Below are 875474 nucleotides of genomic sequence, written 5' to 3'. Positions count from 1 at the left end.
GAACATGGACATACAGCCTTGAAAAACTTACAGCAACCCAGACACTCTTTCCTCCCGTTTAGGTCCGGACGGGAAGGAGAAAGAGAACTGGCTGCCTTTGCTCTTTCCTTCACTCCGCTGGAGGATCCTGTGGGTGCATTTACACTGGAGAATGAGTGCGGTTTGGCACCACTTATTGTCAGGGCTGAGTACTGCGAAGTCATGGGAGTTTTAGTTTGGTGAGGCATCGACACCCTTTGACAGAGAAGGCGAAAGATATTGTCAGACTCTCGGGATTCGATAGCATTGAACCATGGTGGCAGTTCAAAAGTGGTGTCCAATTGCATTCATTTCACAGTGTAAATGCAGCCTGTGAGCGCCTGCGACCCCAGCGTTAGTTCTTTCTTTGGCCCCTTCTACACTACCATATAATCAAGCAGATAATCTGGATTTTATATGGCAGTGTGGAAGGGATGGCATTCTTTCTTATTCTGCGACATCCCAGCTCAAGGGCAAACTCGGGTTTCTCAGCAGCAAACCAGGCTTTCAGATTGCTCCCCTCCCTTGGACTGCTCTTGAGACATAGCTGGGATCCGGAGGGAAAGGGCCTCCTTAGGTTCCAACGAATAGCGCCATGCGCACAAGTCACTAAAGGTTGATCTACACAGGAATGAATGCGGGGTGGCCCCACTTGAACTGCCAGGACATTATTATTTCTTCGTGTCAGGAGTGACTTGAGAAACTGCAAGTCGCTTCTGGTGTGAGAGAATTAGCTGTCTGCAAGAACGTTGCCCAGGGGGTGCTGGGGTGTTTTACCATCCTGTGGGAGGCTTCTCGTATGTCCCCGCATGGGAAGCTAGAGCTGACAGATGGGAGCTCATCCGCACTCTCCCCGAATTCGAACCTCTGACCTGTTGGTTTTCAGTTCTGCTGGCACAAGAGTTTAACCCAGTGGTTCTCAACCCGTGGCTTCCCAAGTGTTTTGGCCTACAACTCCCAGAAATCCCAGCCAGTTTACCAGCTGTTGGGATTTCTGGCCAAAACATCTGGGGACCCACAGGTTGAGAACCACTGGTTTAACCCAGGTATCCTCAAACTGCAGTCTTCCAGCTGTTTGGGCCTTCACCTCCCAGAATTCCTGACAATTGAACAAGCTCATTAGGGCTTCTGGGAATTTGAGGCCAAACAGCTGAAGGCCGCAGTTTGAGGTTGCCTGGTTTAACCAATAGTGCCACTGGAGGACTCAATGCTATATATTTGGAGGGAGTTGTGGTTTATCCATGTCTTTGGTCTTTTTTTTTTTTTTTTGCCAGAGAGTGCTGGTGCCTCACCAAACCAGAACTCCCAGGATTCCCTTGCCTTGAGCAGGGTCCAGGGGGTATTCATTCTGCAGTGGAGCTGCGCCCTTCCTCTTCTTCTCCCCGTCTCCTCCTCCAGCTTCTTCTTAGAATCATAGAGTTGGAAGAGACCTCGTGGGCCATCCAGTCCAACCCCCTGCCAAGAAGCAGGAAAATTGCATTCAAAGCACCCCAACAGATGGCCATCCAGCCTCTGCTTAAAAGCCTCCAAAGAAGGAGCCTCCACCACACTCTGGGGCAGAGAGTTCCACTGCTGAACGTCTCTCACAGTCAGAAATTTCTTCCTCATGTTCAGGTGGAATCTCATTTCCTGTAGTTTGAAGCCATTGCTCTGCGTCCTAGTCTCTAGGGCAGCAGAAAACAAGCTTGCTCCTTCCTCCCTATGACTTCTCCTCACATACTTATACATGGCTATCAAGTCTCCTCTCAGCCCAGGCATGTAGACAGGGGGCGGGAGGGGGGCTTGAGGGGCCTCAGCCCCCCCCCCTCCCGCGAAATTCTCATGGTGGTCCGCCAGAAGGCCTTACTAGTGCATTATTTAAACTGTTATGTTTAATCATATCATGATCTGATCACCATGCTCAATATATCCCATATGCATGGGGGTATTGGGGTAATGATACAAAAGGTTTGCTAGACCCTCTTTCACTCAGACTCAGCCCCCCCCCCCCCCGCCCCCAATCAAAATCCTGGCTACGGGCCTGCATCTCTTCTTCAGGCTAAACATGCTCAGCTCTTTAAGCCACTCCTCGTAGGGCTTGTTCTCCAGACCCTTGATCATTTTAGTCACCCTCCACTGGACAGATTCCAGCTTGTCAACATCTCCCTTCAATGGACACAGTATTCCAGATGTGGTCTAACCAAGGCAGAATAGAGGGGTAGCATGACTTCCCTGGATCTAGACACTACACTGATGCAGGCCAAAATCCCATTTTTTTTTGTTTTTTTCGTTTTGCTGTCGCATCACATTGTTGGCTCATGTTTAACTTGTTGTCCAGGAGGACTCCAAGACCTTTTTCACACGTGGTGGTCTCGAGCCAGGCATTGTCCCCCATTCTGTATCTTTGCCTTTCGTGTTTTCTGTCTAAGTGGAGTATCTTGCACATGTCACTTGGCCGACCCGCTGTTCCAGGCAGTTGCCACAAACCCCAAGCCTTCCCGAGTCCGTCTCCTTGCGAGATCAACCTCATACACACACACACACGCACACACACCCCTCCAGGCAGGGAGCTCCGTTGATCTCCGAAAGCGCGGCTTGGAAATCAAATTGACGCTTCCCGTGCCACCGAGGCGTTTTAAGCAAAGGGTGTAATCCTGTTAAAATCGACCAAGCGGCCGCTGCGTTATGCAACGCCGCGGGGAGGGCTTCGGGAAGAGAAGGGAAGGGAAGGGAAGGGGAGTAGCAGGGGAAGGAGACCCGAGCCAAGGTAACCGGAGGTGAGCGGAGAGAGAGGGGGTCGGGCTCGCCTGCCTGCCTGCCTTTGCCACCTCTTTCCATCCCCGCCCTACTGTAATCACTTCATTGGGATTATCATTGGCACAGGTTTGCTCGGGGGAAAGTTTTGCTCTTGCCGATGACGGGATTCATCAGGACGGAGGGATTACAATCCCGGGGATGGAAGGGACGTTGCCTGGGGAATCGAGCACGCGGCACGCTTTTGCTCCTCGTCAAGAAGGGGGTTACCACCACATTTCTGAACGGCAAGCAGGGTCTTCTCAGCACAGAAAAACGCGGAAAGGAAATCATCCGGGCAACTCCGTGAAGCAGGCGGAATGGACAGCCTTGGGGAAATCTCTCCCATTACCAGTATTGAATCTCTCTGGCCACCAGTATTTTTTTTTTAAAAAAAAAACCTATAAAATCATTAGTAAATAAAGAACAACACTCAAAAACAGGGAAATTCCGGACAAGAAACAATCAGGGCCAGCTAATCACCTCCCGAAAAGGATTCCCCCAGGCAGTAAGAAGCCAGACCTTGAAGCTGCAAGGCCATTCAATGCTAATCATGGTGGTCAATTGAAACATTCACACCTAGACCTCGCATCCTCTGAGCATGCCTGCCATAGATGCAGGTGAAACGTCAGGAGAGAATGCTTCTAAAACATGGCTGAGAAAACTCACCGCAACCCTATTGAGCCAAAGAGGGCTCCTGTCTCATCAAACTGCAACTCTCACAATTCCAGAGCACTGAGCCATGGAAGTGCAAGTGGTGTCAAAACTGCATTCATTGGGCAGTGTAAATACACCTTAAACAAAATGTTGCAGAGTCAGTGAGCCAATAATGGCTTCAATCTTATATGTCTGACCCTTAATTTCTGGGAGTCAGGCCCTTGGATACTGAGTGAAGGCATAGTGACTGCACCTTAATGTTGCAATGCCAGACAGCAAACAATCTTGGAAGTTGCAGCACTCTTGGGCTAAAGGCTACAGACCTTATGACCACAAAGGAGGATTACACTGTACCTTATGATCCCAATAACTAGAGTTCCTTGACTAAGTGTGGATCCACAAAACTGCTGATAATAATGCTCTATTACTGGGTAGTTTTCCAGGCTGTATGGCCAGAAGCATTCCCTCCTGATATTTCACCCACATCTATGGCAGGCATCCTCAGAGGTTGTGAGGTCTATTGGAAACTAGGCAAGTGGGGTTTATATATATTTGGAATGACCAGGATGGGAGAAAGAACTATTGTCTGCCTGAGGCAAGTGTGAATGTTGCAATAGGCCAGCTTGTTTAGTATTGAATATCCTTGCAGTTTCAAAGCCTGGCTGCTTCCTTCCTGGGGGAATCATTTTTTGGGAGGTGTTAACTGGCCCTGATTGTTTCTGACACTTGCCTCAGACAGACAAGAGTTCTTTCTCTCGCCCTGGACATTCCACAGATATATATAAATCCCACTTGCCTAGTTTCCAACAGGCCCCTCAACCTTTGAGGATGCCTGCCATAGATGTGGATGAAATGTCAAGAGAGAATGCTTCTGGAACATGGCCATACAGCCTGGAAAACTCACAGCAACCCAGTGGTTCCAGCCATGAAAGCTTTTGACATCACAATGTTTTATTATTTACAATGGCACAAGAAACAGAAGTACCAAGAAGAGGTTGTCTCATGTACTTACAACCAAACACAGATATTCCAAAATCCTCAGAATCCAAAATACTTCTGGTTCCAAGCATTTCAGATAAGGGATACTCAGGCTCTACACTGAAAGGAGAAACTCTGGTGTCTGATTGATAGATCAATTCAATGTATATTTCCCTTCTCTTTTTAATTACTCTCAACTTGTCTTGCTCTATCCATGTAGATATTTGTTTTTAGAAAAATGCCAAACCCTTGTCTTTTTATGCTGTCTGAACTCCCACTCTTATTCGTGTAAATCATGAGATATTGAGGTGGTGTAAAAATAAAATCAATAATCAGACTCTCTTTCACTGTCCCACAAACGAGGACATAAATCCCATGTAAAGAAGACATTTCTACACAGACGCTTTTCTTATGCAGGCAGAGCAAGCATTGTTTTCAATTCACCCATCCTGCTTTTGGATTTGGTTATTCTTGGCCCAAGGGTTTCCATAATTCAAAGTAACTAAGATATTCTTGTGGATGGGTGTGGGTTGGGATCAGTGACCTTGGGTGTCCCTTCCAATTCAGTGGTTTTGGACTCTACTATCTCCGTGAATGGGTTTTCTGTCTGTGTAGGTCTCCCAGAGGCATACCTGGTCAGAGCTTTTGAATTGTTAATGGCCCTGGCAAAGTGGACAGTTGTTCTCCCTTTGTTAGGGAGATGAATGGATGGCTTTTGGTTGCTGGCAAAGGAAATGGCTAATGTTCTAGATAGAAGGTCTTTCTTACTCTATTCCCTTTGTAGAGGTAAAAGCTCTCCCCAATTGATAGTTCTTGCAACTGGTAGTTCTCAGAAAAAGATAGAAAAAAGAAAATAGAGAACTAAAAACAAACTCTGCAAAAATTAGCTTGTTGTTGCGTACTACATGCCAGTCAGTGCTGACTTATGTAAAACTGCAGCATTTTCCTGCCAAGATTAATTCAGAGGAGATTTGATATTCTCTTCTAGGCCTGTTTGATCAAGAAAAAATTTGTTTCTAAAATCGATTTGTAATTGGGGTGTTTTTTTGTTTCGATATTTAAAATATTTACAAAACTTTCCAAAAAAATGTTTTGTTATTTACGAAAATTCGTAAATATTTACAAAACATTTTAGAAACAAATTTTTTCTTGATCAAACAGGCCTAAGATAAACTGAAACTCCATTTGCCTAGTTTCCAACAGACCTCTGAGGATGCCTGCCATAGATGTGGGCAAAATGTCAGGAGAGAATGCTTCTGGAACATGGTCATACATACAGCCCTGAAAACTCACAGGCAAAAGAGCCTGAAAACTCACAGCAAGAGCGCCATCCGATCAGCTCCGGCTCCTGCTCCCTCCTCCTCCTCCTCCTCCTCCTGGCACTTCCTGCACGAGCGCCATCCGATCAGCTCCGGCTCCTGCTCCCTCCTCCTCCTCCTCCTCCTCCTCCTCCCAGCTGTGTTGCAGGAAGTGCCAGGAGGAGGAGGAGGAGGAGGAGGAGGGAGCAGGAGCCGGAGCTGATTGGATGGCGCGCGCGCGCGCGCGCCATCCAATCGGCTCCGGCGCCCTCCTCCTCCTCCTCCTCCTCCTCCTCCTCCCAGCTGTGTTGCAGGAGGAGGAGGAGGAGGAGGGAGCAGGAGCCGGAGCTGATCGGATGGCGCGCGCGTGCGCGCGCCATCCAATCGGCTCCGGCGCCCTCCTCCTCCTCCTCCCAGCTGTGTTGCAGGAGGAGGAGGAGGAGGAGGGAGCAGGAGCAGGAGCCGGAGCTGATCGGATGGCGCGCGCGCACGCGCGCCATCCAATCGGCTCCGGCTCCTGCGCCCTCCTCCTCCTCCTCCTCCTCCCAGCTGTGTTGCTCGCGCCGCCCCTTCGCCCCGCCCGCCCCATTTACTGCTGGGGTGCTTGGGAGCGCCGGATTGGCTCCCAGGCACCAGCAGCACAGCAGCCTCACCCATTAACGACACGAGCTGAAGCTCGTAAAAAAAATGGGGCTGCTGTTTCGATATTTTCAAACGCGTCGGATATGCTAAAAATAATGAATAAATTACGAAAAAACGAATTAACGAACGAAAACGGACAGGCCTATTTTCTTCCTCTCATTCTGAGTAGCTAATGATTCGCCCAGGGTGACCCAGTGGGTTTCTCTGTCCAAATGGAGATTTGAATCCTGAACTTCCAGCATTCTAATCCAACACGCAAATGACTATGCTAATTGTGTGTATATTACATCAAATTGCCAGTTGACTTAATGGTGACCCCCATCAATTTCACAGAGTCACCTCAGACAAGGAGTACTAGTAACCTATGAATGTGAGAGCTGGACCATAAGGAAGGTTGAGCGAAGGAAGATAGACGCTTTTGAACTTTGGTACTAGAGGAAAATTCTGAGAGTGCCTTGGACCGCAAGAAGATCAAGCCAGTCCATACTCCAGAAAATAATGCCCGACTGCTCACTGGAGGGAAGGATATTAGAAGCTTAAGTCCCTTCCACACAGCCATATAATCCAGAATATCAAGGCAGAGAATCGCATAATATCTACTTTGAACTGGGTTATCTGAGTCCACACTGCCATATATTCCAGTTCAAAGCAGATAATGTGGGATTTTATTCAGCTGTGTGGAAAGGGACCAAGATGAAGTACTTTGGTCACATAATGAGAATATAGAAAAGCTTGGAGAAGATAATGATGGTGGGGAAACTTGAGGGAAAAAGAAAGAGGAGCTGACGGATGGATGTTATCCTTGAAGTGACTGGCTTGAGCTTGAAGGAGCTGGGGGTGGCCACATCTGGCAGAAAGCTCTGGTGTGGGCTGGCCCATGAGGTCACGAAGAGTCGGAAGCAACTGAACGAATTTTTTTTTGGTCGTGTCAGGAGCATCCTGTTGTGAGAGAATTGGCCGTCTGCAAGGACGTTGCCCAGGGGATGCCCGGATGATTTTTGATGTTTTATCATCCTTGTGCGAGGCTTCTCTTATGTCCCCGCATGAGGAGCTGGAGCTGATAGAGGGAGCTCAACCGCCTCTCCCCGGATTTGAACCTGCGACCTTCAGTCCTGCCGGCACAGGGCTTTAACCTATTGCGCCACCGGGGGCTCCTAACTGAATGAATAAACAGCAACAACTCGGGCATGATTTTGCCAGTTCTTTTCTCTGAAATATAGCCTATAGCTTTTGGTATTCATTGATTATCTCCTATCCAAGTAGTAATCAGGCATACAGAGGACTTAATTCCTTGCACATCAAATTACTATTAGTAGTGATTCAGATAATACGGAGGAAGTCTGTAACTACTTTGCATATAGATGGTTCCAAGTCCAATTTTGAGGGGAAACCTTTCTGGCCGAAACTCCCTAATTTCAAGATCAATGTACTTTTCACAGAAGTCCTTGGAAGCCACATTGCAGGTGCATGGAATTAAAGGCTAAAGAAAGGGAGCAAAATTAGCAGTATATTTTCATTTAAAACTCATATGGCCAAAAACTAAACCTTGAGAGAGGCATTTAAACTTTTCATAATGGAGATAAATCTGTGCACAAGGCAGATAATAAATAAGAACCCCACTAAGAGCCACACTGAGTCTAAGGTGCTAGCTGACCTGCGGTTCAGCATAGTGTAACTAGAACAGGTTCCTACTAGAACTTTCAGGAAATCAGGCCCAAATTCATCAAACCACAGCTATTAACCAGTGAATCAACATATACTCAGATTATATGGGGGCTGTTTCTGCACCATGCGTAACATGCAATTTTTTAAAAAGGAAATGTGATAGGTTTCATTGAACAGCACATTAGCTTTAAGTGAAGGCATATACCCCCCCCCCCCAAAAAAAAACACTCTTGAGAATATGAGCCCATATTGCTGAATAAAACCTTTTCTCACCAAGCTGGTGCTTCAGTGTTGCTTTGCTATTGATATGGGAAGAAAAGAGTCCCTGTCATATTGAGGCATTTTTTCTATAAGTGATGGCTTCTTGTCACATTTGATTGATCTCCAAAGCTTCCAGGCATATATATCCTTGCAGCAGTTCGTGCAGTGGTTTGCGGCGAATGAGCAGGCCTAGTTTCTCATGCGACCAGGCTGAAGGGCTTTTCCAGACAAACTTAATTGTGTGCAGGAAATGCCCTGTCATTATCAATTTTGGGGGGAGTGGGGATACAGACAATCTTTTCCCATCTTTTGTGGGAAAACATATCTGTGCTACATACAGACTGTAATGCTGGCTTGCTATATTTCAGAAATACACATTTTTGTGGTAAAACAGAGTTCTGGTTCTTCAACTTGAGTCAAAGTCATGTTCTATGGGGTTAAAAATGAGGAACATTTAAAAGTTACTCCTTTGTGGCTTTTAAGTCACTCAATTGTCGACTGTATTTGCTATATCTCTTAGCTAGATTTGATAGTTTCTCTTTGCTGAACTGAGGCTATTCATGAAATCTGGATAGGATTAAGCATCTCCAGATTCTTTCTACTATTATGAAGCAATAGAGAAATACAGTCACTAATGCTATCCATAAAATCTGTATAGTAAACCATGTTTATGATCCTCCAGAAGGACCCAAAGTAAGGTAAATCCTTTGTTTTTATTAACCTTCTTGTTATATATATCATTATCAAAATTTACTGTTAGGCTGAGAACTCACTTGACTGCAGAGCACACAAGTATTTATAAACTGCAGCAAACTATGCACAAAACACCATTATTTTATCAGCGAGGAACTGCAATATTCCCCTATTCTTTTAGAATATGACAATGAGATTATTCACTAAGTAAGTGACATAACTTGACTTGATTCCTAGTTTATGTCTTCATAGTTTTTGGAAATTTATAACTGCATATCTGGTTGAATGCTAACCAACAGGATTCTGTAGATCTAGGTTTTGCAGCAATTTCCTTTGTAACTTTAACAGTGGTCTGAGAGAAATACATGTCCTCCAACATTTTACAGATAAATGTATAGCAAAGCAAAATGGCAAAAGCTATTAATGTGGACAGATACTCAACCTAGGATATACTACAGCTGTTTGCTTTTGCCTGTATCTACTCGGAGGGGCAGGATCCCAAACATTCACTCCACTCCCTCTGATGATTTTATTGAGAACAAACAACTTTTGCACTTTGAACTCAGGTCCCTTCTACACTGCCATATAATCCAGATTAACAAAGCAGAAAATTCACGTTATCTGCTTTGAAGTGGATTGTATGAGTCTACATTGCCATATAATCTGTTCAAAACAGATAATCTGGGTTTTATATGGTAATGTAGATGGAGCCTTAGGCACACCGCTGTATAAAACCTCACATTATCTGCTTTGAACAGGACTATATGGCAGTGTGGACTCAGATAACCCAGTTCAAAGCAGATATTATGCCTTGATATTCTGGGTTATATGGCTGTGTGGAAGGGCCCTCAATTTGCAGCAACTGAGAACAAAAGAGGGTGGTGGAAAGAAGAAAAAAACCCACCAGGATACTTTAAAATCAGCTTGAAAAGTACACCACAAAAGATTAGTCGTAACTGTCCTTGCCACCCTGAGGTTTACTGGAGGGTACACAAATATAGCTGACAAATTTCCCTCTTCATATGTCAAGTTAAAAATCATTTACTGAATGTCTGTCTGGCAAGTAACTATTGAAGGTACAAAGGTTGAATCATCAAATCTCAAATCCTAAACATGTGGGTAAAACTCATTCGGGGCCCTTCCACACAGACATATAACCCACAATATCAAGGCAGATAATCCACAATATCTGCTTTGAACTGGATTATCTGAGTCCACACCACCATATAATCCAGTTCAATATGGATTTTATATAGATGTGTGGAAGGGGCCTTAGTCTATCAGAACTCATTTATTCAGCTGTCTTTATGCTTCTTTATTGCAAAGTGCTAAAGGCTTACATGGCTCTTCTTTTTATTTTATTATTACTACAGCTCTATGAAATGTGTGACTGGCCCACTATACTATACTCTAGAACTAATGCCATTTGATGCCCTTTTGTCTGTCATGCCTCATTGCTATGGGATCATGGGAGTTTTACAAGCTTTTGGCCTTCTCTTCCAAGAGTGCTGTTGTCTCACCAAACTACAGCTCCCATGATCCCATAGCATGAGCCATAGCAGTTAAAGTGGTATCAAACTCCATTAATTCTACCGTGTAGATGCACCCTAGATGTGCAGTTTTCTCAATTTACATTTTAAAACTTTCAATTTCAGTTAGAATGAAACTGAAATTCCAACTGAAATTCATCTGTCTTGTATGTTTGGTTTTTGGAGCTTGAGGGAACCCTTTTACCCATGTGGCAATGATACCTTAGAGGAGATGGACAGCTGTTCAAACATTAGAAACATTTCTGGTTGCCCATGATTTGCCATGGTTACCATGGCAGTTAAAGTGGTGTCAAACTGCATTGATTCTACAATGTAGATGCAGCCTGAATTGAGTAGTTCAGCACTGACTTAAACCAAAGTGCCATGATATAACTGCAACGTATCTTTTAGTCCTCCATTTCAAAAAAATTCTAGAACTCTATAGAGAGTGGATTTTGGAAGTAGGCTATGGCAATTTAAGAAGTATTTAATTCATAGAATCATAGAGTCATAGAATCCTAGAGTTGGAAGAGACCTTTTGGGCCATCCAGTCCAATCCCATGCCAAGAAGCAGGTAAATCGCATTCAAAGCATCTCCAACAGATGGCCATCCAGCCTCTGTTTGAAAAACTCCAGAGAAGGAACCTCCACCACACTTCAGGGTAGAGAGTTCCCTTGCTGAACAGCTCTCACAGTCAGGAAGTTCTTTCTCATGTTCAGGTGGAATCTCCTTTCCTGCAGTTTGAAGCCATTGCTCTGCGTCCTAGTCTCTAGGGCAGCAGAAAACAAGCTTGCTCCCTCCTCCTCATGACTTCCCCTCACATATTTTTACATGGCTATCATGTCTCCTCTCAGTCTTCTCCTCTGCAGGCTAAACATGCCCAGCTCTTTAAGCCACTCCTCATAGGGCTTGTTCTCCAGGCCCTTGATAATTTTTGTCGTTCTCCTCTGGACACATTCCAGCTTGTAAATATCTCTCTTCAATTGCGGTACCAAGAATTGGACACAATTCAAAGCCAAAGGTATCATTTTTGGTCAGTGGAATATTCCAAACCCATTCTAGGGTAATGCCTTTACAAAAAAACCCCTAATGTTTTAAATTTTTAATTTTCTAATACTTTTCATCAGACAGGAACAAAAACAAATGAAGGGAGTCTGGAAAGAGGAAAAAAGCTGACGTTAAAGCTGCATAAATGCAGTCTGTATGGCTTCCCTTCCTTTCCCTATTGCTGTATGTATTAATGACTTGATGAAGAATTCTGGATAACTCAAAAGCTTGCACTAAATATTGTGATCTTTGAATAGATCTAATAAAGATTTTAAAATATTAGCTATTGTTCTACATGCTGGCAAACCATCGTAAAGCCGCCGCCGCTGCCGCTGCTGCCGTCGCCGTTGCCGTTGCAGCCGCCAGGTCTCCATCGGCTCCCTGTACCTGTTCCATCGGCTCCCTGTTTCATCGGCTCCCTGCCGTTGCCGCTGCAGCCGCCAGGTTTCCATCGGCTCCCTGCTCCCTGCCCCGGCTTGGCCGCCGCCGCCGAGCCTCCTCAGCTTCCACCAAGTCGCCATCCTCCCGGGCGTTGCTGGGCCCCGCTCCGGCTGGGCGACTGGGCGGCCATCCGCGTCACCGGATCGCCGGACCGCCGCGGCCGCGGCCTTCAGATCCATCCTCGGCGCCGGGCCCCGTCATCAGGCCGACGCTGCCGACGCTGCCGCGGCCGCCATTACCGCCGGGCCGCGAATCCGGGCCATCACTGGACCGTTGCTGCCACCGCCAGGAAGAGGTTGGTGCCACCCCACAGGAGCCCTGCGGCGGGGTGGGGGCACCACCAGGTCGCTGCTAGGCCTCGCGGGGCCGCCGTTGGACTGCGACCTCCAAGCGAGGGCCGCCCCCTGCGGGAGTTGAATCACCGCTAGGCCACCGGACCACCAGCATCTCCTTATAGAGCTGCGGCCGCGGCACCCCATCTCCGGCGAGCCGCTATCGGTTGGCTGCTTGTGCCGCTGGGCTGACATTGCTGCCGTCCGGACGGGACCACTCCATCTTGCGGGAGAGGCCGAACAACCGCCAGACCTGTCGCAGCCATCACGACTGGGGGCCGCCACCACCTTCCATCAGGCGACAGTCGCTCCCAGATCATGGCCATCACCAGCTGTCGCTGCCGCGGCAGGCTGTCGTGTCCATCAGGCCTGCCGCTGAGTCACGGCCTCCATCGCTGCCATTTTCCATCAGGGCAAAGCGATAAAGGATTTTGACTGTGTCTGTGCAGGCCCTCTGCGCTGGTTTCTCTGTGTAGACCTCTTTGAGTCATTGTGTGCCGACTTTCTTGTGCAGACCTCTGCGTAGTTTCTTGTGCTGGCCTTATGTAGATTTTTGTGTAGACCTTGTGTAGACCTTGTGTAGAACCACCATTGTGTAGAACCACCTATGTGTAGACCGGCTTTCTCGCTGAGCAAGAGTGTGACTATCTATCTGTGCTGCCCCACCCCCGAGTTACCAACTCCGGAAGCCCATCCGCTGGCTTACAATCCGTCTAGATACTCTGGGGTCATGGCAATATTTAATTAATTACCACCATTATCTCCCATAAAAGGGAGTTGTATAATACCAACCAGTCCATTCCTGGTAGTCATTGTTGTCATCTGCCATCTGTAATAGGATAGAGCACTTAGGCGCCTGCCATCGATTGCCAGATTGCACCAGCACTTACGCCCCTTCCCCGTCCCTCTGTGCCGCACTTTATTATCACTAAATAGAGCACTTTAGACCTAGCACTTTATTGAGATCTGCACTTTATTAATGTGCCTTTAGACCTTGCACTTTGTTAATGTGCCTTATGTATGTGTGCTGCTGCTAACTAATTACGATTATTACGATTACTGACGAATTGCTCCAAATTCTAAGCACTTTATGAACTGTCCCATTGTAGTAGTCGGAACATCAATTGCCATCTGTTTTGCTGCTACACATGTGGTCCCCTGCCCCCATTTGTGTTTTGTTCCTGTTGCTTTTCTGTAGCGGAGGGGGCAGAAGGGGTGGCGTTCTGGAGCCTGTGATTGAAGATGTGGTGGGGAGGGGGGAGGAGGGGGAGGGGGGATGTTGGCAAGAACCTATAAGCCTAACAACAAGTGTAGGAGAAAGGGATCGTATGGCTCGGAACTGCGGCATGGAGGGGGGGAGGTGTTCCACTAGCCGAGGGGCCCCCATAGAGGTCGTGGTGGGAAGGAGGAGATGCGGGAGAAGGAGACCTCGAATTCGGCTTAATTCGGACCGCTTATCTAAATTGACTATTCCCAATCGGTCTCCTAAGGTAAATTGGTGTAACCAGGTGAGCGGGCCCTCTGGCTTGAAGGTGGTGTTGTTGAACGCCAGGTCTGTCAACGGAAAGACATCTTGGATCCAGGATTTGATCCTGGAGGAGCGGGCAGATCTGGCGTGCATCACGGAGACCTGGTTGGATGAAGCGGGGGGCGTAAACCTCTCCCAGCTCTGTCCTCCAGGTTTCTCCGTGCAACACCAACCAAGAGCCGGAGGACGGGGAGGCGGTGTCGCAGTGGTCTATAGAGATTCCATCCATCTAACCAGGAGCCCCATCCCGCAGACCACAAATTTTGAATGCGTCCACCTGAGGGTGGGTGACCGGGACAGAATAGGGATTCTGCTAGTGTACCGTCCACCTCGCTGCACTACAGTCTCCCTACCTGAGCTAGCGGGGGTGGTCTCGAGCCTGGCGGTGGAGTCCCAACGGCTTCTTGTGCTGGGGGACTTCAACATCCACGCCGAGGCAACCCTCACAGGTGCGGCTCAGGACTTCATGTCCGCCATGGCAACCATGGGGCTGTCCCAACGAATAACTGGCCCCACCCACTGTGCTGGACACACATTGGACTTGGTTTTCTGTCAGGGATGGGAGCAGAGTGGCGGTGTGGAGGAGTTGTCTATCTCTCCGTTGCCATGGTCCGACCACTTCCTGATTAGATTTAGGCTCACTGCGCCCCCTAACCTCCGCAAGGGTGGAGGACCCATTAGGATGGTCCGCCCCAGGAGGCTAATGGATCCGAGTGGATTCCTGACGGCTCTTGGGGAGTTTCCCGCCGCCGCGGTAGGTGATCATGTCGAAGCCTTGGTCGCTCTCTGGAATGGGGAGATGACCAGGGCTATTGACAAGATCGCTCCGGAACGTCCCCTCTCGAGTAACCGAGCTAAACCAGCCCCTTGGTTTACTGAGGAGCTGGCAGCGATGAAGCGAAAGAAGAGGGTTCTAGAGAGCGTGTGGCGCTCAGACCCAAGCGAGTCAAACCGAACACGGTTTGTGTCCTTTTTAAGGGCATATGCCGCGGCAATAAAAGCCGCAAAGAAAACTTTCTTTGCGGCCACTATTGCGTCTGCAAAAAACCGTCCGGCGGAGTTGTTTCGGGTTGTCAGAGGTCTTTTAACTCCCCCTACTTCAGGTGGGAGCCCTGACAACTCGGCAGCGCGCTGTGAAGCATTTGCTCGGTTCTTTGCAGACAAAGTCGCTTTGATCCGCTCTGGGCTGGACGCCACATTAGATGCAGTCTCTGTGGATGTGACACAAGCACCTGCTTGTCCGATTTTGTTGGATTCTTTTCAGTTTGTGAAACCCGAGGATGTGGACAAGATACTTGGAGGAATGAGACCCACCACGTCCATCCTAGACCCCTGCCCATCCTGGCTTCTGAAGGAGGCCAGAGGGGGATTGGCCGAGTGGGTAACGGTGGTGGTTAATGCCTCCCTTCGGGAAGGCAAGATTCCAGCGAGCCTAAAACAGGCTGTTGTAAAGCCGCTGTTGAAGAAACCATCACTTGACCCCACTAAATTGGACAACTTTCGGCCTGTTTCCAATCTTCCCTTCTTGGGCAAAGTCATGGAAAGCGTGGTGGCCTCACAACTCCAGGTATTCTTGAGAGACACGGATAATCTGGATCCGGCACAGTCTGGTTTCAGACCGGGACATGGTACCGAGACGGTCTTGGTCGCCTGAGTGGATGATCTGCGCCGGGAGCTAGACAGGGGGAGTGTGTCCCTGTTGGTGCTCCTGGACCTCTCAGCGGCCTTCGATACCGTCGACCACGGTATTCTTCTGGGGCGCCTTGCAGAGATGGGTCTTGGGGGCACTGCTTTGCAGTGGCTCCGGTCATTTCTGGAGGGTCGTACTCAGAAGGTGTTGCTGGGGGACTCCTGTTCAGCGCCACAGCCGTTGATCTGTGGCGTTCCTCAGGGTTCCATCTTGTCCCCCTTGCTGTTTAACATCTACATGAAGCCGCTGGGTGAGATCATCCGGAGTTTCGGGGTGCGGTGTCACCTGTACGCAGATGATGTCCAACTCTGTCACTCCTTCCCACCTGCTACTAAGGAGGCCGTCGAAGTCCTGAACCGGTGCCTGGCCGCTGTAATGGTCTGGATGAGGGCGAACAAACTGAAACTAAATCCAGACAAGACAGAGGTACTCCTGGTCAGTCGCAAGGCCAAACAGGGTATAGGGTTACAGCCTGTGCTGGACGGGGTCGCACTCCCCTTGAAGGCGCAGGTTCGCAGCTTGGGTGTGACCCTGGACTCATCGCTGAGCCTGGAGCCTCAGGTTTCAGCGGTGACCAGGGGAGCATTTGCACAGCTTAGGCTCGTGCGCCAGCTGCGCCCGTATCTTGGGAAGTCTGACTTGGCCACGGTGGTACACGCTTTGGTCACATCCCGCCTCGACTACTGCAACGCTCTCTACGTGGGGCTGCCCTTGAAGACGGCCCGGAAGCTTCAGCTAGTCCAACGCGCGGCAGCCATGTTGTTAACGGGAGCAGGACGCAGAGAGCATACAACGCCCCTGCTGTCCCAGCTCCACTGGCTGCCGATTCGCTACCGGGCCCAATTTAAGGTGCTGGTGTTATCCTACAAAGCCCTGAACGGTTCCGGCCCAAAATACCTTGCAGACCGCATCTCGGCCTATGAGCCCACGAGGGCCTTGAGATCATCCGGGGAGGCCCTTCTCTCGGTCCCGCCTGCCTCACAGGCACGTTTGGCGGGGACGAGAGAGCGAGCCTTCTCGGTGGTGGCCCCCCGGCTGTGGAACACCCTCCCTGTTGAAGTTAGGCAGGCGCCCTCCTTGATGGCCTTTCGTAGGGGCCTGAAAACATGGCTCTTCGAGCAGGCCTTCAACTGAGTGTATCTTGAAATGACATTGGAATGAACTAGGACTATGAATTTTGGCTATGACCCCAGGACTTGACGAAGCGGATTTTTAGTATAAGTATATGTTATGTTTGTATTGTCTGGTTTGTATTGTCATGATTTATTGTACATTGTTCTTTTTGTTGCTGTTCACCGCCCCGAGTCGCCCTCGGGCTGAGAGGGGCGGTCAATAAATGCAAAAAATAAATAAATAAATAAATAAATACATGACTGTGTAAGACTTGAGAGCAGAGGGAGCTGTGGCAGTAATAAATACACAGAAAGAGCTGCAACACAGAATCTTTTCTTTGTGGTTGCAATGGTTAACCGTTTACAAAGATCTTTGCTGTGTAGAGAAACCTGAATGCAGCCGGGAAAGCTTTTGCTTGAATAGAGTGACTGAAAACTAACCCCAATATATCTGGGACATGCAAGCAGCTGTGGGGATGGGAAACACTGATTCTTTATCTGACAGAGCCAAGGAAATGCCAAGTTATATTGGGTAAGCACATGAACTCCTGATCTCACCACATTTCTGGCTCCTCTGTTTCAGAACAATGGAAGATACACCCCTCCACAGTCAAGGTGCCACAGTGTAAGCTTCTACGCAAAAACACCTTTAGAGGTATTTATTTATAGTATCTTTATTTTCCCTTCCCTTTACAGAATATTAGGGTTAATAGTGATAAGGCTAACTATATCCTTTGTATGAGTAGTCGGCCTGTGGAGGGGAGATAATGGAAGAATGGGAGATACACTACTTGAAAGATAGCTGTTCGTTTGTGTATATTGTAATTCATACTGAATGGTTTCGAGCTTGGAAATACAGTACAGCCCCCATATCTGCTAGGGATACATTCCTGAGTTGACCATGGAAATGTGAAACCAGGGACAATAATGAACTCTTTTGAAATGAGCAATTTCCCACAGAAGCATACAATACAACTGCATTGAATTACTTACAGAATGCTTAGAGAGAACATATTTATTGAGACGTGGGTAAGTGAAACTGGGAGATACCGGGAGAGCCTCTTGCCGATTTTCTGAGGAAGGTCTGCACATTTCCCAGAAGTTGTCATAAAGGAAGGGAACCCTTATTATGTTGCTGTTAGTGTGATTGTTGTTGCTGTGTGCCTTCAAGTCATTTCTGCCTTATGGGGACCCTAAGGAAAATCTGTGTGTGTGTGTGTGTGTTCTGGGCTGGCAGTAGGTGATCCATGCAAGATTTGACAGCAGGTTCCATGGCCAAGTGGAGAATTGAACCTTGCGGTCCAGAGTTATAGTCCAATGATCAAACAAGTACACCATGCTAACTCTTGTCTGTCCCTGAGAAAAGGCAGGCTTAAATGTAACTTTGAATAGCTTTAGGTCATCTGTACTGAAAGGTAATTGTTTGGTCACTGTGCAAAAAAGGATGCTGGATTACATAGGTCAACTGTAAGATGAGAATTTTCTTATTTTATAAGGGCGTCATGAGAAATTCTAAGAGCAAGTGGCCCAGTTGGCTTGAGTGTTGGTGATGCTGGACATAATAGTTCAAAACCATAACTTAGCAAAATTCCTTTCTACTTTGCTTGTGACCTGACTCTTCCTCCACTTTAAAAAAAATGGATTTCCAAAGGGATACATCGTATACACTACATAATTTCCATTAATAATTTATTTTGATCAGTGTCTTTTTCCAACCCCTTAGGTTTTTGCTAATAGACATTAATGGAGTAATCAAAAATACATTCCGAATATAACTATCACACATATACATCCCATCACCATTGGCAATCCCTCGTGTATGAGTATGATTGCCTTCCAAGAGTAGAGTCTTGGTGAAGGGTCTGTAGGTGGCTGTAGAGACATATTCTTGATCTACATGTTCTTCCGCAGTGAAGATGTCAGCTTCCAGATGGAAGGGGGTCCCGGTCAGGGTTGGCCTGATGTGTCTTCCCTTTTGCCCTCCATTCATGCCTCTTCAGATTCCACAGCACTGTTCGTAACAGCTGACTTCCAGTTAAAATGCACAAGGGCCAGGGCTTCCCAATTCTTGGTGTCTATGGCACAGTTTTTAAGATTAGCCCTAAGCCATCCTATATACATCCATGTTGAGATTGTATGTGTATATGTGTGTGAATGCTGAGAGTTGGTCTGTTGAGTGGGAGAGAACTAAAACAGCTAATAGAGACACTCTCTTGTGATTTCCCCCCCTTTTACCCTGAAGAAAAATTCTACCATACATACCAAGTCCTCAGGAACACACTATCCTTAATCTCAGCAGATTGTAGGTTCCAAATGAGATGAAAAAAATCTTTCCTAAACTTAAAAGGGAAAAAGCTTAATATGTCTACATCTTTGTAGGGTTTCCCAGATCTGACTATATTCCCATTAGAATCTCTCCAGCGCACTGCCGGATGCTGTCCAATCAATCATAAACCAGGTTGCAATATAACAAAAATGAAGAGTGAACAAAAAAAATCCCCACTTTACTTTCCATTAAAAAGGATTTATTTCTGTTCAGAGACTATTTTTCTATCATACAAGAAGAATTTTTCTTTCCTGACTGCATAAACCTTGGTTTATCATTGGATCACTTGGCTGCAAAGGCACTGTACAGCAGGAGGTTTTTGTTATGTGAAATAGTATGAAGACAAAGATGTTTTAATCAAACTTGGTTGACATTCAGAGTACCTTTGCTTGATATTCAGAGTTCTTAAATTAAAAGCTTGCTGTTGAAAATCCATGTTGTTCTTTTATTTGGTGCAATTGGTATACATATCCTTCCTTTTAAAAGATGCAAGTGAACAAATCTTTGTCCCTGTTAAGCTGAGAAATGTTCAAGGTTTCCAATAAAAACATACATTTGCATGCATGTCTAGTTGAAGGTTTTTGTGTGTTTGGGTGTGTGGGGGGTGGGGTGGGGGATAGGAATCTACAGACACTCTACAGTCTTTCAGAGTAAAAGCAATAATATAGCTTGACAAAAACCACAAATTTATTCAGATAAACAAGTCTTGTTTATCAAGAACTGTAACTTTCACCATCTCATTTTCCCACCTGTAACAAACATCTTAATAATTGAACTTGGACTTAAAGATCCAGCTTCAAGACTCTGCTTAAATATGACATTTACTGGCTGGCTTTGGAACTCTGTCCTCGGTCTGGCCTAACATCTTGCATTTGATTATGGTGCAGATGAAGAGGTGTATAGAAGAGAAATCCATGCTACCCTTTGCTCATTGAAGGGAAGAAAACCAGTGGAACAAGCATATCAAGCCTTTAATTCAAGCAAATAAAGCCATTAATTATATGACCAAATTATATATGGGATTTTATCAATCAGACTTGATGGTTAGGACATGAGTTGTTCAACAAATTATTTCAAGAAAAAATTGGCCCTGAACGTCAGCACTTAGTTATTTGACCCATTTTATCTCATCTATGAACAAATATGAATAGTCTACCACAACACCAAAATGCCTACAGATAGGCCTCTAATTGGGTCAAATTATAGACTGCAGTAAGCACCTGGCATTCAGCCATTTATTATTTTTGTTATTAATCTAGAGCAGGGGTGCAGCCCACAAGTTGACATAGACTTTTGGGACTACTTGTTGGAGTTCAGCTTGTAATTGTGTCTAGTGATCAGGGTACTCTGGAAGATGGGTGTGACAATGAGGTTCCTGTGTTTAATGATCAGATTGCTGTGGATGCAGGGAATGATAGTGTGGTTCATGTTCAAAGTGACTCTTCTAATGGGAATGTTCCTGAAGGGTCTGGGGATTATCGTCTATTCCCTGGGCCTGAATTGCTACAAGAGGATTCCCAAGGCCTTGAGCCTGAGAGAGGCTTGGTGCCTGGTCAGGGTGCAGAAGTTAATGAGCCTCTGTTTTCAGTCAGCAAAGAAAAACAAACCAGGCTCTCGGGTGCTCTGCCAGATTGCAGCAGAGGCTAACAGGGGACCCAAAGCTGAGAAAAAATCCTTTCTTGGCTGCTTGGGAAACCAAGTAGATAGGAGGGATAAAAGTGTCAAGTACAAAATCTGTAGTCAGATAAAGCAATGTTGGATTTAGGTTAAGTTCTCTTCCCTGGACGTTTTGCCTTGAATCGATTCATGTTAAGTGCCTTGTTTGATTCATACTCAAGTATTCTTGTGTTTTTTTGCCTTTGATATTTCTATATCTGTTTTAATTGACTCTTTTGGACCATTTTCCTGGATTATCTGTTCCTATCTACCTTTTCTACATAATTGGATTTATCTTTTACTGCGGATTACTTTTTACTGCTACCGCTTTTAATTTTCTTCAATAAACTGCTTGCTATTTAAGTCAGCTGTGTGGTGCTTGAAGTCAGAGGTAATCTTGGCCTGGAGTGCAGCACTACCTGGGACATTGCAAAGATTCCAGCTTTGGCTTTTCTGTGTGAAAATTCTTCCAACTGCATAAAAGCCAAGCGAACAAGATGGTTTCTTCTTTCCTTCTTTCTTTCTTTCCTTCTTTCTTTCTTTCTTTCTTTCTTTCCTTCCTTCCTTCCTTCCTTCCTTCCTTCCTTCCTTCCTTCCTTCCTTCCTTCCTTCCTTCCTTCTCCACAATGAGCTTTAGGTGCAAAAGAGTAAAAATTGATCCCTGTCTCCCATCTCCCATACATATGTATGTCCTACATCCCTATTAAAAGGAATACAGGAGTTGTCATTCAGCTTTGGAGGGCCACATAAAACGACATGTTGGACAGGATTTGACCTGTGGGCCTTGAGTTTGATATAAGTGAACTAGAGCATCAATCGAAGAAAACTTGGATTGAGTCTGACTAAACACAGGCTAGTGTCCATTGGAAATGCTGACAGTGAAGAAACTCTACTTCTGTTCCATCCTTGCATATGTCCAGTAGAGCTGTTATGAGTGGCCAGGGTTTTTTTACACTCTGGCTCACTTGGATTCTAACTTGGATGTGTTGTTCATACAGATCCAGTTGTTTTAATCTTAGCAACCGCTTGTCGTATGTTATTGAATATATTTCCATTTGTGCAACCAGGGGATGGGGACAAGATCCTTGGAGAGGTGAACCATGAGAAGCATACTGGACCCTTGCTCTTTCTGTCTCTTGAAAGTGGACTGGCCAAGTGGGTAAGAAACATTTCCATATCTGCTGCTATTTCCCTGGGAAAGCTGCTACCTGTTCCTTGCTACCTTACAGAGAGGACAGTGATCTTGCTTCAAGATACTCTCTAAAAATTAGCTCTCTAAGTAAATGGCCTTAATTTACTTGGATGGTTGTAAGGGGGTGAACTATTGCCTTTATAAGCTGAAAATCCATTTCTTTGAGACTGTGTAAGAAGCACAGAATGTTTTCTTATCTACGTTGTGAGAAGTTATGGGAAAACTGTTTGACAATTTTCTGTAGTCTTGAGACTAGAGCAAAGCCTTTGTACAGTACTTTCTTTTATGCTTTCCACCCTTATTATCTGAGGGCCCAGGATACAATGTAATCCTTGGAGAATTGTGTAAGAGTCCCCCTTCCAGGTGCTCTGTGTCAACTTGCTTGCACATTCCCTTCACTATTTACAAGGAAGATGGTAATTTTCCATGCTTGACTTTTTACCCACAGTGTTCTTCTGCCTGCTTTATTATTTGTGATGTTTGAGAAGAAAGGAGTCTTAAAATATTCAAGCAAGGAAATATTATTGGTCAACATTTCCTTCAATAACTCAAAATTCATTATCAAAGTCTTAAAAAGTCTCCACAAAAAACATGTTCAAATACATACATGTGGGAGCTTTTTAATAAAGTAGACTAAATTTTATTTAAGGACTCAGTGTCACACAAAACATTTTTTCAGGTCAAAGCATGGGAACCATTCAATTTCATGTGAGTACCTTCAATAATGACTATATTTGTCCATTGTGTAGGAACCATGTTAGCTCTTTCTTCTGTAAAATATATAGCAGATGGCAGCGGAGAGATTCCAAGAAGAGGGGGGTGCGTGTGTCAAATCGTTTGCACACAGAAACAAAATACCAGAGAGAAAAGAAAAGTGTAGCCTAGAACTTTTATCTCAACACACTAAATTTTATGGAGAATGTTCTGCTTTGGACAAGATTGAACTATTATCAGTCCCCTCCATCCTGTTTTGAAACATAATCTGATAGAAGAGCAGTAACTGTACATTAGAAACAAAAAGCAAACTCATCAAATACTACTTGGTGTAATGAAAAGAGCTTGAAAGACCTATATCAATTTGGTCAGTCCTTTGAAGATTTAGAGCAAGGAACATATTTGCATCTTTATGAATCCCATTACATTCCATTCCACCTTCACAACTGTATAAATATGCTTTATACCTAAGGCCTTAATACCACTCAGTACTGCATCTGAAGAAGTAGGGTTATATCCACAAAACAGCTAGCTAAAATAAAAACCAGTTAGTCTTAAGGATGTCAGATTTCTTCTCCCTCCCTCATCCATTCTACTTTTTATGCTGTAAGAAACTAACACAACTACTTTTTTTAGAAACATAAGTCAATTTTTCCATGAGAGCTACTAGACTTTAGAGCTAAGTAAACTTTCGAGTGCACTCCTCCATTATCTGGCCATTGTAGTGGAATGGTTGTGGGCTGACAAACTATAATGATTGCATGTAGTATTGCCTTTGAAGACAATCTAAAAACAACAGCTGGTGCAAAACACAACATAAAGTTTTAACTATAACTAGGAAATTTGTTAATTTGGTGATGCCCAGCTTAAAGTGGTGCTACCCCACCTACCTGCTTTTTATTTTTTAGTTTTTTGGGATTGCATACACATACCCATACATTTTGTCTGAAAAAAAATGAGAATCATAGGAGAAGCACGTTGCAATGAAAGAATGAAAACAACTTTGGTACCAGATGAATTTACTGCAAAGAGAGTATGCTAGAAACAAGGGTGGTGGATAAACATGGAGCTCTTCTCAGCCAAGTGCCCAGCCTTCTGACTTCAAAATGAGAAGGCACACGGAAAAGGGTCTTCACAAACTACTCTATTATTGTTCAGAACCAGCACTTTGAACTGTTGTGGAAGGAAAATAGTGTAATGGATAGAAAATTTTGCTCAAATAGTTATCTGATAAATATGATACACAGTGTTATGTTTTTCTTCCCATTTGCCTTAATAGGTAGGATTAAGTGTACAATAACAGCCAGAAGGGAGAGCAGCCCAAGAACTATTCCATGTAGAAAGAGGGAAAAATAGGAAGACAACCAACTAGAAAGAGCCTGATTCTCCCTATACCAGTACCATAAATGACTCTCTTGGGAGAATGTTTCACCTTCCATTGCTCAAAAGCAACATCTCAGCACCCGAGAAATTATTGCTGCTGTGATTTCTGTAAGCAAGAAAATCAGCCAGCATTGTAATTTCCAACATCATGGCCAAGCAGGGATTTGAACCCTGGTCTCCAACATTGTAGTCCAGTGGTTCTTGACCTGTGATTCCCCAGGTGTTTTGGCCTACAACTCCCAGAAATCCCAGCCAGTTTCCAGTTGTTAGGATTTCTGGGAGTTGAAGGCCAAAACATCTGGGGACCTACAGATTGAGAACAACTGTTGTAGTCCAACACTCAAATCCATTATGCCACCAGAACCTTCTAGACTTAATCCCCACATTTACTGCTATCTCATTTTCCTTCCTGGATAGTAGCCTCCATTTTTAGGTTGTTCTATCTAAGCAGATATTAATATATGGCCACATTTTTAGTAGAATATATATTTCTGTATATATTTTAGATTTCAATATTAATGTCAAAAATACATAGTATGATTTTACATAGAAAAAATGCTTGCAAGGTTCACTGAAGAAGGATAGGAGGTTGAAAATGGGTACAGCTACAATAAAAAGAAACTGAGTTCATCTGAAAGTCAATTTATTTTGAAAAAATATATATAATAAATTGTTACCTATGCTAAATTGCGATACTCCTGACTAGTGCAGGTACTAGTAGAAAACACAAAGTGTCTTGGGACAGAGAATAATGATATCCAGGTGGGTTAGTTGCCTGAAGGCTTCTCACATTTCTATTACGTCCAGTAGTATTATATGCAGCAAAATGGTTTATTAAGGACCCAAGAGCCACATCAATTATTTAACAGTACAATAAATTGAGCAGTCAGTTTCTTAATGCAGATCAGAGCCTTACTTTGACTGAAACTCTCAGCATCAGATTTTACAGATTGTACAAATCAAACCGACGGGTATTAAATGCTCTTTCTAAAATATGATTAACCTTCAAGAAACACAATGGCCCTTTTTGGCATGTATTCATTGGCATTATGCACATATTCACTCCAATTGGTTCCAGATAGTTTAGACTGAAGGAAAATATGGACTTTAGTATTCCTGCAAAGGATATTATTTTTTCTATTTATTGATAAATATGAGTGTACTCCTTTCCAAAATTGGAGTGTTAAATATATATTTTAATGTAATTGAAAAGCACATAATGAATTTGAAATCAGGTGGATTTGTACAATTATTCTACAAACAAGCCACCATGTTCAAATAGATATTTAAACCAGTGGGTGAAAATGGAGTTCTTCATCATTCATATTGCAGCTTCCTTTTCTCTCAAACTCAAAATAGGGACAATCTGGAAGGATTAAAAATAGCTGAGATTTTCACTTTCATTCCATCCAGGTTTGCAGTACATTGATGTAACAAAACTTTAAATGTCACATTAGAATGAATGCAGTAATAGGCATCCTTTTTCCAGTTTGAATGTAATTAACATATAGTTTTTAGCCTTTTAGTATGAATGCAACACAGAGTGACACTTTTTCATTAACTTTCATATCTCCTCTAGCTAGATGAAGTCAAACCAAACATTTCTAGGTCACAGTGCCTTTCTTTTAAATGGCAATTTGATTTTTTTAAAATAAATACTATTAAAGGCTTGAAATTGCATTTTGTCCCTAAAGCTTCTCTCTTTCATATAGTGTTGCTATAATGGACCTATAATTAATGTTTTTAAGTTTCAATTTTAATATCAGGCTTAAGGACTTGGCTACAAAATGAATTTAAGGTTGAGTTTAAGATGTGTATTTTTTTAAAAAAATAAAATAAAAATGAAATATTTTGAAGACATAGCCATGTGTGTGATGGAGATATCATTCAGGTATACTTATTATCAACACAACTGTCTTATTTTTCATTATGGCAGTGAAGAAATGAAAGAGGAAGAAAATAAAATCATTAGAAATGTGGGGGTTCTAGAAGGGTTTGACAGACATAGTGGGGAGATAAATGGGTCTTAGAGTAAAGCAAACCTGACATGTCCCTAGAAGCCAAGGTGACTAAACCGAGGGCGCTTCTAGACAGCATCAAAATGCGGGTTTTAAAAGTAGGGTAAAAAAATCCCAGAAACTGACAGCATATCTATACACAGACCTGTCAGTCCTGGGAAATGGTCCCTTGCCATCCTCATGCCTTCCTTTGAAGTGGATCAAGATAGAGGATGGACAGGGGAAATATGTTCATTTTTTTTAAAAAAAAATCTCTCTAAGATGTGCTGGACCTCATATGCACTCATCCAGAGATCTTAATGTACACAGAAGTAGATTTCTTATATCTCTCTTTACCCAACTTTTAATTCTGTTTAATATTTATATATTTATTATCTGTTTAATAAGAAGAAAGGAATGGTTGCAGAAAGTTCTAATTGTTTTCCAATTGTACTTCCCTTTAGCCACCTGTGTGTCCATAGCTCAATTTTTTGACAGCTTGATCAGCTGTTTTGAGCTTTTCGAACTCATGTGCTGTAGCAGTCCACAGAGGGGGATGGCAAGGAAGTCACATGTTTTCCATGATTGCAGAGATATACACTCATGTGAAGGTGCACATTTTTTGGATAGAATTAGGTTTTAAGCACACCTTTTAAACACGTGCTTTTCAGCTTTAACCCAATTCTGCCCACACTTTCCCCAAACATTGTTTAGCTGCCACCCTTTTTATCCCAGTTACTTCTGGACCTTACTGCATGTGAAGAGGGGGTCCAAATCAGTTGTACTTCAGACATATGATGAGATGATGTGATTTACTGAAAAAGACAATAGTGTCTGGTAAAGTGGAAAGCAACAGGGAGCCCACACTATAGGATTGAATCATTCAAGGAAACTGCGACCATGGGGCTTGCAAGATCTAAGTAGAATAGCTGACGACTAGGAATGCCTCTACACCAGTGGTTCTCAATCTTTGGTTCTCCAGTTGTTTTGAACTTCAGCTCTCACAATTCCTAACAGCTGCTAAGTTGGCTGGGATTTCTGGGTCTTGAAGTCCTACACAACTGGAGGACCAAAGATTGGGAACCACTGCTCTACACTGTATAATTAATGCAATTTCACACCATGTAAGCTGCCATGACTCAGTGCTATAGAATCAAGGGATATGTAATTTCATTAGACATCAACACTCTTCACCAGAGAAAGCTTTGTAAACCTACAATTCCCATGATACTATAGCATTGAACCATGGCAATTAAAAGTGGGATAAAATTGCACTAATTATACAGTGCTGATGCACCCAAGGAATCTTGATAGTCTCTCATTCATAAGTAGAAGTCAACTTGACAGCAAGTAACATAAACAACAACATACTATTGTCTTCTTCATCTGTTCTAAGCCAGCTGCTTCAAAGATAGTAACAAAATTTCTGCATGCCATTGGAAAACAAATATGCAGGTAGTTTTAAAAACTCTAACTTCCAAATGTGGCTAAATGTTGCATATTACCTGCATCTTTCCTTTTTACATAGTATTAGCTGTTCTGTATCTTAAAGGAGAACGTGACAAATACCTTCAGCAGAATGGATGAAAACAACTGAGTCAAGGTCAATAATATTGGAGACTGAGGAACAAAATAGTCTTTAGAAAATCAAGTATGAAGTGATCATTGCTGAAAAAGTGCAGTCCTGCTGAGCAAGCTCAGTGGGGCTTCTAGGAAACTTCCTTTAATTTTTTTTTAAAAAACACAATTGTTTTGTTTTGCCTGAGAATGAATACTGAGGCATCATAGCAAAGAAGACAAAAATAATTTGTACACTAGTTATTCCTACGCATAGGCTTGTTAGGAGCTCAAAGACACATTGAGCTGAATATGAAAAACATGACAAAACCAATAGTGCAGTACAGGTATTTTCAGCGTAATGAATTACTAGAGAAAAGGAGGAAGTTTAGTGGGAGAGCACATGGGTTGCAGAAGGATCCATATTGAAGTAAATACAGAAACGATCCTTGGAGTGAAAGAGACAATGAATCTATTAAGAGTAGCCTGCACGACTTGCAGCCTATACCCCTTCTATAATCTTGCTCATTCTTATGCCTTGCTTCTCTGGGCCCTTCCACACAGCCATATAACCCAGAATATCAAGGCAGAAATCCCACAATATCTGCTTTGAACTGGGTTATCTGAGTCCACACTGCCATATATTTCAATTCAAAGCAGATAATGTGGGATTTTATTCAGCTGTGTGGAAGAGACCTCCATGATAGACAAAAATGTTCACAAAAGTGAACTACTGCTTCTAGAAATACAGGACCTTGCCATAGTGCCTTTGAAGAGGTGGGTTCAAAACCTGAACTGAATTTCCAATGACTTCTGTTTCTGACAAATGCAGAAATGCCACATTTTGGAAGGAGGTGCACCCCAGTATGAGATGTGAGAATTCCCCTTGAACCCACAAAATTTCCCACCTCTTGTGTAAACAGTATTGCACACATAGAAAGAACAAGTGAACCAATGGCCTAATGGCATAAGACATCGTTTTATCTCTACACTATGACTGTCTTATCAATTGATTCAATATCCAAAGTTTTACTTACCTGCACTCCAAAAATATCTTCCCCCAGGTATTATTCTGGGCCTCTTTAGGTCCTCTAGTGCATTTCTATAGTAACGATTCCAATCCAAGTATAGTCAAAATATAGGGTTCACTATTATCCATGATTTCAGGTATCCATGCAAAATCTTGGAACATGTCCCCTGAGAATGTGGGGGTTATACTGTATGCAAACTCGTTTTATTGGTCTAATCTTTAAACAAAATTCATGCTAAACTGTATGTGTTTCCAAGCACAAGGAAACATGTCATCTCCTTAAATTCCCACACAATGTATATGTCTTGGGGCTACCTCCTTAAAACTCACAAGAGCAGACATCTGCATAAGATAAACCCTCTGTGTGTAAAGTCTTCTGAGAGGTTGAATCTCATATGATAAACAGGGCTTTAGACCCCAATGAGGCCTACTTATATAAACTTCAAATATGACATAATTTTAACAGAAGTAATTTTATTGCATTTAGCTGCAACGATAAAGTGATAAAATACACAAAAGTATAGAAAGATCACAGACAGAAGGCACACACACACACACACACACACAGAGAGAGAGAGAGACCTGCATGTACATAGACATATACATTCTATTAGGACATGATAGGTTTAAAACACGTCAAACCTGACAAACATGAAATATTCTAAAATGTTTCTAAAAATGGTGTAGCTATGAATTTTTCAATTGAAAGCCATAAAACACAGCTAAATGTTTAATAATCCATTTTAAAACATTAGCATTCAAACCATGTTAAAATTATTCATGAAATTAATTCTTTCAATTCTTTGAACTTCCTTTACAATCAATTGACTTCAAATATGTAGATCTGAATATGTACGGTAGATATTGAAGATGAGCTGGCAAAAGTCTGCACACATAGAAAGGACAAGTGAAACTATCTGAAAAAGTCCAGTGGATGGCAATTTTTCTACCCTCCTATCTTCAGATAACCTGATTGTACTTGACTTTCGCTAACATACTGGCTTCAGACGAAACACTGGATGTTAGGCAAACCTGAATGGGTAAATCCACAGTAAATTTTCATATTTTTTTCTCTGTATATGCAGGTGCCTTGAAGTCATAGGATTTACTTAGGCAAGAAATACTCAGAGGTGGTTTTGCCAGTTCTTTGCTTTGAATTTGAGCCTACAGCAACAGCAGCCAGTATTTATTGATGGTTCCCAATCCAAGAACTAAACAAGGGTAGACAATAAGTTAAAGTCAAAGATCAAACAGGATCAACTGTCATTAGGCTGTTTAGGCCTCTTTGTGGTTCTCTTATTTCTCTGAAAATATATTTTTGGGGTGGGGTGTTTTGTTTTTTTCTTGCTTACTGTTTTACTGCAATGTAGGCAGAATGCTTGGCAACGTGATCTTCAGATCCAGCTGTGTTCAAAATCCCTGTGTTTGCCACAATGTGAGCAATTTTTTGGGGATGGCACATAGAGCTGTGGCTATGTTGCTCTACACATTTTATCTCCCTTTATGGCACCTGCAATTGAAATATACACATACCATTACATCTCACATAGAAATCTAAATGTTTCATATTCCTTTCTCCTACAAACAATTTCAAATATTCTCCAAATAAGCTTTTGCATTCTTTATTCATGCCCTCTGCACTGAAACAAAATTATAAACATGTGCTTTAGCATTGATGTTTACTCTTTGATACAGAAAAGTACAAATTTACAGCCATCACAATGGTCTGTTTTGATAAGACAATACCTGTATGGGTCGGTGGAGTTGAGGGAAGGATGAAAGATTGATACTCTGACAAGAGTGATGCTTTCTGTTTATTCACACAACAGATATGGAACAGGTCTGTGTTTGTTTTGGTTTTTTAAAAGCAGTATTTCCCAGACTTCTCTACTGGCATGTCTTATTTTCGTCTTGGACAACTTGAAGGTCAGTTCTGCTGCCTAGAGGGAGTCTGACTGCATGATTGCTATGTTTCCCAAATGTCTGTCAAGAAATATCTTAATTGCTGCACAATCTTTTTGATCCATTTTCTTCAGAACGAAAGTACAAAAGAACCAGACATGAATTTCACATAAAAGGTATTGATATCTACTGATGGTCACAGAGATACAAGAGAAGATTCTTGGGGGATTGAGATGATTACAACTTTCTGCTAGGACAAAAGCCATATCGTGGTGTTCTGTCACACCATGATAGAGCGCTACCTTGAAATATCTAAGCGTTCCATAACTGCATTGCAGAATCATAACCGCCAAAGGATAATTATCTTTATTCATTGTTCAACTCATATCAAACCTATTGAGAAAATGAATGTGTTATTCTGAATTATCTCTGAAGCTTTTCTCTGAACAAAATAGAGCCCAAATGTAAAGACTATGCTTTCCATTTCTTTCAGAGGGGAGGCAGCTAAACTGCATGATATCTCCTGAGATATGTTGAGCAGAGGGTTCTCTCTGATTTTTCTTGATAACACAACAAAACACATATTCAACTTGAAATATCTCCAGTGTTTGCACAGCTGTCTTCCCTTTTCCTTCATTTATTATTGGCACATGGGGACAAGCATTCTTTTCTTTAAAACAGAAATAAACATGATTTCCTGATAGTGGTTGGTGTATCTGAAGCTTCAGTCTAGCTGAGATGGAAAGATTTAAAATATGAATGGAAAATATCACATCTACATACACCTACATAGATACATTTTCCTTTCTGGACCTGTAATGCATCAAAAGATGCTCTAGAAATAACTGTAAATTTCTAGGCCTTGCAGGCCATCTTGTGCAATTGTGTGCTTGATGCATGAAATCCAGAACTAGAGCACTGACAGCAGTCCAGTCTCTGCTGGAAGATTACCAGTAGGGCTGGGCAACCACGGAAAAATTTGTTTCTAAACTCGATTCGTTTTTTTGGGGTTTTTTGCGTTTCGATATTTAAAAGAATTCTGAAATTTTTCTTTAAAAATTTCGTAAATTACAAAACAATTACGAAACGATTTAGAAACGAATACGAATCGATTCGTTAATGGCGGACATGACCGCGCAATACGCTAAAAAACCTCCATATGGGACAGGGGAAATTTTTGAAGCTTCCCTCTCCCTCTGTTGTTGACTGTTGGTGTGATATTTATAAATTTTTTTCACTGATAAAACAAACAACAGCTATAAAACTTGCCCCAGACATGCGGAAATAATAACGAAACGATTTTGAAACGATTTCGAAACGAATATGAAACAAATACGAAGCAATTACGAAAAGAATTGAAAAATTCGTTTCGTTTTTTGGATGCTCCTGAATGGTTCAAAATCGCTTCGTTATAAAAAAAATAACGAATTTTTAACGAATTACGAAACGAAACCGCCCAGCCCTAATTACCAGTACAGGTTAGATCACCAACTTTAGAGACAATTATTCCCTAAATAATTCATTGACAGCACTTCTATCAATGAAGCTCTACATACTCCTGCCATCTAGAGCAGCAGAGTACCCCTCCCCACACACAGAGAGATATCAGGAATACTTTTTCAGATGTGAGAGCACTGCAGTAGTCAGAAGAGCTTGGAAAAATGTTGTTGTAGTTAATCAGTAGATCCTAGAAAGTATATTTATTTTCATCTTCTGTACAGAATATGTACCCTCATCATAATCACATCTATATTGGAATGAATCCTTTATTTATTTAGTTATTTCAAAAATAAATGTATACATGGCTAAGAAAAAAGTTTTTTTTAATGTTAACCCCCCAGAATACCATAGCTAGGATTATGGAAGTTGCAGTTCAAACAAGTGACTTTCCCAAGCTCTGATTCATTTAACTCTCAAGTTAATGTATATCATTTAAAACTATTGGTTTGAACTCTCTGATATTTCCAACCAGAGAAGACACATTGAATCAACACAAACAAATAAATCCCCATGATTTAACACGTCGCCTCTATCTACTGATATACACCTCTATCTACTGATATACAAACATTTTATAAAACATTTAATAAAGAAGGCCAACATTTGGGTCTTTTAAATAAAAAATAAATAAATAATCATTTACTAGCACATGTCTTTGGCACATTTCATTGGTTAATCCCCAGTTTTTGCTTCCTAAATACAATGAGATTGAATGCCTGCAGCCATGTATTATGGAAAATGTATGACTGTTATAACCCAGCTGTTCACTCCAAATCTTCCTTGGTGACTGGTACATTTCCTCCAAAGTGACTCCCATGAAACAGAAGGAAGTAAAGAAACTTTTAGGCCAAAGATATCGCTTGTCACATCTTTAATTAAATATTGCTGTAGAGACATGAGAGCCCCCAGGGGTCACAATGGAGTTCTCACAAAGTATGGGTGTAATGAGTTGTTGAAATATCTACAGATATCTACAGATTGTATTGCTGATAGCAGTGACTGTTGGGTAGCATTTCCTGTTCTATGAGAAACATCTCACCATATCTAAAGAAACAAAGGATGCAAAAACTGGAATTGTTCTATCAACCTGCCAAAATAAGAAAGTTTTATTTATATTTCTATTCTGCTCTATTTATTTATTTATTTATTTATTTTATTTGCTATACTTGTATACCGCCGTTTCTCAGCCTAGCCGGCGACTCAACGCGGTTTACAACAACTTATAACAAACAACAGTATACAGTTTAAAAACATAAAAACACAATCCACAATACATATATCTATATCACAGGATTTTAGGGTGGCGTATAAAGAAAATCAATACCCAGACAATTTAAACAGTGGTCAAAACAGCCTAAATAATTTAATATGTGAAAACAACTAAAACAGTTAAAAACCTTTAGCAGTACAGATAAAAAAAGAGATTCCAAAGTGGCATTAATTGAAAATCCATGTTTTTATCTAGCACCCCAAAGGAAGCTAGAATCAATGCTCATCAGGTCCCCAAAGGGAGGAAGCATTCTACAAATGTGATGTCACAGCATATCCTCTCGCATATCCTTACACATGTATTGCTCCCACTGGTGAAAGACAACGGTTCCCACAGTTCTTGTGCAAGCATATGTGGGAAAGATGCCTCTTCAGGTACTGAGGATTTTATCACATCAGCCTGTTGTTTAGACACAATTGCTTTGTATATGCAAATGGAAAAATACTGCAACAAGGTAAGACATTCTCACATACCTCTGGGTTCTGGTAGACCACTTCAACTGAAGGCACACTTAAGTCTTCTTCAAAATGAAAGGCACCTCCCCCAAACATAGAATGCATCTACATTGTAGAATTAATGCAGTTTGATACAACTTCAACTCCTATAACTGAATGCTATGTAATCATGGGAGTTGTAACTTTGGACCTCATTACATCAGGAAATACTTTGTTTCTGAGACTGTTTGAGAATGATTTCAAATGGTGAAGGATGTTTGCCCCATCCTGTCAGTATTCCTGTCAGTATTCCTCCGGAATCCATTGCAAAAAATATTATTTGCAGACGGAATTCTAATCATGTTTTTTTTTTTAATGCTAGGGATTCTTCTGTTGCTGAAGTGCTGTTTTTGTATATGACAGAAAAATTGGTAGGCATCCCACCAGCAACGATACTTTTTTAAAAAGTTCATAGCGTGATGTAGGGGATGTTTTGAATGGATTGGGAGGAGCCAGACTTATGTGGTGCCATGAGTCAACATGTGGTATTTTCAAATCATAAGAATTGTAATAATCAGGTGTGATGAGGAGTATGCCTCCCATTTCAATACAGTATTCATCTAGTCCTAAAAAATATACGGGATGCATACTGATGTAAATTGATTATATCCCAATGTGATATGGTCCTCTATAACATCTTTAACTTTCTCTGCCAAACAGTTTTGGTGCTTTAATAAACTATAACTTTCAGAATTCCATTGCATTGAGCCATGACAATGAAACTGATGCTACCCATAGTAAGGCCTTTGCCACACAATCAATCTACCTCCACTGGATCTCATCAGTCAAAATGGGTGAGGATCAAGCTTGCAGCATGAGGAAGATAAATTCACCACCATGCCACAGATCATACTGCAGCAACAAAAGCTGTTTTTGCAACATTTGCCCAGATAAAGCTCTGGCCACTTCACCAGACAGTAGGCTTATGCATTTCAGCTGAACCTCGATCTGTTTCTGCTGGCCAGATTCTGGTATACCCCTTTATCTGTTTTTATGTGCCTCCTGAAAATGTGTGGGTAGCTGAATAGCCCTTTTCAGCCCTCACCTGAAAAATACGGCCAGATCTGGCCCATTGGCAGCAATGGGAAACTTACGAGGCTTTTCTTTCCTTCCTGGTACCTCTTCCTTGTTTCCCTTCAAGGGAGCCTGGTTTCAGCAACAAGGTGAAGGAAGCACTCTTCTTGGGACCCTCTCATTTTTCCCTTTGAGAGAGTCTGGGTTTCAGCAATGGGGTTAAGGAAGCACCCTATCTGGCCCATTAGGGGGGTGGGGGGACTTCCCAGGCTCCCCTTCCTATCATTTTAGGCATTGCTTGTCCTTTTATCCTTCATTAACACCTGAATTAAAAGCATCAGAGTTAAGATACCACACTTTCTGCGATCCTTTCCCTTCTGTCTGTAGAGTAGACCGGGTTTAATGCTTCGTTAAAGCTGTTTCTTTCTACTCTAGAGGAGACAGGTGCTACAGGTGCTACAGGCATGCTCGCTCTCTCCCTGCACACAGTTTTCCAAGGCATTTTAAGGAGGCTTCCCATTTCCCAGGGAAGAAAGCGCAACCAACTTGGAGCTATCCTACCCCTGGTCTCCTTTAAAAATCCCTCTCTTTTCTCTTGATATACACTGCAGGCCCTGCCTGGAGTGGTGTCTTCCCCCCATCCCCATGCCTTTCTGCTTCAGGTTTAATGCTTCCTTAAAAATATTTCTACTTTCTACTCTAGAAGAGAGGTAACTAGGTGGTAGTAGTTTTCTGAGAATGAGGCTTTTATTTTTGTTTGCTGGGATTACTGTTATTGTTATTAATAATAATCTTAAGAATATTCTTAATCAATAAAATTATTTAAAAGTATTAATAATTATTATCTTTTAGAAGTATTTTCTAAAGGAGAGGAGGGGTGGGGAAAAAAAAAATCTCCAAACACATGCATGCACCACACCCACCTATCCTACACATTCCCAACTCCCAGTCAGTCCCACTAAATAAAAAGAAAATAAAGGAAAATCAGAAAGATTCAAGAGAGAGGCCAAGCCAGAAGCCAAGCCAAAAAAGACACTGAAGCCAGGACACAACTGTGATGCTAAATAGGAGTGGAGGAGCCATGATCAGCTGCCACGTGGTCCCATTATGGATGGAAAAATGTGATGGCTGGGACCTTGCCTTTATGACCACCTGACCAAGCTGAAGAAGCTGAATTGGCCAAAGAAAAATGGTTAAAACGGATCTGCTCATAAGCCTACCAGACTGTGTGGCATCAGAGTCTAAGAAAAGTTTGTCTTTGAAATTTCTAATGAATTGATCAGAACACAGAAGCAAGTGTTCCATCTTATTCTCTGTGAGTTTCTATAGCTTCAAAAACCAGACCTACATGTTCTTGTGAGTGAGAAGAAATTGAATTCCATTAGCTGGAAAGACCTTAGCTTTAATCTTAACAAAAGCCTTTTACAAAACATTTTTCAAAACTGAAATATTACACTCTGGCTATTTCTAAAGATTACTTTTGCATTGATGAAGATGCTTTAAAATGATCAAAAGTATTTCTTTAATCTCCCTAGTTGAGTTGTGTGGTATTTTTGTTTGTGTGTTTTAAAAAGGAAGAACTACAAAAAGCTCATGAGAAATTGGACTTGGAGTTGTACCAGTGAAAGGACTCCTTTTGCTGGTACAACTCCAGTGAAGATTCAGGGAGATCGAGGGAATTCTTCAATAGGAACATATCATGAGGACATCCTATGAACACATTCCTGAATGGCAGGGAGTTTGTCTGGATGCCCCTTGTGGTCTCTTCCAACTATGTTTCTACCTGCTCACAAAAAAATTGTATCTAAGGCCAAGGAAATCAGGTCTGGAAACTCATTAGTCTCAACTAGAGGACAGTCACTGAACCAAATGTTGAATGGTAAATCAATAGGGAGACAAATCCAATGGATTCAATGGCTCTATTCTAGCCAGGACTAACAATAAGATTTATACTCAGGTCAGTCCCTTCTGGTGGCCACTGACCACTGAGGGGCTCTTCTACACTAAGCTAAAAACCGAGAGGAAGTGGGTTAAAACAATTTGCCTCCTCTCGTGTTCTAGTCCCCATCCCCAACCCAAACCCTAGGCTTTCCTGGGAGGGGTGGCTAGATAGCATCCCAGGATGCCACCCAGCCCTCCATTTTGCCCCCCAAACTTACCATAGGGACCTGCTGGCAACGTGATCCCCTCTCAAGTGGTTTCCTGATGCAAGAAAATGATGTCAGGAGATTGTGGGAGAGGATAAGGGGAATCCTTCATCCCCTCCTCCTGATGCACCATTTTCTTGCATTATGAGTCCTGTAGAGAGGTTCCTGAGCTGCCAGCAGGCCCCTCTGCCAAGTTGGGGGGGGGGAGGCTGGGAGGGGAGGGGGGCACTTTTCTGCTCCTCTGGGGTTTTGGGAGCCCCAAAAAGCAGGATGGTGTGGAGAATGATCCCCTGGACTGGGAGGCAGTCCCCACAGGGCCCTTACCTCTAAAGACCCAGACCTTAGTTTAAGGTCCATATCTTTAGAAGTTTTTAATTAATGTGGAGTACCTGGGAAAACCTAGTTTGCTCTGCATTAATTCACTTTTACCTGCGGCATTGTTTGGACACCTCAGGTAGAAAGCAAAACAGGTCCTGTATTTTGGGCCTGCCTGGAAGGGCTTTGAATCAGTTTAGGCCAGTGTTCTAGTTATAGAATTGAATTAGTCAAACCATTCAATCCTGAAAATATTTCTTTGTTCAATAAAAACTTCTCAGCTTTTCTATTATTCATTATTTGGATTAATAGCACTGAATGTATATCAAAACATAGGGCAAAAAAATGGCTTTTTTCACCATTTGATAAGCTGTAATGTCAAGTCCAGTTTAGCAATAAGAAGGGGAAAAGTCTGCTGAAACCTCCTATCAGCAGCAAGCACTGGGACATTGGACTGAGCAGGCCATGTGATCACAGGTTTCCCCACAGTGAGATGTTATAAATTTCTATTTATCTTATAGTAATTACAACCATTGATCATCTAGAGATTGTTCACCTATAGCAATTGTTCTAGAACTTTGGTTTTCTGGATATTTTGGACTTCTCCTTGAAGAATTCATGATCATTGGTCAAGTTTCTTGGAGTTGAAGTTTGAAACACTTGGAGGACCAAAAGCTGAGAAATACTGATCTGTTCATAAAAGGTAAGGTAGTCCCCTGACATTAAGTCCAGTCGTGTCTGACTCTGGGGTGTGGTGCTCATCTCCATTTCTAAGCCGAAGAGCCAGCGTTGTCCGTAGACACCTCCAAGGTCATGTGGCCGGCATGACTGAATGGAGCGCTGTTACCTTCCCGCCGGAGCGGTACCTATTGATCTACTCACATTTGCATGTTTTCAAACTGCTAGGTTGGCAGAAGCTAGGGCTGACAGCGGAAGCTCACGCCGCTCCCCGGAATTGAACCTGTGACCTTTCGATCAACAAGCTCAGCAGCTCAGTGCTTTAACCCACTGTGCCACCGGGGGCTCCATTCATATAAGTCATCTATTATTTTTATTCTTATGTAACAACGACATTCCTTCATTTTTGATAATGTAATGGTCCCCTTATGCAATGCTCAAGGAAAGATGTTAAAGACAGTGCTGCTTTAAGTTAAGAATACTGGAGCCGAACCTAAAAGGGAAGTCACTTGATAAACCTAAAAGGGAAGTCACTTCTACCATATTTTGCCAGTCTAGAAGAATCGTACAGCCTGCTGATCATCAAATGGGTCAATATTCCATAACTGAATTTCTTAGAATGACTCTGAGCATACATAATTCTGAGTAGCTTATAAACATTCTCCATTCAGGATGACCTTGAATGAAAATGAACGAAGAACACCTTTTGAACTACAACTCCCAAATTTCCAAACTAACTTGGGATTCTGAGAGATGTAGTCCAAAAATAGAACGTTTTAAAGCTCCGTGCTCTCTGAATCTCATTGTCAGCAAACGGTCAGTGCAGGGGTTTTTCTTTTCAGCTGGGTCACTCCTAAGAAAAATCACAAGCTCAATGAATGCTTACAGTCTAGAGTTAAACCTTCAGTTAAGCTCAGGTAAGGCACATTTTGTATTTCAATTGCATGAAGTGGTTTGGTTCACAAGGCCACCCCCTGGGAAAAGTAGCAGGCAGCAATTTTTTATATTTTACAGCTTAATAAAGCTGTCATTAGCATATTGGGCTATTTTGATACCTGAGAACCGTCTCATCAGCTAGCTGAGAGATTTAAAGCCAGATATTTTTTTTGTTTTAACTGGTATTATCTGGCATGCAAATATGTTATTTTTACATTCGTTTTGTCAGTATGCTCACCCAGAGCATATATGGGAATAATACCCCAATGAAAAGTAGAACTTCTGCTCTGTAATTGTTTTCATTCCCATTAAAAGACAGAGGCACAAATAATAGTGATGGTGAAGGCATGAAATCTATAGCATGTCAGTAAATCCTTGCTATCTATTAAACCCCCACCTAAAATTGCAATTCCCTTGATGGAGCACACAGGGAGGCCATTTCCCATCTGCGGTTTTGCAGATGAGATGCCACATGTCTTTTTAGTTGCTTGTAGAAAGAGATAGAAATGCAATTACAAGACTCATGACTTGAAAGCATTACTTAAGAGAAAGGTGAGTAGTTTTATAAGCTTCAGATCACAGCTCACGGATGAAACAAATGATATTCATTAACAGTTAAAGACACCATTATTTAAGTTTTATATATTTTATTTCTAATAGAGGTGGCTGAAAACACCTGTCATTTACCATTTACTAATCATTGAGGCCCTATGTCACATTTATACATCCATATTCAAATTTGAATTATACCTGAATAAAGAAAAAACACAAGATTTTTTTTGGTTTGATCTATATCAGTGTTTCTCAACCTTTCTAATGCCATGATCCCTTTATACAGTTCCTCAGGTTGTGGTGACCTCCAACCATAAAATTATTTTTGTTGCTACTTCACAACTGTAATTTTGCTACTGTTATGAATCATAATGTAAATATCTAATATGCAGGATGTATTTTCATTCACTGGACCAAATTTGGCACAAATACCTCTGATATGCCCAAATTTGAATACTGATGGGGTTGGGGGGATTGATTTTGTCATTTGAGAGTTGTGGTTGCTGGGATTTATAGTTCACCTACAATCTAAGAGTATTCTGAACTCCACCAACAATAGACTTGAACCAAACTTGGCACAAAGAACTCCCATGACCAACAGAAAATACTGGAAGGGTTTGGTGGACATTGACCTTGAGTTTTGGAGTTGTCGTTCATCTACACCCAGAGAGCACTGTGAACTCAAACAATGATGGATCTGGACCAAACTTGGCACAAATAATCAATATGCCCAAACGTGAACACTGGTGGAGTTTGGGGAAAACATACATTGCCATTTGGGAGTTGTAATTGCTGGTATTTATAGTTCACCTAGAATCAAAGACAATTCTGTACTCCACCAACAATAGAATTGGATCAAACTTCCCACATAGAACCCCCATGCCTTGGAGAAACTCACTGACATGGGTCTCTCTTGCGCCTCACACACTCTCCCTCGCCCACACATGCACACAACACTGCCATGTGCCAAGCATGCCTACTCTTCCCTCCCTGTTTGGAGTCTCAGAAACAACACTCCCCTTGTCTGAGAGGCTGGCCAATCACAGCAGAGGAGGACTTCTGGTGGGAGGATTCACTGTCCCAAAAGGAAGAGAAGGACAGGTGGAGAGATCTTCAGCCTTCTCTGCCAACAGGGTCCCTAAGACCATCAGAAATATATGTTTTCAGGTGGCCTTTGGTGACCCCTCTGAAACCCCCTTACAACCCCCCTAGGGGTCCTGACCCCCAAGTTGAGAAACACTGATCTACAGCAAGGTTTTACAACCTGTTGTATCTCTGGCCATTAAAAATAAGGCCTTTCTATGCACTAGCTAAGTGTTAATGTTTGATGTTTTAGTATTTTAAATAATAGTTTCTAGAGTGTCCCCAAATGTTTGTTCATTCTCATTTAGAGCCATTCTATAAAGAAGAATTGCATTATTTATTTGTGCCTGTATTTTTATACTTCTGCATGAAACATCTGTAAAACAATGCAGACAACCATGCTGCCCTTTTATTATGGAGTTAATGTATTCCCTTGGAGACTGCCATAATAATTATATCATGTTTCAGGAAGAAAAAAAACATTACAATGAAATTCAGCAAGGACAACCATAAAGTGTTTCTTTTACAAAAAGAAAAAAACCAACAATGACACAAAAAAGAAAAGAAAAGAAAGTAAAAAGAATAGTCAAATAGTACCTTGAAAGTTGCTTTTGATAATAATTTCATTATGCAGCCCTTTGAAAAATCCAAACACACCCAAAAGTAATCCACTGCCACTTCCATTATAAAAAAGTTAGTACGTAATAACCCATTCTCAACCCACTAGTTTCTGTTTTGTTGTGAGGTGTTTTGTTGTTGCTGTTGTTATTCCACCTGCCATAGGATTAATACTCAACTGTATGGACACATGGACAAAAATATGCTCGGAATGCTTATTTTAAAAGTAATAGGGGGGAAAAAGAGAAATGAACAAGATTACTGTCACAAAAGAACAGTAACTATGGTATTGTTGGAAGTGTAGAAATGTAACTATGCACACTCAGCAAGTGTAGAAATGTAACTATGCACACTCATGCACACTCCAGGGGTTTGCATCCCAAATGAATAAATGGCAGTGATGTACATGCGGATGCTTCTACACTGCTGAGCTTACATCAGTGGAGAATCCACTCTATATGTCTGCAGGGGACAATAATAAGCTAATAAGATCACTTTGTATATTCCCCTTCTGTGGATTAATCTTTTGCTTCCTTGACTGTACACAAATACTACAAGTACTTTGTTATGTAACTGTAACCAACAGATCACATTATCCTTTATCGGTCAGACACAGAGGAGGCCCTAGGTAATTTTCAACGGTAAGCAAACTGTATTTTGGTGCCCCCCCCCCCAACCAATCACTGATATATATTTTCTGTTTGTTGTGGGAGTTCTGTGTGCCATGTTTGGTTCAATTCCATAATTGGTGGAGTTCAGAATGCTCTTTGGTTGTAGGTGAACTATACATCCCAGTAACTACAACTCGCATATGTCAAGGTCTATTTTCCCCCAAGAGCGCCTCAAGAGCATCCCTGGGGAAAATCAACTATACTGAAAATGCTTACTTTGCGTAATGCGTTGAGCTGCCCCTGGTCAGACACATAATTTCCTTAATGATTACTAATATTTCACTGAAGATGATCCATGATATAAATTCCAAGCAGCCAGCCTGTATAGAAAGCCAGCAGTTAACACATTATGCTACTTTAACCAGCTTCGGTGTGGGCTTTAGTCATATCTGGAAGTGCCCTCAGACTGTATTTTAACTGGGGGGGGGGGGGGCTTCCACACAGCCCTAGGTTCCAGAATATCAAGGCAGAAAATCCCACATTATCTGAATGTGGACTCAGATAACCCAGTTCAAAGCAGATATTGTGGGATTTTCTGCCTTGATATTCTGGAATATAGGGCTTTTGGGAGGCAAAAAGGCTATCTCTACATAAATGGACATTTTGGGTAGTTTGTAAAAGAAAACCTTCCTAGATTTTTTTTTCTTTTATGTACAGTAGATTCAGGGAGTGTTGAAAAACTACAAATAACTTTGAGGCCATGGAAAGGGTTAACCTGTCCTAAACCGAAGCTCTATTTTTGAGTTTCAGAGGTAGAAATGTCAACCATAGTTAATTTATTTCAATTGGCTAAAGCTCTGGGCAAACTCTGTGTGTGATTGTGTCCCTGACACATATTTTATTCCAATTACAAATGGCATAGAAATTGCCACTTTAAAAATATAAACGATATCACAGCAGAGGTCCAATCCTTTCTTTTTTACGATGCTCACCACTTCATGAAGACTTTTTAAAGGGAATGTAGTAATTTTTATACCTGTGTGCTATTCATAATGGTGCCTACATGTGTGATTTTACACTCAAGAGGCTAAATACTAAATGTATTGCAAGAAATTGTGGTAGTACTTTAGTCACCATTGTAATGCTGGGTTTGGAGTCCTCTTATACTTAATTCTTGGAAATTTTGACTTTAAGGTTGAGCAGAAATTTTTCTAGCTCAGAAAGTAGAAATATCACAAGGAGAAACAACTATACAGGTTGAATCTCCCTTATCTGAAATGCTTGAGAGTTTGGCTTTTTGGAGATTTTTGAATATCTCTCTTTGCATGTAAGTGCAGAATGAAATATCTTGGAGAAGGGAACTAAGGGCCCTTCCACACAGCCAAAAAACCCAGAATATCAAGGCAGAAAATTCCACAATATATGCTCTGAACTGGGTTATCTGAGTCCACACTGCCATATATCCCATTTCAATGCAAATAATCTGGGGTTTTATTCAGCTGTGTGGAAAGGGCCCCCAGAATATCAAGGCAGAAAATCCCACGATATCTGATTTGAGCTGGGTTATTTGAGTCCACATTGAGATAATGTGCAATTTTCTGCCTTGATATTCTGGGATATAGGCCTGTGTGGAAGGGCCCTAAGTGTACATGCAACTTTCTTTGAAGGCTTTTAAACAGTTGCTGTTTGGCCATCTGTCAGGGGTACTTTGATTGTTCTTTTCCTGGATGGCAGGGAGTTGGACTAGATAACCCATGTGTTCTTTTCTAGCTCTATGATTTGATGTTACATATGTGTCTTATGTTCACAGTCCAAAGGTAGTTTTATACACTATTTTCAATAATGTACTGCATGAAACAAAATGTGTGTACATTGAAACACCAGAAAGCTAAGGTCCTTGGCCACCCATTTGAATGTTGAGCTATTTCAAATTTGGGGATTCTGGATAACAGACACTAATCCTCTATTCACAAATACATGTTGGTATTAGCCAATGCATATGTTTATAGGAACATATCATTTATATCTCATAGATCAAAACCAGTGGTTGAACAACATCAGATTGGGGCCCTAAAAATCTGGCCAGAACAAAAGAAGGCAAAATGTATTAATGGGGAAGAATATAAAAAGCTACTGATTTAAATAAAGCTGGGTTGGACTTTATATAATAAAGATAGCCTTAAAAATGTCAAATTCATTAAAAACAATTTACTGTATGTAAAATCCATTATTGAAGGAACTGGGGTGGCAATGGCCGACAGGGAGCTGTGGTGTGGGCTGGTCCTGAAGAGTCAGAAACTACTGAATGAATAAACAACACCAAAATCAAAATTCTTTTGTCATGCCATGCTAAAAATTTCAGCTCTTTCTTCACTTGATTTCTTCATGATGTCTGTGTTCACACCTATCCTATTTGCCAGGGTGCGGAGAGAAGAAAAACAGTAAAACTAAGCCTTGAAGAAAAGCTTATAGATCTAGGATGTTTTAAAGCCAATATGGTAAATGGAATTGCAAAGGAGTAGTCATTGTCAACATGGGTGATCTGTGATTATTGAGGTGCATGGGAGAATCAATAAAATTCATCAAGTCATGTGATAATAAGCCACCTGTCAGGAAATATTTGTGTCTTTTAAGATATTTGAGGATTAAATTGACAATCCTTTAAAAAGGAACACTTATATTCAAACATTACTGTATTGAAAACCAATTGTAATGGAAGTCTGAAGAATGAATTAAAATCTATATTTCTCAGTCCACATCAATCACAAATGTATCAAAGCATACATTTTAATTTGTATTATGAAGGAAAAATGCATTTAAAGATATATTTAAATATAGAAAATACCTCTTTTATGGATTTGAATTGTATTTAGCTGCATACTTGTAGGAAATATCATTTCCCAACAGTTGTGTTAAAAGGAACTGAAGCAAAACAGATAAAACACAGGAAAGTGACATGGACTAGAATTACGTACATAAACGCTGGGTATACTACTTACAAAAAAAATAATACTGTTTGTATACTGATATTGTTTGACAGCAACAAATGTGTAAAATGTGGGTGGATATATATATGCAACTGATGTGCATGAACCTGGGAATCTGGCTCAATCAGATAGACATATATAATCGATTATAAATGTGCAAATTAGTAAGGTTCACTAACATGGTGTGAGAGCTTGAGTCTACTTTACAGTGTTTCTTTATAGCATTTTAGCCGTGCTTCTAAAACTAAAACAATTGTCAAGTCACCCAATATCATCATTAAAACATGGAACAATGTAGTCATTAACTCATCACAATACCAATAGTTGAAAACAGTGGAATAATAAATAAGATGTTTTAGCTTTTTTTTACTCTTTAAAGACCAAGCTATATATTAATAGGAATACTGTAAAAATGTACAAAAGTAGCCATTATGTCAACCAAAATGTTTATAGTAGCCAAATAAAGATGGGGTTTAGTATATAGAAATAACAAAGGACGTGAATAATAAAGATTAACATAAACTAAAAATGGGAAGCAGGTGCTATTATATCTAAATATCATAACAGGCATCTAAATAAACTGTTATCCAACCCATTAACATTTGGTAGAGCTCTGCTGTAATGTTTTATCATAGTTTGCACATCTATGGCGGGCTGAGAATGAATAACTATGGGAAACTAGAATATTATAGCTAATTTTCAGTGTATGGATACTGGTGCTGTGGCTTGGAAGCTGCCTGACAAATCTACTAGTAAGTGTTCTGCTGAGCATTTTCTAGGTATACTGGAAGAGAATTTGGGGACTTGTAGTTCAAAATAATTTCCTCGGTCTCTAACTGGACAGAAAGAGTGAGACTTTTAACCAAATTTATGTCCATCCAGCCCATTCTTGAATGCCATTGAACAACTGCCAAGACAAATAGAACTTGTTGCTGTGGTCATGGGTGACACATTTTTAATGTTTTCAAATATAAGTTCAAATGAAACACAATAAGCAAACAGGACCAAAAATAGGATACAAATTAAAATGCCATGCCTTTGTTGTTTCGTTTCCTTTACTACAGAGTGTAATCAATAGTTTACAACAGGGTTAATATGCTCTCTTCAAGCATGATATTATTCTTTCAAAAGAGCACAATAACTTTATTAGTTATGCTGTCTGCAAGCCTTCCAATGTGACAAGTCTGCGTGGGTGTTCGGATCGTGAGTAATTCTTGGTGCCCTCTCTTGGAGGATTTCCATGCATGTTAACAATAGCAGCTAACACTACACAGCTGCAAGAAATTTTAATGTTGGAAGTTCTAATTTTAATTAGTATAATTAACACAAACAAAAAAACCCACACAGAGATTTACTCTTTCTACTTAGCAGCAACTTACTATTCAGATATATTCATGTTTGCCAGCTCTTTCCTATGCAAATGAGGTTTATGTAATACTCTTTTTCTCCCTACAAAATGACAACAATAACAGTTTGAATAAAAGCATTTAGCAGCCTTTAGTAAAAAAAACTCTGATAAAGAGCTGCTGTGGGTTGTAATTCTTTCTCAAATAATAAAGTGGGACCTACTTTAAATTGTTATTGAGTCATTTACTTTTTTTGTGATCAAAGAGTGAGAAATTAGATTATGAAAACAATTCATTACGAATTTCATTGAAAAACCCAAACATGTAGCTAAATAATGCTCTGATGGCCCTTCCATATAGGTCAAAATCCCAAGAGGAATTGGGATTTTAAATCCCAGTTCTTCCTGGGATTGAGGCCACACAGAAACCCCAAACCCCTGGATTGTGTGTGTGTGTGTGTGGGGAGGGGGGGGTGGGGTGACCAGAGGAAATCCAAGTTTACTCTGGATTAATCCAAATTAACCTGGGGTATTGTTTGGATGCCTCAGGTTAATCTGAAACCCATCGCAGTTTTTGGCCTGGGTGGAAGGGCCCTGAGTTAGAGGTGGAAAAAGGCAACTATACAATGACTTCCCACTAGACCTCTAAATCTTAGGTTGCAAACATTACTAATTGTTTTTCACTGAATTGGGATGGTTGTGTCCCCTCTTCTACTCAAGAGCAGGTTCTGTTGTCAATGATACTGAATTCATTCTATCCTTTTAAACTGAACATTAAATGGCCTACCCTTTGTGATGGATATGCTTTGGGAAAATGATATCATATTTATATCAATGTTCAAACCTTTTTTGTGTTCACATCTACTAAGGAGTAAACATGGTCTACTTGGGCACTTCCATACGTTCCACCTCCTACATGGCTGGCTTCTCAATAGTCTTGGCTGTGGAACCAAGCATTAGCCTATCATAGAAATATTTAAAGTTAAAGTGAAAGTTGAAAGTGCAATGACCCAGGACTGTTTACGGACAACAGCTATGTCTTTGTGTGATATGTCATGTGTTTAATAATGTTTAATGTTTTACCAGGGGAGGGTCAATTTTGATGTTTTATGCTGTTTTTTATCAATGGTATTGAATTGTTGCTAAAACTGAACCGCCTTGAGTCTCCTTCAGGGTTGAGAAGGGTGGTATACAAATACCGCAAAATAATAATAAATAAATAGAAGGGGCTCTTTTAAAGCCCACTTTAAAAAGCGCCCCGTGGTGGTGCCATTGAGCAGCAGAGATACTTCCTAGCTTTCCAGTCTCTACTCCCACAGTGACCCATGTTGAGCTGTAAGCTCTGACAGCTAATCAACAATGCAGATTATTGACATAAGTCCGGGACATTTAGGTACTGTAGTCTTTTCATTAATGAAACATGATGGAAAATATTTATATGCAATTGGGAAATTATATACACTGAGAGAACCAGCTTCACTATGTCATGAGTTTTTGGTTCCGGTTGTGGCCCAGTTTACCTGTCTGAACGTATCTTCCCCTCTACGAACCATCAAGGACATTAAGATCATCTGCGGAGGTATTGCTCTCAGTCCCACCACCTTCTCAGGTGTGACTGGTGGGGACTACAGACAGGGCATTCTCTGTGGTGGCTCCTTGGCTGTGGAACTCTTTCCCCAATGAAATCCGGTCTGCCCCTCCCTCCTAAAAAACTTTCATAAAAAACTTAAAACCTGGCTGTTGGATCAAGAATTTGAGCAGTAGATGTAGGAACTAGGAAGATAATGTTTTAAGCAACCACAATGGATTGACCTTGACTATGATTTTGAACCAGCGGACTGTTTTAAATTGAATGTTTATAATTGTTTTAATTGTTGTTTCAATTATAACTGTGGATTTTAATGTATTGTTTTGGCACCTAATGGTTGCCTGTTGTAAGCTGCCCTGAGTCCCTCTTTGGAGGTGAGAGGGATGGAATAAAAATGCTCTAAATAAATAAATAAATAAATTCAGTCTGTTAACCTCCCTAGTAAAGAAACTAGCACAAATGATGGCATGTTTTTTTGCATCAGGCCTATGTGTGATGATGCCTCATGGAAACACTTGCTTCAGATAAGGAATATACAAGCATAGATATGCTTTGCATGTTTGTCTTTCATCTTTGCATGTTTGTCTTTCATCCATAATACTGTTGCTATTATTTAACATTGGCACTTAAATATCTGGTTCTCAATTTTTTTCCTTTAGACAAAACTTGGAAGAGTAGGTGGGTTTTTCTTCCTGTGAGGCACACTTGAAATAGGAGGCATTCAGTGCTGGCTTTTGAATCAAATCCTAGTCACAGATCTACTTTTAGAAGGGCAATGAGCTTTTTGCTTCTGTAGATGAGAAGAATGAAAGTATCAGTTCTGTGAAAATTAACTGATAACATCAGAGAACTAACCTTAGGCCTGCATTCCTGCCTGTGAAATAATATGCATAAAGTTCTTGTCTCAGTTTTTACCCAAAATGGAGACCTCTTGCTGAGAATTAACATATCACAAAGAACAGCTTTTTATTATTTTTTAAAAGAATAACTCTCTTCACCAGAAGGATTGGAAAGAACTCACATGAAAAAACAGCTTTTGTGTAGGATGGTTGAAGCAAAAGTTAAGTCTGCCTAGAATGATGAAGACGATTCCATGTCTTGGTTCATCTACCATGAACTCATCTTCAAATCCCAGTGCAATACAATTACCTCTGTCAATTTTATGGAGAGCAGAGTACCTGCATCTATAAAAACTAAGCAAAAACTCTTCTCAACAAACTGTTCAAGAAAAAAAAATCTCCCAATAATTCTTAAGCTTTGTAATACCAGAAATCACAGAAGACCTAAAAAATGCAGTTTTCCTGTGGATTCGTTGCAAACAAGAGCAAGATGAAAGGTTTTGTTGTGGCTACAGCTGATATAGCTATTGTATTCTTGTACACAAATATGTTCAAGAAGATTGGTAATGTTGCTTCAGTATAGTTTTACTCAAATTCCCTAAATGGGTTTCTACAAGCAACTAGTATTGCTACCCTATAAATTGAATCCTGCACTTCAGTGAACCAACACTTTAGGACAGGAAATATGACAGTACACATTCATGCACTAGCCACAGTGCCCTATGATCAGGTCCGAATTTTCAACGTCAGTGGTTCCAAAATGTTTGGCCCTCCAAATGTTTTAGACTTTAACAAGGAGAACTTCTCATTGTTGACAAAGTCAGCTAGGGCCTCTGGAAATTTAAGTCCAAAGAATCACAGTTCTACATCGCTATAGTGCAAGATCTAAAAGTAAAAAACTTGAAGATGTGACCATGTGGAGGATTTCACACACTCTGGGGCACTGGCATGATATGGATAAGTGCTATTCTCTAAAGTCAATAAGTGGCTGGTGTATTTTGATTGAGACATGTGTTATGGAGGTGCTCTGGTGTTTCAATGTTCAGATGCTCTGTTTAAAAGGAATAACAACATTACTATCTGATATCTTGACTATGTACATGAGGACCACTTTCACACTACATCTTTACAGAATTCTGAAAGTACTTCAATTGTCGTGGATCTACTATGTGGGATTTGAGTTTTGTGATGTATATTTAGAGTCTCTGCCAGAGAGGTCTAGTACCTCACTAGATTACAAAACATAGGATTCCTTCGGATGGAGCCAAAGCAGGTAAAGTGAAACCAAATTGCTGTAATTGTATCATGTGAGAAAGACCTAAGCGTTAATTAAAAGCCAGAGAGAAAGGGACAGAGAATAACCATAGCCTTCATCTGGATCACTGCCCTATATCCCAGGATCTGATCCCAGATTATCTAAAGAGAGAGTCAAGTTAATTAGGATTGTTGTTGCTGTGTGCCTTCAAGTCATTTCAGACAGTGGCATATGATGCCTCAGAGTCAGGTGGAGTCTTCTTCTCTGGAGGCTTTTCAGCAATGGTGGCATGGCCATCTGTCGGGAAGGCTTTGATCATGGTGGGGGCTTATAGTTGTTGCCTGGTTCTTCCCAAGTGAGTGTTATTGAAGTATCCCCAGTAAAAAGATCTATAGTTTGGGGATCTATAGTTTGCTAAAGGACATCAGGCTGAAATGGTATAAAAGGAGTTAACTCCCGGCCACCTTGCAACAGAACTAACAGCAACAAGGACCCCTTTCCATGTTAGATCTGTGTACATTTAATCAAGGATCTATCTATCTATCTATCTATCTATCTATCTATCTATCTATCTATACATCCATCTATCATCTATATATCTATCAATCCGAAATAGACAGGTAACAAGCTAACAGCTAAATGACCCTGCTATTGTGAACCAGTCCCAGGCAATGACTCACAAACAAAGGAACTCCGATGCCTTTTTTCTAACAGATGTGAGAGATAGTCCTATACTCCCAAGTCAAGCTTCCTCCTGACCAGACTCTTCATTGCTCTCAGGAATGTGGATCCCATATTCCTATCATCTCCTGCTGGGTACAGGCCAACCTTTGCTCTGTGGACTCCCCCTCCCCCCCCCCCCGCCCGTTCCCAGAGGCTTGTCTCCAGATGTATCAACAAAGGCTCAGCCAATCCCAGGCCAGGGAGGGACGATTCAAATTGTAACAATGAACTGAATCTATTTAGCTCCTTACAGGAGCCCATGTTTCCTCAGACTTGTCCTTTGGGCAAGAGCCACAAGTCTCCATCTCTATAGGATAAACAATGAAATGCCTCTGTCCTTGTCTTTGCCTGCCTTTGGTGAGTTTTAATCTGGAACATCGAGTTTATTTTTAATTGTTAACATTTCTTGCCAGGCCGAATTTCCAAAGATATTGCGGTCTAGATTCTATATCAGGAGGAGCTGCAGCGAAGGGCAGCGATGTGGGATCAAGTTGGGTGGAGAAGGGAGGAAGGGAAGCCAGGCAGGAGCTTGGCCTCCAGGACTTGCCCTTCCTGGCCAAGTAGCAGCAGCAGCAGTGGTGGTGGCAGCTGCTAGCCCCTCAGGCAAGCAGGGCAACTGGGGAGGCTTCATTTGCAAAGAAATAAAGAAAAAGCAGGGAAAGATTGAGAGAGAGAGACTACTGGGACAGGATACGCTAGGCCAGAGTCACCCAAGGAGAAGTCCATGCATAATCAGGGTGAAGAGACGCAAGAGACCACCATCACTCTTTCTCTCCTCCTGAAGAACCTGCCTTTTTTGGACCCTGATCCCCAAGAAGAAAGGGATAGAGGGAGGAAGTCAAGAAAGTGATATATATGAAAATTACTATTTTAAAGGGAATGCAAGAAAACAGCTTTAGCTTGCTTACGAGTGCTAAATTGCCCTATTAAATAAAAAGACAGGAGGAGGAGGAGGGAGAGAACAAAAAAAAAGTAATACATTTTTATTTTTATTACTTTTTTTTGAAAAAAATGAACTGTGTGTCTTGGCTTAAATGGCTTGACTTATTTGCCAGAGTTGTCAAAAAGTTTGAAAGTAGCAATATATATATATTAGGCCTGGGTAACAACGCAAAAATTTGTTTCTAAAATCAATTTGTATTTGGGGGGTTTTTGCGTTTCGATATTTAAAATAATTACAAAACTTTCCTTTAAAGAAGTTCAGTATTTACGAAATTTCGTTAATATTAACGAATCGATTCGTTAAGATGGTGGACTCCCCACGCATGCGCAAATCACCTCCGAAACTTCGTTATGAAAACGGGGGTCGATTCGTTAAGGTGGCAACGAATCGATTCGTTGAAAAAGAAATATTTATCAGAAATATTTAAAAATGGGAAATTAACAATGCTTGCCCTGTTGTGGAGCGAACACAGCCATAGGACAGGGACAAACTCACACACACAGGCACACAAGGGTCTTTTCTTTTTTTAGAATATTTTTTGATTTTTTTTAAGAATAAAAGAAAGATTTTTCAGAAATATTTAAAAATGGAAAATTAACAATGCTTGCCCTGTTGTGGAGCGAACACAGCCACAGGACAGGGACAAACTCACACACACAAGCACACAAGGGTCTTTTCTTTTTTTAGAATATTTTTTTAATTTTTTGAAGAATAAAAGAAAGATATTTTTCAGAAATATTTAAAAATGCTTGCCCTGTTGTGGAGTGAACGGCAAAGCCTCCCCGCTGCTCCCAGCCCAGGGAATGAATGAATGCAAGCAATGAATGAATGCAAGCAATGAATGAATGCAAGCAATGAATGAATGCAAGCCAAGCCTCCCTCCCGAACCTCCCGTCTCCTCGCCTTCCCCAGCAATGAGCAATGCGGCCACGCGGAGCCGCTTTTAAAGGGCAGCCCGCCCAATCACAATCAGCCAAGGTGCTTGGGAGCGCAGGATTGGCTCCCAGCGCACCCAGCATCCTCCATCCCTAAAACATCATTTCCGAAACGGGCGGAAGCCCGTAAAAAAGATGGAGGATGCCGTTTCGATATTTAAAAACACTTCCGGGTTTGAAAATATGTTTTGTAATCGTTTTGTAATTGTTAAAAACAACGAATATTTAACGAATTACAAAATTAACGAACGAAACCGCCCAGGCCTAATATATATATATATATATATATATATATATATATATATATGTAACAGACATACCTATACATGTGTGTGTGTGTGTGTGTGTGTGTAATATAAAGAATTATATATAAAAATTACAAATAGGGCCGGGCTTTAATACAGCTGGTTAGTCACCAGCAGCAATAAATCTGGATCTGGGTGAACACCCAATCTTCAGCCCATTTTACTGTCCACCTAAGCAGTTCAAAAACAGTTGTAGCTGTGAGCAGTGAAATTAGGCACTGCTTAAGCAGGGAGGTATTTTACGGCACCATAAAAAAGCTGGCGATCAAAGAACAGGAGAAAAAGTCTGTGATCAAAAAGGCTTGCTATCATAGAGGATGGAGTGACACCTCCCACTGTGGCCAGAATCAAGCATAACCTCCAGGACACCAAAGTTGGAAAAATGCTGAGACACACACCTCTATCTGTCTGTTTGTCCTGTACATCTAATGACATTGAATATTTGCCATGTATGCTTTTTGTGATCCGTCCTGAGTCACATTCAGGGTGAGATGGGTGGAATATAAATGTTGTAAATGAATGAATAAATAAATAAACAAACAAATAAATATGTAATAACATCAGCATGGAAGGACACCCCTTTGATAGGGGCTTCAGGACTAATCTGATAATTTTACATACTATGTTAATTGCATGAACATCCATTTAAATAACTGAAAACAGAAACAAAAGGGATATGGAGGTTAAATCCCCATAAGATTGACAAGGGAGGGTTGATATGGCATATCAAGCACTCCTGCTCACTGATAAAGAAGAGGAAAGTTTCCACTTCTTTCTAGTGAGCAACTGCTGGAATTACTTGGGAGGAGAAATTTATAATGGAGGAAACAACTATAAGTGCAACCAAGTGTGTGTAGAGAGATATCATGGTGGAGACAGGTTGAGAATCAAGACGCTTAGTTCTAAATTCTGAGCTGGTAGTTCTTTTGCTGCTTATGCATCTTTTTTGTTATAGATGTTTACGTATCTTTTTGATATAGCTAGGGTCTCCTTTGATTTTAATGTTAAATTTTATATTGGACTGCATTGAGTCACCTGCCTCTGAAATCATTCCTAAGATTATGGCACTTGAGCTGTGAGTATTCAGATGGGCACCTTTCCCTCTGTTTTTCCCCCTGGCAAATGATCTGACGCATCTCTATGTCTATGTCTGAACATTTCTCATTCTCAGGAAAACTCAATCATAATCAGCTTCCATTTCTGAGGAAAAATATTCTGTTCTCTCCATTACTTAGTTACTTACTCCGTTACAAAGTCAAACTTATTTATTGAGTTGAAAAGTAGGAATTCCAGAGGTTAACAAGAATCCTCCATCTTTTGAGTAACAAAAGCTGCCTATAATCTGCTACGTAACACCCTTATTAAACTATATGTTTTCATGTTTCTTTGTTTTTGTTGCTTCTATCTTTTCTCCTGTTTTTAAAAAAATGTTTTTTATCTGAAATTTCATCATTGGCAGTTTTTAATTAAAAAAATCAACTTATAAATGTCCTCAGAAAATTCATTACAAGTAGAGATTGAATTTCCTAAGCGATTTGCTTGTGTACTTGCCTCTTTTTTTAGTGTGGGGGAAAGGAAAGAAATGGCAGTGGTTTGATCACACAATATAACTTAGATCAGGATGTAACTTACCTGCCAGTCCAGATCCACCAGTTAGTGGTACAAGAAATACCAAGGACATTCTAATACAGTATGGTCAAACAGTAAAGTGTAAGTGTGTAGGTTTTCATATGTGTATTTGTCTCTTGCATACCTTCAAGACTAAAATGTTCACCTGAAACTTGGTTTGAATACTGAGGGGTGCCCCAAGGATGTGCAGCACAGGGTTATTTTGGATTAAAAAATTGATTAACATTTTAGTTAATTAAAATCTGACTTTTACCTGCAGCATAACCTTTAGACACCAGAGGCAAGGCTGGAACCAGAACAGCATGACTCATTTGTAGGACCTCTGGGCAGTTCCCTTTGTTTCATCCTTCCATAAGATCCAGGACATTTCAAATAGATGAGAGAAAGAAAGAGACAAGGAGAGAAAAGTAGACGTCAAACTCCTCTCATCTACTGTGGACAAAAGGAGAAACTCTGGAGAATTGAAGAGGACTGTGATAGTATTGATGTCTTCCATAATGACATTCTTGTGTGGAAAAGGAACATTATCTGCTCCTGTTTATCTTTTAAGAAGTATAAAAAATAAGTAGAGAAACTCACCGCAACCCAGTATAGAAACCATTTGAAAAATGTAGAGTCAGAACTCAAAATACACGTTTCAGTTATAAAACACAATAAAATAATGTTGGTAAGTGAAATTCAGCAGCAGCCTTCTCATAAGTAAGCACTATGAGACTATAGTTCAACATTCAGTTATGATGATGGAGATAGGAGTATGTACATTTACTTATTCCTACTTTCTTTCCAAATCTAAAGGCCATTGATAAACAAATAACCATTAGATGCATTTTAGGGTTTATTTTGACTAGAGACCACTTTGACCAGGGACCACTTTCCAACATTAGTACCAAAAGGATTACAAATCGGTTTTTGGTCAACTTTAGATTTTTTGGCTATTTGGGGTGCTGGTTCATAAAATTGCATTGGATAGACCACATCAGTTCTAGTTTCTGATACAGAACATATACCGTCCAGTAGTCACCATCTGCTCACCCACAGAAAACCATATTTAACAAGCCTCGGCACTATAAGAGGGTTTCGTGAGATCAGTCACTCTTGGTGTAGTAAAGGTGTGGCCACGGACCATATTTTAGTTCTTGCGGATCACAGGTTGGGAACCACTGATTTAATCCAACTAATTGAATGTATCGCTGCCCCGTAGCCTCTAAATAGCCAGAACTGTGCCCTCTGCATTGAATGTTTCCTGTGTTATAGTGGTGCTTGGATGCTGAAGAAAGAGGTAGTGAATATCTCCTTGTGCAATGTCCAGAAGAAGAAACTAACATTTAGCTCTCAATTACTTGCACATATGTCATAGTATTCTAGCCATGTTTAAAATGGTAAGTCAAATTGGTGAGAGAACGTGAGAAATGGCCTGTTATCATATAGTTCCAGGCTGCATTTCCTATAATTTTATGTTTGGGGGGAGGGAATCATCTCCTGGTATAGGGATATAAAATTAGTCTATTGCTCTGAGTGTTTTCACACATGACAGTCAAAGAAGGCTGATTATTTTAATTTCCAACATCTGTGATGAGAATATAAAGTGTGCCTGGTCTATGATGTGTTTCACACTAGTTTTATCTATTTAAAAAACAGACATTCATGAATGCATTAGGTTAATGTTTCAACAAACACTCTTATTTTCATATAGCCAAAGGCTGTATTAATGACTGTTTATGTCCCACTCACCCTCCTCATCCTTTTGCTGAGCAATAAGGAAGAATGAGAAAAGTCTCCTCCTGCTTTCCCCAATCAGGATAAAATTGGGGTGAAAAGACTTTTTGTTTGCATTTGAAACCTTCATGAACCACGAAGGAATGTGAGAAAGTGAATACATAATGAGCTGTAACTTATTGCTAGAGGAGCTTTGGAAGTTAAACAACTCTCACATTATGTATTCTGCATCTCAAGGAGAATGAGGCAGGCTCATCCCGTAGCAAGGTCAGATTGCATGCAAAGATTGGAAGAGGCACACCGATGACAGGGAAACTGGCTCATGGTTTTCCATTGACATTTATTCTTCATATCATTGTGGGATAGGCATCTTTATTTCCTGCACCCACACTAGATTGATGTAGGCTCTATGTTTGATCTGAGATCTTTTTGGACTCCTGGGACTGTAACTTCCATCTATATGGAAATCTTGTGCTCATGCACGCCTTCCATCACTTTTGCTGTTTTGCTCACTGTCTTGCCCTTTTCTGGCCATGGCTACTTTTTTTTAGTTTTTTCTCTCCTTCTCACTTTCAAAAAGAAATTGAGTGTTGCTTATAGTTTTCTTATTCCACTAATCAGGAACTGCTTAAAAATGAAAAACAAACAAACAAATGTTCAGTTCTTTTGTTTTTCTCTCTCTTCCATATTATAAAACACATCATCACTATGTGGTATTTTATCATAGCTTTGTTTCTGGCTCAAGACCACTTCATCACACTAGAGAAAAAATCCACTTAAAATTCAGTTTCTGCCTCCTGCTGAATTCTGAGATTTGTAGTTTAGTGAGGCTGTTAAAGGCTCCTCCCTGCACTACAATCCCCAGAATTCTGCAGGAGGCAGCAACCGGAAATATTGCCAAATAAGCCTCATGATATGCCTTAGAGTTGCTATAGGTTAGAAATGATTTGAAGGCACACAATAACATCATCATAATCAACAACAACTATAACAACAATGAGAATGTGCATATTCTTACGGGATGGTGTCAAACTGCAATGGTCACTTCAAGACAATAACTCAAGATTGATAAACACTATAATAAGGAAACTCTTCACTGTCCCATTTTTAATTCTGCATTCTTCCCAGATTCCCGAATATCTACTTGTCTTCGAAAACCATCTGCTCCTTCAGCCCACACTGTTTTCTTGTCCCACTCTCATCTCCTGAGAGATTACTTGATGCCAAAAGGTTTTCTTAGGAATGAAAGTTATTTAAGTACTTCTTTAATTGGGATTGTGGTGGAAGGAAAGAGATAAAGGAAGGGATCTTTCCTCAAAGGTATTCTGCCTCAAGCACTTTCTACAGTCAAAGAAGAGGTGACTGAGAATTTGCTTTTAATTAAGCTGAATTAATTAGAGGAAACAAGAAGGTTAGGACTTTCTGTCAAGTAATTTGGTGAAAGGATTTAGTACTAGTCTAAGGTTATAGAGAACAAAAGGTGACATAGTCTTTATTAGCAAAGCATTTCAAGTTAAAATCTGATCAAACTCTTGATTACATCACAAGAAACAGTTTAGGTCTCATGTATGTGATCCCTTGGGGGTAGCTGTGTTTAACACTGATTATGTACTGGTCAGCTGCAATTTTTTGTACTATTCTGAGGAGCTATACTGTATCCATTAAGGCATTTCCAATATCTTTATCAATGTTGCAGTGGGAAGCATTGGGGGTTGGCATTGCAAGAGTTCATGAGATGTATTCAGATTGTTAGGATGTGGATGTGCCTCAGGTGTACAAATGTATGTCAAAATAAAATTGTGTTTCTTATACCTTGTTTAAACTGGGTGGGCAGCACATGGCCTGTTGACTTCATATGACCATCTTGCCCATTTTTGTGGCTGCTAAGTAACATCTGAGTGGTATCAAGATGACAAAAGTCATTAATAAGGAAGGACAGACAGGCTAGGGGTGTCTGCAGCAGTTTTTTTTGCCTGGAGTTACTGGGTAGAGCAAGATTTCACTTAGCCTTTGTCCTCTCTACCCTCTACTTAGTTAAAGAAGTACAAAACTACCTATGTGCTTTGAACTCAGTTTGTCACATTTGAACTGAACTGAGGACAAAGAGGAATGTGAGGGGAGAAAATAAAAACCTGAATGCCTAAAAAAGCATCAGAAGATGTGAGATCACTGAAGAATAAATGGAAGCATCCCTGCCAAATTAGCACCATGTTCACCCATGGTTTAAAACTGCATCCTCACAGCACTTAACCTCTAGCAGAGTTTGCAGTTAAAATTAAAGCAAACACTTTGAACATCTTGGTGAAGGGTTGTCTACAGCACTACTACTTAAACTGTGGAGTCTGATGCCAAATGTGGAAGGGGTCATAAGTGGAAAACATTTAAGAAGCCTTGGTCTAAAGCACTGGTTCTCAACCTTTGGCCCTCCAGGTGTTTTGGACTTCAACTACTGGAAACCCCAGCTAGTTTACCAGCACTTAGGAATTGTGAGAGCTGAAGTTCAAAATACTTGGAGGACCAAAGATTGGGAACCACTGATCCAAAGGAAAGACTCTAGTGCAGACCTGCACAACACACAGTCCTCCAGCTGTTTTGGCCTCCAACTCCCAAATTCCTGGACATTGGACAAGTTGACTAGGGCTTCTGGGAGTTGGAGGCCAAAACATATAAAGGCCCACAGGTTGTACAGGTCTGCTCTAGTGCATCCTTTGCTCCAATTCTTGCCCAATATGTCCTATGGTCAATCTCTACTGTTATTACCTAGTAAGTTTTATATATGTTTGTTAACTGAATCAATTTTGCTTGCCTTGATTCTGATCCATTTGTTAACTGTTAATGTAGTTTTAATGTTAATGTAGTTTTAAAAGAAGTAGTGATGTTCCTTGCAGCACAAAATGAAGGATGGAAGGGTGGGGGGTGGGGGGGATCATGGCAGCATCTTTAAGACTAAGTTGAATATTACTTGATGCTGCATATGTTGTCCAGCCACAACAAGCGCCTCCCCAAATTAATCTCGACCATTCAGAGAGACTGCAAACAACATACGTTATATGATTTTCTTTTTTTGAAAAAACAAACAAACAAACAAACATTTTCTGCTTTTTTGAAGTTTTGCTATTCCAAAGCTGCTGGAGGCTCCAGGAGGATCCAGCAGCACCTCTATTCTGAATTATATCATATCTAAATCAATTAATACATATTTTGAATGATATTTTTTGTAACTTGTATGAATTGTGTACTTTATCAATTCTTAAATGTATAAAACTGTATCAAAAAGCACCTGTCCCCTTAATGCCCTCTATTTACATAAACATCTGGGAACAAAGATTGTTGAACAATTGGAAGCCTCCTCCCCTCCACCCCGGTGATCTCACAAGCTAGATAATATAAGTTCCTTTGTGCATATAAGTGAGACAGATAATTCCTTTATCACCAGGTCTTTGTTCATACTGTTTATCTGTGACTAGAGGCTTATGGTTCTCCCTGAAGAGAAGGCTAAAACAAATATGAATACATTAGTCTTCTGCAAGGGCAGCAAAGCCTCAGATCACCCAGGATTGCCACCCTTTGTTTTCCACATTTTGCCTCTTTGTCTTCAATTGGACACTTAAATCAATCAAGGAATCATCTGCATATCCATGTCATCATCCTCTTCAATTTTGCACCCTCTACAGTGTCCTATGCAATGGCCTGGACCTTTAAACCTACCAATAATCAGCTGTTCTTCTTCCCACCATGGGGATCCCCTTCTCTTGTCTGTGACATCAGGGAACCCCCTGGCCAATATCTGCATGGATCCTAGCTGGGCTGTTTCTTAGCCAAACCGGAGGAGGTGTGGAAAGTCTGAATACTTGTCAAAAGTGTATAAACTGTCTTGTATTTTACTGTAAAGGTATGCTTGTACATTTTGAGTGGTGATTTGATACTTGAATCACTTTTGGATAAACTGTAATAAAACTCTGTAGTTTGCCTTCAACCTGGAGTGCTTTGTTTTCTGCCTTGGCTGTTCTGGCTAGGAAGAAGCCCACCAGGCATGGACCTTCTTTTCTATGGTCCTCGTTGAAATTACTACATATCCAAACAAAGGGGTTTGTACCAAAAAAAAAAAGTTAATGCAAAAATAAAACTCAGTTAGTTTGAAATGTGCAGGCATATTTCTTTTCCTCACTCCCTCATCTATCTATATAAAAATGCTCTGTGCATAATGAGTTCCTTAAAAACAAAAGAACCACTGAACGAAATCACACCAAATTTGGCAACAAAACATCTCACAACACAAGGAGTGACCATCACTCAAAAAATTAGGATTTTGTCATTTGGGAGTTGTAGTTGCTGGAATTTATAGTTCACCTACAGTCAAAGAGCATTCTGAACTCCATCAACGAGGGAATTGAATCAAACTTGGCACCAGAACTCCCATGACCCACAGATAACACTAGAAGGGTTTGGTGGGCATTGACCTTGAGTTTGGGAGTTGTAGTTCACCTACATCCAGAGAGCACTGTGGACTCAAACAATGATGGATCTGGACCAAACTTGGCACAAGCACTCAATACGGCCAAATATGAACACAGATGGAGTTTGGGGGAAATAGAATCTTGACATTTGAGAGTTGTAGTTACTGGGATTTATAGTTCACCTACAATCAAAGAGTATGCTGAACCCCACAAATGACAGAATCGGGGCAAACTTCCCACACAGAACCCATCATAACAACAGAAAATACTTAAGGCCATCCAATCCAACTCCCTTCATCAGGGCAAGAAAACGTAATCAAAGTCCTCCTGACAAAGAGCCATCCAGCCATATATATATATATATATATATATATATATAGAGAGAGAGAGAGAGATATGATTCACGCACATAGAGATATAGTATCACAGATTTGAAAGGGACCTCTAAAGAAGGACAATGATATGTTGCATGTTCCAGAGTAGGCAAACCAAACAATCTCCACATCAACACTGACCCATAAACAACAAGGAATACTGTTTACCCACAAGCATAAAGGAATTACATATATTAGAAACCATTACTTTATTTTCCAGATCACCAAACTGGGCCACAGCAACGTGTGGCAGGGGACAGCTAATCCTTTATATGTTTAGCATTTATACAGTGCCTCATAACAGTCTTCATGTAGTACTTTGGAAATGTGTCAAGTTGCACTTTTAAAATTCTCTGCTACAAAGTATTTGCATAGGTGCATTTTGTAGACTTTCATACAGTTGTCATGGTCATGTTGCTTTCTGGTGTAGTTTCATCTCACAGTGCTATTCCTTCACTACAAAAGCAGATAACTCATTATGTTTGTCCATCTTCTGAGACTTATAGAATTTGGTGGAATCCAAAATGGTCTATAATAATGTGAAATAGAGAATGCCAAGACGGGTGGAATCATGTCTCAGATTTCCAAATATATGTATCATTCTTCTCCATATAATATAAAAGATAAAAACAAATCCCTGCAGGATATGTTATTTCTAATGACACAAAGGGAGGTATTAATTTTTTTTAAGTCAAGTTCTGAAAACCATCCAAAAGAAATGTTTCACATATGTGATATGATATTTTAAGCATCTTTATACAGTATTTCATCCATATACTTGGAATATACTTACAATACTTTACAAATACATGTCATTTTCCTTACAAATGATTATGTAAAGTAAGCTACTTATATTCTTATGTATAAGTCTAAAAATTCTAGTAAAAAATCAATCCAAAAAACCTGGGTCAACTTATTGATGAGTCAATGTAAGCACTGTACTTTAACTCTTATAAAACAAGGAGCTACCCTTTCTCTGAGTAGAGTGAAAGGCAAGACTTTAGTTTATCCCAGGATAATCTTAAGAAGTGGTTCGAACCTTTGGTCCTCCAGGTGTTTTAGTCTTCAACTGCCAGAATTCTTGACCTTTGAACAAGCTGACTAGGACTTTTGGGAGCTGGAGTCCCAAACACCTGGAGGACCAAAGGTTAGACACCATTGATCTAAAGGAAGCACCAAGTCCCCTCTATCCTCTCTGCCACAGCCCCACTTCTGGTCTTTTTAAATGGTAAAGTGGTGGTCGTGTGTTGGCTGGTCCTGAGGTGGTGCTAGTATTTTCCCCTTCTCTGTGAAATAACACTTATCCATTGGTAAAATCCATAATTTTGGCCCTCAAACTTGCCCTCGATTTATACATGAATATATATGGTAGTCTCTGATTGGCCAGGCATGATACTGACCATGTGCTATATAGTATTATCTCTTGAATTCATAACCAAGATAAACTGGATGTTAGTGCCTAATTCCAATTCTTAGTTCCATCTAGTGGAGATTTGTTGAATAAAAGGGAATTTGGATATGTTAATATTTATATAACCCCATTGATTAAAAGGTTTATGCTAGTTGGAATGAATAATTGTATTTGGATCAAGAGCCTCACATCTGTGGCTGCTAACCACTAGACTACATCCCCCCTTAAATGGGCCCTCCAGGCTTTCAGACTGTTTGAAGTGGAAAGTGTGGGACTGTGCCTCCTCTAGCCCTGATATTTAAAGAGTGAAAAATTAGTTTTGGACTATAGTTCCCAGCGTGGTCATTGTCAGGGAAAATTAGGGACTTGTACGCAATGGCGGTAGCAGGGGGAGGGGGGAGGTATTTTTCATACTACCTGTAACATTAAAGCAAGCCAGCTAAGCAAATAGGGAAAATGTTGCTGAAAAGGGGGACCCAATTTTGGTATTTAATGGACAAGAGGATAATTTGAAGAGACTCAAAATTTGATAAGATTTGATAGCCTGCTATATTCACATAATCCAGAAAGAAATATTATGGTAACTGACCACAAATGAGAATGTTGGGTAGTTAGATGGGTTTGATTTATTTTGGGTTTGGTGCACTCTAACAACAATGGTCAACATTATTACTCTGAGCAATTTTGTGTGAAATGGTGCAAGACAACTATTGCTTTTTGCTTTCTGGAAATTAATATGAAGTGTTTTTGTAATATGGAGTCCAGGCAGGAAATTGCTATGTCCTTTTTGTTGAAAATGCATCATGTAGTTCATTACATCCATCTTGTACAATTCTCAATTCTTTGAAAATTTGTTTTCTGTAACTCTGATAAAGGTAAGATGTATAGGCCTTTTGTTGTAACAAGGTGAGTCATTTCAGCTTGGATGTTTCATACACATTTTCACTGGATAGGGACTCTCTTATAACCCTGATAGAGTGGAAACACATTAAATCCATCAGACACCTGTCTGCGGTATGTTCAAGATAAGCATCATATAAAGGACTTTGCCAGGCCCCAATCTGCTTCTTCTGAAAAACAATCCGCTTCTTTTGTCCATTTACTTCAACTATTTGTTTTGCTTCCTTGTACAATTCCTCTGTGTGGTACCTTAAGCTCCCCAAGGAATTTTCTTTCCATTAACTCCTTATTGATTTTCATTTATGTGTGCAGATTACAGCATATACATTAACTGAAAGCGTCAGGTACAGAAAAGTTCAGACTTCATATGAGTTCCATCCTGGTGACAGTGCATTAGCATCTGAATATTAATCTCAGCATGAGACCACTGTATTTATGGAGACATAGTGACATACAGATTTGAGAATTCCCTTGATGTGGCAGTGAAGTGTAGTAACTAGTAGCCACTATAAGGAACAGGTTGCCTATTTGATAAATCCCTGAGGACATTCATTTCCCTATTATTTTTTATTTAAAAAGAACCAGTTTTTAGATCAAGTTTTGCAATTGGGATGTCAGGAGGGAGAGGCTGACTACCCATGAAAGGGGAGCTCTTTTGGCTGAAAGATGTGTACAAACAGTCTAAATAAATAAACAGTATTCCAACTAACCCAACTAGCCCCTAGAATTGCTTTCCAAGTGTTGGAAAGCTGATGTGTTTTCCATTTTATACACTTGAGTAACCTCCGAACAATCTTAAAGAATGCCCTTGCACACATACCTACTAGGTCTGAATCCAATGTTAAAATTAGGTCCAGATGGACATTCTAAATCAAGCTTGTGTAATATAAACCTACACTTGTGGAGTTACAAGGAAGTTGAAATACACAACAATATATGATTCAATCGATTTCTCTCTTGTGCCTTCCCCCCCCCCCCCACCACCAATTTATAGCTTCCTCCATTGGCATTTACACCACATCATGGCTTCCTTTTTTGCTCTTTGGCCTGGGTTTCCATTTTGTTGTTTCTCCCGAGGATTTCCTCTTACTGTTTGATTGGCGTGCGCTTTAATTTATTGCTTGGGGGGGGGGGCTGATTGTTGGGGTCCTTTTTAAAATACCAAAGGTTTTTGGCTTTGTTTTGATTTTTTTTTCAGAATTAATAAATAAATAAATTTCTGTCAAATCGAAAAAAAAAGAAAAAGAAATACACAACACTACAGTAACCCTGCCTATTGTACAATTGAGCAATGAGGTATGCACAAGACTGGTTCTGCAATTCCGTGGGAGAAAGTGGTACATTGAAGGCACTGGAAAAATAAAAGAAACATTTTGAAGTACCCGATAGAGGGCTATTTTAGTTTATATAAAAACTAATATATAGAAAAACTCTCTATATATTTCTATGGCCATCTTTATAGGCTACATAAAATCATAAGTATAAATATGGAGAGCTGTGGGAAGAAGAGCTCATCTGCTTCTCTCTCCCAACAGCCTTTGCTACAGTGGCCATAAGTAGAAAGAAAGCTTCTGAGCCATCAGTGCATACTATATATATTTGAGTATAAGCCTAATTTTTCAGCCCCCTTTTTAGACTGAAACATCTCCCCTCGGCTTATACTCGAGTCAATGTTATTTACTATTTTACTCTGTTATTAGTATTATTTTTTATTGCATTTATTATTTTACTCTTTATTGTTATTATAACATTTAGTATTTTACTCTATTTATTATTGTTATTATTACGTTTATTATTTTACTCTCTTATTAGTGTTATTACATTTCCATTATTTTACTCTACTATTATTTTTATTACATTTATTATTTTACTCCCTTTAGTATTACTGGAAGAATATGTAATCACATTTACATTGAAGAAGGTTAGAATAATGGTTTAATCAGAGTTGGATAGCTTTATCTTAAATTACAATTTTATGTAAATATTTTTGAATATTTACTCTACTGATGCCTCAATTAATGTAATTTTATTGGTATCTATTTCTATTTTGAAACTTACCAGTAGCTGCTGCATTTCTTGCCCTTGGCTTATACTCTCGTCAATACATTTTCCCAGTTTTTTGTGGTAAAATTAGGTGCCTCGGTTTATATTCGGGTCAGCTTATACTCGAGTATATTCAGTAGTTGTATTTCAAAGATGTACTACAGTAGAAAAGTGGAGGAAATTAAAAGCAGGCATAGAGGCAGAAATCTCTGTAATCTGTGATAATGTGCATGCAATGTTTGTTTTCTTGCCAGGGAACTACATTTGCATAAGCACAAACTGGGAACTCTCTTGGAAGAAAGGGTCAGCACACTTCAGCAGCTTATTGACACTCTTCAGTGCATCAGAGAACATGAAGACTTCCTGGATAGAACTGAGAGAATTGATGCTAAACAGGAAGAAACTGTCAAGGAAAATGAAGATGCCTGTATCATTTGAGGAAGCATTCTGGAGTATATCCAGAGTATATCATACACAAGGGATTCAGAACCACACCAGCTAAGCAATCACTTCCTACATGTTCCTGAAGATAATGGTGTTGAACATGCTCAAACAGAAGACTAGTGACAATATACCCTGTAAGTCAAGGAAAGAGTCAACCACTAATTGCAACAAGAAGAAAATAAAAATGCTGGTGGTAGGGGACTTACTCCTTAAGAATTTAGATACACTTGTGTGCCAGCTTGACAGGTTGAAAAGGAAAGTGCACTGTCTTATTTGTGCACACATTTGAGATCTCATTGACAACTTGCTGAAGTTCATCAAGAATACAGATCAGTACCTCTTTGTCTTTATTAATGTGGATGGTATTTGTTGGAGTAAAGTAAGAATTAAAGATTCAGCTGTATGATCACGTGTTTTAATCAGCCTGATAAACTTAATTTTGCCAATAGCTGATGTCTCCCCATGGCCTGCGTTGTTTGCTGAGCTCTGCCATTTGTGCTATGCTAGAAATGCTGCAACTGAAATATTATGAGCCTAGGGCCAACAACCATATGTTATGTGTCAGACTCTGAGAAATCCTCATCAACAGGCAACCTCTGACTGCATTCTGTACTGGTCGCATAGCCCTCAGATAAGTATTACCACATGTACATTGGATATCTCTCATACACACTTTAACTTTGTCTGCATAACGGATGCTCTATAAAGTAGAGATCATTGGAATACATTTTATGTATCTTGACCAGTGCTGCGAGCAGCGCAGGGTCTTAGTAGATCCTTTGGTCAAAGTTATTGTTTGTTGTCTGTTTGCCTTCTTGCTTGGTTTCAAGGCTTATTTACAGCTCCATGTATCACTTGGGAAATACAGCAGAACTGATATTTCAGTCCTACTCAAAAGAACAGCACTGTGAAAAACACCTTTGAGCACAGGGGGTATTTTTTTTACCAGTTCTATCACTGAATTAGAGAATCACATACAGACAAGTGAATGATTGGCTACACAGATAGCATTGATGAGAGAGATTTGACTTCTGGGGCATTGTCTTCACTTTTTAAATGAAGAAGTATTGGCTACAGATGCGCTGCATCTCACAAAGGTTGGGGAGAATATTCTTAGCAAAAATATTGCAGATCTGAACAAAAGGGCTTTGAATTAAACCCTTGGGAGGTTGGATATGATAGCTTAAACATCTGTTTAAAGACAGGCCCTAAACACAAACAAGTGAATTCTACATTAGAAGCCAAGAGAAAGGATGGAAGCCACTGTAAAATTCACAGTAAAATAAATGATTTGAGCAAACAAGAATTTAGATTATTATACCACAATACATAGAGTTTGGGAAACAACCAAGACTAGCTTGAAGTCCTATGCAGAAGGTAAATATGATTTTATAGATATAACAGATATTTAGTGGGATGATTCCTATGATTGGAATATATAATCTGTTCAAAAGGAACAGATGAGGAAGAAAAGGAGGGGGAGTAGGATTATATGTCAAAGACAAATTCATTTGTTCAGAAATCCCCACAAGTGTCAAGCTGGACCAGTTGAGAGTATTTGGGTAAATATGGATGAAAGAGAAATAAAATCACAACATTGTCTTAGGACTTTACTATAGGCCACCAAACCAAGACACAGTGTTAGATTATGCTTTTCAGAAACTAATCTGGTTGTTCTGGGGAATTTCAATTATTTTTAATTCTGAGGGGAAACTAGCTCTGCTTAGCAGAGGCTCTCCAATAAATGCTTGATGTGTTTTGTAGGCAATTTCCTTGTTCAAAAGGTGAAGGAAAGAACAAGGGAATACTGGTCTTGATTGTAATCAATAGCGAGGAGTTAGTCTCTGGAATCAAAGCATTTGGTCCTTTTGGAGGAAGTGGCCATGTAATTTGTAGTTGTGGGACAACACCATGAAGACTTTGGATTTCAAGAAAGCTGATTTTATTAAGTTCAGGGAAATACTGGGTGGAATCCCATGGCTAGACATGCCAAAGAAAAAAGGAAATCCAGCATAGGTGGGATTTCACAAAGTAGGGCTTTTTTCTTTCTTTCTTTCTTTCTTTCTTTCTTTCTTTCTTTTAAAAAAACACAATAGCAAAGAATTCCTTTGAAGAATAAAGATGGGAAACTTCTGAAAAAGTAAATGAATTAATATGAATGAAGTAATAAGAAAAAGTGAAGAAACTAATAAGAAAGAAGTAATAAGGAAAAAGAGCATATATGAAAAATGGAAAGAACAATATATAAACAAAGAAGAATACAGAAGGAAATTGGGAAGTTAGAACATGTCTAGAGAAGGGCAACCAAACTTATCAAAGGTTTGGAAGTCAATCCCTGCGAGGAGCAGCTTAGGGAGCTGGATGTTTTTGGTTTGGGGAAGAGAAGGCTGAGAGGGACATGCTAGCCACAGTTAAATATTTGAAAAGTTGTCACATTGAGGAAGGAAAAAGGTTGTTTTCTGCTGTTCTGAATTTTCTGCTGGACACAGAGCAATTGATTGAAATCGCAGGAAAAAAGATTCCACCTAAACATTAGGAAGAACTTTCTGACAGTAAGAGCTGTTCAGTTATGGAATATGCTGCCTTTGGGTGTGTTATAGTCTCCTTCCCTTGAGGTTTTCAAGCAGTGTCTGAGTGACCATCTGTAGGGGGTGCTTTGATTTGTGTTCTGCATGGCAGGCGGTTGGACTGGATACTGATGTATCTTAATTTAATAGATCTTCTGTAGTTAGGACTAATGATCAGATTCAGCCTTTTTTAAAAGGAACTTGTATGAAGTGTTCTTGCTTTGTGTCATGGCATTAATTTAAATTCAGTTCCTCATTATTTTCATCCAAATCAAATTTCCTATACTGCTGAACTTGGAAATATTAGGTTTATGGTTTTCAACAACATCAGGCATCCAGGAGTTCTGGTAGAAGGTTACAATTTTATCCGTTTGCCATGGCTGAATAATATAGAAGAGTATTCAGAATTCAAAAGGATGTTGCTAAGATAATAATTAAAGCTGTATCAAAATGTTAGAATTGTGTGATGTGAAAGAGATAAGAGTAAATATTAAAATTAAGGCGTAATTTCTCAGACTATTATTACAGAATTTCTGATGATTCTCTTTTTATCATAATCTTAGAAAAGGAAGTCCTATTTGCATACTTTTTCTCCAAACATTACCTCCTTTTTGTATGTGAGTAGGGATAGCTGTCGTTCTTTCTCTCTTTGGCATGTATACACATGCAAATATGTCCCAAATTTGCCAATATTTTGCTTTGCAGAGGTTGTGAAATGCTATTCGGGCTGCCAGCTGCTTACTTACCAGTGGCTGCTTTGCTTACTTATGGTTGCAACACAAACAAAACAAAAAAGCCCCTAAAACTGTGCTACAGTTGTTGTTCAGCCCTTCTGTGAGAAAACTGCTGGATTATTCCTTTTCCCCTTGGAGAAATTGGGTTAAATAGTTTCTCCCACTTTCTCTTTCTGTAAATAGGGTGGAAAATTTCATAAGGCTATTTGCTCACAGCTGTACCAGTTGTTTCTTTTCTGCCCTCTGGGAGCTGTAGAAATAAGACACTTGTCAAGGATATGACAGGCTGTGATACAATACATGATACATCACCCAAACATCTAGAGCTTAGGAGGTTACAGCTAACACTTTGTACCTTGTCCAGAAACTAATTGGCAGCCAGTGGAGTGATTTTAATTTTAATGTAATATGATCAATCCACACGTTTCAGTAATCAAACCGCCAGCTTTGTTTCACACAAACTGGTGTTTCTGACTTTGGTCCATATGTAGCCCAATGTACAGCACATTGCAGAAGTTCAGATTCTTGTATTACCATTTAATAATACAGCTCTAGAAATATCTTCTCCATTTGAAAGACCAGTCCAGGTCCAGTTTAGAGATAAAAGCCAGAATCTAATAATGTAATTCTGCAAGGCCCTTTCACATCACAGAATGATAGTACTATTCCACTTTCACTGCTGTAGCAACATAATATGTAATCCTGGATTTGCAATTTAGGGAGAGATATTTCAAATTCTAAACCAGGGATTTGGTAGTTCCTTACCAAACCACAAGCCCCATGTTTACAGAGGATACAGCCATGACATTTTCAGTGGAATCACAGCACTATAGATGCATAGCATACACCTCCTGGATTTCATAGTTTCACCCAGAATTGGTGACCTCATTCCTTTAGCCCACTGTGTATCCTGAAATTGCTCTGGAGCTTTTAAAAAGTCATATTCTGTTGGATATCTCAATAAACTATTAGATCTTGGGAAATAAACTCTAGAAAATAACAGCAACAGGGGATCTTGAAATTGCCCCATATCAATTAGAAATAGGTACACAGGCTACCGGGGCACAATCTTGCTGTTATATGATAGTTCATCTGTTGTGGCATTGTAATTCTATTTAAATTATACTAATCTCCTCTAACTTTGCATCTATACATATAAATTGGCTCATTTAAATCTTACATAAATCTGTGCTGTTTGTTTTGGGTGCCTGTGATCCGTTTCTTCTTTTTTGGTGATTTGTAGGCAGGCATCTTTGAAAGGCATTGGGCCCAGAGAAAGCAAGATTTCACTTTGTAGTAGTGTCAGCAGGACCTCTTCCCTTTGAGCTGTTTTTAAAAGCTTTCTCCTCACTTAAACATGCATAGTTTCAGCACGAGTCTAATGAGGAATTCTTCCTGCAGCCTAAAGTATGAGTGCCTTGTCATTTTTACACTTGCTTACTCTCGGGGATGACGGGATTATTTAATTGGCTCTACTAATCTAGTGCCCAGATAGGCATTAATGTGTTTGTAGGCCACATTTGCTAAAAAGGATCAATGTTTATGAGAGATATTGCACTTACTTTGAGTATCTAATTAAGCCACAGGAATGCGTTTGAGTTATATCCATTTTTGAGTGCATTGTAAAACATCTTTGGATAATTCTGTCAACTGCTCTTGTAAAGAATTATGGACAGATTCAGAAGGGGAGGCTATTTCTTTAAATTGACATTTTTGTGAGTGTCAGAAGATTGAGATTTGCATGGGATGTGTTGCAGAAAAATACCACATACTTTTGCAGCCTTAACCTGCTTTGTGTTACAGCCTTGTTTTCCATCTCTCCCTGCTCCCCCTGCCTGTAGATGTCATTTCCAGCAAGGATTTTAGTTATGTCAGAATAGTGAGATCTTCAAAGCAAGATGTTTCATATCACAAGCCTTCAGGAGTGTCGCAAATGCCTTTTTTCTTTGATTATTTGCAAATACACATACAACTGTGCATCCAAACAAGGTCCAGGTTGATTATAAGTGATGACATTGAGCTCATCATGTCTGAAAGAATGAGTTTGCTGCATTCTTTGTCTTGCCTTTTTTTGTATGCATCTTTACCACTGTCCTAGATTTTCCCTTGGTTCCTTGCTTATTGGAAATAATGACTAGCAAAATATTCTTATCATTCTATGGATCTTGAAATATTTGGCTTCCTGCAAGGATTCCTTCTTTACACAGCAGATAATCTGACAAATGATATATTATCATCAGCAATCTCATTTACCTTTTGAAATTAGTGCTCAGAGCTAGCTGATCTTATATCCGTTATAAGATATATTTTGAACATTAGTTCAAAAATTAGCCCATTTTCATATTTCGTTTGAATTGCATCATTGCATACTCTTCCTGTTTTAATATCCACACTCTATGTTTATCAGATTTTTCAGATAAAAGTTACTATCAAAGTTTGTGAGTATGTGAGTAGCAACACAATAATAAGGTCAGTGAGATTCATATAGCCCTCTGTATCAGAACACTAGATCTCAAGCCTGTATGGGAATCATGCCATGTCCTGAATCCCATTGATAGACCCAACTACTGAGATCCATTCAATTAGTGGGATTTGGTATTGACTCACCATTCAACTGATTCAATCAGTTTGGATTACAAGGACAGGTCTGTGGTGCAGCTAGTTAGTATCCAGCTGCATTAAATCACTACTGACGGAGAGGCCATGAGTTCAAAGCCAGCGTGGGTCGGAGTAAGCTCCTGACCATTAATAGTCTCACTTGCTGTTGACCTATGCTGTTGACCAAAGACAGTTGCATCTCTCAAGTGGGAAATTTAGGTTCTGGGGAGGCTAACTTAACTAATTTACGACACCATAAAACTTGCCAGTAGAGTGTGTAAGATTGAAGAAGTACTCCATCAAGGACTCAGTGTAACAAGTGGACAGTGAAGCGACAGCTCCCCTGTGGCTGGAATTGAGCATACCCTCATGAAGTTGGAAAGCTGGAATGTTAAATTGACTCTGTGTCTGTCTATATATGTTGTATGTTTATGGATGTTTGCCATGTATGCTGTTGTTGTTGTTCATTCTTTCAGTTGTTTCTGACTCTTCATGATTTCATGGACTAGTCCACGCCACCCCCAGCTCCTTTAAGGTCAATCCACCAGTCACTTCAAGGATACCATCCATCCATCTTGCCCTTGGTCAGCCCCTCTTCCTTTTTCCTTCCATTTTCCCCAGCATCATACTCTTCTCTAAGCTTTCCTTTCTTTCATGATGTGGCCAAAGTGCTTTATCTTGGCCTCTACTATTCTTCCCTCCAATGAGCAGTCAGGCTTTATTTCTTGAAGTATGGACTGGTTGGATCTTCTCGCTGTCCAAGGCACTCTCAGAATTTTTCTCTAGCATTACAGTTCAAAAGCATCTATCTTTCTTCGCTCAGCCTTCCCTATGATCCAGCTCTCACATCCTTAGGTGACTATGGGGAGTACCATTGCTTTAACTATGAGGATCTTTGTTGCCAGGGTGATGTCTCTACTCTTCACTATTTTATCAAGATTGAACATTGCCCTCCTACCAAGAAGTAAGCATCTCCTGATTTCCTGGCTGCAGTCTGTGTCTGCAGTAATCTTTGCACCTAGAAATACAAAGTCTGTCACTGCCTCCACGTTTTCTCCATCTATTTCCCAGTTGTCAATCATTCTTGTTGCCATTATCTTGGTTTTTTTGACATTTAACTGCAACACAGCTTTTGTGCTTTCTTCTTTCACCTTGATTAGAAGGCTCCTCAGCTCCTCCTCACGTTCGGCCATCGGCATTGTAATCCACCCTGAGTCCCCTGCGGGGTGAGAGGGGTGGAATATAAATACTGTAAATAAATAAATAAATAAATAAATAAATAAATAAATATGATTTAGGCCTATGTGTCTTGAGAAGAAGGCCAACATCTTTTTTAACCCAGTCACTCAAAATGATGTTCTATTACACAAGCAGGAGTATCTTTGTTGTTGTTGTTCATTCGTTCAGTCGTCTCCGACTCTTCATGACCTCATGGACCAGCCCACGCCAGAGCTCCCTGTCGGCCGTTACCACCCCCAGCTCCCTCAAGGTCAGTCCAGTCACTTCAAGGATGCCATCCATCCATCTTGCCCTTGGTCGGCCCCTCTTCCTTTTGCCTTCCACTTTCCCCAGCATAATTGTCTTCTCTAGGCTTTCCTGTCTCCTCATGATGTGGCCAAAGTACTTCAACTTTGTCTCTAGTATCTTTCCCTCCAGTGAGCAGTCGGGCTTTATTTCCTGGAGGATGGACTGGTTGGATCTTCTCGCAGTCCAAGGCACTCTCAGCACTTTCCTCCAACACCACAGCTCAAAAGTATCGATCTTCCTTCGCTCAGCCTTCCCTAAGGTCCAGCTCTCACATCCGTAGGTGACTACAGGGAATACCATGGCTTTGACTAGGTGGATCTTGGTTGCCAGTCTGATGTCTCTACTCTTCACTATTTTATCGAGACTGGACATTGCTCTCCTCCCAAGAAGTAAGCGTCTTCTGATTTCCTGGCTACAGTCTGCATCTGCAGTAATCTTTGCACCTAGAAATACAAAGTCTGTCACGGCCTCCACGGTTTCTCCCTCTATTTTCCAGTTGTCAATCATTCTTGTTGCCATAATCTTGGTTTTTTTGACGTTTAGCTGCAACCCAGCTTTTGCGCTTTCTTTAGTCATTATATCTTTAGTCATTATATATTTAAATATATCTATTTGGAATGGAATGGCATCCAATTGGCAGGGGGTAGAGGGAGGCAAGGCTGCACTTTATCACAATATATTATGAACTAGTATACTGCACATATAATCTGTTACAGAGGCTCAAAGGAAGGTAGCATGAAACATGTGAGGAAGGGACATTAACAATTTAATATTACTGGCAGAAAATAGCAATGAGAACAATTACTGGAGAAAGTACAAAATACAGGTGAACATTAGGAAAACAAAAATAATGACCATATATTATTTACATAACTTTAAAGTAGATTATAAATACATTGAAATAGTTCAAAATTTTCTGTATCTTTGTTTAGTCATTAATCAAAATGGAGACTGCAGTCAAGAATCAGATCAAAGCAGTGAGGTCTGCTATGAAGAAACTAAACAGGATTTTGAAGTGTAAAAATGCATACTGGAGTTAGTAGTAAATGTTATTGTACAGTATTTCCATTTTCAATATATGGTTTGAGAGAGATAAGATTATGCCAAATTGAAAGCACTATTATGTTTATAAGACATTTATTTCTACCCCCCCCCCCCCCCCAACTTAAGCACCTACTGGATTTGCAGAAAGTAATTGTCTTCTCTAGGCTTCCCAAACTCCTCATTCCAGTGTGATGTCATACCTATCAGTCCATAAGTGCTCTGGCAGAATGGAAACTTTCAGCACATTTTTCTTCTTCTGTTCAGCAACATGAAGATAGTAATATTTTCCTTGGGTTCATTCTGAGGTAGACAACAAGAGATTTTCCACAATTTCTCCTTGCTGCTTCTATAAATTTTCACTCAAGTGATTTTTTCCCCTCTGTATCCTTTCCACCTGAGCAAGGGAACAAAATTTACTTCTGTATAGAAAACACTAATAAATAAGTTTTTTTATCACAGAATATTAGTAAATAGACAGTGTCAATGATGAACTTCATAATGAGGTGGCAGAAAAGGTAACAAAGGGGCATTGCATCTTCATAAGTAGACTTGCATCCATAGGAATTAGAATTGCTTAGTTGCACAATATATGCATCCCAAACGGTTCTGGCCCAGTTTACCTTCCAAACATATCTCTCCCTATGAATCATCTAGGACTTTAAGATCATCTGGGGAGGCCCTGCTCTCGATCCCGCCTCCCTCGCAGATGCCATTGGTAAGCCGCTCCGAGTCCCCACTGGGGAGATGGTGGCAGGGTATAAATAAAGCGGTGGCCTCTCGACTATGGAACATCCTCTCTAGGGAATTTGATCAGCCCCCCCCCCTCCTAAAATTTTGAAAAAAAGTTAAAACCTGGTTGGGTTGTTGCAGGTTTTTTCGGGCTGTATGGCCATGGTCTAGAGGCATTCTCTCCTGACATTTCGCCTGTATCTATGGCAAGCATCCTCAGAGGTAGTGAGGTCTGTTGGAACTAGGAAAAGGGGGTTTATATATCTGTGGAATGTCCAGGGTGAGACAAAGGACTCTTGTCTGCTGGAGCTAGGTGTGAATGTTGTTTGGTTGTTTGAGCAAGCATTTGCAAATGCATTGTAACAGGCTAATTTAGATCCATGGAATGATTGGACGATGCAACTGGAAAATGATTTTAATAATGAGATGCTGGGTACTGTATTTTTATTGTTTTTATATGGTTTAAATTATATGTTGCTGTTTTAATTGTATTTTATGTTGTTGTGGGCATTGAATTATGCTGACTGTAAACCGCCTTGAGTTGCCTTCGGGCTGAGGAAGGTGGAATACAAATACAGTAAATAAATACATAAATATTAATGGCAAAGTGTCTGATGTGCATTGCTGCCCAACATGCATTGGTCCTGATGAACACCGGACATTCAAGGTAGTTTCCTGATACTCATATTCACAATTCAGTTACCATGTTCCTTAGCACCTCTAGTACTAACAGCCTCATCAGATGGAGGAAGAATCAATGATATGCTCCACTTCACTACTCCTTTAAGCATGGAGCCCACTGCTCCCATTACACAACATACTACTCCTTCTGGCGGGGTTCCATGCTTAAAGGGGTGGTGATGTGGAGCATGCCACCACTGTGGCAACATGGGAGACTTCCCGTGTTCCTTGGAACAAGGGGGGGGGGGAACGGACTGGATAGGATCGCCTTGTGGGTAAGCTGGGCAATGTGGGGCTTTGGGCAATGGGTTCCCCACAGTTCCTGACAGCAGTTGCCGGATTTGCCATGATGTGTATAAAGTATTTTCTTTATAAGAGGGGTGAAACATTGCCAAGGAGTAGAGTCTTTCCTCAGAGACAAAAATTAGATATGATCATTTCATTACATAGAATTCTGGCGGTTGTCTGTATAGTCTCCTGGTGGAGTATATTCCATTCCTACCTTGGGCTGCCTAGCTCTGTTTCAAGCTCTTCTTACTAAGCCTTGTCACTTCTTCCTTGCTATTGCTAGTATCTCTCCTCTTCCCTTTACTTTCATCTCTATCTTTGGGAAATTTAAATGATACTATGTTAGTGCTTGGTCATGCTCTCACTAATCTCACATCGATCCTACACATATTGACAGCAGTGGGTGCCAGCCATCATAGCTGTCCCATCCTGACCCGGAACACAGCTAGAATCTAAAAAGGACTAGTGATTTCTGGCAGCATATTTCAAAACAATAGGAGCACACCAAGAGTCAAATAACACACTAAAGAAAATTCATATGTTCAGCTATTACGTTTCCCCATCAGGCAAATTGTTCCTTCAAACTACTGTGGCTGTTCAATCACATTAAGAAATGAAGGTCCTATTTTACCTCCCAATGTCCAATTACTAAACAAAAGCATGCTAATTTTTACCTTGCAGAATGAGGTACACTCAAGCTAAGATTAACATATGTCTTTCTCCATCTAGAGGGATTTGCTTCTAAGGATATATCATCTGTAGTGTGCAATTTATATCATCAGAGAGGCATTTGCAATATTTTGGACATGTTCACTGACAGCAACTGTATAGGTGACTTCAGTCAGTGTATGTGAGCTGATGTGTAGCTGTGGTTGTCATAATGAATGCATCTTCCATGGAAATCTACCACTATTAGATCCTAGGTTACATATATCCTTTGTCTGTCCCAGCAAGGTCTGGTCCATATTATTCATATGAGTTTTTTGTTTCTTAGTTTTGTTTGGTTTAGTCCTTTCCCCATTAGGCACCAAGACCAACTGCTTCATCCCCTCCCCTCCCCAATATTTGAAATGATTTTAATCTCCCAGTACATTTTTCATTGAAACTCTTTCCCATTTCCAAAAGCAATTGAAACATAAAAGTTCTCACCCCCCAGCATGTTATACTGCTTGGAAGCACACAAGTGTGTCTTTCAGATTTTGTAGGCTCATTTTAGAAAGATCCGGTGAAAGAAGCAGCACCCATCAGAATTTCAAATGAAGTGTGTTTATGTTGATTGGTAAAGGCATCTGTTTTGCTCTCCTATGTGTAACAAGGAAATTCCATGACACTGTAGGAAAACATGATGTTTTTGGATTGACAATTTAGCCTCTAGGGCCTGATTAGCCAATCTACAGGACAGTGAGCAGCAGCAGGGAAGTATGTAAATCTAATACTCTCCAATCAAATAGATGGCAAAGGTTCACACAAAGCAAACTATCCTATGTATGAGCTACAGACTTAAGATTCTCTCATCAGGTTGTCGAAAAAAGTTAGACAAACGCTGATGAAGGCTATAGCTGGAGGAAACTGATGCATATGTAGGTTACTGAACAATGCAACTGCAATGTATTTTTTCTTAAGTGAGCAGAGAATTCATAATTGTAACCTAAGGCTAGGTTTAAAGGAATTGGAAAATGTTATAGTTGCTTCGTAATTTTGGTATGTCTTGGGACTCCTCTTTGGACAATCCATCTGGAAGCTTTCTGCAGAGTTCCTGAGCAAGTCCTGTTCATATCATTAAGATACATGATCTTAAGTTGGTGCTTAAAGTGGATAAAATAGAAGTAACTGAATTGTCAAGGAAACCTTTGTTTCAAAAACAAAAAAGCATGGAAAGCAAAGAAACAAACAAGACTGAGGTGTACACTGGCTGGGGCACCTTCAGTCAGAACAAAACCCAAACTGATTGAATTCCTTTGGCCTCAGGCTTTGTCTAAATATGGCAGAAGGAACCACAGACTGCAAAGATGAGGGTTTTTTTTCAATTATCTTTCTTGCTGACAGTCCTTCCTGATTGCTGCCAAAGTACCTCCCAAGTTAACAAAGAAATGACTGCAGGCAAGGCATTCCCATCTGGCTTCTTAATAGACAACATTTGCCCATTACTAACCATTGGCAGACTCCTGTGGATGGTAACCAGGCAACTGTTCCTTGATGCAATTGCTATCAAATTGCTTCCTTACTCCAAGAAGGCTGTGAAAGTACCCCTTTATATGAGGATCAGGCCAATTTGGGAGGTTTGTTAAAGTGATTTTTGTACTTTATAGATGCTGCCTGTATCCCCAGTCTCACCTACACCAACTATTCTGGGTGCTGGGTAGAATTACCAGCTACAGATGGTGAAGACTGAGCAACACAGCTGTCCAAGAACAGCCCAATATCCCTGAGGCAGCTGTAATGGGAATTTGGTGCATGTAGTGCACTGTGAATGTGTTAAGTGTACAGTTAGAATCCTTCTGTTTCTACATATTTGTTTCTGTTTCTGTTAACAGTTATTCTAAATTATTATTATTATTATTTGCTTAGTACTAACTACTTTGTGTATGCAGTGAAGGTTGTTTTTGGTTTTTTGTCTCAATGAGCTTGTGCTGATACAGTAGACAGTGTTGATTTCCTTCTGCTCCCTTCTTACTTTTCATACTATGCTGAGATATTCTTTATGACAATGCACTCTATGGCTTTGGTGATAAATATGCTCCTAGTTCTGTAGACTCTTTCTTAAGCATTTCAGCAAATTTTTGTTATTCTAATTCAGCCATGAGCGAACCCCATACAATACATTATTATTATGCCCATTTTATTCAAATCTCTCTCTATGAAAGACTGTGATTTTGTCCCAGACAACCCACTTCATATCTGATTAGAGAATTTGAAGACTTGTATATTTGTCTCTCATTGGCTCCAGTTCATACTGCCTCTTTTGTTTTCTAGATCATTATTTAGTGTTAGCTAGGAGTGGGTTAGGGTTCTCAGATCCCAGGGCTTGGCCCCGAGTCTCAGGATTCAGCTACAATATAATGTACAAATGACTGATTTTAAAATGGAATTATTTATTTATTTATTTATTTATTTCTGACATTTCTATCCTATCCTTCTCAACCCTCAAGGGGGGGGGGGGGGGGGACTCAGGGCAGCTTACAATGGCAGCTATTAGATGCTGACAACAACATCAATCACAATACAAACTAATTAACAATTAGGTAACAAGTTATAGTATAGATTAAAATATTAAAAATACAGTATACAAAAATATAGTATACATTAAAATTAAAACAGAATTAAATAAAGGCATATCCAAATCACAAATCCAAGTCCAGTCCAAAGTTCCAGTTCAAGGTCTATTCTTGGCTAGTTCTCATACCTTAATTGCTGTTACTGCTCAGCTAGTTGTCCAAATGCCAACAACATTAAAAACACACACACTGTCAAACATTTATGTCGTATGCTTACATGTCATTTCCAACTTGTGGTAACTGTAAGCTAAGCCTATTACTACATTTTCTTGGCAACATTTGTTCAGAGGGAGGTTGTTTTTGCCAAGGTCATCAACTGATTTTCATAGTTGAGCAGAGATTCAATTCCAGGAATTCAGAGTGCTAGTCCAATGCTCAGACCATCTTATTTCTCCCCGTAATACATACTATTAAGAACAAACAAAGGCCCCTTTAAAAGACATTTCTGTATCTCAGAAGAAAATACATCTGCCTCTTTTCTGTGATTTCTGCTGACAAACCAAATTCTCAACAGAAACTGGAGTGTGTGCAGTGATATGAAACTGGATCTGGTTCATATCAAAGAATCAGTAAGATAGATGCTAGTAATTATTATATTCTTAATGGTGCCAAATCAGTTTTTAAACATTATGTAAGCTAATATCTGATGAAGTCAAATGAACAGTATATGCATATTTGTTTGTACAATTATTTGTAGACATCTTTCATTATGCAGTACAAGGTAGCCATAAAGGGTAACTAAATATAATAAAATATTTTGTTGCATTAAGCACTAAGATGTGCTGTGCTTTTCTTAGATTTCATGGTATGTAGAGAATGTTTCCACCCCTTTCCCCCCTGAAATAGTGAACTCAATACACTTTCTCATGCTGTGAGACGATAGGAGAACAATAGCTGCATCTTCAACTGCAGGATATCTCAACTGTGCTCTTAAAATATAGCTTTGGAACAATGACTAAAAACTTGGTAGCTAGTCAAAGAAGAGGATACACTTGGAGAAACAGGAGACATTGTGACTTACCTCATTTACACTCCCCCAGCTTAATGTGTTCATTAAAATAGATAGATGTCCTTTTTTTACACTTCTCTAAATGCATTCTTGGCTGTAAAATGTATTGAAATCTCTATAAAATATATATTTTAGGATAAAATATATGTGTGTCTTAAAATAAAATGTAGTTAGGAATACACATTTTGTCTGGAAATATGTTCAATGTGTACAATATATAGTTAAATATGGATTCCTATGCATTCTTTAAAAAATTAATGGAGAAGGGTTGGAATGGACTTGTAAATGGTAGATATGATATGAACACAAAGAGGGAAGCGATTGATCCGTTCTCTCCAACATTATGAAATGGATGTAAGCAGTGTTTATGCCAGGACAGAGAGTGTGTTATGATAGTACATTGTAAAGAAATCTTGTAGCACCTTAGAGACTAACTGAGAGAACAAAGTTGTAAGCATAAGCTTTTTAAAATTAAGTGCTCTTGCTCAGATACATGAACTTAGTCTACAAACACTCTGCTACCATTTCCTCAGTAAGTCTACAAGATCCCTCTGTATACTGATACTCCAGACAAACATGACCACATTGTACTAATAGCTGCTGATTCTTTTGCACTAGAAAACCATACAGGAAAACTCAAAATACGTTCATGTATCCAAAACTAATTGTTTTGAATGGAAGAACAGCAGCATAAAAGAGATCTCTTTCTTTAACCCATGACTTTGTTTGCTCAGAATTCTCCCCATGTGATTTGGGATGTTCACTGAGAGGAGTTATTACACAGCTGGAATTGTCTGTGTATATCAAACTACTTGGGAAGGTCTGAGCTGGGGAAAAAACCTGACCAAAAGAAAAATAATTAAACATCCTTGCCTCACAAACAAGTTTTCATTCTAAAAATGGTTGAGGCATCATCCAACACATTCATAGCTGCACTTCTTGGAAGATCGACACTGAAACAATCTTATTCCTGCTAATTCAGGCATACACACCTCATCTATATTTATTATATCTCTGTAAACATTTCTGACCACATCACATAACATGTCAGAGAGTGTAGGAAACATATTAACCCAATATGTGACATCTGTTTAATTTACAGCATGTCTGTTTTTAATTTGTGATATATTCACCTATATAATTTACTTTATTGGATTAGAGTAGAACAAAGGTGGGAAAAGTGCACCCCCAGCACCACAATTTCCTCTCCATTGCCACCAGCTTATCAACTGATTAGAAAAATATTTCAGAAAATATGCCTTTAAATGCCCCACATTCCTTCCTGGAGCAAGAGCCACGATTTTTCATACTAACCTGCCCACCTCATCCCTCAAATTGTGTTATTTTTTAAAATGTCCCAAAGTAGACTGCAATTAAAAACAGGAAGTGATTTTGTACCCTTCTACTCTCAGTTTTTGTAATATGGGGATAATCTTGGCAGTCCTTCAGTGATTTTAATGGAGCAGAAGAGGGTTGTTTTGCAAGTCCTCTAGAGTTCCTCTATGTTTAATGAACATACAGCTTTGGAAGGTTTGGGTGAAACAATGCCAAGGACATTGTTGCCACAGACAAAAATTAACAGGTTTTATTAAAACAAAAGAATGCTTGGGTGCTCGGTAGTGCCTGGGTTATTTGAAAAGGGTATTGTTTGTTTTTGGATGTTAGATCATATCAGTTTGGTAATTTGTAATTTTTTTATTAGAAAAAAGTCTAACTTTGCTTTTGTTTTTTATGAATGCTCCCATTAGAAAATGCATAAGGATGTGGGTGAGCTATAATTCCCAAAATTGTGGGTCAATCCTTCTTAAACCCAGCCTGTGTTCAAAGTTGGCCACGTTGGGTTTGTGTGCCAAGTTTGCTCCAGATCCATCGTCATCTGGGTTGAGTGCTCTTGGGATATGGGTGAACTACAACTCCCAGAATGCAAGGTCAACCCCCCCCCCCCCGAAGAAAAACCATCATTATGTGGAGGTTCTCTGTGCCAAGTTTGGTTGCTGTCCATTGTTGGTGGGGTCACAGTTCTTTTGATGTGGATGAACTACAACTCCCAGAATGCAAGTGGACTCCCCTCCAAACACCTCCAGTATATTTAGTTAGTCACAAGCGATCTGTGCCCCAAGTTTGGTCCATGTTCATCATTGTTGGGGTGGCAGGGGTCTGTGGAAGAGGATAAAGGGACTGAAAATCCCATAATCTGTGGTCCATTCTCCCCCAAACCTCACCAGTATGTAAATTGAGTCATGGGAAGGGGAGGGGGTCTGTGTCCCAAGTTTAATCCAGGTCCATCATTTGTGGGAGTTGCAGTGGTCTGTGGTAGTCGAAGCGGGTGAAGGTACTGCAAATTTGTGGTCTATCCTCTCCCAAACCTCACCAGGACATAAAGTGGGCAATGGGTGGGTCTGTGTGTCAAGTTTGGTCCAGGTCCATCATTGCAGTGGTCTGTGGAAGCCAAAGAGGGTGAAGGTACTGCAAATCCCATCATCCATGGTCCATTCTCCCTGGAAGTTGAAGCCTCGGCTGCAAACATACACCACTGCCCTACATACATACCTTCACTTTTATTATATACATAGATAAAACCTGGAAAATGGCTCCCACCTTCACCTTCCATCCTATAAGCAAAGCATAGAACAATCCTGAACAATTATCTCCATTAAAAGAGCAATGCTAGCTACAGAATGCCATAGAAATATACATTGCATTCTTGTACAAGCTGACTGCAAAATTATATTAATACTCAAGGAATCAGAACATAACAGTTCACACCTGTACCTGGTTACCTGGAATAAGCCTCGCTGTTCAACAAGATTTATTCTCAGAGAAGAGTACATAATGCTTGCAGTCTCAGATTACCATTATTTGCTTTCCCTGCACACTTCTTTGAAAATATGTCTTTGTCAGTGGTGTGTGTAACAGGCTGCACACAATTACATTTCTTTAAATTAAATGGATCTAAGGAAGTTCAGAACTGGAAAAAGAAGGATATTGGACAGTTTCAACTTTTTGGGGGCAGGCTGCAATGACTTTATTCCATCTATGGGGCAAATAACTCAGTTCTGTCCACCATTCTCCCCTTTTCAATTTCAGCACTGTGTCTAAGTTACCAGAAGGCACAACATTCACAAACTATGTGGAAAGTTTACCATATTGCAGAAAGAGCAATGAGCCGGCACATTTTTAGACAGCAACAAAAATACTTTCAAGGTTTTTCCCTCTGCTGTCTCAAACACAATACAAATGACTAAAAAATGCAATAAATTTCCTATCATTTTATTTCCCATATAAGCTTCTCAGACCGTAAATCTTGAAATACTATCAGAATTTTTTAAAAAACTTCATTTCCTTTTCAACTGGAATTTTAGAAGATTAAACTTTTTTGTAACAGAGATAGATTATCCTGGTATTTATAATAGTGCAGAGGAAGAAGGATAAATGATATTCTGCAGTTGGATACAAGTTTTAAAAGTTTTATAGTTAATGAACCGCAATAGTGGAAACTGAAACTTGATTTAGTATTTTCCTCTAGATAGGCATCAGTCTATTATTTGAAGCACAGATAACATGCCTTATATAGCTCCCATTTTCCCACTGCCTTTGCTTCTTTTTTTTCAAAGTAGCTGCTTAGTATAAAATGAGTTTTGGATGTACAATTCAGCATTCAGCTTAGAGAGTGTATTTCATAGTAATCAGGCTGAACATTTAATAAATGTATTTGGGTCTCAAGAAATGCCTTTCAATATCCTTTCCTGATCTATCTCCCAAGTCCTCTTATCAGTAAGCTAGAAAAGAAATACATACATCATTGCAATTGAAGAAGAAAAAATAAAGGCTGAGGTGGAGTCTGGAAAACAGTTCACAGCCCTATACCTTTAATACAGCTGTAAATCTTCTGTTGCAAGCATACTAGGCAATAGAAAGACTACTGAGGGCAATATGTTTGGATTGTGTCATTAAAATATAGCAGGCTACGATGAGGTCTTATTACATTTACAGTATTTTTGGTGTAGCAGCAGAGGATGCAAATAAAGTAAAAAATCCAACGCCATGTTCCCCTGCTCTTTCTGTTAACCCCCTTTTTTAAATGGTGAGAAACAAGTGAACGTGGGAACTGCACAATCCGCCTAGACATACTGTTCCCTAAACACAAATGTGTGTTGATTTGGTGGTGATTTTTAAAAATGTGCTCATTTGGCAGGGAGATTCCTTCCATTTTTCCAACTGCATCTAAAATGTTTTTTTATCTCCTCCCACCTTTGCCTTTTGTCCTCAGCTTACCTCCATTGGTGCAAACTAAGGGCACATCCAGATAGCCCTTTAATCCAAGAATAATTGTGTTTTTAAAATGTGAATGTTCTCGGATCCTACACATGCCCCAGAAATCTCGTGCTTTCTGAGGTGGGTGCCCAGATGTGCTCCCAGAAGCCAGAATACCTGGTCACTCTAACCCACTCCGCAAAAACCCCCAAACCCTGTTTAAAAATAAAATAACTTACCCAGCCTCCAAAGCTCTCCTGGTGCATAAGAATGATGCGCCAGGAGAAAGGAGGGGGCAGGAACAATTTTCCTTCCCCCCCCCCTTTCTCCTGGCGCATCATTCCTACATGCCAGGAGAGCTCTGGCACCACACAAATGGAGACCAGGTAAGTTTTTTTTATTTTAAAATGGTTTTTTTGTGGGGTGGGGTGGGGAGGGGGGTTGTGTCTTCATGGTTTTCTGGGCCAATTTAGCTCTGAAATCCATGGAACTGCTGTCTGGACTGTCCCCTCAAAAGTCCAAAACTTTTGAGGGAGCAGTCTAGACAGAGGAAGTAATGGGATTATCCCATGCCTTCCAAGATGCCTAGGATGCCTTCTGGATGGCCCCCTTTTAATTGCGGGAACTCCCGCATTAAAGGAACTGTGTGGATGTGCCCTAAATTTAAGGTACAAAAGTAGCCAATTCAGCGGGGAGCAGGGAGAAATTTGCCCTTCCCATTTCACTCAGAGAAATACTGTACCTGCTTCTAGCTTGTCTATCCCTCCTTATTATTATCTTTTGACATCTTGATCACACTCCTTGCCACATGTGTTCAAATGTGAAATATAAAAGGATATGAGGTATTCTGTTTATTTTCATATTTATTCCAGAGCTCCCAGTATTGCATGTCTTCTGGTCATGTGATAGTGATGCCTTACTACTCCATGGTCCCATGGCTGGACTTTCTGTTGGGGAGATGACTGTACCCTCCTGAAGTTCTGATCTTTCATAGGGGTTTTAAATGTATTTTAAAAGCAATGTTGCTGTTTCAGCATGTATTAAAAACATTATATTTTTAAATTACTTAGAAGGAGAGGAGGAAGAGGAAGACAACCCATCTGGGGATCAAGTTGCAACTCAGCCGCCTTCTACACTGCCATATAAAATTCAGATTATCTGCTTTGACAATCTGGGTTAAAAGGTAGTATACAAAAGGCATGCCCAGGGATTATTTGTGGCTTCTTCCTGTCAATAGCTTGAGATGGGTTTGTTAGTGGGAAGTTGCATGCTGGCATTGGCTTGCATACAGCATTGCATGATAGAAACCATTGCCATCTACAGTGTAGAATGACTGCAGCTTGACACTACTTGAACTGCCATGGCTCAATGCTATGGAGACCTGAATTTGTGGTTTAGTAACACACCAGCACTCTTTGGCAGAGAAGGTCTTGAAAACTTACTTCTCCCATGATTCTATAGAATTGTGCCATAGTGTCAAACTGCAGATGCACCCATAGGTGACAGTCCTGTTTCTACACCAGCTTTCCATCTTTGTGCAATAAAATCTTTGAGTGTGTTATGAATAATCAGCCAACAGTTATTCTTTTAGTGACAGAAGAGGAAGGGGGATTGTCTGCTTCAGCTGCCAAAATGCCTTCATGGCCTTGAAGAGTGTCTATCATGACACTGGTGTGAGGAAGTTCCATTAGCTCTTTTGTCTCAAGCCGCAAAGTGTCTTGGGCAGGTCCAGTTGATGGAGGTAACTTCTGCTTCTCCTTCCACTGTCATTCAGAGAAGGAAGGTTTGAAAAATGAAAGGGTGGATGTTCCTTCAGTCAAATATTTTTTTAGAAACACAACATTCCATATCATTAATTTATTGTATCAGAAGCAAACCAAGGGTACAGTTGTAATGTATTCAAAAAAACATAAAGTTCAGAAACTTGGCATTATATTAAATGTCCATTGACCAGTAGCTGGCCACTTGGCCACATCCTCAATTGTGCATGTGGCAGGGCTCAGACCATGTCATTGTATGTGTTTTTGGATTCTGGAGGAAATTTCAGAAGAGAGACAAAATTGATTTTCAAATTAAAATCACTAGAGCTTGAATAAAGAATTTTATTTACAATCTTTAATATAAAACTGGCTGTGAAAGATTGTAAAGTAAACTGAGGTAGCATTTGGAATAATTGTATCACATAGTCTCATGTATCAATTCAGAGAAGAGAAATCATTGGCTCTCCTTTTTCTCTCCCAATTATCTGTTGCGTCTATAAATATCAAAAAATGTTAGTCTCTAGTTCTCTTTGCTTAATGGTCCATTTCCTTGGAGAGTGTATTATACAACTCCAGAAATTTCTGTGAAAAGATATGTATGTGCAATGTTATGCAGAATAATGCAAACTATTTGTTTTTAGGGAATGTAATTAATTTTGTCTTGTCCTTGTTAATGCATTAAATTGAATTATATTTGTATTTTTGTGTAGCCTCTGAGGAAGGCCAAATCTGAAAGTGGCCAAAACATGTTGGACTTTTAAAATCATCAGCCATGTTGAACTTTATCTCCTGTTTTACTTTGAACAAGTAGGAGCCACCGCAGGATGAGGAGACTTCTGATACCATCCTTGGTAATAGCTCCTGCCAGAATGAACCTTTGCTCAGCATCTTTGCTGTCCCCACAGTAAAGAAGGCTTATCCTCTTTGCATATGATCCAGAGTTTTTGAAAAGTCACATTTTAAAACTATAGCTCCCAGAATCCTCTTGCCAGCAAAATAACTTTCTTACACTTTGATCTAATCTAGTTTGAAAAGATTATCTGAGGTTGCCTGGAGTACAGCTTTATAGGGAAAGGAATATTGGAAGAACATTTGCCAGAATTAATTATCTTTTACTCATCCACATACCTCAGAGTGACATATAACAGAGTGGTTGTGTTTGATTCTAATTTTGGTTAGAAGACATTTTGACAAGGTACACACAGCTGTGGTGAATCAGGCTCATGATACATCGTGGGATTGGTTGGAAGGCATAAACAATAATCTTAATTTTACAGGCTTGTACATTATTTTTCAAAACCCTGCTTAGCCAACAACACAGAAAGAAATAATTTAAAATAATTTAAATGCTAATATCTTCCAGGTATTTTCATTATTATAATCCCATTGCCTCAACTTTATATTTTGTATCATTAATCCATATTGAGCTATTATTTTTATCCAGCTTCTTACTGTATTCATGTAACCTGCTGGCAACAGAAGAGATAATGCTATTTATTACAGTCCTAAAACTGGGTTGAAGAAATGAAAACTGGGGGTGTTCATGCCTGGGAGGCAGTGAATCCATTCTGGGTTTTAGTCTGAAGTTTAAATGGAATTATCTAAGATACTGAACCCCTTCTGCAGGGCCGTAGCCAGAAAAAAATTTCGGGGAGGGTTGACAATTTGGGGGGGGGTTGAAAATTTGGGGGGGGGGGTTTGAAAATTTCAGGGAGGGTTGAAAATTTTTGGGGTGGGGTGGGGTTGAAACCTGCCTTCTAGCTCACGCTGAAGCAAAGAGCACAGCAGGGGGCAGAGCAACCTTCAATAGCCTGCAGCTCCACCCCTGTCAACCACCTCCACCAAGTCTGGCCTCCTTAATGAGAGCATTCAACACACACACACCCAACTTGGTTGCTTAACTACATCGGCTATTGCTGCAAGTAATGACATTGTGAATAAATTGTCAATATTTGCTTGAGGTAGTGCTTGCAGTTCTAGAGGGACTCTTAATTTTTTGCATCTCATAGACTTAGCATGGGGATTTGGTTAACCAGTTAAAATTCATGAGTAAACCAGGTTTTTTTAAAAAAATCTGAAACATTTCGGGGGGGTTTGAACCCCTAAAATCACTCCCTCGCTACAGGCCTGCTTCTGGGAATTAAGATCAGCACATTCAGTAATTTATTTCAAGCCTGGATTCAAACCATGAATGATATAACTGTCCCACTGTTATGAAAGGTGACAACTATCACTGGTATGAACTAAAAGACATGTTGTTGTGACCTCACATTTTTGTGTAAAGATACTGATGATATTGGCAGCCAATTCTACAAAAATTATCTGGAAAGTAAGGTTACAAGATTTTTTTTAAAAAAAATACAAAGAATACAAATATTTTAATACAACTTACATAGATTGTAGCATAAATATTACATTATTTTTCCATATAATCACCATTCAGTTCAATACATTTTGCCATCCATGGGATGAGTTTTTGATGCCTGTGTCATAGAAGTTTCCCTCTGTCTTTTTCAACCAGTTCGTCACTTCAATTTTCACCTCATCATTGTCAGAAAAGTGTTTTCTACCAAGGTGTTCCTTCAATTTAGTAAACAGGTGATAGTCACTGGGTGTGAGATTAGGACTGTGAGAGGGGTGGCTTAAAACATCCCAACCAAATGGAGTCAACAACTTTTATGTTGCATGAGTGGTGTATGGACATGCATTGTCATGAAGGAGATAGATTCCTGCCGTAAGCATCCCACGACATGTGTCTTGGATGGCTCTGTGAAATTTCTTCATGGTCTCACAATATATTCCATACTCATTTTGTCACATGCTGTCTTGACATTATGCCCTCTCCATAAACTGAAATGATTTTGTGATGAATCCCATTTAGGTTGTGTATTACATCACAAACTTTGCACTTGGACATTCATCTCTAACCTTCATCACAATGCCAGTTGATGAGCTACTGACGACTGGCACTGCTCGTTCTCTTCTGTTGGCTTCCTGTTGCCTGGCAGTGATACCAACTTCTCTCACAAAAATTCCCCATGAGAGCTATGTGCCTTGTAACCTTACTTTCCGGATAACCTTCGTACTTCAATACTGATTAAAATACCTCATTCTCTACCATACCTGCAAATAGGATGCCAATTTAGGAAATGTGAGTAGGTTTGTTCTTAAACTCCAAAATCTATTATGAAGCATACCTACAATTCTGTTACTTTGAGAAATGATAACATCTTATCTCTGGTAGAAAGGTGGGATACAGATCAACTTTATAAACAATTTATAAACAGCTTGTATTTGAATTGTGGGGACCCATGCTGGTCTTGGTGGGAAAACAAAGAAAAAGCATTTGTGGTCACGAATTCAAGCAGGCTGTGTTCTAATGCATAAATGTCAATTTCAGCATTCAGTTTACAGAGTTTTGTCTTCAGGCTTAATCTTTGACATGACCCGAATATCTCTTAGCTATGTCAATCAAACCACAGGCATCAGCCATGGAAATGAGCATCAGGTCTTCAAAGTACATTGAGTTTATCCTCTAAATTAAGCCATGATTAAGAAGAAGGATCAGATTGATTGCTTTAAGGCTAATTTGTAACCACTCAAATCCTTGTGGTTAAAATCCACAATTAGGAAGCAATAATCTTTCCAATGCTTCTTTTAACTCCAGATGTGGACGTAGAAGCTGAAACTGCTTGTTCCAGAAAAGCAAGAGTCTCTCTCATCAGGAAGAACCCCCTCTCCTTCTACAAGAGGAATCTTGTGAATCCGCTTCCTTTTTCTGTCTTCCTTTTTTGTTTCTGATGATGTCCTCCAAAATTGCAGCATGCTGTCTGCTGATTTTACACATATAATGAACCAGTATTTCTACTAACCAACCCTCACATTCTTCTCAGCAAGCTCACTAGCAAGTTGACTGTGCTCCCCCTGCCCCGTTTTTCTCTTTATATGAGAGATTTGGGCTGCATGCATCTAAACTGTAGAATTTATGCAGTTTGATGTCATTTAACTCATATGGCTAAATGTTGTGGAATCATGGGTGTTGTAGTTTGGAAAAGGCACCAGCACTCATTGGCAGAAAAAGCTGAATGACATTGTAAAACTTCAGTTCCAGGATTCCATAGCATTGAGCCTATGCAGTTCAAGTGGTGTCAAACTGTATTAATTCTACAGTGTAGATGCTCCATTGATATAGATTTTCCTTCTGTGTTCTACTACATGTTCAGGGACATAGAATATATTTACACCACTCTATGAGCAGGCACCAACCAATCCCTCTGCAATGTCAGAAATACAGCTTAATAGTGTAACATCATTAAATGTTGACCATTTCCACTACCTTGGTGGCCACTTCTCCATAAAAATCAGCATCGACACTGAAACACAACATTACCTGAGCTCTGAGAGTGTAGCTTTTTGAATGAAGCAGAAAGTGTTTGGGGATCAGGACATTCATAAAGATACAAAGATGCTTGTTTATAAAGTCATTGTCCCTCTAACCCTGTTATATGCCTGTGAAACGAACTGTCTACAAACGTCACTCTCAGATTCTGGAATGATTCCATCAGCGTTGCCTCCAAAAAAGTCCTGCAAATCTCTTGGGAAGACAGATGGACAAATATCAGCATTCCGGAAGAAGTAAAGACTACCATCCAAAGCCTGCCCTCTTATCTGTTGCCTTTTTGCAGTCCCAAATATCAGGCAAGGAAGCAACAAGAAACAAATTTTCCTGTCTGTTCTAGTGTTCTATGACAAGCTAGCCTTGGTGCATTTCAGTCAGCCCCCACTTCCCTTGACTTTCAGAAACAACACTACTAAAGCCTAAGGACAATAAAACCATTCTAAAACCTTGAGAAATTATTCGAGTTCCTGCTGTGAAATCAAGAGCAATCCCTCCCAGTTTGGTCCCTGGGGAATCCCTTCTCCATCTGCTTCCCCATTATATCATTGCTGGTTGTGATTTTTAATTTTTTGCTTGCAAAATATTTCAAACTTGATAGAGATTCCCTTCTTCTTTTCACAATTGCACTTCTTGAGTCTTTCTCTCCCACCACACCAATTCTCTATTTTTAGATAACTTTGATTTTTTCCCCTCCACTGAATATTAGCTTGTGTGACTGGTTTCAACCTGTTACATTTCTAATGTCGGATGCCTATTGTCCCATAACATTGTTGGATAAGCAGTTCATTTAAATAAAATTATGTTCCTAGTGAGTTAGAATGAATAAACCTATTAGCCGTTGGCTTGAACATAGGCTCTCATCCTATAATAGAAAGCATCAATATTTCAGCTAAGAGGACAGTGATAACCACAGTGATAATAGAAGCCAACAACAATTTGCAGAGTTCACTGTACATTTCTGCTTTATAATACCTGCCGCCCCTTCTCATCACTTCTTCTAGACTATCCCTTCTTGTGCAGTTTCAAGCAATCTTAGGACATTATTGCATGAGATGGAAACTGGCATATGATGTCATGTGATACCTGTTGCTGGTCTACCATTTCTCTGTGATAAAGCCAACAGGGGCTATTGGTGGTCCAGAACTTACAGCATGCAAAGGATTGGGATTCATTGAGTGGCATGCTTTGCTCTCCCTTGGCTGTTCTTTAAAAAATAGCTAACATGCTGCAAAAGCCTCTTTAAAATAATTTTTAAAAAGCAAAATGGCACAGTAGGAGGGTCAAGTTATGCCATTCACCCATAGATAGGTTTTGCATTGCTGAAGCATCACAGTTGCACAATCCCAATGATTGTATGATATCTCCCATCGTCATGGCAATAAGAAGCTACTATCTCATGGCATGAGTGTATTTCCCCGAATCCCTTTGGGGAGATGGAGGCGGGGTATAAAAATAGAGTTATTATTAGTAGTAGTATGAAATAGCTGCTCCTGTGTGCAACCTCCTTAGATTCCTTTATAAATCCAGCATAAATATTAACATAGCAATCTAAGGGCGCCACCCTAATTAACCAAGTAAACCAACAGTAGGTCATCTTACATTATGTTAAATCCAAATCTTTCTCAGCTTCTTCAATGCCAGTCGTCTCCTCATGGCACCTTCTTAGCATGCTGGCAGCATTCTGCCATGACAGAGCCCAACAAAACCCCACTAGAAGTAGCTCTGCATCATATGATGTGGCAGAGACACATGGCTGCAGAGAACTCTCCAGAACTCTTGACAGCCATGTGTCCTTTTCTTCTCTCAGCCTGGAGACATAGGGGGCCGCTGCATCCTCAGGCTGAGAAAAGAGTCGGGGCATCCTCATGCAGCTGTGAAACCCTCTCCTCATGCCAGCTGCCTCCCTCTGTGCCAACCATGCTGCCACCACCAAGGCATGCCAACCATATTGCCACCCTGTACCAACTGCCCCCTGTGCCAACTAGTGCCCTGTGGCAACTGCACTACCATCCTCTAAATTGTCCTCAGCCTCCCCCCTGTCCCCTCCCTTTCAGCCCAGCACAAGGCTGGCCTGTATGTCCCGGCCCGGCCCAAAATGTGACTCCCAGCTCACAAAGTTTGCAAATGATATTCCTTTTTGATGCAAGCTAAAACCACATTGGCTTTTTAAGCTGATGCACCACACTGTTAGCTCATGTTCCACTTGGGGATCTCATCACATGGAGGCCCTTGATGCAAGGAATCCATAGGTCAGCAGAGCAAATTGTGGGGCAGTAGGGTGAATCTGTTGCACAGCACTTTCAATCTGAACATGTGTTCAGAGATTTCAGTCATAGAACATTTTGCCTATGCAGGCAGCATGGAGTCTTGCTAGAAGTAGCTGTGCATCATGTGATGAGATCCGGTGGGCTCCATTCTGACTGCATCGGTGAAATGTTCTACAATGGGGAAATTTGGCAATGTGATGTCATAGAACTCCAAGATCTTTTTCAGATGTACTATTGCTGAGCCAGGCATCACCCATCCTGCATCTGTGCATTTCATTTTTTTCTGCCTAAGTGAAGTATTCTACACTTTTCCTTGTTGGAATTCATTTTGTTAGTTTTGGCGAGGGCCTCTAATCTGTTGAGGTCATTTTGAATTCTGATCCCATCTTTTTGAGTATTAGCAATCTCTTCCCAACCTGGTGTCATCTGCAAACTTGATAAGCACACCCTCCAAACCTTGATCTAAGTCAGCATTAATAAAGATGTTCAACAGCTCCACTCAAGCTCTCCAAGAGGCCTCTATCTATTTCCATCTCAATGCATCAAGCACATCTGTGACTCAGAGTGCACTGTATGCCTTTCTCACAGATGATGGCTGGGTAGATGTTATTTATGTTGTGTCTCTGGTATCTCTACATAGTTTCTTCATGCATAGTTGTTAATGCATTAGGAACCAGCTGGTTTTTATAAAGGGATGTAATGTCAGAAACTGGTGGGAACTCCTAGCAGTTTTTCTTTTTGTTACTAGATGTAGACAGACATATCATGGAGGGAGAACATGATGTGTGCTGCTCTGTGTTTTCCAGCATGGCAGGGGGTTGGACTGGATGAGCCTTGTAATGGTAATTTTGTGATTCTATGAATAGCAGGTGCTGACAATTATATTTCAGAGGAAGGCAATGGCATGCCACCTTTGATTATTCCTTCATCACCATAACCTCAGAGGCAACCTAAAAGCACACATTTTCACACACACACACACACACACACAGAGAGAGAGAGAGAGAGAGAGAGAGAGAGAGTTTTTCCTCTGTATTTGCTTTCTGGAATATTTATCTTGGCATCCTCTGATATTTCACTTTTCTGTTGGGCTTGTTTCTATGAAACAATATGGGAAATTTAAAATGGTGGCTCACAGCCACTCACCACTGGCAATGAGAGTCTGAACCCAGGCTGGAGAAACCCATCCAAGAGGCAGCAATGCCTTGGATTTAATGTAGGTGTCATGCCAGTGACTGATACCTGCACCACTTCACTATCTGCTGGGGTCATTTTTTTTTTATCTCTTCCATCACAGAATCAACAGGAGGTGACCAGAAAAGAGCCTCATTGTTAGTGGCACCTCTGTTGTGGAATATTATTCAGGGGAACTTGGCTAGATGTCAGTTTGGAGCCTGCCAAATACCCTTTGATTCTCTTAGGCAATTTAACTGTAAGTCTTTTCTCTAGCAAGTAGTTTTTGTGTTGTTCTGCCATCTGCTGTTTAGATTTTATTGTAGTTTAGATTCCATAAAACAGTGTTCTATTCTATTTGCTTTTTATTTTATCTGAGGAAAGTTAACTTGGGGCTTCCAATCAATAAGGAATGTTTTGAATAAATGACAAATAAAATGAAGGTTAAAATGTTAATTATTATTATTCCAGTCCCCCGTCCCCCTCCCACACACACCTGCAACTTTGACTTTTATGGATTTGATAGTTTTAAAATGTTCTCTCTGGGACACTCTAAGACTTCCAGTGTAACTCTATGGCCATTTTCCTCCAATCACCAGACAGGTTTCCAACTTCCAGCAGAAGTTGATCACAGAGTTGCACTAAGGTTTCCTAGAGATGTGTTTTTTTCATGTTAGAAAAATAGCTTTTTAAAATTGGTGGGGTTATGTGCCTCTAACCCCAGCGAATGTGGAGAAGCTGACTGTACTTCTTTTAAAACTCTTGCTGTCCCACATTACAAGAATAGAAATCATTCTTCACACAAGAGCAGCATACTGTTTAATTTCATTGTGATCGAGTGTAGTGAGGATTGGAATCTCATTCTGACTAAATCTGGAAATTCACAAATGAAAAACGGCAGATCTAGCTGTCATGGGTGGCGTTCTATATAAAAATCTTCAATACACCTATTGCAGTTTGTGTTTTAAAAATAATCTGTTGTTTATATGCAAATATTAATTCTAGTCAAATACATAGATTTACATACACAAAGGAATATGCATTTTGATCTTTCCCCTGGCTTGGAATGAAGGGGGAATCAGTTTGAATGAAAAAGTTCCCTGCATATATTAAAGCTTCCACACCTGAAAGGTGTCAAGTGACTATCTTATAAGAATGTGCATTACAATCTGAATAATTTAGTTTAGGTCATAAGAATGTTAATGCATTGAATCTGTCATCATTCCCACATTATATTTCAATTAGACTAAAATTTCCATTTGGAAGACTCATGTTCCATTCAGTATAACAGACTGCAGTCTTTTTAAAAAGAGCACAGTCATCAAAGCTGTCCATGTCATACTTACAACCTGGGAAATGTGGAGTGTTTGAAATCAATAGTATGTATAGTCTTAGCATTGTTGCTAGATGTAGTCTGATTGATTTTCTCTGTATTTACAATATTGTTCAGTCCCATTGTCTGGTGTGCCACAAGTTGCCACCATTAATGTTTCAAGCATTATAGATAGATAGATAGATAGATAGATAGATAGATAGATAGATAGATAGATAGACAGACAGACAGACAGACAGATAGATGGGTCTAAATACAATTTATCTTCTCTGGATGCTGCAAGTTGCTTCTGGTGTGAGAGAATCAGCTGTCTACAAAGACATTGCCCAGGAGATCATGTCCAACTAATGCCAAGTTTTTAACTTTGTGTTTTTAAACACATTACAACTGTACCCTCAATTTGCTTCTGACATGACAAATAAATACCTTTTCTTGACTGGGCACTATGGCTAATTGCTGAGGATTTCAGATTTAACCTTGTTGCTGGTTGAAGTTTATGGGAATTGCTGTGATACTCCAGGCTTCAGGAGAGCAAATATTAGGTAAGCAGTGGTAGAGAAGGGTAAAAATAGATGTATGCGAGTCTGAACATCAATTTCCATTGATTTTCAGCTGGAAGTATGCCTTTCCAATTCAGCACATTCAATGTCTTTTGCATTTGTCCATCATCATTAGAGACTAGCTGAAAGAATGAAGGTGGTATCATAAACTTTCATGGATTAAGTTGACTTTCTCAGATGTATGGAATAAGTGTCTGGGAACCAGCCTTTACAAGAAGATAGTGTGGGTGAATAACCACAGAAATGCAAAACTGGTGGGTATGGTGATGAGGTGACAAGTTTAGTATTAAAAATGATCACTGGGGATAGTTGTCAGTTACCATCATGTCATCTGAAGCATACCAATCATGCCTTCTGAAGCAAGCCAGGGAGTCTCCAATGGGCAGCACCATTCATGATTTGTCTTTCTGTACAAGGTCTGACAATGCCTGAGAAGAAAAGGATTTCCTGTGGCTGCTAGTGGGCTTAGAAAAGCGTGAATGCCTTATAGAAACTCCTTATCCTCTGTGCATGGCATTGGTAAGTGCATGTAGGATGCATACCCTAGAGCAGTGGCTTCCAACCTTTGGTCCTCCAGGTGTTTTGGACTTCAACTCCCACAATTCCTAATAGCTGATAAGCTGGCTGGGATTTCTGGGAGTTGACGTCCAAAACAATTGGAGGAACAAAAGTTGGAAACCACTGCCCTAGAGGGAATAGTGGCAATGAATGGCATATTTTGCTCCCTGTTCAGCTGCCAAAAGAACATATAAATTAAAATTAAAATGTAAAAATGCATGCCATAATACCATGATTAGCCCATTTACACAGGTAATCCTCATAAATATTTCCACAATAATTTGACTCAAAATCAGTTTGTGTTGGTGCCCAACCTTTACTTTCTTGATGTGTGTGATACCACAGGAGTGTCCACCAATGACATCGCAAGGACTCACCTCATGGTCTCAGTTTTCAACTCTGAAATCTCCAGGACTGGTGACACCATTGACTCGACTTGCCTAACATACACAAGGCCCATAAAATGCAAGCTTTATGTCAAATCAATTAGCTTACCATTCTAAAATGAAGATACAGGGACAAGCAGGCATACTGATTAATATTGACACCTTTATAAAAATGTGCCTTTCAATCATTCCACTGGTTGGTCTTGTGAGGTCATCGCTGCCCAAACCACAAACACCAGTGTTGGGAAAAACATTTGCACATTTTTATTATGACTCAGTGCTAGCTTGAGTGAAAATGTTAGTAATGATAATTTAACTTTTTCTCTTTCAAATAATTATTCCAATTACCTAACCTAAGATAGAATTGGCATAATAAGATGCTAAGTATTCATTAAAGTACTTTATCTTGAATGTTTCCTATAATAACGGATTATCACTAATGTGAAATATATTGTGATGCCTATTCTTTTAATAAGCTAATATCGTCTTAAAAATAAAGTCTATTGTGCAGGATGTTAATTATGTGTCTGCTGATTGAAGATGATTTACTTTATTTCAGCTTCCAATTTGTTCAGATAAAATAAAAAAGAAAGTCAAGAAATGTTGTGCATATACAAAAAAGATGGAAACTGATTAGCATATTAACTACTTCTTGGTGATGTTAGTGAGACATTTTACCAAACCACAAGAGACCTGCATTCCTGAAACAACAGCAAATACAGTATAGGCAGTAAGGGAAATAATTTGTTGTTGCTATGTGTCTTCAAGTTGTTTCCAGCTTACAGTGATCCTCGGGCAAAATTATCAAGGGGCTTTCTTGGTGAGATTACTGTTAACTTGGTCAGAGGCTGAAAGTGAGGATCTGAACCCTGGTCTCCAGAGTTGTGTTCCAGTGCTCAAACCACTGTACCATGTGAGAAACAATATCAAGTAATTATTAGCTAAGATTTTACATTGAGTTTATGCAGTGTGAATCTGTGCTCTCATAGGTAAATTGTGGTTTTACTATACATTTTCTGTTGAATACCAACATTGGACTTTGCAAATATTGGTACTTCTGTAATCCCAGTGACTTGGGTAATACCTGGAGAAGACACTAATGAGTAGTAGTCACACCATCCAAGAATGCACAATTTCATGCAAAAATGTTAATTTATATGGAACTCCGGTTATGAACTGGAGACATACATGGCTGAAAAAGACCTACATATATGAAGAAACTTATATATACCCATGTATAAGTCTACCTTAGACTAGAGGAGGTTTTAAGGTTTTAGCACATTTGGTTAATCACTAGCAGCAATATATCTTACCAATTGAAAGGTTGGCAGTTCAAAGCACAGGTTGAAGTGAGAACCCAAACTTCAGCCCAGTCTACTGTCCACCTAAGCAGTTTGAAAGCAGTGGTGTGTTGTGAGCAGAGAAAGTAGGCACCACTTAAGTGGGGAGGTATTTTATAGCACTATAAAAAGTAATATCAGAAAATGCCGGCAATCAAAGGAAGGAGGAAGTCTGTGATCAAGGCTCTTTGTCATAGAGGATGGAATGACATCACCCTCCTGTGGCCAGAATCAAGTACAACCTCCAGGATTCTGAAGCTGACGTAATACCTCTATCTGCTGTCTGTCCTGCCTGTTTAATGTCACTGAATGTTTGCCGCACATGTGTTCTGTGATCCACCCTGAATTCCCTGCAGTGTGAGAAGGGCAGAATATAAATGCTGCAAATAAATAAAAAATATGGATTTTAATGAATTTTAATATGACTCTTGGATAAGTTAGGGACATGTAACAAAGAATGTAAAGGAAAAGAAAACAGTACCAAAGAACACATAAAATTCTGGAGGTCATAATTGTTTGTGCTCAACTTAAAGGATGGATGAATGAGGAGGGAACCATGGTAAATGATGGGTGGGAAAGGCAAAGAGTTGCAGGCAGGACTAAGAAAATTCAGATCTTTTCCATGGAGAGGAAAGTGCAGCAGCAGCATCTCATATGACTTGGCTTAGTAGCATAAAGCAGCTAGAACCAGCCATTAGTATGATACATTTCTATCATTCACGACATGGAATGAGCAAGAGCAAGAAAAAGTTTTGAAAGGTTTTTTTGTTTTTTGTTTTTTTTTAAAAAAAAAGCAAAACCAAAAAACAAAACTATAGCTGTATGAATCCCCAGGTAGCTTTCGTGCTCTCTGCAGGATTCTGGAAATTACTGTACAAAAATGTAACTTTTTCAAGCAGTGGATCAGAAATAGGAATGTCAACTGCCATTATCCCACATCACATTAGCAGCACTTGGAGCCCATGGGCAAAGAAGGAGAAGGGAGGAGACAGAAGGAGAGGGAAAAGGAGAGAAGAAAGCAAAACAAAATGGAAAGTAATCAGTTTGCCACTTTTGGTTTTAATCTTGTAGTTCTGAGGGGCTTTTTCAGCCTTCAACCTTTGCCACCATAGAGAACTCTAATAATGTTTGAAAAAAATAATATTTTGTGCATTGGTAGGGTTTTGTGTGTGTGTGTGTGGAGGGAAGCTGTAGGCTGCAAAACGTCCTGGCAGGCCACTAGCCACCCACTTCTGTTCTAAAGGGTCGCTCTTTAACCATTCATCAGTCAGATTACATAGTTATGGACTTGCACTCATGTGTTCCATAACATATTTTCAGAACTGTGCTTGAATGAGAAAATGCTCAAGCAACTTTCAGACCTCAAACTATTCAGCTGCTATTTCTAATTCTATGCATGTTTTACCGTTGTAGCTTGTGGGTAACATGTGAAAGTAATGAGCAGAAATAGTTCACTCATGCATTCTTCATTTAATGTCATTAAAAAAAATCATATATTCGGTTTGTTGATGAATTTCAGAGGACATCAATAGTTTCAAAACAATTTGCAGAAGTATCTGTTCATGATGTTTCTGTTGAGGTAAGCAAACCCCATATTTTGGGTCTGGAGGTAAATAATCATATCAAAACAAACAGTAAAGAAGCTACTTTACTAAACAATCAAACATTTAAAACAAACAATAATGAAATTATTTTACTTAACAAATATTTTAAATGAAATATTTTCTCTGAATCATCTGATAATTCCGTATCATCTAATGGGTGCAATAGTAACCTTTCATTTGGTCTGCAGAAATATGGCATAAGACTTACATGTTTTTGCTTTCAGTCTTCCAACTGTTGTGTTGAACAGAATGATTCCACTAAAAAGTGAGATATATTTCAAAGCAAAATGTAAGGGCAGAAAAGGTGGGAAAAGAATGAAACCAAAATATGTGATCTCCACACCATGTTATATGTACAAATGCAAGTATTCACAAGTTTTTTTTCTTTTAAAAAAATCCTTTAAGGGGAAGCAATTAAGAATGGAGATGCAGCATGTTTATTTTTAACTCTTTCTAACTGTCTGCTTTTCTGCCCCAAACCAGCTCCTCCCAGCTATTTTTCCCATATGGGCTTTCAAGTATAAGACTAATACTGATTCAGTCTGGAGTGCTGAACTGGCTGATGAAGTAAGTCTTAATTAACACTCCCCATTTGCTTCTTCAGTCCAGATAATTCAACTCCGGCAACCAAAGGCAGGTTTTCCAGGGAAAAATTGTTTGTGTGATTCAGATATAGACATTTATGTTTTACAAAATAGATATGGTAAATCCATCTCACAGCTGGGGATATTCATACACTTTTATGCTCTCCATTTCACTGTCACAGTAGAAATGACAATTGACATTTTTGGTATTTTAGACACTAGGAACACAGTGACTCCCAAATTACAGTTCTCTGGGTGTTTTTGCATTTCACTTCCCAGAAGCCTCAGCTTCATTGGCCAATGATCAGGGCTTCTGAGAGCTCAAGACCAAAATACCTGGGAGATCAGAGTTTTAGAAACACTGTTGTAACATGACATCCTGCAGACCTGGCTAAGGCACAGAGACAGGTCTTATTTGCTGCTTCCCTACCCTGGGTTACAGTATCTCTATCTCAGTTTCCAACCAGATAGACCAAATGTGTCATTCCAATAATGGGCTGTTGTGCTGTACTTACTGTTGTCCGCCTACCCAGTATCCAAATGACGTTTAAATAACTGTAGGCTATTTCACTTCATTTCAGGATTTTTCTCCTTTTTTATTTTGTGTTCCTATTGAACTCTAGGCTTAAAAATTCTTTGGAGTGCAGTTCAATTAGTATGGTTAATGAAGACCATTCATTTCAATTCATTTGGGGCAACTGATGATATCATGTACTGGGGTATTATCTGTGGTTCCTTCCACCTCCAGTTGTACTTATAGTTTGGAATTGTCACCTTCTCCTCCTTCTCCTAAGGTTCCTGTGCTTATTGTTGTTGCTGTGGTTGTTATTTAAACTCACTGTAGTGTTAGTATAAAGGTGGCAAGGTAAAATTCCCTTCTAGTCAGAGCGATAATTATTTGTCTTGTAATACTATTCCAGTTTTTCCCTACACCACCCCCATTCATACACTTTCTATGGAGTTCCTCCCCCGATGCCTTTTCTTAAAACAAGAAACTCTTTATATATTAATACTAGATAACCAGACAAAAATGTGAAAGGGTGAAACTGGAATGGTTAAATGGTGAAACGGAGATAAGAGGGGTGGTGAGATTATCTATTTTTGTAATCTCACACTAATGTGAGGATTTTTTTAAAAAAGCCATGGTTAAGTCATTCTATGGTAACAGCATAAGTACAAAAGGTGGCAGGCTGGAGCAGTGGTTTCCCACCCCTGATTTTAGCTTGCTGATCTAGCACTAACGTGGGAAGGATTTTTAAAAGGCAGAACAACAGGCATGGGGTGTAACTCCATGACATCTGAAGATTTTTTTTAAAGTCAAGAAATATAGTATTTGGAAGAGGAAATAACAAGAAGCAACATTAAGTAACAGAGAAGGAATAGTACATATTTGAATAGTATGAATTGCTCAAAATAGCCTCATCTGGATGAGTCCACAGTTCAGCAGATGACAGGCATGTCCATGTCAGGACGTGAAAGGGATGATACTGTGCTGTTAGATACCAGTATCATTTTTGGATCTTTTTTTTTTTTTGGTCTATGATTCTGAATTTGTGAAATTGACAATTAAGACATCTTCATGCATATATGGATAACTCGGATTGAATTTAGTGAATGTTAGTCATATTTTAGTCCCACTGAAATTAACCTGATTCATTTGCTATTACAACCTTGCTCTGTTGTTTTCAGTGGGACCAAACCTTGACTGAAATCCTCTGTTCAAGAAGCTGCTGTTTAGTCCCAATTAAAGAGACCCGTTGAATCAGTTGTTGAATCATGCATCGATACACAGGTAAATCCCAGTGATTCAGTGGTTCTGCTTTAGTCAGGAGTAACATTTAATTCTCTAAGTCCAGTTTTCTGTTGTGCTTTTCAGTTTTACTGAGCCAAATGTTGAGGGGCTTCAGTGTAGTCTTGTGACTTTTATTCAAGTGCTTTTAACACACCTTTTACTGAACAAACAAGACCAGCTACACAACAAAGGATGCCCAGGATAAACATAGAAATATCTGCACATTTCTCCAGGAACATTAACTTTTCCCATTTAAGCTTTAAATGGAAAAGAGAAGGAAGGAGGAAGGATACTACAGCACCCGTTATACTGCCAGTTAAACCCATCAGAAGGGCAAAATGTGGCACAAACAAAGCCATCAACAGAGTTAACAGGAGGAGGGAACTTTTTAAAATGACAGCAAGCCAATGAGATTTATGGCTTGGCCATATGTAAGCATGCAAGAGCTCTATGACAGCAAAGAAGGGCAAAGGATAAGACAGGAGGGCCTTGAATAAGAGACACAAATTCACTAGGGTCTGTAGTGATGATGGAAGGTTGTCAGTAATAACTTCCTTTGTATCTTCACCCCATGTCAGAAATGCCGCGAGTGCAAAGGCTGTCTTGAAGACACAAGCTAAGAAGTGAGTCCAGTTCAACATAGATCTGCATTCTCCAGGGTTTTTCATATTCCCTTCAAGGGTGGGAAGAAAAATTTGTGATGTGTAGCTAAAAATGATGACTCCTACTGCAACCAGAAAACTCTCAAATTGCACAGAGAGGCTCAATCTTGACCAGGACCAACGGTGTATTTGGGTCAGACAATAAGTTATTACTACAAAGATAATAACAAAATGGACCAAAGAGCAGAGCAAGCTAAGCTTGGATACAATTTTGAGGGTTTTGATAAATACACAAGGCAGCAGGCCTACGAATGCAATTACCGACCAGGTTTTCTCCGTCAGGGGTAGAGCTGGAAAGCTATGTGACAGCAAGTTCCCACTAACAACCAAATACAAAATGCATGTCATGATCAGTTCCGTCACCTGGGTCACATTGACAACTCTGCCACCAAGTTTCGGAAATAGCTTTCTGCAGCAGGCGTTGGCGATGTCTTCATATGTGCCTCTCACTCTCACAAGCTGCCCGTCTTCATTTTCTTCATACAGGCAAGCGATTAGAATTTTGCCAGTGTAGCAACAGCAAACTGCAGCCAGGATAATAAGAAGCAGCCCACTGTATCCACTGTGGAGTATAGCATATGGCAAACCTAGAACAAAAATCCCCTAGGGACAAAAATAGAGAGGACAAAAACCCCAATGAAAAATGTTTACTAGAAACAAACCCGTTCAAACCTGCAGCTGTCAACGGCTACCTTTTGCTAATTGCACAGAAGGATCTCTGTTACATCAACCTGTCTCAGTAAATAAGAGTTGCCAAAAATGTGTATATTCATGATGAATGAAGTTAGCAGGAAAAATAACTGCTGGCAGGAACACAGACACCCAGACAAGACAGGAAATAGAAGACAAGCAAATGGTAAAGACAAGCGCTTATTAAATACTAAGTGTCGATGTGATTGCAGGCATACTTTTGAAAGGCTCTGGGGCAGTTATTTAATCAATGTGTCTACTAATGTTCAATAGTAGGTCAATAACGATAAAATCAAAGAGCTCGAGCTGCCCCAACACATTTCATGCTAATAGGGAGATGGCATTTTTAGTAGCAATGCTGGTTAAATAAACAAACACGCATGAGTCCTCTCATATGTCTAACCTGGCAATACTTTTGCTTTCTATATTTGCATGGGTAACACTGCCCAACACACAAAGAAATGTGTCTTAGATTTTAGGCCTGTTCATGGGGTTATTTGGGGTGCTGGTTTAGAAAATAGCATTGGTTAGACTGCATCAGCCCTAGCTTCTTAGATATAATTATTAGGCTTGGTTGATCAAGAAAAAAATTGGTTCTAAACTCGCTTCGTTTCTAGGGGGCACCAGCGTTTCGAATTTCAGAGGCCTTCTGAAATTTATGATTTTAAAATTTTGAAATTTCTGAAATTTCGTTAATTACGAATCATTTCATTTGTTTCGTTAATGGAAGGTGCCCTTCCCTCCCTCCAGAACCATTAAAATCTCACAGTTTCCCTTCCATCCCTTGCGGCAGAAGGGAGAGGTGGGCGTGGCCAAGCACAGAGCTTCTCGAAGGCCTCGCCCCCAGCCACCTCCAAGCAAGGAGCCCTGTGCTTGGCCACTCCCAGCTCTCCCTTGGACAGCTGGCCAGGGAGGAGAAGAAAGGCGATGGATTTTAAAAGTGTTGGTTTTTAAATCCGTCATCTTTCTTCTCCTCCCTGGCCAGCTGTCCAAGTGACAGCTGGGCGTGGCCAAGCACAAGGCTCCTCGGAGGCCTTGCCCCCAGCCTCCTCCAAGCAAGGAGCCCTGTGCTTGGCCACGCCCAGCTCTCCCTTGGACAGCTGGCCAGGGAGGAGAAGAAAGGTGATGGATTTTAAAAGTGTTGGTTTTTAAATCCGTCATCTTTCTTCTCCTCCCTGGCCAGCTGTCCAAGGGAGAGCTGGGAGTGGCCAAGCACAGGGCTCCTCAGAGGCCTGTTCCTAAAGGCCACGCCCCCAGCATTTATGATTCACTGGTGGACGTTGTAAGGAAGATGAGGGCATGGCTTTGTTATTGCAAAAACACTTCCGGGTTCCCAGAAAGCCTCAAAATCGCTTCTAATTATAAAAAAATAACGAACAAAAAACGAATAATGAAAATAACAATCTGGATCAACCAAGTCTAATAATTATAATGGTTTTCTATGGGCCTGCAGATGGTGACTGGTAGAAGCCATACTAGAGCTGATAGGGGAAAATTGGTGCCATTTTTGGAATCAGTAGGCCAAATATCCACAGAAACAGAGCTAATATTTGAGGCACCAACATTTGTATTGGCCAGTGATAACTGAAAGGAGAAATTGCTCTTTTGGCATACTCCAGACCACAATAGACATAGCCTATTTTTTTCTCCCTCATTGGGAAAGCAGCCACTCCTTTAAATACAATTGGAGCAACAATATTATTCCACTGCTTTTTGTTAATTCCCATACTCTAACTTTCCAAAGCTTACATAGCCCTGCTCAGCAGAATAAATATAATGGAAAACATAGCCAGCTACACAGGTCTCACTATCTCAGACTGGGGGAGCTTTCTAGGGTTCCTAGGGTCTCAGCTCTTGTAGTCTCATCCAAGACTCAGGCACCATGAGTCTCCACAGGGAGAAAGGTGAGTTATTAATAAAGTTAATAATAATAATAATCCATGGGACCATATGAATGAAAATGAGATACTTACCACTCCATTCTACTTCTGCATGTAATTCAGGGGTGGATAAAAAAAGTCTCTGAGACTGTTTTGTGGCCCTCATTCTTTCTACGTGCTCTGTATTACCCCTTTCTTGGCCAATATGCAGACAGATGAATTCCCTCTCCAGAAAATCTCCAGTAGTGACATTTTTAAAAAAGGTGCAATAAACTTTTTGCAATGTTTAACAATAAAAAAACCCAACAACAATAATACTCTCTAGCTGTCCCCATGTGACTGGAACATTCTCAATAAATCCTTTGCATCTACTTTTTGAGCTGCCTCCAAAATCTCCCAGTTTCTCTTGCCTCCTTTCACTGTCCCCCTTTGACCTCAACTAACTTCAATTCCTGCAAACTGAGTTCAAAATGAAAAAGTGGTTTGAGATGGGAGGAGGTCACAGAATCTTTGCTCTTCCCAATAGGCTCTGTCAAAAGCAAACTGCTATTCTCTCCTATCTTGTGTTTTCTTCCTCATTAAAAATGTTGTCTTCTTGATCATATTGTGATGTCATTTGCATATATGTGTCTTGGTTTTTATTTGTGAAATGTTGGAGGAAATGCTTATTCAAAATTGGATTTTCAGCCACTTCTGTGCTTGTGTATGTGTGTCTCTTATGACATTTTTGGCAGTTGGTACAGCCAAAGCAGAAAATCGGGCACTGCACTTTCTGCAATGTCCTGTACAAAAAAGGAAAACACTATCAGATGTGACAGAGATCATTTGTGCTGGAATGCATTACTAAAAAATATTGATTTTTTAAAGAACAACTTTAAACCATCTCTATCTATCTCTCTGTCTAATCAACAGTGTTACATACCTTTAAGAAGCTGGGTGGAGCAAGCAGTGTCATGCACAATGTCTTATTCCCATTGCCATTGAATTCACAATAATACAAACATTGCAAAACAATAGCCATACAGTTTTTTTAAATTCCATTTTAGATAAACAGTTTTATCAGCATTTCCCATTTGTATATAACCAAGTTTAGAAATAAGTCATTGGAAATAAGGAAATAAGTCACATTCAGACTCTTGCCAGTGTTTCTAATGTCATGAAAGATAACTGAAAGAAAGAAAAAGAGCATGAGATCATTAGGTTAGTATACTTTGCTGTAACAGTAGACTTGCAAAGGAATGAGTTGTGATCCACTAGACCTCAGCCCACACATTTTCCAGATATTTCTGCCTCTGAGTTGAAAGAGGCCCACTGGTCTGAATATGATTACCTGACATGGCTGTTTCTGCCAGTAGGATCCACTCTCCCTTTAATTCCTTTTTCATTATAAGACTGCCACTTTGTCCCCTTTTCACCCCAGTACTGCTGCTGCTCTTCCTTCTCTTTCCTAAACAGCTTGCTAGCTATATCAGATCCTTTTTTCCATGGAGGGGAAGAAACACTTCTATTTCTTTCTGAGCCCCCTTTTTTCATTGCCGGTTGACCACATGCTACTGTCTTGTGCTGAGATGGAGAACAGGTCTCTTGTCTTATCTAAAATCCTTCAAAGTGGGAGTCAAAGAAATTTACAGAAATTTATTAGATACAAGTGAAAAGAGACATCGGTAAACAAATACCAAATATTATTGTCAACAGATAACCTAATTATCTGTATAATGAAAAAAACATTTTAAACAAATCTATGAGAAATGCACATAATTACCAATGACAAACTGAAAACTGGAAAGGGCTCCTTTCATGGATGTATAGAAAAAGAAATTTAAGCAAGTACTGATTGTTAGCTGATTGTATGACAATCAACACCTGCTGAAATTTCTTCTTCTACCTAATTATTAAAGGTAAAGAGATCTTTGCTTGTTTTCAGTCTTCCAACTCTACATCAGAAATACTATAGGGCATTATTATAAAAAGTTCTCTCCTTATAAAGAATTTTCAGCGCCTGAAGCAACCACCTAGAAGGTCCTCTCCTGTGTTTTTAGATGTGCCCATGAAGTTAGTAGCATGGAGCAAAGGGGGGTCTCAAAGGATAGGCAGTCTCAACTGAGATCCCCCTTGATAAATTGTCTCCCTGTCATGGCGAGGGGGTTTGTGTGTTCCAGCAAACACGTGGGTGTAACCACCAGAGTCATGCACTCCCAGGGAGGCTGCAGAAGAGGTTCCAGACTGAGCACAATCCAAAGACCTCAATGGCAGAAGATAACATAGTACATGTTACAATGGTTGTGAAGGCAAAAGAAGGCTGCAAGAGACTGAGAAGCTACAGTCTTTGTGTTAACCACACCACTGGTTGGGACCCTCACTCTGTGAAGACTGTGTGTTGATCGGCTGTGCACTGATCTCCACACATTTTTTAAAAAAACTCATGCACAGGCATCATCCAAGAACTTGGAAGGCCATCATACTTAGACAACAAGAGATCACCTGAGGAAAGAATACAGCCCTTCATATAATGCAGTTACCTGGTCCGTATAGAGTCATAACCAGAACTTTGAACTGTGCCCAACAACAGTAAATGGAATTGAATCCAACCCTGATGGGCTGCAGTTCTTTGGACCAGCAAAATGTCAGAGTGCTTTTTTGATAACAGCCTCACTTAGAGCGCATTACAATAATTCAAACAGGTACATGCTTCATTTTAGTCAGATTAAATATCTCAATGGCAGGCCAGGCATTTGTTTCTGCACCTAGACTAGGAAAATGGTTCCAAATCTGATAGTGTACAGCCTCCGTGAAATAAAAGACTGAACACACAATGAAACTAATGGGAACAAAAATTCAGTGAGTTAAAAACAATGTATTTACCAAACACAATGATGTAAGGTTGACCCCATTAACCTCCCAGTGTTCTTCAGCTGTTACATCAAAACAATGTATTTTGGTAATCCTAAATGTGTCACTGCAGCTACATGTTAGAGCACCTCTGTGGACCAGCATGAGATGAAAAGAAAAAAGAATAAAAACTCCCAGGAGCCACTACAGAAGGTCATTCAATGCGGGAAATATGCTATCACAAAACATAAAATTGATCACATGTGTCCCATCACATACATTAATGTCATGCATTTATAGGAAATGTATTCTCTCAGTGCTTGCAGGAACACATACGCCTGAAATTAATTTTAAATACCTTGGGCATCACATTTTTACTTCCATGTCAAATACAAACAAAAGTTGGTGTTATCTTGGGTACAAATTGAACATGCCAGCCATTACAAAATACTATTAGCTTTTACAAAACATAACACTACTTCACTTTTCTCTTTGTATAGGTTTTCTTTCGATAGCAAGCAAAGTGGTTCTTGAAATCAACAACCCTGTTCCCTTCTTTATTTTAATATAGAGAGAAGCTGTCTGATCATCATGGATCTTGAAATAGAGACTTTGAAGATCAGTTCAGCATTGTGATAATTCTAAAGTTGTTTCCCTTTCTATGCTAATAATTGCACTTAAATTGTGCAATTCTGGGACTTGTTTTGCCAAAACTTGTTTTGGGACTTGTTTATTCAGTGTTCTTTTCTTTGTTTAAGGGGTTGGTTGTGGGGCATGACTGCAAAAATATTTTTTCAAATTCAGGGACCTCTGGCAAGAATCCTATATGAGCTACTTACCAATTAAGGATATTTAATTTAATAATCTGTCACAGCCCACAAAATCTGATGGAAACATTATTCCTTCACACATTGCTGGTAGAAGAGGTCTCATACATCTGATGCCTAATAAGTAGGTTGGAAGTAAAATTATGACTAAATAATGGCCAAGGATACAAAACAGATATCTAGAGTTATTCATCTGTAACTGTTTCATATTTACAATCATTACATAGTCACAATTTTGACACTATTGCCAAAGTCATAACTCCTCTCCCAAACTCTTTTACCAAGCACCAACTGCATGGGGAGAAGGATGTGTCCATTCTGCTAGTGACTGCAGCGTGTGTGAATGTTATTTATATGAGGTTTAGGGGACTCAGGTTAGGCGGGGCTACTAATATGTTTATCATAAAATGTAGATAAATCGCAATTGGAGCTGTGAGGTTTTTTGAAAGCTATTCTTTTTACTAACACAAAAAATCTTTATTGATCTTTCTTGACTTCTGTCATGCTGTGTTTTTCAGTGCAAAAGTTCAATTGCACAGATATGCCAATTTTGGGTAGTCAATGGATGTATACTTTGCATGAAAGATCCAGAACTTTCTGGAGTCTCTGGGCCCTTCCACACACCCCTATATTCCAGAATATCAAGGTAGAAAATCCCACAATATCTGGGTTATCTGAGTCCACACTCAGATAATGTGGGATTTTCTGCCTTGATATTCTGGGATATAGGGCTGTATGGCAGAGTCCTTTGTTGCTACAGCAATATAATGCTAAATCTTAAGGCAAACCTATCACATGGTTTTCTTTGTTCAGAGGTTATTGACATTGCCTTCTTGGAGACTGAGAGGTTGTGATCCAGTGAGTTTCCATAGTTGAACAGGAAGTCAGATTCTAGTTTGGTGAGTCATAGACAAAGACTCAAACCACCACATCTCACTGATTTCAGTGATTTTTTTTTTATCATGTCAGAAGTGACTTGAGAAACTGCAAGTCACTCCTGGTGTGAGAGAATTGGCTGTCTGCAAAGACACTGCCCAGGGGACGCTCAGATGTGTTACCATACTGTGGGAGGCTTCTCTCATGTCCCTGCATGGGAAGCTGGAGCTGACATCTCACCTTGCAGATTCGAACTGCCAACCTTCAGGTCAGCAGTTCAGCCAGCACAAGGGTTTCACCCATTGTGCCACCGTGGAGCCATACTGACACTGAACAATCTTCTTGTAAGTACCATTAGGATGCCAACTCCTCCCCCCCCCCCAGGAAAAAAGGAAGGAAAGTACCATTATATTATATAAATATTGTATAATACCAATATTATGAATGATGTATTAGTACTATGCTAATAATGTAATATGTTGTATGTACATATGACTTGACTTGTAAGCTGCTCTGAGTCCCCTTCAGGGTGAGAAGGGTGGCATATAAATGTCGTAAATAAATAATAAATAAATAAATACCATTCTCCTTTCATATAAAAACATCAGAATTATATAGTGGGCCAATGTGGCACCACAATAGTTAATAGTTATTGAGATTATGAAGTTTCTGTTCCCCTGGTGATATATTATCCCTCTTCCCTGATTTATTTACACATATGTATTTATTACAAGCCACTTCATATGTCTGATAAAGTGGCTTTAATAAACAAAAGCTTGTGCCATAATTCCAAAACTTTGTATTTCCTTGTTTCAATAGTGGCAGCTTATAAAATTACATTTCATCTGCTTCCTGTTTAGGCAGAAAGTTGCCTCTTGAATCACAGGGTCATAAAATCATAGAGTTGGGTCATCAAGTCCAATTCCCTGATCAATGCAGTATCTCCAGGAAGTAGCTGTTCAACTTTTTTGCAAAGATGTGCTCTGAGAGAGACCCCACCACCTTTCTGTGTAATTGGTCCCATTATCTAACATCTCTTACTTCTATGATTTTATGTATTTATATCTTAATTTTAAGCATTATTGGTTTTAATTGCTGTTAACAGCTCTGAGTCATGTGCAAACCTAAGGGATTTGCAAAAACAAATGAAATAGAAAATAGATATCTGTCCTTAAGGTACCACAGATTATGCTTGTATTTATTCATAAAGAAGTTGTGCTAAATGGTCCTCTCGAATTCCTGCCATGATGCTGGATCATTATGCCTTCACATAACTCATACATATGATAATTGTGGCACTGGCATATGACAATTAAGTCCCTAAGAGCTTTCTAAAACAGAGAGCAGAATATGCATTTAGTACTAGTAATCTAGTATTTAGTGCCTGCCATAATTCTCGTGCAAACACGAGAAAATACTACATTGGTGGCAAATTAATATTTCGGTTTGTCACTAATATTTAGAGGAGGGTTTAGGGATTATTTAGACATTTCACTGAGAAAATGTAGAGGAGGGAGTGATATTATGTCTGTTGTTCCATTATAATCCAATTTATGCACATTCCACACAATTTCTGAAAGAGCCTACACACATATGCAACTATGCAACTTTAATATGCATAGGCTCTGCCTACAGGCCTTTTCACAGTATTCATCCATAGTACTAGGATTTCAGTTTGACTGCATTTTTCATATCCAAGACACGTTTCAAATAAGGGATGCTCAACCTGTATTCATTTTTTAAGAAGGAAAGCAACTTTGCCATGCAGCTCTGCTGACCACTATAGTTTAACATTTGGCAGAATTAAAATGGCTCACTGGTCATAAATGTGTGGTGGGCACAGCATATTTTCAGCCTCCAGTGAATTAAACAAGGACAATGCTTGCTTAATTTTCATGTGCTAAAATTAATGAAACCTAAACATTTGTCTCATATGTACCTCTGAATAAAAATGATGTCTTTTAAGACAGTGAGATTATCCTCTCCCTTCTTCATTTGTTCTCATAGTGAGAAAATGTGGTAGAAAAACAAGGTTTATTCTTCATATAGCTCCAGGGGCGAGCATTTTATCCAGCTCACTACCTCTGAGATTTAGGGTGCGATTTGTCATCTTGTGTTATAAGTGTTTAGGGCATTGGAGTTTCTGGAATAGGTCTATTTGCCCATTCAAGCAAAACACTGATTTTTTCCAAGAGAGAATCTTTGGCATTGTTGGATTTATTCACCTAGTGACGCATGATAGATTAGCCATGGATGTATGGCAAGCAAGAGCATAGCCTTTTGAATATCCATGTGCTGTAAAGACCAATCATGTGCAATTGTGTTAACTAAAGTAAGTGGTTTTCTGTTTTGAAAACATTAGATTATTGCGAAAATGTAGGGTTGTGGATTTCCAGATCTATATTTCTAAACACTAGGGGTCACTCTTTGGTTTAATGTTTTGGTCAGTGCCCAGTACCCACTGACATCTTAAGCAAAAAGTTTTCTTCCTAAAGAAAAAAAAGTCTTGGGTATACAAAGTTTTAGCCTTTGGCTAACAAGCATAGTGGACAACAACTACTTTCTTTCTGCACTTTCTCCCCAAAAGATTTCAAAAAGCTAATTGTTAAAAGAAACAATTTGTACAAAAAGAAAAAAAAGGTAAAAGGAACATTTAATTGTTACAATATCAATCTCTGACAATTGGATACAAAGGTCTGAGGTTCGAATCTCGGGAGAGCACGGATGAGCTCCCTCTGTCAGCTCTAGCTCCCCATGCAGGGACATGAGAGAAGCCTCCTACAGGATGGTAAAACATTAAAACATTTGGGCGTCCCCTGGGTGATGTCCTTGCAGATGGCCAATTCTCTCACACCAGACGTGATTTGCAGTTTCTCAAGTCGCTCTTGACACACAAAAAACCTATATACTTATGTATACGTCAACCTCAAGTATAAGTTGAGGGTAGGTTTGGCTACCAAAATTATGGATTTTGATATGACCTGTGCATAAGGCAAAGATTCTTCCACAGACAGGGGAAAGTACCAATGCTGACTGATGGGGCCACTCTACCATCATTTCTTTACCAAGGCATTAAAAAGGAAAAGAAGTGAAACCACAACAGAGAGAGTAGAGGCAGTAGGTGCTTCTTTTATGTTCTCCCAGGATGGACTAAGCTCTTGCCTTTTGCCACTCTACTCAAAGAAGGCAGTGGTTCCTTTTAAAATAAGACTTAAGGTATAGTACACTATGTCCCCTCTTATGGCATGGAGCCAAACCAGCCTCCTGGTTTTCCAAAGTAGTAGGTGGCAATGAAGTGAGAGAGACGGAGACTAGAGTGATGTTGGCAGAAGATTCAAAGTGAACCTGACTGAGCATGGGCTAGAGCAGTGGTTCTCAACCTGGGGTCCCCAGATGTTTTTGGTCTACAACTCCTAGAAATCCCAGTCAGTTTACCAGCTGTTAGGATTTTTGGGAGTCGAAGGCCAAAAACATCTGGGGACCCCAGGTTGAGAACCACTGGACTACAGCATATTTAGAAGCCTACTCCACAGCAATACAGACAGCAAAGAAATAACTTTTGCTGTCAGCATTGTATCTGCAAGGATGGCCCAGCAGAGCTGATTCAAATGGTCAAGGCACTATTGCATACTGGTCCTCAAGGGAAAAATGCTAACCACTCAACAGCCCCCTGTGACAAATTTGCATGGCATTTTGAAAAATTGCTCAGACCTGCTCTGACTTGGATCCGCCTCTTGCTTGTCCATGTTGGTGCTTTTCAATTTGTGCAGGATGTGGACAGAATCCTTGGAGAGGTTAGAGTTACCACATGTGTTCTAAATCCTTGCCCTTCCTGGCTAAGAAAAAAGACCAGAAGGGAACTGGCAGATTGGGTGAAGGTGGTGGTGGTCAATGCCTTCTCAGAAGAAGGCTAAATTCCAGCTTGCCTAATGGATGCAGTTGTGAGGTCCATATTTTGAAAAGCCACCTTGAAACCCTCTATAATGGACAGTTATTAGCCAGTGTCCAACCTTCTGTTTTTGAACAAGGTATTGGAGCATGTGGTAGTCTTCGAACTCCAGGGGTTTCTGGATGAAATGAATCCTCTAAATCTATCACAGTTTGGTTTCAGTCCTAGTTAAGGAACAAAGTCAGCTTTGGATGCCTTTGGGGATGACTTATCTGGATAGCGGGAATGTGTTCTTGTTGGTTCTCCTGTTCTTTTGATAGCACTGACTGTGGCATCCTTCTGGGCTGCCCCACTGATATGATATTTGGAGGTGCTATTTTACAATGGCTCCATTCATTCCTGGAGGGGTGTATCCAGAATATGGTGCTGGGGGACTCTTGTTCAAACTGCTGGTTGTTGACCTATGGGGTTCCTCAGGATTCCATTTTGTTCAGTATGCTGTTTATCATCTACCTGCAACCACTGGTAGAGATCAAATGAAGATTTGGGGTGCAATGCTATCTATATGTAGATGAAACCCAGCTCTATTACTCTTTTCCACCCAAAGCCAAGGAAGCTGTCCTGATCCCAAACCAGTGTCTGTCATCAGTAATTGACTGGATGAGGGCAAACAAATTGAAGACAAATACAGAAGTGCTTCTGGTCTGTCTGAGAGAATATTAGGAAATAGATATCCAGCCAGACCTGAAGAATCAGGTCCACAGTTTGGGGTACTCCTGGACTTGACATTGAACTTTAAGGCCCAGTTTTTGGTGGTGGCTTTTGCAAATTTAAAACTGGTGTGCCAGCTGTGTCCATTCCTTGAGATACCCGATCAGACAATGGTGGTACATGCCTTAGTTAGACACCATACAGTTTACTGTAATGGGCTACTATTCAAGAGTGTTTGGAAATGTCTGCTGGTCCAAAGAGCTACGGCCAGATTGTTAACCAGGGCTGACTAAAGAAAACTCACAACCCCCCTGCTGCAACAGTTCCACTGGTTCCCAGTATATTTCCTGGCATATTTCAAAGTGCTGGCCATGACCTTTAAAGTCTTATATGGCTCAGGTTCAGGCTATTTGGTAGACCACATTTCCCAGTACAAACCTATATGGGCCCTGAGATCCTCGGGAGAGGCCCTTCTCTCAGTCCGCCATTGCAAGCTCAGGCAGACTTTTAAAGAAGAGTACATTTTGAAGACTGAAACACAGGGTGCTGATAGATGTTTATGTATTTGATATATATTCCCCTATCTTTAACAGCCTTTAAATTGGGCTGGGGACTTTACAGAGACTAGAAGACTATTGTTCAGTTTTTGGGGCTTCTTCAAAGCTTAGCAAAACTACAAGAACCCATTGTGACCACCTTCAGGAATCATTAGACATTGTATCACCCTGGTCAGAGTGGGGTGCATTTTGAGTTTTTCCGTTCCATGGTGCAACAGCTGTGGTTCTTGCTGATGAATGTAGGAAGCTATATCTGCAAGCAGTGCAAATTGGTGGCTCTTTTGGAAGTGAAGGTCCCACAACTTAAGGACGCTGTGTCTTCTCTCCAGCCTATTAGGGTTTTCTTGGTCAGAGTCTAACAAACCATCCTGGATGAAGAACACGTAGAAGATGTTTGCGAAGAGGAGGTAACCTCCTAAACACAGAAAGCAGACATTTGGAGGAATGTGGCACAAGGAACCAAGAAATCATTCTGGATATGGAATAGAAGAGATTGTTTTCAAATTTGCAGATGAGGGCAGAAAATGAGCTCAGACTTGCCAGAAAGATTAAAATGAATAAAAAAGGGGTTATTTGGATATGTCAGTAGAAAAAGGAAGTGGGGGCAGGGGAGGATGGCTGGCCTGGTGGAGGAAGGAAGGGGGCCACTGGCTTCATCTCCTGGAGAGAGAAATCTTCACATTTCTTTCCCCTTTCTTTTCTTTCCCCTTTCCTCCCCCTTTCCCCTTTCTTCTCTCCTTTTCCCCTCCACTATTTTCTTTCTCTTTCCCTTCTCTTCTTTTCCCCTGTCATCTCTTCTTTCTAGTTTCCTTTCTTTCTATCTTCTCTCCCCTCATTCTTCTTTCCTTGCCATCTTTCCCCTTTCCTTTCCTTCTTCCCCCTTCCTTTCTCATTACAAACCCTTTCATCCTTTCCCCCTTCCCTCTCTTCTTTCATCTTTCTTTTCTTTTTCCCCTTCCCTTCTTTCTTCCTACTTCTTCCTCCTTTTCTTCCCCTTCTTTTTCATTTTCCTCCTTTCTTTCCACCCTTCTTCCCTTCTTTCTCCTTCCCTTCCCTTCCCTTCTTCTTTTTACATTTCTTGTTTCTCCTTTTCTTCCGTCCATCTCCCCTTTAATCTCATACTTCCTACCTTATTTCCCCTTTCACTCCTTTCTTTTCTCCCTTTCTTTCCCTTTTCACTTCCATTCTTTTACCTTCTTTCTCCCTTCCCTTCTTTTTCTCTTTCCCTCTTCTTTCCACTTTATGTCCCTTATTTCCCCCTTCCATACCATTCTTTTGCCCTTCCATCATTTCTTCCCCTCTCGCTCCCATCTTTCTCATTTTTTTCTTTTCTATTTCTTCTTTCTTTTTTCCAACCCTTCTGTCATCCTTGTCTCTCTTCTTTCATCCCCCCTTCCCTTCCTTCTTTCTTTGATATCTTCCCTTCTTCTACCCCCTTTTCCCTCCTCCATCCCTTCTTTCATCTCTTCTCACATCCTTCTACCTCGCTGGATCTCACAACAGTGCCATTCCAGGCATTCTCTTGTGCTTTCTTTTAAAAATATACACATTGTTTCACTTCCATTGTCCTTGTGCTGCATCTGAGAGCTTTGGTTGCTATATAGAGAAAGAGATGAGGTTTGAAAGGAGGTTCAAGAGCTGAATTCAGAACAGGGTTGGGACCAATGTAGGTCTAAGGAGGGAGGGAGGGGTGGGGTCAAACAGAGGTTTCTCAGGGGTCACAGAGGGATCTCAGCTCACTGAGTCAGGACAGAGTTCCTCAGAACAGCTTCTACTAGACTGATTGGGGGGCAGGTTCCTTTCCTAGACAGACCCCTTTTTCCCAAGAAGGGCACTCTGGGGAGTACACTGAACTTTAATTAACTCTTGAAAATGTTTCAAAGCTTTAGATCCATCTCTTCTATCTTCATATCCACTTTAACTGCCAGGAGGTGCACTGGGTGAAATAGATCTGCTCTGCTGTTGATTCTGATTTTGATTCATATGAGTTCTAGTCTTTTCTTACAAATGACTGTCTGACTAACAAACAGGATCACTAGTACAACCATTTTTTGCTGCTAGGAATAGCTCTTGGCTGTTAATTTAGTTTGAGGAACTAGGACAGGTAAGTATATGAGTGCATCTACACAATCAAATTACAGCAGTTTGACACCACTTCTATTGCCATGGATCAATGCTATGGACTGATGGGTTTAAAATATTTGTAATGGTTTGTAACTTTCCACAATAGCAGCTATCTTTTACTGTCAGTAATTTTCTTCAGCCCCCCCCCCCCACAAAGAAAACAGGGGAGGGACAGTGGGCAGGGGCAAATCTCAACTGTGTGATGGCAAATCAATGGAGGACTCCTGAGTAAAGTGGATAGATTGAAAAGTGTGCGATGAAGGTAGGAAAATCATCCATGTAATTTAAAAATGGAGCAGGCCTAAGCTGGATGGTAAATATACTCTCCCAAACACTTGACCTGTTCAGTGGGATGAAGTCCTTCAAGTACATGTTTGCATTTTTCAGAAGAAAATTAAAAACAAATGATCCTTGCCACCCTATATGAGAGCCATGCGTGACTTAGGGCCTTTTACTCTAGCACTTAAGACCTGTTAATTTTTAATTTCTGTATGTATGTATTTTATCTTTTACAATTTAGCTGTAAATCGCCTAGAGCATTCTCGGATGGAGGGCAATTAATATGATGATGATGATGATTACATTTCAAAATAAATAAATATGGTGTACCTACAACAATTTAAAATCGTTTTTAAAAGGCTGTGTCTTTTCAGTAAGCATAAGGCACCCACCAATATGATAAGGAATATCAAAAGCCAGAAATATTTTGGTGCCATGCCATTATGTACTGCAGTGACTTAGCTACTGTTGCTAAGAATAACTACATAAAAGATAGCTACATGAACCACCAAGTGAGATATTTGAGGTCTGCCTTGAAAGCTTTGTAGTTCCTGTTGAACAGAAGGAGAAAAATCTGGGTGCATAACCTTTAAAAAAAATCTGGAGGGGGTTGTAGAAAGGGATTAAAAATGTACCTCCCTGCTTCCTGAAGCATAGCACTTACAGCATGATAATGCCTTCACAGGATACTGCTTTAGTTTTATTAATGGGATCATAGCTTTTAAACTAGAGAGGAGGGAGGAATCTGAGGCCGGATTCTTACATCCATGTTATGTGCTGAGTGTTGTGCTATCCAGGCTCCCTTGAAAGCGTGCCACCACACAACTTTAAAAAGCCAAACTAGTAAAGCCTGGTTGGTCAAAGTGATGGAAAGGAGGTTTGAGATAGCAGCAAACAAATTTGACTTTGTTTAACATGGCATTCAATGCCCAGTCTTCTTTAAATTCATGGCCACATTAACAATTGTGTGGAAACCAGCTGACTCTTTTTAATCCTGCTCACACAAAGTATATTTCAGCTTGTTCATGGGATTCTGTATCAGTTCCCACAAAGCTTTCCGAATGCTTGCAAGGACAAGAATGGATTTTAAGGCAATTTTCTCTCCCCATTAAATTCCCAGCCTGTATGTCCACTGCCCTGGTCTCAGAGCAAGGGAAGAATGGGCAAGTCTGCTGGACTTAACTCCCTCCTCACTGCCATTCTCTTTCCCCTGTGCATCCTGATTTGTTTAGATTTTAGACTTAAAGGAAGGAAGCTGTCAAATTAAAAATTTGCAAACCATTCTGATAGTCATGTAGCTGAATGGCAAATAAATAGATAAGTGTTGGAAAATGGATAACACTTAGCAATCAAAAGTGAGGGATGCCTCACAGTGCATGGTAGTAATAGGATTAGATCAGTGGTTCCCAACCTTTGGGCCTCCAGGTGTTTTGGACTTCCAACTCCCAGAAATCCCAGCTACCTACCATCTGTCAGCCATTGTGGGAGTTGTAGTCCAAAACACCTGGAGGCCCAAAGGTTGGGAACCACTGGATTCGATAGTTTGAGTGACCTGGTGTCCTCCCTCTATGCCTATGTCTCCTAACACCTCTATGATCTGATACTCTTAGGGACTGATACTCTTCTTCCCATGGGTTCTCTCTTGACCTTTCAAGATGTAGCTATGTTAGATTGGCACCATGAATTACTATCGTATCTTAGAATGGAGTTTCTACAATAAAGCTTAGTTTCTTTCTCCAAGCTATTCGCGTAGTTCCTCCTTAAATCAAGATCTCTAACCATTGCATGTACTCTAATAGATAGATAGAACAATAGAGATTGCAGGTGTCAGAGAATGCGAGGGAAGGAAAGGGGAAGAGGAAGTTCATGATAAAAGAGATAAGTTCATGATAAAAGAGACAACTTTTTAAAGAAAAAAAAACCCTAACGTGTTAGTCTTCCCATCAATGGTGGGCAGATCCCAGAGTCTAGAGAGCCACATCACAGCCTCCCAGTCTGTCCCATCCCATTTTGGGGGAACTGGAAATATTGTTACCTAGTTACTTTGGGTGATATTTCTCCTTCTGAACAGGAAACCTAGTTAAATAAAAGTATTTTGGACATGTCACAATGCATATTTTTGGCCAGAACAGATATGGGGGCGGAGGCAGGATGCAAGTGACCTGCTGACCTTAATGTTGGCAGTTCGAATCCACAGGACGGGGTGAACGCCCACTGTTAGCCCCAGCAGTTCGAAAACATGCAAATGTGAGTAGATTAATAGATACCACCTTGGCGGGAAAAGGCAAAAAGATGCTCCATGCAGTCATGCCAGCCACATGACCAGGAGGTGTGTATGGACAACACAGGCTTCTCAGCTTGGAAATTGAGATGAGCACCTCCCACAGAGCCTGAAATGAGCACTGCCTCCAGAGCCAGAAATGAAAGAAGAAGTCTTTGCCTTTGTTTGTGAATTTGTATCTCATTGTATTTCAGTGTAACAAATCACTGAATATTTGCCTGTGTCTGTTTATATGCTGTACTCTGCTCTGAGTTCCCTCGGGGAGAAGGGCGGAAAATAAATAAAGTGTTGTTGCTGCTGCTGCTGCTGCTGTTATTATTATTATTAGTCCAAAGGGACTGCATAATTTCCCCTACCTTCCATTAAAGAATCTTTTTAAAAACACACACTGATGTTTCTCATTACATGGGGAGCACTTTACTTTGTGGTTACTGTTACATCTTGGTTTATTTTTTGCCAGCATAAATCTTCCCAGCTTTTGGGTTCCATGGGGCTGCCACTATCAGTGCAATTTAGTTTTCTAACATGAGGACACACCTCCTGGCCAATCTGTAGCTGAGGCTTTTGAAGGACAGGGTTCTCAGGTACTCTTTTGCTTCAATTTTATAGCCCAGAGCAGTGGTTACCAATCTTTGGTCCCCCCTAAGATGTTTTGGATTTCAGCTCCCACAATTCTTAACTGCTGTTAAGCTGGCTGGGACTTCTGGGACTTGAAGTCCAAAACACTTCAAAGGCAAAGGTTGGGAACCATTGGCCTAGAGAAAAAAAAGAGCTATCACCCTCTCAGACATTTTGCAAACTCACTGAAGGTCAAAGGTCTTCCAAATGTTGTCCTGAAGCTCTTTATATCAGTAGAAATGCAAAAAGATATTTGAAAATATTTGGAAAAGGGGCACAGTACCTGAGGGTTAGGAAACACCAAGGGGAAGAATATTGAAGAGACAAGAACTTTTGTAACTTGGAATGTAGGACTATTCAGGTAGATAAAGGTTTTCCCCTGACATGAAGACCAATCGTGTCTGACTCTGGGATGTGGTGCTCATCTCAATTTCTAAACCAAAGAGCCAGCATTGTCCATAGACATCTCCAAGGACCTGTGGCTGGCATGACTGCATGGAGCACTGTTACCTTCCCGCCAGAGTGGTACCTATTGATCTACTCACATTTGTTTTCGAACTTCTAGGTTGCCAGAAGCTGGGGCTGACAAAGGAAGCTCACGCCGCTCCCCGGATTTGAACCTGCGACCTTTCGGTCAGCAAGCTCAGCAGCTTAGTGCTTTGACTCACTGTGCCACCAGGAGCTCCTGTAAGGCTACTTAGCACTACAAAATTAAACATCTGTGTGATACACTGCAACCCCACTTTAACTGCCACAAATGCTTCCAATAGGAATCCTCAGATCTGTACTTTAGTGAGATGCTGAAGTTGTCCGGCTGAGAATTCTAATCAATCAATAACTTTCTCTACCTCCAGATTCATAGGATGGACCCATGACAGTTAAAGTGGGATCAAAATGCTCTAAGAGTGTAATGTGAATAAAAGCTCTTTAATAGATATATCCTTTGTCATCCCACTCTCTTCCTATGTCTTACCTTCATTGGTGCAAACAGAGTTGAAAGTGCAAAAGTATTTAAATACTGAATAACTGGATATGTAGAAGGGGAAGATGAGACAAGGGGCAGAATATTCAGTTTCCCAGTAGATGCACACAAAAACAAATTCCTACATTTTTCCCTAACTTGTCTGTTCTTTCTTCATTAATAATATTTGCCATTTTTACTGCACGTTAATTTAGCTTGCCCTAGTTTTTATCTGTGAAATACTGAATTATATAAATTATCTTAATCCACACTCCTTTGTCTACATTCTTACTGGTGGGTGCTATGGAGACGTGACACGTAAGAAACTTAGCTTTTAGCCACATCTATTACCAAGCAATGATTCCTCCATTTGCTTTTAATTCAGTTCTGACACTAGTCTCCATAAGTAATCAAGTAGTGCTTTCCACTGAAATTAGATTTTTTTTGACATCTAGCACTATACAATTACCGTAAACAACAACAAAGTTTACCATATTCATTTGCTGTGATCTCCCATACCAATGGCATACAATTTCACTATTGTAGACCACAGGAGGAGGTGAGTCATAAAAAGGCAGAATTTCCTTTGTAATTCCACCCCACCATTCAACCCCTAAAATGTAAATGATGGAAAAGAAAATGTAATAAACTCTGCTGCTATCAACATTTCATCCAATTCAGTTGAGGAGAGAACGTGTTTACTAGAAATATTTGTTCTCAATTTTGAATATAATTGCAATGCCTTTTTATTCCATATGGACCCCAAAGTAATACACCTTTCTCACTTTTACTTCCCACACAATCCTGAGGATAAAACTTTTCCAATTTAATTTTTATAACAGTTTTTTTTTGGGAGGAGGGTGCAGATTTCAAATGTAACTTGGAACTGCTACCTTTAATTGCTATGCAAAACACTGTTGCCCTTTCCTCCGGGTAGGGCAAAACAACTGTGTCATTCTCATTTGTAACACTCAGTTTCCACCAGTAAAGAGGATTCTGATTGCTTTAATCATTCTTCTGAGGTCTGCAAAGTTCCAATTCATTATTATTTCATACAAGCTTTTCTATCATCATCCCATATTTGTCACTGCTTTAAAAAAAAACCCAAAAACAGAATTCCATAAATGAAGACCTAGGGGAAAATAATTTTCATCCTGTAGAAAAAAAGACTATATAATTTAAAGACAACAAGATTGTAACTAAATGGAATGGAAAATAGCATTCCAATAAGCACGTAGTCGATTGTGTATTTGTGTACACATAGAAATTATAGTGTGCAAAAGTTGTAACATCTTCCTTTTGCCACCAAAAGATTGTGGTGATATTGGTGTGCTTTTGATAGCAGGACTCCATGCTCCTAAACTGAATCGTGTGTACAAACAATGGAAGTGTGATAAACATACTATGCTCAGAAAGAAAGGGAAGATAATATGGAAGCTGCTGCTGGCTAGGATTCTACAGGTATGCATTATCTTCCATGCAGGAATGAAGGACACTCATTCTACAGTTTCATTCTATGACAGTATTGTCATTCTTGTCACAGAATAGACATAAACATTGAAACTGACATGGAGCCAGCCAGGGCAAGAAGAAAAGGCCTCAGCTTTTAATTTACTGCCTGTCATCACTGACCCTAGGGCTATTGTTCAGAGTAGAGAGGAGGACCAGCCTGCTGTGATATGGGCATTCCCCCTCACTTGGTCCTCTTGGTATTCCTCATATAGAGGGAACACAAAACTAGCAAGAAACAATAATAATTTTGTACTGTAAGTATGGCTATCAAGGTTTAATATGACAAAGTCTTCACCAGAATATAACCTTCAAACCTGTACTCCAAGGACCAAGACTCAGTCTAGCATTTGTGATATAACAATGGCATGAAAGCTTTCAAAAATATATCCACTTATTCAATTGCATGTTATTCAAATAGGTTCCACAGATGTAAAAGAAGGGTCAATTTTTTTTTTACATTTAAGGGCACAACTTATAGACAAGCTTATGCCTTTAAGGGCATGGTCTGCTGAGCTGGATTTAGAATGGGCAATCCATTTTCTGAACAACAGCAACACATATGGTTGCCCATCTCAATCCAAAGTTAGAGCTCTTACTGTATTCCCAGGGCACATTCAGACAGCCCTTTAACTTGGGAACATTCACATTTTAAAAACGTGAATGTTCCCGGGTCCTCATCCACCCCCCCCCCCCCAGAAAGCAGGTGCTTTCAGATGTGCTCCCAGGACTTTCCAACTTCTTTCCCCCTCCACCCCCCCCAACCTTTGAGGGAGTGGTTTGCTTCCTCAAAAGTTCTGGGGTTTTGAGGGGCCAGTCCAGACAGTAGTCCCATGGTTTTCTGGGCTAAATTAGCCCGAACAACCACAAAGACACTAACCCCTCCCCAAAATCTCCCAAAGCCCATTTTAAAAATAAAAGAACTTACCCGGCCTCCATTAGCATGATGCTGGGGTTCTCCTGACAAATAGGAATGACATGCCAGAAGATCTCAGGCATCATGCTAATGGAGGCCAGGTAAGTTCTTTTGTTTTTAAAAGAGGTTTGGGAGGATTTTGGTGAGGGAGTTGGTGTCCTTACAGTTTTCTGGCTAATTTAGCCCAGAAAATCATGGGACTACTTTATGGACTGCCCCTCAAAAGCCAGAACTTTTGAGGGAGCAGTCCAGATAGTGAAAGTAGTGGGTTTATTCCACACCTTTCAAGAAGGTGTGGAATAAACCCACTAACAATTAAATTCATGATAAATTTGGGTGAATGAATTTGTGTTTCTCTGGGACATTATCTAGACAGCCCTCTTTTAATTGAGGGAACTCCTGGGTTAAAGGGGTGTCTGAATGCACCTCCAGCGATGGCTCTGAGCAACTTATGAGATCTGAAGATCTCCAGAATTTCTAATAAAAACCTTCCATGGCCCATGAAATCCCCGCACACAAACACTCCTTTACTGTTCTTTCTTTAAAATGCCCTGGGTTGTTGGTCAATGTCACTTGCAGTATGTTTAGAAACCTGCAGTACCTGGACTATTAGCTTCCATGAGAAATGTCACTCACACAATTTCTCCTGTGTCAGAATGTTCTCACGAAGGAACAATTGTGACAGCAGTAGGGAAGCCTCATTGTAGGGTAAACATATAGGAGTACATTTACACTGTAGAACTGATGTAGTTTGGCACCACTTTAACTGCCATGGTTATCAGCATTTTTTTTAGCAGACAGGGAGAAACACCTTGTAAAACTACAACTTCCATGACTGCATACCACTGAGCCATGGCAGTTAAAGTGATGTCAAACTTCATTAATTCTAGAGTGTAGAAGATGCACCCTAAATCTCCACAATCTGCTCCTTGGTCTCAGTGTCTGGATCCTCTTCCAAACCTCATGATGTCAGGAGGGATCTCTGTGTGAGGATGCCATTTTGAAAAGAAGTATAGGTTGCTTACCTGTAACCATATTTCTTCGAGTGTCCATCTGTGAAATCTACACCTATGGGTTTCCCCCCGTGCATGCGCACAAGTCAGAACATTCTGGAGGTTCTGGAGTGGAGAGGTTTAAAGCTCTGGAGAGTCTTATCAGAAGGGCAGATAATTTCTTAAAGTCTTCTAGCTGTTGGGGGGAAGGATCGGGTTCAGGTTGGGGGTCTGGAATCATGGGTGTGTCGTCAGTAGATTCGAGATCAATGGTCTCAGAATCTGGTTGGAGAGGATGAGAGGGGTCCTGGAGGGGAGGTTTGTCTTGAGTTTGTATAGGTTGAAGTGGAGGACGAGGGAGTGTGGCCGTAGGTGGCACGCATGGGGGTTGAGGGTGTTTGGGATCAAAAGAGTGAAGGGGATTATATTCCTTAAAGTGTTCAGCGGGGGGGGGGGGGGTAGTAGAAAGGGTAGATGGGATAAGGAGGTGGAGGATAGAGAGAGTAAGGGTAGTCCTGACAGGGATAACCCTGAAAGTGTTCAGGGGAGAGAGAGTGAGAGCATTTGGAAGGAGGGAGGGAAGGGCTGTGAGAGCATTCCAAAGGAGGAGAGGGAGAGCAATGGCGGTACTGGGGAGATCAGCTCGAGGGGGGAGAATTGGACTGGAGAAGAGTTTCATGTGGTACCGGGGAGGTTAGTTTGTTTGGAAGGGGAGGGAGTGAGGTTTGAGAGAGAGGAAGAGGCGTTGTGAAACCGAAGGGTTGACCATGGGTTGGGCCTCTAAATTGAGGTGTGGAGCTAAGAGTTCCAAAGAGGGAAGTTGGGGCGGGTCCTCCATATGGAGCAAGTCCCTGTTATATTCCCTTTTATCTTTTCCCCTCCCATGTTTCCAGTTTTTGTGACTTTTTTACCTTCACTTCCTCTCCCTGTGCTCCACCATCTAATTTCTTCCTTTCCTCTGTGTTGCCACGAGGCTTTCTCCTCTCACCCGCCACAAAGAAAACCTTGACACATAACTGGGATATGTAATTAAGCTTAAAGGTGCTTATTTCTGAATAGACATCCATATATGGGATTCTCCTGGTAATTTCTATTCAGCTGTTGGTCTATTTTCCTCCTCATTCATCCTCCATATATCTCAGATATTATTATTATTATTATTATTATTATTATTATTATTATTATTAGACTCAGAGAGGCTTGTCAAAAAGCACACACACACACACACATATATGTTGATTTTCAATAGCATTATTATGGTTATGATTATTATTTGGAGGCTGGTGAAGAATTCTACAACCTATTTAAAACAATTGCCAAAATAAAAGATGTCATTTGAAAAGCAGAGTTTGAAAAGCTTCCCTTTTTAATGGAAAAAAAACTTTCAGATGTGCAACAACTTCCCTGTATAAAAATCAGTAGCTACAAAAGAATTAAAAACAGAGCTGGGGAAAGTATGCTTGTTTTTTTCCTGTTCAATGCACAACTTGGGGAACTTTATTTGTTTGGATTATAGCTTTCATATGTTCTTAAAAGCAGTTATTGAAAAGGTGTAACAAACAGAGCTCTGAATTTTTGCTTGTTTTTCTTTCTTTCTTCAATTCAAAGCCTGAAAAACTTTGAATTGATAAGTAGAGAATGGTATAGACCAGGCATGGGCACTTTCTAACTTGGGGGCTGCAAAGTGGGGAGGGTGGGCCAGGAGGGAGGGCGCTCTCCCCAAGTCTTGGATGCAGAAAGTGAAGGAAAGACAGGAAATGTTTGGATCCCAAAAGGGTTGGTCTTGGTCACAATGAGGTGGTGGACAGAAGAGATGGTGGACGGAAGAGAATATATAAACCTATAATCCTAGAGCTGGAAGAAACCCCCAGGGGTCATCCAGTCCAACCCCCTGCCATGCAGGAAGGCACAATCAAAGCACCCCTGATAGACAGTTTCTGCAGAAAAGCCTCCAGAGGAGACTCCACCATACTCCCACGCAGCCTATGCCACTCTCCAATAGCTCTTACTCTCAGGAAGTTCTTCCTAATCCTTTCAGTCGAATCTCTTTCCCTGCCATTGATACCATTGCTCCTTTGTGCCCTGAGCAGCAGAAAGTCAGTTTTACGCCTCCTCCTCAATGGGACACCCTTTTAAATTTTGAAACATAGTTCCATGTACTCTCTCTACCTTCTCTTCTTCAAGCTAAATATTCCCCCAGGAGAAAAGAAGGAAGGAAAAAGAGAAGGAAGGAAGGTAGGTAGGATGAGAAGAATGGAAGGAAGGAAGAGTGGAAGGGAATGGAAGAAAGGGAGGGAGAGGGAAAGAGAGAAGGAAAAAAGACAAAAGGGAAAAAAGGAAGGAAGGAGAAAGGGAGAGAGGGAAGAAGGGAGGAAAGAGGGAATAAAGAAAGGACAAAAGGTGGAAGGGAAGGAAGGAGGGAGGGAAGGAGGAAGGAAAGAGAGAAGGAAGGAAGGAAAGGATGGTGTGTGAGAAGAGGGCCTGAGAAAAGAGCCCAAGGAGCCGGGCCTGGGTTTGCCCATACCTGGTATAGACTATGATTCTATACCAATCTCAACTTTACACATATAGATTGGGTATCCCTTATTTTGAATTTCAAAATCAAAATACTCCAAAAATCCAAAATTGTCTACATGGGTGGCTGAGATAATGACATATTTGATTTCTGATGGTTTGATGTACATGAACTTTGTTTCATGTACATTAAAAATGTATAAAATTACTTTCGGGCTATGTATATAAGGTGTGTAAGAAACACAAATTTTTTATGTGCTTAGAGATGGGTCTCATCTCCAAGCTATCTTATTATGTAGATATATGCAAACACATGTATTTAACCCCCCCCCCCCACACACACACATACACACACATCAAAATACAAAATACAAAACACTTTTGGTCCCAAGCATTTTGGATAAGGGATGCTCAACCTGTATTTAGCTACACAGCAGAAATAGCATAGAACACTCATACAGCCTCATCAGACATGCAAAATTGCATGTTGTTTGATGCTTCTACTTCACTTGTGACATGGAGCCCTCCAGCTCCCATCCCACAATGTCGATCTACTTCTGTTAGGGCTCTTCTGTTAGTCAAATTGGAATGTGGTAAGCTGCCACCAAAGCAATGCAGGAGGTGCTTCGCCTCGTAGGTTGGGGTGAGGGGGAAACCATGTGATGCAGGGTGCAGGGAGACAGATTACCCACATCCCACACCAAGCCCCACCAGATTCACCACAATGTGTGGCAAATCCCACCCTTAATGTGATGAAGTCCCTAAAAAATCGCAAAGGTGTGTATCAGGCACCAACAGGAGTGTCCTGGTGTGCATTGGGCTCTATCAATGCACATTCTTACTCCCTAGCTGGTGTCCCAATGTTCATAGGTCCTGTTGTGCATTGATCACTTTGCTGGCTCCTCTGCGAATATTTCTATGCTGTTGAGTTAATGCAGCTTGATATCACTTCTACTGCCATGGCTCAACACTATGGAATCATGTGAGTTGCAGCTTTAGAAGATATTTAGCCTTCTCTATCAAATAGTGCCAATGCCTCACCAAACTACAAATCCCAGAATTCCATAACATTAAGTCATGGCAATTAAAGTGGTGTCAAGCTGCATTACAATCCACAATGTAGATGCACCCTGCATGGTAACATCCCAGCAGCCCCTTGTTAAATATAGACATTGTAAAAATGCACAATTCTGTTTCAGACGTGTCCAATCGAGAAGCCCCTTACTGAATTGCAACTGTAGTTTCCAACCAGAAAAATACTTTCTCACTTGCCAAATTGTGTATATATCTTTGATTTGAATGACAGATTCTGAGCAACTGTGGTTGATGCCTAAGGTATCTCACTTAATTACATCACTGGAGCCCACCCCCATGACATTGCCGGGAGCCATCCTTACATCTCAAGCTTTGGCCCCAAAATCTCAAGGCCTGGGGTGCTCCTGAATTGGCAGTCCTGTCACTCATTATGAATCAGACTGGGAATGTATGAAAGACTTGGACACATTTCATAATGAATACCATGGTGAGATAAACCCTTGAGCTGGTTGTTCTGAATCATCCTCATTACAACTCTCAGGGCAATCTCTTGAGTTTCAGGCACCCAGGGCTTCTCATTTTAGAAATCATGTATTGGCTAGCTAATACATCTACACATTTATTTATCGAGTTGTCAATTCTAGCTGTCCCCTTACTTACCCTAGAAAGAAGAAGTCTCCTAAGAGATTCTCTTTCTTTCCCAAACACACAAAGTGAGCTTAAAATTACCTGTAGTAGGTAAACTGACACCTGTGACCTTCCAACTACTCTTGTACACCCGAAGGATTATTTCTACCTGACAACAGCATAAATATACTGGTATGGACTCAACTTCTGCCACTGTATTCACTAGCAAATACTAATCAAATTTTGGTTTCAGAAACTCATGGAGAAATCTTACCAATTCTTGAACGTTGCAGGATATTGTAAGAATCTGACATTTATTTCCTTCATAATTCCTGGGCATCTAAATTCTATCTATGATTACCTGCAAGCAAGTTTTTCTTAGTTCTGAGAAACCATTTTCCAAACAAATGTGCATAGTATTGAACTGTATACTGGCATAGACTAATGATATTCTTGCACTATTGGTAAGGTATACTATCTTGTAAAAAAAAGTAATTAATACTTGACATGTTAGCTCCAAAATATTCAGACCATGGAATGAACCTACATTTTCATTTGATGCAATACTAGTAAATGATATTCTCAAAGACATACACACCAAACTAAATTATCCCAATGTTTTCTGAATCTTTTCTTTCTATTTGGTATTGAAGTATGTACACATTATGAATCAAAACTTTACTTGTAAGCAGGTAAAATTCATTGAGAAACTTCCAGATATTGCAGTAAACTGCAGATGAAGCAGTAAACTGAAATTCTTTGATTACAACTCCAGTTTTTACAGCCAGGACATGTTTCATTGAGCAACTTCTTCTTTTTTTTAACTGCATTGGACAGTCTTTAAAATAAATATACTTTTTAAAACTTCAATGAAATATCAAAAGAAATACAACCTGCTATTGCTTTCAAAGACTATGGAAATTAAGAATAAAGAAGCATGTGAATTTTTAAATACCTTTATGTTTTCTTTCCATGTTTAGAAACTTTTAAAAAGCTGCAAATTGTATATTCTCCAAACTGTAAATGATGCCAGACCACTTCTACTTCTCTTTTGTCAGCTGTCTAGCTATGGCAGCACTACAAACATATACAAGTACAGGAATGTTCCTTTCCTGACAAAACTCAAGTATAATGAAAGTTAATTATCATGAATTCATGAAAGTCAATTGTTATATATGCCTTGTGTTTTAAGATCATTCAGGACATTCCACTGCCAAATGGGGATTTGAACACTGGTCTTCAGGGTCATAGTCCAAGGCTCAAACCACTATACCATGTTAGCTCCATTAATAAGCTACCATAAGTCAGCTGTTTCCATAGTACATTAAAGAGTAACACATGCAAATGAGACAGTAACATAGCTCAAGTTTTATGAATGACAAAGGGAAATCACTAGGTAAGTGAAGAAAGAGAAGATTAAGAAGAAATGAATATTAGTAAATACAAAAATGCAACACTTGAGTAGCAGCTTAAGAATTGCCTATTATATCCAGCTCACCATTTTATACTTTGATTACAGACTGGAAAGATTCAGAACGCTGTGAAATGAAGACACTTCAAGAACATGATGAAGAGATTGTAGATGTCATAAATTATGGAGCTCTGGATTACCTGAATGGCATTGGTTACATTCCAACCAGCTTCCCAGGTGGTGATCAATGCGCCCTGGGCATTTAGCAGGTGAACCTGGCTGTGGCATTCTGGGTCCTGGCTATGTGCTGTAAATCCCATGGAAGCTGGTCCAGTTGTTTCCTCTCCTCCTTCATCATGACCCTTGTTGAGTTCATCCTCTCTGGCAAAATGGACATTTTCTTCATCAGTATAGAGGCAGCCTCTCCATTTTGTCATTTTCATAAGCTGGGAGCTGGAACCCCCAGAGTTGTTCAGAAGAGATGAAAACATGTAAGCTATCTTGAGTTGTACTGAGGCTAATTTCCTTACTAAAGTTAATTCTGCTGAATTGTTCAGTAGTATTAGTATTCCCCCACAATTTTCTTAAGTGCGCTGGAAAAAAAAAGCTGTGCTGCATAAGAATTCACACTTTCTAGTCTTTCACTTACAGTCAAAATAGCAATATAAAAGATAGTCTGCTGTGGTCCTCACTCTGCTGCTCTGAATCAACAATGGTGAGTAGCCCACAAACTAACACCTCCACCTCAAAACCTCCCTGTTATGGTCATCATTACGGAGAGCACTCAATCATGAAGCCTCTCTCAATGACAGTGAGAACATACTGCTAGGAATTATGCAAGTATCCCTTTCAACAGAAACAGCCCTGTCTTCCTAAAATAATTGCTGCCTTTAACACTCAGAACCGACTGAAGCTGCCAAAATGAACTCTAAAATGCATTTACTATCAAGTTCATAGCCGAAGTTTTCACAAATCATGGTAAACTTAAAAAAAATCACAGCTCAGGCACAGCGTTGCAAACTGGTAAAAACCATTACTTTAACTGAGAAACAGAAAATAAAAATATACAGTCAACCATCCATATCCATGAATTTATGTATTCATGGATTCCACCATCCATGGTATTTTAAAATATTTTTAAAAATCCAAAAGAGCAAAGCATGATTTCATCATTTGATACAAGGGACTCTGTCAGATCATTTGTTAATTATCTAGAAGAGGAGCAGGAAACCTCATCCCAAAAACTAAGGGTTAAGGCATTCCCATTCTGGGAACACCTAGTGCCAGTACTGTTGACCCTTTGTTTACAAAGGGCAGTTTCCTCTATTGGAATGAAATAGGGCACCTTCATAGAGTTCTGCATAATAACACAAGCATCTGAACATAGGAAAGGGTTTCAAACAACATAGGATGGTAACAATGGCTTTCCCCTGTTTTTGAGACTTTTCTCTCCTACAGTTGTTTTTGGTCATCTCTTACCTGGAGACTTATTTTCTCTATATGTGGTTTCATTTTATGAATGTATCCATTATATTGGCTCTCAGGTTGGTACATATGATGGGGTTCCATGAGAATCATAAAGCTGCATAAAACAGCAGTGCAAAGTTCATAAAATATTAACACTTAAAATGGTCCTAACCAAAACTAGTGATTGGCTGAAAACATTATAAAGTGCTCACACCAACTATAAGGAAATGGCTGTTAAAAATGAATCTCGTGTGCATTAAATTCATTCTGCCTGTATTGTATATATCTTGAATCTTACTTAACGCCATGTGTTAAGTAGCTCAGACTACAGAAATATAAAATTATTTTGTATTTACCCCCCCCCCCCCATTTTTTGATTACTAGAGGCGCAGGGTTATGATAGTTGATGTTGTAAGGAAAAGCAAAGGACAAATGTTTGAGATAACTTTGTGTAAAATGTGTAATCTGATACGGCATCAATTTAGCTTTTTAAAAAATAAAAGTATGATTAGATTGGAATGCAGATAGGAATTATTCAAATATCCTTAACTGGGAAACTAAGGGTGCATCTATACTGTAGAATTAAAGCAGTTTGCCACCATTTTAACTATAATGGCTCAATGCTATGGAATCCTGGGAATGTAGTCCTACATGGTCTTTCTTTCCTTCAGTGTCAAATACAGTCTTCCACATTTATGGTTTTTACTTTTGCAGATTTGATTATTCACAGAGTAGATTTTAAATGTTCCATTTGGGAATCTCTAGGTTCTTTATGGTCAGTTTCCTCCAGTCATGCAGAAGGATTAAGAAATTTCCAGAGAGAACAGCTCAGGCTTGCCAGGGACATTAAAAACCAATAAAAGGGGCTTCTTTGCTTACATCAGTAGAAAAAGGAAGAACAATGAGGCAATAGGGCCTCTGCGAGGAGAAGATGGGGAAATGCTGACAGGGGATAGGGAAAAGGAAGAACTACTTAATGCCTTCTTTGCCTCAGTCTTCTCACAAGAAGAAAGCTGTCCTCAACCTCAGCAAGATAGAGTGGATGAGAGTTTAGGGGAAATCCAAATTGGGAAACAAGTCATCCAGGCTGCTCTAAATGAATTCCCTAGGGCCAGATCAACTACACCCAAGAATATTGAAGGAACTAGCAGAAGTCATTTCGGAACCTCTGGCAATCATCTTTGAGAGTTCTTGGAGAACAGGAGAAGTCCCAGCAGATCGAAGGAGGGCAAATGTGGTCCTTATCTTCAAGAAGGACAAAAAGGATGACCCAAACAATTACTGTCCAGTCAGCTTCACGTTGATACCAGGCACAATTCTGGAAAAGATTGTAAGGAAGTGTTCTGCAAACACTTAGAATCAAATGTGGTCATTGCTAATAGTCAACACAGATTTACCAAAAACTAGACATGCCACAGGGAATGCCATGGATTTAGCATATTTGGATTTCAGAAAGGCCTTCAACAAGATCCCCCATGACCTTCTGGCAAACAATGTAGTCTAATGTGTGCTAGGCAAAACTACGGTTAGGTGGATCTGTAATTGGTTAAGCGAACAAACCCAGAGGGTGCTCACCAATGCTTCCTCTTCATACTGGAAAGAAGTGATGAGCAGAGTGCTGCAGGGTTCTGTACTGGGCCCAGTCCCATTCAACATATTTATTAATGACTTAGATGAAGGGTTAGAAGGCATGTTTATCAAGTTTACAGATGACACCAAATAGGGAGGAATACCCAATATCTCAGAAGACAAGAGCAGAATTCAAAATGATCTGAACAGATTAGGAAGATGGGCCAAAACTAACAAAATGAAGTTCAGTGGGGATAAAGGCAAGATACTCCACTTAGACAGAAAAAAATGAAATGCAAAGATACAAAATGGGGGATGCCTGGCTTGACAGCAGTACATATGAAAAAGATCTTGGAGTCCTTGTGGACAACAAGGTAAATATGAGCCAACAATTGTCAAAAGCACCAATGGGATTTTGGCCTGCATCAATAGGAGTATAGTGTCTAGATCCAGGAAAGTCATGCTATTCCTCTATTCCACCTTGGTCAGACCACATCTGGAATACTGTGTCCATTTCTGGACACCACAATTGAAGGCAGATGTTGACAAGCTGGAATGTGTCCAGAGGAGGGTGACTAAAATGATCAAGGCTTTGGAGAACAAGCTCTATGAAGAGCTGCTTAATGAGTTGGGCATGTTTAGCTTGCAGAAGAGAAGGCTGAGAGAAGACATGATGGCCATGTATAAATATGTGAGGGGAAGTCATAGGGAAGAGAGAGCAACTTTGTCTTCTGCTGCTCTGGGGCAGATCCAGACAGGCCTTTATCCCAGGAGAATCTACGTTTAAAAATGCAGATCTTCCTAGGGCCTGTCCACACCCACCCCAAAAAGCATGCACTTTCTGGAGTGGCTGTGCAGATGCTCTCGTAGGACTGGCCCACAAGAACATCTAGAGGCCCTCCCCTGAAGTGATTCCCCTCCCCCCCCCCGGCACTCTTGGATCATCATTTCTACATGCCGGGTGACCTGCTCCGAGAGTGTACTGGAGGCTAGGTAAGTTTATTTTACTTTTTAAAGGGCTTTGGGGGCTTTGGGGAGGGGGGTGGGTATTCCCATAGTTTTCTGGACTAATTTAATCCAGAAAACTGTGGGGATGGTTTCTGGACCTTCCAAGAAGGTGCGGAATAAATCCACTATCTAATTAATTCACTACAAACCAGAGTTTTCCTGTTTTGTAGCAAATTAATTCAGGACTGTCCAGAACGTTGTCTGTACAGCCCCTTCTTTATTATGGGAGTTACCACAATAAAGGTACTGTCTGGATGAGCCCCTGGAGACTAGGACATGGAACAATGGCTTCAAACTACAGGAAAGGAGATTCCACCTGACCATTAGGAAGAACTTCTTGACTGTGAGAGCTGTTCAGCTGTGGAACTCTTTGCCTTGGGCTGTGGTGGAGGCTCCTTCTTTGGAAGCTTTTAACCAAAGGCTGGATGGCCATCTGTTGGGGTACTTTGAATGTGATTTTCCTGCATCTTGACAGAGGGTTGGACTAGATGGCTCATGAGATCTCTTCCTACTCTATGATTCTATAGGAATGTTTGGTCTTCCAGTGCAAAGTTATGGTCGGTTTCCAGTGGAAGATGACCATAGAGAAACTAACTCAGGTTTAAAAATAGTATTTTATTTAATTGTTGTTTTTCACTTTCACTGGGTTCTATGCCCATTGACCCAGCAAACGTAGAGGATTGAGTGTATTGTTTTTTTTACCTCACTAAACTACAACTCCCGTGATCCCATATCATTGAGTCATGCAGTTAAAGTAATGACAGATTAATTCTACAATATCCATACACCTGTTACTCGAAACAAATTTGTGTGTGTTTCATTTGTAATATAGAAAGAAGTGAAATTGTTTTTGCCTTTCCCTTGCCAATTGATTATAGCATTCCTTTGGGGGAAAAAATTAAATGAAGCAGTAAAGTATTTTTAAAATAACTGCTCCTATGCCCTCTGCCTCACTGCGTTAAATGCTGCTTACTCTCCAGCAGGATTGTGTAAAATTGAAGCCTTTATGTTAGCTAAAGCTGAAATTCTTTTCTCGGTCATCTGAGAGTTTCTTCAAATTCCTGTGTGAAATTTCTGACCACAAGAAAGGCAAATTTGTGCTCATAAACCATTCTGTCTAACTATGTTGTTCACCTTCTAATATGTGACACCAGAGAAGCAAAACATGGATGCTGTCATGTTGAAGTGAGCATGTGGCCTCACTCAGAAATATCCAATGCTATAATCAATAATTATCTAATATGTCAACTCATACCATGAAGAATTCTGACCCTTTATTTGAGAGTGATGCCTGTTCCTCATACACTTAAGTAATGGATCATATTCTGGGTGTAAAAGCTTTCACTTAGCATAACCAATTACACTTTACTTCTAAGTAGCAATTTTGCTCTTCCTCTCTTCATCAGGTTCTGCCTTCCCCTTCTCCATATATATTGGTATATACTGATTATATTGATTATCCACCATGCAGACTGGGAATAATGGGAATTGCATCCCAACAGTACTTGTGGTTTGAGGCTCGGGAGAAATTAAAAGACATTTAAAAACAAGGCATGTATATAATTCAAACCCTATCACCTGATTAAGCAGAATAAACTGTAGCCTTCCAGATGTTTCTGTATCACAAAACTCATTATCTCTAGTCATCATGTCTAATGATGAAGAATCCAGGAGTTGTAGTCCAGGATCTGGAAGATCACATAAAATGACATGGTGAGCTGGATTTGGCCCACAGGCCTTGAGATTAATACATGTGCTCTAAATATACAATAAACTTTGGCTGGTCTTCAACCGATGTAGAAAAGCTGAAAGGTAAATTGCAGCTGTTGTTTGGCATATTTCCCACAGTTTTTGTTTATTTGCATGCCAATTCAAGTATTGGTATTCTACATGAGGTGTGAGAGGTGCTTTTGACACAACCTCTATTAATTCATGTGGTTATTCTGAAGGCAGGGATATATTTGCTTAAATATTTTGAGATCGTTATTGAATTGCTATGTTCCAGTGTGATATACCATATATTTTATTAGTTGGCATTCTAGCTGTACACTTTTAACACCTTTATTTTTTCCACTATGTTTCATCCTTAGCACCATTTTTGTAGTGGCTACTCTTCTGAGAAAACTAATAGAGTAATGCTTGCAGTTCTGGACATGGCATAGAGAGACAAAAGCTTTCTCTCATTCTTGTGTGGTCAAGGAATTTATTGTATGACTTTGGGCTACCGCTGCCTCTTACAGGTTTGTTATGGGGATTAATACCAGGACAGGAACCGTGTAAAGAGGTTATTTACCACAGCAGGGATTTAGCACATTTTTGCTGTGATAATAACAACAATCTTTTTTTGTAATGCACAGGAACATCTAATGCTACCATGGTGTCATCAGACTGCTAGGGGATATTGTTAGCCATCAGATTTCTTACTGATGATAAAAAGTGACAAAATCATGAATATATTCTAGGAAGTGGTTGCCATCTAATTCATAGAGAAAAATCAAGCAGAAAGTAACAACAAATTTCCAGACTGCATCTCATTCCCATGTGCTTTCAGTCTCTACCTACTGCTCATGTTCTTTGCACCTTCTCACTACACCCCTCTTCTCTTTTTTCTTGTCTCACTTCATGCCTTGGAAATGCCTCGTTCCATTGTTCTAGGGCTTTACTTCCTTCTCATTTTGCAACTTCAGCATGTTCATCTCTTCTTGCACCCCACTACTCTCTTCTCTTCTTGTCTAGCCTTGTGCTCTACCCGCTTTTTCACTTTCCATTACTTTATGCCTCTCTAAGGAGAAGGCAAGGTAAGGTGGAAATAATATAGCAATAATGGGGATAGCTCTGAGACACCATTCTCTAGAAAGTTGCCATTTTTGGCCATTTACTAGAATACAGGGTGTTCTGGAATGAGTACAAGAAGACAGATTCTTTGTGATTTTGATGGCTTCTTGCATTTCTTCTACCTAGTGTTGTGGAACTAGGGAAATTGGTGATGTGGCCATCTCAAAAGCTGCAAGAAATATTACAGGCATCTCTCTAAAATGTGTATCTTATTGTGTGTGTGTGTGTGTGTGTGTGTGTGTGTGTGTGTGTGTTTAAAGCCCAATGTGTTTCATCCTGTGCATGCTTTTAAGGCCTTCTTCGTGTGCTTTTAGATCCAAACTTCAAAAATTCTGGGGAACCAGGAACTGTCAAATTGCCACCAGCTTCTCCTTTGGATTATATGGGTGCACCTCAGTATTTGCTTCCATCCTTTATCTGACAATCTTTCTGATCTTTTTCCTGGAATACAGCTGTTTTTAAAAAATGAATATAGGAAAGTGGTTCCAATTGAATTTTTGTGATTTAAGGCATGCTTCCCTCTTATCTTGTGCAATTGGTGAATCTGGTGGGTATGACCTCTTAGAAAGTTGGTATTCTGGTATTTTATTCTGTTCTTAGTAGTTTCTAGGCATTAAGGGGATAATAAAAGCATGAAACACTGTGTTGTGAAATATTGTTCTCAACTGTGCCTAACTCATCCCAATGATTTTGGTCAAACCTTTATGAAAAATGTCAATTTAACCTATTCAGTTCTTGTCTGTTCAGTTCAGGCTTTTATTCAAGCAAATGGAAAACCATAACTGCCCTTCATACAATGGATCTTACATATGTTCTGCACATGCAGTTGCATGCATAATATTGCTATGTGAAACAAGATGTGTAAAAAAACTGACACCACAGAACCTTAAATATTAATAATACTGAACAGTAATAAATATATTCCAGGCTTGCTCTGCTATGTATATCACATCCTACTTCCTTCATTCCAATTAATCCATTGTTTTCTGTACATTCTTGGCAAGAAATTCTGCAAAACAAAAATCAACTGACCTTTCTTTTGGAATGCTAACTGTCCTGCTGATTTGTCACATTGTCCCAGGAAATTGGATCATTGCTGTAGTCATTCTGGGGACCCTTGAAATGTCCTGATACTCCAAAGACTGAAGTAATCTATAGGGCAAATGGGAGAGTATTTTAGTCATGGTATGTTAGTAATAAATGGAAGGTTGCATGTTAAAGGGGGGGGGGGGTGTAATTTTGTGACCAAGAATTCCCAGAATTCACTGACCTCACAAATGGTACATTGTCCATGGTCTGGGATTTTGTCCAAGTTACAAAAAGATATCTACTATTAGTAATTTTCATTTAGTTTGAAATTACCCACTTCACAATTAAACGGAGCCTTAAACTCTGGCCCCTTCCACACAGCTGAAACAAATCCCACATTATCTGCTTTGAACTGGGATATATGGCAGTGTGGACTCAAATAACCAAGTTCAAAGCAAATATTGTGGATTATTCTGCCTTGATATTCTGGAGTATATGGCTGTGTGGAAGGGCCATCTGTTTAATTTGAAAATGGGTCATTTCACTATATCTTGGCTATCAATGTATATACAATATATGTATATATCACACATATTTTACTTTGGTATGATTTCATAAATGGGTTTTAACCACATTAGTTTCAACTGCAATCCAGCAGTAACTTCAAAACTACTGTGTCTTAGCATAGCCAAGTAATTTACCTTCAGACTAGTGTGCTATGGTAACAGTTAAGAGTAAAGCTAAATGAAATATTTGTCACTTTATATTTTCACTTGAAATTTTGCCCTTTCAACTGAATAGAGTTTCTTAATATAAAACTAGACAAACTGTGAAAAGTCAAGGGAAGAGGTTTCTACCCTTTGGGCTATGACGTTCCCAGATAAGCTATCAAGGAACATTCTAGAAGACCCTGGTAAACCTTTGAAGAAGAGCTGTGAAGCCCTTGAGGTACAGCAAACTAGTTCTAATAGATCCAGCTCAGAGGAGCTTCTCTATTAGTCTTCTTTATAGATTGTCTGTCTGTCTTCTCCTTGTAACAGCAGGTAGGCCAGTCAGAAAAAGAACACCAGGGGTTTGCTTACCCTCCAGTTTCAGAGATGAAAACCTGGATATATGTGTCTGAACAACATCGGAGTTTGGACCAAAAATGCAGCCTGGCAATCACAAAGTTATTAACTGAGAACCACATGAAACTTCTGTTTAGCAGGGCAACACTGGAATGTATGGACTGAGTAAGTAAAACCTGAAAAGACAAACAACAAAAAATGTACAGCTACATGAATCATTTAGTACAGTTTAAAACTAGGATTGAAGAAAGTGGTTTTGCTGTTCAGATGATTACATAGGAAATCTTGAAACCAGTTTGAGACCCAGATGGTGATTGCACAAACCACAGAGCACTGATGAGCATTAAGGACTTTAACTTGCATGGGACCCAAATGAACCTACTGGGAAGGGTTTGACTGAGTTAACTGAGGGTGTACCTACATTTTAAAATTAATGCACCTTGACACCACTTTACTGCCATAGCTCAATGCTGTGGAATCCTGAGCATTGTAGTTTGATGAGGCATCAGCACACTTTGGCAGAGAAGGCAAATATTTTTCTAAAAGTACAACTCACATGATTCCATAGTATTGAGCCATGGCAGTTAAAGTGGGATCAAACTACATTATTTCTACAGTGTAGATGGACCCAGAGTAGAAACTACTCTTTCCATTTTGCAGTAATTGAAATATGATGTGGATAAAGGAGAAAAGTGAGAAGAAAGAAAAACTGAAACATTTCAAAAGCAGCTGACAAGATGAGACAGCAGATGATTAATTGGGACTAATAAAGTGGGACAGTTGGAGTATGTGCTTATTGATATTTTTGCACCAATTCCCATCAGCCCTGATCAGCATAATCAATGCTTAGGGATGATGAGAGCAGTAGGTTGGGAAAGCCGCATAGAAAAAGAATATACTGTTAAGGCAAGTAGGATCTTCTTTAGTTATTCAGTGGAACCTTCCTTGTTAGATACTCTGGGACTTGTTTTTAGCATAGGCCAGCAACTATATATAGCTGGTTCAGCTTATGCTGAAGCTTTAATGTGCATGTGCATTAAAGAATGGCTTAAAATATGAAAGTACTGGAAGAATGCTGGAAAATTGATATTATAATTATATATTATATTTGTTCTTTTCTAAATATGAACATTTTGTGATAGGTTTTCTTTGAGTATAATATTAGTATGGCAAACTGGAAAATTGGAAAATATCCCGATTTTTCAAAAGGAATTCACCCCTAACTTACTAATACTATACAATGAAATCATGGAAAATAAATTAATTTCAGAGACATGGAAAAATCCAAAATTATAACAATTTTAAAACCAAAGAGGGGACTGACCCTAACTCCTATAGGCCTATTACTTTATGCAATGTGGACTATAAAATATTCACAAAAATATTAGCAAATAGGTTGAAAGAGTTAATACCCACGCTAATTGAGGAAGATCAGTATGGCTTTATAAAAAAAGAAAGATAGCGGACTCAATTAGAAACATCGTAAATGTAATTGACCATGCAACTAGAGAGAAAACAAAATTACTTTTAATAAAATTAGATGTTTACAAAGCATTTGATATAATAAAACATAATTATTTGGCCAACCTATGCGAGGAGAGTAACTTAGGAAAAAAGATGTGTGGCGTAATTAATGAACTGTATAAAGATAATCAAGCTGTAGCAATAGTAAACATCCAATTCTAGAACTATTGAAATCAAAAGCGGAACCAAACAAGGTTGTCCTCTTTCCCCTCTACTCTTTGCCCTAGTGACAGAACCTTTTGCCAATCTAATCAGATCAAACAAAAACATAAAAGGATATAAGATAGATAGATAGAGAAGAAATAAAAATAAATCTATATGTGGACGACGCAGTAGTCCTTATAGGTTCAATGGAGAATTCGGTAAACAAAGTAACAAAAGAAATTTAAAAATCTGAAAAGATTTCTGGCTTAACAATTAATATTGAAAAATCTGAAATTCTACATAAAAAACATGAACTGGAAGGAGGTAAAAGAAGTCCAATCCATTCTAGGGGTCAAACTGTGGGAAAAGAAGTTAAAATACTTAGGGGTGTATATACCTAAACATTTAAATAATATAATTCAGATAAATTATAGCCAACTATGGAAGAAAATAAGCAAACAAATCAACAATTGGAAAAAATGGAATTGGGATATAACAACAAGGGTGAAGGCATATAAAATGATGATACTGCCAAAAAAAAATTTGTGCTAATGCTTTTATGTGAAGCCGCTTTGAGTCCCCTTTGGGGAAGATAAAACTGGGTATAAACAACAACAACAACAACAACAACAACAACAACAACAACGTGTTACTGATCATGAAAGCTGTCATGGTTTTCTTTGTATTTTATTGATCTCCCAAAATATTTATTCAAACATGAGTTTATGTGTTTTAATAAACTCAGTTGGGAGGTTTAAGTCATTTGCTGTGTTGGTTTCTGTCCTGAGCATAAGTTGACTTGAAATGTTTTCCCTTTGGATCTAACAAAAAATTATACAGGCTCATTACAGGGTGCTTCCAAGAAATATCCACAATAGCTTAAGGGGGGGGGGGGACCTTCTTCTGTTGGATATTAAAAGCTATCTACTCTAGCCCTTATGTATTATTGAGCTGAGATGTGAGGATGAGTCTCAGATGAAGGCATGAATATTTAAAATCAAACTCTTTTTCTATCCTATAATTAAGCTGTTGATTATTTTCTGTGCCAGTTTAGTGATTATCATATTTGACATGCTTTCTCCTCTCTCTTTCCTTCTTCTCTTGTTTTAATGAGATTGCTGGGGTTGTGCTGATTTAATTTTCATACAGTGCTCAATAGGTGCTCTTAAAATAACAAATGATGATGCATGATAGACAGAGTCCTGCTAGCTCAATTTTTCTCATTATTTTGGTTCATCTAGTTCTCAAAATATGTAGATAGCAAGAGAAGGGCCTTCTGCCTTAGGCTGCTGCATAGGAAGGTGAATTTTAGTGGCTTTCCCTTTAACCTGATAAAAAATCCACCTTCTACTACAGAAGTTGAGAAGACATGGCCCCCATCCATACTGTAGAATGACTTTTTGGCAGAACTTAGAAAAGTAGTTGATATTACATTTCTTATAATTTTCTTCATTGGTAAGGGATGACGTGTGTTGTAACTCAACACCATCTTTGATGTAAAAGTTCCTCATTCCTAAGAACTTATGGGACCAAGTTAGTAATGAAAAGGTAAATGCTAATCACACACATCTGTTGTCAACAGAAAATGAACTCCTTGAAGGTTATGGATTTGTGTCTTCATAACTGCTATGGCAGTTTATTTGAAGAGAAAATATTTATTTTATAATTCAGTTAACTCTTGGCCTTTGCTGAATAACTGCACGATGAACTTGGTTTTCCTTCATTACTTCCTTACTGTTTTGTTTTCCCTTCATTGGATGTTCCCTAAATGTCAGTTTCTAACTTTACAGAGCAGGGAGCATGTCCAATTTCCCTGGGAATGACAAGCTTAGCATTATTTGAGGTGTTCCAGAATAACATATCATAATCCTCTTTTCAGGTCAGCCCTTGCAAAGTAAGACATCTGCAAACTAACAAACACTTGAGCGCATCACTTGACATTTTCACACTAAGAGGTTTATGGCAAATGTGCACTCATCCTTGCTATTTGTTGAAAATGACTTTTTATTAGCCTTCTTCTCCAACAACACAAGCTATCATTAAAACATTGAGGCTTATGCAAATAATTTATGATTAGTGATTTATAACAGGTATTTATCTCTATATTTCTGAAGGATAATTGACCCACCTGTAATATTATCCCTTAATAAATTTCTTTTGCTACAATCTTATGCATAGTTATTTAAAAGTAAGCACCACCAAGTTAGGTGAGGATCCCAGATAAATAAATATAGCACTGCAGTTTTAGACAATGTGGTGTCATAAATGGAAGTTATATATGATATACAAGCCTGCTAGGGTGTCACAGATGACATTTGATATAATTTTCAGCTTTGCTTGTCCAGTTACAATCTATATTTTCCCATTTGTCTCCATTGTGTCCAATATACTGTTTCAATCCACTCATAAATCAGAGATTTCCTGAAGAAGAGGAGCAAACACCATCCAAAACATCCATGCTGTAGAAAGTCCCTGAGCAGAAATGATTGCAAATAATGAAATCAAAGGTCACAAATGCATCATGGAGGCTGATTCTGGGGCTGTCACAGATTTTTAAATGTTGTTCCAGAACTTCCAGCACTATCATTCATATAAAGTTCTGGCTCATCGGAGAAGGAGTTGTATCCACTGTTACTGAGTTCTTCAGTGATCCAGCTGAAGAAAAGGAATTAACAAAATCTGACAGTGAATGGAAAAGCTTCTGATACTCACACTGTTATCCCTTGGAGAGCTTTCCAAATTTAAATTTCAGAATTTTCAGGAATTTTCCAATGCTCAATATAAAAGGTAATGCCAACTCCTCTTCTGGTGATATTTCTGCCATGGCTTTGTCTGATAAGTATCAGACAAGTATCAGTCTAGGAAGTCCTGCGGAAATCTGAGCAAGCAGTCAGTAAAGAAAGAGAAAAGAGAAGTAGAAGAATGAATGAAAAGAAAAAAGGAAGATTGAGTGATTGATTGATTAGCTGGAAGTTTCCAATATCACCTTCCAAGATTACAGAAGTAATGCAGCCGGTGAATGATAAAGTATGGGTAATAGATGATGTCTCTAATTTAAATGCAAAGAATGCCTCCAGGCATTTATCAGATAGTTTAATTTCTACATGGTTTGCTCTGTCATTAGCAATGAATTTGCTATTTCCTCCATATTTCTAAAGATGGGATTCTTACTTTTCTGGAAAGTTTCTATTCCTCACACAAAACATGGCTAAGGTCTACCCTTCTTAATGTCCTTGAGAAGACGTGTAGTATGTCTCCCAACATACTACAGTAAAAGGTTGCACCAACACCAGTGGCTTTTTCTCCAGAGAATAAAAATGTACCATGAGCAGTGAGATTTCACAACTATGGGCAATGGCATACTATTGAGCTCTAAATGGGTTGTAAGCCAATTACTGGTATTTTTTTCAAATGTTTATTATTCCCATTTTATCATATGGCATGCAGTATGATGGCATTTTACACAATCCTGGAAAATTAACTCGAAATTACCTACTTAGCATTGCATACAGGTGAATATGCCATTCCTACACACTAGCAGAAATCCTTATTTCAGAATGAATGCCTGAATCCTGTTGGGTTTTTTTTTGGGGGGGGGGGGGGGGTGAACAAAGTACCAGATTGATCAATGAAATATTCTGTCTTTTCATGTATTTTCAACCAGATACCTGATGAAAAGTTATTTTTATGTTTGTTTATACTTCGCTTTTTCTCTCCACCAGGACTGAAAGCAACTTACATTAAAAGCATTTCCATACAATTTAAAATCAACAAATATACAAACATTAAAACAGAATGACTCCAGCAAAGGATCACCGCCTTGTCGGGGTGCTGGAGCTTGAGCACCTCAATGATGTCATGAGCGAAACCGTGAAGGGCCACCCAAGATGGGACGGTTGTGGCAGAGAGGTCAGACCAAGCAAGATCCCTGGGGAAGGCAATGGCAAACCACTCCAGTATCCTTGCCAAGAAAACTAAATGGACCAGTACAACCAGAGATATGTCGGTATGCCATTGGAAGATGGGACTCCCAGGTCGGAAGATGGCCAAAATGCTACTGGGGAGGAGCAGAGGATAAGTTCAACTAGCCCCAGATGTGATGACGCAGCTAGCTCAAAGCCGAAAGGAAGGCTAGCGGCCGACGGTACTGGAGGTGAACGACGAATCCGATGCTCTAAAGATCAACACACCATAGGAACCTGGAATGTAAGATCTATGAGCCAGGGCAAATTGGATGTTGTTATTGGTGAGATGTCAAGACTAAAGATAGACATTCTGGGGGTCAGCGAACTGAAATGGACTGGAATGGGCTACTTCACATCAGATGACCACCAGATCTACTACTGCGGACAAGAGGAACATCGAAGAAATGGAGTAGCCTTCATAATTAATAAGAAATTCGCTAAAGCGGTGCTTGGATACAACCCAAAAAATGACAGAATGATCTCAATTCGAGTGCAAGGAAAGCCTTTCAACATCACAGTGATCCAAATATACGCCCCAACCACAGCTGCTGAAGAAGCAGAAGTAGATCAGTTCTATGAGGATCTGCAGGACCTACTGGATAATACACCAAAAAGAGACATTATTTTCATTACAGGAGACTGGAATGCCAAGGTGGGAAGTCAAATGACAACAGGGATCACAGGCAAGCATGGTCTGGGAGAACAAAATGAAGCGGGATGCAGGCTGATAGAATTTTGCCAGGAAAACTCGCTGTGTATAACGAATACTCTCTTCCAACAACCTAAAAGACGGCTTTATACATGGACCTCACCAGATGGTCAACACCGAAATCAGATTGACTACATCCTTTGCAGCCAAAGGTGGCGGACATCCATCCAGTTGATGAAAACAAGACCTGGGGCTAACTGTAGCTCAGATCACGAACTTCTTATTACCCAATTTAGAATAAAACTAAAGAGATCAGGGAAAATACACAGACCAGTTAGATATGATCTCACTAACATTCCTAACGAATATACAGTGGAAGTGAATAACAGATTTGAAGGACTAGATTTAGTAAACAGAGTCCCAGAAGAACTATGGACAGAAGTCCGCGACATTGTTCAGGAGGCGGCAACAAAGTACGTTCCAAAGAAAAAGAAAACCAAGAAGGCAAAATGGTTGTCTGCTGAGACACTGGAAGTAGCCCAAGAAAGGAGGAAAGCAAAAGGAAACAGTGATAAGGGGAGATATGCCCAGTTAAATGCGCAATTCCAGAGGTTAGCCAGAAGAGATAAGGAACTATTTTTAAATAAGCAATGCATGGAAGTGGAAGAAGACAACAGAATAGGAAGGACAAGAGACCTCTTCCAGAAAATTAGAAACATTGGAGGTAAATTTCAGGCAAAAATTGGCATGATAAGAAACAAAGATGGCAGGGACCTAACAGAAGCTGAAGAGATCAAGAGAAGGTGGCAAGACTATACAGAAGATCTGTATAGGAAGGATAATAATATTGAGGATAGTTTTGACGGTGTGGTGAATGAATTAGAACCACACATCCTGAGGAGTGAGGTTGAATGGGCTTTAAGAAGCATTGCTAACAACAAGGCAGCAGGAGATGACGGGATCCCAGCTGAACTGTTTAAAATCTTAAAAGATGATGCTGTCAAGGTGATGCATGCCATTTGCCAGCAAATATGGAAAACACAAGAATGGCCATCAGACTGGAAAAATCAACTTATATCCCCATACCAAAAAAGGGAAATGCGAAAGACTGCTCCAACTTCCGTACAGTGGCCCTTATTTCTCATGCCAGTAAGGTAATGCTCAAGATCCTGCAAGGAAGACTCCAGCAATACATGGAGCGAGAGTTGCCAGATGTTCAAGCTGGGTTTAGAAAAGGCAGAGGAACGAGAGACCAGATTGCCAATATCCGCTGGATAATGGAGAAAGGCAGGGAGTTTCAGAAAAACATCTACTTCTGCTTCATTGACTATTCTAAAGCCTTTGACTGTGTGGATCATAATAAATTGTGGCAAGTTCTTAGTGGGATGGGCATACCAAGCCACCTTATCTCTCTCCTGAGGAATCTGTACAAGGACCAAGTAGCAACAGTAAGAACTGACCACGGAACAACAGACTGGTTCAAGATTGGGAAAGGCGTGCGGCAAGGCTGCACCTCTCACCCAACCTTTTAAACTTGTATACAGAACACATCATGCGATGTGCGGGGCTGGATGAATGCAAAGCTGGGGTGAAAATTGCTGGAAGAAACATTAACAACCTCAGATATGCAGATGACACCACTCTGATAGCCGAAAGCAAGGAGGAGCTGAGGAGCCTTCTAATCAAGGTGAAAGAAGAAAGCGCAAAAGCCGGGTTGCAGCTAAACGTCAAAAACACCAAGATTATGGCAACAAGAATGATTGACAACTGGAAAATAGAGGGAGAAACCGTGGAGGCCGCAGAAGAGTCTTCTCTTTTTTTAGAATATTTTTAGTTTTTTTTAAGAATAAAAGAAAGGTATTTTTAAAAAATATTCAAAAATGGAAAATGCACAAAATGCTCTCCCTGCCGTGGAGCAAACACAGCCACAAACAGGGACAAACGAGAGCACACAGCCACAGAAGAGTCTTCTCTTTTTTTAGAATATTTTTTGTTTTTTTTAAGAATAAAAGACAGGTATTTTAAAAAAATATTCAAAAATGGAAAATGCACAAAATGCTCTCCCTGCCGTGGAGCAAACACAGCCACAAACAGGGACAAACGAGAGCACACAGCCACAGAAGAGTCTTCTCTTTTTTAAGAATATTTTTAGTTTTTTTTAAAGAATAAAAGACAGGTATTTTTAAAAAAATATTTAAAAATGGAAAATTAACAAATTAACAAAAACCGAAGGAAGGAATGAATCCAAGCAAGGAATTAATAATAAGCAAGGAATGAATCCAAGCAAGGAATGAATAATAAGCAAGGAATGAATCCAATCCAAGCTTAGCCAGCAGCAGCCAAGCCAACACAATGCAAGCCGCCCTCCCGGACCTCTTCTCTTCTCCCTCACGTCCTCAACGCTGAGCTGTGTGGCCACGCGGAGCCGCTTTTAAAGGGCTTGCCAGCCAATCACAATCAGCCACGGTGCACTGCTTGGGTGCTTGGGAGCGCCGGATTGGCTCCCAGGGCACCAGCATCCTCCATTCCATTTCCGAAACGGGCGGAAGCTCGTTAAAAGGTATGGGGGATGCCGTTTCCTTATTTTAAAACCCTTCCGGGTTTGAAAATGTGTTTTGTATTCATTTTGTAATTGTTAAATATAACGAATATTTAACGAATTACAAAATTAACGAACGAAACCGCCCAGGCCTAATAGATATCTGTTGTGAGGACATGCAAATGGCTAGAGATGTAAATTTTCTAGGAATTTTGAAGGTATTTTAAAAGGGCTTTTCTCCATTGTTGTTGCTATGTGCTTTAAAATCATTTATGGCAACCACAAATAATGCCTATCATGGGGTTTTCTTTGCAGAATTTGTTCAGAAGCCTTTGCCTTGCTCTAACACTGAGAATGAGTGACTTGTCCAAGACCACCCAGTGGGTTTCCATGACCGAGATGGAATTCAGACCCTGGTCTCTCAGTGTCTAAGTTCAACAGACGACATGCAAACCATGAGATACATGACATAATGGCTCTCATATTTTTGTTCATTACTTTCTGGGGGAAAAGGACTTTTAAAAAAATTGCAAAAAATGCGATACTGGCACTTGTTAGAGATTTTGTTACTTTAATAACACAAAAATACATCCAGTATAATTTGACTTGATATAAAAATATCATGTTTGGTACATTAAAAGTGTAGTCAGTTAGTATTAAGCTATATTATTGTAGTAAATGAAGCTACAGATTCTGTAACTGTGCAGAACATCTTAAGTATAAGAATCCTCTTTGGTCTTGACAGTTTATGACAGGCATGGGCAAACTTTTTTGCCTTGGGGCCGCATTTTGGGCTTGACCAAGAGGGCCGGGCCAGGAAGGTGAGGGCCTTTGAGAGGGTGGGGCTGGGAGGGGTGGGGTAGGGGGGCAGGTCATCCTCAGGTTGTCCTCCTGGCATAAGGATGGAGCTGTTGGGCCCATCCTCATGCCAGGAGGAAAATGAGACATGCAGTGACTGCCCTGATCCTCCTCCCCGATCCTCCTCCCCTAATACTCAGGTTGTCTTCTCAGCATTATGCCAGGAAGAGGGTAAGACAGGCAACAGGCTGAGAATGCCCTGGAGGGCTCTTGGGTCATCCTCTCGGCATAAGCACAGGGCCGCTCACACCATTCTTATGCTGGGAGGAGGGCAAGATATGTAGTGGCTGAGAATGCTCCAGATGGCTTTTAGCGGCTGCATGCCTTCCTCCCCCATCCTTTCTGCATAAAGATGTGGTGGGTCAGCATGCCCTTATGTTGAGATGACAGGAAAAATGAGGAGGGGCTGAGGTAAGTGCCCAGGGGGCCGCAGGGCCTTAGTTTGCCCGTTTTATGAGGAGCAGGCAAAATGCATATATTAAAAACAAGGAGAAACTATCAACATTAATAAAACAAAGAACATTGCTTTGCCTTCTCTAGTCCTCCATAGTGCGAAGCAAATATAGAGTTCTCATTCGTACAAAAATAACAGAAAGGAAAATGCAAGACAGGGAATTCTATTGATATGAGATATTATATACACTATTACTTAAATATTTGACTGTTACATAGGTTTCTGAAATAATCTGGTGGTGGCAGAGTAAATCTATGAACATCTTGACTTGAATACTTTATCCATTACTCTAAATTAAAATATTTCATAATCCATTTTTTCCAGGAAAAAGGGTTTTTGTGTAAAATAGAAAATAGTACCTTTTTCCCACTGTTTCCCCAGTTTTTCTTTGGGGTATTTACATCTCTAGTAATGAGTACACAGTCATTCATATTAAAGTTTGCTGAAATAAATCACCCTCTTCCCAAAAATGCAAGTTTTTTTCTAAATAGTGACTAGGATGCTGTGTTACTTGAAAGCAGCTTGAGCTCTGTGTGCTGGGACTACTCCTGACTCAAGTCCTATACTAAATACATAGCAAATGTTAAGCCATTCAACCTGGATGAAGGGGTGCTTCAGAAACATGTCCTCATTGAGCTGTATCAGATTTAAGTCATTAGCAAGCATTTCCAGGACAGACGTTTCCAAAAAAAGGGTCTTCCATCTGCAGCCAATTGCGCCTGAAAATGGATTATTATTAACTCACCAAATGTGCTTCAAAATTCTATATTTTTAATGAATTACAGGAGATAGGTTAATATTTTTGCAGATATTTATGCCAAGGACATTGAATGGAAGCAAGGAACAAAAGAAGATCAGGTCTTGTTGAGGTAAATCCGTTTGAAAATCCTGTTTGTCAAAGGCCTTATGAAGCATCTTCATGACAAATTCAGTTTTTACACTTTTCAGAAGAAATGCTACCCACAGTACAATTAGTTTCTTCTGAAGTTATTTTCCCACCAGTACTTACAATAATGCTTCTTTTCTTTTACAGAAAGTCTTTGGAGAACGTTGTAAATGTACATGGCACTTTAGAAGTACATAAGACAAACGTCCCTGCCCTGAGGGGCTTAAAGTCTAATTCTAGCAGACAACAATTAATGGGATGACAATTTAATTCAAGATGGTGTGTGTGTTGCGGGGTAGAGAGATGTCAACAAAGAGATCAGTATTTGAAGGCTTCTGGCAAGAAGTGGATTTTAAGCAGGGATTTGAATGTGGGGGATGGCTTTTGTCAAACAAGGAGGGGGAAGCTGTTAAAAGCCTGAAGGACAGTATAAAAAGGGTTGGAATCAAAGTGACAGAGACAAAAGAGACAGTAAGAAAACCAGACTCTAAGATCTACAGAGGAGGTGAGAAAGCAGACATTATGTAGATTTCTTAACAGAGGGAATCACAGGACGGGGAAGGTGAGAGCCAGACTTTTAGTCAAGAAGTCAATGGCGGCTTTTTTTCCTCTTCAAAAATGGCAATGGAACATTTTGTTTTAAAAACAAAAGAAAGCCCATTCAATAAAAACTATGCAGTTTCCCCTGCATTATGGTCTTCAAAAGGAAACATGCCGATTCATTGACCTGAGCATAGATCATAATTGTTTCTTCTGGAGTAATGTGAAATTTGTTCCTGGCATAATAAAGACAGTATAAAGTTGGTATTTTTTGGAACCATTTGGAAAGGACTGCAGGGCATTCCCATTTATACCATGGGATTGGCATTATTATTGCTCTTCACATTAAGCCCCCGATGGCACAATGGGTTAAACTCTTGTGCCGGCAGGACTGAAGACCGACAGGTCACAGGTTCGAATCTGGGGAGAGTGTGGATGAGCTCCCTCTGTCAGCTCTGACTCCCTATGTGGGGACATGAGAGAAGTTGTGTCTCCCCTGATTATTACTTGAATGGGAGAGACCCACGGAGTACCACATACTGTAAACTGACTTTTAGATGAAGGAAATGGTAAATCACCTTTGATATTCCTTGCCTGGGAAAACCCCATGGAATTGATGGTGTCACCATAAATTGAAAGGCAGCTTGAAGGCATGTATAGACACACACAGAAAGTGGAAAAACTCTGCTGATTGATATTTATTCTATTTTGAAGTAATGGTAATCAATGAGTTGAAAAAGTCCAACCCCCTTCCACATAGGAATACACAGTCAAAGAACTCCCAAAAGATTACGATCTAGGTTTCGCTCCAAAACCTTCAGAGAGAATTAATCAATCACACTCTGAATCACCATATTTCACTCTCAAAGAGCACTGTTAGGAAATTCTCCCCAATGTTTAGGTGGATTATCTTTTCCTCTAGTTTGAATCCATTCTTCCATGTTCTTGTCTCTGGAGCAGCAGAAAACAAGCTTTGATAGTTCTTTGATTCAAGCAAGTCTATTTCCTTCCACTTCACACAAACAAACGGCCCAAGCCCAATGAACACAAGAGCCTTACCTCAACAAACTCTCCCAAAGGACCTTCTGGGGCTGGGGATGTTTAAGCCAATGAACACAGGCTCATTCTATGCTGTCGTGTTCACTTCATTCACAAGAAACACCCCAGTTTTGCTTTCCCATTCACTGAACTCTTATTTGCCCAAATCCAGGGCCAGGAATCCAATGCTATGGACCTCTTCACATGGAGCATTTTTGCCCCGTTTTGCCACTTTTATGCATTGCAAAGATGGGGCCTACTGTGCACCATCGCACAATGCATGGCAGGCTCCACCCACATTCCTCACAAAGTGGAGGCGAAGCACCGAAATGTCCTTTCTCCTCCACTACAGGGAAGAAAGTGTAGGCTGGATTGCTCCAACGTACTTTTCTCCCTGCTTTGCCGTATGATGACAGAAAGAGCAGTGGGGCAATGTGTGTTGCTGCCCTTTCTGCCATCTGATGGAGGTGGGGGAAGGAAAGGATACCAATGCACCCTGTCCCATCCCCACTGTGTGGTGAGTGGAAGAGGGAGGACCCTTGGGGCACCATGAGCCACACCACACACCTTTCCTTTTGCTGGCAATTGCCCAAAAGAGGCCCAAAAGATCACTGCTAAATCCTTTCCCAACTAAGGCATCATCTATGCTGCTGAATAAAAGCAGTCTGATACCATTTTAACTGCCATCGTTCAGTTCTATGGAAGCAGGGGAACTGTAGTTTTACATGGTCTTTAGCCTTCTCTGCCATAGAATGCTGGTGCTTCATCAAACTACAAATTCCAGGATACCATAGCATTGAACTGAATCAGTCAAAGTGCATTAATTCAATGGTATAGATGCAGCCCAAGTCTCTGACTTACTTCCTGTCAGCAGAACACACTCAGTCTTAACAATCAGCCTTATGATAGTGTGTGTATGAGAAATCGTTCTTCTGTGTACAAAATATGTAACAGGATATAGCAAAACCACATGAGGAAATGGGTCCTCATTTCCATGCATTAAAACTTATACAGCTTTTATATCATTAAAGATTGAATCCCATATGGATGAGTATAATAGGGCTGCCAAAGGACTGTATGTGCTGACAGGCATAGCATCACTATGAATGTAACTGTGAAAACTGCACCCACCATCTGACTTTGGCTACCCACATGTCAATGCAAATATAATATATTGGTTTGGCCCCAAAGTAACTCATGTTAAAGTATTTCTTTGACACACTGTTTTATGCATTGATATTTCTTGATTAAACATTTTGGCTAGAAATGGGAGAAGGAAATGGTGTAACTTATTTGTTTTTCATGCATGCAATAGGCTGTTATATGAATACCATCTTTTTCTGCATGATACTAATGAATGGCTCTAGTGCCATCCATTAAAACTTCTGCTGACTTCTATATTCAGAGTGACCTATTCCTGAGAGAAGATGTTGCTGAATGCATTGGCTTATCCTCTGAGTTGAGTAAGACTGGGAGTATCTGAAGATAATCCAGAGAATTTAGTGCAGAATGGTATTGCAAGACTGCTCACTGAGATGGTAGTTTGAAACAAGTCACCTCACTGTGGCATGAATTACTTTGGTCCATTTGTGCTAAATTTTGAAATCCTTAATGAACACCTAGCTGAATGAGAACCAACTCTCATTTATTCCTACCTGATTATTAAGGGCTCCTTTGCAGCTGCCCACAGTAGTGCCATAAGTGGCTACCAGAAGAAGAGTCTTCCTAATAGAGGCTCCTGCATGGATGAGATGTCAACCCTAAGGAGATCTGTCTGGCATCTTTGTGAATGACATTTAACATTCCAAGTCAGTGGTGTCACTAGTGGGGTTCAGGGGCCATGAACTGTTCCATGAAACACCAATTAGAGAGAGTGGCATTGAAATGACTATCAAATTTTTGTGCAATGTATCTTGTAGTTAGATATAACCATAAAAACATATTTGCCAGCCCAGCTTTCATGTATTATGTCAATATACCTACAGGGCCAAAACTCTCTAGTGATTTACTTTTTGAACCTTCTAAGGTACATGCGCTCCAGTCAGATCCTCCATTATTTCCCAATTACAATGATGCATGAAATCACCAGGTTTCATCTGTGAGGACTCACTGTTGTTTTCATTGTTGCTGTGGGTTTTTTTTAGTTGCGTATTTTGTCAATTTTTCTAGTATTTTAGTGACAACATTGCAGTCTGTTATGATATGGGAAGAGGTCTATGGGGTGACACCAATCCAAGTGATGTCATTGTGCCAGGTTATGACTTTCCTCCTCCGATGGACATTTAGCCCTTCATTTTTCATTTGTTTTTGTTATTTAAGCTTTATTATTTATGTTTTCAGGATTGCTCCAACGTACAAGATCTGTGATTTATTGTAAGATCTGTGATTTATTGTCTATGTGTTTAAAACAATTCCAAGAGTTATGTTGGGCACAAGCATTTCAAATAAATAAAAGTGGTATGGCACCCCTGGGCATCTACATCAGAAAATCAGCACAAAACTTATCCCACAGTAAAAATGCCTTGTGGACAACAGTTTGTTGACCATGCATACTTTGTGGGTTCTCATTAGTGATAGATAGAATGATAGAATGTATGTTATTCAGTTTTCCCCCCTCTCTGGACTGATGAAATTTAATGGTTGCTTGACATGGTTAACAATTAGTTGTGCAGATATCTCTGCAATTAAAATTAAGTATGTAGGGGTGGGGTAAAGTAAAGATAGCAAGTCAGGAAAATTGGTCCAGATAATAACCAATTATCTATAAAATGTCCATGTAGAGATTAATGAATGCTTGCTGCCAATATGAAAATACAAATGCTGAAAACAACTACAAAGTTTCAAGCGTTTTCTACTAACTTCCTTCTCTGAGAAATGAAACCACAAAAATAACAAGACCAAGTGTTGCCAATCAGTAGTGGTTGACTTTGCCCAAATAATCTGTCACAAAACACAGGGTAAAATGTATGATTGCCATCATGTGAGGTCAAGCCAGTATGATTCAGATAATGATCCACATGCATTTATTTAGCTAGCTCTTATGTTCATCAAGAGGAAAGTGAACCTGTGGAGTTCCTGAAAGAAATGAGACTAAACATTGGGATTTGTAGTTTGGAGGGGAGTATTTAGTATGCTAAGCCTAAGAATTCTGGTGTCCCATCACCCCAAATTTCAAGGATGCAGGTATAACAATTAAAGTGGGATTATAGTACAATAATTGTGTGGTGTGGAATGTCACTGAAAAGATATGCTCCTATTAGTAGGACAAAGCAGCAATGAGTAGGGAGCAAGTCTTCCATAGATAGTAAAATGTTGTATATGCTTATGAAAACTGAAGACTAAATTAAAAATTATATTTTTAAACACTCAGGCTACTAGTAGGACAAAGCAGCAATGAGTAGGGAGCAAGTCTTCCATAGATAGTAAAATGTTGTATATGCTTATGAAAACTGAAGACTAAATTAAAAATTATATTTTTAAACACTCAGGCTACTAGTAGGACAAAGCAGCAATGAGTAGGGAGCAAGTCTTCCATAGATAGTAAAATGTTGTATATGCTTATGAAAACTGAAGACTAAATTAAAAATTATATTTTTAAACACTCAGGCTACTAGTAGGACAAAGCAGCAATGAGTAGGGAGCAAGTCTTCCATAGATAGTAAAATGTTGTATATGGTTATGAAAACTGAAAACTAAATTAAAATTTATATTTTTAAACACTCAGGCTACTAGTATTATTTATTTATTTATTTACTGTGCTTCTATACCGCTGTTCTCAGCCCGGGGGCGACTCACAGCGGTGTACAACATAGAAAGGACAGGGTGCAAATTACAAGACACAATCTAAAATCAATCTAGCAATAACCAAAAACATCGTCATCAAAACCATCAACAATATCAGTAATACAAAAATACAAAAAGCCATTTGCGTCGTCTCATCGTTAAACCACAATCCAGTATCATTTTCCGTTGTTCCATTCCTGTCGTCATTACCAATTATTGCACTTCTTGTTTGAACGCTTTCTTGAACAGCCAGGTCTTTAATTTCCTGTGGAATATCAACAGGGAAGGGGCCTGTCTGATGTCCACGGGAAGGGTGTTCCACAGCCGAGGAGCCACCACCGAGAAGGCCCTGTCTCTCGTCCCCGCCAGGCGTGCCTGTGAGGCAGGCGGGATCGAGAGCAGGGCCTCCCCGGACGATCTCAAAGTCCTCGTGGGTTCATAAGCCAAGATGCGGTCAGATAGGTATCTTGGGCCAGAACCGTTTAGGGCTTTATAGGCCAACGCCAGCACCTTGAATTGAGCCCGGTAGCAAATCGGCAGCCAATGGAGCTGGTACAACAAGGGCGTTGTATGCTCCCTGCGTCCCGCTCCTGTTAGTAACATGGCTGCCGCACGCTGGACCAATTGAAGCTTCCGGGCCGTCTTCAAGGGTAACCCCACGTAGAGAGCGTTGCAGTAGTCTAAGCGGGATGTAACCAGAGCGTGGACTACCGTAGCCAAATCAGACTTCCCGAGGTACGGGCGCAGCTGGTGCACAAGCCTAAGCTGTGCAAATGCTCCCCTGGTCACCGCCGAGACCTGGGGCTCCAGGCTCAACGATGAATCCAGGATCACACCCAAGCTGTGAACCTGCGCCTTCAAGTTGAGTATCCTTTATCCAAAATGCATGGGACCAGAAGGGTTTTGGATTTTGTTCCCCCCTTCCCCATGCAGTCAAGGAAATTTCTCCTCACTTTAGGAAATATATCAGTCCAAGCAATTCTGATCTTAAGAGTCAAATGTCAGCTGCACTCATGTATGCCCGTTTCTTTTTTTTTTCTTTTTTGTTGTGTCAGGAGCGACTTGAGAAACTGCAAGTCACTTCTGGTGTGAGCACATATGTATGCCCGGTGCTTCCCCAACTATGGAGAATATGGGATGGGCCAAGTTGAGATCTGTAATGTCAGTGGAGATCTTCTTATCTTATCCACTTTTTCATTGGAAAGTTAGTGGCACATAAGTATAGCTGGAGTGATCAATATTTAGCCCTACAAACATAACTTGTATAGCCAATAAGAAAAGGTGTTGGGAGTTGCAGTATAGAAACCTTCTTGTTGTCCATCACTGCTATCTAGGTTACACAGTCTGGATGTACTGCTTCTGCACATCTGAAGCTTAGAAGAATGGGAGGGAGAATTTGAACAAATATCCTGTAAGCAGCAACTGTGTGGTAATCAAGGTATGAGACCATATAAGCTCAACCATCAGCAAAGCATAGATGAAGCAACCAACTTTCCAAAATGAAGAAATCACCATGTTGTTAACTGGCATCAATTCAGTGCTCACTTATTATGACCTTATGAATGAAACGTCCATGAGTTTCAGTCATCAATGTTAGCAGGCCTTCAAAGTCCAGTGTTGTGATCTTCCTCTTTTTTATTGTAATCACTTTACTGAATATTATTTTTTCCAATGAGTCATTATGTACAGTAGCCTCAGTTAAGAAATTTTCACTTCTAGTGAGTGTTCAGACTTATTTCATGTTGGAATGTATCTTAAACCAGCAGAAGTTTTAAAATAATGAGCTGTTATATTATATTTTGACTTTAATGGATTTTTAAATATATATTTTTAAATCACCAATGTTCAACAATGCTCCAATCAGATTAATAGGAAAAGGAGACAAATAAGATGACTAGAAGGGAACAATCTAAAGTTTCTCAGCCATAATATACTGTGAAGTTGGAGGCTCTTCTTTAGATTGATCACACAAAGTGTACTCTGTTTTGTCTGTGATTGCCGAAAGGTCAAATCATAACATAACGGTTCTTTATTTATATATAGCACGGTAAAGAAATTCTGAGAAGGAGACTGGCTTATACTGAAAGGAAAGGGGAAATGAGTACAATGCAAAAAGAATTAGAGATATTTCTTTCAATATCATTCCTTGTGTATCTAGATTTCCTGATTCTTTTTCTTCGAAGTTTGAATCAGGCTTTTGAGTATTATTTCTTCCTTACAAAGGCTTTTATGTGATCATCTTTGTCCTCAGGAGTTCAGTGAGGAAACTGTATAATTTTATTTCCTCTTTCCTCTTTTATCTCCTCTCATCACTTCTTGATATGAACAGTAGTTATTTTGTAACAATTTCTGCAAGCCCTAGATATCTGAGTCTTGGTCTTTAGTGATTGTAGAGTGCATTTAGTTACCTTGTGTACACATTTTCCCATCTGTTTTGTGTTTCTGCACCTTGGCAGTTCATCACACATTTTTCCAGCACCATCAAACAATGCCAAGAATCAGACCAAGAGCAAAGTTAGCAATGCCTGATATGTTTGACTTGTGGTCAAATCCTGTGCTCACATAACCTCAGCATTTGTGCTCATTCTTTTGTTGGGACCCAGCACATATCATCTATAAGTGCTACTGCAAATAGGACAGGGGAATAAGTTCCTTTAACCCAGTGTTTCTCAACCTGGGGGTCAGGATCCCTGGGGGAGTCACGAGGGGGTTGCAGAGGGGTCACCAAAGACCATCAGAAAACACATATTTCTGATGGCTTTAGGAATGCCTTTGGCAGAGAGGGCTGAAGATCTCTCCGCCTGTCCTTCTCTTCCTTTTTTGGAAACCGACAGCGAATCATCCCACTAAAAGCCCTCCTCCTGCTCTCTGGATGTAGATGAACTAACACTCCAAAACTCAAGGTCAATGCTTACCAAGCCCTTCCAGTATTTTCTGTTAGTCATGGAAGGTCTGTGAGCCAGGATAGATTCAATTCCATTATTGGTGGGGTTCAGAAAACTCTTTGATTGTAGGTGAACTATAAATCCCAGCAACTACAACTCCCAAATGTCAAGGTCTATTTTCCCCAAACTACACCAGTGTTCACATTTGGGCATATTGACTATTCGTGCCAAGTTTGGTCCAGATCCATCATTGTTTGATTCCACAGTGCTCTCTGGATGTAGGTGAACTCCTAACTCCAAAACTCAAGGTCAATGCCCACTAAACCTTTTCAGTATTTTCTGTTGGTCATGGGAGTTCTTGAGATGTAATGTAAAGTAAACTACATGTAATTCACATTTGATCAGCCCACACACTGCCTTGCCAGAGAAAGAAGATATGCCATGCAGGTGTACAATAACAAACAAGTAATTTACTCTTTGTAGTTTAAAACAACATATGTACAACGTGATCAGTTGCATCAAACTCGCATAATGTCCTTTTATGAGAGATTTAAAATGGTCTTTCTCTGTCCATGTGGATAAAGTTCTTCAGCAGCTCATAAAATGAGAGTACACTCTAAACTTTCTCTCTCTCTCCTTCTCTCTTCCAAACTGTCTCTCTATAAGCACCTGCATAGCTCAAGCATGAACAAAAATGTAACAGTATCCAAAAGTTCTAGGCTTAGCCATCTCCCCAGACATTGCTTGATCAATCAGCTTCATGCATCTTATTTTACAGTTGACACACACACACACACACACACACTGATTCCTTGCATGCTGCAACAGTTCTGTGTGCCAAATTTGGTTCAATTCCATCATTGGTGGAGTTCAGAATGCTCTATGATTGTAGGTTAAATGTAAATCCCAGCAACTACAAATCCTCCTCCTCCACAACCCCACCAGTATTCAAAATTGGGCATATCGAGTATTTGTGCCGAAGTTGGTCCAGTGATTGAAAATACACCCTGCATATCAGATATTTACATTATTATTCATAACTATAGCAAAATTACAGTTATGAAGTAGCAATGAAAATAATTTTATGTTTGTGGGTCACCACAACATGAGGAACTGTGTTAAGGAGACACAGCATTAGGAAGGTTGAGATTCACATCTCTTCCCTTCTCTTCAGATTTTTTGAAGAAAATCTGTGGTTAGACCCAAATATTTCATAAATCCCATTTTTCCAGATCTCTGCTTTTGGAATAGGTAAGGGGAGAAATCCATTCAATTGAACACTTTTGCTTATCTGCCTTTTCCCAGAACTTTACTATGGGATTGTGGAGTTCATAAAAGGGAAGGCGGACAAAGTTTCTCTTGTATTTAATGCCCAAGTAGTACTTTCTGGTCAAATCTGTGCACCTCTTATTAGTGGCTGAACTATATCAGTAACAGAGGTTCAAATTCTAATTTGATTTTCAGTATGGGATTTCTTTTTAAAAGAATCTTTCTTTGATTGTGTATTCCTTCATGGCAGGAAGTGTGCTCCCATCTCATCCAGTTCTATGATTCTGTTAGCCTTTTTTAAAATTAAGTCACAGCTTAATTCATTGCAGGACAGATTAGATCCTGCAGGATTCCTTTAACCCATATTTGTGCCATAGTAATCACTTGTGATACCGACTCATACAACTCGCAGAGAAATATCTGAAAGAGAAAGAAAGGAGAAAGATAGTGATTGTGTAGTTTTTGGGAATGTTACCTTTTTGTACGTTTGACCATGTTGGCTGAGAATCTAAAAAGCTTTTCCAAGCCTATTTTTTCCAAGCACTGGTTAGGCTTCCTTGCTAAAAGTGGTTGCCATAGTGAGTCAGGAAAATTTTAGCAATAGGAATACCATTTGAGAAAGATTTGAAGGAAGGGAAACCGCAGAAATAAAAAGCTTTTCAATATAGCATCTTACCTACCAGAAATAGCTTCCTGTGCTGGGCTTGAAATTCAAGCTCACCTGAATCTATTTGAGCCTCATTACCTTCTGAGGCTCCAGTTTTTAAGCAGCCCTATAAAAGGAAACAAGAAGAGATTGCTGAGATGGTAGGTGACAGCTAATCTTGTGGTGTGTGTGTGTATGTATGCACATGTGGAAAACACTCAAATGTTCAGTTGTATGAAACAAAAAAGCACCAATTAAATAGGACATGTCTGAGTGAGAACTTCCCTAGATCCCTATTTTATGATATAAGACACTACAATATATATATATATATATATATATATATATATATATATATATATATATATATATAGTGATAAGTACAAAAGTTTGTACAGAAACTTCACAATAATGGTGGTTGGGTAATTCCTTTTCTGTAGGGTGATGAGCCCATGCTTTTAATACAAAGTTTGAAGATCTGTTGCAGACACTAAATTCATTGGATAACTGTTTAAAAATTTGGACTTAAGATCAGAACAGATTTGCTTCCCTGTTGCCATGGCAGTTATTAGCTGCCACCGGGACTGCATAAAATGCGGGAGAAAATAAGTCACGGTTGTTTCACACTTTTGGGGAGATGCACATGTGGAAAACACTCAGATGTTCAGTTGTATGAAACAAAAAAAAAAGCACCAATTAAATAGGACATGTCTGAGTGAGAACTTCCCTAGATCCCTATTTTATGATATAAGACACTACAATATCTCAGTGAAATGTGAGATCAGACAATAATAGATAAATATCACTGTAAATTTTAACAACCCATCTGCATACTTTGTTTGGCCAGTCAGTTTAACAACTTTGATTGGCAATTATGTGTTAACTGGTTTCTTTACTTTTATTTGTGAGTACCGTATTTTTGATATTTGTTTAAATGTACTTTCAGGATATATGGAAAGAAATAATAAGGAACTCAGGTTGGCTTACATAAGGACAAACCCGATCAACATGGTTAAAATATGACACAACAAAATTCATAAAAATAACTTCATAAACAATATAAAACAAACCATATAAAATGTATTTATTTATTTGTTTGTTTGCTTACAGCATTTTTACCCCTCCCTTCTCAACCCCCGAAGAAGGATTCAGAGCGGTTAACATAGGCACAATATAAAACAATCTTCGAACAAACCATCACTGGTCTAAGTGGTAAACAGTTTCTGAGGTCAAGTGGCAGACTGGTGGAAATCATTTGCAAGGATAGGGCTGATGGATAAAGTGCTGCAGCCAGATGCCAAGATTAGGGAATGGAGGACAAAGGAAAATAGCACTATATGTCTGCTGAGGGAACAGTGGTAATGTACAAGGACTAGATTTTAGATAATAGATGGGAGCCAAAATTATCTAGAGAACTGTTTAATCAAAAGCACAGTGGAACATCCACATTTTTAGATCTTTATGGAAGGTGGACAGGGTGGGTGCCAGTCTAATCTTCCTAGGGAGAGAGTTCCAGAGCAAGGGGGGGGGGCACCACCGACAAGGCCTTCTCTCTCATCCCCACCAACCATGCTTGTGACAGGGGTGGTAGAAAGAGAAGAGCCTCCCCAGAAGATAATAGAGATCATGCAGGTTCATAGGGGAAGATCATGAATATGGCAGGTCCTGAAATGGGTCCTTAGGTCACAACTTCTTAAACCTTTCAATTTGGGATCCTTTTTGGACTGAGCAATTTTTATATGACCTCACATATATAGATATATAAAGTACAGTGTTCCCTAGCTACTTCACGGTTCACTTTTCATGGACTTGCTGTTTCGCAGGTTTTTGCCTCCCAGTTTATGAATGGTTGCTGTTGCCCAGAGCGGCATTCTAATCCCCCCTCTGGGCAACAATGGAGTGTGGAAGGGGGTTTCACCCTCCCCCTTGGGAGAGAGGCAGCCATTCAAAAGTGATTGCAAAGCAAAGCAAAGCAGAGATAGCTAGCAAAAAAAAGTGTGTGGCGCCTTTAAATCTCTCCTCGCTTCTGCCTACCCTTGAAACTCAATATACATATATAGTGTCTCTACTTTGCAGATTTTCACTTTTCACGGGTGGTCCTGGAACGTAACACCCGCAATAAGTGAGAGAACACTGTAGGTATAAAAATAAAACATTTACAAATTAGCATTCCCAAGGCTTTCTAAACAGGTTGAGATTTGTTATAAAGTACAGCTAAAGAACCTTTTGAAGAGTCCACTATAAACACTTTTACTGTTGCCAGATTTTTCAGGACCCCAGCATTGAGCTAAGGGGGTCTCATCTGGAGTTGGGACCCACATTTCAAGAAGCAGTGTTTTAGTGAGTGGCCATGGTTCTCTAAGATGTTACTGAGCTACAGCTCCCATCAGCTCTGTCCAGTGTAGGCAGTAAAGAGGACCCCATATAAGATTAGTTTCAAATTTCATATGAGACCAATATACTGTATTTTTAAAAATCAGGTATACTTTAAAATTCCATCTAGAGGACTACTAGTTTCCCATCACTGTTTTAAGCTGATAACAGAATGGCTGCCATGAAGGTTTGCTGTCATGTGCACACTTTTCCGAAGTGCCATTTCCTTCACCATTACAATAGTTTACCACTGCCTTAGCTAACAATCTGCATATTTGTTACGTTGTTATGAATAGTCCTTGTATATAATTAGTATGGTTCTAATTTATAATTTATAATTATTTTTAATGTGATATTCTTTATTTAGAAGTGTTCTTCACTGAAAAAAGACCTTTTGGTGCCAAAGTTAATATCCCTGTGATTTAACAGTTGTGAGTAAAGTGGAAATTTGGCCCTCACAGAAAACAACGGATTATGCCAAAGGGTGGACCTTGTTTCTGGATCTGTCATGAGTGCACATTTGTTAGTTTGATGTATTGTTCTAATTTGTCTTTTCCCGTGTTTTGCAACTAATTCTGTTTTGAAAAAAATATTGAATTTTATAGCCCTGATGAAGACTTTGATTAAATGTGTTTAGTTACGTTTACATCTTTATGTTATTTGCTTCATGAGTTGTGGTGTACAGTATTTATTGTACAGATTTCTTTTTGTTATTGTGAAACTTCAGCATATTTCCATTCTATTTTATCCTGTTTTATCTTCTTGTGGGCCTATCCAGATTATTTTTAAAGTAAATTTTTTAAAGTATAGCCTGATTTTGAAATATGTATTGGTGTCATATTTCAAACTAACCTTATATGTTTAAACTGGTTTATGTATTTTAACTAAGGTAAGGTATCATTTAATCAGTTGTTGTTCCCTTTCCAGATTTGTGGGGAGAGGCAGGAAAGAAATAATAAGGTCAAACTTGGCAACATTTTGTCAAATCCATTTTGCCATTGCCTTTCCCTGAGAATCGGAACGCGCAAGCCCCCTCACCACGACAAGGTGACAGTCCATGGGGGGGGGGGGGGGAGAAGTCAGCAATGCCATCAGTTTGGAAGAAGTCAGCAATGCCATCAGAAAACAGAAGAATAACAAAGCCAGTGGACCAGATGGGATCCCTGCTGAAATCTTTAAAGAGGGAGGACCTGAGCTGACACACCAACTCCACCAGCTCATAGAAAAAGTGTGGGTGACCGAGAAAATCCCAGCAGATTTCAAGGACGCCACCATCATCACCCTCTTCAAAAAAGGGGAAAGAACAGACTGCGGAAACTATCGAGGTATCTCCCTTCTAATCTCTGCTGGGAAAATCCTCGCAAGAATCCTTGCAAACCGCCTTCTGCCCCTCTCAGAAGACACCCTCCCAGAATCCCAGAACGGCTTCCGCCCCTCCAGAGGAACCATGGACATGATCTTCACTGCACGACAGCTCCAAGAAAAATGCAGGGAACAAAACCAACCTCTGTACATGGCATTCATCGACCTTGCAAAGGCATTCGACACAGTGAATCGCAGCGCTCTCTGGACCATCCTCCACAAAATCGGGTGCCCAAGCAAATTTGTGAACATCCTGCGGCTCCTCCATGATGACATGATGGCAACAGTCTTGGACAGCAATGGCTCCCAAAGTGACCCATTTAAAGTGGAATCCGGTGTCAAACAGGGATGTGTTATTGCCCCAACTCTATTCTCCATCTTCATCGCTATGATACTTCACCTTGTTGATGGGAAGCTTCCCACCAGAGTGGAAATCATCTATCGGACAGATGGCAAGCTATTCAACCTCAGCAGACTGAAAGCCAAAACCAAGGTTACAACAACATCTGTTATAGAACTCCAGTATGCTGATGACAATGTCATCTGTGCGCATTCAGAAGAAGATCAACAAGCCACTCTAAACACCTTCGCAGAAGCATACGAGAAGCTCGGCCTGTCACTGAACATTGAGAAAACCAAGGTGCTGTTCCAGCAGTCACCAGCCAATCCCTCTCCAATGCCAGTAATACAGCTTAATGGTGTAGCATTAGAAAATGTGGACCATTTCCGCTATCTTGGCAGCCACCTCTCCACCAAAGTCAATATCGACGCCAAAATACAACACCGCCTGAGCTCTGCAAGTGCAGCATTTTCCAGAATGAAGCAGAGAGTGTTTGAGGACCGGGACAGCCGTAGGGAGACCAAGGTGCTTGTCTATAAAGCTATTGTCCTCCCAACCCTGCTCTATGCCTGTGAGACGTGGACTGTCTACAGACGTCACATGCAACTCCTGGAACGATTCCATCAGCGCTGCCTCCGGAAAATCCTGCAAATCTCCTGGGAAGACAAGCGGACTAACGTCAGTGTGCTGGAAGAAGCAAAGACCACCAGCATTGAAGCAATGGTCCTCCAACATCAACTCCGCTGGGCCGGCCACGTTGTCCGGATGCCTGACCACCGTCTCCCAAAGCAGTTGCTCTACTCCGAACTTAAGAACGGAAAACGGAACGTTGGTGGACAGGAAAAGAGATTTAAAGATGGGCTCAAAGCCAACCTTAAAAACTCTGGCATAGACACTGAGAACTGGGAAGCCCTGGCCCTTGAGCGCTCCAGCTGGAGGACAGCTGTGACCAGCAGTGCTGCAGAATTTGAGGAGGCACGAGTGGAGGGTGAAAGAGAGAAATGTGCCAGGAGGAAGGCGCATCAAGCCAACCCCGACCGGGACCACCTTCCACCTGGAAACCAATGCCCTCACTGCGGAAGAAGATGCAGAGCAAGAATAGGGCTCCACAGCCACATACGGACCCATAAGGAAATCCATAATGGAAGACCATCTTACTCGTCCAACGAGGGATCGCCTAAGTAAGTAAAGTAAGTAAGTCCCTGAGAATGTGAATATTAATTGCCAATGTCACACAGGGATTTCCATGGCTGAGAATGTATTCATACTCTGTTCTCCTGAAGTCACAGTCCATACCTGTCTGAATGTATCTCCCTTTACGAACCATCAAGGACATTAAGATCATTCAGGGAGGACCTGCTCTTGGTCCCACCACCTTCGCAAGTGCAACTAGTGGGGATGACAGACAGGGCCTTCTCCGTGGTGACCCCTCAGCTGTGGAACTCCCTCCCCAATGAAATCAGGTCTGCCCCCTCCCTACTGGCCTTTCATAAAAAAAAACAAACTTGAAACCTGGCTGTGGGATCAAGCATTTGAGCAGTAGATGTAGCAATTGGTGATTTTATGTAACCGGCAATGGACTGACCTTGAACTATGATTCTGAACTGGTGGAACTCTTTTAAATTGAATGTTTATAACTGTTTTTATTTTCTGTTTTAATTGTAATTGCCTATTTTAATATATTTGTTAGGCATCTAATGGTTGTCTGTTGTAAAACCACCCTGAGTCCCCCTCTGGGGGTGAGAAGGATGGGGTACAAATGCGCAAAATACATAAATAAATAAATAAATAAATAAATAAATAAATAAATAAAGTACAACACTCAAACCAACACACACACTGGTTCTGTTAACTTCTAAAAGACTTATTTAGGGGACATTTTAGTATCAGAGAAGAAATGTTCATGGTATCTGAAACTCATTCCTTCATGTGCATTTGTATAGCCTTTGGTTCAGATGCAAATTCTTTAAAGACAGTTGTTCTTACCAATGGCACATGGTAGTGAAATTGCATGATCCTTGAGGCAAGATGCTATGCTGGTGGCAACAGTGCTTCTTGTAGTGTCCCACATCAGACTGGCTTTTCCTGAGAACACAGACAAAATATGCTGAATAGCTACTGGACAGCAATGGCAGTGTATGTGGAAATGACACTGGTGGAGGATCTCTTAGGCTAACATTATTAGTATTACATGGAAGAAAGTATTATAAACCCCTTGTGAATGTTGTTCACCCTGAAAACCCCATAATGAAACAATAGTGCCAGAAGATGATACTTTCTATTTGGAAGACACTCAACAAGCTACTGGAGAAGAGTAGAGGACAAATACATGTAATCTTGTGGCTAATTATGTTATTGGACTCAAGTGAAAATGACATTCATCTTTCAACATGCTCAGTTGTGATAAGGAAGTCTGAACCTGCACAACACATAATATAGGAACATGGAATGTGAAAAGCATGACTGAGGAAGCTAGATACAGTAAAATAAGAAATTGAACCTATAAATATTGCACTACTCCAGGTGAACAAGCTACTTGGGGTGTAGCAAAAACAGTCCAAGGATGTAATGCAAAGTCTGATTGAATAATATCAAATAAACTTAGGAGAAAACCCATCAATGTAACCATAATCCAGGTCAATGCGCCAATGACAGAGGAGGAGGAGGAAGAAGAAATTGAAAAATTCTATACTGGAGTTCAAGAAGAAATCAGTCTTCATGCCCAATCAGGACTTCTTGTTAATCATAAATAATGAAAATGTAGAAGTAAACAAAGCAGAATCAAAGATTGTAAGAAAATCTGGCCTAGGATTTTAAAAAAAATCATTCCAAGTTTGCTAATTTTTGCAAGTAGATGGATGTCATCTGCATATCTTAAATTGCTGATATCCCTTCCTCCAATTTTCATGCCTCCTTCCTCTGATTCTAATCACAGATGATTTACACAATTTTAAAGCAGACAATAAAGACATTGAAATAGTTCAAGATATTCCATACCTTGGCTCAGTCATTAATCAAAATGGAGTCTGCAATCAAGAAATCAGAACTAGGTCTTCAAGCGGTAGTTATGAAGGAACTAGACAAGATTTTGAAGTATCAAGTATATAATTGAATATTAAAGTTATTAAAGTTAGAATTGCTCATGCTATTGTATTTCCAGTTTGTATATATGTTTGTGAAGATAGGTCAGTGATGAAAGCTGATAGGAAGAAATCAACTCATTTGAAGTATGATGCTGGAGAAGAGTATTCTACAGATGACATGGGCTGCTACAGAAAAAGAGAAACTAATTGGTCCTAGAGCAAACCATGTCTGAACTATCCCAAGAGGTCAAGGTGATCAAACTGTTGTACTTTGGTCATAGCATGAGAAGATATAGCTCTTTCGAATAGATAGCAGTGCTTTGTATGGTAGAAGGCAGTAGGATAAGAGGAAAACTGCATTACAGATAGAGAGACTCGTCAAGGAAGCCGTCCATGAGTTTGCAGGACTTGACCAAAGTAGTCAATGATAGGGTGACCTGGAGGTCTCTCATTGTCATAAGCTGAGCTCAACTGGAAGACAGTTAGAAGCAACACAGAGATGGTTTTTGTTCCCTCTGAGCTAATCTACTATGTTGTAGAGATGATGGTGAAGAAAGTCAATATCCCCAGCAAAAATATTGTTTTGAGATATTTCTACTGTAATGCAAAGTGTTTTACAACATCTTAATATTACAGTTAAGTTCCATTAGCAATAGAAAACATCTACAGTAACACTTAATCCAGAAGGAAAGTAATGGAACAAAGTCAAGATATCTGTACTTTTGGACTCCTCCTGGGTGTGTACCTTTGAGGTATTATTATTATTGTGAATGCTTGAACTTCAAAATAAATCATTTTTCCTCATCCAACTGCTGGTGAATATGCCACAGATCACTGCTAGCCTTTCTGATACTTTTTCTCTCTCTGCTCTATCCTAACGCTTTCTGATGTCCATTCTGTTTCTTTGTTCCTTGGTGTCTGCCCTTAGTTTTTATTCTTATCTAGCTATATCACTCATGGCATTACCTTTTAACAATGGCCTTTGAAATTACTCTTGCTTCCTAAACCAAAACAAAATGGTTTTCATTCATTTAAACAGTCAGTTGTGAATTAGGTCAGAAATATTTAAAACTACTTTAGATTTGTGTTAATTGTTTATTGGAGAAATAAATTGGTCTTTACACACAAATTCTAATTATCCACTGAAAAATGTATGTTTGTCAAACCCACGAGGATTAAAAATACATGTCAATATGTTATTACCAAGAATTTTTTTAAAAAAAGATGAGCATGGGCATTCAGTAAATAAAAGCACTGAAAATATCAGTTGGCAATTTCAGAAGTTGGTGGCTTGTTTTAATCATTCAGAAGAGAGTGCAAATATACCCAGTTAATTAAGCAAAAGACATTAATTTTGCATAATAATAAAACACCACCTGTGTAACCTACATATAACTCATTATATTGTTTTCCCCTTGAGACCTATCAATCATCACCCACTTCTATTGAAAGCAAGGTATTTTATGACTGACTTTGACAAACATGTTTCCTGCTTTTTGATCTCTTTCAATAGTTTATCCATCATCACCCAGGTGTGTGCATGTAACTCATAGTAGAGCTTTGAAGATTGTACTAGCTACCAATGCAGAACCAACAATCTGTTGTTGTGGCTGAGTGAGTATTTGAAATCTGGTCTCAGAGTTATCTCTCAACCAGAGGCAGCCCTAGGTAATTTTCAACGGTAGGCAAACAGTATTCCCCCCCCCCCCACCGCCCCAACCAATTACTGATATATATTTTTTGTTCGTCGTGGAAGTTCTGTGTGCCATATTTGGTTCAAATCCATCATTGGTGGAGTTCAGAATGCTCTTTGATTGCAGGTGAACTATACATCCCAGTAACTACAACTCGCATATGTCAATGTCTATTTTCCCCCAATAGCGCCCCTGGGCAAAATCAACTATACTGCAAATGCTTACTTTGCGTAATGGGTTGAGCCACCCCTGCTCTCAACACTAAAACCACCAGACCACAATGACTCTACCAGTTGCATTACAGTGAATTACAACACTACAGAAAAGTTCTAGCTTGGACAGTCTAGAAAGCTAATGTTCAGGTGTGTATACTTGCTAATATATTTCTTCAGCTTTACATTAGTAAGAAGGATGGCCTGAAGATCCTGTTCTGAGCTTGCTTTTTGCAAAAGCTGTGCCGATTTTTCCACTCAGTGGAGAAACAGATTGGTTTTTTGTTTTTATTTGTTTACTTTCTTGTAAACATATCATCCTGGCAAGAACTCTGTATGGAGGAAAGCAGGATAATGTAAGCCTTTATTTACATGTTTTATTTATTTGGAGAACAGGAGATGGTGTGGGGATTAACAGTAAACATTTCCTTAGTTCTTTGTGTATATGAAAGGACCAGATGGACCACTTTTATGAAGGAAATTAGAACAAACTCAAGTAATCACCCCCCCCCCCCCCGGGCAGCACAATAACATTACTTGCCACTACAAAGCACGAGCATGCTGAATGAAGTTGTCTGAGGGGGTCCAACACAAGGAAACTAACAGCTGCCCAGTGAATAGCCTTGTCAACAGCAGGTAACATGATAGAAGTGTATACAATTCATAGATTATTTAGAAGAATGGCTAGAGAGAAAATTTTCACAAGATGCTGTGATGGCCACTGACTTGGATGACTTTCAAAGAGAACTGGACAAATTCAGAGCAGACAAATTGATTCCCCATGATAGCCAAATAGATTTGGAAGCAATATACCTGCGTGTCATATCCTAGATGCAGACGGCCTCCTAGAAGCACTAGTTTGGAAATTTTGCTTAATCTAACAGGATAGTTCTTATGTCAGTACTGCAGAAACCTTGAGCCTGTATCTTGGCATGAGAAATCTCATAAGCTCTGCTCATTGACCATGCTGGTTGGGAATTCTATGAATGGAAGTCCAAGTCATCTAAGGTTTAGACTTAATGTCCATGTAAAAATCTGTATTTTAAATCAAGGAGCATCAGCTTCACAGTATGGGATAGAACAGACTGTATTCCTAGAACAGATTACCAAAGTTTTGCAAAGGATAGCAATATTAGTAATTCAGCTTCTTCAACTGCTCTGATATCTCTTGGGTATAACATTATGTCAATCATGGTTCAACAGATTTCCAACTTGTTTTCTTGACAATTTCATTTTCCAAAATGTGGAAGAAGCAACAAATGAATCAACTATCTTGGATGCGATTTTCATCAGTAGCACAGAACTGGTCAGCGGTATAGAAGGGATGCATGGATGGAAGTGTTGATACTTTCCTTTAATTTATAATACAGAGGACAGAGAAAATTTAATTCAGACAGGAATGCACTGTGGACAAAACCAATTTCAATCAGTCTGTAAACATACGGAGCGAGGCCAGAAATATTTAAAATGAACATTGTTCATGGTAGATGAGAGCCCTACATTTCTGTTACCTGCAAAATTCTGGGAAATTTAGTTTAGGGCAGGACCTTTTGAATTCTCAGCTACAGAGGTCCTCACCTTTCCAAACTTCATTTCCCAGAATTCTGCAGATGGCAGAAATGTGGGACTGCCCGATTTAAAGCTGTGGTCTGATAACGTAGATCCTTCAATAGATAGAATATTGGGACTGGATGGGTTTGTGATGGGTTATTCTTTTGGGTTGTATATTGTGATGTTGATTTGCCTAAGGGCCTCCTCACATTTATCTTTTTTTGACAGCAGCAGCGATTTTTTATGATTCAGCCGTGGACTCTGAGGACACCCATCACACTCTGGATCACACTTCCGGGGCAGTTCTGTGGCTGAAGTGTTACCACCACAAAAAAAAATAGCTATGGCAGACAATGGCAGGCTCCCCATCTTTCCATAAGAAAAGATGGGTTGAGCCACAGAAAAAGGGCTTTCCCTCATGTGATAAGGAAGGAGGGAAGCCATGACAGAACAGGGTGTGGGGTGACCTGTGTGACCACCGGTGGGATGCGGTGATCTGGAACATCTTTCACACCACTTGTGATAAGGTTGTAAGTCACAATTTGTTAATAAAGGCAATGGCTTTGCTTTCATCATAAAGAAAGAACTGAGCACATGGCTCCTACATGTGACATTTCTCCAACAGAACTTTTCTTAAAATAAAGCTGTTACTGTTACAGCAGAGGGAATGGTAACTGGAGAGGTATGTGAGTACAGAATGACCTTGTAACATTTTAGGTGGTTCTGGAGGCTTTCTATTTTCTTTTAATGGTGTCTGCTCCTGAAGTGTATCTTTAAGTGCTCACTAACATGCATTAGATTCACATAGAAGCATCAATACTACTTTTGTGCAATTATTCTTTCCTTGGCTTTTCAAAAACTTGGCTGAGATTTAAACACTTCCAAAAATGTTTTATAAACTAATGTCAGATGTTGGGGAGAAAGGCATTTAAAATTTCACACAGTTGTCACATTGAATAAAGCCGATAAGTGGGCTAGAGAAAAAAATGGAAGCTAATTATTAATATAAATGGATGTGATGAAAAGCAAATCCATTTCTAATGCAAAGCTTACATCATTGTGCAGTTGCTGAAGCCTTTTTTTTTACCTGACCAATGGTTAGAGATTGAGGCCTACATATGATAATTCCACACTCTACACTTATTCAATTTGAATATCTAATAGGGTTTGGTGGCTTATTTTTATTCAACAGTTCTTATAAAGCAGAGTTTACTATAAAAACTTTAGAATTTAGTAAATCCTAGGTAGTTCTTCTCACTGTAGATTATACTTCTTAGTAGTAAACATTTTTATTGTATTTTGCTGATACCATTTGTATTTTTATACTATCCACTGAAGTACTTTAGGTAGGCAGGTTATGTATTTTTAGCACTCCTTCAACAACTCTGGTGTTCTCCAGATATATATGTTGGACTACAGCTACCATTCCCAGTCAACATGACTAAACAATGTCTGTATACATTGGAGATGGTTGAAGTATCACTTTCAACACATCTGGAGAGACCAACCTAGGGATAGTTTGGCTTGCCAGTTTAGAAAATATGGACAGAAGCAGTAGCCCTGTGTCATGCAGCAACTTTGAATGCAATTTTCCTGCTTCTTGGCAGGTGGTTGGACTGGATGGCCCATGAGGTCTCTTCCAACTCTATGATTCTATGATTCTAACTATAGATCTACTGAGTCTGTGGATGAAAGGAAATTCAGCAGAATGTATGAAGAAAACCTACATGATCGTAATGCATTAAATAATTCACAATTATACTACATAACAAAATCTGAAAAAAATCTGTTCCTAGTTTTAAAATGTTATTTCCTGTTTAATTGTGCAGTACTTACTTTGAAAGTAGTTGTTGTACTCCATAAACTTTGTTTTTGTGGCTGCCACAAACTATGTTGAATTGGTTGAGATTCTACGAAATATTCATTGAAAAACTATAGCAAAACATGCTGCAGGATGTCCCATAAAAAGTTTTTGCATTTTAATAAACTTTGCCATGTTTTTATGATAGAACCAATTAGGAAATGACATTTATAACCCAGGAACAAAAATTATGTTACATAGTGGAGTACTCTCCCTCCCATTTGCAGTTACATATATAGATTCTATCCACGCCTTCAAATAAACATGTGAAGCTGGAGAAAAGGACAGTGGAGGCCACTCGCAGTGTCCTCCATGTATTTAGCAAATATCAGTCCTTTTGTAGCAATTACATTCATCTTCTATCACAGACACTGGAATACGTTGCATATGGTTCTCAGGTTGTCTGTTCTGAAGTTTAAGAGGTTGATTCATTTCAGCCAATTGACTGCTTATGTGCCAATAGTTATTTTCTGCTATTATCAGCTGTTCTTTTCTATTGAATATTTTCTTGCTGCACTAACTCACAGCCCATATAAATAATGATTCCTCAAAATAAACTTAACTGCATGAAACAAAAGGATTGTTATAAGCTCTATTAATATCAGAATTGAAGTATAGAGTTTAAAACATATACATACAAATACCAGTGTCATAGCCTTCTAACAACCGAATGTAGAAATGGCAGCAACAGCAAAGAGACATTAAAGAACTATTTAGCTGCCCCCGCCAAGAAAATAAACACTTCTTATAAAGTCCATCTGCTTGCATAAACTGCAAGTGAGCAATAGTCAAGCCCTGAAGGAGGTTAAATTTTATTTTTCCTGGAGCAAAGGGGGTAGGTTATTTTCAGAGCAGAAGACCTTGCATTCCTTATAATCAGTTCCAGGTGTTTGAACTGATAATTGTTGATGACTCTGTGAATCATATCTGTTAAATACAAACATTTAGAAGATGTTTTCTGTAACGTATTCAGGTATCAAAGCAATTAAAGAAGTAAGGTTCTTTCTATAGTTGCAAGAAATGCAGCAGCATAAGGATGGTTTGCTAATTACTAGGCTTGTGCACTTCATCTGAACATCAATCCGTTTCTGCTGGCTAAATTTTTGAAGACCCCTGTATCTGTTTTCATGTGCCTCCTGAAAATGGGCAGGTAGCCATATTGCTGTTTTTGGTCCACAGCCGAAAAATGTGGCTCGATCTGGCCCTTTGGCAGCAATGGGGGGAGGGTTCCCAGGCTCCCCGTCTCATCATTTTAGGGCTATCCGGATGAAAACTTGGAGAACATATCAACCACCATTAGCCCACCAAGTTTCATAACATTTTGGTCATCCCCTGATTTTTAAGGATTGCTTTTCTTTTTAGAAATAAAATTTTCTTTTAAAAAATTCCCAAAAAGGTATTCTCCACTGGCACTGCCATGTGACTTCTCCAGGAGTAGCAGCAGGGCACCATTCCTTCCTGCCAAATGTCAAAGATGCACTTGCACACCACACAGCACACTATTACACTTTCTGTACTAATAAGAAAAACAACAGCAACTTCTTCCAAAACTTTTGCATTTATTGTTCTCACAACATATTGGAAGAGGGCAGCAGCTCACCATCCACAACCAACCAAGCAAGCAGCATGTCCCCTTATTAGAAAAACACTCCTGTATGATCCAGAAATCATTAGGTATTGGCGGTAAGTTGAGGTAGGTAGGTAAGTAGGTAGTTTTCTGAGAATGAGACTTGCTGGGATTTGCTGGGATTTCTTTAATTATTAAAATAATAATAATTTAAAAGTACTTTCTGAAAGAGAGAAGAGAGGAGAAATAAGAGAAGCTAAAGGCTTTAGTAGATGCTAAAGAGTGACTCAAAGCTCAGAGCCACCATAAAAGAAAAGCACACCCACCCACAAGTCCCCAAACACCACGCACCCACCCGCCTACCCACCACACTTTCCAACTCCCAGTCCCACTAAATAAAGAATCAAGAAAATAAAGGAAAATATAGGTAGATCAAAAAGATTCAATGCGAGAGAGAGGCCAAGCCAAGCCAAACGCTAAAGTTGAGAGTGAGTGGCAAGGCAATCAGCCTGAAGACAGGATGCAACTGAGCAATGGAGCACCTGCCCCATTAAATAGTGACAGCTTGTGTAAGACATGTCATGACTTTCTTCTATTCTGATTGGCCCAACAGGCAGGGCTCCCACAGGGAAACCCTGTGCAAGCATTCAGCAACCTCGCTACATGCCGCATGCTCCTGAATAGAGCAGAAGAAGCCTCAACCGTCAGCCACATGGTCTGGCTCCATACAAAAAAACAAAAAACAAAAAAACAAAACAAAAAGCAAACAAGGCAGCTGAGCCCCGTGTTGTTATGGGTGTCCAAATAACCTGAAGAAGTTGAAGGCAAATGAGCAAAACAAATCCGTGCACAAGTCTACTAACTACAATTCTGACTATTTTGCTAGTAAAACATGGAGGCTACAGAGCTTGAACCAAAAACTCTGGAAGTTAGTGGACCAAAGATGTAGGTGAAGTGATGTTATTTTTAAAAACAGATTTCTACATTTTTTACACTACAAGATCATTAACAAATGCATGCTTATACCTTTTTATTTTAGGTTATCATGAAGAAACTGTGCTGGATTGCACCCCACCCCCACCCCCCCCCCCACCCCCACACACCTTTTCAAATCATACATACATAATCATACATACATAAATGTACACACCTTAAAATATATCTTTGGAAAATCTGCACAGGGGAAGGATGCATATAAATTTGTGTACTTTGAAAAAAATGCATGTAATTTTAAGAAAAGTGTTTGCGGGAAGAGTTTAAAGCATCATATGTGAAAGAATTTGGTACAAATGTAGTTCACTCTTAGGACCTCATCACATGGATGTTGAGAAGCTGGGTGGTAGTGGGGGAAATCATGTGACAGTGTAAGGCTTTGTCCCCTTATTGTCGATTTGTCATGGGATCCTGTACCGTGATGTTTGTCCTTGGCTTCCTCCCACTTCGTCCCTGACTTCTTAGTTTTGACAGCATGCTGCTAGTATGGAACCCAACAGGGCACCACCAGGATTCCAAGGTAGCAGTGTGCGGGCAGCACAGAAAAGTGCAAAGAAGACGTTTCTAGATCTCCATGTGATCAGGTCGCTAGTAGTGAAGGCCTGGTGGAACTGTATAAAGTGTTATGCTGTACCTGCCCAAGAGCCAATCTCATCCTAAATGGGTTGGAACAGGTACATATCTTTGTCTTGTTGTGGAAGCAAGGATTGTTGAAAAAGCTTCAGTGGAAATACTCTTATCTCATTAATTTTCCTTCCTGGGGATAGATTTCTCTCACGTCCTATTGTCTCAACCCCATTCTTAACAATTTCCACTACTTTTTCTGATTCTTAATAAGTGAGATGTTTGTAACTTGGGGACTGCCTGTATTCACTTTGTCTCATTAAAAAGCACACAAAATAAAATCTATCTCTTAATTCATCTGAGATTCTGTGTAATATAATAATTTTCTAATAAGGTAGCCTATTTTCTCATTTTTGAGTTTTTGAGATTCACATTAATTTATCTTGTTCCCAGAGACAGCATTATTTAGAGAGTGTGGGGAAAGGAGAAGAAAAAAATCACCAGTAGAATATTTTAACATCCAGGGTGTTTTTTAAAAAGTCTGAAATGTGGGATGTAAAGCAGATGGGCAATATCTGGACATTTTATTTGTTAGATATAGCCCATCTGGTTTTCTCCCTGGCTGCAAGGTTAGTTTGCAGTACAAGCAACATTCCAAAGTGCCAGTCAATAGAATTTGACAGATATTATCTAATTTAATATTTATTATTTTTGGAACCCATCAGCTTTTGGCAAGGTCCCATAAAGCTTTGTTGATGTGTTGATTATACTTCACAATTCCTAGGTCCAATGCATGGAAATGCTAAAATACATCACAGGATAAAATTAGTAGTCACCAACTCCCTACATTAATCAGTTCCAACAATTTTGGCAGCTATCCTCATCCAACAGACGCAGCAGTTAAATGAAGATAGTAAAGTCTATTTTTAAAAGCTTTTTTCCTAATTGAAAGCATCAAATGTCATCCTAAACTGGTTCTAGTTTCTCTTGGCTGAGTCAAACTGAAAAATCAAGAGGGGTTCTTTAACAACCATCAGATCATCAGAGAATATAGCTACTAAAGTTACCCCAAAAAGCCATACTAGAAGCAACTGTGTGAATACAGTTAATGCATGTAAACATTTAAACTGCAGAGACTGACACAGCTAAGCAACAGGGGGACCAGAAAAAATAAGACTGGACATGGAAGTCTAAGTCTTCCCCACCTCCCACCTACCCCGTTTTGTGGTCACAATTGAAGCTGTTTCCTATCTAATACAAATAGCAGCTGGGTTGGGAACAAGAGCAAATAAGGTTAAAGTCTCTCTCTCTCCTATGGGTCTTTATGTTGCTCTGGGTACTTCATCTTCATGTCCTGACATGCATATCCATTCCAGTCACACAGTTAGTTTCACAGCACATCACCTTTGGCTCTTTAAAATGAGCTATGTAAATGAAATGGCATAGCTTGCCAATGAGTTTAAAAAGTACCTTGTCCTCAGTTCTCTGTTTTAAGGAGTCTATTTCAGTGTTTTATAATAATTGTGATATTCTTTTTTTAAAAAGACAGATTCAAAGAATACAAATAAGGGACAAATTAGATATACACTCCTAAAAATCAGAGGAGAACAAAGTCCAGATCCTGGGCCACCAATGGTCCCTGGTCTTTAAGAACCCTTTCCAGCCCCCCATTTTTTTTAAAAAAAATAGCATGATTTTTGGTCCATGTTTGCCAGAAAAGACGCCAAATGTGCACAAATGCAAACAGAAAAAAAAAATTCCGAGATCCCACCATCTTCCTTGAATGCCTCAATTTAACTCTTTATTGCCTCTAAAAAGTTGTTACAAAGTAATACAATGTCACTTGGAAAACCTGGCATCCATGTTGTAGATGGATCAACTTTAGGACCTCACCAATATGTCATATGAACTCTTTGTGCAATTTCCACTACCTTTTCTGATTCTTAATAAAAAGCATCTTTGAATAATATCTATGGTGTAAATTAACTGAAGAGCTTAGTCTCAACTTCAAAGAAGCTATCTAAGGTGATGAATATTATCTTGAGATCACACCAATACCTTTGATTGCTGCTATATATATTTATGATTAAAACTTAGTGTGGATTTCCAAGCCTGATTTGAAAGGTATGAATAATGAACTGATGGATGATTAACAGTGTTCTAAAGACTTTATTTTCTGTCTGTTTTCCTCATGCACAACTGGGCACTTCCAACTGTTTTTCATGGCGGAAGAGGTTACAATAAACTGAAGGTTTAAAAGGACCTAAACCACCATTTCTGTATTTGAGATTATACTCTCATACTTCTGTTTCTCTCTCTCTCTCTCTCTCTCTCTCTCTCTCTCTCTCTCTCACACACACACACTTAAAACTTTTTACATGTCACATAGTTTGACACATGCCATCCTATCAGAGAAAGAGGAAGGGATGAGCTAGCAGAACTTGTCTCTTGTGGAGCCCTTTGACCTAAAAGCTACAGAAGAAGGGACAATTTTGAATTAGTGCTCCTAAAACAAGACTTCATTGTCCCCATCAATAAACCTAGGCTTGGTCACTTCCTCCCTGTGGAAAGAAATGACCGAATCTTAGCCTCTTAAGTGTATTGATGGAATTGTAACAATCAGGTTGAACTAGTAATTTATATCCTTTTTTATTCCTGAAGTAAGTCTACAGGAATCCATGAAACACTGTACTTTAGTAGGAGGACTGAGGTGTTGTATAGCCAGAGTAGTGAGCTTATTATAACCCAAGACTGAAGGGTTATAGATGTGAAGGTTATGTGCAAAGAATATGGAAGGAAAATAGAACTGACGCTGAGAGGAGGCCAGGAAAAGAGATCATTTGCATGCTATTTCTAGTTGGTCAGATGATGGCTTCTGTACCCTCTGCTTCTTTTTTTGCAAATGCTAGCTAGTGCCACCTCACTTTCCCCATAATATTTTTCTCTAATGAATCTGTTCTCCCTCTTGGCTTCTTGCACACTGCTAAACATTTTTGTGTAGACCACATTGTTTCTAGGCAGTGTACCATTCCATTCTGTTTCTTTTCACTAGCCCTGACCTGATAGCCAGGTTCAGCATGTTGGATTCTGTGCCAGGAGCCCTTGAAGCCAGTGACGCTTTCCAGCTTTGGATTCCAAAGGAGGGAGATAACCAATAACAAATCTGATATTTACAGGGGAAAACATGTTTGGTCATGTGTATACTTCCACAAACACATCCATTTCAGATTGATAGAAATTATACCAGTACAAGCCACCCTTAATTGCTACTGATGTTTCACCATCCTTCCATGTATAAGTGCAATTGTGGGTGTGTAGATATCAAAGAAACGAAAAGAGTACGAGAAAGAGACCCTATCTCCAACAGTAAAGTCTCAACACTCTTTAATCAAACTTTGCATATAATCCGTTTTTAATTTTTATACTTGCTTTTTCTCCTTTTTTATTCATTAACTTTTCATTATAAAAATCAATACATTGTACATCTGCTATTGGAGGAATTAATGCCAGGTACAAGCCTATATGCATTTATTTAGGAATGTATGCATCCCTTTTTGGGATCATAGACCCTTGTAACCCAGATGACAATTATTTTGCAATTGCATGAAATTCCAAAACAAGAGCTATCCTTTTGGCTTTTGCAGAATAGCAGATGCATTTTGTGGAAGACCATGTTTTTCAGCATCAAGCAAAATTGCTCATCTCAGGTTGGCTGGTGGCTCAAGGTCAGGTTAGGAGCAGATGAGCCAGCCATTGCACATTATCTTTTTAGGTGGAGTGTTTCTGATCCAGATATGCACCCATCCATACTTGCCAATATAAAAGAATTCTGCAGCTACATATCATTAGTGCTACAGAAGTTTTGGGAGATTCTTTATACTTTTTCTTTCAAATAAAGGTTACTAAAATTTGACATAAATAATTAAGAACACGTTTCTGCTATAATGGAATTAGTATACATTGAAAACACACTAACTCAAAGCTAGAGATGAAAATTGGCTAGTTGGTACAAATAGCTTTATTCAAAACTACATAAAAACAATTTATCAAAGAGGAATCCCCCTTTCTGCACAGGCTACACATAAAAACAAAGTATTGTTTGCAATGAATGTGTTATTAACAGAAGGATATTATGTTTACCCATTGGCCCCTGTAAAATACACATCAGGGTGCAGGACTAGTCCAAGACATTTGTTGCCCAGGAGAAAGGACAAGATAGCATCCCCTCCTGGTTCCATGTACACAATTCAGACTGGACTGGCTATTTAATTTTATTTTAACTCAGTTGATGGGACATCATCCTCAATTAGACCAAAAGGTGGTAACTTTAAAAAATGGAAGGAGTGGTGAGGAGCTGTAACCACTCTGACCATCTTCTGTCTGAGGTAGTTGCCTCATTCTGTCTAACAAAGCAGGACTTTCCCTGCTTATCCACAAATCTAGTATTTGCATTTTGCATGAAATCATTTACATTTCATATGATGAAATGGCCAGAGTGATGAGAAACACTGGGACAGATAAAGAGTTCACTAAGTTACATATTCAAATTAAATATTGTTAAATGATGAATGCCAAGGATGGCTCTCTATGGTTTTGGAATGGAATATGTATGTGAAACAATCATGTGGGTCTATATTAAAATGTATTATCCCATTTTACTAGGTATGCTTTTTTGGAGGTTGTATTGAACAAAAGACAAAAAAAATGGAGAAGCTATTATATAATATTATATATTCTACTACATTTGTAATCCCTCCTTCCCCCTTGTCATGCCACACTTCCCTATTTTTCAGCTCTTCTCATATTTATGCCTCTTGCTTCTTGTGCTTTACCACTATATCTCTTTTATTTGCCTTCCATGTCTCATTCTCCAGTATTTCCAACTCGCTGTTTTATCTCACACCACCACAATGTGCCCATCTCTTGTTGCTTGCACTCCCCACTCACACTGCTCACTCTCTCTATTCACTTTCTCATCTTACCTTGTACTATTGCTAGTAGTTATCCTTGCTTCTTGAACTCTTTTGCTCTCAATTCTCAGTCCTTCTTCCCTTTGTTCCCTTCCTCACCTCAGTGTGTGCCCTCACAATATCAACTTCTGATTTCCCTACACTCTTCTTCTTGAACCATATATTCTTCCTTTGCTCCTGCTCACCCACCTAGCATCCTTGCAATAATCTCTCCCTTGCTTCTTACACTCCACTCATTGCACCATTTATTCTGCATTCCCTCTACCCTTTCCCCCACATCACCCTGTGTCTTCACAATATGACCTTCCATTGCTTCTTGCATTTTGCCATCTGCATACAAGTGGACTTATTTCTTGCCAAAAAATTGATGAAAAGACTAGGAGCTTACTTTTCTCTCCCTTTATTCCTTCTTTCCCTTTTTGGGGAACACTTTCTTCCACCCACGGACTTTTCATAATGTCTATAACACTTTCATAATTGTTAATTTTGCAAACTTAGTAAGTACATCTTGCAACTTGCATAAGGTCTGCTGGCGAGATTTGTGACAGGGAAGGTCATGAATCTCACAAAGGTTGATTTTATTTAAACTGAAGACTCTGCATGAAGTATGAGTGCTGGTTGATATGTGCATTCCATATTGTAAATTTCCAAAGGCAAGATGATGGTGAGGTAACAGGCATAATTGCTGTATTTTCTCTATCTAAACCATGCAGTATCTTTTAAAAAAAATTATTTGAACTCAATTCATCTTCCAAAGGTGTGAGACATCTAGATTATCTCAAGGCTTCTAGTAAGATTTAAAATTGAGTAGAAATTCAAACTAAGTCCTCTCAGCATCTCTCTTGTCACTGTAACACACTGTATAATAAAATGTAAATTACTTCCACATTAAAAATACTTTATCAACATCACTTTATAGATAAACACATGGACCATCTATTTTTAAATATCTAAAACCACCTATAAAGACTGTGGCTGTTCGAGAGCTTGGTGTTGTCATCCCCTTCAGATGATGATTCAGGACCTCAAGGGCTAGATAACAAACCACCTCTGAATATCCATGGAAGAGTGTGGCAGAATCCCCCCACCCCCTAACAAACAGAGTGCCCAGTTCATGTGACACTGCAAATGAAGACTCCCAGCCCAAGAAAACAGCCAAAACTGCAAGCACAGATTATGTTGTAGCATAGTGAAAATGAAGTCCCCACCTATATAGGTTTCTGTTTCAAGGAAAAGAACAAAACCCAGAACCACCCCAAATTGATTTCTGGCGGTCCTGATGATGTTTGATTACTTATGGTGAATAGTATGGGTTGTCAAAACAGCTTTGCCCCACTTTGGGGCAAATTCAGGGGATTCTCTAGAGTTTGCTGAATATACCAGAGTATCCTGCAGCTTCAGACAAATCTGGACAGCTGGATAGGGTCTGAATTGGACTGCTCCATTCTCCAGGTGGAACACTAGTGCCATCATTCTTTCCCTGCTCTCAGCACCCACTTCCTCTTCCCTGTTGCAGGGACACCTTTAATGATGTCAGAATGGTGTGCCCGCAATGGCCAGATGATTGCATGGAGCTCTGTGTTCAGCTGGGAGCAGTGGCAGTAACACAAAATCCCAGCTGGGTCATATGAATGTCTATTTTAACCTTCTTTCTGGAATTTATCTTGCTTAGGCAGTTTGTGGATTCTGTGCACACGACAGGCTTAAACCGGAGTGTTAGAAGTGTTAGAACCTTGTACCTAGGAACCACCTGCTGCACAGCAGGACAAGTTAACCTAATATTTGACAGCTTGTTTAAAGCCTGTTCGGAACTAATTATGGCAATCAAGGTTGCCAGGTCTAGTCGTGAATATGTGGTTTTGGTTAAAAAGTTAGGATTTCTTCTCTGTTTTATCCTTGAGCACACAAAAAAGGTATGCTTTCCAGATGTTGTAAAAGTAATGAATATTTGACTGTAAGTAGCACATTATTGTTCCTGTCATTTTGTCAGGGCCAAATGCATGCCAATTTTGAGAATGCATAAAGAGTAATGAGAATTCTTCGAAAATAAAGTTGAGGTAAATGGAAGCACATAGGAGTTTTTGTCCAGATCTCAATATTGCTTGCTATTACAGGAGAAAAGGGCCCACTCAACATGGATGAGTAGTGAAGGGAATCAATGAATTGTCTATAGATTTACATAGAGGACTGGAATATCTTCTTGTCAGCAAAATGAAATATGCAATTGAACTGAATTTTTGGCGTGGAAAATTGAGAAAGTATGCAAAGAAAAGAATGTTTTTGGGTAAGTGCAGTTTTGACATAGGCCCCTTCCACACAGCTGTATAAAATCCACATTTAATGGATTATATGGCAGTGTGGACTCAGATAATCCAGTTCAAAGCAGACATTGTGGGTTATATGGCTGTGTGGAAGAGCCACCTGTGTGTTGATATCATTTTATGAGCTGCATCTTATCCTTAGTTTGGGTTAGCTTTCCTTCATGTAATACTAGCTCCATGTTGTGGTAAGATTAGTAGAAGGTTGTAATGTTACCCTGAGATATTTATAAATACATCCTATTATAAGAAGTATCAAATAGGTTCTATGTGGAGATTTTGATCTATGGTGATAATATGCACACATATAGCTCAATATTTAAAGATGCATATTCATCTATAGATTAATCCAAAGATGAATATGCACATATGAATTAATCCATACCACAGTCAAAACTCTTATTTAAACATTTCCTGCCCTATCTAAAAATAACTTCAGAGCAATGAAACCAAATCTCACTTCACATATGTGCCCTTAGGCAAAACACCACAGTCTCTCAACTGCAATAAAGAGAAAATAATAATACTGACTTGTCTTGGGGTCACTGTGTGGATCCCTGCAGTGACTCCCTAACTGTGTACCATAAAACATGAAGCTGTCATGTTGATTGTTGGCCAGGTGTGAGAGAAATTAAAAAAAATCAATGTTCCCCAGAAAGAATTGGTTCCATTTCAGACATTTGATAGATGAGGAAAGCATAAAAACTGGGAAACTTGCTGCTAGAATCCAGTTCTGTGTTTCTATGCAGATTCTATGTGGACTGACTTACCATATTTACTCAGTGTGTCCTGCCATCTAACTGTGCTTTGTCATCTTAAGCTGCGTATGTCATATAGGGAACTGGTGACCCCTTCCTCAAATGCACCAAGTATTGGCATCAAATTTGTCCCCATTGACTACAATTGTTTCATTCTTTCCTGAAAACTACCTGCAGAGTGGTGACCAATACAGGTTTTCTCCAATCGACAGATGACTAGTATAGTAACATTGATCTAGGGCATTTTCAAATGGAAGTCATAAAGAAAGCACTCCGCTACTTCTCTTTTAAGACATTTTCTCTCGTAAGGAAAAAAGAAAGAAGCAGCAATGGAAAAAGAAACAAGGGGGATTATGAGTGAAGAATGACCTTGTGTGATGTTCCCATAAAATTCACTGAGTTAGGCAAGATGATGGCATGATAAAAGCCTAGTCTTGGTTTTATTGTACTTCTCTTATACTATAGTGTAGTGTGACATACCGAGTGAATTGCTTTCTCTGAAGTGCATTCCAGATAACACAAACTATAGTAGCTCAGGTTTGGACCTTCTATATCACTGTGATTTCTTGTCCTGTCTATTCTCTTCTATTACATTTCTTTTGTTTTGCAGTCTTGAAATTCAGCATGCTCCTTGACCATCTCAATTCTGTTGTCAAGATCCTTCTCTGGCTGTCCTTCTCATCCAATATTTCAAGCAAAAGAAGAAGAATGGCATGACAATTGAATCATAGGTATTGATTTTAGTTTCTAATGAAATATATTTGGCCTTCCAAATCTTTACTAAATTTTCTGTCCTTGGCAGCATGTAATTCAATCCTATTTATATGATCCTCATAGCCACTTTATGTCACCTTCTCAACTTCAACTTTGTTATTAACTTTCTGAACAATAAATTACTCTAGTAGTTATATTTCTTGATTTCTAAATATTAGAAACACCTTTGAACTCAACATCAAATACAATACATTAATTTTTATTAGGCAAAATGGCAGAAATATTATTTCAGGTAATTAATCTTTTAAATGGCTATGGACATGAAATCATGACTTTATATGAAAACTTTCCAATAAAGTTTGTTACCTACTCCCTTCCTTCTACAATCCACATTACTTATTAGCTGTAGAAGATGATTGATAAAAGGTGGTCAATAAAAATGTGTTTTATGCTATAAACTTCCTTTGGAAGATTCTGGTTTTGAAATGTGCATTTCAGGAAGGTTAAGGAATAGAGAAAATAATTGTAATGGATGTCTTCATGAAGCATAGGACTACACACTGATTCAAGAAATGTTAATTGATCTGTCTAAAGTTATTTATTGTACTGATTTAATTTTCATAAATATGAATATGTCTAAAATAAAGTCTCCAATATTTTAACTGAAAACTACCATAATATTTATTTTTATGTATGTTAATATTTCGTTGACTTTATGTTTGCTAATAAGTATCTTGTCATTATCTCATTTTTCTCTAAATTAATGCATAATTAATTTATTAATTTATTAATTAATACTAATTTATTAATTAATTAATGTTAAAACATTTATCTTCCAAGATGCCACATATATGTAAAACATGTTGTTCTTGTTGTTGCTGTTGCTGTTGTTGTTGTTGTTGTATACCTTCAGTAGTTTCTGAGATATGGTGACTCTAAGGCAAACCTACTGTAGGGTTTCTCAGGAAAATTTGTTCAGAATGCTTTCCTCTGAGGCTGAGAGAGTGTTACTTGTCCAAAGTAACCCAGTGGATTTCTGGGAACAAGTGTGGATTTAATCCCTGGCCTCCCAGAGTTCTATCCCAACACTGAAACCACTACACCACACCAGTTCTTCCATATAAAGCTTAGTGTACATGATATAACTAATGTGTATGAGGCTGGTCATTGTGCTCCAACATGAAGGTATATGTGAGTGAACTTGCACATGTTATTTGTCACTGTGGTGGGCAGGGAGCAGAATGAATGGAGAGGTGTGATTTTTCAGGTTGTGAGAAAGAAAGACACAAGACTGTAATGATATTTTCTATACATTTTCTCCTTAGTCACGAATATCTATATAATGAAGTTTTAAACTTTCATACATGCGCTACCCATGTATACATACAGCTGAGCAATACAGCTGCAGATGAAGGTTTCGAATACTGTGCTGTTTTTCCTTACAATCAATTTAGCAGCATGGAAAAGGTTTGTTTCTTGCACCTACTGGTATGAAGCTTCTCCTGCCGCTTGGGGTGTGTGTGTGTGTGTGTGTGTGTGTGTGATTCTCAATAATTTTCTTTCCTCCATCCTGATCAGTTCAGTGGCAGGCAAGAGCTGAATAGCAAGAAGGCAGGACCAGTGTGGCGTAGTGGTTTGAGTGTTGGATCATGGCTTAGAAGACCAGAGTTCGAATCCCTGCTCAGTCATGAAATCCACTGGGTGACTTTGAGCAAGTCACATTGTCTCAGCCTCAGGAAGGCAATGGCAAATCTCTTCTGAACAAATCTTACCATGAAAACCTTGTGATTGGTTCACCTTAGGTCACCAGAGGTTGGACATGACTTGAAGACATAGCAAAAGGGTGACAGCAATGTTGCTCTTTCTCTGTTGCAAAACTACTTGGCCAGAGGGAATGCCAGGGCTAAATCAGCTTTAGAAAATGTTCCTTGATGTTATACAAATTGACTAATGGTTATACTCTTTATTAAACTTTTGCTTTGAGAATATGGGTTTATGATATCTCTCCAAATGGCTCAGGGTGCCATTCTGTATGCACTTATTTGGAGTAAACCTCACTGAGTAAACCTCACTTAGAAAAATGCATTTGATTTCATCCATTAGTTGGCACCACATGCTACTTTAAACCACAACACAGAGTGTAACAATAGAGAGCTTCTACCAAAGTGTAGCTAGTCATGGTATGCCTGGACAATGATACCATGGGAAAATGGTGATGTGTAGCAGGCTGCCAAGTGGTCACAAGAACTTTGCCATGTATCTGTCTTAGAATCTATAAAAACAATAAAGAGTATAATCTGCCTTCGTTATCTTTGGATTAAACCATCCATAACTTGAAAACTCCCCCCCCCTCAAAAAAAATCCATAAAGAAAACCTTGATTTTGCCACTTTACTACACCACTGTATATAATGTGACCTGCGCATCAAGTGAATTTTGATATCCACAAGGGATTCTGGAACAAAATCCCAGCAGATACTAAGGGCACACTATACAGTATCAATCTCAGCATTCTGTAGATGTTGCTACAATGGTTGAACAAGCAAACTGATATGTTGCTACTTTGTAAATCAGTCTATGACCACAAACAATCTTTGCCTGAATAAAGTGAAGCAATAGTGCTCCCTCCGCTGTAGCTAGATGTAACATTTTCATGCTTGGTCCTAGGAAATCGTTTCAAGCTCCTCTGCTCCTTTGTTGCCAAGTTGGCAGTCTGTTTTGTAGTCTGTAGACTCAATTATAGCCTGTAAATTCCCTTTAATCTCTTCCAGATATTCTGCATCCAGATTCTTGCAGTGGTGTCTCATTCCCTTACCACCCACTCCTTGTATTGACATTTACTTCTCCCTTGTATTTCAAAGTCTAGTCCATATGCATGGGTTGAAAACCGTGGGCTCTTTTGCCTGCAGCCAGGTGTTTCCAACTACAGATTAATGGTCAAACTAATGCCTATAACACAGCCCAACCAAAAAACATTTTTTTTCATGGTGCTTCGGTTTTTAGGCCTGTTCCCGGGGTTATTTGGGACACTCATTCAGAAAAATATCCCTGGATAGATCACATCACTTCTGGTTCACTATGATATTGGATTATGTGATTTTAAATAAGTGGTTTTAAAATTTGATATGTTTTAAATTATTGTTTTAATGTATGTGTTTATTTTATTATGTATGTCCATATGGCATCAAATTACTACCTATATATGTAAACTGCCTTGAGTCCCCTATGGAGTGAGATGGGTAGAGTATGAATGTGGTATATATATATAAATAAATAAATAGTTTCTTAGATATGACTATTGTGGATTTCTATGGGTGAGCAGATGGTGTCTAGTATTTATTTATTTACTATATTTATATACTGCCTTTCTAACACAGGGGGGACTCAATGCAGTTTACAACATACTAATGGCAAAAATTCAATGCCAACATATAGTACACAAAGAAATCAAATACACCCAGAAATAGGGCGAACATTAGAGACACCAAAATGTGTGTGGCGGTGCAACAGGAACACCAAAATGGCCCTTTGGGAGTGCATCTCCACTGTAGAATGAATGCCATTTGACAGCACTTTGCTTTGGAATTCTGGAAGCCTAGGTTGGTGAGGTACCAGCACTCTTTGGCAGAAAAGGCTAAAGGTAAACTCGATTCCATAGCATTGAGACATGGCAATTCAGTTGGTATGAAGGAGCCCTCGGTGGTGCAATGGATTTTGGTCAGCAGTCCTGTAGGCACAAGGGATTAAACCCTTGTGTCTACAGGACTGCTGACTAAAAGGTCAGTGGTTCAAATCTGGGGAGTGGGGTGAGCTCCTGTCTATCAGCTCCAGCTTCCCATGTGGGGACAAGAAAGAAGCCTCCCACAGGATGCTAAAACATCCCGGCATCCCCTGGGCAATGTCCTTGGAGACAGCCAATTTTTCCTATCAGGTTCAACTTGAGGAACCGCAAGTTACTCCTGACACACACAAAAATTGGCATCTAATGCTCCAGTTTAGATGCATGCCACCATGTTACCCCTTGAATGAGACAGGCTTCCAGAGTTCCATGGTCTCCTTCTCCTCCTCCTTCTCCTCCTCAGAGCGGTTGTTGTTTTGAGCTGTTCCCTGACTTTCTGGGCACAACCTTGTTGTTGTTCCTTTATCTCCTTTAGCTCGGCATGCCTTCACCCCCCCTCCCCCCCCCGCCGCCCTCCGCCCCCAAATTCCCTTCTGCCTTCGTGCTCCAGCCTCCCACTTTGGAAGGCTTCCCTGATTGTTCATTGTCTTGTGACCCCCCTCTTCGGGCCAAGAGGGCCAGGCGAGGAAAAGAGAGAGAGAGAGAGAGAGAGCGGGACAGAGGCGGTCCCTTGGTCCCTGGTGGCGGCGTGGGGGGTGCTTTCCCTTCCTCCTCCTCCTCCTCCTCTTCCTCTCTTCAGGAGAAGCGGCTCTGCTCTGCTCCTCACTTGGCCAGCCGCGATGGCGAGGTGGCTTCCCCTCGCCTTGGTCCTGCTTCCCGCCTTGTGGAGCCCGTGCTTCTCCCAAGCGTCGGCGGCTCAGCAGAAGCAGCAGAAGCAGCCCCAGGCAGCGCCTCAGCAACGAGGTACGGCGGGGCTTTCTGGCAAACGACACAGGCGCCCCACACGCCCCCCGCTTGCTTGCTTCCTTGCTTGGCTTCTTCTTCTCCTTCTGATGGAGAACTACTCCGAAGTTCTGGTTTGGCAACGTGGGTTGTTTCCCAGCAGGGCTGGCAGGAGGAAAGAAGCTCCTGCCGGGGGAAAACCCAACTAAACTTTGCCAGCAAAACTTTCCCGGGACCCTTTGGACAGCTCTGTCGAAAGGGAGCCGGAGCCTCCTCCAAGGCGAGACTTTGACGTTGAGCCCGTTCTCTTCTCCGTGGCCTTGGCCCCAGAGAGGAATCTTTCGGCCTCTCTCTCTCGCTCGCTCGGCATCCTTGGCTTTGTCAAAGCGGCTGTCCCTTCCCAAAACGCACCTGTGCGCCTTTGCGCGCCTTCACAGGTCCAGGGCAGGCAGGCGCGCGCAGCCCCTTCCCCCCATTCTGACTCAAGCATGTGGGCCACGTCGAGCGTCACTCAGCATATATACTTCCCCCCTGATTGGGAAGCGGAGGCTGAGGTGAAAGGGGTGTTGTGGCTTCTTTGAGGCACACCTGTTTATTTCAGGACGCAGGCTTGTGGACCACAGCCTACTTCTTCAAATGCTAGAAGGGTCTCCTCCTCCTCCTCCTCCTCCTCTTCTTCTTCCTCCTCGTGCTCCTTCTCCTCCCTCTTCTTCTTGGCCTTCTTCTGGTCCCTTTTCTTCTGCTTCTTCCACTTCTCCCCCCCTCCTCTTCCTTCTGCCCCCCTCTCTGCCTTCCTCTTCCTCCTCTTTTTCTTCCTCTTGTTGTCCATATTCTCCTCCTCTTCCTCCTCGTTCTCCTTCTCCTCCCTCTTCATCTTGGCCTTCTTCAGGTCCCTTTTCTTCTGCTTCTTCCACTTCTCCCCTCCACCACCTCCTCTCCTCTTCCTTCTGCCCCTCTCTCTGCCTTCTTCTTCCTCCTCTTTTTCTTCATCTTCTTGTCCATATTCTCCACCTCTTCCTCTTCATTCTCCTCCTTTTTCTTTATCTTCCCTTGCTCCTATCTTGCCCCATCCTCCTCTCCTTCTCCTGCTTATCTCTCCCTGAGCTTCTCTCCACCTTCTTCTTTTCCATCTCCCACCTTCTCCTTGACCTCCTCCTCCTCCTTTCTTCTTCATATAGGTTCTATGTAAGGGTTCATACATTTAGCTGGCATTCCAAAGTCCTTCAAAATTGTCCCCATGTCCAGCTGAGACAGCGAAACCTATGCTTCTGATCTTTCAGTAGGCACCAGCTTGGTTTCATGCACAAAAGTTTTGAAAAATAATTGCAGATAAAATTACCTTTAGACTATGTGTGTAAGGCACATATGAAACATCAGTTTAGTGTAGTGGTTCTCAACCTGTGGGTCCCCAGGTGCTTTGGTCTACAATTCCCAGAAATCCCAGCCAGTTTACCAGCTGTTAGGATTTCTGGGAGTTGAAGGTCAAAACATCTAGGGACCCACAAGTTGAGAACTACTGGTTTAGTGGGTTGCTGTGAGTTTTCTGGACTGTATGGCCATGTTCCAGAAGCACTCTCTTCTGATGTTTTGCCCACATCTATGGCAAACATCCTCAGATGTTGTGAGGTCTGTTGGAAACTAGGCAAGTGAGGTTTATATATGTGTATAATGTCCAGGGTGGGAGAAAGAATTCTTTGTCTTATTGTGGCAAATGTTAATATTGCAACTGGCCACCTTGATTAGCATTGAATAGCCTGCAGCTTCAAAGCCTGGCTGCTTCCTGCCTGGAGGAATCCTTTGTTGGGAGGTGTTAGTTGGGAGGTGTAATCTGATATGGTGGTTGTTAGAGTGGTGCAGCATTTCTATGTTCTCAGATAATATGTTGTGTCCAGGTTGGTTCATCAAGTGCTCTGCTATGGCTGATTACACAGAAGTTATTGAAATCCAACAAGAATGTGGATGATTTCAACAGAAAAGACAAAACCATGAAAATGAACAAAATCTGATTATTAGTATTTAAAAAACCCTCTAAGATCAGGACAGCAAATAAATAATAATAAAAAAATAAAACTTTATTTGTGCCCACCCCCATCTTCCCAAAGGGTCTCTGGGTGGCTAACAAAGCACTCAAGGTGCCACATATAAAACAGAACTACATATCATCAAAACAATGTACAATTTGACTGAATACAAACAATCGACAACATCAATTGATAAAATTTAAATATTTAAAAATTCTAAAACACAGTCCTACCTGTGGGTCATTGTGTTTCTTTAAACACAAACTAAAGTGCCGAATAAACAGCAACACTCAAAAAATAGTGGAATTCCAGACAAGAATAAATCAGGGCCAGCTAACACCTCCCAACAAAGGATCCCTCAGACAGCAATCAGCCAGGCTTTGAAGCTGCAAGGCCATTCAATACTAATCAAGTTGGCCAATTGCAACATTTACACCTGCGTCAAGCGTACAAGAGTTCTTTCTTCCACCCTGGACATTCTATCGATATATAAACCCCACTTGCCTAGCTTCCAACAGACCCCTTGACCTCTGAGGATGCCTGTTATAGATGTGGGCAAAACATAAGGAGAAAATGCTTCTGGAACATGGCCATACAGCTCAGAAAACTCACAGCAACCCAGTGATTCTATCCATCAGTTTAACATTGAGACTTGAGTCTTCAAGGCATCTCATTATGTATTAGAAGAATTCCAAAAAGTCAAATATGGGGCACTTCTGGCCTCAAGCATTTCAGATAAAGGGTGCTTGATCTGTATACAAAGTAGAGAAATTGGATGGAACAGGGTGTCAGTCTCTTACCTATTTGTAAATCACTTCCAATAAAATGCATCATTTCAGTCAGTTTCAGGCTACAGTGTGTGGTGACCATGCCAAGAGATATTGCATGAACATTTGGAGGGGAGGGGGAGACAAGAGAAAGTGCCAAATAAATGCACACTGCTTTCCCTCCATAATGCCAGGATTGCATTGTCTGTATTCTTTTTCCTAATTCTTTTTAATTTGCAGGAGAAGAAAACAGTTGAGTGGATAATATGGAAACAATGTTAATTAGGGACAAGAATGGTTTTAACTGGATGTAAAACATGTGTGACTTCAACTCCAGTTTAAGTATGACAATTAAAGTGACAGGGACAGGCATATCCCCTTAGCTCTTGAAAGCAAAAGTGTGGTGTTAAGATATTTTAAGAGTGGAATCTAAAAATAGACTGAATAACTCTGCCTGATTATGAATTTCATGTAGTAATTTGAAAGTAATCAAAATCCTCATACTGCTGTCAGTATCTTCATTCATCCCACATTTTAAGCTCGAAGATGAGATACTTTAACTTGTAAAGTGTAATATGTTGTGATTTTTTGAAAGCCTCAAGCAGATTCCTTCTTTATGCTAATATTTGAAGATGGCTAGCATCTTCAAGGCTAAGGCTGAAATCCTTTGCATAAAGTACTTTGCCATATTAAGTGCCACTGAAATCAACTGGATTTATTTGCAAGTAAATGTTCAATGGAGTAGATCGCATATGCCTTTATAGAAAGTTATTGTAAACTGTGTGGCGGGGAACAAGTTCACTCAAACATGTTGACTGCATTTGGAAATTGACTCAGTGGAAAAAGGAGAACAGCCAGTCACATTTTAAAATAGCACATTTAAAATAAATTGGAGTGTATATTCACTGCTGTTGCCATTTACTGCTCAGACAAGGAGGTAATTTCCCACTATAGAAATACCACCTTCTTTTTACTGCTGATGTTTTAGTGATTTATAGAGAGCTGTTACTGTATGTGTAACTTCAGACAACAACATGTCATTGGCCAGATGAACTTAACATTTCTAAACTTCAGTGAACAGGGGCTAAACAGCTGGCAAAAAGAGAAAGAATGGAGACTAAAGGATCAATGCAATCAAATACAATTACATTCACTTTGCCTATATTCTAGTGAGGGCTGTGAACTAGATTAGAAATGTAAACAATGAAAGTAGTCTTGGAGAGACATGAAGGGGGCAGATGAAGGTGTTTTGGAAAGGAACCTTCATTAATATGGGCAGCCACACTCAAAATAGAATCCAGGCAAAGCAGATATATTTCAGAGCTGTGTTCTATGAATATGTATTTGCCTGCACCTATCCATCTTTTATCATCTGCCAAATATGAGCCTGTAATCTTAGCTAGGGATCAAAATTATGGAAATATACACCATATTTACTGCCCTGATGATGATGATGATGATTATTATTATTATTATTATTTTGTCTTCCTCAAAGTTTTCAGTGTTATGTTCTAATACTCCTGCAGACTATACATGGGCTAGGTGCACAGGACCCTTTCCAAAAATGGGGAAAATATGTTTTTTTTAAAACAAAACAAAAACTACCATTCCTGTTACTGGAGGGGACACCTCTCTAGGATCTGTAGGTCCTCCAGGGAAAAGGGAAAGCTAATCCTAGTGGGACACTCTCCGTGTGTTACTGTTTTGAAGTACCTTAATGCTACAGCTACCATGGCTCTAAGACACTAATGTGAAATGAGCACAAGTGTGGCATTAACATATTTTTTAAAAAACTATCAAAGTCTCTAGTTAATGACAAGTACTTTTACATGGTAATACCTTTTGAGACATGGTACATTTTGAGTTACTCTCGAGTGCTGTGATCAAAACTTGTGAGAGGTCCATACAGTGAAAAAACTGCTATCTCAACAGCTGGCAACCAGACAATGTCAAGGAGCCATCCTGTTTCTCTAACCCAAACCAACCACACATTCAAAATCTAGGATATTTTAAAGAAATTGTTACTCTGCCTCTTCTTGGTGGGGAGAAAATTAGTATCCATTTATGTTATTCTACTAGCATAAAGTTTACAGAAACCCCATTTCATCCTAGTGCAAGTATCAAATCCAGTACTTAGACTCCATCTATACTGATACTCCATCTATACTGATACTGATACATCTATACTGATACTGACATCTATACTCCATCTATAATGCAACATGGAAACAATTTTGGAGAAATTGGTTTCGATGTGTATGATTAAATTGCAATGCCCTAAATTGGGTTAAAGCCAGGAAGGTGATTATATTCACCATGGAATCCAGCCTCAAACTACTCCGTGGGTTTCCCCTCACCATTTCCTCAAGTGATATGCAGTGATATATGTAATTCTCTCTTTAATGTATGCTGCAGTGCACATTGGCAGTGGTTTTTTTTTTTGTTTTTTTTTTGTAGCTGCTGTAGTTTTGAGTTGGCTAGGAGTTGCATTAAATTAGCAATGTAGATGGGTCTTTAGTTTCTGGTTTTACAAAGAGCACCGCCTCCACAAGGTGTTCAGCAAGTTACTCCACAAGGCATTGCACTGCTGTTGTATAAGCTGGCATACAAGATGTTGTACAACACATTATGACTTTACTATACTTCCTTTTCATAGCAGTAGTTCTAGTTGTTATGCTGAGAAAAGAGCACCCTCTTTTTTCTTTATTTCTCCACTTGTCCAACATTGGATATACCTCAGTACCATGTAACCTAAAGCAATAGTACTGTAAGTAAATTCTATTCTGGTACTGAACAGCACTTTGACATGTTCTAATAGTTATATGATAATGAAGCATGTCTAAGGCATTTTAGGTCATGACATAGTTAAGATGTCTACAGTTTCCAGATGGTTATTAAAATGTAGAATTCCAGCACATCTTGCATCAGAGACAATCCACCGGTTTGTAATTTGACTTTAAGAGTTTTCTGGAGACTTTTGTGGTCAAAATTTTTGCATTAATTTAATAGTAGTCTCTTTCCTTCATATGTTGCTTTTTTTTTTTACTCTAGTATTCTTTTTCCCTTTCCTTTGACTATAGCAGGCCTGCCTAAGAAAAACAATCTTCTAGAACACTGTATCTTATATGTTTGAATATTCTTAGTTTAGGAAAACATGCCAAAAAGATATATAGCACTCCTTAAAAACCATCCTCTATGATTTCCTGCTTCCTCCAGAGTATTAGAGTGAATTTTCTGTGAGTGGATAAAATACTTCATGCGGTACTTGGAATCAGTTTTTAAAATCTCCAAATATAAAAGAGTTATAAATTTCATACCAAGTTATGTCATGCTTCCTGATCTTAACATCAATTTAATTTTCAGATTCTGTCTGTTGTAGATTAAATTCCATATATTCTGAGTGAGATAATGATTTGGAGACTTGTATTTGGGACATAATCTTGGTAGGAGATATCCAGAACTATATTGGTATTTTACTGCTGAACTCCATGTTAATTGGCAGGTTGTTACTGCTCTGGGTCATCTGTTAAAAAGTAGTGATCAACACAGTTTATGTAAATATAAAACTTCATCAAATGCTAACTCAAGCATTTAAATTATATAATGATTTTTGGGATCTGATTTTAATGCTTACACTTACTAAGTAGTATTTTATTACTTTATCATGATAGAGTTATCCTATGTGTTTGTATGCTTTGAGGACTTTATCTCATGAGCCCGCTATTCCAGTACAGTCATGTTAATAGTGAGTTGACACTGTTGATAATCCTCAGTAATGTACCCTGATTCATTAGCACAATTGTGCCAATTCAAGATCATATTTCTGCTCACCCTTGTATCCCTGCTGTCCCACATTTTAATGTAATTGCAGTATTCCAACATTTATAAACAAAAAAGCAAATATAAATTAAAATAAAAGGAAACAGTTGGTTTGGGAATAGCAAGGGAGAAGAGGAGGAGAATCCTATCTCTGATGTCACTTTACTGCTGTCATCCTGGATCAGAGGAGGAAGGGACAGATTGCACAATGATAAGTGATGGAAATGTTGAGGGGTTGATAGCTTTTACCCATCAATAGCAAGGGTTGGGGTAATCACAGTGGGGAGGCAGACTGGCAATAGGATGTGCACAGTCCAGCTGCAATGCTGATTTGCCTGCCTTGTGTGAAAAGGTCTTAGTCTTGTACTATGCATTTTGTTGTTTTTACTTAGTTCAGTGATCAATTATACTGGCAGCTTATCGAAATGGGAGTGTGTACTACACTGTGTCACTGGTAAGAAGGGCACCCTTTTCCTATGGACCTTCCAAGAAAATAGGCTTCAGGGATTATTTTAGGGATTTAACAGCACTTGGGACTTAACAGCACTTGCAGAACCATAGAATACAAGACTGAATGAAGTCCATATCAGCTGACACGTATCTATATATATGCAGATTAATAAATTATTAATAGGATTATTTACATTTCACAGAAAACAAAGGTAACCAAATAATTTCACATTTGCATCACCTGAAATGAAATTAATTCTTCAATTAATTTGCACTGCACCCTGGATCATCTCAAATCAGCAGTTCCTTTTCAATTATGATTAATTTGCATCAGTACAGAAACATTACAAAAAAGAGAGTGCCTGCAAGTTATTTTTCAAATAAACCCCATGCCTCTCATACATGGTGATATAAAACAATGTTTGCACTAACATGTGAGTGTAAGCTTTTTTTTTTAAATAGCTAATTCAAAAGTAAGACAAATATGAATTCAAGAGATCACCCCCAATTAATTACCCAGCCACTTCTTCAACATTTAATATATTCCCCTTCAATTAATTACCTTCCTATCAATTGCTATTATATACTTAAATGAAGTTCAAATGAAATCAATTTCAAAACAGAGGGTCATTTACCCATGCTTCTCATTGTTGGCCTTCGGACAGAAGTGCAAAGCATACCTATGTCCAAATGGAGTTATTCTTATTCTATTTTTTGTCTCTTACATATGCTTTTCAGTTCAGTCAAGGACTTGCTCAAGTTCTGATTAATTATTTAATCAGTTCTATCCAATTTATATCCTGCTTTTCTCTCAGAATTAAAACCAGGACAGCTAACAATTTAGTTTAAAACAAAGTACAGTAAAGTTTCAGAAAAAAAAAATCATACATCTACTGATTTATGGAAATTTAAAAAATGTTTTGACCAAAATGGGTTTGTTTTTTTTTTTTAAAAATCCACAACAGCTAGCTCATTGAATAGTTTTAACCAACAGAACTTCAATTTAGGGATTTCTTCGCAGTCCAGATTTACTTGTTGTTTATTCGTTCAGTTGCTTCTGACTCTTCATGACCTCATGGACCAGCTCATGCCAGAGCTCCCTGTTGGTCATTGCCACCCCCAGTTCCTTCAAAGTCAAGCCAGTCATTTCAAGGATATCATCCATCCATCTTGCCCTTGGTCTGCCCCTCTTCCTTTTTCCTCCCATTTTCCCCTGCATTATTGTCTTCTCCAAGCTTTCCTGTCTTCTCATTATGTGGCCAAAGTACTTCATCTTTACCTCTAATATCCTTCCCTCCAATGAGCAGTTGGGCTTTATTTTCTTGAGTATGGACTGGTTTGATCTTTTTGTGGTCCAAGGCACTCTCCGATTTACTTACTAGTATTGAAGTATCAGTCAGTCCTCCTCTTTGCAGATTCAACAATGTATTGGAATTTTGGCTGCTGCTAGGAGGAACAAATCTTTCCCCTATCCTAATTGGGGCTTTCTGATGCTGAGCAGAAATGTAGTTTATGGCATGGCCTTTGGAATTCTCTGCCATAGGGCTCCTTGCCTTCCCAAACTATATTTCTCACAATTCGGTGCTCTCTTGGTCTCTTTTCCAGCCCACTCAACTGGTCCGAACCCTTTCCTCATGGAGAGAAGCAGCCTATCTCTTTTTAATTTAAAGAGGAATGGCAGCCTTCTGACTTCTGAGCATTACAGAATTCAAATGAAAAAAGTATTTGGAGAGTTTTGATTCTTAATTTTTTGCATGCCCCCCCCTTCGTCGTTTCTTAATATTTTTTCATATATACAAAACAAAATTACATGTGACTTACGATTTTAAAAAGATTTGCACATCCCTAGTATGCATTGAAACTTAGCTACATCATGACATAATCATGTTACACTGATGTATAAATGTCACATCCCTGTCATTAGTTGCCACTATTAAGGATGGATGAACATTTATTTTTATGATTTCATGTTTTTGGAAGCACTTTCTAACACAAAAGAGCTGTACTAATTGGACTAAAGTTCTTTTAAGTTCATAATTTCTTTCACACAGTGATCATTCAGTAGCCTTGTGGGAAGTGTGCAAGCAGGAAGAGAAGAAAGTTATTCAACTCCAGGAAACAGTTTTCTAATTCTTTGTTCATTTTCCACAAAAGGAAGAGATTCTTTCAAGGAATGCAGGAGCCTGTTCTTTGTGGGAGACCTTTGGCCCTCCAGATGTTTTTGCGCTAGTATGTATTAGTGGTAAAGAGAGAAGGAGTTCTGTAAGAGCAACATCTGGCAAACAACATGTTTCTGGGAAACAACATGTATATACTTGACTATAAGTCAAGAAATTTTAGTCTAAAAATGTATCCCAAAAACTTGGAACTTATCCTTGGGGTCACTGCTGGTTCCATAGAAGTTAAGGCCAACCTACCCAACTCAATGGAGAAGGACGAGGGAGTAGAGACTCAACAAGGGAGGAGTTTGCTCAGTTGCTTTTGCTTAAAGCATGCAGAGATTGGCACTAGAGCTCCCTTTGTGTGCCTCAAACCAAGATGAATTTTCTGGATTTCTGTTTGGTGATCCATTTCCTCAAACACTCCTCCCACATACATACACACACACACACACACACACACACACACACACACACACGAGCAGCATATGCTCTCCGAAGGTCCCTGAAAACCACTCCGAATGATTGCCTCAGATGATGCTCCTGGTGGGGGTGGGGATGTTGAGGTAGCTCAGGTTTCTGCCCACAATCCTGGAAGCATTGACTGACTAACTGAATGAGGGGGGAGAGATACCAAGCCAACTGACACGTTGCAAGTAGCACTTGCATAATCCCAAGTGAACCTCTGTGGTTGACTTTCTCCCTTCTCAGCTCACTTTGCAAACAGTGTATGTGAATGATCCAAAGTGAAACTCTGTAGACAAAAACTGTCAAAACCCTACTATTTCAACATTTTCAAATTACAGACAAGTTACAGACAATACTAAAATTTTCAGTTACATGTGTTTAATATTTCAATAAATCCTACAATAAGCCTATGATCAATCCTATGGTTATTATAGTAATATAAAATACAATTATAACTTCTTACTCTTTGCAAAATTAGTTCTGAAAAGAAAATGAGTGCTTCTTACAAGGTATCGTTCAAACTGAATGTTATTGAATGTGCAAAGCAATCCAATAATTGTGTCTCTGCAAGAGAATTTGACATCAATGAAAAAATTGTTAGAGACTGGAGGAAAAAAGAGGCTGAACTATAAGAAATGCTGAAGTCAAAGAAAGGACTGAGTTGTGAGGCCGTGTCTTTTGAGCCATAGAAAAGGATCTGAATGACTGGGCAACAGAATGCTAAGAAAATGGCTACCCCATGATTCACTTAAATATTCAGATAAGGGTACTTCAGATGTAAAAAAAAGGGAGAAAACAGCAAACAAATATAATGCAGGTTAAATGATGAGCTGGTTATGGATTGTTTCTTTCTCAGTGAATAAAGATCTGGCATAAAGTTCCTAAAGAGTTGGATATGAAGGTCATTTTTTCCATCAATTTATTATAAAACAGAGACAAAAATTGACTTCTATATGGCTAACATTGGTAATATGTACAAAACTCCAATCACTTTTCATGTGCCTGGTAATCAAACTACAAGTGCTGGTGTGAAAATGCTTGTGAAAACATTCAGTTGCAGAAAACCCATTTCACTGCCATACTATCTTGGCGCAGATGGCAGCAAGCTGCACCCAGTGATAATATTCAAAAAGAACCCTACCCCCCCCCCCCAAATAAATAACAATTCCAGAGGTGTGACTATTCATGTTCACCCGAAAGGCTGGATGGATGAGGGGGGAAGTGAATTGTGGCTACATGGGGCCAAGCCCAGGCAACAATTAAAAGCAAAACAGCAAGTTACAAATTAAAAAGACACAAAACAGCATAACAGTAATAAACAAGCATCAAGCAACAGCAACCCAAATTTTGGAGGAGGGGAAAGAGGCCAACATAAAAAATAATTAAAAGGTAAGTAGTTCAATAAGGTGGAAAGGAATATAACTGGCACACGAGATATCATGGAAACAGAACAATTTGACAGAAACAGGATCATCTCAGTTTAACATTCATATATGAATAATGATGTAATATAGGAATTCGGGTTAAATAGTGAAAATAGATCACAGTACAATCGTTTGTCATAGGGGTCATCAGTCGAAGGCACAACGAAACATCCATGTCTTTAGTTCCTTGCGGAATGTGGCTAGGGAGGGTGCCTGCCTTATCTCCCTAGGGAGGGAGTTCCAGAGATGGGGGCCACCACCGAGAATGCCCTCTCCCTTGTCCCCACCAATCGCGCCTGAGACGGGGGCGGGAGCAAGCGAAGAGCATCCCCAGAAGATCTTAAGGATCATGTTGGCTCGTAGGGGAGGAGGCGATCATGCAGATAGGCAGGTCCTGAGCCGTTTAAAGCTTTATAGGTAATGACTTGCACCTTGAATTGGGACAGGAAACTTATTCGCAGCCAGTGGAGCTGTTTAAATGGGGGGGGGGGAGAGGGGGTTGACCGCTCCCTGTAACTTGCTCCAGTTAACAATCTGGCTGACGATCTTTGCACCAGCTGTAGTTTCCGAACCGTCTTCAAGGGCAGCCCTATGTAGGCCACCAGGCATAGGACTAAGAACATATATGTGGGATATGTTCTACACACATGTACTTACTTACTTTTAATTCAAGATGTAAAGGACAAAGCAAAGAAAATTGTGACTATGTTAACAGGGATTGCTGTGAGTTTTCTGGGCTGTATGGCCATGTTCCAGAAACTTTCTCTCCTTTTGTCCACATCTATTCCATCTATGTTAGCATGATTCGAAGCAGCCATCAGATGGTTTCAACAATCATTTAAGGGCAACTACACAATATGTAGCAAGAATAGATGTGTTCTAGTCAAACAAAAGGAGATAATCTGATGAAGCCAGGCACTGATTTGGTATTGAAATTGGTAAAGTGTGCTTGGGATCCAGTTCTACCAAAAATGGTGAAAAAGCTTTTTAAAAATTGAAATGAGAAATTAGGAATGCTATGGAAGGTGCAGAAGAAAACGCCTGTGAAGAGAAAGTCAATTAGATAATGTAACAGATTAAGGTAGCACAGATGACACTAAAGAACAGTTTCACTTTTTATTCAGATATTCTCGCAATGAGGAATTGGGCTTTGAAAATTTGGAATAAGACTGATATGAGTATTTATCGACTTTTCTATGATCTGGGCTAAAATGAGGCAAAATTATTGAATTAAATTTAAATGCTGGAATTAATGTTATGTATTTTCTATTTTCTTTGCTTTCTCCTTTACATCATTTGTAACATGTCCCTAAGTTTTACCCTAAACTTATCCATAGGTCATAGTAAAGTCTATAATGGTAAATCAGTAAGTACACTGGAGCCCCTGGGGGCGCAGTGGGTTAAACCCCTGTGCCGGCAGGACTGAGGACTGTCAGGTCGCAGGTTCGAATCTGGGGAGAGCACAGATGACCTCCCTCTATCTGCTCCAGCTTCCCATGCAGGGACATGAGAGAAGCCTCCCACAAGGATGGTAAAACATCAAAAAACATCCAGGCGTCCCCTGGGCAATGTCCTTGCAGACAACTAATTATCTCACACCAGAAGCGACTTGCAGTTTCTCAAGTTGCTCCTGACACAACAACAACAAAAAAAAAGAAAGAAAGAAAGAAAGAAAGAAAGAGTAAGTATAAGGGCTGGTCGGTTTCATTTCGTAATTTCGTAATTCGTTAAAAATTCGTTATTTTTTTTATAATGAAGCGATTTTGAACCATTCAGGAGCATCTGAAAAACGAAACGAATTTTTCAATTCATTTCGTAATTGCTTCGTATTCATTTCGTATTCATTTCAAAATCGTTTTGAAATCGTTTCGTTATTATTTCCGCATGTCTGGGGCAAGTTTTACAGCTGTTGTTTGTTTAATTAGTGAAAAAAATATATAAATATCACACCAACAGTCAACAACAGAGAGAGAGGGAAGCTTCAAAAGTTCCCCCTGTCCCATATGGAGGTTTTTTAGCGTATTGCACGGTCGCGTCCGCCATTAACGAATCGATTCGTATTCGTTTCGAAATTGTTTCAAAATTGTTTCGTAATTGTTTCGTAATTGTTTCGTAATTTACGAAATTTCGTAAATATCGAACTTTTTTAAAGAAAAATTTCGGAATTCATTTAAATATCGAAACGCAAAAAACCCCAAAAAACGAATCGAGTTTAGAAACAAATTTTTCTGTGGTTGCCCAGCCCTAGTAAGTACTTTAGGGATGTCACAGAAATTACTTGTTGGAGATGCATATTCTGAAGTTGCATGACTACTAATAATATACCTACTACAAAATTAATGCATCTAAATGAATTCAGCTTGCAATACATTTATATTGATTTTGGTCTTAATAGTATGAGCATGCATCATTGCCCTTATAGCAGTGAAACAATATGTTAGCTTCCTTATTATTCTGTTGGTTAAAGAAACACAAACTCTGTGAGAAATCCAATTTTCATTGTTATGCTGCATGGTGTTTAACCTGTTACTTTCATTCTGTTTCATTACCTAGAAACATTGTATATCAAAGTGACAATTTTTGTTTGGGTTGATAAGAAATTTTAATCACAATGACACATTAAAAATGTTCATGCCAGCATATTGAAATTTAAGGTAATAATAATTTCATTTCATAGAATCATAGAATCATAGAGTTGGAAGAGACCTCATGGGCCATCTAGTCCAACCCCCTGCCAAGAAGCAGGAATATTGCATTTAAATCACCCCTGACAGATGGCCATCCAGCCTCTGTTTAAAAACTTCCAAAGAAGGAGCCTCCACCACACTCCAGGGCAGAGAGTTCCACTGCTGAACGGCTCTCACAGTCAGGAAGTTCTTCCTCATGTTCAGATGGAATCTCCTCTCTTGTAGTTTGAAGCCATTGTTCCACGTCCTAGTCTCCAAGGAAGCAGAAAACAAGCTTGCTCCCTCCTCCCTGTGGCTTCCTTTCACATATTTATACATGGCTATCATATCTCCTCTCAGCCTTAGGGTCATTGTAAGTCATAAACAACTTGAAGACATACAATAGCAGCAAACTGCCTTCTCTTCTTCAGGCTAAACATGCCCAGCTCCTTAAGCTGCTCCTCATAGGGCTTGTTCTTCAGACCCTTGATCATTTTAGTCGCCCTCCTCTGGACACATTCCAGCTTGTCAATATTTCTCTTGAATTGTCAGGCCCAGAATTGGACATAATATTCCAGGTGTGGTCTAACCAAAGTGGAATAGAGGAGTAGCATTACTTCCCTAGATCTAGACCTCTCCGAACGTATTCTCCCCTACGAACCATCAAGACCGCTAAGGTCGTCAGGAGGGGCCCTGCTCTCGGTCCCACCACCTGCACAAGCACGGATGGTGGGGACGAGGGACAGGGCCTTCTCGATGGTGGCCCCTCGACTTTGGAACTCCCTGCCATTAGAGATCAGAAGTGCCCCCTCCCTCATGACATTCAGGAAACTAAGAAAGACCTGGTTGTGGAACGCAGCATTTGACAACTGATTTAATTCTTTGCCCACATGAAAGGAGGATTATGAATGGGATTGTGATAGTGTTGGACGATTTGGCTCTTTTAACTGTGATGATAATGTTTTAATGTGTATAGTGCTGATATTTTAATCGTGTTATGAAGTGGCATTGTGTTGTTATTGTATATTCTTTGTATGTTAACACATGTTGTGAACCGGTCCGAATCCCTCTTTGAAGGTGAGAGGGTCAGTATATAAAACCTCGAAAGAAAATAAATAAATAAATAAATAAATATGCTCCTATTCATGCAGGCCAAAATCCCATTGGCTTTTTTTGCCGCCACATCACATTGTTGGTTCATGTTTAACTTGTTGTTCATAAGGACTCCAAGGTTTTTTCTCACGTGCTGCTCTTGAGCCAGGCATTGTTCCCCATTCTGTATCTTTACATTTTGTTTTTCCTACCTAAGTGGAGTATCTTGCATTTGGCCCCGTTGAACTTCATTTTGTTAGTTTTGGCCCATCTCTCTAATCTGTCAAGATCATTTTGAATCCTGCTCCTATCCTCTGGAGTATTGCCTATCACTCCCAATTTGGTGTCATCTGCAAACTTGATGATCATGCCTTCTAGCCCTTCATCCAAGTCACTAATAAAGATGTTGAACATGACCGGGCCCAGGATAGAACCCTGCGACACTGGTCAAAGAAAAATACTTAAATTTATATGGATAAAACAATTCTTCAAGAACTACTGTTTCTACTATGGTATAATACTATTGATGTAAGCACACCATGTTTCAGAATAGTATATCATGAACTGAATGCCCATATTTGAAAACACTCGAATCAGTAACAGTACATATCAGTGATTTGCAAAATGGGAGCATGCTACGTCATGTCCTGCATAGTATATCTTCTGTTATATTTTTTCTTGAATTGGCAAGATACCACCAAGAAAGAATGTAGTGGTTCAAAGCAGGGGTATTATTTAATGATTTCAGATGCTTCATCACCCCTAAAATCATCCTTAAAACCAAGCTAATATTGTAATACAGGAAATTGCATATTAGACATGTATATGCTACCTTAAATTGATAGTTCAAAGTTAAGTAACCCATTTAAAAACTTGGAAAAGTCAGACATAATGCTTTATTATTGGTGTTGCTTGAATGCTGCCATTTTATCAGTTTGTACATTTTCTTGAGGCACTTCATTTAATGTCTCACTGCAATATAGGATATATGTTTACTGACAGCAGTTTTCAGATGCTGTCCAATGACATTTTTCTTGCTCCGGGAAAAGTGGAGATACACATCTGGCTGTTTTGGGTACCTAGATGTGTTTAAAAGTTGAGGAAAAAGTAGTAAACAATTGACAATCGATTTGTAGCAGAACTGGATGTAGCAAAAGTATTTGGGCAGGAATGTGAAGGAATGTTTATTATTCATGGTCAGATTTCACAATAGTTCACTGGCACAGGATTGATGCAGCTGCTGTAGGCCTTGTAATGACATTAGGCTCTGACTCAAAGGGATGTGTTGCAGTAGATTCTGGCAGTGAACACAGCCTTGTGAAATTTGTATATATGATGCTGGTGTTGTACTCACAGAGGAAAATATTGTAATGTAATTAGATAGTAACCTGTCATCAGTAAGTTTTTTTTTCCATGTCAGGAGTGACTTGAGGAACTGCAAATCGCTTCTGGTGTGAAATAATTGACCTTCTGCACAGATGTTGCTCAGGGGATGCCCGGATGTTTGATGTTTTACCATCCTTGTGGAAGGCTTCTCTCATGTCCCTGCATGGGGAGCTGGATCTGACAGAGGGAGCTCAACCTGCTCTCCCCGGATTTGAACCACTGGCCTGTCAATTAGCAGTCCTGCTGGCACAAGGGTTTAACCCTTTGCGCCACCAAGTGCTCCATCAGTAAGATGAACAATACCCCTGAATTAAAAGATTTCATCTTGACCTACACTGTATATATTAATTATAAATGAACACAAAAAGCAATGCTGTGATGTTATCTCATTATATGAAGCTGAGGGATGTGAAATAATTCTTAAGAATATTAGTCTACCACCACAGATGGAGGACAATCTCATCATCCCATCTACCTGGCTCCAACACTACTGCTCCCTGTAGGTAAGTTCCTATACAATACCTTGCACTATTTTGAACTTCCTACATTGTTAGACATGTGTGATAAAGGTTGTAAATAACTCATAGCCAATTTAGACATAAATTCAGCAATGATGTACCAACAAAACATTTATTGACATGATAATGACTTCTGGCACAAGGCCCTATTACAGGAGAGGATAAATGGGCAGGACAGGAGGCAGGAATGGTTGTGTGTGTGTGTGCGTGTGCTTACTAGTTGTTCCTGACACAACACTGTACCATGTGTTAACATTTACCTACATATTTCAATTACATACTGAAAATATCGACTGGGCCCATATTTAGAAATACCGAGTTTGTTTCATAAGACAGGTCCTTTTTGGGTTGATATGGTAGCTCAACGAATGGACATAAAGAAAACTTTAACATCCTGATGTGTTCCAAAAGTGTTTGAATGAAAAGTGGCTTGTTAATATACTCCCAAATCAAGAATGGGAAACATAATGTTGGTAGACAGGAAGAGAGATTTAAAGATGGGCTTAAAACCAACCTTAAAACTGTGGCATAGACACCGAGAACTGGGAAGCCCTGGACCTTGAGTACTAGGCTTGCTTGATCACAGAAAAAAATGGTTCAAAACTTGTTTTGGATGTAGGGGGCACTGGCGATTTGGCTTGGAAATGATTTCTGAAATTTCCCAGAAAAAAGTTGGAATTTTCCAAATTTTCCAAAATTTCTGAATTGCTTCGTTAATGGCGGGTGCAATTGCACAATACGCAAAAAAAAACTGAAAACGGAACAGGGAAAGCTTCTGGAGATTCCCTCTCCCTCATTTTTTGACAGCTACTGACAAAACTTGCCACAGTGAACAGAAATTTTGAACAGATAAAAGCAGTTTTCTACTTCTCACAAGCACAGTGTGTCTCCTCATGGCAAGTAGTGTTGGGTGGTTCACAAAGGTAATTTTGAACAGATAAAAGCAGATTTCTATCTCCCACAAGTAAAAAGTACAAAAAAGTAGTGTGCAACCGCAAGCAGAGATATTATTATTACAAATCATTATTACAAATTATTTGAAATTGTTAGCAGATAAGGGGATTCCGAAAGTCCAAAGGGATCCCAAAATCCAAGGTCTCTAGAAGTTTTATTCAATTGGCAGACAATGGCAGGAAAGAGAAGAACACTTCTCCCAGTTGCCCTTTTATGCTGCCCTTCCCTGCCCTTCTTCCCTCCCCAAACAAGCCTTGCAGGCAACTGGCCTGCTATCAGCCGTTCTCTTCTCCTCCCTTCCTTCCCTATCCATAACCTTGTTGCTTGGTCACATCTTTCCCACCCAAGCTGCCTTCCTGACCCGACCCATTTGCATCCCCTGCTCGCAATGAGCCCATGAGGCATGCATAGCCCTTTTAAAAGGGCAATGGCTGCTGTGCCGTAACCCCGCCGCTCCCCACATGGTTTCCCTTTATTGGCTGGAGGCAAGCATCCCAGCATGAAAACTGCTCCTTGCTGTGTGCTTGCCTCCAAACGCTAAATCATTTCTGATTTACTTCCTGACTCGGAACAAAGATGGCGACAGTGGCTTCGAAAGGACAAGGATACTTCCAGGTTCCCAAATCGCTTTGAAATCTCTTCAAAAAGGAATTTCATCTGAATTTCATCTGAATTTCAAGGATTCCAAACGGACCAAACCATGCCTATTGAGACTCTCACTGGAGATCAGCTGTGACCAGCATTGCTGGGGAATTTGAAGAGGCACGAATGGAGGGCGAAAGGGAGAACTGTGCCAAGAGGAAGATGCATCAAACCAACCTTGACTGGGACCACCTTCCACCTGGAAACCGATGTCCTCACTGCGGGAGAACATGCGGATCAAGAATAGGGCTCCACAGTCACCTACAAACCCACCACCAAGACACCAGAATTGGAGGATCATCTTCCTCAGGCTACGAGGGATCGCCTAAGTAAAAAGTGTATTATTAGGATTTCTGACTGTCTTTAAATTTTATCCTGCATAAAGAGCATGTTTGGTTGTGTGTTTTCTCTTGCTCATGTAACAAATGTGCCAAACTTTCAATAGAGATTGCAGCTAAGTCCCTGGTTTGACTAGTGTTTCAGTTTAAGTTTTAATTGTAGTTTTCATTTTAACCTTCTAGATCAGTGGTTCTCAACCTGGGGTCCCCAGATGTTTTTGGCCTTCAACTCCCAGAAATCCTAACAGCTGGTAAACTGGCTGGGATTTCTGAGAGTTGTAGGCCAAAAATATTTGGGGACCCCAGATTGAGAACCACTGTTCTAGATGATGTTATTTATTCTGAAAGTGCCTTTATGCTATAACTTCAGGAAGACTTAAAATTGCTTTTAAAAGGTAGGATCAAAACACGTAAAAGCCCAACCGATACCAAACACAAAACTTCATCCAAGCAGCCTGTTTTCACCTACCAGCTATGTTTCCATTTTTATCTGAATAATCTTTCATAAAAAGTGTGGTGGCAGAGGCGGCTCAACCTATTACGCAAAGTAAGCATTTGCAGTATAGTTGACTTTGCCCAGGGGTGCTCTTGAGGTGCTCTTGGGGAAAAATAGACCTTGACATATGCGAGTTGTAGTTACTGGGATGTATAGTTCACCTACAATCAAAGAGCATTCTGAACTCCACCACTGATGGAATTGAACCAAATATGGCACACAGAACTCCTACCGACGAACAGAAAATATATATCAGTGATTGGTTGGGGGGGGGGGGGGGATACTGTTTGCTTACAGTTGAAAATCACCTAGGGCCGCCTCTGTGTGGTGGTGAACTCATATGTTAGAATCGTTCTACCAAGTGAGCTTGGCCATGACTGTTGGCTTTGCTGCTTATATGTTAACATCTCTTGATGCAAGAAAATGTGTTACTGAAATAAATAAGTAAACTTACACACTGGAAAAGAATGTGCTTCTTTTAAAGTCTGTCAGGACACAATGTTTCTTTGAAATGGATTGTTGTAGCTTGGAAGCAAAATCTTGTAAAATAGCGTAATTGATTCCAGAATAGGTGTTTTGTTAGTTTAATGTTTTAACAAAAGATGCATTTTGTCACTCCACCATCATACTGGTCATTCGACAGGCATGTAAAATATTTGCTGGAGTAAGAGTGGGTGGGTTGGTGGCTATTATGTGCACAGCCTATACTTATTGATTATTCATACAGCTGCTGTCTTTTTCTCCCCCAGCTATAATACAGACAACAGATTATAGTGTGTTGATTGAGCATGTGAACATTTTCTGGCACCTATGTTTCATGGTAGTTAGAGGAGAGGCGTCAATGTCAGCTTGTCCAACTCAAAGCTAACAAAATAATTGTGTACATGACATTGAGTACAATCTGAATAGTTTACAAAAATGGTTTCACTATAAAGATCATCATATTGCATATTCCATACATTCTGTATATAATGTAGAAAACATTTCGGAAATGAGAGATGTTGTGCCTCCACAGATACCGCCTCTATTTTCTTCCCTAGTTAGGAAGGTTTAGCCTGTATTGTAAATAGGTATTGCAGGAGGGATCCAAAGTTAGCCCCTTCCCTTTAAGACATCCCCTTCCCTCTACCCCTTTAGGAATTCTCCCTAGGGGAGGAACCTCATAACCAGACCAAATCGCTTCCCCTTGAATCATCTATTTTGGAATTGGAAGGTGTAGAGTAGTGGTTCCCAACTTTATTTTGACCAGAGACTACTTGACCAGGGTCCACTTTGACCAGGGACCACTTTGACGTGGGACCACTCTCCAACATTAGTACCCAAGGGGTTACAAATCAGTTTTTAGTCAACTTTAGATTTGGTTTGGTTATTTGGTGTGCTGATTCAGAAAAGTGCATTGGATAGACCACATCAGCTCTAGTTTCTGATACAGAATATATCCCACTCAGTACTCGCCATCTGCTCACCCACAGAAAACCATATTTAATAAGCCTCAGCACTATAAGAGAGTTTCATGTGACCAGTCTCTCTTGTTGCAATGGTGTAGTAATGACGGAGGTGTGGATCATTTTTAGTTCTTGTGGACCACTGGTGGACCATGGACCACAGGTTGGTAACTGGTGTAAAGAAAGCTGGAGAGAAGCACAATTAGCATGTTAACATTGGAGCATTTGTTTTTTTTTACAAGAGACAGATGAACAAAAGGAAAAGAAGAAGAAGCACAAGATAGAACAAAGTAAGCAAAGCTTTGGTTCAGGCAAGGCATCTTCCTACCCTTCAAAGTCTTTTATTAGTCCTGGGAAGAGTGAGGATATGGACTTTTATTGTTTATTAAATTCTTGTTAACCATTCATCTGTGCCATCCCTATCTGTTCTCCATGAGATCAAGACACCTTCCACATAAACAGCTCATGGGGGTAGAACAGTAGATGACAACAGAATATTAAAATGATTGAGCATCTGCATCTGGAGATGTATAGTTGCCCTCCCACATTTATGAATTTGACTTTTGCAGATTTGATTATTCACAGATTTGATTAAAATGTTCTCCTTAGGAATTTGTAGGTCCTCCAGCATGACTCTATGGCCAATATTCACGGGATCATAGAGTTACACTGGAGGACCTAGAGATTCCCAGAGAATACAATTCTCTTAGCATTTGTAGGCCCACCTGTGTGATGGCCAACTTCCAGCAGAGGTTTATCATAGATTCATAGTGGAGGATCTAATGACTAATCTAATGAGTTCTATTTTCTCAGGTTAGAAAGTGTTTTCTTTATCCATAACCCCCCCACCACCACCACCACCACCTCCATTTCATGAGACTCCTGCACCTCTATCCCCAGTAAATGTATGTTTCATACATAACTATGTCTATAGTTATGCCTCCTGGTGCTGACCTCCGAACCCATTTCAAGCAATATACCTCCCTCCCAACTGTTTCATATTATTGGAGAGTACTGGTGGTAGCGGGGAAGGGATTTCTTGGTTCTGGATATGCTTCCAGGGCATTCTATGAAGATCTCTCCAGTCTCCAATGACACACAAATGACTTTATTAGAATAGGGATTATATTATTTAAATGCATTTTTTGTGTGTGTGGTGGTTAATGTCTTTTCCCACCAGCACTATAGAATGAAGACCATTGCCTGCCAATTTTTTCAAGTATCTCCTGCAGAATTCTGGGAAATGAAGTCCAAGGTGGAGCCTTTGGAATTCTTAGCTAGAGGTGTCTTTGGCTTCCCTAAACTACATTTCCCAGAATTTTCCTCCACTCTATAAAGCTGTTGAGAAAACGTCCTTAGTTGTTGTAGTCTTACCTCTACTAATATGCAATAGCTTATGTTCGCATAAATGAAACTGGTGCTATCATAACTAACTAATAAGAAACAAATATAATTTAAAAACAATCTTGAAAAGATAGGACTAATGGGGTAAAAAGATACGGCTGCTTATGAAAGTTTACAGTATCTGAGACAATGATTGTATTCTTAAATGAAGCCAAAACCTATTAGAGTTGGTGACTGTAAGTAAGAAGTCCTAGCCCTGGACAAATGTAAACAATAAATATAGGATATGTAGTTTGCAACAAAATCAACTTTGATGAAAGACTTAACTAGCTGTGCAATGGTGAAGCAAAAGGAGACATTAAACTGAGATATAGTCAATTAAACCCAGCATACTACTATACTAGTAAAAGAAAGAAAACACATCATGGTTGCATCAAAGTGAGATTTGGTGTGTTTGAATTCCCACAATGAAATAAAGAAACCACATACAAGAAAATGGATATAAAGGGTCATTTAGAATAATAGAATCATAGAATCAAAGAGTTGGAAGAGACCTCATGGGCCATCCAGTCCAACCACCTGCCAAGAAGCAGGAATATTGCATTCAAATCACCCCTGACAGATGGCCATCCAGCCTCTGTTTAAAAGCTTCCAAAGAAGGAGCCTCCACCACACTCCGGGGCAGAGAGTTCCACTGCTGAACGGCTCTCACAGTCAGGAAGTTCTTCCTCATGTTCAGATGGAATCTCCTCTCTTAATAGTTTGAAGCCATTGTTACGCGTCCTAGTCTCCAAGGAAGCAGAAAACAAGCTTGCTCCCTCCTCTCTGTGGCTTCCTCTCACATATTTGTACATGGCTATCATATCTCCTCTCAGCCTTCTCTTCTTCAGGCTAAACATGCCCAGCTCCTTAAGCCGCTCCTCATAGGGCTTGCTCTCCAGACCCTTGATCATTTTAGTCGCCCTCCTCTGGACACATTCCAGCTTGTCAATATCCCTCTTGAATTGTGGTGCCCAGAATTGGACACAATATTCCAGGTGTGGTCTAACCAAAGCGGAATAGAGGGGTAGCATGACTTCCCTGGATCTAGACACTATGCTCCTATTGATGCAGGCCAAAATCCCATTGGTTTTTTTTTTTTGCTGCCACATCACATTGTTGGCTCATGCTTAACTTGTTGTCCATGAGGACTCCAAGATCTTTTTCACAAGCCAGGCATTGTCCCCCAATCTGTATCTTTGTATTTCGTTTTTTTCTGCCTAAGTGGAGTATCTTGCATTTGTCCCTGTTGAACTTCATTTTGTTAGTTTTGGCACATCTCTCTAATCTGTCAAGATCGTTTTGAATCCTGCTCTTGTCCTCTGGAGTATTGGCTATCCCTCCCAATTTGGTGTCGTCTGCAAACTTGATGATCCTGCCTTCTAACCCTTCATCTAAGTCATTAACAAAGATGTTGAACAAGACCAGGCCCAGGATGCAACCCTGCGGCACTCCGCTTGCCACTTCTTTCCAAGATGAAGAGGAAGCATTAGTGAGCACCCTCTGGGTTCATCCATTTAACCAATTACAGATCCACCTCACCGTAGTTTTGCCTAGTCCACACTGGACTAGTTTGTTTGCCAGAAGGTCGTGGTGGGCCTTGTCAAAGGCCTTACTGAAATCCAGGTACACTACATCCACGGCATTCCCTGCATCTACCCAGCTTGTAACTCTATCGAAAAAAGACCTATTAATTTATAAGAACTTCTGGAATAATTTGTGAAGGAAAGATCACCATTAAGGGAATTTAATCTGTAAGATTTAACTCATGGTGTATTAGCCACCCAGGGAGAATTGTCCCTGTGCCAGGGATCACTGTCTCTGACCACCTCCAAGGACATGCAGGCACCAAATATCCTGAAGGCCAACCAAAATTATTTGGCTGCACCTCTTGGCAGATCATAACTGGAAGGCCATTGTGAGGGTGCTTTCTCCCAAACCAGGCCCGTAGCCAGGATTTTGATTCGGGGGGGGGGGGAGGGCTAAGTTTGATTCAGGGGTGGCTGAGTCTCAGTGAGAGAGGATCTACCCTAGCAAACCTTTTGTATCATTATTCCAATACCCCCATGCATATGGGATATATTGAGCATGGTTTTCAGATCATGATATGAATAAACGTAACAATTTACATAATGTACCAGTAAGGCCTTCTCGTGGACCACCCTGAGAATTTCAGGGGGGGGGGCTGAAGCCCCTCAAGCCCTCCCCCTCCAGCTACATGCCTGTCCCAAATCTCAGAGTTTTTTTTAAGAGTGAGAACCCTCATCCCCGGAACAATAACTGTAAGATTTCCCTTTTAAATATAACTAGAACATCTGGAGTATTTTCTCCTATGTTCTACTACAAGCTCATAGTGCACTATACTCTGTTTTATATATTTACCGAATACAGGCAGTCCCTGACTTACAAACAAATCCAGGGGCGGCTCGTCCATTACACGAAGTAAGCGGTCGCAGAACACTTTTTTTTGCCAGGGGCGCAGAGGCGCCTCTGTAAATGCTCCTCGACCACCACTTGAGGAGCCCCCCCTCAGCTCACAACAGCCCTAGCAGTCCGGGGGGAGCCTCGGCTTTCTTGCCTTGCTGCCGGGCGAATCTTTTCCCAAAGGGGCCCTTGAGCCTCGCCTAGCCCCTCTCGTTCCTGCTTCACCCGGCCACCGGGTGCGCAAACAGAGCCGGCGCTCAATCATTCTCCGTGTTCGATCCCTTCCTCATGACCAGCTCCCTTTCCTGATCCCCCGGCGCTCCCCCGCCTCCTCTCCTCTTCCCAATCCACGGGTGGGCCAAGGGGTGGAGCCGCCGTGCCTGGCCCGCTTCAGGTCCAGAGGCGTGTCTGAAGACCCCAGTGTGAGCACGAAAAGTCACCTCTTCTCCTGACTTTCTCTTCAGCCATTGGGACCAAGAGAGAGAGAGAGAGAGAGAGCCCCTCCGGCTGGAGGTATCTCCCACCTCCGCTCCCTCCTTTGTTTTTGTGCCTACCTTAAGGAAAGGTGGGCATCTCCACCTCTCTCTCTCTCTCTCTCTTGGTCCCAATGGCTGAGGAGAAAGTCAGGAGAAGAGGTGACTTTTGGTGCACACGCCGGGGTCTTCAGGCACGCCTCCGGATTCAAAGCGGGCCAGGCAAGGGAGCAAGTGCGGCAAGTGTAGTTACTGGGATGTATAGTTCACCTACAATCAAAGAGCATTCTGAACTCCACCAATGATGGAATTGAACCAAATATGGCACATAGAACTCCCACAACAAACAGAAAATATATATCAATGATTGGTTGGGGGGGGGGTGCCAAAATACTGTTTGCTTACCATTGAAAATTACCTAGGGCCGCCTCTGAACAAATCATAGATAACAGGGGTGAGACAACAGGAAGTGAGAGAAATCTACCCCTTGGAAGGGGGAAATTCAGTCCTGAAAAAGTTATCACGGGGAAAAGGTGTCTCCACTGAAGCTCTTTCACCAATTCTTGTTTCCTCAACAAGCCAAATTTTCAAAACCAATGATCACAGGAACAGAAATTGGGGTGAACTCTTCTGAACTGGGACACAGACAGTAAAGCAAACACTACAGGGGTGTTATCCCTTCTCTATGCTGTCCAAAGCATGCATATGCACGCACGCACATGTGCGCACACACACACACACACGTCTGCAGTTACACTTTAAAATATACCTGTTCTGACTTATATAGAAAATTCAACTTAAGAACAAACCTTCAGAAACAATCTTGTTTGCAACTTGGGAACTGTCTGCATCCCTACAGTTTGTAAATGAATGTTGTATGTGTGTGTGCATGTTCCTTCAGGCCACTTTAAAGAATACAACATGCTGAGACCCGATTTTGCTGCAACATGGTTTACCATGGTACTTATCCTATCAGGTACTAAGCTTCAGTCTTTCTGGACAAGGAGATGTTTGCTCAATGGAAAAGAAGCTGAGTTCCATCTAGTAACCTGTGATGGTTTCAGAAATCAGCTCAATTCTCTAGACCTGAAGTCATGTTAGGGGAAGAATATTGTCTGGCCAAGTATGTTGACTACAGTGTCATCACCTTTTCTTAGAAATGGCACCATGGAATGGGGAAAAGCAGGCATCTTTCTATTTTAATACATATATACCTGGCTTTTCTTTGTATAGATAAACTTAAAGCAAATTGCATAATAATATCAATAAAATACTACACAAGATGTGACAAACACATTAGGGTTAATTTATATTTATATATCCCTAAAACAGCATATAAGAGCAAACAACAGAGGTGTTCCTTCTAGTATGACAGAAAGGATTATTTCTATTTCTCTTATGTCATCTGGGAGCAGCTTCTAGGACTTCTTCTAGGGATGTTTCAACATTCAAATATATGATGCAAATACAATCGTGTTGATTTAGTCAAATACATAATATAATGTGTATGAATATTTTGTTTTTGGAATATTATGTTGTGGATAGTTCCATTTTTGGCAAACGTTGAGAGAGACAGAGAGTAAAATAATAATGTGTGCCCCCATAGTGCTTTTGGTATGAAAGATGATGTAATAATTAGATATATTCTGGGGACATAAAGACCTATCAAATTCCATTAGGTATTTTTCATGCCACTTTGTCATGAGTTATAAATCTGGAACTCATCTGGAAATAATTAAAGTGATTAAAACGTTGGATAATACAGGATAGATTTTTAAAACTAAAAACCTCAAAATGCATCACAGTAAAATCTATGGGATTTGCCTCAAAAAGAGATTTTCAAAAAAATATTTGTATCTCCTCTCCATTTTCATCTTATAATAGCAGTGACTGCCTCTAGGCAGGGTAATTTTCATGTATTCATGATGATCTTCCCTAGGAAATAGATGACTATATTGCCAAGAGACACCAGCTCTCCACAGACTGGCTATTAATCTTCTAGAAATGACCAGGGATTTGATAGTGATGGCTTAATTGTATGAAAACAATATTTTTTTCTGCATTTTCTCAGCCATTATCACTCCAATAATAAAAGAGATCACTGCCAATAGTAGCAGTAGAACTAAAAATATGAAGTTCATTTACTCTTATTATTTATTTATTTACTCTATTTATAATCCCGCCTTTCTCTACCCTGAAAGGAACTCAAGGCAGCTTTACAAATGGCAACTACTTGATGCCTTTAGACAACAGACAATTAAATACATTTAGGTAAGTTAAAATTCAAAATTAGAGTTAAAACACACATTGTTGTTATTGTGGCACAATACATTTCACCTATCATTATTCATGGTGTATACAAAGATCTGAATGATACTTTGAAGAGAAAAGATTATTATTATTAGAATAATATAAGAAGAAATATAGTTCCAGCACTATATATTCATTCCATTAATAAAACAAGTGTCAAAATGTAATATGACAATAATATATGGCACAATGAATAAACATAAAATTAAGCATATGAGAACATCAAAATCCCTCGAGTGTAACATCATTTTTACCTGTGTAAAGAATTAGCTGGTTCAGAAATGTTTTTTTCTACCTTGAGCAATTTTGGAAGGATAAGCACTCTGTCTGATACAATTTACAACAAGGTTAAAAACAGGACTGATTTTTCACACTGTGTGAAATTAACTTGCTCCGGGGTGTTACACTGCTAATACTTGAATGAATAAAGTACAGAATAAATTATTGAGGAACAGGTCATTTAAGGACTATCAATTGTGATTTTTAGGGCATGAAAACTTATATAGAGGCTCTTACTGAATCATGGAATTTTGTAAGCTTTTATAACAAAAGAGCACATATACTGATGGTTGAGACTCTGGCACTGTATTGGCTTGGATAACTGGATTGTTATCAATGTGCCTTGTTTTTAAAATAATGTTTCACTATGACAAATAAATACAAAAACAAACTATTTAAAACATGGCATTGAAATGAGGTATTGGAATTCCTTACTGGAGACATGCATTTCTTAATGAATAATCATTTGCTTGGAATCATTCCACATTTTTCTGGCTAGAGTGAAAAGTGTCAGCTGGACCTTGTGCACATCTGCTTTCAAAACTCCAAAGAACAAATTTGTTCAGAATGTTCTCAGGTTGTACTCCATTAAGCTACTGATTTGTGTCAGTGCATGTGTCTGTGCACTCTCTTTTTCAAAGCTATTAGACCTGCCACAGGCCTCTTCTATGCTGCCATATAATCCAGATTATCAAATCAGATAATCCAAATCTGCTTTGAACTGAATTATATGGCAGTGTAGACTCATCTAATCCAGTTCAAAGCAATGTGGATTATCTGCTTTGTTAATCTGGATTACATGGCAGTGTAGAAATGGTCTTATTCATTAGTAACATAAATCAAAGGCCCCTTCTACACTGCCATATAAAATCCAGATTATCTGCTATGAACTGGATTATATGGCAGTGCAGACTCATATAATCCAGTTCAAAGCAGATAATCTGGATTATCTTCTTTGATAATCTGGATTACACGGCAGTTTAGAAGGGGTCAAAGATATCACTTATAGTGAGGGGAGATGCTGCTTGCTAGGCTTTCTGTATATGTACCCATGAGCAGGAGCACTGCAGCTGTCTCAAAGCAGAACTGAGAAGCTGGTGGCAAAAAATGAGATTGAAGCTCTGAGAGTACATCTACCACTGCAGCTTCTAAAATGGAAGTGTGTGGATGGTCACAGTTAGTTTCGGGTTTTTAATGTTTACTGATTTTAGATTTTTGGGTAAGGGGATCTCAACCTGTATTCTAGCTGGGTAAGAAACATAAAATAATCAGTAGAAAGATAGGAAAGAATGAAAAAGAAATAAGCCTTTGGCAACTGTCTGAGTTTTTGATGATAGGAAGATCCATTTTTCCTTACCTTTGTTTTACTTTCCTTCCAGTAGTCATTGCCTGCTACATGGGGTATAAAGATTCCCCCCCCCCCCCATTGTACTTGTGGTTATTTTAATTATCAGTTCATTTTTGTTGGCTTCACGGTCATATTAAGCCTTGAGAAAGGAAATGAATGTAGTAACCTTAAGGTTTTGGGTCCCACGGGGTATGCTCTTTTAAACTTTTAATAAACAAGTAGTAAATTTATTCTCATATAGCATGCTCAGGAAATTATAAATTAAAATCATCCTAGATATGCATCTGGATTTGGTTACTGGTCTCCTATCCCACCAACAGTAAGTACATCATGAGATACTTGAAATCTGATAACATTACAGGCCTTTGAGAGCACAGCATTCTCATCTGGAGCACAGTTTCCTGTAGTATTGCTGATATGCCAGATAAAATAAATGGGTGTCCAAAGTCAACCTCCATTATTGCTACTCTCTTTTAGTTCTTGTCAGTGCTTTGATTTGTTATGAAACTTAACTGTACATAAAACTGCAGAAGTGGTCCAGGATTTCCTGGTTCTCTTAAGCGTTTTGCATTGATATGGAGTTTAGTTTTAAATGAATAGTAAATGCAGCTTACAGAGCTGCTCAGTCAAGATAATGTGGTTATGGTTAATATGGCTTTTCTCCTGTGGATTGGTATTCAAACACTTTGATTCAACAGATGGATTTCCAAGTAGTTGTTCATTTCAAGTTTCTCCCTTGGGGATGACATGGAGATTTTGTTTTCCACCTGCCTGATGTTAATATTCCTATGATTAGGCTGCTATACAATAACAATCACTGCTCCCCTCCCCCAGTTTATCTCTGTCTCTCCCTCTCATACATTTTAAAATGTAGAACAAAAAAAATAGAATATAGGATACATTTAAATTAAATTCTGGAATATCTTACCAATTTGGAATAGCTTCTCAATTTGTTCCGAGAGCCATAACTACAGAGGTCATATACGTAATGTGAACGTGTTCTATAGGTAAAATAAAGTGATCCTGAAACATTTGCAAGACCAATGTTTCTCAACCTTCCTAATGCTGTGACTTCTTAATGCAGTTCCTCACGTCGTGGTGACTCCCAACCATAAAATTATTTTTGTTGCTACTTCATAACTATAATTTTGTTGCTGTCATAAATCATAATGTAAATATCTGATATGCAGGATGTGTTTTCATTCACTGGACCAAATTTGGCACAAATACTCGATATGCCCAAATTTGAATACTGTCGGGGTTTGGGTGGGGGGGATTGATTTTGTCATTTGGGAGTTGCTGGGATTTATAGTTCACCTACACTCAAAGAGCCTTCTGAACTTCACCAACAATGGAATTGAACCAAACTTGGCACACAGAACTCCCATGACTAACAGAAAATACTGGAAGGGTTTGATGGGCATTGACTTTGAGTTTTGGAGTTGTAGTTCACCTATATCCAGAGTGGACTCAAACAATGATGGATCTGGGCCAAACTTGGCACGAATACTCAATATGCCCAAATATGAACACTGGTGGAGTTTGGGAAAAAGAAACGTGACATTTGGGAGTTGTAGCTGCTGGGATTTATAGTTCACTTGCAATCAAAGAGCATTCAGAATCCCACCAATGATAGAATTGGGTCAAACTGTCCACACAGAACCCCCATGACCAACATGGGTCTTTGGTGACCCCTCTGACACCCCCCTTGTGACCCACTCAGGGGTGCCACCCCTCAAGTTAAAAAACACTGTGCTAGACTCTAAGGATCTAGGTAGTACAAGAAAATATCATCATCCTAGTGTCCTTTGATAGGTCTGGCAAAATCAGGAAGATAGTCTCCATTGATTTTCTCCATTGAAAATAATCTATAATAACCAAGAAAGCCTTTTTAGTTTCATAACCGGATTGAAAATAACCAGGAATAGATATGTCATTCATGCAAATCCAGATTTACTCAATTTTACCATCAAGCATACCAAATGTGAAAAATGCTTTTCTGTTATTCATGAAGGTACTTGATTAACTTGATTCAAATTCAAATGGTAGCTAGCTGTTAAAACAGTTGTTTGCCAAACCAGATATAAATCATACTGTAATTGCCTAATCACGGTTTGCTTCTATGATAGATTTTATAGACCATAGAGCAGGGGTACTCCAACTAAGGTTCGGAGGCCGGATATGGCCCTCCAAGGTCATTTACTCTGCCCTCACTCAGGGTCAACCTAAGTCTGAAACAACTTGAAAGCACGCAACAACAGCAACAATCCTATCTCATCAGCCAAAAGCAGGTCCGCACTTCCCATTGAAATACTCATAAGTTTATATTTGTTAAAATTGTTCCTAATTTTATTTATTGTATTGTTTTAAAGTATTTTTTGCACTACAAATAAGATATGTGCTGTGTGCATAGAATTCATTCATATTTAGTTTTCCAAATTATAATCCGGCCCTCCAATATTATTTCAGTTTGAGGGATTGTGACCTGGCCCTCTGTTTAAAAAGTTTGAGGACCCCTGCCATAGAGTAACTTTGAAATATTATTTCAGCTATATTCACTTACACAGTAATACATACATAGACTGAGTGAAAAAGCTACTCATAAACATAAACCATATTATTGATTAAAATAAATTAGAAATGTTTTAGCTCACCCCTACTTGTAAGAGCTACTTACTAAATAATGTATTGCACTGTGTCTTGCTTTATAAAAGGAGCTCATACTATTCCAGCTTTCATCTGATTTTTTTAAAAAATGCATGTAAATTTGTATTATAATAGTTTAAATATTTATTTTGTTGCATTTCTACATGTATTTTAAAAATACATTTGGTACATAAATGAATTTTGATACAATTCCTGTGCCCAAACAACATTTGGACAATGTTCTGTAAGGTAGTCTGAGAAGTATAGACATGTGATTTTGGTTTGAAATATGGACAGAACAAAATCCTCAAGTGGTCTTACTTCAAAAACAAACTAAATGAATGTATTTAAAACTATGTCTCAGTACAATATAGGAACATACTGCTCTTATTGTATCAGCCTTTTAAGACACTGTGTCCAGTATTATTCATGCTGCCTGGCAGCAGCTTTACAGTTTCAAGCAGACTTCTTTCCTAGCTCTGGAAATGATAGACCCCAGATGTAGAAAGCTTGTGCTCTATCCCTGACCTGCGGTCTCAAGAGAAAGGAGAGATCAAACATTAAGAAAAAATAAGCCGGGTAAAATAGGTATGACTGGATCCTCTTCTTTCTTTTGGCAGGAAGAATCATAGTGTCCTTGTATTTGTGACTGTGCGTCAACCTTGTTTTGGAATGAAGTAGGAGCAGCTGTAGCTTTGGGTATCTTTTGAGAGTAGGTGTGGTTCATCATACCCTTTATCCCAGCAGGATGGTTTTTTTAAAATTTGGAATGAACTTGGCTGCCTTAAATGAACTTTTGTGAACACAGAAAAAGTACACAGAAAAAGTACAAAATTTCCTTTGAGATCTTCTTGTTCTGTCTTCTTAGGACAGTAAGCCAAAAAGGAAGATCATTAGCATTAATGGTGTTGGACATGAGAAATAACTCTCATGAGGAGGTTGTACTGTCTTCCTTCACAACAGGCGCTGGAAGGATATATGTTTCTTAATGCCACTGTTCTGAAAAACATAGAGTCAGGCTTATGGTTCAATAAAATATCCTGTAAAAGAACATGATGAAGCAACATTTAAAGAAGTTTCCTTCAACAGCAGTGGAGTGTTTTCTGTGACTGATTGTGTACAATTTAGGGAGTATAACATGTTTACTTGTCAAATGATAATTTAGCATAACGTTATTGGACTTCCAGGACTGATGTACTAGAACATTATATTATATAATGGTTTTTATTCTTGCAGGATATGTTTATAGTTCCAAATGATAGCATTGCTATCATTCTGAGATTCTGTAATGTTTAATTAAATCATACCATCTAAGAAATATGTAAAAGCAAAACCACTCATTTTGTTTCTAAAATCTATTGTAAATAACCAGGAGAGTCATTATCCTCCAGATCTTACATTATCTACCAGTTGGTTATCATATCCCAGATACCCAAGTACCTTTTTTGTTTTTGTACTCTCAAATGTGGTGAAAAGACAGATGTATTGAGCCTTCATGACAATTGCTGCTGGTCTGTTGCAGGCCCAAGATAACACTGGCTGTTGTTGGGGACAAGATAAGCTAAATCATTGATCTTTCTCACTGTATGCTCACATTAAATGTAGCTGTAGTTCTCAGCTTTATTACTTTCCTTCTGCCAATGCCAAACATTGATTGCCAACCAAAGATGGGAAAAAAACAGTCTTCGTTTTAAAATCGGACAAGCTAGACCTTTCCACCACACTAGAGTTAATCAAAATTTAAAACTTATAATAATAGTAATATGAAATTGTTATGCTATGCTTTAAAATAATGAAATGGCCATTTTCCAAACTGTGTTAGACCTGACAAGTTTTTCAGTGTTTAAGCTTGTATATTCTCAGAACCTAAAGCTGAAACTGCAGATTTGTATTTTATTATTGAAACCTATCTGCATAAAAAAACCAGGGTTATGTGTACCTAAGAGATTAAAATCCCACTGTTCAACAGGAAATGGTAGGTAGCTGGCATCTGCAAGACTCACTGGGTTAGCCCTCCATTTACCCCTGCAGTATGGGATCTACTTATGGCAAAAAGACTGCTGAGTCACAAGCCTAATGTGTTACCTGATCCTAATGTTTAAACTGCTCTGTAGCTGATCCATCATATACTACACATATAACTAGGAATTTTTTTTAGCATTTTGGTTTTTTTTCCAGCATTTTTTTTAGTTTTCAAACTTTATTGAATGAAAAAACATGTTTAACAAAAAATATGTTAACATTTGGATCAAGAGACTTTTTTCATATTAATATTGTCATTCCCTTTATCAAGCAAAACAAAACTACAGTAAGTTATAGTTTTTACTTGGACATTTGTTCATTCGTTCAGTCGTCTCCGACTCTTCATGACCTCATGGACCAGCCCACGCCAGAGCTCCCTGTCGGCCGTCACCACCCCCAGCTCCTTCAAGGTCAGTCCAGTCACTTCAAGGATGCCATCCATCCATCTTGCCCTTGGTCGGCCCCTCTTCCTTTTTCCTTCTACTTTCCCCAGCATAATTGTCTTCTCTAGGCTTTGCTGTCTCCTCATGATGTGGCCAAAGTACTTCAACTTTGTCTCTAGTATCCTTCCCTCCAGAGAGCAGTCGGGCTTTATTTCCTGGAGGATGTACTGGTTGGATCTTCTCGCAGTCCAAGGCACTCTCAGAACTTTCCTCCAACACCACAGTTCAAAAGCATCTATCTTCCTTCGCTCAGCCTTCCCTTTTTTTTTAAATCTTTATTAATTTTAGAAAACTGAGTTCACAAAAATATAAATATACCAATACAAATACAAATGTACGAAGATTGCATATGGAGGACTGGGGGAGAAAGGGGAGGGCAAGGGCGGTGGGAGGGGGGGCTGGAGCAAGGGATGGGGGCGGGGAAGAGTAGGTTACGAGGCAAACATAGACAATAAACAAAAGAGAAACACTGCTCGCCATCCACCCCAATGAGAAGGAAGTGGAAGACGGTGACTTCCATTTAGTTTCCATCCAGAGTGTTCTATACTATTCTCCGGAGATTCACTAGGAATCTCCTGACTTGTCCTGCACCACACTGTTTCCTCATGTTAGTTATCCGTGTCTCTTCTTTTTTAACTCCAATCCATTAAGGTTCATATTTCTTTTTTTCGTATTCGTCAAAGCTGGACCAGTCTGTCTGTTTGATTGGTCTTCCAGAACTGGATTTCAGCAGGAAAGTCAGCTTGTCCATATCTCTTAATTCCGTGATTTTGACTAGCCATTCTTCCAGATCGGGTATCCGATCTTCTTTCCAATGCCTTGCGAGAACTGTTCGGGCTGCAGTCGAAAGGTACATCCAAAGGACGTCTTCATTAGGGCTGGGCGCTCAGCCTTCCCTAAGGTCCAGCTCTCACATCCGTAGGTTACTACAGGGAATACCATGGCTTTGACTAGGCGGATCTTTGTTACCAGTCTGATGTCTCTACTCTTTACTATTTTATCGAGATTGGACATTGCTCTCCTCCCAAGAAGTAAGCGTCTTCTGATTTCCTGGCCACAGTCTGCATCTGCCGTAATCTTTGCACCTAGAAATACAAAGTCTGTCACGGCCTCCACATTTTCTCCCTCTATTTTCCAGTTGTCAATAATTCTTGTTGCCATAATCTTGGTTTTTTTTAATGTTTAGCTGCAACCCGGCTTTTGCGCTTTCTTCTTTCACCTTGATTAGAAGGCTCCTCAGATCCTCCTCGCTTTCGGCCATCAGAGTGGTGTCATCTGCATATCTGAGGTTGTTAATGTTTCTTGGACATATCATGACCCATTAGATATAGCTGTGTAAATTCAGAAGAGACTAATACTATGGTGAAAGATGGAAAATGATAAGAAATGTTGTATTAATGTCCAGAGTACTGGACTATGTTTCATTACAATTAGAGCATCTGTTTGGTTACTACATATGACTGGGCCAAGGCATTTTGTCAGTCAACTTATTTTTTCACATGGATCAAAATAACCCAAAAGTATCCCTCACTCTTTCAGCCAGTAAAAATGACATAAAATTAAAGAACTGACAACAAAATAATATAAAACTAACAACAACAAACAATAATCCAACCACTTCTTTCAGCCTCATGGTAGAGCCATACTTGGGTGCTCCCTCATGTGTAGTCACATACTCAGATATGAGGGAAGAAAATTTGCATTTTGTTTTCTGATATTGTTTCAGTAGTGCTTTCCACACATACAGTTTAAGAACTTTGTGTGTATTAAAGCTGGAATTAAGTATCTATGTTACTCCAGTGCTGTGAAGGTTACCTGCAGAGAAATATACTATAACTAGTTTCACAGCAGGTCAGTACTTACAACTATTCAAATAGCAGGGAATAATAATACTTTATAAAAACCCAAACAGTAAGTGACCTTTTGGCATTTATCTTTGATGTTAGTTCACATGTTATGTTCAATACATTATTGGCTATAATTGCTGCTATTCTGTGTTTTTAAAAATAGTTTATGAAATATGGCACCTCCCTCAAAGAAAAGCTTTGGATTTTCTTTATAGAGTATGTATCCTCCTGGAGAAAAAATAATGTTGACATTTTTCACATAGAGGCACTTTGCCCTTTAAATCTTATCCAGGTGGAGATAAGAGGCTTTATCCTCAAAGTGAAAGCCCTGCACATAAGTACAAAAAATGCCTGAAATAGAATAGGAAGCAACTGTGAGAACAGGACACTCTAGCAAACTCTCATTTTCTTCCAATAATAAACAGAAAAATATTTGAAAGGATAAACTGTTCTTTCTTTTCTAAAAAGAACTCATCCTGCCACTTCATATCTGATAGCATCAAAGTTTTTAAAGTATTTTGAAAAGATTTTTGTGCTTTTTCCACAATGACCTTCTTACATATGCAAACACTATGATTGGTTCTCCTTGAATGTAAGTATGGTTTGTAAAAATAGCTTCTAATGTCAAGTTAATAGTCTAACTAAAGGGTGGTAGAGATAATTGGTAACAAATCCACAAAAATCTCTTGAATGGCAGCCAACCATTCAACACAATGTTGTCAATCTAGTCAAGTGTTAGCTACTATACCATAAGCAGCTCTCTGGTGTCTTAGGGAGTGGTATTTTTCTGCTCATTGACCTGAACCTATGTATAGTTTGCTGCTGTTGTATGTCTTCAAGTTGTTTCTGACATACAATGACCCTAAGGTGAACCCATCATAGAGTTTTATCAGTAAGGTTTCTTCTGAAGGGATTGGTCATTGCCTCCACTGGGTGATCTATTTGGGTAAGGTCATCCAGTAGATTTGGTATCCCAAAATCTCCAACACCCAATCCATTTGGTCTTCAATACCCATTTCTTCCACCACACTGTCAACAACAACCTGTTTTGGATGCAAGATGGAAATTAATGGATCTTTTGGGACTCATGATTGCCTCAATAAACTATGTTCCATGGGTTTGATTCTATGTACAAAATCTCCAGTGTTCTCTCGTGCCCTACCAGAAGCAGATTGCCTAGATGAGAGACATGCACCTGCACATTCCAAAGCAAGTTCGAGCATCACTTAAGTTATCGATCTTCTATCAGTGGAGGGATCTAATTTGAGGTCCTCCACATGTACAAGTCACCATGTATACACATGGATATATGGATATAGGAACTCCACTTACACTGAGGGAAAATATGCAACCCCACTTACTCTGAGGGGAAATGTGCCTGGAAGATCTCACATGCAGTATAAATTGTCTGGAGATGGAGGCAACCAGACTGGCCTTCTTATTCATGACTATACAATGTTTTTTTTTTTTTGTCATGTCAAGAGTGACTGCAAGTCGCTCCTGTGTGAGAGAATTCTCTCACACTATACAAAGTTGATGTTTAAGGAAAATGGTTGATTATCAATCTATCTCAATTAACTCCCTGTTGCTTTTCCTTCAGGAAAGACTTGACAAGGGACTTTGTACTTAAGAGATAGGTTTCTGCCATATTTTCTATTCTTCCATCATAAAAAATTGTCTGTTTATCCTCTGGTCAGGAGGTTCTTGAAAGTGGCCTCACTAATAAAGCCACCAACCATGTGTTGGTATCCTACATGGGATTTTCACACAGTACCAATTAACTAAACTTCCCTTTGTGTCACTCTAGTTTCTAACATGGAAGGCTTTTTGTCCTATATCCATTTCCAAGGAGACTTTAGAGATTAAGGCATTGTCATTTTGAAAGGAGCTGTGTATATTCCATCCAGGTTCAGTGGTATTTGAGATTGGATCCTTCATTTATGCCTAAAATTAACACAGTTTTTTTACAGGTCATAGGAAATCTCCAGAAGCACATTGCCTAGATGAGAGACATCCCTTTTCTCATTTCAGCCAGTCAAATCTTTAGTAAAGTTCTGACATAAATAGAGCTCTCAGGATTTACCTCAAATATACTTGTCCTTACAAAGTCTTGTACTATCGCTTGTCTCTTTCAACCTTGCAACAATAGACAAGAAGGTGTTGTTTTCTACCTTGGGTAAGTGGATTATGGCCTGTAATTTCTCCACAGAAGTGAGTTGTCTTCTTGGTACTGGAGTAGGGAAGCATACAGAGATTGGTTGTACATTCAGAATTTTATTTTTCTTTGTGCTGCCACCTTTTCTTTTACATTATGTCTATTTTTATTGTATATAGCTGTTACATCACCTGTGTTGGAGGTGGGTTGCTCACCTTGATGGCTGCTACCAAAAAAACTATCAGATTACATCAGTGGTTCTCCAGGTGTGTTGGCCTACAAGTCCCAGAAATCCCAGCCAGTGTACCAGCTGTTAGGATTTCTCAGAGTTGAAGGCTAAAACATCTGGGGACTCACAGTTTGAGAACCACTGGATTACATGGTAAGAGCAACCTGCTGGAGCTTTCCACGTCCACCGCTGAAAATAAACATTTTAAGAGTAAGGTCAATATTCTTTTTAACTAACCTCATACAGTTTCAAACCTCAGTAAAATAGGGAGGAAGAAATTTGGTCTAAACTTTATGTAGTCATATGTCAGTTGTTTTATGTTTATCTTTGTGTTGATTATAAAATGTGTAGCAGATGTAGAATTAAGAACCACTTTGCATAATACATTTTAAACATGAATGTGCACATCTGTGTTGAACATAATATTGGCAAAGAAACAGGGATGTTGGCTGGAAATTTTTCCAAAACTACAGCTCTGCTGGGCTCGTGCTGGCAGAATGGAAATGAGGAAGGAATAGTCTCTCCATTTCCTTCCCTTGCCATTTTTGTGGAAAACATTCCATTTTTAGAAATGCATTTGTTTCCTGGCTGTCAGAAGAGCTATCATTCACTTGTATATTTTCCCAAGGAAGCCAAAACAATACTGCTGCATTTTTTTTCCTTTCAGAGTCATTGAATGTAGCTACTCAATTGCACAAGTTCCCCAAATAATGTTAAGTAAGCCAGTTAAACCAGTCTTTCCAATCCAGGAGTCACACCAAGAAGTCAGTCCACATCCAAATGCAGGATTACAAGGTAAACAAGCATACAGTCAGGTTCCAAAGTTCCTCAGAATACAATATAGGCCCTCAGGATCAAGGTCTGGGTATCAGAATCTAGCCCAGGGGAAACAGCTAGGATACATATCATGACAACGACTGGGCTTTTCACAAGGTTGCCAGTCTGCTACTGAGCACAATTCAAAGTTTTAAAACCCTAAACAGTTCCAGCCCTGCTTACCTGTCTGAACTTATCTCCCTTTATGATCCATCTGGGAGGTTAAGATCATCAGGGGAGGCCCTGCTCTTGGGATTATATAGCAGTGTAGATCCACCCACAGTTGACTGTCAGGCCCCTTCTGGCAATGCAAGGTAAGGTAAAGGTTTTCCCCTGACATTAAGTCCAGTCGTGTATGACTCTGGGGTTGGTGCTCATCTCCATTTCTAAGCCAAAGAGCTGGTGTTGTCCATAGACACCTCCAAGATCATGTGGCCAGCATGACTGCAAGGAGTGCTGTTGCCTTCCCGTTGGAGCGGTACCTATTGATCTACTCACATTTGCATGTTTTTGAACTGTTAGGTTGGCAGAAGCTGGGGCTAACAGTGGGAGCTCATGCCGCTCCCTGGATTTGAACCTGCAACCTTTCAGTCTGCAAGTTCAGCATCTCAACGCTTTAACCCACTGCACCACCAGGACAATGTAAACACATATAATACAGTTCAAAGCAAATGATGTGGATTATCTGCTTTGATAATCTGGATTATATGGCAGTGTAGAAGGCAGCAAAGGCACCTGTGATAAGAAGACTCTAAACTGGGTTGCTGTAGGTTTTCCGGGCTGTATGGCCATGTTCTAGAAGCATTCTTTCCTGATGTTTTGCCTGCATCTATGGCAGGCATCCTCAGAGGTTGTGAGACTTTAGTTGGCTCCAAGTTTGTTGCCTTGTGTCTTCCCTATAGCACTGCATTCCCTTCTTAACAGCTGCAAACGGGAACTGGACATCTTGCAAGGGAGCTATTACTTTTCTAACCCCTTGGGAACAGAGAGTTGCTGCTCTTTAAGAGTCACTAGAAGTGAAGCAGAGGCTTAGGGAAGACTGCATTTCTACTGTAGAATGAATGCCATTTGATACCACTTTTTACTGCCACGGCTCCATGCTATGGAATCCTGGGATTTGTAGTTTGGTGAGGCACCAACACTCTTGGGTGGGGAAAGCCAAAGCTGCTCACTCATACAAATGAACACACACAGGCAGTGTGCTGCCTAGGATGCCTCTAGTTCCATCCTGCATTACCCTTGTCTTCTCAATACACAAACTTTCCTTGGTTTCAATAGTGGCTGATTGCCTTTACTAGGAAGAATTACACAATGTAACAACATTTGAAAATGTTTGGAAGTTATTTCCTGTTTAATTGTGCGCTCCTTACTTTGAATGTAGTTGTTATACTCCAGAACCTTCGTTTTGGCAGCTGCCACAAACTATGTTGCACTGGTTTAGACTCTGGGCCCTTCCTCACAGCCATAAAACCCTGAATATCAAGGCAGAGAATCTCACAGTATCTTCTTTGAACTGGGTTACCTGAGCCCACACTGCCATATATTCCAGCTCAAAGCAAGTACAGTGTTCCCTCGCTACTTTGCAGATCGCTTTACGCGGACTTGCTGTTTCATGGGTTTTTGAAAATATTAATTAAAAAAATAAAAAAATGAAATATTCATGCCCAGTGGAGGCCAGGGACCCCAGAAATGTGGCAGCCTGAGGCACAGCGGGGAAGGCATGCCTCCCTGGCCTCTACAGACCCCGGAAGTGCAGTGGCCTGAGGCATGGCAGGGAAGGTCTGCCTCCCTGGCCTGATGGCTCTGGAGGCTCTGCTGGGGTCTGCAGAGGCCAGGGAGGCAGGCAAGCGCCATTGGGATGGGCCGGGAGGTGGGTAAGGAAGCACGAGTAAGAAAATTATATATATATATATATATATATATATATATATATATTAGGCCTGTCGGTTTTAGTTCGTTAATTCGTTATTTCGTAATTAAATCGTTATTTTTACCATTTTCGAAGCGATTTCAAAACACATTTTCAAACCCGGAAGGGTTTAAAAATATCGAAACAGCAGCCCCATATATTTTACGAGCTTCAGCTCGTGTCGTTAATGGGATGGAGGCTGCTGTGCTGACTGAGTGCTGCTGCTGGTGCCTGGGAGCCAATCCGGCGCTCCCAAGCACCCCAGCAGTGCACCGTGGCAGAAGCCGGAGCCGATTGGATGGCGCGCGCACCATCCAATCGGCTCCGGCTCCTGCGCCCCCCTCCTCTTCCTCCTCCTCCCAGCTGTGTTGCAGGAAGTGCTAGGAGGAGGAGGAGGAGGAGGAGGGGGGCACAGAAGCCGGAGCCGATTGGATGGCGCGCGCGCGCTCACAAGCGGCCTCCGCGCGCCATCCGGCTCCGGCTTCTGCGCCCTCCTCCTCCTCCTCCTCCTCCTCCTCCTCCTAGCACTTCCTGCAACACAGCTGGGAGGAGGAGGAGGAGGGGGGGCGCAGAAGCCGGAGCCGATTGGATGGCGCGCGCGCGCTCACAAGCGGCCTCCGCGCGCCATCCGGCTCCGGCTCCTGCGCCCCCCTCCTCCTCCTCCTCCTCCCAGCTGTGTTGCAGGAAGTGCTAGGAGGAGGAGGAGGAGGAGGAGGAGGAGGAGGAGGCGGGCGCAGAAGCCGGAGCCGATTGGATGGCGCGCGCGCGCTCACAAGCGGCCTCCGCGCGCCATCCGGCTCCGGCTTCTGCGCCCTCCTCCTCCTCCTCCTAGCACTTCCTGCAACACAGCTGGGAGGAGGAGGAGGAGGAGGGGGGCGCAGAAGCCGGAGCCGATTGGATGGCGCGCGCGCGCTCACAAGCGGCCTCCGCGCGCCATCCGGCTCCGGCTTCTGCGCCCCCCTCCTCCTCCTCCTCCTCCCAGCTGTGTTGCAGGAAGTGCTAGGAGGAGGAGGAGGAGGAGGAGGAGGGGGGCGCAGAAGCCGGAGCCGATTGGATGGCGCGCGCGCGCTCACAAGCGGCCTCCGCGCGCCATCCGGCTCCGGCTTCTGCGCCCTCCTCCTCCTCCTCCTCCTCCTCCTCCTAGCACTTCCTGCAACACAGCTGGGAGGAGGAGGAGGAGGAGGAGGGCGCAGAAGCCGGAGCCGATTGGATGGCGCGCGCGCGCGCTCACCCGAGGAGGAGGAGGGCGCAGGAGCCGGAGCTGGATGGCGCGCGGAGGCCACTTGTGTGAGTTTTCAGGGCTGTATGTATGACCATGTTCCAGAAGCATTCTCTCCTGACATTTTGCCCACATCTATGGCAGGCATCCTCAGAGGTCTGTTGGAAACTAGGCAAATGGAGAGTTATATCATCTAATATTATCTATGGAATGTCCAGGGTGGGAGAAAGCCATTCAATGCTAATCAAGGTGACCATTACTGCAACATTCACACTTACTAGGCCTGTTTGATCAAGAAAAAATTTGTTTCTAAAATGTTTTGTAAATATTTACGAAATTTCGTAAATAACAAAACATTTTTTTGGAAAGTTTTGTAAATATTTTAAATATCGAAACAAAAAAACACCCCAATTACGAATCGAATTTAGAAACAAATTTTTTCTTGATCAAACAGGCCTAATATATATATATATATATATAATATTAACATAGATGATTTTCACTTATTGTGGGTGGTCCAGGAACGAAACCTTCGCAATAAGTGAGGGAACACTGTAGTTCAAAGTAAAGAACTGATTGGTCCCACCTCCTTTGCAGGCACTACTGGTGGGGAGGAGAGACAGGGCATTCTCAGTGGTGGCCCCTTGGCTGTAGAACTCCTTCCCCAGTGATATCAGATCAACCCCCTCCCTCCTGGCCTTCAGAAAGAAAGTGAAACTTGATTCTGGGCCCAAACCTTCAGATAATTGTAGTACAATAACTGGATATGGAATACATGCAATGACTGCTGGAATGGCCCCGGATTACGATTGTGGATGGCATGATTTTAACAAGGATGTAATGGTTAGATGTTTTAATATAAATGTTTATTTTAATTGTATGTTTTTATGTCATTGAATTGTTGCCTCTTTGGGGTGAAAAGAGCAAAGTTCAAAGATGGTAAATAAATAAATAAATAAAACTTGAGACTTTGCTTTTATAATATCAGTTGTGTGCTATCATTATGTTTGTAATCAGACCTCAAAGGGACTACTCCTTTCAGTAAAGCTTGTGCTGGCACAATCTGAGTTTTGTTTCAGTTACATTCTGTCCTCATTACCAAGCAGAGTCCTGGAATATAACATTTTGATGAACAGACAAATGCATTTATTTTTAAAACTGAGAAACATGTATCTCTGTTTTCCAAATTATATGTATATTTGGAACTGAATACAAAGGTTGAATGAGTACCATATATACTAATGTATATGTCAACTTTATGTGTAAGTCAGGGGCAGGTACTTATACAGACCCGTAGATAAGTCAACACAGGTTTGTTTGTATTGATTTTTTTACTATAATTCCTAGACTTTATATAGAGTAGCTTTTCTAAATATAGATGCACATGCTGCCTTTTCCTGTGTCATTTTTCAGTACAAATATGAAAAGGTTTCTTGATTCACAATATCACAAAATATCTTTGGATGGAAGGTATTGAAAGGATAGCAGCTATTACTTTGTTTGAACTTCCAATGACAGATGTCTACATTTGTTTCACTGGACTTAGAATGTTGTATTTGGAAGTGACAGCACATTAATGATTTGTTGTTAGTTGGGGCCCATGTAGAATAAGAAGAGAAAGAAGCTGTGTACAATGTTACTGTTTTGGCTTGTCTGGGAAAATACACAAATCAAAATATGATGGTTTTGTTGGCAGTTAGGATAAATAAACCTTCAGCTGCTGTTGTCACTTATCATAGCAGGAGTTCATAAAAGATGGTGAAATAATAGAAATGTTGTCTCTGGTGCAGATAATCTTCCAAACATTTTCAGCAACAATGTGTGTTCCATAAGTATTGAGAATGATCACACTTCAGTTTCAGGTCATTTTCTAAAGTTAGACAATTATTTCTGAACTGCTTTGACATTGACTTTGCAGCATTTGATGCACAATATCACATTACAGAGTTTATTATCTAATAACATACACTTCACTAAGAATATGTGAAACCTGTCCAGTTATTTTTGTGACATTAGCAGTAGGGTGGAGATCATCACTGACCATTAGTCATGTAGACTGTAGCTGGTGAAAATTGCCAGGTCTTCTGCCTGCCCACAGTTTTCCAGGAAGCCAAATTTATTTTTCCTGAATTGTTGTTTGATACAATGGTTGAGCTTGTAGTTAAAATTCAAACTAATTTGCAATAGCCTGACTAGTATAAACTTGTACACAGTGCTAAGTATTGTCTGCTATTCAAATATTGCCCACAATTCCTGTCCACTATTCGAACAACTGACTAGCTTGTAATTGGCAGTGGTACTGGCTTTTCTTTCACAACTGCAGCTGGTTTTATATTGCACAACAATCCTTTTGGTTTGTGTGTTCATCCTCACCCTACTAACCTGAGACAGTTATTTTAAAAATCCACAGAACATTCATATCAGTCTTAATTTGTGACAAATGGGTTAACTTTGAGAAATCAACGAGCTAGGCACATTTGTTTCTTAAGTTTCTTTTCTGCCACTTTGAATTTTGTGTATGAGTGCATTATTCTGGAGGGGGTTCATAGCTTTCACCCAGTTCTCATAATAAATATAGTGACAACAGTTACATACCTTTGATATTAAAAAAACAAAAGTCAAAGTTTTTATTTACAAGCATCTTTAGTCTACTTTTAAAAGACAGTATTTTAGAAAATACTGCAACTTTCTGTAGCTCTATTTGCATCTTGAATTCTCTGTCTATAAAAGCAGAATATCCAATCTGTCATATTGCTCCCCATGAGAAAATGGAGGATGGGGAGCCCCCAACCTACATAGTTATTTTAAAGCATGCCAACCAGGAAAATGATTAGAATTAGAGTTTGATAATGCAGAAAGATGGGTAAGAATTGAGAAATCAATAAATGGGTGGGACCTCTGTTCATGCCTAAAGGAAAGGATAAATAGTTAAGAAATAAAGAAAATAAAAGGAAGCCCACTATCTTCAACATTAGAATCCTGGAAAAAATGACAAAACAAACTCTCATTGAACAAAATAAATAGATTCCCATTAGGAATATTAGATAAATAAAAAAATCAGATATATGGAAAACTTATAATAAATTTAAATAAACATGTTAACAAAGATAGGGCATCTTTTAAATTTGGATGGAACAACAAAAAACTGGGAGGAGTTAAGAGACAAATGTGGACCAAGAAATTGGTTAAAACACGGAATGTCACAAAAGATCACAGTGTGGAAGAAGGAGGAAGGTTCCAAGCCAGATTTAGATCAAATATTACAATGGAGAACTGAGAAAAGGAAAGGAATCATGGGATTCATATATAACAAACTAGTAGATAACCAATATAATTTGAAACCCACCCTGTTAGAAGTATGGAAAGAAGAAATAAACTGTAATCAGAAGGACTTGGAACTGTAGATAAAATCAATCAAATAAGAGAAACATTTAAAGATCAAAGAAAAACAACAGAAAAGAACTGATGAAATGGTATAGGACACCCCCCCCCCCACCAGCAAATTGCCATTATCATTAAAAAGAACATCTAAAATCTGTTGGCATGAATATGGGGAAACTGGAACATTTATCCATATGTGGTGGGACTGTGCCAAGGTACAGGAATTCTATGGAAAAATAAAGGGGAAATTGAGGAATTATTAGAGCAAAAAATAGGATTGAATAAGAAACAGTTTTTTTACCCTGAAATTAGAAGGGAAAAGCAGCAATAAAGATTGAGGCGAGACAATTAAAAATATTTAATGTTTGATTTCAGTAAGGAGAAGCCAAGGATATATATTTTTACTGTTTTTATTAACTGTATATGAATCTATATTTTATATGCTAATGTTTAAGTGTTTTTATGTTGCTGGGGGGCATCAAATTGTGCTGAATGTAACTGCCCTGAGTCGCCCATGGGCTGAGAAGAGTGGTATATAAATACAGTAAATAAATAAATATGTTAGCTGCAGCCCAAGCAACAGTCATCCTGGTGTGGAAAAAACATAAAAAATGGATTATACAAAAATGGTAGGGAAATTTAGCAGACGATATGCTTCAAGATTACATCATCGATTGGAAAAAAATATACCAATGGATACCCCAGGGGAAAATGAGAAGAGAAATGGAGGAAGCTGAGAGCCAAGGCTAAGAAATTAAACCAGACTATCCTTATGATCCAATAAACAGAATGAATGATAAAGAAAATGTATGACTGTTTCCTGATTTTTTTTGGGGGGGGGGGGTGAATGGGAAAGAGGGGGAGAGGGGAAAATAGTGGAAAAAGGATGGATACAAGTTGAATTTTCTGTCTAATTAAAGATGCAACTTGCATTTTTTTTAAAAAAAAGCACCTTTCTTCCAGCTAGATTTAAAATATATAATTAAAATCATATATAGGGGCACTGATTTGTCAATGCACCAGAACAGAGATGCAGCCAGGACATGACACTTTTTACATAGAACACTTGATATTAGGGTCTTGCAAAATTTTCATTAGTCCTTGTAAGTTGGATCAAATTCATTAAATTCATACTTACAGTGCAATATCCAACATGTGGGCATGACCTGTGCCAAAAACTTAAGAACTGAAACTTACCCAATACTTTTTTGTTTGAATTTTGTAAACCTTGGAAGCCTCTCAAAATCAATTCCATTTTCAGCACAAGCAAGAAACGCAAAGGCAGCAAGGCTGGTTTCCTCTTTAAATTAATGGCCTCTCACCATTAGAAGAAGGAAGCAGCAGGTAGAAAGCAGAATTTGTTGGGAAAGAGATGGATAAAGCACAGAATTCTGGGAAACACAGCTTGGGAAGACGAGGAGCCCTGAGCCAGAGAAGGCAAAAGGCGCTGCCCTTAACTACATTTTCCAGAGTTCTGCTTATCATTAGAAAGCTTGAATCAGGATAGTGAGAGATTGTCTCTTGTAGCAGCAGCCGCCAGCCAGAGTTCCAATAAATTGTTGAATCTTCAGAGAGGTGGAATAACTGATACTTCTAGTAAGTAAATTGCTAGGCTAGGCTGGGAAGAAATCCCTAAATGGACGTTCTATTAGTTAATATGAGAGATATTCAATGAGATAACTGATGAAGCTTTTTAAAAAGTGTTTCTATCAAAACTTTTTAAAAAATCTCTAAAATCAGTAGATGTATAAATATTTATGAAAGTTGGGAGTTATGAACCCCTGTTATTTTCTGTCATTTTGTGGAAAATTCATTGAGATAGTTCTTGTAGATTTTTTTAATGTTGTTTATAAAACTTCCCCAAAAATCCACAGATAAAACCCATCTGAACCTTGATGGGTTAACAGAGCTAAATGTGTTCTACCACTGCAGCAATTTTCATCCCAATAGTTGAAAAATGAGAAAGGAGCCCCTGAATTTTCCCCATTTCCCCAATTATGAAAAAGTTACAAAATTTCATTACTCTCATTATAGTAATAAAATTTTCACTAAAGATACTTTAGAAATACTTTAGAAACAAAATGCCAGTGCCCCCTAAATTTGTAATGATTGTTGAAATATTTTTTCATCAATCGCACAGCTGTTCTTGATGTACTGCACAGCCCCAATTATGAATTTAAAATTACTTCTACAAATCTTGAGAGTCTTGGTATTTTCCTAGGAGGTCTGTTTTCATCATGATTTAGATTACTAATTTACTAAACTGATGTTTCTTTTAAAACTTGTGTAATTATCTTGGCCTGGTAACTTTAATAAAAAATAGGACATACCTATCTCCCTTAGCATAGTAAAATTAATGAAATGTCTCAAATGGCAATTGATATTCCCATGAATGGCACATTTTAAGAAGTGCTGTTGCAAAGACTGATGTCTTTGTTCCATAATATTCTCCATTTCCTTCATTTAAATATGTTATACCTAGTCTTGAATGCTGTAAAAGAGCCATGTCCTCTGCTCACAACAGTAATGGAACTTTCTTGAGATACAGATTGGATATTTAATACTGAAAACCAATATAGAATTTCAGTTCTACAACTTAAAGTAACACATTTTATTATATGAGTGCATTCATATGCAAGCACAGTAAAAAGGAAGCCTTTCTTTCACACTTTCAAAGCATATTTAGTGTATGGATCATATTTTGTATTCAGGAGAAAAGAATACATGGTATTTATTCCATACCACTCAAATCTTGACTAAAATTTGCTTATTTTTTCAAAGTTACTAAATAAGTGTTTAGAAACATTTACATTTAGTTTGCATGTGTCTTCTAATTTTATTTGGTAACTTTGACTCTTGCCTCTGTGTTTTTCTTCACTTGTGGGGAAAAGCGTATAGTTAGTTTGTTAGAATCCTTTCAGAGTCTATATTTCAGGCAGCAACCTTAATATGGTATTATGGGAAGTAGTCCAAATACTACATTTAGCCAGAGGCCTTCATGTTTGAAACTCAGCTGCAAGGAGTTAGACTACTCAAATGACTTGGCTAAAGGAGTTATAGCTTGACTGGCTAATTGGGAATATAAAAAGATCAGCTGCAAAACGAGTTGACTCATAATTGTCCCATCAACTGGAACCAGCAAAGCAGGCAAGTAAGTTGATTATAACAACAAAAGCATAAATAGGTAGATTTTAATAACTGTCAAGGAGACAAATTATAGAGGATATAATGCATACTCAGAGTAAAAGCTTAAAAGAGACATCAGTAATTATCATGTGATAGATATAGTATCTTAGATCTTACACCATGGTTGTCAGTCTATTTACTTACTTAGGCGATCCCTTGTTGTCCAAGTAATATTGTCCTCCAAGTGCAGTGTCCTGGCGGTGGGTATGTAGGTAACTATGGAGTCCTATTCTTTACCTGTATGTTCCCTTTCCCATGTGGGGTGAGCTGAGGGAACCCTCAAAAGGGCTGCTCAGTCATAGATACAGCTGCTGAACTACTCAACTGCCTCAGACTTTGAGGTAAAATGACTGAGTCCATATCCATCGCCCATGTGCCAGTCTGTGACTAGGGGCTTCCAGATTTCACAGTCCTGCCTCCATCACCACTCACTGATCGCCATGGGACTTTTTGTTGGTTTATTTTTATTTTTCTTGGAAGACTCCTGCATGTGAGTTTTTTTAATGTGTGGAGATCGGTGCACAGCCGGTGAGCACACAGTCTTCACAGAGTGAGGTCCCATCCAGTAGCATGGTTAACATGATGACAGTAGCTTCTCAATCTGTTGCAGCCTTTTTCTGCCTTCACAGCCATTGTAACATGTACCATGTTATCCTCTGCCTGCTCTGTCATTGAGGTCTTTGTGTTTTCGGATTGTGCTTGGTCTGGAACCTCCCCTGCAGCCACTCCTGGGAGTGCATGACTCCAGTTGTTGCACCCGTGAGTTCACTGGAACACGCAAGCCCCCTCACCATGACAAGGTGTCAATCTATCAAGGGGATCTATGTCCACTGAATGTCAATGTTGCATGACTGGTCACATTGCACAATACTGGCATCTACAATAGTACATGGCCCTAAATGGGTCTGGCTCAACTTACCTGTCTGAATACTTCTCCCCTTATGAACCATCTGGGACGTTAAGATCATCTGGGGAGGCCCTGCTCTCGACTCCGTCTGCATCACAAATACATTTGGTGGGAGCAAGAGACAGAAGCTTCTCAGTGGTGGCCCCTCAGCTATGGAACGCACTTCCTAAGGACATTAGATCATCCCCCTCCCTTTTGACTTTGACTGGTATATAAATGTAGCAAATAAATGAATAAATAGTACAATAACCACATAACTCAGTGGGCACAGATTGACCATAAAGTGTCTTACATTATAATTGTGTATATATGACACTACAACTACACCGTAGCATCCCTCCTTTGCATATGTGCGGGAGGGGGGGGGGTGCACAGTAGCAGTCAAATGGGAAGTTATGTCAGTCATGCTGCCTGACAGTGAAACTAGTGATAAATTCAAGGGACTGACAAATAGCAGCCAGAATGCACAGCTGCATGCATGACAGTTTGAAATGGGCATCATGCCCTCATTCCTATTTTTCTATAGAATGTGGTTATTGTGAAGCTTAAAAAAAATCAAATTCCTCTTTTGTGGGTGGTTGCGCATTCACTGCAAAAGCACAATTACATTCACATGAACATTTGCTTGTGTGTGTGTGTGATATTACCAGAATTCCATTTCATGTCCTTAACAATGTTAGAGTAACCAGTATTGGTCTGTAAGAGAGAACAATTAAACACATCCAGTTTCTATGTTTTATTTACCAGGGCAGTCATATTTTTCCTTTTAGTAAATACAGGATGTCATCACATTGATGAAATAAGTGCTCTAGGATGCTTACAGCCTTCTTTGAGGTGGATGGCAACCATCAAACGGTGTCATATGACTTCCGGCTGTGGTTCCGTCCCCAACCGGGCTGAAGGCTTCTTGTGTTGTGCTGGCTCCAATTGAGCCAACACACTTCTAGCCTATTTGGACAATGCTTCCCCTGTATGATGGGCAAAGTGCTGTCATGCCAGAGCAGTGCACCTGCCGTTTCACCACACTTGCTGCCCCATGTGATTAAGTCAACTGAGAGCTAGTGTGTGGTATATTGGTTTGAGCTTTCAACTACAAATCTGTGATACCAGGATTCAAATTTCTGTTTGGCCATGGAAGCTCATCAAGTGATCTTAGATTAGTCACACACTCTAACTTCATAGAAAGACAATGGAAAAACACCTTTGAAGAAATTTTGCCAAAACCCCTTGTGATAGATATATATATAAGAACAACATGAAAGTAGTTTGGCTGTGGCAAGTCAGTAAACTACAAGTCAGTAAACTATACCTCAGCTTCTCTGCATAGAGTAATGCTTGTGACAGTAAGACGCCACCTGCAAATTAAAAAAAAACCCCACATATTTCAAAAGCACAATATTAAAAACAACTCTAATATCTGGCCAACAAAATGAAAACAAAAGTTTAAAAAGACATAACATTCACACAATATTTTGAACAAGCTCTGTATCCATATATTCTTCTCAGACAACCCTATACCCAATTGCTAAAATTTTAATGATAATGCCTGTATTTATTCAAGTCTAATGTATCATAGAATCTAATGGATATCTTAATTTTTAAAACCTGAAAACAAAAAAAGTATTTGCTGGAGAATTTAATGTGCAGCAGCCAAAAACATGCTCTGTAATTTGGCCAAAAAGTGCATTAAAGTTGCTACCTGCTTAGAATTCCTTCTTTAAAAACAAAAATGTTAGTATACCAAAGTATTGTTGAAGGCTTTCATGGCTGGAATCACTAGGTTCTTGTGGGTTTTTTCGGGCTATATGGCCATGTTCTAGAGGCATTTCTCCTGAAGTTTTGCCTGCATCTATGGCAATCCCTCTGAGGATGCTTGCCATAGATGCAGGCGAAACGTCAGGAGAAATGCCTCTAGAACATGGCCATATAGCCTGAAAAAACCCACAAGAACCTAGTATACCAAAGCTTTCAGCAATAGAAAAGAAAACCTTGGGGTGCATCTATGCAACAAAAGGAACCCACATTAACTGTCCTGTTTCAATGGTATGGAATAATGCAGTGTTACAAGGCCTTGAGCTTTCTGTGCCAAAGGATGCTGATACTTTACCAAACTAGAAATCCCAGGATCCCATTGCATTGAGCCATGGCACTTAAATTAGAGGGAACTTCCATCAAATAGGAGTTCCAGGTGCCCCTGAAGCAGTTTCCCCTTTTGCTTTCGCTCCGCACTAAGATTATGCACTATGCGAATCTAATGTGCACCCTCATTTTTGGCAAGGTAATATAGCTTAAAAAGATGAGTATTAGATTTGAGTAATTATGGTAACAATGGGGACAGGAAATATATGCACAAAGAAGAAAAAAGGAAAAGAATATGGAAGTTAATGACATGTTTCATTTTATGGGGAAAATATTCTAAACTGAGACAAAATATCTGCTCAGTTTTCCTGTTTCTTTATTCTGAATAATAGTTTATTCTGATTTGGAACAGAAAAGACATCTGCTATTTCATTTTTTCTTGAAAAACCTAGGCCTGGAGAAGAGTTCTGTGCATCCTGAAAATCTGCTGCTAGTATTAGAGAATAACATCCCTAAATAAATTAAAATCAGTTTTCTTTGGTTTTATTGGTCTGAGAAGTTGCTTTGGTTTTATTGGTCTGCTTTGGTTTTATTGGTTTTATTGGTCTGGTGTGGTCTCATCTCTGAAGTTCACTTTCCCATGAATCATAGTAGAATTTTTCTCTCTTAGAAAATTGCTGGGGACGTGGTACTCAGAAATTCAATATCCACATTAAAGCTTGTTAATCCTGAGCATGTTTGACAAATTGACGGAATAAGGAGAGTTACATATTTGTATGCATCCTAAGGACTGCTCAGATGACTCTGAAAGGAGCATCCTTTATCTTCCTCAAAGGTGCAAACATGACATCAAATCAAAATTTCTCTTCCACTTTTGTTTGCATTTCACATAATGTATTATCAATACTTGCAGTCTAGATTTGACTTATGAGTAAATTATTCTGCAAGAACTACAGTGTCATTCTTTATTGGCTTTAAAATAGAAATTCAATGCATTTTTAAATTCAACACTGTATTCCTCTGTGGGAAGAAAGAAGCATTCAAGCAGCTGTCATATATCCAGCAAAGATGTCTTTTTGCTACTTCAATGTGTAGTTTGTACAGATCCCTTTTTACAGTGTTAGATGGAATGCCATTTACTGTTTCTTACTATTAATGTATCAATGACATATTGGAAATGTAGCAACCAGATATTTTACTGAGATTTATCTTGCTTGATGCTATTAAACATTTCCATTATTTACCTGGATAGAAGAGTCTGAAAAAAGATTTCATATATTCTTATGAATGAGTCTAGAGTTGTAGGTGATTACTGATCTGAACAACTATACAAAATTTGGAATAATTTTAACAAAGACAAGTGATTTAAAGATGTGTTACTTCTAAGAGGTAGGAAGTAGTGTATGGATTTCACTTGGTGCTTTATGGATTGTAATTTAACTAGGTCTAAGATGTTTTAAACAAATACACTGACAAACTGGCATGCATCTAGAACAGTCTTTCTCAAACTGTGCTCCTTCAGGTGTTTTGAACTTCAGCTCCCAGAAATTCCAGCCACTTTACCAGCTATTAGGAATTGTGGGATCCAAAACATCTTGAGGTGCATAGTTTGAGAAACTCTGATCTAGAGGAACACTACTAGCTGTGAACACACAGAGATATGGATGTTCCTAGGATCTAGATTTTATTTCCCAGTTAGTTCCACTAGACAGAGCTCTAACTATTGATACCATTATTTTTGAGTGTTTAGAACATTTCACTAATAATTTACTTTATTGCAGTTCTTACAACTGTCCTGCAAAGTGTATCAATAGAGTTAGTGTGATGTAGAAGTTTGAGTGTTGGTCTATGGACTTCATCACATGCAATAAAATCAGTTTCTACACATTTAAGAAATGGCTACCGACAGAGCCCCTCACATGACACAAGCTCATATAGTGGGTTCCAGGTATTTTACCATTTCTAAAGTGTAGGTTGTTCCTACGCTTCATAAGTTGATTGGCAATCAACTTCTTTTTCCATTCCCTGTGTAGAGACATGTGAAAATGCCCAATTTACCATGTCACGGGAATCCCCCCTTGCCTGCTTGTAAATATAATGATGACTTCATCATTGAGGGAGGAGCTGAGATGGGCAGTATCCAGGCCCGTAGCCAGGATTTTGATTTGGGGGGGGGGGGCTGAGTCTGAGTGAAAGAGGGTCTACCCTAGCAAACCTTTTGTATCATTACCCCAATACCCCCATGCATATGAGATATATTGAGTATGGTGATCAGATCATGATATGAATAAACATAACAGTTTAAATAATGCACCAGTAAGGTCTTTTCGTGAACCACCATGATAATTTCGGGGGGGGGGGGGCTGAAGCCCCTCAAGCCCCCCCCCCCCCGGCTACATGCCTGGCAGTATCAAATCTTTTCTTCCACCATTACTGTTTTGGGACTGAGGAGGAAGGTAATTCATATCTCTTTTTAAAAATAAAATAAATAGACTTACCTTTTGATTTGAGAGCTATCTATACTTATAAAGAGAAATTGTAATATCCAAAGAAAATGGGGGAGGAGACAGTGGGAGGAGAAATATGTATCCCGAGTAATGAGAAAACAAATAGATAATTAGAAAAGAAAGCGGAAAGAGGGAAACAATGTGATGGGGGTAGGAAAATAATCCATTTAATTTGCAAAGCTTAAGGAAAAACTATTTATTCCATGGGTTGAAGTCCTTAAGATATCCAGAAACTAGAATTTGACTCATTGCCAGGGCATGGAAATCCACTGGATGGCCTTGGGCAAGTCACACTCTCAACCTCAGAGGAGGGAATGACAAACACTCTCTAAGCAATTATTTCCAGGAAAACAGTGTGATAGATTCATCTTGGAGTGGCTATAAATCAGCAATGACTTGAAAGCAACGGGTTCTGTGTTGTTGATGTGAGCCACAATTAAAGAGAGACACTTGCCTAATCAACCTAGTAATTAATGGTAAATGTCTAATTTACTATGACGAGTTACTGATTTATAGATAATTCCCTTAGCCACTTTCCTATAACAGGGCATTGAACTAAAAGAGGTACAAATGTTACTATATCTTGGCTATAATCCCACTGATGTGACTAACGGGCAGATCAACATATTAAAATAAAAACATGGTATTATGCTTCTAAGCTGTCTGTTTCTGTCATAATCGTAATCCAAGGACCGGGGGGGGGGGGGTTAATTGTGAATGCAAAGGCTTTACCCTTTTCCACTAGCGACTTTTAACTCCTACATTATTTTAATTACTTATGTAGTTAAAATTGGAAGTAATTTTTTAAAGGGGAATCATTGCTGAGAAGAAATGATAAGTGTAGGACAGCAAGTATATTGCTCCATCGCACCTATTGATCCTTCCCTGATGTATTGCCAATTCACATTCTCATTACCTTGGTAAATACAGATACTTACATGAAACTATGGCTAATTAAATACTTTCTATCTTAATGGCAACTCACACTTGCATGCACAGGTCAAAGACTCATTCATACTTTTGCTTATTAAGCTGAATTCCATGATCCAAAGCAGACCAATGTGTAGTTCTGCACCGACATTGCATCAATGTTAGCAATGTAACATTATTGGCAGTCATTTAAAAAATTGCACTAACTTTTACTCTGCAAATCTAATGGGGAGGGAGGCACACAAAATGCCATCTTCTGTTGGCAGTGTGCTTTTGTCAAATGGTTACAACTACAGTAAAACTAATAGTAGTAAGCCAACCTATTCAATGTTTTTTTTTTTAACATCTCGCTTCTCTCTGCAAGGAACCCAATCAACTTTCAGAATGCACCACCTCATCTGTGTTTTATCCTCACATACAAATGTTGGCTCATATTAATTATTCTAAATAAAAGGTAGTGAAAAAGAGAGAATAACCAAGTTTAACCTTTAATGATTCTGTGGAGTCCTTCCAACCTCGATGAAAACATTGGTGTGCTTACACTGCAGAATTATAGCAGTCTGATGCCCCTTTAAGTGCCATGTCTCTATTCTACAAAATCCAAGGATCTGTAGTTCGGTAAGGCACCAGCACTCTCTGACAAAGAAGGCTATATGTATCATGAAACTACAAATACCAGGATTTCATGAATGGATTCATGGTAGTTAAAGTGGCATCAAAGTGCTATAACTGTGTAGTATGGGTAGCCAATAATTTATTTGTAGGCCAAAGCACTCATCAAAATGCTTTTGGGATTCATTTTCATTTACATGTATATTTGTGATTTCTTTTTTACACAATACAGAATCACCACCGTGCACAATTTCTGTCTACTGTGCTATTTATAAGGTCCATGCGGTTTCTGTGATTATCACAGTAGAAATTTTAAGTTTTTCTGTTGTTTATCAGTATGCAGATGTCCTAAGCCTGTAGGCCACTTTCCATGCTATTTTTCCCAATTCTTCAGTGGTCTAAAGTGAAGAAATAAATAAGCACACCTAATATGTATCTTTAACTAATTGTTTCTTTGTTGCAGAAATTAGAATGTATAAACTTAACGTGGTGTAAAACATACATCATTATGCATATGATTGACCACATATGCTGTGTGTCTGTACAGAGAGTTGTGCTGAATTGTGTCCATCCACAAATGGGATAGACACAGGTGTCTGAATAGATTCGTCTCCTCCTGGACAACCCATGATGCATTACCCCAAAGCTTCTCCAGGATATTGTTAAGATACATGAAGCTTCAATAGAAGGTATTTCCTAAGCTTCCATACAATGTTCTTCATTACAATAAAAATTAGACTGAAGACAAAGAGGTTCTTAGAGAATCTAAAACATATTGCTTTTTAAAATAATGCTTCTTAAAAGCCAGTTAAGTATTGATTTTTCAATACCCTTTCAGCCTTTTTATTCTTCTTTTGGCTGTTATCTACCACATGCTGGATTATCCAAGGAAAAATGATTTATATTCCTATTTTATTTCTTTATGATCTTTAAAAAAGGGAATAAAACACTATATCTCTGCTGATTTCTATTTCAATCATTGCCTATAAGGAAAATAATTTTATGGTTAATATGTCCTTGATTAGTGTCAATTTAGCACTCCAATTTGCATTTTTTTCCATTTGAGATATTGTTGTGTACTGAAAAGAGAAAGATTGCTCATTGTACATGGAAATACTTTAAAAAGGTTGTAAAAGGTAGAATAATTATACAATACAATAAAATTAGAGTCAAATAATATGTAAAGGAGACATTCATGAGATAGGAAAAACATTGCCTGCTTTTTATTACTCCCATTGATCCTTTCCTAGAAGTTCACGGGGAGGAAAGGTCTGTGTAATTGAATCTGCAAGTTGAAAGACAACTCTTGGCCAGGGATACCTGAACTCCTGCAAATAAAGGTAATAATGCTCAACTTAGATTAAACTTATTTAAGCCATTATATTTAATATGACAGAAATGCAAAGGAATTTAGAGTATTCTCCACTTTTCAAGAATATTATCCCCCCCTCCAAAAAAAAAAACAAAACACCCAACCATAAGCATGGATTAATACCTCAGAATATATTTTGTCCACACTTCTCTTTAACAAGAGCAGATTCTTTTATCAGCTGATGAGCTGCCAAAACTAGCTTTTATGATACTGGTTGGTTGAGGCAGTGTCTCTTTGCCAACCTTTGATTACTGAACACAACAGTAAAATAAAAAAGCCAAAGAAAAAGAGACCCCAAAGCATATTTTTACAACAATAACACTCCCAAAATCTTCTGCCAAGTCTATACGAAGTTTCAGAAACAAGTAAAATCCAAAGAAATATATTTGTAAAGACTATTACATCCCGAATAATCCTAAAATGTTGGGAAGGACTAGAAACTATGACATAGAGACATCCATATTCTTGAGGAGCTGCTACATATTGGTAAAGACAAGAAAATGGGAATTGCAGCTTTAAAAATATACATACCCATTTTTGTTTTGTATTGTAAAATGTTCCTTTCCACTGCCTCTCATGCACCAGGTTAAGGACACAGCACCACTGCCTTTCCAAGTTATAGTAGGGAAATACAGGGTTTTTTTTTAAAATGAATCCTGGGCTTCTCTCTATCCCTGCCTCTGCCATGTCTCTAGTCCACAGTTGCCAAATAAGAAGAAGCAATGGAGATGGAGGTTTCTGCTGCTGAAACAAGAAGTTCTCTGGTAGAGGACCACCTTTCCTGTGGTTGATATTAGAGATATGCAATATTTAAAGGACTTTAAGACACGATACTTGGAGCCCCCAGTGGTGCAGTGGTTCAAAGCACTGAGTTGCTGAACTTGTTGACCGAAAAGTTGCAGGTTCAAATCAGGGGAGCGGCATGAGCTCTCATTGTCAGCCCCAGCCTCTGCCAATCTAGCAGTTCGAAAACATGCAAATGTGAGTAGATCAATAGATACCACTCTGGGAGGAAGGTAATGGTGCTCCATGCAGTCATGTTGTCCACATGACCTTGGAGGTGTCTACGGGCAATGCTGGCTCTTTGGCTTAGAAATTGAGATGAGCACCAACCCGCAGAGTCAGACATCACTGGACTTACTATCAGAGGAAAATCTTTACTTTTACATACTCTACAAGAGCTCTGGTGGCAACTAGTGGTTTCAATGCTAGTGAAATGGCAAATCCTTTGTAGAACAATTCAGCATCTTTAGATTTGTCTTTAAAACAAGTTGAAAGCTTCAGATAGTTTGTTTAATGTTCAGACTAAGACTGGAGTTAATTTACCACTCTACGGGTCCATGGACATGAGGATTAAGTGAATGTTATTTTAAAAGTCTCAATTTACTCAAAGCTCAATTGAAATGTTTCTTTATATCAAATCTGTCAGTTAAAATGTTTTTTCTACATTAAGAATAGTTGCTAAATTATTTAACATGTTATCTACTTTAAAAAAAAACACTAATTCTAATATACTACTTACATTAGAACATTTAGAGAAAACAAATAATTTCACAAGTCTGACTTCTAAAATCATTACAGCCTAATATTTCCACAGTGCTACTGACCTCTACTAATAAGATGAAATTTTTAAAAATAGTCAGAACCTGGTCTAGAAAAACATCTGGAATAGATAAAGAGTTTAAAGAAAATAATAAAAAGGCAGTCTTGATATAGATTCTCAAATAAACTAAGTACTTTTATCATTGGGGGAAAACATCACTGCAGAAAGCAAAAAAGGGAAAGTATCTTATTTTTCACTTGAATAATTTTCAACTTGAAAGAATTTTCAACTTCTCAAAATTACATAACCCTAATCTGTAGAAGTTCCCAGAAAGTGACAAAAAGTCTCAGCAAGCTCATTACAGCCAACCTATTTTTGTTTCATAACACATAATAAATGTATATTTAATAAATAATTAAGTATTGTGGAATTTTAACTGAATAAGCAAAAGTCAAGAACTATGCTAAGTAGTTTATGATAACAATTTGTAAATGAAGGGATGTCTAATTAAATTAAAATTGGACAAAACAGGAAACAATTGCAACTGACATTTAATAAATAATAACGTGATGTGCTCAGTTAGTTTTCATGCCACTGGATGTTTATTTGTTTATTTAAAGTATTTATATTCCACCCTTCTCACCCCACAAGGGACTCAGGGCGGATTACAGTGCACACATACATGGCAAACATTCAACGCCATAGACACACAACATATACAGACAAACACAGAGGCAATTTAAGCTTCATGAAGGTATATTCGAATTCTGGTCACTGGGTGAGCTGTCGCTTCATGGATCACTTGTGGCACAGAGTCTTTGATGGAGTACTTCCTCATTATTTCGCCCGCTGCTGGAGATTTTTATGGTGTCCTAAATTAATTAAATTAGCCTCCCCACATAAGCGGTACCTACATTTACTACTTGACAGATGCAACTGTCTTTTGGGCAGCAAAGGTTGGCAGCAAGCAAGACAAATGATCGGGCGCTTACTCCAACCTGGGCTGGGTTTGAACTCATGACCCTTCAGTCAGTGGTGATTTAATGCAGCTGACTCCTAGCCAACTGTGCCACAACCTGGTATATTCATATTAGTGAAATTGAGGTTACTTCAGTAAATACCAAAATTACTTTTTTCATATTTACAGACATTAGTAAATTATTGTTATTTGATAAAATTGTGTTGGGATCATTTGGCAGAGGCAACTTAAATCTCTCAGTCTTCTCTCTCATCATTTCCATTATTAGATAGTGTCTTCTCAGGTGCTGGAGGCTTAGGAGAGTCTAGTTGTTTCCAGTTGGCCTTTATTGGTTGGCCTTCTTCACTTCAAGTTTCTCCACCCTGATACTGCTACTTCTCCTTTTGGAAAGATACTTTCACTTCATTAAGAATCTGATCTTTGCCAAATAATTCCATGCTGTAGCTCTCCAATTATTGAGTAGTGGAGGTTCATTACAAAAAATGGGTGGGGGGGATGAAGAGCCATTAAATGGAAGCACCTGTAAGGACATTATCATTAAATGTGGATTCTTTCATTTTAAATGCTCTTAGATTATGTATAGACCAGACTTGGACAATGTGTGTTTGTCTAGCTTCTCCAAGGGTCAGGAATTCTGGTAGCTGATGTCCAAAATACCTGGTGAGCCACAGGTTGTGCAGGCAAGGACTAGACAGTAGCTTTCTTCAAATAACTGACTATTTATTTATTTATTTACTATATTTGTATATCGCCTTTCTCACCCCAGAGGGTGACTCAAGGTGGTTTGCAATATATTAATGGCAAAAATTCAATGCCATATACATATAGAAAGAGAAAAATGGTAATAACTAAGCACTACCACATAACTCTAAATTAAAACCATTAAACATAAGACATAAACAACATTAAAACATTAAAACAAAGCATTAAAACATCCTAGTAAAACATCCTAATATTAAAATCACACGATCCAAAAATCATACATTTTAGCCATTCCAATTGTGATTGCACTATGGGTTAGATACATGGATAAGAATTATTATTGGCCACATCCTAGAATCAAACAATCTTAGATTTGGAAAAGACAACAAAGGCAATCTAGTTCAGTCACCTCCCATTAAGGAATACTCAAACAGTATTCAACATAATTAGCATTAAAAACCATTCAGATTAAATCCATAAAATATATAGAATCATAGCAGCACCTGACATGATCTTACAAAACCTTTTCTTTAAAATTAATTCACATACCACCCCCTCACTAGTGACGTAAGCGAGAAAGTCAGAACATTTATGACCACAGGATGTTACCAATATATAACTTTGGATCATAGTGTTAGCTTGACACATCCTAATACAAAGGCACTTTTAGTCTTATTTATGTGGAACAGGTGTCTTTCACAGAAATTCTGCAGAATGGAAATAGAAAGTGAATTCTTTTCATAATGTTTATTATCTTATTACTGCAATTACTAGAAATGGGTAATTGCCCTATATATTTTGAGGCAGAATTGTACTTGAAGCATGCATTTCTTATGTTATGTTTCTTATGTTGACAAGAAATAGAAAATGAGTGTCATACATGTCAGTGTAAAAGTATTGCTCAGCCACTCTTAAGCAATAACCTAGGTCAGCGCTATTCTTCTTCCTCTTTCTTAGGAAAAATATATGGATTCATAATTTTCATATCTAGGTGTGGCTATGTTCAAAATCCTTGAGTTGATCTGACATCTGAAAATGTAGCTTTCCTTCAGGGTCATATGTTTCTCTATGATGATAGTATTTTTATGTCATGAGAGAAAGAGATAAATAAAGATAAAAACAAAAAATGATTCTAATTGTGTATGGTGACTGCATCTGGTTTCTGATTTCTTCATCTGCAAGGATTGTTTTGCTGGCTTTTCTTCTGAATGTTTGTTCTTACATGAGAATTATAGTGGCTCAGCCAGGACAAGAAATGAGCAAAGCAGACGCACCAAAAGCCTCCTTGAAAGCCAACTTGGATAATTAGATCAAGACTGTTCTTTCATCATTGTAGGCACTTACTAATGCTGGAAGGCAATGTGAGGTTAAATCAACAGTGCTTGAAAAGTTGATAAAACTCGTTTTAACAATGCACAATGTAAAGTGCATCTTACCATGAGAGGGTTTTTTTTTTCAGTGACAGTGTTGATCAAGAATGGACAACTTTACTGTGGATTCAAATCATTCCCCTTTGCTTTGAGGCATGCTAGGCTTGGAAATTAAAAAAAAAAACCAGAAAAAATAACCAGGAAAATTAGAGATGGTAGATCATCTATTTCTGCTTTTTGGTTTCCAGGGGTATGAGGCACATGGCACCATGCCTCATACCCCTGTAAACCATGGACCATTGGGGGGGGGGGGAGGGATTCAGTGAAGAACTTCAAGGTAGGGTTATGTGCCACTGAAAGGCCTTGATCCCTGAGTGCAGGTGATAGGTAACACTTTCCCATCCTAATAGTGTAACTAGTAGAAATCTTTTAGCTGCTTCAAACAGCACTTCATAGAGTTTCATTGCACTCTTTCTTATCCACATTGAAGCAAATCAAGGAAATTTGCAGCCAATGACAATGTAAGATAAGTCCAAAACAGCTGTTAGTCATTGGAATACTAACAGCTGGAGCTCTTCTGAGAAGAAGAGGGAGGAGGGTATCTGCTGAAAATCTAAAAAGGTTCAATACTATTAACAGCTCCTGAACAAGCTGGCATAACAACACCCTGCTGCTCAAACACTTCTATCTGGCATTTGTGATGATGCCAGGTTCTCTCTGTAATTTTTGATTAGTTAGAGCTGGGTTATGGAAGAAAGAGAAATTTCAAAAGTGTATCCCTAAAGAGTCCCATTCAGACTAATGGCCATCCAGTTAGACGACATCCAGTTACTTTATACCAGGGATGAAAAATGCACATCCCAACAACAGTTTGGGACTACTGCATACTAAGGCTAATGGGAGTCCAACCACATCTAGAGGGCTACATGTTCCCCACCCTGCTCTAAAATGTAATAGATCAGGGGAATGAAGAAGTCCCATCTCAGTGATAACTGCCACTTAAAGATGATTGTTAGCATGCTACAGTCATGAGCACTAATTTTATATAGGCTTTATACTAATAGTAAATCACTACTTCCAAGGTGATATCAGGTTCATCCTTAGATTCTGAGAGACTAAACTTTCACCAGTCATAACAGCACTTTCTAAGTGAAAAACAAAAGCATAAGCAAGGAAAAGATTATAATATTTGAGTTATTTTTGTGGTTAAATGAGTAATAATGTTTCCATTTGAACAAAACAGCCCTGGAAAATAGCTTCAATGAGCCAAGTTAGTTGTCTGAACAGATGTTACTCCAATATAACAGACAACTGGAGCTTCATAATTTAATACTATTAAAATGATATGGAACAAATTAGCATAATACATTTAAATTGTGACCATCGTGAGTATAGATTCATATTTATTTGGAGATAAATTAGATTACTGCAATTAGTTATTATATTAATATATTTGGGGAAATAAATGGAAGATTGGAAACCCATACACTTGTTCCTGCTGTGTGCACTGGGACAAAATCTGCCCTGCAAATAATGTGACAGTTACTCTTCAATGCAAGCAATAGAGATGTACCCTAAACAATATCAGGAATAAGGAGAGGACCAATGCCTTTACGCTTATGCCAGTGGTCTAATCTTGGTTGACCTCCCGCACCCAGAGTTTTACCTTTAAAAAAAAACTCTCACCATTTTCATTCTGTATCACATCTAGTTTGGCTGCAGGAGTGCTCCAAAAAGGAAAACACATTTAATATATACTTTGGATTTTAGCAGATGCATTTTAATGGGCATTGCAACTTGATAATATAATGACTAGTAAGAATGAGAATTACTGAGTTCAAAAAGGTCCTCTGGGCCTTCAGGTGTAACCTCTTGCTCAATGCTGGAGATCCTGTTTTACCCCAGAAACAGCCTTACAACAAGGTCTAACCTCTTAGACCATGAGGTTAGGGGGAAGTCCATGTCCAAACTCATGCAAAATCCCCCAGACAAGCCTTCAAAATCATAGTCTAAGAGTCTAAAATAATCCAGCTCACCTTCTGTTCTCTCCTCATTTTTGTATATAAGACTAGAAATTTTATTCAAAAAACCAACCTGAAAAACCTGGCTTGACTTATTCATGGGTCAATGTAAGTACTGTACCTTAATTCTCATTTTTTTTAAAGGAACCATCTTCTCTTGAGCAAAGTGATGAAGGACAAGAGTTTAGTTTGTTTTGGGAAGCTCCACTGGGAAAATTGCAGTGGATCACCAAGACAACATCAAGAGAGTAGAGGATTAAGCTCTTGCATTTCGCCACTCTACTCAGATAAAAGGATGATTCCTTTTTTGTTAGGAATTTATAGTATATAAATAGTACCGTAACTTTAATTTTTTAAAAAAATAAGCCACCTTCTCCGAGCAGAGGTGAAAGGTTTTGTTTTGGTAAGAAATTCGCAGTGGTAATAGCTAGAAGCGGCAGTCTCATTGACATGGCACTGGCACTTTCTCCTCTCCATGAAATTGTGGCCCAAATTGTAATATTTCTTGTAATATTTCTTAATGTGTAAGCTCTCATGAATCCCAGAGTTGTGAAAAAGGTGGGCTATAATTTATCATCATCTTTATCATCAGAACCCTGCCAAACACTTTTGAGATAAGTTTCCTTCTCTTTCATAGGACTCCCAGGTGAACTTACTTATCTTCAATTGCTATAAATCAATGTAGCACACACTCACCTAAAAAACTAATAGGAATAGAAGGTGATCAGTATGAAAAGAGATTTTTCCTACAGTGTTTAATTACTTAATTACTGCATTTATATCTCATCCTTCTCACCCTGAAGGGGACTCAGGATGGCTCACAACAAAGGCACAATTTGATGCCTTGAGTACATATAAAAATAAAACATATACTTTAAAAATCACATAATTAAAACATATCACTCACCATACATCAAGGGAACCACTGACCGCATAGGGAAGCTGATGAGGAAACACAACATACAAACTATCTACAGACCCACCAAGAAAATCCAACAAATGCTACATTCAGCAAAGGACAAGAGGGATCCCCTCACTTCTGCAGGAGTCTACCGTGTACCATGCAGCTGTGGACAAGTCTACATAGGGACCACCAAACACAGCTTTGCCCAAACACGAATCAAGGAACATGAAAGGCACTGCAGACTACTTCAACCAGAGAAGTCAGCCATAGCAGAGCACCTGATGAACCAACCTGGACACAGCATTTTATTTGAGAACACAGAAATGTTGGACCACTCCAACAACCACCATGTTGGACTACACAGAGAAGTCACTGAAATCCACAAGCATGTGGACAATTTCAACAGAAAGGAGGAGACCATGAAAATGAACAAAATCTGACTACCAGTATTAAAAAACTCTAAAATTACAACAGCAAAACAGCAGAGGGGAAACAATCAGGCACATCTAATCACCTCTCAACAAAAGATTCTCCCAGGCACAGCCAGGCCATCAAATGCCAATCAAGGGCATTCACACCTAGCTCCAGCAGACAAGAGTTCTTTGCCCCACCATGGTCATTCCACAGATTTATAAACCCAGTTTCCTAGTTCCAATAGACCTCACTACCTCTGAGGATGCTTGCCATAGATGCAGGCAAAACGTCAGGAGAAAATGCCTCTAGAACATGGCCATATAGCCCGAAAAAACCAACAACAAACCAAATGTATTTCTTATTTTTAATCAGTAAATAGATCCAACTAGATCTTGGAAACTGCATGAAACTATGTACATAAAGAGATTTGGGGAAATGCTGAATGGCTTGATAAAAAGCCATGTTTTAATGATATCTGATTTCCAAGAGAGAGGCATTTTATATCTGAAGTATGACAACAGAAATAGCTCTTATATATAAGGGTAATACAAATGCATTATCCTTCCCAGCTACTTTTTTTTACCTGGTGTCTAGTAAAAGATTTAGGCATTTTGATAACTGTTTCCCCATGGATTTTAGCAGGTACAAATGACTAGAACTTACATGATTCCAAAAGATGGATTATAGGAGGAGTAAGGACAAACCAGGAGGCCAAGTCACCTTCCAATAGCTACCTATATTCTGCTGAGAGTTCTTTCTCTGCAGTGCTCTTTTGTACTGTACAAAACTGGTTTTCAGAAGGAGCTTAGGAGTCAAGTCATAAAAGCAGGAGAAGGAACTCAAACAGAAATACAAACATTAGAAAATAGAGGTTTTGTTGAAAGAGGGATAAAAGATTGCAGAAAACTGGTATGAAGGTAAGAGTGCTGAATGACAGAGGTAGTGTTGCTTGAAAGCAAACCTTGCCTGTGCAGCATCTTTAAAGCCCTTCAATGATTATCCCTTATATCAGACAAACTATTCAGCATCCTCATTGGTTCCCTTATAAATAGACTGCCATTAACAGGAAAAGTGACCTGTGGGTGGAGAGAGAGAGAAAAAGATGTGTTGGTGCTATTTTATGTGCACATACACATTGACAAAATTAGTCACTCATAAGCTTGAATGTGCTTGAAAATGATTTTAAATTTCATAATAAGTATGCAAGATGCATGCATGCTAGAAAACCTCTTTTTCATGCTGTGTTGTGACTGTTATAATCACTCCTTTTAATAAGATGACAGTAGATAAGGCTCAGAAACAGTACCCCAGCGCAGCATTACTTTGTTAGCTTTAAAGTATCCTATCTGTTAGAAAAAGAAAATGTCTCTTCAGGTTGACCAGATTACTCATTATTTATTGGAAAATTAAGAAATAAGCTATTTATGTTCTGTCAGTTATATGTTTAGACAAAGGAAAATATCCATTTAATTTTTTCCAGGTGACTGAAAATATGTCAATGACCTTGTTATAGATATTTCTGAAGATCAGATTTAATAAAAGATAGTGTCTTTCATTAACCCATCTGAGAATTTCCTATCAAAAGGAAAAAAAGAAAGAGAATTTACTTGCGATGGATATCAACTAGATTTGTATGAAAATATTTTACTACAACATTACCAGTTTTCAAACTTTTCAACGTTATGCAATAGTTTGTCTATTATTGTCTGCTATGAACTTCCTAGAGAAATCTGTCCAGTCTTATTATGTCTCACTATTGCTTTTCATCATTTGAGAAAAATCTAAATTGGACTGGTGCATTGTGAAACAATAAAAGGCCAATTATCTTTCAAGAAAGCACCATCATAATTGTATGTTTTCTTATTGCTGAGCACCTGGTATGCTTACAAGAAACTCCATAGACCAGAAGATTGCACTTTGATGAGCTTCACAAAGTTTCCTACTAATAGTTATGGAACCTCTATTAATTTCCCAGCATCAAAAAAATTTTTTTTAAAAAAAACCCCAAGCTTTTAAAAATAATCACACCGTTTTTTGAACATTATACAACTTACCCCAAATTTGCTGAGCTACAGTGAGTGTGTTCTGTGTTCCCATGCTTTGTAATTGGAGATTCTCCAGTCCGGTATTTGTAAGGTAAAGGGAAAATGGTCTCTGTCAGAGAAGATGGTTGATTTTGTTATCAGAATCATCTCTAGGATAATAATCCTATTGACTTAAGATGAAAAAGAGGATGCAGTAAGTAAAATGAGATTTTGCCTTGCTATCTGCAAAAACACTCTTCAATATGTATAATATTTCTTTTATCACCAAGAAGACAATGGACTGGATTATTTTGGAGCATAGAGGTCACAGTTCATAGTGGCCTGTGAAAGTACTGAAGTTTTTTTTAGTAAGGAGTGAGTGAGCAGGGAGAATACCCTGAAATATTAACCTCTTGGATCTTTATTGTAAACTGCCCATTTAGTCCACAGCTTTAGAAAGAAACTGAGTCAAATCTCTAATTCACTGAGAACTTGTTAATCTTTGTTAACTCTTTCTTGTTTTTTTGTATGCATTTTCATTCTCTTCCAGCAGCATTCTACATTTTCTAAATAATATGTACTAATCTTTGAGCTGCAGATACATATGCTTGCTTAGTGCCTTTCTCCTTGTATTTATGTGACAGGCTCACTGTGCTTTGTAATGAATTATTTAGTACCCTGACACCTTCCCAGTTCTCTTTGTCTCAGACAGTCAAATTGCTGGTGAAATGCATGTGTATTTATGCAAAAAAGGAACTCAGGACAGTTTAACTCTGTGAGATAAATACTCTTTGGTGATAGCAGAATCTTTCTTCCCTCCATGGTTTTTTTGAAGATAGTTTAATAAACTACTTTACAAGGCTCTGGATCTGTTCGGCAAACAAGAAAGAGGCAAAAAGAAGAGACAGCCTTTTTTCTCTGATGTGATGTAGCACAGCCATCATGCAGAGATGCTGCAGTAATGCCCCTTGTCTGTTCAAGAATTTATTCTCTCTCTAAAAGGAAGTATAATCTGCTCCAAACAGGCTCATCTGGTTGGCTGTATACATGCCATCCCAGTTCTAACGATTTTCTTTCTTCAAGGGAGGATCATAAAATGCCACAACCCAGTAAACATTAACCTGCTAAAGTAATGTTGTAGTTTAGCTGGAAATACACTAGGAGAACTACCAAGGCCATAGTTGTGACATGCTGCATTGTTATTAGCACTTTAAGCAACAGAGTTTCAGTCCTAATTTTGGGGCAGGATGTCCGTGATCATCCTGGTGTTTTGACCCCCAGAATCCATAGTCAGAACAGCCAATAATAAGAGAAAAGAAAAAAATTGTATTCCAAAACATCTGGATGTTGAGAAGTTCCCCACACTGATTAAAGGTCATATTAGTGCTACAAAACCTGCTCAGGTTATCTGTTGTCTGACCTGGCCCCTGCTGATAGCAATCACAGCAAAACATGGTAGTAAATTTGCCATGCACATTGTATATTTTGATTTTGTGGGGAAGAGATGTGTTCATTTAGAAGGTTATTGGGAGTTCTAAGCTGGTTAGAATCAGCACTGCTTGCCTTTCCCTATTTACACAGGAAAGCTCAAAATGTTGCCCTTTCTTTCAATAAAGCACCTGTGGTGCTGGTAGATTTGATTCTAATCAGGATCATTGTATGGAAGAGAGCTTTAACCTTTTGCCCCCACATTATTCCCAATCAGAATGAAATGATGTCCCCCACCTATTTCCAACCCATCTTTTTATTTTCTGAGCAATAGCACACATTAAGTGCAAGTCTTATGAGGGTAAACCTTAATCTTGTGTCTCCGATGTAGTATGCTAATCAAACAGTACAGAGTTAGAGCTTTCATAAGAATATGTGGCTTCAATTTGGTTATCAGGACTAGTATGTATAACAAACAACCACAAAACTTTATTTATATACCGATCTATCTCCCTGAGGAGACTCAGAGCAGTTTCCAAGTAACATCATAAATACATACAAAGTAAAAAACATTAACATAAAATTAGCAAGACAATATAAGCATAAAAAATCACAATAGCACATATATTTAAAATAATCCTGCCTGTTCAAGTCAATTTAAAAGGCAGAGCTGATGCTAGTGCATTTTGTAGAGGGCCCAAGAAATTAGGTAGAATGTTATAGCAGGCAACAACAATAATAGGTAAAGTCTATGATTGTTCATTTCTGGGGCCTAATAGGAGGAAGTAACCTGGGTAATTGGTAGAAAAAGATATGGCCATATTCAACAGTATCTCGGGCTGAGCTAGAACTAGTCTATCTCAAAGGCTTGTTTAAACCACGATGTCTTCAGGTTCTTATTTCTCTAGGAAGGGCATTCCAGAGGTGGAGGGGCACCACCGAGAAGGCCCCCTCTCTCATCCCCACCAACCGTGCTTGTGACGGTGGTGGAAGCGAAAGGAGGGCCTCCCCGGAAGATCTTAAAGTTCGTGTCAGTTCATAGAGGAAGATGCGATCGCGAAGATAGGTGGGGCTGAACCGTTTAGGGCTTTATAGGATTAGGTTTAAGCCTTCCCTCATGTGGGAGTTTTCTTTTGAAAAATATTAAGGACACAACTAATGTCAATGTTTTCCCCATCTTCTTTAAACCCTGTGCTTTTCCGCCTTTATTCAGATTTTTTATCTGAAGTGTGCTGGTGAGGAGCAGAAGGGAGTCAAATCTCAACTTCCTGCAATAGTTAAGTTTTAGTGAGAGCCATGTATGTTTACTTTAAAGTAAAAATTAACTCTGGCATGTGTTTCATATAGTTTAACCTGTCTATATTGTCTCATTCTGACGCCTCAAAGGCAATGCTAATGGAATGTGAGATCTGACGGTCCTTGCAAAGCTACTATGTGAGTGTCCTAGCAACAGAATACGTGTATGCCATCTGAGGACCACCTTAGTTAAGTAGACAGAGATGTTTAGTAGAAGATGATGTGAGTTTCTTTCTGCTGCTCCAAAATTAAAGCACAGACAAATGAATTCAAGTTACAAGACATTAGGAAGAATGTATTTACTGTGAAGTCTTGGCTCTGACTTTTCCTCTCCTCTGCTTCAGTTCCCCCTGTTTATAGGCTTCCCCAATAGTGTAGATACCTTCCTTTGCATTAGTTTTTGAGTGGAGCATAAAAACCCCTAGAGTCCAGCCTTAGTTGGTCTTTTCCATTTGCTTATATAAAGCTCTTTTGCTGGACTCCTCCCTTTTTCTGCAACAGAGCTACAGTAGATAGAGGCTTGGGCATTGTCTGGTAATCCTAGACCCAGACAACAACAACAATAAAAAAAACAGCATCTGCATTCAGCAGTATTCTTATACCTGCAGTCCCAGAGACAACTGAAGCTTTTGACCACCTTAAGCTTCACAAGAAAGAAGATTGAGATAGCTTATAAGCAACAGCTTGTAAACCATCGCTTTGCATCAATGGCAGAAGACTCCAGAGAGATGACTGCGGCCATCAAAATCTCCTTTTGTAATGCATTGTTTTAAGTTACTTTATAATAGTCGCAGGTGGAGTTAACCCTTTATTCATCCTGTTTTCAGTAAACTCATTTGGTTATCTTTTCACCTTGCCTAAAGTGTCCCTGTGTGCAAAGGGTCTGAATCTGAACAGAAGGTATACAGATAGCCCCCAAGTAAAGCCAGACACTATAGTTTTCCCAAAGTCTCAGACATGCCATCACATTTACTATAAGGACTGTCTGAGAGTGGAATAGATGGTTGGGGATGGGGAGGGTCAACTCTATTTTTGTAGGTCTTTGAACATCATATGTGTTTTTTTAAGGAATGATGTCCCTATATGACAGTAGACTGCATTAGATGACTTTTGTAGCACTCTCCAACTTTAGGTTCTCTGATTCTATGAGATGACCCATCATGAGAAGGTTGGCCACCAGGTGATTTGCCAAAGCAGCTATGAAAATGGCAGTGGTGTGGTACTGTTACAACCTGAATCAGTAGAGGGACATATACTGATGAAATCACAGGGTTTTTTTAAGGTGACCTTGAGATCTTGATACAATACTATGTGTTTGCTTCTACTGCTTTGTAATTTATTGTTTATGCAATCCTTCTCTAGCAGGGATTGCACTTTACAGTACTCCACAAAATGTCTTTCATTATTAGGCAGCCAACATCATAAGTGAACCTAATTAAAGAAATATTTCTTTTTAATAAGTGACATCAAATTGAATGCTAAGAAGTGCCTTCCAAATTTTCCACACCTGCCATCTGTTCTCTCATTTAAAAGACATATCAAACTGGATATCATCACACACTACAGAAACTAAAAGATATAAGAGCCTCTTCAGTATGAGAATAATCTCCTGACATCCTGACTTGTTCAAGTATCATGGTATGTCTTTCCTGACTAAAAGCTTGGTAAATACTTGAGGAATTTCTCTTACGTTGTTCTGTTGGGAAAAGATACTGAGAGTCCCTATATTGATTTCACGGTGAATATGAGCAGACCTGTGGTATAATATGACTAGTATGAATGCTTGGATTTAGAGGAACACATGTTTAGATGGAAATCACAGCTACATTGAAATAGCTGCACCTGTCTGTGGCATTCTGCAATCTCGCCCATATATTTCTGCTTTAGAAAGCAATCATTTATATAAATATTCTTTATAGGAAAGTTTTATCTGATATGTTTCCTAAATTGCCTTGCTTATAATATATTGTTTATATTTTCTTATTTCTTATTGTTTATTATATTATAAGAATAAACAAGATCTTCTACAAAGGTCTATCTAGTTCAGCCTTCTGTCAAACAATTGCATTAATATTAATGCTTTTAGCACAGCAATGTAATGAAACTTTAAGTATAAATTTAGAATCAAATTCAAAGCAAAAATAATTAATATTAAGTATCATAACTTTTTAATATATTGACAGTTTCGTCACCTTTTCTATCTCTATGCTTTCTGTTCACACTGTGGCCAATGGCAAATCCAAGCAGGACATCAGTGCAAAACTACCTTACTGCTCATTATGGTATGAGATGTAAAGAGATGAGATTATAGGAATGAAAAGAATTTCAATTGTTGTTGGGGTGGGTGAGAAATTGATTTTAAGAAATTCTTGCAGTTGATTCCTTGTTCCCCAAATTCAAAACAGGGACAAGGAGTAGGGGAATAAAACAAGAAAGATCTTTTAAAAAAAAACAGGCACAAATAATTGCTGTACTACAAATCCTTAATTGAAATTCAATTGAGAAATCCCATGTTTGACTTCATTCTTTCTTTGGAGCTGGAAGAGAAGGAAACAGTTGCATGATTTCTGGAAAATCCTTTCCTCCTCATTCACATGTAGGAAAGGAATGAGTGAAGATAAGAAATACAAGAGTAAGGATGTAGAAACGAAAAGGTTGTCTTTAAATAAAAGACTTATATATCCCACTTCCCACTGCTACCAAGAGTAATCAGACCCTCCTATCAACAATATTCCAGTAGAACCGTTCTCAGATAGATAGATATTTAAAAAAACAACATTCACCAACACTTAAACTTCTTCAAATTCTCCTCCTCCACCACTGATTCTTCTATTATTTATGTGTCTCATTGTCACTGGCCTTTCTCTAATGTGCTGTGCCCTCCTGCTTTCATCTCTCCACTTCTCTCAGGTCCTTGCTGGGCTACATGTTATTTTCCCCTTCCCTTTCTTTATAGTCTAATGTCATTCCTTCTGCTCTTTCTCTGGCTGCCATTCTTTCTTCACTCCCATTTTATCCCCATCTGTCATATCATCCCCCTTTCCATTTGTTTTTGAAGAGGAAAACCTTTCTTTCCTGGGCATGAACTCACATACCACAAGACAGTGTACCTTGAGCTTCCTCTTCCTGTTTCTTCCCTTCTTCATTGCTGCCCATTGTATTTATTGCTTGCCATAGAGCTACTTTCTTATGTGGGGATGGAAGGGAGAGAGAAATGTAGCAAACACTACCCACTATATATTTCTTTGGAAAATATCTTTATAATCACACTAAGCTTCCTTGGGAGAATACGTACTTTATGTTTTGGTTCCTCCTTCCTCCCTTGAAGACATAATTTAACCAAATTAAGATTAAAACATTGCTTCTAATCTATTTGTATATCTCAACCTAACATTTTCAGACTAACTTGAAAAAGAAATGGAATTTTTTCTGTCTTGTATGTCCCCTTTTAATTGGACTCAAAGAGAGGAAATTAACATCACATAAATCCCTTAGAAAGCTAATTTTAAAAAATTAATAAACCAAGTATGATACTTACAACTACAGCATTTTTAATAATTAGTTATATAAAGAAGAAATGGCTTTCTGAAAGAAAATAGCCATTGATATAGTTTTTCTTGCTGCAGCACTTCAGAGGAGAAAAAAAGTAATTTTGTAGAGTCTCTTGATTTTTCATAGCTACATTAATTGGATATATTCAATTTGCTGGGGGCAGAGTGTCTGAAAAGTGTTGTAGACACACACACACAGGTATATGATGTGTGATGTCAAAGACTTCTGCATTCTCATGGTAACTATTGCTGAATTATAAGAAAACCCACACAATTCAAGCCTTGAGAATCAAAGTAAGAGGATACTGCAAAATGAATGGCTTCACTTTATGTAGAAAGCAGGCCACTTGACTTTGATAGTGCATCTTGACCAAAATATAGCCGTTTTGAGTCTCCTTGTGTGAGAAAAATTGGTGTACAAATACACACAACAGCAACAACAACAACAATATATGTGATGTTTGAGTATCTATGATATATTGGTTACTAATAATGTTCAATGGACTGCTTGACAATGGAACAGAGTTACCATGATAAAGTGTCTGCATAGTAATCAATAGGTTGAAACTTGTATGTACATCTGTGTATGTGCTCTTATGTGCAAGAACTGCCAAGAGGGGGGAGGGGTGTTCAGATCTGCTAACCACACCTATTCTTGGCTGTGGATCCACCCAACATCAGATCTGTCACTATTTCTCAAAGGACTCGACTGGCTTTTCCTGTGGGTTACTGGTCCTTTAGAGGAAAATGGTTCTCTACCCATACATTAAATAAAAAATTGTGTGGTCTCAGAGTACTACAGGTGCCTCTTATTTTCAAATGAACTTGCTTGTCTGCTGAGATCTGTAATTGTGGTCCTCCTCTGTGTTGCACCATTCCACCATATGTGCATTCCAAATACATGAAGTGTGTTTTCTTGGTTACATTACCCAGATTTTGAGCTGCATTACCCTTCCACTAGCACAGTTCACTTATATCTCTATGATTCTAATTCAACTTCTGTGGTTGCATCTCCATAAACAATATTTGTACTATATTTGTGCATTGTGAAAGGGCCCTCAGACATTACTGAGGGCCAACTTGCTTAAGCAACTTATTTAGACAGGCGTTTTGTTTGGATGACTGTTTCCATGAAACAAGTTAATAGTTTTTAACTGGCTCTTTTTGCTATTTTGTTCTTGTTCTTTTTGTCTTGTGTAGTCAACAGGCACAAATATGGTACTGGTCCCAGTCTCCCACATCAAAGAAGCAGTGGTTTAGAATGTAACTCAAACAGTTGAACTGCTTATACCATAAATCTTATGTATTGGATTGGGGGGGGGGGGATACACTGAACTCAGTGGGATTACTTTTAAGTAAACATGCTTAAGATTATCCTCTTTGTTACCCCCCCCCCCCCCCAACAATCCCTCCTTACTACTGACATTTATAAGGTCTCAGACATGTGAACTCCTATAATTCGACTGGGAAATTTTGTGAATGTGGGTTTCTTCTTTCTTCTTTCTATCATCCTGCTCCTTTGATTGCAGATGACAGACAAAATTTATTTATTTATTTATTTATTTACTGTATTTGTATACCGCCTTTCTCAGCTTATTGGCAACTCAAGGCGGTTTCCAACAAAACAGTATACACAGTATCATAGAACATTTTAAAGCATTTCAATTACAAAAACCACAACAATAAAAACAACATCATTAGCATCTCCTTATTGTCAAGCATTGTCCAGTTCCATCATCAGCCGTCCATTCCTATATCATTTATCCATGTCCGTTACTCTGTGTTTGGGAACGCTTGCTCAAACAGCCATGTTTTGACTTGCTTCCGAAACGTGAGGAGGGAGGGAGCAGATCTAATCTCTCTAGGGAGGGCGTTCCATAGCCGGGGGGCCACTGCTGAGAAGGTCCTGTCTCTCATCCCTGCCAAACGTACTTGAGACGGAGGCGGGACTGAGATCAGCACCTCCCCGGATGATCTCAAGGTCCTTGATGGTTCATAAGGGGAGATAGGTTTGGACAGGTAAGTTGGGCCAGAACCGTTTAGGGCTTTATAGGCCAAGACCAGCACTTTGAATTGGGCCCGGTAGCAAACCGGCAACCAATGGAGTTGACTCAACAGAGGAGTAGTATGCTCCCTGAGAGCCGCTCCTGTTAGCAATCTGGCTGCCGTTCGTTGGACTAATTGAAGCTTCCAGACTGTCTTCAAAGGCAACCCCACGTAGAGCGTGTTGCAGTAGTCTATACGAGATGTAACCAGAGCGTGGACTACCGTGGCCAAGTCAGACTTCCCAAGGTACGGGTGCAAAACCCACACACTATTTTTTTTTGGGGGGGGGGGCACGTGTACAATGATTAAACAATGACTCAAATGCTGTTTTTCCTTAGTGTTTCTACTATTTACCGTCAACTAAATGGAAAACAGTTGGTGATATATGGCTTTCAGTTATTGAATGCAGTGAAGTTGGTTTCATTGAATCAGGTTGATGGGTTTAAATATTTCAAATTTTAGCAAAGTTGCACTGGAGAATTTTAACTTAATTCTTTTAATCTCTGAGCAAAATAAGCCTTATATTATAACTGTCAACTCACAAAGATTTAATACGGGTTTAGTTTTCTGAAAAAATGTTTGTTTACTATAGCAAGGTGTTCTGCTCCACAGATGATCTGAAAGTTTTGAAAAGTTGTTTTTGGTCTACAACTCTCAGAGTCTGCTAATCATGCTTTGTCATTGCTAATAGGTGATCCCAGAATTGCATTCCAAAAGGAACTTTATCTCAGGTCCAGGCAATTTGGCAGATCATTGTCTCCCTAAATGAGTTGACCCAGACTCAAAGATCACCAGAAGAGGCCCTTCTTTCAGCCCCATCACCACTTAGTATATGATTGTGTACCATATCATCAGGATTTGGAATATAATTCCTCAGAACTATTCTAGGTGTTATCATTCAAAGGAATAACATCTCTAAGTTTGCAGTGTAACATATCACAAATAAATGCAAATGGGGCTAAAAGTGGTTATTAAGAGTAAACAACTCTGATGACTAATGAAGATGTAGTTGTTCTACAAACCTAAAAAAATCACAAAGATGCTATCTATTAATAAAATGTTAAAGCATATGGATGCCAGGTTATACATTTGTGATGCTTAATCAAGAGTACTTTGCTAGGCATGCTCTGTGATGAAATTGCAGACATAGATATCTCCTAGCAATTATTATTAGCACATTTTTCCGAATGAAGCAGAGAGTGTTTGTGGACCAGGACATCCATAGAGATACCAAGGTGCTTGTTTATAAAGCTATTGTCCTCCCAACCCTGCTATATCCCTGCAAAACATGGACTGTCTACAGACGTCACATGCAACTCCTAGAACGATTTCATCAGTTCGGCCTCTGGAAAATCCTGCAAATCTCTTGGGTAGACAAGTGGACATATGTCAGCATGTTGGAAGAAGCAAAGACCACCAGCATTGAAGTGATGATCCTCCGCCATCAACTTCGCTGGACCGACCACATTATCTGGATGCCTGACCACCATCTCCCAAAGCAGTTGCTCTACTCTGAACTCAAGAACAGGAAATGTAATGTTGGTGGGCAGGAAAAGAGATTTAAAGATGGGCTCAAAGCCAACCTTAAAAACTGTGGCATAGACACTGAGAACTGGGAATCCCTGACCCTTGAGCGCTCCAGCTGGAGGTCAGCTGTAACTAACAGTACTGTAGAATTTGAAGAGGCATGAATGGAGGGCAAAAGAGAGAAATGTGGCAAGAGGAAGGTGCATCAAGCCAACCCCGACCTGGACCGCCTTCCACCTGGAAACCAGTGTCCTCACTGTGGGAGAAGATGCAGATCAAGAATAGGGCTCCACAGTCACCTATGGACCCACCACCACGACACTGACCCTGGAAGACTATCCTACTAGGACAACAAGGGATCACCTAAGTAAGTAAGATCATTAGCACAGCAACAGAGGCTAACCTTTTTGGTCAGTCATGCTTATTTGCTAATTTGCTAGAGGCATGATTACAATTACAAAACACTACATATCTTGCCTGAGTGCAAGATAGCCTTGGAGTGTTGTCATTTCCATGTTCACCTCAGGGTTCGTTTTTCTTTTAATTAATTTTATAGGAAAGCCTTGTTCTTCTGATATTTAGGTGCAGGTGGAACCCTTAAAGTCCGTACTCTGTTCTGCCTTTTTGCATTGAATCACCTACTGTGAGGAACATTTTCATCAGCAAGAACATTCACTTGACAAACATTTCGTTACTGACAATCAATATGTGTAATAAAAAACAAGCTCTTTTCATTATTTGTAAAGCTATGTTATACGAACAAAACTGCAGGCTGCGTGATCCTCCATGAAGACTGGCATTAAAAGGAAAATGAAATTTTACCAATTGCAGATTACTAGAGGGAATGAGAGCTGAGAAAATACTAAATAGAGCTCATAAAAAGCAGAGGATCACATGAGAGATGAACTTATTCAAAGAACACATTAACTCCTCCTTGCAAAAATAAACTATGTTGCCCCACAGGGTTATGTTCAATCCTTTCTGATAGACAGCGGCTAGAGTTACAATAGATTTTGTAAACAGTTTCAAAAATGTTAACCTTGCTTTGTTCTGTTCTGCAGACTGTAATGAATTGTCATGAAAATATTCTCATATGGCCACATAATTGATCTGCAATCCCGTTTTCATCTGTACTCATTCCCTAAATCAGGATGGGAATAATGCAGTCCTACAGATGTTCCTGGACTAACTCCCATTATCAACAGCCAAAATGGTCACTAATTATGAATACTGGGAATTGCAGCCCAAAAACATGGAATGCTATACTTTTCGTATTTTTCCCTAAGTTAGGTTCTTGTAGGTTTTTTCGGGCTATAGGGCCATGTTCTAGAGGCATTTCTCCTGACGTTTCGCCTGCATCTATGGCAAGCATCCTCAGAGGTAGTGAGCATGCTTGCCATAGATGCAGGCGAAACGTCAGGAGAAATGCCTCTAGAACATGGCCCTAAAGCCCGAAAAAACCTACAAGAACCTAGTGATTCCAGCCATGAAAGCCTTCGACAATACATTTCCCTAAGTTGTTTCACATGTACTTTGTACTTATGGAATGTGAAAATGTGCCATTTGATTTTACATGCATGACAGGAAGAGCTTCTTTGTCAAAGCAGATATTAAACTTGATTTCCAAATAAAATAAAATAGCACTACAGAAAAAATGCAGTTGGCTGACAAATTTTAGAACATCCTTAAGCGCAGGCAAAATCAGAATTGCAAACACCCATTTGCATTCTTTAAAGGAGTTAAATAATGTTGCCTTACTGATTACTAGCATGAATATAAGGCAACACATTATACACCAGGCTTATGCACAGATTTGGAGTCATAGGTTCCCTTCAGCCAATCCGGCTTGGTTGAATGGCCAGCTCCATTGGCTGCCAATTAGCTTCCGAGCACAAAAAAAGTGCTGGTGCTAACCTATAAAGCCCTAAACGACTCCGGCCCTGTTTTCCTCTCTGAACGTATTCTCCCCTATGAACCATCAAGATTATTAAGATCGTCTGGAGAGGCCCTGCTCTCGGTCCCACCGGCCTCGCAAGCGCGTCTGGTGGGGACGAGGGACAGGGCCTTCTCGGTGGTGGCTCCTCAACTCTGGATCTCTCTCCCACCGGAGATCAGAACCGCCCCTTCTATCCTGACATTCAGGAAGCAGGTGAAGACGTGGTTATGGAGACAGGCATTCGACGAGTGAGCCAACACCTTGAGATATGGATGGAGGATGATGAACATCGATTTTAGTGGGACGACTGACCATTGTATTTATTGAATGTAATTGCTGTTTTAATGTTTTTAATGTTTTATTGTAATATGAAGTATGATGTTTTATTGACTGTATGTGATATTATGGTTAGAAACCGGTCTGAGTCCCTCAAGAGAGGTGAGAAGGTCGGTATACAAAAATTTTAAATAAATGAATAAATAAATAAATAATAGTAAGGGCTCAGCTGTCACATATTTCTGTCTGTAACGGGACCATGTGGCAGCTGACTATGGCTTCATCTCCCCTATTCGGTATCATGTGGCACGTGAAGAGGCTGCCATGTGAAGAGGCTGCCACGTGATATATATTTATCGTGTCACCCGCAACCAGAATATTGTATTACATTTCTAACAGAACAAAACAAACAAACAGATAAGAAAAAAAAAACACAAATTTTGCAAACTTGGTAGCTGATTAAATGTCCTTTGACCAGAATCTGGCCACTTGGAGTGCCTCTGGTGTTGCCGCAAGAAGGTCCTCCATCGTGCATGTGGCAGGGCTCAGGTTGCATTGCAGCAGGTGGTCAGTGGTTTGCTCTTCTCCACACTTGCATGTCGTGGATTCAACTTTGTAGCCCCATTTCTTAAGATTGGCTCTGCATCTCGTGGTGCCAGAGCACAGTCTGTTCAGCGCCTTCCAAGTCGCCCAGTCTTCTGTGTGCCCAGGGGGGAGTCTCTCATCTGTAGATCTAAGAAAACTATTTCTTGATTTAAGTCGTTGACGTGCTGGCTGATACCCAAACAAGGGTTGAGCTGGAGATGTCTCTGCCTTGGTCCTTTCACTATTGGCTGCAACTTTCTGGCGGATGTCAGGTGGTGCAATACCGGTTAAGCAGTGTAATTTCTCCAGTGGTGTGGGGCGCAGACACCTTGTGATAATGCGGCATGTCTCATTAAGAGCCACATCCACTGTTTTAGTGTGGTGAGATGCGTTCCACATTGGGCATGCGTACTCAGCAGCAGAGTATCATAGCACAAGGGCAGATGTCTTCACTGTGTCTGGTTGTGATCCCCAGGTTGTGCCAGTCAGCTTTTGTATGATATTGTTTCTAGCACCCACTTTTTGTTTGATGTTCAGGCAGTGCTTCTTGTAGGTCAGAGAACGATCCAGAGTGACTCCCAGGTATTTGGGTGCGCTGCAATGATTAGGGATCAGTTGGTTTTCCCTGTAATAGGCAGTTAGAGCACCTAGAGCTTCAGAGAGCTTCTGTTCAACCATCTCAAAGCTCCCTGCTTGAGTGGTAATGGCACGATCATCAGCATAGATGAAACTCTCTGTACCTTCTGGTAGTGGCTGGTCATTTGTGTAGATGTTGAACATGGATGGAGCAAGCACGCTCCCCTGAGGCAGGCCGTTCTTCTGTTTCCGCCATCTGCTTCTCTGGCCCTGGAACTCAACAAAAAAGCTCCTGTTTTGTAGCAGGTTTCCTATGAGACAGGTGAGATGGTAGTCCTTAGTGATATTATACATTTTTCTCAGGAGGAGGCGGTGGTTCACAGTATCATAAACCGCTGACAGGTCTATGAAGACAGGTTCAGCACTTGCGATGTGCAGCTTTTGCCTTTCCTGAAGCCAGCTTGCTGTGGAATCAGACATGGGTCTATTTTTTCCATAATTCTATGCAGAATATTCTGCATAGAATTATGGATGCATGTGATGCTCGCATGGGGTTTCTCTGTGAGCAGGCCCATAGCCAGGATTTCGATTCTGGGGGGGGGGGGGTGAGTCTGAGTGAATGCGGGTCTACCCTAGCAAACCTTTTGTATTGTTACCCCAATACCCCCATGCATGTGGGATATATTGAGTATGGTGATCAGATCATGATATGAATAAACATAACAGTTTAAATAATGCACCAGTAAGGCCTTTTGGTGAACCATCATGACAATTTCGGGGGGGGGGGCTCAAGGCCCCCCCCCCCCCCCCGCTATATGCCTGTCTGTGAGCCTGCCTGTTGGGCCAATGTGAATATAAGAATGTCATGACGTGTCTTACGCAAACTGTGTCTATTTAATGGAGCGACTGCCCCCATTGCTCTCAGTTGCATCCTGGCTCTAGAGTGCGATTGTCTTGCTGCTTGCTGCTTCAGTGCGATTGCCTTGCTGGTTGATCTCAGCTTTATTTTTTGGCTTGGCTTGACATTGGCCTCTCTCTTGAATCTTTTTGATTTTTCTTTATTTTCTTGATTCTTTTTATCTAGTGGGACTGACTGGGAGTTGGGAACTTGTGGGATGGGTGGGTGCCTGCGCGCATTTGGGGACTTGGGAGAGTCACCCTTTTAGCTTCCCCCCCTCTCCTCTTTTTTAAGAAAATACTTCTAAAATGTAATAATAATAATAATAATAATAATAATAATAATAATATAGTAATCCCTAAATAGAGAGAAGCCTCATTCTCAGAAAACTGCTACCTACCTAGTTACCTATCTCCCTATTATTTCATTCCTTTGCAAACAAGTTTTCTCTGTTTATATTTTTCTCTCTGTCTTCTGAATTTCAAGTAAAAATACTAATATTAATATGTATTGACTGTTGCCACAGTAAAAACAACTACAACACCTAGTTTTGGGCTTCAATCTGTGGAGAAACTTGGTCAGAACCCATCACCTTTTCTCCTCTTCTTTTGGCATTTGACAGAAAGGAATGGTGCCCTGCTGGTGCTCCTGGAGAAGTTACAGGGTGGGGCCAGTGGGGGATACCTTTTTGGGAATTTTTAAAGGAGACTTTATTTCTAGAAAGAAAAAAAATCTAAAAATGAGGGTATGATCCAAACATTGTGAAATTTGGTGGATTAACAGTGGTTGATGTGTCCTCCAAGTGTGGTCATTTTCATCCTGATAGCCCTAAAATGATGGAAAGGGAAGCCCAGGAATCCCCCTATTGCCCCCAGTGGGCTGGATCTAGCAGTATTTTTCAGCTATGGTCTGAAAACGGCTATCTGGCTACCTGCCTGTTTTTGGGAGGTGCACAAAAATGTATATGGGGGTCTTCCGGGATCCAGCCAGCAGAAATGGATTAAGTTTCAGACAAAATGCACAAGCCTATTATACACTGCTGGTCTAATCATTGCAAGACTTCAGCTTTCTTCCATTGTAGTCCCTTCTCATGCATTCTTCAAAAGAGTGTGGTGCTTCATTTTTTGGATAATGTTGTTTAGGGATGTTCCATTCATCTTAAGTGATTTCTGTAAAAGCCCCACTAAACAAATTGAAGTTGTTATTACTCACACTGAGGGCAGTTCTACACAGGTGCTACAGTATAGTTCAAAGTCAGCTTGAGGACAGAATGTGCACAAAACTGATATACATCTCTTTGAGAAATGGAGGAGTGGGACACACTACAGGGTGATTTGAGGCCAGGTTCTGTGTTCAATGTAAACACTGTCTTGGCCTCAAACAAGTTCTAGACCTGTACATCTAATCACCCCATAGCAAAACTGGTTTCTTTTAATTCACCTCCAAACTGGATTATGTCTGTGTAGAACTGGTACAAAAGCCAAACACATTGCAGAATTATCTGCTAATGATGTGCTTTCCTTGTTAGTAGACACAAAGGCAGACAAAACAGCAGAATATGTAGGGATGATTTGCTTCCCTCATGCAATAAAGTCCTATGCCTTGTCATGCATGGTTTATTCTGATCATTGTAGTGAATGCGGGAATACAATCATTTATGTTGCATCTTTATTGGGTCTCCATATTAGTGAAACTGTTTATTTTCAAAGCATTTTTCTCATTCCAGGAAGCAGCTCTTTATTTTACTCTGACCTTTTGGGCTGTTTTGAATTGTTTGCATTTTTTTTCTTGACCAGAGATCATTTGTCTTGATTTTCCTGCAGCCAAACAGTCTATTTTCTTAGCAGGGGTAAAGGAAATAAGTAAAAATCATCACATTGGCTATACTGCAAAGAATGAAACAGTACTGCTGTGCTGCCTTCATCTCCCACAAATCAGTCCAAGTAATGCAGACTTTGTGTCTAAAGAAACAAAAGAAGAATTCTGCTCATGTAGCAGGGCTTTTATAGATATTTCTGTGCATTGCAACCAACTCTACTCCCTGAATAAAATAATGTGTGTTAAAGGATGAATGGTATAAGTAAAGTATGCTGGATGAGCTTCCTTGTATGCATCAAAGAGGCTTTCCACTCAGAGCTCCACTAAATGTTACTCAGTGAATTCCAAAAACTGAGAGTAAAGAAATGAAACGTTAAGAAACCTGGCATTATTTGTTTAGCGAAGGCCTCCATCAAGTAAGCCAAGATGCATAAGCGAGGAGGAGCAGGATTAGCTGAGCTGAATTTCTCCCACTTTTCATTCAGTAGTGGCTGCTATTATGTCAGCAAACTCACCTCTTGCATTGTAACTTGTTTAGCTGACAAAGCTTCAGCACATCTGTGTTTTCCTTGCAATATGTCCAAGCTGAGCAAGGAAAAGACATATGCGCTGCATATGGCACAAATGAATGAAGCTGTGTCTTGGATGTTTTCCCTTTATGTAAAGAAGACATTCCTTGTATCATATCTGGGGGATATCTAATGGAACAGTAGGTCAAACTGGGTGACATATAGCAAGCATACATCTTATTAAGCTCCATTTGCTATTTACTAAAGGGATTACAAAAAAACAACAACCCAGGAATAAGTATGCTTGTTTTTATCCAGTGCTAGAATGAGGGGGATAATCAGATTTCGTTCATGTAAATAGCATTAGCGCCAGCTGCATTATCCCTCTGGTTGCTATGATGCTGACTGTGAATTTTCTCATAGATGCTGAATCTATGTCAATATTCTTCAGTACATACACTTTAAAAGTATATCAGCAATCTGGCATAGTGAATGCAACTGAATGCAATTGTATTACTGTCAAAATATTTTAGAATTACTGAGACCATGTACAGGGGAGACAGTGGAGGATCCCGCCCTAGAGTTGGAAAGAAGCTGTTCTTTTAAAACACCTGCAAGATGCAAGGATGCTGAATCAAAGCAAACAAGGAGACACAGGTGGACTAATTGGAAGGAGGGAGGGGGGAATGAAGGAGTGGATATAACAGGGAGAGGGAAAAGGAACAGGAGGCTCCATTGGACTTGAGTTGCTTGAAATAAAGGAGTTGCTGAGAGAACTTCAAATGGCTGCTTGAGACTTGTTTATCATAAGCAAACCAACAGAATGGATGAATGTGCTTATGATGTTCCCCTGCCTATGGGGGATGCTGGACCTTCTCACAGACCAGTTATTGGATTTTTTTTGGGGGGGGGGGCTGAGGATGGCTTAGCTGAATCTGAGAAGTACAACCTCTGATCTACACCACCCACTTTTAAAAGGATGATAGGTGAGGTATTCTTCCAAGGGACACTTGGAAGAGTACCTCACCCCACTGCTGTCACTGAAATTGTCACTTACCTCACAAGGCACTTAGAAAAAATAGGCCTTGTTTTTGCTTTCTGGAATCCTGCTAAAGAGATTCATGTTTCTGGTATCACATATTTCAAAAAACTTCCCCCCTGCTCCCCCATACCTTGTTTATTTTTTAAAAATGGAGTCATTCTGCCATCTTAGCCTCAGAGGAAATTAATGGCAAATCCACTCTATGCAAATCTTGCACAGAAAACCTTGTGATGTGATTACCTTAGGCTCACCATAAGTTAGAAACAACATGAAGCACAAAGTGCCAGCATTTGCTTCAAATTTCTTATTGCTGAAATTCTTTGATTTAATTTTTGTCCCAATTAATTTGATGTGGTATTTGCCTGGAAATACATCACTGCATGAAGAATCAATTTTTCCTAACTCTGTTTCTGGACTTGAGAGACTTCTTCTAGAAACAATAGTAATCTACATTCAGCAGAAATTCATTATCTTTATTAGATAAGTACACAAGATGTAATTTGGATAGAGAGGAATTCTTAATTTTAAGATATGGTAATAACTTCACGCTTTTGCTCTTCATCTATATTATGACAAATTTAATGCATTCTAAAGTTCTTGTTTTAAAAAAGACCAGACAAGTGGAAATGAGTACATTTAGATGTATTATATAAATGCAATGTTATCTGTATTTATTCTAAAGTAGTGTGCCATCATTTGTAATGCACACTACCTATGAATGTAATATGCAGGTGAAGGGGCTTGGCTTTCTCTTGCTTGTTGGCCCTTTCCCTGCCTGCCTAATGGAGGCAAGCAGCTGAAGGGACTGAAGCCAAGCCTCTTCTCCCCTTCCTCATCCTTGCACCAGTATGAGGCAGGCAAACAGGCTTGTCTTTCCTTTGTCTTTCGGTCCTTTCACTGCCTGGTGCAGGCAGGGGAAAGGCCATGAATGAGGGAAAATCAATCCCCTTAACTCGTTTGTCAGTCCAGCTTTCCCCCCTGCTTGCCTTTGTCTGGAAAATAGGGGAAGGCTGAGAAGGGAAAGTCAAGCCCCTTTGCTAGCCTAGCACCCTTCCCAAGTATTGAGAACAGCAGAGGCTGAGAAGGGGTTTCAAGTCACATGTACCACTGTCTGCCTCAGCTGTTCCACTGACTGTTAAGGAGTTGGTTTCACCTTGTCAATCAGTCATTTTGCTCACAAGGCAGGCAGTGGAACAGCTAACTTGAAGCTCCTTCCCAACCTCACCTCCTTCTGAACACTTGAGAATGGCTGAGGAAGAGGCAAAGGGGCTTCTATTATGTGTCAGTCAATTTTTTCTCTGCTTGTCTCAGGCAGACCGTGAAAGGACTGACCATGAGAGTAAGCCAAGTATCTTAACAAGCCTAGCACCATTCCCAACACTTGGGTCAAGTGTAAGGCTAGTGAAGGGGCTTGGCTTTCCATTGCTTGTAGGCTCTTCTTTGCCTGCCAGACTAAGATAAGCTTGGGAAAAGCGAAGAGAAAGGGAGGATCAAGCCACTTCACCCTTCCTCAGCCCAAGGCTAGCCTTGCACCCTTCTGAAGAATTTTGGATGCCTCCTGAATGAAGCCAGTTGGGAACAGAGTGAGGCTGGCAAAGGGGCATAGCTTCCCCTCACTTCTTGGCTCTTTAGCTGCTCGCCTCAGTCATACAGGCAGGTGAAGAGCTGGTGAGTGAGGGGACGCCAAGCCCTTTTTGTCCCTTCCTCAGCCTCAGTGTTGGGAATGTGGCGAGGCTGTCGAAATAGCTTGATTTGTCCTCACTGGTTGCTCCATCCCTGCTTACCTGACTGAGGCAAGTAGCCGAAGGGCCAAGAAGTGAGGGGAAGCCACATTCCTTCTCCAGCCTCACTCTGTTCCCAATTGGCCTCATTTGGGAGGCATCCAAAACCTCACCCTTGATTTTGAAGGCCTCCTGAATGAAGCCATTGACTGTAATGCACTGCTCATTTTTGGCTATGCAGTTTAGCCAAAAAGGATGTGCATTAATTCAAGTAAATACAGTATACCAACATGTTTGTTTTTTAGTTTTTGAGTTTTTATGATGTGCAAGTTTATAAAGCATTATTATTTGAAAATTGCCTGAATTATGTGATCTTTTTTGTATTTTCTTAAACATCCTCTTTCCCCAAAAGAAGAGTTATGTATTTATCATAGCAACTGAATTGCCACCACAGCTTGCAACATCACCTGTTGTGAACTGCAACACCAAGAATCCCCATGGGCTGTGACCATATTGGTTGAAGTTTTCTGAAAGTTGAAATCCAAAAAAGTAATTTTGTTCTCCTCTGAACCTATGGAAATGGAACAGGGTAGGGGACATCTGCCAGGGAATCGGGCTGGTTCTTTATAGGCATAAGATAATCATTCTCCCAATCTGAAGCTTCAGAGGAGAAAGCTTCCCAAACTTACTCGTTTTAATAGTATGATGACAGATGATGTACTAGACATATTGTTTGTTTGGGATACATATTGGTATACTTGAGTCAACGTTCCAGTGCTTATATGGTAGTTCAACAATTCATGTCTATTACAATACAGTGTGAACTGTGTTATCACATTCCCAGACATCAAGTGGATAGCAAAACCACAGATAGTAATGAACCCTATTGAAATGGAGGTCTTCTAGCCGAGAACAACATAGTGCCATGCTGGAGGACCTAGAGAATGTCTAGAGAGGACATATCTTGGTTGACATGGATTAATGAAATTGTGGATACTTGTGCTGAGGATGTGGGAGTCATATTGTTTGCTGAAATATCTGTTGATACTTGAACTGGAACCATCCTGACTTAGCTCTAAATTTCTTTTTTAGTGGGACAAGTTGTTTTCAGTGTCTCTTCAGTGGTGTCTACCCTCCCTTAGTACTTTAGTGTAGAAATTTAACAGCCTATATACACAACCCAGTCATGGTGCCAATGTTAGTATTTTGGAGTAATTGGATCGCACTGTGATTGAAAAGCTCTATGGAGTAGAGGTTTTGGTCTCATCTGCACTTGATGATATTGCTGTCCAAAAAGAAGTATGTATCTCAGAGTGGCATTAGTGTGGCGCCAACATATTAAAGTTGACTAGTATTGGGTGTATTGGCTGAAGGGGCCTAAAAAGTAGCAGCTCTGTCCTGGCAACAGCATCAGAGCACCACACGTTGGGCTTCAAATCATCCATTATCCATAATAAAGTGTCTTTAAAAATCTTGAAAGAAAACAGTAGCAGGCTTTGACACTAAGTATTAAATTCTCCTGGTTTGAATAAAGAGATAACACCACAATCCGTGTGTTACCTTTTTTCTGGTATTTTGAAATGAAGCCATGTCTTTTGGGTATAGGTTTAGAACAAAATTCCTATAGACTTAATTTTGGCATTTTTTTCTCTTTCAGAGATTAAAGTATTAATTTTTTTCATGTCAGGAGCGATTTGAGAAACTGCAAGTTGCTTCTGGTGTGCGGGAATTGCCCATCTTCAAGGACATTGCCCAGGGGACACCCAGATGTTTTGATGTTTTACCATTCTTGTGTGAGGTTTCTCTCATGTCCCCACATGGGGAGCAGGAGCTGACAGAGGGAGCTCATCCGTGCTCTCCCCAGTTTCGAACCTCCAACCTGTTGGTCTTCAGTCCGACTGCCACAGGGGTTTAACCCATTGTGCCACCGGGGTAATGATACAGTGCAGTGCCAAGTATGACCCCTACTCTCGACTCACTATATCCCATGTCATAAAACCATAGGCAAGATGCTAATACCTATCCATATGGATTATTGAAATAATATGTATGAATCATATCCTACTACTTACCTAGTTGCTTTGTTGCAATCTGAGACAGGAGAAATAGAATATATAGGGACCTATCATAGGCTTTCATCAAAGAAGTAAGAAGTAACAGGTTCTGATAAGATACTGAACAATACAAAGTTGTTAGCTTAATTCAGATATGCTTAGTGTGCCTGGGGGGAGGGAAGATCTTTCCTTGGAAGACAGCTTCGAAAACTTCATATAGACATGATGATAAAGCAATAACCTAACAAAAAAGATTAATAATTAATAAAACAAGCTAAAATTAAAATGGACAATTCAATTAAAAAAAACAGAAAGCCACTAAATATTTAAACTACAGTAGGTAAAAGCATCTAAAGTCATTGGCCTGTAAATTTCTAAAACCAAGTATAGCTTAAGAGGTTTTCTAAAGACTTGCAATTTGGGAAACTAATGCACCCCGGCCTGCAATGTATTATCCAATCATGGTGTCAAAGCCAGGAAATCAGCCTGCAGCCCTAATTCTTGTTTTCCTGATTATTCATCTCACCCCTCACAATGGCTACACAGTGTCTCAGGTGGCCTGATAAACATTTTATATGTGAAAATGCACTACTGAGGCTCTGCAGCAGTTTTGCTTTGTGCCCTTTTGCACATGTGTTACTCAATCCTGTAGCAGAAGGTGGAATAAAACAGAAGTCAGCATCAACAAGAAGAATTTCCTTAGGACCTGCAGTACTCATTATAGGAGGTGAGCACCACCCCCAAAGTTCGCTTTAGGAAATACATTCATTATATACCAAAAAGTTCCAGTGCAATTACTGTAATTGGGGACAAATTCTTCATTCCATCTCAGGTATAAACATGGCTAATTTTACTGTACAAATTCTGAGTCCTTCCAAAATAGTGAAAGGTATTTGATTTCATGACTTCCCATGCTGCTGGTCTTCAAACTTGGGAGCAGCTTTTTTGGACCTGGAATGTGTTTGGATTGAGCAGCTGCTGGATCTACTCAAAATAATTCTGTCCCAGTTGAAGCTTAATTGAGACATGGTTTGTCTTTCCTTAGCCCTGAAACCACAGAAACAACACTGGTTTATTATACAAGACTGGTTAGCTATGTAATCCCTTTACATAGCTAACCAGTTTTTTTTATAGGAATGTCATACCTCTGGCTTAGCCAGATTTTCTCCAGAGTCTAGCTTAAAGTGTGGTAAATTGTTACTGGGTTACTATAGAAATAGGTGTTAGCTAAGAACCAGAAAGTGAAGTGGGGGGAGGAGATTGAAGTTAGAGCTCAACTTCAACTACAAGGGAAAAAAGCATGGCAGAGATAGGGCAAAGGGCAGAAAGTGGAGTAAGTGGATTTAAAGTGCAAGAGGAAAGAGATGTGGCTGCAAAAGATGAGGGGCATGAGAGGGGAAGGAAGGGTGAAAGGATGAGACAGAAGTGTAGGAAGCAAGGGAGAAGCATGATAAACATATGAGATGAGGTATGGGTCTGAAAGGAAGGGAAGGAAGCATGCATTGTGCAGTATGTGTGTATATGTGGGGGGGGGGGGTTACAAGGACCAAGAGCATAAGATGATGTAAGGTACATGAGGATCTGCTGTGATCCAATGTGAGAAACAGACTAAAGAGAGGAGGAAGGAGATGCAAGCAGTGAAGTGTAAGGAAGGGAGACATGGTGAAGATATAAGGAAGGGTTCATCTGATATTCTCAGAAAGAAAACTGACAGAAAAGAATGTACATTGTAGATGCCTTGTAAGAGTGAAGTAGCATTAGAAATGTCTGTATGTGACAAAGATTTGTTGTTGTTTTACCATACCAAGAATATACTTGGCCACTTTAATCCCAAAACTTCCCTGTAAAGTGGACTTAGTAAAGAACAGTGATCACCTCTACAAAATTCCACCATCAACAAGGATTTGGAACTTCTCTGTTCCAAATCCCAGCATTATAAGTATTGTATTAACAATAAGTTCTTTAGAGAAATATTGTCAAAGCTTGAAAAAGTGCAATGATTAATGTGTCAAATGTGTTCAGCCAGAATATACATTTTAATAGAAATAATAATAATAATAATAATAATAATAATAATTTGCATAATGTGCACTTTAGTTGCCTAGATTTGAGGGGTTGCAATATGGCAGATCTATTATCAGAGTAAATGTTGAATTCCAGCAAGACCTACTATTGGGTGTCTCCCTGAGCTCTTGCATTTTTAGTCAAAAATGGAAAAACTCTGCTGTGTGGAGTCAGAATATTCCACATAAATTCTAACCCTGAAACACACCTTGTTAACATCTCAACTAGCATGGTTTTCACAAACAAACTATAATCAATTTTTGTTCATGTCTAGTTTTGTAAAAATGAATGATTGTGAGTAGAAAATGAGGTGGGTACAACCCTTGCCCCAGCCTCTCTGTGAACAATAACCCTTGTTTTTGCACAATCCATAACCCTAATCACAATTTCTTTCTAATTTAGGAAAATATATCCAATTTTACATAATGTTGTTTCTTGAGGCAATTTCTGCTTTATACTATTTATCGTTGTCTTTGCACCATGGCATAAACTTTCTTCCCAAAGGGCTGATAATTCAGCTGTGCTGCTAATGTACAGAAAAGAGTCACAAAAAGAGATAAATAGGGATGGTATATGTGTGTGTTTTAATAGATGTATATTAAAATTAAACAAATTATGTGGTTGAAGAGGGAATGTTTGACCTCGGGCTATTGGGTGCAATTTCCAAATTACACTAGAGCTTAATCTGAAAGCATCAATCACTTGTAAAGAACCACATGTTTGATGAACTCTTCCTTGTATTTTATCTATCTGTTGGATTGCTTGAAGATACCTACATTATTGTTTCCTTACAGAACACAGATTGCATTCCTAAACCAGGGAAATTATATTTGCAGCTGTTTGAACCACTGTAGTATGTTAAACATAAAGAAATGAATATTTTACCAATTCCTCACTAGCATTTCTGTCTCGCTTGCTCTACCTCTGCAGAATATTCAACAAATTAATTAGATGCTATGCATGAAATACCTGTTTTTATTACATATTCAGTGACAGAATATCACATTTTTATTCTTTTGATGTAAATCAGAGTGTTGCACCTGTAACTCCTGTTTTACTCAGTCCCCCTGTCCCAAGCCCCCTCCCTTGTTCATAACCTATTTCATCCCTTTCTGATTTATGTCTGTTGCATCTATGCGTGGTCATGAATGTTAAGTGTATTCCTATGAATAAAAATAGGTCAGTTGCGTGTACAGATTTTTTTGGTGGTGGAGGAGCAATGCTGATGCCTTTATAGACTCTTGTATGAAGGGCTCAAGTTTAAAATACAGACAAGCCAAGGTTGACAGCATTACTATCAGACAGAGCTACTGAAATGGCAGTGCAGGATTCCACCTCCTTTTCTTTCAATGCTTGGGGCTAAATCAGTTTCTTTCAGGAGTCTTTGAGATGGTGTGAAGGTTGCTCCCTGAGTAGTTAAATATAGTTATGGCATTACTATAGATGCCCACTGTCATGATCTAGTCTTTGTTACAGTGTAGGTTTTATGTCATTTTAACTGTTTGCCTTTTCTGCTGAAACCCAGTAGCTGCTTGCACACAGACTACCTTTTTACCTGCACAATTCTTAAGCAGGTCTCTGTAAGAGGGGCTCCCTGCTGGTGGAGAGCAATTAATCCTAAGTATATTTGCAAAGCAATTTGGATGGTTTAAATACTGGACAGTGCTGTCACAATTTCTCAATTTGCTTCACATTTATGAGTCTATAAACTGCCTTTTATTGAAACCTGAAATGTTCTTTCCTAGACACTAAAATAGCTTGCTGGTTACATGAGCATGGTTGTATGGAACCTGGACTGCAAGCTTTTGAGCCATACAGTTTTATCTTCTGATCCACAGATGTTACAAACCAAGATGATTTGTCATCTTTTACAAACATGCAGGAGTGGAAAATTTCTTAGAAGGGAAAAAATACATAATTATTGATAGAAACATTAAAAATAAACCCTCAATAGCTTTCTACCCTGATTTTTTTTTAAAAGCCCTTTTCCAATTCTCTGTGTGCCCCAATATAATATATAGTATTGGAATTTTTTATGGCTATCATCACTGATTGTCCATATAATAAGGCATCTGAAAGAAAATATAAACCTTCCAAATATCCCTTATTTGAAAGGTTTTGAGACCAGAAGTGGTTTGGATTTTGGAATACTTGTATTTTCATGTATGTACTTAATCAGATGGAACCCAAGTCTTAGCACAAAATTCATGCTGGTTTCATAAAGATAGGTAATTTTCTACACAATGTTTTAAATAATTTTGTATGTGAAACTACATTTGTGTTAATTGAGAAATCAGAAAGCAAAGCTATCACTATATCAGCCACCTATGTGGACAGTTTTGGTTATGAATTATTTCAGATTAATGGCAACAGAAATAATGTATAAGAGGGATCCATGCTGGAAAGACCAACTTACCATTACGGATTTTGAAGAATACAGAAAAAAGTATGTATAATCTTTCAGAAATATATTGACTATTGGAAGGTTTTTGATGTCTCATTCCTGCCTATTCCATCGTAAGGAATCTAAAAGAATATATTTGAATAGCACACTGAGAGCTGAAATAGAAAAATGGAACACTGGCATTATAAAGAGGAGGTATTTATCAGAAAAACTCAGGACACTGTACAGTTTTGCCTAACTCTTATTCCACTTTAACCAGAATTATTTTTCTATAAAGTTTGTGTATTTATTTGCTACATTTGTATACTGCCCCTCTCAGCCCGTAGGATACTCGAGGCGGCTAGCAAAAATTGTTTACTGGATCTTCAGCTAGACTCACTAACTTTGTAACAACTACAAAATGTTACAATAAAAGTATTTTAAAAGAACCATTACCTTGAAAAATGTGGTGTTCTCCACATGATCAATGTACAATTGAGACTCTACTGCAGAAAGCATTTCCTTTGATTACGAATATGATCTACACTTGATGGTGATCTCATGTATGTTGTAGATTGTGGAAACACCATTTGAAAGTACAGAGGGGTATGTCAGCTAGCCAATAGTTCACTTCTAAATCTTTTGGAAATGGATATAAACAGAATGGGAACTGGTATAAGAAACTGTTGGAAGAGGGGGACCCTGTAAAAATCTCCTCCCTTTTACGAGTATTAATACACATGGAAACTTCCATTACATTATCTATAGTCTTACAACAATAGAAGGAACTCTTCTGTTTTCAGAAGGGTAACTCTAGATCTGTGCTTCTGACTCCTTAAATGTTAAGATTTAAATAATGAAAACTGAGTGCTGAGCTAAGAATAAAATAAATGCTTACTCCATGGGTATAATTAAGTGATCTGATGCTGTCTTGAATTACATTGATAGATTAAGCTTCACAGTGCTAACAAAGTTCAGCATGTGTTATTCAAATACCAGACTGGAAAGGCAATACAAGCCAAGGTCTGAAGGAAGTGGAGGTTTACTAAATGTATCCACATCTAAAAAAGTGAAGTTCTGAAACTAATTAAGGATTGCTGATAATCTGGTTGTTCAAAAAGTGATTGGCACATATCAGTACACCCGCCCTGCCATCTGAGTATTCATACAAGAAATAACTGAAGATTAGGTCTAATTGATTAATTCCAGTTTACAGTAATTTCCTTGAATAATTGTAAACTCTACTGTGTATTTTAGTTTGTAATAGCATTGTATTCAGGACAAGGTAATCCAAAACGTTCATTGAAGATTGGCAACCACTTCATTTAAAATGTCTAAAAGTGAACATGAAGTCCAAATGTAGGGTTCATACAGTTAGTAAACATTTAGTATATCAAGCACAGCCCCCAAACATGTGGAACATGCAAAGATAAACCAGATACTATAGATTTTATTTGACCAGAGATCTGGTTGTTGTCTCCACCATGGTTTATCCTAGACAAAAAATCTTGTCAAAATTTCAGGTTGCAATGTATATTTATATATATTCTGTCAAAAAATGTGCTTTTGGTCTATTCAGAACCACTCTTATTACACATAATGTCCTAACCTTGGTTTTAGAAACTAATGATTCACCTTGTTGTTGTTCATTCGTTCAGTCATCTCCGACTCTTCGTGACCTCATGGACCAGCCCACGCCAGAGCTCCCTGTCGGCCGTTACCACCCCCAGCTCCCTCAAGGTCAGTCCAGTCACTTCAAGGATGCCATCCATCCATCTTGCCCTTGGTCGGCCCCTCTTCCTTTTGCCTTCCACTTTCCCCAGCATAATTGTCTTCTCTAGGCTTTCCTGTCTCCTCATGATGTGGCCAAAGTACTTCAACTTTGTCTCTAGTATCTTTCCCTCCAGTGAGCAGTCGGGCTTTATTTCCTGGAGGATGGACTGGTTGGATCTTCTCGCAGTCCAAGGCACTCTCAGAACTTTCCTCCAACACCACAGCTCAAAAGCATCTATCTTCCTTCGCTCAGCCTTCCCTAAGGTCCAGCTCTCACATCCGTAGGTTACTACAGGGAATACCATGGCTTTGACTAGGCGGATCTTTGTTGCCAGTCTGATGTCTCTACTCTTTACTATTTTATCGAGATTGGACATTGCTCTCCTCCCAAGAAGTAAGCGTCTTCTGATTTCCTGGCTACAGTCTGCATCTGCAGTAATCTTTGCACCTAGAAATACAAAGTCTGTCACGGCCTCCACGGTTTCTCCCTCTATTTTCCAGTTGTCAATCATTCTTGTTGCCATAATCTTGGTTTTTTTGACGTTTAGCTGCAACCCGGCTTTTGCGCTTTCTTCTTTCACCTTGATTAGAAGGCTCCTTATATTTTGATAATATTTTGATATTTTGATTCACCTTATATTTTGATAAAACTGTTTTAATAGGGGTACCTAACTATATATGTATTGAACTAATAGAATAACCAGAACGTACATTCGAAAAACTTAAACATCTACCACAACATATATTATGATAGATGTATATAGAACCATGAAGAGGATTAAGAACAAAAAGTGAAATACTACAAGCTAGTCTTGGAAATAAAGTATAGCTGAAAATGTAAGAAAATGCTTTGTGATTGCTGTTGTGAGCCTTCAGGTTATTTCTGGCTTATTGCAGCTCTAAGGCAAATTTATCACGGGATTTTCTTGGCTAGATTTTTCACTGAGAGAGCTTCTGTGGCTAATTTGAACCTTGGTTTCCAAAATCATTGTCCAGTTCTCAAACTACTACATTGCACTAGCTCCAACTCTTGCAATATCTCATTGAGTCTCAACTTCAGGAGTTGTTCCAAATACACGTAGCATCATTTTACAGAGTTATAGAATACCAGATTCCAGCTTGGTTTAGCACTGGATGCACAAAGGAAAAAAAAAGAACAGAAAGATTATATAAGTTACAAAGTTATTCCCTAATGTATTGTCGAAGGCTTTCATGGCTGGAATCACTCAGTTCTTGTGGGTTATTTCGGGCTATATGGCCATGTTCTAGAGGCATTTCTCCTGACGTTTCGCCTGCATCTATGGCAAGCATCCTCAGAGGTGAGGTCTGTTGGAATTGGGGGAAAAGGGTTTATATATCTGTGGAATGACCAGGGTGAGACAAAGGGCTTTTGTAAGTTGGGCTAGGTGTGAATCTTGCAACTGACCACCTTGATTAGCATACCACCTTGAACCAGCCTGGATACAGCATATTATTTGAGAACACAAAAATTCTGGACCACTCTCACAACCACCATGTCAGACTACACAGAGAAGCCATTGAAATCCACAAACGTGGACAATTTCAACAGAAAGGAAAAAACCATGAAAATGAACAAAATCTGGCTACCATCATTAAAAATTTCTAAAATTGCAACAGCAAAAACAGCAGAGAGAAAAACAGGCAGGGACATCTAATCACCTTTCAAGAAGAGTTTGCTCCAGGCACTGTCAGCCCATTGTATGCTAATCAAGGTGGTCAGTTGCAAGATTCACACCTAGCCCAACTTACAAAAGCCCTTTGTCTCACTCTGGTCATTCCACAGATATATAAACCCCTTTTTCCCAATTCCAGCAGACCTCACCTCTGAGGATGCTTGCCATAGATGCAGGCGAAACGTCAGGAGAAATGCCTCTAGAACATGGCCATATAGCCCGAAATAACCCACAAGAACTGAGTTATTCCCTAATGCTCTAAAAGCAGTTAAGTGCATTAATACAAATATATTTACAACTATGATAGAACATAAGCCCATGTTACTATTAGTGCTATTTTATTTTATTTAAATTAAATGATTATGCTTTAGATGCTTTCAATTTTATGTGCTCTCATTAGATAATTTTGTATTTCTATGTTGTTTTTAATTCCATACTTTATTTTACTGTACTTAAGTATATTTGATGATGATGATGATGATGATGATGATAACAATAATAATAATAATAATAATAATAATAATAATAATCTTTATTTGTACCCCGTCACCATCTCCCCCAATGGCTTACATGAAGCCAAGCCCGAATAACAAATTACAATAAAATAAGATACAAATTACAATAAAATACATAGCATTAAGGTATAAAACATATAAGCATAATAAACAATATACACAAAAAACCCGCAGTAAACCGAACATAATGACAGTGAGCAGGCTGCATGTACATAAAATGATTTAAAAACTCAGGGTGAGATAAAGGAGCAGAATTATTTGTAAGGGAGAACTCATAGAGAGACAGGGAAATATACAGACCTTCACACAAGGGGTGTGTGTGTACTCCTAGGACAAGAACGTTGAGGGGAGCAATAGCATAAGATTATGTGATTACTCTCTGAAACCGCAACGGCAGAGCCAGGTCTTGAGATTCTTTTTAAAGGTTTCTAAGGTAGGGGCTTTCGTAATCTCTCCGGGCAATGAGTTCCAGAGTCAGGGGACTACAGAGAAAAAGGCTCTCTCCCTTGTACCCACAAGGCGAGCCTGAGAAATTGGCAAGGGTGAAAGGAGAGCCTCCCCCGAAGATCAAAGAGTTCAGGCTGGTTCATGGAGAGAGATACGATCACCAAGGTAGGCGGGTCCCAAACCATTTAGGGCTTTATTAGGTAAGAACCTGTACTTTGAATTGGGACCAGAAGATGAATGGCAGCCAATGGAGCTCCTTAAACAGGGAGGCTGAAAAGCATCGCTATAAATATAGTAAAACAAATGATTACAATAGTTGCTCATGCCATGTAGTATGGCTCTCTCAATAATTTAAAGGAAAGACTCTAAAGTCCACCATCTTAACTTTATATTACATCAGGTGATTATAGGAATATTTATTTTCCTCTTCTATGAAAACAGATGCAAATACCACTTCTTGTCTGTATACATAGACACACAATTCAAAGATGTCATCCTAACTTGGAAAAAAATGAAGCTTGACCTGAAGCAGTCTAAGGGCCCTTCCAGTCAGCCTCATAATCTGGGACAAAGAAGTGGGTTTAAAAATCTCTGGACTTTTAGGAGAGTCCAAACATGCAACTGTCAGTCCCATAAATGGTTCTCCAGCATTTTGACAGGTTCAGAAAATTCACAAGATGGACATGGGACATTTGCTGGAAGTTTATTTTTTTTTAATTGACTCAGAGATGCGCTGGACCTAATAATCACCTATGTGGATATGTGAAATTGCACACAAGCAGATTTCTTGTCATTATCTCTCCTCACTTTCCTGCTGCGTTTACTTTCCCCCTCTTTAATCCTATTTTTCTTTGGGGCCACTTGCCTGCCACTCTGGTGCTCACATTGTAAATTCAAGCTCTGTTTAATTTCATAAGCATGATAACAAAGGAATGCTTGCAGAGAGTTCTCATGATAAATTTCCAATTGTGCTTCCATTTAGTCACCTGTGAGTCCATGGCTCCATTAGTTTATAGCCCTCATCAGCTGTTTCAGGATTTTAAAATGCACACATGCACTGGAACAGGCCACACCACACCAGCATATAACAACGAAGTTCCATGTTTTTCTTGAGTGCAGAGATATGCAGTCATGCAAAACTATTCATTTTTTGGTTGAAATCAGATTTTAAACATACCTTCTTAACATGTGTTTTCCAGCCATTAATGTGATCCAGAGTGCATTTTCAGCAAATGTTATGTAGCCACTCTCCCCGCCCTCTTCGTTGAGACCTGGTCTGAAAAGGAGGGGGGATCCTTTGGTGGGGCCTTGTGAATTAGAGCCTGAATTGGACCCCACCACTTATGTAGTTCCTCATGGAGAAAGTAGTTCTTCCTGGATGATAAAAATGGTTTTACAGAGATATCTGCTTTTAGTGAGGATGTTTTACATGAAGCGTTGCCAGAGGCTCTGGTTCCAGAGGCTCTCCATGACCCTGGGAAAGATGTGAGGAAGGTGGAAGATGCTGGATTGTTGCCCATAGCTCATCGTCTTCAGATACAGTGAGATAGTGCCAAGCAGAGGGAATTAGGGTGTTCTCAGCGTTTAAAAGATAAACACAGGGAGTCCAGGTGTTAGTTAGATAATGTCTCCATGGGAACCAATTCAGTTTCTTAAGCTAACCACATGGATTGCTCTGTGTGAAAGCAACAACTTGTATTTTCTGAAGAAAGTCCTATTTTCCTTTCACTCCGTGATTGGAGATTCTAGCCTGGCTTTCATGTCATGTTTTCCTGTTTGGGATTGGGAGATCTCATTTGGATACAGTTCTTGGTCTAAGTTTTGTGGATGTTGGCTTTACTGTCAATGCGGGGCTTTGTTCATTGCTGCCTCAAGAATACTCTGACTGTAACCTAGATTTTAGAATGAGTTTTAAAGCTTATACTTTTGATGTACTTTCATTTTTGTCTTTTACATATACCTTGGAAATACTTTTTTACTCTTTACCTTAGAATGTATCTTTGAACTATTTTTTTTCTATAGAACACACTTTTCTTTAATAAACTTTTATTTTGTTGATTGATTCTACATAGTTGGCTTAGCTATATTTGGGCTAATTAGCTCTTCATCTTGGGTGAATAGATGACTGGGCTGCAACACCTTTATTCTGGTTTCTTCCACATTTTAAGGCCTGTGTTGAAGGGTTCTAAATGAGGTTGCTTTGTGGGCTAACATCTGCCATATGAACATGAACAACCTCAGCAGATGACAATCTAGGAAAAATAGGGTGTAAATCAAGAAAAATTGCATTACATTATTGCAGTGCTACTATAAACAATGGGGTGAAAATTGCTGGAAGAAACATTAACAACCTCAGATATGCAGATGACACCACTCTGATGTCCGAAAGTGAGGAGGAGCTGAGGAGCCTTCTAATCAAGGTGAAAGAAGAAAGCGCAAAAGCCTGGTTGCAGCTAAACATCAAAAAACCAAGATTATGGCAACAAGAATGATTGACAACTGGAAAATAGAGGGAGAAATTGTGGAGGCCGTGACAGACTTTGTATTTCTAGGCGCAAAGATTACTGCAGATGCAGACTGTGGCCAGGAAATCAGAAGACGCTTACTTCTTGGGAGGAGAGCAATGTCCAATCTCGATAAAATAGTAAAGAGTAGAGACATCAGACTGGCAACAAAGATCCGCCTAGTCAAAGCCATGGTATTCCCTGTAGTAACCTACGGATGTGAGAGCTGGACCTTAGGGAAGGCTGAGCGAAGGAAGATAGATGCTTTTGAGCTGTGGTGTTGGAGGAAAGTTCTGAGAGTGCCTTGGACTGCGAGAAGATCCAACCAGTCCATCCTCCAGGAAATAAAGCCCGACTGCTCACTGGAGGGAAAGATACTAGAGACAAAGTTGAAGTACTTTGGCCACATCATGAGGAGACAGGAAAGCCTAGAGAAGACAATTATGCTGGGGAAAGTAGAAGGAAAAAGGAAGAGGGGCCGACCAAGGGCAAGATGGATGGATGGCATCCTTGAAGTGACTGGAATGACCTTGAAGGAGCTGGGAGTGGTGATGGCCGACAGGGAGCTCTGGCGTGGGCTGGTCCATGAGGTCACTAAGAGTCGGAGACGACTGAACGAATGAACAACAACAACTATAAACAATACTAAAATGCAAGTGTTTGGAGAGATAAGAACAAAATGATGTTCCCATATTGTAATGAAATTAAAGAAATACCACATGAATATGGTATGGTTAAGTGTACATGTCACACTTGGATATAGTGGGAGGAAAAGCAGGATTGGATTGACTGAATGATGAGACTGGACAATGTTTTCAACTAGGAGACGTAAGGGATCTATATTTTATTAAGCTTATGATTTTATTTATATGTGAATGTTTTAAAAATGTTTTATGGTATTGTGAGCATTGAATTGCTGCCTCTGTAAACTGTCCTAAGTCGCCTGCGGGCTGAGAAGGACTGTATACAAATACATAAATAAATTAATAAATTTAGTACATTTCTTACAATGCAAGTATCTGCTCCATGCTTGTAAATATGCTGCCATTTTGGGAAGGAACATTCATTCTGTAAAATCAACACAATGCTTATGCCTTGATCTTACCAAGTAGTCTTAATAACACTGATGCTCTCTAGAGCAACAGTGAACCTGCATTTATAAAATTCCAGATTGAACTCACTCCAAACAAGTTTCCTCCCAGTAGACAGCTGGACTATGCATAGTTCATACTTCAGCAGCATGATATTCAATGCTAACTATTTGTCAAAGAGTTGGCAATGGAATCTGACATTTCGAGATAATCCTCAAGATATAGAAGCATACATCATAACAGAACAGATAGCTTAAACTACACTGAACTGGCAAGACTGAGGAACATAGTAGATATTCTGAGTAAATCGAGTGTAATCTCAAAATTATCCCTATGACTGTAGTTTATAACTGAAGGAAGATAAAATTTAAACATCTAATGATTTTCCTCTAAATTATCTTCCTTGAATGGCTTCTGCTATTTGATAGTCTTCTAATTCTTTCATTTCCTGCCTGTTCCCAGCACCTTTTCCAAACACATCTCTGTCTTGGAGCAGCTAGGAGTTTGGATCTATACAGCCTGATAATGCTATGTCCATTAATTTAAAATATTCTTGTATGATATCTGGATCTTCCTCTCACTTAGAAATGCCATATGGAGACCAGGTGCAGCTACCCTTCATGCCATGTGGAATCTTTATTCAAGGTTCCCTTCTATTCCAGGCACTTCACTACTCATATATCACATCCGCAATATTGAGTTTAACTTCACAGATGGAGATGATACTTCACAAACCTTTGCAGAGGGGTGAGGGGTTTTAATATCCATCGTGTGCTGTTTTCCCCTCACACAGGCTTATGAACACATGGTGTGCTGAATTTATTGGCAGATTATCAAGGCAAGCAAATTCTTAATCATACACAGTGCCAGATTTAGGACAAATGTGTCCCTGTGCTAGATATGAAGCCCCTTGCTTACTTGGGTCCTGAAGGTGGTAAGCCTGGTAGGCCTACAGTGGAGCTGGGTAAGATGTGGGAAAGCAGGAGAAATCATTTTCTTTGAATTGGATTTGGAAAATTTACTTACTCTCATTATGCAGGATCACCTCCTCCCATCCATAGAGGAGACACAAGGTGTAATTCTTAAGACAGACATTTCTATGGGCTCCTTTGCCTTCCCTCTTAAACCCTGTACTCTGAAGGAGACACGTGGCATTGTTCTCAAAGATCCTATTCCTTGTGTTAATCACTGCTTTTTCCTGTTCCCATGAACGTCGGGAGCTTAGAAGACAATTTCTCCCCAGATCAACACCCCCCCCCCCCGCTTTTCCCCATGGTTCTGAAACTTCATAGACAAAGTAGCACAGAGGACAGGCGGATGTATCCTTATGATGTATGACTGGATGCCTACTATTTTGTCTATTAACTGTTTTAAAAGTATGTGGAAATGGGAGGGGAGGGGGAGATGTTGCATGTGATGAAGTCCCTAGAATTATATAGAATGGTTTGAAAGGGAAACCCTATGTTGCATGCAATTGTAGATGTTCCTCATGAATACCTACCTCTCTGGCCAATACAGGCCGAATGTCTACAATTATAAACAATTATAGGGTTCTGTGTACTGAGGATACTTGATAATTCAAATCCAATTGTTTCATCATGTATAGTGACTATTTGATATTTGTTCTTACAACACTGTTGTGAGCATTATCACTTAACTGGGAGAAAATATTTTTCATTAGCCCAATTTTTCCCATCTGAATCTTGAATGCAAAATATGTTCAAGAATTGTTGTTGTTTTTAAAACCCTTTTAAATAAAATTGTTTTCTTTGACCCTAAATTATCGTACAAATTTATTCTGAATCCTGGCACAGTTATATGTTATTGTGAAAGCAGCTGGGTTCTTTCCAAATGAGAATGAAAAGCTTAAGTGTTAAAAATATTCCCATATTACATTTAGATTGTTGAGGGCTGTCCTTCTTTTGCCAATGATTAGAGCAGTCTTTCTATCAATAAGCTCTTCCACTGCCAGCTGGCAGCTTTATTTCCTTATAGAAAGTGAATGAAACTGTTTTGCATCCCAAAAAGGAGAGAGAAAGAAATATTGCTTTTTCTGATATGACCTACGCTGTCAAAACTTAATTTCAGTGGATGAAAGCTGAGTGATGCATCACATGCAAGCAATACTCTCTTAATATTTTTCCTTCAAGAAAAATGTTTCAAAGAGTAAAACAGCACATTAAAAAATAAATTTGCCAAGTTCCGCAAACTGAACATATGCTTAATATATAAAATTGCCCAAAATCAATTATACATACATAAAGGTCACTATAGTAATAACTAAAAATACTAATATTCTTTATGCAATTTCATTACTTACATGAATGGTATATGTGGCAGAAGGTCATAGAATTATCCCAGCCATTTTTGAGACCAGCTCAACATAATTGCCATTTTTGCTTTATTTCAAATCATTATAATTGAGGATTAACAGTAGGTTGACCAGATGCTCTAACTATATCTAGTATCCAATTATATAGCAAACCAACTGATTTCCATGTTATGTTTCCTCCTTGCAAAAAAGATCAATACTGTCAGACAATTCTACATGAATTATCTGATTATCCCTGTTTTATTTTGTGATTTGGTGGCTTTTTGGTGAATAAATTGCGTTTCACATATTTATTACCAAAGACTTATGAATAAAATGACCTCATAGGTCATAGAAGCAATTCAATATATATATAGCCTCTTAATATGGAAATGAAAATAATTTTATGTAAATAATTTGGACTGTTGAAAGTGAACAGTCTATATTATGGGAAATATTAAAAATGGAAGGTGATATGTTTAAGTATTAGCTTGACATGAAATCTCTACATGGAATTATTACCTCTCTCTCCCACCAGTTTGATCAACTTGCATTAAAGAGGTACTTTCACAAAATCATTGTGCTTTAAAAGTAAAGAGTTAGTTCAAACCAGAAAATTAGTTTTTAGGCTGCTGTAATTAGAGATGGATAAAACAGGACATAGATAGTGGCAGCTGTGAAATGCTATAGATGACTGATGGAACAAATCAATAAGGACAGGCAAGAAATCTTTCTAGGGCATCTGTATGCTTGGGTTCAGATACAAAAATCACATGGAAAGAGCAGCATGTTGCATAACCTTTTCCAAGAATGGCAGTAAAGAAAGCCGGAGAACAGACTGCAAAGTACTCCTTGGGCACAGCACAGATGGCACAGCTCTTGAAAAAGAAACAGGAATACTTGCATAGATGAAGTGTTGACTGATGGCTATGGTTGATTCCCATCTGCTATATCTAAATCAAGGAACTGCAGATACCACACAAATGGTCTACCTTTTCTTTTTCCTGGAATAAGGTGCGAGTCAAAATAATCATGGAATGCTTCAAGTCTGGTCGTACGGCTATAGAGCTGAGTGAAAAGAACCTAGTGGGACATATAGTTTAACCATCTTCCCTGAAGCTGTTTGCTCCCAGTGTGACACTAGAATGTTAACTTGTATCAACAATCTTTCCTGTAGCGAAAGCCTAAGGTCAATGCTAAGAGAATGACAACCTTACATTTACAGCCAGCTGTTCCACTCCTACCTTAAAGGAAAGACAAATCGATTGCAGTAAGTACTGTTGCTGTAAGAAGGCAAATATAATGGACTTTAGATCACAGGATGTAAGTTTGATTTATCTGACAATAAACATAGGGTTGTCTCCAATGGTAGCTTTGTCTTTGTAAAACGAACTTCTACTCACCTAAGCTAAAGCATTCAATTTTCACTACTCCAATGCTATTCTTCAAACTGCCGAAAGCAGCTTTTCAGAGTATGATGACCTTAGGTGGGTAGGAACTTGTGTGAACAAAAGGACTTTCTGATCAGTTTAAACCATTGCTAGATTCATCTACTGCTAGATTGCTTGAGTTTCACAAGGTAGTGCCATCAGGGACCAGAAAACTCCTAGATATATTCCTTGGTACACACTCTGGTTTAAATTATTTTACCTTAAGAGATACACACACACAATAAATCTGACAGAAGCAGAGTTTAATTGTTCAGTCAGACAACACTTCTATTCTTTTCATTGCCAATAATGTATTTTCTGAGTTTTTGGTGACCCCAGAGCAGTCTTTGGGGAAAGGGGTCAGGGGTTCTGTTGCTAGTTAAAAGCTAGAGTGGTCAGGGAGAAAAAGGCTGCTACTCACAATACTTGGGAGTTGGGGGGGGGGGCTGGGACCTAACGGATAAAGCCAGTAAAAGGAACCTATGGTCACAAATGGGAGGAACCCTAGAATCAAAGGGAGAGCATGGGAATGAGATGTATATGTAATAGATGAATATGGCATATAGCTGTGTATCTCTACAAGTGTGGATTAAAGTTTAGGGGCTCTGCAGCACTCCCAAAAGCAGCCCCTCTTTGTGAGGAATCTCTTCTTTTGGTGTGCAAAATACATGCTGCAGCAGATCCGGCTTGGTAGTGCTGCCTGTCCAAAAGGACTGCTCCTTGTGACCTTCAGATGTTCTTCTTAGAAGTGTGAGCTTGTAAGTATTAATATGCCTTCTAGGTGACTCAGAGCTGACTCTTGACTTTCTTTTTTGTAAAGATAGCAGAGTTCAGCAGCAAAGAACCTTTGAAAATAGTGTGGGAGGCTACAGTTGGAGTTGGCAGAAATTACTTCTCCTTATAGGAACTGTGAGCAACTTGGAATCAAAGTCATTGTGGTGTTGATGTACCATTATCATAGCATTGGTGGTGTGCAATGTTTTTGCACATTAGAAGAAAACACCGCCAAGTGGGCAAAACTAATTCATTTATAGGATAGATTTCATTTAGAAATTCGGGGGTTGGCCCTATCCCCAAGAGTGATGCATCTCATGAAAGAAGTAACAAAATTAGAACTCAAAGGCACATATCCTATTTCAAATTGGATAACATTTTACAGGGCTGCACCCCCCACCCCCAGTATTGCCTTTTATTCTTTTACAGTTTCAATGCATTGTTCCTTCTCTACATGTCTCTATCCTTTTGTTGTAGAAGAGTACTTGTCATGTGGATATTAGTGCAAAGATGCTATGTGAATTAATTGTGCACTTTGGCCATGGAATCGTTAACACTGCAGTAGGAAACCTTCTTCTGGGGTCCTGTTGCCTGTGAGGTATGCTGGCTGGTATCCAAAAGTCTAAACTGTTAATGTGATTGGAATGGCATTTGTGAATGCTGGAGGCTGTGGACTTTTCCGAATTCGAATATGTAAGGAATTGACTTCCTGGACTAAAGTGACAGAACTTGGTTATCCACTTACTTTCACACTTCCCAAATATCTTGACACAGTTGTCAGCTCAGAAACAGCAGAATACACTAAAAACACTTTAAAAGGATCTAAAAAAACACAAACAATAAAAAATATAACCTTTCTAGATTCTGTTTATACTAGGAAACTTTGCAATATTTCAATCATTATTGAGGTCATATCAAATGTTGGGCATTTCTATATACAATATAAACCTTAAGAATCTGACAGCATTTCACCATTAATAAATATCTGAACCTCTGTCTAGCTGTATGTGAATGATAAATTCTGTTTATAATATTTACAGATTATGAGGGTTTCTTTGTGATCAGGTATACTTGGTTAAGTCTTCTAACTCAATGGACCTCCAAGCCTTCTTGGTGGAGGCTCCTTCTTTGGAGGCTTTTAAGCAGAGGCTGGATGGCCATCTGTTGGGGGTGATTTGAATGTGATTTTTCTGCTTCTTGGCAGGGGGGTTGGAATGGGTGGCCCACAAGGTCTCTTCCGATTCTATGATTCTATTTGGTTATGCAACCTTCTTCAATTTCAAATGACTGAACTTAAACAAACTTCTTATAACATGAAAATCCATTACTATTTTCATAGACTCATTGAATGAAACTGAAAGTTAGGTCCTAAAACGTATTTTTTCAGTTGTCAGTTCCACTATATTCAGCTGGTATTCCATGCCCTAAAACTGTCCTGTCTATAATCTAACTTTTTCAGCTGATTTCAAATGAAACGTCCCATTTCTCTCTTCACTTTTAGTTTCCCCCTTTGTCCCCAGTTTATCCTCATTGCTGCAAACTGAATGCAAAATGCAAAAACCGTTTGCTCTCAGTTAATTCAGTGGAAGGGAGAGAAGACAACAGAATTTTGCCCTTTCCAATAGATTTAGGCAAAAACAAACTGCTATAGCCTGTTTTAGCTTATGGTTTTTTTTTTTTTTCATTAATAATATCTGCCATCTTGACCACACTCTGATTTTGCTTGGTCAATTTTCATCTATGAAATGTTGGAGGATATGTATTGCTGTAAGTATTTGTACAAATATGTTTTAATATGTGTATTTTATAATGTTTATGATGATTATGTGTTTTTAGCTATGTTTAACCTGTCTCAAGCCACGAGGGGAAGTAGGGAAGAAATAAAATTATTATTGTCGTTGTTGTTGAATTTTTGCCTTTCTTCTTGGAACACATTTGTATGCTGCTTAGAAGCAGTAATATATATTTATTATTATACATGCTGCTAATTTTGTTCTAGTTGCAATAAAATTAAGAACCAAGCACACACCCTCCCCATTTCTACAAATACATATACATTTGCTTGGGGATTGTGAACAAATTATATGAAAAGGCTTACCTTTTATAACAGAAAGGCCTTATTCTACTTAATCTTGTTCCTTGTTCATATTGCAATGTACTATTTACCAGGCATGTAGCCAGGGGGGGGGCTCGGGGGGCTTCAGCCCCCCCCGAAATTCTCATGGTGGTTCGCGAAAAGGCCTTACTGGTGCATTATTTAAACTGTTATGTTTATTAATATCATGATTTGATCACCATTCTCAATATATCCCATATGTATGGGGGTATTGGGGTAATGATACAAAAGGTTTGCTAGGCTAGACGCTCTTTCACTCAGACTCAGCCCCCCCCGAAACTCAGCCCCCCCCCCCCGAAACCCCCCCTGAAAATTTTTTAGCCCCCCCCCCGAAACGAAATCCTGGCTACGGGCCTGCTATTTACCAATGTGAGGATTGAAGAAGCTTTAGACAGCACACATGAGATTTTGTTCTTACTACTTGCAAACCAGAATACTGACCTTCACTTTAATTTCCATATATAAGCCATAAAATGCATAGCTCTGGAGGGCGATGATAATGATGGCACAATGTGCTTTCTTGATTATACAGCAGGGTCCTATTTCCTCACCTCAGTTTTTGCAGCGCATTAAAAGTATTATATAAAATCGTCATCTTGTTCTGCTTGCCCAATTGTTAACAGCAAAGGAAGCCAAATTGATCAGAGCGTATGGCAGTGCTATTCATCTGCACCTGTTGGTTGACATCTGTTGGAGATTAGTACAATCAGCAAAGGAGACCCTGCTCTAGCTCCCACCCTTGTCTCAAGCATGGCTGGTGGGGATGAGAGAAAGGGCCTTCTCCATGATCACCCTCCATCTCTGGAACTCCCTCCCCAAAGAAATAAAAATGTCCCCCTCTCTCCTCTCCTTTCAAAAACTCCTGAAAGCTCGTCTGTGCACTTTAGCTTATGGAGAGGATGAGGACTAGAACACCTTAAGATGAAACCTCACCTGAATGCTGACAACCCACCCTTGCCCTGCACGCTGCTATAAATTATTTTATATTTTATGCATTTAAGTTTAGATTTTATTATGGTGAATGTGTCTGATTAGATTTATTATGTTTTATTTAATTCCTTTTTTTTTTTTGCTATTATAAATGTTTATTGAAGGTGTTTGAGGGATTGTCTTGATTTGGTTTGTTAGTTTCATTAATATAGTATTGAATGTATGCAACTTTTGTTTGGAAACCACCTTGAGTCCTCTAGGTGAGATAGGGAGAGTTATAAATAAAGTTTTACTATTATCCTTATAAGTTTTCTTAGTCATGAAAATGGTGGCAACAATTATAAATAAGATTTAAGATGGCAACTAAAGAGTTTTGTAAAAGTGTTTTTATAGACAGAGATGTCAACTGTAAAGTGGAAATAGCATATCTATGCCCTGAGCCTAGTCTTTCAACAAAATTGCAAGCAATATTTGCACACTCAGTAAAACCTGTAAAGTTCCTGTTCTTGAGGAATATTATAATGCAACAAGAAGACTTTTTTCCCCTGTATTTTGGCCTAAAATTCTAGTTTATGTTGTTCATTTCAATTTGAATTATTGAGACCCTCTGTCTGTCACACAAAATGCAGAACCACAATGAAAAAATCTTCCATCTTTAAGTTATTGTCTTAAATTGCATACAAAATAAGAAATGCATAGAAAATAAGCTCATTGTCAGTCTCAAGGGTGGAGTGTATGGTTGTAATGTGTCTGGTTCTGAGCATCACAATTCAAGAAGGGTATGGACAAGCTGGAATGTGCCTAGAAGAGAGCAACCAAAATGATCAAAGTTTTGGAAGCCATGCCCTGTGAGGAATGGCTTAGAGAACTGGGTATGATTTGCTTGGAGAAAAGAAAGCTTAGAGAGGATATGATAGCCATCTCTAAATATCTGAAAGGATATCACATTGATGAGGGGGCAAGGTTGTTTTCTGGTGCTCTGGAGAATAAGGACATCATCAGATGGGCAAATTGCCTGTCCTACGATGTTTGGAAATCCAAGGAGGCCTGATTACTGTTGAGAAGATGGTCCATAGGTCGGAACATGACCCTTTCCTTCTGCATCACAGTCACAAATCCTCTCCCAAGAATGCAGCTTTTTGATACATAAAGGAATGGCACACCTAGTGGACTTGCCAAAGAAGAAATAGCAAACCTACCCTTGATTTTACTGCCACTTATATCATCTTTGCTGTATGCTGGATAAGTCAAGCACTGAGAGAACTGATTCAGTACTGTTTTGACTACATGAGTCATAATCTTATATGTGGGAGTTGTCTTATATGTGGGAGTTGTCTTATATGCGGGAGTAGTCTTATATGGCAGGATTCATCTTATAGAGTGGGTGCTGAAACTTCCAATCCCGATTGGAGAATTTGTAGTTGCTGCATATGGTGGGGGGAGCTCAAAAATGGCAATGGCCACATCCCTGCTGTATGCAGCTGTATGAAAGCATTAAGGTCGCCACTGTACAAGTACGGTAGAAGAAAATCCATTCATCAAGATTCATGGACTTAATGCAGTCCTGATAGTGAGGTGAAGGGGTGCCTCACCGGGAAGGTGTGAGGGCCGGAGCAAGCTGCAGGCGTCTGGAGCACCTGGGGTATGGAAAAATAAGATAGAGTGGCTCTGCACCCAGAAAAACACACCTCTTTTACCTGTCTGGCCCACCCTTGTATCCTATTACCATACCTCCTCCTCTGTCTCTCAGATCTCGCTCCTGAAGACTGCAGCTGCGCATGTGCAAGATCTGAGAGGCAGAGAAGGAGGTACAGTAATAGGAAAATTACCATATTGAAATCAAATCTGATGCTTTTAAAAATTTTATTTGGTGTATGTTGGAAGAGGGGTAGTCTTATATGGCGAATATATCCCAAACTCTATATTTTTACTGGAAAAGCTGGGGGTCGTCTTATACGCCCAGTCATCTTATATGCCGGAAAATACAGTACCTTGCCTGGCCTGAAATTGATCATCTATTTTCCTATCTTTTTCAAAATTATTTATAGATTCAACAAGATAACTGCAGTGTGCATCAAACCACGTGTTTAATGTCAGGTGTGTGCTGTATGCTTTGGAAAACTTGCTATAATAATAATAATAATAATAATAATAATAATAATAATAATATGTTCATTTATATCCCGCTTTTTCTCTCCATATGAAGATTCAAAGTGCCTCACAACTAAAAGCATTTTAATAGAACATAAAATATACAAATATACAAATGCTAGCCGTTCCCTGGCACACATTCCTGTGGCCCAGTCTGGTGATCTGGAAAATAAAGTAATGAGAAAGTGTTGGCTTCTAATATATGTAATTTCTTTATGCTTGTGGGTAAACAGTATTTCTTGCTGTTTCTTTGTCAGTGTTGATGTGGAGATTGTCTGCTTTGCCTACTCTGGAACATGCAACACATCATTGTTCTTCTTTAAGGTCCCTTTCAAATCTGTGATACTATATCTCTCTCTCTGTGTGAATCATATCTATCTATCTATATGTATGGCTGGATGGCTCTTTGTCAGGAGGACTTTGGTTATGTTTTCTTGCCCTGGTGAAGGGAGTTGGACTTGATGGCCTTAAGGCACCATTTCTCAACCTTGGGGTCGGGACCCCTGAGGAGTCGCCAAAGACCATCAGAAAACACAGTATTTTTTGTTGGTCATGGGGGTTCTGTGTGGAAAGTTTGGCCCAATTCTATTGTTGGTGGCGTTTAGAATGCTCTTTGATTGTTGGTGAACTATAAATCCCAATAACTACAACTCCCAAATGTCAAGATCAATTTCCCCTAAACTCCATCTGTGTTTGTATTTGGACATATGGAGTATTCGTGCCAAGTTTGGTCCAGATCCATCATTGCTTGAAACTACAATATTCTCTGGGAGTAGGTAAACTATAACTCCAAAACTCAAAGTCAATGCCCACCAAACCCTTCCAGTATTTTATTTTGTTTGCCACATTTGGTTCAATTCCATCATTGGTGGAGTTCGGAATGCTCTTTGTCTTGTCTAGATTAAGGTTCAATTTTTTTGCCCACATCCAGTCCATTACTGATGACAGACACTGGTTTAGGCTCAGAACAGCTTCCTTGGCATTAGGTGGAAAGGAGTAGTAGAGTGGTACGTCATCCGCATATAGGTGGTTCTGTACTCCAAAATTCCAGATGACCTCTCCCAGCAATTTCATGTATATGTTAAACCACAGGTCAATGGCCAGGGCTTCCAAGAGGAGCCCCTCAACACCACCTTCTGGGTACGGCCCTCCAGGAAGAACTGGAACCACTGTAAGACAGTGCCTCCTAGTCCCATCTTAGTGAGATGACCCAGAAGGATATCATGGTCAATGGTATCAAAAGCTGCTGAAAGTTTGGAAGGCAAATTAAGGTCTTATGTAAATACGCATTTCTAGAATGTGTGCTATTCAAAAGCTTCATTTCTAAAGGACACATAAAGAAGGTTTAAAAATTCAGATGAATTCATTTGGAATAATTATTAGTCTTCTCTGCTTCCTTTTGTACAATGAACAAATCTGATTAGGCTCACAACTTCACATATAACATGTATTTATTAAGTTGAAAATACTAGTCTTTGTTCTTATTATCAATATTAAGAAGCTCAAAACTGTGTAAAGCTACTGCTTTACACAGTTTGAGCTTCCTTTCTTGGGAAGAGATTTTGAATCTCAAACTCAAAGACTCAGTCTACTGTTCAGTGATTTGTATAATTTTGAAATCACAGTATTTTATGTGTGGAATGTGAGCATGCATAACTGCAGATAGCAAACAATCTAATGAAAGCCAATATACAATATAGATATATAGCTGATATGCCTCTGAGTACTATGAAATGTGTTTATTCTGTGATGAGAGTTGTTAATTTGAGAAAGACTTTATTAAACCACATCATCTGATATTGCTTCAAAATTATAAGGAACTTTAATTTTTGAAATGCAAGAGCTCTGATGTCCCACAGGATCATTATATTGCGGACACATAAAGACTAATCTTGTTGGGTTGTATCCAGTAGCAGCAGGAGCCAACCAACGGCTGCTAACACAGCTTATTTTTCTGTACTTCTGTTTCCCTTTGCAACTTCTGTAAGGTAACCCTGCCTAAAGATTCAGAGAACTGCATAATTGTTGTATCATATAAAATTACAGTGAAAAGGGATTCACTTAAAATCAAGTGGAAGAGTCTTGCACTTCCATTCAATAAGCTCTTTCTGCTGCATATGAGCCATCGATTCTGCCAGTGTGTTGTTGTTGTCGTTGTTCATTCGTTCAGTCGTCTCCGACTCTTCGTGACCTCATGGACTAGCCCACGCCAGAGCTCCCTGTCGGCCGTTACCACCCCCAGCTCCCTCAAGGTCAGTCCAATCACTTCAAAGATGCCATCCATCCATCTTGCCCTTGGTCGGCCCCTCTTCCTTTTGCCTTCCACTTTCCCCAGCATAATTGTCTTCTCTAGGCTTTCCTGTCTCCTCATGATGTGGCCAAAGTACTTCAACTTTGTCTCTAGTATCTTTCCCTCCAGTGAGCAGTCGGGCTTTATTTCCTGGAGGATGGACTGGTTGGATCTTCTTGCAGTCCAAGGCACTCTCAGAACTTTCCTCCAACACCACAGCTCAAAAGCATTGATCTTCCTTCGCTCAGCCTTCCCTAAGGTCCAGCTCTCACATCCGTAGGTGACTACAGGGAATACCATGGCTTTGACTAGGCGGATCTTTGTTGTCAGTCTGATGTCTCTACTCTTTACTATTTTATCGAGACTGGACATTGCTCTCCTCCCAAGAAGTAAGCATCTTCTGATTTCCTGGCCACAGTCTGCATCTGCAGTAATCTTTGCCCCTAGAAATACAAAGTCTGTCACGGCCTCCACGGTTTCTCCTTCTATTTTCCAGTTGTCAATCATTCTTGTTGCCATAATCTTGGTTTTTTTGACGTTTAGCTGCAACCCGGCTTTTGCGCTTTCTTCTTTCACCTTGATTAGAAGGCTCCTCAGCTCCTCCTCGCTTTCGGCCATCAGGGTGGTGTCATCTGCATATCTGAGGTTGTTAATGTTTCTTCCAGCAATTTTCACCCCAGCCTTGCATTCATCAAGCCCCGCACATCGCATGATGTGTTCTGCATACAAGTTAAAAAGGTTGGGTGAGAGGATGCAGCCTTGCCGTACGCCTTTCCCAATCTTGAACCAGTCTGTTGTTCCGTGGTCAGTTCTGACTGTTGCTACTTGGTCCTTGTACAGATTCCTCAGGAGAGAGACAAGGTGGCTTGGGATGCCCATCCCACTAAGAACTTGCCACAATTTATTATGATCCACACAGTCAAAGGCTTTAGAATAGTCAATGAAGCAGAAGTAGATGTTTTTCTGAAACTCCCTGCCTTTCTCCATTATCCAGCGGATATTGGCAATCTGGTCTCTCGTTCCTCTGCCTTTCCTGAACCCAGCTTGAACATCTGGCAACTCTCGCTCCATGTATTGCTGGATTCTTCCTTGAAGGATCTTGAGCATTACCTTACTGGCATGAGAAATAAAGGCCACTGTACGGAAGTTTGAGCAGTCTTTCGCATTTCCCTTTTTTGGTATGGGGATATAAGTTGATTTTTTCCAGTCTGATGGCCATTCTTGTGTTTTCCATATTTGCTGGCAAATGGCATGCATCACCTTGACAGCATCATCTTTTAAGATTTTATACAGTTCAGCTGGGATCCCGTCGTCTCCTGCTGCCTTGTTGTTAGCAATGCTTCTTAAGGCCCATTCAACCTCACTTCTCAGGATGTCTGGTTCTAATTCATTCACCACACCGTCAAAACTATCCTCAATATTATTATCCTTCCTATACAGATCTTCTGTATAGTCTCGCCACCTTCTCTTGATCTCTTCAGCTTCTGTTAGGTCCCTGCCATCTTTGTTTCTTATCATACCAATTTTTGCCTGAAATTTACCTCCAATGTTTCTAATTTTCTGGAAGAGGTCTCTTGTCCTTCCTATTCTGTTGTCTTCTTCCACTTCCATGCATTGCTTATTTAAAAATAGTTCCTTATCTCTTCTGGCTAACCTCTGGAATTGCGCATTTAACTGGGCATATCTCCCCTTATCCCTGTTTCCTTTTGCTTTCCTCCTTTCTTGGGCTACTTCCAGTGTCTCAGCAGACAACCATTTTGCCTTCTTGGTTTTCTTTTTCTTTGGGACGTACTTTGTTGCCGCCTCCTGAACAATGTCTCGGACTTCTGTCCATAGTTCTTCTGGGACTCTGTTTACTAAATCTAGTCCTTCAAATCTGTTCTTCACTTCCACTGTATATTCGCTAGGAATGTTAGTGAGATCATATCTAACTGGTCTGTGTATTTTCCCTGATCTCTTTAGTTTTATTCTAAATTGAGCAATAAGAAGTTCGTGATCTGAGCTACAGTCAGCCCCAGGTCTTGTTTTCACCGACTGGATGGATGTCCGCCACCTTTGGCTGCAAAGGATGTAGTCAATCTGATTTCGGTGTTGACCATCTGGTGAGGTCCATGTATAAAGCCGTCTTTTAGGTTGTTGGAAGAGAGTATTCGTTATACACAGCGAGTTTTCCTGGCAAAATTCTATCAGCCTGCATCCCGCTTCATTTTGTTCTCCCAAACCATGCTTGCCTGTGATCCCTGTTGTCATTTGACTTCCCACCTTGGCATTCCAGTCTCCTGTAATGAAAATAATGTCTCTTTTTGGTGTATTATCCAGTAGGTTCTGCAGATCCTCATAGAACTGATCTACTTCTGCTTCTTCAGCAGCTGTGGTTGGGGCGTATATTTGGATCACTGTAATGTTGAAAGGCTTTCCTTGCACTCAAATTGAGATCATTCTGTCATTTTTTGGGTTGTATCCAAGCACCGCTTTAGCAAATTTCTTATTAATTATGAAGGCTACTCCATTTCTTCGATGTTCCTCTTGTCCGCAGTAGTAGATCTGGTGGTCATCTGATGTGAAGTGGCCCATTCCAGTCCATTTCAGTTCGCTGACCCCCAGAATGTCTATCTTTAGTCTTGACATCTCACCAATAACAACATCCAATTTGCCCTGGCTCATAGATCTTACATTCCAGGTTCCTATGGTGTGTTGATCTTTAGAGCATCGGATTCGTCGTTCACCTCCAGTACCGTCGGCCGCTAGCCTTCCTTTCGGCTTTGAGCTAGATGCGTCATCACATCTGGAGCTAGTTGAACTTATCCTCTGCTCCTCCCCAGTAGCATTTTGGCCATCTTCCGACCTGGGAGTCCCATCTTCCAATGGCATACCGACATATCTCTGGTTGTACTGGTCCATTTAGTTTTCTTGGCAAGGATACTGGAGTGGTTTGCCATTGCCTTCCCCAGGGATCACGCTTGGTCTGACCTCTCTGCCACAACCATCCCGTCTTGGGTGGCCCTTCACGGTTTCACTCATGACATCATTGAGGTGCTCAAGCTCCAGCGCCCCGACAAGGCGGTGATCCTTTGCTGGAGTCTGCCAGTGTAGTTATGCTAAAACCAGAAATGGAGGCCATAGCAGCAAAGACAAGAAGTCATAATTGGCGGCAATAAAAATAAAATAAAACAAAAAGCAATCTGCAGCAGTGATGACAGAAGAAGAAGGAAATTTGTTCCTTGGAAGCATGGGTTCTGCAAGAAGAAGTTGATAGTACCAAGGCAGTATGGGACAGATAGCCTGGACAATCACATGTGCCATTGGACAGGCAGTTGTCAAAAGGACTCTTATACTGTTTTAGTTCTGGGCATACTCTATCTTCTGGAAGTCAGATTTTCAAGGAGTAGGCAGTTTGGAGACAACCACTTAATTTGTATATGTGGCTACTTCTACAGACACATGGAGAGGGGTGGATCATTTATGTAGTGGCCTGATATGTTGTAGTATTTCCGTATAGATACCATCCTTCCCCCACATTGTACTTCCATATGGCACAGCCTGTATTATTCAGCAGTGCCCCGTAGTATTCAGCAGTGCCCTGGTAATTTTTACAGACAGTCCAGTAGCCAGTAGGGTTGGGGTGGGTTGTGGTGTTGAAACATTTTTTTAAAAAGAGAATCATGAGGAGTAGGTCCATATCACAAAATAATTTCAGTTCTGTTCTAACTGGTTTGACTTTGTTTTTCACTGTTGTTTTCCCTCTTAAATCTTCTCACACAAGCAATGCTTAACAGATCCCAGAACTCAAGGGTTCCTGTTGAGAAGAATAACTGTTGTTAACAGCATATATCATATATATCACTGCACTGACAAGCAGCCCAGCCACCTCTATCATGGATCTTCACCTACTCTTTACACTGGCCATGGACAGTGATTTTTTGGGGGGGAGGGGGAGGACTCGCCTATGGATTTTTTCATGTTTTTGTTGCTGTTCTGGCCATGTGCATGTCCCTGTGAAACAATTTGTGCATTTGTGTCTTTTCATGTGAATTATCTGTACCCTTATGGCTATATAATCTGTACTTAAATAATTGCCTTTCATGTTTTGCATGGCCAGTGGCAGCTTTAAATGTTTTATGCTGAGGAAGAGCAGATGCCTACCCTCTTGATGACCTCTTTCATGACCTCTTGATGGATATGGAAGCCTCACTCTACCATTGATTTTGATATCTCTGGGTTAGTCAGGTGTTTTTATCCTGATTGAGCCATGAGCAATGACCAAGAAATTAATGAAGGGTATTAATGATAGTAAGGAAAAGACATCAACTGCTAAGTAAATTTTGTGGTCAAACTAAACATGCATCCCTGCAAGTTGTTACCAGATCTCAGCATAAGCACAATTAGTACTGATGAATAGAAAGTGTTAGTGTTTTAAACAGATACTGGAGGATGAATCTTGCTTCCTGGGGATCATATTCCATTCCTCCAAGTCTCCTCATTCAGAACATTCCTCTTTGCAGCATCATTTGGTTGTTTTCTAAGCTTTCTATAGGGTTATCCCACACTCTGTAAATATATTAATTGCAGAAAAATACTGGCAAGCAAATAAACCAAGTTCTGACATTTTTGTTCTTTTGGCATCAGTAAGGCTGCCAGGTTAGATATGGGATTGATTTCTTGTATTTGAATTCTGAATAAATCATGGAACAGGATAAGATGCTGGAAATCTCTGTCAATCTGTACAAGCTGTCCTTGCGTACTTACTAGCCCTCACTTCAGCACCTGTTAGCGTGTGGGTGGTAAAAAGAGATATCCTTTTTCAGATTAACAGAGCTTTATGGTACCATGTCATATACTACTGTCTCTTTAGGATGAAACTTACAAGAACCACATCCTATATTCAACCTGACAATTCAGCTTGTCACTGCTGTAGTGTACATGGTCCCTGAGAACTTCATGAAACTGAATTTGGTCCTGTGTTTAAAGGATCAGGTTGATGGTTCATGAGTCTCCCTGTACTGTTTTATAGAGGTGTGTGAATCTGTTATGTTTTTGTTTCAAATTTTAGATGACTTCCATTCTGTTTTTGGGAAGATTCTGGTAGATTAGGAGGTGAGCTGTTTGGATTCGTAATTCAGAACCCTGAATTCCATTTGCATCTTGGGAAGAATCTTCCTGAAAACAGAACAGGGGTGAGGGGGCAACATGAAACCAGGACAAAAACAGAAAGAATTCTATGCTGTTTTGCATACCCCTAATGCTTTATATTGTTTTGTTTAATAAAATAAACCAGTCTCATTATTTTGAGAGATGAAAATAACTGCTGAATCCTTTTTCCTGAAAAAAGAAAGCTTTATAATAATCACATTAAGAAATACTTGTGCTGGGAATAAAGAGTTAATAATAAATGAGGTCATTCTGGTTAGGTTTGCCTTATGTCACAGTTGTATGTAAGTGCCACTGCCTTGGGAGTCTGTAGCAGTTGGATCTGATGACCTGACATCTGTTCTTCAGATCCCTGATGCTAAGGGTTATTATACCAATCCACTAACTAAAAATGGCCACTCCTTTCTCCTGCAACCAGAGGTTGAGCATAGGTCACAAATAACAAATGCTGATAAGTAAAGCTATATTAGTTGCTAACCTTCTTTAAAAAAGAAGGACTATCTGTGACTATTGCTGCTTACTGTGCAAATGGTACTGTATATTGTGTGTCATTTGTTTTTGAAAGGCTGGGGAAAGATTATGGGTAAAATAATACTATTTGACATCTACATTTACCATGCATTTCATTCTAGATTTGCGTTCAGTCTAGAATATGTATGCAGTGGATGAGTTGCTGATATCAAAATTTAATGAAACTATTTTACAAAAGGAAAAGTTTCATCTATTTAAAAAAAGAAAGATGCAGTTCATTATGAAGTAAAACTTCAATGTTTTGGCTATATATATTTTTTGGGGGGGGGGGAGCACCTAGAAAAGGGCACCCAATTAAATTTTTGTAGAACATGTGCAATTTTTAAAATAATGAAATGGCAACATATTTGATAAAATGGTATATTTGTTCTGCCAGTGGTTCAACTAGTGGAATTCATTGATGAAGTATGAAGATGTAGACTTTCAGGAAAACCAAAAGACTGTACTAATAATTATTAATCCCGAGAATGGTAGATACATTGAATTGCTGGAAATTTAGCAATTATGTACATAATATACATTCTAGTGATTCAGTGGGCCCATCCTAGTTAGAGCTTATGATTGGATTTAGCCTCCAAACCATGTTACATTTTCCAGCATACACATATAGATACAGAAGGCCCATGATACCTGTTTGTGTGGGAAGTCAGAGCTGCTACTCAACATTTGTTGTACAACTTAGTGAAAATTGTTGCACTAGAAGGTATTGGAAGCCTCTTTGCACAACACACACAAAAGGTAAAATCCTTTCCCCTCACTTGGCTAAGTTAGTATGTATAACTGAGGGCCTGTCCAGACAGGACCTTTATTGCGGGAACTCCTGCAATAAAGGAGGGGCTGTCTATACAATGTTTTAGACATTCCTGAATTAATTTGCTACAAACCAGGAAAACCCTGGTTTGTAGTGAGTTAATTTGATAGTGGAGTTATTCTGTGCCTTCTTGGACTACAGTCCGGGCCCCATTCCCACAGTTTACATCATTTCTATGCACTGGGAGATCTAGTAGAGACTTCTAATGGAGGGTGGGTAAATTTTTATTACTTTTCTAATGTGTCTGGGGGCTTGGGGGAAGGAGCGTAGGGTCCCCCCAGATGTTCTCTCAGGCTAGTCCCAAGAAAACATTTGGACACCCACCCCAGAAAACACACACTTTCTGGGGTGGGTGTGGACAGATCCTCAGAAACATCCACATTTTTTAAATGCAGATACTTCTAGGTTAAAGGCCTGTCTGGATCTAGTCTGAGAGTATTTTGGATAGATTGAGCTGTGATTGAAGTTATTATTATTTAACATTGCAGTTATCATAACTATTTATAGTAAATTGTGCGTGTGTATATATACCTTGAACTTCATTCTCCTACCTCCTCCATGGTGACTTTGAGAAAAAGTTGATGGTATTCTTAGTTAGGTATGAGACACATATTCTAATAACCTCAAATAAGTCTTTGGAAAATATGTATATTTCTTGCAGAACAAGCAATGAATTTTACCATATTTTTGGCAAGAAATGTAGAATAGTACATAGTTCTGGTCTCTAAACCAAACACTCTGGGATACTATTTAGCATTTCTTTATAATGCATGATTTATTAGGTTGTCTAACAGCTATAATCACCCATTCTTTATTTCCATAAATTGTTCCATATTGCAATAAGACGCTTCCACACTCTTACTTGAAAGAGGAGTTGTTTTACATTACAAATGAATTCATTTATTTTTAGACTGTGCTATTTCTGAGTTGTTTTTATTGTCTGCATGCATTGACAATACCGCATATTCATTTACTCATGTGATTTGTCTATAGCAAGGATAAAAGAAAGGTGAAACATTTTGTATTTAGAAGTTCTTTAGAACACATTAAGAAAAGAGGCAGTCATTTGTGATAAATTGCAGCAATGACGAGTAGATTTTAAAAATTTTAAAGGGGAAACTTTAGATTCTCAAGTTGTTCAGTTGCGCTTAAGAATGCCACGGTTAAGTGCTATGTGTAAATCTGAATATCCTGAAGGTACCAGATCTTGCAATTTTGGGCAATAGCCTGTAACACCAAGCTGAAAATTGTGTCTTCTCTTGTATTGGTTCACTACTACTCACTTCCCAAGTCACTTTTAACCATGGGGTATTCTTGTGCTGCTTTCACCAGGGACACACCTACACTGGTCAATAGGTTTAAACTGACTTTAGAACAGGTTATGAAGTTAAGATTCACAAGTTAAGGTCACCTTAGTGGATAGTCTTCACCTGAGCATTGACAGGGATAATGTGTGCCATACAGGTGCTTTGGGGTCCCTCAATAGCCTTTGTTATCATACTTTTGCATAGTTGAGGGTGAGGGGTCTGGGAATCAGAATCATATCACTTCAGTGGTTCTGTTTCTATCTGTCAGGTAGATTACAGGCTCCACAACGAAGACCCATTTAGTGAGCAGACTCTTCAGGCAGTGCAGAGCATTGTGTCCTCCATCTCTGAAGCCAAGAAAGAACAGTGGATCAAGTTGATCACAGAGGTCGACATGGGCAGGAGCAGCCAGAAGGCGTGGAGGCTGCTGAGACGGCTGAGCAACGATCTCTCACAAACTAATACCCATGCCAACATAAAGGCAGATCAGATAGCACACCAACTCTTGAAGAATGGGAAACCCAACCTTGCCACCAAAATAGGAAAGAAACCAATAGCCAGACAACCAGAGATTGAGAACAACAACATCCATGAACCTTTTACATCTACTGAATTGGACATGGCTCTCAACAAATGTAAGAATGGCAAAGCAGCTGGCTTGGATGATCTACGGATGGAACAAATCAAGAACTTTGGTCCAAAAGCAAGGCACTGGCTGCTGCAGCTGATGAACAACTGCACTGCACCCTGTCAGATCCCCAAAATCTGGAGGAAAGCAAGAGTCATCGCCATCTTGAAGCCAGGCAAAGACCGTAATGACCCAAAAAGCTATAAACCAATCTCCCTGTTGTGCCACCTCTACAAAGTTCTGGAGAGACTTATTTTGCATAGAATTATGGAAAATATAGACCCCTGTCTGATCCCACAGCAAGCTGGCTTCAGAAAAGGCAAAAGCTGCACATCGCAAGTGCTGAACCTGACTCAGCACATAGAAGATGGCTTTGAAAGCAGCAGATCACAGGAGCTGTCTTCATAGACCGGTCAGCAGCCTATGATACTGTCAACCACCGCCTCCTCCTGAGAAAAATGTATAATATCACAAAGGACTACCACCTCACCCGCCTCATAGGAAACCTGCTACAAAACAGGAGCTTTTTTGTTGAGTTCCAGGGCCAGAAAAGCAGATGGCGGAAACAGAAGAACGGCCTGCCTCAGGGGAGCGTGCTTGCTCCATCCATGTTCAACATCTACACAAATGACCAGCCACTGCCAGAAGGGACAGAGAGTTTCATCTGTGCTGATGATCGTGCCATTACTGCTCAAGCAGGGAGCTTTGAGATGGTCGAACAGAAGCTCTCCGAAGCTCTTGGTGCTCTTACTGCCTATTACAGGGAAAACCAACTGATCCCTAATCCATCTAAAACACAGACATGCGCCTTTCACCTTAAGAACAGACAAGCATCCCGAGCTCTGAGGATTACCTGGGAAGGAATCCCACTGGAGCATTGCAGCGCACCCAAATACCTGGGAGTCACTTTGGACCGTGCTCTGACCTACAAGAAGCACTGCCTGAACATCAAACAAAAAGTGGGCGCTAGAAACAACATCATACGAAAGCTGACTGGCACAACCTGGGGATCACAACCAGACACAGTGAAGACATCTGCCCTTGCGCTATGCTACTCTGCTGCTAAGTATGCATGCCCAGTGTGGAACACATCTCACCACACTAAAACAGTAGATGTGGCTCTTAATGAGACATGCTGCATTATCACAGGGTGTCTGCGACCCACACCACTGGAGAAATTACACTGCTTAGCCGGTATTGCACCACCTGACATCCGCCAGGAAGTAGCAGCCAATAGTGAAAGGACCAAGGCAGAGACATCTCCAGCTCATCCCCTGTTTGGGTATCAGCCAGCACGTCAACGACTTAAATCAAGACGTAGTTTTCTTAGATCTACAGAGACACTCGCTGGAACACCCCAGCAAGCGAGAGTCCAAAAGTGGCAGGCCCAAACCCAGCACCTCAATTCATGGGTGATACCAGATGAGAGACTCCCCCCTGGACACTCAGAAGACTGGGCGACTTGGAAGGCGCTGAACAGACTGCGCTCTGGCACCACGAGATGCAGAGCCAATCTTAAGAAATGGGGCTACAGGGTGGAATCCTCGGCATGCGAGTGCGGAGAAGAACAAACCACTGACCACCTGCTGCAATGCACCCTGAGCCCTGCCACATGCACGATGGAGGACCTTCTTGCGGCAACCCCAGAAGCACTCCAAGTGGCCAGATACTGGTCAAAGGACATTTAACCAAATACCAAATTTGCCAAATCTGTGTGGGGTTTCTTTCTTTCTTTCTTTCTTTTCTTCTTTTTTTCTTTTTAATCTCTGTGTTTGTTTTGCTCTGTTAGAATTGTAATACAATGGTTGCTGATGACACGATAAATAAATAGGTAGATTCCAGATGGTGATGCTTAAGTACAGCAGCTCTTTAAAAAGGAGCTGTAATATCACATGCCACAAAGTGCAATTCTGACTCAATACTGTTTAACATCTACATGGATTTGCTGAAGATCATCCAGAGACATGGGGTAGGATGCTATCATTATGCTGATGACATTCAAATATGCTTCTCTATGCCTTCAGTAAAAGGATCAACTAAGGATAAAATGTATCCTCCAAATTCATGCCCTGAGGAAGTAATGAAATGGGTAAAGAAAAACAAACTGATGCTGTATCCAGACCAAACAGAGCTGCATACTGTCAAGGGTCCTAATCTGATTATGGAGGTACATCAGGCAATCTTGAATGAGGTTACACTTCCTTTTAAATCCTCAGCTTGGGGGTACTTCTGGATTATCACTCCAGATGACAGCCAAGATCTGGAGGGCTTACTATTGATTACTATGACAGCCATCCTCCTCCTTAGAACTCAATGATCTAAGATGGTATTTCATACACTTAACCTCAAGACAAAACTTTGCAATATTTTGTACATTGGGCTAACTCTGCACCAAGCTTGGGAAGGCAGTCAGATTAGTTACTGATTATACTATTATTTTAGGAGTGATCTTGCTATGTCAATGTTAAAGTTGCTCCACTGACTGCCAACTGGTTTCCATGCAAGGTGTTGGTTGTTTCCTTTAACTATGGTGCTAGTTGTTAACTTTAAAAACACATATGTTTTGGTCCTGGGTTATCTATGGGATCACCTTCTACTGTATAATATGTCCTGTACACTCACGTGTTCTGGGGGACATTTACTTCAGTCAGACAAATTCAGACTGGCAACTGTTACTTAGAACACATTTTCTTTGGTCACCCCTATATTGTGGAAAGAGCTGCCAGAGAGAGTTTGTCAGCTGGATACACTATTTATTTATTTATTTATTTATTTATTTATTTATTTATTTATTGTGTCAGGAGCAACCAGACATTTGTATTACATTTTTAACAAAACAAACAAACAGACAAAACACAAAGTTTGCAAACTTGGTAGTTGATTAAATGTCCTTTGATCAGTATCTGGCCACTTGGAGTGCCTCTGGTGTTGCCGCAAGGAGGTCCTCCATTGTGCATGTAGCAGGGCTAAGGTTTTTTTTTTTTTTCTCGTGTCAGGAGAGATTTGAGAAACTGCAAGTCGCTTCTGGTGTGAAAGAATTGGCTGTCTGCAAGGACGTTGCCCAGGGGATGCCCGGATGATTTGATGTTTTTATCATCCTTGTGGGAGGCTTCTCTCATGTCCCCACATGAGGAGCTGGAGTTGATAGAGGGAGCTCATCTGGCTCTCCCCGGATTCAAACCTGTGACCTGTCGGTCTTCACTCCTGCCGGCACAGGGGTTTTAACCCACTGCGCCACCGGGGGCTCCTAGGGATCAGGTTGCATTGCAGCAGGTGGTCAGTGGTTTGCTCTTCTCCACACTCGCATGTCATGGATTCCACTTTGTAGCCCCATTTCTTAAGATTGGCTCTGCATCTCATGGTGCCAGAGTGCAGTCTGTTCAGCGCCTTCCAAGTTGCCCAGTTTTCTGTGTGCCCAGTGGGAAGTCTCTCATTTGGTATCAGCCATTGGTTGAGGTTCCGGGTTTGAGCCTGCCACTTTTGGACTCTCACTGGCTGAGGTGTTCCAGTGAGTGTCTCTGTAGATCTTAGAAAACTATTTCTAGATTTAAGTCATTGACGTGCTGGCTGATACCCAAACAAGGGATGAGTTGGAGATGTTTCTGCCTTGGTCCTTTCACGATTGGTTGCTACTTCCCGGTGGATGTCAGGTGGTGCAATACTAGCTAGACAGTGTAGTTTCTCCAGTGGTGTAGGGTGCAGACACCCCGTGATAATGCGGCATGTCTCATTAAGAGCCACATCCACTGTTTTAGCGTGATTAAATGTGTTCCACACTGGGCATGCATACTCAGCAGCAGAGTAGCATAGCACAAGGGAAGATGTCTTCACTGTGTCTGGTTGTGTTCCCCAGGTTGTGCCAGTCAGCTTTTGTATGATATTGTTTCTAGCACCCACCTTTTGCTTGATATTCAGGAAGTGCTTCTTGTAGGTCAGAGCACAGTCCAGAGTGACTCCCAGGTATTTGGGTGCGCTGCAATACTCCAGTGGGATTCCTTCCCAGGTAATCCTCAAAGCTCGGGATGCTTGTCTGTTCTGAAGGTGAAAAGCACCTTAGGGATCACCTGGTTTTCCCTATAATAGGCAGTAAGAGCACCTAGAGCTTCGGAGAGCTTCTGTTCAACCATCTCAAAGCTCCCTGCTTGAGCAGTAATGGCACGATCATCAGCATAGATGAAACTCTCTGTCCCTTCTGTCAGTGGTTGGTCATTTGTGTAGATGTTGAACATGGATGGAGCAAGCACACTCCCTTGAGGCAGGCCGTTCTTTTGTTTCTGCCATCTGCTTCTCTGGCCCTGGAACTCAACAAAGAAGCTCCTGTTTTGTAGCAGGTTTCCTATGAGGAGGGTGAGATGGTAGTCCTTTGTGATAATATACATTTTTCTCAGGAGGAGGCGGTGGTTTACAGTATCATAAGCCGCTGACAGGTCTATGAAGACAGCTCCTGTGATCTGCTGCCTTTCAAAGCCATCTTCTATGTGCTGAGTCAGGTTCAGCACTTGCGATGTGCAGCTTTTGCCTTTCCAGAAGCCAGTTTGCTGTGGAATCAGACATGGGTCTATTTTTTCCATAATTCTATGCAAAATAAGTCTCTCCAGAACTTTGTAGAGGTGGCACAACAGGGAGATTGGTCTATAGCTTTTTGGATCATTAGGGTCTTTGCCTGGTTTGAAGATGGCAATAACTCTTGCTTTCCTCCAGATTTTGGGGATCTGACAGGATGCAGTGCAGTTGTTCATCAACTCCAGCAGCCAGTGCCTTGCTTTTGGACCAAAGTTCTTGATTTGTTCCATCCGTAGATCATCCAGACCAGCTGTTTTGCCATTTTTACATTTATTGAGAGCCATGTCCAATTCAGTAGATGTAAAGGGTTCATGAAGGTTGCTTTTCTCAATCTCTAGTTGTCTGGCTATTGGTTTCTTTCCTACTATGGTGGCAAGGTTGGGTTTCCCATTCTTCAAGAATTGGTGTGCTATCTGATCTGCCTTTATTTTGGCATGGATATTAGTTTGTGAGGGGTCGTTGCTCAACCGTCTTAGCAACCTCCACGCCTTCTGCCTGCTCCTGCCCATGTCGACTTCTGTGATCAGCTTTATCCACTGTTCTTTCTTGGCTTCAGAGATGGAGGACACAATAATCTGCGCTGCCTGAAGGGTTTGCTCACTAAATGGGTATTCATTGTGGAGCCTGTAATAGTTTTCTAACAAGGCAGCTGTTTCAGGAGTAATGCCCTGAAGGTAGTTGGTTCTGCAGCCTCTCGGTATTGAGGCCCGTGAGCAGGTTTTCACTATTTTAATCAAGTGCTCATATTCCTCAGGGATTGGCATGACCGATATAATCATGTCATCTAACATGTCTGAGAATTTAGTCCAATCTGCCTTTCTGAAGTTGAATCTTCGTTTAAATTGAGCTTCCTGAGGGCTTATGGTTGGGAACAGTTGGCATACTATAGGTCGGTGCTGTGTGTTTGGTATTGGTGGTCCCACTGATTTAGTGCATTGCTGTATAATGCTGTCACTCACAAATAAGAGGTCTGGGTTATAACCTTGGTGCCATCTCCCACTGTTGTAGGATGGTGGGAGCTTACTATCATGATACACTATCTAAGCTGGATACACTATCTAAGTTTAAAACAGCAGTACAATTCATGCGCTTCCAGCAAGCCTACCTAGATCATCTTTAAATTATGGATGTTAAAGTATGTATTAATTATTTTAATACAGATTACTTTCATATGCTCTTTTACTTGTCTCTATGTGTTTAATTCAGCACTGTTCTCTCTATCGATCCATAGGGAGAAGTGGGCATCAGAGAATCGTAGCTTATAGAGTTGAAAGAGATGACATGAGCCATCCAGCTCAACTCCCTGCCATGCAGGAAAAGCACAATCAAAGCACCCCCAACAGATGGCCATCCAGCCTCTTTTAAAAGCCTCCAAAGAAGGAGCCTCCTCTACACTCTGAGGCAGAGAGTTCTACTGTTGAACAGCTTTTATGGTTCGGAAGTTCTTCCTAATGTTCTAGTGCAGTAGTTTTCAACCTGTGGATCCCCTGATGTCTTCAACTCCCAGAAATCCTAACAGCTGGTAAACTGGCTGGGATTTCTGGGTGTTGTAGGCCAAAACAGCTGGGGACCCACAGGTTGAGAACCACTACTCTAGTGGAATCCATTTTCCTGCAGTTTGAATCCATTGCTCTATGTCCTAGTCTCAGGACAGCAGAAAGCAAGTCTGCACCCTTCTCCTTCTGACATCCTTTCAGATATTTAAACCTGGTGATCATGTCTCCTCTCATCCTTCTCTTCTGAAGTCTAAACATACCTAGCATTTTAATGTATTTCTCATGGGGCATGGTCTCTAGACCTTTGGTATATTTTTATTATATTTAATAGTAATAGCAGTAGCATATACGGCAGTGAAAAACTGGCACTTGCTTTTCTAATATCTCTCTGAAATATTGACATGGACTCAAATGCAGAGGGCTTGTTCCCCTGCCAGAAAGCTTAAATCAGTTCTTCCTTTGCTCAGCTTTGTAAATACTGAAATAAACCCTGGAATGGCCATAAAACTTCTTCAGATTACAAATGCTTTCCTGCATTTTCCCACCTCTGTATTAGGAGCAATCAGAGGTGAACATAATGCAAGAAATGCTCAAATGGGATCTGAATTCTCATGTGTGAAAACTGTTTTATAATGTAATCCTATATATGTTTACCCAGAAGTAATTACCTCTTTGTAAGCTATCTCTTTTTAATATATTTTCCAGCCAGGATACTGATGAAAACCTGACTGAAAGGCATGGCAACGGAGTTTAAGAGCTGTAATGCTCAAGGAGATCTCTTTCACAGCAGGGGCTCTCTGATGCTTTGTAGGGTGTCAGGAGGAAAGAAACAACAAGAAGAGCTTGCAGTACCCGCATCCTTGCTTTGCCAGTGCCCCGAGAATACGTAAAACAATAACAAACTTGGTTCTCTCTCAGAATGTTGATAAAAGTAGTAAAACACCTTTTATGATTTAAAGACATGGCTTATATAACACTTGTTTAGTTGTTAGGAAACACATTGTTTACCACCATACATGAAGAAAAAGCTTTCTTATTTGTCAGAAATACTGTATGAAACCATCAGGGAAAGCACATAATAGTATGGTGAAATGGGTAAACGAAATTAACCTGGTAACAGACTAATCCACAACAACAGAAGTAATGTAATTTAGACAGATTTAAAGATAGCGTACAATCTCTATGATCACTCCATCACCATTGTATACTCTTTGCTCAAAATATATTCTCATTATGACAGCTATTGACAGGATCAAATGTAGCATACTTCTGTATAATCACTTGCAGTGGGGAATGAATAGGAGGGTTCTTAGGCATTATTGTGCCTCTTACTTTTCCTAGATTTCCTAGATTTCATTGCATATTTGGTCCAATGTATGTATGTACGTATATATTTAGTATATGGTGGAGCAGCGGGATAAACCTCTGAGCTGCTGAACTTGATGGCCAAAGGGTTAGTGGTTCGAATCCAGGGAGTGAAGTGAGCTCCTACTGTTAGCCACAGCTTCTGCCAGCCTAGCAGTTTGAAAACATGCAACAGCACTATATGCAGTCATGCTGACCACAAGACCTGAAGTCCAAAACATTTGGAGGAGCAGAGTTTTGAGAAACACTGGTTGAGTCTACCAAGAAGGTCCTTTCTTGCATTTCCACCAGACATGCACATGAAGGAAGTGAGGCTGAGATAAGGGTTTCTCCCAAAGAAGTCAATTGTATGGATCAATATTGTTCTTTAAAATGGACTGCAAGAAAAGTTGATGTTGACCTATTTTATTTTATCAAAAACAAAGCAGGATAATACTAAACACTCTTTGGAACAAAGAGTGATGGGCACATCTATACTGAAGGGTGGTGGAATCAGCCCCATAGTAGCTTTCCATTGTGTAATACCTGGTTTGTTTCCACCCAGCACATCAGAAGCATCAACAGAGTTGTTCTTTCTCTGGCAAGCCCTACTGACAATATCTGACATTGTGTTCTCCAGTCAAGGTCTAGCTCTTCAGTCTTTTAGTGAATCTTCAAGTTATCACACAGAGATGTTTTTCAATGTGAATTTCATTACTTTAAAAAAACAATCTAACTATTCATAACACTGGATAGTACTATTTACCTCTTACTTCTCAAATTTTCCAAGGTATGTATGTGTATTTTCAGGTACAATAATTTAACACAAACATTTTATTTTAAAAATAGAGTAACAGAAAATACATTATTTTAAACTAGTGTTATACATTCTGAACTCTTTTGAAGCCATGCTGAAATGGATTTTGTGATTTCATAATTCTGACAATTATGTGAGAAAGGGAAGGTACTTGATCAGAGAACTGAGGTGGTCTGTGTTTCTGTATCCTCTATAAAGCATTTTGATGTTCCACTTTATGGTTTAGTGTTTTTTTTTTGTGATAAACTTGAGTTCTTCTGCTCATCAAACCAATCTGAATACAAATTGAATGCATCTATTTCTTTAAGAAGATATTTTACAAAGAAAATAAATAAAATCAAACTGTTTTTATTTGTTTACAATATACACAAAGGACTCTCAAGAGATCCAGTAAAATGTCAGTCTTATCACTTGGGAAATGGTGTCTATGTCACTGACACTAGAACAGATGAACTTTTTAATCACATGTAGTGACAGCAGAACTATAGATGTTGGCGTACAAAAGACTAGCTGACTGGAAAATGCAAGGAAAAGGGGGAAACAAAATCAGATTAATACTGCAACTTGAGCTGTCACTCTGTGTTAATGAATGTGTGGGATGCCTGGAGGAAACGGCTTAGTAGTCTCAGCACTCCCTCCCGCTCCGCCTTTTTCTGGGGAAGTGTAGCATTCTGTGGAACTGAAATGCAGTTGCTATTGATTAGCATGCAGTTTCCTGTTATGGTTATGTGCTGCTGACAACATAAGAAATTTTTCTAATGTTGGAAAACAAGCAATAGACATCAGCAATCCATAGTAAACAGAAAATCCCCAACTTTCCAATATTGTGCACATATCCAAGAACTTCAGTGAAACTGAGAGAATAAGATAATTTTATCCATGAAGAGCGGCCTCCGAAGTGGGTTAAACTCTTGTGCCAGCAGGACTGAAGACCGACAGGTCGCAGGTTTGAATCCAGGGAAAGCATGGATGAGCTCCCTCTGTCAGTTCCAGCTCTCCCTGTGTGGACATGAGAGAAGCTTCCAACAAGGATGGTAAAACATCAAAACATCCAGGCTTCCCCTGGGCAACGTTCTTGTGGATGGCCAATTCTCTCACATCAGAAGCAACTTGCAGTTTCTTGAGTTGCTCCTGACATGAAAAAAATCAATGAAAATAAAGAAAGGGGGAAAGCAGGAAATATAAAGGCAAAAACTAGCTCACTATCAAATGTGTTGAGATTTCAGGTGAATCCTCCAACACAAAGGTGCAAACCCTACAACCATGTACATCCCCTCACTCTTTCTCAGTGGTATTCTGATTGCCTCATCAGTTCTTTTCCTTACTATTCGATATCATACATATTGGTTTTTTCTCTAATATTTGAGAAAGACAAACTGTAATAGGCATTTTGTGAGAACAAAATAAAAATGGCATACTCGCAGCTTGGGAGTTCTCCTGGATTCATCACTGAGCCTGTAATCCCAGGTTGCAGCGGTGGCCAGGGGAGCGTTCGCACAATTAAAACTTGTGCATCAGCTGCGCCCATACCTTGGGAAGTCAGACTTGGCCATGGTGATCCACGCTCTCGTTACATCTAGAATAGACTACTGCAATGCACTCTATGTGGGGTTGCCTCTGAAGACTGCTCGGAAGCTTCATATAGTCCAACAAGAGGCAGCCAGGTTAATAACTGGGGCAGCATAGAGGGAGCATACAATTCCCATGTTATGCCAGCTCCACTGGCTGCCAGTTTGCTACCGGGCATAATTCAAAGTGCTGGCTTTGGCCTATAAAGCCCTAAACGGCCCCGGCACAAATTACCTGTCTGAATGCATCTCCCCCTATGAACCATCACGGAGATTAAGATCCTCCGGGGAGGCCCTGATTTCCATCCCGCCATTGTCACAGGCATGATTGGTGGGGATGAGAGACAGGGCCTTCTCGGTGATTGCTCCCTGGCTGTGGAACTCCCTTCCTGGTGAGATCAGGTTGGCCCCCTTCATCCTGTCCTTTAGAAGGATGGTAAAAACTTGGCCGTGGGACCAAGCTTTCGGGACAGGGCAACAAAGCGGCAGTGGGAAAGATGACAGGGCCAACTTGATGCGGATGGCTAGGATGGTTTTAAATGGTGTATTTTAATATTTTGATAAATGTTTTTTAATGTTTATGTATTGTATGTGAATCTGTGTTTTTGAATGTTTACTGTGTATATGCTGTGCTCTGCCCTGAGTCCCCTTCGGGGTGAGAAGGACGGAATATAAATGTTTTAAATGAAATAAATAATAATAATAAAATATTAACTCTCTGTAAGGGTACATCTGCACTGTAGAATTAATGCAACTTAACACCACTTTAACTGTTGTGGCTCAGTGCTATGGAATCCTGGAAGTTGCAGTTTTACTAAGCTTTTAGACTTTTCTGCCCAAGAGTGCTGAAGCCTTTTCAAATAAACAATAAACCCCAGAATTCCATAACATTGGGCTATGACAGTTAAAGTGATGTAAAACTGCATTGATCCTACCTTGTAGACTCAACCCAAGAGACCCTCATAAAGGATATTATTTCAGTCCTTTAGTGAGATGTGCCCCCTCTAAAAAAAATCTTTCAGCCATTATCACAAACAACTGTTGTGGTTGAGGAACTAATGTAACTAAAAGTAGATTGCAACACCCTATGAAATAAAGAAAATGAAACTATCCTTAAGTGACAGCAGGGTGCTCTCATGTTGTGTTGTTGTTGTTTATTCTTTCAGTCACTTCAGACTCTTCATGACCTCATGGACCAGCCCACACTCTCATGTTATCTCCCTGGTATTGACAAACTGACCGAACAGTCCAAAGTCCCTTCTGATATTATTTTGCTGGAGAGAAAACTAGTGGGGAAAAGTGTCACACTCCCATACAGTATGCGCCTAAAATATCAAGCACATTGCATGCAGAATTCTGTAAGGAACTGTTTTTGGAGTTCTAATTTGGGTTGAATTATAAGATAAGAAAGCCTGCGGGTACTCTTTAAATGTGTAGGATTAATTGAAATGTGTATTTCGCCTATCTTTACAACAAATGGAAAGTTCCTTGTTTGAAAAAGAAAGAGTATTTCTTTTATCATGGGAAATTACAGTAATCTGTGCTGTTTTTTTCCAAAATGTTTCATTTACAGATCTTTTACTTTTATCTCTTTGGGAAAGAATTAGACAAATGTAAAATAGGAGAAACTGGGCTTTAAAAAAACTCAGCACATAGCATCATTAGAACTGGAAAAATAAGGCTGCAATGCGGGATAAAATGTTTAACCTCCTAAGCTTAGAATGGATTACTACAGTGGCTTAGTCTGAAGGATACTAAAGCATGAATATCCATAGCAAAGTCTGTTTTACCAGCTGGTGTACAAGCCTAAGCTTTTTTTTTTTTAAAGTACTTTTAATCGCTGCTGCCATGAGAGTAATCAGAAGCAGCAACTCCAACTTACACTGGATGCAGGGTTGTAAACCAGTCCAAAGCAAGTTGTATGTTATTGATCTCTGGGTTTACTGAACAGCTCACCCATAGCACTTTCATTTTATCAGATTAAAATCTATTTTGTTCCTCTCTAGCTGGCCCTCACTGTTCCCAGACACTAGTTCAAGGTTTCTAATGCCTGCCTAGGATCCAATGAAAACGAGAGTTTGTTATCGTTTGCCTTCAAACTGTAGCGGTAGCATAGCATATTCATTGCACTTTACTACATCCCTCTTGTTATATCTGATATCCAAAAAACTCTTAATAAAAATAATATAAACAGAAGTCCTTCCCAAGGGAAGCTTTTTTGGACTCAGTTCTTCATCTCCATCTGGAGACATGATTAAACCTCCAGACAACTTTTGTAGAGTTTGGAGGATAAACTAGCTCTGCCTTTCTGATGCCTTTTCTTTATGATAACTTTACATTTTACTACTTTAGGGTTAGTTATACAAATTACATGGTTGTTAAGTATGATGGGGTAAAACTTTTAGCATAAAAAGTATAATAAATGATTATTGGATTTAGTAACAGCTGGATGTATTACAAAGACTTCTACACAGGCATAATGCTAATCAAATAGCCTACCCTGACAGACAAGCCACTATATTTTACTGTGAAGACGTTGGCCGTCTTTGCAAACGCCTACAGATTTTTCATTGTCCTTTTGTTGCTTTCATTTGCATAAACAGACTGTTCTTCAAAATATCTATAAAATTTATCTTGCTGTTTTGGTTGTTTTTTATCTCAAAAGTTTTTATTGTTACAATCATATTGCAGAAAGTACATTTTTATTCAAGATAAAATACAATATACTGGTATAATTGCTACCCCTCCGTCCCCCTTTCCCCAAATCTACACATATATGTATACATAAACACATACACTTCTGAACAGTTTCCACAGTAATTGTTCCCCATTATTTATCATTTATGTATTATTTGCTTTATTTCTACCCATCCTTTTTCATCCTTTGTGGAGGGGGGTGTTGGGGACTCAAGGCGAGTTACAGCTTTGGCAAAATTCAATGCAATGTAAAATACAGTCATAAAAACATATTGCATCAACTAAACAATTACAACAATTAAGCAAATAAACACACTAGTTGATAACAGTGTTAAAAACATGTAAAGTGCATAGCACCATTCTTCCCTAATCCTTGTTCATAATCCTTATTTAGACCGTATCAGTATCCATAGTAGCTTATTCTTTTAATGCTTGTGTGCAGAGCCAGATCACTGCTGCTTTAATTCACTTATTTTCTAGAGTGTACTCTAATATGTATCTATATAATCCAGAAATTACTCCCTTATTCCTCCAAAATGTTCTCCAATTACAATTTTCTTTTAGCGAATCCTACCTTATTATCTTTTTAAAATTTATCATATAATTGGTGATAGTGAAACCAATAACTTATCCCTAACTCAGCTCTTCCTTCCAGTGCTTTTTCACTCCCTATAAGTTCTCATTTCCTCGTTAAATATTGGGTTTAGCGGTGCTTCCAAAGGGCACATTCATAGTAGGGTTTTTTGTTCCATCCCCACCTTATATCTTTGCCAAATCGCTAAAAGAACTTCTCTTATATCTATAGAAGTCTTTATTAATCTTACCATTTTCACACCATAAATACGCAAGCCAACCAGATCTTTGTTTATACTCCTCTAAATTGAGTAAGGATCAATTTTCTAATCTTACTCACTCCTTTAACCATCTGAAGCCTATTGCTTTGTAATAATACCTTAAGTCTGTCATCGCTAAGCCCCCTCTCTCTTTAGCATCTATTAGGATTTTATAAACAATTATAGCTTTTTTCAATTCCATATAAATTTGGTCAGATCCTTCCTCCATTGTTTGAAAATCCTCACTCCTTTATCGGTAGATTTGGGGGGGGGGGGAACCCTGCATTTTGAGTAAAACTATCATTTCTATCATAGCTATTCTCCCCATCCAAGATTGTTGAATTCTCTTTATTTACTTCAAATCCTGCCACATTCCCATACATATTGATAGTTTCCACCAAGCATTGAATGCTTTTTAATGGTTTTTCTATAATGCATAGCATACCATATCACCAGCATTTGTTTTCTGGAACTTGATGTTTTCTGTCCAATTTCGTCAGCCAACCCCAAAGTTGTTTTCATCTCAGTACTCATCTGGGTAAATTATTGTCCCACTTCTTTCAGTTTTGTTATCACTTCGTCCTTAATTTCTACTCATATCTGGATGAACTGATATTTCCTTGCTTGGATCTTTGCCAGAATTTTCTGATTTAAATTTCCCATTTTAGCTGACATATCAGCTGATGTTTTTTTTTTCATATTAAAATGTATATTATGTCTATGTCCAGCAATTACTTAGCCTTTCAGAATGGCACAGCTGTTTGGTTGTAATCCTTATTTATTGTAGTTATCTTCACTTTCCTTCCTAACACCTCTGTATTTCAGTTGATTGTATCTTGAGTCTTATGTCTTCTGTGTAATGTTTCCCCCCTAATTTGTATAGATGCAGTATGAATGCAATATAGACACATTCTTGTAGGTATTAAATGGGTTGTTATCAATGTCTTTCCGCTTTTCGCTTTGTAGCCATGTATATCATTTTGTGGATTCAGGTGTGACCTTCACATTGAATGTAGTCAAAACAGTGCAGAACTCTCTCCATTAGCTCTCTGCTTAGTTCTTTTCCAAGAAAATTTGTTCATATAATTATATAGTTACACACTTTGTTTTATGTATTTTATATAATATGGTGATTATCTTAATATATGATGTTAGTCCAAACTAACTAACCGTATAACAGGGATATTCCTTCAATGTTGTTCTCCTCTTTATTATAATAAGAGAGAGAAAAACACACTGAAAGCTAAGTGATCCAATACCTCTTGATAGAGTCATATTTCCAAAACCAACTCAAAATGTGTAAAGTAGAGAAAGAGATATTTTTTTTCTTATCTTCTGGATCAGTTATATATTCCTGTTGTTGTTATATTGCTGCAGGGTTATCACTTGAAAAAAGGTTAAATGCAATTAAATCTCCTACCTCAATGAACTTCCTTGTGTTGTTACTTGTTGTCTGCTTAGTTTCTTTTCTGGAAATTTGGCTTTGATTGAAGTTTTGTTCCCAAGGCAATGGCCTTGTTACAGTTCAAACACAGTGTCGCTTGTTGGCTTGTCAAGATCCCCCTCCAACTGTATGTGTACTACACAAATTAGTCCACTAAAGCTGTTTCTGGGGTCTCAAGCTAGTGCACTATGTCTCTTTATACCAAGGGAAGATTTCCCACTCTTTAGTGGTAGTTGCTTTGCAGCAATCACTGTGCTTTGCTTACTCGCTTTAGAGAGCTGTGAGGACAGGACCTTGCTAGGGAAGTAAAGTGTTGTTGTTGTTGTTGTTGTTGTTGTTGTTGTGTGCCTTTGTTTTTGATTAAGGAAAACCCTATGGCAACACATTTACAGGTCTTCCTGGCCAGATTTGTTCAGAGGAGATTTGCCAGCGTCTTAAAGATAGGAATTGCCCAAGGTCACCCAGATGGTTTCCATGGCTAAGCAGGCATTGAAACTCTACTTGCTGGAGACAAAACCTAGAGATTTATAGAACAGCCTTATCTCTGTTGATGTGGCCCCTTATGTGCAGGCAAGGGAGACAGGACTACATTCCTGCTGTCCCTTTCATGTAATTGTTTCTCGTGTGATTTGTGCCTCAATGGGCAGTTAAAGAAAATGAAGGAAAAGAAATAAAGCTAACCCAGAGACTATATATTGGCTGTTTGGCTTCCTGGTTTATGGTTTGGTGTCTGTGATTTCATATTAAAACTTGAATGCACTGCAGATGTTATCTGGTATAAAATGGGCACTTGGCTTCAAATGCCCTTTCCAATAAGCAGAACTTCAAGTCTCTTTGTTCCTTCCTTTAGTATATATAAGCTTGACTATTCTAATATGATATGGAACAAGTCTTCAGTCTTTGCTGGAGGATATGTAAATGATTCCATTCAGTAATATCATTCAGCATACTTAAATCTGATATAAATGATATCGAGCTAGAATTTGGAAGCTCCCGCCCAGGAGAGAGGAGCCCTCAGACCCACCAAAGAGAATCCGGAACCTTGGCAAGTGAAGAGGAAGGAACCCGGAATTTTCCCTGAATTTTCCCTGAATTTTCCCAAATAAATCTCACCAAGGTTGAAGAAAAGCCACTGAGTTGTTTATTGAGATCCAGCTGGAAAGGATGTCAAACCGCGATAGTTCGTCAGGAGAGACATGAAAGCAGTACATTTTGGTACATTTTTATAGAAAAACAGAGCTGTCAAAGTTGAAATTTCCCACCTCCCACCCCTCAGCCAGCTTCTTTCTGATTGGTTGTTGTCATCAGCTGGGGAGGAGGCGTGACCAGCTGGGCTGCACCTCCACCAATCAGAAAGCCATCACCGTTTCCAGCCTGCAGCCAATGAGAGTGGAGGAGGCGGTCCTTGGGTAGAACAATGAAAAGAATGTCCAGATTATTGAATTAGGCCGATTTAAGCTGTCCAAACGGCCGGACATAAATCTATGAAAAGATTCCTCAAAACCCGGTGTAGTCTCTTGAAAGGATGAAATATGCAGATGTGGCAGGCATGATTGAGAAATGACTGGCCCCCTCCAGCAGTCTTGCTCCGAGACAGGGGTGGACCAGGGTATTATCATGCAATTAGTCCTTTGTTTGGATCCTGAGTTAATAGGGAAATGCCTTGGGAAAAGGGTTACCCAAGGTTGTTGATATGCTGGAGATCTCAAACAGTGGCTTCCTTATATTTTCATATATAGACATACGCACAGGGGTCAGGGAGATACATAAGGAATAATAAGACATAAAGGGAATTTCATATACCCATCCCACCCACCAGAGTCCAAAAGGGAAAAAAGGTCCATAAGCATAAAATCATAACATCCCTTGATCATGAGAAGGGAGTCCATAGGGCTTGGGGGAAAGTTCCATAAAGTTTGCAAAGTTCCTTGAAAGTTTGAGAAAGTTGTCCAAAGTTGTAAAATCCAGAAAAGGCAAGTGGGAAAAGATGTCCCAGTGTCCACGGAGTCCGTATAATCATCCACCAACACTGAAGATCAAAATCTGGGGGAGAACTACAGATCCCTTCACACCAAGGACCAAGGTGGCCCACCAACATCTTAGGGGTTCCATGGGTTGACTGTGAAAGTTCCCAGAGATCAGCAGGCTCCTTGGACATCCACAAAATGGTGGCAGCAAGGCAGCATCTTCAGAAAAACATCTAGATTCCAGGACATGATTTTTGGGGCAAAAAAGGTTATTCCCAGGGCAGAAAGGACAGCGGAACGAAACCGAGATAGCCATTAGCCTTAGAATTCTCCCAGGAGAAGATTGGCACTGTTTTTGAAGCGATCCGTTAACTCACGGATACGGGTCCCCGAGGGGTTTCCACATCCACGATTTAAGGGAACGCAGTTTCAGCCTCCCTGGGATGCGAGAATCACATCCCAGGAGGGCTGGCAGCCATCTGCCACCAGGGAGAGGAAAGATTTATTGAAAGGAAAGTTTGAGGCAGTAAAAGGACACAAAGTAACACCATGGAGAGGGAAAAGTTACAATTAATTGATACATTTTATTGGGGGTATTAGTTACAATATTAGGAAGGGGGGAAAGCAAAGAAATGAGGAGGCTTCTGAGTTGCAGTTGCTGCTGTGGCCACGTTCATGCAGTTGGCCCAAGCGGGGCATTGTGGAACTGTGGAACTCCCTGCTGCAGGTCAGATCAGCTTGAAAGCAGGGAGCTCTGCGTTCGGTCTCATAACTCTTAACACTAATTGACTCCAGTCAATGGGCTCTTTCTTGCATCCCACCAAATGTCTGTCTTTTAATGACTGCAGCTCTACTCATTACTATCATATGACATATATCTATTATTGCTGCAATTACTCACCCTAGTTCACTCTCTAGATCAAGTCAGAATTCTGTTTTTGGTTTTGTTTTTTTCACTTAATATAGCTCAAATGATTTATACTTCCTCACAAGCTCATGAACTGTGAGCGTACTGGAAGTCACATTTACTGTTAACACTACTGCAAGGCAAAACAAGGCTGGTTAACCCATCTTTTTGTGTATGGACAGCTCAAAAGGAGAGGCACACAGAAACATTTGTTTCCTAAGGTAGGAACAAAACAGAATAATCTCATGAAAACATGAAATTAAATTTTCTTTATCTAAGAAATCCCAACCATAAATGTGGATTGTGGATCACTGTCGATTTCTTCATCCTTTTTGGCTGTTTATATATTAATAGGCACAAACCTAGGCTCATCCTAATGTTACCTTTAAACAAGAAAAGAAATAAGTACTTGAAATTTAAGCCCTTGAAAGACAAATAAAATTTCACCCAGAGAGGTGTTAGCGGGCATGGCAATAATCCATGAATATTAAAGTAAGAATTGAAGGATATCAAACTGGCATTACAGTGTTTTCAAGCCAGATGTCTGCTGGCATTTATAGCAGGAACTTTACTGTTCACCAAGATGCATAATTTTGTGTGTGCACTAATTCTCAGCCATGGTATGCAGCCATCACTTTTTTGACAGCCATCTGCTTTGAGCTCTCCATTCATCCTCAACATGAACTAGGATTGAAGAGCAAACAGTTTTGGAAGGGAGAATAGCATTAGCTACAACATGAAATTCTTATATAATGTTATGTCTTCAAAGAAATGATCAAACCATTCTTTAGAGATAAACTAGTTGTGGGTTGCCCTTAGCAATTTGTAATAGCACAGCTTTAGAGCATTGATATGGATAATAGGCAATACCTTTTGTGAACTGCTTTGGTCCCTATTTTGGGAAAAAGGTAACATTTAAACAAAATTAATTAAAATTAATACTATTTACAGAAACTCGGCATAATGAGGTGATTTGAATGTTGTGTTAGGATTCCAGGAGACCAGAGTTTGAATACCACTCAGCAATGGAAAATACGAATGCAATAACCACAGTGAAAACTTTAATATAATATTGGTAGCACCAATAACTCAGGATTGTTGTTGCTGCTGTTTTTGTGTGCCTTCAAGTCATTTCTGACTAATGACAATTCTAAGGCAAACTTATCAGAAATATTTCTTGGCAAGATTTCTTCAGAGGGGGCTTCCCTTTGCTTTCCTCTGAGATTAAGAAATGCTGATTTGCCAAAGGTCACCGAATTGATTATTTATGATATAGTCTCCTTAGGAATTCCATAAGTTGGAAACATAAGCTCAAAACAACAGCAGCAGCAAGAACAAGAACAGATTATACAACATCCAAAGATGTTTGTGAAAATAAAAGCGAAAGAGGGGAAATTGTTTATGCAGTAAAACAAAGGAAGTAACCTATTGTCTTCTAATGTTGATAGAGTGAAAATCCTATCACCCCTGATTACAGTATTAGCCATGATGTTAGGAATCTAGCGGCATCTCTAGAGCAAGCCTACACAACCTATGCCCCTCCAGCTGTTTTGGCTTCCAACTCCCAGAAGTCTTAGCTAGCTTGTATAATGACCAGGAATTCTTGTAGTTGGAGGCCAAAACAGTTAGAGGGCCAGAGGTTGTGCAGACCTGATCTAGAGAGTCAAAGGTTTTCCATCTCTAATTGAAAGGCTACTGTATACCTGTAATGGTAGTCAAAGCTAAAATTTCTCCAAATTCCACCCTTTTTTTGTCATAAAGGACACAATATATTTTTCCCTCTAAAATATACTATGTTATCAATCTCCTTCCTGCCCTCAAAGCATTTAAACATGTACATTGAGTAAGCCTGTTTGTGACACTTGCAGATTTGATAAACATTCCTTCCATGTGTGTTTTCCATCTCCATTGTGTTGCAGAATTTTCAGTATCCCTTGACAACCCCTAGCTCCAGGTTTCAAAGGGACACTTGGGCAAGTCATTCTGAGTGAATCACTTATCTCAGTGTAAGTCCCCATCTCTTTGGATGGCCCCAAATGAGGCTTTTATCATGGCACCTTCACTCACTGATTTTTCCAGGGATTCCAAAGATGGTCTTCTTTTTGTCATAAGCACCCCTTTGCTTCTTCCCTCCACATTTTTTCTTTCTTGTTTCCATTGAAAATCCAATAAGAAACAAAATCTGCATTGCTTTATTTATACATTTATTTATTTGTTTGTTTGTTTATTTATTTATTTTCTCCACTGCTTTATCCATAGAAGTTTATAGGAGATCTAGATGTTGCCATCTTCTTCTTGATAGCCCTCCTATATCTTTTCATGGTTTTTTCCATCTTTTTATATTCTCTTAAAATCTGATGAGGAAAAAGACAACTTAATATCTGCCCAATGTCCTTTGACAGTCACAAATAAGAGTGTCCTACCTTTCCCTTCCTCAGACTGAGAGAGAATGACTTTCCTAGGGCCACTCAGTGGTTTACGTGGCTGAGCAGGAATTCAAATGCTAATTTCCACAGTTGTAGTTGAACCTTCAAACCACTACATCAAGCTGACTCACCAACCTTGTATATAGTTGACTTGGAGTAATACTGGTGGAGACCTAATAAACAGGTATTGTGAAAATGCTAGTCTATGAGGATAATAGTAGGCTCATACTTTTTTGCAATCATAATGTACACATCAAGGAAAAGGTATATATTGAAACAAAGTGGAGAATATAGTTTGAGAGAAGTTCCTAGACAGAAAGACAGAGTAAAAAATGGGTTTAGAGTAGAAAAATAAATAAATAAAAAGATTGGTAAGAGAAAGAAGCTGCAACACAACAAAAATACATTAGCTCTTTCTTAAACAAGAAAAGATAACAGAGCTATTTAATGCTGTAGGAGCAGTTGATCCATGCAGTGAACATGAACTGAAGGTCTGTGGTATTGGATTTTGTTTGCCTCTGGACAAATGGTTGTTAACATCATATTTTCCAGTCTGGAAGTACTGCTGTGTCTGGACAGTGATTTCTCCAAATAGAACTTATTTTCTAGTTGTATAAAGTGTTCTTTTACATTGTGGATTGAGTGCATTAAGCTGTTCCCTGTCGTGCACAGCTGGAAATTATTCTTTGCTGCAACATTGTATTTTGTTTTGCCCCAGCATTTTTGTATGCCTTCTCACTGTGTTCCCACATGCTAGCATAGCTTAGTACTACAACACACAAGTAGCTCTTTTTTAATTCACTTTTTAAAAGTATGTTTCTTAGAACAACTGCAACTGCCAGGTTTTTAGGGCTTTTAGTCTGTTAATACAAATTCAGTGACATTTTAAAGTTCCCCCACAAACCTTGCAGAAGAATTCAGAAATGTTAAGATGAAATTTAAACAGAATATTTTCTTTCTTTGAAGCGGCAAGGGCTGTTTTCAGTGGGGAACCAAGGGAGATAATTGTACCAAATAGCAATGTGTTTGAGGAAATGGGAAATATTACTCAGAAAAAAAATGTTGAAGCTGTTATATTCATTTTGTAATAAACTGTAACATGCATTACAGATAGCCTATTTGAAAACTTCAGTACACCCGCTCATTACATTTTAATTTACCACACATAGAGATTAGCTTTATAGCCTTTAGCTTGAAAGTAGTCAACATGTTACTCACCAAAATCACTGGCTTCAAATTGTGTCTTCCACTAAGTATTTGATACAATCAAAGTATTTGATACAATTTGATACAATACAATGGGCAGATATTAAGTTGTCTTTTGCTGTATAGCTAAAAGGACAGATTTTAAGCATCTGGCAGGTCACAATAGGTAGGCAACATTCATTTTGTTCGGTCACAAATTCTTCTGGCCAGATTTAAACATCTCCAATGTTTCAAATCTTCAGGCCAAAATCTGTTATGTCCTTTGTTTACAACTTCACATATTTTGTGAGCTTTATTTATTTACTTATTTATTGTGTCAGAAGCAAGTTGAGGGTACAGTTAAAATGCATTTGAAAACCCAAACAAAGTTTTAAAAACTTGGCATTATGCTAAATGTCCTTTGACCAGAAGATGGCCACTTGGAGTACCTCTAGTGTTGCTGTGAGAAGGTCCTCCATTGTGTATGTGTCAGGACTCAGGTTGCATTGTAGTAGGTGGTCTATGGTTTGCTCTTCTCTGCACTCGTATGTTGTGTACTCCACTTCGTAGCCCCATTTCTTAAGGTTAGTTCTGCATTTCGTGGTGCCAGAGCACAGCCTATTTAGCCCCTTCCAGGTCAGTTTAATAGCAAAATAATAGAACCAAATAGGACAGAATGAAAAGGAGGGGGAGTTGACAGGTTACAGTAGATAATTTAAAAGATAAATCATTCAGGTGTATTTTGTTTGTTTTATAATGGGTTGAAACATGGTCTCTTCTTCTGTGAAGGGAAAGGCTCCTTTCATTTGCAGAGCAAACTGAAATCTAGCAAATGGTTTTTCTGAGAAGAGGGGCATGAAGAAGGCATTTAAAAAATCAATTTCTTCTTTGCTGTGTGCTATCTCCAACATTGTCCTGAAGAGCTCTCATTTCTAACAATAAGTTATTTAGGGGGCTGCAGATGAAGGAAGGACTTGACAAAAATATTGTCTTCCTTGAGTGGAATTCCATTGGAATTCAAATACAAATCCAACTAAATTATGTATAATCCAACTCTACAATGAACACATACCTATAGAATATTAACAAGAATGTTTAAAATGTCTCAGTAGGGCAAGAATGCTTTATATCATTGTTGTATATACAATATGTATTTGTGTGTCTACGCATGGGAAAGAAGGAGGTATGTAACCAAAGAATAGTCATATCACAAATGTATTAAATGTAATTATCTATGTATATTCTATACTTAAATACAATCTATAATAAGAAACGAACAAAATACATAGTGTGACATGTTCATTATACCACAATAGTTGTTATATACAAAATTAAATGTGACTGCTCAGCTTTAGTTGTGAGAATAATGATCATGCAACTAATATGTAGTTATACAATCCAGTCTAAATATCAAAGTAGATGTCTACATAGCTGAGACAAAGACACAGGGATGTGGAGAGAAGAAAGCAAGGGACATTTGTATCATCCTATGTAGAGCCTTTTTCATTCATATGGTGCCAGCTGCACTTGCCCTCTTTGTGTAGGGCCAGGTGAAGCAGGTGGATAGGAAGTTCCTATGCAGAATGCTGAATTTCTAGTGACCAGAAGCAGACAGGAATTAATGGCTGCCAATTGTTCCTTCATCCCATTGGTAACAAACTAAGATCTAAGCTCATGGTAAGAGAGCTCATCCACCTTCTGCTGCTTTTGTGCTGTGCTTGCCTTCTTGCTCATGTATGCCAGCAGGAGGTTGAATATGACAAGATTCCTTCTCTCCAAAACACTGGGACATTGACAGCTTCTCTTTAATAAAACATCTAACAATAGTTGCTTGTGTTTTTGCTGGTAACGTGTTATATTATGGGGTCAAATTTTGTTCTCAGTTAATGACATCATGTTGGCACAGTTGGGAACACTGTTTTCTTCTCTGTGATTTTTGGAATCTGTTTCATAAACATACAACAGGCTATATGTACATGTGTGTATTTGTAAAATGGTGTCAAATATAACATAGCCTACAAGAGCATGTAATTTACCCAGCAAAATGTTGAAGTACCATACTGTTTTCATTGGAACCTCATTCATTGTGCAAATAATATTAAAAATGCTCTTTCAACCTTTTAAGTTTCATTGCCTCACTGGTTGTGGAGCATCAGTTTAAAAAAGAGATAATACATATTTCCTCCAGAATAGGTATAGGATAGTTGCATTTGCTCATGAGTGGACCTGTGGTGGAGTATAGAGTGTTGCAGAAATGCTGTTTCTGAAGACAAAATTTTGAAAAGAAAAATCTGTGCTGCCTAGATAACAACTAAAGATGAAGAAGATTTTTTTAAAATAAATGATACTCAATTCATACTGCAAATGGACAAAATTAAAATGAAGTAGTTCATATTACAAATCAGGAAATTCTGAAATTTGGCAGCAAGACTAATACTTTACTAAATGAACCAAAGCTATCCAGTAATTACTGAATAGACAGCTGTCTCATCTTACACATTAAAGTAGTAAATCATGTCTCTAGCCAAGAAGTAACCAATTTTATAGGACAAACTAAAAAAAATAATAAATCAAAATTCTGAAGAGAAACTCATACTGCTTTATTCCAAGTGAGCTGAATATGTTTTGTTTTTACCTTGTAGCTGCATCCATCGTTACAAAAATGTATCACCATAAAGATTTATTTTGATGGTATTAATTTTCCTTCTTTTGGCTTGCATATTTGTTTAGTCCATAAAGTTATATATACTTATATAAACATTTAATATCCACAGTTATACATTATATTTGCTTAAGTAGATAGTGAACTGGGTCAGAGCGTGATTTAGATCTGCTGTTTTGGGTTCAGTAAAAGCCATTTGGATAATTTTAATTGTAATTAGAAAGCATAGAAAAATCTACAAATAGCAGGGTGGTGTCTTAGTAGAAGTAATTGTTTTATTTAAGCTAAGGGTGAATGTCTCTTGTGATAGGTGTACGGTTCAGATACATCACCTTAAAAATTGATGTTTTTGTAACCCCATTGGCCTACTTCATGAACATGCTTAGGTACTTAGATTTAAATTATAAACCAAATACTCTTGATGAAATTGATGCAAATTTAGAGGAAAAGGTGACATAACATTTGTTTTGATTTGGATGTTGCACTTCTAATATCTGCAATGGCTGAAAAACATATACTCATACTCATCCCAAATAGACTGCTGGCAGTCTTTACAAGTTCTAGTGAGTATACCAGGTTTTTCAGCTCTACTCCAACTTTTCCCCACATTAGCAAAATTGGGGGATACTCCAAAGTTTTCTGGGACTTAAGAGCAGCCAGATTGTGTCCAATTCAGCCCAATCTGCTGTCCAGATGGACAGCACTGCCATCACCCTTTCTCCATGTTATTCAGCACAAGGCAAAAGGATAAATTGTTGCTATGTTGCTGGTGCAACCACTCCTAGCCATAGATCTTCATCCAACCATCTGGCTGCCATGGGTTACTTCTGATGATGTCAGATCAGGGTTCCCATGTGATCACTAAGGAGGTGGCAAGACCACAAGCACTGCCTTCTTGCTGATCTCATGAGTACCCTGTTCTGACATTAGAAGAGGTGGTGTTCAGGAAGTCAGATGGATATCTGTTGCAAACTAGGAGTGTTGGTGGCAACATGGAGATGGGGTAGATACAGTTCTGGGCCATCTGGACACCAGCCCCAGATTCATCTCATACATGCTGGATCCAGGGCTGTTCTGGGACAGATTTATAGTGGGCTAATACGCTGGATCTAGATGAGCCCTAGGTAACATAGCTTTTCATCCTAAATATAAATAAATTTACCTCACCTTAATGTTTGAGCAAACTCAGAGTTACCATTATGAAGCATGAGTATTTTTAAAATCTTACTATGGTGGAAATATCTGCCAGAGGACAGAATAGTTGGAAAGGAATTGATTTTAAGTGGAAAAACAGCTGGCAGGAAAATCCTTTACTGTTAATGATGGATTCCCAGGGTTTCTTTAAATGAAAAGAAAAGCACTTGGAGAGTGTTATGTGTATCTGCATATAGTATCTAGTTGCTCCCACAAGACTAAAATAAAGTAACCTCCAAGAAAAAATATTTGAGAGGATAGAGTGAAGGGAAAATATATGACGAAATACATATTAGTGTGTGGTATATGTATGCTCCCTGGCTTTTTCCCCTTGTCATTTTATATTTCTCTAATATATTTTCCCCATAGCATTTTATGTTTTAAATTATTTTCTGCCTAATCATATTATGTAGTTATACCTTGATCCCATTAGATAAAACTATATGTTCTATAACTGAAGACAGGAAACTTGTCTTCATATTATGCTTAAATAATTTCTAGCTTTTATGTTATTCATACTCCAGTGCAACAAACATAATAATGAGGTTGGAAGTTAATCTGAAGGTGCCACCAGTGATTCATTTACACTTTCAATGTGTGTGCACATGTATCTTCATGTTGCCTGTTGATTTATGGTGATCCAATGAATCTCATAGGGTTTTTTTAATGCAAGAAATCCTCAAGAGGTGGTTTTGCTAGTGCCTTCCTCTGAAATACAGCATATAGAACCTGGTATTTGTCTCAATACTAATCAGGTCTGACCCTGCTTAGTGTCTAAGATCAGACTGGCATTGTAGCCTTATGTATCCAGAAGATTGCCATAAATATATCTAAATGATTTGTGGTGCAGGATCAGAAACCCAAGTGGCAACAATATAGAATTTGAAATACAATAAAAATTAGGATATAATCTGTAAAGATGTAAGCTGCAATTCAACAGTTCCTGCTATTGACTGACTGGTTGTACAAATTGAACAAGTTAGCAGCTAATTGGACGGCTTGATTAGGTGATATGTTTAACATGGCTTTTAAAGGCAGCACTGGTGTCACTAACTTAAAGTGTCAGAGGATAACTGTACCATGACCAAAAGGGTCAGTAATTAAATGACACACAGGTTAATTGCAGGGACAGGAGGGAGAGAGAGACTGGAGAGATGGCAGATCAGGAGGAAGGAATAATGCTGCATTAATTCTTTAAGGAGAAGAAGAAAGGCCTCCAGAAATCTGTTACTTTCAAACCCATCCTTGACAATTTTATCTGAGGTTATGTATTGTGCCTATTGAAGTCTAGAATTAGGGATAGGCGGTAAGCCAGATGTAACATTGCAGTGCAGCTTTCATGCAAAAACACAAAATCCAGCTGTCTACACACACACAAACACACAGAGATTGAGATTGCAGTGACAACTCCTAATATGTGATTCAGTGTTTTCTTGAGATTTGGAGATCCCCACCCCACTTCCAACAAATATACTTTTAAGTGGAGAATGTGATGAATATTACCAAGACTGTGTCTACATGGGCCAAATAAAACAGACTCATCTTACAACCACTTCAAAGAGTCCACATTATGTATGGCTGGTTCACAGAAGAAGCACTGCTTCAAGCTGTTAATCCAGAATAAGGGGAATTTATTCCAGGGATTCCTTTATTTGATTCTGGTATTTTTGAGGTGTAAGCAGCTGGGTTGAGCTAGTGTAAACAGAACCATTGCTATGTAACTGGCTAGAAGCATCTCCCTCACTGAGCCTTGCTGGCAACAACATTTTTGCTGTTTATATGGCTGGGCACCTTATTGTGACATCAGAAGCAACATCACTAGCAAGGCTCAAGTGGGGTGCTCCCTTTTGGTTGGAAAAATGCTAGCAGTGGTGGTCCCAGCAAGTCATCTTGGCACTAAAAGGGTGCCAGGAATGTTCTTGTGCAGCATCTGGGGCAACTCAGGATCACAGTACTCCTGATTGGATAAGTGCAGATGTTGCCCAAAATATAGTTCTTAAGTTTTGTTTTGTTTTCAACTTAATGATGCCCACAAATGTATTCAAACAAAGTGAATATTTTAAAAATGCAATAGAATATTTAAAATGTTTTAAAACAACAGGCTGCCATCACAAATCCATGAAAAGATGATTTCCGTCAACCACCAATGTGCATTGACAGAGGTGGGAAAGAAAAAAAAAATCATACTCTGAGGGTATTAATCCTAAAGATAAAATTCACCAAGGTTCTGCTGCCATGCTTTTCCCTTTTCCCTGTTAGTTACCCAAATTCCTTGAATTAACTCACATCACAGAATCAAAATTAGTATAATATGAATGTGCACTATTAATTGTAGCAAAGCACTTCTATATGTAATGTATTATGACACATCAGCATCATTTTTTATTTTTATTTGTTTAGGTTTGTTTCCAGCAGTGCTGAACTTGGCTTCTAATGCCCTCATCACCACAAATGCTACATGTGGTACAAAAGGTCCTGAAATGTACTGCAAGTTAGTGGAACATGTACCTGGCCAACCAGTGAGAAATCCTCAATGTCGGATCTGTGACCAGCATAGCAGATTTCCAAACTGTAAGTGTAAAATGTTTGTTACACTTTAACTTCATTTGTGTGTGCTTGTGGCTAATCATTTTTCTCTTGGCTGCAACTGACATAGGAGAAAATATTGATATAGTCTAGCTGCCAGCTTTAAGGTAGGTGTGTGTGTGTTGGGGGGTGGGGGTGGGGATTAGTTGTACTCAGGCATGTGGGGAAAGGGTTAAAGAGCTCTCACATGATCTACTCCTAAGCCTGCCCTGACCGCAGCATAGCTAATATTTAAATAATGAAAATAGGAGTGGCAACATGCTGAAATATATTTTAAATTGTGTAGTTTCACTCTTGTACTGATTGGAATGTTTCATCATCTTTGATGTAAAATAGTTATTGGCTGCCAAGAGCCACATTCCACTGGAACTAATATGTCATACCTTTATTATACGTTGGGTGGAGCTGAAGCCAGGCATGGAGGAAAATAAGCAAGCTTGCCATTTTCACAGCCACCCCTTTCCCTATTTCTCCACTCAGTGGAATCCTGGGAAAGGGACAAACATAATCCTGGAATCTAATTGGTTGCAAACAGCTTTAGAAATGAGTCCAAGAGCCAAATAAGATGAAGCTGAGAGCCATGGTTTAGCCACTCTAAAAGAAGAATAAATAAAGTGTTGCACTCGTTGTATCTTTACATAAGGAGAGCCCGGTGGCGCAATGGGTTAAATCCTTGTGCCGGTAGGACTGTTGACAGATAGGTCAGCTGTTTGAGTTTGGGGAGAATGGTTTGAGCTCTCTCTGTCAGCTCCAGCTGGGGACATGAGATGGTAAAACAAACATCCGCATGTCCTCCGGGCAACATCCTTGCAGACAGCCAATTCTCTTGCACCACAAGCAACTTGCAGTTTCTCAAGTTGCTCCTGACATGAAGAAAAAAAATATTTACATAGTAAAACAGAAGTTAGACATGGTATAAATACTGAACCCATGAGATTTCTGGACTCTGTATGCAGAGAATAGTAAACCATGCTGACATGATGGACTTCTGACCCAAGAATATTATGCAGTCAAGCTGGAGGACCTAGAAAATGCCTAGAAATAATATATTTTGTCAGATGTAGGTAAATTAGACCATGCACACCAGTCCTGTGTATACAGGGATCATATTGTATCATTTATGTCATTTTTTCTTTTATTGAAGTGCACATGATTCTCTGTCTCCCTCTCCATTTTCATTTATCACTGTTTTCTATGGAGAGTAGAGATCTTCTTTAGAACAGATGTCTACCTTTTTGAGTGATGTCCTTGCATTTTCCTTAGAAGTACTCTTCTAGGTTTATCAGGAACTCTCATTTAATTCATATTAATAGTAAAAACAAAGAATACATATGTTTGCATGTTAAAATTACACAGATATCCCAGGACTGTTAATGCTCCTTTCTTGGTCCATATCTAGCAATGGGCTAAGTTGATAAATATGATTATGGGCCTTCCTCCTAATCAGGTAAGGGGAATCTACTCATCAAATAGGTTTTCAGCATATTAATTTTTTCTTCTTGGATATGCTGCAATCATTCTGACCTTTTTCTGAGTAACTTTCAAAGCTTGACATTTTCCCAGCCCTTTTCAAGTTTTCCCAACATGGAGCCAGTAACATTACTTGCCATAACTCAAAAAACAATATATCATATTTTTTTTGCTCTGGAAAACTCAAAGAAGAATAATATGATTGCTTGTGGTTTTATATTCATCAGTACCTCTAACAAGTCTATGTTGTGGAGAAGTTACTTACAATTCCTAGAATCCCAATAGCCAAGCAGGCTGGAGAACTTTGAAAGTTGTAATCTGAAAAAATAATATTTTTCAAGTTCTGCTGAAATCTGAGGGCTTTAAAATCTTTATGGCCCACTCTACAAACTGCACCCGTTAGGTTCTGCAACATCACTGTGCATTGCAATTTGTCTGTCTAATCTGCAATGCAGCTAGACATTGAAATACATTGTCTTTCATTAGAAACCATCTCAATTTAAGGTCTGCAAAATGTTCATTAGGTAACATGAACTGTTTTATTTACCCAAAGATAGTGCTTTAATTAGAGTGCCATGAAATGTAACCAGACTTTAAATGGCCCCCTTGGAATTTGTGGACCTGGTGCGCCTCCCCTTAATTGCTGTGTAGAAGGAAATGAACACACACTCCTTGGTTAATCATATGTGAGCACAAATTAAAGACCACACTTTGATGAGTTGCCTGTATGAGCAAACTCCCTCGTCATTCATTAGGCTGATCTGTGTGTGAAGCCTGCAATACTATCCATTTGAACAGCCTGTGGATAGTATATTTTGTCTCTTTCCTTTTAAAAATAAGAGAATGGATTCCAGCAATTAATCAGTGGTTTCAAATTAATTAAGATTAAACTTCTGTAATGGGATTACAGTTAATTGTACATTCATCTTTCATCCCTCCTTTTCATGTCTAGCCCTCATATCAATTTGACTTGAGAAGGCTGATAGCAAAATTTCCAATTAGGCAACTTCTATCACTATCACCTTGGAAACCTGGGTTTGATTTACCACTGATTTCCACCCCTAAGATACTTTTAAGCTCATTTCTGAAAAAAAGATCAGACACGGTATAAAAAGATCATAGACAACCTAGTGCAAAGGTTCTTCTTTCTCCAGCCTTTAGTATCTTTTTAAAAATACAAAAATGAATCCAATAATAACTCACTTTTCTCCTTGGTTTTATAACATGCCATTGAGAATGCTTCCTAGTGCTGTTGAATCATTTGATGTTTATGTATGGTTTATAAAAAAAATTGCCATTTTAAGCTTTGCACCCTCATACCTTCTCAAAAAAGTGGTTTAATTGCACTTTCAATTTCCTTTTAATTGTGCTTTTAGGCATTCTACTTTTTTTCAGTAATGAGTCAGGATTCCTTTCCTTCTATTAAACATGGATATGATACAAATCTATGAGACTAAAGATTATCAGGTTGGTTAGCAGATTTAAATGAATTGTAGTTTATTCAGCCCAAATGCAGGATAATGCTACAACAAAAATTAATTTTGTGGTGTATCAAATAGTAATAATTTAAATTTCTTACTCACCTCTTCTCAAAGCTCAGGATGGGACACAACACAGTTAAAAACACATAATTATAAAACATTATGTCAAAAACATATATTAAAACATATTTCTATTAATGGGATTTAGAGGATAACCCCCATATCTGCAAATTGGTATATGTGGTTTTATTTATCCATGTCTGACAAAATATGCCATCTCTAAGCATTTTCTAGGTCCTTCAATTCAAAAAGGTTCACTGTTATCTGCAGTTTCACATATACATGTGAAGTCCAGAAACTATTTCCCGTAGGACTCTAAGCACTGATTTTTAGCTAGATGTCTTTACCTAGTAGTGAGGAGCTATGTATTCAGGTATGATCCAGATTGAAGTATTAGTTGGAATAGATGTGAAGAAGCCAGTAACGCCTGGACAGTAAACATAGAACTTTGAAGTCAGTAGTTTAGTATCATATGTTACTCATAGCTAATTCCTGTTATAGTAAAACATTAGGATTGTAATTGTAAAAGGAATATCTTGTTTGTTTTCATGCAAGAGATTGAGTCCACTATTTGTATTATGGCACACAATTTACATTATGAATGATTAAAAACTTCTGTTATCTAAAATATATTTTGGACATTGTCTCCCATCTCTCAGTGGGAGACCATCCACACTGCAGCATTAGACCAGTTTAACTGCCATAGCACCATCTAATGGAGTCTTGGGGGTCATAGTTTGTTGTGACATCAAAACACTCTGACAGATGAGGTTAAATATCTCAAAAATAGTACAAATCCCCGAATTCCATAGCACTGAGCAATAGCAGTCAATGTGGTATCAAACTACTTTAATTCTGCAGTGTGGGTACAGCCTTAAATTCTAGCAGTTATTACTAGCAAAAGAAGACACAACATTCGAAAGGGTTCCAGTATGGCTCATCTCCTCCTGCTGCTGCTCTTTCCCTCTTTCTCTTTCCCTCTCTTTCTCACTCCATGCCATCATATGGTTTGATGGAACAATGCTGCAAATGAATATTTACTATTCATTTTAATGAGATATGCTTGAGAAACGTTTTCACATGAAATTAATGGTGATTTCTGTGCAGCAGCTCCTGATGCCAAAACCTATAGTACACAGGTGTAACCTATAACCCAACCATTGTAATTAAACAACTGTGCTTTGGATACTCTATGTGTAGAAATGCCAAGCAGATGTATTGTGAAGCATTCTTTTTTTGTTTAGTGTTAAACTGCTGTATATTTAACTTCACCTTTCAAATCCAAATATGTCTTTGAAATGTATTTTAAAATAAAGGTTGGGGATGTTTTTTAAAGTCTGCAGTGTGCTGTAATAAGCACTGGGAAACAAATAATTTTGTTACATTATAATTATAATTCTACATGGTAATTTAGTGCTCATGGGCTTCTAAAACAAATAGTATAGTGGGGGAGATGAAAATGGAAAGCCATTCAATCTTAATAAATGTGCACTTTATTGTTGGTCTAACAGTGCGACACCCAATAACAAATGCAATTGATGGCAAGAATACTTGGTGGCAAAGCCCCAGCATTCAGAATGGGATGGAATATCATTATGTGACCATCACGCTAGACCTGCGGCAGGTAACCTTTATTTTATCTCTCCTTTTTCATGGTGAAATTGCTCATATGTTTCTCTAGATTTTATCAGCCTAGCTCTCAAGCATCTATTGTGTTGTAAATATTCATCAGACGTTGATTAATGCGAGTGATTCCAGATTAGATGTATCATGATAGTACAAACCTAACTTTCAACCAATGTTATTTAGTAATTGCTCTACTTTAAACATTTTAAATACCGTTCTTCATTATCGTACTACCTTTTGAGTCAGTACACTGCATAAAATACATTCAAAAAGCAATAATGGCATAGATGTTTTGCCTGCTAAATTTTCTTGATATTTGATATTTCTCATTAAAATTTAAGAAGACTTTTTCCGAAGCCCTGGAGAGCTCCTACATATATGGGGAGAAGTGGAATCAGGATCAATGATAGATCATTGTGCGATTTGCAATGGATTGACAAGGATTTCTGATTCTCAGTCATCTAACAATTGCAGCAATAAAACAAATGCTCCCTTCTTGGATCCTAAATTATATTCACGGAATTTAAAAAATGGGAAAGAAACCAGTTCTTGAGTGTCCTTTGTCTATTTATAGCAGATATAACCTTCCATTTACATCTGTAGCTGCTACCCACATGCTTATAATCTAAATAATTTTGGAGGGTGATTCTTCTAGTGACCACCTGTCACAGAAAGTGTGTGAATGCTGCTAAGGAAATTGCAAAATTGCTAAGGAAAGGCTCATATGCAGAGGTCTCATACCAAAGGTGTTGAAATAGCTCTTTTTAACTTCTGCTCTACAACCTGGTGGGCTTTGTTTGGAAGTGGAATTATAGAGTTGGAAGAGATGACACAAACCATTCAATCCAATCCCTTGCATGCAGGAATACACAATCAGCACACTCTCAGGGGATGGCCATCTAACCTGTTTACAAATCTCCATAGAAGGAGACTCCACCATATTTATTTATTTATTTATTTACTTTGCTTGTATACCGCAATTTCTCAGCCTTGTAGGCGACTCAACGTGGTTTACAACAAGAGCAAAAGTCAATCCAACAGCATAGAAAATTTAAAAACCATTAACAGCATAATATACAAAATGACACATCAATAACAACACATTAACGTCTCGTAACTAGAATCGTGATCCAATTCGTCTTCCATAATTCCGTTTCCTATATTCATCGTGTACATTGCATTGTTTAACCGAACGCCTGTTCAAACAGCCAGGTTTTTAGTTTTCTTCGAAACACCATTAACGAAGGGGCTGATCTAATGTCCATGGGAAGGGTGTTCCACAGCCGAGGGGTCACCACAGAAAAGGCCCTGTCCCTCGTCCCCGCCAGCCGTGCCTGTGATGCAGGCGGGATCGAGAGCAGGGCCTCCCCAGAAGATCTTAGAGTCCTGGTGGGTTCATAAGCAGAGATACGTTCTAATAGGTAGCTTGGGCCAGAACCGTTTAGGGCTTTAAAGGCCAACGCCAACACTTTGAATTGAGCCCGGTAGCAAATCGGCAGCCAGTGGAGCTGGTGCAGCAAAGGAGTTGTATCCTCCCTGCGCTCCGCTCCTGTTAGTATCATGGCTGCCGCACGTTGGACTAGTTGGAGCTTCTGAGCCGTCTTCAAAGGCAACCCCACGTAGTCTAAACGGGATGTAACCAGAGCGTGGACTACCGTGGCCAAGTCAGACTTCCCAAGGTACGGGCGCAGCTGGCGCACGAGCTTTAACTGTGCAAATGCTCCCCTGGTCGCCGACGAAACCTGGGGTTCCAGGCTCAGCGACGAGTCCAGGATCACACCCAAGCTGCGAACCTGCGTCTTCAGGGGGAGTGCGACCCCGTCCAACACAGGCTGTAACCCTATACCCTGTTCGGCCTTGCGACTAACCAGGAGTACCTCTGTCTTGTCTGGATTCAGTTTCAATTTGTTCGCCCTCATCCAGACCGTCACAGCGGCCAAGCACCGGTTCAGGACCTGGACAACCTCCTTAGTAGCAGGTGGAAAGGAATGACAGAGTTGGACATCATCTGCGTACAGATGACATCGCACCCCGAAACTCCGGATGATCTCCCCCAGCGGCTTCATGTAGATGTTAAACAACATGGGAGACAGTATTGAGCCCTGAGGAACCCCACAAGACAAAGGTTGTGGAGTTGAACAGGTGTCCCCCAGTAACACCTTCTGAGACCGGCCCTCTAGGAATGACCGGAGCCACTGTAAAACAGTATCTCCAAGACCCATCCCCGCAAGGCGTCCCAGAAGGATACCGTGGTCGACAGTATCGAAGGCCGCTGAGAGGTCCAGCAGCACCAACAGGGACACACTCCCCCTGTCGAGCTCCCGGCGCAGATCATCCACTAAGGCGACCAAGGCTGTCTCGGTACCATGTCGCAGCCTAAAGCCAGACTGTGCCGGATCCAGATAATCCGTGTCTACCAAGAATACCTGGAGTTGTGAGGCCACCACACGTTCCAGGACTTTGCCCAAAAAGGGGAGATTGGAAACAGGCCGATAGTTGACGAATTGAGTGGGGTCCAGTGATGGTTTTTTCAACAGCGGTTTTATTACAGCTTGTTTTAAGCTGGCTGGAATTTTGCCTTCCTGAAGGGAGGCATTAACCACCACCTTCACCCACTCGGCCAATCCCCCTCTGGCCTCCTTTAGAAGTCAGGATGGGCAGGGGTCTAGGATGCATGTGGTTGCCCTCATTCCTCCAAGTATCTTGTCCACATCCTCGGGTTTCACCAATTGAAATGAACCCATCAAAATTGGACAAGCAGGTGCTCGTGTTACATCCTCAGAGACTGCCATTAATATGGTATCGAGGCCAGAGCGGATCAAAGCGACTTTGTCTGCAAAGAACTGAGCAAAGGTTTCACAGCGAGCTGCCGAGTCACCAGGGCTCCCATCCTGAATGGTGGGTTTTAAAAGGCCTCTGACAACTCGGAACAGTTCAGCCGGACGGTTCTTTGCAGACGCAATAGTGGCCGCAAAGAAAGTCTTCTTTGCGGCTTTTATTGCCGCGGCATATGCCCTTAAAAAGGACACAAACCGTGTTCGATTTGGCTCGCTCAGATCTGAACGCCACACGCTTTCTAGTTCCCTCTTCCTTCGCTTCATCACTGCCAGCTCCTCAGTGAACCAAGGGGCTGGTTTAGCTCGGCTACTTGAGAGGGGACGTTCTGGAGCAATCGTGTCTATTGCCCTAGTCATCTCCCCATTCCAGAGAGCGACCAAGGCATCGACAGGATCACCTACCACGGTGGCGGGAAACTCCCCAAGAGCCATCAGGAATCCATCAGGATCCATAAGCCTCCTGGCAGCATATCCTACAGTTGAATAGATATTGCCATCAAGGAGTTTTTCCTAATGTGAAATTCCTTTTCCTGTCATTTGAATTAGTTGCTTCATATGTTAGGACTTTACATTGATGAAGGGCAGCAGATGGATTTGCCAGCCTCTGTGGCGAATCCGTAAGACAGCGGGCTAATCCCATTGGCCCATGCCCCTCTTTACCTGCAGTGCCACTTCCCCATTACACACAGGGAAGTGCTGCCACACAGCTCACCCCCCCCCCCACCCCCACTGGTGCCGTTGCTCCCTACAGAACATAGGAAGCCTCCTATGATAAAGTGTCATAGGATGCATGCAGCACAGTTAATTACGAAGACCCTATGGAATTAGTGTGCATCATGTGATTGGTGGCATGAGGCTCTATAAATGAAGTGTGTTGCAAGTGTCGTACAATGCTTGTGAAGGGGGAGGCAGCTGCTGTGCTGATCTCCAAAAGACAATGCCTCTCCTATTTGGCTGCTAGGGAAGCTGAATTTCCGACAGGGGAACTCAAGGTAGCTTTTATTTACAGTCTTCTTGAAGGCCCTGCCGCTTTATGGGTCACTACTCTGATTAATGCCAAAGCAGCTGAGGTAAATACAGCACAGGTTTTTCTGGACTATATTCAAACTACCTGGGGGTGTCCAGTGACCCAGAAATTGGCCAATCGTAAATTGCATTGGCTGCTGCAACAGGACAGGCCTTTGGCTCAATACACTGCTGATTTTAAAGTGCTGGCACCAAAAGTGGGCTGGAATGATGTGGCTTTGCGTGGACAGTTTTGGGATGGATTGAATCCAGAGCTACAAGGGGAAGTGCTTCGTGCTGACCTTCCTGCTTCCTTGGATGGATTAATTACCTTATGTTTGTGGCTGGATAGCAATATCCTCACATAGCATCAGTGGGGCCATGGGACTCCAGAGCGTGCAGCCACTAAGACCGTGAATGCCCCAGGCTCGGGGCCCCGCATCCCATGATGGCCTGCCCTACCAGCTGATCACAGGGACAAGGAGGAACCAATGCAGTTGGGTCATGTACACCCCAAAATTGATGCAGCTGAGAAAACCAAGCACCAGCAATTAAACCTCTGCTGGTATTGTGGGGCGGCTGGACATTTCTCTCACGAATGCCCTGTGAAGAAGTGACCGGTGCTGAGGAGACAGTGGAACTTCTCGAGATGGGAGACAGCGGAACTTCTGGAGACGGGAGAAGGCTTCACCCAGCCAGTGGGGGAAGGGTTCGACCGGGCCTAGAGAGGCTCGTTGGCTTGCTCGCTGCTCACCCCTCAGAGCCTCAAACTGGAAAGTTGTTCCTGTTGTTGGTCACTCTGTGGTCTGCCAAGAAAGGCCCAGTGTTGGTCCATGCCATGGTGGACTCAGATGCGACCAATAACTTAATTGACCGGGAGTATGCTGATTCATTGGGGTTGGAATACCAGAACTTAAAAGACCCCAGGGTGGTGCAGAGCATCGATTGCCAGACTTTGAAATCAGGGCCGGTGAGCCAATGGACAGTGCCTACTAAGATGTGGGTTCGATAACATTTTGAGGACATTTTCTTTTTGGTGACCAAGGTTTCCCATTTTCTCATCATGTTGGGGGTGGCATGGCTGACACTTCATTACCCTCATATTTTGTGGGGATGACGGGAACTACAATTCACCTCAGAATATTGTCACCAGAATTGTCTGGTGGCCCAAGTCTGTCAGGCCCAGGAAATGGAGACCCTGTTACTTTGCCAAAAAATTACTCTGATTTTTGGGACTACTTCAGCAAGAGGGAGGCAAAGAAGCTGCAACCTCATTGACCCTATGATTGTGCAATTGATTTGGTGCCGAGTGCCCCAATTCTTCGGGGATGCTTGTACTCCCTCTTGGAATCAGAGTTGGCCACTCTCCGGGGGGTTCTGGATACAAATCTGTGCAAGGGATTTATCCGGCCCTCGCAGTTGCTGGCAGGCACCCAGTCCTGTTTGTCAAGAAGAAGTCAGGGGAGTTGCTGTTGTGTAATGACAATCGGGCGTTGAACAATATCATGATCCGGAACTGCTACTTGCTCATCCCACAGTTGTTGGAAAGATTACGGGGTGCTCAGGTTTATAACAAGCTAGACCTCAAGGAAGCTTAAAACTTGGTCCGCATCTGGGAGGGGGGATGAGTAGAATACTGCCTTCCAGACATGTTTCAGGGTGTAGGAATACCTCGTGATGCCCTTCGGGCTCTGTAATAACCCCACCATGTTTCAGCACTTCGTGAATGCCATGTTCCGTGACTTTTTGGACTGTTTTCTGGTGATTTATTGGACAACTTCCTGATTTTCTCTCCAGACCAGCAAACCCATAACCAACATGTGCAGGCGGTGTTGCAGTTCTTGCGAGATCATGGACTCTATGCTAAGTTGAAAAAAGCGCGCCTTTGACCTGACTGAAGCAGATTTTTTTGGGCTACCACATTTTGTCTTGAGGCATCGCCATGGAACCCGCCAAGGTTGATGCAGTGGTGGAGTAGAAAGCTCCCATCAGTAAGAAGGACATTCAGAGATTCATGGGATTTGCCAATTAGTATCGGAAGTTCATTCCAGACTTTGCCAAGTGGACAGATCCTATCACGCAGTGTTTGAGAGGCAAAATGCCTTTCCAGTGGACAGAGGCTGCGGAGGTTGGTTTCCAAAGACTATGTTCACTTCACAGTTGATCCTTCAGCATCCAGATCCTCAGACTCCTTTCGTGGTGAAGGCAGATTCCTCGGGTGTGGTGGTTGGGGCCGTGTTGCTACAGCCCAACAGGGAGGATCTGTTGCCCTGTGCTGACTGCCCCAGAAAAGAATTACACCATTTGGGAAAAGGAGTTGCTGGCTACCAAGATGGCATTCAAGACCTGGAGACACTGGCTAGAAGGGGCACACCATCCTGCAGAAGTACACACTGACCACCGCAACTTGGAACATTTAAAAATGGCGTGCAAGCTAAACCAGAGACAACAGTGTTGGGCTTTGTTGTTTGAACATTTTGACTTCCGGATCCGTTATGTGACTCCAGCGCAGACCAAGCAAGCGGACGCTTCGTCGAGAAAACTGGAGTACACGAGAGGCCGAGCAGAGACGTCGGAGTTGTACTTGCTGCGTCCTGAAAACTTTGTGGTGTCCTCAGTGCCAGAGGAGAAAATCGAGACACCTCCTGTGAACGTGAGTAAGACAGTGACTTCTTCTGACTACGCTTCCTTGTCGGAGCGCATTTGAGCTCGACAGGAGGAAAACTTGTGGGTCTAAGAGCAACTGGTACGGGAGTGCAGTTCCCTTTTCATGTGAAGAACCCTTTATGCTGCCACTCACAAGTATACATATCTCCAGGACCAGAGAGGGAAGAAATCCTCAAGTTATGTCATGATAGCCGTCCAGCAGGGTATTTCGGACTGTTCAAAACCATGCAGTTGATATTGAGAAACTTCTGGTGGCCGAAGATTTGTAGGGATGTGGAGAAATACATAGCCACTTGTCCAGTGTGTCAGCAGGCAAAGCACCAAGTGGGCAAACCGGCGGGTCTGCTGCAACCAATGCCCACACCGACCAGACCGTGGAAGATTATCTCAGCAGATTTAATTACCGACTTGCCCGAGTCCAATGGATTTACAACTGTGATAGTGGTGGTGGACCTATTCATGAAGATGGCTCACTTCATTCCTTACGCCGGTTTACCTACGGCCAAAGAAATGGTGAACTTCTTCCTGCATCATGTCTTTCGCTTACACGGGCTGCCAAAGAGTATTGTCACAGACCGACGAGCTCAATTCACTTCTCAATTTTGGAAAGCCGTGCAACGGCTGCTGGGCATTGAAGCCCGGATGTCTACAGCTCATCACCCTCAGACAGATGGACAGATGGAGAAGACTAATGCTACCTGGATTTATGGAACTCTGAACACTGAGCATGAGATTAGTTTACTGATTGTGTTATGTACTGATGATTTTAACCTGTTAACTGTTTAATTGCTGTTTTGTATGCATGTATATTTGACATAGGCATCGAATAGTGCCTTCTTTGTAAGCCGCCCTGAGTCCCCCCTCAGGGGTGAGAAGGGCGGGGTAGAAGTAATCGAAATAAATAAATAAATAAATAAATAAATAAAAACTTTGGAACAATACCTACATTGTCATGTAAACTACCAACAGGACAATTGGTCGTCCCTGCTCTCCTTGGCATAATTCTCATTCAACAACTTGACACAAAGTTCCACTAAAGAAGCTCCTTTCTTTGCAAACTATGGGTACCATCCTTGTTTTTACCCAGTGGTGGTGGAATCGGGGGATGTGCACAGGGCAGAGGATTGGTTACAGGAACTGACAGCGGTACAAGTCCTCAAGGCTCAGTTGGAGCAAGCCAAGATGGATTACAAACGTGTTGCTGACCAGTACCAGCAGGAGGGTCCGGAGATACAAGTGAGCAACCAGGTCTGGATGTCCACTAAACACCTGCCCCTACAGGGACCCTGCTGGAAGTTGGATGCCCTGTTTTTGGGTCCTTACCATGTGGTGGCTCAAATTAATCCAGTAACATTCAAGTTACAACTTCCTAGAGGAAAGCAGATTCATCCCAAGTTCTAATGGTCTTTGCTACGGCTGGCAAACAAGGTGCAAGATGCAGGTAGAAGATCACCACCTCCTCCAATACTGCGGGATGGGGAGGAGTTTGCAGTGGAGGACATTTTGGATTCTTGATACAATCATGAAAGACTACAGTATCTGGTGGACTGGACTGGTTTTGGACCAGAGGAGCGTTTGTGGGTGGATGCTCATGATTTGCATGCTCCTGATTTGGTTGCCCAGTTCCATCGGGCTTACCCATCTAAGCCCCGGTCTCGGGGGGGGGGGGCAAGGGGGAGCTTGGGGGGAATAGTGTTGGAAATCAGCTTGTGTTTGTGTTCCAGGATGATCATGATGCTTCTGATGTTGGCAGTGATGTAGACAGTGCTGTGAGAAATGATGAGGAAAATGATGATGCCGAGGCTGAGGTGCAAGATGGAGATGGCTTGGTCAATGATTTTCTTGCAGACAATGACAGAGAGGCCCCAGTGCAAAGGGCAGTTTTTCATGAGAATATTCCCGCTGGGCATAGGGATGATGGTTTACTCCCTCTCTCTGTGAGCTCTCAATATTTGGGTTTGGAAAACAATCTTACACCTGGAAAATTTAATGAGCAGCCAGAAAAGGGAGTTGAAAAACAGGCGGCTGGAGTTCAGCCAGGGCCAACAACAAACTCAAGGTTTACGTCACTCCTAAAAGCCTCATCAAATAAGAGCCAAGGGTGGGGGAAAACAAAACCAGTTTCTGGGTTTTGGGATATAAGGTTTACTTCAAGGGAAAACCTGTTAGATCAGACATTGTTTGGAAATCAAGTTCATGTGCCGTGGAAATCCTGTGCAAGGGGTCTTGTTCTTGTGGATACTTCTAGCCTTTTAGTGTTGATTAGCAGCATTTGGATTGTCTTTGCATCCTGTTGATTCCTATCTGGATAAATACTGCCTTGGATTGCTTTTATATCTTTTGTAGACATTGCTTTGAGTTACTACATTTTACTGACCTTTTACTTTTTTGGAACTTTCCTATTTTCTTACAAGCATTTCTTTCTACTGGCTATTTTACTAAGCTTCAATAAAAGAAGGATTTTTTCTTCACTCAACATGTGGTGTGTTTTAAAATCAGAGGGCTTTTTCCTGTCTTAGAGTGCAACACATGGTTTCTAAACCTTTGACCATTTTGGTTGCTCTTCTCTGCTTGTTCCTGCTTGTCAATGTCCTTCTTAAATTGTGGTGCCCAGAACTGGAGACATTATTTCAGGTGAGGTCTGGCCAATGCAAAATAAATTGGTACTTTTACTTCCCTCAATTTAGGCATGATTCTCCTATTGATGCAGCAAAAAATTACATCACTTTTTATTAATTACTTCTGAGCATTGGTCTTTTGCATCAGCCCAGCTCCTAGTTGGTCAAGCTTGGAGTTATTGTAAAACAACATAAAACCTGGTCACCCATGGGCAGAATTGAAAAAACAATTTAGTTAATAACACAGAGCTAGATAAATAATGACAAAGAGCCCTTCTACACATGCTGTAAAATCTAGAAGTAACCAGGTTAAAAAGGGGGTGGGTGGGTGGTTAAACAATATTTAACCAAAATGCAGGAGGGATCAGGTTAAGTGGCAAAAAGCATATATTGAAAAGGTGTGCTTATAATCCAATTCTGGCTGAAAAATGTGGACCTTTACATGACTGTATATCCCTGCAGTCATGCAAAGCACATGCTTTCCTTCCTTCCCTCCCTCCTGTGTGGACTGCTCCAGCACATGTGCACTTTTAAAAAGCCTGAAACAGTTGATTAGCTGATTGGGCTATCAAATGGAACACAGGTAGTTCAAGGGAAGCACAAATGCAAAGCAGTTAGAATCTTCTGAAATGCTTTATTTTACACATTATAATCTTAAGCAGAGGTTGAATTAACAATTGGGGAAAAAGAGAGATCCCACAGAAGTTTTTTTTAAAAAAATCCTCCATTATGTGCTGGACCTAATATGTGCACATGCAAAACTGCTTATATTTATATTAAGGTATTCGCATGTGTGCATATACAATCCAGCACATAGAAGGAATTATTTTTTTTAAAAAAACTTCTGACGGCTGTCCCCCATCCTCCCTCCATCTTGATCCACTTCAAAAGAAGACTGCCAGTATAGTGAGGACCATATCCCAGGACTGATGGATCTGCGTGTGGACCTGCTGCCAGGTCCTGGGATTTTTAAACCCACTTTTACAACACGGATTTTGAAGCTGTCTGGAAGTGTCCTAAGATGGATATAAAGTCACTTCCTATGTTTCATTATTTTATCTTCTGGCTATAACCACAAATACATGACAATATTAATGGTCAGTTTATCTGAGAAAAATAGCAGCCTACAATAGGATTAATAGAAAAGTGGTCTTCTTTCTCATTATTTGAGTGGATGTGGAATTAATTTTTTTTAGCAGTGAAGAAGAAATATTCCTTAGTAAACATCATGTTTATGAGCAATGATATTTCTCCCTCTCTCTTGTTCTCCAGTGGGGAAGATAGTTTATGACTTCCTAGATTACTCTTATTTCAGTAGTCTTTTCTAGCACTGAATCTCAAACAGTAGTGAGTAATTGTGCAGGAACAGGAAGTCAAGTACTGTGTCATTTGTTTTTGTGTCATTCAAAGGGTTGTGGGTTCTGGGAAAGTGTCTTGTTTGGGACCTAGAGATCATTTTGTGTACTAGAAAGCTGTTCTTAGGGGGAAAATATAGCCTGAAGGTTGACCCTATTGGGAAAAAAACCCAAGTGGGCTGAGGGATTATCCAGGTGGGGCTTTAGGGGCCACAGAAGCAAGTCTCAGGAACTGCATGTAGGCTATGCAAGAAAACTAAAAAAGAAATGCAATTATTTAATAAGGTTACAAGACATTTTTGTTGTTTAAAAAGCACACATTTGTGTGTGTGTTGTATAAAAGGTCATAATGTATTACCATAAAGTAGGGATTGGATTGCAGGTACTAACATATTTTGTGTTGTTGTAACTGGAGTCACATGCTTCCCACTCTTATTCTACAACAAGCCCTGAAAATTGTGTGTTAGTATATCCAGAGGTTAACAAGACCTGATATATACTTAGAGACTCAGTAGGAAGAAACCATGGATGTGTTGATGCATCTCTTTCCAGTCATTTCCTTTTTCCTCCACAGTAAAATGACAGGTGTGTAGTTTTAGAAGACTGTTATCATTTAATGTTCACAGGTATGCTGAATTATGGCAGGTATACAAGTAAAATGATTTTGATTGTCAGAAGAGAAGTGACTTTATTTTCCTTCATCTAATCCAGATACAGAATAACGAGTAGGTGCCAGAAATAACATATCACAATTTTAGACTCTCCACTGCTGCTTCTCAGTACACACACACACACAAAAATAGATAGCTAACTCAAGAGGCTCTTTATTTGGCATTGACTGCTAAGGTTGTATTCTTGGCTGGAGGATTGGTCTAACACCCTGAATGGACGATATGCAGAATATCAGTAACAGTGGTGGAGGTGGAAGGAGAGAGATATTTTTGTTTCACTTGCAGCAAGACATGAACTGATAAATAAAAAGATTGGGATGAAACAGGTTCCAGTGTCACTTAGGGAAGAAGGCATGCAGAACTAACTTTAAAACACGGCCAGCAAAAAGAAGCTTAGTTGAAGTGTCAGGAATAACCAGTTTGAGAGGCGTCATGATTTTGCATAGCATTTAGTTGTTTTGTTGAAATAACATGTGCTTCCCTTCTCCAATGGTCATCAATATCAGTTATAATACTGAATGAAAAAAAGATTTTCTGTAGTTAAAGGAATCTTTTAAATGGGGCCTAAAGGATAAGACAAAGATATAATGTGTTCGTTTTTGGTAGCCACAAGATCCAATAGTTAACTGAAGTTTTACTGACAGACCTCTTAAATGCTACATTCATTTCTGTAAGAGATTGGACATTATTTGTATTCCTACATGTCAGAGGCGGTAAATTGCAGAAATGCATTAGCGCCTATTATTATTATTATTATTGATAATTATGAATGCACACAGAAAGCTTTTAGCAAATTCTAATGTTATGGGGGTGGGGTCAAAGGCAGAAAAAATAATTACAGTTTTCTTCATTAAATGCATCTAGCCTTTCAAGGCAGGGAAGGCTGAAATATATTTCTTTGTTGACTATTCACCACAATGAATTAATGGCATAACATGGTAATAATGTATTTACAAAAAGGAGACTTAGCTACACAAACAGGAAAATATATTTATTATTCAGTTTTTGGGTAATGGTGTGATGGCTATGAAGTAAAAAAAAAATCTTTATCCACTGGTGGATCTGTTCTGTAGATTTTGACCAACCAGACTGAGAATCCTTTGAGATCCTCGTAGTCTTTTCAGTGAATGTTCCTAGCCCAGCAGTTCTTAAAGTGTGCTCTAAGGAGTCCTTAGGGCTCTGAAAAGCATAGTCAGGGGCTCTACTCTTCCCTCTTCCTCCCCTTTCAAGCATACGGTGGTGGGTAAGAAGGCACCAATTGGCTGGATGTTCCCTCACCGCTGAAACACTGGAAGCACAGCTGCTTGAAGCATCTGCTGCCGAAGTGCCGCTACTGAAAGTGGACTCTCCACAAAGAGCAGCTTGGCAGTGCTGGCAGTGGGGGACTCAAAGAGTGTAGGTCAGGGCCCCGGAGGCACAAATGCAATGCCAACGGGGAACTCAGCCTCCAGGTCCTGTGAGGGATAGGCCATAGCCAATGCAGTGCCCTTTCCAAAGGGAGTGGGTCCTTGTCTACCAAGGATCCAGAGAAGCAATGCTTGGATACTGCTACCATCACCACCAATGCCATTGAGAGCTGAAACATACTGAGGCTGCCAATCCCAGCCGCAAAGGGCTTTGTTTTTTCCCTTTCCGTTTCCATCCTTACATTCTTTCCATCCCTCCCTACCTTACCTTTCCTTCCCCTACTTCATGCCTTCTTTGCCTTGGTCTTCTCACAAAAAGAAAGTCATCTTCAACCTCAGCAAGATGGAGTGGATGAGGAATTAGAGGACATCCAACCCCAAATTGGGAAACAAGTGATCCAGGAATACCTGGCTGCTCTAAATGAGTTCAAGTCCCCAGGGCCAGATCAACTATACCTAAGATTACTGAAGGAACTAGCAGAAGTCATTTCTGAACCATTGGCAATCATCTTTGAGAGTTCTTGGAGAACAGGAGAAGGTCCAGCAGACTGGAGGAGAGCCAATGTGGTCCCAATCTTCAAGAAGGGAAAAATGGATGACCCAAACAATTACCGTCCGGTCAGCCTCACGTCAATACCAGGCAAGATTCTGGAAAAGATTGTTAAGGAAGCAGTCTGCAAACACTTAGAAACAAATGCGGTCATCGCTAATAGTCAACATGGATTTATCAAAAACAAGTCATGCCAGACTAATCTGATCTCTTTCTTCGATAGAGCTACAAGCTGGGTAGATGCGGGGAATGCCGTGGATGTAGCGTACCTAGATTTCAGTAAGGCCTTCGACAAGGTCCCCCATGACCTTCTGGCAAACAAACTAGTCCAATGTGGGCTAGGCAAAACTACAGTGAGGTGGATCAGTAATTGGTTAAATGGACGAACACAGAGGGTGCTCACCAATGCTTACTCTTCATCCTGGAAAGAAGTGATGAGTACAGTGCCGCAGGGTTCCGTCCTGGGCCCGGTCCTGTTTAACATCTTTATTAATGACTTAGATGAAGAGCTAGAAGGCATAATCATCAAGTTTGCAGATGACACCAAATTGGGAGGGATAGCCAATACTCCAGAGGACAGGAGCAGAATTCAAAACGATCTTGACAGATTAGAGAGATGGGCCAAAACTAACAAAATGAAGTTCAACAGTGACAGATGAAAGATACTCCCCTTTGGCAGGAAAAACGAAATGCAAAGATACAAAATGGGGGGCGCCTGGCTCGAGAGCAGTACGTGTGAACAACAAGTTAAACTTGAGCCAACAATGTGATGTGGCAGCAAAGAAAGCCAATGGGATTTTGGCCTGCATCAATAGGAGCATAGTGTCTAGATCCAGGGAAGTCATGCTACCCCTCTGTTCTGCTTTAGTTAGACCACACCTGGAATATTGTGTCCAATTCTGGGCACCACAATTCAAGAGAGATATTGACAAGCTGGAATGTGTCCAGAGGAGGGTGACTAAAATAATCAAGGGTCTGGAGAACAAGCCCTATGAGGAGCGGCTTAAGGAGCTGGGCATGTTTAGCCTGAAGAAGAAAAGGTTGAGAGGAGATATGATAGCCATGTATAAATATGTGAAAGGAAGCCACAGGGAGGAGAGAGCAAACTTGTTTTCTGCTTCCCTAGAGACTAGGATGTGAAACAATGGATGGCTTCAAACTACAAGAAAGGAGATTCCATCTGAACATAAGGAAGAACTTCCTGACTGTGAGAGCCGTTCAGCAGTGGAACTCTCTGCTCCGGAGTGTGGTGGAGGCTCCTTCTTTGGAAGCTTTTAAACAGAGGCTGGATGGCCATCCAATGCAATATTCCTGCTTGTTGGCAGGGGGTTGGACTGGATGGCCCATGAGGTCTCTTCCAACTCTTTGATTCTATGATTCTATGATTCCCCATCCTTCCATCCTTTCCTTCCTTTTATTCTCTTTCCTTCCTTCTCTTCTTCACTGTGCAGGCCCTTTTCCCCATGTTTTGCTACCACAATTTGTTAAATATTCTCCATTGATCTGTCACTGGCCCAGTCCATCTGTCAAATTTCAAAACACAATGTAGCTCCTCTCCTCATCCTACTTTTAGAGATGAGGGTAGTAAAATTTTTTACTTCTGCTTTCTCAAAACCTTGAAAAACCGATTGCAACATTGTTCTCTATACATAGTATGGAGTAAGAACTATGCATATATAAAACATGCAGAAAGTTTTAGCAAGAAATTCAGAAGGATAGCTTTTTAAACCAATGCAAGCAAATGCCAAAGTGTATCAAGACAATTTAATGTGAGTGAGAAAGCCAATACATTTTGCCTAATTACTTGTAAATAAAACCGAAAAGTCAGTCTTATTTGGCTAAGTGCATTTTACCTGCCTCAATGAAGTCTTGGGTTTCAGAAAATATATAAGAGTTCCTGGCTGAGCATGTGCACAAAGTAAGATCTTTGATTTTGGGGAGATTTCAGGGAAATAAAGACATTTTCTGCATATCAATGAGAACGTAACACATGGAAAAGCCAATGCTTTAGATTAGCAACAGAAAGAGAAATTACATTTCTAGTGTAAGGAGTCTCGAAAGCCAATCAGAAATTAATTTAGAAGTTAGTTCCATCTGTCCAGTTCAGACATTCATTACAACACAGTTAGTCAGTTTGATCAATTGGCCTCTTGTAAAAAAAGAGATTGAAAGATTAAAGTAGTCCTGTGTATTTTATAGGTGGAGACAAAACCATATTGCTGTTTTAACTGGCACCCTGAATCCTAGATACTCTCTCTAGTACTGCTGGTCCAAGTAACACTATCTTAAGTTGAGAAAATTGCTTGGATGGTGAGTCTGTAGTTATAATATGAGGTTCTGGAGAAGAATTGGTAAGTACGAATTTAATGGCTACTTTGAGGCATCTGTAAAGTGGAAAAAGTATGTGTCAGACCTGTTTTTTAAGACTGGGAATCCTTTTCATACTCTGTGATTATAACACTCTGATTCTCTGTGTTGTTGTAGGTTTTTCGGGCTATATGGCCATATTCTAGAAGCATTCTTTACTGAAATTATGCCTGCATCTATGGCAAGCATCCTCAGAGGTTGTGAAGTGTCTGATCTCCTTTAAATGCCATTGTTTCATCCTATGATATTCTTAGATTGGCAATTGAATAGCATTTAGGTTTTCCTACCAGAAAGCTTTAGTGCTACACAAACTACAAAACCCAGTTTCCATCGGATAGAGTCATGGCAGTTTAAGTGAAGTCACAGTAAAATCATTATGTGGTGTGGAAGACTCCTGAAAGGCTAGAAGGTAATGGGACAGACTCATTCACACTATATAATTATTTGAACTGGCACTACCCTAACTAAATGTGCAGGAGAAGATGAGGATAAAGGTTAGTCATTGAGGGTCATGCACTTTGCCCTAATGCAACTCTGTGGTAGTGGAACTTTCCAGACATTGAAATATTTTGTTGATAATCGGACAATTATGTTAAAGCTTACTTTTATCAGCCATGTATTATTAGTTGTAATTGTCATAGGTATTGGCCAGATTTCCAATATTTCAGAGTAAGCATAGAGACTACTTTTGTTTTAACTTTGCTCACACATGTTTGCCTAACATATCCTAGCATATCTCTAGATTTGACACCTTCTATTGCTTTCAGATCCACACCCTCTACATATGACAAACTGGTTGAATATATGAAAGTATTGCTCTGTAATAAGATAGATCAGGGCTTTGAAGCTAAATAGGATCAGCCTTTGCTAATACTTGAATGGGAGACTCAAAACGCTCAAACCACAGACTACACCATGCTGGCTCTCTCCTTAGGAATAGCTTGCTATTTGAAAGTAGTGACTTCCAAACTCTGAGGCAGACTGTGTTTAAGAAGCAACTGAGTTTTGAATGGGTTTATTTCTGTTTTTGAAATATACTGTAGCTAAACAGTTTATGGGGACTCAGAAGCAAACCTTTAAAACTGGATGTTTGCAGCATGTAAATAACAGTACATGGGAATATCTGTGGTCACAAGATATGATAGAATTATGGTTGCAGAAGCCATATATCTCAGAGCAGACATTAAAATTTAGGATCTTTGTGAAAGATTAAACCTATTCCAAGGGCAGCCACATTTTATTGCTAACATACAGTTTACACGGTTACAGCGACAGCAAGAGATCCTTTTAAACTGGTCCTCCATTATTTTAGCTGTCTTTTTTCTCATTACCATTTTCAAATAGTGTATACAGTTAATTTATCTGATGTTCTCTGATTACAGAGGTAGGGAGCATTGCAGGGAGCATTGTAGGGAGCATTTACAGGGCACTGGAAGAAGGAAAGCTACATTGGCCTAGAACTTGTCTATCTTTGCTTTGTTAGAATTATGAATAATTGACTATTCTCATGAGTGGATTATTGTTGTTCTGTATGAATTTGGACTGGCGCAAGATCTGTGTTAAACAATCTTAATTATAATTCTGAAATACATAGAAGGATTTAAAGCTAGTCCTTTTTTGTCAGTGGTTCTTTATGGTGTGAACTCTTACTGAAGCATTCACAGGAGCTCATTGTGGTAATGTCAACAGCCACCATCTTCAACCAAGAGGACATGGACTTCTGAATTGATCCTTTAGAGAAATCACTATATAGATTAAAAATGACCTTGAAATCCTCATGCAACTCAAGGGTCATGTTTCTCTCTCTGCCGATGTAGAATCAGGCTTGTGAAATTGAATTTAGCCTGCAATAAAATGAGAGGGAACTGCCTGGCAAGTGTGCCTAACCATAATTAATAACCAAAGTTCCAGATTAAAAACTCTCCAGGAAGTGAAGACAAAAGGACAAAGGTGTGTTATGGCATCCTTGGCCAAGAAGCAATGCCTATGGGCTCCTGCCCAAAATTACAAGCATAAGAGATCATGTGCTGCGCAAAACAGTTTTATACAATCAGGTTACCAGTTTGAATTGTCCCTCTCCTGACTCTGGCTGGCCAGAAAAAGGGTATGTCTCGGGATCCACGCTAGGATTGGTCTGGAGTAGCATTTGCATAGGAGGGCATAGCCTGGAAATATGGCTTAATCCAGTTTTATATTAAACAGAGGCAAGTTTTAGAAAACAACAAAAGAAGCATATTCAAGGACCCTTGCTTCTGAAAGCAAACAAGCAGGTTTTTCCAGGCAAACAAAGGGGGGTCTTCAGGGAAGTCTATTGTGTGAGATTAAAAATGCATTCCTGGGCAATGGCCCTTGAGCCAGGCAGTTTAGTCAGTTTGGTACAGTTAAGAGAATAAAAGTAGAGTTTATATATTTCAGACTTGGAAATATATTCATTATATAAAAGGATAAAAGTTATACAGAAAGGAACAGATACAAATGTGGTAGCTGCTTGATCCTAGTTTTGTAGTTTTGTCTTTGGGTTTCTAAGCATGAAGATGATGGAATTATCTACTAGGGCTGGGCGGTTTCGTTTCGTAATTTCGTAATTCGTTAAAAATTCGTTATTTTTTTATAACGAAGCGATAACGAACCATTCAGGAGCAACTAAAAAACAAAATGAATTTTTAAATTTGTTTCGTAATTGTTTCAATTCGTTTTGTATTCGTTTCGTTATCGTTTTGAAATCGTTTCGTTATTATTTCCGCATGTCTGGGGCAAGTTTTATAGTTGTTGTTTGTTTAATCAGTGAAAAAAAATTATAATTATCACACCAACAGTCAACAACAGAGGGAGAGGAAAGCTTCAGAAGTTCCCCCTGTCCCATTTGGAGGTTTTTTAGCGTATTGCGTGGTCGCGTCCACCATTAACGAATCGATTCGTAATTGTTTCGTTATTGTTTCGTATTGTTTTGTAATTTACGAAATTTCGTAAATATCAAACTTTTTAAAAGAAAATTTTCGGAATTCTTTTAAAAATCGAAACGCAAAACCCCCCAAAAAATGAATCGATTTTAGAAACAAATTTTTCCGTGGTTGCCCAGCCCTATTATCTACATTTATTTTGCCAGGCCAGCCAAATAGAGAATGTTGAAATGACCAAAATCCCCTTTGTTTCTAGGCTACACCCGGGGCTGTTTCCCAGTGTGAAACAGTAGCTGGATAATTTGCCTCTTGACCTAGGTCAGGTAGAGGACAATACTTCTTGCCTCAGAAATAAAATAGAACATTTTAATGGATGTATAGGAATAAAGTTTGTGGTTAGGAGAATAGAGGAGAAAGGAAAGGGTCTATAGTGTAGGGGCCTGGGAAGATTAATGCAAAAGAGGATGCTGCTTTATCATTCTGGCTTGTTACCCTTGGAAAACTATAAATTTCTAACTATAAATCACTTTTTATTAGGGATGGGAGTAGCCATGTTCGATAACACTTGCAAACTTTCAGAGTTAGTTTAAATGTGTAATTCTTAACTTTCAAGGAGTAGTCACTGAAGCACTGATGAAAGCTATAAGTGTACAGATTCTAAATGTTGGATATGATTTATTTGATGGTGTTGGAAATTTATTTTCTTCACACAGATTAGCCTAGAATGAGAAAAAAATACAAAAGTGTTTACTTTGTTTATGTCAAAATTCAGTTTGGTCCCTTCCACACAGCTGTATAAAATCCAGATTGAACTGAATTATATGGCAGTGTGGACTCAGACAACGCAGTTCAAAGCAGATTGTCTGAGTCATATGGCTATGTGGAAGGGCCCTGAGACTGTAAAAATTCAAACAGGAATACTTTTAAAAAATCAATCCAGGGATATGTAAACTTTAGATTAAAATTCCTTGATTTAAAAAGAAATCAGATTATTTATTTCATCCTGAGAATTTGTTTAGATGAACACGCCATGAAGGAATGCACTGTCACTTCAACCCCAAGGGCATACATATTTTCCCCCTTTTTCACAAGATCTGCAAAGTCATCACATGTGCACACAGGCCTCACTGTTAATAATACGCTGGACAGACCTGGTCTGAAACCTTGTGTCTTTCCGAAACACTTTCCCAAACCTGTATTACCTGTTTACTAATGTTTTCAGAAAGAGCTAACATGATCTAGTAATTCAAGGGTTGAAATATGACTCTGGAGACCAGGATTTGATTCCCCACTTGGGTGATCTTGGACTAGGGACATACTCCTGGAGCCTTTGGGTCACCATAAATTGGAAATGACTTGCAACCTCATCAGATGGGCTGCTGGAATCACACCATGAATCACCCAAATTACTCATGGTTCTATCTCACAGGGGAAGTGTTGGCTACCCAGCTTCCTCCCATTGATCCAATACAGCACAGGAAGCACGTGGCAGTTTGTCTATACTTGTGTGACAGAGCCCCACTGGAAGTAGTTTTACATAGTGATATGGGAGACGGCACAAAAGTAGAGATGAATTGATGAAGGCTTTGGAGGCACACAATGGCAAGAAATGTTTCCAAGCAGGTTTTCTGAAGTGTTTTTGTAGGATGTTTTTTAAATGCTAAAACATGCAGTCCTTGTATATAATGTTTTTCCCTATTGCTTTACAAAGTCTGGTTATACTATCTTCAGCATTTCCTTTATGGGGAACATATAGATTTTTTGGGAGATGTGCAAATGTTTGAAGTTTTAATTCCCTATCTTGGCTACCCTTCCGTATACAGAAATGTATGAATGTAATAAAATGTAATATCATTTCTCTTATTTAAGATAATTAGATTGCAACTAGGCTCTGAAATCTACCTTATTGAGATGATAAGCTTATGATGCCTCTTACAGCAGTTGTTACAAGATGCCTGTCTTAAGATTTAGAAATGATAACACTAGCTTGGTTTATGTTCTGCCGAAATGCCAAGAGACGTTTTTGCAAGCATAAGGATTAAAAGTTAATTAAAGAAAAAAAACTCCAATCTGTTGTTATCCATACTGCTTTGCATTCAGAAACAACTATTACCCAGTAGATTTCTTTGCTGAAGGTTATAGAGGGCAGAAGTACTGGGACAGTTTCCTTGTGGTTTTGCAACCAGAATGACTCAAGTTGAAATCCTCTGCATTTTACTTATGGACAAAGTTTCCTAAGACTTATTCCTAGATGGACATGCATTGTGTAGCACTGTACCTGCCATGTATAAATATGCAATTACATGACAACTTTTGAGAGTAGATATTGGTTGGATGATGCATCCCAGCAAATCAAGAGGGACCAACATCTGGTGATTGTAACTTTATTTCAACTCCAGAATAGATAGAAATGGAGAAAAGTCTGAAATTACTAAAAGCTATATGCAATTTGTACATACATATTACTCATATTAGAGATACACATATCGCTGTTCAATTGTATTTCTCTGTGTGACGCTGTTCTGCAAGCTAAATTACACAAATGGCTCCTAATGGATTTATTTTGAGCTAGAAGAGCAGGTGGGAGCAATACACGATGAGATTTCCTGCTTCATTGGATAGTGCTATGTAGATTAATGATTCATTTCAGCACAATATGAATAATATTAGTATAGCGAATAACCTTTTGTAGTACTATATTGTTTCTTGTGTCTTACAAGACATTTGTTAGTGGGTATTGCAAGTTATGGAAGTGTGTTTCACAGTGTGTAGTGTACAGATTGAGGCAATTACTAGTGGAAATGGAAGCTTTAGTACCATCATGTGAACCTCACTCCTGCATGTAATGAATTTCTGGGGAGTTTTAAGAGATGTGTTTTATGAACTTAGATTTACAATCCATGCTGTCCCTTAGGCCCTAGGAGATAAAATGGCATTTATAAAATTAAAAAATATATAACAATAAAATGCATACATACAGTATTAAATAATATCCTAAATAATGTCAACTGCTAAATACCTGGCCAAGGTTTTTGAAAAGCTTGAATTGCTTCTTTGATGCATCATTCATACCTTATTTACACCGCTGTGAGTTGCACCCGGGCTGAGAACAGCGGTATATAAGTAAAGTAAATAAAGTAAATAAATAAATATTTAAATAAACTGATATATCCACAAGGTCTGAGATTTTGACTGTTCTCAAGACCTGTGTTGATCACAAAATAACCATGAAGCACAATCTTATCTTCCACTTATATAAATGTTTGGTTTAACATGCTCTTGTGTACAGCATTTGTGTATGTATGTTTCTGTCTTTGTAGTGTTGTTCTCTATTATAGTTATACTCTTTCTATTATTTTAAATATTTCAGATTCATCATTTTCATATTTCCAAAATAGTCAATTAAAACATTATTTAAAACAAAACTAAAATAGTCTGGCTCCATTTTTGAAGTATTTTAGATTATGCTAAGCAGCAGCCTGAATTTGTATCAGGGGAGTCACTGAAATAGTTCAAAACATATCAATACCTGCGACAAAAGGCAACGGAGGCTGATTTTTATATGTAAAATAGGTGAGTGCAAACTGGTCCTACATTTTTGAACTTTTTTGTACAGATTCACACAATATATATGAGCATTGCTTTGAGATTTAATCATCAATCAAATGTATGAGTTACAGAGGAATAAAAAAGTCCCTCCAGATGTTACTAGACTCCAAGCTTCTTCAGTCACAGCTGACCTTATCATTGGTTAAGAATAATGCAACTTATGAAGGGCACAGGCTTCCAATTCTATTATTCTTTTGGGGTCTAATTGGAAACATGTTAAAGCAGATTCCACATGTACCATGATTCCATTCCCACAATTTCATGAATCATGGAAGAAAAGTTTGTGTTATAATTCCAAAATTATGTTCTCTATAGTTGTCTACACTATTACAGGTTTCTGTTATACCTCACATCCATTTCTTCAAAACAGTTTTCTGTCAAGTCTTTCAGTGCCTTTCTTGTGTCCCAGGAGTAGTAGAAGCAGCAGCGGCAACTAACTAACTACCAGCTTGTTAAAAAGTCTTACAGGACTTGCTGACTGTTTCATTTCTTTTGGTTTGGCCTAACATGGGAGCAGTCAGGCAATGCAGATCTTGGAGTAAAAAGAAAGATGTTCCAGCTTGTTCATTATTGTTAGGACTGTTAGACCATTGCCAAGAGTCTTTTAATTTTTTATTAGAATAGTATGAACCATTTGCTTTGTGTATTCAGATGCCCTTTACAAAACCCTCTGTTGACTTCTTATTATGCTTCTGCCACCAAAAACTGTTGATTAAAAAAAACGTTCTTTTTCTTGTAAGCATCATATTTTGTTTGTTGCCCAAGTTGTAACGTGCTGTTCAGCCACAGTCCCATTTGCCTTGTAAAACATTTTCTCTTTTGTACTCTGGTTGTTACATTTTTGAAAACTTTGTGATGTTTCCATGATACCTTCCATAATATAATTGGATCATTTTATGTGAAGAAGTTGGAATAGTCACTTCATGTAATGAAGCAGAATTAGTCTATGGTCTTGAACTAATATTCTCAGGCTCCATTCCATAGACCATTTATTCTGGAGGAGTTTTATTCAAGAATGTCATCTTTATGCTGCATTGCTCCTATATCATTATCTCATTCCATTCCTCAGAGATTATCCAGTCAGTTTTTATACTGAGCATGCAGAAAATATGGCTCTATAAAATCTGACTGTACACAGAAGGAAACATTTAATTAGGACTCAGGTTTTGTATTTTTCACAATGCTTGAGGCTGCATCTACACTGTCACATAATACATATACTGCACTATATGATCAGTGTCAACCCATATAATACAGTTCCATGAAGTTCAAACTACATTATTTGGCAGTGTAGATCCAGCCTCGGTTTTCACTAGGCAGTCTTGGATGTTACATAAATAACCTTCAGTCTGATCAGAATCTTCACCTTGGAAATCTGAAGATTGTTTATTTTCTGATTCCTTATAGAATCATAGAATCATAGAATCAAAGAGTTGGAAGAGACCTCATGGGCCATCCAGTCCAACCCCCTGCCAAGAAGCAGGAATATTGCATTCAAATCACCCCTGACAAATGGCCATCCAGCCTCTGCTTAAAAGCTTCCAAAGAAGGAGCCTCCACCACACTCCGGGGCAGAGAGTTCCACTGCTGAACGGCTCTCACAGTCAGGAAGTTCTTCCTAATGTTCAGATGGAATCTCCTCTCTTGTAGTTTGAAGCCATTGTTCCGCGTCCTAGTCTCCAAGGAAGCAGAAAACAAGCTTGCTCCCTCCTCCCTGTGGCTTCCTCTCACATTTACATGGCTACCATATCTCCTCTCAGCCTTCTCTTCTTCAGGCTAAACATGCCCAGTTCCCTAAGCCGCTCCTCATAGGGCTTGTTCTCCAGACCCTTGATCATTTTAGTCGCCCTCCTCTGGACACATTCCAGCTTGTCAATATCTCTCTTGAATTGTGGTGCCCAGAATTGGACACAATATTCCAGATGTGGTCTAACCAAAGCAGAATAGAGGGGTAGCATTACTTCCTTAGATCTAGACACTATGCTCCTATTGATGCAGGCCAAAATCCCATTGGCTTTTTTTGCCGCCACATCACATTGTTGGCTCATGTTTAACTTGTTGTCCACGAGGACTCCAAGATCTTTTTCACACGTACTGCTCTCGAGCCAGGCGTCACCCATTCTGTATCTTTGCATTTCATTTTTTCTGCCAAAGTGGAGTATCTTGCATTTGTCACTGTTGAACTTCATTTTGTTAGTTATGGCCCATCTCTCTAATCTGTCAAGATCGTTTTGAATTCTGCTCCTGTCCTCTGGACTATTGGCTATCCCTCCCAATTTGGTGTCGTCTGCAAACTTGATGATCATGCCTTCTAGCCCTTCATCTAAGACATTAATAAAGATGTTGAACAGGACCGGGCCCAGGACGGAACCCTGCGGCACTCCACTTGTCACTTCTTTCCAAGATGAAGAGGAAGCATTAGTGAGCACTCTCTGTATTCGTCCACTTAACCAATTACAGATCCACCTCACCATAGTTTTGCCTAGCCCACATTGGACTAGTTTCCTTGCCAGAAGGTCATGGGGGACCTTGTCGAAGGCCTTACTGAAATCCAGGTACGCTACATCCACGGCATTCCCTGCATCTACCCAGCTTGTAGCTCTATCGAAGAAAGAGATCAGATTAGTCTGGCATGACTTGTTTTTGATAAATCCATGTTGACTATTAGCGATGACTGCATTTGTTTCTAAGTGTTTGCAGACTGCTTCCTTAACAATCTTTTCCAGAATTTTGCCCGGTATCGACGTGAGGCTGACCGGACGGTAGTTGTTTGGGTCATCCTTTTTTCCCTTCTTGAAGATTGGGACCACATTGGCCCTCTTCCAATCTGCTGGAACTTCTCCCGTTCTCCAAGAACTCTCAAAGATGGTTGCCAATGGTTCCGAAATGACTTCCGCTAGTTCCTTCAATACTCTGGGGTGTAGTTGATCTGGCCCTGGGGACTTGAACTCATTAAGAGCGGCCAGGTATTCCTGGACGTTTCTTTCCCAATTTGGGGTTGGATGTCCTCCAATCCCTCATCCACTCCATCTTGTTGAGGTTGAAGACTCTCTTTTTGTGAGAAGACCGAGGCAAAGAAGGCATTAAGTAGTTCTGCCTTTTCCCTATCCCCTGTCAGCATTGCCCCATCTTCTCCTCGAAGAGGTCCTATCGCCTCCTTGTTCTTCCTTTTTCTACTGACATAAGAATAGAAGCCCTTTTTATTGTTTTTAATGTCCCTGGCAAGTCTGAGCTCGTTTTTTGCTTTAGCCTTTCGGACCTTTTCCCTACAGGTGTTGGCCATTTGTTTGAATTCTTCTTTGGTGATTTCTCTCTTTTTCCACTTCTTGTGCATGTCTCTTTTGTGTCTTAGCACAGTTAGAAGTTCTTTGGACATCCATTCTGGCTTCTTTGCACTTGTCCTATTTTTTCTCTTTGTTGGCACGGTTTGCAATTGTGCCTTGAGTATTTCACTCTTGAGAAATTCCCATCCATCCATAACTCCCTTGTCTTTTAGTATCTGTGTCCACGGAATGCTGCTCAGCGTTTCCTTCATTTTTTTGGAAATCAGCTCTCCTAAAGTCCAAAATGCAGGTTTGACTTGTCTTAGTTTCGGCCTTCCTTTGTACCTCAAATTGCAGGAGCACATGGTCACTTGCCCCTAAGGATCCTACCACTTCGACCGCATCGATCAGGTCCTCCGCATTTGTTAGGATGAGATCAAGAGTAGCCAATCCCCTTGTTGCCTCTTCTACCTTCTGGACCATGAAATTGTCTGCAAGGCAAGCAAGGAATTTGTTGGACCTTGTCCTCTTGGCCAAGTTTGTTTTCCAGCAAATATCGGGATAGTTGAAATCACCCATGACTACTACATCTCTTCTCTGTGCCTGTTTGGTCAACTGTAGGCAGAAGACTTCATCAAGTTCTTCCTCCTGGCTTGGGGGTCTACACCTACAACGACATATTTTTGAGTCCCAGTTCCCTTGATTCTTATCCAGATGATTTCAAGCTGGTTTCCCAGATTGCTGTCTTGAATCTCTTCTGCAGCATAAGAGTTTTTGACATATAAGGCTACTCCGCCTCCTCTCCCCTTTGTTCGGTTTCTGTGAAAGAGGTTATACCCCTCGATATCTACATTCCAGCGATAGGAGTCATCCCACCAGGTTTCAGTGATCCCTATGATATCATATTTGTGGTGTTGTGCTAAAAGTTGGAGTTCGTCTTGTTTATTTCCCATGCTCTTTGCATTAGTGTAAAGACATGTGAGCCCCTGAGATCTTCCCTTGAGCTGTTTAATTGGGATTATTGTGCTTTTGGTACTTGGTCCTTGTTGTGTTTGTGCAGCCCTCCGTTTAGCCTTCTCGCGATTCCCAGACATTATGGGTAAAGTAGTGTTCACAAGGCTGTTGTCCCCCTCCCCTGGTGGACCTAGTTTAAAGTGCGTCTAATGAGGTTTGCAAGTCTGTGAGCAAAAAGGTGTTTTCCTACTTGTGTGAGATGCACCCCATCCCTTGCCAGTAGGCCATCCTCCTGGAAAAGCAGGCCATGGTCGAGGAAGCCAAAGCGTTCCTCCTGACACCATTTTCTAAGCCAGTCATTGACCTGTACTATTTTTCTGGCTCTTGTGGGTCCGTGTCTTACAACAGGGAGGAGGGATGAAAAGACCACCTGTACATTACATTCTTTTAGCTTTGCTCCTAGAGCTCGAAAATCATTTGTGATCTTTTGAAACATGTGCCTTGCAGTATCATTGGTTCCTACATGAATCAACATGAGGGGAGGACGGTGATAGGGCTTGAGGAGCCTGGTGAGCCTCTGAGTGATATGGTGTATTTTTGCCCCTGGTAGGCAGCATATTTCTCGAGCCATCCCATCTGGTCTGGAAATGACAGCTTCCGTTCCTCTAAGGAGGGAGTCGCCTACTACCAAGACCTGTTTACTTTCGGGAATGACAGGGCCCCTTTTGTGCAATGTAGTGTGTAGGTCTCCAGAAAAGTGATCCTGTTGGTGTGAATTGTGTAGGTGAAAAGTGTTGTCCTCCTCCTCGACATCCCCGGTGCATTCGTCAAGGACAATCCATTGAGATTCATCCAAGAGCCTATGGTTCTCCTGTATGTGTTCCTGTTGCACCTGGTCTATGGTTGGGGATGGTACACCTGCACGATTGTGCAAGTGTGAATGTTGTGAAGTGTTGTCCCAGTCAGGGCTATCCCAAGGATGAGCCACTGATCAGTATCTAAGCCATTCTGGTCTTCCCCAATATGTTGTGTTTCTTGGTCAGGTGATAGTTGTGTGAGAATTTGGAATCTATTGTGTAGCTGCAGCTGAGCGGAAGTATTCTGAGGAGGCTTCCGGGTCCTATGTGTCCTTCTAAGGGTGACATTATCTTAGATATATGGCCACCAACTAAACTTTGGCCACCAACTAAACTTTGGGGAAAGGCTCCCCTTTTCCTAGGATTGTTTTCAGAGCTTTTCATGCTCTGTGGGTCAGTGGAAACACTGGTTTTCATAGGGTGATTATAAAAAGTCCCCCATTCTCCAAAATGGTTGGTTGGGGAACTCCTTAGTGCACCAAACACCACTAGTTAGCTAATCTAATAGGTTTCATGACTATCAGGAATAACAAGGACTGCTGTTATGGCACACATATATTAGAACAGTTATCGGAATCATAAATATATCCAAAGATTTGGAAGCAGCCTTCTTCATGGGAAAAGACCTAATTTGGCCTGGAAGAGCTCTAGATATCATCAAATCCACCCATTTGAACTCATTATTTGAGCCATAACCCAAAATGGTTGCATCCCTAATATCTAATTGACAGAAACATGGTGTATTTTAACCAGCTTAAGATTTGCTGTATGATTTCCTACATGATCAAACAAACAAATCTGTGTCCTCGTTTTTCCCATTTCCCCAAGATCCCCATCTTTTCAGTGTAGTGTAGTCAGCTTTTATTGCGAGGATTTTGAAAAAGAAGGGAAAATATTAACCCAGATATGCATATATTTGTAGTGCCGTGTCAGATATGCATAGTGAATTGTCAAGGACTATATTTTGGAGGGCTTTTGTTTGTTTGTTTTTGTTTTACTAAACTTTCAGTCAAGTCAATGAATGGAGACTGGAGCATGCAATGTATTCTATGACTCTGGGACATAAATAATTTGGCAAACATTCCACAGAAGATTTCTGGAATTCTTCTCAATCAAAGGTTTCAATGGATACAAAAGAGGAGTCTGTTAACTCATTTGCATATTTCAAAAATGACCTTTTCTGTTATATTATTAATTATGTGGAATGCTCTTTCTAAATAGCTATATATTAATTAATTCTCACAGGAGTTTTAACTCAGAATTTTGATCATGTTCTCAGCTGTACTGTATCTTTTATAAATAGCTTAACTAAAGACAAGCAGAACAGAAAGATGCATATCATATCATCCTACCGAAATAAGCACAATGCACATATCTTTCTCCAGGTACTGATACATCTCAGTCCAACACGTGCACAATATGGCTAATGCAGGTAAACTTTATCCAAGAAATCAGAACTAGAAATGATTTTACACATTTATGAACACATTTATGGCCATAAGTATTAACAAAATGCAAATACTTCCAGTCGCTAGAAAGTTTCTGTTTACTTGTAATTAATTAATTACTTCAAGGAAGGAAGTATTCTTTTATCGTGACTTAATGCAAGATAATATGCTTATTATTATTATTATTATTATTATTATTATTATTATTATTATTATCTTTATTTGTACACTGCTAGCATCTCCCGAAGGACTCGATGCGGCTTACAAAGGCCAAGGCCTCAAAACACAACATAACAATGCACAACCTAAAGCAAATTAAAAACAGTTAAAGCAATATTAAACAACAAGCAATAAAACAATACACCAGGACACAATAAAACTGGGCCGGGCCAGAGTAATGGGTACAGATTAAAAGTGCTGATGTGACAGGTGATATATAGGGATTATAGGGTAAGTGCAGTGTGCCAACAATCATAATTTCTAATAAAGTGCTTCTGGGACTTGTTGAAGTTTTCCTATTCTGGAAAGGCACATCGGAATTGTCAGGTCTTCAAGTTCTTTCTAAAGACTGCCAGTGTAGGGGCCTGTCTAAGATCTTTGGGGAGGGTATTCCAGAGTCAGGGGGCCACCACAGAAAAGGCCCTGTCTCGCGTCCCCACCAGACGCACCTGCGATGCAGGCGGAATCGCGAGCAGGGACTCTCCGGATGAACGAAGTTAGGGCGTGGGTTCATAAACGGAGATGCGGTCACGAAGGTAGGATGGTACCAAACCGTTTAGGGCTTAGTAGGTAAGCACCTGCACCTTAAATTGGGCTCGGAAAATAAACGGCAGCCAGTGGAGCTCCTTGAACAGAAGGGTTGACCTCTCTCTGTAAGGAGCACCAGTTAACATCCTGGCCGCTGCCCGTTGGACAAGCTGGAATTTCCAAGCCGTTTTCAAGGGCAGCCCCACATAGAGCGCATTACAGTAGTCCAATCTAGAGGTGCTTTTAAGATGTAACTAAACAATTTAGCTATTTTTACAGTTACAACATTGCTTGAAGAATATCAAGGGTTGGTTCATGCTATGTTGCATAGTATTCTGTCATGAAGTGAGGGAAGGGAGTATCTTTTGTAACAGGACAGTAGCTGGTAGGTATCAAAGGCTAGTACCATTCAGCTTTTAAAAATGAATAAAAATAAGATAACAACATATCTACTTTACTTACTTCTGAGAACCATTTAAATAGTATTACTTTTCTAGTTGCAACTAGTTAGAATTCTAAATAGAATCTAATGTCTTTTAAAAAGTAATATTTGGACACTTTTTATTTCGATTCTAGATTCTGCATCCAGACCTACAATGTTCAATATATACATATTATGTTATACTTAGCCCTGTAATTTTAGAAGTCATAATTCTGACCAATGGCTGTCTGTATTGGGAACTTATATGCCAAGCACTCTTATAACAGTTATGATGCTCTCATCAACAGTAAAATACCTATAATAGATGTAGCCAGATGCATAACCGAAAATATTTTTGTTCATAGTATTTCTGCATGAATGTGAGGCTATCTAGACTGCAGAATTATAGCAGTTTGACATCACTTTAAGTCATATTTCCATCCTATAGAATCCTGGGATCTGACAGGAAAGATAGATATCCCAGAAAACTACCTATTCCAGAAACCAAAAGCATTGTGCCAAGGTAGTTAATGTGGCAAACTGCTATAATTCCAAAATGTTGATACAGCCTGTGTTTCAGAGTTGTTGTTTTTAATAATAATAATAATAATAATAATAATAATAATAATAATAATAATGTTAACCTAAGGCTTTCAAAGTTTTTTCCTACCATCTGCTCATCACTGATTTCACTAGGATTACCTTGCATTGAAATGCAGTGATTTGTGAAGTTAGGTTCCCATATTTGCCATGCTCTTTTGAGTTGAAGATGCATGAATCCAGAGCATATCTATGTGAACCAAGCCTGCCGTTAATCCAACTAATTGGAGGGTTACTGTCATGTGTCTCTTGGCTGACTACCACAATGTAGTAGCAAGAAGAGCCTAAAGGAAGCCCCCTGTAGTGACAGAAGACTTCCCAAGATGTTGTCAGTGAGAGAAGTCACAAAGTTAAACTCCTCTTTTGAAAGCTCTAGATAAGCCAGAGGGAGAAAAATCCTAATAGTACTGCAGATTGTAGCCCTAAGCATGTGAAAAATGTCTTCTTTGCACAGCAGATAAAAGGATTAGACAAATCCATGGGAGATAATTCTGTCACCGGCTACTAAACATGATGGCTATATGAAATCTCTGCATTCAGAGGCAGTAGGCACCTGAGTACCTGTGCTAGGAAATGAGAGCTGGAGAGGTCTGTTTCTTCATGTCATAGTTATTTATATTCAAAAGTATGTGACTGACCACAGAAGAAGTAAGGTGCTGGATGAGATGAAAGTTTGCTAAAATTGCCAAGATTTTTTTTTTGTGGAGAGAGCTTTCTTACTTAATAGCCAATGTGGTATAGTGGTTTGAGCATTGGACTGTGACTCTGGAGACACTGCATGACAATGAAACCCACTGGGTGACCTTGAGAAGTCACACTATGTCAGAGAAAAGCATTGGGAAATGCCTTATGAACAAATCTTGCCAAGAAAACCCTGCAATAGTTTCACTTTAGGGTCGCCATACTTCAGAAACAAAGTCACACAACAAGCAACAAGTAAGAATCTCATAGGGTGGTAGGAAAATTAACTAGGCTCAAAATCCTGCTCTCACTATTCCAAACTTGGATGCTTCATTTGACCATAATCTTCAAGGTAAGAAAAACATCTAGGAATGAATGACATAATAGAGAAACATTCATTGAACAGAACTGCATAAATTGAAAGTTGTGATTTAGATATATTTTTTTACGAAAAGGAGAGACCAATTGTCTGCCTCATTCATGCCTCTTTCTAAAAAAAAACCATGTGTTTCTAATACAGGAACCAATAATATATATGAGTGAAATAGTTTAAATACTATTGGTTATTTCTAGACCAACTAAGTAATTTCTTCCTTGTCCAGTTTCTTATGAAATTGACTTTTAAATGCTGAAAAAGACTCCCTGAAATAATAAAGCAGAAATATGTTATTGTAAAATAGGGTTGTTTCCAAAGAAGAACTTTAAATTACTAAGTACACTTCAAACAGAACAATTTATTTCAAACAAATTTTGAACAAAAATATACTCTAGCTGTAGTTAAGTGGCATTACATTGTTTGCGATAAATGATACCCATTTGTCTCATTCACTATGAATGTAACTACTGCCTACGGTTTTGTCTGTCATTTATTGGGAAAATGAACAGAGTAGAGGGTTTATTATGCTAGGAAGGACAATCTAATGAGAGCTGTAACACTTAGCAACATCTCTGTTTTTGTGCCAGAGTCTGTTTTTGCCATTGTGCATCTCACAAGGTATATAACATTTATAACCAAGCCTCTGTGATCAACGAGACCATTTGTCACTCAAGGCAGACAGCATAAATTCTTTGCTGTGTCTTTATATTATATAGGTTTGAAGAGTCAGATTACAATGAAAACATCATGCTAATGGAAATTGTATTGATTCATATGCAGTATTCTGAAGAGAAGGACGTTTTTTATCATTTCCCTGATGATTGTATTATATACTTCGACTTTGCATACAACACTACTCCACACTTCAGTAGGGAAATCCAACTTGACTAAAAGGTTTCTTAATTGTTTTTTAAGGAACCCAAAGGAATACAATTGACAACTGGGCTCAGTGTGTTATGCAGCCTCTGAATCACACCTGCAGCAATAAGTGTGTTCAGCTGGCATATTCACACTTGTCATTAATTCCACTTGTGTTTTAAGTGCTAAACACATTCTTGAATGATTGGACAGTGAGTGGAGGGGCATGCTAGAGGTCTACAAGTCATGGTTAAGTAACAGAGATGGTCAATAAGAGGAAATGTTCTGTGATGTCACAGTTTTTGCACAGTGCTCAGTTTCATTGATTATTTGGAGAGTAACTGTTCTTCAACACAGCATTAAGAGATTGCAAAATAAAAATGTTAGCTGCCACCAAATGCCCCTTTAAAGCATTCTCAGATGTTTCTGTTGGGAAACCCCCAAAGTACTTAGTCACAGTAGCAAATTATTAGTGTGAAATCTCCATTTCTCCCCTTTATTCATTTTAGCACTAACACTGAAATAGCTGCCAAAACACCACAAAAAGGAATCAACTTTAATGATCGCATCTGTTCCACTCTGTAACTATGATATTCCAGAACTTCAGATGGTGTGAATGAGTAGCATTTCTTTGAAAATACAAGCTTTCCCCTGTTAATAATATGGAAAATTATCTTCTAGTTTCTCATTTTATTTTTAAAAATTCTTTGTCATTCATGATATTTCAGACTCCAGAACTTCCTTTATCCACCTTACATTTCTTTAGAAAATAATCCAAATTCTAGATTGTTTTTGTTTTCTATCATCCCTGGGTGTACTAAACTGAAAGTTGTGAAGTATATATACCCTTTCTCCTCCAGGGAACCTGAGGAAATCCTTAACTGTATTGAAAGCAAAGGTACTTTTATGCTGCAGAACAAGAAATATTGAATGATTGTGAGAGAAGGACTCAAGTTGGGAAGCTTTTAATCTACGCTAATATTTGGGTTGGTGATAGGTAATGTGCAATTTGAGGGCAATACTTGGGCCCATTTCTTCCAGTTGCCCACATATTTTACCTATTGTATTTTTATATGTATTCTTGAGAGAAAAATTCTGTATATGCTTACTATCTGTGAAACCAAATATTTTTGTTCTTCTTATTGATGTGTGTATTTTTCTCCATCTGCCTTATATTTATCCAGGTTGTAATAAAATCTGATGTATAAGCAAGGATTAATTATTAATATGTTCAGTTGTGTTTTGTTGTGTCACAATCCTAGCAACTATTTTACCAGAAAATAAATCTTTTCTAAATTATCTGGAAAGACAGGTGAAAGCACAAACTATAATAAGTGGTGATTAAATGTTCCTAATCCACTTATATGAAAAGAGCAGTAATTAGATGCAAATAAACATCACTGGCAGAATGTTCAGGGTCAGTATTTTCTTAGCCAACTGTAAAGACAATATATGAATCTATTCTATGAAGGTGCAGAGTGGCAACAATTCTTTGTGACTCATTAAGAACAGAAGGGTATTTTACAGGCTTGGTAGAGGTTACAGTATTTCCGAGCCTGCTTCTGATGTCATGGCTTTGCTGGAAATGTCATTGTCCTGAGTTCAGATCACCAGCTGAATAGAATTCCTATTCTTGGTGTGCCAAATGCCTAGTAGAGCAGGTTTGGGTGGGTATTTATACTTGTTCGTGATCATGAATTCATAGTGTTAATAAGTACGGAGCAGTTATGGATCCATAACTCCAAGGCTATGGATCCATAACTGCAATATGGGTCCATAACTGTAATATGGAGGTGGGCCAATCACAGATGCTTCATTTTATACTAGGCATTTGTTGTAGAGCTAGTTATAATAGAGAAACAATTCAGTTATCAGTGTACACAGTAAGATTTTCAACAAAGAATTTCCGATTTCATCTCTTATGACATGAAAATGGTATGACCTGATCAATCTCTGTAAATTTAGCTAAAAACAGCATTTTGTGTCAAGAGTTATTCAGCATAATATATCATCAAAAGAGCTTTTAAAAACCAGATACATTTGACAAGTTCTTGTAATGCTTTCTTTACATTTTTTCCAGGTCTTCCAGATTGCTTATGTTATTGTAAAATCAGCTAATGCACCACGGCCTGGCAACTGGATTTTGGAGCGTTCACTAAATGGTGTTGACTACCAGCCCTGGCAGTACCATGCTATCACAGACACCGAATGTCTGACTCGCTACAACATTCCTCCCCGCACCGGACCGCCATCGTATGCAAAAGATGATGAAGTTATATGCACTTCTTATTACTCTAGGATTCATCCACTGGAAAATGGAGAGGTAAGATGGGAAATCCTGTTATCAAAATGATGGCAGACTGCCCTACTCGAACATATGCATGTCCCCCTCAAGTAATATATAAATTAGGATTTTTCAACATTACATAATGAGCAAGCAACTGTGGTGCTACTGCTATAAGTGGATATGCAAATGACAAACAGTAGTCCAAACAGATTTTCATTAAAATTTAAGTATAGGTTGTAGGGCTATGCAAAAAGTCAGACATTGGTCATAAGTATTAAATGTTTTGGGAAATCCATACTTATGACGTGATTAACAAAGCCAGTTTGTCCATCCTTGAATGCTTTGGCATGACCATGCTAGAAGCTCAGGATTCATTTTAGGATCATTTTAGCAGCAGCCAAATCCCTGTTTACCACTGCCACAGCTTAGGATCCTTTTAGGAACATATTTCTTTGTGTGTAGGGTTGTTGGCATTTTTCACATCTCTAATGGGTTGGTCAACATAAATTCAATCCTTGGTGCTGAAAAATCTGTGAGCAGTATGGTTCATATATGTAAGGAGGGAATAAGTAACAAGTAATTCCCTCCCCAGTGATATTAGATCAGCCTGTTCCTTCCTGACCTTCAGAAAGAGAGTGAAAAACATGGCTTTGGGATCAAGCCTTTGGAGAATAATACAGCACAATAGATGGATTTGGAATTATGTGCAATGACTACCGAAATGGCCTGGACTATGATTGCGGATAGCGTGGTTGATAATAGTAATTGTAATGTTTTAAATGTTTTAATGTTTTCTAACCTTGTTTTAAAAAATTAATTGTATATTGGTTTTAAGGCATTGAATTATTGCCTATGTTGTAAGTGTTGCAATGCAGAACAGGAACAACCCTCTAACTTTAAAACACCATACGTTGAGTAGGAAAACAATCCTTTTTTATTGAAGATAAGTAAAAACAACAGGGTAAAGATATGCTTTAAGAAAATAGATAAGTCCAATAATGTAGGAAGATAAGCAGGAACAAACTAATCCAAGGCAGGGTTCAGCAAAGTTTAAAAGCACAGTCCAGACTTTTGTAATAAAATCCAAAGAACCAGGAAAACATTAATCCACAACATGAGTATAGACAAAGAGTCAAACAATGAACAAGAAATCTTTAACATGAATCTTCCAAGCAAGGTTTCCATGGAACAAGAACAAGGGCTTAACTGGATTCTGAAACGATGTTTCATCTGACTATATTTTTCCCTGGTGAGAACTGGTTTCGCTTTTCTTGACTGCCTCTTGTCCTTATCTCTCTAAGCCTAGCAGAACGGTGAAGGCCTTAGCTGAGCTGTCTGTTTTTGCTAAATTCCAGCCATCTATGTGTTCATTATCTATCTGCTCATTATTTTCTCCAGATATCAAGTTGTTTTCAAATCCCAAATCTTGGGAACTCTCTGGGTCAGAGAGTAAACTATCATCCCTATACCCTGTAGAAACATTCTCATGGGAAACTACACTTTGAACCAGTGTCCCTATGTCATTCTCTGCATTAATATCATTGACCAAACCATCTCCATCTTGACCCTCAGTGACATCATTCCCCACATCAAAAGCACCTTGATCCTGAAACACAAACACAGACTGAACTCCAACAATAAGCCATCTTGAGTCTTCTTCAGAAATATAGTAAAAAATAAATACATCACTTCTCACTTTTAAAACTGTACTCTTGTTGAATTAGAGCTTTTTTTTTTTTTAGGTATAGTTGTGATTAAGAACATAGTTTGCTTACTCATATTAGTAACCTACAGAAATCGAAACAGAAAATTATATTTGTTTTGAATATTTTTAGATGGGAGTACAGGGTTATTGTAAGAAAGAAATGTATCTGGTCTTCTGTAACTGAATTCATGTTTGGCAGCAGTTGATTTCAATCTATAATTTGCTATGATTTGTTGTGGGTTATATTAATCTCATTAACAGTCAATTGCACAGTTAATCTAAATAAGTCTTCAAAAAGTACAATGGATTTGCCTTTCCCATCCATCCATCTGAATTACCCAGAAATTGTCTCGACTAAAAAGTTTCACAAGTCTTGAGCTGGTTTTGGGAGTTCATAGTTGGTTACAATGAAAAGGAAGTTCATACAGAATCATCTCATTCGATCCTGGCCCATATAGGCATGCATTTGATACCCCTCCCCCCACTCTAACAAAAAATTGTTTATCTTTTTCAGTTTAAGGTTCTTTATTGTCTTGTTGATGAAGAAATTCATGAATTTTGTTTTTATAACATGACCTGACTAAAATCTGCATTGGCTAAAGAGGGCAATGATGCACTTGCATGTCATATAGCTATTGAACCTCTTAATCCTTAATTTAACAGCATAAGCATGGCTGAATCCACAGACCTAAACACCTGCCTTTATGAACCAGTCACTCAATTTCAATTTCTCCCACAGGGAGAAGCTTCTAAATCTGAAGCTTCTTTTCATTAAAAAAAAACCACAAGAACATGACAGAAGCAATGTTGGAGCAGACCTGAGGCCTGCAGGTTTACAAATAGTGCTATAATACCTTCCTGCTTTTGTTTTTCAACAGTGGTGCTGGGAATCGTGCACCACTGGAGGTGACATACAGCCATCCTGACTAGTAGCCATGGATAGCCCCATGAATTTATCCAATCCTCCTCAAATTATCAGTGATAACTAAAACTTGTAGCATGGAATCCCATGTGCTGAGTAACAAAGTCTTGTCTTTTATCTGTACCAAATTCCCATCATTTAGCCTCAGTGGACAAACCTCTGAGAATCTTCATCTCATAGTCCTATAGTCTCATAGTATTATGAGAAATGTAGTCAAACAACATAGTTTTCAAAAAATTAAAACTTAAGATATAATTAGCACTCTACGATGTAGAGGAAGAAAACCTCTTGTTACAGAAACAATGATCATTCTTTTAAGAAACTATTTTAAAAGTCCCCAAACTACATTTTATTCTAGCCTTGTCTTTTGCTGTCTGTTGAGGTGGAATAATTCTATAATACTGCAGTCATTTAGACTGATGTTTGATTTCTTATTAGTCACAGCTATTCAGAATTTTTGTCATCACTTACCCAAAGATAGTTCTATAATTTTCAGTTATCCTCTATAGATTTTCATTCAAAACTGTAAATGTTCCTTTTGAAATGACAGTTATAATTATTTTGAATTTATTACATTTCCTGTATGAATATATGTATTTGCTTGTACTGTTCCAGTTTTCTCAAGTTAATCTTTTAGTACAATATATAGAACAAGAAGTCTTGGCATCCATTCAACTAGTGTCGTGTGAATTAATTCCTTGTCCTATATGCCAGACGTCTTTATTTAACTTTAATTTTTTTGACCAATGGAATAAGTAATAATGTTGTTAACTTTGATATTTGTCACCATATGTCCTAATAATACATTTCTAGATTTTCATAGCAAACAAAAGATTGGAAGAAGAAGAATTACAAGGCGCTGCACGGTTGTTAAAACTTGCCTACAATTGTATATTGTTCAAAAAGATTACAAAACAGCTTTTTCAGTTCAAAGTTTTTCCTATCTTGTTTATGAAGCTATTCGAAACAAATGCCCCCTTTTATGGTATTGTTGCCTCCTGGGTTTATTGACAAGAACTCTAGAAAAACCAATGTAATGGTCACCCACTCCTTCTCTTACAGACATTCTTTGTTCTGTCACCTTCATTTTTTGGACTGTAATTTAGTGTTGGCTGTGTGTATCTAGAGTCTCAAGGAAAGGTCATTTGCTAGATTTCTAGACAGAAGAGTATTATTAACATGCTCAATTTCCCATGTATGATTTGAGACTGGTCCAGTCTTGTGTAATTTTCTCTTTGTGGACCGAATGCAAATTTTCCTGCAGAGCAGAGAAACAGTTCTTAAATTTAGTCATTCCATGCTCCCGGTAGGCATGACTTAGGACTTCTTCATACATGCCCTTTTTAATGCTGACTGACGGTATTTTCAGCCTTCAGCCACAGTGCCTGATGACTCCCATCAAACACTGGCTCACAACTTCTGGGGCAACTCTGTTGCTGAAGTGCTGCTCCAACCAAAAAAAAAAAATAGCAATGACAGACAATGGCAGATGGGTTGAGTCACCAAAAACAGGCATCCCCACCCCATGTGATGAGAAAGGAGGGAAGCCATGACAAAACAGGGCATGGGGCAACAGGTCCCCATGCCCCCTGTGTGACCACCAGCAGGACATGGTGATCAGGGACATCTTTGGCAGCACGTCTGGCAAGGTCCCTAGTTTAATATCAATCTGTCTTTCTGTCCTAAATTGGAAAGCCAGTTCCCATTTCCCAGTTCTGCCCTACCTCAATTCTGATAAAACAGGCCTTTCTGTGCTGCAGCTGTTTGCAATTTTGGTGTCATTTAAATGGAAGATCTTGAAGTGTTTTGCCCTTCTGGAAAGATATCTTACATTCAATAGGTTGGAAGGAATTTTATCCCTCTGCAATTAGGCTTTAATAAGAAAACTCAAACTTCAGCATGAATTTCATGCTGAAATTTTGTGAGATCTAAAATAAAATTTCATATACAAAATACATGCTTTTTATGTTTTGTGGAATTTGTAGTTATCAGTCTGTGTAGAATTTTACTCAACACTATTGATAAGTAGATTATATTTGTCTGAGCTTTCTTTTTAGCATTGATTAGGAAAGTGTGGTTTATTTAACATGAATGTGCTCTTACACAACCTCCTTTTGGTTTAAACTTTAACCTTTTCAAAAGTTTTACAGGACTACCATCATTGCTTTTAATTCCAGTGATTTTCATTAATCTGAAAACTAAAAATTAATGGTTACTATAGTGATTTTTTGCTTCATTTCACTTGTGTTGAAACAACTGCTATTTGCATGTTTTTTCTTTATAAAAGTGGTGGGGTTCTTGTTTTTATGGATTAGACCTAATGCCTATGTTTTTATTTATCTTGTTATATAGAAATTATCCTAGGGACATTAACTATATGTGTGTGTGTGTGTGTGTATAGTGGATTTTGAATACATAAAAAGTGGTGGAACAATTGATAAGGATAGGAAAGTGTAGAAAAAGGTGAGAAGGAAGGAGGGGGGAAAGGGAGGTTTCTCATTCTCTCACACATACATACAATATTGTTCGCTCCACTTTCGCATGGAGATCTAATTCTCTCCATCGAGAAAAGTACTTCCAGGTTGCTCAGGGGTAGCTTTCTACTTTGTCTTTCTACTTTGTCTTTGTCTTCTTTGGCTCCAATCCATCTGGAAGTTGAGAAGAGGTCTGGTAAATTTCTTGGCTTTATCGAATTGATGTTAGTTATTATTTCCCTGAGGATTCGATCAATTTTTTTTAATTTAAATATATTTTCTCATTTTTGCATTTCTATTCTGATACTATTCATTTGTATATTTATTTATTTATTTATTTATTTGATTAATTTCATTTAATTATTATTATTATTATTATTATTATTATTATTATTATTATTATTATTTCTCCTCTTCTAGGAATTGGAGGAAGTTAGTCCAGTCTGTTGTTTTAGATCTATTGCTATATTGAGATAGTCTTTGTGTAAGAACATCCATGTTCATAATGTCCAGGACCTTCAGTGTCCATTGCTCTGTTGAGGGTATTTCTGAAGATTTCCATAGCTCGGCCAGTTTTATTCTCGCTGCTGTTATTAGGTAACAAAAGATTTTGTTCGTATTTTTATCCATGTCGAAATCTGTAATACCTAGTAATAGGTATTCCGGTTTTAGTTCAAATTTATTTTAAGTATTAACTCTATTTTTAATGAATTTGTCACCAATAGGTTTTAACCATTTTACATTTCCACCACATGTGGATGAAGTCACCTTTCTCTTTCTGGCATTTCCAACACTTTCCATTGGATTTCCCTTTATTAATCTTTGACAGTATTTTGGGGGTGAGGTACTATCGGTAAAAAAAAGCTTATACCAGTTTTCTTTGTAATCAGTCGAATAAGTATATTTCAACTTTCTTGTCCAAACCTCTTCCCATTCAGACAAATTTATTGTACGCCCGATGTCCCTGGCCCATTTCATCATGTTTTCTTTTATTTGTTCTTTCTCAGTTAACCAATGGAGCAGGTGTTGATAAATTTTCTTTATTAATTTCATGTCAGTTTTTAGGATCTTATCTTGGGCCATTAACTTTTAATAATATCTTTATGTTTTTTGTAGAAGATACAGGGTTTTGGTTTAGTTTATGACATTATTCCATGTAAGTTTCCCCCCATTTTCTGTCTGTTTTCACAGACTGACAAAATGGAGTCCCATGAAGGGTATCCCATGATGCACAACAACTTTCAGTGGCTGCCCATGGGAATCCATCTTGTCAGCATGCGAAAACAGATAGAAGATTCCTGATTGAACAAAGAGGGGAAAAGTGTGAGGAAGATGAGGAAAAGACATGAGAGGGCTGACCATCACCAAAGACTGACCTTGTCGGGGTAAGACAAGTGCCTATTCTTCCAGACACTTTCTCCTGCTTCCCTCCCACACATGGGATAAAAACCATAGTATTCATTTAACCCTTTATAACCCATGAGTTTAAAATACAGTACTCAAATAATAGTATTCTCTCTCTCTCTCTCTCACACACACACACACAGAGCCAGATTCCTATGTATGTAGCTGTATGCACACAGGTTTGTTAGAATATGCCATTTGATATTAGAATGTTGGGAATAAAGCCAATCCATCCCCTTTTCCTTTATATAGAGCTAATAAAAATCTGAACTTATTCCCTAGCCTGTCTACCACTATGAATATGATTCACTGTAGGGGTTTGACATTGAACATTTCTATTTTCCATCATATGGTAATTTATCAATATCTGTCTTTTTAATGTTGATATTTTAATAATTCGGGTTGAAGTTATACAGGCTTCATTTGGGAATACTGCATAGTACATGATAATAAGTATCTTAAAAAACTAAAAATGTTCACCCATAATTTTGTCTCCCGTATTTCCTTAGCATTATTCCATCACTGGTGATATTGGCATTGTGGATTTGTAAGGGAGCTGAATTATATACCTATAGCATTGATGGGAATACAGCTCCACACCCCTAACCTTGCCTGTATTTCAGTGCCCCCCCCCCACATGTTTGTAGAACAGAATAATAATAATAATAATAATAATAATAATAATAATAATAATAATTGCATATAGGTTTGATCAAATGATATAATCTGATCCACAACATCATGCAATTAGGTTTCAGGTTTCATTGAATTTGAATCTATGTAAATAGTATTATGACCTCATCACATGGGGCTTTTTCCCTATCCTACGATGCTTCCAGGATGGAGCCAGGACAGAGCCCACTGGAGCCCACCACATGACATAGGTCTATTTCTGGCAGGGCTCCCTCCTGGCCTCATTTTGGAACTGTCATAGAATGGAGCCCTGAGAACATGACTGGCTACCTGTGTTGTCATTACCTAAGCCAGGGACAGCATGGGGGAAGCTGGATAGCAGTTTCCCCCATGAGATGGAGAAGGGTACTATGTGGGTAATGCAGAGAGCTTAATGGCAGTTTCCCCTGCTACTTGACAAATTCACCCCGCTGCCAGATTGATTCCCCCGCTGTCCCTTATTTTAATGACCTCCATGTGATGAGGTTCTTAGTTACCAGTTGAGCACTCCAACAGGTAGATGCAATTATCTATTTGCTTATTCAAGTTCTATTCCATCAAATAAGCAAATATGGGTCAGCTACCAGTCATCCCATATTTGCTTTAAACACCTGCTGTAATGAAGCTAGCTTGAATTCCCACAATATTCCAATAGTAAATGGATGTAACTACAACTTATAAGCCTGCAGAGCAAGTAAAAACAAAGTAGTCTGAGTAAGAAGAAGGAGGGTTAAGCGTTTCGGCTCTCCTGTGAAGGGAGAAGGCTCAACTTCGCTGCTCTTCCAGTTTAGCATAGAAATGAGCTTTCAATAGGCAACACCTGAGAAGCTAGCATATAGGGTAATCAAGTGTGGCACCTTGTTGCGGGCGCAACTTCAGCATTTGGAACTGTAACATCGGCTGTTGGTGATCTCTGGACTATGCTATCTCTTTGAACTCTAGCATTCAGATTTTTGGATTAACTTTTAACTCTAGTCTCTTTTGGAATTCGCTTTGGAACTTGACTATCGGCTCCCTGGTGTGTTTCCCTTTTGTAGTTGCCTCTTGGCTGGATTCTGTGGCTTGAATTTGGACCATCTCTTAAATGCGGTCTAGGCTTTTGACACTGGAAGAGAGCATAATACAGAGGATCTCAAGGAGAGAGGACATGCCTGGAGAAATTACTTGACTATGTGCAGGCTGACATGTTGTTCTACCTGTTGCTTGATGGATTTCTTTGGGAAGAAAGAGAGAGATTGGGATAGTATGTGAAAAAGTTGTGAAAAAATATCTGAAGAATAATACCTTTTTTTCCCAAATGAATGGAGAGAAAAAGAAACAGTAAGCCCTTGCTCAGAATGGCAATATAAAATGTGGGGAGGAGAGGAGGCAATTTATTTGACAGCAGACCATTCATGGTTATTTCACAATATGTCTTTTATGGCCTAAATGTTTTTGATAGTCCCAACTAGAGTAGAGCAATTGAATCAATTATTTAACAGCAAATCAATAATTCTGTAAATCCCATTGATTCAGCTTACACTAGCTGGAACTAATAATTGGATTCATGCCTCTTCCTTAGTGGCCTATATGGAAGTTGTTGACATTTTTTCTGGATGGCTAATTGGGGAGATAAAGCAGGGTATAAATAAATATAATAAAAATAATAATAGCAAAAGTTATTATTATTATTATTATTGATATTGACAAAATCACTATCTGTCAACTGCAAAAGGCCACCTTACTTGGATCTCCGCGCATCATTCAAAAATACATCACACAATCATAGACACTTGAGAAGTGTTCAACTTGTGATTTTGTGATACAAAATTCAGCATGTATATCTTGTTTGCTGTGACATACTGTGGTTTTGTAATAGTAATAATAATAATAATAATAATAATAATAATAATGAAGGAGTTGTAAATTTCTTGAGTTCTCCCTCTGTATTTTTTAATTTAAATATTTAATATTTTATAATTTCAGTATTTTAGATGACTTGTCCCCTTGCTGTAAGTGACCAACAGTGGCAGGGAGTTCCCTTGACATGGAAGTTCCCAAGAAGTGTCAACAGAGAAAGCCATAGCCTGACCTGGTCAAGTTATACAGTGAAATAGAAGTATAGCAATAGGGGCTTGAAGAAGCAGACAAATGGGATAGCCAGGAGATAAGCTGAAGTCAGTTTAGTCTTCTTTATCTATTATGAGGAGCACTTCTTTGCCACACAAAGAGGATGACAGTAGTTTTATTCAAGGACAATTTGGACATATTAACAAAACCTTAATTGAAAGAAGTGCTTTTTGTCTCATTTTCATATTGGAGGTGATAAAATTCTCAACCGGATGTGCTGAGATATCCTGTCTTAACAAGATTGAATAAATGAGATTTCTTCATTTCTAGATTAACAACCTTAGCAGAAAGGCCAAGCAAAACAACCCGCTTTGTCTGGTTTCCGGGGAGGAAAGGGGGAACTGCAAGGCAAATCTGTCGCTCGGTGCCCAACTCCTTCTCGCAACGTTTTCCCCATCATATGGGGAAAGTGTCACCCTCCATTGGAGCCAGCACAATACGGGATGCCTCCCATGTTGCTGGGTAAAGCATCTGGCTACACTTTTACCCCGGTTTGGAGAGCTTGGGGACAGAGCCACAGGCAAAGTCGTCTGATGGCTGCAGTGGGGCTTTGTCCATGAAGCTGGCTCTAAGCTTATTGGGAGCCCTGTGACCAGGTCATTAATATTTCTAATAATATAGCTGCCATTAAACAGGGACACTTTTTAATTCAGCAGCATTCCACTAGAGCAGCCAGGAATCTGCTGGTTTAATGGTAGACTAGAAGAAGCCAAAACCAGGATGTTTAATCCAGACTTCACCTCTCTGCTTCTAATAATCATTTTTCAATCCATTTGATGGGCAAGATGGGCAGCAATTAGTCTATCTGTTATCAGCAGAAGCTTCTGTAAATTGAAGCATATAGTGAATGGCAATGCATACCTACTAATTATGATGTTCAACACTGAGCTCAGCTCGTGAATTTGTTCTGTTGCTGCTATGTGGGACATTCTTCCCCTGACCAGAAGTGTCATTCTTGTAACAAACTTTTTTTTTCAATTCAGAATACTGTAAAGTTAATGATCTTTTTCATTTTAGATATTCTTTTACAGTTTGTTTGTCTCTCTTTCTATCCCAATTTGTTTTTTTATTCTGCATCATGTATGAGTTTTGTTATTTCTAACATTGACACCTATGTATACAAATCTACCTATCAACTGTTCCTGAGAATTAATATTAATTACATTTCTAAATAATTATCTTAAAAAGGGATTATGGAACCATTTGGAAAACTATGCCAACCTGACAGAATCCATAAACAATGCCACACAATCCATTAACAGTATTATGTATTCAGATGTTTTCATTGTTTGAGGTCAAGCACCAGAAATTACTTCCCATCAGATGTGTAGGACTCTCAGCCAACCAAAAATCCCACAACCACCTCTCCCTTGCTCAAATAGAAAATTGCAATGGGCTTGATCCAGACTTAATTACATGTACAGTGGAGCCACTGAAATAAATGTTTTAGTTATGACTATTCAGTGTCTAAGTCTAGACTCAACTTCAAAGTAACATTGTTATGACTAATAATTTGCCACTTCTTCCTGTCAGTAAAAAATTGCTGCTTGACATGTTCACCTCACTCTATCTAATAGTAGGGCTGGCCTTGTTAATGACTGAAATGGATAGTGTATACAGGCAGTCCATGAGTTACAAACATCTAACTCATAGTTATGAATGGGGTAAGACAACAGGAAGTGAGAAAAATCTATCTCTAGGAAGGGAAATTCAGTTTTGGAAGATTTATCATAGGGAAAAGGCATCTTCATTGAAGTCTTAGCACCAATCCCTGTTTCCACAACAAGACAAATTGTTCAGTTGTCACAGGAACAAAAAGTGAGGTGAAATCTGCTGAATTGGGACACAGAGAATAAAATTTTAAACCTTGTTCTTTGTATGTTGTACACCACTGTGAGTCGCCCCCGGGCTGAGAACAGCGGTATATAAGCAAAGTAAATAAATAAATAAATAAAACACCACAGGGGTTTCAACCCTTCCCTATGCTTAAGCTTAACAAACAGACCCACACCAGTATTATATATTATATATTATATATTATTATTATTATATATGGAGTTACACTTTTAAAATGTATCTTACATATAAATTCAACTTAAGAACAGACCTACAGAACCTAGCTTGAAGGGTTGTGCACGGATCCAATTTTCTTTGGTACCTGTGGCACCCCTGGCTCATTCAGGATTAGAAAACGGGAAGGGGGCTCACGGCATGAAAGCCTCTAGAAACAAAAGTAAGTGGGAGCTGATATCAGCTCCTCCTCCCCTATTCATAGTTGAATCTTTTTTATTTTCCTTTATTTTCCTGATTCTTTTTATTTAGTGGGACTGACTGGGAGTTGGGGACCTGAGGGATGGTGGGTGGGGTGCGTGCATGTTTGGGGGCTTGGAGACTGAGTCACTCTTAACTTTTTTTTTCTTCTTCCCTTCCTCTCCTTCAGAAAATACTTCTAAAAGATAATAATTACTAGGCCTGGGTAACCACGGAAAAATTTGGTTCTAAACTCGTTTTGTTTTTAGGGGGCCCTTGCATTTCGTTTTTTTTAATAATTCCGAAATTTTCCTTTAAATTTTTTTGAAATTTACGAAATTTCGTAAAATTACGAATCAATTCGTTAATGGCGGACGAGATTGCGTAATATGCTAAAAAAACCTCCAAATGGGACAGGAGGAACTTCTGAAGCTTCCCTCTCCCTCTGTTGTTGAGTGTTGGTGTGATAAAACAAACAACAACTATAAAACTTGCACCAGACATGCGAAAATAATTACGAAATAATTACGAAATAATTATGAAATAATTACGAAATAAATTGAAAAAATTGTTTCGAATCTTTATTACTCCTCACACAATTCCTGCATGGATCAATATTGGATCGTAAGCTAATTTAAATACAGATTAATAACGAATTATGAAATTAACGAACGAAACCGCCCAAGCCTAATAATTACTATTAATAATAGTAACCCCAGCAAACAAAAAGAGAAACCTACCTCTCTTCTAAAGTAGTAAGTAGAAACAGCTTTAAGGAAGGAAAACCTGAAGCAGAAAGCAAATTGCAGCTTTGCAGGCAATGAGGGAATTTTTAAGGTAGTCCAGGGTGAATAGCTCAACTGGATGCTCTTTCTTCTCTGGGCCACCTTAAAATGCCTCTTTGAAAGCTGTGTGGCTTCAGGTGCTGCTGAGAGAAAGCAAACACACCTGCCTCTCCTCAAGAGTAGAAACCGCTTTAAGAAGCATTAAACTCTGTCTCTACAAACAAAAGGTAAATGATCCATAAAGAGTGGTCTCCTAACTCTGATGCTTTTAATCTAGTTCTTAATGAAGGATATAGGGAGAAAAAAATTCAGAAAGAGGGGTATCTTAAAGCCTCCCAGGTCTGCCATCCTCCCCCTCCTCCACCAACGTGAAAAACTTTAGCAGCAGCAGCAACCAGGCTTCCAGCGCATGTTGGCAAAAGGGGGGGGGGGGTTAAGGCTAAGCTCACGCAGCTAAGGGCCAAGGAGCTTCGCCCCTTCTTCCCTCGGCCTCTCTCTCAGGGAGATGGACTAGCGCTGCAGGAGCCTCAAACCCAAGCTGTCTCCTGCCTCTCTAGAGTAGAACAGATTTAAGAAGCATTAAACCTGGACACCTCCTCTACAAAAGAAAAGGATCAAGAAAGAGGCACAGGCTCCCCGTCCATATCCTTCATTAAGACCTGGATTTTAAAAAGCATCAGAGTTACCAAACTTCCAGGTCTTAATGAAGGATATGGATGGGGATCCTGTGGGAAGTCCCCCCTCCCCATAATGGGCTGAATAGGGTACATTTTAACCCAGTTGCTGCCATTGGACTTAAAAGAACCACATTTTTTTAATGCTGAACAAAAATGCTCCCAATACAGCCGGGAGTGTCTGGCACATCCTCAAGAAGCTCAGACAGCAAGACAGGAGCTGGTTCAGTTGCTCCTTCCTCCAACCAGCACCCCATCTTAACACCTCCAGCTAGCCGCATTTCTCAAGCTATAGGCTCCTGGCCCTGCTTGGCCACACCAAAGGCATGGTTTTGAGCTCCAATGCACAGCTGACAATATCTGGCTTTGTTCTGCCACCTCCAGCCTTTCTTGTAAACCCGTGCTTAAAAATATTCAAAGAGTTGCAATATGGAGGCAGAGGTGAGAAGGCAAAGGAACAAATGAGCAATTGTTTTCATCAGTTTACATCTGTATTGGGTTTTGGCTTCCAAGACTTCCTACTCCAACCAGGAGACTTCATATGTCATTCTTGCCCAATGTCAAGGAATTTTGCCTGTGTGTTGTGAGCCAAATCCCAGGCCATGATTGCCAAGGAACACAATACAACAAACAGGTTTATATCCACTTCCTCTTAATACTAACCAACAGATTTTTTTTCCTACACCAAAGAAAGAAAGAATGTAGGGGTGGGTTGGGTTGCATTCAGCAGTGTACCCATTTTCAGGAGGTGCTTGAAAATGGATTTGGGGGGCTTCTGGTATCTGGCAAGCAGAAACGGATAGCGATTCACCTTGAATGCACAAGTGTGCTATCTTGTTCATAACTTGAGGACTGCCTGTACTCTAAGCAGAAACGGATAGCGATTCACCCCAAATGCACAAGCCTACTATCTTGTTCATAACTTGGGGACTGTCTGTACTCTTAAGTAGATGATGTTGTACCACCTGGTCTGGAGAATTCTGACTTCTCTATTGAATAATTGCAGCTTCGTGGACCATCTGCTTGTTTTCTTTAATCAAATCACACTTGATTGTCTTATAAGATTATAGATCTTATAAGACTAGATTGTCTTATAAGATCATGTTCTCCATGAATGGATAAGGGAGTATAAATGCAGTATTGATTCTTCATAAGTACAGGAGTACAGTGAAAGAGATGATTTTTTTAAAAAAAAAAATTAGTTAAGAGAAAATAGGAGTCAGACAAGGACACACAATCTCTCTGCATATAGGTAGGTAGGTTGTGTTTATATAGATATGTTTTGTATATGAGAAAAATTCTAAATAAATCCCATCAATGCCCAGTTTTTATTTCCAAAGGGGAACATATTGCCAAATTAAAAATTTACATTTATACCCTGTTCCTTTGAGGTTCTTCTTTTATCTTTCTTTTCTTTTATCTGTTTTCCTCTGTTTTGTTATGCACATATTTCCGTGCCTCTTTTAAATAGTTCTTCTTCGTTGACGGTAAATTTAGAGGGAAATTGAAATTGAATCCAGACAAGACAGAGATACTCCTGGTCAGTCAGAAGGCCTAACAAGGTATAGGGTTACAGCCTGTGCTAAATGGAGTTACACTCTCCCTGAAGACACAGGTTCACTTCTTGGGAGTTCTCCTGGGTTCATATCTGAACCTGGAACCCCAGGTTTCTGCAGTGGCCAGGGGAGTATTTGCACAATTAAAACTTGTACACCAGTTGTGCCTATACCTTGGGAAGTCAGACTTGGCTACAGTAGTCCATGCTCTTGTCACATCCTGACTAGATTACTGCAATGCACTGTATGTGGGGTTGCCTTTGAAGACTGTTTGGAAGCTTCATGTGGTGCAACAGGCTGCAGCCAGATTTCTCACTGGAGCTATGTACGGGGAACATACAACATACGACTGGCTGCCAGTCTTCTACCAAGCACAATTCAAAGTGCTGTCTAAAGCCCTAAATGTTTCCAGCCCAGCTTACCTATCCAAAGGTATCTCCTGCTATGAACCATTTCAGAGATAAAGAACTTCTGGGGAGGCCCTGCTCTCGGTCCTGCCTCCTTTGCAGCAGATGGTGGGGATGAGAGACAGGGCCTTCTCAGTGTTGGCCCCTCAGCTGTAGAACTCCTTCCCTAGTGACATCAGATCAGCCTCCTTCCCTCTGACCTTCAGAAAAAAACTGAAAATGTGGATGTGGGACCATGCTTTTGGATAATCTGCCAGTCAATAAGTGAATGTGGAATGGTGCAATGATAACTGGAATCTTGGATTATGATATTGGATTACATGATTTTAATAATTTTAATGTTGAAATGTTTTAGTGGTTACTTTAATGTATATGCATATGTTTTATTTGCTAAATATGTATTGTATGACATTGAATTGTGCTTTTATGTGTGCCGCTCTGAGTCCCCTTTAGCGTGAGAGAGAGAGAGAGAGGATAAGCAAAATTGTGGATATCGAATCTGCAGTTTCACTTATTCATGCTCCAAAATATATCCCCCCCCCCCAATGTTTGTTATGTGATCTATCTACAGGACAATGTGGATTTTCCATCTGGGACCTCTTTGTAATCGTTAATTTTTCTTTGAAGTCACCTCAGACTTGAAGGAAAAAAAACCTCTGACTTATGGTGACTGAAGTGACCATATTGCAGTGTTTTCTTGACAAAATTTGTTCAGAGAATGATTGCCTTTTGCCTTCTTCTGAGGCTGAGAAAGTGTGATTTACTCAAAGTCAGGTTTCCATGGCTATATGGAATTCAATCTCTCGTCTCCATAGGCTGGAAATGACTTGAAAGCAAACAACAACAAATTAAAATGATAGAATGTATAATATCACTATTCACATAGACTAAAGAGAAGCTCAGTCTTTCTGGTTAGCTGATTAATGGAAGCCTCCAATCAAAGAGGTGATACCCAACAGTAAGTTTCAAAAACACAGTAGAACAATCATCATCTTCTCAGAAATCAGCAAGGGGAGCAGGAGGAACATATGTGTTTTGGGTCACATTAGAAATGAGATAATTGCTGCATCTTTCCTTTTTTGTGGGCAGTGAGACAATTGTTTCATCCAAACTTCTAACCCTGTGGCCATTCAAGATATACTAGAAAGATAAACACAACATTTTGAAGACAACTTCCTGTCCCAATAAAACTGATTTGACAAATGCGTCAATCCTTGTTTAATTTGGCTGGCTAAATGGAAGTTTAAAAGTGCACATTAGAGACTGAAGGAATTTAACAATCCATGAATAACTCAAAAGAATAGTAGCACAAGTAAAATACATATGACAGCATACATTATGGTTAAAAACTGCAGAATCCTCAGGCAGATGACCTTGACTCTTTAGTTGTGTAACTTCTTTAGTTTTCCATGTGTTCATCCGCTAACACCTGAATCCATTTCAAAGTTCCTTTTTAAAAATATAGTCTTGACTCCTTTTGAATAACTCTTTTTTCTGTGTAATTCATTCCTGAGCTGTACTAATGTCAGGGCAATAAAGTCAGGAGTGCTCAACTCTGGTACTTCTCAATGCCTGTCTGTTAGATCTCCTTCATGCCTTACTGCTTGAATAGGCATTTGAGAAAAAACTGATTGGTTGATAGAGGAAGGCATGGGGAGAAGGGGAAAGGGACTTACAAATGAACTGTAAATCCAATTCTCCCCACAGTCTGATTTAATCCCTTCACACTGGGAGTTTCAGATTGTCAACACCATAGGGTCAAAGGGTCAATATGTCTACAAGTACTCAAAACTTGTAATATTCTTCACAGTATGGCTGGAATATTACTGTGACATATTCCTGCCTAGTAAAATCTGATGAATATAGCAAATTCCATCTAAAAGGAAAAAAACTAATATTTACCTAAGTCTTACCAAATAGAGTGTGCCTACATACACACGTGCGTGCATATCCATGTACGTGTGAGAACACACAAACATACACACACCCCTCATAAAAATGTTGTAACTTTAGAAATGGTTGAAATTAAACTGGAAATTGAATGTGTGCATTTTTAAACCGATGAGAGAAATAATGAGAGCCTTTAAAATTAACAAACTCAAACACATGGTTTTGTTTTCAGAGGGAGAATGAACATTAGGGCTGTAATTTGAAGAATACTTATTAGGAAGTAAACCACATGGCATTCAATAGGACTTTTCATTAAACATGCTTGAAATTGTGAATAAAGTTTCTCAATGACCTTTTGTCCAAAACTTTCTGAAGCTGATTTTGAACAAGAAAAAGATTTATATTTAGGATGCCTTTCATCCACTTTTTCTTTTCACTAAGCCTTTCAGCTTTCACAAAGAGAGGACATAATCACATTCTTAAGCAACAATATTTAAGCATTATACACTGGGATGAAATGACTGAAATCTGTATTTTGCTCGGAATGGAAGATACTTGTTGCTACTTCTCTTGGAAAAAGTTAGAATAAAAATCTCATTCTGCTGACAGTAATTTCTTTCCATTCTGGCTCTCTGTTGTAGGAGTTTGATAGTAATTTGTGTTATTTGTTCAAAACTGAGCAATGAATAATACACATGATTCACAGGATAATATGATACAAGTGATTTAAATGTAACTAACCATTTTCAAAGTACAGCACACACTGTTCAGAACAATCCAGTGTTGCTTAAGGGTGAATGGGTGAGGTGACCTGGCATGTTTACTCCTACTTTTTATACTGTCTTGAACAATGGTTGATATTGGGAAAGAGGGAGAATGTTGCAAACAATTTCCAACATATCCTATTAGTATTCCCAAATGCAAAGTTGAATTTGTTGTCATTATTTATAGCATGGTTTCTAGATGCAGCTTTCAAGTTTTATAGGCAGCACACAACTGAAGAACAATAGTGAGCAGCTACATTCAACGACTGGGCTTTTCATTAGGTGTCTGGCTGCTCAACTGAAAACAGGATACTAGACTGGATAGTCCTTTGGTGTGACCCAGCAGAGGTTTTGGATTTTTATATTATGGACTATATTGCATAGAGTTGGAAACTGGCACAGAACAGGACCATCACCTTTGGTGACTGTCCTATCGCACAATGTCGTGCAACACCCAGTACTGGTCTGCACTTCCCCCGAATGAAGGTGTCTTGCACCATTGTCCTGGACTTACCTCATGCAATGAGATCTAGATATTTCTGTGGTGATACCCCCTTCCTCTCCCCATCACTGATTTTTTTAAAACACAGCACTTTCTAATTGTAAAGTGCTTTTAAAAAAGTAAAAACAACAACAGCATAAGGACAAAAGTTACACAGGAGAAAGGTCGAGTTTTGCCACTCAAGTGGAAATGCAGCTTTGCATTGCAAAGATGTCATAGTTGTATGATGCCAGAAGCTATGTGCTAAAACCAGTCATGATTCTATTACGTAACTACTATCACACATCACACAAATGCCATGGGATAGTGACTTCCATGTGGTAATGTCCAAAGTCATCCTCTGCATTGCAATGGTTTTGAAATATGTAATCATGGCCACACAAAAGTGTGTACTTATGTGTATTAATGATTTTATAAATACAACTTAGAAATTAACTGCATGAAGCATTCCTATAAGTGACTTCAGCCAACATGGTTCACTAAAATCTCCAAGTTTTAAAACTAAATTCATAAAACAAGGCAAAGTTAACATGTGTTGACTGGCAGCAGATATGTGGATGATTTAATATGTGTCAGGGTTATCATTTGTCATTGTTTCAGTACTGTCAAACCAAGCATAAATAACATAACTTAAAGGGCACCTCAGAAACATTTATGATGATAACAAGTTATTGAGTTTAAAGAATCTAAAGATTGTACCACTACATAAAATAAAATCAATTTAACCAATTCACAGAAATTTCAGCTTGGTGGAATCTCGCTCACCACAATTTTACACCCAACTTTTTGAATATAACAAAACATACCACTATTTATTTTAAAAAGTTATTGAATACAAAAAGCTCTTGATCAGATGGTATTAATTAGATGGAAGAAAAAGTATAGAGCAGTTAGCACTGACTTTGCTGTTAATAAGCTAGGGGATTAATTGTTTTATCAGTCTTCAATTAAGCAAAATCTTTGGGGAATTTAATCTACATTATGTACAGGCCAAAATCTGATGCATACAGATTTTGGGATGGTATGTGTGTGTGTGTGTGTGTGTGTGTGTGAGAGAGAGAGAGAGAGAGAGAGAGAGAGAGAGAGAGAGAATGTGGGGAATGCTTGTGCCCCCCCCCCCCCACGCACGCAATTACATTGCTCCTAGTTCAATTCAGGAATACATATACTTTCTTTTGAGTAAAAAAAAAACATGTGTTAACTTACCATTCAGTTTGACCCAAAGCTGCATGATAGGGCAAAACAGCAAGAGGACAGAGTAGTTAAGTAGAAAGAAAGCAGAAACTGGTCTGAAGTCCCTGTGGTGAAAGTCTAGAGCTCCAATTTTATTGCCTTTCAGCAAAAGATAAAAGAAAGACATAATAACTTATGGAAGCACGTGTGATGAAAATACAGACAGAGATGGGAGATAGATATAATACTGAAATAAGTTTGGCATAAATGGCATGTCTCCCCATATGGATAAAAATAAGTGTATTAGTATTTGTTAGGTTATGCATTATTTTTCATGCCAGAAAGTCTTTATTTTCAGAAATCCAAGAACCATTCTGATGCAGTTCTTAAAGATTACTATGTATCTTTGTAACCTGTTTTACAGTAAGATTACTCTTGAAAAATATTGGGACACTCTAGCTATGGCAAAATTTGGGCATCTGTCGCCAGAATGTGCTTTATGGATTGCAAAGTGCCAATCTTGGATCAATGCTACCAATGCCTAGTTCGTTTCCACACACAATTCAAGGTGCTTATTTTGACCTTCAAAGATCTAAATCACATGTACTCAAAAGACTGCCTACTGTTATAAAGCTGTTATTATTGTATAATGTTTAATGTCTATCTTCAGTATTAGTGCACCTGTCAAATTTTATTGTTGTTTGGTGTGGGTGTTCCTTGGTTTTACTATATGTTTGGAATCTTGGTATCATATTTTCATTATATTTTTTGCTGTTTTTATTTTATATTGCCTTGGATGCCTGGTAAGAAAAGGATGCAATAAAGTTCATGAATAAGTCATTTCTAACAGCCGTGACAAAAATAGTGGTCAAATATTTCCATGACTACTTTATGAAGTATAAGAAAACTGTGATGTCCAATGCCTCATAGGTCATTGGGGCAGTGGATCTTCTTCAGGTTTTAGAATTAACTTTAAATGGGCAATCCAAGGTGCTGAATTTTATCCCGCCAATAGGTTAAGCCCCTTGGATAGCTGTTTTAGTCTGAAATAAAATACAGAATGGATTCATTGCCCTGTGAATATGGAAGCAATTAGGTACCACTTTTAGGGATTATCTATACCAGTCTTTTACCTCAAAACAGACCAGAAGCTATTTCTGAATGTCCAGATGATATCCAGGGTCTTTAAGGCAAGGTAACAACATTAAACAAAGTTAGGGACCATTCTGGGGTTTTGCCAAAACTTGAGCAGCTCAGCCCTTCAATGTGAGTGCAGATAGCAAATGAATCTAAACCAGTCCACTGTCACTTCTGCCATCCCCTTTTCCCTGTATGTTGTACCCCCCTCTTTCTCCCTGGTATGTACCCAATGATGGCCGGGAGCTTTTAGGCCAGTTCCTAGGTGCCAGGAATGACAAAACAGGCAAGGGTGACAGACCAGGTCTAAACAGGACTGCATCAGCTAGTGCTGAATTTTAGTGTAGATGTATTTGAGCCCAAAGGAACAGCCGAATGAAGTGGCAGGTGGCAGAGTTGTTTCCATTGCTATAGTTACAGTATATTTGTGTTATTTTGCTTGCTTATTTAGTAGTGTTATGATGTGTCTGAACCTGACTTTTCATCCCCACCTACTCAAAAGGTCAGGGGATGTTTGCCTTAGAACTACTGCCAAGCACAGCATGTGTGGGTTGTGGGCTGTCTGTTTCTCCTACTGTGAAACATGTTCTTGTTTTTCTTGTTGTTTATTTTTTTAAAAAAAAATCAAGATATATAATACTTCCAGTTTAGAAAGTATCACATCTGTGTTTTTGTGATATCCATCCAGTTAACATTCCAAAAGGATTAAAACAGGATGTGGTGCTTCAGATACAGGGCATGTTCCAACTTCATACTGTCAGTATTCCTGATCTCTTACACAGATGTTTCATGTACTTCTGAAACACGTATGTGTTTAAATTGTTTTATGTGTTTAAATGATATTTTAAATCCTGTAGGTTTTTAGTGATATGAACTTTTATATCCATTTTAATTTTTGTGTGAATAATCGGACTTTTGAGAGCAATGCTAATCAGACTGATAGAAGAAAATCACCATAAATATGATAGTAATACAAAATCACAAAAAGTGAAACTGCTTGGAATATGCTACATTTTCTGATGATACTTCTGTTATTGCTACATTGTTGAACAGAATCCAGATCATTACTGCCCAAAAAGTCCAGTCAGTAACATATGGTAGACTGTGAAACCAAGATTATAAGATAGATAGATAGTAGGTCTGGGCGGTTTCGTTTTGTTAATTCGTAATTCGTAAAAAATGCATTAATTTTTTAATAACGAAGCGATAACGAACCATTCTGGAGCAACTTAAAAACGAAACGAATTTTTAAATACGTTTTGTAAATACTTCGTATTTCGTTATGTATTCGTTTCGTTATTGGTTTGAGGTCGTTTCATTATTTCCGCATGTCTGGGGCAAGTTTTATAGTTGTTTTTTGTTTAATTAGTGAAAAAAAATTATAATATCACACCAACAGTCAACAACAGAGGGAGAGGGAAGCTTCAGAAGTTTTTTTAGCGTATTGCGCGATCGCGGCCGCCATTAACGAATCGATTCGTTATTGTTTCATTATTGTTTTGTAATTTTTTTACCATTTACGAAATTTTGAAAAATATCGAACTTTTTTAAAGGAAAATTTTGTAATTATTTTAAATAACGAAACGCAACCCCCCCCCCCCAAAAAAAAAACGAATCGATTTTAGAAACAAATTTTTCCGTTGTTACCCAGGCCTAATAGATAGATAGATAGATAGATAGATAGATAGATAGATAAATTGCAAAGAGATGGTCTCATTCCTTCCATCTTCCTTGTCCTCCAAATTCCTTATGCTTACCAATTAGATTAATTGGTACATTTGCAACAAAATGGCTCCTCCTGATATCAGTATGAACTTACAAAGGAGTATTCCTATACTCTGGATGCCCTGGATAGGCAACACTGAGTTTCTATACAGAAGAAGAGATCGTTTCCTTGATTCTTCCCAACCCCTTTTTATTGAACAAATTCTAATGTCAATTTTGGATGTCATTTTCCCTAAGGTAACTTCAGGATTTCAAACTACAGGGTGCACTGGATTTTATGCTTTTATATATATATAACATGGCCCCCCGGTGGTGCAGTGGGTTAAAGCACTGAGCTGCTGAGCTTGTTGATCAAAAGGTCACAGGTTCGATTCCGGGGAGCGGCGTGAGCTTCCGCTGTCAGCCCTAGCTTCTGCCAACCTAGCAGTTTGAAAACATGCAAATGTGAGTAGATCAATAGGTACCCGCTCCGGCGGGAAGGTAATGGCGCTCCATGCAGTCATGCCGGCCACATGACCTTGGAGGTGTCTACGGACAACGCTGGCTCTTCGGCTTAGAAATGGAGATGAGCACCACACCCCAGAGTCAGACATGACTGGACTTAATGTCAGGGGACTACCTTTACCTATATAACTTCTGTTTTTCTGGAATTGAAATGTATTCTATAATCAGGGAGTTATTTGTCTTTTTTCTATATATTATTTGATATAGCGTAGATGCAAATACTTAGTCCATGGCTATGAACCATCCATATATCATCTTTTTATCGCTGATAATTGGTCACTGTTCCCATGACAATTAAATCATTGCATACTTTACGAAATGCTTGACTGCAACCTTTACATATCACTACGAAGGTCAAACATAAGACCAAAAGTGTCCAAAGAAAAAGGCAAAGATGGGCAGAAACCTCAAAGTGGGCTTGCATGCATTTTATCAATTTTTAATGCAAGGCGATCATCAGGGTGCTCATGTAACTTTTAAAGATTAGAGAAATGGTGAAATACCTCACCTGTTAAGATCACCCGAATGAGGAGAAGATGCCACCCCTGTGCATTTAAGCCATCTGCTGTGACCCCTTTGGATGAAGAATAATTAAACTACACAGTCCATAACAGAGTGATATTTTTAGCAATCAGCATTTTTGTAAAGAAGTGGCGTTAGCAGTTATATTTCTTTGGGGAAAACATATATCTTTCTCACCACCTACATACACATGGGGTGGGTACAGAAAAAGAGAGAATTCTTGTAGAACCTTTCAATAGATGTGTTCACTCAGGCTCCTATTGATGCCCATTATGTATAATTATCGTTGAAAGCTTCAGTCTAATATAATATTTTGTTTTAGGTGCAACAGTAATAAAGGGCTTTTTAAAAGAAAGATGCATGACAAATATACTTTAAGGGAATTGGATTTCCTATTACACTGTGATTTATTAATAACCACTGCTTTGACAATGAACAATCTCTTTAAATATCTCACAAAAGACATTGTCTTTGACAAATTACTTTCCATTTGAAAATGAAAAATGAAGAGTCGTGCTGCTGTGAAGAAGAAAGGATGTAGCAAAGAAGTAATTTTAAGTTTCAGGTGCAAGTAGATTAAAGAAAGTGGCAACTAATGAAAAAAGTTCTCTTTAGCTTACGCTGTGTGAGATACAAGTTGTCCAGCATATAGTATTATTTGCTAAACAATTCGGGAAGATGACATTTGCCTGTACCCTTTTGGGACTTGGGATCAACATGAACAGTGCTTGAGGGGTTTGAAGTTGTGCATTTGAAACAGTTTAGTAATGACTAATGCAATTTACTAATTGGTTTACAGTGCCATCTTCTACCACTGATACAAAAGTAAATCCCATTCAATTGAATCAAACCTACTCTATATATTCATGTGTAAGTCAAAATATGTGCCTCAAAAAACCTGGACTGACTTATCCTCAGGTTAATATAGGTACTGTACCTTAAGCCTTTTTTTAAAGAAAGGAACCATCTCCTTCTTTGGGCACAGTGACAAAAAAGAGAACTTAGTCCATCCCAGGAGAACCTTAAAAAAGCACTAAATCCCTCTAGTCCAGTGGTTCTCAACCAGTGGGTCCCCAGGTGTTTGGCCTACAACTCCCAGAAATCCCAGCCAGTTTACCAGTTGTTAGGATTGCTGGGAGTTGAAGGCTAAAACATCTGGGGATTCACAGGTTGAGAACCACTGCTCTAGTCTTTCGACCATGGTGCCATTTTCCGGCCTTTATAGGAAAATGGTAGGAAAATGGCAGTGGTTCTCTGACACTTCCTCTCAAAGGAGTGCCAAGACAGTAGTGGGAGCTACTTCTTCCAGGATGAACGAAGTTCATCACTACTCAGATAAGAGGGTCATTCCCATTTTGATAAAAGTTACAATAATTTCTCTTTTTTAAAAAATCCTGTCTCTGAGTAGAATAGTAAAAGGCTCTTTTGAATGCCTGAGGAGGAAAATGTGGCTCCCTGAGGCAGCATTGATCCTTTTTCATCTCCATGGAAATAATAATAATAATAATAATAATAATAATAATAATCTTTATTTGTTACCCCGCCACCATCTCCCCAATGGGGACTCGAAGCAGCTTACACGAGGCCAAGCCCAAATGACAATTACAATAAAGAAAATCAAAAACACAAACTGAAAACACAAACAATAAACAATAACATCATAGTTAAATAAAACACATGAATACATAACAATATGAAAAATAAAAAATATGCACAGGCACAATAATAATGGGTGGGCAACATGTAGTAATCAAGAAGACAAACCAATTAAAACTAATTAAAAAGTCAGGCGAGATAAAAGAGGGAAGCAGGTAATTTACGGAGGAGGGCTCATTCCAGCGGGAGTTGTGGAAGCAAGCTTTCCCATGAGGGGGACATATACTCCAATGACAGAACTTTGAGGCAGAGCAATCATTATATACCTACTCATCAAAGGCGCAGTGGAAGAGCTTTAAGGTTGTTTTTGAAGTCCTCTAGGGAAGGGGCTTTCCTAATTTCTCCAGGCAGTGAGTTCCAGAGTTGGGGAGCCACAGCGGAAAAGGCTCTCTCCCTTGTACTCACTAGACAAGCTTGAGAGACTGGCAGGGGCGAGAGAAGGGCCTCCCTGGAGGATTGGAGGGCCCCAGATGACTTATTCATAGGTTTGATCAAAATTCATGATTTTGGTCCCTAAACCTTCCCTCAACTTTTATATGAGATTGATAAAGGACCTTGTCATATTGAGGTCACTAAGTCAGGCAATAGCAGGGGGATTTTCCATGGATAATGGCAAATCTGGCATGGGGGACCTGTCACCTTGTGCCTTGCATCTTGCCTTACCTCATCCCACGAGTGAGGGGGGGGGAGAGTTTCACCGCCTGGCTTCCCCTTTCTTTATAGGAAACCTCCCATATGCCCGTGCTGCCTCTTATCACAGTTCAACCTCACTTCAGGCACAGAGCCCCATCAGAAGTAGATCTACATCATGTGATGGGATCTGGTGGGCTCTGTGCCTGAAGTGAGGTAAAACTATTGCAAAAATGGACACTTTTTCCCGTCTGATGAGGTTGTCATACAGAAAAATATGCAGAACTCTCAGTTAAATTGTTTTAAGACTGAATCTCAAATAAACCAGTACTACATGAAAAACTACCAAAATTAAACCTTATATAAGTTACAGCTGCATAAAATACACAATATATAATATAGCCCATGATTTCCTATTGCACAGATTGAGTATTTGCCAGCTAGTATCCCTGAATCTTCGTGGTTTTAATATAATTACAATATTACCACTTTTCAAATAATGCTAACTTCTTATTATGTTAAATTTGTTAAATATAAATGCATGCTCAACATTTTTAAAGAGTCATGATTCCCTTAAAATTAGAAAAGGGAAAAAAGAATCTGACTGTGATTGGTGTGCAAGGTTGAATTTAAAGTTAATAAAGTTTTACTTGAATCATTGTATTGCTGTGAAATTTATCCTGTATATATAAATTTCTTGAAGAAGAATTAGGTTGTTCTCTTATATTGTCTTTTTCCTCTGTCCTAAGATTTGGCATCCCAGGTCTTCATATATTTGGTGTCCTGATTTGTTTTATTATACTAAAGCACATGGGCATTTATTTATTTAGATCCTACTCAATAGGATCTAAATAAAATCTCCACACTGAACCCAAATCAGCATACAAATAGTTTAAATGATCTGTAATACAAAAATGTGGAAAGCATTAAATAACAATTAATTTTGTATAGTTAAAAACACATTAAAAACTGTTACATATTAAGAATCAATATGCCTGTTGAATTAGCACAGCCAGTTAAAAGTTGAAGCATTGTTTAAAGCTTTTGGCTGCTGGTGAAAATATCCTTTGGATGAAAATGGTATTGTGTGGGAACAGCACCTAAAAAACTATATGTAGGATTATAGTTTATAACCAACATGTCTTACCATGAGTTATTTTAATTAAAATCATAATTTCTTATTAAAGTTGTGTGAATAACTAATTTGATGGTCATGCTTAGTTACCATCTTTTATATTTGTCTTGTATTTCCCAGCTCAGGATTGGTACCTTGAAAATATGTTGGGCTCACAATCTCTGGAAATCATGACCATTGACCACGCAGACTGGAGATAATGGGAACTATAGCTTAACATACTTGGAGGGCATCAAGTTGAGGAAACTGCCAGAGTTTTTGGTGCTCAGTGAAGGCAATCAAGCAGATCTCCAGTCTTCTCCAACTTCAGTGTATAGCAAGTTTTAGATGCTTCCAAACTTATTCTTAATCCAATGGGTCAGTCTTTTAATGCACACTGACATACATCTCAAATTGACATTTTCCCTGTCCTGGCATTTCCAAGCCTGAGTGGTCTTGTCCATATCACTTAGTCTTTTTGAGGAAAGTGGAAGACATTTTTTGGACAAATGAGATCTGGGTTAAAGATCAGAACCTTTTTATTAGACTCTGGAAACCCTCCCAGATAAGAATATCAATGTGCTTTGGGAAACAAGGAAACCTAAATAGTTTGAACAGCATAGCCAAACAGCTGGGATTTTCCCCCCATAAGCCAGAAACAGCTTGGGAGTGACTATACTCTGTGGATTTCTGGCAAAGAATCTTACTTCAAATACCAAAAATGTGAGTATAAAAAAGAGACACATGTTTTGTTAAATTCTTCATGAAGCTACCATATGGTTTATTGGTTTAAATAGGCACATATGCATGAATTTTAAAAATAGAAATCTAAAATCGAAGTTGTCAAAAGCTTAAGAGCAGCCATTATGCTTCACAGAGTGAGATTATTACTCTGTCATTATGGTATGTCATGAGTTGGCAACTTTGAGTGACTAGTGGATTTAGATATCCTTCATTCTTTCTTGTGTATTCTAATATATCCAGAAACTTTAACATAAGCCCAAAGGAAGTGGTTCATGTATTTATGTGAAGAAGAGAAACAACAGAATCCCAATACCAAGGAAAACAAGTTGTGATAGAATTTCTTGATTGGATATGAAAGAGACCACGTGAATGGTGTTTATACTAGAAGGAAGCAGACTGGGATAGCACGTGGGGTGGTTTAACCCTTTTACTCCTTACTATAGCACAATTGACACACACTCGCATCCACCTTGTAACCTTTGCTTGCCAAATTAGGAAGGAAGGCCAATGCTTCTGGAACATCATGGCCATACAGCCCGGAAAACACACATCAACCCAGTGATTCCAGCCATACAAGGCTGACCAGACTCTGTACCCAATTGTTTCCATCAGTGCCTCAAGGCCGTTACTGGATGGCTGCATGCCAGCAGGTTGAGGGTGAATCCAGCAAAGACGGAGATCCTATGACTGGGTCAACTGGGCAGTGGGGATATCCAGCTGCCTACCCTGGATGGCGAGGCGCTACGGCTATCATCGTTGGTAAAGAGTCTGGGAGTCCTTTTGGACTCTTTGCTGACAATGGAGGCCCAGGTCTCCGCCGTTAGCAGAACCGCCTTTTTTCATCTGCGGCAGGCAAGACGGCTGGCCCCCTATCTGTCCAGGGACGACCTAGCTATGGTGATCCAGGCTATGGTCATCTCAAGACTGGACTACTGTAACGCCCTCTACATTGGTCTTCCTCTGTCGGTGATCCGGAAGCTTAAGTTGGTACAAAATGCAGCTGCTCGGCTTCTTGCGGGAATTCCGATGAGATGCCACATAACACCAATCTTACTACAGCTGCATTGGTTACCAATTGAGCACCGGATCACTTTCAAAGTGATGGTACTCACCGTTAAGGCCTTGCATGGTCTGGGGCCGATGTACCTGAGGGACCGCCTCACCCCTACCAACCCCAGAGATCCCTCCATTCTGAGGACCAAGATCTATTGGAAATTCTCAGTGTCAAGACCTTGCGTCTAACAGCAACCAGACACAGAACCTTTACAGCAGTGGCACCATGACTCTGGAATACTCTGCCAAATGAAGTCAGTGCCTTGTGGGACCTATCAGCTTTCCACAGGGCATGTAAGACATATCTGTTTCGGCAGGCCTTTGATTTCTGACATTGTTGTTTTAAATTGTTTTTAAATTGTTTTAAATTGGTTTTTAAATTGTGTTAGATTTTAGCCTGTTCTTGTAAGCCGCTCCGAGCCCCAGGGGAGTGGTGGCATATAAGTTTGAATTATAAATAGATAAATAAATGCCTTCGACAATCTGAGGCCATTCTTGTTTTTTCTTTTCCTATCACAGTGCTAATAACAGCTTTGGCAAACATTCATTAATCCAAAAAACAATGCAGAAAAAGTGCTTCTTTCTGTAGCACTGCTGCTCTAATCTAGTTTGTGGCTTGCTGGAATGAGTTTTAGTTTAAAAACAGAAATAGAAAGAGATACAATCACAGATTGTCCTGTGCCTTGCTTTTAGATGGGATCACAATAGTACAAACCATGCTGTTGATTAATGGCCAAACTATCCCAAAGTGAACTCTTTTTTGGAATAGCATAGAGATAGGCATCACCAAGAACTTTATCATAAATATGGTGAAGAGTGGGTGTTAAAATTATTATTGGACACCACTAACATAAAATGTACTTACATTTATTTATATACACAGTCATTCTTAAAATGTAGGTATAATTATCTATCTACTATTTCCTGCCTTTCCCCCAGCATGAGACCCAAGTTGACACACCATTAAACTAAAAACAAAGTATAGCTAGTAGGCTTGTTTGAGCAAGGAAAAAAATGGTTCAAAACTTGTTTCAGATGTAGGGGGCACTGACCAGTCATTTCGGAATTGAATTCTGAATTTTTCCGAAAAAGTTAGAATTTTCCAAAATTTCCCAACCGCTTTGTTAATGGCAGGCGCAATTGTGCAATACATGAAAAACTGCAAACGGAACAGGTCAAACTTCTGAGGATTCCCTCTCCCTCATTTTTAGATCACTATTAACAAAACTTGCCACTGTGGTAGAAAACATCCTCCTCTGCAATAAGTAATAAGGTTGGAGAATATGGGATTTGTAGTATAACTCAGTACAAACTCAGAGCAAAATGGGAATGAGGGGTCTTGAAAGTTTAATTCACTGCTTCTGCAAGGGAAGTACTTGGAAAAAAAGGGATTTTTGGTATACCTCAGTACAACCTCAAAGCAAAATGGGAATGAGGGGTTTTAAAAGTAGATTTCACAGCTACTGAAAGAGAAATAGGCACTGGCAGGCAAGAGAACACTTGTCCCTGCGATGTTGTCTGCTACCCTGCCCTTCTTCCTCCCCAACAGTCAGCTGCAACACACAAGCAAAAAGTCTGCAAGGCTTGCAGGCAACGGGCCTGCTACCAGCCATTCTCCCCTTGCCCTGTTGTTCCCTTCCCAAACACCCTTCCCACCCAAGCTCCCTTTGCGTTTGCTTCCCCGGCTCGCAATGAGCCCCTGAGGCATGCACAGCACTTTTTATAATGCAATGGTTGCCATGCCAAAACTCCGCCCCCCCCCCCCCACATGGTTTCCCTGCATTGGCTGGAAGCAAGAATCCAAATACTGAGTCATTTCTGACTCACTTCCTGAGTCAGAATACAAATGGCAACACTGCCTTCTGAAGGGCAAGGATACTTCTGGTTTTTTTAAAAAAAAATTGAAATCACTTCAAAAAGGTATTTAATCTGAATTAATTCTGAATTCTGAGAGTTCCGACTGGACCTAACCATGCCTAATAGGTAGAAGCTATTTGATACACATATATCCAATTCTGTTAAAAAAAACAAATAGCAACGTTTTAAACACATTAAAACATAGCCAAAAGATGCACACAGCATTAAGAGATTCTTCTCCAACAATGGTACAAGCCAATGGCTTGCTTAAACAAAGTTTTTCCCTGCCAATGAGAAAGCAGAGAGTGGGCCAACTGAGTGTTTCCATGGGAGGGAATTCCACAACTCAGAGCAGTCACCAAGAAGGGTATTTCCTTTGTACTCACCAAACACATCTTTGATGGTGGTGAGACAAATAGAAAATCTTCTGAAAATCCTAGAAGCCAGCTTTTAGAAACAAATAGTGTACAGTCTTTCAGATTGTGTAGATCCAATCCACAGAGAGCTTAAAAGTTATAACCCAGTGAAGAAAACAAAGAAACTTTGCCACGCCGAATGTACCAACTACTCTGGCTGTCCTATTTCAGATTTATGATAATCTATAGCAATGTATTTTACAAAGTGATTGAGCAGAATTTCTATATTATGGAAGGAGTAAGAAATAGAAACATGTGTGAAAGAAGGAGGCAGTCTTCTAATTTTTTTCCTGCTTGGACTGATACAATTTGCTATAACTATTTTCCCTTTACTGCACAAGAACCCAGAAGGTTGGGACCAAAAAGATGCTTCTCCAAAATCTACCTGATATGGCCCCACAGGGTGAGGGGGGACTGACAGGGCTCTAGGTTGGAGGCCCAGGGTTAGGAGGAGGGGCAACCAGGCAGTCAGCCAGCTGAGATAAACAGAAGTCTTTATAAAATACTGACTTTTGCTTTGTCTATCCAATTAAAGCTAATTGTTTTATTAGTCATTATATTATCCTGTCATCATGCCAGTCTTTGTGATTTATCACAATTCATACTTTTAATACAATTAAAAATGTGGCATGCAACAGAAAGTGATTACTGGGTGGGCAGTTTCTTTGACTTTTGTTGGCATGTGCTTGTATTGGTAGACAAGGCAAAATGCACTCTCAATTGGGCTCACAATTATTTAGGCTGTGCCACAACTGTTTAGCAGTTTCTTTTGGAAATACATTTCATTGCCAGGCTCCACTTTTGTGTCATCATTTTAAACCAGTACCCTCAAACTTTTTAAGCAGTCTCTGAGACTGTTGTCCCTTGCACAGTGCACATATATTAGTAGTGCAAAAATTTAAATAATAATACAATAAGGAACAATTTTAACCAACGCAAACTTACCAGTATTTCAAAGGGAAGTGTGAGTCTGCTTTTGGTTGATGAGATAGTCAAGGTAATTAGAGTTAGGTTCTTGTGGGTTTTTTCGGGCTATAGAGCCATGTTCTAGAGGCATTTCTCCTGACATTTCGCCTGCATCTATGGCAAGCATCCTCAGAGGTGTGAGGTCTGTTGGAATTAGGACAATGGGTTTATATATCTGTGGAATGGCTGGGGTGGGGCAAGGAGCTCTTCCCTGCTGCAGTTAGGTGTGAAGAGCTCCTTGCCCCACCCCAGCCATTCCACAGATATATAAACCCATTGTCCTAATTCCAACAGACCTCACACCTCTGAGGATGCTTGCCATAGATGCAGGCGAAACGTCAGGAGAAATGCCTCTAGAACATGGCTCTATAGCCCGAAAAAACCCACAAGAACCTAGTGATTCCAGCCATGAAAGCCTTCGACAGTAATTAGAGTTGTTGTTGTTGTGTGCCTTCAAGTCATTTCAAACATAGGGTGACCCTAAGTATAAAGTTTTGGGTGGGTGGTGGGTAAATGACCTTCTGTTGCCTTTGTTTGGGGACCCCTGTTTTAAAATGACTTATTTTATTCTAAATCTTGTTGAGCATTGTGTTGCCCTTAACCTTAGCAATAAGTAAGGGAACCATCAAGGATTCTGACCTAGGACTCTACTTCAGGATCTGGGAACCATCTCTCATCTCATTTTGCAATTCACTGCATGTGTTTCAGGCAGTGATCCATGTCTGGGCCCCCCATATCTTAAGGTGGGGCCCCAGGCCAGGATCATTTTCTAAATCCACATGTAGTGAATTATAGAATGGGACAAGAGATAGCTTCACTGAGATATTATTTTAACATATATTTCTACTGACCACAAAATAAGATGGCAATTTTGGACTGAATCCGATTCAACAAAATTCAAGTAATGATGAAAGTCACAGTGGTGCCAGCAACCCCTGGTAAAAAGTGTGCTGGATACTAGTGGCAATGACTGCAACAACACAGCTGGATCCAAAATAGCTTGACATTATTCTTCCTTGGCCATAGAGGGAGCATCCAGATAGTTACTTCTAGTAATACTATACTAATATAAGGCTATAATGTATTTGACATTTTTTAAATTTTCTATTTCTCTTTTTTTCTCATTGATTTGTTTTATGTAATAAATTTTTCCTGATTGAATCCTCTAAACCAACTGCACATTTTATTTTCTTACTGTGCATCCAGCTGCATGTTAGAACAATGGCTGTTCAATCAAAACTGCAGCCCTGGTAGCTTGGAAAGAGTGAAAACTGTTGTGTAACCCAAATCCATTCTTTATCCTGCTTAATAGATTCATACATCTTTGATCAATGGACGACCAAGTGCAGATGACCCTTCACCAGCCCTTTTAGAGTTCACTTCAGCTCGCTACATCCGCCTGAGATTTCAGAGGATACGGACATTGAATGCTGATTTGATGATGCTTATGCACAAAGATCCCAATGAAATTGATCCAATTGTTACAAGGAGGGTAAGCTGTAGTAAAGATACATGAATGCCTATTTGCAGTTCTATTTTTTACTAATATTAATGACTAGGACTGCTGCTCAGGAATTATGACTTTTGCTATACCATACATTTACCCCAAATAGCAGACTCCAAAGATATTCATCATCACGTATCCTAGCTGAGGGGCTAATGTGGCCAGATTTTGTTCCTATACATTTTCTTTGGTCTGAAAGTGCAAATCATCACTGCTAGAAGTGTCAAAGAGTGGCAATTTCTAATTTGATAAAGTTTGGGAGAATCTCACTTCCCCCCAGTGATGGTCACCAGATTTGCCACAACACGTAGTGATTCTGGTGACCCATGTGACAACTCCCTCTCCATGCCCTAGTGCAAGAAGAGGCACGTCACTAACCTTAGAAAGAGGAACTGGTGATGGAAACTATCCAATCGCCTTGTCAGTGCAAGAGAGGAAGAAAGGGAAGCACGTTTACATTCTCACTTAGAGGACAGGAGGGAAAGAAATGACAGCAGCAACACTTACCTAACTAACATCATATATAATCCTAGTGCCAGGGCAATTGGGAAAGAAATAGGCACATAGGCAACCACCTGAGGTTGGCTGTATATAGCCAGGTATATTTCATTGCCTGGCTCTGTTCACGGTACTATGGGGGAGGGGGCGGCAAGTACAATTTTCTGTGCCATTGTGCTCTACTTTATTAAGATTCAGGGTAGTAGTGGCTCTACTGGAGTTCTTTTTTAAAGTTTGTAATAATTCTGAAAACAAATGTGTCTTACACATCACTTACTTGTACTAATGAATACACATCAAGTTGATCTTTTCTTTATTGTGCATCTTTCTTTTTATGAGAATTCTTTGGAGATGTTTCAGGCAGATGGATCACCTTCAGTTTCAATTTTCTGTTTGATTGTTCAGTTTCCTATCTGTAGGAAACATTGTGTGTGTGTGTGTGCACATATACATTTATTTGAATGATATGCAGAACAATTTGGGCATACTGAAATTAGTATATCAATTGTTTTTGGTATGTTCATATGTCCTTCTTCAAAATTCATTCTGTTGAGTTGTCATGTTGAGTTCTCAAAAGGAGCTTTGCATTTGTTTGGATCTCACATTTAGAACACATTAGTTGTACTTCACTAAATTTGTTATCTTTGTTTTCTTTTCTTCCTTTTTAAAATATGTTTTATTGCAGACACAGGTAGAATAATATCACAATCCATCACCATTTCAAAATACATATCAGATATTATTTTCTTAGTGTTCTTATCCTTGTCTATTCCATCTTTTTTTCCTTTTAATCACATATGGTGAATACATTTTGATTTATTTTCCCAGCTAACTTTTAAAGAGTTATGTTTACTTCACCTAAATTATTCTGACATCCTGTTGTTCCTGGGAAGACATCTGAGGGGCAGTGGACAGGAGCAATTTTGCTCTATGATAATAGAGAGTAAAATGCAGGGGGAAAGAAAAAGAAAGCGGGGAAAGGAAATGTCCTCTGTTGTGAAACTATGCACTGCAGATGTTGAGACTTATTAGGTACTAGCTTGGGGACCCGGCGCTGCCTGGGTTATGAGAGAAAGGAATTGTATATCAAGGCTGGTGTTTATCAGTTATTTATATGGCTCACAGTGGTCTCAGGAAGTTAGTGAAGGTACTGTGAGTCCCATCGTCCTCCAAACTGCACCAGGATGGAGAAGTTTGGTCTTGATCAGTCATTGGATGAGGGTCACAGCAGTCTCAGAAAGTGAGTTAAGGTACTGCAAGTCCCATCATCCATAGTCTCCCTCAAACATCACCAGAATGTTGAGTTGGCCATGGGGGCTCTCTGTGCCAAGTTTGGTCTTTATTGGTATTTGGATGAATGTCACTGTGGTTTCAGGAAGTAAGTGAAGGTACTGCAAGTCCCATCATCCATTGTCCGTCCTCCTCCAAACAGCACCAGGATGTTGAGTCTCTCATGGGGGCTCTGTGTGCCAAGTTTGGTCTTGATTGGTCATTAGATGAGGGTTGCAGCAGTCTTGGGAAGTGAGTGGAGGTCCTTGAAATCCCATCATCCATAGTCTGTTCTCCCCCAAACCTCACCAGAATGTTGAGTTGGCCATGGGGGTTCTGTGTGCCAAGTTTGGTCTTCATCAGTCATTGGATGAGGGTCTCAGTAGTTTCACTAAGTGAGTGAAGGAACTGCAAGTCCCATCGTCCATGGTGCATCATCCTCCAAACCGCACCAGGATGTAGAGTGCATCATGGAGACCCGGTGTGCCAAGTTTGGTCCTTATCGGAAATTCGATGATGGTTGCAGTGGTCTCAGGAAATGAGCGAAGATACTGCAAGTCCCATAATCCATGCTCGATCCACAGTCAAACCACACCATGGCATAAATTGGGTCATGAGAGGTCTACGTGCCAAGTTTGGTGTTGTTCAGTCATTGTTGAGGGTCGCAGCAGTCTCGGAAAGCGAGTAGAGGTACTTCAAGTCCCATCATCCATGGTATGCCCTACTCCAAACCGCAGTAGGATGTAGAGTGGGTCATGGGGGCTCTGTGTGCCAAGTTTGGTTTTGTTCGGACATTAGATGAGGGTTGCAGCAGTCTTGGGAAGGGAGTGGAGGTACTTCAAGTCCCATCATCCATGGTCCGTCCTCCTCAAACGTGCACCAGGATGTAGAGTGGGTCATGGGGACTCTGTGTGCCAAGTTTGGTCTTGATCCGTCATTGGCGAGGGTCTCAGTGGTCTCATGAAGTGAGTGAAGTGACTTCAAGTCCCATCATCCATTTCCATATTTTTCCAAACTGCACCAGGATGTAGAGTGGGTCATGTGGGCTCTCTGTGCGAATTGTGATCCTGATCCATCAATGTTGGCAGTTGTAATGGTCTCAGGAAGGGAGTGCAGGTATTGCAAGTCCCATCGTCCATGGTGCATCCTCCCCCAAACCGCACCAGGATGTAGAGTGTGTCATGGAGACTCAGTGTGCAAAGTTTGGTCTTTATCGGTAATTGCATGAGGGTTGCAGTGGTCTCAAGAATTGAGCAAAGGTACTGCAAGTCCCATAATCCAAGGTCTATCCCCGACCAAACCACACCAGGATGTAAAGTGGGGCATGAGAGGTCTATGTGCCAAGTTTGGTCCTGATCAGTCATTGGATGAGGTTAACAGCGGTCTCAGAATGTGAGTGATGGTACCGCAAGTCCCATCATCCATGGTTCATCCTCCTCCAAACTGCAGTAGGATGTAGAGTGGGTGATGGGGGCTCTGTGTGCCTATTTCGGTCTGTATTGGGAGTGTTCTGACCCCGCCCCCTTTGGCCTTTCCTTTCCTCTCTTTCTCATCTCGGAATGTTGGGTTTGAGGCTGGCCAATCAGAGACCATATGCAAATTTCCTTCTCATGTCCCCGTTTCTTCCATGAACTCTTTTCTCCACCAGGGGCTCCTCTTGAAGCTGGCCAATCAGAGACCATATGCAAATAGCACCACTGCGGCAGCCAATCCGAATGTTGGAACTTTCAGGCTGGCCAATCAAAACGCTGGCACATACTCCTCCCGTCGCACCGCCACACATCCGCCACATACAAGTTTTGACTTTTATTATATGTACTAGCTTGGGGACCCAGCGCTGCCCGGGTTATTAGAGAAAGGAATTGTATATCAAAGTTGGTGTTTATCAGTTATTTATATGGCTCGCAGTGGTCTCAGGAAGTTAGTGAAGGTACTGTGAGTCCCATCGTCTGTGCTCCATCGTCCTCCAAACTGCACCAGGATGGAGAGAGGGTCATGGGGGCTCTATGTGCTAAGTTTGGTCTTGATCAGTCATTGGATGAGGGTCACAGCAGTCTCAGAAAGTGAGTTAAGGTACTGCAAGTCCCATCATCCATAGTCTCCCTCTACATCACCAGAATGTTGAGTTGACCATGGGGGCTCTCTGTGCCAAGTTTGGTCTTTATTGGTATTTGGATGAATGTCACTGTGGTTTCAGGAAGTGAGTGAAGGTACTGCAAATCCCATCATCCATTGTCCGTCCACCTCCAAACAGCACCAGGATGTAGAGTTTCTCATGGGGGCTCTGTGTGCCAAGTTTGGTCTTGATTGGTCATTAGATGAGGGTTGCAGCAGTCTTGGGAAGTGAGTGGAGGTACTTGAAATCCCATCATCCATAGTCTGCTCTCCCCCAAACCTCACCAGAATGTTGAGTTGGCCATGGGGGTTCTGTGTGCCAAGTTTGGTGTTCATCAGTCATTGGATGAGGATCTCAGTAGTTTCACTAAGTGAGTGAAGGAACTGCAAGTCCCATCGTCCATGGTGCATCATCCTCCAAACCACACCAGGATGTAGAGTGCATCATGGAGACCCGGTGTGCCAAGTTTGGTTTTTATCTGAAATTGGATGGTGATTGCAGTGGTCTCAGGAATTGAGCGAAGAGACTGCAAGTCCCATAATCCATGCTCGATCCACAGTCAAACCACACCATGGTGTAAAGTGGGTCATGAGAGGTCTATGTGCCAAGTTTGGTGTTGTTCAGTCATTGTTGAGGGACGCAGCAGTCTTGGAAAGCGAATAGAGGTACTTCAAGTCCCATCATCCATGGTATGCCCTACTCCAAACTGCAGTAGGATGTAGAGTGGGTCATGGGGGCTCTGTGTGCCAAGTTTGGTTTTGTTTGGACATTAGATGAGGGTTGCAGCAGTCTTGGGAAGAGAGTGGAGGTACTTGAAGTGCTATCATCCATGGTCTGTCCTCCTCGAAAGTACACCAGGATGTAGGATGGGTCATGGGGACACTGTGTGCCAAGTTTGGTCTTGATCAGTCTTTGGCAAGGGTCTCAGTGGTCTCAGGAAGTGAGTGAAGTAACTGCAAGTCCCATCATCCATTGTCAAATTCTTCCAAACCGCACCAGGATGTAGAGTGGGTTATGCGGGCTCTCTGTGTAAATTGTGGTCCTGATCCATCATTGTTGGCAGTTATAATGGTTTTAGGAAGGGAGTGCAGGTATTGCAAGTCCCATCATCCATGGTGCATCCTCCTCCAAGCCGCACCAGGATGTAGAATGGGTAATGGAGACTCAGTGTGCCAAGTTTGGTCTTTATCAGTAATTGGATGAGGGTTGCAGTGGTCTCAAGAATTAAGCAAAGGTACTGCAAGTCCCATAATCCATGGTCCATCCCCCACCAAACCACACCAGGCGTAAAGTGGGTCATGAGAGGTCTATGTGCCAAGTTTGGTCCTGATCAGTCATCGGAAGAGGTTAACAGCGGTCTCAGAATGTGAGTGATGGTACTGCAAGTCCCATCATCCATGGTTCATCCTCCTCCAAACTGCAGTACGATGTCGAGTGGGTCATGGGGGCTTTGTGTGCCAAGTCTGGTCTGTATTGGTAATTGTCTGAATCAGCCCCTCCCCCCCCCCCCGGCCTTTTCCTTTCCTCTCTTTTGTCATCTCGGAATCTTGTAATTGAGGCTGGCCAATCAGAGACCATATGCAAATTTCCTTCTCATGTCCCCGTTTCTGCCATGAACTCTTTTCTCCACCAGGGGCTCCTATTGAAGCTGGCCAGTCAGAGACCATATGCAAATAGCACCACTGCAGCAGCCAATCAAAACGCTGGCACATACTCCTCCCGCCACACTTTTGTCCTCCGCATACAAGTTTTGACTTTTATTATATACATAGATAGATTGGCAGCAGGATGGACATCAATGGATATCAGGGAAGATCGGGAGAATGTTGGATCTGCCACATCTATTTCTCCTCTATGTGCAGGAACAGAAGAGTACACACCAAAGGCTCATTTTCTTAACAGGAAAGGATGCTCACTGTGATATTCTGAGGTACCATTATATTATGGGCCATTCATGGAATTACACCATGCCTGGAGTTGATGTACTCTTTATAATCTCTGGGATTATTCTATGCCTGGGCCAGATGTACTTTTTTTCTTCTCATTGCCCCCTGTGGAAAATTGTGGTTCTTGAAAACAAGAATTTTAAAAGTAAAAGAAAATATGACCCTTTTCTGCATCTAGTGGCTTCTCTGTCACACGAATCCTCTCTCACCTGTTTCCAAACATTTCCTAGATTATTAGGATACTTGCTGGGATGCAGAGATTTCTCTGAACACACACTTATGCTTCCTAGCTGATCCAGTTTTCACTCTCATCATTTCTAGTAATGAGTAGAAATATAGACATTTAAATAAACATAAAAAAAAAACACTGTGGCATTTTTAAATGCTTCTTGTGTGACTTTGTTCTTTTGTTTTCCTTTGCTCATTAGTATGGCAAATTAAATTTAATTAGATTAAGTAAAACATTTTGCTTTAAACTTTTATGTAATAATTTGTTTTGTAAGAAGCATCACAGACATGGCAGTTAAACATTGCAGAAGTCTGTGGTAGATGATTGACACAGAAATCAGATTCTTTTGACTATTTCTTGCTCAATATGTCTGGTGATTCATGTGACCTTCCCTGAGCAGCATGGGCAGCGTTGTTTTTGTCGTTGTTGTTGTTGTTTTGTGCTATCAAATCATTTCCAACTTATGTCAAGCATAAGATGAACCTATAATGGGCTTTTCTTGGCAATATTTGTTTAAAGGGAGTCTGCCTTTGCCTTAATCTGAGGCTGAGAGTGTGTGACCTGTCTAAGGTCACTCAGTGGGTTTCCATGGCTTAGTGCAGATTTGAACCCTGGTCTCCAGGGCCACAGTACAACAGTCAAACCCCTACATCATGCTGGCTCTCAGGAATACAATTGTCAAAATTAATTTATAAAATACTTTCAGCTTAAATTCAAATTATAAAGTGCACTTATTGTTTTCACGCCTATATATTATTGTTGATAACTGACATCAAACTGACTTCTACTTATGACTAACCTGTGAATTAAAGACCTGTTTTCCTATTATCAACAGCTCTAATAAGGTCTAGCAAACCTGTGGCCATGACTTTCTTGATTGGGTTTATCTGCTTATAAGCTCTTTCTCTTTTCCTATTGCTTTCTACTTTACCAAGTAATATTATCTTTTCTAATAAGTTGTTTTCTCATGATACATCTGAAATATGATATTCTCTATTTCATTAATTTGTCTTTTAGGGAATATTCAGGCTTGACTTGCTCTTGAACCTATTTATTTATCTTTTTGCTAGACCAAAAATGCAGATCACTCCTCCAGCACAACATTTCAAACAAATTGATTTTCTTCCTATTGGTATTATTCACTATTCCTACAACCATACATAGAAATTCAGAACTACTGGGTATATCCAATGGACAATCCTGACCTTGATATTCAATGATATATTTTTAAACACAAATGCCAGAACACATGTGCCCTCTAATTTTGTTTATACATTCAATTGGAAGATGTACTTGTAAGATTCTTAAGACTACAGAAGATTTTGTAATGAGCATCTTGGGGCTGCTTTCCACACATGACTCTAAAGAACACTCTTTTCCTTCTGAAGAACATATTTTAATAGCTGCAGAAACCTCAAATTATTTAAAATCTTGAAGCTTTTCATGATAGTTTCTGGACATGTCTTATTTAGCTTTTGTGAAAAGCTAGCTAATAATTTCTTAAAATCTATGTATCTGGCTATTTGGCTAGCCGGCTATTAAAAATCATGCAGCTGAATTTTTCTCTGTACTTTTTGTGCACATCTCACCATAATGAGAGAAGCCAAAGTTCATTTTTAAAATAAGACTTGTCTCATCTAAGAGGAAAGTACAGAGAAAAGATCTTGAATGCAGTTTTCATACGTTAGTCTAAAAGCTTCTTTGGATTGTAGCATCTAGTTGCGGGAGGGGTGAGTGCTAAAGTATTGTTTTAAATGATCATCTCTAGAAATATTTAAAATAAATGATCTTGAGGTCAGGAATGCTTCATTTCTGTCACAAAATATACCTTAAATATAATATATGCATTAGTGACTACTGCTTGCCATTTTTTTTTGCAATAGATCAAAATAAATTTGTGTTGTGCAAGAAAAGATGCAAACACATAAATATCAACATCTGATGCTTCATAAAATGATGATGACATTTACCATAACAGCTATGAGAAAACCACTGTTCTATGGTTGTAGTTCTAAGTATAGATGTGTATGAATAAATTATATACACATTAGGCTAAGATTCAGGGCCCTTCCAGACAGGGACCAAATGACATCTCCAATAAGAGAGAATTAATGCTTTGTCCCGAGTTAATTTTGTACCCTATTAGACTTCCTGAAAAGGCCCAGGTCTAATGGGATTTGCAGCCTGTGGGGAATCACCCATTAGTAGTCTCGCAACAGTCCCCTGTCCTCTGCCTCCTGCAGATCCCCTGCCTCCTGCAGATCATTCCTGTCCCCTGCCTCCTGGTGCATCATATCTATGTAGCAGGAGGCCTGCTGGAGAGGTGTAATGGTTGCCCAGTAAGTTTCCTTTTATTTTAAGGGTTTTTTGGGGGGCGTGGGTTGGATGGTACCATGCCCTCCTGGTAGTTACTGGAAGTGCCTGGGGACACCCCTTCCCCGGAAAGCCTGGGGTTTTGGAAAGGACATGGGAACTTAAACCCACAACAAAGTGGGTTTCTTAAAACCTGCTTCATTGTGGGTTTAAGCCCTGTCTGGAAGTGCCCCATCTATTAATAGAAAGACTCGTTGTTTGATAAAGATACTGATATTCAGTATGGAGCTCCTCTGGTGAAGGAGAGATGAGTTCCAGAACTTGGATGCAACTTGTGAGCAATGCATTTACCTGTAGCAAGTATACTGGATGGAAGGAGTGCAAATAAGGATGCTAATCACTTTTAAAAGGAAGCTTAGTGTCCTAATTTTATACGTATAACAAGTCACTTTAAAAAAGTAGTTTTAAAGGGCATTTTTGGATACCTTTCATTGGAGCATTTTTAGGGCTATGTCATTCTCAAGCTAACCTGAAGGTTTAGAATTATAGCCACATATAGATCCTTCCTCACTTTATGAAAATATTTATTAATTTGTCTATTTTGACATGTGTTTCCACCGAAAGCATTTCCAGGTATTGTATCATGAGTCAGACTTTTAGTGCTTTTCACTCAATGTGATCTTCTGTGGTTATTAACAGCATTTTAAAATGCCAAGCATCCCTTTCCCCACCAGTCACCCTCTCACAGCTTGTGAGAGCTACTTCTAGGATGGATCCCACCTGCTGTAGGCTATATTTCAGAGGAAGGAACCAAGAAAACCAATTCTGACTATGTACTGCCTGAGAAAACCTTATGAAATTTATGGTGTCCATAGGCGATTTGAAGGCACAGGCAAACAGGTGAAGAAGTCTGCGAGTTTTGAAAGCTTGAGGAATAGCTAAGGTTAAAAATATAATTACACTACCCATAACTTTAAAACCAATTAAAAATATAGCTACAGGTTTCCCATATCTGAAATCCTTGTAACCAAAAGTGTTCTGGATTTCACATATTTTGGAAATGGGACCCAAGTCGCAACACCAAATTACATATACAGGCAGTTCTCAAGTTACAAACATCTACTTTACAAACAACTCATAGTTTAGAACAGAAGATAGATAACTGGAAGTGAGATTTCTTTTAATACATTGAATCTGTATAAGTTGTTTTATGCCTGCACAGGAGCATTTCCATTTCCCCCCCAAATATGAGCATTTTCACTGCTGAAACAATCCATGCATAACTATAGAGAATTGTGAATACCATGTGTGTAATGGCAGTAGAAGAAATGGTGGGAAATATTTTCTTCAAATTCTTGCTCATTACCAGTTTTATTCTTGTCCTCTTCTCCTTTCTGATGAACACTGTCAGAGAAAATGCAAAGAAAAGCATACCTTCTAATCTCAGGCAGAGAAAAATGGGTGCATTTTTAGGGAATAAGAACTTCTGAAGCATCATATCCACCTTATCTTTGAAGTCTTAGTGGCAAGATTTCTCAAATGAATGACTAAATATTTATAAAGGATGCATGGGTTGTGTCTAACTTTGGTGTTGATCCAAGCTTGCTGCTTTATTTGGGGAAGGACCTGAAATCAAGTTGAGGTCTTATTGAAGAATAGGGAGAGCAGTTTTCATCAATTCCCTCTTTTCTTTCTGAAAATAAAGACATGGAGAGAAGCTGTAAAAAAAGCATACATCAGAGTTTCTCAAACTGTGCTCCACCATATAGTTTGGACTTCAGCTCCCACAATTTCAAACAGCTGATAAAAATGTTGGGATTTCTGAGAGCTGAAGTCCAAAAGACCTGGAGTAGCAGTTTGATAAACATTAGCACAGGGGTCCTCAAACTAAGGCCCGGGCGCCGGATGCGGCCCTCCAAGGTCATTTACCCGGCCCTTGCTCAGGGTCAACCTAAGTGTGAAACGACTTGAAAACACAGAACAACAACAATAATCCTATCTCATCAGCCAAAAGCAGGCCCACACTTCCCCATTGAAATACTAATAATTTTATATTTGTTGAAATTGTTCTTCATTCAGTTATTGTATTGTTTTTAAGTGTTTTTGCACTACAAATAAGATATGTGCAGTGTGCATAGGAATTCTTTCAAATTATAATCCAGCCCTCCAACCAGTTTGAGGGACTGTTACCTGGCCCTCTGTTTAAAAAGTTTGTGGACCCCTGCATTAGCATATACCACAGGAAGATACCTTAAGCTGAGACAGATCTAAAATGGATGGAAACTGTTTTCCAAGCCCCTTCTACACTGCTATTTAATTCAGATTATCAAATCAGATAATCTACATTATTTGATTTAAATTGGATTATCATAATCTACTTCCATATAATCTGGTTCAAAGCAGATAATCTGGATTTTATCTGGCAGCATAGAAGGGGCCTAAAGTTGCAGTTGTGTTCCCAACACCACCCCAGAAAGACTAGGAATTGACACGGGGGTGCTGTTATTTCAAATATGAATTGTTTGCCTCCATTTGGAAGCATCCAAACTTAAAGAATTCTCTTAAAACCATTCAAAATCCTTCCCGTTTCTGTATTTGGAGCAGGAGAAAATCTCTCCTGATGTTCTGCCAGCATCTTTGGCTGAGAGGGTTCTTCAGAGGTTCTGTGAAGAAAGTGGAGTGTATATATACCTGTGGAATGATGTCCAGGGTGGGAGAAAGAATCCTAGTCTGTTGCAATTGAAGACTTGGATGTTTGGACAAGCCTTTGAGAATGTCTAACCCCAATGGTCCACAATTAATGACAGCACTGCACTTTCATCCTATTCCCTAGTTCATGAGCTACAATTTGCCCTATCCTATTCCCCTACTCCTGGTTATGGTTGGCCATGTTTTACAACAGTTCTCACCATAGGTTATTGGGCACTGTTTTAAGTTTAAATAATTGTTTTACATGCTTGTGGTTTTATCTTTTATTGTATTGAATGTTTATTTTTTACATTGTTCCAGGCACATTGTGCTGTAAGTAAGCCGTCGTGAGTCCCTTCGGGAAGATTGAGGGGGTATAAAAATAAAGTTGCTGTTGTTGTTGTTGTTGTTGTTGTTGTTGTTATTATTATTATTATTATTATTATTATTATTTTACTGACACAAAACCACAGTATGTCACAGCAAATGAGATCTATATGCTGGATTTCATATCACAAAATCACAAAGTTGAACACTTCCCAAGCATCTAGGACTGTGTGATGTGTTGCTGTTGTTGTTGTTGTTGTTGTTGTTGTTGATATTAGCAAGCTCGAATTACTATTTGAGCATAAAATAATGGTGGAGCTTTCTCTCAGAGGAGCATTTAGGCTCCTCCCACAAATTGTGTAACTGTATCATTTTAAAGCTGAGAACAATGAATGACATCACATGAAAGAATTAGCCATTTTGGCCATCTCTATCTGGATAATTCACCAAATAGTCACTTGCCAACCAGTTCTGAAACCACAGAAAACAAAGAATCTTGGGATGAAAGGTGGGCTCTCAATGTGGCAAGACGTGATAAGATGTGTGCAGTATACATTGACATGTTTCTTTAACATTAGTAGAGGAAAATTGCCATATGTTTCATTTCAGTTAAAAAAATTTTGTTTCCCCACCCTTTGCTATTAGAAAAGAAAATAGATAACTATTTTCTATGTGTAATCTGTGATGTAATAAATACTTTGTTGATTAATTTTTGTTTTTATTTGCAGTATTACTATTCTGTAAAAGATATCTCTGTGGGAGGAATGTGCATCTGCTATGGCCATGCAAAGGCCTGTCCACTGAATCTCGCTACAAATGTACGTATTCTTTAAAACTCTCTGAAGATTAAAAATGGGGAAGCATAATCCTCCTTCTTAAATATTGAAACTGACAAGTATAGATGCTTATGGCATACAGAGAGCCTAAGGTGGGATCATCAGATATTACTCTATGTGTAGGATAAATTCGTTTGGAGTGCACCTTCTGGAACTTCACCTTCAGTACTCATAAAATAACAGTATAATCTTGAAGTCTAAACAGAGTAGTTGACTAAGACCCCATCTACATTGCCATACAATCCGGTTTCTGAATGCAGATTATCCGATTTGAATTGGATTATATGGCAGTGTAGATGGGGCCTGAAGCAATTGCCATCCAATAACCCAATACCCAATACAACCAGGTGCAACTCTAACCAGAAGATTTGTGGCAAGTGGTTTCCTGCTGATTCATTCATTTTCTTAATTAGAATTTACTGCATATCTACTTACCTACCTATCTAATGCATTTATTTGCAGAATTTTAAGAAACTCCATAGTAATGGTTTAACACTGGTATTCAATCATTGAAAACAAACTGAGGCTGAAAATGTTTGGCTGAAAACAAAATTCTGCAGAAAGGACCACAACTGGAGATATATAGGAAAATGTCTAATTTTAGTTGGCAGGATATTCCACAGGGGAGAAGACTGGATGATTGAAGGTCTATGGTGTATCTACATTGTAGAATTAATGCAGTTTGACACCACTTTAATTACACTGACTCAATGGTATGGAATGACTAGACTTGTCTTTTTATAATGTCTTTAGCTCTTTCTGGAGACTCAACAAATTAAACTCCCATGATTCCATGGCACTGAGCCTTGACAGATAAAGTGGTGTCAAACTGCATGAACTCTACAATATATATGCACCCTATACCATATCCTTCTGCTTGGCACAATTGCCACATCGAAATATTAATGTCAGTAGTGGGGAAGAGGCTGGGGCATGTAAATTGTGTTTTTTGATGCAACCAATACACAATCCTGGATGTTGATTCTGGCCTCACCAGGATTGTCATGAAAGATGAAGTAGGGGTGAAATCCTCTCCCTGCACTCCTTCACCCTGGGGTAGTAGATTTCTCTCAAGTTACTGCTAGCTTTTGGTGTATCAGAACAAATAAGCCAGCCAACCTTCCTATGTGAATATCCCAGCTTGATCCAGAATCCTACATAACAGACACAAACGTAATATTTTCTCACATTCCAGAATGTTCTGTTCTTAGATGCCATGGGGTTTTAACCTCTTTTTTGTTTAATAATGCAATAGCGGTCTTCTTGTGAATGTGAGCATAACACATGTGGAGAAAGTTGTGATCGGTGCTGCCCTGGATTTAATCAGAAGCCTTGGCAAGCCGGGACCTTCCTTGTCAAATATGAGTGTGAAGGTAACTAAACAAAAATTGGAAAATGGTAATGGAAACCTTAGATGCTATTTTTGGAGAAGAAAATGTAGTTGAAACAAAGAGATGATCTACATATTCATTATGACATACCCGGTTCAGACTGGATGAGTGGTTGTCTGCAAATTCTTTGTAAGCTCTGAGGAAGTGCTAACTGAAAAATGTAAATAAACATATTATTTGTCAGAAAATGCACACATCTGAGCTAGTGATTGCATTGATTTCAATATACATATTAAAATTTGTGTGAGGGTTTGGACTTTTTCAAGACACTTTTTCTTTAGATGGATAGCATACTTTAAAAGTCTGTGAATTTCAGTGGAATAGATTTAAATACATCCTTGTGCTGAAAAGAGCAAAAATTATTAATCATTAACCCTGGATGTGGTGTTGTCCCTTTTTAAAGCTTTTTTTTCTGTGCATTTATACAGCAGATACTACATTTAATAAATATTAATAAACAACTGATAATTACATTGTTATTGTGCAGCATTTCAAAGCAGTCAGTTTGAAAACATGCAAATGTGAGTAGATCAATAGATACTGGTCCAGCAGGAAGGTAACGGTGCTCCATGCAGTCATGCTGGCCACATGACCTTGGAGGTGTCTATGGACAATGTCGGCTCTTTGGCTTAGAAATGGAGATGAGCACCAACCCCCAGAGTTGGACACGACAAGACTTAATGTCAGGAGAAAACCTTTACCTCTTATCATAATAGTTCAACATTTTTTTAACAATAAGTAGTCTGAACATAATTTCTATAAATAGTGACCTTCTATTAGTTAATATTTTCACAAGTGACCTTTGTATTTCAAAAATGGTGCATGTTTGTACTGATCTGAAAATAGCTGGAAAAGACATTGGCTAGGAAACAAATGGGGCATTGTCACTCTGCTAACAGAATAATTTAAAAAGAAAATATCTGAAGATTGCTTTAATACCTTCCCCGTTTTTACTCATTAATTGAAAAACCTGGGGTAGCACCCTCTGTGAATTGATCCAATCCCCCCCCCCCAACTCCAATATGTGCAGAACTTGTATCAAAATGATAAAACAAAATGTAAAAATGTTATTTCGACACATCTACAAATTGGATATGATGTTTGCTAACATATTTTCTTTCCTTTCCTTTTTTGTTCAGCCTGCAATTGTCATGGGAAAGCGGAAGAGTGTTTCTATAATCAGACTGTGGCAGACAAAAAGCAGAGTTTGAATATCCATGGGGAATATGTCGGGGGTGGAGTGTGCATTAACTGCACACAGAACACTGCTGGCATCAACTGTGAAACCTGCATTGATGGGTATTTCAGACAAAAAGGGGTAAAGTATGCACCAATCTGTCTTCAGTAATCGAAATATCATTTCAGTAACAGGTTGCAGGTGATTAAGTGGAATAGACAGACTTTTGATTGCCATTTTATTAAGGTTAAATTTTAATTCGTACTTGCCTTTCTCAGTAAAAAAGGATATGAAAATGTATCGTGTTGATATGAAAAAATTCATTGAAGGGGTGTGGGCCTCCAACTAATATTTTACTCCCAATTAACAGAGGACAAAATTTGCAAAACAGCACTTTTCTGTCAGTAGAGGCACGTTGTTTCCTAGAGCAGAGAAATATAATTGTAATCAACAATGAGAAAACAGCATAAGAATTAGATTTTGGAATATGATCAGCATTTACATAAAGTGTAGGTCAGTTGTGTTTGTGTTTCCCAGTTTTGTTGTGATGCATTATGAAGAGATTTGGTTTGCAACCTTATAGCCTTTTTTTTTTTTTTGCTTTCACAGGTGTTACCAGGTGATCGCAACCCATGCCGTCCATGTAATTGTTATTCCATTGGCTCTTTAGATGGCACTTGTGTCAAAGATGAAAAACATGCTTCAGGAGGTGAGATTCTTGATTCAGTCACAGTATGAAACATATAAGTGCCACATTCTTAAAATGACTGGTAACCTCTTACTATGCCAGTCCTTTTAGAAATACCATCTCCCAGGAGACTTCTTTAAATCTGTTTCTTGTGCTCTTGTAGAGCTCTTCCTTAGAGACCTAAATCTTTCCTTATGATTGTCTCTTAAGTTCTTCTTTAGCTGTTTATGTTCTGACATTTGCAGGAGTGGGTGTACTGGGAATCACTTTCCTCTGAGCTTTTAATTTCTTTGCTGCTTTCTTTGCTGCTTTTTTTGAAATATTTTCTTCAAGAATCTGTTGAAAATGTACATAGACCACCTATTTACCATTTCCTCTAGTGCACGCTCTGCATTCTTTCCTAAAGAAAGAGTTGTACATCGGAATCAAACATTTGTATCCTTGTAAGGGATTTTTTATCTCTTGCCAGAAGCAAGGAGATTTCTCCTCAGGAGACAGTGCTTAGAAAGAGAACTAATTCATATCCCCAGTTTTCTCCTCTCAACTCTTATTTTCCCTGGAAAAGCAGAAAAAGGTCTTTTGTAAAGTGTCAAATTTGCTTGTCTGTTTATTAACAGTAGAGTTAGAAGTATAAAAGTTACAATCGGTTAAGACATAAGAAGTTTATATTATATCTAGGATGTAGCTTAGTGCAGGTTGAGAACTTTCTGTTGGTAACATTAAATCAATCCTTACATGACAAATACTTTGCGGGACATATTAAATACAGATAACAGTTCCTGTTGCTTGTGTGTGTGTGTGTGTGTGTGTGTGTGTGTGTGTGTGCGCGCACTTCACCTAAACAGCATCATTAACACTCACACAAACATTACAAAACAAAAACCAATAACCAGAATACTAAGATGGGCATGATCAAGGTATAAAGATAATTGAAAAGGGAGACCTGCAGAGGCAAGGGGGCACATATATATTCACTTTTCACATTTGACAATCTGTCATGATAATGTTGTGAGGAAGTGTTCCCTTTGTCAGTGAAGTGCATTGTAAAAAAAATAAATCTTAGGGCTTGTTTGCACTGGCCCAAAATCTTGATTTAGAACAGAAGTTACTCCTGGGAATCTAAACAATCTCGGGAAATTCCCTATCCACAACACAGGTGAACCCTGTAGTATCCCACATTGTGTAAAGTTGGAGAATGCCCCAGAGTTTCAGTAAAACTCCAGGGCATTGAAAGGTGAGCATGGACAGATATATTGACTCTAATCCAAACCATATAACCACATGGGCTTACACTCCCCCCCTTTTCCCTGAGGTTGGCCATGCAGGGAAAAGAGGGTGGATGTAGCCCATCCCATAGATTGCCCCTGGCTCCCTGGTTGTGTGGGCACCTTTGTTGATGTCAGCAAATGTGCCTGGTGATGGCAATAGCTATCTCGGATCTCCACAACCACCTAACAGAAATGACAAGGAGACTCTACCCTGCCACTATGGCAGGATAGATAAGGTTAGTGTAGGTGCCACTGAGGCAAGTATGAAATAATGCTACTCTAGACTGGCCTCAGATTTTGGGATACAAGTAAATGTGTCCTTAGACTTTCTCCACTGCAAGTCAAACCTCAGGTGCTTGAGTGCTGGATTATGGCACTGGAGACTAAAGTTCAAATCTTTGCTGTGCCATGGAAATCTTATAGCTGACCTTGAAAAATCACACACTTGTCTCCTAAGAGGAAGGAAAATTTAAAACCCCTCTGAACAAATTGTATCAAGAAGCCCCTGTTATAGGTTCCCCTTAGGGTTGCTATAACTCAGAAACAACTTGGAGGCACACAACAACAACAAAAACAACAACATGCTAAACCTGATGTGAGATTAATGGTAAGAAATTGCAAGAAAGAAGGAAGGGAGGTGAGGTGCTATTTATCTAGTGAGCCCATTAATGAACCACTCTATACAACCAATTTCTGTAAAGTCAGGCAAAATGCTTGTTGTCCATGCAGGGTATATCAGAAGAGAGAGAAAAGGAAAGACAATTTCTTCAGTCTATGCAAGCTGAAAAAAAGCTGATGCTTATTTGAAGGAAAGGCTGAAAAATGCATTTATCTTTCCAAAGGCTTTTCTCTATATATTTGCAAATCAGTATGAATGAACATTAGGTATTTTGAAATTGATTTTGTTGGTGCTGACTCTTTTCTGTCTAGAAAAATGTTTATTTTGAATAAAATGAAAAACTTCTTTTTAGATGCCTTGTCAACCAAAGCAATAATAATAATAATAATACTTTAATCCCAGAGTATAATGGGAAAGGATGATAATGAGTGATTCTCTCCAAATGTAAAGCCTGCACATACTGTCCTTTTGGCACATGATTATTAGATACAGCTATAATGTCAACAATATATTTTGTGGTCATATTACAGAAGTTCTTGCTGTGCTAACATAATTGCCTGCTGTTGCAGAACTGTTAACAAAAATATAGTACTATAATTGCTACAGCATCTTTACAAGAAGTTCAGGTTTGCAAAATGACCAGGAGTTGGTTTCATAGCTAAATCTGGCATTTCAGATAGCATGTCCACAGACACACACACACACAAACACACACAGGGAGAGAAAGCCCTTCTTGAATGTCTTTCTTGAAGGCATATCAAGTTAGAATGGAATTTGCTAATTTTCTACCTAAAGAAAACAATGAGTAATTAGGCCTATTTTTTACTGCCTTGAGAAAATCTAATAAACAGTAGTTTTCAAAGACTATTCACAATTTTGGACATTTGCATTTGGTCTATTGGTACAAAAAGCAGAAACCAATGATACTGCTAGGCATATTTTTCAAAAGATCATAAATGATTTTCGAGCTCTTGGAACTAAGCTAAAACAGTGTAATGTACCGGTGGTCTTTTCATCCCTCCTCCTAGTTGTAAGGCACAGATCTACAAGGGTCAGAAAATAGTACAGGTCAATAACTGGCTTAGAAAATGGTGTCAGGAGGAACACTTTGGCTTGCGTGATCATGGCCTGCTTTTCCACGAGGATTGCCTACTGGCAAGGGAATGCGGTGCATCTCACACAAGTAGGAAAACACATTTTTGCTCACAGACAGCTCAGGAGAAGATTTCAGGGCTCACATGACTTTACACTAATGCACAGAGCATGAGAAATAAACAAGACAAACTCCAACTTTTAGCACAACACCGCAAATATGATGTCATAGGCATCACTGAAACCTGGTGGGATGACTCCTATCGCTGGAATGTAGACATGGAGGGCTTAACCTCTTTCACAGAAACTGAACAAAGGGGAGAGGAGGCGGAAAAGCCTTATATGTTACAGCTTGAAAGCATCTGGATAAGAATCAAGGGAACTGGGACTCAAAAAGATCTCATTGTAGGCATCTACTACAGACCTCGGAGCCAGGATGAAGAACTTGATGAAGTCTTCTTCTGACAGTTGACCAAACAGGCACAAAGAAGAAATATAGTAGTCATGGGCGATTTCAACTATCCTGATATTTGCTGAAAAACAAACTCAACCAAGAGTACAAAGACCAACAAATTCCTCACTTGCTTTGCAGACAATTTCATGATTCAGAAGGTAGAAGAGGCAACAAGGGGCCGGCTACTCTTGATCTCATCCTAACAAATGTGGAGGACCTGATCAATGTAGTTGAAGTGGTCGGATCCTTAGGGGCAACGCTCCTGCTTCTCAGCAGGGGGTTGGACTGGATGGCCCATGAGGTCTCTTCCAACTCTATGATTCTATGATTCTACACAGGAAACAGCCTGTGTAGAAAATTATTTTTTTCCACACAAAAAAGGCTGCTTGGTATGCAGAATAATTTGTTTTCTGTAAAAACAATCATTTGCAAATTTTGCACAGAATAAGTCTCAACGGTGAAAATTCTCATCTCTCCAGAGTAGCAGAGCATATCTGCTGTTTTTTAAATAGGCTCTGGTAGTTATGGCTAGCCATGACAGCACAGGCTCCCCTGCCATTTTTTTCTATCCACAAAAGACCACTTGGCTGCCAAATATAACTGTTTTCAGTTTCTTTCAGCTACAGTGGAGAAGCAGCTGCAAGTGTCTTTTAGCCAGGCTGGGCTTCCATTTTTCTGTTGTGATCAGGCTTCTGAGAGACAGATTGGTGATCTAAATTCCCAGTTCTGGTTACAACTCTTATATTGCTTGGCTTGCTTTTTTAATCAAATAGCAATAAATAAGCAGTTTACTTTCTATACTCTTAAGAAACTGCCACCAATGGTGCCCTTCACACAAAGTAAGCTTTGAATGTGGGGAAGAGCTATCTTGATATTTTGAAAACTACCATATAATGAGGAGGCAATGTATGCCTTTAATCCAGATCTTATTGAAGGATTTAAGGAGAAACTATCACAGAAAGGGTGGTTTCTGAAATCTGAGGTCTTTAATCCAGGGGCCCTTCCACACAGCTCTATATCCCAGAATATCAAGGCAGAAAATCCCACATTATCTGAGTGAGGACACAGATAACCCAGTTCAAAGCAGATGCTGTGGGATTTTCTGCCTTGATATTCTGGGATATAGAGCTGTGTGAAAGAGCCACAGGTCTTATTGAAGGATATAAGAAAAAAAGGATCCCAGAAAGGGGGGTTTCTTAAGATGGATGCCCTAAAATTATGGGGAAAGGGGAGCCAAATCTTCCTGGATCTTTCACTTGCCAGATCGAAAAACATACCCCCCCCCCCAAACTGAATTTGGGAGGTTCCTGAAAACAGATCTGGGGGTCCACCAAAATCCAGATAATGAAAACAGAATGGGGTTTTACCGAATAGCACACCCCTAGTGTCCACTTCTGGTCTTTGGCATGGTCTTAAGAACCAGCCATGAACTATGATTTTTTTCTTTTAGTTTCTAAAGCTCACAGCCAGATTGTTAACACTTTCTATCCAATTGAAGTATTGTACTATAATCTGGATAGCTAACATCAGCAGCAATCAAATAAAACTTTAATTGGTCTGTTATCCCCAGTCAATTTGACAAGACTTGTAATAGTCCATTTGTTCAAGGTAACCCATCCTCCAATTGGTAATAAGATATTATTGGCCTTTCAACATGCCATCAATCAGAAGCACATCATTAACTAATCGCCGCCACCAACAACAAAACTTTATTATGATCTGTGACCAGCACAAACTAGTCACCATTATTTTGGCTACCTGCTCTCAGGTGATCAGCATAATTAAGGACTATTGTACCAATTAAACACACTTTTTAGGGTTTTTTTTCTTTCTCAGCTAGTTCTCAGTGTTTACCTTATTTTATCTTATCTGGCTGAATATCCAGAACTAGCATCATTATATGCTTTTCATTCTATGAAAACAATGCTTATATGTATCCCTTCCTGTAAAACAGCTTCAATTTTTTTTCAAACTATACACAAAATTCAGCATCCAGTTTATCACACACTAAGTTGCTTTAAAGAAAAAACTTCCACAGTTCTTTCACAAATGTGTGTGTTACACAAAAATATATCTGTTTTTCCTGATTTTTCAGTATTCAGAAGTAATAATCTTTATTTTTATACTAAGAAAAGAGAAGGTATGATGCTTGTCTCAAGAATCATGAAACCTACCCATCCAAAACTAGTCACAAATAATAAGATATTTCTGGAAGTGGTGGATTAATAACTTTAAAAATTGATTAATGAATTTTAGTTAGTTAAAATATATTAGTAGCTTGCAGTTCCCAACCTAATCTTAATATACCCAAGAGACAAATAGGGATTCCAGCCTACGGAATTTTTCTTTTCATAAAGACTCTAGACCACTGGTTCCTAACTGTAGTTCTTTCAGGTGTTTACACCTCTACTCCCAGTAGCACCAGCCAGCTTGGCCAATGATCAGGAAGTTTGAAAATTGAAAACTAAAAGACTGATGGATTGAGTATTCAGAAAACTGCTCTAAACCAGTAGTTCTCAGACTTTTTACCCTATGACCTTCTTTACATCCACATATGGATATTACATTCATTCCCCACTGGACTTAGTATATTTATAAAAATATTGTTAACATAAACTTAACAGTATTTCAGTGGACGATCCCTAAGGACATCCAGCTTAACTCCCTTCTGCCATGCAGGAAAAACACAATCAAAGCACATCAACAAATGACCATCCAGCCTTTGTAACAACAAAAACAACAGCAGAAACTCCAGAGGCCATCCAATTTAACCTCCTTCTGGTTTGCAGAAAAGCAAAATCAAAGCACTAACAACTGATGGTCATCCAACCTTAATAATAATAATAATAATAATAATAATAATAATAGCAATAATAGCAGAAACCCCAGAGGACATCCAGTCTAACACCCTTCTGCCATAGAGGAAAAACACAATCAAAGTACCCTCTAAGTCAGTGGTTCTCAATCTGGGGTCCCCAGATGTTTTTGGCCTACAACTCCCAGAAATCCTAACAGCTGGTAAACTGGCTGGGATTTCTGGGAGTTGTAGAGAGGAGGAGGTGGGAAGCAGCACAGTGCCATGGAGCCCTTCACTATCACCTGCGGAACCCCAAGGGCTCTGTGTGTAATGTCATAACTACATTTTAGCACTGAGATTTCATGCTGCTTTCTTTACTTCAGCCTCCCTCCAAGAAAGGGCATGTGCCTGCTGTGCCAATTTGGAGAAGTTGAGCAAGAAATGCATTAAAAAAGGGATGCTAACTTTTGTTACATCTGATGTTGGAGGAGTTATACTGGAGAAGATACTTAGTACTTCTCTTTGGCAGATTACTCAATCCTTGATGGTGCATGCATACACACATACACAACCTCCCCCCAACCCCACCACAATAGTTATTGTACTTGCAGACTGATTTTTCTCGCCCTTTCCCCAGGGAGCTGTCCTGTCACCAATGGGGGCTGTGCCTCACAGTTTGACAACCACTATTCTATACTTTTCCATGTTCTGCTTCCTTCTGAAGTGCCAAGAATCCTTCAAAATTCAAAAAGGATAGGGCTGATCTCTGCTGCCTGGTTTGTGGAGAAAAAGTGGAAAATGAGGATAAGGAAAGGAAAGAAGGCAAAGTGTGGGAGCAGAAGAAAAGAGAGAAAAGGCTTCTTATAGCCTATACCAAGTAAAAAGTGTAAGAAGAGGGAAGATTAATGAGTATAACAGTTTGGGGAGAATAGGGGGAAATGAGAGAAAGAAAAGCAAGAAAAATGTATAGAATGGAACAAGAAGGGAATTAGCAAAGGGAAAGGAAAAACAGCATACAGTGGAGACTTAAGTGGTTTTCTAAAGACATGTGAAGTTAGATATATCACCTTGTACAAAAACCGGTATATGCTTCCATTGGGCCCTCATCCACTTTTCGAAGACTTAATCAGGTCTCCTGGGATGACTTTAGTTTTATGCTTCCTGCATCATTAGTGTCTCTTACATTCCTTCTAAGTGCTCAGGTTTCTAGTGCTGTTTCAGTTATTGTTTCTACCCAATTGTAGTACGAGGTATGGCTTAAATCCTACTGTTTTTTCCTACTAGAGCAGATCCAGTGAACCAATGAGAACTTCTGTATGTTCCATTGGTTTAATGGGCCCATATTGATTGAAACTAAAACTTGGTTTTAGGTCTGTATTCTTCTGTTAATAAAACCAGTATTGTTTGCATGCATTTAGTATGGTAGTAGAAGAAAAAGTGAGCTGTAGAAATAATTATAATACTGAAGAACAAGACCCTATGGCTACTTTGGGACTTGGATACAAGTGTTCCATGTACACGCCTACAGGTTTTATACTTTATTTATTTATTTACGACATTTATATCTTATCCTTCTCACCCCAAAGGGGACTCAGGGTGGCTTACATAATTAGCATTATTCTATGGCCAAACAACAATAACAATGAAAAGGAATTAAACAACAATTTAAAACAACAATAAAACAATATATGTAAACATTAGATGACTATTGTGCATCGATCCGAATCCAGATAGTCAAATAATCATATTCATCAATCCAGGGTCAATTCCAACTGTATTGCACAGATAATTATGCTGGGCCAAATGCTTGCTCCCAAAGCCAAGTTTTCACTTGTTTATCAAATGACAGGAGAAAAGGGACTGATCGAATCCCACTAGGGAGGGAGTTCCACAGCTGAGGAGCCACCACTGAGAAGGCACTGTATCTCATCCCCACCACTTGTACCTGCGAAGGTGGTGGGATTGAGACCAGGGTTCCCCAGAAGATCTTTTAAAAAAGACTTTGAGGCTTAATGCTATTTAAATATGTTTGCCCGAATAGTTTTAGTTTTTTTTCAGTTACTCAGTTGTTTGATATGTTTCTAGAAAGTTAATTCTTTAATTGCTTTTGATTATAAATATTTGAAATAAACATTCTGCTGCCAAATGCTTTAAATTCAACTCTTTGGACTTCAAGTTATTGAAATTCACATCTTGTTAGATTTGCTTCAGTATCAAAGGTGAAAAGGGAGGGGTGGACTTCTCACTCCCACTGGTTTTACTGGTGAATGGTTACTTTTTGATAATCCGCTTTCCCCTGCAAGCTCTTCTGTTTAAATGTTTGCTTCGTTATTATGACTGAGTACCTAGCTGAGCTGGATGCTTGCCTTATCTTTCTGCAGACCTACTCCCTGGATTTTGTCACTGTAAGCCTGGCTTTGGAGGGGAGAGGTGCAATCGATGTGCCTTGGGATACAAAGGCTTCCCTCACTGTGCGCCCTGCAACTGCTCCCTCAAAGGCAGCTTAAACGATGACCCTTGCCAAGGGCCCTGCAGGTGCAAGGTATGGATTGCTGTTTCTTTTTTGTGAACTTCAACTTCTCCTCTATACTAAGATGAAAATCTTTCTCTCCCTCCGTTTTTTCTGTTGTAAGTAGCATGGTAGTGCTGAAGTGTCAAGCAATCCTGGCCTCCTGTCTTGAAGTAAGCCTGATGTGAATTTGATCTTTTAATCTTGAATAGTTATTAGGACTCCCCACCAGTTAAATTGATATTTGAACAGTGTATTGACATAAAACAGACAGTATCCAGGATTCTAAAAAACATTGTTTCCAATTATTCCATTAGGTCTCTCAAGTGCTTGCAGAATAGCTTTTTACAGAACAAGAAGTAAAATTATTAGTTATCTAAGAAGAGAAAGAGAAAAAACATTTATTATCACATACAACACATATTTATTTTGTTTGGATTTGTCTATTTTACCTGCAGTGAGCCAAAATGGAAGGACAAATATTTTTGCTTCCCACAAAGTGCCTCTTCCTGCCCACAGTTTTCAGTCTTTTGCAGAGCTCTCCTTTGAGAAAGGTTGCATAACATTTTGTAGGGAGGCAGGTGTCATATGAATTGAGATCATGCCCTTGTTGTCTAAGCAGCTGGAACAATAATAACAGTGTCCACATTCTCCTATTAAGAAACACTCAAGTTTTGAGAGCAGCAGGCAAGGCTCTTTGGTGAGGTTTTTAAAACAACCCTCAGTTAAGGCTGAATAAACTAGTAACTCTTTAAGCTACCTCAACAGTGTGGAATGAATCACATTTTCTTCTTTCCTCCCTCCCTCCCTCCCTCCCTCCCTCCCTTCCTTCCTTCCTTCCTTCCTTCCTTCCTTCCTTCCTTCCTTCCTTCCTTCCTTCCTTCCTTCCTTCCTTCCTGTATTTTCATGCATATATGTGGCACTGTACAAAGACCAGATTTGGTAAGTCACCAGCCTCTAAGAGCTTGCAGTCACAATACAGACTCAGGGAAATCTTCTTTTCATGTGCTACTTTACAGTGTTGAAAAGCCCAGAACTGCAGGTCTGTGGTCAAATGCATAAGTCATTCCCACTAGATTAGTATTTCTCAAGCTAGGGATTGGGACCCCTGGTGGAGTCATGAGGGGAGTGTCAAGAGAGATCACCAAAGACCATCAGAAAACACAGTATTTTCTGTTGGTCATAGGAGTTTTGTGTGGGAAGTTTGGTCCAATTCTATCTTTGGTGGGCTTCAGAATGCTTTGATTGTAGGTGAACTGTAAATCCCAGCAACTACAAGTCCCAACTACAGCTCTGTAAATCCCAGCAACTACAACTCCCCAAATCCCAACAACTGCAACTCCCAGTGTTCACATTTGGGCATATTAAATATTTGTGCCAAGTATGTTCCAGATCCATCATTGTTTGAGTCCCCAGTGCTCTACAGTACACTACAATGCCAAAACTCAAGGTCAATTCCCACCAAACCCTTCCAGTATTTTTTGTTGGACATGGGAGTTCTGTGTACCAAGTTTGTTCAATTCCATCATTGGTGGAGTTCAGAATGCTCGTTGATTGTAAGTTAACTATAAATTCTAGCAACTACAACTCCCAAATGACAAAATCAAACCCCCCACAACCCCACCAGTATTCAAATTTGGACATATTTGGTATTTGTGCCAAATTTGTTCCAGTGAATGAAAATCCATCCTGCATATCATATATTTACATTATGATTCATAACAGTAGCAAAATTACAGTTATGAAGTAGCAATGAAAATAATTTTATAGTTGGGGTCACTAAAATATGAGGAGCTGTATTAAGGGGTTGCAGCATTAGGAAGGCTGAGAACCACTGCACTAGACTGTGCCTTGACAACAATGCATGTGATAATTGAATGGAAAGAATGATTGGCCTTACTAACATGGTTCTGAAATTCCAAATCTTGCCACTGCAGGATGAGAAAAAATCCCATTCCGTACAACAGCAATACTACATATATAAAGGAGCACTGATATAGGGAACAATCTGAAGACATAGATAGATAGATAGATAGATAGATAGATAGACAGACAGACAGACAGACAGACAGATAGATAGATATTTTTTCAGAATATTAATATGAGGTGGAGTTATTACAATAAAAACATCTTGTTACTCTATTCCTGAACAGTTTGCACGAAGATTAAACTTTATGGGAATAACTTGCACTTACTTCCAAATAGTGTGCAAGTTATTCCCATAAAGTTTAATCTTCATGCAAACTGTTCAGGAATAGAGTCCACATATCATTTTAATTTTGCATTACATCTGACTTCCAATGTTGTTCCTGGAGAGTCAGGTTCTTTATAAATTGCAGATTTATAAAGAGATCTTTTTGTGATGATTCTGAGGCGCATAAGAGACTCAACCTTTCTCTGTGGGACTTTTCTTCAGTATTAATTAGGAGGTACTGACACAAGCCGGATTTCTTCATGGGATCAGGAGCCTTAAAGAAAACGTCACTCCACTAGGCCTTATTGCAAGCGATGAATAAAGTGCCACAGTGACATCTGATCAGCTTTGAAATCTGCTTAAGATATTAACCTTTTCTCAACTTGGCACATGCAGAATACTGAAATGCTCTTTCTTTTTGAGAACCAAAATTGCTTCATATCAGATTTCTTTTTTAAAAAAATTCCCAAACTAGCAGATCTGCAGTTTAATCCCCTGTCTACTTAAATGTAAGCTACACTAAGTTCAATGAAACTTAGTTTTGGTAAAGGTATATGGATGCTGGGTAAATTCTAAACTATTTTCTGTTATGTAGAGTTAACTAGAGATTACATAGCCTAACTATTCAGCTGTGAAACTATATTTGACCAGCAGTCTTGAAAATCACATTGCATCTTGCTGATATTTTTGTTGAGAAGCAATAAAAAGAAGCAAGGAAATTATTTAATTGTATAAAGACATAGATAGAGGGAAGAAAGGAATTTTTTGGGTAGACTTGAGACAATCGGTTTGTGACTGGAACTTTGATCTACTTCAATCTAATTCTCCATGAAAGCTCATGCTAAAATATCTCAATTAGTCTTAAAGGAGCCACAAGACTCCTTTCTTCCCCTTCCTCCCTTTTTACATAAAACACACTAATATGACTTTTAATAAATAAATAAATAAATAAATAAATAAATAAATGATATGCTATGGGATTTTCTTGGTAGAATTTGTCCATAAGGGGGTTGCCTTTGCCTTCCCTGTCCCCTGCTCTGGTTGACTGACTGAAAAGGAGGGGGATAACATGTGTTGATATTGCACATTAGTTGAAAACTTAAAGGTTATTTAGACTAGCTATATAATATCTTTGGGTTATTTCAGTACTTTACTCATTTTTCTACCCATACACATATTGGAGTGCACGCAGATTCAAAGGTTAGGTTGTCATCTATTTGTATCTTTGTACTCTACCCAGATGACTTAGCCATCCACTGACAGATCCTTCTGTGTAATATATAAGCAATACCATGCTTCAGTAGTCAGCAGAGTCTTTCTGACTCAAAGACTTTGAACAGGTCTGTGAGAAATTTAAGCAATTACAAGAGGCTTGGTCTGAAAGGCTCCAATGGGCAAATGGACTTTTTATATCCCTCCGTCTCTGGTGGACAGAGCTAGAGTCCTTAGTATCTTTACTTGGTGCACCCATTTTATCTTTTATTTCTCCATTATCCTCTTACAGTGTTCTACAGCTCCATACAGGCTTTTTACAACCTTTCTTCTAGTCTCCAACTTTTTAGCCTCTTCACATTTCCAGATCCCACCAGCAAATTTTAGTTGCACTCCAACAGTGTACTGAAGCCACATTATTGGCACAATCTCTTCATTTTACTACTTACTACTGGTTTTAACTCCAAAAGACCAGTGGATCTGCAGAAGTTTATGCAATGCTTCAAACATTTTATAATATCCATGAAGTGAACTGCACAAAATCAATCTCAATGTCTGAAACACACATACACAGGAAAATCAAAAAGTGCAGGCATAAAGTAAATCTAGATCAAACTGTTCATTAGCAACATAGAAGAAAAAATACCAATGTAAAAATATCTTTCACCTTACCAGATATGAAGATTTGTCTCTTCCATATTATTCTTAAGCCAGAAACCCACTGAACGCAGTAGACTCTAAATACCACTAGCAGAATGAGTATTATATATGATGACTAGGGGCCTTCCAGACAGGTAGGGATTGTATTAAAGTCTTAGTAGTTAGGAAGTGTGTAATACATAACACATATGCTTGTTACTTCTCTGATGTTGAGAATTTATTAAATGATTTGGAAATCTGTATGTATGTAGTCCTATTCCAGTACTGTGGACCTCAGCATTTTCACAACCCCTGAACTCTGAAGTTGGACATAAATAGCCAGAGAGAAAAATAGGTGGACATGATCCAACTTTCCTATCATATATTGGACATCATAGATACATTTATACTTGTCTGAATTGACCCTTCCTCTCCATTAAAATACATAACAGAGCTGAAAGTCTAAATTGTTTTTCTAAAAGATTAACTGCATTTGTAAGTTACTCCACTGCTAGAAACTAGGGACTGAATGAAAATTTCTTTGGGCAGGGGGAGAAGTCATTTGGGGGATAATGCTTTTATCTCCCTCTCTCCCCATACTTACATTCCTATATTCTTTAATTTGTAGGATATTTTTGTTTTCCATTCGTTATTAGTTAATCATTGTTTTTTTGTTGTTATGTGCCTTCAAATTGACTCTGACTGATAAACCCTATCATAGGGTTTTCTTGGAAGTGCTTATTCAGAGGAGATTTGCCATTACTGTCTAAGGATGAGAGAATAGTTTTCTATGGCTGAGTGGAAATTCAAACCCTGATGTCATAAAGTTTCATTCTAAGACTCAGACCACTACACCATGCTGGCTTTTATTTCTTAATCATCTGTCCATAATATAGATTCAAGCAGTTTGTGTGTATGCGCGAGCAAGTGAAAACAACTTACCATGTAAGCTTAATTTCTTCTCCTGTCCACAGAACAACATCACCAGAATATATTCTAATCAAAGCAATCAAGCTTTAAAACCTCAGCCAAATGACTTCTGAAATGTTTACCCATGAATATTAGGATGGACATTAGAGTTATGCTTCACTTTGTGAGATGTATATTTTCACTTATTGCAGCATAACTCTCTGCCCCAGGAGTCTAATTATTTCTTAGATGCTGGGTATGAAAAACCAATATGAAAAGGAGATAATGATGCTTACTGGTACTTTTGTTTAAAAAAAAAAGAGAGAGAGATGAAACAGGTTTTATGGATATAGGATTAGTGGATTTACAATAATCTGTATTTAACATCTGCCCCCATATTGTCTCATTTTATCTACAGTTTTTTCAGTTCCTCCCTCCTCCTTTTTTCTTTTTCAAATGGTTTATCTCATAATTTCAAGACTTGTTTTTGTCTTTGTTCTTCACAAGTCTGCAGTATATTTAGCTATAAGGTTGTGAGTGACTCTCATTAGATGTGGATCAGTTAAGCATTGCAGAGGTCACAATGGATATCCTTCATTTCCATGGAATATTCAGTATTTGTTCACTGGCAGTCAGTTATGTGTGTCCATCTGTCCGTGGCATACATTCCTGTGGCCAAGAAAGACATAATGCACAGGGTTAGTCAAAATGAATAGGCCAATAAGAAAATTAATTGTACCCGAATTGGCCTATTCATTTTGACTAACCCTGTATATCGAGTTTTTGGAGGAACGTCTTTTTGAAAATAATTCTCGCAAATGTGAAATTTGAGGTGGATGTGTATGAGAGAGATAAACAGGGAGAGATAGATAGATAGATAGATAGATAGATAGATAGATAGATAGATAGATGCAAATTTCAAATTACTACTTAATTTGGAATGTAACTATGTGCAAACCATACCAGAGACTGTCCAGCATTTCATCCACTCTTAGAGACTGTTTTCTTTATAGTAAAATAGTGGTATGGCATTTGGATTCTGGTTTTAATCACAGTAGAAACCTTCAGGATGATGATTAATAAACAGAGAAACTGGCTTCTGCTCAGTAATAAACAGATTGCCAATTTTTTGACAATACACATTGCAAATACAGGAATCTTGATCTAGATTTCCAGTCACCTGCATATATAATAGGAAGATAAAAAGGTACTCCTTCCTCGGTCCTTCCTCACTGGACTTTAACTATGGAGTAAATCCCTAGATTTGAGAATAAGAAAAATAAGGAAACTGTTAGTAATGTCATTGAAGAAAAATACATTTGGATGGAAAAACCAGATAAATTTCAGTTGTTTTGCTCTACAAATCCAAAAGTCCATCCAGCATGGCCAATGATCAGGAATTATGGAAGCTGTTATCCAAAACATCTGTGGGAAACAGGTTTCCTAACATTGTATTGCATGAATTTTCGCACAGTAGTTAATCCAATCTATGTGAGCTGAACCAGGCATGTATAGCTTTGTCTTAATATTAATTACAGTATAGGTACAATTTAGCCCAGTCAGCATAAGTACTAGCTGTTGAAAAGTGATGGATAGGACAATCATGGATGACCATGAAAGCAGCTTGGTGCCCTATGTCGACTCCTCATATTTCTTTACATTTTTCCTATTAAGTTATAGCAAAGCACCAAAAACTCCAAAAGGCAGATGGGTTTAGAAGTAATATTATTCAAAACTAAACTTGTACTGTTCATTTCCAGGAAAATGTTGAAGGAGAGAACTGCAGCCGCTGTAAACCTGGTTTCTTTAACTTGCAACAAGACAACCCCAAAGGCTGTGAGGAATGTTTCTGCTCTGGTATAACAAATGACTGTGTGAGCTCCCACTGGACCTACAGCAATGTAAGGAAAACAAAAATAAATATATATATATCCTACTAGAAAGAAAATTATCTTTAGATTTCTTTAAACTTTGTACTTTCAAAAGCTTTGTTATTCAAGAATTTTTAAAAAGATGTTTCACGTGTAAAAGGCAGATTTTATAAACTTTACATGTTCCCTATTCCATGGGTGAGTAAAAAATACAAGCTGAATCATTCAGGAAATTTTGTCTAATTTTTGTCCCTCTATCTATTATACTGTTTATCTATCTGCCCTGTCTATCTGTCTCTACCTGTATATTGCCTACATTGCATCCAACAATGCAAGAGTGGAGTCCCATTTGCACAATGGGACTTGTGCATCCTTTCTTCCTCTTAATCCCCTGTGACGCATTTAAATTAGTTCTAGAGGACCATTTGGTCCTTCACGGCAGATTTGCGGGTGGCTAAGGGGAAAGGGCTTCAGGAAGAACTTAATCCCAATATATATTCAACAATATTTGTGGTACTGAATTGGCGTTGTCTCTTAAATTCCCATCATATTTAACAGCTATTTAGCAATGTATTGTCGAAGGCTTTCATGGCTGGAATCACTAGGTTCTTGTGGGTTTTTTCGGGCTATAGAGCCATGTTCTAGAGGCATTTCTCCTGACGTTTCGCCTGCATCTATGGCAAGCATCCTCAGAGGTGTGAGGTCTTTTGGAAGTAGGAAAAATGGGTTTATATATCTGTGGAATGGCTGGGGTGGGGCAAGGAGCTCTTCCCTGCTGCAGTTAGGTGTAAATGTTGAGCTATCACCTTCATTAGCATTTGAAGGCCTGCCTGAGCCTGGGGAAATCTGTTGCTGGGAGGTGTTAATCTGTGCCTGGTTTTTTCCTCTCTGTTGTTTAGCTGTTATAATTTTAGAGTTTTTTAATACTGGTAGCCAGATTTTGTTCATTTTCATGGTCTCTTCCTTTCTGTTGAAATTGTCCACATGCTTGTGGATTTCAGTGGCTTCTCTGTGTGTTCAGAACACAGAAATGCTGGACCACACCAACAACCACCATGTCAGACTACACAGATACTGTATTGATAAGAAGTTTCCAAATCTCTTACATTTCTTCATAAACTTAATAAAAAGAACTTGGATGGGGGGAAAAACACATAGGAGGAAGCATAACAGATTGCATAATCATTTTTTTCTGTAATATTCAGTTTTCTTTGTGACTGAATAGGGATTTTGCATCTTCCACACTTCTCTTGTCATTTTCACTGGAGATCATAATGAGTCATCCATATGCCATGTACCAATAGTTTCCCTGCTAAGCATCATGAAATGATTAACACGATTGCTGGTTCTAGCACACTTCTTTTGAAAATAATGGATTGGCCTACAAATGTTCTAGAGAAGTAGATATTTCAGGGGTAGTTTCCAAAAGTTGTGCTGATGCCTTGGAAGCAAGTAGAATTGCATAACTTCAAAAATAATGCTGTACTATAATTCCCATAATTTCTCAGACAGCATAAACAGAATGGATTCTGGAAGCTTGGTCCCAGAAAGTAATTTTCACAAGCTCTGTAAAATTGTGACTACATCAAAATTGTTGATGACTTTAACAACATTACTTCCTCTTCTAATTATTTTGTTTTTTTAAAAAAAAAATCCAGCAAGAACACATTATTTTAAGAGTACTTGTTACAGAATTAGGAGTGTTAGCTATAGTCTCTGTGGCCACTGTAGTTAATCTTCAGTTTTCTATGTTTAACTGCCTGGTCATTGACATGAGTCCATCTAATTTTGATGGCCAGGTGATGTCTGTTAACTAAACCAAGTATGGGTTTTGATGCAGAATATAGTGAACTGAGGTGGGGTGGAGTGGCTTTATTCAGCTTCTCCCAAAGTACACTCCAGTAATTTCAATTGCTTGAAAATTATTCATTTGGACTTGGGCATATTATTTCAGTTCAGATTAGTTTTGTATGCATTTAAACTGAAATATCTGCTAAAGTAAAATAAGTTTCCCCTTGACATTAAGTCTAGTTGTGTCCTACTCTGGAAGGTGGTGCTCATCTCCATTTTTAAGCCAAAGAGCCAGCGTTGTCCATATTCACCTCCTAGGTCATGTGGCTGGCATGACTGCATGGAGCGCCATTACCTTCCTGCCAAACCGGTATCTATTCATCTATTCGCATTTGCATGTTTTCAAACTGCTAGGTTGGCAGAAACTGGGGCTAACAGTGGGAGCTCATCCCACTCCCTGGATTTGAACTGCTGACCTTTCGGTCAGTAAATTCAGCAGCTCAGTGGTTTAACCCATTGCACCAGTGGGGGCGCCCAAAATACATGCTAGGTCAACCCTATAAGCAGGATCTCTTTCGGATCACAAAAGAAGCATTTTGACAACTCTGGTTGCATCAAATCCATTCAGTATGCAAACATACAAGTATACAAAAATGGATCATACCTTGTATTTTCCATTTTCATTTGAAATCCATAATGTTAGAGGTTTACCCGGGCAGGGTTTCTCTACCACCCACGTGTTTCTTTTAAACTTGATGCAACTGAAGTGATGTTTTCTCTCCATGAGAAAGATTTTGTACAAAAACCAAGAAGGGACTGTTAAACAGTTGGACCTGAATCTGATAGTCTGCTGAACTCTGACTTTATTCTTTTGTGCTGAAGAAGACTGCAGAGTTCTCGACAGCAGGGTGCACAACATATGGTGCGCTAAATAAACTCCTTCCATAGATGAGACCTTGTGAGATATTTGCCAATTGTATTTCTAAATTTGAAGGGAAGCACAAAACTTTCCACATTTGAACTTTCTGGGGAATCTTTGAAATTGGATGGAAACTTTCTGCATTATGATTTTGGAAAACAAAAATAAAACATTTTAATTGGCTCATAAGAATCTAATAATGGGAAATGCGTTGTTTTTAAAAAGATATGTATTGTAGTCTCATTTGATAAGGGCAGTACTTCTTTCAGAAGGGTAAACCTTCAATACAAAAAGAAGTTGGTACATTTTATAGTGGGAATAGTCTTCCCATTTTGATGTTCTTCCCTTCTCTTTTAAAAGCTCTCTCTGTATTTGAGTGATTTGAGAGAGTTCTGTTCTGATGGGTGGAGTTGGAACAATCTGGGTGGTGACAATGGGGAATTGCCATTGCTCAGTTCCAGCCAGCTAAATCCTTCTCCCTATCCCCACCCTGACCTTTATTTCTTCTTTTTACATTCTCTAAATTATTTTTTGTCAACCTGCCTCTATTCATTGTAGAATCTCCCACTGTCAACCGAGTGTAGAGATAGGATAAAGTGGTATTAGATTATTTCCCCCTTGCTATCTCAGAGATATCAAGGAAGGGAAATGTTTTTGGTGTTTTGTTTTGTTTTTTGTTTTTTGGTCCCTTTGAGCAAGAGTTCTTAAGAAATCAAAACAAGAAGCTGAAGGTGCAGATGTATCCCTTACACACAGCTGAATAAAATCCCACATTTTCTGCTTTGAACTGGAATATATGGCACTGTGGACTCAGATATCCCAGTTCAAAGCAGATATTGTAGGATTTTCTGTCTTGATATTTTTGAGTTATATGGCTGTATATATAGGGCCCTTATGCAGCCATATAATGCAGTTTCATATTGCAGCTTGGAAATGTAGACCCATATAATGCAGTTCATTGCAGTTAAACCGCATTATGAAACTGCATTTTATGGCAGTGAAGATGTGAAATGTTGTCACAAGAAATTCAATGTGTAGATTTGACAAATATGAATTTAATATGATGTGTGGGAATGAATGGAAGGATGTGTGGTTGGAGTTAATAATTTTGAAAACATCAGTATAATATTAATGACTAACTACCTGCTTGCTGGAACTGTGATCAAAACCTGCTAATGAGAATTGATAAGAACTGTGACAATGGTTCTTTCAAGTTAAGGAAATGTTTGCAACATTCCTTATGTTAAGAAGGAAGTCAACATGAGATCAACATCAATCAAGAAGATCAACATCTGAGATGGAGCCAGGATAGAAGTCGTCTATTATTAATTTACATCTTTGGGACTACATCAACAGAATATTCCTATAAAAGACTTAGTCTAATAATGCTCAAAATGTGGCAGACTGAGGAGTCTGTTCCACCCGCCATGCTCTACTCCATGGGAAGGAGAGAGATGGTGTATTCTGTGAGTGTCAGATATGCTATGGGAAAGCATGATTCTGGACACTTTGGTGCTTCTTTCTCAAGGGAAGAGGAAGAAGTGCGCTTTTCGAGTCTTGGATTTTGTGCAGGGAGTCAGGTTCTGCTGTATGGAAAACAGAGATCTGGTCCATGGCATTGTGCTTAGGGAAAGAAGTTTTGGCATTTTGGCGTTTTGAAGTTTTGCCATTATGGAACTATGCATTGACAGGCTGCAGGAAAGAAGGGTCTGACCTAACAGCTGCTTCTCCAAGGAGGGAGAAAATGATATGGTAATACTTGAATGCCTGAGGATAAATGCATGTACATGTGGTGTGAATGTTGAGTGAAAATGTAATTCCCTTTTGTTTGTTTGTTAACCAATGTAATTATAAATCCAATGTAGTTGCATAGAATCTGTATGTCTGTATGTCTGTATATTTTGTGTAATCTGGTATATCCTCTCACACTGGAAATTGCAATAAAAAGAACCTATGCTTCAAAGTTATTGAAAAGTCATTCATGACAATGTGATGTCTTAATATATTGCTCTCAATGCACCAGTTTTGCTTGTTCTCACCCTCTAGACCTCATTGGAAGTTCTCTGTTCTTACATTGATGTGTAAAAATGAATAATTCTACTTACAGTTTCTGGCTAAGAAAATGCCATACAGGCTCTTACATGAAATCTAATGTGAAGGAGGAGCAACAGTAGTTTTTGATTACAGCATTTTCTATTTTCCCAGTTGTATGAATTCCCATAGTCTTATAGAAATATTGTCTAATTTTAAGTATTATTGCAGCATGATTCACATTATTTGAAAAAAAATGGTTTAGCACAAACTTTCATAGACTCCACTTCACTTCATCAGTTGCATGGAATGTAGCAACTGCTACTCTCCCTTCTGCTTATCCTTGCTCTTGTATGGCTGTCTGTCTACAGAGGTTTCTTTTCATGCATCTGATGCAATGGACTAAAGTCCGTCAAAATGTATGCTGGTGATTTTTTTCCCTCGCTTGTATCTAAGGTGCTTCAGGATTCCTTTTTAAAAATTCTGAGTGAAACACAGCCATATCTGAATACTGGCCTATTTTAAGGTAAGGATGGATTTGATGCAATCCGTTACAGCTTGACGCTTTTTCAAGGTTTCCACTACAAAATAAGTTCTGCTGCTTCAATACTTTCATCCATGATTTGTTATTATTGCAATTTTGAAATATGAAAAAGCGACTTCTTTGAAGGCTTGAGACATAACAACTCTTTGAAGAGTTCCAATTTCACATTGACAATAGCTTTCCAAAAATGATTTATCACACAATCTTATAATATCTATTCAGAAATATAATATGTTTATTTTGATATGGATTACTTCCATATAAGTAAGTATAGGATTGCAGCCTTCAAAATTATGCTGCAATACTTCTTTGCAGCATAACAACACCACTATAACAAGACTAGTAAGTTTTTTATCCAGAAATTTCTGTCCTTTGGAGAAGAGAAGATTACTAAGAGAAATGTGAGAAGCCTTACTACAAAAAATATCCAGTCATTAATATGAAAAGAAATCCGTATTTCAAAACAAAAAATCAAGTCAGCTGAACAAGAAGGTCTTTAAGCAGATGTTGGATTGGCATCTTTCAGGCATGTTGTAGTTGTATATTTCTGCATGGCTGGTAATTGGACTAGAGGGTCCTTTAAGCACTTTGGAACTCTAATAGTATATGCCTTGTAATGCAAATTTTATATATTGGTCAGATATTAACAGATATTTTCTTTTGCTACCATAGGTTCTAGAAATGAATGGCTGGTACCTCACAGATTTACCTGCTGCTGCTAGAGTTGCTCCTCAACAAGACAAATTGGATGGAGCAGAACAGCTTAGTATCAACAACATTGCTGCAAGGACTTTTCTACCACAGATTTATTATTGGAGTGCACCTCGTCCTTATTTGGGCAACAAAGTAAGTGAAGAGGGTCTTTACCTGGGTATTAATTTCATTTATTAATAACACAATATGGAATTTCTCATTATTTGACTAACTATTTGGACAAAAACTGCTTGCTGAAAGCATCTGTGTTGGCATACTGAATATCCCATTGAGGCCCAAAGCAAAGGGTAAGTAGACTAAGTAAAGTTCCCTGGCTCTCAAAGCTTCCTGGCAACTTCTGGTATCAGGTGTTCAGCAAGCAAATTATAATTTGCAATATCATTTTCTTGGATGAAATGGTGCATAACATATGAGGTTGTTGTTGGTTTTTTTCCAAGCAGCTTCATCTCTTTTACTGCATCTTTATATTGTGCTGCCCCTTGCTCACTTTGTGTACACATATGTGGGGAGATGATCAGATGTTGAAGAGATGTGTAAAAAAACTGTATGAAGCATGTATGCTGCTTGAGTGCAGGGAATTGTGCCCTGTGGCTTCCGAAGGGTTGTGTCACTAAACTGATTACAAGCATTATTTAAACCCAAATATTTAACACAGTGCCTCTGCTATTGTGTCTCTGTGTGTGTTTGTGTGTATACAGGCACACACGCTATAGTTCCAGTCATCGTTGTAAACAAAAATAAACAAAAGCAGGTAGTTAATAGTTGTAATATACTGCAGCTCAAAAATAGAAACATTCTGGTCCATCTGGTAATTAGGCTATCACTTAGATAATTCCTCTTTCATCCCACCTCCAATAACTATGGAGTAAAGACATAATTCAGGGAATATCTTTATTCTCAGTATAGAGCATGGGTGTCTAATCTTTTGGCTTCCCTGAGCCCTACTGGAAAAAGAAGAATTGTCTTGGGCCACACACCGCCGTAAAACCTGAAGCCATACATGTGTACAAACAGCGAGAGTATATGGCATGGGGTGGTGCTGTGCCTAGTACAGAATACATACTTTAATTATTTTTCACAATTCATTTTACATGGCATTCCATCAGAATTCTTTTGTTCTTTATTTTAATTAGTTGATTTTTAAAGTTTTTCATTTCTTCTGGAGGAACTGTTTGCAATTATAATGCAAATTACAGAAAGCATTCCATTATATGTGGACTTAACATCCTTTGATTATTTCATTGCATTGACATCTACAAAGTTTGCACTCAAGAACCACATAATCAAGTTATGAAAAAAAACTCTTAATGTTTTAAGTAAGTGATTTTATGTTAGGTTGTTCATAACTGTCTATGGGCCACAGGTTAAAAAAACCTACTCTAGAGTATTATTGTGAAAGGGGTAGTCCTTCCAATGTTAGATGCCATCTCTCATCAGTCCTAGCCAGCTTAGTCAAAGCTCTTTGTTCAACAATATTTAGAGAGAGAAACATTGCCAGGCCCTGCCCAGAGTTAACACATTGTCCAAACCTTTTTTTAATTGGCAGAATATGCTTTTTAATGTCTAGAAAAAGGGAGAATGCTCCGCATATTTAAAAATTCTTCAAAAAAACTGGAGGTTTCACATTGTCTGCCAATGCATGGGATAATGTTTTAACCTCATCTGAAGAACCCAAGAGGTGTGGGAGTTGATTAAGGACTTTTGAACTCTTGTGTACTTCTGCTCGTTACTTAGGGCATACATTAACACAAATTTGTATAAGCCATTATGAAACAGGAGCCTTGTGGGTGCTCTCTTTCCAAGAAAAAGGAAACAAAGAACTACTCAGAAGATTAGGAATTGGTAACTTCAGGATGGCAGGAAGTAAAGAAAGGAACAGGGAAAACAAGAGGGCAGGCATCCTCTTAATAGTCTGTGTCAGTAATCAATTTACAAATGTTGATGCCTCTTTACTTCTAACAGCAGCTATGTTAGAACATATATACCACTGTACTACTGTTAGAACATATATACCACTGTACAACATATATACCACTGTACTACTAAAATATAGAGAATCGTGAACTCTAGTAAAGCAGAAATGTACAGTCCTCCCTCCCTCCCTCCCTCCCTCCCTTTCTTTCTTTCTTTCTTTCTTTCTTTCTTTCTTTCTTTCTTGTATCTTCTTGGTTATTTTGTGGTTTATTTGAAAGTCCAGGAAAATTTCCCAAGATAACTTCTCAAGGTTTCTCTAGATTAGCTTTTTCCTCTTGGCTAGAAATCAGTATGACAGAAGGTAAGCGAGCAAGTAAAAATTAAACTGCATCCCCCCCCTCCCCCCAAAATAATATGAGCAAGTTGTTCAGAGCTATAGATCGCTAAGGAGACTCAAGTCCATACAGCATGAACAAAATTGCATTTGTTTGCTGCCTTAGGTAATCTGTGCTTATGGCACATTATTTGTGGATTCCTTCCTCCTCCCCCCCCCCTCCCAAATTCCTTCTCAGGCAGCAAAGTAGTAGAAAAAATATGCTCAGTTTGTGTTGACATGGAAGACACCCCCTCCCCTTGTGTGGAAGGGCTATGGTTTACTGTCACACATCTCTGTGTGAATGAAACAATTTGCCTTAATAACCAAACCATATAAATTTTTGATACTAAGTAATACTAAAAGCATTCACAAATTACCATAGTACATCTTAAATGTCATGTTGCATGAAGTAAATTATAGCCATTGTGGAGTAGTACTTAGCCGAGGTGATCTACTGTATTGCTATAGAAATGAAATATTACGGGTTATTATTGGTAAACTCAAAAATACTTTTCTAAATATCTAAAATTGGATAAAGCCAGTCCTTTCAGATTGGTTTTCCTCAATGCTATGAATACAATAATATCCATTGTATATGTGGTTTTCTGAGATTTACTGACCAAAGTGACACAGAGTAGGGTTTCAAGTATATAATAACTTGTAATCTTGCTGTTCATTTACCTTCTGTGGTGCCATGTCATATACAATGAGAAATACCAAGCTTTTACATTCAATCCCTAATTATGCAGCTGAACTCTTAACAACTTTTCACTGAAATTTTATTTTTCATGATGCGTATCCTGCATTTCAAGCAAACAATATCCAAGGTAACTTGCATCAGTATACTGTCAATATAGATGGGGCTTTAATAGAACTAAAGGTGTTGGAAGTCTTCATTTTATTGCTGTGTCATGGCTATCTTACTGCAAATTATATGTGATTATGGATGACTCTGTGCTTTTCTGATGAGTTTCTGCCGTGGAAAAGAAATGTGATTTTGTTCTACACAACAGTTCTATATCCATCAGGAAATTTAGAAATTGCAGGCAGTAGGTGTTTTTAGTGGTGATGATTTATGGATCCAGTTTCAATGAGTGGTGAATTTACTTGGATTTTAATTTGAACTTTTAAGGAGCTTTCCAGGGTGATGAACTCTATCCACAAAATAGGTTCCATACGTTGACTAAAATCTGGAATGGATTCATCACCCCCACATACATCAGAAGCACCTTTTATTTCAGATCTGGTCATGAGGCTTATAGGCACATCATTTTGCAGAAAATGTACAGGTGTGGAGGACAGATGGACGTGTTTGCTCTTTCACCAGTTTCCTCCAGTGACAGCATGAAAAGATGCAAATGCTTTCAGAATGATTATCCAGTTGTTGATAGTTTGGGCCGTATCTGTTGTTAGTAAATTATACTTACAGGTAGAACATTTTTAAGTGTTTAAAAAACTTGTATAAGTTCAAATGGGGGAAAGTATGTAGTTTCAGTTCCCACCCACTCACCCACAATTTACATTCACTTTTCCTAAAGATTTTCTCTGGCAGTGCAGTTGAAGGTACTAATTGGATTAAATGGAACTTTTCCAGGAAGGCTAGAGGATATTCTACAGTAATCGACTGCTAAGTACCTCTGAGACTGTGACAATTGAGCAGACATCTAGATACCAATCAGAAATCAATCCAGCCGTCTCATGGAATAGGTATAGTGTTTGTACGTATGTGTGAGTATGGATATTGACAGAGCAAATGGAGAATGTTCAGGCAGGCCTATTATAAGGGAAACAAAAATAATGCTTCACCAAAAATAACTGTAAATATATTCAGCAGGGCAAAACAAAACAATCTTCAGTGCCTAGTCATGCATGCCATCTGCTCTTGTTGCTGTCGCTCCTGTCGATCATGAATGGTGATGTAATGGCCCCGTGATTCAGGAAACTGCTGAATTGTGTACTCCTGCTTCGGTTTGAGAGATGGGTTCATTTATCATCATAATAAGCTATTACCACTGATAGGTCACAACTCAATGAGGAGACAGTCAGTCTAATTGGTTCAACTCTGTCAGCTTTCAGTTTGCCTCAAGGAGATGAGCAGTGCTTTGCAGGTAATATTCAATTGCCCAACAAACTGCTTGCTTAATAATTCATTACACTGCAAATTGTGAAGGCTTAGCATAGGGCATTTAACCGGCTACCTTTCACTTTTCAGTCTATTGACAAACCTGGCTTTCCAATCTTTTTCTTTCTTCTGGACCTGGGGAACAAGTGGAAGCCTATAGAAAAAGTTTGCATGGCTCTTGCAATCCAGTTATCTGCTGTATTTTCTGTTAATTTCGTACTCTGGTATGTTCCTTTTCTAAAGGAATTAACTGTCATTAACTAGTCCCTCCTTTCCCAAAAGTGTCACACATGATTGCAAAAGCTAAATGGATTCTTTCAACAAAATGCTGCACCCTGGATTGTATTCTAGGGATTAATCAAGTGACATAGACTTATGCAGACAACTTCAACTATAAAGTAATGACACATTTGAGAATGTAAAGCTCCCCAAGGAGTTAAAATGCACTTTGCACTCTTAGTTTGGATGGTTGGCAATCATGTAAAATATTAAGTCATTTCTGTGATTTGAAATGCTTTATTCTTGCTTATAATTTTTTTTCTAAATGCATTCTTCAGATAACAATTTAAATCAAAATTACCATTTTACATTGCCATTGCCTTGACTTTACCTTATTGACAGTTCTCTGGATCTAGGTTCTTGTGGGTTTTTTTGGGCTATATGGCCATGTTATCGAGGCATTTTCTCCTGACGTTTCGCCTGCATCTATGGCAAGCATCCTCAGAGGTAATGAGGTCTGTTGGAATTAGGAAAATGGGTTTATATATCTTTGGAATGACTGTGGTGGGGCAAAGAGCTCTTCTCTGCTGTAGCTAGGTGTGAATGTTTCAACTGACCACCTTCATTAGCATTTGAAGGCCTGCCTGAGCCTGGGGGAATCTTTTGTTGAGAGGTGTTAAGATGTGCATGGTTGTTTCCTCTCTGCTGTTTTGCTGTTGTAATTTTAGAGTTTTTTAATACTGGTAGCCAGATTTTGTTCATTTTCATGGTCTCCTCCTTTCTGTTGAAATTGTCCACATGCTTATGGATTTCAATGGCTTCTCTGTGTAGTCTGACATGGTGGTTGTTGGAGTGGTCCAGCATTTCTGTGTTCTCAAATAATATGCTGTGTCCAGGCTGGTTCATCAGGTGCTCTGCTATGGCTGACTTCTCTGGTTGAAGTAGTCTGCAGTGCCTTTCATGTTCCTTGATTCGTGTTTGGGCAAAGCTGCGTTTGGTGGTCCCTATGTAGACTTGTCCACAGCTGCATGGTATCCAGTAGACTCCTGCAGAGGTGAAAGGATCCCTCTTGTCCTTTTCTGAACGTAGCATTTGTTGGATTTTCTTGGTGGGTCTGTAGATTGTTTGTATGTTGTGTTTCCTCATCAGCTTCCCTATGCGGTCAGTGGTTCCCTTGATGTATGGCAGGAACACTTTTCCTCTGGGTGGATCTTCATCTTTACTCTCTGAATATTCAGATGCTACCAACTTCTCAATAAAAAGCTGATTTTTTAAAAAAACTGAATCCCTTGGCTCTATAAAATACATTATTCCTTTTTGTTGAAACTAGAAATTGAAGAAAGTAATGTTTGTTCAATTAATGTGGGAGATACATATTACATTGCATGTATACATATGGTCCTTAACATATCATAATAAACACTTTCGGCATTATATCTCATATTTTGACTTGTTACTGTTAATCTGAGAACTCAATTTTAGGGAATGTCTGTCTTTTCTTCTCTGTCTGTCTCTCTAATACACACGCACACACACACACACACAAATTTGTATAGGATTAATAACTACCAATATAATATGCAAAAACCTAGTCTGTTATTCTACTATGATTTATTCTAATCAGCATCAGCACTGCATGTTATCAAATTATTGAACTTTCCCTGCCCCTTTAATTGAGATTTATTTGATTTGAATTTGCCATAGACTTACTTACTTAGGCGATCCCTCATTGGCCGAGTAGGATAGTCTTCCAGGATCAGTATTCTTGTGGGTCCATAGGTGACTGTGGAGCCCTTTTCTTGACCTGCATCTTCTCCTGCAGCGAGGGCATTGGTTTCCAGGTCGAAGGCGGTCTCGGTCGGGGTTGACTTGACACGCCTTCCTCCTGGCACATTTCTCTCTTTCACCCTCCATTCGTGCCTCTTCAAATTCAGCTGCACTGCTGGTCACAGCTGACCTCTAGCTGGAGCGCTCAAGGGCCAAAGGCTTCCCAGTTCTCAGTGTCTGTGCCAGAGTTTTTAAGGTTGGCTTTGAGCCCATCTTTAAATCTCTTTTCCTGTCCACCAACATTCCATTTTCCGTTCTTGAGTTCAGAGAAGAGCAACTGCTTTGGGAGACGGTGGTCGGGCAGGAACTAGAGCATTATGCAAAAAAAAAAAATGATGCAGCCATAGATTGTGACGGGAAATGAAAGAAGGGAACCAGGTACCATCACTAGAAGATGTTGTGGAACTAGGGAGAATGCACAGAATAGCTTCCTCTATCATGAAAACTTGAAGGTGCTGAGTAAATGTAGTAATAAATGAGCAATAATGGCAGTATTCATTGGGGTTTCTGCCTTTATCTACCAAGTTCCATGGTAATAACTACAGTGTCTTCTTTGTGAACTCCTGATGCCATCCTGTGTTCAGCAACTTTTAATACAGGTGTTCAAACTACCTGCACCACAAGTTGTTGCTAAACACAGAGCATTCTAAACCTTCTTTATTATGTTCCTACCAATCTTTTGGATAGACTTTTGTTCCCATTGGTGTGTCAAAATTTTGTATTTTTTTTCATTTAGAATGAAAATAAATATTTCTAGGGAATAAAAATTTGTGAGAAGGGTCTGCATGACTGTCAATAATTTCCATTGATAACATACCATATATACTCAAGTATAAGCCAACCCAAATATAAGCCAAGGCATCTAATTTTGCCACAAAATTTTGCCATTCGGATCTGCATGCATTATTCACCAATACATCACACAGTCCTAGACATTTGGGAAGTGTCCGACGTGTGATCCAATACAACAGCCAGCAGAGTGATCTTGTCTGCTGTGGACTCCTCTTGTTGTGTTTCAAATAATAATAATAATAATAATAAGAAGAAGAAGAAGAAGAAGAAGAAGAAGAAGAAGCCTTTGGCATTACTGCCTCTCAACTTTGTTTACCTCACAGGTTTTATTGAACTCTCAGCAATCTCCTTTTATCTCTAAATCCCTTTAGAGAATGAACACAGGCTTTTTCCCACCAAAACTTTCAGGGAGGAGGAGGAGGCAGAACACAGTAAACAGAATTCTGGGAAATGTAGTTTGGGAAAGTGATGACTCCTGTGGCAGAGAACGCATAAGGCTCTTCTCTAAATTACATTTCCCAGAATTCTGTTTGCTTCCTGCATTAAAGCTGCAATGTGATGATCTCTGCTTGTCTCTCCCTGGGTTAGCCATGTGCCGGAGGGGCTTTCCCCCTTGCCCAGCCATCCATCCAGGCATCTCTTCCTCCTGCCCACCCAGGCTTCCCTCACTGCCCCCTTTGGGGAAGGATCTTCAGGATCCTTTGGGTGACCCAAACCCAGCCTTTTGGGGGGAAAAGTTCCTCCTGCAACGGAAACCTGTACTTAACTCTTCTGAAAAGTCATAGATCAGTGTTTTGAATCTTAAGTTTTTTTGTGAGGTTTCCGCCAGCATTTCTTACTATCGTTTCATATGCACGAGTCTTATGAAATAGATCCGATAAAAGAGGTACAAGTGACTTTTTGAACAGCTTTAATATTTACTAACTTTGAGAAGCCATCTCTGTTTCAGGGATAATGTTCCATGTGCCCAAGAGTAGGATAAAGAATTCTACAACTTAAAGACTCAGAGCTAGAAAACTCATTTTCATATGAAATGGAACATGTGAACTGACAAACTTCCCTTTCTGGTGATAAAAAACTAATGTTATTTCTCCATTTTTATTCCCACCTAAAAACAAAATAACTATGCTGTGAACCCAAAAATTGGGGTGCAATATTCTTCCCCAATACCAAAATAGTAATTGTTTAGGAAAATGCCCCCTAATGAAGGTCCATTATTTATGCAAGAATACTGCAGGCAACCAGAGCATGCCATGTGGATGCCACAGTCATCCTTGCAAGCAGATTTCCAACACTTGGTACATTTCTTTGTATGTTTGATCTAGAACCTCTCCACAGCTGTTTTGTGGTGGTAGAAAAACCGGTACAAAACCCCTGCCACTGCTCTGTGACAAAACTGGCACAAAATTGGTGTGACCGCTGAAAAATTGCTAATGGCGCACAATTGGGAGCTTCCCATCTTTCTATTGGGAAAGATGGGTTGAGCTGGCTTAAAGAGGCTTCCCTCATATGATGAGGTAGGGAGAAGCCGGGATGGTGCAGAGTGCGGGACGACAGGGCTCCATGCCCCCTGTGCAGGCACCACCACAATCACCACAATTTACAGCAATATTCAGGGATTCTGGCAGTGTGTGTGAAGAAACCCCTATACTCTAGAAATGGGGATTATCTCTGAACTGATTTAGTTAAGGCATGTCTAGTTGTACTCTTATCTATGTCCAATGTCATAAAAAGGAGCTATTTTATCATTGACACTACACTTAACTTTTACTTCTATGTAAGCAAAACCCATCTACCTTGCATAAGACAATTTTGGTTCCAACTGTTTTTTGGCCTTTTGGGGAAAACAACTATGCACATCCAATGGCTGAATATTTTCTAAACTTCTACAGTATTAGTGTCTTAATATGCCTACCTTGTAGATCTGTTCTTTTGCAGCTTCTGCAACAAAATGTGAGTCTAAAATATCCCACTTCTCAGGATTACTGCTGAAGACCTAAGATTTTACAGAATAATATAGGCTTGGTTGGTTGTCAAAAGATCAATTGTGTTGTAGTCAACTTGATTTCCTTTGGGGTAGAGATGCTGCTTGTATACTCACTAAGTTAGACTTTTGTGGTAGTTCAAGCAACAGGGCTTCTGTTGAAGATCTCAGGTTCAGAGCAAGCTGAAATGTGAAGAACCAATACTTCAGATACCCTGGCTTCCAGCCATTTATGATTCTAATCATAATCCACATAGAAATTCAATAACACTCCTTTGACAGTATGTTTTGTCCCTCCAGCCATAATCCATACTGCACATAGAAGACATGTAAAAAGCTAAGATCATGATAAGTGCCAAATGCAGAGGGAAATCACCACATAAACTGTTGTTCAGAGGCACTGCACACAGAGGGAAAGTACATCATATGTTTAAGGTCATGAGGTGTGCAGGTTGGTTCAGTCTCAGCTTCTCCAATAACATAACACTCAAGTACTATACCACTATTATCCAGGCTGTGTGAAAAAATTGAGAAATATGGGACAGAATTTAAAACATTAGTTGGTGTAGGTCCTTTTCTATAATTAGCAGTATGAGATATAGGAAGATTTTTTTTCTGCATGCAACCCACTTTTTTTATAAAATTGATCACAGAACACAGCAATAGGGAGGACAAACCACTATAAAATCAGAAAAATTCATCCCAGAGTCATTGGGAGCCCATGTTGCTGGATGGATTCACAGACCCCAAATAAGTAAGCTTCCCATTTATATGCAGTCATGCCTTCTCTCACACACCAACACCATACTGACACGGTTGGCAACCAAGGCAAATAATATATAGGATAGGATCATTACATACATATGGAAGAAACCCATATTGCACCCAGAAAATAATGTTTATGACTTGATTGTTACCTCTATACGAGTCTTCACAAACATTTGCCTATTTAGGGAAGATGGGACTGTGCCTTAGACAGAATAGCATTGAAATAGAAATTAATTGTTGATCTCTGCACTTTGATTGAATTTTGTCTCACTTTCACTCCTTGGGATTGACTGCTGTCTCCACTTCCTTTTAAAATATCAATTGAAAACATTAGTGATAACATCAGCAGCAGAAGTACTATATATTGAAGGTAGCTTATCATTGTTGACTTACGGAGTCTAGTTACTAAAGTGATTTAATTTCAGCTAAAGCAATTTAGATCATGATGAAAATGAAAAATAAAAATGCATGATTCATATCACCAATTAAAATTAAATTTTAATCTTTAAAAAGCCTCACTAAACTATTTCCCCACAATTATCATGTAATACAAAAGATGCCAGATCACATTTCCCCTCATTCATCTCTAACCATTTAAAAAAGCTCCAGCTCTCTATGAAGTCCTAAATCATTTACTTCTAAGTGTTGAAAAGACCAGCAGTTAATTTCTTTATAGTCATAGTCAAATCAATAGCTTGGAATGGATGTTGAAACTACACCACAGCTATTTGTCACAAGCTGAACCTGATTTTTCTCATAAATATTTCTGATATGAGCAACTATAATATGTGTTCTGTGTTCTCACCATGGGCATGAAGCAAGTCAGTGTGGTGTAGTGGGTCTAGAACAGGATTAGCACTCCGAAGACCAGGTGGAAGAACACCCTCTTCTGTCCCCTTCATGTGATGAGGTGAGGAGGGAGGGAACTTCGGAGTGCCATGAGCCACCCTGTTCATCTTCACTGGCGATTGCCAGCACAATGGCACGGCCCAAAAGGGCCATGTGAAGGGGTCATAGATGTCTGAAATGCAAGGAACACAACAATAACATGGATACATGTGATAATCCCATTTTCTCTCCCCCAAATTCTTTCAAAAATTTGTTAGCACAGACATGGGGATGGGGTGGTAACAGCTGCAGGCCTAGACAGGTCTCCCCACTTCTTCCCTAGTGCCATTCAGCTGTGTTCGGTTCCTTCTTTCCTTGAACTAAGCAATGCCTTTCATTTTTTTTCCAATATTTTTGCCATCTGCCTCTACATAAACTTCACTGTCTGTTCCACTTGCCCCCTGCAAACAATGGAGTAACTACAAGTTCATGGCTACCTGATTTGCAGGAAATATTCAAAATTGCAGCTAACCTGCTGTCATAAATGCCTAAGCAATGGTAGCCATTGCTGTAGCTCCTGTAAAGATACCAGGGGCTGGGATGCTATTGTTGAAGGCTTGGAATTTTTGTGTTGAAGTGGGAATAGAGTGGGAGTTCAGTCCTGGCATGAATGAAACTTTTGTTAAACTCCAGTGCCATATCCTCCAACTGTCTCAGTTAGGAGAGTCCCAATTAATCCTTTATCATTCCACTTTTTTCAGCTTCTTTCTCTTTCTCCCACCTTCCCTCTTTCTTGCCATTCACTTATTTCAGTTGTTGCAAACTGAGTTCAATTTAGTCAGTGTGAGGAGGGCAGAATTTTGTCCTTCCCATGCGATCCCACGAAAGCAAACTGTTGCAGCCTCTCCCAGGTTGTGAGTGCTTCCTTATCTATAACTCTTGACATCTTGACCACTCTCTTAATTTGCTTGGCCACAGGTATAGTGTTTTTAATCTGAAATTATGTGAGCTGCATAAAAGAGGATGGTGATTGATTACTTCATCACACTAGAGAATGAATCTACTTTAAATTTGTTTGCTGCCCCCTGCAGAATTCTGGGGTTTGTAGTTTGGAGGAGCCTTTAACAGCCTCACTAAACTACAAACCCCAGAATTCTGCAGTAGGCAGAAACCAGATTTGAAGTGGATTCATTCTCTAGTGTGATGAGGTAATGAGATTAGTTTATACATTAGATTTGTATTCTACCTTTCAATCAAAAATGGAATTTCAGGATGTAACACTGGATAAAATGTACAAAACAAGATCAAGTACTATCTTAGTTTAAATAAAAGAATGAAATGAAAATATAATTCAAAAACATAATTACTAGTGGGGGGAACAGCCTCCAACTGTTACGAAAGCTCTTTTTTCTTTGCCTATCAATGGAAAGACAACAAAGAGAGAGCAAGCTTATCATTTCTACACAGGGATTTCCAGACCCTGGAGCTTCCTGTTACTGGAATCTAGATTGTGGGGTCTGTCAATGCCATTAGAACTTTCATTAAATTGTTACTATTTTTTTAAAAAATGAAACAACAAAAACTTGATTCCCAACAAGACTGTAGTTTTATAGAAATTTTTACGTATAAAGTAGAGATAAAATATCTATTCAAGCACATGAAAAAACAAGTAAAATTGCTCTTTTAAGTTGGAATCATATGGCAACAATCATATTTTAAGATGGAAAGACAATCTCCAAGTATTTCACTCTAATGTGATTTTTTACAAAGATGTTAAAGTTTTAAGTATAGTGAGTGCCCCCTTTTTCTGTGTCTTTTGTATCCTATAATATGTTTGCAATTGTACAAAACTTCACCAACAATTGAATCTAACAGAACTTTATTTACATTAAACGTGATGTACGCTAGTTGGCACTCATCACATAGCACTTAAGACTATATATGAAAGTAAAAGGGTATTTTTATTTTTAATAATTTAAACTAGCATATGATGTCACTGAGATGCCAACTTGTTGTATAGTGTGTTGGGATCCATGGAGAATAAATTATGTAATTTGTGTGAAAGATATTTTAGTTATAAGACATAACCATGTAAACTATATCAACACAAAAGGATCGCCACGGATTGCGGCAATTGTGGTGGCATCTGCCCAGGGGGCATGGGGACCTGTAGCCCCCCATACCCCACACTGTCCTGGCATACCCCCACTACATCACACAGGGGAAAGTGTCAGACAGCCAGCTCGACCAGTAGAATTCTATGGAAGGACGGGATGCCTCCTGCCTTTCACAGCTGACTATTTTTGGTGGCAGTTTTTTGGCAGTTTATCCATGGCAGTTTATCCCCAGAAGTACTTGTCTGGAGTGTGATGGGAGGTGGCAGACTCCATGGCAAAACTGCTGAAAACCCATAGCCACTGCTGAAAAAGAGCCTATGTGAAGAGGTCCCAAGTAAACCCATATGGCCTTTATCCAGCATTCACCCTATTTTTGTGTATAATTTCCTTAGTTTAACTAGATGCCTAGGAGAATTCACATTACTTTTTTCTTAGCACATTTTAGCTGCCACTTCCTTGACACATATGTGCATGCAAACACAAGCATACTTTTTGTTATTGCTGCTTTAAACTAAAAGCTTTCCTGATGTAAAAAATATGGCAATATAAATGAAATAAATTTTGTGTTAATAAAGTCTTTCTTTTCTCTTCCACACAAGTAGGACACCCAATGATAATCCCAATCTTTTTTGAATGTTAAAAAGCAGTTTGAGATTTATCTGTTCAAGTTAACATTCAATAGCCAGAGTTAAGCAACCATGCAGTAATTTTAATTTCTAGAGATAATATAACTATAATACTTTAATTATTCTGTTTTTTATTGCAGTTTTTCCTTACAGCCCAGACCCTTGGGAAAATAAACAGAATAAATAAATGTAATTAACATGTCCTGGGGTGCTGTAAATTTCTATGACTTTCAACTCCCAAAGAGAAAATTCAGATTTTTTTTCATGTTAAATAACCATCTCACATAAGTCAAAGCACTTAGAGCTTGGATAAGTTCCCTTTTTTGGACTAAATCCCCCATAATTCACCAGCCAACATGATCAGCATGGTAGTTGAAGACTCTTCTTGGAGTTATAGTCTTAAAAATTATACTATCAAATGAACTTCAGATTTCTGCAACATTGCCAGTTTCAACGGCTACAAGTGAAAGTAATTTTCAACTCTTAAATGTTTGAAAACATACATAAGAAGCACCACAGGGCAAGAATGGCTGACTGGACTTGCACTCTTGAGTATCCACTGAAGTTTATTGATGAAATCTGAGTTCTGTCAAAATTTATTGACACAGTTTTCAAGTGTTTCCAACAGATGTTTTGGTATTCTTTTGTAATCACTAAATTACCAATTAAGAGTCATTATTTGTTTTTTTTAGACTTGAAACTTTGTAGATAAAATAGAAATGTGATTTAATTAAGTCTATATAAAAGTATAGAATGAGCCATAGAATTTAAATTATGTTGTGTTATGGACATATTCTTCTATAAAACCTTGTGAGAAAATGTGGATATCTTATTTTCTACTCATATGATCTAATATTAAGAAGAAGAAGAAGAAGAAGAAGAAGAAGAAGAAGAAGAAGAAGAAGAATTGAGATCAGACTGACTACTCTGTAGTTTCTAGGATTGCTTCTTTTAAAGAGAAGGGCAATATTTGATTTTTTTTCTAGTCCTCTTGCACTATATATGTTTCCCAAGATTTGTCAAAGATTATGGCAAGTGGTTCAGCAAATATACCAGAAAGGTCATTCAGTATTCTAGGATGTAGTTTGTCTGGGCCTGCATATTTGACTTTTACACAGATGATTCCTGGCTAACTCCTTATCAGTCTTGACTTATAGTCCAAATCCCTTACCAAGGTCTCTGCTTCTGTATGAAAGCTTAGTGTTCTCTTTTAGGGAGAAAATACAAATGTGTCTAGACTGAGGTGTAGATATCAAGTAGTTCTGCCTTTTCATTGTGATCTTTTCATCATCCTAATGGAACGGCAGCCCCACTGAAACAACTAATGTAACTTTTGGGTTTATTACTTTGTTTTGCTCAATGATTAATAAGAATGGGCTACTTTAAAAAAAAACCCATACTCCTAAATTCTATTAATTTTATCAGTTATTGAGAGATAATCCTCAAAATCATTCTGTAATTTGTTTATCTATTTGAAGCATGGTTCACAGTTAAATGAGGCTGAAAGAGAATCACCAGTAGCTTTTTATTTACTTTCCTTTAATCATACAATTAGTTATCAGTATCCATAATATAATCTCTAGGTAGGCAAACACAGGAGTGTGTCTATGAGCTGTGATAGTGAAGACTTGTGTAGAATGGATTTATCTGCAAATAACTACTTCTGAGATTAAAAACCTCTGATTTTTAATGACTAATAAGTTTTTAGTCACTGACTGAATTCAGGCATGAAGAAAACTTATCACTCCGCTTCCTCCAGGACAGCTATATAGAAACTCTCATCTTCACTTTTGATTGATCACCATTTGTCATGTTGTGCCAGCCTGACAAATTGACATTAACCTTAAGTCTAGTTAGTTTAAATCACAGTTGAGATGAATTACAATTCTCGGATTATGAAATGTAGGAATCTCTGCTTAACTGAAAAAAGTAGCAGAAGTTTTAACACTTTCTAATGACAAAAAAGAAAAGAAGGGATGGGAAGCATACAACTCCAAAAGAGTATAGAAAAATTCACATCGCAACCTCTCTAGTTTAGACTGTACCTGTTAGTATGCATTGGACGATATAGTTGGGAATCTGCACTTCCAATAATTGTTTAACCATCTTGATGATAAGGGGACAGCCATGCCTTGTTGTCTGTAACTCCATACACGTACACATACACATACTTACTTACTTAGGGGATCCCTCATAGCCCGAGGATAATAATCCTCCAAATGTAGTGTCTTGGCGGTGGGTCTGTAGGTGGCTGATGGTCCCTATTCTTGATCTGCATGGTCTCCCACAGTGAGAACATCAGTTTCCAAGTGGAAGGTGGTCCTGGTCAGGGTTGGTTTGACGTATCTTCCTCTTGGCACATTTTTCCCTTTTGCCTTCCTTCATGTCTCTTTGAATTCTGCAGCACTGCTGGTCACAGCTGACCTCCAGTTAGAGCACTGAAGGGGTTCCCAGTTCTTGATGTCTATGCCACAGTTTTTAAGGTTAGTTTTAAGACCATCTTAGAATCTCTTTTCCTGCCCACCAACATTATGTTTCCCATTCTTGAGTTGAGAGCATAGTAACTGCTTTGGGAGATAGTGAAAGGGCATTCGGATAACGTGGTCAGTCCAGTGGAATTGATGGCGTAGGAGCACCGCTTCAATGCTAGTGGTCTTTGTTTCTTCCAGCACACTACATTTGTACACACACACACATATGATAATGCAGCCCATTGTCTCAGTCACAAAGTCTTCTGGTCCCTTCTCAATGAAGTCCCTCAAAGTAAAGTTCATCCCCCACAGTGCTGAGCACAGCATTCACCTGAGACTCCCAAATGACAATTAATCTCCATCACTTCATTTATGCACAGACACATTACAAATCTGTGGAGCTTCAATAAATAAATGGTCAAGTTTTATCAACTGGGCAACTTGATTGTTGTGTGATCTGTAATGACTTTTCTCTGTCATTGGTTTTCCAGAACGTGTTTTCATTGAAGTGTGGCAAAGACCTGGAACCCCACTTAATGAGAACCCAGCTTAATGTGGCTGGTAAAAATATCTGTTCTTCATTAAAAACCTTTCTGCTATCTACAATCTTAGCAGATAAATGCTGTAGTATTTTCAGAAAGATTGTTTAATGGGATGGATGGGACAAATAGAGGCAAATGGCAATGTGGGATAGGGGAACATGATTACCCCCTCCCAGTGGCCACATTCTGTGATGGTTGGTTCATGTATCCTTATGTACATACATACATGCCTCCTTCTCTACATATAACACTAGAAAGTTTAAGATTTCCCCCATTCTTATATGGCAAAAGCACTTCCTATCTCTCCTTGCCTAGCATCTAGGCTTAGGTGTAGTATACAATTTAGCTAGAGAAGAAAAGAATGTGGAAATGTCCCCAAGTACATGCTCTCTTCTATAGCAGCCAGTTCCTGACAATATACAAGACAGATATATTAATGAGCTGAGGGGAATCTGATTCTGCTGGGGAAAAGAAGGTGTGCAAGTACTCTCTTCATGCACCCTCTGCCTCAGCACAATTATGGCAGCAGCACAAAGGGAGATAGGGAAGAGCAGAAATGGTCACTTACTACAGAATACACAGGAGACCATGGGATGCATATTTCCCTATGTTCTGTTTACACTGGCATGAGCATAAACCTCATTGATGCATAAGGCTCTGCAGTGGAAGTTCTTTTTTGAGTACTGTGCATAAAGATGTGATTTTGATCAAAGTCAATAAAGCTGATGCCAAATTAATTCCTTCCTTCCTTACTTTTCATTTATAACTTGACCTTCTAAGCAACTGAGCTGGTGTGTGTGTATTTATTTTATTATTTTATTTACTTTATTTATATACCGCTTTTCTCAGCCCTCAGGCAACTCAAAGCGGTGAACAACATTGATACAAAACATCAGGAGACAAGTATAGGGCCATTAAAAACAATTGTAACATAAATCATTAAACATCAGTATAACAATCATTAGCGCCTCAACATTAAAATCAGAATCCAATCTCATCATCAATTATTCCGTATTCCTATGTTCAATTACACTGTTTAATCAAATGCTTGTTCAAACAGCCAGGTCTTCACTTTCCTCCGAAACACCAGCAGGGAGGGGGCCGATCTGATATCTGCACGCAGGACATTCCACAGCCAAGGGGCCACCACTGAGAAGGCCCTGTCTCTCATCCCCGCCAAGCGCGCCTGTGATGCAAGCAGGGCAGAGAGCAGGGCCTCCCCAGATGATCTTAGTGTCCTAGTCAGTTCATAGGAGGAGATGCGTTCGGAGAGGTAAGTAGGGCCAGAACCATTTAGGGCTTTATAGGCTAACGCCAGCACTTTGAATTGTGCCCTGTAGCAAACTGGCAGCCAGTGGAGCTGGCACAACAGAGGAGTAGTATGCTCCCTGAATGCCACTCCTGTTAGCAACCTGGCTGCGGAACGCTGGACCATTTGAAGCTTCTGAGCAGTCTTCAAAGGCAACCCCCGGTAGAGAGCGTTGCAGTAGTCTATACGGGATGTAACCAGAGCGTGGACTACCGTGGCCAAGTCAGACTTCCCAAGGTAAGGGCGCAGCTGGCGCACAAGTTTTAACTGTGCGAATGCTCCCTTGGTCACCGCTGAAACTTGGGGATCCAGGCTCAGCGACAAGTCCAAGATCATACCCAAGCTGCGAACCTGCATCTTCAGGGGGAGTGTAACCCCGTCCAACACAGGCTGTAACCCTATTTCCATCTTATCTGTATAACAACCTTGTAACAACCCTGTGATGTAAGTTAGGCTGAGTGGTAATAACCGACCCAGGATCACCCTTTCAACTTTAGTGCTGATTGCATGGCTGGATGGTATATTCAATGAATGAAATGCTAAAAATGACATCCAATTATTTCTGTTTTTTCATGTCAGGAGTGACTTGAGAAATGGCAAGTCACTTCTGGTGTGAGGGAGTTGACTGTCTGCAAGGATGTTGCCCAGGGGACTCCCAGATGTTTGATAATTTAGCATCCTTGTGGAATGCTTCTCTCATGTCCCTGCATGGAGAGCTGGAGCTGACAGAGGGAGCTCAACTAGCTTTCCCAGGATTTGAACAACTGACCTGTAGGTCAGCAATCCTGCCAGCACAAGGATTTAACCCATTGCACCACCGGGGTCTCCAATCATTATGAGACTTGGTAAAAATTCACCATATTTAATATGTATTACTTTGAATTTGTTTGAGGTTATTTAATTAGGCCAAACAATTGTCTCTGCTTTGAAACATTCCTTCAAAAATGTGGCTTTCCAGGAATGGCTCTTCCTGAGGAATGTTTCTGTCTTCTTTATAAAACATTAATTGAAAATGCCAGGAACATATATTAGTTCTACAAAGAACACTAATAAATCTCCACTCACTATCTCTAGTGCATTATTCACAGCATAAGTGGAAAATCAAATGAAATTATAGTATAAATTAAACAAGTAAACAGTTTTCCTGCCAATGTGTCCTACTATTTTTTAAACAGTTATACATTCACAGTGGACTGAGTTGCCCTTCTGAACAACTCTCTTTGGGACAAAAACCAATACACTGTTCAGAGCAAAGAAACATGGGATGCTCAGACCTAAACTATTTGGCTATTTATTAGACATGTGCGATTGATTTTAAAAAATTCAAAGACATTACAAAATTAGGGAGTGCTGGTGTTTTGTTTCTAAGTGTTTTTCAAGTATAGTTAGTGAAAATTTCATTATTATAATGAGAGTAACAAAGTTTTGTTACTTTTTCATTTTAGTCATTGAACATAATTACTATAATTGGGGAAACTTCAGGTGCTCCTTTTGCCCTCATTTTTACAGCAATTGGGTGAAACTTGCTAAAATGGTAGAACATATTTACCACTGTTAGCCCATCAAGTTCAGAATGTTTCTCTTATTTCAAAGTTTTATAAACAACAACAACAACAACAACACACACACACACACACACACACATATATATATAAACTACAAGAGCTATCTCCTTGAATTCAGCTTCCTTCTTTCCCTCTCCTAATGACGAGAGGCCATTAACTTAAAGAGGAAGTGAAGCCTTTTTGGCTTTGTTTTGCTTCCTTGTGCTGAAAATAAAACTGACTTTGGGAGGCTTCTGAGATTTACAAAATGCAAACAAAAAGTTTTGGGTAAGTTTTTTTCTTAAGTTTTTGGTGCAGGTCACACAAATGTGACAGATATTGCCTTGTAAGTACGAATTTAACAAATTTGATATGACTTATGAGGACTAATGAAAAATGCACACCTCTACTATTTATGTGTGATGTAGGCAAAAGTTCTGTAATTTCCTGAAATTTCCCATGATTTCTATGTATCTTAATTTCCAGTTTTAAAACCAGATAGTGCTAAATTCCCTCCATCAACTGGAAAATAGAGGGAGAAAATGTGGAGGCCGTGACAGACTTTGTATTTCTAGGCGCAAAGATTACTGCAAATGCAGACTGTAGCCAGGAAATCAGAAGACGCTTACTTCTTGGGAGGAGAGCAATGTCCAGTCTCGATAAAATAGTAAAGAGTAGAGACATCAGACTGGCAACAAAGATCCGCATAGTCAAAGCCATGGTATTCCCTGTAGTAACCTACGGATGTGAGAGCTGGACCTTAGGGAAGGCTGAGCGAAGGAAGATCGATGCTTTTGAGCTGTGGTGTTGGAGGAAAGTGCTGAGAGTGCCTTGGACGGTGAGAAGATCCAACCAGTCCATCCTCCAGGAAATAAAGCCCGACTGCTCATTGGAGGGAAGGATACTAGAGACAAAGTTGAAGTACTTTGGCCACATCATGAGGAGACAGCAAAGCCTAGAGAAGACAATTATACTGGGGAAAGTGGAAGGCAAAAGGAAGAGGGGCCGACCAAGGGCAAGATGGATGGATGGCATCCTTGAAGTGACTGGACTGACCTTGAAGGAGCTGGGGGTGGTGACGGCCGACAGGGAGCTCTGGCGTGGGCTGGTCCATGAGGTCACGAAGAGTCGGAGGCGACTGAACGAATGAACAACAACAGACACTAGAAGTATTCAAAAACTCAGAAAGAATCAGAAAATTGGGAAAATCAAATATTTCAAAAGTTGGAAGCCATTTGCAAGATGTTTCCTGGTGCACAACAATATTTTAGAAATTGAAACTTATCCCATACTTTTTTGTTTGTTTTGTAAAGTTCAGAAGGCTCCCAAATGCAGTTTCATTCAGTGCAAGGCAAGAAAGCAAGGTGAAATAAAGCAAACAAAGTATCATGCACAAACTTTTATAAATGATTTAGTTAAGTTTAATTACAACATTTCTAAATGGTTTAGTCAAGGTTATTTTTAGGGTATAAGTGACATAATTTTTTAAAAGGTGAGAAATTGATATCTGTAAGTATTGTGGTCATCTAATGTTAGGTATTCTTGCTTTCAGACTCCTGTGACATGAAAGGAGTATGCTGAATGTTTTAATTGTATTTTCTGCTACTGGGGGCATTGAATTGTCCCAACTATAAATTGCCCTGAGTCGCCTTTGAGCTGAGAAGGGTGGTATATAAATACAGTAAATAAATAAAATAATAAATAAATAAATAAATAGTGTCTCCGCCTAAAGCTTCAGGTCTGTAAATCTTGCAGATTATCATTTTATTTTGAAGAATAACTAAGCAAGAAGCTAAGATCTTCCAATTAACAGGAATTCATTAAACATCTGGGTCCAGCTTAACAGGAACCCTTCACTGTTAATATTTCTTAAAACTATCTAATGTGGGGTACCAGCAGGGTTTTTTTTAATATGCCAGAAACCAGCAAATTTTTTTTGTTCTTTTGGCTATAATTGTTCCTTTGTTTCCTGGAAATGTGCCATAGTCTAACAGCTAAGGGCTGATGAATAACATTGGTATAAAACTGTGAACTAGGAATACTTGTTCGTATCTTTTCCTGGTCTTTCATCAATTCTTTGATTAGGTTATGAAAGAAAGTAAGAGGTATCTTCCATTGGGAAGACTAACGCTGTGACTCCTACTGAGGGGGGATTGCATTAACATATAAGGCAAATTCATTTCCAGCCTGACTATTCTTCTGGAGGAGCCATGGCCAGGATGTGCTTAATGTAACAAGTAATATGAGAAAATGACAGAATGCAAAGTACTAGAAACATGATTGATTTAGCCAAAAGATACTGAAAACCTAAAAAGGATAGCATCAATTTTCTAAATCCTTGACATATCATTCCTCTCCATGTTTTTTATGACTGCATAGCCATTTCTACTACAGCATCATTGTTACCATGATGGTGCATAAGATTCTTAACAAGAAAGAGCCTTAGCGATAAAATCCTTTTTAGTTGTTGTTTTTTCCCCATTAAGTGATCCAATATGCCATGTGAATGATGAGTGGATATTAACAAGCATAGATTACATTTAGGCTATAATCCAGAAGCCACTTTATGTTGAGGACTTGTTGATTAAGTGAATTTTACATTGGCTGTCAGTATGGATGATGCACTTGATAAAAGTTCATGCCACAATATGTAAATTAATCTTTAAAGTACTAAAAGACATTTTTTGCTGTGATAAAAAGATATGCCTGTTGTTCTTAAGTGCATTTATTACAAATAAAGATGAAGATCATATATCCTTTACAGCTTTGCTATATTTCCAATAGAAAGTTTCTGCATATACGGACTTTACACCTTGAAATCATGTGGCCTTAACTTGGGGAACAATGTTACTCTTCCCTTTAACACTTCCATTTGAGTAGCCTTCTCCTGGGAACTCTTTTGGAATGCCATTTATCTCTTCATTTCAACACATCATATGATTGGCTGAATGAGAGTTCTCTTACCTGATTCTCCACTTCCTCCTTATAAGAAAATTCAGACACCCCACAGTACAGAACTTTTAGCTCTGAAAAAAGAGTATCTGTCCAGGAAATTGAGTACAGGAATTTTAAGCTCTGACAAAGAGGACATATCCTGTAAAAGAAGGATGTATGATAACCTCTAGAGCCAATGTGGTGTAGTGGTTTGACTACAGGAATGAGGGTCTGAATACCCTCTCAGCCATGGAAACCAATTGAATAACTTCAGCAAATCACACTCCCTCAGCCTCAGAGAAATGCAAACTCTTTTGAACTCATCTTGCCAAGAAAACCAAAACAGAAGAAGTATGTAAAGTTTAATTTGGTTTAGGATCCCTTGCATTTACAATCTGCATCCAACCCTACTAATGCCATAAAATATTTCGTATTTGGAGAAAGTGTTTTGTTTTGTTTACTTATTCAAAGCTTTTCTGATCAATCATTTTAGTAATCCTTTCTACATCTATCCACTTCATCACAGAAGCAAACAGACTCATCATATGACACTTCCATCAAAGTTCCTGGATGGAGCTCACCAGATCCCATCACAGCTCCTTCCAGTGGGGCTCTGTCCATGAACTGTGCTGGAAGTGTTGTACAACAGAGCAAGGAGAACATGGAAGGCTTCCCATGTTCTCATAGGGTAGAACGGAGAAAGCATGGGGGGGGGGGGGGAAACCAGGTGGTGATGCTCTTCCCCCCACCGTAGGATGGGGAAGAGGTGATGTGGGCAATGCAGGATGTGGGGTAACATCTTCCCATGTTGACTGCCAGATTTCCCTCACTGCCAACAAATGCCCCCACTTTTCCCCTGCTTCAGGATCTCAATGTGATGAGGTACTATATTAAAAATATTATCTTCAAATTACAAAGTATGGACTTTGTAATTATGCAAACACTGAACATAAGGTTCATGAATTTTATTCCTCTACCTCGTGTTTTTAACTGTATACCTTTCATGAGCTTCTGTGTGGGAAGTAGTAGGATTTTGGTTAGCTTACATTTATCAAAAGCAATACTTACATCAGGATTGAGTGGTCCTCTCGATATTGTTGGTCTGCAGCTCTTATGAACCCTTGCCATTGATAACTCAGACTGATGGGAGCTGCAATCAATGAATATTTGAAAGAACACATGTTGCCCATTCCTGTGGTAAGGGCTAACTGAATTACTAGGACAGTATATTTTTGCCTTGCAATTGTACCACATCAGTTTTCAAGTGGAAAAAACTTCTATATGAAAATTATTCTTGAAGTGAATTGCTTTCACATCAAAGAAAGGCGCCTAGCCTGCCCTGTCTGCTATGGCAGCTTTTCATGTGTGGTATAATCTTCACATAAGGAGCACTTTGAAATCACTCCACATTTAAGAACCAAGGTGGTCTGAGAGTTCTGTAGCACTTACATAAGAGAATATTTGAATCAGCCCTTAGACATTTGCTTCACTCAGAAGCATCTTTGGTATGTACAATACTAAGGACTGTCTGGCTGCACAATCTTATTGCCTTTAAGGAAGCACTTAACTGTTATTTAGAACATCACTAAAAGTATTTCGGAGTTATGACAGTTTTGGTGTATAACATCCCCATCATAATACTAGCTCTTACAAACATAGTCAGGTTTTAAAAAGACACACACACACACAAAATGTCAATCATAGAAACCCAAAATCTGTTCAGTGGCTAAAATTTCACTGAATAAAAATTGTGGATACGTTCAATGCAGGGGAGCTAGACAAACATAATGATGAAGGTTGACCATTCTGTCTCTATATTTTTTATATGTAACATACTAGTAATTCGAGTTACTTCCTGATAGATGTGAAATTCTTTGTTATTTTTCCTTTTTCCTTTTTAAATTTCATTTTACAGAAAAACACAAAAAAAACAAAAAACAAATACAAACTAACTTCACTGAACTTTTCCCTGAAGATAACAATTAGTAAATTCAGCAATATTCTTAATTCAATGAAAAGCATGCAGATCCCAGCCACATATCTTTGTAATGTGGAAACGCCAGTCTGACACTGTGGCTGGGACATCACAATTTGTGCTATGTCTGTGTATCAAAGGACCTTTTGACTATTATCACTCATGGAGTGGGCCGCATATACTACTTGCAGTCTGACACTATTAGAATCTACCACAGTGTTTTGTGATCTGACAGATGGATATGATGTTTAGATGCTGGGAGGAAAAAAAACCTGAACAAGTATATCCAGCACTTCAGAATTAAAGCAGTCCTCCTCCCTCAAACCCTTTAAAAGCTGCCATCATCGTTGTCGTAGTCACCACCGCTAATATTGCATATTTCTCTCAATATTGAGAACCAAGGTGACTAAAAGCATGTTTAAAAATACATATTAAAATTATGAAAAACATTCAGTAAAAGTATAAATATAAATTGTAGTTAAAATAATTAAACAACTAATAAAGTTGAAAACATTAAAAAATTAAGGCCAGAATTCAGGTAGGAACAGACAAATACATATGTATTCTCTTTTTTTTAATAATAATTTTTATTAGTTTTCAACAAAGGTTTACAATTAAAAAGACCACATTGAATAACAAAAACAATAACAACAAAAATCACCCACATACCAAAACAAATAGAAAAATACATACACCCTCCACCTACACCCTATAGTGACCTCCATTCTTCTTACTTCACCATTAATCTATAGTCTTTCTTTTCTCTTTCTTTCCATTCTTCTATCAATTTTTCATTTATAATTAGAGAAAAAGAACCATGTATATTATTTCTATCTCTCTTATTTCACTTTATCTTAACCAGTCTTTTCTTTCTATATATTCCTGTACAGCTATCCAATCTGTTGGGTTAATAGCTCGTCCATTATGTTGCCTTAACCAATATGTTAACTCATCCATGTCCTTAATATCTGTTATTTTACTAATCCAGTCCATTTTCGTGGGTATTTTCTCCTGTCTCCATACTTTTGCATATACCATTCTTGCAGCTGTGACAAAGAAGGTAAAGAGCTTTTCTTTATTATTGTCTTTAAAGATATCTGCAACAAGCATCCCCAGTAGGTACATTTCTGGTCTTAATGGGATTTCTATTTTTAATATTTTTTTTTGCATTCTGAGTGAATCATTTTCCAATATTTCTTTACTTTCTCACATGACCACCAGATATGATAAAAGGTTCCCTCTTGGGTCTTACATTTCCAGCATTTATTATTTACATGTTTGTACATTCTTCCTAATTTTTGTGGCGTCATATACCACCTATGCATCATTTTTAGCTAGTTTTCCTGCAGATCTGATGCATATGTGTATTTCAACCTTTTAGTCCAAATCTCCTCCCATTGTTCTACCAATATTCTTGGCCCATTGGATCATCGCGTCCTTTATCACATCCCTCTCTGTTGCCCAGTCTATTAACTTATTATATATTTTGGTGATTATTTTTTTCTCTCCCATTTGTATTTTTTCTTAAAAATCATTCATATCTCCAAAACCATTATTTCGATCTATATTGTATGAGTCTTTAATCTGTATGTACTGGAACCACGACACATTTCTAAATTGAGCTGTGATATCTTCTTGTTTTTTCAGTTCGTATGTATCTCCTCTTTTGCACAACATATCTCCATACTTCGGCCAGTCTGTCCACCCCAGTAGTCTCCTTTGATTTGCCTCTAAGGGCGATACCCATAATGGGGTTTTTCCAAATAGGTATTTCTTATATTGTTCCCATACTTTTATTAACGACGACCGAATGAAATGGTTCCCGAAGTTTTTTTTCCTTCTTTGACCCATCGTACCACAAATAATGGTGCCACCCTTTCCTCAGATCAAATCCTTTTTTGGTCAAAATTTTAATTTTTGTCAGTTTACTCCAATCCCTGATCCATGTTAGTGCTGTGGCTTCATAATATAATTTCAAGTCCGGTAATCCAAATCCTCCCTTATTTTTAGGGGTGATCATTGTTATTAATTTGATTCTTGGTTTCTTATTTTTCCAAACAAATTTCGTAATGTCCTTACTCCAAATTTTGAAATATTTATAGTTTCTTATTACAGGAAGGTTTTGGAAGAGGTACAGCATCCTCGGCAGTATATTCATTGTTACTGCTACGATTTTACCTAATATAGATAAATTTAGTCTAATACATATGTATTCTTTACATGTGTAGACGTATTTTTTTTAGATACTGTAGAGGTTGGTATTCCCATCTGCTCTGCAGTGCCCAAAACCATCCATCCAATCTGCCTTTAAGCCCTGAAGCCATGCTATACTGGCTTTTCATGCTGCAATGTGAATAGGAAGGATTGGAGACATGTGCTAATCATAGGCATAAGGATTACAGAATTTCTGAGATCAATGCATTGATGTTATCATTGAGCATCCAGGTGTGGAAGGGGTTACCATATCTTCACCAATCCTGCCTGCTCATGATGTAGTATGAAATTTCTGTGTGAGGCAATTTTAAGACTTCAAAGTCAATGGTTGTTGGTGGTTGAATAAGGTCTTCATAGAGATTGTTACTCTGCATTGAGGTGATGTTATTGAGGCTAATAATTCATTAAAACGCTACATACAAACCTTGAAAACAGGTTGAGGGCATTAAAATGTTTCAACTTGCTGACAGAAAGAGACCAAGGATGGGGTCACCCTGACCTCCCTTGAGAAGGGATTATAAAGGCTGGGGGCATTCATGAAGGAGGTCATCTCCATTGTTCCCACCAAATGACCCTGAAAGAGACCAGATAGAGAGAAGGGTCATCATGGTGGGCTTATTATGATTCTTTTTAAAAAATAAAAAAGCAATTTGCTATTGGGTTATTTAAAATAATCATTTCCTTTGTACCATTCCTTTTATTTTAATTGGACTTGTCTCTAAGGTGGCCTACTAACAGTTGTCTTTTGGATGAACAGATTTTTCTCTGAAAACATTTTAAACTTTCTTGCTCTAAGCAAGACTGTACCTAACTGAGCCTTCAACTGTGCCAAATGCCATTAATCACTTTGGAAGATAAATTCTACCAGTCCCAAAGAAAACAAATCTACACAAATTCTGCATTGCCTGCTAACCCTACGATTAATAGAGCTGTGGAATCTCATAAATTAGAAAGGGAAAGGGACTGTAAAGACTTCTAGCCCATGCAGATATATAATATGACTGTGAGTTCTGGCAGTATTAGGCATCAATTGCAATGCACACACTGTCGAATCTGAAGGAGCATAATTAATAGTGTTGGGGCAATAATGTTGGGACAAGTCGTTTGAAGCTTGTGGCAATTTACTTGTTGTTCTTTAAAATGTTCTGGTAAGCTGCTCATACCCATGGATTAAAATGTTATCCCCAAACGGTTTGTCATCTTTTACTTATAAAGTAAATGACAAGTTTGTAGATGCTCATCCAGGAATGAAACCCACTCATCTATGTCAAATGCCCCCTGACAATGTGTATTCTAATCATTCTCCATAAAGAGAACTTCTGCTTTAACAGCTGTGAACCTCTGCAGGGTTTGATGTCTGTAAGCTCATTTATTTCACTGGGTTTAGGCACATCTAACCATTCATAGGATCAAGCTGTAAACTTTGAGAGAAAAAGAAAAGCTATTCTAATTTAATTCTGTATACTTTAAGGTAGTTTATATTACTGAAGCACTGAATGGTTTGATTACATAAGATTTGTTCTGAAAGCTAATAAATTACAGGCAGGATCTTCTTGTTTGTGAAATGCCTCTTTCCGCATTATCCCTTAAATCAGACTACAGTGGCTTGGAGCAAAAGTCCTTCCAACCTGTTGCCTAATAAAAGTCTGGTACAGCAAAAATAAAACAATTGCATCATTTGATAGTCTGCTTAAGGGAGCTAAACTTGTGCAGGCCTAGTGCAGATTAATATCTGGTAGGAAAGCTGTAGAGTGACTTCAGAAAGTTTCAAGGAGGAAGTATTTGGCATGTTGGTTTAGCATATCAGTTTTGCAGCACAGGCTGAGGAGACAAAATTCCTTGTGATAGCATGAAGTTGCCTTAGAGAAGTTGCCTTTACTGTCACAGGAATCTGATAGCAAGAATGCCTAACATTAGAGGACAATGCTTATAGATATCAATTTCTCACCTTTCTGAAAATTATATCACTTATACCCTCAAAAACCATTTAGAAATGTTGTAATTAACCTTAACTAAATCATTTATAAAAGGTTGTGTCACTGCCCACCTAATTTCTGCATAACTCTCTGCTATAGCTGTTTGTGATGTCCTCTAATCAACTCCTACACAAGTATTACTCCCCCCTGCAATGTTAATTGCCTTTCTGTTCATGTTTCACTTTTAAAATGTTGACTCTTCAGTTGCTATTTTGTCATTTCTGTCCATTTTTGTTTCTTTTGTAGTTCTGTGTTTCTTCTTTCCACTTCATATATGAGTTGCTCTTTACTATCATGCTAAATACTATGAATGCACTTTAAAATGTGCCTAAGGATCTTCAATGTTCCTCTTTTTAAAATGGATTGGTATGTATTTTCTTCTGTACCATTTCAATTGTGGTTTTATCATACCAGCAGTCAGAGTATTGAGCAAGAAGATTCTTGTGGCCTCCATTTTACCTTTTGTTGAATTATCCAAGTTTCAATAAATACAACAAGGTTGGACAACTGTGACCTTCCAAATATTGTTGGACTATTTTTAATTCCAGCCTCCTTCATTATAACTAATTTTGAGGAATTGTGGCATTTATTTTGTATGCTACCTTTGTTTATATACCACCTTTCTCCCAAACTTGTAATCCAAAACAGTTGGAAAATCACACTTGTCTACTCCTGGAATATAGCCTGGTAGAGATGATTGCTAGTCAAATATATTCAAGCTTAATCTCCTTCCAAATGACAAGACACAACTGTGTTGAAGGTTCTGTAGCTCTGCTAATTATCCACCGTATCTGCTTTTGAGCTTTTAGTAATTATGACCCAAGAAAGGAGCATTGAAAAATTCATACCAGTCCAGCCAACCTAAAACATGAAGGATTTGGGGCTAGTTTTGCTGCTGACATACTGCTTTCTTTACCAGAGCAGTTTTCTTATTCATTTCAATGGTGAATATAATGCTATGCTCCCTATTGTTGTGGAAGCCCACAACACTGAAAATCACATAGGTCTCTAAATTGGACCTTGATTAACCAATACAATATGCAAACAGAGTTTTACTAATAATTTCATTTTCAGCTGCATTCCTAAACAGAATTTAATATGTTTATAATATCGTTTGGCCATTGGATTGAGTACAAAGAACCAAGAACAACTACTTCTGGTATGTCTATGGATTGTATGCACTGTTTTTCTGAATAAATATTGTCAGGTTAATTTAATTTTATGACATTCAAATATAATATATTCACCACTCTTTTTTTGAAATTTGTTGTAGCACATAGTATCCTTCCAGCATATTGTTACAACAATAATATGAGAGCTGTTCAGCAGTTGGAGTCTGTGTCTTGGAGTATAATGCGGGCTTCTTCTTTGAAGGCTTTTAAACAGAGGCTAGATGGTCATCTGTCAGGAGTACTTTCAGTGTGCTTTTCCTGCATGGCCAGGGGTTGGACTAGAGGGCCCATTCAGTCTCTTCCAATGCTACAATTCTATGGTTCTAATATGATTAAATTTTGCATATGTGTATTGTGCATATGGTATTTTGTAGTTTTTAACATTTAGGATTAAATCAATAAAATTAAAATGGGTTTCAGAGAAGACCATTTCTCATAGCTTAAAAAAGTTAATGGGATCTTAATTGCAGAGGTCTCTATTTGTTTTTGTTTTTTTATTTGTTTAGTTCAGGTCTTCAAAAGTTTGGCAGACTTAATTGAAATGTCTGTTATTCTGGAACATCTGAACAGTGTATACTTAACTGTTGTTGGTTTTTTTTAAAAAAATCAATTTTTCAAGATTAAGTTTCTTATTTTGCCCAGCAGTAGGTTGCAATGCTCCAGGCTAGAATTAAGTGCCACCTACTATGCTCCTTACTTTCTATTAAAATAGAAAACTATCACAACATAATGAAGTGAAGGGTTTGTAATCCAGGAAGACACATAGAATAACATTTTTCCTTTTAAAATAAAATTACACTCTGCTGAGATAGTTTTCAAAGAAAACAGTGTGACACATATTACAATTATCTAAAGCTGCATAAACATATGTACCACCTACAAGAGGGTGGGAAGAGCAATGTCTCATATTGATAGATTACTCCCAGGTTTTATGTCCTGCTTTGAACTCTGAGCAAATATTTGAGGCTTTCTGAGAAACTGACAAATGCGGGAAACTCGACTGCATAATTTGTGGTAAGATTCCTTAGGAAAAGTCAAAGAATAGAGTTCTCATAAATTGTTTCTATATTCTATTGCAACCTTTAACAATCTCATTACAAGGACACGCAAGAAGCAGTAAAATAATTAAGAATGCTCCAGCTCTGTAGGTGTTTTCCTTATGACTCAATTATGATATTAATATTAATTCAAATTTTGATAGTGAAGTCTGAATTATAATGTCTGGAACATGCAGAAATAAATCTATGCTTAGGATTCAAACAAAGCTGATATTCAAAAGTAGAATCTGTAACAGCTATTGTACCCAAGGTAGAAATGTATAACTACCCAGATATGTTATGCTCCATCATTGCCAACTAGCACACCCAGTACCGAAAGACCATGGGAGGAGAAAATTCAACAATATCCGGAGGGCCACCTGTTCCCCAAAGCCTATATTATGTAGGCCTATTTAAGTAAAAACAATAGTCTACCATACTTTCGAACAAATCTCTGTGTCACTGTCTGTAAAACAAATATAGAATCTCTAAAGCTCTCTGCAAATAACAGTTTGAAACTATATTCAACTATAGTTGTACCTGTAAAAGCTGAATCCTCACTGGGCAAGCTGAGTATTGCTAAACTAATTATGCAAGATGGAAATGCAGAACTGCATATAAACTCCATTTTGAACATGTTGGAAATGCAACAATGCTTAGAACTGAAGAGTAAGGAGTACCTGACAGTGGGCAGTAAAATAGGGTTCAGATACTTTGAGTGACCTGCAGTTCCCTCCTTCTATGTCTATTGATCTTGACCCCTCTGTGATATCAACTGATACTCTTAGGGATGGTTCCCCACTTCTTCTTCTTTCCATGAATTCCTTCTTGACCTTTCAAGATGTAGCTAAGTCAGACCAGCATTTTGAGTGACTACACTATTTTGAATGGAGTTCCCACACTAAATTTTAGTTTCTTTCTCCAAGCATTTGTGCATTTGAGTCTTAAATCAAGATCTCTAACCACTGCATGAACATCAGCCTTCCAGGGCTTGTCTCTTCACTCTCAAGGTCTGAGATTCTCTTGGTTGTAGAAAGTCGCAGAACTCCAGATATTTTAATCCATATTCTTATGCAGATTGAATGCTGAACAGTTACCTATGTCTCCATCCCTACATGCAGGTAGGTAAGCACATGAATGGAGAGGTTAATTGTGCTTTATCTGTCTATTTTTGCACATAGTCAGCTGTTGCTGACTATTGTAATCATTTCTCTAGTAATTTAGTTTCACAGAGTTTGTTTTTAATTCTTATCTCATTATTTGGCACAATACCTACAGAGGGGAAGACGTTAATTCAATATCTTATTTATTTATTCAGAATATTTCTGTGCTGCCATATAATTATGTTCCCAGGGCATCTTGCAGTCTTCCATTTTAGAAATTCTGTCCTTGGACTCTGTGTAGAAACAAATGTCAAAAGGTCTAAGAAGCTTTATTTGCAACTTTCCAGAATATCCCTTGACATTAACAATGGCAACCTATTTATTTTTGCTTATTGTCTTTCTTATTGTGCTATAGCCTGAACAGAATTTATAAAAGCCAAAACATGAAGAGCAGCTATGAATAAAACAGATATCTCATGTAATATCCATCTGAATCATTCATACCCTTGTATTTCCAAGTTCTAACTTTGGTTGTGAAAGCTGACAGAAAGAGAATTAACTCATTTGAAATATCATGCAAAGTAAGAGTTCTGTGGATAGCATGGATTTCCAAAAAAAAAAAAACTCGCACTAAAGAGCAAGCCTGAAATGAACTCTTTTAGACTAAACTTAGGCTATTGTACTTTTGAACATATAAAGAGACCAAATTTTTCATTGGAAAAGAGGGTACTGTTTGGTAAAATTTGAAATGGTAGGAAAAGAAGTCAATGAAGACTGAGTTTGGAAAATTTGAACAGGGCTGCTGTTAGTAGGTTGAAGGTAATATAATGGCAATAAGCAACAACAACAAACAAACAAACAATTTGATTCACATTCTAAACAAATGTCAGGATAAGGAGAAAACTTTATGGAAAAAAATCAATCTGCACAACTGAGATTTTCATTCATTTCCTTCTGAGGGACTCCATTCTCATCACTAGATTTCATTATGGTGCAAAGACTTTTCAGAATGGACAAACTAGTATAGTGATGTAATTTTTTTTATTGAGAATGAACAACAAGAAGATTGTTGAATAATATAGAAAAACCATGATAAGGCAATAGGAGTTGTACTGAAGCAGGAAAATTACATCATAAAAGAGCTCCTTGACTGATTGTATTAATGGCTGGGTCCACATCCCATAATTATAGCACATTGATATTACTGAAATTGCAATAGCTCCTATAGAAACCTGGAGCATGTTGGGTGAAATACCTAGAATTCTCTTAGGATTTAGCCAAAGAGCTCTAGTTCAAATGAATGAATTAATGCTCTCTGTCAAAGACTTCTAATTACTTCATCAGACTACCAACCCCAGAAAACAATAGTCTACTGTAATTGAACACTAGAGTAGATGCAACAAGTGGATACTATAATTGAACAGAATGGATACAAGAATCACAGAATGGAACATGTCATCTGTAGTCACTAGGCCTGGGTAACAACGGAAAAATTTGTTTCTAATATCGTTTCGTTTTTAGGGTGCCTCAGCGTTTTGTATTTAAAAATATATCCGAAATTTTCCATAAAAAAAGTTTGGTATTTACGAAATTTTGTTAATATTTACAAAACGTTTTGTAAAGATGGCGCCCACGGTTGCGCATGCGCAAAGCATTAACAAAATTTCCACAGGGCACACAACAAACTGGGTGAAACTGCTTTTGTTTCACCAAAGACAAATGTGCACTGTATTCCTTTTTTTAAAATATTTTATTTTTTTTATTTTTTTAAAATATTTTAATATTTTTAATATTTTTTTAATTTTTTTAAAATATTTTTTTAATATTTTAATTTTTAAAAAATATTTTTAAAGGAAAATTAACAAAATGCAAAAACAGCCACAGGGCACACAACAAACTGGGTGAAACTGCTTTTGTTTCACCAAAGATGTGCACTGTATTCCTTTTTTTTCAATATTTTTTCAATATTTTTTAATTTAATTATTATTATTTTTAATAATAAAAAATATTTGGCAGAAAATGCTTGCCAAAAAGAGCCACAGGGCAAACAGACTGAGCCTCCCCGCTGCTCCCAGCTCCGTCCCACCCTCCTGAGTCCTGGCTCTCCCGAGTCAACGTAGAAACACAGCAAATAGAAAGCAAACCTCCCGCACCTCCCGGCTCCGCGCCTCAGCCCATACTGAGCAATGCGGCCACGCGAAGCCGCTTTTAAAGGTTAGCCCGCCCAATCAGGAGAACCCACAGGGCAATCAGCTCTGTGGGTTCTTCTGATTGGCTCCCGGAGCTCCCAGCAAGCATCTAGCCATCTTACGTATTTCCGAAATGGACGGAAATACAAAAATATTTGGCGCATGCTGTTTCGATTTTGAAAATACACTTCCGGGTTTGGAAAAAAGTTTGATATCATTTCGTATATGGGAAATTAACGGGGGGGGGGGAACGATATACAAAATTAACGAACGAAACCGCCCAGTAGTCACTTGTTTTTGGAATAGCTAGCTTTAGCTTATATCCACACAGTCTGGTTCCATTCTGGTTCTCCCAGTAATACTGTTGTAAACATGCCTGCTTATCAGTAGCTTCATCCAAACCAGCAACAGAAAAAAGATAGCTCAAACAAAGGCAATAATTCAACATCAGAGAAGTTGAATTCAGGAGTCAAGCCGGAATATCCACAAGTCAGGTCCAAGGTCAGCAACACAAAGTACAAACCACAAATTGAGAAGTGTGAGCCAAAATCCAAGGTCCAAGAAGCCAGAGTCAGAATTCCTTTGCTGTCAAGCTGGAATAGCAGCACTGCCAGGTCTAAGAAACAAACAGGTATTAAACTTGGATCAGATAACAACATTGTGCACAGCGAGGGACTCTCAGCACTAAGTGGATTTATATCTCAAGGCCTCCACTGTTACCTGGTTAATAAGCATTTTTCAGACAACCTTAAGAGAACTACAAATTCCTATCCTTTGTAACCATTGCTCTAAGGGTGTGGGTATATGTGACCCTTCTGAGGCTTGCTGAGATGTGCTTGCTTTAACTTCAGCCACCAGGACTTGCACAGACTGCTGTGAGATGCTGGCTTCAACTGTGGAGTCAGCTTCAGAAGTGGCTGAGCTGGGCATGACAGATTGCTGGAAGTTGCTCACCTGTCTCTCCTCTGCTGGCCCTTCTAGCAAGCCTTCCTCCTTCTTATCTAAGGCAGGCATGACAAATATCCTGATATTGCTTTTCTCTTCTTGCTATAACACACAATATAGTCTGTAGTTTTAAGATGCAGAAAATGATTCCAGAATTCCCTGCTCTTACAGTTAGAAGCAATGATTAACTTTATAGCTGAAAGATGAAATATGGTTAGAAGAGCCATTAAGTTAAAAAAGAATAAAGAAAAAATAATAATGGTAAGTTATTAACTTAACATTAAAATACAATGTGTAAGCCTAGCCCGATGCAGATTTTATTTATTTCACTACATTTGTGAGTGGTAGAAAGGAGCAAACACATCTACAAATTACTCTGAAATGCCCTTAGCTAGATGGAAGGAGAAAGATGCAAAGGAGCAAGGTGCCAAATTTTCACCTAGGTCTTTAGTAGTATAATATTTTCAAACCTGCTCAGATGTTCCACTGACATAAGTGAAACGTACTCTAGGGTAAGAAGATACAAGATTACACTCTCAGTTTTGAGCTAACTGGCATAATTTTAAATGTGAAGATTGACACAGTTCGGATGTAAGTTTCCCTTTCCAGCATGAATTAAACTGTTACCAATCATAGATGGAAAGTCCTTATAGTATGCATTTGTGCTGAACAGTGGATAGGTGGGAAAAAATGACAATGCCAAAGGCAGCTGGTGGGCTGAGTGAGATGCTCGTGTTGTTCATATCTTGGAATAGTGTGTGTCTTAATACTAATGTGACAAACCATTTCTCCATTCAGGCTAGGCTTATGCATTGTACTTTAACGTTAAGTTAATAACTTACCATTATTTTTTGTCTTTATTCTTTTCTCACATAATAGCTCTTCTAACCATATTTCATCTCTCAGCTTTAAAGTTAATCATTGCTTCAGGCTATACCATTTGCATTAAATCGCAGGTACCATGGGATGCCACTGAATATAAAAGAGTTCAAAGACTATTGCCATAAAGCAAAACGTTAGAATTTATAGCCTTTTTCTTTGTGTTTTTTGAAGATACTTCAGCCCACCTAGCATTTACAGTGCTCCCTAAAGTTTTTCTTAAATACATTCTTAATATATTTAAGAAAAACTTTAGAGAGCACTGTTTTTCAAAGAATAGTTTAAATTAAAAGAAATGTATAGATGTAATACAAAACATATTTTTCTGACTGTTTTATGTTTTGTAACCTAAATGTGTGTTATAGCTTTAATAGCAATCAGAAGACATGGGTTCATATCCTTGAAAGCCCATGCTAAAGAAAAACTAGTTAGTCTTAAAGATGCAGCCAGATTGCTTCCATTATTTCCTTCTCCCTTTTATGTGTGTTCATATTAGATTTTGGTTGGCATCTGAGAAAATTCTTTCCAGTGCAAAGTAATGTTTCAGGCATGCATTTGGACATTTACCAGTACAATGTGAGATGGTTATTACACCACATATATCTTGATTTTTATCCCCCCCCCCCAAAAAAAAAACAAACACATTTTTTAGGTAGGCTAGGTTGAAAGAAAGTGGCTTATACTATCTTGCAAGGCAGGAGCCTCATCATGCCTATCTTTAGCAGCTTGTCTATCTGAACTGACCCAACTGTTTATATTACCCCAAAGTACAGGGCTGTTCATGAGCATTCCCTGATTTTTTCTTAACATGGTGCGGAAATGCATTAAGCGATCTTGTCCCACAATGGGGGCATTAATTCCTGTGTGTCATGTGGATGCCACTGAGCCAATTCTCAGTTGCCCCAAGTTAAACTACCTGCTTGTTTCTCCTCAATTTTGTAATCTACAACTCTCTTTACTCCACTATGTTTCAAAAGCATGTCTTACTGAACATTATTTATTTATTTATTTATTTATTTATTTATTTATTATTTAAACTTATATGCCACTACTCCCCTGGGGCTCGGAGCGGCTTACAAGAATGACTAAACGCTAACAAAATTTAAAAGCAATTTAAAACAAAATGTATATCACCTTTAGGATTTGTATTAACATCTATTTATGTGTTTTTAACAAAGAAACCCATGCTTTTGTTTTCCAGCCCATTCTAAATACGTAACTTTTCCAAATTATGTAATACAAAAGCATTGTAGTTAATCCTAAAGTGGATTTTTATTGTGTTGTATTTATTGCAATTTTAATTATTGTCTTGCATTTGTGAGTGGTAGAAAGGAACATACTCATCTAAAAATTTCTCTGAAATGCCAATCGCTAAATGGAAGGATAAAAATACAAAGGAGCAGGGTGCCAAATTTTCACATAGATCTTTAGTAATACAATATTTTCAAACCTGATCAGATGTTCCACTGACATAAGTGAAACACACTCTAGGGTAAGAAGATATAAGATTACACTATCAGTTTTGTGACTTTACATATGAAGATTGACACAGCTCAGATCTAAGTTTCCCTTGCAAGCATGAATTAAACTGTTACAAATCATAGATAGAAAGCAATCATAACAAAGAAAAAAAGTACTAACAACATATATTAGCATGTTATAATTAAAACTAAAGGTAATGGAAACCTGTGTGGCTACTTTAGCACAAAGAACAAAAAAGGCCTCTGATTTTAATATAGCTTGAACCCCTTAAATTCTTACCTTTTCTTTCTTTACCATTTGAATCTATGGCAGTTCAGAAACCTCCTTGAAAGATAATAAACTGTATGTTATAGTATTATGATGTTAAGCAGAAATAGTTTCTTACATACAACTGGGACATAAATTATGCCAAAAGTAGGAGAAGCTGGGTTTCTGCATTTTTATTTCTCTGTTTTTTGTTTTGTTTTTTGTTTTTTTTTTTTTTGCTTCCCTCCTGCTCTTCCTCCTGTGTTCTCTCTTCACATGCATTTAACCTTAAAATAGGTAAATTTGACAGAGCGTAATGGGTATTTTACATTAGGTCAATTTACTAAATGGATGCTGCACTTCTATCATGCTTGCAACTTGCAAAATAAATTATTGTGATTAGATTGCATTCATATTTGCTCTTTCATTCCAGACAATTCAGGCTACTTAGAGATGGTGGTATTTGCAGCAAGGAACCACTTTGCACACTGTTACTATACCAGGATTTCAGTGGCAAAACACAGCAGTGGTACATCTTGCGGTGCTTGCGGAAAGAAAATGAGAATAATGGTTTCTGTAAGCTAGGGTTTGATGCAGAAGCTGTATGATTGTAGAATAGTAATTCAGCTTGTTCCTTGACTACAAATTCTACTTTCTCCCCTTAAGAATTAAAACTAAAAGGAATGGTCAGATCATTTTCAATTTTGGATGAGCTATAGTGTCCTGCTACCTCCATAGATGGAAAACAGTAGTTTAGTAGAGGTGTTGAAAAAACCAGGAGAGAAAGGAATAATTTTCAATAATGGTTTTTTAAGTAATTGTAAGGCTGGCAGACAAGTCTCTGACATGTTTCAACATGGAGAAATTTTGTGATTGACAGTGGTAATGCTGAGCCCTCTATTTATCTTGAAAGTGGTCACACACAAATCTTTTATTAGTACAACTGTGTTGACATAGAAATGGGTGTTCTCCTTAGACTCCGTGTAGTGGTAGAAGTATCTGCTTTCAGTGTTAGGCTGACTCTCTGAATATTTAATATTATTTAATAAGTAGCTCCAGTTCTGAGCATGGTCAGTATACATTTTATCATCACTGAGTATCACTGCAGGAGGATACCCCTATATCTTAACACTCATAATGTTTAAGTAAACTTTTCTCACTTGCAAAGAGCTGTGAGCCTTCAGTTTACCATTTGGATGGTTTTACAATTAGTTAATTATAAACAAATGTGAGCATTTCATAGTCATATTCTGAGTTACTTTTTGCTATAAGAAGCAATAGTCTCCAGTGGTAAGTGAAAGCATGCAAACTGTGTCCATTTGAAATTCTGCTGAGGTAGCAAAAATATGCAGCAGAAATCTTATTAGTGTGGACAACAAAATACTTTATTTTTACTTTTACCTCATTACTTCCCTTTGTATTAACAAGAAGGCTGGAAGAGAAAAGAAACCAGTGCCTTCCTGCAACTGTATGCCTCCCTGATTTATTTTACATGTGTCTAATTCCTAAACTATAATTTATTAAGGGTGGAACAACAGTATGAAAAAGTGAAAGTCTAATTAACAGCCGGTAAAACTGGCATATTTTGCAATACTACCGCAGCTGCCAGATTCTCCCCCAGATTAGGTTGTTCCAAAGGCCATGTCAGGCTTACCCATCACCATGTTAATTTACTGTATGGTTACATTGTCCTTATGCTATCTCTGCTTATGAGATATACAGAATAGTTTGAAACAAGGATCTAATTAAATATTAGAAGTTAAATTGTTTGGAACTATAGGCTTAAGTAAAGGAAAGAAAATAGAACACTTACAATTTTTCTGTTGCGGGACGTATTTGTCTTAGTTTTGTTGACATTAATCTGCTCTCTTACTTTCAAGAGAGCAATCTTATCTAAATGTGATTGGATTTCTATTCTTGAATTAAAAGAAATACCTGAAAAAAGGAAATCAATGGCAATGAATATTGCCTCAGAACATAATTGTGTGGAGAAGGTGCAGGAAAGGGCAGCCCAGATTATTAGGAACCTCAAGCAATGCCATTATAAGGAAAGGCTAGAACATTTGGGCTTTTTTAACTTACAAAAAGGGTATCAGAAAGGCAGAAATATGCATTATGTGGAGAAAATAGAGGAAACTTTATTCCCCTTTCATAAAAGTAGAATCTTAGATCACCTACTGAAGTTGAATGGTGTTAGATTCAGGGCAGATAAATTGAAAGTATTTCTTTACAAAGTGCCTATTTAGTAGTTCTGGCCACCCAACTTTACACATTTTAAAAGACACTTAAAATTAATAAGGAATAAAGTTGGTAATCTTTATAAGTAAAAAAGGCCGTATTATGAGAAGCAGCATGCCTCTGCCGACTATTTGCTAGGGAATATAAGAAGGGTGTTCATGTTCTGCTTATGAGATTCAGAAGGTCATCTTGGCTGCCCACAGTAAAAGTAGAATGCTAGATTAGATGGGATTTGGTCTCAGTCCCATGGACTCAACTTCATGAGATTGTGTACATGCCTATACACTTTGTGCACATGCATGAGCAAAGATATTTGTGCTTTGGATGAATATCAAAATGTAATGTGAATGTGTGGTTGTAAAACTATATATTGATTGTGGAAAACTGTATTGATTATGCAAAAAAGACCTCAGTTGCTTGTGCCCCATAGATTGCTGCATAAAATTGAAGGTGACTCCCTTCATGTTCTTTTCATTGCTGCATAAAATTGAAGGTGACTCCCTTCATGTTCTTTTCATGCTAGCAGATTGAGATATTAGGAAAAGCAAACTTTATGTAATTTATTCAACTTAAAATAATTTTGCATTGGTCATGAAGTGCAAATCCATCTGCAAAATTAGGTGGTTATGAAATTTTTTAAAACTTCTCCAAACTACTCGTACAACAAATATAAGCTGAAATGTGATTCATCTTTGTAGTGTCATCTTTGTCACATGGGAGGAACATTGTGTGTGCTCTAGTGGTAAGCAACCATTTGACAAACCTACTATGTTTTTAAAAAAATAATAATATTGTCAGTTTACATACAGAACAATAGTGTATTAACATACGATCTCAGTCAAATTGAGACAAGGTATTTTCTTTGATGAAAGAAATCCTGCAAATGCTTAAGTGCACAGACAACACTGAAATATTTCTGTTTTCCCCAAATAAATAATTATAAATGTGAAACAAATAATGAACTCAGTGGAATAGAACAATGCACAGCATTCACTTTTTCTTCTTTTTCATCTTCATGTGCAGGAGGCTCTGTTTAAGAAAGAACAAACTTGCTCAAAAGGCTAGCTAGAACTAAATGTGTAATTGATGAATTTTGGACTGCCCTAAAGGGAGAGAGCAAAGGCACTTTTTGAACAAAAAAAGTACTTCTTTGTGTGAGCTACCTCTAGCATGCCACAAAAGAGTACTCAATAAGAAAATAATCATAACCAACGTAGTATGGTATTTGTGTGATCCTGCCGTGCAGACACAAACAAATGCTGCACTGTGACTACAGTATGTGGTCAGAATATGGCTGGGAATCTTTGCAAAGGCAGAACCTTTTTGATAGTCAGCAGATATTTAACATCTGAATGGACTAATAACAGATCCTCGCAATTCATTTGTACAAAACTCAGTGCATTAAACTGGAACTGCTACAAGTAGTATACTATAAGTAATATAATGTATACTGTAAGTAGTATAATGATACAATTTTACATGCTAGACTTGGCTACAATTCTGCACGTATTTACCTGGGAGCAGACCCCAGTGTTTAGCTTATACTTGTCAATAAATTGACATGAGAGTCTGCTGATAATACCCAACATCTGCCTGAGTTCCCTCGGGCAGAGAGGGGAGAATATAAATAAAGTTTTATATTATTATTATTATTATTATTATTATTATCATGATCATGATCATCATTATCATCATTATCATCAACATTATAATTACATCCCTTCACATGACTATATTTGGTCTTTTAACTTTTCTCTCCCCCTCTTTTCCACTGCCATTCAGTACTTTAAAGCTGATTCTATATTTCTGATGTATTTAAACAAAAAGTAATGCTTAAAACAATAACTTTGCAGACAAAAAGAAATATTCTGAACCCATGTGATTTTGCATTTTAAAGTCACTTAACATCCAGTTGTGTAACATCCAGTTTTTACAGTTGTGTAAAACATAGCACCATCATAGAAGCATGTTTGTTATGTCTTTGTATTTATTTATTTATTTATTTATTTATTTGCTTTATTTCTATACCGCATTTTTCAGCCCAACCAGGCGACTCAATGCGGTTTACATGGTACAAATTATCACAACAATGTCAGTGCAATTAAAAACACAACAAATGTAACAACAGGATCAACAACATCAATCCACAACAATTAACAAACAACATAAAACAAACATAGCACCTCAGTGAAATCAGATCCGATCTCATAATCCTTGTGCCATTCCTATGTTCCATTTGCCGTCTTCCTATGTTCGGTTGCACTGTTTAACCAAACGCTTGTTCATAAAGCCAGGTCTTGACCTTTCTCCGAAATGCCAGCAACGATGGTGCCTGTCTGATGTCTACCAATAAGGCATTCCACAGACGAGGGGTCACCACTGAGAAGGCCCTGTCTCTCGTTCCCGCCAAGCACATGTATGCATGCTTTTGAGCTATTTGTGCAGCAGCTGTGAAGCTATTGTAGTTTAGAAGTGAAATGGTAGGTCGAGAATGTCTTCTAACTTTAACCAGCCACAAATCTATTACATATTCTTAGAAGAGCCACAATGTTCTCAATCTCAGTCCTACTTCAAAATGAGACTTATTTTGTAGTAGGAAGCCACAGCCATGAGTTTGAAAAACTTTAGCAGGGTTGTATAACAAAGGGACATGCAGGTCTCTCATTCATGAGACCACCATAAGTTGAAGTTGACAGGACAGCAATTCACAATAACATATGTAGAGCGACTATAATCCTCAATTAGAAGGTTCCTAATGCAAATAGTTACAGCAGTGTGATCTTATTCCTGGTCTTCATGTGCTTGAGATAAGGTGTCAGCTTTGAGTTATTGTCTCAAACTACATTCCTCATCTTCCCAGCCACCATTTTGAACTGAATTCTTCCCTAACCCCAAGTCATTGCTTTTGCCTGGCTCCTAAGGGCAGATCCAGACAGCCTTTTATCTTAGCTGCATCCACATTTTAAAAAAATGTGGATGTTCCTGGGAGGCTGTCTACACCCACCCCAGAAAGGGCATGCTTTATGGGGTGGGTGTCTAGGTGTTGTACAGGAACTTCTCAGTACAATATCAGGACACTAACCCTCCTCCCCCGAAGCCCCCCTAAATTGAGTAAAAGAAGAAAAGAACTCACCTGGCCTCCCTGGGACTGCTGCCAGAGTTCTCCTGATGTGTACAAATGACACGTCAGGAGAAAGGAGAGGTTTTTTTCTTCCCTCCTCCCCTTTCTCCTGGCACATCATTTGTACGTGCCAGGAGAACTCTGGCAGCCATCCCAGGGAGGCCAAGTGAGTTCTTTTCTTTTTTTACTCAGTTCAGGGGGACTTTGGAGGAGGGGGTTGGGATTCCCACAGTTTTCTGGGCTAATTTAGCAGTCCAGAACCGGAAATAGTGGGTTTATTCTGCGCCTTTCAAGAAGGCATGGAATAAACCCACTATCTAATTGATTTGCTACAAACCAGCGAATTAATTCAGGACTGTCCAGAACGTTGTCTCGATAATCCCTTCTTTATTGCCGGAGTTACTGCAATAAAGGTACTGTCTGGACGGGCCCTCAGACACTTCTTTCTGCATTGTTTCTTGGCAGAACAGACATAGATAAGAGGCATTTGTAAAAGTGTAGTCAGATGTTTGTCTCATAAGACTTTTTCTGAAACATTTCCAAGTGCTACCCAACAGAAGTGTGTGTGCATGCAAACACATATACAATTAATAACATATTCTGTTCAAGATTGGGAGAAGTAGACCTTTTACTATTTTTCTTTATGTACAAAAATATCTAAGGCTGGCACTGAAAAATGATGATGATGATGATTATTATTATTATTATTTGAACTTATATGCCGCCACTCCCCTGGGGCTCGGAGCGGCTTACAAGAATAGCTAAAATCTAACAAAATTTAAAAGCAATTTAAAACAATTTAAAAACAGCAATATCAAACATTAAAAGCCTGTCGAAACAGGTATGTCTTACATGCCCTGCGGAAAGCTGGTAAGTCCCACAAGGCACGGACTTCAGGTGGCAGAGTATTCCAGAGTGATGGTGCCACTGCTGTGAAGGCAGTGGGATTTGTGGGATTTATGGGATTTGTTCTATAACAATGCAGTATCCCCATGGAAATATTTACAGGAAACAACACTTTAAAAATATGTTGTTTTCTGTTATTATTAAAATATTGCAAAGAAAAATAATACTGTGATTTTATCTGTCATACTAACATAGGGCAAGGTTGAGAAAACTATTTTAAACTTCTGACTTCCTTTGAAAACAAAGGTAGTATGAGTGCAACTAAAATGTATATTAGCTGAAAACTTATTTTGAGAGAGTAAGTTCTACATAATTTATTTCTATGTAAAGAGATTAGTTAAAATTCATTTTTTAATCTTACTTTTCCATCTTTCCCCTACAACCACAAATAAAATTCTCCTTATGACTTTCCAGCCAGTATTTGTTATTTCTAAAAATGCTAATCCAACCCAGGGTTGGATTAATGATGGAACATTCCCTTAAAACCTACGCTCATAAATTAAAGCAAGCAGATGTTCAGACATTCCATCTGTGCATCATGCAACCCACTGGAGGTTCATGCATACTTACTGCCCATCTGTTGAGGTAGTTTGTTCTCTGTTCAGTACTTTGTCTCAGGTGGCAGTCAGTTTTGGGTAGGCTGGCAGCCTGTTGAATAGTAAGATGGCCATTTTGATGAGGATTTCTCCATTTTAATTGTGCATTAGAGTTATCTAGCTTCGAATATTTCTTGATTACTGCCTTTAAACATTTGTCTATTAAAAGTTGATTGCATTTAAGATACATTGTAATGGGTTTCTATAAAGCCAGGCGGTATTTAACATGGTATCTAACATCTAAGGAACAATCTGCTAGTCATGTCATCTAAAGACAATCCAGTGGCACTTAAGAGAAGACACCAGTTCAAAAGTATAGGCATGCTTAATTTTCTGTCTGTGGTTAGAGAGGTCAGCAGCAATGTAACATAGCTAAACTTGGAAGTAAGCCCTTTTGGAATTTTTAGAAGCCTGGATTCCCAGTCTTCATTTTGGATTTCACCTTGATTTATTATTCACAAGGATACAATTCAACGTGCCTTTTATGAATCATAAAGGGCAAGACCACTTAGATCCAGACTACCTGAATACTTGCATGTGTTCCCTGTAAAATCCTGCCTGAGTCTTGCAATGGGGATTTTCTCCTTGTTCCACCATCCTTACAGACTTGCTGATGCAGACAAAGGAGATACCCTGCTCTTCGACTAATAGGCCATGTCAATTCCTCCCACTCTCCTCCAATGGAAGGTCAATCTGGTCTCCTTTCTGATCTCTCTTCACTGGCAGGCAAACATCTTTAATTTGGCATTCAGTTTTTAAGTGATTGGGCTAGAAGTAGAGTTGTCAGATCTCAGGGCCTGGATTTGATTTTCTGATTTTTGTGGGTTATCTCCAGTTGGAAGACAAAAGCGTACATTATACAGTCTTGGTGGACTAAGCTTTCCAGGGATGAAGAAAGGGCTTTGTGAAAACAACCAGTTCATCTACTAGGTCAGCAGCTTGCTACGATTTGCAAGATTTGATTTGCTACTGCAAATTGTGAAGATTCTCCAGAGACTCTTCTACACTGCCATGTAACTCAGATTATCAAAGCAAATAATCCACATTATCTGATTTGAACTGGATTATATGAATCTACATTGCCATATAATCCAGTTCAAAGCAGATAATATGAATTTTATATAGAAGAAGCCTTAGGCCCCTTCCACACTACCTCTATATCCCAGGATCTGATCCCATATTGTCTTCTAATCCCAGGTTATCTGGCAGTTTAAAACAGATAATCTGGCATCAGATCCTGGAATATAGGGCAGTGTAGAAGGGCCCTTGGCTTCCTCCTTGCATCTCTGCTGTTTTAGGGCTCACCTTCTGCTCTGCTCTGAATCTATCTTCAGGTTAGAATAAATTAGGCTAGATTAAATATTCCTTATGTTCCTTATTTTGTCTCCCTAAGGGCCCTTCCAGACAGGCCCCATATCACAGGATCGAATCCCAGGTTTTCTACTTTAAACTGGATTATAGGGCCTCCACCAGCCCCTGCCCTGAAACTACTGCACAAGCTCCTAACCTTCCAGTATTTATTACTGTTCAGGTTATGGATTGTTTTAAGATGTTATGTTATTATGATGTGTTTAATTTTTTTTCATTTTATTGTGTTATTTTTTAATCTATGTTTGTCCAGGCTTGTCCCCATGTAAACCACCCCAAGTCCCTTCGGGGAGATGGAAGTGGGGTATAAAAATTAAGTTGTTGTTGTTATTGTTGTTATTTACATTGTAGTTAACTTAATGTTTGAATGTGCAAAATGTTAACACATTAATTTGTTATTACCAAAATATCCAAAGACAACCCAATATTCATTTTGGGAGTTCAATTTTGCATAGCCTGGGTAGGCTGCTGATGGTGATACAATATATTGCTAGAGTGCCCAAGGGACACTTGTCAAAAATGACAAAAAGAAACCATGATTGTAGGTCAGGTACAAAGTGACTCAAGCCTTTTAAACAAAGCATTTTCAAAATATAAAAATTTAATACTCTATTCCTGCATGTAAGAATGAAATACATAAAGATTTACAATCCTATTGATCATTTATTTATTTACTTACTTCATTTGTATACCGCTATTCTTAGCCCTAAGGCGACTCATAGCGGTTAACAGGAATCAAGCAAAAACAAGGCAAAACAATCAAAGCAAAAATTCAATGCAGCATCAACAAGGTACTTAAAAACAATTAACACAGAAGCAGATTAAACAATTTAACATGAACAATAATTCTCAATATTGGAAAGTGAACAAGAGAACGAGCTGGCGAATGCTTTATTTATATAACTATATATCTATATACACACACAGGTATATTAAAAATGCATATATCCTTAGCAGCTTTGATCAGCAGCATGGATGGGAATAGGATTGTATGAGGTAGCAATGGGTATTTCAAATACACGGGAGTGGAGGAGAGATTCAAATACTCTGCCCTTTATTATCTATGCAATATTCCTGCTTCTTGGCAGGGGGTTGGACTGGATGGCCCTTGAGGTCTCTTCCAACTCTTTGATTCTATGATTCTATGATTCTATCATTCAATATGAAACATGGCTAGCTTGATTGTTCTATTTTTAAACTAGATTGCTGTGTTTGCTCTAAATACTTCTACTGGTGATTTGTTGTCCAGAACAGTCCAGGTTGTCTGCTGTTCCCTGAAATTCCACAATCAGCATATTTAAAAACATTAATAGTGAATATATATGTATTTGCAGAAAATACATTACAGGGTCAGGAAATGGCTTAAGGTTATTTGCCTTATATTTTATTTGTGGTAGTGAACAAATCAGGAGGAATAAGCAGCATTCAGAGAGATATGCCTGTAAGAGGAAAAAATGTGGCATTCCTTTTAATTGAATGTGTTTTTCCTTCCTGCCTGAGGCCAGATTCTCTCTATTTTCAGTTACTTTTCACAAAAAACATTCAATAGTATCAAGCTCCAGGCTATCTGACCCAAAGTCCTCTTTACTAGTCTCGAACCAGGGAATTTGGGAGTGGAAAGGAGAGGAAGGATAGAAGAAGAAACACAATCTCAATTAATCTCAGTGGTTTTTTGTTGCTTAAATCAACAATACATTTTTGTGTGTTGGAGCTTTTATAGTGTATTATTAGAATATGGGTCAAATATTGCTTCAAAATAATGTATATTATATTATCTCTTTTATATTGTTGAGGGCAATGTGTAGTGATTATGTGTGTCTGTACTCAAGTGCACATGCATTCATAGGTTTCCAGCTGTTAGAAGTATCTGGAAGCAGTCTGAAATCACTTCTATGAAAATTGATTTTGTGAAGTGATATAGTTCTAGCAGACTGTGAGAGGGAGAAGGAATGCACAGAAAAGGAACGATTCATAACAGTTGTTCCTTGGGGTTCTATATCATCCTCATGTCCATTCCTTACAAGAAAAGTCCTTCCCCTTGAAAGCACTGTAATTGGAAAAGAGTAGTTCAAAATGGTTAAAGGCATGTTTTCTGCTATGTAATCAGCATCATTCTTCTTTACCACAGATAACAGCTGCTGGAGGACATCTGAAATTTACAGTTTCATATGACCTCATTGGGGAAGAAGATGCTGCCGAAGCAATGCTTCAATCTGATGTCATCATAGAGGTAGAGTATTAACACATCTCTTAATGTTCTTGTTCAGTAAATTGCCAGCAGCACACAGTCAACTGACCTCGTAAAATGCTTAAAGAAGAAGCAGAATGCAAAACCCTCCCCCATTTCCAAACTCGAAGCTTACAATCCATCTAAATTTCCACAGTGGAGAAGTCAATATCTCAAGGGAAATGTGAAATGAAAATCAGAGGAGTTAAAGGAAAACATGTATATTTGAAGCCCTGTGTTCCTAGGATCACTGTACTTTGAAAGGATGACTAACAGCAAATAGTGATATTAACAGCCTTTCAAACAATGTAAAGCAGTGAACAGCTAAACATATTTAGAAATCCCATTGATTTTAGTACAAAACAAAGATAATGTACAGGCAGTTCCCAAGTTACAAACATCTGACTCAAAGTTACAAATGTGGTGAGACAACAGGAAGTAAGAGAAATCTACTCCTAGGAAGGGAAATTCACTAATAAAAGAGTTTTCATGGGGAAAAGGTGTATCGCCAATGATTATTTCCACAAGAAGTCATTTTTTTCAAAATCCTATTATCACAAGGACAGAAAGTCTGGGGTCATCTTCTGAACAGGAGCACAGACAGCAAAACAAACACCTCAGGAGTGTTAACACTTCCCTATGCTATATATATCTTGTCCGGTGGAATAATACTAGAAATGTGTGTGATTGTTTTAATAATGGTTATATTGTATGATTTTGTGTTGGTAATTGAATATTTTGCTCTGTGCTGGAAGCTGCCCTGAGTCCCCTTGGGAGATAGAGCAGTATACAAATAAAGTTTTATCATAGTATATATAGAGACAGACAGACAGACAGACAGACAGATAGATAGAGAGAGAGAGAGAGAGAGAGAGAGCTATATATACGTGGAGTTACACATAAAAATGTACCTGTTCTGACTTACAAAAAATTCAGCTTAAGAACAAACCTATCGAACCTATCTTGTTTGTAACTTGGGGACTGCCTGTATTGTGTGCAAGATAAATAAAAAAAGATTTCCCTTGAAGGAAGATAATTGCAAAGCCTATTTATTTTAATGAAAATTACTTCTTGTTGAATTTGTTTGGGATTACACCATATTTATGATGAATATGGTAATTTGGATATGGCCTATACAGTCAAGTAATCTTACACCATTCACTCTGCTTGCCATTTCCATTTTAGGTCAAAATCAATGTTATGGGTTTGTTTTTGGGTTTTTTTTAAAACAATATACAGTTTGGGGCCTGGTTATTGAAGGGATGAATTGGGTTGCAATGGGTTGAAATGGGTTCATTTGAACCCATTTGAACTGTCTTGAAGTCTTCTTGAGACAGCTAGATTGTGGACACTTCCACCAAATCAATGATTAATTTCCTGAAACTATGGGCCCTTCCACCCAGCCATGTAACCCAGAATATCAAGGCAGAAAATCCCACAATATCTTCTTTGAACTGAATAATCCACACTGCCATAAATTCCAGTTCAAAGCAGAAAATGTGTGATTTTATTCAGGTGTAGAAGGTGGATTGGTTTGAGGAAATGTGTAAATACATGTCTTTTCAATCTGACCTTTTCAATTGTTTTCATTATTATGATTATGTTAGTGGTATTATTAAAATTGATTTATAGTTCCCTTTAAAATTGATTTATAGTTAGCAGCCTTTAGTGCTACATTTTTAGTGGAAATGTAGGACCAAAGTGTAATAACAAACAAAAAGAAACAATAATTTATTTATTTTCTTACTTATTTCACTTGTATACCGCTTTTCTCCCGGCAGCAGAAGACTGAAAGCGATTTCCAACATAATTGTATCGAAATGTAATGCCTTATATACAGAAACCTAACATAACAATAATGACATACAATTATCAATTAAATCATGAAACATGACATCACTTAACATTAAAACATGGAATTAAGACATATCAATATAAACAATTAAAATAACATAATCCAACAATCGTTGTCCAATAATATAAATCTCTGCATTTGCTCCTATTGTCCATCCATTAGGCCTGGGCGGTTTCATTCCTTAATTTTGTAATTCGTTAAATATTCGTTATTTTTAACAATTACAAAACGATTACAAAACATATTTTCAAACCCGGAAGTGTTTTTAAATATCAAAACGGCATCCTCCATCTTTTTTATGGGCTTCCGCCCGTTTCGGAAATGACGTTTTAGGGATGGAGGATGCTGGGTGCTCCGGGAGCCAATCCTGCGCTCCCAAGCACAGTGGCTCATTGTGATTGGGCGGGCTGCCCTTTAAAAGCGGCTCCGCGTGGCCGCATTGCTCATTGCAAAGGAGACGGGAGGTGCGGGAGGGAGGCTTGATGGTTGGCTCTGTCTTGGCTGCTTGCTTGCATTCATTCATTCATTCATTCATTGCTTGTGCTTGCATTCATTCATTCATTCATTGCTGGGAGCAGCGGGGAGGCTTTGCCCTGTTTTCGCCCCACAACAGGGTAGGGCAAGCATTTTGTTAATTTTCCATTTTTAAATATTTCAAAAAATATTTATAAATAAATATTTCAAAAAAAATCAAAAAATATTCTAAAAACAAAATTAACGAAATTAACAAAATTTTGTAAATACTGAACTTTTTCAAAGGAAAATTTTGTAATTATTTTAAATATCGAAACGCAAAAAAAACCCAAATACAAATCGATTTTAGAAACAAATTTTTGCGTTGTTACCCAGGCCTACCATCCATGTCACTATTTAGATTTTCCCCCAGGACTTTGTCATAAAAAGCAGACAAATCAGCATTGTAAACCATGTGCCTTCTGCTGTCGATCTGTCTTCCCTCTGCCACTGAGATTCCCCTATCCCTAGCTATTAACACATAAAACCCAACAATAGCATCACATCTCACAATGTTCCTTTCAGCTGCTTCGGTGTGAAGGGTCCCTTCAATGCCTGTGGTGTCATGCCTGGCGTAAAAATGATGTCAGTGGGTGGAATTATCCTCTTCTTCCCACTCCTCCCTCTCCCTCACTATTCCCAAGGTGGCTATTTTCCCTTTGTTTTAGAATTATCTTTAACTTTTTGTTTTGAAATTCTGGAATTGGTTTAAAACAAAAATAATATAAACAATTAAGGAACAGCAGTAATAGGGTAAGCAGGATTATGAAAGTATGTGGGAGTCCAATTGTGAAACCACAAATTGGTGAATCAGTGCAATTGCACTAATGAAAAGAGATGCAGTATCAAAGGTGATAAATAATAATAATAATATTAATAATAATAATAATCCTTTATTTGTACCCCGCTGCCATCTCCCGAAGGACTCGGTGCGGCTTACAAGAGGCCGAGCCCAAATACAATAGTAAAAACAATAACAACAACAACAACAAAATAACTCAAAAACAAAGCAATAACATTAACAACACACAATTACGCAATTAAAAACAATGGCAGGGCCAAATGTAATAATAAAATTTAAAAGTGCTGGGTGTAACCAGGTGGAGTGTTTGGAGGGGGATGGGCATGCAGATATCCTAGATTGCTGATAAAGTGCGTTGGGACATAATGTTAGGAGTTTCCTTATTCTGGAAAGGCACATTGGAACAACCACGTCTTCAAGCTCCTCCTAAAGATTGCTAGCGATGGGGCCTGCCTGATGTCTTTAGGGAGAGAGTTCCAGACTCGAGGGGCCACCACCGAGAAAGCCCCATCCCTCGTCCCCACCAATTGCGCTTGCGATGCAGGTGGGACCGTGAGCAGGGCCTCTCCAGATGAACGAGGAGATTGTGTGGGTTCGTACATAGCGATGCGGTCACGCAGGTAGGTGGGTCCCAAACCATTTAGGGCTTTGTAGGTAAGCACCTGCACCTTGAATTGGGACTGGAAAATGAATGGCAGCCAGTGGAGCTCCTTAAACAGGAGGGTTGACCTCTCCCTGTAAGGAGCACCAGTTAACAACCTGGCCGCCGCCCGTTGGAGCAATTGAAATTTCTGGGCCGTTTTCAAGGGCAGCCCCACATAGAGCGCATTACAGTAGTCCAATCTGGAAGTGACTAAGGCGTGGACCACCATGGCCAGATTTGCCTTCATGAGGTACGGTCGCAGTTGTCGCACGAGTCTTAATTGTGCAAAGGCCCTCCCGGCCACCACCGATGCCTGAGCTTCAAGTGACAGTGATGAGTCCAGGAGGACACCCAAACTGCGAACCTGTGACTTCAGGGGGAGTGTAACCTGGTCCAGCACAGGTTGCCACCCTATACCCCCATCCGGTTTACGATCGACAAGGAGGACCTCAGTCTTGTCGGGATTGATCTTCAGCTTGTTCTTCCTCGTCTCATCCAGCACCCGAGGGGCTTCCTTGGAATTTGGTGGAAAAGAGTAGTAGAGTTGTGTGTCATCTGCATAGAGATGGCAACCAACTCCAAAACTCCGGATGACCTCACCCAGCGGTTTCATATAGATGTTAAAAAGCATGGTAGACAGAAGCATGGTAGACCACGAGGTCTCTCCCAATTCTATGATTCTATGGCTTTGCTCCCTTTTCCTCCATGTTTCTTCAGTTATAAAAATATTAAATATTGAGGGGCCTACCATTTATATGAAATATACCTAACATCATACATTTATACCACATTGCTGCACTTTTCTAAGTAGCATTTTGTGTAATTTCTGTAAAATGTTTGTATCTTTAACATTTCTTTTCATTATTAGGGAAGTGGTTTAAGAATCAGCACATCACAGGAGGGTATTCATTTGAACCCATTTGAACAGCATACTGAAGAAGTGTTGCTGAAACACGACTTATTCATGCTGCATGACACTAACTCTCCAGTCAGCAAAAGAAAATTCATGACTGTGTTGGCAAATATAAAACGTCTTCTTATAAGAGCCACATACAGCTATGGGATGAATGCCATCTACAGGTAATTGCAAGAACTGATTTCTGTTTTGTTCAGAATATCATGAAGTCTTTTCTTTGTTCACAGATGAAATTTTGTAGAGAAAGTTGGATTACCATGGTCACCATTCATTTTTTTTCAATGCCAGCCTTGTTCAATTTCATATCAATTTGCTTTTTAGAATGATATGGCTCATTTTTTTCTCTTTCTGTGGCAATTACAGTAGTGAAGAAATTTCATAAATTGTTTGGGAACCTCAGGTATTTGCTTAAAGAAAACATTAATACTCATATTGATCCATCTTGGACCAGAAGCAGGGTTAAGGTAAAAAGAAATAGAACAGGCAGACAATGTCTCATACAATGCACAAAGAACATCAGATTTACCAAAATGTATCATATTAATCATTGTGTGTCATATTTATTACGTAAAATTGACTAACAGCCCAGTGTGTGAGAGCATTTCCCAATGCTTAGATACTGAGTTCCACTGAAATTTGTAATGAGCATCATTGAACATTTCATAAAAATGTCAAACAATTTGAGTTGGCTTCTTTTTTATAGGTAGTCTTGTTACAAAACTCTGAACATATTTTAGTTTTAGAATAAAGCCATTGTATTATAGTGAAACCTATTATAGTGGAACCTACCTCCTTATTATGTGTATTTGGATTATACAGTTTTGCTGTTTATACAATTTTGAAATATGGTATAGTTTCACTTATCCAACTCATCCAATATTCTGTAGTATCCAACACAGTCTGCCTCCCGCAGTGAGATTATACTAGCCCCCACTCTGTCTGCCTTTCAGAGGGATTTGAAAACCTGGATGTTCCAGTGTGCATTTGAATGATGGTTAGTCCCAGTTCATGAATGCCCAGTCCTAATTTACTGATAAGCACTTTATTCTCAGCCCCAGCCCTATAGCTTGCTTTTTGCACAAGCCCATGCCCTGCCCTCTCTAATTGCCCACCATATTCCTGGTTACTGGTTGTTGAGGTTGGTTTGATACACTATTACACTCTGCTATTTTAAATTTTATACTCTGCTATTTTAAATTGTTTAAATTAGATTGTTTATGTTATATTATATGTTAATATGTTTTTAACTGTGATTTATCTGGTAAATTTTGTTGTATGCTGAACTTGGACACCATGTAAGCTGCCCCGAGTCCCTTCGGGGAGATGCTGGTGGGGTATCAAAATAAAGTTATTATTGTTGTTGTAATTTTGGAAAGCTTCCTGCAGACAGGAAGAATAGCCTTCCAGCTGGTTGAATCTGAACACTTTGTGGGAAATTATCTGCTGTTTAGTGCCAGATTGCTTCTGATTTTTCTGTAATATCTACCTGATTTACTCAAATGTTCGCTCATCGGACGTTATTATTAAATTACTGGAGCAACCACAAATCAAATTAGGCATAACTGGATATTAGAAATATTGAATTTTTTTTTTTGCATGAGAAAAACTCAGACAACTGATACTTTTAGAACTCTGGCAGACATACCCCAAAAAAATTAGACATAGTGAATGTATAGGCAATTATTTGTACTGATTGAACTATGGTGGCTACACTGGAAAGTGCATTTCTAAAACATCCCTGCTTTCCTATCAGTATCTTAATTTTATTTTCGAATAGTCCTTGGATTTGGATTTGTTTGGGTATGTACACAAGCTGTTATCAAATATTAATGGGGCACTGCTAAAAAAACACCCCCTATTTTATTTGAGTAAGTATCTAATTAAGCATTATTGCTACCTTTTCCTGCCTAGCCCTTATATGTCATATTGTGATAGTTTCATCTCTGACAAAAAAAAAATTGCTAACACATCTCAATATATAGAACAAAGGGGATTGTGGAAGTTGTAATTTGAAAAAGTAACTTTGCCAAGCCCTGGTGACCTTCTAAACAGTTACATTTCTGTTCACATTGACTAGATCCTTTACTGTCAAATCTGTCTGTGTCCTCAGGGTAACCTCTTAGTTCTTTCACCGCTTTTTTGTGCATGTCCTTCCCTGTAGCAGAGCTTCCATCTTCACTCATCTCAAGGTCTTTGGTTTCTCTGCCAGCTCAGCCTCTTTTGTTTTTATTTGTGTGTATAACTTGCTTCTCAAGGACTATGTTATGTCACCTCTTTTCTTGTCTTTCAAACTCTCTTCAGAAACTAATTGTGCTTCATAATCATTCTACCTCTTGATCTTTGTCCCATAACTAGCTACAAGCGTGCTAATGTAGTTAGCTGGAGACACAATGTGAAGCATAGTCCTTCAATGGAACAACCAAAGTGTACAAGAGGCATCTCTAGGTTTATTGTAAGTAAGATAACTTCCCATGGAGTTGCAGATGAGGGTGTCAATGCTGTTTAAACAGAGTACAGACATTGGATACCTCCCTTCACCTCCCATTTGCTTGTCTACTGGTTACATTTGCAGCTACGATAATGATGAGAATAAATTTGTTGTCCTTTTTCAGTGCTGAAACAGCACAGGAATAGATAGAAATGCATTGTGTGGTTTTCATGTATTTTCTTTATTGAAATATTTATACTCTGTCTTATATCAGGGGATTTCAGGATGGTTTACAGTTAGTATTAAAACAGGTTGTGCAGGTTAAAAACAGCAAGAAAGTATACATGAACTAAAACATATGAAATAATACAATGAGAAAAAATAGTAAATACAAAGTAAATTAAAGATCTTTGGGCAATTGTCTCCAGTGAGTTTTCTCCAGTCAAAGTAAAAAAACAAAAACAAAACTCATCCATTTCAGCTAATTTGAATTTGATCATTTTCTACAACCAGTATTCTTGTGCTGAAATGTATGCGTTTTCAATTTCTGTACATGTACTATTCTTGTTACCATACTTGTATAAAATAATATTATTATTTTTCCACTTGGTTGTCTGTCAAATGTAATAAAAAGCAGTCCAGGTTCTAACTGAATATTTTTTTAAATGCTGCCATCAGAACAATTATGCTAGGGCAGGTTTATTTATTTATTATTTATTTGCTTCATTTGTTCCCAATATTTCCCAGAGACCACCAGTAATGCAGGAACCAAGAGGCTCAAACTGCAGGGCATTCCCCCTCCTTGAAATATCTGTCACATCTACACTGGTGCACCTCTTACATGGGAATCTAAAAATGTTGTAGTCCCTATCTCACACCCAGGGATTTTGAAGTGGACTTTGAAGAGATTTAACCCACCCTCTTTGAAGAAATTTAACCTTACTCCCACTGATCCTGTCTCTCCTACCATCATCGAAGAGAGGTAGTGTCCCTGCTCTGGTGTTTTCCCCAAGGGATCATCACCAGGGTCAACCCCACAGGGCTTTTACATACTCTTCCCACCCAAGAAACTGAAGGCTTGAAAAGAAAGACACATCTATGCAAAATCAGCTCTGTATATCAGAGGTTTATTGGGATTCATGCATAGGCCCCTGAGTAAACAGAACTTCAAAATGTAGAGAGGTTGGGATCAGGCCAGCAAGAACAATTTTGACATGTATCTGGAACATAGAAAAAATGCTTTTATGAACCCAGATTCATCCTGCCAGTATGTGTAGGAATCAAACCAAACTCAAAGGAAATGGCAAAATGGTTTCTAACAAAAGAAATAAAAGTAAATTCCCATTTACCATGGGGAATCAGCCTGACATTACTTAATATATTTGCTGCAGCATCAGCATGGAAGTGCTGCAGCATATACTCTCATCTATGTCCCTGTGGCACCAAGGGATCAAGATAATAGCCAGATCTAACAGCTGATAAATCTCCAAGGGCATTCAAGAATCCTACATCCATTAGTGTAGGTGTGTGTGTGCCTTCAAGTCTTCTGTCAACTTATGGGGACCCATTCATTTCAAGGATTTTTAAAGGCAAGGAATACTCTGAGGTGGTTTGCTACAACCTTCCTCTGAAAAATAGGCTATGGCACCTGGCGTTCATTGGCATTCTCCCATCCATGTACTAACTACAACTGTCCCCGCTTAGCTTCATCTGTAAGAGCCGGCCATTTTATTTATTTATTTATTTATTTATTTATTTATTTACTATATTTCTACCCATCCCTTTCTTATCCCGGAGGGGACTCAGAGCGGCTTACAGTTTGGCAAATTTCCATGCCACATTACAAAAACAAATATATAAATACAACACAATAAAAACAGATAAAACATATAAATGCAGTTAAATTATTAAAACATAACCTACTCCTGTAATCATCATTCATGCTTCTATGTTTATGTCGGTTCCGTATTGCACTATGTGAAGATCCCTTACCTTGCCAGCCGGGGTGGCAGGGCCTAGGAGAGGCAGGCTAGTAGTTTCAGCCTTAGAAGGCCTGGCAGAGGGCAGCAGGAGCCATCTTAGTTTAGGGAAAGCTCCAGTTCAGAGAGGGGGAGTGGCCTAGGCCTGAGCCAGCCCTGAAACAGCCAGGATTGGTTTGTTAAAGGGGGGCGGAGTTAGACTGTTGGAGGGAAAGAAAGAAGCTTATTTAGTCAGTCAGTTCTGGTTGATGTTAGAGTTAGAACAGGAGTGCAGTAGCTTTTAGGAGTTCGTGATAGGAATAGGCAGTTTGCCTGAAGTTTGCACAGCAAATTAGGCTGTGGCAAACTGGTTACAGCTATTTTAGGGAAAAATAGCTGGGTTTTGTAATAGTAACTGTAACAAAGAAAGAACCATTCTCTTGCAACCGTCACGCTTTTCAAGAACAAGAACATTCTATCTATAACAGCCAAGCCTAATAAACTGCATTCACTTTCATTCTGTAACTTCTATTAAATAAACCTTTCTTGTTATTTTTAAAACTTAAGCCTGAGTCAAGTGCCATTTGTGGATTTAGTCCCTTTTCTTCTTAAATCAACCTCACCTGTTTCCTTCAGAGAAATCCTTTTAAAAGACACAATACTTGGTGGTCTAAAAAGCCTTTTCTTATTCTAACCAGCTAGAGGGTTCCTGTTCATTTGGTTTATGGTGGCAGCGAAGGTTTTAAAATAGAGAGACATTCCCTCAAACATTATACAGGTGCCATATCTAAAGCATAGCCTTTATAATTGGTGGGGCAGTGGTGAGATTGGTTGACCCCCTGCCCAGTCGGCCATTAAGGAGTTATTATACACTACTCCCCAAATGCCTGGTTCCATAGCCTGGTCTTGACTTTTTTCCTGAAAACCAGGAGGGAGGGGGCAATCTAATATCACTAGGGAGTGAGTTGCATAGCCTAGGGGCCACCACTGAGAAGGCCCTGTCTCTCATCCCCCCCCCCCAGTCACACTTGTGAAGTTGGGATGAACACTCTAACTGGTACATAGGGAGAGATACATTCAGACAGGTAAGTTGTGCCAGAGACGTTTTCATGGGTTTCCCACCTCTGCAGAAGTTAAGTGTCCCATGAAATCTAAATTATGTTATTTCAAATATCTTTACCCACAAATCACTTTGTTTCTGGCAAGAGTGTGGCCTGGTATATGTGTAGAATTAGAGACAGACCAGAGGTTGCCAGATGAAGAGATCTCAGCATGGATGTTAAAATAAGGCCTGGACTGCCGCACCGAGAAATTGCATGGTCACAACTCAGTCAAGTCTCTAGTAAAGCATAATGGTAAATCAGCCAAAGCAATATATTTAACCCCTAAAAGATAACATAGTGATTGTTGGGAAAAAATTAAAAACCCAGAAAATTGGAATAGTTAGGAGGAAAAAAGTGGCCTCTTCTTACTGCCAAGTTGGATTTTGTGTGTGCCAGAACTCTAGGGAAATCAACAATGCTTGAAGCAATAAAGACTCGTTATTTCCTGATAGCTACAACAAATATCACTCAGACCTCTGTGGTATGAAGTGTGATAGGTTAGTATCTATGTAGCCAGCATTCACATTATAGCTTCTCATAAAAAGTGGCACTCTTCAGTGAGTGCAACTGTGAGATAATGTTGCATGAAATGGAGATGAGGCGACCCAGAGGCTCTGCAGTGGCCTTGCATGTTAGTAGTGATTTCTTTTTCATTAATCTCAGGATATGATGATTATAATAGTGGATTGTAAACTGTGCCAGCTTTTGCTTCAAATGCTGCATCTTCTTTCAATTTTGTTAGCATTTAGATGTCAACAGTGTCTGCCACACTTGCAGCCATATTAAATATTTGGTCTAGATGCTCACATTTTGCAAATATCTAAAGTTCCTGAATCCCATTACTGCCAACATTATATACTTTAATGTCTACAAAATGGCACAGAGGAATATAAATTACTACATTGAAGTGGGGAAAAAAGACCAGCTTTTTTCAATGAACAAGAACTGTTAAATGCATTAAAATACCATTTACCAAATAGCAGAACCTAATGAAAATTGGTACTGCTCAGTGAATACAAATGTGGAGTGAAACGTTCTGTGCGTAACTGTTTCTCATTCCTTCAAATTACTACATACTATAGCACTAGAAAATGATAATAGATAAATACAATTAAAAGAACACTGGAGAATTTTGTTGCACCTCTAGCTCTAAAATATTTTGGTTTACTCTTTGCCTGTAATAATCTTGATACTATTTCCCAGATTTTGCCCTGGCTTTTCCTTAATTTGTAATGAAACACATTTGAAAGTAACATAAAGTCAATGCTTGAAAATGAAATCATTAATTTCTAGAACTTATTCTGTGTGGTTAAAATTTCTTCTTTTTTGCAAACCATCTTTGTGTGCTTTTGCCCACTGGAAATGGAATACGAGTGGTTTTATTAATGCATGCACATTCTCTTTCTAGGTTGTCCTTTATCTGTGATCTTCTAGTTTAATCAAAGTAAGATCAGAAATTTGTGTTTACAAATGAAAACCTAATAAACTTTATGTTGAGTATCCCTTACCCAAAATATTTGGGGAACAGAAGAGTTTTGGATTTGGAATATATACATAATGAGATCCCTTGGATCCCATCTACATAGACCAATGGTTCTCAACCTATGGGTCCCCAGATGTTTTGGCCTACAACTCCCAGAAATCCCAGTGAGTTTACCAGCTGTTAGGATTTCTAGTAGTTGAAGGCCAAAACATCTGGGGACCCATAGGTTGAAAGCCACTGACATAGATCATTTAATGCAGTTTCAGACTGTTATTACAGAATGTGGTTTTGCCATGCAGGAGAAGTTAGAACCAGTTTGAGATGCAGATGGTGATTAGGGAAACCACACAGCAGTGATTCACACTAAGGGATTTCGTTTGCATACTTTTATGGGACTTTGTTGTTGCTGCAGTTTGAAGCTAGCTTTGAATTGCATAAAATCGTCAATGTAGATGAGGCCTTGGATATGGAACCCAACTCTCAACAGAAAAAGCATGTAAAGTTAAAATATAATTTAAACACATACATTGAAGGTCATTTTATATTAAAATTTTAAAATAACTTGGTTTATATTTATATATTTAATATAATTATATAAATAATACACACATTATAATTATAATGATAAATAAGTACATAATTATGAATATAATATAATACATAAAAATTATACACAAACAACAGTCAGCAACATTTATTCCATCTGGAAGAGCAGTGTCTATCTTCACACACCACCACTGTGGAGTCTTAGAAACACTATATAACTACTATTATGATAGACTAACAGAATTAATGGCTACTGTCTGGAAAAAGTCTCCATTGGGCAATGTGGAACTTCCTTTTTATGAACTGGGTTTGACACCTGGAAAGATCCATTCATCAATTCCCACAGCCACCCCCTCCCATACAATCCCCCCCCCCCAAATAAAAAAACTTACTGGAGGAGCTTACTGGCATTGCAGGCTCCACTGCAGTATACTCCTAACACACGAAAATGGTGCATCAGGAGGTGGGGGAGGGGGATTTCTCCACACATACACACACACCTCTTGCTACAAGGAAAGAGTGTCTGGGGTTAAGAAAGTACTATGAATAGAGACAAAGGGGTGCTAGGGTAAGGACTGGCAATGCTTCAGGTTCTTTTCTTATTGAACAGAAAAAGAAATGTGAACTAAGCACATGGCATTTTTCTATTCATCCTAAGAAGTACGGATGTTTGTTTAAAACAGTGGTTCTCAACCTGTGGGTCCTCAGATGTTTTGGTCTTCAATTCCCAGAAATCCTAACAGCTGGTAAACTGGCTGGGATTTCTGGGAGTTGTTGGCCAAAACACCTGGGGACCCACAGGTTGAGAACCACTGGTCTAAAAGATGCTGGGAATGTCTGTCTGTTTTGTTTCCTGTAGCACTTTTTTTCCAAGAACAAATTTGTTCCATTCCATTTGCCCAAAAAAGTTGTATGAATTTTCATATGCATGAAAGTTTATTTGTGTTGTTGCAATTTCTTCTAATGTACACATATTTTAAAATATTTTTACTCATAACCCTCGTTCTGTATATTTGTTAACTGATGCATGCACATTTATATGAAGTCTTCCATCATCTATGCATTTTGTACATACGTTTTCTGGATTAAAGAACTCTACTTTAAAATTAGGAGGAATTAGAAGAAATGCAAACCTTATCATATAATTGTGTTCGGTATCCTGTATTAGTCCACAAGATGTAAATTTAGGTCTATTCATATGAAAACAAAAATAATTAATCACTTTATCTCTTCTCAGAACAAACTAGTATTAGAGCATGTAGCACTCTAAGCTGGTTACCAAAGTGTATTTTCTCCAGCAGATGTATTTTCAGGTCACAAGTCTATGAAAACTAGTATGACTTTTGGAACAGAAAATAAGCTTTTTCATCTCTTTCTTGTTATCAAATAACACATTGGATGCTGGGAGTAGAAACTGATTCTGTTTTATTCTTTCTAATGTAGTATTTTCCCCCTCTATACACCTTTCTGTTTTCCATAACAACACAAATGTTAAGAAGTCATTTATGCCCTTTGTATATATAACTAAAGTTTCCAGTACTTTCAGAGCAGGAAAATAATAATTTGTATTTGGCAATTCCTCAGCTTTGGATTTTAACAAATACCCTAGTTTTGTGTGTGCTTGCAATGGAAATGAAAGCATACAACTTGCAAGCTAAGCACAGTCCTCCTCCTGCTGATACACTTGTTGTGACAGCTTCCTAACATGGGCTTGCCACAGTATAAACATGAATGATATCAAGGCAGAAGCAGTGAGTGGAAAGACACCCTCATTTTAAGTGAATAAACAGTAGCAGGTTATCTCACCAGTTAAGGTCTCCCCCACATCCTGGTCTAGCAGCAGAAGCATTCTAAGATCTATGTCCTTTTGTAGGTGAAATGATAATCTCTCACTATCTTGTTTCTTACACTAGGTTGAGTGATGTCAGTTTGGAAGTTGCTGATCGCTTATCAACAAGACAAAAATATGCACCTGCTGTTGAAATTTGCCAGTGTCCTCCAGGATATTCTGGTACCTCCTGTGAAGTGAGTGTGCAGAACAGTTGATACATTTCCATTTCAGTGCTATATGAGATTCCAGGATGACATGGTTAGAACAGGCATAAACAACTTTGGCAAGCCCAGGGGCCAATTTTCTCTTGCATCATTCCAAGCCAACCCCCTACAAGCATCATGAGAAGCCACCAGGAAATACTGGTGCTAAAGTTCCTTTTCAAGTCATAAAATAGCCCATGAAACAAACAAGATAAGCTTGTTTTAAAGAAAGGTTCCTTGGTTTGCCACTGCATTTCAGCAGCATTCCTCAATTACTACTGTAATATGAGCACTTGGTTTCTTAAAAGGAACTTTTTTGGAGTTCACTGCTCCAGTAGCAGAATAAGGTACATGCCTTTAAATCAAGTATTTCCTTTTTCTTCTTCTTCTGTTTCTTCTTTGTCATTAGCTGCCAGAATCCAACTGCCTTTTGGGAACACTGGAATCTTCATACATGGCCTTGAGCTCTTCATATCTGGCTTGGAAAATGCAGCCTTATTGCATATATGTGTGTAATTTCCCCATATTTTCTTCCAAATCCTATCTAGCACATGCTCAGAGGGAGTACACATATGCTTAGCTAACTTGTCAAGGCATTGCTCCTGGTGGCTGAAAATGCAAAAATCTTCAAAAATCATGCCTTTAAGGGAGCACGTTAAAACACAAAGATGTTCTGTTTCACAAAACTATAAACAATGTGCCATTTATACTGGCACTCTAGGCATTTCCTTGTCAGCTCTCTTTTCCTTTAAAGCACACCATGATTTTTATATGTTTACGATTTCAAGCCTTAATTCGTTTTCATTTTTTAGACTAACATTTTCACTTGTGCCTCCTCTTGGGGATATTAATATAGGCACAAAAAGAAAGACTATTCATAAAGGCTAGTGGTTAGCTTTGAGGGTTTTTAGAATTATATGTTTCAAAGCAGTCGTTAAAGTGAGGCAAAGTAAATTGTGTCCTATGGCTAATAGTTAATTGTTATTTTATTTATTTATGTATGTGTTTCTTTATTATTTTTCTATTAAAATAACATCTTGCCAACATGTGAAGAGCAGGTAAATAATGGTAGTATGCTATATGGCATTGATGACATTCCCATAATCAATATAAAATGGGAACAACAATCAAATTAAATACTATAACATAAAATAAACATAAAATATGTCTCTGCTGTATCATATTCAGCTTTCACAAAATAAAATAAAATATGTTATTTGCCTCCTGAGAAATTAGTTCCCACTGGCTAGAAACAAACTCATTGAAAAGCATTTTCCAGCTAGAGAGCTTACAACCTTTGAAACCCATTATCCTTTGAAACCTGTTTGTAAAGTATGTACAAGGCAGAGTGGAGGTTCGATGAAATGAAGCACTCTATTTATCCAAGATATTTACAGGTCTGATTTCCCTTGTACTTTGAAATCCTATTTTACCTTTGATCTCCGAAGTAACATATACAAGCTTCGTGCCTGTAATCAAGAACTCCTTAACTTGACTCTCCTCTCAATGCATTCTTTTCAGCTCATGCATTTAGAATGTTCTGCTTTGATTGCTGTCAATTCCCATCCTTCCTTCTTTCCTGTTTGCATGTGCATTGAGAACCTTTCTACCTTGACCAACATCCATTCCTGTAGTTTCTTGTTATTACAGTTCATCTTTTTTTATTGAAGACCCCAGATAAAAGTTCTGTTTTCAATGACACCTAGCTTTTAGGCACTTTAAGTATAGCCCTATTTATTTTCCATCTAGAAACTTCCACTTTCTGGGTAAGGTATTACAACAAAAAGCTTATGCTCACTAGGCAATAAACAGGCATGAGTTGCCCTATCTTGGTACACAAAACCTGCCTTTCTGCAGTGGGTGTGAGGTAATACAGAGGAACATAGATAGAACAGAGACAAACAGACTATATAACTTTGCCAGCATTTTTTCCTCTATGGCAGTGGTTCTCAGCCTGTAGGTCCCCAGATGTTTTGGCCTCCAACTCCCAGAAATCCTAACAGCTGATTAACTGGCTGAGATTTCAGGGAGTTGTAGGCCAAAACACCTGGGGAGCCATATGTTAAGAACCACTGCTCTATGGGATTATAGGTTTGTTTTATGCTACCAACAATCCTTTATTCTCAGCTGTGTCCCTTCATTCCCAGAGAAGGTTTTTGCAGCACACCATCTTGGATCTTTCCCTAAATGTTCATTTTAATTACTGAAGCTGTTTTACATGTTTCTTTCATTGTTGATGTATGTACATTGAAGTTTACTTTTGGCAAACTTATCAAGGAATTTTCTTGGCAATATTTGTTAAGAGGAGATTTTCCAAATTTCCTCTAAGGGACTCATCACATTAAGTGCCCTAATGCAGGCAACAGCTTGGGGGTTCGTCTGGTATCATGGTGAATCCATGTGGCAGTGGGGGAATCTGTCATCTTGCATCCCACACTGCCTGCCACAATGGATTCCCCATCACACGGGGGAAAGCGCAACTGCCCGGCTTGCTTCCCCCACCCCACCCCCAGCGCTGTCTTCATTATCGGCAACAAGAACACAGGAAGCTTCTTGTGTTCTCCTTGCTCCATCGGACACTTCCAGCGCAGTTCAGGGATGGAGCCCTGCTGGAAGTAGCTGTGCATCATTTGATGGTATCTGGTGGGCTTCATCCCCAAACTGTGTTGGAAACATCTTCGGATATGTAAGAAAGCCCATATGATGAAACTGAGAGGGTTTGACTTGTCTAAGGTATCCCTGTAGATTTCTATGTTTGAGTAAGAAGTCAAATTATGGTATTCTGGAATCATGGTCCAATACCTGATCCATGCTTATTTTATAAGCCTTGCTTATTTTATAGTTATTGAGTTATTTTTTAAAGTGTCTGCATTTATTATTATTTGTTTATATTTTCTTTGTTGTAAGCCCCTCTGAGTCCATTCAAGGAGAGGGAGTGGAATATAAATAAATTATCATCCTCATTGAAATGGTAGACTATACTGGCTCTTGTATATGTTTGTTGGGTTTCTAAATACATTTGGAATGGATTCAAATGGAAAGCTGGATATGTATTAGTTCTTTTAATACATACATTCACAAAATGGAAGTTGATCAAAAGAAAGTGGCTCTGCCTAGAAAACAAATTTATATCAATTTCAATCCAGCTTCCTCAAAGGAACATGCAGATGAATATTCATTTTTATTTTAGGTAGACACTTGAACATTCTTGTTTGAAATCTTTGATACCTGTCACAGAATCCTCATTCCCAGGATCACCTTTGAAATGACTGTTGAACCAGTGTTCATTTTGGAATTTGGATATGGGTTCCTATTCAGATTCTAGAAGCTGTTTTTTGCCCAAAGATCCATTAATACCCGAAGTCCTGCTGATTGTCTCAGAGCCTTTCTGAGTTTATGTATTCATACAGAATAATTCATAATCAATTCTTGCTTGGAAAACCAGTTCTTCCTTCTAAACAAATAATTTAAAGTTTTGGTCTCCAGTACTATCCTGCACTCCTCATAGCATACAGCTGAACAAAAATATGGTTTTCTTGCATTCATTTATCACATGTATTTGCAATGAGCATCCTTCTTGCAATTTGAGAGATAATACAGTGATGCTTCTTTAGGTGACCTCCTGTTGGCACATCTCTTTTCATCAAGCATAAGGGCATGCAGATACTGAGAACCTTTGGATTGTTAGGGGAGGACAGGAATTCAAAACAGAGAGAGAAAATAAACAAGACAGATTTTTCAAAATACCTTTCTTGACTTTCTTTCAAGCTGCCAGACAACTTCCCTAAATATTTATTTGTATAAAAATCAAGCATAGCAAATCAGTCTATTTTCATATCTGTTGCTTCTGGGCAAATATGTATATAATTCCCTTTGACCAGACTCTTAACAAAATATAACAATAATAATAATCAAGCATTCTTGCAAACTGTGGTTATAATACAGAGATTCAGGATTTATTTTGAATTAATATTAGAGAGTAGTGGTGGCTCATATATATGCTTTTTCAAAATAATTCATTATGTTAGAATGGTATGAAGGAGGCTATATTCCTACATACATACATATCAGTGTCATGCATAATGGGAGGCAGTATCACACTGCATAAAGATATATTAAAAGAGTGAAATATTATTCTGATGTATGGTGGTGCAGTATTCAAACCCAGAGAATTCTGAATGTTAATATATGATTCCTATGAATTTCTCTGAGGTTTGTCATAACCTTCCTATTCCTAAACTCTTACTTGCTTGTAGAATAGTAATGGAGAAACAGTCTGGTTCTTACTAGCAGAAACTGTGCTTCAGTGCTGAAAACTGCAGAACTTTCAGAAAAATATATGGCAGGCAATAACCGCTTCCTGGCAACTTATTTTGAAGTGCAAGCAAAACTGATTAAAGATGTATCCTTCCTGGGGGAAAAACACCCATTGATGTTATCCATTGTACTAAATTAGAACTGATAAAATATTTATCAAAATGTAGATATTTTTAGAGGGCAAACATCACAACATATATAGGAGTCACCTCATTCATAGGATGACCAAAAGTGGAGAGAGGATGTGGATATATAAATAAGCCCCTCCTCCAATGTCTCCACCACCTCAGATTCTGACAGCCAGAAGCTGGAGGAAAAGTTTGAAAAGGACACCCAGCCATGTTCAAGTGAACAGAAGCAGAAGCTCTTATTAGGTCTTCTCTTATTAGACTCTTATTAGACCTTCCCTCTCCATCACACTGGTTGGTGTGTCTTCTACATTCTGCTTAAAGTTTTGTGTGAATAGGCTGAGCATCCTTATAGGGCTAAAGAACAGTTAGTACTGTTTTCCTTATAATTGTACACAGCAACATAGAGCAAAAGAAAAAAACAAGAACATACCACATCTGTACATATAGCAAAGACATATGTACCCCTATAGGCACTGAGCCATTTTCCCCATGGTGCTGTCCTTTGCTGTTTAATAAGGACCCAAGAGCTCCATGGTTGACCACATTATCCTTTTTTGTTTCGTTGCTTTTCTGTGGGAAAGTATTTTGAAGTTTTATGTTGTTATTATATAATGATATGATGTCCTTTTGATATTGATATCAATATCGATATTCCTTTATATGGCCCCTGAAGAAGACGATTAAAATATATGCATAGGCCAAAACACATTAGGGGTTTGTTTGTTTTTTAAGTAAAATAAATGGAGACATATTTCCCCTTCTTCCCCTGTGGATTGCTTTCTTTTCTACTTGTATGTTTGTCTTCTCTCTTTATTTAACCTTTGATCCAAGACTCTTAAAATGACATTTTAGCAATCAGGTTGTCAAAAAAAGATCCCCTTTCCCCCTTTCTCCTTATTTTCAGTCATGTAATATGTCTTCTAACTTCTTTCAGCCTGTAAATGCTGTCTAATTTCCACTCTCCATTTCTCTGCTTTTCTCCTACCTTTTCAGAAGAAAGAACAAGCTAATGTCTCCTTTAGTCTTACATCTGCCTATTTGGTTAAGGTCAGTGCACTGAGCATATGAGAGGAAGATGTGCATGCTTGAAGTGTTTTAGTCCTTCATTCTTTTTTTTTTCTTTTTCACAGTTGGTCCTCACAGGGGGCAACGGACATGTGGAAGGAGTGTGCTAACAGTCCCAGGGCAGAAAGAGGCTTCTTATACACAATCCAAGCCAGGGATGGGAAACTCAAGCATAATATTCACATTAAACGAAATCTGACTTGTGTGGACAGGGATTATTGTATCAGCATGGGAAAGAACTGCTCTTATTCCCCCATGGTGTTCCCTGTAGATCCAAGACAGAGTGAGCAATGTAATGCCTTGTTCCCCATTCTAATGATGGATTACTTTATTGCCTCAAACCACATGTCTTTGCTACACAGAGATGGTTTGAATGCAGCACATTTTGCTGTGCAACAAGATGTTTCTGAGTATAGCTTGGAATGGCCAGAAGAAAGAATTTGGGAAAATTGAGAAACATATTATCAAATTCATTGTTGCATTACTATGACTTGTCTCACTCATTAACTGTGTAAAAACTATTTTTCTTCTGCAGTCTTGCCAATCAAGGCACAGGCGAGTTAATGGCACTATTGTTGGTGGAATCTGTAGGCCATGCACATGCTTTGGTCATGCTGAGTCATGCGATGATATCACCGGAGAATGCCTGGTAAGTGCTGACTGACAGCAGTGAGATCAACTCCGTATACCAATGCAATTGAACTAACTACCTTGGGGACTATGAGTACTTAAGGAAAGAAGCAGTGGCTTGACAGAAGAGATCTTTATATTGAACTGTTTCTGAAGTTAAGGAATCTCATGGTAACATGATAAAAAAGCTACTGCAAATAAGAGTGAACAAGAGTACTTCTTTACATTAGTCTGGTAGCAATAGATTTTACAGGAAGCATCAAAGAAAACATTTCAGCAAATTTGATAATGCACAATGTTCTATCTCATCTTTATTGTAGGTTTTACTATCTGCATAGAAAAACAGTAACTGTGACTGCTACTGTATGGCAGTGTACAAGTACGACTGTCTCAGAAAAAATAAACCTATCACCATCCTTGAGAAATAAAAAGATTTGGAGAGGCATGAGACAGGAGGGACATTGTTTTGCTAGAGGAAGGGTAGAGTTACATAGTACATATATTTACTGTAGCAATTCGGAAATTAAATGCCTTTGCTATCCAGCGCACCACTGTTTCCAGCCTGCTCAGTAGCTTTTTCAAATGGGTGAATTGCGCTGAATAGACTGTTCTGAATAACTCAAGGGCATTTTAGTTTTATATTGTCTGACATGGCATGAAGCTTGAAACAACATTTCTCATTTCATTAGTCTTGCAGAAATGCAATTTGAGCCACTGCCAATTTAGCTGGATATCATACTCTAGATTCCCTGCAGAATTCAAGCCAACTCTGCATTGTATGTGTGTTTAAACGCTCCTCCCAGCCCCTTCGTTTCTTTTTCTTCCAAAGGAAAAGCTTCAGGGAAGAATCCACATGAAAATCCTGGGCTTCTATAATGTAATTTGGCATTTGAAATCATCACTGGCATTTCTATCCTCTTCTCTACAAGATATTTAATTGCTGTGAAGTTTTGAACAAGATCACTTAAATAGGTGGATGAGTGAATTTTTAAATTGGGTTTTCATGATTGAATGCCTAAAATGATTCTCATGTTAATTCTCTACTTAAACAGTACTTACAAGAAACAAAACATATGTCATGTTAGCAGCATGGTTTGTGTGTGTGAAGGGGAAAAATCCCTGGTAAAAGGGACTATTTTATTGCTTTTTCATTATTTTGTTTTTCTGATCCTAATGTCCAATGAAATTAATTAAGGTTCACAATAAAACTGGCTGATGGTTTAGAGCTCTGTCCATCAGATAGCAAGTCAATAATTGCTTTGGTGACTAGACTTCAAGAGACAATTTTCTTGTTGCGGTAATCTGCCAATCACGAAGTATCTACAAGAATTGTTTTAGAGTTGCAAAGGAAAAATCAGGGCCTTACAGAATCATTTAGGACCATTTTCTACATTGGCCCAAAGTGAGCTGATGTTGGTCACAATTAAATTGAACTAAAATATTTGAGAGCATTAAAAATAATTTATTATATAGGGGTGAACTGCCTTATAAATCCTATAAATATGTGATTTATATCTACTGTGATGTTAGTGCATATCACTAAACATACTTGTTTCCCTTTATCTGCAGTTCTAGGCCCCTTCTACACTGTCCTTTTATCTCAGGATCTTATCCCAGGTTATCTGCTTTGAACTGGGTTATCCGAGTCTTCACTGCAATATAATATGGGGCAGATAATCTGGAATTTTAAAAAGTAGAGAAGGGACCCTAGGAGCCAACTGAAATATCTCAGAACCAGGTCTTGGGGATGTTCAAGGGAGAACAGAGCCAGATTGGTTTTATGATTGAGATCTGCAGCTTTCAAACATGAAAGAACTTTAGCAGGACTCTCTTTCTTGGTCCAAACACAGTGATTTGGACCATATTTACAAAGAACAGCTGTCAGTGGCCTCATCTACACTACCATATAATTGTTTCAGATTGCATTATATGGTAAGTATAGGATCATATAATGCAGTTTAACTGCATTGAACTGCATTATATGAGTCTACATTAACCATATGATGCAGTTGCAAATTTCATTATATGGCAGTGTAGATGGTGCCAGTGACAGCTGAGCAGAAATCAAAAACAGTGTCTCAGAGTCATCTGCAACTCCTATACCTGTCTCTTTGAAATGTTGTGAGTTACTTCAATTAAGGAGATACCTTACTGTATCCCATGTCCATATATCTTGTCTAAAAATGATGCATACTGAAAAGACTGCCATTGCATAAAAATGTTTGCACTTTTCTCAGTTAAATATGTTTGATCCAGAACCTCATTACATTGAAGTCCTTGATGCGGGGGACAATGGGGGAGCCCATAGGATAATGGAGTAAATCTGTTGCCCAGTGCCCCGCATCACCAGCCCACCCACTTACCCATCATAGCTTTCCAGCGTGATCCTGCATGGTTCCCATTATTCTACATCTGAACACGGATAGTCTCCTGTATTCAGGTTTCCCCCTCCTACCAAGCTTCCTTAACGCAGGAAGCACGGAGCCCCACCAGAAATATATGTGTGTCATGAGATGAGATCTGATGGCTCTGTGCCAATTGCATCAAGGAAATTTCGAAGGCCAGGGAATTTATCTAATGTGATGAGGTCCTTGGTTGACTGTTATTGTAAATGTCATCCAGTTTTGACAAGTTATAAAAAGCTACAGGATTCAAAATTCTGTAAAGAAACACTTTAAACTTCACTTGCATTTGTTATTATGGCAGTGGTGATATGCCTTCCAGTGCTTTCAACGCATACAAATCGTATGGTAAACTTTGCCTAAGAAAAACCCATGAAATTTATGGAGTTGCCATATCTGGGCAGGCAAACACACACACAGCAAATCTACCACAGTGGGTTTGGGTGGGGGGCAGGATTTGTTTACAGGCTTTTTCTGAGTCTGAGGGGTTATAACTTGCCCAAAGCCACTCAGTGGGATTCTATGACCATACAATGAGTCAAACTCTATTCTTCTGGGTCTTGTCTATGACTCAGGGTGCATCTGTACTGTAGAATTAATGTAGTCTGAGCCCACCTGAACTCAATCCTATGAAATCATGGGAGCTGTCTTTAGCCTATTTTTGCCAAATAGTCCTGGTGCCTCACTAAACTACAAATCCCAGGATTCCATAGCATTGAGACACGACAGTTAAAATGCTGTCAAGCTGCATTTTCTACAGTGGAGGAGGAGGGATTATATAGCATATACAAAATTGGTAGAAATTCTTGGAGCCCTTCATCACTGAGGTTCCTTTAGCATCTTTAGTCAGAATGAAGGGAATGGTAAGGGTAATTGTCTTGTGCTTCCCGAACTTTCTCTCTTCCAAAAATAACTGCTCAAGAAGACAAAAAGTTAACAAAACAGGGTATTTTAGCCCTAACTGATGGGCTATAGCAGTTGAAGTGCAGTCGCACTATTTCTACAGTGCAGATGCACCCTCAGACCACTGCACAACACTTGTTCTCTCTTACTTCCAAACAGCTGCCTTTATCTATCAGAAATGTGACAGCTATCAAGGACTGCTGTGCTGGAAGATTTCATCCACTTCCATTCAAAAATAGAAAAGCTACACTGGTTGAATACTTCTTATTTGAAATGCCTGGGACCAGAGTTGTTTTGGATTTCAGATTTTTAATTTTTTTATTATTATTTGCATATTCATGGTGAGGTATCTTTGACCCAAATCTAAACATGGAATTTATTTATGTTTTATGTAGACCTAAAGTTTTATGTATACCTGAAGGTAGTTTTATACGTAGTATTTTTAATAAAGTTGCACATGAAACAAACTTTCTGTACAATGAATAATCAGAAAGCAAAGCAAAGATGTCATAATCTCAGCCACCCATGTGGCCAATTTTGGATTTCCAGATATAGGATACATTTGTTTTGCTATGTGTGTATCAATGGGGATGCATACAAAGTTTTGGATTTCCAACATGATGCAAGAAACTGAGCTGAAGGGGGTCATTCCTGAAGCAATCTGTCAAACCAGTCCAATTTCCCATCTGCTTCTTATCTGTGATGCACATCCCTAGTACCTTTTGCCAAATGGAAAGAAAAAGGCAGAAATATTTGGAAGAAATCAATCCTGGCAAAAGTTGTTGTGGCCAGTGCATTGTTAGTTCTGAATTATAGGGCTCCACTGTTATCTGTAGCAGTGTTCTCTGGCAGATAAACTGCACTATTGCGAAGCCTGGGTGGAAAACACAGCCCTTTAAACCATAACATGTAGTATCTATGTAATCTATTTGCATTTATCCTGTGTTTTCTCTTCACTGCAGAATCCACCCATGCACTATATTATTTCATACAGAGAAAGTGCACAGAAACTAAGTCTTGAAAATCTATTTGGGGATTTTGTGTTCTCTATAAATGAAGGAGGATTGGTCGGTACCCATGCAGACTGTTAAATGCTGCAATTCAATTTGGATCATAAGCCTTTTGAAGTGAAAAAGAAAGAAAGAGAAGTTTGAGTGCTAAAAAAAGAGGCATGCTTCACATCAAAGGGATTTTTTTCTGTTGAGATGTACTGAGCCTTTTGGCCTTCTCATTACTATTCATGGTGTTTTTTCCAGTAATACAACAGACAATTTAGGCAGCTAATTTACTGATATGTTACTTCTTTTGACTCTTCCTCAGCTTTGAAATATACTTGAAAAGAAACTGAAATACGTTTCTTTGACTCATAATAAGAGCTTAGATCAACAGCTGTTGTCTCAGTCTGTATTTTTTAACCCTTTTCCACATCTCTTGGAATAATCCACAAAAACCTTTGACCCACACCCAAGGATCCCTACCAGACCCATATTGTATGTATATTTCCATCAAGAGACCCATGATCCCTGAAATGTAGACTTTGAGAAGACATGTCATGTTGTTAACATTGCATGTAAGCACAGATTAAGTGTTATGCAATGGTTTTGAGTTTTAAGGGAGTTCTGAAGAATCATGTCAGAATATTGAGGGTTAGTTCAGAGCTCATGGACAAGTTTAATGAAGAAACTGGAAGTGCTTGACAGCACTGTGGGACCTTTCCCACTCATCTTCCTTTTTACCTGCCAGACTAGCATACACTTTTTTCTTCTTCTTTTCCTGTGAGTGATAATAATAGATTGTTATTACTGTGGCATGTGAAAAAATGTTACCATAGTTACCATTATGATGTGTGAAACCTGCACTTTTATTTCCCACCTATATTGTTGGTCTTCTCAGCAGTTGCAACATGTCCATTCATATTTGTTCATAGAAACTGTAGTTAAACAAACAAATTGAAACATGGTTTAGCCATCATTGATGTGTGTGTGTTTGTGTGTGTGTGTGTGTGTGTGTTGGCTAGCTGGGACATGTTGAGACTCATGTGGTGCTGATAGGATGTCTGCACTTGGATATGTAACTTGATGCAGATTCAGAATCTTAGTTTCCCATTTCATATATCTGTTTCTTTTTTTAAAAAAAACTCAATGAAAAGTAAATCAAATAGATCAATTTATTCCTTTAGATGAGCAGACAGATGGTTGAGATGTTTGCAAGAGGAAAGCAGTAATATCTATCTATCTAATCTGTCTAACAACACCAGTCTCTTCAATACTGGTCTGAAACTGCCTTAAATGTTTAGTGTAGATGGGGCCCAAATTTCTAGACCGCTATGGCATTGGCTGTTTCTGTTAGTACGTATTTCTGTTAGCATAGTATCATCTGGCCAAGGATTAAAAGTGCAACATAAACCAAGGACAAGCTATGGCATAGTCATAGCTGCTTTAAGATGCATCATGGTTGTTGTTGTTCTCATTGTTGTATGTTTCCAAGTTGTTTCTGATTAAAGGTGAACTCGAAGATGGGGTTTTCTTGTCAAAGTTTCTTCAGGAAGGGTTTCCTTTGCTTTTCTCTGAGACTGAGGAACTTGCAACCATTAATTTTATTAACTTTATTTGTACCCTGCTAGCATCTCCCGAAGGACTCGATGTGGCTTACACGGGCCGAAGCCTCAAGACACAATACAATAGAAAACATAACACAACAATAACAAAGCAAATCAAACAATTAAGCAAAGTAACCACAATGACAATACATCAATACATCAAGACACTATTAAAACTGGTTCGGCCGGTGCAATGGGGTACAGGGTTAAAAGTGCTGAGATGGCAGGAGGAACGTAGGATTAAAAGTGCGGTGTGCAGCAACATTGGTTGTGCTAAAGTGCTTCTAGGACTTGGGATGGGGATTCCTAATCTGCGAAGGCACATCGGAACAGCCAAGTTTTTAGGTTCCTTCTGAAAACTGCTAGAGTAGGGGCCTGACGAAGCTCTTTTGGAAGGGCATTCCAAACTCGGGGGGCCGCCACAGAGAAAGCCCTGTCCCGTGTCCCCACCAAGCGCGCTTGCGACGTAGGTGGGATCACGAGCAGGGCCTCCCCAGATGACCGGAGTGAGCGTGTGGGTTCGTAAATGGAGATGCGGTCACGCAGGTAGGGTAGTCCCAAACCATTCAGGGCTTTGTAGGTGAGCACCTGCACCTTGAATTGGGCTCGGAAAATAAATGGCAGCCAGTGGAGCTCCTTAAACAGAGGGGTAGACCTCTCTTGATAATGAGCTCCAGTTAGCATCCTAGCTGCTGCCCGCTGGACCAATTGAAGTTTCCGAGCCATCTTCAAGAGCAGCCCCATGTAGAGCGCATTGCAGTAATCCATTCTAGAGGTGACCAAGGCGTGGACCACCCCGGCCATTAACCCAGTAGGTTTCCAAAACCAAGTGAGGATTTGAGCCCTGTTCTTCCCAATCGTAATCCAATGCTCAGTGCTCAAATGACTACACCATACTGGCTGTACATACATGCTACAATATTGTTATTACAAACTAAAAAAAGAGGAGGGGTTTGCTTGGGAAGGACTGAGGCAGACAGGTGAAAGCTGATTTGTTTTTATAATCACCAAAACATGGTTTGGTGAATTTATCTCTTTACATCTGAACTGGGCCTCAGAGTCCAGCAGTAACCATGTATACATTTGTTTAGACCAGAATTCTTTTCTTTACAAACATAGCATTTTTGGGAAAATGATACTGGGGAAAAAAGAAAATAATGGAGGTAAGTGTGAAGAAGCCACTTCTCCCCACCCTTGGAAAAAAACTTTGAAGACACATTTTAAAAAATATTGAAAGTGGTCTGTTTCTGGATGCAGTTAAGAACCCCTACTGGGATTCTTAACTGCATTGTTTGTTTTTTTTTAAAAAAAAATAACTGTGTATGAGAGAGGGGGGGAATGAGAAAGTGAATAATTACCAAAAGACAGTTCTTCTTCTTCTTCTTCTTCTTCTTGTTATTATTATTATTATTATTTCCTACACCCATATCAACTTGATTTCCAATTTCCTTATGTATCTCAGCATAATGTACTCATAAGGATGTTGAAAAAATAGAAAGTGGTTAAGGATAAAAAGTAGGTATGTTGCCTGAGGTCCTTAAAGGAGGTTCATTAAGAATGTGATAGACAAACAGGCATGGAGCACAACAACACCTACTGGGATTCTTAACAGCAGTGGTTGTATGATATTCTCAAAGGTTGATTTTGTGTCTTTTCCTGCCTGTTTAGGACTGTAAGCACAACACAGGTGGCCTATATTGTGATAAATGTCTTCCTGGTTTCTATGGAGATGCTACTAAAGGAAAACCTGATGACTGCCAGCTGTGTGCTTGCCCACTGAGTATACCTTCAAACAAGTAAGTTGCAAATTTGGGCTGTAATGTCGAACTCTCCCTGGAAGCATCCCAGGGGAGGTGGAGGGAATAATGCATTTGCTAACACTGTTCTACAGCAAACATGTACAATTCTGCCCCTCCCCCCCCCCTTTGGGAGATTCTAGACATAGAAATGAATATCAACACAAAGAAAACACTCATAAGTTAAACAGCTTTTGGTCCATTTTTTTCATGTGAACCAGAAGAAAAAGGAAAAGAAATTGAAGCTTTGTTAGCTTGGTTCTTTGGCAAATACTGTTTTCATGTAACCAGGCAAAGGTAGACTTTATGTAGAGATCGTTGGCAGGTGAACATCTTGCACCCGGGAGGCCAAATTGCCCTGACCAATTGGCATGTTGGATGGATGGCCCTTATTGTGGCCTATCTGAAGAAGGTACCAAAAGTTTCCTGGGGTACCAGAAAGATAAAAATCATCTAGGACAGAATTGTAAAATTTCTCCTCTTCTTTTTAACACTTCTTTTGAGAAATACAACCCTGTAGAGATTTACATGGAAAAGTAGGTATCTCACAAATATTCAAATTTTATGTCATAATGTGAGGACTACCTACAATAAGAACCACTGTGTGACTACTGTGGCCTTTTCACACTATGATTTCAGCACTGTAATTCCTCTCTAATTGCCATTGTAACATCCCATGGAATCCCAGGATTTGCAATTTCAGGACAGATATTTAGAATCCTCTGCCCAAGGATACAGGCATTGAAGTTGAATACAGTGCTATAACTGTACAATGTGAAAGGGTCCCTGGTCTCAGACATCCCCAACCACAGTGGGCTATAATATGAAGGCATGAGGCTGCTTTTATCCTATAGGGCCAAAAGAACACCTGCAGGCAATAATCGACAACATAGTTCTCACACATACCATGAATGTGATAAATGAGTGAAAATATGGCATGATATAATGATATAGCTGGATGTAGCACGACTAGCTGCATCATTACTGACATTTGGTCATCACTGACCTAGAATCCAGATTTATGATCAACTGGTATATTTTATTTTATTTTAAGAGGGCTAGATGTATGTTGTGTTTGCACTGTCTGTTTTTGATAAGGCCAACTGGCTAATCAATAAAATTGTTTATTCATTCGACCAATCAAGCAGGGAGTGGGAATTACTTTCTTGGTCCATCCCAAAATTGTATAGGGAGTCATACACACTCCAAGTCCCTGAGCCACTCATTGTTAGGGCATCATAAATGACATGTGGAAATATGTAAGTGGAAATAATAGATAGCCAACTTATTATGTAATGCCATTACATATACAAGGTTATACTTTGTAATCTCCAGTGGTTTTTAAACTCTTTTTAGAAATCTCTCCTGATAATTTATCTAAATATCTTTGTGGTTGTCCCCAAGTTGTAAAATGCCCCCTTCCCCAGCTTGATTAGTGCCAACGTTAGCATAATTTCAATATAGAAATAAAATGTGTCATATGGGCCCAAGAATCAGTGATTTGGATTTATTTATTTCATTCTGGGTTTTGTTTTCTTCTTTTATCCTTCTGCCTATTTGTTGTTGTTTTTTATTGTTGTTGTTTTTTTGTTAGGTTTTTATCTGTTTAGGTTGTTTTGCATTGTCTGGATTATTTTTAAAGTTCCTGCTGGTTATACTCCATCTTCTGTGAAACCCTCCACCTTCTATTAAGCAGGATACATATTTTTAAAATAATCAAAGTAAATAAATACTGGTCACAATTACAAGGGGAAATCTGATACTTCCATTACTCTTCAATGTAAGCATTATTGCACTGTTTCATGTAGCAAGTGCAATAATGCTTACATTAAAGAGTCAAGAATGCCTCACAGTGTACAGTAGTAATAGGATTAGATAGTTTGAATGACCCAAAGTGTACTCTCTCTATTTCTACTTCTCTATAAATATATACTGATACTCCTAGGGATGTTTCTCCGCCCCTTCCTCTTCCTATTAGTCTTTTCTCTTGCAGCCTTGCTCACTAGTAGGAAGGGAAGGAAATGGCATCATTCACACCCCAATTGCCAGTATAGTGGATCTGCTTCTCTTGGTGTGGCTGATGCCCAGTAGACATGTGCATTCAGGGTAAATCTTGCACTGGCTTTTGTTGGGGGTCCTGATGCATTTTTGGTGAGTCGTCCAAAAACAGGAGAGTTGTTTTCAGTTTCTTTCGGTTCGGGGGCCCTGAAAATTGGACCATTATGGGGGGAGGGGTTTCCCATCCACTGGCTCCCCTTCCAAGCATGCATTCTTCTTACTTGGCACCTGCTGTTCCTACTCTAGAGAAAGAGGTGCTCAGCTGTAGGAACTGGCAGGCACACACACATTCCAGGTCTACCTGCACACCATAGCACACATGCCATGTCACATTCTCTGTGTGTGCGTGTGTGTGTGTGGTGGGGCATGCAGGCAGGCCAGCACACATGCACTCTCTTTCCAAGGCAAGGAAGCATGTTTTGAAGCACACAAAAGCAGGCTTTCATTTCAAGCAGATTTTTCTGTAGGGAGGGGGCTTCCCGTTTCATGCTTCCAAAGAAACAGAAAACATGAAAGAAATGGTAGGAACAGTAGGAACAAATTCCGCACACAACTCTAATGCCCAGTAAGGTAGATATAAGAGAGCAGTTACCATTGTAGCAATAGTACCATGATCATGACTGCATAAAGATCATTAACATGGAGCAATTAAAGAAGTACACATCCATAGCCATGTTATGAATGCCAGCAATGATTATCTTTAAAAATTATTCATTTGTTTATTGTTTGGTTTTTTTAAGCATTTCTTTCTCCTTTTTTGAGTATTCAGGGGACACACTGGGAATCTCAAATACATCTCATCACAACCTGCAGAGGTTCATTGCTAATGGAGGAATGACAGTTATCATTGCTTACTTATATTTATTCCACTATTTTACCCAAGCTTTGTCCTAAGGCTGCAGGTCTGCTGCTGAGTTGTTTGGCAAATTGAATGGCACTATAGTTCCAACAAATCTCTAAATGAAATAAAAGGAAGAATAATTGAGGAGTGATCACTTTAAAATAGTAGAGTGGCAGATATCCTGTTGTTTCAAACTGCTTGTATCTTTCATTGTGCCAGCAGATTACCTCATTACTGTGTGTCAATCAGATACCAGAGGGAGAGAAACAGAGGAAATAAAATGCTAGAAGGCAGAGGTACACAGCTAGGGTAAAATACTATCAGAGGGAATTGTAAACATGCAAATGATTGGGTTGTGAGAGATGCAGCTGTGTTACTGCTATCATTTTTCTTTTAAAAAGAAGGAAACATGAAATAAGACTCAATCTCTTATGTATATAAACAGTTTGAGACTTTAGGATACGTGGAATCATGGAGGATAGTCACTAGCAATTTGAACCACTGACATTGCCATCCAATAAAAGCTTACCTAGGAGCAAGTCCCATTGATCTGAGTAGAATTTATTTTAAAGGAGACATGTATATGATTATGTTGCAAAGCCCTGTTCATGTGATATACTTCACACTCTCATTTAAATAATCCAGACAGCTGCCACCCTCTGGGTCTTTACAGTCCTATTAAAATGCTAAACTTTTGTCATGAATGTGTCCAAAAAGAATGGGAGATGTCTATGAGTATTTTCAGTCCTGATTGTGAATGCTACATTATTAAGGATGCTATCCAGTTGGTGACCCTCACTATCAGTAAACAACCATCTATGGGATGGATTGGATTATTATTTTCAATAATCCACTCTTCAGTTCTCTCACCACTACCAATCTGGTTGGTAGAACATATAAAATGTAAGGTTGCAAGGGGAGAAAACCACCCAAAATCATCAGCCACCCCACCGCTTGATATCTTCTGTCAGCAAAAGGTTATTGATGATACTTAACAAAAATATCCTCATTCATTGATCTCTGTCCCTAGAGAAAGATTTAGCAAATTTTGAAAAACATAATTATTTTCTAAACATGCCTGCCTCCATCTTCCTCTTTATTGCAGGTGTTAGCTGCATTATTTCACCCTCCAAGCAATCTGGGTTTATTGAGTTGACCAATCAATTGTCCTTCAGCTCCAGTGAGATTTAACTGAGGACTTCAGTCTGGGATACAGTATGTTGCCAGGCCCTCAGGGACTCAGACAAACAGCTGTGCATTCCTGCTTTTTTAAATGGTGTGGCTTCTCATTGATAGACTAAAGTCCCATAACAACATGTCATTTAGATGCTGCCACCCGCTTGAGCTATATCTAGTGTCGGCAGAAATAGCCTACTGGCTGGAGCCAAACTTAAGCCCCATGTGTGAGACCAGAAAAACTTCAACCATGCTCTGTTTTGAAAGCAGCGTACTCCGAAGAAGGACAGCAACTATGCTGCTAATGAATTTCTTTCTGTGTTTTCTCTGTGTCCCTCTTCTTGCCCTACATCAACAACAAAGTTTTAGCCCTACTTGTCATTTGGACCGAAGTCGTGGATTAATATGTGATGAGTGCCCCCCTGGTTATGTCGGCTCACGCTGTGAAAGGTAAGCAGGCATCATGTAGATTTTATTTTCTACATCTGACAGTACTTTGTTGAATGGTTCTTTTTAAAGGCTCCTTTACTTTGTGCATTAAACCAGCTGTGTTAGTTATATATACCCATTTTCCTGTTGTCTGCCTCAGTCAGAATGGTGGATTAATTACAACCCCCACCATTGCAAGGTTTCTTTTAATAAGAAATTTAATGATCTCTTCCAAGTTTGTATAGCTGTTTCATACAGCTGACAAAATTGTTTTTATTTAATTTTGAAGATAAGCATAAAGCTACTACATCAAAGAAAGTATTTCTCAGGAAAGTATTATTACCTATAGGATTGGGAGTGGTTGTGCTGTTTTTGTGCACCTATTCATTTTTATTATATTGTTTTATATTCCAATTTTGGCCTGAAAACTAAGAATGTATTTAATCAATTATTCTGTGAATTACCATTTCATTTCCTTTGTGCTGAGCCAAATAATGCAATTGTAGAAGGCAGATTTATTTGTTTTAATTGTTTTGAAAAGCATACTTTAAAACTTGGCTGTTCATAATTCTCCTGTGAAGTTTCTTACTTGGTTTCAGGATTTACAGTAGTGTAACAGTATTGTGAGTGGGATATTTTAAAATGTCTTTGCCGCTTCATAAAGGCACATGGCTTTCTAAGTGACCGAGCAAAAACAAACATAAAAATGTGGCAACATAGGATAATGTTTTTCTATAAAACTCTGTTTGATTGTTTTTAAAAAATATATGTCTTTATGAAATATTTCTTCAATTTTTTTCATTTGTTGCAAAGTGAGTATGACTTTGATTTGCAAGATGTAAAGGAAGGTAAAACTACAAGAAATAGTAAGAGTATATAGATGTATATACTCCTCCCCAAGATTTTAGTTTTAGTTTTATAAAGTTCTCACATACTATTGGTTCTATTCCTTTGCTTCCAGAATTACTTTGTCTGGAATCACCTTGATGAAAAAGTACTGTATTTTGTCTTGTTCTTACTAGCAGTAAATGACACAAGTTGACAGACACACAGAGAGAAACTAATCCTAGAAGTTCTTCACATTCATTATAATTTGATAGCTTGATTTATCTTTAACATACATGGCATTTTTTATCTTTACTTGCTACCTTATATCTGTTTGCAAAATAAAACTGCCCTGAAAGGTACTTGATAAATATGCAAAGTTAAGCATTTCAATTAAATAAGAAAGTTTAGTCTCCCTTGGGTGAAAAGATGATAACTATGGTGGTGGTAGCAACATCAATACTAAGAGGAGGTTAGGTAATCAACATGTATGTGCTTTTTAAGAACTTGTTTGGTGAGAACAAGTGGGAGGGCCTTTTTGGTTGCTGCTCCCAGTCTTTGGAGCACAGACTTTGCTGTCCTTCCATAGTAAGGTCAAAATATTCTTCTGTCATCAGGGTTTTTCAAACTAATAGAGGGTTGGGCTTTTAACATTGTGCTAGAATTAGTTTATAGTCTTTCAATGCATGTTAATGTTTTTAATTTGTAATGTTTTAATTTGTATATTGTTGACTTGTATATACTCATGTAAGAGTATTTTTGTCAAAATATAACCCCCAAATCCTTGATCGACTCACCTACAAGTCAATGCATTTTATCAAGACATGCACTTCCTTCTCCGAGTACAGTGTGAGTTTAGACTATATCAGGCGTACCTAAAAGAAGCACTGCCTCCAGCTACAATTTCTGCCATCTCAATGTTTCCCACCTGAATGTCTGGGTGCGAAAACTGTGCTGGTAATAGACCCTCCCAGGGCAGTGTCAATGTCTCACCACACAGTTCAACTCATCCATGGGTTATATCAAAATCCATAATTTTGGTCTAAAAATCTTATACACAGATATATATGGTCATTGTTTTTAGGATCTTGTATTTATACTTTTATTCAGGCTTTTGTATTGTTTTTAATTTGTATAGTTTTAAATATAAACTGACTTTAGTCCTAATATCAAGAAAATTGTGGGATATTAATGAATAACAACAATAATCAAGCTGTTAAACTATATGACTGTGAGCTCCAGGCATTCTTGGTATCATAAACATAAACTTTGGACATATCCTGTCCTGAAGGTTGAGTTACATATGATTATCTGCCATTGAGGTTCCTGTTGATATGTACCCACTAACCACATCCCTCCACAAGGGGAAAGGCCTCCCTTGAACAAAGGAACACTGTTCCACTTCAGGATTTTGTTTCTATAGACTTCAAAACCCACTGGTGGACAGAATGGGTATAGGAAAGTAAGGACCTCATCACACTGAGTCAATAAGGCAGGTAGCAGTGGAGGGATTCGCCACTCTGTGTGGCGAATCTGGTGGGCAGCAGGGGGGGCATGCCCCGCATCTCCTGCTGTGCCCCTTACCTTATTTCATGGGGAAGCGTAATCATTGAGCTTCCCTCTGTTCTTCTGGGAAGCCTGTGTTCTCTTGGAAGCTGCCAGGATGCTTCCTTCATGGAGCCCTACGAGAAATAGCCTTATGTCACGTGATAACATCTGGTGGGCTCTATTGAGGAAACATCCTGGAAGCTTCCTAGAACACTTCCCTTTCTTCATGCGATGAAGTGGTAAGGTAAGGATTCTCAAATGGGTCAGATCAGAAAAGATTGCACTGTCAAATACTGAAAGGCTTGTTTAAAATAGCATCGGTACTTTCTTTTAATGTCTTCCGATTTTATGATCTATGAATCTATACAGGACTTACATGAATGTAGCAGAAAACTAAGTACATAAAATGTTCACTAGATAAACACATTTGTAGTATCAAAGAAAATGGCATTTGGTTTAACAAAATTAAAAAATATATTGTTAGATGCACAAAATATTACACATGTGGCAAAAATACACCAGGATTTTCTACCAATAATTTAGAATAACTTGCTATAATTTAAATAGAAGTGGTAGTGCTGTGAGGTTGATACGAGCGCCGCCCCCCCCCCCCCCCCCGGGGCCACTTTAATATTTAACTGAGACTCAGATTTCTTGACTGGAAAGTTCTATGAGGAGTTCCTCCTTGTATAACCGCTTTGAGTCCCCCTAGGGGTGAGAAAAGCGGTATAGAAATACTGTCAATAATCACACCCTTCTTCACTCTCTTCTTCAGGCCCCAAACCCACCTTTCAGCTGATGCAGGTCACTAACCCAAGTGTCTGAGGGTGCTTCCAAACAACACCAAAATCCACATTTTAAATCGGGGGGGGGGGGTCCTGGGACCTGACTGCAGGTCCCCACACAGGCCTGTTAGTCTTGGGATTGGAACTCCCACTGTCCTCACAAGCTTCCTCTGTATTTGAATAGAATGGAGGACAGACAGGGGACCCAGTGGAAGGTTGTTTTTTTTAAATCACTGCATTATGTGCTGGACCATATATGCACACATGCAAATATCTTAATATAAATACAAGCAGATTTACATAGGTGCATATGAGGTCCAGAGCATAACAGAGGGATTTATTTTTTTTTAAAAAAAAAACACTGCTGGATCTCTTTCTTCCCCCAATTGTTAATTAAAGCACTGTTTAATACTATAAAGTGTAAAATAAAAAGTTTCAGAGAGTTCTAATTGCTTTCATCATCATCATCCATCTTTATTATGGTCCAAAGACCCAATTGCTCAGCAGAAAAAGTCCACAGCGGATTCATAAATGAGTGCAATTCTAGATTCATATGAATATGGGTAAAACACTGGAAATATATACAAGGCAAGTTTCAACTTGTATCTAATGCAGAAAGTTGTCTTATCCTGGCTATCTCAGAGAAAAAGTTGGCAACAGCCAAGGTCACCTGAGGGAAATTGTCACTTTGTAAAAACTTTACTTGGAATTGGGGTGATCTACCGGGAAGGTTTCTCAGTAGTGGGTTAATAATATATAGCTGAGCCTGTTTGTAAAACTGCAGGACAATAAGATGCGATACATACATTCACCATCCTGGTTATTACAGGAACAAAGTCTTGCATTGTATGGAACTCCCGCAAATCTGCCTCAAAGCACTTTGGATGCGAACACGTTGCACCTTGCCTTGGAGAATAGGTAGAGATATTTGGCCACAATCAAGTGCTTAAGATAATTTGCTTCATGAAAAGTCCCAGCATAATATATGCTCAGGGCACTTGGGGAACAAGAAATATGAGTTTTTATTTGACAGCCTAATCAGTTGATCAGCTGTTTTGGGCTTTTAAAAAGTGCATGCCAACTGGAGCAGTCTATACAGAGGGGCGGGAAGGAAAATACATGTTTTTCAGAGTGCAGGGATATACAGTGATGTGAGTATCCACATTTTCCGGCCGGAATCAGGATAAAAGCCGACCTTTTTAACATGTGTTTTCTGTCCATTTTTGTGTATCAGCATGGATTTACCATTAGCATCACTTAGCCACCATCACCCCCCTAACTCAGTAACTCCTGCATTTTAGGGCCTGTGTAGCAAAGCATCCTACTCCATTCTTCTTGATGATCAATAGTGTCATCCTCCAGAACCTCCTGAAAATCCTTAGGAGGTTCTGGTGGATCCTGATTACTGTGCATCTAGCTACAGGAATGGAGCAGGAAACATCATGGGTGGGTAGGGAAAAGTGTGAGTAGGTGACCTGTGTCTTGACCCCTTTTGTTGTCCAGGTGGTGAATGCCAATGGACACTTGCAAGTCTCTGATGCATTTCTTATTTCAGGTTATAATCTTTAAACTGGACTTGAACTGAATAACTCTTCAAAATGGAGATAATTTCATATAGCAGAATGTGGCAATCAAATAGAAAATTGTCTTCTGTAAAATAGATTTCATGAGCATTTGAATGATGCATATGCATATATAAAGAACCAGGCCAATGGGTTTTTGTTACTCAGATGTGGAACTAATTACCTTAGCTGGCCAAATTTGTCAAATCCTGTCCACATTGTGGAACCAGATTTTCCATAGGGATAAAGAAATATTGAAATTTTAAAATTGAATACTGAAAAAAACAAAAACTACATTTTTTTTTCCATTCAAGTCCCAGTCTTGAATGTCTTCAAAGAACACCTGTGTATTTCCCCTTGGGCACTTCCACTTATACAATTACTGTACTATGATTGTACTGTACTATCCCGTGAAACCTGGGGCTTGTCATTTGGTGAATCTCTCTGGACTCTACAGCAGATAACTCTGAAAAGGAATTCTAAGCGCCTTTCAATAAAAATGGAAACAGCACACAGTTCCAGGACCAGAATAATACTTAAAATACACCATTACTTTTATAAGGAGGTAAAGTTGAAAGAGATGGGCAGAAGAGCTTGATGAAGAGAAGACTTGAGGGTGACACTCTTTTGCATTCTTTAAATATCTTAAAGGGCTGTTCAAGAGAGTACAGAGCACGTCTATTCTCAACTTCTCTAGAAAGTCAGACCAACTCTAATATTTGAAGTTACAGGTTTCTATTGAATATTAGAAGGAAGCAAGGAGGCCAATTACCTAGAGAGATGATGGTGTCTCCTTCTCTGGAAACCTTCAAAAAGAAGCTAAACAGCTATATGCTTGGTTGATTTAGGTGAAGATCCTGCATATAGCACAGACTTGAACTCAGTAGCCCATGAGGCCTCTTCCAACATCAAGATTCTAGGATTTGGGAATAGGAAAGCCCCTCCATGATTGAAGTAGCTCTTCTAAGACAGAGACAATACATGTTACCTGGCATAACAAAATTCTAGTAATGGTCTAGCTTGAGAAGACTTTACAAGTTACTTGACATGACACAGTTGTTGCAGTTTATCAGTTTATGCGTAAGCTACTCAGCAGTCTTTCCAGCCCTCTTTTGATTCACACAGAGTCAGAGTAAAAGGAAAAACAAAATTTAATCTTGAGTAGTCAGAGATAAATATGCAGCTTTACAAAATAACCAGCCTTGAAAATAAACTTAGTCCATTACAGCAAAATAACTCACACAAAGTCCAGTGCATTAAAATCATGCATTCTCTTCTTCTTCAATGGTGTAAGGAGTCTTGTAGTAAATAATCTAGAACTTCAGCAAGTCCTGTAGTATAAAAATCCCATCTAGTCTCTTCTCAAACATCTGATCACCATCTCTAAATACACCATGAAGTACTCCTCATTATATACTCAATGCAGGGAGTGGCTCAAGCTTAATTGCTTAATTGTCCAGGTGTTCTTCCTCAACACACACACACAGGAGATGATTCTTGCAAAGACATAGTATACATATGCACATCCTGTAACAACAATCTCCATGTCTGTTGTTTTGATGCCAAATATTAATGTTGGCAATATTCTTTGATTGGGAAGTAGCCATGTTTATTGATTTTTCCATCCATAATTCATCTGCGGAAGGAAGATACCCTGGTATTAAGGCCTCATCCTGCAACTCTCACTTATGTCTTTAGGTTCATTCCTTTCAAAAGTAACCTCTTGGCCTGGGAGCCAAATTCAGAATATTTCTTTCAGTGGAGGAGCCTAAGGAAGATTTTAGAAAAGAAAGACATTTAATCATGCTGGGAGTAGTTGCCAGAACATCTGTCTGAACACACATTGAGAAATGAAGGTGAAAACTCAATATGCTGCATTCAGCATATTGAGAGCAGAACATTAAGAGAGTAAACAGGAGAGGTATTTCTCAGTTGTGTTGCCTTGGATGTGTGATTACACACAACTTCTCTTCTCAAAGGCCTGCCCAAGTCTAATTGAACCAGCTGTTTCCTATAGTGTTATATTTGGCTAAAAGCACCTGTCACAGAAAGGTCTTAGGCATTCACCCACTTGTTGCTGCCTCTGCTCTTTCTCTCTGCCTTTTCTTGTCTAGCTTGCATGTCATCCTCAGTCTCTCATACTTGATGCCTGAGAAGTTTGTGAATGTAAGAATGAATTGGCTGATTTTACTTTTGTGACAGTTGGTCAATAATCAAGTTCAGGAAACAGTTCTCATTATCAACCAGTAATATTTCTTGAGTGGGGTATAATCCATAAACTAGGAACAAGGAAATAAATTGAGTAAGTGTTTCTTTTAATTGTCACAAGCTGGCCGGGGCTATTGATTATAACAAACACATCATCTTTTAGTAAGCTTTCTTTATACATTATTAAATCTGAATGAGTAATTGATTCAGGAATGTACAAGGAATCTCTTCTTAATTTAGCCTTTAGAAACTGCTCTGAGACACATGTAGCTATTAATTTAACTGTTCCAAAATGATCACAAAATGTTGTATACTCAGGTTTGTCTTTTATTGTCTCATGTTTTCTCACATTAAGAACTGGTGATAAATTTTCTTTTGTTTTTATATAGTGTTAGTAAATTAAGATACTTTATAGACTGTTTTGTTGTTATTGTCAGAATCATTGTTCTATTGATTTGTCTGTGGATTGGGTGTTGGGCGGTCATTATGTTTGTTTTGTGAAATTTCTTGCTTCACTTCTTTAATCTCCTTTTGCATCTATCTCACAACCCTTATACTCATCCATTATTCTGTATACACCATCCCTCTAGTGTGTTGTGCAGTCACTTAATTGCTGTTATACTGCTTTGTCTATCTGTGCTCTATTCAATAAAGTTAGAATGCTCCTCCTTTTTTCCACTAATATCATCCTTCTCTTTAAAACTCTCAACTGGCTCCTTGTTGCTTTCAATTTTTGCCCTAATCTTCACATTTGAGGCTCTTGGTCTCTCTGCCTTTGGCAGAATCCAATTCTTATCTCTCCTTTTTAGTCACTGTCTCATCTTCTTCTCTCAGAACAAACACATCTGAGGACCCGAGATGAGCTGGGAATTTGTGGGCCAACATATGCTCAGCAAGGAAAGTGACCCTTGAATTCAGAGAGCCTCAAATGTAAGGAATGAGGCTAGACATCTTTTGGAAGGGAACAGGAGGCTTATTAATTTTATCATAGCACTGAGAAACACAGAGGGATCTGAATTTTCTGAACAGAGAAAATGGGAGCAGTGAGGAAGTGGATGCTGTAAAAGGACATACAAATGAAATGGATTCCGTCTGGATTCTGTGACAAAGGGTTTTAAAACTGTTCTTGTAATGAGTCTTTACTGTTCCATAGTTCTTTACTGTTCCAAGTCCAATTTTTCCTCCCATCTACCCAGGCCTGGATTGCTCATTAAGTTAAATAAGGAAGTGTTTAGGGTATCAAGAGAAGGCAGGCATCACAGAAATTTTCCTTTACTGGATTTGTCATGGACTATATGGTGCAAAACTCAAAATAATGCAGCTGAGCCAAGGTCCACAAACAGAAGCTCCCACAATTAGCAAAAGCAGGAGAAAAATTTTCAAATATAAATAAAGTGGAAGTATACAAAAAAATAAACACCATTTCCCATCATACTGTAAATTTTATTTCATTTCAAAAACAAAATTTTATTTGATTATTGTTTATATTTTGAATTAGATATATATGCCAAAATGTTTTAAGTATTAGGGCCTCTAATGATCTTAATCCAGCCCTTCATCTAACCACTTCTCCTTCCTCTCCCTCAAAAGGCCTCTCACATATATATGAAACCAAAGTATTAGATTTGATGTATCAAACACTTTCCTCATATCTAAGCATTTAAGTATTGTTCACTTGTTTCGGAAATAGCATACATGTATGCAGTCTTAATGATTTCCTCTTTTCATGTTGAGTAATAACTACTTCCACAAGTAATTCACTTTGAAAAGCATAACCTGATGCTTTGTGATTCCATGCTGTGCGTCTGTAACCTAAGGGTCGTAATTTGAGTTGATGTACCCTGGGGAGAAAATGGCTTTATAGCTGTCACAGCATAGATGTATCTGCCAGAGAGATACTGTGGATATTTCTGCAGGATATTGCTATAGCTAAGAAGGACAAGAAAATTATGTAAAATGTCTTTTGAAACTCCTTTTGAAAAGTGCATTTTTCATTCTGTCTTCTTTGAACTATGCGTTGAAATCAGACTTCTTTTTTTAAAAACTGCCTTTTCTGTTAATATATTAATTTTTGTTAGAATTTACATTTTCTGTGTGCTCTTTCCAAAGCATTGGCTCAAAAGAGAGTTGTGACATCAGATTTCTTAATGGAAAGAGAGTGATGTAATGAAGGTAGATAACTTTGAGAGTTTTCCTGGAAATTTAGAGAGGAGAGGAAAGGAGCAACATGGTGACACACAAATAATCACAGTAGGAAAATAGACTGAGGCACAACCCATCACCACATTCAAAAGATATTCAGGATTCATTGTACAAATTAGTAGAATATAATTCCAAACCCCTTAGAAAGGGCTAGAAAGAGATGGTTTATGGGAACTTTAATTAGTAGTACATAAAGAGATGGGAATAATTTTAAAAAGTAATAAAAATGGATTATCATTAAGAGAAGTATACTTTATGGTTAGCTTACAAATTCATGATGCTTTTCCCAAGGTTGGCTTTGTACATTTCTGCCGATATTATCAAATACAAGACAAAATCCTAAATTAAAAAAAACGAACAACAAAATGAACCCATAAATCCACACGAGATTGCACAAAGGAGCTCATCTGCAATACTAAAAAGTCTCAGGTCAAGAGGGAGACACTACATATCCGCGGCACTCAAACTATTTGATGCCAAGCCAGTTGCACAATTCCTGTATGGTGCCCAGTTAAGCCCATTCTCTGACTTTACCCCACTGGAGAATGTACAATCCAAATTCTTAAGATCATCCCTCCAGGTACCAAGGTATGTCTCCAACACTACCCTACATCTGGAGACTGGCTTCCTGAGAACTGAGGCCAGATTGTGGGTTGTTATATTGAACTATTGGCTTAAACTATCCCTGTTTCCACTTGTCCTTGCACCACATTATGTTGGATGACTTTTAGTCCAGATGGGAAAAGGCAGTAGCAGCCAAAATTTCATCCCTGGGCTTCTCTCCAGGACTGCTAACCAGTATGGGCTATGACCAAGCCAAATTTATTTATTTATTTATTTACTATATTTATATATTGTCCTCTGTGTCCTCTGCAAGTGACTCGGGGTGTTTTGCAGTTGGTACCAAGACCATAAAATACAATTTCAATAAAAGTAATCAGATAATAAAACCATAACAAAATCAATAAAAGCATGTCACATTAGGGTCTCCTGTCAAAAACATTGTCCAGTTACATCATCCAACCATTCCATTTTCCTATGTCTTTTACACTGTATTTGCAAATGCCTGCTCAAAAATGTTCAAAGGGACTAAGGCACATAGAGACAACGGAACACGTGCTTCTTCAGTGCCTGTTCTATGTGGTCTGCCAGTAGCGGCCTTCCAATATGGCAATGGGAGGGCATGGCAACATGCCAGAGTGAAGGCCCTCTGATAGCTGGAAACCTCCAGCATGGAAGGGAAGACCACATATTCTGAGAGACTGTGCCCCTGTGACTCAGGACATATAGAGACAATGGAACATGTGCTTCTTCAGTGCCTGTTCTATAAAGATATTCAAACCTGTCTCATTACACCATAGCTCCCTGCTGCTTTCAGACCAGTGGTTCTCAACCTGTGGGTCCCTAGGTATTTTGCCCTACAACTCCCAGAAATTCCAGCCAGTTTACCAGTTGTTAGGCTTTTCTGTAAGTTGAAAGCCAAAAAATCTGGGGACTCACAGGTTCAGAACCACTGTTTCCGACACTATCTCAGTTATAATTTATAATGTTACAAAGTTCTGCCCAACAGCGATTAAAATCCGGTGGTCGATTACTGGTAGCACAAGTTAGTACAGGCCAGAGCTTCATACTAGCAGAAAATTGGCATTGCATACTTTGTTTGACTGGACTTCCCTTTCCTGTACCACGTGAGCACCTCTATTCCTCCCTTTAGATTCCCTTCCCTTTAATTTCATAAATTGTGTTGGATTTTAATACAATCCTGTATATAGTTTTTAGCTTAGATTCTTAAGAATTGTTTTAATGTCTAAGAATGATATACTCAGTTTAAAGTTTTAAATCTCTTAACCCTTAACTTTGATATGCTTGTGCAGAACTATGTCCCCCTTCTCTCAAACTGGTCATTGACCATAATAAAGTGAACTTGAACCCATAAAAGTGGAGGAAGAAATGAATATTTGGGGGGGGGGGTTTGGGGGGGGAGCGGGATGATCTGTGCTATATCAATGTGCTTGGTATTTGATAAAAAATCAAATACAAATATATTTGATTTTTATCTGCTTGGATTTTTGTATTTTGTGTTCTTTGCAGTGGTCTTTAATCCTAAGCTAGAACATGATGTCCATCCATCTATACATACTTAACATAGATGTAAATATAGTTGAATTCATTTGGACTTACATCTCAGAAGATATGTATAGGATTTTGTTCAGAATGAAGTAAGCATTTCTTGCATTAAATTGTATGCATGCATAATTCAACACATCCTTTTGTGGCAGACAGGTATTTTCTTCTTTATTATGTGTGTGTTATATTTCTTTGTCATTTTAGAAAGGAATGTTTGATTTCCATTCTAAAGAGGCTCTTTATGCACAGCACTAAAATGTCAGCCTTCATGATTAGTTAGCATAGGAGAAGAACATCATTTTTGAAGAGTTATACAAAGAGTTCTCAACATTAACCTGATTTTCTCTACAATGTGAATGGACACTTTTTTATAATGCTTTCATCTGATCTGCAATTCCAGTGACCAGGTCCCTCCCTGCTTTCCTCTCCAGCACCCCCATACTAACACACACAAATCTAATAACTAGTGGAGCTGGCAGGATTTCAGTGAATAATGAATCTACATCACTGTTCAAGAAGTTAAAAGGAAAAGATGGAAAGGAGGTGGGGGGAGATCTGAGAAATTATTGAGACAGAAAATGAAACTTATTTTGTGATTCATAAGAAAACAAAATTGTATGCATTTTTCTATAATTGCAGCAGGGCAGCGTATGTATTCTAAGGGGTTCTGTTTGTTGCCCTAGGTGTGCAGAAGGCTATTTCGGACAACCTTTAATACCGGGGGGATCATGCCAGCCTTGCCGATGTAATGACAACCTTGACTTCTCCATTCCTGGCAGCTGTGACAGCTTGTCTGGAGCTTGTCTGATATGTAAGCCAGGTACAACAGGCCAGTACTGTGAAAAGTGTGCTGATGGGTATTTCGGAGATGCTCTTGATGTGAAGAACTGTCAACGTAAGTCCTCGAGTCTTGCTTCTACTGTCAGAATGCATTCATTCCCTATAGGCACATCTCATGAGTGTCTGTCAAATGGGACATGGAGTGATTTGCATGGTATTACATAGAGTAAATGTCACATTATCCAAGCCTGGTAGTTCAGGCTTCCTTACACACTGCCTAGATTCATTGTAGGTTGTCTGTGAGTAACCCCATGGACATGAGTATATATTATTCTGCCACTGGTGTAAATGTATGAAATACAAGTGGTATTTTCCCAGCTCTGCATGGAGATGCCACAGATTAATCTTCCTCTTCCTCAGAAAGTATGTGCTCATCCACCGGTCTACAATGCTTCAGCCTTTCCTGTACAATAGTGATGGGCATAATATTCCCATAGAATTGATAAATGTTTGAAAAATAATTTCTCAACTTTTGAAACATCTAGGAGAAGCCTAGACGGGCAACCTTTTTAAACAATTTATTTTATATGAAAAATGCACACAGATTTTGTATATGTGGGTATTAATCCATGAAGAAAATGATAGTTTTGTGCAGAATACTATTTTCAGTGCAAGAAGGGAGTATTTTCTTTCCATAGAATCAGTCTCAAACTGTTAATCATACTTGAAAAAAGTTTTGGGTGACTGTCATGGAATAAGGATCAAAATATGAAATTCTTCACTCTTGTCTGTAAGAATAAATTTATGAAGGATTTTATATATATATATATATATATATATGTGTGTGTGTGTGTGTGTGTGTGTGTGTGTGTGTGTGTGTGTATATATATATATATATATATATATATATTATTTTAATGGATTTGTGGCACCATTGTTTCCTACCCCTGCTTTATAGTCTTGCTCAAATGAGGAAGACAAAGAATACAAATTTAAGGGGAAAATGAATGGAAACAGATCATTAGGACTAAGTACAAAAACGAACATTGTTGGAGAAAAATATTATTAATTAGGGGCAGATCTACATGGGCAGGAAAACCTGGACTCATCTTGAATTCAATTCTGGCTATTCCCACAATGTCCACCAGCTTCTGGTGGATTTTATTTATTTATTTATTTATTTATTTACTTTTATCCTGCTTTTCTTCCATGAATGGGACTCAAAGTGGACCAGATATTGCAAGTGGTTCCATGTTAAGCTGATTTTGTGACACATTGATGGAAACTCCTAAGCATTGAATTTGGAGGGAACCTGAATAGCTAGATTAGGTCTTATTCAGACTAATCCACTGTCCAGATGGGGCACTAGTGCCATCCCCTTTTCTCTGTGATCACCAGCACAGGTAAAGCAAATAGATTGTGCTCATGTTGCTGCTGCTGATCTCAGCTGTGTTGATGTCTTTCATTTTCCTGGTCACTCAGATAACTCTGCTGAGTTCACAATGTGGCATCTACTGCAGCCAGAGGCTCATGACTGGCTGAGAGTGGCAGTAGCAACACTGAGGGTGAGGTGATGGTCCAGCAAGGCCCGGCTGGACAGTGTGGACACCAACAGGTTCAGCCAGGTACATGTAGGTGCCTCTGGGCCCAGTCCGCAGCTTTTCTGCTCCAGAGTGGCTCCGGATTTAGCAGCCAGACTAACCATATATAATATTCAGGCTGCCTGAATCCAAGCAGAAGCATGTTAATGCTGGTAAAAAAATAGATGTTTCATGCAATGCACCTTCCACACAATTATTTCTCATTGGTGACTCGTATCATAGAGGTGCCCGAGAAATCTTTCATGAAATTGTTTTCATGACATATTTTGTAGATTTAGGCACCTTTCAGATTCTGTATTCAGAACCTGCATCAGGGCTGATTAATAATTCACTGGTTATGGTGCCTCATGACTTGTTCTTTAAAGATGTCATTTAAAAAGCCATGGATCTGAAAAATCAAACCATGAGTAAACGCAGCTCCCATCTCTCTGTTTCTCTCTTGGAGGCATTGACATGGATGGAGCTTTGAACATTTTCCCCAGCAGACAGCTGTATAGGGGAGCCTGTATCTGGAGTGAAAACATATGATTAAAAAAGACATTAAAGATAGATTGATATTTAATGCATACTTAGATTCTTTGCTTTTTGTCATTAGCTGAGTTGACGGCAGAACCTTTTCAATATATTCACGCCCCTGTGTTTGCATTTACCTCATATTTATTTTTCCTATTACAACTAGATTTTCTTTTTTTGCATATTTCTTGGCAGGCTTCCATGTAGCTTGCCCTGAAGCTGTAAAATAAGAGGGACTGTGTCTTTACTTTGTTGCATTCCATTTTTGCTGTTCGTTAAAGAATCAAATTCAGGATTGGACACTTGCAAAGCAGAAGTCTTACTCTCAAATTACACTTAGAAATCTCTCTCTCTTTTTTCTTTTCTTTTCTTCCTTTCCCTCACTGGCAGATTCATTTGCATTAGCCAGCTCAGATGATAGCTGGATTTTTGTCACCACTGCACATTCCTAAATGTTGATATTTCTTAAAATAAAGTAAAATGAAGTCATCAAACCATCATTCCAAATTTATTTGACTTTTATTTCAGAAATGATTTTTATTTATAGAAACATGACAGTTTTGTGTATGATACAGTTGAAGGTGAAATGATCTTCAAGGCAGGCTTTAAAAAAAAGAAATGCCCTAATGATTGCTTGATCTTGTCTATAATTGAGGCCATTTCTAAGTAGTTCAGGATTGTATTTTGCAGAGAGGACACTATTCACTACAAGGTGACTTAGGGAAATTCTTGGTGAAGGCCAATTTGCATTCAGAGTCTTTGGACATACAAGCCCATAGCTTTTAGACTTTGCCATTAGCTGCTATAACTGTATGCATGAATCCTTTGAGCATTTTTTTTGGATTAACAATCCAACATTTGACTGGCATTGGTACTTCTGAAAAAGCCACACACACCTCGAAACTGATATTGTGTGAAAACAGGTTAAAAAAGTAAAGACTTCCTTTAGATTGGAATTTTAATGGTTATTCAATAGCCAATTATTTCAATATTATAAATCAGTTGTCTTCTCCACCCAGAGTCTGGGTAAAGTTTTTGAACTATGACCTCCCTGCCCATTAGTAATGTTGTCTGGAGCAAATGAGAGTTGTAGTGAAAAATATTAAGAGGAATCAGGTTTGGGAAGGCTAATTGACATTTTTAATTACTCATACTGAATGGGGGCAGATTATATTAATTGTTTTCAGGGGGACCTAAGTACAACTGGAGACAATAATGGATGGACAATGGATTAGTAATTATGTTGAGAGGTATTTGTTATGAGAAAAACAGCCTATAAATAAATAACAAAACATTGTACAAGTTCAAACATCATGCAGTTAAGGTGTTGGGTTTAAAATGTCAAGTGATTAGCGTGTCAATATATTTTAGGCCCTTGTTGAAAACTCTGCTATTGTATAGTCATGTAGTAATTAGATTCCAGCTGTAACTTGTATAAAAAGCAAAGTTCTCAGCTTTACTAGAAACCATTCAATCAGGAAATGTGAACACCCTATATCTCTGTACAGCTTACTCTCTGGAAATGTCACATCAGGAGCATCTTAATACAGACTCCATCCATATAGCAACTGAATAATAGTCAGGAAAACATAGCAATGCAGCAAATGGTGACATTTTTCTGTTTTTCCAAATCTAATAATGTTATTGAATGATTGGTAATACCTTAGGTAATACTTTTTTGCAGGGAATCAATCTGGTTGGTTAATTCTCTGCGTCAAGGTGCCCTTGGTAGATTACAAAGTAATCATTGCTTTCATACTAAAATCATATTGTTGTATAGATAGCTGAACTTATTTTTTATAGATAGCTGAACTTTTTTATCTGAACTTATGCTCAATTAATACAGAAGAATCCATATCATTTTTCTGCTATAGTTAAACAGGGGAGAAGAGAAGGTTCTTCCTCATTCTTTCTCATCATAGAGTTTTGATGTTCATACAACTTGTCAAGACCTAAGATCGCGAATGCAGCTAGTAAATCAGGCAAACTGGGTTGAACCATACCAGAAAGTGATTTCCACTATATCTGGAGTTACATATGCCAGAATTTGATCTTTTCTACTCTTCTTTTAATAAGTATGACCTAATATAACATGCTATAGGAGGTGACATATACATTTTAGTGCCATCCATTGCAAAAAGGTGACCAGTTTCAGATTTTCGTTAACAAGTATATATGGCATATATTTTCATTTTGTTTTATTTACATCTCATGTCCTGTCAACATTAGGATGACATCTGTTCTTGTTTGCCTATAGCTTGCAGTTGCAATGTTAATGGCTCATTTTCACTGACCTGTAACTCTAAGACTGGACAGTGTGACTGCAAACCCAATGTCGTGGGACGCTTATGTGATAAATGTAAGGTAAGCGACAGGAAACTGCTTTGGGAATTTGGGCTTCGTCACATTTCCTATTCATTATAAAATGACTCTTCTTTGTTTAGATGGAGTTTTTTTGGTAGTATTAAGCATAAAACAAATGGGGTTCAATTTGTTTTTATTATGTGAAAATTCCAGTTTTTATTTCTACAGTTTTCTGGAGAACTCTTGGTACTAAATGAGACATGCTGCTTTGATGAATGGAATTTGACCACTTTTTACAACTTAAATAATATATATTTTAAAGGCCACCTTTCAGTATTGTGGAGGAAAAAAAGACTGTCTGGGGTGTGTGTTTAAGTTGTTATGGCTGGAGGCTGCAGTCCATTTTTTCTATACAGAAAAATATTTTTGTCTAAATGATATGGTATTTGAAGTTAAATCCTCTGTAGTCAAAATGAGTTAACAGCCATGGAATCATATTGTTATAATTTACAGCAAATAATACTTGAGTTAGTAAGCATGTATAAATAAAAAGAATCTCAGTTCCATTGCCCTTCTGTAAAACGAAAAACCATTGCATTAATGTAATTATTTACTTATTTACTTTTAAATTCTATATTGATATTTGTTTCCCCAAAACACTATGATTTGGGCCGGAATCTTAATTGTGAAGTATGCCAGAAATGTATGGTTTTGTCTAAGCAGTGAATAAGTCTTGTGGAGAGCAGCAAATGTTATCTCCTTGAGGACAAGAAAGCTATCTTGCCAGTACTAAAGTGGCTTTAGACCTATCAGGGGAACTTTTTGGTGGTTTTCCTCTCCACCATCAGTCTCACACTGCCTGTAGGGACTTGTTCTCTCCTGCCACGTTGCCTCCTACCATGGTGCTGCCTTCTACACCAGCAGATTTACATTTGCCAAAAGGATAATGACCTTGGTGTACAACAGCTCTTCACTATCTTTTTTTTCTTTCTTTTTATCTGAATGTATTATTTTACCTTTTCTGGTCTAGCTTTGCTTTTTAAAACTGCTTTCTTCCTTCTTTCTTTTCAAAAGCCCAATTACTTTTGGGCACCTGACAAGCTGTTCTGCATATCATGTGGCTGTAGTACACAAGGATCCATGTCACTGAACTGTGATATGTCAGGGAGATGTACCTGCAAATCAGGATTTGCAGGTAAACGGTGTGATCTGAGCAAACAGGTGTATATCCGGAAGGAGAACCCCTCAGCGGCTCAACAAATCAGAGCTTCTCCACAGAGATGGGGTTTCCCCAGTACCAGTGGGTGCCCAAGAGGTGCTTTCAAACCGGCTTCCTTGGTAATCAGAAGATGATGCACAACGTAGCATGTATGGCATTCTGGCATGTGCCTGTCTTGTGTGGTACAATTAACAATACAGCAGAAAGGAATGAGGGAAAGTGTTATACCGTTCTGATAGGCCTCATAAAGATATTACTGTAATATGGATTTTGTCTCTGGAAAAAAGTAAACATTTCAAAACTTACATGCCATAACATACAATCAGGTCCATAGCCAGGATTTTGATTCGGGGAGGGGGCAGGCTGAGTTTGATTGGGGGGGGGGTGAGGATCTACCCTAGCAAACCTTTTGTATCATTACCCCAATACCCCCATGCATATCGGATATATTGAACATGGTGATCAGATCACGATATGAATAAACATAACAGTTTAAATAATGTACCAGTAAGGCCTTCTATCGGACTACCCTGAGAATTTTGGGGAGGGGGCTGAAGCCCCGGAAGCCCCCCCCCCCAGCTACATGCCTGCATACAATATATATGTACAATATTTAATTGGAAATATCTTTAATTAAATACTAGGCTTCTCTTTGGGTTCACGATCTCTTCTATTACGCTATGATGTGTTAAGGCTATATGTCCAAACCAGGGACCCATTCACACTTCAGTGTTATAACACAATTTCACAGTCTGGGTTATGCTCCTATCAGAAAAAAGCAAACTAGGCATTGACAGTCTTCCTTCACAGGTATGTCACACCAACTCCTTCTTGTGAGGGAAGGTTTTGCAAGGCCTCAACATCATCTATTTATCTCAACATCATCTATTTCAAATGAGAATTGTATTTGGGAAAAATGCTTCTTACATTTTGACAGATGGGAATTTGGCCATATAAGTAAGGTAATTAATAAAGGACAATCTGAGGAAGTTTCAGAAAAAGAAAGAACAGTTAGCCATACATACCAGCATTACTTTGTCTGAAAAGAATTATTATTATTATTATTATTATTATTATTATTATTATTATTTACTATATTTCTATGCCACTTTTAACTATGCCACTGGAGGTGACTCAAGGCGGCTTACACTAGCACAATTTGATGCCACAATAATCATAAAACAGAATTAAAAACATTTAATGCACATTATAAAAACTATGTGAAAATCATTAAAAAATATAACTAGTGACTTTCTATTAGACATTGTCAAGCTGTTCCATGTTCATTCTTTCCTGAAAAGAACCAACTTTTATGATGGTTTTATCACAATAAATAATTTTAGGCTAATATGGATCATATATTTATCATAGACTTATAAACGAATGAAAAAAGAAAAAAAGGTTATTCCAAATCTTGATAATATTAGTAACCAAAATTGGAGAACTATAGGCAGATGAAGAAATATTTTATGGCTTCTGATGGTAATGATTGCTTGTCTTCTAAATACCTGCAGCATGTGTGCAACTGGTCATGACTACACAAAACATTCCTGTGCTTCTCTACATACAGTATTTTAAGCACATAGGGTAGCTAGAAGTCAACACAAAACATTGTTGTCATGATGCACTGTATTTTTTTTAAAAAAATACCCATACATGAAGAGATGTGTATTATTTCACAAACTGCCTTTGAAAGTTCCATTTCCCAAAGAAAACTGCTATATGGCATGGATAATGATGATAGTGGCTACTTTTCAAGATAAACTCTAAACTCCTTGGATTCAACCAAGCCAAGGGTTTCAAAATGCAGGAAAAGAGGGTACTGTTCCATTATTCAAGAGGAGGTCACTAGGGGGTGCTAGAGTGAGTGTGATAGTCCATTTTATGGTGGTGGAGGGTGGGTCGAAGGAGAAAAACCATTTCCCCCTTTTTCTTATTATTCCTTCTGTTGTGTCCCATGAAGACCCTTACTGTTTACTCCTAGTTAAGCTCTTTTTAGTTAGCGGGATTAATTTTTATTTACAGTTTCTGAGGGGTCAGTCTAGACAGCCTCTTTGCATTTGAAGCCTCCATCAACCTGCCTCTTTAAGAATTCCCTCAGGGGCAGAGCCTCAGCCAAGGCACTTCTGGCTCTTGGAAGAGTCAGCTTTTTCATGACTGGAAGATGAAGACAGGAGAAGGCTAGAAGGTCTACAAAATAGCATGCCCAGTTGGAGCTGCATTCAAGTCCAGTCAGAGTTAAATTTTGGGACCATCTTAGAGACAGTTGAACACCGTACAAGAAAGAGACAATAAGAAGAAATAAAGATTCAAGAGCCTCAGTTTGGCCAGAACTGTGTCTATCTCTCAACTACTTTACCTCTCCTTATAAGGACCCCCCACCCATGTCACCATTGTGGAAACAACCAAACTTTATGATATGGGAAGAGGGCAGGGGGAATAACCATTAAAAACAGGGGAAATTGTTTTCCTCCTTCAATCTCCCTCCCCAAAATGCACTATCCTTTTCTCTCTAGCACTTTCTAGTAGCTTCCATCCAGATAATGGAATGGTTCTGCAAAGAGATTCCACCTAAGCTTACTTATTAAACTAGTAAGAACTTTTGTACTATAAGAACTGTTTCAGAATTGGAATAGACTGGGAGGTGAGCTCTCCATCTCTGAAAACAATTAAACAAAATAGATCAGCTTCTTTCAGAAATGTTTTAGTTATTTATGGCAAGAGGTTGAACTTTGCCATTCCTTTCAACCCCAAGACTCCACAATTTCTGGTAATTCAAAACTACTGGGCTCTTGGCATAAACTTAGCATATTTATTGTATTAATCAGCATTTTGATAGGGAAATAATAAGTAAAGTATTGTTTTAGTTGATGGACATATGAATCCAGAATCATTTTTCTAAATGAACTACTACCATTGATCAAAATCCTTGAAAGAATTGTGCATTTGGCAAACAAATTATATTTAAAAGGAAATGTATTATTTCTCTTTTATTCTTAAAAGCGTATTTACTGCTTGTACCAGTCTAATTATTTAGAAGAGAGTTACATGCAGGTCGTACTTAAATTTACTGTGTTATTCTAAATAGTTATTGAGGGATTTCTTCTGTGTTTATTTTTTTCTTTTCTTTTATTGTTTTGCATCTTGAGAAAATATCAAGGAGGTTTCACATTTAATTAAACTTTGGGTTTTAAATGTGTGAGTGGAGATATTGCTTTGTCTTATAAATGAGAGAGGAGTTCCTGCAGTGTCACTACAGTATACAGAAATGTGTATATGTATCATGACTTGCATGTGTTTTGATTTTACTTGCCTTTGCATGGTGGACTAACTTTAGATTCTGTATTGGTTTCTAAACAAGCCAGCCTGGTGTCATGCTGAAGTACAATAGGTCTGTCTGTATGGATTAGATTTCAGCATTAAGGTTTGCTGTGGAACAGGACTTAGATCAGAGAAGCTGGAATCAGCCAGGCATGAATCTCTCACTAGGTGATGATACGGTCTCAGTCTGACTTACCTTAGAGAGCTCTTACATTGATAAAATAGGAATAAGAAATATGCATGTCCCCCTTAACTCATTGGAAGAAAGCAATGTCACAAATAAAATACTAAATTGATATTGGAGCCTGCAGAGTTAAAATTAGTTTTCTCTGTATTTGACTTCAATGTTTAAACTTGTATTTTGGAGTTCATGTGAATAAAAATATATTAAAATATATGTTTTAAATAAGTGTGTGTAATTTAAAACTGGCATTGCCTATAGAGAAATAAGAACTCAGGTGTACTTTTTATTTTCATCCTCTAGATACAAAAAAAAGTGAATATATTGCTGGCTTTAACACTTATTTTTAGTTCTTGCTTTTGCTAAATGTTTTCTTCTGTCCTCTGTGACAGCCTGGAACCTTTGGTGTGCAGTCTTCCAGAGGCTGTGTTCCCTGCAACTGTAATTCATTTGGATCAAAATCTTTTGACTGTGATGAAACTGGACAATGCCATTGTCAACCAGGTGTTGGAGGGAAGAAGTGTGACCGCTGCGCTCATGGATTTTATGGCTTTGAAGAAGGAGGATGCACTCGTATGTAACATAATACAGTTTCATCAAATAGCTGAAAAAATCTCGCTTTTAGGATGTAAAGTATGGAGATTTATTTATTTATTTATTCCAGGTAGTGACCACATCATGGAGGAAAATGAGTGTTGACTTTTTTGTTGAATTAAACTCCACAAAAATTTAATTTTGCATAGGGTCGTTTTTACATTATTTTTTATATTAACCACTTGTACACAGCCTTTCGTGTGTATTCTCAGGACTGCATTATTTAAAGAAAATATCCAAAGGAATCTCTGTGTGGTTAAATTTTCAGTACTGAAGCAGGAACTAAAGACAATGGAAGTGCCTGGTGTACAAAGCATAGGTCCCAAATGCATGTCTCATTTTTCTAAAAACCAAGATAGTAGCATTTTGTGGGATTTTTCTTGCAGTTTTTGGTATGTTGACCCTGGATCTAAACTAATCACAAAGAAATATATCCTAAATTGATCATCTGAAGCCCATGTGACAAGAGTAAACACAAAAATTATGAAATAAACAAGAAAATCTCTCTATGATATATACTCTACACTAGACTGCATACAGACACATACATTCTTATTTACTATTTATATAATCCTAAAATTAGGTGAGCCCACATTTTGTATTAGAATTCACTACAGAATTATATTATTATCGTGTGTATTTATACCCTGTTTTTTCTCTACCAAAGGAGACTGAAAGCATCTGATAGTGATTAGATATGTGAGAAAAAGAAAAGAAAACATGGGTTTTCATTCTTTTCATCCAACACAACTAATGAGAATCATCTGATATATCAGAGAATTGCAGGAGCAAAAAAGCATGGAGCTTCAAAGATTCACTTATAATAGGATATGGTTACTATATTTTGTAAAGCAAAAAATAGCACATTCACCAAATGACTGCTTCATATAATCAGCCACTATGACGACTTACTTTAAATATTTCTAGTTATAGAAGCAGTGATAATTGCTACTAGAAATATTCATAACCTTCATTGTACTTAAATAACTACAGTTTTAACTGATTATTCAACAATATTTAACAATATCAGCAAAAATAGAAGGAAGAAGCCCACAACCATGCCATATCCCACAGGAGCACTTCCTTGCTAGAGCAGCTATTCCTGCCATTCTCCTTTGTATCTCTCTCCATGAGACCCACTGGCGCAAAGGGATGGCACTGACTTTACAAGTTAAAATTTTGATATTTCCACGTATTAGCATATTCTCTAACACCATTTAGACACACAGTCTCGATAATCTGATTTATAAAGGTTATTTACTTCTAAGGGCCTGTCCAGACAGCCCCTTTATTGCAGCGACTTCCACAATAAAAAGGGGGCTGTCCAGATAACATTCTGGCCAGTCCCACATTAATTTGGCACAAACTGTAAAGGCATGAGATAAATGCACTACTTCTGGGTGTGGACTGCAGAATACTGCAGTCCAGACAGTATTCCCACAGTTTACCAGGCTAAAAAGCCCGGTAAATTGTGGGAATACCCACCCCTTCCCCCCCAAGCCCCTAGATCCCTTAGAAAAGTAGTAAAATCTTACCTATCATCCGCTAGAAGCCTTGGACGGCTCTCCCGACATATAGAAATGACAGGAGAATGGGGGGAGGGAGGAAAATCGCTCCCCCCCCCCGCTCTCCTGGCGCATTATTTCTACATACCAGGAGAGCTTGCCGAGGCTTCTAATGAAGGATAAGTAAGATTTTAAAAACTTTTCTAAGCGATCTGAGGGCTTGGGGGGGGGGGGTCTCCAGACGTTCTCTCAGGCTAGTCCCGAGAGAACGTCTGGACACCTACACCAGAAAGCATGCACTTTTTGGTGTGGGTGTGCACAGCCCCACATAAACATCTGCATTTTTTAAACATGGATGTTTGCAGGATAAAGGGCTGTCTAGATCCACCTTAAGTTTCATAGATGAGGTGGAACTGGTTTTAAAACCTGGACATTTCAACAAAGCCCCCAAGATAGAAATTTTGAATCTGAGAAAGGTGGACACGTCCAGGAAAAAAGAGGGCCTATAATAAAGTAAATATCAAGCAAGTGCCCACCTCCTTGGTCTTAGTGATTTGGGAGCAGGGGTGAACTTAGGCCCCTTCCACACTACTATATATACACTACTAACCAGAGCATGTACCACCGTGGCCAAGTCAGACTTCCCAAGGATTTCCACATCTGCTTTGAACTGGATAATATGAGTCTACACTGCCATATAATCCAGTTCAAAGCAAATTATTTATTTATTTATTTATTTAGAGTTTGTATACCCCGGTCTTCTCACCTCCGGGGAGGGACCCAGGCTGGCTAACAACATAAAATTCAATACAATGAGAAAAACATTATAGGTCATCAATATAAAATACATTAAAATACAATTCATACAATTCATACAAATTACCGCAAAAATCAGTTCATCCAAAAGAATCACAAATTCATCGCCATCCGCCAGAAAGGTCAGCAGTTATTGACTCAGTCATCATTCTGCGAATGCAGTATCCCAAAGCCATGTTTTTACCTGCTTTCTAAATGTCAGGAGGGAAGAGGTAGATCTAATCTCCATTGGGAGGGAGATCAAAAGCCTAGGGGCCACCACCGAAAAGGCCCTGTCCCTTGTCCCCACCAAACGCGATTGCGAAGGTGGGACCGAGAGCAGGGCCCCTCCAGAAGATCTTAACAACCTTGATGGTTCATAGGGGAGAATCCGTTCAGACAGGTAAATAGGGCCAGAGCCGTTTAGGGATTTATAGGTCAACACCAGCACTTTGAATTGTGCTCGGAAGCTGATTGGCAGTATGCTCCCTGTACCCTGCTCCCGTTGTAATCTGGCTGCTGCTCGTTGTACTAGTTGTAGCTTCCAGGCAGTCTTCAGAGGCAACCCCACATAGAGAGCATTGCAGTAGTCTATACGGGATGTAACCAGAGCATGTACCACCGTGGCCAAGTCAGACTTCCCAAGGATTTTATATGGCAGTGTAGATGGGGCCCTAGTCTATTGTTATCAGAAGGCGTCTCCTGGGCAATGAAAATTTTAACAATGCCTATTTGGAGTGTCATCATTTCATCCTCATCTTGAAGCATTTAAATGGTACAAGTACAGTGGTCAGATTATATTCGAAACAGTATATATTGATAGAAACTCTTTCAATTTAAGTATGAATCTTTCTCCCTTTCCTCAGCAGTTCATATGAGCTGATATTCATTAAACTGCTCAAGTCAAAACTTCAAACCCTGCATTTTGTAGAATAAGCATTTTTTATGTTCTTGTATTCTTCTCACTCTTTTTTCTGCCTTGAGTACATTCACTTCACCCCTGAGATGTCTGACCTATGTCATAATGACTGTGTCATGCTGCATACATTTAGATAAAGTGGGTTGGTAAATGTGCATTTTCCCAAGAAAATGCAGAACAGATGTGTACTTACACAGACATTCTTGTGCAGATTTTTCAGACACATACAAAATGAGCGCAGTTTGGAAATGGATTATGTTTATAGTCAATTTCTACATGGTAGTAGTAGTAGTAAGCTCTTTTATATTCAATGGGACTTACTAGTACAGAAAGGGGCAGAAGATTCTTTTTAGCTAGTTACTCATAGAAAAACCTGCAACGGCCAGAGCTGCTAACAGCAATGAAAAAAAATGAAATATAATAGAATTGCTAAATACAATGTAATCCAAAATAGGCAGTTAATACAAAATGTAAGTGTGCAAATTTGACACCATTTTAATTGCCATGGCTCGGTGCTATGAAATGTTTGGATTTGTAGTGTGGTGAAGCACCAGAGCTCTTTGACAATAAAAACTAAAGTTCTTGTAAAACTACAAGTCCAATGGTTCAATAGCATTGAATCATGACAACTAAATTGGTGTCAATCTGCAATAATTCTACAAGTACAGTGTAGATGCATTCACAACCAAACAATCCTATTTATGTTTACTCAAGAAGTAATGGACCAATCATTGTTTAAAGGTATAGAAAATGCAACATAATTAGTCCGTTTTGTCTGTATTACTCATTCTAACAACACATCTCAGATTCCCAGATAGAGAAACCTTTCCAAAATTGCCTACTCAGATCTTTATGACTAGAACTGCTGAAAGCTGAAATTGGGAACTCATATGTAGTGTTTGTATCAAAGCAACAGCCTTGGGTCTATTAGGACAGCAGTCCTTATACCTACTTAACCAGGAGAGGTAAGTCCCTGTTATTCTCCATGGGAATTACTTTCCAGTGGAACTATATAGGGTTGCTTTGTAAAAGATGACCTCAGTCCGTTTCAGCTGTGCAGTAAAGTGGCAAAGACATGACATTCTTGGCTGGATAAAATGTCTTACAGTTTCTTTGGATTATATTTAACATTGTGTCTCCATACTATTTTGTTCCTGTGAAAGAAAAGTGAATCTATAAAGGCATATCTATTGTTGTGTAAAAGTTTAAACATGTCAGCACTTGGTAAGAGTAGGAGGTCAACTCTTGAATTCACTGAAGAGAAAACATAAGATTAAAAACAAACGGTAACTGTAGTTTTAAAGCTCTTAGTGCAAATGGGGATGGAACAAACACACAGCGAATGAGCTCAGTGGTCTGTCATTTTTGCAGCACTTGCAAGTTCAAAAAGCTTGTTTTCTCTTGCGAAAACTCCTTCCAATAGACTTGTTTCCAGAATGACTGGGTCAAAGCCATCTCCCTCAATCTTAAATATACATGTAATAATGCACATTGGTTGATTGTTTCATCTCAAATTACACTCCTGTATCAAAAGTAGAAGAATGAGAAATCTCTGACAAATGCAATAGAAAAAACACACAAAGTAGAAACAACACCTGCGATCTAAAATAACAGTGTCAGGAGCTTATGGAACCGTAAAAAAGTGGGGATGCCTGTTTTCTTTAGCACTGAACAACGTTCTGCTTTTATTCTTTGGGTGCATTTGGAGATCATCCCATTATACAGAAGGGCAAAGTGAGGCCTGTTGAACTATTTTCAGTGCCCTCTAGGGGTCACATGGGACAATTTTGCTATGTTTTGGCACTATCTGCAGATTTAGGCCCAGGAAATTACTACATATATGTATATTTCTGTTCCATTATCTGGGTGGAGGCAACTAGGGGGTGCTAGAAAGAGAAGGATAGTCCATGTTATGGGGGTGAAAAATTGGTTGAAGGAGTAAAGCCATTCCCCCCTGTTTTCCTGTTATTGCATCCACCCATGTCCCTGTTGTGGAAACAACCCTCTTTTATGATAAGGAAAGGGGAGAGGGGAAATAACCAGCAAAAACGGGGGAAATGTTTGTCTTCCTTCAACCCTCTCCACCCATAAAATGGAGTATCCTTCTCTTGCTAGCACACCCTTTTGGCCTCCGCCCGGATAATAGAACAGTACTCATACATTCACCAGAAGTGATCACTTCCTTTTGAAAAAAGTCTCTCCATGGCACAAAAAGGCACTGGGGATACAAAACAATATGGTCAAATCTGCCTTCTTTCCATTCCTCATAAAGAGTTATGGGGACACACATTTACGTTTTTGTTCTGGGTGTATTGATGAACTGCAGCCCTCCAAGATAAAAATAATATAACAATAACACTTTATTTGTATTCCGCCCTATCTCCCCGAGGGGAATCAGGGTGGATTTTAGTATATACAGACACAAGGCAAACATTCAATCTCCAAGAAGTCCCATTATGACTCCCTGGCGCCCTGCAGTTGCCCTGCTTCAAACCCTTTCAAAACTGGCCTAAATATTTAACTAAAGAAACAGACAAGCACATCTTCTCAGGGAGGTGAGAAAACTTAGGGAATGGTCCAGCAGTTTTTGGCTAAAAAGGAAATTTTGTCAAAGATTTTTTTCTTTCATAATTTAATATACAAGTGCTTTATCAAAACAGTTGGATGTGCTGACTGTGTGTATCTTAGGCAAAATTAAAGGTAGAAAGCATATTAACCCTGGTCTACAAATTTATGTATACAAATCTATGTATACAGAAATATCTGCTGATGTGTACACAAACATTATCTCCAGTCCATCTGCCAATCAAAAGGGCAATGTTATGGAAGCTGCTCTGGGAGTCTTGAAGTGGGCTGACGCCAGACCTTCCAGGAGCGCAATGGATGGCAAAGCCTCCCAATCCCAACTCTGTCATTGTTGATGTCATGCAGAGGGAATGCTCTCACAAGGCACAATCTACACCAACGTATAATGAAGTCAGAAAGATAGAGGTGATAGGGAAGCAGGTGTACCGCGAGGGAGGCTTGGTTGCCCACCTTGCCCACTATGGTGTGTACATAGTGTCATATCAAGATTGCCTTTGGGGAAAGATTGCCTCCTATCTGAACCTCCTCCCTGCTGACCAAAAGAGCCTTGTCAGGGTGTTCCACCATGAGGCAGTAGTACTGGCAAGAGCTCAGAAGGAGATGGCCAAGCATGTGACAGATGCCACTGGCAGTCTATTTGCAATGGCCATGGCCATTCACAGGCATGCATGGCTCCGGGCCTCAATGTTGTCAGAGGAAGGTAAAGCTCTTGCAGGGTACCTACCTGCCCATGATCAAGGTCTGTTCAACCCAGACACTCGATTAAAGAACACGCAGGAGATGCACCAGGAGGCACATAAGTTTGGCTTCCTTCTCCAGTCATCATACCAACCTAGGACAAGATGGTCACCATTGAGGTCATAAACTCATGGAAATTATACCAGAGCACCTTGCAGCCTAAGTTGCCTACCTTCAACAGGCAGCCTGCACAGTCCAGAACATGCAGATAATGGCAGCAGCAAAAGGGGCAATATCAGAGCAAGCCAAGGTGTCAGTTTTAGCACTGAACATCCCCTTCCACAAACCATACTGGCCAGGGACGTCCAATCAATGTGAGGACACAAGGTTTCAATGATGGCAGTAATGCCATTTGTGTGTTTTTGTCTCCAGCCCCTCAGGCCTGGTTTCTATGGGTGTTTGACCCAACCCAACACAGCCCACCCCCCATGGTACCACATACAGTGCGGCATTCACTTTGCTGATAAATATTACAGGCAAACGTTTGCACCTTTATGCCCTCCAGGTCAACTACAGCACTCATGACAGATGCATCTCTCCATGGATGGGGGCACATACAGGCACCATCACAGCCCAAGGCCTGTGGTCAATGGAGTTGATTGGGTGTCATATCCATTTTCTAGAACTGCTGGCCATTCAGGCCCTCAGGGTTCCGAGTCTTTCCTCCAGGGCCATGTAATACAGCTCCTTACAGACAACACCACAGCGAACTGGTATATAAACAAATGGGGGGACAAGATTCCACTGGTTTCTCAGCCTTACCTTAGCCATATTGAATTGGTGCATCCCCAGAGGGATATGGCACATATCAATGCATCTTTCAGGAAAGGAAGAGAGTTCCGGGCTTGCTGCATATGCACACAAACTACCATATCTGTGAATGTCACAGATGACAACTAAAAAATACACGGTTACGGGTAAGCAGCCATTCCTTCTAGTATGTGTTGATGGTGATCAGAATTCATGTTTCTGGGTGTTGGGAATATTCCCCCCAAGACTCTGTGGTCTTAAGGTGGCATGTTGTGGTTTGAGTGTTGGACTGGGTTTGAATTCCTGCTCAGCCATGAAAACCTACTGGGTGAGCTTGGGTAAACCACACTCTCTCAATCTTCGGTGAAGGCAAAGACAATCCCCCTCTGCACAAATTTTGCCAGGAAAACCCAGTAATGGGTTTGCCTTATGGTCATTATAAATCAAAATTGACTTGAAGGCACATGACTTCAACAACAATAAAATATCATTTGTTTTCCTTCTTAGATAAACAGATTTGGCACTGGTTCCATTTTTGTCTGATATTAAATCTGGCTAAAAGAAATGTCTCCTGATACAATAAAATCCTACAGAGATTTTGTTTTTTAAAAAGGAGGAAAGGGCAGAATATTGACATTTAAAGAACAAACACATCTAAGATGTCTTTTAAAAACCCATTTTCCGCTTGTATTTGGTTCTGGGAGTCATTTCCTAAGAAGCTGTTTTGTATAAAAAGAGGCCTGCTTAACATCACATTTGTTAATCTTTTTAATGGACAATTTAAAGGATAATTTAATAGGAAATGATACTGAAGTCTGAAAAGAGTGAGAAATGCAAAATGACTATTCTACTGTGGGACCTCTGCTCAGTTATCATCCTCACAATTTATGGCTGAATGATCCCCCTGCAAGAAACAATCTATGAACATCCTCATAAAATTATACAGTAGAGTCTCATTTATCCAACCTTCGCTCATCCAATGTTCTGTATTATCCAATGCAGTCTGCCTCTGCCGGGATCCACAGCTGTTTCAATACTTTGTGATTTTTGGTGCTAAATTCATAAATACAGTAATTACTACATAACATTACAAGGTTGATTTGTTGTAAAACATGTTTTGGTGCTTAATTTGTAAAATCATAACATAATTTGATGTTTAATAGGCTTTTCCTTAATCCCTCCTTATTATCCAACATTTTCACTTATCCAGCGTTCTGCTAGCCTGTTGGATAAACAAGACTCTACTGTATATCTAGATATTTTTTGAAACAACAACACTGATTTTGTGTTTCTTCTTTTTTTTCTTCTTCTCGTATCCTTTTCTTGCAGCCTGTGAGTGTTCCCATCTTGGTAATAATTGTGACCCATTTACTGGCCGTTGTATCTGCCCTACCAACACTGTAGGACAACGGTGTGAAAAATGTGCACCAAATCATTGGGGCCATGATATTATCAGTGGGTGCAAGGTGAGTGAATCTGTATTTTCCTTATTTCTTGTCTTTCTGTAAACTTCTGTCAGGGACTTAAGATCTGTGGTATTCTAGAACTGAGTTTCATTTAATGGAGCATTGCATTACGAGTCAGGAGACTAGGGTTTGAATACTCACTCAGTTGTGGAAATCCATTTGGTGACCTTGGGCAAGTCACACCCTCTCATCCTCAGAGGAAGGCAAACTGTCTTTGAACAAATCTTGCTAAGAAAACCTTTTGATAGTTTTGACATAGGGCTAAAGATAAGCTGACCGTATGCAACAAGAAAGCAACACATTTTAACTGTTTAAATGGCTGCTAATAATTACATTATTATTACTCCCTCCCTAAGGAGATCAAAATGACCCCCTCCTTGTTCTTATTCAAAAAACAATTAAAAACCTTTTAATGCTCACAAGCATTCAGAGAGGAAGACATATAAAACATCTGGCACAAACAAAACAGAATGGAATATGAAAATGACTTGTTACTTTGGCTTTTAAATTTTAATATTTAATTTGTATTAGTCTCAATTTTAAGTATTTTTTAATGTTTATTTGTCAAAACGTGATTTATTTATTTTTAATTGTGTGATGCCTAACTTGCTGTAATGTTTCACTATTGCCTGATGTTGATCTCTAATAAGTTATTATTTGATTTATGGTTTGTTTATTTGCTTCTTTGGTTGCACTTTACGGCATTGAATGTTTGCCACTGTATAGTGTGAACTGACCTGAGTTCCTGTTTGGGGAGATAGGGCAGGATAGAAATAAAGTTTTTATTATTATTATTATTATTAATAATAATAATTAATTCTGTAAGTTAATAGTTTCTCATGTAGTAAAAAATAGTGTTTTGATTTTCCCCTGTTTATAACCTAGTTCAAAAATGTTCTGAGTAAGTGTCATTGTGGTCCAGTGAACACAGTCAGGATTCATATGTACTTCTACCTCTTTTTCTACCATAGATTCACTGCATGATATTAGGACAGTTTTTCCCCCTCAATTTCCAATCCCTCTTATTAGAGCAAAAAGCAGAATGACTTTCTCTTCAGAATGTACTGAAAATGAACAAGATAAAGACTGTAATCACTGCATATTAAAGATGCTGCACAAATGATCATTAAAAGAAACATAAAGAAGTTTAATTTAACATTTGTTGTGATTTCCTTCAGTGTATGTTACCTGAATCCAAGCAATCAGATGCTACAAAGCTCTCTTTTAAAAGGCTGTTTCTGATGGCTGTTCAAATAAGTTAATTAATGCAGAATAATTTATTTTCTCTTGAGTTGTAAAGTTCCTCTCAGAAAACCTCTGGCTTGTTTCAGCATACAGATCACCAGGCTTCTGCAAACCAACTTAATAGGGGTGAAGACCCTTGTTTCAGTGCTGGGATCTCTCCTATCTATCCTTTCCTTGTCTATTATGTGAGTGCATTAGTATGGCAGCTGCCACGGCACTCTCTAAATTAATAATGATATGTCAGCCAAGTCTCCCCCTTTTAACGCATTGCAACTAATTTCTCCAAGGCAAGGTGCGATTGCCCCCACACCACTTGAGCTTTTAGTGGAGCCGGTTTCAGAACCCACCATAATTCACTGGCAAGGGAATATTGCATGAAGCTGCCTTCTTGCAAAACAAACATTACATTTGATTGTAATTTACTCTGCATATGGCGAACAATTTGCCCAGTAGGCATTATCCTCTGGCATTACTCACTATGCAGGCATACTGCTCCAAATAGATTTTAATTCTTTGACTATATGGCAGCCTGCCATGCAATACTTAACTGTTAGTAGTCCCAGCTATGTAGAGCTCAGACCTGAGCTACCATAATTAAACCAACAGATTTTGTGTATCTTGATCTTTTACACTGAAATTGATTTGACATATAATCTTTCTGACGAGGTTTGATGCAAATCATACGTGTTTCCAGCTTTTTGTTCCAAAATCTTTTTAGTTCAGCTACTTTGTTTTTAGTAAAATGGCACAACCCTGCCATTGTATAATTTCACCTTGTTTCAAATATGACACAGTTCTTGATTTACAATTTTTGTCATTCAGCTATCCAAATCAAATAAGTTGTGTCTCAATTTATATAACTGTAATGCACATACACAATGTACACTATAGCACCAGTGAATATGCACCTGTCTGTCCACATTGGTTGATCCTAATGTAGACATTAGGCTTAGTTTCTAGCTACAAATAAAAGCATAATAACTATGAGCACCTTTCAAAATTATGATGATGTTTATTTTGCCTTCAGTCTTCTAGTGCCATGTCTCAGTGGCACTCCTCACTGATGAGAAAGGTACCTTTATTGAATGAAAATTCTGTAAGCAAACACAGAAATAAAATGTTGAGGCTTTTCAGAAAGCATTTTGTAAGCTGGATAAGGATTCAAAGTCAGAATGAAATCTTTAGGACTACAAGATCAGCATTTTTTGATTTGGTGGGAGATATGAAATACACTAGTGGAATTATAATATGCTTACATTGTGTGGAAGCCTTATTGACCCATGAGTTTGTCTACTGTTTTATTATGTTTTTCGTATCACCTTGATAGCCATCCATTTCTAAATCCTTATGTCTAACATTTACATCACTATATTTTAATACAGTGAAGTAAATGTTAGGACCAGTTTTCAGCTGATATTTTCAATGTGATCCTTTGAGACAGCTAACATGTTTGCCATCATTTTGTAATATTTGGTGAGTGCTTGACATGATTACACTCTTGTAGATCCTATTAAGTTAATTGAATTTATTACTTATAATTTAAATAAATTAGGAAATGTGGGAAATTTTAATGGATGGTAGCTATCCAAGGTAGCCAATTGAAGGAACTTCTCAAACTAATGGTAGCTTAGCCCATAGAAATCTTATTCATTCTTTTTGTTTGCTTTTAATAGCCTCCAAGGTGGCAACCCACTCTTTTTCAAGATATCTCTGCAGTTACATATACTAGAAACTTGATCTGATTTTCATTTTTGTATATGTTAGTTATTTGTTGAGTGAAAGTGCATTTTAGTGTTCTTTTTTATGCACTTGGTGTGTGGGGTCCACAGATAATAAATGGGTCACTATAAGGCAAGGGTGCTGGGTACACATAAGAGTATGGAGGTCTTATGAACTGTTCAATTCTTTTTAAAAGCACACTTTGTATGCAAGGACTTGTCTACAGTGAGTAGTTATTTTGAGACCAGAACAGAGAAGAAATACTCTAGCCTTGGAGGTATTTACATGCTCTGTGTCCAACTTATGGATGGCAGCGAGGCAGAAACTACATAGTTCAGCTAGGCTGAAACTTATTTGGCCCAGGTAGACTGTCATCTTACATTTTCTGTCACATCTGTTTCTGCCGGACAGCCCCAGTGCTTTGAAAGAGCTCGTGACCATAGCAGGAAACCTGGGCCATGTAGACATCAAGTAGTGACCTCTGGACCACTTCAGTTTAGTCAAGCCCTAGATGCCTTATAAATGTGAAAATCTATTTGGGTACATTTTTGCCTTCCTAAGCCATTTGTGCTGATGAGATATCCACAGAAAGTGACTCAGAAAGGAACCCAGAAAACTGGAATTAAAGGAGTGCTTCAGGAAGAAGGGGACTCTATTCTGTCAGCTGTCTATCCTGCTTGCATTCAGACCCAATGCATTTCTCACTCTTAAGAATGTGCTCCCTGGACTTGTAAGCTGCCCCGAGTCCCTTAGGGGAGATAGAGGTGGGATATAAAAATAAAGTTGTTGTTGTTATCATTATGTGAAAATTTATATATTTTTGTCTTTCTAATGTTCTTAATTTGACATCATTGTTCCCATCAGTTTGCAATACTTTTTTCCTTCCTGGAAATTTGTAAAAAAAAAAACAAAAAACCAATGCTTATGTACCGATATAGATAGATAGATAGATAGATAGATAGATAGATAGATAGATAGATAGATAGCCAGGCATATTTTTGAAATATGTTTTCATGCATATTTTGTCGCCAAATAAATCCCAAGCTGCAGGATGCTTTCCATACTGCTGACACTCTCACAAACTGCTGAAAACGTATCTCCCTAAAAAAAAATTAATCAAATTTCTTTCCCAACAAAAATGTTTCAGGATTGGAAGAAATAATTCTCCACAATACCAAAGCTCAAAAATCATTTGCTTAAAAACTTCAAACTAAAAAACATCACACTATAAATTATGGTTATATAATAGTTGTGAATTTTTACTTACACAGAATAGTTGCTTAAATTACTAAAATGAAAACATTAATAATCAGTTTTTTTTCATATTTTTGTGGAAGTGTGTGTATGTAAAATTTGACAATCTATCCTATCAAAAATTAGATGATGATGATACTGTTACATCTTTCTTTCCTATTTTAGGCCTGTGAATGCAGTGCAGCTGGATCCCTCAGTTTCCAGTGTAACCCTGATACTGGTTGCTGTTTCTGCCGTCCAGAATTTTCAGGGGATAAATGTACTGAATGCAGGCTGGGATATCGAAACTATCCACAATGCATGGCCTGCGAATGCACAGTAGCAGGGACTGAGCCACATACTTGTAATTCAGAGATGGAGAAATGTTCATGTTCAGATCATTCTGGACAGTGCACTTGCAAGGTAATTTATTTATTATTTATTTATTTACTGTATTTATATACCACTTTTCTCATCCCTGGGGGTAACTCAAGGTGGTTTAGAACATATTGGTAGCAAAGATTTAATACCCATATACAGGTAAGCGATACAGAATGGCACTATCATGACAGTTATTTATTCCTGTTGCTAATCTGTCTCCATTGTAACTGAGTTCAAACATTATCAGTTGAAAATTAGATCTTCAAGAATATTTCCCTAGATGTAAATTCTCTTTCTTAGATGTCAATAAGAAGCCAACATGGTGTAATGATTTGAGTTTTGAATTAGGACTCTTAGAGATAAGACTTCGAATAATTGCTCAACCATGGAAACACTGGGTAAATCACATTCTGTCAGCCTTAGAAGAAAATAGTAACAATCCATTTCTGCCAAGAAAGTCCTCTTATATGGTCAAAGTAGATTAGAGCCAAACTGAAGGCACACAGAAACAAGCATGATAAGATAGTTTAGCTTTTCCTGACCTGGATCCTTTATGTTTTGGATTACAATGGCTATCATGATCATTGCCATGCTGACTTTGTCTCATAGAAGTTGTAGACAACAGTTATACCCCTACCAATACTTATTCAACTCTGTTGCATTCAGAAGGGACCTACATAGTAAATGGAATAAACATTGTGAGTTGATTAGCATGGCTCAGGAGACTTGGGGTAGGATTTCCACTCAACCATGGAAACCCCCTGGCTGATCCTATCCACTGTTATAGTTCAGCCTGTGATTGTATCTGATGTCACTGGGAATAGTGGTTTTCCTGAGCCTGAGCTTTCAAGTCCTGGTCTTGTTGAAAGGCTTGAGGTTTCAAGTCCTAAAAATGAATGGAGTGTTTTTCCTGTAGACTCTGAAGGTCAAGTTCCTGAAAGGGGCCCATGGTAGCCTTTCTCTGGGGAACTATGTTCTGAGGATGAATTGTCAGGTGCAGAAGTTAATGAGATAGAGGATAGAAGGCAATACCTTTGTAAACTAAGAAAGAGTTCCCAAGCTCACTGAAGGTAAGCCTGTTTATTAGAAAAGAGAGAAAAGAGGTCCTTGTAAAGGTAAATGGAATGTTTTCCTTTCGCTTCATGTGACAGGAAAACTTTATATGAGATAGGGAGAGGGTTTTAGATCAGTCTGGGCAACATTGGAGTTTCATGAACATTTTGTTTCCAAGGGGATTTCTAGTGTCATGTTTCAAATTTTTCCAGGTTTCTGTTCTGTGTAACGGATTTCCATGCTGCCTTGTTTCTCTGGATTTTGCATCCTTGGATCTTGTGCTTTTACCTTTGTATCCTGATGTTTATGACTATCTCTTATCTTTGGACTATATTGTTTTTACCATTTTTACTGCTTTGCTTACATACATCCTTCAATAAACTGCTTGCTGATTTTACTGAACTGGTGTTGTAATTAAGTTCAGAGTTGTTCCTGCTCTGGGACACAACAAACACTGCCTCAGAGTAAGGCAAAGGCAACCCCCTCTCAACAAATCTTTTTCAAAAAAATCCCCAAGATCAATTTCTCTAGTCATAAGTTGGAAATTACTTGAAGGCATAAAAACATAACGCAAATTTAACAGTAGTCCTTTACTGTATTATTCCTCTCTCTTTCAGCAATTAATTCTACTACAACAGTGAATTAAAAAAAAGAATATTTTAAAATTAATTATTGTTTAGAATTCTTATTATCATATAAAATATAAAATTATAGTACTAGAGTCCATAGTAAGATAGAACAGAACACATTATCTAAATTAGTCCTTTTCTTTCAAACTGCACTTATTTTTGCAATTCTACCTGTATTTATCTTGAACAGCAGTATCAGTGTTTTCATTGTATACTGAAAGAATAGGTATCAATTTAAATAAACTGCATCTGGTTTTACTTTTCTTTCTATATCTTTTTATACCATGCAAATAGTAAATAATTGTGAACATCTTTTCATACCTGACCGATTATCAACTGAGCTACCACAATGCAAAGTATAACAGGGCTTTTATATAAAAAGACTGTTATTATCTCCTTTAAAAAGACATATAGACATATCTTAGGGTCCTTCACAGCTGACATTTTCAATACAAAAGAAAGTTCTTGAATAATTAAATCTGGAGCTTCCCCTAAACTAATAGGAAATAACTTGACATCTATTTGGATATGAAAAAGGAGGATCACTTGGGGGGGGGGGGTATTGAACAAGTCAATACTGTAAAATTGATCCATCCCTCAGCTTCCATTCCTGTCAGGTAATAAGTCTGCAGATTTAACAGGAAATATGTAAGAAAATGAATTGGAGAAGCGAGCAGATTTCTCTCCCTTTATTTTTCATATGTAGTGTGGTGATTTAACAACACCATTTGCCGTGCAGGGGACCTGTGGCCATATGGATGCCACTTGACACTTGACTGCAATTTCTGAACTCTAGCAATTGGTCATACTGTCTAGGACTGGCTTTATTTTCCAACAATATTTGGAGGGCCATAGGTTCTTCCAACCCTGTTAGAAGGAAAACTGGCAATTCTTCTGAAGTTTTATTACAGTTAATACTGAGGAAGAATTCAAGGGCTTGTTTAGCTTGTTCTCATCAGCACCATGAAAAGCAAATAATATCAAAGGTGACTTTTCCCATTGATTTCAAAGCCTTAAGCATGATTAATTGGGAGTGGTGTCTGTCCTGAATTTTTTTTCCTATACACTGCCAGCCTTTGGTCAACTTTGTAAGCATCACAGAATGGTAGCTGGAACTCTCTGTGCCACAGCTATTAAAACTGGAAGTAAAACTATAGGTGCAAGCTAAGTTCTTCAAAACCAGGATCAGGATGTAATTTTGGACCCTCATTTTCTAACAAGGTCCCCAATTTATTTTCTGAGCTTAATTTTGAAGAAATATGGTAGCTTCTACCATGAAAGCTGCCTCTTGTTTCACAACTATTGCAGACATACAGAGAACATTTCGGCCACCACTACTACCACGTGAAGGCTGACAGCATACACAAATATAATTCAGGACACATCAGTCTCAATTAATCATGCTTAAGGCTGTGAAATCAATGGGAATAGTTAGCTTTGATACTCTGAATCTCAGATGAGTTGAAAAGCAGCTAAGCCTGAATTGGGTCCACTAAGATGCAATGTGATACAGCAAGTGTTTAGAAACCAGCATAATAAAAGTCCATGAGCCAGAGGTGTTCTTTTACTATTGCATTTCATATAGCCATTTGCATTGACGCTGGAATCTCAGTACATACAAATACCACAGAGCTGGATACTGTGATAAGATATGACAATAAGAAACTAGTATTCAGAAGTTTGTGTGGATAGTGGGCTTTGTCTCAGCAGACCATTGTGAAGAGAATAGCTTATGAATCTTAACTAAGTAGAAAAACCATAAAACCATTTTAATTCATTGCCTTGACTTCTATATGGCGTGGTGAAGATTTAAAAAACAAAACAAAAACACAGATGTAGAGATTTCATGTAACCCTTTGAAATCAATAGTCTAAGCATAACTGTCATTTTGAGTGGAGTTATAATTCTTGAAATGATACATTTACATACTTTTAAGCAGATTTTTTTCTTGAGTGTTATTTCCTACTGATCTGATCAAACATGAAGCAGATTTAACATTTTCAATCAGAATGTTTCTCTTAAGTTTCTCATTGGCATGCATTTTACTATAGAGCAGCAGGAAAGAGGTGTGGGAATGTATGATATCTATATCAAGTAGAGTACAGCATAGCCAGTGCAATATGAGCTTACAGTAGAAAACAAGAGGCAAATGCTCAGGATTCTCTTGTAAAGTTCAAAAAGTATTGTTTCAATAAAACCAACTGGGATAGGAAAAGATATAGATTTAAAAAGATTGTCTGTTTACAGTATATACTCATGTAGCAGTCAACCTCATGAATAATTCAAGGACAGATTTTGGGGCCAAAATTATGGATTTTGATATGACTTGTGGACAAGACAAGGGTCATTCTGTGAAGAGAGGAAAGCACCAGAGCCACTTCAAGACTAGCAACTCCCAGCCATCACTGCCATTTTCTCTCCCACACTCTCAAAAAGGCCAGAAGCAGCTTCATGGCAGGAAGACTAGGGGGAGGGGTCAGTGTTTCTTTTAAGTTGTTGCCTTTCATCGCTCTACTCAGATAAGGGGATAGTTCCATTTTTTATATATAACAATCAGGGTACAGTACTGTCATTGATCAGTAGATACCTTGACCTCATTTTTTTTAATGATTTTTTTTACTAAAATCTCTAGCCTTATACATAAATATAGGGAATATTTTAGTGGAAGAACTGGATCACATGTGTGGATGTAAGCCATTCCAGGGTAGGAGCCTTATGAATCCTCCCTTCCTTGGACAAAGGGCCATAAAAGACTAGCTAATTTTTAAAGTGCCCTCTGCATGTAGGGAGGAACCAAAAAGGCTCATGTCCATAGATTTAAAAAACAAAGAAACAATGGAGGTAACAAAAAGGTAAGCTTGTTCTCTAGAACTTCCTCTATCACTAACTACTTGATGGAAATGCTGATGGGCTTCACTTCCAATAAAAGGAATCTTTTATAAGTGCTTCAGTTTCTGCAGTTATTGAGCTTTATTCTGCAAAGGTCTGCATATTTACCACATGTCCATCCTACTGTTGTTGTAATTGTTACATGTTTTAAGAACTATTATGATTGCCAGACTTGCTGTGCTTGTGTGTTCCAGAGTGAAAAGATGTTCACTCTAAAGCTTTATCTTCCATTTCTACAATAGATGAATGTGGAAGGTGTCTACTGTGACAGATGCAAACCTGGCAGGTTTGGACTCTCTGCCAGGAACCCACTTGGCTGCAGCAGCTGCTACTGCTTTGGCCTGACATCGCAGTGCAGTGAGGCAAAGGGCCTGGTCCGCATGTGGGTGAGTAAAGGACTATTGAGCCATGTAATGCGATAATGTTATTTCCTGCTGGTGTCTTTTACTCAAATGCAGAGATAGTACTAGGAAATATGTTGTGCGGGGAACATTTCAGCCATTTCCCCTTGTGTATTTCAAGAAGCAGGTAGAGGACCATGTTCCATTAGGCAGTCAGGGTCAAAACATTTACAAAAAGTCTCGGATAAGGTAATAGATGTCAAGCTCAGCAGAAAGCTATTAAAATCTAGGAAAAGGCAATGTAGTCAAGTGTGGGGAAATTGCCCTATAACACTCATCTCTTCTCAAATGTGAAATAGTGAGGAAAATCAGAATCTCCCAGAATTACCTGGACTAACCATATATTTCAAGGGTATTACATCTAAATATATTTTCCTATTAATTTTTAAAAGAAGATCATACTCTAAAAACCATTCCTTTCATACTAATAACGAGCCCTTAAAAGTTCAGGGAATGGCAATAGATGGACCAGTTTACCTATTTGGCTATTATACATATTTATCACAGAAAGGTGACATTCTACATACTTTTAAATTGACTAGTTTACATATTTTCAAATATTAGAAATAGATTTTTATAAGGCATATAAAAGATTCCTTATGACCTAGATACCAGAAGTGTGCAGGTACTTTGTTTTTATTTTAAATAATCATTAAATTGAAAATGTAATGTATGTCCCATAAAAAATCTATTTGTAAGATTTATTGGTGCATATAAAAGGGACGGATATTCACTGAGTCATTAGAATATATTTTAAGTGATCTAGCATTAAGACTGAGAAACCTGAAAGGTCCTCTCACTCAAAAATTATCTTGTTAAAGAAACTGAGGGGAATTCTGGAAAATCTTATTATTTTATGGAGAAAAGAAATGTGTGTATCTGTTTTCAAGTCACCTGTTGACTTATGGCATTCCCATGAATTTCATGAGGTTTTCTTAGACACGTAATACTAAGAGGCAGTTTTGCAAGTTTTAGTGAAGAATTCATTTTCCCCTGTACCCCTACCAAACCTGCATTTTTGTTTTCAAAAGAGATTGGGGGTAAGAGGGAGAAACCCATCAATGTTATATCATAAGTACAAAGGTGTTCAGTAGGCTGTGAGTCTCCTCCACTGTATATTGCATACAAAATCCATAGAAAGAGATTTGGGACACTCATTATATAGTTACCTTTGCTCTATATGGAAATTTAAACTTTCAAAATTCATGTTTCATCTTGATTGTTCACTGATCAGAACTTTTCATAGAACCTACATCAAAATTTTCAAGTACTTCAAGTACTAAAGAGCAAGGTTGGACTCTTTTTTGTAGAAATGGAGTGTCAAGACTTTAAAAATGTGAATAAAGTATTCAGGATGCTGAGCCAGTTCACACATGAATGCTGATCACTTGAAGACTGTAGATTAAGTGATGATTTGCATCTGAACAAGCCATTACAGATCAAACACCAGAGATAGAACCCAGTGCTGTGCTATTTAGCCGAATAAATTTTACACATTCAGTTGCAAATCCTCCAGGGTTAAGTAATCAAGTGATGAGAAATAAAGAGGTGTGTGAAAGAAAAAAAAACTCTCTCCCCACATTCAGGGAAACTGAAACCCTTCATACTCAGATGCTGTCCTCAGTCCAAATTTAATTCATTTGTCATGGTGTTGAAGAGGAATATAGTTTAATGATGAGCAAATTTGGAAGTAAGTCCCAGTGTGCTCAGTGGAACTTATCCCTGAATAAGCTTGCTGGGGATTGCATGCAAAGATAATTAGAGTTTCACATCTCCTGCCACCCTCTCCCCATACATGCAAGTATATATGACTTAAATTTCCCTAATGATCAATTATACCTCTTTTGAATCTCATATTTAAATTAGGTTTGCAGCTTCATACATTTGAAGTTCGAAATGTTTCTATGAACATCTCAAATTTCAAACTATTCCGATCTATTTTAGAGCAGACTGGGTACAACCGGCAAGCCTTCTGATACATGGGTACCCTGACACTAAGGCAAATGTTTGAAATACTTTGCACATTAACCAGTTTCTCACTGATTAGCATGTCAAATGTAAGGGAACCAGGGACACCTCCAGAGTAAAGCCATTTGGCATTAGCACTTCAAAGGAACATGCTGTCATTGTAATACTGAATTTTCTGCAAATACAGTCGAAAAATAATGTCAGTTCAGGGCTGCTTCTCTACCAGACAGGCAGTTTGTGAAGTTTCAGACAGAGACTGATGTTTTTCAAGGATGGCTTTCTTTAACTTAATTTAATTGTCATATGTGATTTCATATATTGTTGGCAATGGGGAGTCTTTGATATACTCATATAGGTTCCCCTCCCGTTTTGGAATCATAAACATATGCAACCTTGTAAATTATGCAACAGCTTCTCTGTGGGAAGTATTTCTCTTCCAATGCATGTAGGAGTTCCAGGAGGTGGGGCCAACTGTGTGGATTGGTCAAAGCCTACATAGAGGTACAATCTACAGCTTAAATTCTTGAATAGCAATGCAAGATCTGGTCTAGTTTTGTTAGTACTACTTGCCTGTGCTATTGTTGTACCTGTCAGCTATATTTATACCCTAACTTTTTCTTGAGAACTGGGACTCAAATGGACTTACAAAGTAAAATAATTACAGCAAATCTTAAAGCATACAAAAAGATAAGATTAAAATAGAATCAAAATTCTATTGGAAATTTTAAAACTATTTTAAAAATACACTTACAATAATAAAGAGTACTTTAAACATTCAGTTTAAAACAATACAGCAGAAAAGCCATTTCTATAAAATGCTTCAGTTCTAAAGAAATGTCAGAACAAAAAGTACATGCCTATTGATGAAAGGCCAGCATGAAAAGAGCTATTTTAGCCTCCTTGTGTGGTGGTTCCAGAGCCTTGGGGTTTCCATTGAGAATCCCCATGTGCTACTCACCATCTGTACCTGTGAAGGGCCTCCAGAAGACCCATACAAGGAGATGAAGTCTCTCAGATAGCCTAGACCTCAGATGTACATGTTGGTTGAGACTTGTTGACACTCACATTCCATCACTGGGTGCAGGTAGAGCCACAAATAAGCTCCCAGGTAAGCAAGGTAGGGACCAAATAAGCCCCCAGGTAAGCAAGGTTAGCCCCAAATAAGCCCCCAGGGAAGCAAGGAAGGGATCACATATGACCTTTGGGCTAAAGTTCTTTAGCCTGAATCTCCTTGTGGAGAGAAATGTGGGGTAAAAATGAGCAACAACAACAACAGAATAGGGAAACAGCAATAATAGTTGAACTTATAGAATCCGTCTCCTAAGAGGCAGTGGGCAAACTTGACAAAGTGTCTTCCCTTTCATTCACATTTTGAAGAAAAAGCCTAATGAAAATTCCTTCGGTGCGTTAAATAGCTTTGTTTCTATCTAGTTTTAGAACATTTCTTTATAGATAGCATTTCTTTATACAGAACTAAAATGAAAAATCAATTATTGTAGTTGATAGTCCTTATCATTTGTATGTTTTGTATGTTATTTTTTGTTTAGTAAATCATTTCAATTTTAGGTGAGAAGTAGGCAAATAGTTGATTGAAAGCTGCTGCTGGATATCAAAGTGATTTTATAGTAAATCTGCAACGTTTTGTATCAAATCTATAGAATATCAATTTGAAAAGTAACACCTTACCCCAAAACTGGGCTATTGAAATGAGGTGTGTATTTCAGTGTTGAAGGACTGCAGGGTCAGCATTAATACTGAAAACAATGTTTTGGTATGACCTGCTGCTTAACTACACTTTGTATGTGTTTACCATGAGCCAGTAATTTGCATCTGATTCCAGGTTTTGGATCCTAAGCTTCTATTCTAAAATATGATCCCTAAAGCCCACCCACCTTTGTCTTGAATTATTCATAAATGAATCATGTTTGTTCTTGAAAAGGAAAACATAACTTTTTTTTGTTTTAACCTTCAATTACCTTCAGTTGACTCTGAAACCAGATCAGGTCATCCTTCCTCTGGTTGATGAAAATGTCCAACACCAAACTGTCCATGGCATTATATACCAGTACCCAGAGACAATTGCAAATATTGACTTGGTGAAGCAAGAGTTACATTCAGAACCATTTTATTGGAGACTTCCTGAACAGTTTGAAGGACGGAAGGTAAATAATGTGAATTATAATTTGAGCTGTGTTCCTTTTATTAGAAAAAAAAGGAAGAACTTAAAGGTATGAACTGTCATGGCTATTTTTCCACAGCATTAATTATGAATTTTCTGTTGAATATCACTGTCCAAAAATAAATACAAGAAAGGAGAATCTATTTGAAAAAACTTTGTGGCGAAAACTCTGTTTAATAAGTAACTAGATTTTTTTTCAACAAGTAACTATCTGGCATTACCATTATTATATGCTAATCTCTATTAAGTTTCCATTCTAAAGGCAAAAATAAAAGAGATGGAGCTTTATTTATTCTTTTTTTGTTCTTGGTTGAGGCAAACTAAATTGGAATACTTGAAATTATTCTGTTTAATAACTGTGACAGAGGGAGCTATGTTGAACAAGGCTGCATCACAACTTTTTTAGTACTGAGGTAAGCATTAAGACTATGCAACCATTCTATTTCTGCCTGTGGCTATGGTTGACCTGGATCAATTTGGGATTATTCATAAAAGAACAGTCTCCTAACCTTGTCAACCATAGTAAGAGACCGAGAGATGCATTTGGGAAACATGGTATAAAAGATTCCTGCAGCAGCCACCATACTGAAATATGCTTCAGGTTAGTTTTATATTGGATAGTATGATTTTTAAAATTCCAAAGCAGCTGACTTGATAGTTTGTTGCAGGAAAAATAAAAAGGTATGCTAGATAACTAACCAACACGTTTTCAAATGTCCATACAAAACTTGCTGGGTAGTGTGTTTCTTTAAAAGAGCCTGGGGTAATGGGCTGCACAATTTCATCTAAATTCACTATATGCGGTGGTAGGTCAAGTTTAGGCATACAAAATGGAACTTGTCTGATTAAGTTAGAGCTAATTGAACATTCATATTTTGAAAATTTGGCAGTGCCCATTCATCCACAGTTATATGATATTTGGCTCCATATAACAATGTTTTGAAACATTTCATCTCATTGTATTGTCGAAGGCTTTTCATCTCATTCTCACTATATGAATATGCATCCTCTATTATAAAAGTTTTTGATTCTGTTATATTTTGAGTTCCAGCCAATATTTATATAGTTTGCTTTTCTTTGTTAGCTGACAGCTTATGGAGGAAAACTGAAATATGCTATCTTCTTTGAAGCAAGAGAAGAAACTGGCTTTGCGACCTATAACCCCCAGGTCATCATCAGGGGTGGGCCTCCTGCACAAACGCGAATTATTGTCAGGCATGTAGCTGCTCCTCTGAATGGTCAATTGACAAGGCATGAGATAGAAATGACAGAGGTAATTTTTCAATCTAGCCTGTTCAAGAGGTTATGTCATTGGCACTTTGAAAACTGTTAAATCATGAGCGCATATGACATTGATGGCTTCTCCCCCTCCAGCATGAGTGGAAGTACCATGGGGATGGTCCAAGGGTCAGTAGAACGGTGACCCATGAAGACTTCATGGATGTCCTCTACAGCATTCATTACATACTTATTAAGGCTACTCATGGCAGCTTCATGAGGCAAACAAGGTAATCATTTTGTATCACCTATTTAGGTTTATAGAGAACTTAATCATTGTGTTTCCAAATAATGTTTATCACATGTCATAATGCATACCACATGTGAACATGTACACCTAATATTTTTGAACCCAGGAAAGGCTGCTATCACCCATACGAACCTAACCACACAATTAGGTCAAACACAGAGTTCCTTTTCACAAATATACCACAGAACGCAATGAGGACCTCCAGCATCAGGGGTTTGTTCAGCTCATTCTATATGGATTCTCGGGAAAATACTAAAGCACCTGTTTCTACTAGCTTTTTCTTAAGCTAGTCTTATTTGTAATGACTGTTATTAGAATGACGTGTTGTATTATATGGTTTCTGTTTTGCATTGTTTTTATTATATGACAACTTGAGAGGGTAACCTGACTATATCTGTAAATAAATAAAATATCAAATGAGAAACGTAATAATAAAAAATCAATGATTTTTTTAAAAATAAACTGTGGGTCTCTAAGCCAGGAACATTATATACTCTTCCCATAAGACACCAAGGAATATATTGAACTTGGACTTCAAGCATCTGTGTTTGCAGTTCCGCTCCTCTACTGTTAACATGGATTCTCATGAGACAAGGCAAACACAGACCTGGAATGGGGAAGAAGAATGTTCAGCCTGTAGGCTAAATTTGGTCTTTCTGGATTGGCCACTTGGAGCAGGGACTCAAAGAAGTATTTTCCCTGATATGATTTTACTTTGGCTTGCCTATTTGGGGAAGATGAACACAGTCAGCCAGCATTTCAGTCAGCTCTGAAATCACTCTTCCTTCATGAAGATGCAAAGTCCATATCTCAGTGGGATACTGTGGAATTACCCAACTACAGACAAGGAAGGGAGCTATCCAACTCAAGTTATGAGCTGTGTGTGTAATTCAGAACCAGAAAACTACAGAACCACATTTTCTTTTAATCTTATTGATAGATCCTTAACCACTCTCCACTCTAGAACCATTTTCCAGTCAAGATCTGCCAGAGGCCCTAGGTCTCCTTCCCATATTTTTCTGTCAGCATCAGCTCTTCTTCACCTATAAATCTGTTGTATATTTTCCCAATTAATCCTTTCCCCGATATTTCTTTCTTTTTAAGTTTAGTTAGCTGTTCTTTGTATTTATTCAATACTCTACATCTAGGATTTTTACTTAACCAGTCCTTTTTCCAATTTTATAGCTGTTGCCTCTCAAACCAATTCAGGACACTTTGTTCTTCTAACTTATTAAACTTGCTTGAATTTTGTATCCATTCCTTCCAAGAAAGAGCAGTTTCCACCTCCACTAATTTTTATACTTAAGTTTAATTCTCAGGTTTTCTGGAAAATTCTCCAGTAAAACTATTGGAATTAGGGAGAAACTCTTGGAAATACCTTGTTTTTATCTTAACCCATTATACAAAATCTATAGTGCAATAATAGCCTCAAAATATGTTCAATTGATCTTTGGAATGGCCCTGACTTATGATTGAGGATGTCATGATTTTAATTGTGAATGCAATGTTTTATATGTTTTAATGTGTATTTAATTTTAATTTGAATAGTTGCCATTTGTAAAGCTGCCTTGAGTCCCCTTCAGGGTAGAGAAAGGCAGGATACAAACAGAGTAAATAAAAATAATAAATAAATAAATGTCAAATTTTGAATTGCACTAAGATCTAGAAGCTGTGCCCCACCGTATTGTGTCCCTGGAAGTTCCCCAGTCCCGACTAATGCTATTATTGTTTATTTATTATTCAATTTATTTATGCCTTCATGTTCTAGACTGCCCTGAGTCCCCATGGGGAAATGAGGTGGGATATAAATAAAGTTTGATTGATTGATAAAAGGAATAACCTGTTGTAAAAAAGTGCCACTGAAGGAAAGCCAAGATATTTTGTTCCCTTTAACATTCCAGCTTACAGATAAGGTTATTTTCTCAGACTAGCTGACAAACAAGTTGTCATATGCAGAGCCGCAAAAGCCAAGTTCAAACAAATGTATCTAAATAGCCACGGTCAACAATCCAGTCAAAAATGCTGATTGTCCTAGAGCTTATCTAGCAGCAGAAGAATAGTCAGAATCCAGTCCAGAGTCAGAAGTACAAAATTCACACAAACAACAATGCCAGAGCCAAAAGTCAGATTGCTGGAGTATGACGTCAGGAATTCTTTGAAGAACACGCTTAGGAACAGCAGAGACAAAAGTAACAACATAGCCAAGGTCACAGTCTAGAGTCAAAATGCTGTTTGTCAAAGTCTAGAAATTAACAGCCAGGAGAACTTGAAAACAAACTGAAAGGCAGCAGTGCCTGGTTCCCAGACAAGAATCACAGCATTGTCTGTTGCTCTGAGTCACTGCATTGCAGGCTTTTTATCTTGAAGTCTCAGCTGATGCTTAATTGATCATCCTTTCTCAGCTTCCTCCAGAGGGGCCTTCTGGCCATGATATAACCCTTTAACCTGCAAGGACACAAATATACCATCTATACGCATGTGTAAGTCAACCTCATGTATATGTTGAGGTACAGCTTTGAGGCCAAAATTGTGGATTTTGATATGAACCATGAATAAGTTGAGGATCCTTTCATGAAAAGGGGATAGCGTCAATGTTGCTTCAATGGGTTGCAGTCATCCCTGGCCTCTGCTGCCATTTCCCTACCCAGACATTTAAAAAGGCCAGAAGCAGCATCACATTTTCGCCACTCTGTTTAGAAAAGGGGATGGTTTCTCTTTTAATGTAAGTTAAGGTAAAGTTCTTCCACTGACTTGTAAACCCAGGTTTTTTGGGCTAATTTGTTTACTAAATTTTCTAGACCTATACATGACTATGTAGGGCAATTGAAAGGCTTGATAAGGCAGAACTTCTAATCTCATGGAGTTCTATAGCCACATTTCCTTGAATGCTGTTAAAGCTCTTATTCACATCTTCCATGACAAAAGAAGGAGAAAATGGGTGTTGTACTGTATTGTGCAACAATTAACACCTAAATTCAGGGCTGTAGGAACAATCCATGGTCTATATACTGTTGTTAGTCTTGAATACCAGCGATCAACTGAATCACTTGGATTTACAAATGTTGAGTCACCATTCAACAATTAATTTAATGGCATTAGTGACCCAGAAGTAGTCTAGTCTACGTCTGCTTTTTTGTAAAGTATTTTGTGAGTGGCACCCACAGCTGGAGGCAGAGACCCGGGAAAGTTGATGAGCTGCTAATTGGCCTGAATGAAACCATTTTTTTTCTGTGACTATTTTTGAATTAATTTTGGCACATATAAAAATTGGATTATCTGAAATGTTTGTAAATGCAGCACTGCATATCACTGATACTGCAGAAAAACATTGTAAAGAAACCTCGTGCTGACAGTAAGTCCAAGTGTAAAATAATTCCTGGGGTAGTTCTATATTGGCTGTATAATTTAGCAGCAATGCTAATTATGTTTCTGTTTCTAGACTGAATGATTCAGAAGCTGCCACTAAAAATCTAAAGCCAAACATTTTTCTCCTGCTGTGTTAATTTTGTTATGCCCCCTTTTCACATTTACTGCTCAAAATGGAAACATTTCTCGCATTATGTGGCTGTTTCCCTTTTCATGAAAGTGGACTAGGACAATCCATCTCTCTGAACTGGGACTATGTGTTCCTTTTTCATGCTGATTATTTCAGATTTCATAATATTGACTGGGGATCACTGTTCAGATTCAGATCCATTAAGTATGCTCCAAGCAGCAGCCACATATCCCTAGGCTTCTTTTATTAAAGCCAAATATGAAATTTGTGTATTTAGCTGCCATTTTTAGTACTTTTTGTTTTGTGCTGTTTCTCCTGTCCCCAAAGTACTGGAACTCTTTATATGAGAAGTATGAGAAATTTTGGGCAAGGCATCAGGAAACAATGTGCTTATTATCTAATGTTTCCATGACTTGTGCCTTTGAAATTTTTCTTTCCAATGCACACACACCCTGCTTTTGCTTTCCACTTGTTATTCTTCTCCTACTTCTCTTTGTACTGAGATTTTTCACTCTACATACACACCCTCACCACAGAGCCATATACACAGAGGTGGCTGCTAAACCCCAGTTAGTTGAATGTAGCAACTCAGCAGGAGTAATCTGTTCTCCATATTATTGCAAAACTAGAGAGGAGGTTGAGCAGGTTAGGAAAACTGATATCTGGCTCTTTTGTTTCCTTTGAGAAAGAAAAATAAAATGTAAAACAAATTCTTTTCATCTGTAACCTGTTTTGTTTGTTAAACCTTTAGATAAATACATTGCTTGTACATTACATTTTACTTCCAAATCAGGCCACAAATTCCTCACTTCAGTGCATACTAGTGTTTGAGTCCAAGCTCAGGCTGCACTCATGTTCTTTTGAAGGAACTTATCTATATATAAAAATGAAGTGTTTCTAAATAGAGTGGCAAAAGGCAAGAGTTACTCTGTCCAGGAACAACAAAAAAGAAATATATCTACTCTCTCTGTTGCTATATGGCTTCCAGCCTTTTAAAAAGCCTGGGCAGGAAAATGGCAGCAGCTGTGGCCAGAAGTGACTGGCAACCTGAGGTGATGCCTGTGTTTTCCCTTATTTTAGGAATGACCCTAGACTTATCTACAAGTCATATTAAAATCAATAATTTTGGCCTCAAAACTTTTTCTCAATGTATACATGAGGTCAACATATGCATGAGTATATACAATAATAGTTTGCTAAGGTAGGTCCTACTGATAGCACCTTTCAGAATATTTACTATTGATAATTTGAGAAACTTCGACTAGTATCGCAGGCATCTACAATAAAGAACATTCAACTACACTCCCCTCTTCCAGATAGACACAAATAATGTCCTTACCTGGAATGTGTATGCATTTGAACACGTTTGAGGTTTTTTTCATGAAATTTGGACAACATACTGTATTTCTTCAGTTCTAAGACACCATCAAGTGTAAGATGCACACTAATTTCAGTACTTCCAACAGAAAAAAGCTTTATGTATACATAAGAAAGGCACCTGCAATTCTAAAATGCACCTCATTTTTAGAGATGTTTATATGGGGGAAAGTGTGTCTTACAGTTGACGAAACAGGGATATTAGATATTGGCTACAGACCTTAAAATATGTTCATAAGCTACAATGCCTTTGAAGTCTAATGCATGTCCTTTTCATTTAAATCCTTTCCCCCTAAGGCACTTTTGCTTTAAATTAAAAACAAAATAACATTGAAGGTGAATAAGCAAATATATTTTGGTACAGACTAATAATGACTGAAACTAAGTTAAAGTCAATGCGAGCTTTGATCTCTCTTTCAAACAGACCAAAATAAATGTTGTTTTCCATATTTGTATGATGCCAAAGGAATAACTAAAAGCAGTTGCATTCTAGTGTATTAACTAAATCTAAATCAGTATTGAACAGTTATATTAGCTGAGAGGTAGGATATGATACTTTTGTTTGGCCACCTCTGCTGGCTAGGGCTGCTGGGATTTGCAGTCGAACAACATCCAAAGAACTACATAAATCCCCACCCTTATATTACTGGAAAGTGGTTTTCATTTTCTCTCTCTCTCTCCTTTCTTTTGCCAGAATTTCTGAGATTTCTATGGAAGTTGCACAGGAAGGAAGTGTATCAGGAAGGACTCCTCGTGCCCAATTGATTGAGAAATGTGACTGCCCTTTGGGTTATTTAGGTTTGTCATGTGAGGTACAGTAACTCTTCCTCTTTCATGTTTGAGGTCTAGATTTCAATGAAATCACAGAACCATACAGATGAATTATACCCTGGAGATCATCTAATCCTGTGCAATGCAAAATGGTGATCTTTACTAGTCCCTGAGCAATTGGCTGCTAGTCCCACTCCCTGGAAAGTTTCAAAGAAAGGGGAAAATGCTGCGTATATATAAAAATTTAGTGCTGGTCCCTGACATATCATGAAAAAAATGCCATAATTCCAGATTGTTACAGTTATTGCTACTTTATTATCTCTGAATCCATCTGCCCATAATAAGAGTTTATACTTTATCACATGTTTCTCCTGTATTCTAAGGAAACTAAAAGATGATCAGGACTTGATCCTCTGTGTCTATTTCTGATTTCGAAATAGCATAGCCTATTGTTGTTTCTGTTGAGTGATTTCAAGTCCTTTCTGACTTATAATGATTGTAAGGCAAGTGTATCAGGGGAATTTCTTGACAAGATTTTCTGAAAAAAAGATGAAGTCACCCAATGGGTTTCTATGATTAAGCTAGTGTTTAAAACCCATACAAATAATGGGTCTTTCTTGATGCTGCCACCCCAGTTACAGAATACTCTTTTGTTAGGGATCTGGTTGACCCTCATATTTTGTCTTTTAGGTTTCACTTAAAACATTTTTGTTAAAGCACTTTAAAAATAAACAAGTACTTAAATTGTAATTTATGGCTTAATATTCTTGCAATTTTAATTTAAATCTGTAATTTCATATAACTGTTTACCTGCATTATTATGGGATATTGCTAGGTAACCTGATGTGTTATAAGAAATGTGAGCTTTAAATTGAACAAATAATCTACATCATCAATGTCTTCTCTGCCAGGAGTGGCATTATTTTTAGTCTACCTTTCTACAAAGTGGGGTGCACACAAAGCTATCTCCAAAATATAGTTAAGGGGGAGTATGACTAAGATGTAGGAGAAAAGAGATATTATTCAAATATCTATATATTCATTATTTATGCATACCAGCACTGTACATTTTAAAGAGTTGACAGTACTTTTGAGAGATTTTTATTGTGCTTCCTGTTTTCAATGAGCATATTTCTCAGAATCAAGAAATGTATACTGAAGAGACAAATAATGTTCATGATAGATTGTGCATCTGACATGAATGAGAATTACTCCTAGGCCTTTATAATGCCAGATAAATAATAGGTGATTGTTCACAAGCTTTAGCACTTTTTCAGGCATTCCAAATCCAAGATGAGTGGGAGAAATCTGAAATTATCTGTTATCGCCTTTACAAAATAATATTACAGTTCCTACTTTATCTCTGTCTACATTTTTTGAATAAAAAGAACATTGATAGAAATCCCTTTACTAAAATGTAAGTCTGTGTCTGTTTCCCCATCTGTTGCTTATTCAGAATAATGGAAGCAAGTTTCAGTCTCTTTGGAAGAGCAAATACCATTGGTTAATAAATTCTCGTAATATTATTGCAAAACTCAAGCCCTGTCTGCTGCTAAACATAGGAAGCAACCTTATACTAAATTAGACCACTCTTCTATCCAGCCCAGTGCTGTCAAATTCAATTTGGGTTTCAGACAAGATCCGTAGTATATTGGTCTCATTTTTAAGTAATAACCAGGCTTTGCCCTTCTTAGTTTCTAAAATCACACAAGAACAAGTATATTCAAGATGGTGGCACATACAAAGTTCTGTAGAAACACCTTGAAACTTTATGTCTGCATGTTGACAATATTTGTCTACTGCTTCTTATTAGGTCCATTCAAATGATAAAAGTTAAAAATAATATAAAGCAGATATAAAAAAACAAATTCTCAAATTAAAATTCTCAAATTCCTGCTCTATCCTCGTTGTATGCCAGCCCATTGAACTCTTGCAGTTCAAGAGAAAACTATATCAAGAAAAGAGAGAGAGTTTCATGAGAGTTTCTCACTGGATTAAAGTGGAGGTGATTGTTAATAGCTTATCTCTCCCCATGTAATCCTATGGTTGTTGTTTTTTTTTTTTTTTGAGCTCTGAATGTTTTTATATTGTGAATAAATTAACTCTATTTCTAATTAGAAAAATTGGCTTTCAAGTAGGAAATTAAGAAGACGCACTGCTGTGAACCATTGCTTCATCCAAACATGGTTCTTCTTTTCAGGAATGTGTCCAAAGGATCAGAATCTTAACATTTCCATCAGTCCCACAGCTGTAAAATAGTTGTGTGCATGGGCCTTCAAATTGACTAATGACTTATTTATTTTTATGTATTTTATTTACTTTATTTATACCCTGCCTTTCTCCCCAAGGGGACTCAAGAAGGCTAGCAACCACACACTTTGATCAAATTAAAACAAAGCAAATACAATTAAAAACAATTATAGAAAGAAATACACTCCTTTGGACAACCTAGAGTGCAGCCTTGTATGTCAAAACTAGCACTTTGAATTGTGCCCAGATACATATTTGGCAGCCAGTGAAGCTGTTGAAATAGCACTTCCTGTAGCCAGCTCCAGTTAGCAATCTGGCTGTTGCTCTTCAAATCAGCTGAAGTTTCTGAGCACTTTTCAAAGACAGTCCCATGTACAGTGTACTACAATAGTCCAACTGGGATGTAACCAAGGCATGTACCCCTGTGTCCAGATCTGACTTCTCCAGGAATGGGCACAGTTGATGTACTAGCTTTAACTGTGAAAATTACTCCTGGTGGTCACTGCTGAGACTTGGACTTCCAAGTTCAAAGCCGAATCCATGAGTACCCCCAAATTGTGAACTGTGTTTTCAGGGGGAGTGTAATCTCATCACAGGTTGAATCCCTATTCCCAGCTCTGTCTTTTGACACTATCAGAAAATACATGATGCACACGGTGAGAGCATCTAAATGAAAGGTTTCTCAAGCTATAATATGAAATGCCTGGCATTATTGTGTTCCCCCAGGGATCTGATATAAGTGTTTTCAATTAGGATTTGTCTCTTGTTTATCAAGTGTGCTGTGCATTGTGTATAAAGTAGCTTGAAATTTGTTTACTTCTTAATGGAGGAAATTAGACTGCCTATAAAACTGTTGGGAATAATGATATGTTTGTGGCTTTTGTGATCCTTCCTTCCCTAGCCATCATATATTGAAGTTTGTTTGTTTTTCTTGATTTTGGCAGACATGTGCTCCTGGATTTTATAGACTTCCCTCCACATCTGCTGGCAGAAAAGCAGGGCCAGCTTTAGGTTCCTGTGTACCATGTCAATGTCATGGGCATGGCGAGATGTGTGATCCTGAAACCTCCATTTGCCAGGTATAAAGATTATATCTTTCCTAGATTGTTTGAAATCTCTGTTTAACCCACCTTCTTGCATGGAGTTCATTTCCCCTGAAATGAAATGGAAGCCATTGGACATAAACTTAAAACTAAAGTATGTGTCAGATGCCTATATATGACCCACACTTTGCTCAATTAATATGTTTTGCCTTATTTATGCCAGTATTTACCATGGAAAACAAATGTGAAACATGAGATACCATCAAATGTGCTGCAGAAATGTAGCTACCCACATTTTTGGCACATATTTGCTTGTTACTTAAGCCTGTCTCCATATGTGTTTACATCCCCTATGAGGAGAAAGAGGATCTGTTAATTAATCAATTAATACATTAGTTAATATTATCCCATCTTTCTCCCAGTGAGAGATGTAATTAATTAAATAAATTTACTATTTTAACAAATATACAATTGTGCTTTCTGATTAAACTGTTAATACTTTTTAGGAATTGATTTCAAAAGATAATTAGGACCAATTGCTATTTTATTTTTTGTACTTGCATGAGCAAAGAAAAAGAAACTCCATGTAGATCACTGTGAGAGAGACTCAGTGAATCCAGGGAGAGTGACTTCTGGTCTTCATCTCTCAGAGTCTTAATTCATTTTAGCCCATTTTAAATGTGAACAAAAATTAATAAAAGTTAGAAGTGGGAGTGAATGTCTACCTATAAATTAATCAGTCTACTTCTTTTTAATACAACAAAATTGCATGTCTGAACTACACTAAATGGGCTAAGTATGAGTAAACAGATTATTCTTCCATGGACTGAATTTAGGCCCAATTAGAGATTATTTCATTTCTTATTTTTTTAAAAAGTTTGTTCTTTTTGCAGCCAGTCCTTAGAATACTTTTTTTATTTCCTTACTAAGCTATGAGACTTTCATTAGCATCTCTACATATAATGCATTGTGACTTCCTTTGAAAGAATGTAAAAATGGGAGTCGTTTTTACCCCTATAGAGAAAGTCACAATAACGTTTTAACAAACTGACAAAAAAATAAAGAAAAAAATCATCCACCTTGAGATTTCTAGCATTAGAGGACTTTTTTTTACAAAAACAAAAATAATTTTCAACCTCCCTTTTTGCAGAACATGGGGTGGTTTAGTACCGATATTGTACAGAAATTGCTGTGTGGTTTTTAATTTTTTTGTGCAAAGTACACTTTTGTTCTCACAAAAACATATATTGCACACAAAAAATGCCTAAATGGACAAAACATTTTTAAAATATGTAAAACCATTTGTACAGCAGGAAGAAGACTTTTGAAAATAATCCATTCTTGTGTAAGAAAGTGAAATAGGTGTAAATGAAATCTCTGCTTCACCTTACCAGTCTTCTCTCCCACAGGTTTTTTTTTCCAAAAACATTGTGCAATTGGTATTGCTCCCTTCCCAAATGTGCTTTTGGGATATTTCCAGTATTACAATCTTCATTAGCACTGAAAAGTTATCATACATTGCATTTGGTACTATCCGATACAACCCCTATCTATATGTGTACTTACATGCACACATATAGATGACCAACCCCCCCCCCCCCCCCAATGAAATCACTGGCAGATAAATATCTCCTTTAGATGCTGTCATTCATCTGCCAGTGATTATTCAAGTTCAGAGTTTAGCAACAAGTACAGCAGAAAATATTTCATGAAATCAATGTTTTTTTAACTGTCAGACACAGTTACATTTCTCGCGGTGTGTGGGAGAGAGACTCCAGAATTGGGAGACTGTTACAAAAAGAGGTGAGGGGGCAGTGAACAAACTTCTACTTTCTTGGCCTGACAAGTCCTAGTTGGTGGAGAGGGCAGTTTTTTGCCAATTGATTTTTATAAAGAGGGAAAAGGTATAAAAGTAAAAAAAGTGAAAGGAGAACAATTGGAATTATCCACCTTTTCCCCTTATGTGCTCTTTGCACTTATGTACAAAGGGCACATGAATCACATCTAAAGCCTGCCTACTGGCCACCAAAAATGGTATTGAAGTGGAATTGAATTGTCACACCACAAATGGTAACAGAACAATACTAAGAAAGGTCATTCAGTTTTTGTGTTAATAAAAAGGCTTTCTTAAACAGCCTCCCACAAAAGTACAACAGAAAAAGGGTGATGTCATGTAATGAGCCCCAGCTGAAGATGCACATATTCTGCCTCAGCTTTGATTCACTGCCTTGTGTGATAAAGCCATGAATTCAAGGTACTGTGAAAAACCCTCAATTGTTTGTAAGCTTTTCAGAGTTTTTTGTGTATGTGTGGGTCAGGAGCCCCCGGTTAAACTCTTGCACCGGCAGGATTGAAGACCGACAGGTCGCAGGTTCAAATCCGGGGAGAGGCGGATGAGCTCCCTCTATCAGCTCCAGCTCCTCGTGTGGGGACATGAGAGAAGCCTCCCACAAGGATGATAAAAACATCAAAATCATCTCGGCATCCCCTGGGCAACGTCCTTGCAGACGGCCAATTCTCTCACACCAGAAGCGACTTGCAGTTTCTCAAGTCGCTCCTGACACGACAAAAAAAAAAAGGAACAACTTGAGAAACTCTCCCTGGATTCAAACCTCCGACCTGTCAGTTTTCAGTCCTGCTACTGGGGGCTCTTTTACTTTTCTGGTAAAATTGTTAATAAAATAGTATTATTGGATTCAGAGTTTTTCTTCTGGGTTTTGTGGTGGGGGAAATATGTTTTCCCCTTTATTTTTGCCATAAAAAGTACCAATGAAAGGATAATAGCATGTTGTCATATGCTTTCAGTAATTAATCCTTTGTGGCTGATTAAAAGTGGTCTCTTTTCTCTGCTTTTGCCCCATAGAACTGTCGTCACAACACTAGTGGTGACCATTGTGAAAGGTGTGCCCTCGGGTTCTATGGGATTGTTAGAGGATCTCCAAATGACTGCCAACCTTGTGCATGCCCTCTGACTGTGTCAAGCAACAAGTAAGTATATATTATGATTCTGCCTTGGCCTTTGGTCGCAGTCTTCACTGGGATCCTCCTGAATAAGTTATATATGATTTTTACAAATAGAGTATATGGAACCATCTCCGTTAAATTATCTTGCTTCAGAAATTGCTTCCAGGCCAATTAGCTATGTAAAAATCCATAAGGGGTGGGAAATGTAATAGTCAACAGATAATGAATGAGTATTATAAAAATTATTCTCACAAGTGAAGCTAGAAAAGAGCTTTTCAAGTTCAATTTAGTCACCAGGGAGCCATAGAGAGACTTATGCTCATATTTTGTACTGCTATAAAAGCATTACAATGCCTTGCTGTGTGCTTTTTAATTTATTGAGTTCTTATTTAATGTTATGTTGGTTTGGGACAACTTGTGAACGATCAAATAATTTAAAAGGGATACAATTGTGCTGAATTCATTTGGTTGGTGTAGTATGCTAATGACCTTCCCATACTATCATTCTTCAGTAAATGTGACTTATAATTCTATTAATTTTCTTCTGAGAGGAGTCCACTTTCTCCTCTTACTGTCATTTTAATACTATCTCTAATTACTAAACTAAAAGACTGCAAATCTTTAGTATTATATAATTCCTCACTGCTCCATTTGAAGATGTTGCATGTTTTTTAATCCAGTAGTCTGATTTCAAATTGTATATTGATGCATACATTTCCCGGGAAAGAGGAAATTCCAGTTTCATATCCTTACAGACAAGAGGCACTTAGTGATAGTATATAAGACATCTTTTGCCTATACAAAGATATCTAGCTGGCATTCAAAGGTGTGAATGAACTGCTTCTGTCAGCAGAAACTGTAGAGGGATTTCTGTTCCAGATTCATTTATGCCCCCAGACCTGCTTGCAGTGTGCAGGAAACCCCTACAAGGCCAGTGTTTGGATGCTGTGAAGGCTCCAGGGGCTTAGGGGCTAGGAAGAAAGTTCATTTGTTAATTTAGGAGTCTGATGTTATTAATGAATGTCATTACTTACCAGGTAACCTAAAAAAAGAGAAAAAATGCTACCAGCTTCTTGATGCATAGTCCTGTTGAACTTTGTCAGCATGAATTAGGCTGGTGGGTATGGGTTCAACATATCCATGGTATACTTGAGTACTTCAGTCTACAGAGCTGGTGTGGCATGCTGGATGATAGCGTGAACTACAAAATGGTGAAGTCCCTGACTAGAATCTTATCTCTGTTGGTATCCTTAGAGTCTCAAGCAAGTCAGTCTCTCTCAACCTCATTTCATCCATACAAGATAGGCAGTAAAGTTATGATAATATACCAGCATGTTATAATGGTAGTCAAGAGTGTTGTGCTAGGACCCTGGGGCCCTTTCTACTTTGTCTGCTTTGAACTGGATTATATGAGTCTACACTGCCATATAATCCAGTTCAAAGCAGCTAATTTGGATTTTATCTGGCAGTGTAGAAGAGGCACGGGAGACAAAAGTTTGGATACATGTTTAGCTGTGGTAGTCCCACAGCATTTTGTGTCTGCTGAAGTATTAATAAATAATAATAATAATAATACTTTATTTATACCCCGCTACCATCTCCCCAAGGGACTCGGTGAGGCTTACATGAGGCCAAGCCCACAGCACATCAATAAACAAAGGCGATAACAAATAATCAATACAAAACAGTTAAAATAAAACTCAAAAACAAAAATACACAATAATTAATAAACAATAACAATAACATACAGCATTTAAAAAACTATGTATTCCATTGCCAAAGTGTGTTACAATAGTCCAATTGGGATGCAATCAAGACATTCGTGACCATAGCCCCTATTTGGGCAAGTCATACAATATTTTAGCCTTAGAGAAAGGCAATAGCAATCCCCTAGAAAAATTCACACCAAGGAATCTGTTATCAATTTGCCATTCATATGTCAAAGTTAACATGCCTCACATAACAACAATGATAATCTAAGGATTGTTTTGAGAAATCCAACTAGATACAACAAAACAGAATTGCAATTTTTAAAGGCTAAAACTACTGACATATACAAATATTGTCACTTTATCTCATAATCAGTGAATCTGTATACAGTTTAACTTGTGGGATGTTAAACATATCTAGATTTATTTTTTTTTTTGTAATAGTGCAGAATGCAAAGTTTGCTGTATATTCCTTTCCAAAATAGGCCACAATCCTAAAAGATAGTTTAAAGCTGATACTGAATTTACTAACTAGTGCAATGTAACTACAAATAAGCTTTCCCTTGATGCCTAGCCCCAAGAACAGTCCCATCTGAAAGCCAGGTGTTGGATAAATATATAATGGTTGCAGCTGGCAGCTTTACCTTCCTGATACTTATCACCAAGTTAACAATAATAATAATAAAACTTTATTTATATCCTGCCTCCATCTCCCCCAAGGGGACTCGGGGTGGCTTACATGAGGCCACGCCCATCAATACAGTAAACACAATATAACACAAAAGCATAACAAAAACCAGAAAATAAAATACATAAGATGCAAAACCAATATAATAAGCAACACAGCAATATAAAAGCAAACATTAAAATTCAAATGATTACACTGGGCAGGACCAAATTCAAAGATAAAATTTTAAAATACTAGGAGATAGGGCAATGTAAAATATCAGGGAAGGGATCCAGGGATGAGGTAGGATTTAATTGCACAAACCATAAAATAAAGTGCTTCTGAGGTTATTTTATGCAAAATTAGGTCAGGGAGTATCTTACATTCAATCAGTGAAGGCACATTGGAATAACCAAGTTTTCAGGCTCCTCCTGAAGATTGCCAGCGTGGGGGCTTGCCTAATATTTCTGGGGAGTGAATTCCAGAGCCAGGGGGCACCACAGAGAAGGCCCTCTCTCTCGTCCCCACAAGTCTCACTTGCGATGAGGGTGGGAGCGAGAGAAGAGCCTCTCCAGAAGATCGAAGTGGTCATGTGGGTTCGTAGACGGAAATGCGGTTGTGCAGGTAGGTGGGTCCCAAACCGTTCAGGGCTTTGTAGGTCAAAACCTGCACCTTGAATTGGGCCCGGAAAATAAACAGTGGCCAGTGGAGCTCCTTAAACAGGAGGGTTGACCATTCTCTATAATTCACACCAGTTAATAATCTGGCTGCCACATGTTGGATCAATTGGAATTTCCAGGCCGTCTTCAAGGGCAGCCCCACGTAGAGTGTATTGCAGTAGTCCAATCTAGAGGTAACTAAGGTGTGGACCACCATGACCAAATCCAACTTCATGAGGTACAGTCGCAGCTGGCGCACAAGTTTTAATTGTGTGAAGGCCCTCCCAGCCACCACCGACGCCTGAGCTTCAAGCGTTAGCGCTGAGTCTAGGGGGACACCCAGGCTGTGGACCTGTGACTTCAGGGGGAGTGCAACCTCGTCAAGCACAGGTTGCCACCCTATACCTGGATCCAGCCTACAATTGACCTGGAAGCCCTCTGTCTTGTCAGGATTGATCCTCAGCTTATTCATCCTCATCCAGACCATCACAGCAGTCAGACACTTGTCCAGTACCCGAGGAGCTTCCTTGGCATTAGGTGGAAAGAAGTAGTAGAGTTGGGCATCATCTGCATAGAAATGGCACCAAACTCCAAAACTCCAGATGACCACTCCCAGGGGTTTCATGTAGATGCTAAAAAGCATGGGGGACAGAATGGAACCTTGCAGGACCCCACAGGTCAAAGGCCAGGGGTCCGAGCAGGTGTCCCACAGCTTCACCATCTGGGAACAACCCTCCAGAAAGGACCGGAGCCATGACAGACCTATGCCCCCAAGACCCATCCCAGAGAGCCAGCCCAGAAGGATACCATGGTTGATGGTATCAAAAGCTGCTGAAATATCCAAGAGAATCAGCAGGGTCACTCTCCCCTTGTCCAGCTCCCTGCGGAGGTCATCCACCAAGGTGACCAAAGCCGTCTCAGTACCTTGACCAGGCCTAAACCCAGACTGTGACTTATCTAGAAAATCAGTGTCCTCGAGGAATCCCTGGAGCTGAGAGGCGACCACCCGCTCCAGCACCTTGCCCAAAAAGGGAAGGCTAGAGATTGGACTGTAGTTATTCAAAACTGTGGAGTCAATAAGTTCTTGCATCAAGAAACACATCATGAAGTTTCACCACGATACAACTACAATATGCCTCTCCTTTTGTAATACTCACTTGTACCTTGATACAGTCATGTAGTGACTAGTAGAGGAAGGTAAGGTGTCTAAAAAGCAGCTGGCTATGTGACTATAGCCAAATGCACAATGATGATGCCATTTTTGCAGAAAGGATGCTTTCATTACTACATAGTGAGGTACTTCTCAGCTTTTGGGCTATTCTCCACCAGCATTCAGTTTCCAAAGAGATGTGTTGTGGAGGAAAGCAAAAATGTGAGTTACTTAGAGAATCTATTTTACTAAGTTCAAAATGTGTTGGCTAATGAATTTGTGATCAATTTGTTTACATTCTTTACATAGGTGTAATTTTATTACCCATTCAAGCAATATTGATTTAATGCATTGTAAGCAAGTTACAGAATGCTGACAGCATGGCAGCACAAGAGAAAGCTTTGGTGGGAAGTTACAACTGCTTTAGTAGCATCAATCTATTTCAGTACCTCATGTGCAATAATCGGGAATCTAGTGCACTTAGTTTTTGCCAGTGGTATTCCTCATGCCATGCACACTTGCACATCATATGGTTGAGTTTGATTGTATTTCAAATGTAGAGTCTTGGTGGTGTTCCAAAAATAACGGTGAAGATCTATTATGGATCCACATGGTCTTTCATACTGACAGTGTCAAAATGTGGGTTTTAAAAGTGGGGCAAAAAATCCCAGGACCTGACAGCTAGTCCACACACAGACTGTCTAGTCCTGGAAAATGCTCCCCTGCCATCCTCACACCTTCCTTTGAAGTGGATTTTACAAGTCCACAAGATGGAGCAGGAATGGAGAACATCAGGAAGAAGTTTTTTTAAAAAAAAAAACTCTCCGAGATGCACTGGACCTCATATGCATTCATGCAGAGATCCCAAAGTACACACAAGCAGATTTCCTATTCTCTCTCTTCACCAAATTATAAATTCAAGTTCTATTTAACATTATAAAGATTAGGGAAAAAGAAATAGTTGCAGAGAGTTCTAATTGCTTTCCAACTGTACTTAGATGGCGTCATCTGTGTGTCTATGGCTCCATTTTTGACAGCCCAATCAGCTGTTTCAGGCTTTTAAAATGTACACAGGTGCTGGAGCAGTTCACACAAGGGGCTTGGAATGAAGTCACATGTTTTCCATGAATGCAGAGATGTACAGTCATGTGAACACAGCAGAATGTTGCTTATTCAACATAAACTAGTTGGCAGAATGTTGGATCAGTGAAAATGTTGGATAATAAGGAGGGATTAAGGAAAAGCCTATTAAACGTCAAATTACATTATGATTTTACAAATTAAGCACCAAATTATCATGTTTTACAACAAATCAACAGCAAAAGCAGTTCAATAGATGGTAACGTTATGAAGTAATTACTGTATTTACAAATTTAGCACCAAAGCATCGCAATGTACTGAAACAGCTGTGGATCTGGGTGGGAGGCAGATTGCATTGGATAATACAGAATGTTGAATGAGCAAAGGTTGGATAAACAAGACTACTGTATGTGCATTGTTTGGGCAGTATCAAGTTTTAAGTGCACCTTTTAACATGTGCTTTTCAGCTGTTAGCCCAATTCTACCCACACTTTCTCCAAAGGTCATTTAGCCACTCCCTTTTATCCTGGTTACTTCTGGGTCTTGCTGTATGCATAGAAGGGCCCTGAGGAAAGTGGTCAGGGCAAGGGTTTGCTTGATGCATCTTCCTCTCAGCATGTGTCTCCCTTTTGCCCTCTATTTGTGCCTTTTCAAATCCATTGCATTGTCGATAACAGCTGACCTCCAGTTAGAATCCTTGTCGACCAAGACTTCCCAATTCTTGGTGTTTATACTGCATTTTTTTTCAGGTCAGTTTAAAGCTCATCTTTAAATTTATTTTTTTGTCCACTGACATTCCATTTTCCATTTTTGAGTTGGGAATAAAGTAACTGTTTTCGAAGATAGTTATCGAACTTTTGGACACAAATTCTGAACGCATTGAATATACTCAGATTGCTGGAAACACAGGCATATCTCGGTTAACAAAGCCTCTGGCAAAAAAAAAACCCTCTTTTTTCTAACGAAGTTTTTTATAGAAGCCCACCTCATCCCCTTTTCTTGCCTTTTAGCTCGAAGATTTTTTTCCAGTATTGGCATTGTGAGGAGAACTGGTGAAATACAGACTTTCCGTGTGGGATTACAGTACCATACTTGCAGTAAACAATGCAATTAAACTTGACCTGGGATTATCCTAAGTCATCCTACAATAGCCGTGTGTGCTATAGGGAAGTTAAAAAGCTACGTTCAAGAATCATTTACTGGGGATGAGTGAAGAGCAAAAATGGGGAAAAAAAGGGGGAAAGCATATTAGCCTGCCTTGGCAGTTATGCTATCATGTTGAAAAAGCATAGCCATATAAGTTTCACTATCAAAATCCTGTGGAGGCTGTTGAAAGGGGGGGGGGAGCTAAGTAGCATTTTGGAAGAAGCTTTCAAGTGGTCTTTAGAAGATTCAAAATGTTTTTGCTTACTTATACAAGGTTTACATAACCTGGTTTTGTCAGGTCATCTATTCATAATGTTAACTTTGAATAAAAAAGCTTTCTGCAACATGCTGAACAATAGGCTTGGTTGATCTGGTTCAGAAGCTTCTAAAATCAGAATGAATTCATATTTAAATTACTTTTGAAACAATTTCGAGCCATGCTGGAATAGTGTGAGGAGTAATTACGAATTGAAACAATTTACCCATTTTTTGGAATTATTTTCGGATGTCTGGTCAAGGTTTACAATCTTGCAGTTTCCCTGGCCTCCCTGGCGACAAGCAGCGATGCAGAAGGGTGAGGTGGGCGTGACTACTCCCAGCTCTTCCTGAAGGCCATGCCCCCAGTGACCGTCAAGAAGAGCTGGGGGCAGCCACGCCCACCTCGCCCTTCCGCATCGCCGCTTGTCTCCAGGGAGGCCAGGGAAACTGTGAGATTGTAAATCTGGTGCAAACTTTACAATCTCGCAGTTTCCCTGGCCTCCCTGGCGACAAGCAGTGATGCGGATGGGTGAGGTGGGCGTGGCCACGCCCAGCTCTTCCTGAAGGCCATGCCCCCAGTGGGCTTCAGGAACAGCTGTTCCTACCCACGTCCCACCTCATCCCTATTTGCATCGCTAGCCGTGCAAAGCCACCGATGCAAAGAGGAAGGAAGTGGGTGTGGGAAAGAACTGCTGTTCCTGAAGGCCACTGGGGGTGTGGTCTTTAGGAACAGCTGGGCTTAGCCATGCCCACCTCGCACTTCCACATTGCCGCCTCCAAGGAGAGCTGTGCTTGGACACGCCCACCTGGTCACTCTGCATGGCAGCTTGCCAGGGAAGGGAAGCTGAGAGATTTTAAAGCTAACACTTTTGAAATCTCTCAGCTTCTCTTCCCTGGCAAGCTGTCATGCAGCGGGACCAGGTGGGTGTGGCCAAGCACAGCTCCCCTTGGAGGCCTCACCCCAAGCGACCTCCAAGGAGAGCCGTGCTTGGACACACCCGCCTGGTCACTCTGCATGGCAGCTCGCCACAAGGGAAGGAAAAAAAACTCAGATTTTAATGGTTCTGGCGAGAGGGAGGGGCACGTTCCATTAACGAAAGAAATGAAGCGATTCGTATTTCCTGATATTTCCAATCTTTTTTTTTCAAGAAAATTTCAGAAATAATTTCAAAATCGAACCGCCACCGCCCCCTATATACGAAACGAGTTTGGAACCATTTTTTTCTTGATCAACCAAGCCTACTGAACAGCACTTCTTCTTTTTTTGTTGTAGGAACCTATCCATATTCTCTTGATATTATTTCTACTTCTGATGCCATTTTTTGGCAGATGAGTAAAGCCCAAGAATACATCTATTTGTTAGCTGAGATATACTGCATACTAAGTGAAATTTACATGGAATTTGGTTGAAATAGCATACACATTTAGACTAAGAGTATACCTTTAGATGTTTTTGTGCTACAATTGCCATTAGCCGTATCCAACATACCAAATGGTGCAAGATAATGGAAGTTGCAATTCAACATCATTTGGAATGTCAGCTATTCTATTAAAATAGAATATTAAAATAAAATATCCAAAATATTCCATAGCTTTGCTCGGTCATTAATCAGTCATTCAGTCAATCATCCGTATAATCAGCTGTGGTTGACTTTATGGCAGTTAACATCAAAACAGTATATAAATTGTATACAGGAAATGTTTTGAAAAAGGAATGCAGAGAGAACTGCTCAAGCTGATTTTTTGTCTTGTTGCGTGGGGTGAAATGACAAAACCAAAATAAAGGGAAAGGAAAAACAGTGTTCAATGAGATGCAAGATAGCTGTGATTACGCTGTGTGCAGTGGTTTTGAAAGTTACCTTTCCATTTCATAAATACTGTTTTTAAAAGCAGTGAAAAAAATATGTATAAATACAGATTTTGTGTGTGCAAATATGCATTACTAGATGGCAGGATTCTCAACAGGTTTCTAAGGAGGGCGGAGTCAGTGCATGCTGCCACCACAGCAACATGGGAAGATTCCCATGTTGCCATTACAAGCAGTGGAGGGAAGCCATGTGGTAAAAGCTTCCCTCCATGGGATCAACTGGGAAAGGAGTGATTTCAATCAAAATCTTGATTGAAATTTTATGTATGTCACCCTAACATTCCATTTTTGATAACAATACTAGTATAGAAATTTTCAAAAATGGCAATCAATTGTTCTTCCATTTCTATCTTGCATAAAAACAGTAGTGATGCAAAAGAACCCAAAATGGCCTGTTTGAAAGTCTGTTTTGATCTCAACTTCTTTAAGATTACCTTATCCATTCAAACTATTGGCAGTGAATTTAAATTCTTGTCAGTTCAATTAAAAATAAGCAAAACAGAACTCTGTTCTATAATTCATATTTTCAAATACATAAGAGTGACAATAATAACTCTCAACTTTCCTCCTAGGTTCATGTTTTCTTCTATACTATTTACTGGATTTGTATACCCCCTTTCTCAGCCAAAACTAGAAAGTGCCTGAGATTCCAAGGAGTGAAAAAGCAATAATATTATAGCTTTTTAAGAAGCTCTTGCACATTTTCAAAGAAATTTGAAATTTGTAAAGCAAAGCCTCTTATGAAAGGCATTGCTTTACACAACTCTGTATTCCTGCATCTATATGTAGAAGCATTTTATGTCTTTTGTCTTTGTTTTTTCTACTAGTAGTTCTTAATTTTTACTTAATTTTTACTTGAAGAAAATTAACATTTGCAATTGCACTTCTTTTAAACACCCCACATTCATGTTCATTTCTACTGACTTAACAAAAGTCTCCTAACTATATAGTTGGCATTTTAAATTATGACAAGATATGAAGAAGCAAGGATCATTTCAGGAGATAATTTTTAAGTTTCATTTTGCAGCAGAGATATTTTAAATGAAAGATTCTCATGTCTTAAATTTTGCATTTAAGTTTTAGTCCCTCCTGTGTCATCGAAGGGGTTGGTGATTATCGGTGTACTGCTTGCCCACCTGGATATGAGGGACAGTACTGTGAAAGGTAAGGAAAAATACTGAAATTCAAGATAAAGTTCAAAATTCATAGATTATTAAAAAGCAACAACTCAACATATAAATTGCAATATAAAACATATAAGCTCATATTAAACATGTGTATGTTTAAGAATGCCAGAAGACAGGCATTCCATGAATGTGGAATAAATGGATTCACAGTGCTAATTCAATGTGTGTTATTGTGTCACTACTAGTCTTTCTCAGTTTTCCCCAAAACAATTAATACCTGTCACTTTGTGTGATGAACCAGGTAGTTTGAGGTACATGGAACCACCTGAGTCCTCTTGGGGAGATAGGGTGGGTTATAAATAAAGTATATTATTATTATGGAAGGTGCATATCTTCTATAATATTAGTTGCAAACGTCAGCTCAACCACATAGAGCTTCCTTCCACAGTGTTTGTGGAGATACATTTAGCACAGCCTTTTTTTCTGGACTGCACAGTTTATTATCTAACCATGAACATATTATTGGTATAGCAGAATTTGGTTCGGTATTTACAATTTAACAAAAGAAAACCTGAATGTTTAGCCTGATATTAAGTAGAAAGATTGGGTGATACTATTACAGTGAAATTGATTAAAGACATAGATAAATAGTTGTTACTAAGAAAAACAAGAAACAACTATAAAATGGGTGGAAATGACTACAAAATGCTATTGCTTGAGAACGGGGGGTGGGGGGCATAGGGGAATCTAGTTAGCATTACACAGCAAGGTGAAGTTATCATTTTTCAACAAGATGAAGCAACAAAATGACTATTATTCTGAAAGATGATGGTGTGAAATAAAAATCAATTTAGGTCTAAAAGAAATATTTTCTTCTAAGTCTACTATGGTCTCAGAGAACATTTCAAGGTTTTAGTAACTGCAAAAGAAGCTGCCTCTGCCACCTATTCTACATTGTGTTGCTGTGGGTTCTGATTAAATTAAAGGATTAAATCTAAATTAAAAGTGGATTAAAGGAATTAAAGATTAAGTAGCTCAGAATGGTTGATCTCTTTTGGGGAACACATTAATAGGAGAGGTTCTCTAGACCCTTTGATGTTTCTCTTCACTGTTTTAAAAGAGATGGCTATCAGAGCTTGGAGGAGATAGCCACCTTTCAGATAAAGATAAAGATGAAGGTTTGTGGGTATTCTTTGTATCTACTTCCTGTTTAATTATTAAGTAAAATTACTATGGCAAATGAAACTGGTCTACTATGTTTTCACCCAAATAAACCAAATGAAAGTAGCATGACTCTCAAAATTTCCTAGTATTTGAAAAGCAAAGAACTGTATTTTGAGAGCATCTGTTCTAGATTAATTTTAAAATGCCTTCAGATTCAAATTCTTCTAACAAAAAAATCACATGTGTCTTTAAACATGGAGAAGAGAAGTCTTGATCCTTTTTCAGTGATTTTCCTACATCTTCTCAGCAGAACTTTGAAAATAGATTGTCTCAGCTACAGCTTTATATTCTGGATATCAAAATGCCAAGTAAATAAATATTAAGGAATCAATTGTGATACAAGTTGTAGAATTTAAATTCTACAAGAAACAGTAGAATTTAGAAAGATGTATTTAGTAGAGTTTTACCAGGAAAGCTAAATGAGCAACCCATGGCCTTTGGGATGAATGTGGTCCCCACATGGTTTCAACATCTGGTGGCAAACTGAAATGAAATAACAGGGTATATATAACGGCAGTAAACTGAGCGAGTAGCAGAACAGTTTAAGGTGTATGCAGAAAGAGTTATTCTGAAAATCTTTAGATATATAAAAATGTATGAGAATAAGCAGTGGCTTTAAACTAAGGAGGAGTTGTAATAACATTGTCTGAAATGACTAAGTGATTTATTTGCTTAGATACTTCTCAATGAAATGAGACAAATGATTATAAATTAAATATTGGATGTAGAAAAGTCTTTCATCTTACAAGATATGGAATAGTTGTACATACAATAGGCTAGTCTAAGCTCCTGCTTGGGAAATATGAATATTCTTCTCTGCTCAATTATAATGTTTTCCTCATTATAAGTTATATGTGTAGCATATACACTCCCTTTGTGTATATTAGGTACATCATGTATTGCATCATGTATGTGACAAATGCAAGTGTTCAGCTCTTCCCCTGTATTTGTACAGAAAACCTACTGCATTAAAGAAGTGAATATGTTCCAGACTTCTTTAGTGATTCCTTCCCAGAAAATCATTTACACTGTAATTCATAAGCTTCACTTATTTTTTTATTTAAAATGTGCAACTTGTAGATGTTCTTCTGGATACACTGGGAACCCAAGAATTCCTGGTGGATCATGCCAAGAATGTGAGTGTCATCCATATGGTTCGCTGCCTGTTCCTTGTGATCCTGTCACTGGACAATGCACATGCAAACCTGGATCTACTGGACTGAAGTGTGCAGGATGTGAACCCCGGCATGCTCGTGAAGGCATAGCATGCGTTTGTATGTATATTAACAGTATTTCAAATTTTTGTGGCTCTCTTTTGCTTTCCAGATGTCTTTTAATAGGAGAGGCACAGAACCCTATTGTGCAAAATGTTTAGTTCAGTTATCAAAATCAGATTTACCTGCTTATAGCTGCTCCCCCCCCCCCCCCCCGTTCCTACTGTTATAATCTTAGAAGGCTGGAGAAAGGTTGCACAAAGGGATTGGTTGTGGCAGGAGATCAAGGAGAGATTCCTACAAATTTAATAAAGTGAGTAAATCAACCATAATATCTGGAGACAGCATTGTCTCCCTATCTCAGTGTAGTAAAGCATCAGAAGTTAGAATCACAAGAACAAAGAAACATTTGAGGCATTAAACTGAAGTTTTATAAATTTCCACCAACAAAACATGCTTATACACTGGTAAGTTACAAACCAGATAACCTAATATGTGGAACTGGCTTATCTGGTTCAAAATATGGTTTGGCTCAATTACAAATTTTAATTGTTACTTTTGAACAATAAAGTCAATTTCCAGCACTTAGTATCAATGTGGTGAACACTCTACTAAAATATGAATAAAACTATAAATTCTGGCAACTGGATCAAAGGAGGAAACGGATGTTTCAGCCGGCTGACTGTTCTCTTCCCTCATCCCCATGCCTGTATGTGCAGCAGGTGGTGACTGATGCTGCTCTCAGTCTGAATAGATTTCATTGCATGGAAGAAACTGGCTGAGATACAGTACCTGTTAGTTTTCTCTTATATCTAAGGTTTGGATTCAAATCACAAGCCAATGAGTTGGACTGATATCTGGAAAGCACAAATGCATTTCAAATGTATTTAATTTACAAATAACTTTCTACTCACTTTGTTTTTATACACATGCCTTCTTCTGAGGCATTCAACTTTTAAGGTAAGTCTGGTACATACCATATTTGTCATGTAGTGCGATTGTGTGTGAAAACACCAAAAGGTATCAAATTAATTCACACCAAGCACCGCTTCTGTTAATGGCATGGCAATTTTTCTCCAAAGCTTGGTTGGATTTTGCACACAATGTTTCTTATTCCTTCCTTCCTGAAAGATTGCATGAGGTTTGGCTTTCCTGTGTGCCCACCAGGGGTGTGCAAAGCTTTGTTTTTAATTCATTTTTCAGGTCTAATTTGTTAGATTCATACATATGAAGCAATACTAAGAAATAGGGCTGGGCGGTTTCATTTCGTTAATTCGTAATTCGTTAATAATTCGTTAATTTTTTTAATTACAAAACGATAACGAACCATTCTGGAGCATTTTTTTTAAAAAAAACAAATTTTTAAACACGTTTTGTAAATTCTTCGTATTTCGTTATTGTATTCGTTTCATTATTGTTCTGAGGTCGTTTCATTATTATTTCCGCATGTCTGGGGCAAGTTTTTTGTTTAATTAGTGAAAAAAAATTATAATATCACACCAACAGTCAACAACAGAGGGAGAGGGAAGCTTCAGAAGTTTTTGGAGGTTTTTTAGCGTATTTCGCAGTCGCGTCCGCCATTAACGAATCGATTCGTTATTGTTTCGGAAATCGATTCGTTAATGTTTTGTAATTTTTTTCACATTTACGAAATTTCGTAAATATCGAACTTTTTAAAAGGAAAATTTTGTAATTATTTTAAATAACGAAACGCAAAAAACCCCAAAAAACGAATCGATTTTAGAAACAAATTTTTCCGTTGTTACCTACTAAGAAACGCAAGGGGCAGCCACACAAAAAACTTAAGATTCAAAACACTGGCCTATGACTTTCAGATGGGTTATGCAAATCTTCTAAATGGCTCCAGGTTTATGTCATGGGTGCTGCTTCTCCCCAAAAAGGGCCGTGTCTGGTTCCTCCAAAATGCCCTGAGGAGAATTGTGAGGCCGAAGTGGAGGGAGAAGCCTCACTCTTTCCCCAAAGGGAGTGGTGAAGGGGAAGAGGGAGGGATGACTGGCTGGATGGCTGGGCAAGGAAGAGGAAGAAGCACCTCCGCACATGGCTGGCCCAGAGAGAGATGCAGAGACTACACTGACATTGAGGCTTTAATGTGGGAAGTGGACAGAATTCTGGGAAATGTAGTTTAGGGCAGGGCCTTTTGAATTCTCTGGCACTGCTGATACAGAGTCAATGCAGCAACTCTGTTTTAAAAATAACTTCTCTAACTTGGAGAGGGAAAACCCAAGCGCTATAACATGGGAAGCAAGCAGAATTCAGGGAAATGTAGTTTGGGTGGGGCTTTTTGAATTATCTGCCACAGGCATCCTCACCTCCCCAAACTTCATTTGCCAGAATTCTGTATACCAGAATTCTGGTGTCACCTTGTGTCACCTTCTCCATGTTCATTCTCTGAAGGGATTTCAAGATAAAAAGGGGGTTGGGAGTTGAATCAACCTTGTGAGGTAAGCAAAGTTGACAGGCATTAACTCCAAAGTTTTCCTACTAGCTTTCCTATTATTGTTGTGATTATTATTATTTTAAAGGCTGTGTGGGCATCTGTTGGGGGTGGTTTGACTGTGCTTTTCCTGCCTGGCAGAAGGGAGTTGGATTCCCCCCTTTCAAAATTCCTTAACAAAAAGTAACAAAGAACTCGTTATATTGTTATAATTATGATAAAGACCTAATAATATTTTAGAAACACTTTAGAAACTATTATTTGTGCCCCCCCCCCCAATTTAGTAATGAGTATTGAAAATTTTTTTCATTCATCGCACAGGCCTAGTGCCTAGCAGGAATACTCAAGGAATGATACCCCACTTGTATTCATGCTGACAGTTTTATACATCAAACATGGAGATATTTGGTCATGTATAAATCATATAATTATTATCTTGAAACATTTCCTGTTGCTCCAGTACATTTTAGTCTGTGTAATAAAGTGATAGCAGTCTGTCTCTTTTAGTAAAGGAAGACACTTTGTGTGTCTCTTCTTTTCAACCTAATTTTCAAGAAAAAATTAATTTATGTTGAATGTTCACAGTTTATATTAGAGGCAATAGTTGTTTGTTCTTTCAGAGTATTTTCATGTATTTATAAGTGCTTCATTTTTTCTATCATGCTGAATTAAATTGGTTTTTGCATCCCATTTTCTGATATTTATTGTCAACTATTTCAAGGTTAACTAGAAAATGCATGTTTAAGCAGAAATCTATTAGTATTCTGCTATCTGTTGATTTAGCACAACAAGGCATTTTTATAAAAAGAGGGGAGTCTAGGTCTTTCAAAGAAAATGGTATTTTACTATTTATTTGATTTACAGTTTCTGAATGCTTGCCTGGCAGATCTGTATGGTTCCTTGACCAACTAGGATAGATGTTGGTATATAAAACATACAGCTCAGCATTGAGCCCATATGTTATTTATGGAAATGTGCTTTCTCTTTGTGTTCCACACACAAGCACACAAATGAGAAGACTTGGACTACTAATAGGTTTTTCTGACATGCATGCATAAAGCAGAAAATATTGCCCCCTTACTAGAGCAATTACAGTGCACTTCAGTTCAAACAACAAATTAGTGGGAGAACTGTATGGAGGAAAAGGCAAGATAAATTTATTGGGGAAAGGAAGTAACTGAAAATAACATCTCAGTGCCTCCTTGTGCAACTTGACAATTGCCTTCTCGCTGCACTAAATCAATTTGCCTCCTATCCCATGATTTGCTTTCCTGTCTGCAGCTAGAATATAGTTTTAACTCCACATAGCCTGAAATAGCATCATACCCCATTCTATAATGAGAAAGATTTGTCGTGAATTTAAGTGAGCACAGGAGAGGATTTTAAAAAATAAAAATAAATATGCATGCTGCCTCCCAACTCAACATGGTAATTTAGGCATGCAAAAGCAGGCTTCTGCATATTTATTTATAGGTGAACTCTGAGCAAATGACTACTGACTGCCCACTCATCCTGCTTGATCCAGTGCTAGGGAGGCACCATGTGCATATATATTTAATTTATCATACCTATATCAAGTTGGAATGGATGTACTGGAGAAGATTGGAAGCACAACCTCCTCCTTATCGGTGGATGCATACAAGTACAGCTTGGTTTTCAGGAAATCTAGGTTGAATATTTCTTATCCAAAGCATCCAAAATGCTTAGACTCAAAAGTGTTTGGGATTTTGGAAATTTTCAGGGTTTGGAATACCTGTATTTTCATATATGTACATAATGAGATATCTTGGGAAAGGGACCCAAGTTTAAGCATGAAATTCATTTATGTTTCATATACGCATAGTCTACAGACACAGACAATACAACCCCTGTATCCATTCCCAGACTTAATAACAAATTCTGTTGAAATGAAGGATTGGTGGCCCAAGAATATCATAGAACAAAGTTGGAGGATCTAGACAGATTTTGTAGGATGTGAATAAATGAAACAGTGGATATTGGACCTGGCCTATACTGTATTTTTAGTGTTGTGCATGAAACAAAGTTGTGCACATTGAACAATTAGAAATCATCATCTGAAACATTTTGGATTTGGATTGCAGAATTAAAGATAAGGAATGCAAAGCTTGTATGTGTGCCCATCTTTCATTGCTACCCAATGCAGTTTACTGATCAAGGCAAAAAACAAAACAAAGCAAAAAAGGCACCCTCTCTTGAAGACACACCTTTGCACTTTGGCATATGGAGAGGAGGAGGACTAGGACCTTCTAGATAAATTGGAATGTTGGCTGACCTAGTTGTACCTCGTGACTACTTGGGTACACTTCAAGATCAACTATAATCAGCCAATTTCCATTTATTTAAATTTTTTATCATTTGGCATGTTTTAAGGTGGAGTATGGATTCCCCACTCCCTGCCAGATGTATGATGAGGTGGAAAGTTGCCAGCCAGTTATTACCATCTGGTTAGTTAGGATGATCTGTTTCTTTCATCATCCATATAAATCTGATCCAGCTGTTCTAGGTAGTGGTAAAAACCTGTACAAGAAGGTTTTGCTGACCATTTGAGGTAAACTGTTGAACAGAATAAAAATGTAACGGTTCCATCTTTATCCTTAAAACCGTGAATTGCTGCTGTATACTGCTGTATACTGCTACTCATGATATTTGGCTGAGAAGTCATGTTGTTGTTACTATTATATTTATTTAATCCCCACTCAAAGCAGCTGAACATAAAAGCATTTTCACACAATTTAAAATATACAAATATGCAACCATTAAAATCAGCAAAGAGGAAGCTTTAAATTAAATATAAACAGTATTTAAAAAATCAGTTTAAAACCATTAAAACATATTCAAAACATATTCAAAGTTAAAAACCACAGTACCCCCAAACTGATTTTAAATACTTTTGTTCTAATTTACTAGAAGTATTCAAGATATTCAATGTATTGTCGAAGGCTTTCATGGCTGGAATCACTAGGTTCTTGTGGGTTTTTTCGGGCTATAAGGCCATGTTCTAGAGGCATTTCTCCTGACGTTTCGCCTGCATCTATGGCAAGCATCCTCAGAAGTAGTGAGGTCTGTTGGAATTCAAGATATTGCTCAACAAGGTGATTCTGTCACTGTAACCTGACAGTACATTTTTCTTCATTGCCCAATATTGGTAACATTTGAAATGTCCTTGCATTTCAATATTGTAAAAGTCAAATTTTTGAAATAGATGAAGTTGACTGGAGAACATATGCAAATACCATTCATATAAGACTTTATAATAATACCTAGTATTTATATACTTCACATTCATTCGCTCAGTATTAGTAGACCACCCTCGTAGATTAGTGTGATTATTCTTATATGTTAAACATGAAAACCTGCAAGATATTGTGTCAGTGCATAGAGATTTTTTAAAACAAATGAATTGCTAATTCCTCTTCATGCAATTCTTTCCCAAATTGAAAAGCTGGAAACGTCCAACAAACCATTACATTCTCACTATTCAGAATGCAAAAATACATTAACATTATTGTATTGAAAAGAACACTCTTGGCTGAGTATCCTATCAGTTTGGTATGCACAGGACCAGAACAGTAAATTGGAAAGAAAGAAAGAAAGAAAGAAAGAAAGAAAGAAAGAAAGAAGATGTAAATAAATTGTAAAAGTAATGTTGAATGCATTTATAGGAACACAAAATTTGTATAATGTTTAAATATGAAAGGATAAAAACTTCTAATCTAGCAAAAAGCAGAAAGAACAGGGATATGGTGTTTAGACTGCAAAAACACCTTGGATTATCTTATAAAAGAAAGCCAGCATTACCTGAATATTCTGTCAGCCTGGCATACATATGAAATAGAGAGTATCACCCTTCCTGAAACTGTCTGATATGTATTATATTCAGTAGGGTCTACCAAAATATGATTCCAGAATATTTTGCTCTCATCTCAAGTCACCATTTAATGGGTTTCCTAAAGGAGTTAGCTACATCTTATACCACCAGAAGCATCAGAAGCTAGAATTATCAATAGAGAAGACACCTAGAAAGAAAATCCTTCTGAGTCTCATATGCCCCTTCCTCATGCTGAAATTTACTCTTTCAGCATGAGCTGAAGAACTCTTAGCTTGTGAAGAATAGTGGTTTGTAGAAAAACAAGTAAATCAGATTTCAATGCTCATCTGGATGAAGACATTGTTTCCCCTTGACTAAAGAAACAAATCCCTGGCAGACAGAAAATGTGCATCAGACTCCAGCGTGTGGAATATTACAACAAATGTTTGTATGTTTGGTCTTGATAGCACAATTTAAATTGGGTCTCATATTTTCATTAAATGATGACCGTAGATACTTCCAATGATATTGTGGCACTTTAAAATAATGTTATTTTAAAAATCAGCCTTTTATTACAGGTGACAAAGTTATTAATTTTCCTGTGCCAACAATTACTTCAAACAATCTAAGATTTGAACTCTGAATCTGTTAGATCATTTATCAAGATCCTATTTTTATTTTTTTAATCTTTCTCTCTCTTAAGCCCAGAATTATCTCCATTATATTTAGGACTTCATCCTATGTAATAAGTAAAGTGTTTGGTATTGTTAGTTTTCCTTTAAGCTTTGCAAAGCCCCCTTTGGAAATTAAATGGATTATTTTCCTACCTCCATCACACCTCCTTCTTTTTCCATTTTCTTTAGGATTTATCCAACACTTTAGGAATAGCAAAACACCTCAACCCCATGGCTGAAGCTTGTGTGATGTGAAGGGCACTATGAGTTGCCAATTTTCTAAATGTGTAAAAACACTGGTTTTACTGTGTGGGATGAAATCCTTAGATAATGCCACCATTTTCTCCTCCATCACACTGTGTTCAGGCTTCCCATATTCCATGAAACCATTGACTAATTCAGATGTAGGATACATGGTGCTTGAGAGTTGTAGTCATGGTGATAATGAGAGTTGCAGTCAAAAAATATCTGAAGGGGTCCTAGCTGCCTATTCCTGATCAAATAACTCAGTTATGATTGACAATTGAAATTAAATTCAGATAGAGAGACATACACACTTTTCCTTGGTGATATTGTTTCTGACCTCTGATCCCTCTGTTACCTCTCTTCAACCAAATCTATTCAAGACATTAAACTTCTTTGAATTGTGCCTGTGGATTTTTGTGTGGATGCATGTGAATGTATAAGCCGTATACTGAGTGCTTCTACAAATAATATTTTATATCATGCTGTCTCTTTAGCAAGTTGTTCACAATTAAATGTCTGTTTATCTCCATCTGCTGTTCACATCTTTGTTTTCATGGCTTTTATTGCACCATGTTTTTAGGCACTGATTATTGAAGTTTAGTGGCTTTTTATTTTGGAGAATTTTATACGCTGTATAAAGTATTTCTGGGTTAAAAAAAATGAGCATCTTCCTTAAATATTTAGGAGAAATAAACATTTACTGTCCTTTCTCACAGTTTGTGATGATGAGTGCACTGGAGTCCTTCTTCGGGACTTGGATAAACTAAACCAGATGGTTCTGAGTGTCAACCTGAGTGGCCCGCTTCATCCGCCATATAAAATGCTTTATTCTTTTGAAAATACAACCCAAGAATTAAAGGTATATTCCAAACCATTTCAGTTCTCAAAAAGTGGCACATGGGCAATTACACGTATTTTTATCAGCACATGTCATTTGCTTAGTTGTGCAGTGGGTGGGATGAAGGAATGTTTATTTTAGCCTTGCCACACTGACTAAACAGATACTGCCATTCATTTTTGGGAGGAATAATATGTAAAATATGCAGCAGTAATTAATGTTTACACCTTTCAATGGCAGGTAATTAATTATTAAAATTGTGATGAAGCATGTATGCTAATGTAACATAATGCTCCTAATATTTTCTAAAGCAAATAAACCACTTCACAAATTTAACTTGCCCATATCTTGTATAACCAAACAAGTGGATGTATACTTGTTCTGTTACATAAGAATGTTTTATATATAGTAATTGAGAGTTGCACAGTAATACAATTATAATGTTATATTTTACCATTATTTCTGCAAACCATGGTATAAAATGTTCACCGCTCTCCTCTTAGCATTTACTGTCACCTCAGCAAGCACCAGAGAGACGGCTTCGGTTAGCACAGAAGAATTTGGATACTCTTGTGACAGAAATGGATGAGCTTTTGACAAGGGTGAGTCCAAATGATGCCTCCTGAATTCAAGGGAAAGCGGTTTTCAGGACCTATATTTTATATTATTACAGTAACATGGTTTCAGTTCCGTTCTTTGCTATTTTAGTAATGTCTGTATAAACAAAGTGATGCAGAATGTGCTGGTAATAAAAATGTTTTCCAGAGTTGTATGATCCAGTCCAAGGATGTAATGTGACATAATATACCAGTATTATCAGGGCTGGCCCTTATTGATTAAAATTGACTTTGAAATTACATTGTAATGTTATCAGTTTAGAAATCTGTGTATCTAAGCATGCCTGGTTCTAGTGGCACTGCTAGTCAAGAGCATACTGCACAACAATATTATTTATTGTTAGCTGTTTGTAGGAGATTCAATCAGTATACTCAAATTTAAAATCAAACAACTGGTTTACATATTAAATACAGCTGGCCCTTGATATTTGTTCAAGTTTGGTTTCAGGACACACATACACACTGCTGTCCCTCTTGGATACCAAAATCTGCAGATGCTCAAGTACTATCCTATACTGCACAATGACATAAAAATGGTTTATTTTATATAAAATGGGAAGGTCAAAGTTTGCCTTTCAGAATTTTTAAAAAAATATTTTCAAGCCATGGATGGTTGAATCTATGTGAATATGAAGGGCCAAGGGTATGTAGTCTTGCATCATTCATATAAATAAAACGATTGGTTGATGTTGCAACTTAAGTTTTTAAAAGTTAAGTGTAGGTGGGTTTGGCCATCTTAATTCATTCATGAAAAGCTTAAATGACCAATCGGAATGGGTATCAAATGAAAACATAAACCATAGATAAACTTTTGCATCTCACATCATTGGTCTGTCCCACAGACTGTGAAGGTGTTTTATCTATTCATCTTCAAATTCTCCCCAATTGAAATTCATCTCTCCATGTCCCCCTCCCACTGCTATTAATCTTGCTGAGGAAAAGACACCAAATAGCCATTCTCTTTTTCTTCCAACTGGGTTAATAACAAGTGGGAGCAGAAGCATTATTTTGATTGGAGAAAATGGCATGGGGCAGAAAGGTTAAACACCCCATTTCTTGACTCTATTGCCGCAATCTAGTTTAAACCACATAACCACATACACAACTACTTTTATGTTCCCTTTCTTGGTGGTTGAATGGTCTCTGAATCTCTTTTTAAATCCTTTTTTATCCATTTTCACAAAAGGAATGATAAAATATTTCAGAAATGATTTTATGTACAGACAAATAGAACCTCCCCACAGACACAGACACACACACACACACACACACACACAGAGAGACCCCTAGGATTGCCCATACCCTGATTAAACAGAGTAAGGCAGCCTCATTTAATAGAAGACACTCTTTTGGCACCAACCTTACACCTGGTCCTTGTGAAGCTTGCAGCTATTCCCATCTGCCTTTACTGCAAGGATTTTCCTGGGTCCGCTTGAACAGCCTGCTTCTCATGTGCAAAGCAGGTAACTACCCTATTAATTGACCATCCAGTTGCTGTCCAACTGTTTTCTGAATATAGGATGGGTAGGGGCTCCATTGAGTTGTACATTTCGGGCAGCAAAGTGTCCTTGGCTGGCCCAGTTTTTCTGTGCTCACAGCTCTCAAGCTAGCTACCCCAAGATTGTTAATAATAATAATAATAACAATAACAATAATAACAATAATACAAAATCCAGCATATAGACCTCATTTACTGTGACATACTGTGGTTGTGTCAGTAAAATAATAATAATAATGTGTTTCTTACCCTCCTCTTTTCATAGCTCGTGCACTGTGACAAACTCACATAAAATGGTGAAATATCAGGAATATATTTAAATATATGTTTTAGAAGCCATTGCTGTGTTAACTGTGGCAATTAAAACAACTTCCAAAAAATAGAGGAAAAAGAATTTAAAAGGAGGGTTTTGGCCATCCTATGGAAGACTTTTACACAAGTGGTGAGATGGGCCTTCTTCAGGAGATAGTTGCATTCACTGAAAAGGGTATCTCCCTAGTTCTGATTCAGCATATATTTTGAAGAAAGATATCTGATAACTCCCAGGGGCTCTATGTATGCAGTCAAAACACTTCTGTTCTTGTGGAAGTGACTCTATTAGTTCCAGTTTAGAAACCAGTTATAAAAAAATAAAGTTGTAGGCTTTTCTTTCTCCTTTGTTGCAGCAGCATACAAAGTATATACAAAATGTAACATTACAGTTTCTTCTTCCTCACTCACAGCAGCAATTCTCCAACATACTCTCCAAACCACCATCTGTTCTTCAACATACAAATCTCATCAAACTTATTCAGTATAACTACAACCTATATACTAGTCCCATTGCATTAACCACCATACCCTAATTACAGTGGCTTAACTATTTTCTTGTTATATATAATATCTTTATTGAGATTTTCTATAACATGATTAAAATCTAAAAGTCCTTGAAAGAAAATGGAAAGAAAAAAAATAAAAAAATAAAAAAGGGATAAAGAAGAAGAAAGAAAGAAAGAAAGAAAGAAAGAAAGAAAATAAGTTTAGCTTTTTCTTTGTGGCTTCCAGAGTATCTTCTGTGAGGTGTCCTCCTTTCCCCTCTTCCTCTATCTTTCTCTCTTATTTTCCTTTGGTCAATCCTACTCTCCTTCTTTCAGATGGGGTTAATTCCTTGAGTTTATACTATTGTCTTATAATTTTTATCTTTTAAGTATTCTGTAACTTTCTACCAATTTGTCTCTTTTATCGGTGTATCTTTGTATTTTGATAGCATATAGGTAAGTCTGTCCATGTTTCTGATATTGAGAACTTTTTCTAGCCAGTCTTCTATTTCTGGTACTTCTTGTTTTTTCCATAGTTTTGCGTAGCAAATTATAGCCACAGTAATTGTCTATATTCTCCATTTTTTGTTCCGTCATTCCCAGAAGGAATAGTTCAGGTTTTAGGTGAATGTCTATATCTAACATTTTTTTGTAATCTCTCTTGTATTCTCTTCTAGTATATCTTTGCTTTTTCGCAAGTCCACCACATGTGAAAATATGTACTCTCTATCTTTCTACATTTCCAGCATTCTGTATTGGCATTTTATAGCACTTCCCTAATTTATGAGGGGTCATATACCATCTATGTGATATTTTTATCCAGTTTTCTTTTAAATCAAATGCATATAAGTTTTTCAATTTCCTAATCCAAATTTCTTCCCATTTCTCTTTTTTATATAGTTTTTCCGATATTTTCTTTCCACCTTTTCATATATTCTTTTTCCTCATTTGTTCCCTTATTCCACTCTAGTAATTTTTTGTATATCTGCTGTTCACATCTTTGTTTTCATGGCTTTTATTGCACCATGTTTTTAGGCACTGATTATTGAAGTTTAGTGGCTTTTTATTTTGGAGAATTTTATATGCTGTATAAAGTATTTCTGGGTTGAAAAAATGAGCATCTTCCTTAAATATTTAGGAGAAATAAACATCATTTACTGTCCTTTCTCGCAGTTTGTGATGATGAGTGCACTGGAGTCCTATAACACATTCATAACAATCTTCTCATTCTGCCTAATGTAGATCTAAGTACAATTTGAAACCTGTATCCTCAATTATGATAGTGATTCCTTCCAACTTCTGTTCAGAAACAGGAATGAAAATATATGCATATTTCAGTGTACTCCTGTTCTACATAGTCTGTCTATAACTGTAACTATAGCAGTCCCCGACATCTCAGGCTTGAATTCTCAAAAGACTATACCAGTAGCCACACTGCCTGGGGCTTCTAGGAGTAATTGTCTACACTAGACAGCTCGCACAAGGCTCAAAAACCTACATTTAAGGAATAAGTGACAGCCATATTATTTTGTAGAGAGTGAAAAATATGATAAATTTGAATACCTCTTTTTAAATCCCTGTACATAAATTGGAAAGAAGACTCCAGCAATACATGGAGTGAGAGTTGCCAGATGTTCAAGCTGGGTTTAGAAAAGGCAGAGGAACGAGAGACCAGATTGCCAATATCCGCTGGATAATGGAGAAAGGCAGGGAGTTTCAGAAAAACATCTATTTCTGCTTCATTGACTATTCTAAAGCCTTTGACTGTGTGGATCATAATAAATTGTGGCAAGTCCTTGGTGGGATGAGCATACCAAGCCACCTTGTCTCTCTCCTGAGGAATCTGTACAAGGACCAAGTACCAACAGTCAGAACTGACCACGGAACAACAGACTGGTTCAAGATTGGGAAAGGCGTATGGCAAGGCTGCATACTCTCACCCAACCTTTTTAACTTGTATGCAGAACACATCATGCGATGTGCGGGGCTTGATGAATGCAAAGCTGGGGTGAAAATTGCTGGAAGAAACATTAACAACCTCAGATATGCAGATGACACCACTCTGATGGCCGAAAGGGAGGAGGAGCTGAGGAGCCTTCTAATCAAGGTGAAAGAAGAAAGCGCAAAAGCTGGGTTGCAGCTAAACATCAAAAAAACCAAGATCATGGCAACAAGAATGATTGACAACTGGAAAATAGAGGGAGAAAATGTGGAGGCCGTGACAGACTTTGTATTTCTAGGTGCAAAGATTACTGCAGATGCAGACTGTGGCCAGGAAATCAGAAGACGCTTACTTCTTGGGAGGAGAGCAATGTCCAGTCTCGATAAAATAGTAAAGAGTAGAGACATCAGACTGGCAACAAAGATCCGCCTAGTCAAAGCCATGGTATTCCCTGTAGTAACCTACGGATGTGAGAGCTGGACCTTAGGGAAGGCTGAGCGAAGGAAGATAGATGCTTTTGAACTGTGGTGTTGGAGGAAAGTTCTGAGAGTGCCTTGGACTGCGAGAAGATCCAACCAGTCCATCCTCCAGGAAATAAAGCCCGACTGCTCATTGTAGGGAAGGATACTAGAGACAAAGTTGAAGTACTTTGGCCACAAAATGATGAGACAGCAAAGCCTAGAGAAGACAATGATGCTGGGGAAAGTGGAAGGTAAAAGGAAGAGGGGCCGACCAAGGGCAAGATGGATGGATGGCATCCTTGAAGTGACTGGACTGACCTTGAAGGAGCTGGGAGTGGTGACGGCCGACAGGGAGCTCTGGCGTGGGCTGGTCCATGAGGTCACGAAGAGTCGGAGATGACTGAACGAATGAACAACAGCAACACATAAATTGGAGAAGGGGTTGACAGAAGCATAGAAGTCACTGATTCAGTGAGGCTTTGCCAGCTTGAAGAACTGAACATGTAGAACAGAGAGAAATAATCCATTAATGGATTTCAGTAATTCATAAAGCTAGAATTAAGAGGTGTGAATAGGGACAGTTCTTCTTTTCACTCTTAGTAGACAGAAATCAGTAGGGAAGGAACTGAACCTACAGATGATAGAAGCATGAGGAAAACATTTATCCTGAAATACAGACCTAAGGGTATTTGGTCAGGTACAATGAATTTGGTCAGGTACAATAACAAGTATTTCTTTCAAGCCCTTTCTTTAGTTCTGGGTACCAAAAGGTTTTGGAATGATTTTGTTTCTCTCTGATTGGCAGCTCATAACAGGCAGCCAAATAGAACGAACCATGGTAATTTCTCTCTTACTCTCAATTTTTATGTATAAATCTATAAAGTACAAAAAGAAAGCGTAGAAGGGGACTTCCTTTTGCCATAATTTGTCTTCTTTATTTGTATCAATATTGGTTCATACTCAGGAAATTAAAAAAAACTTTAGTTCATTTTAGTTTCTAATCTAACCAAGGCACAGCAAGAGGTAGAAAATACTGAGTTAAAATTGAATTTCATTTATGACTTAGGTCCTATCAAATGGAAGGAGGAAATTTGTTATTAAAAATGTCTTTATTTTGTAGGAGGTAAAATTATCTTGAGAGAACACCTCTGTTGTTTGTTATTCTTTTTTATTACTAAAGACTCCAAACTGTGCAGAAGTTGGGATTTTGTTAGGTAATCTAAGAGAGGACTATACTAGTATAAAGTGTGACATCTAGTGGTAAAGAAAGCTGTGCTTAAGTGCACGATTCAATAGAGGAGGTTTAAATGGCTCTTGGAAAACAGTGAAAAAAGAGGGGACAATCTGGAAATATGTTTCTTGCTGTCCTTTTTGCCTTTTGTGCTTAGAAGAGCATGTGATTTTTATGCAGGGAATGAACTTGGACAGGGATTGCGCAGTCTTCTAAATCACGGCTTCTTACACTTTTTCAACTTGTGATCCCTTTTTCCCAAGAAACATTTATGTGACCCCAGGATATATAAAAAATAGCTGTATATAAATCAAACTTTTTTTTTAATATCAGATAGTTAAATACATGGATATTGAGGAACAATTGCACCACAGCAATAACAATTAGGACATGCCTTCCTTCCAAGTACATAAAAATCAAACCCCTGAAGTAAAATACAGTGAATATTACGGGCCCATCCTATTGCAATCAAAATATGGCACCTTGTCTATGGGGGGCAGAGAAGAGGAAGCCTTTTGCAACCCTGACATTGAGCTATGAGGACCCCAATTGAGGTCGGGATTCACAGATTAAGAAGCTCTGCTCTAGATGTTGCTGGATTCTAGCTTCTTCTGCGTGGTACTGTGAAATCCACACCTGTGGTATTTCCCTGCGTCCACGCAGCTGACTCGGATCTTTCTTGAAAGCTTTTCCTAATTAGGGACTCCAGCCCCGCCCATCTACTCCTAATAAAGCCAGGCAGCGGGGCTTGGAGCCTTAATTCCTTTTGTCCGCGAAAGCAGCAACAACTCGGTGTTCTCTTCTAAAACAACTATTGGTTTGACTCAAGGACTCCAGTTTGACTACTCTAACAGACAGCAATTCCAACTTGTGTTCTGGGACCTTTGTTTATTCTATTTAGGCTAGTGGGAGGACAAACCCACTCCCTTCCTCTTAAAAAAAAATGCTGTGTCCTCTGAGGCGCAGACTTTTTTGCCTTTGGCAATGGGCAGTAACTTACCTTCTGTTTCTTCTGTTCCCCTCGCTCAGAAAGCAGGAGGGAAGAAGACTTTTACCAGCCTACCACCCCTTACAGACCCAGGAACTGGTAGAGCTTGTGGCAACAAACTGCCACTGTGGCTTTGTGCCAATAACTTTGTTTTGGGTTGCAGCCACGCCTCTCAGCTGTCTCTGTTTTTTAAGGACAGCTTGCTCTCACTGCCCGTGCTTTCCCTGCCCCATTTACCCCAGCAGGCAGTGGACGCTGCAACGATCCCTGCCATGCTTTTGCCCCCCTCAGGGGAGGGGAGGCTCAAGGCAGCCACGCCACCTGTGTGAGTGATGGCTAGCCAAGGCTTTGCCTCCACGCCCATGGCATATAACGCCTTGGAGGAGCCTTTGGGTTGCAACAATTCCTGCCATGATTTTGCCCCCCTCAGAGGAGGGGAGGCTCAAGGCAGCCACGCCACCTGTGTGAGTGATGGCTAGCCAAGGCTTTGCCTCCATGCCCATGGCATATAACGCCTTGGAGGGGCCTTTGGGTTGCAACAATTCCTGCCATGCTTTTGCCCCCCTCAGGGGAGGGGAGGCTGAAGGCAGCCACGCCACCTATGTGAGTGATGGCTAGCCAAGGCTTTGCCTCCACGCCCATGGCATATAACGCCTTGGAGGGGCCTTCAGGTTGCAACAATTCCTGCCATGCTTTTGCCCCCCTCAGGAGGGGGAGGCTCAAGGTAGCCACGCCACCTGTGTTAGTGATGGCTGCCAAGGCTTTGGGTCTAAGCCCATGGAATATAACTCCTTGGAGGAGCCTTCGGGCTACTATCCTCCCTCTGCGTCATGCTGCCTGGGAGCTTCAGTGACGGCTCAGACTGTAAGTACTGTCTCTTTTGGGCCCCATCTCCACTTGGCCCATGCCTCAACAGGTAGGTTGCTACTCTTTTGCATAGGCAAACTGCACCCTCCTTTCCTTTTCAAGGATTTGTAGTCCCTTCTTTTGGTTTTCAGGAGTTTATTAAAAATTTTTCCTAAGCTCATTCTGGTGCTTCCTTCAGCTGCAACCAGTCAATGAGTCTGATGTAGATTCTGACTCCTATGAGTAGCAGATTTCTCCTACTCTTGAGGAGGACTTTTCCATCCCAGCTTCCTTAGGGGATGTGTTACCTAATTTTTCCTCCTTGATTGCTTAGAGGATCTGCTTTTCTCAGTTGAGCAACAGCAGAAACAAGCTCCAAGTACAGTTCTCCCAGCACTTCCATATTCGCTTAAGCTTGGAGAAAAACAAAGGGCAACTCCTGTATCTGTGTCTGGAATTTCTAAGTTTGTAAATGCACTTTACTGCATACGCACCTCTTCAGCAGAGTGGTTAGTTAAGCCTACTAAACTGAACTTTATTGTGGTCAAAGTTGTTTAATCCACTGTGATAAGAAGATCCACCCCACTGCTAGCCTACTCACTTGCATGATTCATTACCATGCTTGTATGGCAGCCTATCAGGTGCTCTTGTGGCTTAGCTCAGCACCTTATTTGGATCTTCTTCCCCTACAACATCAACAGATCCCAAGGGCTTTCTGTCAGTAGTATCTCACCTTAGCTTCTCATCACAACGCTACGGCTAAGCACAGCACCGATACAGTACTAAGGTGTTTGCTGCTGTTGCAGCAGCCATCCACCAGCATGTGTAGATCCTCTACCCTCTCCAAAGAAGGCAGGGCAATGGCAGGATAACTGCCCATGGCAGAACATAGCCTGCTTCTAAGTTTGGCTTTTTACCACAATCTAGCCTAGATTGTGGTGGCCAGCCCCTCAGCTTAATTATCCAGGGGTGACAACAAACTAAAGGGAAGAAGTAGATCAGGGCCAATAGTTTTTTCGCATGCATTTTCTCTTCTTTCATAGCCTCCAACCCTTCAGCTCCAGTTTTTGGAGCTCCACCTCATCATTTTTAGATGCATGGCATTAGATCTCTTCTCACTCATGGGTGTTGGAGATTACAGAGCATGTTTATGCAATTGAATTTTTCAAACTGTCCCCAGTAGGGACTCTACAGGCCACTCCTCCTCCTGTGTTCTAGCAGGAGGTAATTACTTTGTTTCAAAAGGAGCAGTAGCTTCTTTACATCTTTCTATGTTTCCTTCTTTTTCCTTTTCCCCAGCTGTTTTTTGGTTTCCAATAAAGGCAGTGGGCTTTGGCCAGGTTTGGACCTTACAGGATTTTATGCATATATTGCATATTGCAAATTTCAGGTATTGTCATTACCAACCATCCTCCCTCTGTTATCCAGCAAGACATGGGTCAGGCTTTTTCATTTCAAGTTCTTCATTCTGGTATCTCCACAGCTCCACAGGTGTTACTAAGGAGATGGCTGTATGCCGGTTCATCCCTGGGTGCACGGGGTAGTAGTTTACCCCTATATTTCTGGCTGGTTGCTGGTGCACAGTCCTGTGAGTATCTACAGAGGAACATTCACTTTACTCTGTCTTTATAGCAGACGCTTGGTCTTTTTATCAACAAGGTAAAATCTCTTCTTCAGCCTATCCAAACAACCAATTCATGGGCCTGTATTGGACTCTTGGCATGCAAGGGCCTACTTGCTAGCAGACAGGTTTCTGAATCTGCATTCATTAGCTCTTTGAGTCTGGCAGACGCCATACATCCATGCCAAGGATGTCCAGTGCTTTTTGGGACACATGGCATTCGCCACAGCTGCCACTCCTTTCTCCTGTTTGCACCTTCGGCCTCTCCAGAATTGGTTTCTTCGGGCACTTCATCCCATGCAGGATGAGCCCAATGAATGTGTCATTGTCCCTCTAGCCATCCACAGGTCTCTCAGCTAGTGGACTCATCGCTCCAATCTCTGTGTGGGCGATGTTAGCAACCGACACTTCCCTCTCAGTGTGGTGAGCTCACCTCAAGGGTCACACCATCCATGGTCCTTAGGCGGCCATAGAGCGCATGGAGCACATCAACTGTTTGGAGTTACTCGCAGTAGAAATGGCACTGCACCTTATCTGTCATTTGCTTATGGACAGTATTGTCCAGCTTACCACCACCACCACGATTGTGATTTGCTTGCCCTCATCATCAGAATCTGGGACTGGTATACCATAACCATCAGTGCCATTCATCAAGAACTCTCTTGCTGGCTCTCTCAGTCAGACAGTTTATACTGACCACTAATGGTCCCTTCATCCTTCCCAGGCATGGGAACTCTTTGTCAGATGGCACACTCCCCTTCTGGACTTGTTTGCCTCTCCCGCCAACATGAAGTGCCAATTCTTTGGAGCACGTCTTGCCTCCACCAGACAGGCTGTTGGGAGATGCCTTCCTCCTGGATTGGACATCCACCCTCCTGTACATCTTTCCACTATTGCCAGTGCTGTCCAGCGTGGTCTCTCGTCTTCAAGCAGAGCAGGTAGATTGCATTCTCATCACACCATGGTGGCCTCGCCAGCCATGGTTTGTCATTCTGCTCCAACTTGCAGGCAGCTGTTACATTCAGTTGCCACTCAGGCCAGACTTGCTGGCTATGGGCAACAGCCCAGTCCCGTACTCCCAGATCATTCAGTTCCGGTTGACGGCATGGCAGCTCCAGCCTCAGCCCTCTCTCAACCAGTAAAGGGCATTTTGGACCTTGCCCTGAGACCTGCCACTAAACATTGTTACATTTGTAAGTGGTATCATTTTTGCATTTTTTCACAAAAGCAAGGGGTTCAGCCTCTGTCTGCTTCCACTTCCCTCCTCCTGGATTTTTTGATCTCTCTGTCAGATTCAGGACTCTCATTATTATTCTTGAAGGTCAATCTGGCAAATATAGATCCGTTTAGAAGTGAGCATTCTCTTACCTCTCCTTTATCCGATCCTCTTCTAAAGAGATTTCTGCAAGGCTTTAGAAATTTCTGGCCCCAAGTAGGCCTGTCCCCCCTCTTGGAGGTTGGAGGTTGTTCTTTTCGCCCTTACGAAACCACCATTTGAGCCAATGGCCACTTCTGACATGTTCCATCTATCATGGAAAACGGCATTTTTAGTGCCTATTACTTTTGCTTGTCGCGCTAGCGAGCTTATGGCTCTTGAGTCGATAGTCCTTACCTGAAATTTCATAAGGATGTCATGCTGGGCACAGACATTTCCTTCTTACCTAAGGCAGCATCATAGTTTCATATGTCTCAGGACATTGTCCTTCCAACCTTATTTCCAAATCCTTCTACTCCCCTGGAGCAGTCTTTGCACCTTCTTGATGTGCGGAGGGCTCTTGCTTTTTATGTCCACCGCACAGCTCCATTACGGAAGTCACTACAACTTTTTGTTAAGTACCGTAGGGATACTGTGGGCCTTCCTGTTTCTACCCAGAGGTGGCGGCCTGGATAGTTGCAGCTATCCGGCTAGCTTGTGAAATGGCAGGACTGGACTTACCTGTTCAGATCCATGCTCATTCCACTAGAGCATTGGCAGCCTCCATGTTTTTTTTTTTTTTTTGCACAGTGTGCCTCTGCATGATATCTGTCGGGTGGCCATATGGTCAACACCGCATACTTTTGTCTCCCATTATAAATTGGATTTAGCTGCCAAGAAGGAGACGGCTTTTGGGAGAGCAGTACTTTTTTCTGCACTAGCATGACACCCACCATCCATGGGACTGCTCGCTAGTCTACCACAGGTGTGGATTTCACAGTACCACGCAGAAGAAAGTAAGGTTGCTTACCTGTAATCATGTTTCTTCTAGTGGTAACTGTGAAATTCACACAACCTGCCCATCCTCCCCACATTCTGTCATGCCTTTTATCTCCGACTGTCTTTCGCGGTACGGAATTAAGGCTCCAAGCCCCGCTGCCTGGCTTTATTAGGAGTAGATGGGCGGGGCTGGAGTCCCTAATTAGGAAAAGCTTTCAAGAAAGATCCGAGTCAGCTGCGTGGACGCAGGGAAATACCACAGGTGTGAATTTCACAGTTACCACTAGAAGAAACATGATTACAGGTAAGCAACCTTACTTTCTATCGTCTGTTTGCATTGGCTATATCTGCTAGGGTTTGTGAGACCGTTTGATCCTTCAAAAATATGGAAGGCCAAATAGTCCCAATTCCTGTACTATGTGATCACACACTATGTGTTCATAGTCATACTATGTGTTCATAGTCACTTACAAGCTGGATAGATGCAGGGAATGCCATGGATGTAGTGTACCTGGATTTCAGTAAGGCTTTCGACAAAGTCCCCCATAACCTTCTGGCAAACAAACTAGTCCAATGTGGGCTAGGCAAAACTACAGTGAGGTGGATCAGTAATTAGTTAAATGGACAAACCCAGAGGGTGCTCACCAATGCTTCCTCTTCATCCTGGAAAGAAGTGACAAGTGTGCCGCAGGGTTCTGTCCTGGTCCTGGTCCTGTTCAGCATCTTTATTAATGACTTAGATGAAGGGCTAGAAGGCATGATCATCAAGTTTGCAGACGACACCAAATTGGGAGGGATAGCCAATACTACAGAAGACAGGAGCAGAATTCAAAAGGATCTTGACAGATTAGAGAGATGGGCCAAAACTAACAAAATGAAGTTCAACAGTGACAAATGCAAGATACTCCACTTTGGCAGGAAAAACAAAATGCAAAGATACAGAATGGGGGACAATGCCTGGCTCGAGAGCAGTATGTGTAAAAAAGATCTTGGCGTCCTCGTGGACAGCAAGTTAAACATGAGCCAACAATGTGATGTGGTAGCAAAAAAAAAGCCAATGGGATTTTGGCCTGCATCAATAGGAGTATAGTGTCTAGATCTAGGGAAGTCATGCTACCCCTCTATTCTGCTTTGGTTAGACCACACCTGGAATATTGTGTCCAATTCTGGGCACCACAATTCAAGAGAGATATTGACAAGCTGGAATGTGTCCAGAGGAGGGCGACTAAAATGATCAAGGGTCTGGAGAACAAGCCCTATGGGGAGTGGCTTAAGGAGCTGGGCATGTTTAGCCTGAAGAAGAGAAGGCTGAGAGGAGATATGATAGCCATGTTTAAATATGTGAGAGAAAGCCACAGGGAGGAGGGAGCAAGCTTGTTTTCTGCTTCCCTGGAGACTAGGACACGAAACAATGGCTTCAAACTACAAGACAGGAGATTCCATCTGAACATGAGGAAGAACTTCCTGACTGTGAGAGCCATTCAGCAGTGGAATGCTCTGCCCTGGAGTGTGGTGGGGGCTCCTTCTTTGGAAGCTTTTAAACAGAGGCTGGATGGCTATCTGTCAGGGGTGATTTGAATGCAATATTCCTGCTTCTTGGCAGGGGGTTGGACTGGATGGCCCATGAGGTCTCTTCCAACTCTTTGATTCTATGATTCTATGATTCTATAAATAATTCTGTCTATCCTCATCTAAGAGTCTATTTAATTGCATATCAAGATTACAAAATTAAGAGATTCCATTGTATGATACTGTTTGTTGTAATCTATAACCAAAGGCCTAAATTGTTTACAAGGAATTGCTATCACAATGCCATTTTATTTCCGTGTTCCTGGTTGGTTAAGTATGTATGGTATGGGGAGAAATCCTCTTCAGACCATGGGAGATGTAAATTAAAGAGGCACTTCCATTAATATATGCTACAATCCATTTGTTTCTCTCCCCCATCCCAATCTTTAAATCATACTAATTGCAAATTTTGAACTTTCTTACTCCCCACCCTCCTGTCCCCCCTTCCTGCCTGTCCCCCCTTCCTCGACCACTCTGGGTACATGATAGACTGAGAAGTTGCAATGGAAAAACTAAAAGATGTTTAACCAAAACAACTTTGGGATAAAGGCATAAATCCAGTTGTTAGTCCCATCTAAAGTTAATCTACTGAATCAATGGGAACGTACATAAATCAACTCTTAAGTTCAATTGATTCTGTTCTAGTTGAGAGTTGTAATTAGATGTGTCCTAAACATTGCTTGATAACACAAAAACATTTTAAGATGTAGTAGTGAATATTTTTTTCCCTCTAATCACTGACTCAGGGCAGTTATGGTGCACTCCTTTGCTATTCCCCAAAGAAGTGAATGATCCATGACATCCCCTATTGCTTGGATATAGGTGGACCTGCAGTTTAGACCATATGAAAGTAAGGTTTAATCTCCCAGTATCAGAGGAACTCATTACTTTATGGTAAATAGCACCAACAAACAGCAAACATCCCGGAATTTCCCAGTTAAACCAGTCACTTCTACCCATGCTGGTGAAAGTGAGATTGCAGTTGAGCAAAGAGAGTATGTGAGTTGTGAGGCTGCTGCTACTGTTTTGACCTCCTTTGTATTATTTTCATATTCTTATTTTATTGTATTATAATGATTATTATGTAAAAGAGACTGTGGAATATCAAGGCATGATTTATAAGTCTACTTTGGTGGCTTTAAAATCAATGCTATAGAAGTTCTTAATAAAAGTCCAATATCAAAGGAGTTTCATTGTAGCAGCAGTGTTTAGTTTAGGCTTGGCCATGAGTAGAGCCGTGTCCACTGTGCTTTCTAAGAACTCAGAATGAAGCCTCTGATGGCTCTTTAATGGGTGAAGTAGTAATAAAATGTAATTGTGTACTTGGGGAAGAGTATGTGTCACTTCCAGTCTATCTGATCAATAATTTATTGATTGCCTTTTGCTTGAGGTAAGGTTTCCAAGTAACTTCAGACAGATGGAGTATCTCCTTGTCATGTTCATTAATTACACTTTTCTTTAATCTGTATCGCCAGGCGACCAAGGTGACAGCAGATGGAGAGCAAACCAGACAGGATGCTGAGACAACTAATGAGAGAGCGAAGCTGCTTGGACAGTTCATCAAGGGCACCCTCCAGGCTGCAGAAGGTATTGGGGAAAGGGGAGGAAATGCCAATAGTTTCTCAAGCAAAATGAAGCAACACATTCTGGAAAGAATAATACACAATGCATTGAACATGAACTGAAAGGAGTCAGTTACTCAAAACACTGGGCTTCAAAGATGTGAAATTGGAGGAGCTACAGCCAAGTAATTGTATATTTCCTCCAATCTATAGGCTGTATTTTGCTACAACTTGGATAAACAGGCAATTATGAGCACAGAATAACAAAAAAAACATGGAATGGGTTCCTTCAGGAACATTTTGGATTTATTTCTGAAGAAGAGCTATTATGATTATATAACTAATGGGCAGTTTCAGCTTTGCTCATGTTTATTTTCATTTAAGAGCAAAATAAGAAAAGACTCTGTGTAGTTTAAGTATTCTGTGTGGTGCATTAAGAGTACATCTTTAATTGCTCAGAATGGCTTTAAAAATAAGTTACTACTTGCTATAAGTGAACAGCTGTTTCTTCCTGTTTGCAAATTACTACTAGCCATGCATGTACAGAAGCGCATATTGTTATTGTACATTCATGCTTAAATGGTGAAATAAGCGAGAAAGATCTTTTTCTTAAGGGATTTTGTCACATATTCCTTTTGTTTAGCATAGTTTGCTTTTTCATACTCTTGGATCAAATCAGCATGTCACAGTGTTTGTGTATTACAGTTACACCGTTCCTTTTATTTATTAAAATGCTAGCAAATTACTGGAAGTGCTTCACAAAACAAAGACAAGTTTTATGGGGCTGAAAGCATCTTTTATTTTCATGAAAGCCCTGCACCTATCTAAGATAAGCTTGTAATTCAGTGTTGATATCTTTGAAACAGAAATTGCCACATGTCCTGAGACTCAGCTAGCTGTATCTCTGTAAGGGATTCAATTGTCAGAACTTCAAGATGCTAGTGAAAGCCACTGAGAGAGAAAGAGAGAGAAAGAGAGAAGCAGCAGGTGTTAACTTTAACAGGAGTCTGCATAGGAGTCATAAAAACTGGGCAAGATGAAGATGTTGTCCTTCTAAGAAGTTCATTGCCTGTGCTTTTTAATTTGATTCTTTTTCATTTTAATTCTGTTCTACATCTTCTCCAGATTTTAATTTACCTATTTGTGTGCACATTAGACACATACTATATACAAATATGGAACGCTCTTTCAGAATAAGCAGTCATAAATATCATCATCCAGCTCTTTGATGAGATTGAGAGGGAACAAAATGGATTATAGTAATTCCTTGCTACTTCGTGGTTCTCTTTTTGCGGACCCGGACTCGCTGTTTCATAATTTTTAAATAAATATTAATGTAAAATATTTACATTACATTATTAACATGGTGGTGGGTGGCGAGTGGCTCGGCCTGGCAGCCAGTGGGCCTCAGAAAGGGAGTTTGGTGTGTGGGCTGGGTGTGAAGCAGAGCGTGGAAGGCCTACTGGTCACGAAGTGTGGCCTACTGTGCCACTGCAGCCCCAGAAGTGACTCTGGAGGTGTTGATTGGGTGGATAAGTCAGGGATAAGTGAGGGAACATTGTACAAGTGGCCCTGGGAAGGACTCAAGTTGTGCCCTCCAATTGATGAAGGGGCACGGAGAGCCTGGGGCCAAAAGGAAGAGGAAGAAGAGTAGGAGGAGGGTCTGTTGGGAGAAAGAGAGAGGAGGAAAGAGGAGGAGCTGCTGCCAGGAGCCCACAGTCAGGCAGTGCTGGCTGGAGTGCATGCACACACCAAGTGCTGCAAAACATGTGCGCACACAGGCAGGCTTCCCATTCAGTGGCGGGGCTAACCCTGAGCAAGCAGAGGAGCAAGAGGCAGCGATTGAAGAATTGAAGGATTTTGTTTATAAGGTAAAGGAAAAGATTTTCCCCCTGACATTAGTAGTGTATAACTACTAAAATAATGTACAAATATTAAAATAAATATAGTGTCCCTGCTTCGCGAATTTTCACTTATCGCAGATGGTCCTGGAACATAACACCCATGATAAGTGAGGGAACACTGTAAATCCAATTATCTTTCCTTCTAAAAACAAAAAAAATCTGTTGTTTGAGTTTGTTTTTAAAGAGGCGTTGAGAGTAAAGACGCATGCGTGAAATTGCCCTTAGATCAGGTTTTTGTTTTGTTTTGTTTTTTTGTATGTATGTCAGGAGCAACTTGAGAAACTGCAAGTCACCTCTGGTGTGAGAGAACTGGCCGTCTGCAAGGACGTTGCCCAGGGGACACCTGGATTTTGGATGTTTAACCATCCTTGTGTGAGGCCTCTCTCATGTCCCCACATGAGTAGCCAGAACTGACAGAAAAAGCTCAACCCACTCTACTCATATTTGAATTGCTGACCTATTGGTCAGCAGTCCTGCTGGCACAAGAGTTTAACCCATTGCACCACTAGGGGATCAGGTTAAGCAATGGAATATGAAAGGCACCACTGTTACATTCTCAAGGTCTTTTCTAGTTTGATTTTTTAATGTTTTGTTTGCTTATTTCCACCATCCCACAACAAAAAATCTGAGTGCATCACAAAAATGTAACTAAATTAAGAAGAAATATTGAAACAATAAAATATATTCAAGCTAACAAACTTTGGAATGCAATATTTTAATAGAGGGCTAAGCTACATGAAATACTAGGGTTGTTTTAAAACAAAATCCAAAAGCACATTTGGATCCAAAAGCACATTCAGATCCTCTTACCTGGTTTCAATTATAAAATTGTCTTTCCTGCATGGTTTTCTTTTTTTTAAAATCCTATGGAAGAAAAGCAGTTTTTAAATACTTAGTGGCTGAGAAGAGGCATAAAGCTCTCCCACCTTCAGATGACAGACCTGATATGTATCAGACTATGTTTCACGTGTTTTTCTAGTTTGGGACTCAAAGAAGCTGGCAACAAATAAAACAAATACATACTTTGTATGTAATGTAGCATCAGCATGTTGTTTAATACTAAAAGTACTACATTACATGAAAACAAAATCCTGGATAAATAAAAGGGTCTTCAAAAAGACTGGAAAGAAAAATGTCACGAATTATTTTCAGGAAAGCTTTTGCTGCTATCACCAAAGAGGCCCTCTCCATAGTAAGCACTGCACTTATTTGATAGAGTCAAATCATAACTTCACAAGAAAATTGTACACTTCAAGTAAATATATATAAGGTAACCTGGTTTCTAAGTGAGATAGGACTTTGAAAATTAAAATTAGCTCTTTTAATTTGAGGTAAGCAATTGTCTGTGAAACACAGTTGTAATGTCAAAAGCCCAGGCCTATATATAATTGTAAATATCTACTGTGTTGAGATCTGTCTACATAGATATAGATATGTTATATATGTCTATAGAGATAGATATAAAAGCTGGGCTTCGGTAATCACTTTGCAATTTTAAAGAAGAGGAAGAGGAAGAGGAAGAAGAAGAACAACAACAACAACTTGGCCCTTAGATCAGGGTTTGTTTTTGTTTTTTGTGTGTGTGTCAGGGGAGATTTGATGTCCCGCCACCATCTCCCTGAAGGGACTGGCAGTGGCTTACAGATGGCACAAAGTGTTTAAAAACAAACATAAAAGTGAACACAATATAAAATTTAATAAAATAAAACACATGCACATATAAAAACATCAATTCAGACTCAATCAAGCTGTGATCCTCTAACTGTGTCTAACTGTGACCATAGCCACGTTGTAAACATTAGGAATAAAATAAGTGCTAGCTGCAGTAATGGAGAGAGGGTGTGGGATAAAGTGCAGGATGTTAGTGAGCAGGGAGAAGTCTTTCGATAATACAACAAATATAAGCTTTCCTTTTTGTGCATGTCATACTGTAAATCGAGGCCAGAACAAGAACTAGAGAAATCTGCATAGTTTCCAATCTGTTTCATTTAAATAATAAATCTTTTAGCACATATCAATTGCCTTCTGAATTCAAAGAAATAACTTTTTGCCCCTTGAAACATAAAAAGGAGGAAGAGAGGAAGAGAAATGTGGTCACTTTGTGTTATAAGCCACTTTAAGACTAACTGGTTTTTATTTTAGCATGCACCTTTGTGAGCATAAACTCAAATTTTCAGATGAAGTACCGAGTGGTATCTCACTCCCACAACTGCATAAATATACTTTATATCCTAAGTCCTAGATATAGTTCTCTACTGTATCTGTTAAGGCAGATATCTATCCATGAAAGTGTATGCTAAAGTAAAAACCGGTTAGTCTTAAAAGGGTTCCTACATTTCTTCTTTTTCCTCCCCTTCCTCCTTTTGAATTCAATGAGTCTTAATGTCAGTTGGATTACACCAGCCATGGTGTGGCTCTAAAAAGTGTAAGACAACATTCTTTATACAAGAATGGCTAAATGTAAGATGATTCTTAAATCTCATACTTTTAGTTTCCTATTTGTATTTTATATGAGGGAGAGGGGGGAATATTTTCCTGGATGTCTCTTGCACAAAACCAAGTCATTGGGCTTTGAGCAGGAATGCTATGTCCCCTTTTCCTCAACCTAATTCCACTTCCTCAACTTTCAAATTTGGAAATTATAATTAATTAGAATATTAGTGAGGTCAATGTTTCAATATGTCTAAAAGATAGCTAACACAGGTAGTAATGAGGAAGGTCTTCGGTTGCATTAATAGAAAGTGAATAGTGAGAAGAATTTCCACCCTTAATGTACGCTGCTGCAGCATCCTTTTTGGTGAATTTCCTCTTCAGCGACAGCTGGTGTGCAACACTCTGGAAATTTGTTTGCTAGTACAGCAAATTTTAAGCTCAGACTGTGATATTGTTTATAACACTTGTGGTGCACTAACTATAAAATGATTTATGCTTATTTTGTGCTGTTGAATTTTTTGCATTCCACTGATATCATTAATCACAATATTTTTTAAATCTTTCCCTAAATTAAAGTAATGTCTAATACACAACTTTTTAAAAAGAAATTCATAATATTGTATTACATTCTATTGTGTCATTTATTTACTATTATTTTTTATTTTCTATGTTCTCAGTTTACATTGCCCTGACAAATAATGGTTTGTTGTTGTTGTTCATTCGTTCAGTCGTCTCCGACTCTTCGTGACCTCATGGACCAGCCCACGCCAGAGCTCCCTGTCGGCCGTCACCACCCCCAGCTCCTTCAAGGTCAGTCCAGTCACTTCAAGAATGCCATCCATCCATCTTGTCCTTGGTCGGCCCCTCTTCCTTTTGCCTTCCACTTTCCCCAGCATAATTGTCTTCTCTAGGCTTTGCTGTCTCCTCATGATGTGGCCAAAGTACTTCAACTTTGGTATGAACTCTCTTTCAATCATCTATTCATTGGGTCTAGCAATTCCATTTAGGCTCTTAAAGGTTAGGATTCTAAACATGGACAAATAAAGCACAAGCAACTATAACTTCTCAAGGCCATTTTTGTAAGCTTCCAGAAGAGGAAATTTTACATTACAACAAGGTGCAGCACACATATGTGTGCATTGAGTGCACATGCACACACACATACAAGTAAATTTTTGGTTTTGCTATGGTGGAGTGTTATTCCAAATGTTGAATATTTTCTTATGTATTGCTGGCCATTGGATTAGTGGTCTTTTGTAGTACATGAATATATACTACAAATGGCAACTTTCATTTGGAAATTGAAATGAATATGCTAAATGTTCTCTGTTCTCTTTGTTGATATGTGTAATTGCCACTTTTCTTCAGGTGCAAATGAGACTGCTTTAAAACTCAATGAGACACTTGGAGTCCCAGATAAAACCATTGACAAAAGCCTTCAAGAAATACAAAGAGATGTTGACAAAATGATGGCAGAACTCAGGAAGAGAACCCTGGATACACAAGAGGAGGCTGCCCAAAATGAATTGGAGTGAGTAGCAAAGCTGTAAAGATGAACAAGTAACTGAACTCATTCAAATGTCAACAGAATTTGAAATTTCAGTGGAAATTGGAACCTGTTCAGATTAATAAAGTCAGGCATAATAACTATTTTATTTTCCAATCCCAAATAGATTGTAACGTTGTCAATGTGCCTTATACCAGGTCCAGGTTATTTAGAAGATTGTATTCTTCCTTATGAACTGGCCCATGCTTTGAGATCTGTTGGGAGACCCTTTGAGGTACATCTGATGGGAAGATGGAAAGGGCCTTCTCAGTGGCTGTCCACAGAAACTCTTTTCCCAGAAAAGTTAGATTCACAACATCCTTGTTTTTTTTCCACATACATGTGATTGTTGCTTAAGGCCTGTCTCACCTAAACAAGGCACTTGATCCTGCTAAATGTTGTGCTTGTGTGAGTCTGTGTGCATGTTTAATGATATACATTGAGGTCTTGTTTTAATTTTTTATTGTTTTAACTTTTCAATTTTTAAATTTCTAATGTGTTGTAAGGCACTTTGAATGGGGAAACAGGTGGAATAGAGACAATAGGAGCAGGAGGAAGATATACAAAGGATGGGTTGCATAGTTATTTTTGGATGTTCCGTCTCCAGGTTTTCCCTACAGTATTGTTGAGAATAAGTATTTTTGAAAAAACTAAACCAATTGAAGACATTGCTCATTTGAGGTTCTTTGAATTGCTTTGAGTGCAATTTTCCTGCTTCTTGGCAGGGGGTTGGACTGGATGGCCCATGAGGTCTCTTCCAACTCTATGATTCTATGATTCTTCAGCATGCTGTTCTTATCAACATTGTGTTGTTCATTCATTTATATCCTGCTTTTTTCTAAATTATATTCTCAAAGCAGTAATTTGTTGTTCATTCGTTCAGTCGTTTCCGACTCTTTGTGACCTCATGGACCAGCCCACGCAGTATATACATTATTTAAACTAGACCATTAAATAGATGATATAGATAGTTTTAAAAATGGTTAAATGATCTATAGAGTTAACATAATTTAAAACTAATTAAGAACAATATGAAATCAAGAAAACAACACAATACACCACAATCAATTCCTAAAAGCCTGCTTATGGAAAGGAGCCCAAAGAGGAGTGACACTCACCTACCTTTGGAAGTCTGATCTGGCCACGGTGGTCCATGCTCTGGTCACATCCCGAATAGATTACTGCGGGGTAAAAATGCTGTAAATAATAATAAGGGTGGGGTAAAAATGCTGTAAATAATAATAATAAATACCTGGAAAAGGAGTTCCTAAGTTTAAGAGCACTCACCAAGAAGACCCTCTCCCTTATTGCCACCAAACAAAGTTGTGAAGAGAGTGGGGCAGAGAAAAGGGCCTCTACTTAAGATCTTAGAGCTCAAACAGGGTCACAGAAGACAATATGGTTCTCAAAATAGGTTGGACCTGAACCACATTATCTTGACAGATGGCCAAGGAATTAAGGCAGGAGACCACACTACTTATGCTCCATATGAATTCACCTTTTATCAGCTTTTTCCATTAACACTAGGCTGTATTATTTCCATTTTTTTACTTTCATCAGAACTAACATTGGTTTCACCTCCCATATCTGATTATAAAAGTTTTTCTTAAAAATCCAGTGACTCACAACATAGTGACTTATGGTAGTGAAAGATGAGGGAGAGGGTGAGAATCCACAAAATTAGATGGAGCATCTTTTGCAGAAATCACCCCGTCTTGTGATTTTTTTTCTCTGTTTGATTTTAAGACTTGTCCCCTTCCTCCAGAGTCCATCACATTCAGGGTCATTCTCCAGCCCTCAAGAGATGGTCCAAAGTACATTTCAGAAAGAGTGAGAATAAGGAAATATAATTATAATAAATGGAGAAGGGAAAATATGGCATTTTTATGGGGTAGATGAGAAATAAGGCTTTCCAAAGTTCATTTTTTTAAATATATATATATATATTAAAATATATGAATTGTAGACACAAGTAGAGTAATACTAATTACTCTACTAATTTCATTACTCTACTAATACTAGAGTAATGAAATTCCACTTACGTTTTCACTTAATATAAAGTATCTTATTTACTTAACCTTATCAATCCTATTCCACAGTTATCAACCACTTGTGTCCAGGAGTCCCCCCCCCCCCACTCCCAATTTCAAAATTCATAAGGCTGTTTTCTTCTCTCTCATTTTAAAAAATGGTATTGGAACAATGTGCATGTGAATACGTGCATGCATGTATGTCTGTGAAATTACCATTTTTAAGCTTGGTTCTTGTGAGGCTTTTAATGCAGCACCTAATTTAAATGACAATTTGGAACAGAGTTTAAGAAACAGTGCTCTAAAGAGTAGGAAATCAAGTATAGTAAAACACAGAAAAGTTGTCTTCAATAAAGTCCCACCAGTGTAAAATTGGAACTCATTACTTTAAACCCAATTGATTGGAGAAAAGTTTACTTCAAAGAAGACATTGGCTGGTTGATCCTTCCCCACATTGATTTCAATGGGTGTTAAAAGAACTTACAGGGAAAGTACTACCCAGTTGAAAAGTCCAGAAAATATGCTTTCCCACGTCTTCTGCCTTGAGTATGCACAAGGATTTAGGATGTGGCGGCTGATTTACTTTCTTTCTCCAAGACATCTTTAAGGATTGTTCTGTATAGAAGTGTGTTACGTAGATTTCAGATGTAAATGTCTCTTTGTGTTGTAGTGTAATTTAATACTAGACCAAAACACATTAATTAATTCATGTGTGTTTTTGGTTCAGTATTTTATCTCAAATATTATAGGTAAAAAAATGTCTGCCCTATCACAGTAATGGGTGTGACCATAGAAAATGACCATAGAAAATTTTTACTCTATTGTTTTATGGCATCTGCATTAAGGAATACAGATTTATTGTCAAAGCCCATATTTCAAAGGCTGTGCTATTGTCAATGATAATGCTTGTATGTACTGAATAGCTTGATAAATTAAGCTAAGTAGAGTTGTAAAGTCGCATGATTTATTAGAAATAGTGGAAGGAAAAGAGTATAGACAGCTAGTGGGGAAATTATGTCTTTAGAGAATATATATATATTTGAATTGTCCTCCAGCACAAAAGTTGACTGAACAACACTTTATAAGGGAAAAATCCTGCTTTGTTATTGTGAGTTTGCCAGGCTGTATGGCCATGTTCCAGTGAAAACTCATAACAACCCAGTGATTCCGGCCATGAAAGCCTTCGACAATACAAAATTCTGCTTGTTCTTATTGATCTAGCAGAATTTTAAATGAATGTTTATGATTGCTTTTAAATCTTGTTTTAATTATAACTGTCTATTTTAATTTATGTTTGGCTTCCAGTGGTTGCCTGTTGCCCTGAGTCCCCCCCCCCCCCTCGGGCATCGAGAAGGACAGGGAACAAATGCTCAAAATAAATAAATAAATAAATAGTACTCTGTACAAACAGACTAAAATTGAGAAGGGAGTTATAAATTAGCTTATTTAGATTCTCATTATTACATATTCCATATCCAAAGAGTAGGCAAAGACTGCAGAGCCAATAGCAAATATCCAATCTGTGATTTTCAAGTTATCACTTTTTCAGCTACACATTGACTGAAATGCAACCTAGTGCTCTAGAATAGGGGAGGTATTTTAATTCAACAACAACAAAAAGGAGAATGAGTGGACTTATAACTCCAGTATCCAACATTGCAAATACTGGGAACGAATCCCTCAGCAGAAGTCATGCTGAAGACAGTTTTGATCCTATAAAGGTAGTAAGCCTAGCAAGGGGCAGATCAGGCATGTAGCCGGGGGGGGGGGGGCTTGAGGGGCTTCACCCCCCCCCCGAAATTCTCATGGTGGTTCGCAAAAAGGCCTTACTGGTGCATTATTTAAACTGTTATGTTTATTCATATCATGATCTGATCACCATACTCAATATATCCCATATGCATGGTGGTATTGGGGTAATGATACAAAAGGTTTGCTAGGCTAGACCCTCTTTCACTCAGACTCAGCCCCCCCAAAACTCAGCCCCCCCCCCCCCGAAACCCCCCCTGAACCCCCCCCCCCCCCCGAAACGAAATCCTGGCTACGGGCCTGGGGCAGATGGTTCATTTCTGCTGTTTCTGATGCCATTCACTAAGATTGATATATTGATTCACTTTTTCAAACTTAAATCTTATAAAATTGTCACAAACACCAAACACTAAAGTGATTTATGAAATCTGTATGTACTGTTGCAGTTCTTGTTGGTTTAAAGCAGGAGTCTTCAAACTTTTTAAACAGAGGGCCAGGTCACAGTCTCTCAAAATGTTGGAGGGCCAGATTATAATTTGAAAAAAAACATGAATGAATTCCTATGCACACTGCACATATCTTATTTGTAGTGCAAAAGCCACTTTAAAACAATACATTAATTAAAATGAAGAACAATTTTAACAAATATAAACTTATTAGCATTTCAGTGGGAAGTGTGGGCCTGCCTTTGGCTGATGAGATAGGATTGTTGTTGTTGTGTGCTTTCAAGTCATTTCAGATTTAGGTTGACCCTGAATGAGGGCCAGCTAAATGAGCTTGGAGGGCTGCATCCGGCCCTCGGGCCTTAGTTTGAGGACCCCTGGTTTAAAAGTACTAAGCCACAAAGGTCATCTATGGACCAAGAAACCATGGGATACAGCCTCTACGCTCATCAGATGGAACCAAACTCCTGAAGGACCAAAACTCAATTGCACTACATTGGAAAGAACACTACCAAAGCCTCCTGAACCGCAGCTCCAATGTGGCCGAAGAGGTCCTCTCACAAATCCCGCAGCAACAAACCAGGGACGAGCTTGCAGCACTGCCTAGTTTGGAAGAAGTCAGCAATGCCATCAGCCAACAGAAGAATAACAAAGCCAGTGGACCAGATGGGATCCCTGCTGAAATCTTTAAAGAGGGAGGACCTGAGCTGACACACCAACTCCACCAGCTCATAGAAAAAGTGTGGGTGACCGAGAAAATCCCAGCAGATTTCAAGGACGCCACCATCATCACCCTCTTCAAAAAAGGGGAAAGAACAGACTGCGGAAACTATCGAGGTATCTCCCTTCTAACCTCCGCTGGGAAAATCCTCGCAAGAATCCTTGCAAACCGCCTTCTGCCCCTCTCAGAAGACACCCTCCCAGAATCCCAGAATGGCTTCCGCCCCTCCAGAGGAACAGTGGACATGATCTTCACTGCACGACAGCTCCAAGAAAAATGCAGGGAACAAAACCAACCTCTGTACATGGCATTCATTGACCTTGCAAAGGCATTCGACACAGTGAATCGCAGCGCTCTCTGGACCATCCTCCACAAAATCGGGTGCCCAAACAAATTCGTGAACATCCTGCGGCTCCTCCACGATGACATGATGGCAACAGTCTTGGACAGCAGTGGCTCCCAAAGTGACCCATTTAAGGTGGAATCAGGTGTCAAACAGGGATGTGTTATTGCCTCAACTCTATTCTCCATCTTCATCGCTATGATACTTCACCTTGTTGATGGGAAGCTTCCCACCGGAGTGGAAATAATCTATCGGACAGATGGCAAGCTATTCAACCTCAGCAGACTGAAAGCCAAAACCAAGGTTACAACAACAGCAGTTATAGAACTCCAGTATGCTGATGACAATGTCGTCTGTGCGCATTCAGAAGAAGATCTACAAGCCACTCTAAACACCTTCGCAGAAGCATATGAGAAGCTCGGCCTGTCACTGAACATTGAGAAAACCAAGGTGCTGTTCCAGCAGTCGCCAGCCAATCCCTCTCCAATGCCAGTAATACAGCTTAATGGTGTCACATTAGAAAATGTGGACCATTTCTGCTACCTTGGCAGCCACCTCTCCACCAAAGTCAACATCGACGCCGAAATACAACACCGCCTGAGCTCTGCAAGTGCAGCATTTTCCAGAATGAAGCAGAGAGTGTTTGAGGACCGGGACATCCGTAGGGAGACCAAGGTGCTCGTCTATAAAGCTATTGTCCTCCCAACCCTGCTCTATGCCTGTGAGACGTGGACTGTCTACAGACATCACATGCAGCTCCTGGAACGTTTCCATCAGCGCTGCCTCCGGAAAATCCTGCAAATCTCCTGGGAAGACAAGCGGACAAACGTCAGTGTGCTGGAAGAAGCAAAGACCACCAGCATTGAAGCGATGGTCCTCCAACATCAACTCCGCTGGGCCGGCCACGTTGTCCGGATGCCTGACCACCGTCTCCCAAAGCAGTTGCTCTACTCCGAACTTAAGAACGGAAAACGGAACGTTGGTGGACAGGAAAAGAGATTTAAAGATGGGCTCAAAGCCAACCTTAAAAACTCTGGCATAGACACTGAGAACTGGGAAGCCCTGGCCCTTGAGCGCTCCAGCTGGAGGACAGCTGTGACCAGCAGTGCTGCAGAATTTGAGGAGGCACGAGTGGAGGGTGAAAGAGAGAAACGTGCCAGGAGAAAGGCGCGTCAAGCCAACCCCGACCGGGATCACCTTCCACCTGGAAACCAATGCCCTCACTGCGGAAGAAGATGCAGAGCAAGAATAGGGCTCCACAGCCACATACGGACCCACAAGGAAATCCATAATGGAAGACCATCTTACTCGTCCAACGAGGGATCGCCTAAGTAAGTAAGTAAGTAAGTAAGTACTATGTTTTGTTATGATTTATTTATTTATTTTAAACTTTTCTGTTCCATTTTTATCATAACATCTCAGCCCTGCATACAATATAAACAATCTAAAATACTTCCAGATTAAAAGCATAAACCCCTTTTTAAAAATAACAACAATGTACCATTATCCTTTGAAATATTAGTCCCAGGAGGCCTTAATAAAAATTCATATTTTGGTTGTCTCTGAAAAGAAAGCAATGTTGGTGTGAGCTGGACCTTCAAGGAGAGGGCATTCCATAGTCAGGGTGATATTTATCCATGTCCCCAGGGGAGGATCCATCATGCAGACAGGCACTCCTACTGGTATTGAGGGACCAAGTTGTTTACAGATTATATGTGATCACTTCATACTTGAAGTGCAACTCCTTTAAGAATTGTCTTATATGTTCTGTGATAATCTGGTCACTAGTCTTGCTGCTGCATTTTGCAATACCCATAGCTTCCAACTCATCTTCATGGGCAGCTTCACTCACTGGGAAGTTACCAGTAGATCTGGGAAGCTGGATCTGGTGAGCACCTGCTGCTTCTGAGGGAGTGCAACTGCATTCAGGGAAGGTTGTATATGCATTTCCTGGACTCAAGAACCCACATAGCTGCCATCTTATCAGGATTCAGCTTCCATGCATTGACCATTGCCCTGCCTATTATAGCAGCCAGGCACTGCTCCAGCCCCTGTAGAGCCAGAGTCAACTCTAAGAGTTGGGTTTTATTAGCATACAGCCATCACTCTACCCAAAACCCCTAATGACCTTCCCTAGCATTTTCATTAAATATTGAACAGAACCAGGGCAAGCTGGAATCACATCTTAGTATCCCTAATCTTGAACAGGAATGCCTTATTGCTACTTTTTGGAGCTCACCCTGAAGTTGGGAGCAAAACTATTGTAACCTAGTGCCTCCTATTCCTACCTGATAGAGCTAGTCTAGTAAGATAACATGATCATTTGTTTCAAAAGCCACCAAGAAATCCAGACAGAACAAATGGAGTAGTGTTCCCCTTGCTTTTCACCCAGATCAGTTTGTCAGTCAAAGTAACTAAAGCTGTTTTATTGCTATACCCTGGTGTGCAACCAGACTGAAATGGATCTGTACAGTCTGTTTCTTCCAAGAACACATGAAATTGTCCAGACACCATTTCAGATGTTCTTGAAGAAACAGATTATCTGGATGCATTTCAGTCTCTCTTCAAGTCAGGACACAGCTGATGGCATATTCAGGTTGAAAGATGACTTGGAGAGGGGAGTATCACATTTACATGGTACTGTAAAAAAAAAAACCACACACACACGCATTAGAACAGCCTTGTCCAAGGGGATACATTTAATTTAATTTTAATGTGTCTTGATAATGTGTAACATGTTCAATTTTTTAAATATTGTCATAAATATGTAGAATAAAATAATATGTATTATATATTACAGAGCAGCAGGAGCCCTATTGAAACGAGTGAATAAGTTGTTTGCAGATCCCAGGAAGAAAACAGAAGAGCTCAAGGATGAAGTCAGAGACAAACTGTCAGACTATCAAGATAAAGTTGATGATGCTCTGGACCTACTGAATGAAGCAACCAATAAAATTTGGGAGGCAGATAGGTTATCTGCAATAAATCAAAGAAACATGACCATGGTAGAGGTAGGTGTTCACAAGGGCTGAGGTCATATATATTTATTTTCAGAGTGTAAAACTTTACCACCTTTACCAATCAGGCTGATGTTGCTGGATTGTACTTTTGTGACTAATTCTTGATCAATATGGTCAGGAAAATCCCTGCATGCTCCAGTTGCGGTTGGGGGGCGGGGGGGGGGGAGAGAGAATTGCTGCTACTCTCCTGTACCATTAATGTGCTTGATTCTTTTCTCTTTTCCCAGTTATAAATTTCAGGCAGATTGTGTCCAGGTTCCACACCCACACCACCAGCAATCACTGGTTAATCATCGGGGTGCTCCTTGACACAAAGGAGGGATATTATCTTGTAGAATAACCTTAAAATTACATAGACCGGTCCTATGGGAGCTTACACCAGCATAAATCACCACCAGATCTCTGGGGAAGGTCTTTGATTATTGTTCTGATCATCAGAATAAATGGGAACTGATAATAGACATAAAAGATTGTTTTGTTCCTCTCTCTGAATCATAGAGCTTCCACATAGTCCTGAAAAAGCAGAAATTAGCAAAATCATGACAACTGTGTTGACACAGTGGTCCAGCTGAACAACTCAACTGGCCAGGGAACTCTCAGGGCCCTTCCACACAGCCCTTTATCTCGGAATATCAAGACAGAAAATCCCACATTATCTGAGTGTGAACTCAGATAACCCAGTTCAAAGCAGATATTATGGGATTTTCTGCCTCTATATTCTGGGATATAAGGCTATCTGGAAAAGCCCACAGATACATATCTCATGGTGAAAAAGTAGCATGCTGATGCAATCTGCTTGGAGCAGCAACCGTTAAACAGAGCATGATGCTTTGCTTTCCTCTGTAGGTTTATTATTGTGCTGTCCAAACAGACACAACTGCAGATCTGGCTCATTTCTGCCCCCCAAAAAAGCAGAGATATAAACCTTCAAACAAATCCTGGATTCCTTGTTGGCTTCCTGTGGACAGTAGTTGTGCCCATGTTTAAATAACACAGTGAACAATGTTATGTAGTTTATTTATCTGCTTCTGATTCATATATCAACATGGTGCCCATAACACCATAGTCAGAATTCTTTTCTGCCTTATTGCACATGTAATCTTCACCATTGTTTTACTTTCCACATTATTTATTTATTTATTTATTTATTTACACTATTTCTACCCCGCCCATATCAGCCCGAAGGCGACTCAGGGCGGCGAATAGTAGGCACAATTGGATGCCGTATATAAAATACATACTTCAATAAAAATCAAAAACATCACATTACAATATATCTAAAAACATCAAAACAGTAAACAATAAAAAATTTAAAACTATGCCATCATGTTTAGTCCTTGTCCATTCTGTCGTCTTAGCCGTTCCTAGGTCATTTTCAGATTCAAGTTTGTCTGATTATGCTGATGCTCCAAAGGCTTGCTCGAAGAACCGTGTTTTCAATTTTTTTCAAAAGTTAAGGAGGGAGGGGGGCAATCTGATATCCCTAGGCAGGGAGTTCCACAGCCGATGGGCCACCACAGAGAAGGCCCTGTCTCTCGTCCTCACCAGGCGTGCTTGTGAAGCAGGCGGGATTGAGAGCAGTGCCTTCTCCGATGATCTCAAGTCCCTGGTGGGTTCATAGGGAGAGATGCGTTTGGATAGATAAGCTGGGCCAGAACCATTTAGGGCTTTATAAGCTAAAGCCAGCACTTTGAATTGTGCCCGGTAGCAAACTGGCAGCCACTGGAGCTGACGCAACAGCGGAGTTGTATGTTCCCTGAGCGCTGCTTCTGTTAGCAACCTGGCTGCCGCACGCTGGACCATTTGAAGCTTCCAAGCAGTTTTCAAAGGCAACCTCATGTAGAGTGCGTTGCAGTAGTCTATACAGGATGTGACCAGTTGGACACTAAATTAAATAAATGTGATTTCTAATGATGTGAAGAAAGAAGCAAAGAGAAATTTAATTTTTACTCTAGTGTACAATTAGTAATTAATATATGTATAACACACAGATGGTAGATCACAACTGAAATAGGCAAGGCTTATATAGGGCCCAAAACAACTGTTACTTTAAATTGTCTGTTGAAAAATGTACAGATATACACACACCCATACATAGAGTCAGTTAATCTTAAGCACTAGCACAGCCGTACATCCTCTTTCTCTCTTATTCCCAAGTAAGGGATTAAATGGTCATATGCAAATTCAGATTATAAATCAAAATACCGTATATCTTTTGTAGTTAGTAACTGGTGTAAATGATTTCCTTTGATTTAATTTTAATTGCTAGTCTTGAAAGCACATTATACTGTTCATTAACAAGTGCTTAGCCATGAAAGTAAAAGCAAAGTCAAACTCAAATGAAGATAAATGCTTCAGTGTCTTGTTTATGTCTCTCTGTCATTCTGTGCCTAAAGTATAGTATTAGTTCTGTGATGCTACTGTAGTTTTCATAAATTGCTTGGGGAGATAAAGGGTGATCTTCAGTTATATCCTAGATCTAGCTTCTAAGCGTCTTCATGACATTAGAGACAAGTACAATTACACTATATTACCATTTTGCAATGTTTGATATGTATCTCATCCATTTGTCATATTTTCCCTCAAGCAAAGCTGGCACGATTTTTTTCTTTAGAATTTTTGGGTTTAAAATTGTGTAGATAACCATTGTGGATAGCCATTTCCCCCCACAAAATAGCCCGCCACATTTAGAAAGCAATAAAAATTTGAATGAAGAGAGTACGGTAAAACACTTCTTCCGTTTACATCTTATCCTATTTGTTGCTGCTGCTGTTGTGTTGTGCCTTCAAGTCATTATAGCTTATGGCAACCCTCTCACATGGTTTTCTTCATAAGATATGTTCAGAAGGAGTTTGCCATGGCCTTCCTCTGAGCTTTGCCCACTCAGTGGGTTCCATGGCTAGGCAGGGATTTGAACCCTGGTTTCCAGTGCTCAAACCATTGCACCATATTGCCTCTAAACTTTACTAAAACTTGTATAGTGTTACATATATGCCCCAGTTTCCAATTCTTGGGTCTATATGACATCACAACATCTCAACTAATGAAAAAAGGTTTTTGAAAAAGTGCAAGTTTTGCACCTACACATGCCTTTGCTGTGACTCTTGGATTAAATGTAATTTAAAAAATGTGGATACTGTACTTTAATCATCTTTCTACAACATACCATAGAAAATTCACCAAAAGTGGCATTTGTTCTGGGTGTGGGAAAGAAGAATGATAGAAGCTCTAGTTCAGTGAGTATCAGCAGGGGTTCAGTTTCATGATAGCCGTGATGAGAATGTGCATGCTTCAGTGTGTCCATGTTTACATTACCCCCATTTCATAATATGAGATGTGACAACCTCTGGTGGGTGGAAATTTTGGTCCCAGAACCTCTGGATCCAAAGCTATAATAAGAAAGATGGTCTTACAGGCTCCTTCCTATATTTCATAAGGATTATCAAAACAAAGTATAACATCTGAAATTGGATATTCTTTTATATGTAAAATCACTTACACATTTTGAACTGTTTTCCTCCTATGACCAAATATAATCTATAGAAAAAGAAGCAAATTGTAGAAGATGGACAACAAGAAGCTGAAAATACTCTAAAGGAAGGAAATGACATCCTTAATGAAGCTAATGACCTTGCAAATGGAATCAATTTAGCTGTGGAGGTAAATATGATATATTTGGAGACAAGGCACAATGATGCAGATTTCTGCAAAATTGAAGTAGGACAATGAAATTTAAATTACTAATTCTGTTGTTTTTTTTATCTTATCGTATACATATTCTGGTGAAATACTAAATCATGAATCCCCTGCCTCATGTAAGGAAGAATTGTTTAAAGCTACAGACAATATGGTCTCTGTTGCCCGGTTTTGGTCAAAAAATATTTAGCCACTTTTGCTCCTTCTATTTTTATCAGTTATAAACTTATGTATGCAATTCTTTTGACACGAAATAAATAAATGAAGCTGATAAAAAATCCTACGTTAAGGAGGAATCAGGGTTTGAAGTCATGATGTTCCCTTTCATGTATTCATTCTGGACCTGAAGAGGCCCTAACAATGAGGGTTTTTTTCCCAAAGAAAAAAAAAACTGGTAACTTTTTCCCCTTTTATCAAGTGGCACTATTTACTTTTTTTCTTTGTATTGTTATCAGGGAGTGAAACTGTAAGTGGTAACACGAAAGGATGCCTTGTATTGAGTTCAACCATTGATTATTAAAAGTGAATTTCTTGTCTCTTTATGAAGTGTTTGCTACTAGAATATGCCTAAAGGTTCAGCCTAGCCCATTTTCAAATGTTTTGAGATCAGTAAAGGTGACCCTTTTTACCCATGTCAAGGAGTAACAAACATTTGTGGTGTTGCTAGAGCTTAATGCCTTGCCTTTGCTCCAGTTCTCGAAACAAAGGCAAGGCATTTCAGGGTAACTATTTTTTCTTGAAATGAAGCCAGTTACCCCTGGAAATTGCATTTCTAGGGACATTTTTCAAGTAGGGGGGAATGTGAAAAATACTTTGAATATGGAAGTGATAATGGTCACTGAGAGTGGCATTAAACTATTCCCACAGCTGGAAATAAAAGTAAGCTGCTCCCATGTGTACATGGAGACAACAATCCATTTCCCCCCTTGGGTCCTCTCCTTGAAAATTATGCCTGCATAAACATGTTGCATTGTTTACACAAAATGCATTTACATTTTTAAGGTCACATTTTCAAGTGCCCTGCATCACATCTCCAAGGCACTTGGATTTTTAGAAATGGAAAAGACGGATAAGGGGAGTGTGGAGCAAAAAATAATCCTGTGAGGTCACCTGTGCTTCTCTGCACATGAAATTGTGGCATTTTTTAAAACTTTCTTACCACAAAGTCAGTTATCACTTTTCCCCACATTCATACTGGGGTAATAGTTTATCCCAATAGAGCATGTTGGAAAAATAATAGTCAGTGTAATAACTTTATTACACAAAGGTGGTAAATTGAAATTACAGCAAAATAATACCATGTTTATTGGTACTTTTTACACAATAGCACATCTCTCCTATTGCTGCTTTGCATTTCAATCATTAGTTGGATTGCATTGACAGAAAATTATATGGCATGAGTGGGCATGTTCCTCCTCCGCTCCTCATTTACCCCTCACTATTTCCAAGCAGAGTAAGGTTGCTTTAAGCATTTTTTCTTTTCTTTTATATTTCTTTCCTGTTCTTTTTATTGTTTGTTATAATTGTGCAGTCTTGGCCACACAAAAAATTAGATGGCATGCATATGTATGTGATGAGTAGGTCCTACACAGGAAGTAAAGAGTTAATGAAGCAGGACAGAAGAGTGAGCATGGAACTGTGCATTGACAAAACAGCACTGTAGCATGATTAAAAGGTGTGATAGTGATTATTTCAATACCAATATTTCTATTTGTTTCAGCAATGCAATTGTTGCAAGATAAAAAGTGGTGTGTTAAAAGTCTCTGCTTTTAGCCTACGTAGCCTATCCTCTGGACAACTTGCTTCCAAGACACAAAATTTTCAGACCACTTTTACTATGCTTAGAAAATATATGTCTATTGTCTTCCCTATATTTATTAACCTGCCCTCTCTTTTTGTTCACCTCATATTGGCCTGGAAATAAGTATGGCAAGTTATTTCCTGAGAACTGTGGAAATAGTTTGGTTAAATGTATCTTTTTGGATAAAGCTTTTGGAAATAAACAGAGACTACATCTTTTGCCTGCAAGTCTCCTTTCCCCCACAGAGGCTCCAAGCCACTACCCTTTAAACATATTTATCTGTTTTCCCTCACTTTTCAGCTACAGAAAAAATGAAATAAAAAGTATATTCCTTTCCTCTTCAGTATCTGGAAAGAGGCTTCAGTGGGCTCTAGCCAATGTAATTGCCCTACAATCAGTGAACCAATTTTAAATGTATACAACTATATTCTCAATTCACTTCTGACATGATAAATGCATATAGCTAACCCATGAGTGGGGTCTAAGGGAGTGTTGGGCAGAGGGAAATGCAAGAAGATAACCTCTTTCTGATTCTTTTCCTGATTTATTTACACATTTATTGTCTGAATGAGATTTTATACATATTAGACTATTTATAGAAAATATAAAGAAAACGCTAAAGTCCTTACACACAAGAATCTGATCTCATTGAAAACATTGGATCATCATCTGAATGTATTGGACGAAAATGTGTAAAACCTTGGAAATATGGTTTTAGGGATATATCAGCTTTCTGTATTGAGGGTAATGAATATGCAGAAATCTCTTTTCTCGGCTGAACCAACCTTATGCCAGCTTAGTTGCCTGTATGTTGGCATGCCCCACTTCTGCTGGATGATCTCAGAGATCAGCCAACTGAGAGATATGGCAGCATAACAACTTAGCTGGCTGATGTCTGCTAGAAAAAGAGCCAGAGAGGAAGCTCAGCAACAAAACAACAAAGTTCTGTCAGATGAAATAACTTTAAACTGAAGAACATAGCCATTATGTCCGCAAAAACATAGGACAAGTCCTGGATAGTCCAAAGTAATTCTGACCATTTGTAGATTAGGGTTGTTTTTTTTTTTATTTGGCACAGCTACAACCACCTTGCGAGGGCAGGTGGGTCACAGACATCTTGGTGAAGTTGGGTTGTGTTCTTAATCAGTTGATCCTGATTTATATTTTCTTCTCATCTTTCATTATGATTCAATTAGTTACATTGAAGGTAGCCTGCAACTTTTCCCTCTCAACTCTGAAATCACGCTAGTATGAACTTGAGCAGGTACCTAAAAAGAAAACCACTTGGAATTATAAACAATATAGGTCTGTATTGTTTTAATGGATGCTTTAGATGAATTGATGGATGGATGGATAATTGGTTTACTAATTAACCAGTTTAATCAAAAAATAAATGAGGGAGCTCTTCAATTCACTTGCTTAAGAACATTTCTGTTATATGGTTCTTAGTATATAGATGATGTCCGGAACAAGATAAGTCCATTGTCCGATCAGCTGAAGGATAAAATTGATGATTTGTCTCAAGACCTCAAAGACCGAAAACTTCCCGAACAAGTACTGCAAGCAGAGTCCCATGCTGCCCAGCTGAACGATTCATCTAATATACTGGATGGGTATAATAATTATGATTCTGTTATTTCATGCCTCAAACCAATTGCATTGTAGAATTCAGTAATAGACAGAATGAGATAACTAATAAGAAATTCTTTTGTTTTATTATTTGTCAGGAAGTTACAGCATGGTTGCTCCCACCCTCTGGAATTTCCTTCCACGGGAGTCTAGATGGACTCCTTTCTCCAGAAGGCAAATAATTTTTTGTGAAACAGGTTTAAAGTGTGTACGCAGGGAAGCTTCTTATTGAGGCATTTGTTTTATTTATTATTGCTCCTTATGTTTGAAAGTTATTTTATACTGTTTTAATTGTGATAGTTTAAATTATTTTTAAAAGTACACTGTTGTGTTTTAATTAATTCTTTTTTCTGCTGTCTTGGGTTACGTTTCCTCAAAAATGTGGCACTTAAATAAAACAAATAAGTAAATAAATGCAGCTGACTCTCCATATCCACAGGTTTTGTATCCATGGATGCAGCCAGCTTATACTCAAACAAAACATTCCCCCAAATAGACTTGATTTTATACATGTTGAGCACTATGCTGATAGCACACCCTGTGGTAGCCTCATGCTTCATCTGGCACTCATTTCAGTTGTTTGTATTATATAATGGACCCCATTTTACTATGCCATAGTGTGTAATGGGATTTGAGCATCCACGGGTTTTGATATCAAGAGGGAGTCCTGGAAACAAATCCCAATGAATACCGAAGGACCACTGTAATTGTCATAGTAGACTTCCACAATTGATATTAACAGGGTCCCAATGTTCCCAAATACAAAACAAACAGAGAACACAAACTGCAGTGCTCAATTTTACCAACAGTGAAGAGTTGAAACTTTAAGAGGAATGTTTCTGGCAGACTGGAAGACTTTAGCAATATAAGAATGCATTATCACAAATCCCAACATCATTTGATTGAAAAGCAGTGTTTCATCTGACACCACAGTTCCCTTGTTATGTTGGACAACCCTCATTCCCTCAGTCTGCCTTTTCTGTTTGGAATCAAGCTGTGGGTTCAAACCAACAACACACATTTAACATGTGGATATACTTCTTGAGTTTTTGCATTTTATCTCCAAACAGAATTCTCGATGAAGCAAAAAACCTCTCCTTCAATGCCACAGTGGCTTTTAAAGCCTACAGCAATATCAAGGACTATGTTGATGAAGCTGATGGGATTTCCAAAGATGCTAAAGCTCGTGCCAATGAAGCCATACAACTGGTAAGAGAAAAGATGACTTGCTTAATGGGGGAAAGAAATCAAGCCAGCATTTTTTTAACATCTTCCTTCTAGTGCGCAGAAAATGGCATATTCCCCTATGATCTGTGAATGCATGTTTAGCAGCTCCATCTGTCTAAAGTGGAGTGGTGTCCATAGCGAGTCTGTCCTGCATAGTCAGGATAGATTGCATGGCTAAATATTGCATTGTGAATGGTACTTCCCACTCTTTGTGAACATTCATTATCAGCCCACTATGTAACTCTACAATGTTTCCCACCCCCATAGATTTAGATAGTTTGAATACTATATTAGATCAATAAGAATTTGAGGGAATAGATAGAAATTTTAGACATTTTGAAAAAGTCTTTTGCTTCATAATGGTAGTGGCTTATGATGAAAAGTCATTAAAAATCGCTGAGCCAGAGAGATTAGTGTTATTGAATATCTGTGAGACAAAGAGTGAACCAGTAGAGGCTGTTATAAAGAAAACCAGCTGTACCAGCAGAGCCTTGCCTGCAAAAGGGGCTACATAAAGTTATTACAAGCAATTTCATAATATCAAAAAGTTAAAGATGGCATCACAGATAAATACACTAATGAAAATTCTTAGGACCTTGTTGATAATTGTTTTACAAGGCAAAGCGAAAAAACAGGTAGTATGAAAGAATTTTAGTCGTTAAGCTGCCAGCTTGCTGGGATAATGTAATGTTTAGAGAATTCAAACTGCTGAGAGATTTATATTTACATTTTTAAAACTTTTTAATGTTTAGTTCTAGATGGGGTCTTTATATGCTGCCTATTCCCCAAAACACGTCATAAATAAAGATGTTTATTTTCCAAACATGGAAGCTCCCCCCCCCCCCTTATTTAATACTTCTTTACCTATTCATATTGAAATGAGAAGCAGTTAAAAGTAATACACACATACACACCCACACTCCAGACAGTCTTAGGAAGAATGTTACTAGAAAGATAAACTGTGCTAACATATGACAAACAAATTCTTTATATACTTTATGTTATAGATCTCACCTTCCTTTAAAAGCAAACTAAATTTATCACAGATAAGATATTTTCACTACTCAACTGGATTGACTTAGTCCATTATGTCCCTGGGTGATGATAGTGATTAAAGATCCACTTTTGGCCTAAGAATCCAATTTTGTTAAATAAATAAACAGAGAAATGTCTAATTGTTTTTCTGACTGTATCCCACTTTTTATTGCTGATTGTTGTAGAATACACCTATACTGACCAGCTATTATATATTTTAAGTTATTAGTAAAAAAAAACCCCATTAAATAAATTCCAATTCTCTACTAATATTTCATGCCTAGTCTTGACTAAGTCTTGCATTAACTCATAACCATATGGGTAATTTCCATTTCTTTCACTTTAAAATTCTTGTTTTGTTTCTGTTTTTATTTTAGTTTGTTTGTTTTGTTTTGGTAGGAGCTCAGATGATTAAGGATCCTTTTAGGTGAGCTCGCATGTTTAGCAATCCCAGACACAGCTGCTTCACAAAGTTATGAAGTTTTGTACATTTTCTGTTTTGCTTTGCTTATATGGAAATTGCCCTGAGTCCCCTAGGGGAGATAGAGCAGTATACAAATAAAGTTTTATTATATTATTATAAAGAAAAACTGTGCTGTGTGTAGATAATCATATATGGTAAGAGGACATGCATCTATACCATATAAACAACATTTATTTGGTTGTACACAAACACACCCATCATTTACATGATATTATTTATTTTCTTTACAGCAATGTTAAAAATATTTAAAGTTGCTCATACTCTGTGATTGCAACTAAGTTATCTGAAATTTCCACCTTGTGCTGGCTATCAGACACAAAATGTTTTTGTTGCATGGCAGACATAATGATCCATGTGCTGACTGCAGATTGATACACTTCTACCTCTGAAGTGTCAAATGTCACATATTTCATTGTACATCAACATTGCATAAATAGTAGTATCTACTGATCTATTAGATAATCCGTTTAAGTAGTTCTTTACAGTATATGCAATGCAATCAAAATACGTTACTAAAGTGCTCAAATCAAGTCAAATTTAATTACTCAGTCTCATCTGTAACTAGCCTTTCATTTTTATATTGAAGATTTGGTCTCATAATAATTTCACTCTGTCCAATGAACTTTTTTCATTGGCCTGTCAAGCCAATTTATTATTAGTATACCTTCAGGATGAATTTTATAGTTAGTGCAATGCTTATTCTAGTGTGCCTTTATCTTAATTTATTTAGTAAAATATTTCTACTCTGCTATATATCTTGCTTGCAAGGCAGCATAAAGAAAAATCAACTCAACTAATTTAAAACAATAAATATAATTTAAATGTAATTTAAACAGACCCAATGCATATTAAACAATTAAATTTGTTTAAACAAGACAGTTTAAAAGCAATTTAAAGAGTTTAAGACAATTTAGAATAATTTCTTTATGCAAATTTGTATGAAATTGGTGATGTCTCAAAGATCTAGTTTACAGAAAGATCTACATACAAACTTGTTTGTGAGCATGATACATATATATTAGGCTTGTGCATTTTGGCTGAACTTGGTCCATTTCTGCTGGCTGGATTCCGGTAGACCCCCATATCCATTTTCGTATGCCTCCCAAAAATAAGCAGGTAGCCTGATAACCATTTTTGATCGGCAGCCAAAAAATATGGCTACATCCAGCCCATTGGCGGCAATGGGAAACTTACGAGACTGGGTTTCAGCAACAGAGTTAAGGAAGCACCCTTCCTGGGACCTTTTCTTTCTTTGTTTCAAGGAAGTCTGGGTTTGAGCAACAGGATGCTGAATAGGGGAGGAGGAGCCATGATCAGCTGCCACGTGGTCCTGTAGCTGATGAAAAAATGTGACAGCTGGGTCCATACCATTACAGTCATCCAGTCAAGCTGAACAAGCCAAATTGGCCAAAGAGAACAGACCACTCTGGATCTGTGCACAAGCGAGATATATATATGTTCGTTTGTGGGATTAACAGAACTCAAAAACCACTGGATGAATTGACACCAAATTTGGACACAAGACACCTAACAACCCAGTGTATGTCCTTCACTCAAAAAAAATGTCATTTGGGAGTCGCAGTTGGTGGGATTTATATTTCACCTACAATCAAAGAGCATTCTGATCTCCACCAACGATGGAATTGAACCAAACTTCGCACACAGTTAACCCATGACCAACAGAAAATACTGGAAGGGTTTGGTGGGCAGTGTCCTTTGGTTCTGGAGTTGTAGTTCACCTACATCCAGAGATCACTGTGGACTCAAACAATGATGGATGTGGACCAAACTCTACACGAATACTAAATATGTCCAAATGTGAACACTGGTGGAGTTTGGGGAAAATAGAATCTTGACATTTGGGAGTTGTAGTTGCTGGGATTTATAGTTCACCTACAAACACAGAGCATTCTGAACCGCACCAATGATAAAATTGGGCCAAACTTCCCACACAGAACCCCCATGTGGGCCACAGCAATGCGTGGCAGGGGGCGGATAGTATATATATATATAGAGAGAGAGAGAGAGGGGGGGGGGTTGTTCAGAGGCCATATTAAATACTATCTACTTTCTATATGCAGTTTCTATTATGATAGTTATAGGTTCACTGTGTTATTTTATTTTTAAATTCTGCATTCCTTACATTTGTATTTCCATTTCCATTTCATGGTCTTTGGCTACTTTGCTTTGATGTAAAAGTCTTTTAAGAGCTATGTATTGTGGATGTCATCATGAATTCATGATGCGCTACTTTAATTTAAAACATGTTGGTGATCATTTCATATTTTCATGACTCATCAACTAAATTGCCCAGTTTTCCTTTTTTAGGATTTTCAACTTCTGCTGAACTGGCTGTTTAGTATACATTTTAGTGACACTAGTTGGTTGCTGTTGTTTTCTTTTTTTCTTCTGTAGGCATCTGGTCCAGAAGGATCATTAAAAGATGGTGCCAAGAATGCTCTACAAAAAAGCTTTCGAGTTCTTAATGATGCCAACAGGCAGGCAAATGATGTTAAAGGTATATATTTTCTTTTTCTTGCGATAATTGGGTTTCATTGAAAAGCTAATGAGATGTGTTATGGTCTTAGTGCACAGACATCTCTATAGGTAAGTATTTTGATTTACAATTCTATTTCCATATTTAGCACCTGATTTCAATATGAACTGTCCTATATATATAGGAATGAAATTATATACACAGAGAGACATACTCCGTGCACACACATGTGTGTATGTGTGTGTACACACACACACACACACACACACATCAGTGAGGACTCTTTTTCAGCTTGCAATTTCTCCACTGCTTCTTCCCGTCTGTAGAAAAGATAATAATGACCAAGAGGTGTGTATGTGCTAGTTTGTTGAATGAAAGCCACAGAGCTGTGTGGCAGAAAATACAATCTATATGTTTAATGGTTAGAAAGTCTTAATGGCCTAAAGTCTATTTCACATATTTGAAGTACTCAGACTGCTTTAATTGTCAGTACATTTTAGAATTAAACAGTAGAGGATATCAACTATAAAATATAAATCAATTTAGCACTTTATGGTTTGTATACATCCCATTAAAGCTTACACTATAACAAATAAATTAGTATTTAAATTAGTATTTAAAGAGAAGTGTAGGGTAACAGCACTAGACTACAACTCAGGACACCAGGCTTTGAATCCCCACTCAGCTATTGAAATCCACCAAGTGATCTTGGGTGAGAAGTACCAGTAAATCCCAACATCAACAGCTTTTGTGGCTAATAACGATAGGCCTTTATATCATAATAACTCTCACAAAAAATTTCTGAGGTAGTTTAGAATTAGAAACTATTACTTTTCTCAAGTTATTTCCACAGGTTGTAACAGCTCTCAACTGAATGTAATCAGAATGACATTTTTCATATTCCCGTTGTCAACTGTATCAACACAATAAGTAACTATGCATTTATGCATTTTACACCTTAGTTGTCATCTAAGATTCAGTCCTTCACCAAATGAAAGTTCTGCTTTCCCAAACTAGCTAATGCCACCATGAGACTTCTTATAAATTTTCAAATTAGCTACTCATATATGGTCGTGAAACCCTTTTACTGGTTAATTGGAGGGCCATGAAGCTGATTTTTCTTTTTCATTAGAAGGCTCTAACAGTGATGAAATTGCTATGCCAAAACGTAAAGCTTTAATGTTTTCCTCGGTTCTCTGTCTTGTATATATGGTAATATACTATTAAACATTTCACTTGCACTGCAGGACTGAGTTTTGGCCTCATAAAGTGGAATTAAATTGTTTTCAGTTGCCTTGTGACATTTTCTCCAAAACTATTATTATCATAAACCTATATCTGCATCTTGGCATTTCTGGGTTAGCAAGAGAACAGCTGAAAGAAATGGGTAACGTTTCCTTACATCTTCCAAAATCCCTATAGGAAAAATTAATATCTGAAAGACTAATAATGACTATATAAAGAACTAGTAGGCAGAAGTGGTCATTATTTTAGAATTTCTCCCTCAACACTACAGGTAGTACATTAGTTGGAGTAATGAAAACCTGTATACTACTCAAGAAATATATCCTCCCAGAAGTCAGGCCTGGGATTTGACAGAGATAGGAGTGTTTTCTTGCAATATTATGACATCTGTCTGATTTATAGCCAATTACATAAGATATAAAATGGCTGTTAATCAGGAAAACACCATATATTACCACCAAAAATGGGTGAAAGAGTTCTTACAGAGCAAAATGTTTTAACGGCAGCTATTAAAATGGAGATTTACTCATTTCTGTCTCGCAATCACCATCCTGGAAGCTTAAAAGGGGGAAGATTGGTAGTGCAAGTATATTCTACAGGCAGCATTTGGCACAGATGTGAATGCCAGTATCTCAACTGATTGACAGAATGCTGTTGTTCTCTAGCTTTTCTTCATATTTATTTTGAGCATTTATATCCCATCCTTCTCACCTCCGAAGGCGGAGTCAGGACAGCTTACAACAGGCAGCCATTAGATGCCAACACAATACATTAAAAATCATAGTTACAATTAAAACAGTTAAAACATTCAGTTAAAAACAGTTCACCAGTTCAAAATCATAATCTAGATCCATCCAAATGTGGTCCACTAAAAACATTATCTTCCCAGTTGATCCATCTATTGTTCAAACACTTGATCCCACGGCCAGGATTTGAGGTCTGCCCCTTCCCTCCTGACTTTCAGAAAGCTGGTAAAAAGCTGGCTTTGGAATATAGCATTTGCAAAATGATGATCGAGTCAATAATGGCTGACCACACCGGCAGATGGTGATGATTTTGTGATTTTATTCTGACGACCTGGCTTTTGTAATTGGATGATATTATATGATCTGTATTTTAATGTATTTTGTATTAATGTATTATGATGCTATTATGTTTACTATATTTGTGTTGAATTTTCTGCTGTTAGCCAGCCTGAGTCCCTCTTCGGAGGTCGAGAAGACTGGGTTATAAAAGCTCTAAATAAATAAATAAATAGTTTGCCTGTCAAGCAATGCAAACTAAATGGAAATAAAGATGTAATGTAAAACCTCTTTATTTATGAAGCAATTTTAGTTATAGTACTTTGGTTTGAACCAAAATAATCACAAAATTGAAGAACAGAAAGCCTATGGTGTTTATTATTAACAATTGATTAATTAATATAAAGTTTGTTTTTAAGAAATTTAATAAAATATTGTGTAGTTTGATACAATAACTTAGGAATTTTCTTCAGACAGAATAACAACAACAACAATATTTATTTATAGACCACCCTATCTCCCCAAGGGGACTCAGGGCAGTCAAGAAAGAATAACTTTCTTGGGAAAGATGGCTTGTTGTTGAATTTATTCTCTTATATAAGTTTATTGCAAGTGTGGATAGTATATGCTTTAATTCTTTTTTTCTTTTTACTGATGTCATCTTTTTTTTCTTTCCATCATCAATTTATTTTATAACCACTGTGTCTCTATATGTTCTTGGATAAAATGTCCTGATGTTTTAGGCTAACTTGCTTTAGAATAGCAAAAATAAATAACACCATAAAAAAGCACTTTTTGCCATTAAACATTGTTGCCAAAGTAGAGGTGTACTCAAGCTATGTCACTATAAGGACTATTTTCTCTCATTTCAAAGGCTCTCAAATGTCTGAAGGTGATTGTTCTGAGATACTCCTGCAATATAATGTGAACTTCCCTTTATACTTTCAGGGCATTTCCTCATATTTAGTTTTTCATGCCTCCAACTGTCCTGATTTGGCAGGGACAGTCCTGATCACATCTCTTTCTAGCTGCTTTTGCAATGTCCCAGTTTCTCTCTCAGCTTTCCAGTCTGAGTCCCCTTTCATCCCAAGCAAAGTTTAACTGCTACAAACTGTTCAGTGTACAAAAGTAGTTTGTACACAATTAACTCATCTCGGAGAGAGGGGGGAAAGGGGAGAGTAGAATCCCACTCTTTCCAGTAAGTTCAGGCAAAAATGAACTGTTGCAGGGGGGCCTTCCACATTAATAATGTTTGCCATCTTGACCTCACTCTGATGTTTCATGGTCATATTTCTCCTGGTTTTCATCAGTCAAATGTCCAATCTTTTCCAAAGTCCAGGACTTGGACCTGGACCTCTGTATATCAGAAGAGTCATATCTAAGAAATGGAGGGAGGGAGCATAGCAAATCGCAAATTTCCCATTATTCTTGCCTTGCCATACATTGTTAAAGTTAGCTAATTCAAGCTTAAATAGGAGCTGCCTGCATTCACAATATTATGGGCCACTGTATATTATGGTAGCCTGTGATGTTGTTATCAGTAATAACTTGCATACAAATTTTGTATCTGCCATTTCAATATAATAAATGGAAAGCACAGCAGGGAGTACTTTGAGCTTGGAAAGATGGAACTCATCCTATTCCTATTGTATCAGCAGAATTTCTCATTTGATTAGAAATCTTCTGTGGATGGAAAAGTCTCAATCTTTCCTGCTAAGGAGCTGAGGAAAGAACATTTTGGGTATATCTCAAGTAAAGGGAAAGAGCACACTGAAATTGTGTGCTGCAGCTACAGCACAACGCTTAAAGTAAAATACTCTCTGAGTGTTATTTTCACCACAGGTGACCAGAATATAGCCTTTCAGACCATTTATCACCAGCAATTTCTTTAAATATTAATGGTGATTTTTGGAACTCCATCCTGCATGAGACTCCCTTAGGAAATTTATTTTTCCTTTCTAATATTGAAAAAACAATTAAAATGCATTTGAGATATTAAATAGGGAAATATTAAACAGATGGAGTTAGAAAATTGGCATTTAGGTTATCCACAGAGATTAAACTTATTAAAAGCCATAAAAAGGGTCTGGTTCAATGGTTACAAAGCTAGGAGCAAGATTTCAAAGGAGGTTTATTCTGAAATGTAAAAATAGAATAATTGTTATAATTTGAGCAACTTACCCTAGAGAGAATCGTCAGTATTAGAAGCATCAGGCTGTGTAACTGCTAAAACTACCACCTGAAGTGTATCTGCTATATGAAAACTATTTTATGAAACATAATATGTATGCTGTTCATTTTTAATGCCCAAGAGATCTTAGAACAATATTAAGAAAATTGCATTTTCAGTAAGTCAGATTAAAGATATTTTGAAATAGTATTTGTATACACTTACAAAAGAAAGCCCTTGTTAGTATTCCTTGGCCCAAGGCAAATGTTAACATATTCAGATCTGCATTCACTTGGAAATGTAACTGTGCATTGATCCATCTCTCTAGTATGTATATTGAAAAACAACAGCTAGTATCCAGCTCTGTCTATTTCAGCCATTAGGATGCCTGAAAAATATTCTTGAGAGATAGGGTGTTCTCCGAAACAGCATAGGAAATGGCACAGCTTGGAAATAATGCATTGCAAGTAATATAGTTACCTCTAACAAGTTACGTTTCTGGTAGCAAAGGTTAACAAAGGTACATTTTAAAAGTAATTTAACAAGTGGGACCCAAACCACTTGTGTTACTAGTAATGTTTTCTAGCTACTTTCTAAAAGTCATTTTAGGAGCATTTTGAGTTTTAAAAAAAACATTTAACTTCTGTGCCATTTTCTCATAAGTCCTGATTTTTTAAAAAAAAAGTCAGCTGAAAGTAGCAAAATAGCAATGGACAACACAATCATAGAATCATAGAGTTGGAAGAGACCTCATGCACCATCCAGTCCAATCACCTACCAAGAAGTAGGAAAATTGCATTCAAAGCAACCCCAACAGATGGCCATCCAGGCAGTTTAAAAGCCTCCAAAGAAAGAGCCTCCATCATTGTCTGGGGGCAGAGAGTTTCACTGTTGAACAACTCTCACATGAGGTTCTTCCTAATGTTTAAGTGGGATGTCCTTTCCTGTAGTTTGAAGCCATTGTTCCGCATCCTCCAGGGCAGCAGAAAACAAGCTTGCTCCCTCCTTCCTATGACTTTCCCTCACATACTTATACATAGCCATCACCATGTCTCCTCTCAGCCTTCTCTTCTGCAAGCTAAACATGCCCAACTCATTAAGCTATTCCTCCTAGGGCTTGTTCTCAGACCCTTGATCATTTTAGTCACCCTCCTCTGGACACATTCCAGCTTGCCAACATCTCCCTTCAATTGCAGAGTCCAGAATGGAACACGGTATTCCAGGTGTGGTCTGATCAAGACAGAATAGAGGGGTAGCATGGGTTCCCTGTATCTAGACACTATATTCCCATTTGTGCAGGCCAAAATCCCATGCTGCATGACAATGTTGGCTCATGTTTAAGTTGTCCACGATGACTCAAAGATCTTTTTCACACGTACTGCTGCTGAGCCAGGCATCCCTCATTCTGTATATTTGCATTTCATTTTTTTCTGCCTAAGTGGAGTATCTTGCATTTGTCTCTATTGAACTTCATTTTGTTGGTTTTGACCCATCTCTCTAATCTGTTAAGATTTTTTTTTTTTTTGAATTCTGCTGCTATCTTCTGGGGTATTGGCTATCCCTCCCAATTTGATGTCACATGCAAACTTTATGTTCATGCTTTCTAACCCTTCATCTACGTCATTAATAAAGAACGGAACCAGGCACAGAACAAAACCCTGCGGTACTCTACTCATCACAAGATGAAGAGGAAGCATTGATGAGCACCCTCGGAGTTTGTTCACTTAACCAGTTACAGATCCACCTTACTCTAATTTTGCCTAGCCCACATTTTACTAGTTTGTTTGCCAGAAGGTTCTGGAGGATTTTGTCGAAGACCTTACTGAAATCCAGATACACTACATCCATGACATTCCCTGCATCTACCCAGCTTGTAATTCTATCGAAAAAAAGAGATTCGATTAGTCTGGCATAACTTGTTTTTGAAAAAAATCTGTGTTGACTATTAGCGATGATTGCGTGTGTTTCTAAGTGTTTGCAGACCACTTTCTTAACAATTTTTTCCAGAATCTTGCCTGGTATCGATGTGAGGCTGACTAGATAGTAATTGTTTTGGGTCATCCTTTTTTCCCTTCTTGAAGATAGGGACTACATTTGCCCTCCTCCAATCTGCTGAGACATGTCCCATTCTCCAAAAACTCTCAAAGACAATTGCCAGTGGTTCCAAAATGACTTCCTCTAGTTCCTTCAATACTCTTGGATGTAGTTTATCAGGCTGTGGGGACTTGAATTCATTTAGTGTGTCCAAGTATTCTTGGATGACTTGTTTCCATATTTGCAGTTGAATTTTCCCCTATGCTTCATCCATTCAATGTTGCTGAGGTTGAGGATGGCTTTTTTGTGAGAAGACTGAGGCAAAGAAGGCATTAAGTAGTTCTGCCTTTTTCCTATCCCCTGTCAGCATTTCCCCATCTTCTTCTTGCAGAGGCCTTCTCACCTTCTTGTTCTTTTTTTTTTTTTACTGATGTAAGCAAAGAAGCCCTTTTCATTGTTTTTCATGTCCCTGGCAAGCCTGCTCTCATTTTGCACTTTAGCCTTGCAAACCTTTTCCCTACAGGAATTGGTTATTCATTTGAATTCTTCTTTGGTGATTTCTCCCCTTTTCCACTTATTGTGCATGTCTCTTTTGAGTCTTAGCCCAGTTAGAAATTCCTTGGACATCCATTCTGGCTTCTTTGCACTTGTCTTATTTTTTCTCTTTGCTGGCACTGTTTGCAATTGCACCATGAGTATGTCACACTAGTAAAGCAACATTACAATGAGTAAAAGCAATTAATTACTCTTTAAGTACTGTAATAACCAGAGTGAATGATGTTTTAGGAAGTAACTTTCTAAACTCTGGGAAATTGTGTGACATCCTACAGTGGCTCAAGACAGTGAACTTCTGCTGGTCCACTTCCACAAGGGGGGGGGGGTGTTTTCTAATAGCACAAAACCATTCTTAGATACAATCCAATATCTAGTAGTTAACATCAGGAAGCTATTGAACTATTCTGTATGACATTACAAAAACACATTACTCTATTTTTCAGAAAATATGTAAGACATTCAAGAGGTATTGTGTAGCAAATTCTTCAGCTGTGAAATCTCTCCTAATAGATAGTTTAAAAAATATTGTGTTTTTCTTTTCTGGAAACTGATTTATAGTCCAGTTAAGAGCACTCTGGGATATCAGATAAGACAATATATATCTTAGTTAGATGTTCCGCATTATCTCACGTATAGAAGTTTTTGAATTCTTTGTAATTTGCTATCTTCACTGAGTGCTGTGTATATGATTTATGGCCTCCTTCCCAGATTTTCCATCACTTAGGTCCTTTTGTTTCAAAGCAGAAAGTACCATCTGGCTACAAATTTCTGTTTTACAGTTTTGCAGCAGGCACCATGATCTCCACGCTGTTGTAAATAAATAATGAATGCCCTTTCTAAAAACTGGTGCTTTAGCACTAATCATAATTTTTTCTTGGCAAACTACATGCCTGATTTGTTGACATGCCTATTTATCAATAACCACAGATCTTAAGTTGGAATATTTCTTTTGACAGGAAAGGAATCATTTTGATAGATGTCAAAAAATACAACTGTCATGAAAAAATACTTGCAGACCATTCTGAATCATATCCCATAAATAACATATTGAATATCCAATTAATATTCCTATAATCTGTGTATTTTTTCACTTTTAATAGATTTTAGACCATTATTTTATCTGCAAAAAGGGAATGTGAGTAAATTGATAGTGTTTCTCCAGTATTGCCTCCAGTATAGAGTTAATATGATTTCATGGTTTTTCCATATGCATTGCATCAGTAAAGGTTTTCTTTTGCATAATACAAAACCATACTTTGGACATTCTAATAACCCTTGGCTTAAATTTTGGAATACAAGGCGTGATCTTTCTGAATACTGTTTATATGGATATCTTGGGAAAATATCTAGGAATATTGGCATTTCTTTTGATAAAGGAACCAAATTAGGTTACTTGTCAGCTTACTTATTGAATGCAAATAAATTCAACATGGTATGCTGTATTATATAAAGTGTTCAACATGAACTACATAGAGTTTTTTCAAATCTCTGTTGAGACAAAAACATATTAGATGCTAGATATTTTTCTCTAGAAATGAGTTTCTTCAAATTAATATTGTAAGGATAAAGCAAACCTGCCCTCGTGTGTATCAAACACCTTTCAAAGAAAAGCAGGTTACACACAGAGACCAGAATACACCCGAACTGTTATATAGCATGGTTCTATCATTAAACGGTAACACTACAGGATATTTCAGCAAATGTAATAAATGAAATGAACTAAAAGTAAAGTGAGCAGTGAACAGAAAAACTAAGTTGAATCTTTGTGGATTTCTTCTTTCCTTCTTTTAAGAAAATGGAGATAACCTAAAGGGAATGCAGAATAGGTTGCAAGATGCAGAGGAAAAAAATTCTGATCTCCTGAGAGCATTGAATGATACACTGGGAAAACTGTCAGCAATTCCTAATGGTAAGTAGAGTGGATTTGTGATTACAGTTTGTGAAAATCTGTGGTACAAACTGCTCCATAAACCCAGATATACTTTTCTCGATGACCCATCTGTTCATATTTATAGTATTGCTCCATTTTTACTATCCCTCATGGCATGGCTCTAACACAATAGATATCATGCTGTGAGTGAGTCATCATGTCTCTATGTACCCAGTTAGATTTGGATGTGCGACATCAAACATAGATTGATTCTTCAGGGGACATTTGTGCCAGACTTTGTTGTTGTTTTTAATTTGTTTAACTGGCTTAAATTTTGCATGCTTTTAATTTTAGCGATGTTTGATTTAGCTGTTGCAAGCCTCCTTGAGCCACTGGGAAAATAGTGGGGTATCATCATCATCATCATCATCATCATCATCATACTTTATTTATATCCCGCCCTATCTTCCTGAGGGAATTTGCAGCAGCTTACAGCAATGTGATTAATACCATAATAAACAATAATAAAACAAATAAACAATTTTAATTAAATAAATAGAAATAATAACACAACATTGATACAAAGTGAACCAAAACATATTAAATTAACATAACCATCATCTATAAATAAATAAGGTTTGCATTATATAAAAGCAATTAAAATATCTCACCACTGCTCTGGTTGATGGAACCAATGAACAAATAAATATACAAACAGCAACAACATAACCTCAAACTGAAAACAAACATGAAGTATTCTCCCTGAGACTAAAGGAAATGAATCTTCTTATTGTATTGATAACTGTCCTTCCTTGCTGTATTGTAGTGGTTTCATTTCTTTTATCTTAACCATACACAATTGATGTCCTTTTCCTTCAAGGGTGGTCTACTTGAAGGAAAGGAAATCCCATTTCATGGCTCAGGAATAAGTGTTAGCTCTTCAGCAAGTTCTTTCTTTTAGCTCTTTAAGAATGCTGGCATGCTATGTGCCACCAGAGAATGAATGCTTACTATTCATTTTTTCCTCTGGTCTGCCAGGAGCTGTCACTTTCATATCACCCTTAGAAGGCTAGTTCTAGAAGTTTTTTTAAAAAAAATTCAAGACAGCCTACTGTCTGCCAATCTATCATTTATGTAGTTCATTTCCCAATAGTACTTCTACTTGTTTCTAACTAAAGTAAGCAAATACTGAGGCAACACCAGTTATTCAGGGAAGAGACAATCTTGTTAGGCAAAGTTCATCATTTCTGCAAAAATATTAAAAATCTGTTTATGGAAGAGATTGAAATTGGCTGGCATGCTTTGTATCCAAAGGATGTAAAATTAGAAGCCAAGATCAGCTGCCAGTATTCTATTCATGTAATGTAAACTGGCATGACACCATAGGTATGTTGCCATATTTTAGAGTGGAAAGAGCAATTCTTTGTGGTGTAGGGGTGAAGAGAAACCAACAGAATTATACGAGGCTCTGATTCAACAAAGTTGCAATCTAATTAAACTAGCTCGCTAGCATCTGTGCTCTTTCTTTTGCCAGTGCAGGTGACAGAGTGATTTCAGGGTGATGGAGGCAGATGCTGTAAAAATTATGAAACCATGACAGAAGTTTGCTCACATGGAAATAATATATGCAAGTTTTAGAATGTGAAAGTTTAGATTTGAGTCTAATTAGTATGAATTTTCTGGCACACTAAGCAGTATGTGTTTATAATTTGTTAAATGTTACAGAACTGATAATGCAAGGTTCCAATCCACTGACAATTTCCCCTTCAATTAATAGTTAGCTGGACTTTCCTTAGTATCATTTGATGAAAACATTGAAATAGTGTGAGAACAAACTAGTCAATTTTGGCTCCATATTGGTCAAGCGGGTTTCATGATAATAAGATCAATTAACTCTATGATATATTGCCTTAGATTAAAGTCTATTCAATTATATAATTACATTTATAATTGAATAGACTTCCCTATTTAATGACTTGGACGTCTTGACAAGACCATGATATGTCCTTCCAAAATCAAAAGGTTTTATTGACAGAATTGTAACTAATAACCGATGCAGAAGTGGTTATCTTTGCATTTAATAACTTGGAAGTCAAATTATAGTAGGTCCATTAAATCAATGGAATTTACAGTGGGATATATGTGACTCATTTTTCAACCACTGGAATTTACCAACTGGATTTCATCATAGCATAGTAGACCTATGTTAGGTTGAACTATATTCCCACCTGATTTACTGAGCTCTGTATATGGCCACTCCTTGGTGTCTTGGGGTCAGGCAGAGTTACATAAGCATCTGGCTATATACCGATTGCTCAGACAGTGAAAAGGGAATATCAACCTTTTGGGCACCAAACTCAGGACACAGTACAGTTAAATGAACCATATATGTGTAATAGGATGCCAGGCATTACATGTTAAATCTCTCCCATGATTCTGATATTCTACTTCTTGCTTACAGATACAGCAGCCAAGGTACAAGCAGTCAAGGAGAAAGCTAGGCAAGCTAATGATACAGCAAATGATGTACTGGCTAGAATCAGAGATCTCAACAAGAATCTCCTAGGCTTAAAAGACAACTACCAGAAACTTGCTGATGATGCAGCCAAAACAAATGCTGTAGTGAAAGATCCAGCCAAAAACAGTAGGACTTTATTATATTTATTATCTAGCATTATTTCTTTTTCTGTTTTCATAGTCACCTGAAATTAACGAGTTTTGCCTTCATTTGAGAGAAATATTTTCTATACTACTGGAAGCTTGTTGACATTTTATATTTTTAGTTGATGCCTTCCAAGACATATTCCACATTTGCATCCACTTCTTAGCTATTTTTATACTTCAGATGGCACGTGCCAAGCAGTATGTTTTCAAGGATCCATTCTCTAGGTTCTTAAAATGCTTCAATTAATATGAATTTTTTTAGCTGAGAATGTTAATAATGGGAAAGTCCTTGAAAGATAATTCCCAGGACAGTGGAAATAATGGCAAGCTTTTGTAGTATGAACATTTCAACTTGGTCTATGAACTAACCTTTAAAGGGGAAACGTATGAGAGAGGAGTTTAATAAAACTGTCTTTTGCTTGTAGAAGATGTATTATAGCCTCTTGGGTAATACAGCTATGTTAAGAGCATATTTTATGCTGATACTTTAGTTATATTCATTGAGTATCACTGTGTTGAACTGAAGGAAAATTGAGTATGAATGTCTCTAGCACTGCTGTATGACCTTTCCCATTGCAATGGCACAGGAAAGTTAGCATCCATTTCCATTGGATATCTGTTATAAAAAGAAGCGAGGGGGATTAAGAATATTGATAGACCTTCAAAGCTATGATATACATGAGCTCTTAAATTCTAGAATAGCATTTTCCTGTTTAGTGTTTAGAAAACCTTTTTTCCTTTTCTGGCATATGTTAAGTGATATTATGCCTAAGACATAAAGTTTTTTCATTTTCTTGGAAAATCTGATTATGTGTGTTTGTGTGTGGGGAAGAAAGAGATGCTCTTTTTAAAAGAAGTTGGGGAGAAATACCGAAGAGTTATTAAATGTATGTACATTTTTAGATGAAGAAACTACACTGGCAAAATCTCCACAAAGCTCTGTTTGTTTGTTTATGTATGGGAATACTACTAATTTGGTTTAAGGTTTTTAATTTTTATGTGATGTAGTATGTTTCTCCTCTGATTTTGTTTGGTTTTGTTTATTCAATGGGGAGAACTCCAGCAGATACTGACCTTTGTATTAATATGGCCGTATCAGTTGGTCACCATAAATCAACCATAGGATAGTCAGCAGCACCTCTGCAGCAGTTAAACAGTGGCCCACCCAGAGTTTTAAACAACATGGTTTTGTTGAAGCTAAATATGAATGAGATAACTCAAAAATTAAAAGGGAATGGTGGAATTTGAATCAAGTGGGAAATAAGATAAAGAAGAACCAAAGAGCATGTAAAAAGGAGTAGTAAAAGGCTCATATTTGGTAGGATTTTTTACTAGGTGTGTGTCTGCCTTCAACTGGCTTATCAACTTGTAATGACCCCATGAATTCCATAGGATTTTCTCAGAAAATGAATACTCAGGGTTGATTTGCCCCTGAAATAAAGCACCTGGTATACTTTGGAATTTTCTCATTCAAGTGCTAACTTGCCTAGCTTTCAAGATCAGATAGGATCCACAATTCTATACACATCAGCCCAAGGTAAATCTCTCTGAATTCAGTAGGACTTATATTTAAAAATCTAGTGACTATCTGAGGTGTGTCAAATCACAAGTACCTATGTGCAAGGCAATGAATTCCAGTTTTATGTTCACTGATCCATTTGTTGTGTTAATGTTTGTCTTTCAAACTTACTGTCTTACACATTTCTTCTTCTTTTTTTAAAATCATCAAAACTTGCCTACAGGAATCAGTACGTATAAGGTTTTAATTTTATCACTCCCCCCCCCCCGCTCCTTTTTTTTTTTTTTGGCTTTTTCCTCTTTTATTCATTTTCTCAAACATACTTGCATAGCACTTATTTAAGATATTGCATTAAAATTGCTAACTATTTTGCTCTGGCCAATATCCCAGCAGTGTTACAACAAACACTCCCATTCAGACCAGCAACCTGTGAACAAATCTCAGCTCAGGGTAATTTCTGATGTTACATGTCCATGCCATATTCATGTATCATAATCACAGTTAAGAAATTAAATTAAAAATGGAAGAAGTCACTATTCATCATCTAATAGTGGAAGCTATCCATGTTCCAGCAAGGCAGATTCACAGCTACATCCCCCAATGTGACACAGGCACCTTTTGCACCATGAAGATACACAAACAGGAGTATAACATTACAATAAACATGGGACTAAAACAAAGATCAACAGATATCTTTTTTTTTCTCCTGTCTGGACCTGAGATGATTATATAAAATTCCTGCAATGTCAATAAGGATTTCGAAATACAGTATCAGTCACAATTTTGGTGCCTGATGACCTGTTGATGACAATAGTTTCACAGCTTCCAACAGAGGTTTTCCAAAATTCAGCAGTGTAGAAATTGTGAAGGGAATATGGTTATCTATCTATGTATCCATTCATTTATTTTTGTCCCTTGCCCTCTGTTTGGATATAACATATAAGAGCCCGAGTCTTTCAATTACATTGGCTGTTAGTATGAATGGGAAAGGCAGAATTGCTTGATCTTTTTGGTACTAATAAGGATTATTCTCCATGGCCTTTTAAAATTAGTAAAATTTATGTAGGTTGTGTCTTTTCAGTGATCAAGATGGCTGGGTGAAAATTCCATCTGAGCCTCTGAATGTGAGATGCCGGATGTGAAAAACAGGAGACAGCTGTTACCATTTCATTATCACATTGTGATTGTCTAGTAACTTCTGAATTTATTCAACAAGCCAGTGCTCATGAGATCAGATTATGCAGCATGTAAAATAATAGGAGTTCCACTGATAGACACCATATGGCTTCCTGTTCTTGATCTCCATGTGTTGAGCATAGAGATCTGAGCAGAGAAGACTATACTATACTTATCCATTTTGGCTTCCTTGTAATCATTAACTCATAGAGTTAGAAGGCCATCAACTCCAACTCCTTGCTCAGGTAATTTGTTTCATTGTTAACAGGTCTTATTGTCACAAACTACCTTCAAATGTCTAATTCAAATCTATCCTTTTATACCTTAAAACCAGCCCTTGTCTAAACCTCTGCGGTAGCAGAAAATAAACCTAGTCCCTCCTCTCTGGAACAGCATTCTAGTTATTTTAAAATGACAGTATGCCACCTTTTTATCTTCTTTTCACCAGGCTGAACATGCCAAATTTCCTCAATCCATAAACCTATTGTTTTAATGAGATAGGAGAACTATAGATATATAGATAAATAGATAGATACATGCATACACACATATACTTAGTCCTAAAACATGAAAATATTTTTCTTTATTGTTTGAATTTTATTTTGTAACTAAAATAATTGATTTTGGTGTTTTTTTTATCTAAGTACTATGAACTGCTGGCCAATGGTATAAAACATAGTCTGCTCCCTCCCACACAAGGCTGTTTCATATAACTCAACATTTAGGTCTTTTTTCTTAATCTCCATCTTTTAAGTATATCTCTTTAAGTGTAGTAAAAGTAGTTAAAATTAAATTACATTATAAAAGAGATGGTGTTTTCTTGTTATGTTGCTGTTGAGGTGTGACTCAATTATGCCTAAATTAATAGAAAATTAATTAATTACAAATAGCTAATTATTTTTAACTATTCAGAATATCAATATCAATGCAAGACTTAACAATCTCAAAATTTGTTTATGTCTCGCCACATTCAAACGTATAAGAGATTTTCAGCATTGTGAGCACTTCCGGTCGGCGGTAATGGCGGCAGGACGCAGGTAGCTCGAGCTCCAGGTCGTCTGCCTGCAACTCATAGTGTGTTGCTGGGTTGAGCTAGTCTCCCCTCCCTCTGTGGATGGATACAGAGGGGTACGCTAGAACCCGGTGGGTCCCAGCCAGGGGCTGTGGGTGCGCGAGCGACCACATGAGAAACGGACCATAGGGTCCGTACTAACTGCCAAACGCCAGCTACCGCTCTATCATTGAAGAATTTGAGAAGAAAGAAACTCGGGGCGAAGGTCCCAAAAGGAAGACGTTTGTTTCACTGTCGGAAAGGGGAACCCGAGGGTCTGAAAAAATAGAATTAGAGGACGCAAGCAAGCAACAAAAAAAAAAACACCAGAGAAACAGCCTGGACGGCTACAACACGGAGACGTGGCAGAAGCGGCTTGCGAAGAGCAGCGCTCGAGACATTGAGAGTGGTGGAAAGAGAGGAGAGTGCTCTGAAATCGGAGCCATCTCTACCAGATTACCTTCCCCCTTCTGACCTTTCCGAACTTGGGTATGACAACAATAACTTGGGTATGACAACAATAACTGAACTGAACTGAAACAGAACTAGAACAGAACAAGAAATATAACAACAGAACAATCTACCCTGCAATTCGGACATTTAGATACCTGCATATCTGGATTTTTGGATAATCGGTCATTAAAGGTTTTAGAGATCCTATAGACGGACCTGACTATTTCCGGAACAGCTGAGTAACACCTAGCCAAATATTGGGACCAAGCAGTTGAATATTCAAGAAATACGGGAGTAACTAAGTAAACCTTGGAAGCCTTGGAAATCAAAACCTGGAGGGACCTTGAAGGACCTTGAGGAGACGCGGAAACGCTGAGCCGCCACGCGGAGGAGGTAGCCACACGAGGAGACCTCCCGAACCCTCTTCGACTCGCGAGGAGCCCAACAGAGGCCCTTGCAGGAGGAGGAGGAGAGGGGGGAGGAGCCAAGGAGGAGTCAAGCGCCAATCGGAGCAAAGGCGGAGGAGGAAGAGGGAACGAGGCAGCGGAAGCCACGCAGAGACACGAGCCACGCAGCTACGCAGGGACGCAAGACGTAATCGACGCAGCGCAATCGACGCAGGGTGGCGTAAGCGACGAGAGCGCAGGGCAGAAGGAAGAACCAGGAAGAAGGACAACAAATAGAAAGGCAGAAAGCGGGAACTTAGGTAGTGGAGTAACCGGAACTGACGGGAACCCTGCCGAGACTCAGCCGAGGACGCCAGAAAGGAGTCAGAAGGACCAGCGGAACGGGTAGAGAGCGGCAAGCGGCAAAGGGTATTGAACTGACTGTTTTCTTTTTCTAATTGAATATCATTGTATAACAGCATAACAATATCATATGGGGACAAGAAGTGTCAACTCGGGGAAAGAGCAAAAAGGGAGGGGGTCTGAAGGGCCTGGAGGGTCAGGGCCTGAGTTGGAAGGTCTGAAAAACTAGATAAAGCTGACGAAAAGATAAGAGAATATAGAGACTAAGGAGGACAAGAGGATTAGAATAAGGTGCAAGGTAATAGAAAAGACAAGAGAAGGCGGGTCAAAGAGACACTAGAACCCTCCCCCCCTCCCAGGGCGTAAAGCCCTAAGGGGGGCAGAACACACTATTAGTGCCTAGGATAAATGACAACAAGGAGGAGTGGTCTACAGATATTTGTAAACCAAAATAATGACCTCACAAAAAGCTAAAATGGAGAAAGAAATAAAAGAAATTAAAGACCTTAAAAGTACAGGAAGAAGAGGTTCGGGTCAGGAAGAGGTAAACATGAAAGACATATGGAAAGAGCTACAGAAAATCACAGAGAAAATAACGGAAAACCAAGAAGCAAACCAAAAAGAACTTAAGACAATAACAGAGAGACAATTAAAACACCAAACACAACTGGATATGATAAGGAAAGAACTTAAAGAAGATATTGGCCAAATGAAAAAAGAACTAGTGGAAGCCTGCAGTGAAATCAAAACACTAAAAACAGAAAATAACAACCTAGGGAAAGCTCAGAAAAAAATTCAAAGCAACATAAAAGCCATCTCCAGCCAAAACGAAAAACTGGAAAAGGAAATTGAGAGACTACAGCAAAATGAGTTAGAAAACCTTCTTAGATTTAGAAATCTACAAGAAGAACCAGAAGAGGACATAAGACCAAAAATGACCAGCATCCTGGCGAAACTGCTAAATATACAAGAAGAGACGATGGGGAAAGAGATGGACCGAATCTATAGGGTTCAGTCCAGCTATGCCAAACAAAATAAACTAGCCAGGGACACAATAGTGTGCTTCACCCGTAAATGCACAAGAGATGAGGTCCTGAGGCAGGCAAACAAGACCCCAATAATACTAGAAGGGAAGAAGATCATTGTATTAAAGGAAATCCCACAATCAATACTGAACCGTAGAAAGAAATACCTATTCCTGACCCAAGAACTAACAAAATCAAAGATAAGATTTAGATGGGAGAGAATAGAAGGCCTGATGGTCACCTATAGGGAGAGAAAATATTGGATCAAAAGTGAGGACCAAGCTAACGAACTCTATGATAAGATCAGGAAGGAACAAGGTGGGGAACCCCAAGAAATCCTAGAAAAGAAGGGCAAAGCAAATAAAAGAGCAAGACCACCATCCACAGACGACGAGGAACATAGACCGACTCATACACCAGCACATGGGGAAGGTAGAGAGGTAGGAGAACTTGAGGAGGACGATAGAGAGGTAGATAAAAATAACGATGATGTATAAACAAGACTTAAAAATATATTCTTTAAATGTAAATGGCCTCAACTGTCCTAATAAAAGAAGGAAAATTTTTGACCAAATAAATAAAGAAAAATGCCAAATAGTAGCCTTACAAGAGACTCATATCTCGCACAAACACGTAACACTTCTAGTTCAGAAAAAAAATGGGTAAAAAATACTACTCATCGCACGAAACTAAAACAAGGGGGGTAGTATTATACGTCAAGGGGGAAATTGCAGCAGAACTATCATTTAAAGATAAAGAAGGAAGAGTTGTCGCAATAAAGATAGACATAGAGGGGAAAAAAACATTGATCTGCAATATTTATGCCCCCAATGGGCCTAAAACTAAATTTATAGAATACCTAAAGGAAAACATCCAAAAAACTGAACACGACAATTTAATAATTGTGGGGGACTATAATGGTGTTCTGGACAAAGAATTAGATAAGAACACAACCAAAAGCAAGTGTAAAAGAACACACAACCCTCTTCTTCCCAAAACCTTCCGAAACTTTAAAACAGAATTTGACCTCCAAGACGCTTGGAGACACTGCTACCCAAAAGACAAGGATTATACATTTTACTCTGCACGCCATAAAACATGGAGCAGAATCGACATGATCTGGCTCTCAAATACATTATCCACAAAAATACAAAAGATTAAAATTAAGGCAAGAGACATCTCGGATCATTGCCCAATAATACTAGTACTGTCCCAAAAACCAGGCCACCGAAAGTGGCGATTTAATGAAAATGTATTAAAAACTGAGGAAGATATCAATATGAACAGAGATTTGTTAAAAAACTTTTATGCGATCAATGACACAGAAGACGTTTCCCCACAAATAATATGGGACACAATGAAGGCGGTTATGCGAGGCAATCTAATAAAGCAAAATGCTTTTAGAAATAAACAAAGAAATAGGGAACTAAAGGAAATTGAACATCAGATAGAAGAAAATGAAAAGGAGCTAAAGAAAAAACCGAAGAACCAATCTCCCCTAAAAAAATTGAAAATACTGAAAAGTAGAAAACACCAAATGGAATTGGAACAAATAGCTAAAAAATATAAATACATTAGACAAAAAGAATTTGAAGAAGCAAACAAACCGGGAAAATGGATGGCCAGGATGATAAGGAAAAAGAAACAGAGTCGCTGTATAACAAGAATTAAAAAAGGAGAATCCTACCTTACATCGGATAAGGAAATTCAAGAGGAATTCAAGAAATACTATGAACAAATATACACAAAGGAAGATATACCCGAAGAAAAAATCACCCAGTACATATCCAGACTAAAACTAGAAAAAATAACTGAAACTCAAAGAGAACATCTTAATAGAGAAATAACATCACAGGAAATATGGGATGCCATTGCAAGTCTAAACTCAAGTAAGGCACCTGGCCCAGATGGGTATTCCGCAGCCTTCTATAAAACAATGAAAGAAGAACTCACTCCCTTTCTAAGAAAAATAATGAACCTAGCACTGCAAGAGGGGAGAATACCAGATACATGGAAAGAAGCAGACATAGTATTAATTGGCAAAGAAAATTCGGACCTACAAGAAATGAACAACTACAGACCAATTTCCCTATTAAACACCGATTACAAAATCTACACAAACATTCTAGCAAAAAGACTCAAAAGTTTCCTAAAGAACTGGATTGGGGACGACCAAGCAGGATTTTTACCACAAAGGGGCGTAAAGGACAACATAAGATCAATCATAAATACCGTAGAGTATTATGATATAAATATTCAGAAAGAAGTAGCCTGGCTTTCCTTGGATGCGGAGAAAGCCTTCGATAGGCTACACTGGAATTTCTTCAAGACAATATTACAAGAGTTAGACATAGGCTTTTCCTTCCAAAACGCAATTCAGGCAATATATAAAGAACAAACAGCAAGGCTACAAATTAACAATCAGAGGACTGAAAGATTTTCCATCACCAGGGGCGCCAGACAGGGATGCCCTCTCTCCCCACTCCTGTTTATTCTATCACTAGAAACTTTATTGAGAACGATAAGGGGGGACAAAGAACTTGTAGGTCTGAAGGTTGCAAACCAAGAGTACAAGACAAAGGCGTTTGCAGATGATGTCATCTGCATAATTGAGGATCCCATCAAGAGTGTGCAAAAATGGTTAAATAAAGTAGAAGAGTTCGGAGCAGTGGCGGGCTTCAAACTAAACAAGAACAAAACAACGATCCTAACAAAGAACATGTCCAGGCACAAACAAGAAGAGTTGAATAAAATTACTGGATTTAAAATCTGCAACAAAATCAAATACCTTGGCATTTGGCTAACAGCCAAAAATTTACAGCTATTTAAAAACAACTATGAAATAGTATGGTCCAAAATAAAAAATGACCTAGTAAACTGGAAACACTTAAAGCTCTCCCTGTTAGGGAGAATATCCCTAATAAAAATGAGTGTCCTACCGAGGTTCCTGTATTTATTCCAAAATCTCCCCATCATAAGGAACGTAAGAGTCTTCGCACAATGGAATAAGGAAATTAAAAAATTCCTATGGAACGGAAAGAAACCAAGAATGAAACATAAGATCATGGTGGACAAAATAGATAGAGGAGGTTTTGGACTCCCAGACCTCAGAACCTACTTCGAAGCTTGCGCACTGGCATGGATTAGGGAATGGGCCCTTCTGAAGAACGAAAGAACATTAACACTGGAGGGCTTCAACCTGAGAGTAGGTTGGCACTACTATATGTGGTACGGGAAATCCAACGCGGAAAAAAATTTCAGAAACCACTTCGTAAGATCAGCGTTGTTAAAGGTCTGGGACAAATACAGAAAATATTTCTATACGAAAACTCCATTATGGCTCTCGCCGATCGAAGCCAAACAAAGAAGACTGCTAGGTTGGAACAAATGGCCGAGATATAAAGATCTACTCGAGAAAAACAACACTAACAATACCTGGTCTCTGAAATCCCAGGAAAGCATATCAAAAGACTTCAACAATCTCACCTGGCTACAATACTATCAGATAGGAGAGAGTTTCAAACAGGACCAAAGAAACGGATTCGAAGAAAAGGAAACTGCATGGGACAAAGTCCTAAAATTAGACAAAAAAATCATAGCCAAAATCTATAACCAACTATTGGAATGGGGCACAGAGATGGAAGAGGTCAAGCACTGTATGATTCTATGGGCAAGAAACCTAGGAAGGAAGATAAAATTACAAGAGTGGCAATGCATTTGGAAGAAGAAGCTAAGATACACCTATTCGATTACACTTAAGGAAAATTGGCTCAAAACTTTCCATAGGTGGTACCTAACTCCATCCAAGCTGAGTCTGATGTACAAGAACTACCAGAACACGTGCTGGAAATGTAAAAAGATGACGGGCACCTACTTCCACCAGTGGTGGTCCTGCCCAATCTCACAGAAATTCTGGAAAAACATACAAGAAGAGACTCAGAAAATTATAAAAAAGAACATCCCGTGCAAGCCCGATTACTTTCTATTAGGTCTCACCGACGAAAGCCTAAAGCTGGACAGCAATGAAGATATCATCTTTACGTATATAACAACAGCGGCCCGTATGGTCTTTGCGAAAAAATGGAAAGAAGAACATACCCCATCCGTGGAACAATGGCTTGACAAACTAACAGACATTAGAGATATGGATAGATTAACCTACCACCTAAAATGTATTTCTGGTAAACCAATGAAACAAACGGATTGGTCAGAAGTAGACGAATATGTAAAGATGAGAGCTGAAGGGAGCCTTGCTCAGGGAACATAGAGAAAATAATGACCGAAAAAACACCTACCATACAAACAACCAGACCAGAGAAGCTATACCTCGAATTCGAGGAAAAATAGACCAGGCAACACTATAGGGAATTATTCCGACAGGAAACAAATTGGAAGTCTTTTTAATTTGTATGTATTTACACTTTGTACTTTGTCTGAAAATCTTTCTGTATGAATGGAGGGAGATGTGTGGGGGGGGGGATATGTGTGTTTGAAGGGGGGAATTAGACATGTGTCGTAGAAGGGGAGGGAGGGGAAGGGCTCTCCCGTGGTACCAACTACTAATGTCGGTATAACATTCCTGCCGATACGGGAGATTTATATGTCTATCTGTCTATAAATTTGTTAAAACTTAATAAAGAGCATTGCTACGAAAGAGATTTTCAGCATTGTAAACAACCTTTTTGATTTTCAGGAATTTTTGTACAAAAATCAAAACTATTCATGCAAAAGCTGACGTCTTTTTCCAAAAACAATAATTTTTTTCTTATGTTGCACTGTGTCCTATGCAAAACATTTTTCTTGCATATATTCTTATAATATTTTCATTTCATAATTAAAAAAATGGAAATCTGAAGAAATTCACATTAGTTGCCCATTTTTAAATATGTATATTGAAACAACTTTTCTTACTAAAAGTGAGAAATTTTTAGATGTTCTTTTCATCTTTAGTTACTGGTGATTTCCAAATTCTGCTAAGGAAAATATTGCTCCGCTATCATCGTTTAACATCTGGCATGCATATCACACTCAGTCACTCTTATGTTGTTTATTGATTGATTGATTGATTGATTTAAAATATTTATAACCCCATACAGGACAGCTTATAATAAAATCAGTTTAGATCATTTAATATTAGAATACTAATAACTTAAGCAACAAAATAACAGAAACTGTAAAAACATATCAAACAATTCCACAATTTAAGAAGTCAGAAGATTCTAAAACCATGTATGTACGGTCTTTCCACATAATACATGATCCCATTGTATATGGGTTCAGTCATACAGCTCTGTAGGCAAAGATGAGGGCAGCAGGGGATGACATTGCTCACAAACTCCTGAAAGCAGCCCCTTCTCCAGGTGCCAGATCTGACTGGTAGCCCTTTATGCCCCTCTCTCAGCATAGGAAGGAGATAAACTCCTATCTCAGCAGATAGAAAGGCTCTGCCCAACTTACCAGGTGGCGAGATTTCAGTGGAGGGCACCCTCCCACATTCTATTGCTCTGTGTGTGTGTGTCATAATTGGGTTGCTAGCGGGAGGCAGTACTCACGCATGCCCACACAAATAACGGAAACCAGGCTATGCAGAGCAACACACCTCTCCTCACTAACACTCCTTCCTTGGCTGAGAGAAGTATATGGCTCCATATCATCAGGCTTCCGGATGGATTTTGCAAACAGGGAGAGAGAGGGCTGCTTCTGGGAACTCTGTGTGGTCAGTCTGCACTCAGCATGTAAGCCTTCCCTTTAGATATTCTTCCCTCTGTGGGGCAGCAGGTTAGTGAGGGACAGCCATATTTTGACTATTTGATATTTTAAGCTTTCAGTGGCATGTTGGACTATGGCCAAAACTTGACTGGTGAAATCTCTCCCTATAAAATGTTGTCTAGATTTTATGTTTAAAAAAACATATTGCAAGTAATATGTAGGCATGACTGTACACAGATTTTACATTCAGTCACTACTACACTACATTCAGTTGAAAAGTGAAGTTTTTACTTGGGATCGGAATGACTGCAAAGTCATTACTTATCTCACTTCCAAAGGGTGGTTATTTCACAACCAGGGGACCACACTGGAGAAGGCCATCTCCCACACTATATTCCTCCCAACACATTATCATTGCTGTGCTTTAGTTGGATTTTTTTTTATATATAAGGCCATTCTTTTCTTTTTTTCTAATTTGAAACTGCAAAACTAATCAGTGCTATTTTTAATTCAAATACTTTGAATAAGATGCATGTAAGAAATAAACACCTGCACTCTTAACCTTCAACTTTCTGACCTCTGGTCTTTTCACATTACAGAATAACTGAAATAACTTCAAACAAACCTATAACTTCACACATAGAACATTCTTTTAATCTTTCTCTTGCTCCTGTTTTGTCTCTAAACCAATGATTGTTTCAATCATTCTACATCCTTTCAAAATAAACTAGCAACAGAAGTCCAAGTTAGATAGCAATCTGCATTTAATAAAACATGGTTTATTGATCTGGCCATCATGCACTCCTCATCATCTTGTCCCTCCTTTCTCACACTGCTTTTTGGCACTTGTGGTATGTTTACTTTAAGCTACAGCCTACTGTTACATCTGAATTAGGAAACAGTGGTTTAATCATGCACTCAGAACCACACCAAAAGAAGGAGGTTCTTGTACAGTCATCAGAATCCCAAATGAAATCATTGACTCCTCTTACAGATGTAATGGAAAACTGGTTTCACACAACATGGTAAAGACCTTTGGATTAAGAAGTGGAAAGGGGAAGAAAATGTGGGCATGACATTCATCCCTGGATTAGAAGCCATCTGCACATAGCAGTCTCAGTTTTACTAATGATGTTTTAAACTCCTGTTAAATCTTCCATGTTGTTGTTTTTATTGTACAAAGTTGCTGATGCAGATGACACAGTAAGAAACCTGGAAAAAGAGGCAGATCGGCTGATGGATAAGCTCAAACCAATCAAACAACTTCAAGACAACCTGGGGAAAAACATCTCTCACATTAAAGACCTAATAAATCAAGCCAGGAAGCAAGCCAATTCTGTAAGCCCTTCTGTCTTAATAGCTTATGCTGCTTCTTTAACCATTCTATTCTATTCTGTCCATAAAAATATACCAGGAAGAATATATAAGGTTGAAGATTGCACTTTTGCTGAGAAGTGAGTCTTAGAAAACCAGGTGGATATGAATAACACGTTGGAATGAATGGGAATTATTTTTGTGTCAAGAAGGGCATGAAAAGAGCACAATATTTAAATTTATGCATCCTCATCTTCCCCTATGAACTTGTCCTGGCCTTAGGATCTGCTGGGGAGGCCCTCCTAAAGGTCCCACCACCATTCCAAGTGTGGTTGGTGGGGACAAAGGATAGGGCCTTCTCAGTAGTGCCCCCCTCTGGCTTTGGAACACCCTCCCCAGGGGGATTAGGCAAGTACCCACACTCATATTTTTTTAAACAGGCTTTCAACAATGGCAAAATGTAAAAATACCAAATAATAATCAATCGGATTTTATGGCTTATTGTACCATAGCAATACCTGGGATTTTTTAAATGTTATTCAAAGTGCTTTTATATAATAATGATTTATTGATTGTTGTTATTTTGCATTCATTTTTTGTTTTATCTTAATTTGATATGTTATGTTTTTTGTCTATATAATACATTTTCTTTCATGGTTGTAAGCCACTCCGAGCACCTTTTTGGGAGATGGGGTGGGGCATCAATAAAGTATTATTATTATTATTATTATTATTATTATTATTATTATTTCTACTTCTACTACTACTACTACTACTACTACTACTATATTGACATGGAATGGAACCATGGCATCAGTCCTACTATCACATATTTCTATAGACACATGTATAATAGAAAGTGCCCTAGGAAAGGAAGTTTTCTTCACTATCCTGCTTTTTATTTTTACATAAAAATTAAAAATACAATGACATGAACAATCTTGACAAACATTAATAAACATAATTAAGTACTTTCTCAAAAATATCAAATAGACGCTTGATCCAGACCTCACTTTTGGACACTTGTTAAGTTTTGTTACCATCAAGCATAGCTATTGTATAAGGAATCTGATAACACCTTTGCAGAATTGCCAAGAATATTAAGTGGAATCGCTTTCTCATTTTCGTGATTTTCTTCACCTCGTGTCCTTAGGTTAAGAGCATCATTTTCTAGCCTCATTACAGAGTCCCGATTCTGTCTTTCCAATGTAATTACATTTTAAACTCAGGGATCAGCTGGTAACGCTAAACTTCTTTGCCATATGACCCGCAAGAATCTGTAAAGTAAATCCCTAGAGATGAATGTTCAGCAAGCTACTGTTTAATTTAAGTCCAAAAGTCAAAGCATCAAGCTGCCTCTAGGAGAAATACAAAAAGGAATGCATGCATTATAACAATGATAAAATATCTTGTTTATTTTTAAAATTACACAGCATACATTGGGAAAAAACAAAAAAATCACTTCTGAGATAATTTTCTTTTATAGATTTTAAAGCAGTTTTATTAACATTTACTAAATCTCTGAGAAGAAATGTCTGAATTGTTTTCCACTCATACTGGATGACAAAGTCAGTACTGATGGAAATTCAATAATTCATCCCCAGTGGCAACACTTTGTTCAGATTAAAAGGTTCAAAATACATGTGTCTTTTAGGGATAAATATGCCCAGGGTTGCAATTTGCATCTTTTTTTGTATCCTGTAACATTCTGTCTCGTTCCCTACTTTATAGTGATGCATGAAAACCCGTTGTTTAATATCAGTCTAGCACAGTGGTTCTCAATCTTCCTAATGCCACAACCCCCTAATACAGTTCCTCATGTTGTGGTGACCCCCAACCATAAAATGATTATTGTTGCTACTTCATAACTGTAATTTTGCTACTGTTATGAATCTTAATGTAAATATCTGATATGCAGGATGTATTTTCATTCACTGGACCAAATTTGGCACAAATACCCAATATGCCCAAATTTGAATACTGGTGGGGTGGGGATTGATTTTGTCATTTGGGAGTTGTAGTTACTGTCATTTATAGTTATCCTACAATCAAAGAGCACTGTGCACTCCACCAACGATGGAATTGAACCAAACTTGAAACATAGAACTCCCATGACCAACAGAAAATACTAGAAGGGTTTGGTGGACATTGACCTTGAGTTTTGGAGTTGCAGTTCACCTACATCCCGAGAGCACTGTGGACTCAAACAGTGATGGATCTGGAGCAAACTTGGCACAAATATTCAATATGCCGAAATGTGAACACTGGTGGAGTTAAGGGGGGGGGGGGATAGACCTTGACATTTGGGAGCTGTAGTTGCTGAGATTTATAGTTCACCTGCAATCAAAGAGCATTCTGAACCCCAATGAAAGAATTGGGCCAAACTTCCCACACAGCCCCCATGATCAACAGAAAATACTGTATTTTCTGATGATCTTTGGTGACCTATCTGACACCCCCTCACAACCTCCATAGGAGTTCTGACCCCCAGGTTGAGAAACGCTGGTCTAGCAGGTCAGTTGAAGAAGTAGATTGATACTGCCAGTTTTGCTGACATAATTGTTCCTGCCAACTAATTCTCAACCCAGACAATCAAGTAAAATTCCTTACTTTTTGCTTATTTCCATAACAAGATTCTGCAATCCCAATGAAACAGGGCTTCATAGAAATGTTATTTGTTGATTCTTTTATTATGTGCATATAAATGCCATAGTTTTCTTATATAAAAGCAATAATATTGTAAAAAGAGCAATGTGAACATTTAATGAGTATTAGATAATTAGTTTTAAGTGTTCAAAAAATCCACTGAGACAGAACTAAAAACAACTAACACTAGAACTAAAATACATGGAAGGTTTTCAGGAAAGGTACACAGAAGAATGCCTTCTGAATAAAGGGAACACATGGACCACAAGTTCCACATGGGCCGTATACTTGTTTTTCTTGGTCAATTCATTAGTCACTTACTTCTGAATACATACAGCAACAGAGTTTTCATAGCTGATCTTTGACCATTTTCACATATTCAAAGTATTGCAATTTAGCAAAATAACTGCATTAAACAGTCCATGCAGAATGTCAAATAAGAATGCCATAGCTTGGAATGCAAAAAAAAAAAAAAGCATTTTTGAAAGTATATTGTTATTTATCCAACATGTTTAGATTTAAGGAAGCATGAAATGGAAAGGATCTCTGCAGGAATGTATGGAGTTTGTTTGGCAGTATTTAAAGTTTTTATCACCAGTAATATTTGTATCACCCATTGTTGTTTTCCTCCTGTCTCCATTTTATGCACAATGAAGATTAAAGTATCTGTGGCTTCTGGAGGCAACTGCATTCGCACATACAGACCAGAAATAAAGAAGGGAAGCTACAACACTGTCATTCTCAATGTAAAGACGACAACGCCTGACAATCTGCTTTTTTATCTTGGAAGTAACAGATTTGTAAGTCATTATGAAAAATTTACAGTCAGTTCAAAACTATTTGATGATATATTTAAGACGGGAATAAAAAAGCAGTTTTGGTTCTTTGGCTCAGAAGGGGAAGATGAGGAGGGTGGAGAGAATCAAGCTATACATCTGTGCTCTGCTTGCTACCGCTGTTGCTGTCGACACTGAGGACTTCACCAACGCACACACCCCTCACCTTGGAAAATCATAGCCCTTGAAGGTTTACCCATGAGACACAACTAAACATTGCTTATCACAAATATTTATAGGTCCCAAATCATTATGCAGCTTAAAAAGTCCAGGCTTCCAAACCTTTGATCATTCACAGGATCAGGATAGTGATAAAGTCTTACAAGATTATCCCCTGCGGGACTAGCAGTATAGGTTGCAACAGGAGGGTCAATGTCATCAGGATTAGGATGCCTCTATTCTTAGGTTTTATTATAGTCAGTGAAGGAGGGTGAGTTAGTGAAGATTCAGGCCCAACAGAACCACTCTCCACAATTGAGGTAGGACAAAAGCTTATAGCCTCTTCCCAGGGTATGTTCGACCAACTCCCTTCCTGACTGTGCTACAGGTCTTTCTGGGGATTGTATATAGCAGGGGTCCTCAAACTTTTTAAACAGAGGGCCAGGTCACAGTCCCTCAAACTGTTGGAGGGCCTGATTATAATTTGAAAAAAGCATGAATGAATTCCTATGCACACTTCACATATCTTATTTATAGTGCAAAAAACACTTCAAAACCTTACAATAATTAAAATGAAGAACAATTTTAACAAATATAAATTTATTTGTATTTCAATGGGAAGTGTGGGCCTGCTTTGGCTGATGAGATAGGATTGTTGTTGTTGTGTGCTTTCAAGTCGTTTCAGACTTAGATTGACTCTGAGCGAGTGTCGGGTAAATGACCTTGTAGGGCCTTATTTGGCCCCCGGGCCATAGTTTGAGGACCCCTGGTATATAGGATCCACCTAGTACAAAGAGGAGTCTCACCCAGCTCTTTAGGCTGAAGGAGGTAGACAAGCTAAAGCTCATGAGGTTAGAAGCCAGACCCTTAGAGGAGCCTGGTGAAGAGCTCTTCCTCAGTTTCCTCTCCCTAAGAAAGTCTTGTTCATCTACCCTTACATTTTTCTGTGGTAGTCTTTCAATGCTGGGACAAGATCAACACACTTTAACTACTTCCTCCAGTCTACTCGCTTTCCCTGGCTACAGCCCCAGCTTTTGTATTTGTGTTGCCCTTGACTGCTGAAGCTCTAGCATCTCCATGTTGCTGAATCAACTGCATGGCTGTCAGCATTCTTCTCACCACTTCCCAGCTGAGATTCTCCCAAGTTTGACAGAAGCACCAGGAGAGGAAGATGGTAGCACAGTAATGAACCCACACTATAGGCATGTCTCCCCTAGCTGTATCTTCTGCAGCAGTGCACCAGTTCCAAGGGAGTAGCCAGCTGCTTTCACTGAGAGACTCTCCAAGACCCCAGTGTGGTCAGCTCTTTACAGCTGAGCCATTTCAAGCTATGTCAGGCCTGTTAAAGAAACACAGAATGCAATGCTGGTGAAACTGGGGGTTATTTTTATAATGATTATAGTTCAAGATAAAAAGTAAATGAAGACAACGTGGCCCAAACATTAAAAAGCCCTCCAGTATATGATTCATTTTTAAAGTACATCACTGGCAAATACATTTTGTATTTGCTGGGATTCTGGTATCCATGACATCAAGGTTATAAACATGAGATCAAAAAATAAAATGGTCCAGTTTGCTTTTTGCTATGAAAGGTTCACCAGCCTGCCTACGCAGTCCTTTGAATTAGCGATAGAAAGGCTATTCAAAGACTTGAAAAACTGAAAAAGAGGTTTCTTGAGTGTTGAGAAAATCTCAGTGATAAGAGTCCTCACCAAAGCCATGGCCCCACCGAGAGGCTCTCGCATCAAGCAAATGTAGCATAAACCTCCATTAGTTGTAACCATATATCTCTTTTTCCCACATCCTAGACTCATTATTTTTGTGCCCTCCCAAAACAGCATGTAATAGTTGAGGGAGAGCAAGAGCAGCTAAGCATCGCCTAGCTATTTTGTGATAGCCAGATGCATTATGATGATGAATATAAACATTGGAAATACCAGACAAATTCACATAGAGAAAAGTATTCCTTTGGACTATGGTGATTAGGAGTCTATGTACCCTTCTTATCCTGTTCTACCAATTCAGTGCAAATGCCTCAAGTACAGAGTTTGAATAAATCATACTGAATGATGGGGCTGGCCAGCTGGAGACATAGAACACACACAAAGAACTCCTGATCCCCATGATGAGCATCTGTACTATGTATGCACATCTGTGAATGTGTGCCAAGGTAGAAAGAAAAGAGTTGTATTGACTCTAATGGTGCTATGCTTGCATTGATGGATTGCAGCTTTTGTTTTTGTTCCATATGTGGGCATAGTTGGAGTGAGCTAATCAAGGTAGTATTTATATGGCTGTGCTAGAATAATCATCAACTGGCACAATGGTCTCTCTTTCTCAGTCACACACATAAATTATGGAGTAGATAGTCAAAAGGAACATTAAAACATCTGGATGAGTCCTCACTTCATATGATCATATCTCACTGTCAAAGGATTACCACCTCACCCGCCTCATATGAAACCTGCTACAAAACAGGAGCTTTTTTATGAGTTCCAGGGCCAAAGAAGCAGATGGTGGAAACAGAAGAATAGCCTGCCTCAGGGGAGCATGCTTGCTCCATCCATGTTTAACATCTACACAAATGACTAGCCACTACCAGAAGGGACAGAGAGTTTCATCTATGCTGGTAATCGTGCCATTACTGCTCAAGCAGGGAGCTTTGAGATGGTTGAACAAATGCTCTCCAAAGCTCTAGGTGCCCTTACCGCCTACTACAGGGAAAACTAGCTGATCCCTAATCCATCTAAAACACAGACATGTGCCTTTCACCTTAAGAACAGACAAGCATCCTGAGTTCTGAGGATCACCTGGGAAGGAATCCCACTGGAGCATTGCAATGCACCCAAATACCTTGGAGTCACCGTGGACTGTGCTCTGACCTACAAGAAGCACTGTCTGAATATCAAACAAAAAGTGGGTGCTAGAAACAATATCATACGAAAGCTGACTGGCACAACCTGGGGATCACAACCAGACACAGTGAAGACATCTGCCCTTGTGCTATGCTACTCTGCTGCTGAGTATGCATGCCCAGTGTGGAACACATCTCACCATGCTAAAACAGTAGATGTGGCTCTTAATGAGACATGCCACATTATCACGGAGTGTCTGTGCCCTACACCACTGGAGAAATTACACTGTTTAGCCAGTATTGCACCACCTGACATCTGCCGGGAAGTAGCAGCCAATAGTGAAAGGACCAAGGCAGTGACATCTCCAGCCCATCCCTTGTTTGGGTATCAGCCAGCACGTCAATGACATAAAACAAGAAATAGTTTTCTAAGATCTGCAGAGACACTCGCTGGAACACCTCAGCAAGAGAGAGTCCAATTGTGGCAGGCTCAAACCCAGAACCTCAACTAATGGCTGATACCAAAAGGGAAACTCCCCCCTGGGCACACAGAAGACTTGGAAGGCGCTGAACAGACTGCGCTCTGGCACCACCAGATGCAGAGCCAACCTTAAGAAATGGAGCTACAAAGTGGAATCCATGACATGCAAGCCCGTAGCCAGGATTTCGTTTCGGGGGGGGCTAAAAAATTTTCAGGGGGGGTTTCGGGGGGGGGCTGAGTTTCGGGGGGGGCTGAGTCTGAGTGAAAGAGGGTCTAGCCTAGCAAACCTTTTGTATCATTACCCGAATACCCCCATGCATATGGGATATATTGAGTATGGTGATCAGATCATGATATGAATAAACATAACAGTTTAAATAATGCACCAGTAAGGCCTTTTCGCAAACCACCATGAGAATTTCGGGGGGGGCTGAAGCCCCCCGAGCCCCCCCCCTGGCTACATGCCTGATGACATGCGAATGTGGAGAAGAGCAAACCACTGACCACCTGCTGCAATGCAACCTGAGCCCTGCCACATGCACAATGGAGAACCTTCTTGCAGCAACACCAGAGGCACTCCAAGTGGCCAGATACTGGTCAAAGGACATTTAATCAACTACCAAGCTTGCAAATTTTGTGTTTTGTCTGTCTGTTTGTTTTGTTCTGTTAGAAATGTAATACAATTGTCTGGTTGCCCCTGACATGATAAATAAATAAATAAATCTCACTGTCGTCAACTCACATTTCTTTTATTTTTACTCCTTTATTAACTAATCACTCAGCTGTCTTGCCTTTTTGTTACTGCTTTGATTCATACATAGACTTTTTCTTATTTCTCTAATGATGTTCATTATTTATTTAAAAAAATCTTTTTTTTTTTTAGACTGACTTTCTGGCCATAGAAATGCGTAAAGGCAAAGTGGATTTCCTATGGGATGTTGGGTCTGGAGTTGGACGAGTTGAATATCCAGATCTAACCATTAATGATGGGTTTTGGTACCGAATTGAAGCATCAAGGCAAGCTTTTTTTCCCTTTCTTAAGATGAAATCTGTTATGGTAGAGAGCCATTTTCATAATGATACCGTAATCATGTAACTTTTTCCTCAGTAATTTTGTCAGAATACATCCAATCTCATTTTTAGTATATAGCAGGTGGTCTTCTTCTGAACTGGTGAAATATGATGGATGTGCACAACCAAATGTTGTGTGTGTGTCGAAACATGGATAGAAATAGAACATTAACTTTCATAATAGTTAGGTACTGTTATTTTATTTCTGAGTTAAGTACATTGGAGTTACTCTGAAAATCTTAGTAAGCAGGAAAAAATAGAATATAAACATAAATTTGAAAAGCAGAAATAAAATGTTTCACAGCTCTTGTAAAATTGGTATGATGTGTGACTTTATAGGCATTGGTTTCCCTTATTCTGTGTCATCATGCAAGTATGTAACATGGGCAACAAAATGCTTTTGAACACTTCCTGTAAGAGCACCACCTTTCTTAAGTTGTCATACACAAATCTACTCAGGAGTAATTACAACTGAGTTCACTGGAATTTATTTTCTAGATAACCACCTATAAAATTGCAATTTCAATTCTTCTTGTCTAAATAGACTCCACAATCCTCTAGCTCCACCATCATAGGAAAGGATGGTTAGTTTAAACTACTTGCTGTGACACCACAGTTCAAACTACAAAAGTAATTTATTGTGGCTGAATATGCTTGAATTATCTTTGTAATCAGGGGCTTTATATGTTCCAGTAGTGAAGTGCCCTTTATCCAAAATACTTGGGACCACATTTGTTTTGAATATTTTATAATAATCTATATAAATAAAAATGTAATGTTCGTTTGTGATACCATCAGAACTCAAAAACCACTGGGGGAATTGACACCAAATTTGGACACAAGACACTTAACAACCCAATGTATGTCCTCCACTCAAAAAAATTGATTTTGCCATTTGGGAATTGTCGTTGCTGGGATTTATAGTTTACCTACAATCAAAGAGCATTCTGAACTTCACCAATGATGGAATTGGGCCAAACTTGGCACGAATATTCCATATGCCCAAATATGAACACAGATGGAGTTTGGAGGAAATAGACATTTGGGATTTCTAGTAATGTAATCAGAGCCATCCAGTCATAAATATAGATAGATAGATATGATTCTCTCTCACACACCCAGATATAGTATCATAGATTTGAAAGAGACTCTTAAAGAAGGACTATGATATGTTGCATGTTCCAGAGTAGGCAAACCAGACAATCTCCACATCGACACTGGCAAAGAAACTGCAAGAAATAGTATTTACTCACAAGCATAAAGACATTACATATATTAGAAACCAGCACTTTCTCATTACTTTATTTTCCAGATCACCAAACTGGGCCACAGCAACGCGTGGCAGGGGACAGCTAGTAATAATAATAACAACAACAACAACAACAACAACAACAACAATAATGGCTATTATGGATTTTGAGTGCCTACATTTGCACACACACACACAATGCAATATCTAGAAGATGAGACCCAAGTGTTAACATAAAATCCATACCTCATATACATATCATGATGGTAATTATATATAATATTTTAATACTTTTGTGGATGAAACAATGTTTATGTTCATTAAACCATCAGAATACAAAGAGATCAATGTCTTTTGGAGTATTTGGAATGTCAGACTTATCTATAAGGCATACTCAATATCCCAGTGGTCTGAGTAGGAGGGGGTAATGAATCCCAAAGGGAGGGTGAGGTACCCCCCATCTCAAACCACAAACCATTAATGAGAAAATATTTTGAAAGGATGCACTGTAAAGGAAACACATATTTGTATAAAATGTCATCATAATTGCTTCCAAGTGTAAGGAATTTAATTATTTACAGTCATTTTAGGCATATTTCCCACACTCTTTTTGTAGATAAAAAATGTGTCAATAATAGCAGATACCTTATTTTCCTCTAATATCCCTATAAGATGAACATGGACAGAAATGCTGAAGTCAGGTGTTGTAGAAGCATTTTCAATCTTGCTGCCAAGAATTCCTTGTATAGTACTAGTTAAATTTCAATACTAATTAACTAATCTTGTCTATGAAATATTTATTAATGTATTGTTAAACATGTTACGACATCATATATGACATCATAGTTAGGCTTTGGAAATATATTTCATATCACACTACAATTATAGAGTAGGCACTCTTAAAATTGATTAACACTTTTACTAGTAATTTGCATGACAGTGCAATTTAAGTTATTCCCTTGATAACATTCAACCAGAAATGCTGTGTGTTTTGGAACAAAAGAGGTTGAAATTTAGATTCTCACATTTACGAAGAAAAAGGAAAAAATAAATATTTTTGCTCCATAAAACAAAAGATATTGTTGATTCCCGGAGAGTAGTAAATCTTCATGGATCAAATACTTACATTAAAGGTCTTTTTAAAAAAAATCAATGTAGAACTTTCACTTCTATATAAACGGATTTAAAGCTTACATTTTTATTTGTTTTGTTCAAATAAAGTTTGGATATAGCTTTATTCTTGTGTAGGCGTTACAAGAATAGGAGTATATCATTCTTTTTAGTGCAGTGGAGATTTGTTTTGGGATTGAAAGGCAAAAGTCTCCAATAAGAAATGCTCTGAAAGTTACTCTTCATATGAATGAATGTAAGAGCAATCTGAAGCCACCCATAACTGTGCAATGCTAGGATGATGCTGTGGAACCAATCAGTTATAGATTATTTCAGCACAACACCATTTTATTCATTTTTCCTGGAAATATAATTCCAAGTTCTGCTGATAATGAGTAGGGTCAGTGAAAATTGCCAAGGAAGTATATCTTCTATATGTATAAGATGGTGGGGAGGCCTTGCATGAAGCTTCTGTCTGTGAGATGAAAGTGGATCTTGCAGAGCAGAAATCACCAAAGTGCTGTCCTACTTGTGTAAGCATTTTGAATCCATTAGGAGTATTTGTGAATTCATAAATTAGAATGTTGATAATAAGATACCACTTCTTGATTTATATTTGTTCTTATGTAGAACTGGAAGAAATGGCACAATTTCTGTACAGGCATTGGAGGGACCTAAGGCTACCATTGTCCCAAGTATATTCAATGCAATTTCCCCACCTGGTTATACAATTTTGGATGTAGATGCAAATGCCATGCTGTTTGTGGGTGGTCTAACAGGCAAGATAAAGGTAATGAACCTTTGATTTTTTTTGCTTGTTGCTATATACCTTGAAATCATTTATTACTCTGCTAAAGTGAATCTAACATCCTGTTTTCTTGGCAAGATGTAGGAGGCCTGACATTGCCTTCCTCTGAAGCTGAGAGTGCGTGACTTGCCCAGGGTTCCCCAGTGGGTTTACATATTAAGCAGGGATTTGAACTCTGCTTCCCCAGTGTCCTAGTGTAGCACTCAAACCACTACACCACCACTGCTCTCAATTGTATCTGTATTTCCTTATTCAACACAAGACATGGAGTGAGAAAACATTGCTGGGTAGAGTGGTAGTTTATCTATTGTATTGTGAAGCTGTATATCAGCAAATGACTTCAAAACTGAAGATATTTGATGGCTGTATTTAACACCACATGTTTCCTCCAACACAGCTGAAAGCAAAAACCAAAATGTCAGAAAAGGGTAGACATAACTGTCCTCCTTGAGTTTCGGACAAGGTGAATACAGTGTATGGAAAAACTCATCCATGCTGCTAAAGCTAGTTTTACCTATGTAACTCCTTGTGTCATGTTGTATTTTAAAATATTGTAAAACAAATCACACAGAGAGAGAAAGAGACCCAGACACACACACACACGCATATATTGCTCTCTGGTAGGTATTTTCATTCAATATCCTTTCATGAAAATAGGCTTAGTTCACTCAATCCATTTTCCTTTCTACAAGGGCAATGCTATGCCAGCTCTTTCTCATAATCACATCTAAGTAGATTTTACTCCCTCAAGAATTATATTTCACTCTAGAAGTACATTATCCAAAGTTTTGTTTACTTCAGTTCACTATCAGATATTTCAACTGTATTGTTGCAGTTGTGTTGGATTGAAAGTATAAGCATTTATAAGTAGGAGTGGGAAGACTATACCTAACTGTTTAGCTTTGTTAGCAATGATACAAACATGTATCAGTTAGCAATTCATTAGCACTATCTTAAAGAAACAACTGGATAATACATCAAAAAAGAGACATTATTTTCATTACAGGAGACTGGAATGCCAAGGTGGGAAGTCAAATGACAACAGGGATCACAGGCAAGCATGGTCTGGGAGAACAAAATGAAGCGGGACGCAGGCTGATAGAATTTTGCCAGGAAAACTCGCTGTGTATAACGAATACTCTCTTCCAACAACCTAAAAGATGGCTTTATACATGGACCTCACCAGATGGTCAACACCGAAATCAGATTGACTACATCCTTTGCAGCCAAAGGTGGCGGACATCCATCCAGTCGGTGAAAACAAGACCTGGGGCTGACTGTAGCTCAGATCATGAACTTCTTATTGCTCAATTTAGAATAAAACTAAAGAGATCAGGGAAAATACACAGGCCAGTTAGATATGATTTCACTAACATTCCTAGCGAATATACAGTGGAAGTGAAGAACAGATTTGAAGGACTAGATTTAGTAAACAGAGTCCCAGAAGAACTATGGACAGAAGTCCGCGACATTGTTCAGGAGGCGGCAACAAAGTACGTCCCAAAGAAAAAGAAAACCAAGAAGGCAAGATGGTTGTCTGCTGAGACACTGGAAGTAGCCCAAGAAAGGAGGAAAGCAAAAGGAAACAGGGATAAGGGGAGATATGCCCAGTTAAATGCGCAATTCCAGAGGTTAGCCAGAAGAGATAAGGAACTATTTTTAAATAAGCAATGCATGGAAGTGGAAGAAGACAACAGAATAGGAAGGACAAGAGACCTCTTCCAGAAAATTAGAAACATTGGAGGTAAATTTCAGGCAAAAATTGGTATGATAAGAAACAAAGATGGCAGGGACCAAACAGAAGCTGAAGAGATCAAGAGAAGGTGGCGAGACTATACAGAAGATCTGTATAGGAAGGATAATAATATTGAGGATAGTTATGACGGTGTGGTGAATGAATTAGAACCAGACATCCTGAGGAGTGAGGTTGAATGGGCCTTAAGAAGCATTGCTAACAACAAGGCAGCAGGAGACGACGGGATCCCAGCTGAACTGTTTAAAATCTTAAAAGATGATGCTGTCAAGGTGATGCATGCCATTTGCCAGCAAATATGGAAAACACAAGAATGGCCATCAGACTGGAAAAAATCAACTTATATCCCCATACCAAAAAAGGGAAATGCGAAAGACTGCTCAAACTTCCGTACAGTGGCCCTTATATCTCATGCCAGTAAGGTAATGCTCAAGATCCTTCAAGGAAGAATCCAGCAATACATGGAGCGAGAGTTGCCAGATGTTCAAGCTGGGTTCAGAAAAGGCAGAGGAACGAGAGACCAGATTGCCAATATCCGCTGGATAATGGAGAAAGGCAGGGAGTTTCAGAAAAACATCTACTTCTGCTTCATTGACTATTCTAAAGCCTTTGACTGTGTGGATCATAATAAACTGTGGCAAGTTCTTAGTGGAATGGGCATCCCAAGCCACCTTGTCTCTCTCCTGAGGAATCTGTACAAGGACCAAGTAGCAACAGTCAGAACTGACCACGGAACAACAGACTGGTTCAAGATTGGGAAAGGCGTACGGCAAGGCTGCATCCTCTCACCCAACCTTTTTAACTTGTATGCAGAACACATCATGCGATGTGCGGGGCTTGATGAATGCAAGGCTGGGGTGAAAATTGCTGGAAGAAACATTAACAACCTCAGATATGCAGATGACACCACCCTGATGGCCGAAAGCGAGGAGGAGCTGAGGAGCCTTCTAATCAAGGTGAAAGAAGAAAGTGCAAAAGCCGGGTTGCAGCTAAACGCCAAAAAACCAAGATTATGGCAACAAGAATGATTGACAACTGGAAAATAGAAGGAGAAACCATGGAGGCCGTGACAGACTTTGTATGTCTAGGGGCAAAGATTACTGCAGATGCAGACTGTAGCCAGGAAATCAGAAGACGCTTACTTCTTGGGAGGAGAGCAATGTCCAGTCTCGATAAAATAGTGAAGAGTAGAGACATCAGACTGACAACAAAGATCCCCCTAGTCAAAGCCATGGTATTCCCTGTAGTCACCTATGGATGTGAGAGCTGGACCTTAGGGAAGGCTGAGCGAAGGAAGATCGATGCTTTTGAGCTGTGGTGTTGGAGGAAAGTTCTGAGAGTGCCTTGGACTGCGAGAAGATCCAACCAGTCCATCCTCCAGGAAATAAAGCCCGACTGCTCACTGGAGGGAAAGATACTAGAGACAAAGTTGAAGTACTTTGGCCACATCATGAGGAGACAGGAAAGCCTAGAGAAGACAATTATGCTGGGGAAAGTGGAAGGCAAAAGGAAGAGGGGCCGACCAAGGGCAAGATGGATGGATGGCATCCTTGAAGTGACTGGACTGACCTTGAGGGAGCTGGGGGTGGTAACGGACGACAGGGAGCTCTGGCGTGGGCTGGTCCATGAGGTCACGAAGAGTCGGAGACGACTGAACGAATGAACAACAACAAAGAAACAACTGCCTAATCCCAAAATGGGATCTGTTTCCAAACTCCAGCATTATTGTAATATCAGCTGTCACCATAGCTGAACCAATTACTTCCTATGGTCCTTGAAATAATGGCACTGTAGGGAATGTCTACTACAGTGATAGGTATCAGGATATGGCAGAATAAGGCAAGGATAAAGAAGCAACGTTTCTTATAGACTGCCACAGTTCCTTGGGATTCAGGTCAGCAGTCACAACACAAACTGCATTGCTGGCCTTGATAAACACTCTGTGCCTTGAACTCTGCTAGGGACATTTAACATGACTGCTTATTTGGGATGTAACTGATTGTCATTCCTTTCTGGGCTAACGAAGAAGATCCCAGGACACTGTCAGAGTCTGGGGCTAGTAAAAGCAAAAGCCTCCCCCATCACCTCCATCACCTCCTAATCCAACATTTGCGATGGTTTTGATGAGTCCACAACCTTAAGACTTGTAGCACATCATTACCTCATCTAAAGAAGGGAAAGATGAAGCAGGAAGCCATAATTTTTCATTGCCATTGCTGCACCACCCACTCAACTAAACAGAAAAAGTTGCCCTGTCTCTGTTTTCTAAAATGTAAATATATGATGTAGTTCTGTGGACCATATTAAGATGGTACTTGCCAACTGCATTTTCAATAATACGTAGAAAATAATTCTTTAGTATCATAAAATTCCCTTTTTACTTCTCAATTTTCTTATTTTATTTTTATAAAAATAAGTCTTTTTCAGCTGAATGGGCTTTTTCAGTCTTACTGAAATATAATCCATTGCCTATTCATCATGGAGTTTTCAAAAGTGGCATTGAATATACACTTCAGCAATTAAAACATTCACAATGACCTTGGAACAGATCATTGAAGTTGTTAGACTTTCATGTCATGCCTCTCTTTGAAAGTCAAGTTGCTCTTCTCCATATGCTCGCACATTAATATTTTTAACATTCATAATTGCTTCATGAAATGTAGCAGGTGCTTATGTGTTTCAAATTACTAAATATCTGGAATTGAAAGTAGTTCATATTGATGAAGAAAAACATAAAAGAAAATTGGATACTTTTGAAAAAAGGCATGTCATTAGAACAATTTTAAAATTTTTATCTTGGAAATGTGAATAATATTGGTGAACTGTTAGCAAAATAAGTAAGATCCTTCAAAATTATTAATTTCACCTTATCAGGGATATTATTAGATTAGAATGTGTAAATCTTTTTTATGCTTTCAGTCTAGATTTCAATGAGAAGGCAATGTTATTTGCAAACCTGATAGCTCTTACATTCTTGCACAGTGCAACCCTCACATCCAGGGGGAATATTCACCTGGACTTTACATGGATATGTGAAATCATAGATAATAGTGGTCCCTGTTGAAGTGAAGGCCCTCTAGTTCATGGAGTCTCTCTGGAGGATCTAGAAAATGCCCAGAGAAGTCATGTTTTGTTAGATATGGATAAATGAAATCCAGACACAAATATGGGGGTTCAGAAAAAAATCACTGAAATATTCTGTAAAGAACCAGCTGTAATAGAACATAAAATTATTATGTTTGTATTCTGAGACTCACCTGAAACAATAAGCAAACAAGATTTGCCTTGATTGAAAGCATCATTAACAGTTTGCCACTGGAAAGCCCGGTATATGACCTATATGTCAGAAAGCCATCATTTACTTAGTTGGCTTGCTTAGATATGGATAAAATTCAGCAAAGCAAACAGAATGTAAATTAGAACAGCATGTGGTCACTATCCACAATGCATTTCTTGGAAAGCCACATAGGACTGACATTTCCCATGACACCAGGATTAGCTGCATCTGAATAATAGTTGTATTTCCCATTGGACAGAAAATAGGTAGAAAATAAATAGGTAGAAAAGTGTCTTGATATTACAGATACAGCTGTGAACACAGTTGATTATGACCATGCCAAGAAAGTAATCAAGGGAAATGGAAATCCCAATGGGAAGAGCATAAAGAAATATGTAAATAGTATTTGTCCAGAGAAATAAGCAACTGCAACCAAGTTTTTGCTTTCCACGGATGAGCAAAAGGATGAATATTCCCTCCCACCAGCACTTTTCTTTGCCATTAGCACTGTTATCTTTCCACTTTTGTTAAATGAAACATGCACACATATACACATGGCAAGCAAAGGATAAAAAGATGCAAACAATTCATCCAAAGCTTTTTTTTTAAGTTCACCCAAAAAGATTAGCACAAATTCTAATTTGTATAAATAAAACCATTTGCACATTTTGCACACAAAAATCTTCTGAAATGGAAATACTCATAGAAAAATATACAAAAATCTGTTGTTGTTCTGCCTATCAACTGACCACAAACATCTCTGCCTTGTCTGAATGAAATATTTGTTTGTCCATCCTCATCCGGTCCATTACTGGTATCATTGGTTTAGAACTAAAACAGTTTTGTTGGGTTTTGATAGAAAGGAGAAATAGAATGAAGACACTTAATTCCTAATCTCCAGACAGCCTCTCCATGTATATGTTAAATATTTAGCAATATAGGATAGCATTCTGAGGGACTCCACATGCCAATTGCCAAGGTGTCAAACAGTAATCTCCCAGCTTCTGTAAAATCAGTCCTTCCAAGTCCCATCCTAGCAAGGCAGCCCAGAAGGACACCATGATCAATGGTATCAAACCTGATGAGAGATTTGTTGTTTAGGAAATTCCCCAAGACATAAAAAATATTTCTATCTTATAATAAGACCTAAAACCAGACAATGTATTTCCTCTAGGAACCCTTGGAACTGGGACCAACCTCAGCACTCCAGAACCTTGGGCAAAAATTGAATTTTTTTGCAAGACCAGTAAATTTTCAATGTGGCAGCATTCAGGGAGAGCTTTTTAAAAATGGATTTACATGTTCCATTTATGTTTATACTACAGTGAAGCAATGTAGGATCTCAGTCCCTATATGCTTTCAGTTATAACAGTGTTTTCCATTAACAAGGAGCTCAGAACTCAACCATCATCCTTTGTATTTTCAGAAATCTGAAGCTGTAAGAGTTACTACTTTCACTGGCTGCATGGGCGAAACTTATTTAGACAGCAAACCAATAGGCTTGTGGAATTTCAGAGACATTGAAGGAGAGTGTAAAGGCTGTGCCGTCAGGTATGGATTTTTTTTAGTAAATTGTCCATTTTCAGTTCTGTTTAATGCACAAATCCCTTGACCAAATAAAATTTGAATTCTTTTAAAATGCTACATAATAAAAAGATTATTAATCATATTTTATGTTGCTTTTCAACAGCTGCAATTTAGCAAATGTTCATTGTTACATGTTTTATACAAACAATTTACTTTATAAAATATACTCATTATCATAAGTGAAGATTGAGCGATGGTTTTTTTTTTAAAAAAATACATTTAAAAAAATTCCCATCTTCTCTAAATGTTTTATTAAGTCTGCTTAGACATTTTTCTCTAAGGAATAACATTTTGCAGTTATTATTATTTAATTTATCCAGTGAAGGACTAAGCTTGTGGTAGTCCAATAAAGAAAATACCATAGGAACCATGTCTCTTGAGACTGGCCATCAGATTTTTAAAAAATATATTGTAGGTGTTAGCTTTTTCTCACAAAACTCATTATCTGAAAATATATAGGAACTACATAATTATGGTTTGAGAAAAGTCTTCAGTGTCCTATTACAGCTGCTTCTGTTTTGTGTATGGCAATTTTAGCAATTTCTGTCTGAAGTTTGAGCATTCTTCTCCTTCTTAGTCCCCAAGTGGCTGATGGTGAGGGCACAGTTCAGTTTGATGGAGAAGGTTATGCTATGGTGAGCCGCCCAATAAGATGGAATCCAAATATCTCCATGGTTATGTTCAAGTTCAAGACATTTTCTTCCACTGCTCTTCTAATGTACCTTGCTACACTTGACTTGGTAAGCATAATCTAAACACTCTTTTTGCTATTGCTAACATTGTAGAGTATACAGTTCTCATAGATTTTGAATGTATGCCATTGAGTGTTGGATGTCACTTAAAAGAAGACAGTGAATTGTAAAATTTCTTTCTAAAAGGACAGAGTAATAACTTGTATAATAATGTTGTTAGAATTCTGTGACCATAATTATAACATTCTAGTGGATATTGCTTTTTAAGTTGTACTGTAAAATAATAATTAATGTTGGACAGGAAGAAATCTCTCAGCAAGTTTATAAGTTATTTTCTGACATAAGGGAATGTAAAAAAAAGTTCACTGAGATTCTTTGCCATATTTTTAGAAAGGGGAATGATTATTAGTTAATTTATTTGACTGAAAACAAATGAACAGCATACATTTCAAGCAGAATGGGACATAATCCCAATCCTCAAGAAGTTACACAATTTATATTCAAATAATTATATTTAGGTCTTAATGCAATTCCTGAGTCTATGGATCCATAACATTTAGAACAGGAGAATAACATTTAGAAAATAAGGGAACTCACTACGTATCCAGTATTCCTGCCATTCTTCCTGTACAAGCTACTTGAGATCTTGATCTACTAGATAGCAATATGGTATGGATGGGCACCATAGACCTGAAAGTTTCCCATAAAGATCTATGTTGAGATGGTAAAGAATGATAAGGCAACTATGAAAGATATATATGGGATATATTCTTGAACTTTACATGATACATGAAAATGCAGTCAACCCTACTGACATGAAGGACTTCTAGCCCAAGAAAAATGTAGAGGCAGGACATATTTTGTTGATACGGGTAAATGAAACTGCAGATATTGGTCCTGTGGAGAAGGGGGTTGTACTATAATTAACTTAAAACATTTTGAAAACCAAACATTTTTTATTTCTTACTTACACTATCTGAGTTATTTTCTTTAATTTCAAAAACAGGGACAGACTTAAAAGTGCTATATAGGTGTACTGTTTTTATTACAGAAATGGCTGAAATTCTGTTTCTTAGCCAGCATAGTGCTATCAACCTAAATGCTATTCCTATATAAAACTTGATGTACTGTTCACAAATGATTCAGTAAGAAGTTAGTTTTAGGCCACTATTTTTTTCAAGCAGTCAGATTAAGTAAATACTAAAGATATTAATAGGCAGCAATGAGCTGGAAGTTTATTATGCAAACAGTATTTTCAATTTAATGTTGTGATTGAAAGAAGCTGTTCTTAGTACATAACACTACCTTGCCATCCATACTAGGTTACTCGTCTGAGTTCCTTTATCTGAATTTCATGAACTTAGAGAGAAAGATGCTTGCATACAGGAGTCAGCACTGGAAACAAAAGACTCACTTTAATTGAAATTATTTTGCTCTAGAAAAACAGAACTTGGCTTTCAGTAACTAAATTTGATTTCTATTGCTTCTCATTAACAGAAAGATTTCATGAGCATTGAACTCAGTGATGGGCATATTAAAGTGAGCTATGATCTTGGTTCAGGAACAGCTTCTGTTGTCAGCAACCAAAACCACAATGATGGAAAATGGAAGTCATTCACCTTGTCAAGAATTCTGAAACAAGGTGAGTCCCTGCAGGGATAATATCATAAACATCCTAATTATCTTATCCAGCACAGCTAACTACCTAATCATGGAGAAGATGATGTATAAAATTGCTGGGTTTAGAAAGTTGTAAAAGAAAGTGATTTAGCAACTTCTTTTGCTTTCAATTACAGATAGCTCAGGTTAGCTGCGACTGATTGCAGTGTCAAACAGGTCTTGTATGATTTTCTTTTGAAAATGGTATCTTAATTTTTCAGACATAATTCTGCCTTACAGCTACCCAAATTACATTCTCAAATTCACCCAAGTGTGTTTGCGGGGGGGGGGGGGGCACACCATGAAATGTCTTGGTGCTTTTTCAAGTTCATCAACAAGCTTGTGCTATTACTGTTAGAATTCAATTTGGATTTGCATGCCAAGGTATCTTTTGTAACCTGGTTATATCAAAGTGTGTTAAAACGGGAGCAGGGAGATGTAATAATCTGTCTACAATACACAATGGGCACCTTTTGCCATGGGCCACAGGATCATCAAAACTATATAATGACTACTATCACTGTTGAAGTTCTCTTAAAATGATATCCAAGCAGGATCTTGCTCATGGGCAGTATTTATAGCAGGGGTGAGCAAATATGGCCTACAATTCCCAATAGACCTCACCAGCCTAGCCAGCAGTGAAGGACTATAAGAACTACGATCCTGAAAATAGCTGCAAACTAACAGTTATCCATCCCTGATCTTAGGAAACTCAATGAGGCCTGTAATAATTTTAATAAGATTAGTGAAATTTCAGAGCATAATTTGACACATCTCTATTGAAAATATGAAAGATGTGTCACAACATTGCCATTTCAAAAGATCCAGCTGTCTCACTTGGACCCAAGGTCTGGCAATCATTTGTGTGCATTCACCAAAAGTAAGTATTTCCCAGATTTGTCCCTGCGAGGAGAAATGGTCTCCTTTTGGGCTATGAGCTATAAAACTATATACCAGGCACAAAACCTCACATGTGTTCCCACAGGATTATTCTGAGTGAGAAAGGCTAAGTAACCATTTTCCAAATTTCCTACTTATAGTTTGTGAATAGAATATTTATGCATAGTATTTTCTCCTACAACAAATCTGTGTATTTTCTTTGAGATTGTGCACATACTTTGATCCTTCACGTCATTTTCAGTGACACCTAGAAGCTACAAACAGTAGAAAAATCCTCAGATCTTTGAATTTGACAGCCCTAATACAAAATGCAAAACTTTATGTGGAAGGAATGCTTTTAAAAATCTTAATAGTGTATTCAGTATTTTTAATGTCATCAGTCTTTTCATAACAACTCAACAGATTTGCAGGAGTTTTGAAGGAAATGATCCCTTATTTTAGAACGATTTTCTTTATCTCGCTACAAAGACTAACAGGAAGTATTCTAAGCAAAGAAATAGCTACACTTGATCAGGGTTGGGGTTCTACAACAGGCTGTTTATTTAACTTTTTGTTTCTACTTTTCACTTTCATATTTACTAATCAACCACTTTTTCTTTAAAACTACCATCAAGGAACATTAAATATGTGGAGTTTTTTGTTTTGTTTTGGAACTGCAGATTTACTGTTTCTTGGATAGTTTTCAGTAAAAGCTCTGCCTTTACAGATAAACATGGTAATGGGTACTTGATCTACTAAGATAAGTGGTCGTATCTTGATACATCTGTACCAGGTTTATTTTTATTTCATTTCCCAGTAAATAGATCTGATGTCTTGCACATGCCTTTCCATGTGCAGTTAATGTTTTTACTTCTTTCCCTGTGTTCCATAATAAATGGTCCTCTGTCTCTCATATTTCACTGCTGTTATAATAAGCTTCACAGCCACACTCCTACATTTCCCTGCAATAAAATAAAATAAAAAACAGCAATGGATAATGTTGTTTAGTTGTTCTAATGTGCTTGTTCTCCCCCACCCCTTCCCAGTTCTATATTAATTACTTGGAAGGTGAGCTGGCTGTGCAGGGAACAGATCAGAGTTTATATGGTTGAATCAAACAGGAATTTATTAACTGACAAGAATTTTCAACTTTATCTCCTCCTGAATCTCACTACAAAGTCTTTATGAGGAGAGGTAAAGTTTTTGCAAGGTAGACACCGTTCTGGCCAAACTGAGGTTCTTGAATCTTTATTTCTTCTTATTGTCTCTTTCTTGTGGGGTGTTCCACTGTCTCTAAGATGGTCTCAGTATCAGTATTTAACTCTGGCTGGACTTGAATACAGCTCTGACTGGGCTTGAATACACTTCCAACTGGATGTGCTATTTTGTAAACTTCCAGGCCTTCCTCTCTCTTCACCTTCGAGTCATGAAAAGGTTGACTCTTCCAAGAATCAGAAGTTCCTTGCCTGAGGCTCTGCTCCTGAGGGGATTCTTAAAGGGGCAGGGTGATAGATGCTTCAAATGCAAAGAGGCTGTGTCTAGACTGACACCCCCCCCCCCCCGAAACTACATAAAATACAAATCCCTCTAACTAAAAAGGGCTTAATTAGGGATAAACAGTGAGGGTCTTCACTGCACAAAAATAGTAAATGACAACATTTAATTGTTTTGCAGGAATGGCAAACCTCAGTGTCTCTGTCATTTGTCAACATACAATAACAGGATGATTTAAAAAGCTTCCTACTTCCAGAAAACTACCCCATCTACCCCCCCCCCATTTTAAATATGCCCTTATTTAGAAAAAATGTGAATTCCTTTCTTTGCTGCAACAATTTGAGTCTGTGAGAGTACATGTTACTGCCCAATCACTGCTATCCTAAACTCCCAGATTTGTTATTGTTTGTTTTTAAGAGAATGGCAAATAATAAGTACTTAATGTGTCAAAATTAATTGCCATTGCTATTGTGTGCCTTGAAGTCCTTTCTGAATTATAGATAGTTGTGTTCAAAAGTTCAAATCACTATTGCACACTGGTTCTCTTGTGAACTAATAGTTTATCAAAATCGAGTAAAATACAAGTAAGTGCAGATTTTGTCTCATATTTCAGTTTCTATAAATGGTAGAGCAGGGTGGGAAAAGTTCAGTATTAGTTGTATGTAGTCCCTATGTTTTGTTTTGCAGCTCCCCAACCTCCCTCCAAGACGCGAGACCTCTCAGTTCAATTTTTCAGGAATTGTTTTTAAATTATCTCTAAATATTTGGTCTTTAGTACCACTCTGGACTCCCCCATCCTGTCTCAGAAAAAAACCTATAAGAAAGACCAAATATCAACCAGGAGTGGAAGTCAAAAATGCAGTTAAGGTCTACCATAGTAGCAAAGTGGCCCCTGCTCCCACCAGAGTTGTTTACCATTGGCTGTGCACTTGATACTTTTTTGAAAAAAGGAAAAAAGGAAAACGAAAAATCTAGTGGATTGCGCCTCTTGGATTGAAGAATAAGTGCTCTATTACCCTTTCCTCACAGATGCTCCTAGTTGATTTGATAATATGTCCAGAAAACTTTTGGTTACCATAGCACGAGCTTCCCAATTTTATGCAGATTCAAGAAATTTAGAGGCTATTGAAAGTAATACCAAAATCATACTGAAATTACAATCATATATAAACATATATCTGACCAGGTTTATATTATCACTGTATGTTAGGCTATCAAAATATTTTAACCAGAGAAAACAGCATCTGTCTAATCTCTTTGGTGGCTCTGGGGGGCTCCCTTCTAAACGGTATAGAGGATCTGAGTCTGGCAGCTAAACTCTTGGTACAAGAAATCAGCCCAAAACTCTTACTAACAAGCTGAGTATCCATGAATTTCTGTATACTTTACAATACATACATACATTTAGTCCCCTTTCTACACCACATATAACATTCAGCTCATCTGCTTTGATAATCTGGATTATATGGCATTGTAGAAGGGACTTTAGGATTGTGGAAGAGGAGCAAATGTATACCTTGATGACCTCTGCCCCAGCTGTATATCTGTGCTTGCCTGTTTTTGTACTAATTAGCATTAGGTGTTTTGAACTTCTAGGGTGGCTTGGCATGAGATGAAGTGATAGGACACAGAGTGGGGCTAGTCCGCATAAACAAAGCCACTGCTACAAAATTTAATGTTATTCAAATTGATATTCCACTTACAGCTAATTAATCAGTCTAATGAATAAAAAGCCATTAAACATTAGCAATAGTTTTTAGGAAAAACTAGCTGTGTTAGTAAATCTTTCTGACTGTGGCAAATCCTTTCTTGTTCATCTTATATTATTTTTTGTATATTATTTATTTTATGTTTCTTTACTTTCCAATTGTGTGTTACTTTTAACCCTTGGATTTAGACAATGGATTGCACTGATTTTCTTTGCAAGCATTTATAATAACATACCACTATACCAGCTTGTCATACATCTTTAAAACGTATCTTGGAGAAGAGATACTCACATACGTACACGTGCAAATTTTTCTTAAGGAACATAAACCATAAGCGATTAAGTACTAATATTTGAAACATTTTTCAAGTGAAATCTATAGTAAACTTTCTCTTCCCTTTTCTGCAGCTAATATATCAATTGTAGACATAGACTCCAATCAAGAAGAGATCATATCAACTGTTTCTACAGGAAAGCACTTTGGCCTTAACTTGAAAGCTGACGAGCCTATCTATTTTGGGGGACTGCCAAGCTTAAGAGGAAACCTAAGGTAATGGTACTTAAGACATAGTCAGTGATCGACATTGGGTAGCAAAAGGGTTTTTACTATTTGAACTTGATTAGTGATAGGCGTGGCTATACCAGTGCAGAGTGGTAAAGAAGACAGGCAGTCCTTCTTTACATTTGAATTTGGAATTCCCAGCTAAGGTTTTGAGGTGTGCGACTTGGATGTCCTCCCCCTCCTGGGGTGAACTCCCCATTTTTTTTCTTTAAGGGCTCCTACTCACCACCTTTGGAAGTTTTAAATTTCTTTTTAAAGTTTTGAAATATAAGATTTGCAGCAAGGCCTCCTGAGGCACCTTGGGACATGCAGTTCTCTTTCCCAGACATCCTCTGCCCTTTCTCTCCAGCCTTGCTCACCATTTCCCAAGTCCAGATGTGGCCCAGCAAGGCCACCACTTCCTCCTCCTCCTTTCTCCTCCTCCAACTTCCTTAGACCCAACCACTGCCCCCTGGAATGCTTGGCATGCACACATGCTGCCGCCACCACTCCCAGTTCTCATAGCTTCCTCCAGCTGGGCACAATGAGGCCAGTCTCTCTCCCTCAGCATCAACCAATGCCAGTTCCAGAAGAAGACAATGTAACTATATTTGAATAAACATAGATTGTTGTTGTACCATACAAGCGGTAGAGGAAGCTCAGCCTGGCTGCTTGTCATAGCTGACGCAGAGCCATCTAATAAAAAATAAAACATCCCCTGAAAACAAGCCAGTGTGTCTGGGTTGTTATAGGTTTTTTGGGTTGTATGTCTTCGGGCTGTGTGTCTTCTTGAGGAAAAATGAATATAAGACAGTGCCTTACTTTTGGGTAAACACAGTACCACTTGCAGTAGAGGCAAGGCTATGAAGATGATGTAGGAGAAGAGCAGTACTAATGATGAGGAATAGTGAGATTAAGCCTTATCAATACATCGGTTTTCTGGTGTAGTTTACCACGAGTTATTGATCCCATTGTTGTTTTCCACACCATGTATTTAAAATTTGACTAAAAAACAACAAATTGGGTCTGGAACCTGGGGTGGCAGTAAAATACACCCCCCCCCCCCACCTCCCAGGCCTAGAGATTCTTAGAGAGGTGTTCTTTCAAGTAAAAAAGAATTATCACACTTTTTTACTCAACCTTGTGAAAGTAGAGGACCTATTACACTGTTCAACAGAGAAAAAGTTGCAGGCCTGAAAATAGCTGTTCTTTTATGATTTTGGGGTGCTGAAAATGAAAATGACATTTAAAAATGTATATTGGCTCTAGTTTTTATGATATAAGCAATCACGTGATCACGTATGGTTGAAAAAAATGCATGTTGTGACTTACACTATGGAAGATTCTAGAATATTCTAGAAAGTTTGATGATGCAGTATTAGTGCCGTGTGCAAAAGCCAGAAAGCCCTATATAAGGCCAGACTTTTGAACGGTGAGGGTCAGTCAGTTGAAGACTGAGACAGTATTGTCAAACATCGTTTTACATTGTTCTTTTTACTGTAGTTATGCCTCGCACGTGTGTAAATAAAGCAGATAATTTCTGCTATGCGGCAGAGACGAATAACAGCAGTGATTAGGAAAGCCTACAAGTTGTATTTTGAGTGTGAAATAGGAGACCAAGACAAAAGTTGGGCGCCCCACATCTGCTGTAATTCATGTGGATCGAGACTTGTCCAGAGGCTGAAGGGGAAAAAGTCTTCCATGCCTTTCGCAGTGCCAATGATTTGGCGGGAACCAACCGATCATGTCAGTAATTGTTACTTTTGTATGGTGCCTCCAATTCAGAAAGGTGTTACAAAGAGAAAGAAATTGTTTATTCAGTATCCAAACATTCCTTCAGCAATGCGTCCAGTACCTCATGGAGAAGGACTACTGATTCCAGAAGCACCTGAATCTTTCGTAATTGACTCCAGTGAGGAAGAACCAGACAAAGCTTGTAGTGATGATCCAATAGCCTTATTTGACCCCGATTTTCTGCCATCCACATCCAATGAACCGCATCTCATAACACAGATGGAACTCAACGACCTAATAAGAGATCTGGATCTTCCTAAGAACAAGGCCGAGGTTTTAGGTTCAAGACTGAAGCAATGGAATTTCTTGGCGGATGATGTTCGTACATCACTATACCGTGACCGTCAGAAAGACCTTCTTCCACTCTTTGACCAGGAAGGTGATATTGCTGTTTGTAAGAATATCTGCGATTTAATGTCAGCCCTCAACATAAATTATAATCCCGAAGAGTGGAGGTTATTCGTTGACGTTTCCAAAACAAGTCTTAAAGCTGGATTACTGCATAATGGGAATCAGTTACCATCTATTCCAGTTGCTTATGCAGTTGCAATGAAAGAAACATATGAAAACCTGAAAGAGCTTCTAAGATGCATCAACTACGATCAATATCAATGGTCAGTCTGTTGTGACCTAAAAGTTGTTGCTATCTTACTTGGTCTTCAGGGTGGATATACTAAGTATTGTTGTTTTTTATGTGACTGGGACAGTCGTGCCAGAGAATTGCATTACATCAAAAGAGACTGGCTGCTAAGGCAGACATTGCAGCCGGGGAGTAAAAATGTAAAACATCCAGCACTTATAAACAGTGACAAGATCATATTACCTCCATTACACATAAAGCTGGGATTAATGAAAAACTTTGTCAAGGCAATGGATAAGAATAAACCAGCTTTTATGTACCTGAAAGGTAAATTTCCATCAATTAGTGCTGCAAAAATAAATGAAGGAATTTTTGTTGGCCCACAGATCCGTCAACTTATGGGCGACGACGAGTTTCTTTCTCTATTGAAAGGAAAAGAAAAGGCTGCGTGGATATCATTCATGTCAGTAACATCAAAGTTTCTTGGAAACAACAAATCATCAAACTACAAGGAAGTGGTTGAAGAACTACTCCCAGCCTACCATCGTCTTGGATGTAACATATCATTAAAAATTCATTTCCTTGACTCGCATCTGGATTTCTTTCCATCAAATTGTGGGGCAGTGAGCGACGAGCATGGTGAGCGTTTCCATCAACAAGTTGCCACTATGAAAAAAGATATCAAGGCAAATGGACTCCGTCAATGCTGTCAGACTACTGCTGGAGCATTGTAAGAGACAATCCTTTCCTTGAATACAAAAGAAAAGTCAAGAGAAGCAAACAGGATATAAACTAAAGTCACGATTTAAGCGACATTTAAACTTTCAGACTTTTCAACTGCATTAGGCCTACTAATATAGTTTCTTGCTGCACAAACATAAACAATAGACTAATTAAATAAATATTTCTCATGTATAAACTATTGGCAATATAATTTGACTAACATTTAGTAAATATTCACAGTTTATATACATGCAGTAAGTTTAGGCGCATTATCATAATATTAACGAATTACCTATTGTGGAGAACATTGAAATAGCGGTTGCATAAAAACCAGAGCCAATTAACACATTTAATTATTATATTTGAATTCAGCATGTTAAATTTATTAAGAAACAGCACATTTCGTTTCCGCAACTGAGAAAAACTGAAAAATTGTATAATAGTGTTATAGGAGAAGAGAATAATGGAAGGAACCTAAAAGCTATAAGAAACACATTACTCCTCCCAGGGGATCCCTATTACATTTAACATCTGTTTAGCCTTAGTTTGTCCAAGAAAAGCAAGAGCCAGTTTTAAAGAAATGGGGTCATGGAAGATAATGTGTATATATCCACATTTTATGCAATATACCTTTCTTTTTGAATATTTACATATAAACCTAGCACTGACTTTCTTGCTCATATGAAGAGTTCATTATCAGTTTTATCTTATATAAAATATATTATGTTACACTTTCAAGGCTTGTTTAAGGCTCAGAGACTAGGTCCTGGGCTTTAATGAGCATTTACCTAATACAAAATAAACTCTAGAACTTTGTATTGATGTTTACAAAAACATTTTGGCAAGGGAAAGATCACTGTACTACAAAGTGCAATATGGTATGAAAGAGGCAGCCATACTTTTTTATATCATGCAAAAATAAGAGTTAAGTGCACTTTGACCCTATGCAAAGAGATCTGGAATAATGAAGAAACCGATTGCTGCAGAGCCAAGCAGCTTTATGTTGTTTAGTAAGGCTGATACTGTATTTAGCACATCATTATGATTGTTGTTACATCTGTTTGCTTGTCATCTGCTCTAACCTTTATTCTTTTTCTTTTTTGAGAAATCTGAAATTAACACTCTTTATTCAAAAGAGTGAGAATACATATGCAGCAACCTAAATCTTTAACAAGGAGGATCAGGGAATTACATAGAGTTACGAAGGCTAGTGTCTTTTCACAGCCCTGTTGTACTGTTGAATTTTGTGTTTTTGTTAATTAAAATGCCAGTCCTGAAAATACTGCCAGTAAGCTTTAAAAGTTCCTCTCAATTCTAGTACAGGCAGTCCCCAAGTTACAAACAAGATGGGTTCTGTAGTATGTTCTTAATTTGAATTTGTTTGAAAGTCAGAACAGGCACATTTTTAAAGTGTAACTCCAACCAAAAATATATATCATTTAGTTTTGGATAGCACAGGGAAGTAACACCCTGTGTGGTTGTTTTTTGTTTTTTGCTCTCTATGCCCCAATTCAGAAGATTTCATCTCATTTTCTGTCCCTGTGATAATTGGATTTTGAAAAACTTGGCTTACTGTGGAAACAAAGATTGGTAATAAAGCTTCAATTGAGACACTTTCCCCCCCTTGATAACTGTTTCAGGAGTGAATTTCCCTTCTGAGGGGTAGATTTCTCTCACTTCCTGTTGCCTCACATCTGTTTATAACTATGAATCATTTGTAAGTTGATGTTTGTAACTCGGGGACTGCCTGTATTATGATAGTGGTGATGATAGTGGCTGAAGAAGGAGAATTTGTCTATTTATTTTTTCAGTCATACTCATATAAAGTCCCCAGGATTGAACATCTTTTGAAAGCAGCAGTTCCAAAACCCAGCTTTCTGTTCTACAATATTCAAACATTTTGAGGGAACAAGTCATATACTTGGCAGGCCAAATGGAATTTGGTCACAGACCACTTGACTAATATATCGACATTGATATAGCTGTATATCAACCCTTGATAATTATGTCTAATTTTGCACCACCTTGGTTATGTTATTTATTATCTTGCCTTTCTCCCAGTATGGGACTCAAAGACTAACAACACAGATGAAAACAAAATATTGCTTAAAATAGTCATTGGGTTAACATGAACTATGCTTTTTTTAAAAAATGTAAAAGCATTTAAAGAGTAAATCCATTTGATCAATAAAAGTCTAGCCATACTTAAACCCTCTGTCACACATTGAAAAATAATATCTTAGGTGTAAGTTGTGCCAATTAACTTGGAAACATGTCATAGAGGCTCTCTGTTCTCCTAGCCAGTTGGCTCCCTTGATGAATTCATTAGTCACCTCTCTGGAGAAAGTCCAGTGACTTTGGATTTACCCTCATTCATCTCATGATGAGTGATCTCCCATTAGTACGTAGAGTTGGCAGAGTAAAAATTGGAGCTGGCTCCTCTTACTTTTAAAGGTTGTTTAGAAGACCGAATTTCAGCAGGTGTTGCTTATTACCTGGTTGCATGATAAGCAACACCTGCTGAATTTCCGTCTTCTTTCCAACCATTAAAGGTGCCAAAGGTGTCTACAGTTTCCAGTCTGGCAAAACTGCTAGTGCAGATGGTCAGAACAGTTACCTGGAGACAGATAGGTAAGACATAGGAGAACCTAGCAGGCTCATGTTCTACCTTTGAAGAGAACGGCAATAATCTAGGTCTTCCTTTGCATCTTACATTCTCTTTTGATAAGAAAGGTAACCTCAATCTTCAGGGGAAATGTTAAAATAGGTGGAAGCAGCACAGGAGATATTCTTAACATACTTGCCCTCTTCTAGGATATAGCTCCTGCTATTTTCAGCCACTGCATCAAGATGGGAAGGACAAAAGTTATCAATTGTATTCTCTGTTAATCTTTATACACTTTGAGGATTCCTTCCATGAGGTCTACATGGACAAGTACTGTCTGACATTCAAATCTATCTCCTTGTAAAAGTTTTTTTTTAAAAAAAAAAATCATGTATATCTATTACAAAGAAAATGTATTCTTTATATATGTGTGCATTAAAGTACCATATAGTCTTAAAAATGAGAAATTGTTACAGGACTTTTGCAGGAATGCAGTTTGTTTTGTTTGTTTTTTAAAGTATTACAACTGTAAATTAAATTCTGTGTTGGTTCTTTTCTCCCCCTCTTTCTCTCTCTCTCTCATTTTTTTATCCTAGTATGAAATCAAGGTAAACAATATCCAATTTAAATCAGCACTTGCATGCTTTCTGCTTTGCATGGGTGAAGCGCCGCTTGCAACAGGTGGCAAAGCAAAAAGCAATTTGTGTCTGTATTTGTTCCAGCTGTTGCTCTGGAGTTGTTCATTCAGCAAGAGATTCTGCCGCAGCAAATCAAGCTATTCCTAAGTGCTTAACATAGCCTTGCCTCACGCTGCGCCCACACTTGCAGCAACAAAACACTTAGTAAGCATCTTCACACAGCTGTTTACAGCTTGCTGTGTTGGGCTTGCTTTTTTCCTTCTTCGTATTTTAAATTAATCATATCAGGATCCTACTGGGGAAAAGGGCGGAGCAGAGGGGATCTACATACAGTTTGTGTAGTTTTTTAAAAATCGTTTGGACTTTTTCTCAGCATGGAACAAATTAGCAGCTGAGCCATGTTTGGAAAACTTTGAGAACAAAGTGTCAATCACAAAATATGTTTTTTTAGAAAATGTATTTTCCAAGTAACTGAAGGGAATCCATTTGTTTCCTCAAAAATCATCTTTGGAGACTATCATTCATTTCTCAAAAATATCCAAACATGTTCCATTGTTATTGTGCACAGTGAGGAAAAAATACTCTCTAGCCCAAGATTTTTTTAACCTTAACTCCCAGAATCCCCAGCCATGGCTCCTGCCAGCTTGGAATGATTAAAACAGTGGTACAACGTATCTACAGGATATCAGATTGGAGTTATCATTCAGTCCAAGGCAGAGGGTTGTCTCTTTTTGGCACATACATTTTCTGAAACCTAAATTGTGTTACTGAATTGGACCAGAAGCCTATCTAGTCAAGAAGATAGAGTGTGTTTTGGAACTGGCCAAGAAGAAGGACATGGATTTGAACACCTTGTTCGGCTGGTTGTTTCCACCTCTGATATTCAGAGGTTTACTGCCATTTTACTAGAAGATTCCATACAGCTATACAGATTAATACAAATTGAGCCAGTTTGTATGGAGCATGGAATCAAAACACCAAATTAAAGAGATAGCATATGTGGAGTTCAGAAAACCCTTGAAAGGGTGATCACCAATCTCCTTGATATTTTGTCCATTGCCTCAAACAGAATCATGGTTCTTTCTTAGGACCTGTATCCTGCAGATGGATCCTACAGATGGGGTTCATACAAAATTAAAATTAGAATTTAAGTTAAAGTTTTAACTAGAATGTAAATTAATATTATATGGCTAAGGGCAAGGACTTTCCTACCATTGATCTCTGTAAGCCACTGTAGCTTTTGCAGTTGAGTGTTTTAAATAAGTAAAGAGCATACTGTAATCACCTCTGCAGTGACAGAAGCAAACTCTTTGAACTTCTTCTCAAGAAGTGCTTAAGTAAGAGTTTTCTGTGCTTAAGACTTGAAAATACAGCAGCATCACAAAGTTTGTTTAATGCCACTTGAGTAATATGGAAGAATTAGGCATTGTGTTTGGGACTCAAAGAATGCTGTGATTCTTTTTACCCCCTCCTTTTCTATCTTTGGCCATGTGTGGGGGGACACGTGCAAACGCATGTGTATGAAAAACAGTTAATCCTTTTGCCTTCAGTTCCTTCACAAATCTCAGTCCTCAAAATTGTCTTTTGAATCTACATGGAACATGGGGGAAAGTGTCCATATAGCTTCTCCCTGTGAAAGAAAGAAGAATTTAGGAAAGCTTATCTCTTGGAGAGAAATGTCAAGATCAACAAGAGCCAAGCAACATTTCTTGGCTCAAGTGTTTGCTGAGATGCAACCTACCCCAGCTGACTTTGGGTTCGGGGAAAAGGCTTTTTTCAATATTTAATTTTAGCCTCAGTGTCCTGAATCTCTACTAAATATTACTTGATAAGGCTGATCTATTTTCAGAACAGGCAACAGTTCTGGTGTTGTAGGCCATGGTATGAAGTAAATACAGTGTATGAGATAAAGCACAAATATTTTCAAACTAGAAAGATATATGTACTTTTCACCATCCTCAGACTTGTTTTATTAACTCTTTTGGCATCCACAGGAAAGATGTAAAACCAAAAATGTCTGCATTATAGGTCTGGTGTGGTAAAATAATATGAGGATTCTCAATTCAATTATTATACATATTCAAATATTTGCAGCTTTTCAGGTGGACATGCTATGCTTTGCTGAGATGGCTACAATGCAGTAAAAAGAAAAAAATCAGCAAAAACCCTTCTATCTTTAAATGCATATATTGTTAAGCTATATTTTTTTATTTCTGTGCAATTAAGATATTATATGGGTATATAAACTGTACATTTCTGTTTTCTCATGTTAATACCCATGTTTTGTATTTCTGTTTGTATGCGTGCATCTTACTTGGTAGGTAAGTTGGTCAGGTGATACCTCAAGAATCTCAGTCTTTAAGTCCATTGACAATTGATATGAAGGATTAACGACTGTGTACAGGAAGGGTACTGTTTCAAGAAAAATCAACATTAATTAAATAACTTTTCCAAGACAGAGTATAACAAAAAGAATCTGATCAACACTCACGGTGGATGTGGTGGCTTGGGTCCTGTGTTATATTTTTGCTAAATCACTTTTTAAAAAACTGTAGCCCAGGGTTGGAAAATATCAACTACAAGTGATTCTCCCAGAGGCTACAGTTTAGCTTGTGCTTCCTTACTGATATAGGTCAATCATTCAAGCATTCAGTATACAGCAGAAGCTTTGATTTTCCCAGAGATTCACAATCTTGGGTCTCCAGATGTTGTTAAACTTCTGTTCCCAAAAGTTCCAACCAAAATGTTGGATGCTTAAGGGTTCAGAAACCCAAATGATGGCTCTTATTATCATAAAACAGATATGGAGATCTTTTGTGATGGGAACAAAAGTACCTTGCTTCAGCGTAAAGGAAATGGCATATTTCATGGATGAATTTGCATCAAGTTAAACAAAGGATGCAAAAACAGCAATAACATCTTTTTGACTTAACACAAAAATATGCATACTGTTACTAGCTGGGTAATTTCTTTCATGTTGTTTTTTCTATTGAAATTGGGAGCATAGAAAGTAAATATTACCATGACAGCAGAAATGCTATAGTATAATTACAACTGGAAGTAAGGCTCTTTGAACATATTGGGGCTTTCTTCTGAGTAGAAAAGTATAATATAAACTTTAAATTTCTTTGTAGTGGGTGAGTTTGTTTTAAAAAGTAATTGTAGACAACTGCTTTAGCATTTTTCTGAAGACCTTAGTATTGTTGTACTTTCTAGAATCTTAGAATTGGCTTTAATTGGAGAATAAATCTGATTTCATTTTCTATTTGCAGACCTGAAGTAAACACAAGAAAGTATGCAGGCTGCCTCAAGGATATTGAAATTTCTAGGACACCATATAATCTTCTAAGCAGTCCTGACTATGTTGGCATTACCAAGGGTTGTGCATTAGAGGTGAGTTTCTCTTATTTGACTTTTCTCAAGTATCCTAGTAATGATCACTTCATATTTCATGAACAAGCTGACCAGAATCATGGAAAAAAGAAAGATCCCACATGTATGGTAGCCAGGAGTTTCTCCATTATGACTCTTCCAATCTCATAAGTTCCCATGCAGCCCTTTATATAAATTTTCAAATAGTTATAGATGCTTCTTGGAGCATCTTCTCTGATATGTTGAACATAATTAATTGTTCATTCCTGGAGCATCAGTTGCTGATGAAAAAACATACACAGTGGGTCCTTGGTATCCACTTGGGTTGATTCCAGAATCTCTTCTAACATCAGTCTTTATGGATGTTCAATTCCTATTATATACAATGGCACAGTAAAATGGTGTGCCTTATATAAAATGACAAAATCACGGTCTGTGATTGGGGATTATTTTAAAAATATGGATGGTTGAATCAATGGATACAGAATCTGTGCATACATGGGGCTGACTGTATTGTAGGATTGGCATAATAAGCTATGTTAATAATCAAGACAGGTGAAGAGAGCCATCATGTCCTGACAGCAAAATACTTGCTCTTATTGTTGTTAATTTCTTAGCCAACCATGGGGGGTTTTTTAGCAATATTTATTCAAAAGGGCTTTGTTATTGCCTGTCTCTAAGGCTCAGAAAGTGTGGGTTGTGTAAGGTCACCTAGTTGGTATCCATGAATGGGGATTTGAATACACTCCCATAGTCATAGTTCAACATTTAGCCATTAAACCATGTTGATTCTTAGGATAAAGAACAGAAGATAATCATTTTTAAAAATTGGCCAAAGACATTTTACTGCCTGAGGAACAGCAAGGAATGGTGGGCTCCTAAAAGTCATGGCATATACCCAAGAAAGCCAAGTTACCCAGGAAAGCCAAGATAAACCCCTACACATATTTCAGCTTCTGTAATAGTAAAAAGATAGCAATTTACTACTTTTCGTGACACCCAAGCTTTGGTGTCCGAAGCAACCATCTCACCTTGATTAATGATAGGATAGTGCTGCTAAGCGTTACTATGAAACAGTTACATAGAAGCATTAACTGCCAGATGGTGGAATCTTCCAGGCATTGCTCCAAGATGAGACCGGTTCATTTCAGATGCTGGTATAGAAGCAGTCCTTGGCAGCTCAGGCATAGAATGGTTCCTAATCATCATCTGAAATCATTCTACACTTTGGCTGTGCTTAAGCAGTCTCACATGAAAATGGTGATTCATTATTTGGTGACATATAGCACCTCTTCTGCAGACTCTAATATCTCCCAGTGTGGGTGGGAAGCAGCACAGAGAGCCCTGGGAAGTACATTACATGCATTATTTATGAGTTGGGCTCGCCAGGCCAGCTGAAGTGCTGCTCTAACCTCAGATAATAAAGCAATGACAAATAAAGAAACCTAATACATAAGTGGATTGGTTTAAAAGTGCAAGTGAACTGCACTGCAGGGAAATGTTGGGTTTAAATAACAATAAAATATTGGTTTGAAAAAATTAAATCCTTATCCAAAAATGAACATCACAGCTGAAGTTCCCTGTGTGTAATGTATATCGCTCAGCAGCAGGGCAAGGGCATGCAAAATGAGGACATAGTAGATATTTAGTTATAATTGAAATGAAGACAATATGAAATGAGTGAGGGAGAGAGCTTTTGCTATTCATATGAAGCTCTGTGGATAGTAAATTGATAGTTACAAAGATTGAATGAGGACAAATAAATGAAGTTCCATCTTTATAAAATGTGCATGGCTGCTTAACACCAGTCTGCCTGACCCAAGTAAAGTGGTGTTTGGCCTGCTTTACCAGGATTACACTCTTGAACCCTTGGATTGGGAGGATGTGCCAGTGGGCTTAACCCCCTCCCCCCGCAATAAGCAAGAGTGGGCTAAGCCTTTCCTCTAAAACAGTGGTTCTCTACTTGTGGATCTCCAGATGTTTTGGTCTTCAACTCCCAGAAATACTAACAGCTGGTAAACGGGATGGGATTTCTGGGAGTTTTAGGCCAAAACACCTGGGCACACACAGGTTGAGAACTGGACCACCAAGATTGCTATGCAGTTTACCCAACTCAGAAATTATGAATCAAAATAAGCAAACACATAAAAATTGTTGATATCTACTCTTTGTGTAGTATTTTTAGAGGTCTTTTTCATGTCAGAAGCGATTTAAGAAACTGCATGATCCTTCTGGTGTGAGAGAATTGGCCGTCTGCAAGGAGGTTGTGCGTGGGCATGCAGGTGCTTTACCATCATGTGGCAGGCTTCTCTCATGTCTCTGCAAGAGAAGCTGGAGCTGACAAACAGGAGCTCACCCGCTCCCCGGATCTGTACTGTCAACCTTTAGGTCAGCAATCCTGCTGGCACAAGGGTTTAACCCATTGCACCACCGAGGGCGGGCTGAGGTTGAGAGACTTGGACAAGGATCCATAGCTAACTTTCACATGAGTCTCTCAGGTAGCACCTGTCAACTCTAGCTAACAAGTGTTGAGAAAAAATGCAATTCTAAAATGTATGATTTCTGAATGCTATCTTACATTGAATGATATAACGGATGAGCAGGTGTTTGTACAACACTTTATAATATAAGCTGCTACCTTCTTTAATTTGATCTTCTCTTTCAAGCAAGTCCTCCATTCTGCCCCTTCTTTCATGCAGAATATCTACACAGTCAACTTCCCAAAACCAGGTTTTGTGGAGCTTCCGCCTGTTTCCCTCGACGTAGGAACAGAAATCCACTTGTCCTTCAGCACTAAAAATGAATCGGGTATCATTCTCTTTGGCACTAATGGGATTCCTGCAACTCCAAGGAGGAAACGCAGACAGACTGGGCAGGTACAGAATTGTAATCAGTTATTGTTTGGTTTTGTGTTTCTAGTAATGTCATTGGCAGAAGACACATATTTTGTACTTCCAAATAAATTATGTCCACTGCATCTGGTCTGAAGTAAGATAGAAATTCAGAATGTTCTTTTGGAAGTTTTTCTTAACTTGCCTTAGGGTAGAGGAATTTTATTAAGCTAATATAAAACAGACTAATTTATCCATTTATTTCATCCACAATTTCCTTTTAATTATAGATGTTGAAGCATATGTGCATAGCATCTGCTCACCTATGAATTTAATAATATCTTGTCTCAAAATGCTATTGATATGGTTTTAATTACTAAAGAAATAGTAGAAAAAAATAGGCAACAGGATCTCTTACATGAAACTACATTATCTACAGGTACATATAGTGACCCATATAATGGCTCTATAAAAGCATTCTTTTACCCCAGTTGAAAGTGCTCCTATATTGAATTAATTTAAAAAAATGATTATTTAGAATAACTGCTGAAAAAGGTTTTGATGTATGATGAGCCCAGTTAATAACAAAACAACATTCTGAGCCAAACTTTAAAAATATGTGACCTATATAACAGAGCTATACATTAGTATATTCTAGACAATATTATTTCACTGATATATAGTGTTCTTCTAAAAATAGTATTTTCCCAACTGTCTTGCTTCAGGCAGTCCCAATTTCTTCTCTTCAAGGGAAGTCAGTTTTTTCCACTGTTATTGCAATGTCTCTGAGAAGGAGCCAAGAAAAAAAGGAGACAGTGACCTGAATCTACTTGCTAATTCCCAATAAGCAGGGCCATTGAATTAAATGCAATGTACATGCATGTTGGCTCCCCAAGTTCTCTTTGAATCAATGTTTGTTTTCCATTTGGAATTAAGAGTTTGATTTAGTCCATTGTAGATATATGAGAGAGGGGTTCATATGGTCTGCTTGGTTTGGACTTCTCAAAGTCATGTTTTCTCTTCGCTTTTTGTACATCTTCAATTTTACAGTTCTTGGTTCAGAATGCATATTTTTTAGAATGAAATGCATATACAAATGCAAGTTTTAAATAAGATGCATACAAAAATGAATGTTTTATTAAAATATTTTTAAAGATGAAAACAATTTCAACAATGTGTTAAATGTTGATGATTCATGCAGAAAGATGAGCATGCCAAACTGAAATAGATCATACATTTTCCATAAAAATCAATACCTAATATATAAATCAAATCAATCAGTGTCTGCTAAGAACACTCACAATGGGAGCAAACATGGTATCTTTTATGATGTTTAGCATTTGCATCTACAAAATGTGCCCTATCTACTCATGTATAAGTCTAGAAATTTCAATTTTTTGAAAGCAACCCAAAAAAATATGGATTGATTTATCTATGGGTCAATGTAAGTACTGTACCCTAACTATTATAAAAAATAGAGCCATTTTCTCTGAGTAGCAGAAGGAAAGAGCTTAGTCCATTCCGGGAAAAACAAAAAGAAGCACTAACTCCTCTTCTGCCATGATGCCACTTCTGGCCTTGCTGAATGCCTAGCCAAGGAAAGGTTGGTGGTAGTTCACTCTGATAACTGCAATTTTCCTTCTAATGAGAAATGAAACACTTTATTTTTGAGAGGCTTTTGTACAACTTCTATTGTGAGTACAGTGAACATTGTGAATATGCTGTCTTTCAGTAGATCATGTGAGTGGGTGCAATGCAAATTTGCCTCTCTTTTCAAGGAATACAATCCTAAAGTAAGGATTCTGTTTGACAAAATGTCAATCAAAATGTATCAATGCGGTATATGTTTCCAGGCTTCTCATGGATATGCAAAACCACATATAATTGAGAACCTTATTGAAATGAAGGAATTCCAGGCCAAGACTATCATAGTCATGCTGGAGGACCTAGAACATTTCAGAGTGTAGATAAATGAAACTCTGATTCTTCAGATATGGAGGGTGACACTGAAATGCAGATTAGAAATAAATGCTGATTTCACTGTCATCAGTACCTAAATTGAGTTGCCCAGGTTGACCATAGTAAAATATAGGACAGCTTTTGCTGTGACTTCTTTTCTTGTATACATGAAGTGAGATGTTGTGCTGTACTGGGAAATTATGTTAGAAGAACACTGAGAAAGAATGAAAGAAAAAATCACCTGAAAAAGCTGGTTTTCATTGCAGGCCTATTATGCAGTTTTCTTGAATGGAGGTCGACTAGAAGTGCATGTCTCCAATGGAGTACGAGACCCACGCAGGATCACTATCAAGCCTGAATTTGGCGAGTTTCATGATGGCAAAGAACACTCCATCTGGATAGAGAGGCTTGCAGGGTAATACATCAGAATATTGGCAACACTATGTTTCCAGCCTTACATCTATAATTATGGGGAGAGGAGAATGGGATCTGTGTAGTTTTCATTTAGAAATCGTCTTCTGGCAGTGACGATTTCATTATGACATAGGTCATGCTTGGGCGTAGGTTCTGCTGCTTAAGATTTTCATTAATCTAAATTGGAATGTTTAACCTTTGATACTTTTTGCAAATACACTTTATTAATGTAATTTGTGCAGCTGAGGAATTGGATCTTGAATTAATATTAAGGAACAGCTTCCAAAGAGAAAGAAAAGCAACATCAAGTGCTAATGTCACTCACATTGGCTTGAAAGTAAAAGTTATTTAATAAGTTTTTTTCTAATAAAAGTTTAGGATTGCTGCCTTTAGAAGCAGAAAAACATTCTATAACTTTGAAGCAGTTGAGGGAAAAGGGGGAAGGTGAATAAGGGAAAAGAAGGTCCAAGAATGGCATTGGCTCTGTGCTATACAGTAGCAACATTGGTTCATGCCAGCACAAGCTGCTAGATGTGTTGGTGCTGCTGTGATGCTTGTAGATTTCAAACTAGCTCTTTTTCTCCTTTATTCCTTTGTTACCTTCCTTCCCCTTCAGTAGCTGCTCAACGGTGTGGGAAACATTTTTGATATGTACTTACACAATGTCTGATAAACCAGCCTTTTAAAGCAATGAGTATATCTTAGAAGGAGGTAACCTGAGATGAGGTTCCATTCTTTCTTTGAGATGCATCAGCTAAAGCCAGCTTGTGAGATTATGATACTTGAATATTAAATGCAGTGGAAAATTCCTAATTCAATTTTTTTATTTAAAGGATATATTCTTTTAAATAAAATGCAGACTACTACCGCCATCACATAGATGCAAAATGAATGACTATCACTGACTATGTCTAAAAGTGTATGTATGGTTTCTTTAGCAATGTTTGTCATTCCTCCACTACCAGTAGCCCAACAGATTCCATGCCATACAGTTAACCAACTTTAGGTTTCATTGCAGACTTTAAAAGAACAACACTCCATGCAGTCATGCTGGCCACATGATCTTGGAGGTATCTATGGACAACGCTGGCTCTTCGGCTTAGAAATGGGGATGAGCAACAATCCCCAGGGTCAGACACAACTGGACTTAATGCCAGGGGAAATCCTTTACCTTTACCTTAAAAGAACAATCCAATCAAACAGCCCAATGTCCTGGATCCCATCCCCAAAATAGGTTCAAAACTCTCAAATAGCTTCTTTGAGGTCTGAAATAAAAACACAGAGACAAAACAATGAACCCATGATATGAAAGTCACCAACCACCACTGTACACTACAGACAAAAGTACAGTTTAGTTTCATGTACTATTTTTGAGACTGACCTAGTTAGCTATGTACAACACTGCACCATTTTTTTCTGGGATCCCATAGTGAAGAACAAATCAAAACATGGTGACAAAGACCAAAATTAAAGAATGTAGGTCTCCAAGTAGGGATGGATGAGTCTTGGCCTGTTATCTGGGAGGATGTCAGGATCTCAACAGCTAAACTAAATAGGACAAACAACTTCACTTCTGCAACTGACAACACTGAGCCAAAGATAATGTTGGAGAAATCTGGCACTTTACAATTCTCTATCCCATTTGTTTGTGTCAGTTCCATCCTGACACCCATTCTTTTTGTAAGGAGCTTTCCATCCAGCTTTCCATCCCCCCCCCCCCCCAAGAGAGAATGGTTGGTTCCATGGAAACATCCAGAATTGGGGGTGGAGCTGGGCTAAGCATGTGGCTCAGCCCCCTTAACTCATTCTGAGCTCTTTTGGCAACCCACCACACCCACCCATTTTGGCAGTATATCGATGGTTGCTAGCTGGGACCAGGTAGGAATTTTTACCTCTCCTATTTCTAGGAAGGTTTTTCACCTACCATATACTGCCTTTTAGGGGCTAGTTGGGATGGTCTGGCATTTAAATAGGTTAGCATAAACAGAGAGGAAGATCGGATATTCGGCGTATACCCAAGGGGTGAAGGCCTGTAGCTAAAACACTCACCTGCTGATCACTTGGACGGGGTGAGGTGAAATCAACTGTCCTTAAATTGGTGAGAATCTGGCCTCAATAAGGTTGGGAAGGCTTCTCCAGGTTTCCTTAGAGGTTGCCCAGTTGTAAATTTGCAGGGGACCCAGGTCATTCACCCAAGTCTCCGGGGAGTAGTCCAGGTATGGATGCTACCTCAGCTTTGCCCCTCACCAAGTTCAAGACTCACTCTAGTTAGAATAGAAAAAGTTAACTAGGTAATTTTAATAAAATTTGTCCAATTTGAACCCAAGTTATTGCTGTCAGTCTCCTTATTTCGGGGAGTGGGCAGGCAAATAATATACTTTCAAAAAAAGAAAATACACATGAACAAAATAATTTTAACTTTGTATTTTGTCTCAAAATATACTTCCCTGCATGGGTACTGCTGTTTTCAGAAACATAAAATACACTGGAAAGCTCAAGAGGCTAAGTTTCAACCTACATATTGATTCAAGAGATCTGGATTTGGTTGTGTGCCAGCATGGTGTAATTTAACAAACAGATGGGAGGGGGGCACCATGTGGCCTAAGGCAATCCCAAGAGGAGACAGTGTTTACAAATGACAAGGGGGGGGGAGGAAAAAAGGTCTATTTTGATGCATTGAGGAAATGTTTTTGTTTTTGCAAAAAGAAATACTGTCACACTGTAAAAACCCTTGTGTACATGAGAAATGGAAGTGTAACTCATATGTATTTTCATTTTGCATTCATTTGAAGCCACCAAAGGAGACATTTGTTTAGAGGCTAGATGGGGATTACTTCTATTGTTAGGATTTTTCCCCCTCTCGTTGCACCTCTAAGAAATATTTGTAAAATGCATTCATTCACTTATATTTTTGTTCCTGTTGAATCCATTTTTGTCAGAATCTCTATCCTTTTCTGATCCCATCAGCTTATAAATAATTCATAGGCTGAGATCACCATCTATCCTGATATTTCTGTATTTAGGTTTAGGTTTAAGTAGCATAAATATCTGAATGGCAACTGAATGTACAACCTGATTCACAAGTATGCAACTCTGCCTTGGCAACCTTGAACTAAATGCAGAACTTTTTCCTCATATAAAAATGTCTAGCTACTTCTATAGGGCAATTTGCATATAAATATGTCACCAATAGGATTATAACCAAAACATTTCTCTGTTTATTTTAGAATACACTTTTCCACTCACAAAGGATGTTGAATAAACCTAGCAATATTTGCTTTGGTTTAAAATTTCTGGAATGTGTTTGTTTATATTTTCTGCAGAGGGGGCACCAATACTCTTGTAATAAACCGAGAACTGAATGATGATGGTGGTGGTGATGTATATACAGACAGTTATGCACAAATGATTTCAAGTCATCAAAATGATTAAACTGCTGTATACATACAGCATTGTTAATCCGTTACATAGGATGATGTTAGGCTACTAACAGCAGCCCATTATTGCTTTTACAGCACTCTCTAGTGGATGGAAATCCATGCTAGGGTCACCCTTTTTGATTTTCCATAACCCTTTGTTTAAAACAGATGTACAGCAAACTTGTTTTTCTTTCCTCTTTATAATGTGCAGAAATTGAAATGGACAGAAATAATCTATTAAACAAATCTTTTCGTTGGTTAATCATCATGCAGGCTTTATTTTATTAAAAGCAGAGGGCATTTTGGAGCACTCTTTGGAAAGCTAATTGCCCATATAATTATAAACTAATTGCTTCCCATTCTGGGATAATTATAAGATAGTGATGAGGACTGAGGTACCTTCACTGTGTGCTACCATTCAGTATCTGAGTATATAAATACTTTCTCTGGAAACTTGTATAAAATTGGGGGCTTTGTAAATCAGTAGACATTTAATCAGAAATGTCGTTTTTCAGCTGCAGGAGTCTCAGACAAGGTTAAGAATGTATTATTGCTGGAAAGTTGGTACTCAAATATATGAAACAGCAAATAGAGGAGTGTTGTTGTTCTTTCCTCTGGCACAAAATTATGAGCTGGGAAATCCTAGCTGCTTGTCCTGACAATCGGATTTCTTTAAAACTGTAATTATATGCCTAGTTTCCTGAAAGTTGTGTAATTGAATTCACTGTGGCTTAAATTGAGTAGACCTATATAAAATTTTCACTTTAAAATAGGACACAGTCTGTCCAAGGTTTAGACCAGGAGTTATCAGACTTTCTATCCTTCAGTTCCTGTGGGGATCTCAAATCAAATCAAATCATTTATTTCCGTTATAGACCAGCACAGGAAATAGAAATCACATTTTCATACAAACTTGGTACGTTTAGTACATTAAAATATAAATATAACTACTGAAGTACAATGTGGGTGAGGGAGTGGAAGAGGAAATAGGGTAAAAACATACATTGCACAGATCCACCACCAAATTGTAGATTAAGGGAAGATGATTACTGGACACACAGTTAACTTTTGGGACTAGTCATCCCCTGACGGATTTTGTATGCTGCTGCACAGAACTTTGCAACATTGTAGGTTGTAGCTGAATTAGTATCTGCAAGTAGCAGGGAGGTATAAAATTGTCCTGAAAGGCCTGGGTGCTTGTATATCAGAGGTAAGATAAGCCTGGCACGGATATCCCTATAGAACAGATACTGAAGGAGCACATGTTCTATTGTTTCTACATGACCCGAGTCACAGGGGCAAAGTCTCTCTGGGAAAGGGATCTTCCGGTAGCGGCCTTCAAGTACAGCTGATGGGAGAGCATGGCATCGAGCCAGGGTGAAAGCCCTTCGATGAATAGGAACCTCTAAGTTTGTTAAATATGCCATAGGGGAGACAAGATATCTGCTGTCTTCATTCATAAGGAAGGTTGGAACCGAGGCCAGTTGGCGCTCTGAGTCTGTGATACATTGTTTAATAAGTGCTTTGGCTTGATTGTAATCCATAGCTAATAGTAGACCTGGAGAAAGTCCCAATGAGGAGATTTTGAAAGCTACCGCCTGCTTCCATGTAGATTGAAAGTCATCCTCCATCGTTAGTGGGGCAAGACCAAGGGGTTCACGGGATAGTCTGAGCCAGAAGTTGAGTATGGCCAACCACACCCTGGCCCCCACCCTCATAAAGCCCATCTCTAGTCTCAGGGTGGTATTAGAAATGCATTTAGGTACCTGCAAGGCCAATCTCAGAAACTTTGACTGAACCAGCTCTAATGAAGCAAAACTGGGGAAGGGGCCCAGCTGAGCGCCATACAAGAATTGGGCTAATGACTTAGCTTTAAACAGTTTGAGCGCTGCCGGTATAAAGTGGCCCCCTCTTGTCTTAAGATATTTAAGCATGGCAATTGAGCTCCTCTGCGCATTGTTGGCTACTTCATCCCCATGAGCTCTTCTGCTACCATTAGATTGTAGAACTACACCTAGATACTTGAAGCATGTGACTTGTTCAATTTTATGACCATCTATGCTCCAAGAGTAAGTCCTGGGTCTATTAGCAAAAGCCATGATTTTGGTGTGTGGGGATCTGAAAATATCCAAGGCTCATCAGCCACCAAAGGGTGATGGAGTGTGACATAGCTGGTAATTACTAATATCTATGTGTATTGATATATGATACTTCTTTGAAACTACCCAAGGGTGCATCTGCAGTGCAGAATTTATGCAGTTTGACATCACTTTAACTGCCATGGCTGCATGCTATGGAAACTTGCAATTTGTAGTTTAGTGAGGCACCAACACTTTTTGGCAGAGAAGGCTAAAGAACTTGTCAAACTACAACTCCTATGATTCCATGACATTGAGCCATGGCAGTTAAAGCAGTCTCAAACTGCATTATTTCTACAATGTGTCTGCACCCTACATGTCTTGTGACAAGAATTTTCTTGCAGAGAGTTCCATAGTTCTGCTTTTAGAAGTGGCTTTTGATATATTGTTACTCAGCCTGTGTTTATGAGATATAATTTAATATTCAGAAGGCATTTTACTTTATATTGTTTTGCCCACCATTTCACAAACCTTTTAGTGTTCCTATTCATCCTCATCATAATAGGGATGTAGTTCTTCATTAAGTTACATCTGTTAGAAAGCAACAAATAATTTTAACAGTTTACTTCCCACTGTAAGAACTAGGTTTATGGAAACCACACCTCATGGCAGCGTAGTTATGCTGGAGTCCAGCCTTCATTGGCAGAGGACTTCAGGTTTGCCATAATAACAGTCATGGTTGGTTAGTTAGTTGGAACATTATTTGTTTTTTTAACCCCATCTCTTCTAGTCAAATGGTTAAAGAGAAATGTGATTTAGTAAACTTTTTATTGTGTCCACTGTGGTAGATACTATCATCAGTGAAGTTTACAAATGTAAATTTTAGATACCTCTTTTTTAAAAAATGGTATTCAGTTTTGACTATGGATCCAGTGTCTACAGGCAAATGCATCCTTTAAACAAAACCAGATTTTTACCAGTTTGGGTGCCAAGACAAATGCAGGAAGGAGAGAATCCAGCCCCCATGTCCAATAAGCAGACAAGGTCTTTTCTTTCTACAAAAAAATATCTTTTACCCTTAATTTAATCCGGGTATTTGTGTAACTCACTTTTTGTGTTTTTAATAGGATGTTTGCCATACAAGTAGATGAGGACAGAAGACAGTCTCAAAGACTTCCATCAGATCAACCTATTTCTGTGAAGAAGCTTTTTGTGGGAGGAACACCACCGGAATTTCATACTGCTCCAATTAGAAACATACCTGCCTTTGATGGCTGCATATGGAACCTCCTCATCAATGCAGTGTAAGTAGGCACTGGTACCTGCCAGAATCCAATTGAAGCTATCCTATATTGAAACTTCCACACTGTAAAAAATATGGTCAGAACAGTTTTGCAGAGAACATCTCCAAAATGATAAAAATGTCTATTTGTCATCTTATGTAATCTTCTCCTGTGTTTCTTGCATTTCATATTATTTATTTTGTGACTGATGATTGGAAATTAAACTTGGGCTTGATTTTTGATGAGGCACACAGGTTTGAGGAAATCATTTTAAGATAACTGAAAGTGATCTTCTGTGCCTTACACAACCGGAGCACTTAAGAGTGGGCAGAATTTTCATTATACAGTAACAAACATGACACACTAAGTATTTAAATATCTTCTCCAAATTGGTTGCAAAGAATAGACCAATCTAGTGCCATATAGTCAGCACTGAAGATCTGGGGGGGTGGTTTTTTGGTCCCTGGGTCCTCCTTTGGCCATATGGAGAAGGAATGCATTAAAAATCAAAGTGGAAGTGACTAGATGTTCACATATGTTTTTTTACTGTGGGGTATGGTGATTGGGAGAACCTGTGATTTATTGCAGGACAAAGTCACTGCCTCCAGAACTACCAGAAGTGAAATAAAATCACTTTTAGGGATCTGAGGGCATCAGGAGTAGACAAAAATAATTGGGGCTATATGTGACCCAAGTTGGCCTGAAACTTAAATATCTAAATCCAAGTGTCTACTGAGGCATAATATTCATTGGTTGATATTCAGTCAGTCACTCAGCCTCACTTACCTTGCAAGATGGTTGTGAGTATAAAGCTGCAAGGAAGACAGTTCTGCTCACTGAAGGAAAGGTAGATGTTTAATTAATTATAATTAATTATAATTAACAATAAGAAATTGCTCCATCGGGTGACCCTTTTATCTTTGTCTTGTTCTTTCTCTAAAGATATGAAACAATGTGTATCGCCAATACAACCCTGCAAGATAGATTAGGCTGAAGAGCAGTTAGGTCATTTAGTGACTCCATTATCAATTGGTATTAGACTCTTCTTTAGTATTCTAATACTACACCACAAGGCTCTTTGCCATAATAATGAACAAAACGAATGCAGAATTGTCTTTTTAAAATGTGTGATGTAAATTGATGAGGTAAGTTTCTAATCATTTGGAATATATCTGTTGACAAACTTGCCTTCTGACATGATCACTGTTATTGCCTCTTTTTAGTCCAGTGGATTTTGCCCAGCCAGTGTCCTTTGAAAATGCAGACATTGGCCAGTGCCCTGATTCAGGCCCACCACGTGAAAAAGAGGATGAAGATGAAGTTTCCCGTGCAACAGTCGTAATCCATCCTGAACCAGATACAGAAGAAAAGAAAGCAAGTGCAACTTCTGCTCCTCCGCTGCCCTTCCCTCCTTTACCTGTAAGTCTGATTTGTTTCTATCACTCAATTATATGGTTTTTAATTATTCATTCTTACACAGGGCTAAGAACCTGTAGAATTATATGGTGATGGTTCATTTGCTGTTCCTTGGAATAATTTACTTACTACTTGGCAAATCAGCTATATATAGCCTTAACCTGCCACTGGAAGCATATTGTTTGTAGCATTCCGGAGAGAAAAACAGTGAAGGCCAAATAAAGAGAGGGTTCATCATGCTTAAGTCCTATCCATATCAGTGTGACTAAACTATGGTCCACTAAGTTTGGTGGGGAAAAACCTGTTGGCTAGCGTGTTATGTTCCTTCAAGTCATTTCCAGCTTATGGTAACTCTATGACTGGATTTTCTTGGCATGATTTGTTCAGAAGTTTGCCTTCCTTTCAGGCTGAGAGAATGTGATTTGCTCAAGGTCACCCAATGGGTTTCCATGGCCAAACAAGGATTTGAATTGTGGTCTCCAAAGTCATAATTCAGCTCAAACCACAACACCACACTGGCTCTTTTAGCTAACATACTATGTCCTAAACCAGGTCTGCACAACCTGTGGCCTTCCAGGTGTTTTGAACTTTAGCTTCCAAAATTCCTGACCATTGAACATGCTGGCTAGGGCACGTGGGAGTTGGTTTTCCAGTCACCTGGAGGGCCACAGGTTGTGCAGGCCTGTCCTAAATATTTTAGTGATACTCTATCACATGGGAATCATCTTTCCATAAAGTGTTTGATTTTGTGGCTAAAGCCACCAGTAGAAAGGTAGTTTTGGCCCTATTATGTGTGATAAAGAATAAATGGAGTTAACTATCATATTTGTACCTGTGCCACCTTTCAAATGGGAGCAATTTTTCACTTTTCTGTGAGGCGGCTAATGTATGAACCTGTCGTCTAAAGGGAAACAGGGTAGAATCCCATTACCCTGTGTGTTCTCCTTCAAAAGACAGACGTGATTATAGGTCACCACTGCAAACGTTGCTCTCTCTCTCTGTGTCCAGTGACAAAAGCTTGGCATCTGTTTGCTCCTTTCATCATTTACTCTTCCAGAAATCACTATAGAAAAATCAAGCCAATTCCTTTTCAAGTCCATTTTAGTTACCATATTGTATATCAAAATCCAAAACTGATATTTCAAAATCCAAAACTGATATATCCAAAACTGATATATCAAAATCCAAATCAGATATTTCGTTGGCCAACCAAAATGCACAAAATATATAATGCAAGCATTTGGAGCTTTATTTGCTTCTTCATAAAACAAAACAAAAAAGTTTTTAAAAAATCAATACAGGAGAAGAGCAATGATGTTGTTAGAGTAGCAGGCTTACATATTGTCTCAAATATTATTTCAATTCAATTATCCCTGGAAAGACCTCAATGCAGGCTGAGACATTCTTGGCCAACTGGGAAAGTTAAACAAAAACAGACAGCAAGAATTCAAATCTGTTAGCAGCAGCAAAGGAATTTCCATTGAAATCCAGGTTAATTCTGCTCTGTGCAGGGTTGAGTGCTCATTTCTTAGTAAGAGAACATTCCTTTTCTTGGGAAGAGAACCCTGAATTTATCAAGATGCCCTTGTACTGTTGCATCTGGAAAAAACACTTATGTGCAGAATAGATAAAAGTTACTGTTGATGAAGACAGAAACCTCAAAGACTTCCGCTGTGTTCATACCTTCTTTTTAAAGATTATATTCAGTATCTCCAAATCCAAGAAACATATTTAGGGGTAGCTATGTTGGCCATACAATGAAATACAAAATCTACAAAACAGTGATACCTTTATTGGGCCAACTAAAAAAGCACAAAATACATTACGCATGCTTTTGAAGCATACATTGCATATCTTGAGACATTATTATATATGTTCATATTTAGCTAGCATATATACCCAGTGTTTCATTTTATAATGGTATTTCTTAGAAATACTCATTGTTTGTGTCACAATTTTATGGAAGGTTTGATGAGAGAAGTGAAGAAAAATATCCACAACATCCCAGAGGTATCATCTTGCCTTCACAAATTGCCTTCGTCATTTATACCATGCAGTCCCTCTGGCCCTAGTGCCCCTTCTGGCCCAGGGCTCTGAACCCTACCCTGAATTAGGGTCAGGCAAGAAGCCCCATGCATCCTCTCCAGATCTGATGGGAATGGGAAGAGCCCAGAAAACTGGCCCCCTATGTACCCACCACAGGGAGAGAAGGAATAGGCCATTCCTTAATCTGAATGCACAAGATTTGAGATGTCGCAGGAGCAGCAGGAGCCAATGAGAAGCTTCCTACCTGACCCAATATTTGTGATTGAGGCATTGGTCCAGAAAGGAGTAGATTTGTTAGTTTAAACCCCACCAGCATTTCAATTTGGATCATGAAGGATATGTGTACCAAATTTGGTCCAGGTCCATCAAGCCATGTAGGTATGTGCATAAATACATACATACATATTTTCGTGTGTGTGTGATTGAGGGTCTATGTGGTGTAGTGAGCATTAGACTATGACTCTGGAGATTTAGTTTCAAATCCCCACTCAGCCATGGAAACCCACTGGATGACCTTGGGCAAGATACAAATGCAAACTCCCTCTAAATAAATCCTGACAAGAAAACCCCATGATATGTTCATCATAAGATGGAAGTGACTTAAAGGCAAAAAACAAGAACAATGTATAACATTATATTATATGCTATAAAGTTAAATTATTATTATTATTATTATTATTATTATTATTATTATTATTGCTTTATATACATACAAGAGATACTTCTTGTCCTCTGTCCGTCATCCATGTGGACTCCTGAAAAGTATCTCTGGAGATACTTTTTACTACCTCCCACAAGGTGGCGTACGGGTAACATTTGGAAGTTAAAAAGGTGTCTTGTTTTAAATTTTCTAGTTCTTTTAAAGAAAACACACACATGTCTTTTTGATACAAACATGTTGAACCACACCTTTCTAGCAAAAAGCAGGGATCCTGCTTTTCAATCAAATTGAAGCTTAAACTAGACTGTCATAAGCTTCCAGCTTGCAATGGAAACAAGATTGAAAATGAATATTTCTTTTCCATTTCATTTACAGCTATAAACGATATAAGGAGCTGCTAGTACATGGATAGAATAGATTTGTCAGCTGTTAAAGGTTAATGATAGGAAAGCGGATTCAATTGGTTTTTCACAGCAATTTTTTTTTTTAAAAAAATCTTCATCAGCAAGTAATAACATGATTGGGCAGTAATACATATTAGGCTAGGGTAACCACGGAAAAATTTGGTTCTAAACTCGTTTTGTTTTTAGGGGGCCCTTGCATTTCGTTTTTTTTTAAGAATTCCGAAATTTTCCTTTTAAAAATTTCGAAGTATACAAAATTTTGTAAAATTACGAATTGATTCGTTAATGGCAGATGCGATTGCGCAATATGCTAAAAAAAACCCTCCAAATGGGACAGGGGGAACTTCTGAAGCTTCCCTCTCCCTCTGTTGTTGACTGTTGGTGTGATAAAACAAACAACTATATTATATTATATTATATTATTATAATATTATTATATTATATTACAATACTATAATATAATAGTATTATAATAATATAATATAATATATAATATATATTATATTATTATAATATTATATTATATTATATTATATTATATTATATTATATTATATTATATTATATACTAGCTGTACCTGGCAACGCATTCCTGTGGCATAGAGTGAGGGTATGAAAAATAAAGTAATGAGAAATTTGGGGCAAGAAGGATGCCAGGAGAAAGAGGAGGGAGGGGGGAATGTGGGATTTGCCAGCTGGAAGGAAGGAAGGAAGGAAGGAAGGAAGGAAGGAAGGAAGGAAGGAAGGTAGGTAGCCCAGTGCAGCCCAGAGTGAGGCAAGAAGAAGCATGAGGAAAGAGGAGGGAAGCAGCAGAGCAAAGGGACCGGAAATGGGGTAAATGCGAGATTGTAATACTTGCACCAGACATACGAAAATAATTATGAAATAATTACGAAATAATTACGAAATAATTACGAAAATTGGAAAAATTGTTTTGATTCTTAATTACTCCTCACACTATTCCTGCATGGCTCAATATTGGATCGTAAGCTAATTTAAAAACGAATTAATAACGAATAACGAAATTAACAAACTGGATCGCCCAAGCCTAATACATATATCATAACAATGATACTGGTCAGATGTGAATGTAATAAAATTACTTTCGGCTGTGATGTCTCTTTAGAAAAATAATGTAATGTTCAAGCCTTAATCAATTTTAAAATGCCATATATGTGTTGATAAAATTTATTATAAGTATGATTCTGTCCTAAAATGTTAGTCATTCTAACTTCAAATGGATAAACCAGGGAGTCTTATATGAAATGAAATTATTATTTCATTTCTCAACCTAGATTCAGAGTGGGGGACGTTTGCCCTCCAGATGTTTTAGGCTACAATTCCCACAAAACCCCTTACTATAGTGGAATGGACTGATGAGAGTCTTGAAGTCAAAACATCTAGAGCACCAAGATTTCCACATCTCTGCAGTAGACTGTACTATTTAAGATGAACCAATGGAAACTGAATGTATAAATCTGGTGTTAAGCAGATTTATACATTCCGTTTCTATCATTGTTCTTTTTTTCTCTCCCTTATGCTCTATTTAATGGAAAAATACAGAAAAGATCATAATGATTTAGTATATGTTGAAAAGTTGACTTATAGGCTGGAATCCTGCAGGGGGTGACATCTTTGTAGCTAATATCTCTCGATATTTTCTTCCCAATGGCGGGAAAAACCATCTTGTAAGAAGCATACACACCCCATACCAATAAGATACTTTCTATATTATCTGAGGAACCATCAATGATGCTTTCAGGTGTTTTGCTGTAAGCTGAACAAACTTCTACAAGGATCTTTACATGTCCTTGAGTGGTCTCTGTAGATGACATCTTTGGAGAAAACCCAACTGCTTTCTGGATGCAGCTGGATGCACCTCTACTGATCCCCCTGCTGTCTAACAACACGGACATGGCCATTTTGAGACTGGGGACTGCACTACTTATGAGGTTTTAAGGGAGATTCTAGTCATTGTATGGTTGGAAGAGAATTCCATCCTCCAGAATGATCCAAGAAGTGAATGGTGATGGGAGAAATCCACCACTGTAATTCAATATAATTCCAACTGCAGCAAACTAGGTTTTCTGAAGGCAAATACCTCTAACAGTATCCAAGCAATGTTTGAGGGTGTATCAGTAAAGTTTTTCTTTATGTTGAGGTGATAGCACCGAGTTCATTTTGTCAAATAAGAATCATGACTGTCCCTTTGACTCTTGGTGCCTGTCTTTCTTAAGCATTAAGTAGATTTGATCTCTAGAATTCATCCACTGTTTGAATAAGTATGTTGCTCTTTCTGTAAGAAATTCTTTTTCTTTTGCTCTTATGTTGCTACAGCTAACAGAACTACTGAAATAATGAATATAATGTATAATTATCTTTTCAAGATTAATGACCAATGTTAGCAGATTTATATGTATATTACAAGCACTGGTATTGGTTTGGCAAACTTAAATACAGGAGAATTTCCATATTTACATGTGTTTAATTAGACCAGGTAATGCATTCTAATCTTCAGCAGCTTAAAGGATCAGTTACTCTGCTGCAAAATCTGAGACAAGGATATCTTAGGTCATTCTTCTGACTACTTTCTGGTGTGTTAATCATTTTGGCATAATTCCTTGCAGGTACATTTGGGTTCTAAATTTTTTCAGCTACTAGTTATTTTCTCTGCTATACTGCTTTGTATGTTGCAGGCTTGCATACCCTTCAGCTGTCCCAATTTGGTGGGATCAACCCCAGGGATATGATGCTTTATCCCACTTTTTCAGCCACTTTTAATAGGTCCTAGTTTCTCTCGTTTCCTGTCTTTTTCCTCCTTTGTCCTCATCTTATGTTCACTTGCTGCAAATTGAACTCTAAGTGGTTTTCACTCAGTTAGCTCAACAGGATAGAAAAGAGAGAAAAGGTGTAGGATTTAATCCTTCCCAGTAGACTCAGGCAAAAGCCAAATGCTATTCCCTCTCCTATCTGTGTCCTCCCTTTTGCCATCTTGGCCAAATTCTGACACTTGATCATGTTTCCAAGTTTACATTTGTGAAACATTGAAATGTGGTCTTAATGCAGGTATGCATGCAAAATTCATTTTGAACTTCAAATAGAGTCAGGGTTTTTCAAAAGTCATAGACAAAACAGCAAGCTTCCTACAATGGATCCCTCTCTGCAACAACTGCTGTAACATGTTTTGTGAGACCGAATCAATGATTGCCACTTCTGCCTCATGTTGTTTACTGCTTCTCAGGATTTGCTTGCTGCTGAAGTGAAGAGTGCCAGCATTTCAGCTGACCTTGACACTGTGATGGTATCTCCTTGTGTTTTCCGCATTATTGTGTTTTGGTTTTCTTTAACACTGGTAGATGAACTGCAGTGCTGTTTCAGTGATGTTATCTTCTTCCTTTGTTACTAAATTTCACTCCACACACACTTCATTGGTAGTGCAACTTTTGTCTGTGGACAAATGGTGTGAGATAGTCAAACAGCCGTCTTCCCATTTTCTCAAAAAGCTCTATTGCAGGTATCAATTTCCTGTCAAACAGGAGGATATCAGCTAAAAGAATTAATTTCAAGATTTCCTTTCAATAGCAGCTCTGTAGTATTCATGGTTATATGTCCTATCAAGATTATAACCTTTTAAAGAGTTGTATTCACACATTTCATCAGGAATTATGAATTGAATGCCCATGACTATTCCCTTTGGTCACCTGGATATACTCTAATATTTAATACCATTTTGGCTTTAGCAAGTCTCTTTTTATCTTATTTCTTTGCCCATGTCCAACAAATATATGTATTTTTTTTCTGGAGTAGCCAGGAGATGTATGGGGTGAGGGAAGCATATATTCTTTGTCAGTGATCAGTTGCTGAAGGACTATCCTCACACATTTGTAAATGGGCTCTTCCAGACATCTTCCTGGTTTGGTCTTATGGTTCAATCATAGTGCCAAACCAGATTAAGAAACCTCAAAGAAAATCTCTCAAAGGAAAATAAATCTTCTCTATTTGGCACCGGGGAGTAAACTGAATATTACCATGTACGACTTGGTAGCAGTCCATAGAAACCTTGCTCATCTATCTGGATTTGCAGCAATGACTGTAATTACTGCTTTGAACCTCTGGCTCTTAAATACCCCATAATTTGCTTCAGAGAATCAGTTACCAAAGAAAACACTGTGTCTGGATGTGCCTTAATATTTTCACCTCTTCTGTCTTTCTCTTTTATGTGCACCTTAGGAGTGGATTAAGAAGATTATGTTTGTTCCAATATACAACTTAAAAAACCTGATTCCTGACTGTTATTTTTTTAAAAAAAATCATTTTATTAATTTTTAGCATGGAAAGTAATGCTTTTGGTACCCCCAAAAAAAGAACATTTCTCTTTAAAGAATTTTTTTTGTTCTCCTAATGATCCTAATGTATCATTTGTAATAGCTCTAAAATGTTTTATAAAGCAAATTTTGCATCTTGCATTTTTACAGATCTCTGCTGCACTGGGATAAAAATGGCACAGAGGAGATATGGATAACTCAGGGGCTATTAAACAACATGTTTAATAATAAAAATATAATTACAGCAAGATTGATTTTGCTCCATAGCATTATCTTTCTGGAATATCTGTTACTTACGTTGTTAAGAAATATTTTACTTTGGTACATTTTGGTGATTTTACTAGACTCACAAGGTCAAAGATCATTATATTGAAATCGCTCTAATTAATTTCATGTATCAGGAATACATTTACAAGGAAGCCTTTATTGCCCTTCCACCTCTCCTTTCTCATGTTACACACACTTTGTCTTCTTTATAAAGATATGATAAAAGATCCATGTTAAGGCTATAGGCTTCCTTCTCACTATCATATACACCTAGTTTTTTGTTTTTATTTTGCAGCTATCTATCATTATGTATATGTCATTATGAGAGCAATTATTGGAATTAAGACTGGAATCATATTGTTACAAAAGAGCATCAGAGTTACATATTCACTACATATCCCACATTTAGAGAATATAAGGACCGTCAAAATCCCACAGGACCCACTTTCAAGTCCACTGTAATCAGTGGGAGTCACTCAGAATGTGGTTTTCTGGTGTCCTCAACACACATCCCCTTGTGTGAGCAATCTTCTTCACATGGGTTGGTAAGAAAATCAGACGGCCACTTCCGGAGCAATAAGGGAGCAAAAAACCCCAAATTTCGATAGTGCATAGAATATTCCAGTCTATATGTTAGATATTATCAGAAAGCTATTACCTAGTTATTTATACCCCATCTTTTCACCAAAACCAAGATGCAAGGCATCTTACAAATTAAAACAAATACAAGCAAAAACACAATAGAATTAAACTAAAACATTTTAAAACACACAACACAGGCTTAGAAATTATACATCCATAACAGATTTGTATTCACAATCCCTGCATATTCACAATTGAGGTGATATTTTAGGGAGTAGATAGGAATTATCAAATAGCATATCTATTCTAGATAGGGATTTCTGAATCTCACACCAGAGTGCTCACAAGAAGAGGGTAAAAACACCACTGTGCTGCATTAGTCAACAGAACAGACTTCCATCAATCACAGCATTTGCTGCTTAATAAGGCAGAAGTAGGGAGTTGGACCAGGAGACTCTCCTTAGTTAAGTATACAAAGTAACTGAACTGATTTTTTTTATAACTAAGTTTTTTTATAACTTAGTTTTTTTATAACTAAGTAACTGAACTGATTTTTTTTAAAGTACAAACATTCAGTGCTCAAAATCTATCAGAACAAAAAGTACTTCCCTGCCCACAGAGAGTCAACAAGGAGAGGACCATTTTAAACTGTGAATACTGCATGAGGAAAAAATTATGAGAGCACTTTGCTTTGCAGGAACATTGTGCTGCGGATGTGGAGCCAATTGCCTTGGAAAGGGCAAAACAGTTTGGTCTATCAAGGAACAGTCATATTGCAGTTGCATTTGATGACACAAAAGTAAAGAATACGTAAGTCCCATTTCAAGATTAAATGATGAAGATATTAATTCTACTAAAGTGATATGTGCTAAATTACAGAGAGTGTTTTAAAAGAAATTGGCTACAGTGCAAGGATCTGAGCAGAATAACCAAATTCTCCTTCTAGAATTAACTAAACTCAATGCAAGAATTACATTTCTGACCTGAAATTAATATTCAACCTTAGAATGTCTCTTTGTTTTGTGTTTCATTTCTAAAGAGCTTAATGGAGCAAAGACAAATAAAGGAGAAAAGCCAAAGGAAAAGACTTGGTCTATTTTTCCCAGATATGCATATCATATGAGCTCTTTCTTACTAGTTTTAATTATCTGGATTTATTTGTATGGCAAACTACAGCCTTTAAGACTCCAATTCTAGATAGAGTTTGCTCACTAGTTAACTCTAAGGTGACTCAGTGGGACTTCTGAGCAGATTTTCATGAGCAGATATTTATTCCAATTTAGCCACCGTAAGTTACTTTTTTGGTAATTCAAAATTCTATTCTAGCCAATGACCAACTGCCCACCCCAAAAAATACCTTCTAAGTCTTGCATCATCACCATTTCTAGGTTGCTGGAGAGTGAAGATATAAGTGACAATGTGTTCTACTATTTTCCTTTTATGTGTTGTTGAATGCTTTCATGGCCACAATCACTGGGTTGTTGTGAGTTTTCCAGGCTGCATGGCCATGTTTTCCTTTAGTTGGAAATGCTACAAGGACATAACTGAGGGGTACCCCATGGATCCTTCATGATCTCTGCAAGTATATATTCCAGCACATCCAATTAAGAGCAAATAGATTAATGTTGATCCATTCCTCACTATCTGACAACTCAGAAATTATTCTTATGGAGGGTTTGCATAGCTCATAAGGTGGGTTTCGAAGAAGGGATTCTGCATTGGAATGCATACGTGCCTCACAAACCTATATTACAAAAGCTTTGTGGGGCACGTATATCACCCAATGCAGGATTTCTATCCATATTTTGAAGTATGAGTCATATGCCTCTGTATATACAGTAAAGCTTTTAAAAAATATTTGGAATATTTATTTGTTTATTTATTTTACCGTACTTGTATCCCACCTTTCTCAACCCCGAAGGGGACACAAAGGCAACAATTCAATGCCGGATTACACATACATCAATGAATAAACAAAAACATTAAAACTAACCAGTTAAAGCATAACATTAAAAAAATAGTTAAAATCACATAATTCAGGTCATATTCCAGAGCCAGTCCAGGTAATCATTAAGTTAATTTATAGTCTCTTATTGTACTGCCCCCATTATTGACCAAAAACCTGTTCTAAAAGCCATGCTTTTAGTTTTTTTCTGGAGGCCAGAAGGGAGAGGGGAGAGATCTAATTACACTGGGTAGAGGGTTCCATAGATGAGAGGCCACCACTGAGAAGGCCCTGTCTCTCATCTCCACCATTGCACTTACACATTTCTTCTGTTTCAATTGTCCATAGAAGTCAACCTTGCAACTTGGTTTCTGTTTCTTTTTTAAACATTAATTTATTAGTTTGGATGTTATTCATTGAATTAGACTGCACTGAATTTAACATAAATTGAATTAGAATGCATGGCTGTACCTAGAAATAAACTCCACCCTGCATTGTAAATCTGCTTTTAAAAGAAACCTATTGGCACTTATGTCTAGACCAGGAAAGTGCACTCTTAGAAGGAAGGGCAATTTCCTACTATGATGAGGTTTGTAGCAGGGCTGCTACTTTGTTGTTCTCAGTAACACTATATTTTTTGAATGAGAAGCACAGATTTAAATCCAAAGTAGCAACCATGGAAAGGGTGGCTTTAAACTCAATATTCTAGACATGTAAAAATTCTGGTTGAGATTATGACAAGGGATCACTAGTGGGAATCCAGTTGGCAAAATTACTCAGGCCTTTAAATGCATCAGTTGTGCAATCTGAAACTACTTTCATTACAAAGGGCTCTTTTATACTGCACAATTTTAAACCCTGTAATTCTGCTTTAATACAATAGCTGAACCCTGTGGAATCATGGGATCTGTAGACTGGCAGGCACTAAAATGCTCTGAGCCCCCATCTACACTGTAATACAAAATCCATATTATCTGATTTGAACTGGATTATATGCCAGTGTGGACTCATATAATCCAGTTCAATCAGATAATCTGTATTTGCTTTGATCATCTAGATTATATGGCCGTGTAAATCCATGTTTTGCCAATGGAATCCAGGTGAAAGTCTCCCAACATTTTTCACCCTCAGACATCTAATTCAACTTTTACACCAATTCATTCAAACAAGCTGCAAACCAAGTTATGTCAGTTGCTCTTAAAGGGAATTATTATCCCCCTATGGATTGAGAGGCAACTTTTGATCTTAATTACTTTTTTGAACATGTAAAGAATGGTTAGTTTAAGCCCTGAATCAAGTTTTTTTCGGTAAGTACTAAGTTCAGAAATAAGGTATTAAGTGTCATGTTATAATTTGTCTCATAAATAAGTTTGCCCTTGACAATGTTAGCTGTGTGAGAATTGATGAAAAAGAAAACAATTGTTTCCTAACTTCTTGTTTTTTCCCCACTTTCCCAAATGTTTAGACTCACTATTGAATTCGAATTCAGAACAAAAGCTGAAAATGGTTTGCTTTTCTATATGGCTCGGATTAATCATGCCGATTTTGCCACCGTTCAGATAAAGAATGGTTTTCCATACTTCAGTTATGACCTGGGACATGGGAACACCAGCACAATGATCCCCAACAAAATCAATGATGGTCACTGGCACAAGGTATGACGTCAAGGTGCTCTAACAGCTAAAACATTTGTTCATGGGCAGAATGAAACAAAACAAAAAGAAAGCCAAAATTGCAGTGAGAGTGAATAGAGCACAATAGAGCTTTCAGTTCTCTTAAAGGTTCTATTCAGACCTTTCCCAATTGTGTAGTGTGAAAGGACCCTCTGAGTCTGGAAAGGTATTTTGTTGAAATACAAGGGCATGATTGCTGGAGGCTGAAGTCCAAAAAACAGTTTTTCCATCCTGTGGTTCTGATAATGCCATCTATATTTAAAATGCTGCTTTCTATCAGAACTCTGTTGGTGAGCTGGTCAAGGATGTCTGGTTGGCATTTCAAAACATGGTACTGAACTGAATGGGCTCTTGTCCTGAATCAGCAAGGATCTTCTTATATTCCCTTTTAGGAACAAATTATTCAAATTCACTTTTTTATGTCCTTGATCTTCTGTTAGTGGTTTGAGAACCACTCAGTGGCTTGTGTCCTTGTCTGCAACAATGGCAGTTAGCCCCATACAAATATACTGTATGGTGGAAAATTTTCCCAAAATGCATCATTAGCCTGAAATAATTGAAGACTGCTTTATTCTATATTTAACGTATGTACAGATGCTTTGCTTTTGCTTTTTCTGCTCTTTGCTTCCAATTGACAAAATATACATTGATCCCATTGCAGTTTATGAATTTCTCTGCCCATTATTCTAAACTGAGACAGGGGAAAAATATCAAGAAGGGAACCATGTCCACAATCTGCCCTGTTACTATTTGACATTCTCTTATCCACATTAAAGTTTTTCTTGAACAGCATTTCTTATTTGGTCATATTTGGTTTCTCTCTTTTGGGGGGGGGGGGCTGCAAAGTTCTACATTATCTTTCATATTCCTGTTATTAACTGGATAAAAATATATTTTGGCAATTGCTGTATCTACCCTCAAATTAATCTGATTCAACACAATTAAGTGTATAAGTCAGTCTACAGAATATGTTTGTTAGCTATTGGAACTACTGAGTAGTAGATGTTGGGAGCATCTGGCAGCAGTAGAACAAGTTTAGCATTAGGAGGATTAGATTCTACAGGAGAGAGAGTTTTTGCATCTCCGGACCATATGCTACAATTTTGGCAGCCTGATCTACAATATGTTCTGCAAGTTTCTGAACTTCAGGTTTTGAGTAAGTACTAAGTAGCATTAACCCCAAGCATCCCAGGATTTCTGTGACCTAGAGTGGAATAAAAAAGGACACATTATAGCAACTATAGTTATTTATTCATGTTTGCTAGTGTATTAACGATTGGTACATTAACTAATTAATGTTTAATGCTACTTTAATATCCCTTAAAAACATTTGTCACTGCTAGTAAATATATACAATGGCATATCAGTTATGAAGGGAAAAGTCAGATTTTTCAACTGTTGACAAATCAAACTATGCTGGAATTATTTATGCTCAAATTTTAATCATAATAATGTGCATAATAAGTAATAATTACATATGAACATATGTGGCAGTTTTTCGTAAACATAAAACAGAGAAGACCCTGCCAAATGGTAGCTGGTATTCTTTCATGTCAGATGTGAGCCTCAATTTTAAAGGTGCTATCCAATCCTGTTTAATCCCTGGATTAAGAAAGACTAGGTGAAGATTATTTATTCACAAGGATTGCTTGTAGACCAAAGTGTTTTGGTCAATGAGTTCCAATTGTCATGCTAGCTAGGAAATCCTAGGAATTCAAATGTTATTCAGGGCTTTTCTCTTATCAAAAACACCTTTACAAACTGCTTCATTCTAAACTAAAGGATGTTACATTACATTTTCTCACTTAGCCATGGAAACCGTCAAGGTGTTCTTTAAAACGTCAGACTTTATAGCATTAGAGAAAGGCAATAGCAGCACCCTTGGAAAATGTATTCCTAGGAAAACCCAGTCATCAGCTTTCCATAGGGTGAAGCTGATTTGAACACACGTAATAGAAAGGTAATATTAAGCTAACTTTCTATCTTTTTTCAGATAAAAATATTCCGAAGCAAGCAAGAAGGTGTCCTGTTAGTTGACGGTGCTACAAACAGGACTACTAGCCCAAAGAAAGCTGATATTTTAGATGTTGTGGGGATGTTGTATGTTGGCGGATTGCCCATTAACTATACAACAAAAAGAATTGGCCCGGTAAGAAAAGGAAACTTTACTTCATTCTTCTTTTAGAGCTCCTAAAAATCTAGCAGATTTTTTCTGCACCAGCTGCCACCGCCATTTTGTTCATATTGCATCTACACTGTGAAAAAAGATACTGCACAAGGTAACTCCGCACTGTGAAAAAAGACCTGAGTAAATCTCACAGTTCCTGTTCCTTACAATTTTATTTTGGAAATCCATACATGTATTATATATGTCAGTGTATTGTCTGCCAACTTCCAGCATGATTATGGACTTTTTAGACCAGCTCTCCAAGTTGATTTATTGGAAAAAGTAAAAGTTTTCCCCTGACATTAAATCCAGTCGTGTTTGACTCTGGGGGTTGGTGCTCATCTCCATTTCTAAGCCGAATAGCCGACGTTGTCTGTAGACACCTCCAAGGTCATGTGGCACTTCATGACTGCATGGAGTGCCATTACCTTCCCACCAAATAGGTACCTATTGATCTACTCACATTTGCATGTTTTTGAACTGCTAGGTTAGCAGAAGCTGGGGCTGACAGCGGAAGCTCACACCGCTGCCTGGATTTGAACCTGCAACCTTTCAGTCAACAAGCTCCTGTATAAAATCAGAAAGACCAATAACAAAATCTAGGACTTTGTATTCAGTCTGAATGCACCAAACGATAAGCATTTTATTTTTGCTGTCCTACCAGCTCCTAGCCTCATTTGTGAGGTTGAGTGACTTGATTCTCTTCCACACAAGCCATGTCCACCTACTAAGGACAGAATGGTCTGTGTCCTGCTAATTCCATTTAGATTAGACCCACTGAGAACTACATTTATTCTCATTTATCATCCAGCATTTCATTCAATTGGTCTGTGGTAGTTAGGAAGAGGCATTGCCTGGCACCCTACATTGTAATTATGGATTCATAACCTTGAGTTGCAGATCTGTAACTACTCCATGTTTTACTATGCTCTTTATTCACGGCTGAGTCACTATTACCCTAAGGTGGGTGTTAGGGATTATGCATACTTCCTAACAACCACTTTAGAGAGCCACTTGGAGGGATGGAGACATAAGCAAAGTGTTTCAGAACAATGTAAGCAGCTGTCTACCATGCAATGAAAATAAATGAGGGGGTAGGATGGGGTAGGAAGGAGCTGGCAACATCATCCTGAATCACCCTATTTGGCTGTGCTGCAGATTTCTATTGCTCAGAATGACTTTGTTTAACATGGGTTTCAAGGATTGTTGCTTACAGCGATTGAAACTCAATAGCTACAAATGCAATGCATGATCTCAGCCACTATATTTAAATTTAAATTTGTGTTGGGGAGGTGGGTAGTAAAGTAATTTGTCTGCTGTGGGTAAATGCTCCCTGATAAATCTTTTTATATCAAACTCCATTAAAGTCGCTAATTGGTTTTATCAGGAACACTGATAGTATTTATATTCCTCTATATTCATGGTTATCAATCCACTAAATTTTTAACATTGGGCAGAAAGAAATGCTGACTTTTCTTTATCCAGTGGCCCTCTCTGCTTCACAGGCTTTCCTCTGATGATTATTTTAGTTGTCCATAGATTTCTTCACCTAACAAACATTTGTAGCTTACAGCAACCCCAAGTGTTAAACCCCTTTTTATCCACAATGCTGGAGTCATTAATAGGTTGGGGCACTTCTTTCAGCGGAAGAAAAATTCTGTACCCAGGCATATGGTTATTTTTGAACACCAATTTAATATAAAGTAGCTCTCTGCTGCTACTATCACCAACAGCCCTACACACAAATTGTTTGAAAACATACAACAGTAGGAATGCAATTATTCTAGTAAAGAAATTGTGTGACTTTGACCATGTCAGATAATAGGAGGCAAGGGAATGTGAATCTCTTACAAGGCCATATATTAAGAAGAACAGGAAGCCAGCTGTTGGACATACTGAAGTGGCTCTGGCAGGCAGAAAGATTTTTCAAACTTGTACAGTGGCATTTCCATTCATTCTTGTCAAGCAGCTGAGATATACAAATACTAACTATAAATGCACATGTTCCCTTTTGTGCATTTATTCTGGTAAAGTTCCCAAAAGGATGGGGCATATTACATTTCTGATTTAATTCTGGAATTAAGGTCTGGAATATATTCTTATATCATCACTGCTAAGCTTTTAAGAAGTGTCCAGAACTGCAGGTGAATTCATTCTTAGAATGTAATTCTATATACAGTAAAGCATGATTTATCACACTCTCATTTTGTAGAAGAGTCATATAAAAAGCTCATTCAATTTCACCCATGAATATAGAGGAATATAAATACTAGCTATTCTCTGGTGCCATATTTGAGCCTTTCAGTTTGCAGGGGACAAACATTTTAGATAACTGTGTGTAAATAATACACACCTTTATTTTTCACCAGGTTGTCTACAGCATCGATGGTTGCATGCGAAATTTCCAAATGACAGAATCTCCTGTTGATCTTGATAACCCTTCTTCCAGTTATAATGTTGGAAAGTGCTTTGTTAATCCACAAGAAGGAACCTACTTTGCAGGAACAGGTTTTGCCAAAGCAGGTACTGTAGTGCAATAAATAGAGCATTTCCTAAATTTGTTCTTTGGGCCTTCTTAAGTAGATAGTTGTCAAAGGAAGCATGCACACACTGAAGAATAAAGCCTGGAAAATGAAAGGGAGGAATGGTAATAGCAGGGGTTGCTCCCTGAGCAAGCTGGATTTGCTTAAAGACAACAACAGCTGGACTTCCACAGCATTATAGCAGCTGTGCTTGGTTGTTTTTAAGACCTCAGGACAAGAGAAATGTTTTTAAAGTCTTTCTAAGAAAATTACATTTTAAAATTAGTTGTGCAATCATCACTATACTTTCTCTGCAAATCTAAATAGATTTACATTTTTAATTGTTCTATTCCTTGTGGCTTGAATCCTGATTTCTCTTTTTTTAAGTTCCCATTTATACAAGAATTCTTTCCTCCACTCAGCTACTCATGCATTCTCCCATACATAATAATGATCATCATCATCATCATCATCATCATCATCATCATATCAGGAGTGATATATGATTGTTCATATGTTTCACGAGCACTGAATCCTCATTCTTTTGTAAATCTTTTGCATTTTTTCTTTTGTTCATCTGCTTTTTTTCTACATACACTATAAAACAATTAAAAAAATTAAAAAGAGAGAGAAACTGCAAGTCACTTCTGGTGTGAGAGAATTGGCTGTCTGCAAGGACATTGCCCAGGGAATGCCCGGATGTTTTGATGTTTAACCATCATTGTGGGAGGCTTCTCTCATGTTCCCCGCATGGGGAGCTGGAGTTGACAGAGACAGCTCATCCACACTCTCCCTGGATTCGAACCTCCGACCTGTCGGTCTTCAGTCCTGCCGGCACAAGGGTTTAACCCATTGTACCACCGGGGGCTTCATCATCATCTTTATTTATACCCTGCCACCATCTCCCCAAAGGGACTCGGGGCAGCTGACAGAAGCACTACAAGTGACAAACATAAAATAAACAATACATAAGCATATAGGCTATAACAGCATAAATTTACAACAGCAAACATACATAAAATAACACATAGTAAAAAAAATTTAAAATTTATAAAATTCATAAAACACAGTGATGCCTGGTTCTGGGGTTTGAGAGAACCTTGGTAAAGATGTGGAGTCGTTTGATTTGATTACTATGTCAGGCTATTGGTTGTTTGTTTGACAGTTGTTTTGTTTTATTTATTTTTTTGTGATGTTGCTTTATAAATTTTACTGTGTTATATTTTAAACTATGTTTGACCAAGCTTGTCCCCATGTAAGCTGCCCTTAATCGGGGAGATGGTGGTGGGATGCTAAAAGAAAGTTGCCATTATTATATGGTAATGTTCTTAGAAAGAAGAGAGTTACTGGAAAGTGCATTCTTCCTTGTATGAACTGAAGAGCAATTTAGGATTCAAGCCTATGCCCACATATTTGTGCTTTCTTTTAATTGTATTTGAGAAAATTTGGACAGCCTCTCATTCATTCACATACATATATGAAGTCTTAAACTCGCACAATTTCTCATGGCTTCTTTGCCTGGCGCAGGTATTCCAGTTTACCTCCAATTTCTTTTCATGCACATCCCTGTAGCATCATATCCAATTCTATATCCTTTCTGACATTTGCATTACCCTACTCTCATCATGTCTCCCTCCACATGTTGTAAAAAAGCAGCAACAGTCAGCATGGCCAGTGGTGAGGAATTTTGAGAGATACAGTCCAATTATGATATGAGGGCTAACTGGTTTTCACCCAATTTTGGAAAATTTGAAGTGGAATTCCAAAGGCTTAGTACGATGCCATATACAAACAACATGTATTTAGTTTAAGTAATTCCTCAAATTACTTTTCAAGTAATTGAAAATCTAATATCTTGTTAAGAGAAGAAAATGGTATATAAATTGGAGAACAGCAGCAATGGCAACAGCCTGTCTATTTGGTCCTCATGGCTAATGCACCAGCAGATTTCCCTATTACAATGGTTCAAAGAATATGATCAAGACGGTTTTAAACAGTGTATTTTAATGTGGAGACAAATGTTTTTAATGTTTATGTATGCATATAATGAATTCATGTCCCAGCACTGAATATTTGCCATTTGTATGTTGTGCTTTGCCCTGAGTCCCCATCGGAGTGAGAAGGGCAGAATATAAATGTTTGAAAGAAAGAAAGAAAAGAAAGAAAGAAAGAAAGAAGTACTAAGGAGTTGCATATAAGACTTAAAATGACCATATGATTGCTGGGCTCAATATAGGAACAAGGGTTGCATAGGTAAAAAAAAGATTGCAGTTAGTGGAGAGGCTCTCTGTAATAGAGTTGCAGGAGCAGAAGTGCTTTCTGCCAGCCTCTACCACGAAGAGCCAGTGCTTTTTTTCTCAGAGGATGCACTTTTCAGACATTGGGCCAGCATTTCTCCTTTGGTAAATTCAACTACCTGCTGCAAAACTATGCCCCAGAACATTTTTTGAGTGAAAGCCAACTGGTGGTATCAGATCAATGTGAATAATACTATTTTGTGTAACACAGAAAAGGGAATGAGTGATAGTGTTTAGAGCACTATATTTTATGCTGCCTATTTTTCCCTCTTTTATCAGTTGGAACGTTTAGAGTGGGGTTAGATCTACACATAGAATTTGACTTCCGTACAACTCGGCCAAATGGTGTTCTGTTGGGGATCAGCAGCCAGAAAATGGATGGGCTTGGCATCGAGTTGGTGGATGAAAATGTGAGTATGGAACTCTCACAAATATGCTATATTCCTTTTTTCCTTCTTAACCATCTTATAAGACTGTCCTCCAAGATCACTCATATCTTTGCACCTGTAGGGACAGAAAAACCATAAACTTCATCCCCATCACTATACTTGTTGGCTGTAATTATGCCTTGCTCCTTCTGAGGCACAGAAAAAGGACATTCCTTCACATACACATGCTTTGGTTATTATAATGTTAAAATCTCTAGCTTGGAAAAAGAATTTTAAAGACAATATCTTCCAGAAACCTTCAGCAACATAAGCAGGATTCTAAAAGTTTTAGTCTTTTTTTAAAAAATCAGCCTAAAATACAGATTTTAAAAAAGGCGTTTATATACAATACTCCCAGCATAACCAATAATCTGAGAGATGTGGTCTAAAATAGCTTTCCAAAACTTTTGGTGTCATCTATATATGAATGTTACTTTGACATATAGATTGAACCCAGTTTTACTTTCACAATTGATGTGTCACTTTAACTCCTAAATGAGGTTGGCAGGGATAGATTACCAAGATTCCCCATAATGAAACTTCGTTTTGCCTTTTAAAGGTCTTTTCATGGCTCAATTAAAATATTCCGCATGGACACCACTAGTCTTCATACACTGCTCTGCGTTTAATAGACATTTTCCAAATTGTTTTAGTTTGTGCAAACACTGTAATCATCAAACCCATTGCTGAAACACTATTTTATGTCGATTACCCATTTTAGAGTTTGGCAGCAATAAACTGGCAAGTGTATTGCCCGTAATTCTGAGCATTCCTGCCAAGATCGGTCCTTCAGCTACAAATTAATTTCAAGTGGATCTCTGAGTACAGTGCAATTTCATACATTTATGTTGATTAAGTATTTAATCACTGCTCTTGCTGAAGAGTATAACTGAGTAACTATTACATTTAATGGCAGGAGAAAGAATACGATGAGCATGTCATGTAACAGTAGAGCAGATTTATATAGCAGTACCATAACCATGCTTCATATACTCTGTGTTAGGCTATATCTTTAAGGCAGATTGCATCTAACATCACAGCAGCCAAACCTGCAATTAGCAGATTACTGTTTTACTTTATTTGTACAGCTAATTGGGTTTCCCTAATTATTCTTGTGATTTGCCCCCCAGGTGATGTTCCACGTCGATAATGGTGCAGGTCGGTTTCCCGCCATCTACGAGCCTGCGATATCAGGTAGCTTGTGTGATGGGCAGTGGCACAAGGTTATAGCACATAAGGCAAAACACCGCTTAATGCTGACTGTGGATGGCCACCACGTGGAAGGTATCAGCCCCAATGCAGCTTCCACTTCAGCAGATACTAGTGATCCTGTCTTTGTTGGAGGCTATCCTGGTGAGTATATAACCTTGACACCCAGTAATTTACAAATATTTTTCATGGGATCAAAACTGTAAGGGGTGAATGCACGATCTGGAATAATTCCTAAGAACACAACTGATAAATAATAGGAGGGGGAAGCTCATGTATACTGTTCCCAGCACTCAGGGTCATTCCAAAACTAAATAAGCAATTGTACCCTTTTCTAGCATGAGTTATTGGACAATGTACTCATGACAGCAGCAGAGTAAATTGTGGGGCACAGGGAAGCCCCTTTGGTTGGGCAAACAGACATCTGTTTGGCTCTTACATAGGCTCTTTCCCTGGTATGACTCTGTGAAGCACGAAACTCTGGTGGCATCCAGCTTGGCTCAATATACCATAAGGTGATCCATGCCTCTCTGTCTTCTAACACTTTGTCATATTGCACTTCACCTTAGCCCTCTGAGACAGATGTTTATTTCTTGCACATTGCCAGCTCTGCCTGAAAGTATGTATTTGACATCCTTTCTTCAAATGACTGACCTAGTAGAATTGTGCAATTCAGGTAAACCGTGATCCATTATGGTGTCCCAATTTTGGTGGGAGGGCTGATCCATTTTTCCATAGCCTCCTGAATATCAGAGGGCAGAAATCCATTTTTAATCCATGAAGCCAAAAGATCTGTTTTTGATCCAGCCCATTGGCGGCAATGGGGGAGACCTCCCAGGCTCACCTTTCTGTCATTTTTTGGGCACCAGAGTTAAAATACCACTCTTTCTGGAACTGCTTGTCCTTCAGTCCTTCATTAAGAACTGGATTAAAAGCACCAGAGTTAAGAAACCACCCTTTCTGGGATCCTTTGCCATCAACACCCTTTCAATGAAGCCACGTCACCTGAAGGCACATTACCCATTCTTATAAAAAGATATAAATTACCTCATCATTTTATGGTAACTTTAGAAATAGTAAGCTATCTCCACCACACATTTGAAGCTTGCCTCCTGTGAAGGGCACCATCTGCGGCAGTAAACTGCTAATTTATTACTATTTGAGCCAAAAAGCAAGCCAAGCCATGCAGAGCTGCAACTGACACTGAGAATTTAGATCACCGATCTGTCTTTCTCAGAACCCTGCTCACAACAGAAAAATGGAAGGTCAGCTTGGCTAAATGACACAATTGGCTCAACAGGCAGAGTTCATAGGGAAACCTGTGTAGCCGCCTGCGGTTGCCTCTGCACACTGAAAGAAACCAAAAGCAGTAGTTTACAGGAGCCACGTGGTCTGTTGCGGCCAGGGGGAAAATTGTGACAGAACCTGTGCCATTATGGCTGGCCAGACCAACCAGAGCTCATTTTTCAAAACTGATCCATGCACAACCCTATGACTTAGTTTTTACTGGTTTGTGTGTGTGTGTGTCTGTGTGTGTGTGTGTGTGTGTGTGTGTCAGGAGCGACTTGAGAAACTGCACATTGTGTCTGGTATGAGAGAATTGGCCATCTGCAAGAACATTGCCCAGGGGGTGCCTGGATGTTTTGATGTTTTACCATCCTTTTTTTAGGCTTCTCCATGTCCAGTATGGAGAGTTGGAGTTGACAGAGGGAGCTCATCCGCACTCTCCCTGGATTCGAACCACCGACCTGTCGGTCTTCAGTACTGCCGGCACAAGGGTTTAATCCACTGCATCACCAGGGGCTCCTAGTTTTTACTGTAGAGGGGGTAGTTGAGTGGTGCTATGAAAGTTGTGTAACCAAACATCTGCTGGGCTGTTCTATAGAATTTTCACTGGTGTAGCAGGGATCTGGTCAGCATCCTGTAGGACTCATAGTAGCATATTGTTTTTCTTAACAGAATTGCACAACATTCATAACTCCACACTTAATGCAGCCCCCCAATAACCAGTCTGTTCCTGGTGGAGATAGGGGGGAGATCAGAGAAACCATCTGGCTATGTCCCTGGAGCCAGATGGGAAATGATTGCATTTATTTATTTATTTATTTATTTATTTATTTATGGCATTTGTAGCCTACCTTTCTCAGCCTTATCACAACTCAAGGTGGCTTACAGAAATTGGCAGAATTTGATGCCATACATTTGAAGTACAGTTAAAAACATTCAATCTAATATAATAAAAAACCATATTATATAAACCAATAAAACAATTTTAAAAGCTTAGCATCACCAGTGTTGTCCTGTCTGCTGGAATGCCTCAGAGGTGTCAGCACATGATGTAATCATTTTGCATCTATCATGGTTAGATATTTCCCCACTCTCCATCAGGCTTAGATTGGCCACTGGGGTGCTCTGGTCACTGCACAGGGAAGAAGTGAATACTAACCACCACACTGACACACACACACACACACACACACAGAGAGAGAGAGAGAGAGAGAGAGAGAGAGAGAGGCCTTCCAAAACAGACATAAAAGGTTGGCTTCTGTTTCCATATACCACATACAGAATGCCAGTTTATGTGCATTGAATGGGAGCATTACAATTAATAGTTTAAGGATCTTATTACATTCTCTCCAACTCCCATAACTGTATAAATATGCTTTATGCCTGAGGCCACTCAATACTGCAGTTGAAGAAGTGGGCTTATATCTATGAAAACTTGTGCAAGAATTAAAATCAATTCATCCCAAAGGGCCTGCTGCACTTCTCTTTTTTCCCCTCCCCTCCCTTCTCTTAATGTTGCTAACACAGCTACTTGTTTGATGAGGAAGAGATATTGTAGTCTCATCGGTCCATGTTTACCTCATCCTCAAACCACACCTTTTAATGGTTTAGCTCCTTCCCAGCTATTTGTCAGTGAAGAGCAAGGAGGGCACAGTGCAGTGTCCAGTTTTGTCACAGCAGCAATGTCACTTTCTCCACACACACTCCTTTGCTCATTACTAGCCATGTTGGTGTGAGGCAGCACCTAAAAGGAGGGCATGGGGAGGTTGTCTTCCTGTCTCAGGATGTGTTAATGATTAAAGCTACAGGAGCACTATCCCATATCAAGCAAGGCCAGTGGTTCCCAACCTTTCTTGCCCAGGGACCACTTTGACCAGGAACCACTCTCCAACATTAGTACCAAAAGGGTTACAAATCAGTTTTTGGTCAACTTTAGATTTGGTTTGGTTATTTGGGATGCTAATTCAGAAAACTGCATTGGATAGACCACATCAGCTCTAGTTTCTGATACAGAAGATATGCCATCCAGTAGTCACCATGTGCTCTCCCACAGAAAAACATATTTAATAATCTAGAGCTGGTGTGGTCTATCCAATGCAATTTTCTGAATCAGCACCCCCAGGAACAGGCCTAAAAATGAAGACATACTGAAAAATTGGTTGGGCTGTGTTATTATCCGTAGTAGTAACAGTGAGATCCCAGACCATATTTTAGTTCTTGAGAACCACAGGTTGGGAACCACTGAGCTAAACAATCATAGTGAACAAGCACAACTGGTAAGAGATGGTATCTTTTATATCTCAACTGCGTCCCATAACTGGGATACAAGGCAGAATTCAACAAAACATTTGAGAGAAAAACAGCTCAAATGCTGGCATCTTTTGGAGTAGATTCTTTTCAGAAGATGGTTAGACTTTTTTGCCCAGTACTAAAAGTCTGTATTCAGTTGAAAGTTGATGCAGTAGAGTTGTGCATGTTGGGCCATTATGTTCACTGATGCACACATAAGGCTTATTTTCATGCAATGTGCATTCAGCTATGCAACTTTGCCGTTCAGCATAAGGGCTGGAAGTCATGGCAATAGCTACAAATGCATAACCTAGAGTTATATATTCATAACTATTTCCTTATTCACATAACCCAGGTATTCAGTAGTGTAGGGAATATGTAGGAATTGTAAAAGTTTCTCAATTTAATGGCCAGCAGCAGCTACAAGCAACATATATTTGCTTTCCTGTCAATTGGAATATACTAGACTGACATTAACACACACACACACACGGGAGGTAGAAATGTTTATGTTCTGCATCCCAATTGAGGGGAGAGAAGATCCCCAATTTGTTACAGTGGTTGCTGTCTGATAAATCAGGATTACAGGGGTTGAGATGAGAGACACCATTAAGCTAGAGTAGTTTATGTAGCTGATCTACAAATCACAGCCAAGGGTTGTACAGCATAATCAATGCATAACTCTACATGCAGAGAACTGTGCAATGTGACCCTGCTGTATGATTTCTGCCAGTAAGTTACAGTCTCAAAACATGGTTAAACAAATCTTCACATTTAAACAACCAAATGAAAAAAAATTCTAAAATCACGAGTGGTGCAAAAATCCATTATTTTAAAAGTTTCTTTTTCAGCTGCCAGTAAGTTGTGTGAACAGCTTGCGTTAAGCTTGCTAATATGGGCTTCTATTCACAAATAGTGTCCAGGAAAATGAAGAAAACATTTCCTTTTAGGAGAAAGAGGCTGGATAATAAATTACTTTCTTTTCTCCCCCTTCTTTCACTCTTCCCAGATGGGTTACACCAGTTTGGTCTGACCACTAACATCCGTTTCAAAGGATGTATCAGATCGCTGAAACTCACCAAGGGGACGTCTAAGCCATTGGAGATTAACTTCAGCAAAGCCTTGGAGATAAAGGGAGTCCAACCTCTTTCATGCCCAGCAAATTGACGTAACATCATCCAGCTATGATATAGGAATAGCCACTTGAAAAGAAGCAAAAAAGGAGTGCCTCACATGTTTCAAGAATCTGATATATGCCTTCATCATTTTAAAAAAAAGCATGTTGCAAATGTTTTTGACTTCAGCCTATGATATATTAAAAATGGTGCTACTTCAGAGTGTGCTTTTAAAAACAAGAAACTCTTTTCCCATGGAATGAATAAAGCAGAAAGATCCCCCTGTGTGATTTGTGACCCCTTTCCCCTCAGTGTGAAAGAGTTTTGAGGAGTGGAATTGTAATGCACCAGATCCCTGTTTCCCAAAGTGTAAAGTAAGTCATGCTCCCATTCTGTGAGTGTTTCCAAATTTCTAGAGGCACTGTGTATGTGCATAGCCCTACCCAGCTATAGAAAAAAAACAACTGGGCTAGTGTCATTGCCCCCTAGGCTTTACTATTTCATGGACCTTTTGCCTGTTGTCTTCCAAATCTGTAGCCACAACATGGCATACAAACAAAATTCAATTTTTAGCTATTATATGATTTGGGCTGTTAAGAGTAAAATGGTGAAAATGGATGAACAACTTACTGGATCTGTGGCTCCTTTGGCTTTCTATATGTGTCATCCTCATAGTGGAGTCATTTCAGTAGGTTTTGTAGGAAAGACTAAGACCTGAATTTGTAGCATGACTTCCAAGAGGAGCCAAAGATCTGGTCTCATATGTATTCCAGGTTTATTTGTGAACAAAAAAGTGGGAGTAAATTTAAAGAACATTGAGTATACTATTTTTACTCCATGTGTTTGACAACAAGAAATGCAGGCACTTCTCGGGAAGCATCAGGTAGTCATTACTTTTCCCAACAGTGAATACCTGAATGTAGAACTTGTGTGTATGTGTGTGAGTGAGTGTCTGGAGGGAGGAAGGATGTGCAGATTTTTCCCTTTGGGTGCTATTCAGGGAAAATAGAGTACACAAGGCAATTCCACATCTGTATCACAAACTTCAGCATAATATCTCAAGCTGCTATAAGTTCAGTCTGGAGATATGCACCCATCTTTGCACGTGGAGGCCCAATATGCTGCAATTCAAGAACCCCCAAACAAACATACAAAAATTCTCATCACTGAGTGAAGCTCTTTTACAGGTATTGGGTCCTTTAAAAAACACCAATGTAGTATTGTCTTCCAGTTTCTGGGTCTTAACTCTTTTCCAAGCACTCTGCTAAAGCTTTCTGTATTAAGTTTGTATAATGAACTGTTCCCATATATACAAGACTTTGCATTTTCTTGGTATGTCTAATACTTGTGAGGAAAGAGGAAGGACAACAGCAATGTTTGCTACCTAACTGGTTTGTATAATGTTATTACAAAGAACATATTGGACTCAAATTCTAATATATCGTTTGAATTTCAATCCAATCGTATGTGTTTCTTTAAACAATTGCAGTAAAAGCATTCACACACTGTGGCCAAAATCCTAATAGCCCACTACACATGTACAGTGTCAGCTAAGACAGCAGGAAAGAAGGAAGGCATCAAAAAAATAAACTTTTCAAAACTGGCAGATTTTGGCTGGGATCCTAAACCAGCCATGCAGAGTATTCTCCTCCATCTACATGATTCCATATTCACCCTGCCCTTTGCACATGGGTCTATCCTCTAACCACATCCAAGCCCACCCTTCAAGTTATGATATTCTAACAACAGTTACTGTTGTTTAGTGGTAAAAAGGTGAGGGAGCAGGAGGTCAAATGATGATGAGGGCATTTATAGACAAAGTGCACCCTTCTATCGTTTCCCTTTGGAGCTAGACTGTCAAAGCTTCCCCCTCCTCAAGTATGCAGAAGCAGTGGTTAGCCATCCTAGTTTAGACTGCCAGAAGGCTTAATTTCGTCTTTGTGCTAAGAATGCCACATTTACATGGCATCCCTCCATATCCACGGATTTTGCATCCATGGATTCGACTATCCATGAATTTAAAATATTCCAAAAATAGTATTCCTAAGAGCAAATCTTGATTTTGCTATTTTATGTAAGAGGTACCATTTTACGACATGATTATATTTAATGGAACTTGAGCATTCATTGATTTGGGAATTCATGGGGTTTGTGAACCAAGACGACTTGTACTTATGTCACCAACAGGATTTCAACAATGTGTGCTTCCTGCACTGAAATACCTTCCCATACAAGGTGGAAAGGCTCCCTTGTCACTCAGCACTGCCACCTATCCACCCCTCCCTTATTGCCACCACCATATCATCTCCAACTGATGCCCTATCCACTTACTCCCTGGATCATTCTGAGGACTTCCTTAGAACAAGCAAATAACTCAATGTGCGCTCTCAGCACACGCTGAAGAAAGAAAAGTAATCCAAAGGAGACATTTTGCTAAAGGGTTTCGTAAGGAAGAGTACTCTGGTAAAGATGTCAACAAGTTCAGGAAAGCTGACCAGGCCTTAATGTCTGGTTCTGAGGATGTCCATCCTCTGAGTCCAGCACAGAATTAGAGGCAGCCCTGGGAAATGGCAAGTGCTGGTGTTGTCACACCGTCATCTGATTTTTTGCAAGAGTCACTAGCTGTACATAGGATAATTTGCTACGATCTTTAAAAGGAGTCCACGTACATACACAGCATTTAGGACAGTAAGGCACTTCCATAATGTCTCTGTATCTTTTCTCTGAAACTGCTCTTCAATGAATTTTTAAACCTACCCCACATCCCACCCACAGTATTTTATTTTTCATCTGTTCTGGAACAAAGTTAATATGAAGACAAATTAAACAAATCATTTGAGATTGTCTAGTCTTAATTGAGAGCATCTTTCTAATAATGAAAGCAAATACCAGGTCTCAAGCAATGTCACTTTTTCCATGCTGCAAATTAATTATACTGAATAACATGCTATCTCCTTTCTTTTCTTAATTTAATATGGTGATTTCTTTGCTTCAGGCTGCCGTTACTAATAAGCACAACCAAGCCAAGCATGCCCTAGGTCTTCCAAATATTGCTACAAGTTACATTTTGATGACATTCTCAATCTTGATTTTGTCTTATACCATCGTATAAGTTCAGCATGCCAGTAATTGTTAGCCTGATTGGCCTCTACTGACCAACACAGTGGGACGTTTTTGTTTGTTCTTAGATCCACATCAGTCCCTTCTCCAAGTGGATCTCTGACATTTTAGCGAGTTTAACATCTAACTATTGGCTCAACTAAGATCATGCAGTAATTTGTCATTGAGCTATTGTTATATAAAGAGTCAAGTAAAATGGATAATCAAGGTTTCACATGGAAGATTTATCAACTGCAAGCTTTTTGTACACACAGCCACAGACAAACTTACTTAGGTGATTCCTCATTGTCCAAGTATGATAGCCTTCCAAGTATAGTGCCTTGGTGGTGAATATGTAGGTTGAAGCAGACAAACACATTAATTATATGAAATATACAAGAGAAATGGAAGCACATGTTCTATGTAGTGCTAATGTTTAATTTTTGCTGAGTGTTCTCTTCACTATTCACTGAGAAGTCTTCAGTCTGTTGTGGTACCAACTGTTCATCAGTTCCATTATGCCAAAAAAAGATCATGCTTGGCCAGATGGCAAACATAGTTGCTAGGGAACACATAGCCTTACTTTAATCTGGTCCTTTTGCTTCGAAATTATGCAAGAAATTGTTCAACATCCCAATGAATGATGAGAATTGCTTAAGCCCTGTTCAGGCATTAGCATCCTAGCGTGAATCAACCTGAAAAGAGGGACCATGTACACTCTTCCTCTACCACTATTTTCCTCATGTGGAAAATAACAAGTCTGAAGAAGAGATTGTGTTCTTTGCTTTTGTGAAAACATATTTTACATACAAGCATGTTTCCTTTTCAAAGCTGTCAGTTTCCACCTAAGGTAATTTCCATCTAGAGAAAGTGATGTTAGAAGGAGGGTGGGCTATGCATTACTTTTTTGAATGTTGATTCAAACAGAGTAATATCTAAATAGGTTTTATACCAGTGGTTCCCAACCTTTGGACCAGGGATCACTTGACCAGGGACCACTCTCCAGCATTAGTACCAAGAAAGATACAAATCAGTTTGTGGTCAATTTTAGATTTGGTTTGGGGTGCCGATTCAGAAAATTGCATTGGATAGACTACATCAGCTCCAGTTTCTGATACAGAACATACGCCATGGTCAGTGACAGGGAAGGAGTGGCAGACAATGCGAAAGGAGTGAAAATAAAATAAATTAAATTAAGAGGAAGGAGGCTCGCAGACCAGAGTTTCATCCTCATGGCCCACTGATGGTCTGCGGCCCACAAGTTAAGAACCACTGCTTTATACGGAATCAAGCCAGATGGTTTATTTAGCCCAGGACTATGTGTACTCAGCATATTTCTAGCAGTTTTTGACAGTAGCCAGCAGAGCCTATTTGATGTAACTTTAAATAGTTGCCTTCAGGCTTGAGAAAGGCGGGATAGAAATATCACAAATAAATAAATAAACAGGACTTTTTAGTTATTAAGGAGGGTACCTGGGAATCATTTCAATGTAGCAAAAACACTGCTAAAGGAAAATTGCATTCCCCTCCCCTCTTGTAACCATCTTGGGCTTTAAATTGCCATCATCTGTCCTGCCCTACATCACATTCAGTAAACAGACAGCAGCAGGTTGCCATTTCAGTGAAAGAGTGCCCGTTGATACACTTAAACTTAACATTTCAGTAGTCTGTGAGTGGGTTTTAAAGTAACATTACTGTGAACCACTGAGTGCCATCATGTTCAGAGGAAAATTGTTGGGATGTACACAGGAAAAAACAACAAAGTTTAAACTCTACTGCAAATTCAGCTGCATAAACTCTGAGTTTAGCTTCAATTACATTTTTCAGTGTTTTAGATTGTACTGTTTTAATGGCAAATCAGGTGTTTTCAGGGAAAAGACATCAGAAGGATGTTCCAGACATTTTGCTGCATGAGTTGAGAGGCAAATGGTACCAGTCCCATTCACACCATGAAGACACTTATCAGAGTGGCATCTATACAATGGTAATGGGTAGATGTGTGCATTTTGGCTGAACCTCAGTCCATTTCTGCTGGCCAGATACCAGAAGACCCCTGTATCGGTTTTTGTGCGCCTCTCAAAAATGGGTGGGTAGCCAGATAACTAGGTTCTTGTGGGGTTTTTTGGGCTATAGGGCCATGTTCTAGAGGCATTTCTCTTGACTTTCGCCTGCATCTATGGCAAGCATCCTCAGAGGTGGTGAGGTCTGTTGGAAATAGGACAATGGGTTTATATATCTGTGGAATGGCTGGGGTGGGGCAAAAAGCTCTTCTCTGCTAGAGCTAGGTGTGAATGTTTCAGCTGAACATCTTCATTAGCATTTGAAGGCCTGCCTGAGCCTGGGAAAACCTTTTGTTGAGAGGTGTTAAGATGTGCCTGGTTGTTTCCTCTCTGCTGTTTTGCTGTTGTAATTTTAGAGTTTTTTAATACTGGTAGCCAGATTTTGTTCATTTTCATGGTCTCTTCCTTTCTGTTGAAATTGTCCACATGCTTGTGGATTTCAGTGGCTTCTCTGTGTAGTCTGACATGGTGGTTGTTGGTGTGGTCCAGCATTTCTGTGTTCTCAAATAATATGCTGTGTCCAGGCGGGTTCATCAGGTGCTCTGCTATGGCTGACTTCTCTGGTTGAAGTAGTCTGCAATGCCTTTCATGTTTCAGCCAGATAACTGTTTTTGGTCCACAGCCAAAAAATGCAGCTAGATCTGGCCCATTGGCAGCAATGGGGAACTTACAAGGCTCCTCTTTCCTTCCTGAGAGCCTTTCCTTTTTTCCTTCAAGGGAGCCTGGTGTTAACAGGGTTAAGTAAAGCACCCTTCCTGGAACCCTTTCTTTTTTTCCTGCAAGGGAGCCTGGGTGTCAATAACAGCTGTAGAGGAGCTACCCATATTTTGGGGCTAAAAAGCCTGTGGGGTGGTAGAAAGGTGGCAGGGCAACGTTGCTGCACTTTCTGCCATCTGATGGAGGGGAAGGAAAGAGTGCCAAAGCATCCTCTCCTGCCCTCCATGTTATTAAAGGAGGAGGGTGGGCGTGTGGGGTGCCACGAGCCACTCCACAGACCTTCCCTTTGCTGGCAAAAGCTTGCAAAATGGCAGGCCCCCTTTGGGCCATGTGAAGAGGTCCAAAACTTATAGCACACAACAACAGCCAGATTACAACACAAATAGATACTCCTGTCTTTTTGTCTGCATAGCACACACTCCAAATCCCTTCACACCTGCTGCCTGAGAGAGTTGCCCCATGCCATCGAACCATAGGACCAACCCTGGAATATCAAATGGTGAACAAAGACTTGACAAATTCAAGCACCTGGGGCCCATTCACAGTCCAGAATCAGAGCAATTTGATTCCATTTTAATCCCCATAGCAACATTCTATGGAACTCGGGTCTTTGGTTGGGTAAAGCACTAGAAGAGCTCCTTGAGAATTCTAAATATCCGTATCTGAATGACAAATCTCAGCATTCCAACTGATACAGTCAATGAAGTTAAAATAGAATTATAACACTATAGCTGTGGAGTCTAAAAGGTCCCCTGCTCAGTTTAATCTGACTTTGACTCTGCTAAGTTACTTGAGGTTCTTTTTAACTGCAAATGTCACACCCTCACTTAGCACGGGCATGTTTAACAATGATTCTTCCCCAAAACATGTCAAATTTCTTCATAACGATAACATCTTTTCTGTAAAAAAATATATTACCAAAGATGCAGACATGATGATCAGAAAATAAACAGATTGACTGTCATTACTAAAAACTATTCACAGGCCTTTCAGATAGAAGTTCATTCTACAGCAGGAACTAGTCCTGTGATTGCTGCAATAAAGCTATCTGTGGTTGCCATTTTAAATTCTAAAATTCAATGTTTGTAGTAGGAGAAAGTATAAGGAAAAACCAGGTATATGTGTTGTTGAATCCCTTCTCAGTATTACTCACTTTTGTATATCTTTTTGGAATACTAAGTCTAATTTTGCAGGATATGAACACCCTACCTATGACAAATGTATGCCCTACCTTAACACATGTAAGCCATTCTCCAATGTGTGTGGCATGTCTGTGCTAAACCTAAAGTTCCTTACATGCCTTTTGAACTACATGTAGATTTTTCAATCGGTTTAAAGCCACTCTAATGCATATGGCCTACTCATAACATTTTGTTTCCTGAAATAAATCATCCCATCCTACACTGTCATAACTGCATCAATTGGATTTTAAGGGGATAGCTTTTTCATATGACTATCTATTTTTCCTCTCATGACAGGTTTATTCACAGATCCTTAGCAACCAGATGTTTAATTTCAATCCATGTTTACCTTATAATGGCAATGACCAAAACACACACACACACACACACACACACCAAATAGTAAAGGTAAAGGTTTTCCCCTGACATTAAGTCCAGCCATGTCCGACTTTGGGGATGGGTGCTGTGATGAATCTAACCTTTTGCCAGGAAGGCCGAAGCCTGGAAAGTCAGTAGCTGACATGTTGAGAGATAGGCAGGAGAGCTAAGAGGCAGGAGGGAGGAGTCAGTCGGCTCCTGATTGGCTAGAGCTGTCAGGGGAGGAGTTAGTTTTGAGAGGGAAAAAAGGCTGTGTCTTTTGACAAGCTGGGGAGAAGAGCTTTAAACATCGAAGAGTGTAGAAGGATAGTTAGGAAGAGGGAGCTGTGAAGAATTTAGACAGGGAGAGAGAACTTTTGAAGTGAGCCTTGTAGTTAGAGAACAGGAAAGGCAAAGGTTCATGGTTCACTGTACAGAGTAGGGTCAGTGAAGGAAAGCCTATTTTGCTCTGTGAGGCAGTCAGTGGGCTGTTCTCAGGGACACACTGTGTCAGTGAAGTGAGCAGTGTGAAGCAAGGAACTCACAGAAAACAAAAGTTATAGTCTTAAAGAAAGACTGCTTGTCTAAACAGCTAAGCCTCAGTAACCGCATCAAGCTTTTGTACCACTCTTATTAAGAGTTGATTTGTTCATCAAGTTTTCAAATAAACCTGTTTCTAGTTTCATTTCAAACTGGTGTCTGCCTCGGTCTGTCACAATCAGTAGATCTCAGCAAGTCTAAAGACAACTCTAGTTCAGTCCAGTCAGCAAAAGAAGCAGTTGTTGAAGAGGAACCAAAGGTTTGAACAAACTTTACCAATTTCACATTCACACTTATGTTTTCCTCAGACATTAATTGAGGTGGTGGCGGCAAATCTACCAATTACATCGGTCGTTAACATCATTAGCATAGTTGGTCACTTAACAATATTACTGAGGTGGGATAAGAGAGTCTTCCCCCCTTGTCCTAGTCATTCTATCCTTGTTAAAGTAGTGTCCAGCTGAACGTTAACCCTTCACACTGGTGGGCAGTGGGTGTGATTGCTTTGTCCCCCCTGCCTAAGTGATTGTTGATCTTCGTTATATTGGTGGCAGCAGTGGGATTGCTTGTCCCCCCTGCCCAGTTGGTCGTTGATCTTTATTATAGGTGCTCATCTCCATTTCTAAGCCGAAGAGTTGGCATTGTCCATAGACACCTCCAAGGTCATGTTGCCAGCATGACTGCATGGAGTGCCATTACCTTCCAGCCAGAGCGGTACCTATTGATCTATGCGGATTTGCATATTTTCAAATGGCTAGGTTGGCAGAAGCTGGGGCTAACAGCGGGAGCTCACCCTGTGCTGGCACGGCAGTTCCAGGAGATTTGAACCTCTTTTTCTTGCACTGCTAGTTTGTATGAATTTATTTAAGCCATGCTTTTTGCAATCATGTAGCTTCCCCAAGTTTCAGTCATAGGGCCAGCAACCTGGCAATCATCGTTAGAGTCTTTAGACCCACCCTTTTCCCAGGGTTTTGGAGGCAAGGGAGGACCTTTGTTCAGTCTCACTGTTTGAAGCCTAACAGCAGGACATGTGGGATTCTCTTTCCCACCTGCACAAAGGCTTCACTTCTCACAGCTCTGCCGGGGGGAGTAAAGGGATAGTCCCACAGCTTTTGCTGGGGGGATACAGCCAGCCTTTGCTGGGGCAACGGAACAGTTCCTACAGCCTTCGTGGAGTAAAACTAAAGGACACCTTTCAGCTTGGCAGATCTACAGCAACCATTGTCTGGTAAGTGAGCACTTGAGCATCAAGTAACTTGGAGCCGGACGTAGGGACCTCACGCCAGCAAGGTAAAAAAAGATTGCCCAGGGAGGGGTCAGAAGATTTCCCTAAGGAAGAAAGGAACAGTTTACCACCAGTTGCCTGCCCTTGATAGCAGATTGAGGAAGCTACCAGTTTTCCAAGGTTTTAAAGCATTTAATTCATTTGTTTGATTATTTAGGCCCAAATTTTGAGCCTCAATAGAACTTTGTGTTGGGAAATCTAAGGGGCCCTTCAGCTGAGGCACCCCGGCATCCTATTGGGCATACAGAAGGCACGTCCTGTAAACAGACATTATTTCAGGCCCAGCGTGTGACAGCAGTTCCCCAGATTCGAACCTGTGACTTTTCAGTGAACAAGTTCAGCAGCTCAGCGGTTTTACCCACTGAGCCACCGGGGGCTCCTAAATACAAATATGAGGGCGCAATTGGCTATAACAAAGATATGTCTTTTCCAATTTATTGAGCACCTCGAAAATATTGCCTAGCTTTATCCCAGATGAAACAGGGAATCAGCATGAACAAACTCAACCCTTCAAAATCATATCAGGATCTGCCAACTTCAGCAATCACCTCATCTGTCAAAGGGTATGTTCAGAGTGGATGTGCCAGAGAGTGAGGAGAGATCTGCTCTCAGAGACTCAGCAACAAAAAGTCTTGTTGAAATAGAATCCCTTTACATGCTCATTCCCATTGCAGTGAAACTGCCATGATTGTTCATAAATGTGTCTGCTGTGCTTCACTTAGCTTCAGCTATATTGATGATCTCTCTCACACAGTCAAAGACTTCCATGCTAGCCAATTTAATGCCATCAGACTTCAAGGTGTTGAATGGCATTTCATGTAATTGCATCATGTAAGCTGCCCTAGTTGCCACAGGATGAGGGGTATTTCAGAGACTTAAATGCAAAAGGAGTAGAAAGAACTCTTTTTCACACAAAATCTTATTTCCACACTCAGCTTGAAAATTAAAGCAATCTCCTTTCTGCCTATGAAACTAATTCACTCTACGCTCCTAATTAGAACTATAGTTGGCCTTCTACATTTTCAGATTTAATTTTTGCAGATTTAATAATTTGATTATTTTCAGAATTTTTAATATGTTATCTCTAGACATTAGGCCTGGGCGGTTTCGTTTGTTAATTTTGTAATTCGTTAAATATTCGTTATTTTTAGCAATTACGAAATGAATACAAAACATTTTTTCAAACCCGGAAGGGTTTTTCAATAACGAAACGGCATCCTCCATCCTTTTTACGAGCTTCCGCCCGTTTCGGAAATGGGATGGAGGATGCTGGTGCCTGGGAGCCAATCCGGCACTCCCAAGCACCCAAGCAGTGCACTGTGGCTGATTTTGATTGGCCGGGAAGCCCTTTAAAAGCGGCTCCATGTGGCCGCTTTGCTCATTGTTGTGGAGGTGAGGGAGAAGGGAGGTCCGGGAGGGCGGCTTGCATTGGCTTGCATTGGCTTGCATTGGCTTGGTTGGCTGGCTAAGCTGGATTTCCTTGCATTGATTCCTTAATTCCTTAATTCTGTTGTTGGGAGAGCAAGGGCGGTTTTTTTTAATTTGTTAATTTTCCATTTTTAAATATTTTTGAAAAATACCTTTCTTTTATTCTTAAAAAAATCAAAAAATATTCTTAAAAAAGGAAAGAATCTTGTGAGCCTGTATGTGTGTGTTTCCCCCTGTCTTGTGGCTGTTGGCTCCACAGCGGGGAGAGCATTTTGTTAAGTTTCCATTTTTAAATATTTTTGAAAAATACCTTTCTTTTATTCTTAAAAAAAATCAAAAAATATTCTAAAAAAAGGAAAGAATCTTGTGTGCCTGTGTGTGCATTTGTCATTTGTGTAGTTCCAACCAGTGCGCTCCTTTTGCCAACACAAAGTGCTATATAATACAGTGCTCGCTCATTATTTGTGTAGTTCCAACCAGTGCGCTCCTTTTGCCAACACAAAGTGCTATATAATACAGTGCTCGCTCATTATTTGTGTAGTTCCAACCAGTGCGCTCCTTTTGCCAACACAAAGTGCTATATATAATATAATACAGTGCAATTAGCACGAATAACAAAATTTCGTAAATGCCTTTTGCGCATGCGCTAACGCAGTGCGCCATCTTAACGAATCGATTCGTTATTAGCGATGTATACAAATAACGAAATTTCGTAAATGCTTTGCGCATGCGCCAACGCGGGCGCCATCTTAACGAATTGATTCGTAAATATTTACGAAATTTCGTAAATACCGAACTTTTTTAAGGGAAAATTTTGTAATTATTTTAAATATCGAAACAAAAAAAAACCCCAATTACAAATCGATTTTAGAAACAAATTTTTCCGTTGTTACCCAGGCCTACTAGACATATTTAGGTTTTCCAGCATGACAAGAAGTTGACCATAGAGTTGTACTGGAAGATCCTAAGAATTGTTCTCTCAGATAAAAAAAAAAGCAGATTTTTTTTATTTGGGGTTTTTCCACTTTTGCAAGGGTCCTGAGCCCCTAACCCTTGTGAAAGTAGATGCCTTCTGTAAATGCAGCCAGTCATTGCAGTGCTCTGGCTGCATCTGCTGTTGCCTGGTGTCCCTCCAGCCCTGGACTCCCGGGCCACTCTATGGCATTCATGTGGTGAAGTCAACCAATCAGTTTAAACCTCCAGGTTTGAACTGATTGACTGGCTGAGGACAGTCTAGAAACACCTCGATGTGCCAGGTGTTTTCAATCATGTCTACCCAAAGGCGGCCCTAGGTAATTTTCAATGGTAAGCAAACAGTATTTTGGCACCCCACCCCCAACCAATCACTGATATATATTTTCTGTTCGTTGTGGGAGTTCTGTGTACCATATTTGGTTCAATTCCATCATTGATGGAGTTCAAAATGCTCTTTGATTGTAGGTGAACTATACATCCCAGTAACTACAACTCGCATATGTCAAGGTCTATTTTCCCCAAGAGAGCCTCAAGAGTGCCCCTGGGCAAAATCAACTATACTGCAAATGCTTACTTTGCGTAATGGGTTGAGCCGCCCCTGTGTCTACCTTAGAGGTATATCTTCCACTCACATCCCTCAGCCTTGGCACTCACTTCATTGGACATTTCACACCCATCTGTCCTCTTTCCAGTGTTCTCCATCACAACTTTGGCATGAGTCCTGGATCTGGGACAGATTTTTCAGCTTGCCTAGGATCATCAGTGCAGATCTTCATGGGGGAGGGAGTGGTTCAGAGGGGCTAGGGACCAGGATATATCTCGTGTGAGTGAGGCTCTGATTGCCACCTTGTTGGTCCCCTAGTGTTCCTCCATGAGTGGGCCAGAGGGCAGATTTATCAGTCAGACATGGGCTGGTCGATGCCTGGATCAAGCTCCAATCCAACTGCTGTAATCACAGCAATTGTGAGCAATGTTTCCCCCCAATTCATCCAGTTAGCTAGTATGGTTTGCTTTTGGGGCCTGGAACAATTTCACACCTGATATTGTAACAATAGTCCACATGCACACACCACTTTTTCCTGTGGATTTAAGCACTGTCAGACAGCATAGTCCTGACACCGTAGCTAGTGCAGACATCCCAAGGCCATTCACATTCCAACCAGTTATCTATAGTTCTGATTCAAAGTCAAGGCCTTTCTAAAGCTCATTTGAAGGTAGCACTGTGGGATGAAGCAACTTTGCCAAGCAGAACAAGTCAATTTCATTTTCTACTCTAATGGAATGGAACTAGAGCAGAATGATACATTTAAATATCCTTGTTAGTACTTGGGACAACTCAGCCGTGGCGAGGCTTAAAGATCTCTGCCACACTGTCACTTCCTGCTCGCATAGGAACCTATAAAAAGTCTGAAATGCTTGTAGCAGCACATGCTTTATGACAGCTCTGCTGACTATCTGGCTTATTGCTTGCAGAGGATCATTGATTTGCCATGCTGGGATGATCACTTTAAAACAAATACCTCTTCACCCAACAAGGAAATATTAAATAGGCTTTGATAAGTGAGCCCGACAGTGCCTGGCGTTGATAAGCGAGTACCCTAATGCAGCAGGCAATTTGCTATTGATTTTAATAAGAACTGAGATATAACTCTGAACAGTTTAATTGTATGATTTATATAATTTCACTTAAGAGTCTTGTCTTTTAACTGGATGGATAATGGCACCAAGAAATAGTCCCACTGGTGGTAGTTGATGCTTCATCTCCTTTAGAGCATGTGGCATGTGAAAGCATTCAAGTGTCTCGGGCCTATTGGCAGAATATTAAATGCCTTCTGTGCTGGAATGCTACACTCTCTTAACTCACAGTAAGCTCCAATGAATTCAGTGAGACTTACTTTTAAGTAGATATATATAGGGTTGCACTCTAATGTGTTCTGAAATAAAACTAGTGACTATATTAAATACAAAGGTAGACACGAAGATTACAGAATTGCATTTTTGTTGGTGATATATAAAATTCCAATTGCTATTCCATATAGAGCAGACCTACTCAATCCATTGCAAAATGATATTCAACAAATATGTAAATCCCAATGATTCAATGAGCCTATTCCACTCCAGGACTAGAAACAGCAATACCCAAAAACCAGTTGCAGAATATTTAAATTTTCCTCAACATTAAGTGATTTCCAAGCTGTGGTCTATGAACATAGAAATTACAAAGAGAGATTAGAAAGAGAAAATGTTGAACTCAATTATATTCACATATTCCAATCCTTTAGTAGAGATATACGACCTTGTCACATGGCTGCAGGCGTCATTACATTGGAGGGAGTGGGGAATTCAGTACCCCACACCCTACATCCAGGCACAGAACATGGAGCATGTGTGAAATTCAGTCTCCTAACTCAGCCTATGATGATGTAAGACAAGTGTCGTGATCTCCATCTTTCTGGATCCTATTACATTCTGTGCCTCCCCACAACTGTATCAAAATATTGCAAATCTGGGCATCTAATATACACATTGTGCAGATTCCTCTAATCCAGTGGTTCTCAACCTGTGGGTCCCCAGGTGTTTTGGCCTTCAACTCCCATAAATCCTAATAGCTTATAAACTGGCTGGGATTTCTGGGAGTTGTAGGCCAAAAAGCCTAGGGACCCAGAGGTTGAGAATCCAGAGGTTGAGAACCACTGCTCTAATCTATATTCTAATTGTGAAAATTCAACACATTAATCCTGCATCTATTTTTTCTTCCACTATGTTTCAAAGCTCAATATCATTTCTTACACTAAAAATGAGTTGAGCCCCTTCCAAACATTAATAGCTGTCCAGTGACATGAATTGATTAATTTGTATTAGTGACCGTGTTGCATACTTTTTGCATTCACTTAGCCATTGAGGCTGAGCAAAGATACAAAGGTTGAGAATAGATGAGTGAATTAATGTTTCCCTGTTGCTAACCTGCCTTCACAGTTCTCATAACTATTAGGAGGAAGATGGATTGTACTTGCTAAATTCAATTTTCTTTGTTTACTTCTGCATGCTATAACCTTTGGGAAGCCATCTTTCATTTACCAAGACCTGGAAGAGAGTTCACTCCAAGCCTATATTTCCAATAATAGGGATTTGATTTGATTGCCCACCAATGGGATAAGTATGGGTACAGTTCATTTGGGGGCCCGAGACTACCATTGGTTGTGAGGAGTGCTGGAGCCCACCAACAAAAGGGCTGGAATGCGTCTTTGCTGGGTACCATTAATAAATCTTACACTGTAGTGTTCAGCACTGCAAGAACCCTGGGGAAGGCCTGGAATTACGTCCTGTGCTGGGCCAAAGACAACAACTGACCTAAGGACCTCATCACATTAAGGCGAATGAGGTGGCATGAGTCTCTTCACCTTTCCTTTTAGGATGGAGCCTGCCAGCTCCCATCCTACAGTACACTGCAACTTGTGGCAAGGCTCTGTTATAAAAGAGAAGGCGAAATGGCACATGCAGCTGCAGTGGCAACACAGGAAGTAGTACAGAATACAGTAGAGTCTCCCTTATCCCACCTTCACTCATTCAATGTTCTGTATTATCCAAAGCAATCTGCCTCGCACCCAGATTCAGAGCTGTTTCAATACATTGCTATGTTTGGGTGCTAAATTTGTAAATACAGTAATTTACTACATAAGGTTACCATGTATTGAACTGCTTTTTCTGTCAATTTCTTGTAAAACATGATGTTTTGGTGCTTAATTTGTAAAATCATAATGTAATTTGACATTTAATAGGCTTTTTATTTCCTTCCTTATTATCCAACATTTTTGCTTATCCAACATTCTGTCAGCCCATTTATGTGAATAAGCGAGACTCTACTGTACTTTTTGAAATGTTGGACAGGCAGACCAAAGCTCAACTTGTCTTAAGTCATGGAATGTACTAAGCGATCTCCAAGTGATCTTCTGCTTGCTATGCTCTATCTCAGGCATGGGAAAACTTTGGCCCTCCAGGTGTTTTGGACTTCAACTCCCACAATTTCTAACAACCTACTATTACTGTCATAGTTTTGGCCTGTGATGTTGCTTGAGTTTGCTGTTTATAATGTAAAAACTTAAGGCCTTTTCATGCCTGTAGTTTAAAGTGCTTCGTGATTCGAGTGTAATGTGAATATGAAACCCACATTGGTGGTGATGTTTACTCACATTAACTAAATGCTCCATTTCAGGATTCCTTTTTAAATGTACAATGTATGAGCATTGGCAGGAGCTGAACAGCACTCAACAACCATTTAAGCCTCACAGATGAAAATGTGCTTTACATAAGTGAAAGAAGCTGCGAAGCTGTTAGAACAACTGTGGTCCACACCTGATATGGAAGAGATAAATGAGCACCATTAAAGCCTTATTAACTAGCTAATTTGTAAAACAACCGGGACAATCACCAAGCAGTGATAAAATAAATGTTTAGTCTTTACAAAATACTTTTCATCTTCAAAATACTTCATCCATTCAAACACACACACCTTCAATGCTTTTCTTTACACACGTCAGAATCTGTTTTGACTTTCATTGGGGTTTTGACCTTGAGCTGTTCATGAGTGTTATTAGAAGAGAGGGAGGGGAGTCCTCTCAAATGCAGCCTTTAGTGGCATTTGGGGGGGGGGGATGGGTGATATTTCCACTGGTGGCAATGAAAACTTGTTTTTAGTCTACTATTTATATTGGTGGTAGAGGGCAAGACTATGCTGATCTTCTCCATGTTCGCCTTCTGTCAGTAGGGAAAGTTATTTTTAATTGAACAGGCATTTGGTCATGTAGGGCCTCATCACATTAAGCCTGGGATTTGCCGCACATCATGGTGAATCTGGCAGGGGCATAGGCAACTCGTCGCCCTGCACCCTGCACTGTCCACCTTCCCCTTCACCTCATCTCACGGAGGAAGCATCACCACCCAGCTTCTGCCTGGTTGTTTCCTAAATGTAACATGGGGAGCCTCTCATGTTGCTGCTGCTGCCTCCTGTGACACTTCCATGTTATTTGAGGCATGGAGCATCACCAGAAGTAGATCAGCGTCATGAGATGGGAGCTGACAAGCTTCGTGCCTCAAGTGAAGTCGAAGTGTCATAGGACATGCAATTTTGCCCACCTGATGAGATTGTAAGTTTCTATGTAGAAAAATAATTCAGTTGGTGTGCATACTATACTTTTATTTCTATTGTCATAGAATCATAGAATTGTAGGGTTGGAAGGGACATACCGGAACATTAGGTCCAACCAGTGTTCAATGCAGCATCTTCAAGTAAAGCGTCTTCAACATGAAGCTGTCTAGTCTCTTTTGAAGACATCTAGAAAAGGAGATCTTATCACCCCTCTAAGCAATTGGTTCCATTGTCAAACTACTTTTATCATAAAGTGGCTTTCTTATGTTCAATTGATGTTTTGGACTTCAGAAGCTCACAGAATTCCTAACTGTTGGCCAAGCTGGCTGAGGCTACTGAGAGTTGAAGTCCATGACAACTGGAAGACAAATTTTGAAACCATTGCTCTAATGCAGTTGTTCCCAACTTTTGGTCCTCCAGTTGTTTTGTACTTCAACCTCCAGATATCCCAGCCAGCTTACTAGCTGTTCAGAATTGTGAGAGCTAAACTCCAAAACACCTGGAGGACAAAAAGTTGGGAACCACTGCTCTATACCCTTCAAGCAGTAAACATCTGTAGACAACTACTAAAATGTTGTCTGCATTGGCAGAGTAGCTAGAAAGAAGAAAGGGGGGATGTTTCTGCCCCACTCCAACTAACCATCTACAGCTCTCAGCATTCCTCATCTAGGACTCATGGGAGTTGAAATCCAACCACTGAAGGAGGGCTGTACTTTGCCCATTCCTGTGTTAAGAGGTCCATAAAAGTCTCTCTATATATACAGAAATATGGTACTGGAACTTTATCAGATGACTTCACTAATAGTTACATTACGTTGTTTCTCTCTTCTAGTCTTGCATGGATTCTTTACTTGCCTAAAAAACAATTTGTCACATCATCTTTAGACTTAATTTAAAAGAGCTGATAGAAGAATGACGGTCCCCTAAAGGCAACTATGTAATTACTGAAAAAATGCTCTAGAAACTCAGAAATGGCAAATGCATTGAAGGTAATTCATGGTGAATGGACTTCAACAACTCCCATCCATTTTATTATTTTAACTTAAAATTGCTTCATTGCAGTGTCCTATCAGAGGTTCGATTCAATCTCTCTGCATTGTTTTAAGGACATGTCTCAAGTAATGCCAGGAGAAAAGGAAAAGTAATTATTTTATATACGGTATATGTAATGGTTGTCACAGTCATTATTAAGGGAGCCAAAAATCCAGTGTACTGCTGAACTATAAAAGGGGAAAGAAGGCTGGGCACTTTCCACTTTGCCTGGAACAAATCACATTTGATACATTAGCACTTATGGCTGGGTGTTCCAAGTCAAGCTTTCTCTCATTCTCCTCAAAAGGAAGGGCATTTTTTCATGCTCCAGCTATGCAGATCATAAGCCATTTGAGCAAACCAGCTGGGTGTGACACCTTTCTCCAGCAATGAAGGGGCTGGGCCATCACTCTGTAGAAGAGTGAAGAGTTTGCAGGCTGAAGGTCCCAGGTTCAGTCTCTGGCAGCTCCAGGTTGCAAGAAAGGTCCACCTAAACTCTGGAACACTGTTTGTAATCAGAATAGACATGTTGGTAAACAGGACACTGGCTACAATTGTGGCAGACTATGGGCTTTTCAGATTGGGTTTAAGAAGCATGAAGTCTTGCAATACCACTCTGGGATTTTTATGATATTTTGACAATTATTATCACCTCCACATCTATTCATTCTATTACTTTATATCACCTTTTGGAGCTGCTGGTAGTGATTTCTTGGAATTGCTATAAGGCTCTTCCAAAAGTTTGTTGCTTTTTTAAAAAAAACAGAGTTCTGAGGTGTTGATAGCAACTTGCATTTCCAATTTTCCATTTTTTGAAATTTAGAATGACTATTTCCATTTCCATTAATGTACACCAAATAAGTAAGTAGAGAAATGTAGTTTTTGTCCCTATATTTATCACAACATAAAAGAAATACATTCAAGTGTGTAGATATTTGAATTAACATATGGAATTGTGACAAAATCTGGGAAAACAGAAACATTGTGTGTGTGTGTGTGTGTGTGTGTGTGTATCCTGAGAACAGCCATAACAAATACAGGTTGTCCATCCCTGTCTGGAATTCCAAAGTCCAAAACTATTGGGAGGCATGGGGGGGGGGGGGGCAGAGGCAATGACATATTTGCTTTCTGATTGTTCAGTATACACAAACTTGATTTAATTCACACAATTGTGATAAATAGTGTATAAAATTGTTGAAGACTTTCACAACCAGAATCACTGGGGTGTTGTGTGGTTTCCAGGCTGTAAGGCTGTGTTCTAGCAGCATTTTCTCCTGATATTTTGCCTGCATCTGTGGCTGGCATCATCTGTGCTGGCATACAGCCTGAAAACCACACAACACCCTCGTCTATAAAATTACCTTCAGACTATGATGAAATGTAGGTTTAGTGTCCAGACTTGGGTCCCATCTCCAGGATTATCTCATTATGTATGTACAGTGTTACAACATGTTTAAGATACTTTTTGGCAATTTCTTCCTTCTCCTCTTTCTTCTCTCCATCAGTCTGTGTCATGCAGTGTTCTGTTTAAAACTGACTTACCTGGTGATGATCAGGATAGCTTAGCAATGTTGACTTATACTACAATAACATCCTGGCTTTCCGAGCTCAGTGTCACAATACAAGACTACAATGACATTTAAGTTGTTGCATCTCAAACAAGTTTTTGATTGGCTCACTGGCACAAAACTTGATTAATGAAAACTGCAGCCTTAATTTTGGTCCAGTACTCAACATGGAATAAATCACCAGTAGTGCTTCAGGAGGGAGTGTAGACTAAACCCAGTATTTCTTTAGTCAACATAGAATAGGGAAAGTGTTAAGTAAGAGGAAATGCAATAGGATAGAAAATGCATTACTGTTCCATTATCTGAGTGGAGGCCACTCGGGAGAAAGATAGTCCATTTTATGGGGTGGGTTTATTTATTTATTTATTTCTAGCGTTTCTGCCCTGCCCTTCTCAACCCCCTAGGGGGGACTCAGGGCGGCTTGAATGAGTTAAAGCATTTCCCCCTGTTTTCCTGTTATTCTCCCCACCCATGCCCCCATAGTGATAACAACCCTTGTTTATGATATGGGAAGGGGGAGAGGAATGACCAGAAAAAATGGAGGAAGTAGTTTTCCTTCTTCAACTTCCTGCCCCATGAAAAATGGACTATCTTTCTCTCTCTAGCACCCCCCTGGTGGCGTCCATCCAGATAATGGAACAGTACCAGAAATGCAGATACTTTTGTAGTGTTCTTATAAAAAAAGACCTTAAGAGCTACATTATCATACCACCACAAGAATACATACACAGACAATGACATGTAGTTTTAAAATGGATACAGTGTTCCCTCACTTATTGCGAGAGTTCTGTTCCAGGACCACCCGTGATAAGTGAAAATCCGTGAAGTAGGGATGCCATATTACTTTTAATATTTATACATTATTTTATATATTGTATATATTATTTTCTTACCCACGCTTCCTTACTTGCCTCCCGGCCCATCCCAAGGGTGCCTACCTGCCTCCCTGGCCTCCGCAGAGCCTCCGGAGACATACAGGCAGCAGCAGGCCTTCCCCACCACACCTTAGGCCACCACACTTTTGGGGTCCTTGGCCTCCACTGGATGTAAATATTTAATATTTTTATTAATATTTTCAAAAATCCACAAAACAGCGAGCCCACTAAAAGCGACCCACAAAGTAGTGAGGGAACACTGTATTTGTTTTAAACAGAGTTTGGAAAGGTGACATTTCTGGAATACAGGTCTCAGGATCCCTGAGAACCATACTCCACACATATGCATAATAATCTTCCATCTTAAGCAACTCTCTATGCATCTGATAAAGTGAGCTGCATATCATAAAAGCTCATGCCAAATAAGATTGGTTAGCCTTTAACGTACCATAAAATTTTCATGTTTGCAAATGCAAGAGCATTAAAACTCTAAACATACATTTCTCTGCAAAAACAACAAGCAAACAAAAAAGACTTTGACTTGCTACTCACTCCTTTCCTACAAATCTACAACAGACTTCTCCTATATTCCTTCCTCTGGAAAAAGAGGCCAAAGAAAGAATGAAACCTGGTTTTTCCTCACTTCCCTCAAATGGCTACAGGTGGTGAGAAATATCACCCAAATTAAAGAGAAACTTCTCCTCTTTATTATTGTTCCTGCCCCTTTTATTCTTGAGTGGTTGTAGTCAATCAGTTCTGTCAAAATGCAACCCTCTAAATATTGCTGGGCTGCAAATCCATCAGCCATAACCAGCATAGTAACTAGTAAAAAACTGAGAGTTGTAGTCAAACTACATTTGAAAGAACCAACTTTTCCTGCCCTCCACTCCTCTTGTTCATATAAAGAACCTTCAACTCAACTCCAACTTAGAACAACCCAATCATAAGGTTTACTTCACATAATGTGTCTAGAGAAGGTTTGTCATTGCCATTCTAAGAGGTTGAGAGAATATGATTCACCCAAGGTCGCCTGGTAGGTGAGCAGAGATCTCAAAATCCTAGTCCAACACTCTCACAACTGCATCATGCTGGTTCGCTACCCCTGTTGTAGTCCTCACAAAATACTTATAACAGTCAGATGTTGAAACTGACAAAAAGCCCACAAGCCACAAGATTACAGCACAAACCCTTGAGCTGATTAGCAAGTGACAGGCTTGAGCAGGCTCCTAGTGCCTTGTGGAGGATTTGGAAGGTAAATTCTTTCAGCCCCAGGACCCCAGGGTTAGTGGAAGTTGCAATCCAAAACACCTAGAGAGGATCTGCTTCTCCTTTTCCTGACACAGATCATTAGAAGAACCATCATACTTCTAAGGGCTCTTGTGTGAGACTCCTTTCAGATTTTTTGTGGCTTGCCCATATGTATTCTTATAGTTCTTCAATAACACTAATCTGTCCAGTCAGTGGGAAGCTGCCCTTTGGATTCATCCTAAGCACTTCTCTTCTCTTCAATTCCTTTATTTTGAGCCATGCTTTTAAGTTACAAGAATGGCCTAAGAATATAGCCAACCTACAGTGCTTTTTATAGGTCATTTTCAGTAAAAGCCGCAATTGCAATGGATGGGGAAACAAGCCTTTATGCTATAAAATAAGCCTCTTTTCTGGTTTAACTTCCAGTACAAAAGCATCCAATTGTCAAGCCATTCAAAATACTGACATAAATCAGGACAACAGTACTAAACATGACAGGATTTATAACAGACATCTTCATTGAAATAATGCCTTGGGAAAATCCAGATTTCTAAATTCCAAAATCCAATGGTACACTCCACCCCGCCCCACAAGGGACTTATTCATTTGTGCAGTCTCCCACAATACATTTGTTTTCCTGAATAGGTGGCTTTTCTTTCTATGAACTACTTGTCAGCTTCTACCCTTTTCTCACCCTGACTTGAGATAAAGTGTTTCACCATCATCCTAGAGGCCACACAGTGTTCAAAACCTGTTTCCATCTTCTTTCCTAACAAAATAAGTTTGAAAGCTACTCTGTCATTTTATCTTAAGATTGTGCATACATTTATTACATTGTTGGAGGTATTATGGAAATATTCTCAAACTGAACTACAGTTTTATGTTTGCAGGAACTTTGAACTTTCTAACCTCAGTTGTGAGGTTGCATCAAGTCACCACATTTGTTCAGTGGGATGTACAGAGAAACAGAGCCACTTACATATAGCAACCACATGACTTTTTCTCATTAGTCTTTCTCAACACTTTCAAGGAGGAAGTACCTAACAGTTCTATTCCTAGAACCTTCATCCCTGGCAATACGTTGAGACACAAAATAGTAAATGGCATCCTTCATTCACTCAAGTTTGAAAATATATTACCTAGCAACAGCCAATGAGGCAGAATTTTCCATCTTTCCCTTTTCTCTAGTGGTAAAAAATACAATAAAATCTAATTCAGTCACTAACAATTTAGCACCCATCAGGTCACTCAAAATATGCTACCTGAAATGCCCATGTTATTCTACCTAGAGGCAGGGGAAGTCCAGTTGGATGAAGGTTGCATGTGCATAGATCTTCCAAGTCAGAATTCCCAATAGTATGCAGAACTTACAAATATACAACAATATACAAAATGAGGGCATTGTGTCTCCACTTTTCTAACATTGCAGAGAGTGAGACACATAACTTGTTGTGTGTGTGTGTTCACATTCCCTTTTTAACTTAGCTTGCCTACTTCATTTAGGTCTAGAGTCAATGTGTTGTAGTCATTTGAGTCTTGGAGTAGGGCACTGGAATGTGGAGAATAAACCCACTGAAGTCTCAGCCCCAGAGGGAGGCAAAGACAAACTCCTGACTATATCTTGCCAGGAAACCCGCATGATAGGTTCAGCTTAGAGTTGCTATAAATTGGAAATGACCTGAAGTCACACAACAATTGTTGTTTCCTACACTGTGTTTCTAAAGTCTGAACTAATTTAAGTTATTGCAGTGCTAGAAATTTGGGAGAGCGGGAACAGTCCATTTGGAGCAACTGAATTCCTATTTAAGGGGCAATTGCCTCATTTTGCCCCCTTCCCTACATAGCCATTACCCTTTTAAGGACATAGAGTATGATACCAGTTTTCAAATGCCAAAAGAGCTTCTCTCTTGACTGCACATAAGCATTATTAGAACCACTACCATCATTTGCTCTTCCTCCTTTTTCTATAGCAAAGAGGGTTCAGGAGTGAGTGGTGGAGGTGGATGTATTTGTAGAGAAGGTACCAGCACTGAGGATGAGCTATGAGGGTTATCCAAAAAATAAGATTACAAAAAAAATACAAAAAATGAATATATTTTAATAAAACTTACATGGATTGTAGCATAGGTATTACATTATTTTTCCACATAATTACCATTCAGTTCAATACATTTTGTCATCCGTGGAATGAGTTTTTGATGCCTGTGTCACAGAAGTTTCCCTCTGCCTTTTTTAGCCAGTTCGTCACTTCAATTGTCACCTTGTTGTGATCAGAAAAGTGGTTTCCTCCAAGGTGTTCCTTCAATTTAGTGAACAGGTGATAGTCACTGGGTTCAAAATCACGGCTGTGAGAGGGGTGGCTTAAAACATCCCAACCAAATGAAGTCAACAACTCTTTGTGTTGCATGTGTGGTGTGTGGATGCGCATTGTCATGAAGGAGACAGACTCCTGCCATTAGCATCCCACAACATTTGTTTTGGATGGCTCTGTGAAGTTTCTTCATGGTCTCACAATACATTCCATATCCATTTTGTAACATGCCTCTTGACATTACGTCTTCTCCATGAAGTGAAACAATTTCACGATGAATCACAGCAGCGTTCATGTCCTTAGCATTTAGGTAGCACATTACAGAGCTAGCTTTGCACTTGGAGGGAAAAGAAATGAGGACGCTCGTCTCTAACCTTGACCAAAATGAGAGTTGATGAGCTACTGATGTCTAACACTGCTCGCTCGCTTCTGCTGGCTTCCCACTACATGACAGTGATATCAACTTCCCCTGATAAAATTCCCTGTGAGAGCTAACTGACTTGTAAACTTACTTTCTGGATAACTCTTGTACAATGGCTGTTCTTTTAAAATAGTGGGTTAAAGAAGTACAGCAATTCTTGCAGGAGTCAATTTCTACTACTTGCTCCTGGAATACTGGCCCCTAATTTTTGTTTCTGCATCATTAGACTTTCTGCCTTTACCTGTCTTATGGTCCTTTGACTAAAGGGCTATAACAAAGGAAGCAGGGAGAGAGGACAATGCAACTTGTATATACAGTCCACCACTTGCAACCTTGTTGATAGTTTGTTCAAACACAAAGATACAAGCAGTCATCTTTCATCCAAGCCAAGGTCTTGGCTATATCACATCAGTGCTAAAATGTTTTTATGAAGAGAACAAAATATGATCAGAGACGTTTGCTTGTGTTTTATAGAACCGCATAAGTATGCTTATAGGATTTCATGCTTGATCATGTTTTTCTATTACTGTGATGTTCAGTGCTCACAGCAGTTAATGGTTGAGTATTCAGCTCATGACTAGCTGTGCATTAAAAGACATGCACAGCAAACTCTGTTAATTGTAAAACACAACAGCTTATAAAAATCAGTGGATATTGCATTGCAGCAGGATGAACTCAGTGGAGTATGGAGGGATGGATTATAAATGCCTGTAGGATAGGTACCTTACATCACTTATTCATGGAAGCTGGCTTTTGCTAGACTATCAATAAAAACTATCCAACGAATAAAAGTAAAACCAAATCCAAATGAATAAACTGACTTATAGCTGCTGGTATTTTCATTTATCAATGAAAGTGCATCTTGTAATATCAGGAATGCCTATTGGGAGAGATAATGTTAGCCCTCATATAAGACCTCATCACACAATGGGCTGCAAGCATCCTAGGATGCTTGCAGCACAGCTGATTGACAGAGCCCATCATATGATGCAGGCTGACTTCAGTGAACTGGAGTGCAAGCATCCTAGGACGCTTGGCCCTGAACATGGGAGGCCTTCCATGTTCCATAAGGAATCATGGGACTAGTGCAGGGGGAAACCACACAGTGATGCTTCTCCAGGTGTCACGGGAAAGCTTCGCTGCCTGAGGGGCATGGGTCACTGAAATTGTCCTGCTGCTCTGCCGGTTTGACATGGAGGCTGACGAATCGACCTGAGGAGGCGGGGTCATCAATGTGACGAAGCCCTAAGTCTAGATTAACAAAATTCTTGGACAGTTTTTACAAGTTTGATCCTTAAACACAGCCTGCCAACACGTAGCTGTAGAGGCTAATGGCTTTAATTAATCTTACATGGGTTTTGATATGAAACCTTTCATGTCTATTGCACCTTGGATAGTTCTTTTATTCTTTTTACTGGAGGACATATACATACACGCTTGGCAGCTATATGCACAATAATGGTGGGAAGAAAATAGTGGACAACAGGGAACTTAAACTGCCAAAGCCAAGATCCATAGCAGTATCTTCTTGGGAGAAGATCAAAGGAAGTTCTACATGTCAAGGCAGCCAGAGCACATATGCTGAGAAACAGGTCACATGGTCCTACAGTGATCTAAGACAGATCTTAAGAGCCACAGAAGATGAAAATGGGGGTTCTCTGACAGGAGCAGTTGTGAGCTCAGACATGAGTTTTAAATGCACATAAAATATAGGTAGATTTTTCTCTAGGATTGAATACCTTTGAATGCTACCAAAGGCTGTCAAATACTGTCAGTTTCATTACAGTACCATAGCAAATCTTAGCTCTAGTAACAACAATAACTGATATGATATACCATTCTAGACAGTTACTATAATTCTCAGGGATTTTGAGAATCCTCCCTCTACTCAGAAAGGAGCATCATCCACACTTCTACTATTCCCATATAGATGGAAGAAAATGTGTGTATAGATACCACATGCATTTCAGAACAAGAACAGGAAAGACAGCAAGTCCCATCAGATAAAGTCAGCACTTCAATGGTAAAAGGGTCTGGAGGTCACAGTTTAGAAATATTGGTAGAGCTATAGGCTTCCCACCTCTGATCTAGAGTACTAATTTTTTGATACACTGGACATGACCCATTAGCATTGTACACTCAGCACTTGTACATCACAATTTGATACAAGCACTTAGCCCAGGGATGAGAGGGATGAGAATCATGAAGCCTTCCAGGTATTGTTTGTTTATTTATTTTAAACATTTATGTTCCACCCTTCTCACCCCGAAGGGAACTCAAGGCGGAGCACAACATACAAATGGCAAACATTCAGTGCCGGTGCACAAATAAATTCTACACATACATAAACATTAAAAACATTTATCTTGACATTAAAATCCACTGTTTCACTGTCTTGATCATCTGGATCCAGTCTGGTTGGCATGGAAAGACTTCCTCTTGCTGCTTTATTGCACTGTCCCAAAAGCTTGGTCTCACAGCCAGGTTGTTGTTCGGCAACTCCCAGCTATTCCCCACCCTCATTATTTGTGTACTTCTTCTCATCTTCTTTCTCCAGCTTGTACTGGACAGGCAGCAAGACCCGTGAAAGGCTATGAGAGCTGCACAGTGCCCTGTTTTATTTCCCCAATGCATCCCTAGAACAGGATAAAGGAGGGAGATAGATTTCTCTGTAGCTCTGTTGAGATTCTCCCGTGAATGGATAATTCAACAGTGGTGCAAACGGCTTACAGCCTTAATAGAAAGGCACAATATGTACCGATGAGTCTCAAAAGACTGTGCCAAATTTGGGGTAGGAGACAAATAGCCCATGTCAGCTGAAGAGCTTCTGCCTAAATCTCAAGCAGTTAATACTCTTCAAGAGGCATGAAATCCAGCCAAAGTACTTTTTTTCAACAAGGCAAACTAATTGGCCGCCTGCAGAAACTTTTAATTAGCTGCTACAGCTTCTACAAGGAGGTTTAAGAACAAGCATCTGATCTTTTGCCCACTGCACTCAGATCACCATGGCTATTATGGAGAATAAATGTTCCTAAGATTCACAAATGGAACGGATGGGATGAGCAGGTCTAAAGAGGCATTCCACTTGCATATTCACACCATTCCCTTTAGAATTGGGTGTATTAGGATGGGAAAGCTTACAGTGTGTTATCTATGGGGTTGCTTTAGGATCCTCAAAGTCAATGTCAACATCTTGTGGGGAATATGAGGCAGATTCAAAGAAATGAATTGTGTGCAGATTCATGTTTCACCTAAAGACAAAAAGCACAAGGGGAAATCAGGGGAAGAGAGAATAAAACCAATTCCTCTGTGGTAGGATGATTCAGGGATTTTTGATAAATTAGTATATTTCTGAATTGTGGGATAATTCCTACCACTCATTCGTTCAAATGAATTCTGCTTATTATGTGCCTTCAATTTAAATCCAACATATGATGGCAATGTCACAGCATTTTCTTCTAAATATTTATTCAAAGGAGGTTTGCCATCATCTTTTTCTTTGGCTGATAGTGTCACTTGCCCAAAATCATCCTGTGAGTTTGCATGTCTGAATGAAGATTCAAACTTGGTCTCCTGGACTCCAGCATCTGAAGAAGTATACTAGTCTTTTATCATACTAGCAAAATACTCAATGCAGCTGCTTCTTTTCCAGCTTCAAAGACTGCATACATGGGAAATTGGGATCGTGAATTTGTGCTCTGACAGATAACATTGGAGTGCAACTTTTATCAGCTCTAGCCAGCTTGGATAATGATCAAGAATGATAGGAGCTGACATTCAATATATGGATGGCCACATGTTTCCCACACATCATATGTCTTAAATCTAATTTAGGAAATAGTTATAAGGAAGTAACCCTGTGTGTTTGGGTGTTATTTAGACCAGAGTGTCTTAAACTTTTTCCACATGTGACCCCTTTCTGCCTGTGATCCCAGATATCGATCTATCTATATAAAAATGCTCTGTGCATAATGAGTACCTTAAAAACAAAAGAACCAATGAATGAAATCACACCAAATTTGGCAACAAAATGTCTCACAACACAAGGAGTGACAATCACTCAAAAAATTATGATTTTGTCATTTGGGAGTTGTAGTTGCTGGGATTTATATTTCATCTACAATCAAAGAGCATTCTGAACTCCACCAACGATGGAATTGAACCAGACTTGGCACACACAGAACTCCCTTGACCAACAGAAAATACTGGAAGGATTTGGTGGGCAATGACCTTGAGTTTGGGAGTTGTAGTTCACCTAGATCCAGAGAGCACTGTGGACTCAAACAATGATGGATCTGGATCAAACTTGGCACAAGCACTCAATACGCTCAAATATGAACACAGATGGAGTTTGGGGGAAAGAGACCTTGACATTTGGGAGTTGTAGTCACTGGGATTCACAGTTCACCTACAATCAAAGAACATTCCGAACCCCATGAATGACAGAATCAGGGCAAACTTCCCACACAGAATCCCCATGACCAACGGAAAATACTCAAGGCCATCCAGTCCAACTCCCTTCACCAGGGTAAGAAAATGTAATCAAAGCCATTCTGACAAAGAGCCATCTAGCCATAGATATAGAGATAGATATGATTCACACACACACACACATAATATCATAGATTCGAAAGGGACTCCCGAAGAAGGACAATTATATGTTGCATGTTCCAGAGAAGGCAAACTAGACACTCTCCACATCAACACTGACAAAGAAACAGCAAGAAATACTGTTAACCCACAAGAATAAAGAAATTACATATATTAGAAACCAATACTTTCTCATTACTTTATTTGCCAGATCAACAGACTGGGCCACAGCAACACTTGGCTGAGGCAGCTAGTCTATATATATAAAAATGTTCTGTGCATAATGAATACCTTAAAAACAAAAAAAACTATGGGGCTTCACAATCCAAGGAGTGGCATCACTGAAAAAATAACCCCACAAAAACACCTTTACATTCAAAAAAGGAAGAAGACAACACACCTCCCCTATCCCCCCTCGTGCTGAGGACACAGAATGAGGATTCCAAAGCAGCAATGGCGGTAATAGCCCCTAACTAACACTAAGGCAAGGGACCAAAGGGCAGAGGCTGAGGAGGAGGAGGAGGGGGAGGAGAGAGGGGAGGGAGGAAAAAAGAGGGAGGCAGACCACACTCTGTGCATACACTCTGACTCTCTGTCTCTCTTTACTGCCACCATCAAAGCCCTCACAACAGATGGCCAACCAGTTGCAAGGGAGCCCTAAAGGCCATCCAGTCCAATCCCCTCCTTTCCTCCCTCCTTCCTTCCCTTCCTCTTCTTCCCTTCCTTCTCCTTCCTTTACTTCTTTCCCTCTCTCTTCCCTCCTTCCTTCCTGCCTTTCCTTTTCTCCCTTCCTCCTCCCTCCCTCCCTTTCTTTCCTTCCTTTTTCTCCTCCCCTCACCAGCTTCATCCTCCTTTATTAAATCTACAGTGTAGATGCACCCAAAGTCACCCCTTCCACACTGCCATATAAAATTCAGATTATCTACTTAGGACTGGATTATATGGCAGTGTAGACACACACACACATATGGATGGATGTTGGATCACTGGTTGGTGTACACACACACACACACATAATTACAATGCTTTATATATTACTATTATATATATATATATATATATATATATATATATATATATATATTGCTATATAATACATATATATTATATTATATATATTATTGTTATATATACTACTATATAATATAATGTTAGAATAGAGTTAGAAGAGACTCTACCTTGGTATTGGGGGGGAACAGATAGGAAGGAAGGAGAGAAGAAAGGAGGGAGGGAAAAAGGGAAGGAATGAAGGAGGGAAAGGGGGAAGGAAGGAAAGAGAGAAGGAGGGAGAGAAAGAAGGAAGGAAGGAAAGAAAGAGATACCAAAGGAAGGAAGAAGAGAAAGTAGAAAGAAAAGAAAAATGGCGGGAAATGCAGAAAAGAAGTAAAGAAAGAAGGAAAGAGAAAAAGAAATAAAAAGTGAAAGAAGAAAGGAAACGGGGGGGGGGGAGAGAAAGGAGACAAAGGAAGAAGTAGAGAAAGGGGGAGGGAAGGAAGGAAAGAGAGAAGGGAGGATGAAACCAAAGAACGAAAGAAGGAACGAAAGAAAGAGGTAGAGAAGGAAGGAAGGAGGGGAAAGGGGAGGGGAAGAAAAAGGGGGGAAGGAATAGGTAGGTACCTCTCTTTCATAATAGTCCAGATATTTACCTCAACTTCAAAAATTCTTACTATAGGCCACAGCAACACGTGGCAGGGCACAGCTAGTAGGTATATAAAACAGGTGAAAAAACCAAACATCTACTGATAATAAATCAGCATTTCCAAGGCTAGGTAAACAAGTTGTTTTTTTCCTTTTTGTGGAGCATTTTCCAAAGCATTTTCTACAGAGTGCACTAGTAACACTGCAAGTTGTTGCTAACAGATTTGTGTAAATGGGTGGCACTCAGGAATCTTTTACTGTTGTCAATTTTTTATGACCCCAACATTTTTCTTATCGTGTTAGAAGCAAATTGAGATTATACTGCAAGACGCTTCTGGTGTGAGAGAATTTGCCATCTGCAAGAGTATTGCCCAGGGGAAACCCAATGTGTTACCATCCCGTGGGAGGCTTCTCTCATGTCCCCACATGGGAAGCTGGGGCTGACAGATGGGAGCTCACCCCATCTCATGGATTCGAACCTCTGACCTTCAGGTCTTCAGATCAACAGTTCAGCCAGCACAAGGGTTTAACCCATTGCGCCACTGCAGCTCCTACCCCAACATTGAACTAATGTGGCCCATTTGGGATCAGGGCCCACAGTTTAAGAAGCAATTATTTAGACTGCAGCTGTGGATATGCTACAGTGTTTCATGTTTAAAGATAGGGATGAACAGCTCCATGGATACCTAAAACTAATTTGAAACAGACAGGTTTTACCATGATGGAATATACTGATACTATTATCGTCGCTGGTAAGCAGTTTTTGCAGTGTTTCAGAAGTAATATTTTTTAAAACGAGCACACATATTGCAGGCAGTATCTCATTATGAGCTCTGGAAGATATTTAATTATAAAAAAGAAGTATAATTCATCTCTATCTAAGATCTTTCATGCTAGACAGGTACCTTTATAACCTTTTTATGCTTCATTTAAGATGAAGAATCTTAGTCACAACTAATGTTTCTTTCTTCAGATGAGTTCTGGTTTATTTATAATGGTTTCTATACTGCCTTTTCGATACTGTACTGGGATACAAGGCAAAATGTTCTTGTATAGTGATATCACTCAATTATGTTTCTTACCACTTGAAATACAATATAGCTACCTGAGAATTTCTTCAAGTTTTAAAGTATTTACTCTCTTTTCTCCACCAGATAATGCCTACTAATAGCTAACCGAACAGCACAAAGAGTGCACTTTAACCGATAAAAATGTACAAAATGAATGATGCTTCTCACTGTCAATGACAGGTTAGAAAGGGAAAGTTTCTAGTATTTCAAAGTGAACCTTCTGAAGGAATGCAGATAACAACTCTGCTAAAGCAAGATGAAAATTTCTGCCATGCATGCACTTATATAGTATTTATAGTATTTTGATTCACACCTACTATATTTTATGTTTAGGAAACACCTAGCACCAACATTTTAAGTTTTCGTGTCTTCAAATATCACTGGCATGCAAGCAGTATTGATGGATAGCCACTTTAGCAATAAATGCCAAGGTTTCAAACAATTTCTAGGAGTATTTCAACCATTTCATATTTGAGTGGATTTTGCTTTTTAACATCAGAACTCAATGGTAGAGTGATGCTGCCACCTATGGAGGCTGCACCTCAAGACAACAGAGAGTGAAAACAAGCATTAGCGATGAAAATAAAGAAGGGAACAAGGTGGAAAACTACTGTATCTAGGAATGTGCAAAATCTTTTTCAATGGAAAAGCAAAATAAATTAGTCACAGAAATAGAGATATAACAAAAGTTGGTTAATATTCAATTGCAAGCAGTTCCCACACACACATGCATGCTTTGTATAGCATAGAGAAGGGTTGACACTCCTGTAGTGTTTGTTTTGCTGTCTGTGCCCAGGTTCAGAAGATTTCACCTCACTTTTTGTCCCTATAATAATTGGATTTTGACAAAAATGGCTTGCTGTGGAAACAAGGCCCCAGTGGAGACACCTTTTGTAACTCTTTCATGGGTAAATTTCCCTTCCAAGGGGTAGGTTTCTCTCACTTCCTATTGCCCCTCCCTATTCTTAACTATGAGTCATTTGTAAGTCAGATGTCTGTAACTCAGGGACTGTCTGTAGTTGCCTTCACAAATGAAGCAAGGAAGTGTAATAGACATATATCAATGCACAAGACCAAATTAAGGTGATTGGGACTCTGGAGTAATTCTAAAAACTGGCTTTCTTAGGATGGGTATCCTATTCAGAAGTAGATGTGTTGGCAACACAGCAACATTTCACAAAATTCCCCCAAAAGCAATAACTTTATTGGTGAGAAAATATATAACGTGGGAGCTTACTAACCCTCCCATTCTTCTACACACAGGGCCTACGACAGGAAGCATTGTAGAGACCAGGTTCAAATCCTCACTGTGCCATAGAAACCCACTGTTTGACCTTGGGCAAGTAACACTCTCACTGCCTCAAAAGAAGGCAAAGGCAAATCTGCTCTGAAAAAAAAACTTGCCAACAAAACTCCCATAATAAAGTCACTTTAAGAAAGGGCTTGTGGTCACATCACAGGAAGCACAATGACTGAATAACTAGCATATTTATCTTCTAAATCAAGAAACTAAAGTGAAAGATATGTCAAGAGGTGCAAAAAGAAACCCTGACACATTTTATTTCACCAGTCCCAGTACTGATCCCACCAGTCAAGCAAAATTGGTCACTTTTCATTGGAACCAGCTAATGCTTACGGCAAGTGAAATATTTTGAATTAACAGAACTCTTCTTCACGTTGTAAATTTCGTAAGAAAAAATGTAAACTTTTCCCACAAAGCTACAATAGTTCATTTCCAGTAAGAAGTTTTCATCTTTCACAATGAATTGATGGTGGGATAGACTGTTAAACTCATGTCCAAATGTACTAAAAAAGAAACAAGGGCGGGTTCAAATCCATGTCATTAATCATGAATACAAAAACTAGAAGATGATTGTTACAGTCGATTAAATTCATGTGGTATGGAAGGACATGATATTCCTTAGTTTCAAACGGATATGATTCTTTTTTTTGGGGGGGGGGGGAGCCCTAAATGCAGAAAAATGGATTTTAACTCTGAAAATCACCTTGCCACAAAGTCGACTGCAACTTTACCAAAAAAAAAAGAGAGAGGAATTTTTGCTTTCTTCTGACTCCTCAAGTGATATTTTTCTTCTGATTCAAAGACCATGTTGTACTCAATTCAACAAGATGTAGAGGAGGAAAAGAAAACCAGACCCACTATTTTTCATCTGAAACATCTTATTTTATATACAAATCTACAGAAGTGTAAAAACAAAACAAATTAGCTGATTCACCTACTTGTCAGTATATCTTTTGTGTAATCTTATGTACACATGTAATAATTCAAATTAAAACAGCATTAAGAAAATCCATTTATATATAAAAAGCTTTTTCAAATTTTAATAAAAAGATAATGGCACTAATCCATCAATGAAGTTATTTTTATAAAAAAAACCATTAAATCTACAGGTCATTGGTAGTTTGTTTTTAATGACCACTACTGCTGTTCTCAACAGTATCAATTGTTCCTGATTTAAATACCTAGATTTTCTTTCATGTATTAATCTTATTTGGAGCAGTTAAGGACTATAAAAGTATCATAAACACAATTTATTGCATAGTGCACCTACATGACCTTTAAAACATAGATTCTAGATTAATAAGCAATGACTTTAAAATTTTCCATTTTATCAGAAGTGGTTTGAAAGGAAAATACTCATTCAACATTATGGAAGTAAATTTTCTCATCAACAGTGGGAGTCTGCCTCTCCTTTCTCTCTCTTGCAGTCCCATGTCCTCTCCAAATCTGCTACACAAGATCCTTCAGCTTTCTGGAACTGATCTTGGAAGTGCATAGATGCTTCAAAAGAGAATCCATTTCACTAATGGACCCCATGCCTTTGATGAACGGGCATGAATAGATGCAACAAGTGGCTACTACTACATCCACAGCCATTGAGGGAGGGCAAAGTTCACTCACACTGCTAATTGTTGGCATATAGCAGCAGAAACAGAGAGCATCTGAAAGGGAACTGAAAACTAATTACTGATGAGGACAAACTTTTCTTCTCTCCACTAATTTGCAGTGACCGAATTAGTGGAAATTCCCAAGAGAGAAAGGAGTAGGCTCACTGATATTAAAGGTGTGCTGATGTTACTTCATTTTACAGTAGGATGAAATTCACTGGAGATATCTGTGATGCACATGACATTCAAACAGCATCCTTCCACAGCTCTACGTCTTCCCAGTGGCCACACAACAACTATTGTTTCTCTGCCATTAGATGAACAAACCATAAAAGCTGCAGTGACAACAATGACAGAACAGTAACTTTATGGCTAATGGCTTAATTGACACAAGGAAGTTTTCTCCAGCCCTAAGACCTCCAGATGTTATGATACTGAACTACAACTCCCCTCATTCCAGCCAGCAGTGATGTGGTGACTAAGAATGAAGACAAAATAATCCTATGAATCTGGAAGATGTCAGTCAGGGGAAGGTAGCGAATGATAGCAAGAATTAACACATGCTGAAAATGGGACGGTAGCATTAGAATGTTACCCACTCTTACTGCATATTAATCTTTCATACTGGGGGATCTATGCAATTTTCATAGTTTCCTAGATTCCACAGGCCAGTTTTTTATTTTTCTGCTGCATTTTTGTACAAAGGGATGTGAGTCTTTATTTCTATATATTTTTACTTTATCCTAGAATTCTTCTGTGAGTGTTTTTTTTTAAGAACTAAGAAGAGGGTTCCACCTAGGGAAGTTCATAGAGATTTACTTCCATCTATGAATAGCATCACTTTCATAGCACTATGATGATCATGTGAATCACATGCAAGTAAAACTACCAATATCAATAGGATCACATCATGCCATTCACAGAAATATATTCCTCGAAACAGTGAGGACAGATCATCTTGCAGGACCTGAAACCACAGTCAGTCAGCCCTCTACATTCACTGGGTTGAGAGGCAAAGAACCTCACAAAAGTAAAAAACTGAGATTTTTAAAAAATATTTCTTTTTTACCTGAGATAATTACATGTCTGTGAATCTTTAGGTTCTCCAGCACAACTCTATGGTCAATTTACATTGGACGTTTGCTATAGAAACATACCGGAGAACCTAGAGATTCCTAGAAAAACTATTTTAATCGAATTAATGAATAACCAAACCCACAAAAGTAAATTCTGCTAATGTGGAGTATCAACCATATAAATAAATAGATAATTACAATGGTAAACAGGTACCTCTTCCCATGACATATATCACACCACCACTGCCTGGTTTTCTCATGCCTGTAATACCACATTTTGAGAATTGGGACCCATAAAGAAATGCTTTTCCTACCACACAGTTTATAAGTATCTTGGTTAAGAAAATAACTGGCCCTTAGTTTTTGTTTTCTTTTGTTTTACAAATGAAGGTATAATGAACTGGAAAGTACAAATAATCAGATGGGACCATTTCAAAGGCACAATGGTTCCCATAGGAAAAGAACTGTATACATTGGCTCTGCACAGCTAATTCTTATCCCGCATTGCTACAGTAGCTCACAATAACTTGGGAAAGGGGGAAGGAGGCTTCCTGAAAGCCAAGTGTAGCACTGACAACTTCCGCTTGACAGTGCATCAAGTATCAAATGAGCACACTCTCCTTTTTATTTTGGTACACCTGAATATTTACAGCATTACAAAAAAAAAAGTATCACTTTCTTCATAGATTCACAACTTCAGCAGTTTTTACATTTTATAATCCATTCTGCATTTGGGTTTAGCTGATACAAATCCTTCATGTAGGTATCTTCATCTAGGCAGCGTTCACCTGTTAGAGAAACACAAGCAATGAAAATGAGGCAAGATGCCACATAGAGAAGAAATATGAGGATCTGATGAACTCTAGCTGTAGAAGACCTTTTCACCCAGCACCACAGTCCAGAAGTAGCTAACTACAGTTTATTTACAAAAAGCATATACAAAAGCAGAAATGGCAATTCCCAAAAAATAGTAGAAAGGGTGCTATGAAATAGAAGTAGTGCAAAATACCAAGATTAATAGTCCAAGATAGCAAGATACAAGTAATGCATGAAAGCAAGGTACATGAAGTCCATGAAGTCAAGAGCATAGGCATAAAACCATATATTCATAAGCATGAAATAGGAACATTAATTTATAAGCATGAAAACAGGAACTTTTCCAAGACAAAACTATTTCAGGAATGTAGGCAACTTGAGAGCTTAACATAAACTTGATTTTATGGCATCATTGTCTGCTCTGAAGAGACTAGGAAGCCATCACTTAACTTAAGCTCAAATCTGACCATGAAGCCATGAGATCAGCCCTTTGACACCTGTGTTTCAAGGACTGCTTCTCAGGAGTCTTTCTGACCACCTAATTAACCTTTCCTTTGCTCTCTCTGTGTGGAGGCCTAATCTCATATCACGGGGTAACTCCTCATCTTCTGAAGGCCAAGAAGGCCAATTCTCAAGAGAAATGGAATCCCAAATATCATCTATCTCTTCTGCAGTTGTCGGTCCTTCTCTCTGATCTACAGCCTGCATTTCTGTCTGTGTTTCATCCTGATCACACATAGATCCAGTGAAAAATCCATCATTCTCCTCATCCTCCGAGGCAGAATCCTCAGCATCTTGCTGCTAAGCCCCAACAGGATCTGAAATAAGTGGTAGCATTATGCTCTAAAAGCTTTTTGCAAGCTTTCCCAAGACAGCAAGACAGCCTTTAATTCTGGCTGATTCTTGGCTCTAAGATGGAAATCACCCATCATCACAAAATCAAAATATCATGAGGAAGACCATGAGCACATTATCCATAAGCCAGTTGCCAAGGAAGCAAGCCCAGGATATTCCAAGGTTTATGTATTTATTGTATTGAAATATTTATATCCCCCCTACATTGTGAGTTCTCAGGGTGACATAGAAATAAAACTGGTGTGTGTGCATGTGCTTGGGCCCTCAAATAGCTTGTTATGGTGGCTCCATAAATTTTATAGGGTTTTCTTAGGCAATAAATATTCAGAGGTGGTTTTGTCAAGTCTTCCTCTGAAACATAGCCCACAGCACATGGCAGGATCAGCTTAGCTTCTAAAATCAAACAGGATCGAATGCCTTTAAGGTATTTAGGATATTGAGTTACATTAGACCATGTCAGACCACTTGTTTTTCCTAGAATTGACCTACAGCCAGAATTTCAGACTGGATTATTTTCTTGTCTTACTTGGAAATCCTGTGTTTTTCCTGGTAGTCTGCTATCTAATTTATAAGCAAACCCAATCCTACTTGGCTTCCAAAATCAGTTTGTTGTATTCGGGGTGAAATGGTGATGTCCTCTGGCTAAAATGTGCATTGATATTTGCTCCCTATTTTCTACCACAACACAAAGCTATATACAATCAGTCATCACAATTTACTCTTCTTATCTCTTTGTCCTATGTCCAATCACCATGCAGCAGGTTGTGCAGGTAAATTACTATAGCTCATACTCAAAAAGTATACATTTCTAAGCTTGGTCCTTGACATGGTTTCATATGCTATTGGCATGTAGACACTCTAGTTGAAGTACTTATGCAAAATATCTTCACACATCACATTTATGCTGTACCACACATTTAAACCAAAGTTTGAATCGACACTAGTTTTATAAAGCGAACAGTCTTACCAATATTTCCTCCAACTTCATATAAAAACACCTCTTCTTTCTTCAGTGCTTGGACAGTTCCACTGAAAAGTAATATCACAAAATGATTAGGCAGTGGACCAAATCATTCACAACTAAAAGCTGCTGTATGTGTTTAGGAAAATGTTCTACAGTGCAGAAAATTGTCCATGTACTAAAATTATCATTTTCCATCTGTTAACTAATGGAAATAAACATATCATACTTGGACGATAATAGAAATTAAAGCCAGTGAATAACATGGAATCAAAATTATGAGAAGCAATTCACATACTTGAAAAGATGTAAACTTTTTGGCTATTTTTATACTGGGTGATCAAACAATTTGTCACAATTACATTATTATTTTTACAAAAATGCAATCAATATTAAAAAAATTAAAAACACTTCCATAATTTTACATATTCATAAAGATTTTAGGCCTGATGTTGACAGTGTTGATACATTTTCAGTTGTAGAGCAATGCTTCTACAAAGCCATCTGACCTCACTATCAAAGTATAAGGGAGGATCAGCACTCCTTTGGAGCAATACATCTGCTGAACTACTCATGCCAATACTGTAAACGCAATAGTTTTGAAAATCCAAATTTTGGAGCAAGTGTACTTGCATACAATTGCTATCTGCTCAAAAGCTAGTCAGTGGAGAAAGGAAACATTTCCTTGGGATGGTAGTGTGGTTTAGAGGAGAACTGGGGGACAAATGGATCCCATCATTCTAATGAACTAACAGATGATAGTTATTTGGCAAAAATATGACATTACTATATGCACATTTACAGTCTATTAACAGGTCAGGGAATTAGACAGGTCCAAAACTGGAAGTCCAACAATAAGGCTGAATGTTCCTTATACCAACCTGGCTTTGCAAAATAAACAGTGTTACATTCTTCCAACAAAAATTAGAGCCATACACCCTGATGCAAAAGCAAGAAATGGATAAGATGGAGAACAATTCCTATCCTAGTCTTCAGCCCTCCTGGCCTCCACCAGGTCATCTCCAGAAAGTTGGGTTGACTAGAATGTGCTAGTAGCAGTTAAGGACACACACAGAATTGTACGAGCCAAGTTACTTCCTCACATGTGGTGGGATTTTTTAATGTAAATGTGAAAAGTAATTGATTTATATCAATATAGGAAACCCGGCAGTCAAGATGTCAGGCTTAAAACTCATAAAACCCCCAGATGGAATGGTCAAAAATGGTTAGGATTTGGGGAAGTGGAAGTTTAGAACATGTGAGGGACACCAGGTAGCTTATTTTTTTATTTAAAAAATCCTTTTCAATGTTTAATTTTAAACACATTGACATTTTTTTAATCTTAAGAAAATTCTTCCTCAGTTTTGTTTTTTCAATCCATGTCATGTAAAACACACACTCTTAAATTCATTAGACAACTCACCAATTCTTTCCTAATGTTCATGAGATATCATGGTATATTTGTAAATGCAAAAAGAAAAATGGGTTCCCCTGAAACTGTGGAGACCAAAATCCACTGACCAAAATCCATATCACCACTATCAGTGGATTTTGGTCTCCACATATTTGTAAATGCCACATCTTTTATCTTCATTCATGTCACCCAAAATTGCACACACATGTTCATTTCACCCTGATTTTCTTATCCAGCTCAAAAAATCATTCCTAAACTTCTTGACGTATCAAGGTGCATATGTGCACACTGCAAAACATGACAGCTTATTAAGGCTCTATACAATGACTGGAAGCACTCCTGTTGATGAAGTTTCATATCCTGACTTCTAAAACAAGTGAGTTTGAAGGCAGTAATACTTATCAATTAAGTATCCCTTGAGCTCCTTTGCCAAAATGAAGTCAATTTACCCCCCCCCCTTTTTTTTTTTTCAGTGTAGAATTCAAAGTGACAATTTAAAAAAGAAATACTAATAATGAAGCATTTAGGAAAATTAAGAAGCCAGGCTTATACCTCTTTTGGCTGAGGAATCTGGCAACGACATCACCAGCTTTTAATTCTTCTGTCAGCTGGATCGCCATGGAAACTTTGGAAAGGTGAGGTGCTTGCACCCGTATTACTCCCTGAGGAACATCGGTCTGCAAAGCAATAATGAAATTGGAACATGGCAGCTTGCAGCTGGCTTTGAGGGGCTTCTCAAAACACAGTGCAGAATAATTAATTGGAGCAGATCACATACTGAATGTTCAAGTTAAGCACATTGTTCTATACAAAGCAGGTCCCCCCTTCCTTTCACCTATAAAACAATTCAACAAAATGTTTATACCTATTCTATGATGGATCACAAAACATATCGCTACCAGCATTCATATATATTAATAGGTAAAGTTGTTATCAGAACTTTCAAGACGGTTTCCACCATGTCATTCAATGCACAGTTTTGATATCCGATTTACATACCAATCAAATGTTCTTTCTACATTGAAAAGAAACCAAGACTTCTCTTTTGATTTTGTGCTTACACTATTATAACAGTATTTCAAGATTACTAAAAAGATGTATTTTCAAATCAAATGCTTTCGCTTCTTTCAAATATACTACAGTGTAACAGAACAGTTACGAAACTCTTAACAAAAGAGTGTAAAGAAATGAGTTATATTTCAAATTCTGAATGAGCTGTATCTGATATTAAATAACAAATGGCATTCCTATTTTTAAAAAGCAGGGTTCTTCTTTTTTTAAAAAAAATCCCATATATGCTATATAACCTTTGATTAAAGTACAAATTGTTCATATAATCTTTAGCATAACCACTGCAGAGTTTTTATTACTAGACTGGCTCTTTATATGCTAGAATTTAATAAATCAGAAAACTAGATGAGTGGATGACACCTATAAATATCGCTGGTTTCCAGCAATTTCCCCATATCCTATTTATCAAATAATTTACCTCTAATAAGGGGGAAACAGAAATTGTAAAGTAGCTTTGTCATTTTAAAACAGTGGAGGCAGAGAACACATTATGGAAAATGTGGAATAGATCTATTTAAACTTAGTTTACACATTACAGTAAGTTGCCTATTTTTTAAAAAAAAGACAAAACAAAATCCCCCAAAAAACTTTGGTTTATTTGTAGAGGAAAAATTGGGACCAGGGAATGGGGTTGGAGCTATGAAGAATACTATTCCTGCTGCTATGAAGAACCAGAAGGCCAGAAACAAATATATCTATTGTTTGTCCTTCTAAAGCAGTGCTTCTCAACCTGTGGGTCCCCAGGTATTTTGGCCTACAACTCCCAGAAATCCCAGCCAGTTTACCAGCTGTTAGGAGTTCTGGGCGTTGAAGGCCAAAAATATCTGGGAACCCACAAGTTGAGAACACTGTCCTACAGTCAAAACCGAATTAAAGCATAAGGCATGGGAGATGACACCTCCCAAACTCATTCCAAATATTGAGACATCACACACTGTGGTAACTAGCAAGTAGCAAATATTAACCATGCTTTTTACTCTAGAAGTACTTATGGAAGTAAAAGAGCCTGACCATTTCAAGTCTTGTTCAGTGCTGAACCCAAGCAGATTCAAATCTACAAAGGCAAATAATTGTTTATACCAGGGGTTCTCAAGTGAGGGGGGGGATCTGTGGCGCAATGCTGCTTCCCACCTCCTCTTCTTTCCACTTCCTGAGAAATGCAGAGAAATTATAGTTTTGAGCTGCCGAAACAGCAGCAGCATTCTCCTGAGGCACAGACCCTTATCCCGCCTCACTTGCTGCCCAAACCCTTTTTCTTGTTGACGAGATGCCACTCCCCCTGTTCCTGGCTTTCTTTGCTTCCAAAACCCTACTTCCCTCCCGTCATTCTGAGAGTGTTTTCATTGTGTTTTTCCTGCATGGCAAAAGGGGGTTGGACTGGATGGCCTCTTTATTATTATTATTTCAAAGGCTGGATAGCTACCTGTCAGGGGTGCTTTGATTGTGTTTTTTCTGCATGGCAGAAGGGGTGTGTGAACTGAATAATCTCTGGGGTTTCTATTATTATTATTAGCAGTAGTAGTAGTAGTAGTAGTATTACAAAGGCTGGATGACCACCTGTAGGGGGTGCTTTGATTGTGCTTTTCTTGCATGGCAGAAGGGGGGTGAACTGGATAGTCTCTGGGGTTTCTTGTATTATTATTATTACAAAGGCTGGATGGCCACCTGTAGGGGATGCTTTGATTGTGTTTTTGCTGCATGGCAGAAGGGAACTGGATTGCCTAGAGAGGTCTTCTCTGAAATACTGTTGGTTAAAATTGTTCTTCTAAATATTGTATTGTTTTTTCTTTCTTTTCATTGGCTTTTTTTTTTGCACTGTGTGCATTAGTTCACACAAAGACTCTCCATACATCTGCCGCTGGCCAGGCCCATGCATGATATATATGCATTAAATATAATATAGAGAGAAACTTTTGCTTTAAAAAGGGCTTCACAGCTGAAAATGTTTGAGAACCCTTGATTTATACAATGCACTATCCTGCTCTTCTCACCACAACAAAATGCATGTTGCCAAAATAATCTCGCTTCCAGTTATAAGGTATCACAGAGCAAATGTATCTTCCATAGTTTGATAGAAGAGAGAATTTCAGCAGGTACTACGTGGGATGTTGGAATAAGAAAATCTTATGCCTGCTCCAAATCCCTTTTCTAGTTAGCAATTTATTGGTGTAGAACATGCTCTGTACCTAGGAACTATAATAAATATCAAATGTCTTAGATACACGTCGATTCATATATGTGAATATGGCAGAAAAATTAACATGACTGCCATCATCACTTCTACTTTGGTTCCAAGATGCTAAAAAATTATCCTTCAGGTTGGTGCAGTTCGGCATCCCTCCACAAGATGTCTCTAATTCACCACAATTGAAAATATAATTCTAAGTGAAAATGGGTTTGCACAAATTGGAAGAGAATTGGTATGCAGAACACTGCAAAGTGCAAATATTTGGGATGTATACTGTTATGTGTCATATTTACATTTGATTCTGTCATATTTATGTTACACTGATCCTAATACAGACTGAATATAATTAACTTTTAGTTATGTTTAATCATCAAATAAACCAGCATGTATTCGCTGTGAAAGTAGTACGTGAACAAATAAATAATGGATTTTTAAAGGGAGCATGAATGAAAATTGACTTTTGCTGCTGCTATAGATGCTTTCATAAAGTGTGTTGGGAGGACTGTGTTTTAATCTGCTATGTATATAAAAAGTGTTTGTTGTTGTGACTATTGGTCCGCAATATGTTGTACGTTGCTATTTCGGGGATATGTCAAAGTGTTCCAGTTTTGGGAGTGCATGAAAGCATCCCAGCAAGAGTTAAAATGAACCCCAATTTCTCAATTTTTCAAGAAGGTACTTAGGCATAAGTTTTCAGTGTAGGCCTTAAAATTGCAATTAAATTGGATTAGTGCCTTTAGTGTTTTAGCATTTCTGATTTCTGCCTATTAAAGATATTACTGGTTTATTTTGGTAGGTTGTGTACTGCCCTAATAGCCTCCATAAAAAAGCAACAAAAAAGGTAAAATAAACTGTAACAATGACAGAAATAAAATCTTCGTAATTTCACAAGTGGTTTTCAATTTCCCTCTGTTATTATAGGCACACTGTCCACATTCTCATTCAGGTCAAGAAACGTGATCTTGAACTGTAAAAATGAGGTTGAAAAATTAGGTGTGTACAAGACACAACAGCTTGTAAAATGAGCAACAATAAATTAAGCATTCATGAGTTCCAGGGCTCTCAAATGCAGCTTGAGGCAGGGGACATGGCAGGAAAGGAAGGTGTAGTTATGGCAATAAAATCATGAAGGAACATACTGGCTATTTCAAGAAAACACCCTCAGTTTTGTTTTCTTGACCTGGGGTATCTAAACTATGCAGGAAAACCAAAAATCAAACAAACAAACAAAGGGTGCAACATTTCAACAGATAACCATTTTAAATATTTTGGCCAACAGAAGTTCATACATATTGCACACACTGCTTTACTAATACCTAAGGCATCATTTTAATGAGATCAGGTTTTTCAGATAATCACCATAGCTTCCGTTTATATGTACTGAAAAGGAAGATGTAACTACAAAAGCCATACTCTAACATTACACTTATCTCTTGCCCTAGTAGTATGCCTATTGTTTCAAGGTGAAATATCATTTATTGAATGTTATATGCTTGCTTACATCATTGAGACATTTTACATCATGGTTGCTTTTGTCTTGCTTCTCATGCTTTTCTCGGTCATAAGCCATTTTTTTCAGCAATTTCCTCATTGCTTTCTCTTTTCTCTCCTTTTTTTGACTTTCGGCATTTTGCTTTCTTACTTGGTTCACGAGAAATGTAGGAATCTACAAGCACAGAAAATGTTATTAAGGATATTATTACTATGTTTTAAAAAACTATGTTTTATTCAAGAAAAAGACAAAATAAAACATATGCAAATGTTTTTAGATGTAGAAAACCACTAAAACACACATCCATATACTATCCTCTAAATAATAATAATAATAATAATAATAACAACAACAACAACAACTTTATTTATATCCCGCCACCATCTCCCAAAAGGGACTCAGGGCAGCTTACAGAAAAGCACATAAGATACATCCACATGGTTTGTGCCCAGGTTACCAACAGAATTGCCTCCTCCCATATAATCTACCCCTTAGGACACTGGTCAGAACTGACTGGCAACCATCACCGAAATTACCTTTTCATTGGCCGCCCCAAGACTGTGGAACAACCTGCCAGAAGAGCTTTGACAGCTAAATCAGTTGTCAGAATAAAATATGCAACTGAAGACCCATCTCAGTTGACCTACCAGGACAACTTTGAACCATGAGTTTTGGATTTGCATTCTGCTATCACTGTATTTTGATTTTTATACCATATGTTTTGGTGTATGTATTCAATAGTGGTGTGTTTTGATATATTTGTTGATTCTAGAATTCATACCTTTCCTTTCCATCCAATTCACAGTTCAGACAGATTACAACTATTTAAAAATGATAATAATTAAGAATACTCCAACACTATTACAGCAAAACAAATTAAAAGCCATAAAACAAGAAATAATCGAATCATAAAACAAAGCAGTAAAAACACCATCCTTTAACAGGCTCAGAAAAGTGTAGCTGTAATAAAACTGTCTCAGATGTTCCAAAATATTTCATCCACTATAGGGCTTTCACAAATAGTTCATCAAAGCTAAGTATATTTCTAACAGGGAAAATTCCTTCCTTTCTGCCTTTCTTGGTCAGTGTGGGGTATGTGTGATATCTGCTGGACATTTTTATCTGGCGTAATGGATTCTGAATGTTTTTAATTTGTCAGCTGTCCTAGGACTGAATGCTGCATAGGATAGCATATAAATATTTTACATATAGTAAACAAATACATTTATCTTATTCTGAAATACAAAATAAAGGTAACAAAACATGGATTATTTAACACTGTAAAAATAAATATTAAAGTTATACAATAAAATACATAAAGCACATTATTTATTCCATAAATGCATTAAGCCATTAACCACTGAACTTGAAAAATCAACTGGAAAATTAAGAATGATGTTGTTTGTATATTAAATAAGTGTACATGCAAACATTTGCACCCAAATTCTAAATGTCTCTTATGTAACCTTTATGGTAATTTCTCAAAAGGGTAAATGTTGAGTCACCTGCACCCTCTGTAAAAGAAAATTAATTATTTCTCAAAGCAATTCTGTTAGGGCAACAAAGAACAAACTTACAGTCCAAAGAAGATTTTGGTATTTAATCATAAAACGCATGACACTTGCTGTCCCAGCCGCCATAACAAACTCGCTTTTTTCTGTAGTCTTCGAACCCAAACCATGAAACATGAAGAGATTTGGAGCCATAACCACGGCAACATTCTTTAGGTTCATTTTGTTCTTATCTCGGTGATCAATTACTCTTTGAAGAAATTCAAGGAGTGCCTGAAAGTGAGAGTGCCATTTGAGAAGACATTATGTACAAGATCATAAAAGAGATTTAAAAAATATCATCCAAGCAGACTATTGCGGAAAGATAGTTGAACTACATGTAATAAGCATGCCTCATTTGGGGGAAAATGTTTTTTTACCTCCAATAGAAAGACAAATAGGTGATCTTTTATTTTAGAGTAGCTTCCTGGGGACATCAAAATGCAGTTTAGAGGTTTCTTGAGGGAATACATAGTTTGCTAATTTCTTACATCTATATCCTGCCTTTCCTCAAATGAACACTGCTTCCATCTCTGCATTATTCTCACAACCTAAATGTGTGACAAGCCCAAGATTATCCATGATTTTCATGGCATCCTGGAGAGGAGAATCTAGGTCTCCTATTTATAATCCAGTACTCTACTATACCACATAGCTTCATCTTGCTCAACTACATTGGGTATGCATCCCATTCTCAGATTGCAAAAAAAAATAAAAATCATTCTTTGGCTCTTACAAGAACTGTGTGTTCAATATCAATTAAAACCCATCTCAGTACTTGGCAGCAAATTGGTGGTGGTGTAATAGTAGAAATAGTAGAAAAGAGAATGATAGAATCATAGAGCTAAACAGAATGTCTTGGGCTAATTCACTGCATCCTTTGCTTAATGCAGAGGATGTCCAGCCTCTGTCTCAAGACCTCCAGTGAAGAATATGTTATCCTTCCAAAAAGCTAGTTCCATTGTCAAACTTTGATTATCAAGATCTAATATCTGATTATTTAAAATTATTAGATCTAGTCTTGCCTTCTGAGGGAAGAGGGAGTTCTTCTTTCCTTCTTCTATGTAAGAGTCTTGCAAATATTTCAAGGACTGTCTTATGTTCTCCACCCTTACCTTCTATTCTTCAGGCTAAATATACAGTAAGACCCCAATATCTTGTATGATACATATCCAGACAGACTTTGATTACTGGAAACTGCAGATAATTTGGAACACTGTTAAATAAATGCATTCTTGTCCCAACATAACATAGACATGCACTGGAAGACTAGTAATATCAACAGAGACCTTTCCCCTCTAGGTATCTGCTAGGTCCTTCAACACAATTATATGATAATTTCAGGGTGAAGCATCTCATAGAATCACACTGGAGGACCTAGCAAATGCCTAAAGAAATATTATTTCCTTAGGCATTTAACTTTTACAGAAATATCTTACACTGCACAGTACTGACAATACTTCTTTGCAGTTGACAGATCGTGATTTTGTCAATGTTTATCATTTCCAAATGCTGGCTGAGATATTTTGGCACGACACCCAGTGTGCCCATGACCACTGGGACCACCTGTACTGGTTTTTGAGACCTTGATAATGGCTGAGCTTTTCCTGTTCTTTTTCCTCAATGCGGCTGTTACCCGGTATGGTGACATCAATAATCCAGACTTTTTTCTTTTCATCATCATCATTATTATTATTATTATTATTATTATTATTATTATTATTCCTGTCTTCTGAGTCTATTCCAAACACATTTGTTGTAGAAACATAAGTCTGAAATGTCAGCTGGTAGGAAAGCAGCAAGCTTATTCTTCAGTTATTTGTAGTGGTGACGTTTGCTTTTAATGCAGAACACACAAACCATCTCCTCCTGGATTCAGTAATATAAATATGATATTATAATTGCCTAACCTTCAAAGTATCTCTGTTTCCCTCTGGGAGAAGGAGGACCAATAGGTTCAGTGCTTGTAGCTGATGCTTCTTTGTTGGAAGTTCTGCCAATGAAATGTGAAAATACCAGATTTCTAATAATTCTGCATTTACTCAAAAACATTAGATGGTGTGAAACTTTCTTGGCAAGACATATTTATTTCCTATGCAAGTTCTGAAAACACTACTGCAACATATTTCACTTTGATTTCAGATGTTGTCTCATGACTCAACAGTGACAGGAGTTATTCTGTCTCAGATAATGAGTCTGGCCTCCTTTTGCTTCTTTATTTTACACAACAACATTTCTTAGTGTATGAATATTTAATAGGAGAGGAATCCTTCCCATATAAGACTGCCATTTATGCATGTGAAAAGGAAATTCATTTGTGACACTTACTGGAGCCTAATGTTCTTTGTTAAGCACATGTTTAGTGTAAGTATATACCAAGTAATTTCTAATGCTGATTCCATGAATCCCCAATCTCTGCAGGATTTCTAAGCAATCATTTCAGGCCAACAGTAATGCTGTTATCAGCAGTGCTCAGAAAGGTTTAAAACGTCTCAGCAGATAGTTTCTTTAACATTTTTATTTACAACTTAGCCATCATGGCAGGGATAAAATCCAACTTGAAAAAATGAAGCCTACACAAACACAATATGTTCATACCAATGCTAAAAATCTTCATACTTTCAGATATTGCCAGGGTTCATGTGAAAACATTACATTGCTCATGCACAATCCTTTTAAACAAGCAAATAGCATATAAAAGTAATACATGACTTAAACTTATAACTACATTATTTCTCTGTTCTGGTGCTTCACAATGTGAACTATCACACATTAGTATGTACATATCTGGCCTGTGCTCGATGAAAGCAAGTGAATACCTGTTTTTGTAATATATCTAGCCACTACCTCTTTCGGCTTGACCAGAGAAGTTATATAATAAACACTAAATTGGAAAATATGGAATATATACTTTGTCTATTCAGAAAAAACTGCAGAAATAATGATATCTACAACAATGATGCAACTTTTGCAATGTGTTTTTTTTTTCTTAAAATATATAATATTTCTAAATAGGAATATAAATGTTCTCGTAAATTTAAAGCACAGTTTGCCGTCCACATTTTGGGGTTTGAATGTTGCAGATTTTATTATTCAGGGATTCGATCAATATGGCCTCTCATAGTATGATTCTATGGTCAACATCTGATGTAAGTTTTATTTATGCTCTGGAGGACCCAGATGTTTCTAGATATATGTACTCTCATGTTTTTAAAAAACCTTGGGGGTTTTTTAATTTGTGGGTTTTTTTTGTTTGTTTTTTACTTTTGGAGGGTTCTGTGCCCCTAAATGCAGCAAAAGTGGAGAGCTGACTGTATAAGGCATTTTATAGTGCAATCAATTCCGGACCATTTTCAATAGCCTATTCTTCCAATACAAAAAGGAATAAATCCCTTTTTTTTAAAAAGCCAAATAAACAAGACATTTTTATAGAAAGCAATGTTGTATCTTTGTTTTCAGATGTATGAAGTATCCAGAGCAATTTGCATGTAACTTCATGGAGGCTCATTTAAGTGTTGTAATTCTGCTGGTGAAATGTGCTGGTCAACAGAATGAGGGCATATCATTTTCAACAGTGCGCTTTGCCTGCACCCCACTCCCAATGATTCAGAAGTTGAGGCACTTGAAACAGTGTAGGAAGTGGAATATGGGCAGGGTTAGAAACAAATCTGCCTTGCTTCCTGCTCTGGTGGTGATAGAAATCTGTACTGGATCCAAAAGGACTCCAAAGTGACACCGACTGGATACACACCATAAAACTGCAAGCCAGGGAAGATTAACTGTGTCCAGTAAGGATATAAGTTGTTGTTTGATCATCCCACATTACAAGCAAAACAAGTATTGACTTGCATCAATGATGCAGACTCAGTATGTGACACAATTGCTATGTACTTACTTTGCACATCCTGGAAAGCCTTAAGATATTCCATTGTAAGCAGTGGCTGAGGCAGTTCTCGGATAAAAAGCTTCAGAAGACTTACTGCATCATGCTGCTTTAGATTTTCCCAGCAGAATGTTCCTTCATAAAATTTTGCTTCAAGCTCTTGGCAAAGATTCTGAAAGGCACAAGAGCAAAAGAAAAGCCAATGCAGAGAGCCACACACATCATATTTTATGCTTTTTGAAAATAGGATTTCAAAAATAATACTGGTTTTGTTGTGTGCCTTCAAGTTGTTTCCAACTTATGATGATCTTATCATGGGGATTTCCCAGCAAGATGTGGTCAAAGGGGCTTTGGCTTCCCCTGAGGCTGAAGCAGTGTAACTTGCCCAAGGTCGCCCATTGGGTTTCCAAGGGTGAGCAGGGATTCAAACCACCGTCTCCAGAATCACAACCTAAAACTCAAACTACAACATCATGCTGGCTCTCCTTTAAAAATATTATACCAGTCTGAAACTTTGATGAAAAAATGTCACTTATATTTTAAGATATTGTGCTAGCTTTCTGCATTAATTAATTACACAAATTGCTTGCCTTCCCCTCTATTTGTCACGGCATGTTCATCAATGGTGCTAAAGACATCATTTTGCATTTCCTGTATCTATAATACAATGAATGTAACTAAACTGCACATTCATTTTACAATGGTGCTTTATACTCAGTCTTTAACTAATAATAGTCAGTAGTGCAAGATGTTGTTAAGTTTGAAACTTTCATTTAGAATCATGCATAAAAGTACCCTTCTCAATTTATTGAGGAATTTTCCATAACAACTTAAAATTAAGATCAAATGTTGCAGAGATTTTGATGGACTCCCTCCATGCTGTTTCAGATAGCTATTGCTAGTCTTCCTCAGCTAATCAAAGTCCAAAATATTAAGAATTTGGTTTTTAGAACATTTAAGGGTATAGCTTTTCTAATCGCCTCATACAATATTTGCCAGGTGATATAAGGGACAGTACCCTAGTCTATTTATTAGCTGCCCAGAAGAGAGAATTTCAACAAGTTTACCTTAGGCAATCTGATTTAGAGAGATGGCACATGCTTTTCCCCAGTGTGCCAGGGAGCAGTGCCTTATCTGTGCCTGTTGTGCCCCATGAAGACCGTCACTGTTTACCCTTAGTTAAGGGGTAAAGACCTTTTTAGTTAGAGGGATACATATTTTATGTACAGTTTCTGGGGTGTCAATCCAGACAGTCTCTTTGAATTTGAAGCCACTGTCTCTCTGTCCCTTTAAGAATCCCCTCAGGGGTGGAGCCTCAGGCAAGTCACTTCTGGTTCTTAGAAGAGTCAGCCTTTTCGTGACTAGAAGGTGAAGAGAGAAGATGGCCAGAAGGTCTACAAATAGCACATCCAGTCAGAGCTATACTCAAGTCCAGTCAGAGTTAAATACTGAGACCACCTTAGAGACAGTTCAACGCCATACAAGAAGGAGACAATAAGAAAAAATAAAGCCTCAGTTTGGCCAGAACTGTGTCTATCTCTCAAAGAACTTACCTCTCTTATAAAGACTTTGTAATGAGATTCAGGAGGAAAGAAAGTCTAAAATTCTTGTCAGTTAATATTTTTTTTATTCAACTATATAGTCTCCGACCTGTTCCTTGCAAAGCTAGTTCACCTTCCAAGTAGTTAATTTAGCAGAACAGTGCCCCTTAGTTACAACTTTTTTGTTTTCACTTACTGATCCACCCATCAACCACCACTTTGAGGAGGACAGTTCTACATAATCATCAAAGTAATAGGAGTCCTGCCCTTTATTTCACCTGTCAACCTATGTAAATCTGTCCCAGATGCACATTTTATGAAATCTTTTACTGGAAATCTTTTAAAAGGCACAGTGGTCACACTGAATATACGAAGCAGAAGATAGTAGTATGAGTTCTTTAGAAAACAGGACAGATACAAATACTCTCAAAGGGAGGGACAGCAAAAGCTTGTTTACTCAGGTGGCAAATCACAATCTAGTGGACATCACACAGCAATGAAAAGTCAATATGTAAGAAGAATAAAGAAATTGTTCTTCACCTTCTCTCTCATTTAAAAACAAACAAACAAATACGTACGTTGCTATATATGAAAAGCATAGAGTTGTTAACAACTCATCTGGAAATGTAATAATTTTTAACACACACATCTATCCTGTGGGATCCAATTTTCCATTGTGTTTCCACTCTCAGTTTGAAAAACAAACAACAGTCCACTGTTCAATGAGTCATTAATAATGTTTGTATCTTGGAAATACTTTAAAGATTTTAGTGTTCCATCTGACACAGAACACAAGTGTAATGGGACTATAATGGACACTGTACAATCTTCCCAGAGCTGAAATTTCCTTTTACCTTCACTCTTGCTGCAACACCAGGTATTCGAAGAAGTCCTTCCGTTTCCAGTTTTCCCTCTTCTATGTGGGAAATGAGCTGTAAATGAAAATGGAAAGCATTTCAAGATTGCTGCTTGTTGCTAAAACATTGGCACAGATATAAGAGTGAACACTGATATTACAGTAACCATGGTAATACATAAGCTTTTCCCACTCCACGAAGGAAGCTGTCTGTATTTAAACCATTTTTATACAAAAAGGTGGGGACCTCCAGCCTTCCAGTTCCCATCATCCTCAGCCAATCTGGGTGAAATGAAAACAAGTTTAGTTCAACTACATCTGGGAAACTAGGGGTGCTTTGCTTTTGTTGTAATCTGATCTGATCCACTCAAGAATATCTTTGGGATCAAGTTACCCAGTCCTGTCTGTAAAATACTACTTACTTGAAAGGCTAAGTAGTGCAAGGCCATTTCACACTGCATCTGCTCTACTTCTGATAGAAAATGGGCACGAGTCATTTGCAGAAATACATTCCACCCTGTCTCCCACAAAATTGTTTTAGTGAAGGAAGAAGTTTTGTATGAACCACAGAAGAAATCTATTTGTTTAGAGTTGTACTTGCACAGATAGTTAGGTTCAGTAGATAGGACATGCAGTTTCTTGATGCAGACTACCAAAAAAACAGAGTCCATGCCTCTGGAGCACAAAATGAGCTGGCTGATATGGCAAGTATGAAAAACACTAGGTTACATTTTGTTCACATTATCCCCAAGTATGCATACCATGTAACGGAATTGTCTAATTTATATTATTTATTTGCACGGTATGTTTTACAAGAACCAATACAAAGCACTATAAACTGTGAATCAAAGCCCATCCATAGGCTTCTTTTTTCAATTCTATTACACACTGAGTGGATTATACACATAAGGCATACTGGTGAAGAAGAATGAGTCAACGGGCTCTGCAGAACAACATTTCTGATGAGGAGTTTTCTGACTTAATCTGTAGTAGAGTTAGAATACTTCAATGGGTAGTTATACACAACTCCACTAAAGCAGTCTCTACTAAAATAGACCCATTTACATAAATATTAGCTTAATAGATCTCCTCTAGCTGAAACTAGCAATTGAATTTAGGACACTATATAAATTGGCTTTTAGGATGCTGCAGTGCTAGCAGCAACTTTTTAAAGGGTCCAAAGAACATGCAACTCTTTTGAAAGAATTTGTTTCAATTGTAAACATCCAAGACATTTGTTCTGCTGGTAGAAGTACATTCATAAACAGCACCAAAAAAGAGGGGTGTTCTCATGTCACATGCCCTAAAAAATCTGCTCTCAGGTGGCATGGATGGTGATATTGGAGGAACATAATGTTAAAAAGTCCTGAAAGTATATTGTAAATGCTACAGTACAAACATTAGTTCAGAGTTCAAATCTTAACTTATATTTCCCACTTCCACCCACTTCTCCATACATACATACTGAGCCTGAGGGCAGGGAAAAGTCAAATTAACAATCTGAAAACCACTCTGAGCACTTTTGTGGCTGAAGAGCAGTTCATAAATACTCTTAATAAATACAATAATTAATGAATGCTGCAGTTCAGGCACACAGCATAACTGGAACACACAGACATGCTTGTATTAAGATATGCTGAAATCCAGGACTGTTGAAGATATGGTCAACACACTCACTCTTTGGAAGATAAATGGCACCCTTACACCTGATACTCTCTTCTGATCTTGTTCTAGCAAGACTGACAGTGGAACACCAAAAAGACCAGATTCTGTAGAAAGACAGGAGAGACAATACAATATTCTCATGAGATGGTAGGTATAAAAACATTTTCAAAAATAGTATTTTTCTATCTGTTAAATCTATACAGATTCAGACCAACTAGACCTATATCAATTGCAATTTTCTGCTCACTTACCTTGGGATAAATTCCACAGTGGAACCTATCTCTTAGATAGATAGATAGATAGATAGATAGATAGATAGATAGATAGTCTTTGTAATCAGCATAATTAAAAAAGGTTCATGCTAGAAATAGGAAAAAAAATCTTCATTTCTCTTTGTCCATCCATAAAAGAAGGAAACTTGTGAAATCTTATAATTCTGCCAGATCCCTATTCTTGTACCATACTGGAAAGAGCAACCTGTAGAAATCTGTATTTTTAAAATGTTGCATCAGCAACCCAACAAAGCTGTCCCACTTTAATTCTATTAAAGTTAAGAAGCTATAGAGTTCTGAGATGCCATAAATATGTATTGCTTGTATTACCCCATAGACATTATGTGTTATTTCAATTTACTATTAATAAGGGATTCTTCGTTCCATTAAGTAACAGCATCAAAACTTTTGTGCCTTCAATTTTATATATTTTTGCAATTTACTTTAGCATAAATTGGCTATTATGGCTATTTCTAAGTTTTGTTCAATGTGTAAAAACATCGTTGCACCTTAATAATAAATCATACATTGCAACTATGGAGGAAAACCCTTGATTAAAAGCTCAGCTATAAAATTCATTAAGCAGAAATAAGCAAGCCATGGCTGTACCTAATTCAAGTCTCTCTTCTAATACAGTTTTTCTTATAGCCCTTCTATAAACATCATGTCAACAGAATATGGAGTATATGCACAGGTAAGTTGAGGTACACAAATTCTACATTTCCTTACTCCACTTGGGCCATGGCCAATGATTAACCACTTGTTAATCCATAGGATTAAGAAGCCCCTGGGGCAGATCTATTGGAATGGCAGGAAGAGGAAACGTATGGAGATGAAAAATAGATCTACTTTATGGACAAACATGTGCATATATGTTCATCAATGGTGCTACAGAATATAAAATATGATGTACTAAATTATCAAATGTCTGTATCATACACAAAACCCTAATAAAGCATGATATCCCCACTCCCAAGGTTCCCTATAAATACCTGAAAATGCAGCTAAAAATAAACCTTATATTTTGACTATAACTGGATCAAAAGCATACCAAAGAGGTGTATAAACACTTTGGGGAGGGTATTTTCTGGAACATGAGTAACCATGGATATTGTGTCTGTGGATAATGGGGTTGTACTATACAAGCTTAAGAACCTATGTCAGTTTATCGAAAAATATCAGACCGAAGCATTATCAGTAAAAAAAAAAATCACATGGAATATAAACACTGGAGTAAACAGGAAAAGGCCCAATAGCCCCAATATATTTATTAAATCCAGCTGCTGGTCCTGACTGGAGGAAATCCATTGAATCAAGGGGATTTACCATTGTGTTGAGTCATTATTCAACAACTGATTCAAGAGATCTACTCTAGTAGACAGGATTCTAGCCAGAGAATGCAGATACTACATTTATGAAATGAACTGAAGCAGTGTTCTTCTAAAGCAGTGGTTCTCAACCAGTGGGTCCTCAGATATTTTGGCCTTCAACTCCCAGAAATCCCAACATCTGGTAAACTGGCTGGGATTTCTGGGAGATGTAGGCCAAAACACCTGGGAACCCACAGGTTGAGAAGCACTGTTTTAAAGGAGGATCTCTCCTTCAGGAAATACGTGGAGTAGTTTTAGTACAAACAAATGGCAGGTAGTTGTGGAGGGCAAGTTTCTTATGTGGCTGGTTCAGCACTGGAACAAGCTATTGTTTTGACTATGGAACAAAACTGCATTCAGAGAATGCAATTGTTCCCTGCAGTTTTTCTCTCATCACTTACTGCTGCTTTCAATTATTTAGCTACTGCACTATCATCTCTGCTGAACCCTGACTGCAGGTTTTAGGCCAGGAAGCTATTTGATTAACTGGTAGCATGTTTCAAGTCATTGTAAAACATTAAAGAGAAGGTCTGAAATGTAAGGAGCTAACAAAATGTGAACATTTCCTGTTTGTCCTTTTAAATATACTGCAACATTATATTTATTTGGAATTGAGTTATTAAATTTTCAAAGCTATCGAAAGAAAACTAATAACATCTACATTTTTAAAAACATGTGCAAAATACTAGTGAAATTATCTCTGTCTGCCACATGGAAGATGGACAGTATTCACACCAGGGTGAGCTAAATATATAACAAAAGCTCAACCTAAAATAAACTGTAAATCTGTATATAAGCATACATTTGAAGTTCATATTTATTTAATCAGAATTTTTAAAAATACGTACATGTATTTACACATAAGAACATAATGGGATGAGGCCCCACTCTAAGCACAATATTCATTCAAGTTTCACATACACTTTACACACATAGCACGGAAGTAATTATATCTAATAGTTTAAATAAAAAAACATTTTATACACTGAGCCATCAATGAGCAATCACCTACCCATTTAGGCAATTTCAGATTTGGATTCCTGAATAATGGATGCTCAACTTGTATTACCATGGTGAATAAACATAAAAAAAACATCTGAATCATATGATTTAGAAATAAGACAAACTGGAAAAAAAGATGCCCCACAAAATAAAAATTAAAGAACAGGCCCACTGGAAATAAAATACCAAAATCACACACATTATATAGTGTTTTAAATAAAGAACAACTTGATAATTCTACTATGTTGCATTTGCTTTGTTATACCCCATAGAATGAATATCTTACAGAGATTCTTTGCCTGCCAATCAAGCTTTTATAATTATTATTTTATTCCTGCCCTGGGACTACAGCCACTGAAGATAGCTTTTCACAAATTAAAATAAATCACGGTTATGAAAAGTTTCAGGGCTCAAGTTGCTGAATAATTCAGACCAGAAGGCTTTAGGGCAAACAAAAATTCCAAAAGGATGCAGGGGTGGAGCTGAGGTGGAGCAAGATGCAAATATGAAGGTCAAACCTACTGAAAAGGTTCACTGAAAACACATCAGCCAAAAGATCACTAGTAGTAAGTGCCAACATATTACCAGTGGCAAATGGAGCTGATAAGTCACACAATGAAAACATTTGGAGATACTGATCTACCATTCCCACTTTGGATATCACTTAACCCTTTTCTGTGCATATGGCAGCCTTATCTACTAAGTAGCATGATCTACTAACAGCTGAGCTGATAGATTTATCCATTTATTTATGACATTTCTACCCTGTCTTTCTCCAACTCAAGGAGGCTTTACAGCCATTCGATGCCTTCAACAATATGCAACTAAAAACAACATTTCAAACAGAATTATAAAATACACACATTAGGCCTTTTAAAAAAACATAGAAAACCAATACCTTCACTGTTATCATCATTATCCAAGACATCATTTATTTATTTACTTTGCTTATATACCGCTGTTCTCAGCCCAGGGGCGACTCACAGCGGTGTACAACATAGGAACAACAAAATTCAAGACATAGTATAAAAACAATTCTGGCCCCAGAGTGGCCATTGGTGTTGGGGGAGGGGCGCTGATGTCACAGGGGACAAGATGGCAACGTCCTCCTGGCTCCCCTTCTTTTTTCTGGCCCCAGAGTGGCCGTTGGTGTTGGGGGAGGGGCGCTGATGTCACAGGGGACAAGATGGCAATGTCCTCCTGGCTCCCCTTCTTTATTCATTTGAGCCATTCCAATATTCAATCACACATAATTCCATGTTTTATCTATTGCACTACATTTCCAAAGGCTTGCTCAAAAAGCATGTTTTCACTTTTTTACGGAAGGAGGGGCCTGATCTAATATCCCTAGGGAGGGAATTCCACAGCCAAGGGGCCACCACTGAGAAGGCCCTGTCTCTCATCCCTGCCAGTTGTGACTGCGAAGAAGGCAGGACCAAGAGCAGAGCCTCCCCAGACAATCGTAAACTCCTATATGGTTTATAGGGAGAGATACATTCGGACCGGTAAGCTGGGCTGAAACCATTTAGGGCTTTATAGATATTGTACTGACTTCTTTAGCAAGGATTCAAACACACATGAAACTTTGAAGCTGTAATATATGGATAATAAAAGCATGTACCTTGGGTTGGACTATAAGGGCATACAAATGTGACTGGCTACCCAGAAGTCAGTGACATGGTCATATCTCACATTTGTAAAATAATGCATTGATTTCTGTTTATAGATTTGGGCTGAAATCAAAGTACTAGCAGGATTTTTTATATGGCAGAGCAGAAATCACAATGTTAGCTATCCAGCTAAAATTATCACATAAATGCATATAAAAGCACATGCACACACATAGATGCATACTGCAAACAGAAGCTGCTCACCTTTTACTTTACTTTTTATTGCTTTTTGTGGCTTAAGTTCTGTTCCAAGTATATCAAAGAGCGCGGTCAGTTCAATGAGAGCCAAGGCATGGATTTTCTTCATATCCTGAGGTGCAAGGGCCCCTATCTTGGTTGTACCCGTTTTGTCTTTTGGCAATCTGAAATTCTAAATGGAAGATTTAAGATTATAATACATAAATCCTAATTTCAATTTATGATTTTTTAAAACAACAAAGAAATAAAGGAAAGGTAAAATCTGAGTTCAACTGCATTGCCCATGTAGTCTCATCCGATTCTATGGACTTCATCCCATGCAGTAAAATCAGCATTTCTACACATTTAAGAAACGGCATGGTGCCCTTCACTTGACGCAAGTTTCAAAAGTGGGGTTGAGGTATTTTGCCCTTTCTAACGTGTTGGTTTCCACAACAATTCCTGAGCCAGTTGGGAATTGACTTATTTTTAAATTATCGGCATAAAGATGAGCAAAGTGGCCAATTTCTCTGTGTGATGTTAATCCCTGTTGTCCGCTTGTAAATAAAACAATGACACCATGTGTGGGAGGAGCCAAAACACAAATTTCCCCAATTTTTAACCACTTTTTTACAATTACCTTGGGGGAAAATCAGGGTTAATGTAAAACCACTTTCTACAGTTGCCAATGCAATGAACAAAGAGGCTTGGGGAAAATCAGGGTTAATTTAAAACCATTTCCTACAACCTGGAGTGATATTTTTTTTAAAAATAAATAATTGAAATCTTGGTGGGAGGATGCAAATCTCTACCATGTGATAAATCAAATGAATAAATTCTAAATGCAGAGAAAAGTAGAAGGTGTGATGGGGTAGGAAAATCATCTATTAAATTTCCAAATGGGGCACCACTGTATAAAATGGGACCCTGTACCAAACTCCAGCAGATGCCAAGGGCTCCCTGTACATCTTTGCAGTACTGCTGCTGTGGTTATGACTTAAGGAAAGTGCAGCTGGCCCTCCGTATCTCTGGGTTTTTCATATATAGAAGCAACCAACCACAGATTTTAAATAAATAGAAAATAAAATCCAGAATGTTTGACTGCAGTTGTGGATGGCTTGCAACGGAAAAAGGCGGCATGACAAGCAATCCTATGCAAGGCTTCTACATTTACCAAAAGATGCTGAAGTTTATAAAGCATTTACTTTATAGTTTTTAAACAAGACATATAATTTTATAATCATTTTAATAAGAGACTTGATAATCTGTGGATTTAGGTATCTGTGGTGGGGCCTAGTATCAAACCCTGGTATATGAAATGCCATCTGTATACATGATATTAATTCAGGTGTGGCAACTTCCACGTCTGCATCCTATGACTTCCTTAATTTAGGTATCCATGACAGTAAGTTGATAGCAGGGAAGTATAGGAGGAGCTATGCACACAATTAGCATGGGGTCAAACATACAAAAACAACTCCTTCATGTGAGTAGTCAAGCAACAAGATGCAACATTTACTAAGTAATTGTGGGCTGGTCCATGAGATCACGAAGAGTTGGAAATGACTGAACAAATGAACAACAATAACAACTTTATTATAGATAATTTTGAAGATGTGTGCCGTCGCGCCTGGGGCTATAGAGAAAGAGGCATGGACGTGACTGCTTTCCCCAGGGGATTGCTTCTTGCCCTCCTTTAGGGAAACTGGAACTCCCAAGGACCAGAACACAACAGTTAACTCAAAATGATGTTTATTGTTAACAGTTAGCTTTCTTTCTTAGGTACAAACTTGAAGTTTTAACAGGGAAAAAACACTTTATAAACTCTAAGTCCAGGGTCCTAGGAGTAATAAGCTGAGAAGCTTTTCCTGTTCCCTCTCTCTCAATGGCTATGGATGCCGGAGCAAACCACAACCCCAGTTCAGTGGCCTAAATTGAAGGACAAGACCTTCCTATGGTGCCAAAGAACTGGAATGAAGGCGCCTGAGGTCTTCACAATTTCGTTCAGGAGGTTTGAACATAAAGAATAAGACTCAGGGGTCAAAACCTAAGAACTGATAGCAAAAAATGCCTTGACCAGGGGCTTTTGGGCCAAGCTTTTGGACACGTCCATCCAATGAGTCTTTTACTGAGGTAAAAAAGGTGAGGGAGAGACCTTCCCTTTCTCCCTTGGAAGGGGTGGAGCCTAAACAACTGAACTGGGGAAACAAACCAATTGGTGCACAACAACAATAAATTGACAGCTATAGTAACCAATAAAATTTAACTATACATGTACAAGGTAGACAGAAATAAAATGGCAGTTTAAAATCCTGCAACTAACAATTCTAAATATATGAGGCGCCACATGCGCCGTCACAAGATGCAAAGATAGGGTGACAAATGAAAACTGAAGGTGTATTACTGCAAGAAGCACTTACAGGAAGGAGTGTGTCATCTTCTTTGTCCTTTGACACTTTGCTTATTGGGTTATCTTTGAGACTAGCTGCCTGTTCAGAAAATGATATTTCCAGATTTATATCTGTTTCAGTTGCTGGCACATCATCTCTTGGGCTGTTATCATCAAGATGTTGGCTGTGTGCTAGAAGTCACCAAAATAAAAAATGAAAATGAGTAAAATAGCCATTAATTTTACATAATACTTTTTCCTTTATAATATATTTCGAATTTATAAAAATAAAGAATTTACCAGATTTTGGACTCATCATAAAAATCACAGTCGGAAGGTACCATAAGGGTCACCTGCCATGCATAAATACACAACTACTGTATTCATGAAAGATGGCCATCCAAAAGTTGCTTGAAGACCTCTGAAGACACAGTTCACTATCCTTCAAGGCAGCCTTTTCCATATAGTACAGAAATTCTTCCTAATGGTGCAATATGTTATTTCAATTTGAATCAACTGCTTCGTGTCCTTGCTTCTTGGGTAATAGAAAACAAGTTTACTTTATCATCTACATGATGTCCAAATACTTAAAGGTAGCTATCAAATTTCATCTCCATCTTCTCTTCTGATTGACTGAATCCAGAGATATGTGGAGATCTATTCATAGAATGCTGTACTTCACCAAAGAGAAGACAATGATAGCTGGTCTCTACTTTCTCCTTCAGTACTTATGTTCCCTGGGAGTCTGGTCAGGAGAACTAGAAGACTTTCCAGCAGCACAAGAGGCAGTGTGGAGATTGAAGGAAGACAGGAGGGATGTGCACAAAAATGGCTTCTCCTGATTTGTACTTCATGGGTTTATATTAACTCTCATCTCTGTTATATAAACTAAATGGGCTAAACTGGATCCAGCCCAATAAACAGAGTTAATAATATTGAGACAAATTCTCTTCTGGTTTACACTGATCCATCACTTTGTGTAAATGTTCTCCTCCAAAAAACGAATTTTATAGTTGTTTGAAAATGTCTATCATGAACTTTGTGTATTCCACTTCAGTGCAACAGACAGAATCTAGGCCAGTACAGACTACATGTGTAGCAGAATGCAACCTGTACAATTCACCCTGACACCGAAGTCCTCTGGGGGGCAGACAGAACTGGACTGAAATTTTCATTACCCTCTCCCTGCCACCCCCAAAACTGTGGAATGACCTGTACAGAGACCTCAGATAGCTTAATGAGCTGTCAGAATTTAAAACAGAATTAAAGACTTAGATCTACCCAATTGGTTTTAAATCACATGCTATGTTTATTGTGTTTTAACCTTTGTCTCAGGTATTTTAATATGTACATGTTGTAATACATGCTTTTATGGTTGCATTGAAATTGTTTTAATATGTGATTTTATAAATGTATTGAATTATGTTGTGCTCTGGCTGAAGTCGAAAGGAGAGGCAAACAATAAACATTTATCATTGTTGTTGTTATTGTATTCAGATAAGTGGACAAGATAGGGACACCTTTGCTTTCTAATTATTCCAGGCACACAAACCTTGCATCGTGTGCAAAATTATCAAAAATATTCTGGATAAATTCTGTATAAATTCTGGTTATGTGTATAAAGGGTATATGAAACATAAATGAATTATGTGTTTAGACATATTATGTGGGTATATACAAATGTACGTATTCCAAAATTTGAGAAAAAATTTAAATCCCAAGCATTTTGGATAAGAAATACTCAGCCTATATTGCCTGATCATGTGTTATTTTACACTTCAGTCTTTTATCTGAATGTGAACTAACAGTACTCTGTCAAGACGTAAAAGGACTATGTTTTCTTCATTTAATTTATCCATATATTTATTCAAAGTCTTAACTTCACAGTCTTAACCACAAATACACTTCCAACTTTGTTGAAATCTTTTCAGCCACTTGAAGGATTTTTGATGTCTTTGAAACAATAGGCAATACCCATTGCTACAATAACACAAAACAGAACAAAATCTATTGTGCTCTTTTAAAATGACATTGATTATTCCTGAAGAATCCCTGGCACAGCCTAGGAACAGGTGCTACATTTGTACAAAGATAAGCCTGGACAATTCAGCACCCAGAACACATTTCTATCTTGTTCTGATCCTGGAAGCAAAGCTCCACATGACAGAAGGGTTGCCAACAGTTGTGGCCTATCAGGATTCAGACGGGCTGCCTTGGCTGTGCCCTTTCATTCAGTTCTGTGGAGAGCTAGCAGATGGAAATTGCCTTTCAGGATTTCCCATTTCTGAAAAGCTCATGAAGAGGCACTGGAAAAGAAGAACCAGATGTTATGAAATTCTTAAATAAATGCTTGGTGCTTTTCCAGGCTAGGATTCTGCAGAAGAGTTTATTGGCACAAACCCTGGGCTTTTCAAGCGTTCTCTCTGCCTTCTGCTGACCCAGCAGTTTGGCTGTTCTCCAATTTTTGAAACTGTTCTTACTAATGAGTGTGTGCTGGGTGGCTTAAGTGAGAGAAGAAAAATCTTATTAATGGCCATGGGAACGCACATTATTTAGCTGATCGTTATCTTTGGACTTCATACAATTTTGGATTTACGGCTTTGTCCTTCCATGTTGACCCTGTGCTTTGTATTTTGCAACATATTTGTAAATTAATGGAATATTTTAATTTTGTGTTTAGGATTCTCACTGCTCTTGAAAGCATGCTTTTTCCTCCCTCTTGTTTTTTGCCAAGTTTAGAAACCCTCCTTCCTTCCTTCCTTCCTTCCTTCCTTCCTTCCTTCCTTCCTTCCTTTCTTCTCTTTCTCCTTTTTTAAAAAAAATCAGATATATTAATTAGCATTTCTGGCTACAGTTCACCAATCCCTGTTTTCTAATTAGTCAGACATTTTCCATCTTACTGTGCTTCCTTATTCTATTTTAAGTTTTCCTTGATTGAGACTTGGATTGCACATATAAATCTCACTTGGCTGCTTCTGTATATTTCAAAACATAAGGACGTTACCAAGTAGAAATGCTCATATCTTAGGAACACATCCACATAATGAGGGGTTCTATTTCCTTGCGGAGGATGTGACACTTTTAGAAATACTGGGTTCTGTCCAGTGTCACCTGAGCTGACCTCCACATACACAATGCTACTTAATCCTTCCTTGTCACCCTCAAATCTGCTCTGGAGCCCCCCCCCCCCCAATCCTCAGGAAGACATGCATCAAACTGCAATGGTAGAGGAAATGGGGAAGCCACATGATAGAGGGAACTGGTGCCAGTGGTGTCCATTTGATTGATAAACAATTAGATGTATCCTGTAATCTTCAATTACTAATAGTTAGATCCACCTTAATCCCAGAAATGGACCAATAGCCAAGTGAAAAAGTCCTAATAACCCATTTCAGCTGCTCTTTTGAACTAACAAATCTAGTTAAAAGGGATTGTGCCACTTGTGTTATCAAAACATGATTTTAGATTACATTAGTCTGCAATGGAAGGGGGTTGGGGGCTGGCAGGGATTGGACTAGAAGGCCCATGTGGTATCTTCAAACTCTACAATTCTATGAGTCATTCTCACATGTTTCTTTTTCCCATTGCATGTGCTAGTTTATTCATCTGCTTCCTAGTTTTCATCAGACCACAGATTTACCACGATATAGTGTTTTATACCACAGGCACATGGCTGCATGAATCATCTTCAGCTCATAAGCTATTTATTCTTCTTTTGCTTATTTCTAGTTTGAAGTGTAAACCTCCAGCAGAAAACCTTTGAAGACTGCACACTGTAAAACAACCCTTCAAAACATGGTGCCTTCCAGATACCTTGTGCTAAAAATTTATATGGTCTACCTATTGTGTCTATGGTCAGATCCAAACATCCAGCGAGCATCAGAAGGATAGAGGAGGCCTCTATTAACTTACATTTCAGCACAAATAAATAAATAAATAAATCTTACTTTCATGATAAACAATGACTAACTTGTCCATTACTTTGGACAATGACAAAATATACTATAGCTCCTGAGCAATCATCCCTTGATGGAGACATCAGAGCTAGATACTACATGGCTCTCGTCATATTATGGGATTACAACTGATCACAGCCCTAGCCAAAACAGACACAGCAAGTGATCTTGGGAGTTTCAGGACAACATTATCTGGAACAGCTAACATATTGGGTGCTCCTGGCATTCCATAAATATATTGAAATATTTTCACAAATTCAGTCTTGAAACAACAATGTGGCATCTTTATATTTCCTCTCCTCTTCCCTATTTCTATTTTAATTTTCTTTTGACATGATAGTTTGGGCTTGCAACAAACCACACTTCCAACTCATTGAGGCCCCTTCTACACTGCCATATAAAATCCAGATAATCTGCTTTGAACTGGATTATAGGGAAGTGTAGACTCATATAATCCAGTTCAAAGCAGATAATCTGGATTATCTGCTTTGATAACCTGGATTATATTGCAGTGTAGAAGGGGCCTAGGTTTTAGTTTAAAAAACTCAGGAAAGCTATGGAACCACTAGCAAGGCTGTTGTGACATGCTGGTAAGAGTCTACTCTTGTTTCCCTTTTCTAGCTTTTCTCAATATGGTCTTGGGTTTCCAGTCATGCTCACTGAAGTTGATAGGATCTAGAGGCTGCTGTGATTTTATATGTTTTTATGAATTTAATTTGAATTGTTTTATCAATTTAAATTGTTTTTATTTCTAATGATGTTAAATACCGTTTTAATATTTGTACATTTTAAATTGTAATGCTTTTAATGTTAGTCTTGCTGAGTCTCCTTATGGAGACAAAAAGCGGGATATAAATAAACATAATGATGATGATGATGATGATGATGATGATGATGATGATAATGATGACGACGTCACTTCTAAGTAATAGAACAATACCAAAAAAAAATCAATTACCCTCTTTTTCTTCCTCTTGTGCCTCTCTTGTTCTTACTGACTGGGGTTTACTGCCAGTTTCCTAAAATGCAGAAAATAAGTGCAGAGGGAAAGAAAATTAATCTAAATCTCAATATAAGCACAGGCAAATCTTCTTAAAACTGACATTACAAAGTTGCTGTGGCTTAACGGAGTCATATAAAAACTTCATATTGGACTCCAGAGTGTTGGACTCCTGCATGGCAGGAGGTTGAACTGGATGGCCCTTGTGGTCTTCTCCAACTCTATCATTTGAACTAAATCAATATTGTCAACAACATGTCTGATATTTTAAGAGGTAGCTGATCCATTTAGAAGGGCCTAAAAACCATAACACAAATTCAAACTAACAGAACATCTTATCCTATCAATTTGTGTATATCATGCATAAGAATTATGCTGCCTCCAGATGTTTCCTAAACTTTAACTCCTAGCAGCCCTTAGACAACATACCTAATGACGAGGAATGATGAAGAATGATGATAGTAGCAGTTCAATAACATGTGGACTCCTGCATAATAACTGATCTGTACAAAGTTCACACTCATAATATTCCTTTGGACACCTATAGAACAATCATTAGATTCCGTTCTAAACAATGCATGAGCTATGCTGTTATGTTAATTCATGCTTAATAGGCAGAACTTTAAAAAAATGCAAGGAAATTTATTTCATCAACAATCCCTAATGGATGTCTGTTCATTTTGGTCTCACGATGTATACTTTGAGAGCAAACAATGCTAATTCCATAAAAAATAAAAACACATCCCATGCTTTAACTGAATACTCACTCAATAATAGGCAACTCATACAACTCATTTTTGTGATATCTATTGGGAATCATCATGCCAATAGAATTAAATCCATGCCATGGTACTGAATTGTTGCCAATGTGTGAGGCCGCTCTGAGTCCCCTTCAGGGTAGAGAAGGATGGGATACAAATGTTGTAAATACTAAACAAATATTGCTTCTGGCCTTTTTGAATGTTTGGGTGGGGAAATGGTGGAGGTAGCCAAGGTGGCGGCCCCCCGATATGGCATTGGTGCTTTTCCCTCTCCATGGAATGACCCTCGATTTATCCATGGGTCATATCAAAGGCCGTAATTTTGGCCTGAAAACCTGTCCTCAACTTATACATGAGATCAACCTATACATGAGTATATATGATAAATAACAATGTTGGTATGCTTGAGAATGTTGGATAGGAATACATTACATAAAGTAATTGTGGCCAAAGCATCTGCTGAGTACGTTTTAATCTTATATTCACCATTTTATAAGAAACTAATAAATATTCTTGATAAATTTCTATTTCTTCCCACTCTTGAATTTTATTAACCTTGAGACACTGCTCTTGCACAGAGATTTGAAAGTGTCCTAATATTTAAGTAGAGCATTATCTAACACAAATATTAATCTTAATCTAAACCAGCCATGGTATAAACCTTCATGCAAAAGGGGGGAAACAGTTCAGAACTTGCTAGGAGGTTTGCCATTTGTAGATTTCCTCTGGGAAGAGCAACATTCAAATCCACACTGCACTGGTCTTTTTAGTTGCCATTACTAAAAATGCCAGTGAATTCTGCAGCACTCAGACTCAGAAACAAGCTTTGGAGTTTCAGAAGTATTCAACACAAAAAGAGAAAGAACCACTAGAAGTTGTACATTCTCATCCAGTTTGGGTCAAAATCTGGGTTACAGATCACTGCTGACCCTTCCTTTAGGAGCTACTCTAGGAAAACTAAGTCTTGCCCCAAAGACCAAGCTGGATTTGCAGAAATGTTTCCTTTTGCCCTTAGTTTTCCCAGACCAACTTTGCCAAACACTGCAGCTCACTTACAAAGCAAAAGTTCAGCCCACCTCCCTTAGTTTGGAATCACTTTTGTGTCATGGTTTTGTTTTTTTCCAGTTGGGCACAATTAATTCAGATCATTTCTGACAAAAAATAGTCATTTCTTACAATTACAAACTTCTGGGAATACATGAATTGGCTTCCCTAATGTAAATGAAGTGTACACATTAATCCAAGGTCAAATTCATTACGCAAAAGCAACTCCTCCTTGTCCTTGATTCTCTAGTCAATCTACATATGCCAGTAGAGTGGAATCCTTTTAAAAAAAATTCAGTACATTAGCAATCCTTCTCTGTTGACTCATATTTTTTTTTCAAGGCCTAAATGGGATAGGGTAAAACATGAATACACCAGGGTCAGAACACAGATGAATGAAGCCCTTATGTATAGAGTGCTGGCTTCTTTTGTGGAATTTGCTACCCACAGGAGTTCAAAGAGCACAGTTTAAACACGAAACACAGCTGTGATAGTGGAAACACATTTGCAGACTGATCTTATCTGTAATTATTTGAAGCTTTAGAAACTTCTTTGTTCCATATGCCTTTTTGCTTTATTGTATGTCTTGCCCCTTCAATAGTTATTCAAGTGTTTCGCTATGACTTGTTTCAGATGAATTTTGGAATGTATTCCCCGCAGATATGTAGGGAATGCTGAATAGAGACGGTCTATGCTAGAGATATTCCCCTTTCTTTAGTGTAACTAAAGGGTTTAACTCCCTTTGTTAGTTCCAGTTCCCCATGCAGGGACATGAGAGAAACCCCTCACAAGGATGGTAAAACATCAAACATCTGGGCGCCCCCTGGGCAACATCCTTGCAGACAGTCAAATCTCTCACATCAGAAGTGACTTGCAGTTTGTCAAGTCGCTTCTTACACCAAAAAAATGTAACACTAAGTTGCTTTTGGAAACTGCATTGTCATGGTTATGATCAATGCCTTCAACCCACACATTTATACTTATGTTTAATCTCTCTTTGGACATTACTGGTACATAATATTTGGGCTCAACTAATTCAACAAAATATCTGCTATTCCAGTTTATGGCTCATATAATATGTAAATAAAGATAACCTCAACAAAGAGAGAAAAGTCCCTCAAAACTCAACAGTTTTCTCTTTTATTTATATCACACCTCATATCAAAATATTTCAGAGTAGCATATGATTTTTAAACAGTGGGAATTAACTGAAACATAATATAATAATTCATTTTAACATGTTCCACAATATAATTTAAAACATTAAATTTAAAATATAACCATTTAAAACAAATTCAAGTGTTGAATACTGTGCACAAGTGCAAAGTGGATAAAACCATTAGACTGCAAGTCTTTAATAGAAAAAAACAACATTTTAATTTCATGAAACCATTAAACTGGGACTTTACATTTAACTCAAATGTCCTCTTCCACATTTCCCTACGGTGTACTGCCCCCTCTTATTTCCCTCAGTTCTTGGGGAAATCTCTATAGAAAGCGATTACCCTTCTAATATTGAGGTTCCAAGCCATTAACTGTTTGAAATGCTATCATCAGTTCCTTGAATTCAGACCAGAAGTGTATTTAACAATGATTAGTTAATATCCCCTTAATGTGGATGAGGTCTTTGTTTTGTGGATATACTTTTACTCGGGTATTTTGGCTTTTATTTAATTTATAAGAACCACTGTGTTTTAACTAATTTTTTATACTGCTTATTGTTTAATTTGTTTGTTTTCTCTTTTATATTGACTATCATGTTATTAACTGTTTTATTTTATCTTGCATATATTATTTATTGTATTTATTTATGTTGTAAGCCTCTCCGAGTCCTTCTGGGGAGATGGGGTGGGATACAAATAAAGATTATTATTATTATTCAGACCACAAGTTAGTGATAAGTTATCTCTACTGATGTCTTTGATGTTGAGAAATATTTTATTTTAGCATGTTTCTGATTTTTAACATCACAATATTGCTAACTTTTAACTTGAAAGATATAAAAACAAGAGTAAAATGAAAAATAAAACAAAAAGAGCATTAAAACTCTTTTTCAAACAGTGACAAAGAAATCTACAGTTTAAAATGTGCTTTATGATCTATGAATCTGCTGCCTGAAAAGGCTGTTTCACTTTGTGAACAATAGGAAACTTGCTGATCGGATCTAGTATGTTTGATCTGATATGGTTTTAAACAACTGCTTTAAAGTGGAGACAATATTATTCTAGTGTTCATGTATATTTATAGTTTATTTTATATTCCGAAATTGAATGTTTCCCATAGATATGCTGTGCTCCGCCCTGAGAAGGGTGGAATATAAATGTTTTAAATAAATAAATAAATTCCTGCTTCATGGAAATGCTGCAAACCATTATAACACCTGTATGGATTCCCTATCACCTCAGCAGAAATTTCTTATCTTTATCCTAGACAAACTGAAAAAAATGTGTTATTTCAGTATTCTTATAGTACCATATAAGAGATTTTTGGAAATATCCACAGTTTAGATTCTTTCTTATGGGTAAGAGAGTATATTTTATTTGCGTTGTAGCCTATTTTAGAATATAGAGTTTTTAAAAGCAAAAGCAAACCAGCAGCTTACTTTTTCTTTTGACTCATTTTGCTGCTTGAAGATATCTCTCACATCAGGGACTTGGTACTGCTTGTTTTTCTTCCTCATGGTCTGTGTGACAGTATCCACTCGTTTCTGAACTGCTGCTGCCTGGGTTCGGGTCAAAGTAGCCAAAACCACCATACTTTCTTGAGAGTCCACAGAAGCTTCTCCAAAGAGGTTTGACAAACCTGCTTCTTTTAGCCACTCTTCCTCCAATTCTCCCTCTGAGCCAGAAAAAGAGAAATAAGAACATATATGTCAGATACAGTTGATGTTAGGTGTGCCTACTACACACTCTGCTAAAGACATAAAATATCATTTCTACTACTGTATTGTAAAAGATTTATAAGCTGCCTTTCAGGGTACACCCTCCTATATGTTGATGTCATATCAGAAAGCAAATGGGTCATAACGGATTATTCAAATTAGATACAGCCAAGTTTTTCAATTTACTCTCAAATTTCTGGTGGAAGAGTTTGGCCATAATCTCAGTTATGTCCCAAGTTGTATTTTCTCATTTATGAAAGGATATCACCTCAAACTTAAATAAGCTTTGGAAAATATCTGTCTCAACTCCAGGCAATTATGAGGCTAGTGGAATTAATTGGTCTTCATTTTAGTATACAGTATGACTCCCATACCTGCAGGACAGGTAACCATGGTTACACCTGACTGCATCTTACACATTACATCTTCTATGAATTTTCTAGGTCCTTCAGGCAACACTATAGCTGAAGGTTAATGTAGAATCATGCTGGTAAATTTCTAAAAAAATCTATTTCTTCCAGCATGGCCATATGATAACTTACAGTTGTTCATTTCAATAGGCTTTGTTAATATTAATGGTGTCCTATTTTCACAGTAAGTTTAAGAATGTATCACCTGCAGATAGAGGAGTCATATTGTATTTCATAGCAGTCTCTTGAACCTCTCCCATAGCAAACAGAATCTTGCTGCGTAATAACAATAACATGTTGGCATTAGATATAGCAGGAAGTATGATCATTCACTTGCCTTTGCCTTCACCCAAAATCTTTGCTCTGCAGGAACCTATTTGCCTTTGTAGCTGAAATCATTAAAAGATGCCATTGTTTCTCCTTTCTTGCAGATTTTTTATGATTCCTTTCTATATTTGGGTTTTTACATTTAGATAAGAACTCCCTGCACCAGTATTCCCTCACAGTCAATAATATATGTGATTGACACCTTGAATTGATTAATATTCTGCTTTTGATAGTTCTATACCTTTCTCTATTTCTCCCTTTTCCCTTCCTTCCTTTCTTTCTCTCTCTCTCTCTCTCAATCCCTCCCAAACATAAATTGTTAGCAATTATTTTGTTAATACAACCCTTAATCAGTTTAGTTTGATCTAGGCTAAAATGTAATTTTACGGCAAATGGCTGTTTGTATTGTACCAGCAAGGTGATCTGTCATTAGATTTGGGACTAAGTGGGGATTCTGAACAAACAGTGGAAATAAATGTACAGGAAATGTTGTCTCAGAGGGTCACTGGAGAACAACTATGTATAGTCAAACCTCATCACATCAGCCAGAATGACACAGTAGAAAAACAAGAGTTTGTGCTTAGAGTGCAAGGAGGATCAGCTTTCTCAGTGCCAGTAGTGAGAGGGAATGTGAGATACAAAAATTGGCAAGGAACTTTGGATCTAGCTGTTCATCCAAACATTCCTGCCAAATATGAATGGAGAACAAATTCCCTCATAGTAGGAGGTAACATACAAAGCTTTTACAATTACTTTCCTGTTCTATACTTCTTCAGTACTTCTATCCTTCTTTAATCCAACTTTTTTATGCAGACAGATTTTTCGTCAAAATGCAATTTTCATCATCAGTCCAAGAACTTTTAGAATCTTGCCAATGTGTGTGTGTTGAGGGGATCTTTTGAAATGTCTTCCCTTCTACATAATAATAAAGTTAGCATATGATTAAAAAGTGCAAAGTTGAGCTGTTGAACCTTATGTCAGAGAAATAATTTTAGTAAACGTTATTTCGATTACCATCAGGTTCTTTGACAACAACAACTTGCTGTTCCTCATGATCATTGTCTCTGGCTTCATTGATGTTTTCAAGTTCCTTCCAATAGTCATCCATGGATAATTCATCCAGCGAATCTTGAGAACCTGAACGATTGTAGGGAGGCTTCCCTGAGGGCTTCTTGGAGTTGTCATGGTTCATCGTATATTGGCCAGATCTGCGGCTAGAAAATGTAAATACCAGAAGAAAGACATGTTAAAATGCAGCAGGGATCGTAGCAATACAAAATACATAAAAAGTTATAACCCAAGTCATTCAACGAACGTTTTTATCATTTTTTTCTCAACATTTGAGCAGCACTAAACATTTCATGAGATTACAGTGTGAAGGAAAGCAGGGAGAGGAAATCTTTAATTCTCTGTTCTCAAAAGCATTCCAACTCATTTCATCAACTTTCAGGGTCACATAACTATCTGTGAAGAGAGAACTTTTCCCAGGCTAAGACAACAGCCACTTGAATCATCTAGCACTTTGTGAGTGTACTTTGAGATAAACACTCCAAATATGGAGAAACTCTCCTAGGATAACTTGTGTTAAAAACAGCAAAATAAGTTCAAAAATAATGAAGATAGTAAGTTAATTATTGTCCCCAACTATTCCAACCAAGGCCTAACCTTTTTTCAGTTCCCACTAAATAATGTAGGTTTCTTTACAGTATGAACTTCATATTGTAGGGAATACATTCAAAGATCATGGTGGATACTGGACTGAAGCCTCTTTTTTTTCTTTTCTTTTTTTTTGCTCAGAAAATACTGATTTCAGTGCAGGAAACTCAATGTCTTTGCAAATAGAAATGTATAAATAGGAATCAAGAACTGAATAGAAAACTTCTTGTTTCTGTACAGTTGGGAGAATATTAATGAACCTGTTCCTTCTTGTGTTGTGAACATGAGCAAGAATTAAAAGTTTACTTATGAAAGTGATCATGAATGAAACAGGTTCCTGAATCTGTCTCAGCTGGGTTTTAGGAATTGTCTTGGTCACCTGTGTTACTGTTGCATGAGAGAAACGCAATGGGAGTTTGACTCTTGTGATTATCTTGGATATATCAGTACGACTGAGAGCCATTGTAAGAGAGGTCTTGTTGGCAATTCCTCCACTCTAATTTATCTAGCCAATACTCTCTGGCCACACAGTACCTTGATTTGTGATCTCAGAGGGTTCATTTCTAACCCAGCACTTGCCTCTACATTGTTTAATGTCTATCATGTCTAAGAATGATTTTCTAAAAATATCAATATACAGATCATGCTCTATCTTTTAGAAATCAACATCAGGAGAATCTGTGGGCATCTCCAAGTCTTGTCCTGGCAAAGCAGTGTACTCCCATAGTAACATATTGAATGAAGGCTATTGAATTGAAAGTCAACTTAGATAAGAATGATGATTCCTTTGATTATTATGGTCTAGGAAATATAATTCATCCAAAAATAGGCTGCACATTTGTAAAGTAAAACCAAACCAGTGTATGCACTCTATAATTGTTAGTCATCTGCTTTTATTCTCTGGAATATTCATGCTGGATCTTTATGTCCCGAATTTCTGTTTCCCTATATTATTTTAAAACTCTATTTTATCAGCAGCAGGGCATCTTTTCTACCAACTTTCACACATCCCCCAATTTATAAGAAGTTTTAAAAGTTTTTTTTACTAATAAAAACAAATACTGTTTTTAAGCTTTTGCATTTTTACATGGTTGTCAAGCCAGGTGAACTGAGGCAGGAGTACACACAGGCCAGAAGGTAAGGCAGGGGAGGGAAATAAATGAGTCATTCAAAAAGGTGAACAAAAACAAGAAAAGGCTTTTTTTGTTTTAAAAAAATAATTTTTGAGGGGAGAAGAAAGGTGCAGGACAGAGTACAGAAGCAAGAAGATAGATAGGGTTGGGGAGAGATTGAATTCTCCCTGAGGAGACTCAAGGGAGTCAAGGTTATCCCATCCCTTCACCAACCCCCTAAGGTAAAGAAATATTTAACCGAACACCCCAAAAATGCCCTTTCACAGCCCCCCCCCCCCAAACAAATGCCCACCTCACTTCCCTAGCAAAATAGTAAAAATAAGGACTGAAATATATTAAACTAATAAAATTTAATAAAATTGCCCAGGCAAAATATTGGAATCCTAAAAGCAATCCTAAGCAGCGACGGTACTGAGATAAAACACTAGCTAGCTAGCTAGCACACGATCTTTCTCTCTCAGAAGCCAGGACGTCACAGAAAAATGGAGGAGCTCACCCTCATATATGTAGATCAGCTTGACAGAGTCAAACCAAGCACCAATGCCCATTCCATATCTGGGGATTCAGTTTCCAAAGATTCTGTTTTAATTTCCTAGATCCCGTTTAGAAAAACAATACCATGCACACCCCTATTAGGTACATGTTGTAGCCTTCATTTATATTATAGCATTCTTCAGAAGAAACAATACATCTACACACAGTACAGTCCTATAGTCTATTGCAGTAGCTGCCCTTTGCTGTCTGAGCACCGAGGAAGAAATACTCTGAACTCCATTCAGCTACCCATATACAGTAGCTGCTGGTGGCTTAAGTGCCAGTGGGTGATGAATTCACTCTGGATTTTAGTCCAGGCTTTAAAGGTATTATCTGAGGTACTGAACCTGTTTTGGGGATATATTTGGCAGCTTAGATAGCTGCATTCATGTCGAGAATACATTCATCACATTACTGGCATCAGAGACAGTAGCTGCCACTGAAAATATATAAATCTGCCATCAATTATACTGTCAAAATCTGACAATTCCTTCACCTACACACACACACACATATATATGAATGAGATGTATTTGCTAATCTATTTTTAAAATACCACACCCCAAATATCTAACTCCTTGGAATTCTATCATTAGTGAAAAATACATTTGCAATTACTTAAAGATTGACAGTGAATGTAGTTGTTCCTTTTATCTATATGTATAAAGCTCATATGAAACAAACATGTCCTTCTTGTTTAGACTTTGGTCCCATTTTCAAGATATTTCATTGAGTGAATGCAAATATCCAAAATCCAAAAAAAATCCACAATATGAAAAAACATATGGTTCTAAGCATTTCAGACAAGGGATACCAAACTTTTACCTTTCATTATCTTTAAAAAAAACTATTCATTTATAATTTTCCCTTTCCTTAATGCCAGGACTCAAGACAGCATACAAAATTTAAACACTTATAAAGATAGAAGTAAAACACATTGAAAAATATTATTAAAAGGCTATAGAATGAAAATAATTTCAAACAGATCCATTAATAGACAAAAAATAGCAAAACAGTGCAATATTAAAAATCCTTGCAGCATGTTCACCAAAAAAACATTGGCCAATTGGAAAAGGGCAAGAAGAGATTCATCTTAACCTTCCTTGTAGAGGCTTGGTAAATGAAATGCTCGGCAAGCTATACACTATAATAACTTTCAGCTAACACCTCATGAAGGCTGAAGTGAATGCCAAGGAGTGGGTTTCATGTTTTCCTATCCATGATATCACTCAAAAACTATTCCACCTGCTGAAAATAATTTAGTGGACACAAAGGAAACTGGAAAGCATTCAGCTACCTGCTTGACTGACAAGAATATGGTGAACATCAAGGAACGTACTATATATTTTCTTTCCAATGATATCATTCAAATGCTTCTCCATCCACAGATTGACCCAAAGACATCGGTTTCAAGGCAAGTTATCATAAAAACTATTTGCACCCAAGGCCGATTCCTGTCAAGAATGAGGCATGTGCATATATATTCTGAAGCTTTTCTTTAGTAATTAGCTCTTGCATTGTTGCAAGATAAACATAACCTTTCGCAGAGTCTTAACTGTTTGCTTCAATCATGATAAGAAGTTGTATTTCTTCCCTTCCCCTTTTGAGGCCTAAGTCCAGTATTACAGAAACAACAGGCTGCTATGCAATCATTGTGTCTAAATGGGTTTATACACAGTTCACACTGGAGCTGTTGGAACGAATGACTACCTTTCACATACCATTTAACTACTCACACAAAAGAGGAATGTAAAGCTATTTTCCAAAGGCTCCATTCACTACAAAAGATCTTTTCCCTCTCAGAACTATTACTATGTTATCTCTGGCATAACCTTTAGAAGCATGCTGAAATGAATTCCAATGAAAAGAATAGCTTATAAAAGAGCATTGTAGATAAAAACCAGTTATTCCTCATCCTCCCTGAGCTACTTACAAATGTAATATTTCAATACCATATTAGAAACATTTTTAATCTATTCCTAAATCATTAAAAAAAGCTTATTATAGTGTTTAGCCAAAGGATATCATCTAAGTCAATATGGTGTGATGGTGAATGTAGTCCAACCAGGGATGGTGGAAGTTATAATCTAATGTACCAGGTTAGTGAAGTTAGTGAGTTAGTGGCCTCACAACTCCAGGTATTCTTGGTAGGTACGGATTATCTAGACCCGGCACAGTCTGGCTTTAGGCCGGGACATGGTACCAAGACAGCCTTGGTCGCCTTAGTGGATGATCTGCGCCGGGAGCTCAACAGGGGGAATGTGTCCCTGTTGGTGCTGCTGGACCTCTCAGCGGCCTTCGATACCGCCGACCATGGTATCCTTCTGGGACACCTCGCGGGGATGGATCTTGGAGGTACTGTTTTGCAGTGGCTCCGGTCATTCCTAGAGGGTCGATCTCAGAAGGTGTTGTTGGGGGACACCTGTTCAACCCCACAACCTTTGTCTTGTGGGGTTCCTCAGGGCTCAATATTGTCTCCCATGTTGTTTAACATCTACATGAAGCCACTGGGGGAGATCATCCGGAGTTTCGGGGTATGGTGTCATCTGTACGCAGATGATGTCCAACTCTGTCACTCCTTTCCACCTGCTACTAAGGAGGCTGTCCAGGTCCTGAACCGGTGCTTGGCCGCTGTGACGGTCTGGATGAGGGCGAACAAATTGAAATTGAATCCAGACAAGACAGAGGTACTCCTGGTCAGTCGCAAGGCCGAACAGGGCATAGGGTTACAGCCTGTGTTGGATGGGGCCACACTCCCCCTGAAGACGCAGGTTTGCAGCTTGGGTGTGACCCTGGACTCATCGCTGAGCCTGGAACCCCAGGTTTCGGCGGTGACCAGGGGAGCATTTGCACAGCTAAAGCTTGTGCGCCAGCTGCGCCCGTACCTTGGGAAGTCTGACTTGGCCACGGTAGTCCACGCTCTGGTTACATCCCGTTTAGACTACTGCAACGCTCTCTACATGGGGTTGCCTTTGAAGACAGCTCGGAAGCTCCAACTAGTCCAACGCTCGGCAGCCATGATTTTAACAGGAGCGGAGCGCAGGGAGCATACAACCCCCCTGTTGCGCCAACTCCACTGGCTACCGATCTGCTACCGGGCTGAATTCAAAGTGCTGGCGTTGGCCTTTAAAGACCTAAACAGTTCGGGCCCAAGCTACCTATCCGACCGCATCTCTGCCTATGAACCCACCAGGACTTTGAGATCTTCCAGGGAGACCCTGCTCTCGATCCTGCCTGCTTCTCAAGCTCGGCTGGCGGGGACGAGAGATAGGGCCTTCTCGGTGGTGGCTCCTCGGCTGTGGAACGCCCTTCCTACGGACATTAGACTAGCACCATCTCTAATGGTATTCCACAAAAAAGTGAAGACCTGGCTGTTTGAGCAGGCGTTCCAATAATTAGTGCAATGATTGGTTAATGAACACTGGAATGGAGCAATGGATGACGAATCTGGAACATGTTTTTGATGACGAGACGACAGTGAATGGGTAACTGTTTATTAATTGTGTAATGTGTTAGGTTGTTAACTGTTTCTATACTGTAGCACTGAATTTTTGCTGTTCGTATTTGTTGTGAACCGCTGTGAGTCGCCTTCGGGCTGAGAACAGCGGTATATAAGTAAGGTAAATAAATAAATAAATAAATAAATAATAGTGAAGATCACACCAATGTATTTGGTTCCCTCTACAGCACTGGTTCTCAACCTGTGGGTCCCCAGATGTTTTGGCCATCAACTTCCAGAAATCCTAACAACTGGCTGGGATTTCTGGGAATTGTAGTCCAAAACACCTGGGGACACATGGGTTGAGAGCCACTGCACTACAGACTATCTTTCATGCAAATCAGAGTAAGCCATATCTAAATTCGGCTACTGGGTTACATGATACATGATGTAAATTTGTCCTTGTTCCCATAAAGACCAGGTACTCATCACTTTTTTTGGCATCTAAAATCCTAGACCAGGAACTTTACAGCATTAGGATCAGATTGAACTCTTCTCTGGCTCATAGTAAAATTATCTTACAGCCTATGCAAATGTTACATTGAAAAGTGAGATCCAATCCTGCATATGCACAGATACTGAAAAAGTTCCATTTGGAGACAACCACTCTCACAATCACCTAGCCAACAAGATCCTTCTAGCTGGAGGATTTTGAATGTTGTTCTGTTCATGGATGAAGTTGAAGAATAAAATTCCATTTGTATCCTGCCTTTCTTCCCAAATTTGTATTTAATGCTGATTACACAAATTAAAACAAGTACAGTGGGCCCTTGGGATAGGCAGGGGTTTGGTTCCAGGTCTTCTATGGATAACAGCATCCATGGATGCTCAAATCCCATTATATTCAATACCTTACTGGTATCCCTTATATAAAATGAGGAATGACTCAAATAAGTGCCAGAGAGAGCTTGAAGCTTTGTGAAATGGCAGGAGACTAAAATAGTCATGCCTATAACTCTGTGTGTAGTAAAATAAAAGTTTTCTTTTTGAAATTTATTTTTTCCAACTACATCTAATATTTTGGAGATGTAGTTGGCTGCTTCCATGGATGCACAACCCATAGATATAGAGGGTCAAATGCACTTATAAAGAAGAAAGTAAATATATAAAAACATGTCTAAGATATAATTAAACTATACATAGAATTATTAATTAAAAACAAATTCCTACTTCTCAGGGTTCAACCAGGAAGAACCATTCAAAATAAAGCTGCAACAAACAGATGCCACACAACTACCTCTCCTTCATGCTGACTAGTAGATATTTCTCTTCTGCTACCAAAATATACAACTTTGCCTTTGTACTCACCTCACATGACTGGCTGCTGCTGGTCAGGACAAGCATAAATGGAATGTCATGATGTCAAGGAATGAGTAAATTCTACTGTACCAAACAAAGGAGGAACACTAGAAGCATAGCCACTTTTTTTTTGCTGACAGTCACACATTTTGCATTGACTGAATAGGACACAATTCTGGCATTTCAGCAATGCTCCAACTTCACAACCATTTTCTAGTGAACTATTGGACAGAAGTGAGCCATATGAGGACTACTGAATGACACAATAGCAAACATTCTTTTCTTATAGGACTTCCTTGAATTCCCAGCAGAGTGTTAACAGCACAAGAGGGAATAGCATTTTGTGAAACAGAACCCTATCATTATTGCCTCCGTGTTTTTTCTGCCTTTGGTAATAAATTTTCTGTTAAAGAAGAACTAATGTCCAAGAGCACATCTTCATTAGCTGAGGTATTCCTGTATTTAATGTTGTGACTTTATCTTTAAGAACTTTCATGGGTATTTCTTCGACCACACACATGAGAATTGGATTTCAAATGTTTTGGCCCTCCAACCAGCAACCCTAATCATCATGATCAAAGGTCAGGGATGATGGGGTTTGTGTTCCAACAACATCTTTATGTCCATACATTCATCACTGCTGCTATAATGGGATAGTCTAAATGCAAAAGGGAACATGCAGATAGTCGTTCTACAGATTTTTAAAACTCCACTGTTTTCTAATATTTACTGTCAAATTCGTAACTCATATACACCTGGAGATAAAATGCCATATATCTTTCTGACATTTCTCTCTTTCTGAATCCCAGCATTGACTTGGTTGGAATGAAGAAAAGCTCAAGAACAGTAATGTGCAGAAAACACAGCACATGATTTTGCATCTTCTGGGTTGTGGGCACCAGATTTGCATGTCTTCTTGCAAATTAGGTGTGCTAGTTGCATATGCAAACATAATATGTTATTGCACTTTTAAAATGAGATGGACAGAGACTATGCATATTTACATAGCTACAGTAATAAATAATTGTCTCTTCTACCTTGCTTCTCCAGCTGAATTTGTTCCATGAACGAAATACTGATAAAACAATGATAACAATTAAAAATATTCTCACTATTAAAGCTACAGACATGGGCACAAAAATCACTGGTGTCATCTGCAGTTTAAGAAATGTGTATATATTTAAAATGAGCATAAGAGAAACATAGTCAAAGGAATTTGTTTCTTTATCTGATGCTGTTTACCTTCCTCTTCAGGTGGCAAAAACTCCCAGATCAGTTTACAAATACCAATAAGAAAATCTCTGTCATAAAAACATAGGGCAGGGGGAATCTGAGTGCTCTTGGACTGCAATGCTCATGCAGCTTTTTAGTATTTCTCTCAGTAAGGAATGATAGGAGTCACAATCTACCAAAATGGAGAGGGCTGCATGTTTCCCAATATGGATCCACATGATGTGACAAAAAAAGGGAAATGAGTTGGGAAGGAGAAAGAAAAACAATAAATTTGGATCCATGTCTTTGTTGCATATCAATCATAAGGTAGAATTCAAAAACACTGCCCTGTTAGTTTGGGGCAGGGGTCTTCAAAAACTAAGGCCCGAGGGCCGGATACAGCCCTCCGAGGTAATTTACTCAGGGTCAACTTAAGTCTGAAATTACTTGAAAGCACACAACAACAACAATCCTATCATCAGGCAAAAGCAGGTGCACACTTCCCATTTAAATACTAATAAGTTTATATTTGTTAAAATTATTCATTTTAATTATTGTATTGTTTTTAAGTGGGTTTTTGCACTTCAAATAAGATATATGCAGTGTGCATAGGAATTCATTCTTCTTTTTTTTTCCAAATTATAACCCGACCCTCCAGAAGTTTGAGGGACTGTGACCTGGCCCTCTGTTTAAAAAGTTTGAGGATCCCTGGTTTGGAGTATCAGTATGCAAAGATTACTTGTAGCAGCTTTAAAACTGACAGAAATAATTAACTTCTTTCTCTCAGTTAGTCTTGAAAGTGCTACAAGATATCTTTGCATATTGATATTCCAAACTAACAGGTTGGCGTTATTGAATTCTACCTTATGACTTATATGCAACAAAGACATGCAACCAAACATAAGCTTTCATAGACCTATATATACTTCATTATGCTTCACATCATGAAAGGGTTTACAACAGTGGTTCTCAACCTGTGGGTCCCCAGATGTTTTGGCCTTCAACTCCCAGAAATCCCAACAGCTGATAAACTGTCTGGATTTCTGGGAGTTGTGAGCCAAAACACCTGGGGACCCACAGGTTGAGAACCACTGGTTTACAAGATTCCTTTGCATCAGTCATGAGGTAATACTTATGATTCAAAATTTATCTTTTATTGGACCACTCAAAAGGCATATAATACGTCACAGTGCCCTTTGAAGCCTCACCGGCTACTTTATCTGGTTGAGATAGTAAAATGGCATGCAGGGAAATAAAGTGGGAAAAATGGTATAGCTCTGGTATCTGCATTTTACTTGGGGTCTTGTACAAAGAGTATTTAGACAGAAGTGGGCTTCTTTCAATGCCATAAGATAAATGGAAGGAAAAAAAAAAACAAAACAGAGACAATAGTTTTGAAGTTACAAAGCCTGTTCTCTGAAAACTCTATTTGCCCCCCAATAGTTTGAACCTACAGGCTACTATGATGAAATGCAAAGTCTCTTGGAAATGTCTTTGAATTCTCAAGTGTGGAAGTAAATTAGGTGGATGGAACAAGCTAAGTCTACTAACTGAGGCCATAAAAAGTGAGTTACCAAACACTACACATTTCTCCTGTGCGAGCTCGGTTCAGTATTAAAGGACAGATCTGAGATAACCATGCTATACTTTACATTGTTTCTCATCATACAGCAGTTACTGTTCAGTTTTCCCCCTCTTCAAGCATGGGAATATATGAATACACACACACACACAATACATATGTGTCAACAAGACTTTGATCATCCTATTAAGTGAAGTGAAATGACTAGTATTAAAATGTTGGTATAGGTAGCTGTACTAATATCAAAGTGTAATTATGTACCCTGTGAAAAGAGAGGGGAATCTATTACGTGAAGAGGATCACCATTAGTTTGGAGATCCCACCATTGTATCACCAAATGTAATAGATTTATTATTTAAAATGGCCTAAATACTTGGAGGCTGTAGACAACTTTTTCCCCAAACACCTTATTCTGAGGTAACCTTAGTGTGGAAACTGGCAATCACCCAAATTAAAAGTAGTTTACAGTTCTTGTTTAACCAGAGCTTTTGAGTAGGCTGGAATGTGCTGGATTGGCACTCAGGGCTCTGAACTCTGAGATAAATAGCAATGAGATTTCTTTAAAATGTCGCTGCCACCAATCTGGAAACTCCGTTTCCCTATCTTGTTAAGAATACTTCTTTATAGAGGCTCACTGAGACAGTTGTTGATGAGCAAAGAACAAAGTTGTTTATTTGTGTGAACTTCAACAATACAGGCACTTTAGCGTAACGGTTGCAAAAAAGAGATGAAGCTTATGGATACTTTAAAACAGTTAAATACTTGGTTCCAAAACCAACTCTTCACTCCCTCAGGAAACTAGCAGACTTCCCTCTGACTAGAATTCCTAAAACTGCAGACAATCCTTTCCCTTGGATCTCTCTATTCTCTATTCCAGCTATTCTACCTGATAGCTATCAATCTTCTCTAACTGACCATTTTGGCTACTCTAACTTCTCTTCTCCTAACACTCTCAAACCCAACTTTCTTCTTCAACCCTCAGATCCTGACTAAACTGTCAGATTTTAAAATGCACCCTTTCAGGCAATTTTCTTTCCTGCACTCCAACTAAGCTCCGCCCACTTTCTCCCAGCCAATCACAAAGGCTCTCCACATTTCCCTTCAGGCTGCTCCTAAGCTCCACCCCCTCTAGGACATTAGTACTCTAAGATGGCTGCCTCCCTGTACCATCTCACAAAATGGCTGCTGAAATACTTGGGCCTACTTTCTGAGCTTTTCCCTGGCCTAAAAGGTAGGCAATTCATCACATACCCATTCAAAAAATAAAGGCAACTGTACACCAACAAAATGGAAATAATTAGTGCTTTGTGGCAGAAAGAACCAGGGGACCTCCCATCTACCTTTGCCATCCACCCAAAACCCCACCCCCACCCTGGTTCAACACTGACGCTGACAGAGATTGAAGTAGGTCCATGTAGACAACCCCACAGTTAGTCTCTGATAAGATCCTTTTGCAGACATTTCTGATTATTGCTATGCGTCTTCAAGTAGTTTCCACCTTACGATGACCCTCTGCTAGATATTATTTTGGCACAATTTATTCTGAGGAGGTTTGACTTTGCCTTCCTCTAGTGCTCAAATCACTCAAATCATGCTGGGGCCTTGAGTATATACAGGCAGTCCCTGAGTTATTAACATCTGACTTACAAATTACTCATAGTTAAGAACAGGGGTGAGACAACAGGAAATGATAGAAATCTACCCCTTGAAAGGGAAATTCACTCCTGAAAAGGTTATCAAGAGGAAAAGGTGTCTTCTCTGAAACCTTCTCACCAATCCTTGTTTCCACAGCAAGCTACATTTTTCAACATCCAGTTACCACAGAGACAAAAAGTGAGGTGAAATCTTCTGAACAGGGGCACAGATAGCAAAACAAATCCCACAGCGTTGTTAACCCTTCCCTATATGAGCCAAAGCATACGCGTGCAACCACACACACACAGGGTTAACTTCCCTGTGGGGTTTGTTTTGCTGTCTGTGCCCCTGTTCAGGAGAGGGAGGGGAGAGTGAGGGAGGGAGGGAGGGGGGGAGGGAGGGAGGAAGGAAGGAAGGAAGGAAGGAAGGAAGGAAGAAATTTGGCTAGAGTTACACTTTAAAAAGTACCTGTTCTGACTGTCAAATAAATTCAGCTTAAGAACAAACCTACAGAACCCATCTTGTTTGTAATTTGGGGACTGCCTGTATCTTGAGAGACAGATTAGGTGACACAAACTGAATCTGTCCTCTGACATCCCCCATACAAAGTTGGCTGCAAGCATTTGCCATATGCATTTCAAACTATTCTTGGGCTTAAAGTCTGCATGCACACTTCATTGCTCTGCTTATCAGCTAAAGCAAATGGCAAGAAAGAAATTATCTATCAAGATATCTGCTTATAGTGCCAGAAATCACTTCATTAAAACAAAAAGCAACTCTTATCAGCCACATAACATTGTTGCAAAGGAAGTCTAATCTTATTAATTACAAATCTTTCAGTTTTGCCTTTGCAAGCAGTTTCACTGCAAGTAAAATTGAAAGATTTGTAATCAAAGGTGAAATAGGCACAAAGGTTATATAGGCACAAATGACTAAGCTTCCTCTGAGAAATCTTCAAATGCATACTTGGCTAGATTTATCACCTGCATTGCTTAGGCATATTGTTTAATCAGCTATGGAAAGAGATCTTATAGGCTTTGTTAATGCCAGTAGCATACTGAGAAATTTTGCTTCAATAACTATTGTCACCACAAGTCCACAGGTGACTTAAAGGCATGTACACACAACTGTTGAAAACTTTCTCCTATCTAGGAAGAATTCAGGCCATAGAAACATCTTGATTTTGCACTTTGTTTTTTTTTATTATTAATATTTTTTTATTATACATTTATCAAACAACATGTATAAGCACACATTCTTCCCTCTTTTTACAACATCTTAGATAGAAGAATTTGTCATATTATATACAATCTAACAGTAAAAATAATCAAATACATCTTTAAGCATATTTCTTATCATTCCGTTACAACTTATACAATGTATATCTCTACCACACACCTTTTATCTACTTATACATGTTTTATTTCTTTATAATTAGTATTATACCATTTCCCCCCTCTTCCCTTTACCCTTAGTTTGTGCCCCCTTCACCAGGACCAACCTACTCATGTTATTTCACAATTCCAAAATGTCATTGTTTCTGTTGCTGGCTTGTACCCCTTTCCCTCATTAAAAATATACTCAATAAATTTTTCCCATATTTTCCAGAAATCTGTTTGTTTCCATATTCCCCTTTTAATTTTAATATTGCAGGTTAACTTATCATTAATAGCTATATTCCAGATTTCCCTATACCATTCTTCTAATTGAATTTCTTTTTTTTCTTTCCAATATTTTGCTATTAGCAATTTAGCTGCTATTATCAAATTAGAAACCAATTCTTTCTCCTCTTGTGATGGGATTGTATCGTCATGTATAAGTAATAAAGCTAATTTTGGTGTAGTCTTAATCTCTATTTTTATTATTGCTCTTATTTCTTTGAATATGCTTTCCCAAAAATTTTGTATAATTTTACATGACCACCACATATGAAAGTACGTCCCTATTTCCTGACAACCTCTCCAACACTGATTTGAGTATTTTTTATCAATCTGATTTAATCTAATGGGAGTTAGATACCACCTCCATATCGTTTTATAGTAATTTTCCTTGATTCTTATAGACATATTTTTTAGTAATCTCATACTCCATATCTTTACCCATTCCTGATTATTCACTTTTTCCCCCAAGTCTGTTTCCCATACTTCCTTTAAATATTCTTGTTCCTGTTCATTTTTAATAACAGTTGATAGATATCACTTACTGTACCTTTTAATGTTATATTCTCTTCTTTAGTCTCCCTTTGAGTTATCATCTTTTCTATTTTTGTGTATTCCCTACCTCTATTATACTTTTTCCTTATATCACTTGACCATTTACCCTATTGTAAATACTTGTACCAATCTAAGTCTCTTAATTCCTCTTTTATCCTTTCCATATTTACCATTTTCAAGTCCCAGTCTTTTACTTTCATTAGACCTCTTCCATTAAATTCTGCTTCAAGTTCTTTTCTCAAATTTGCTGGAAAGTTTTCTGTCATTAGAACTGGCATGATAGGAGAAATACCTGGCATTAGGGTTTTTTTATATTTTCCCCAAATCTCCAAAATATTTTTTAAAAAGGGGTTGTTTAAATCTTTATACCATTTCTTTTTACCCTTTCCTCTATTACCCTTATAAAAAATATATTCTAATTTCAGTTCTAATTTTTTATCATCTTCTTCCAGCCACTCCAAATTCTTTTGTTTTGCTAAACTTTCTACAATATAGATTTTTCACTTTCATAAACTCAAACACTAACATCAATGTTTCCATAATATATCACAATGGTCAATGGATCCAAATATTTTGTCCATTTTCAGATATATACGCATAGCAGGTGCCTCCTGCTGGACTTACAGAACTTAATAATAATAATACGCTACTATCTCCCCAAGGGACTCGGTGCGGCTTACATGAGGCTGAGCCCACAATACATCAGCAAAAACAACAACAGCAATACAAAACAATATAATACTCATAAACAAAAAACAGCAGTAAACATTAACAATAGCACAACAAATAATTAAAAACCTATGGCTGGGCCAAATGTAATAATTAAAATTTAAAAAAATAATGCTGAGCATGACCCGGTGAAATATATAACTAGGATAGAATTTCGGAGAGGAAAGGGGTGTGCAGACAATCCTAAATCATTGATAAAGTGCATTTAGGGACATATTGCTAGGAGTTTCCTTATTCTGGGAAGGCACACTGGAACAACCATGTCTTCAGGCTCCTCCTAAAGACTGCCAGAACTTGGGTCTGGAAAATGAGTACTTCTTTGGGGTTCGGAAGGAATCACTGTTTCCCAGTTTACTAAATGGTAAAATGGCAGCAACAGAAATTCCTTCTACTGCGTATTTCATCAAAGACCAGAATGCATATTCACAATAATGTGTGCAGGAGAGCAAATGCAGAAAAGTTGACAACCAACCCCTCACTGTGCATGTGGTCAGATATCTAAATGGAAATATGCATGGTCTCCTTTACTAATTGACAATCAATATACTCTTCACTATCCTTTTGTGGGCAAGAACTGTGTGTTTCAAGTCATGAGATACATTAACATGTGCATATTTAGATATCACACACATCAAATGATGTCAGGTTCTTGCTGCCAAATACAAGCCTCCTCAGCAGTGTGGTTTTTAGTTACACTTTTTGCCAAAAGGGAAGTTAAATCCACTGAATACACAGCTACAGCTACTTCCACATCCTTTATTTTTCTGGGTCTGTGGTACAAATGCTTACAACCATATGAACCTTATTTCCTGAAGATGAGGAAGCCATCAGAAGTTAAAGGAAACAGGAATATTTGTTCTGGACAATGCTCTACAGGGTACAATGATATACCTTTGTGTGATAATTATTTTAAGACTTCCACAGCTAGGAACAAAAGTTTTTTAGGTAGCTTAAGTGTCCGTTGCAGCTGTGCAAACACAATTATAAAATAGTTAACAGTGAATGTAGAAGACCCAACTATTCAGCATTATTTGTCCAAGTGCTAAAAAATAAAGAGGAGAAGACCAGAGATTTTATTCAAGACTGGATTACCCTCACTAAATTTCTTTTAAAACCCTCCTACTTAGATACATCCTACCTCTGTTCATGCCCAACATTTATTTTTTTAAAATTTTAAACTATTACATCTGGCCCGGTCATAGGTTTTTAAATATTTGCGTGTTATTGTCTATATGTGAGTTATATTAATTATATTGTTTTATTTGCTTACTGATTTATTATTTACTGATGTGTTGTTGGGCTTGGCCTCATGTAAGCTGCCCTGAGTCCCCTGGGGAGATGGTGGTGGGGTATAAATAAAGTTGTTTATTATTATTATTATTATTATTATTATTATTATTATTATTATTAAGATTGGAGAACAGCCATAATTAGAATGTGCCATCAAACTACATTAGAAAATGGCCATATGCACTTTCCAACATGCAGCTTCTTCTTATACTATTCCCATTTTGAAAATATTGAGAAGTGTAAAATAAAACCTTTTCAAATCAATAACTATGAGGGGGGGAAACTATATAATATTGGGTCAAAGTTCAAGAAATGATTCTAGATTTACACTCAAGTACAATAGCTGAAGAATACCTTTTCTATTTTATTGCAAATCCTCTTCAGTACTCTTGGGATTCACAGAAGAGTACTGATAGGGATCCTAACAGAAGATGTAGTATTCATGAACACCACAGGACATGGGGAGTCACCTGCATTTACAACACTTGCAATGGATGCGATGTAAATGTTACTGAATGTAACCAAAGGTCTTTACACAATATACAGAATATAACACATACAATTAGAAATAAATAGTTAAAACGTTAGACACTATTTTAAACTATTTTACAGGCTGCTACAAATTTATCAAACTAAGTGTAAAATCAGTATTTATGCTACAGTGTGTGTCTTAATGACACAAGCAGCTAGTTTTGTAGCTGACAATGCAGACTAGGCTACTAAATATGTAAATAAATAGCTGAATGAGGCTAAGAATTCTATTACCATTTTTCTGGGTGACAAAAATCTTTGGCTAGAGTCTGAATAAAGAGGGAAGAACAATAAGTAATAAACCATGTCATTGGTCTGCCTACAACCAAATTATTTCTGTAACTGGAGTAACTAGGAAGCTCCCTTCAAGATATGCAGAAGGCTTCAATTGGAATCTGAGTTCTGTGAAACTCGTTGGAACTGAGGAATGGTCAGCATTTCCAAATAATGTAGTCCTACATGAATGACCTGGATGTTTGAGTAGAACACTAGAAGTAGAATGACTGCTGTGGTGGAACACCAGAAGTGTCCTGCTCAGCTTTGTTTTGCTGACCAGGGAAAGATGAGAACTAAGGGATTTTTTGAAATTATGAATTATTGCCAGTGTCTGTATGGAAATGCATTTGAATGAAGAGAGGTGGCATCATGCAGGAGTTATTGAAGATAATTCCATGTATATGGAGTAGCAAGAGACAAAGTATTTGAAGGAAGCAGAATTTTTTCAAATGTTTCCAGGACTTTGGGGGTAACTCTGATGGTCAAGTATACAGTGGGATAAGAAAGAGAGTAAGGAGGTCAAAGGCAAGGCAGTGGAAGCTCCTCAAAGTGGTGGCATTTACCACTTTAAATAGACCCAATTTCATATTTTGGAAGCCCAGCTAAATCAAGTCTACCTAGTGTCTGATTTTTTAAGTTAATGGAGATCCCAGTCAGCTCTAGGCAGAGCTAGGAAGGAAACCTATATGAAAGCATTCTGATTCATAATTAGCAGTCAGATATCAGTACTGGGCTAGATGGACCAAGGAACAAATTCATTATAAGGCTCATTACTTCAGTGATGAGAATGTCATTCTCTCTACACATATCAAATTGCTGCCGGTTTGCTGTGAGACACTGATTGGCACCTTATCTCACTAGCTTATTGAAAGGCAAACTGTCATTTTTACTTCTGATAGAAGCAATAGAGAAGCCTGTTATTCTATCAAGTAGCTTGCCTTATTTGTCTCTGGCATTCTCTGGAAGACAAAGTAGCTGGCTCTACTCCACATAAAAATGGAAAATAGCCACATCAACAAGGTGTGACAACAGAGATCTGTGACTGGGTGCCCCTCCTCCTCATTTTAAAAAATAACAAAAAAGACAAAAGGAGATTCAACAAGGCCAGACCATTGAGGGTGGAACAAAAGAGCCCATGCATTTTCCCCAACATATTAGAATCCTGATATTTATGTTCCTAGATAGACTGCAGTTATGGGAAAGTGCAGGTACAACCAAATGCCAATAAATAAATTCACTTTCAGTCCCAGCATGCCATAGAGTTACACTGAACAATCTATGAATTTGATGTGTCCTCATATGCAAATCTATGGTAACTTCTGGGGGAAGTTTATCATACTTTCACCAGGAGGAAATTACAAAAGAGACTATACCTGGATGCAGGTAAGTGATACCACAGATATAGGTTTGAAGGTTAGTGGAGTCTTACTGTACAGATAACAACCTTGAGATGGCTTTTCCACAAAGAATAATTCATGGAGGCATCTATATGCAGTGAACGATGCCCAAGTGCATACATTATAAACTATATGCAGACAATTTCACACCAAACTACAGAAAGATGTCTGTTTTTCAGGAGTTCTAATGTGACTTCAATTAATTCTATAATTTCAGCTCCTATCACCCCCAAGATTTCCCCCTCTCCAAAGTTGTGCTTAAATTTTTCATTTCTCAAATTACATGAATAGCAAACAGAAAAGAACATCATAAAAAACTGTTCCATATCTCCTTCACACAATAAATCATAAACATATTCCCTCAGTCATCATAAAAGTGAAGGTTTCTTATTCAAAGAAATACCTTATATTTTCACATCAAACCATTTTACTCTATCTTGACGGGACCTGTATTAGAGAGAAGAGAGAACTAAGCTTAAATGTTTGCTTGGAAAGAAATTAAATTAGGCACATCTGGTCTCAAGCATGTATTTGTGGGTGGAGGAAGAGCTAGGAAAACAAGAGCAACCAAATATCTGGCACTTCCTCCATTTGCTACAGAAGTGCTGCAAACATTACAATGCTGGCAGCTCCCTGAAGTTAGGATGTTCGGGTCTGCATTAATAATATAAATGCTAACCACTTCCTCAATAAAGGGATCCTTGCTTCAAACCAGAAATAGGAAACTGCTGCACAACTTTTATCAGTGTCTCAGAGAAAGGGATCATGCTTCTAACTTGAGCCTTTCTAGGCAGCATCAAATCAGAAAGCCACAATTAGAGAGTAGGACTGCAATGCCTAGTAACATGCTACAATCAATCACTCTTTTTTAACTTTTCCCACTATAGTTTACCATTCTTGCAGAGACGTGGCAAACCGAGTCAGCTATAGGAACAGAGCTTCCAACTTTGGATCTGGGTGGGAATCATGTTGTTCTTTTGATGTTACTTAACCACCACCCTCTTCAGATGCAGCCAAAGTAAGGAATGTAGTCCAGCAACACCAAAAAAGAATCAGACAATCCCCAGTTTATATCCATGTGAACATTATGTCCTTGGGAAGAGTCAAGGAATGGCAGTCTTAGAAAGGAAAATCCCTTTGGAGACCTTTAATTTAAATACTGCTTCAAGACATTATTTACGCTGTAATACCATGAACATTGCTGGCCTACCAGCAAAGCAAGTTCTATCAAAATTATATGGGACATCTACATAAAATGCTCATAGGATTACATTTTAGGATTATTTGAAAAGCATCCAAATGTGTTTTTGCATTCAAGATGTGGCAGTTTCCAATGACTAAGAGAAGCATAAAGTCCATCTTCAATCCAAAATAGCTTAATGTACAAGGATAGACAAATACAACAGTAGACTTTTGGACTGTGACTACCAAAATCCCGCAGATATGCTACCCATTTAGTTCCCCAAACAAACATCCCAAGGAACAGAAGAGTTCAAAGAGTATGTAGATCTTGCAAGAGAAGAGGTTGATCTCTTGATGATCCCTTGGCTTCATTTTACTAGTCCAAGTAACTATCGTTTGCCACTGCCACAAATCCAACTGGGCGCACTTTATTCACAATCCAACAGTCCAGCACTTTATTCACAATCCACAATCTTTTCACCTGAATGCAAAGTTTCATCACCAGCACTCACTAAACACATCTTCCTATCGGATCTGATTTGTCATCGGTCCACTCCTTCGGGATTCATGCAAATCTCTCATTTGCCAAAATATACGATCCTGTGCTTTTCTGGCCGAATACCTCATTGGTTCATCCCACTGAATATGAGATCTACCCAAGGGATGCTTGTGATCTCTTGGTATCCAGTACGTCAGTCAACATGTCCATCAGTTGTCTTCTGTTCATGCTATATGCCCTGCCCATCTTTGTTTTGTCTCATAGATTTATTCAATGAAGCTCTTTATTGCTGACTTTATCTGATATTGTCATGCCACACATCTTTCTTTTCATTGATCTCTGAGTCACCGCCAGTTTTATTTCCTCTAACTTTGCTGTTGCCCATGTTTCAGATGTGAATACTATTGCCATAAAACTGTAGTGTTGAAGATATCTGCAGGTATCTTCAACATACACATCTTAGAGCAGTGGTTCTCAACCCTTGGGTCGCCAGATGTTTTGGCCTTCAACTCCCAGAAATCCTAACAGCTGGTAAACTGGCTGGGATTTCTGGGAGTTGTAGGCCAAAACACCTGGGGACCCACAGGTTGAGAACCACTGCCTTGAGGAACTAAAACAGAAAAGCACCGAAGCCATTAGAAAAAAATAAGGTTGAGGAAACATGACTTGAGTAGATGTCAACCTATTTGGTCATATTTTTGTCAGTTATTGCAACAAAAAAGACTCTGGAAAATCATGCTTTGCTTTGAGATAAAGCAGAAGAGCAAAGTATCACTCTTTTGTTCCATAGCGAGAGCCCCAATAGGGGACATCAACAGGAATACACGTTTAGCCTGCAGAAGAAAAGGCTAAGAGGAGACATGATAAGGGTCATGTATAAGTATGTGAGGGAAAGTCATAGGGAGGAGGAAGCAAGTTTGTTTTCTGCTATCCTGGAGACATAAACTACAGGAAAGGGGATTCCACTTGAACATTAGGAAGAACTTCCTGTGAGAGCTGTTCAGCAGTGGAACTCTCTGCCCCGGGTTGATGCTCCTACTTTGGAGGCTTTTAAACAGCAGCTGGTGTTTGAATGCAATTTTCCTGCTTCTTGGTAGAATGGGGTTGGACTGGATGGCCCACAAGGTCTCTTCCAACTCTATGATTCTATGAAATAAAAATACAGCTACACTGCTTTAAAGTTAACTCCTTCAATAGGAAGAACTAGAAGAACTATGTATGGATGAGCACGTCAACATGAGCGCATTGGGGACTGTTCTTAAATTGAATTTGTAAGTTGGAACAGGTACTTTTTTCAGGTGTAACCCCAGACAAATTTATTTTTAATATTGGATAGCATAGGGAAGGGTTAACACCCCATGTGGTGTTTTACTGTCTATGCCCCAGTTTAGAAGAGTTCACCTCATTTTCTGTCCCTGTGAGAATTGGATTTTGAACAAAGTGGCTTGTTGTGGAAACAAGGATTGGTGAGAAAGCTTCAGTGGAGACACCTTTCCCCCAGAATAATAATTCTCCCAAGAGTGAATTTGCCTTCCAAAGGGAAGATTTCTCATATTTCCTGTTGTCTCACCCCTGTTCTTAACCATGAGTTGTTTTGTAAGTCTGATGTTTTTGACTTGGGAACTGCCTGTATATAAGATACACAATTAATTCCCTAGTGGGAAGAAACATCTTGTGACCCTGCTAACAACACACACACCTCTCTCAAATATAACTGTGTTGTGATAGAGAGTTTTCCCTGTATGCCAAGTGTTGAATGTTTGTGGGTTCTGGGGATTTTTTTTGTGCATGTCAGGAGCGACTTGAGAAACTGCAAGTTGCTTCTGGTGTGAGAGAATTGGCTGTCTGCAAGGACATTGCCCAGGGAATGCCCGAATGTTTTACCATCCTGTGGGAGGCTTCTCTCATGTCCCCACATGGGGAGGTGGAGCTGACAGATGGGAGCTCACCCTGCTCCCTGGATTCCAACCGCCAACCTTTTGGTCAGCAGTTCTGCCGGTGCAAGGGTTTAACTCATTGCGCCACAGGGTTCAGGGGAACTTTTCGGTCAGCAGTTCTGCAGGTGCAAGGATTTAACTCATTGCGCCATGGGGTTCAGGGAACTTTTCAGTCAGCAGTTCTGCCAGCACAAGGGGTTTAACCCACTGTGCTCCAGGGACTACTGGATCAGGGGGTGCATGAAAGAAAGAATGCAGTTTAACACCAGTTGAACTGTCTTGGCTCAGTGCTATGGGATCATGGCGCTGTAGTTTTGACATGGGCAAACTTCGGCTGCAATTGTGGGAGTTGGGGTCCAAAACACCTGGAGGGAGGGCTGTAGTTTGCTCATGCCTGGCTTTGAGCTTCCTCTTTGGGAGCGTGTTGTTGCTTGACCCAACTTTCTGGACTGCATTACAGTAGGTCAAGGGCTGTGGATGCTCCCAGGAGTGAGCGCGCCACCGAGGCTCAGCTTGGCACCTGTGGGCACGATGCATGCCTGGGCGCCGCTTCCCCGGCTCTCTTCGTCCCCCCTCGTGACATTTAAACCCGAGCCACAGGAGCCGAAGAAGCCTTTGAAGGCAGCAAGCCTTTCGTACCTGGCTCCGGCCGGCGCGCTGACGTCAACAGGTAAGAACACAAAGAGGGAGGGAGGGAGGGAAGGAAGCCGGGTGCCTTCGCCTCTCCTTCGTGCCTTCGCCCGGGACTCACTCACTCACTCACTCACTCACCTGGAGGGAGACGCCGGGGTGTCTGCGGGCTCCTTGGCGTTGCTCTCCGCCGCTTCGCTGCTGCTAAGGCTGCCATGGCTGGGGTGGTAGGCGGTCAGCACCACTCCGGGAGAAGCAGACCAGCGGCTCATGGTGGCGGGAGCAGCCCGGGCATAGTGGACTCCCCGCCGCCAGCCCTGCCGACGACGACGACTCCGCCAAGTTCCTGCTCGGCCTCCCCGCCCCAGCGGAGTTTCAGCCTCATTAGCATGGCCACGCCCCCTTTTGGACCAGGCACAAGGAAGGAGGGAGGGAGGGAAGAGGAGGAGGAGGAGGAGCTCCCGCAGCCCAGCCCTCCTTTCCTTCCTGCCCTCCTCCCACTGGAGTCCCGGCTCAGAGCTTTCTCTTTTCCTCTTCGCAAAGCCATGGAGTCTTTCATCCATCCGCCGTCATCACCCCGTTATTCGCCCCAGCACACCCCACACGTCCCGCAAGACTTTCTTCAGTGTTTCTCCACCTTCCTAATGCCGCGACCCCTTAATACAGTTCCCTCCTGTTGTGGTGACCCCCCCCCCAAAAAACAACAACATTACTTTCGTTGCTGCTTCATAATTTTGCTACTGTTATGAAGTGTCATGTAAATATCTGATCTGTAGGATGTATTTTCATTCACTGAACCAAATATGGCACAAATACCCAAATGTGAGTACTGGTGGGGTTGGGGAAGGGATTGATTTTGTCACTTGGGAGTTGTAGTTGCTGAGATTTATAGTTCACCTACGATCAAAGAGCATTCTGAACCTCACCCAGGGGTGGCTCAACCCATAACGCAAAGTAAGCATTTGTAGTATTTATTTATTTATTTATTTATTTACTTTGCTTATATACCACTGTATCTCAAGCCCGAAGGCGACTCACGGCGGTTCACAAACAGTAAAAACAGTAGAAACAGCAGTGGTTCCATACAACATATAACAATTGACTTAACACATTATCCATAAATTACCAATAAGCAATTACAATGCACAATTATTACAAAAAACAACCGTACCCAATCTTCTCATCATCCAAGCGTAGTCCAGGTTCATCGTCCATTGTTCCATTCCTATGTTCCATTACCAGATTGCACTAAATTACTCAAACGCCTGCACAAACAGCCAGGTCTTCACCTTTTTGCGGAATACCATTAGAGATGGTGCTAGTCTAATGTCCGTAGGAAGGGCGTTCCACAGCCGAGGAGCCACCACCGAGAAGGCCCTATCTCTCGTCCCCGCCAGTCGAGCTTGAGAAGCAGGTGGGATCGAGAGCAGGGTCTCCCCGGAAGATCTCAAACTCCTCGTGGGTTCATAGGCAGAGATGCGGTCAGATAGGTAGCTAGGGCCGGAACCGTTTAGGGCTTTAAAGGCCAACGCCAGCACTATAGTATAGTTGATTTTGCCAGAGGCGCTCTTGAGGCGCTCTTGGGGGAAAACAGACCTTGACATATGCAAGTTGTTGTTACTGGGGTGTATAGTTCACCTACAATCAAAGAGCATTCTGAACTCCACCAATGATGGAATTGAACCAAATATGGCAGACAGAACTCCCATGACAAACAGAAAATATATATCAATTACTGGTTGGGAGGGGCACCAAAATACTGTTTGCTTACCGTTGAAAATTACCCAGGACCGCCTCTGACCTCACCAACAATGGAATTGAACCAAACTTGACACACAGAACTCCCATGACCAACAAAAAATACTGCAAGGGTTAGTGGGCATTGACCTGGAGTTGTAGTTCACCTTCATCCAGACAGAACTGTGAACTCAAAACTATTTAATTATTTATTTAAAATATTTATATTCTGACCTTCACACCCCGCAGGGGACTTAGGGCAGATTACAATGCACATATACATGGCAAACATTCAATGCCATTTAGACATACAACATATATAGACAGACACAGAGGCAGTTTAACATTCCAGCTTTTCTAGCTTCATGAGGGTATGCATGATTCCAGCCACAGAGGGAGCTAGCATTTCACTGTCCACTTGTGACACCTTGATGGAGTACTTCCTCATTCTTACACACACTGCTGGAAGGTTTTTTTATGGTATTGTAAATTAGTTAAGTTAACCTCCCTGCATAAAGTGGTACCTAAATTTCCTACTTGACAGATGCAACTGTCTTTCGGGCTGCGTATGTCGACAGCAAGCTCGACTATTAATGGTCCGGTGCTTATTCCGACCTGAGCTAGCTTCAAACTCATGACCTCTCAGTCAGTAGTGATTTAATGCAGCCCGGTACAATGATAGATCTGGAGCAAACTTGGCACGGATACTCAATATGCCCAAATGTGAACACTGGTGGAGTTTGGGGAAAACAGACCTTGACATTTGGGAGTTGTAATTGCTGGGATTTATAGTTCACCTATTATCGAAGAGAATTCTGAACCCCACCAACCATACAATTGGGCCAAACTTCCCACACAGAACCCCCATGACCAACAGAAAATACTGTGTTTTCTGATGGTCTTTGGCAACCCCTCTGACACTCTCCCCGTTGCAACCCCCCCCCCCCCCCGGGGTCCTGAACCCCTTGTTGAGAAACTCTGCCTTAGTTGAAAGGAAGGATGCAGATCTAGGTATGCAGTCCCCATGTTACAAAAAAGATAGGTTTTGTCGGTTTGTTCTTAAGTTAAATTTGTATGGAAGTCAGAACAGGTACATTTTTAAGTGTTATTCCAGTCACACACACAAACACACACACACACACACATAGGATGATTATGCAGAAAATAAGGTTACAAGATTTTTTAAAAAATACAAAGAATGAATATATTTTAATAAAGCTTACATGGATTGTAGTATAGGTTTTACATTATTTTCCCACACAATCACCATTCAGTTCAATGCATTTTGTCATCCATGGGATGAATTTTTGATGCCCGTGTCATAGAAGTTTCCCACTGCCTTTTTGGCCACTTCATCACCTTGATTTTTACTTCCTCCTCGTCGGAAAAGTGTTTTCCGCCAAGGTGTTCCTTCCATTTAGTGAACAGATGATAGTCACTGGGTACGAGACTGGGGCTGTGAGAGGGGTAGCTTAAAACATCCCAACCAAATGAAGTCAAGAACTCTTGTATTGCATGAGTGGTATGTGGACACGCTTTGTCATGAAGGAGACAGACTCCCACCATCAGCATCTCATGATGTTGTTTTGGATGGCTCTGCTAAGTTTCTTCATCGTCTCACAATATATTCCATACCCATTTTGTGACATGCTGTCTTGACATTACATCCTCTCCATAAACTGAAAAAAATGAATTGCAGCAGCATTCATGCCCTTAGCATTTAAGTAATGTATTACAGCACAGACTTCGCATTTGGAGAGAAAGGGAATGAGCCATGCTTGGCTACAAAGGAAAGAAAATTAAAACACCTGAGATAAAAGTGGAATTTAAGATATTTGTAACTCTGGTTAAATTGCGATGATAGCCTTTCTTCCTCAATATAAATATGTTGCTGTTACATTTATACTCTGCTTTACTCTCTTGATCAAGACCCAAAGCAGCTAAATGTATTTACTTAACCTTCAAATAATTGCCATTGTTATTGTTTATTCATTCAATCATATCTGACTCTTTGTGACCTCGTGGACCAGCCATAATTGCTATATTAATACCAATTAGAGTGTATGCACTTTTAGGACACTCTCTGTATGTATGTGTGTGTGCAGTATATATATGGAGGGCGCAGTTTATTTTAGCATGAACGATCACAGTTTACAAGCCATTTGTGCAGGTGCATTCTTCTGGCCTTCTGGCATCTTGGGCCTTTTCCCCCTCCCCCTACCCCACACTTTTCTGAGCTTTTTGTGCAACACAGCACAAACTGAGCATGCTTCTTAGTCCTTTTTTTATTGGACTTTACAGGATGGTTTTTCAGTGCCTCCAGCAGAAGTCCCAACAACAGTCATGAAAAAATGGCCTTCAGAGTTTCGCTTTTAAAAACAAAAACAGAATGCAAGCAAACAGTCATTGGTTTCTGTGGTGAGCTTCTTTTCTCTTATACCTCTCTCAGATTGTCATAAGAAAAGGCTTTGAGGGAAACGGCAAGCAACCCAGTACCACACACAACAAACAGAATTGGGAAGAAACGTACATGATGGGCACAGTGGAGAAGCAAGCAGTGAATCTGGTTGTAAATTCAGATTGTACAGCCAAGAACAGGGAATGTCCTGGAAATTAAATTGTAAACTGCTCTGAAAGTCTTTTTGGCTAAAGCATGGTATATGAATGCTTTATATAAATAAATAACAGTGTTCTTAGCCTATGAATAAGACTCATGTTAAAATAAGTCTTTCTGGCCACATATAATTTATCTTTGCTTTGACTTTCTTTTGAAAAGACCATGTCATTTGCAAACCACTCCTATGGTCCTTTATCCACTCCCCTATCTGTGTCCGTTCTGTTTCTTTGACTGCTTATGATGATGACTGAAGAAAAATGCATTTGCCAAACAGAAGATCTTTGTTTCATTTCAGACAATCAATATGCCCACGTTATATGGGTGGGCAATGCAGCTAACAAAAAATGTTTGTTTGCTTTGGAGATGAACTTGGTAATTTTATTATATTTATTTGAAAGACTATCATTAATTACACTATGTCACATGATTATATTCCTGGGTTATAAATGTCATTTCCTAATTGGTTCTATCATTTAAAAAACATGGAACATGTTTATTAAACTGAAAAAAAACTTGGTTTTGTGGGACAACTTGCAGCCCATTTTGCTGTAGCTTTTCAATGAATATCTCATTGAACCTCAACTAATTCAACATATGTGTTGTTGAGCACTTTCATGACTGGAATCACAGGGTTGCTGTGAGTTTTCCAGGCTCTATGGCCATGTTCCAGAAGCATTCTCTCCTGACGTTTCATCTCACAATCTCTGAGGATGCCTGCCATAGATGTGGGTGAAACATCAGGAGAGAATGCTTCTGGAACATGGCCATATAGCCTGGAAAACTCATGGCAACCCCGTCATTCAACACAGTTTGTGGCAGCTACAAAAACTGACATTTCTGGAGTATAACACTTTTAAAGTAAGTGCCGCAAAATTAAAGAGGAAATAACACTTTCAATAACACTTTTTCAAATGTTTGTTACATAGTGTACCAGTAGGGCTACTCTGACAAATGTTCAGATTATACTTGAAAGATTAAAATCAATTTCACATTGGAATAGTTTATAGATGGAAAATGTAGCATGGTGGTTTGAGTACTGGACTACAACTCTGGATAACAGGGTTCAAATATTCACTCAGCTGTGAAATCTCACCAGTTTTTGGCATGCACTCTTACACTCAGAAAATCCTGAGTTGGAAACAACTAAAGGCACACAACAAAAGGTTATTTTGGACTGCAATCCTCATGATCACACACCACTGGCTATGCTGGTTAGGGCTGATGGGATTTGCAATCTAACAACATCTAGACCACTATACCATACCTATGCTATTGATGAAGCTTTTCACCAGAAAAGTTCCTTTCCAGTGGTTGGTTACACCAGTGTTTTTCAAACTGTTGGTCCATTAATCTGTGTTAGTCAACAAACCATTGACCATCCCTTGTAAGTTTTCCAAGAAAGAAGGAAACAATTATACTCAATGGTCACAAATATGAGACCTGGGGAAGAGTTGCTGGCCCTCTATATTACATAGCTTGAGGTGCATGGAACTGCCATTCATTATTCATTCATATTCAGTGATTTTTGACCCAGAGAATGTCACTTGCCCAGTTTTCAGTTCCATCCTATACATATTTATTTGCATGTGTCCTGCCCCTGGTGGACATATTGACCTAAATCATAAATATAGCTAAGTTAGTTTTTGACTGCAGATCTTTTTACTGACTCCAGTATGCTGATAGGATAGTCTGTGCACATTCAGAGAAAGACCTACAAGTGACTTTAAAGAGCTTCGCAGAAGCATATGAAAAGCTTGGACACTTACTTAAAATTAATAAAACAAAACAAAGTGCTCTACCAACAGGCACAAACAAATCTCTTTGCAATGCCAGCAATACAGCTTAATAGTGTAATTCTAGAAAATGTTGACCATTTCCGCTAAGCTAAGCAGCCACCTCCCTACAAAAGTTGACATCAATGCCGAAATACAACACTGTTTGAGCTTTATGAGCACATCATTTGTTTCAAATGAAGCAGAGAGTGTTCAAAGATTAGGACATTCATAGAGATACTAAAAGGCTTATTTATAAAACTATTGTACTTCCAACTCAGTTGTATGCCTGTGAAACATGGACCATCTTGGTCACGTGAGTCCTGGTTTTTATCTATGTTGGAACTTGAAGAAGGTGTCCAGAAATAAACTGGCATTGATCTAAGTGACACCCTGAGCGATGAGGCAGCCATCTGAGATGATTGTATGATGAGTCAGTGGATCATGCAAGAGAAAAAATAAATTATATGAAGGCAGATATACTTATTTATTTGTCATTTTCAAAATCCAAAATCCCACGTGCACATATATACACAGTGAGTAAATTAAAACATTTATTTGACCGGCCAATCAATGTGACTGTCCAGATTTAAAACACTGATTTTAATTGTCAATTGTGAAAAGATGCTCAGTGCACATCATTCAAATGAATTTAGGTTGAATAGAATAATTTTGTGTTTCACTTCATGTGGAGCTAAAAACCCAAATTGTTCCATACTGTTAATTCGCTAATTCTTAAAATGTACTTTATAAAGGCTAAAAAAAGATTTTGGCTAGAATTATTTGGCTAGAATTACTTGGCTAGAATTATTTAGTTAGATCCGTTAGCTGCACAGGGTACACTGACCTATCAGACATAACTCGAAAATTGACATTCATAGAATCAGCCTATAAATAATCTTTTCTGCTGAATTCCCCAAGCTGCTACTATTGGGATAATATGATCCTCAGTCAAGCGTCAATTCATTTATTATTTGTTGTGCTGTCTCATTCTGCAGTTATTTTTGTGTAACCACTTTGAGTCCCACACAGGGGTGAGAAAAGCGATATATAAATACTGTAAGTAAATAAATAAATAAATAAATTCTATAGTTGTAGTTGATGTCCATAATATTACTGGCAATAACAAGCACAGATCCGTGTCATTAGAATTTGTTTGAGTTTATATATTTTATTTTGTATATGTTTTTCAACTTTATATAACCCCATTCTGTTCTGTAATGATAATGGAAGAAGAATTCATGTTCATGTATTCCTATTCCTGTTCTGAGAACTTGCAATATTACCTCTTCACCCTTTCCTTTTTTTATATTGGTAACAATTCCACCTCTTTCTTTGTAATCTATCTTCTTACTCGCTATAGATAGCAAACAATTCACAGGTAAAAACAAACATCAATTGCATTTGAGTGTGGCACCAGTCTAAAAAACATTCTGATTGTTATTGTTATTGGCCTTCAAGTCACTACAAACCAATAAGAAAATTCTGTAAACCTTAGTATAGAATTTTCTTGGCAAGATTTATTCAGAAGGAGTTTGCCTTTCTCTAAGGCTGTGAGAGTATGACTTGCAGAAGATCACCCATCGGATTTCTATGGCTGAGCTGGGTTGGTCCAATGCTCAAAACACTGTAAGGATATTAGAGGGTGGAGGCAAAGTTTGCTATATACAAAGTGCAAAGTCATTTCAGCTTATGCACCAAGGCTTACTAAGTTTCTTTCCTCATTATAATAGTTCTTCAAAATTAATTACAGAAAACTGGAAGTATATACTTTCCAGTGCCATCAAATTTTAGCTCTATTCACCATGCACCATTGCAAAGGAATATAAATAAAGTGTTGTTGTTGTTGTTGTTGTTATTTGAAACACAACAAGATGAGTCCACAGCAGACACTCTGCTGGCTGTTTTATTGGATCACACGGCGGACATTTCCCAAGTTTCTAGGACTGTGTGATGTATCGCCAAATAATGCATACAGATCCCTGTAAGGTGGCCTTTTGCAGCTGGCAGATGGTAATCTTGTCAGCGCCGATTATTAAATGTGGCATCCTCTCCTCTCAGATGTCACATTTTAAAGACATCTAACTAAATGAAAGGAAAGGAAGCTGTGAGTGTTGCATTAAGACCAACAACAGAGGGTTATCAAGGGCAAAGTTTCTTTTTAAAAGAACTTTGTGGGAAACATAAACCATAAAGCTAGCTGTTTAATTTCTGTTTGGTGCAAAGATACAGAATATCAGTGTTCAACCTTGTAAAAATTGCTCAGTTCAAAAGTGGTTTCTTTCTGTCCTACTGCTCTTGCTTCATTTTCTTTAATGTTATGATGCACAAGCATGGAAATCTGTTCCTTTTATCTGTTTTATATTATGGATAGTATTTTGTTGAATAATGAAAGACTCCAATGAAAACAGTGCTATATTTGTTTTGCTTCCCGCTGATTCCAATGCATGAGCAAAGAAAGGTCTCTCTCACCATACTGTGAATCTAATATTTATTTGTTTATGACCATAAACAAACTACAGCAGCGAAGTGGTGTGTGCATTTATATAGGCGCCAGAGTGTGTAAGCAAGCCTTCACATTCAGTGTTTTAAAATTAAGCAAAACATTATTGTTATATTGAAGAAATGATTCGTGATTAAGAGGGTGAAGATAGGTTAACTTAACGTTGTGCCACTGTAAATTTCAAGTAAAATATTTGACCTCTATAAGGTTATAGAAGATTGGATGGGTTACACAACCAAATCACTGACATAAGGTTCACTATTTTGTAAATTGTAAATTCTTCTGGATTGTTCTTTCATAAGGCAGTGCATTGGGAAAGATCAACTTGTATTTTTCCCAGCCACTTGAATCATTAATGTCTTCTTTGATCCAATTAAAGTAAATTTTTGCTTACTTAGATAGTTACATGTCTTACATTTCAGTGAAAGCTGATGCAGTACTACAGTTTTCCCCACACTTGAGTCTTTAATTGTATAGTATTTATCTAGGAGTGAATCCCATCAAATTTGTTGGAGCTTAACTCTGAGTAGACACATATAGATCATACTGAAACAAGGGAATCTCTGTAGAATATTAGCCTATAGTAATAAAGCTTTATTTATATGTCACTCCCTCTCCTTGAAGGAACTCGGAGCCGCTTACAAGAAAGAAAATAGAAACAAATAATAATAAACACAGGCACTGTCAAAAATAACTCAGTAACAAAAAAATAAGCAAGGCAAACACAAAAGGCAGTACATATAACCCAAAAAATGGCAACTATAATCAAATAATTATAAAATATAGTGCCGTTTTAAACAATTTAAAACCTAATTCACCTATGTAAATGAATATAGTTCATTTAAACAAGATAATAGTTTTCAAACTTGTTTTATTCTATAGATAGCTCCAAAAGGGGTATATTGGTGCTCTCTGGTGGTTGCTTTTGTAACTATTCTTAATCAGCCAATAGAAACTTGTGGCAAAGATTTAGAAGATACATATTGAACACTAACAGTGAAATATATAATGAAAAAGATCTTGACATGTATAAAAGTTCCAAAGATCTTTCTCAGTAGACAGATATGCAATGCTGTGGATTAACAATATTTCCCTGCATTCAATGGAACTTCCTTCCAAATCAATATGGATTTGCATAGAAACTTGAAATCTACCATTCTTAATGGATTTTCCACCAATGATTGCTTAAAGGGTATGACTGGAGAATTCTTGGAACTACAGTTCTTATAAGAGTATTTACACACACACACACACACACACACACACACTTGACTTTTCCACATTTTTTTGTATTTTAGTCTGGACATGACATGGATTTAATTGGTATTGTACATTTTCTTTCAAATACTTTTGCATTTGACCCCATCCATCTTGTTTGAGAATCACTGTGCTATGAAATCAAGGGAGTTAAATTTTGGTAAGGTACTAGTATTCTTTGACAGAGAAAGCTGAGGACCTTCTAAAACTATAGCTTCCGTTATTCCGTAGCATTGAGCCATGGCAATTAAAGTGGCATGAAGCTGCATTAATTCTACGGTGTAAATGTACCCTATGGGCCAGCCTGAAATTTAAGATCTCATCAAGAAGGATTTTTCTTTGGTGGTGAGATCAAGGGAGATAACCTTCTCAGTGCCTGCTCCCAAGCTGTGAAATTCATTCCTATAGAGTAGACAGCCTAGTTCAGTATTTTTCAAACTCTGCTCCTCCAGGTGTTTTGGACTTCAGTTCCCACCATTCCTAACAGCTGGTAAGCTGATTGGGATTTCTGGGAGCTGGTCCAAAACACCTGGAGGAGCAGAGTTTGAGAAACACTGGCCTAGTTGGTCTGCTCCCACCTTTCCTTCAGCTGGCTGGCGAGGTGTGATACGTTGTTATCTTTTGACTGTGTTCTAATGTGTTTTAATATAACGTTTGATGGTTTTTAAAACTTTTGTTATCTACTGTGATTTGTTTTTAGTTTGATGTGGGCCACCTTGGATTCCATGCTGGGAAAAAGGCAGGGTGTAATTAAATAAAGAAGTGAAATGTTTGAAACTGATTTCCCTCCTGCCTAATATGATTTGTTGCACAGAAATATGAGATCTCCCAGACTAATTTAATTTAATGACCAAAGAATGCATAAAACATTAAAAAAAACCAATAGGATAAATAGATGCTTGCCGCAAGGGAGGCCTGCAGCTGCAACTTACTTTCTCTGCACTTCAGACTTCCAAAATAAAGTCGATAAAGAAACATGTTAATATTTTCCATGTCTAACACATTCTCCTAATTTGTTTCTTTTTTAAAAAAACAATAAGTATATGTAATAATTCTTTTAGTTCATTTGGCAATCACTTCAAAATTTACTTAGTTTGTTGGTCAAGCACTTTCCCCCCCAAATAACTTTGGTACTATCCTATCAGAATACTTTCAAAACCAAAATCTACCACCTTAAGTTTGATTTCTGAAACTAAATAAGCATAACTGTATGTACCCATAGGAGGCTCTGTGTATAGCAAATAATAGAATTAGACACATTTATTCTTAAGAAGAGATTATCTTTTCCTATGATGTTTCATTATTTTCTGGCCAATTGGAGCCAAAGTCATAGAGCATGGCATTGCATGAATCCATAGCACAGCTGGCCGGTCTTCTTGGAGGCTGTCTCGGATTCAGACATCCTTCACAAAATAAGGCCCTTCTTGCCCTTTTGTCAGTTGGGAAATATTTTAATTATTATTCGGACTTGCTTTTTAAAACTGAATAAAGGGCTTTTAAAAGGGTGCTGTATTATTTTAATTGCACTGTTTTTGATTAGTTTTCCATTTTAATGGCATGTTTTAAATTGTTTTAGTATTGGTAATAGAGTAATTCTTTGTCAATGTTGATCTTATGTATGTTTTTAGCTACATTATAAATATAAATGAAATTAACAACACATTATAACAATAATGAGTGAGGAACATCCAGCATGTTCCAAGTAAATATACAGTACCAACCAGAGGGTGCATTTACACTATAGATTAATGAGTCTCCTAGGGGAGATAAGGCGGACTACAAATAAAGTATTATTATTATTATTATTATTATTATTATTATTATTATTACATAGCAACCATTTTGTCATGAGTCTGTGCTTTGGGATTATAGGAGTTGTAGTTTTACAAAGTCTTGAACCTTCTTTGCTAAAGAGTGCAGGTGCTTCACCAAACTACAACTTCCAGAATTCCAAAGCATTGGGCCATGGCAGTTAAAGGAGTGTCAAACTGCATTGATTGTACACTGTAGATTTGCACCCAGAGTTCAACCAAACACTTAAAATGCTGTTTATGGGGCAAAGGCACAGGATATACTTCCAGGCTATCACTAATTTTATAGAATGATTAAAAACCAAATCCTAAACTGTTTATCTGGAAATTCTAAAGAATGGAGTCAGGTTTACTTTGTAGCAGAGGTTCTGCTGAAAGTTTAAATTCACTCTTTGAAAAGAAAAATCTAAATATATGTTGATTCCTTTGATTTTTGTCAGTATAAATACTTAAATAATTGTAGCTATAACACACAGGGTGCTGTCAACTAGGAAATCCTCGGTTAAACTTTTTGGATCGCCTAGTGGCGCAATGGGTTAAACCCTTTTTCTGGCAGGGCTGCTGACTCAAAGGGAACGGGGTGACCTCCCATCTGTCAGCTTCAGTTTCCCTTATGGGGTCATGAGATAAGACTCCCATAGGATGGTAAAACATTTGGGCATCCCCTGGGCAATGTTCTTGCAGACGGCCAATTCTCTAACACCAGAAGCACTTGCAGTTTCTGACACAAAAAAAGTTAAACTTTTGGAAATACTTATTGTTCCTTATATTACCTAACCTGGCTAAAAAGAAGGGAAGCATGTGTTGCTCTTTGCTTAGGAGTGGTACCAACTAATGCAATTTTTACATGAATCCAGTGTACATAGATAATGTACATAAACAGCTCTAAATATTTAATCCGTAAGTAGCCTGTAGATTAAATCAGCTCCCGAAGCTATAACTATACAAATGTAATTAAGAATAAATTCCTTTTACAATGTTTTAAGCATTTTTCAAATGTTTCTGGGTGGAAATAGTTTGTGCCTGCCTTTTGTTGTTTGTTTGCCATCTGCTGGTTGAAATATAATGCTGCTCCCAGGCAAACACGTTTGCAGGAGTTGGATAATTCAGATAATGCATATGGTATCAACTAGCAGTGTGCTTCAGAAAGAAAGTAGTCCCAGTTGTACCATCTACACTTTAATTATAGCAGGTGGCCTTCAGTACCTGATATAATTCGCATGTCATTTAGTGGTATCACTTTTAAACAAGGTATGGGCAAGAGCTTCCTAACAGTTTCTATTTGGAAAAACTGATGTGATACCCTCAAAAGGGTGGGGTGGGGGAGGGGGAAAACACTGCACAAAAATTGACCATAAGGTTTGTTGCTGAGTGTCCTTGGGTTTTCTTTCAGGAACAACACATGCAGGAGGACTGAGGTGCCAGGTACATGGAAGAAGCTTATCATCCAACTGGCCAAACCTGGCAGGATCAAAATCAGTTAATTCTCTATCGGTCCACTTTTTCTCCTCCTTCCCCCACCTTTCCACTCCATCTTCTGTTTACTTCAATTGCTCCATACAGAGTTTAAAGTGAAAAAGTAGTTTGCTCTCACGTAACTCACCTGGAAGGAGAAGAGAGGAGGCAGAATCCTTCTCTTCCCAGTAGTCTCAGGCAAAAGCTAATTGCTTCAGCAATTATGTTCTTCCTTCTTAAAAACCTTTGACATGTTAAATATATTATGATGTTGCTTAGCCACACAAGTCTGTTTTCAACTGTAAAATATTGGAGGGCTTGTAGGGCACTTTAGGCCTTTGCCACCCGCTGTAGTTTCAGGCTTTGTTCCCACAGCTTGAACATTACTTTTTAAAAAGGAATTTGTAACTCATTGCAATTCCTAAGTAATTAGTTGTTATTATTATTTTTCACAACATTTTCAAAAGCTGTATAGGAAAGGCCATCTGTTTTCTATGATGAATAGACAGATCTGGTTTGAAAAGCTTGCTCCTATGTCTATATCTTATTTGTTTAGTAACCATATTTCTTACTAAGATTTAACATGGTATGAATACTTATCTTAGGTCCACAGGCCTCTTCAAAATTAGAAGACAAGAGCATTCTATGTTGTCTGTGCTTCTAGTAAGCTCTCAGTGTAAATTTCAGTAAATTTGCTATTGCCATAATGAGCATTTCTGAATTAAGATGCAAATGAAAGAAATGTTAATAAAGATATCCTGTGGTCCAAAGCCTTGCTCTTTTCTGACAATAGTGAGACAGATTTGATAACCAATGGATAATGGTTATTTCTGTTAGTCAAACAATTAAGCATGTGGTCAGAAACAAAAATAAGATGGTTCTGGTTGCTAAGCAAATGATGCATCATTGGCATTATATTCATTCATTTACATTGACCTGTTTGTTATAACATGCTCCGCAGATAAGACACTGAATTACATATAACCATTTAACTAGGCTGTGTTGTTTTAGAATTTATTATCATAAAGTGTGTCATAAAGTTCAAGTATTTTTGAACATTTTATTCACAAACCTAATTCTATTAGCCCTTCAAGGATGAAAACCTTGTCCTTCAAGTGAGATGCAATCCCATTGAAAGCAGGACAGATGAACTGTAGTCACATGGAAACCAAGCTTGAAATCAGCCTACTATACATTTAGATAGAACTCTTCCAGATGAGCCAAAGGAAGTGTCATTTCTTGCACTACAGCTCTGTTTTTACTGGGTTTTGCTCTTTGTTGTTACTTCTGAAACCACTATGTCTATTCTTTGAAAGGGAGCTGTTTGTAGGTAGTTTCTTGAATTAGCACTAGAATGCCTCAACTTTTAAAAAATGAAATCAGTTTGCCAAGGTTGTTCTCTGGTTCGAAAAGCCCATTTTCTCCTTGATGGTTTTTAACATTTGCTTTAAAGCTGTAATCCAAAAATGTCATAGTTAAAATATATCTTCAAAAAAAAAAAGAGGAGAAAAGAAAATGTTTTAATATGTCTCAGAGATTAAAAAAAAAGTCAACTCATGTATGTGACTAATATGTTTTAACTGGTTCTAGGAATTCCCAGAAAACAGCCTTGGACCGCAGAAATTTCACCTGGATTTTTACCAAAGAAATAAATGAATAGAAGTACAATAGCAAAGCAAAGCATTTTATAAACTAAAGGGATATTGCAACAGACCAATGTTTATTAGAATTATGCAGACATAATTATTTGAGGGAATTAATTAGGATATATTCCTATAATTATTATAGTGTAGCTTTGTAATTGTTGTGTAGTTTATATGTTGCTGTAATTGCCTCTCTGTAAATTGTCTTTTATATGTGTGTACACCGCCATGAGTCGCCCTAAAGGGCTGAGAATGGAGGTTAATAAATGCATCAAATAAATAAATAAATAAATATAATTGATGGAATTACCTTGCTATGAAAGACAGATTTCTAATCTTTTTTATCCATATGATAATCCTCTTCTTGGGATTTTGTTATAAGAGTATCCAGTGGTAAGCAAAATTGATAAATTACCACAACCATATCACCAATTATCATTTCCACATTCTTAAACTGCACTCAAGAACTAATGAGTGATTGAACTGCAAAGCTAATGGCAACCAGATTTAGTTGGACAACTATGGTTTAATCCCCACATGTTTAGAATGTATGCCAAAGCACTTTGGTTTAAAATTTTAATTAAGATTTCCAAAATACTTGAAGCTTAAAATGAGTTCAAAATTTTAATTAAGATTTTCAAAATACATGAAATAGAACAATATACATATTTACATAACAGAAAAAAGAAAATAAAAACAGAGAAACAGAAAATACCAAAAAGAAAAAAAGATACAGAAAGTTATAGCGACTTTTCATCTTTTCAACTGTTATTTAAATATATAATCAGATTGTACCTCTCTCATCATAAATCTACTATCCTCTTTTCTACAAGATATAGCAAAGATATATCAAAATCCAAACTTGCCAAAACATATTTTGTACAAAAAGGCCAACAGAAGGTTAGTATTTTTTATCAAACCTCCTTTTTCTTCAGCATTTGTCCCGCTTCATGGCTGGGTCCACTTTACTGGCTTGTTGGTGCCATTTCACCTGGTTGTGCGCCTGATCAGAGTGTATGTCAGAAGTCTTCAGATCATTGTACAACGTGTTCAGCCAGCATTGCTTTGGTCATCCCTTTGGCTTCTTGCCAGGCACTTCTAAATCATGAGCAATCTTGTGAATGGACTCATCTTCACCTTGAAGAGTATGACTACACCATCTGAGGCATGATTCTCATAGTTTGTCAGCAATTGGAGCAATGCCAAAGCATTGCTGATGTCATCGTTGCAGATGTGGCCAAGGCGTGTGATGCCAGCTGTAAGTCATAGCATCTTCGTCTTGATAACACCAAGGGGGTGTTCTGCTTCCTTTGTTGCTGGCCAACATTCGGCTTCATATATTGCAGCAGGCCTTACAGCAGTTTGATCATTTTTTTTAATTTCAGGTGATTGGGCATCTTGTCGCAGAGTACACCTGCTACTGAGTGCCATTTCATCCAAGCCATGTTAATCCGTGTGTTGACTTCATCAAAGAGGTTGCCATCTGAAGTTAATGTCAATCCGAGATACTTGAAGGTGTTGACTTTTGGAAGATCCACTCCATCCACCTGGATGGTACCAGTCTCCTCCTCGTTGGTCATTATTTTTATCAAATACTACATTACTATCTTATTAGGCTTTATCAGTTCACATAGTTAAGCATAGAATTATCCTAAATCTCTAAATCAATCTTTTTTAACCATTTAGAATAATATATTCCAAATAATCCACTTTCCTCTTAATAATAATAATAATAATAATAATAATAATAATAATAATAATTTATTACCTGTCTCTCCTTAATAATGATAACAAAACTTGCTCATTTTCCAAACACATCTAACTAAAAATATAGTAAGATATGTTTGACATAGATATCAACTAAATTTAAATGCAAAATCCATTAATCTCCTTTCAAATATATATACCTGACTTGTCCCAAAGGTACATAGGTAGGTAGAAGGGTTATAAGCCTGACAAAGATATATGTTCAGCTTATGACATTTTTCAAACCTCTCTTTAAATTTAATATAAGCAAAAAGTATTAGTTTTCATAAATAAAACATCAAATAGCAAAGTAATATGGATGTTATCCCAAAACCAAACAGAGTCAACTCTTTGCATTTAGTTAACATGAATTCCTCTCACCCAATTTCTGCCACTGTAAAAAATAAATTACCTAAACTTTAAAAAAAATTGAGATGAGTACATTATCCCATAAATATAGTGGGTGCTCTATCCACTTCCATGTCTTTTTCAGGTCCCTAAACAAATGTTTTACCATTGTCCATTCTTCTGACAATATTGCCATCTCTTCTTTGACATAACTTCAACAAGGTCCTCCAAAACCACAATCTCATCTCTGATATTAAATTATTTTATCTCAGCAGGCTTCTCCAGATTCCTTTCCAAATTCTAGTGTGGTTCCTCCTCTTTCATCTCTGATGAAATGAGGAGCTATCCCAATCATCTTCCATCCCAGAAGTTGTCATTACAGATTTGAGTTTCCACATTTTCCCATTCTCAGAACAAATCACCTCTTTTTTCATTTTGTCAGCAACTGTTTTACCTCCCCACTCAGCAACTTCACTTCATTATATATTTCCCTCAAAATTACTTGATCATCCAGACTTTCTAAATCTTCTAAGACTCTCATTAATTTCTTTGAACATTGTCATCTTTAATATAAAACCTCTTTTGCATAGTGAAGAAGTTTTTGTTGTACAGTACTTCCATAAATGTGGTAGCACTGCGAGGTTGTAGTCTTATCTGTTCTTTTCAGCAAAAACAATGTATCCTTTCATCAAAACAATGGCTTTTCACATTAGAACTCTTACTCTTTAGGAATAACCCATATTTTCACCAAAAAGAGGAAAAACAAACTTTCCATTTTAATGGTACTGCCCTCTTTGTCCATTTGCATCACCATCCAATTAAACTTTTTTCACATACAGTACAATATTAAAAACAATCATTACAGTCTCTCTTCCTAAAAGAAGAAAGTTGGCAAGGTAATGAGCCACTGCAAAATTGAAGATTTCTTTGATTATAATAATACATTCCAGATAATACATCTTTTTAAAAAAAAAAGGTTACTGCCCTTGCAAGCTTGCTTTCAACAGCATGAGCATGATAGTATCTTTCACCCTTCCCTATTCCAATCACACCAACGACTTGGATTTCCATGGTTAATGTGCAGATAGCAAGGTTTGTGGGCACTTTTCCCGATGATCTCCCGATGTCCCGTTTATTTGGAGAGTGATTCACTGGCCAGAACTTGCCTCCGTGCCAGAGATCACTGCCACCAAGGCTTTCATAAAGCCCCATGGAGTGTGTCAACTGGCCATGCCATTGTCTGGAAAGCTCTATTTAACTGATGTTTTTAACTGACACAAATACATCAAACTACATCTTCAAAATGATTCAACACTATTAATATGTCTTGATTCTATTAGGGAAAAATAATATGCAGTATAATTATGCATTCAATGAAAATCTCCAGCTGGTATGCAGATGGTTATTTTTTTAGTAGAATGACTACCCTGTTTCAAAATGTATGCTCTCAAAAGCATTTCACTAGTTACAATATTGTTTACTTCTAATGAAACAGAGAATTCCTTTTGTTGGTTTTGGCTTAGCTCTCCAATATTTTTGAATTCTGATTCTATCCTCTAGGGTATTAGCTATCCCTCCTAATTTGGTATCATCTGCATATTTTGATAAGCATGCCCTCTATTCCATCACCCAAGTTACATATATAAATGAATAGCACAGGGATGAACCCTGCTGCATTGCACTAGTCATTTTTCTCCAGAATGAAGAAGAGGCATTGTTGAACACTCTTTGGGTTTGGTCGGTCAATCAATAACAAATCCACCAAACAGTAGCCTTGTCTGGCCCTCATTTTACTGGATTGTTTGTGAGAATACCATGGGAAACCTTGTCAAAGACCTTGCTGAAATCATGATATGCTACATCCACAGCATTCCCTTCAACTACAAAGCTTGTAACTTTATCAAAAAAAGAGAGATAAGATTAGTTTGATATGACTTGTTTTTGAGAAATCCATGTTTACTTTTGGTTATCATAAGATTCCTTTCCAAGTGGTTACAGACTATCTTTTTAGTTATCAATTCTAGAATCTTTCTTGGTGGTAATATCAAGCCCACTGAGTGGTAATTGTTTGGGCCTTCTTTTTCCCTGTTTTGAAGATGGGGACAACAGTGGCCATCCTTCAGTCTGCTGGAACTAATCTTGTTCTCCGGGATTTCTCAAGGATTATTACCAGTGTTTCTAAGATTACTTCTACCAGTTCTTTTAATACACTTGGATGTAAGGAATCTGGCCCTAGAGACTTGAGAGTAGCCAGGTGTTAATGTCCTACCTCTTTACCTATTCTTGCAACATTTCCCCTACTGCATTATCTGCTCCATTTCCTCAAGGCTGAGCGTTGTTTTCCTTTTGGGAGAAGGCCAAAGCAAAGTAGATGTTGAACAGTTCTGCCTAACCTCTGTGCCCTCTTAGCATATGAACTTGCATAAATGGAGATGGACAGTACAATGAAATTCATGTAAGATCTGCTGTGTTCAGTGAAATTTACAGCATGGTTAGGACTATAACATAGAAAAATCATCTCATTGCTATTGTTGCTGCTGTCTGATGTGCCACACAAATGTCTTTTGTAATACTAGCGACTTCTCTGCTTATAAATACTGTCTTGTCTTTTTATTGGTCTGTCTCTTCTTTGTCTTGCTCTGTTTGTTCAATGTTTCTTGCATTAGTCATTTGGATCTGTTCTACCCATTTCTGTCTCCTTTGTTTGTTGTTCTCAAGTATTTGTTCACATTTGCTCTGCATTTATTTATAATGTTGTGTAAACACATTTTATTTTCTAAAGAGCAAGCAGCTAGCCTATTGCAGAAACACATAGCACATGTCACACAAAGATTTCTATGATGCCTTAAATAGTAATAAAAGTTTTATAGGATGAGTTTTCATTAATTATAGCCTACTTCATTGAATGCAATGTATTTATCATATATATCAGGTACAGGGACATAGCTGGACTGCAACTCAATCCCAGTCAGTTTGGTTGATGATGTGGGATGATGAGAATTGTAGCCTAGAAATATCTAGAGCAGGGGTTCTCAAACTTTTTCAGCCATGGGGCCCTTTCTGAAGCAAAAGTTTATTGTGGAGTCCCAAGAAATGTCTTTATATTATATTATATTATATTATATTATATTATATTATATTATATATCAGGCATGGGCGGGGCCAGGGGCAGATGGATGGAGAGTGTTTGTGAACTCATAATTCACACAGTCCAAATAATAATAATAATAATAATTATTATTATTATTATTATTATTATTTTTATTATTATTATTGAACTGTAAAAGCTCTGGCATAAACCACATAGCACACGTCATATAGCACAGGTGGTCCCAGTGGTCATTGGCGCACTGGGTGCCGTGCCAAAAGATCTCAGCCGGCATTTGAAAAAAATAAACATTGACAAAATCACGATCTGTCAACTGCAAAAGGCCACTTTACTTGGATCTGCACGCATCATTCAAAAATACATCACACAGTCCTAGATGCTTGGGAAGTGTTTGACTTTTTTGATATGAAATCCAGCATATAGATCTCGTTTGCTGTGACATACTGTGCTTGTGTCAGTAAAATAATAATAATAATAATAATAATAATACAATATTTAAAATGAGCAATTTTAACCTATATAAACTTAACAGTATTTCAGTGGAAGACCCCTGAGACCATCCAGTCCAACCCCCTTCTTCCATGTAGGGAAAAAACAACCAAAGCACCCCCAACAGATGTCCATCCAGCCAATAATAATGTTGATGATAACAGCAGAAACCCCAGAGGAGGTGAGTTGCACGTGAGCCCCTAAACACCTCTTGAGAAGCCTCATGGGCTCCCTAGAGAACAGTTTGATAACTTCTGATCTAGATAATCATACTCACAACTTGGGAGAAGCCAGCAAGAAGGTTCTCTCTTGTGAAGATGGTGGGACCAAAAGAAAAGTATTTTCCCAAGATGACAAAACTCAGGTTTCTTTGAGGAGATGTAGTCCTTTCAATGGCCTAGGCCAGGCATGGGGAACCTTCGGCTCTCCAGCTGTGGTGGACTTCAACTCCCACAATTCCTTGAGGCTCGGCATTCGCCCCAAAGGCTTACCTTGGCCCAACGAGGTTTGTTTGGCTCTTTTTCATGGAGGACGGGCAGCAAAGGGGGAAAGACAAGCGTAACATAGAGCCAAACAAACCTCGTTAGGCCAAGGTAAGCCTTTGGGGCGAATGCCGAGCCTCAAGGAATTGTGGGAGTTGAAGTCCACCACACCTGGAGAGCCGAAGGTTCCTGACCCCTGGCCTAGGCCGAAGTCAAAGAGGACTCTATGGATGCATCTACAGTGCAGCATTAATCCAGTTTAATTACCATGGCCCAATGCTATGAAATTATGGGAGCTGGGATTTTTACAGTGTCTTTAGCCTTCTCTGCCACATAGTGCTAGTGCCTCACCAAACTCCTATAACTCCTGGAATTCCATAGCACTAAGCCATCACACTTAAAGAAGGTAGCAAAGAAACTGTTGTAACTAATAACATGCATAATCTCTCATCAACAGTCATTTTGCACTAATTTGTATCAACTGAAGAGGCTAAGAGCAATTCCATACAAAACATGTCGCAATAAGCTGATTTTCTTCCAATTCAGGTTCATAGACACCCTGAAATCTTTCCACAGATCCCCAAAAGACTCCTGGTTAAGAAGCCCAGCCATAGAGAAACATTGTTTGAAAAATTCCCATAGGGGAAAATAAATTCGCTTGGATTAATTGAGGATAATGGATGTACTTCAGTTTGAGATCTTTAATTCATTGAATATTAGACTGAAAACACTTGGCATGTTAACCTTCACTAGTCATCTTAACACAACCAAACTGCAGACTGTTTATACAGAGATCTAGTGCACAATTAATTTTTGTGTTTTGTTTAATTGTGCAATACTTTAGGAAGTCTACAATTGACTGGCTATTTTAACTGGTGGTTTAAAAAAATAACATTGATTTCTTTAAGACTTATAATTATTGATTTCTTGGGACATTTAATAGTTTTACTGCCTATTAATGATTGCACTAGTAGTATTAAAAAGTGAGATCAGTAACATATTAATACATTTCTAGTCAACTGCATTGAAACATAATGCTATTTCTGGGAGTGATAAGCAATTATTTCAAATATACTTCAAATGTACTGTCATGTGCATATTGTTCATATTCTCATAAACTGTTCATATTTCCAAAAAAAACATTGCATTGTATCATTGACCATAATGACATATGCCTTAGTTACATCCCACTTTGATTATTGCATATCTTTATTTTCTCTGACCTCTAACTGAAATCTAGCAATTCCTTCACTTACGAATGTATTCAATAAATTACAGTGGTGTTAATTTCAGAATGTTTTATAGTTAAGGTATATCTCGGAAAATCATGTGCTCATCCATACTCGGAGTAGTTGTTACACCCGACGCTACATCACACATGATCACAGTCTTGCTGTGTAGAAACTATTGTGTGACATAGTTGGACAACTATTTGGCAATACAGAATAGGTAACAAACAGAAGAAAATCTCAGAAGCATTTGAACAGATGTTGCATTGTGTTAGATTAAACTGTGGGATAATTTTGAATTATATTAAAAATTAATTTAAAGACATTTTGATGTTGAGTGTCATAAAACTATTCTGAGAAGGGGCCCATGGTTTTCACCTGACTAGCAAAGGGGTTCATGGAACAAAAAAGGTTAAGAACCCCTGCTCTATGGGTGCAGATTAGTATCAAAAATAGGACTATTTTGTAGCACAGTCATGCCCCAAATCCCTTAACCAGCATGGCCAGTAGCTTTGACAGGGATGTAGAGAAGAGGGAAAGTGTCGTGGTGTTAAAAGAGATACTTTTATTCTTGCAGTTAGCCCAACGCTTTTCAGCCTAGTAAAATTTACTGTCCTTCTTAAGGACTGTTAACATATAAAGACAGAAAAGGGACAATTTTCTCCCTCCTTCCCTGCCGCTCTCTCTCTCTCTCTCTCTCTCTATATATATATATATACATACATCAGAAGACCAGTTATAATTTACAGTATCAATTTTGTGTACATACATCCTGCAAATTTCTCAGTTTTAAAAATGTGTATTAACTCAAATAAACTTATAAAGTCCAAAACATTAATACTTTGATTTTCTTGGATTTTCTTAGTGGGTCCGGGGATCCCCTAGGAAGCAACTAGTGAGGCTTTGAAGCTGCAAGGCCATCAAATGCTAATCAAGGTGGCCATTTGCAACATTTACACTTGCCTCAAGCAGACAAGAGTCCTTTCTCCCACCCTGGACATTCCAGAGATATATAAGTCTTGCTTGCTTAGTTTCCAACAGACCCCTCAATCTCAGAGGATGCCTGCCAGAGATGTGGGTGAAATGTCAGGAGAGAATGCTTCTGGAACATGGAACTCACAGCAACCCAGTGATTCTGGCCAAGAAAACATTTGAGAACAAGATAGGTTCCATAGGTTTGTTCTTAAGTTGAATTTGTATATATGTCGGAGCAGTTACATTTTTAAGTGTAACTCCAATGAGAGATATGATACGCGCACACACACATATATAATTACTTTGGGTAGCATAGGGAAAGATTAATACCCCTGTGGTGTTTGTTTTGCTGTCTGTGCCCTGTTCAGAATATTTCTCTTCATTTACTGTTCCTGGGAGAACTGGATTCTGGAAAATTTGGCCTTTTGTGGAAACAAGGATTGATGAGAAAGCTTCAGTTCTCACCTTTCACCAACAATAACATTTTCAGGAGTAAATTTCTGTTCCAATGGAAAGATTTCTCCCTGTTGTCTCGGCCCTGTTCTTAACTATGAGTCATATGCAAGTGGGATTTTTGTAACTCAGGGACTGACTGTAATTTCCACAAGCAGGCATGCCAACATAATTTTTTAAGGTGATAGGTTTTTGTTAAAAGTTTGGGGTCTCGGTTTAGGAAAAAGATGAACACCAAAAGCAATGGTTGAAAGGCTGGATAGAAATGCTTTGAATAATAGATGGATGATATCTGTGCCATAATCATTTACAAGCATACAAACATTCTCCTTTCACTACTCATTAGGATAGCTGGCTAGATTTTGTAATATGACCAAACTGTAAATAAACACTGAATGATCTTTTTTAATGTTAAGTATTTTTTTCTAGTCCCAAAATTCCCATATAAAAGCAGCAGTGTGCTGATCATAGATGTCTCCAGCTGAGAGCACGTTTACAAACTTATGACCAATGACAGGAGTATTTGGAATAGGATATCTATGGCATACACATCTTCTCTGTGTGTTTACATTGATTTAAATCAGAGAAGGGGGGGGGGCGTCCTTGTGCTCCCAATCTACCCATCTTCGCATTGAGCCCAGTCTCCTGTGCCAGATCCATCCTTTTCGTCTTTAGAGATAGAAGTAACCTTTCCTGAGAGTGGCCACCATCACGTGTGTTTGTGGAAAGAGAGGAAGAGGCAAGGGCGTTGGGCCAGTGCCGAGGGGTGGGCGCCAGCTTTTGCACGTCTGACAGCTTTTGCCCCTGTCAGAAAACCAAGAGAAGGTCGGTGGCAGGGAAAGCGTGTGGGTGGGAAGCCACCAGAGGGAATGAAGCTCCAGATGCCTAGGTGTGAAGGAAATCTGTGCGCGCGGGCGAAGGATATAGCACGAGAGGTGAAAGGCGCGCGTGCGCGCGTGTGTGTGTGTGGAGACGGAAAGGCAGAGAGGCAAGGAGACAGAGAGAGAGAGAGGAGTCCTCAGGTGCTGGAGATGCGTAATGGGTAAAATACAAATCCAGCGTGCCTCTCTGAGAGCGGCAGAGAAGTGAAAGGCAAGGCAAAGCAAAGACTCCTCGTGGCTTCCTGCTGGAGAGAGACAAGCTTGGGGGGGGGGGGGCGCTTACCTGAGATGCAGGTAGTGCACGAGCTTGGTCACCATGGTAACCATCTTGGCGGGCTCCACCTTCTCGCCGGAGGTGCTCCGGAGCCAGCCCAGGCGCTCTCTCTCCTTCTCGGCGCTCCAAGCGGCGTCCCCCGCGGCCCGAGCCCCTTCTTTCCCCGCGTGGGTCCTTTCACGGGCTCAGAGTGGTGGAGCCCTCCTCGCAGAGGCTCCCTTGGCAGCTTCGCGCGGGCTCCCGTGGGCACCGAGGGGCGCCTCCCTGCCTGCCTGCCTGCCTCCCTCGCGCGCGCCGTGTCCTGCTGCCTCTCCCTCGAGGCGCCAACTCTGCTCTGCCCCATCCCTCCCCGCCTCGCCCTGGCTTAAGGCTTGCAGACCGACAGCTGTCGCCTAATCCTCGCCGAGGAGTCATTTCCATTGACCTCCATTGCTGCTGCCCGTAGCAGGTTTCCCCACATCACCATCTTCTTCTTCTTGGATTTAGGACCATCCAAGAAGGGCACCTGACTGCTTCGTTCTCCTTTGTCTCCAAACAGAGAGGTCCTGCCCCACACTTTCAAGAAGCTCTGTCCTGTGATGAACTTATTGTTGGGTATGAGTCTTTTTTTCAAGGTAAAGTTTATCCCCTGACATTAAGTCCAGTCGTGTCCAATTCTGGGGTTTGGTGCTTATCTCCATTTCTAAGCCAAAGAGCCGGCGTCATCCGTAGACACCTCCAAGGTCATGTGGCCAGCATGACTGCAAGGCGCGCTGTTACCTTCCTACTGGAACAGTACCTGTGGATCTACTCACATTTGCGTGTTTTCTAACTGCTAGGTTGGCAGAAGCTGGGGCTGACAGCGGAAGCTTACACTGCTCCCTGGATTTGAAACTGCAACCTTTCGGTCAACAAGCTCAGCAGCTCAGCGCCTTATCCCTCTGCACCACTGGGCCCCTTACTTACTTGGGTCTTGACAGAGTAGGACTACACTGCCTGCTTTGTGGCACACTCCCATAGACTATCAACTTTATCATTAGGTCTGGAATCGCTCCTAAACAAAAGGCCTTCAAATTTACAATTGCACCAAAAAAAAAACCCCCCAAAAAACACAAGCCAGGAAGATTGCCCCCCATGGGCAACAGGGCCCGTGTTTAAGCACACCTAAGCACAATAGTAAATCCAGCACTAGATATGGTACTTTTACCAGGCATTTCATCTAGGTGACACACTTTTTAGGCATGCATCCTTTCACAACACAGCAGTTTAGTTTTACTGGCAAACCAGAGGTCAAACCGAGCCTTTGTACATCGTAATAATGAAATATATGGGGACACAACTTATCTCACAAAAACCTTTAATAGAATCCTAGAGTTGGAAGAGACCCTGTGGGCCATCAAGGCCAACCCCATACTGCCAAGAAGCAGCAAAATCACATTCAGAGCGCCCCCGACAGTCGGCCATCCAGCCTCTATTTAAAAGCCTCCAAAGAAGGAGCCTCCACCACACTCCAGTGCAGAGAGTTCCACTACTGAACAGCTCTCACATTCAGGAAGTTCTTCCTCATGTTCAGGTGGAATCACCTTTCCTGTAGTTTGAAGCCATTGTTCTGCATCCTAGTCTCCAGAGCAGCAGAAAACAAGCTTGTTCCCTCCTACCTATGACTTCCCTTCACATACTTATACATGGCTATCATGTCTCCTCTTAGCCTTCTCTTCTGCAGGCTAAACATGCCCAGCTCTTTAAGCCGCTCCTCATAGGGCTTGTTCTCCAGACCCTTGATCATTTTGGTTGCCCTCCTCTGGACAATTCCAGCTTGTCAAAATCCTCCTTCAATTGCAGTGCCCAGAATTGGACACAGTATTTCAGGTGTGGTCTAACCAAGGCAGAACAGGGGGTTAGCATGGCTTCCCTGGATCTTGACACTATACTCCTATTTATGCAAGCCAAAATCCTATTGGCTTTTTTAGCTGCCACATGACATTGTTGGCTCATGTTTAACTTGATGTCCACAAGGACTCCAAGATTTTTTTCATGCATACTGCTATCAAGTCAGTCATTCTCCATTCCAGCCCAAAACTGTTTTTTTTTTAAAAAAAAAATCAATTTATTTTCTCCATGCATTTGTGTGACACACCCACACCATGCAGCCCACTCACTAACATGTCATGACACACATTTTAGAAAGTTCCGGGCTAGAGAGAAAGAGAGCTTGGTACAGTGGTTTGCCTTTTGGATCAAGACCAGAGTCCTGGGTTCCAATTCCCACTCAAGCCATAGAATTCTCTTAGCCTCAGGAAAAGGCAGTAGCAAACCTTGCCCAGAAAACCCACGACTTTGCCTTAGGTTCTTTATTAAAGCCCACAACAAGGGCTAACTCCAGCAGTCCAGTATATAAAAAATATTCTCCATCTTTGGTCTTCCAATTTTTTGGACTTCTGTTCTTAGACTCCCTCATGTGTAGCCATGCTACCTGAGATTTGTGGCAGTTGAAGACCAAAACACCCAAGGACTAGAGTTTGAGAACCAGTTACTTAGAATGCAGTGGTCACTGAGGCAGACCAAAGTTTAAAGAAGTTAAGGAAAGTGTTGGGGAAGGCAGTGTTCAGCACGTTGGATGTCTTCTTCCAGGTATGAAGAGCATTCACTCACTGACATGGAAGTTGCTAACCATTATGTGGGTTGACCTGAAGGAACCATGGAGTCTAGTCATTTCAAGCCCTCAGGGGGATGTGGCAAGGTATCAATAAAATTATTATTATTATTATTATTATTATTATTATTATTATTATTATTTGCTGGAGCAGTGGGTTAAACCACTGAGCTGCTAAACTTGTTGACCAAAAGGTTGCAGGTTCGAATCCGGGGAGTGGCATAAGCTTCTGCTGTCAGCCCCAGCTTCTGCCAACCTAGCATTTCAAAAACATGCAAATATGAATAGATCAATAGGTAAAGGTTTTCCCCTGACATTAAGTCCAGTCGTGTCCAACTCTGGGGGTTGGTGCTCATCTCCATTTCTAAGCCGAAGCGCCGGCGTTGTCTGTAGACACCTCCAAGGTCATGTGGCCAGCATGACTAACTGGAGCACTGTTTCTTTCCTGCAGATCTACTCACATTTTGATGTTTTCTAATTTCTAAATTGGTAGAAGCTTGGGCTAACAGTGGGAGCTCATCCTGCTCCCCAGATTTGAATCAGGGGAAGGTAACAGTGTTCCATGCAGTCATACTGGCCACATGACCTTGGAGATATCTACAGACAATGCCGACACTTCGGCTTAGAAATGGAGATGTGCACCAACCCCCAGAGTCGGACACAACTGGACTTAATGTCAGGAGAAAACCTTTACCTTTACCTATTATTTTCTAATTCAGGTTCAGGCAACAAAACATTTTGAGACTGGTGAAACTGATAGAAATGCAAGCAGATACAAAAATGTGTGTTAGATAGACTAGTTTGTTAGGTAGATGGAATCAGTATGACCATCAGCTTTGTAGATATACTAGCACTCTGCCTTCATATGTGTAGCAGGTCCCCCCCCCCCAACTTTTTCTTTCTTTTTAAAATATGAATATGGTACTTTCTAACAAGGGCTATAGAGCCACTGTGGTCTAATGCTTTGCATTTTTATTAGAATTCTAGGAGACCAAGGCTTAAATCTCCCCTTAGCCATGGAAATCCACTGGGTGACCTTGGGCAAGTCACACACTCCAAGCCTCAAGGGCACCTTTCTGAATAAATCTTGCACAGAAAGCTCTGCAATATGTTTGCCTTGGGGTCACCATAAGCTGAAAACTACTTGAATACACACAATAAGCACACACATGAGAGGGACTTGTCTGCATGACTTTTTGCCACAAGCTGAACCTTTTCATGCAGCCACAAAGTTCAGTCTGCAGTTCAGAGTGATACATACAAATGTTACTTTCTGGTTGTGGCAGGTATGCCAGACAGCCATGTTTTACAAGAAGGTGGAATATTCTAAAAGGCACTCACCTTGAAAGGAGCACAGAGGTCCCTTTTCAAAAGTCACCAGAATAACTTGAAATTCATTAAGGGACATTTTTCATATTAACATTGTCATTCCCTTTATAAAGCAAAACAAAACAAAACTATAGTATGTTATAGTTTCCACTTGGGCATATCATGACCAGTTAGATATAGCTGTGTAATGTCTCTTAATCCAAATGTTAACATATTTTCTGTTAAACGTGCGGTTTTTTTCATTCAATACATTTAAAAGCTCAAAAATAAAATTCATACAGGGGCAGAACTTTGGTGGCTAACTTCATCCTAGAATCTAATGTAAGAATGAAGGAGAGCTACGTAAAGATCAGTACATACATAAAATTGCACTACTTGATTTTTCCATGTGATCTTTCTTTACTCACTGACTCTGGACTGGATGAAATAGCACATGGTGAACTGAAAGTTATGCATGTTAAGGAAAGGTTAAAAACATATTATTGGGCTGAAAAATATGTTGAAATAAAAATACTAAATCATACACCATTTGTGATGTAAACATAGCTTTATGGCAAGCATGTATGGTATACTAGAACACTGGCCAACTACATCATTCCTGTGATTGAATGTAAATGTAACTAAACATTTGAAGATGTTTACAACACATAATTATTACTGTGATGAATTTCACATCTCATAAGTATGGAAGCACTAGGAAAACTAAAGTAGTTTGAGTATGGAACTTTTTTTTACTGCACATCATCTGTGTCTTTCACGACTGTGTATCACAGGTTCTCATGGCATGGATAACTCTCAGTTCACATTACAGTATACTATTTTCACTAAGGAAGATCCTTAGAGAAACCAGATAATTCTGTTGTACATATGAATCAGATTTTAGACAGCTTTTCATCATTTTATGGGAAATCAAATCTGAACAGTGTAAGTGAAGTTCTGTTTATTTATCATGTCAGAAGCAAATTGTGGGTACAGTTATAATGTATTTAAAAACATAAACACAGTTTAAAATGTGGCATTATATTAAATGCCCTTTGACCAGAAGCTGGCCGCTTGGAGTGCCTCTTGTGTCACTATAAGAAGGTCCTCCATTGTGCAAGTGGTAGGGCTCAGGCTGCATTGTAGTAAGTGGTCGGTGGTTTGCTCTTCTCCACACTTGCATGACATGGACTCCACTTTGTATTTATTTTATTATTTATTTTTTGCATTTATTGACCGCCCCTCTCAGCCCGAGGGCGACTCGGGGCGGTGAACAGCAACAAAAAAGAACAGTGTACAATAAATCACAATAATACAGACCAGACAATACAAACATAACATATACTTATACTAAAAATCCGCTTCGTCAAGTCCTGGGGTCATAGCCAAAATTCATAGTCCTAGTTCATTCCAGTGTCGTTCAAGATACACTCAGTTGAAGGCCTGCTCGAAGAGCCATGTTTTCAGGCCCCTACGAAAGGCCATCAAGGAGGGCGCCTGTCTTGATGTAGCCCCATTTCTGAAGATTGGCTCTGTATCTCGTGGTGCCAGAGCGCAGTCTGTTCAGTACCTTTCAAGTCACCCAGTCTTCTGTGTTCCCAGGGGGGAGTCTCTCATTCGGTATCAGCCATGGCTTGAGGTTCTGGGTTTTTGTCTGCCACTTTTGGACTCTCGCTTGCTGAGGTGTTCCTGAGAGAATCTGTGTTGAACTTTGAAAGTTATTTCTTGATTTATGGTGTTGGCATACTGGCTGATCTCCGAACAGAGGATGGGCCGGAAATGTCACTGCCTTGGTCCTTTCATTATTGGCTGCTTCTTCCCGACAGATGTCAGGTGGTGCAATGCCAGCTAAGTGAAGTGCTGACTCTGAACCAATGTAAAATTATTCAATAGACTTTACATTATATAGCACAGCCCTTTTATCTCCAGGGGCTGGTGTAGATATGCAGAACTGTGGATAATCATGAGCCCTATCAAAATGAAGAACTTGTGACCCAAGAATACCTTTGGATACCATAGAGTCATAATAGGAAATATCTAGAGAAAGCATATTTTGTTGAGCATGGATAAGTGAGACCACAGGTACCAGTCCCAAGGATACTGGAATCATGAAGATTCAACAATCCACAAGGTGTAAAACCAATAACAAATATTCTGTGTCATCTACTATCACACTTCTACAGCCATTAGTAAGGGTTTTAATCTCGGATACACAATGAATGATGCAGAATGACACTATTCATGTTGCCTGAAGCAGTGATAAACTAGCAGAGAGAAAGAGAGATTAAAGTGTTAGTCATTACCTGAGCAGATGGATAATTATATAGGTTTCCAAACTGAAAAGAAACCATTGTAACCAAATCACATTAGGAACATATTAAAATCAAGTTTAATCTTTAAGTATTGGTACTGATTAATAAGTGTTTAATAGTATGATGTTATTTGGTGCACATTAGATATAATTATAGTTAATAATGTGTGTAATATGCTGTAAAAGATTCACCAATTGCTTAATAGGAACTGCCTGTTAAAATGAGAAGTTTTAAGAAATGGCATTTGGAAATCAACAGAAAAGGTTAAATTTGTTCATTTTGTTGTTTTACTTCCAAAGCACTGTGCACACTGGATACACTATTTAAATGAGGATGAATATATATTTTTCACACATTAAATTCCTTAAAAATGAGAAGAGCTTAATTTAAAAATGATTGAGTGTGTTTTAAATGTAATATATTAGACTAGCAAGTGTTTAAATGTGGTTTCCTGCAATCTTCCTTCAACCTCAGATTCCCCCATAAATAAACCCGTCTGTTATTGAGATTAATGTCACTACAAAAACACTAGTGCTCAATGAGCTTGGAAAACTTACTTTTTTGGATTGCAGCTCTCTGGACAGTTTTCCCTCTGACTTTCTGATTTGGGATCAGATTTCAGTAATGTCATCAGTTATAGTGCTTTTTCACTCTAGAACATGGGTCTTCAAACTAAGGCCCGAGGGCCGATACGGCCCTCCAAGGTCATTTACTCGGCCCTCGCTCAGGGTCAACCTAAGTCTGAAACAACTTGAAAGCACACAACAACAACAACAATCCTATCTCATCAGCCAAAAGCAGGTCCACACTTCCCATTGAAATACTAAGGTTATATTTGTTAAAATTGTTCTTTATTTTACTTATTTATTTTTCAGTGTTTTTTGCACTACAAATAAGATATGTGTAGTATGCATAGGAATTCATTCATGTTTTTTTCTTTCCTTTCAAATTATAGTCCGGCCCTCCAATAGTTTGAGGGACTGTGACCTGGCCCTCTGTTTAAAAAGTTTGAGGACTCCTGCTCTAGAATGTCAATATTGGCCACTGTGAAAAACATTTTTTTCAAACATACCTGTCCTATTTCCAGGTTTTGGTTTGTTTGCACCAATGGTCATCAGTTTAAAACCAGTATAAGGATTTATGCAAAACCAACCTCTATGTCTTCAAAATTTGTGCAAACCTATGAGCATTTCTTGCCAAGAAATCCTCACATAATTGGGCCACCTTATGGTTGCCATAAGTTTAATACTCAAAATGCTGAATAGAATCTATGTGCAAACACAAAGACAAAAAGAACAGTATCTTGATTTGTTAAAGTCTTGGTTCATTCCAAAGGTTCATCTCCATGGTCTTAATTACTCATACACACTGTGCAGTTACTACTGGCTTTCTTCATGACATTATCAAACTTGTGGTGCTTATTGTGAGGTAAATTGGGTTAAACCGATTTAGCCTTGTGTTAAGTGTTGGGAATGCAACAACGCTTAGCACTGATGAGTGAAGAGTGCTTCACAGTGAACAGGAGAAATGGGGTTACATAGTTTGAGTGACCTGAAGAGTCCTCCCTCTTTTCTCTAGATATCCTGCTCCCTCTGTGATGTAAACATACTCCTAGGGATTTTCTCCACCTCTTCTCCTTCCCAGAGTCCTTTCTCAACCTTCCAAGATGTAACTACCATAGCTTAGATTAGCTCCCCAAGTAATTTTCCTACCTTAGAATGGACTTTGTCCAATAAAGCTGTTTCATTTTTCCAAGCTAGTAGTGTGTTAGCTCCTTAAATCAATATCTCTAACACACTCTAACATTAAGAGAGCCAGGATATTTTGGAGTTTGGTTAAAACTTGAGCAGCAGAGTGGATAGCTGGAGTGGGTCCAATTTGGACCAGACCATTGTGAAATACAAGCTACTACCATCAATCACTTAGATCAGGCCTGTGTTGTTATTGTCACCTTTGCCAGACAGCTATCAAGCTCTGAGAGCACTAGGCTTTCACAGGCACCCACACACAGAGGTGCCCACACAAACAAGGGGGAAGGCGGAGGATTGCCCTGCCTTCTCCCTGGTTGTGCAGGGCCCTCTGCTAATGTCAGCATGGGGTGTCCACAATGGCCAGGAGTTCCCATGGGGATCTGTAACTCTCTTCTAGCATCAGTGGCAACAGATACAGTAAGGTGACAGTCCAGCAAGGCCAAAGCAGTCTTGGCCCAGCTTCACCATCTGAACTGTTCATCCACTGCTATGGGTTAGGGAGAGTGTTTGTGGCTGCTATATTAATATGTTTTCTAACATAAAATGCAGTTATATTTCAAATTAACGTGTTTCCTTTTTAGTGAGGAAGTGTACCCACTCAAAATGAAACATTCAAATTATTTTTTCATTGGCTTTTATTGTTTTCTGCTTGGAATGCTGAACAGTTAAAAAGATTTTTTAAATATAAGAGAGTTAAATTCAATTGTCAGTCACAGTTAGAACAGGCCAATTGAGTCAATGAAACTTATGTAAGTGCTAACTTGCCAAAGTACCAATGATTCAGTGGATTTACTCTAGTTAGGACTAGCAATTAGATTTAGCTTTCAAATCCTTTGTAAACCTCTATTTGAATACTTGCATTAGCCTAGTTAGTGATTTGTTTACTATACTTCGTTGCACAGTAGCAAAACTATAAGACCAGACTATTAGTTATTTTGAAACTTCAGAATTGATACAAGATTGGGATCAAAACAAAGATTCAGTCATCATCCTTATTAGTAGAACAATGTTGCTGACATTGCTACTTAAAATAAAAGGCGTTCTGTTAAGAATAGAACTTGATTCACCCATGGATTAACCTGAGTCATAATCCACTAAAGGTCTACACCATAAAGCCCTTTACTATTAAGTACACATTCAAAATGGGTGACAGATCATTAACATCAAATGGAATTATATGCATTGTTATATGCCATTTCTGGTTTTCTTGGCTCAAGCTTAGCCTAATAATGTAATGGTCTACATAGGATCAGTCATGAGACTTGTTCTCATCATGTGTATATAGAATTGCCATTTTAGTTCTGGAGCAAACAACACCCAACATATTTCCTACCAAAATATATATCAAATACGATAAGCTCAGCTTTTACGCATACTAACTTATGCATTCTCTGAAGAATATAAGAATTATTTCTGTGTAGTTGTGCACCTCCACTGTTTTTGATGAGTGACATAAAGCCATCAATAGGAGATAAAATGTATAAAGCAGCTAGTTCTGTACCCATTGTCCACATTCATTGTGTACATTTTTGTTTACTGATCCATTCAACATGGTAGTATACATGCCATATGTTAGAATGAGGTGCATTAATTGCCTTGCATGCCAACAGGTATGACATGTTACAAGGATATTGATATAACATCTATGGGTATCACAAAATGTTGATTTAAAGTAAGACACCCCTCCCCCCAGCAATATTCCATTATAATTCCAGGTCAGGGAGAATGACCCTATGGGACATCTCTTTCAGATGAAAATGTTCTGTTTCACCGTCTTTTCCCCACACTTAGTGGCACAGTGATCAAATTATCATGCTTTTGCAGCTGGAAAGAATTGGGGAGAGTAAACTATTTCTATTTGTGGTAGATCTCTTATTATTGGAGGGCTGCTGGCATGGGAAATTACTGGTGTTTTTTCAAATGGAAGAGTCAAGGGGTGTCATTTGTGGATATTATTAAGTGGCTGTTTATCTTTCCTGGTCCTTTGAGCCCTGCATGTTATCTATTCTTTTGCCACACATGCAGGACTATTATGCTGCTGATCCGCTATATCCACAAATTCTGTATCCATGGATTCAGCCATCCATGGCTTGAAAATATCTTTTTAAACCCAAAGAGCAAACCTTGATTTTTTCCTTTTATATTAGGGAACATTATTTTACTGTACCATTGTATATCTGGAACTTGAGCATCCACAGATTTTGGTATCCATAAAGGGTCTTGGAACCAAACTAGCATATCCCAAAGGCCCATTGTAGAAGATTATGAGCAAGAGAGGGAGATAAAAGCAGTATTACCTTCTTTTCTTACTGTAAGTTCAATTCCAAGGTATTCCCAGACATCTTCAAAATCAGTTTCTCTTTTTCTTAGGAAACATTTATTGTACCTCATAGTTATTCTCCTATAATAAAAATGTAATAATATGACTGTTGTGAAATTATATTTACAGTTAGGGCTGAAAAAAAGACTTTACTTTTATAATTTTCTTTGGAGTTCTGCTGAGTTTCTGTTCAATATTATTCAGACAAAAAAATAGCCTTTTCCACTTGTCTACACATAAAATTTTATTAAACATAAAAAAAATCTGTACAAAGAAAGAAGCATGACTTATGATAGTGTGTACAATTTGGAATGAATGGAAACAGCATAGTGACATTGACCAAAAACATTTTTAAACGCAGTGTTGAAAGGTGCAGCGTCAAATGCATTTCAGAAATCATCCAGGATTGGATAAATAAAGTTGTCTCTGAACAAGTAGTAGGCCAAGCATTGTCCTCCACAAATCATTGAAATCAGGCCCAGACCTATTTAAAAAATGAAACAGAAGTCTTTATTAGCATCAACAACAACTAAAAAGAATGTTAAAGTACATTTGT

The 875474-nt window shown here is 38.9% G+C and overlaps 4 protein-coding genes and 1 long non-coding RNA gene across 10 annotated transcripts in view; 2 read left to right on the top strand and 3 right to left on the bottom strand.

Moving 5' to 3' along the window:
- Window positions 1-100010: 100010 nt before the first annotated feature.
- LOC132760960 (vesicular inhibitory amino acid transporter-like) lies at window positions 100011-131083 on the bottom strand. Its single transcript, XM_060753333.2, has 2 exons — window positions 130384-131083; window positions 100011-103260 (listed from the first exon to the last, which is right to left on the bottom strand). Exons 1-2 carry the CDS (start codon window positions 130672-130674, stop codon window positions 102127-102129), a joined length of 1425 nt encoding a protein of 474 aa, XP_060609316.2. The 5' UTR covers window positions 130675-131083; the 3' UTR covers window positions 100011-102126.
- A 57977-nt stretch (window positions 131084-189060) lies between these two features.
- On the top strand, window positions 189061-746958 carry LAMA2 (laminin subunit alpha 2). 6 transcript variants are annotated; one of them, XM_060753336.2, is made up of 66 exons: window positions 189061-189279; window positions 338002-338172; window positions 342710-342822; window positions 377095-377337; window positions 410225-410404; window positions 422531-422620; window positions 423894-424011; window positions 425169-425347; window positions 425816-425915; window positions 434506-434666; window positions 441348-441488; window positions 447416-447589; window positions 495406-495507; window positions 500186-500397; window positions 509665-509776; window positions 515227-515280; window positions 515834-515947; window positions 523501-523628; window positions 528067-528153; window positions 540073-540284; window positions 544541-544647; window positions 545662-545925; window positions 549701-549881; window positions 558525-558661; window positions 563045-563281; window positions 568053-568196; window positions 572162-572341; window positions 573443-573631; window positions 573733-573866; window positions 579454-579571; window positions 582725-582859; window positions 585687-585811; window positions 595401-595487; window positions 597755-597810; window positions 605809-605951; window positions 606434-606532; window positions 621170-621281; window positions 626962-627124; window positions 635226-635436; window positions 638989-639105; window positions 642392-642555; window positions 643642-643780; window positions 647733-647835; window positions 656633-656749; window positions 659172-659354; window positions 672240-672394; window positions 675673-675816; window positions 680230-680363; window positions 683407-683566; window positions 690041-690165; window positions 690779-690941; window positions 692391-692535; window positions 697042-697183; window positions 706787-706907; window positions 709586-709762; window positions 711943-712091; window positions 718715-718891; window positions 720094-720289; window positions 726638-726697; window positions 729268-729380; window positions 731981-732170; window positions 734182-734337; window positions 736725-736878; window positions 739454-739584; window positions 740733-740955; window positions 745397-746958. In XM_060753336.2, exons 1-66 carry the CDS (start codon window positions 189156-189158, stop codon window positions 745552-745554), a joined length of 9633 nt encoding a protein of 3210 aa, XP_060609319.2. In that variant the 5' UTR covers window positions 189061-189155; the 3' UTR covers window positions 745555-746958. The 6 variants fall into 6 exon arrangements, with proteins under 6 accessions (XP_060609319.2, XP_060609323.2, XP_060609317.2 ...); XM_060753340.2 differs by having other exon boundaries at window positions 597755-597948; XM_060753334.2 differs by lacking the exon at window positions 515227-515280 and having other exon boundaries at window positions 189062-189279; window positions 597755-597948.
- A 33345-nt stretch (window positions 746959-780303) lies between these two features.
- On the bottom strand, window positions 780304-840223 carry ARHGAP18 (Rho GTPase activating protein 18). Its single transcript, XM_060753341.2, is given in 16 exon segments — window positions 780304-781817; window positions 783668-783729; window positions 785628-785752; window positions 789836-790000; window positions 791404-791610; window positions 793287-793369; window positions 795272-795431; window positions 797655-797732; window positions 799334-799425; window positions 803840-804005; window positions 806233-806393; window positions 811116-811176; window positions 815565-815800; window positions 817595-817794; window positions 839956-840113; window positions 840116-840223. Coding segments are annotated over 16 exon segments (2136 nt in total). The 5' UTR covers window positions 840206-840223; the 3' UTR covers window positions 780304-781725.
- A 374-nt stretch (window positions 840224-840597) lies between these two features.
- On the top strand, window positions 840598-853715 carry LOC137095894 (uncharacterized). Its single transcript, XR_010909042.1, has 3 exons — window positions 840598-840636; window positions 843853-843969; window positions 852905-853715. It is a non-coding gene; the product is annotated as an uncharacterized lncRNA (long non-coding RNA).
- A 21429-nt stretch (window positions 853716-875144) lies between these two features.
- Window positions 875145-875474, bottom strand: part of TMEM244 (transmembrane protein 244) — an 18685-nt gene continuing 18355 nt past the window's right edge. Inside the window, exon 6 of the mRNA XM_060755063.2 lies at window positions 875145-875402. Coding sequence (XP_060611046.2) covers window positions 875308-875402 — 95 coding nt within the window. The 3' untranslated portion in view covers window positions 875145-875307. The remainder of the gene's footprint in view (window positions 875403-875474) is intronic.

Source organism: Anolis sagrei, chromosome 1, assembly GCF_037176765.1.
Source record: "Anolis sagrei isolate rAnoSag1 chromosome 1, rAnoSag1.mat, whole genome shotgun sequence".
In the NCBI taxonomy this organism is placed as follows: domain Eukaryota; kingdom Metazoa; phylum Chordata; class Lepidosauria; order Squamata; family Dactyloidae; genus Anolis; species Anolis sagrei.
Note: the sequence above shows the minus strand (reverse complement) of the source record. Positions and strands in the feature narration are given on the sequence as shown.

What these genes read in the sequence shown, in the direction of transcription:
- LOC132760960 (XM_060753333.2), bottom strand. Translation starts at nt 130,674, where the DNA reads ATGTTTTCATCTCTTCTGAACAACTCTGGGGGTTCCAGCTCCCAGCTT. An exon ending in ATGTAACCAATGCCATTCAG is followed by an intron (nt 103,261 to 130,383) that starts GTAATCCAGAGC and finishes TTTTGTCCCTAG; the next exon opens with GGGATTTTTGTTCTAGGTTT.
- LAMA2 (XM_060753340.2), top strand. Translation starts at nt 189,156, where the DNA reads ATGGCGAGGTGGCTTCCCCTCGCCTTGGTCCTGCTTCCCGCCTTGTGG. An exon ending in GAGGGACAGTACTGTGAAAG is followed by an intron (nt 595,488 to 597,754) that starts GTAAGGAAAAAT and finishes TGCAACTTGTAG; the next exon opens with ATGTTCTTCTGGATACACTG. An exon ending in AACGCAGACAGACTGGGCAG is followed by an intron (nt 709,763 to 711,942) that starts GTACAGAATTGT and finishes TTTTCATTGCAG; the next exon opens with GCCTATTATGCAGTTTTCTT.